The 1,128,245-nt window shown below is 39.3% G+C and overlaps 1 protein-coding gene, 2 non-coding genes and 3 pseudogenes across 9 annotated transcripts; 1 reads left to right on the forward strand and 5 right to left on the reverse strand.

Annotated features, from left to right (window-relative positions):
• Window positions 1-69,293: 69,293 nt before the first annotated feature.
• On the reverse strand, window positions 69,294-959,958 carry PTPRM (protein tyrosine phosphatase receptor type M). Of its 7 annotated transcripts, XM_056137852.1 has the most exons (34): window positions 959,667-959,958; window positions 735,771-735,893; window positions 604,637-604,908; window positions 576,947-577,025; window positions 554,394-554,509; window positions 521,907-522,081; window positions 516,140-516,433; window positions 416,088-416,396; window positions 409,347-409,456; window positions 398,056-398,257; window positions 394,878-394,980; window positions 363,088-363,361; window positions 362,081-362,117; window positions 354,991-355,065; window positions 320,888-321,020; window positions 232,370-232,521; window positions 228,297-228,371; window positions 228,036-228,062; window positions 222,771-222,958; window positions 176,038-176,125; window positions 155,920-155,996; window positions 151,891-151,927; window positions 128,429-128,526; window positions 102,830-102,946; window positions 102,072-102,122; window positions 97,228-97,382; window positions 96,111-96,246; window positions 93,948-94,097; window positions 93,037-93,210; window positions 91,176-91,307; window positions 88,047-88,172; window positions 85,946-86,109; window positions 78,323-78,458; window positions 69,294-70,046 (listed from the first exon to the last, which is right to left on the reverse strand). In XM_056137852.1, exons 1-34 carry the CDS (start codon window positions 959,737-959,739, stop codon window positions 69,993-69,995), a joined length of 4,512 nt encoding a protein of 1,503 aa, XP_055993827.1. In that variant the 5' UTR covers window positions 959,740-959,958; the 3' UTR covers window positions 69,294-69,992. The 7 variants fall into 7 exon arrangements, with proteins under 7 accessions (XP_055993827.1, XP_055993830.1, XP_055993828.1 ...); XM_056137855.1 differs by lacking the exon at window positions 354,991-355,065; XM_056137853.1 differs by lacking the exon at window positions 228,036-228,062.
• On the reverse strand, window positions 195,453-195,559 carry LOC130045552 (U6 spliceosomal RNA). The gene has a single exon (XR_008795548.1). It is a non-coding gene; the product is annotated as a U6 spliceosomal RNA (small nuclear RNA).
• Window positions 363,518-364,318, forward strand: LOC130045160 (proteasome subunit alpha type-2-like; annotated as a pseudogene).
• Window positions 702,951-703,057, reverse strand: LOC130045647 (U6 spliceosomal RNA). Its single transcript, XR_008795612.1, has one exon. It is a non-coding gene; the product is annotated as a U6 spliceosomal RNA (small nuclear RNA).
• Window positions 959,959-1,006,012: 46,054 nt separating the features above from the next.
• Window positions 1,006,013-1,006,150, reverse strand: LOC130045622 (uncharacterized; annotated as a pseudogene).
• A 43,341-nt stretch (window positions 1,006,151-1,049,491) lies between these two features.
• On the reverse strand, window positions 1,049,492-1,049,568 carry LOC130045624 (uncharacterized; annotated as a pseudogene).
• Window positions 1,049,569-1,128,245: the final 78,677 nt, after the last annotated feature.

The following is a 1,128,245-nucleotide window of genomic DNA, read 5'->3' on the forward strand; positions in this document are numbered from 1 at the left end:
TCCATGTAGAACTTCTCGATTTCTCTTTCATCATAATGAGATGTTGGTGCGTAGACAACGAAGATAGAAACTGCAGGCAGTGAGCCACATCTATTCAAATGTAAACGTCCGATTCGGGTTGTTAGGCATTCGAATGAATCAATGCTCTTGGCCAAGTTTGTGTTGACAAGGACACCGACGCCTCCAACACCTCTTTTATCGCATGTTCCGAGGAACAATTCTTCTCCAGTGTCGAAAATGGCATGGTGAGATTCGTGTCTTCTTATCTCGGTCAGACCAATGATGTCGTACTTGATCATTCGCGCTTGTACCATCAGGTCCTCGATGGATGCATCTGATGCTAGCGTACGTGCATTGAAAGTACAGACGATCATTTTTGTCTTCCTTCGTTGTGGCAGCCTAGGTCGGCCTTGAGATTTTGTCGGCCTCTCCTTTCTCATCCTTCTCAGTGCTGCCATGTCGGTGAAGCCTTCAGGGTCAGGTGAATGAGACCAGTTGTAGTTACTGGTTTTGGCATATCGAAAAATTCTACTTCACAGAGCGGGGAGAAAGGGCTGCAAAGTTCAAAAAGAGAACTCCCAGAACGACCACCAACTGGGAACTCTTTGGTACTATTGCGGCAACATGGGAAGATGCCATTGTTGACAACATTGACGAGGAATACGATCGACTGGTTCAGCACCTCCATGAATGTGCGAGGAACGCCAAGAGAGAGATAGCCACAAAAAGTCGCCTATCTTCGAAAACTCTTGAGCTAATTCGCCAGCGTGGTTTGGCGCATGCCTCAGGCAACCGCAAGCTAACGTCCGAGCTTGCAAAGCAGTGCAGAGATGCGATCAAGGAAGACCTCAAAGAGAGAAGAGCAGAAGTACTGGTAGATGCGGCAGAAGCCGGGAAAAGTATTCGTAACGCCCGCCTGTCCTTCGCCAACTATAAGACCAAGATGACTGCCCTCCGACGTCCTGATGGATCCATCACATCCTCCAGAACGGCAATGGAGAAGATTATCCATGACTTCTACTCAAATCTCTTCGATAGCCATGTCCACTTGCCGACATACCAAATTCCACAGGATGGGTATGTCGTTCCCAACGTTCTCCCTTCCGAAATCCGACACGCCATTTCGTCAGTAAAGAAGCAAACAGCACCCGGCCCAGACAAGGTCAGACCTGAACACCTGAAGAACCTGCCGTCAGTACTCATCAATACACTGGCTCGGCTCTTCACTCGCTACCTGTCTGAATGCAAGGTTCCATCTCAATGGAAAACCAGCAGGACCGTACTACTGTTCAAGAAGGGAGACATCCATGACATTGGCAACTATCGCCCGATCTGCCTATTGTCTGTCATCTACAAGTTGTTCACTCGAGTCATCCTGAATAGGATTGGCAGAACACTAGATGAAGGACAACCATGTGAGCAAGCAGGGTTCCGCAAAGGATTCAGCACCATCGACCATATCCACACGATAACCAAACTCATTGAGGTTTCTCGGGAGTTCAAGATGCCGCTCTGCTTAACGTTCATTGATTTAAAGAAGGCCTTTGATTCTGTTGAGACGGAAGCGGTCATTGAAGCCCTAGCCAATCAGGGCATTCAAGCCCAATACATCAGGATCCTCCGTGAGCTGTATTGCGGATTCACTACCAGGATCTCACCATTCTACAAAGAAGTGATCGTTGATGTCAAGAGAGGGGTGCGGCAGGGTGATACCATTTCACCAAAACTCTTCAGTGCCACCCTCGAGAACATCATGCGACGACTGGAATGGGAAGGAATGGGAGTGAAGATAGATGGTCGGCAACTACACCACCTCCGCTTTGCTGATGACATTGTTTTAATAACACCAAACATCAGCCAAGCGGCACAAATGCTGGCCGACTTTGACCGTGAGTGTGGAAAGGTAGGACTACAGCTGAATCTTACGAAGACAATGTTTATGAGAAACAGCCTTGTTCCTGACGCCCCATTCGCTCTCAATGGAACGACCATCTCCGAATGCAACAGCTATGTCTACCTAGGTCGAGAGGTCAACATGACAAATGACCTGGCACCCGAGCTGCGCAGGAGGAAGAGAGCGGCTTGGAACGCCTTCAAGAACGTCGAAGAAATAGCTAAGAGGACGAAGAACCTCCGGCTCCGGGCACATCTCTTTGATTCCACTGTTCTTCCTGCATTAACATATGCCTCAGAGACCTGGGCCCTACGCAAACAAGATGAGAACGCCATTCAGGTCTCCCAAAGAAGAATAGAAAGAGCTATGCTTGGAATATCACGTTTCACTCAAATGAGAGAACGAATCCGGAGTTCTGACATCCGTCGACGATCAAGGATCAGGGACGCTGTCTCATTTGCCAAGGTGTCGAAAATCAGATGGGCTGGTCACGTAATGAGATTTAAAGACGACCGTTGGACTAGAGCTGTTACTGATTGGATTCCACGGGATGTCAAGAGACCGCGTGGCCGCCCACCTACCAGATGGTCAGACTTCTTTGTCAAGGTCATGAACGATCGGTTTGAGGCCCTCCATGTTCCCGGAGCGAAGAGATGCCATTGGGCTACACTAGCACGCGACAGGGACAAATGGAGACGTTACTGGCGCCCGCTCGAGCAAATCGACGACTAACGGGAAGTTAAGTGATAAGTGATTAAGTGATTAAGTGATTAACAAAAGCTTTATTTTGGCCATTTGTTCTCAATTTGGCAGCATCTATATTCTGGCACCAAATCCCTCACTACTGACACAGATCTTGGATGGGTTCCTGAGGGTCAGACAGCGCTTTCTAGAGCGCTTTCTAGAAGTAATTAGGCTTCAGAAAGGCCTTAGGAGGTGCTCACAGGAGCACCAGTTCCACAGACGCCCGTTTAGGTCAGAACCCTTCCTGTCCTCTGAAAAGAGAGGAAACTCACATCTTTGCTTTCAACTTTAGACCCAATTGGGTCTCTGTGAGTGTGTGTATGTGTGTGTTTAATGAACCAGTTTGGACAGTCACACTTTTATACATGTGTATCTTTATCTGTATCACATTTGTGTCCACTTTTTTTGCTCTTTACTTCTCCTCATAAAATATAGATGTGATTCTAAAGATTAATATAATTGGGGTCCGTAGCCATCTCTGCAGCAAGCTGCTCAGTTCTGAGATTCATTTGTGAGTCTGGATCATGGCTGATAATGCATGTAAATGGCACCCGGAGGCAGTTTGTGGGTGTGACAGCCAGGGCCCCACAGGGCAGGGAGATGGGAAGGTACAGCCCAGTCCTGATCCCATGAGGCCTGGCGTTTTCTGTCACTGGTCGGCATGCCTGGGTTTTTCAGTGGATTTATTCTCTGGCATGGGGGGTCCAAGATGGGCCTGTGAAGATCGGCTGTGAGGGTGGTGGCGATTGGTTTCTGGAAGTTTGGGGCTGACGGGGTTCGTCTGACAAAGGTGGAGAGAGAATGCCTGCTCCCATCTGAGGTGCCCCGGTGAAATCAGAATCCCAGGAGCAAAGTGACCTCGCGACATCTCATACTCTCTCTTTCTCTATATATATTATATACATATTTGCATATATGTATACATGTGTATATATATACATACATATATATATATTTGCTTTTTTGTTGAATCACTGTGAGATAGACCCTTACAGACATCTTATACTATTCATAACAAGCAATACAAAATAAATTATCTTGCATGTGCTTGTGGGGCAGGCTTGAGTGGTGGTGGAACACTTTGAGATAATGGTGGTGGGAAGGTATAACAGTGGTGGGATTGGTGTTGAAATATTGAATATAATCAATTATTGTGAACAAATTTATAAAAATAAAATTAAAAATTAAAAAATATATAGATGTTAAATTCATTTGAATGCTTTTCTTTCTTTATTTTTTATATTCTTCTCAAGTTACCAAAGATTAAGGGGATGTTTTATTTTTCTTTTCTTTTTCTTTTTAAGGTGATGTGTGTATGACGGCATTGGCATTTATGGTCATGATGTACACAGTAACTTCCACTCACCAGCACAAAAGTGCCCAAGACTCCCCACCCATTCCGTTGAATCACCTCTAGTTTAATTGCTCTCCCCCACTGCCCTACAGTCATATTTGACATTTTCAGTTTGTACTCCAGTACCCAGTTTGTTATCAATTGATATTTTCAGTTTGTTATCAATTGATATTTTCTATTCCCTTGTTTTGTTTCCTGTATGCCACAGATGAGTGGGACTACCCAGGGCTTCTCCTTCTCTCTCTGGCTTATTTCACTCAGTATTAAAACTCTCCAACTTGCATCTGCATTGCAGAAAGCTACATGATTTCATATGTTCTTAAAATTGAATGGTATTCTATTATTTACATATACACATCTTCTTGATCCATTTGTAATTAGGTATTTGTGTTGTTCCCATATCCTAGCTACTGTACCAAGTGCTGCAGTTAAGATAAGTGACGTGTATCTTTTCAAATTAGTGATGCTGTGTTTTGAGAGTAGACGTTATTTGCGAGTACATGAGAAAGCTATTTTCTATTTTTTCTTATTTGAGAAAACTCCATACTATACATATATATATATATATATATATATATATATATATATATATATATTTGTTTCAGAAAAACTAATCCCAATAACTTCATAATGTAATATTATCATTGTATATGGTTCCTGTCTGGGTATTCATCCACAGTGAATCAGTAGCTTCTGGTTTGTTTTTTTGGAGAGAACTGTGAAAAGTTTTATTTTTAGGTTCAATTGGTAAATCCAGGGTCTCAGGCTATGATGGGAATTTGCTGTACCATGAGCTGCTCTATCAGCAGAAGCTTTTAAGATCAAATTCTCTGTTTGCTTAGGCATGGTCAACGGTACTCAGTAAAAAATATCCATATTCAAGGTGGGGTTTGTTCCAGAACTTCCTTGACAATGGAAAAATAGTACATGTTCATGGGTTGGAAAAATTTATATCATCAAAACAACTATCCTACCCAAAGCATCATACAGATTTGGCATAATCCCCATCAAAATACTGATAACATTATTCAAGGACTTAGAACAAATTCTACTAATATTTTTATGAAATTCTAAAACTTTTCAAATAACCATAGCAGTTCAATGAAAAAAAAAAGATGAAGGGTGACATTGCATTTCCTAGCTTAAAATTATTCTATAAAGCTATAGTAATCAACACTGTGTGTTACTAAATTAAAGATCAATTCTTAGACCAATGGAACAAAATTGGTACAAAGATAACCTCTCAGAAATATGGACATCATATTAACCCTCAGATAGCACAGCGGGTAGGGCGTTCGCCTTACAAGCGACCAACATGGCCGACCCGAGTTCGATTCCTCTGCCCCTCTCGGAGAGCCCCGCAAGCTACCGAGAGTATTCGATATGCCAGACACAGTAACAACAAAGTCTCCAATGGAGACGTTACTGGGCCCGCTAGAGCAAATCGACGATCAGCGGGAGGGCCTTTACCTTACCTTACCTTAACATAAGACTATTCAATAACTGGTGCTGGGAAAACTGTAAAGTTCCATATGAAAAAATGAACTGAATCTTTATATCCAAAATTTAATTAAAACTGGTTTAAAGACCTCAAGGTAAGACTTGTATCCATAAGAAAAACATAGATAGACAGAAATAAGCAAATAGAACTACATCAAACTAAAAAATTTTCTACCTGTAAAAAGAAAATCAAGCCAAAATAAAAATATATCCCCACTGAATGGGAGAAAAAATATTTGTATACAGTACTTCAGAGAAAAGATTAACACCCAAGCTACATAAAACACAAGGCCCAACAACAAAAACCCAATAACCTCAACAAATATGGAAAGGAAATAAACAGACACTTCCCCGAAGACAAAATGTGATTTGCCAATAGGAAATGTGATCTGCCATTTCATAGGAAAAATATCCATCACTTTTATCAGGGAAATGCAAATCAAAGTGATAATGAGGAAATTGGCATAGTATCTCATACTTGTGAAAATGGGATATATAAAAAAGACTTGAAAGAAACAGTTCTGGTGGGCATGTGATGAAAAAGAAACTCTCACTGTTGGTGGGAACATCTGGTTCATCCTCTGAAAAATTGTATGGAGACCTCTTTAAAAGTTAAAACTTACTTATGACCCTGCATTTCTATTTCTTTTTTTCCCCCCCTTGGCATGGAATGGGGTGGGGAGGCACACCCAGAAGTGCTCAGATCTTACTCCTGGCTTTGCTCTAAGGGATCACCCCTGGCATGCTTGGGGGACAAAATGGGGTGCCGGGGATGAAGCTGCATCTCAAATCCATACAAGGCAAGCACCCTACCTGTTGTACTATTGCTCTGATCCCATGTAATCCTACTTCTTGTTATCCTGCACCAAGCATGCATGAACATTAATTATAAACAATATTTGTATACCTATGTCTTTTGTAGTACTAAGTACAATAGCCTGGGTATGAAAATAACTCAAACGTTCGATAAGAACTGAATGGGTAAAAATGCTGTGATGTGTATATGTAGCGGAAAACTTTCTGTAGCTCTAAAACAGATTAAGTCTTAAAATGTGTCGCTATTTGGATGGAACTGGAGGGGTGAAATAGCCAGAGGAAGAAGAAAATATTCCAGATGATCTCACTCATTTGCGGCATAGAGAAATAAAAAGGAAGCAGACAATATTAAATGAGAGAAAAATCAGATTCAAAGATTTCTATCTAGTATGTCTAATGAAAAATGGAAATTTAAAATTATATGCCATGCCTAGTTATTCAAATGTGTTCAACATAACAAAGGACAAAAGAACTCTTCTCAAACACAAAACAAAAAGAAAACTATTTGAGTAATTCTATTCTTTTCATAAAGAGGCAAAATTTTAAGTGTGTCAGAATGTGACTTAAATTTGAAGTCATCTGAATTTTCTTTCTAGAAGTGACAACCATGATTTGCCTTGCCCACTGGGCAGAATGGCCGCCCCCATCACTTCCAACTGTTAGCCCCGTTTTTTTCTGATAACAATGCAGAGAAAAGCTCTGTACAGCTTTCTCCTGCACAGGCTGAATTCTCAGGAAACCATGGGGAAATGCCTATAGCACTGACACGATTTTTTTTTTGTTACTATCAAGCCAACAAAAGACAATTTTTCAAGATCACACTTATCTATGCCTTAGATTTCATGTGTCAAATTGCAGTAATTTCTTAGTAGAATGAAAAATATTCACTGCTCAAAAATAAAATTGGAGTGGTTTGCTTTTTTGCTTTCACTCCCGCCCCTGTACCCCCCACCCTGCCCCCAAGCAATCAGTAAACTTCAAATAGCCACTGGTGAATAACCTCCTTCCCCACCCTCTTTCAGATTAAGACAAAACAAAAAACAAAACAAAACAAAAATCCCAAACAACCTCCAGCTAGCAGGAAATATGACAACATGCACTGCATTTAAATTCAAACAAAGAGTAAATTTAGATTGTATATTTTATTATGCCTAGGGCTAGAGAAAATACCTTAGAAAATAAATATAACACCTCTTTAAATAGATTCAGTTTTCTTTTTCAATAGTCTATCTTCTTGGGAAATATTTTCTCTCTAAAGTTATACTATATTAAAAAAGAATCAAGCATAGGACTTTTCCCAAGGGAAATAACTATAGTGAAATGACAATCCCTTTTACGTATAATTTTTACTGTAATAATATTGCATTATAACATTGTATATATATTGTATATATTTCAGGTGTTTAGCTTTATAAACCAACAACTCAATAGATGATTTTAAGTTTATCGCTGAAAATTCAATTTTATTCTTCACCCTACAATTGGTTTCTTCTAGTGGCAGTTTCCGTAGTATAGTGGTTATCATGTTAGCCTCACACAATTGGTTTCTTCTGCTCTTTTACCTACCCCCTTCTCTCTTTCAATCTTTTCAAATTAACATTTATTCAGTCTTACAGACTTAAAGTTTGTTTCTATTTTATCTAGTTCTTTCATTTTGTTTTCCTATCCCGGGTTTCTACACATGCACATTGTTGCAAGGTTTTTATGTGTTTTTTTTTGGTATCTGAATAATAAATCACTTTGCCCTGTTCCACCCCACCTCCCACTCCCAATCCTTATCAGCTCTGGCACACAACCAGCCAATCTACAGGACCACAGAAGCCAAGGGCCTGAGGTCACTAGGCCTAATCAGCAATTGTTTCTTCTTTGTTCACTTTAAAGACTAATTTATGTCTACTGTGGGAAATATAGGACATAAGAAGAGAAAGTCTCCTCAAACCCTATCACTTTGAAACAAATATTTGTATTTATATTTATTTTCTTGCTGTAATTTTCTAGGTTTTTTGGGCTATGCATTGTTGAAATGCTGATTTCACTAAACATGTTATCCCAGGATTCATTTATTACTGTTATTACTGTTTTCATTTATTACTATGTCAGGCCTTGAGAAGGTTTTATAAACATAACTTTAATTCCTACGTAACTGAAATAAAAGAAATTGATAACATTTTTGTACTGATGTTAGACATTTGGGTCATTTAATTTTTTTTTCTTCTATACATGTGAGGAACGACTTTCTGTTGAGTCCTAAAAGTAAAATTACAGTAATTACTGATCTAAGTTGTTTTAATTTTTGGAAGGGTTTTGTTAGCTATTGCCATTTTGCTTTTCAGAAGACTTGAAACAATTGAAGCTGCCTTTCACACATCACAATCTCCACTCACCTTGCTCCGACCAGCTCTGAGCAACAGTTTGCTATAGGATGCTCCCTGCTGTTGCTCTCCTATGTTGCTCTCCTATGTGTGCTGAACTTCTTCTTTATGTAGGCCACGACTCTAAGAGTCATAAATCCGAAGGCAACTTTACAACTTTCTTCTTTTTAAAAAAAATTTTTTTAAGTCATTGTGAGATACATAGTTACAAAACTGTTCATGATCAGGTTTCAGACATACATTGATCCAACCTCCATCTCTCCACCAGTGTCCATTTTCCGCCACCAATGATCCCAGTTTCCCCTCCTGCCACACCCTCCCCACCTCGCCTTCCCCCAACCTCTGCCCAGCCTGCCTCTGTGGTTCTGTGGCAGGCACTTTCCCTCTCACCCTCAACTTCCTTCTCTCAATTCTTGCAAACCTTTGATTTTTGAGAATCGTGTGACAGCAGATGGAGTTCTACTTCTAGTTGCTAGAAAATCTTCCAGAGTATGCCCTGAAACAACCCCAGACAGCACACATATACACTCTGCCCTGCTCCCAGAGATGTTAGTTCCAGATGGGTGCAAGTTGTGTAGGCTCAGGACGTTAGATGTCCTCCTCCTAGTGGTGATGACCATAGCAGGCTGTGTGAAGATTTATGAGGGACAGGGTTTAGGTTCAATTCCTATTTACCTGTTGACCAGGTGTCCACATTTAGGGTCAACTTGAGTGTCTTTATAAGGGAGAGTCAAGTATTGGACTCCCTAGGGGCCAGAGAGATAGTAGAGTGGGTATGACACTTGTCTTGCACGGGGCCAACCCCGGTTTGACCCCCTGGCAACCCATATGGTTCCCTGATCCCACCAGGAGTGATTCCGGAGTGCAGAGCCATCAGTAACCCCTGAGAACCACCAGATGTGCAAAACCCACCCCCCAAATTGAACTTTCTGATGACTTTTCCTAAAACCTCTTCACTGAGTTGAGAAAAGAATGTACTCTCCTCTTTTCCCTAATATTAACAATGCCTCTTTCTAAGAATCCTTTTTCTGTTCTGTGCATTGTAACAACTCTTCCCCTCAAAGTGAGTATTCAGTAAAGGCAGCATAATTAAGCTTTCCAGTTACTTTTTTTGAACTTTTTGTCGTACACAGTGCATTATCTCTTTGCTCTTTTCTCTGAAAGCTAGCTCTTTCAGCTGATATTGTTCCTTCCACCCACCCACCCCCGCCGCCATTTAGCCATTACTTGTGGCTGGGTCAATTCATATTTCTACTGGGAAAGAGGCAGCTGCCATAGCATGCCTTGTGTAGAGCATTTCTCAGAGCCTGGGAAGAATGAGAAGGAAGGGGTGAAGGCTCTGGCCGAGGGAGTAACACAGCTGGAGGAGAGATTCTGCCTGTCTAGGAGTAACAATTGGAAAAATGGAGAAGTCTCGGGTCATCGCATCTAAATGATGTCACCTAGGAGAAGGGCTCAGTAGTAGTCTCTTCCTGGTGTTATAGATCATTAGAGAAAAGCAGAAATGACTGTGCTGCAAATCCTGCAGCTATCATAAATGAATGGAGAAACCTGTTTCTGAGATCCACGCAAAGATCTAATAGTGGTGACTTTACTGCAATCAGTAGCTAAAGATGATACTGAAAATTATGCTGTTGTATCATTAACTTGTTTTCCAAACGACTCTCCACATTGTTTATTATTATCACTAAAATAATTATCTTCTCAGCAGCAACCACACTGATCTTCTGTAAACACCCCTGGGTTAACAGTAGGGTCTGGAGGATTCCAGTATGAGAGAAACTGGGAGAAGAAGCTTCCCAGGAAGTGGCGCTCTCTCCTTCCCCAGCCTGGATGAATGTGGGCTTTGTTTCAACTTTCCAGAGAAATGCCATCAGAAGATGCTGTTCATACCCAGATGGGCTCTGTGGGAAGGCCTGTTCATACAGGAAACTCATGCTAGGATCCATGAATGTAAATACAAGTTCAGGTCCACAGAAGATACCTAGTGTCTGTCTCATTCATGGACTGGAAAACAAAAGTTTTCCAAAACTTTTACAAATTAATTTCTTAATTGAATGCCATAGTTTGCAATAGTATTAAAGTTATTGCATGCTGCTACACCAATCCCTCCACCAGTACATCAAGAACCCTTCACCACTGACTTGGGTCCGACCCCTTAGCCTCCTCAGTTCCAGTACTGTTGATCATGTTTTAGGGTTTGTTTGCATTGCTAATGGTCTAATTCTGTTCATGGTTTCTTAGTTCTTACATATGAGGGAGATCATCTGGGATTTAAACTATTACTTTCTGACACGCAACACTTAACTGGTACCCTCTGGTTCCGTTCAAGTTGCAGCAAATTGCAAAATGTCTTTTTTCATCGCTGAGCATTATTTCACTGTGTACATGTACCACAATTTCATAATCCACTCAGCTGCTATGGAGCACTTGGGTTGTTTGCAGATCTTGTAAGCAATACTATGATGAGCATATATGTGCATGTACACATGTATTCTTTCGGATTTTTGCTTTTGGGTTTTTAAATTAGGAATTACTGGACAGTAATGGATGTTCTGTTTTTAATGCTTCTGAAAAATCTACAAATCATTATCCAATGAGACTGAACAAGAGAGAAGTTCCACGAGCAGTGAAGGACAATTCCCTTTGACCACAGCCCAACCTACACTTATTATTTACAGAATTTTTGATGTAGACTTCCTCACAGATGTGAGGTGATATTTCATTGTCATTTTGATTTGCATTTTCCTGATCACTTGTGATGAGGAAATTTATATATATATAAATTTATAATATATATATATATATATATATATATATATATATATATATATACACAGCGCCTGGCTGTTCCTCGCCGGGGCCCGTTGGAGGGGAGTGGGTTGAGCTTTCCTCCCCGCCCCGACCAGGGCTCCGGCAGCCGAAGACCTCCAGGACCAGCCACCACCATGCTGAGACCACTCTCCGCACACCTGAAGGTACTGGCAGAGGGACAAATCCACGCGGGTTCCGGGGCCGAGATCTCCCAGCCTACTTGGATTGGAGTCGAGCATTCGCGGCCGCGCGACATCTTATCAGGACATCTTTTATGACATCTTATCATCTCATTCCTACTTTGGACAAACTTGCAGGCTATCGAATGTAGCCTGCCCACAGGGCAGAGTCTGGCAAACTCCCCGTGGCGTACCAAATATGCCAAATACCAGTAACAATGATGGGTCTCATTCTCCTAAAGAGCCTTGAATATAGTCTCAGGGTTAGGATGAAAGAGACGTTACTGGGGCCTGCTCGAGGCAATCGACGAATAACAGGATGATGAAATGATGAAATGAAAATGAAAAATATGTATATACATATATTTATATTTATATTCCCATTGACCATCATTATGTCTTCTTTGAGAAAGTGTCTGCTTATCTCCTCTTTCCACTTCTGGATGGGGTTGCTTGAATTTTGTTGTTGTTGAGCTCTAAGAAGACTTTTTATATCTTGGATATTATTCCATTGTCTGATGTGTTGTGTGCAAATATGTTCTTGCAGTCAGTCAGAGGGACTTATTTTTATTTTAGACTTCATTTATTTCACAGTACAAAAGAGTTTTGGTTTGCTGTAGTCATATTTGTCACTTTCTATTTCTGTTTTCTTTGTCAATGGGTCATAACACTTGAGGACTCCTCTGCTGCCAAAATCTTGGAGAATCATGCCTGTTTTCATCAATGTATTTTATAGAAATGGACTTTATATCAAGGTCTGGAAACCATTTTGAATTAACCTTTGTGTATAGTATGAAACACCCCACCCCCCAGCCTGCCTCTATGGCAAGTACTTTTCTTCTCTCTCTCTCTCTCTCTCTCTCTCTCTCTCTCTCTCTCTCCTCCCCCCCCTCCCTCTCTCTACCCTTTTGGGAACTGTGGTTTGCAATACAGATACTGAAAGGTTATTATCTACTTTTAACACTCAGCTCTTGTCCAGCATGATCATTTCCAGCTATTATTGTCATCCTGGTCCCTTCTCTATTTTTCTACTCCCCTCTCTCCACACACTTGTGGTTCATGACAACCATTTACCAGTGCTCCTAGACCCTCTTTTCCCTGGTTGTGGATATTGGACTTCTAATATATATAAACCACAAATGAATGCAGTCATTCTATGTCTGTTCCTCTCCTTCTGACTCATTTCACTCAGCACAGTACTCTGCATGTCCATATTTATAGGCAAATTTCATAGCTTCTCTTTTCCCAACAGCTGAATAGTATTCCATTGTGTAAATGTGCCATAGCTTCTTAATCCATTCATCTGTTCTTGGGCACTCAGGTTGTTTCCAGTTTCTGGGTATGGTGAATAGTGCTGCAATCAACATAGGACTTGGTGTTTCTACTGTGTGTTTTGGGGGCCCCAGGGTGTATTCCCAGAAGTGGTATTGCTGGGTCAAATGGGAGCTCAATTTTGAATTTTTTGAAGAACATCCATATTGCTTTCCAAAAAAATCTGGATCAGTCAGCATGGTTCCCTTTCTCCCCACATCCATACCGGCACTGGTTGCTCTTATTCTTTTGGATATGTGCCAGTCTCTGTAGTGTGAGATGATATCTCATTGTTGTTTGGATTAGCATCTGCCTGGTGATTAGTATGAAGAGAATTTGTTCATGTGCCTTTTGGCCATTCAAATCTCTTTTTTGAGAAAATTTCTGTTCATTTCTTCTCCCCATTTTTTGATGGGATTGGATTTTTTTTTCTTGTAAAGTTCAACCAGTGCCTTTTATGTCTTTGATGTTAATTAACCCCTTAACAGAAGGGTTTTGGGTGAATAACCTTTCCCATTCTGGAGGTTGTCTTTGTATCTTGGTCTCTATTTCTTTTGAGGTGCAGAAGCTTCTTAGTTTCATGTGGTCCCATTTGTTCATCTTTGCTTGGTCAGTGCCATTTCATCTTTGAAGATACCTTTAGCTGCAATATCGTGGAGGGTTTTGCCTATATTTTCTTCCATGTACCTCATGGATTTTGGTCTGATGTTGGGGTCTTTAATCCATTTTGATCTGACTATTGTTCATGGCATTAGGTAGAGGTCTGAGCCCATTTTTATTTATTTTTTTTTGCATGAGGCTGTCTAGTTTTGCCAGCACCACTTGTTAAAGAGACTTTCCTTGTATCACTTCACATTTCTTGCTCTCTTATCAAAGATTAAATGATAATGTATTTGAGGGTGTGTGTCAAGATATTCAACCCAATTTCATTGGCCTTCAGTCTGTTTTTATTCCAATACCAAGTTGTTTTAATTACCACTGCGTTGTAGTACAGTTTGAAGTTGGGGAAGGTGATGTCTCCCATCTTATTTTGTCCAAGAATTGCTTTAGCTATTTGTGGGAGTTATTGTTCATTATGAGTTTCAGGAGTGTTTTGTCTATTTCTTTGAAAACTGTCATGGGTATCTTTATAGGGACCACATGGAATCTGTATAAAGCTTTGGGGAATATTGCCATTTTGACAATGTTAATTCTCCCAACCCATGAGCAGGGGTTGTGTCTCCATTTCCGTATGTCTCCTTTTATTTCATGAAGCAGAGTTTTGTAGTTTTCTTTCTTTTACTGAGTTAAGCTGATTCCAATGTAATTGATTTTTTGAGGCATGATAGTGAACAGGATTAGTTTTTTTTACAGGATTAGTTTTTTAATATCAATATCTTCTTTTGTATATAGGATATGTACAATTTCATCATTTGTATATAGGAAAGCCATGGATTTCTGGGCACTGTCACACTACTGTACAAATATATTGTTTCTAGGAATTTTTTGCTAGTGGCTTTAGTGTTCTCTAAGTATAATATGTTATCTGCAAACTGTGAGATCTTGAGTTCTTCCTTCCCCTTCATGTACTTTTCTCCCCTAACTGCTATGGTAAGTACTTCCAGTACTTTATTCAATAGAAGTGGCAAGAGTGGGCATCCTTGTCTTGTCCCTGATCTTAGAGAAAATGCTTTTAGTTTTTCACCAATATTGCTTGCCATTGGCTTGTGGTAGATGACTTTGACTATACTGAGGAAAGTTTCTTCAATTCCCATTTTGTTGAGAGGTTTTCATCATAAATGGGTGCTGGATCTTGTCCAATGCTTTCTCTACATCTATTGATATGATCATATGGTTTTTATCTTTTCTTTTATTGATAAAATGAGTTATTTTGATTGATTTGTGAAGGTTAAACCATTCTTGAATACCAAGGATGAATCCCACTTGGTCGTGGCATATGATCCTTTTGATGAGAAATTGGATTCTCTTTGCTAATATTTTGTTGAGGATCTTGGCACCTGTGTTCATCGGACATATCAGCCTGTAATTTTCTTTTTTTTGTGGTGTCTTTGTCTGCTTTTCATATCATGGTGATATGTTCCTTATAGAAACTGTTTGGGAGTGCTTCTGTTTCTTCAGTTTCCTGGAAAAGTTTGAAAAGGACAGATCATAAGTCTTCTTTAAAGCTTTGGAAGAATTCACTAGTGAATCGATCTGGATTCACTTCTGAATCCATCGTCATTTCTAGGAAGACTTTTGATTACCTTTTCTTGATAATGATAGGTATATTAAGGTATGCCAAGTCTTCTTGGTTCAGCCTTGGCAGGTTATAGGAATCCAGGAATTAATCCATTTCTTCTAGGTTCTCTTGTTTTGTGGCATACAGCTTCTCAAACTAATATCTGGTGAACTTTTGAATTTCTGTGTTTCCTTTTGTGATATTCTCCTTTTCATTTCTGATTAGGTTTAGTATATTAGGGTTCTCTCTCTCTCTCTTTCTCTCTCTCTCTCTCTCTCTCTCTCTTTGTGAGTCTTGCTGGTGGTTTATCGATTTTATTTTTTTCAAAGAACCAGCTCTTGGTTTCATTGATCTTCTGGATTGCTTTGTGGAGAATCCTGCTCATTGATTTATGCTTTCAGTTTTATTATTTCTTTCCCCATACCTGGTTTGGGCCCCTCTTGTTTGATTTTCTAAGATCTTATGCTGTGAAATCAAGTTGTTTATGTGGGCCTTTTCTTCCTTCCTGATAAACGCTTGTAGAGCAGAACAATAAGTATTCTCCCTAACACTTCTTTAGCTGTGTCTCACAAGATTTGGTACCACATGTCCTCATTCTCATTTGTTTCCAGGAATCTTTTGATATCTTCTTTGATTTCCTTTCATTGGATTTTCAGCAATGAGCTGTTTAATTTACAGGTGTTTGATTTGATTCTACATTTCTGTGAGTGATTAACTTTTGTCTTCAGTGTGTTGTGGTCTGAAAAGATAGTTGATACTATTTCTACCTTCTTGCATCTTGAGGTATGCTTTGTGGCCCAGCATGTGGTCTATCTTGGAAAATGTTCTATGCGCATTGGAAAAGAATATGTAATCAGTTTTGAGGGGATAAAAATCCCTGTGTATATCTACTAACCCTCTCTCTTCCATTTTTTCCTTTAGAGCCAGTACTTCCTTGCTGAATTTTGGTCTCGTCGATCTATCAAGAGGTAACAAGGTGGTGCTGAAGTCTCTGACTACTATTGCGTTGCTTCCAATGTCCCTCCCGAGGTTCTATTAGCTGTTGCTTTAAGTATTTGGCTGGCCTCTCATTGGATGCATTTATGTTTAGGATTGCAATTTCTTCCTGATGTACATATCCCTTGATTATTAAAATGTGGCCTTTGCTGTCCCTTCTAATGTGTTTCAGACTGAAGTTTATGTTGTTGGATACTAGTATGGGCCATCCCAGCTTTTTTGAGGGAGTTGCTTGACTGAATAATTGTTTTTCAGCCTTTGACTTTGAGTCTGTGTTTGCTCTGACTGTTCTAATGTGTTTCTTGAAGGTAGCAGGATATTGGATTCAGATTTTTAATCCATTTTGCCACACTGTGCCTCTTTATTGGTGCATTTAGACCATTGACATTGAGAGATTATTATCATGGGGCCTTGTGCCATCTTTCTGCAGAAATTTTGGTTTTGGGTGGGCTTGTCTTGTCTTATAGTAGCCCCTTCAGTCCTTCTTTCAAGGTTGGTTTTGAGCCTATAAAGTTCCTGAGCTGTTTTTCTATCCATAAAGTAGTGTATCATTCCTTTGAGTCTGAATGAAAGTTTAGCTGGATAAAGTATTTTTGGTGGGGTATTAATTTCATTGAGTTTTTTCACTATATTCCATCACTGTCTTTCGGCCCAGATGGTATCATCTGATAAGTCTGCTGTAAATCTAAGGGATGCACCTTTGTATGTGATTTCCTTCTTTGACTTTTTTAGTTTCAGTATTGTGTCTCTACCTATGGCATTCCTTCTTCTGATTATGATAAGTCTTGGAGTCATTTTATTATGGTCTCTTTTAGTTGGTACCCTTCAGGCTTCTTGGATCTGGATGCCTACGTTCTCCAGTTCTGGGAACTTCTTAGCACTGATGTCTTTAACTGTTACTACCTCATTGGCATTGCCTCTCTGTCCTCCTGGTACTCCAGTGATTCTTATGAGTTCCTCTTGAATTCATCCCATATGTCTCTCACTCGGCCTTGAGCGATTTTGAGGTCTTTTCCCATCTTCTGTTGTTGCCTGTTTGTTTTTTGTAGCTTATTTTCAAGCTCACTGATTCTGTCTTTGACTGTTGTCATTCTACTGCTGAGGGCACCCACTGAGTTTTTAATTACAACTACTTAATTTTTTTTGTTATTAATGACACTTCTGTTTGTAGCTTTCCTATTTCTGCTCTTATTTCTTCCTGCTTGTTATTGGATGTCGGTTCTACTGTTTCTTTCATATCCTCCTGTATTTTATTGGATGTCCATTCCACTGTTTTTTTGAGCTCATTAAGCATCCTCACCATTTCCTTTCTGAATTCTTTATTGGAGAGATTAAGTATGTGGGTATTCCCCGATTCTTGTGTTCATCATTATTTTGGTGAGCTTTGGGGGTATTTTGATTACAATAGGCTAGTGAATTGTTGGCCTAATGTGGTTGGGGTAGCCAGGCTGCCCTCATAGGAGTTCGGTAAAAGAGGCTGAGATACGAGTCCAATGCACTATGAAAGGGTAAATTAACTGGTGGCTGTGTGAGCAGCTGCCACCCCGGAGGCCACACCCCCACCACCAGTGTACCTGTGGGCACAGATCCTGGGTTACAGTTTGACTTCTGGAGCACTTCTAAAATTGCAGATATCCTCTGTCTGCTAAGTGTTTATTTAGGCCCTATCATCTTAACAGCCAGTGGAAGATTTCAGCAGACTTGAGATGATTTGGTAATCGAAGGACCCTATCCCAGTAGTTACTGGATTGGGGTTGCTTCCCACTTCCTCTGCATTCAATAGCCTTGTAGACAATTCATTCCAAACTCATGCTGCTCACAAGTTGGTCCACCTGGAGTTCTTCCAGGATGAACAATGCAGTTTCCAGCCAGAATCCATCCACTGGGTCTTGATCAAACTTTTTCTGGCCTGAGGACTATAGTCTAGGATAAATAGCAAGATGTTCTCTGCCATGAATTTCTAAAAGGTCTTTTGTAGGTAGTATTTCAATTCCAGTAAGTAAAATGTGCAATGCATCAGTGGCTGAGAGTTACCTCCCCAGAAGAGGAACAAAGAAACAGGGGACCACTAACTGGTGGTCAAAATGGCCTGTTTATTTCAGAACTGAATAGTACACTTACAGGACATCCTCAGAGGGTTTAAGATATAAGACTGCATGTAGGTGTGATTGGTCATTTAAAGAAGTAAAGTGTTTTGATGGAGGCAATTCTTTTGGGGAGATTAATTCAAGGAGATGCTCTGTCTCCCGGGGCTATACTGAGAAATTTGCTGAGGGGCGATATGCATCTATATTGCTTTTCTCTTTTCCTAGCTGCTAGTATATATATTAAACAATTAAGTTTCCTTCTTGTTAATACTTGCAGTTATTTGGATAACCATAATAAGACATATAGATCCCAAAATTTAGTTGTCTAGGCCCCGGGGCAAAACCAGCTGGCCTTTTTACCGTAAATCCCAGGCTAAGTCCTCAAGACAGTTTTTCCTATTCCAAGGGGTCATTTTTTTTTAAGTCATTATGGCTTGTGTTAAGATTGTGCTTTATGCTTTCTAGACTGTCTTATCAAAGCCAGGTTAGCTTTGCTGTTTGCCCCGGGTCCCCCCAAGTTTCTAAATGAGACCCCACTTTGGGGGGTGTTAGAAGCTATGGCAACTGAAGCCTGAGTCAAGTAATTATGACAGATACCCAGGAGTAGATATATTTCAGAGTCAATCAACTCTCAAATACTATGAGTATAGTATTTAATGGTCTTTCTGTGTTTAAGCAAAGAACATTACTCTATAGTTAAATATGAAAAGGTTATAGGGGAAAGAGAAAAGCAAGTAATTCACTACAAAGTCCAGAGTCACCAGGAGGTTTGACTTCATGAGTAACCAAGTTTGACTTAGGGAACTTAGTAGCTAGCGGAAGGAGAGATAGAGCACAAAGGAAAGATTAACGATAAAGTTGGGGGGCTAGAGCTATAGTACAGCATGTAGGGTGTTTGCTTTGCACGAAGCCGACCCATGTTTGATTCCCAGCATCCCATATAGCCCAACGAGCACCGGCAGCAGTAATTCCTGAGTACAGAGCCAGGAGTAACCCCTGTGTATTGTCGGGTGTGACCCAAAAAGCAAAAAAAAGATAAACTTGGGGGATTAGGAGTGCTTGTAAGAGCACTATAAGCTTCTGGGAGGGGAAGGGGAAAGAAAAGAGGCAATTCATTGATGGAGCTTAAAACACTTAGGGTAATATCCAAGAACTTGACTCTTGCTGCTAAGATTATGTCTTTCTCTTTGGCTCTTGCCATTTTAATTGCAAACTGTATTGGTGCTTTTCTTTTTTGGGTTTACTCTGTAATTCTTTGGCCAACCTTAGTTAATTCTTAGGTTGGGGAAGCTCTTGACTATAATTTCTGCATGTGAAACTTTTTCCTTGTTTTCTCCTTCCTTCCTTCCTTCCTTCCTTCCTTCCTTCCTTCCTTCCTTCCTTCCTGTGAACTTTATAACTCAGATTTTGTATTTTTCGTGGCTGTCCCTTATATCTCTGGAATTTTATTTATTGTTATTGCTTTGTTCATTTTTCCTTTTTCTCTCTAGGTGGTCTCATTCATCTGGTCCTCAAACATACTGATTCAATCCTGTTTTTGTCAGTCTGTCACTTGCTCCGTCCATTTTTATTTTCTTCTATTGAGCTCTTCAGTTTTGTCATTACTGACTGAATTTATCTTATGCTTTCTCTTTCCTTGTTTAAACTCTCTTCTGTTGTTTTCTTCAGTTCAGTGAATGTCTAACCATTGTGCCTTTGAACTCTTTTTCAGAGAGACTTGAGAGCTCTAGTCTGCTTCTGGGAAACAGGGAGGCCTGTCTAAAACCAACTCTTCCATTTCTTTTGACGTTATCTGTTATTGCAAGTGACTTCCTCTTTTTCTTCACAGTGCCTGGTGGGTATCAGTAGGAATCCTCCTGAAAGTTCAGGACTTATGTTTACTGTTCCTTTATCCTGGAACTCGAAGGGTGTGTTTGTGTGCACATGTGTGCATGAAGGTGTGCATGCTCAGGTCTAGACTGACAGTGTTATGGGTGGTCCGGGAGGGTGGTGAGTGGGTCTAATCAGGTTCCTGGCTTGAGGCCAGGTTGCTGTGTCTCCATAGTTCTAGTCCCTAAACTTTGTCTGTATTGATTGTTTTGGGTACTTCATGCAAATTTCTTTTTTTTTTTATAGAAAATAATTTTAATTAAAGCAAATTTTATTTTTTTGTGAAGAAAGGTAGTTTTTATTGAAACTTGTTTTGAAATATGTGAGAGAAGAGAGAAAAGTACTAGCTCAAGAGAGAACATAGGCTTCTCCAGATTGGAAATAAGCAAGCAAAGAAACAGATACAAGCAAGTGAGATACATGTTCCAGGGAGAACACAGGTTTGAAGAGAAAACTAAAGCAAAAACATTTGAACAAATTAATTACAAGAGAGTATTAGAAGGAATAGTGATGAAACCCAGCCTTTTAGTCATGAGGCTGAGAGTTTGGTCCCCCAAACTGCCCTAGATACGTGCTGAATGAGATCCTGGTGGCCCTGCTGTTTGGGATCCCTTGTAGCAGAACAAAGTCTGAGATCCCCAGCACACCAAAATCAGGAATATTCAATCACTGCAACCAAAGTGTGACCTCCATCAAGCACTACAATCAGTGTGCTTGAACACAACTCATGTGTAAAAAGTGTGAAATTTCTGATGATTGCAAAAACAACAATAAAAAGAAGAGAAAGAGTGGAGGAAGTGAACATGATGTGAGAAAATCATGTGGATATGGTTTTAGTAGGTGTGGATTTCCTGCATAAAACAGCATCCATTGAGAAGAAAAAATATTCTAAGTGATAATTATTCTTACCAAAGGGGACTTTCCTTGTACTTATTTTGCTCTTCTTTAAAAACAAATTCTCAATATACTTCTAGGAAGCATATTTTTTATATGACCAATTTTATGTTTAACTGTTATAATTATTTTGTATCACTATACAATTCTTCTTTTGCAAAGAATAACACTCAACATAACATTAAATTTATTAAGACACTAGCACAAGAAAGGTAAAAGATTTGGAGGTGACCAAGTTACTGATATCAACACCACCAAAGAATGTTGTTTAAGTTCTGCATAGGGACCTTTTCATAGGTCTCATGAAAAGCACAGGATCATGACTGCAAAGTCATGATTGTTACATAATTCTAAGGGCTCAAATATATCAAGTTGATTGGGAGTCTGAAAACTTCAAATCTGCAGAAATTTGTGAAAACGATATTGATAAAAGAAAGAGTAACCCTTTGCCATACAGGACTCTAATATTTTGATAATTACATTCTGTCTTCAAGGGGTATGTTTGTGGGTGCAGTTTTTTTACAGTATTCTCCCATCATAGAGATGATTAAAATTTCATTTCAACATTTTAATGATCAAACTTTAGGTGACCAAATTTCACCTGTATAAAAGCACTTTCATTGTAGATAGACAAAAGGAACTGTAATAGGATCCCTAGAAACCAATGACTGCATCATTCGTGATATACATTTCCTATTTGACTAGATGCCATTTCAAGCCCAGGAAGTCATGCACACTTTGACATCAGATTGCTTTGACCCTCATAGAATATATAACCATTCACCCATCCCTTATCTCTGGGGCCCAGTAGTAGAAAAGGGCCTGTTTGTGTGTGGGTAAATTCCAAAGAGAAACTCACTGTTCAGGGCAGGTGTCCTTAACTCTAAGGCATCCCACTGTGACTGGCTGTTCTATTGTAAATCACTCTAAATGGTATGATCTGTCTCATTTTAACTTTCTCTTTTGGTTTTTTTGAAAATTCATTATCCTGGTCTTTTGAAATAAATCTAATACACAGAAATAATTTTGTCTTATTTTCAATTGTTCTCAAAATACTTGAGGATAACCACAGCATTTAATATTTTCATTTTCAGACCTAAGACATGGGTTTTCTTAACTTTTATTCCAATGGAATGGAATTTATATGTATGTATAACCTGGGAATAAGACAGTAAGAGTATGAAAACTTTAGGCAAATTGTGTAGTCTTTCTGAACCCACATATTCTATTTTGTAAAATGGGAATAATAATGCTGCACTGATTATTTATGGTTTCATAATGTCATAGACTGAGAAGCATTTATTAGGTTCATCGTTTTGTTGTGTTTTTCATATGCTTTAGATTGGGTTGACTAATCACAGCTGAGCTTGCAGAGGTGTTTGAAGTCAGTTGATGGGTTGTCTGTAAGCTGGTTCATCGAGGGTGTCTTCATTTATGCCTGGTGATCAGATGTAGACATCAGTGACAAGTTTATATGGAAGAGGAAATTTCCCCCATCCCTCTCTGTTCTTCTCATACTGATCAAGCAATCAAATTAGCATCAGATAGATTTGTAAGAGAAAAGAAGAAATTGAATGTGAGTGTGGCTTCTCAAATCAATGAGACATTGTGAGGGCACTGATAGAGCTAAGGAACCAGTGCACACAGCACACACCCATTGGAAGTTTCATATCACATTCCACTTGTTAACATCACAGTCACGACATCATCCACATGGTCAGCCATTTCAAGGGATAGGGAACTGCTTCTTTATAGGAAGATCAGAGAATTGTTTTTGCAGTCTATCCCAAATATCAGCCATACATCAGCATAAGAATTAAACGGAAAGAACTAGGTAGAGTCTTGGCACACAGTAGGCATGTACATAGTCAAGATAATAAATCTCGATATTCCTCCTCTGTGACATCATTATCTGGCGAGCAGAGAGAAACCTGCAGATCTCAACTGCTAAGAGAAGATGATGGAATTAACTAGATATTAAAAATTGTCTAGTAAAAATCTCTATTAGTTTTTAGAGATGTGCAGGATATAATTTTAAGGTTTCATCACATTATTATTGCTTTCCCATCCTGCCTGGAGGCACAAAAATAGAGACTATCAAATATTATAGGCCTTTCATTCTATTTTTTACTATCTGCGTGCTGGATAATAAATTTAAATGGGAGAAACTGAAAAGTAAGATGACCTCTTTCCTACCAATTGTAGCAGTACTAAATTCAGGTCTACACTGAAAACTGCACATCTTTTTATAAGGAGAAAAATGACTTAGTAGTTGAGATAATGTATAATGTCTTCTGCAAAGGTGATAAAAATAGCCTGTCCACGGAGCTGATCCCACCTTGGGAAATTTCACTGAACGCATTTTAATGGCAACCAATATTATACAGAACTGGATTTTTTTTTCCATTCACTCTTTCCATTGTGTCTAAATAAATATCTTTCTTTCTCTTATCTATTTCAAAACATGATTTTAAAATATTGAAGTTATATTTCTCTTACTTCTTAAAGATGCTGTTCCAAGGTAAGAACCTAAAGGTTTTTTTTTCCCCTCCTGCATTTAATCTGTAATTTTGTAGGTTATACTCATTTGCAGATTTAGAAAGTGCCTTTTATTCTTCTCTAAGTGTTAAAGCAATTTAGATTAATGGTCCTCGACTCTTTGATACCCATTTTTAAGGCATTTCAAAATGTGTGGAAGACGATACCCTTTCATATATGATAAGTAAAATTCTTGGCAGATGAAAGACTTTTTTCTTTTTGTTTTTGCACAAAAGAAATCTTTGGGGCTATAGAAAACGGCAGAGAGAGGAAAGATCTTCCATATTGCAATTTTCTTCTTTTTTCCTTTCCTAGCCTTTGCAGTTGCTTGCAGAAAGTGGTAAAGGACACTGTATGAGGTCAACTCCATAGAGAGGGTATAGAGTGGGCTCATGGTGAACTGCCCCATTGTTTGCACCTTTGGTCACCACTTTTTTCCAAAATAAATTATTTACAGAGGCTAATATTCCACTTTGCATGATGCTCCTACATCAGCATGTGAGCTAGGTTCCTTATGGGCCAGACAGTTGGCTGTCAGAAGTCCTGAGAGGTGATGATGATGGCCAGTGGGGCAGGGTCTATGTGTTCCCCCGCCCCCCCTCCCCAACACATACACCCCTAATCCTGGGGCACCTCGTGTCAGCTCAGCTCAGCCAGGCCTGGGCTGGAGCTGGACCAAGAAGGCCCAGGCTGTGTGGAGAGAAACCAGAGGCTGCGACTCCCCACCCCCTCTCCACATGGCAGCCACGCCTTCTGTCAGTCAGCCTCAACCCTCCTGATCGGGTCAGGAAAGGTTACTCCAGAGGTTTCTTGCAGGAAACCAGGGACACATTTTATTGCTTCTTCCTTCAAGGGTATCACAGTTTGGTTTTGTTTATCAATTTGGGCCTAGTTGTTAGGCCAGAGACACTCTTCAGAATCTCCCAACTGTTGCAAACCAGTAAACTCAATTTCATTTTGTAGGTAAGGTTTTTCATAAGACAAAACACACACACACACACACACACACACACACACACACACACACAAGTAAAAATGTCTTTCTTTCTTTCTTTCTTTCTTTCTTTCTTTTTTCTTTTTGGGTCACACCTGGTGATGCACAGGGGTTACTCCTGGCTCTGCACTCAGGAATTACCCCTGGTGGTGCTTGGGGGACCATATGAGATGCTGAGAATCGAACCCAGGTTGGCTGCATTCAAAGCAAACCTACCTGCTGTGCTATTGCTCCAGCCTTGTCCCCTTTTCTTTAAAATTTTTATTTACTCTTTTATATTTTGGGACCTCCCAAGGAATGCTCAGGTTGCTCCTGGTGATTCTCAGCTGGCCAAGCCTGTAGCCTGCTGAGGGCCTGCGGGGCAGGGGAGTGGGGGAGGGAGGGGGCTGGCCCTGCATGCCAATGAGTATCTGGAGCATCCCAGGAACATGTGGAGCTCTATGTACCGGAAGATTCTTGGGTGGTCGTGTGGTGCTGGGGATCAAACAGGAGTTGACCACATACACGGCATGCCCCTTAACCCCATATGCTGTACTCCTAGTCCCTTCTTTCTAAATATAAAAAATACAGACACTCTGGGTAGCTGCATAGATTAGGATCTTCCAATAAAACCTCTCAAATCCATAGAGAAAAGGAGGAGGAATAAAGCACCACATGCAGCCCAATTATTAGCATCACCGAAGACCGAGAATGCCGGATTAGGACGGTCGATTCCCACCCTGAGCAGGCACTTTCCTGTGTTTTCACCTGACGGGAGTGGAGCAACTGGGAAAAACAGGGGGTCAGAGAGCAGGGACAGGGGCAGGGGGCAGAGGCCAGGCAAAACTGAACTACAACCACTTAACTCAGCAAAATGCTAAGAGTATGACTAGAGGGGAGGTTTTCAGAAGGTATTATTTTGTGATGGGGGAAGAAGCTAAAAAGAAAGGCAAATGAACTCTGGATTATGGGTGGCATGTAGAAAAGAAACAAAAGAAGTCTGAGGGTCCTGCTGGCTAAGAGAAAAGCAAAAAAGCTTCCCATAATTCCTTCCTGGTGACCCTCCCCAGTCAGTCATTCATGAAAGGAATCATATTTACTTCTGAGACTGACAGAGCAAGTCTTTGAGTAAGGAATCTTGTAAGCTTCCTTCTCACTGGTAAAGGGAGTAGGGAAACTGAGTATATTCTCCTAAAACAACAACAATAAAAATTTTCACTTTTAAAATCCTGCTTCCCCCAAATGATCACTATGCAGGAGACAGGTGTAACAAAGCTCTCAAAACTGAATTAAATATCAGCAAACAGGCATTCAGGACATACAACATCACCTTGCTTCAGAATTTTAAAAGCTAAGCCAAGGACAGGCAAAAATGGGAATATATGAAAAATGAGTTGATTGATTTCAGCAAAGGAAGGGAAGAAAAGACAAAATGACCTCAACTGAAAAATAAGTTGCAAGGCCCACAAGGGAAAATCAAATAAAATGAGAATTTGAAGAACGGTAGGGAAATAGCGAAAAGTATGAAAAAGCTATAAAGAAAGAAGCAAAAAAAGCTCAGAGAGAAGGTACTGAAATGCAAGACTGGCAAACAGAAAACCACATGGGATACTGGAAACCAAGATGAAGAAGACCAAAGAGTAGAGCAAAACTGATGTTTAAGTCTATAACGCAGGCGAAAGAAAAGGTGCAGTGGGCAATGTGCTTTGCATCCACTTGGCTGACCTAAACTTGGCCCCCAGAATACCACCAGGAGTGATCCCAGGACAGCCCTAAGAACCAAGAGTGCTCCCCCACTGAACAAAATAAAACAACACAAAAAAAGGCTATAATACAGGAAAAAAATTTAGAAACAAAAAGGAAAATGAACCCTATACATTTAACTGGGGGAAAAATGATTAAGAATAGTCAGCTTTGTGCTATGTCCTAGGGAAAATACTAAGATTTAAAAATAAAGAAAAAACTCTTATGCCTTCCAAAACAAAAAATATGCAATAATATACAAGGGCAAGAGAATAAGACCTTCCAATATTACAATGAAGGCAACAATTAAGCAGTCATGAAATCTACAAACTAAAGATGTTATTTCTTTTTTTTTTTTCTTTTTGAGTTACACCTGGCGATGCTCAGGGGTTACTCCTGGCTCTGCACTCAGGAATTATTCCTGGCGGTGCTCATGGGATCATATGGGATGCTGGGAATCAAACCTGGGTCAGCCACATACAAGAAAATGCCCTACCTGCTGTGCTATCACTCCAGCCCCTAACCTAACCAAAGTATTCTTCCAAGTATAAAGGTTATAGGAAAGATATGTAACCTAATCCCTTTTTTGATGCAGAAGTGGCCAGAATCCTTAGGCTCCTGCTAGATTACCAGGTGAAATCTGGTTGAAATGCCCAAATTCAACAGAATATCAAAGGGCTATAATAGGCTTCCTCCGATTTCAGATGACTCACAAACACCAGCTAGAGCTCTGTTGGACAGCCCTGGAAATTCATTACAGAAACCCCCAGGGTCTAACGCAGTGATGAAAAATGTCAATAAAAATTTTCAAAATGTAAGGAAAGAATTACTCTTTGAAAGAAGTGAAGGGTGCCTTAGATAGCTTAAAACAATGTCAAAATGACTCACAGTGTTCTCTGAGCATTTGCTTGCCCCTCATCCCTGCTACACTCAGATTTATAGCAGCTAGAATTGTAAATACTGAAACACCAAGCAATCTATGGATGTTTCAGGAGTGCAAGAAAGAGGGCTAGCATTCCAGAGAGAGGGAATTCATCATCATGCGCTGTCTTGAGAAGAGAGACTTGCTTGCTCACTTGCTCTGGGTGCCAGCGGTTGTAGCTCCCTTACTGTGGTGAGCCATAATTTTAAATCAGGCTTGAGCTGACAAAAATCAATTCAAAGACATTTACTCCCCCTGAACTTTGAGTCTGTGAAATGCCTTTTCTTCTGTAAGCCAGCAAAATTTCAGTCTCTCTCTCTCTCTCTGTGACCCCAATGTTGTGTTCTTGATGGACCCTTTGCAAAGAGGGTTAAATCTGCCATAACATTCGCCCACAACTCTCTTGCTATTACATAAACAGCTAAATCAGTTTCATTTTGATCTCATAAATCACCCACCCCACCCTCACCACTCAGATCCTATTCTTTTTCCCCCACTGACAAGAACTTTAAAGTTTCTGGCTTAGCATATAAACTAATTCATGAACAAAACCAGAAAACAAAAAATGTGTGTGACCTTCAAAATGATGGGGGAAATTTCAATGAAAGGATTTATAGTAAGCAGCTAATAAATACAACTCTAGTTCCATATGTACAATAATTCAGAACAAGGGTAGAAGAATAATAAAAAAATATGCTAAATGTTAGGCATCAGCATACATTCTACCACCCATCAAGAAATAATTCAACCAAAACTGGCAAGACAAGGGAACAGAAAGAAGTCAAAATAGCCCCACCAACTGCTGTACAGACAATTAATAAAGCTGTGGTGAAAATAAAAATAAAACAACAGTAGACTAATGACAATTTAGAGGGTATAAGTGCAAATTTGTTTGCAAGAACAAAACCACAAGCCTTCTTAAAAAACAGATAGAAAATTAAAAACTAGGGGCTGGAGCGATAGTACAGTGGGTAGGGCATTTGCCTTGCACACAGCCGACCCGGGTTTGATCCCCAGCATCCCATGTGGTCCCCCAAGCACCTCCAGGAGTGAATTTTGAGTGCAGAGCCACGAGTCACCCCGAGCATTGCTGAGTGTGACCCCAAAAGCAAAAAAAAATTAGAATTGTTGTTTAAAAAAAACAAAAAGAATAGCAACAAAAACAAAAAAATTTATTACACAGAAAAGAAAGCAACCTTCAACAGATATGGTTATGTTTAACATAAAATAATATGAAGTAGTTGAAACCAAATGCAGACTTCCAGTCTCCAGAACAAGTGTTAAAGACACCCCTTGTTTTTTTTTCCCCTGTTTTTCAAAAGAAAATGATATCAAGTATGCAAAACCTGTCAAAGCCTTTTGCTGCCTCTTGATGAGCAGGTCTTCAGTGCAGGGGTATGTGCCACATGCTTTGGGTTTACTAGTCCCACCCGTGTGTTTTGCTGCCATCTGTAAGGCTGGAGGAGCTTTGAGCACCACCACCTATATTCCACCACCCATACACCCACCATAGTTTGCTGGCGTTGTGGCTTTGGGGTTCCCGTGGAAGGCTCACCCTTTTCTGTGTCGACCTCAGTTCTGTCCTTGGGTGGCCTCATTCCAGTATCTAGTTTGGAGATCAGAGCTAACAAATCCATACACTTAGATTATTTTGAGATAAAGAACAATGCGCTGCTTTTTTTTTTTTGTTTGTTTGTTTGATATTTGCTTTTTTGCCATGCCTGGCAGTGCTTATGGGACTATATGGGATGCTGGGGATCGAACCTAGGTCAACCATGTGCAAGGCAAATGCTCTATTGCTCCGGCCCTGCAACACAGTTTGTCCTTTAATCTCTTTTGGATATGATACTGTCCTTTAATATTTTGTGGACAATGGCCAATATCCTCAGGAGTGAGCATGAGTTCCAACATCAATGGTGATGTTCTCCCCCATGTGTTCACTCATTCCTTCCTCCAAATTTTCTCCTCATACCTCAAAACATTCTACTCAGGATCATTTTATTCTCTCTGAACTTTCTGCACGAGAAAAGGAGCAAAGGGGAGATGTTTGCATTAATCTAGCAAAAAGTGATGTGAAACTCAGTGATTTTGTCTGAATTCCTCAACAACAGTAGAAGAACAACAGTATTTTAAAACTCAGAAGCTGGACTTTTCCTAACTCTTTGCTCCTGGCCTCTGTTCCATGCCCTGCCCAACCCCAGGGGCTGTGCTTCCTGATCTTGTGGACTTGGTGGTGAGTGTCCTGCACATGCTTTAGTCAGTTGCCTTCCAAAATGAGACAGGGGAGCCAAAACTACAACCATGCCCAACTTTAGAGAGTTAGTTGAAGTCATGCTTCCAGCTTACCCAGATGGAGAAGTGTTTGGGGAACGAGACATTTGTGAGTCAAGTTGGCTTTAGAGTTTGGGTCTCAGATTGCTACAGACTTTTTGGCCTATTTCTTTATAAATGTGGCTAATCCTTTCACCTGCACAAGGAGGCGGTGAGGATTCAATGAGTTCATGGACAGAAGCAGACGGCGCCCTCGAATAACCAAAGGCAAATTTGAGTCACCTCTCCCAGACACAGCGAGTGTGGTTGGACTAGACACTGTCTGATGCTGTTGCACGGGGCGCCAGAAACCTCCCTGCTCTGCTCTCTACAGGACTTTGGGGGAGATAACCAGATAACAAGCTGGGAGAGGAAGGGACTGAGTGGCCAAGATGGTGTTCTCACCGGAAGGGCTGTCAGCTGCCTCTTGGAGTGTGTGAAGCCTGCAGAGACTTTATGTTTGTGACAACAGAGACTTTCCTTTTCTCTCTGGGTGGAGGAGGGATATTTTGTTTCCTAGGTGGCTCCCACAGACCCTTAAAGCCTCCCACCCCCAGGACCATTCAACCTTACACATTTCCAGGTGTTGCTCTATTGAGACTGGCAGAAGGCATAAAATAACAGCTGATTTTAAAAGAGAGAGGTTACACAGCAGAAACACCATCTTCACTCCTATGTTCATTGCTGCACTATTTATAATAGCCAGAAGCTGGAAACAATCTGAGTGCTGAGAACAGACAAATGGATAAAGAAACTATGGTACATATACACAATGGAATACTATGCAGTTAGAAAAGATGGAGGCATAACATATATTTATAAATGGATGGACATGAAGAGCTGGAGCGATAGCAGAGCGGTAGGGCATTTGCCTTGCACGCAGCCAACATGGTCGACCTGAGTTCGATTCCTCTGCCCCTCTCGGAGAGTCCGGCAAGCTACCAAGAGTATCTCGCCCACACGGCAGAGCCTGGCAAGCTACCCGTGATGTACTCGATATGCCAGACACAGTAACAACAAGTCTCATGATGGAGACGTTACTGGGCCCGCTCGAGCAAATCGATGAACAACGGGAGGACCGTGACCGTGACCGTGACTGGACATGAAGAGTATCATACTAAGTGAAATGAGTCAGAAAGAGACTGACAGATATTGAATCACTGCATTTATTCATTTCTCATTTCATTTTCATTTCATCATCCTGTTAATCGTCGATTGCCTCGAGCAGGCCCCAGTAACGTCTCTTTCATCCTAGCCCTGAGATTATATTCAGGGCTGTTTAGGAGAATGAGACCCATCATTGTTACTGGTATTTGGCATATTTTGGTAGGCCACGGGGAGTTTGCCAGACTCTGCCCTGTGGGCAGGCTACATTCGACAGCCTGCAAGTTTGTCCATTCATTTCTGGTATATAAAAAATATATAATAGAAGACTAATATCCAAGGCCAGGGAAAACAAGGGCTGGTGGTTGGTCAGTGGTTGGAATCAACCACAGATGTTTCTGGGGCTGAGGATAGGTAAGATAGAGAAGGGACCAGTATGACAATAATAGCTGGAAATGATCAGGCTGACAAGAACTGAGTGTTAAAAGTAGGTAAAGGAATATGCACGACAACCTTTCAGTATCTGTATTGCAATGTATTGCAAACCACAATGCCCAAAAGGAGAGACGGAGAGAGAGGGAGAAAGGAGAGGGAGAGAGGAAGAGAAGGAGAGAGAGAAGTGCCTGTCATACAGGCAGGGTGGTGAGGGGTGGGCGGTGATGGGAGGGAACCTTGGGACACTGGTGCTGGGAAATGTACACTGGTGGAGGGATGGGTGTTGGAAGAATGTATGACTGAAACCTAATTATGAACAGTTTTGTAAGGATTTATCTCACAGTGATTCAATAAAATCTTGGGGAAAAAATAAAAGAGAGAGGTTATTCTGAATTTTCCAGATGGGTCCAAGTTGATTATTTTGGCCCTTGAAAGCAGGAAACGATTCTCTGCTGGGTTCAGCAGGATTTGGTGAGAGGCTCACAGGAGAAATAGATCCAATGGGTAATCAGAGAGGTTCCCAGCAGAAGAAAAACCCAAAACAGCAGTGCTGACTTGGAAGGACTTCGCAGTCCAGGCAGAAGGGAACCGTGACAGTCCACAGCTCTGAAAACACAATCTTCCTCTGCGCTTCCAGGAAAGGATGTGGCCCTGAGGACAGCACCTGATGTTGGCCATGAGAGACTCTACCTAGAAAGTGAACTCAGCCCTCCATGCCTGAATCTTAGACACACCAGAAAAGGTGAATCATAAATGGGTACTGCTGGGAGCTGGTACATTGGTGGTGATTGATGGCAAAAGCAATAGTTTGGGGTGGACCAGGGGCGTTGAGCCAGCAAACCTCCCTTTGCTCCCACCCACATCTGTGTATCTCAGAAATGCTCCACTCAAGCAAATGCTCATTAAATCTGAGATCTGATGGCGAACCTGTCCTGGGTCTCTTCAGGCTTCGCCATCATTGACCTACAGCACCATCATCATTCTAAAACGGATAAAACACTTTTTACTGTCAGGAAAGATATGTGGTACAAGGCACAGACAACCCTGGTTCGATCCTTGGCACCACATATGGTTCCCCAACTACTGCTAGAAATGAATCCTGAACAGAGCTAAGAGTAAGGCACATTCATGTGTGGCCCCCAACAAAACAACCCTGCATTTAAACTTCTATTTGTTCTGCAATGTGCTGGCAGGGGTGTACCTTCTAGGGTGTGCTAAGTGCTCATGATTGCACCAAGACAAAGCCTATACCTGGGTCTCCCGAGTCATTCTGCGCCATCTGGCCCCACCTAGTGGAGCTCTGTGGGACTGCAGCTGCATTTCACTCAAGAGGCTTCTGTAAAATAAAGAAGGGATAAAATAAGAAGCCTAAGACTTATTTGGCCTTTGAAAAATCTGAGATTTCCGTGTCTGGGTAAAAATGTCACATCCCTTTCATCTGAACTGATCACCAAGCCTGTCTTTTGAAACGATATCCCATGGCACCATCCCAACCCTCTCACCATTCATGTACAAGCTCCTTATTTGCTCCTTGATGAGTAATTGGCTTCATCTCTGTGGCCTGGCACAAGCTTGCAGTGGCTGCCTGGCAATTGCGCTGGTGTCTTCTAGTCTCTAAGTTGTGGCCACTGCATGGCCAACTGCATGTGTCAAAAATGTATTTGAGAGAGATTGAGGACTTGTGACAGATTTGACTTCGCTTCGTTGAGGGATCACCTCAACCTAAAATTGGGTAGAGTCCAGCAACATATGTCTTTCTGCTACATCCACTTTCTCACCAGATTATGTAACTGCACTCCTCTATGTTCGACACTTTAAAGTGATATGATATTTGCTAGGTGACTGGAGTTCAGGTTTAGTCCCTGATTTTCCCTGAGGTGTCTCTGTTGCATTAGTTGAAAGAAGTCCAGCACCCAGGCAGAATTCCTTCCTAGCAGTTCAGTGGGACTGCTTAAGCCTCAACTCCTCAGAGTCATCAGGGCGGACCTTGGAAGGCACTAAGAGTCCTTGGCTGCAGATCTGAGATTTCTACAAGGAAGCAACCAGACACAGAAGCCACACTGTAATTGGAAAGTTTAATAAAAGAATTTATAAATAATATGCAGTTCATAAACAAGAAGTTAAGTAATTGGGATATTGGCTTATAAAAAACATAGAAAACAAAGAACTGAGAAGAAAAGTGCCTGCCACAGAGGCAGGCTGGGGATAGGGTTTGCGGGAGGGCACCAGGGACACTGGTGGAAGGACGGGTGTTGTTCATTGTGTGACTGAAGCCCAATCACGAACAGCTTATAACTGTGTATCTCATAGTGATTCAAATAAAAAGAATTTTTAAAAAATTTAAAGAAAATTCTAAAGAGCACAAGAATCTTAGACACAAAAAGCCTTTCTACCCCAGGCCTGAGCTAGAATACCTGGAAACAAATCTCTATGCTCAGGGCTGAGTCACAGACCCTGTAACTGCATGGACTGCAGTTGGGCAGAGCCAGCAGCTCTCAACAGAACTCAGGTCGATGAGAGTCTGTCCCTAAGGAGGGGCTGCATCTCAGAGCTGACTGCAAAGCTGCCCTCCAACCCCTGGCGGGGGGTGGAGGGGAGGGATGGAATGGGGCTTCAGGGGGCCTGTGGAATCGTGCCTCAATGCGTCTCCTGACCCAGCTAGTCCCAAGCACTAGGAGATGTAGACTGTTGGCAGGAAAGTGGATGCAGTGGGGGTGGGTGCTAGTCAGTAAATTGCATGAGTGACGCAACACTTGATTGTTAAACAGTCTTTGGGTATAAGATTTTGCCCAGCTGTGGGCTTATGTAAATGAACCCTGTAGGGGTGGTGTGGGGGTGAGGGGGCTTTAGCTTGACTCAGTGGACTCTTGGTTTCTAAGTGGGAACTTTGGTCTCCCAGGATTCCTGCAGGACCAAGGGCAGGCTCAGAGATCTCTCCCTGGAGGTGCTGCAGCCTCAGCCAGTTCCAGGCAGCAGATATTGGGAAGGGCCAAGGGCTGTTAGTGTGTGGATCCCTGGAAAATAAGAATCAGAGTTGCTTGTCTCCAGTATTGAAAACATCTAGCATGGGTTTCATAGACAGCAGATGTTTAATAAATGCCAGTAAATAAGAAAATTAAGAAATGGGCAAGAGGAAGCGGTGACTGAAGCAGCCCCAAGTCCCCCAAGTCTCTGCCTGCCTGGCCTGAGGGAAGGAGAGACAGGCTGTTTGGTCAATCAGGGGGGTCAAGAGTCAGCAGCTAGAGTCAGTGTAAATCGCAGGTCTAGTGATCAACATGGTAGACACATCTGGTGAAGACCTGACTTAGCTCTGTTATCTTGGGTAAGTTACTCAGCCTCTCTGAACTACAGTTTTCCATTGTGTAGAATCAAGAGGAGTAATTACACCATTTAATCCTCTAATAACCTCAGCTTCCTAATCTAGACTTTGGCTTGTAGCCACCTGCCATCTTTGTGACCTTGGCATGTTAGTTTTTCTCTGCCTCAATGTCGTCATTTATCAAGTTAGGATAATTAGAGTTCCTAGACATGTTTTATGAGACCATTGTAGCCAGGATAAGTCAAACACTCAGACACATGGCACAGTGTGACCCTCACTTGGTGTCATCATTGGCTCTAGTCCTTTGGATAGAGCTGGATAGACATCGCTGCATCCAGGCCCTTACACAGTGCCTACAATATGGTAGATGCTCAAGGATCAGCAGTTAAGGGTGTCTTATTAGTCCATGCATTCCCCAGTCAGGCCCAGTCCATCCTCACAGTGAGTAAAAGGAGCCCTGGGATCCAGCATCTCTCCAGTTTGCTCCTCCCTCCCTCCTTCCTTCCCTCCCCTTCCCTTCCCTTCCCTTCCCTTCCCTTCCCTTCCCTTCCCTTCCCTTCCCTTCCCTTCCCTTCCCTTCCCTTCCCTTCCCTTCCCTTCCCTTCCCTTCCCTCCCTCCCTCCCTCCCTCCCTCCCTCCCTTCCTTCCTTCCTTCCTTCCTTCCTTCTTTCCTTTTTCCCCTTCCTTCCTTCCTTCCTTCCTTCCTTCCTTCTTTCCTCCCTTCCCTTCCTCATTCCCTCCCTCCCTCATTCCCTCCCTCCCTCCATTTCTTCCTTTCTCCCTCCATTCTTTCTTCCCTCCCTTCCTCCCTTCCCTGTCTCATTCCATCCCTCCCTCCGTCCCTCCCTACGTCCCTCCCTCCCTCCCTTCCTTTCCTTCCTTCTTTCCTTCCTTCCTTCCTTCTTTCCTTCCTCCCTTCCCTCCCTCCCTCCCTCCCTCTCTCCCTCCCTCCCTCCCTCCCTCTCTTCCTTCCTTCCTTCCTTCCTTCCTTCCTTCCTTCCTTCTTTCCTTCCTTCCTTCCTTCCTTCCTGGTCAAACCTGCACTGTTCAGAGAGTTGGCTTGATACTTGGGAGTCATCCCAGTGATGTTCAATGCTAAGGAGACCATGCAGCATGGGGGGTTGAACCTGCACACTCCAGCCCACAGTGCTATCTCTCCTGCCCCCAGATTTCTTAAATCTGTGTCTCATGATCTTCAGGCATAATAGGATACTGTAAAAAGGTATATTTTTGCCTTGAGCATTTCTCCTTCTTCTGTATTAACACCCACAGTCTTCATTTAATGAACAGCCAATGACATAATGTGATGATTAGCTCTATTTCACAGAGGATGAAATGGTTGTCCAGGGAGATAAAGTTACTGGTTATATCACTCCATGGAAGAGCTAGAATCCACATCCAAACTCTGACATCTATTCCTTCCCAAACTAGCACAGACAGTCTCAGTGAGGAGACAACCCTCCCCTCCTTGTTTCCATGGGTTTGTTACTATTGTCTTTAAATTAGATTAGCAGTTCATTTATTTTATACCACAATCAACTGCCTCCAGTGGATGGAAAAGGAGACCAAATCTCTGTGTCTCTGTAGTTTGGAACATATACTCATTAAATCTCTATTAAGCCAAGTATGTACTAATTCAATAGAGATTTAATGAGTAGAATCAAACATATATATGTGTGTATATATATATTCTCAGTATATACACATTGTCAGATAATGTCAATTCAAAATGGGACTTTCAAAAATTAAACATCTCTAAGATAAATTAATTTGTGCAAGAAAGTTATTGCTTCATGCTGATATAAATTTGTGACAGAATCTATTACTCCAAATGTGTAGTTCGACTTTGAAATTGTGGGCAGACACCTTCTTAGACAGACAAGTGTGTTATGTGGCATCAGCTGACTGAAATGCCATTAAGTACCAGCAAGATAGAAATTGTAGCAGGACTCTGGGTGCAACAATAAAGTTATGAGCATAGTTTTGCATTGGTTAATGGAAGCATTTATTTTGGTGACCCATGCCTGGTGATTGCTCCACAGTCAGCTCATTAGCTCAGCTTCTGCTCTGGCCGGTTTGCTCTGTCATGCTGAAGAATTTGATTTCAAATCACACCAGTGATGCTGTGACAATTGGATGAGCAGAGTGCGCTGCCACTGTAGCATATCTCCAACACGGGAGGCTGAGTTAGGAGACGCAGGTTCTCACGATGGAAATGGACCTGCTGGTGTTCTGAAGGTCCTGACTGCTTGGGGCAGAGGCTCACCCTCCTTGCAGAAAGCTAGTGGCCTGGTAGAACAGGAAACTTAGAAGTTATAGACCAGTCACTCAGCCCAAGAGAGCTGAGCAAGGCCAGACCAGGAGGGCTCCGGAAAGGGGTCCTGAACACTGATTTTCTGGAGCCCACACTTCTCCAAGAAGCTCAGATTTACACTGCTATTCTGGGACACAAAGTCCCAGGATTTGGTGCAGACAGGGAAGGTAACAGCTAGTTTTGAGAATGAAGAGTCCTGAGGGCTTGATGGAGGAGCCCCAAACTTATTTCCTCTCCTTCAATTAGAGGAGTGGGGATAAAGTAAGGCTTGGAGTCAAATATATTTCAACTTTACCTCATTTATTGATACCCTTGACATTTATGTCAATGATCAGAAGGACATGTGGTGTTCAATATGTGCCAACCATCCTGACAGTTCCGTGGGTAGTTAAGAGTCAGGCCAAAAATGCCCCTAACTTTAAGAACACCCCACAGGACACACATATGTGTGTGCTGAAAAAAATGCCATATATGCACAGGAAACTCAGAGGCAAAGGCGAATAAGTCTGCCTAAAGGCAAGTATGCTGAGTGGAGAGAAGAGAGGAGTCAGCCCAGGGGACCTCAGATGGGTTGTGGGTTTGGTTTGGTTTTTTGGGCCATACCTGGCAATGCTCAAGGGTTATTCCTGGCTCTGCACTCAGGAATCACCCTGGTGGTGCTTAGGGGACCATAGGGGATGCCAGGGATTGAACCTAGGTTGGCCATGTGCAATGCATAAATGCCCTACCCACTGTATTGACATTCAGGCTTAAAGTCTGAGGGTTTTCTGGAAAAAGTGGGACACTCAGTATCTAGAGGTGCTTAGGATTCCTGGTTGACTTCCATCACCTCTGGGTTCACAGAAGTTACTGACTGACTTAGAATGCTTCCACTTACACATGAGGTACTCAGAGCAGCCAAGTTCATAAGAGATGGTGGCTGTAAGGGCTGGGATGGGTGTGCAATGGAATTTACGGGGCGCAGAGTTTGAAAATATGGGAAGATGAAAATATTCTGAAGATGAAAGAATACTTAAAATGGTTGAAATGATACATTTTGCATGTGTGCGTTTTACCACAATTTAAAGAGAAGAAGATAAAGCTCTTTGGACCAATGTCCTAACACTAGCATCCTATATATGTGATATAAGTGGATTGCGAATTTCACTCTAAGCATTTCAGCAACCAAACTCAAGCATTTCCCCTTGGAGACTGGGAGGCAAACCTGACTTATGAAGCAAAACACTTTGTTATAATGGCCATTTAAGTACTGACAATTAAAACCAATACCTATTACACGGTCATTTAAACGTGTGACAATTTGCTAATGCTTTTATAAGCTAATGGGATCAGAAAGAGAAGGTGAGTCATGTTTAAACTGATATATACATATATAATTTTAAATGAGGGTAATATCCGATAAATTGGTGTTTTATAGAAGAGACAGAGAAATAGCAGGAGGCAGAGGAGGCCCCTGGGTGGATGGACAGGGCCCCTCCTCCCCTCATTAAAGCATCAGGTGAACTGTAGCACAGCATCTTCCTTAGGGCTGAGGAGGGAGGAGCCTTTGGCCATGCACACTCCATGTCCAGTAGGTTTCCTGGACTAGGGAAAGGCTGTCACTAGCTTCCCTAACTTACTAACCAGGCAGGAGTCAGTTGGGTCCAGTGATCCAGCATGTGATAATGCAAAACCCCAACAAATAGCCCTTTTCTGGCAACTTCTCTTGCCCAGCTGCAGAAGACCCCGGGAAATTGCAGCTGCCTCCAAGCCCCGAATTCCTTGTGAACTAACTCCAAGGCTGAGGTGCCGCAGTCGGGACTCCAGCCAGAGCCCTGTAAGTCTGACTCCATCCTGGTTCTGACTCTGGAGAATCCTAGAATGTTTCTTTTCTCACAAACACACCCCACAAGGTGACAGGAGGAAGCCACTTGCTGACTCTCAGGTGAGAATGAAGTGTTCCCACCTATCGGCGCATGCTGGGCCTGAGCGCTCAGGAACACACCCCAGGGTTCCCATCTCCACATGGCACTGCCTCAGGGTGTTCTGGCAAACTCTCTGCCACGAAGTTATCTTGTCATACACATGAACTCAGTCGTGGGGTTGGGTGAGAAAGGAACCCCAGTTGAACCCTTGGGTCCTTCCTCCTCCAAGGGAGGCACAAGATGGGGGTCTGAAAGTCAGGACCTCTCTGGGAAAGAAGGGAGCTGCCAAGCCTCTCAGCCCCTGCCCTGGGCCCTGCGGTGCTGCATGCTGTGGGGACAGTGCCAATGGGCCGAGAAGAGTCTGTCCATTCTGCTACTTCTTCCAGGGGGCTGGGGGGCCAAGTGGGAGACAGCCAAGCTCTGCTGTCTGCCTGATTTGTCTCTGGCCTTGCTCTGGGACTCATGAGACTGGGCATCCATAGGCATTGGGACTCCAGGCAGCCTGGTCCTGCTCTGGGTGTTCCCAAGACTGGACATTCATGGGTACAGGGACTCCAGGCAGAAACTTGAGTCTTCCTAGCCCATGTGTCCTAGGCCTTGTTCCTAAGACTACTCTGCATACAGAGCTCACGGTGAGGTCCTGGCACTCCTCATGCCCACCCAGGCCCACCAGAATGCTTCTTCTTGCACCTGGGGCATTAGCTGCAATGCTCTGCTCTCCCATGTGGGAGTAAATGATGGGGGACTCTTCTGCAGAGTGCTCTGAGGGGGTCTGCCAAGGCCTAGCAGACCAGACATCAGTTTGTTTCTAGTAAGCGTGGAGATGTGGGGAAGAAGGATCCTCATACGTTTCCCAGAAACCTGCCAGCTGTGTAGCAGTGTGTGACGAGTGCTGGAGAGGTGGGGGTGAAGGCAGAGAGGCAAGAGAGACCAAAGAGCCGGAGTTAGCGCAGAGCCAAGTTCCGATGTGGATGTAGTTGCCTGGCAGCAGGTGGCCTCTTTGAGCTCCTCCATCCTCCCTCACCTATCCAAGAGTCAGTTTCTGCACCTGTTTAATGCACCTTATCAATCCAGCTTGGGCAGGGAAGTGGGCAGTGGATGGTGGTGGGATGTCTGTCTCCCAGCATGGGGAAGACAAATGGCTCCAGGCTCAATCTTTTCTGTGCCAGGAATAAGGGACAATGCTCAGATACACTCTTGGTTAGATACACTGCATCTTCACTAGAACACAGGGCTCAGAGCATCTCTCAGTGTTGCTTTCATGAGACTGCAGCCTTATGATGGCCCAGCAGAGCTGCTGCTGCCCTTATGGGGCCTTCTGTCCTTGACAAGCACATCCTGCTGCTCTTTGACTGAGTCCACAGGCCTGGCGGTCCCAGCTTGTGCATGGAACCTGAAAAGAGGCAGTATCCACGCTGTAGGACTGCCCAGGTACGCAGTGTGACAGGAACTGCTTCTTGCTGCTCCTCTGCCTGACTGAGTCGCCTGGGTTTCAGTGAATTTTTAGCCACCAGTTGATTCCACCCACCTGCAAATATTTTGGTTGTCACCATTCTTTACCTGGGATACAGCCCCTGTATTTTGTATTTGGGTGACTCTTTGCACGATCACCACACCTTCTTCCAATGACATTGCTGCCCTTCCTGCAGGCTTGTGGGGAGAATAGGAGTGACCCTGCTTTGGGGAAGGTGGACAGTGCCAGCTAGGCAGTACCTTTCTGACTGTGACCAGTTTGATTTCATATCCACAGTGCGCTGGGGAGAGGATTTGGAGTAGACACTTTCCTCCCAACTTAGGATACTCAGGTACTCAGGTTATTTTTTCATCTTCCTGAAGGTGTGAAAAAAGCAATCAGGGGAAACTTTGCCTCGAATTTTGAAGGCAGGCAGTATGCTTCTCACTTTCCGTGCTGTACATTGCATGAGTGATTCAACACTTGATTACAAAATAAGCTTTGGATAGAAGAGTTTCCCTCACTGTGGGCTCATGGGGGTGGGGGGGTTCTGACAACAGTTAAGACTGTGATATTTGACACGTTAAATGCATTTTCAACTGATGATATTTTTAACTTAATATGAGTTTCCTGAGATGTCACCCCATGGGAAATCTACAAAGATTGCTATATTCTCTGCTGACCATGAAGAAGGGAAACTGGAGTGAATTGCTATCTGATCCTTTTCCCAAATACATTTGTGAAGTGTCCAGTGACACTGAATTTTTAGGATCATGTGACTACCAGAGCAGATTGAGAGGCTGACCCCATTTCTCTAAAAGAAAGAGGATTGAATGCATCTAAGTGGCCTCTTCCCCTGCACACAGGCCATTGGGTTAAAAAGTCCCCCTTAAGGCTCTTCTCTTGTTTAACGAGTTCCAACTCAGCACTAGCAGAATAACAAGAGCTGTGAAGTTCAAGACAGGGTCAGAGACATGGGTGGGTCTAAGCATTTCCCTGTCAGAGGCCTCCTAACGGTTCCTGAAGAGAGGCAGCGTGGAGAGCAGGCCTCACAAGAAGGGAAAGGAATCATCATAAGCACTGTTATCCAGTCTATTTTGGGCTGATGTTCACACAGGCTGCCTGATGCAGATGTTTGTGAAGGATGAGATCCCACTGGGACCCAGGGAGAGCCTCAGGGATGCTACAGGCTGGGAGGAGCTGGAAGCATCCGGAACTGGTCAGGAGGGCTTGAAGTTTTACATAAGCAAATGTTCCATTCCTGTTCTGTGAGTCATCCACATGGATTGCACCATGCTGCTCTGGAGAAGAATAGGGACTGATCCACTTCACGTCCTACAGAGGCAAATCTCGCCCCCGCAGCAGTTATATACAGAGAGGAAATCCAAGGCCATGCATGTCATCCGAGCCCTGGAGTCCCTACAGAGGCAATGACACTGGGACTGGTTCCCAAAGCTGAGCGTGGCACCCATGCAAGAGGTGGAGGGTGGGCCAGGCACGCAACAGTGACTGCGAGAAGCATTTGTTTGTCCTGAAAAAGCAAGGAGGAAAGTGTTTTTATTTTATTTTATAGTGGTAAAATACATGTATGACAAAACTGACAGCTCTAACTATTTTATTATACAGGGCAGATATACCTTTTCATCGTGTGCTACTATCACTACCATCCGCCCCAGATTGTCTTTGTCTTCTCCACTAGGAAGTCTGCATACACCAAACAGTAGCTGTCTTCTTCCTCCCCCAGGCCCCTCATCCTTCCTGTGGCCCCCGTGGATATGACCACTCTCAGCCCCTCATGTGTGTAGAAACACATACTCTTTCCCTTTGTGACTGGTTTCTTTTCCTTGGCATAAAATATTTCTTTAAAAAATATTTTTATTGAATCACTGTGAGATAGACCCTTACAAAGCTGCTCATAATTAGGTTCAGTCATACAGTGTTCCAACAGCTATCCTTCCACCACTGTACATTTCCCAGCACCAGTGTTCCCAGTTTCCCTCCCATCATCTCCTACCCCCCACCCTCTGCCTGCCTCTATAGCAGACACTTTTCTTCTCTCTCTCTCTCTTTCTCTCTCTCTCTCTCTTTCTCTCTCTCTCTCTTTCTCTTTCTTCCTTTTGGGCATTACGGTTTGCAATTCAGATACTGAAAGCTTGCAAGGAATATCCCTTTATCTACTTTTAAAGCTCAGTTCTTTTCCAACATGATCATTTCCAGCTATTATTGTTATACTGTTCCCTTCTCTATCTTAAATTATTTCTTTCTTTTTCTTTTTCTGTTTTTTGCTTTTTGGGTCACACCCAGCAATGCTCAGGGGTTACTTATTCCTGGCTCTGCACTCAGGAATTACTCCTGGCAGTGATTGGGAAACCATATGGGATGCCGGGGATCGAACTCGGGTTGGCTGAGTGTAAGGCAAACACCCTACCCACTGTAATATTGCTACAGCCCCAAAATATTTCTTTTTAAAACTGAATAATAGCCTACTGGTTAGGTCATTCATCTAGAGATGCTTTGATTTGTAGACTGGGTACACATATCAGTTTGGTCCCTGTTTTTACATAAATGCCCAGTAAGGACTACTGGACCATTATGAATTACATATTTAAATTTTCATGGGCTCACCATAGTGTTTTCCACAATATTTGTGGATATTTGTGTCTTATTTGTATTAGACACCCACTGACATTGAACCAGGGATTCAATATCCTCACATCCTTGACACACTTATTACCTGCTCTTTTTAAAAAAGTAACAGACAGCCAGATGGGAGTGAAGAAAGTTTTAAAATGTTGAAATTGGGTAATGATGAAAGAGGCTTTTAGATCTCTGAAACCCAACTGAAATCACCCACTATTGCTGTGCATTCCCAGAGGAACACTGTGTGTTGCTTCTTCTCCCACTAAAGAGGAATGCAGAATCGTGTGAAGGGCAAAGGGTGGAGCTGTCACAAGCACTGGAAGAAGCAACTAAGGAAGGAGGAATAATTTCCAGTGTTAAGGTTTGGTCAGCATCTAAAAAGGGTCATTTCTAGGGCTTTTCTATTCATGATGATGATGATGATGATGATGATGATGATGATGATGACGATGATGATAATGATGACGGCAACAATAGACAATCTTTAAGATCTTACTGCTTACTTTGTTATAAACTTATTTGGTTTATGGTCCATTTTCAGAAAAACGAACAAAAAGTCACTCAGAACCCACGCTGGAAAATCTATCTTCTTTAAGGAACAAAGAGAAAGCACCCTAAATTGTACCCAAGGCCACTTAGCCACCTCCTGGGATCATTTTGTTGCTCTCTGTAGGGAAACATTGTAATCTCAGTTGGATTTCATTTCACTATTGCAGGAATCCCATTTTAGAGATGAATTCAGAGTGACACGGCTAGTTGAGAAGGGCGCTGAGGCTTGAACTTGAGCCTGACCCTTAACTGCATGGATCAGTGGAAATCTATACACACCATTGAGCATAGCTTCTATTTGTTCCAAATGCTTTCTAGCAGCAGGTTGAATGAAGCACAGGGCATCACTAAGCTATCCAAGACCCTTCCACCCCACTGAAGACTGCTTCCATGCTAAATTGTGTGTATGGATCCCTCTGGGTTAGTGGGTAGTAGGGTTAAGAAGTAAGAAGCAGCTAAGAGTACTGGATGGCTTGTTCTCAGTGAGCAGCAAAGGAAAGATAAACTATAGAATAAGGTAATATAATAGTTTACTCTCTGAGCTTCCTGGAAGGAATTGGTAAAACCCTTAACAATTCCTGAGAGCTAGGAATATCTTTGTTATTTACGAACCATCTGTTTTACTCCTGATTTTATACTAAAGAGGGGCTTCACTATGAGCTTCAAGATAGCTTCAGGATGGGAACCAATCCCCAGAAAGACCAAATATCGGATTATATGGGATTACTGAGTTGGAATCTAAACCAGTATGAGTCTGAGGAGCAATGGGGAGTATAGACCTCTGAATTGGAGATTGAGCTCAATCGCCAGGACCAATGACTTAATCAATAATCTCTTTGATTAGAAATCCCAATAGAAATTCTGAATACAGGTTCAGTGGAGTTTTATCATTGATAAACACATCAATATGCTGGGAAGGTGATAGTGCTAATTCCATGGAGAGAGACAGAGAAACGTTTTAGGACTCTCAAACCTCAGATGAAGGTTTCTTTCCTTTTGATGACTGATCTGAATTGGTCTGTATAATAAATCAGAAGCCCAGTGCTTTCGGAGTCATTTTTATACCTCATCAAAGGGGAAGGAGTCATGGCAATCCTTAAATTTATAGCCATGTCGTCAGAGTGCAGGTGGCCTGGGGGACCTATGAACTGGTGGATGACTTCTGAAGTCAGGACAGTGTTATGGGATTGAAAACTGAGCCTTTCTCTTGAGGGGGTTCGTGCTAAACCCAGTGGTCAGTGCCAAAATGGAACTGCAGTCGCCCCATGGTCTTAAATTTGTGGGTTAACTGAAGCTTGGAGGAAAGTCTTGCCTGTCTCTAGTTTTACAGCTTTAATTAACTGTGCCAGGCAGGCCCTGGAGGAAGGTCAGAACCACAGGACAATGAACAGCATTGGAGGTTGACTCCCACTAACTTTTCAGGCTGCTATTATGCAATATAAGTTCTTTCAAATTTTTCTGCTTTTGGAGATTAGGGCAGTACAGGGAAGTTTTCTGAACAGCAAGAGGTGGGGCAATGATGGGAAGTGAGTACTCCAGATCTTTGGAATACACTCCAAGTCTGTAGGACCACAGCCTGTTCAAATATAAAGAAACTGGATCTTCTGAGATATCACTGACATTAAAACATATTAATAGTTTCAGGTGTGTGACTCAATGAGTCAATATGTATCTAAATTTTTAAATAATCACAGCATATGTCTAGTTAGCAGTTGTTACTCTATAGAATTACAATTTTCCCCTTGTAGTGAGAAATTTTAAGATCTTGGCAACTTCTTTTAACACCAGGCTATGTATTATATCCTAGGACTTATTTATTTTGAAAGTGGATATTTGTACTTTTTGACAAACATTTCCCACTTTTCCCACCCTCCAACGCTACCTTTAGAAACCATTAATTACTTCTGTGAGACTGACTTCATTTATTAACTATTCCACATGTGAGATCACACAGTATTTGCTTTTTTCTGACTTATTTCATTTATCTCCATCTGTGCCACAAATGGTACGATGTCCTCCTTTTTAATGGCTAGCTTGTAGATACTTACACACATATGCATATATATATATATATGTCACATTCTCTTTATTCATTTCTCCATCAGTGAACATTTAGGTTTAATTGACATCTAAGGTATTGTAAATAATGCAGGTTAAAATATTTGAGAATGTTGCTATTTTCTTGAGTTAATGTTTTCATTTCCTTTGGATAAATATGCAGAGTTGAACTGCTTGACATATGCTAATTCTATTTTTAATTTCTTAAGTAATTCCATATTGTTTTCCATGGTAACTATACCAATTTACTCCCTACCAACAGCCCACAATCTTGGATTTTTCTCCACACTTTTTGCTAATATTTGTTATTTTGTGTTTGTTACAATAGCTATCCTAACAGATGTGAGATGATACCTCACAGGAGGTGGAGCTTAATCTTAAAATGAAAAGCAAATCATGTTGGCCATTGTTTTAAGGGGAAAAAAGCTTCTTAAAACTTTCAATCTTTTCTCCAAGCCCCTGCACAGCCACTGGCATTTCCTGGGGTTCATCACTGGCTTTTTTTCCACTCCATGATTTGTTCCCGAGTGTTCTTCTGAAGATGGTTTGGGCTACTCTTTCCCTGACAACCTCATGGGTATCACATTCTGAATAAAAGTTATGCCATGCCATAAGGTCCATCTGTGAAGTGTTCTCCATGGTATCGTTTACTGATTTCTGAGACTATTTAACTGCTCTCCTAATTAGACTTTATTGAGTGTAGAAGAAACTGGACTTGGATGCTCATCGTTGTATCCCCAGTGTGACCCAGGGCTGAGCTGCAACAAATAAGTGTTAGTGGATGGATAAAGCACTGCTGGAATGATTCTCATTTAAGTAACATTCAAGGAAGTTAAAAAAATAAGTTTATTCAGGATGTGGTCTGCTATTAAAATGTATTCAAAAGCCACAAAGATAGCTTATACCTAGAATGCATGAGGCCCAGAGGTTGACCACTGTATGGCCCTCTGAGCAGTACTTGATATGACTCTAAGTGGCTCCTAAACCCTAGACCTGAGTACCAAAGTTTCTGGATCACACCTCTAGTTTTTAGCATCTCTGGGCGTGAACCTGCAGTGCCCCTCTGCCCCCACTCCCAACCAACCGTGGCCCAATTAAAAATACATCTTGCCAGTTTGTTGTTAAGTTTAAGGGACAGAAAACCCGCATGTGGGTGAGGACGTGAATAAATTCGAGCTTGTGTGTTACTGGAGAGAATGTAAACTGGTGCAAATGCCTTAGTAAACAGTTGTTTCTTACAAAATTAAATACAGGCATATGGTACAACAATTCTATTTCTGGGTATTATCAAAGGCAGTTGGCAGCAGAGCCCAATCACATATTGATAGACTGGGCTCATAGCAGTATATCCACAGAAAGGCAGAAACCACACAAGTGTCCATCCCAGACAAAATGGATAAACAGAACATGGTAACTACACATGCTGAAATGTCAGATTTAAGAAGAAACTCTAAAACTGGGGTGAATCTGAGGACAGTTTGTGAAGTGCAATAACTCAGCCACGGAAAGGATAACTCAGCCATGAATACATCGCTCCCTGTCTGTGAGATCCCAAGAGAAAGAAGCAAGAGGAAGGGCTTATAGGAGGTGCTGGCCAGGCCTGGGTGTGAGATGTGGGGGGTTAGTGTTTGTTTAATGAGCCAAGAGTTTCAGTTTGGGAAGTTGAGAAAGTTCTGGAAATGTATAAAGGTGATACACAACAATGGTTATCTACTTAATATATCTGAACTGTGCAGATAAAAGGGTAAAATGGCAAATGTTATGTCATGTATATTTTATCACCAAATATACACAAGGAACCAAGTCTTGATTTTTACCTAGAGCAGACATCTGCTCAAAGCATTGAAGAAATGAGGGGCTGGAGCAATGGTAGAGAGGGTAAGGTGTCTGCTTTGCAGGCAGCTGAAGCGGGTTTGATCCCTGGCATCACATTTAGTTGCCCGAGCATCAAAAGTAATGCCTAAATGCAGAGTCAGGAGGAAGTCCTGAGCACCACCAGATACAGCCCCCAAGCTAAATAAAACAAAATAAAGCACAGCTGTGTGGATCACGGTACTCCCACTTCTATAAAGGGACCTGAGGTGACTCCTTGGAACAGTCAGTAAACCTCACGGAGCCTCCTTTATTAGTTCAGGAAACTTGAAACCATCAATAAAAGCGTTCTTCCTGACTCCAAACTAACCTCTTAGGACAGCAGTGGCAGTGCAGCAGGTAAGATGCCTTGTGTGTGCCCAGCCTGTATTTGATTCCTGGCACTCCCTATGGTAGTGACCCCTGAGCAGAGAATCAGGATGAAGCCCTGAACACTGCTGGGTGTGGCCCCAAACTGAAGACCAAATCTAAATTAAAAACTATCTTTCTATATCCAATTTATGGTGTTTTTTTTCTTTTTTGGGTCACACCCAGCGTTACACAGGGGTTACTACTGGCTCATGCACTTAGGAATTATTCTTGGCGGTGCTTGGGGAACCATATGGAATGCTGGAAATCGAACCCGAATTGGCTGCATGCAAGGCAAATGCCTTAACCACTGTGCTATCACTCCAGCCCCTTTTGTTTGTTTTGTTTTTGTTTTTGGTGACACCTGGAGGTGCTTGGGGCTTATTTCTGGCTCTGTGCTGAGAGATAGCTCCTGCTGGGGCTCAGAGAACATTATGGGGTTCTGGGGATTGAATCTGGATCAACCACATGCAACACAAATCTCTCCAGTTCCTTCCACTCCCAATTTGATTTTGTTTATTCTATTTTGGCTTTAGACCACACCTAATTGTGCTTAGGCTGGAGACCAATTCCATCTCAGTGCTTAGGAGTTGTACCTGGTGGTGCTCAGGAATTCATGCAGTACCAGGCGTACTTCCGGTGTGCAAAGCATGTACCTCCACTCACTGAGCTATCTCCCCAGACTTTATTTTATCAATTGTGATGCCAGGGCTTGAACTCAGGGCCTCACACACACAAGGCCTGTGATCTGATACTGAATGACACCCCCAACCCCTCGACTCTCATTCTGAACTCTGTGCAACCACCCACCCTTCTGGTGGAGATTTTGCAATGATCCTCTTGACCAGAGGAGTAAGCAGGTTTGAGGTTTGTTTGGGGCCTGATACCCCACTTTGGAACACCACTGCCTCCAGCCTCAGGCAACCTCTTCTTTCTCTCACCCGCAGGCTAGAGTGTCCCTCAGACTGGCATAGCGATGTTCTGACAAGAGCTGTTGTCAGGGGTTGACCTGAGTACCACCAAAGGTATTTTCAAGTCTTGGGACTGGAGCAACAGTGCACAGCAGCTGGCTTGGGTTTGATCACCGCACCATAATGGTTCTCCAAGCGCCTCCAGAAGTGATCCCTGAGTGCAGAGCCAGGAGTAAGCTCTGAGCATCTCTGGGTTTGGCACAAAAACAAACAAACAAAAATGTTCAAATATTAACCCCAGGACCTGTGATTGTATTCTTATTTGCAAAGAGAACAGAGCAGAGGTAAAGTTGTCCTGAAATAGCCTATGCCCTAACTATCACTGAGTGGTGTCCTCAGAAGGAAAGAGTCCCAGACACTGAAGGGAAGAGAAAAGAGACGGTGACACACATGGACTCAGACTGAAATCTTTCAGCTGTAAGCCAAGGATTTCGGGCTTTCAGCAGCAGCTGAGAAGATGCAGGAGGGAATCTCCCTTACAGGAGGGGAGACCCTGTTATTCCCAACTTCGAGAATGAAGACAGCATGCTCTGTTTTGTGAAGCCCTCCAGCCTTGTGCAGGTCAGAAAGTGAATTGGCTAGTCCCGGGTCAGGGGGGCTTCAGAGGTGGTCAGGCCAGCAGGCAAGTTTGGAGCATCACTCCTTCACAATCCACATACAAGGCGTCAGCCCTAGCTCAGCACTGTTATAATTTTTTTTTTTTTTTTGCTTTTTGAGTCACACCCGGTGATGCAAAGGAGTTACTCCTGGCTCATGCACTCAGGAATTACTCCTGGCGGTGCTCAGGGGACCACATGGGATGCTGGGACTCGAACCTGGGTCGGCCATGTTGGCTGCGTGCAAGGCAAACGCCCTACCTGCTGTGCTATTGCTCCAGCCCCAGCACTGTTATAATTTACAACATAAATTTTCTATCTCCTGTTGGAGTACAAGGAGCTTAGGTTTATCAGGTTGCATCCATCACAGTGCTCCCGAGTCACTCCCATTACTTCGTCTGTCTGTAACCACTTCTATGCTCTATTCCCCAACCAATTTGTAAGGTCTCATTCTTCTTAGACACTGAAGCTATACTGAAAGTTAATAGTGCCTTTCTCCTCTCCTCATGTCTTTTGAATAGTTTACTTTAATGCAATGTCCTTTCTGTATAGATACAGGAAGAAAATTAATTAATATGCTTTGTAACTTAGGAATTGATTGACTTTGAATATTATTCACTCCTGGGCATCTGCCTTCTCAACTTAAGCCTCAGTTGCCCTCACTTCCTAGCACCCCAAGGGCAGGGTCCCGACGTGGGACTGGATGGAACCAGGGCAAGCCGGTAAGTTATGTGCTACCCTGGCATCGCGATGGGCCAGGCCAAGGTGCCACGATTCTTAACTATAGGTTAAGAGTTTGATCATAGGCAAATGCTGTCATGATCCAAAAGTAACGACGAGACTAGGACCCTGCTGGTAGGAGCAAGAAAGATATCTGGCCTGAGCACTGCAGTCTGAGATTGAGATGGCCCTGGGAGAGCAACTCTATAAGCTCAAAGTATTTCTTATTGTGTCCATACAAAATGATTTATATTATGTATGCTTATATGTTGGTTGGACAAGGAGAGGAGAAACACGTCCTAGAAGCAGTTTTCCTGTGTGTCCTGACTAGCTTGGATGAGACTGAACTTTCTCCCCTTCAAACTGCCTTCAGTAAATGATTTCAGTATATTGAGGCAGTTTTCCTTATCTCACAGGAACGTAGCTGGCCTTAGGTATGCAGATCCCAGGTGCTAAACCAGGCCTGATCTTTGGGATGTAGATGCCTGGCTCCAGGAGATGTAGATTCCAAGCTCTAGCAGACTGGTCTTTGTTGTGCTAATCCAAGTGCTTGTAGCTTGTAAAAGGATTACTGGCCTGTGGATGTAAAGAAACAATGTATGGTTTGTTGCCTCAATGTTCTTTCTGTAACTCCTTTTGATGACATCACTATATTTCGCCCTTTAGAGATACTATGATCTATATAAGGGAGATTTCAGGGCTCTCTGGGGGGACACGTGCATCAGAGAACCTGGGAAGATGGGGCTGAGGACAGAAGCTGAGAGAACAAAGGTGCATGTGCTTGAGAGATCCTGGGGCCTCCATGACATACATCTCTTCCATGTAATAAACTGCTGCAAAGACCAACCAGCCTGGCCCTTGTTTCCTTCCTTCGCCTGACCATCGCCATTGACCCCCGTGGAGTGGGGAAACGGTCTGAGACTACCGAACGCGGGCGGCGGGAGAGATAGACCGCCGGCCCTTTTATTTTTTGTGTGTTTACACAATCTCCCTTTTTAATATGAAATCAATTTATTTTAAGGGGATACTGTACAGCCTCTCAGGGTGCCCATCTGGAAAAGAAAATATTAGTAATGGGTGAAATGATATGTTCATAGATCAAATCATGATAATGCATTACATATGAAAAGACAACATTGACTAATCATTGATAGTTTCATGGAAAAAAAAGTCTCAACAAGCAAACAGAGACAGCATTTAGCCTGAAGCTCATCTTTCAGAGATTTGAATCTCTGACACTATTCTCAAATTCAAAGAAAAGACAACTGGGAATTGGATGCATGTTTTGGAGGAAGAAAATAAAGTCTCAGTACAGGTAGTACTGGTATTAAAAATGGAGTTACTTTTAAAGGGGTACATTTGATACTGTTTACCACTTGTTTGCAATCATGGCAAGCATTTATCTATACTACTGTGAATATTGTGTGTTTTTGAAAGGCATGTGTTTTTTTTAAGATCTGAGCCAGCATAGGCAGGATGACTAGACTTGAAACTGGTGAGTTGGCTGAGGTAAAAAGAAATAGGAAGATAGTGCACTATAAACAAGAACCTGTGAAAGGCAAGAAAGGGTTAAATTTCTGTCAAAGAGCTTTAGTGATCTGACCTCACAAAATAACCAATTAAATAAGATCCAAACATATTTTGGTTAGTAGATTAGCTAAATGTCCTTAAAAGGAAAAAACTTGAACCTCCGACTTTCTTTTTTCCTTAAGAAATGAAACTTCTGGATTTGACAAGATCTAAGTAAGACATCTATACCCAGAGTTTCCAATTCAGTTAACAGAATTTTTTTTTCCCTTTATTTTATTTTATTTCTTTTTTTACAGTTGTAGATTTACAATTTTTTTGTGCTTTGGTTTCAATTATACAATGATCAGATACCCATCCCTCCACCAGTGCCCATTTTCCACCACCATGGATAATATCCCTCCTACCCCCATCCCCCCATCCCCTCTGTCTCTGTGGCAGGGCAATCCCCTGTGTTCTCTCTAACAGAATTTTTTTTTTAAAAAATCATAATATATTAAATAGAGGTTACATCCTGGAAAAGTTTCAAAGTCAGCAACTCCTTTTGCTGTTGTTAAGAAGCAGGATTTATTGTGGCGGGTACCATGGGGTCGGGAGCAGGGACTTGGAGGGTTGGGGGCAGCTCTGGGGCTCTCGGGAGTATAGTGCCTGCCATTCGTCCAGAGGCCCATGATTGGGGAAGTATGTAACTCCAAAGTCATCTGGGATGAGCCGCTTCTCGGCTCCTGTGTCTTCAAACTCAGCCACATTAACTTGTTAGAGCCCTACTTCTTAGAGATATGGAGCTTCTGGTGGTCAGGAAACTTGAACTTGGCCTGGTACAGAGTGTCAATCAAAGGCTCCTTGTTCTGCAGTTTGGTAGAGATGGACACAATGACTTGGCCGATGTGAACCCTGGCCACAGTGCCCTGGGCTTTCCAAAATCCACCCCCACTCTTTGTCTTCCCCTACGTCCCCCCGCCCCCGCCCCCAATACACATACCTGTTTGGAGTCTTAGATTGGGACCAACATGAGAGCAAATAGGAATGTCCACTGCAAAGGACTATTTCCACTCAGGCCCATAGCAAAGGCTTGCATCAACTGAGTTAGAGAACCAGACCCCGGTCGAGAATCAACTGGTTTCCAGGACCAAGTTTGCCGTTTCCCAGTGGATTACAGTGATCTCTGACAGCAATGACTGTTTCCTATTATTTATTTAATTATTTATCTATTTTTTCCTGCTTGCTATTTTTAAACAACTCTAGAATGACACATGACTATCAGTTAAAATTAGTAAACTTGTAAAATTAGTGAAATCCTAGTGCAATGTAAAACATGCAATATCAGGAATGAGCCACAATGAAAGAGGGTGAAAAAAGGGAACAGTATGGAAGAGTTAGCAACAGTGGACTACAAAACTAAGTAAATGACAGTTGGGGGCCTTGCTCGGGATGGGAGATGTGTGCTAAAAGAAGACTATGGACCAAACATGATGGCCTCTTAGTACCTGTATTGCAAACCATAACACCCAAAAGGAGAGAGAGAGTAAGAGGGAATGTGCCTGACACAGAGGTACGGGGTGGGAAGGAGTGGGGGTAGAGGGAGGAATACTGGGAACTTTGGTGGTGGAGAATGGACACTGGTGGAGGGATGGGTATTCATCATTGTATGACTGAAACATAATCAGGAAAGTTTGTAAGTCTGTAACTGTATCTCATTGTGATTCGTTAAAAAAACAAAACAAAACAAAACAAACAAAAACACCTAAGGTTACCGAACAGTGCAGGTGGATTTAGGGTAAGGGAACAAATGTTTGTTTTTTTTTTCTTTTTGGGTCACACCTGGGTCACACCTAGCAATGCTCAGGGGTCACTCCTGGCTGTGCATTCAGGAATTACTCCTGACAGTGCTCAGGGGACCATATGGGACGCTGGGAATTGAAGCTGGGTCAGCTGTGTGCAAGGCAAACACCCTACCCACTGTGCTATTGTTCCAGCCCCGAGGGAACAAGCATTGAATCAGAGGAGATAAAGGACAGAGCTGGAGGATCTTGGACACTTTGTTGTTGGGTACAGTAACTTTGTACATGAACACAATAAATGTTAACACTATTGTAATCATGCTCAATATGGTAATAATAAAAGGTGATTGCAAAAATTTCTAAAAAGGAAACAAAGTTGCAATATCATTATCATTAAACCCTCTTTGGGTGTAAGGGCATTAATTAATTGGGAGTTTTGTTTTGTTTTGTATTTTGCTTTTTTGGTCACACCCAGGGATGCTCAGAGGTCACTCCTGGCTCTGCACCCAGGAAGTGCTCGGAGGACCATATGGGATGCTGGGGATGGAACCTGGGTTGGCCCTGAGCAAGGCAAATGCCCTCTCTGCTGGACTATCACACCAAGTCCCTAATTGGGTAGTTTTTGTGTGACTAGTTTGTGTTTAAATAGTCTTAGAACATTAAAGGAAATTCATGTTATATTTAAAAAGTAAGTAAAGGCCCTCCCGTTGATCGTCGATTTGCTCGAGCAGGCCCAGTAACATCTCCATTGGAGACTTTGTTGTTACTGTGTCTGGCATATCGAATACTCTCGGTAGCTTGCCGGGCTCTCTGAGAGGGGCGGAGGAATCGAACTCGGGTCGGCCATGTTGGCCGCTTGTAAGGCGAACGCCCTACCCGCTGTGCTATCGCTCTTACATGTTATATTTGCGATTTTAACTAAATGACTGAAAGTTCTGGTTAGGGTTATAATCTAGACGTTTTATTGGTTGTAAAACTAATGTTTTCAATTCGTAATTTAAGATTTATTGGTTTTAAGTAATTACCAATAGTCAGGGCAGTGCTGATTGTTTAACAGCTCAGAATGCTAATTCTATAATATGATAATATAATAAATTCCTATGATTAGTATGAGGAAGTTGCCTGCATTACAACTAGTGGTGTGCATGCCTTTCAAATGCACAACACTGATAAAGGGAAACCAGTACTTTTCTAATACGTAAAGAAACAAATTCAGAAACATCCTAAAATAAATGCTCATCTTTACACCGATTACAATTATCTTATGAATCAAGGCAAATGCCCTATGTGCTGTGCTATAACTTCAGCCCCTCCTGACTCTGCCTTAATGAATTATTTTTGGCAGTGCTTGGGGAACTATATGGGATGCCACAGATGAAAACCTGGTCTGTTGCATGCAAGGCAAAGGCCCCACTTGCTGTACTATCACTCCAGCCCAAAATCCAAAATCTTTTTTAACAGCAACAATTTTAAATTTTTTAATCTCTTCTCCATAGCACAGTAGGTAGGGTGTTTGCCTTGCATGCAGCTGACCCGGCTGACCTGGGTTTGATTCCTCTGCCCCTCTCGGAGAGCCAGGCAAGCTACCGAGAATATCTTGACCTCATGGCAAAGGCTGGCAAGCTACCTGTGACATATTCAATATGCCAAACACAGTAACAATAAATCTCACGATGGAGACGTTACTGGGCCTGCTCGAGCAAATTGATGAACAACAGGAGGACGGTGACAGTGACAGTGAATCTCTTCCAGAGTTTGAGTAACCTGGATCAAGCATGTGCGATGAGTTCTGAGCAAAGGCGTGGACCACAATGTGGTCACCAGAAGCTTGCCTAGTGCGTGGCTGCTCAGTTACAGTCGGATTGCAGAGAAGCCCAGGAGTCTCCATAATGGCATCTGCCCCCGCCCCCCCAAATGGGTAGTCCTGGAGGGGTCAAGAGCAGGCAGGACCCAAGTGCCTCTTCGCAGATCTTCCACATTCACTGGGTCCTATCTGGGAGAAACACGCCCCTCACCACAACCTGACCAGACCAGGGAAATTAGCCCCCACCTCCTTTTAACAGATAAAGGGCATTTTTTTCAAGCCCTCAGAGTTCCCCTGCATGCAGCATGCATACTAAGGTGGAGTTAGGGTTGTAACTCAAAACGTAGATCCTGCGCAGTTGTGGCTCCTGGATTTTCTTTTAAAGCGTGTATCATTCCGGGCTCTGTGAAGTGGAATTTTGCACGAAGGAGACGGTGGTTTGATCCCATTTGGAATTTTGGGACAAAAGCGACATAGATCATGCGAAACCGACGATTGAATATGATGTGGTCAATTTCATTGTGGAACTGTCCACTGGGAGACTCCCATGTCCCACGTTTAGATTCGGCCTTCTGAAACTGTGAGTTACCATGGATGGTCTTGGTTGATATGATGAACTCAGTCTCTCACCCTGTTCGTTCCATTCTAGGCCATGTGTCCCAATGTGGAGTTCTTTGGCCAATCTTCTTGGTCCTATCTTGGCATTAAAATCACCGACAATGATCTTGTAGAAGGCATGGACTTCTTTATAGAACTTCTCCAGCTCCATGTAGAACTTCTCAATTTCAACTTCATCGTAATTGGATGTTAGTGCATAGACAACGAAGATAGAAACTGCTGGCAGTAAGCCACATCTATTCAAGTGTAATTGTCTGATTCGGGCTGTTAGGCATTCGAATGAATCAATGCTCATGGTCATGTTTGTGTTGAAAAGGACACCGACACCACTGCTGCCTCTTTTGTCGCATGTTCCAAGGAACAGTTCTTCTCCAGTGTCAAAAATGGTGTGATGTGATTGATGCCTTCTTGTCTTGGTCAGACCAATGACGTAACTTGATCTTCTGCACTTGCACCATCAGGTCCTCAATGGATGCTTCTGATGCCAGCGTATGTGCGTTGAAAATACAGATAGTAATTTTAGTCCTTCTTCATTTTAACAGCCTAGTTTTACCCTGAGACTCTCCTTGCTCATCCTTCTTTTTTCCCCTTTTTTATAATTTTATTTATTGAATCACCATGAGAGCAGTTACAAAGCTTTCGGGTTTAAGTCTCAGTCATGCAATGAAACACCCGTGCCTTCACCCGTGCCCATTCTCCACCACCAAAAACCCCAGTTTACCCCCATTCAACACTCTCCCCCTACCTGTGGGGCAGATGATTTCCATATTACTCTCTACTTTGGTTACATTCAATATTTTGACACCAGACCCACCATTATTATTTGGGATTTTACCCCAACACTCAGATCTGCTGAAAAGACAACTGTAGACAATTTGTTTTCTATTGCCAGTTAAGAATAACATATAATATTGTATGGCTGCAGTAGTGGCCGTGCGATTTTGAAATTCCAAAATTTTAACCCTTAAATCTGGAGGGATTTCTACCCATACCTGCTGGGTTCCAAGATTTGTTCCTGAGTCTCTAGGATCATGGCTGTTAAGCAGCTTGATCAGGAGCCAGAAAGGCTGTTCATGGGTGGTGACTCAGGGTCTCATTGGGACAGGGAGGAAAGGGCTGGCTCCACCCCCATCTCATGAGGCTCCACATGTCCTGTCACTGAGATCCCAAACCTGACTGTACAATGGCCTCTGGAAGATGGTGGCCACCGAGCCACATAGGGGGAGCAGGAGGAGGGACAATACCCTTTCCCCCCCTGGTGACAGTAACCTACTGTGGTGTTCTGATGCATTTCTGCCAAAAGCCACTGGGTTCCAAGATTTGTTTCTGAGTCTCTGGGATCATGGCCATTAAACAGCTTGATCAGGAGACAGAAAGGCTGTGCATGTGCAGCGACTCGGGGTCTTGTTGGGATGGGGAGGAAAGAACCGACTCCACCCCCATCTTGTGAGGTCCCATGTGTCTCGTCACTGTGGGCCCAAACCTGACTGTCCAGTGTCCTCTGGAGGATGACGGCCACCGGGCCACCAGGGGAATAGGCCAAGGCACAAAACCTATTCCCACCTGGGGTGGCCCGGACGCATTTCTGCCAAAAGCCATGGGGTTTCAAGATTTGTTTCTGAGTCTCTGGGATCATGGCTGTTAAGTAGTTCAATCAGGAACCAGAGAGGCCATGCCTCCAATTATATACCTGAGCCAGAGGTGGTTTGTGGGTGTGTCTCCCACATACCTAATTTTTGACCGTTTACTTTCTTGGTAAATTTTGCCCAAGTTTTTGGGGTCTAGCCAAAGGCACAGCAGCAATTTTGGGGTATCTGGAAGTCTGAAGGTGCCATCAGGCTGCTGATGCACTCGACTCACAGGTGCAGATTGACCTGCTAGCGGCACTATACCCTCTTCCTTGCTCATCCTTCTTAACATTGCCATATTGGAGGCTCTTTCAGGGTCAGAGGAATGAGATCCATCGTATTTACTGTTTTTGGCATAACAAATACCCCACAGATAACTTGTCAGGCTCTGTTGTGTGGGTGAGATACTCTTGGTAGCTTGTCAGGCTCCCCGAGAGGGAATAGAGGCTTTTAGGGTGGTCTCTAATTGCCCTTGCAGGTGTTCCCATGGTTCAAACCATATCTGAACCCCATCAAATATGGTGCAATAACAATGAAAAATGGGTATTAAGTATCTTATGATGTGTCGTGCGGCCACAAAGTAGCCGTGTGGTCCAGAAAGCAGCCTAGAGCATGGTGGCAGCTGGGTAGTAGAGGTAGTGGAGGTCAGCCGATGAGGTATTTATCTGGCTCTGGCAGGGTGGGTCATCTGGGTGTAATCCTTCGGTCGCTGGAGATTGGTGGAAGCAGGCAGAGGATTTTTGTTTCTGAGTCCCGTTGAGTCTGGAGTCCAAGGTCACAAAGTTCTGCTTTACCTGGTTCTGTGGGGCTTCACTCATGCGTGAAGCGGTCATCGAAGCCCTAGCCAAACAGGGAGTTCAAACTCAATACATCAGGATCCTCTGTGAGTTGTATTGTGGATTCACCACCAGGATCTCACCATTCTACAAGGAATTGATCATTGATGTAAAGAGAGGGGTTCTGCAGGATGACACCATTTCACTGAAACTGTTCAGTGCCACCTTCGAGAATGTCATGCGGAGACTGGAATGGCAAGAAATGGGAGTGAAGATAGATGGTCGGCAACTACACCACCTTCGGTTTGCTGATGACATCGTTCTAATAACACCAAACATTAGCCAAGTGGCACAAATGCTGGCTGACTTTGACCATGAGTGTGGAAAGATGGGACTGCAGCTGAATTTCACAAAGACAATGTTTATGAGAAACGGACTCGTTCCTGACATTTCATTCACTCTCAATGGAACGAACATCTTCGAATGCAGCAGTTATGTGTACCTAGGTCGACAAGTCAACATAACGAACAACCTGGCACCTGAGTTGTGCAGGAGGAAAAGAGCAGCATGGAATGTCTTCAAGAGTGTCGAAAAAAATAGCTAAGAGTACGAAGAACCTCCAACTCCGGGCACATCTCTTCACCTCCACTGTTCTTCCTGCATTAACATATGCCTCAAGGACCTGGGCCCTACAAAAACAGGATGAGAATGCTATTTGGGTCTCCCAAAGAGGAATCGAAAGAGCTATGCTTGGAGTATCATGCTTCACTCAAGTGAGAGAAGGAATCCGGAGTTCTGACCTTCGTCAACAATGGAGAATTAGGGACTCTGTCTCATTTGCCAAGGCGTCGAAAATCAGATGAGCTGGGCACGTAATTCGATTTGGAGGCAACCGCTGGACTAGTGCCGTTACTGACTGGATTCCATGGGAGGTCAAAAGACCGCATGGCCACCCACCTACAAGATGTCAAGATCTTGAATGAACAGTTTGAGGCTCTTCATGTTCCTGGAGCGACAGACGCCATTGGGTTACACTAGCAGGCAACAGGGACGAATGGAGACTTTACTAGTGCCTGCTCAAGCAAATAAATGAGTAACGGGATGTCAAGTGATCAAGTGATCATTCCTGCTGAGACATTCGGAATGACTTCAGTCTTTAAAGACCATCAGCAGGAATAAAAAAATGACATATTGTCTGCTAATTGCTTGCTTTTGAACTTCTATTCTTTTAGAGCTTGCCTGTATCTCTTCCTCCCTCCCTCTCTCCCTCCCTGCTTCTCTTTCTTTCTTTCTTTCTTTCTTTCTTTCTTTCTTTCTTTCTTTCTTTCTTTTTTTCTTTCTTTCTTTCTTTCTTTCTTTCTTTCTTTCTCTCTCTCTTTCTCTCTCTCTTTCTTTCTTTCTTTCTTTCTTTCTTTCTTTCTTTCTCTCTCTCTCTTTCTCTCTCTTTCTTTCTTTCTTTCTTTCTTTCTTTCTTTCTTTCTTTCTTTCTCTCTCTCTTTCTCTCTTCTTTCTTTCTTTCTTTCTTTCTTTCTTTCTTTCTTTCTTTCTTTCTTTCTTTCTTTCTTTCTTTCTGTCTCTCTTGATTCTTCAGAGTTTGTGGAGACCCAGAATAATTTCTCTCAGCACACATGGCTTGCTTGCACTGTGAATAAGACTGGCAGTCAGTTTCTTCATTAAATCTTCCCATCTCCATCTTCAGGTTCGCTCCATGGAGCTCCAGTATGGGAGTGGCACAGACATTGAATCCGTAGAAAAAGAAGCATGGAGGGTGACATGATGGATCAATCTATTATTCTTATTTTTTGATTTATTATCATTTTTAAATTGAATCACCTTAATATACATTGTTACAAAGCTTTAATGATGGGTTTCTGTCATACAATGTTTCAACACTGTCCCTCCATTAGTGTACATTTCCCACCACAGATGTCTGTAGTATCCCTCCGACTCCTCCCAACCCCCTCCCCCCTCTTGCCTGCCTCTATGGCAGGCACTTCTCTCTCTCTCTCTCTCTCTCTCTCTCTCTCTCCTTTTGGGCATTATAGTTTGCAATACAGATACTGAGAGGCCATTGTATTTGGTCCTTTACCCACTTTTAGCCCACATCTCCCATCCAGAGCCATCCCTTCCAACAATTATTGTCATAGTGGTCCCTTCTCTATCCCAACTGCCTTCTTCCACGGCTCATGAGGCAGACTTCCAACCATGGACCAATCCTCTTAGCCCTTGTTTCTACTGTCCTTGGGTGTCAGTATCATATTATTCTCATTTCACTCAGCATGATACTCTCCATGTCCATCCATAAAAATCACTGGGGTACCAGAGGGCAGCAAGAAAACCCTGATGAAGAAGCAACTGTCAAAGCCATCATTGCTGAGAAGATCTCAGAGCTGAAGAGTGCATGCTCCCAGATCCAAGAGGCCTGAAGCATAGCAGCTAAAAGAAATCCAAATAAAAATATCCCAAACACATCCCAATCAGAATGAAGAAAACCCTCCACCTGTTACTAGGACCAAGGAAGGCTTTCTCTGTGAATGAAGGCTTTTTGCAGGGAGCTTACCACTGCCCTTTCTCTAAGGAAGCAGGAAGTGCCCTGTCCACTTCCAGGTCTGGGGAAGCTTCATACCATGCTGTGAGTGTCAGAGGTGGGTGAAGAGTGGGAGAAACACACAAGGAGAGGGAACGATGTCATAGGATGGGGAGTGGGTGCTTAGAGAGTGGGGAGCTGTGCCTTTATTGGTGACTGAGTCCATGAGTGTTGCCTGGAGCAGAGTATGCAGTCACTGACACCCCAGCCTATTTGTGGGATGGGCAGGCCAGTTCTAGACTGTTATTTCCAGGTTTGCAGTTATACAGCTAGTGGGGGTGCCCATAGCTGAACATGAGGTGGGTTTCTATACAGTTTGGGATGTAGGGAGAATTAGAGTCTTAAGAAAGATTGAAATCTAATACCCCAACCTGGAATGCAGTGTGAGCAGCTTAGATAGTTTGAGTATGAAGGTTTGGATCATTTCCCATGTAGAGTGGGAAGAAAAGATAGATACCAGGAGTTTGTAGCAGCAATAATATGCCCATTTGTGCAAGAAGACAGTGGATGGGTTTATTTATTTATGTGTAAGTTGCACTTGCCTATAGCATATACTTGGGTCTTCTATTTATTCAGCTCACAGCCTCTGAGTTTAAACTTGGTATTGAGCCCATTTGTATTTTATTGCAATTATTCATATAGCTGAGTTTAAGTCTATCATTTAGTTCTCTGTTTTCTATTTGTTCCATCTGTTCCTTGCTCCATTTTTTCTCTTTCTGGATTGAGTTTTTTTAATGTTCTTTTTTTGTTGTTGTTAATTTCGTTTGTTGTTTTAGCACATAACCACAACTTTGTGTTATTTTAGTGATTGCTTATAGGGTAAACATCTCTGGTGTATCACTGACTCCAAGTGATATTCTACCACTCATGTATACTAAAGAAGATTATAGCAATATAGTCTATTTCTCTCCTCTGTCTTTATGCTATGATTTTTATATCTTTTCTTTCTACCTATGTTACAAGCCATGCACTACACTATATTGTTATTATTGTTGTTTTTGGTGCTGAGTCTCCAAGGAAAATTTGGGGCCACTTCTGTGATTCCTGACCAAACAGTTCAGTGGTAGGGCCAGAGGATGTGATTCTGGTTCAGTCCTGCACTTTCAAGGCCTGCAGGGACTCCCAGCAGGGCTTGAGGGTCTGTAGGGTGCTGGTGATGCTTGGGAGGCCATGTGGTTCTAAGGACCATGCCTGGGGCAGGCACAGGCCTGACCCTGATGTCTGTTCTAGCTCCTGGTCCTTGTTCTTATTTTATTTTATACAAATACCCAATTTTAATTTAGATATTTAAAAAATGACAAAAATGGCTTTTGTCCTTATCCACACAGTTACTGTTTCTACTGTTCATTTTCCTGAGTAGGTTCTGTCTGCACCTGAGACACTGCCTTTGTTTCTTGCACCAGGAGACTTCTGAATATGACTTATTTCAACCTGGTGTGTACCAAAGTGTCTTTGTTTACATTTGTTTTGGTAAACCTACATGCTAGTTAAAGAATTCTAGGTTAACAGGTTTATTTCACTTGCACTTTAAATTGAGTTGTAACCAAAAAGAATTATACTTTAATTCTGTTCTTCCTCTGCACAGATTCCCGCCCTCCCCTACCCCCACCAGGAAACTTTTAAAATACTCTCATTATTATATTTGAACAATCTCATTATGAGGTGTCTTGGTGTTTTCTTTATGTTTCAGGGTGCTTGCAGTTTACTTGGTTTCTTGGATCTGTAGGTTTACAACTTATTACCACCAACTTTGTAGTCTTTTTTTTTTTCTTTTTTGGTTCACACCTGGCGATGCACAGGGATTACTCCTGGCTCTGCACTCAGGAGTGCAGTGCTCCTGGCGGTGCTCAGGGGACCATATGGGATGCTGGGAGTGGAGCCCGGGTCAGCTGCATGCAAGGCAAATGCCCTACCCACAGTGCTATCACTCCAGCCCTCAACCTTGAAAAGTTTTGACTATTATTTTTACAAGTATCTTTTCTGACCTCTCTCTATCCCACTTCATTTTTATTTGTTTTTTGAGTAATACTCAGTGACACTCAGGGCTTACTCCTGGCTCTGTGTTCGGGGATTACTCCTAGCAGGGTTTAGGGGACCATATGGAGTTCTGGGATAGAACCAGTGTTGGCTGTGTGCCAGGCAAGTGCCCTGCACGCTGTAATATCTCTCCAGCCCCTCCCTCTCTTTCAATGGCTCCAACAGTTCACTCAGGCTGGGTGATATTTGTTCATTCTTTTTTCCTCCATGTTATGTCCTGAATAGTTTTTGTCATTTCAAATTTACTAATTCTTTTATTTTATTGTGTGAATTGCTGTTAATTTCATCTAGTATATTTTTATATATAGTAGTTATTGTTTGAAGTTATATTTGTCTTTTTGAAAAATAGCTCCCGTGCCTTTGCTTAAAAATAGAAACTCTTTCCTCAAACCTCCCTAGTCTCTGAATGCATTTATAAGTCAGTACTTTAATGTTGTATTATCATCCACTAATGATACCATCCATGTCACCCTCAGCCACTGCCACGTCATTTTCTCCTGCTTTTTCATGATACTGGTGACTCTGGATTATGTCAGAAATTGTTCTTTTTTTTTCCTTTTTGGGTCATACCCGGCAATGCACAGGGGTTACTCCTTGCTAATGCACTCAGGAATTACTCCTGGTGGTGCTCAGGGGACCATATGGGATGCTGGGAATCGAACCTGGATTGGCCGCGTACCAGGCAAACACCCTACCCGCTGTGCCCCACGAATTGTTTATTTTACTTTCATGGGAAATACTATTTTTGTGGATCCTGGATATTTTTGTATTTCTGTAAATATTCTTGCATCTTGTTTGTGATGCATTTTGATCTTGGATAAACACAGCTTGGTCTTTTTTACTCATTGCTTAGTTAGGACCACAGCTATGGGAAACCATCCTGGGTGTTGTAGCCACCCCTCGTACTCCCAAACTCGGGATCATATAGGGTCACAGAACTTAAAGTAAAAAAAAAAACTTCTTTATGATTTATTTTTAGTAAGTAATTTGCACACACAGTTTGTGTGCCGAGAAACCCAAACTCATGTAAAAAATTTCTGGAGTTAAAGAGGGTCATGAATAAAAAAAATAGGTAAGAAACCTTTCTCTAGCCAATGGGTATGGAAAATATTCTAGCCCTGTGTGTGCTCTGAATGTTGTTCTGTAACCTTTAGGTGTGGTTTAGTATTTCCTTTCTTGCTTCTCCTGATCATTACTTAACTGAAGACTTATGGGGGACACCTGACAGAATCTCAGAACCCCTCTGTACAGCTCTTTATTCACTGCTACTTTGAAAATGCTAAACACCTTGGGTTTTTCAAACTCGCAGCTCAGATGAAGGGATTCTCATTTCGCGTAAGGGGGTCCCACATGACTTCGCCTCCCTACACCCACTGTCTGGTAATTTTCTCTGAAGGATAAACTGAGGCCATCCTAGGGTTCACCTAATTCATTTCCTGTTTTCATCATTACTTGATGTCATGTCTTAAAAATTGTTTCTCAATGTTTTGTTGTTACAGTTAGGAGGGTAAATGTGGTGTTTGTCACTCTGGTTTTATTTGGATTGGAAATCCTGGATGGGTTTCTGCAAATCAGATCACCTAATGTTGAAAAAAAGAAATAGAAACAAGAGGCCAGAACTTGTTCCCCAGACTCTGTTCATTAAGCGAAGGGGTATGTGGAAGGGTGTTCAAGGAGGCTTGTACTCGCCTTGGCTAAATATCCTAAAGGAGCTAAATATCCTAGGTAGGAGGTAGGAGTCTCAAAATCTATCAACTTCCCTACAATGGCCAGATGCTGAACTCAACATCTCCAGCAATTTGGCAAACTCTCTGCTCTGCTCCTGCCCCCTGGGCTCTGCTGTGCACAGGGCACTACAGGCAGCTTGTGCTTCATAGAGAGCAAAGAAAGGTGCATCGCCTCGCCCTGCCTGGAGGGCTCTCATCACTGCCGCCCCAGGAAGAATGATGGCAGGCGGGTGGTTAATAGTATCACACAGCCAAGGCTGGAAATTTTTTCTTGTCTTCCTGGAAAGAAAGTTTTCGACCAGGAAACCCAATTAGGGACCAGAGAGATACTACAGGGGTTACTACACTTATCTATTTCTTTGTAAAAATTTTATAAAATTGAATAATTGTGATATACACAGTTACCAAGTTGTTCATGATTGGGTTTCAGTCATACAGTGTTCCAACACCCGTCCCTTCACCAGTGAATGTTTCACACCACCAATGTCCCTAGTTTCCCTCCCACCACCCCTCCCACTCAGCCTGCCTCTATGGCAGGCACGTTTCTTCTCTCTCTCTCTCTCTCTCTCTGTCTCCCTCTGTATCTCTCTCTTTCTCTTTCCTTTTGGGTATTATGATGTGCAACATAGCTTCTGAAACGTTGTCATGTTTGTCCCTTTAGCTCCTTTCAGCATTCAGTTCTTGTCCAGAGTGGTCATTTCCAACTATCATTGCTATAGTGGCCTCTTCTTTATCCTAACTGCCCTCCCACCCTACCACTTGTGGCAAGCTTCCAACCATTGCACTAACTCCTCGCCCTTGTTTTCATTGTCCTTATGTATTATTCTCATACTATGATTTTTTTTTAATATCCCACAAATCAGAAGGCACCTATCTAAATGCAGCCAACCTGGGTTTGGTTTGATCTCCAGCACACCATATGGTCTCCTGAGTCCTACAAGGAGTGATTACTGAGCAGAGCCAGAAATAAGCCCTGAGCACCACTGAGTGTGACCCCAAAGACAAAACTGAAAATGCCTGATTGGCATGTACTATAGTTTGTAGATTTCATGGTGTTTTGCCTTGAGGAAAATTCTCTGAGAAATTTACTGTTTTGGTGAATTGTGGGTCCTAATCTAGCATAGTATTCATTCTATCACAGGAGGTTGAATTCAGTGAAACTATGAGGAGTCAAGAGTTTGAGTGCTTTGGTAGAACCATGGATATCATTAATCAGAGGAGATTTGCTGGGAAGGAAGATAGATATGGAGCTATACTGAATAGCGTGACCCTAGAAAAAGCACAGAAATTAGAAATGAGTCGCTTTACTATCAATGAAACAACTTAATTTGGGATAGATATTCAGCACCACTGGCTTAAGAACTACTTCAGTGAATGGGAGTAGGGGGTCTGGCTTTAGACACACACAGGTAGGTGATGTCACAGTTTATACACCTTCCAGTAGTTTTTTTTTCCTCAGAGATTCATAAGTATTTATTAAGGGAGCAACTGTTATTGAGGAGTATGCAAAGAACATACATTGTGGGTACAGAAAATGGTGGGGAAATGGCATGTGTGTTTTTGTATGATAATGAAGGCCAAGGAGGCTAGAGATTTAAATGGCTTTCACTGCAGTGTCTGCTGGTTGGTAATATCTAGTCAGGGAAATTGGATCTAGGGTCCTTATCAGTACAAAAGTGTAAAGGTTCTGCTTTGCCCAATCACACGGTCACAGTCACGGTCCTCCCGTTGTTCATCGATTTGCTCGAGCGGGCCCAGTAACGTCTCCATCATGAGACTTGTTGTTACTCTGTTTGGCATATCGAATATGTCACCGGTAGCTTGCCAGGCTCTGCCGTGTGGGTGAGATACTCTCGGTAGCTTGCCGGGCTCTCTGAGAGGGGCGGAGGAATGGAACTCGGGTTGGCCATGTTGGCCGCTTGTAAGGCAAATGCCCTACCACTGTGCTATCGCTCCAGCCCCAGTGCCAATAAAATGAAACAGGGATGCGTTTCTCAGGGAGAGGTTGCCACATCTTCTAAACCACAAGTCTCAGATTAGTCTATTTTAACTTTTCCAACCCCAGAGAATCCTCCTAGTATTTGGTGGGGGAAAGAAGAGGCAAAACTGAAAAAGCTTTGAAAGTGGATTTGAGATCTTTATAAATTGGCATTTGTTACTCCCTGACAATGCCTGTTTGTGTCCCACATGTGAGAGAAATCATTCTGATCAGTTCCTCTCCTGACTTTACTCAACATGATACCCTACAGGTCCATTCACGTCGTGGCAGATTGCATGATCTCAGCTCGGAGCCAAGTAGTATTTCATTGTGTATATGTATCATAGTTTCTTTATTGGTTCTTGGACCTTGGGTCATTTCTAGGTTTGACTGTTGTGAATAGAACTGCAATGAAAATAGGGTTCACATGTGTTTTCTGAATAGATCTTAAACCTTAGGGATAGATTTCCAGAATTGAACTTGCTGGGTCATATGGAATCTCAAATTTTAGTTTTTGGATAAGTGTACATAATGTTTTCCAAAAGGGTTGAACCAGGTGTTACTCCAACCAGCAGTAGATGAGGGTTTCTTTTCCCTAACACCTCTGCCAATACTAGTTGTTTTTATTCTTTTTGATGTGTTCTAGTTTCACAGGTGTGAAGTGATAGCTCATCAGACAAGTGAATGTTTTCTCATAGACTATTAACCATCTGTATGTCTTCTTTGAGCGTTTCTGTTCATTGCTTCTCTCCATTTTTAATAGGGTTGTTTTTTAAAAAAATTTTATAAGTGCTTTATATTTCTTGGATATTAGCCCTTTTCAGATGAGTTGTGGGCAAATATTATCCCCCAGTCTGTGCTGACCCAACACTTTCACAATCATCTGAGACCCGTGAGCTATAGTCATCTAGTTATACCTCCTGATTTTTTGATTCGTAAATTGCATCATATAATAAATGGTTTTAGTGTTTTTAGCATTTAAATACTGGGATAATTTGTTATTCAATAGTAAGTAAGTAGGCCTGATTTTTGTACCTACAATTGGAATGTCTTATCGAAAACATAAAAATCCAGGTACGGTTTGTAGCCAGTGAACAGAAGCTGGCAGGCTTCTGGAGAGAATTCTGGTGAGTAGCTCATTATGTTGTCATTTACCTGTCCGCTCTATTGGCAAGAGCATCTTATTGCAGCTGTCCTGCAGTTGTCCCACATTTTTTTTTTCTTTTCGGGTCACACTTGTCCGTGCTTAGGGGTTACTCCTGGCTCTGCACTCAGGAATTACTCCTGATGGTGCTTGGGGGACCATATGGGATGCCGGAGATCTAACCAGGTCCGACCGTGTGCAAGGTAAACGCCCTACCCGCTGTACTATAGTTCCAGCCCCAGTTTCTCCACCTTTTAGGTGTGAAAGCAAAGTAGCTGCTGTTGCACCGCTCCCCAAGCTCACCTCACAGGAAATGTCCAGGGAAGGGCATGCTGGGAAATGTAGTCCATAGAATGATGCTGCAAAGCCGCCATGGTGCCAAAGCTGCTAAGCTGGCTTTGTGCAGTGTCTGTCAGGAAGTCAGGGATACAATCGCCTCTGTTTTTCACAGTAGTCATGGATGTGTTGGGAGGTTGTAGGTGCCCAGTGGGGCGACGCTCAGGGTATTGAGAGATGGGACACTTCACCGAGCTACTTGTTTGAAAGAGGCAAATTACCTGTATCCTGAGAGTAAAGCAATCCTCAGCCATGCTGCACAGCTCATGGGAAACTAGAAGAGGCACAGAACCTTTAATTCTCTAGAGATTTCTGCTGAGGTGAAGCTAAGGAGAAAAGGAAAACCCTACAGATTCTAAAGTCTATAGAGAAATTAAGTAATTCAGTGGTTTCAGTGTGATGGACCTGGGATGTTGGGTAGGCAGATTACAGAGGAACTGACCAGGGAACAGGTAAGATGATCAGATTCCCCAACCTCAGGTCATCTTGAATGACTCTCTTTAACTTTTCTACAAAAAGACCAGAACCGTGACCTGAGAACCAAGGGTGCCACACTTCCTCCTTATTATTACCTAGTTGGCACACACCAGGTGCAGCTTTCTGGATGGATCTGCTTCTGTTTTTTTTCCTAGGGGGGTTCACACTCAGTGGTGCATGGGCATCACTCCTGGATGGACTTGGAGGATGCTATGTGTGCCAGGGATTGAACTTGGGTCAGCTATATACAAGACACGTTCCTTAGCCCCTCTACTATCTCTCCAGCCCTCACCCTTTTCTTTTCTTTTTTTTTTTTGTTATGGTACTTGGGCCACAACTGGTAGTGCTCAGGGGTTACTCCTGGGGGGTAAGCTTGGGGAGCTGTATGTAGGATGAGGGATCAAACCCAGGTGCTCTGTCATGCAAAGTCTGTGCTCAGACCACTGAGTTCTTTCGGGTCCCTGACCATCCTTCTCTTAGGAGGTTCGGTAGAACACTCCAGTCGTGTGTGTGTGTGTGTGTGTGTGTGTGCGCGCGCGCGTGTGTGCACGCGCCCTGCCTGGCTGTACTCTTCCCTCTGGTGGGAATCATCTTGTTCAGCTCTTGTCCTGCTGCAGCCCCTCTGCTCCTAACCCCTAAGGAGTATTCTCTCAGCAAGTTTCAGATGGGAATGAGACTGGAGAGGACAGATTTTTAGCATCCAGTTGACCGAAATAAAAGGGAGGCTAGAAAGTGGCCGCCAAGTGTGGGGCCCAAACTGGCCTCCAAGAGAGCCTTCTGCCCCTTAGTGGACTTGGCCACATATGTCCTCAGCATCAGGGAAGGCTTCCACATGGACTGAGATTCTGCTCTGATGATTCAGCTCAGCCTGTTCCAAGCCAGCAAGCCCCAGGGACACCCACTGCCAATGGCCTCAGCCGACCAGAGCTGCCTCTTCTGTCGTGGCTGTGGGACCCTAGAGAAATGCCACCACTGGTTATGGGACTTTATTCACTGACTTGAAAATTCAGACAAGGTAATATCGTATAGGCTGTCAGTGTAAATGACTGTCACTCATTGTGCTTCACAAAAATTTCTTTTAATGAATAAATAATTTGATGAAATCAAAAATATTTACAATATAAACAAACAGAAAAGCTTTGGATCCGTGAATCTGATTGTTGGGCTTTGCAATTTTTCATTGAATTCTTCCCAAGCCTTTCCCTGGGAAACATTATAAATCGGATAGAAACAATAGCTCATACAATAGATCTTTGTTCATTATACGTTTATCTGTTAGTCTTGGAAAGCTACATAAGCTTTTATTATTCAACAATGTTAAAGTACAAATATTAACTAAAAGAATATATTATCATAATGCTAGGTAGCATTCTCCACAGAACAAAAATGTACACTCAGCTTCAACAATAACAAAGGTTCACGGGCCACAAAATAATACCCCAAAGGTACAAATTCCTTCATAAGAATATAATTGTGCTCTTCAATTTACCAGATGTCGACGTTGCTCGAACAAGCTGATGCCAGGAGTACAGTATTTGACGACTGTATGCTGTGTGTGTGTTTGTCAGGCAGCAGCATTACTGGGAATTGGGCAGTGCAAGCAGTTTTATAAACACTTTCTTGGGCTCTTAAAAAGAGCCAATTATGCAAAGCAAAATAAGCATATTGCGAAGTCTTCATCTCATCGGCACAAACACCACTGAACATCTTGGCTTTGTGGGATGAAAGGGTTTGTTCACGGAGCTGGTAATGCCGTCAGCCAGAGTTCAAGTATTCCAGCGCCACCTCGTAGCAGAACTTATACTGCTCCTGGAAAAGAGAGAAGGACAAAATGTTGGTCCTATGATATGGAAATCTTGTTTTTAATATAGCAATTATGCCAGATGAGGGTTGAAATGGGGAAAAGTCAAATTGAGAGAGATCTGAATCAGAATGTTTCTGTTCTGAGCCACAAACACACTGACAGTTGTGGGTGTCCCCACAGGACTGAGAAGAGCTGTTTTGCTAGCTGTGCACATAAGGGTTCCTGGAAAGCACCAAATGGCTGGATCACACACACACACACACACACACACACACACACACACACACACACACACGTAGTGTCCATACACTGATTTCCTTCTGTATAAGACATCTTGAGTGCACAGTATGGCAAAGCCATGAGGTTGAAGAACACATAAAATGAAGAAAATTGCATACTTAGGGACCTGTATCCAAAAAACCCCCAACAATTCATTTTTTTTAACTTGACACTCCTCTCCCCCAACACCAGACCAGTTCTGTGGCTATAGCATCACATTAGCTAGTGAAAGTGGCATGTGCTATTCAAGGGTGTGGCCTGAATGCTGCTGCCTGAGTGCTGGATCCGTGGTCCCAGGAGGCAGAAGGAGGCATCCTTAGTCCCTGCTGCTGACTCAGAGACCACTGCCAAGCAAACCTCCATCTGCATCAACATAAATGCAGCCCAGAATGCCCAACATGTCAATTCGCTTCCTGCTCTGTGCTTCCTGGAAGGCCTCAGCCTTTCCCCTTGGTGTCTCTTCTTATCTACCTGGGATGTTTCCTTTAGTTCCAGTGAGTAAGACCCTATTGATTATTTATGCAGGATCACCTGGAGAGTGCAGGCCAGTGTGGCCAATGCTCACTTCAGGACTAAAGGTTGAGACCAGCTTTATCCCAAGGCAAAGAACCAGCGACCCCAGCTCCACCAGTTCATGCTAGCTTTTACCTGCTACCTCCTGGCTGATATTCCCTTAGAAGTTCTGCTTTCTCTCTGGGGGAGTGGGGGGCGCATCTGGGCAGCCCCTCTCTGCTCTATTGTTTTTTTCTTCTGGGATAAGGAATCTCAGGGTCAACTTCCTTTTAATCCGAAAGCATGCTTTCAGGGAGGGGACCATGCTGTGGGCTTCCAGTCATAGCACTGGCTAGTAAACAAGCCCATTGTGGGCTCCACAGCTAAGGGACACTGCATTGGATGGCACTGAAATTGCCCTGTCATTAGACTGGTTACAGGTTTAGAAATGAATTCTCTCTCCTGTGTCTTATCCATCCTTAGCAAGTGCCAATCCCCGAGATTCTGTGATGACTGGTTTCTGAGTGAGAAAAATAAAGGGACTTAAGAGGAAGGCCATAAATTGTCATGTTCCCTCCCTAAGCACCTCAGGCAAAGCCTGAAATCTTCCTGCAGTGGAAACTGATTACACTTGATCACTGGGTGTAGACCTGTCTTCTGTGGCTTCCTCCAGGCATCCTCGCTTTGGAATGGTGTAATTAAGCCACATGAGCTATCCCTGTTCTTCCAGCGAGGTGGGGGGAACAAAAGCATTGATGCTGGGATCCTGGGGTGCTCCCGATCTGGGCGACATCAGCTGCTTCCAACATGAAGGCGCCACACGAGCTGCGGCTTGTCCTCAGCAGGCCCCCTCCATGGCGAGATTAGGCGGCTCCAGGATCAAAGCACCCCAGCCCCTGTGTACAGGACCTCACATCACACTTTCTGAAGATGGAGAACGTGAAGTCTGATGGGTGAGGCTGGGCTCAGAGTCTCAACAGCTGTGAGCATGGGGGTCCCCCAAAGGCTCCTTGGGCGCCCAGCACTGCTCTGCCTGCGTCTGTGTCCCCGAGGACCCTGCTCTTGCCTGGGCTCTCAAACACCCCATGTCACCTCCCAGGAAGGCTGGGAGGTGTCCGCTTGGCGCACCTGTCCCTTGAGACAGAGACAGACTGTGGCCAGGGAGCCTCAGCTTCAGTGGGACTCAGTGCTGGCAGGTTCCTCCTGCCAGAAAAAAAAAAAAAAATCCCTCTGCCGCCCCCTGCTGGCAGGGGCAACAGGTCCCTGTGGGAGAGATGTCCGGGTCGGTGTGCCCCGCTGTGTCACACCAAGTGATAGGTAGTCACTGTGGCTAGAAGGCACTGGGGAACACAGCAGTTTATCTCTGACGAGATGGGACAGGTAATTTCTTTCCTCTTTAAAGAGGCATTAAGCCCTCCTTCCCTCCAAACCCACTCATGGCCAGAGCTGCTCCTGAGCTCCTGTCACGGCCTGGACAGCTGAGCCCAGAGCAGCCAAGGAGCGGTGCCCCCTGCCCAGCCAATGCTCACTGTGCCCGGCACAGCCAGCTCTGCTAGTCCTGGCGAGGTAGCTGACCTGGGTCTCAGCATCAGAGCATGGGGGGGGTACTCTCAAGCAGTGCTCAGAGGGCATGGGAGCCCCACCAGTGATTCTCAGCTAACAGGCCATTGGCTCAACATAAGGGCCCTGGAGTGTCAGGGACACTGACCACTCTGCCCACCACTTTCTTGGTGTGTGGGAGCACTGCTCGCAGGGCTGCTCCAATGGCGCCCAGAGGGAAGGGATGGAGCTGACCCTCCTGCCTGCTGATGTAAGCCTTGCCCACACCTCCACTCACCCCTGCACACCACACGCACAGGGTACCACATCCTCACAATGCACCCCCACACACATACCCACACACCTCCATCCTCATATGCCTGTTCACACTCATGTCCAAGTAATACCCACATGCACGCACAACTCCCCCACCCCTCAGGACACCTAGGCCTCCACCTCCCACTCCCACCTCTCCTCCGCCCTCACAATCTACTCACACATATGGACTGAAGCCCATTCACACCCACCCCCTAAACACACACGCACACATATACACATTTCAAATAGCCTGTGAGCCCACAGGCAGGGTTCCAGGGAAACGGCAGGAGTCATTACACTGACCACACAGGGATAGCTGACGGTGGCTCCCTCTCTGAAGGGGCAGCGAGGGGCTGCCAGGTCTGCCTGATGGAAAAGGGGGGGTTTCTCAGGTCTCCCTCAGGCACCACAGCCACGTGCAGGCAGGATGAAGCTGGCATTAGGTGACAGGCTCACCCCAACGTGGGCTGCCTCCAGGAGAGAAACAGCGTGTTCGAGTGAGTGCCGAGAGGGAGCACCCAGTGCGGGAGCTAGGAAGGCAGGTGCAGCTGAGGTAGAGCAGGAGCAGTGCAACCACGGGCCCGGGCTGCACAGGTGGCAGCTGGTGTTCTGAGACATGCCGGACCCATGTGGAGTCCATATGGCTCCACAGGTGTCACTGCTCAGGGCATGGAATAAGCACTGGAATTTCTCAAAGTGCTCCCCGAGATTCCAGCATGCAACTGGGGCAGAGAGGCAGAATAGCTTGGACACGACCTTGGGGGTGGGTGAGAATCACCTTTAACATCTACAGCAGAGCTAGCCTCACATCACCGGAGAGCTGGGGAGGGACCCAGGCATCAGAAATGTTTAAAGCTTTCTTTTGAAAAAAAGACTAATACTATGGGGCTGGAGTGATAGCACAGTGGGTAGGGCATTTGTCTTGCACACGGCCAACCCGGGTTCCATTCCTAGCATCCCATATGGTCCCCTGAGCACTGCCAGGAGTAATACCTAAGTGCATGAACCAGGAGTAACCCCTGTGCATTGTCGGGTGTGACCCAAAAAAACAAACCAAAACAAAACAAAAACAAAAACAAACTAATACTAGAATTACAGGAAAGAAGGGTGGTTGCCAGGGGTTGGAAGAGAGAGAATGGGTGATGTTCAGAAGGCACAAATACAAGATGTGGCAGAAACTGTGATGCTATTATGGTGCCTGGCTTCTTGAACTATAACCAAGAGAGTCACTAAGTCATTGGTCTCAAGGACTGGTGCAAGAGTCACAATTCATGAATTGTTTCATGAATCTGAGGTGTTTCTAGAGCACTTGCCTTTGCTGCAATTCTTGGGCAGAAGGGTTCACTAGAGGAATACGTCTGAGAAGCCCTGACAGAGTTCATCATGTCACGTTGTTGAGAGCAGAGGGACACATGTCCTCACATAAGAGTTGCCTCTGTTAACCAGGTGGGTTAACCAGGTGGGGGATGCGTGTGACTTAGCTCTGTCTTGGTAATTGGCACACGTGGATCCAGTTGGCCTCTTGGTCCATTTCTCTCCCCTGACTACTATGGGGATCTTCCTTTTTATTCTTTTTTCTTTTGATGTAAATGGATTTTACTTAGAGGAAGGGGTTGGGAAAGGAAAAGAGAATGGGGGGAGGCGGCGGGGCATGCTCCTCCAAAGGCGGAGAGAGCCCCATAACATATCCCAGTTCAACCACGATAGTTTGAAAGTGCACATCTCAAGAGGGGAGATGTGGGATGTGGGTAACACACGTGCTTGGGCACCACAAGTGCTTGGCAGCAGAGGTGCTTGGCGTCTTTCTTTAGGCAAGATCTACCAGCTAAGGCTGTTTCTCTGATAAAGCAGTCTTGGAAATTTTAGAAGGGAAGTGAGGGACACAAAGGTGAGCTGGAAACTGTTTGCTGTCCTTTCCCCAAATGATAACATCTTCAAAGCTGTGCAAAAGCTGGGGACTCAATTGAACCAGACAAGTAGTTGGAATCTCAGGTGGCACCACCCTGACCTGCCCCGGGGCCCAGCTATTTGATGGGAACTTGAGACTGGTTGAAGGGATGGAGGACTTAGAAGCTGTGCTGAAAAGGAGGCTCAGGAAAAACAAAAACAAAAACAAAAAAATCCAGCTGCCTAGCAAGATAAAAGAATTTGAGTCTTCTGTGAAAAGTTCATTTATTTTGTCCTGGCAATCAGTGTCTTTTTATTTTATTTAAAATTTTTTTTTCCTCCAGAGTTTTCAAGCCTAAAGCATGTCAGGAAAGAGAGGAGATCACATTTTCAGGTTTTTTGAATTTCCCTGGAGAGTGTCACTGCTTCACAACAGATGAGTGGATTTCTAAATTCGGGAGCAATTTAGCAAAATTGGGAGAGGACGTGGAGATGCTAGCCTGCTCCTGTCCTCAACTCGCCCATCCTGGCTGGGACTGGGGGCAAGAGATCAGTCTCTCCTGCTCCAAGTGGAAGGAAACACCAAGGCCCACTGGAGCTCAGGTCAGGGTTCTCCCTCCCACATCCCACTTGCCTGCACGTAACCCTAGGAAACATGTCCTGAGAGTTTCCCGGTACACACCTGGTCATCCCATGGAGACGCAAGGAAGGAGAGTTCTCTGTTCTTTTCAGCTGTTGGTATATTTTGTGTTTCAGAGAAACTCAGGTTTCAGATGGCCTTTTATGACCAATGAAATGGTTCTAGATTTTATCATTCTGACCTGAATGAACTCCTTCAGCCTATGTTGTTGAATACCAGGCTCATAGAAATTGTACTTATAAGCAAAGTCAACAACCAACTTCACTGTAGCACTGTCCTCCCATTGTTCATCTATTTGCTCGAGCAGGCACCAATAATGTTTCACAACAAATTGTGAGACTTGTTACTGATTTTGGCATATCAAATATGCCATGGGGAGCTTGCCAGGCTCTACTGTGCGGGCGGGATACTCTCATAGCTTGCGAGGCTCTCCAAGAGGGACAGAGGAATCAAACCCAGGTCAGCCTTGTGCAAGCAACCGACAAGAATACTTATTCAATTCAGGAAGCTTTGAACCTACCAGAAAGAGCACTGCCCCCCGCCCTTGCCACACACATACACACCTTACCAGTTATTTTTTATTGTCTTGCTAACAGCCATATGACAAACTCATTGGACCTCTTACTTTTCAAAATAGTGGAACACTTTCTTACTTTTATCAGCCATGCCCTCTCCTAAAACTGATCCTGGATCTCAGAGATTTGGGCATCCAAAGGTTCTGTTCTCCCCATAGAATAAAATAATAGTTCGGTCACCCAAGAATAGTTGACATAAGTACCAGGAGGTCTGCTCCAGGGATTGGAAGCTGGCAGCACATGCTGAGGGAAAAGGTAGCTCAGATAGAGAAGGGAACACCAAGTAAAGGATGTTTGGAGGATTCGCTTGGGACGTGAGATGCGCGCTGAAAGTAAACTATAAACCAAACATGATGGCCACTCAATACCTCTATTGCAAACTATAACACCCTAAAGGAAAGAGTGAGCAAAAGGGAATGCCCTGCCACAGAGGCGGGGAGGGGTGGGGGGATGGGGTGAGGGGTGGTAGGGCTAGGGGTGGAGGGGCGGGAGGGCTACTGGGATCATTGGTGGTGGAGAATGGGCACTGGTGGAGGGATGGGTACTCGATCATTGTATAACTGAAACCCAAGCATGAAAGTTTGTAAGTCTACAACTGTACCTCATGGTGTTTCACTAATAAGAAAAAAATAATAATGGTTCGGGAAAAGTGTGTGACTTATTTAGAAGACTTAGCTAGGATCAATGCTCCCTTCAAGTCCCCCCACGAAGGTCTCCTTTGGTTTTAGGAGAAACCATCCCCAGAGCCTTCACGGCGTTTTCTCACTTGGAGAAAGCCGTATCATTTCCATCCATTGTGTCATGAGAGCTCCAACGCCCCCCCCCCCCCCCCCATCATTCTTAGGAGAGGTCTATTGAAAATCTACTTAACTCAGGCTTAAGTGAGAGAGACATGATTTTTTTGTTTTGTTTTTGGGCCCCACCCAGTGGTGCTCAGGGTTGGAACTGGGATTGGTTGTACCCAAGGCAAGTACCCAGACTCTCTGTCTGGACCTGAAAATGACTTAAAAAAAAATTCAAGGTCAGCTCTGCTCAAGTACTAATCAAACTTGAAGGTAACATATCTATTCTGAATTTCCTCAATCAGGAAGGTGGAATATCTATCATATGACATCCTAGGATATTTTAATTTATGCTTTTGTTTCCATCCTCTAATAGCTCACCTAGCCAGCTAATGTGTCCCCAATGCAGGCACCACTGATTTCAGGCGCTCTCTGCTGAACAGGACTGGGATATACCCCAGGAGTTGCCATCCCAGGGCTTTATCTGACCCAGGACATTGCTTTAAGGATGGGCCTTAGTGAACTCCCTCAAGTTGAACCGATATCTTGGGTTTTTCTTGAATCCCTTTGTTGTATTTTCATACTTTTGATGGGGGAAAGTAGCAGCTCTCAAGTGGTACTCAGTAATTCTGGGGACCCACCCATGCTTCTGACCAATGGCAGGAAGTTCAGCATCAGATTCTGGCCTGAGGCTGCTCAGATCCTGCAGTACTGGGGTATCTGGGTCATATGTAGTGCAGGGAATAAAACCTGGACCAAGTACTATTAGGCATGCACCCTAAACAATGCACTATCTTCTTATTGTATTTAGAATTTTTTTTGGTTTTTGGGCTCTACCCTGCAGTGCTCAGGACTTACTCCTGACTCTGTGCTCAAGAATTACTCCTAGCATACTCCTAGCAGTGTGCAGGGGGCCATATGTGTTGCCGGGAATATAAACTGGGGCCAGCCATATGCAAAGCAAGTGCCTTACTTTCTGTCCTATGTCTCTAGAGGGTCCTGTATTTTTCATTTTAAGCCTCTGCTGCAGTGCTGCGGGCCTCTGATGAAAGCTTTCCTCGCTTGTCAACTCAGCCAGATATTCCTCTTACTCTTCCTTCCCAAGTCTTTCTGTCAACCTGGGATTAATCCTATTCCTTCCCGTCCTTCCTCCACTCATGGAGAGGTACAAAAAGCTAAGCTAAAAGCTGCCCCTTAAAGCTAGTCTTCTATTCTTGTGTCTCAGTGGTTGGCATTCCAACAGCTCTACACAAAAAAGAGATTTCATGAAATACTCTCTGAAAATAATTGCATGCAGTTCTTTGTTTCTCAACTCCTTTAATCCTCTTCTCAGAGATGGGCCACCGTAATTAAATGAAATACTCTGGATGTCAAACTAAAATTCACAGCTTTGATAAATATTAGGTGATTAAGCTATTTATAAAATATATAATTTGAATATCCTGGCATTGCATGTACTGTGATTATTTCTTCTCAGGGAAAACGCAGAGCTTAGCCACGTGGAAGGCAGTGCCAGAAGAGAAATTAATAAGGATGTTCGCTTGTGAGTTTCAACTATTCCCATACTTCAAATGAGTTGAGACAAAGTCTCTTTGTGACAAGGCAAAAGAATGAGGGAGAAAACCCTTCCAAGAAAAGCGATTACATCCTGCTTTGGAAAATGAGTCTTTTTGCTCTGGGGCTTCAAGTTTGACTTTGAATCTGGGAGATGGTGGAGCCTGACTCTAAGAAGAAAAATTCACTGATGAGCAAGAGGGGAAGGAACCTACCAGAAGATCCACCATATTGGGCTTGTTGTTTCTCAGTGTCTTCACAGCATGGAAGACATCCACTGTCCTCTGATGTCGAAGCATCTCGCAGACGATGCTGATGGCACAGAATGTTCCGCTGCGGCCTCCCCCATTCCTGTCAGAAGAAAAATCATCAGCTTAGGTTAGGTTTGCCCTGCCATGGCGCCACTCACACTGTCGTTATATGCTGCCTCAGCAATCTAGAACTGCTGAAGGGAAGGGTTTGAGGTGGGACTCTGCCTGGCCCAGTTCCTAGAATGAAAACAAAGGGGGATATATGAGCCTCAGCACTCAGGGCTCACTGGCCAGCGATGGCAGGAAAATGGCTGTCTCCTTTCTAGCTTCACCTCACTCCCAGATTTTACGATCTAAATTGAGCACCTTCCTTAGGAGGTGCTGGTCCTCATAAATGGCCCCATTCAGAAAGTTTTCAATAAACAAGTACCTCATTGGGCCTTTGCCAGAAAATCTGCAATGCATGTGGTTTATGTTTAAAGGCCAACTTAGCCTTGAAAAGTCCATTTGGTATTTCATAATTTATCTCTACGACATGAGCTTTTGGTTTTATTTACTTTACAGGAGCCACATTCAGCAGTGCTGAGCAGCCCAATTCAGTGCTTGTGGGTCAACGCTTCTTGGAGGACACCTGAAAATGCCAGTGGGGGTATGTGGTGGCAGGGCTCCTGTCACCTGAATTCTGTCCCCAGCTCTAAATCCAGCTGGTAAAATGATGTTCTCTGAGTTTGTTTTTGTGTTTGCCTGATGCTTTTTTTTCTGTGTTGGAAGTGAGATGATATAGTTTGGCATGAAACCCACCCAGGGGCGGTGGGCCCTGGCAGTGCTGGTGATGCTGACCTAAGCCCCTTGCTAGAATGCTGGGGGTCTGGTAGACTTTTTACTGAGCACTTGTCTTTCTCTTTGTAGTTTAGACATAGCTTGGGAAGGACAACGGAATTGTGGAATTATCTTGTCTCTTCTCAAAGGTCACTTCCATCAATTTTGGCAGCCAAGGTGGCTCCTATGTCTAACAATATTCACTGTGTTCCCCTCACTGACCTTGCACTTTCCTCTCTTTTTTTACCATTCTACTTTAAGAGGCAGTTCTCTCCTACCCCGTCACAAAACTATTGCTGGACTTGAGAGGTGGCTCCCAGAGAAGCATATATGTTCTAAGGTGCCTGGTGGCCCCTGTGGGCCTGAGTAGCACTGCATCCTGAGCTCTGAGCTCAGAAGCCATCCCAACAGTGCTTGGGGGACTATATGTGTTGCTGGGTGTATCACCAGGGTTGGCCGTATACAAAGCAAGTGTGTTCGTCCCTGTACTCTTTCCACCCTTATGCATGTTAATTTAATTTTCTGAGTTAAAAATCTAATAATACCAACATTTGTCCTTTTGCTAAAATTGTTCTGGTTTTGGTCAGTGTTGGATATTAACCCTAAGTGTTTTAGGCTTCATCAATGAATCACCCTTTACCTCCTCTCAAAGAAGCTTACCCAGCTCTTTCAAGAATCCTTACTCTTCTGAATTTATCTTTAACCTTTCCTTTGTGTTTTACTTCTTATTGTCACAATTCCTCAAGTCAGTCTTGGTTACTTATAAGCCAAAACTTTCTAATAACTCTGGATTTTGTATTTGAAGTGAATTACCTGCTTTTCTATTTCCCCTATACCCTTTCCATATTTTTCCATATAGCAATGTTGTTTGCTTAAACACAGAAAGACCATTAATGCTATGCTCCTAATATTTGGGAGTTGGCTGAAATATATCTACTCCTGGGTACTCATCATAATTCAGGCTTCAGTTGCTCTAGTTCCTAAGACCCCCAAGGGGAGGTTCTGCCTTGGGACTGGGATGGACTCAGGGCGAATGGCAAAGCTACCCTGGTATTGAAATGGGACAGTAAATAAAGCATAAAGGCATGGTCTTGATGTAAGCTGTTATGACTTAAGAGACAGGACAAGCCAAACTGGCCTGAGGACTTAGTCTGGAATTTACAGTAAAAGTCTTGCTTGGCCTCAGAGACCAGAGAAGTAAGTTTTGGAATCTATATCTCTTACTGTGTTTATCTATGTAACTGCAAGTATTGATAAGAAGTAAACTTAATTGTTTAATATGTACAACTTAAGGGAAAGAGAAAAGCAATATAGATGTCCCTGGGAGAGAGTGTCTCCTTAAGTTTATCTCCCCAAGACCCTGCATAGAAATGCTTCACCTCTGTAAATGATCAATCACACCTACATGCAGTCCTATACCTTGAACCCCTTCAGATGTTATATAAGTAAGTATGCTAGCAACTCTGAATTAAAGGGGCTATTTTGACCATCTATCTGTGAGTCCCACATCTCTTGCTTTCTCTGAGGGGGAGGCCTGGGGAGGACGGGAGGCGGCTCTCCACCACCACAAAATGCATGTGCACACCCCCACATCTGTGAACTCAGTCAGGAGCTCATCAGGCTACTTCCTGTGTTTTTTTGACAAGTCACTTTTGTGTTTTGTTTGAGCACATCTTTACTTTCTGGAACTAAAAGATGTTCCAGAATCATTCTGCGTCTTCCCTGCACAGCTTTGAATTAACCATTTTCTCTAAGCAGCTGGAGCAATAGCACAGTGGGTAGGTAGGGCATTTCCCTTGCATGCAGCCGACCTGTGTTTGATTCCTCCGTCCCTCGCAGAGACCCTGGCAATCTACCGAGAGTATCCCGCCTGCACAGCAGAGCCTGGCAAGCTCCCTGTGGTGTAGTTGATATATGCCAAAAACAGTAACAACAAGTCTTACAATGGAGACGTTACTGGTGCCCGCCCGAGCAAATAGATGAACAATGGGAGGACAGTGCTACAGTGCTAAGCAGCTAAAGGAGTTTCTATTTTATTATCACAAACACTATGTCATCACACCTAACATATTATTCTTTAAATATGATCAAATTTCTCATCACTGTTCTAATTTTTTAGAATTTTTCAGGTGATTTCTTACAGTTGACTTTTTAAATATTCATATTCAAGCCAAGTGCATAACATTGCATTTGGCTGAAATGTCTTACAAGCTTATTTTAACTGTTATCTTCCTCCTCACTTTTTCCCCCTTGGAAATATGTTTGTTGAATAAATTTGATCAGTTGTTGTATAGGCAGCCTCATGATAGTCTGGGACTTGTGCTGTGGTATTACTCTAGGTATCTCCGAGGGCACAAGATATTATTAGGTTCTCCTTGTTTTATGATTTGAAGGTTGACCGATGATTTTAGATGTCAGCTTCATCAGTCCATTATGAAATTCTTAATCAGTTTTCTAAAAATAAAATGCTTATAACTAAGTATCCAAATGGTAAATAGATTAGTTAAATTTTACAACTACACATATATGTACAAATGATGGTTATCATTCAGATCTAGATGCCAATCATGATCAGCCCCTGAGAGGAACTTTCACTCTTCCTCACCAGCAGGTTCCCAAAGATCATATTTGCTTTTATTTTTGGGATTCTACATGCCTGTTTTAGAATCTTGTATAACAAAATATAACATTATTTTTGATCCTGGCTTATTTCATTTGATATTTTATTTGTAAGAATTCTTCATATGGCTCTATAAGTAGCTTACTCTTTTATATTGATGAGAAAATTCCATTGAATGAACAGAATACTGTATAATCTATTCATCAACAGCTGATAAATATTTGGGTTTTTTTCCTAGTTTTTGATATTATGAGTAGACTTGTAATAAACATGTCTTAGGGTTCATAGATGACTCATTTTCGCAGTCACAACCTTTGAGCTGAAAGGCTCAGAGGATTTATATTTAGCTTTAGCAGATGCTAAGAAACAGTTCCGAAAAGTAACAGATACTTCCTACCCATAGCCCAGAGTTCTGGTTCCACCATGGCTTCACTAACACTCGGTTTTATCATTTTATTCTGATATTTTGTGAGACTTAATGTGAATTTTCCCCCAAAATGTGAATTTTCCTGAAAATGAACTTTTCAATGCTTATTGGCTATTTGAAATTCCCTTCATATGAAAATATATTTTTGAAGTAAAATAGTTTCAGCTTGAGAAATATGGGGAAAAGGATTAGGAAAGAGAGGGAGGGGGGATAAAGAGAGAGAGATGGGGAAGAGGAAGAGAGAGACAGAGATAGAGGGATAAAAGGAGAGAGGCAGGAGGGAGGAAGAGAGAGAGAGAGAAAGAGAGAGAGAGAGAGAGACAGACAGACAGAGTACTCACAAGCTTATTCTTCCAGAGAGGAAAAATCCCACAGGACACATTTAAGGCTGAAATGTGGGCAAATCCCCAAGATGAATAATAGGTTTTTTCATTTTTAAAGTAAAATTGTTTTGAGAAATATTTTGAGAGTAGAGATGAGAGAGGCCCTTCCCTCCACCTTTAAAAAATGTTTCTAAGTTTTTTTGTTGAGTTAAACTGTTGGCTGTCTATCTTTTTTGTATTGAGCTGAGATTATTTTTAGGTATCCTGCCCAAGCCCTTTGTCAAATGTGCATATCACAAACTCTTTGCCAACACCATGTCTTGCTTTTATTTTTGTTTCTGTTTTTGCCACACCTGGTGGTGCTCAGATCTTTCTCCTGGCTCTGTGTGCAGGGATCATATATAGTGTTGGAAACGTAAGAGGTGTGAGCTATGCAAGGCAAGCCATACCCCCTCTCCTAGCAATCCAGCCCTATGCCTTGCTAACCACTGAGCAACCCACCTGGGCCCTGGGCAGGATTTCCTTCTGGGGAGTTTGTCCCTGTGTCCTGCACTTGTATTGCTCTGGGTGATCTTTGTAGATCAGGTGAGACAAGGTGTGAATACATTCCTATATTTTCAGGAATTGTAGGTTTGCGAGAGGATGATGTACTTATTCTCTCCACTTCTTCGGGTTATTTTTCACAGGGAGACATGCATTACAACACATCCTCCTAAGCTCTCTGTTTGCTTTTCTTGATTATAAGCAGCTCAAGGAACCATCCACTCATAGCACCTGGAGGTCTGTCAGGGATGGTCCGCCCACAGCCATTAGGTGGCACTATACGATGCTGCATCAGAGAGATGAAAAGCAGGGAACCCCAGGGAACCTTCTTTGCTAGTCTCTGGACAGAGAACAACTTAAAGCAGCTTCTCACAGCTACTTAAGTAGGAGACGTATCAATGCCAACTGTAATTCAAAGTGTGCTCACCAGAACTTGGTCTCGTGGTAACCTGTATTCAAGGAGGGCTGGGTGTAGCCCTTGTGGTGTTTCAGGGACCCCAGTGGGGGAGGAATGTCCCTAAAGGAAAGGCAAGGTTCTCCCACACAGGAAGCAGATGGGACGCTGGGCTGGAAATGGTGCTGAGTCTTGGGTCATGCCTTAGGGGATGTGATTGGGGTCTGCCCACAGGCCTAAGTGATTTGTGATTTTGTTTTGTTGTTCCTTTAAGCCCATTCTTATGCCTCAGTTTCCCCACTGTGACTCAGTCCTTGGGATTTCAGCCTGGGCCCTTGTTCCAAGTGACCCCTGAAGGGGTGGCAGGTGGTATGCTCCTTGTTACTGAAATGCATATTGGAGTATGATGCTCCATATTTAGAACAGAAGCCCTCCCGGCCCCCTAGAGATACCCAGCCTCTCCCATGTCAGTTTTCTTTGCAGGATTGCATCGACTCACACTAGTGACCTGGGATCTTACTTTCCTCGGAGAGGTGAGGTCTAGACTTAACATGAGATTGGGAATGTGATGGGTTAATTCATGCTTCTTGGGAGAGATGACTTTTTAATGAACTGGGTTCGTGAGAAGGAAGAGGGAGCTGTGAGGGAGGGTGAGGGGAGGGTTAACTGGAGCTTTCGAGAGGGTAAAGTATTATGACCTCCGGTTTGGAAGAAGCACTGGTAAATAAATCTCCCAAGGAACTATCAGTTTCCAGAAGACAAGAGACACTGTATGATTCGAGTTGCTGAGAGACAGGGCAGAGATCAAGGCTGCCAGGGAGGACCCCCTAAGTGGGGATGATATTATGTGAGAGAGAGCACTGAATAGAGGGTAGAAAGCCAGGCCCCTAGCCAAGCTTGTCATTGCCCTGAGTTCAGTCTGCGCACATTAAAACTTGATTCTCCCTCCAATTTTGAAGCTGTGTGTGTGCTTGTGACAAACTCTGCAGCAGATACATAAGCTTATATATTGAGCTTCCACACAGGCTCTAAACATCTTCCTTAACTGCCATGGCTTTCTAATTGCCTGTTGCGTTAATCTAATTCCAGCTGGCTGATTAGCTCCATATCATCCCCAGTGAGAAAACGCAGGTGGAAGTGCTGGTAAAAGCATGGGGCTCTCCATTCAGCAGCTCTCAACTCTGGGTGCAGCACACTGAAATAATCCGTGGGGTTAAAAAAAGGAGACTGCGTCTGTGTTCACCCCCAGAGACTTTGATTGAATGGGATGGGTGTGATCTGAAACATCCTTCTCAAAGCTCCCCAACCAATTCTCAACACGTGTCTAAGGTAGGATGGTGGTGCCCCTGCTGAGTTTCCCCATTTTAGCACCTGTTAAAACTAATGGCTTGAAAACTGCACTTTGGAGAAAGTGGTTCTAACTAAATCTTTCCAATCAGTAGATGCATTCCTAGATAAAACAGCTCCAAACCAAACCCCAAACTGTTGACAACCACTGTTGAAAGAGAGACAGTTCCTTTGAACTCACTGACATGATTGCTAATAGGATTATCCACTACTGCTGGTAAGCCAGCTTCGAGAATCAGTGGAGGGAGAGCTTATGTGCAGTGTTCACTGACGTTCCTGAGGTGCCTATTTGTACCATTTCAAGGAACCAGCAAACAGCTCACAAAATTCCTCAAATCTTTGCAATTAAGAGTGCTAAATGGAGTCCCATGAATTGAAATTGGTGTTTTTATTTTATTTGGGAGGTCCAGATCACAGGAGCAGGTCTTACTTTACATTATATGTACATATGTATGTAGCACTGTAGCACTCTCCTCCCATTGTTCATTGATTTGCTCGAGTGGGCACCAGTAGCATCTCCATTGTGAGACTTGTTGTTACTGTTTTTGACATATCAAATATGCCACGGGAAGCTTGCCAGGCTCTGCTGTGCAGGCAGGATACTCTCAGTAGCTTGCCAGGCTCTCAGAGAGACAGAGGAATCAAATCCAGGTTGGCTGCATGCAAGGCAAACGCCCTACTCGCTATGCTATCGCTCCAGTCCATATACATATGCATATACATATGTATATATACATATATATACATACATATATTCAAATATATACCTAGGTGTGTTCAGAGATTACTCTGAGCTCTGTGTTTAGAGATCACTCTTGGTTGTGCTCAGGTGGCCATATGCCATGCTGGGGATTAAACCCAGGTCAGCTGTATGCAAGGCAGTTCGCATGCAGTACTGGACCTGCTGTACTATCTTTCTGGTTCCAAGACTTATTTCAATATCAGAACTCCCATCTAAATGCAAAATGGGCATATCCTGTTTCTTTGAAAAGTGAAACCAAACCCTTGCTGAGGAGACCTGTTTGTTCTTGCATCCAGTGCCTTGTCTTTTCTCCATGTGGAGTAAGCCAGGGCTGGGCTGTGCTCGGAGATGGAGCTTTAGCTCGACACTTACAAGCAGTGCACGACTGTGCGGCCTTCCCCGCCATTGTACTCCTCTTGCCACTTGTCCACTTGGCGAATAAGCTTCAGGAAGGAGCGCTTGGACACTGCAGTGTCCCTGTACATCGGCCAGCCCAGGAACTGGAACTGCTGCACCATCCGATAGCCATCTTGGGGCTGCAGAGGATTAAGAACAATCAAGGACTGCAAAGGAAACGGGCATAATCGTCTTTGTTGAATTCTCTAGGGACTTTTCCACCTACTCCTACACAATGACCGGTCTGCACCCCTAAAAATGAAGGATGCCCTACTGACAGAAGATTTATTATTTTTAATCTCAGCTGTTATTACCAAAAAAACCCCCAGGTATTTTAAAATGACAAAAGGCCAGACACCCCTACCCCAGTAAAGCAGAACACATATGCATTTGTAAAAGCCAAGTGAAAAATGTTATACCACAGGAGCACTGACTCCACTGTGCATGCAACAAGGGACACGATGACTTTAATTATAGGTAAAGAATAAATTATGATCTAGAGATATTTGTGACCTCGGGTGATTGAGGTGACAAGAGGATGTCCTGTGAAATATATAATATATGTATTTTTGGTGTGACTCTTGCTAAGATATTATAGTGATTTTTAGTCATAATTAGTGGAAATTGCAGAATTTAATAAACAGTTTTGATCTGGCTGTAGTTCTGCCTTCTGTGGCATCTGACACAGGGTCACTCTTCTTGGTGTTTCTTCTCAGTTCTGTCTTTTCTCTATGCACTGGACTCCCTTTTCTTGCTGATGGAGCCACCAGCTTAGTCCCTGGACCCCTCTCTATTCTTAATTTCTCCCTGAAGTGAGTTCATTCCATCTTGTGTTTCTTACCTATTCCAGAAAGTCAGCAAATCAGTCTCCACTTCAGATCTTTCTCCCTGAAGACCTACTCAGAGCCTCAGGTTCCCACCTAGATGTCTGGGAGTCACTTTAGACTCGGTGTTTTTCAAATGGAATTCCTGGTACTTTTGAAAGCACCTACTTCCCCTAAACAGTCCTGTTATAATCAAAGCCTGTCCTAACTTGGTAGGCAAATTGGATCCTAACTTATTACTTAACGCTAAATTGTGCCAATTTGATCCTTCTACCTTAGTTTTCAGGACCTCTGGAGCCATCTTTGACATTCTGGGATCCAATCTACTAACAATTCCTCCTAGCTCTGTCATCAGAACACATTAGGTCTGCCTCTAATTTCCTCCACCTGCTGCTGCTCTTGTCTAGTCCTTGAGATTTCTCACTTGGAGTATTAGAATAACCTCCTGGAGGGTCTTTTCCTTGGAGTGAGGACTTCCAAGCAATGCCCAGAGGGCCAGGGTCCATTCCCAGCAATACTTAGCCATCTGATGCTGGGAATTGAACACCAGTTCTGGAGCATGCAAAGCCCTGACCCTCTGAGCTATCCTTGGCCCCGTAAGGGTTCTCTTAACAGTCTCATCTCACCCAGAATCATTTTAAAAGGTAAAATATAGCATGGGGTTCTTTGACTCAAAACATTGTAATGACTCCTTTCATTTTTCAGGACAAGCTGCAATTCCTAGTCGAGGCTTGTTAAGACCTGTGTGATTCTACATACCCGGCCCTGCTCTACTCCCTTCCCCTTGTCTACTTTGGGTGGGTGAACTATTACTCCATCAGCCCCGACTGTGTCTTACTTTCCTCAGATGCAAGAGGCAAAGCCCCTTGTCAGGGCCTTTGCACTGACAGTTCCTTTATCCGGGGAGCTGACTCTGCATGGAAGCCCTCACGGCTGCTGCCTCCCTTCTGTGGGGCTCACAGAGCACATCTATTTAAGACAGTCACTTGTTTTTCTTCTGGTTCATGTCCCTCGCACTCTTGAGGTTCCCACCTCTTCTTCTCTCTAGCATTTCTCCTTTTAAACACATGATATCTATTACTTGCTGTCTGTCTCCTTCCATTAGAATGTAAGATCCATAGGTTCAAGGAGCTTTGTTTTGTTCTCAGGTGGATCCCAGCTCTAAGATCAGAGCCTTGACCCAGATAATGTTGTCTGAGTGAATGAGAAAATAATGAAATCACAAGATAAGCAGTGCTGGCTGTGAGACTTACCCTGGCTGCATTATAAATACGAAATATTCTGCTGATGATGTCCTCTTCTAGATCGGCAGAAACAAATTCAACCTGGATGGGGCCATGTCTGTGTACTCCATTCTCTGGCCAGTACTGTGGACACAACTGAATTCAAAAATAGTAACACAGATAAACGATAAGAATAAATGATAACAATAAACAGTATGAACCATACTATTATGGTTATTCAGTAATTCTTAATACTTCATCGATGTACTTCATTTTCTTTCATTTCTCCCAAGCAGATGTAAGGGATTTCTTGTTAGCTGATTCCTCAACTCCACGTTCTTCTGTCCCCCCCCCCCCCCCCCGATTACACCTGGCAATACTGGATCTACACTCAGGAATTACTCCTCGTGGTGCTCTGGGGACCACATGGCATACTGTGGATCGAATGCAGGTTGGCTGCGGGCAAGGCAAACACCCTATCCCACTATATTACCACTCTGATCCCCGTGTTTTTTCTTTTCTCTCTTAACTTTCTCAGATAGTCTCCAGTTAAGCCATGAGCATAAGCCATATGCTGCCTTTAAGTCTGTCTTTCCTCACAAGCCTTTCCTGGTGATGGTCATGTCAAGCTTTGGCATGCTAATGTATATTTTGACACTCAAGTGTAAAAATTAAGAGGCATTATGGTGGGAAGCTGAGATAGTAGTAAGAGCCCTAACATGCGCATTTGAATGATTCTACCCATACTTTTCAAAGATAATTCAGTTTTCTGCTTGCTCTCTCAGTTCAAGCCCTGATCAAAATCTTGTCACTTCAGAGAAATATGAATGGCCTAGGCCAGTACGCGGGGCTGAGCAGACTGCATTCTATACTTGTGCCAATGTAAACCATGTAGAAAATGGCTTAAATGGTGCATGACATGTCCATGAACTGGCCCTATGAACACTTGAAATAGTTGAATTGCTAGCCTTGCACAATTGCAAAGCTTTTAAGTTCAAATGTTCAGTTTAGTGTTCTCTGGAAGACCAAATCTCAGAAGTCTCCTTTCTCTCACTCTGAAAATCAGCTCTGCCAAATGGAACTGGGGTCTCTTGGGTCTTCTCTCACGCTTCAACCAAGGCTCAATTTGAGTCCAGTCAGTTTAGGCTTAGAATGCAGCGACACAATTCAAGACTGGCTGTCTGAAGAGAGCACACCAAAATAATTAGTCTTTAGTTCACTAATGTGAGCCAGTATGAACTGATACGAATGTAGTGTACTGTTACATTTCAGAATTACATTAGGAAAAATGATTCTGAAGGGCGGGGAGTTCTTATTCTTACTGTCAGTGATTAAGGCACAGAGAGGGAGGGGCGGGAGCAATAGTACAGTGGGGAGGGCATTTGACTTGCATGTGTTCAACCTGGGTTCGATGCCTGGCATCCCATATGGTCCCCTGAGCACTACCAGGAGTAATTCCTGAGTTCAGAGCCAAGAGTAACCCCTGAGTATCGCCGAGTGTGACCCAAAAAGCCAAAGGAAATAATAAAAGCACAGAGAGGGAGTGAAATATGACTGAGTGGCACTGAAGGGCAAGTAGTCCTTATCCTTACATCTGTGATAAGGCACTGTGAGACAGAGTGGCTTCTGACTGAGTGGCACTGGACATGAGAAAGTCAGGACGCTTGGTCCTGTTTCGAGTTGGTCTCTGAAGCCCCTGACCATTGTGGCTGCTTGTCTTGAGTGGCTGAGATCTATCCTCTGGAAAGGTCCAATGGAAAGGACATCAAAACTATTTTAGCTTTTTAAGCAAAAAATAAAAATGGGACTAGATCAGAACAAAGATTATCATTATTATTTCATTAACTAGCTTTCAGGCTAAAGCCTTAATAATATAATGTAGTGCTTCAAACATAATTAAAACCATTACAGAGCCAAACTGACTGTCCAAGGAATTTATGGCAGACTGATGGCAATAAAATGGATTTTAGGGAGTAAAAAAATTCTTGTTCAATTTGGTTGCTAAAATACTCTAGACCTCGCTCTCTTTTCAAAAGAATTTGTCTCTACTACATAGAAAAGAAATTTAGTCCCAGAACAAGTCTATTCTTAACACATTCTAATGTCCAATGTCCCATAATACTCTTGGTTGAGCTATACCCTCCAGCCATAAATTCTGCACCTACTGGGCCACAGAGCTAATGCCCTCCTGACAAATCCCTTTAAAAAATGTTTCTAGCCCTATTACTAATATTGAGTCATCACTGTTCAATTTTTCTTCTTTCTGTGTTTAAGGAAAGGAGCTATGCAAATGTCTCATTCATCACTCTGGGCTTTGCTTATCTTCAAGTTCCAGTTTTTCACTCTCTTTACCAAAAGGCTGACAAAATGAATGGCTGTCCCTTTAAATCACGGGTGGGGCTCCTCATTCAGCCATAGTGATGCTCCCCCCTGGTGGGCTCTGGAAGGATGGGGACTGCCTCACATAGCTGTCCTTTTTCCTCCCCCCCCCCCCCCCCCAATCTCTCTAGTTTGCCTACCTTTTCTGGCTCTGGGACATTCCTATTCAGCCTTCTCTGCCCATTATTTCGTGGTTTAGCGAGTCTTCCCATCCCACAGGAAAGACCCATTTCTTTTTGGGTCACACCCAGTGATGTACAGGGGTTATTCCTGGATCTTCACTAAGGAATTACTCCTGGCGATGCTCAGGGGACCATATGGGATGCTGGGAATCGAACCCGGGTTGGCCACGTGTGAGGCAAACCCACTGTGCTATTGCTCCAGCCCTGGAAAAGTCCCATTTCTGTTTTCTGTGTGGGGGCCGTAGCTGCAATGCTTGAGCCTCGTGGCACTTGGGGGCCACCAGACTCACAGCCCCAGGTGGCATTGGGGAGGGGTCATGTAGTGGCCTAGAGGATCAAGCCAAGTCTTGGCCCCTTATGCCGCATCTCTGCCCTCTAAATCACCTCACTAAGTTCCTTCCACTGTCTCTGACTTTAGCCCCTCTTTTCTGTTTCAAACCCTGCTCTGACCAATTCCTAATTCCCCCTGATTTTCAACTGCTGTTTCAGCATTTGCAGTTCTCAACCTGTGCTGGACCTGCAGTTTGCCATGTGCAAACAAAGCAAATACAGATTTGACCCTGACCCTGAGCTCAAACTACAGGAACTGCAGCCTCACCTGGGCAGGATCCACATCGTTCAGCATGACGACAGACGTGCAGTGGTAATCTAGGACTAGTCTCCAGAAGTCTTTGACTGTGTTCGGCAAAGGATGCTGAGTGACTATGAAAGCTGACGGCTGTTTATAGCTCTGCAAACACAAACAAGAAAGATCCAAATATACCCAGGAAAATGGGAAGGGAAGCAGCTAAGGCAGTTTGTGACATAAAGCACTGAGCATTTTAAATAATCGTTGAGCATTTTAAACAATAGTTGAATTCTATTGATAATTTCAATGCCAAAAAAGACTCAACGGAGATTCACCAACAGGTCAGATATTCTTATTTTGATGCCAACAAAACTTAGTACCTCTTGCAAGTTTTTAATTTTTAAGAATTTAAAACTTTAATTTTGGAGAGTGGGCGTCCCAAGCGACACTCAGGAGGCCTGGGGTTCCTTTCTGGGATTCTCATCCAAACTGGCTGGTGAGGGTCTGAGAAAGTGGTTCTGCTTAGGCCCTGTGGTGCTCGGAGGCCTTCAGGGCTGCATGTGTCAGTGTTCAAAAGACCAACAGGTACTGAGGATGGAATCAGGGTCAGCTGTATGCAGGGCAAGCACCTTAACCCCTGTACTCTCTTTCCAACCCCTCTTGCGATTTTAAAAAGTATTTATGAGAGCAAGGCAATTATCAGTCATAAATATATATACTTATGTATGCATATATATAAAAGTGTGCTGGAGCGATAGCACAGTGGTAGGGCGTTTGCATTACAAGCAGCCAACATGGCCAACCAAGGTTCGATTCCTCTGCCCCTCTCGGAGAGCCCGGCAAGTTACCGAGAGTATCTCGCCCACACAGCAGAGCCTGGCAAGCTACCTGTGACATATTCGATATGCCAAACACAGTAACAACAAGTCTCATGATGGAGACGTTACTGGGCCCGCTCGAGCAAATCCATGAACATCGGGAGGACCGTGAATATATAAAAGTATATATACTTTGTTTTGTGACCCACACCCAGCAGTGCTCAGGGATTACTCCTGGCTCTACTCGGGAATTACCCTTGTTGGTGCTCAGGGGACCAAATGGGGTGCTGGAGATTGAACCCGAATAGAATGCATGGAAGGCAAATGCCCCACTAACTGTAATATTACTCGCACCCCGATACATACTTACTTTAATGGCAAGAATCAACTTTAAAAATATGCATAATTAGTTTGACCCTTCCTAAAATATGCTTGCTTATTTTCATGGGTGATGATGTTACTTATTCCTTGTGTAAAAGGGAACACATGCTTTTTATAGCACTGGAGAGCTTCAAACAAATTTAAGTACCTTTTTACTGATATCACAACAATAGAATTAAAATTTCCATATCCGCATTGAAAATATCCATTCACTTTCCCCATCCATTGAATAGCAAATGTTCATTCAGCCCGAAGTAAACAGACTGACAGGAGGTAATGAGTTGTGTGCTATCTGCACTGACGGGCAATTTCCCCCATGTTAATTACAGTCTAAATTAGGAGGAAAGGGAACGAAAATAATGCTGCAAACCATATTATCCCACTCCACTGCTTTAGTGACTTAATAGCTGTCTCTTGCTCTTTGGCCAGTAGGTTAAAAATTTAAGTGTTGGGAGAATGACCAGGACATGTTTCATTTATCAACACTTCCTGCTGGTGATGTCAGAGAGAGCAAGAATTATCAGCTTTGACATAAAAGCATATGTGGAAGAGGAAACACTGAAATTGCTGAGAGAATAATTCATATCTTAGACAACCACCACCAAAGCCACCAGGGCAGATGAGTGGAAGGAGCACAGGCCTCCCTTGAGGAGGGGCTTCCCGCGTCCTCTGAAGAGGCTGGGCAGGCTTACGTCCATGAGGGCGGCATTGATGTAGTTGCTGCTCTCGCCGTCGATGGTGATGAGAAAGGGCAGGCAGCGGTCAGGCGGCAGGATGTCCATGCACCGGTTTTTCTCGTGGTTCCGTGGCAGGAGTGCGATGCTGCAGTCTTCCACGCGCAATGTCGGTGTCACCATGTTCAGGGTCTACAGAGAACCGATGCACACTGGGTGAGATAACTCCTACTAGCACTTGCTTTTGCTCAGTCTCACAGATCTAAGAGTTCTGCTGCCGATTTGAACATGGCTTCTCTCCCCCTGCCCCCCGCCCTGCCATAATATCACCAGGAGCCCTTATTGACACAGTAAGATATGAATTGCTCTGATCTCTTCTGGGATTTTTGCAGATGGTGTCCATCAGACTCACAGGCCACCATGGATCCTGAGCACTAAGTGCCAGGGAGACTGAATAGGGCTGGACCAATGGACACTTGGAAATAAGAGATAGGGTGAAGTTTGGTCAACAGTCAGGTAACATTAGGTCAAAGGTGACAGTGAAAAATTCAATGGATTGGCAAGTGCTCTGAATGCTCTGCTTGGTCTGGCTGCAGCCAACCAACATCATGGAACCACTAGAGTCTCCTTTCAAGGGAAGAAATTCATTCTGTTAAACCAATGGTTGTCAACCAACATTGATCATACCTATGCACACTGTTAGTTGTTACTGGTGTGGTGGGGATCTCCTGATGGTCCAGTGGGCAGAGGCCAGGGATACTGATAGATATCCCACTGGATAGCACCCCTGGCAAAGAATTCTCCAGCTCCTGATAGTGATAGTACTGAGGGATGAGCAAATCTATGTTGGATCAAGGGTTCAAGAGCTGACTTCTTAGGAAGAAAAGTAAAAACCATAGCTGGTTGCTTCTCTCTCCAGTAGGACTTACCCGAAATTCCTCTTTAATCTGGCTTGAGTTTGTTTGGGGATCCAGTTTGTTCATGTCGTAATACAGAGACCGGACTTGGGAAGCAGGGACAGAAGTATCTCCACAGAGACAGGCTTCCAGGATGGCATCGTGGATGAACACATACTGCTCCTAGGAAAGTAGTTAGGACTAGCTAGTCACAAAGAAACCAAAGTTACCTGAGGGTGCAGTGGAAGGAAGGGGGATACTCCACATGGTGAGATCATGAAATAGGGGTCTCTCACAGACAGTTCATTCCCCACAGAGAGGAAGTAGGCAGAGGGATGTGACTGCAAGGGCAGGGTATTCTAGCATCTGTCATCCTGTTATCCACTAGAGACAGCTGCCATGGGACCAACTGGCCAGCTGTGGATTACTGTCAGAGGAAGAGACAAAAAGGGACTCCATACCAACGTATTAAAGGATTGATTCAAGCCAATCATCTCATAAATACTTGGGTAAATATTATAATGCTAGAGTAACTATGGCAAGAATATTTCTGTAATTCTGATCCCTTGAATTTGGAAATCATTATTTCAGCTGAGGAAAAGAGCAGAAATGCATCTTTCTATGATGAAGAATTTGCTAGTAAACTGAAAAGTGCAAAACAGGTGCAGGGGAACGTGACATCCCCATGAAAATAAACAGTTCCATGTATTTAGAATGAGTTATTTTGAAACATTAATCAATGTAATAATTACAGGATGTATCAAAGACAAGCTTTTGAGTGTGTGTACAGAAGGTCATACTTTTAAAATGGGTTCTCTAGTTCTCAGCTGCCACTGACTTTCCTCATAATTAATTAGTAAAGTTTTATCCTTAAACTTTAATAATTATCTGTATATTACCTGTTTTGATTACTTGTGTTACAAAAAAAGTCTCATTATTTTTTTACCCGACTTTCTATAAATAATAAGGACTTTTAGTTCCAAGAAATAGTTCACTCTTAGCTAAGCAACACTTCATGAAAGACCATGTGAAAAATTGGATGTGGAAAAATTCTATCAGTGATAAGGAATATTAAAAATACATTACCAAGGGCTGGAGAGATGCAGTGGGTTGGGTACTTGTCTTACCTGCATGTTGCTGACCCAGGTTTGATTCCCAGAACCACATATGATCCCCAAAGTCCTCCCTCAGTTTAGAGCCAGGAGTAAGTACCACAATTGGGTGTGGGCCCATTCCCCCTATTTCTAAACAGATCCTTAAAGAGAAAAGATCATGGAAGTAGCTTTTTTAGTTTCTGCTATGTTTTCAAAAAATGAAATTAGGTTTCTCAGTGGCTTGGATGTAGTCTAATGCATAATTAAAATGTAAGAAATTCTTATTTATCCTTCATTTTACTTCATGAAATATTTCAGGTAGCTGCAAGGAAGCTCACTTAACATTTTTAGTAAGAATACGTATTTCCTAGGGATATAACATAATACTTTTTTCAAAAATTTAAATTTGTGATACACCTTGAATTATAATTTATAGACACACCCATTGGTCTGAAGCACTTCTACAAAATCAGTAAATTCCCATGATGCCAGAGTATTGGGCAGAATACTTACAGACAAGAGAACAAAGTGTACAGAGATTACCCTGAGTCACTTGGTAAAAATGCCTGACTAATTCCTCAGGCTGGGTTTGCTCTGGTTACCGGCTAGTTTAAGACATCAGAAGAAAAAATGATTCTGAAACTCTGAATGCTTAATAATGAAAGTCTACTGGGTCCTTTGATACAAAGAAGACGTGAAAATTTAGGTTACTGGTTGCACATTCTGTTTCCTGGGAGACTCATGATGTTTTGTTTAAGAAAGGAAAAATGAAAGGGAGTAAAGAGAGGCTGGGAGGGAAGGACTGTCAGGTATTTCACTTGTTTTCTTGCTAGGGATTTTTTTTTGGGGGGGGGGAGTGCTGGGAGAAACCATACCCGGCAACACACAGGGCTTACTCCTGGCTCTGTGCTCAGGGATCACTCAGGGATCTGGGGTGCTGGGGATTGAGCCACAGTTGGCCTTTGCAAGGCAAGTGTCCTGCCCCTGTACTATCTCTCCAGCCCTTTCCCAGGGAACTCTGAAAATAGAATCCTTATCTGTCTTTTTTGGCTTAGAGGAGTGGGATGCAGAGGGACAGTGGGGATCAAATGCGTGGAAGTACCTCCGTCTGCACCATGTTCACTCGCCGAGACCGCAGCTCCCGTACACAGTTATAGATGTCCACGACCCCTTCCCTTTCTGCCATGTCCAACATGATGTCGATGACAATGAAGCAGCCAGTCCTCCCTGCACCAGCACTGGATGAAAGAGAGTGTCAGTGGAGGGAATGGCTCTGTGACTGCCTCTTCCCATCTTTTATTATGGTGAAAACTATACAACAAACCTCGAGTATGTGTGTGTGTGTGGGGTGGGGAGGAGGGAGCTAGGTAACATCTAGAGGTGTCCAGGGTTTATTTCTGACATTGCTCAGGAGCGACCACCACTTCTAAGTGCTCAGAGGATCATGCCAGGGATTGAATTGGGGTCAGCTGCATGCAAGGCAAGAGCCTTAACCCTTATATAATCTCTCTGGCTCCAATCTATTTTATTTTATTTATTTTTGTGTGTGATTTTTAAAAAATATCTATTTCCTACTTTATTTAAACATCATGGCTTATGAAGTTTTGGTGATGATTTGTTACAGGCACTCAATATTCCAATACCTTTCCCTCTAGCACTATCATCCCTCTACCATCATTGTTGCCAATTTTCCCAACCACCCCAATAGCCTGTAGCAGGCCCACAACAATTTATTTTTATATCATTTGTCCCCTAATGAAATGTCAAAAAATATTTCCATAGAAGAAAAATTGTAAAAATTGTAGTATCTCACCGGGGGACATTAAATCCTTGTCTGAGGGTTTACTAGGTTGTTGTTGCAAGTTAAGCCTTCTGTGATAATGTTTTTGTTAGTTGAGATTGGTTGGTTTCTACGTTACATCCCATCCAATCTTATGTGCTACGACTGGGATGTCAGTGTTGCAGAGATGTCAGTCCAGAAAATTCAGGATATTTAACTGGGCTGTCTGGCCAGGGGCACGGTAGCAGCTCTGGGGTGTAGGAGCTGCCAGGGCTTAAACAAAGCATTTGAAAGCAAAGAAGCTCAGTGGCAATCAGCACATCCATGATGAAGTGCAACCAGGATCTCAGTGGGGTTCCCAATCACTCCCACCAGCCCAGCAGAGCTTGTGCCCCCTCCCTACTGTGTTTCCTTCCAATGTTCCCAGGGCCCCGCTTACCTGCAGTGCACCACCAATGGGCCTGCGTTGGGTGGGCTCTTGGATTTGACCTGCCGGACGAATCCCAGCAGCCCCGTGGCATGGTAGGGGACCCCGTGATCTGGCCAGCCGGTGAAGTGAAACTGTCTGATCTCCCGGATTTCGTGCACACCCCTCTGCCAGTGGTCGGTCAGCAGGACGTGGGAAGAGAGCAAAGAATCAAACTGATAAGCAACTGGAATAGCATCACGTGACTGGTAAGCCCGGGGCTAGGGCACTCTGAACAGATGAAAGAGAATGGTTCTTAGACAGGACCCGCACTTTGGAAGGTTCAGCACAGGAAGGATGGTGTTGGGAGGAGTGGAAAGGGAGGCGATATTTGGGGAAAATGCTAACTGGGAGGTACAGTTCCAGCAAAAGGATGGTTCTCTCTGAGACACTGAAATTCCCTTCTGAAGCGGCGACTCTAGCAGCCTGTGTGTCACTGTGGTGTGCAGTGTGAGAACACAGAGAGACAGGCAGAGAATGGGGACTGGAGCAAGGGAACGAAGGTGTCTGAGCTCAACAACAGAGACTGAAATGCAAGGCCCTGCTCTGACTCCTCTGTGTTCCCGCTGGGACAAAACTGTGGAGGGGGCTGGAGAGATGGTACAGTGGGTCAGGCGCTTGCCTTGCACGTGGCAGATCCAGGTTCAGACTCCGGCATCCCATATGGTCCCCTGAGCACCGTCAGGAGCTGAGCACAGAGCTGGGAGTAAGTCTTGAGTATCACCGGTATGGCACCCAAACCAACCAACCAAACAAACCAAATCACTACCCCAAAATAAAACTGCTGAAGAACGAACAAGAACCACTTTGTAATCAAGGCCTGAGAGCTATTTTTCCCTTTGCAATGCATCTGTCATATTTTTCTTTTTAATTTGGGCAAACACTGAACTGACTCCTCCAATCATCAGCAAGCTGGGTGAGTGCCACTTTTCAGAGAGAGGTGCTGGGGCACAAAGCCTGAGGAGCGTGTCTTGTTTTGAAGTGGCTATGAATCAGGCCTGTGTGGCAGCCAAAAAAAGATCTCCAGGGAAGTCAATGTCCACTGGAATGAGGTCCATCAATCACCTGGAGGTAGAGGACTCTCTGCCATTGAACTGCAGGGAAGGCAGAAGGAAAGACTCATGCTTTGAAAGTTTGTTCTTGCCTTTGGAACAATTAAGTTGATTTATAGCCTTCATTTTTTTTTTCTTAGTCTAGTATTAAGACTATGTTTCTGGAACAGATTCCTTTGAAAATAAGAATTACTTACGAAATTGAAGTTGGAGCTCAATTTGAGATAAAATGTGACTTTCTCCCTTTTCTCATTCAATGACTATTCACCAAATACCATATCAAAAACATGTTAAAATCTGGGCTTGCTTTTATTCTGTCCTTTATTTATTTTTTGCTACACTCAGCAGTGTTCCAGAGTTATCCATGGTTATCCATGGTATCCAGGGATCATGCCCTGAGGTACTCAGGGACATTCAATGCCAGAGACTCAATTCAGGGCTCCTATATATGAAAAAATATACCCAGATTTTTGGATTATCTCTCCAGCCCAATTTTGTTCTATTATAACATCAAATACCCACTACCCTGGTCACATTCACCATCTCAATGTACTTAAAGTGATATACTTAAAGAGTACATATGTACTGAATGTATGTACTGTTCATATGCAACTAAAGAGCAAAGGAAAAAAATCAGGATGATTATGTGGTTTGTAAGACTAAAAGGGGAAAACAAGGGGCTAAAGAGATAGTCCAGTGGCTGGGCGCTTGCCTGTGGCTGATGTGGGTTTGGTCCCCTGACACCTCACATAGTCCCCTGAACCCCACCATGAGTGATCCCTAAGCACAGAGCCTAGAGTAAGCTCTGGAGCACCGAAGGTTGTGCCCACTCCCCACCCCCAAAGAGGCAAACAATGGTAGATTTTTAGATAAGTCTTGTTTGCTCTCACTGTATTACATACCTGAGTTTAATAACTAACAACTACTGAAGCTTGATTCTTCTTTGAAAATCATGCACTCTCAAATGGAGTTTAAACATTAAGGAATTAAGCCGTCAGGAATTCAAATGAGAATTAACACTGTTGTCTGCTAAATATGTTCTATGAACCCAGATTAAAATTACTAGGTAGTTAGAAGCCTTTCTTCTTCTCACTGAAACCAATATTACATTTAGCCAATCCCTCAAGTTCCTTAAAGAACCCACCACTGTCTTTTTTCCTTTTTTGGAGGTGAGGGAGAGGACTCCCAAGCAATACTCAATGTCCTGGGGGTCCATTGCTGACTATAGCAGTTCAATGCAAGGACCCAAGGACATGGTGCTGCCTCAGTCCTGCAGTGTGAGGTGTTCCTCATGCCACTAGGCTGTGCTCAAAGTCTCCAGGGCACCCGGTGATGCTTGCAGGACTGTACTGTACTATGGTGTACAGTGCTATACCACTGTACTATGTGGTGCTGGGAATTAGAAACCATTGCACTATCTCTTGGTCCCTCCCCTGACTTTTTATATGATGACTGGGGCAGGGGACTTTCCCATTTGATGCTAAACATCCATAAAGTAGTGAAGCCTTTAATAATATTGATTTATGTCAAAGAGGATAAGAGGTCATTTTATTTCTTCCATACATGTTATTTTTTGTTTGTGTTTTTGGAGTCACACACAGTGGTACTCAGTACTGACTCCTGGCTCTGCACTCAGAAATCACTCCTGGTGGGCTTGGGGGACCATACGGGGTGCCAAGGATCGAGCCTGGGCTGGATGCATGCAAAGCAAGCTCCTTCTCTGCTCTACTACCATGTTATTATTATTATTTTTAAAGAACTCCCCTTGCTAAATTTGCTAGATTTCAGTTCCAATATCCCAAAGTCCCAAACTCCGTCTTTCACCAGATGGACCCTCCACTGATCTAAGACTCACTTTCAAACTAAATAAATGTCACTTTCTGGGCTGGAGCAAACTTTTTCCCCCAAAGACCCTCCAGTTTCAAATACGCTCACTAGTGGAAAAATCAGCTAAAGGAAAGTGCTTCCGAGTCAGTACCATTCTTAGTAGCTGACATGCAGATTCTCCTTTTGCTATTTTGTAATATGTTTGAGGTGGCCATCATAAATGTAATCAGTGATTATAGACCAAACACTACCCAATAGGAAACAAATGAGGCTTTTGATTTTTTTATTATAAAAAATATTAATCCACAAAAGGTAATATTTACTTCACTTTCCCATGTGCTATGGGAAGAAAAACTTAAGACACTTTGTGCCTAACCAGAAGTGCATGATTAATAAATATTGGCAGGAATGAATGAATCATTAAATCAATGTTATGTCTCTGAGATACCAGCACTATATTTCTACTTTCATCTTTGGTGCACACCACATCTTGGTATGCAGAAATGGATGTTCTTTGTCACCTTTCTTTCTAAAGGAAAGATGGGGAATGATTCATGGGTCAACTCTGGACTCTGTAGAGACTTTTGACTAGACTGATCATGTATACTATATGCCATTTAAAATCTCTTTGGCTATGAGCAGTCAGATACATAGGAAAGGCACAATGACAGACCCAGGCAGACCAGGAATGTGTCTACCTGTTTTGCAAAATAGCGCCCCGATTTCTTTGTCACTTTTTGGTGCGTGAGAGAACATGCTTTGTAAATAGATTCAGAATTGCAGGACTTTTTAAGTATATGCTTGACTTTTTAGAAAAAAGATTTTCTTCTAATGAGAAAGTTTAAAACCTACAAGAAGTGTTCCACAGAAGTACTAATGATTTGTTTTCCTTAAAGATTCCAATTGCTCGGTTAGAAAATCACTAATGTGTCATTTTGATTTCCCCAAATGCCTTAATAAGCTCTTATCCTTCCTTTTCTTCCACCACCTCTTTGCTGGTTGTCTGATGACTAAAATAGCTGGGTATTTCAGAAACATTTCTGAACAGCTGGAAACGTAGGAGAATACAATAAGAGGTTAAAAAAAGAGCAACAAACAAATCCTTTAGCATGAGATGCATTTTCAGCTTATTAGAGAGCTGACTATTGTTCAAAGAGCTCCATGTTAAAGTGATGGCTCTGGATGATTTTTTTAGAATACAAAAATATTGAGGGTCTTTTATCACTATCTGTCTTAATGTAGTTATTGATGAGTGCTCTTGCCAAGAGCCATACAAAAATCCTCCATGTGTTTTCCCCCCCTCAATCCTACCCAAGAAAGAAAGAAAGAAAAAAAAAAGACATCAAAGTGCAAGGTTCAGGATTTTAAGAATCGAGTCAACCAGAACTCTCTATTCTTTGAAGTCTCCAAAGCCTCCTGCCTGCTTATTAAAAAAGACAGGCGAAGGGAAAAATGCTAAATAGTATAAGAAGCAGATTAAAATAAAGTCTTTTCAGCCTTATGATTCCATGACAAATATGGATTGGAAAACCAGGCTAGAGAGTTCTAAACTTCAGAGTAAATTAGCCAATAAGCAGATGATGCAATTTTCTTCATTTCCTAAGACTTGTCTTGCTAAATCCAAAAAAGTGCATTTAGAGGCAAGGAGAATAGAGAATAGAGAGGAAAGCTAAGAGCAGCTCACTGCCTTGAGCAGCTCACTTATCACACAGGTCCTCCAAGGGGACCTGTGTATTGTTGAATGAGTGCACATTTTCCTTGAACAAATCCATGACAAAATTGCTCAGTCCACTGCAGGGGTCCGTTAAGAAGAATAAGTTCTTGATCAAAAAAATGAAAAAAGTTGGTGAACTTCAGAGACTAAAACTTGTGTTCCCGTAGAAGGCAAGAAGGCAGAGCATTTGTCAGGCACATCACCTCCACTTTCCCCCAGCCTACCTGTGACACTTCTCTGGCTGGACTGCAGTTTGCTTCACTTCCGGCCCCTCCCTATGTCAGCAGAAAGAGGGGGAATAAGCAAATTCCCTGTTATGCCCTACAGTGCTTCCCAAAGAAGAAGCCCCATCCATGCACATGGGATGAGGCAGATAGAGCCAAAACACAGCATTCCCCGAGCCAACGCCAGCAACTACAAAAGGCTAAAACCATGGGCGTGAGGATGGATGGAGGCAGTGGTTCATGCATATGTTTTCTGTGCTTAATGAAGATCAATCACTTAAGTTCTGGTAGGTTACTTCTATGTGGAAAATCAATCAGTGACTATTAACAATTGTTCTGAAAATCCTCAGGAGATTGGGGGTGGGGTTCCAGGAATTAGGACCCATGTCTCAACACTGACAGGACGTCACTCCTGGGGACCCTATATGGATATACAGCATGAAGAACATTTATCAAAGTGTGAACAAAGAGAGATGGGTTGAAAAACACAAACCAGACTAAAATGAAAAAAGGAAAGAGACAAATAGACATTATATTTTTTGGTTGTCACAAAATATAGATTCTTATGACATGGGAACACTTTGCTTCAGAGATGCAACTGTGCTGTTGAATCAGAGGACATGATGCAATCTGGAAAAATAACTAAGATGAGCCTACTTGCATTCAGGTGTGACCACAGATACATTTCCTTTGGTAAGTTAATGAGCCCAGAGACACTAACATCTGAAAATATATTTAAAAACAGTGTGAAAACTTACCTTTTCAACAGCAAATGTTCTGATTACATATTCTGCCAGTAGTTCTGTTTCTATTAGAGTGACTTTTATGTCTTTATATATCTCTGTGTCGTCTGGCCAGTATTTGCAGCATTTGACCTTTAGAAAATAAAGGAAATGAAGGGTTTAAGGTTTTTGTTTTTGGAGTTCCTTAAATTATGGGACTGATTTAGTGGATAAAAGCTGTATAAGAACTAAATTTGAGGTATACACCCAGCAGGTATTTTTAGAAGACCAATGCTTCCCCCCACCCAGAATAAAACAAAATTTATGTTACAGGCAGAGCAAAGTCTAGAAAAATGGTCTAAAGCTAACAAATTGTACTTATTGCAAATATCTAGTTACTGTAACCATTCATTTCTTGTGTGTCTCTACTCAGGGAAAGGTCTGAAAAAATAAGCAATAAAAGTTAGGTTGCAATATTTTAGTTCTACTAGATGTTGTTAGTTCTAGGATCAGAAATAGACTGAACAATTTTCAGAAGGATTAAACCAGACAACAGAAACAACAAAAAGATCAGAGATTATTATAACTATTTTTTATTTTCCTGAAGAGGAAGTAACTGTGATTTTTTTCCCAAATTCAAATGACAGATTTTTCTTTTTTGGTTCTGGGATCCTCTCTATCATTGTTCAGGGACTACTTATCACATATTTCCCAGGGATCACTCCTGGGAGTGTTCAGAAGATCATGAGGTGCCAGGGATAGGAACCTGGGCCTCCCACATGCAAAGCATGTGCCCAAGACACCTTCCCCTCTCCCGTCTATACCCATTGGTGCTTGAGAATCACTCCTGGGGCACTCACTTGGGAGGCCATATGTGGTGGCCAGGAATGAATCTGGGTCATTTATAGGCAAGGCAAATGTCCTACCTGCAATACTACTGTTCCAGCCTTATCCTAGCAGCATTTTAATCGAAGTTAACGCAATGTCCAGTATGAACACAGTCTCCCCAGAGTACCTTAAGTCTTTAATGTGAAGTTTTATAAAAAATTTGAGTCAATTTTATAAAAATTTGAAAAAAGTTGTTCATGATTGAGCTTCAGTCACACAATGTTCCAATACCTATCCCTTCACTAGTGTACATTCCTACCAACACCAATGTCCCCAGTTTCCCTCAGCCCCCTCCCTCACCCCCTGCAGCCTGCCTCTAACATGAGGATTTTTAAGGTGGAAGATTTTTAGTCTTGGGCTCCTCTGAGAATTTTTTCCTTTGACCATAGCTCTTCTTGACATCTGCAAATGCTTGTGATGAGGGAGGGGCCGGGGAGTCTGGGCAGGGGCGTGGAGCTGTCCCAGGGCTCTCTGCCTCAAATGTTCCCTCCTGAGCTCCAGCACTGCTCTTCATTTCTTTTGTCACTCCTCCACGGGTGAATTTCTGAAACTTGATTTCCTTTCTGGGATTTCCCCTTGGAGACATACCAGCAACTCAAATACAATCTATTTACAAGACAGTGCTTAAAATTCTTTGTTCCCATCAATTCTTATCCTTCAGCATCCCTGGTATTGACTCTTTTCCTCGTCACCCAGCATAAAATCTGACTGTCCCTGAAACCAAGCAATTGTTAAGTCCAGGAGCTTTTTAGAAATAATTCTCAAAATATGTTTTCTTACAATTTATTCTCACTGCCACTATCTTAGTTTAGGCTCTGCTGACTTCCTGCTTTGATCCCCTATTCAACTCTTCCGAAGTATAATTCCCAGGTGTTAACTGGCTCTGCTCAAGAAACTCCTATTTACAACTATTGCCCATGAAATTAAGCAAAAATTTAACTTGGTCTGGCATCTAAGGATCATTTTGTATTTAGCATTTTCAGTTTTATCTTTGACTATTTTTTCCATCTATATATCTATCTGTATTGATGTATATTTGTGTTCAAAGATAGGTTTTTTCCTATCCTGAAATAGACCCTATAATCCAAATTCTGACTTAAGCCAATCTTTCTATTTACAATCTTCTCCCACCCATTTTCCAGTTGAAAATGTGAATCATTCTTCAAAATAAACCTGGCCCATCAACAACATGTTTTATTTTGGGTGGTGGGAGGAGGGGACCCGAGAGTGTTTACTATTTACTCCTACTATGCACTCAGGAGTCACTTTTGGTAGTGCTATGACCATATTTGGTACCTGGGATTGAACAGGAGTCAGCCGTGTGCAAGGCAAGTGTTCTACCCACTGTACTATCTCTCTGTCCCCTGAACAAGCTGGGTTTGATAAGGAGGGCCAGCTAGATGTTAGTCAGATTTTCCTAACCCCAGTATTGGTAATGGTTAACTGTATATCTCAAATGCCACACCTTTCACAGTTCCCTGCAGAGATATGAGTGTGCTCTCTCTCTCTCTCTCACCTTGTGATCAAATGTGCTGCTATTCTAGTTCAATACCTTTCTTACATTGCTTGACATTCATTACCTGCCAGGTTGAAAAGGGTGCTGTGTAGCTTCAAACCCTGCAACATCAGGCATTGCCCTTAAACACCCTAAGCCTGCAAGAAATGCATGTGAAACTGAATGCCACTGGATCAGTGTAAGCTAACAAAATGTACTGTTTCATAGGGTCCTGTGGAATTAAGGACAGGATTAGCATATGATCCTATGCAGGATCCAGGGTAAAAGGGGGAAATTTACAGATTGGGAACATTTACAAAGAGACCTTTCCCGGAATGCCAAGCACCTCAGCACACCAATGTCTTAGCACAGTGAGAGGTTGATCATTACCCTAAGCTACTTCCTTTAGAAATGATGGGTGGTACAGAGTTGGATTCTAAGGTTCTAGATAAGCCTTAGTACCTCGCTAGGCAAGATGCCAGCAGACAAACAGGGCAGGAGGAAACAAAGATGGTTCCTGTGCACCTAAAAATCTTAGTTTTCTTTGGGGATATTTTTTTCCTCTTACGGGAACATTATTTGTAACTTTATAAAAATATTATTATAAAACAAATATGTATGAGCCTAATGCTTATCTACATAATTTCAACGATTTACATCATGCATACTTGTGCCTGGATCTCAAATATTTGTAGCCGTAAAAGGAATCTGAGCTGATCATGCATATTTGAGGAGCTATCTGATTTGACAGCAGCCCTTTCACTTACTTTCACTTACAGAAAGTCTAATTCTTTCACAGAGTCAAGTGCAAGTGACAAAACAGCTTAGATGGTGTGGTGGTCTCTTCTAGACCAGGCGATTTTGCTGGTAGCTTTTTGTGACTTCAGTCAGAGAGACATAAAACTACAGACAGAAAATACTGGTGCTTTTCAGACTAAAAACAATTCTTGATGAAACAACACACAATTAAGAAGCCTACTGTACTGCATTTGAAGAAGAGAACAAAAAGTACACCCTTATTCTGCAAACTTTGTTAACTGGGTATAGCACATCAAATAAACCACCTTATTACAATGCAATCAATGTATGACTAATTCGTCCGATATTGGATGCTCACTTAGTATAGACTGCAAATCCTCCCATCCTCAAATTTCCAATGATCATGTTTGTCCGATCTCTGACTACCTGAAGTCAGGCAACCCAATGCCCCTCTGCAATATGGATCAAAGGCTCATTTGTCCAGCGGGTTTTACGTTCCAGATTCCTGGGTCAGCTCAATCCTGTGCTCTCTGTCTGGCTCTGGGGATACAGTAGAGCGCCCCTGGCGCCGGCAGCAGGAAGCAGCCGCCTGGTCATTTATAGCAAAGGACAGGCTTTCCAAGCACAGCAAGTGAACAGTGCTAGGGAAGTGGGTCGCTCTGAACCCCGTGCACCTGCCAGACCGGTCGCCGAAGCTGAGGCATCCGGAGGAGAAAGGAAGCTCCGGGGTTGCTTCCTCCCAGCGCGTGTTTGTGGGCAGCGCCTGTTCCGTGCAGAGGCACCTGGCTAGGCGGCACCAAAGAGGGAATCCACCCTCCCGTCTCTTCCCCAGAATATCCCGCAGTGGCTGGCCACAGCTGTTTCAGCTCACTAAGAGCCTTTCTAAATTGGGCTCCTCTTTAGGATCTTCTTAACTGCTTGGACTTGTGTCAAGTTATTATTTTGTTGAATCAAAAACAAAAGAGAGAGGAGGTACAATGGTTTCTCTCTGGATTCTCAGACTATGCATGCTAGTGGGTGGCACCTATGCTGCCTGCTAGCCTCAGACCTGGTTAGACAGATTCCTTTTTTCAAAGAAGAAGAAAGGAAGAAGGTGAAGAAGAAAAAGGGAAAGGAGGAGGAGAAAGAGAAGGAGGAGGAAGGGAAAGAGGAGGAAGGGAGAAGGAGGAGGGAGAGGAAGAGGAAAGGAGGAGGAGGAAGAGAGGAGGAAGAGGAAGGGGAGGGATTGAGGAGGAAGAAGGGGGAAGGAGGAGAGGAAGAGGAAGAGGAGGAAGGAAGGGAGAAAGAGTGAAGGAGGAGGAGGAAGGGAGGAAGAGTGGAGGAGGAGGAGGAAGGGGAGGAAGAAAGGAGGAAGCGGAAGAGAGGAGGAGGAAGAGAAGGAGGAAGAGGAGAAAGAGAGGAGGAGGAGGAAAGAATGAAAGGGAGAAAGAGGAGGAGAAAGGAAGGAGGAGGAAGAGGAGGAGGAGGATAAAGAGGAGGAGGAAGAGGAATAGCAAGAGGAGGAGGAGGAGGAAGGGGAAGAGAGAAGGAAAAGGAGAAGGAAAAGGAGAAGAAATGTATGTCACCACCATGATTTACAGTACTTTGAGTGTTCAGAAACAGTGTTGTATAGCGCACCTATCACCAGGGTGTCAGCATCCCTCCATCACCTTCACAAGGTCCCCTCTCCAGACAACCCTGCACACCCCATTCAGCAAAGTCACTCTCCAGGAAGAATCTCAGAATCTCAGGGACTGTTACTGCTGACCACTGTTGAGCCCATCACTCAGCTTCTCTGTACTCCACAGCTGACAGACATCACTCAGCATTTGTCCTCCCTCCCTTTAGCCCACTCTGCTCACTTGATTCCCTCTAGTCCCACCCAAGCTGCAGGATGTGGTGTTCAGGCCAGTGGTTTGGGGGCCCCTGCTGGCACTCGGGAAGCCCAGTGCCATATGCGGGTCTCTGAGGATCCTGAGCTCGGCGCTGCAGCAGCTGCTGTGGCTCCCGCACATCTCAGCCCTGGCCCGTGCCCAGCTGTTATCAGATCCTCAGCCAGGGCTGCACAGGTCACTGCCACCTGCCTTTCTCAGCAGTGTGGAATAGGGGAAGGGAGTTGGTTGCTTTATGATTCACAAGCTCAAAGCAGCCCAGAAGCTGAATGGCCAGGAAAAATACATAGATGGTGGGTTTTTTTAGTTTTTCTGTTTGTTGGGGAATGGGGACGACATCCAGCAGTGCTCGATGCTTACTCCTGATTCTGCACTTAGTGATCACTCCTGGAGGGGCTCAGAGCAATGTGTCTGATTCAGAATGTGGCACCCACATCCCACACAAACTCCTGTGGCGGGTCCTGGCCCGTGGTCTGCCTCTGAGCAGCAGGAATTCTGCTCATTAAGGTGGATATGAGCTGGGTAGATTACTCACACTTGTTCATTTTTAAGAAGGGGGATGATTTTAATTTCTATCTTAGAGGCATCTAAGGCCAGAGCTGCCAATTTTGTCTTCACATTAGAATCAATGGGGGTAAAGGAAGAGCAATCAGTTCTGAGGTCCAGGCCACATTCCAGACCTACTAACTCAGAGTCCTGGGACAAGGAGATCCTGGAGGATGCTGCATGGCTTAAAAGCACATGTATTTCAGTGTGAAGCCTTAAGTTTGATGCTATCTAGCTGGGTGAGACCCTAGCAGTCCTGCTGTCCCTTGACAGCTATGAGTGTGACCTTTTCCTGGTCCATGCCAGCACCGCGGCCTGGTGTGCCCGTGATCATGTCTGCAGGCCTGAGGCTGGGGGCTGAGGAGCTCGAGCAAGGAGGCAGCAGCCCCTTCTCCCAGGAGTGTGGTTTGAGGTCCCTAGAGGAATCAGGAAAGGAAGTGTGTCACTTTGTGAGGATTCCTATCAAATAGAGCTGTGAGAAATCTCCAAGACAGCCAGTTTCCAAACACTCATTTTCAAGATCATTACAGCTGCCATACAAGCCTTTCATGCTTGGTATCTGTAGCTTTGCATCACTGCATCCTTACAGCTGTGCCTTAGCTGCTCAGGGGCCACTCGGGGAGCTCAGAGAGGAGAGCCCATCTGAAGCTCTTGCTCCTTCCCTTTCCTTGCATCTGGAAATGAGGAGACACAGGGCAGGATCAGGGGCTGGCATGGGGCAATGATTTGTTCTAGGTAATAAGTGGTGAGGTGTCCAGTGAGAGGCCGCAGAGTCAGACTTCTGCTTCTCACCAAGAGGATAAAATTCCAGGGGCTTTACATGGCCCTGCCGGGCTGGCTGCAGGGGACCATCTCCCGTGGGAAGGAAGCCTTGTAATGACTAGCAACTAGGGTTCTTGGGGAGAAGTAGGAGGAATTGTCACAGTTCCCAAAGCATTTCTCATGATTGTTGTCCTTGAACTCCTCCCCTCTCACCCTCTCTTCTCTTCCTTTGTTCTGTCACAACAGATAGAGAGTAATACATTGCCACATATTACAAAGATTATTTGAAGAAGGAGCGTAAAGGACATTTCCTAGAGCTTTGCTGTCTGGCTTCAAAGATGAGCCTTATTTATTGACTGTGAGAACTTGGGCCCATTATCTAGCACTCTGTGGCTTCATTATTTTGGTTTGTTTTGGGGTCAGTCACCCAATGATTCTCAGGGGTCACTGCTGGCTCTGTGATCAGCAAACATCCTGGTGGAGCTGAGGAGGACCATATGTGGTGATGGAGATTGAACCTGGGTGGACCACGTGCAAGGCAAGTGCCCTTCCTGCTGTATTATTGCTCCAACCCTGTGGCTCCATTTGACATGTGGCATGGGGATGCTAACAGGTGTTCCAGAGTAACTTCACAAGCTCGCTGATATGCATGTACAGTTCCTCACAAAGGCTGTCTGATGTAGGCCTTACTATCTTCATTCCAATGTGGGGCTACTGGTGTGAACAGCTGAGTGCCACAGGGCTAGTAGCAGGGCACTGCGCTGCAGGCATCTCTGTCACCAGCTTCTGGGAGTGGCCTGATGCTGGCATTAGCAAGATGGGTGATCAACATCCCCATCCACCTCAGGAAGCCCAGAGCAGGTGAGCTTCTGTGCTTGCTGAAACGTGACCTTTCTGCCTTAGTCACAGACTTGGAAGCATTCTCAGAACATTGTGTATGCACACATTTGCATGCATGAGTGCCTCTGTATGAGCACACATACACACATATACTTCTAGGTAGAATAATAATATTTTATTTATAGAAACTACTGATAGAGGTTTCTCTGAACTCTTAAAAACTAACACTTAATCTCAAATAGAAAATCATTATATTTTATGCCTGAAAGTAATATTATGCTATATGTTAATGATACTGCAATTTTTAAGAAGGAAAAAAAATCCACCAAAGTCAATTCTATAAAAATAAAAGTATTCGGGGCTGGAGTGATAGCACAGCGGGTAGGGCGTTTGCCTTGCACGCAGCCAACATGGCCAACACAGGTTTGATTCCCAGCATCCCATGTGGTCCCCCGAGCACCGCCAGGAGTGATTCCTGAGTGCATGAGCCAGGAGTAACCCCTGAGCATCGCCGGGTGTGACCCAAAAATTAAAAAAAACAAAAACAAAAACAAACAAACAAAAAAAAATAAAAGTATTCAAGGAAATATTATTTAAAATAGGATGAACATAAAAATATAGAACAAAAAGAATTACTTCTCCAAAATTAGACTAGCAGGTTCAGCAGAAAATGGGAAAAACAAATACCTCTGATACTGAAAAGTGTGGTGTAATGGAAGAGAACTGGTTGGTGAGCTAGGAGCAGCAGAGTTTAGCTGTGCTTGATTTTGCCATGTGACCTGTGCATAATCATCTTTGCCCTTGGGCTTTCTCATTTGTGGAAAATGAAGACTATCTGAGTGCTCAAGTGTTTGGAACCTGAAAGTGATCTGACAGCATGGTTACACTGGAGCTCTTCAGAGAACACAGAACACTGTGGACAGGAGTGTGGTTCTGAAGTTCCAGTTCTGGGCCTGGTATTTACATGCTACATGACCTCTGAAAGCTTCAGTTTACCATCAGGAAAATGAAGATTAGACCAAAGCCTACATCAGAGATACCCGCTGCCTCGGGAAGTACATGGAACATCTCCTCTGTCAGTGGTGACTGTCCACTGGCGCTATCTTACCACTGTGTTCAGCAAGGGAATTGTTGATGGAATAGAGAACAGAGAACAGTATAGAGTTCCATGACATCTATTGATTATGTTAGGCCTATTCCAGGGTTAGGTAGATGAAGAACTTTAAAGTAAGAAACACTATTATAGGTAAAATTCCTGATGAGGGTCAGTGGGCGAGTGTATCATCTATTTTTATAGAGCAACAAATTATCTGTTTATCTAGGATTTCCAAGAAAAAGGTTCCATTTATATTTTAAAACATAGTCTGCTGCTGAAAGAGGTATATACAATGTGAGACTTAGAAATACTCATTTACCTCCTTTGCAGAGGGGAGGGGAATGTTGTATTGGGTCACACTTGGTCATGCTCAGGCTTTACTCCAGATTCTATGCTCAGGAATCACTCCTGATGTTTCTCTGGGTACCATATAGGGTGATGGTCAGTCATGTTCAAGGTTGGAGCCTTAAGCCCTCTACTCTCCCTGACCTCTTCCTTCTCCCGCTGCCTTCCTCAGGTACTATCCTCACTCTGTCCCTGATGTCCAGCCTTTCCCTTCTGATTCTAATTATTTAAGTAATTTCTAATGAGTAATCTAGCGAAATCCCTGGTTGTTAACTCATCTCTGTGTTAACTGCTTCAATTGGCCAGATGACCATAATCCAGAAACATCTCCCCAGTGTCAAATGATTTTGTGAGAACTTAGGCCACACCAATTGGTGCTTAGTGGCAACGCTCAGCTTTGTGCCTTTGTGCCACATTTTCCAGTGGTGCTCTGGGTACCACAGTGTCAGGAATTAAAGTATTAATTATTGTATAATAATGAAACTATTATACAAATGTATACTTCCAGAACCTGAGGTTTGTAGGGTTCTTCGATTGGATTCTGTATCAGAGAAGTGTCTAATGCTTTTCACATTCTCATCACTAGAAAATTAGTCCTGAAAAATGGGGCATTTCAAGTTGTCTCTTAGCTTACTAAATTAAATTGTTCCTAAGTTATAGTAAGAAGAAAGATCCGGAAATGATACCATTTGGTGAATCTGAAAGAAAATGGATTTGTATAAGATGATAAAACTCCACACCAAATTATTCTGTATTTTCCTGGGAGGCCCCTCAACATCACCTAACCCTTTAGGGAAGGACAAAACAAGGGGTAGAAGATGAAGCTAACAAATTCTGAAAGTAGAGAAGGGTAAAGAAAATTCTATATTCAAGGAAGGGCATTGCTTCCTGCTTTCCCATGTGGTACTCAAGATGAGAGAATACCTGCAGTGCCAAAGTGGGGGAATCCTAATATTTGAGTCCTTCTGTGCCCAGAACCAAGGAGGAGGACCATCAAAGCTCAGAGACCACCTTGTATTGCATCTGATTCCACAGTCAAGAAAATAGAGCTGTGCGCTGCCCCTGCAGGCACAAAAGTGACCTATAAAAGCTTGCGGGCTTTGATGCGTTTGTTTCTGATGCATCTGTCTATTTGCTACACACTCAGGCCCTCACCTTCTTAAGTGCTTTACAGACAATAAGTAAGGCAGGTCATCACCTACCAGGACAGCAGCAGATAAAGTTAGAGGTCACAGAAATAGGAAACAGATGCCAGGGCCTGTGCAGGACAATGGTGAATATACAGGAAACCTTCACGGACGAAAAAGAGGATTTTCCAGAGCCAGATGATGATGGCAAATCAGCAAAGAGGGGCAAAAATTGATAATGGTGACCCGTGGTGCCCTCATCTCCTTGGGGTTGACTGGAAACTATCCAAGTGCTGATCTGCATGTAGCTGGGATGCATGTTCTGAGAAACATTTGCTACTCAGACCTGCAAACTTGCTTTGAGCTTTTGAGCTTGCCACATCCAGCAACAGTCACAGTATTAGCGATAGCTAACAGGAAAGTGTCAAATGAATTATTGCACATAAAGAATCATTTCTAAAGCCTCATTTAGAATTTATCAATATCTGAGTTAAAAAATGATTGCCTTTTTTTTAAAGGTACATAATGAAATAGGTGGAAATGCCACGGACTTAACAAAAAGGTAATTAGGCAGGGTAAATGTAGATATATTTCTGTCATATCAAAAAGAACTTCAGTGAACTTTACTTAGCCCAATTAAAAAAAACACATTATATATACATGTGTGGCTTCAGAATTTAGTCTTTGCTCCCAATGAAAGGTAAATCAGGGGAAAGAGAGCAGTAACAGAAATTTGACTTCTAGGAAATCAGTTATTCTGCACTTTCTTATATATACCTTCAAAAGCTCTCACAACATATTTTCTGATTCTCTATGTGTGTGGCCATTTTGGGTTCACAGAGAAAATAACCTAGTTTTTTTGCTAACAGGCCAGTGATCTAGGAGGGGTGGACAAAATGGTTCTCAGAGTTCTGTCCTTGGATACAACTAACTGCGCAGCACACCTCCATAACTGGACTGGAAATATTTGGAAGGTGGGGAACCCATTTCCTGTTCCTCTAGTGTTCACCTCAGACCAGTTGAGAAGTCACTGGTTAGATATCTGACTTAACCAGGGGCCCGATGGGAAGAAGAGCAACAAGGAGAGAAAGAGAGATGGGAATCAGACAGGACATTGAATCTGTCTCCCCCCAAGGAAATACACTAATTTATGGGCCAATTTTTGCAGAACTCAAGGAAAAAAGACACATGGTCTGCTCTTAGGAGACACGGCAGCTGGATATTCCTTGTCAGGTCAAAAGCATCCTTGAAAGAAACCATGAAAAGTATAACTAGGGAATGTGTGTAGTACATGGCTGCATGCATGTGATGCACGTGTGTTTATGTGTCTATGATGAATACACCAGGGAAGAACGTTTGATCATGTACAGGGAACATAGAAATTGTGAAAGAGATATATCTAGTCCGGCTACCCAGGATAAGCAAGTGGGAGGGAGGGAAAGGGCTAACTTAATGGAATGCTTAGAATACATACACATATTACCCATTTATTTGCAGGAACACTATCTGAATAGGTTGACAGCAGTTGGGATTAATAGCATAGATATAAATTTTTTACATAAGGACCCTAACTTCCTTAAACCCTAAAGTTTAGTATTTACCTTAAAATACTTATTAAGGTCAATAGGGTTGAGAATCAAATTATGTGGTTTTGAGACAGTTTTCTTTCAGTTTTAAATTTTTCAAAATCACCCAATTTAATAGCACAGCGGGTAGGGTGTTCGCCTTACAAGCGGCCAACATGGCCGACCCGAGTTCGATTCCTCCGCCCCTCTCGGAGAGCCCGGCAAGCTACCGAGAGTATTCGATATGCCAAACACAGTAACAACAAAGTCTCCAATGGAGACGTTACTGGGCCCGCTCGAGCAAATCGACGATCAACGGGAGGGCCTTTACCTTTACCTTTACCACCCAATTTAATAGTCAACAAAGTGTTTCCTAATTAATCTGTTTTACATTGTATCAGTTTTTTCCTTTTGTTTATTTCAACCATACAGATTTGCGATCCAAATTGGATTGAGAGACTTAAAGTGCCAAATGGTTTGCTATTGATTTTTGGGGCTGAAATAATTCTGTGCATCATAAACTCACACTTGTCAGATGCAAAAGTCACACTTACAGAAGACACCAGGGTGTGTGTGGATATCTTTATCAAATGATTACTGAGTTACTATAAAAAGTAAGAAGGACTGTTCTCAAGAGATTTTATCCAAGGACCCCTTCCTGCTGTGTGCAGGACACAGATGTGATCATAATTCTCATTGGTTAAGTGAATAAAATCACACTGAAAGACTGGAGTGCTGGATTGTACCAGTTGATAGACCAGTGGGTTGTTAACTCTGAGATATTTTGGAAAGAATACACCCTCAACATGTAGCTTACTGTAGTCACAGTAGATCATTTCCCCAAAGGTCTCTAAATTATAGACTGAGCATCTTTCATGGCCTGCATAAATTAAGTATCAGCATCTTGCCATGCACTGCAATACTCTACAGTAGATGGTCTACAAATTTCGTGTAACAGATGGCTTCCTTCCTGAGGAAGTCACAGTGGTGATATGTGATGGAATTACCCCCACTTGAAAATCCAGAGGGTTCTCCTCTCCTGGAGTTTAGGGTGGGTGGAGGAAATACCAGGAGTGCCTGGGACCATGCAGATAAAGACAGTTCTGCCTTGTTATTCAAGTAGGTCTCTGAGCCAAGACTTTTGAATGAACAGCAGGCTGAGAACTATTTCTTCCTATAAACATGGTCTTTTAGATTACATTTGGCCAACTTTCCTTTATTTCAGAACTGTGCAAACTCAAACTCTGAGGCAAGAAATAGGTGGTTTAGAGGTGCTTTAAGAATTTCTGGGGTTTGGGGGAGAGGGAGGATGCTACTGAGGGAGACCCAGGAGCTAGGGATATCAGGTATGAAGATAAAAAAAAATACATACCTGTATGTGCTCTTAAGAATTATTTGAGACCCACATTCCACAGCTGCCACCATTTAAACAATGACTCAGCTTCACAGCATCATGACTAATCTCAGAAGAGATGCAAACCGAGCTACTAAAACTCATGGGTACACTCTTTCAGGCTGAAAATTCAGGGCTACTCTCAGGATGGGGGGCAGAACACATCCCCAGCCTGCGAAAGCCCTGGCAGTGGCACACATCTGGCAGTGGCACACAGCCATTGCATGGAAACCATGAAAATGGTCCAATTTCATTGTTTCACGACTAATTTCTGCTAAAATGCCAAACTCACAAAAATTCCAGGTACACTGTTTTTAAGGCTGAGAACTCTGAGATCTTCTAGGAGTGGGGACGGACAGCATCCACACAACCATCTGTACTCTCAGAAGCTCCAGAAGCCACACCCACACCTCCAGCGATCACAACACAATGACCCAGTTTTACAGATTCATTCCTAATCTCGAAGAGATTAGAGCCATGCCACTGAAACTCATTGGCCGAATTCTACAGGTTATGGAGTTTTGGGCTGTAGTGATAGCACAGCGGTAGGGCGTTTGCCTTGCACGCAGCCAATATGGCCGACCAGAGTTCGATTCCTCCGCCCCTCTCTGAGAGCCTGGCAAGCTACCGAGAGTATCCAGCCCGCACGGCACAGTCTGGCAAGCTACCTGTGACGTATTCAATATGCCAAACACAGTAACAACAAGTCTCACGGTGGGCCCGCTCTAGCAATGATGAACAACGGGAGGACCGTGACCGTGACTGAAGCTTTGGAATGTATGACAACTCCAGATTCTACAATATTGACAGCCCAGTAGGAGCACACCAAATTTGATGGAATAGTGGCATAGAAGCCAACAAAACTCAATAAACAAAATGAGTAACACAGAAGGTTCAATTAGCAACAGAGAGTTTAATTAACCCTCAGACAATGATCTCAATGACCCCCATTGTGGGATATAACAATTCTCAAATGTAACATGCTTTCTTTTACTGAAGTAATTTTTGATAATTCTATAATCCATTTTATTGTAACAATATAAAATAAAGCATTTTGTGCTTCTAAGGGGGAAGGGAAATGGGTTGGAAATCTGGGATAATTTTGTAGGGAAGGTCACACTGGTGGTGGTGAAAATGGTGTTGGAGCATTGAGTATTTGAAACAACTGTATTATGAACAACTTTGTAAACCACAGTGTTTAAATGAAGTAAGAGAGAGTGAGAGCGAGAGTGAGAGGGAGCGAGTGAGTGAGTGAGCGAGAGAGAGAGAGAGAGAGAATTCTCACACGACTCAGGTTGTAGTTGCCTGTTCACCTCAAAGTCAGTCCCACAAGTGCAACAGCTGTTGGCTCTCACTAACTTTGCACCTCCATCCTGCTGCAGTCCTCCGAGTCCTGACTGTACTCACTCTCTGAGAGAAGAGCTCAATTCCACTTTGTTCTGATGGCTCCCTACAAGAGCTGCCTCCAGTTTTCTCTGGCCTCTCAGGTCACACCCTTGTTCCCACGTTCACTGGGAAAAATGATGCTATCAGGGGAATGGCCTGTTCCAGGTTTATGTTTGGGTTGCATTGATATAGCTGTATCCTCGTTTTCTGGCCCTCAGGCTTGGAGGGGAAGAATCCCTCAGAGGGCTGAACTGAAACTGGGCATTCCAGGTACCCTCCTCCCTGCATCCTGGCAACCCCACTCCCTCAAGTCTCCACTTGCTGCTGTTTCAATTTCTTTCTCTCTGTTGAGTCTTTCCTTAACATACAAAATTTTTAAAGGGCTCCGACCTTTCTCTGTCCTTTGATTGGAAACACTTCTCAGTCTGTGGTACAATTTCTCATTCTTTTCCTTTCTGGCTTAGTTTCTGACACATTTCAACTCTGTCGACATCCTGATTTCCTACTCTGCTCCCTGCTGTAGTTTGCCTTCAGGCACTCCAAATGTAGTCAGTGCATGTAACTCTCACTCACTGCCTCAACAGATTCTGGACTTTCTTTTTGAGAACTATTTCTTCCCTGGGGGGTGGTTTATCAACTAAAGGTCCTGGATAACTAAAGATGATTACCTGAACCAGTCTAGTGTGGCTAGCTTCCCAGTCATTGTTACCTGGAACCTGATTTAATGGAGAAGGAGGAAGTTGTTGACATGCATTCTCTTGATTAAATTAGCTGGGAAGTCCCTCTGCTCACTGGCCTTCTAGGGCAGGGACCTGCAGCTCACAAGCCTTCTCTTTATATCAACATTTTGAGATTTTAATATTCTTCCAATAATTTACGTTGATATTGGCTAGAGCTGATTTCTGCTGCATACACTCCAAGAACTCCTGGAACATTGTGCATTTCAAGAATATTGTGCCATGTCTTTGCATCCTTGCTATTCTCCAGTTTAACCCAAAGGTTAAATAGTGAGGCCCAGGAAATGAAGGAAGACACTTTTGTTTTCCTGTTTGTTTCTATGTCTCTGGTTCACTTTTGTCTCCTGGATTTTCTAGGAAGCCCCACATGACTGTTTGGTTCAATTAGTCTTTCAAATTCAACACATCTAAAATGAATCATTAATCTTGATTTTCTTTTGTATTTTTTTATTTGTTTTTGAGCCACAACTGGCTGTGTTCAGATTTTATTCCTGGCTCTGCACTCAGGGATCATTTCTGATAGGGATCAGAGGGGGCACTGGGATGCTGGTGATCGAACCCAGAACCCAGGTAGTCTGTGTGCAAGGCAAGCGCCTTATATGCAGTAGAACTGTTTTGACCCAACACTGATTTTCTCAAAACCTTTCCCTTAAACCTGATTTTATGTAGCACAGGAAGGCTGGTAGTGGTATATTTTATAGTCTTTATCTTAGGCCAAGTCATGTAGTAAAAACTGAGGGTGATGTCTCAGTTATCCTTCCTTACCTGCCTCACCAAATAACACACACATTGTTGATCCTCCATAAGTTCCTGGTGGCCCTGCCAGACCTCTTGTCCTGCTATGAGCAAACTTGTCCTCATGCTCTTGTACAACAATTTGGAACCTTTCTTGGTGGCCATCAGAACAGTCTTCTACAACACTAATTAGAAAACATGACCAGCAGCTCAAACTCTTTCATTACAACCAACAGCATACCAGTGCTTCTCCCTTTGTCTGTCCCTAGAAAGGCCTTTCAGCATTCTATCCACCAGACTCACTCTTCCACTTCAGGTTCACTGCACTTTCCTGGACCAGCTCTAAGACAGCTGCAGACTTCTTCCTGGTCTTATTCTTAAGCCCACCTTAATGGAAAAAAGAAAGGTTTTCCAATTTTTTCCTCCTAAGGTTCAGCCCCTTTCAACTTTCTCTATGAAGTGTTCCTCCATTCCCTTGGGTAGAATTAATCCCTGCTTTAGTGCTCTCATCATTCTACCTAGGTCTTATATAGTTATATATTCACTACTTAAACATTCATTTGTTAACGTATTTTATGGTTTGACAAGTGAATCATAAATATATTTATCTCTTTTAGTAACAGGGATATAGGAAGCACATGGTTTAATACTGGCTATAATGCGCTGAAAAGGGACTGACTAGAGGGCCTGTTTTGAAATTAATTTTTGAAGAAGTCAAATCAGGTTCTGTGGTCGATTTTCTAACCTTTTATAGAAGGAAATGAAAATACTAGTGCAGAGAAAAGTTGAACCATTCAACAGAAAAGCTAAGGAGTTGCCTTTCCTGGCTTAGGAAAGGTGACTTTCCTAGAATGGCCTTATCTTGCTTCTGATAAGTCAGTACTACTTAATACCTCATTTCCAGGGTGACATGCTAGAGTAAGTGACCTGAGGTGTGGCAGTGCCTGGCAGCCAATTTCCACGGGCAATAGTGCCAACTTCCACTTTCAACCCCTAGACTTGTGTTAAAATTATGGACACCTTGCATAGAACACATTAAAATAGTAGCTGAAATGGTTGATGGTGGGTCAAAATGGAGACTAAAGTTTGTTGAATGAGTATAAACAGGCAAAGGCTACACCTGCATAAGACACAAAAGCTCAGTTTTAAAAATACAGTTCATTGAAAATATCTATGAAGAATAATAATGAAAGTGGAAGAAAGAAAATTTCAGCAATGTCTCTAACAAGTATTTGCTTCTTCTTTTTGATGCTTATGTCTGACGTTTTGGAACAACTTGAGAGTAGTAGTACTAGTAGTAGTAGTTTATATTGTCAGGCATTACCTAACTACTTTTCTATTGGGCAACAGTTCCACATTTTATAAAGGAGTGACCTTGTCTTTCTCTTACTTCTTTCATTGATTCTGGAATTGCCTTTTTCAGAAAAACTTATATCCTAGTGGAATGTAACAAGAAGGATTTTTTTTTTTTTTTGCTTTTTGGGTCACACCAAATGATGCACAGAGGTTACTCCTGGCTCTGCACTCAGGAATCACCCCTGACAGTGCTCAGGGGACCATATGGAATGCTGGGAATAAAACCCAGGTTGGCCGCATGTAAGTCAAACGCCCTACCCGCCCTGTTATTGCTCCAGCCCCTCAAGAAGGAAATCTTAATATACTAGCCTTGCATGTACATTAGAGTTAATTCTGACATCGAGCACTCATTTTAACTTTTTTCTTCCATTATTTTTGTTTGTTTGGGGCTATGCCTGACTACTCAGGGCTTCTCCTGCATTCAGGGATCACTCCACACATGCATTAAAGGACTATAATGGGATTTTTAGATCAAACCCATGTCTACAATGTTACCTGCTGGACTATCTCTCTGGCGCCATAATAAAAAATGTGGAGAGACTATATACAGGTAATATATATATTATTATATTATATAATATGCAATATATTACATATAGTATATTATAATAATATTTATCTTTGGGAGGATAACTATCTTGACAGCATGTATTTAGAAGTTTCCCTCCTTTCTTTTATATTAGCAGAGGCTTAACAACTCTGCTCCCCACTTCTTTTGGCTCCCAAACACTTTATCACCTGTTATCAGAATCATTCACAGCAACTCAATGTTAATTTTCTTAAATGACTCTGAGCCCTCATTTGGATGTTTAATAAACAGCCACATTCTAATGAGGTCTTCATAAAACTTACTAAATATGTTTCAAAATCATTAGCTTAAATTGCCGGTGCAAAAATCTCCTTTGGGAGTCCTGCAGATTTGGTTATAAGACTTTTGGCAGCTGAATTAGTACAACAACATAAGAGTGTTTCCGAATCTCCGCGCAAACGGTGTAAATGGGAATGCCTGGGAAACAGGCGACTGGATAAAAAGCTAAATGTCCCTCAGGTGGGTTCATTAAAGAGCGAAAACAATCACAACACATTCCAGTGTAATTTAAATGCCAGGTGTGCAGCCGTAGGCAGGTGCCAGGAAAACCGACAAGGGTCTCCTCCCCGAACACATGGGCTGAAAGGGGACGCACAGTGGTGACAAGAAGTCTTATATAATGACAGGTCCTGGCAGATGTACTGGGGACCCTCCTGGAGGGAAGTGCAGTGTCTGTGTCTAAGGCACCAGGTGCTCCGACAGAGCCTGCCTCCCAGTGGCTCCACCACGGGCAATCCAGCTGCCTAATGCAGAGTGCTTCAGGGCAGAAATCAGGGGGAAAGTGGGTTCGTGGCTCTGACTTAATGAGTCGACTGCAAGTCTGTGTAAACAAACAGGCATCCGCTTGGCTCATGCCTAATTCATGAAGGACACACCATGTGCGGCAAACATGTTAAATAGGTAGTTGTTGCCTTTAAAAACCATGTCATTTTGATTTCTTGGGTGTTTCTTTGCCGCTGTTTATAAGCATAAAAAATGGGGAAGTTGTCTCTGGATAAATATGCAGGATTAACAATGAGGAGCTGCCCAGACCAAGGCTAGCACCTTTCCCCCAAGGCAATGGGACCTCCTGTCAAAACCCCTACATTATGCCAGACATTTCAGGGACAGATGCCAGGAAATTCATACTAATTGAAGACTGAGCCATCCCAGGGGCTGATGGGCCTGAGGTTAGGGCTCTTTCCAGCTCTCCACAGCCCACAAAGCTGGGAATAACGTGAAGGATGGAAGAATGTGAAGCTTATTCGAAAACAAAACAATGCTTACTGTTTTGTTTTCGAATAAGCTAAGCCTGAAATGACTGGTTTACTTAAAACCAGCGGACAAACTTGAAACCTAGTCACCCTTTCCTCTTCGACCGCACAGTGGAATATCTACAGTTGCTTGTCAAAGCAGGTTTCCATGGTAGAAATCAACAGGGACATCCTGTGTGGGAAGGCTTCAAGGGCTGGATGCTGATGCAAGGCCCACCCCATCATGGCTTTATTTATTTATTTATTTATTTTGGTTTTTGCAAGCCCCAGTAACTGCAAATAAAGCTTGGCTGCTTGCAAACAATCATAGGTACCACTGTGACATGTTCAAGAGACTTTAAACTTCCTTCCTTCTTCCTTTCTTCTCTCTCTTCCTCATATGTTACAGAAATCTTCATTGGATCCTTTAGGTAAAGATTATGCTATCCCCATTTTTCTTTGAATAAAAGGGTTTATATTTGGAAATCACTTGTCTCTTAAGTCATGAGTCTGAAGATGACATACTTTAATTTCAATTAATCCAAAGCAAATGTGCACCATTATTTTAAAATTCGGTCATGATTTGAAAAAACTAGTGTCTTTTTAAAAGTGAGCATGGATACTGTCACTGTCACTGTCCTCCCATTGTTCATCAATTTTGCTCGAGCGGGCCCAGTAACACTGTGAGACATGTTACTGTGTTTGGCATATCGAATATGTCACGGGTAGCTTGCCAGGCTTTGCTGTGCATGGATACAAATATTGAAAATTTTAGGTGGTAAGTAACTTTCTAGGCCCACAGTTCATGACTGTAAATAACTCTGAGAGCAACCTCTAGGAATCTCTTTCCCCATCAGATTCACTAGATATTTCACAACTGTCCATGAATGCAGGATTCAAAATTGCATGTTTCAGGAAGAAACCTGGATGAAATAGTTTGTGTAACTATTTCCTCGTTAACCTTGCAAATGCTAATTGCTCCCTGACACAAAACTGGAAGGACTGTCATCTATTTATTTCAGTGGGCATTGAGTGTCAGGCACCTGGTACAGGAAGAGAAATCAAAATGCATAGAACTGTCTCTTTTAAGGAGCTTCCTTTCAGGTGGAATTGCACAGTTTCCCCCTCCCCCCACCAGTATTTATAGAAAATGCTTCCACAACAGAGGAGTTGGAAAAAAATTTTTTTTAAAGTGATCATAGATACCACTGTGGGTCTCAGATGTGCGGTGGAAAGATAAGGAGATACCAGTGTTTCCTAAAGTGGGTGCGAGGGTGCTAGAATGATTGAGGGTGGCGGTGGTAATACCCTTGAGTACAATTGGATGCCATCTTTGATTTCTGATTTCACATACAGATGGTAGATTTTTCTTTTGCAGGGTGGCCACACCTGGTGATACTCAGAGGTTATTCTTGGCTCTGCACTCAGAAACCACTAGTGGAGTTCTTTGGGGTATGTGTGTGTGTGGGGGGGGTGGGGGGTATATGGGATGCTGGGGATTGAATGTGGGTTATCTGTGTTCAAGACAAGCACCCTACCTACTGTAATGTCTTTCTGACCCCAAGATGGTGGATTTCCAGGGGAGTTCTGAGTTACAAATTTTCCTGAAAAGGGGTCAGCAGGTCAAATCAATTTGGGAACCTCTGGGTTTTACTAATACCTCTATTTATTCAGTTCTTGGGATGGAACAGAACTTCTATAAGCACCAAACATGCAGAAACTCACTGAGTCTTACAAGAACTCTAGGAAACAGGTGCTGTTCTACCCCGTCCCATGTGGGTCAGAGACTGGGGCTTCTTCCAAGGAGGGCAGGGTCAGGCCAGCACCTACTATTACCTGGGCCAGACCCACATTCTAACTGTGTTCTACAGAGAGAAAACCAAGCACTACAAAGGGTTTCTATGCTTTTAACATAAAAAAATATTGCTTTGTGAGAGTTTATTATGCCTTACATCATGGCACCAGATGATCATGCCTCTTGTCACTTATATTCTTTATCATCCTGAAATTTTACATTCTTGTTTGGTCCAATTTTTCTATTCTTTCCTTAATGTGTGGGGCTGCTGATATCTTGGACACTTTCTGGGGAAAAAAAGGTAATGCATATTCCCCTTTATAATTTTTTTAAAAAATTATTTATTTATTTATTTATTTTTTATTTTTTTGCTTTTTGGGTTACACCTGGCGATGCACAGGGATTACTCCTGGCTCTGCACTCAGGAATTACTCCTGGCGGTGCTCAGGGAACCATATGGAATGCTGCGGATTGAACCTGGTTTGGCATGCAAGGCAAATGCCCTACCTGCTGGGCTATTGCTCCAGCCCCCCATTTTGGGTCACTCCCAGTGATGCTCAGGGGTTACTCTTGGTTTTGCACTCAGGAATTACTCCTGGCGGTGCTTGGGAAACCATATGGGATGCCGGGGATCTAACCAGGGTTGGCCGCATGCAAGGCAAATGCCCTACCCACTGTACTATCGCTCCAGCCCTAATTTATTTTTTTAATTAAAAAATTTTTTTAATAGTGAGACATCATGAGGTACAGCTGCAGACTTACACATTTTTGTGCTTGGGTTTCAATTATACAATGATCAAATACCCATCCCTCCACCAGTGCCCATTTCCCACCACCACGGACCCCAGTATCCCTCCCACTCCCCCATCCCCCTCATCTCACCCTGTCTCTGTTCCAGCCCTAATTTTTAAAAGTTTTGTTAGGATTTGGCCTATTAAGAAGGAGGCATGTTTGTCCACATGGATAACCAAACATCCCAGCAGAGTTTAGAATTCCCCACTGGTCACACTGATTTCCTGTATACAGACAATGTCCGAATTCTGATTGATCACTGTACTACTTATCTCACCCCAATATTTTGAAGGGTATAATTTCCCCTTTCCCTACATTCTTTCTGGTTTTAATATCAAGGCTATACAAGACTCTTAGAAAATAAAGCAGAGGAGTTGGCAGAACTTTTTTTTTCTTTTAAAATAATTTCATATGGTTTGAATGACAGGTTCCTTCACTGCTGAGTAGAATATAAATGCATATATTTTTAATTCTCCTCCTTTTTCACAGTTAAATTTTTAACCTTGGTTCACTAAAACATAATTATTGTTTATTTGGATTTTGTTTCCTTACACATCCATTTTGGAAAACTATTTTTCTAGTTTTATCAAAATTTTCTATTTTTTTCAACTAATTGTTAGCTCTTTAGATATTCATTTGCTATCTTCATATTATATTATATAGTCTCTGGGTCTTGGCCGTTGATGGGATTAACCTGGGAGGGGGGTGGGTTGAGTTTCCCTCCCCGCCATGAGCAGAGCCCCGGCAGCTGAAGACCTCCAGAACCAGCCACAACTATGCTGAGACCACTCTCCTCACCTATGAAGGAACCAGCAGAGAAACACAGGCATGCGGGTCCCGGGGCTGAGATCTCCAAGCCTGCTTGGATAGGGGCTGAGCATCCTCCATCCAGATCCTCCATCTTCCAGTAGGCACGGGTCACACCCACCAACTGCCCCCAGTGCCAGGTAATCCCATCAACGGCCAAGACCCAGAGACTTCTAAAACCCAGCTCCTGGAAGCGACATCTTATTATCTCGTTCTTACTTTGGACCTGTCAGGCTACCGAATGTAACCTGTCCACACGGCAGAGTCTGGAAAACTCCCCGTGGCATACCCAATATGCCAAATACCAGTAACAATGGTGGGTCTCATTCTCCTAACCCTGAAAGAGCCTTGAATATGGCACTTTTTAAAATCTCACAGCTAGGACGAAGGAGACGTTACTGGTGCCTGCTCGAGGCAATCGACGAACAACAGGATGATCGTGATTGTGATATTATATTATGATAATAAATCTCTATCTGACTCCTAATATTGGTTATTTTGGGTTTTCTCTTTTACTTTTGATAGTCAGATGTGTCTACTTCATTAGTTTTTTTTCAAAAAATCATTTTTATTTTGTTGGTTTTATGATTAGATTTTGCTTTTTTGTATTGCCCTACTTTCCTTATTTTTTCTTGTACTCTGTTCTTCCTCTCCTTGAATTCGATGCTTAATTTTTTAATTTTTCTCCACTTTTTTGAGGTATCATGCCTTATAGTACTGTTAATTAGAATTTCATGCATTAATCATTCCAACACCACACCCACCAATAAAGTCCCAAAGACTCCCTCCATCCAATCCCCTATTCTTTTCAGGAAGGCTTAGATCTGTAGTTTGGTTTTTCTTCCTTGTTAACAAAATATTTAACTCTCTCTCTCTCATTCTCTCTATATGTATGTATACACATATATCCTTGCACATATACATATATATTTCTTATAGGTTACCATATGATGATTGAACAAGTCATAGTTAAAAAAGATGTTCTGACTTGTCATTACTCCAAGGTAGGGCTCAGAGATTTCTCTCATTTACTTCCTCATTTTCAGGTTTGCCCTTTTTTGAGTGTCTATCCTTTACAACCCCCCTTGAGATTCAAAGTTATTTTATTTTCCCCCAGTTTCACTGAGTTACATTTGATATATAGCATCATATAAGTTTAAGATACATATCAAAATTACTTGGCAAATATTGTAAAATGATCACAAGACTATATTTACCACAATATATTTAATTAGCATTCATTATCTTCTATGGTAAGAATATAACCTGAGCTTTATCCTAAGAATATAAAAAACCTGAGATTTATCCTATCAAATCAAGTGCACAGTTCACATTGTTAATCAAAAACCCCATATTGCACAGTGAATCCAGCATATCTCTATTCATCTCTATTCATTTAACATAATTGGACCTTCATGCCCACTGATCACCAGCTCAAATGTTCATCTTTCCTGCTGCACCAACCTACATCCTCTGCTTCCATGAGCTCAGTGAAGACTGCATTAGCTTTAGATACTCCATTTAAGTAAATGCAGTATTTACCCTTCTGTAACTGACTTACTGCACTTAGTATGGTCAGGCTCATCTAAGTTGTGAAAAATTATATGATTTCCTTCTGATATAGGCAGGTAGACTGGAAAGGGTTCCCGGGGAAATGGAATGCCTAGGAAGTAATGAAACCAGTAGCCCCAAGACTGCAAAGAGCCCACCTTGTGAGCTTAGAGGCCTGATGAGACTTTGCCTGTAGCCAAGAGACCCAGAGAAGGCAGGGCATCCCACCAGAGAAGCTCTAGAGGGAACAAAGGCCAGAAAGGAATTTCAAAGATGACCGCTGACCACTCCCAACTCTACCCCCTTGGCAACCACCCTAGCAATAGACTCCTACCTAGAAAAGCCCCTTGTGAGGAAGCTTGGGAAAAACCCTACAAATGTCACCTTGAACAAAGGAAGGGCGTGCATATGCTGCCCGAGCCCATGTGTGACTTGTGCTGTTGTGGCTGAGCACATGTGGTGCCCAAGCACATTTGTGACCCGAATCTCCCCTCTTAAGATGTATACTGGGCCTCTTTCTGTCTTTGGAGAAGGCCTTGTTCTCTCCTGAACGTGTTACTCCTATGTTTCTCTTCCCCCTTCTGCTTCTTCAAACTTCCAAATAAAATCTTTTTTTTTTTTGCCCCCCTTCACTGTTTGTCTACTCCTGAAATTTCTTTCTGTGAGATAGAACAAAGACCTGAAAACTCTGGGTAAGGACCAGGACTGACTTTCCTTTCCAGTAAAGATCAATTCCTCACTCCAACCTGAATCTGTGGCTCCCTGAGAAATCAGGTGGCGGGGATCAACTCCCATGCCAAAATGACCAAGTGACTGTCAGGTGTGGCTTAGTGCCACCTGGTGGGGCTGGTTGGGGGGGGGGGCAGCGCTAGCCCAGCTGCACAAGCACTCCTTGCAGACTTTATCAGTAGTAGCCTTCCCAGCCAGTCCTGGGCGGGTGCAGAAGTAGGTAGAGAGTGACCATCTCTCTCCTCTCCGCCTCATATAAACCACTGGGGGTAGGGTGGGGAGGAGTGGGGTTGTACCGACTTCTATACAAGACTGACTGAGAATACTAAGAGACAATCTCCTGGCTTCTGCCACAATAGTTCAATTTTACGCGGCCTTTGCTAAGGGTAAATCTCAAAATGTCACCTTCTCTAAGGCATTCAGGATTCTTCTGTTAGGTTGGAAAAAATGTTTATTTCTTCATTCTAAAACTCCACACTGGAAACAATTCTATAGCATACCACTACAAAGACTATAACTACTTAGAAGTTTCCAGGGTAAATAAAAATTGCACTCATAACAGTTAATGTAATGGGGGGTGGGAGGGATACTGGGATCCGTGGTGGTGGGAAATGGGCATTGGTGGAGGGATGGGTATTTGATCATTGTATAATTGAAGCCCAAGCACAAAAATGTGTAAGTCTGCAACTGTACCTCATGATTTCTCACTAATAAAAATTAAAACAACAACAACAACAACAACAACAACAACAACAACAAAACAGTTAATGTAGATCCAGTAGCACAAGATCACAAGGGCAAATTATGATCTCCAATTTAAGAGATAGAGGCAAAGAAAAGTAAAAGCCAAAGCAAGAGAAGATTCTGGGATTGTCAACAAGGATGAAACCAGTGGAACACACTATTTTCAGAGTCAGTCTCTGCATTAGCGAGTGCAGTCTTGAAAAATGCAGCACCACTGAGTTGTGACACCAACAACCAGCACTCAGGCTTTAGAGGTGTTTTTGGGTGTTCCATATAGCCAGATAACAAATTCTTTGAAGTTCTGAGTGTCTTTTCAAGTCTGTAGCTAACACAACAAATGAAAGTCGTATTTACTGATAATTAATAAGTGTCAGAGGAGCTCTAGCATTAATGTTTTCTGAAGTACACATCATAGTTGAACAATTTGCTCTTGCTTGCTCTCTATCAATAGCTACGCAAGGAGAAAATGGCCATATAATTGGAGAGTGGACTTACCCTCCCCACTTCCACCAGGTTGGTCACCATGATTATGCTCGCTGTGTTTTCGTGCCACACCATCCTCCAGAAATCATAGATGGTCTCCTGCATGGGTCCTGCAGCAAAACATATTGAAAACTTATTTTTCTCTTTGGAAGTGTGCAACTGGAAAAATTTCTGTTGCTTATCAGTAAATCCATCACTACCCACACGCAGTTCCTTCCCTTGTGGAGATGGGTGCAGTCCTCCCTTGTGTGAGGATGCAAGGGGTATGCTTTGTAACATGGCACCTAGAGAAATTCAGATTTTACATTCATGGTTCATCTTTCTCATGTCAACATATCTGCATTTGAGCCCTTTTTACCTCTCTTAAACTACTGCCATGAAAGTAGCTATTTCTCTGCCATTTAGCTATTTATCTCCGTAATACTCATGAGTGAAATTTTAAAAAATAGATAACATTACTCTTCTTGCTAACAATTGGCAGATATCCCAGGGAAATGGTATATAGAATAAAATGAGCCTCTATAGGAAAGATGGCCTTTCCTTGTTTCTAGTATTTTTCTTACTCTGTGCTATCTGTCAAATTAATTCATTTTTATTCGCCTGGCTTCCTAAAAGTAAGAGAAAAGTTGGAGTTTAAGCTGCTCTTCTAATCTCTGAAAATGATCAGCATCTCCTTCCTTAATTCCTGGGATCTGAGTTTTTTTTTTTTAAAAAATAACTCTACCTTCTGAGCTGGAAAAAAGAGGAGGAGTATAGAACACAATGCCAGCTCTATTGGCATTAGTAGGTACAGGGAAAGGGAATTCAAAATTCCATTCAATTCAGATGTTTTATAAAAAAAACCCCACAAACTCTAGTTGGTATTTGAGGGTATATTTGTGCCAGTGGGAATCTTAAGGCAGGAAGAAATGCAAAGGAAGGAGAGAAAAACAACTCTGAAGGCACAGAAGTATGTACTCAGGGATGAATCTTACTCAGATAAGATAAAAGCTGGGAAAAGGACCCAATTATACTATAGTATCTTGTACTGTGAATAACTGGCTTTGGAGCTCAAATATTTGACTTGAAGCTTTGTGTTTGCCTTTCAATCAGCTGCATGATTTTGGACAAGGAAATTAGACACTGAATTTCAGTGTTGTCATCTTTCCTTATTTACATCCTAATTTCAATCATGCTTCTCGGCTATTTGGAGGACTCATAGAGGCAATATACACTTTTTAAAATGGCAAAATATTAGAAAAAACAAGGTGCACTGAAAGATCCAAAATCAATGATCACACCTTGACTAAGGCTTGGACATGAGCAATGGAGGCAGAACCCAAGGGGGCCTGGAAGCCCCTCCCAATCCTACTGACGATAGGTGCTATGGGAAAAAATGGGTGAAATGGGAAAAATAACTTAGCACTGGGTACTTATGTTACTTTTCTTCTCATTCACCGGCAAAAACTCTTTCCCTGCTCTTCAAACACAAACTCCCATCATTCATCATCCAGAACTGTTTCTGCCTACACTGACTCTCCCCATAGAAATAAGCTTACTTTGATGCCTTTCAGTCTAGTCTCTTCATGGGATCATGCAAGCCCCCTTCCACATGGCTGCTGCCTCTATCACATTAGCCCATGTCCTTGGGCATGTATATGTCATATTACTATATGCAGGGGACAATCAAACAGTGAGTCTTACAAATCACTACATTTCTGGTTTGCTGAGAGGCATTTCACTGTGTACTTAATAGCTTGTTACTTATTCACAAGGAAAAATGATTACCATGAGTAATTTTTGTGTAAACATTTTCCCCCAATGTGACCCCTGAATCGAACTCGGGTCTGGCAAGCTACCAAGAGTATCTTGCCCGCATGGCAAAAGCCTGGCAAGCTACCCATGACGTATTCAATATGCCAAACACAGTAACAAGTCTCAAAATGGAGACGTTACTGGGCCCGCTTGAGCAAATTCATGAACAACAGGAGGATAGTGACAGTGACAGTGACTCCTGAAACAAAGTGGTGGCCTAGATAATGTTCAACTTTCTTCACTTGATACACAGGCATGCTCCAGCTCCATGGAAACTTCCAGAAATAATTCTGATGATCATGGTAATAGTGGACGGTGGATGAATCTGATGCTCTGGCACTCTAGAAAAGATGTGTCTATAACAGGCAAATGTTACCTCTGCCTAGCGTCCAACAGGTGTCTTCCCAGAGAAAGTCTATGCTAAGGTCAAGTTCTCAAGTGTGATTCACTTGCTCTGGGATAGCCTTTGAGCCCCTTATAATACTATATTTAGCGCTTCCCACAGAAGGGATAGCACTGTCTTGGTTGACTGCTATTTCCTTGACACCTTATGTAATACTTGGTACAAAGCAGATACTCAATGAATAAACAAATGAATGACTACATCTGTAAATGTATAAAGCAAGGAGGGTATTAATAAATGTTGTGTTAAATATACATTACATAGAATTCACCTATATTGTATGATTCCTTTTCTCACTGTATTTCAGAGGTTATCTGTAGAAGCTTGAAAAATACTGCTTCTATTCTTTTTGAATTTATTAAAAGGGAGGGTATTGTTTGAAAAAAATTTCTTCAGAATAAAACCAGGATAAAGAGCACCTAGCATCAACTTTGCCTCAGCTTGGTGCTAAAACTGCTGCTCCCAGCCACTAAGCAAATTTCTCCTCTCTCTCCGTACTCAGGCTGTGCTGTCTGGCTTTAGTCGATCTCTTACCCACGGTGGTCAGAGTGCTCTCCTTGTTTCCCCAGGATTGTCTGCTAAGGACGGATGCACATCTCAGTCCTGGCTGCAGTCTACAACAATGGTCAAACTCAGAAAAACTTCCTGCTGTCCGAACTTCAGAGGCTGGGTTAATTGGCTTGTGGTGGGGGTCTGGAGGCTTTCCAATATCTCCAGATGAACTCTGAGCCAGGGTGCACCTGGCCCCACTTTCTGCCTACAGGTATTCTTGTATGCAGGTAAGGGGTGGCACCAAAGGTTTGCTTGTTTTGAATAAAATGATGAATCTTACAATGAATACAAGCTCTCTGAATCAAGAGAACATCTTTCTCTCCGATTTAGAAGGCACTTCCTTTGAAAATGTCATCCAGACAGGTAGCTACAATGTGTCACCAAAGAGGCAGGCAGCTATTTAGGTGACATAGGTTCTTAAATGTTTACACGATGAAATTTGGCTTATCTTTCCAATAAAGGGTGATTATAGGTCTTCACAGCTCACTTAGGACATGGCACACATTTTAGTTCTCATTATTTTCTTATCTACTGACTAGGATTTTAAAAGATTAGTATGAAAAAGGAATAGGTGAGGCTCTTGTGTGTTAAAAGATTTGATTTAAACTTGGAGTTAAAATCTGAAAGTGAAATTAAACAAAGATTATGCTAAGTAGATTGCAGAAAAGAAAATAAGAAGTGTCAGGCCTGGAACTTCCATCACTACCAGCTCAGGCAGCTTTGTTCTTTTCCATGTCTTCTTTTCACTGATGGAAACCAGGGCACTGTCAGTGGGGACCCTCTCTTGCCATGTAACCTGGCAGTGACCCTGTCTCTGCCCTGCTGATGGCAGTGCACTGTTCCTCCAGTTCTTGAGCTGATAATTCAAGATGATTTGTACACTGGCATTCAAATCATACACACACACACACACACACACACACACACACACACACATCTGTATACAGTCACGGTCCTCCCGTTGTTCATCGATTTGCTCGAGCGGGCCCAGTAACATCTCCATCGTGAGACTTGTTGTTACTGTGTTTGGCATATTGAATACGTCACGGGGAGCTTGCCAGGCTTTGCCATGTTTGTGAGACACTCTCAGTAGCTTGCTGGGCTCTCCGAGAGGGGCGGAGAAATCGAACTTGGGCTGGCCATGTTGGCTGCAAGCAAGGTAAACGCCCTACCGCTGTGCTATCGCTGCAGCCCATATATGTATATATGTACACATATAAGATAGAGCATCATAGAAGAAGAAAGACTTTGAATGTTAAAGGTTTTATTATTATTATTATTATTATCATTATCATTATTAGTGGGGGGTTGGGCCATGGCTAGAGGTGCTCAGGGTTTATTTCTGACTCTGTCCTCAGGAATCACTCCTGGTGAAGCATGGGGACCACATGGTGTGGGGAATATGTAATGGAGTCAGCCACATGCAAGGCAGGTGCCTAGTCCTTGGACAATTTCTTGGGCCTGATTTTAAGGTTCTTAGTATGAAATTTCTCAATTCTGTCTTTTGCTCCTGTTCAAAGTACATCGGCTTCTTTTCTGAGGTCTGGATAAATGATCTCCCAGAGTTAAGGTCCCTGGGCCACAGGAGTGAGCAGAATGGAGGCCAGGCAGTGGGAGGCAGTGCTGGCTTGTAGGCAATCAAGTTGGTGTTACCAACTATGCCCTTCAACATGACCTGTAGCTGGTGGGGTCTGAGTGAGTGGAGCTGCTGTGAGCTACTGTAATGAGTCCCCACAGATATGCGCCTGCTATCTGCAGGTGGTTTTCCGCATATGCTCACAGGGCTAATATCTGGGAAGAAGGCAGTGGCAGGGGTTGGGGATGGGGTGCGGTCAGTATTCTCTTGCCTTTTACCTCTGTCTTCTGAAACTATTGCAACAAACACTCCCATCTGAGGAGAATAACTGATAGGATACTGGGGAGCTTCCTAGAGCGGATGATTAACTCAGCCCCCAAAACAAGGCACCCGAAGCAGCAGCAGAGGGCTGGAAGGCAACACCCACTCTAGGTGTGAGCAGTAGCCAGTCACTGCCTGGCTCTGGGTTTCTACAGGTTCTGGTGGAGTGGAGGAGGGGGGTCACTAGGATGGCTGTGACTGTGCATTTAAGGTGTTTGCACAACAGGCAGGAAGCTTATTCCCAGCAGTTGTTCCCTAGAAGACTAAAGCATCTGAAAGGTGAGGTCTCCAAATTTCAATACTATCAGGCCAGTAATACATTCCATTTCCCTCATAATAGTTGCCATACACAGACCTCTGCTTTGTAGGAAACATGCCGAAGGGCAGTTCTTACCCACATCAAACCTGAGAGGAAAAACAGAAAAAGCGCAGAAAGAACTAGAGCACAATCAAAAAATAATGAAAAGCGTAAGTGAAAGGCAGTCAAGGATGGACTCCATTGTGTAAGATGAGTTCTCCAGTTCACAGGAAGTGAGCGAAATGAGAAAATTTAATTCCAAACTTTGAAAGGTGAATTGCACCCTTTAATTTCTGTACACTGTGATTTTTTTTTTTTGTGTGTGTGTGCTTCTAAGAAGTCAAGGTCCTTTAAGCTCACAGAGGTGTATTCAAACTTTAGGAAGGGAAGAAAGCACAGATATGAACTAGATTTCCATCAATAGAATAATAACTAACTTCCTTTGAGCATGTATCATTTTCTGGGTCTCACTTGATGTCTAATATTATTACATTTAAAAAAAATCACAGTTGTATGTGATGGGTGCCACAGTCCTTCGCAGTATTACTGAAAGCACATGAGGTGGGGAGAATTCAGGGGAGCCCTCCATGGTTTGGGATCTGACTCACAGAAGCAGGCTGCCTCTACATCAGTGTCAAAGGCCACTCAGGCAGCGTCTTTTTGACATGGGCCTACCGTAAAGTTTCCAAATCCTGGAAAGAAGCAAACCAAGGTCAACCCCCAAACAACCTTTCCCAATGAAGTTCCTTCCTTCTTTCAAAGCTCCCGAGGCCACACTGCTCCATGTTTATAACCATGGCCAACGCCTCAGCTGGCCTCGCCTCTCCTGAGCACAGGTACTGGAGAACATTCCAGCACACGCCATGGCCTGTCTCACTCCTCCATGTCCATTTCTGCCAACCCAGTTCAAGTTTGGTGGTCAGAGGGAGATTTTCCAGGGGATAGTTGTAAGAGGGATGAAACTATGACCTTCCCATCTTTCCAGACCCTGCCAGAGCTGATCTTGCCGAACAGGAGACCCCGCATAGGGCAGCTGATGCAGCACTCCCCAAAACCCTAACCCATTTCAAATGTCACTGGGCAACCAAGTGCCTGACATCTGCTAAAGGTGATTCTTGGCATTAGAACTGGGCATTTTGGTTCATGCTGGGGTGCCCAGAGGCTCGGGGAAGAGATTGGGGAAGAGATTGGGGAAGAAGAAGGCCAGGGCAGTTGTGAGCAGGCCTCCAAATGGTCTCACCCTGAGGGAGCACCCAAGGCTTTGAGCAGAGACAAAGCTCAGGTGACTTCCAGGGCCAGAAGCAGGGTGTCTATCTGCTTAGTGTCCCTAGGGCACGACTGGCATCTAGCTCACTCCATGAGAACCAAATCACACTGAAAGTGGAATACAAATGTGGAAAAAGATGAGCTGGGGATTTATGCACTTATTTTAAAGCTCTTACTTATAAATAAAAATGACCCTAAATTTTTGATCCATTATCGTTATTGTTGCTGCTGGCAATAATTGAGAATAAGTATTAAGTCAGTTATTCAACATTCAGAACATTAGCTGTCCCTTCAGTGGTTTCTAGAGTAAGTTTTTATTAGAAAACTTTATGTGATTTTTCAAGAAGATACTTCCTCTAAGCTTACATCTATAATTTTACATTTAGGAGCTTTTCATTTTTGCAGTAGTAAAATGGAAAAGTAAAACATACCACCATACTTTATAGACTGACTCCTGCTTGTGTCACAAAAGAGGTAATAGTGACACTGAAAACAGTTGGCTTCTGCATTCATTATCTTTAACAACACTTATTTCACAGGTGTATTTGCTCTCCCCTGGGGCTGTTTTCACTTAAAGTGTGGCTTTTTTACAAATAAATTTTGGTGTCAGCTGCATAAAAATAAATCCCAAGTTGCAGTGGCTGTGTGCAAAAGAAATGATTTTTTTCTTTTCCTGGAACTGCTAAGAATATCTCCCCTCTGTCCCCCAAAAGTACCTTTATAAAATCAACTCGTAGGAAAATCAACTAATGAATCTGAAAGCAAACACTGGCTCTGGTTTCATGGTGGGTAAATGTGGGAACGCTATTTAACGTATATTTAAAAATATAACTGGCAGTCTGTTAAAATAGCATTTTCTAAGGATAGCTCTCATGTGCAGCCCCCTTTATGGACAGAATTACAGGGTTAGAAATGTTCACCAGTGCAGAGAAATTTTAATGCCGTTGACAGAAAGAGAGGAGAAAATAGTGGAGCTATAATAAAACACACCGTTTTAGAACTGTATCCATAGCAAGGACTCAAATAGCGACGTTAAATGGTGGTTTTGGTTAATAAATCTCAGTGGTTCCCACACAATCACACAGTCTTTCTATCACCAGTTTCACTTTTCCTGCTGCCTAAGTCTTTTTTCCCTTTGCCAGTCTTACCTCTGGTTAGCTAGTCTGTGCTGATTACCTGTTTCATCAAAATTGGTTCATAGGTTTATGTGCTTCTTATTCCTAAAACCCAGCAAATACTTTCTACTGTCTCCATGATGAATATTGCCTTCAGAGCATATAATCCATATGTTGATGGTTACCTTTCAGGATTTCTCTCAAGATTTCTGTGGAATGTTGGTTTCTAGGTACAGGACTAGAACATATGAAATCCTGGCTGAACACCAAAAGGTGTTAGACTTAGTTAAGAGAAATTGCTATAAACCAATTCTGAGTGGACAAAGCAATCTATGAATTCTAAAGCACCCTGGAACCTTTTCTTTCAGTCATTTCCCTTCAACCATGGTCCTCCTTTCAGTTAAGGATCTGACCTTAACCTTATTTATTCAGTAAAAAGCAAATAAAAATATTTTTAAACAAAAAGGATAAAACAGTATGTTAGGTAATACGACTATGTCTTTTTAAGAGATTAATCAACAGTTATTTATTCCTAAGAAATGCAACAAAAATTTGGATCCTAATTTTTACATTTTATTCTCCATTCTCATATTGCCTAGTATTTTAGTTCAATATGAGTTCATCCTACCTCAATTAGTTGTTATACTAATTTATTTTTTTGTTATGCTAATAAAAATTCTGTAGTTTTATCTTTACTAAAATAAATTCTGTGTATTTCAAACCATCATTACCCATCTCTCAAGTCACAACAAAAACAAATAATTAAGTATATTAAAAAAATACACCGAAAATAAAATAAGTATCCTGAATAATTTCCTCCTTTTGCTATCTGAAGTCTTAGACTTGTAGAAAAATAAATGAAATTTGTGTTACTGAGACCTACATTTTTCATACTTTCAAAGAGGCTTCCGTCTGTGCTTTTTATTTTGGGGTACCACACCCAGCAGTGTTCAGGATTTACTTCTGGCTCTCAGGAGATCATGTGAGGTATCAGGGATCAAATTGACTCCTTATCCTTTGTACTATCTCTCTGGACCACATGAAGCTTTCTTTTTTCTTAAACAAAACCTGATTGTGACAAAATCAATTTGAGTGAAATGTTTAAAAATATTATATAAGATCACCCAGGGAAGCTTTACATGATATTTCTGTAACATAAATGAACTACTGCTCTTCTCATTAAAATAGACTTCTGTGTTTAAATTTTAAATAAATATTTAAAAACTATATGACAACACAGTTTGATTCCCCTCACATGACCCATACTATATGAAGGTTAAATAAAAATTATGAATTTTGTTACCAAAAATCCTTATCTCTTTACTTTTTAATTTTTATTTATTTTTTTGCTTTTTTTGGGTCATCTGGCAATGCACAGGGGTTATTCCCGGCTCTGCACTCAGGAATTACTCCTGGCGGTGCTCAGGGGACCATATGGTATGCTGGGAATCTAACCTGGGTCGGCTGTGTGCAAGGAAACGCCCTACCTGCTGTGCTATTGCTCCAGCCCCTATTTTTTTTTTAATATAAAAACAATGGCATACATACTTAAAGCTGAAAGTTTCTTTAAAGTGGTACAAGTATTCTAAATGCTCATAAAATTTTGAATAAAGTTTTTTATATGTAAAATAAATATAGAATAAGATTATATAATCAATGTGATGCCATATGATTTGTTTCATATACTTGTGAGTGTGTTATTGGTGACAATCTTCTCGGCACAACTTATTTCTTCTCCCTGTGAGGAAAGTGTTGCTTTAGGTGTGAGGGTTGGGGTCATCTGCAAACACTAAATCGCTGGCTAGCAGTTGCAGTCTCAGCTTGCAATATTCACTAGTATCTGTTTTTCAAAAGAATTCTCTATGGAATTAACCGCATTATGTAATTTTCAGATGTTTGTCACTTGAACCTGTATCTGTATTACATCAATTTTACTAGTAAAAATTCAACTCTATTCTTTTCTACATTACATTTGATCCCATTTATGTCATTTATCTATGACCCAGCCCTCATCCCTTTTGATAATCACTAATAGGTATTCTAGTCTAAAACTGTACTTTGGTTTTATTTTGTTCATTCCTTTGTTTGGTTTTATTATCATATATAAGGGAACTCATACAGTTATTGTCATTCTCTGATTATTACACTCTTTTATAAATTAACATAATTATGAAGGTATTATAGACCTTTAAAAAGAATAATCCTTACTATTAAATACCCAATCAACTACTGACTCTGCAGTCTTCTTCTGGAGCTGACACATAGCTTGGATGCTTGGAAGACACTTGGAAGCTGCATTTCTTGGACTCTGTGATGTGAAGAGAATCTCAGATGTGGTCTGGAGGAATTCCTGTCATCCCCATGGGACATATCATGATTAGCCACTGTCAGGCATCTGGTCAACTCCTAGCAAGGAAAAAAGTGGTGCTGCCTAGCCAGCTCTGTCCAGCACCAGTTTAGGAGACCAAGAGCACTTGTCTTCACCTTTGCCTCCCTTCTATCTCCCCCTTTGCAACTCTGTCATTGCATTCTTTCTCAGAAGGTCACTTCCCATTCCTGATTTTTCCTTTGGTGGTTTCTTAATCTTCCAAAGCTGTTCTCTATAACATCCTTGTCTAATTCTTTTTTTTTCAGAAATTGATTTAGAATAAGCCAGTTGTAAGGGACCTATTATTTGGAATGAAGGTGTCTTCACTTGCATATGGTCAAACTTTAAGTATGTACGTTTAGGAAGCCCTCTGCACACCAAGTGTCCTTTGCTGTTATCAATGTCACTCAATTCTGCTTCAGACACAGAAAGAATATGTTTCCCAGCTAATGATATAATAAATTTGTCTTTCAATCAGTATATATATATGTATTTAAAAATATCAAGGGTTATAATCTTTGTACTTTGAATGGAGGTATAGGACAGTGGCTAAAAAAATAAGTGATTTTCTCTTAATACAATATTCTGGAATGAGGCATTAACAGTTTGGAATAGAACTTTTGTGGAAAAATATAACAAATAGACAAAGACACACATACGAGGAAACCATAGAGTCATATGGGTAATGGTAATAATCATGGCTAATATTGGGAGGTTGTCTGCAAAGCAGTATCTGAGTCTAACTCCAGCAGCTACTCTTGTGTTTTGCAGGGGAAAGTCTTGAAATACAAAACATGTTTGTATATGGAAGGGATTTTGGCCAAGTCTCAAAGATTTTATTATAGCCATGAGCAAAGAAACATTATGAATACAACCAGCAACTGGGTGACTCCTACCATGTCTTCCACTGTGGGTGCACTTCAGTTTCAAAGAATTTGTGAAAATCCTCGTTCATTACCAAAATGAACCACTACTTGGATTTTGTTCTTTTGAGACTCTTCCACTCTCCTCTCAGTCATGACAAACATTTTTAGTGCAGTAGTCATACTGTAAATGGGAATACAGGGCTATTATTGTTCGTATTACAGGAAGCAGAATGATAAAGGCAGGCAGATCAGATTTGAGTGACAGGGCCAAAGATTAGGCTCCCAAAGAGAAACTCCTAAATAGAAAAGAAAGAATGGGCTGGCAGGCAGTGAGAGGCAACAATCTGCTCTACAATCCAGAGAAAGAGGCACTATTACCAGTGGGATCTCGGTCCCCTAGCCCACGGGAATGGCTGTTGGTGATCTTGCATAAAGAGCTGGAAGAGGTGCATGGGGAAGCATGTGTAGCCTCAGAAGACAGGAACATGACAGATGTTCACATCACGAGGGCTGCCTGCTGTCTGAGACAGAGCATTCATCAGGCCTGTCTCCAAAGAGAACCTCATCAACTCATCCTGATACTTGTTCCTGCTGTAAAGAGGGGAACAGAGGGAAAGCAATCAAGGAGAGGAAGGAGAGGACTGACAGCCTTCCGAATGGAGGCACTTGGCTGCCCAAAGGATCTGGCTGTCTTCTGTCCAGAAGTGAAAGGAACACCTTCTCTTCACATGCTTCAGGGGCCCCGCCAGAGAAAAAAAAGCCTCACTGGTCTCTATTTTCTTTAATTAATATTATCTCAGCATACAAGTGGGATCCACTTTTATAGAAGCAAAAAAGGAATATATTTAAGAAATGAATAAAATAGAATCAAGTTGGCTCTCTAGATCTTGTTGTGGGCAGTGCAGGGTGTACAATGCTGCAAGAAATTTCCTGAAGCATCCTGCTAGTTGAGAAGGGAAGGATCAGAAGCTTCCTAAATTATGTGTCTGTTTTGACAAATTTATCCCAACTGGTGTCCATGTGTGATAAAGGAACTTTAGTCTGAGAATCAAGCATAAATCGAGGTTTGCATTAGGTCTTGCTTTTTCTCCAGCTATATGAGATTGGGATAGAGGGAGAGAAATAGCCCTAAATAGTTCCCAAATCTGGTGTTGCAGCAGAATCATAAATTAGTTAGAGGTGGGTTTTGTTTAATACCTGTATCGTGTGCAATTCCTGAGGTCCCTGCTGCATTTCCAGTCTCTATTGAGTTGTGTACTTAATGCACAGAAATATTTGTTCAGTTATGAATGAACCAGATTTAGAAGAGATGGCTTGGCTTTACAAGGAACCCTGATGCAGGAAGTATGGTTATTTTTTTTTTATGTAGGAGTACTGCTATTTATTCAGCCACTTATTAGCTGATTGAATTGTGCATGAACTCCACTTTACTTTTTTTTTCATTTTTTAAATTTTATTTATTGAATCACTGTGAGAGCAGTTACAAAGCTTTCGGGTCTAAGTTTTGTCATACAATGAAACACCTATACCTTCACCAGTGCCCACTTCTCCACCACCAACAACCCCAGTATACCCCCATCTCACACCCTCCCCCTACCTGTGGGGCAGATGATTTCCACATTACTCTCTCGCTACTTTGATCACATTCGATATTTTGACACCAGACCCACCATTATTATTTGAGATTTTACCCCAACACTCAGATCTGCTGAAAAGGCAACAGTAGACAATTTGTTTTCCATTGCTGGTTATGAATAACATATGATTTCGCATGGCTGCAGTAGTGGCCACGCGATTTTGAAATTCCAAAATTTTAACACTTAAATCTGGAGGGATTTCTGCTAAAACCTGCTGGGTTCTGAGATTTGCTCCTGAGTCTCTAGGATCATGGCTGTTAATAAGAGCTTGATCAGGAGCCAGAGACACCGTTCGTGGGCAATGACTTGGGGTCTCATTGGGGTGGGTAGGACAGGACCAGCTTCACACCCATCCCATGAGGTCCTGCATGTCTCGTCACTGCCAGCCCAAACCTGACTGTCCAGTGGCCTCTGGAGGATGGCAGCCACCGAACCACCAGGGGAAACAGGCCAAGGCATGGAACCTATTCCCACCTGGGTTGGCTCAGCACCGGTAACCTACTGCAGGGACCAGATACATTTCTTCCAAAAGCCACTGGGTTTCAAGATTTGTTTCTGAGTCTTTGGGATCATGGCCATTAAGCAGTTCAATCAAGAACCAGAGGCCATGCCTCCAATTATATAGCTGAGCTGGAGTTGGTTTTGGGTATGTATCCCACATACCCAACTTTTGGCAGTTACTTTCTTGGTAAACTTTGCCCCAAGTTTTTGGGGTCTGGCCAAAGGCACAGCAGCAATTTAGGGGTATCTGGAAGTCTGAAGGCGCCATCAGGCTGCTGATGCACTCGTCTCACAGGTACAGATTAACCTGCTGGCAGCACCATACCCCCGATTGGAAGTATGGTTATTTGGATACATCAGGGAGTATGGTTATCCCCTCCTTTCAAAAGTTTGAGCATGGAAGAAAGATATGACCTCAACAAAGACCCCTCAGGAGACCAGAAGTACACAGCATTTTCCTAAATTGAGTGATATATTCATTCTATTTCCTCGAGTGGGCCCAGTAACGTCTCCATTGGAGACTTTGTTGTTACTGTGTTTGGCATATCGAATACTCTCGGTAGCTTGCTGGGCTCTCCGAGAGGGGCAGAGGAATCGAACTCGGGTTGGCCATGCTGGCCACTTGTAAGGCGAACGCCCTACCGCTGTGCTATCGCTCCAGCCCCCTTCATTCTATTAAAATTCTGTATGTTAGTCATGTGATTCACAAACATATTCACATGCACAGCCCATTTGAATGTATATGGATAAAAGTTACTAAAATCAACTTGTACTTTCAGTTCTAACTACAAAACGAGGAATTTTACTTAAAGACTTAAAATTTCTACCAGTTCAAAAGGATTCCATAATTTTTGACTTGATAAGGAATACCTTTATTTTCCAAGATTTAAAAAATTTAAAATTGGGTGCCTATTTACTAACAGCACATAATTTCTCTTTAAATTATTTTGTACATGGGCCATAGTGATAGTACAGCAGTTAGGGCTTGCCTTGCATGCAGCTGATCAGGGTTCCTTCCTTGGCATCCCATATGGTTCCTCAAGCAACACCAGGAGTAATTCCTGAGTGCAGAGCCAGGAGTAATCCCTGAGTATCACCAGGTGTGCCCCCCCCAAACTAAAATAAAATTATTCTGTACTGATTTAGGTTCCATTACTTGAGCAATGACTTGGCTATGGCACACATAACAACATGGGTGGATGTTGCCTAACATCATTGGGTTTCATCTTTTGATGTTAAAATGTCTTGAAATTTTCTCATTGCTATTGAACAACTTTACTGAGAGGACAAGGATAAAAAATATCTATGATCTGACCTGCCTAATTGGCCAGGATTTTGTTATCTGATGAAGCAAATCCGGTGTTTCAAAGGAGGTTTGTGAGTAACCTGTTAATTTCTGATATTACTTTTCTCTTAGAAAATTATTGCTGTAGAGTAAAAAAACGCAGGTGGGACTTCCTTAGAGAACTTGGTGTGAGTATTTGGAATACTTAGACCTTGTAAGGGAATCACTGCCTCTGGATAAAGCACACTTCCTGAAAGCCTCCCAATTTAATTTTGAAAACTATGCTTTAAGGGAGAATTTTTTTCAGTTAAATAGGATGTGAAAAACTAATGCAAACATAACCTACAGCCCACCAATAATGCATAAATAACTTTGCTGGGCAGGAAGCACAATGGCAACTCAGGAAGAATCTGTACTTGGAATACAAGTCATACTGTTGTTCAGAGGAAGAGAAACAAAAGTTGTTTCCTAAAGAAGATTTAGCTTTTGATTAAATTTTTTTCTTTCAGTTATACTAAAAAGTAATTTCCAGCATTCATCTCCATCTGGAGGTTAGAATGCATGAGATAAAAGCTTCTTTATAGAAAAAGTAGAACTTGTGTTGACTTTCTGACAAGTTTGCTGCAAGAGTGACTGGCTGGCAACCTTAAGTGTCTTATTCTAAGAACTATTATTCACTGCTTCAGAAGACTGAAAGGGAAGTTTGAACTGAAAAATAAAAAACATACTTATCTTTTTCAAATCCTTATTAAAATATTCATAACATATGATGTATGAGGAAGAAATGGAAAAAAAAAGAAACAGATTAAAAGCAAGCAGAAGGGAGTCACCATAACAAAGCTTGAACTTCATGTGGTATTGAAGTTCTGGAGATAGTTCTGCTGTGAACCTTTACTCCCCACATTTTTATTATTCTCCTCATCAAAGTTTGGTCGTATCTCAAAGTCTCTTAGAGAAATTGTTTCAGTCTCTCTTCCAAAGTATCAACACATGACTCTATTATAATAGGACAAACAAAACTGATTATAAAAGGTATATATTGGCAGAAACATAAACAGTCATTTCAAAGATAAAGAAAGTCAGTCTTCTGGGCTCAACGGAACCTGGGAGTGGAGATCTTCTGCCCATTTGCCCCAGTCTCCGGTGACCCAGGGGTCACGCCCATAAGCCATCTCCTGCTGCACCAGATAATCTGAACATTAGCTACCATCCAAATCACATGGCTACTTCTTCCAGAAGGGAGCATAACATGAGGCCCCCATAGCCATGCCACCAGACCCCGCGTCAGGCTGTTTCACTTGGGGTGCCCTAAAGTGGGGCAGGTGAGAGCCCTCCCTGCTCCAAGGGACCCTGCCCTAACAGCTGAAAACCTCCAGAACCCAACCACTGCCATGCTCAAGGTCGCTCCCCACACACTCGGACCAAGCCTCACATATGAGTGAACATATTCCTGGACCACGCAGCTGTGAAACACATCATAAGATGCTCCCTACTCATTCTTCCTAATTACCACACCGCATTTGATGGGGTTCAGATCACTTAATCACTTAACTTCCCGTTAGTCGTCGATTTGCTCGAGCGGGCGCCAGTAACGTCTCCATTTGTCCCTGTCGCGTGCTAGTGTAGCCCAATGGCATCTGTTCGCTCCGGGAACATGAAGGGCCTCAAACCGATCGTTCATGATCTTGACGAAGAAGTCTGACCATCTGGTAGGTGGGCGGCCACGCGGTCTTTTGACATCCCGTGGAATCCAATCAGTAACAGCTCTAGTCCAACGGTCGTCTTTAAATCTCATTACGTGACCAGCCCATCTGATTTTCGACACCTTGGCAAATGAGACCGCGTCCCTGATCCTTGATCGTCGACGGATGTCAGAACTCCGGATTCGTTCTCTCATTTGAGTGAAACGTGATATTCCAAGCATAGCTCTTTCTATTCTTCTTTGGGAGACCTGAATGGCGTTCTCATCTTGTTTGCGTAGAGCCCAGGTCTCTGAGGCATATGTTAATGCAGGAAGAACAGTGGAATCAAAGAGATGTGCCCGGAGCCGGAGGTTCTTTGTCCTCTTAGCTATTTCTTCGAGGTTCTTGAAGGCGTTCCAAGCCGCTCTCTTCCTCCTGCGCAGCTCGGGTGCCAGGTCATTTGTCATGTTGACTTCTCGACCTAGGTACACATAGCTGTTGCATTCGGAGATGGTCGTTCCATTGAGAGCGAATGGGGCGTCAGGAACAAGGCTGTTTCTCATAAACATTGTCTTCGTAAGATTCAGCTGTAGTCCTACCTTTCCACACTCACGGTCAAAGTCCGCCAGCATTTGTGCCGCTTGGCTGATGTTTGGTGTTATTAAAACAATGTCATCAGCAGAGCGGAGGTGGTGTAGTTGCCGACCATCTATCTTCACTCCCATTCCTTCCCATTCCAGTCGTCACATGATGTTCTCGAGGGTGGCACTGAAGAGTTTCGGTGAAATGGTATCACCCTGCCGCACCCCTCTCTTGACATCAGCGATCACTTCTTTGTAGAATGGTGAGATCCTGGTAGTGAATCCGCAATAGAGCTCACGGAGGATCCTGATGTATTGGGCTTGAATGCCCTGATTGGCTAGGGCTTCAATGACCGCTTCCGTCTCAACAGAATCAAAGGCCTCCCCACACACTCGGACCAAGCCTCACATATGAGTGAACATATTCCTGGACCACGCAGCTGTGAAACACATCATAAGATGCTCCCTACTCATTCTTCCTAATTACCACACCGTATTTGATGGGGTTCAGATAGTAAGCAACAAATCATAAAGGGAAATATATATATATATATATATATATATATATATATATGTATATGTATAGGGCTGGAGCAATAGCACAGCGGTCGGGAATTTACCTTGCATGCAGCCAACAAGGCCAACCCGAGTTCAATTTCTCCGCCCCTCTCGGAGAGCCTGGAAGCTACCGAGAGTATCTCACCCGCCCGGCAGAGCCTGGCAAGCTACCCGTGATGTATTCGATATGCCAAACACAGTAACAACAAAAGTCTCCTATGGAGATGTTACTGGGCCCGCTCGAGCAAATTGATGAACAATGGGAGGACAGTGACAGTGATGTATATGTATGTATATGTATTTTCAGATATATATATATCTTAATGGCTCCTGTCAAAAAGAACAATCTTTACACTGTTTCCTATATGAACACTGTTTTGTAAGCATGTTCAGCAGTTCTTCATAACAGACAGTACAAAATATATTATTTCAGTTGTGTTTTGGGAAAGGGATTGAGTTTGGGTTGGAAACATCCTGAATTTGGTGGTGGGAAGGTGTAATGGTGGTGGGATTGGTGTTTGAATATTAAATGTAATAAAATATTGTGAACTAACTTATAAAATAAAAAAAATTAAAAAAGAAAGTCTGACGGTCTGGCTCAAAAACTGTAGTACTGTAGCACTGCCCTCCCGCTGTCCATTGATTTGCTTGAGTAGACATCAGTAACGTCTCCATGAAACTTTTTGAGACTTTTTGTTACCGTTTTTGGCATATCGAATATGCCATGGAGAGCTTGCCAGGCTCTGCCGTGTGGGCGGGATACTCTCGGTAGCTTGCCGGGCTCTCTGAGAGGGACAGAGGATTCGAACCTGGGATGGCCGCGTGCAAGGCAAACGCCCTACCCACTGTGCTATCACTTCAGCTGGGTTCAAAAACAATGCTTTAACTTACTGACATGCCTAAATAAAAAGTATTCCTAGGAATCAGAGCTGAGCATCCTTAAACTCAACAGTTACAGATGTTGAATTCCTAAGATCATCCAGATAAGTAGCTGTTTTGGCAGGCCATGCTATGAGGTACCCTTTCTGCATGGCTGGGATATTCTATTGCCGAATGATATCCTGCAAAAGCAACTTCTGATTCATTCATATTCATTCAACCATGTATTCTCATTAAGAATATACTGAGCATTTGTTTCATGCCAGCTTGTCAGGCAGTAGGTGTGGATGAACTCTGTGACCCTTTTGGTGTCATGTAGGAAGCACAGTGTCACACACATAGAACACAGTGTCTGGCTAAGGGCAGTGACACCTAGTCCATTACCTATTTATTGTCAAGTGTGCTTATCTGACAGGAATGTCTACTCAACTGATGTGACTGTCTTGCTAGAATCTCTTGGTCACCAATGCCACCAGTTCTGTGCAGCATCCTTGTGCAGCCTTGGTCTCCAAAAGGTTTCTGGATTTCCCGTGGGGACAGGGACATTCTGACTGCTCAGTGCCATAAAGCAGGCATCTAAGATTAATTTCAATTGAGAGATATTTTCAGATATGAAAAGATGCTAGAAAATTCTTTCTTTGAGTAGCATCATAAATTCAAAGAAGGGAATGATAAATCCATGAAACAAATGATTTTATAAATGATGAACAATGTGATTCTGAGGGGTGAACATTCTAAAGTTCATGTAAGAGGCAGAATGCAGATATCTGGAAAGGAGCACAAATCTCAATCCTTTTCTCAGAGGTGAGGGTCAGGTGGTTCCCTGCGGCGAGATACTTGGAGGCTCCCAGAGGCCATCCCTGGACACTGTGGGCACCTAGATAGACCTAAGTTCTATTTTCACTCTGCTCCTGCCCGTGGGTCTCAATTCTTTTATTTACAAAATGTAACAAGTTAAAATCTAAAATGATAATACACTAGAAGTTACCTTAAATTAGTTATAATTTAACTTACAATTAGTACAAAGTCTAGTACATATTGGATACTACTGAACCCTTTATTCAGTGAATGTCCAAATCAAATTCCTGAGTTTTAGAAAAAAGGTATCCTATGAACACAACTTGGAAGAAAGACCTGTACTAATCCCTTTCTTGAAATGAAGAAGCATATTGTACAATCAAAGTTGTGGGGCTGAAGAGATTGTATAGCTGTAAGGTGCTTGCCTTACATGTGGCTGACCCAGGTTCAATTCCCAGCACACCATATCATCCCCGCAGTGCTTCTAGGAGTGATTCCTGAGTGTAGAGCTCGGAGAAACCCTTGAGCATCACCAGGTGTGTCTCCCAAGCAAAAACAAAATACTTTTTTTTAAAAAAAATTCAAAGTTGTGATGGCTTTTCATTTGTTTGGTTTCTTGGTTTGTTTTTTGTGCTACACCAGGCCTTGCTCAAGGCTTACTCCTGGTGAGGCTTGGGGGAACCATGTGCTGTGTCAAGGATCAAACTAGAGTCAGTCAGGTTCAAAGGAAGTTTAAAATCAAGTTTCTGACATGATATTACATTTAATATTAGGAAATATTTCCCTAATATTATAGACACAGCAGAGCCTGACAAGGTACTTGTGGCATACTTGATATGCCAAAAACATTAACAATGACCGTCCTCATTCCCCTGACCATGAAAGAGCCCCCAGTACGCCATACGGCTACACTAGCATGCAACAGGACGAATGGAGATATTACTGGTGCCGCTTGAGCAAAACAATGAACAACGGGATGACAGTGATAAGTGAATATTACAGAATTAAATAAAACCCCTACTGACCTAAAGCTATTATAATAGTCTGTATGATTCATTTCTACCGAGATAAATTTTTTGTGTGTGGTTACTTCCTCACTATTATCTCCAGGATAATTCCACACTAATTAATCTTCTTAAAACACAGTTTTCAGGAATACGGCATGACCTAGAAGCATCCTTCCTTTCTTGATCCCTGCCTCTCTGCCTTTTATTAACACTTCTTACTCAAAGCCTCCTTACCATGTGTTCTAAGTTTGACTACTAATTCTTTGATTTTAGGCCCCCAAACTGAGTTTTGTGTTTTAATCTGGAGTGTAGGAATTTTTCAGGCTGAGTTTTGGTAAATCCATGAATGTCTAAACTTCTCTATAAAATTTGTGTATGTGTATTCTTTTCCTGAACGATGATTTATTTCAAGGAATGATTAGGAAGACTCCAGATGTCACAGAAGTGAAGACCCTTGCTACCTCAGTCTGCCTTCCCAAGTGCCCTGGGCCTGAGTGTAGTTGGGGGCCGGGCTGCACCCCATCTTGGCACTCTGACAATGCCCCTTCTTTCAGGTTGGCAGAACACCTGCCTGTCCTGCCTCCCACCCCCACCACCTACTGAACCCCGATCTTTGGTTCCTGTGGAATCCCAGCATTTGTGCATACCACATGACTCTGTCATGTTCTCCAGAATTTGTGGTGCTCTGTTGATCCCCCAATGCAATGACAGTCAAACACCGCTGTCAGAATCCCCTAGCATTTCCTTCTGTGCATCTCCAGGTGAGCTTAGAGGGTAAGGAAGCAGGATTGGGTGCTGGGCAAGCTCTTCCAAAGACCTGCAGTGCTTCCTTCTGCAGCTACCTGACATTATCTTTTTTAAGTTCTCTAACACAGATCTCCTAAGGTGAGTTTGCAGAATAAAACTGAACTTAAAATGTCTCTCAGTTTCAAACCCTGTGGTCAGCAGGCGTGTCTATGAGTCATTCTGGAGGAAGCTTCCCCTTATCAGGACGCTCTACCGTCTCTGTGGTTCTAGCTTTTGATGGAGATTATGATCATTCTTGCAATCTTACCTACCTGCAGACTCAACTGCCCCTCATCAGGAACTCTGCCTTTGAAATTCCAGCTCTGCTTTGGCTCTGAGAAAGGACTGAGAGCCCATATATGACTTCCTCTCCTTTGATCCTCTGTGTGCCAACTCATAACTCCTGAACTGAGATAGAGTAAAAACTGGGCAGGCAGATGTGTTGAAGTGAATACTAGGTCATCAATGTATCAGCCACCAGTGGAAAACAATTAAATTAAGGATAGATAGGAAAAACACACCAAAAAGCTACATATCATGTGTTAAAAGCTCCATCAGTTTGCAGAAAACAAACAAAAACCCAAGTCAGTAATTCACAGGAAGAAAGGCAATATATTAAAGGAGAAAGAGAGAGCAAATAAATTTATGGCATGTCCTCTGTGTTGAAAGAACTTGGTGAAAATCTGGATCTTTCAAACACTTGAGAATAAGACTAAGGTTGTCAGTATATCCAACTATTCACGTAGCTTCAGGCACTCCTGCTGTGAATAGATTGTAAAGAATTTTATCAGTGAAAAATAGAGAGGTAGGGATAACTCATAGGGCTGAAGTATGTGCCCTGCACTTGGATGTCTGGATTTCAACCCTGGTATCACATGGTTGGTCTCCTGAGCACTATTGAGAGTGATCCTTGAGCACTGTGATAGGGGTAGCTCTGAGTACTTCTGGTTATGTGGACATTTCTTAGCCGTCCTCCAATATGCTTAATCAATAGTTGGTATGTTAAATATTGTTGAAGCAGTTTTTTTTGATAAAATAAACCATGCAGGACCATGCAATGACATCATTCAAACTAACTCCAAGAAAAAGTGACTTCTCTAGTGGAAATTTTCTTCAAACATAATGTCCCTCAGGGAGTGAAAAAATGAACAGAGAGAAGGAAGACATGGGAGATTTCAGTTCTAGCCACATTAATCTAGAAGGCCTCAATTTTGACAATTCAAATAGAATACAGAGGGGAAAAAAGTGAGGAGACAGAGAAAATACAGCTGTCTGTGAGTATCTATCATTCATCTTGTTGAACTCTTAAAACCCGGTGTTCTCTCCATGAAAACATGGGTTGCAAACTCAGTCATGTTTTATAGATGTACAGCCAAAATTTTATATAAATTTGTAGAAACTACTAATTTTAAATTGCAATTGAAGTTATGAAATAAGATCTTGTTAATGGCCCTTTCTTATGAAAGCCATAAGGATGGCTGTGGAGAAGTAACAATGGATTTCTCCCAAAGCAGACTGATTCCATCTGGAAGCAGCACGAAGTTGAGGGGAGGGTGCCTGGGATAGGACTCGAGGTCTTGGCACATGTCCTTGCTCTTCCAGATGCAAGAACTCATGCCAAGGGCTTGTTCTCCAAAGACTGACGCAAAAGCTGTGCCAAAGCCCACCCTGCTGTCAACTGCTGGGCTCTCTCTAAATGTGACATTTCTTCTGACTAGCCAAGGAACCACTTCTGAGTTTATTTCAGAGAAGAACATACTCTTGGTGGTCCAGAAGGTCCCTGAGACCTGGTGCTGAGTCCACAGGTGGTGACTGAGAATGTGGACATAGGCATGGAACCACCCAAAGTCACATTCTTGGATTAGGCTTCATTTCAGTTATGCTTACATAGTTTCTACCCCAGAATTTTGCTGCCCAATAATCCCAATAGGTAAGATAGTCAAATGTAATTATTTAAATCAATATTAAAATTAAGTTCCTTGTTTATATTAATAGATACATTTTGAGTGACAAAAATCACATGCAACCAGAGGTACCATACTGGACAGCATAGAATCAGAACATTTTCACTTTGCAGAATCTACTGGATAGTCCTGCTATAAGGAGTGTCATTCTGGATAAAGCACTCTTTTCCATGACCTTAACCTCATCCCAATCCTTTCTATCCTTCTCTTTCCTCAAGGTCCTCTGGCATGTGTGGCAACTCTACTGCCAAGCCTAGACTTTCTAAGCATGGTTTCTGTGGCACCACCCTGGATTCCCTTGCTTCTTGACTTTCTGCTGCCAACTCCTCACTGTTGCTAGGTCACTTCCCTGCTCCTCTTTCTGAGGTAGAATGCATTACTGGAAGCAATGATAAAATAACAAAATGGAGGGAATGCATACTCTACAATCCCAACTGGGTCCTCCCTGCATCTAGCCTTTCTTTACTTCATCTTATAGTGACTACCATATGATGTTCTGTTACTTCAAACCTTAGCTTTTAATGACTCTCTCTTCTCTCCCCCCCCCCATAATTTGGTGGGAAAGACTCTACAAAAGCCATTTGATAAATTCCTTCAGCCTGTTCTATAGCTTTCCTTTCCTTTCCCTTAGCCCAATGACCAACCTAATGACCTCCCCATTTGGAGCACTAATTTTCTGCTTTCATATCTTTGCTTGTGATGTCATTACCATGTAGAAGTTCTACCAATTTCACCTCTGTCACAAAATAGAGGTGATATTGTTTTTCAATCAGCGCATCTTAAAGCAATGGCATGCTCATCTAAGGTTTCCTCACATGCTATCTCTACCTCTACAAGCTTTAACTTGTTATTGTATGCATTCCTATACGGGTTATCTCATACATTCTCCACTACTCCAGAGAGAGTGACTCATTGATTCAACTTGCATCCCCTGTGGCAAAGGCATAGGTCCTTGCATAAACAGATTTCACGACCTAAGGAATATCTATATATTTGTTTTTGCAAATGTCAAATTAATTCTTGAGGTGGCTAGAGTTATGAATAGATAAAATGTTTCTTTTAATAATTTCAAGATGACGATCTAATGAAATGAGAACTGGGGATTATATGCTATGGCCATAATTGCACTAAATAGTGCAATCTCATGTGCAAGTACCATTCTGAGGGAGGATCAGATAGTACAAAATAACAAAGGAAGGGGGAAGGAAGAGAGACATCAAGGCTGAAATAAACTTACCTTGAGTAGCAATATAATGATTTGGTCGATGATAACCCTAAAAATAAATGAGAAAGGATAACTGATAAAGTTAAATCAGGAAGCAGCACAGAAGTCATATGTTAAGCCTGCCAAAATGAATACTCATACTAATACCAGTAGCTGCATCACTTGAAAGTGCAATTACTGGACCCAGTACCACAGAGATCCTCCTAATAAAAGGAGGTGCATCAAACATAACAGTTCTGATGCTTGCACAAGGAGTGCAAGTAGCAATCACACACTCACTATGAAATGATGGATGACCATAAACACTAAAAGTCTTATGGATTCTCAGAAATAACACAAGCAAGACTCTTATTAGAGTGCAAACAGTCTGGGAATGTTCAACAGAATTTCATTTCAGTTTGGGTTGCTATTGGCAATGTGCCGAGGCTTTAGCACATACTCTGTTTTAACAGTATACGCAGTTATATCAATAGTAGTATTAAACATCATTCTTAATCACTGCTTATTCCATATCCTAACACTATAACAAGGTTCAGAAATTCAAAGAGCAAAAAATTCTGCAAGAGCTCTTGTTTTTATTATGAATCAATAAGAAGCGGCAAAGATGAAAACTGAGGTCAAAGAAATAAATACACAAAGAATGCTGTAGGGTCAATATCTGGGATAGATAAAGGCAACTCCAAGAAAATGATACAAAGGTAACAAAATTAACATAATATATCCATGAAAATTAATACCTTCTTTCATTCAATGAGATTATCCAAAATACTATGCCTACAGTCAGCTAGAAAGAAGAATATTAAAGCTTGGGAATAGATTTTTCAAGCGAATGTATATATGTTAAGATTTTTAATTTTTACTCTTAAAGACAAGAACTATTAATGAACAACAACAAAATAACATTCTTTCATATAACTGACAGGTCATAGGTATATGCTGACAGGTATTAAATGAAATTATTTAGATAATCACTCTTTTCTTGCTGACTAATATGCACCACATGGGCAAGACTGTGGTCTAACTTATTCTATGTCAAGAGAAACTCATTTGTTAAATATCCCACACACTTTATGAACAACTTGAATTGTTAAACACAATAGTGATTTCTTAGCAGCATGAACACAACTAATGCCCTTGGAATATTTTCTTCATTAGTTTCTTCCACTTTAATTTCCTAGCTACTCATCATTCTTTAGTTGCTCCTTTTATTGTGATATTAATGTTGGAATGATCATCTCTACGGCTCTTTTTTTGGAGGGTACTTTGTGGGCAAACGGAGGGACAGAGCCAGCAGTATACAGCAGTCATGGGATGCTGGGAATCAAACAAGGGTTGACTGCATGTAAGGCAGATGCCTTAACCCCACTACTGTCTTTTTGCCTTCAGTTTTTGGACTCGTTCATTGGTTTAGATTCACTCCCTTGGCTGTTTCATGCAGTTTACTGGCCTTCAAGCAACTGCTTCTGATGAGTCCTACCTTCTTCTTGGTGGGGCTTTCCTCCTGGAATCCTCAGGTGACATGTATTTTCTATATGGCACCTTCAATTGGATGTCTAGCATATATCTGAAGCTTTAACACTTCTGAAATCAAACTTATTTCCCCTCTCTATCTATCACCTGATTCTGCTCCACCAAATTGCCTGAATAAATAACACCATCTCTTGAAGACATCTTTAACTCCTCTCTTTCTCCTAGACTCCAGACCCAATCTGCTGGCAACCTCAGGGGCACCTGTCCAGGACCGAACCATTTCTCAATCTTTCAGGGTAACCAGCCAAACCACGTCCCCTCTCAGTGCTTCCACAGCCACGGAGCAGGCACTGTTCTCACCTGCCTACAGCTGGTCGTTCTCTTATCTTCCAGAGCATGTCACTTCTGCTTACGTCCTTCTAATGACTATTCATTTCTCAGTGAAGGGCAAAGTTCTTATGACAGTTTACATGATTTGTTCTCACATCTTCTCTCTCCTCATCATCTATAACTTCCCTTTCGCCCCACTCCAGTAACATCAGTGTCTGTCTGGTGATTTTTTCTTCAAATTCTCCAGACAGCCTGTGTGGCAATGCCTTCTCACATGTCTGTCAGTCTTCAGTCTCTTCCTCCTAAATTTTACATGGCTCAACCCCTCATCTTCTTTCCTCAAATATCACCTCCTCAGAATTGGAGAGGGTATTGCCTTGCATGTGGCTGTCTAGGGTTTGATCATGGATCAAATACCACATAGGGTCATCCAAACACTGCAGGGAGTGATCCTGAAGTACAAAAGTCAGAGCACAACAGGGGGTGCCCTCGCAAGAAAAGCAAACAAAACAAAAAACAAAAACAAAACATTGCTTCCTCATTGGAATCTATTTTAGTCATTTTATTCAAAATTGCAATCCCTCTCTAAATCTGGCACTCTTTTTATCCCTTTATGGCTTTTGTTTTCTGCATAGTAACTGTGCCCATCTGAATATTTTACATTCTTTATAGTATCTTTTTTCTGGTTAGAGTTTCAGCTCCTTTTAATTTTTGGTGTGAATTGGTCTCAGTCATAATTACAGTGCCTAGAAGAGTAACATAATCAATAAAATCTTATTGATGGAGTGAATAAAAGGGCCTTGCACTTTTTTATCTGTTAAAATTAGACCTAGTTAACTTGGTAATTTCATTGCCTTTTTAATTTCCTTCAAATTATTTACTTGAGTATGGTATCTTCTTTTCTCTGCATCACCTATTCTTTAAAGATTAGATTTGAATCTTTAAAGGTTATCAAATCACCTCTGCTATGATGCTTAACTTGACCATATTTATTACTCCCATCAGTGATTCAGCAACCACTTCTTAGGTGCTTGCAATACTTCAGGAATGTGCCAGGTATAGGGCATATAAAGTTTAATAGCACACAGTTTCATGTTAGTTTTTCTCCCTGTGGGAAGGAATATTAGAGAAAAGTGTTTCTTATTTCAGCTCCTAAACTGTAAGGATCTGGGGAGAAGGTAATGGGAATCACATAGTCAGTAAACTTTTGCTGAACAAAGAATAAGTTCATGAACTTTATGAAAAAACTTTGCTTTAATAAATATGAGCTGACCTGAGGTTAGCCATTTTGAGACATTATCAAAATGACATTGAAGTCTTTATTTGATGTCTTAGTATTTGCTTTATTCCCAAATAATTACCCTCCAGACCCTATCCTCACAGGGAAACCAAAACTGCCAAACCTATCCAATAAGCAAAAAAATATTCTTAGAACTATTTTTAGATCAAACTTAGTATCTTTAGTAGGATTGAGTACTATTCAACCAAGAAAATAGAATAATACATATATCAAAAAAACCTGGCTGCAAAGTAGTTGAGAGACTGAGACTCAGTTAGATGGGCTAGCCCAGAGACTAGGAGGGAGCTGGAATCTATTTTATTTCAGCTTTGGTCTTGGAGGTAATGGCAACTTTTCCTTGAGTTTCACTATACTTTTGATTTCATTCATTCTTTCAACTGAAAACATGCTGCTCCTGGAGAATTTATTCTAACATAAGATATTAAGTTAACATGATGCAGAATGGACAAAGAAGCAGTCATCAATAATTAAACAGCCTACATATTTAATGCCATGTCTTGCGTGCCTTAGATGTCCTGGTTAACAGCTGCAGACTGCTTTGAAGGCAACTTAAAAGTGGAGTGATGACAAGAGATGGCAAATCACCGAATTAGGAATTACAGAGTTTTGTCCTACTAATATGCAGAGAGATTTTCTTAAGTGTTGGGTAATCTAAGTTGTTGACAAAGAAAAAAAAAATACTGTTTTCTTTGTCCACATAAGCATGGAAATGCCAAATAAGGTCCAGGCAGTCCAGGCAGGTTCTCTAGCAAATAGGCTGACTTGAGGAAGGAGCAGCCATATGTTCACCACCACCAAGTCTGGCGATGTTTATGGGTGGTGTTAATTTTCATTTGTTTGCTTCTGTAATTGGACCAATGGCTTCCACCAATCTTACAGTAGAAATGAGATAGGGTATGTGCTAAAAGAGTGAGGTTTGTTGACAGTTTCAAAATACATACATCGATGTAATTTCCATTGATATAATCTGAGTTGGTGTCTCCTTCTAAGGTCTGCAGCCTCACCCGGGAATGATCATCTGCAAAAGATAAGGAGAAGAGAACCGTTAACAAAAGCAATCTGTGGGGCTGCTCAGAGCCCCAGGACAGTGCATACCACACGGAGATCATTCATATGCAAGCTGCTTTAAAAATACACAAAGAATTAAATACTATACAACGTGACACTTATTTTGCAGTCAGACTGCAAAGGTCTTAAGACTGCATTTACCAGAAAAATCTCATTAACTGATTCTTTGATCATTTACAGACCTGGAGCATTGGCAAAGCTTTGAGACTTCTATCTAGAGTCCTGTAAATCACAACAGAATTATTTCTTGAATTGGAAGTTTGAGCAACTTCACTAAATCACCCAGGAACCCTGAGATTTTGAAGGTTGCCTACGACATCTACTCTGACAAATGATGGTTATAAACCATGGCCCGGCCTTCTGACAGGTGGGCTGAAATTCAGCCCCAGTCATTACCTAGGAGCTCTGTCAGCCTTTTCTGCACTGGGGACATCAGTGAGTAGTCACCAATCAGTCATGTGACTAGAGGTTAGTCAGTTATGCCACCCAGGCTCAGCCTCTCACCTGGAGAAACAATTTCTTCAAATTGATCTGCTACTTGGGGAATACTCGCAACTAGTGCTCAGACGATCTAGGGGCTAGTCACTATGATTATCCATCAACCAGACCCACAGTTCATTATTGGGTCCCAAAGCTGCAGTGTAGTCACCTTAACTTCTCTGTACTCTCTCTCTAGCCCCAAATTGGGTTGTTTTAAGAGTGAAATAAAAAAAAAAAAAGTTGGCCAAGCATGAGGGCCCACACTTTAAGTATAGTAGAAGGGCTATGATTATGGCATTAATCAGCTGAAAAGTTATGTGAATCATTACTATTGAGGCATTGAATCACTCACTTGAAAACCTAAATTAAAAAAAAAGGAACATGTTTAAAGTTCTCTTCTGTCTATATGAGCAGGAGAATCTTGTTTGTTTGCCATTTTTCATTCTGTTTGCCACCCCACCCATAGATTAGTGCCTGAAACACAGCATGTTTGTCCCCAAGACATTCCTAAGTGAGAGCTTTGTCTTCAATATAGTAAATAAAGGCCCTCCCGTTGATCGTCGATTTGCTCGAGCGGGCCCAGTAACGTCTCCATTGGAGACTTTGTTGTTACTGTGTCTGGCATATCGAATACTCTCGGTAGCTTGCCGGGCTCTCCGAGAGGGGCGGAGGAATCAAACTCGGGTCGACCATGTTGGCCGCTTGTAAGGCGAACGAACGCCCTACCCGCTGTGCTATCGCTTCAATATAGTAAGTGAATCTTATATTTTATGGGGTTAAAAAGTACTTAACAAGTACTTTTAAAAAGTTAAAAAGTACTTAAAAAGTACTTGTGCCTTGGTGGGCTGGGCAGGAAGATGGAGCAGGGCACTGAGATGGGGGAAGTGGCTACCCTGATGGAGGAGCGGAACCTTCTCGATCACAGCACCACACAACACAGTGCCTCAAATAAAATTTAAAAAAATAAAAAAGTTTTAAAATTTGTTTTGGGGGTGGAGAGATAGCTCAAAGGTCTGGAGCACATACATTGCATCCAGAAAGCCTGGATGTGATTCCTGGAAACAGTGTCCCTGGGACCCTGTCAGGAACAATCACTGAGCAATGAGTAGTGCATTGCCCAAAGTCTCTGGTATGGCTCAAATACCAAAAACAAACAAACAAAAAACAAAACAAAACAAAAAATAAAAGTATAAGGAAAGCAAAAATTTTAAAAAAAACATTGTTTTTCTAAGAATCCTTTTCATTCAAACTTACATATGAAAGCAACATTTATTTATTTCTGCGTATATATTATTGCAGTGATGTTGGTTGATGTACTGTAGACAGGCAAACAACTTCAAAAAGTGGGCTCTATACAACATAGCAACCACCAAAGGTCTGGTTCCATAGGCCCTACCTAACCACTACTTTTACTCAGCACTGAGAGGGAGTGAGAATCAGCAGCTCTGAAAGGGAAGCACCAGCAGTCTCTGAGGAGGGCAGCTTCCCTCCAAAATAGAGGCCCAGCCCACACACACTAAGTCAATTAGTGTTGGGTGGTAGGGTGACAGGTGAGAAATAGCACTCCTGGAGGTGAGAGTCAGGAGGCCTGGTACAATGGGCCATTCTTTCTGATTGGGCCTGTTCCTTAGCTTGGCAAACATTTCACATTGACCCATCAGAATTTCACCTCCTGCTGGGTGTGCTTTTCTTGCTGTTTCCGATAATGTGGGCAGAAGGAAATGTGGGTCAGGTTGCTAACATTCACAGCAGTTGCTAACTCACAGTGGACAGTTACAGCACTTCCAGCCAGGACCTTATGATGAGCTGAGGCTCAGTGAATTCGGTTGGAAATGTGACAAGGGGGGTCACACAAGAAGAACATAAGGGCCTGGGAGATTGCTCTGTGGCTTAAAGCGCTCCATTGAGAATTCAGAACTGTGAGTTCAATCCCCAGAGCTGCCAGCGTCACCGAGGAGATTCTGAAGGTTTCCCTGTTTAAAGATTCCTGGCCAGGTAAAACAAGTACATATTTTAAAATAAGAAAGTTCTTCAGAAAGCCGTTTCTGTCTGCCCTGCTTAGCAAGGAGTATGGGGAGTTGTTTGTGCATGAGCTCCTGGGTTAGATGTGTAGGTCAGAGCTTGTGATTTTTGGAAAGATGCTTCATCTCTCTGTTTTCAGTTTCCTCAACGGTAAAATGTGGATTGAAAGTACTCACCCCAATCTGTTTATTATGAGTACTAAAATATCTCCCCAAAATATACGCAGACAAAGTCTGGTATGTGGGTAGTTATTGGTTGTTGTTTTTATCAGGTTCTGAGGTAGACACTCACACCTTTCATTTTACTGTCCTCAGAGCTGACATTCCAATGATAGCAGCTCAGAAAAGGTCCCATTTGGTCAGAATCCTCCCTCAGGATAATCTCTGTTAGAACAAATTCCCTAGAATACCTTGCACCTAAAACCAGACTCTCTATTCCAGTCTACCCATGTGGTGGGGGAAGCGAGTCCAGGGGCGTTGGGGCAGATATGGCCTGTACTGCTTTTATATCTGCTAGGAAAGTCCGTGCATGCACCGGCTCTTTCAGGTTAAGCAATAAGCCAAAGGAGCTTCCTGGATGAAAGATGCTATGATAGAATTGACTAGTGGCTATCCTATACACATCAGGATTTCAGTCTTCTCCTCCCAAGAGAGACTAGGTTTCAAAGGACCATCGTTTCAAAGGCAGTTGTGGCACTCGAGGCTCCTGATGGATTGAAGCAGGGCTGTCTTAGGATCGACTGTCTTACTGTGCCAGTTTCTCCCTCTTCTGCACTTTATTTCTCCTGAAACCTCAGGATGAATGCTTCTCACTCTCCATGACTTACCACCCTGAGCAATCACATGTAGTTCTGTAATGTTCTCGCTAGAGTCTTCCATCTCTAACCAGACTGCTCTCTCCTCTCCGATAAACAGAGACTGGGAAGTAGCTGTCCCTCCTCCTCTTACCATTTAGTTATCCTTCCCTCCATTTTTCTAAACTTGGATGCTCCTTCTTCAAATTCATTTGCTCGATTCATTCATGTCAGAAAAACTCACAGGACACTTTTCTGAAGTGGACTGAGTTGCCTTTATTTCTCTTCACTTTTACGGCAGTATCTTCACGTTAAAGTCAACTCTAATAGATTTTACCTCTTGGGCACAGTGTCCATTCTACGGGCATCTTTCCCGAAGTCCATTGTGTCCACACCAGGATTCCATCCATACACAGATTAGAGTGCAGGGGTTCAGCCAGACACACGTGAGCACTTAACTCTTGGCTGCACACTCATGAGTCAGGTACCAGAATAGTAACTATCTCAGCAAAATAAGGGCAGAGTTAGGTGCAGGTGAAGGTTGCTGGAGCTTCCCAAGGATTGCTTGTTTTGAATTTTAATTTGGTAGTGATGTTATGAGTGTTTTGTATCAAATCGTATAGGGATTTTTGTAGACCTATATTTCACATTTACAAATGAAGCAATCCATTCTGAGGACATTCTGCTAAGTGAAATAAGCCAGACACAAAAGGATAAATATTGTATGATCCCATTTATATCAAGCATCTAGAGCAGCCAGATACACAGAGACAGAGGATAGAGTGTTGGTTGCCTGCGCTAGTGGAACTAAGCACAGGGAGTTATTCTATGGATGTAGAGTTTCAATTTGGGAAGATGAGTAAGTTGTTTATGAGTGAGGCAATGGTTCCATAACAAAGACAAGTAGTAATGCCACTCAACTATGGACCTAATATGTCTTTTGTTTTGCGCATTTTACATCAAGCTAAAAAGTCCAATTTCTGTACTCTACACCACTCTTGCAGAACAGTTCTTTGTTCTTCACTGTAACTCTGGATGCTGAAGGTAATAGTACTTTCAAAGGAGGAAAGAATATCTCATAACTTGGCAGCTTAAGAGGCTTGGGAGTTTCTCAATGAGGGAGATTTCTGACTAGGGTAGTTCTCTTTTCCTAAAGCAAGAAAGTCAGAATAGCAGCATTTTATAGTATGCTGTTAGAGAACAACTGTCATAAATTATGACTGTGTCCCAAAAAGAGTGTTGAAAAATTATTGAAAAGAGAAGTTTATGGAATTCATATTAGTGATGTAAAATAGTTCAACATATGCAAATCAATTAATATGTTTAATCAATAAAAGGAAAGATAAAAATCATATGATTATATCAATCAATGAAAGAAAACCTTTGACAAAATCCAACACCCATTCGTGATAAAAATTCATCAACAAAAAGGAAACTTCATCAAAATAGTAACAGCCATTTATAATAACCCCACAGCTAGTATTATACTCAGTGCTGAAAACGAAAAGCTTTCCCTCTGAAATTAGGTACAAGACAAAAATGTCCACTTTCCCCATTATTATTCAATGTATTTCTGGAAATCCCAGTGGCAGCAATTAGGCAAGGAAAAGAAATCAAAGATATCCAATTGGGAAAAGAAGTCAAACTGTCACTATTTGCAGATGACATGATAATGATAATATACATAGAGGACACTATGGATTTCACAAAAAAATTTAGTAACAGCAAATCAGTATCATAAAGAGGCAGACTACAAAATTAATATGCAAAAATTTGTATATATTTCTATATTAAATATTAAACTAGAAGAGAAGGAGATAAAAAGTACTCTGTTATATTATATCCCTTACAAGATAAAATACTCCATTCAAAATTGTGTTCAAAAACCATGAAGTATCTGGGAATCAATGTAACAAAAGAAATGGAAAAACTTTTTGTGGAGAACTATATGTCACTGAAGAAGGAAATAGAAGAAGACTTCAGGAAATTAAAAAAATATTCCATGTTCATGGATTGGAAGAATCTATATTGTTAAAATGGCCATACTACCTCAACTGTTACACAGATTCAATACAATTCCCATCAAAATCACTGACATTCTTCAAGGACTTAAAACAGTCACTAATAAATTTGTATGAAACCATAAAAATATTCCAATAGCCAAAGTCATTCTGAGAAATAATAAATTTCTTGACTTTGAAAGTGATCAAATAAGCATAGAATTAGTATGGACTGGGTTAGATTTGAGACTGTGGCCTATAACTGAGAGCCTGTGATAAACGCTCAGATACATGGACAGCAAATCCATGAAAAAAGAGCCATGTATATGAAGTAAAGATAACCTCTTTGATAAATGGTGCTTGCAAAGTTGGATGCAACAGACAAAACCAAACAAACAAATAAAATCCTGATTCCATATCTCACACCTTATATAAAAGTTAATTCAATGTAGATCAAAGACATGGAGTTTAGGCTAGAATTCATACAATACATTGAGGCAGGATTTAGATTTCAGAAGTATTTTCAATGATATACTCCATTGGCAAAGAGAGCAGAAACAAAAATAAATAAATGAGAGTATATCAAATTAAAAGGTTTCTTTTTGAGCTGGAGTAGTGGTGTTTGTCTTGCTTGTGGCTGACTCAGGTTTGATTTCTGATACCCCTTTTGGTCTCCTGAGAAATACCAGGAGTGATCCTTGAGTTCCGTGCCAGAGTAAACCCTAACTAAGCACAGCAGGTATGGCCCCCAAACCAAAATAAATTATTTGAAAAGTTACTCTCTGGCAAAAGAAATGTGGGCTAAAATTAAGGCATCTCACTGAACAGGAGAAAATATCTATACTCAATATGTCAGGTAAAGGGTTAATATCAAAGACATAAATCACTCATAAAGATCAACCCAATATATTCAATAACCCCATACAAATGGAGGAAGGAAATGAACAGACACTTCTCTAAAGAACAGATGGAGAGCCATTAGGTATATGAAAAGTGTATCATAATTTACTATCAGAAAAATTTAAATTAAGATAAAAATGAAATATCACCTCAAAACAGTGAGGATATGTAAAAAAGGACAGGTACAACCTATGTTGGCTGGAATGAGGTAGAGAGGAATTCTCATGCAAGGCTGGTGGGACTGATGTCTGGCTCAGTCCCTGTGGAAAATAAGATGGAGAGTTTCAAAAATCTAAAACTAGAGCTCCTATATGACCTGACCCAGTGACCTCAGTTCTTGGTATCTATCCCCAAGATATAAACACATCCGTTAGAAAAGATACATGTACATCTATCTTCATTGCAGCACTTACTACAATAGACGGGACATGGAAACAACCCAAGAGTCCAACTACAAAAGAGTGGATAAGGAAGTGGTGGTAGACTTACACAACAAAATACCAGTAAGCCACAAGAAATGGTGAAAACAAGAAATTTGCTGAATGTGGCCAGAACTGGAGGATCTCAAGTTAAGTGGAGTAAGTTAGAAAGACAGGGGCAAATACCAAATGTTTTCACTAAAATGTGGCAATAGCCTGTCTAGTAAATAGAACGCATCAAATTGTGGCCAAACTTTGGTTCTAGATTGCAGAAACAAAAATTCCAGGGAATGAGAGAAATGATGGGAGTTAGAAGAGGCAGTACAGACGAAACATAAGGGCAAGGCTTGGGGGTCTAGGGCTTATATGTGGTGTAGACATGAGATATTTATACATACATAAACCACTAGATAGAACACTACTATTTAGAGTAACCCAAAATATAGTAACCAAACTTAAAAATATGTCTGGCAATGAGACAGGAAGTGGAATCTGGGATAGCTGGTGGGGGGATGTGAACACTGGTGGTTGGACTGGAGTTGGGAATGTTATATGCCAATTCTAATTGTTGGTAAACTCTATTGTCAACAACTTTGGAAATCACAATGTCTAAGTAAGAAAAAGAAAGAACATGTAGAAGGCATTATTTCTTCCAGTGATAACATGTATTAAGTTTGGGGAAAATGACTTTCTAGCCAAGGGAGTGGTTAAGTCTCAAAGAAGAAGAAGGGGTACAGCTGTGGAGAAGACTGACATGAGTTTTATCCAGGAGGCAGTGTGGTCCTGACATGATTACTCTTCTGGGATGTAAGGTCAGGATTTGATCCAGTTAATTCTTTTTTCATGGAAATATGTAGAACATTCTTCAGAAACAACAATAAATCAAAAAGTGTCATGGTTAACCAGATTGAGCCAGTAAAAGAGATAGTGAAGGAGTACACAAACCTTGCCTCCAGCCTTCAGCCTTCTCTAAATTTCTACTCAGAGTGCTTCTAGTGTAAAAACCAGGATTCTCAGGCATCTTTCTTTAAATCAAGCTCTCAGTTGGCTATAAAGGTAATAAATATAGACTACAGGGGGCAAATAAATCAGTATCTATGAACTCACTGCTATATTTTCTTGAAATATTCACTGTGAATCAGGTATCAGTTAAGAAAACATATACGAGCCATTCTCTTAGGAAAACTCAGTTCCATTTGTGGTGGATAGTGGTAGTGGGGTGCCTCTGGAAGCAAAATAGCATCAAATGACTGAGAAAAACGCCCAAGGACATTCTTGGCATTGGTAAATATGGAACTCACTCAGGCAAGGATGCATAGAAAGATCAACTGCTCACTTGGCTGGTTCCTGTACCCTGGGCCCCACTTTGGAGGCTGACTGGATGTAGAAGCCATTCTCAATGTAGAGGTCTACCATTTGGAGAAGAAGGAGGAAGAAGTGTGGAGAACCCAATTGTTCAGGTTTAAGTATTTGGAAAGTATAATGTGTTACGTCATTGGATTTATCCCCAAAGCAAAACAAACAAACAAGCATAGATAAATTATTTACCACAAAAGATAAAAAGATAAGGGACATGACTATAAAGACACTTGAGTATTACTGGAAAATACAGCCTGATAAGGCTGAAAAGACCTATACAGTAGTTCTAATTTACCATTTCGGTTTTTCTCCCACTATGAGTATCTTTTCTGGTTATTCCAAATTAATTTCATGCCGATATCGTATAATGAATAAAAGTACTGACACACGGAGTCCTGGTCTTAGGCTCCCACATGTACTGTGAATTTAGATGCATGTTTTGAGTGTTTCTGGGCTTCATCTGTTAAAAGGGAGTAACACAGAGAAGATTTCAGAGGATGGGGAAACCAACTGGGAGAATCTTTGTTGAGTAAATACACAGGACAGTTAGTTCTCATTAAAAAGTAATTGTCCAGGAGCTGGTAAAGTCTTATACAAGGACAAGGTCTTGTCTTCTGTGTAGCTTGTCCTGGTTAGATCCCTGGGAAAGAGTAGCCCAAACTCTTTTCAGAAGAACCCTTGAGAGGGAGCGGCCCAGTTCCTACCCCAACAAAACCCCAGAAGCTGCTCCCACACCCCAAAGCTACTGCCATACCTCCGACCAGACCGCCCAGTTAAATATTCTGGATTTTCTGGTGCCCGCGGCTGCTACACCTCCAAACTCCTCAACACTGCTGTTATTAGCACACCAAATTGGATGGGATGTAATGTAGAAGTCAACCATCTCAACTAACTGAACATTAACACAGAAGGCTTAACTAGCAACAACAGCTTAGTAAACTCTCAGATAAGGACTCAATGTCCCCATGGTAAGACAAAACAATTTTCACAGATTTTCTTCTACATAAATATATTTTTTATCATTCCCTTAGCCATTTAGTGGTAACAAGCAATATAAAATAAATTCTTGTGGGCATGCCATGGGGGCAGACTTGAGGGGTGGTTGGGAAGATGGAGACAATGGTGAGGCAAAGGAGACAGTGGTGGTGGGATTGGGGTTGGAATATTGAATGCCTGTAACAAATCATCATGAAAAATTTTGTAAATCATGGTGTTGAAATAAGTGGGAAAAAATAAAGAAGAACCAGGAAAAGGGTTTGGCATAGACTGAATTCTTCTTAACAATTCTTAATCCCTTGGCACCCATTTCAGTCATTTTTCTTTCCATTTCTATTTCTGTCGAGCGGGCCCAGTAACGTCTCCATTGGAGACTTTGTTGTTACTGTGTCTGGCATATCGAATACTCTCGGTAGCTTGCCGGGCTCTCCAAGAGGGGCGGAGGAATCGAACTCGGGTCGGCCATGTTGGCTGCGTGTAAGGCGAACACCCTACCCGCTGTGCTACTGGGCCCGCTCGAGCAAAATCGACGATCAACGGGAGGGCCTTTACCTTTACCTTTACCTTCTATTTCTGTCACTATCACTTTGTATTTGCTCGAGCGGGCCCAGTAACGTCTCCATTGGAGACTTTGTTGTTACTGTGTCTGGCATATCGAATACTCTCGGTAGCTTGCCGGGCTCTCCGAGAGGGATGGAGGAATCGAACTCGGGTCAGCCATGTTGGCCGCTTGTAAGGCGAGCGCCCTATCCGCTGTGCTATCGCTCCAGCCCAGGCTACCACTTTGTAGCTGTATAACCTTGGATACGCGATTTAACCTCTCTATGCCTCAGCTAATTCAAATGTATTGAATATGGCAATAGTTATGAATGGATAAAAATAGTAATACTGTCTACCTATAGAGTTTCTGTGGATTTTGTGAATTAATGTAAGTAATAAATTTGTGGCTAGTATGAGAATTATATAAATGTGAGCTGTCACTTGTATCATTAGTGCTAATCAGTTAATTCAAGATCTGATGTTTTTTTTCAACTTAACTATTTTATTTTTTTTTGCCTTCAGCCTCTTTCCTGTCTAGCAAATTAATTATGAGAACTGATCTTATATGCAATTTATTCTACCTACCCATCATGTTTAAACCATTTGTTGTTATCAATAAGGAACTATCAATGGTGTTCCTATAAAACAATGGAGTTTCTATGATATATTCATTAAAAAGGATTGCTATGCTTTTCGTTTCTTTATCTGGAAGGATGTCTGTGACTGTAGAATGAAGTAGAGTAGGATGGAAAGCAGCCTGCCTGTATGTATCCATTTACAAAATGACACAAAGCATTAAGTAGGAGCGTGGCAAAGGATAACAGAAAAGAAGTGGGGTCTGTGGGGTGATAAAATTATCAGGGACATTTCTTTTCATCTTTAAAATTTTGTGTTTTATCTCAATTATCTACATAATTTGAACTATTCAAGATCAAAAGAAAACAATACATATATCTTAATTAAAAATAAAAGAAATGCAGTCATGGCAAGGAACTGAAAAAAGAGAGATGGAGGGAACAAAAAAAGAAATAAAATGAACAAGACTTCAATTTTGGAAAATTTTTAACAAAGTTTTCTTCACTACACACATTTTCTTTATTGTTTATGAATTGCTTTCATAATTAAGAAGATACTTATTAAGTCATGAATGACTAGAATATGATTACAATTCAATTGCTATTTATACTTTAATCATATTTCAATGTTAATTCACTAGGAATGTAACCAACTGTGCCATTTGAAAATAATCAACCTACTTAAAAGGACTGGCTGCTTTTGAAGGGCTTCATTCAGTATATGAACCAAAGCAAAATGAGTATTTGGGGGCTAAAAAAAAGCACACAGAGTCATACTCTGCTATTCTTTCCCCTGTGCATGAGTGCACCAAGCAGTTATGCATGAGCATATGCACACACCTGTATTCATGCAGACATGAATTTAGACATGCATACATGTATGTCTCATACATTATCAGTAGTGTAATTACAGACCCAAACTATGTGTTTATGTTCTATTCTAAGATCCTAAAGAATGTACTTATACCTTTTGGGGGGGTCAGTACCATCATGTTCTAAATAGTTCCAAATATCTTAACATTTTCATATTAAAAATAAGAATATGGGTAATAGTGGTGCAAATGCAATTTGTATGTGACTAGATACTATCACAGAGGCAGAAAGAATACATCATTGATCATCCTTCACCTCTAACCAATTCTCTCTTTCTGCTAACTATTGATGGCCTATATAAGGTAAAACAGAATCACAATGATCTAAGTAACATTTGCCCTCTGAGAAGAAACTCAAAATTAATTTTAATTAGAATTGATTTCTGCGAATAATGGCTTTGCTCCTCTGTGGTTACTCTCTTGCCAAGAATCGCTGCTGCACTGGTATCAAGGAGCGACATGAGCAAGGACCCAGGACTACTGGCAACGTCACTCCCCTGCCACTGCAGCCTGGACTTCCTGCCTCTGTCCATCCCTGTGCTCAGGCCCAGCCACAAAGGTTCTGAATAAGGAATCTTTGAGTTCAGTGATGCTTCTGCTATTAGTTTAATGTGTGACTAGTTCAATCTTGTTTTGTTTCTGTCTTTTTTTTAAATCTACACATTCTCTCAGATATTTTTACCCCTCCTCCATCTCACCTCATTCTCCTCCCTCCCCGCCCCCCCCCCCCCCCCCCCCACACACACACCCGATTGCTGGTAGGGCAGCTGTTCTTAATTTTGCCTGATTTTTCAGGATTTTTACCCTTGGCCACCTAGACATGCCATGTTCTTCTTTCTTCTTTATTCTTGTCCACCTCAATTTTGCTACCCAAAGCTCTTCTTGCCAGTGTACTTTTGTCTAACTGAATTCTTGCTCCCTTTTGTGTTGAGCATCTTTAGACCTAAGCTGGACCATGGCAACAGTGGATATCTCATCTATGACACAGTTTAGCTACTTACTGAGTAGAGAGAAATATTATCAACATTATCATCTTTGTTATCATTTTGTTTCTGCAGACCACACCCAGTAGTGCTCAGGGTTTATTCCTGGCTCTGTGTTCGGGAATTAATTATTCCTGGCACAGCTTGGGGGGACCATACGCAATGTCAGGAATTGAACTCAGATCAACTGTGTGCTAAGCAAGTACCTCACCCACTGTACTATCCCTGTGATCCACGAACTAAATTATTATTTTAAAATATTCCTACACAGCAGAGTCTCCTGCCCCCACGCCTGGCTGTCCTCGCCAGGGCCCCTTGGAGGGGAGCGGGTTGAGTTTCCCTCCCCGCCCTGACCAGGGCTCTGGCAGCCGAAGACCTCCAGAACCAGCCACCACCATGCTGAGACCACTCTCCGCACACATGAAGGTACTGGTAGAGGAACAAAGGCATGCGGGTCCCAGGACTGAGATCTCCAAGCCTACTCGGATTGGGGCTGAGCATCCTCCACCCAGATCCTCCAAATTCCAGTAGGCGGGGGTCACACCCACCAATTGGCCCTCTGGTGTCGTGTAATCCCATCAACGGCCAAGACCCAGAGACTATAAAACCCAGTTCCTGGAAGCACACGGCCGCATTTGCGGCTGCGCGACATCTTATTATCTCATTCCTACTTTGTACAAACTGGCAGGCTACCGAATGTAACCTGCCGACACAGCAGAGTCTGACAAACTCCCTGTGGCATACCCAATATGCCAAATACCAGTAACAATGATGGGTCTCATTCTCCTAACTCTGAAAGAGCCTTGAATATGGCACTTTTTTCAAAATCTCAGGGCTAGGACGAAGGAGATGTTACTGGGGCCTGCTCGAGGCAATCGACGAATAACAGGATGGTTGTGATTGTGATCGTGAATCCTGGAAGAACAAAGTCTTTAACATAGGGCATCAGGAGTAACTGGTTAAAGGAATCAGGTAGCATATTTGGAAAAAGTTTTTGCTCTAATCTTAGTTACCACTGCACAAGAGAAAAGGGAGTAAGAGGTGGTAATCCCAACATATATGAAAATCAAAACTCCCCTAACACCTTCTGTCTGTGTTAAGCCTGGTACTATGGGTTCTCAAGAGATGAGATAGACAAAGATATGAACCCTGATAATGCAAAAGCAGAGGGAGTTTTATTCAAGTTAACTGGTTCAACTATCTCACCCACAGAGTGATCTCTTGATAGCGACTCCGACCTCCAAGTACAAGCAGTTTATAAACGGCTTGATTACATAAGCAGCACATGACTTATTGTTTCAAAAAGAAATCATCGTTACCAAATGAAGGTGTTTTGTCAAGTATCTAGGTTAACAGTGGTCAGGCAATAGTTGAACAATAGTTTCCACTAACAGTTTATGTTTACATCTGAAACTCATTCTTTCAGGGTTAACAAAGGCAATTTCTGGGGCAGTGTGAGAACTGATTGATTGAACCCATTTATTGGGCGCAGGAACTTTTCCAGGTGGGTTGAGGTTGGCCAGTTACACATTGTTTCATTGTTGGGAAACCAAGACTGTTTCAGTTCCAGGAAATGAACCTGAGGCCTACTTGGTTTTGCTGATTTATGCCACCTGTCATGGCACGCCTGTCATGGCGTCAGTTTCTCCCTTACATTTGCACCTTCAACGGTAAAGTATCTATTGTCACAGACACACCTTACTCACTTGCCTCCTCGCCCTCCCTCCACTCATTCAAAGTGGCTCTTGCTCATCATATGAATGATTTTCATGTAGTGACATCAGTCTTTACTACACTAGACTTTCCACCAGGACACTAGAAATACCCATGGGTCTCCATGATGGAAGGTTTCTTTTAGATGATGAACAGTTTGTCCTAAAACTTTCCTTTCCTCCAGGCTGCATCCTCCATGCTCCATCCTTAGGCAACTTTATCACAATGGCTTCAACTGCTACTGATCTGTTCAATCCACTAATTTATACTCCTGTCAAGACCCATATTTTTGTGTTCTTGAGAGTCTGTATAACTGCTTACATGGCATCTCCTTTGAATATTTCAAAGGTATCTCAACTTATCTTCAAGCTGAACTCATAAGTTTTTCCTACTACAAACTTCCATGGACCCTTGGACTCCCTTCCAAGCTTACTTTTCCTATAGCATTATCTTCTGCACCCTGCCCCCCATCCCTTATTTTGTAACAAAGATTCAAGTCCTACTGTGCTCCAGAAAGCTTTGCAGCTCTGGATCCCTCCTACCCACCCCCATGCCTTACTCCTCCCTTCCTCTTCCCTTCATACTCGGGGTTCCTTTAGGGGTGTGGACCACCTGGTAACCCTTGTGGCTATGCCCTCCTGAAGTGAGCATTCATCTTCAGAGCTCAGGGAGATGGTAAAGGTAAAGGTAAAGGCCCTCCCGTTGTTCATCGACTTGCTTGAGCGGGCCCAGTAATGTCACCATTGGAGACTTTGTTGTCACTGTGTCTGGCATATCGAATACGTCACGGGGAGCTTGCCAGGCTCTGCCTGGCGGGCGAGATACTTTCAGTAGCTTGCCGGGCTCTCCGAGAGGGGTGGAGGAATCGAACTCAGGTCGGCCATGTTGGCTGCGTGCAAGGCAAACGCCCTACCACTGTGCTAGTAGGTCCTACATCTCTAGAATAAATCCACCCCCATTACATGTTCTCACAGTATAGTGCCCCTGGTCTTTGTAGTCCTTCATTTTTATTTATTTCCATAAACATTAGATTCCTTTATACCATCAGTAGAACTTTTCCTCCCCCATTTGAAATCTCCTGAGGGTAGAGCTGTGTCTCTTTCTGCGGCCTGGTCACCCTCTGTCCATCCCTTTACCCCCTAGTCTCTCCCTCATGCTGTTCAAGTGACACCGGACACTTTGCTGTGCCTCCAGTCCACATCTTTCTCACAGCCATTGCCTGTCCCAGGTGCTGGTTTGAGCTGACCCCTCGGGAGGCCTTACCCCAATGAAAAAATATCAACCTCTGACCTAGCCTCCACCCCTCTCGGAGAGCCCAGCAAGCTACCGAGAGTATTCGATATGCCAAACACAGTAACAACAAAGTCTCCAATGGAGACGTTACTGGGCCCGCTCGAGCAAATCGACGATCAACGGGAGGGCCTTTACCTTTACCTGACCTAGCTGACTCCCCTCCCCACTTTATATTCTCTGCTACATGTCCCACTTGCTGATGAATATTCTATCTATCTATCTATCTATCTATCTATTATCTATCTATCTATCTATCTATCTATCTATCTATCTATCTATCATCCAACTATCATGTCAGATAGCTTTCTCATCCAGTTTACTTATAATTGCTTCTCTGTTGCCTTCACAACATTAAGCATGCTCTCTTTGTGTTTGTTCTCAGCTCCTCTTTTTCTGCGGCATAGCTTAGTTTCCTGGCCGAGATGCTGGCACGAAGCAAATCAAGGGCCACAGTCTCAAGGGTAGGGTCTCCAGGTTCTGGTTCCTTATCGTCAACTGCCAGTCCCCAGCAAAGAGGATCCCACAGCTTGAAGGAGCTGCCTTTAGAAGGGCGATTTTCAAGGTAGAGTTTCTAATGACCATCAGGAATACAAGAGTAGCAGGAGGGCTATGGTTGTGTGTGTATGTGTGTGTGTGTGTGTGTGTGTGTGTGTGTGTGTGTGTGTGTTTGTGGGGCATGTAGTGTGGTTGGTAGTGGTGGATGGAATATGATTTTATATTTGGAAAGGGCTGGCTCAGCAAGTTTAATGTGTAAATAAGGGGAAAGTTTGAGTTACTTAAGAGCAAAAGCCAATAAACAGCTTTTAAGCACCATTGAAACCATTTTATATGCAAACGCTGTTGCAAAACAATGGATGTCATCATTATAAGCGCCTCTTATGTTCTTTGAAAAGCACTAACAAGAATTTCTAAGATAGGCCGACTAATTTCCCAACTCCTCATTCCAGTAAGTGGTGTTATTCCCTAGGCTGAACTTTGTGAAGCAGGATTTCCAGTTCCTGCAATGAACCCTGTATTTACATATATTTCAGCAGGTAGTGGAAAAGGTAGTACTCTTCTCCATGTCTGTGAAGTAACAAGCAAATGAGCATATACGTAAGTATGATTCATGCAATTTTTATGGCCAGGGGTATAAATCAGGGATCAGGGCACATGCTCTCAATGCATTAAGACCTCATGTTTGATCCCAACCAGGTGACAATTAAGCACCATCAGGTGTAGCCTCGGATGCCGCAAGTACTCCCGAGTGGTCCTGATGGCCCCCAACACTGAGAGATCTGAGCAGCATCTCAAGGAAGGGTGAGAAGATTAGACCACTTGGCCAGGTTGACTGAGAATCACAGGTGGTGGGCCTTTAGGTTTCCTGAGCAGTGCTTGGGAGTACATTCCACCAAAGGAAAAAAAAGTATTTCTATTATTTTCATTCCTCAAATCCTTCCATGATTCTAACAGTATCTACAATTTCTCTTGACTTCTGTACCTACAGACACACAGAGAGCCTCAGATAAAGCACTTCTGAAATGAATATTCACTAACTCCTCTGAGGAGCTTAGTCAGGATTTCCTAGGAAACAGCTCAACCTGGGGGTTCGGTCAGACAGACAGTGGGTCAGAGCTGGCACCAGATACGGCTAGCTAGCATTTAAACCAGGAGCAGTGATATTTTCATAACCCATATGTGGTATCAGAGTCATCCTATTTAGCTGGGGTGAATTAAGAGTCTTAACTGAGGACCTGGATATCTTGTTATAAATGCACTTATAACTGTCAGCCAGGTGGCCAGAGTGATCGAAATCTCAGAGTAATAAATTCTGGACAACTGTATAAATAATGTAGACAGGTAGAGCTTTATAGAAACTAGCGGAAACCTAGAGGACAAGATAACCATCAGCAATAGCAGGGATGAACCTGGAATGTATCAGGTAAATGAAATAAGCTAGAGATAGAAAAATAAACCCTACATGGTCTTACATGTGGAATCTGAAAAAATCAAGTAGAAGCAGAAAGGAGGGGTAGGATCAGAATAGCGAAGGGCAGTTGGGGGCTCTGGGATCTGCGTGTCAAAGAGAATTGAGTGGCAGTTATAAAAGATGAAGGAGCGTGGAAATCTAATGTCCAGCATGATGACTTGGATGTTAATACTGTACTGAATCTGTGTATTGGTGAAGAGAGTAGATTTCAGTTGCTCTCACCATGTATAAAACACATGTAACCATGTGACCAGATGCCACTTTCCTGGGTGTAACAGTTATTTTTCCTTGCATTTGGATAGGAAATAATCATGTGGCCATCTGAAATGCATACAACTTTTACTTAAAAATAGGAGAGAAAAGAGATGAAATGTGTAGTGGGAAAAGCCTCTGGACTCTATGAAAACTGAGAGGTAAGATGAAGTGAGAAGCTAGGAGACCTGGACCTTCTTCCTGACAGTACAAAACAAGCCATTTGATGAGATGATGCCCAAGGCCTTGGGTCCCAGATGGAGAGTGAGAGCTAGAAAATCAGTCCTGGAGATGAGGAGGAAGAGTGATAGCCAGACACAGGGGCTGGAGCAGAACAGAGCTGGTGTGTGGCACAAGATGGGGAGGGTTATTGGGCAGCTCTGGTTGTGCAAAAAATGGCAGTGGCAGTGCCCGCAGTTACCCACTAGCTCATTGCTTTGTAGCCAAGACTTCCAAATGCTGTCCACTGTTCACTGTTCTCCCATTGTTCATCAATTTGCTTGAGTGGGCACCAATAACATCTCACAACAAATTGTGAGGCTTGTTTTTTACTGTTTTTGGCATATTGAATATGTCACGGAGAGCTTGCCAGGCTTTGCCGTGTGGGCGAGATATTCTCGGTAGTTTGCCCGGCTCTCCGAGAGGGGGGAAGGAATTGAACACAGGTTGGCCATGTCAGCCGCGTGCAAGGCAAATGCCTTATCAACTGTGCTTTCATGCCAGCCCCCTCCAAATACTAAAATTCTTTTTCCCATTTCAAATAACTTACTAAGTCAGCCAGTCTCAGAAAGGTAAATAAAACTGAAGAAGAAAATATATATGTATGGATACATACATATATATGTATATATAACAGTTTTGTCTTTTATTTTTAGGGGTGCTCCCAAACAGTGCTTAGGGCCCTGGAGATTATTCCAGAGACGTTTGACCAACTGGAACAGAAGTCTAGCTTCTAGGCCTGAAGTGGTGGTGTGACTTGGTCCAAAGCACCCTTGATGAGCTTGGGGTCTCCAGGCACATGGCAGTGCTTGGGAGTCTTGAGGTCTACACCTAGCAGTGCTTGGGGGTTCAGGTCATGCTGGGGGGACTGAATGAGAGTCAGGCAAATGCTTCTACCCTTCACCTCTGTGTTATCTTCTTGGCTCTTCAATGTTTTTTTTAAAAAACAGAGTTTTTTGGCATGCCTCTCAAAAAGTTCTATGGGGTCCAAATGCATTCCCGATGATAACTCAGCTAACTGGTCAGTCAAGACAATGCCAGGACCTGCCAAAGAGGTGCTGTGCAGATAGCAACTGGCATGCTGCAGGGCCATGTGGTACTGGGTTTGGGGCTGGGTATGCTCATGCAGGGATGGACTCTTGCCCCTTGTGCCATTTCTCTGGTCCTCAATATTATAAATATGTGTGGGGTGTGGGGAGGGTATTTTGCTGTTTTTTGCTTATTTTATTTTGGGCCACATTCAACAGTACTTAAGGATTCAAGGGTTAAATAAAACCCTAAGTTAACAGTTTTGTAAACCACAGAACCTAAATAATATAACAAATAAATAAATAAATAAATAAATAAAATGATCAGATCAGTTTTCTAACTTAACACTTGTCATCTGAAAACCATTAGGTTGGCTCTGTGAATAGTTAAAGAGAATTAGAATATATTCCATGAAAACCCACCCCTATTTTTAGTATAAAACATGTGGAGATGCACTATCTCCACCTAACTAGAGAACACTGTTATGTACAAGTTATGTTCAAAATTATTAAAATTAAAACAAATTTAAGATTTACATCCTTGGTAGCAGCCACACTTCACAGGCTCACATTGTTCGGTCAATGTCTTGTTTAGAGCAGACACAGAACTTGCTGTAACTGCAGACAATGCTGTTAGGGCATCTGCTATAGAATCTATACTGTCCTGCTAAGCAATACTAACTAACTCAAGGAAATAGATTTCACTACACTTTCACAGTCAATAAAGCTAATACATTGCTCCCCTGAAATACTCTAGCCATTCAAGCCTATTTCCTCATTGTTTTGTTTTTAAGTTTTAATTTTTTTTACCTATTTTTTGAAATAGCATGAGTTCTCTTAGTACCTTGTCAGTACCTTAGCGCAGTCATGTATGACTTAGAGCATGTTAATGCTGGGGAATGAACAGCTTCAGCCCTGAGAAAAGGAGGCTCATCAATCTACCAGGCATCTCAGCATCGTTACGGAACATTAATGAGGTTGGGCTCGATTTAAAATCTGTCCAAGGCATTATAGATTGGTAACATTCCATTTCAAAGGAACAGGGAATTTCTGAGATATAATCCTAGCTCTTTTGCTAATGAGTGTTGTGATATGGGGACCATCATTTAACTTCTGAGTTTCAGCTTCCTGTCCTTAAAATGGGGCTATTACTGACCTACCTAACCCAAGTGTCTGCAGGATTAATGAGTTAATGTTTGCTTGAGAACTCTGAGCTCCTTGCATTAAGCTGTGCTGTGCATCATTATTTCCATTCATGCTCATGTAGCAGCTGGGAAACATTAGGACTATTATGTTTCCTCTTTCTAAAATGCATTATTTTTCCTCTCAGCATCTTACCATTACCTGTTACCCAAATCTTAAATCTAAATGTAAGACTAGCCCCATATCAAGACACATTGACATAGTGTGGGTATTTAGGAAGTTTTTCTTTCTTTAATTACGATTATGATACCACTTTTCTAACAGGATCAAGGTGGTAATTTCACTGTAAATTCTCACCACATGAGGCTGGTGGTCAATCTTAGCAGACGTGAAAAGGAAGTTATACTCCAGCACAATTACATTGTCAACACTTACATGCAATGATATTCCCATATCTGTTCTTCATTCTGTTCTCATCTTTCTTAGCAGAATCCCATGGTGCAGACTGCCCTTCAAAGAAGCTCTGGAAGAAAGAGAAAAGTGACACAAAGAATTACAATTTGATGCAGTAAACACAGGGATCTTACTGCTGGACCATGGTCTTAAAAAGCTGTAACAAGAGTCAAGAAGAAAAGCAGTATTTGCAGGAATGAGAAATGGATTATTAAACTATTTCATTTAATTTTCCCCCTTTAGTTATTATCTGACAAACATATATGGGGTCTGAAGACAGAACCCCAAATTTATCTGTACAATCCAATAAAAATAGCTGTGTTCACCAACTTTAGTGTTTAATACAGAAAATGGAGCATTCCAATTTCTTAATTATGTTACCATTTTTGAATATTCTCCTGAGAGATATAAAATATATTTTTCCATCAATTGTTAACTGAAAGGTTATTTTTTGCTAAAATCTAATAGAGGCAGGCTAGCTATGATTTCATAACTATAGGATTAAAATCCTGTAATACATTGAGCTAGAGTTTTCTCTTCATTTTTTAAATGGTGTTTTAATGTCCATTTATTCAAGAATTTGGAATTTTTATATCTAGGGTCTTTAATCTCATGTTATTAATCATATATATTTCTTTTATTAATTGACAAGGAAAAAAGAAATTTAGGATTTTTCTTTCATATTTTGTCCACTATACGATGTGGTGGTGGCCTGGCAAGCTACCTGTTACGTATTTGATATGCCAAAAACAGTAACAACAAGTCTCACAATTTGTTGTGAGACGTTACTGGTGCCCACTTGAGCAAATCGATGAACAATGGGAGGACAATGCTGCAGTGCTACATTTTGTCCACATTTCATTTTACCTTGATATTATCAGCTAACAATGATGCAATGGGAATAAGGATGGTAGAAGAAGCATTTAGTAAAACTGATTTGCTGTTTATGATATAACTTTTCTTATAACTCTTTTTTATTTTTAAATTATGTATTTATTTATTTGTTTTTATTTTTTTAATCTTATTGAGGGCTGGAGCGATAGCACAGCGGGTAGGGCGTTTGCCTTGCATGCGGCCAACATGGCCGACCCGAGTTCGATTCCTCCGCCCCTCTCGGAGAGCCCGGCAAGCTACCGAGAGTATTCGATATGCCAGACACAGTAACAACAAAGTCTCCAATGGAGACGTTACTGGGCCCGCTCGAGCAAATCGATGATCAATGGGAAGGCCTTTACCTTTACCTTTTACCTTTTAATCTTATTGAATCCAAGGACAGTAGATACAAGGGACAGGAAGATTGCTCCATAGCTAGAAGTCTGCCACATGAGCAGAGGGGGCAAGGCAGCTGGAATAGACAAGGGATCACTAAGAAAGTGATGGCTGGAGGAATTGGTTAGGATGGGAGATGTGTGTTAAAAGTAGATGATGGACCAAACATGATAACCTCTCAGTATCTGTATTGTAAACCATAATTCCCCAAAGTAGAGAGAGAGTATAAGGAATATTGTCTGCCATGGAAACTTTTCTTATAATTCTTGCCACCAATTGGGATAGGGGATGAATGCATACGGATGGAGCAATAAATGAAAGTAAATTTCTGAAATGGCTTGAGAACAAGGGGTGAGAACTCACATCCTGAAACATGCTCTATGATGGTTCCAAGCTAGGGAAACTTAAAAAAAGATTCGACTTCCTCCAAACTAAATCACTTAATGGTCAGCGCCTTACCAAAAGAAGCCTTACCAAAATAAGTTAACACTTATTTCACATGATATATGCATCACATACTTATTAATATTTGTACCATATACTTATTGGGCTGGAGCGATAGCACAATGGGTAGGGTGTCTGCATTGCACACAGTCGACCCGGGTTCAATTCTTCTGCCCCTCTCGGAGAGCCCTGCAAGCTACCAGGAGTATCCTGCCTTAATGGCAGAGCCTGGCAAGCTACCCGTGACGTATTCAAGTTGCCAAAGACAGTAACAAGAAGTCTCTCAATGGAGATGATACTGATGCCCGCTCGAGCAAATCTATAAACAACAGGAGAACAGTGCTACCATATACTTAATAGTGCTTACAAGAGTAAATTAGACTAGAAAGAAAATGCTATTAAGAAAATAATCAGAAGGCTGAAGAGAGTGCAGTAGCTGGTAGGGTTCTTGCCTGCACCTGACCTGGGTTTGGTACTTGGCACCCCATAAGGTCCCTGAGTCCCTTCAGGAGTGATCTCTGAGCACACGAGCCAGGAGGTAAGCCCTGAACACAACTTGGTATAATCCCTAAAACAAAGAAACAGAAAAAAACAAAAACCAAACAACCCCCTGCCACCCCCCCTCCCAAAAAAAAGAAAAAAGAATCAGGAAACTTTAGTACTAATTGTACTAATGAAGACATAACATTTATGTTGTTGACAAGAAAATTCACAAATTAATGGATCCATGATCCCATATTATCCAAGGACCAACTATATTTACTGCTTAGTTTGCAAGTCAAGAGAACCTATTTATTGTTCCTTTTCATGGGACCAGGGGCACCTCATTAGCAAGCTGTTCTGTGATACTACTGCAGTGGGACAGTTCTGCTCACAGAACCCATGGTGACTGCAAACTTGGTGGACAGCACTCAGTTTAGCCACAATGGTCTCTGCCATCAGACTGGAAACCCTGGGGTCAGGTCCTGCAGGCTCTTCAGTTTCTGTTCCTGCAGAGCCCTGTGCTCATGGTAGGAGTTCCGTCATTAGTCACTGAATGAAGGAGCATCTGCAGTGTTTGGTGGCAGTCTACTAGGCTTTGATGTCAAAAACAAAGCTCGACTTCTGCATATTTGTCTGTGTGGGACTGCCCACACTGGGAGAGTCTGCAATAAGCACCCTGGGCTTATTTTATTCCCCTGCACTCTGCAAGGTCCATGCTGTTATCTTGACCAGCTGTGGACCAATAATACTGTACGCCTAACTCTTCACAGGGCCAGCTGGAAACAGAGACCTGTGCCCACGTGATCCCTCTGACTCAGGCCTTCCACAACACAAAGTGGCAGGAGGACAACATAACGACAGGCAGAATTTAATTTGTCCATCTTGATTTACAGTGCTTTGATTATAAATCTTCTTGATACCTCTTATCAGTTTTTATATTTATCATGTTGTAAATGAAACATGGAGCTGACCTGGGCCAGCTAAACTATATACTCACAGTTATGTTAAAAGAATCATACTATACATTACTAATTGAAGTGTCATGCCTTGTAAGAAGCAGGAGAAATACAAGTGAAAACATTTTCAAGTTTTTAATAGTTTAAGTCAATAGATATATAGAGAGTGAAAACCATTAGTTAATTCCTTGCAGAAAAAGACCATTACATGATCAGAAGATTTATTTAAACATTATTACTTCTATTTTGCCATAAAGCATTCATTTAAAAATAGCTTCAGGGATTATAAAGTCATACTCTTTCTGAAAGGTCTTTGTTACTCCATGAATGACAATTATTTTACAGTTGAGTAATAACTATTATTTGACTTCCCTTATAACAATTGAATCGACATTGACATTGTCATGATGTAATTATCAATTTCACTTCCCTTTGTATTCCATGCCTATTTGAATTTTGCTTTTTTTGTAGAAAGTGAAGAAGGTTCCTGACACCTTGGTGTCTTCTAGTAGATTCATGGCCACAGTGTGTGTGTGGTGTGTGTGTGTGTGTTTGTGTGTGTGTGTGTGTGTGTGTGTGTGTGTGTGTGGAGAGAGAGAGAGAGAGAGAGAGAGAGAGAGAGAGAGAGAGAGAGAGAGAGGGAGGGAGAGAGAGACACACACAGAGACAGAGAGACAGAGAGTCCTGTCTGTTCACCTCACAGCTGTGCTTCCTTAGTATTTGTGGTAATCATAGGACTTCTAATAGCCCTTGCTCTTAAAAACAGTTATTTACATTTGATTGTTTTCATTCAATTGGTGACCAGGAAACAGATACAAATAACAATGAAACATGAAAAGATACCCAACCTCCTTACATTCTAGTTCTTCCTGGTGTTCCCTCCTAGCACAGTTTCATATGGGGGGGATTCAGGTGCTACCCAGGCATATTGCATTATTACAGGGGACACTGAGAAGTTCTTGTCAACTGATGAAACCCATTATTCCTGTCAACCCCAGGAGAGAATTAGCTCTGAGGGAATGGCTCCCTCACCAACAGCTGAGCAACACTGCACAGAAAGACCACAAGCAGCCTGGAGCAGACTTCTCTGCTCTCTTTGCTTTGTTTGTTTTTTTGTTTTGTTTTGTTTTTTAATTTTTATTAGTGAGACGCCATGAGGTACAGTTGTATCTTCAAAGACGTCACGCCACTGGCCAAGCAAGTGAAAACAGAGATAGACAAATGGGACTATCTTAAACTAAGAAGCTTCTGCACCTCCAAAGAAACAGTGACCAAAATACAAAGACAGTCTACAGAATGGGAAAGGATATTCGTCGAATACACATCCGACAAGGGGTTGATATCAAGGATATACAAAGTACTGGTTGAACTCCACAAGAAGAAAACATCCAACCCCATCAAAAAATGGGGCGATGAAATGAATAGAAACTTTCTCAAAGAAGAAATCCGAATGGCTAAAAGGCACATGAGAAAATGCTCCACATCATTAATCATCAGGGAGATGCAGATCAAAACCACAATGAGATATCATTTCACACCACAGAGACTGGCCCACATCCACAAGAACAAAAGCAACCGGTGCTGGCAGGGATGTGGCGAGAAAGGGACCCTCCTTCCTCTGCTTTTTTTTTTTTTTTTAGGTGAAACATTTTTAATGTTGTTACTTAAAAAGTATCTATTACTAACTTGCCTCTGATTATGTGATGTCAGGCTATAAAATAATTTGGGGATTGAAAAAATAGGATTGTGCACTGAAATTTGGGTCTCTAGAACATTCCTTCATGATATTTTAGGATCTTCACACACTTTTAACTTTGCAAGTGATCTAGCATTTCTCTTTTATAATTACATAGAATAAAGTTGTTGTTCATAGAGTTGAATACTTTTGAATTGGAATAATTGTTTGCTTTATTTTTTTAATTAATTAAAAAAATTTTATTAGTGAGACATCATGAGGTACAGTTGTAGACTTACACATTTTTGTGCTTGGGTTTCAATTATACAATGATCAAATACCCATCCCTCCACCAGTGCCCATTTCCGGGATAGACAGTAAGATTGCATTCATCTGGGGAACATAAAGTAACAAAATAGGAGACTAACACCCAAGAATGGCCGAGATTAGTACCAGGAATTTTACTCCATGGCTTGGAGGCCAGCCACACATGCTAGGGGTAAAGGGAGCTCAGACAGAGAAGGGCGCACCAAATAAAGGGTGTTGGGAGGATCCTCCCAGGATGGGAGAAGCATGCTGAAAGTAGACTACAGACCAAACATGATTGTCACCCATTGCCTCTTTTGCAAACCACAACACCCAATAAGAGAGAGAGAGAACAAAAGGGAATGCCTTGCCACAGAGGCAGGGTGGAGGGGGGGATAGGGAGTGGGAGGGATACTGGGATCTGTGGTGTTGGGAAATCTGCTTTGTTTTTTAAGGCCACACCCAGCAGTGCTCAGGGCTTACTCCAGCCCCTGCATCAGGTATTACTCCTGGAGGGCCCCAGAGACAAAGAGGGATGTTATTCAATGGTATCCTTTTCAAAGACATTTTGGCTTTAGCTATTATTTTTTATTGCTTTAAACAAAACAATACACAATTTTACATGATTTTCTCACATGCTTCCTTCCTTCATGGGGGGTAAAACAAAAGATTCTTTAGTTAATCTACTTTTTTTTCAATTCTTAAAAAAGGTCAAAGGTTAAATGCATTCTTTCTTAAATAAAATTTTTATTTATTTATTTTTTTATTTTAATGAATAACTGTGAGATACAATTACAGACTTACAAACTCTTGTGATTACGTTTCAATCAAACAATATTCGAGTACCCATCCCTCCACCAGTGCCCACTCTCCACCACCAATGTTTCCAGTGTCCCTCCCGCCACCCTCACCCCTTCCCACCCACTGCCTCTGTGGCAGACACATTCCCTCTTACTCTCTCTCTTCTTTTGGATGTTATGTTTTGACATGCCTGCTTTTAAAATGATGAAAATTGAATTACTTAATTCCTTGAGAAGGATTTACTCTGGACCAATAGACTTAGGAAGCAAGCAATCATCACATAATGTGTCACATCTAGAGAACAACTGCAAATATGGAATTTGCTGACAGTAAAACCAAATATTTTCATTCTCTTTTTCTGGGCTACACGTGGTGATGCTTAGGGCTTACTTCTGGCTCTGCATTCAGGAACCATTGCTTGGGGACCGGTATATTGGATGCAGTGGATTGAATTTGGGCCATGTGCAAGGCAGCGAGGCCTACCATTGTGCTGTCATTCTGGCCCCTCAGGCATGTTTTAAATACTCTTGGTGCTGAAGGAAAAGTCAGATCCTCAAAGACATCAGTGGTTTTCTGAGTTTCTGCTTGGGTCTGGCTTCTGAGTGACACAGTGGGCTGCCTTGCATGGTGGCTGTCTGTGCTCATGGGAACCCTGATGTTCAACGGTAAGCCAGCACCAGCGCCTTCCCAACTTCTCACCTTAGTTTGCTCCATAAATTTATGAGGTTCACTAAACTCCAATTCAATCCATGCACGGGTATGGCTTTGAAATAAAGGCCTGATAGCTCAAACCATCCTGCAGCATCTGATGACTTTCGCTTCTGGGAGCAATCAGGTAAGGACAAGTTTGGGAGACAGACCAGGAAGGTCCACACTCCCAGCATACTTCTTGCAGAGGAATCTTAAATACGGCATGCACATTTAGGCAATATTTAGTGTTTCTGGAAGATTTTTAATATGCAGATACAAATCTGATATACCAACTATGGACTTTTTACTATAAAAAAACATTTTATGTATTTTTGGGATTTAAGTTAATGGTCTCACTGCACCTTCGGCTGGAATTTTCATAAATATACTTATACTTTGACTCTACTTAAAATGTAATTAAAGTGTTTTCTCTGACTACCTTAGCTCATATATACTAAGAAAAGGCAGCAAACTTGGGAACCACTCTGAAAGAATAATAAGCCTCTGAAACAATAAAAATGAAACCAGGCAAGCTCTAGTGAATACCAATGACTTCTCCACTTTTAGATGCAGCACTCTCCCTGGGCACACAGCAGAAGGAAATTGAACATCCCTCACACAGTCATTTTTTTTTCTGAATAGGAAACATGTTTTTGTGATTCAATAACTTCCTCCGCCACCCCTCCTACCACCGTCATTTTCCACAGGATATAATTATACATCTCCGGTGCCCACCTCAAGAGAACGTTACTCCAAAATGATGCACTCCGTTAAAAATGCCACAGCTCCCAGATATTAAAAAAGAGAGAGAAAAAAAATCCGATTCAATAGAAAAGCTGCCAGGAAGAAAGGAATGCAGGTCAAGGCTGTACATAATGTACAGTATGTTTTCAGGCATTGCAGGGTCAAGTTTTTTTAGAAACTTCTGAAATTGAATTTTCCCTGCCTTTCTTATATGAATAAAACTGTGCACATAAAATGACTAAAATCACCACGCTGCAAAGGGAAGATGAACTCACTGGGGCATGCAAAGTCTCTGAACTTTCTTTGTTTTCTCCCCGTACTTCTCCCTCGGTTCTCCCAAGCGCTGCACTTTATTAGGATCATATAAACTCTTTATTGCTATCATACAGGGCATCAAACATACCCCAAATTGCCTGAGAGGCCACAGAATGAAGTGCCAGTGGGAAAGTGTCCTCAGAAGCTGAGATCCACGCACAGCAATCACGGTCATTACACAGTGCCCCAAGTCAAGGCTGCAAAAGGGACCATGTGGCAATAAAGGTAGGAAGAGAGGGACTGAATGAAAAACAAGAATCTAGATACACAAACTGTATTATAATTATTTTAATCCAAAGCATCTAAATGTGAAGACTCTGATATTTTTAAGGAAGCTATTAATCAATCTCAGTGTTTCAAATGTCCATATTTTATCACCACTTAACCTAATTCCAGTTTGTAGGCATTTTCTATTTTGCAGGAGTCTGGTAGGTGATACTCTTGACAACAGCTGTCATGGTGACTTCCTTGATCAAACTCTTTCTTTTGCAAATAGAATTAAGGTTTGTAGCTTAAAAAAAAATCATGATGCTTTGCCATCTGGAAATAGTCCCTCATGTTGTCTGATTGAATTTTTGAATATGGATTTTATTCTGATGACTATTACTCTGAATGGATGACTTTGCACAGCAGTATCATTTATGAATAATATATGTATACGGGATCTTTGAAGCTCTATCAAGTCTTTTTACTTCTATTCCATAGGAAATGATGTTTAGGATCAAAGGCACAATTGCTTGAAATCATCCATCCAATTAGTAGAAGAGCTGACTCAGACCCAAGGCCACCTTGCTCTAAAATCAGTGCTCTTCTCAGCTGGCCCCAAGGCTGGGGGGAAAGGCTTGGCTTCAAGGTCACTGCATTACATGGCACATGTACTTTAATGTTACCATTGTCGTGGACCAAAGTCCTCAAGAGTTTTGACTTCCACTTTTTTATGGACTATCTTTATCCCATTTCTTAGTGTTGGTGCCATCTGCACAGTAATTTTCCTGGGGAGTTGAAGTCATGTGTACCCCAGAGGCAGTCTCAATCTACTTGCTTTTCTTTAAATGTGTCCAATTTCAAAGCCCTTTTTCCCGTCTTCAAAATCACAGTAAGATTAAGCTCTCAATAAGGAGGTGACATATCTCTCAAGTGTCTGAGAACAAACAAAACAAAACAAAAAAGCTACCAAAAAATCTGAAACCACTAAACAAGTGGAGAGAGAGAAAAACAAACAAACAAACAAACAAACAAACAAGCCATAGGGTAAAGAGCAATAAAAATGGTAACCACGGAGCACAGTCTGTCGAGGAACATTCCATGGATAGGGCCAATGTTCCCTTAAATTACAGAGATTGATGCGCAGTAAAGGACCTTGAAAAAGGAGGTTATTTAGCTGAAATTGAGCTAAGTTTGGTGGGCCATTCATTTTAAGAGGCAGGAAGTAGCTCTTTGGGAATTTACAAAGCTTTTTGACTTGCATTTTTCTTTCCTTTGTTCTCTCTAAGAGAGCTTAATGATAAGACCTGCAATTCTCTCAGGGCCCAGAATCCCCTCTTAGTAGATACCTTCTCAGGGTTGGAAGCTTTTGCCTTCCTACACATGGATTAGTCCTCACAGGCTGATGTGTGAGATAGACACTTTAGAGTCTTAGGGTGTACTTGGTTCCATGACACTTGGCCCTGACGGGGTCTGTCAAAGGACCGACAGGGAGGATAGTTTTATGTTTAAAATTTAAGGCTGACTCTGCAAATTTGTTCTAGGTAGTTCTGATAGGGTCTAGGTTGTTTGTTTCTCAGCAAGGTTAAGGTCGTAAAGGGACTGAACTCTAAGGGATTGATCAAAGTGCTTATATTCCTTATATAAAAATTGAGCAGTTTACCTTTTTTGAATTGGCTACTGCCTATTTCTTGCATGTCATGAGATTAATAAGTTTTAAAATATTTTGGAATTTAGCCTGGCCTCACTCAATGTATGACCCTGCGAACTGTTAAAGAGGCCACAATAATTGGGTGGGATGTTAATACAGTGATGTCAGTGAGCAACTCTTCATGTATGGGTTGAAAGAGGACTGTGATGCTTTTAAGTTAGATGAAAGTATAGGATTCAAATGCTTTGCTGTTTGAGTCCAAGTTCTAGGATTGCCACCCACATTTCAGAGATAGCAATTTTCATTTCCCCTCTGATGCAGATATTGCCAGGGTTTGAGATGTTAATATCACTCCTCGAGTACTGCAATTTCCTCTACCACTGCACCTGCCTTGAAAGAGATATTTGTCATTAAGTCTGAGCTAAAGGCACAGAGACCTTCCGATGAGTAAGAGTCACCCTGCAAAATAGGCGTCTCTTAAATATCTCGTAAACAAATGGATATTCTTGCAAAAATTCAGCTGCTACTGTCCAAGTCCAGCACAAAAGCTTAGTTCCCATTTGTGTTTCACCTTCATCATTGAAGTACCCTCTTAACCTCCCTCAAGTTTTATTCATTTCTTCTAGGGGGAGCTTTTAAAACCATCCCTGGGTACTGAAACTTTGTTCTGTCTGAAAACCTGGCAAGTCTCCCTACTAGAAAATGGCAGTCATATAGATTGAGAGACTCAGCAATATAAGGCACATCTAGAAGACGGTAAGAGTTCACTCAGGCCTAGTCCTCCCTGTTTTTGGTCTGACATTAAGGTTGAGACTAATGACAGTAAAGTCATACTGGCTTTGCTGCTATTCTTTGGCTACTATCTGTCTGAAAATAATCCTTTCCAACTTTTTCTCCATAAATTCTTTGCTTTTCCTCTACTGAGTCTACACAGTATTTGGAAATAGGGTATTGTTTTCCTCTCTGAAAAAAATCATATATCCTTTCCATCCTTTCTGGGCAAACTATGAGTTTTAAAATGCCCTCACCTCAGGGGGGGAAAAGTCCTCACCTCAGAAATCACAGCTCCATCAAATGTGATGAAAAAAATCTAAGGATTTTTTTAGACATGACAGGCTTGGAAATGAATAGGTATAGCAGAAAAGGGAATTTTAATGAGAGATTTGTGACTCCTTTTGACATCTATTAATTTATAAAACCTATCAGCACAATTCCTATTTTTTTCCTGCAGTACCTAAGTCATGGCGATTAAAAATAAAAATTAACAAAGAATTATTTTAGAAATTTGAAAATCAAGGTTAAGAAGTACCCTTTCAAATAGTTTAGTGAAAAATAATTGCATCATAATTAACTGTCAAAAAGTTCAATTTCTCCTTTGAAAAGCAAACATTTTCATGAAAATTATGACCTATTATGAAATTAGAGACATAGCTGCTCTCTTTTACTAAAGATGTTTTGCTAAACATACTTCTTACTGAAAATTATGGACACCATCACTTTAGAACATATAGATTAGTTTTTTTAAGGAAAGTCTTGACTCTTATACCTTCCCTAAGAAAGGAATAGGAGGTGAATATACTAAATGAATTCAAAACAATAAGCCTGTACCAGTCACAGAGCAGGAATTCTGACAAGGTGAAGTGTCTTTGTGTGGCAAAGCGTCTTTGTGTGTCTACAGAAATTATGACATGGTGAAGTGTTTCTGTGTGGTGAAGTGCTTTTGCATGTCTACAGAAAGACAAAGTCAGTCACAGTCTCTGGAGGGAATTCTCAAAGAACTGCTTAAAGCAGATCCAACATCAGTGGTTAAAATCATCTTGCTATAGACTTGGGTGAAACACCATCCATTTTGAATATATTCTCTACAACTGGGTGCTTCATGATGATGCTTTGGGATTAGTAAATGGCTAGTAGAATAAAGGAAAGACAAAGCAAACATCTGGAAGGCAAGTGAGGATGGCAGGTGTCAGTAGTGACCCACACATTGTCCCCCAAATTACTTGTTTACCACTCTTATCATTTCCCTCTCCTCCTCACCACTTTTTTCTAATTGAGGAATTTAAACAGCATTTAAATAAGTGATTTGGTAAATGACATATCACACCAATACAATGCATGGAAAGTCAGAATACTTACAAGTCATGATAATAAATATACTGAAAGCAAAAAACATAATTCATGTAATCCTGGCAGTACTGCCTAGCCATTGATAAACCAGAGATCCTTCTGTTAGAGGAGAGAGATGGAAATGCCATTCTAGCCTCATGTTCAGGCTCACTGATGAATCAAAAGAATTCAAAGAAGCAACTGAGAAGGCAATCATTTTCCACCCTGTAATTCAGGATATGGCTTATCTTGTGGGCTTCATTATTTCAGTGGGCTTCATCAAAAAACATCTTTTTTTATATCAGTTGTTTATACATCACACTTGTTAATTCTGCATCCATTGCCAATCACTGCACAACATGGAGTGCAGACCAAAATGAAGCATAGAGTTAGGACTAGGAGTCTTGGATTTAATGCTTTGGGCTGCCTGGTCCCAAGGATGTGATCACAGGTCACACACAGAAGTTATTTTTTAATTAATCAGTAGGAATAGTACTATATTTTTTAGTTTCTTGATTGATTACTACATATATTAACACCAATGAACACCAATGAAAAGAAGCTAAAAGGAGCTTGTACATATATAGGACTATGCCACTGCTGTGAAGTTAATCGAGTAACTCAGAGAGCTTCTCTGGAAACATGCAGAGCATTAAACTCTAATTCTTGTTTCCTCCCTGACCATGGGTTCCACAGGGGTCAGTACCTAGCATGAACCTTGCATATAAGAGGAAGAGATAAATAATAGTGAATAAAAAAGTGAAAATTATGTCAGAAATTGCTACATCACAAATGTACTTAAAGATAATATATTTGAAAGATGATTATTAACATTTTTTAAAATAACATGTTAAAATTTACTCTGGTATTAATACCATCATGATTAAGAGTGATAGAAAAGACACATTTTAATGGAGATCATTGTACACAGAATTTTAAGTATACCTCTAAAATTCTTTTGTAAAGTTTTCTGTTGCTGTATTTTTAGAAACAATCTGCTGAAAGGTTAACAATTAGTTTAAGTGAACCAAGGTCAGATGCTAAAAGGAAGTAGCCAAAAGTTGTATTTGGAATCTGCTGATGCTTTAAAAAATGAACAGTTGGCCCTAATTCAAGGAACCAGATATTAGATTAAAACCCCGGGGGCACACGGTTCAGTTTTTTTACTTAGAACTACAAGAGTTGGGACTCAACTGAAAATAAGATGCTTTATACCTTTAGACGAACTGCCTTAAAACATTTTAGACATGGAAAGAGAGTTGAAAGCAAATTAAACTGAAGGGTAAATTTTGAAATGAAAATAACAAAGATGTAATGCCCTTGGAAGACTCATATTACCATCTCCATCATAAAACAGAATGAACTTCCACATAATATTCTGAGACTATTGTTTCAGCAAAGAAAATTCCTAGATGGAAATTTAATTTTTGCCAAGAAGTATAACCAGGAAAAAAATGCTGGCTAAAAAGATTATGATTACATATGAATTCTTTCACTGAATTTACATTAACCTATAAATTCAGCTACATTAAGATGTTAATAATAGATAACATTAATAATAACACAAGATAACAATTGTATCTTATTTACTATCTTCTAAAGAGTATTCTAGTAATTTTCAAAAAGCAATAGCCTTAATTTTCTTGAAGTCCACAATTTCTTGATTTTCTTTTCTTATATCGATTCTTTTTTCATACAATATCTAGAAACTCTTCATTAAGTCTTAGCCTTGCCCCCATCCCAAGTAATTTTAATTTGATTAAAAACACTGCAAAAATCTTTAAGATCTGATAACTAAATTACTATGTTGAACAATAATATTGCATGTTAAATAGTAATATTGAATAATCAACAACATTGAACCAATGATAGCAGTGTTAGTATCAGAACTTCAGACATTGAGGCTTGTCTTTGTAAACACATCACCCAGGTTCTCCTAAATGAAGTAGGAGTGGCATCCATTCCCCAGAATTTATGAATCCATCCTGTACCCTCTGGAGTTGCTGAAAAGGCTGAACTAAAGAAGCTGATTCCCCCTTTAAGGCTTCTTTAAGGGCACCAAGATACTAAGATTCAAGTGGTTCCAACCCTGATCCCAGTTCTTCAGTGATCTTAGATCACTGAAGAAAGTGCTCAAGAAGCTGTTGATCGTGAAATCACATAGTATGGGCTTCAGTATTTATAGGAAAGGCAGAGCTGAATTTGATTTGGTAATCATGAAGAAATCCCTGCAACAAACATCTTACTTTAGGTTAAAGAGATTACAGAGAAGCAGAACAATTCCAGAAGAAGATAGTAGAACAATAAAGGAATCTTTGCAGATCAGCCAGATGGTGGAAAAGCCCAAGGTTGTAGTGAAGAATGAATAGGCAAGGAAGAAGGGAAATTCAGAAAGTAGAAGGAACGTGTGAAAGCATGAATATTAATGTATGTCCAAGAAAAAGGGTATCATGAGAATTATTTTGTGCTTTTCTAATATTCCAAGTTTGTGGGATATATTAGTACCAAAAGGACCCCTTCCTTTCCTTATTGTCTCATGAAAGGTTGATCTATTATAACTCAGTTCATATCTGTCGTCTCTTGTGAGTTTCTTCGATTTTCATTGGTCTTTTGTTTCCTCCAAAATTCTATTGTAGTGTAGTGCCACTAAAGTTTTCTTTACATATCTGATATATAACATATTGTTATTTTTTATATTTATTTATTTTTTAATAGTGAGGCACCATGAGGTACAGTTGTAGACTTACACATTTTTGTGCTTGGGTTTCGATTATACAATGATCAAGCACCCATCCCTCCACCAGTGCGCATTTCCCACCACCATGGATCCCAGCATCCCCTCCCCCCCCAGCCCCCATCCCACCCTGCCTCTGTGGCAGGGTATTTCCCTCTCTCTCCTTTTGAGTGCCATGGTCTGCAAAAGAGGCATTGAGTGGCAATCATGCTTGGTCGACAGTCTACCCTCAGCATGCTCTCCCATCGTGGGCAGATCCTCCCAACACCCTTTATTTGGTGTTCCCTTCTCTTTCTGAGCTCCCCCTTCCCCTAACATGTGTGGTTGTCCTCCGGGTCATTGAGTAAAATTCCTGGTACTAATCTCTGCCATACTTGGGTGTTAGTTTCCTATTTTGTTACTTTATGTTCCCCAGATGAATGCAATCTTTCTATGTCTATCCCTTTCTTTCTGAGTCATTTCGCTTAACATGATACTTTCCATGTAGTACCAGTTGTATGTAAACTTCATGACTTCGTCTTTTCTAACAGCTACATAGTACTCCATTGTGTAAATGTGCCAGAGTTTCTTCAACCAGTCATCTGTTCTCGGGCACTCAGGTTTTTTCCAGATTCTAACATATTGTTATTTTTTAAATCACAATTAGATTATGTGCTATCCGAAGGCATTGTCTATGTCCTCACTTTTGTCAGGGAGAAGATTTGGTCACAACTGGAGGTGCTTGGTGGCTACTCCTGGCTCTGTGCAAGGGTCACTCCTAGCAGTGCTCAGGGGACCACGTAGAGCTGGGGACCGAACCAGAGTGGTAACATGTAAGGCAGGAACCTTAACTCCTGTACTATGTCTCTGATCCCCCGGTGTCCCCACTTTCAATGTACATGGCAGAGAGCTGGGTGCAAAGAGGTAGCTGTAGGACATTTGATAATGACTACAAAGTCACTGAGGTGGATCCCTCCAGTTAGGAAAGATAATGGCAGTTCTTTGATGAAAATGTTCTGCATCTGTGCTATGCATCACAAAGGCTACTGCTTTAGAAATGTTTAATGAACTGCTACTGGTAGTACCTGAACACGTGCAATAAGACGAAGGTGATAGGGGATCTAAATCTTAAATTAAATTTAAATCAGTTTAGATTTAAACATCTACAGCTGCCATACTGCACAGCTCTGCATGTGATTTATAGGGAACATATCAGTGGGGCTGAAGGGCAGAAATTGTCAGAGGATTTTCTCGCTCAGTTTTTTAAGGGAAAGTCCCTTGGCTGCATCTCAAATTGCAAGATTGCTCAGACTTCTTGGATAAGGAATATGATTTTCTCAGTGTTAGGATACAGACAAACCGTATCCTTGCTCCCCACATTCCTATGTAAAAGCCTTAATTTCCAGTACTTCTAAAGTGACTGTTTTTGGAGACAGGGCCAAGAGAAAAAAGTAAATTAAAAGAAGGTCATACATGTGGACCCTGTCAAGATGCTCAGTCACATAAAGAGGCACCAAGAAGGTGATCATGCAAAAGCCAAAAGGAAGTTCTCAGAGGAAACATATTTTGGGCACTTTGGTCATGAACTATGTAGCACTGCACTGTCCTCCCATTGTTCATCGATTTGCTTGAGCAGGCCCAGTAATGTCTCCATTGGAGACTTTGTTGTTACTGTGTTTGGCATATTGAATACATCATGGGGAGGTTGCCAGGCTCTGCTGTGCGGGCGAGATACTCTCGGTAGCTTGCCAGGCTCTCCAAGAGGGGCGGAGGAATCGAACTCCTGTCGGCCATGTTGGCTTCGTGCACGGCAAATGCCCTACCCGCTTTGCTATCGCTCCAGCCGGATGAACTATGAGTAAATAAAAATTGTTTTTATTTAAAAATAAGTCGTTAGAACAATGTATAAAATACTGTATTTAAGCCATGTAGTTGGAGGTATTTTGTCATGGAAAATAAATACCCTTACTGCATTTAGAGATGAATCAAGTTAAGGATGCACAAATGTCCAATGGAAACAATTGTGATGTATCATCCTGAAAGCTAATGTTATTTTCTTTCCCAATGGCTCTTGTGTCCATGGTGCCATGTGCAGTGTAACTACCTGTGAAGTCAAATCATTAACATTTAGGCTAACTGGCAAGCACAGGTTTGGTATCTGAAAAGTAGAATGTTTCAGGGGGATAAGTCACTGAAGCACCCGTCAGTTTAGGAAATTGAGAATGTCTTTCTCTGGGAGACACACACTTTCCTGTGCAGGTGGATATTCAGTGCTGGGTGTACAGCTGCTGCTTCTCTGAACATTCGTATTCTTATATACATATTTGAAGGCGTTAGCTACACCACTAAATCCTTACTTAAGCCATGGTTCAGGAGAGCAAGGAAGCACTCGGTCTCAACACTGCAGGCCTATGATGTGTTGATTAAAACAGAAACACTCAGAGGTAGATAAACCTCATCACTATAGCCTTCAAGACACGGAGTCCAATGAAAGAAAATGTGATCCATGGGCTTAAGCATGGCTATTAACCCACTCTTTAGATACAGCTTATTTTGTAGTGATATAGTGTGGGAAACTCCAGCAGCTAGAATTAATTAAGAAGTACATGGGGATGCTGACAAGCCAGCAGCAATCTGCAAAGTCCTGGTAGTTAATTAAGGGTCAGAGAAGGGTCTTCCTTTTTTCCAGCTCCTCCTGTTATGTGGGGCCTTGAAGGTCTTGCAAAAAAGTTGCCTTTTGCATTTTCCATTCCTAGTGGTAGAAGGTGAACTCAGGCAAGGTCAGTATTGCATCACTGTCCTTCCAAATGTTCACATTTAGATCATCCTTTATAGATGAGAACATTTTCCAGGATATATGACCCTTGCAAAGAGGCAATTTCAAACATTCTCAGAGTTGTCTATTGAGACTTCAAAGGAGATGGTCACAAAACCACTTTGAACAAGAAGTAAATTCCCTTTGCTAGCTATATAACTGTATCTCGGGTTGAAAGCCAGGTCAGGAATAAGAGTGAACATTTCAGTGGATGAGAGAGTTGGGGCTAATCAGTATACGTAGATTGAGACACCACCATTAAAGGGGAGCCTGTTTCTTACCTCCCATGACTTAGCTTACATATATCACATCTGAAGATATATATGAAACAGCGTTTGCATGGTTGCTGTGTGCCATGGCTCCTTTCTTATTTTCAGTAGCTATGTGCAATTTTTCATGTACCTAAGTGCTTTAAACAAACTTGTAGGCAGTTACATTTCCACTGAATGTGCAATGTGATCAGGTCTTTCATTTATTTATTTTTTCATTTTGCCTCTCTGCTCTCACTGACTATTACAGCAATCCCTCAATCAGAAGTGAAGGTTGAGGTTTAATGACTTTATGTATAATTTAGTTTTCTGAAATATGCCTTTCTACTTTCTGTTTTGCATAAGTTTAGGAAAGGATGGAAGTTTATCAGATCTACAAGGACATCAAAGGTTTATATACATTTCAGCTCTACCTTTTTATCCTACAACTTCTTTCATTAGAATTGTGGCCACTAAAGCTAAATTAGTTGTTATAAAATATTAGAAAAGTTCAGTTTAGGAGATCACAGATGTTTTTGCTTTAACACTGCTACCTATGTATAAATTTTTAGGAAACTTTGGCTGCTGTACATATATTATCTATTTATATAAAAATACTGGGTATTTTTAATTCATTCTACTTTGTAGAAAATAATGAATTAATTTTTATAGTTTCTCAGATTTGTATCAGGAATGTTCTGAGAAGCAGATAGAGGGGATTTTCTGGAACTTTAAAAAATCAGTGTAGCTCAGATAGAGAGGGGAGCACCAAATAAAGGGTGTTGGGAGGATCTTCCCAGGATGGGAGAAGCATGCTGAAAGTAGACTATAGGCCAAACATGATTGCCACTCAATGCCTCTCTTGCAAACCACAGAACCCAAAAGGAGAGAGAGAGAACAAAAGGGAATGCCCTGCCACAGAGGCAGGGTGGGATGGGGGGAGGGGGGTGGGAGGGATACTGGGACCCGTGGTGGTGGAAAATGGGCATTGGTGGAGGGATGGGTACTTGATCATTGTATAACTGAAACCCAAGCACAAAAACTTTTAAGTCTATAACTGTACCTCATGGTGTTTCACTAGGTAAGGTAAAGGTAAAGGCCCTCCCGTTGATCGTCGATTTGCTCGAGCGGGCCCAGTAACGTCTCCATTGGAGACTTTGTTGTTACTGTGTCTGGCATATCGAATACTCTCGGTAGCTTGCCGGGCTCTCCGAGAGGGGCGGAGGAATCGAACTCTGGTCGGGCATGTTGGCCGCTTGTAAGGCAGACGCCCTACCCGCTGTGCTATCGCTCCAGCCCAGTGTTTCACTAATAAAAAATAAATAAATAAAAAAAATTAAAAAAAATTAAAAATCAGTGTAGGGGCCAGAATTATAGTATAAGGTCCTTAACTTGCAAACAGTCAACTTAAGTTTAATTCCTGGCATATCATATAGTCTGCCAGAGTGCAGAGCTATTAATAAATCCTGAGCCCCTCAAGGTGTAGTCAAAACAAAACAGAACAAAACAAAACAGTGTGACTTTCTACAATACTGAAATGAGTATGTTTTTAAAAAAAGGATTGTATATTTTAAAAAAAGGCCTTGTGTAGATACATTAATGTGTGTCCAGAGTATTCCCCCTCCCCCCCATCCTACTTTTCATCCTGTTCACAAGAGTTTACAGCAGGCACAAAAATGAACGCACAAACAAACAAACAAAAACTGGGTTTTTCATTTAAGATATTCCTTTTTTTTTAAATCAAGCAAATTTCCTCTCAGGGAGTATATTCATGGTACTATTTGATTTCCATCCTAAAATACTGATTGTTTCCATAGGATTTCTGTCTTCATAATAAAAGATGAAGCCTAGAACTGGATCACTTGTCCATCTCTCTTTTTATCTCCTCCCAGCTCAAAATGCTTGCATCTCTTAATGGTCAGCATTCTCTTAGATCTGCAGCTGGGCTTGACACAATTAGGTCTCAACACAATCTTCAAAAATATGGAATTCTTTATGAATTTGCATGTCATCCTTGTGCCAGACCCATGCTAATCTTCTCTGTATCATTCCAATTTTAGGATATGTGCTGTAAAAGGAAGCACAACTTAAGGCACTCTTAACTGAAGTTATTAAAAGCACCTCCCAGATAGATGTCTATGATAATCAATGCAGAACCTATACAGTTAAAGTCACAAGGACTTTGTGTGTTGGTTTTAAAATATGTTAACTTTTAAAATCGTTACTGGGCCCGCTCGAGCAAATCGACGATCAACGGGAGGGCCTTTACTTACTTTTAAAATATCTCAATTATTTTAAATGGTGTCTTTAGAGCAATGGATTTCAACCACAGGTCTGCAGATGAAACCTAATTGTTTGAATAATTGGGGAATTGACTTTTTAAGGTATATTTTCTTCTACCTTACAAACATTGAAAAATATTTTCAATGTCTTTACCACAGTTCCTTTACTTGAGCACCTATTGCATTTATAGATAAAAGAGTTTCAATGTTTCAGGTACTTTTTAATCCTTGGAGGCCAGGTCCAAAGACAAATAGGGCTGTAGAGATAGTATGGGATTAAGGCTTTTGCTGTGCATGCTGCTAACCCTGGTTCAATCCTTGGTACAACATAGTACCTTGAGTTCTGTCAAGAGTGACCTCAAGAACTACTGGGTATGGCCTAAATATTTCCTCCAACACTGCCCAAAGTAAAAAGGGACAAAAATATATTGTATTGTCTTTCCCTTCATTCTAAGTATCTTTTTAATATTAAGAGAGCAAATCTACACTTAAGTCCAACTCTTAATACTTCCAAATTAAGTGAAAACCGTTAATAAAACACAGAAGTCAAGATCAGTTTATGAGATTTAGAGTCCTTTATGAACACTATATGCAGTCAATACACTTAATCTACAACATTTGTATCATTTATTTATATTTGGGAAATAAGTGACCTGCCATCCAATTTAAGAAAAAGGTTGTAAAGCTTTTTTAGGCTTCTAATATACATTGAATCCTAGTTTCCTACCAGCTTCCTTGTTTCCTACCATCTTCTCTACTCTATTTCTTCAGGTTTTACTGGTCAAAAGTATGGGGAAAAGTGTTGAGAGACATTCTTCTTCCTTGTGTACTGGAATATGGAATGGATCCTAAAATCAGCTGTCTTGGGCTCATATACCAATATGAGCTTATTGCAGGGGAGATACTGAACTTTTTAATCCTCAACATCTATGTTTATAATATAGACATATATTTCCTATATTATATATTACTATTATGTTATAGATTATATATAAGCAATTGCACATACATCTGATTTTCCCATGCTTTAGTGAGAGGAGGGTTTTGTCAGCATTAAATGAGATAATGCATGGCATTTTGAGCTAAATGTCTGACCCAGGGCTGATGCCAATCAATGTAAGTTGCTCTATGATAAAAATGTTTATTGTTTTTAATCACCACCGTGAAGCTTCTCACCATCAGGTTCTAATAATCTGCCAAGTTACAAAATTATGATTGTTTGTTAAAATTTTAAGATCCCTGTGTGTTGACATATTGATGGCATTTCTGTAGGCTAACTGTCATACTTGTTCAGTGTGAACTATAGTGCTGGATACAGTAAGATCACAGCACAGAACAGAAGGCCTTGGATATGTTCACAGTTCAGTTGTAGCACTTGATGAATGACAACAAGTTGTATAGAAATTGAAGCAACATTAGACAGCATTATGGACTCCCCTGTGCTGTAAGATTTAGAGAATGATAGGAGTGGAATATGGAAACACTAGTGGAGATAAATTGACACTGTTGGTGGGACTGGTGTTAAAATATTACATGCTAGAACTCAACTATCAATAACTTTGTAAATCACAACTCTTTAATGAAATTTTAAAAAGATTTAGAGAATGATAGATTAGTGAGGGTTTGATGGGTATGCTGGGAGATAGCTTCTGATACAGAACTCAGGTTGATCCTTATAGAATCAACTAAAAGGACCTGGAAATGTAGAGCAGGAATGTGTTCCCAGCAGAGGCAAGATATGGTCTGAAACAAAGACAGAAGTATCACAATGAAGGAAAAAGGAGGAGATGATACAGTCTGAAAAACTTTAATCACATAGTAAGGAAACGAGACATAGACAACAATTAGCAGTGGAGGGGAGGAGGTACATTGCTCATTATTTCTAAGTACAGAGGAATGAATTATATTTCAGTGCAACTCATGAAAGTGAAGCCTGGTGATGGCACTGATTTCACCATTGTTGTCTCTGGCTATTATCTAAGAATGGAGGGAGCCAGTTCCAGAACACAGCACTAAAATCTATTTATAGATTGAAGTACATTAATAAGTACTTAAATAACCTCATCCTCACAGTAGTTGTATGAAGATGCCTTAATAACCTTTCATAAGTGAGGAATTGGAAATACTGATTGGCACTCTGGAAGGGGACATGCGAATAATGAACCATTGCAGAAGGTCTTTGTATCAGGCACACATTTTATTTTTAAATAAAGGCTATTTTATTTTTAAAATGTACTAAGAAACATTAGGTACATTTAGTTACATCAAAGCAAAGCTGACTGAGAGAGTTGTTTAAGTACTGAGTAGAGATAACTAAGTCTTCCTTTCAAATGTCTTGAGATTTTAAGACTTTCTATCTTCATTCAAGCTTCACCTAAAAACATTTTTATTTCTTTACTACCTTCATTTATATTTGCTTTCTGGAAAATGTTTGAACACAAGAAAATACCTTGGAACCATTGAATCATTCATTACTTTTTTATTATTAGTTTCCTCATAAATCAAAGGTATATACTGAAAAGAGACTGCTTAGATTTTTATTGATAACTTAACCATAATTAAAAAACTTAGTACTAATGATTCATACAGTTACTTTTGGATTTCATCTACTAACTGCAAAAAACCCCACATTCTTTAAAAAAAAACTATGGGGTGAAGGATGGTCACTTATGTCCCCCAAAAGACTCTCAGTAGTAATTCTTCACCATAGTATGCTGGATGATGTCAGATATTAATCAAAATCCCAATAAATTATTTCTTATTTCATTATATGTGTAGTCTCTTATCAATACTGTAGAAGTGTTTCCTAGTACAGTGAACTTGAAATCTTACCCAGCCTAGCTATAAGTTACTTAACTTTGCTTAACAAGGTATTCTGACACTGCAAGTGGTGCTGAAAATCTTTCCCTAGGTTCTGAATGTCTAACTGTACTTCTAAGAGGTCTTGAAAAGTGTTTAGGTCTAATTATTTAACAAATACCTAAAGAAATGTCACTATCTTCCAAGAGTAACACAACGGCACAGCTCAAACTCTGATGAAATGGTATTGACATAATTACCAGTTTGAGCCACTACTCAAAGTACTTTGGAGGAAAAAAATACTGGAAAAACACCTGAAAAGCAATGATCAAGTATCATTTATTTACTTTATGGAAACACTGCTGTCAAACATCGGCATGAGAATTTTTTTTTAACTGATCTAACCAATATAGTAATTATGACTAAAATTCAAAGATATAAATTAAAAAAGTTTATTTAGTGACAAATAGATCAAATTCTATGTTCTACAACCTACCCTAGGAGCTTTAAAGTGGTAAGAGGTCAATAATATTAATGAGATTTGTGACATGCTATAAACAAAATGTTGTACAGGGAGATTGCACAGCAAGATCTTAAAGCTTAAAGCACTTACAACTCCACAGATTTATTCCCACCCACAAAGCATTGAGGGACAGTGCCAGCTCCAACCACCAGTGCCACTTCAGGCTTTGGTAACAGCGGATTGGAGCACCCTGGGACGGGGCAGCTGAGACTTCCCTGCAAAAGTACACACCTAAAAGAACTGCCAGCCGAGGGCTAGAACTAACATGAAGAGGAATTTCTAAAGGGTGGAGGAAAACGGGCATCATACGTGGGCTTTTTCAGCAGAATATGTTTATATCAGCTCTAAATTGCCGACCTAGCTTTGTTTTCTTCCCCTTTTCGGTTGTCAGACTGAGAATTCAAGATGCATTGTTTCTCAGTATAGATAACCTTGAATTGCAATTACAAATTCTGAAAGATCACAAAGAGCAATGTTCCTGGTAATTTCTCCTAATAAATGACAACTGAGAGGACGTTTCCACAGAGTTCTATTTTTAAAATTATAAATTTTAGGGGCCAGAGAGATAGTACAGAGGGTAGGGTACTTGCCTTCATGCAGCAGACTTGGGTTCAACCCCAGCACCCCAGAGTTCCCTGAGCCCACCAGCAGTGATCCCTGAGCACAGAGCCAGGAGTAAGCCCTGTGCACAGCCGGGTGTGGCCTCTAAACAAAACACAACAAACCACAGCTTTTAGGGGTCAGTGTTCATGCCTTGCATGCATAGAGTCTGAGTTTGATTCCTGACATTGTTTGCACCTACTCCACTCCAGCACCTCTAAAGTGGCCCTGTGGGCCACAGCACCACTGATACCCTCCAGAACACTTCTCTGGAGACTTCTTCACTGTACCCCCCAAAATTTATAGTTCTTAGACAAACTTCAAAGGCTGAGAAGGAAAGTGACAGCATAGATAGAAAGGTGAACCAGGAGCTCAGAAATGGGTAAAATAAGGCATAATCGAGCAGAGGGAGTCCAATAGCAATCATGCTTTTTAAAAACCACTATGATTTATAGAGGAAAACCAAGGGTCACACAAACCAAGTTTAGAAAGCACCACAAAATAAAAAGAGCTCTCAAAGCATGCTCCCCATTTTACTCCTATGTCCTAGTGGAAAGGTCAGGACAAACTAAAGAGCAGAGATGGGTGAGGTCTGAGTCAGCTGAGGATCTAGAAACGAGCTCAGAAGCAAACATCTAAGGCAATAGAGGTCAGGGGCTGGGTGTGACCAATGTCATCAAAGTACAGGGGAGCAAGGACCAAGTTCCACGGGAAGCCTGGCCACCACTATTAAAAGACTGCAATCCTGCAACCACTGGAACTCTGTGACCACTAGTTTGTAGGAAAGCTAGGCAGTCTTTTGCAAGTTCCTAATTATTCCTGTAGGAGAAAACAAAGAAGGCTGCTTTAAAAGATACAACCAAAATGTTTTATCTGTATGATTTTTAGTTCTTAGCTTCGAGAGGTCTCAGTGTACCTGCTAAAGGCATAAATGTGCAAATTAAGTAGATACTACCTGTACATGCTATAAATCCCAGGGAAATCATTGTTCTGAGTGAATGTCCTTATCACAAGACATTTGGAGGGGGGAGAAAGGTATCTAAGGTATCTATGCTGAGGACGTTAAGCTAATTAATACTAGATTTTTTTAGTCTTAAACACATGCATCCTAACATTTTATTTTATTTTTTATTATTTTTTTAAATGTAGGAGTACTGCTATTTATTCAGCCACTGATTAGCTGATTGAATTGGGCATGAACTCCAGATTACTTTTTTTTTTTTTGCATTTTTTTATGATTTATTGGATCACCATGAGAGCAGTTACAAAGCTTTTGGGTTTAAGTCTCTGTCATATAATGAAACACCCGTACCTTCACCAGTGCCCATTCTCCACCACCAAAAGCCCCCGTATACTCCCATCCCACACCCTCCCCCTATCTGTGGGGCAGATGATTTCCACATTACTCTCTCTCTACTTTGATTACATTCAATATTTTGACACCAGACCCACGATATTATTTGGGATTTTACCCCAAAACTCAGATCTGCTGAAAAGGCAACAGTAGACAATTTGTTTTCTATTGCTGGTTATGATGTTGCATGGCTGCAGTAGTGGCTGCACAATTTTGAAATTCCGAGATTTTAACAATTAAATTTGGAGGGATTTCTGCCATAACCTGCTGGGTTTCGAGATTTGTTCCTGAGTCTCTTGGATCATGGCCATTAAAAAGCTTGATCAGAGTCAGAAAGGCCGTTAGTGGGTGGCGACTCAGAGTCTCATTGGGACGGGGAGGAAAGGGCCAGCTCCACCCCAATTGAGGCCCCGCGTGTCCCATCACTGAGGGCCCAAACCTGACTGTCCAATGGCCTCTGAAGGATGGTGGCCACCGAACCGCCTAGGGGAAGCAGGCGGAGGGACAGCACCCTTTCCCCCCTGGGGTGGCCAGGCGACAGTAACTTACTGCAGGGTCTGGACGCATTTCTGCCCAAAGCTGCTGGGTTTCAAGATTTGTTTCTGAGTCTCTAGGACCATGGCCATTAAGCAGCTTGATCAGGAACCAGAGAGGCCGTTTGTGGACGGCGACCCGGGGTCTCGTTGGGATGGGGAGGAAAGGGCATCCTAACATTTTAATGTCTAAAGAAAACAGAGCACATAGTTTGCAAACTAGTAGTGGATGGGGAGGAAAGGGCATCCTAACATTTTAATGTCTAAAGAAAACAGAGCATATAGTTTGCAAACTAGTAGTGGGAAAAGTAGAAAGAGACTGAGACACAATTAATTAAAAATAGGTGAGTAAATGTGGAGGTTGAAGAAGAAGAAAAAAAATGGAAGAAGCATAAACATAATATAAGTTGACAGAAGTTAAATAATTATCAGCAAAAGGCAACAAACAAGATACAAAATGGTACATTAGTGAAATTTAAAGATAAAATCTATAAGATTCAACTGAAATAATAAATCCAGCTATGTATTGTTAAAGAGACAAGTTTAAAATGAGATTAGAAATATATCCCCCAGGAAAATACCAATTGGAAAGAAAATGGCTCTACTATATTGAAATTAAACAACTGGTAAAGTAAAATATTACTAAAGACAATGGTATCGTTTCCTAATGATGAAACATTGATTTCAACATGGAAGAGACATAGAATTGAAAGCTGTTTCGTACTAATAGCTTAGCTTCAAAATATATGACCCCTTTTAGCATACTTCTTTAAGTAATGGATAGATGGAATTGCCCCTCCCCCCAAAAAACTAATAAATACACAGAAAAATTGAGCAACAAAAATTTTAACAAATTCAACCTAAAGCATATATAGCACACCACATACAACACTGTTTAGTACAATATAGTCTGCGTACCTGCAATAAAAATGTAACTTTAATATATGCTCTTGCTATATAGCAAAAAATTATGACTAAGTAGTTGTATAAGATTTCATAAAAATCACTTTGAAGTACTTTTTGAAAAAATGTAAAAGATAGAAATGTGTGGAGTCATAAGACATAATTTGATTTGTAAATTTAATATTGATAAGAGGTCAAATTTTTAAAGCTTTATAAATTAATTCTATGCAATTACACACAAAAATAAAAGTTTTTCATAAAATTGACTGTAGAAAAATGTAAATTTCCACAGACAAGAGTATCCTACAATTCTGAATGCACAAAGCTGAAAGACTGATGACACATTTCTGAAAAACGGAAGATCAGGAAAGAGTTCACACACATCCAAGGGAACATTACTGATGAATGGAGCCTATGAATGGAGAGATAAGACAAGGAATAAGGCGCTGGCCTTGAATACAGCTGACCCCTGTTCAATCCCTAGGAACTGCATATGATCCACTGAGCACTGCCAGGAGTTATTCCTGAGCACAGAGCTAGGAGTAAAACCTCAGCACCTCCAATTGTGTCCCCAAAACAAAAGTAAACAAAAAATGACATTCACTGTTTAGTCAAAAAAAAAAAAGAGGCAAGGGATTTGAACAATTCACCAATGCAACATTTAATTTGGCCCAAATCATGTAAAGGCATGTCTTATTTCAAATAAAATCATTATGGGGCCTTTTTCTTTAAATCTATGAAAATGATAAAGAAGAACTACTTATAAATGTGTATACAGTACCTTTAACTTTTAAAAAATTGAACCTCTGTGAGATAGTTACTGTCTATGATTAGGTTTCAGTCATAAAATGTTTCAACATTGATCCTTCCATCCCTCCACCAGTGTATGTTTCTCAGCATCAATATCCCCAGTTTCTCTCTCACCACCCAACCCCCCACCATAGCCTGCTTCTATGACAAGCACTTCTCTCTCTGTCTCTCTCACTCTCACAATTTTCTTTTGGGCATTACGGTTTGCAATACAGGTACTGACAGGTTATCATGTTTGTTCCTTTATCTACTTTGAGCATGCAGTTCTTTTCCAGAGTGATCACTGTCATAGTGGTCCTTTCTCTATCCAAAAATTTTTCTCCCCCCACCACTTAAGGCAAGCTTCTAACCATGGACCAATCTTCCTGACCCTTGTTTTACCATCCTTGGATATTAGTCTCATACTATTCTTTTTATATATATATCCCACAAATGAATGCAATCATTCTATATTTGTCCCTCTCCTTCCAACTCATTTTACTTAACATGATGCTCTCCATGTCTATCCACTAAAAGCAGATTTCATGATTTCATTTTTCCTGGTGGCTGCATTTTATTCCATTGTGTATATGTACCATAGTTCCTTTATCCAGTTGTCTGTTCTCTGGCACTAAGCTTGTTTCCAGATTCTGGCTATGGTGAATAGTGCTTCAATGAACAAAGGATGCAGATGGTGTTTCTGGTGTGTCTTTTTGGACCCGTAGGGTATATTCCTAGAAATGGTATTGATGGGTGGAATGGAAGCTCAATTTCTAGATTTTTTTTAGGAATGTCCATATTGTTTTTCAAAAAGGCTGGACTATTTGGCATGCCCTCCAACAATGAATGAGAGTCACTTTCTACCCACATCTTTGCCAGCACTGGTTGTTCTTGTTCTTTTTGATGTGTGCCGATCTCTGTGGTATGAGATATTTCACTGTTGTTTTGATTTGCATCTATCTGATGATTATCAATTCTGACCAATTTTTTATGTGCCTTTTGGCCATTTGTATTTCTTCTTTGAGGAAGTTTCTGTTCATTTCTTCTCCTTATTTTTTGATGGGTTGGTTTTTTTCCTTGTAGAGTTCAATCAGTGCCTTGTATATTTTTGATAATTATCCCTTATCAATTGAGTATTGGGTAAATAATTTTTCCTATTTCACGGGCTGTCTTTGTATTTTGGTCACCATTTCTTTTGACCATCTTATTTTAATGCAGTTTCATTTGTTTATCTTTCACTTGCTTGGTCAGTGGTGTTTCATCTTTGAAGGTATCTTTAGCTTCAATGTCATGGAGGTTCTGCCTACGTTTTCTTTCATGTACCTTATGGATTCAGTTCTGATACTAAGGTCTTTAATCCATTTTTATGTGATTTCTGTGCCTGGCATTAGATAGAGTTCTGACTTCGTTTTTTGCATGCAGCTGTCCAGTTTTCTCAGCAACACTTGTTAAAGAGGCTTTCCTTGCTCCACTTCATATTTCTTGCTCCATTATCAAATATTAAGTAATCACCAACTATTAAGTAATCCTGGTGTCTTCACCACCAGGATCATCATTCTACAAGGAAGTGATCATTGACATAAAGAGAGGAGTTTGGTAGGGTGTTACATTTTCACCCAAACTCTTCAGTGCCACCCTCGAGAACGTCATGTGATGACTGGAATGGGAAGAAATGGGAGTGAAAATAGATGGTCCTCAACTACACTACCTCTGCTTCACTGATGACATCGTTCTAATAACACTAAACATTAGCCAAGCAGCACAAATGCTGGCTGACTTTGACCGTGAGTGTGGAAAGGTTGGACTACAGCTGAATCTCACGAAGACAATGTTCTGAGAAACGAACTTGTTCCTGATGTTCCATTTGCTTAAATGGAATGAATATCTCCGAATGCAACAGTTATATGTACCTAGGTCGAGAAGGCAACATGACGAATGATCTGGCACCTGAGTTTCGCAGGAGGAAGAGAGAGGCTTGGAACGCCTTCAAGAGCTTTGAAGAAATAGCTAAGAGGACCAAGAACCTCCGGCTCCAGGCACATCTCTTCTACTCCACTGTTCTTCCTGCATTAACATATGCCTCAGAGACCTGGGCCCTACGAAAACAAGATGAGAACGCTATCTAGGTCTCCCAAAGAGGAATCGAAAGAGCTATGCTTGGAGTATCATGCTTCACTCAAATGCAAGAAAGAATCCAGAGTTCTGACCTCCATCGACGATCGAGAATCAGGAGCGCTGTCTCATTTGCCAAGGCATGGAAAATCAGATGGGCTAGACATGTAATGCGATTTGGAGATGACTGCTGGACTAGAGCCATTACTGACTGGATTCCATGGGACATCAAAAGATTGCGTAGCCGCCCACCTACGAGATGGTCAAACTTCTTCGTCAAGACCCTGACATTTGAGGCTCTTCGTGTTCCTAGAGCAAGCAGATGCCATTGGACTACACTGGTATGCAACAGAGACGAATGGAGACATTACTGGTGCCTGCTTGAGCAAATCGATGAGATGTCAAGTGATCAAGTGATTAAGTTGGAGAATAAGATATAAAACTATATAGAAATTCTAAGGCATTAAAATATTGGGAAGTAAACAATGAAAACTGAATGTGGCTTGTAATACTTTATTTATATTTTTCTGAAAGTTTCCAAATTTATTGTAAAAATTATGTCACATTAGGTAAGGTAAAGGTAAAGGCCCTCCCGTTGATCGTTGATTTGCTTGAGCGGGCCCAGTAACGTCTCCATTGGAGACTTTGTTGTTACTGTGTCTGGCATATCGAATACTCTCGGTAGCTTGCCGGGCTCTCCGAGAGGGGCGGAGGAATCGAACTCGGGTCGGCCATGTTGGCCGCTTGTAAGGCGAATGCCCTACCGCTGTGCTATTGCTCCAGCCCATGTCACATTAAATGATAAAAAAGAGCATTATAACTCAGAAAAGTTTTAACTTGTGTGTGTGTTCTTGATACTAATTTTATTACTCTCATGTTATTTCTCTCTTAGTCTTTACAAAGTACTGAATATATTAGAGCATTTTGCTCAGTGACTCCCTATGACTAAGCAATTAATTCCATATTCAAATATAGCAAAAATTTTTTTCTGGTCTAAGTATAATGTAATGGTGTTCAAATTTTTAACATTACAAATAATGAATTCAAGATTCATAATAACAATACTTTATTATTAATGCCCTTCACTTTATTACTAATATTTTGGTTAATGTATACAACCATGCCTATTATATAAACATAAAAGTAATCATTCTCTTTAGACATAAGATTTATGTTAATTGGACTTATAGTATATTCTCTTCATGTTTCAAAAAGAAAGCTTAAACTACACTTAGTAATCAGCCAAGTAAAATATTTTGGTCATGAAATTGGCAAGGAACTCAAATCAATAATTACCTAAGGCACATAAATACAATATATATGTAAACACATGCTATATGTTTATAATTAACACTGAATACATTGAAATCATTCAGTAGTTTGTAATTCTCCTGAAGTGAATAGAGAACCAAAGAAAAAAATTTTCATGAGTCCTTGGGACAAGAATAGAAGACAAAAGAAGTGAGGTTTTTAAAATTTATAAGTTACTAAATAAAATGGGTAAATTGTATCATGGACATAAACTACTTTTACTTCAGAGGATGCAATAGAAGTTGAAAAATGAAACTGAAAAGGAAAACTCAGCATTTTTTCTTTCTTTGCAGTGATATGACAGGTCAAATAGTTATGGGTTCTGATTCAGTATTATGTTGAATAATGTATTAATGTAAAAATAATGTGAGTTTATACAACATTAAATGTGAAATAAATTCAGTAATTCAAATTAAGTAACGTGAAATAAATTAAGCAAGTTATTTAATCCAGATGTTTCCTTATTATCATAATTTGAGGATAGAGATATAATATAACTATGATCATAGACACATTTTAAGCATAGTCAGGCTCCAAAAAAAAACACAGACTGTCATTCCCATATCCTCTCAAGTTAGAATTCCTTGTGCTTTGGAGATGGTTTGGGGAGTAGAATTGAGAGCTGCAAGAGACTGAAATGGAAGAAAACCAAAGGAAGACAGAGAAAGAAGATAGATATTAGATAATTTTACTAATTGTGGTATATAGAGAAATAAGACAAGGGAAGAGACAGCATCTAATGACAAAACTGAGATTAGCAAACAGGTGAGTGGGTGAGGATATGAAGAAGTGGATGAAAAGTAACTTCACAGACAATAAAGGCAATCTTGGGATCCTTGTAGTTTATTCAGTGTGGTTATTGTGTACAATAATAACATAAATGTTAACACTTTGTTTATAATAATATTATAGGTGAATAATATGATCATCTGTTGACAGGCTTTTTACATGAAAACATTGTTATAGCATAGTGTTCCTAAACAACAACACTCTGTGTTCATGTGTGTTAAAACACCTAATTTACTCATTTATGAACAGAGGCTGGAGAGATACTACAGGAATTAAGGCATCTGTTTTGTATGACTTAGTTTGATCTCTGAAATGACATATGACCAATAAGTCCCACCAGGAGTGACCTGAGAGTAAGAAGTTAACCCTGAGCGCAGATCAAAACCACAATGAGATACTATCTCACACCTCAGAGACTGGCCCACATTCAAAAGAACAAAAGCAACCAATGCTGGCGCGAATGTGGCAAGAAAGGGACACTCCTTCACTGTTGGTGGGAATGTCAACTGGTTCAGCCCTTCTGGAAAACAGTATGGACGATTCTCAAAAAATTAGAAATTGAGCTCCCATTTGACACAGCAATATCACTCCTGGGAATATATCCCAGAGAGGCAAAAATGTATAGTCGAAGTGACATCTGCACTTGTTTGTTCATTGCAGCACTCTTTACAATAGCCAGAAACTGGAAGAAACCTGAATGCCCAAGAACAGATGACTGGTTAAAGAAACTTTGGTACATCTACACAATGGAGTACTATGTAGCTCTTAGAAAAGATGAAGTCATGAAATTTACATACAAGTGGTACAACATGGAAAGTATCATGCTAAGTGAAATGAGTCAGAAAGAGAGGGATAGACATAGAAAGATTGCATTCATCTGGGGGACATAAAGTAACAAAATATGAGATTAATACCCAAGAATAGCTGAGATCAGCACCAGGAGGATTACTCCATAGCTTAGTGGCCAGTCGGGCATTCTAGAGGAAAGGGCAGCTCAGATAGAGAAGGGAACACCAAATAAAGGGTGTTTGGAGGATCCTCCCAGGAGGGGAGATGCATGTCGAAAGTGGACTATGGACTCAACATGTTTGCCACTCAATGCCTCTTTTGCAGACCACAACACCCAAAAGGAGAGAGAGAACACAGGGGATTGCCCTGCCACAGAGGCGGGGGGGATGGGGGGATGGGGGTGGGAGGATATTATCCATGGTGGTGGAAAATGGGCACTGGTGGAGGGATGGGTATCTGATCATTGTATAATCAAACCCAAGCACAAAAAATTGTAAATCTACAACTGTACCTCATGGTGTTTCACTAATAAAAAAAATTAAAAAAAAAAGAAAAAAATATGTGGTTAATTATTCCAAAGGCTACCTGGTTTGTGGTGAGTCATTAAATTATTCACTCTTAATCCCTATATATTGGCATTTTACAAGCATTTCTTATTGGCATTATTTTGCTGCTTCTCAACAGTATTTCACTCTACATGTATTTTAAAGGTCAAATAAAATTCTTAATGGACCTAAATAATATTTTAATCGCATTGTATGTGCATTAAATAACTATAACAGGTAAAATACAAACAAATTATTCTTTTCTTCAGCAGCATTTACTGAGTGAGAAGCTATTAGTCTAGGTTATTACTCAGCACCTGAGACTGCAAACATATTTTACCATTGTTATTATCACAATGTTCTGTAATTGGCTTATTCCAAATATATATTTCATGGTTTGAATTAAATGTACATATATTTTAAAAAAAAGAAGTTAACCCTGAGCATCACTGAATGTGGCCCCAAACTTTACCCTCCACAAAATACTGAACAATTTTAGATCTAGTAAGAGGCAGACGGAAAGCCCTGATTATCATGAAGGCCCTCTACAAAGCAGTGACTGCCAGACTGCAGTGCTCTCTTGGGTAACTGCTTACTTTTTCTCACTGAAAAACATCCCATTCATGGAATATGTCAACTAAACAGGGAGACTGGCATTACTCTTATCTATCAGACATTCAGTAGTAATACTGGTTTGTTTCAGGAAGATGAGCAATGTCATCAAGGGTTCAACAGCAGAAACAAGGTTTTAGGACCTAAGATTTAGGATGGAAAATCCGCTGTCCTGTCTACTACCCAGACCTCTTATGTGGAAAAAACCCAACTTCTCAACTGCTGGCTTTATGTAGCATTTATTCAAAATTAATAGGGATCATCTTGGCTGGAAATAAACAGTTAATAAGGCTGTCATGGCTAAGTGTATCATTGCATCGGAAAAAGATTCAACCTCTTCCAAGAGGATCTTTCTGAATACCTTGGACTTTCACATACAATTTTACACATACAATTTCACATACAAGTTTACACATTCATTTTTTCCTCTCCTCTGTCCTATCCTCTCTTCTCTCTCCCCTCTTCATGGTTAGCTGACAGAAGATATTGGGTAGGCAGTATACAGAATCTATGGCTCTGAGAATTGTTGCTTGATTTTGGTTTATAACTGGCCCAAGTGGGTTTCAGATGAGCCAGGCTGGCTGATATCTACAGAATGATTTTCTTGTATTTCTCAGATAGTAGAAAACTAGGGCAGGGGAGGAGCAGTGAGCTCAGTGACCTCGCTTTCAAAGCCAGGACACTGAGCGAGGTTAATGACCAGCATCTGCTGCAGCTGAGATGTTGAAAAGCACCAGAACTGGTGCTGACGATAGGGATCCCCGGGGCTAGAAGGGTTCTCTGCCAAAGAAAGGAAGACTGTTCAAAGCAAAAAGCCCTCAGAAATAACACTCATTCCATGAAATCTCAAGTCAAATCAATAAAACATAGGAGTTATTCTCACAGATCTGTATTTCCATAAGAAAGTGATGTAGTATAGTGGAAAGCTCTCAGACCCGAGAGTCAAAAAATGATGGGATAAATCTTATAGCTCCATAATGGGATAGCCTGGGGCAAGCTACTTTAACTTTGAATCATGTCCTCATTTGTAACATGTGTATGAAAATAAGTGAATGGTATATGGTTAGAGCTATCTCTCTGTGGCTCTGTGTATATGTGTCAGTGTGACATATTTGGTATGAGGCAAAAGCAGGGACCTTCAACATCATCAAATTTTAAGAGCAAATTAAGAGATTCTGAAAATTCTGCTCCTCAGATCCTTCATTCCTACTGAAATGTCCATGATAACACAGATACCCATTTTTGTGTTAGAAACACGTCACAACAATGTGTGCTGATAGTTTCTCCCTTAAAAATCATGTTATGAGATTGATGGAATTCTCACCTTAATAACTGCATGTTATTTATTAAAGGTAAACAAATAATTTGAGACAAAATCAAATAGAATATTCATTCCATAATGTAAACATATGGTTGCCATTCAATGAGAAAAACTAGCAGGAGGAGTATTTCCAATTTAAAATGACTGAACTAAGGTTCAAGTTGGTCAGTAAAATTTCTTTCTGGTTGGATGCCAGCAACTCATTTATTCCCAACTTGATGTTTTGTTATTACTCCAAATATGTATTTTTATACCTCTACCCATCCACCATTCATTTCTTTTCACTTTCTAGGGGTTGCATGTGTTTAAAAGCAAAAATCAATTTGGCAGATATAAAGAATCACACACTTATCAGTGTTTGCCAAATATTGCTGTCAATCGATTTATAACAGCACACCATATTATCAATTAATATACTGCACATTGTATTATCAGTTAAGAAAACATCAGTTAATACACTTCTGTTAAGAAAGACCCTTGGATAGTAAGATATTAGGGATAATGAACCATTTCCAGGGCTGGAGCGATAGCACAGCGGGTAGGGCGTTCGCCTTACACGCAGCCAACATGGCCGACCCGAGTTCGATTCCTCCGCCCCTCTCAAAGAGCCCGGCAAGCTACCGAGAGTGTCTTGCCCGCACGGCAGAGCCTGGCAAGCTCCCCGTGACGTATTCGATATGCCAGACACAGTAACAACAAAGTCTCCAGTGGAGACGTTACTGGGCCCGCTCGAGCAAATCGACGATCAACGGGAGGGCCTTTACCTTTACCTTACCTTCCAGGTAAAAAAATCTGTATGTGACTTTTAATTTCTGTTCAAACTATTAATGATTAACACACACTTTGTATATTTGTGATATGCTGAATTCTATAATGTAGTAAACTAGAAAAAAGAAAACTTAAAAGACGGTCATAATTGTCGTAGTCATTAAGTGTAAAAAAAACTATATTTACATACCTTTTGTTTTTTGGGCCACATTTGGTGGTGCTCAGGGCTTACTCCTGGTTCTCTGCTCAGAGATCATTCCTGGTGGTGCTAGGCACCATATGTAGTACAAGGAACTCAATCTGGGTTGGCCACATGCAAGGAAAGTGTTCTATCTACTGTACTATCTCTCCGGTCCTATGTACTTATTGAAAAGATCTGTACATATGTAATTCATATTTACACATGTAATTCAGACCTGTGCTGTTCAAGGGTTAACTGCATTTCCCGATATATCACCAATGTTGTCTACCATATTACTTGTTAATATGTTACATACGGTTTTCTTTTTTTCAATTGAATCACCATGACATACAGTTACAAAGCTTTTACATCTGAGTTTCAGTCATACAATGATCCAACACCCATCCCTCCACCAGTGTACATTTTCCATCGCCAATGTCCCCAGTATTCCCCTAACCCCATCCCAACCTCCCCCTGCATCTATAGCAGACAATTTTCCCCATACTCTCTCTCTCTACTTTTGGTTATTATGGTTTGCAATATAGATACTGAGAGGCCATCATGTTTGGTCCTTTACCTACTTTCAGTAATGTGTTATCTTTGAAAGAGTGATTAGAGTGTGAAGGAATGACTGTTTCTAGTTGGACAATCAGGGAAAGCTTTAGGAGGAGGTAACTTTTGGATTGTGTTAGAAGGACTGTGGTTAGGGAAGGAGTTTGCCAGTAGTCACCTGAGGCAGAAGGCGCAACATAAAACAGGCATGGAGTGTGAGAGATGACAGCAATTCAGGAAAGCAAGCCCAGAGGATGTAAGGCATAAAGGAACTGTGGTTAAAATTAAAGACGGAAATGAAGGCATGCACTCGCGGAAAGTGAAGTGTGTAAGCTAATGAGCTTATTGTTTTTGGAAAGAATATGTAGCACATTTTTAAGCATTGATCAACAGTGATAGCACATGTTTCACAAGGAGAACCAGTTATGGTGAAGAAAGGATAAATCTGAATAGGAGGAGATGGAATGCTGAGTGATTGGGTATGCAAGAGATCAGGCCAGGAGCAGGACTGGAAAATAGGGGAAGGAGTGGAAATAGTGGGGGGAAAGTAGTCAGGACTCGTGACCTGCAGATATAGAGGTAAGGGACAGGAAGGAGGCAATGACAACGTTGTAGAAGCAAGCTGAGCCAGGATGAAGTATAGTCAGACCAGCCAGACAGGAGATAAGCAAATGCCAGGGCACTGGTTATGTTCTATGACTAATCACACCTGATGCTAAAAGCTTGTTAAAAAGGAGGAAAACTGATTAATTTCTCCCAGGATAGAAAATTCTAGAACCATATTCAAAATGGAAGTCAGAAAGTTAAGTATAAGTAAATGCTTGAAACAAATTAGAAAGTGTCCATTGCCATAAACTACTATCAGAGAAGGATGAAGAGGAACAGGAAATAACAATTTTTAATCAAATTCTCTGAAGTTGGAGTTTGTACATGATATTATCAGGGGCAAAAAGAAATTGGATAAGAAATCAGCTAGCACCTCAAGATTGAAAGAAAGCATGACAAAATTGAGCATGCAACAATTGAAATAGACACTTTCATATTTGCAGTTTAGAAAATATAAATCAAGTCATCACCAACCCCCCAACTCTTTCTATTGCATTAAAATATGCAGTAATTGTTATCCACGTAGCATCCATAAACACATATTCTTGACTTGTCCAAAAGAAACCGAAGCAACCTCAAAATCTCATATGAAAGTTTTTTCTTTTTCTTTTTTCTTTCTTTTTTTCTTATGGACCTGGCTCGGAATAACCATAATAAAGAAAGAGGAAAAAATAGCAAAACTCACTTGGCTGCTTCAGCAATTGGAGGCGCAGCTGTTGTGATTCTTAATGCATTTACAAACCTTGCCAATACTCCTCCCCCCCAACATCCCATCCTCAGCTCTCAATGGTTCTGTTTTGTTTGTTTTGTATCCTGTGGGACAGAAAATAACCTGCACTGATTGTGGCAATTGATTGACTCAGCTGGTGCCTCGGAATATGAAATGGGAACTGGAAAGCTCATATGAAAAGCTGTGGGCTGGAGGTGAGCGGGAAGCAAGGCCTCCACCCTAGACTGTGGCACAAGTACACAACCAGCTGTGCCAGGTTCAAGTCCTCTCAGCTGAGGGACACAAAGTACTGTTATTCTGCTATTCTACCTACCCATGCCCCTTTGCAAAACCCACCAATGAGGCTTCCAGGTAGTGTTCTTTAAGACTAAAAGCACATATTATTATGCCTCAGCTAATTCATCTACCGGGGAAAGACAGGTACTGGGGCATTCTTCCCCGAGTACTCCTGCCAGTCTGTCTTGTCCGCAAAAAAAGAAAAAAAAAGAAGGAATTCGTAGTTAAAGGGCATCAAACGGAAAACACAAACACAGCCTTCTAGAAAGCACATGGTAGGGGTGGAGAGCATTTTGTTGTTGCTGTTGTTTTATTTTACTTTATTAGTAGTTTTGCAAGATTTGATATATTTGCAAGGAAGAGATGATTAGAAAGGTACTCACATATCACTTCTTTACATATGATGGATACTGGTTTACATCATGGAATGTATATGATGATGCAGATAGTATTAAACTGAAGACATACAGTGCATATATTCAATACACATAGTTACACGCATATACATATACACACATATGGATATATGCATAGATATGTATATACATATTAAATAAATGATATATACCCATGTAATACAATTTACATATATGCTTAATACAATTAAAGATATGTATACATATGTACATATACATATGTGTATGTATATATACATATTGTTGTTTTAAAGATTTTGATGTCATCCCTGAGGTGGGAGCCAGTAAATACAAAACAGATTTTGAAAGGTAAGGAAGGTGTCTTAATAATTCTTTCCTAACTTGCCAAAATTAAAGACCAAAGCAACAAATACAAGATGGTACTTGCATTTAACACAGCTAGATCTTTTGCTTAGAAAACAAGAGAAAGATAAGAGAGTAAAATATGCAACCCACATACTTTTTTAAAGACTTATAAGGAGACAGGTTTAAAGACAATCTAGATTCCTCAGAAAAAATGCATAGGTTGCATTTAAGCTTGGAGACTTAGGCAAAATGTCTTTAATTCCCCAGTTTATACAGAGCTCAAAAACAATGTTCAATTATAAAATGAATCACCAGTGTTTGTACCCTGAAGGGAAAAGTAACAGTGCATTTCCAAACATACTTAGATATACATGTGAACACATACTTTCCCCCACCCCCAGGAATAGGGTGCCAAGAATTACTAAGGTTTATAAATTTTAGCTCTAGTCATTGGAAAATAAATTTTTGCAACTCAGAGTGAAACTAATTGTTAGCTAATGAAAAATACATCACCTGTGAGTCACCTGTCCCGGTCAGCTCTCCCTAGTTGAGGTAGTTTGAAGTTGCTGGTTTCCTTCATTTTAACTTTACACCTAGAGTCTAACATACCTTTTTTCAGAATTACACAACTGTTTCCTGCTTAAGGTTACTGTCTTTTGACCTTTGTGAGTGGATCCCCAAGACATTTGGGTTAGTCTTGAGGAAAAAATTGAGGATAAAAGAAGCCTTTGGGTACCACAGAGGGGAAGAGAGTCACTCTCCAAACCTGCCAGCAGCTCCCTCTGGTGGTAACCTCCCATCTGAGGCAGCTGCACTGTAGCCCTGTCCTCCCATTGTTCATGGATTTGCTCAAGCGGGTCCAGTGATGTCTCCATTGTGAGACTTGTTGTTACTGTTTTTGGCATATTGAATATGCCAAGGGGAGCTTGCCAGGCTCTGCTGTGTGGGCAAAATACTCTTGGTAGCTTGCTGGGTTCTCCGAGAGCGGTGGAGGAATCGAACCCAAGTCGGCTGCGTACAAGGGGAATGCTCAGGCCCAAGGCAGCCGAATGCGTGAGAAATGATGGTGCGGCTGGGGCGACACTCACATCCAGCCTAGAATTAGCCTCTGGGTTCTGGGCCAATCACTAGAATCCTAATCTTTCCTTGATATTAGAGGTGATAAAGTCCCCAAGGCCCAGAGGGCAGAGGCCAAGTCCAACTCTGCTTCCCAGAATGGAGTTCTTGCTTTTCCCCATTTTTGGTAGAGCCCGGCTTCCCCCAGGGGCCGGAATGGCCTTGTCCCTGCTGGCTGGGGAGCAGCAGCAGTTCCTCTCTCTCAGCACTGTAAACAAACTTGCCCTTTTCACATGTTCTTTCTCCTGAGGCCCCATCTACTCTCCTGCTGATATGCCATTTTCTGTTCAATTCAGCATGTTTACTTTTTTATTGTGATTCATGTCTGAGTTTCCTTTGAATCAAATTACTGCATTTCCCTAGTGAGAGATGCCATATGACAATCTTGTGAGAACAAAATAAAATAGAAAATTTGCATTGTGTGTTGCTCTGCCCCACTCCCAACACACACACACACACACACACACACACACACACACACACACACACACACTTTCCTTTTGTTTGGGCATACACATTTAGCAATTGAGTGGGGATGAACCCTTTGGGTGTGCAGCCAAGGTTTAGACATTTCTGTCTTGGAAAAGATACAGATGAATTGGTTGAAACAGTGTCAGTAGAGAGAAAGTTGCTATTTTAAAACTATTTTAAAATCTAGATGACTGATTCTTCCTGATTGAAGAATCAGGAAGGCGTGGATTAGAGAAAACCAGAAAGGCCAATGGGCTGGCTCTGCTGAGTCACTGCAGCAGATGGAGACTTTCTGGACATTTGTCCCCAGAGACGCTTCACAACTAAAGTAATAGATTGCTGTTACAAATCAAGCCTGGTTTGGATGAGGAGATAGTCTCATCGCATTTCTTTTTCTTCAGTAAATACATTTTATCTCTCCCCTTTCTGGGTGCTGCTGATTATTACCTTTTCAAGAAATTCTTGGGTGCCTCTGACAAATAATTTCTAAAAATAAGTTGTTTGTAAAGACAGAATTGAGTGTCCTTCTATTTTTCCAGTTTGCAGGATGATATCCAAGCTTCTCAGTGGGATGCAGGGTCTCTTCACCATTGAAGCTCCTTTTATGGCACAGAGCACTACTACCATTTCCCAGTATACCCCATTTCCTGATTTTTGTACCTGCTGGGAATGCTGCCTCTATAATCTTGCTAAAGTAAATGGATAAACCCAGGATGGAGTCACTCATGCTACACTCCAAATGAGTACACCAAAATTTCACTAACTTCCCGCTCTGGTTCTCCTAGGGAAGGAAGACATAGGTCAAACAGTGCTGAGTGTCCAGCACAGATTGCCTGAGCACCTCTAAGCAATGCTGTTTGCTTCCTCTAAGGAAAGTTACCCCACTTTATCCAATCAACAAGCCCCCTGCAGAATTTTCTAGGTCTAGCTTACTTTGCTCAACTAATAAAATGTTTTAGTTTTGGGGGCACACCCACAGACCTCAGGAGTGACTCTTGGCTCTGCACTCAGGGAGCATTCCGGGTGAGCTTGTAGATCAGTTGTGTGGAAGTCCTTTCTATCTGCAATATTGGATACTGCCCTTGATTCACAAATTGTTGAGTAAAAATCTACCAGATCTATAGAGTATCCGTTAAAGAAAAACTTCCACAGACGTCTGCTAGTCCCTCACACCCTTTAAGGGTAAAGTCACGTTGTCCAGTTGTGCACCCAAGGCTGGTGTCTGCACAGGCTGCAGAGTGTGGTTTTTACATCTCTCTTGCTGGATTTAATTCACTTGCTATAGTTACTATATGGCCATTTTCCTCAGCAATGCTGGGCTTCTTGTGGGCATAGTATGGGATTCTCTGTTTTGTCCCCAGAACCCAGCACCTAGTTAGTCTCAGATTCACAGTATGTGCATTGGTTGTATATTCTGGTGGAATAACTGGTGCAATATAAAATGAGTCAGAAAGAGAGGGACAAACATAGAAAGACTGCATTCATCTGGGGAATATAAAGTAGCATAATACGAGACGAACACCCAAGAAGAGTCGAGATAAGTACCAGGAGGTTCACTCCATGGCTTGGAGACCAGCCACACACGCTAGGGGAAAAGGCAGCTCAGATAGAGAAGGGAGCACCAAGTAAAGGGTGTTGGGAGGATCCTCCCAGGATGAGAGATACATGCTGAAAGTAGATTATAGACAGAACATGATTGACACTCAATGCCTCTTTTGCAAACCACAGCACCCAAAAGGAGAGAACAAAACGTAATGCCATGCCACAGGGGTGGGGTGGGATGGGGGGATGGGAGGGGGTGGGAGGGATATTGGGAGCACTGGAGGTGGGGAATGGGCACTGGTGGAGGGATCGGTACTCAAACATTGTATAACTGAAACCCAAGCACAAAAATTTGTAAGTCTACAACTGTACCTCATGGTATTTCACTAATAAAAAATTTTAAAAAATTCTCCAAATCCTCAAAGTATGGAAGCATATTGAAAAAACAGTATCCCTAGGTATAAAATTATACCATTCTTTAATATTTTCATAACTCATAATTTTAGCAATAAAAGGTATGTGTATATTTAAAGAATACTTTTCTCAGTTTTTAACTATTAATCCACAGAATGAGTTATTTATTTATTTATCAATTTTGCTTTCTTTGGCCACACCTGGCAATGCTCAAGGGTTACTCCTGGCTCTGCACTCAGAAGTTATTCCAGGCAGTGCTCAGGGCACAATTGGGGATGCCAAGGATTGGACCCAGGTTGGCTGCATGCCAGGCAAGTGCCTTACCTGCTGTACTATCGCTCCAGCCCCAGAATAACTTATTTTAAGTTACTTTTCATTGAGAACTTTGGATGATAAAATAAGTGGTGAGGAAATTATTGACTTTCATAAAAGAAGCAAAATGAAATAAACATTTTCTGTAAAATGATGGACATACTCTCCTCAGATATAGTAAGCACACAGAGATGAACTGAAGTGGCAATAGGAAACAGGTTTCTATTGGATCTTTCTGTTTTTCTCTCGTACTAAATGCCAAAATCATTTCTAGCACTTACAGTGAACTGAATGAGTTAATCCTCACAAGGATGTCCTGAATTGATAATACAGCTATTCGATTTTATAGATGAGGAAACTGCAGCTTAGAGAGAGTAGAGAGTTTGTCAAGGTCACACAGCTAATAAGGAGTAGTGTTCAGCGGCCCAGAGGTAAGTTGTAGGAAGTTGTAGGAAGTCTGTATCTCAGATCATGGCTTGTGGTATCTGAGCTGTGGGAGCCTCTCTCTGGAAAGCACTGAAACAGCCCTAATCTGTTGCATAGGCTACAGGAAAGCTCACTTGGCAGCACTGCTCTGGGAGCCATGAGCTGGGAGAGGGACAAAAACCAAACACATTTCACAAAAACAACTGCTTCAGGAGTTTCTAGTCACAACAATATAAGTACCCCAGTGTGAGAGGATGGGGTGCTTGGGTGCTAGCATCCTAGGTCGTTCCTGGACTGTGAATTCAGGCACTGACCTGTGCTTCCAAAGGAAGAGGCAGGTAAGTCTAGCACAGAGGCAGATCAGGAGGCTGGTACTGCAGGTTTCCCAGCATGTGGCCCTTTCTCCCTGCACCCACTTTCTGTTTACCCCGTGCCAGCACCACTCACCACTCTGTGGTCGTGCACAGTCCTTCCGCCAATATCAGCACCCCTCCCCATGCCTAATCAGGTAAAGTGGAAGGGGGAGATACTGCATCATCTGAAAATTACTGAGTGTGAGGACTACTCTCTTAATTTTTTTTTTTGGGGGGGTGGGGGACACATCTGGTAGTGCTCAGAGGACCATACGGGGTCTCAGGGAAACAACCCAGGTCGGCCATGTGCAAGGCAAATATACCCACTGTGCTATCACTCTAGCCCCAGGGAGGACTATTCTTAATAGAAGTTTCCATTTCATATTTCTTCCAGTTGTTCCTATTTAGTATATGTTCTTTTTAATTTTTCTCCTTTCTTTAGTATCTGTATTGCAAACCACAATGGCCAAAAGGAGAGAGAGAGAGAGAGAGAGAGAGAGAGAGAGAGAGAGAGAGAGAGAAACAGACAGAGAGACAGAGAGACAGACAGAGACAAAGAAACAGAGAGATTCAGAGGTGATGAGAGGGAAAGTGGGGACACTGGTGCTGGGAAATGTACACTGGTGGAAGGATGGATGCTGGAATATTGTACAACTGAAACCTGTGAAACCTAATTATTAACAGCTTTGTACAGTCTATCTTACAGTGATTCAATATAAAAATCTTAAAAAACACCCTTTATCATAGCTTTGATGTTCAAAGTATTTGTTTTCTCCCAGAGATATAGTTGACATATAACATTATATTATTTTAAAGAATAAAATGGAATAATTTGATACATGTACCTATTAGTTTAAGCAATACTTGCTAATCTATTATATAGCTAGACTTAGAAAATGAGTTTTTTGAAATTTAATTAACATTTTATTTCAGAGTTTAACAACTCTTTAGTGAATCATCAATAACAATACAGCTAATTTAGTATAAGATGTTTCAGTTTATGTGTATTTATAAATCATATTTAATTAAGATATATGAATAGGAAATATTTTACATATTTTGAGATATTTCTCATCAATATAGTCCATTACAGGAAATCTCAAAGTTGGTTTTCTAAAACCAGTCCATGAAAAACTGGACTCAGGTTTTATTATGGATTGTTGTTTCAGTCTATAACTAATCTCTTTGACATTAATATCTTTAATCAACACTTGAGAAATCTCTGCATTCAGAATATTGAAGAGAACTAAGACATCATCTCCATTCATTAGGCTTATAATTTCTCAATAGCTTAATTTTGTCTTTCATAAGATATTAATGTTTTACCAAGTCTTACTCTTAATCCTGTTAATTATGAAGTTAGAATTTAAGAGTGCATGAAGAAATATGCAGAGGCAGTCTATTTCATAGAATTGGAAGTTAAATTTACAAAAGGTGCATCTAAGAATTTCAGGGTTGCTCAAATGCTGATGTGCATCTGAAAATATTTTCTGGACTTAAATCAAACCTTCAGGGGCCTGTAGCTCTAGTTTCCTTGGCTTTGTGGTCTTATGAACTGAGGTCACTGGCTTCAGACAAAGGTACACATGTCAGCAGAAAAAAATGTGTCTATTTATCTGTGACACACCAAACACCTCATCTGAAAAGAGCATAGCAGTGCATGATTCTGACTGCTGCAGTGAATCTTTGGTGATTAAGTTCAGAAAAGGAGCAAAACCCAAGACAGCATAGCATCCGGGGTATAAAATTAAGTATCATGACTGTGGCCCCAAAAAAGAGATCAAGTGAAGATTCAAACTTGTAAGATCTGGGGGAAGCAGGAAGAAATTTAAAAATACAGTATTCCAGCAAGGGGTTTCTTAAGTATGACTTAGGGAGATCAGGAACCAGAAACACATCCAAAGATCTAGAAAATCACTAAGCTATAGAATTCTACTTTCACTGCAGCTACTTTACCTTCACGAATGACACTGAACTGATTTTCTTTAATAAGGTAAAAGGAGACAGTCTTCCTAACCGAATGGATTAATGACAAAGGTCTTGGAAGTGGTCAGACTTAAATATTCAATTTTTTTTCTTTTTTTGATTTTTGGGTCACAGCCGGCAATGTTTAGGGGTTACTATTGGCTCTGAACTCAGGAATTATTCCTGTCAGTGCTTTAGGAAACCACCTCAGGTGTTGGGGATTGAACCTAGGTTAGCCGTACATAAGGCAAGAATGTTTCCCACTATACTACAGTACAAGATTTTAATATTTTAACATGGCAGAGAATACCACTATGCCCAAAGTTTCCCTGAAAGCTGTCCACACGTATCCTAGGATGGCATAATCTTTGGACTGGCAGGACAGTAGCAGCAGGTGACCAACCAGGCACCAGGTAGTTCCTTTACTGTTTGTCTGATCTAAACTCTGGAACAACCACCAGGAGTAATTCCTGAGTGCAAAGCCAGGAGTAACCCCTGAGCATCGCTGAGTAAGACGCAAAAAGAAAAAAAAAAACTCTGGGACAACTCTAATTGGTCTAAAGTTTTTTTTTTATTTGGTGGGAAGGAGTTATTTTGGGGCCACACCCCATAGTTTTCAGAACTCATCCCTTGCTCTGTGCTCAAAGAACACTTCTAGGACTGCTCAGAGGACCATATAGGGTCCTAGGGACTAAATGTCAAATGAGTGTCAGCCACATGCAAGGCAAACACCTTATCCACTACACTATCTCTCTGACCTCTATAATTATTTTAGGTAGCCAGTTTCTTCTTTAAAAAAAAACTACTTTTATTTTGAGTTTAGCATCTGATTTAAGTATGGAAAAAAAAACAAGAACTCTGATAGAAGAAGGGACGTGAGTTCTGGGTAGTCTGTTTCTGATTTGCGTGGACTAATGTCAAAGCGAGACTGAGCTGCAGGGCGCAGGTCCACTGTGCTCCTGGTGGCCTGTCCATCGTGCCAAGGATCTCAGATTGCAGTTCCCATACCCACCGCACCACCTGGCAGACACTGCCTCTGTCTGAGCAGAACCCTCAGAATCCGGCCTTCTTGACTACCACCTTTTATGGGGCTCAGGATGGCACTGAGAGGCAGTTCCTCTTCCTGGCATGGCCCACCTATACAGAGGAGCATACCCAGGATCTGCTAGCAACCCAGAGAGAGTCTCAGAAGGACCCTTCTAAGAACCTCCTCCCATTCTGAGGGAAACTCATGAATGAAATCTGAGCGCAGAGGAAATCCGCATGGAAGACTTAGTGAGACCCTCCTGAGGAGAGAGTCCCTGCATCAGATCAAGGCTTTCTCTTTCCTCCAGTAAAGCCCAGTAAAGCCCACTCCAAGAAAGCCTCTCTTTGCTCAAAACCTCCTCGTTGCAACTTCTCTCCTAAAGTTGCCAAAGATCCTTCTGTTTCCCAAAAGGAAAGGTAAATCTAATGCCCTTTTTTTAATTTAACGCCTTCCAGCTTCCATGTCATAAAATTCTCACCACTCGATGACAGGGACGAACTTCCCACTCTGGGGCTCATGGAAGCACACAGCCCCGGTGGGCTGCGGGGGGTAGGGCCAGGCGGCAGGCTTACCTCATACTCCTCCTTGAAGCCATAGCCTTCTGCACACTTCATCTGTGTGATATGTTGGAGTAAGTCCGCCACCCGGATGGCGGGGTGAAGCTGCCCAGTCTGGTAGGGTACGTCGGCTGGCTCACGCTTCTTGTAAGTGTGGGACTGCACCAGGCTGCTGGTATCACTGGCCATTGTGTGGGTCTCATCTGGGGAAAGAAAGCCCGTGGAGAGAGTGAGCGAGAGCCAGCGGCTTTGGGATAGGGGGTCACTGAGAATGCTGCAAAGCTGCCGCTGAAGCCCCTCAACCTAAACCTGCAGTAATCCCTACAACTGCTCAGCGACAAGGAACTTCAGTGTTTAGAAATTTAAATGGGATTGGCAATACTGACAGGAATGAGGCAGAAATCTTTGCTTTTACAAAGCAGTCCAAACGATATGTTGTTTTTAAAAAACTACTTGGGAAGAATGTTTTAAAGCTTTTTGGTGCTAATGTTCATAGAAGTTTGCATCTGAAACTTCATCAAGGTCTGGTCCAAAACCAGTCTTGTATTCATCCAAAGATTTGTTTACTCGTTTGTATGATGGAGTAAATAAAATTCTATACAAATGTTCTGTGAGCAAAATAAAAGTGCACAGAATGGTTTGGCTTATAAAGCTAGCAATGAAAATGGGGACTTATACATGGGGCAAAAAAAATTAAAGTAGATTTTTAAAAAAGGGGCACTTGGTTTGATGAGTCACTTGGCATGCTCCAGGATCAGACAGCTTGACAAAATATTATGAACCAACACATCACACACATAATGTTCTATCTAACATGCAGGCCAACACACAGCAGAACCAGCTGGCTTTGTCAGAATCTACAAATAAGACACACACCCCCATTCCCTCCACACCTTTTCCATGGGGCGAATGGGGGAACTTACCATTTATTGGCACTTTTAAGAAGATACATATCAGGAGAAAAAAGGAGGAGAAAAAGGAAACAGGGCATAAGCAATAGAATGGTGTCAATAATTACAGGTAGTTTTTTTATTTTGTGCTTTAGTTTTACAGTTAAGTTTTCTGTTCTCTGGTGGTCCTAGGGTAAGATCTCAATTCTCCCATCCTGTTATCAGGGAGGGAATTTAAGCACTCAACGACAAAAGGAGGTTAAGTACTATCATAATTGCTTTTCATCTCCCATGAACCAAGTGAGGACTAAAGTCTTTATTTGTATTCAACACATTTTTTTCATTTGAATTTCTTGAATAAGTCAACTAAATTGAACTACAAAATTATGTTAAAATATGGTCAAATAAGCCTAAAGAGGCTGTATTTCAGTCGACGACTACTAGTGAATTAGATTAATGAACTGCAAAAATTGTTTTAAGCAGGAAAGTGCTATTAGATTAAGAATTCCACATTCTACAGGTTAACTCATTATCATGCTGAATCCCTTTAGTCATTTATGATTGACGATGTGTCTCCTCAAAAGATAATGTCACCATCACTTAAAATGAAAATGTTAAATCAAAATTGATTTTTAGGGATTAAAAAATTCAAACATAGAAGGATATGTTCCATGTAAAAATTAACAAATTATTGATCTACAGTGAATTCAGCTATAGTTATTTTATTATTGCTTTAAAACAGAAGTTTGGCTCCAAAGAAACTCGAGTGAAACTGCAGGAGATGGACCTAATCTTGAAACCTGGCTTCTATCTGCGTCACAAAGCACCTGGGGATGCATGGTATGAAAGGTGGCATACGAGTGTGTAGCTATGTTGCTGTTGCTGAAATGGCACCTGGATCACTACAAGGTGGCTAAAGACACAAAGACAAAATAAAAAAGGGTGATACGTTGATTTTATGATTGGTTTTTCATTTGGATTTGCTTTGAAATTTAGCAATTCATATGTTTTCATTTTATTAAAATAGTCACAAATAAACCAGGAAATTTTCACAGCAGATTTGCTTGCTGGCAACTGACAAGTTCATAAAGTGGGTACAGGAGCCCCGCTGAAATACTGAATCCAATGAGCGTTTTAGCTATTCCAGCAGGAAGTTCTGTTCAAGGAACTAATATAAATGGAACATTAATGAGTTTCCCTCCTGTGTCTCTCTCCTTCTTTCTGTTTTGGACCTTTGGGGATGAACATAATTAAAATGCCCTCCATTGTGGATTGACCTTCTAAATATCCTCAGATGAATCACTTGGGCATTTCTCAAGGGTAGACTGGCATCAAAGCAGTGCTCTGATCCCAGGGCAAGGTGCTTTTGGAAGTTTTAAATCCACAGAGCTGCACCACTGTCACCGTTGTATGTATCATATCCTGCTGCTGCCCTATAACATCCTGGTCTCCTTCTTAGTGTGGACAGCAATTAAACACTATTGAGATTGTATCAAAAAGCGTATTATTATCTCGTACATAGATATCAAGCAGGAAATAGAATGTTTCTTGTATGTTATCTGTTATGAAATTGGGTCACTTATACTAGAAAGGATTCTTGATTCTACCAAAATCAGTGATCAATCAGTTTCCCCTGAGTTTGGCCCAGCATTTGATTTCTGGCACTGTATGGTCATCTGAGCCTTTCTGGGTGAAGTCATGGAGGCCCCCAGCAGCATTGGGGTGACCTGGAGGATTCCTGGCCCCAACAGGGTCTGAGCAACATAGCATGCTGAGCCCTTACCAGTACCTCCATCATCACTGGCCAAAAATTACTGGCGGAGCCCCAGATCTTCTGAGCACTGTTTGTGAAGCCCCCTCAAAAATCAGTAAAAAGAATTACTGTGAATAAAATGTCATTGGTCACTAATTTCCCATATTTGTTTATAATAACCCAACAATGTTTTGTAAATTAGAATTTGTGCCTTAGAGGACACCAGAAATAAATTTGCTTGCTAACAGTTCTGATGGTTTACTATAGCACTGTAGCACTGTAGCACTCTCGTCCCCTTGTTCATTGATTTGCTCGAGCGGGTACCAAAAACGTCTCCACTGTGAGACTCGTTGTTACTGTTTTTTGGCATACTGAATACGCCACAGGGAGCTTACCAGACTCTGCCATAATGGTTTACTAAGTACTGAAAATTAATTCTACGTTCTTTAATAAGCTATCTTGAATTTTCAACAGACCAGATGAAAATCTTGAAATGAGTGCTGTGTTTTTGAGGTGGGTAGATCTGTGTGTGTGTGTGTGTGTGTGTGTGTGTGTGTGTGTGTGCACACGCGCTTGCGGGTTGTAAGGATAGGATGGTTGTTAGGGAAGTATGTAAAGGCACACTAAAGCTACATGCATTAGAGCTTAAACCTTATCATGTGATAACACAAAGGGGAGGTACTAGATGAATCCTTCTTGTGTTATCATGATAAAGTGCAAGTCCTAGTCATTCATCAAGCTACAAGTCACCTCACAACATTTATTTTTGTCTTAATGTAAATTACAATAGACCTATTCCCCAAAGGTGTCAGCATAGATGTAGCGCTTCTCCTCTTCCACGGTTACCAGTGATAACCTCACTGATCCTTACTACATGACATCTAGATTAACACTGCACCGAGAAACAATTCCCAAACACTGCTATTTGTTACACTGTGACATATATAAGCCAAACAGAGCAGTTATTTGTTGATCTGGCTGACTTATTCTTCACAATGTGCATTGTTTTTCGCTACTTGAGTGGTCTGTTCAAGTGATTTTCTCTTCGTAAAGTGATTCCCTCTTGGCAACCCAACTTTAAAAGATGTCATTAGTGTTCATAATAACAAAGCAGTGACTTTAAAATGATATTTGTTTAATAAGCTCATCTTGATCCTGCTGTGAAATCTCAATGTCTTCTTCCTTCTCCCAGGGCATGTCAGCCCGCCCTCCCCACCACAGCTCCCAGTGTTGGACATCTTTGAGAGGAAGCCCGGAATGAAGCCACCTGATATGAAGGAGTCTCAAATCTTCGCCTATCAAAAAATTCCACAAATTTCAACTACATGTAGGTTACATTTTTCAGGTACCTAAAATTAGCATGTGCCCCTCATGTATAAAACTAATAAAAATGCAGTTCCTTCTTTCCCTTATAATTGGCATTAAAAGGGGTGGGAACTTAGTGAGCTTTGTTAGTCCTCAAACTGATGCAAATTGAACAATTCTGGGGTTTTGTCCATTTGTACACATCTGAGTTCATTTCTGCCTTAGGCAACAAACTGGCATAACATCATAGGGTGAAAAAAATCACCCTTTATACACCAATGGCAACAACTTAGAGAAAAGAGAAGCACAGTGGGGGGAAATTAAGATCACAAAGATACAAACTCTTGTAAAGAGAATTAGGAAGCAGAGATCAGAGGACTGGGGCTGGGATGCTGGTGACAGTGGCTGCCTTGAATTCATCTGGGCTGTGTTCCTTTTCAGTACGTTAGTGATACGAAGCGGAAACAGTCAGGACACTCAGGTTATCCATGCATCTCCAATGAAACAGCAGCTCAAGCTTCTTGGGCTATCCTAGTTAAGCACTAGCATTTTTTTTTTCAACTCACCCTTCTTACATTGGACAAATGAGCTTTTTCCCCCATTTAACTCCCTGCTGGGAACATTTCATACTTTCAATGCCTTAGCCCCACTGGGCTAACGTTTTATTTCATTTCCAGTGACATCTGACACACAATAAACCATGTGATTATAAAGTGCCATCTTGTCATTTTGCTGTTGAGAACATCAGCTCCTTTGAAATGCCACTGTGTGACAGACACTTTGGAAAGCTCAGGGTGCCCTGAGTGGCTGTGAGGAGGGGTAGGGGGCCAATACGCTATTGTGATCTTTTTTTCCTGCAAAGCATTTGGCATAATTAGAAAAATGCTATTTTCAAAATGGAAGTTTTTAGTGCTTAGCTATAAGTGAAAATAACAAGAAGCTATTTTCACTTTTATGACTGTCACATTGGGTAGAATTCAGCTGTTGGAAGTACATAGCTGAGCCATCTCATACTGTGCTTTTCCCTGGGATCAGACCTAACTTTAAATTCTGAACATAAAAAGGGAGCATATTGGAGCTGGGATTGTCCATTTGAACCTTTCAGTATCATTCCCAACAGACATGAGGCAAATCCTTCTTAAATGGAGACTGGAAAGTTTTCTTTCTTTTAGTCCTTCCCACCCCATTCCCCTGTCTCAGGGCCACCCGCCGCCCCCTGTCCTGCTTGTAGTCTCTGATTCACATAGAATCAAACTCCAGTCTCTTAGAGAGTGGCTGATGACTTTCTAAATTACTCCTGCAATAAACTGGGATAAAGGGAAATGTTCTCACCTAAAATTGCAGTTGGCACAAATGGGTCTGTCATACATCATAAGCAGGTCAATGCAGAGAAAGTAAAAAAGAGAAAGAACAGTAAATGATTGATGAAAGGCCCCCCCACCCTAGTTCCCGTAGACAGCCACAGAAAGCATCGGGTTACAACACATCAAATATATTAAGCTTCCAAAGCATCATGGACAGCAAAGTGAATACTGATTGGTTCTGAATGCTAAGGAGGTGATGAAGAAACGAGACAGTGGCGAGATCCATTACCTGGATAATAGGAATTAGGTACCGAAGTGCTCAGTGTATTCGTTTTCATTGTAAAGGATGATGGTGAAGACACAGCTGCAAGTGGGAGAGAAAGATGAGTCAGTGATTGTCAAGAGACCCGTAGACAAAGCACCGAGGTTACTCAGAGGGGGCTGTAGGAAAATCAGAGACTTACCAAAGTCTACAAGGTCAATATCACCACCCTTACTTCTCTGGACGAGTTACCTGTTCTTTAGAGGACAGGCACCCTTTTGTCACTTAAGACTTTCTGAAGCCACAAAAGAAGGGGAGAAACCTACAACCACAGATACAACTTTGAATCAGGAAACTCAACACATCTGTAACCTAAATGATAGTGTTTTGTAGTTTGCTACATCATATCCATCCTTATATTTTGAAAATTCCCATAGTGCAACAACCAGCTTTATGAAAAAACAAAGGTGAGGCTTCATGCATGTCACATTGATGACAAAAACTGCGGGTCTTTAGACTAATCTCTTAGTCTGCTCAATCCTTATAAGATGCTTGTTTTTCTTTGAAATAGTTCACTGACATTCTTAAGTTTTAACTACTACACCTGCCCTTCCTTCTGGTTATTAAGAGGGAATGTCAAACCCATTTAATTGATCTGGTTCTATTAAAAGTAGATATTTCTTTTTTTAAAAGTGGTTTGCTAATTATCTTAAACGTTTTAATTGATAAGTATTTTAAAGTCACTTTCATTTCATTAAAGTGCAAGGAAAAATAATTTGAGTGTGCTTAAACACTCATTGGTTAAATTTCTAAAAGTCTCAACTCCTTTGATGTACTTATATGTACATTTATTTATTTTATTTTGAATTTCTCATCATGATACTAATCCCAAATACACCATGTGCTACGGGAAGTAATATCAAATGGGTTTAATATGTATGATCAGATTTCCTAGGGAAGCTTTTAGTTCCTTTGGGATGGTGTTTTTAATCTGTGTTTATAAGTTTGAAGTGCAGAATTAGTAAATGAAATAAAACCCAGAATTTAGATTGTCTGTTAATAATATCCCCCACCCCCCGCAATTGAATCACATTGATAATGCATGTAAGCTTCCAGGAAAAAAAGAGAAATTGTCAATAATGTAAACAAAATCTTTAGCATCCATATACAACATACTAGGGTTAGTGAGAATAATATCTATTACCTGCATACATTTTTCTGTGGGTGGTAAAAATGTGCAGAGCAGATATAAGAGAACTACGTTTATTTTGCCATTGGCTGGATAGTTGGTTCAGGAGTTAGAACTCAGACTTGCATGCAGTCACCCCCTATTTAATCCCTGTCACTGTGTGGTCCTCTGAACCCTGCTGGGAGTGACCTCTGAGCACAGAACCAGCAATAGTCCCTAAGCACTGTCTGGTATGGTCCAACTCCACGTCTTCCCAGGAAAAGAAAAATATATTTAAAAAAACTTTCATTTAAAAGAAAAAGGGTTCATGCCCAGCATGCAATGGCACAAGGAAACACCCATGGGCAACTGTGGCAAAGCTCAGTAGGGCCATGTGATGTCACACATAGGGACACCCACAGCCAATCTTGGCAGAGCTCAGAAGGGCCACGTGATGCCAGGGATCTGATTGAGGATCCCACATGTGCTAGGCTTGTGTTCTGCCTCTACAGCTGTCTTCCTGGACCTATACTTTTGTATTTTAGTATAAATATTAAATGTGTCCCAACTATACATATTTACTTTTCTCTTTAAAATTCATTTTAAAAGGCAGCAAAACACATATCTGCTTTAGTGGATAGGTTATTCTCTCTCTCAGAAATATGTTCATCCTTAGTTTTGAATTCTGTGATCTCATTTTTCTCATTTTCTCATTTCCAGAAGCTACTCACCCACCACAGCTAGCATTTTCTACCAATCCTAAGAGATCTCAAATGTATCCGGATTTGGAGCTGTAAGTCTCGTGGTCTAATGCTAACTTGTCCCACACGGTTTCTCCCTAGTAACTGCTCTTATTCTAAAGGCAAGAAGAACATATTAGGATAAAGATCAACACTGGGAGCACCGCTGACGAACCGAATTTGATGAAACCTACTGCTCAAACCTATTGCTCAAAGAGTGGGAGGAAACACAGGATCCCTGCTGCTGTGTTTCTTCAGTTGCCTTTATTGATGGGAGATGCACCAACAATGCCCAGTGGTAGATGAGCCATGGAGACCCATTCCCGTTTCTTCAGTGGTTTTCATTGCCTGGACATTTTCAGATCTCCAGAAACACATTCACTTTTTATTTTTTAAAAGTAACTGCCAAATTAAATTTCCTGTCTGGAGGCAAATATCCTTTGTTGTTCAAACTTTAAAGGCTAGAAACTACTAATGTAAGCACACTGCTCTTTGGAAAGGTAAATTCCAAATAAACTTATTCTGAGGAATTTCACCATGAAATAGAAAATTTGAAACATTAATGGGTTATCCTGAAAAAAAGAGAATATATATCTGTGTCCTTTTCATACTGACATTCTAATAACTGCTCCTTGGTAGAAAGGACTTCTCCCACACTAGCTTGCAATAAATGCATCCTAAGTTGCTTAAGCTTGAGAGTTATACATGCATCATCATGTTTAAAAGAAAACTGTAATTGATATCCAATTTTTCTACTTCAAAAATGGGATGTAGTTAGAGGAATACTGCAAAACTACTGCTTCTGCTACCTACATCAGAAATGGCAAGAAAGTGCTGAGGATGAGGCCTATTATCACTGCCAGGGTTCAAGATATTATCTACTTTGCGGGGCCAGATGCCGTACCTGGATGTGCTCAGGGTTTACTCCCAGCTCTGCATTCAGGTATCACTCTTGGTGAGCTTAGGGGACCACATGGATTGCTGGGGATTGAACCTGGGTTGGCCATGTGAAAGATAATCACTTTACCCAATGTGTTACTTGGGCACCCATGTGATTGTCTATTGAGGATCTCTCCACTGAATGAGCTGTGCATGTAGAAGATGCGAATGTATAGCCTTTTAGTAGGGTAAGTGGGCAGTTGTTCATACCATAAGCAGAAGTAATTGCCTGAACTCTAGTGGAGCCCACTGAAGAAAGATGTGGCACAGAGCAGCATGTGGATAGACCAAGTGATCTTTCAAGAGAGAAGGGTAGATGAGGGGGCAACAGACTCAGGCCAATGGGGAAAGGAGGTCACAAAGTATACCCTGCCCACATTTGTATCAACCATCTCCCCAGAAATAATATTTCCGCATCTTGTAATCATGGGGTCCCAGCTTTTATATGTTTTTATTATACATGTAGATATAACTACCTATTACCAATAAGTAGAGTGGCAAAAACTACACTTTCATTCTATCTCCTTGCTGAATATGCAGTCAGAGTGAGGAAGCATTCTGTAGGCAGGATTTCACAAGCTCTAACAACCTGAAGCTAGCAGGGCCTCGAAGCACAGAATCAGGCAGACACCATAGCACTTACTCCAGTTGCGGAGAAGATCACGGGGGACAAAACAACTGTTCTGTTTCTGTATTTCAAAGAATCAAGTTGCTAGCTTCCAAAAACAATGCCCTGTACCTGGATACAGGTAGTAGTGTGGGAAAGTATTAGCTGAGCTTAGTTAACCCACCTAGTGTGAAATTTAAGACTTACAAGTAGAAATACAGTTTAATTTATTAATTGCTTCTAATAGCCCTATAATAAAGGCAGAACCTGTCAGCTAAACAAATAAACAATTAACTTGTTACTGCCATTTAGATAACTGTTTTTATAACAGACTTTCCTTGTGTAATTCCACACCTGGCTAGCTTACAAATCGGGTCTAAATACCAAGAAGAACGATAAGAAGCAGGTGCCTCTTACAGACACAGAATTGTGATTTTCTGTGCTCTCTGAACTGAATTACCACCATGAAAACTCTCTTAAACAACACAGGTACACAGAGATCTTTTCACAAACAATGAAAGGGACTGGAAAAAAATATAATAATTCCTTATGGAATTATTTAATTTATTTTTTAATTTCTCAGGATTTCCTAGGATTCAGGAAATCCAGAAAGAGGCAGTAAAGGCCCAGAAAGGTATGCACTTACATCTCCCATTTAGATTGTGAGTGTCCATGAATGAGAACGCCTCGTCACAGTTTGTGCCTTGCTCAGCATAGCTCTTGTCCATGGAATTCACCATCACAGTCATCTCCTGCCGGGTGCTGCTCATCGTCTCCTTCCGCTTCTTGGCTAGTTTCCTTAGGACAAAGAGATCATCATATAGTCACACATGGGAATGAATAACGGAGCATTTTCTTGTGTACTATCCAATGGTCAGAATTATCTCCTACTGGATTCACTGTAGTCATCCATAACATGGACTTCTGATGTCTCTGAGAAGTTAGGTTCTCTGCGAGCTTGCAGAGGCACAGGAATAACAAACACTTGTTACATATCACAAGAAGGCACTGAGATATTAGTAATGTAGAGCCTAAAACATTACTTTGCTTATTCTACAAAAAGCAATGAAAATGGTCAATCACTTACATACAACACAACCATCACTGATTTGTTGACAGGCACTTAGAACTGTTAAACTTTTGCTGAATTATTTTTACATCGAGATTCAGATAATAAGTCTCTAAAACCACTAAATATTTGCCAAATAAGACTGAAATCATCCAAGAATGACTCCAAGAAGCATATTGGATAACTAAAGAACACAGAGAAAGAATAAAGCTGTGAGCATAGGACCCAGATGTGTTAGAGGGCATATTCTTAAATCTCATCTGATTGTGGCACTTAACTAATTTCAGGTCAACCTAGATTACTTCTTCATTATAATTTATGATGAGCAGAAGGTCAACAAAGATTCAATAGAGCACAAGGCCAATTTCAATAACTTTTGGTCAGGTAATATTCTTTGATAAGATTAGCAGAGAAGTTAAGTCTCAGTGTTTCCTCTGCGGAAGAGAATGAAAACGGTGGAGGAAAGCAAAGAGATTTCCAGTTTTCTGGAGAGGGCTTCTTCCTGGCCTCTGCATCCTGTTCATTTTTACCACTAAAATCTTGTAATATAAAGTTACTCCCATTGGATGAAAGTCAGGAAGACTGATGTACAAATAAATAGATCACATTTTTATAGCTCTAATTACCAAAGATTGTGATTGTCACACACACACACACAGAGGGAGAGAAAGAAAATTAGAGATACTTATGGAGAAAGTAACAGCGAGAAGCTGCCATGTGTAAGAGCTAATCTAATTCTGCTCAAGTATTAACAGAATACCAGATATTTCCAGTAAATCACCTTGACTCTGACTGACCTAGGACAAAGCAGAATTTAAAATGAGCCATACAATAAAAATCACTCTCATATTAGGTGATTGGTAATGCAATGTAAGGCACTGAAAACATTAGACCATATGGATAATCTTTATTATTATTTCCAAATGCCACATAAGCCAAATGCTTTCTTGCCTACAGTTATTATAAACTTTTAATTTCATACTCTGAAGACAGAAGGGTTTCACTAATAAATTGTTGCCCTTTATATTGCTTTAGTTCTTGGAAAAAATAATATATTTTTAAGAAGGAAAATAAAATTCACCCATAACTTGTATGAATACAAAAGCTGTAAGGCTCCTGAAGTTAGCTAGCAGTTTGGAATTTTTCTCTCACGAGCACACAGACCACGGTCTTTCTCCCCACAACTTCCTTTTCCAGGCTGTGCCATTCTTTCAGTCAGAAACTGGCCTGAATGTTCCCAACAGGTGTTCAGGACAGAAATATCAGCAGGCTCAGGCTCCATAGCTGCAGTTAAAATAACACATTTTCTCTCCACTGTTAACTCATTGTAAGAGCATCTTTGGACCACATCCTCACAGGAGCACTGTGGAGGACTGAGCTAATTAGCTCCATAATTCAAGCAAAAATCATCCCTTTCTTAGTCAAATTTCTTGGCTTAGTCTTGGACTGTTTTATGCAGATAATTGCTTCATTCTTCTCTTGTTCTGCCTCTGAAGAAAGATCATCAAGTTTGCCCAACTTCTGCTTTGTCTTTCCAAGCTTGCTTTCCTCTAATCTTTTCAGTTCAAGAAATAATAGCAAATATGCTTCTAGCACTCATGTTAGTGGGAGGTAGTGGCAGATGGAGGTAGTAGATGTATATATCTCCAAAGGCTAAGCATGTATATTTTCTAATCCTCCACATATACAAATTAATTTCAGTGATCCCAAGTTACATTTTGTGCCTTTTCCCAGCTCAGCACAAAAAAAACTTGTGTAGGATTCATGAGAGTCTGCTCAAAGAGGTCCAGTCCAATATTCATATATTTGAGTTCATATCCATTAAGCATGTTGTTTTAAAAATTTTTTTGTTACCAAATCTTCAAAATTCAGAGATTAAAATGTCCTTCTTTGATCAAATTCTCATTCTCACAACACATCATTATAACAAAATGCTTCACTGAACAGAAAGGGCATATAAATTAGTGACTACAGTGAAAGAAAAGATGGTGTGGTGGGGCTTAGAGAAATGGAAAGTGAAAACTGTCTCTTAGCTCCTGCAGAATGTTGTCCCATGGAGAGCTGAGACATTGTAACTTTGAGGAGAAAGTAGAAATTCAGAATTTTACATGAACTTTTTCATCTTTAAGTGTTATCAAAAATCCAAATTTAAAAAAAGACTCAAACACAATGTGACCCAAATAATGCATGTACATGTTGGCATTGCTGTGTTTCATTAATAATCACCCTTAGACAACTGTATTGGGACAGAAGGTTATAAGAATATACAATCCTATGTGAATTACTCTACATATGAAATCTCAATTACTCTTACGTTTTCAAGAGTTATTTTTTACAGATGAGGAAATTCAATCTCAGAGAAGTTAGGTTACTTTGCCAAAATGGTGAATCTGAACTTGTATCTCTGATCTTTCAGATATCAAAGGTACACATTTTAGAACACGATGTTGTCATTAGTAATTTATTTAATTAATTTACATTTCCTTGTGCTATCATTCTGCGATAGCACAGTGGTAGGGCATTTGCCTTGCATGCAGCCAGCCCGGCTGAGCTGGGTTTGATTCCCCTGCCCCTCTTGAAGAGTCCGGCAAGTTACTGAGAGTATATTGCCCTCATGGCAAAGCCTGGCAAGTTACCCATGAGGTATTCAATATGCCAAACACAGTAACAACAAGTCTCAAAATGGAGACATTACTGGGCCCACTCGAGCAAATTGATGAACAACAGGAGGACAGTGTTTGACAGACATTTCCTTGTATTATAATTGCCACCAAATTGCCTTTGAGGAGGCAAATAATTGCATATTCTAACACTTCAAACATAGTATCTTAAACATAATAAGCAAATACTATCTTGGAAACAGTATAATAAATTTACTAACATCAAGTCAATGTTTTACACAAAGAAGGTAGTATTCAATAATGGTTAATTATATGGATCATTTTCATGCTAAAGTATTTGTAAGGGGAGTCCTTTTACAATATACTTATCAAAACCTACTTGTTTTTTTTTTTGTATCTTAGAGTCATTTCTTGGGATCTTCATTTCTTTTTTTTATTGAACCATCAGCGGGTAGGGCGTTCGCCTTACACGCGGCCAACATGGCCGACCCGAGTTCGATTCCTCCGCCCCTCTCGGAGAGCCCGGCAAGCTACCGAGAGTATTCGATATGCCAGACACAGTAACAACAAAGTCTCCAATGGAGACGTTACTGGGCCCGCTCGAGCAAATCGATTGAACCATCATGAAATAGAGCTTTACAAAATAGTTCATGATTGCATTTCAGTCATACAATGTTACAATACACATCTCTTCAGCAGTTTAATCTTCCAGGACCAGTGTCCCAGTTTCCCTTTGACCCCTTCAAGCCACCTGCGACCCCCCTCCATTCCACCACAGCCTGCCTCTAAGGTAGGCACCTATCTTCTCTCTCTTTCTCTCATTTTAGGCATTATGGTTTGTGATACAGATGCTGAAAGGTAATCATATATATTACTTTACCTGCTTTCGACACTCAGTTCTTGTCCAGAATGATCATTTTCAACTATTATTGTCATAATGGATCTTCTTCTATCTTATCTACCATCCATCTCCCACAACATTGACCAATCACTGTCCATTTTCCCTGACATTGGATATTAGTGTCATACTGTTTTATTTTTATATCCCACAAATAAATGCAGTCATTCTATATCTGTCCCTCTTCTGACTCATTTCACTCAGCATGGCACTCTCCATGTCTATCCATTTATAGGCAAATTTCATGACTTAATTTTTCCTTACAGCAGTATAAGTATTCCACTGTGTAAATGTACCATAGTTTCTTTATCCATCTGTCTGTTCTCGGGTACTCAGGTTGCTTCCAGCTTCTGGTTATGGTGAATAGTACTGCAATGAACATGGAAGTGCAGATGGTGTTTCTGTTGTATGTTTTTGGACCCCCATGGGTAAATTCCAAGAAGCGAAATTGCTGGGTCAAATGGGAGCTCAATTTCTAGTTTTTTGAGGAATGTCCACTTCATATATCCTGTTTCCTTATCAAAGATTAGGTGATTGTATATTTTAGGAACTGTGCCAGGATATTCAACTCTATTCTTTTGGTCTGTAGATCTGTATTTATTCCAATACCATGCTGTTTTAATTACCTCTTCTTTGTAGTAAAATTTAAAATTGGGAAAGGTGATGTATCTCATTTTCTTTTCCCCCAAGGATTGCCTGAGCTATTAGTGGGGGTTTATTGTTCCATGTGAATTTCAGGAGAATTTGATCAAATATTTTGAAAAATGACATGTGTATCCTTATAGGAACCACACTGAGTCTGTATAGTGCTTTGGGGATGATTGCCATATTGACAATGTTAATTCTCTCAATCCATGAGAAAGGAATGTGTTTTTAGTTTCTTGTGCTCTCTTTTATTTCTTAAAGGGACACTTTTAGTTTTATTTGTACAGGTCCTTTACCTCCTAAGTTAAGGTGATTTCTAGGTACTAGATTTTCTTTGGCATAATTGTGAACAGGATTGTTTCGTTAATATCACTTTCTTCTCATTCATTATTTGCACATAAAAAGTCATGAACTTTGGGGTATTTATCTTGCAATCTCCCACTCTACTATACAAATATATTGTTTCTAGAAACTTTTTGGTAAAAACTTTAGGGTCCTCTAAGTATAGTATTATGCCATCTGTAAATAGTGAGAGTTTGACTTCTTCCTATCCTATCTGGATGCCCTTAACATCTTTTTTCTTGCCTAATTGCTATAGCACATATTTCTAGCATTATATTGAATAGACGTGGTGAGAGTGGGCAACTTTGTCCTTCCCTGATCCTAGAGAGAAGAATTTTAGTTTTTTCCCATTGAGGATAATGCTTGCTGTGGGTTTGTGGTAGATGGCTTTCACTATATTGATGAAAGTTCCTTTGAATCCCATTTTGTTGAGAGTTGTTAATATGAACGGGTGCTGGATCTTTTCAAAAACTTTTTCTGCATCTCTTGATATGATCATATGGTTCCTATCTTTTCTTTTTTTTGATATGGTGCTGAATGACTTGCGAATGCTAAACTATTCTTGCATCCCTGGGATGAATCCTACTTGGTCATGGTGTATGATCTCTTGGATGAGTCTCCAACTACTATTATGCTTCTATAAATGTCTTTCTTCAAGTCTATTAGCAGTTGTTCCAAGTATTTTGCTGGTCCCTCATTGTAGGATAACATTTGTTTGCCCTTCCTTCCTGGCCACAGGGAACTTTGGTTTGTTCATTGCTCCCCCAACCTATCAATTACCTTTGTCTCCTGATCAGACTCTGTTGATTTGTAAATATTGTTTTTCTCTTCTCTTTAATGTCCTTTGCGTGGTAGTTACTTTAGAGCAATTACTTTTTGTATGGACACAGGAAGACAGTTAAAAAGACAAGCCTGTAACTTGGGAGTTAATTGACTCCAGATAATATTACCTCCTGGATAACTGCTCTCTCGACTCAGTTGCCCTTACTTCCTTACTTCCCCAAAAGCAGGGTCCCCGATGAGGGACTGGTTGGACCCAGGGCAAGCTGTGAGCTACCCTGGCATCAAAATGGGCCAGGCCAAAGTGCCATAATGCTTAACTATAAGTTAAGAGCATAGTCATGAACAAATTCTGTCATGATCCAAAAAGTAGTAACTAGATTCAGACCCTGCGAGGGTTAGGAATGATTAATCCAGCCTGAGCACTGTAGTATGAATCTGTGGTGAGAAGTCCCAGGAGAGTCGCCCTACAAGCCTAAATGTGTCTATTACTGTGTCCATACAGAATGGTAAATATTAGGAAGCAGAATTAAGACGTTAATTAAGTTACTGGTCCAAGGAGAGGAGAAACAGGCCTTAAGTGCTGTTCTGCCCTTGTGGGCTGCAGCTGGTCAGAAAGGCTTGATAAACATGTTGATTGTGCTTCCCGAGGGTAGGCATAGTTTGGGAGGTGTGGTTCTAGAAGAAGTGGTTAAGGTGGTGGCTGCAGAGTTGGAGGGGGAGAGAGACAGGGGGGAGAGAGAGATAGGGTTACTGGCAGAGTTGGGGGCAGAGGGAGTATGGAGTGAGTAAAAAGAAAGGCAGTGTGATAGACAGTTGCAGGCAGAGAATTGGAGAGAGTTGTGGTCAGAGGTGGAGAGTGTTGTGGAGCGAGTTAGAAACAGAGCATTGGAGAGAGCTGGGAGAGAGTTGGAAAGAGTTGGGGGCAAGTTGGGGAGAGAGTTGTGAGAGTTGGGGAGTTTCGGAGAGATGAGAGATGGAATAAACAGCAACTGATCACCAACCAGATTGGCCCTCATTCCTCCTTCCTTGGCCCAAGACAACGAGTGTCCCATATGGGGAAGTGATTCGAGAGCACAGAATGTGTGCTGTGAGAGAGCCATCCAGAGGGCCTGAAAACATCTGTTAATGTTTGATTACTCCCAGTGTCACCTGAGCATAGGTGTTTACATACCCCATTAGGCCATATACACTTAGGAGTGTGAGTCTTCCTGGCATAAGAATCCCTTGACCATTAAGAAATGACCATCACTGTCTCTTACAAATTTTTAAGCCTGAAGTCTATGTGGTCTGATACTAGTATGGCCACCCCGGCTTTTTTAAGGGGGTTGTGTGCTTGGAGAATTGTTTTCCAACCACTGACTTTGAGCCTGTGTTTACTTTAATTGTTTGATGTGTTTCTTGAAGGCAGTAGAATGTTGGGTTTAATTTTCTAATCCATCCTGCCAATCTGCCTCTTGATTGGTCCATTGACATTGAGAGATTACTGTGTTGGGAATCTGTGCCATCTTTATTTAGGAGTTTGGTGTACTTGTGGGAATTGTCTTAGTGTAGCCCATTTAGTTCTTCGTCAGTTTTCACTACACCAACAAGACAAAATTGAAGATAAAGAAAAAGATTTTTCTTTATCTTTTAAAAAAAAAAAAATTGTAAATCTACAACTTTAAAAAAAAATAAAATAAAATAAAGGGGAAAAAAAAAATAAATAAAAAATGATAAAGGGTAGAAAGGGAGATTTTCGATGATGGGCCATAGTCCCGGTCATCAGAGTTCCATCATCCAAGTCTATTGGCAGACCTCAAAGTCTTTAGTCTCAGTTGTCCTCCTCTTCAGCATCTTGTCGTCGCCCTTCTTGTTCTCAACATCTAGTCTTCAGCATCTAGTCTTCACTATGTTTTCTCTCGGTGTCTTCTCTATCCCCAAGTCTTTGTCTTTTCCTAAAATCTCCTGCCTCTATCTTTCTCAGTCTCTGACTCTCTCTGTCTCCTGATCTCTAGTCTGCTGCCGCTGTCTACCTTCTATTCATCATCTTTTTCTTTTTAGTCTTGCCGCTATCTTCCTCTGCTGTTGTCTCCTCCTTCTTCTCTCCAGTCTTGCCCCACCATCTCCAGTAATTAGTCTCTGTCTCCCTCTGAAACTCTGTTTTTAGTCTCTCTATCTCTGAAACTCCCCTTAGATCACAGTTATATAGGAATTACATAGGGTGGGAATACAAAGGTGGGGTTGAACATTAAGGGAGCACCAAATAAATGGTGTTGGGAGGATCCTCCCAGGATAGGAGAAGCATGCTGAAAGTAGACTATAGACCGAACGTGACTGCCACTCAATGCCTCTTCTGCAAACCATAGTACCCAAAAGAAGAGAGAGAACAAAAGAGAATGCCCTGCCACAGAGGAAGGGTGAGATGGGGGAGATGGGGGGTGGGTGGGAGGGATACTGGGATCCATGATGGTGGAAAATGGGCACTGGTGGAGGGATGGGTACTTGATCATTGTATAATTGAAACCCAAGCACAAAAACTTGTAAGTCTACAACTGTACTTCGTGGTGTTTCACTAATAAAAATTTTAAAAAATATCAACAAAGAGAGGTTATATAGCTCATTATTACTTGTTGGGCCATCTGGGCTAGCTTCTTCACTCACTAGGTCTGGTTGTTTTCTGTGTTGCTTTATCATCGTGACCTCTGTCATTTAGGGTTGTTGCTTGTGAGTTTTTGTGTGGTTAGGAGCCTAAGTTAGGATGTATTTGTATATGTAGGATAAATCACAGAGTAGTGAAGAAATGTGTGGGCACAGAGTAAAGGGGAGTAGCAGAGTTCCTCAGGTTGGTGCGGATTGGGACTGATCTACCCTGGAAACTGACACAAAGAGTATCCTCCATGTTGGTCCATGTGCCTACCCTGAGGTCCTAATACCAGGTTGCCTCTCCCTCACTGCTTGCGTGTTCCTCCATCACCTATTCTTATGCAGCTAAATGCTACGGTTTATCATTATACACAGGTGAGAAATGTTAGATTCAGAAAAGTTGAATGGATAAACTGGAGTTTTCTCTTTCTCTTCTGGGCTTTGAATTTCAGGTATTTTTTTTTCAAGTAAGAACTATTAAAACTGTCAGAAATTCTTTGTTAACTTAATGAAAAAGATTAAGTGTTTAGTGCATGGAAACTCCTAAAGTGGAAGCAAATTTCTTTGTAATCTTATCTAAAGAGACAGGTAAATTTATTTTGTTTTGATTTTTAATAGTTTTCCAAATATTTTAATCTCTAATCTGCAAACTTAAGCTAGTTGAAACTCAAAGGCCCTTAATAATTATGCTGACAATGATAAAATAATAATAATAACAGTAATAATAATAATAGTTCTTACTGACATCCAAAAAAGGACTCATAAAAATTAAAGAGAGGACATCTATTTTATGGTTCATAAAATGAGAAATTTGGAAGTATTCATCTTTCCCTAACAATGAATAAATGAACAAAATGAAAACCAACAACTCTTCTTAGATTCATTAGATTGCTGAGCAAACTGTTTCCTGGTAAATCACAAAGGCTAAAAGTAGATACAGAGAACCACAAATCTGAGAAAGTAAAAAACTCTGTGAGAATCAGCAACTCAGTAGAAAAATCTAAAATGTAACTGATAGTTTATTGGAGGCTCAATGGGTAGAAACAAGCATCATTAAAACCAGAGGATGAGGCTGGAGCGATAGCACAGCAGGTAGGGTATTTGCCTTGCACATGGCTGACCTGGGTTCAATTTCCAGCATCTCATATGATCCCCTGAGCACCGCCAGGAGTAATTCCTGAGTGCAAAGCCACGAGTAACCCCTGTGCATCGCCGGGTGTGACCCAAAAAGAAAAAAAAACAAAAAACCTGGGGGAGTTCCAGTCTTAAGGCACTCCCCTTGTCTCCTTGAGTCCTACTAGGTCCTCATAGTGGAAAATAATCCCCTTGAGCATAGTATAAACATGGGGAAATAGACATTTTGAAAAACATATGACTTTCTATACACCTTTAAAATGGCTCTCCCTCAAAAGGAAATGCCCTGCCACAAAGGCAAGGTGGGGTGGGGAGGACGGGAGGGGGGTGGGTGGGCTACTGAGATCACTTGTGGTGGAGAATGGGCACTGGTGGAGGGATGGGTACTCGATCATTGTATAACTGAAACCCAAGCACGAAAGTTTGTAAGTCTACTACTGTACCTCATGGTGTTTCACTAATTAAAAAAAGTGTAATTAATGTTTGATGGCAATTTAAAGTTATTTAATCAACATGCACAGTGGTAGGGTGTTTGCCTTGCGTGCAGCTGACCTGGCTGAGTCAGGTTCGATTCCTCTGCCCCTCTTGGAGAGCCCAACAAGCTACTGAGAGTATCTCGCCCGCATGGCAAAGCCTGGCAAGCTACCTGTGGCGTATTCGATATGCCAAACACAGTAACAACAAGTCTCACAATGGAGACATTACTGAGCCCATTCCAGCAAATCAATGAACAATGGGAGGACAGTGCTACAGTGCTACATATTTTAATACCTGGACGATTCTATTTTAGGTCATATTGGAAGAAAGAGTACAATGAAATAGCTAGCCAACTAGAAATTTTTTACTTTAGCAGATCAAATGAAAGACATCAATAAAGTATATTTGGAGTTATGGTAAAGTATTTTGCTTTATTTTGTCCTTTTACATAGCGTAGGAACATGATTTAGTAAAAATAATTAAAAATGTAAACTGCCCACTTCCTAGTCCATTTTCTAGCTATAAGGAATGTAATAAGTTCTTTAATCCCTAAGATGGCTTTCCTGGGTTAAAATTCCAATGTTATCATAGATTGATGTATAAAATGAAATACATTTATTTATAACCAAAAAAATGGCCTCTCCCTGAAAAGAACCTAGAGCCGAATCTGCTGTAGTTTTATCCATACATACTTGACCTGGGCTAAAGGAAAACCTAACTCTATCCCAACCATATTGGAACTACAGACAAGCACATGTGAAGGTTACAGTCCAGGAGCTCAAGTTCAGGAACAGACTCAGACCCAGTTAGGACTGTAGAACGCCTTTAGTTTCTGTGATGCCTCATCACCACTTTACTAAAGATCTACTTGCAAGAGGTTTCCTTTATCTGGGATATCAAGTCAGATAAAAGAAAAAGTCACACTTATAAAAGGTAAAAAACATGGCCTGAGTGCTTTTTGAGTTTTATCTAATAATAAATGATACCAAAAAAAAAGTTCTCAGCAAACTAAGGATGAAGTGGAACTGCCTCAATTTGATAGACTCTCTTGAAAAAACCCTTAAATCAAACATTATATTTAATGGTGAGAAACTAAGTTTCCCCTCTAGGTTTAGGGACAAGGCAAAGAGGTCCCACTTACTATTCTTTTCAGTGGCATACTGAATAGCTTACCAAATGAAATAAAAACCAAGAAAGTAAATGAAGTGTATACAATTAAAAGAGAATTTTTGTTTGTTTGCAGATGATGTGATATCTACTAAGAAAGTTGAAAAGAAGACATAAAAAATTCCATAAATAGAAAATTGATCAAAGTAGGGTTGCAGGATATCATATTTATATGCAAAACTCAATCCCTTTCTTTTACACCTGCAATGATATATACTAGTGGAATTTTATTTTTAACACAAAATTACTTATATTGGCATCTCTGAAAATGAACTTAAGTATAAATTTAATTAAGTTATAAAGATCTACCCGAGGAAAGCTACAAAACTCTAATAAAATAATTTGAAGAGAAAATAGATAATGAAGAGGTGAACTATAGGAAGACTCCAAGATGTTAGATCTTGACAACATTTTCTATGAAAACCACACAATCCCAATAAAAAGCAGGTTATTCTGTGCACATAACTCTGAACTTTATATGGAAAAGCAAAGATTTAAGAATAGCCAATAAAACATTAACAGAGAAAAATAGACTTAGATGTAACTGACAGTTCACAACTTTAAGACTTACTTTGAAGTACAATATTCAATATAGTTTGTTACCAATAAAAAGATAAAAAGGGCAATGGAACTGAGTAAGGTTCTAGAAAGAGATATATAAAAATATAGTTGACTGATTTTTGACAGTTTTTTCAATATATTCTGGAACTACTAGAAGCCCACACAAAAAAATAAATATTCTTCATAAAAATTCTTCATTAAACTTATAATGGATCATGTATCACATGTACACAATGTTATTAGAAATTAGTTATTATAGGAGTGTTTCTCAAACTTTTCCCAGCCATGACCTCCACCTGACCTTTTCTTCTTCCTGTGACCTCCAATATCTACTGGCTGGTCGCCTATTGTTGTCCTGTAAATTCCATTTATACTTTTTTTCACCTGTTATCCCCTTATAATATCATGAGGATTCACAGGGGTGGTCATATAGTCCCAGGCTGAGAAAAATGATATACATGGCTGCATTGATCAGAAATTTTTATTTTATTTATTATATTAATTTTAAAAATTGTTATTTTTTAACTGTGTCACTGGGCTGGAGAAATACCACAGTGGGTAAGGCGTTTGCCTTACAATCAGCCAATATGGCCGACCCGAGTTCGATTCCTCCGCCCCTCTCGGAGAGCCTGGCAAGTTACCGAGAGTATCTCGCCTGCACGGCAAAGTCTGGCAAGCTCCCCGTGACGTATTCAATATGCCAAACACAGTAACAAGTCTCACGATGGAGATGTTACTGGGCCCGCTCGAATAAATCGATGAATAACGGGAGGACCGTGACCGGACCGTGACCGTGAACTGTGTCACTATGAGATACACAGTTATAAAGCTATTCATGATCAGATTTCAATAATACAATGATCCAACACCCATCCCTCCACCAGTGACCATTACTCACCATCAAAGACCCCAGTTTTCCTCCTGCCAAGCCCCTTCCCCCACCCTGCCTCTATGGCTCTATGGCAAGCATTTTCCTTTTCTCCCTGTCCCCCTCTCCCTCCCCCTCTCTTTCTCTCTCTCTCTTGTTCCCTCTTTCTCTCTCCCTCTCTCTATTTCTCTCTCTCTTCTCTCTCTCTTTCCTTCTGGACGCTATGGTCTGCAACACAGATATTGAGAGGTTACCATGTTTGTTCCTTTACCCACTTTTAGCTTGCAGTTCCTATCCAGAGTGATTATTTTCAACTATCTTTGTCATAATGGTACTTCTCTATCCCACTTGCCTTTCCCCACAGCATTTGAGACAGGCTTCCAACTGTGGACTAATCCTCCTTGCCCATGTTTCCATTGTCCTTCTATATTAGTCTTGTATTATGTTTTTTTTTATATTCCACAAATGAGTGCAATCATTATATGTCTGTCCTTCTCCTTCTGACTCATTTTACTCAGCTTGATACTCTCCATGTCCATCCATTTATAAGCAAATTTCATGAATTCCTTTTTCCTAACTGCTGGATAGTATTCCATTGTGTTGATGTACCATAGTTTCTTTAACCAGTTGCCTGTTTGGGCACATGGGTTATTTCCAGCTGGCCAGTAATTTTAAATATTCACTTTCTGGGCCATACCCAGTGGTGCTTACTAAGATTTACTCTTGGCTCTTTGTGCTCAGGGATCATTCCTGATGGTGCTGAGAGGACCATATGTGGTGCGAGGGTCAAGCTGGGATTGCCCACATACTATCTCTCCAGTCATTGGCAATAATATTTTAATAGACCATAAAGGTGTAACTTATAAATAAATTAATGGGTAAATAACACCACATAAAAAACGTTTTTAAAAAGTATATGGGCTGGAGCAATAGCACAGTGGTAGGGCGTTTGCCTTGTGCACAGCCAGCCCGGACGAGCCAGGTTTGATTCCTCTGCCCCTCTCTGATAGCCCGGCAAGCTATCAAGTGTATCTCACCCGCACGGCAAAGTCTGGCAAGCTATCTGTGACGGTATTCGATATGCCAAACACAGTAACAAGAAGTCTCACAATGGAAACGTTACTGGCCCCACTCGAGCAAATCGATGAACAATGGGAGGACAGTGACAGTGACAGTGATTCTGTGAAAGACAAAGTTAGGCAAGGAGATTATGTTAACGACTGAGGGAAAATATCTTCAAAAGACATACTGGGAAAAGGATCAATGATACAGAATATACAATGAACTCTAAAAACATATAATAAAATATTCTTTTTAAAACAATAAAAAAATTAGAGAATCTCACTCAATAAGATATATTAACGAAAAATAAGTATATATAAAGATGTTCCACAGTATCAGTCATCAGGGAGACACTAATGAATACGAAGATATGCTACACTACTTATTCATGATGAGCAGAATCACCAGAATACTGAACCAAGTGCTAGCAAGAATGTGGAACAACAGAAACTGTCATACATAGTTGGCCGAAATGCAAAATGATATAATTACTTTAAAAACACTTTGGTGGCTTCTTTAATAAAGGCTTACCAAACAAATGATCTACTTTGAAGAGAAGAAGGAATATGCAGAACCTCTGTAATTTCAGTTTAATTTTGCTAATGAACCTAAAATGACTTAAATAAACATTAAAGACTTCAATACTACCTAATCAGAGGAAGAAAAAAATGTTGACACTTTAGCTTCCCAAACTAGAGTAAAGGTGGAAAAGGAGACAGATATGGAATAAATTAAACATAAACAAGGTGACTGTGCATGTATATTTTGCTCCAATATTTATTTTTCCTAGCAGAAAAGTAAAAATGAATAATAGAAGTGAAGAAAATAAAAATCTGTGGCAAATTATTTATGGGAGTTATAAATCTGAACCAGTAAGGAAGATAGAGAGAATAAGGAGCACTTCAACAACATGTCATTCGGAAGAAAGAGCAAGACAGTTTCTAATAGAAGACCTAAGTGCTCCTGGAAGAAAAGCAATTAATTCCTTCTCTGAATTCCACTCAGTGACAATTCTGAGAGGAGAAGAATGGAAGGGTGTACTAAGCAGAAGAATATCTGCTTCTTGAGAGTGTTCAAAATGAGTGTATCTAAGAGTCAAATTCCATACGGACACTAGTCACTCTCCTACTTTTTTACTATTCAGATTAACAGAACAGGCTTATTGAAGGGCATGATGCCCCATCTCATCAGAACCCTTGCTAATTCGGGCTATGCCAACAAGAACATCACTGAGAAATTACTTTGTGACATTGACCTGGATATCAGTGTTGGCTACAGAAAAAATATCTCTACTTTAAAATGATATGCTACTTCAAACTATACAGGGATGCAAAAGTTGAATATTTAAAAATTGCATAAAGAAATAAGAACCAAAAAGCAAATGGTTTTCTGGTTCTGGCTTCTACAATTATAATACTATACTTAGTTTTAATTAAGAACTGGGGCAGATGCTGGAACCAAAAAAATATTTTCAATTTTTCTCACTGTAGGGATGAAATAGATATTGACTGCGTCATGAATGCATACAACACACCAAATTACCAAGATATAAATGAATAAACCTAATGGATCTAGGACAAGTGCCTTAAAGATGAATCTTTGAGAATCACCAGATAATGCTGTTTTGTTGCTTTTAGGTAAAGGTAAAGGTAAAGGCCCTCCCGTTGATCGTCGATTTGCTCGAGCGGGTCCAGTAACGTCTCCATTGGAGACCTTGTTGTTACTGTGTTTGGCATATCGAATACTCTCGGTAGCTTGCTGGGCTCTCCGAGAGGGGCGGAGGAATCGAACTCGGGTCGGCCATGTTGGCCGCTTGTAAGGCGAATGCCCTACCCGGACTTTTAAGAACAATACTCAGTACTCTGATATAACAGATCAGTGAGGAGAATACCATTATTATGCCCCTTGGAGAGAGGGAAACTGAGGCACATAAGCACAGTGTTACCCAAGGAAACATGGTTAGAAAACTGTCATTGGTATTATTTTCTTATGCTTAGATAAAATCATTTTTAAGAGATTGTCACTGACATAAATAACCAAATTCTGTTTTTTATTGATTGCTTAGATCTGGACAGTGGGAACAAAGACTAGTTTACTTTGCCAGTTAGTACTTCAGAGTAGTTGATGGAGGTAAAAATGTTTTTCCAACATTGCTAATCATATTATCTTTTAAAGACACATCTTTTACACAGCTTATAGAAGACTCATTAACTACCTACCTGGTGATTTTCACTGACTAATAAACATACTATCTCGAAGACGACTCTTTCATGTTAAGGAAATGAAGATTTTGATTTTTGCTGGGGCTCTGATTTAGAGCTTACCTTTTTGATCATGTGATGAAATAAAATGACAGCTGATGTGACTAAAGGAAGATTGGAGAAGGGCTTAGCTATTACTGTTTCTCCTTTGATTCAGAAGTGGCGACATATTTTATTAGCACATCATTTTATGCTACAGCTTTGTTTCTGATAATTCTATGGCAAAAATGTCTGAGAGTTTCCCCCTGGTCAACCAGGACTCTGCAAAGGGACAGGGCATGGGGCACAAAGAACAAGATGAACCTCTTAAGAAAGTAGCTATCAGGAAACTGTCAAATTTCTCTTTGCATAGATGTCAATGCACATATATAGTCTTGTATATTTCATGCTACAGAACTATTGGATGTTCAAATTATAGACATCATACACAATTTATAAAAATTTATCATTCAGACTCAGAAGTTGAAAATTAAATATTTAGAAAAGTTATCTCTCTTTAAAAGCAAGTTGAAATTACATGTATTACATCAGCAATAATTTCAGAATTATGTCAACTTTTGTATGATTCTTATAAGGACAGTCATTATCATGCGTTTAATAATAATAAATATAAAGAACAAATAATAAATAATCCAAAAATTGATTTTTCCTATTGATTGATAAATGATAAATTAAATTTAAAGGATAAAGTCAGAACTTTTGCTTCTTCCATTCACCAATGTACTCCCTATCAAAGAACCAAGAACCAAGACTGGAACATGGTAATCAGTCAACCAATACTTTTTTCCTATTATTTGACTGAATAACCATAATACTTTATTTCCTAACCATAAACCATATGATGGACATAAATGTGTGGAAGAGTGGGCTGGGGTTCTGATTCATGTGCCGTGATTCCTGGGTCAATCCCAGGAGTTTCTCAGCTTCTTTTCATACCTAATCTCAAATGGTATACAGCTTTTCAATTTGAAGGAAAAATGAAAGGGAATCTTGCAATTGAAAAACACATTATCAGTTCATAAAAATAGATGTTTACCTTTGATTTTTTCTCAGTTGTGGAGGAATTTTTAATAACACTAAGGCACGCATGTACGCGCATGTGTGTGTGTTTGTGTGTTTGTGTGTGTGCACGTATGTTGGTGCTGGCAGTGTGGAGGGAAGTGGTTGGTTGGGGGAAAGTGATTGATAGCAGGCTAGAAGGTCATACCTGGCACTGCCACTGCTCAGGGATTATTCCTATCTCTGTAACCAGGGATCACTTCAGGTATTGCTGAGGGGACCATATGTGGTGCCTGAGATTGAACCTGTGTTGGCCACACATGCAAAGCCAGTGCCTTGACCGCAGTTCTACCTCTTTTCCTTCCACTCCCCCAATTTTTTAAAAAAATGTATTTAGCAATATTACAATCCACTAAATTATTAATATCTTTCAGTTTAACCTGGTTACATGCTCAGCCACCCCTCCCACTTCCTTAGGTTATCTTCCTTTTTGACCAAGGACAAATTACTATGAGCTCCACTTTTTCCTATCTGTCCCTGGAACAAGCCTTATTTTACATTTGGTTGAAATCCAGGGGGTAAACTCATATTTTATAAATGTTTAGAAATGTTTTAAGATGTGTTGCTCTGAATACACATGGAAGCAAGGACCACACAATTCAATTCCCAGATCCGCCTGCAGATGAAAGTCCTCCTGACAAACATTTCTTCCAGTTGGGAGTAGTGCATTGCTCATATAAGCGTGCAGAGTAATTTTCCTGAACCATTCAAAGAGTTTTAAACACTAAATAGTCAGCGGTAAGAGGAAGAGACACAGTATTCTTCATAGGTAATAATACTTTGTTTAGTTTTATTTCCCACCACAGGGCAGTATGAATCCAGAGGGATTGAACCAGTGAGGGGCAGAGAAAATGAAAGGGCTACAATCTATAACTGAGAAAAATGGGAATAAAGTATCATTACTGGCACTGGGCTCCTGCTCACAGTCAGCTTATGCTGATGAATTCCATATCTGCACATTATCTTGAAATTTAACAGTTTTAAAACGTGTCTCTCTGCAGCAATGATATACGCTTGGTCCTCTATCAGAATACAAATAAAAGTGAGAAAAAAGGATTTTTTTTTAAAAATGTGTGTAATATTGGAATAGTACTCCCGGTTTTCTCTTCATGGAGTTTGTTGTCGAGCTTATTAAAAAAATTCAAATGTCTCTATATAACAAAAAGCCACTGGTGTCAGTACAAGAGGAAATCAGAGCCTAATACACAAGAAAACTTCATTTCTACATGTACCCTAATTTTCAGTGATGTTCTCACAAAATTGGGGTGACTTCTTGGGTATATAAAGCCAACTATCCGAGAAGCTCAAAAATATGAGAATAAGATAAAAAAAATTAAACCATGCCTTACTTAAAATATAGCTTCTGATTAATTTGCCCAGGAGCAAATGTAACTTGCTTCCCTAACAACCATCATGTAACACAGGAACTAGAAGAGATTATTCTAGAGGAATTTGTGTTAATACAGGAGGGGGTGACTCCTCTTACTGAAATTCATGTATCATTCACAAGGCAGAATGGTTTCTCAGAGATGTGCATCTCCTCATTTCATAACCTGTAATGTTATATTACATAAGGAATAAGAAATTTAGGCTTGCAGGTGGAACTGAGATTGCTACTCAGTTGACCTCAAGCTATACAGATCATTCTAATTTATCTTGGAGCATGAGTCTTAAGTTGGAGAATAGTAGGTCAGAGAAATGTGGTGTAGAAAGGAGTCAATTTACCCTCGGTAACTAGGAATCTTTACCCACTGACCAACACTTCTTTACCAACATGGGTAAAGAAGCGTACAGCACCTGGTCCAGACAAGGTCAGACCTGAACACCTGAAGAATCTGCCACCAGTACTCGTCAATACACTGGCTTGGCTCTTCACATGCTACCTGTCTGAATGAAAGATTCTGTCCAAATGGAAAACCAGCAGGACCGTTCTGTTGTACAAGAAGGGAGACATCCACAACATCGGCAGCTATAGCTGCCTTCTCCCCTTTGCTCATGAGGCAGGCTTTCAGCTATGGAACAATCTTCCTGTCTCTTGTATCTACTATCCTTAGGTATCAGCCTCATGTTACGTTGTTTTATACTCCACAAATGAGTGAAGTCCTTCTAGGTCTGTCTCTCTCTTTCTGACTCATTTCACTTAGCATGATACTCTCCATGTCTATCCATTTATAAGTAAAGTTCATGACTTCATCTCTCCTGACAGCTGCATAGTATTTCATTGTGTAGATGTATCAAAGTTTCTTTAGCCCATCATCTGTTCTAGGGCACTTGGGTTGTTTCCAGATTTTGGCTATTGTAAACAGTGTGCAGCTGAATCTTACAAAGACAATGTTTATGAGAAACGATCTTGTTCCTGACGTTTCTTTCACTCTCATCGGGACAAACATCTCCGAATGCAACAGTTATGTGTACCTAGGTCAAGAACTCAACATGACAATACGACCTGGCACCTGAGCTGCGCAGGAGGAAGAGAGTGGTGTAAAACGTCTTCAAGAGCGTCAAAGAAATAGCTAAGAGGACGAAGAACCTCTGGCTCCGGGCACATCTTTTCGACTCCACCATTCTTCCTGCACTAACGTACGCCTCAGAGACCTGGGCCCTATGAAAACAGGATGAGAACGCTATTCGGTTCACCCAAAGAGGAACTGAAAGAGTTATGCTTGGCCTATCACGCTTCACTCAAGTGAGAGAAGGAATCCGGAGTTCCAAACTCTGACGATGATCAAAGATCAGGGATGCTGCCTTGTTTGCTAAGGTAAAATCAGATGGGCCAGACATGTAATACGATTTGGAGAGGACTGCTGGACTAGAGCCGTTACTGACTGGATTCCATGGGACATCAAAAGAAGCTTGGTGGCCCACCTATAAGATGGTTGGACTTCTTCATTAAGACCCAGAATGAACGGTTTGATACTCTTCGTATTCCTGGAGCAAGCACATGCTATTGGGCTACACTAGCATACAACAGGGACGAATGGAGATGTATTTGTGCCTGCTCGAGCAAATTGATGAACAACAGGATGACAAGTGATTACAAGTGAACTAGGAATCTGGAAAAAAGAGTGCAGAGGTTTGAATCAGGGTTATTTACATTTCAACACAAGGACCACACCTCTTGTACTATCTCTTCAGACTTCTCTTTCCTTACTGATGTCTAGATATGTTTCTACATTTATTTTTCTAATACTTAAACATACAAACAGCAGAAATATTTCCTTCCAACTTATAGTTTGTTTTAAAAATATTTTACAAGAAGGTTTAGCATATAGCAGTTTATAATTTTGGTGTATTCAAGCTTATCAGTTGAACAGAAGATGACATTTAATCAATGAGAAGGAATCAGGATGTTACCATTTTGAAATCCTTAATAAAATAATAGATATATGCAATCATCATCAGTAGCTTAAAAAACCATTAGTGAAATGCTGATGTGGAACTTATAATAGATGCATTAGCTTGGCTATCCTACCCTCACACTAATCAATTAAATAATTATATGCTTCCTGATATAATACAATACACCTATGAACAATTCTTACCATATAACAGATGAATTAAGTCTTTAGTTCTTGCCAAAGTTCACAGAAAATATAGATAAAAGGACATGTCAAATGATACCATAAGAATGCTTAAGCCAAGTTCAGGATGTGGAAAATTCTATAGAATGAATGGTTTATTTAACAGGTAAATGAGGTAGAGATAGAACACACTATGCCATGTTATGAATCATAAATTATATATGATATATTACAAGACTTGCTGAAGAATGAAGATAAAAATCCAGGTTTCCATTACTTTCATTCATTCCCCGCACCCCAAGTACTTTCTGAGAATGACCACTAGTTTAACAAGCACGGAGAACTAACTTTTATGTGGACAATTTGATTTTCCCATATTTCAATGAAATTTGGAGAGGTACACTGATGCCAGATGAAACCACAGGAGGCTTCCAAATGCACAGATCAAAGGGATACAATAACAGTGAATTTTGAAAATAGAAAAATAACTTCCTTTTAGTTGAGTGGTTCATCCTGAAAGGGGATTCTCCTTTTCCTCAGTCTGCCTGCCTGTGACTGAAGTGTTAAAGTATTGAAATAACAAGGGAAAAACTAAGCTTACTCGGTTGATAGCTGGGTGCTTCGAGGAGCAAATAGCACAGGCTTGAAAGACATTTCCTACAATGTATGACAGCCTTTCAAATTATTTTTCTCTAACTAATTAGCATTTTAGAAAAATTAGGTTTAATCATTAAAGAAGCCATCTGCTTATCTGGGAGCTGTCTGGTGAACGTTGCAAGCAACTTCCAGGGGATAGGTATACTGAAGGCATTGTGTATTCTTGTGATATCTGAGGCAAAAAAAGTCTACCACTCCCATTCCTGCCCCATCTGGTGCAAACATAATGCATAATGGACTCGGCGTCCTCTGCTGCTCTGCTCTTCACTCACTCCAAGGAACTAAAGGGGAACAGGCACTGGGTGAAAAGCACTTGAAAGCACCCCCTCCACAACATTTTCAATACAGAGAAGGGATTTATGGCTTTGATGATTTTCTGAAACACCTATTTTATCCCCACATTAAATGGCATAGCAGCAGACATAGACTAACATCTGACATAACTCATAAGTTTTGATTGTGTGGAGTGTTATATCATGCAATCTGAATACTTAAGATTCCTGGGGGATGGGGTCCAGAAAAAATGGGTCCTGATCACCCTTAATCACACAGAGATTTTTCCAATCCTGTACTTCATGGTACTTCGGTTGCTATGCTAGAGTCAGATTCTACTGTGAGGACATGTTTGCTTGTGTCAGTGAGAATGCATACATTGTGATTTTCTAGTGATGCTGAAACCCAAATTAGGTCAACATAGCTGTAATATTTGAGATTGTTGTATAGTAAGGGTTGTAAATTATGACTGAGACTCTGGCTCAGATGGAGGACCTGCTTCCTAGCATTGAGCCAGTTGCAGCGGAAACAACCAATTAACAGAGCTGAAAAACTTGTTGCTAAAATGTCCACTGGTAAGACTGGTTGAAATTCTACTCAACAACTTTTCATCACTGATTCAAAGCTTCTGTAACATTTCATTATAACAAGATTGAGTAATGAGTTCTTAAAATTTCTATCAAAGGGCTGTATATTTCAGGGTTTACTTATAGTCAACTAACTTTTAGAGAGACACAAGTATGAACTGCCTATAGTGAAGTTTCGGAGTCATTCTATGAGAGGTCTTAGAGGTGAAGATGAAAATTTTGATAAGAAAAATTTTGATGAGCAAGAGAAATAATATGATATAATGTAATGAGACATAATATAACAGATTATGGCATGACATAATACAATATTACATAAAAGGAAATTATAACATGATACAACAAAATACAACGTAGTGTTATATTTTAAGGAAACAGATTTTCCTTTTTCTTTTATTTTTTCCATACCTCTGCTAGTCCCTCACTCTGCCTATCCAATGACTACTTCTTATTTCACTGAGTAAATCACAGTGATTAGAAGAGACATCCAGTCTCCCAAAATAATTGATCAGTGTTGGTACTTTCGTGTATGATGGGCACAGAAACTTCCTTAGTCTTGTTTTCCCAGGTGCATGATGGAGAAGGCCGATTAACCTCGTTATAGGGTGACTATGAGGAATAAAGGAGAGAATAGGTAGAGCACAGTTCCTGACACTTGGTAAGACCCACTAGACAGAAGAAAAAAATGAGATAGAATATTTTCATAACATCTGAATGTTGTTTTCAAAACACTGCTGCTTCATCTCTGATATGTAGGTAATAACAAAAGATGCTCTCTTTTTTCTAGTATCTGTTCATTGAGCATATCATACACCCTACCCACTGTAAGTGCAGTAAAATGTCAAGTGCTTGGCATAACAGGGTAGACGGGCATGTGAAGAGAAGCACAGAGGCAACACCAGCAACAAGGAAACACAGGCTCTGCAAAGTACCAAGGAACACAGAGAATGAGGCATCGATCATGCCTCACCACTAGGATATTTTCATCATGTCAATTCTAATGCTACTCTTCTATGACAACCTTCTCCAAGTGTCCTATCTAAAATAAGTACTCTTTCAAGTCACGGTAGTTGGGATCTGAAGTGGGGATATAAGTTAAAAGAGTTTGAGTTTAACAACACATCCCAAATTTTTAAGGACAACCACTTGAGTTTATTTCATCAGATTACAATCACTTTGGTGGTTGGGATATTATCTCCTAAAGGTTTTGTGCAGTCTTTGATGAATAAACCACCCTCATTCTGGTAGTTTTCATTAGAAATGAGGTATAATGTTTAATAACACACAACAGCAACAAATGCTCACATCTGGTCCAATTTAAAGGCAGGTATTAAAAACAGCAATGATTTTTGGATAGGCAATTTCATTTTTGAGGAGCACTGCACTGTAGCATTGTCCTCCCGTTGTCCATTGATTTGCTCGAGTGGGCCCAGTAACGTCTCCATCTTAAGACTTGTTGTTACTGTGTTTGGCATATTGAATACGTCACAGGTAGCTTGCCGGGCTTTGCTGTGTAGGCGAGATAGTCTTGGTAGCTTGCCGGGCTCTCCGAGAGGGGTGGAGGAATCGTACCTGGCTTGGTGGGAGGGCTGCATCCAAGGCAAATGCCCTACTCTAGTGCTATCGCAATTTAAGGGATGATAAAAGAAAATACCTCTCTCACAAAGTGAACCAGCAATCACTGTTACAGGGGTCGAAACAGACACCCAAGAGCTACATTAAGTCTTGGCTCTAAAAGAGTTTATTTAGGAAGGATAAACTTCTTACTGTTCATCAATTTGCTCGAGCAGGCCCAGTAACGTCTCCATTGGAGATTTTGTTGTTACTGTGTTTGGCATATCGAATACGCCACGGGGAGTTTGCCAGGCTCTGCTTGCCGGGCTCTCCGAGAGGGGCGGAGGAATCGAACTTGGGTTGGCCATGTTGGCCACGTGCAAGGCAAATGCCCTGCCACTGTGCTATCGCTCCAGCCCAAAAGGGAGAAAGCAACTAGGGTGGAGTGGGGGGGGGGGGGGATAAGAAATGTAAGAAAAGAAGAGAGAAAGACAGATTTAGTGAATTCAGTTACTACAAATTGGGGTTTTTCCTTATTCTCTCTTGACCACTACTTCTGTGGGGTACATGTGCCTGGGAATGCCCCAAGCCAGTCAGCCGAACCTCAGTGGAGGCCAATTTTTTGCTGTTTCAGAAAAACGGCAGTAACATCAACAAAAACATCAACAAAATCCAGCAAGAACCATCTTGTGGGGTGTGTGTGTGGGGGGGGGGGGGGGTGGCAGGCAAGTAACTTTTATGGCAAGCCTTGCTATCCAAAAGAATTCTGTGTTAACACTGGTGGGAAGTGGTCACTCTGGTGGAGGTCGCCATGCTGCAATGCATTATACGCATAATCCCTATCAGTAACAGTATTATAAATCACAGTACCTAAAATTAACAAAGTACCTGTCACAGAGGAAGGCAATGGGGAGAGAGGGAAACTGGGGGCATTGGTGGAAAGAAACTGACACTGGTGATGAGACTAGTGTTGGAACATTGTATGTCTGAAATTTAACCATGATTTACTTTTTAAATCATGGTGTCTAAAATAAAAAAAATATTAAAAAGGATTCTGATAAATGGCTTACCTTATGTAATACCTGCAGACTCAAACAAACCCCAAATACAAGTTAGTATTCATATAAGTATAATGGATTTAAGTTCAATATCAAGAAAGTTCTTAGAATTACTAGTCCCTAGACTTATTTTAGTCTTGTTTACCCCTCGTATGTTTTACCTCCTTTCCCTTTAACATCATTATATTTCTTCAATAGTGTTATATTAAGTTTTGCAGTTCTTCTTGATAAAAATCTGCCTTACAGTGGAATCTATCCTCAACTCAGTACAAAGTGACCACAGATTAACATTTGCAAAAAATCTGAAATGAGAGAGAATGCCACCCTAGGGCTGGAAATCCCTTGTTCCTTCCACACCCTCAACACACCAGGGAGAAAATACTGGCTTTTAGATTTTCTTTTGTGAATTCTAGGTACCAATTCTAAAGTGATGACTGCCACAGAGAGGTCGGCCTAAATTGCATTCTATTTCTCCTTTGGGGAGCAGCAAGTGCCTGTTCTATGCAAAATAGTTGAGAGAAAGGCCAGGGCAGGTGCTGTTCCCTAGAGTCTTTCTTCTGAACCCCACAAGTCTAATAGCCATTACCAAGATGCTTCAGGCACACAAGGGTCAAAGTGAAAGACTCAGCATGAATGAAAATCAGAAAAATGATTCTTGCATCAGCATTACACTGCCCCTTTGCTCTGGCTCCCCAAGTCATCCACAGAAATGCAATAGTTAATCTACTGTTTATTCAAAATCACCTACAGAAGTTAATAGACAGTTGTAAACTAATTGAGTGCGTCTGTGGTGCGGTTTCCTCATTCATCTTGCTTATTCAATTTAACTCCCTTAGTCTTCCATAAGGCACAGTGTTCCTGCTGCTCAAAACTGTGGTTGGCTGCAAGAAAGGCCCTAGAACAACAGGAAGCTAATAGTTTAACTGTTCCTCTAAATTTGTTTGACAAAACTGACATTTAGTGCGTAATGTCACGTTGTTGGTAATCTGCAATTTACCCCTGGGCGTGCAGTGGATGCTCATTTTATTTACCTCTCATAGTTAAAAGCGTAATTAATATTCCACTCTGTAACAAAGATTAGAGATTTGACAAACATTGTAATTTAAATTCTCCATTATAGCAAGCATTAAAATCAAACATCTTCCGCACGCCCCATTGCATAAAGGACACGTGTAGCTGTAATTTAACTTTTTAGTTTTTAATACCACAAACTAATTTCTGCTGTCAGTTTAATGAGCTGGAAAACACAAATCTTGCTGCTCTCCATGTGGGCATGGTCTGTGAGAGATGAACTGAAGGGGTAGAGAGCAACAATTTTTTTCAAAACATATTTCTAAATGTACGGACAAAATGTGTATGTGTAATCCGCTAAAAACAAGGAGCCACTGTAGATCCATCCCTGAGATCAACTCAAAGCATTAAAAACCAGCTGCAAAAATAAAACATTTCAAGAGAGAAACAAAGCAATTACTCTAGTACTTTCTAAAATACTTTCTATGAGTAAGGAACACATAAAAATCTATGCAGACAATTGACCACAAACAAAACAAAGCATATTCATCTTAGTGAGGCCAAAAAACAAGATAACAAAGGTCATTATGATGTCCATGACCAATAGTCACAGCTTTTTCCAGAACACCAAAGAGGGAACAAGTTGGTTGGCCACAAAAGAGTTCTCAAAGAATCATTACTACTACTGCAATTCATGCTAATTTTCACAAGAATCTCAGCTTCATAAATTTTATGTGACTGGTGAAAATTATGGTATGTGAAATACCTTCAGGCAGCTAAAATGGCTCATTAAACAAGGAAGCTAGCTGGGAATTATCAGTAATGTAACAAATTTGTATACTATGAATTTGATGTCTTTAGAAAGAATGTAGGAGGAATATTTAAGTTCCCCTTCCTTAGCTATAGCTGGGCCCAGGAGGAGAAGAAAGAAATGCATAGATCTCCAAGAAGCTATGGTGTTTCTTTCTCTTCCTCCCTGATAGTCAGAAACCAACTGACTTGCCGCCAACTTGTGCATAAGACTTCATTAGTCAATGCCAACTTCAATCTGCTTCAGTTATTTTACATTCAGATCCCAGGAGGAAACCTCTCTCTGCTACAATTTCAGGCTAAACCAAAGATAAACTGATCTACTTCAGAGAACAACAAGCCAGCAGGAGCCAACTAAAAGAGGAATCCTCAGTTTCCCCTTGCCAACAAGAGGGGAGCCCACAGTTCCCCTCAGCAGTTCTATTTCTCCCCATTGACCTACCACACCTCACCTGGGAGGCCCTATCTTTAGCTTTCCTGGTGTACACCAGGTACATACTATTCTCTCCCAGGACTAGGAGTCACAAGACTAAGATAATGAACAATTACCAAAGCAGGTGACCAGAAAGACAAACCAGTCAGATCACCCTGTAGATTCCCCGCATTCTCTGTAACACAAACACCTGGTTTTCCTATAAAAATCTCACAAAAAGAGTAATAGCTAACTTGGTCCTATACGTTTCTCCCCACTTGGGGAACTCCTTTTCTCTTCTACTTTCCAACTCTGAGTTTGAGCATCTTTATTATTCAATATTTTCATTCTTCTAAAAATATTGAAGAACCTGGGAATCACGAACGAACACAGGCAGCCTGCCACTGCATCTGCCTCACTTGCATCATTTGGGGGCTCGTCAAGGATCACACTTGCAGTAGAGGAGCAGTAAGTGTGCCAGACTTGAGGTCTCACTACTTATTTTTTTTTGTTTTTGAAGGCCTAGTCCTATAGCCCCTATCAGAAAAAATCAGGCATCCATCCACCAGTTAGAAGGTGACTAGCACTGTGTGGCTATTCTTAGGGTGGATGAAAAGCTTGTCAGGCTTCCCTTCTCTGTGCGTCCCACTTTCCCCTGGAGACTGAAATGTTGCAATGTTGCAGTTTAGGGAGCATCGTTCCTTTCTGTCAACCCCAAAGTGTTGCCTCTGCTCTTGATTTTGTGTCAGCAGCCTGAGAGGAGCGTGAGCCACAATTGCAGCATCAGCAGTCTACGAACGCCTCCCCTGGGCTTAGAGGCTCACATCTAGCCCTATACCATGTGCCCTGAGACATCTTTTTCTTGGTCTCATCTTCCAGTCATCCATAAGTACTCTGTCCCTAGACTCTAGTCTTGACTCTCCTCTCTGAAGGATCCTATGGCATTTTCTCTAGGCCTGACTCTGAGAACACTTGTTTCCCTGAGAGATGGCTCAGAGACCGGTGTCCCTGGGCCCTGTGGCAGTGCAGTGTGCAGTGTTAAGGCAGCAGAGGCTGTAGAACCAGCCAAACCATGGGGCGCAGGCTAGCTCCTGCCATTGCAACCAGTGATGTAGAAATCCATCTTCCCTCTCACTAACTATAATACTTAGTAATTATTTGTGTACTAGTTGGTAAAAACTAAATCAAAACAAACTTGCTACTTAAGAACCAGAATTTTGGAAAAGAGTAAGCAAATGAGAATTTTGACCTTTAAACAAACAAACAAAAACAGTGAATATGAGAAAAATATCTGAAGAAAAGAAATCAGCAAAATATGTTTTCTTCACTGCTCATTGAAGTCAATTCTGGTTCAATCCTCTGCACCACATGTGGAAACCTACGAACCCTACATACTACCAGGAATGAACCTTGGTATTGAGTCAGGAGTAAACCCTAAACACAGCTAGGTGTGATCTAACCCTTTTCCCAATTAAATTTACAATTAAAAAATAAATTATTATTGCTATTTATATGTAGTTGGGCTGGAGTGACAGCATCGCGGTAGGGCGCTTGCCGTGCACGCAGCCAGCCCAGCCGAGCCGGGTTTGATTCCTCCGCCCCTCTCGGAGAGCCTGGCAAGCTACCGAAAGTATTCAATATGCCAAACACAGTAACAAGAAGTCTCACAATGGAGATGTTACTGGCCCCACTCGAGCAAATCGATGAACAATGGGAGGACAGGACAGTGTATTATATGTAGTTATGACTGTGGTCCTTGAAATAATTTGAGTTTTAATTTTTTCTCTTAAAATTGACACAGGATGACATGATCCCTTTTTAACCACAAATTCTCTTTAGTCAGTGTACATCAAGTTATATCTCTATACATTTCATGTTATTAAGAGTAGTTCAAATACAGAGGAGATGCGTGGCAAAAAAGTCTTTTTGGAAAGAGTTAAAAGTAAAAGAGATATCTAAGGTCAGAAATAAAATGAAGGAAAAGGTAAAGTTGGAGCAAAAATAGATGCTTTGTTAAAAAATTGATCAACACGAAGGAAAATGAAACCAGGTCCATAGAACCACACTCCTTGCAGAAATAAGTCCTCTAAGGTCTTGAACTTACGTTCAGAAAACTGATTGCTGGGTGAATGGGAAAGGCTATGTGACCTACATGATGGAGCTTAAATAAAGGTTATGCCAAGACTTTTTCATTCAAAGCAGTAAGCTATTTTGCATCTCAGGGAAGCAGATAAGTAGCTCTACATAAGACCTGAACATGTATTCAAGGAAGAAGAATGTTAAAGTCAGAAAGGCTTTGAATTGTTGTCTTTAATGCCAGACACAAGGGGAAATTGCCCTTAATTATGCACATTCCTAGAAATAAAGGAAAATGTTTTTATAAGTATATTCATAATAGTCCTGGAGTGACAGTTCTTGAAAAGTTTCTATGAGCAAGCAATGACATTGGCTATTTTTGCATATTTATTACTATTTTTGAAGCAATTATGGCCTGTTTGGTTCTTCTATATGTGTTATGGGACAAAGATAGAACTCCTCAAGGTATGTCCTAGATCACCTCTTACTATTTCTTCCCAGTCTCATTTGTCAGTAATGAATTTGCCTAATTTCAGAAGCTTAGTTCTGGAGGTGCTTTTGAAAGGTGTCACTTCCAAATTCTGTCCTATTCACAGGGATAAAGGAGGTGACCAACAATGGTGCTAGTCAAAGAAAACCAAGCCTGATCCTATAGCAGAAAGTCTTGAAATTATTAACAAGAACATCTTAAATTTTATATGAGGAATACAAATCAACAATTGAAAACCTAATGAAAGTCTGGATTAAAAATTCAAAGAAACAGAGGAAACACAGATAAGAAAATTCATTAACTAATAAAGAAAATAAAAAATGTTGAAAGATATAAAATGATTATTGCACACAATCTGTATTTTCTTTGCCATAATAATAAACAAACTGCTTACTCCAGAGGGTCAGACTTATCCAGTCACTACAACAGGCCTCACTTCCTGCACCATTCAGAGGTTGCATGTGCTTTTTTAATGAAAGGCTGTGCTCACAGGTTCCTGGTTCCTGCTGTGCCAACAGTCACCATCTCATAGTGGGATCTGGATGACAAACAGCAGCTCTGGAAATCCTTTCTGTTTGCACCATTTTCTGGGCTTGGATTTATAGTGTGAAATAATCTTCATTTCAAAGTTTAACCCAGTCAAAAATAGTGTAAACTACAGTACTTTATTAATTTTCACACGCAAAGACACACACACACAAACACATACACATATGCACAGAATCATTTTGGTTGACAGGGCTTTTTGGTTGATGAACTATTTGATTTGTAAAGGATCAAAATTAATGAGGAGCGTACTTTGGCTCTATACTAAGTGCTATAGATGAATATAAGTGGACATATATTTTTAAATTCTTTTGAATTAATGGTTTTTTTTTGTTGGTGGTGGGTGTTGTGTTGGGATTATGTGCTTGAGAAACCAGTATTAACAATATTGTAAAACACAGACTCTCAATTAAATAAAAAAATAATTAAAAGAATATAGCCACTTTATGGCATTTCCTCTCAAAGGCCTATAAGGACTACAAGCATAATTAATGCTGGATGGAACTTGACCATATTGTGAGTTAATATTGGACATAAACTCATAAATATTAAAGTGTCGTTGAAGTCAAGAATGACTATCAATGTGTTTTCAATGATCCCAAAGCACTTTTCTACATAGCATCTAGTACAATCTTTCTTTTTTAAAAAAATTAAAAATATTTAAGTAATGTTTACTTATAACATTATATATCTATATCTATCTATCTATCTATCTATCTATCTATCTATCTATATCACTGTCACTGTCCTCCCGTTGTTCATTGATTTGCTCGAGTGGGCCAGTAATGTCTCCATTGTGAGACTTGTTACTGTTTTTGGCATATCGAATATGCCACAGGGAGATTGCCAGGCTCTGCTGTGGGAGCAGAATACTCTTAGAAACTTGCTGGGCTCTCCGAGAAGGATGGAGGAATTGAACCTGGGTCGACTGTGTGCAAGACAGATGCCCTATGGTGCTAGTCAAAGAAAACCAAGCCTGATCCTATAGCAGAAAGTCTTGAAATTTCAAGACTGTACTATGGCTGTACTATGGCTCCGGCCCAGGATCTTTCTATATTACATTATTCTCTCTACTGCAAGCTGAATTTCCATCTTCCAACTGGATTTTTTATTATCCTCTCTATCCCTTTCCTCCAATCGGATTTATTTTTTTACTTGTTTCCTTACCCTATCACATTCCCCCTTCTTTTTTAGTAACCACTATTTTGTTTTTGTAATGTTTTCATTTCATTCATTCATTTGTCGTATTTCTTTATCTACCATATATGAATGAAATCCTGCTTGTCTTTTTCTTTGTGACTTATTTCATTAAGCAAAATACTTGCTTGGTCTATTCTTGTGGGTGCAAATGGCAAAACTTTATCTTTTTTACAAAGTAGCTGATAAGTATTTCACTGTGCATGTATGTCATATTTTCATTATATATTTATCTGTGCATGGGTAATATAGCAAGCTCTCTTTCATTAATAGAATACAAGTGTATCCCCTGTGTTCACTACTATTGTCCTCTTATAAAATAGAACTAGAATGAATGAATGAATGAATGAATGAAGATTAAAGGATCCACTCTGACAACCATCTCTCTTTTCTTCTGTAATGTATTCATCTTGTGGTTTAGACTCTCTTGTCAATAGATTCTCTACTCCTGAAAATACATCCTTTTATTTTAATAAAATGTGATCTAACTGAGAACTCCTTTTCTCTCACCCAGATAAGCCTCTGTCACAGAGTATGGGTATGTGTGTTTCTTTGTGCAATAAACCTTTGCTAGTCTGTAGATTTTTGAGAAATGTCTTTCTTTAGGTTATATTTAGTAAGAAGTAACACTGACCGGGTATAGCATCCTGTACCATCTTGGATGTGCGCTTTCAGAGCACTAGAGTCAGCACATGATAGGTCCCAGGGAACTCATGATTACATTCAGCAGACTGTTGAGTTAACTGTGTTGAGGTTTTACCTTATTAACTCATGCTATTACTGCTTAAGCATTTAAGGAAAAGTTTATTTATAAGAACTATCCTTACAAAGAACTGAGCTAACCATGGTAGAGAGAAGTCAAGGAAAGGGAACTGCAGGGATGGGGTAAACTCTAAGACAATGGTGGAGGAAGCAGACATTTTAGTGGGGGAGGGGTGTTGAAGCACTGTGTGTATGAAACCCAATCATTCACAGAATTGTAAATCACTGCTACCAAAATTTGAAAAAAAAGAAGTTATTACAAAATATAATAAGCACATGTGATCTCTATTATCTTTGTGATTAAAAAATCTCTACCAAAATTTTTAAAAGCTCAACTGAAATATCCATGATTCACAGCCAAGAGGTTAGAGTGTCAAAATCCATGAGGTTCTGTCAGACCTTCTTAATATTAATTTGCTATTTCCTGGAAACACAAAATAAACATAACTTGAATTCTATATTTCAAGTAGGCCTTCTAGAATGTTGCTAGAGTAGTTTGAAAGCCAGCAGATGAGAGATTTGCTTAAAAGTGACAATGAAGAATATTCTGGAGGTCAAAAGAAAGGAAATCAGTAGCAAAAAGGGAAAAAAACCTGACTTTTATTCTTTGTTTTGTTTTGGTTTGTTTTTTTTTGAGTCACACCCGGTGTTACTCCTGGCTCTGTGCTCAGTAATTATTCCTGGAGGAGCTCAGAGGGCCATATGGGATGTGGGGATGGAACCTGTGTCAGCTGTGTGCAAACTACTATCTCTCTGACCCCTGGAATGGACTTTTATTCTATACCTGGGGTAAATAGTTAAAAATATCTGTTGTCTTTTTTTCTACTTTATTTTTGTTTAAAAATTACACAAACATATACAAACTATATAAACTAACTATATGTATGTATATATACATATCGTGCAAATTTTACACATAGAGGGGAGTTGTAGACATGTGCAAGAATAAATATACAGGATTAAATCTTACAAAGGAGGAAAAAGACTTGTACATAGAAGAACTTTAAGACCCTCATGAAAGAAATTCAATCAGATAAAAACAAACGAAAAAATTTCTTTGTGTTCATAGACTGGATAAATTTGAATTGTTAAAATATGCATGCTAATAAGCCTTTCTCCTAGGATCAGGCATGAGGCAAAGGTGTCCACTGACACTACTCTTATTCAACATAGTTTTGGAAGTCCTCACCATAGCAATAATACAAGATAAAGAACCAAAGGGAATGAAATTGAAGATTAAGAAGTCAAACTATCACTAATTAAAGATGATGGAGTAAAGAAAATATCGTCAGCAGATGGTGCTGGGAAAACTGGATAGACACACGTTATATATATTTAATACACACATATTCCTAAAAGTGGATTAAAGACCTTAGGATCAGATAAAAATCCATAAAATACCTGAAATATTTCTGCTAATATATCAGCAGAACTCTCCAAGAAATTGACTATAGAGGTGTCCTCAATGAGATGACCACAGAGGCAAAGACAACAAAATTAAAAATAAACAAATGAAACTATGTCAAGTTTAAAAGTACCTGCAGAGAAAAATAAACTCTATAATAAAAAACTGTCCTGCTGAACTGAAGAAAATATTTGCACATAATGCATTATTATAAAGGGTTAACATTCAAGATCAATAAAGCACTCACAAAAACTCATCAACAAAAATCCAATGAACACATCAAAATATGGAAAATGGAGATGAATAGACACTTCCCCAAAGAAGACATATGGATGATCAATAAGCATATAAAATAGTGCTCATTACTCCTCATGATTGTGGAAATGCAAATTAAAACAATATTGAGATATCATCTTACATGTCAAAGATATGTAAGTCAGCACATATTGAAAAACAGTCTGGAAATAGTGTTGTGGGTTGTGGTGAGAAAAGAATCCTCATCTACTTTAGTGGAAAGGACATAAACCATGTTATATATTTCAAGTGAGGGGTAGAATTTTAAGAGTCCCCAAAAGATTTTTCTTTAACCTGTCTCCTTGGATTGCCTCGGTATTTGATGGGAACTACTTAAAAAGAACCAATATTTAAATAGAGCTCATCTAAAGTACAGGTCAGACCATTTCCAATGATCTACTCCAGACAGGGGCATCTGCCCTCTAGGAACACTGGTGGCCGCCATTTTCTAGAAGTCAGTGACAAGCTCCAGGTATGAGTGGTGGTGGGGGCAAACACCAGGCTTCACCGGACAGGGGAGGAGTGGGCCCTTCTCCTTCCCCCCACCCCAATGGAACTCCGAGATGACGCCACATCCGGCCACTAACTACTTAAGCTCCCACACAGCCATAATTCAGAGATACACAAATGAATCTTGGACACGAGAAACTTGCTGCAGCAATATCTTCAAACTCCAAATACTAAAATTTTAGAATTCCTAGAGCATGTGGCTGCGACAGTGGCCCCATGACATTATATTGTATCCATAGCAAGCAATACAAAACACATTGTCTGGTATTGCCTTTTTGGCAGGTACGAGTTGTGGTGGGACTGGTCTCGAAGTATCAAGGTAACTAAAGTAGAGAAAGAGAGAATTGTGCAAATTGCCATACAGACTGGAGGAAGTGTGGAATGGGGGGGGGGCGGATACTGGGGATTTTAGTGGTGGAAAACATCCACTGATGAAGGGATGAGTGTTTGATGACTGTATGATAGAAGCTCAAACATGAAAGCTTTGTTACTGTACATTACAGTAAATCAATAAAAAAATAAATAAATACATAAAAATAAAGTACAGACCAGAATCACTTTACCAGTCATTGATATTACTAATGTGACATAACAATGACATATTCACAGGTAAGGGAAAGTGTCACAAGGACAAAACTGACCTCTTGAAAAGAACACTTGAGCTTTCTATGTATGTTGTACACCAATATGCAATAAAAAGTTTCTTAGAGTAAATCTTATCTTTATTACACATCTGAGGTTGTTACATATCTATGGTGTTTTAAATAGTTCAAACAACGCAAGTTCTTGCTAACCTTGCACATCAATTCCCACCCCCATTCCACTCCCATTTCATTCCCATTAACATTTTTGGTTCAGATATGTAAGCCCCATTTTAAATAAGTCTTTATCCCATAGATGGCTGTGGACAAGACCAAGAATTTCCTTAACATAGGTTCATCATCTAAAGAGTATTCTTTTCCTACAACACACCAAAATACATCCGCATTTTTTTCACCAACCTTGCTTTACAAAGTGGTCTCTTATAATACCTTCATTCATTGATTTATAAAATCCTCTCTTAGGAACTTCAAACTATATTATGTTATGTTTGATATGTTATGATATGTTATCATAACAAACTATGTTATGATATGTTATGTTTCAATAAGTTGTTAGAATTAATATTTTAGTCTCTGAGGCATATGTTAATGCAGGAAGAACAGTGGAATCAAAGAGATGTGCCCGGAGCCGGAGATTCTTCATCCTCTTAGCTATTTCTTTGACGCTCTTGAAGGCGTTCCAAGCCGCTCTCTTCCTCCTGCGCAGCTCAGGTGCCAGGTCATTTGTCATGCTGACTTCTCGACCTAGGTACACATAACTGTTACATTCAGAAATGGTCGTTCCGTTGAGAGCGAATGGAGAGTCAGGAATGAGGCCATTTCTCATAAACATTGTCTTCATAATATTCAGCTGTAGTCCGACCTTTCCACACTCACGGTTGAAGTCGGCCAGCATTTGTGCCGCTTGGCTAATGTTTGGTGTTATTAGAACAATGTAATCAGCAAAGCAGAGGTGGTGCAGTTACTGACCACCTATCTTTACTCCCATTCCTTCCAATTCCAGTTGTCGCATGATGTTCTTGAGGGTGGCACTGAAGAATTTTGGTGAAATGGTATCACCCTGCCGAACCCCTCTCTTGACATCAATGATTACTTCTTTGTAGAATGGTGAGATTCTGGTAGTGAATCCGTAATACAGCTCAAAGAGGATCCTGAGGTATTGAGTTTGAATGCCCTGATAGGCTAGGGCTTCAATGACCGCTTCCATCTCAAAAGAATCAAAGGCCTTCTTTAAATCAATGAACGTTAGACAGAGCGGCATCTTGAACTCCCAAGAAACCTCAGTGAGCTTAGTTATCGTGTGGATATGGTCGATGGTGCTGAATCCTTTGCAGAACCTGGCTTGCTCGCATGTGTGTCCTTCATCTAGTGTTCTGCCAATACTATTCAGGATGACTTGAGTGAACAACTTGTAGATGACAGACAATAGGCAGATTGGGCGATAGTTGCCAATGTTGTGGATGTCTTCCTTCTCGTACAGTAGTACAGTCCTGCTGGTTTTCCATTGGGATGGAACCTTGCATTCAGATAGGTAGCGTGTGAAGAGCCTGGGCCCTACGCAAACAGAATGAGAACACTATTCGGGTCTCCCAAAGAGGAATTGAAAGAGCTATGCTTGGAGTATAATGTTTCACTCAAATAAGAGAAAGAATCCAGAGTTTCGACCTCCGTCAATGATCAAGAATCAGGGACGCTGTCTCGTTTGCCAAGGTGTCACAAATCAATGGGCTGGTCACGTAATGAGATTTAGAGACGACCTCTGGACTAGATCTGTTACCGACTGGATTCCACGGGATGTCAAAAGACCGTGTGGCTGCCCACCTACCAGATGGTCAGACTTCTTCGTCAAGACCCTGAACGATTGGTTTGAGGCTCTTTGTGTTCCCGGAACTAGCAGACACCATTGGGCTACACTAGCACGTGACAGGGACAAATAGAGACCTTACTGGTGCCCGCTCAAGCAAATGGATGAGTAATGGTATGTCAAGTGATCAAGTGACAATCTTTATATACAAAATTTAAGATTCCCTTAGAAGAAATTTTAAGCAGTATTAGATTTATTATTATGTTCATTGAAAAAAGTAGTGATGTAAACTATAAAATACATAAGTATCTTTTGTGCCAGAATTTTTAGTCTTACAAAAAATACATGAGGATGCCCTACTTATTATATCTTAATTGATTTTAAAAGCAATTTTCAGTTAGATGTGGACAATAAAAAGCATTTTACTTTCTAAATTTGCATCTCATTGCTTATTAATGAGGCTGGACAGCTTTTAATACACATATTGCTCATTTGCATTTCCTCTTCTATAAATTGACTCTTCAGATCCTTTGCCTACTTTTTCTATTAAAATCTCAGTGCATCATTCATGAATTTGATTGTATTATATTAACTATATCAGCTACAGAATGGGCTGTCCACAAAGTGTTCTCCCTTATATGTCTTTTGTTGCCTCTGATGTTCTCCCTCTTCTCATTTCATGGTGCATTTGATTTCTGGTCCTGCCACCACGACTAATTCTTTTTCACCCTTCAAGGCTCGGTGCCTTTCTGCATCTCATCGTGTCCATGGTGACCTCACTTTTCTCTGAATTCCAAAGCAATCATTATCTTCACCTCATTCTGTCTCATTAAATTTACTACCTTTCAGTATGTATAAAGTCTTATGACATCCATGAGGTAAGGAACCATTTCTCATACTTCACAATTTCATCATAGCACCAGTGAACAATAGAGATTCTAGTCATTGGGCACTCCAAACACACATAACGCCAAAAAAAATTTAGCACTGATTTTAAAAATGTTTGCAATTTTCCTCCCGATAAAATGTATTTTCTCAAAGAAGAAAAATATCATCAAATATAAACAACTTTTAGATAACAGAAATTCATCATGCATCTAGATGAGATTATTTTATATTACATGGTACAAGCTGACATTATGTCCTGAGATGAACAAGTAGGTAATTATGTATGAAAGCTAGCAGTGTGAAAATGGAAATACTTTTGGCAGACATGATATTCACCAGACATAGGGATGTGTCAAATTATTTTTGTAACTCAAGCATAACATATCATTCCCAAAATAACTATATATGTATTGCAGCAATATAGCATATTGCTGTATTCAAAAATGCCAAAATATTGAAAATTGTGAAATACATAACCATTTACATGTATAATAAGTATAGTAAATGTAAAGAACTTCATAGAGATAATTCTAGCAATTATATCCATACGCATCTTTTATACACATTTTTGGATTTACACCTCTAACAGCGAAATTATATAAGCATATCCTAAGGCAAATATACACTTAGGAATTACATAATTATTTGTTTGGAAAACTCACAATGGAATTGTTTTTTAATATTAATTGGTTGAATTGATATATTGGTATTTAATAGATAGGTAAAGAATTTGAATTAGTGAGAGATAACTATTATAATAACTTGATGTCTAGTTCATAAATGTTTTTGCTTTTAGATTTCATTCTTAAATTTTTTATGGTAAACATATTTTGTTCTCAAAGGCAGAACTGCAGACCAATGGAACAGGGTTGAATACACTGACATCTCCCCTCAATCATATGCTCATCTAATCTTTGATAAAGGTGCAAGTAATGTGAAGTGGAGTAAGGAAAGCCTCTTTAATAAATTGTGTTGGCATCACTGGACGGCTACATGCAAAAAAATAGGCTCAGAACTCTGCCTATCACCATGTACAAAAGTAAGATCAAAATGGATTAAAGACCTCAACATCAGACCAGAAACCATAAGGTACATTGAAGATAAAGTTGGCAAAACCCTCCATGACATTGAAGCTAATGGTATCTTCAAAGATGCCATGCCACTGGCCGAGCAAGTGAAAACAGAGATAGATAAATGGGACTATCTTAAACTAAGAAGCTTCTGCACCTCCAAAGAAACAGTGACCAAAATACAAAGACAGTCTACAGAATGGGAAAGGATATTCACCGAATACACATCTGACAAGGGGTTGATATCCAGGATATACAAAATACTGGTTAAACTCCACAAGAAGAAAACATCCAACCCCATCCAAAAATGGGGTGAGGAAATGAACAGAAACTTTCTCAAAGAAGAAATCCGAATGGCAAAAAAGCACATGAGAAAATGCTCTACATCATTAATCATCAGGGAGATGCAGATCAAAACCACAATGAGATACCATCTCACACCTCAGAGACTGGCCCACATTCAAAAGAACAAAAGCAACCGATGCTGGCGTGGATGTGGCAAGAAAGGGACACTCCTTCACTGTTGGTGGGAATGTCCACTGGTTCAGCCCTTCTGGAAAACAGTATGGACGATTCTCAAAAAATTAGAAATTGAGCTCCCATTTGACCCAGCAATACCACTCCTGGGAATATATCCCAGAGAGGCAAAAATGTATAGTCGAAGTGACATCTGCACTTGTTTGTTCATTGCAGCACTCTTTACAATAGCCAGAAACTGGAAGAAACCCGAATGCCCAAGAACAGATGACTGGTTAAAGAAACTTTGGTACATCTACACAATGGAGTACTATGTAGCTGTTAGAAAAGATGAAGTCATGAAATTTACATACAAGTGGTACAATATGGAAAGTATCATGCTAAGCGAAATGAGTCAGAAAGAGAGGGATAGACATAGAAAGATTGCATTCATCTGGGGGATATAAAGTAACAAAGTATGAGATTAATACCCAAGAATAGCTGAGATCAGCACCAGGAGGATTACTCCATAACTTAGAGGCCAGCGGGTATCCTAGAGGAAAGGGCAGTTCAGATAGAGAAGGGAGCACTAAATAAAGGATGTTTGGAGGATCCTCCCAGGAGGGGAGATGCATGTCGAAAGTAGACTATGTACTGAACATGTTTGCCACTCAATGCCTCTTTTGCAGACCACAACACCCAAAAGGAGAGAGAGAACACAGGGGATTGCCCTGCCACAGAGACAGGGCAATCCCCTGTGGGGATTGGGGGGATGGGGGTGGGAGGGATATTACCCATGGTGGTGGAAAATGGGCACTGGTGGAGGGATGGGTATCTGATTATTGTATAATTGAAACCAAAGCACAAAAAATTGTAAATCTACAACTGTAAAAAACAATAAAATAAAATAAAGGGGAAAAAAATTAAGAAAAAAACATATTTTGTTCTCAAGGCTAAGTGAGTATGACTAATTGTTAAGAAAACTGGATTAATGGAACCCATTTAACCATGTGATATTTGGGCTGGTAATAATATAAGAATGATTCTATAAAAAAGTTAAATACCTGTATAAGTGATTTCAACAATAAAGGATTGTTTATGCTTGGAAATGCATATGAAGCAAATGAAATATTGCATCTGTGAATAACCCACCCCAATTTTATACTCTAACCATAAGAACCATGAAACCCAACACTAGAGATATAAATTCTATAAAAAAATGGATTTTGTTTTTTTTTATGTGAAGCTTTGCTTACTTTTTCTTTTGACTTGTATGAAGATTACTTAGGAAGAGGAGCTTCTAATTTAGTACATTTTCTATATCAAATCCAATTGTAGTTTGGGGCAACTCTTTTCCAAAGTTATGAATGATTTCATGGTTATTACATGGTGACTTTAATAATGACCTCACAGTGCTTTCAAGATGATTTCTTTTTATGTTTTAATTTAAAAAAAGATTGAACTGTTTCACTAAGCAATAGAGGGATTTATAAAGGAAGCAGCTATTTTATTTCAAAATGTCAAAATTCAATTCATCTTTCCTCACCAATCAGCACACACATTTGAAAAAAAGGTGGAATATATACTACAAAGTATGGGAAGGATGATAAATAATGTATTGCAATAGGGGAGATTTTGTTGAAAATGTAAGAAGTTAAGAAATGTACATAAGGATTATACATACATAAGGACTATAATTTACCCCCTTTCACTTCCATTATTTGTATAACCAAAGTTGGTGATTATTTTTAGAAGGTTCTATACCAAGGTGATCCCTGGGTATAGAAATGGACAAATGGAGATGTTACTGTCGCCCACTCGAGCAAATCGATGAGTAATGGGATATCAAGTGATTAAGTGATCTATACCAAGGTATCTAACTTTCTTGTTTTTTTTTCTTCAAGAAATAGCAGACATAAACCATAAACTTGTAGCAGCATGTAGTTTTGTATAATTCTTCCCAAATGAAGCAGGGAGAAGCAGGAAGATCTTAGGTATGCTGGCCTCTCTCATTGCCCATATCCTTTGATTTATCTCACAGAATATAAGAGCCTTCTAATAATACTAAGAAGTTAACAAAGTTAACTTAGAAATATGTCTTTCATGCAAAACAAAGAATGGCAAGAATGAATCCTTGCAAGTTAAATTTCTCTGTGTATATATAAATATATCTATGAGTGCACATACATATGTACACTTGCACAACAATTTGAAAGTTTGCTGAAGACATTATAGAACTTTCCCCTAATACTTAAGCACATACCCCCAGTGAATAAGAAAATCTATATAACTCCATTATCATTAATGCTCTCAAGCAATCTAACAAAAATACAAAATGTTATCCAGTTCACTTGCATAGTAAAAATTTCCAAATCATCTCACTAATGTCTTTTATAGCTTCTCTGGATTTTTTTTGGGGGGGCAAGGGTCATCCCCAGCAATGTTCAGGGCTTACTTCTAACTTTGTGTGTGGGGGTCACTCATGGCAGTGCTCAGGGGAGAGGCAGGCATTGTACCTAGGCTTAAATGCAAAGCAAGTGCCTTACCTGTTTACTATTTTTGCAGTCCTCTGTTATTTTCTTTTTTGTTTAACCTTCAGAAAAAATAAATTAAGATCGAGCACTACAGTTGTCATACTTATTTAAGGTCTTTAATCTAGAAGAATCTAAATTTTTCCTTTTCACGCAACTGACCTTTTTGGAGAATACAAGTCACATGTTTTATAAAAATGACATGAAGCATTTTTTAAAATATGACATATTTTGAGAAATTATTCCACAGTAACTTGCATGATGCTTTTCTCTGAGTTCCAGTTATTTTAAAGAGCAAAAGAAATGCTATGGATGTTAATATATAGTACAGTGTTATATCATGCCACTTTCATGGATTGATAGGATAGATACTATACTAGGAGTTATACCAAATAACTGAATTAGATGGAAATCTCTCTCTGGAGTTTCCCATGAATACTGTGGAAAAGAAATAATTACCCAAGTATACATCAGTTCAACTTACTGAAACAAATACATAAATTATATATTTGTTTGTTAAGTCCAAACTCATTTTTTAGTGTTTAGGAAATGGTAAAAAGTCATAGCTGTGTTGCCTGAGCTTGAGGGCAGGAGGGTCCTTCAGGCAGAAGAAATCCGTTGGGGATATTCATAGAGGAAAGGAGTTAATCTAGCAAGCTTGACTGAGAAGGTTTTCAGGTAAAAAGAAGAATCTACCGGAATGATCTTCAACTTTAATTATAGTTTGCTAAATAAAGTTATCATCTAGAAAAAAGAACAGGACCATGAAAATGTCAAGGAGAAAGATACTGAAAATAATTAGAAGATGGTCGGTCCTGATTGGTGATTAAATAAATTATATATTAAATATATAACCCTTTATATATATATATATGAACAGGTTATATAAATTATTGACAACATGCTAATAGGAAGCTCACTTAAAAGTCTGACAATTTCTTATCATTTCCAAAAAGATATGAGATAAATGAAAGTAAGAAAGATGATATATTTGATTAAAATCATACAAATATCTGTTCTTTTATTTTCTGCAGACAGATGAATTTCTGAACTCGAGGTGAAAGATAGGTAATATGTTTATGTGTTGAATACATAATACTTAGTTCCTTCTGGGTTCAAACTGAGTATAAAATACAAAGGATATGAGAAAGAAAATATAGTACAGAGAAGCATCTTCCTTCTAGGACATCAAAATATGCCTAGTCATTATAAAAACAGAATTGCATGACATTTAGAAAACGTTACCAATAGGTTAATCCTACTTTTCCAGTAGGATTAATATTGAAAGCATAACTCTCTTTGTTTTGGGGCCTACAACCGGAAGAGCTCAGGGCTTATTCCTGCCACTATAATAAGGAATCAGAACTGGCAGTTCTTGGGGGAACCAGCCAGATGAGCTGCTGGCACTGAACTGAACAGGTCAGCTATGTGCAAGTGCTTTACCCATTGTGTTTGCTCTCCAGTCATAGATTATGGTTTTTTGATGTACAAAGTTATTTCACCTAACCCACGCTTTATTCATTTTTTGCTGTCATCATGAAGCAACTCAGTAATAATCAGTAAAATCTGACAAGACAGTCCAGCTAGCCCAGTTAAATATACATCATCTTGTTTTATTTATAATTAATTTGGCTCTAGTATTTTTATTTTTAGTGTTTCAGCCTGTTCAAAAAGGTGGTGCTATGCTCCACGGGGGTTAGAAACGGTTAGGATCATGAGTTCCAGGCAGAAGCATTTCTTTCTCTCTTCAGAAAAGCAAATAAAAATCTTCAGATTACTTTATGTTTAGATTCTTCCTTACACACCTCTGAACCAGAGTCCAAATATATGCATGTATGTAGTTATTCTGGTACTCAAACTGCTAAGAATGACTTTTATTGCTATACAACTTTAACTAGGAAGTTTGGAAGTATGATGTAATTCCTAATGATCAATGACAAAATTTGACTTAGGTGGAATAAATACACAATCTTCCTAGTTGCAGTCAAGCCAAAGGAACTGATCTTCTAAAAGATATCTGACTGCAAAAAAAAAATATTCTAGATGCAAAGTCTACACATAGGAAAACGTAGGCAAAAGGAAGAGATACGGGGCCGGAGCAATAGCACAGCGGGTAGGGCATTTGCCTTACATGCGGCCGACCTGGTTTGATTCCCAGCATCCCATATGATCCCCTGAACACTGCCAGGGGTAATTCCTGAGTGCAGAGCCAGGAGTAACCCCTGTTTATCGCTGGGTGTGACCCAAAAAGAAAAAAAAAGAAGGAAGAGATGCCTTGTTTCTACCCATTAGATCTAGAGTTATGCCAGCTTTCTTACTGATCCCTTAGATCCAGGAATCCTGGAATGAACATCTAACAACTGGTGAAGTCCTGCATGAAGTTTCACTGAGAATGTTTCTGCCAGCTTTGGATATCTCTATTTTTCTATCATACAGTAAAAGAACATTATCTTGTTCACCAACCATAACAGAAAAGTGAAACTTCATCTTTAATTATATCTGAACATTTGCCTGTTAGGACTGCTGACATACTGCTCAGTAAGGATTTCTGCATGTGGTGTGAAAGAGAAAATGCTGATGTAATTGAGAACTATATTAGTGTAACCACAGGATAGCATGTGGCCTGATTAATCTTATGAACTCAGCATTAACATATAGCTGGAATACAATGAAGATAATAAATTTGTGAATGTACAGTCCCAATTCCCAATAAGCAGAAAAGCATACTCTTAAGCAATTTCTTCATTTTATTTCTTTGAACCTTGTCCTATGAACAAAAGCAAAGTGCAAAAGCAGTGACTCACTTAATTCCACAAAGTGATTAAAAGTAACATTTTTAAGTTTCCCCATGTTTTGACTGTAAATACACCCTTCCCACAATTAAGTATTGATGAAATAATAATAATAGTTTAAATATTGTATGTACTAGTTGAATGAGTAATACTGTACTTAATAAATGTTTAATTTTGTGGCACATAGGGCAGGAGCAATAGAATAGTGCATAGAGCATTTCTCTTGCATACAGCAGACCCAGGTTTGGCCCCAGCACCCCATATGGTCCCTGGAGCCCTGCCAGGATTAATCCCTGAACACAGAGTCATAAGTAGGCCTTGAGGACAACTGGGTATGTCCAAAAACCAAAACATCAAAAATTCTTTTTAGTAAATCTTGAAAGAGATCAACAAGTTGCAGAGATGCTTCTGGACCCTGCACCAGGCTAAGTTGTCCAGTGCAGGCATTCCAGAGGGGGGTGGTGAGCCCAGTACCTGCCTAAACAGAACCCTGGCAACCAAAACTTCCAGACTCCACAATTGCCACCATGCTCAGGCCCAGACTCCACTGCTCGGTACAAGCCACATGCAGAAATTGAGTTGGTGAAAAACTCAGGTATGTGGGTTTTGTGACTGAAATTTCCAGACTTTCATGGAGTCGGAGTTGGAATGGACTACCTTCCCTCATCTTCCTTCATCTTTTGTACTACAAAATCCAGTGAGCTTTCTTAACGCAAATGTATCAACTGTGAAACAAAATTTGAAAGTTAATAATACTGAGAGTTTCCTCAGTTTGCTTATTTTTTGTTTGTTTGCTTACTTTGGAGTCATACCTGGTAGTGTGCAGGGTTTAATCTTGGCTATACACTAGGAATTACTCCTGGTGCTGCTCAGAATCATATGGAATAACCAGGATCAAACCGGATTAGGTGGGGTGCAAGGCATATGCCCTCCCCCTATTCTCTTGCTCCAGCCCCAACCACCCCAAATTCTTAAGAGATGATTATGCAAGCACCTGCTAACCTCTCTGACCTCTAGTTACATCCAACCTCAATTATAAAGTGAATTCCTGCTAACTCAGCTGGACAGTTAGACTCAGAGGGTGGCTAACTCAATGAAAGTGGAAGCTCAGCAATTCTAGCTTTTGAAGACCTTTGAATAGACTGATATACCATTGATTACAGAGCAAAACTCTGTGTTCCTTAACACTAATAAGTTATTTCTTAAGTTTGGGCAACAATTCAAAGGTGCCTCTTTTGTTTTTCCTCTGGTGAGGTGAAAGACTGATCCTAGAGTTCATTTTTCATTCTCCCTCTGTAGCACTGTCCTCCTGTTGTTCATCGATTTGCTCGAGCGGGCACCAGTAATGTCTCACAAAAAATTGTGAGACTTGTTACTGTTTTTGGCATATTGAATACGTCACGGGTAGCTTGCCAGGCTTTGCCATGTGGGCGAGATACTCTCGGTAGCTTGCTGGCCAGTGGAATTGAACCCGGGTTGGCCATGTCAGCCACATGCAAAGCAAATGCCTTACCTGCTGTGCTATTGCTCCAGCCCATTATAATGAAGTAAAGGCACTAAATACTGATCAAGCCTAAAGAATCAAATTCCAACTTTATTAAAGAATGAGAGATATATATTGCTCATCTTGCACATCAAGAGCCAATGCCTAAAATTGAAAAGTCAAGAATAAGCAACATAAAAACTACTTAGAAATGTGAGAAATGTGACAATAGTTAACAAAAGATCCAAGAATAAAGTTGAAAGTAGTTTGGATTGTAAGTTTTATAAAGATAACAGAGGGAAGGAATTGCTCTTAAAATAAAAAACAGAGCAAAACAAAACTGGTATCACGGATTCTTCCTAAGCAAATTTTTAGATAGGAAAAAAAATAATCTGCTAAAACAAGTTGTTTTAATAAAAAAATCTTAGAATATTAATGTCTATGTGACAGAAAATGCAGTGTAATAATTCCTATATAGTGATGAGATGGAGGTTGTCATTAATGTTAGGAATTAATTTATGACAAATTTGTGACAGATTAGCAACCATCTATCCATTCAAAATGAAAAAATCTAGCGGGTGCTGGTCAAACTTTCTATATTATAATAGCTGATTTAAAAAGCAAACATAACCTTATGCCAATTTCATGCTCAACATAATCACAAAGCAAAGAGGTATTTGAGCCAGTGATTAGAGTGAATCCAGGAGAGTGTCTCTTTGGGCTTTCTCAAAACATTTGATAAAGAAAGTCTCAAGAGTTGAGAGTTTTAACTCATTACTATCCTGGTTACTTCCAGAGTCAAAGGTGGACAGCAATGCTACATTTTTGCACAGGAATGTCTGAGTCAAGTGTGGTGTGTGCTATCCCACCTGGAGGGCAGATGCCTTAGAGGCAGTTCCCCAGGAGTTCGATTCCCAAAAAAACATTTTATATTCTCCAGTAGAAAAATGGATCTTGCAGTTCAGTTCTGATGAAACAAAGAAAATGACCCAAATCATGACTAATACCATTTAATTCTTAAGCGCTTGACATTCTGAAACTGGAGCACACAGAACAACACAGTGTTTCAAAAACAAGAGAAACAAAATGGCAGCACACAAAAAACCATGTCTTTGGGAACAGACAGGATGTGTTGGTTGAAGGCAGCTGTGGCTACATTATTTCCTGTTCACATGATATCCAGAAGCCAAGACCATAAATCACCCTCATGTTGCAATCTAAACAGTAAATAAGGCCCAATAAAGGAATACCCAGTGCTGTCACGGACAAATCAGAAAGTTCCTTGTGTAAAGTGGTTGCTGGCTGAATATAGGGTGGAGACCCCTGCCGTGGCTCTTACAGAGTTCTTCCACACAGAATCTTCCTAAAGAGAACTCTCCTGGGTATTTACATGTTCCTTGTTCACAGGTTATCTCGGTGGTTTTGAACAATACTGCCATACTTCTCACACCAACCTGAAAATTTTGCTGGCAAAAGCCACCCCCACACCCAGTAACCATAGGCGATGGACTGTTATAGCTACAGCTAGCTGTTCCACAGAGGTACTGACAAAGGTAGTGAGGATAAAGTCAGAAAATCAGAGAAAAAGAAATAGCAAAAAAATTTTAGTGCCAAATCAGTGACCAAACATTCTTTGAACTGTGGTGTTTAAATATGTAAAGTAAGATGAGGGATGGGGGAGGGGGCGAGAGTGGAAAGATCAAAGGCTGGGAATAAGTATTCTTATTTAGTTCAAGAAATAATGGCCTTTGATATCACAAAGGAAATTTGTAGTTGTGACATTATAAGAATGCCACTAAGAAAGATTACTCGATGTTAGCACAAACCAGTCATGTCAGATTAATAGGATCAGATGCTCTTCTTGAAGAGCACAAGAAATCAAAGTTTAAAACTGAATAGCTGAGACAAAAAATTCTTCTGTATAAGACAGACCAAGGTGCAGAGAGTGAGCCAGAGGCAAGGGCCCTTTCCCCTTAGGGTCACTGTGCTTGTGCTCAGGATGGAGACAGCTCAGTGACCTCTAAACCTTGGCCTGCAGCCCAGACCGCAAATTCAGGAAGCTCAAGGCCTTCCCCACCATCCTATATCTTCATCAAAGCAGAAGGCTCCCAGATGTTTCACTTGCTGCTTCTCTCTCTGTCTCCCTGCTCCCCATGTACTAGGGCCCCATCACAGGAGCACCTGGAGTCAGTACACGAGAACAGATGCTCTGGAGTAGAAGCCATCTGGTCACGGCTCACCCTCGGTGACTCCCGCTTGCTGACTGGCCACGACTCACCCAGGCATGGAACTAACACTGATATTCACTAAGTTTTCAAAGGGCTTTGGGACTGATACACATTTTGTTGGTTTAATAAACTAGGAATAATCATAAAAATAACAAAATCATGTAAGCATTTGGATGACTAAATGTTTCTGTGTCAGGACCAACACCATCCTTCCCCCGGCCTTTTATCCTGAAGATTCTCATCTAATGCGCAGAGCCAAAGAATCGTACAATTTCCTTCCTAACACTCTTTACATAAATTCAACAATTGTGAGCATTTTTTTTCTCTCTCACTGTCTTCTAGCTAGATGTCTTCTCATATCTATATCATATGTATCCATAGACCTGTGTTTACAGCTGTCTGTATAGATCTTTTATAGTTTTACCCTAAACCATTTGTTAGTTTGGCATATTAGTTTTATACCTAAATACTACTCTTGCATTTATTTCTTATATAACCACTATATTATTACCATAATTTTGCTTAATTATTATTCTACTTCATAATAATTCTATATTGCAACTTATCATGCAGACCTAAAATTCATTCAAGACCCTCATTTGTCCACCAAATGTTGGTTCCTCATTCTATTTTTAATCTTTGCATCAAACACTGATTTGGGCTATGTCTCACTCAGTCTCCTTTAATCATGAAAAATTGACCTGATTTTTTGAAATAAAATAAAAAGCAAGGATATTTCACTTTTTGTAGAGTGCCTGTCAGTTGTACCACAGAGAGCCGCACATTCTATCCAGGTAGTAACAGTGGTTTCTAGATTATACAATAATGTCCCAACAACTATGTAAGAGATTCTAGACTTTTCTAATCACCTCACAGAAGAGACACAAAATGTTAAATTGTAATACCACTGGCTTTGCTGGTTTTGAATAGTACACCATTGACCACCAAGTCTTTCTTGCTATAAAGGCTCATCCCAATTAGATAATCTGCAGCCTGACACTGTAAGATGAGGTGAATGTTCTGACTTCGGGCTATCCCTAATACAGTTGTTTTTTTGTAAACACTAATTATTTTTACCTGTATCAGTAACCAGAAACATATTAGGCTTTGCAAAATGTGGCTTTCCAATGTTTCCTACATTTATTTTCTAACATTATTCTGTAAAGAAAAATTTCCTCCACTCTTTTTTATTTTTCAAAAATTATTTTGTTTCTCAAAGTTTACTACAAATGCATGAGAAAAAATTCAATGTATTATAGTAAATTAATCTTTATTTTAAAACAAATTTTAGTGGTTTACAATACTATCAATCTTGGGTAGTGCACCTTCTATGTGCACTGAATCCACACATCTCACCAAATCCACCACCAACGTTCTGGTGCCATCAGACTAGCAAAATAAATTCCTTTACCCAGCATTATTATTTTGGATAATCAAACTGTCCCCAGTTTAGCCTTTGGTAGCTCTTTTCAGTTGGCTCCTGTGTCCTTCTGACATCATCCTATTAGGTTCTGAGAATACCCTGACTTTCCCACATAGGATACCACTCACCTGGTTTTCCCCTTGACATGAATTTTATCATTTATCCAAAAAGTCCTATTTTTTTTAAAATGGGGGTAACATTTTGAAACCAAGAGTTCAGTAAGATACATGCAATTTCATTAGAATTCCATTGTTTCCAGCTCATCTAAGTGAAAAATTTATATGTATCATATATTGTGCATATATCCTATATATTTACATTGTCATGTCATACTACCTTCATACTAGTATTTAAAATTCAAATTTAACATTGAAGAGACGATTATTTTGTAGGATAACATTGGTTTGTCCTTTCTACCTTTCCAGAGGGAGCTTTGGTTTATCGGGTCAGTTTATGGGGTCACACCCATCACAGTGCTCCCAAATCACTCCCACTCCTCTGTGCTTATCCATAACTTCTCTATGCTCTCCTCCCCAACTAGTTAATCAGCTTTTCTCCCTAATCAGATTTTGTTAATTTGTAAGGTCAGGTCCTTCTAGGACACTGAACTTGTATTATAAATTAATATTGCCTTTCTCCTCTCCTTATATCTTTTGAATAGTTTACTTAAGAGCAATGTCCTTTTTGTATGAACAAAGGAAGACAACTAATATCATGCTTTTGTAACTTGGGAGTAAATTGTCTCCAAACAACCTGCATTCTGGGGCATCTGCTTCCTCGATTTAAGCCTCAGTTGCTTTTAGTTCCTAGCACCCCAAAAGCAGGGCCTCAACGAGGGCACCCAGGGCAAGCTGTGAGCTATCCTGGCATCAAAATGGACCAGGCCAAAGTGCTACAATACTCAACTATAAGTTGAGACCATGGTCATGGACAAATGCTATCACGATCCAAAAGTAATGACGAGATTAGGACCCTGCTAGGGTTAGGAAAGACTAATCTGGCCTGAGCCCTATAGTCTGAAATTGAGATGACCCCAGGAGAGCAATTCTATAAGCTTAATGTATCTCTTACTGTGTCCATACAAAATGATTAATATTATGAATGTTTATATGTTTGTTGGTCAAAGAGAGGAGAAACACACCCATGGGATTCTGCTCTAAGGGCGGGTCATCCTGCTAAATGAGTATCTGTCCTAGAAGTAGTTTTCCCTGAGGGAAAGATCTTTATCCCTATTGATTGTGACCACTCCTATGTGTAAGCTCCAACCCTCATGCCTGGGGATTTAATGAGGCTGTAAAAGGGGAATGGGGAAGCCAGAAGGAGAAAGGGAATCTAGACTGAGGAGAATGAAGGGGGATCCAGAAAGAGAATGAAGTAGCACAGAGGAGGGAGAAACAGAGAGAGAGAAAGAGAGAGGAGTGAATGAAGATGAGATTGGAATAAACTGCCCATTGCCATCGACCTCCCCAGGGTGGGGGAAGCAGGGTGAGAGACTACTGAACACGGGCGGTGGGAGAGATACAGCTCTGCTGACCCTTTGTGTTTACACACTTATTTCATCTGTTAGAGTCAAAAATTTGGTCTCTATTGAGCGATAGCACAGCGGGTAGAGCGTTCGCCTTACACGCGGCCAACATGGCCGACCCGAGTTCGATTCCTCCGTCCCTCTCGGAGAGCCCGGCAAGCTACCGAGAGTATTCGATATGCCAGACACAGTAACAACAAAGTCTCCAATAGAGACGTTACTGGGCCCGCTCGAGCAAATCGACGATCACCGGGAGGGCCTTTACCTTTACCTTATATTAGCATATTGTGTTATTTGATTTATCCTACTAAATATAAAATAGTTTTCAAATAATAATACCATATTTGTGGCTGGTCCTGGAGGTCTTCCGCTGTTGGAGCCCTGGTCGGGGTGGGGAGGAAAGCTCAACCTGCTCCCCTCCAAGGGACCCCGGCAAGGAACAGCCAGGCGCAGGGGCAGCTCCCGGACGAGACCAGTGCAGTCTCCTGCCTCTGCGCGGAAGACCTCCAGGACCAGCCACCACCATGCCGAGACCACTCTCTGCACACATGAAGGTACCGGCAGAGGGACAAAGCCACGCGGGTTCCGGGGCCGAGATCTCCAAGCCTACTCGGATTGGAGTTGAGCATCCTCCACCCAGATCCTCCAAATTCCAGTAGGCGGGGGTCACACCCACCACCTGGCCCCCTGGCGCCATGTAATCCCATCAACGGCCAAGACTCAGAGACTATAAAATCCAGCTCCCGGAACCACGTGGCCGCGAATGCTGACATCTTATCAGGACATCTTTTTATGACATCTTATTATCTCATTCCTACTTTGGACAAACTTGCAGGCTATCGAATGTAGCCTGCCCACAGGGCAGAGTCTGGCAAACTCCCCGTGGCGTACCAAATATGCCAAATACCAGTAACAATGATGGGTCTCATTCTCCTAAAGAGCCTTGAAAATAATGTCAGGGCTAGGATGAAAGAGATGTTACTGGGACCTGCTCGAGGCAATCGATGAATAACAGGATGATGAATGAATGAATGAATACCATATTATTCCAAAACTAAATACACTAAAAAGTTTGAGGTTTCATTTTAACTTTGTCCTACGAATATACAAAGAGTCATGTTTAATAGTTACTTAATTTAATTTGGTAATATTATTTTATATCTAGTTATGATAATGTTTATATCTTTATTCAATCAGAGGGAAAATTTATTCATTCTATTAATTTCATTTAAAAATCTGAATATTCAGAAAATTTATGTGCTTTAAAAGTGAAAATTTTAAGACCAAAAAGACAGTACAGCAGGTGAGGTGCATGACTTGCATCCTGAAGACACAAATTTGAATTCCTGGCCCCACATCTGGTCCTCTGAGCACAGCTAAGGGACATCCTGAGCACAGACCCAGGAATAGATCCTGTACAAAGTCCATTGTATATCCCCAACCAAAAACAAAGTCAAAACTAATTAAAAATCATCCTCAGGAAAATGTGTTGCTTGTCATCCTTTATTCACTTTGCCTTGGTCCAACTCACCTATTTCCAAGACAATTTGAATGTGTTCATGGTCTACATTTTTTCAATTCTTTGTAAAAATAATGTGTGTGTGTATATATATATATATATATATATATATATATATATATATATTAAAGTAAAGTAAAGGCCCTCCCGTTGATCATCGATTTGCTCGAGTGGGCCCAGTAACGTCTCCATTGGAGACTTCATTGTTACTGTGTCTGGCATATCGAATACATCACGGGGAGCTTGCCAGGCTCTGCTGTGCGACCGAGAGTATCTCGCCCGCATATATATACACATATATACATATATATGTGTATATATACTTGTTCTCCTTCATTTTTCACTAAAAGTTTCCCTATCTATATAAAAGGTTCCACTATCAATATAATAATTTATAGCTTGTATTTCACTGGCATTCTCAAAAATAGCTTCTGATCCTTTCATTTATTCTGTGTTTAGTAAAGATTTTTCTGCTGCCTTTCTGCCTTCTGCTCAAAAACCACACTATTTTCGTTCAGTCCCTTTTCTGTTAGTTTCACAGCTGTGTAGTATGTTCATATTTATTCCACAATCTCTCATGATTTTTAATGAATCATTTAGAGTCATGTTTGGAGGTTCTAGCAGGGGAGCACAGCTACTCGTATACCCTCGACCGAGGACCGGTCTGTCTCTATTCCGGGAAGGCCGTCCTCTTCAACCGAGCGCGCAGCTTCAGGAGGGATGCACAGGGAGCAGTGAGGGAGGAAGGGGACACCCGCCTAGATCAGATCAGCCAAATCAATCCTGGCGATCAATGGGGTGACAGATGTCACAGCCAGATCGCCCTCTGGAGTGATAGCACAGCGGTAGGGCGTTTGCCTTATAAGCGGCCAACATGGCCGACCGGAGTTCAATTCCTCCACCCCTCTCGGAGAGCCCGGCAAGCTACCAAGAGTATCTCGCCCGAACAGCAGAGCCTGGCAAGCTATCCGTGACGTATTCGATAAGCCAAACACAGTAACAACAAGTCTCATGATGGAGATGTTACTGGGCCCGCTTGAGCAAATTGATGAACAACGGGAGGACCATGACCGTGACCATTTAGAGTCTACTATGTTCTCCCAATCACTGTTTTAAGCCCACCTCAGGCTCATTTGTTTAGTATCAAGGCATACATAACAGTGGGAAATGAAGGGCATTCTGCTGAAGGTCTGCTTGTAAAGTTGGGATGGTTCCTTGGCTAGTCAGGCAAAACTGTGGTAGAGTAAGCCTGATCAGAGTCTCACAATCCCACAACTTCCTGAGTAATTCATACTCTGCAAACACATACTTCCCCAATGGCCTACCCAATTTCTGAACTATGTCCTCAACAGGCTTCCATCTAGTAAAAGTTTACTTTTTGGATCATACCCGGTGATACACAGGGGTTACTCCTGGCTCTGCACTCAGGAATTTCTCTGGTGGTACTCGGGAGACAATCTGGGATGCTGGGAATCAACCCAGGTTGGCTGCGTGCAAGGCAAATGCCCCACCCACTGTGTTATAATATGACATCACATATGACAGTTCTCCTCTCTATTTCCACCTTTTAAAAATATTTCTGAGGTGATTCAGTCTAGTTCTAGTGTTAGGAAAAATACCTGCCATGACAAAGTCATTTTCTATATTTTCCAAAATATATTTTATACATTACAATGATCTGCACTCAGTAATGCAATCACTTTGTCTATTGCTTTTAACATCTGTGCATTTGAAATCTAGTGTATCTGTTAAACTATTTTGTAAGAAATTTATACACATAAGTAGCAGAGTATGGATTTATCATTTTCAGACAGGGTATAATAAAATATAAGGTATTCAAGTAAAATTTATTTAATGATTCTGAAATACACTGTAATATCTGTCTTTGAAAGCCAAAGATATCTAGAACAGTACTGGAAAAAAAAAAGTCGATTTGTGACTGTAATGGTGTTATCACATCAGAAAAATGAGCTGTCAACAGGGTTGATATTGAGTATGTGTGTTCTTAAACAACAGTAGTGTTCATTTTAATTATTTAAGTAAATAAAAGTAAAAATCTGCTAGATCAACATTCTTAACAATTTATAATACTACTGATTATATGCTTATGAAAATTTACAATAATATATCGCTGCATTTTCACTGATGATTCTTTGAAGATTCATAGGCGTCATTTTGAGTCAGGTGCCCAAGCGAGACTTTTCCTGTATGTGCCAGCTCATTAGGGAAGGTGACTGATGGGAAGGTCAGCCTCCAAATTCTCATGAAGGTATGTTACCTTTCTTCCACTCTGCTTCAAGCAAAGGGACTGATGAAGCCCTCACACATCAACTTTGAAGACTACTAAGCTCAGCAGACATGAATGTCTTTAAAAATGTCTTTGTCAGTATCTCAGTTTGGACTGAGGTCAAAATAAGAAAATTGGCTTTCCTAGGAGCAGAAGTAGTTTAGCTTTCTAAGGAAAGCATATCTGATCAGATGCTGTAAGTGGTAATTCACTGCAGAGTCAGGTTAGTATGTACTTGCCTTGACCACTTAAAGATAATAGCAATCACCCCTGAGCCGATCTCTTCCCAAACAGTATGTTGTTATTTTCCCTCATTTATCTATTAACCCGTGGATTAATACTGGAGCGGTAGCACAGTGGGTAGGGTGTTTGCCTTTCACACAGCCGACCCGGGTTCGATTGCTCCGTCCCTCTCAGAGAGCCCAGCAAGTTACTGAGAGTATCCCTCCCGCATGTCAGAGCTTGGCAAGCTCCCAGAGGTGTATTCAATATGCCAAAAGCAGTAACAACAAGGCTCACAATGGAAATGTTACTGGTGCCCGCTCAAGCAAATTAAGAGGACAGTCACAGACAGTGCTATCTTAAATTCCAAGATATTTGAGCAAAAAACAGTTTTATGCTACCATCTTCCGCAAGTCATTCTTTGAAAATTGCTTCATTGTGGTCTTAATTCAGCCCCAAAGCCACATTTGGTCTCCAGCACCACCAGGAGTGACTAGGGCTCAGAGCCAGGAGTAAGTTCTGAACACGAATAGGTGTGGTCTAACCAAGCTCCCCCTCCCTCCCAACTGACTTTTTTTTTTTAACATTATTGTAATGGATTGTATGTTATATATAGGAAGTATTTGGCATCTGATTCATTATGGAACATTATTCACTTAAATATTTCCTACAAAGTTCCATTCAAAATGAGTTGGTTCAGTGTTACACTATGCAAAAAAAAAATGTTGGCTGCATCTACAATGAAAGACTATAAAAATTCCAGCTGTGCAAATCCTTTGTATAAAGCATAGGAAGAATCTTCCCTCTGTCTATAGATTATTCAAATTTTATGCACAACCATGACTAGCTTTATGCTAAACGGCATGCCTTCTGGACTTCTTTGGTTTTCTTTTACCTTTTAAAATGAGACACTCTACTTTTCACCTCTCCATCAATACCTCAGAAATAATTAATGTAAGCAGGCTTAATTTATTTGGGGGATTTAGGAACCTACACTTCCTTACAAAGTTTCTTTCATACGTTTTTATTCATGGGATAAAAAGCATGTATGCTTTTAAGAACTACTAGAAAAAAAACCAGAACGATGTTAAATATAAGCATGTGAAATTCCATTTGCATACAAATCTCCAAGAGGCAAATGGAATAAAACATAATATGCTACTCAAGACACAAAGCCAAGCAGTTCTTTCAAGGTCATAAAAAAAACCCCTTCAGATCTCTTGACAGCAAACCTCAAGTACATGAATTGGTCAGGTGGGCACAGATATCATACGTGATGACCTACCCCTCTTTTGTGGTTTGGCCAACTAAGTGAACAGAACCACCATAACATCTGCAAGTCTGTCTCATCCTTCATGTCTAAAACCCAAGTTTTGTTTATCTCTGAAGCAGTCCCTGTTTCTACCCACCAACTACTGACAGGCCAAGACTTCTGTTGTCTATTCTAGCTGCATCCCTACAGGGCTGGGGAGTTCATACTTGAGACACTCCCATCTCTGCACACCATCACTGAGAGGGATTGGAACACAAATCTGATCACATCGTGAATGTACTTCAAACACAACAGTGGTCCCCACTACTCTTCGAAGGAGATTCCAACTCCTTTCATCAGATCCAGCTGCCACTTTTGAGGTTTGATTGCTTTATGTGTGGGCAATCTGGGTTCGATTCCTGGCACCTCATATGGTCCTCAGAGCACTGCCAGGAGTGACCCTTGAGCAAAGAACCCGGAATAAGCCCTCATCACTGCCAGGTGTGGCCCAAAATGCAAAATAACAACAACAACAACAACAACAACAACACCCAAAAAAAACCACTGCAGGAACTACAGAGACTGAAAGGAAGACAAGTGTTACTGGGCTAATTTTTGCCACCTTGAAATCACCCTGACTCCTTCCAATGCCAGTTATTCCATGAGAGCTAGGGAAGCCTAGACCAGATGCTACGTCTCTCTTCGTTCACTTTCCTCCTCTGTCAAATAGGCACATTGTGATGGCCACTGCAGCTCATGACACATGCCTTGTGTTACCACCAGGGGGAATGAGGGTGGGCATAAGAGAGGGAGAAGGTGCTGTCTCATGACCTGCCGTCACCGCCTTTAAACGGGATGTGTGGAGCCAAAGAGACATAGAACAAAGGGCTTTGCATGCAGGAAGTCTAGGTTCTATCCCGAGCACTACATGGTCTCCTGACCAACACTAGGAGCCACCTGCCAGCACCACTGGGAGTAGCTCTTCTAGCACCACTGTGTGGCTCCAACCACCGCCCCAACAACAGGGACCACTGATGTGTCACGCAGACTCATGACAATGATGAGAAGGCTATCAAAACAATCACAAGATAACAAGAGGAAGAGAGAAAATAATTTCACTTTTTTTCTTGGCACTTTTCTGAGATGACTGAATATGTCAAAATAAACATGCATTAGTTTTTCAAATATAAAAAGGTCAGGGGCTAGAGTGATAGCCCAGCGGGTGGGGCATTTGCCTTGAATGTGCCAACCTGGGTTCAATTCCCAGCATCCCATATGGTCCTCTGAGCACCACCAGGAGTAATTCCTAAATGCGTGACCCAGGAGTAACCCCTGTGCATCGACCCAAAAAGCAACATAAATAAATAAATAAATAAATAAAGGGGGTTCCTTTAAAAAAAGATGAAAAGGCCAAAGGTAGCATTTAATCAGGTATTTTGTGGTTGTAACATGCTTTAAACTATTACTATTTAAGTAGTATATTATAGTATTTACAAAATAGAATCATGTTTGGTGCTCTTTAGAAAGTAAAGGTACCTACTTTTTCTCTCTTTGTAGCAATTGAAGATAGAAGTGACAGATATTTGTGTATCTAAACATTGCCTTTTATGATTCTGATTTGGAATTAGATTGAGCAACAGAAATTCAAGAGAAAAGGATATAATATATTATCTCAACATTTACAACAAGTCATTTTATTTTACAAATATTTAAAATGCAATAAAGTTTAGTTAAGTCAATATCCTAGAGAGCCTCAGCTCTGCCTTCGAGGTAAGACTTCTTCAAAGTGAAAAAATTATATTTTTTAATATTCAGTAACCAAAAATATATTCATACCTGATTTAGTTCTACTGTATACTATGTAATAAGGGATTTTCTTTCATGATGTAGTCATAACACAGGAAAAGTAATTAAATTAGAATAATAACCAAAAATATCAAAGCCAGAGACTGAGTATCATTAAATTTTCAAAATGACACAACTTATCTACCTAAAATTAAACCAAAACATCGAAAAGAACCAGCTCCCTTTGATGTCGTTTTCTATTTTATAAAGAAGCATTAAAAATATAAATTACCTTTAGGATGCCCAATGACAGAAGATGCTCTCTGAGAAGCTGGCTGCACTCACAGGAATGATTTCTCAGCCACTAACCTAAAGGGACCATGTAGGGTCACAGGGTCTCAGAACTCTCAGTTTGTCTGTTTCAACTGACATGGGAGATATTTTACAATATTTCTGTGCTAAGATAATCAAGCAGAAGCATATAATCTCCCCCGCTCCTTTGGTTTTTTGGGCCATGCCTGGCTGTGCTCAGAGCTTAGACCTGGCTCTGTGCTCAAATATCACTCCTGGAAGGGTTCAAGGAACCATGTAGGGTGCTTGGATAAAACCCAAGTCTAGACTTTCCTTTTACTTCAGAAGGACAAAAACATTCCAATGGATAGATCAGAGTTAATTTTATTCTCGGTGAGATCTCTCCCTCCCTAATCTTTTATGAGGCTCAGCAGAGCTCTAGAGCACTGTTCCTACCTCACTATCCACAGAGGTGCTGCTTTCCTGCAATAAGTTCAGGCAGATAGCCTGAAAGATGAAATCATGTGACATACTGAAACTCTGAAGATATGTTGAGTGAAATAAGCCAGAAGAAAGACCAACACAGAATGATCTCACTTATTTGAGGTATACAGACTAACTAGACAAGTAAATGGAATGTAGCAGGGGGAGGATGCTAGATCACCCTGACCCCGGAGTTTAGGGAGAAGAGGGAGAAAGAAGGCAAGAAATCAAGGGGGAGAGGAAGAAGATGAGAAAGAAAAGTAATAGGTGAACAGAGTCAAGACTTTGGTTATAATGGTGATGTGGGAGAGTGGTCTAGTTACATATCCAAAGCATGAACTCAACAACACTGAAAACATGAGAGCTAAGCTGCAACCACTGAACTTTGTCATGTGCCTGTCAAGCTGGCGGTTGGGGTGGAGGTGGAGTATGAGAAGAGCTGACACTTGTGTTGGGATTGGTATTAAAATATTACATGATTCAGACTCGACTATCAGTAACTTCAAACCTCAACTATCAATCACTGTTAATTAAGTAAAAAGAAAGCAGCTTGCCCTAAAGGAGGAATAAATACCTCTCCTCTTACACTCCTTCCATTTAGCTTTCCCTGATCTGCAGATCCATCTTGACCTCTTGAAACTTCAAAGTACTCCTGTGAGTACCTTTATTAGACCAGGGGCCTTTAACCAACACTAATTGATAGAAGGAAGATGAGAACACATTTGGAAAAGAACAAAGAACTCCTAACTCTCATCTTTTCCTTGATTTTTTTTTTGGTCCACAAATTGCAACATCCTAGGTAATTCTCAAATTTACACGAAGATCAAGCATTTTAGTTTGCTTTTTTCATGATTACAGTCACAATGTCTAGAACAATACCTAGGAATTAGTAGATTCTGTACAATTTGCTTAATGAATTAACAAAAAACCATGAAAATTTATGTAAAGCATTACTCAAGAAACCATTGACTTGGATGGATGTTGGATGGTATATACAGTGAGCCTAAGAAAAATTTCTTAGACTTACAAAGATTTTTAAAATGCCTTAAAATTAATTTACCATATTTATTTACCAAAAGCTATTGATATTTGAATGAATGATAATAAAACATATGCCCAGTTCCCAGAATGCAGTAGAAAGTGAAGTTGATACAGAAAACATAAAAAGTGAAAACAGTAAGAAATAAAAATATAAAGGGCACAAAAAAATGATGATGAGAAAAGATGGAAAAGAAGTATGTAATTTGGTTGAATCCTGTCCAGAAATCATTAGAAACAAAGCCGTGGGCATTTCCAAACAAACTGCAGGCTTCTGTGAATGGAATCTGGGTTGGGGAACCACAGAGAGTGGCAGAGGCTGTTCACCACAGAGGCTGACTTCCTGTTCAGAGGTTGCTGGCCTTGCTTTCCCTGCCTGACTGGCCCTCTTTCTGAGTGAAAGTACTGGGTTCGTCTGGTGTTAATCTTCCACTGACCTTTCTCTCAGTCCTCCAAGCAGTGGTCATTCAGAATGCTCTAAAGATATTGTAAATTACCCTCCTGTCGATGATGATGTGCACTTTGGTGTGATTTATTAACAGAGAGAGCTCTGTGGGGCTAAGCATAAAATTGAAAGCAACGTCCTATAATGGGAAAGCCAAATTCTAGATTTTTTTTCACACAATAATCATCAAAATAAAGAAAATCAAGTTGCTTGTATTTATACTGGCACAAATAATGGTGGGAATTACAAAAGTCAAAAGGGCTTCAGAAGTCACCAGCTCCAGCTCCCTGCCTCCAGCCACATCACTGAATCTCTGATGATAGACAATTAGCTGACCTATTTTTAGTGTCTGCAAGATCACACAGGCCCCGTTGTTAGCTTGTTTCCAAAGAGGACATCCAGAGTATGTCTAACTGTACTCTTTCTCTCTATTACACTACCATACAACAAGCAATTCATTAATAGCTTGAAATACTAGATGAATTTGCCCTCAGGAAATGATTAACAATATAAGCTCATGAATTTTTAAATTTCCCAATTTGACCCTGGATAGACTGAATCTTAAATCTTTAATAATTTGGAACTATTCCTTCTCCCACTGTAACATGCAAAGTCCTTAACTCTGAAAAAGAGTGCATATTCTCGTCTTAGTCAAAGGAACATAGGCTTGATCTCAGTCCTTAGCATCACAAAGTGAGAAGTAAGTAAGAGTATGTGTAGCAGTTCACATTCTCCACATGGGTGAAAAGTTCACAAGTAAATCTACTTTGCATTTTCAGTGAGGAAATGTAATTCTTGACCTGTGAAACAGCCCTTATACTAAAACATCCATGTTTCAGTGTAGAAATACTTGTATTTCTAATTCTACACTAGGTGCAACCCAACCAACAAAATTACCTAGAAAATGCTATTTGACTTAGCATGCCAATCCAGGCCCCCTTGCTTAAGACTTGAAGTCAAATCAGTCACAGGTCACTGGTTTTAGACATTTGATCTAAGGTATAAATAGAAGATGACTTCAAAACAGAAAATTACATATTATCTAATTAAACTCCCAAGTTGCAAATGTGAGAGCTAGCATGGGAAGTGGGCATTTATATTTAGTGTGATTATTTATGACACTGGCATGTATTTTGTTCAGAAAACAAAGTAATCATACATTAAAGGTTCTATAATAATCTTTTTCCTTATTAAAATTCCAATCTTAGCAGTTATTTCTAATTTCTTCATGGAGTGACTATTAACTCCACTTTGTAGAAGTCTTTCTTGAGCAAAATACAAAGATGGAGGGTCTTGGAGATGTTGGTCGTAGTAAAGTACAGTAACTTTGTATGTCAAAACCACAAAGGTTGGGCTGGAGAGATAGTACAGTGGGTGGGGTACTTTCCTTGTACACAGTCTCTCCGGGTTTGATTCCTGTCATCCCATATGGTTACCTGAGCACAGCCAGGAGTCATTCCTGAGTGCAGAGCCAGGAGTAACCCCTGAGCATTGCCAGAAATTCAAAATCCAAAAAACCCCCCAAACTCAAACCACAAAGTTTAACATTATTGTAACAATGTTACCTAGACATTAATGAAAATTTTATTATTAATGACAATTAATAAGTGATTTTTTTTACAAATCAGTCTCTGATTTTAGACTTCTCACTGAAAGCTGAATAATATTATAAACTAGCTTTTCTTGACCATAGCCTAACAATCATAATTAGGAGCAAATCCATTTGCCCTATATATATTATGAATTTTCCTTAATTTTCCTGTGGTCTAATTATGAAGTTCAGGCTAGAGAAGAACTCACAAAAGTCAGTGATGTGGAAAGCAGAAGACCACTTATTCCACCTCATGGATCGGCTGTTTTGGAATCCTCTACTAAACCAGCTGGAACAGACTCTATTTGTGAGGGCATTAACATGTAAACAGTGTCAGAAAGAAGCTGTGCAGTGCCGCCCAGCAATGCTAATGGAAAGTGATACTGAGTTTACTAATTCCGATAAGGGCACAGATTGCTTTCTCGCCAAGCACAGAGACTGTCAGAGAAACAAATGCGTGGCCCATGTTGCAATTAATTTGATTCTTGTTCTTTTAAGGCTCTACTTGTAGATTTAATTAAAGCTTTCACACACTGGGCACATTCAGGAAGTATGTGGATTTAATGGCCTCCTTTGAATGTGAGCGACAGCGGAATTATTATTCAAACAGTAATGCATTCTTAAGACAAAGATATTTTTAATATGAAAGTATACACATTCTTATGTAGCAATCTTTTTTTTTTTACTTTAGTAAGAGACAGCATATTAAATGTACTCTATAGGTATCTATCTCCTCCCTCTTTCTGGAAGTACAATTTGTGAGTTAAATAGTTTATACTCCATCCTTATCATGTGTGTACTTAAGGTTGATTAAATTCTCTCAGCAAATTAATCATAATATATTAGCGATTCTTATGTTGTGAAATCCCATGCTTATCTGTCTTTGTTTTGATCTTATAGATCTTCCTAAATTCCACATCCTTGACCTTGTTTCAAAAATGAAAGATTACCTTTGATTGCAAAGCAGCCTTTTCAGACCTGACCTTTTTCTAATCTTAGCTTAGGTATGAAGTGAGCAAACTAGGTTTTCTGTTACAGCAAGTATCAGGAAATATTATGAAGATAATGCTTGTTAATAGTGAGAATTATGACTCTAATACGTCAGTTTCACTACCTGTTTTGTTTTTATGCAGGAAAATTCAACATAATTGCTACCATCACCTTAGTTTTCTAATTTTTCCAGCTGAAAGCAAGGATTTCCCCTGAACTTACGGAGTTTAACTAAGATTAGTATGAACAAAAAATGATCTTTTATTAAGAATGATGAGGTTAAAGTACATAATAAAGAAGACAAGAATATGTGTGCTGTGGGTATCTTCATAAATACAGATACAAATACATCACTTTGTTTTAGGTATCCTCTGGCACAAGTTATTACAGTAGCAGCAATCCACTGAACAGTAGCATTGCCAAACCAAAACACAGTTACTACTGGAACACTGTAAAGCACTAGCAGAGCCAGGGCCACAGAAGGCAGTCCCCTTGGGATCTGTCTTTTTGCCTCAATGGGCTAATCTATTGTTAAGTATTTTGTGAGGTAAGTACAAGACAACACATATAATTGCAAATGTGAGTGCTTCTCACAATTGCAATCTTGTCATATCCAAGGATGCCAGTAGCCTGTCTAAACTCCAGAGGAGTTGTTTTAAACTTCAGTAAGCATCACTGCATCATTTGACTACTTGTTCTATGTACTCTCCCATTATTTTGACTCACTATATCTGGGGTTGAATGCCCACTGGTCCTTCGCTAACTATAAGACCAAGATGACTGCCCTCCAACATCCTGATGGATCTATCATATCTTCCAGAAGAGCAATGGAGAAGATTATCCATAACTTCTACTCGGATCTCTTTGATAGCCATGTACACCTGCCCACATACCAAATTCCACAGGATGGATATGTTGTTCCCAACATTCACCCTTCCGATATCTGACATGCTATTTCATTGGTAAAGAAGCAAACAGCACCCAGCCCAGACAAGGTCAGACTCGAACACCTGAAGAACCTGCCGGTAGTACTCATCAATACACTGCCTCGGCTCTTCACATGCTACCTGTCTGAATGCAAGTTTCCATCCCAATGAAAAACCAGTAGGACTGTACTACTGTACAAGAAGGGAGACATCCGCGACATTGGCAACTACCACCTAATTTGTCTGTTGTCTGTCATCTACAAGCTGTTCACTCGAGTCATCCTGAATAGGATTGGCAGAACACTAGATGAAGGACAACCATGTGAACAAGCCAGGTTCCACAAAGGATTCAGCATTATTGACCATATCCGCACGATTACCAAGCTCATTGAGGTTTCTCAGGAGTTCAAGTGCCACTTTGTCTAACGTTCATTGATTTATAGAAGGCCTTGGATTCTGTTGAGACTGAAGCAGTCATCGAAGCCCTAGACAACAGGCTGTTCAAACTCAATACATCAGGATCCTCCATGAGCTGTATTATGGATTCACTACAAGGATCTCACCATTCTACAAGGAAGTGATCATCTATGTCAAGAGAGGGGTTCGGCAGGGTGATACCATTTCACTGAAACTCTTCAGTGCCACCCTCGAGAACATCATGTGATGACTGGAATGGGAAGGAATGGTAGTAAAGATAGACGGTCGGCAACTACACCACCTCCGCTTTGCTGATGACATCATTCTAATAACACCAAACATTAGCCAAGCAGCACAAATGCTGGCCAACTTTGACCGTGAGTGTGGAAAGGTTGGACTACAGCTGAAGCTCACGAAGACAATGTTTATGAGCAATGGTCTTGTTCCTGACATTCCATTCACTCTCAATGGGATGAACATCTCTGAATGCAACCGTTATGTGTACCTAGTTTGAGAAGTCAACATGACGAATGACCTGGCACCTGAGCTGCACAGGAGGAAGAGAGTAGCTTGGAATGTCTTCAAGAGCATCGAAGAAATAGCTAAGAGGATGAATAACCACCAGCTCTGGGCACATTTCTTTGATTCCACTGTTCTTCCTACATTAACATATGCCTCAGAGACCTGGGCCCTATGAAAATAGGATGAGAACACTATTCGGGACTATTCGGGTCTCCCTAAGAGTAATCAAGAGAGCTATGCTTGGAGTATCATGCTTCACTCAAATGAGAGAAAGAATCCAGAGTTCCAACCTCCGTCAATGGTCAAGAATCAGGGACACTGTCTCATTTGCCAAGGCGTCTAAAATCAGATGGGCTGGACACGTAATGAGATTTGAAGATGATCGCTGGACTAGAGTCATTAACGATTAGATTCCACAGGACATCAAAAGATTGTGTGGCTTCCCACCTATGAGATGGTCAGACTTCTTCATCAAGACCCTGAGTGATCGGATTGAGGCTCTTCGTGTTCCTAGAATGAGCAGACGCCATTGCTACACTAGCATACTACAGGAATGAATGAAGATGTTACTGGCACCCGCCCAAGCAAATCGATGAGTAATGGGATGTCAAGTGATCAAGTGATATCTGGGGGTGAGACCCAGCATATTCATCATCACAAAGTACTCCTTGATGTGGAATATAAGCAGATGTCCTGGGATCACCACTGAGGACCATCTTTCTATGTGTTGAAACAATTCTGACTGGTACGATGCTGAATTTCCCTAGACACTTGAGACTTTACTTACTGGCTACAAATAACAGCAAGACCATAAAACAAGACTGGTAGGATCTATACTACACATATATTTCAGGGAATGAATTAATTATAAAGAAAGGGTCAAACTTGAAATGTTACCTAGAAATAATCAAGTTTATTTGTAGGAAGTGCTATCTTTTACCCATCATATAAATCTGTGAGACATGATGGGTATCTGAAAAAAATTATTAATACTGAGTTTATTAATTAATTATTCCTCTTTTAGGTAATTGATTATATACGCGAAGCTAGAATAGGTGTTGGTCCTTATTACTGTAAAGGGAGTAGTTGAGGCAAGACCAGGCACATGGGAGTATACAATTAATAATTTATAGTTATAACATGGAAAAAATCTAGGAAACTAGCTTCCCTATACATTTAAAGCTATTCATTCCAATTTACAGATTGGAGTAAATATCACTGACATAAAAAAAATCAAGTAGCTGCAAAAAGTTCTCAAAGAAGTGATCCAAATTTTAGTTTATCTAATGTAGTTCTCTTTTTGCAAAGATAAGAGATATCATGTAGAAAAACACAAATCAGTATTTCTCAGGAGCCTTAAGCATTATCCAGTTGAATGGATTGATCAAACAGAAGAGGCTGAGAGATCCTAGAACTTGTGAAAGATCTTTGAATAAGTAATAGCCCTGCTGCGGCAATGTGTCAGGCCCCCAGACACAGCCTAGCGTTTGCTGCCCAAACCAACATGTGCTTCACCTTTTCCAGAAGCCTCTAACTCCTCAAGGACTTCTTTGAACCATCTTTAGGAAGAAACTACTTTCTTACAAAAGAGGTACAAGTAAATAAGTGGATAGCAGGCTCTGTTATTTTTTTTTTTTAAACAGGGACCTAAAAGAAAATAATGTACTTTCTTTCCTTGTCTTTTAACCTCTTTCTAGAATCAGCGACTAGGGATTGATGCAGGACCAGACAGAATTAAATAAACTAGGTCTCCATTTATGTTATCCATTTCTATTCAATTTGGTGGCTTTCTGCTTCACACCATTAAAAGCTAGCTTATGGTGAACATGCAGTTGTCTAAGCGTCCCTCTTATGGACATGCGTCTCTGTGGACCCAACTCTTCAGCTGTAAACTTGACAGTTTTGCTTAATTGACAACTATGCCGGGTTTTTATCATTGCTTTTGTTTTGGTCTGAGCCTTTGGTTAGAATGGGCCATCCAGAATTAAGAGGCTCTTTAAAAACAACTGGAATAGAGAAATAGCTCCATCAGTTGAATGAATACATTGCATGTCCCCTGAGCATCTCTAGGAGCAAACCTTGAGCACAAAACCAAGAGTAGAACCAGAGCACAGTCCTAAACAACAACAAAAGGAAAGAAAAGGAAAGAAAAGAAAACAACTTGAGACAGATTTGTACATTCCAACTCTAAATTTGAGGCACAATAAAGAGATGGATCATCAAAAGTATTTAAAGATAAATAACCATTTATAGGGAAGAAACATATTTAAAGAATACCTGTCATGCCTAAAGAGAAAAATAAAGCTTTGGATTTACATGTTACATTTTATTGTTAACAGAGGCAACTCAGCTATGCTGGGGGGATGGAGGTTACGCCTGGGGGTAGCTGGCTGGGTGGCAGGAGTCTCCTGGGTAATACTGGAGGTCTGCCTGGGTGCTCAAGGGTCACCAAGGGTAATGGCTGGTGGTGTTTGGGGCCATGTGAATTAAAGGCTTTGCATGAACTGCTCTACCCTCAGAGTCATATTACTAGCTTCTTACAAATTGAGTGTTTTTTTATTCCTGTTGAAAAATTATCTCTTGTTTTGATGTTAGTTATTTTAAAAAGAAAACGTCCTAATTTGTGAAAGCAAACACTAAGCATCAGAGGTTTTGAAATGATGAATCGGATTTCAGGGAGAGACCTGTCTCTTTAGCAAAGCCCTCTGGTTCAGTCCAGATGTTAATTTTATTTTATTATTGTTGAAAATGGGAACACAGAAAAACCAGAGGAAGCTTATTCACTGTAATATTTAGGGGATTTTAGCTGGACAACAATAAGGACACAGGGAAGGAAAAAAAAACCCTCAGCCCTATTACTTATCCCAAGGATTAGACTGCACTGCACTGTCCTCCCGTTGTTCATCAATTTGCTCGAGTGGGCCCAGTAACATCTCCATTGTGAGACTTGTTGTTACTGTGTTTGGTATATTGGATATGTCATGGGTAGCTTGCCAGGCTTTGCTGTGTGGGCGAGATATTCTCGGTAGCTTGCTGGGCTCTCTGAGAGGGGCAGAGGAATAGAATTCGGGTTGACCGGGTACACTCCAGAAGGATTAGACACTTTCTGTATGCTCAAAAAGGTCCCAGTTCAGCCAGAAATTCCAATTCCAAATGAGGGCAGAACTGAGATATGTAGATATCAGAATCTTCCTGCTTTTTCTTGACTGTGATTCTTTTTTACTAAGGTCCAAATTTGATTCCCCCTCACAGAGGTCTGAGCTATTTACAAAGTCTCATTTCCTCATTTCTCATAGTTCCACATCCACGCAGACCAGTGGCATCTGGTTCAATATTTCATTAAACCCTCCCGAAAACTAACAGTTCAATCTATTAGAAAACTACAGTCCCTAAGCAACATAAATTACCTAGCAGACTGCGGTCAGAGCAAACTGCACAGCCCATCTGCGGTAGAGACATTTCTAGCCAGAGACTCGCTGTGCATTCTGGATGCAAGAAGCGTAACCTTTAGAAGCCTCCCTGATGGTACAGGCACTTAAACTGAAAAAAAAAAAAAAGATTTGAAGCAGGAAAAGGTTATTTAGGTCTAGAATGAATGATTTTTATGTTTTGCCTTAATTATCCTGGAATTTAATGTAGAATCTTTCTTGGGAATATGAGACTTGGGCCATTCCAGCAGCTTGAGGGAACCTCAACCCCTCTAATTCACCCTATGCAAAATGAGAACAGTCACACACTGGCCCCTTCGAAAACTCTGCTCAACAGAAAATTCAGAGCTAATTTATTTTTGCTGCAGGGCATCTGCAAGTTCTGTGACTAAGAAGTAAGTATAGATTTCATTCTGGACTTCTAACAATCGGTGGGCAGTCCACATTACTTCAAATGTAGTTGTCACTTCAAAACTAATACAACCTTCATTGACTTAGGGATGGGAGATGTGTGCTAAACATATATAAAGGACGAAACATGATGATCTCTCAGTATCTGTACTGAAAACCATAAAATGCCCAAAAGTAGAAAGAGAGTAAGAAGGAAAGTGCATGTCATAGACGGAGGGGTGGGATGGGTTGGGGGTGGCTGGAGGGATACTGGGGACATTGGTGGTGGAAAATGTACACAAATGTACACTGGTGGAAGGACTGGTGTTCGATCATTGTATGCCTGTAAATTATGAAGGCTTTGAAACTATATTTCAAAGTGATTCAATTAAGAAAAAAGTAATTGGTAGTCTTTAAAAAAAAGTAATATAAGCCCACTCACCAGTGGCACTCTAGGAGTCAGTGAAACCATGTTAATGCCAACTTTCGTACAACTCAAGTCCCTGAACTGGCCCAGAGATCAAATTCTTCAGAAACCTCACTGTTATTAGCATGTTCAATGAATTTCCCCAGGTCAGGAGTCTAGTAAGCAAATGTTTCAGTGATTTGGGTTTTTGTTTGTTTGTTTTGAGATCATACCCAGCAGTGCTCAGAGCTTACTCATGGCTGTACTCTCAGGGATGACTCTTGTCAATGCTGTAGGGACAATTTGGGGTCCCAAGGATTAAAGCCGGGTCAACTGTGTATGAGGCAAGTGCATACACATTATCGTATCACTCAGGCCCCTCAGTGTTATTTTTAAATGTCCTCAAAGTAGCTAAATGTCTAAGTCTGCCTACACGTCATCAGGGCTTTTTTTTTTCTCTTTTTTAAAATTGTTATACAGAGAAAACAGTAAAATGAAGTTTTAATAACAACAAATTCTCAGCTCATTTAAAAATTTACTGCTTGGTACTATGAGGGAGCAAAGACTGTAACTGACTATAATTGTGTGTCTGGCACAGCAATCAATCCTGGCACAGTAGGGGGTGGCAGGGGTGCTTCTCTGGGATGAGAACTTTCTCCAAGTCCCTGGTGCCTGTCACAGATTAAGGCTTCTTGCTTAGAAGAGTTCACCTAACCGCATGAGAAAAATACAGATGTTCTAAAATGAATCCTGTGGTTCCTGCATTGTCACTGACATGTCATGAAATTAGCATAGTTGACATCACTCAGTTAAGCAATCACCAGGAAAGTCACATTAAAGCAATCTGAGCAGAAATTGCAAATTAGGATTTGCAGCTGTGGTTTTATCCACACACACCCCCATCCCCGCACCCCAAGCATTTCAGTTATCTGAGCTTGTTATTTTTATTTTTGGGTTTTTTTCCCATCTATAAAATGAGAGGTTAGGAAGAGATGAACCCCAAGGCTCCTTGTAGCTCTTGAAATTCTATGCATCATTTACTTTGAACAATCTTGTGCATCAAATGCATTCCAAATGATAGGAATGTAAAGTGAATACTTGCATACTAAATCATGTTTTCAAATTACTGTTGTTTCAGGAATAAGTACTTACAGAAAAAATATAATGGACTCAATGTAAAAGAAAAAAATCTTATTTCAGGTAATTAGTAACCATTCAACTATATGAGTATATATGTTTTTCAGAAAAATAAAAGGATACATTAGCAATCCAGGTGATTCTATTTTTTAAAGGGGGGAGTTGGACCACACTCAGTGGTGTTTACTCCTGGCTGTAGGTTCCGGACAGGGATCATTCCTGGGGTTCAGAGAACCATTCGAGGTGCCAAGGATCAAACTGGAATTAGCTGCATAAAGGACCTTACCCCCTGTTTCATCTCAGGTCCCTCCACAGGATTTCTTAGGCCTAAATAAAACTACAGACATACACTACACTAAATAATCTGCTTTGGGCAAAATTCTTATTAATTCAATGGTTATATGAAATCTCAAAATGACCAGAGGTAAGACAGTTTAAGTTTTATCTTTTTAAAAAATTTTTAATGTGTTGAAATCTTTGCTATCCAGAAAAACTGCATGGAGGTAGACATTATAAAGTTTCCAAAGAAGATATTTAATATTGGGGGGAGAAGTTTTGAATAAACCTAGAACTTTGAGCTTTCCCTTGACTTCCCAAACACGTGTTGTCTTATTAAAGCGACAAGTAACATCTGCATATTAAACATGCTATTTTTGGTAATATAACTTTTGGGGCAGCCATTGCTTACATGTGTCTGTCATATACTAACTAAAATTTTATAATTTTATAAGTTCACTTTTTTATATTTATTTATTGAATCACTGTGGGAAAAGTTACAAAGCTTTCAGGTTTAAATCTTGGTCATGCAATGATCAAACACCTTTCCCTTCACCAGTACTTATTTTTCACCACCAAGAACCCCAATGTACCCTCCTCCCGCCCCTCCTAATGCCTGTGAGGCAGATGAATTCTACTTAACTCTCTATCTACTTTGATTACATTTATTATTTTGACAAAAGATGCACCATTATTGTTTAGAGTTTACACCCAACAATCAGAACTGCTGAAAAGGCATTGTGAAATAATTTGTTTTCTACAGCTGGTTATGAGAACCATATGATATCGTGTGATTTTGGATTTCTGATATTTTGCTTATTAAGTCTGGAGGGATTTCTGCCAAGAGCCAGATAATTATGAGATTGGTTTCTGCGGCCCTGGAGCCATGGCCGTGCTGGAGAGCCACTTGTGGGGGCCAACTCGTGACCTTGGTAGGGCGTGAAGGTCAAGTCGGGAATGCCCCCCTTCCCATGAGGTTGCAGTTGCCCTGTCACTGCCGGCTCATACCTGGCTTTCCTATAAGCTCCCAGGCGGCAAGTTTACCTTTTTTAAGGGAAAGAAAAGAAAATAATGAACATAAAATTGTAGGAGAAAATAGAACTCCTGGCTTTTGTCTTGTTTTTTTTTCACTGTGATATGTCAATGACATTTATCCTTTCAGTCTTTATTTCCTTCCATATTTTCACAATATTTCTTTAAGAAAACATCTCTGAGGGGGCTTATATTTATAGAGAAATTTAATTTGAAAGTCAAACAGGAATGCAATATATTTTGTTGAACTTCCACTCAGTCCAGGCAGAGCTTCCATGTGTGGTATTATAGTGAAGTAGATTATGGGTGAGCAAATGGTTCTGTTTATAAACTAATTATGATGACAGGGGTTCTGGGCTACCCAGAGCATGGACATACAAGTATGCATTCCCAGGGAGGGGCATTCCAATGCAACGATATTTGCTGTGATGTAGATTTGAGCTGGTTAGTTTCTGTCACTTGAAAGCTAGTAACAAAGGGGTAGCTGTAAATCAGCATTGTTCCACAAAATCCAGCACTTCTCTCCTCTATACAATTTATTATTATTTATTGTTTTGTCTGGGTATTTTTTCTCCATTAACACAAATAATTGAGGTCTGATTCAACTTGCAAAGGAAACTTAAAAAAGTTGTTATTTTAAGAAAAATGGATGTGAGTATATAATTTTTCTTAGTAATGAAGAAGAAACAGTCTGCGAATTACCACATTTAGCAAATTTGCTTGTGAGAGAAAGAAAAAAAATAAATCTAAGAATTCTACAAGCACTAAATGCAGTCTACACATTTATTTTTGCCAGGTTCAATTTAAAATATTTATGATAATACTGCAAAGTATACTTCGTATGAATTACAAAAGATATTATAAAGACTTTACCACAGGTTTCTATTTCTGAAGTCTTGGCTATAAAGCTGCAAGGGTTGCCAGGTTTTAAAGTAAAAACCAAATGGTTTGGCATAGAAAGGAGATAAGATGTGATCAAAATGAAAATATGTCCTTTTCAAATTCATTTACAAATATTTAAGAGTTCTCCAGGAAATACCATTCAAACTAAGGTTGATACTGTGGAATAATTTTGAAACAGATGGGAACAAAAAGCATACAGATGCCAGTTACGTATTTGTAACTGAGTGCTAGAAACATGTTCAGTGTTGGCCAGCACTAGGAGGCTAAGATACTTCCTGCCTAGCAGAAGTTAAATTGAATGGTAAATCCAACTAGGAATTAAAAAGACAGGGCATAAAGTTGGTCTAAAAATCAGTATAAAGCCTTAATGCCAGCCCAAAATGGCAAGGTGTAACTGATTTTCAAAGCTAACCATCATATTTCCACAATTCACTGGTAGATAACCTTTTCTTTTTTTCAATATCAGATACCACACTTTGTCAGCAGAGACAAAAACAAAAACAAAAACAGAGCAGATACATCATATTCATATTTCCCCTCTTTCCACATACCAGAACCTTCTGCAACCTTATCTGTTTCTAAACAGAAGGACATTGAAGTCCATACCTAGAGCCTGTCGCTGGCATGCTGGAGTTTGATCCTTACTCTGCCTGCTATCTTTTCACTCTAGACACTAGAATGCTTGGCCTTTGAGTTGTAGATGCTCCCTCCAACCTGAGAGCTTCCGCCTCATTGGTTCCTCTGAGAGGAATGGCAGTGATCAGTTTTGCTATGAAGCAGGATATTCGTTACCTAGTTGACCAGGGCCATGCTGAGAAATGCTGAGTTGGGTTCCTTGGGCACTCCAGTGTACCCATGGCCATAACAAATAGGCTTTGTTTATTACATCATAGATCAAGCGTTATTTGGTGTTAGAATGGGGGAAGCACTTAGAATTTTCACACCAAGTATTCACTGCATTCAGATGAGGGAACCAAGTTGTATTTTTATAAGGTGAGTTCTAGAGGGTTTGAAAACTTTTCTGCATAAAGGTGATCATTCTTTCTGAGTCTACTGAAATGTCGGAGATACTAAAGATGTAAAAAGCGTCATCAGGTTGCCTCTCAGCTGACTTTTAGACAGTAGCACTGTAGCACTTATCTTCCCATTGTTCATCGATTTGCTCGAGCGGGCACCAGTAACGTCTCCATTGTGAGACTTGTTCATACTGTTTTTGGCATATCGAATATGCCACGGGGAGCTTTCCAGGGTACCGTGCGAGCAGGATACTCCTGGTAGCTTGCCAGGCTCTCCGAGAGGGACTGAGGAATCGAACCAGGGTAGGCTGTGTGTAAGGCAAACGCCCTACCTGCTGTGCAATCGCTTCAGCCCTTTTAGACAGTATACATGGAATTTATTTCTTGTATTTTTTATTTAATTAAACCTATAAAGAGTGAACTGACAGCAATTCTGAGGGCTCTGTGGATAGGCTCTGAAGCCTCATGAACTTCCAGAATGTTGAACATATTCATATTCTGATTATAGATCATCTGTACAATAAACAGTCACCTGACTAGTCAAGAAAAAATAATCACAGCTGTGAAAGGGATCATATTACATTACTTTTATTTCATTCTCCAATGTCTAAAGTGAATATGGCGGTACATTTGGTTTTCTTCATTTAACAACTGAAATAATCAGAGCAACAACCAATCATCTGAGTTCATGTGTCCAGGCGCTGGCTCCACGTTGATAGCTTGATGTAGGGGTATCACAATAACAGTTCAGTAAGTGTTTTCAGAAACCAGTTTGGTTTCCTCACTGTCTCCACTGTCAGTGACCATACTGGAATACTTTAGGCTGCATGCCTTAAACATGGCTTTATGTATTTCTGTGACCTTCTGAACCTCAGGTAAACATTATCAATCCTACCACCATTCTCCTGCTGTGAGCCAGACAAAGGCACTATCTTAGTCTGGGCCCAGAGTCCAAGAGACAGACAGTCCCCTACATGGCTCCAATAATCATGCTGGTCTACCTTTCTGCTCTCAGGTTGCCCACTGATCAGGCAAGAACCGACCGTGCTAAGAGTTTAAAGCTTTTGAAATATCAACAAGTCCATCAATATTAAAACACTAAGAATTGTAACCAAAAATATCTAGTACAAAATGTAGTAACTTAACCATGCATGACATTTTGAGTTCCGCGGCATTAAGTCAATTTTCACTAATGTGACACCATCAGTGCCATCTCTTTCCAGAAAATTTTTATTTCCCCAAACTGAAACTCTACTTCTAATAAATATGAACTCCTCAATATTCCTTTCCCAGAACTTGACAACCTTCATTCTGTTTTCTGTAAGTGCTTATTTGACTACTCTGAGTGCTGTATAAAAGCAGAATCAGATGGTATTTGTCTATTGATGATGGTTTCTGCCTTAAGAAATATTATGCTATTTTATTAGCATAATAATGACTTCTAGGTTCATGCATAGCACATGATAGAATTTTCATTCTTTATAAGCCTAAATAATATACCATTTCATGTATATCTCATGTTTTGTCTAATCACTCTTCTGTTGATGGACAACTGGAATTTTGATCTTTTGAGTATAGAGAAGAATACTGCTATAGACATTGATGTGAAAATACCTTTTGAGTTCTTGCTTTCAACTCTTTTGGATATATGCTTAAAAAGAAACATAAAATAACAAAAAAAAAGTATAATTAGATTGCCATGTCCTATTTATAGTATGGTTATCATTTTACGCACATCTAAAAAGGGACTGATTATTACTGGGAAAGTAAGCTAATAAGTTGTGTTTGCTCAGTCACAAGAATTATGAAACCAGAGCAATAGTATGAGTGTAGGGCACTTCTTAGTTCTCTGGCACCTGAGATAGTTCCGTGAGCCCTGCCAGGAGAGATCCCTGAACACAGAGCAAGGACTGATCCATGCGTACTGTCTGGTGTGGCCCCAAAGAACAACAACAAAATATTTAGTGAATGAATTCTTGCCCACACATATGTTTTTAGTAATTCCCCAGATCATCATCATAAACAAAATTTACAAAGCAAAAAGGAACTTTAAAATTTGTTTTTCTATATTATGTTTAGTTTCTTAATTTATGGATTTTTTCATTATGGTTATTTCATTTACTGTAGCTTAACTTGATTTGAAATTTGTTCCTAGCTCTAGTTTTACTGTTTTAAATCCTCCACATATTGTCATTAAAATTACCAGTGTACCATCTGAAAGAGAAATGATTACTCAGCGACCTCAGTGTAAACTTAAAAATGCTAAAGTTAATGCAATGGTCAGAACAGTAATTAAAATGTATTTTGAGAACTCAATTTTTACATTTGAAAAAAGAGCATTCAAATAATTGTTGCTAATGTTCTTTAATTCTCTGTATTAGGAAAAAGACCTGAACATCAAGGAGTGTTACACGATACGTGATCTGATGTATAATTCTGACCTTTCTGGGATCTGTGAACTTGTTAGTGATGCTCATTAACAACCACATTCTTTGTAGAGTCAGTTTTCCCCTTCACATAATGAATTATCATTTTACTTCTCAATGATTAAAACTTTAGTTAACTCTTGTTGATTTGCTACTTTTATTTTTACATTTCTGTCCATCATAATAGCCAACGGTAAAAGGTAAAGGTAAAGGCCCTCCCGTTGTTCGTCGATTTGCTCGAGCAGGCCCAGTAACGTCTCCATTGGAGACTTTGTTGTTACTGTGTCTGGCATATCGAATATGTCATGCGGAGCTCGCCAGGCTCTGCCGTGCAGGTGAGATACTCTTGGTAGCTTGCCGGGCTCTCCGAGAGGGGCGGAGGAATCGAACTCGGGTCGGCCATGTTGGCTGCGTGCAAGGCAAACGCCCTACCGCTAGCCAAAAATGATGAAAAGTAACACAGACTTACTTAGTCCACGTTTCTTTATGAAGCTATTATTTGGGGCACCCCCCTTGGAAGACTTTCCTTAAAGTAATGCTAACAAGCTGGGCATCAGCCCTGTCAGCTTAAGGACACAGGGTTCTAGTCAGAGGGTGACAGACAGATCCTGATGTGCACTATTGCAACACAGAGGAGCAAGCCACTCCTTGAGGGTATAGAACTATGCAAAATCCACAGAATCAGGTCCAGGTTAAAAACAAGTACAATTTTAAAAAACAAGTACAAGTACAAGTCTGTTTTGGACAAGTAGTACAGATTTAAAACTGAATGGGTCATTTAAGTAGAGACATAGCAATTGGGACCTTAGAAAATGAAATGACATGAGAGAAGAAATGCCACATTCTCAGGATCTACAGATTTCCTGACTTTGTTACCTGAGCTAGACTAAGCAGTAGAGAATGGCAGCACCCAGTGCTCTGATGTGGCCAGCCAACATGGGTATAATGTTGAAAGGAGGATCTCACTAGTGTGGGACAGATTTCCTTTCAAGAACTCACCCATAATGATGAGCATTGACAAGGGCAGACCAAGTACTCTCTTCTACATCCAGGGAATTGTTTGGATTAAAAAAAGAAAGAAAGAAAGAAAGATTAATGTGACTAGAACTTAAGAAATTTAACATTTACCTTAAGAACGAAAACACTCTGATTGATGTTACTGTCTAAGCCTCACCTAGATTCCAAAGATCCCCCCAGTCTGCAGAGAGAGATTTGGGAGTCGATAGAGATTCTAAATGCTGAACGCAGGATTGAGCTCTAATTAGAAAGTGGAGGCACATTTAATCCAAACTACCTGACAACACTACCCAAGAACAGAAATAAAGTTTAAAGTTTCCTGTGCTTCCAAGTAAGAGCCAACTACTCACAACATACATCACAGGCTTGTTGGGCTATCTGAAGACACCAGAGCTACTAAAGTATGTGAGTAACACTGTATGCCTATTTCATAAGTATCAACACTGTTGTAAAACAAATCTCAAAAATAATAAAACATAAATAAATTTGGGAGATAAAAAGACCAAAAGAGTGAGATAGAGAGATATACACAGAGACAGGAACAGAGAAATAGGCATACTGTCATTCCCAGAAAAATGTCATTTGATTGAACCATTAATACTACAAGATAGGAAATAGATATGCCAATTATAACTTATTTATGTTACATCAAATTATTTACAAATGTAATTTTATTTTATTTACAAGTATATTTGCCACCTCCTCCTTCTGTGTCCTTCTTCCCCTCTTGATAGCCCCTGCTCTTATTCATTGGACTGCATACCCAAGGACTCCTCTCACATATACCATAGTGAATGATAAATTTTTGAATTACTTGAAAAATAATAGAGTCTATAGTCTTTTCCTGGCATAATGCAATATCTATGACCAGGTGACCAAATGATTTTAAATGTGGTTATTTACATTTTGGCTTATCTTAAAATAGATTTAGGAATCACAAATTGGTGTCCAGATAACCAATTTTATTTGACCAGTGCAGAATTAAAACATTACTAGGTGCCAGTGTATATTTTAAGAAGACTTAATAAAACAAATAAGTATTTCTTACTTCCCCTGAAAGTATGAGGGAACAGGGTCATCTTTGACACTCTAGTGGAGTGGAGTCAAATGAAAGCTGATGCTTTCTCAAAGTTAGACTCTTCTCCAGGGCCTTCACTGAACTCACCTGGGCCATCTTTAATATCCTATTGATAGTCTGATCATTCCCTTAAATAATGCATCCTGTAATCTTTAAGACCAGTTTGACAAATTATAAAAGAGTACAATTGGCTACTGGAGCTACAAAACTACAATTAAAAATGCACTGGCTATTAAGAATTCTCAACAAAGATGAATGTCCCAGAAATGGCCAATATCACTCCTAGATGAGAGTCACTATGTTTAACATGTCAGTTAATGCTATGGCCCCACTTCCTTTTCACAGTCTTAAAGTATTCCTCAAATTTCCCTCCCATCCCATAAGTGCAGGTTAAGACCATATCTAAGAAATTGACTTCTAAAGAAATTGACTTCTATGACTACCCAATACACTTTGGGACTGGGATGTTACTTCCATGGCTGATGCTGACTTCAAACTCACAATCCAGGCTTTCATCAGATTGGGTAAAAGGATAAGAGGATGCCATGAAAACACTAATAGTTATACACCAAAGCTATGCTCTTCAGTAAATGGCTATAACTAAATTGTTTCTATTCATGTATTTTAAACACGAACAGCAAACTAATGTTTATCATGAAAAGGAGAAATGGCATGCAAAGGAGCAGTGGAAAAGCTATGATGGCCAGAGTTGGCTTGGGAATGAAAAGACAGGAATCAGTTATGAAGAGCCTTGGCAGAGTTAGTGAAGATCTCTGAACACTTCCATTATAAATTCACTGAATAAAAGACCTGAAAAACTAGATATATTCATATGTGTAGCGTCAGTGTTTACAAAATAGTAAAAAATTTATCCTGGAACAGTTGATTCATTTTTTGAATATAATAATTTTTTATCAAAATTGATGTTGCTTTTGAAGATACATAGTGGCGTACACTGTTCATAAAAACATCTTAAAGATGATTACAAATAAATAATTTGAGAAATGATAATTACAAACCCATTTTCTTTTAATCAAATGCTGTCTCAATATAAATACATTTAAACGTTTTAAATAAATTAAAATATAACTAAGGTTACTCAATTAAAAAAATAATAGTATTTGAGGGAATTTCTGACTACAAGAATACATTACAAAATACTTCACAAAATAACATGGTATTTGGGTTTGGTGCTGCAAGCAGGTCAATCTGCATGAGTGAGGCGAGTGCATCAGCAGCCTGATGGTGCGTTCAGACTTCTAGATACCCCAAAATTTCTGCTGTGCCTTTGGCCAGCCCCCAACAACTTGGGGCCAAGTTTACCAAGAAAGTAAACGGCCAAAAGTTAGATATGTAGGAGACACACCCATAAACCTCCAGCTCAGCTATATAATGGGAGGCAAGGCCTCTCTGGTTCCTGATCAAACCGCTTAATGGCCATGATCCTAGAGACTCAGAAACAAATCTCGGAACCCAGTGGTTTTTGGCAGAAATGTGTCCAGTCCCTGCAGTAGGTTACCAGTGCCGGGCCACCCCAGGGGAGAAAGGGTGCTGTCTCTCTGCCTGTTCCCTCTTGGCAGTTTGGTAACCACCATCCTCCAGAGGCCACTGGACAGTCAGGTTTGGGCCCTCAGTGACAAGACACACAGGGCCTCATGAAATGGGGGTGGAGCCGGCCCTTTCCTCCCCACCCCAAGAGACCCTGAGTTGCCATCCATGAACGGCCTCTCTGGCTCCTGATCAAGCCGCTTAATAGCCATGATCTCAGAGATAGGAACAAATCTCGGAACCCAGCAGGTTTTGGCAGAAATCCCTCCAGATTTAATTGTTAAGATTTTAGAATTCCAAAATCACGTGGCCACTACTGCAGCTGCGCAACATCATATGTTATTCATATTCATATTCAGTAATAGAAAACAAATTGTCTACAGTTGCCTTTTCGGCAGATCTGAGTGTTGGGGTAAAATCTCAAATAATAATGGTGGGTTAGGGTCGAAATACTAAATGAAATCAAAGAGAGAGAGAGAGAGAGAGTAATGTGGAAATCATCTTCCCCAGAGGTAGGGGGAGGGTGGGAGATGGGAGGTATACTGGGTTTTTGGTGGTGGAAAATGGGCACTGGTGAAGGGACAGGTGTTTCATCATTGTATGACTGAGACTTAAACCCGAAAGCTTTGTAACTACTCTCACAGTGATTCAATAAATAAATTTATAAAAAATTTAAAAAGTACCTTATGGTATTAAAAAAACTTACAGATCCCAAATAAATAAAACACCAAGATACAAAGTTTAGTGTTATAGTGAGAAAAAAAACCTTTTTGTTTTAATTACTAAATACACCACAAGTATATAAGGGCAAAGCAACAAACCATGTGTGAGAATGCGGCTGTAGGATGACTGAAAAGGACTACATCACAGTCTTGAATATGCTATAATCTGAGAGGAAGGGAAGATGGCATCCTGATAATTCAAAAACCTGAAAGTAAGGAGAGTGAGTATCTGTGGTTGGAGGAGGGATTGAGTAAGCAGAGCATGATAGCCCTGTGTCCAGCTGGAATCCTGACATGGAGGAAGCTCTTGCTCCAAGTTAACTCAAAGTTGGGGTAATATGAAATAGGATAGCTTGAACTATAATTTTGCCAATTTCTATTTTTTGTGATCTCTACAAATAAAAAATATGTTGAATTTAGAAAATGAGTCCATTTTTACTTGTTTCTGTAAAACCTATAAATAATAGTTTGGTTCTACCATAGCAAGGGCTAGAGCGATAGCACAGCAGGTAGGGCGGTTGCCTTGCACACAGCCAACATGGCCGACCCGAGTTTGATTCCTCCGTCCTTCTTGGAGAGCTTGGCAAGCTATCAAGAGTATCTCACCTGCACGGCAAAGCCTGGCAAGCTACCCGTGACGTGTTCGATATGCCAAACATAGTAACAACAAGTCTCACGATGGAGACATTACTGGGCCCGCTCGAGCAAATCAATGAACAACGAGAGGACCATGACCATGACCATAGCAATAAGGAAAGAATCACGGTCCTCCCGTTATTCATCTATTTGCTCGAGCGGGCCCAGTAATGTCTCCATTGTGACACTTGTTACTGTGTTTGGCATATCGAATACGTCACGTGTAGCTTGCCAGGCTCTGCCGTGTGGGGGAGATACTCTCGGTAGCTTGCCGAGCTCTCCGAGAGCGGCAGAGGAATCGAACTCGGGTCGGCCATATTGTCTGCGTGCAAGGCAAACGCCCTACCACTGTGCTATCGCTCCAGCCCAAGGAAAGAATATTAGATGAAAATAACACAAAGTGCTTCCGGTTGATATGGGAAAGCATCCTTCACTTTAAAGACAAAGATATATTTTATGAACACACTGTCAAAACCACGCTAATCCTATGCCTGTAATAGATTATTTAGTATGATATTGCATATTTTAATGCTGAAATAGACCCCAAACAATTCCTTTCCTAATTAACATTCAGTAGCACCTTTACATCCTCCAACTCCTTGAAATAAAAATATTGCGACAACCATGCTATAGTCAGCTATAACTTCTGTACAAAACCAGTGTGGCTGGTTATATTGTGGTTAATCTTGGGGAGACCAACACTTAAATAGTTCTTTGATTAGCTTTTCTTTCCTAGTCTCTCTGTTAAATACCACTATTATGCCTTTATTATATCTGGGGTAGTGGAGGGATCCAAAGCTGTATATTTCCCTTGCCACATAGCTAGTAAGTGGTGGTGGTCCCTGAGGTCCCTTTTCATTGAAACTGTTCACAGACTCCAGTATTTGTCTCTAAAGGGGAGAGGTAGACATAATGCTTCATCCATAGGATACCCTAGTATTTAAGAGAATTCTCTCATTCACTAAGCCAGACTAAAACTCAGCATCATTACTAGTGTGAGTTGTTGGAAGTAAATTCAAGGCTCAAAGAATGGCACTGGAATACACATAATGAAAATGTTCATAGAAACACTCCTATAAATGAGGAAATGGAAGTTTTAACTTAGTTATTCTTCAACTGCAGCACTGTCCTCCCGTTGATCATCGATTTGCTTGAGCGGGCCCAGTAATGTCTCTATTGTGAGACTTGTTACTGTGTTTGGCATATCGAATATGTCACAGGGAGCTTGCCAGGTTTTGCCGTGCAGGCGTGATACTCTCGGTAGCTTGCCGGGCTCTCCGAGAGGGTTGGAGGAATCGAACCCGGGTTGGCCAGGTTGGCCACATGCAAGGCAAATGCCCTACCCGCTGTGCTATCGCTCGCCAAAAAAGGATTGAAAATGCCAGCAGAGTGTCAAATATCTATAGACTCCCAGCTATAGAAATCTACCACAAGCTGGTGACCGTATGGTATTTCCCACTAATGGTTACAAAGTCACTCCATTTTTCACAGAGGAAAAATTTCTGCTAAGGCTAGTGTAGAGACTAGTTATATATCAGATACTCAATGTATTTGTCCCATGCTTTGCAATAAATTACCTCTGTCACTTTGAACACATCCTCCAACTTCAGAGAAACACCAACTGTTTACATGAATGAGCTCATTTAGATGCTATGATTCCCCCATGAAGTTAATTCAAGAGCCTTGAATTTACTTCCAACAACTCACACTAGTAATCATGCTGAGTCTTAGTCTGGCTTAGTGAATGAGAGAATTCTCTTAAGTATTAGGGTATCCTATGGATGAAGCATTATGTCTACCTCTTCCCCTTTAGAGACAAATACTGGAGTCTGTGAACAGTTTCAATGAAAAGGGACCTCAGGGACCACACATTATCATTAGCATCACATTTCACATATGCTAAGTGAGTTCAGAGAAGTCACACAGTTTATCTAGTCTATGCTACACCAGTAGGAATTGGGATGTGAACTCCGGATTGTAATATCCTAAAGTTGAAGTAATTGCCTGTTTTGTTCTGCCATTTTCATCCCACAAATACAAAATCAGTATATATTTCTCATCCTGCCTTTTTTTCTTTTCTAAAAAAACTTCTTTGCAAAGAAATCCCAAATAACTGCCAAATAGGACACAGTTAAATAAACCATTAGATTGAGTTTTAAAAAGGAATTACCATTGGAGTAACATATCAGGGTAATCACATGAAGTCCAGGATAGGAAAGGCATGTAAAATCGTCAATTTATTTGACTTACTCTCTGTAGAAGTTCACTCAGTTTATCAGTTAGAAAAGTGAAGGACATCAACTGATAAGTTAGGTTGACATCCAGATCTCATTGTATGTACATATTTTCTGTTTCATACATGTCAGATCATGTGCTAGAAAGTATCAGTCTCAGCATATGGAAACAACCCTTTTTGTTTTCATTTATTTATTGCTTTTTGGTTTCGGAGTCACATACAGCAGTGCACAAGCTCACTCCAGACTAGCTCTATGCTCAGAGATCTGAACACCTGGCAGTGTTTAGAACCACACGCTGTTCCTTACCTGCCGCACTATCTCTCTGAAGCTAGTCTCAGAATTTCACTATTATTTACATGGATACATATTAATTAAATTTATTCAAATAATATTTACAAAGAAATGCTATTTGTGATTTTCTGAATGTAGTTTCAGGGAACGAGACTTTGAAATAGAGTAAAGCATCCTAACTTAAGACACCTTCAAGTATAACTCACACTCAGCTATAACAGGAAATAAACCCTTCTGTATGCCATATATTAACAGGTATAATGGGAGAAATCTATATAGTGCCAAATTCCTGCAGCTACATTCTACAGGCATCTCTTTGGAAATGGGGCTTTCATCAACTTTTCTCTATTATCCTTTTTGTGTCATGGTGTCTTCAGGAATACTTTCTATTTTTATTGTGATTTTTTTTCTTGGTAACACCAGTATTGTTTAACTATGAAAGAGTGCTAAATATTTAATGGCATATGTTGCATTTGCAAACTGTACATCTGTTAAAAGGTGTCATGAAAAGAAGAGGTAGTGTATTTCAGTATTAACAAAGAAATATCCACTTATAACAGGTGTTTATGCAGTAGAACAAACTAACACCTGCTCTTTTAATAGACCAGGGACAAATATCTCTTTAAAAAGGTAAGGTAAAGGCCCTCCTGTTGATCGTCGATTTGCTCGAGCGGGCCCAGTAACGTCTCCATTGGAGACTTTGTTGTTACTGTGTTTGGCATATCGAATACTCTCTCAGTAGCTTGCCGGGCTCTCTAAGAGGGGCGGAGGAATCGAACTCGGGTCGGCCATGTTGGCTGCTTGTAAGGCGAACGCCCTACCCGCTGTGCTATTGCTCCAGTCAAATATCTCTTTAATAATTTTTATTTAGTCACATATATAATTTTTATTTACTATAATGGTTGAGATAGGAATATTATTGTAATTAATAAAAATGTTCTCAAATTTCTAAGAGAGCTATACCAATTTGAAAAACAATAATAAATAGCACTGTAGCACTCTCCTCCCGTTGTTCACTGATTTGCTCGAGCAGTCCCAGTAACGTCTCCATTGTGAGACTTGTTACTGAGTTTGGCATATCGAATACGTCATGGGTAGCTTGTCAGGCTTTGCCGTGGGGGGCGAGATACTCTCAGTAGCTTCCCGGGCTCTCCGAGAGGGGCGGATGAATCAAACCTGGCTTGACTAGGTCGGCTGCATACAAGGCAAACGCCCTACTGCTGCATGCCAAATTCTACTAAATATGCAAATGAGATAAATTATTCCTTGAAAAAATATTGAAAATGCAGGCATATATGTACAAATATAAATTTGTGCATAGATAAAATTAATTAAAAATATATCTTACTCACGTGTTTCATATTTGACAGTATACTGTGACTTTGGTTGAGACATTCATTTAATAAATATCCCTGTCATACCCTTCCTCAATATGTGCTACACCAAAGCACTATGCCCTCAAAAGCACACATAATTTTTGGAAATAGAAAATTTAAAAAATTTCCTTAGCTAATGAAATTTTTAAAGTGTGTGTATTTTTTTTAACCATAAAGCTTTTGCAACCATTTTTTAAAGGTGGCATTTACTTTTGGATTGATATAGTAAGACTCAAGTGGATGAATGTTCATAAACAAAAATCTTTTTATTCATTTGTCATAGTTTTGTAAAACGTTATTTAAAAATAAACAATGAGCAGCTCAGATTTTAACCAGATGTAAAAGAACTTCATGAGTTGAACAGGTTTTATGTGTTCATTTCAAGGCTATCTTCAGAAGGCTATACAGTCTAGTAACACTAACCTAATAGCTGACAATTCTGCCCAAGAAAATTTGCTGCTCTCTCTCCCCAAAGCCCAGGACCGTCTGATCTGATGGTCTGACAAATACAGATGGTAACTATTGACTTTTCCTCAGTAGAACAGACTTTCAATTGTATACTCAGAAATATTGATAAATTTGCTTCACCCACACTTTCTCTTGGGCCCAGTCTGTCTTTATGACCAATATGTGTCTGAGTTGGCTGACTCGGAGTACTATGAGTAGAAGGAAAATAGACTAGCTCATAAAGTAATGGAAATCAGAGTTTGATTAACACTAGCTTCTAGCCAGCAAAAAATGAATAATGATATGTTGAAATCTATAACTGAGACTGTTCTTTCCTGCCCCATTATTCCTTTCCTTTGCCCCTTCCACAACTCCCTTTTCACAGCATCTCCTGTGTGAGTAGAAAAAAATGTCTTTAAGTACTAGCTAACTCTTCTAGACTCAAAGTGACACAACAAAAAGAGTCTGTGGGAGGACTGCTGTGGATATTTAAATAATGAAATACTAAATACTAAATGAGACACCTCCCATTGCATATCTAGAATATCAAACAGATAGTAGAGCCATAAAAGGATGCTATGTAATAAATATATACAGTATTTTAGGGGCTGGGGAGATAGTAATTGGGAAGGCTGCTTGCCTTGAAGGTGACCGACCTCAGGTGTAGTCCAAATACTGCATATGGGTTCGATCACTGGCAATATATATGACTGGTCATCAAGTACTATCATAAGTGATCCCTAAGCACAGAACCAGGAATAAGCTTTGAGCATGCTAGTTATGACCCAAAACCAAACAAACAAAAATTTAGTATTTTGGAGCTGGAAGGAACTTCAGACACCATTTACTTAGATTTTTCCCAGTTCACCACTGAGGAATCAAAATTCTTGAAAAGTTTAGAATCACAAAGTTAGTTAAAATACAGGTCCAAGATTTCCAATTCTAAATTCAAGTCTTTTGGCCAAATTATGTAACATTACCTATAAAATATATTCTAAAAACTTTTCCTAATTAATATCATACTTTATTTTGTTTTAAAATAAATTAAAAATATTCAGACCTAAATTTGAAGGAACATTCTGAATAATTATAAGTTTTAAGAATTTATATTAAACTTGTACCACATGACTATTCGGGTCAAAATCTTACAAGTTTCTCATTTATAGGCATATATGCTAGGTAACACCTTACAGAGAACAATTCTGTATTTTTTTTTAAAAAAACAAACACAAAAGCATTACATGCTGTGAAAATATTTAAGTTAGTATTTGGTTAATAATAATAATTGGTATTTAGTCTAAAGATGCATCAGGGCCATATGCTACCATAGGCAATCTCTTTAAATGCATAATTTATAATGTAACCTCCATGACTACCTGAGAGACTAAGGTCAAATAATGAATTAATCCAGCAGAAATAGACCCTTGGAGGATGAGTTAACGTTTAGCTAAGGTCATGAGGGCAGGAGAATAAGTAGTTTCAGGGTATTCCTCCAGAGAACCTGCCAGATGACAAAAATCCAACATATTCCCACAACTTAAATTCTCCAGAATCTTTAGTTCGAATGTCTAGGCATGGAAGGTCTAGTGTTTCTTAGGATGTAGATTTAATCCTGGTTTTAAAAGAAAAAATAATTGGTCCTCAAGATAAGCTTTCTGCATAAACATCAAAGTGGTAAGAGAAGAGTACCCAGGAGGAAAAAAAAAATATATATATACATACATACATATATATGAGGGATGAGGGCAAAATTAAAAAATAAAAGAAACAAAAAAGGTATGGATAAATAGATAAATGGATAAATAGGAACAGAAAGAGATAAAATGAGAGATACAACAAGTTAAAGGTAAAATGTGAAACCAATTAAATAAGGGAAAAGGAATTGAATGATGGGGAGAAAGAGAGAAAGGAATGGAGGATGCATGAAACACAAGGAAGAGCTGATATATAGGTCAAAGATTAGTGATATAGATATCTATCTATCAATTAATCTATATACATATACACTTTTGGTATGTAATAAATGTGTGTTTGAGGGCCTAAATAGAATAAACGATATAAAGGAAGGTGTAGCAAAAGAAAACATATATAAATACATATGAACTTACCCCTTAAATCTTGCTGTTATCCAAGAACTTCATCCTTTATTTTCTTCTCACTCTAAAGTAACTAAATGATCATTAAAGCAATGTTTCTAGACCAGGGTCCTTAAAGACTCTGTGGGCTCCAGGATATACCAAGGGGGCCACTGGTGAATTTGCAAACATGGGAGGCCATGGCAAGTCTAAGGGATCTAACAATTTTGCTGGGGGGCTGTACTTGAGAAGAACTTGTGAACTTGAGAAGAACAAAGGCTGAACTCTATGTCTTCACATATTTTCCGCTTCCTCTATTCTACTTATCGGTGAATGGTAAATCACTATTAAGTCTCAACAAGTAACTAGATTCTTTCTCTATTTTTCCTTACTCTTTTCAATTGATCACTAAACCTTACCTCCTAAATTTTCAAATAAAGTGGTCCCTTCTCTTCATTTTTCTGTTTTATCTAACTTGCGTTTTTGTTCTTCACTGCACTCAGCACTAGCATCAGTGATATTTCTAAGATAAAAATTGTATTACTACCCACTAAAGGATATTGGGTTTTAGCCTCACTTGATCCCAGATGAGAATTTCAGATTTTACTTTGCCCTTCATCCCCATTACCTCCTACTCTCCAAGTCTTTACAATTATGAGAAAAGAAATAAAATGAATATTAACTTTGTTAAGGGAAATTTAGCTTAGTGATTTGTACCATCTATACTTTAAGTGGAGAATATATATATTAATAACAATAATCAATAATATTTTTACTAAATTCCACACATAAACGAAAACTTTTATTTTCAACCCCCCAAAGTAAGACATAATCTGTTTTCTCCTCTCCTAGACCATTTTTTTTTTTTGGCTAAACAGAGCAATCTCTTACCATCTCAGATGCTCTATTATGTGTCCTTACATGTCCAGAATCTGTGTTTTCATCAGGCTGTTTCCTATAAGATTTTTTTTCTTACTGGGCATGGCACTGATTAATTCCCTAAAACAGAGTCTGCTTATAATCTGAGGTCAATGAATTCTGTTGTCAACATTATTGCTATAATGTCTTAGGAGAAGAAGTATCTTCTCTGCTATCAAACGAATTAATATGTCACTAATAAGGGAGAAAAATTTCCTGGTTAAATGACTGGCTTAAAAGATTTTGCAGTTTTATATACCAAATCAGGTAAAACATATGATTCTTACATTATTTTGGCATGATGTGCTTTGTTTTTCATTAAAACCACAACTATTTACTCTGAATTTGTCCAATAATGTTGAATGCTATAGAACAATAATGAGTTCAATCATAGAGGAGTCTTGTCATCAAAACCGACTCAATGCCAAATATTTTTTAACACACAAAACCCACTCAGTAAACCATGGGATAGAACCATAGCTTTACCAAAGCTTGGAGCTCACCTTTTCTTCATGACCAGCACAACTCCAAGAAATATAATAACGAACAGCAAGATTCCAGCAATGACTCCAGCAATTTTAACTGTATGGTCTGTTTGTTTCTCCGGTTCTGGGACTGGTTTTGGAGTGGCAGCTCCTGAAGATGAAAGGAAATTAAAAAAAAAAGAAAGAGGTGGGTATGAGAGAATAGAGATGTTACATTTAACGAAAAAAAAATGCTGTATTTAACAAAGTAATAAGACTTATCAGAGCCAGCAGACAGACAAGCTTTGATTTTTTTCAACAGCTTTCATATGTAATGAAAGGAATGTAATTGTTCACATTGTTCTTCAATATTTTGCTAAACCATAACAGAAGTTGGAATGCACACCCACGTCTGACCCTTTTATAAGAGATTATTCTCAAACATCGGTTTTATATTTTTATTATCTATTGGCTCCTTACTTTTTCTTTCTCAAAACTTGCCAGTAATACAGTAGCTATCCTAAACCTTTATCCAAATTTGATTTGCTGTAACATTTTCTTAATTATTTTTCATAAATGAATCAGTGATTCCATAATACATTAGCCCAAACACCTGGAAAAGTGAGATAAGCTCATTTACCCTGTGTTTTACCAGCATTTTTTCTCTTTCTTTCTTTTTCTTTAAAAAAACTCCATATAAACACAATAGAGATTCCTCTTCCCTCTCCCCTGCCTTTGGAAATCTAAATCTAGGTCACATCTGGTAGGCAAAAGACTCCTTCTAAGCAATTTATTCATGAAGTGGCAAATGGCTGATCATCACAGTACTGGCAACCACATTTAATATCTGTTTAAATGAGATAACCAGAGCCGTACAGTGGCTACTGTCTTAGCTCACTTGCTTTGCCATTTCCAAAACACCGTTTGTCCTGTTTACTGTATAATGTGATGAAATGTCAAATTCATGTCTGATGAAGTATCCATTTTCTCTGCTAAATGAGATTAGGATGAAAAATACTAGGGATGCAATGTCTACTTCACTAAACAGACTGCATTTCGTAAGGGCTGTTTCCTTTGCCATCAGAACATGAGTGCTCAGCACCAGAGTCACCAAGTTATGCTCAGGAGGTGGATTATGATTTTGAAAGTAGAAATCCTATGTCCAAATCTCTCACCTTAAGAGTTTTTTTGGTTGTTGTTGTTGATAAGAACGTACATAAAATTGAACATTGGAGATAGCCCCTTTAAACACTTTCATTAGGTTTTTCATTGATGCATCATCTGACTCTCCCCATTTATTGGAACAAACAAACAAACAACCTCCCTGGAAGTGCTCAAGGTCTACCCCTGGCTCTGTTGCTCAGGAACAGCACCAGGCCCTGCAGAATGCAAAGTCAGCACCTTAACTCCTGGACCATCTCTCTAACCCCCAGTTCTGAAACAGCTTTGCCATCCTCCTGTCCTTGGCATGCTAAAAATAGGCTTAGTCTAAAATGAGTCATTGGGAGAAGTAGGGAGTGTCAAGCTATAATTTCCCATCTGTTTCCTTGGGGAACATATAAACATGTTTCTTTAAAAAGTTTTCATGGTAGGGGCTGGAAAGACTGTATCCTGGCCACTCGTCTTGCCTTTTGCCCACCTGGGCTCATTCCCTGGCACCACATCTGTTATCCCAAGCCTGTCAGGAGTGATCCCTGAGTGCTCAGGCAGGAGTAAGCCTTGAGCTCCACCAGTGTGGCCCCCAAACAAAATGAAACAAAAACAAATTATTCATGGTAAGATTTTATATGAAACTATACCCTGCGCAAAGCTGTAGCCAATAGTGAGGATATGAGTGAATCAAGATCAGGAGAAACATATGAGAGCAGTTTTCACTTCAGTTTTCACACTTTACAATCAAAGTGATAATGAAGGCATGCTTCATGTAAAAACTGTGCCACAGAAAAATACAGTTACATCTTAAGTCTACCACTCCAGTATAAAAGGAGTATAAAACCAGGTAGTGGATTTGAAATATATTGTTACATTAAATAAATTTCTAAGAAATATTAGAAAGATGAATGAAAATAAATAAAAGAGATCCATGTAGAACAAATATTTTGAATTCACAAGACTTAACAAGGCTTCAGTGTTTTTACTTTAGAATTCTTTTTGGGTCAGTTACAGACAGAACCAAATTATAATTATTTTCCCAAATGTTGGGATATTGGAAGCCACTTCTTTACTCTTACATATTACAAGTTCTAGAATAGCTTATAAATAAAAAATTCTCTAAGGTTGTTTTGTTAACTAAATTAGTGTACTTGGGAAACAGTTTAGAACAATTTTACCTAGCTTATCATATATTATATAAGTTTATAAGTATTATATGTAATATACATAATTCCCTGGAGAAAACCCAATATACAATACTCTGTAAATTTTTCCCTTAATGAAATTTAAATTTCTTCCCTTTGCTTCTCTTAAATAGTTTTTCACTTTGACAGTGTATTCAAGGTCCGTGAGAACTAGTGAATCGCTTAACACATCTCTGGGTCAGGAGAAGCCTTCACCATGCGGCTTTCAATCCCTTCAGAAAGTCATTCCTTAGCTTTTACTCCAAATGCCTTTCAACTTATAGGTCAAGAAAATGAAATGGGGCTGGAGAGACAGTACAGAGGGTAGGGTGCTGACCTTGCACTCAGCAGGACCCAGGTTCAGTCTCCTGCACTACATATTGACCCCTGAATCCCATAAGGAGTGTTCATAGAGCACATAAACCCTGAAAATCTCTGGGTATGGCCCAAACAAACAAAATAATCAAAATAAATGAAACTTTCTATTTCTTCAGGATATAGTTTCAATTGATCTTGGCAACAATGATGCAAAACAATGAGCAAGTCAAGGAAAAGCCAGGAGATTCCTGGGGTTCTGGGCAAGTGACCCCCTGGCTGCAACTGAGTGGCCATCAGAGCACTGCTAAGGAGGAGTGAAGGGATGATTCAGATGCCTGCATTCAGATTACATAGGGGAGGTATTAGAATAAAGAAAGGTTGGGATGAAGGAAATCTTGATCCTGGATGTATTAAATGGAGATATCTTTCATTCTTTCTAAGTTCACTCTGGGCATGTTCATTTCCTGTCTTTGTCTAGGCTCTCTACTTCTCCATTCCTTCCTGAAATAGGAATCTTTATGTTCCCTCCTTCAAAAGGATATGCCTCTCTTCATTTTTACTTCTTTGAAACATGTGGTGGTAAGGAGTCATTCAGCCTTGGGCAGAAAATAAATGTGACATAATGTGGTTTTACATAACTTCCGCCACTAACCCAAGTCTATGAATTAACAGTACAATTCACAAACTGTTTGGCAAAAAAAGAGTTGCTTTCATAGCATTTTCCCCTGCCATGTTATTTTCTTGCTATGTGTCTCATACTATGAATTTTATTCTTTTGCTTTATGTATAAATTTCACTTATTTGGTATAAATTGTGGAAAAGTATTTTTTGTTCTCTTCTTTTGTATTTTATTAAGAACCAACTCTCAACTGAACACAGTCATTGAAATGATGAATAATCTAAATGTTACAGAGGGACTGAGGATTTGTAGGCAACTGACATGATACAGAATGATTTTCTTAGATGCCCACTGCCGAGCCCAATATTGGTGGTGGGGTTTCACCTGGTGTTGGCTGAATAACCAAAACAATAAAAAATACTTGGTATTCCAATGATCCCACATGATTCGAAGTTTCAGATACAATATCTATATGTGGAAAATTTCAAAAGAAAGGGAACAATAATTCAAAACAGTATGTGGTTGGTTTTCGACTTGGCAGAAAACTGTTGGTCTTGGTTTATTGTTCAGTGCTCAATTAAATAACAGCAGTAGTCAGTCTGTGGACACGATCTACTCAGCCACTGGCTTGAGTTTGGGACCCAGTTCTGGCTACTGAATTGGTTGCACACATTTTCCAGAAGGTCCAAAGATACAAGCGCAGAAAGCCAAGCCCATCAATAATTCCTAGAGCCATTTATCCACTGGCCACAGATTCAGGGCAGTCTCATCTTGAGAAAATGCCAGGCTTTCCTAAAGAGAAGGTGGAGGAAAAAATGGGAAATATGGACAGGGACATGTGGCTTCCCAGAACCTCCTGCTAAGACTAGGATTAGACTGTCATAGAATGTCAGAGAAATTAGGCAATGATCTTTGTTCGAAAACCATTAACTCAGTGACCAATCAGTTACCATGCACTATTTCAGGAATAGAACAGACAGAAAACAGAAAAAAACACAATCCTCTGACCTTAAGGACTTATATTCTGTGGGGAAAGACACACCTAGATGTAAACCAATATCATATACAGGATGCTCATGGGTGCTCAGTGCTACAGAGAAACAACATTTATAGTGGGGAAGACATTGGGAGAATGGGATTGGCTGTCACTGAGAAGGGGGAATCATAGATCACCAGCTGAAAGAAGTGAGAGAGAGAAAAGGCCTGGTATCCATGAAGGAATGTACTAGGCAGTGGGAGAAAGAGTAAAAGGAGCAAGATGAAACAGAAGTAGTGAGTGAGATGTGACTGGGGTGGGGAGTTAGAGAGAAACAGTGACATATTTCTGCAGATTACCAAAGTACTTTGTCTTTCTTGCATGAGATGGGAACTATGATTCCAGGCAGAGGAATAATCTGGTCATTTGTTTATTCCTTAATTTATTTTTAGGCTTTCCCTGGAAGTGCTTGGGGAACTATCCACTGCTAGGGATTGAGCCTGGGCCCTCCTCATGCAAACAAAACATTCTAGCCCTTTGAACTCTCTCCCCAACCTCTTGACTTATGTTTTAGCAGGATCCCTGTTAGCAATGTTTAGAGTAGACCACTGGAGTGGGGATGTTAACATGCGTTCTGAAAATAGAAATATAAATTATGGAGCAACTAAATAATTCACATCAGGGATTAGAATATTTTGGAGTAAGTGGTAGCAGTAAGTCAAAGTAAAACTTGAGAAATATTTTCTTGACAAAGTGGTCAACATTTGATCATAACCTGGATATGGAGTCAGATGGTAAAACCTCCATGTTTCTGATGTTTGAAACTGAAAGGATATTAGAATTAATCAAAATGTAAAGGGTAGGGGGGCAGGCTGAAGAAGTAGAGGGAGAATAAGGAACTTGTTTTTGAATAAGTCTTCAGATATCAGGTAAAAGAGATGCAGGTAGATAATTCAAAATAAAACAGAGATAACTAGGCATCAGGAATATATTTTGCAGTTGTGAGCAAAAAAAAATATTAAAGCCATGTAACTTTAATAGTAAGGTTCTGCGAAAGTAGAGAAAGGTAAATCTAAGGCAGAAGCCCAAAAAAAAAAAAAACCCAGAAATTAGTCAAGAAGGATTTAAGGGAATCAGTGAGAAATCAGTATGGCTACAAAGAGGGAACACCAATATGGAGGGATTGGTGGTGATAGTGGGGATCAAAAGAATAGCATTTAAGCAAGAAAAGAGATTGCGGCTGGAAGAATGGGCATGAAGGAAGGGCCTGAGCACACAGGGATGAGCTGCTTCAGTCATACCATAAGGGTTTTGCCAGGAAATCCAAGGAAGAACAAGCACCCTGTCTCAGGGTCTTAGGGGAAAGCAGACACCAACTGGAGCAAACTTCACTTGAGTGTCCTCTTCTCATAACCGTTGTTTTATTGCAATAAGGAAGCAAGATGATTGGAGTGGGCTCTGGATGACAAAGGAAAGAGGTATAGAAATTTGGGGAAGGGAGAAGAAGTTTTGAAATAGTCACCTGGGACAGTGAGAGTGTGACTGGGACTAGGCTCTGGCTATACAAAATTTGCTGACTGTGATTCTGAGATGAATAATTTTGGAAGGTGGAGAGGAGAAAGAGATGGGGGTGCAGAGAAGTAAGAAAATCTACGGAATGAACAGAGAACTGGACTCTTGGACTGTGAGGGGATGTGGTGGCTGTGGGTTTGCCAGGAACTCGGAAGTTTAGGATCCTCTCCTTAACTCCCCCTCCTTCTAGGATGAAGACTGGGGAAGAGGAGAAGAAATAGAAGAGAGAAAAGTAAATAGGTGGGGAGGAGAAAGTTCTGTAATCAAACCAGTGGTAAGAAACAACCCTGAAATGGATACTTGTATAGAATGTAACTCATATGATACAGCTAATCTTGAGTGCCACAGTTTCCAAAGCATAAAAATTGCTCATCTCCTTCTTGAGCCATTTTATGCCTAAATTACTAGAACTAAGTACTGCAGGAGAATTCGATAACAATAAATAAGCTGACACCTATTTACTGCATAATACAAGAAGTCACCAGAAGACTAATCTATGAGCACCTGAACTCAGTAGCTGTAGAAGGACACTGGGACAGGGTTTTTGCTAGACTTGCAATATGAATGGGACTGAAGGTGGGGAAGAGTCCAGCAGATGGGTTAGAAGAATGTCTGGTACAGAAGACAGAGTAGGAGGCAAAAAGCAAGACCAAGGATCACATAATAATCTTGTCTGGCTGGAACCCTGGCGCAAGCAGATTAGGAATCAGTGGAGGAAAGCTCGGGAAACTGAGGCTTGAACACATAATGGGAATTGATTACTGTATAGTATAGTTGGTGGTAAATCTAATAAATGAGGAGCTGCAAAGAAAAATGGACCTATGACTTAAAAAAATAATGTGACAATCCTATCTAGGCTCCCCCAGAGTAGAGAAACAGGGACTTTGGAGAGCCATGGGAAGTTCACTGCCTAACAGAGGCCAGTAACTTCTCATGTCTTACTAACAGGGTGACTAGAATGGAAAGAGCCGGGGAGGCTGGTGACAGGTACCCCATCTGCCTGCTGCACACATGTGTGTGCTCAGGACTCAGAGTGTCAGGGAAGTCAGGGATGTATGACACTTAGGGAAATCTGTGACTGACTTGCTCTGCAAGAGAACATATTTAGGTTTAACGTCTTCATTGAACTAAGAAGTAAAGTACTCCTTCTCACAGCATACAAAAAGGTTTCACTGGCAAATCAATGGCAAATCAGACACCTCAATACTACTCCTGGCATGTGTATGTGCACACACACATACACGAGGATTAGGATTTTCTCTCTCTCTCTCTTTCTGTACACACACACACACACACACACACACACACACACACACACACACATACATCTATCCTAAAGAGAGGGAAAATGGGAATTGCACCCATCAAAGCTGCTTGAGAAGAGAAAGTGAGAAGGTTAAGAATCTTACAAAATTAAACACAGTAAGACTTAAAAGTACAAAATAAAATGGATGACATTAAAATATGTTTTCTGAGTGTGTTAACAAGATTTAGTTGAATAAACCTCAGTCACTTTTCATTAGCACTTGAAAATAGCTTTATGGAATGCTTAATCTATTTCAATTCTTATAGTTTTCTTTTTTTTACCTTTTGTAGAGGCAGACTGTTTTCTTGGTCTTTAAAATATCAAGAAATTACAATCCCTTATGGTCTGTGTTTAGTTTTGCTAGTTGTATTTTAACATTCAACATAATCATAAAACATCTCCAAAAGTTTTCATTTAATTTTTGTATTTTTTCTTCCCGGAGATATGAAGTCAATAAGCATTCCTGAGATAATCTATATCATACTTCATGTTTTATTTGTAACCTAATTCTAGTTTTGAATTTATAACCCTTTCTTTGTCCCAAATTTTCACTGTATGAAAAATAGAGATCAGAAATAATAAAAAAATAAATTTTCATACAGAAGTGAGATCCTGAATTATTTGACATATATCATCTATAAAAACTCAATTTTAAAAATTTTGTTATAATATAATTACAGTTACTGCTCTCATTTATTGATAAGGCTAATAATCTGTGGGTAAGACAATCTGTCAAAGCTTTATAACTTACCATCCTGGTTTAAAAGTCTCAAGATAATTATTAGTGCTGTTATTATACTGATAAAAGGGCTTTATTTTTCCATTTGCATCTCTAAAATCATGATCAAGTAATAAAGTGAGGAAGCATGTCAATAATAAGGCATCAATGATGTTCGCCTTTCATATAGTGAATAATTAATAAAGGAAACTTGAGTAGATGCATTAAAAATGTGTCAGGTAAGAGTGGACATTTCCATCAATCTTTTAGAAACTAAACTTTAGGGGAATTAAAATAAAGACCTGCTGTTCTTCACATTTTCTTTCAGACTCTGTGCCCTGGAGTTACGGTCTAGTTTAGCTCTGAAAAATCATTCTTGTGGAGGATGAGATCACCAGTTTCCTGCACAAAGCAGAACTATTTGCAAACTCCCTTCACTGACCTTTTTGCTGAGTTACATTGGCATTCACTATCTTATCAGAGAGTGAGGACCCCTGATAAACTACAGATGCTTGCTAAAAGCATCAGTATTTGTGGGGTTAAAAAAATCACAGATTGGGGCTGGAGTGATAGCACAGCAGGTAGGGTGTTTGCCTTGCACGCGGCCAACCCGGGTTCAATTCCCAGCATCCCATATGGTCCCCTGAGCACCGCCAGGAGTAATTCCTGAGTGCAGAGCCAGGACTAACCCCTGTGCATTGCCAGGTGTGACCCAAAAAAGCAAAAAAAAAAATCACAGATGTTTATAAATATCATGCAGTAGTGTCATGTGTTTTCTGTATGGTCAATGAACCACAAACACAAATAGTGGCCCTGAAAACTGTAGGGAGTTTTTACAGAGAGAAGGGTCATATAATTCCATTACTATACTCAATATATTTTGGAGCAGAGGCCCTCTAATTATAGAGAGCAAAAGAATCATTCAGGAAAGCTTCTTGAAACATGATGATGGCTGGGTTCCCCAAGGAGCCCATGTGGAAAATCTAGATGTAATATCTCAGTTGAAACCCTAATATAAAGAAAAATACAATTGGAAAATTAATGCTCCCAAAATTGTTGAAAAATATTTTCACAAACTGGCAAAAGAGGAATAATATTTAATTCTGTTATTTTTAAATGCCTCTGTCATATTAATATTTTTCTTTTCAGTTGGCTTATTCCCCTCATTGCACTATTTTAAAAGTTTCTTATACATTGAGACGCAAAAACAGTGGAATCAAACTCTAATTTTATAATTAGGTATAGTGGGTAGAGATGGGAAGCTGTTATTCATTGTAAAGAGATTTAAAGTACTCTGGTCAATTTCCCAGAGGCTACAAAATTAGACAGTAAAGAAGGCTGACCTTTCTGAATATCTAATTGATGGTTTAGGTATCTTATATAACTTATTCACTCTTAAGTCTCAAGGTGTGATTAATGTCATTTACAAATGAGGAAACTGAGGCCGAAAAAGCAGTCTGGGTAAGTAATGTGTCCTACATAAGTCAGTGAGAAAGGAATTGAACATTCAGGATGTAAGACATAAATCCTATTCTTGTTCCATCACATCACAGTTTTATCCAATACAACAGAAAACCCAGGTAACTACTGTTAACATTCTGGAAGGTGAGATGCAATTTGACACTATGGGTGCAAGAAGAGTGTCTTTGCACACTGATTGTGGCAGTCCAGATTGGATGGGGAAATACAGGAGAAAATCTCACTAGCAAGAAGTATTGTCTTCCAAAGAAGAACTTAAAATCTACTAAGCATTTTGGAAAATTATTCCCCCAAGTTTTGCCTGATTGCACTTGCAAATGCTAAAGAGTGAAAGCTAGCTAAAAGAAATCAAGGATTCCTAAAGACTGAGACAAATTCAAAATCATCTCCACCAATTCTAAAGAGTCTAACAAAGGAAGGAAAATAAATATAAATGCAGAACAATATAATAAAGAAATAAAACTTCTTAAAGAAAAATACTGTCCTGTCCTCCCCTTGTTCATTGATTTATTTATTTTTTATTTATTTTGCTCAAGTGGGCACTAGTAACGTCTCCATTGTGAGACTTGTTGTTACTGTTTTTGGCATATCAAATACGCCACGCGTAGCTAGCCAGGCTCTGCCATGAGGGCAAAATACTCTTGGTAGCTTGCTGGGCTCTTTGAGAGGGGCAGAGGAATCGAACCCGGGTCGGCCGTGTGCAAGGCAAACACCCTACCTGCTGTGCTATAAACATTTTTCTCATTATAAAGGATAAGGAAGTTCCTGTGTCTCAGTGCAGAGAGAAAAGGTCGATGGTAGAGCTCAGCAAAGGAGAACAATGACATAGATAGCCTTGCCAGAGCAAAAGACTCAGGAAGGAGATGCTGAAGTGGAATTAAAGAAGTAGAAGACAAACGACTGTCATGGTAGAAAAGAAAAACTTGAGCAAGAGAAAACAGGAGTTAAGGCTATTAATCAAACCCCAGAGAAGACCAGCAGGTGCCCTAACACCTAAGCTTCCACTGAAGCTTTTCCAATCTTTTCAAGGATTACTTACCCACTTTTGATTTCTAGTGATTCATACTAGATATCTGATAGAGCAGTCAACTGGTAAGTCTTTATTGAATGAGTGTCATAAAATTGGCATTGAAGAAGAAATAATGAGCATAGATGTAGAATATTTTTGAATGTGTGGGTTTAAACAACAGCAGGCATTAAGGTTTTGAAAGAAATGAGCTGCATATTATCTTTCTCTGCAGCGATAGTGCCCGGAATGTAGTATGCACTCCATAAAAATTGGAGCAAATAAATATTCTGGTTGTGTACAGAGGACATCTTGACCCTTATATGAAATGAAACACATTACAAAGGAGGTTTATTCATTCTATCCAGGGATTACCTGACATTAGACAGGTCAGTTCTGGCTCAATCTCAAAGAAGTGAAAGAAGTAGTATTATATGTTCTCATCTCTTGTCCACTACCATGAACCTTGTTTATTTGTCTTTTGAATTTTTCTATTTGACTCCTAAAAAGACATCCAACCCTATGCCCTTTACTAACTTCAGCCACAGTCATAGTCATCTTCTTAAAAATAGCTGTAATCAGAACACTTTGATTTAAAATAAACAAAAAAGATACAAAAGAGATTGCTAACAATGATTTCAAAAGGTAATTAAGATTGCCATAAGTTATCTTCAACTACCTTTTCTAAGTTATCCTCTACTCTACTCTCTTTCCTTCACCTATAGTCCAAATAAACTAAAATGTTCAGGTTCCCCTATACAATCAGTATTTTCCCTTCCTGGGATCCTTAACTCTTGTTATATAATTTTTCCTCTACTCACTTTTTTATAGCTTCAAATCCCAACCTCTTCAAAGGCCACATAGTCTAAAAGTATTTAGATACTTTTTGCCTGATTGCTTTGTAGAAAGTATTCTCTTTTCTACTGAGCGACAAAAATTCCCTGTTTTACCCCTCTAACAAGGGCTGGAGCGATAGCACAGCGGGTAGGGCGTTCGCCTTATAAGCGGCCAACATGGCCGACCCGAGTTCGATTCCTCCGCCCCTCTCGGAGAGCCCGGCAAGCTACCGAGAGTATTCGATATGCCAGACACAGTAACAACAAAGTCTCCAATGGAGACGTTACTGGGCCCGCTCGAGCAAATCGACGATCAACGGGAGGATTTTTTTTTTTTTTTACCCCTCTAACAAAGCACTTGTTCTAAACTTTACTTCAGATTTTTGGTGAAGTGACATATTATGCATTAGCATAAGTTCCTTAAGACAAATCTGTCTTTACTTTTTCTTGCCATTCTATGTCTTTATATTTTTTAATTTTTATTAGTGAAATACCATGAGGTACAGTTGTAGACTTACAAATTTTTGTGCTTGGGTTTCAGTTATACAACGATCGAGTACCCATCCCTCCACCACCATGGATCCCAGTATCCCTCCCACCCCCCCATCCTCCCATCTCACCCTGCCTCTGTGGCAGGGCACTCCCTTTTATGCTCCTCTCCTTTTGGGTGCTGTGGTTTGCAAAAGAGGAATTGAGTGGCAATCATGTGCGGTCTATATTCTACTTTCAGCATGCATTTCTCATCCTGGGTGGATCTTCCCAACACACTTTATTTGGTGCTCCCCTCTCTATCTGAGCTGCCTTTACCCCTAGAGTGTGTGGCTGGCCTCCAAGCCATGGAATAAACCTCCTGGTATTTATCTCAGCTATTTGTGGGTGTTAGTCTCCTATTTTGTTGCTTTATGTTCCCCAGATGAATGCAATCTTTCTATGTCTTTACTTTTTTGATCCTTAAATGACCTGACCTAATATCTTTCTAGAAGACAAAAATACATGCATAAATTTTTCTGAATTGCTCTCCATAAGCCTCTAATTTTTCTCTTCTCTCTCATTTACATTCTTTACATTGCTATCTATTCATTTGCATCATAGTCCTCAGACACAAAGTAAAGGATATAAAGAAAAAAACGAGAAAAATTTAAATGTGACAATTAAAGTCAACCTGCCCTATAGGGTCATGAAGCCACTGTTTCCCAGTGTCAAGCAGGGGTTAATAGGTTAGAGGCATCTTGATGGCTCTCTATAGATGCAAGGGGCATCAAGTCCTCAGACAGAGAGAAGAAACATATCTGAACATTGGTTCCACTAAAAAAAGCAAGTACATAAAAGAAGGCCTTTTCTTTTCTTTTTAGTTTTAGGCTACACCTGGCAGAGCTCAGGGCTTATCTCTGGCTCTATGCTCACTGGATATGCCTGGTGGAACTCAGGGGACCATACAGATGCTGCGGATTAAACCAGGGTCAGTTGTATACAAGGGAAGTGCTTATTCACTATACTATCATGCTGATTCCCAGAAGAAGGCTTTATCTCAGCATGTTGGTGCCAGATAAAAGTCCTTAGTAGTTCATTCACTGACCAAACTTTCATCAATGATAAATTGAGATTAATAGAAGGAAAGAGCATGGAAATAAATACTAGTGGCAAAATATTACATTTCCAGCACCAAAATTGTGAAATATATATCCATCAATGACAAGAAAGTTAACTGGGAATGTATTACAAAGACAGAAAATGAGTATCTGTCAAGAATAAAGTGTTATGAACTCAATACTTGTGATGATTAAGCAGCTATAGACCATTCTTCATGATCATATATGGAATTTGTTTTAGAAGTCTTTTAACTAGTCAAAATTTCAGTTAGAGAATAATTACAATGATCTGGATATTTTGAGAAACCAATAAAAGGAAGAAAATTTTAACTCATTGTCCTAATATGAGTATTAATATTATATAATAAAATAGTTATAGCATTCTCATGACTCTGCTAACTTTCTTGTTACTCATGAAATAAAAAAGGTAGTAGCTTCAAAACTCCCTTTATTAAACACTCAAAGTGGCTAAAAGACACACCTAACTCTGATATGGTTTTTATCCCTGGTATACATACATATGAATATATGATGAAATCACTTAAAATTCATATGAGTTAATAACATTGATGACATATTACAAATATTATTTTCTTATCATGGCTACTATGAAGATATATATATATATATATTGTTGAGTAATAGAAAAAACATTAAGTCACTATAAGGACATTTCCTAGGTAAAAGCACAGACAAAAGTTGATAATATTATTGGTATGACTGGCCAATGTGATAGCCTATAAGCTCCAACTTGAATAAAATTGCTATAATTAATAAAAAACATAAATAATTACTGCATCATTACCTATACCAATAAGTAAATGATACATTATTAAACTGAGCATCAATTACATTGCTACTGTGATGCAATGCTTACATATTTCCAGAGTAAATGGGAAAACTCATCAGAGACAATGATCGATGGGCACACAGATGCCATTTATTAACTCTAAGACAGGTGCCAGACTGATTTTCAAATATTGTTTCTCAGAGATAGCTATTTACTCTTCAAAACAAAAACAATAGATTGAAGAAAACTTGTGATATTTTCTCATTCCCTTACAAACTGTGCTATCTTTTCCCAATTTCATACTCAGTGTCTGAAAAAGTTGTTCAATGAGTTCATCCATAATCCTTTTTTAATAGAGCTGTATTAAAGTCCATCCTTTCACACCTGCCTGATAATTTATGTTACTGAAGGACAAACAGGAAGAAAGATGTCCATGTTTAAACCAAGGACAGTGAGGAACAAAGGAACCCCAAATGGCCAGGACAACAAAGGAAGTCTGGCATTGAATTCAGTGTTTTGGATGATGGGGAAGTGCAGAATAGGTTAGACAGTGCTTTGGGCGATTTTTGCTTCAAATAAAGTAGTTGTCTTTGAAAACACAGTAACTTTTTTCCATCATTATCTTCATCACAATCATTGCCAGCAGCAAGATAATAGCATGGGTCATGCAGATACTGTTTATATCCAAGAGACAGGCAAATGGAAAATATCAACCACGGGGTACTCATTATAGGTCTTGACATATGACAGAATAATAATGTTCCTCTCATGCACTGCTGCTCCTGGAGACTATAGTATCCCTGGAGTTTATGTAAATAACACCCAACTTAGCATCAAGGAAATCATTCATTTTCCTGGAAGTTCAGTCTTGAACCTCTCTGAAAGTCTGCAGCATTCAAATGTGGGACTAGCAATGGCTTGGATTAATTACCTAGTTCTTGTAAAAGATCTAGGGACCATTAAACAATCCACTTCTTTTAGAGGCACAATTACAAAGCCACAAAAAAGTTACTAGCAACAGCCAATTCCTCTACCTTGCCAAGCTCAAGCCCTCTATATACATCATTGTATCCATTCACTTAGTCCAAGGATTCTTAGACATTTTCTGTTTAAATGTGACCCTATTTTTTTTCTTTTTGGGTCACATCTGGTGGTAAGTGGGCTTGCTCCTGGCTCTACATTCAGGAATCACCCATGGTGGCATGTGGGGGACCGAACCAGGGTCAGCTGTGTGCAAGGCAAGTGTCGTAAACCCTTTGTACTATCACTCCAGACCACTAGTGACCCTATATTCCCCGAGACATTGATACTTGGGAAAACAGGTAGATACAACAGCTGCACAAATGAAAATATTAACTGATAATGAATCATAAGGAAAAAATCTTTGAAAACAAATATTTAAAATTTATGTAACCCCATATGAGGTCTGATCCATAATTTAATAAGGTAGGTCCTAGTCAACCATAAGGTTAACAAATAGGGTCTGGAGAGATTGGCTGAGTACATGATTTGCATTCACCCAATGCTGATTCAACCACTGGAAACTTAGGACCCCCCAAACACCACTGGGAGCACCCCAGCACAGAGCGGAAATAGGAGGTTTGACTGAATATGGTCTCCAAACCCGATCAAATAAAAACATTAGCATTTTCCTGGTTTTAAACTTATAGAAGCTGATATTTAAAGAAATTTGCCTCTCTGATGTCAAGGTCTTCAATTCATTTGATTTGGCTTTTGAGAATGGTGTTACAAAGAGGTGCTTAACTTATATTTTTGTATGTGACTACAAAAAATCAAATCATTATAGACATTCTTGTGGGGAAAATGGGACCTGCATTTGTCACTGATAGAAATGTCAACTGGTTTAGCTGTTTCAGAAAACAATATGAACATCTCAAAAAAGTAGAAATTGAGCATCCACACGATCCTGTAATTCCACTTCCTGGCATTTACCTCAAGGGTTTAAAACATCTAAGCAGAAAAGACAGTTATGCTCCTATGTCCACTGAATAGCCGAACTTGGAAACAACCCATGTTTCCAAGAACAGATGACTGGATAAAGAAAGTAAGGTCATATATACAAAGGGATACTGCTCAGATTTAAGAAAAGATAAAGTCATGCAATTTGCTCCTATAAAGATGAATCTAGAGAGTATCACCATGAGTGAAATTAGTCAGAAGGATAAGGAAAGACGTAGAATAAGATATCTATCTCATATGCAGGATATATAAAATATAATAGGGGAATAACTAAGGCCCAAAGGCAAGAAAAACTAAGAACTGTTTTATCTCCCTTCCTTCCTTCCTTCCTTCCTTCCTTCCTTCCTTCCTTCCTTCCTTCCTTCCTTCCTTCCTTCCTCCTTTCTCCCTTCTTCCTTCCCTTCCTCCCTTTCTCTTTCCTTCTTCCATTTTCTCTTTCTTTTTGAATTTTGGGTCACACCTGACTGTGCCCAGAACTTACTCCTGGCTCTGTGTTCAGGGATCGTTTCTGGTGGTGCTTGGGTTACAATACTGGGTGCTGGGGGTGGGGATGGGGATGGGCTGGGTGCAAGGCAAGTGCCCTACCTGCTGTGCCATCTTTTGGGTGGTAGGCCCAGACTTATGTCTATATATCTGAAAACTTTTCAAGAAAGTATGTCATATGAATGAGAAATAATCTGTGTTCTGAACTCAGAAGTCCTCACTGTTTTCTGAATTGGTTAGAAGTAGGTCTTGATTCATTTTAGTATCTTCCACAGAGAAGACAAATGAGTCACAACTTGAGAAGACAACTGAAATGATGGTTACTCAAAATGACTCACCACTGCCTCAATATTTCTATGTACTTTGCTGTTTTAAGCACCTTCTTTAAGGAGATGATTTAGAAAGAAATTGAAAAGAAAAAAACTGTATTTCATTTTACATTGCAATTTTATTAGAAAATAAAAATTTCTAAGGATATATTATTAAGGAAATTGCAACTCACTCCCCAAAGCCCTGAATTCCAGTATGATAAGCATAAGTAAGGGAAAGCTCCACAGAAGAGAGTGATCTTTTTCCTCTTTTCTCTTAGAACAACCTCCCCAGAGAGTAAGAACATTTAATGAAGAATACAGGGTAGTTGATTGAGAAAACCAGAATCTGAAAATGTGTCATACTTTAAAAGGCAGACTCAATATCCTCTTACAGTAAAGACCATGGTAAATTTATAAGTTGCATGTCTATCAGGGTGGGGGGGGTTCTGATACCCTAGAGCTTTAGAGGTCGACTTTTAATGACTGTGAGCTCTACGCTAAGCCCAATGGAAAGGGTGAAGAGTGAATTGACTCTCATTGTTGGAGGGACAAATGAAGTGGGGCTCTCCATGTCCCAACAACTCCCTGGTTTTCTCTCTTTCTTGATACTTCCACAAGACCAGTAGAATATTTTAAATAAGAATCATTCCTCCCAAATCAATATCAATATTTTCTTGATTATTTTAAGAGATGTTAGTTCAAAATCAACTATAGTTTAAATATAACATCAATACATGGACCATTCTTATTAATTTGAAATGAAATTCACTAATCTCGTAGATGTAAAACTGTCAGAATTAGTCACAATGTCTTATATTCTAAACCATAGTAATATTTTTCTAAAGTAAGTAAAAGAATGAGATTCAAAATATCACCACTCTCTCAGAAGTAGTCATAAAACAGCTACCATGCATCTGATCCCACAGTTATTGAAATAAAGAAAAAGACCCAATGTAACTGAATTTTCACAAATATATTAAAAATGCTCAGGTCTCCTTCATGGCCAGTAACAAGAATAAATTCAGTTAATTTTACTATAAAATTGGATATATTTTCTTATAGAAAAGTAAATAACGATTTAAGTAATCAATATAAAGTCTTTAATGAAAAACTCTATTTTTTAATTAATTATTGAATCACCGTGTCACTGTGAGATAGTAACAAAGTTTTCATGATTGAGTTTCAGTCATACAATGTTCCAGCACCCATCTCTCCTCCAATATACATTTCCTACCACCAATATTCCCCGTATCTCTCCTGCAACCCCCACTCCCAGCTTGCCTCTATAGCAGGCACTTCTCACCTCTTTCTCTCTCTCTCTCTCTCTCTCTCTCTCTCTCTCTCTCTCTCTCTCTCTCTATCTCTCCCCCTCTCCTTCCCTCCCTCGCCCCCCTCCTTTTGGGCATTATCATTTGCAAAACAGATACTGTGAGGCCATCACATTCGATTGTTTGCTCACTTTCAGCACACATCTCCCAACAAGAGTGATGTCTTCCAACCATTATTGTGTTAATGGTCTCTTCTCTGTTCCAGCTGCCCTCTCCCCCAGCCATTGAGCCAGGCTTCCAATCATGGACCATTCGTCCTGACCCTTGTTTCTACTGTCCTTGGGTGTTAGTCTCTTACTGTGTTTTGTTTCTTTCTTTCTTTTTTATATCCCACAAATGAGAATAGTCATCCTATGTTTGTCCTTCTCCTTCTGACTTATTTCACTTAGCATGATACTCTCCATTTCTATCCCTTTATAAGCGAATTTAATAACTTCATTTTATCTAGAAACTGTATAGTATTCCATTGTGTAGATGTACCACAGTTTCTTTAACCTGTCTACAACTATTTCTTAAACAGTAACAACTTTCTTTTCCACCAGATCTTGCATCTTTAAACAAAATCTTGATTTATTTTGGGCTCAAAACTTTACTTTCTGAATTCCTTTTGGAAATGTGCAATGAATCAAGTGAACACAAAAATTAAATATAATGTTGATTTATGCCTTTTAGTCAGAGAGCTCTGTCTTAAGTACAAAAAAAGGCAATGAAAATAATTTATTTTCCTTTATTACCCTTCCAATAGAGAAAACAGAAGGGACATTGAAAAATTAAAATTTTAAATATTTATATATTAAATTTTGTAATCTTACGTAGAACAAATTAAAAATAGTATTTTGGTGGAACAAATATATTTACAAAATACATTATTTATGACACCAAATGCTTGACATTTGACTCAGTATATCTTTTCCAACTGACAAGGAAAAAAGGAATAACATTTCCCATGGCAGTCCTGTATTCTCTCACCATTTTCTTGTAACTATACTGTTTTATAGATGAAAGTGCCATAGCAAAATGACAAATATAACACATAAAAGAACAAAAAAGGGCAATAAATCACTGATGACATTATAGCCCATTAAAATGCATTCAGCTGGTGTTGCAGAAAGAATAAAAATTTTCCCTCACTTTACATTCTGTCAAGCTGAAAAGGAAATTTCAGACTCTTCAAACAACCCTTATAAGAGATGTTGCTTCCAGCCAAATTCTCCTCACACTAACTTTCCACATTGTTTCTTGTGGTCAAAATATAGAGTACTGATAGCTCCCAAGTACTGTTTTATAAGCAACGGCCAAGTGGGGACATATGAATTTTTACTCAGGTATGTTGACATTGCACTACATTTGACAGTAAATAGGATATCTTACAAGTTGGAAATGGTAATTCTAAGTGGGCAACTATGTCCAATACATGGATCACTAGTTTAAGTGAAGTCTGATAATTTCCATTGATAAGGAAGTGTAAGGGGAGACATTTTCTTCTCTTGATTTTTACTCAAAATTTTCTCAAAAGCTTCCAACTAAATATTATACATATAATTTGAATATACTAACCCATTTCATTATCCTCTTACGTTATTATAAATAGCTAAAGGCAATGACAGATTCACTTATACAGATTATTTTTGGACTATTTAAGTTGGCCTTACTAAAGATGATAAAAGTTGCTTGAGAGTACACAGTACACTTTTTGAAATCCTCATTTCTTAACAGAAAGCTAATATAATACTTTCAGCTCTCCAAGGAGATGAGAAGTTCTACAATATAAAGAAGAAATAAGTGAACAACTCCTTCCAGAGTTTCACTTTCCAAAGCTAAATATTCCAGGTATTGGAAAATTTTTATACTTATTTCTATCATAACTGAACTATATACTCTTCCTAAAAGTGTCAGGGAGATTGATCATTGGAGGTCAATGTGACATTGCTCCAGTATTTATCTTCTGGAATCCCACACACCTCCAGATAGCTGTCACAGTTTGGAGCTCTTTGTGGACAGGGCTATTGCTTGATATAATTTATTTTTTATTTGTGTGGAAATCAGATGTACCTTTCACCTTCTGTCTTTCTTTGGGGGCCGCATACAGCTGTGGCAAGGGATTACTTCTGGCTCTGTGCTCAGGGATCAATTTTGTAATGGTTCAGGGAACTATATGTGGTGCCAGGCAGACAACACAGGTTGCTTGTGCCCGATCTGCTGTACTATTTCTCTGCCCTTGCAATTTTACCTTTTAGAAATGAATTCCTTCCAATAGAAATATATAATTAGTCTCTGAGTATCACTCAAGTGCCAAGAACTGAGTGGAAAGTTGTAACAGCAGATAAAAAATTCCCACACAAGTTCCATATACATAGTAGATATAGGGACAATATTTTCCATACAACATGTTATGAGTCTAAAGACTTAATTCTTGGGTGAGCAAACCATAACTGTTTCCAACTAATGGTGATGAGGCAGTATTTTACAATCCACATTTCAGACGACATTATTGAGTTTTATTGTCCTTTATGTTCTTTGTCAGTTTTGATTCATTCGCATAGTCCAGCAACCTACTTACCACATAAATGAAGTGGTCATGTCAAGCAAGAAGTTGAATGAAATTGTTCCATGTTGAAGGTATTCAAAAAGCATTTCTTTGATATTTGGATCTGTTTCTTAAATACCCTACCATATGTTCTTTTATTCTGAATGTAAATGATGGTTAGCTTAAGGCTAATAGTTTATTAATTTTAAGGAATGTGGATATTTTATTCACATTCACTATGTTGTCTTTATTTCCCTAGGTGGGTGGAAAATCTTTCATTCCTGATATTTTTCTATGTCTTTGGCCTATGTCATCCCTCCTCTAATGTTTATCTTGTGGCTGGAGTGTGTATGGCAAACACAAGCCTGTCAACCCCTCCGGAGAACATGTCAAATGCGTCCTGAAAACTCATAAGATTAAATTCTTTACTATAATTCTGAAGGGTATGTTACCCTCCCTATGTCTATATTCAGCACTATGGCTTGCCACTGATCTTTCTGGCTTTCTGCTCTCTAGCCAAGATAGTCTTTGGGACCTTTCCACTCCTTGACTGTTCTTGCCACTGACCAAGCCGAAGTTCAGCAAACAATACATATCCAATATCATCAGATCTTATTCAGCCACATTAGCTAATTTAATGCACAGGTGAAGTCTGATTTCAGACCTCATCTTTATCTTAAAAACAGAGGCACTGTGTCCACAGGAAAAATTCTGCGTAGTTGCCTTTAGCCCTGTCGCATATTATTGTTCATAAAAAGTGCCAGGTATGGACTGGTGATATCTGATAGGTGGAGGGAGAAAAGTGGAGAGCCAAAGTCTGTGGAGTGGGAGCAGAAACAGAGAAAACTTACTATGAGTGGGTGGGTCACTCTCTAAAACATTAAACTTGGATCTTGCTAACAGAAATGACTGCTTAAAATTGGGATCCCTTAAAAATCTTTTTCACCCATGACAGGTATTTTGTCTGATAAATGCAATAATGGACAAGTGAGGTCAGAACCACCTCTGACTCATTTTCATGATGTGTTTGATTTTGAATTAATTTTTGGTCTTGTATGTTCAGAAACTTTTTACTCTTTTTTTAAAATCTATTTATTAGTGAAACACCACTCGACATTTTTTGGTGATGTTCAACATTTAGTTACATCACATTTAGTTACATGTGGGGGTTTAATTTGTACTTTTGTAAGCCTAAACAATCATTGGTCTATTTTATTTGAAAAGTCTACTGAATTAAAAACATGTATTTTACAAATTAAGAGACATATTTTTCATTGAAGTAACAAAAAAATCAAGCAAAAGTAGGCGACATTGTCCAATTTCAATAGATTCCCACTTGCTCACAATGTAACTATTGTTATAAAATACCTGGGAGCATGTAATAAGAAATTCAATAAGAAATATCATCAACTGGTCGGTCATTTGGTAAATAACTCTGAACTCTTTCTGGTGTACGTGGGGCTACCTGGGGATCAAGAAAGGCAAAGTTCTGCTCCCAGGGAGACACGAAGTTATCATCATCATTGTCGTCATCATCATCATCATCATCATCATCATCATCATCATCTTCAACAGCAACAACAGAGGAATAGGCCAAATGATGGCAGTGACCCCATAGTCACTGAACAACAGGGATGACCTAGCTAGTTTTCTCTGGGGAAATGACATTGTGTTGAGAAGGAGTTGGTAATGTGAAGGATGAGGAAAGAGATTTCAGAGGAGAGAATGGGAAGTGCAAACAGCTACTGCAGAATTGCATTGGTATTTCGGAAGAACAGAAAAACAATGGCAGAGGAGAGTGGAAGTGATATGTGATGAGAACTAAGCATGAGAAAACCATGCATGTCCTCTGTCCTGTGATACTTAGGGTGGCATTTACTCTGCTGCACAGGAAAATTATTTGAAGGCTCTAAGAGGAGTGAAAAAGCCAGACTTAGCTTCCAAAATGTCATGCTAGCCATGAGAATGAGCCAGGCCCATTAAAATAACAGGGCTTGTCTAATTCATAAGATCCTGGAAAGACACTGTGAGATAACAATGAGTGTTATCAAAATAGATGAGAATCTATTTTGGAGGGAGACCCAAGGGAAGAAACTCCAAATGTGTGTAAGTCTTCTAACAAGATCTTAATCAATGGGCCATGATGGCTTTATTTATTTATCACATGATAATGTAAGTAAGATTCCAATGGGAAATGGACTTTCAGTTGCATTTGGACCTGACTCTCTGGTGCCCCCTCCCCCGCCCCCAAATACAGAGCACAGTATTCTGTAATAAAATAATGATTTAATAACAAGAGCTGGTCTGACTACTTGTTTATCTTGAAAAATGTTAGACCTGTTTCATGGCAATAAACTATATCACTCTCTATATGATACACCACATTAGTGCAAATTTTCTACATAGATTAATGATCTAAATATAGAAAATATCATGAGAATGTTTTGAAAAAAACTCAGGGTAATGGCTAAATAATCTGAGAAATATGAATCTTCTCCAGCAAATTTAAAATCCTGGAGATCTGAAGGAAATGGAAACATTAGACTACTTAGTTCCAGGAACATGTGCAAAGCAGAGGACAGGGACTGAGACTGCAGGAGATGAGACTCGCTCAGGGCTGGAGTCAGCAGACACCAGGGTGGCCAGGAGCCACACAGTGTTACTGAGGATGCTGCATAGGGGCTGCTTAGGGGATCCGGAATGGGGAGAAGCATGTGAAGCGCAGGGGCCAGGAGTTGGGAGGAGACCCTGAGGAAGGAAAAGACTTGTGCAGCCAGACTTATAGCCTAAAGGCCCAAGGACATGGGTCACATATCCTGGAATCAAATTTCTCTCTCTGACTTGACCTGTGGGATAAAGAGGGCCTTAACCCCACCTGGGGGCTGAGGGTGTAGTCTAACCCTTTGCATCTCCTTTTCTCAGCTGTTGACAAGAAACTTCTCCCTCCACTGGCCCTCCTAGGAATCAGAAAACAGTGCCTATGGCCCTTTCGAGCATAAAGTTTAGAACACAGAGAGTTCTCTGGAAATACAGGTGTGATTCTTCTTCCTCAAAGGGTAAAACTTAGAATATTTATTTTACAGCAAGAAGAAAAAAGTTCGGTTTTGCTTTAAGCTCTAACAAGGCTTCTCTGAACTTTTTCTTTTTTTCTTGTTCTAGTTTTGGATGATTCCCTGTGTTGCTCAGAGCTTCCCTTTGGCTCTGTGCTTAGAGATCATTTCTGGCAGGGCTTGGGGGACTTTATAGGGTCCCAGGGATCGAGCCCAGGATGGCCACATGCAAGGCAAGTATTCCACTCCTGTACTATTGTTCCAGCCCCTCGGAGCTCTTTCTTCACTAGGTTTCAACCTTGGCCTCTAAAGACAGAGCAAGCATGGCCACATAATCTAAAAGTCAAAGCCTTAATTAATCCCAGAAGAATCCTGTGCCCTTTAAAAGTGCCTATCTGAGAAAATATGAGGTTACCCCCAAACCAGAGAGCTTGTTCCACAAGACCACTGATGCTAAGGCCCTTCTTGCAGGCTCTGTGGGAATGTAGGAGTCTGTGTTCCATACATATAGTCATTAAACACACACTGTTGCATAGACCCAATTCCCTCAAGCCCTCTTTAAATCTGAGGTCTCTGACTCTACCAGGTCCCTGCATTCCTTTTAAAGCCCCTGGCACCCCATGTTTTAATCAGAACCAGGTCAGCTCTATCCCTGCTCTCAGAAGTTCTTGAACAAAATCTACTTTCACTGATTTAAATAATGTCCAAATGTGTATCACTGTCACTGTCACTGTCCTCCCATTGTTCATCGATTTGCTCGAGCGGGCCCAGTAACATCTCCATTGGAAACTTTGTTGTTACTGTGTTTGGCATATCGAATACATCACGGGTAGCTTGCCAGGCTCTGCCGGGCGGGTGAGATACTCTCGGTAGCTTGCCGGGCTCTCCAAGGGGGGCGGAGGAATCGAACTCGGGTCGGCCATGTTGGCTGCGTGTAAGGCAAACGCCCTACCACTGTGCTATCGCTCCAGCCCAAATGTGTATATATCTGACAATGCAGGCAATATGCAATATGCATCTTTTTTCTAAACTCCAATTTTTATCTGCAAATAACTATTGAGAAGTTTCCTATATTTCTTCTTTTTCCTGAGGGCAGAGATTCCCAAGAAGTGCTTAGGGGTCCTGGAGCCCACTCCGGGTCACTTGGGGCGATGCTAGGACCAGAGAGGATGCAGAGTTACTTGTGGACAGTGGTGCTGAGGACCACAAGCGTTGCATCAGGTGGTATATGTGCACTTCCAGGGCTGCATCTGTGCAGCTGGGGATCATATGTGCTGGGGTAAGTTTCATGCACCTCTCACAACTGAACTGTCTCCCTCCCTTCAAGATGCTTATTTTCTCAATTATTATTTCTAGTATGTATTTCTATACACTCTGCTTTATCTGATTTGTATACTACTCTGCTTATCTGATTTGTATACTTAAATCCCAGAAGTCACAGTATAAAAACAATGATAGGATAGATCTCTTATATCAGATGTAAGGATTAACTAAAATGGATGATGATTTTGTATGAGAAATCATTCTCCACAGAAATTCAGAGATGGATGAATTATTAAATCATAACAGAAATAATCTGCTTTAAATTAAAAATGTATCTATTTATAAAATTCAACAATCTAAAGAGAAATAAAAATTAATCTGTTTATAAAATTAAAAAATCTTAAGAGAAATACCTAGCATGTACAACTTTTAATTCTCCACTAAACTAGTTTTATATTATAAACAATTACCTTGGGGGGAATTTTATTGGGGGGGAAGTAGTAGAATCCAGGAGCATCTCCAGTTTTTTGGTTTTCTCAGGGTAGACTTTGGGGTAGGAATTTTGAAGCAGATAAGATATTATTTCTAATCATATCTTTTGTTTTGTTCTCTTTCACAAACTCTAAGATATAGCAATTAAAAAAACTATTTTATTTATTTATTTTTATTAGTGAAACACATGAGGTACAATTGTAGACTTACAAACTTTCATGCATGGGTTCCAGTTATACAATGATCGAGTACCCATCCCTCCACCAGTGCCCATTTTCCACCACCACAGATCCAAGTATCCCTCCCACCCCCCATCCCACCAACCCATCCTGCCTCTGTGGCAGGGCACTCCCTTTTGTGCTCCTCTCCTTTTGGGTGTTGTGGTTTGCAAAAGAGGCATTGAGTGGCAATCATGTTCGGTCTATAGTCTACTTCCAGCATGTATCTCGCATCCCGAGCAAGTCCTCCAAACATCCTTTACTTGGTGTTCCCTTCTCTATCTGAGGTGCCTTTTCTTCCAGCATATGCTGTTGGCTTCCAAGCCATGGAGCAGACCTTCTGGTACTTATCTCAACTATTCTTGGATGTTTGACTCCCATTCTGTTACTTTATATTCCCCAGATGAGTGCAGTCTTTCTATGTCTGTCCCTCTCTTTCTGGCTCATTTCACTTACCATGATACTTTCCATGTAGAACCACTTGTATGTAAATTTCATGAATTCATCTTTTCTAACAGCTGCATAGTATTTCACTGCATAGATGTACCAAAGTTTCTTTGACCAGTCATCTGTTCTCGGGCGCTCAGGTTTTTTCCAACTTTTGGCTATTGTGAAGAGTGCAATAATGAACATAGAAGTGCAGATGTCATTTCAACCGTACTTTTTTGTCTCTTCAGGATATATTCCCAGGAGTGGTATTGCTGGGTCAAATGGGAGCTCAATTTCTAACTTTTTGAGAACCGTCCATACTGTTTTCCAAAAGGGCCGAACCAGTCAGCATTCCCACCTCAGATCTCTACCCAACACCATGTACAAAAGTAAGATCAAAATGGATTAAAGACCTCAAGATCAGACCAGAATCCATAAGGTACACTGAAGACAAGGTTGGCAAAACCCTCCACGACATTGAAGCTAATGGTATCTTCAAAGACGACACGCCACTCGCCAAGCAAGTGAAAACAGAGATAGATAAATGGGACTATCTTAAACTAAGAAGCCTCTGCACTTCAAAAGAAACAGTGACCAAAATACAAAGACAGTCTACAGAATGGGAAAGGATATTCGCCCAATACCCATCCAACCAGGGGTTGATATAAAGGATATACAGAGCACTGGTTGAACTCCACAAGAAGAAAACATCCAACTCCATAAAAAATGGGGCAACAAAATGAACAGAAACTTTATCAAAGAAAAAATTCCAAACAGAAAAAGGCACATGAGAAAATGCTCTACATCACTAATCATCAGGGAGATGCAGATCAAAACAATGAGATATCACCTCACACCACGGAGACTGGCCCATATCCAAAAGAAAAAAAAGCAACCAGTGTTGGCGTGGATGTGGCAAGAAAGGAATCCTCCTTCACTGCTGGTGGGAATTAAATTATTTCATTATTTTTATTATTTTTTAAATATAATTCTTTTTAAAAAATTTTTATTAGTGAAACACCATGAGGTACAGCTGTAGACTTACAAATTTTTGTGCTTGGGTTTCAGTTATAAAATGATTGAGTACCCATCCCTCCACCAGTGCCCATTCCCTACCTCCAACTCCCAGCATCCCTCCCAACCCCCCACGCCCCATCCCACCCCATCCCTGTAGCAGGACATTCCCTTTTGTTCTCTCTCTTTTTGGGTGCTGTGGTTTGCAAAAGAGGCATTGAGTGGCAATCATGTTTGTTCTATAGTCTACTTTCAGCATTCATCTCTCATCCTGGGAGGATCCTCCCAACACCCTTTACTTGGTGCTCCCTTCTTTATCTGAGCTGCCTTCTCCCCCAGCATGTGCGGCTGGCTTCCAAGCCATGGCATGAACCTCCTGGTACTTATCTCAGTGATTCTTGGGTGCTAATCTCCCATTTTGTTACTTTATATTCCCCAGATGAATGCAATCTTTCTATGTCTGTCCCTCTCTTTCTGACTCATTTCACTTAGCATGATACTTTCCATGAAGTACCACTTGTATGTAAATTTCATGACTTCATCTTTTCCAACAGCTGCACAGTACTCCATTGTGTGGATGTACCAAAGTTTCTTTAACCAGTCATCTGCTTTCAGGCATTCAGGTTTTTCCCAGATTTGGGCTATTGTGAATAGTGCAGCAATGAACATAGAAGTGCATATGTCATTTTGACTGTTCTTTTTTGCCTCTCCAGGATATATTCCCAGAAGTGGTATTGCTGGGTCAAATGGGAGCTCAATTTCTAACTTTTTGAGAATCATCCATACTGTTTTCCAAAAGGGCTGAACCAGTTGGCATTCCAAGGATCTACTCAAGAATCAATGGAGGAGATATCCAGAAAACTAAAGGAAGAAATGAAAGAAACAGTAGAACTGGATAGTCGAGAAAATACAGGAAGAAATGAGAGCAGAAATAAAAAAGCTATAAAAAGAAGGGTCACAAATAAAGGATTCGGTAGACAAAATTGAATAAAGGGCACTAGTGGAGGGATGGGTACTCAATCACTGTATAACTGAAACCCAAGCACAAAAATTGTAAGTCTACAACTGTACCTCATGGTGTTCCACTAATAAAAATTAGGGAAAAAAACTCAGTAGGTACCCTTAGCAGTAGGATGAATACAGCTGAAGACAGTATCAGTGAGCTTGAAGATGAGCAACAGAAAATTCATAGGCAACAACAAGCAATGGGAAAATACCTCAAAATAGCTCTACAGAGAATCAGAGACCTAGGGTATGATGACAAGAGGAACAACATTAGAATCATCGGAGTACAGGGAGGCAACTTCAATCAAAAAGCCACAGTCAAAGAAATCATTGCTGAAAAGTTCCCAGAGTTAAAGAATGCAGACATCCATATTGAAGGAATTAAGCTATTTTAAATCCAGATTATAATCCACCTGTGGGCTAAGCATCAGTTTAGTATATATATATATATATATATATATATCAGTTTAGTGTATATATATATATATATATATATATATATCAAGTAGCAGTGTAGCACTATAGTACTGTCCTCCCTTGTTCATCTATTTGCTTGAGTGGGCACCAGTAACATCTCCATTGTGAGATTTGCTGTTACTGTTTTTGGCATATCGAATACACCAGGGGGAGCTTGCCAGGCTCTGCCCTGTGGATGGGATACTCTCGGTAGCTTGCTGGGGTCTCCAAGAGGGATGGAAGAATTGAACCTGGGTTGGCCACATGCAAGGCAAACATCCTATCTGCTGTCCTATTGCTCCAGGCCCATAGTAACTAGAGTTTCCTAAATATATAAGAAACATTAGATCAGAATAGCATAAATTAGAGTTCATACTTTGAGTGGTTCTGGTAGCTTCGTTTCTAAAATCCTGTTTCACTTAAAATTATATGTTTGTACGTGGGCATTATTAGATAAAGATATGTTTTACATCATTGTATGAGAACAAAGATGTTCAAAAAATTATCTTCATTATCACTTGATCACTTGACATCCCATTCGACCTGCTCTAGCGGGCACCAGTAACGTGTCCATTCGTCTCTGTCTCACGCCAGCGTAGCCCAATGGCGTCTGATCTTTCCAGGAACACAAAAAGTCTTAAACCAATCGTTCAGGGTCTTGACAAAGAAGTTTGACCATCTTGTAGGTGGGCAGCCACGTGATCTTTTGATGTCTCATGGAATCCAGTCAGTAATGGCTCTAGTCCAGAAATCATCTCCAAATCTCATTACATGTCCAGCCCATCTGATTTTCGATTCCTTGGCAAACGAGACAGTGTCCCTGATTCTTGATCGTCAACAGAGGTCGGAACTCCTGATTCTTTCTCTCATTTGAGTGAAACGTGATACTCCAAGCATAGCTTTTTCGATTCCTCTTTGGGAGACCCGAATAGCATTCTCATCCTGTTTTCGTAGGGCCCAGGTCTCTGAGGCATAATGCAGGAAGAACAGTGGAATCAAAGGGATGTGCCTAGAGTCAGAGGTTCTTTGTCCTCTTAGCTATTTCTTCAACGCTCTTGAAAGCGTTCCAAGCTGCTCTCTTTCTCCTGTGCAACTCAGGTGTCATGTTGATTTCTCGACCTAGGTACACATAACTGTTGCATTTGGAGATGTTTGTCCCGTTGAGAGTGAATGAAACGTCAGGAATGAGACCATTTCTCATAAACATCGTCTTAGTGAGATTTAGCTGTAGTACGACATTTCCACACTCACAGTCGAAGTCGGCCAGCATTTTTGTTGCTTGGATGATGTTTGGTGTTATTAGAATGGTGTCATCAGCAAAGTGGAGGTGGTGTAGTTGCCAGCCGTCTATCTTCACTCCCATTCCTTCCCATTCCAGTCATCGCATGACGTTCTTGAGGGTGGTACTGAAGATTTTCGGTGAAATGGTATCACCCTGCTGAACCCCTCTCTTGATGTCCATGATCACCTCCCTGTAGAATGTTGAGTTCCTGGTAGTGAGTCTGCAATACAGCTCACGGAGGATCCTGATGTATTGAGTTTGAACATCCTGTTTGGCTAGGGCTTCAATGACTGCTTCAATCTCAACAGAATCAAAAGCCTTCTTTAAATCAATGAACGTCAGACAGAGTGGCATCTTGAACTCCCAAGAAACCTCAATGAGCTTGGTTATTGTGTGGATATGGTCGATTGTGCTGAATCCTTTCAGAACCCGGCTTGCTCACATGGTTGTCCTTCATCTAGTGTTCTGCCAATCCGATTTAGGATGACTCAAGTGAACAGCTTGTAGACAACAGACAACAGGCAGATTGGACGATAGTTGCCAATGTTGTGGATGTCTTCCTTCTTGTACAGTAGTACAGCCCTGCTGGTTTTCCATTGGGATGGAACCTTTCATTCAGACAGGTAGCATGTGAAGAGCTGAGCCAGTGTATTGATGAGTACTCATGTCAGATTCTTCAGGTGTTTGGGTCTGACCTTGTCTGAGCCAGGTGCTGTTGACTTCTTTACCGATGAAATGGTGTATCGGATTTTGTAATGGAGAACTTTGGGAACGACATATCCATCCTGCGGAATTTGGTATGTGGGCAGGTGGACCTGGACATCGAAGAGATATGAGTCGAAGTCATGGATAATCTTCTCCACTGCCACTCTGGAAGATGTGATAGATCCATCAGGATGTCAGAGGGCAGTCATCTTGGTCTTGTAGTTGTCGAAGGACAGGTGGGCATTGAAAATGCTTTTCCCAGATTCTGCTGCATCTGCCAGCACTGCTGCTCTTCTCTCTTTGAGGACTTCCTTTATTGCTTCTCTGCATTGCTTTGTGAGCTCGGAAGTTCGAGTGTGATTGCCTGAGGCTTGTGCCAAGTCACATTGGCAAATGAGCTCGAGAGTTTTCGAAGACAGGCATCTTTTTGTGGCTATCTGTCTCTCAGCATTCTTTGCACAATCTTGAGGTGCTGAAGCAGTTGATTGTATTCCTCCTCAATGTTGTCAATGACAGCATCTTCCCTTGTTGCCACAATAGTGCCAAAGAGTTCCCAGTTGGTGGTCGTTCTGGGAGTTCTCTTCTTAAACTTTGCAGTTCTTTCTCCCCGCTCGGTGAAGTAGAATTTTGCACAAAGGAGACAGTGGTATGATCCTGTTTGATATTTTGGTACAACAGCGACATCAGTAAGGCAAAACCATCGATTGAATATGATATGGTCAATTTCATTGTGGAACAGTCCACCGGGAGACTCCCATGTCTAACATTTAGATTCAGCCTTCTGGAGTTTTGAGTTACCATGGATGGTCTTGGTCGACATGATGAACTCAGTCTCTCACCCTGTTCATTCCATTCTAGTCCATGAGTCCCAAAAGTATATCTTCGGTATAATTTCAAGAAAATGATCAGACACAGTACCAGTCTGAGCTCCTTCTTTGGAATCCTCTAGATATATGACTGGGGTCTTTCATCCAGTGAAAAAAGTTAGTGAAGGCCTATGAACTCTGTCATTTGATGCAGTCCTTATACTGGGGCCAAGATTGGGATGGGTCTTCTTGCTCTATTTGGTGTTAAACAAGAGGAGGTCACATCCAAACCATGGAAAATCTATTTTCTTTGTAACTAATATCCACTGCATTTGGGGAAATATCATGTGTATATATAGATTCTGGTATTATTAATGAGATCTCCAAGCCTGCACGGTTTGGGACTGGACCTGCCAGTAACTAGACAGTTACACCCACCAACTGCCGTGTAACTCCAACAACGGCTAGGATCCAGAGAGTATCACACTCAGCTCCCGGAAGCGCACAGCCGCATTCACGGCCGCGCGACATCTTATCATCTCATTCCTACTTTGGACAAACTGGCAGGCTACCAAATGTAACCTGCCCACACGGCAGAGTCTGGCAAACTCCCCGTGGTATACCCAATATGCCAAATACCAGTAACAATGATGGGTTTCATTCTCCTAACCCTAAAAAAGCCTTGAATATGGCACTTAAAAAAAATCTCAGGGCTAGGACGAAGAAGACATTACTGGCACCTGCTCGAGGCAATCGACGAACAATAGGGTGGTCGCGATCGTGATTATTAATGTAAATATTCCTGATTCTAAGAGTCTGGGAAACCATACAAAGTAAAACTTTTAGTGTGAATTAGTAGATCTTTATTTGACACACAGAAGCTGCTCAATAAATGGCAAAGTAGTGGCTGAATTAAGTCTCCAATTTGCAGTATGACTGATGAATGACAATTATAAAAAAACACTGTTCTCCCGTTGTTTATCAATTTCGCTCGAGCGGGCCCAGTAAGTAATGTCTCCGTTGTGACACTAGTTACTGTGTTTGGCATATCGAATATGGCACAGGTAGCTTGCCAGGCTTTGCCATGTGGACGAGATACTCTCGGTAGCTTGCCGAGCTCTCTGAGAGGGGCGGAGGAATCGAACCTGGCTTGGACGGGCTGGCTGCACGCAAGGCAAACACCCTACGGCTGTGCTATTGCTCTCTGTCAGAGCTGATGGCCAATGCAAATAGAAAGAGTAAGAAATCTACTTTGACTTTAAATTTATGTGGTTTTGTTGAGCCATTATTAAAGCCAACAGAAAACATTAAAAATGAATATTTTTAAAAACTGTGTTTTGAGGACCATTCAAGCACAGTATCACTTTAATACCTAATAAACCCAAGTAAAAGATGGAGATCATGTGTAACCCATCAAAGAATGGTGATCATAGCAACCTCAGCCATTAATATGTTCTTAATAGAGTAGTATTTTACAAAACACAAATATATGGTAGGCCTGAAAGTCTGATGGAAGAAGCTGATTTACTGAGTATGTTTATAATCATGAACATTTTTGAAGCATCACTTCATGCCTAGTATACAACATGATTAATTTGAAGGAAAAAGATTCTAGATAAATTCTGAGAAGGGGGCTTCTCCCCCTCCCAGCAAGTACTTGTTTTATGGTAGAACTCAACCTGTTTTTAATGACTTACTGACAAGACATGATGGGAGATCAGAACTGCTGAAGGATATGAGAAGACCTTCAAGACACACTAGCCACAAAAGAATACCGTGGCCAACCCTGAAACAGGGTTTTACAGGGAGGGACTCAGGTTAAGAGAGAAAGTATTCCTTAAATATATCCAAATAAGACTTCAGAAGTTCAGGATAAATTCAGAATAAGTTATAATAAGCAGAACTTCACTCAGTGAAAGAAATATGTTTAAAAGAGACTTGAAAGTAAGGCAAAAGAATTTTATTAATAAATTTTATAAATTGTAGGCCTGAAACATAGGAATAAAACTATATAAAATTCCATCACAAAAAGTAGAACTGTCCTAAATTTCTTCAGGCTATGCAAATCATTTTTATAACTTTCCTAAGTCTCAATTGCCTTACTTTCCAGATAAATAACCTAAGCATTTATGAATTCTTACCATAAGTAAATATTTGCTTTTTGTTTTCTAAACTGTTAGGGTATATCCCTTAGTTTATACATACAAAACAGTTGCTGAAGTAAAAACTGAATAGAGAGCAGTTGTGTCAATATTAATCAAGTTTATACTATATCTAGCTAGCTATAATATTGATGATCCTTCTAAGAATTTAATTACTGCCAATGCAATTATGTTTAGATCTTGACTCTGCCTTTCTATTTATGGAGGACATATATTTTCCTTATGGGGTTCTCTAACCACTGAGATCTGGTATGGAGTAATTATTTAGTATTCTCTCACATGAGTTTATACAGATGTATATACAGTTGAGCATTCTCTCATAAGAGTTTATACCTTTGAAGGTAATACAGTGGACAAGCTAATTTCCTCATTTCTTCCTTTCTTCTTTCTTTACTTTTGCTATCAAGAAGCATACATGTCAACGTCATAACTTTAAGCCATCTGATTTTTAAGAAACTTACTTAAATTATTCAACACATTTAACTTGCAGATGTGACACTGCATTATATAAGCACCTGGCTTTCAAACAAAGATTCATAAGAAAGGCAATCAGCTCTGCTCCAGTTGTATGTACACAAAAAGGCTGTTTAAACAGTGTCAACCCATACAGCTTTGAGTTGTTTCATTTAATAACACTGAAAGACTGTACACTGCCAAACGCATTCATAAACCAGACTCTACAAAGTGAATAACAAACCTCTCTCATCCTCAAATTGCAACACCTTTTTAGTTTAATTTAAATAACTGGGAAAGCATCTTTATTTGTCTGAAACCCTATTTGATGTCATTGCTCTTTCAGTTATGCAAATTTCATTCTATATAACATTATGCTAGAAAGAAACATACCACACAGACATACACACAATGGAAACATGCAGTGGAGTTGGGCTTAATGCATGAACAGTAAAAGTGCACATAGAAGAGGCCAAGCACATCACTTAATTTTATGCAGGCACGGGTCTGTACTAAGTGTCTGAAACACTGTAAGCAAGCCTTAAGCAAAGGAGGAAATGTAGAGGGGAAACAGAGCTGAGAAAAATGAGTAGGAAATGGGCAAGATGACTCGTCTATACTTGAACATCTGACCTGTCAGCTGGTCGTCGCCTGCAGCAGGGGCGATGCGAATGTAAGGTGTTGTAAGCTGAGTCACGATTATCGCAGCTATGGCAAAGGAAGATTCCCAGGTCAGCATGCATGAGGGAAGAAAAAGCCAGACTGAAGCTAGGCTAGCAAGGAGAATCTCGATCAGTATATATACATCGTCTCAAGTTTGTTCCAACAACAACAAAAGAAGAAGGAAAAAGAAAAAAAAAACCAACAACATAGCAAGATGGTGAATTTTCTGAACTCCTTTTCCCTTAAACAAGCTATTGTCAGACATATAAATTTCTGACTAGGACACAGTTGTAAGTTTGACTGAGATTTGGGGTAGATCTACTGAATGGGGGAAAGGTTTAAAAAATAGTCCTAAAGTTCTAGAGTGAATAGTGTTTCCAAATGTTATTGAGTAGAGTATAAAAAGCCATCACTAATCTTGATGATCCAATCTTTAGGCTTTTAAAATTTATCAGGTTATTTAAAATTCTGTTGCTTATTTAAAAAATCACAATATTTCATTTTTTGGTTGAATTTACTTTCGTGAAGAACATTATCTTCTCTTACTACAAACATTTTTATCTAGAGAAATTTGTCTGTTAACTGAATTTCATATACAACATTTTCACTGAGAGACTTAATTTTGTCAAATGAAAGGGAATTTGAAAAGGTAGTTAAGAGTATCAGTTAAAGAAATATAAACAATCACTGCCTTTGCTTTAACTGTCCTGGTTGACATGTGACCAAGGAAATTATTAAGATTCTTGGAAGCAGATCATGTGGGCTTCTTGGCTTGCTTGAACAGCTCAGCAGTTGTGTTTACGTGGTTAACATTTATGGCATAGATATTGGGAAAAAAAACAGAAAATTTAAACGTCAGTTCTAACATGATGCAGCTGGAAAATGATGCAAAGAAAAAAATACTGGAAAATTAAGGGCAGGCTTACAGTAAAGATTACTAATTTACATGGAACAGTCTGGGTGCTATTAGAAATGTGGCAGCGAGTAAGGAAAATAGATCATCTACCATCTGCAGATGATTAAATCCAAAACTACCGCTGCATAATATTTTGAAATATCCCTCAGCACCACTCATACAGTGCTGCTCCTTGTAACTAGACAACTGTGGCAACTGGATTTAAAAATGGGATAATCATCTCTCACATGTTATTCATGAAACCTTCCTCGTCTTGCTAAGTGAGATGAATAAGCTAAGTTTGGTCGAAGAATGGAGAGCTCTCAAGGTATTACAGAAGATAACTTTCTGGGAAGACTGATGCAATTTTCTATGTGAATATAATAAATTGTAAACAACAAAACGTTATTTCCAAGACTTGTTAAACATAACATTTGCCTGGTTATAGACTATCATTGTTCAACCAATATCTGTGTGATTTCTTTCCACTACCGATTGAAAAATCTGACTGCTGCATTTTGAGGAAAATTATGTTATCCTGAATAAAAAAAAAAACCAATAATCTATCCACTACCACCAAAGATAAACTACCTGAACAAAAGTTACTTGAAAATAGTGATATTGGGTACAGAAGCATTCCCAGCTCAAAGAAAGGCATGCTATGATCTAAAACTTCCACTGAAAAAGTCAATGGCAAATATCAGGATAGATTTAAATCTCACCTTTCTGTTCTGTCTGGAAAATATTCTTTTTAACTATTAATTTAAGATAAAAAATTTATGCTGCAAATTACCATGAAACAGGAGTCATCTGGCCCATCACCTGCTTTAGCAAATAAAGTTTTATTGCAATACAATTACCTCTATTTACTTCTGCAGCAGCAATGGGTACTCATGACTGCAGTGACAATTAAGTAGTTATTGACAAAGATCTTTTGGCTTACAAAGTCTAAAAGAAATATTTTACAATCTACCCTTTACTTAAAAATTTGCTGTACTGTCTTAAAATAGCAATTAAAAAACATAAAAAAGAAGATCACTGAATTTGGTAAAAAAAAAAAAGTCATCAATGCAATCCTGTGCTTTGGAGATACTATCTGATCCTGACAAATTTAAAGTCTCCTTTAGGTACAAAGATGTGAATGGAGGAGTAGAAAGGTCACAGAGTATATCAGATTCCCAAAGTGCTGTTTCAGTAGCAGGATAGCAGAGCCTTCTGGAACTTGATTAACTAGCATTTAACTATTTGTCTTGCATGACTCCCAGTGTTACTTGAAAAATGAGTTTGCATCAAATAAGTTTGGAAAACAAAGTTGCACAAAATTAAAGAGTTTTTTCTCCCTTAGAAATTTCTTTGCTTTTGTTTTTGGGCCACACCCAACTGTGCCCAGGGATTACTTTGTCTCTTGTTTCATGGTTCACTCTTGGTGGTCTCAGAGGACCATATGAGGTGCTGGAGATCAAACCAGAGTCAGTTGAGAGCAAGGCAAGTCCCTTACCAGCTGTGCTCTCTGGCCCTTCTTTAGGAACTTCTCAGGGGCCTTCATGTCATCACATCAAACATTAAGATGATTTCACACCAAGAAAAAAAAAATCACTGTGAAGTGCTGAATGATGAGCCAGAGATTGTACAGAGGTAAGGCATTTGCCATGCTTGTGGCTGACCCGGCTTTTGTCTCCAGCACCTTCTATAGGCCCCCAGCATTGAGCCAGGAGTAAACCCTGAGCACAGCCCCAAAACAAACAAATGAAACAAGCAAAAACGCCAAAAGAGGGCTGGGCATATGGCTCCAAGGTGGAGACAATGTCGGGCTTGCTTGAGGCCCAAGTCAGATCATTCTCAGTCCCCAAGCCCTCAAGCAGCAGAAGCTGTGACCTTGAAGGAGCACTGCACCTGAGCACTGAGCAGCAGGCTCGCACCTCCAGGTAGAGTTCTCATAGAGCTTCTCCTGGGGCCTACGCACTGTCAGGAAGGCCCTTATTTGGGAAAAAAAAAGAAAGAGGAAATACAAAATGACAAAAGTATATTTACACTTCTATTTCTATATCCAAAATGATGGTCGATTAGCATATATAAATGGCCTTACAATATAATTTGTTTTCTTGTGTATTGAATATGAGTAATTAAAATGAGTCTTAATTAGCTTTACATCTCAACAGACATTCTTTTCAGTTCTTTTATCACTGTACTTCATTCTGTAGCATTGTGGGCTAAAAAGGGGGATAGTTCTTTGAACAAAACCATGGAACAACAACAACAAAAAAAAACAGTCTCGAGAAACTTCTTAAAGAGCCTTGTGATTATAAAAAGAAACATTCAAATTTCTAAATGTAAAAATTGCATCAGAACAATAGAAATCCTTCAGGTTTTCTGAAGGTCTTTCAACTAAGCAGACATGTTTCTTAGTACAAATGTAATACAAATAAAACAATAAACTTAAAAACAGTGAAAAAATATTTTTTTACACAGAAAAATACATCTTAAAATATGATACTGTATGGTTGGTTTTCTCTGTGTGTAAGGTTTATAGACTGACTTATATAATATTTTTAGAAAGAATTTAGAATGAGTTTTTATTTTTCACTTTAAACTCCACTGCTGTTAGCCAAATCACATCAAGGAAAGGATTTAGTCAACATCTAAGGCTCTGCTTCCCTGAAGAGTGAAAAACAATGTAATAAAATCTCCCTCAAACTTTTATGAACTCAAAATGCTTAAAATTTAGTCAGTGATATATTTGTGCATCTGTGCTTAAAAGTTTTACAGATTTAAACTATGACTAACATATAGTAGGCATTCATAATAATGTTTATAATAAATGGATAATAAGAAAGCTCTAAAATTAACCCACGTTCAAGTGAAAACACAATATCATGTTAAGGAAATTATGTTATGTAACATTGATGCAAAGTATACAGTTTGAAAAGATTATATAAATAATAAAATATATTTCAGTTAATTTAATATATTAGGGAAATTTACAGGATATTTAATTTATTACGGACAGAGTTGGACTTTTAAGTGTAACTTGCCCATTTAGAACTGATCATCAAAAGTTTTCCAAAATGAACAGAACTAATATTATCGGTTTCTGCAGCAATATCAAAGGTGTATTAAAGTTTAAGAAAATACATACACTATTAATAAATTATAGATAAATTAGGAGGTCTTAAGAAGATTCCAACTATAAACACAGAATGTGAATAAAACTGGAAATAAAAATTAGGTAAAGAGAAGGATAGTTATGAACTACCCTGTTTACTCTGTCATACAGATTAAAGGGCATCCTTTAAATTGGGAGGGTAATGTTCAAATACCATGATGTTATGTTATTATTTGGCATCTCTATTTTTAAACTCAAAGATGTAAATGTTTGTAAGTTTTACCTGTATCCAACAATCACAACACAGTCACATATACCTATGAAAAGTCTATGTATATAATTAAAGAAAGGATTCTTATAAATACAGGCAGTACCCTACATATATGAAATAGGGAAAAATACTCCTTAACTTTTTTTCCTGAGTCAAATTTTATGAGGTTTTTGTAATTGAGATGATTATTTTCAAAATACACCCTTAAATCATGAATAAATTAAAGTTATAAATAGTATACTACATTTTGAAACAACATACACATACCTGAAATTACAAGCTAGTTTCTTGTGAAAACAAATCCACCTCCATACATTTTTAAATGAAATTATTTTAGGATTTCTCTTGTTAACAATTGTGGCAAAAAGCAGAATATTTAAACTCTTAACTTCCAAACATCTTTCCTAAAAGGTACCAACAAATTTATTAGACCTGCCCGAGTCCATTTTGACTAAGTAGTCAAATGGAATGGATTCTCATACAGAATCAAAGAATTTCTAAAGATTTCTCGTCTGACCAGGAAAAGAAAAAGCTGACAATAAAGTTGGTGAAACAATGCACTGTCTAGCAAAGGTATATTATTGTATGTGTGCATATAGAACTTTCTACAATAAATTCGTATCAAATAGTATAGTTTTAACTGGAAGAATATTTCCCAAGATTTTTTTCCTATAGTATGATTCTGTGAGCAAATATGACAATGCTATATGATGTATATTAAAATGTGTTTCCTTTTTCCCCCCCAAAAGAAGTTATTTGGATAGAGTTTGCTGCTGTGTAAATGTTTACAAATGACTCAAAAAATAAAAGTGGGGACTATTTAGTCAATCAGGTCATCTGATTGCCTAATCATCCTTTGGTGAATTGAAAAACAAATCACAATATTGATTAAATCTAGCTGATGAAAGAAAATAATCCAAATCAACATCTAATTCAATGTATTGTGCAAACAATCAACATCAGATTTCCTTATTTACTAGAGTGTTATTTGTATAATTACTTAACTGTGTAGATTAACACGACGACAGAGATTTCACTGTGTTCAAAGTAAACTGGGCAGTCACCCAAAGTTAATAAAGAGGAAGACAAACTTATACAATGTAATACTGGCATTGGCCAGAGGTTCTGTTGGAGTACAAATATTTTGGACCAAATTTATATTATCTGAGTGAACTTGGTAAGTAAATTAATCTTCAAAAACATGTATTTTCTTCATTAGAAAAAAGCAGTATCTGTCTCATTTGTTATAATCACTGATCACTGATCACTGTCCTCCCATTGTTCACTGATTTGCTCGAGCAAGCCCAGTAACATTGTGAGACTTGTTACTGTGTTTGGCATATCGAATACGTCATGGGTAGCTTGCCAGGCTTTACCATATGGGTGAGATAGTCTCGGTAGCTTGCCGGGCTCTCCGAGAGGGGAGGAGGAATCAAACTCAGGTAGGTCATGTTGGCTGCATGCAAAGCAAACACCCTACCCATTGTGTTATCGCTCCAGCCCATTTGTTATAATAATTCAAATAAAATACATAAGAACTCTTGTATGAAAGTGATTTCAGAGCTTTAATCTGTGCCTGAGTCTGAAACTGAATTTTGTTTTTTAGACCTCAAGAATATGCATTGAATTCAACAGAGATATGAACATGTGAAATGATCAGTACCCAATTCAAGAACTATAAAATATTGTAACAATAGTTAATAGATATTAAAACACATATATTTTAATTTTATTTATTTATCCCTAAGATAAGGAAACTTCATTAGGAACAAGTTAAAGGACTGACTATATAAAATCAATATAAATAGATTCTCAAATAAAAGTAATTGTGAATTTATGCAGACAAACAAAATACAAATGCATTGAGTACTCACACAATGCCTGAAATAACATGAAACTAAAAAATATTTGTTGAGCTAATCAATGAGAAATTTGGAACTGTAGATGAATGTAAATGATGCAACCAAATTATAAAAGTTAAAACCATAAAAGTATACTTATAATCAATAGAAATCAAGTGACTGATTACCTTTGACCTTATTTAATCAACTTGGATTTGGGTCGAGTGCTTCTTTCTTGCCATAATTTATAAGCCAGATCACTTTATATACTCATGATCTCTAATTGAATGAATAGGTTTAACTTTAAGTATTAACTTACAACACCCATCTGAATGTAGCCTTTTACATTTCTCAAAGTATTTCTAATGTTCTGATGAAAATCTATGCTGGAGAACTGACAAGAAGACATTAAAACTTGTCATGTGCACACACCTTTCTTCTTCAAGAGACACTGTTAAGGGGATCTTATAGTGGTTAGGCATAGCCACTTACACATCTCATCCTTAATGACCTGTTTGTATTTGGAATTACAACCAGACCTGAGAATAGGAAGTTCCACCATAAAATTACTTGGTTACTGGATTCAAAGAGACACACCATCAATGGGGGAGCACATGGACTCTATCATTAACTCATGTCTTTGTACAAGACAATGCACTGGACATACTACCATAGCTTACATATAGCACCGTGGCTTAAAGACAAGTTTTGAAATAATGTGTAAATTATTTTTATTTAAAGGGAGTTTTGAAAACTGCTTAGAAGACAGATATTTAATTTCTTATTTTAAAACATATATGATATACCATCATTAACTGCCATACAATTCTAACATATTCACACTGAACACGCACACTAATTTCAATGGAGTTAATGTTTTAAGAAGTTTGGAAAATGCCATTAAAAATTAAAGGACGTAAACTACAGAGCATCCTATGATTTCAACATACCTTTTGTGGCCACTCGAACACAGTCTATTTTGGTTTCCTGTGCCAAATAAAGAGGGAAAATTACTATTCTAGTTGAAAACAAAAGATATGCACAGTTCTATTGAATACTAACAGATTTTCATCTCTATAAATTTGGAATTACCACATTCAATAATTAGTAATCAATCATATGGATAAACAATAAATACAAAAAATATTATTTCTTGCATCACACAAAGGCACACTGTTGGGATCCAGTGTTGGTAGTGTTGAGTATTTCTGGGACTGAGGATGAGCAAAACACCAAACAAAACTGTTTATGCCTGGTGGCCTGGCTTTCCTCTCACTCCTGGTGCAATGAATGAGAACTGTGTCCCTTTTTACCGGCAGAACTCAAGATAAGGGTTATGTCAACTCATGCTGTGAAAAGGGAAATCATTATGGTAGTTTGAAAACTTTCCCTTCTATTTAAGGAGACTTTGAAATCTAATAGATACTACCTGGCTATTATCATAATGTTATAAAACCATTACAGGACTTACAGGACTAGTATCTTATCCTAATTCAACACTGGTCTGAATGGAAAGGCACTATTTCAAAACAACTCATAAACACTTTTTACTTTGTTTCTATCTTATATTTCTAAAGATGTTTTATAGAAAAGATTCTTAATTTAGTCACAGCTATTAGATGCATAAACTCTTGTGGAATAGGAAAGAACATGCTGAAAAGACAGATGTGAAATTTTTCAAATGAGCTACTATATAGCTATATGATTTTCTCGTGAAATACATCTGACTTGGTAAAAAGTAAAACCTGAGAATACAAACCAACACGTTGAAACTATATTCTAACTATAAAAGTTCATTTTATTCCATAAATTGTCTAGATGAAATTATTCCAAGTGAAAACACACAAGCACAATTTTTATCTTAACTACCTTTACTACCACTACCTTATTTCATCTTATTCTCTCTTCACGTTAATAATCCTAAATAGTCTACATAAAAAATATCTATAAAACTTACCCCGTTGGCTCTACTAGCTGCTTGGAAATAAATTCTGTAGCTTTTGTGTGGGAGAAGAGGAGTATTCCAGTATCCACTGTATGTCTTATTATCACCAATAGTAAAGGGCTGAGCAGCTTGGAGGCCGTTAGCTGGGAATTCCGCAGCAAAGTAGTACTGAGAGTTCAGTATTGAAGCATTCTGGAAGTGAATTGGCACTGGGTAGCACTTTAAGATTTCTGTTGTCTTTTTAGATCTGCGTGGGCGTTCTTCCTCGACAACTATCTGGTAGACACTAGAAAAAAAGGGTGTCATCAAAGACATTTTAATAATAACTGAGCTATCTTTATTTACATTTACCCATGGGATATCCAAAATTACAAATATTCTAATTCAATAGTACTCTAAATCAATAATACTCTAAATCAAGAAGTCCTTGGTAAGACGCGGAGGCAAGATGGCAGAGCGCGGCGACAGCTTCTCGCTGACCACCTTCAGCCCATCTGGTAAGCTTGTCCAGATTGAATATGCCTTGGCTGCTATGGCTGGAGGAGCCCCATCCGTGGGGATTAAAGCTGCAAAAGGTGTGGTGTTGGCAACTGAGAAGAAACAGAAATCTATTCTGTAAGACGAGCGAAGTGTTCACAAAGTGGAACCAATTACCAAGCATATAGGTTTGGTGTATAGTGGTATGGGCCCAGATTACAGAGTGCGCGTGCACAGAGCCCGGAAATTAGCTCAGCAGTACTATCTTGTTTACCAGGAGCCCATTCCCACAGCTCAGCTGGTGCAGAGGGTGGCTTCTGTGATGCAAGAGTACACCCAGTCAGGTGGTGTTCGTCCTTTTGGAGTTTCTTTACTTACTTGTGGTTGGAATGAGGGACGACCATATTTATTTCAGTCAGATCCATCTGGAGCTTACTTTGCATGGAAAGCTACAGCCATGGGGAAGAGCTATGTGAATGGAAAAACTTTCCTTGAAAAGAGATATAATGAAGACCTGGAGCTTGAAGATGCCATTCATACAGCCATCTTAACCCTAAAGGAAAGCCTTGAGGGGCAGATGACAGAAGATAATATAGAAGTTGGAATCTGCAATGAAGCTGGATTTAGGAGACTTACTCCAACAGAAGTTAAGGATTACTTGGCTGCGACAGCATAATAATGAAAACTGAAAATCTGAAATTTCAGATAATCTACTTAAACATGTTTAAAGTATGTTTTTTTGCAGACTTTTTGCATACTTATTTCTACATGGTTTAATGGATGTTTTTAAATTGACAGTTGTAAGTCTTAATAAACTATTAAACTCCCCCCCCCGGCCCCCAAAAAGAAGTCCTTGGTAAAATGGACACACACCATAGCATTTGCTTAGTAAAAGAGAAAAAAGTGTTTAATGTCCACCTGCAGAGCTCTCATCACATATAATATGTTTTATTGAGAAAAATAAAATTCACAGTATTTGTTTTAATAATATGAGATTTATTGTGTTTATATGGACACTGGAATGCTTTATTCACAAATAACTGGAGGGTAACATGCAATTAGACTATACCATGGTCACGGTCCTCCCGTTGTTCATCGATTTGCTCGAGCGGGTCCAGTAACGTCTCCATCATGAGACTTGTTTCCATGTTGGGCATATCGAATACATCACGGGTAGCTTGCCAGGCTCTGCCGTGCGGGCGAGATACTCTCGGTAGCTTGCCAAGCTCTCCGAGAGGGGCGGAGGAATCGAACTCGGGTCAGCCATGTCAGCTGCGTGCAAGGGAAACACTCTACCTGCTGTGCTATCGCTCCAGCCCAATCCCCGTGATGTATTCGATATGCCAAACACAGTAACAACAAAGTCTCCAATGGAGACGTTACTGGGCCCACTCGAGCAAATAAATAAAATGACATTAACTGAGCGATAGCACAGCGGTAGGATGTTCGCCTTACAAGCAGCCAACATGGCCGACCCGAGTTCGATTCCTCCGCCCCTCTCGGAGAGCCCGGCAAGCTACCGAGAGTATTCGATATGCCAGACACAGTAACAACAAAGTCTCCAATGGAGACGTTACTGGGCCCGCTCGAGCAAATCGACGATCAACGGGAGGGCCTTTACCTTTTACTTTTAACTGTCAATTTTTAAGAAAAAATGCATTATTTTCTTCAACAACAGCTGTAAGAATGCATGTTTTAACACATGATGAAACAAAGACTAAGGATACCCCTTTTCTTACATTCCTTTGCCCTTCTCTTTATCATACTCAGTAAGAGACAGAGAAGACGATGATGTACGAAAAGTTGAGAAAAGATATTGGAATTTCAAAAGCTAACTTGAAGTTATGACAGTTTCTAAGGTTATTTGAATTATATATAAAGGTAAGATGGGAATCTGCATCCACTGAAGATGCCTGAAAGGATGGATGTTCCCATTAAGAAACAGATCTTCCTATGCCAGCCCTTTTTTGCCATGCTCCTCCCAACGTTTTTGCTCTCTAACCAATGTCATAAAAATGGGAGAAAATTCAAAGTAATGGAATTGATGGAATTGCACACATATATATTAGCACAGTGGTAGGGCATTTGCCTTGCACGCAGCTAACATGGCTGACCCGAGTTCGATTCCTCTGCCTCTCTTGGAGAGTCCAGCAAACTACTGAGAGTATTTTGCCCGCAGGGCAGAGCCTGGCAAGATACCTGTGATGTATTCGATGTGCCAAACACAGTAACAAGTATCATGATGGAGACGTTACTGGGCCCGCTCGAGCAAATTGATGAATAATGGGAGAACCGTGACCGTGACCGTGACCATACACATATATGTATAATTGCCTATATGCATAATTGTGTATATATGGAATTATACATATATAATATACATGTATATAATTTGAGCCACATCCAGCAGTGCTCAGGGCCAACTCCTGTCTCTGTGCTCAGGGATCACTCCTGGTAGTGCTCCAGGACAATATGGGTTGTCTGGGATCAATTCTAGGCTGGTGACCTGTAAGACAAGGGCCTGACCTGCTCTACTCTTTTTTTCTGGCCTCAGAAATGGAAATTTTAAATTAAAATATATGTTTTTGGAATGATTAACAGTTTTGTGGTTGTCAGCAGGGAACAAAGTTTCTAATACCGAGAAAGTCTAAATCCTGACAACAATTTCCAGAAGCTGAACCTAAGTGATGTTCAAAGTCTAGTGAGAACATATATCTTTTTGATTGAATTGTTTTGTGTTTTGTTTTTGGGCCAAAACTAGTTGTGCTCAGGGATCACTTTTGTCAGGATGGGGGGGTCCATATGCAGTATGTGGGGTCAAATCCTAGTCAGCCATATGTAAGGCAAGTACCTTGCTTGTGTTACTGTATCTCTACACTACCTCCTTTTAATTACCATATCAGAAGGCAATAGGACTCCACTGAAGAATATTGTAACCCTAGGGTTGTTGATATAGGTATCACTAATTCAGAGAAAAAAAGCTAACAGTCCCTCTCTCAGGGGCTCTTCTCTGTGACCTTTAAATTTTAAACTGGGTAAACTGACTTTTTTGCAAGTACAACCCTTGACACATCCTATTACAGCAATGCAATGCAGCTGCTATTCAGTTTGTGATTCTGTCTAAATAAAAATCAAATGTTGTAGAACAGCAGAATGATTGCTTAGTAGATCGGGTGTTCAGTGAGCTCATGGTGTAATGATAAAGTGAATTCTAAGCAGAGATGTAAAAATTAAAAATAGAGAAAGAAATGACTCTTCCTTTCTAATATTAGAAATGTTTTATTGGTCTGATCATGTAGAAGTTCTACCAAATCTGGTAGAATTCTCAATACATATTTTACATGAAAGGAAGTGTTTAGAAAGAATTACTATAGAAAAGTGAGGAACATATATAGCAGGAAAGTAAACATTTATTTATCCTCACTTTTTTTTCTGTTTTACGGTATGGTTATTTAAAAACACATGTGAAATTATTTGACACTTTTCCCACTGAGAAGTAGGGCTGGCCAAATATAATGACAGCAAGGGACCAACAGATAACAGAAGAAACACTGATTCTTGAAGCTTCAGACAGAGGAAGTTGCAACTCCTGCCTTATTCCCCAGGGAAACTTGTTTGGGGAGAAGTCAGTTATGAAGGACAGCCCTCAGGAGGCAGTCCCAGGTGCTGAACCTGCCAAGCACAGAACCCCTATCCAGAAGTCCCCAAGAGCTCTGAGGTGACAGTTGCAACACTGGAAGCCATGTGCTTAAGCCATCTTGGAAAGACACACAACTGAACCTTCAATGATAGTCACTTGGGAGATCCCAAGAGGAAATTATCAAGTATTTGCTGCCCATGAAATCACACAATGAACACCAAGGTTGTCTTAAACTCTAAGCTTCTGAGTAGTTGGAATATAGTGGGTCTTAACTGGCATTAAAGATCACAGAAGAGCAAGAGGAAGGATCAAGGGTAAAGGTTGTAGTACAATCATATCTGACAGCAAAAGATTAAGAAGTTTTACATAGTATGCCATTAAATGTAGACGGCATTAAATGTTGCTGCTCTCTTGAGACTGTAGGAGTGGGGGATATTACCATGTGTGTGTAGTTTATGATCCAGATTTCATAACTGTGGTTTTAAATAAATTTCTTAAGATCTTATATTTAATCTCCTGAGAAATGAGATTACTTAGATATCTAAGATAAATTTTATACATTCAGTTCTTTTTTTTTTTTTTTTGGTGAGGGGAAACTGTTGGGTCACATTTGAGGATGCTCAGGCGTTACTCCTGGCTTTACACTGAGGAATTACTCCTGGTGGTGCCCCGGGTGGTGGTGCCCCGGGTACCATCTGGGATGCTGGAGATCAAGTCCACGTCAGCCATGTGCAAGGCAAATGCCTTTCCTACTGTACTACTGCTCTATCCCATATGTCCAGAATTTTTATTCAACATATAATAGTCACAAAATATAAATCATAAAATTAATAACTTGCTACGCAATGGGATCATCCAATTAACAAGATAATTGTTGAAACTTATTTCCTTCTATTATTCTGATTTTATTATTTGCATGATTCTTTTTAAATGGTATGATTTTCAAAAATTCACTGTAACTATAACATCCAGGAAACCAATATATATAAGATAAAATGAAAATATATGAAGAAAAAGGCTTCAGAAATTATTCCTAACAGTAGGTGATGGAATAATTTAGAATACAGTAATACTCTGTCCATGGAGGTTCTATTATTTCATTTTACTTGAGAGAAAAGTCATGTCCCACATGCATATCCATTTAGTCTGGGGACAATAGTTATCAGACATGCTCTTTCTTTTTTTTTAAGTGTCATAAGAAAGGTTTGTTTATTTAAAATTTTTTTTAGTCACTGTGTATTACAAAGTTTTTCATAGTTGGGTTTCAGGAATAGTGTTGCAATACTTATTCCCTTCACCAGTGTCCATTTCCCTTAACCAATACCTCCTCACCCCCGTTCCACCCACCAATCTGTCTCTATGAGAAGCACTTTTTTAAAAAATAAGTTTTTGCCCTATGATTTACAGTACTGTTACTGGCAGGGTTTCATGCTTGAAACTTTTCCACCTCAGCTTTCCCCTCAGTATTCCCAGTTGAATACTTTCCCCCAACAGTGTCATGGGCCCCTCCCTGTCCTTTGTGTTCAAAAACAATGCTAGTAGTGCTTGTGAAAAGGACTGGTTAAATCACTCATGTGATATGTCTGCCCTCATGAGCATTACCACTTACTCATCATACACACAAAGCAGACATTCCCTGCTCCCCATAATCCATTTATTTTAAGTACTGTGTTAATTTGTTATCACTTGTTACCTCAAGTGAGAAACAGACTGTAGTTGTATCTTAGACCTCAATGCCTTCTCTCATATGTACCTGTGTTACTCATGATTTTCAGGAAGGAAACCTTCCCAGATTCTGCAATGAACCTGGCTGCTATATTCTCCAACTTCAGAGCTCTTCTAGAATTTTCCATAGCAAAATCACAGAGGAGCTTCATTCCTAGCACTTCCCAACCAGCACTTCCTCATGTTTGCTCTACTCTTAAAGCACACATGGAATGGTTTCTGTGATGATATAGTTATTTGTCCTTTAATGAAAATTTTCCAAAGTTTTACAAGCTCCTGTAGGAGGGCTATGATTAGTAATTCCTCTGTCTCTTAATAGTTTGAAGTGGGTCATGAATTACACATTTTTTAAAAGCACAGTATAAACTGTAAGCAATTTTTATTTTATATACATATGTGGTAGGCAAGAAAAAACAATTAAAATTATGCTTTGCATCACTAAAATTTAATAACTATTTTTCATTAATTTTTAGAATGTATAAGGGATAACAGAAGAAATGACCAAGAAAATGGTTGGGTGATAAGAGAATACTAGTTAGAATATAAATTAATCCTATAAAAATAACAAATAAATTTCCTTATTTCTTTAAGGAAATAAAAAAAAGAGGTGCCTCTGTTTTCTCTATGCCCTTCTCTTACTTCTATCTCTTACCTCTTTATCAGTAACGGCAGTAAGTGTTGTGTGTATGTTTACTCATTTATTAATTCAATGAATAGTTCTGAGTGTCTCTCTTGTGCCAGGCACTGCAATACTTTAACTTGAACAATACAATATTTTACATTCCCTAATGAAAAACACACCATTTTGTAATTTAAATGCCATCTAAGAAAATATGGATGAAAATAATTGTTCTAAGCAGCACTTTTATGAGGATTAGATGAAAACTCAAGAATTAAATGATCATTTAATGAGCCCCCGTTTTAGTCACTAGTTACATTATACACTGTATTCTAGATATATTACTTTTTAAATGTCTACCATCTACTCATCTTCAGATATATTAAAGAAAGAACTAAGTTGACTAGAGCAATTTCAAACCCAAAATGTCTTTTCATCCTTGCTCCACAAGACAAATTAGATTTGCAAGCATCCAGACCTCAAATCTATTTGCTCTTTAATAATTTAAGAACTGAAAGGTCAAACAGCTCTTTTCTATTCCCGTTTATCAAAGTCCAAGCACTAATGAAAAATAGCTAAATCCTATCTGCTGCTCAACTGCCACGCTTCACTGTCTCCATGGGGGAAATGAACACATTATTGGCACCTAGGTCAATGGTACCCTGACAGAATTTTATGGCAGATGTGTTTGTCACTTGTACAAATAACATCATATCACTAATGAATTTCATAAAAATCTTTCTCATCACACTTGTGATTTCAAAAGAAGCTCTGAAAATCTCTTTGAATGGGTGTTCTTTTTGAAAAAAAGAAGACTCAAAAAGACAATTCTCAAGGATGGAAAACAGAGCTGGACGATAGCTTAGTGATCAGAATTAATATTTTATTATCTTTTTAAAATGCTTCCTTTGTTTATTAGTCATACCCTTCCTAACCTCGCTCCACCTTTATTCTGTAATTTAAAGCACCATGAAATCTTCCTATGACGTTTGCAGTATGAAAACAACAATCCATGGAGAAGATATATCCACCCAAAACGTGACATCACTGTATCAGTATTTCCCTATGGAATGATATTTAATTTAAACTTTAATTTATGATAGACTTCTCTATAACTAAAAAACTCTTTTTTACAAGGAGAATAAGAAATATGAATTTATGTAAGCTAGCACATGAAATATAAGCTAAAAAAATCTGAATGTCTTTCATGTACTTTGTTTAACTTGAAAGTTCATATGTGATAAAATGTTCTTGGTCTTTTCTAACTTTGAAGGTTCTGAGAGGAAGCCTGTGACAGACTGAAACTGACTTTAAAAATTTTATCCTACTTCATTTAAAGATTAAACCCAGAGTCATAAGTCCATTTTACTCATCCACTTATTTCTATTTCCTATTAGCATAAAATATTGGAGGGTTATACGAATGAATAACAGAATGAGAGGCAAAGAGGAGGCAGCAGGGAAAAAATAATGATCCATTTTTATTGGTGCTTTTGCTAATCTTTTAATGTAAGCACTTCTGATCACATCAAGAATTTAGACTATTGTTCATTTTATGGTATATAATAGTGCATTTCAGTTTGACTTGCAACTTTTGATAAAATAATTTATCCTAAGGGCATAAAATTAGTGATTAGTAACATCTTTTTGCATATTAATTTTCTTTTGGGGGGTAGTGGTAGGTGGAACAGGAACTACAAAGTAAAGCATTCAAGATAAACACATGATCACGGTCATACATTAATGACACAAAATAATTTTCCTTTTGCTCTTTTATCAAAAAATAGCTTGTCCTGAGATAATACAGTGGGGGAGGCACTTGTCATGCATGTAGCTGACCTGGTTGGTTCCTGGCATCCCATCTGGCCCCTCGAGACCACCAGAAGTTATTCCTGAATGAAAGGCCAGGAGTATGCTCTGAGACTGCCAAGTGTGGCCCCAAACAAAAAGTAAAAAAATAATAATAATACCTATCATCAGTTATTGAGATGACAACCTAATACAACAACTGGCAGATCTAATCTACATTTTAAAAATATTGTCAAGAATGTCGGTAAAACCTTCCACGACATTGAGGCTAACAGTATCTTCAAAAACGACACTCCACTGACCAACCAAGTGGAAACAGAGATAAACAAATGGGACTATCTTAAATTAAGAAGTTTCTGCACCTCAAAATATACAGTGACTAGAATACAAAGATAATCTACCGAATGGGAAATGGTTTTTACCCAATACCCATCTGACAAGGGGTTGATATCAAGAACATACAAAGCACTGGTTGAACTCTACAAGAAGAAAACATCTAACCCCATCAAAAAATGGGGTGATGAAATGAACAGAAACTTTCCCAAAGAAGAAATCCGAATGACTAAAGGGAACATGAGAAAATGCTCTACATCACTAATCATCAGGGAGATGCAGAACAAAACAATGAGATGTCATCTCACACCACAGAGACTGGCCCACATTCAAAAGAACAAAAGCAACCGGTGTTGGCATGGATGTGGGGAGAAAGGGACTCTCCTTCACTGCTGGTGGGAATGCCGATTGGTTCAGCCCTTTTGGAAAAAAGTATGGACGATTCTCAAAAAATTAGAAGTTGAGCTCCCATCTGACCCAGCAATACCACTCCTGGGAATATATTCTGGAAAGGCAAAAAAGTACAGTTGAAATGACATCTGCACTTCTATGTTCACTGCTACACTGTTCACAATAGCCAAAATCTGGAAAAAACCCTAGTGCCCGAGATAGATGACTGATTAAAGAAACTTTGGAACACCTACACAATGGAGTACTATGTAGCTGTTAGAAAAGATGAAGTGATGAAATTTACATACAAGTGGTACTACATGGAAAACATCATGCTAAGCAAAATGAGTCAGAAAGAGAGGGACAGACAGAAAGACTGCATTCATCTGGAGTATATAAAGTAACAAAATAGGAGACTAATACCTAAGAATAGCCGAGATAAGTATCAGGAGGTTCACTCCATGGGCTGGAGGCCAGCTGCACATTCTGGGGGAAAAGGCAGCTCAGATAGAGAAGGGAACACCAAATAAAGGGTGTTGGGAGGATCCTTCCCGGATGGGAGATGCATGCTGAAAGTATAGACAGAACATGATTGCCACTCAATGCCTCTTTTGAAAACCACAGCACCCAAAAGGAGAGAGAAAACAAAAGAAAATGCCCTGCCACAGAGGCGGGGGTGGGGGGGTGGGGGGGGACGGGGCGGGGAGGGATACTGGGAAAGTTGGAGGTGGGGAATGGGCACTGGTGGAGGGATGGGTACTCAATCATTGTATAATTGAAACCCAAGCACAAAAATCGTATGTCTACAACTGTACCTCATGGTGTTTGACTAATAAAAATTTAAAAAAATTTTTAAAAAATATTGTCGAGTAGGGTGAGGGTGTGATGTTAAAAATGTATTGTTATTAATTTAACTTATAAAGAAATAAAAGAAGTGAAATTTAATGCTTGTATCATGACTAGGATTTTTACAATTTTTTCATACAATGCTGGCACTAAACATAGCTGACCTGATATCTAGTCTCATTCCAATAAATCATGAATGAGAACAGTGTTCACCAGTTAAGCGCTGTTGAGCATAAACAGATTTGTGGCATTGAAAACTGCATGTTAGTAACTTTAATTTCTCCTTATCCTACTCTGATCTAGAAAAAAGTGAACAAAAATTGCTGTGGGATATTAACCTGGAAGCAAAAATATAGTATGTATTCTGTCAGCTGTACTATCTGACAAGAACCTCTACTGGCCTCTGTTAGTGAGCACTGCACTGTGTGTGTCTGTGTGGGTGCAGCCTGAGCATGCAGTCCAGTACCTGCCGCTCTGCTAGTTAGTGATAAAATCTGACTTAATAAAATATTAATTATAGCCGAAAGGTTGGGTGAGAAATATGAACTCAATTACAGTTCCATTATGCGAACAAAGGGCAGAGAGAAAAACTCTTTAGTTAAGGAGGTTTGGGAAGATAAAAGAACAACTACAGCCTTAGACTCAGGCTGAGAAGCACTGAAAATGACTACCTGTGATTAATCTTCACAACAGGAGGTAAATTTCAAGTAAATTAGTCCTAGATGAACATCTTTAAGAGTGATTTCTTCCCTGTTTAACAAGTGATGGTCTTTGTTTTGCATACTCTATCAGAATATAATCATCGCAATTTCAAAACAAAATGACTATGAAATTATAGTTCAAGTTTAGCAACTATTATTAAACATGTTCCCTTAAATAGTCTTAGTGTTTGGAATAAAAATAGAAATATAATACTATTAAGTTCATGCTAGATCTCTTTCTCCTTTTATGTTTGTATTGTATTCAGTCTCTAATAGCAGTGATGAGTTGCAACAAATGCCACATTGCAGAGGCAGCCCCAAAGCCAGCACTGCTGAAGGAATACAGACTGTCTGTCCCATAAGGCACAAATTCGGTTCTAGCCTTGCCACCAAATTATCCACTGACCACTAAGATCCCTTCATATTCTAATAATTAGGGTAGTATATCAGTCAAGTTGTCACAACAACGAATGAGAAAATAAAGATTTTATTCACATTTCCTACATCCTTCCTTTCCTCCATGTTTATTGTGCGGTAATGATAATAAATACATGATAATACATGCTGTGCCAGGCATAGAGGAAGGATAAAAGAGGAATCAGGTACGGGATACTCAGATTCTTGAGAATATCCCTGTCCAAGGGAGTTTGGGACACACCACTCCCATGAAGGCCTGCTTGACCAAGCTCTGATAAGAATCCGTTCAAAGTGCATTGGGACAAAGGGAGACGTGCCGACACTGACACCAACATATTCAGAGTTTGAGCTTAGCTGAGAGCATTAAGCTCGGCATCATGTATAGATAGTCCTATAGCTAGCAATACTCCAAATATTTCTTTGTTGACTACATCTACTACTACATCTACATCTACTACATCCCTAATATTAAAATAAAACAGAAAAAGCAATGGTTATGTGGGGGCGTTAAATTGTGCCAACTGTATAGTAAAGAATGGAATTCATATTTTTAGTAAAAACTGGAAAATTTATTACATACAAATGTGGATTTATAATAATGCATTCCTCCCTTTAACAATGCTACAAAGCAATCCTATGTCAATAAAATTTTAATAAATTATGAAATTAAAGTACCATTAAGAAAATAAAAAATCTGGGGCACAAAAGACAGTATAGAAGATAGGGTTGTTGCCTTGCAAGTGGTCAACCTGGGTTCAATTCCTGGACTGAGTCCTACCAGTAATGATCCCTAAGCATAGAGCCATCAGTAAGGTCTGAGCTCTACCAGGTGTGGGAAGGGAAGGAGGAAGGGAGGAAGAAAGACAGGAGGAAAGACAGGCAGAGTAAAATAAAGGAGTGGGCCAAGTTCTAGCTTGGATCCCTGACCAAATACTGCAGGCCTGCTACCCACCCACCTGCCCCAAGTCCCCTGAATTATGCTGAGTGAGCCCAAGAGTGACAGAACTGTTTCCCCCATTTGCATACTCTGAGGTTCCTGACAGGGCATCACAGGGCAGAAAAGACTCCTGGGTGAGGTATCCCAATTCCCACAGTCCCATGACCTAGAGAAGAGGAAAAACAAGGGAGTCCTGTCTCCTTTAGGTGGAGTGGGTAAGAAAGAAATACGAAGTTCAATCTTGGTCTCTGTTCCCCTCCACTTCAGCCCAGCTCCAAGACAAGCACATTTGGAACAATTCCATCTCCTCTAATCATGCCCCTGATTCACAGGGTCTCAGGTTTCAAGCTCTACTTGATATGCAGTGTGGTCTTTCAGGTCAAAGTCAAAATATTCTATATTCTATTTTGATATAATAAAATATTTATTATATTCTATTCAGAATGTTTTGTGACTCTGAGTGTGGTGCTCATAGTAGCATTTAGCACCAAGAGCCTGCCTGTCCACAGCTGTCACTCAGTTTTGCTTTCCTTACGAAGACCCAGTCAGTGTGGGGCCTGAGCTTGCTGGTGCCCTGGTCCAGCAGGGCCTGTTGGTAACACCAGGCACTCATCTAATATAAAGAATTCTTCAGAGGTGATTCAGTTGGAGAAAAGAAAATTTGAAAAATAGGGGAAGGAAAGCTATGCTGCATATTTTCATGCACAAAAGCCAGTTTGAAATGGAGTTTGAAGGAAAGCAAAATTAAATTTCATTGTATAAACGCTCAAATACCCTGACTATTACTATTATCTTTCCCTGCTGTTTTAAAGCTTCTTTTCAAGGGTTCTAGAAGAACAAACTCAGTTTTCCAAAATGAATTCTGAAAGAGATGACTGACATTGTCATTTTAGAAACAACATTAATAAAAATGATCATTGTTTCCTGGCGGTAAAGGAATCATAGTATTATTTTTTAATACAATAAAAGTCACCAAAAATCAGGTGGGGAAGAATGGTGGTGGTATAATAAGGAATTTAGCATTTTTTGTTAACACACACTGCTGCCATTTTTCTTTAATCATTAATAAACAAATTAGTCAATGCAATAATGAAAAAATATGAAAGAATATTTCAGTCTTTGTGATACTATGTATTCCAATGACAAAGGGGAAAATTAGATTGTAAGCCAGATTTATAGCTCCCTTCCTTTTCTCAATCTTAGCAAGGAATATCCCTTTTAAGGATTTGGAGGTGGGAGAGGGGCAGAGCTTCACACGCGCAAGGCAAATGCTCTACTGCTGAGCCACATACATCTTCAACCCCGTGGACCTTTTGAGAGGACAACTTAGGATTTCACAAAAAATATTTAAGATATTCCTGCAGTTTTCTTTGTTCAAAAATAATAGGGAACTATTAAAACTTCTAATTTCAAGTGTTTGAAATATTTGTAAGCATTTCCAAAGAACTGGTATTTTCTTTTTGAGTCTTTGGATACTACTGAAAATGGTGAGATAATAGAATTTATATGTCAACAAAAAGTATTGATTCATCTGGTTAAAGCAAGCAAATGCAGTCCAGCAAATTTGCTTAACTCAAGTTCTTCAAAGCTCAATTTTTATTGCTCAACATAGAACATGTTTTGATGAGGCTGACATGATAAAAATAAGTCTTAATTTAAAAATAACAAAGAAATAATGTATTCCAAAACCTTATGTTATCCAAGAAATAAGAAGGAAGAAACAGAAAACAGCATCTGACTTTTGAGAATTTAATGATAGGAATAAACCCCAAACATTACAACCATAGTAATTTTAAAGAAGTATAAAATGTATTCCCCACACTAGAAGTAACAGTAAAGTATATTAATTTGATGAACTACCCATGTCTATGAGGATAAACAAGGTTATTGTTTATCTTTGGATCCTGAATGACTTAAGTGCTGAGGGAAAGAGAGCATTATGGTTTCTAGGAGGGGTAGATTGAACAAAGTTTTGGTTTTGCAATGGTCACATCCTCTAACCTCGTCAGACCTTTGGTTCATCATCTGTGAGTGGGAACGCTTGCATCTTAACCAGTAAGTTCAGTTTAGTACATAATAGCTACTCAGTGCAAGTAACAACACTTATGCACTTTTTTTTTGGTTATCAGAATGATCATTCTGCTCAGAAGAAGGCAATGCAGGAATATTATATAGGAAGTAGAAACTGTTTTGGAACACGAGCAGAAGAAATGGGAGTACCATATTATTTATAGTCCTTGCGAGTCAGCGAGAAATTAAGAGCTTTCCTAGACTGAGAAAATAACATCTGTGTTAGATGCTTTTCTGACTCTACTTACATGGCATTACTTCCACTCACTATCCCTTGAGGAAGACATTATTATTACTTATTATTACTCATGTTACACAATCTTACCCAGACAGGTAATGACAGGAAAAAATAAGGGCGAAGACTTAAACCTAGGATCATCAACCAGTTGCTGAGTTCGTGCATTTTCTATGGTTCTTAATATCTTTGATTTACACCCAAGAAAAAGCTATTTTTAATATTTTAAAACTACTCCAATTGACAATGCCTTCCTTTTGCCAATGGTATTTTGATTTATATAAATTCTTTAAAAACACCGATGGTTCTGGGAGTTTTCAAGGGAGGTACACCACCTCCCTTGCAGGCGTGTAGGCAGAAGTGTGTATGCAAACTTCATCAACCACCACAATCAAGTGTGCAAACACTGCAGCTAAGTGTTGGTAAATCTGGGGCAATAAGAGAACTGGCTACAAACTGAGCTATTACCACAGAGAGGGGGTTTGGGGTTGGCAGATTGACATAGACTGATGGGGTGGCACTCTGGTGGCGGGTTTGGTGTTGGAACATTACATGCATGACACACTATAATCAACAACGTTCTAAGTCATAATGTCTAAAATTAAAAATAAATATTCATTCACATAAAAGAGGAGTTAAAGGAATAGTTAGAAATTATAAGGATATTGATTAAAGCATAGAATACAAGAAATAAAAGATCAATATAATCAAATTAATGTCATTTAATTACTAAGCAAGTGGACATTAGAGTTTTACTCTTAATTTATTACTTTACAAAGAACAATGCTCATGAAAGCATACTGCAAAAAGCAGAATACATGTTTGATGCTAACTAAAAATGAAGAAAAATCCAGAGTTCACCATATGGACCAAAGTCACACAACAGCAAACACAGTCTAGATGCAAACCCAATGTGTCTGCTCCGTGCACTGTTCTTTTAATTCATAATACGTCTTTTCTGCAAAGTGAAACCTTATGAATCATTTACATGAGAGAGATGAGATTCCATTTATTGTAAGCTAGACCTTCAGTCCTCTGGACGGAATCCAGATTGGACCATGGACATAGCCTCCAGCCTGAACCCCAACAACAGCCCTTGTGCTGGGCAGGGGTACTGGCAACACATCACACACCCAGGAAGAACCATTAATTTTTCTTCCAGAAACCGCATGATCCATTTACTTCCTTCATGTCCCTGCTCTAGTGATTTAGCTAAGAGACAAACCCCATTATACTGTTGCCTCATTAAAAATCTTTTAAAAAGTCCATTCCCTTATTGAAAACTAAAACAACAATAAACAAAGGCTGTGCCTGGGCCAGAGACAGAATTGTAAATACAGAGTTAAGATCAAAGAAGACAATCCTTGACATGAAGAGCCAGCAGTTTGGCAAAACAAGCAACAACCATATGACATGAAGAGTCCTTTGTGAGCAAGTCTGGGCAGTACCATGGAGAAAGGCGTTTTCCTTACCATGAAGCCAGAATATTTTCTGGGGAAAGATTTCTGGGTTACCCATCAGAGGATGAATGAGATAAAAAAAGATAGGAAGCAAGTGGGCGTGTGACTGTGTAAGTGTATGAATGTGTGAGGATGTGTGACTGTGTGACAGTAACATGTATGTGAATGAGTTGTGCATATGGGTGTGAAACAGTGTGAGTGTATGTGTTAATGAATTGTGTGAATTAGTGTGTTAATTATGATAATTATATGATAATTGTGTGCAACTGCTATGTGAGTGTGTGAATGACTATGTGAGTGCGTGAATGTTATGTGAGAGTGTGAATGGTATACTTGTGTGAGAATGAGTTAGGGAATTTGTGAGATGTATATGTGAACGAATTATGTGAGAAGGAATTTCACGTGAATACAAGCAATTATGAGAGTATATGAGTGTGTGTGATTGAGGTGGGTGGCAGGACAGAGGGGGGAAAAGGTTTCCTATTAAAGAAACAACAGTGCGACCTGGAAAAGACTCAGTACCTAGAGTCTGTTTACATGGTTTCATTAGGAACCAGGCTTGAAGGGGAGGCAGATCCAGAATAAAGGTGACTAGATGCTAACACTAGCCATACAGAGAGGCTGAAATTATCTTGAGGGCAATGGCAATACAGCGGTGGTAATGGCAAAACTTTTGGGCCACACCTGGTTGTACTCTAGGCTATTTCCTGACTCAGTGCCCAGTAATTACTCCTGGCTGACTTAGGGGGAAATATGGAGTTACAGAGATCGAACACAGGTCAGCCACATGCAAAACAAATGTCTCACCTGCTGTACTATCTCTCCAGCTCTAGTGATGAATTTTTAAGCAGGAGAGTGAGAGAATCTTGTAGCCACAGTGTGGAGCCAATGAAGATCAAGAAAGGCAAATGTTTGACTGAAGAGGCAGTGATGGAGAATGGAATTCTTTAGTGACCCTGAGAGGTGATAAGCAGGGAAGGTTTCAAAGAAATTAGTGAATGAGTCGAAGATTAAGAGACCTTCCTGGTGGAAGCTGAATTTCTAGAAATGTCTTGCTGAAGCATTCTTTCTGAGTTCTGAGTAATAAAAAAAATTACAGATTTATTCCAGGGTAAAGGTAGGGTATTCCTTCATGCTTCTGCATTATAATGAAGGATCGTGGGAGTAAACTTTTATTTAGAGCTGAATATAAACTTATAAATTCCTGTTCTTGATATGTCTGACCAGTTTAGAGGAAGTTTAAAACCTTTAGCATCTTACCTTAAAAGTTTTAGGATTAATTTCTTCTGCTTACAAAAAAAAAGATAAGGCACAATTCAACAAACATTGCATACTAGTTTGAGGTGCTGAATGGTACTCTGATATCAAATTAAGAAAGCTGTTTTCTTCACTTTTAGCATTAAATAGATAAAGTTAATTAATATCCCTGATTGCTGGCCAGAACTTATCATGTGCATGACTGAACTGTAATTACTAGGGCGTCCACTGCTGTATTTCTTTACTTCCTCTTCACTGAGGCTTTGCTAAAGTTGCTTCTCTTTCTGGTGGGCTTACATCAGCCTTCCAGTCTTCCTGAGTGACTGCACTTACTTTTGCTTAGGGGTTCAGTCTAAATATGACACCCTGTTTCTCTTGTTGAGAACTCAACATTTGACAGTTAATGATAGAGTAGCCTGGACTTTTCTGCACAACTTGGACCACCAAGCTAACACAATGGTTTGAAATTAAAGGGGAGTAAATTAAGTTTGGTAAACAAATATAGACTAAATGAGGGCAAACTAAATGCCAACTCTAATATTCCTCTTTCCATCCCTCCCTTCCTTTTTCCTCTCTCTCTCTCTCTCTCTCTCTCTCTCTCTCTCTCTCTCTCTCTCTCTCTCTCTCTTGCCTTGCCACACCCAGCCACCATGCCCAGGGCTTATTCCTGGTTCTTCACTCAGGGTCACTCCTGGCAGGTTGGGAGACCATAAGTGGTAACCTGGGTTGACTGTGTGCAAGGCCAGCGGCTTTCCCTGCTATAATATCTCTCTGGCCCAGGACTTTCAATGTTCTAAATGGCAGGCATTTTAGGTAGGTGGGTCTGGAGCGATAGCACAGCAGGTAGGGCGTTCGCCTTACAAGCGGCCAACATGGCCAACCCGAGTTCGATTCCTCCACCCCTTTCGGAGAGCCCGGCAAGCTACCGAGAGTATTCGATATGCCAGACACAGTAACAACAAAGTCTCCAATGGAGACGTTACTGGGCCCGCTCGAGCAAAATCGACGATCAACGGGAGGGCCTTTACCTTTACCTTACCTTACCACTAATAAAGCTCTCTAATAAACGTACCACCTCTCCCTGGTGGGGGACATAAAGCATCTTTTTGGATGTGCATCCCTGCCAAGGTGCCCTGGGGCCACTCCTAGTGCTACCTGGCCAATGTGGCAGATATTCAATACTCCAACAGCAATGCAATGCTGTGCCATAAATGAGTATGCAATCCATAGAGCTCCTCCACTCCTCACAAACAGGATTAAAGGTTCACAGAAGGAAAATGGCTGGATTTTGCGGGTGTCTCTTTAGCTCTGAAAATCAGGCATTATTTGCCTAGAGTTTACTTCGTTAATCTCTTAGATCATGTCATTTTTTTTCTTATGTAAATATCATTTTAATGCTGTTTAAAAAAGTTTGAAAGTTCAAGAGAACTGTCTATGATCAAATCAATTAGGCTCTGTCAAAATTTACAGGATCCTCTCTTCCAGTGCTCCCAATCTTTTTCTACAAACTTTTAGAAATTCGGGCTGGAGCGATAGCACAGCGGGTAGGGCGTTTGCCTTACAAGCGGCCAACATGGCCGACCCGAGTTCGATTCCTCCGCCCTTCTCGGAGAGCCCGGCAAGCTACCGAGAGTATTCGATATGCCAGACACAGTAACAACAAAGTCTCCAATGGAGACGTTACTGGGCCCGCTCGAGCAAATCGACGATCAACGGGAGGGCCTTTACCTTTACCTTTACCTTTAGAAATTCATCCCTTCAACTCTCTGGAATCAATAATTCTGATTCGAAAACACAAAAATTTCTTTTTCTTTCTGTGTATGGGCCACACCCAGCGGTGCTCAGGGTTTATGTGCACCGAGGACCAAACCTGGCTCAGCAGTGTCTGTACTAGTGTCTGTACTGCTCTAGCCCTGGAACCCCAGCAGTTTCTGAGAGAAAAGTAGCATAGAATATTTGGATTCCCTATGGCAATAGATTGCTTAAGATACAAGCAAGTTTCTGTTGCTCTAGGTTGACAAGTGAGATTACTCCTTAGTTATTCCACTGTTAGCATTTACAGATGGTCCAAAGAGATGTATGGAGAAGCAGCAAGTAAGTCTCTAGGGAACTTGCCAGTGGAAACTGATAACAACCTGTATTCCAACTCCTTACCCTAATGGGCAGTTGGGTTGCTGGTGAGTTTGGTGGAGGAGGCAAAGCACTGTACGGTCTCACCTCTGGGAGACGTCACATGTGATGCACGGCTGCTACTGTAGATGCCGCCACAGACTTTCATGTGATCATCTCAAATATCTTTTCAGAGAAAAGTATGAATTTCTTGGGAGCAGAGGGAGAAATAATAAGATAAAAAATGTGCATCTGCCTTAACCCTAGTCAATAATTAGCCACAATCAGCTATAATTAATATTCTTGGAACCAAGAGAAGCATTTACACTCTGACTTTCAATAAGGAAACATGCAAGAATACCTCCTGAGAAGACACTGCACACCCCTTGATACGCGTAATAATGGACACAAAAGTGTTCAGCACAGGTTCAGGGAAAATATTCTTGTCCCCCATCCTACCATTCAACTATAGGACACTTTTAATTCCCAGATTAGGCCAGTTTACAGTCCTCTCCAAACTTTTAGCACTTGTCTTGGTCATTATTTATTCCTTGCCACATGTTTAACTTCCTCTCTAGGATTCCGTCCCATGACATTCACACTACAGAAGACAAGCATCTCTCAAGATTCAGTTGCTGGGCTCCAAAGAGTTTCCCTGTATGTCCCTCCCCTTCAGGCACATGGGTCACAATGCTCAATTAAGCTAGGAAGCAAGACTCCAAGCTGTACTGCATCTAGATTGCTAATTCCTGGAGAAGGATGCACATAACAGGATACTTTGCATCCACAGTGCTTAGCAACCTAGTGAGTGTGCCTGAAACCTAGCAAGCACTTAATAAGTATTAATTCTACTAACAATTCTGTGAGGCTAAAGTAGCATACATGTTCTCCATTTTTTGTGGTTTTGCTTCCTGCGGTTTCAGTTACTTGATGGTCATGATTCAAAAATGGCATATTTTTCAGATTAAGATATTTTGTAAAAGAGAAACAGAGGGTGGATGAGATGGGTGTCAGGGCAAGGAGAGACTGAGAGGTCATTTTCACACAGATTTATCACAATATATCAGATATAACTATTACTTTTATTTATTTGTTTTTAGTTGATTGAATCCAGATAATACACCTCCTGGGAATCTGATCTCTTAAGCCTCAGTTGCCCTTCCTTCCTAGATCCCCCAAAGCAGGGTCCTGACGAGGGGCTGGATAGGCACAGGGCAAGTGGTGAGCTATGAGCTACCCTGGCATTGAAATAGGGCCTGGCCAAAGTTCCCTGATGCTTAACTATAAGTTAAGAGTGTGGTCATGGACAGATTCTGTCATGATCCAAAAAGTAATAAGTAGATTTGGGCCTAGCTGGGGTTAGGAATGATTTGATCCGGCCTGATCACTGTAGTTTGTGGTGAGATGCCCCCAGAAAAGTCACCCTTCCAGCCTGAAAGTGTCTATTACTGTGTCCATACAGAATGGTAAATATTAGGAAGGAGAATAAAAGATCCTAATTAAGTTGCAGGTCTCAAGAGAGGAAAAATACACCTTAAGGGCTGTTTTGCCCTCGTGGGCTGCAGGTGGTCGGGAAGACTGGGAAAACATTTTTGATCACGCTTCTCGTGGGGAGGCGTGGTGAGACCTCTGTGTGGAACATGGCCACAGGTGCTAGAGCAGATAGATCTGTCCCTGCATAGCGGCCCAGTAGGGCGTGTCTGGGTGCATTTCACAACACCAGGTATCCGGCCCCCCAATAATTATTTCTTAACTGCATTTCTAACTGCAACTTCAGCAAAGTAGAGCTGGAAAGGAGATAGGTCAGTAATACTCAACTTCATGTGACTGGACCATTCTCTTAAGCCGAGACCTCCTGTAAAATATGTGTGTATTTGACTGGAGTGATAGCACAGTGGGTAGGCCTTGCATGCGGCCAACCCGGCTGACCCCGGTTCGATTCCTCCGCCCCTCTTGGAGAGCCACACAGTAAAGCCTGGCAAGCTTCCCATAATGTATTCAATATGCCAAACACAGTAACAACAATTCTCACAATGGAGACGTTACTGGGCCTGCTTGAGCAAATCGATGAACAACGGGAGAACAGTGCTACAGTGCAGTGCTATTTGGTTTTTAGTTGTTTAGCTTTAGGTAACATGGTTACAATAGCTTTGACATTTATGGTTCTGATATGCATTCACCTTCATCTCTACCTTCACCAGGGACAAAGACCCAGGACTCTTTTCCTGTGACTCTGTTACTTCTAGCCCACCTCTTCCTTACAATTGCTTATTATAGGTTTTTCTGCTAATCTTATGCTGCATCTAATTTTTAAAAATAAACTTTATCATTGGTGTGTGGCTATAGGAAAATAGAACAGTGAAATCAGGGCTTCAGGTATCCACTGTGTGTCTAAGAATAGGGATGATTGCATCTTAATCTTGTTTGGAAAAATGAGGAACCTGAAGTAAGTTTACAAATGAGTAAATTTGTAATGGTCACCTATCTAGTTGAAAGTGCTTGTATTTGAAACCAGGATAAAGTCCAAAGAACGATTTGCTTTTTCATGGGCCTTATTGGAAAAAATATGTCCACAAATTATATGACAAACAAAGCAGAATTAAATATTAGAATTAGTTTATGCATATGCCAAACAGAAGAAACAGTGACTGTGGGCCTGTTTTACAAAACAAATGAAAAACACTGTGCATGGGTGGCACCTGACACTCTTGGGTTTTGACCTTATGTTTCTTATTTATAATTATCAACTGTTTCAGTAGTTTTGATTTAATTTAGAAAATGATACTGTTTAGATCTAGAATTGATACATTGATTCACAAGATATAATGATAAATTTAAAAGATGCTTTTACATTTATATTATAGAATATTTGTCTCTAAAGGTAAACTTTGCACTGTGAAATCTTATACTTCACCTTCCTTAACATAAACAATATTGTAATCCCAGCAAGAAAATAAAGAGATACATTTCCTTGTAACTGGGTAATTAAAAGATATCTGCCAATACTAGTCAACTGGTTCTTTTGAGACAGAATCAAATTCTTGGACAAAACCCTTATTATCTATAAAGGTAACTTCTGGAATATAGGAGATATATTCTAATATAATCACAATTGTATGACAAAAAATGACACCGTAATTGAAAACATCCTCATTTTTAAGAAATAGAAGACATAGCTTCACTGAGCTATGCAAGTTGTATCTTTCACCAAGTATTCACTAGAACATTGTACTGTGAATTTTACCTTCAGAGGTGTTATAAACAGATTAACTTTCTTTTGTATTATTATTCATTAGAGTGATAATAATCATAATCAGCTAATGCTTATACCTTTTTATATCAATTCTTAAAAACTTGCAAATATAATCAATTACAGTAAAAATTTAAAACTAAGAATTTATAGTAATTCCAATTATAATTTTATTGATCAAGACAATTTTTTTAGTCCTTATTCTGTGTTTCTTGATACTACATTTGACTTGTGACCACACAAAGAAATGTTACATAATCAGCCTGGTTCTATGAACAGAAACAACTTAGGGTTCAGAACGTTTAGGGCGTAATTAATTTGCTTGCTTTGCAGTAGCACCCCAACTTAATCCCCAGCACTATGTAGTTCCCCAAACACCTCTTAGAGATGCTTGAGCACAGAACATAAGAAATTCTTGAATACTGCCAGGTGTGGTCCAACCTGAACCTATGGCTCCAAACAAAACAACATAAATTGCCTATTGATATGACCTGAAGAATGTCAAAACAAAAAAATACAAAAAAAAAAACCCACCTAGGTAGCACTTTGCAATCTGCAGTGTAAAAAAATATTATCTCATGTAGTCTTTCTTGTATTGATGTGTTTAAAACTTCCTTGCCTGGAGGAAGTAATGGGATCTTGCAGAAGGTGGTGTGAATGGACTGAACATTTTAGCACATTGGCAGACAATTATGTGGATTGTTATTATTTAAAAGTAAAACCACTAGTGGGGTTTGAGGGCAGTTAGGATAGGGAAGGGATCACTATGACTATGATAGTTGGAAATAATCATGCTGGACAAGAATTGAGTGCTAAAGATAGGTAAAGGGATATTCATGATAACCTTTCAGTACCTGTATTGCAAACCAAATGCCCTAAAGGAGAGAGAACTAGAGGACAAGAGAGAGAGAGAGGGAGAGAGAGAGAGAGAGAGAGAAAGAGAGAGAGAGAGAGAGAGAGAGAGAGACAGAGACAGAGACAGAGACACAGAGACAGAGACAGAGACAGAGAGACAGAGAATGTACACTGGTGAAGGGACAGGTGTTGGAACATTGTTATGACCAAGACACAATCATGACCAACTGACAACTATGTAACTGTGTATCTCATGGTGATTTGATTAAGGAAAAAAAAGAAAGAAAAAGTTAAAAAAAAAAAAGTCGTGAGCCCCATGTGCTGCTTTTGCCCACGTGGCTGAGCACATGTGGTGCCTGAGCACATGTGTCGCCTGCATCTCCCCTCTTGAGATGCGTACTTTCATGCTTTCCTATCTAATGCTGGGATGTGAGTAGGGGCTCTTTCTGCCCTTGGAGAAGCCCGTGTTCTCTCTTGAGTGCATTACTCTGTCTCTCTTATTCTCCATTCTTTCCCACTTTTCTCTTCCTCCTTCCCTCCAAACACCCTCCAAATAAAATCTGTTTACTCCAAAAAAAAAAAAAAAGTCATGGGCCAGAGAGATAGTACAGGGCACTTGTGTTGCATGAGGTCAAACTAGGTTCTCCGGTTCTCTCTCCAGCACCCTATATGGTCTCTGGAACCTGTCAAGTGTGACCCCAGAGTGCAGATCAGGAATAAGCCCTAGGCACTGCTGGGTGTGGCCCCCAAACTAAACAAAACAAAAAGAGCAAAAAATCTAGGACCAAAGAGAGTACAGGAGATAAGATGTTTGCTTTGTATGCAGATAACTCTGATTTGATCCTGGACACCACATCTGGTCTCCTGAACACTGCCAGAAGTGACCCTTGAGCACAGAGCCATGAGTAAGCTCTAAACACAATCAGGTATAGCCCAAAAGTCCAAAATAAATACACAAATCAATTAATTAAGCTGTAATTAATCTCAATTACATGCCCCTTTCAATTGCAAGTGCAATTTGCAATATAGAAAGCATCTTTAAAACTGCACAATCATCTCTCAGCTGTCATTAACAATGATGATATCCTTCCTTGTTTTCACTGACAGAAGATTTGTTTCACTATCCCACTGGAGGTGCCAGATTTCATAGAGGCCTAACATGCTCATGCTGAGTCCCATTAAAGAAACCACAGTGTGATAATCAGCTGGGGACAGAGTATAAGCGGATGGTACACAGAGAAATACATTTTATTTCTCATATAGCTCCATGATCAAATTAAATATTTTTAGGAAGTATAATAAACATTCTTGAAATAAAGAGTTGCTTTGCTGTTACATATGCTCACGGAGAAATTTTGTCCTCTACCTCCACCTGTCCTAAGAATACAGTTTGGGTTTTTCAAAAGACAAAGAGCTCAGTAACAGAAAATATAGGTTCTTAAATATATTTACTTTTTCTTTATAATAATCTAAAATCGGTGTCTAGAGAGAAAGATCGAAGGGTTGAGAATATATTTCGCATGTGAAGACCATGAATCAAGTTAGTACTTCATGGTGCCCTAAGCACCCTTGGGAGCATCTCTAAAGCACCACACAGGAAGTACACAGGACATATCTGAGTGTGAAGCAAAATTAATGAGAAAACAAAGAATGTATGATTGGTGGTTTGAATAAATGAAGAAACATGAAGCAACAATGAGGCTGTAATATTAGCATATTTTCATAGTTCATTATTAAAGCACAGCAACAGAAGTGAAGAACTAATGAAGTAGCATACATCTGGAAAGTATATCATAATAACAAATTCAAAGTAAAATAAAATTAATATAAATCTGTATTATATAAAAATAACTTTTTACTTACCAGTTACACTGATACTATGTAATATAATTTATTTCTCTAATAAGATTTCCCTACTTCAAAATACTTAGATCTGCCTATTATGAATTAGAAATCTTTTAAAATAAAATTAAGTTTTTCTTTTTGCTTTACTAAACTAGTGATGTGTATGCTGTTGGAATTATGTCCATGGGAAATATTTATCTCATTTTGATAGGATACAACATTAAAAAGATAAGGGTAAGATTGTTCTTCCATTTCTTATGCCCAAATCTCTTCTCAAAATGTGATGTACCTATTTACTATAAGAATTTTGCAATGATTAATAGCAATAGAACTACAGAAACTATGAAAAAATTGCTTCTGAAATATAGCTGTGGATGAAGCATTCAGTATTAAGGACCAAAGAGAGTGAAAGAACAGTATTAAAATAATTGCTGGCTATCTATATCAGAAGAATACAGGCTATGAAGAATTAAAATTGGACTCATATGTTTAGAAATCAGTCTTAATGTTTCAGATGCTAATACTATTATCGTTTACCTCCTACTCCCTTGGACAGAAAACTTTATGTTGTTTTTTTGCTAGGCCATAACTGACAGTGTTCAGAGCTTACTCCTGGCTCTGTGCTCAAGGATCATGATGATGGTACTTGGGGGACTATGTGGGATGCAGGGGATTAAACCTAGGTTGTCCACATGCAGAATAAGAGCTCTACCTGCTGTACTATCTCTCCAGCTACTCAACAAAAAATTTAAATTGAAGATTTCCACTCTCAATAGTTCCCTCTTAATGAATGAGCCAAAAAATAATTCATCTTTTAACATTTCATTAAAATTAATATCAGAATCTTTAACTGACTAACATATTAAGTATTGAGTTTTAATTGAGAAGATTCTAGCACCAGAACACTTTGGGAGAGGTTAAAGCAACAATGGCCACAGAATGAGTGACTTGAATGCACCATCTTCTAAGGCTCAAAAATGTAAGCATGTCTCATGCTACAGACCTTCAGAAGGTAAAAATCATAATTAAATGAAATTTCATGCAGCAAATCTTCTTTGTGAGTGTGTGTGGTGGGGGGTATGTCCTGTAGTACTCAGGGGCTAATGCTGGAAATGTTCTCAGGGGTCACATGCATATGTGTATATCTATATATCTATATGTATATGTGTATATCTATATATATGTATGTATATATGTATATCTATATATGTGTATGTATATGTGTATATCTATATATCTGTATGTATATGTATATATCTATATATACACATCTACTTACACAATATAAACATATATATCTTTGGGTAGGCACTTGCCTTGCATGTTGGCTGACCCAGGTTCGATTCCTCCACCCCTCTTGGAGAGCCTGCCATGCTACCGAGAGTATCCTACCCACATGGCAGAGCCTGGCAAGCTTTTTGTGATGTATTCAATACGCCAAAAACAGTAACAACAAATCTCACAATGGAGATGTTACTGGTGCCCGCTTGAGCAAATCGATGAACAATGGGAGGACAGTGCTATAGTACTACATAAATATGTACATATCATATATACACATTTTATATGCATATATATATATATATATATATATACTAAAATCAGTCAGAATTTTGTTTTTCAAGAAAAGGTACAGTACAGAAACTGGAAGAAACCTGAATGTCCAAGATCAGATGACTGGTTAAAGAAACTTTGGTACATCTACACAATGGAGTACTATGTAGCTGTTAGAAAAGATGAAGTCATGAAATTTACACACAAGTGGTACAACATGGAAAGCATCATGCTAAACGAAATGAGTCAGAAAGAGAGGGATAGACATAGAAAGATTGCATTCCTCTGGGGGATATAAAGTAACAAAATATGAGATTAATGCCCAAGAATAGCTGAGATCAGCACCAGGAGGAGTACTCCATAACTTAGAGGCCAGCCGGGTATTCTAGGGGAAAGGGCAGTTCAGATAGAGAAGGGAGCACCAAAAAAGGGTGTTAGGAGGATCCTCCCAGGAGGGGAGATGCATGTTGAAAGTAGACTATGGACTGAACATGTTTGCCACTCAATGCCTCTTTTGCAGACCACAACACCCAAAACGAGAGACAGAACACAGGGGATTGCCCTGCCACAGAGGCAGGGGGGGGATGGGGGGATGGGGGTGGGGGGATATTATCCATGGTGGTGGAAAATGGGCACTGGTGGAGGGATGGGTATCTGATCATTGTATAATCGAAACCCAAGCACAAAAAATAGTAAATGTACAACTGTACCTCATGGTGTTTCACTAATAAAAAAAAAATGCCAGTTCTCACCAAAAAAAAAAAAAAAAAAGAAAAGGTACAGTAGTTTTGTGAAATTTATACTTTATTTAAGCCTGATCTTATGCCAGAAAAAGTATGAGTTTTTTCAGTTGGGTTGTGTCTACATAAAATAAACTGAATAATATCTAAAGAAATAAATGAGGTGATTCTGAATGAGTAAGAAATAATTAAACATTTTCCCGCCTTCTTAAAGAAAGAAAGAAAATCCATGATGAGACATTAAAATTCTGTCCTAGGTTCTACTTGACTGTTTGGAGTGATGGAATTTGTGTTCTTCCTGGCCTCAGTATTCAAATGATTTTATGTGACAGAACTGAAGTGTTGATCAATAAAAAGACAACAATCATTTACATTGAGAGTTTAGCACAATTTTAAGGATCTACATTAACCGAGCTGAGTGTTTGCTGGGGAATCAATACATAACCACCTTACTTAGTGAAGTGCATAAATGAAGCATGACTGAATTTTCAATGCCAATGAATGTGTATTAAAGAAAAAAAAACAAACCAATTGAAAACATTGAGTTTTGGAAATCATACAATGACCGTATTTTGGAACACATAATACCATGCAAAACTCAGGAAAGCAAACAGATGTTCGCTTCCATTTTCCCTCTTTCTCCTAGTATTTATCTTATCATTTGGGAAAAGCTTTCTTGTATTGCAGTTTGATTACATGTGCATTTTGCAAATTTCCAGATGTGTTCGAATGTTTTAATCTACATTATGGCTTCATATTTTAGGTCTCCATGATTCCCTAATCATAGTTCTTATTTCTCTAAACATTTAGTGAAATTGAAATTTGTCATATACTCCATTTAGTTTGAGAGTATTATGAACATTTTATCCAAATTAGTCTTTTTAGATAGAGTGGTCTTCCATCTACTCAATAGATAATCAGTTCCATTCTGTTTTACTATAATAATGAAGCCATTGAAGAGAATATTTGCTTTTCTGCATAAACATCTTGACAGGTGAGGTCAAGATAATTTCCTGTCAAATTTGTGCCAAGAAAATTTACCCATTTAAGATAAGCAGCCTTCCAGTAAAAGTGATATCTATAGTGAAATTCCCTCTGAGACTTATTGATTAGAGTCCTAATAAATCATCTCCTTCCTGACATTATGATTTAGGTGATGAACACAGAGAATACATTTATTAATTTCAAGATGCTATCACTACGGAAGAAATTAGTTTAAAAAAGGCCCAATGTAAAGTGAGCCTTGAAAAATTCAGGGATATTTAGTGAATAACAAGATGTTTAATCAAGGAATAGCATAGCAGAACATGGAAAATAGTTCTGTATGACAGGTGTGAAAGAGTATGACAACGAAACCCCCAAATCTTAGCAGATTTGGATGGCTGATGTGATGAAGTGATTTAGGACCAGTGAAGAAAAAATTATTTATTTTGAAGACTGCAGTAAGCAATTTAATCTTTTTTCTCTCATATAAAAGAATTCAAAATCTGAGGATATCTACAATGAACCATAAGGTTCCAAAGTCTCCATAAACAACTAAAAAAGTGTAAAAGTAAACAACCAAAACCAACATAGTGTCTTAATAGGCATAGTAAGAATAGTAGTTTGGAACATAAGTGACATTTTAAAGAGTAAAGGAAGGATGAGGACTAACATATTTGCTTGAAGCGAAACTATTTGAAAACTTAAAAATATCTTTCAACCACTAAATAAAAATCTGATTAAATTGAATTGAGGAAAGATAAACATGAATAGAAATGTGCAAAAGGAGTTTATATAAAAATTAAAAAGAAGGAATAAGCTGATTTGGACAAAGGTTAGAATTTTGGTTCCCTTCCAAATGTAGACATGGAGAGAATGGCCTCCAACCTTTCTTTTTATCTATATCTTTGTGGTAGAACACCAACTCCTGTGCTAAGGGTCAGTTATTGATGAATCTGGACAACTATAAAAATGGTCAGGAGAAAATGATGTTCCCAAGGCTATGAGCAGAGTGTCAACTTTTATATAATAATAATTCAGCCTTCTGGAATGAAAAAATCTGTCTTATGGCATAGATACACTTCAGTCTTGGGCATCCATCTAATGAATGTGTGCCTTAGGGCACCTGGATAGAGCAATCTCAGCACCAAATGCAAACCAGTCCAAAGGTTGGTGTGATAGGGGAGTGACAGCCTTTTCCCTATGGTAGCACTGTAATGTATCTCATTTGGAATGGAGTTTTCTGTTATTTCACAGGTCCTTCAAAACCTGCACCAATGGCAAACCCAAATCCCTTATATGAGCTACTTTGTTCAATAAGTGAAGAGTTAAGTAAAATTTGTTTCATGAAATTTTAAGGATTGTTAAAGTAAAAATTCTTACAATTTTCCCTCACTATGACTTTACCATCAACTAATATTATTCACTTTCATTTATGAAGCAAGAGTTACACAAATAAATATATCTCATATATCATATATTCATATACATATGCATATGTATTTTTTGTTTTCTTGGATTTTTGTTTTGTTTTATTTTGTAGCCACACAGGGCCATGTTCAGGTATTATTCCTGGCTTTGTGTTCAGGAATTACTCCTGGCAGTGCTCAGAGGACCATATGGGATGCCAGAAACTGAACCCAGGTAGACCATGTGCATGGAAAGTGCCCTACCCACTGTGCTACCACTCAGACTCATAAATACATAGGAATTAGAAAAAGTCCAAGGGATAGTTCTATGATACTTCAATGAAAACGAAGACAAACATAACTGATTTCAAAAGGTTAATAACATAAAATTATATACTAATTATACATAGGGTGTTTGCCTGTGCGCAGCCAGCCCAGCTGAGCCGGGTTCGATTCCTCTGCCCCTCTCAGAGAGCCTGGCAAGCTACCAAGAGTATCTCGCCCGCACGGCAAAGCCTGGCAAGCTACCTGTGATGTATTCAATATGCCAAAAACAGTAACAACAAGTCTCAAAATGGAGATTTTACTGTGCCCACTCGAACAAATCGATGAACAGCGGGAAGACGATGTTTTGTTTGAACAATTATATATTGACATGGAAACCTGAGACCACTCTCCGCACACATGAAGGTACTGGCAGAGGGACAAAGTCACGCGGGTTCCGGGGAGATCTCCAAGCCTACTCGGATTTGGGCCGAGCATCCTCCACCCAGATCCTCCGAATTCCAGTTGGTCACACCCACCAACTGGTCCCCTGGCGCCGTGTAATCCCATCAGCGGCCAAGACTCAGAGACTATAAAAACCAAATCCTGGAACCGCATTTGCGGCCGCACGCCATCTTATTATGACATCTTATTATCTCATTCCTACTTTGGACAAATTGGCAGGCTACCGAATGTAGTCTGCCCACACGGCAGAGTCTGGCAAACTCCCTGGGGCGTACCCAATATGCCAAATACCAGTAACAATGATGGGTCTCATTCTCCTGAAGAGCCTTGAATATAATCTCAGGGCTAGGATGAAGGAGACGTTACTGGGGCGTGCTTGAGGCAATCGACAATTAACAGGATGATTTGTGATTTGTGATTTTGACATAGAAACAACCCCTACATAGTCAATTCTGAATGCAAATATTTCTTAGTATATTCTTTTGCTCGAGCGGGCCCAGTAACGTCTCCATTGGAGACTTTGTTGTTACTGTGTCTGGCATATCGAATACTCTCGGTAGCTTGCCGGGCTCTCCGAGAGGGGCGGAGGAATCGAACTCGGGTCGGCCATGTTGGCCGCGTGTAAGGCGAACGCCCTACCACTGTGCTATTGCTCCAGCCCTATTCTTTTAAAGTAATGGATTATTTTGAAAGAAATCTATTTTGATGGAATAAAATATCCAAATCTCACTAAAACAAGTAGATATGTTACTTATATAAATTAATGATCTTATGACAAGTCTATACTCAAAAATAATTTGGGCATTACTCTGCTTATTCTTTGGAAGAATAAATTTATTTTATTCATTCACTGTAAAAGTAACACCTCATAATTTCCTAGAAATACAGAGCATCATGGAATGAAAGATGGGGTCTACATATAGATAATAAACTTAAATCTGTTCAATTAAAATTTTTATAGAGCTCTTTCTACCTAGGTTTCTTTTTTAAAAATAACTGTACACTATATTTTTAGTTGAAAAATTATCCACTTTGTTAAAAAATAACTAAGTATTTCAGAGAAAAATAATAACAAAGGCCTATTTAAGTGTGGAGCTAAGATAAAAATGTCATCCTCCTTTGGATAAATAAACTACAGCAAACCATTCCATGTAGAAGTCAAGTTATCTCTCAACAGACTTCTGCTTTGTTCCTCATCTTCAAAGAAGAACTCTCTTACATCAGAATCAAACTCTTTATACAATATTTCATCACCCCACATCAAAATCATTTCTTTTAATTAGTGCTCATTAGGATATGAGTTTACATGCTGACTGAGGATTCTAACAATTCCCTGGAAAACAGAGTCAAGAAACAAATCAATGGGATTTTCTTTTCTGTCTTTGTGGAGCCAGCCCAGCCCCTCTGCTCCATACCTGACAGGCGCGCCTCTGCTGTGTGCAGGCTTCAGAAGGACCGTCACCGTACTGTCAGTCTGATTCAAAGGGGTCTCAAATTCATAAGCTGGCATGGAGGGTGCTGGGTAAAACATGGAAGATGGCAGACTCATTAGCTACAATTTACCTTTTACACTTTATTTCATTGCTAAAGAACATTAAAAACATGGTACACTTAGCTTAGACTGCAGTTATCACTGGGCCACAAATACACCATAATTATTTACTCTACCAGAACATCAGGAACAAAGGTAAAATCAAGATATGTTGAATTCTTTGATCTTGAGAGGGCATAACCTGGGCTTTATGTTAACACGTGTGCAGCGTTAGTAACATTCTATCTCTCTATTTAAAATACTACATAGGTCGATACTACTTGTGAAAATTCATGGAGTTGTGCTCCTAAAATCTGTGTACTTCTCTGCACACATGCTCTACTTCAAAATTACTTTATATGCATGCTTTAAAAATACTAATATAATAAAACAACTTTATAGCTCTGTCATCTAAATCAAGGTTTCTCATGCACCAAAGAACCATCTTGGGACCTGAAGAGGACCATATGAGCCAGTGAGATTTGCTGAAATTAATGACCACTTGGGAGCTCACAGGGAAAGTGGGATGATGGGAAAGATAGAAGAGCTGAAGTAAGAAGTGTTAGCGTCTGATTTTATTGTTATGTTTTGTTTTAACTAGCAAAAGAGCTGAGGCATATTAATTATCTCTGTAGTCTCTGTCTGCTCCTCTCTCAAACTAGGAAGAAGTATCCTTTAGAGTCATTATGGGAATTCAAAGAAATAATAGATAAAAAGAGTCAGGCAAATATAATTCTAGAAATGTTAGTTCTCTTCCCAATGTAAATCCTATTTTCAAGGCCATTTTCTGGCATGCTTTGTTCTCTAGATTGTTAAGCCTTATTACAGAGAGAAAACAACAGAGCTCTTCAGTAATTTGTCCCCGCTGTGGAAGAGAGAAATCATTTCATGAAGGCTGTGATGCAGGAGGGCACAAGGTCTTCTTACAAACTACAGCAGAGACACCTGATGAGAATGCGATTTCCTGCAAAATAGTATTAAGATCTCTTACATACAAAAAGATTTTATGTGACGATAACATGGTCTTTTTTCTCAATTCTATTTCCTAGATTTTTTCAGTATTAAAAATTAATGTTAATTCTATTAATATTCAATACTAATTCAGAAATAGAACTTTGGACAGTGCAGTTCTCTATCTTACATCTATAGAAATAGAAAATTGAGACCCATAAACTACATGCTAAAGTGTAAAATTCAGATAGTGATTTGTTAAGTACCTACATAGGTCAATTACATGTCAAGTGTCTTTGTTGTGGGTAGAACTGCATTAGTTTTGTGGACTAACATTTGCTCATAATGTTGAGAACTTTCATCTTTTACTTTAACTGTTTAAAAGGGTAAGAATGAATATGATTTTTTTGACTTTTAAAGTATTTTCTGTCTGGAGAAAATTTACCCCCGCCATCTCCCCCCAAAGAGTTGAGGGACTTGGAAGCAAAATTTTCTTACACATTTCCTCTTGCAATTCTCATGACAATTCATGGACCATATATTATTATCTTGCTTTATATCCAAGCACAAATTTACTTAATCAATTTCAGGAAAGAGGAAGTACAGAAAAAACTTATAAGTAGAACCTACATTTTCTGATTTTACGGTCAGTGTTCTTGCTACTTACTCATCTGTAAGATCAATGTTATCTTTCTAACCTCCCATGAAGTTTGTCCTCTTTCTCAACTCTTCTAAATGGTCTTATAGTTTAACATTTTATATCAAACATGTAAATATTAATATTTAAGTGTGAGCTCATAAAGGAAAACTTGTTTTGTTATAAATACTTAAAAATGAAATTCCAAACTTCTCTTTTCTCAAAATTCTGCATATGTATAGTAGTATAAATTTGCTTTCCTTCTTTCAATCCTGAACAAAAACTTCTACAAAACTAGAAATGAGAAACAATATGCATAATAACCAGACTGCCTATGTTTTAGATGATTCCAAATAACTAAAAATTCCATCCCTTGCCCTACTCCTACTCTTCTACCCCAACCCAGTCATTCAAAGCCAAATTTCAAACCTTCCTCACTAATACCCAAAGGGGAAATGAAAGAGAAAATGTCCATGGAATTGTGTTTATTGCAGTTCCAGATCCCATACCAGATGGTAGCCCCTTTTCCTCTAGTCTGAAGCAAAAAGACATTTTCTGCACAGTTGCACATACCCAGAAATATTTCTCAAATTATGTCTTTTGTTGGATGGTGTAATTTAGCCTTTAAAAGCAAAAAGCTGAAGGTCATAAAAGCCTGGTGCCACCCCTCTGCTGTGATCTCTTTCTTCAGGACATGAAATAACTAATGGGAAAGGTCCCAAAGAAGGCTATCGTTCTGGAAGTCAACTCCATGGAGTGCTGTTTTTCTGATGAGCATTTAATTGCTGACAGGTCATTACTGAGATTTTTCTAATCCTGCTTCTTTGGTAACTTGGGGATAAGAATACACAGAAGGGGATAACAGAACTGAATAGAGATTTCTGCCCAAATGCAAGTCCTAATGGAAAAGGTTAAAATGCTGGCTACTCTCTACCACAGGTGGATCTTAAGCCACCAAATTAGAAATATTTATAGTAATTCTAGAAGTTTAATGTGCAGATATCCAAAAGTACTTATCTGAATACAATGTTCAAGTTTGAGTGAGCTTTACAGACTTAATGGGTTAAACATAAAAAGTATAAAAATGATACACATAAGGCATGAGATATAAGGCCTAAGATATAAGACATGAAAATATAGTATTTATCTCAATACAGAATCTGAATACAAAATAAAATTTTGTATTCAAAATTACAAAATGCAAAATGCAAAAATACAAAACACAATTTTGTATTTATCTGAATGAAAATCTGAATACAAAACACAAAATACAAAATGTTAATACAAAAGTATTCATCTGAATACCAAAACACTTGATCATCGTATTCAATCATGGTATTCATCTAAATACAATGTTCAAATTTGAGTGAGTTTTACATACTTAACAGGTTAAATGTAAAAAGTATAAAAGTGCTACTGTTGACATAAGGCAGAAGAATTAAGGCATAAGATCTAAGGCATGAATATATAGTACCTGAAATTTTGGTGGTGAACTGATTTGTTGCTGGAGGTCCAAATCCCTTGGCAGTGCTAGCTCGAATGGTAAAGGAATACGTGGTCCCCGGATACAGTCCAAAAAATAGAAAATGGGTTTCATTTCCCAGTTTTGAAACTCTTCCACTTTGATTAGATAAATCTATTTCTGGGTCAAAGGAACTGACTGCTTTGTAGGTGATCTGCAAGAGAATAAGAATGTGATAAAATATCTGGAGCAGATGGAGCAAGATTGCATCTTTATCCAATAAACCCTTCTGATGTATGCACTGTCAGACATTTTATAAGCTCTCCTATTCATTTAGACTCTTCAAATCCTGGATTCAGTGAAGGAGCGCAGGAACTCAGCCAAAACTGCGATGAGTTATTACTTTTATAGACAGAAACTTAAAAGCAAGTATATTAGAACACACAGGATATCTGCAGGTTTAAGCTAATACCTTGAAGTTGTTTGACTTCAAATTGCCATTTTGGACCACTACATTATAGTTGGCTAAAAACAAAATAACAAAATACAAAACTACCTAAAACAGATAAGGACCCCCAAAAGATAAAGTCTCATAGCTCATTGAGAAGCAGCAGTTTGATTTAACATTGAACCAGGTATTGTTTCCAGAGAAGAATGAACTTTCAAGTATTTTCTTCAATGTGGGCAAAGATATCTGTTCCAAAACTAAGTTCTAGACACAAATCAGTAGCTCTTTACATCGTGTTCCTGATATTTACCAGTTCTCTTTGGAGAAATGCTGTCCACAGAAATTTTGTCATGCTAGAAAGCTCTAACACACATTATTGAATGTTGTAGCCACAAGAGTGGCAAAGGAACACTTTAAATGTGGTCAGTGAGAAGGAGGATTTAAAAATTTTATTTTACTCCATTTTAATTACCACATGTGACTAGGTGCTTTCATTTCAGAAAGTACAACCTAGAAGCTTTTGTGATATTTGCCTCTGAACAGGCACTCAAAGCCTATCGGTTGAGTTTGGAATGTGTAAAATTAAGTCTAACATAATTGCCATTAAACTTTGCTCCTTCATATGACTTTTTAAAGAATTTCACTATAAGTAGTTTATCAACTATTCAAGATCATACATTTTTGTGGTGATTACCAACTCCTACTGGTTGTAATGACATAATTTTTAAAGGTGGCATATTCAAAAGTTTTAAATTGCAAACAGTTTTTTCTTGCTTCAAGAGAGGTAAACTTACTTATAATTTATGTGCATGAACACTAACACTGTTATTATACAGAGTGATAATTGACATTCTTTCTCATATTTATACCATGTCATTATAATTAAGAAGACCTCTCTGAAAGAATATTTAGATTGAATCAAGTAAGCTTTGGCAAGAAAAATGTTTGCTGTATATATTAATCACTGCAGTGAATGACACTCTCAGAGTCAGCAACATATCGGTTGTTAATTCGCCAGCAGATTTCCCTCAAGAGGTGACTCTGAGTTCAATCGGGAGACTCAATAACATCTACCATTTGGGGGCTATAAAAGAGTTCTCAGCAACAAGGTGGCTGTGTACTCAGTTGCAATTTGGTCCTGCATTTTGATCAACCCTGAGAATAGTCCTCTTGTGAAGCTGATTTATTCATTAATTCATGCACTTAAAGCATACTTCTTGCGTGCCTCTTTGGACCAATAACTTTATCCTGAGTCTGGGTGTAATACGACAAGATATGGTATCTGTCATGCGTAGGAAGGCCAGACTGGTATGGAAGAAGAGAAGCAATCCAACAATTGAAGTATTAGAAGTACTTTTAATTAACTAAACTAAATTAGTAGCATAATTGAAATAAGGACTAGAATGTCCTCCAGTGCTAAGGAAGTCATGCTCATTTTAGTATTTTACTAAGAGTTTTAATGACACACAAGTCTAAGATAAAGTCAAACACTCAATTTTCCTGTATAAAAACTGCCTACTTCTTCTCTAATGTGTTTCTGAAAACATTGGCATGATGACCTTACATCACCTTCTGTCAAAGGGATATTTACTACCCTACAAATAATGACCAACCTTTTTTATGTCACCTTTACTCATAAAATTTCACCTGCCAAAAGACAGTAGGGTTAGATATTTCCTGTTTTCCTTACTTATAAAGATTCACTTGTCCCACTAAAATATTGACTGATTGAACACTAATGTTCTGCAAGTGCTGTGGTTAGCTTAAAGATATAGGCCCTGCCTTCAGGCACCTGGGAATCAGGAGTGGGGTGGGAAGATCTTGGAAAGCATACATACCATATATAAATTTAGTTTTAAAATTATAAATTCAATGGAAGAAACAAATGGATATTAAATAAAAAGCAACTTGTGCAAAAAGGTGTTTTGTAAATGGTCATTACAAAATCTGGGAAGAGCCTTTTGAGATGAGTTTAGTCAATATGACAAGATTTAACCTTGTATTGTAATTTTTTGGAATGAATGAGAAGAATTAAAGCTATATACATTAGTGATGTTCTGGGCAAAGTTTGTGGATAGAAAGAAAGTTGTGCAGCTCAGCAAGTGCAGTGAATGTGGTCCTGAGAGTGAGAAGAGAGCAGAGGGTATACAGACAGCTCTCTAAACTCCATGATAAAAACTCTGGCTATATACAATAAATGTATATATAAGAAAGGACGTGATGTGATTTCTCTTATTAAAAGATAACATTGACTGACAAATGGAAGATTGATCTGACAGAAGGAGGTAATAAAGGTTGGCAGAACTATTCCACAGAGACCAGGGGATAAATCTACTGCACAGATGAAAAAATATAGTGGTTTAAATTAAGGTTGGGGTAGTGAAGATGGCAATCATGAAAATGATGTCATATTTTAGCCTCAAAAAATACAGAACTCAGTTATGGACTGAGATAGGAGGAAGACAGACACATCAAGTGTAAGTTCTATGAATTTTGGATTGCAAAGAGCTGGAATGAATGAGAAGATATCAACTACTGATATGCAGACTGACCAGATTTGAGATACCTGTGACAATATGGTTATGATACTAATTACGTATGACCTAAGTAGATGTGGAGGATCTAGGCTGAAAACAAGGACTAGGGGTGATCAGCACTAAAGTATGATCATTTGGGTCATCTAAAGTCACTGGAGGAGAGATATATGAAGAAATAATAGTATTTAATGTAGAATACAGGAGGAAAAGTCAACAGAAATATCAGAAAACGGGAAGAAAGAGCCACCAGAGAAATCAAAAGGGGAAGAAAGAAGAAAAGCATTTCTAAAAAGAAATGTTTTTAGAATTGCTGTGAGATTTCAAGTGAGACAGGAACAAAAACATGTCCACCCCTGTCCCAAGGCATAGCTCTCAGGCCACTTATATATAGAGAGAGCCCTTCAAATCTTGCCTAACCATCACTGGATCAGCTTAAACCCTACTGTGGTTACTGTGTTCACACAGCTCATTTGGCAATAAATCAGAGTACTGAAAAATCTCTTGTGTCATCTTAAATCATGATTTAAATATGCCAAAGGAATTCAAGTCTTTCATATAATTGCACCTTCCTTCTGAGGAGTGACGGATATCTTATTCTGCTTTATGATCCCACTGTGATCAATAAATATTTGGAACTCAGTATATCTTTGCTAAAAAGGCTCCTGGGAGGAGTAGGTGTACATGTGCACTCACATAAATGCTCACACAATGGCAAGAGAATGTTTGCTCCATAGGCACAGACTAGAAAGCAAAAAGCAAATGCTTCATTAAAAGTCCACTTCCACTGGGGCTGATGGGTTTGTACATTCCTATAGCCAAGTTGTTGTGCAGGATCAGCTGAAGGGAGGGTTGAGTCACAGCCCTATAATAATATGGCAAAAATTACGGATCTTCTTTCTACTACCCTAAAAAGTACAATACAACTAATTCATGCATATCTTTCTAGCACATCTTGTAAGAAGAAGTATATTGTATATTTCTAGATAGAAAATACTCATTTCACTGAAATCGTTCCTGACCCCTGGAAGTTTTAGTCCTAGAAAAAAAAATTAAAATTCTTCAGGTAAAGGGGCAATCTAATCAGATATTTCTATTCCTATTTCTATTTCTCTTCCTTGCCAGAATCAACAAACATCAATAAACACCTAAACAGAAGTTTCAAAGTACACCAAATTCACCTCTATGCTCAAACCCAAATATAACATGTCTTTTGGCTTTATTAATTCAATTAAATTTTTTAATAATGTTTATGAAGCACATAACAGGCTAGGAAAAAGCAATAGGAAGCTCCCAGAAGGGCTTTGCATTCACACTTGTTACTGGCTGCAGGTCACAATTCTAAAAGTCTTCTAAAAAAGACAGCAATGCTACAGCCTTATACTTGGAAACTTTATAGGATGCCCAAGTCAATTACAAACTGACCCAAAAACAACTTTTATGGGACTTAGATGAAGATGAATGGAGGCAATTGCTACTTCTACAGAATTCTTTCTGAGTTTTGTATGTGTCTAAAATATTCTTAAGAAATCTTCATCTTATGTACTTAAAGTCACAAATTCTACCATGAGTTATAAATCAAGAACCATAACGGAGCAACATGTAATTTCTCACCAATCTCCTAAGGAGTATGAGTTGGCTATAATCCCTATCAGCATTACAGTATAGTCCTTTAATGGAAGTCTAAGTACAAGCACAAATACAATTGTGAATTAAAATGTAATTCACAATTACACTTGAATCAAGAGGAGTTAAAGACTTATGATTCTTCAGGCAAAAAAACAATGTTTGAATGAAATTTTGAAAGTTAAGCAAAAATTCCTCATGAAGATAAAAATTAGGAAGGGCATTAGAAGGGAAGAAGAAAATAAACAAAGTGGGGTGATACGATAATTCAGAAGGTTCTTGTGAAAAAATAAAACTATAGTTGATTAAATTCAGGAAAAAATGATAGATACAATAAATATAATTTGGGATTTTGTCATAAAAAGCCTTAATATAAGCCTGGCAAGCTACCCGTGATGTATTCGATATGCCAAACACAGTAACAACAAGTCTCATGATGGAGACATTACTGGGCCCGCTTGAGCAAATCGATGAACAACAGGACACCATGATATGATATGTGTTTTTGAATTCGGCTCTACACCCAGCATTTTTCAAAGCTTACTCCTGGCTCTGCACTAAGGGATCACTCCTGGCAGCGACCAGAGGACTATATGGGGCGCAAGGGACTGAACCTGGGTCAGTCTGATTCAAGGAAAGCACCCACCTGGCTATATTATCTCTCCAGCCCTGAGACCAAACTCTTACTGTGACTAATAAAGTCTATTTCTTTCAAAATTCACCTAATCTCAGTTGAGTGATTAATTGAGATCTTTATTCATGCTCACCATCTTGAGATGCTTTTGATTTGCCAATGCCTCAATTAACGACTCCTGACAATTCCACTGTACAGTGTGCTCAAGCGCAAACTTTTGCTTTGTATTCTAGGAACACATTAAATTGATTTTTCTTTGGAACTTATTTCATTTCATTCTCTCTACTGTCAGTTGCTGAAAGGAGTATACTGACAGCCGACTTTTATACTTTTGTATTTATTATTTTTAAATATTTTTTATACTGTTACTGTGTTTGGCATATCGAATATGTCACAGGGAGCTTGCCAGGCTCTGCCGTGCGGGCGAGATACTCTCGGTAGCTTGCCGGGCTCTCCGAGAGGGGCGGAGGAATCGAACTCGGGTTGGCCAAGTTGGCTGCGTGCAAGGCAAACGCCCTACCGCTGTGCTATTGCATCTTTTGTACATTAGCACTGTCCTCCTGTTGTTCATCAATTTGCTTGAGCAGGCACCAGTAATGTCTCCATTATGAGACTTGTTACTGTTTTTGGCATATCGGATACACCATGGGGAGCTTGCCAGGCTCTGCCATGAGGGAGGGATACTCTTGGTAGCTTGCCGGGCTCTCCGAGAGGGACGGAGGAATGGAACCCAGGTTGGCTGAATGCAAGGCAAATGCCCAACCCGCTGTGCTATCGCTCCAGGACATTTTGTACATTAGTCTCTCAAAATCTAATGTCCGCTGCATTTAAGAAATATTTAGATATATAATCCTGTGCATTTGGGAATATTACTACTAGATAAGCCTCCAGGTGGGGAAAAAAAACTCTTAGTACGCTATGTTTACATTTTAAGATACTCCCAAGTGTCTCAAGGACTGTTGCAAAGTATACATTGCTGCCAATAGTATATGTTAGCATGCATTTCTGCCAATCATTGCCCAACACTAGCTATTATTTAAACTTAAACTTTATGTAGTACTTTGTTATTTCATTTCTTAATCACTAGGCTGAGTGGATATAATTTCATATGTATACATGACATCTGGATTTATGTGGGGAGGTTTGGGGTCTCACCTTGTGGTTCAAAGGGTTTAATCATCACTCCTGGTGTTGCACTAGGGACCACAGGTGGTAATGGGGGTTGAACCCAGGTTCGCTGTTTGCAAGGCAAGCCACTTAACACCCTTAATTCCTACACTATCTCTCCAACCCAGAAATTTTCTGTATTGCATCTTATTCTTTTCACATTTTCCCCTAACAGTTTTGTCTGTTTCTCATTAATCTGAATTAAATTTCCATGTATCAAAACTAGCAGAAAGTAACTGTTATCATTGTTGGAAATAATTCCTCTAGGTCTATTTTTACTTAGGAGTTTTTTTGCACCATCTTTCATCATTAGAAAGTTTAACTTTTTAGAGAAGCAAACCTGTCAAAATTAATTTTACACACCATTATTTATAAAGCTCTTAATAACACTTTCTATTGGTATTCAGTGTTCCTACACCAAAATGACCATTAGTCTCAGGATCCCTGCACCTATGACCCACAGTTCCTTCGCTCCCCTCTCCTGTCTGCCTAGTATACTCATTTTTTTAAAAAAAAAATTTATTATAGCTTGGATCCCATTTTTACAATAGTGTTGACTTTTATGATTTTGATGTACAAAGTCACTTCAACTCATTCATCAACTCTACTGAAATGTCAAAACTTTTGACCAAGGCCCTGATTTTATCACTATTTAATGCTTTTCAAAATACTTCAGGTTTTATGTTAACCTTAGATGTCTATCTCCCTTACAGTGTGCTAATTAATTTTTATGTATTAATTATAAATCTGCTTGGCATGTGCTTTAGGAAAGTAAAATGAGGGTTCTTATCTAGCATGTCATACTTGGTACTAAGATTCTGGATTTCTAAATTTTATTAAATTTTATCTATTTTTTTTAATCCATAATGTACTTGTACTATAAATTGTACCTGTGAAAATTAGGTAGGTCTTGTATCTAGTTAACATAATTACCTCTGAAAAGTTAAATTGTACAGCAGAGGTATTTTGTTTTATTTCTACATTTAAAATTTTATTGAGAAAATATAATCTGATCAAATAAAATTTTTGACATTTATTGAGAAAACATATAATTAATCAGATTTTAGACTCAGAAAACTGCAATATTAGCAACCAGGCTCAACATCAGTCCATGACAATAGGAACTCTGTATGGACTCAATGATACTTTATATGCTAGAGACTGCCCCACATATAGGCTACCTGGTAAAACTAGGAACTTCTTTCTGTCCTTTTTTGTTGTTGTTGTTCATTTTTTATTCCTGGACTACACAGGGGATGCTCAGGGCTTACTCTTAGCCCTACACTCAAGAATTACTCCTGGCAGTGCTTGGGGGACCACATCGGATGCAAAAGATCAAACCTGAGTCAACCGTGTACAAGGCAAGTGCCCTCCCTGCTGTACTATTGCTCTGGTCCCAACTTCTTACTTTTACTTCCAGAAAATGCACAGAAAAGATACTTGGTGGTCATAAATTTATATTCAGTTATGAAGCCTGATTCATACACCTGACATTTTCTCTTCAGTGCCTAGAAAAATGAACCAACCAGCTCTACTTACCTATATTGGATTTTAAAAACCCTGATTTATGACACTTTTGTTCATCCCCATTGCAGTAGCATTTAGATCAGTGTTCAAGGAAGAGATCCTGGCTACTGAAGTCAAAGAGATTAATGGGTCCTTCTTTTGAATTATTATTCCTATAGCTTTCATGTTAAAGTTACTTATAGCACCAAGATTTAAGTTCAGGAGCTTCAGAAAGAAAAAAAATCAGGTTATTATTTTCTGTCCACCTAGAGAGCCACCTGTGGTGTTTAGTGTTGGAGTACAAGGAGCTTAGGTTTATCAGGTTGTACCCATCACAGTGCTCCCGAGTCATTACCATTACTACGTTTGTCTCTGTGCTCTTTTCCCCAACCAATTTGTAAGGTCTCATCCTTTTAGGACACTGAACTTGTACTGTAAGTTAATACTGCCTTTCTCCTCTCCTTATGTCTTTTGAATAGTTTAATGCAATGTCCTTTTTATAAAGACACAGGAAGACAATTAATATTATGCTTTATAACTTAGGATTTAATTGGCCTTGCATATTATTCACTCCTGGGCATCTGCCTTCTCAACTTAAGCCTCAGTTGCCCTCACTTCCTAGCACTCCAAGGGCAGGGTCCCGACGTGGGACTGGATGGAACCAGGGCAAGCCGTTAAGTTATGTGCTACCCTGGCATCGCGATGGGCCAGGCCAAGATGCCACAATTCTTAACTACAGGTTAAGAGTCTGATCATAGGCGAGTGCTGTCATGATCCAAAAGTAATGACGAGTCTAGGACCCTGCTGCTAGGAATAGAAAAGATATCTGGCCTGAGCACTGCAGTCTGAGATCGAGATGGCCCTAGGAGACCAATTCTATAAGCTTAAAGTATTTCTTACTGTGTCCATACAAAATGATTTATATGTTGATCAGACAAGGAGAGGAGAAACACATTCAGGGAATTCTGTTCTAGGGTGAGTTGATCTGGTAAGTGAGAGTCTGCCCTAGAAACTGCTTTCCCCTGTGTCCTGATTAGCTTGGATGAGACTGAACCTTTCTCCCCTTCAAACTGCCTTCAGTAAATGATTACAGTATATTGAGGCAGTTTCCTTTTCTCACAGAAACGTAGCTGGTTTTAGATATGGAGATCTCAGGTGCTAGCCAGGCCTGATCTTTGGGATGTAGATTCCCAGCTCTAGCCAGGCTAGTCTTTGGTATGTAAAGCTCAGATACTTTTTGAGATGTAGATTCCAAGCTCTAGCAGACTGGTCTTTGGGATGCAAATCCAAGTGCTTGAGAAAGTGCTTGTGAAAGGTTTCAGTTTGGTTTTGTATCTTCTTTCAGGAGGCCAAAATGACTGGTCTGCTGATATAAAGAAACAAAGTGGATGTAAAGAAACCATGTATGGTTTGCTGCCTCAATGTTCTTTCTGTAACTCCTTTTGATGACATCACTATATTGAGCCCTTTGGAGGTATCATGATCTATATAAGGGAGATTTCAGGGCTCTCTGGGGAACAAGTGGGTTAGAGAACCTGGGAAGATGGGGCTGAGGAAAGAAGCTGAGAGAACAAAGGAGCATGTGCTTGAGAGACCCTGAGGCCTCTATGACATACACTTCTTCCATATAATAAACTGCTGCTAAAACCAACCAGCCTGGCCCTCATTTCCATCCTCCACCTGACCATCGCCATCGCCCTCCCTGGAGTGGGGAAAAGGCCTGAGACTACCGAATGCGGGCGACGGGAGAGATAGGCTGCTGCTGTCCCCTTGCCCGTCGTTTCTTGTTGTTTACACATTTAGGACAGGTTGGATTTACTGCTGATTTCAAAGACTATGTTTCCTAGTGAAGCGGTGTTATTTGGTAAGAACCTTTAATTGGAGGCAAGCACATCTGATGGTGGTCAGGGCTTACTCCTGGCTCTGGACTCAAGGACCACTCCACACACAAGGCAAGTGCCGTACCACTTATCCTATTTCTCTGCGCCCCCCCCCCCCGCAATCTTTTAAACCAAGATATTAACATAATTATAGGACCACAAATATTAAAAGTTTTTTTTTTCCATTTGGGAGAAAAATAGGGGTCAGAGCAACTGTGCAACGGCTAAGGCACTTGCCTTGTATGCGGCCAATCCAGATTCAATCCCTAACACCCTATATGCTATGCTGAAATGTACCAGAGGTGATCCCTGAGCACAGAGCCAGGAGTAAACCACAAGCATCACTTGGTGTGGTACAAAAACCAAAAGAGAGAGAGAGAGAGAGAGAGAGAGACAGACAGACAGAGTCAGAGACAGAGAGAGACAGAGACAGAGAGGCAGAGGGGGGGAGCTAAAGAGAAAGATAAAGAGGCCACAAACTTTTTTGATTATGAAACAGTTCTATAAAAGCAAAGGCATGAATTTTCATAATACTCGATTATTTTAATGCAATGAAGAGCACCATTAACTTAACATGAAAAAAGGAAATCTTTCTTTTATCTTATTTTGTTTGGCTTTCAGTTGAAAACAATTCTTTTGCATTTCAATAACAATTTTGAAAAGATATAAGGAAACGTTAATGTGGGCTAGGTGGGTCAGCAAAGGAATTTTCAGTGATTACAGTGTGACAGCGCATCTGTTCAAGGTTTTGTCAGGAGTTCTGAAAGGTATTTAAGCAGAGGTCCCATAACAGGGACTGCATGATTTTCAGAAAACTAACAACATATAATTTTATTGAATTTGCATTCAAATATGTGCTAGCCTAAAAAAATGCACCTGCTTGTTTCTATAACAATAGGCAAGAGTGAAATGATGTTCATACAGATATGATGATGACTGTCACCCCTGTTATTGCTGGTGTTTTTCCCTTGAACAACTCATCAGATTTTCTATCCTATCTATCATTCAACCACTTGGTATGCTCTAGTAGACAAAACTGTGTCACTAAAGTCTAAGGGATGTTTTGCTAATACTAACAAACCAAAAAGCCCTATTCTATTTTTACTTCAGAGACAATATTGATTGATTCTACTAATTGTATAATCAACATTCTTTTCTAATACCAAAGTGAAATGTTTTATGATTAGCAAGAATAGCATGTTGTGGACTGCTTCATAATTGATGTATACTCCAAAATATTTCTAGTTCTTAAGAAAGCTGATTTATAAATATTATATTGTCTCTTTACATATTATCTATAATAGAAATACATAAACATGGAACATTAAACTCATATATTCAAACTGAAATTATACATAATTCAAAAATTCAGCTTTAATTTTTGCTTCTATATTGCAGTATTTGCAACTATCAAAGACTATGAAGTTCTTTACAGGTATACTACTAGTTAGCTTATCTATCACAGAAAATACAATAAAAAACAGATTACAAACAGATATCTATATTACCTCATATAAAGTGATGACACCATATGTTTGAATTGGTTCTCGCCATTGAAGAAATATCTTCTCTTCAAAGGTACTTCCTTGAATAGATTCAGTAGGAACAGCACCAGGCACTGAAAGGAGGAAAATATCACAAATGTTTAAGAAACAAACCCAAGTAAGTAGTACTTTTAGTCTAGATAGGGTTTTTGGGAGTGAAGGGTTTGGACTGTACCCAGCAGTGCTCAAGGCTTACTCCTGGTTTTGATTTTAGGAATAACTCTTGGAAGGGGACTTTATGGGGGAGTTGGAGATATATCTTGGTTCGGCTGCATGCAAGGTATGGACCTTACCACTGTACTATCTCTAGCTTTTTCTGATCGGTTTTTAATTCTCACAGGCTTTACCAGTCCATGAAAAACTCAATTTTCAAACAAATGAACTAAATAAGACAAAAATAAATTTAAACCAAATTTCATGGTTACCAGATTGAAAATGGGAATGGATGGATAAATTAGGTAAAAGCGGTCTATTATATGGTGAAGGATAGGATTTGACTTGTAGTAACTAACTTAATGTTATCATTGTATTTCTGATATCTATATAATGTTATGAATCACTAATTTAATATTAAAAAATTGGGGGGGGCACACCTGATTGTGCTTAGGGATCACTTCATGTGGACTTGGATGACTATATAAGGACCTGGGTATTGAACCCAGGTTTGATGAGTTCAAAGCAAGCACCCTACCCACTGTACTATGGTGCCAGCTCCTGTTGATTCAGTTTTTTTTAAAACAATAAATGTTGAAGTACTTATAACATTTTGATTACACTGTTTTTATTAAAGTTTTTATCACATTTCTAAAAAGTTTAAACAAATTTGAGAATACACAGTCACCATCTTTTGAAATGATTTTTTCATTCTTCAAAAACAAATACAGCAGTGACTCCCAAAATGGGCTATACCATTTTCTGGAGAGTATAGAAAGTGCTGGAAAGATCCAGTAGGTGTTAAGAAAATCATCTGGTGAAATTAGGGGTTTGGCTCCTGTTTGCACACTTAAAACACAGATTTCCAAGGGGGCACTAAGTGATTTTTAAATTTTTCTTTTTAATTTTTAAATTAAACAGAGCAAGGGAATTTCCTCCACATTGAGGGAGGGTAAATTAGCACAACTACTCTAGAAAATTACGTGTTTTAGTTAGCAAAGTTAGAAAGGTATGTAGCCTATGTTACAGTAACCCTATTTATAGGCATACTCTTGAGTAATGCATTTATGAATATATACAAAATATGGATGTAAAAGAGTAGTGCTTAAAAATAAAGATTACAAATTGCAACAAACCAAATGATTTAAGTCATTTTCAGTTACATAAAATAAAATATAAAATTACTGCAAATAACTGACAGTCATATGAAAGTTCCCAGGAAAATTTAAAAGCAAATATTTTATGACAAAACATTTGAAAGTTTTTACAAGTTATTTTAATTACAATATCTATAAACAACACAGAGAAGATATATTTTTTGAAATATATTTTTAAAAAATTATTGATTAAGAATAAAATATGTATTGGAAAATTTAATGCCATTTGAATAAAAAAATCTACTTTCTACAACTCTTTGGTTGGGTTTTTAAGAAAACTGAAGACTCAAGGGAAGATGAAAACTTGCCAGTTTCATATAAAATAATATTTAGTATTATTTTTAATGTTACATTTATTTTGAAGTATTAGAATATTATCCTAGTTGTAAACAATTATTTGCTATTTATATAACCTGATAACTTGGGGATACCTAATCAAATATTCGATGATAATGTATCAAAAAGTGCTCTCAAACTTCTCAATTTCAAAATGTATTACAGAGACAGACCTAGAATGATTGCACTCATTTGTGGGATATTAAAAAAGATTTTAGACTAATATCATGGAGAGTAAAAACAAGGACCAGGAAGACCGGTCCATGGATGAAAACTTGCCACACATGAAAGCGCAGGGGGTGGGCAGTTATGATAGAGAAGAGACCCGTAAGACAATTATAGTTGGAAATGATCACTCTAGACTAGAACTAAGAGCTCAAAGTAGGTAAAGGGATATACATGATAATCTCTCAGTACCTATATTGCAAATCATAATGCCCAAAAGTAAAAAAAAGAGACAGATAAAGAAGAAATGTGCCTATCTCAGAGAAAGGCTGGGGCAGGGGTATGTGAGTAGGTAGAGACAGCAGGTGGGGATGGTGGCAGTAAGGAAACTGGTGACATTGGTGGTGGGAAATTTACACTGGGGAATGGATGAGTATTGGAACATTGTATGACTGCAATCCAATCATGAACAACCTAGTAACTTTATACTTCATGGCGATTCAATTAAAAAGTTTAATAGAGGGGTTTGGTGCCACCAGCTAATCCACCTGATGCACCTGCGGGGCGAGTGCATCAGCAGCCTGATGGTACCGTCAGACTTCCTGATACCCCAAAATTGCCTCTGTGCTTTTGGATGGACCTCAACAACTTGGGGCTAAGTTTACTAAGAAATTTAACGGCCAAAAGTTAGGTATGTGGGAGCCACATCCACAAACCACCTCTGGCTCAGCTATACAAGCTCATTTATTAGACTTATTTCAGAGACCCATAAATCTCTAAAGAGATCAAAAACTGAAGTTGGGGCCAGTGGCAAAGGGTACTGCAGGTGAATGGGTGCGCTCTGCAGGGTATATACCAACATTTTTTCCCTCTGGAAAAGATGGAAACAAGCACCATGATCCAGAGACTCACAAAAGAATCTCCAATCTGAGCAGCTTGTTGCAGAGACACGTCTGTACTTTAAGCCAGGCCGACTTCACTGGGGTATCGGGGGCAGGCGTTGTCCCTCCGCCTGCCCCCTAAAAGCTGTGGTGACTGCCAACTTCCAGAACCCAATGAGAAGTGCAGGTACTCGGAGTCAGTGACAACAAACTCCAGGCCTCAAGGGATAGGGGATGGTCTGGTTCTTCTCATGGGACCCTGGAAGTAATGCCCAGAACTGCCTCTGGCTGCTACTTAAGTTCCTTAATGGCCATGATCCAAAGACACATTAAAGAATCTTCAATCCAAGCACCTCACTGCAGAGATTTCTCCAGAGCCTAATTATCTGGAAGTCTGGAGTTCTAGGAGCATGTGGCTGCTATTGTAACTGCTTTTATGCTATTCGTAACAAGCAATACAGAAGAGAGTATGGGGGAGATTGTCTTCTATAGAGGCAGGGGGAGGGGAGGGATGCGGGCAGATACTGGGAACCTTTGTGGTGGAAGCTTTGCACTGGTGGAAGGTTGGGTGATTGATCATTGTATACTGAAACTCAAACAGGAAAGCTTTGTTACTGTATCTCATGGTGATTAAAAAATAATTAAAAAATATAAAAATAAAATTAACATTCTGAATTAAAAAAAAGTAATGTGGAACTCATGCCTAATTCAATTAGCTTAATCAATTGCTGAATAAATAGCAGTACTCCTACATTAAAAAATAAATAAAATAAATAAAAACTTAAGTAGGGTATTAACACAGTATGATGTTGTCACGACAATAGGAACATATCAACTGAACAATATTGATTACAGAAATAAATCCCCATATCTGCAATAAATTGATTTTCATGAAGGCATCAAGAAAATAAAATGGAGAACAGTCTTTTCAAATAGTGGTGGTGGGACAAATGCATTATCACATGCAAAAGAATGAGGTTGTATTCTAACCTCATATCACATATCAAACTTTTAACAAATATGGTGCAAAAATGATAGTATGACGTATAGGCCACTTGCCCTCCATGTGGCCAACTGAGCTCTGACCCTGGTACTGCAAAGATCCCCTGAGCACTGCCAGAAGTTATCCCTGAGCACAGAGCCAGGAGTAAGCCCTGGGAACCACCAGGCATGCTAACAAACAAAAAGACATGACAAACAGATTAAAGTGTTAAGTGGTATATGTGGAACTATGCAAATATAGTTGTAAATCATGAATTGGGCTGTCTAGAAATCCAATAGAATTCATAGGTAGTTCATATTTTTGAAAATGTTTTGAAGATCAACTTAGAGGTAGGTGTAGGATAGTTATAATTAGTTAAAGGAAAGTTAAATGTGGCTTATTAGAAAAAAAAATGTCACTGATTAAGATGGAATGCCTGAGTTCTGTTTGGAGACTGAAACAATAAAACTAAATCAAAACAACTTAGACAAATCACTGAACCTCCTAGCGTCTCAGTTTTCTTATTCTGAATGGATGAAATTGGATAAATTTGACTTCTAATATCAAAATTCCAAATAACATGGACAAATGAAAATAATCATTTGCATTATGTTGAAGGATGTGATATAAACTTACAAAACAGCAAGATATTTAAGAAGTCATTTCTTAAAAAAAGGAATGTAAATTTTTAAAAAAGTGAAAATTTCAGACTCTAAAACTAATTTTTCTCTTAATCAGAGAATGAACTAAAATGGGCCATGCAAGAAAAAATTATACTAAGCCCCTTTCTCCTTCTTTATCTCAAGGAAACTGAGGTTGGGATATTTAAGAATCTATTCAAGTTTAAATGTCAAAGGATATTATTAGTATGAGCTAAAAATGTTGGATGCAGACTTGGAAAAGAAATGAAACATGAAGAAAACTTTAGAATACAAGGGAGGAGGTGGGATTAAGAAGCTGCCAGATGGCAAGGCAGGTGGCAGAGGAGAATAGCCAATGAACAATATTCCAAGGTATAGGGAATGTGACATACAGGACCAAAACTGAGGTGACGTATTTGCATAAAGAGCTGCTTGGAGAAAAAGTTATTAGTAGTAGAGTAGAGCCAAGACTAGAAAAAACCTAAGAGCGAAGACACGAAGAAAGTGAATGAAGACTGTTGTGGAGAATGACATGATAGAAAAGTATTTTCAAGAGCAAGGAAGGGGCCATCAAAAGGCAGCGAAGACTAAACACAAAGAAATGTTGGAAACTCTTACAGGGATTTCTGCATAAGTTGAGACTACAAGTTAGTATTTTTATTTTTTACTATTATATTTTTTGCTTATATTTTTGGGGACGGTCACACCCAGCGATGCACAGGGGTTACTCCTGGCTCTGCACTCAGGAATTACTCCTGGCAGTGCTCAGGGGACCATATGGGATGTTGGGAATTGAACCCGGGTTGGCTGCGTGCAAGGCAAATACCCAACCCACTGTGCTATTGCTCCAGCCCCAACTTAGTATTTTTAAAGTAGAAACAACAAGAGTTAGAACCTGTCATTAATCATAATATATATGTATATATATGTGTGTATATATATGTGTATATATATATACATATATATATATATATATCACTGTCCTTCCGTTGTTCATCGATTTGCTCAAGCGGGCCCAATAATGTCTCCATTGTGACACTTGTTACCCTCTGTTTGGCATATCGAATACATCACAGGTAGCTTGCCAGGCTTTGCTATGTGGGCTTAATACTCTCAGTAGCTTGCTGGGCTCTCCAAGAGGGGCAGAGGAATCGAACTCGGGTTGGCCATGTTGGCTGTGTGCAAGGCAAACGTCCTGCTGCTGTGCTGAACTATAGGGGAGGAGGAATCCTTTTTTTTTTTTGTGAATTTGAGAGAGAGTTCAAAGAAAGACAAGTAGGGCTTCCAGCTTCAGGCTTTATCTGAGTGATTTACACCAAAGTAATATTCCTAAAAATAAAATAATAATACTAAACCATTTGAGAGCAACTGATAATAGTATTGGGGCTACAGAATGGAAGTTTTTGCATGTGTTTGTAGGTAATAAACATAGAAAACATTTTTATTAGCTTTTTAAATGAATGAACTAAGTGATATTATACATGCTTAATTCCTGTTAATTGATCAAAGATTATAATCAACTGAATAAAGAAATAATTTAAATTTTAGTTTTCCCCTAAATAAGTATGTGCATTCAATTTAACAGGATTTCCATGTTTTTTAATTAAATGCCCTGATGCCTGGCAAATAAATTCTAGGCCAAATATATGATACACTACACTATATTTTATCTGCTATGAAAACATGTTATTGTACGTAAGAGTCTTCTGTATAATCAGTACAAAAGAACATTTATATTTATGCTATGATATTCAAGGTACAATTTTACTACTTAAAATTATTTTTAGAGGCTTAGTGCAATTATATACTTCTTGGTTTTGATGAGTTTCTGGTAACATGCATGTTTATTTGTTAAATCCTTGTTTATTAAGTTAATGCCCAATTACAATATTGTTCCTATGGGGAAATATGATCTATATCTTGTCTGCCAACCTAATGAGGTTGTATCTCAGCACTGTGCTGAAAAGCAAGCAGCTTCTATTTGGAGTTGAATTTTTATCTATATTATGAAAAATGTTTCAGAGTTCCATTTGCATATATTTAAATAAGCATTTCATATAAATAATCTAATGCCCCTAATAACAGGTCTTCAGTCTAGTATGATAATAAAACTTAAAGAACTATCTAGAGCAATATATATATATTTATATATATACACATACATATGTATATGTACATAACTATGTGGCTCATAAAACTTAAACTACCCACTTTGAAATCACTGCTTCAGTATCCTAAAAGTATAGACAATATTTGTATTTTTGAATACAGTAAGAAGTTCTTTTTTTCCAGTTACATTATAAAATAGATCTCAACTGTTTTTAAAAGATACAAAACCTGTTTTTTTAAAGAATAAGTTCCCATCAACATATAATTTAAAAAGTACTCACAATCTTCATCTGTCTGCACGATGAGTTCTTGGCTTTCCTTCCGGCCCTCAGGATTCATGAGGATGAGTTTCACACTCACATTGGTATATGGTGAGAGGTTAGTGATCGTATGTTGAGGGTGTGAATTGTCTGTATCCCAGCTCACTTCTTCGCGTACTTGTTCCTGACCTCCAACTTGGTAACAGTAGTGGACTGTGAGATTATAACTATGGCACCGAGTCACATTGTAGCCAAATGGCTCCCAGCGGATAGTGATTTGTCGAGATTTGACTTCTACTACTTCCAGTTTTCTTGGGCCACGCATAGGATCTATTTAAAAAAGAACAAAAACAAAAATAAGAACAGGATAACATAAAATAATTATAGAAACTCTCATGAAGAGTAAACGTCACAGACAGTACTGAAGGTCCCCATTACTGATTTCCTCATCTTTCAGATTAAAATAATCCCTAAATGCCAACTGAGCAGACAGGTCATGTGGAAGAAAGCCAAAAATGTAGTCTTACCTGTGGAACTGTCACATGGTTCAGAGAACAGTTTGAAGATTTATCCAACGAGTATATAAAAAAAAAATTCCAAATGACCCTGGAATTACACTCCTCAGTATCTACCCCAACAACACAAAAATATTAATTGGAAAAATTCCATCCCCAGCACTCCACATGGTCTCTAGAGCCCACCAGGTGCGACCCCTTAGTGCAGAGCCAGGATTAAGTCTGGAACACCACAAAATGGTGTGGCTTCCAAACAAAAAAAGAATATACACACAGAAAGTTTAAACTTGTGTATGGGGCTGAGAGGTGACTGCTTTGCAGGCATCTGTGCCTGGTTAAATCCCTGCCAGGATATCTAGTTCCCTGAGAATTACCTCAGTGGTACCTGAGCACAGAGCCAGGAGCACCACTGAGATTTCCCTCACCCCCAAAACAAGAAAAATCAAAGACCTTGTTTATGAAATAAGAAAAATAGTAAAGAGAATACAAAACATTAACTGAGCTCTTACTATGTTCTATATACTTTTCAAAGTTGACATTTTAGGGGTTTGCGATAATGTTCTGCTTTATATTTACATAAATACATAAGATTCATATATTTAAATTTTATTTTTATTGAATTACATCATTATTTATGAAGATAAAGAGATTTTTCAGGAGATATGGTGCTGCCAGCAGGTCAACCTGTACCTGTGGGGTGAGTGCATCAGCAGTCTCATGGTGATTTCAGACTTCCCAATACCCCAAAATTGCTTCTGTGCCTTTGGCCAGATCTCAGTATCTTGGGGCCAAGTTTACCAAGAAATTAAATGGCCAAAAGTTAGGCCAAAAGTCTGGGTCACAAATTACCTCCAGCTCAGCTATACAAGCTCATTTATTGGCCTTATTTCAGAGACCAATATATCTGTGAAGAGATCAAAAGCCGCAAGTAGGGCTGGCATTGGGGGTGTGGGTGTGACCTACAGGGCATATGCCAATAGTTTATATCTCAGGAAAATATGGAAACAAGGGCCATGATCCAGAGACACACAAAAGAATCTCCAAACCGAGCAGCTAGCTGCAGAGATGCCTCTGGACTTTAAGCCAGGCCAACTTCACCAGGGTTCCTCAGACGGGGGCAGGTGTCGTCCCTCCACCTGCTCCCTAAAAACCCCAGAGACCACCAACTTCCAGAACTCAATGAGAAGTGCAGGTGCGTGGTTTCAGTGATGGCAAACTCCAGGCCTCAAGGGACAGGGGAAGGGCCAGTCCTTCTCATCCCCTCATCCCCATGGGCCCTGGAGGTCAAGCCCACAAACTGCCTCTAGCTGCTACTTAAGTAGCTTCTTAATGGCCATGATCCAAAGACACACAAAATAATCTCCAAAACGAGCAGCTTGCTGCAGAGATTTCTCCAGACTCTAGTTATCTAAAATTTTAGAATTCCAGGAGGACACAGTCACATGACATCTTATGCTACTCATAATAAGCAATACAAAAGAGGGTATGGGGGAGATTGATATAGAGGCAGGGGTAGAGGCTGGATGGGGGGATACTGGGGACCTTCATGGTGGAAGATATGCACTGGTGGAGGGTTGGGTGATTAATCATTGTATGACTAAAACTCAAACAGGAAAGCTTTGTTACTGTATCTCATGGTGATTAAAAAATAATAATAGAAAAAATTAAAAAATAATAAAATAAAATCAACATACTGAATAAAAAAAGTAATGTGGCGTTCATGCCCAATTCAATCAGCTTAATCAATTGCTGAATAAATAAACTCCTACATTAAAAAAATAGATTTTAATAATAATAAACTCCTACATTAAAAAATAGATTTTTCAATCAGAATAAAGAACAGTTGAGAAACCATAGGTACCATTAACTATGTGTATACTTATTATGTGGAAGGTATTGTATATATAGTGTCTATTTCTCAAAACAGTCCTATGAATTAAATAAGTCATCCTAATACCTAGAAAAAAATTATTGCCATGCTCAGTTCAGTTACTTAAGTAGTGTGAAAGTCTGCCAAAGTACTTTAGTGGTGGCATCATCTGACAAGTCAGAACAAGCTGCTTCCTCTCTTCTGCAGTCTCTACCAAAATAGAGAAAAGTCAGAAATTAGTATTTAAAGATACTAAAACTTCACTGAAAATGTAGCATTGTAGCACTGTCCTCCCGTTGTTCATCTATTTGCTCCAGCGGGCCCAGTAATGTCGCCATTGTGAGACTTATTACTGTGTTTGGCACATCGAATATGCCATGGGTAGCTTGCCAGGCTTTGCAGTGCAGGTGAGATACTCTCGGTAGCTTGCCGGGCTCTCCGAAAGGGGTGGAGGAATTGAACCCGGGTTGGCCGGGCCAGCTGCATGCAAGGCAAATGCCCTACTGCTGTGCTATCGCTCCAGACCCCACTGAAAATGTAAATACAAAATACAACAAAGGTCCCTTGTATTTCATGTTGGAATAGAAGTGGTAGGAAGTATATATCCCCCTTTTCTATTCTCTAGAAGAGTAGTTCAGGGCACATGCTCCAAGTTAATTTCCCCAGACAGTCTACCTCTAATTTTCAGATCTTGGAAACTGCTCTGGATTATTATTAAACTCAATTCCTACTTTTTATTTCTACATAAATTCTTAGTTATGATTTAGGATGTAGAAAGAATTAGAAACACCCATTTTTTTCCTTGACTCCCATAAAATGGATATGTTTCAAGTCAAACAATGTTGATTTTATGTCTGAGGGATGGGGTCTACTATGCAGATATCTTTTCAAACCATTAAAGGAGGTCAGAGCATATTTCATGCTATACCTCCTGTAATATCTCCAGGACCCAAGGGAGTGTGGAATGAAAATGCCCCAAATGAATTTTGCGTGGAAGTTTTTATGGAAAATTCCTTTTACTAAATGAATTTTTAATTACTTGTGTTGGGAAAATATTACTAATTACTAGTATTGAGAAAATATCACAAAGAATTTATCTTAAAATCACACTGAAGATTTTTCCAGATAAGTGGCTTTTTACGATTTAAAGAGTATCTTATTTTACATAATGTTTCATTAGTTGGATGTTTACAAAAACTTTTAATACGCCCAGATCCTTCATACATAAGCAGATTAACATGTATCTCTTTACCCGTTTCCTTATTAATCACAGTTTTCTCAAGGACTTTTCTAAAGCATTTTCCTAATGTTTTCATCAATTTTACTTACTAATGAAATGATTAAATGTTTCTGATATTAGTTTAAACATGCAATGTAGTGCTAACTTAATTTCAGTAGAACACTGCTTTCCATTGCATAAATAAGCCTGCATCATTTTTTAATAGGCAACACTTTTATTCTTTTGCTTATGTTAAGCAAAGTCACCTTTTTTCAATGAATCACTGTAACTGAATGAGATACAATTACAGACTTAGAAACTTTCGTGATTGTATTTCAGTCATACACTGATCAAGTACCCATCCCTCTACCAGTGCCCATTCTCCACTACCAATGTTCCCAGTATCCCTCCTGCCAATCCTACCCTATCCCTACCTCCCCCTCAACGCTTCATGGTGGACACATTCCCTTTTTCTCTCTCTCTCTTTCTCTCTCTCTCTCTCTCTCTCTCTCTCTCTCTCTCTCTCTCTCTCTCTCTCTCTCTCTCTCTCTCTCTCTCTCTCTCTCTCTCTCCCCCCTCTTGCGTGTTATGGTTTGCAATACAGGTAGTAAGTGGCTATCATGTTTGGTCCAGTCTACTTTCAGCACTGATCTCCTATCCCGACTGAGCCTTCTAACCATCATTTACTAGTGGTCCCTTCTCTATCCTAGCTGTCTTTTCCCCCAGCATGTGAGGCCAGCTTTTAAGCCATGAAGTGATCCTTCTGGCCCTTATCTCTATTATTCTTGGGTGTTAGTCTCCCATTCTGCTACTTAATATTCCACAAATGAGTGCAGTCATTCTATGTCTGTCCCTCTTTCTGTGACTAATTTTACTTAGCATGATACTCTCCATTTTGATACATTTACATGCAAATTTCATGATTTCATCTTTTCTAACAGCTGCATAGTATTCCATTGTGTATATGTACCAAAATTTCTTTAACCAGTCATCTGTTCTCAGGCACTGGGTTTTTTTTTTCCAGATTCTAAGCCTGCATCATTTTAGCATTTCATACTCACAAAAATGTATACTTGAATTAAGCTCCAGAATTAAAAAACAAAACAAAAAAACATTGTTTGGTTAGTGTATTGGTCAAATTCTTTTGAAGCATGTGCTCCTTTCCTTTCTGTTATTACCTATCCAAATGCCTTTATGGTAAAATTATGTCTAAAACTTTCCACACATTGTTAAGCTATGCCTGGTAAAACACTATGTTGCAAAGTCCTCATTGTTACAAAATTATCAGATTAGAGATAAAAGTGGGATAATGTCTAAATTTTAGATTAAACAAACAATAAATGGCTTCTTCTCACTGGATACTTATTTAAGGAACCAAAGCATTCTAATAGAAACTTCATTAATCAGTACATTTCCTTTATGATCCTCTGCATATAATATAGTTGTGTTGTTTCTTACGTATATCTAATAGTATGTCAGCATCTCTGGGGCAGACTCAGAAAATATCATCATGGGAGTTAAGAATGAATGTAACTTTGACTCTGATTCCTCAAATACTTGTATTGGTTAAAAATTAAAGAGTGAAGTCAAATCAAGTATCATGAAACAGGTAACAAATAACAGTGCCAAAGTCAGAAGTTATGAGTTAAGTCTGTAGGGGAAACGGCTTTTTAAAATTCAAGTTCACCCCAAAATATAAACTGAATGTGTTGTGGCAGCAAAGGTATTCGATAATATGTACCTTTGATAACTGGCTAAATACAGTGATTTAGTGATTAAGAAATGATTAAGGGAAATTTTTCCTTTTTTTTTTTTTTTGCTTTTTGGGTCACACCCAGCGATGCACAGGGGTTACTCCTGGCTTTGTGCTCAGGAGTTACCCCTGGCGGTGCACAGGGGACCATATGGTATGCTGGAAATCGAACCTGGGTTGGCTGCATGTAAGGCAAGTGCCCTACCAGCTGTGCTATTGCTCCAGTCCCAATTTTTCCCTTTTCTTATGCCATTTTGTAAAGATGAGTTCTGATCCAGCATGGATCATGGTACCTCTCATGACAACATTGCTTTCTAGTCCTTTGATTTTGCAAGTTTCTGATGAAGTCATTTCTGTAGAGCAGTGATGTGCCATACCACAGAGATATTTACTCTAGGGGGTTACATGGGAACCACTGAAGACTTTGAAAGGACATTGCTAGAGTCATATATCACACAGGGTTATACCTGGCAACTTTATAAGCAGATACTAATTCCAACAGACTAATTACAGCTCGCACTGCTTTTCTGGAAGTAGAATATAAACACTGCCGAAACACTTGGCAAACACACTATTCTATGTGCACAGAATAAATCTCTTAGGGTTAGATAACAGCAATAAATTATATTCGTGGAGTATGTGTTACTTTCCTCAAATCCGATATATGCTACTGAGAATGAGAGATGTCTGCACGGTCATTTTCATTCTCACCAGCTGGTGTGGGGTCATGACAGGCCCCAAGCCAGGGCATCGTGGGCACACTCACTCAGGGTAAGGATTTGGTTTGGCTCCTGAAGGAGTATTAGCCTCAGCTCAATCAGAGTCTTTACCAATTTCCCCACTGGCGTCTGCAGCATTTTTCATTCTGTTCTCTTTCTGCCTGCATGAGCCAGGATTCAAGCCGAGAAGGCTGACAGTCAGAGTCCTGACCTGCAGGACCAGCAAACCCAGTCGTAGCCTCGAGCACTTCAGCATCCTATTTAATCAGTGATCCTGGCTCCCTTGACATTCAGTCTTGTTTCTCTATGAATAAGGGCAGAATCTGACTGATAGGATCAATTTCCATTGCAGGTTCAATTCACAGCTCATTTCTCTGGAACTCTGCACTTTACCTTCTATTACTACTACAGTGCTTTTTCAGAAACTCAATTTCAGAACCTGTGAGAGATATTTGGATGCAATTTTAGGATCCTGTCATTGATAATCAAAAACATAGATTACAACCAATGCTCCTGCTAACAGGTTTCTCTTTTCTACCTCTTCATGAACTATCCAGAGTCTATTACAATAAAAGAAATAACCTGCATGGCGTGGTAGGACCCTTTTGGATACTTTCAGCTGCTGTATTTCTATCCCTCCAGTCACACAAAAGGTGAAAAAAAGCACAAACTTAGAACTTTATCAATTATCATCTGAAATAATAACTCACACTCATTAAATAATAATAATATATAGGCTCACCCAGGCATTCAATGCAGCAAATATTTCAGGCACATGACAGACATTGTTTTCAAGTGTCATAGCTTGTGGCACTAATTTTAATTGGCATAGTCACTTGAGGTCATTTGGTTTCAGGATTAACTTCACCAAGTTTTTCAGGAATTTTTATGAATAGAAACTTGGGGGCCAGAGTGTTAGTACAGCAGGTAAGGTGTATGCAGCCAACCAAAGTTTGATCCCCAGCATCCCATACAGTCCCCCAAACACTGCCAGGAGTAATTCTTGGGTGAAGAGCCAGGAGTAACCCCTGAGCTCTTTTGTTCCCCCACTCGAAGAAAAAAGAATAAAGAAGATGAAGAGAAGTAATGGAGGTAGGGTCAAGGGCTTTGAATACATCAGGCATGTAGAGAAGTGAGCTATACGTACAAACCACAATACCTGCCACACAGAAAACATCAGATCTGAATGATAAGTACTAAACATTAAGATATGTCTGCCAAGAAGGCAAACTGGGGGTGGGAGTGTTCCTGGGGACACTGGTAGAATGAAGATGACAATGTTGGTAGGATTGGTAGGATCGGTGCTGAAATATTGTATGTCCAAAACCCAACTATGAATAACATTGTAAATCACAGTGTTAAATTAAAATAAGTAAATATTTTTAAAATAAATAGATATTTTAGTTTAACACTATTTAGCAGTTAGTTTGTAGAATGGAGGTTGGGAAAATGAGATTGCAAGTAATTTATTATTGACTATTATTTACACAACTATTACTATAAATGGATGTTTATAAGGCCTAACCTGACAGGAACATTTGCTATATTTTATTGGAAGTAAAATTGTCATCATTTGTACGAGGAACAGCTGTGGTTAAAATAATGCTAGTGAAAGTATTGTCTGGTTCAACACCTCTAGAAAACAGTATGGAGAGTTCTAAGTAAGCTTAAAATTGAGCCATAAGACTCCACAATTCTACTTCTGGTATTTACTCACAGGACAGAAAAACATTCATTCCGAAAAAACATATACACATCATTATTAATTGTAGCATTCAGTACCATACCTATGATTTGGAATCAACCTAGATGTCCAACAACAGATCAGTGGACCATGAAAATATGGTAAAAATACACAATTGAATACCATGCAGCTGTAAGGAATGATGACATGCAATTTCTTGTAACACCAATGGAACTGGAAGATATTATGTTAAATGAAGTAAGCCAGAAGAAGAAGGATAAACACAGGATGATACCATTTACATGTTGTATTTAATTGGATGAGGAAATGTGATAGTTTAAAGGATGGATGCTAGATTACCCTTATTCCTTCTAAGAAAATAAGAAAAGATAACAAGTGGAGGGGAGGGCACGGGGGAGATGAGACACATGAAAAGCAACAGAGGTCAAGAGTAATGGACATCAGTGGTTTTAAGAAATGACAGAGATAAATATTCAACCACAATCAACAAAACTGAAATCATGCAGCTCAAACTTTAATAACCAAGCTTCAAAGGTGTCTTTCAAGATGGCAGCCTGGAGAGAGTGTAGGATAGGAAATCTGAGAACACTGGTGTAGGGAAGTTGATACTGGTCTCATCACCAATATCACTAGTGGTGATATTGGTGATGAAACATTATGTCTAAAATCCAACTATGCATAACTTTGTAAATCATGATACTTTAAATAAAATTCAGTAAAAAGGATGCTAATCTGATAAACATGAAGTATGCTTTCTGTTGGTATTTAATTTAGGCTTTTGAAATTTTTAAGGCCCTCCCGTTGATTGTCAATTTGCTCGAGCTGGCCCAGTAACGTCTCATTTGAGACTTTGTTGTTACTGTGTCTGGCATATCGAATACTCTCGGTAGCTTGCCGGGCTCTCCGAGAGGGGCGGAGGAATCGAACTCGGGTCGGCCATGTTGGCCGCTTGTAAGGCGAACGCCCTACCTGCTGTGCTAAATTTTGAAACACATGTAAAATAAAAAATAAAACAATTACTATACCAGATGTCAACATAGCATGCTTTGCTGTAGTTCACTTTTATTAGAGATAATATATTATTGATACATAAATATTTTCTACTTCTGGCTATCTCAAGTTTATTATATATCATCAAGCATATATTTTACTTTTATCACATATTATCTAGGATGCTTAAAATTTTATCCACTGCTACTAGTCTTTGAAATAAGATTTCATTCAAAATTAGCTAAGTTGAACCACACAGATCTAGTTGGGTTGAATGATAAATTAGTGATAGCACAACGGTAGGGCGTTTGCCTTGCACGCAGTCAACATGCCAACCCGAGTTCGATTCCTCCACCCCTCTCGGAGAGCCCGGCAAGCTACCGAGAGTATCTCGCCCGCACGGCAGAGCCTGGCAAGCTCCCTGTGACGTGTTCGATATGCCAGACACAGTAACAACAAAGTCTCCAATGGAGACGTTACTGGGCCCGCTTGAGCAAATCGATGATCAACGGGAGGGCCTTTACTTTACTTACTTTATTGATCACTTAACCTCGTGTATAGAAATTCCATTAAGTAAATAAATCATAGTTTACTTCCTTGCTTCTTTCTTGTGAAACAAATTGAATTGAGTTTACTCTTCAACTATAACAATGCCATACATGTGTGTGTACCTATGTTCTTGTGTTTGTGCATGTGTTCATATGGGTGTGTGTGTGTGTGTGAGTGTTCATGTATGCACATGAGTGTGTGTGTGTGTGTGTGTGTGTGTGTGTGCATGCCTGTACACAATGTGGCTATGTCTGGGGGTCACCACAGTTTCCCTGGGGTGAATAAGAAAAGTGGTACCTTGTGTACGTGCAATTGTATTTTTTTAAGATAATTTCAAATTGCTCTCAAAAGGAAAACAATGTTCAAGTGTTCCTTTTTCTCCAAAAACATTCTGTATTATATTATTAATGCTAATGCAATTTAATTATTGTTAGTGGTTCTAGTAAAATGTAAAGAAGCAAACCCTAATATGTAATCATTTAATGAGCTAGTATTTTTATACATGTTGAAATGAAAATGAGTTATGTAAAAACATTTCTTTCTTTGGCTACACATGCATGTAATAAGCATCTCTTTTTATTGCTATTTTTATAGGTATATGTACATATAATTATACATAATGATACATTTATGCCAATTGTATAATTACAATTCTAATGTCAACAGCATTAGCATTACTACTAGTAATATCAGTAGCTATCAATCTATAATAAAATCTAACTTTAGAAAGAAAAATTGATACTTGAACACAAATCTGATTGTCAAGAGTAAAAAATATTTAAAATTGTATTTGTGAAAATAATTATGTCAAATGAAATTTAAAAATGACAAAATGGGCTGGAGAGAATGTATCCTAGTAAAACACTTGCTTTGCATGGGGCTGACCTGAGTTCCATCTCTGGCACCCTGTAAAGTTCCCTGAGGACCACCAGAAATGATCCCTGAGCACAGAGCCTATAGGACCTGAGCACTACCAGATGTGGCTCCAAAACAAACAAAAGAATGAAAATACTTTTGTTTTGTGTGCAGTAATTACTGCACACAAGAGTAAATCAGCAAGGAAGGCAACACTTACAATCTGAACGAGAATCTTTTAAGTTACTGGCAAGTTTTCTGGGGCAACCACTAAAACATTAGCATCAGGAGAGACAGTGTGAGGGTTAGATCACCGTCTCCTAAAGTGTGCCCTACCACAGAGCCTCCTAATAGGTATCTAAGCAAAAGTACAAACTGTTGGCAAAGTGGAGCTCAATACACAGATAAAACATACTATAGATGAGAATGTTACTGTGTAGTATAAAACACACATGCTCAATATATGCTCACATATGCTCATTGCTCAATGCATAGTGTAAAACGCATACTACGGATGAGAATGTTACAATAAAGACCACTCAGTATGATCTATGTTCAGCATTTGGACATCCTACACCCCAGCAGGAATGGTCAACATTTAAAAGCCTAGATATATACCTCTACCTATATAGGTAATCCAAAATTTTTTTTAATTGAGGCAACATGATTAACTATAGCACTAATATTTCAACATACAATGATACTGCACTGTATTAACCAATGAAGTGCAAGTATTTCTGTCCCTTGAATCTTTCTCTTCCTTTCCATTTTGAGAAGTCTCCAGAGCTTCCCATAGACTACATTCCCACCAATATATAATGAGGGTTTCATTTCATAGATGTGCTGTGAGTTTCATAGGGGTGCCCTTACATAAAGGCTTTTTCTTTGCTTTTTTGCTCTTGGATTTATATCTGGTTTCCTCTTGTCATTTTCATCACATTGTCTTGGTGTTCCTCCATTTGGATGTATTTGTTTGAAACTCGATTCTTTGAATCTGGGTATGTGACTCCATTCTCAGGGTGAGAACATTTTGGGCTATAATTTCCTTAACCAGTAATTCTTCCCTAGACTCTCAAGAAAGTACTTTTAGACTTCTCTAATAATAATAATAATAATAAATAATAATAATAATAATAATAATTTGGAGCACTTTTTAAATATCAAGATTTCTGGATGTCTCCCTCTGTAATTCAGATTTAGTAGTCTTGCATCACCAAAAACAATTTAAGACTAAAGAAATTTGGGAAACAAGCTCTAGTCCCTGTTCCTCCAAGTATGGTTTTCATAACAGTATGAGGAAGAACACCACCTAGCAGGTCTTTACAAATGTACTTGCTCATCCCTCACCTTAGACCTGAAGCCAAATCTTCATTTGAATGCTAAAATCTGAGAAACTGACTTAAGAGAGTGTGCTTAAGAGTCTAAGTTGGATATTAGCATTTCTTTAAGAGAATAAAATGATTTAGGATTAAATTTTAGGTTCAAAGGTAAGAATCATGTTTTGGAATCTTTGTTTTATACATATTAATACTCTAAACATGCAGACATCTGCAAGTTTATAGATGTGCCATATCTATATATATATATATAATTGTGCCACACAAAAATAAATTCTATACTAGTAGAGAAAGAATATGATAAATATATTTGAAAAAAATCTCTCCCCCATGGATTTCTGGAGATATGTACAGAAATATTCTTAGCAGCATTGTTGACCAAAAACTAAAGAAAAGAAATAAAAAAATACTCTAAGGGTTTACAGAGGAGAAATATAAATATGCATAAAATATAAAATGATGCCATAGTAAAAATAAAAGTGAAAAATATAAATTTCAGAACACTATTATGATACAATTTATGAAACTGAAAAGTAAGCAAGTGGAATTTGTTTAAAAATACAGGAATATGGGGCTTTACTCAGCAATGCTGGGAGACCCTGTGGTGTGGGGGATCAAACTGGACTCCACTGCAGGCAAAGTATGTGCTTGACCCTAATACTATCCAAAATATGATCAGGCACACATGCAAGGCATGGGTGTTAACCCCTATATTATGTATTAGGCCCCACAAGAAAATTTTCACATGGAAACTCAAGTGATAGACCTCTGTCCTGGAGGCAGAGGGCATATAATAGGAAGAAGTATGCAGGTACCACCACACTGTAGCACTGTCCTCCAGCTGTTCATCGATTTGCTTGAGCAGGCACCAGTAACGTCTCCATTGTGAGACTTGTTGTTACTGTTTTTGTCATATAGAATACACGAAGAGCTTGCCCGGCTCTGCCGTGCAGGTGGGATTCTCCCTGTAGCTTGCTGGGCTCTCCAAGAGGGACAGAGGAATCGAACCCAGGTTGGCTGCGTGCAAGGTAAATGCCCTACCTGCTGTGCTAGTTTCCAGGGCTATGTTTCAAAGCTAAGAAATATATTATGGGAAAGGATATTCAGCCAATAACCATCCAATAAGGGGTTGATACTAAGGATATACAAAGGACTGGTTGAACTCACAAAATCACAAATCACAAATCATCCTGCTTTTGGTCGATTGCCTTGAGCAGGCCCCAGTAACGTCTTTTTCATCCTAGCCCTGAGATTATATTTAAGGCTCTTTAGGAGAACGAGACCCATCATTGTTACTGGTATTTGGCATATTGGGTACGCCACAGGGAGTTTGTCAGACTCTGCCGTGTGGGCAGGCTACATTCAGTAGCCTGCCAGTTTGTCCAAAGTAGGAGTGAGACAATAAGATGTCATAGAGTAATAAGATGTTCAGAGTATTAATGTGTTGAACTCAACAAAAAGAAAACATCCAACCCCATCAAAAAACAGGGTGATGAATTGGACAGAAACTTTGTCAAAGAAGAAATCCAAATGGCTAAAAAGTACATAAAAATGCTCTACATCACTAATCATCAGGGACATGCAGATCAAAACAACAATGAGAAATCATCTCACACTACAGAGATTGGCACATATCCAAAAGCAACCAACCAGTGTTGGTGCAGATGTGGGGAGAAAGGGACTCTCCTTCACTGCAGGTGGGAATGCCGACTGGTTCAGACCTTTTGGAAAAAGTATGGACGATTCTAAAAAAATTAGAAATTGATCTCCTATTTGACCCAGCAATAACACTCCTTAGAACAGATCCCGGAGAGGCAAAAATATATAGTCGAAATGACATCTGCACCTGTATGTTCATTGCAGCACTGTTCACAATAGCCAAAATCTGGAAAAAACCCGAGTGCCTGAGAACAGATGACTGGTTAAAGAAACTTTGGTACATCTACACAATGGAGTACTATGCAGCTGTTAGAAAATATGAAGTCATGAAATTTGCATACAAGTGATTCTACATGGAAAGTATCATGCTAAACGAAATGAGTCAGAAAGAGAGAGACAGGCATAGAATGACTGCAATCACCTGGGGAATATAAAGTAACAGAATGGGAAACAAACACCCAAGAATAGATGAGATAAGTACCAGGAGGTCTGCTCTACAGCTTGGAAGCTGGCAGCAGATTCTGGGGGAAAAGGCAGCTCAGAAAGAGAAGGGAACCTCAAGTAAAGGGTGTTTGAAGGATTTGCTTGGGATGCAAAATGCGTGCTGAAAATAGTCTATAGACTGAATACGATGACCTCTCAATACCTCTGTTGCAAACCACAACACCCTAAAGGAAAGAGAGAGCAAAAGGGAAAGTCCTGCCACAGAGGTGGGGCGGGTAGGGGGGATGGGTAGGGAGGTGGGAGGGCTACTGGGTTCATTAGTGGTGGAGAACGGGCATTGGTGGAGGGATGGATACTCGATTATGTATAACTGAAACCCAAGCACGAAAGTTTGTAAGTCTACAACTGTACCTCATGGTTTTACTAATTAAAAAAATAAATTAAAAAAGGTTATAAAAAAGAAATCTATTTGTTATGCTTCATAATTTATGTGGGTTACATATAATATTTACTAATATCAATCCTGCATAATAACTTCAAAAACATAATAACTTCAAAAACACATTACAGGGAAGGCATGGCTATCCCTAAAACACTGTTAATTCCTTCATATTTCCTCCTAGGAAATAACCTGCTTGAGAGAGAGAGTCAGAGAGAGAGAGAGACAGAGACAGAGACAGAGAGATAGACAGACAGACAAAGACTATGGTCACTACCAGCCAGATTTAAAGCAAATAAGAACCTCACTGAAGAGTTAACTGTTCTGAGTATAAACCTATGCATGGGGAACTCTGACTTGAAAAGCTTGCGAAGCTCTCTCCTCACAAGATGCAATATGCTTTTGCAACAGAAATGCTCTCATGCCAGAAACTAGACCTTGGGGTACTGAGAGCTGAGTTTCGAACCTAAGGTTCAGGAGCCAGAGTGATAGGTCAATGGGTAGCTCATTTGCCTTATACGTGGCTGACTGGATTGGATCCTTGGCATCACATATGGTCCCCAGAGCCTACTAAGAGTGATCTTTGAATGCAGGTAGCCCTGAACATTTCGGGTGTGTCCTCCAAACCAAAACAACAATATAATAACAATAAACAAACCCTGAGGTTCAGCTCCAGTGCTTTAAAGGAACAATTATTAACCAGACATTTGAGACAACCTTTTTTCCCTCCCTCCCTCCCTCCCTCCCTCCCTCCCTCCCTCCCTCCCTCCCTCCCTCCCTCCCTCCTTCCCTTCTTTCCTTCACACAATGAGATCCTAAACAGAACTCAGGAATGATAAGTCAAGGGGCACTGAGCACGGTAAAGTGTAATTGCGAAAATCCTACACAGTACTTTTGTGCAATCTGAAAATGAGGGATACTTCCTTTCTTATTTACTAGAGAACTTCCACAACAAACAAAATAGTCTGTGTGATTTATGCTATGCATGAGCACTTTTTGTTCACACAATGCATGACCTGCACAAGTGTATGCTGTTGGCTCATGAGAATCCCTGTGGTTTTGTACATGCACATTTCTGTGCTCATGCATGATCAAAAGATATGCTTCCTATCTCACATGCTGTATCATAAGAGTTCTTAAAGAATACATTTTAAATGAACGATTAAAAACTTATGAAAAGTCAGATACACAGAAGTGAATTGTGATATAAGCATGTTAGTTTTTCCCTTCAGAAACTGATATAATTTACTCCTTCAACTATATTTTAATATTCACATATATGAGCAAATATATTGCATTTTCATGAAGGTACTATTCTAGCATTTCCTTCCTTATCTTCTCTGCCCCCCAAACTATGTCAGATACCTTTGATACGTGACAATTCATCTGAATCAAAGGATTTCTAGTGAATGATCCCTTTATCGTACTCATCAAATAAAATATGTCAGTCATAACTACCAAAAAAACCCATAAAACCATTTTAATTTCCCATAACCAGTCAGACAACTTATATTGGCTATACTTTAAATTAGTTCTTCCTCCAAAATTAGTATCTCTGCTCTCACCAATTCATACCCTTTTATATACCTCAAAAAAACCTTCTGATCTTGCTTTAAAAATCAATCTCCCTTATGGTCGTATCTTTTCAAGTTAAAATGAAATTCAGAGACTTTCAAAGATCGATGTTGCACAAATCCTAATATGTATATGATGATTAAATGTTTTAAAGTTTTGCTGAATCCTATGTCATGAACTATGTTGAATTCTGACTCCCAGCTTTAATTCGATGCTCTATCAGAAGATGCCACTATATGCTGACTTTGATAGTATGATTTTAATGGATAATAATAAATAATATGCATTTAGCTCATTTCTTTATTTTCTCCCAAATTTATCAATTTTCTTCATAAAAATTTTTCCATATTCTGGAACTCTCTTACTTTATTGCTTTAAGAAAGTCACACAGGCACCACAAACATGGCTTCCACTAACCCCTGGAATAGTCCATTTTTGCCTGAGCTCCATGGTGACATTTCCAAAGTGTAAAGTTCATTGCTGTAGAAAGAACACTGCAGCTATACAGTAAAGCCAGACTCTCCAATTGCTTCAGTGCACTGGAGTGAACAAGCGACAATTCATCCTATAGATGAATTTTACAAGAAAACTGTTGTAAGAAGTAAAAATGAGTGTGCAGTAAAAGGTTTCTTTGATATTTATTTCAGACTATAGAAAAGAGGAGGATGCAAAATAATTTTTCACTGATATTTTCAGAACTGCCAAAAATTGGTTTAGAATGGGTTTTAGCCTTCTATAAAATTCATAAAGTTGTGATATCCACAAAAAAGCTTTGGAAATTTGGATCTGATATTTTACTGAGGGCAAAGAAGTGCTCAAAATAATTCATGCTTTCTTACAGAAATAAAGTGATTAGTACTAGGGAAAGAGAATCAAATACAAGTTTGAAGTATAGGAACCATTCTCTCTAGTTAATACTAGCAAATGAATGTTGTAATTTTTAACAATTTGTTTAAAGCCTCCACTTTTGGCATTTGAAATCTTTTTTTGATCATAAGTTTTCTGTAAGAAGCTGTTATGAGTATGGACAGATCATTTTTCACCAAAGACTGCACTCAACTATGTAAGACTGATCACTATACTATAATTATTCATCTATGCTTTCATCAATAGCTTCTTAAGAGCTTTGTTCATATAAAATCCTAGATGACTAAAAATTTATATTTAAAAACTTAGATTTCTTATCCCTCTAATCTTTTAGGGAAACTTCAAGAGTGAGAAGAAACCAAATGCTGCTCTAGGACTATAGCACATCATCAGCACCCCACTGAGGACTGTAATAGCTGGGCAGAACAAGTATTACCATGGGAGGAAATGAAACAGTTTCTTTTCTTTTCTCTTCTTTTTTTTCTTTTCCTTTCTTTTCTTTTTAAATTTTTATTAGTGAAACACCATGAGGTACAGATGGACTAAGTTACTCAAATTCTGTTCTCAAATTAACTTTGATTTTTTTATATTTATTCCAGAAATAACTTTTTATTTATTATTTTATTTATTAATAACTTTTCTAAGCTTTCAAATATTCAGATGATACAAGGAAGTTCAACTTTCTGATTTAAGAAACAGGAACGTAATGGAGAATGATTCTGTTATTTTCTCAGATACCATAAAATCAATTATTTATTGAAGACACACTGATTCATAGCCACGTCCTCCACTATCTGTAGAAGTATGTTGTCTTTTTCATCTCCCTTCAAGGGCATCTTTATTTATTTATGAATGGCTATCTCATGCTGCTCCTTCAGATGAACTTTTATCTCCGGATTTTACAGCACTCAGATGGAAAAAGTTCTAAGCATCCATATCCTGGAAGTTTATGAACTTTACAAAGGGATGAGCCACATGCTCTCATTTGGCTTATATAGGAAGGAGCCCTTTGCATTTCCTGTATACATCTCATTCCTCCCATTCTATTCCTTGTATTCTGACAGCCTGGGAGGAGAGTGCAGTGAGGTTAGGAATAGGGAGTTGTGGAGCCTTATAAAGTAACTTAGTCCATCTGAAACCACTGTCAACCCATTTGGCATGGAAACCCTAAGTGACAAACATGTACAAACACATACAATTAATTCAACAAATGAAGTTTGTTATATCATGATAATACAGAAAAATTTTGTTCTTGGTGCTCCTTTAAAAAGTTGATAGCTCTTGAATAAAATAATAAGGAAATTGTTATCACCAAAATTTACTATAACAGTTAATTCCTTGATTATCTAAAACAAATCAGTTTGGGGCCAGAGAGATGGTATAGGGTAAGTTGCTTGCCTTGCAAGCAATGATCCTGGTTTGATCCCTGGTGTCACACATGGTTCCCCAAGTACCACCAGGTGTGGCTTCTGAGCTGAGCTGGGTGTGGACCACAAATAAATATCCTGATTAACAATTTTTTAAATTGAAATTGTTTAGTTGCCACAGATTTTTTTTTTAAATTACCGCTTAGTATGTTTGACTATTGTTTAGAAGTAGGTTAAAATTATGGGTTATATGAACTAATCTGAATAAGCAGATCATTTTCCATCTAGCACTTATTTTTGATTGAATTACTTAGATTCTTAACTTTTGAAAATTAACTACACTTATTTATGAGTATCCACAGAGAACAATTCTAATGTGTTATTACTGACATGATAAAAAAAGAAAAAGACTTTAATTTATATTTAATAAAGCTTATTTATTGTGAACAATAAAGTATTATGAAATTAAAACCAACCTCTCCTTGGTCTAATGCTCATTTTCTTGAATTTCTTGAATTTTCTGACTATTACCTTGCAGCCAGAGCACAAGGTAGAGCTGATATTGAAGGGGATCAATTCAGACAGTGCCAGGAAGCATCACTGCTTAGCTTTGATGTGAAGGTGCAGGAATACGAATCTAGGGAGAGTTACTGCATATGATTAGATCAATACTTTGAATGACATGGCATGAGAAAGTCAATTGGATCACACATGGGAGACTAAAGGTGCTGTATCCTCAATTAGATCTCCTTGTGGAAGAGGGCAAGATGATTGTGTCTATGATAAAGACAAACTATGAAAACTGATTCAAACAAGATCACATCAGGGAGGATCCACAGATGCGTGGACTGGAAAATTTTTGGAGAAGCTGCTGATAATTATATTACTCTCACAGCAGAGGGCGGAGTCGGTTGGGGGAACAGTTAGAAAATAAATAACTGGAAGAAACAGACACAAGATGAATTGAAGATAATTTTTTTTGGCTTTGTGGGTCATACCCAGTGATGCACAGGGGTTACTCCTGGTTCATGAACTCAGGAATTTCTCCTGGTGGGGCTAGGGGGACCATATGGGATTCTTGAACTCGAACCCAGGTCAGCGGTGTGCAAGGCAAACACCCTACTTGCTGTGGTATTGCTCCAGCCCCTGAAGATGACCTATAGATGCAAGATAGAAACAAGATATAGGATAACTGATATTCTCAATTTTGCATGAAATTATTTTTTTATGTAGGAGTACTGCTATTTATTCAGTCACTAATTAGCTGATTGAATTGGGCATGAACTCCACCTAAATTTTTTTTTCATTTTTTATAATTTTATTAACTGAATCACCATGAGAGCAGTTGCAAAGCTTTCGGGTTTAAGTCTTGGTCATACAATGAAATACCCATACCTTCACCAGTGCCCATTCTCCACCACCAAAAACCCCAGTATACCCCCATCCCGCACCCTTCCCCTACCTTTGGGGCAGATGATTTCCACATTACTCTCTACTTTGATCACATTCAATATTTTAACTCCAGACCCACTATTATTATTTGGGATTTTACTCCAACACTCAGACCTGCTGAAAAGGCAACAGTATACAGATATATAGTATATAGATAACTGTAGGGCTGGAGCGATAGCACAGCGATAGGGTGCTTGCCTTGCACGTAGCCAACATGGCCGACCCGAGTTCGATTCCTGCGCCCCTCTCAGAGAGCCCGGCAAGCTACTGAGAGTATCTCGCCTGCATGGCAGATACTCAGGCTTGCAGAGCCTGGCAAGCTCCCCGTGATGTATTCGATATGCCAAACACAGTAACAACAAAGTCTCCAATGGAGACGTTACTAGGCCCGTTCGAGCAAATCAGTGAACAACGGGAGGACAGTGACAGATAACTGTATATAGATAAGACAAGATATAGGATAACTGGTATTCTCAATTTTCCATGAGATTTTGAGGTGTAAGGAATTCACTATCTAAGCCCTTTGAGGTACACCGATTTTAGGTAAGTGAAGATCATCAGTACTAGGTATGTTACTGACAGTGACAATACAGGCCAACTAAGTAAGCTTTCATGTTACTTTGTTTCTAATCATTTCTTATTTCAGCTCTTAGAGCTTTATTCACATGTCTTAAAATTCACTTGATCACTTGATCACTTGACATCCCGTTACTCATCGATTTGCTCGAGCGGGCGCCAGTAATGTCTCCATTCATCCCTGTTAGCGTAGCCTCCATTCATCCTGTTAGTGTAGTCTTTATTCGTCCCTGCTAGTGTAGCCCAACAGCGTCTGCTCATTCTAGGAACACGAAGAGCCTCAAACTGATGGTTCAGAGTCTTGACAAAGAAGTCTGACCATCTCATAGGTGGCCATGCGATCTTTTGACGTCCCGTGGAATCCAGTCGGTAATGGCGCTAGTCCAGCAGTCATCTCCAAATCTCATTACGTGTCCAGCCCATCTGATTTTCAACACCTTGGTCATAAAATTCACCAATTTAAATTATCAATTTGCTTAAGCAGGCACCAGTAATGGCTCCATTATGAGACTTCTAGTTACTGTATTTGGCATATTGAATACATCACGGGGAGCTTGCCAGGCTTTGCCTTGTGGGCGAGATACTCTCAGTAGCTTGTGGGGCTCTCCGATGGGGGCGGAGGAATCGAACCCGGGTCAGCTGCATGCAAGGCAAATGCCCTACCCTCTGTGCTATCGCTCCGACCCAATTTAAATTATACGATCCAATATTTTTTAGTATATCACAGATTTATAATAGTGGTGAACCACAATGCAAGTTTAGAACAATTCCACTAGCCCCCAAAGAAACTCCAAACCCAGCAGTTAACCCCATAATATAATACCACAGGGAAACCTAGCCCAGAGCAATCATCAACCTAGCATTTCTCACTCTTTTTCCCTCATTTTCTTTTTTTGGTCCTGGTTCTGTTTATTCACATCACATCTCACTTCCCTTTGTGGCCCCTTAGTCTTGTGCCCTGGGGCCCCATTTACATGATTTTCACCTAAGCTCTCCTTGGAATATCCTGGGAGGCTTCAGGGAGATATATGGTGCCAGAGAAGAAAAACTACATTGACTTTCTGTCTCTACAGAACTGCCTGCTTTAGACATTTCATAAAACTAGATTCATACGATATATGTTCTTTCTCATGACTTCCTTTTACTTAGCTTAATGTTTCCAAAGGTCATCATAGCATATCATATATAGTATTTCACTCCATTTCATAGTCAAAGAATCGTTATATAGATATATAATGTATTAAAAATCTCATTGGTTTACAAAAACTGTTGGTTGTATCAACACTTTGAATATTACAAATAATGCTATAAACATTCATGAACAAGTTTTTGTCTGGTTATATACTTTAATATGTTCTAGGTTTATTCCTGGGTATTCAGCTAGTTGTGGAATTACTGGAAAATACAGTGACTCTTTGCTTAGCTAACTGAGGAACTCTATATCTGTTTATATAGTGTCTAAATTATTTAAAATGTATGCTTTTATCTAAACTCAGAATTGCAAAGTAAAAACAAGTGAATTTATTCTATGCAACATTGTAATAGTGAATTAAAACAAAAATTGAAACTTAAGAGATATTTCATTATTTTATAAGAAAAAAGTAAATTCACAGTGGTAGTATGTTGGAATACAAGGAGCTTAGGTTTATCTGATTACACCCAACACAGCACTACAGAGGCACTTCCATTCCATTGTGTTTATCTGTAAACGGTCTTCCCTATGCTCTCCTCCCCACCCAGTTAATCAACTTTCCCCCTAATCAGACTCTGTTAATTTGTAAGGTCAGATTTCCAGAAATCTATGATTTTTATGTATGAGTGATATATTGCCTTTCTCCTTTCCTTGTGCCTTATGAACAGTTTACTATAAAGCAATGCCCTTTTTTGTATAGATACAGAAAGACCGTTAACATTATGCTTTGTAATTTAGGATTCGATTGGCATCTGCTTTCTTGACTTAAGCCTCAGTTGCCCTTAGTTCCTAACACCCAAAAAGCAGGGTCCCGACAAGGGACTGAATGGACCCAGGGCAAGCGATGAGCTACCCTGGCATCGAAATGGGCCAGGCCAAGGTGTCACGATTCTTAACTATAAGTTAAGAGTTTGATCATAGACAAATGCTGTCATGATCCAAAAGTAACGACGAGACTAGGATCCTGCTAGGGGTGGGAAAGACTATCTGGCCTGAGCACTGCAGTCTGAGATCGAGATGGTCCTAGGAGGGCAATTCTATAAGTTTAAGATATTTCTTACTGTATCCATACAAAATGATTTATATTATATATTCTTATATGCTTGTAGGGCAAGGAGAGGAGAGACACACCCATAGGATCCCGCCCTAGGGTGGGTTGTCCTGTTGAGAAAGGATCTGTCCTAGGAATGGCTTTCCCTGAGGCTAAGATTTCTACCCCTATTGATTGTGACCACACCTATGTGTAATTATTACCCCAACCCCTCATGCTTGGGGATTTAACTGTACTGTAAGAGTGGGCTGGGGGAGGAGAAGGGGATCAGAAGGAAGAAGCAGAGGATCAGAAGGAAGAGAAAGAGGGATCAGAACCCAGACTCCAGAGAAGGAGGGTGAAGGGGAATGGAGAAGGAGAATGAAGTAGCATGGGGGGGGAAGAAGCAGGGAGCAGAGGCAGAGAAGGGAGACTGGTGTAGATGGAGAGAGGATCGAAATAAACTGTGACTAATACCAACCAGCCTGGCCCTCGTTTCCTTCCTCTGCCTGACCATCGCCATCGACCTCCCCGGGGTGGGAGAAGGGTGAGACTACCGAACGTGGGCAGTGGGAGAGATAGCGTCACCACCACTGTGTGCTGTGCCCCCTTTGTGTGTGTTTACACAGTAGTATACAAAGATTTCAATTTCTCTTTTTTTTATTAGTGAGACATCATGAGATATAGTTGTAGACTTACAGATTTTTGTGCTTGGGTTTCAATTATACAATGATCAAATACCCAGCCCTCCACCAGTACCCATTTCCCACCACCAAGGATCCCAGTATCCCTCCCACCCCCATCCCCCCCCACCCTACCCTTCCTCTGTGGCAGGGCATTCCCTTTTGTTCTCTCTCTCTTATTGGGTGTTGTGGTTTGCAAAAGAGGCAATGGGTGACAATCATGTTTGGTCTAGAGTCTACTCCATATCTTTGGGCACATTTGTTAATTTAGCTTCCATGTTTCTATTTTATCTTTTTCTTGCTGCATAAAGTGTTATCTCATGATTTTGATTTTTCATGTTTCTAAAAGTTTATGATACATATCTTCTCTTGTGCTCTCTGATTCTTTATAAATCATGGTAACTAAATTTTAAAAGTTATTTTGGTTTTTCAGGAGAACAGATGACTGGTTAAAGAAACTTTGGTACATTTACACAATGGAGTACTATGTAGCTTTTAGAAAAGACAAAGTCATGAAATTTGCATACAAGTGCTACTACATTAAAAATATCATGTTAAGCGAAGTGAGTCAGAAAGAGAGGGATAGACATAGAAAGATTGCATTTATCTGGGGAACATAAAGTAACAAAATAGGAGACTAACACCCAAGAATGGCCGAGATTAGTACCAGGAATTTTGCTCCATGGCTTGGAGGCCAGCCACACATGCTAGGGGAAAAGGCAGCTCAGATAGAGAAGTGAGCACCAAATAAAGGGTGTTGGGAGGATCCTTCCAGGATGGGAGAAGCATGCTGAAAGTAGACTATAGAATGAACATGATTGCTACTCAATGCCTCTTTTGCAAACCACAACACCCAAAAGGAGAGAGAGAACAGAGGGGAATGCCCTGCCACAGAGGCAGGGTGGGGTGAGGGGGTTGGGGGGTGGGAGGGATACTGGGATCCGTGGTGGTGGGAACTGGGCACTGGTGGAGGGATGGGTACTTGATCATTGTATAATTGAAACCCAAGCACAAACTTTGTAAGTCTACAACTGTGGTGTCTCACTAATAAAAATTAAAAAAAAAAGTTATTCTGGTTTTTATTGCTATAAACACTCCTGGCGGTGCAGGGGATCGAATTGGGTCCGCATGTACGAAGCAAGCATCTTTGGGTACAGTATACTATTTAGAAGAGAGACATTTCTGAACACTATGAAAAAAGATGCACGTCAGGTCATCACAGAGGAGATCTAAGATTGAAGCAGATTGATGATAAAATAAAAGTGGAAACTCTACCAGTAACTAGCAAGGTCCTTTGCATAAGAGGGTCAAATAGATCTTTGCACATTTTAGGGAGAAAAATTAAGCATATTATTAACAAGGACGGGAAGGGACATTGGATACAAGTAGGTATCTGATCGGCTCAGCTGTCAATGGGGAAATGAAAAGGGAGGGTGCTAAGCTGCCTGAATTCTTCAAACACGACATTCTTGCAGAATTTCTGATTCAAGGTTGAAGGTTCTCAAAAGCACTGAATTGGGAGGATAGAACTGGGCTTGTCAAGAAAATGATAAAGTGGAAATCATCTTTAACAAACAAATCATGTAATGGGGTGAAGAGTAGGGCATGGGACAGATAAAAGAAAAATAATTTCTTTAAACTGTAGACAATCTTCCCAAGAGAGAACAAAGAAGAGCTTTGTTTGCAATGCATTTGACTGTTTCTGAAGGTTTACCCAATATGACACAAAGAATTTATATGAAGCACACGGCCAAGTTGTAATACTGGAGGTTTAATGAGTAATCGACTATTGGCATAGAGAAAAACCAATGGTATTTCTAAGATATATCATTTAAAAATAATAAAGAAATATTGGAAGACTATATTAGCTGAAGTTTATTTAGAGTTTATTTTTATCCTTTAAGAGCTTTCAAGGCATCTGTTGCCCCATATGAAGCTGGTGGTAATAAGATATTTAGAGTTATTATTTAAGCCATATATTCTCTGATATATGACATTTCAATACATGACTTTACAATAGATTTTCCTTAAAATTTAAAATAAAATAATCTAGATTTTAGTCAAGTGAGAAATTTTCAATTCTGAACTAGAGTCAACTGGTATTTGGATTTTATATTTGGTACATACTTAATAGTTTTACATTTTAGAGAATGCTTCATTTAAATTCTAATGTATTTTAATAAGGAATGAAAGAAAATATCACCCAGTATTTTTTTCTTAAATTACCCTTGGTGCTTGATTACTCTTCTACAATCAAAATCACGTCTTAAATATGAATGATACAAAACAAGACTACAGCCTGAATGTCTAACAGAGAGATTTTAGCTGCTTGTTTAAAATGACATACCTAGCTATTCAGTAATCACTTTATAATAACCCCTTTCATTTCCAAATCTACTTAGCCATCAGGCAGTAGTGAGGAAAATGCTAGCAGCAGATTTTACAACTGCACATTAGTTTTACATTTCATGACAAGCTAATTCTAGAGAGTTCTAAAGAGAGACAAGCATGAGTTCCTGTGATTTTTCTTTCCCTTGCATGAAGGAGACATATGTCTAGCTTCTAAATGAAATATAAAAATCTAAAGACATATACTTTTCACTTCACCTGATGTCAGTGAAAATTTGCCCCTTTGCACCCTTAATGCCACGGTACATCTCTAAGTCAACAAAGAGTAACTAAGATGACAATTTTTCTTCAACCAAAGCCAAAGAGTTGTTCTGTAAGGGTTCAGGATCCTAACAACTGGACTTAATCATAGTATAATAGGTCTTTCTGAGAAATTATTGGGTTAAAATACTGCATAAACAATGCAGTACTTCAGATTACACATTTTATTAGGCAGAAAACATAACTACACTATATTAGTATGACAAATGTGCTTTGTCATTTTAATGTGGCCAAACAAAGGATATTTCCATACACAGTAACTCAAGGTCATGCTTTATGATGGTTCTAATTAAATTCTAAATCCAACCACATATCAAATGTGTGTCTAAAAAGAAACAAATAGCCAAAGAAGTAAACTAATTTTCAATGAACTTTTGAAAGTCACCCCACATAGAAACAATTGTTAAGTTCTCGATTGAAGTGTTTAAGTTTGCCATGAAAATCACCTGGTAAGATAATAAACCATCATATAAATCTTCACAGATTTTAGCAACTTCATCATTGCCAGGAAAACATAAGCACAGATGTTGTTTATAATTTTGCACAAAAATAAATGGGATATGCTATTTCATACATCAGTCTGAAGAAGATGTAGCAAGACATTCTTGCTATCACTGCAGTCTACTGTTGCTGACAAACTGCATTAATTCAAAGAGATTATCCCCAACAATGTAAGCTAAATTCAGAATTTAAGACAAGGCTTTTCTTGACAAGGCTGCATGACCATATAAATCTACGCTAAGGAAATGTTATCAATTAATGCCACAGGGCTATATAGCATAGCTATTTTTTTCCCCTAAGTGAATATGTTCTGATATGTGTAGTCAACCTGAGCCAAAGCATGCAGAATAAAATGACTTTGGTAAATAAAATTTTCAAATGCTGTAACTGATAAATCAACAATATTTTCCACATCAACTGACAAAGTAAATTTTGAATTGCTTAGTGCATTCAGGCCCAGAATGAACAAAAATAATCGTTTCAGCAAGGAGTTATGAATTAACTCTTCAAAATATCTGGCAACAACACAGAATACTGATGTATGTATGTATATTTCTATGTATATATCTCAACTTGATATTAAAAGTTAATAAGTGAAAAATATTTGACTGAGTCTCATTCATTTTTTTATTTCTCCACTTAAGAATTCATGTAAGTGTTCTCAAAAGTGCTACCAGATAAACATTCTCCAAAAAAAAAATGATTCTTTTACTTTAATCCTATTGCTATCATGCTATCAATAACCTCAAAACATATCTTTTTTTTTTTCAACTCCAGGTAAGGTTTTGGCTTGCTTGCTCCACAATTTTAGTGCTATCAGATACACTGCTAGTCTAATGTAAACTTGTAGTTGCACTCACTGTCCACTGTAGCACTGTCCTCCAGTTGTTCATCGATTTGCTCGAGTGGGCACGAGTAACGTCTCACAACAAATTGTGAGACTTCTTGTTACTGTTTTTTGGCATATTGAATATGTCACAGGTAGCTTGCCAGGCTTTGCTCTGCGGGCAAGATACTCCAGGCAGCTTCTGGGCTCTCCGAGCGGGGCGGAGAAATCAAACCTGGGTAGTCCGCGTGCAAGGCAAACATCCTACCCACTGTACTATCGATCCAATCTCACTTGTAGTTAGCAGTAAAAAATAAAATCATAATAGAGGAAGCAAGAGGAGCTATCTCTTGATCTGGGAAACTGCTCAATAACAATAATAATTTAAAAAAGAGCACTATTTAGATGTGTCCCTAACAGAGAACAAGATTCATACTTGACTACCACATGTTACACATTCGAGAAGGCATGCCAGCAGTCTTCGCCCACTTTCACAAACTACAAAATTATTGCCCAAATCTAGAAGCTTAGGATGCATCGATTTTAAGACTAAACTAAAAGACAATCTTGCAATGGGCAGGGAAGTTTTCATATTATTACCCATTAGCAATCCATGGTGGAGAGATGCTGAAGCTTGGGGAAACTCTACCTGGAATAGGACTGATTAAGTTGGGAAGTTGTACATGGGAAAGGAGTGGTTAAGTTGGGGAAGGTTTCCATATTGTTTAGGGAAACAATCCACAAGATGTTTAACTCTTTTCCATATCTAAAACTCATTATTATCATTAGTAAATGTATAGACAAAAATATTTAAATGACTATTTCCAACATGTTGTTAGTTTTTAATATAAACACTTTGCAATATACTCCCTAAAACTTCTGACCTTTGATTATTATTTTTTATAAATACATGTACATATGAGTAACCTCAATTTTAGGAAGGCCCTTCAAATAACCTCAAGCTCCTATGCCTTATCCATCCTTAGGTAAGTTGCCTACCACCTCCAAAACTTTTCAGTTTTGAGAAAAAATATAGCTCTGTATTAAATCTATGTATTAAAGCTATGTATTAAATCGCAGAGTTTGGAGATAGAGAGATAGTACAATTGGTAGGGTGCTTGCCTTGCACACTGCCGGCCCAAGTTTAAATCCTTGCAGCCTATATTGTTCCCTGAACACCATCAGGAGTAATTACTGAGTGCAGAGCCAGGAGTAATTCCTGAACATTGTAAGGTGTTAATTAACCAATTCTGACTTCTACTGAGATCACTTCAATAGCCATGTCCACCGCCGACGTACCAAATTCCACAGGATGGATATGTCGTTCCCAATGTTCTCCCTTCCGAAATCCGACATGCCATTTCGTCAGTAAAGAAACGAACAGCACCTGGCCCAGACAAGGTTAGACCTGAACACCTGAAGAACCTGGCGTCAGTACTCATCAATATGCTGGCTTGTCTCTTCACACGCTACCTGTCTGAATGCAAGGTTCCGTCCCAATGGAAAACCAGTAGGACTGTACTACTGTACAGGAAGGGAGACATACGTGACATTGGCAACTATCGCCCAATCTGCCTATTGTCTGTCATCTACAATCTGTTCACTCGAGTCATCCTGAATAGGATTGGCAAAACACTAGATGAAGGACAACCATGTGAACAAGCCGGGTCCCGAAAGGATTCAGCACCATCAACCATATCTACATGATAACCAAGCTCATTGAGGGTTCTCGGGAGTTCAAGATGCCACTCTTGAACTCATTGATTTAAAGAAGTTCATTGATTTAAAGAAGGCCTTTGATTCTGTTGAGACGGAAGTAGTCATTGAAGCCCTAGCCAACCAGGGCATTCAAACTGAATACATCAGGATCCTCCATGAGCTCTATTATGGATTCACTACCAAGATCTCACCATTCTACAAAGAAGTGATCATCGATGTCAAGATTGGGGTTCGGCAGGGTGATACCATTTCACCGAAACTCTTCAGTGTTACCCTCGAGAACATCATACAACAACTGGAATGGGAAGTAATGGGAGTGAAGATAGATGGGTGGCAACTACACCACCTCCACTTTGCTGATGACATTGTTCTAATAACACTAAACATAAGCCAAGCGGCACAAATGCTGGCGGACTTCGACCGTCAGTGTGGAAAGGTCGGACTACAGCTGAATCTCATGAAGACAATGTTTATGAGAAACAGTCTCGTTCCTGACGCTCCAATTGCTCTCAATGGAACGACCATCTCCGAATGCAACAGTTATGTTTACCTAGGTCGAGAAGTCAACATGACAAATGACCTGGCACCTGAGTTGTGCAGGAGGAAGAGAGCGGCTTGGAATGCCTTCAAGAGCATTGAAGAAATAGCTAAGAGGACAAAGAACCTCCAGCTCTGGGAACATCTCTTTTATTCCACTGTTCTTCCTGCATTAACATATGCCTCAGAGACTTGGGCCCTACACAAACAGGATGAGAAAGCTATTTGGGTCTCCCAAAGAGGAATTGAAAGAGCTATGCTTGGAGTATCACGTTTCATTCAAATGAGAGAAAGAATCAGGAGTTCTGACCTCTGTGGAGGATCACGAATCAGGGACTCTGTCTCATTTGCCAAGGCATCAAAAATCAGATGGGCTGGACACGTAATGAGATTTGGAGATAACCGCTGAACTAGAGCCATTAGGACTGGATTCCACAGGACGTCAAAGGACTGTGTGGCCACCCACCTACCAGATGGTCAGACTTCTTCATCAAGATCCTGAAAGATCGGTTTGAGGCTCTTCATGTTCCTTGAACGAACAGACGCCATTGGGCTACACTAGCAGACGACAGGATCGAATGGAGATGTTACGCAAGCAAAACAATGATTAACGGGAAGTCAAGTGATCAAGTGATGAATTATTTAATCAATTTGAGAATAAAATGATAATTAAACACAATACATACAAACTCATCCCTTTATTTTCCTTTCTCTGTTGAATTTTTTGTGCCATGGGGCATTATACATAGTTGGTCCTGGTGTTTGAAAAAAGTCACACACTTTAGCTTTAGTGCTCGCATACTTGGATAGCACAGTTTGTTGTTGCGGGACCACAAATGGCAGTGTCCCTCAGGATTGAGTTCAGCATGTGGTGTAGGGTGGGACTGAATTCAGCCTGAGTACTGCATGACAGGTACTCTACTCAATACCATTAATTTCAGAGGGAAAAAAATCATTCAAAAAATGACACTTAAGGCTTAGTGGAAACAGAAGATTAAGATCAATCTCCTTTAAACTAAATAAGCAGAACTGAACAGGTATCAATTTATAGAGAAGACAATGAAAATAATCTGTATACGTTTGCAGAACTTCTTATGAAGTTTCATTTTCTCATTGGTAATTTCTATCCATACAAAATAGTATACAGAATTTAATGGGTATCTGCAACACAGACAACAGTATTTTATTAACTGCAGAGGCTGACTTCTAGACAATAAATCTAGTGTTTTCTAATAATGTAGGCATTAGAAGATGCAACTCATAGAAAACTATGAATGCGGTAATTACTTTTGAGTAGCACAAAATCGTAAAATACATCAGGTTTATTCTAATTCAGTAAACTAGAGAACAGTTCACTAATTTACTCATATTAAGTACTATTCCATATATATAAAGGTGTTTTTACCATGGATTAACTAATTCTAGTGCAGTTTCCTTATTTTTGCTTTATGTATCACTTTAATCACTCACACTGCAACTTCCAGAACTAAGAGAGGGGAGGGAAGAAGACTTTCCTGATCAAAATCAAGAGGCTGATGAAATGGCTACTGGAAAGATTATTGATCTCATGTAACATGGTGATTAGAAATCTGGCTACCTGTAATGGATTCAAGAAGTTAATTTCTTGGAAGAAAAGAATAAAAGCAGAAGGATAAAGTATGTTTTAAATCCCATATAGACTCCTCTTCTTCCCATCCATTCCCCTGTGGAAATTTGGTTAATGTAACAATTTACCTCATTCTAAATCCAGAGATGTTTTTATGGAGTCAGGTGGAAGACAGAGACAGTCACATTTCTCTATCCTACACAGTCAAACGTGGTGGCATTTGTAGGAAATATATACTTATATGCATGTATTACTTATAAATACATATGCATATAAATATATTAAATATAAATTTGCCGCTCGAGCAAATACATACATATATTATATAAATACACACATATATTTGGCAGTTCTCAGGACTTATTGCTGACTCTGTGCTCAGGAATCACTCCTGGAGAGCTCAGAGAACCCTATGGGATGCCAGGGATTGAACCCAGGTAGGCTGCATGCAAGGCAAACACTCCACCCACTGGACTATCTCTCTAAACACAAGGAAGAAAATATTTACTCATTAAATGAATAATAATCATCTCCGCATTAAAATAGTTGGAGTAAATAAACATGAAAAACACATGGAACCCAGAATCTGTTACACCAATCATACAGAAATAATTTCAAAGCAGAGTAAGAGTTGTGAAAGTTGAATGTCTTATGTTCTTTCAATGGTGACATATAAGGGGGTAAAAATCCCAAAGTATCACCAAATATTAGGGATATGAAGCTAAAGGAAAAGAATGGAGCTCTAGTTTGGGAGTATTTCAGAAACTCTGGTGTATCTAAACTTCTCTTGACTCATTCACTATTCCAGACCAAACGACTCAAGTCACATCTGGCTCTTTAAAAAAAAACACCCAAAACTAAATGAAATGAAAGATAATTAATTAAGAAATTTTACAATCTGACGTGTACTGAGAAAAATGAATTCAAAACTAAGAGGATGTGCAAATATCACTTTAGTTTAAAAAGTATGCTTATACTTCTTCAGTAATTAAACAGTAAAATCACATTTAAAATGTAAGGTAAAGGTAAAGGTAAAGGCCCTCCCGTTGATCGTCGATTTGCTCGAGCGGGCCCAGTAACGTCTCCATTGGAGACTTGGTTGTTACTGTGTCTGGCATATCGAATACTCTCGGTAGCTTGCCGGGCTCTCCGAGAGGGGCGGAGGAATCGAACTCGGGTTGGCCATGCTGGCCGCTTGTAAGGCGAACGCCCTACCCGCTGTGCTATCGCTCATTAAAATGTAAAGAAGAAAATTCTGAATATCTGAACAAGTCGCAATTTGAAGAACTTTTTTTTTCATTATAAATAGATTCCGAGAGCCTGGAAAATTAGTAAAGATATCTATCAAATTATATAGTCTGAGATAGTCTATTCTCAGAGGACAGCTCTGAAAATGGGACTCTGTCTCTTATTTCAAGATTTGGGTCAAGTTCTTTCCCCTACCTTTCCCTTCTTACTACCATTGTTACTAAAATGTCCTGGGGTCACACTCTTGATGGCACACTTAACTGTGAAGCTTTCTCATTTGGCTGTGGTGCTGTGTAAGTTGCATGCTTTATTTTCAGCACGAACACACACTACTTTGCTTTGTGCCAGAGGTTGTACACTCTATTGTGCCAGAGAGTACTTCTTTTGGGGTAGCATTTGGGCACGAGGGGCTATGTACAGAATTCAACTTATGCCCTCATTAGCCACAGATCTGTTAGACATTCTCTAGATCCCCTCAACTCCAGATACACTACAACACCATGCCTATATATTTCCCAGATAACTTACTTGGCTGAGAGACCAATTCTATACAAGATATATTCTCTTTAATAAAACCAGGAGCTATAATATATCAGCTCAAAGAAAGTTCCTCAAACATTAATCCAGGTTCCATGAACACCCAGAAAAGGGCATCTTTCCTTTGCATAATGAAGCTGTTGCATGATGAAGTGCAGACACAAGAACCAAATTACATATCAGTTGCCTATGTGGCATCTTTGAAATGGTATAGCACATACTTAATTTAGAAATAGACAATTAAATTCACATGCAAATAAGATATCCAAATATATCCTTAATGTAGCTGGAAATTGGTAAAAGTGGAAGAAGTCGAAGTTAGATAATGCTAGAGACAAGACTAGTTATTTAGTGTGCACAGTTGTGAAATCTCACCATCATGAACTATGTCTCTGAAAAAGCTTTTCTTTTAATTTACGTAGAGCTGATTGCACACAGCTATTTTGTGTCTACAAAATTGTGTGTGCCCTCAGAATATTAAAATAATTGACAAACAAGTATTTTTCACTGACCATCTTCATACCTTAGCTTGTTGCTCTTTCTCGGGGAAAAAAAGTAGAAAGAGAAACTAGATACAAAGGGAAGTTTACTGAGAACCTGGATCCTCACTGTTCTGGTATTACAAAGAAATTAGGGACAAATTAATACAATTTCATTTCTAATGTGTATTTTTAATCCATCTTAAAAATTCTCCCAAGTGTTGTCTGGAGAGATAATACCACGGGTCTCTTCGTTTGTAGGTCATCAACCTGGGTACAATCCTCAGTACTGTATATGGCCCACTGAGTCCTACCAGGAGTGTCCCCTGGGAAGAAAACGAGGAGTAAACCATAAACACAGTAATGTACTCCTTTCTTCAGGAAATGACAGACAAAATCAAAAAACCTCACCATGGTTATTTTGTTTGTTCCTTTGTCTTCTATCTCATGGTACACTGCCTCAGAAACAATAGTTTCTTCTTAGGACATAGACAAGTGTATGACACTTTTTCTGTGATGAAAAAAGAGCTATCTTGAATTGATCCATTTTTCCTTTAATGTCACATAAAATAATTTTTTTGTTTGTTTTTGGTTTGGTTCAGAGACAGCTGTGCTCAGGGATCACTCCTGGCAGGGTATGAAGGACAATATGAAGTGCTGCGGATTGAATCAGTGTCAGCTCTGTGAAAGAGCTACCGGTTGTACTATTGCTCTGGTCCTACATACGATAATTTTTGCTTTTCAGCCACTCAGAGGTATTTTGCCACCTGAAAAGGGCTAATATTATCCCCAACTCGTCCTTTCTCATAAATACCACCAGCTGATCTAAACTTCATCAGGATAGGGCGATTCAACCTGAACTACACAAGTGTTTTCTCTATTACAATAGTCTCTGGATTGTTTATTCTACTTCGGCACCTCACTTCTAGTAAGACACAAATATTTCTTCAAAGATATCTAGCAATATAAACATTGAAGTATAATAAAAACATCATGTTAAGATTCTAAACTCATTCTGAATGGCTTATTTATCATCTCCTCATCTATTTTGAGTCTCAATTTCTTGCTAATAAAGCATATCCCATATGCCACTATTTGGATATTATTTGCTTGATAGAGAAAAAAGAACTTCCCTATTTAGATATATGTAAAGTTTGTATTTATTCTGGAACTCTATGGACCTTATTATGTTTTTCTGGTTTCTTATAATAGCTTTCAAAAGTCCGTTTTATAAAGGTGTTTTCTAAATCTCTTCTGTATGTCTTCCATACTCATACTTAGACTCTCTGCAGCCTCCGAAACATGTCATGACAAAGTGAGAGACCTCTGGGATTGGAAGAAGAAAATATTAAGTATGAAAGCCCGACTTTTCTGATTTTCAGCAGGAAATGTCTCCAAGTTCTGGTTGCTATCATTCCAAACTGAGCTACCAATTACTAGTAGGGTGTTATCTGAAGGATTAAATCACCTAAAAATGCTCACTAGCCCGAATATAGCATCCAGCACACAGAAACTGATTCTTTGATATCTATGAGATTTTCTTTCTCTTTATTTTTTGGGTGATGTTGGGGGATCACACCCAACTGTGCTCAGGAATTACTCCTGTATCTGTACTCAGGGATCATTCCTACTAGGGGCCCGGGGATCATATGTGGTGTATATGTTGCTGCAGATCAAACCCCCAGGTCGGCTGCATAAAAGGTGACTGCTCTACCCACCATATTATCTGTGCAGCCCATGAGTGAATGTTCCCCAAAATTCTTTTATGTTATTACGTGACACCGATTTTTCTGTGTTTCTGAGAATGTTTGTATCAGCAGCAACACTGTTATAGTAGACTGAAGTGAAAAGATACAGGATGAAATAAAGGGAGGCTGTCAGAATCATGGGCTTCTAGAGGTAGGAGATGGGCTGATGGTATTGAATGCCTAAAAACATGGATTACTTTTAAATAAAAGGGAAATGATCCTTTCCGCAGAGCTCTATATTCATAGGACAGAGCTGTGGGCAGAGAGCCAGAGGTCAGCAGAGTCCAGGTAGAGAGTCAGAGGCCAGTCAGCACAGAGCTGATGTCAGTTAAAGTATAAGACCAGAGCATGAGGCTTTGAGCCATAGAAGATTATTTTTAGATCTTGAAATCTAATGAAATTTGCCGGTTAGCTTTCAAACTTGCCTGAGACTATGACCCTTTATTCCCTCCAATTTATACCTTTTGGAACGGGCATGTCTATCCTCTGTGTGTCCCATTATTGTGTTACAGAAACTGAAAGCTTGTTTTATGTTTCACAGTTCTGTAAGTGTAATGGAATTTTGCTTCAGGAAAGATAATGCCTAGAGTTTTAGCCATACATCATTTGGATACATCAAGTGACATTGGAGACTTCTGATCTGAAGATATATAGGTTTGATTTTGAACTTATGTTTGATGCTGCAATCGATTAAACTTGGGGGTCTTTGGAGAATGAGAATGGGGTGTTTGGAGGATGTGCAAAAATGTATTTTGAGCATGGACAGACATGAGTGTTTTGAGGGCATAGGACGGTCCAGAAAAGTTTTTCTATGTGCAGAAATTGTGGATGTGACCTGATTTGGAAAAATGGTTCTTTACAGATGTAATTACTTGAAGGAGCCAGAAATAAAGAGGTCATCTTAGATTGCATGGGTGAGCCCTAACCCTAATAATCATTCTTTGTATGAGATGCACAGGAGATAATTGACAAACTTGTGGAGATGGAGGTAGAGAATATAGTGATAAAGTAACAATAGGTCAAGGAGTGCCAAAAGCCACCAGAAGCTGGAGGAGATTCTTCCCTAGAGCCCCTGAACAGAGTCAAGTGCTGCCAGGTTTTGAATTCAGAACTCAGGTCTTCAAATGAGTCAGAAAGAGCTGAATAGAGATAGATTGACTGCATTCATTTGTGGAATATAAAATAACATAATATGAAACTAACACCCAAGGACAGTAGAGACAAGGGCCAGGAAGATCGCACCAGTTGGAAGCCTGCCTCATGAGCTGGGGGAGAAGGCAGATGGGATAGAGAAGGGATCACTAAGTCAATGATGGTTGGAGGTATCACTTGGGATGGTAAATTTGTGCTAAAGTAGATAAAAGATCAAACATGATGGCCTTTCAGTATTTGTATTTCAAACCATAATGTCTAAAAGTAGAAAGAGAGTAAGAAGGGAATTGTTTGCCATAGAGACAGAGGGTGGGGTGGACTGGGGGTGGTGGGAGGCTATACTGGGGACAGGTGGTAGAAAATGTATACTGGTGGAAGGGTGAATGTTGGATCATTGTATGAGTGAAACTCAATCATAAAATCTTTGTAACTATCTCATGGTGATTCAATAATAAAAAAATGAGAACTCAGGTCTTCAGGATATGAGAGAATTAATTTAAAAAAAAAAACCAAAGAAACCTGGTCTTCAGGGTTTGGGAGAATGCACTTTTTGCTACTTTTTACACAGGGTTTGTTCTACTTAGTGGTAACTAATAGCAGGTAACCATACCACAACCATTACTCCTTTCCTTTTTTTTTTTTTTTGGTTCTGTTGTTCATTTCCTTTATTGATATGTTGGGCCATCAGGATATCATACTTGACCTTGACTTAACTGCCACATTGATGGGTATGTAAAAAAATTTCATTGGTAAAAAATATCTTTAGAATTCTTTTGAAGATATTAAACTCAGCTTTGTCCTTGACTTTAATCTAATGAAATTCCTTTGAACTCTTAAGTGGTTCATGTCATTTTGCACCTCAATGAATAAGTCTCACAACTCCCATTTCAACCCTGTCTAATGCCCTTGAGGTTAGAGCTTGAACAGTCGTCATCTTTTTAAACTCGCATATCTGATACATGCCAAACATTATTATACTTAAATCTTCTTTTTTTTTATTTAAAAATAGTATGGACTTAAAAAAAAAGTGTTTATAGCCATTCGTACTTCTGGTCTCACATATGACCCGTTCTCATCCATTGCTTATTATATAGTTTTTCCTTTCTTCCCTTATGATTAGGAATTTGAAATGTAAACTTCAGGCTTTATATAATTTGGGGGGGGTATTTGACTTATTTTTAATTTTTTTTTACATTAAAAGACAGGGAATATTGGGCTGAAGAGATAGTATAGCAGTCTGGGAGCTTGCTCTGCATATGGCCAACCTGGGTTTGATCTCCAGCACCACATATGGTCCCCAAGTGCAGGAAGGAGTAATCCCTGTGCGCAGAGCCAGGAGTAAGGCTTGAACACCACCAGACTGGTTCACCAAAACAAAGTAAAAACAAACAAACAAAAAAGTAGAGTCAGGCCAGACAATCTTCTCTTTAATAATTCTGACTTTTAAGATGATGTGAGAAAACTTGTGTTTCTAACTGTAAAAGACTACAAATAGACGTATCATAGTTTATAAAATATGACCAAGGCATCGACTTTTTTCAATTAAGAACATCTTTTTAAAAGTCCTGCTATTAGGAGCATTAACATGTCACTTTCAGCAACTAATTATTCTGATGTACCAAAATCACTAGAAAAAATTCATTTTTATTCCTTTAAAAATTTGAAATGGTAGTTTTACAAATTTAGTGTTTGTACTTTCTATTTTATCCTACTGGATGCAATACTTTTATTATAATAACTTAAATTTTAACATATCCTTTTAAATATTTCCATTTCATTTTTAATTAGTTTCACATGTTATAGTCCTCCAAATAAAATTTAACAATATTGTTTCCTAAAACTTATATGTATTTAAATAAAATCATAATACATTTATCCAACTTATGGAAGAAGTTGCACTGACCTTGGTAATGTGAACATTTTCTCCATTTATTCTAGTATTTCTTGTTAGGTTTTGTCCTAAACACTTGTAAACTTTTAGTAATACTGTAAGTAGAGTATATAAACTTATAAGAAAATGGGGATCAGAGAGAAAGTACAGGGGGCACGTGCTTGCCTTGGATGCAGCCAATTCCAGTTTAATACTCAGCACTGCATATGGTCCCTTGAGAACCACCAGAAATGATCTCTGAGCACAGAACCAGCCAGAAATAAACACTGAGCACAGTTTGGCATGGTCTCCTCACCCCCAGAACAAAAAAAAAAAGCCATAAAGGACTTGGAAAATTTAGAAATAATAATGAACATACAATAATAACATTAACATTAAATACATATTGTACTATTTGTGTAGTAGGTTTTTCTTAAAAGTTTTTAATATAATACATTTATTCATTTTCATAATGATGGTCTCCTTAGAGACGAGAAAAATGAGTCACATTATTAAGTGACTTGCCAAGGTTATATAACTGATAGGTGTTAGAAGAATTTATACTCACTTATGTGGCGTGGTTCCAGAGCTACTGAATTTTATGTATTTTACTTTGTAAGTTTGCATTTTACTGTCTCTCATAATAGTTTCAATTGATTTTCAGTATTCTTTTGTATCTATTTATTTTTACTATGAATAGAAATAAATTATAAATTTCTCTCTTTCTTAATACTTCATTTCTACTTAATTTATTGAATTGCCTAATAGTTCTCTAATACTGAATAACTGACTTGCTTTTACTTTAAGATACGAATTTGATTGCATTTGATAGTATTTCACTTGTTATAAATGGTTTGTGAGTTACTTATTTTTAGCTTCTCCTTATCATCCTTGGTAAATCAGGCCCTGGTCATCTTTACCAACTCTGAATGAGATCACGCCTGACAGCCTAGAAATCACTGATGTGCAGCTCCCAAATGGCATCACAGCAAAGTTCCAGAATTCTCCACAGTCCACAATACCTGCAGATATCCTCTGCTACGCTAGCAGGCTGCCCCTGGCTCCCTTGCTTCCTTTTCTTCTTTGTATCTGAAAAGGAGCACTGTAAGTATGCCTCTCTGTCATTTCACCAAATAGTCTCTCTCAAATGGATACAACAGGAAGACATGTTATTTTGTTTTGCCTTTTGCAGAAATGGGTTGTTGTCCAGGCTGCTTTATTTCTGGCCTTTTCATTAATTCCACGCATACTGGATCTGACAGAATTACTGCTGTGTTTGTTGACAGGCCCTCTGGCCTCCAAACATCAAACACATGATGTTCCTATCAAACTTGACACCTGTTTTTCATTCCCTGGCATTGATTTTTCCTCTCACTAGCCAACATATTTTATAAAAAAAAAAAAAAAACTGTTAGCACTATCTGCAAAGTATTGATTGCAGTAACACTGAAATCCCTACCTGAGAATTTACAGTCTTAATTTCCAGTAGGTTACATCAGTTATTTTCAAGTGAGTGAAGATTTAAAGACTGAGATTAGCATGTTCTAAATAAATTTTTACTACAGAGTAAGCTGAACCTTCTGATAGAATTGGAAAGAGAAGTACATACTAAATAATAGCTTTATTAAATTTCTCAAAGACCAAATAAAATGGCCATTGTTTTCCAAGGAAATAACCAAAATACTCAAGAACTTGTACTCACAAATAGAAAATACACTGACAAATAGACAATGTTATAATCTAGGAACCAAAGACTCTGTGGCTTACAGGTAATTTATTCTAAAATTCAAAGCAAAATTTCTTGTCTTTTGCAAAATATTATCACTGAATTATTTAATTTCCATATAAAATATGTACAATCCTACCAAAACGTAACTATCTCAATAATCATTAAGCAATTATATTGAGGATGTACCAAGTGTTAGTTACTGTACTGAGAACTACATTTGAATCACTTCATGCTATCCATACATTATTCATGATGCAATACTATTTTCCCTCCTCTTTGAGAAGAGAGATCTGACTTCAGAATTCCACAGAGGAGACAGGAAGAAAAAATTTTAAATTATGAAGTTGAAAGGACATATTTAAAGTATGTTAAAATAGATGAGCTTTAATAGAACATGGGTCAGTGTGCTATCTAGTACTATAGAAACATATTCTACATAAATACCACTAACATTTTTTAATGAAGTATTTCACACATGTGGGTTTATGAAAATTCTTTAAGGTGACCTGGGAAGGGAATTCCTGAACACATAACTTAAAGTGACTTTGAGAAACCAATGAATAAGATTCAAGGCACCAAAGCACTTTTCACTCTATCCTACCTACAGCAACAATTATTGATTGTCTAACTAATGGGATGATATTCAGTCTGTTCAAAATACAGAAGTATAAGGTATAACTCTTAAGTTAAAAATTTTGTTATTTTTGTGATGGGCATGACCTATTATTATATATGAAATGTGAATAAGGTTGGTACACAGGCCATACATTATTGTAAAAAAATGTTACCCTATCTTCTTTGACAGTTTCAAGAAAAGAGATTCAAAACAGACTAGAACTGATTATTTAGTTTGTGAAGACAATAATTTCTGGAAAGATATTAAGGACAGAAACTAATCTGAGATACTCCTCCAGTTAGGGATAGAAGGAAGGGGTTCCAGACAAAGACAACACCATTAGCAAAAGCTTGATGTAGAATCAATGTATTTAGCTGAAGACCTGACTCTATGTGGGCAGGCCAGCTATATGATAAAGGGATCAGATTATACAAGGGTGCAGGAGAATTTAAACTTCATACCTCAAACATTATGGAGATAAAAAGAGGAAAATGTCCAGCAAACATTTATTTAAGGTTTGTTCTGTGCTAGGCACTATACTAATGCTGGGGATATTTATTCAAATTGAAAAACATGTATCTCTACTTTCATGAAATTCACATTCATTAGTGACCGTTAACATATAACAGGTTGAGAACCATGAAACACTATATGAGAACAGTAATAGAAATATATTGATAATAGGAAGAGAAGAATTCTTCATAGGGCCATAAGGGTGTGGTTGTTTGGGCATCAGTACAAAGTTTCTCAAAGAAAGTCACTTCGGAGCTGAGAGTGGGGAACGGACAGATGAGAGCTAGACTGCAAGGGAAGTGAGGTTTCCAAGCAGGCAAACATTCAGAGCAGCCAAGGACTTGAAGTGAGGGAAATCATATGAATACAACTAGATAATAAACCACTTCGTATTCCATCTAGAAAATACATGCACAATCCCAAAGCACAAAGAATTCCAGACTGGGGAAAAAGAGAGCCTAAGAAAAAGCTCAGACTTTTATTTCCTGAAGATTTAGCTTTATTATGATGTCTTACTAAAAAGCAAAGAATAAGTCTGAATAAAATGTATTTACCACAAGGCTGGAGAGATAGCACAATGGGTAGAGCACTTGTCTTGCATGCAGTGGACCCAGGTTCAATTCCTACTGTCCCACATGTTCCCCCAAGCCCTGTGAAGAGCAATTGCTGAACACAGAGAAAGGAATGAGCTTGAGTAGTGCTGGGTATGAACCAAAAAAAACAAAACAGCATTCTTTTTTTAAAAAAAAGGACTAGCCATTTTTTTTTTTAAACCCCAACACTCAGATCTACCGAAAATGCAACAGTAGACAATTTGTTTTCTATTGCTGGTTATGAATAACATATGATGTCGCGTGGCTGCAGTAGTGGCCGAGCAATTTTGAAATTCCAAAATTTTAAAAATTAAATCTGGAAGGATTTCTTGCCAAAACCTACTGGGTTCTGAGATTTGTTCCTGAGTGTCTGGGATCATGGCCCCGTTTGAGTGTTGGGGTAAAATCCCAATTAATAATGGTGGGTGTGGTGTCAAAATATTGAATGTAATCAAAATAGAGAAAGAGAGAGAGTAATGTAGAAATTATCTGCCCCGCGGTAGGGGGAGGGTGTGGGATGGGGGTATACTGGGGATTTTGGTGGTGGAGAATGGGCGCTGGTGAAGGTATGGGTGTTTCATTGTATGACCGAGACAAACCCGAAAGCTTTGTAACTGCTCTCATGGTGATTCAATAAATAAAATTATAAAAAATGGAAAAAAAAGTAAGGTGGAGTTCATGCACAATTCAATCAGCTTAATCAGTGGTAATAAATAGCAGTACTCCTACATAAAAAAAGGACTAGCCTTATAGTACTCAAGATGTCATTGCAAAATTATTAATAGGTATAATGACGAAAAGACTCTTTTTCTAGACTAAATATCAGATCCCCTGTGTACTTTGTTTTCCTCCACAAAATTTTTTGGTAAACACTGTTGGTATTTAACCAGGTAAAGATGGAAACATCCAAAATTCATCTTTTATGTCCCGGACATGTCTTTCTTCTTGTATGCAATTCCTAATTACATTCCATATTTATTTCCTAAATTTCATTTGAACTAATCAATTTCACAATGTCTATTTTCATTGGGCTGGAGTTATAGCACAGCCGTAGGGCATTTGCCTTGCACGCGGTCAGACCAGCCAAGTCTGGTTCGATTCCGCCACCCCTCTTGGAGAGACGGGCAAGCTACCGAGAGTATCTCGCCTGCACAGCAAAGCCTGGCAAGCTCTCTGTGGCATATTCAATATGCCAAACACAGTAACAACAAGTCTCACAATGGAGATGTTATTGGGCCCGCTCGAGCAAATCGATGAACAAAGGGAGAACACTGCTACAGTGCTATTTTCATTATTGCAATCCAGCTATATGTAATCTTTTACATAGGTAGGGTATAGTGACTCCTAATTCCAGTGATAGAGGAGGAACTTAATGAATATTGTATACTTCATGAATAATTTAATAATTAAGGGGATTGCTAAGTAGGACTCTAAGACAGAGAACAGGCAATGTACATATGGTTTTAATAAATACATTCTGAACAATAACTCAGTGATCATATGCATGAATTTAAAACGTGTTGAATCAAATGAAAGTGAAAGTAAGCAAATAGAATTACTTCAATTAAGGAGCTGCTAAACCCCAAAAGAATCGATAACCATAATTAATAGACACCCCAGAGACTGAGGCAAAATAATTTACCAGCATTTACTGACAAAGAGTTAATTTCCAAGATAAGTAAGTCACTTAAAAAACTTAAGAAGAAAAAAAAATAAACTCAACTGAAAATGGGGAGAAGAGAGAAAAAAAAAGAAATTTCCTCAAGGAAAACATATGGATGAACAGTGTGTATATGAAAAAAACCCTCTGCATCACTGATCATCATGAAAATAAAAACCAAAGGAAAAGAAGATATCACCTCACATCACTGAGACTGGCACACATCAAAACGAACGAAAACAACCAATGTTGGAGTTATGTGGGGAAAAAGGAACCCTCATACACTGTTGTCGGGAATATCTCCTGGTTCAACACTTTTGGAAAATATGAAAATAGTTCTCAAAAAACTAAATATTGAGCTTACATACCACACAGAAATTCCACTTCTGGGCAACTACTCCAAGGGGCCAAAAACTTTATTCAGAAATAAATATGGAGTGCATCATACTGAGTGAAATCAGTCAGAAGGACAAGGCCAGACAGAAAAATAGTCTTTCTCACAGTGGGGTATAAAGAAGCATGGTAAGGGTAAAACAAAAGGCCCCAAGCAACGGAATATGTAAATAGAATGAAGACTTCCAGAGCAGGGAGACTTGGGAGTGAGAGTGGGCGAAGGGGCCTTGAGAGGGGCCCTAAGAAAATGGTGAACTGAAACGGACACTAGTGGAGGCATAGGTGTTGGAATGTTGTATGCATGAAATCCTAACATTGACAGTATTATAACTCGATGACTAAAATAAAACTAAAACTAAGTAAAATAAGTTGAAGAGACTACCAGTAAGCATGTTAAGTTAGTGTATAATATATATATATAATGTATATAAAGATATTATCAGTAAGTATATAAGTATATATTAAAAAATCTCTATTACTGTTTCCACATTTAGTGGATGCTGTAATTATACCAAGAACACAGCATTAGATAGGATCTACTTAGTCTAGGAAGAAAAAATAAGTTTATCGGATTATGGATCTATAGAACAAAGAATGATAATAAAAATGTAATTTAATGGAAAGTGTTAAGTAAAAAAATGGTCTTGTTAAGCAGCATAAAGACAACCATTTCAGGAAAAAACAATACAAGATAATGAAGAATGAAGATAGGATGGGGGTGGGAGTGGAGAAAGGAGGGAATGAGGACAAAGAGGCTGGAGAGATTGTGCAGTGGGTAGGATGTTCGCTTTGCATTCCTGCTTGAGGTTTGATTCCTTCTACCATATATAGTCCCACGAGTACCACCAGCGGTGATCCCTATGCTCAGGGTCAGGAGTAATCCCTGAGCACAGATGGTTGTGGCGTTCCTCAAAAAAAAAAAAGGGGGGGGGGAGAGTTGAAGGAAGTGGTGGATGGAAATAAAAGCAAAGATAGAAAAGCAATGTACAGAATTTGATTAAACAAAAACTTCAGAATTAAATATGAAAGTTATTACTTTATAAGTGTACATATTTTCACACAAAATATGTTACAGAGGAATATAAAATATTAATAACTCTCATGAGTCAGAACTACAGGGAGTTCCATTGTCCTAAAGGAAACATTTCTCATTTTATAATATAAAAGAATTAATTATCAGGACATATCTAAGTAAAAATTGAATGGAACTAGGTATACAAAATAATTGTCCATCTCACTTATTTATATTAATATAATAAAAGGATTGAATTATGAGTCACTCAAATTCTGAAAAAATGTTAAATGAATAGATCAACAATCTAACAATAATTTATAGTTCTTGTAGAAATGATTGAGGTTTATGTTAAAGAATAAGTATTATCAAACCCTGTCTCCATTTCCTGTACATATGCAAGAACATAATATGCAAGAAAATAAATAAGTTCGAGCAGATATCTTATCTTAATAAATATCAGCTTATTATTAGTATCATATATATTTAAAATATTTTAAACAGTGAAACAGTTTATTGTCAAATACATTAACAGTCCTTTAAGTTAGTGTCAATTCTCTTCAAACATTTAACAAAAAAGCTCTAGCAATCAAGGAGAAAGATTAAATAAGTACAAGGATACATATAATAAGATACTTGCTACAATCACGGTCACGGACCTCCCGTTGTTCATCGATTTGCTCGAGCAGGCCCAGTAACGTCTACATAGTGAGACTTGTTACTGTGTTTGGCATATCAAATACATCACGGGTAGCTTGCCAGGCTTTGCCGTGCAGACGAGATACTCTCAGTAGCTTGCCGTGCTCTCTGAGAGAGGTGTAGGAATCGAACTCGGGTCGGCCATGTTGGCTGCGTGCAAATGCCCTACCCACTGTGCTATCACTTCAGCCCTCTTGCTACAATAAGCTGTTAATTTTATTTATTTATTTATTTATTTATTATATTTTTGTGTTCTTCGACCACACCTGATAGTACTCAGGACTTATTCCAGGTTCTGCTACTCTTGGAGAACTTAGGAGACCATCTGGGAAGTTTGGAGTAGAATCTAGGTAGCCGTGTGCAGGACAAGCACCCTACCTGCTGTAACATCTCTTCGACCCCTAAAGTCTTCAAAACACTAAAACTTTTGTCTCAAATGTATGAAAAATTAGAATCCTAATATATAAAAATATACTTTCCTTTAAAGTAGTATAGTTCATTAATTACCATTGATTAAAAAAATTGGGGCTGGAGCGATAGCGCAGCGGGTAGGGTGTTTGCCCTGCACTCAGCCAACCCGGGTTCGATTCCTAGCATCCCATATGGTCCCTCGAGCACCGCCAGGAGTAATTCTTGAGTGCATGAGCCAGGAATAAACCCTGTGCGTCAACGGGTGTGACCCAAAAAGCAAAAAAAAAAAAAAAAAAAAAAAGAAAAAAGAAAAAAGAAAAAAAGAAAAAGCTCTGTTTGGAAAAGTGCTGTGGGTTTTTTTTTTTTTTTTGCATTAATTTAGGTCACCCCTAGTGGTGCACAGGGGTTACTCCTGGCTCTGGTTCTGCACTCAGAAATTACTCATGGAAGTGCTCAGGGTATCACAAGGGATCCTTAGAATCGAACCTGGGTCAGCCGCATGCAAAGCAAATGCCCTACTCACTCCAGCACCCCAAATTGTTATTTCTACCCCATAGTTTTGCTTGTAAAGAAAGATTCAAATTTCCTGCATTGACAAGTACAGGCTTCAGGGCCTTAGATGTTACTGATTTGATGTGTTATAAGTAATTAAGCCTTCAGAACTGAAAATAACAACTTATAAGTGAAGTGGCATATGGACTAGTTTACAATGGATAAGTTTTAAGCCTATTGGTCTGGCATTATTATTATTATTCAATCTTGTTTGGAGAACAAAGTAGATAAAACTGTTATCAAATCATATCATATTATTTGTTTGTTTTGGTGCCATACCTAGTAGTGCTCAGAGCTTACTTCTGTCTCTGCTTTTGAGGGTCACTTCTCTTGGTCTCAGGGTTCCATATAGGATGCCAGGGAAGAAATCTAGGTCAGCTGCAATCAAGGCAAATGCCCTACCAACTGTATTATTGCTCCAAGATCTACCTTATGAAAGGCTTACAGCCATCTTCAGCATAAATGTTCACGAGAACAGGACTCTAAGAATGACTATAAGAATAAAATCCCGGGCTGCAGCGATAGCACAGCGGGTAGGGTGTTTTGCCTTGCACGCAGCCAACATGGCCGACCCTGGTTCGATTCCCAGCATCCCATACAGTCCCCCAAGCACCGCCAGGAGTAATTCCTGAGTGCATGAGCCAGGAGTAATACCTGAGCATCGCTGGGTGTGACCCAAAAAGCAAAAAAAAAAAAAATCCCAACTTGTGATCATTCACAATGGGAAATAAGAAAAATCAATGGATAGAGATCAACCAAATAATAACATCAGAAATCTGAGGTCTCAAAAATCTTATTTAATTGAATTTATTTTTAAATTGACAATCTGGTATAAATGGGTAGCATTATTTGCACTAAAAGGACAGGAGATAAAAATTTTAAAACTCTAAGCATATTGAAATAATTTCTATTCTCAAAATATATAATATATATCATATATAATGAAATAATTTCTATTCTCATAATATATAACTATTCTCATAATACATAATATATATGAGCATCCTCCACCCAGATCTTCCAAATTCCAGTAGGCAGGGATCACACCCACCAACTGGCCCCCTGGCACCATGTAATCCCACCAATGGCCAAGACTCAGAGATTATAAAACCCAGCTCCCAGAAGAGAACAGCGCAGAGTCTCCTGCCCTCACACCTGGCTGTCCTTGCCAGGGCCCCTTGGAGGGGAGCTGGTTGAGTTTCCCTCCCTGCTCTGACCAGGGCTCTGGCAGCTGAAGACCTCCAGAACCAGCCACCACCATGCTGAGACCACTTGCCACATGCATGAAGGTACCGGCAGAGGAACAAAGGCATGCGGGTCCCGGGGCTGAGATCTCCAAGCCTGCTGGGATCGGGGCTGAGCATCCTCTACCCAGATCCTCCAAATTCCAGGAGGCAGGGCTCACACCCACCAACTGGCCCCCTGGCGCCATTCACGGCCACGCAACATCTTATTATCTCATTCCTACTTTGGACAAAGTGGCAGGCTACCGAATGTAACCTGCCCACACGGCAGGGTCTGGCAAACTCCCCGTGGAGTACCCAAAATGCCAAATACCAGTAATAATGATGGGTCTCATTCTCCTAACCCTGAAAGAGCCTTAAATATGGCACTTTTTAAAAAATCTCAGGTCTAGGATGAAGGAGACATTACTGGGGCCTGCTCAAGGAAATCGACGAACAACAAAATGGTCGTGATCGTCGTGAATATATAACCAACCTGAGATTTCATATGGGTAATTACAATATTTTACACATATTCCCTGTGAAACCTTAGTACCAACAAAAAATATCTAGGCCAGTGATCAGTAAGTACATTAGTTAAAGAATTCATATCGAACACTTATGTAGCTCTCCTATAAGTAAAGTATCAGTAATGCTCTCATTAAAAACAGTATAAAGTCAGATATGGTTCACTTGTAGATTTACACATGTGTGCATTCTTATAATTTTCCATTATTAGTTGGTTAAACTAAGACTAAACTTTTTCTCAAAATTTGATATGAAATTCACATAAGAGTCCCAGCAAAAATTAAACCAAATAGAAAAACTCTAAGACAGATTATAATCAGAATGTCAAAAGCAATCAGATCAAAAAAGAAATGTATAGTCATACCCACGAACTGCTTCTGGATGCCATATAAACTCATTAAATCTCAGAAGAGGGCAACACACTACAGAGATGTTTCCTCATCACATGCCAGGCTGACTTCATTGAGTGTCTCAGAGGGGGGCAGATCTCCTCTTCCTGCACGCCTGCCCCAAAAGAACCCCAGCAGCCTCAAACCTCCAGAACCAAATTGCAGCCATGTTCATGTCTGAGCTTCACAGGCTCAATCTGAGCCACCCATACATGAGAATGAATCTCAGGTATGCAGGACTTGTGGCTGAAATATCCAGGCTCACAGAGAGTCAGGAATGGGCGCCCTTCCCCCATCTCCTTGTGCTTTCAGATCCCTGGCAGTCATGCCCCGGAAATTCCCCTGGGCACCATATAAATGCATTAAATAAATCTCAGAAGAGAGCAATATCCTGCGGAGACACCTACAGATCCCCAAATCACCATCCAGGTAAAAATGTAATTCCAGCTCTAACACCGTAATTAAAATTTTAGAATTCCTGGAATGACATCTCATACTTTAAGACACTGATATTCCAAGAGAAGCACACCATATTTGATGGGGTGTAAGCAATACAAAATAAATTATTTAGCATCTGCCTTTAGGGCAGGTTTGGGTAGTGGTAGAAAAATTTGAAATAATGATGGTGGGAAGGTGTAATGATGTAGGACTGGTGTTGAAATAGTGAATCTAATACATTATTTTGAACAAGTTAATGAAAATAAAATAAAAAAGAAATTTACATATAAAAGAAATCTGAGGGGCTGCAAAGATATAAAGAGAAGCTAGGTAGTTGCCATGCAGACAGCAAAATTCAATCACCAGAACCCCCTATGGTCTCTGAGCCTCACCAGGAGTAATTCCTAAGCAGGGAGCCAGGAGTAAGTTCTGAGCACTACCAAGTATGGCCCAAATTAAACCAAACCAAACCAACCCCTCAAAGCAAGCCAGCAAAACCCCAAAGGAAAGTCCATATCATTCATATTTGAAGGAGAAGGATATAGAACTTTATGGACAGGCAAAAGAAAATTTATAGCCTTGGAACCAGTTTTGCAAAAGCATTAAAAGAGCTTCTATAAAAGATAGGACACACTTCTTAAAAGAAGTACCTTGATATTGAGTATGGGATTCATTCATGGTGCTGATAACTGCCTTTTAGAAGACTAAGATTAGCTAGCTAAGGTGTTTCATGCTTTTAAAATAATGAATTAATGTTTCACTTGTATTTAATGTTCTATGTCTATTCATGTTCTTTTGTTTCATTTATAGAGATTTTTATTAAATCTTTTACTTATTACTGCAGATAGTTAGGCACTATCCATAATATCTTCTAACACAAAGTCAATTAAGTCTATCTTCCTTTTTTAAATAGAACATATCTTTATACATTTATAGGCATATTCAATTTTTCCCTTAAAATTTATTGATTCTCCTCTTACTAAATTGTATATATTTTAGTATTTGTATATTTCATAATTCCATGGTAGCACTGTAGCACTATTCTCACTTTGTTCATCGATTTGCTCGAGCGGGCACCAGTAACATCTCCATTGTGAGACTTGTTGTTACTGTTTTTGGCATATCAAATTCCCCATTGGGAGCTTGCGAGGCTCTGCCGTGCAGGTGCGATACTCTCGGTAGCTTGCCGTGCTCTCCGAGAGGGATGGAGGGATCGAATAATTTAAAAATATATTCCAGGCCTAGAGTGACAGTACAGCAGGTAGGGAGTCTGCCTTGCAAACGGCCGACCCAGGTTAGATCTCCAGCATCCCATATGGTCCCCCGAACACCGCCAGGAGTAACTCCTGGGTGCAGAGCCAGGAGTAACCCGTGAGCATCACTGGGTGTGGCCCAAAAAGCCTACATAGAATTATTCAAACTTTTAATTTTAAAATTTATAATTCTACAAAAAGAGTAAGGTACAGTTTTGAAATGTTCTATTTTAAAAAAGATTTGCCTTGCACGTGGCCCACCCGGGTTCAATTCCTCTGCTCAGAGAGCCCGGCAAGCTACCGAGAGACTGGGTGAGAGACATCATATCAACAAGCAGAAGAAAGACAATGAAGATAATAGATTTGAGACAGGTGAGGAAAGAAGAATAAAGTGAATGCGAGAAAAAGAAAGGGTATAGCAGAGAAATAAAGGGAGGGAGACAAAAAGAGGATGGAAAAGGGGAAGTAAATGGAAGGGGTGGAGACAGAGAGGGAACAGAAAAGGAAAAGGACAGAAGGGATGGGAAAGGGAGAGAAAGGGTAGGGGAACAGAGGGGCTGAAGAGGGCACGGGGCTCATATTCTAAAGAGAGCTACAGATCCAGGATCAAATATTCCTGTGAGATATGACTGTATTTTTATCATATGTTTTCATTTACATATAAGCAGTCTTCTGCCCCCGCGCCTGGCTGTTCCTCGCCGAGGCCCCTTGGAGGGGAGCGGGTTGAGCTTTCCTCTCCACCCCGACCAGGGCTCCGGCAGCCAAAGACCTCCAGGACCAGCCACCACCATGCTGAGACCACTCTCCGCACACATGAAGGTACTGGCAGAGGGACAAAGCCACGCGGGTTCCGGGGCCGAGATCTCCAAGCCTACTCGGACTGGAGTCGAGCATTTTCCACCCAGATCCTCCAAATCACAGTAGGCGGGGGTCACACCCACCACCTGGCCCCCTGGTGCCGTGTAATCCCATCAACGGCCAAGACTCAGAGACTATAAAATCCAAATTCGCGGCCACGCGACGTCTTATCAGGACATCTTTTTATGACATCTTATTATCTCATTCCTACTTTGGACAAACTTGCAGGCTATCGAATGTAGCCTGCCCACAGGGCAGAGTCTGGCAAACTCCCCGTGGCGCACCAAATATGCCAAATACCAGTAACAATGATGGGTCTCTTCTCCTAAAGAGCCTTGAATATAATCTCAGGGCTAGGATGAAAGAGACGTTACTGGGGCCTGCTCGAGGCAATCGACGAATAACAGGATGATGAAATGAAATGAAAAAATAAGCACATATTCGCTGGAACCAAAGAAACTTAACTGGTATACCTCAGTTCCTATAAGCCTGCTTGAAGTATTTATCCCCTATTAAGTCAGGCTAAGATGAGAAGAGTTAAAAATTACCATGTATAAAAAATATTTCTTACTGCACAAAGATATATTCTAGTATAACAGGTAGGAAACTATGACTAGGAAAAGCTATTGAAAATTCCACCATACTCCAGTGTGTTTCTTGAATTACTCAACTTGAGTTTCTGACCAGAATCCCACACTTACTAAACTTTATCTAGTTACAACCAAATCACATTATTGCAGTACACACTAAAGGCTCAGAGAAGGCCCCTGGAAACATGCTAGGAAGCCTCAGTGTGCTAGAGTTAAAAAGAAAAAAAATAGTGTTCTACACAGAATTACTCCAAACAGTATTTTGTTAATCATATTCAGATCCTGTGCTCACAGACTGCAAAGAAACAATATGCAAAATGGATGTTTTTAGGTTGAGTGATTGTCATAAAAAGATAAAAAAAAAACCCACCAATGAACAAAACCATTCAACAAAAGGAGAAGAAAATTCCATGAAAGAATGGTGCACAACACAATACAAATATATAATAATTCAGCTGGAAATGCACCAAGTGATTCAGCTGATTAAACAAAGATACCTAAAACCCTAGATAACATAGAATACATGCCATGATCTAAAACATTTAAAAATTTCTCATAAGAGAGGAAAATTCTTTTGAATCATAGTAGCCATTCTCCAGACACACGTTCTGTAGTAATACTGAGAATTGACTTCGACTTGAATTGAATTCACAAACAAAGGGAAACTCAACTACTGGTTTTAAATTAACTGGATAAGGTGTTGGGGTCATTCTGTATTTATTTTAAAAAGAATGGTGTGGATACAAGTTTATTAAATATACAATAATAGGTATAGCTATCCCCACTACTAGTCTTTTAACCACAGGTAACATCAGAAAAGAGGAGTTTATGAGAACCTATATTACCTGTCAATTATAAATGACTCTCATATGTTAAATTTGTTATTAGAAATTTTGGTAAATTTTTTAAAATACTGAGAAAAATAGTGACCTTTCTAAAATATAATCAAGATTCTTTAGAAGACATTTTGTTTAACTCTTTTGAATTGCAGGGACTGAACTAAGAACAAATTCAACAAACGATTGTTTAGATTATAAATCTTTGTATAAATATACAACTTATGTATCTTTAGATATATATAATAAAATTCGATATAAAATAAAATTCAAATTTGTTTTACAATGATAAAATATGCCTCTAACCACCTCATTAAGTTCCAAGAATCAATAGGGATGAAAAACAGAAATTATAATTTTTCCCCACTATTGCAGTTTTAAAATATTAATAGAAGAATAGCAAAATTATTTTTTTAATTCCCACATGAGAAATATTAACAAAGTATCTTATGACCTGTTATACCATTTTGTCAATTATATAGGAAAATAATGGTTTTTTAAAATTTTGTTTGTTTGGGGCTGAAGGGGTGTTACACCTGCCAGTGTTCAGGGGTTACTCTAGCTCTGGGCTCAAGAGTCACTTCAGAAGATCAAATTGGGGTCAACTGAATGCCAGGCAAGTGTGTTAATCCCATGTACTATCACTCGTGTCTGAAAAACAATGCTTTTCATTAATTTTTCTACATGGGTTGAAACTAAAGAAAGATTTCAGTAAAAGTCTGGATTGTATGTGGCATTAAGCATCATAATGAATTTACTTACTTGATCTGAGTTATGCAGAGCAACACTATTTATAGGAGATGAACCAGGAGTCAGTCAAATTAAGTAATTTGTCCAGTGACAGAAATAATGAATAATGAATTTACACCAAAGTCAATGCACTTTGCCCTTCATTGCACTTCCTCCTTCTCCATCCCTGTTATAAAGAGGATTTACAATGCATAGTACCTGGAGATGAGTTCTTTATAAGAATAGAGAGAATTGATATGTTCTCTGAAAGGTTCTCTGTTGTGTTTTCAGTCAGGATTGTGTGAGTCTAAAACCTATCATAGGTATTACCTTATTAATCTTTACCATTTATCTGGGTACACTGGTTTTGGATTTACTGTTGTTATTATGGATCGGAAAATTAAAGTGAGCATTGGTGAGCAGGAAAGTCAGCAGCTGAGTGACAGTTTGGACTAGAAGTCTTGCCACCTAATACATAATCCACAGCCTCAGCCACTAAATCTTGCTTTTTTTGTGGTATGGAAAAACACACCAGGCCATACTACTATTAATCTTTAATGAAACCAACTGTCAACTATACTATTCTGAATCATCATTCAGCTTCTAGCATAATATTCAGTATATATTCAATCTTAAGACCACACATTAATATATAAAGGTTGAGAGAAAATCCAATTTCCTTCTATAATTATATAAATTATTTTAACATGTCATAACAATTTTACACAAGAAAGGAAAATAAATTTATCCATCAATTTATACTTGAATATTTTTTCTCTCTTTAAGGAGGCAATCCTTTAACATTATAGATTAATTATTTTTCCTTTCTTTAGGATAGAATTCTTAAAAAGAATGATGTCATTCTGACAAATATTTCCCTTGCCATCTATCAGTAGCAGATGCCTACTTCTGCTCAGAGGACAGGGATAATGCTCTGTGACAATGAGGGGAGTATAACACACGATAAACAACTTAAACCGCAGCTCAATCTAGGTTTATCATGCTGCATTCTCCTTTTATAAATGCACAGAACATGCAAAGACTTCCATAAAAAGTTTCATATAGATTTCTCAATCATCTCTAATATTATTAATAATCAGACTCTTATTTTGGGCCGGGTCTTGACTAAACAATTATTCTTCATTAAGAGAATATATATTCTCTTATAGAATTCTGGGTTTAGGTAGAACACCATGATTCTACAGGTAACACCATTCACTTTCACTTATGCTACTTTCTTGTGGGTCAGAAAGACCATTTCAGGAAGCAGTTTTCCTGACCCCCAAACATAACTTGAAATAAATTATGTAAATCATGTTTTTTATATAAAATAAATTTCCAATCCTGTATATCTATATGTTTTTAAGGGTTAAAAATATACATGTTATTTAAAACATTTGATAACATGCATACAAGTATACATAACATACTTTATTCACCTAAATTAAAAACTGATGAAAGAGAATGCTCCCCAAATCAGCAGCAAAACAGAAGTTCCTAGTAGGGATCTAAGATTTATAAAAATGTAGCAAAAATTATGTCTTATTACATTATATAGTAAGTATCCACACACTTTATTATAACCATAATAGCGATTATATAAATGCAGGGAAACCAGAAATAACCAAATGTCCAATGCATGAATATGAACCAACAATACAACAGAAGGAAAGTGAAGAGGCATAATCATTTCCTAAAGCTATAGATTACTCTTTGTTTAAAATATATGAGCATCTTCAGATTATTTCCTTGGATAGAAATGTCTTTTTAAAAATGAGCGTATCTTTCAATTGATTAAATGGTATCAAGAAGTACCTTAATTATATACTGTTTTTCTATGTGACCCTGTTATCAACTCTCTTGTCTTGCTTTAGTACAGAGATGCTAGTTTCCTTTTTTATATTTCCTTACCAACCAAATGCAGAACTCAGTACCTTTTAGATGCACCAGAAAGATTTTGCTTATAGGAAAAACTAATTAAGCTCTAACATATTTTCTTAAGATTTTTTTTAAAAGTAAGACAAATTATATTTGTCAAATTCTCAAGAGTGAAAACCTAACCGTCTGTTTTATTCGATCAGTCAACGGAATTCTAGTGTTCTTTCCCTCTCTGTGCATCCACCCCCTCAACCAATTATTCTTTTTTCCTAGTAACAGCATTTCAAGATTATCTTCAGTTTACTCTGAAATCTCATTTCAATATTTACACAAAAAAGTGATTCTAGTTAAAAAGTGGTGTTTCTTAGAGAACATTCTATACTACACCTTTTGTATTCTATTTTCTCTTGAGGGCTCATTCACATAAGAAACTTTTCCATCTAACTTTAATATTCATTCCAAGACTAATTCTGGTAAATTTAATTTTTCCCAACTCTAGACCTAAAACATTGTGGGATTTGGGAGGATGAGTGTTACACTGTCAATTATAATTTCAATTTTAAAAGGCTTTAAAATGATAAATGCTTAATTCTATACTTAACTTGAAAATAATTAGCAATAATCCTTTATGAAAGCTTTGGAGCATTCATAGTATGCTTCTTTGACACAAGTATTAAATCATTCTTTTCACAAATTCCATGGAAAGGTTTTTCTTGAGTTAATTTTTAAAAATTATCTATCATATGAAATAAAGTAAACTCTTGCAAAGTATGTTACATTGACAAGCACAATAGTTGGCCAGAAATTCAAAAATTCAAGTCCAATTAGTCAAGAATCTAGGGATGGTTTTCTTGATTGGATCATATCGTATATTTAACATTTTGAATTGAATACAAATAGATTTAAATAAAATTTCATCTCATACCAAGAAAGAAAAAACTATAGGTTCAAGAAGCATATTAATTCACTGTTCTCTCCTAAACAAAAATGAAATTTAAAAACTGTGATTATAAAAGAAAATGAATAGTAACTTTGCATTGTTTCTTATTTGTCTGTTCTTTGTGTTGCTGCAGATATTTGAGTTACATGATCTGCAGCCCCTCTATCTTCTGTCATGTAAAAATGTGATGCTCTTTTCCCCTTTGACTGTGAGCTCACTAAGCTACACACACAAAGATGCGTGTATTAAAAAGGCCAGTTACTGAAAATCAGTGAGCTAATCCAAATGAGTTCTGATGACAACCTGAAATACTTTCAGACATATGGAGTAAAGGGAAGAGAAGAACAAAGCTGTAAGCTTTTTCTAGGAGGCACCAGGTAACTACTTTCACATAGGAAAGAAACTGTGCGATTGCCAACCTCCTCTGAATTCACAATCTAGTATTGGAAACAACTTGAAGGACAAGCTATTAAACAGAAAGAGAAATCTCATTTGTTTAATGTCACAAAATTTTGGCACCAAAATTTTGCTTATAGGAAAAACTTTAGTATAGGCCTGTATCAGTGTATTTTCTGTGCATATATGTAAATATATATATTTATTTAAATATATATAAGTATATACATACAGAGATATACACACATACACACACATATATACAACACTCCTTTGTGTGTGTTTACATATACCATAGTATTCTTAATTTAGTCCTAGCTACAAAATTTCAAACAAACCACAGTTTACGTGTATTTAGATTTATTTTATGCATTATTCGCTAGTCTAATGTACACTTTGCATTTCATTTAGTAGTAAACAACTGAAGCATAAAGTATCCATAAAAGGAAATTATCCTAACATTTCTAATTATCCTGTAACACTTGTTCTTTTTTCCTTAACTGTGTGGGTATACTAACATTTATTTTCTTTCAGAAAACATAAAAATACACACATACACACATACACACACACGATACTCTTCTTAGTAATTCCTGAATTCAGAGAATGTCATTTATTTAAAATAAAACAAATTTGAAATGACACAATGTGACAATAAAATTTTGATGCAAAATATTTATAAATTAAGATAAATAGCTGAATATTTGGCTTTTCATAGGCTTCCAAAGTTCATATATTTAAAGCTTATAAAACATATTTGAAGGTTTATATATAGAGATACATATATAAAGTTTATATAATATAAATGTTAAGTATTAACTTTTACATGGATATTTTTGTTTCATCATCTAAATTCTTGGTAGCAGTAATCCATTTTTCCCAAATATTTGGCCACATATTAATTTATTGTATGCCTCATAATATATTTAAAAAATCTAAATCAAAACTATAATCTCATCTTTCTTACACTGCTTGTATAAAAGAAGAAAAGCTAGAACTGAATTAAAAACCTTAGTTATTTTTATTTTAATGTGAATTTGTTGTTTATGATGAAATCTTGAAATTCAGGATGACATATTTATATATAATTTTCACTAATGGATGTAAAAGAACTCTGTGCCTAAAACACATTCTTCCTTTTCTCTTGAAAGGTCTGCATTTTTAATGCTAAGAAATATAATCTCTAAGTGAAGTGTTATAACTCCCACAAGTTGATATTTTTGAAACTATAGAAAAACTTTTAAGAAGTCAAAATGAATTTTCTCCTTCAAATGCAGATGTGACCATTACATCTATTCGCTGATATGCTTGAACTAATGGAATCCCTCTAACAAACAACAGAAAGAGGTGTCTTCAGGGACAATACTTTCTAAACTAAAAGAGACAAATTGAGAATTTTGGTTGCTACAAGCTAAACTAGTCTGTTAGTTCAACCAATCCCCATTCTGCTTCCTGTGGATTTTAATGCTCTTGAAAATGGAACAACCCTTATAAACAATAAAAACACAGAAAACACTTCTACATCTTGGTAGAAGTACTTCTACCAAGAAAGGCCCATGACTGGAGAAGGGACTCTAACTCCCACTGTGCCGAATTTCCATGGAAGCACACCCATTCTCCTCTGAGTTGACATTTCCTACTTGTCCACACTTCAGTTAAACAAATGATCATTCTTTATTTGTGATAGAACTTTCAATAAATTGTGATTTCCTTTGTTAACAACATTTCCAAGAATGATAGAAATATTCACTCACATTAGAATAAAATGTAATGTAAATGGCTACTGAGTGCTAAAAGGATACTCTGGTAGCACAGCAACTGTCCTAGAGAAATGGTGCATAATAACTCAGTCACAGAAATGGTTATCCTTTAGAGTTTCAGGAAATAAACAAAAGAGCATTTCTAGAATAACACTTAAGTTTGAAATAAAATGCTATGTTCTATCTCCCAGAGCTATATGTAATCAATAAATAAAACACTAGAAAATAAAACACCAGAGGTCTAATTGCTATTTCCAAAAAGGTAAAAATTCACTATAGTCTATATACAGCACAGCTGAACACAAAGTCATGTCCCATTCCCTGGGTACTGTGATCACACAAGTGACTCAGCAGGGATTCATGAGAGTTATGGAAAAGAAAACCACCACAACAAATTCTGACGTTTCTTCTTAGAAGAAAAAAGGGTGGTAATATGGAAAAGAAATAATAGAAACAACTCATCTGACTCCATAACTATTCCCACAATCTACAATTTAGTCATTTTACTATAAATGGTTTTAAGGTTGATACTAATATGTATATATTGATTTGTTTTGTGAAGGAGGTATTTGGGTCACATTTGACAGTGCTCAGAAATTATTCCTGACTCTGTAGAGCTCAGGGGTCACGAATTGGAGTGTTCAGGGGTCCAGATGCAGTCTCTGGGATCAAACTGGTGTCAGCCTTATGCAAGGCAAGCACATATATTTCTTCTTTGAAAGGCGCGGGAGCTAACCTTTTAAAAACTAAACAGAGATGTTAATGTTGGGACCAGAGAGACAGAACAAGGCTCGTGGCACCTGCCTCACCACATGGCCAATCACAGTTTGATCCCTCACACCATTTATGGTTGCTGGAATACTGCCAGAAGAGAACAGAGTCAGGTGTAAGACCTAAGCATTACCGATGGGCCCCCAACAAACTAATCAAACCAAACCAGAACCATCATTTAATGTTTAACTGTCTATTCTTGTTAGTCTTTAAACACTGTTTTTGATATTACTGTTGAGTGCCTTAGCTACCACAAATTTTGCACATCAACTTTAACAATATTCTAGGGTAATTCCTGACTAATATGAAATTATGTCTGTGTATTCGAAAGTTAAAGAGATATGTCAGAGGATAGCTGCTTTAAGCTTTGTATTTCCTGAACATGCCCCTTCCAGATTATAAAAGTTTGCCTTGGTCAAAGAATGACTCAATCAAGACTTAGTAGTAGAACTCACATGGGAACAATTCTCTAAATTAGTCTGAAAATGTACTGAAAGAAAGGTACCAGAATAAAACAAAACCATGCAAGAATATTTTCTCTAGTGTAAGTTTACCCGTCACTGGATATAAATTTAGAACTGAGGATCTGATATGTCCCCATCACTCTCCTCCTGAAGGGAAAAAAAGTTGTCTAAAGATGACCTATCACTTGCAAACATGCAGGTCCAGGTCCAGAGGTTTGGGACATCACTGCTCCAGGCACTGGTGACATTTATCTCAACCTAGCTTCCTCTAAGCCTGAGTTTACTAGTGTCTCTAGTCTCTTCTAGCTTAATTTCAACTCACATCATGTCCCACACTGCTCTCCAGGTTCCACTGCTCCCTTACCATTTTCTGGGAAACTTGTTCCTTTGGTAGCAGATGCTTCCTTGATTTCAACCTGGATTTTCCCAAATAAAAATTCTTCCCTCCTCCTAAATATCCTAAACTAAAGAAAGGAATTTTGGATATGATCCTTGAAAACTCTTCTGGGCTTTAAAAGTATGCTTTTTATTTCTGTTTATAACACAACTTCCCTCATTTTAAGACAACTATTGACTAATCTCATGACATCAATCCTCAGGAGTCTCAGCTCTAGTTCACAGCTTTCCCCTACGCTTTCTCTCCTACAGTCTCTATTCTTTGCACCTGTAAGAGATTTCCAAAAAGTCAGTCTTTCTCAAAGAACCCCAAACCCTTCCCTATCTCTGCTGGGTGGCACTGAGTTCCAGATATGAGACACCACTGCTTCACAGTAGGTGGCCATCAACATTTCCAGTTTGGATCTTACATTTACTGTTCTGAAGTTCTCACTGTCTCCAGTAGCTGGAAATTCTGTGTCCCCTCTTTATTTACTTATCCCGACCACTCATTGCTCCCAAGCCTCAAAAGAATCCTAATCCAAGCATTTTCACATTTCCTTTTCAATTCCTTCTCTTTTCGAATTTAGCAAATCTTTCTGGAGCTAAACATTTTAAAGAGTGGGTGTTCAGCTAGACTATGAGATGGAAGGCAACAAAAGCAGAACAGTATGTAAAAACAGAAGATGAGATCTTTGAGTTAATCAACTGGTGGGGACAGAAAATTTCCAAGAGGAAAAGAGTAAGAGACAACATTAAAAAGAAAGCAGATGCAGGCAAGAAAGGCCACTACTTTTCTATATTTCATTTGTGAGGAAAAGTTACTGAAGTTTTTCAAGAAGGGAAATGACTTGGCCAAAATATTTTAGGAAAATTTATTTGGTAGTGGCATCAAGAAAAAAGGAAGACTAAAGGAAGTGGCTTATAAATAATAGAGACCTTGAAAAGTCATTTATCCTAGAATGTGTCCTATCATCTAGTAATAGGCATCACATCTACCATGAGACATTTCTAAAAATATTCTCTGACTCCCATCCTGATCCCTTTCAGGATGAAGTTTCACAGAAGAAATATATATATAATGCCTGCCAAGCATCACTAGGCACAGCACTGGGGGTCCCCAAGCAGTGGCGAGATGTCTGGGTATCTACATTACCACATCACTGCTATTTTAGAACAGAACAGCCTCTTCCAACTGCAGGCCTTTGCAATAAAGTGCTTGTTGACCAAGATGGCTTGTGGGGTCCCCACACCCCATGAATCCCCATCCTCAACAAAGGAAGTAAAATGACACTAAAATTTAAATGAAAGAATGTCAATTATTTTTAAATGGAAAAAGCAGCTGAACAGCATCAGATTTAGTTACAGTTTTCTTCTAACAAATATTATTTTTTCAAAGCAGAAATGTACAGTGATATCTTTTAAGTCAAGCTAAAGGTGGTAATTTCATTACTTAGCTACTAGTGGCAAAACTAAGATTCTAAAAGAATAGGTAATTGCTTCTTTCAGGATTTTAAACAATTAATGACAGAAACTAAGGAAGTTTAACTGTTTTATTTACTCAGTTTTCTTATGATGCCTCATCTTGCCACCACAACTATTTAGAATACTAGCTAATATTTAGGCCATATTCAGAGTTGCTCAGGGCTTATTCCTGGCTCTGTGTTCAGGGGTCACTCCTGATGGTTCTCAGGGGACCTTATGTCTGTCTTTCAAAACTCAGCCTCAGTTTAAAAGCTTCTGGGAAAACTTCTATGGCCAAGGTTAAGGCAGAAGCACAAAGCCCAGGTGCAAGTCACTCATCCTTCCTACTTGAAGCCCCCTCACAGGTTTCACGCACACTTAACTTTTACTCTGCTTTTCCTTAGCTTTTACATGTATTCACAATCGCAGTGCCAAACAAACCATATACACACAATAAGCAGGGCAAAGGAAGGGGCAAGGCCACTGCAAATCTCTGAGCATGGACTTGATTTCCATGCAGGGAAAAGAAAGGATCTTTTCTTTTAAATAAATAGAAAGGATCTCACTTCCAGCAACCATATTTTCTTTTAGCAAGAAAACAAATCTCAGATAAAAGGAAAAAGCAAAACACATTGAAATTTGCCTAAAAGAACAATTCATTCTTGTTCATGTCAACAACCACATTATTAAACCCGAAGTCACCCAAAATACAAAGAAATGACATTACTAGCTATTTTAGTGTTGAACCAAAGTATTTAACAACTTGAAGGGAAACATTGTCTTCGTTCATTCTTTAATTATCTAGTCCTGAAAACAATCAGTACAAACCTTTTATTTAAAAATATAAAACAAAAAAGGGGGATTTCTTTTAAGGTTTTTAAGCGGAAAGATCTAACCTTTCTCCAACCTTCTTCGTCAGCCTTTAATTTTCCCATAGTTAACAGTGTCAGCTGCTATATATTGATTTCTCAGACATTATTCTGTATAGTATGGAACTGAACTGCCGACCTCCCACTGTACACATCTGATACTCTGCAATTTCAGGAGGAGGAGCTGATATTGGCTGGTAACAGGGCAACAGCATTAGCATGTGATTAAGTAGGCACAGCCTACAATACAATGCTATTGCAACTGAATTTTCTGTTCTTCAAACAATAGCAAAAACGAACTCTCTCACATGAGGTTTAGGGATAAATTCCACTGAAATATTTCATACATATTAAATGGACTCTAACTAGGTAGAGATTTGTTGACATTCAATAGCCACAAAAGAGGAGAGAGGGCACCCCTGCTGCCCTGGTATAAAAAGGCAGAAAGCAAGGGAAATTCAAATAAATAGAAAGGATCAGGATTACTTCCTTTCATACGATCATAATTATTAGGTAAGAATCTTTCACCATTGGGGCTGGAGAGTAGGGTGCTTGCCTTGTATGCAGCCAACCCACATTCAATTTGTGGCACTACCACATAGTTTCCCAGGCACCACCAGGAGTGACCCCTGAGCAGAATCATAAGTAAACCCTGAGTACTGTCAGGTGTGGCCCAGAAAACATACAAACAAAAAATAATTTATCACCCAAAATAATGCAAAAGCATGAACATAAGTTAATATATGGCTTTCCACTAAAGTTAATTTTTTCCTTTTGATGCTTATTTTTAAAAACAAAAGTATCTGGAATTTAATAACTTTCATAATTAAAAATGATAAAAATTATGTAAGTAAGGAATATAGCAGAACTTCTTGCAGGTAAAGGTAAAGGTAAAGGCCCTCCCGTTGATCGTCGATTTGCTCGAGCGGGCCCAGTAACGTCTCCATTGGAGACTTTGTTGTTACTGTGTCTGGCATATCGAATACTCTCGGTAGCTTGCCGGGCTCTCCGAGAGGGGCGGAGGAATCAAACACCGGTCGGCCATGTTGGCCGCTTGTAAGGCGAACGCCCTACCCGCTGTGCTATCGTACTACTCTTAAATTTTCTAAATATATTACCATAAAAATTCCTGCAAAAATTTGAATTTTATTTTCAAAAATCTTGGTCAAGTTATTTCAAAATATCAAATTTTGCTTTCAAATTCCATTAATACAGGCACACTTCAAATATGTGGGTTTGATTCCAGGACAATGTAATACACAAACATGACAGTAAAGCAAACCATAAATAATTATGTTTCCCAGTCAATAGAAAAGTTGTTTGGGACCAGAGGGGCTAGCTAAAATGCATGTCTTACATGTGTTCAAACTTGGTTTAATCCTGGGCACCAAGGGGTCCCCTAAGCATCACCAGGTAGAACCATTGAGGTTCCTGTGTTTGGTTAGGTGTGACCCTAGAGATACAAAGCACCCCAGGAATAGACCTGCAGGTCTTCAGCACAATAGAACACAAGCAACTATATCACCAAGTCTTAGCATTTCCTCCAAAACAATTAAACTATACCCTAGAATACACAGAAACATTAAGAATATCCCAACTGTATTTCTTTTGATTCACTGTAGTTTAGCTATATGGTTATAATTGTGTTAAATTTCATGTTTTGATGAACAAAGTTTCTGTCCCTGCACCATCACCATGTCCCAGGCCCTACATCCCTATCCTGATGTCATTTCTAGTCTGCCTCTTTCTTCCTCCTTTGCCCCTTCCCCCCACTACTTAGTGTGGCAGTCAAAGGTCCTGGTTAAAGGTTAAAGGTCCTCATGTGATATTGTCTATTTCCCTGCTTTGTTTCTCTCGATACCACAGATGAGTGAAATCATTCAGTATCTGTTCTTCTCTTAAGACTGCAAGTGCTCAGTAATAGATTTCGCATTGAATTTCAAACACCGAGTCTCACACTACTTATTTATTCTCTTAGCTCTCTTCTTTCGCCACAGTAGCATACCTTAACTATGTTGCCATCTTTGATTCCTTAGACTGGCATGAATTCTAGTCATAAAGCTCCACTTTGGATTTAGTCTCATTTGACAGATTTATGAGATTCCACCAACATTTGACTTTGATGGGTATTAATTTCTCTTCAGAAAGTGGTGAACTATGTACTTGGTTTATTCAACAATGTTATAATACTAGAGACATAATATAAAAGCATAAGTCAGTAAGAAAAAAACTATAGGTAATAAGTGTGTGGTCATTATTGTTAATAGTTCCATGATGAGAACTCACCTAACCATAGGAATGGATCACTGGTACTTGTGAACACATAGAATCTAATATCCCACCTCTAAATTTCAAACGTAGTAACTTAAACTCATTATAAAGAGCACCAAAAGACAAATATGTTTTTCCTTAGTGTCCTGTTTCTTATGGGATTTAATATACAGTCATCTAATTGGAGCAACTTTGTGAGAGGGAGTTAAGGATCAGGATTTTAAATTTGGGTGAAGTTGAAAATTAATTTTAGAAAGAAACAGAAATATTTGTGACTTAATTAAGGAGACTTGACCCATAATAAGTCTCAAGGGACTAACAAATACAGTCTTGTTTTTCATTGATACTGAGAAACAAGAATTAGTATCTATACTGAGATACAGGAATTGGCACCTAAGATGCCTTAAGATGTTTTAGCTCAACCTTGAGGAGATACACAGGTATCTGAATAGCAACATGGAACCATGATGATGACTGGTATGACTTGATAGGCTCGCTATTTCTGTGAAGTAATCCAGCACATCACAGCATTCCCAAAGTCCTGAATTTGCTGCTGTGGTCTTAGGAAATAATGATTCTCCTAGATGGAGCTGACATCCTCTAAGAGACATGTCAGCTTCTACTCTCAGGAGAGACAGCAGATAAGAGAGAAGAGTAGGATTGCTATTTTAACTGGAAATAATCAGGGTCTATCCCCTGTTCCGTGCTTGGGGAATATATGATACCAGAATCAATCCAGGGTAGGCTGCATACAAGGCAAGAACCTTATCTCCTTATGATTTTGGTCACAAGGATGCTTTGATGCAAAAACTTTTAAAAATACTTTGTGATTGATCAAGTACAGGATGGCCTGACAGTGACTCTTGTAACATATTATGCAAATGCTATTTGAGAAACATTCATTATGCCAGCAGGACCACAGCAACCCATGTGGGCGTCACTCACAGAGACATTGGTGCCAGCTACAGGATTTTTTCTCACATCATGTACGCAAAGCATGAATGCATTTACTACTTGTAAAATAAATTTTCATAAGGAACTTTAAATTTTCATGACATCTCTGCAAAGTATTTATACTTCAAAGCACTTATAATTTTTTCAAAAACATGTAGACTAAAGACACAATGCAGTAATCAAAGAGCAGCAGCTATTTGCCAAGTAAGAAGAGATGTTTCTAATTAGTAATGAAAACACACACAAACCTGAACCTATTGGCAGCAAGCCTGGCAGAAGCTGGTTTCAAGGGAACCAAGTTTATCTGCTGCAACAACCCTTACCCAGGTCTTAAGCAGTCAAAGGCAATCACAAGAGAAAAGGAGACAGTAAATCCTTTTTTAACCTCATGCCCTTTCCATCACTCCCAAACAAAACTGATTTGGTTCTTACATATAGGAACATCTCTATAGGTGCTTTATGATTTGGGGAAATTCACCATCACCTGTTAATAAATACTTACTACTGTGTTCCTTAAATAACTTTTAATAAGAAATAAAAAGTCACTTATTCTGCAATAAGAAATTAACAGGTTTAAAATACAAGAGACTGAGGTAAGTGCTTAAGCACAAATGAGTTTCAATTATATAACAGCAGCACCAATGCTAATGAATAAAAATAATAAAATTACTGAGAACTGTAATCAGAGAGGAAGTAATGAGCAGTTTAGGAAGTACTAGACTGATGAAACATGAGTTACCAACTGTGAGGTGACTAAAGGACTCTTCCATGAGGACAAATAGCACCAGAGAGGAGATGGCAGCTAGAGTCTGGAATACAGATTTTTGAATCTGCTTCATTATTTACTAAATCACAGTTCACGCATCAATAAAATGTAAATGAAACAAACCTCTACCACGACTCTGAAAATTAGAAGGGTCATACTATCTGTAAAGGTATTTGGGCCTTAGGAGGTCAGAAGAGATAAACCTCCAAAGACATAATTTGGTCCATTGTGAATCTGTTTGCTTTCAACAAGAAAAAGACAACAAGGCAGGTCTGAGAAGCTGTTTTAGGTCAGTCATGAAATCATATAGTTCATTTTGAAAGAACTTATTTTCCAGTTGGTTTGTCTCTAACAGAGTTGACTTGATTATCATAGGGGATTCCTCTTTAATATACTTTTCACATCTTTGTTTCCCTGCCCAATGAAACATTCCTTAAACAAGCTTCAAAATAAAATTTAACACTCAGCAATATAAGCTGAAACCATACTTTTAGAAAATACAATACAGAGTGTGCTCATCATTTACATAACCAGACAGCTGGAGTCTACAGAAATGCAAATTCTGTCATCACTTAAATGCATTAAAAATACTCATCATGGAAATGCAATAGTGTTAGTTGAGGGAAAAGTTATCAACACATCTAAAATTCAAGCAAATGAAGAAATTTAAATGTTCTATAAAATCAGAACGGGTTGAGGGTGCCGAAGTGTTAGTACAGCAAGCAGTGTGCTTGCCTAACCCAGCACTGCCCTGAGCACCAGGAGAAGTAATTTCTGAGTGCAGCCAGGAGTGACACCTGAGCCTCAGCAGTGTGCCTTCCCCTATACCCCACCCCCAAATCAAAATGGTTTGATTTTTATATAATTCCTTGTTTACTTTGATGCTTGCCAAGAGCCATGAGTTTTCAAGAAAGTTCCTTCCAGTTTTGTCAACTCTTCAGCAATTAGCTGAGGAAGTGCTTCTCCTATTCCTGGTGTCATAGGTTTTTCTTTATGATTTTCTTCTCTAATGCTAGGACTCAGCTATCCTCTGAGCTAAATTAACAGAGGCTGCAAAGCACTAATTCAAGCCCTGGCCGTCAGTTCCACGTCCCTCAGAACATCTTTTCGTTACTTTCTTTCTTCTGTAAGGCTGCTAGGCAGGCAGGCAAACAGTCAAAATATTCTAACTACTGCCAAATGTTATCAAAAGGACTTGCCTGAGCAATTTTTTCTAACAAATTTCCCTAGAATATAGTACTACTCACATAGCACACACCCACTCATACCTGTACAGACACACAATTTACATAGAAACAGGAAAAAAACAAGCTAGATTATTACAGTGTTTTAAATTTCTCCACTACCATTTTAAAATGAGGGGTTTATCCACCATGTAACTTCACAACCCTCATTCTTCATGAGTGGCTTTAAATTTAAAGGGCAGAACACTTTTGGTCTTAAAAATGATTCTCATATCACCCTCAATCCAGAGAAAGTGATTTAGGTTACAGAAGTTCAGTCCATTATTTCCACCCTCCCTCCCCTCACTCCATTTTCTTTGGGTCACAAAGGACATTTTAGAGGTTAATAAGTCAGTCCTTGAAGAAAGAATTTCCTGCAAGAGGTACATACCTTCTGAAGATGCAACCACCACCACCACTACCACCCTCCACTGCCCCCCCTCCCCCAACCACCAGAAAAAGTTAGTCTGCTTTTTGAGACTGGAATAACTCAGTTTCCATTTACCAACATTATTGCATTCTCAAACTGTGGTAGGAAATGAGTAATAAATGTCATATTCTTATGAAGCAAAGAAATGTGACCATTTCTCTTCCTTTTTCCTGCAGTTTCCTAAAATACAATGGACACAGGCAGAAGAACCTCTAGAAGTAGACAAGGGGAGCCTAATTAAGGTGACTACCTTGTATTCACACTTGTAGGCTTAGAAGTGTGTGTACTAAATGGAGCTGCTGAACTAATGGTGCAATTAGAAAAAGCAAAAAATGCACAATTTCTTAGACTTTAATGTACATAATGAATGTAATTAACTCCCAAAGACTCAGTTAAGGGCTTTGAGACACAGCTATGGCTGTTGCACAGAAATTAAAATCTTGCTTTGCCTCTGTAATCTTCCAGATGGAATGAGGAAAGAGGCTGGTCTGTTCTTCGCTCAGCAGATGTGAAAAGGATTAAGGAAGGCCTATAAATATAGGAACCATGTTCTCTGACACAAGAGTCTTCCTCTTTTGTACTCCAAAGAACACTGGTTCTTGTCTACACTTGAAATGGAATGTCCACTTTCCCACCATATTAAAGTGAATAGCACTCTGGGTAATAATGGCACAAAAACAAACATTAGAATCCCTTGCTTTTTTTGTTTTACATTTTTGATCTACTAAAAAGATTTTAGGGATTATTTCATAATTCAGTTTCAAGTAGAAGAGAAAAATCTAGGACTTAGGCTATAAACACAACTACTCTCAAACTCAGCAGTGCCTGTTATTGTAAAAAAAAGCTGATGAATAAGAATGAGACTATCAGTGCACCTTCTCCGGTCTCACAGCCTGAGCACCACTGCTGTATGAGTTTGAACAGAAAATGCACTTTCCTCACCTTTATAAGGTGATGGCTATTTGCTAATTCTTTGTTTGGAATGCAGCAGAATCACCTTAAGGACTTTGCTGAGAAAAGACCAATGAGGCACTGATTTACTGTGTCTGGGCATAAGAATTTTTTGCAAGTTCTCACATAAGACAGATGCTGCTAGTCACCAGAGACCATTTTGGAGCCACTGATGAAGTGGAATATATAGGGCTGGCCCTCATAAGAACCCGGAAACAAGCAAGTTCAGCTTATCCCAGACACTGATATTGCTTAATAACAGTCACCTCACACAAGGCATCCTTATGGTCCCTCATCAGTAGTGGATGCTGGGGAACACTAGGGAAAGAGTTAACACATGATTAGGTCAAATCATATCTACCTAGGAATTTGGTTTACTGAGGGCAAGGCATGGATCTCCTTCTGAATACTTGCTTTCGGATGTAATAGACATTTTTAGAAATTAAACTCAAATATGAAAAAGGGGAAAGAAAGTATATGTGTACATAGACTACAGAAAACAGAATATCTCTTGGACATTTATTCTAGTTCCTACATTAGGCCTGGGTTTTTTAAAGCTAAATGTAACAGTTTATCCCATGTAGTCTGCTTAAGGCCCAAATAATCAGGAGCAGTTTTTAACATTTAGTAACAACTTTAAATTCTGAACCTTAATGACATTAGTTGAGAATTGCTTAAGGAAATCAAAGAAAAACACTAATTATGATGCACAGCTGGTGCTCAGTGAGCAAGAGAGCTGTCTGTACAGGTATGGCCAGCAGAACACTATGAGCTAGAATATTATTTGTTCAGTAAAACCAGTCAAAATGCGTTCTGACTGTTGATTGTCAAAATGCCTGAGACAGCTACCTGACATTAGTCAACATCAACAGGTCATTTTGTTATCAGAGTTTAGCAAAAACGGCCATCAACTGAGATATTGCCTGGCTTCATTAAGGACTCGTGCCTGAAATGGGGTATCAGAGCTATGAGTATTGCTTCTGAGCAATGCATATATGACAAGTGCATTCTTAATATCAATTCATAACAACTCATTTTGGAATACAGCTTTGAGAATAGTCCTGTGAAGTCACAAAAAGCCTGGGAAATGTGGCTGGGAAAGGGACAACTTCAAAACCAAAACTTTCATCCTACTACCTTTTTTCACAAAAACTTGACCTGGATGGAGTTCAATTTCAGAAGCTGCTATAAATCTCTGATAGAAATTCCAGTGATGTTTTTAGGACACACACACACATATCATTCCACCCCAACCAATAAATACATTTTTTCATTAGGAGTTTTGGCCTGTGATTTATGCCTTACAAAACGGTGGCAGTTCTAATAATTATCCCAGCAGTTGGACAGCAAAGGCATTAGCCTTTGGCATATGTCTACAGTCAGAGCCAGGATTTCATACCAGGAGGTCAACAACTATCTCCCCTAGGAGAGCACAGAGGACTAAAGAGCCACTCCTGCTCAACAGAGTTTTGATTATTCGTCCCCATGCCAACAGTATCAAAGGTGAGGGGTACAGCTGTGAGCAGATTATTTCTAGCACATGCTCAATCAAGAATGCCACTGTCTCCCTTAAAACTTCAGAGGATCACTCTTTTGTCTCATGTCAGACAATTTGGTTTGCTCTAAAATCCCCCCTCTCACTAAATATTTTGGAAATGGTGCATTCTTTTCCACATGCCAACTATGTCTCAACAAATTTATCTCCACCTCCATACTTCATATAATTTGAAATCTTTTGCTGTGCTCTAAGTTGAGTCAACTAATTTAAGTTTCTGTCACTACTAGAATTGGTGGCTAAGTTTTTTGAAAGAGTACAAAGAAATGCAGCAATTGTAAAAACTTTTAGTTGACTTCCCTAGTCAGGAACATTTAACATATATTGCCACCCAGAACAAGTTTTCCTCCTCTTTTCTTGTGATTTACTGAGTATTGTTTGCAGTGAAGGGGAAAATAGTATTTTTTTAAAATCACACTTGCTCTAAAAAGGGAGGTCGCAGATGGCATTAAGGTCCATAAACCAAAAGATTTTTCCTAAGACTAATATTTTCCAGGTCATTTGTAGAGGGTGATTATTTCCTTCCTCAGTCTTTAGTTGTATCATATCAATAATAATCTTTCATACAATGTGAACTGAGACAAACCTCTCACAAACACTGAGAATTCTGTTAATATAGATATCACTGTAAAATTCCAAACATATTCCTCATTGACTTAAAAAATCATAACTCAAAGAAAGTGCAGTATTATTAGTAAGATACAATGTCATTTTAATAAATGTATTTTCACCTGGGGTGCCCCAGAGGGGTGTGGGTGAGAGCCCTCCCTGCCCCAAGGGACCCAGCTCCAGCATCCGATCTTTACTACGCAACCACTGCCACTCTCCAAGCCGCTTTCCGGACATCATAAGACAGTTCCTACCCATTTTCCATAAGTACCACACCATGTTTGATGGGGTTCAGACAGTGGGCAACAAATCATAGAGAAATATATATAAATATATATATCAAATATATATGTAAATATATATTTATATATCAGATATATATATTTTGGAGAGCCCGGCAAGCTACTGAGAGTATCTTGCCCGCACAGGCAAGCTCCCCATGGCAGATTCGATATGCCAAAAACAGTAACTAGAACAGGTCTCATTCCCCTGACCCTGAAAGAGCCTCCAATCATTGGAAAGGACAAGTAAGGAGAGGCTGCTAAAATCTCAGAGTTGGGACAAATAGAGAAGTTACTGGTGCCCACTTGAGTAAATCTATGAACAATGGGATGGGATGAAAGTGATGAGAGTGATACAGTGATTTTCTATAGTTTATTTGATAAAAGGTCTTTTGTCCAAATATAGTATAATTTTCAGTCATCTTTAAAATTAAACTAGTGTTCATGATAGAGATAGTTTTATGTTTCATCTTGAATACATGACGGGATGTCCAGACATTTGGTCAAATAATATACTTTTAAAGAATTCATTAGTTCTTAGAATCTAAAATATCACTCATGTAGCTTTTTTGTTTGTTTTGGCTTTGGTGTTTGAGTCACACCTGGAGGTGCTCAGGCATTATTCCTGGCTCTGTGCTCAGTATCATTCCTGAGGTGCTTGTGTAAGCACAGGTGGTGCTGGTTATAGACATGATCAGAAGCATGCAAGGCAAGAGCATCAACTCCTGTACTATATCTCCGCCCCCATAATTTCCTTTTGTGCATTTTACGGTTATGCCTGAAGGTGCTCTGGGGCTACTACTGGCTCCATGTTCAGATGTGGGTATCCTTCCTTACACCAGTCAGGGCTTCACGTAGTTCCAGGGATTTAAAGCCTGCTGCTGAGCTCATCTATCCCATGGTCAGTTTACTCTAAATCATCCGACTTTGAGTGTATGTCCCGAAAGTCATCAGTCTCTACAATGTTCACTGCTCTTGCTTTTCTGGGTGAAAACCATGAACCATACAGATTGGCAACAAAATCTTTCGTTTCAAACATTACCTCTGAGCCAGGCATCTAACATTTATTTAAAATCAAAAAAGTCAAGGAGGTTCCCTCTAAAGCTGCCAGAAAAGGTAGCTACTGAAATATATAAATCTTCTGCATCTGGTTCCTTTAATAAAAATTAATTGCTGTAAGGATGCTGATAATAGTACAAAAACCCTGGGGGTTCCCTTATGTTATTGTCTTGCAAATAAATATTTGTTTCACTTCAATTACTTCTGAAAAATATCTTAAATTCCTTCTTTCCTCCCATCCAAGTTATAAGTTGTTTTCCAGTCATAAAGTGCTTTAATTCCTTAGGCACTTTGTTAAAGCTACCACAGTCCTCAATTGCTAAGAAACACTGTGTTATTGGAACTAAACTTACCCCTTCCACTTTACATTACTTCTCGCTAAAGAATAGTAACCAATGGACACAGCAGTGGTAAGAAAGATATTTATAGAAGATTAAAAAACTTCACAGTGCTTTCATGATATTCTTCCTGAGGTTAAGGTTATGCAGAAAAGCATACTAGGAACCTCATTCATGGTTTTGGCATTCTCAAGAATATATTCATATTGACTGTATGATTATAAATTTACTGATTCCACTAAATTACTCTCAATTTTACTGGGTCAGTAAGCTTCAAGTAAACCAGAAGCTTGATCTGAATCATTTCCACAAGGCCTCTATTAGTTACAACAATCACTCATGTAAGAAACCATTAAAACACCCTGTTGCCTGTAAAACCTGACACACTGAGACAAGCTTCCAGCAGTCAGCCCAGCCCCTGCCCCCTGGGCCCAATCATCATTTATAGACAAGGAACTGGGCTAACATGAACACCACATATTCTTGAGGTGCAAAACAATGTATTAAATAACTGTGGAGGGAAGGACATTCCCTGTCTTGGGATCAGTATCTGCATCTGAGCCTCACTTAGCAGACTGCACTATAGCAAACAAACTGCAATGAGAGATAGCAGCATTTTTCAGTTGGTATTCAAATGGCACCTCGTGGGTCCCAGGATATTCCATAGGGTTCACAGGTTCAGAAGGGACCATGGTTAGGAAAAGGGTAAGAAACACTGACCTAGAGTAATAAAATTAAAGTACCCTGACCCCCCTCCTCCATACAACTCATTTAAAAATAAGTAGGACTTGGATATATAATATACAATTAAATAGGTAAGAAATACATAAATATATAAGAAAGGGGACCAATTTCTCTTATATTTTGATGTTAGGGAAATCTCTTTTCTCTGATATTGATTTTCCTAACCTACAATTTTGTGAGGCCTAAATGAAACTTGTATCAAAAAACCTTAGAACACAGGCACTTTTCTTGAACGCTCAAAGAAGTATTAGAAACAACCCCCAACCCCCTTATTAGATGAAAGCATTAAGCAAAATGTGGTCTACAGAAGTATTATTTAGCCGAATAGTGAGCAGAATTTTGATTCATTCTATTCAAAGTTACATCCATGCTACCACATGGACAGATCTTTAAAATACTGTGCTTAGTGAAATTGGTCAGACACAGAACAAATGTTGTCTGATTCCATCTAAAGGAAGAACGACTTATATGAACAGGCAAATTCACAGAAACAAAATAGAATTATGCCAGACAGATAGTACAGGGATTAAGGAGCTCGCTTTGCACAAACTGATCCCAGCTCAGAGCTCCAACATTGTCTGTGATCCCCTGAGCATAACACCAATTAGGGTTCCTATGCAAGGACACCAGAAAAAGTCCTGAGCACAGCTGGGTGTATCTGCATGCCCCCACCCAAAAGAAAAAAGTAAGTAAAAATAAATGAATGTTACAATCCTAAGGTTGGAAATATGAAAGAGTAATAGAACTGTGCTGCACTGTAGCACTGTCCTCCCATTGTTCATCGATTTGTTTGAGTGGGCACCAGTAATGTCTCCATTTGAGACTTGTCACTCTTTTTGGCATATCGAGTATGCCACAGGGATCTTGTCAGGCTCTGCCGGGTGGGCAAGATACTCTCTGTAGCTTGCCGGGCTCTCTGAGAGGGATGCAGGAATAGAACTCGGGTCAGCTGCGTGCAAGGCAAACACCCTACCCTCTTGCTATCACTCCAGCCCAGTAGTGGAACTAATTGTTTAAAAAGGTACTCTCTTTTATACCATTTCCAAGGTATGGAGGTTGGTGTTTTGGATGGAGAGAATACTGAATTTTTACGTATTGACTGGTGACTTACACAATATTATGATTGTAATCAATGCCACTAAAATGTACACTTGCAAATGATTTAAATTTAAATTATTGTGGTATAGAAATTTTTACCAACAGTTACTGTAAAAAGTCCTTATCAGGATATCCCAGGGCTTTTCATGTTTTGTGAATACTATGATGTTTCTATTAATATTATTGAAACAAAAACTAATGAAAGTATTGCAGTGGTTTTTACAATTTCAGACTCTGTAAGTATCCATAAATATTTGGGATGGGGGCAGGGAGTAGGCCAGGAACTGTCTGTGTTCAGGAGTTCCTTCCTACCCTGTGCTCAGGGATCCCCCACTGGAGAACAATATGTGGTGCAGGATACTGAACCTCGTCAGCTGTGTGCAAGGCAAACTTCATATCCACTGAATTTCTCCAGATCACTCATTTTTATTCTTAAATGCAGGTTCACTTTAAACACATCAAGAGGAACTAACTTGACTTTTTTTCCTTAAAATTTAAGAATAAATCAGTAAGCACTGCGAACCCAACAAAAGTAATAACATTCACTCTGAAAATAAGATTTTTTAAATATTTAGTGTCTGTTTTAAAAATTCTATAGCATGTTTGCATGTCATCTATCTTTTAGTAAGCCAGGTAAAATGGGACTCAAAACATCTCCCAGGTCTATGTGGATAGCATCTTTGCTGTGTCCTGGAGTCCCATGGGTTCCACTTGGATCCTTTGTTCCTCTGAAAGTCAGTGACACAGCTGTGTCCCAAAGTCTGCCATCCCTCCTTGGACTACAAATCAGCCACATGAAGGAATGGCAACCAGAGCACTAAGAATCCTCAGGACTGACAGTGCCTCCTCAACCACTGGTTCTCAAACCAATCAAATATTAAGTATTTTGAAGTGAGAACTTATGCTATTAATAATTTAAGAACAATTAAAGACAGTAAATATTTCTTCCCTTGTTCCTTTAGCAGTGGCTTAGCCAGACTCAGTTGACTCACATAATCACAACCAATTCAAACTTCCTCTAAATTAACCCTTACAAAATCATATTTAAAAACAGTCAAACCCCAGTTTACAGAAACTTTTACACATTTCTCAAGAGTCATACCGTGAGGACTAGGGAAATAATGATAACTTTGGAGGCACAGTTCTATCTTAACAGATCTAAGTTTACCTTCATGTTGGGTTACCACCTGTATGAGGTGGGGAAAGGCTGCCATAGCAAAGTACTAGAGACAGATCCGGCTGCCAAAACAATAGAGCTCTATTTTCTCGGAGCTCTGGAAGACAGAAAATCTTGACATTGCCATCAGAAGGTACCTGAGGTCTCTCTGTCACTAGTTTGCTGATTGTCACTTCCTATGTCTTTGCATTGTTTCTTTTTGCATCTCTCTGTTTCCGATTTCTTCTTACAAGGACACTGGTCCTATTAAATTAAAACCAACCTAATGGCCTCATTTAACCTTAATTACTTCTTGAGGAACTTATTATCTTCAATATAGTAAGATTCTGAAGACTTCAACATACCAATTTTAGGCCACAATTCTGTTTGTCACACCAACTCAGAGCAAGACTACAATCAAACATACAAAGATATATCCTAAGAGTGAAATACTTCCTTCAGTTTGAACTATGCCCGTTCACACTTATGACTTACCCAGCCCCTCAGTCATGCTGAGCTGACTCCATCCCTACAGCTGCATTTCTAACAAAAAAGGACACCTCTCTTGGGGACTGGGGTGTACAAGTCTTCCAGGGACTGAGCTGCCCCTCTCTACTGGCTAATGGGGTTCTTTAATTTTGGCAGACAGAAGAAGCAGGAAACACTACATGGTGATGGCTCACTAGCACAACTTTGAGTAAGTGTCCCTTTGTTTCTCTGTGTCACTTGATAAACAGGCATGAACCACAGAACAGAAAATATTCACTGCCAGGTGTGCAGGTATATAAAAGTATGGAATTTTCTTTTCTCTTTCCTGCAAAAAATAAAAATACAAGGCTACAAAAGGCTTTGATTCCCTATGTGCTAGGCTGAGCTAAGCCACTTTAAATCCTGTTACACGGTACTGCAGCCTTGAACTAGAAAGGAAGTGTTATCACATTCATTTCAAATTCTGATAAGCTCTCTAGAATTTTTTTAAATGTTTTCTGCTCATCTATTTGAGCATTGGGCCTTAGACAGCTCTCCTTTTATCTTTGAACTTCAAAGTATAATTTTGAAATAAAGGTTCTGTGAAGTCAGAAAGTCTTCTACTAGGAACAATGGGTTGACATTTTGGGAAACTTCTCAGACTCTGCAGTACTTTCATTTGCATTCCACATCCTTTCCCTAGATGGTAGTTAGATACTAACACAAGAGTTGCTCTAGCCCCTGGCTACTAAAAGAAAGTTAATCTTTGCACATTCATTATGATAGTAGATTTTCTCGACATTGACCACATTTAAATGAGCTAAAACAAGTTTAATTCCTTAGCCTTGAAGTAGTTGTGCCATAACATAAAGATTCTGATTTGGGTTGACACACATTTGGAAATGTGTCTGAGTTCTTTGGTCTGTTGTGTAACCTTTTGGAATCTCAGTTACTGATGATCCTGTTCCCTAGCTCACAATTATTCGGGCATTAGGTCAGAACACAGATATAGAAGAACCTTTTAATCTGCAATACACAAAAAATAGTATCTGAGGGGGCAACTTACTTTTTTGGACTGAGCATCTCAATTAAAAAAACATTGGGGGCTGGAGTGATAGCACAGCGGGTAGGGTGTTTGCCTTGCATGCGGTTGACCCGGGTTCGATTCCCAGCATCCCATAAGGTCCCCTGAGCACTGCAGGAGTAATTCCTGAGTGCAGAGCCAGGAGTAACCCTGTGCATTGCCAGGTGTGACCAAAAAACCAAAAAAAGTTATTTCAACAGTACCAATATTATTGCTTCATACTTTCAGTATGGTTATGGGTGCCAGTTCCTTTCACATTTATCCCAAGATCCCTTCTCCCTTGCCCGTAAGCATACTCACAGGACAGCTCTCTCAGAGTTGTTTTCATCCCTCCTTAGAATTAGCATCATGATGGATGGCCATCCCTCCATCCCTGACCGTCTCTCTGACCATCTCAGGGTCGTTTTCAGTGGGGGTCATCTAATCCCTTACTGTGTTTCTTTACATTCCACAAATAAGTGAGAACATGTGATATTTGACCTTTTCTTTCTGAACTCCCTCCTTGGCATAATTTCCACTAATTCCAAGTTGCAGAAAATGGCCAGATTTAAATTTTCTCATAGCTGAGTAGTATTCTATGGTGCATATACACCAAATTTTTTTATTCCTCAAAATTTCTATTAGACATCAGAGTTGTTTCCAGATCTTGGCTATTATAAATGTTTCATGATTAACACAAATGTGCATACTCCTTTCAGGTTGTATTTTTAGACTAATGTTTTTGTGGTCTCATGGTAGAGGCCCAGGAACGTACTTGTTGGGCATACCAAGTTCCAGTGCTCATTTTCTGAGGAGTATTCATATCATTTTACAAAGAGGGTGAGCCAGGCAACAGTCTCACCAGCAGTGGATGAGAATTCCATTTTCTTACTACATTCCTGCTAATACTTACTGTTTCTGGACTTCTTGATACATACCATACTCACTGTTGTTAAGGTGAAAATTTGTTATTTTGAATTGTATTTTCCTTATCAGTGAATATGAAATTTCATATTTGCCTAGTGGCTATATTTTGACACAGAATTTGAGGAACTGTCTATTCATCTCCTCTCCCTATTTTTTGATTGGGGTCATTTATTGGTTTTGTTGAGCTTTGAGCATACTTTATATATAGTATATATTAGCCCTTTGGTACATTATGTGTGAATATTTTCTCCCCAGAAGTGAACTGTCTTTTCAATTTTAGTCTCCCTACATCTCTATATCTTCCCTTACTTCATCCCTCCCTTCATACCCCTCACCCCTGTCTCACACATGCATGCACTGTCTTGCTCTCTCTCTCTCTCTCGTTCCTCTCCTTGTGCATGCATGCATGCAATGCATTTTTTAATGTGTACTTTTGTTTTCTTTGCCAGTGGGCTTCTACCATTAAATCATCTCTTGAGATTAAGACCTTGAAGAGAACTGACATATCTTGATTCTTTGCTGCTCATGAGTCACTATTGCCCTTTCTTTGTTTATAAACTCTAGGTGCCCTCGTTTTCTGGGGCCACCTTATACAGTGACTTTTATTGAGATTACGCTATTGGAAACACCAAAACACACTGCTTTGTAGATATCCCTATATTCTAAGACTTTCCACTTTTATTCATCAAGTTAACAGTGTTTTTATGCTAACTATTCATCTACCAACATTGATAATGTCAATTTACTGCTATAGATGAAAATCTCAAATTTTTCTTGCTCTTTAGCATTAAATATTGAAGGAACTAGACATTTTATTGACAATTTTATTACCTTATTTTACTACCACACATTTTTATGTGATAGTAAAACAGCTAAACACACATTAAAGAAGTGCTGAGATGACTTGATAATGACCTTTCACAGGTGATTTTCTCAAAGAAAGTAACAAAAAAGAGAGGTATAAGTGTGAAAAGCAGAAACTATCCTGATTTGGATAGAATGTGGAGCTGCTCCTTTAATGTCCAAACTATTTCTGAGCCCCAGTATGTGGTTTATACATTATATTAAAAAATAAGTTTCTATTTTTATCTTCTCTTACAACTTATTTTCATATAAAATAAATTTCACATTAAGAAAATGCTGAAAATAGTATGGCTGGATAGACGATGGGCTGGTGAATAAGATATGGCTCAATATATATATATATATATATATGTATATATATATATTTATGTTTTAAGTGTTTGACCAGCAGAAAAAATAGGGTCGGTTCTTTTGAGAAAGAACACTGAAAGGTAAAGAGGTTATGTATGAAAATGAATTCCAAAATAATGCTCACAGAAGTGTAATGTTACTCAATGTTCTTACAAAATGTCCAACGTGACAAAAATTGAAGCCTTGAGATGATAGAGATAGTACAGAGAGAAAGATGTTTGCCTTCCATATGGTCAACTCCACCTCAATTCCATATGTTCCTCCAGAATCTACAAGGTCACTCTGGAGACCAGAGCCAGACCATAGCCCCTTAGTACTACTGGAAAGACCCCATTTCCATCCCCACAAATAGCAGGTCACCCATACTCTAGAGAAAAGGGAAGGATCACTGGTTTTGACAGCCCACACTGGTAGGTGATCTGTGCCCCTGAGTGACCAGAGCAGACATTTGTCCTTAAGAGTTGAACTGCCTGTTGGACAAACATCAAATGCTCTAACACAGAACTCCAAGGAAACATCAGCTCGGCTGCCTTCTCCCCGCCTGGCTTAGGGTCAGGGTTTTCTGTGCACTGTGTACTGGTTCTTAGAGTGGTGCAGGGCCCAACGCCAATGAGAAAGACAAGGTCTCGAGGGTCTCTGGGTAGGAATCTTGGAAGTAGAAAGCTGAAGGGACACACCAAAGGCTAGAGTGGGCAATGTAGGATAACATTAGTTTGTCCTTTCTGCCTTGCCACAGGAAGCTTAGGTTACTGGGTTACTCCCATCACAGTGATCCCATTCCTCTGTCTTTATTTGTAATCTCTGCTCTGCTTCCCCAATGGGTCAATCACCTTTATTTCCCTAATGATACTCTGTTAACTTGTAAATATTGCTTTTATGCCCTCCTTAAGTCCTTTGCATAGTTAATTCAGAGCAAAGTCCTTTTTATATGGACACAGGAAGACAGTTAACGCTATGCTTTTGTAACTTGGGAGTTAATTGACTCTGAATGATATTCACTCTTCGGCATCTGTTTTTTTTCATTTTAAGCCTTAGTTGCCCTTACTTCCTAGCACACCAAAAGCAGGGTCCCCACAAGGGACTGGATGGACTCAGGGCAAACTGTGAGCTAACCTGGCATTGAAATGGGCAAGGTCAAAGCACCATAATACTTTACTGGGCTGGAGTGATAGCACAGCGGGTAGGGTGTTTGCCTTGCACGCAGCCAACACGGCCGACCTGAGTTTGATTCCTCCGCCCCTCTTGGAGAGCCCGGCAAGTTACCAAGAGTATCTCACCCACATGGCAAAGCCTGGCAAGCTACCTGTGACGTATTCGATATGCCAAACACAGTAACAACAGGTCTCAAAATGGAGATGTTACTGGGCCTGCTCGAGCAAATCAATGAACAATGGGAGGACAGTGACAGTGACAGAAATACTTAACTATAAGTTAAAAGCATGGTCATGGACAAATTCTGTCATGATCCAGAAAGTAACAACTAGGTTAGGACCTTGCTAGTGTTAGGAAAGATTAATCTGGCCTGAGCACTGTAGTCTGGGATCTATAGTAAGATGCCACCAGGAGAGCCACCCTGTAAGCTTGATGCATCTCTTACTATGTCCATACAAAATAACTAACATTAAGAAGTAGAATTAAAATGTTAATTAAGAGGTTAATTAAGTTATTAGACTAAGGGAAGGAGAAAAAAACCCTAAGAGGCATTTCCCCCTTGGGCTGATCTGGCTGCAGGTGGTCAGGAAGGATTTTCATATGTTGGTTCGGCTACCCAATTGAGGAGTGGCTGCTACCCCCAATGAGATAGTTGGTGAAAGATGAAAGAGACCAAGCAGGTGAGTCAGAGCAAGGAGAGAGGAGCTAGGGAGACAGGAAGAGATGGGAATGAGAGGATTAGTGAGATTGGAACAGGCACATAGGGAGAATGGAATAAACAGCAACTGATCACCAACTAGCCTGGCCCTCATTTCCTCCTTTGTCCACCCATGGCATCGGCCATCCTGGGTGAGGAAGCAGAAGCGGCTCAAGACCACCTAACATAGTCACCACCTTGATGGTATTTCCCAGGCAGGAAAGGAAAGAATGACATAATGAAAAATGCAAACTGAAGAGAAAGAAAGACAACAAGAACTCTGAAGGCCAGAGAGCAAAAGAACCAGTATGAAGAGCTCATGGAGCAAGGCTGGAGCCTAGAGGTAAGGAGCAGATAAGGAAGGCAGACTTCCTTCTGTGGCTTCCATGCCTCAGATGGTGGATGCTAAAACAGGATGGCTCAACACCCTCTCATGAGTCTAGGCTCAGTGGAGGACGGCAAAAATCACAAAAACAATGGTTAGAAGGTTGGATGTGGGAACAGTGCATGGAAACAGGCAAGGTGTTGGGTGTAGACCCAATGTATGGCGTGTCTTTTTGTTGTTTTTTCCACTTTTGTTTTGACATGACATCATCAAATTTCAATTTTAAAAAGATCTTTCACTAAAGGACAGAACAGAAGCTCGCAAACTTATTTGGCCAACTTCTCACTTTTCAGGATAAGTACTTTTCATGAAAAGTACTCAGTACCATCTTTAGACATCTACTTGCTTCAAGGGCATAATCAGAAAGCAGGTCCCACTTGGGGTGCATTTGCACTGTAGGCTCCCACAGCTCTCCAGGGCAGCCTGGCAGAGGGCCATTTCTCCAACTCTGGAAAACACTGAGATAGAGAAACTACAGAGGAAATCACAAGGAACTTGGGATGGTGGGGTGTAGGGCCATGCAACGAACCTGGGCTCAGTAGTACTGTAAATGAACATTTAAGACTAGTTTTGGAGATGTTTAGAAGAAAGAGTAAGGTGTAGTGAAGCAGACAGAGTTATCAGAGAGAGTGGCATGCAAGGATAAGTTAGTCACAAGTTTATGTCTGGAATAAGTGGGAATCCCAAGGATCTGTTTAATGAGTTAAGAGACATTAGAAAACAGAATGTATTTCAGGAGGTTTAGGGAGGTTTAGGCCTCATTCCTGCAATGCTTATCTGCACTGCAGGGATGAGGCCTGAGGCACAGGAGGGGTGAGTGCTCCAAGAAGAGTTCTTAGTAGGCAGTATCGGGCATAGCAGACAATGCCTAGAGATCCTTCTGGACAGGGATAGGCAGGGATATATCGGTGAGGCATCAAACTCCCCTGCCCTCCACTTTTCAGTCCTCCTATTGGGAAGAAGCAATGGGTCCAAAGTTGCTTCACTTGCAATGGCTGTGCAGGCAGCCTCACATGCTCATGGGCTTCGCTACATTCTGCCAGTCACTAAGTGACAAGATGGTAAGAATCATCCCAAAACCAGTGGCCATGGCCTCCCATCCTTAGTTTTTGCTTGTGTTACTCCTTTTTAAAAATGAGTTCCTCCATCTCCGGCGACTCAGCAGCCATGACCATAAGACACCTCTGGCTGGTGCCAGATATCTCGTCATCGGCCACCATCCAGATTGCATGTCCTTCTCTCCTGGAAGGGAGCATAACATGATGCTTGCCATAACCATACTGCCAGATGCCGCACCAGGCTGTTTCACTCGGAGCATCCCAGAGGGGGTTGGGTGAGAGCCCTTGTCGCCCCAAGGGACCCCAGCCCTGGCAGCCGAAAACCTCCAGAATTCATCCACCGCCACACTCACTGCTGCTCTCCACATGCTTGGACTTGAGCTTCACCCATGAGTGAACCTATTACTGGACACTTCATACCACACACCCTACCCATACTCCAAGAGTACTTCACCACATTTGATGGGGTTCAAAGTAGGAGGCAACCAATATTAGAGGGATATATATATATATATATATATATATATATATATATATATATATGCACACAAGGCTCTTCTAACATGTCAGTGATCTCTTATAGAAGGGCTTAATGGCCCCTGGGTGGAATACAACAGTCCTCACCTTCTTTCCTCTACGGATACCTTTTTGTAACATTTTCAGCAGTTTTTGATAATAAATAATACAAAATAAATTATTTCACTTCTGCTTTGGGGCAAAGATTGGGGTTCAGGATGGAAACACCCAAAATATGGTGGTGGGAAGGTATAAAGGTGGTGGGATTGGTGTTTGAATACTAAATGTAATGAAATATTGTGAACTACTTTATAAAAATTTTAAAAATATATAAAAATGAGTTTCTGAGCATAAAGAAGTAGAAAAAAGCAAGCAATGCAAATGTATTACAAGCTCTATATATGCATGCTTTGGTTAAATATGTTTTAGTTTTACTTTTCACTCTGGCAGTAGGTGTGATACAGTAACACTATCTACTTAAAACAGTTCCTATTGCTATTAAATTCATTTGTTTGTAGGACTATATCCACCAGCACTCAGGGCTTACTCCTGACTCTTGGCTCAGGAATGGCTCCTGGCAAGACTGGGGACAAGATGTAATGCTGGGAATCAAATCTGGGTCATTTGTATACGAGGTGAGCACATTACCCACTGTACAATCTATCCAGTCCATAAATTTAAAGAGATACCTTTAATCAACAAATTGTGTAACACATTAACCATATAAAATGAAACACTATAGATTCATATTCTGTTCAAATGATCAACTTAGATCTTTCTTTCTAAACCTGTTATTAAAATGCTTCTTAAGTTACTCAATTTGTATATTTAACATCGAGAAACTTCTAACTGTTGGAATTTTTACTTCTCAAATCTCTATTAGTTCTACGCTTTTAAATATCATTCTCTTTTTTAAAATTTGTATTTTATTGTAGGCACTGGGCTGGAGCGATAGCACAGCGGGTAGGGCGTTCGCCTTACAAGCGGCCAACATGGCCGACCCGAGTTCGATTCCTCCGCCCCTCTCGGAGAGCCCGGCAAGCTACCGAGAGTATTCTATATGCCAGACACAGTAACAACAAAGTCTCCAATGGAGACGTTACTGGGCCCGCTCGAGCAAATCGACGATCAACGGGAGGGCCTTTACTTTACTTACTATTGTAGGCACTGTGGTTTACACCGTGGTTGAGGCACAGTAGTTTACGTGATGGTTTATTAGTTGGGTTTCAAACATGAACCATTCCATCATCACAGTCTCTACCAGTGTCCTCTTCCCGCCACCACTGTGACCATGTCCCTCTTCCTCTCTGTGGTGAGCTTCCTACTGAAGACCAGTTCCCAGTTAAACAACATTCTTAGAAACGCTTCAGAATTCTCTCCTAGAACTGAACATCATTGTATTTTATGGGGTGAAAGGAAAAAGAAGGACTAGAAAAGCAACTACAATGGAGGGTCAGTGGTTTCTGTTGGCTGGGCACAGATCATCTGCAGAAACCAACTCTCTGCTCTTGCTTTTGTTTTCAGATTCCCTGGCTGCAGAGAAAGCTTCACTGGCCACAACAAAACCACAGAACTTATAACAGAGAGGTCATCCAGGTAACAGTCAATTTTCTTTGCCATGAGTCTGTGGCTTAGCGGAAAAACAGGGCTAAAGCCCAGAGCCATGTTCTGTCGGTTTCTGCTGTGAAACGGGATTTTTTTTAAAGTTAGTATAGTGAATCACCAAAAATAAATAAATAAATAAATAAACAAAATAAAAACAGAAAGGCACTGTGGAAAGTTGCGCCTCTCTTTTTTTTTTTAAAAAGGAAATAAGATTAGAATTTTTATGGACAATTACCTGTTATCAGACCTGTTAGCTGCTAGTATCCTAACTCGCTGCTTTTTTTTTCTTTGATTTCCTGGGTCCCATCTGGCATTGCTCAGAGGCTTCTGTACTTGCTGCTCAAGAGGTTCTGCTGCTGGTGCTCAGGGATGCAAGCCAGTAATGGTAAGAATAGAATCATGTCCTACTACATGCACAGCAAGAGTTTCAGCCCTTTGAGTGACTTCTCTAATCTGATTATATTAATCTGGCATTTCATCAGTTTGCTATATGATTCAGGTATACTATTGAAAAAATGTAGAAGACTGACATTTTGAAAATACTACAACACATTTCTTCATAAAGAGACAATATAAACAGATATGTCCAAGCAACAGAGAAAGCATTAACAATGCATGTCTAGTAAGAGATCCCAATGAAGTCTGTGGCAGAGTCACCGCAGTATCACTTAAGGTGACTAGAGTAATAGTACAGCAAGGAGAACTCTTGCCTTGCATGCAGCTGACCCAGGTTCAATCCCCAGCACTCCATATGGTCCTGAAGCCCTGCTAGGAGTTGTGGAGGTTTCAGGTGAAATTATAAAGAATTCTTTTTTTTTAAGTGTATTCTGGGCTGGAGCGATAGCTCAGTGGGTAGGGCATTTGCCTTGCACGCAGCCAACGTGGCCGACCTGAGTTCGATTCCTTCGCCCCTCTCAGAAGAGCCCGGCAAGCTACCGAGAGTATCTCGCTCACACAGCGAAGCCTGGCAAGCTCCCTGTGATGTATTCGGTATGCCAAACACAGTAACAAGTCTCACAATGTTACTGGGCCCAATCAAGCAAATCGATGAACAATGGGAGGACAGTGACAGTGACAGTGAAGTGTATTCTGTCAAGATCTTTGAAGTATCTAAGATTTTGACCAACTTTCAAGTTAACAAATTTACCTACTCCAGTTTCATACATATGGTCAATAGATTGTCAGTCATTAGGTCCGGCGTAAAGGACTGGACGACTAATCACATAGCAAGTAGCATGTATTTCAGTCTCCTACAGGTTCCCTTAGTCCCCAAAGTCTCATGGTAATAGCATTCTGTGGGGTCTAAGCTGGCAAACATGCTGTGTTATACCTGAAAGATCCGGTTTATGCAATCCACATCTTTTATTATGGGTCTAAGCAAACCTGTCTGCCTTTGCTCCAGAGAAAATGGTATTTTTATTATAGTAAAATGTGTAAGAGAGCTTGTCCTGTGCTCCAAAGGGAGGCACTATCTCTATCTTCCAAGGCTGTCTCCTTACAAATACATTGCAAAGATAGCCCAGAACAAAGGCACTGGGTGCCTCTGCCGGCAAGACCTGCAGAAGCATGAGAGACCCATGGAGACTTTAACTCCCACCTCCTCCAAACAACTCAGGTATTATATTTTCTCTCATTAAAGGTTAGATCCACACTGGGTATGAAGAACAGATTTTCAATTAAGCCCTTTAGTCAATTATTCTAGTATCCCTATAGAAAACAGAGTTGTTTTTTCAAATGAAAAGCACGGTTCTTTGAAGGTCTCAATTTAATTCATAGGTAGTTCTTTACAACCTTGAACACATTTAGTCAAGATTTAAGCCTTATCCAATTTCTCAGTAGTTATTTTAGTATAAATATTGCACTCAACTCCCATAACTTTGTATAGCTTATGCATCATTAATTCTCTCTTATTCTACAGCAGCTTGCCAAGTCCAAATTATTTTGTTCAGTTATTCTGTTTTCCATACATTGTAGCTGGGAGATAGCTTATTGCATCTATAAGATACAAGTGTACATGTTTTTAAACTTGTTCTCTTAAAATCAAATTTAGCTTCCCAGCAAAACAGAACAGAAAGTACAAAGAGATTTTTCCATTTCACCCTTGTCTCATACATACATTGTCTCCACATCATAAATGCATTCTTCAGAGTGGTACATTTACTAAAACTGAAGTACTGGGCTAGAGATAAAGCACAGCGTCTAAGCCGTTTGTGTTGCACTTGGCCAACCTGCTTTCATCATCTCCAGCATCACACACATATCCCGAACCCACCAGGAGTGATCCCTGAGTGCAGATTCAGGACAAAGTTCTGAGCAAATTGAGGTGTTGCCCCCAAAGAAAAAAAAACCCACAAGCTTAAGTGCCTTCATGAACACTTTATTATTATATAGTTTATGGTTTCTTATTAGGTTCTACCCCTGGTGCTGTTTATTCTATGGAACATGAGCATGTATCCACGCTTGTAGTATTAGTACCGCTTTAAAGTATTTCTATACTGCTTATTCATTCCTTCCCCCATTTCATCTCCTGGCAAACACTAAAATCGTTTTATGGTTTCCATTGTTTTGCTTTTCTGAAATGTCATGTAGTTGGAATCAAATAGTATTTAGTCTTTCAGATTGGCTTCTTTTACTTAGTAATAACCAGTTAAATTTCCTCCATGTTTTTTCATAGCTTGACAGTTCATTTCCTTTTAGTGCTGAATAATATTCCACTGTCAGGATGCACCACAGTTTATTTGTCCATTAATCTACTGAGGGCCATGTTGCTTGGTTCAGAGTTTTGACAATCACAAATAAAAGTGCTATAAACATCCATGTGCAGGTTCCCGTGCGGATGTATTTCTAGCTCCTCTCGGTAAATAGTAAGAAGCATTATTTCTGGCCATATGGTATGAGTGTATTTAGTTTTGTAAAATACCATCAGACTTTATTTTAAAGTAGCAGTGTCAGTGTTGTAGATTTTGGTATTTTGACAGGTGTAAAGTGTCACATATCTATGGACCTATTATTATTATTACAATATAACATATAACCCTGGTTTTTAGTCTGTATAAACTGACTTTATACTACACTAAACCCAAACTATCCTGATGAAAATAATTTATTGGTAACATTTCTGTCTTCTTCATGTTTATGTTTCTTTTTAGAACCTCTCCCACAGAGTCTCTGCAAACTTTGACTCATATGAATATGTGCACTGAATCTAATGGAGAATGTTACAATCTTCACTGAAAACCAAAGTTGAACTTTATTAATTAGAAAGTTATGCCAATGACGGCAAGGTACACTATTACTATATTTCCAAAACCTAAAAGAATACTATCAAATAACAAAGTCTATATCAATATCTTTTGATAGAAATAAATCCAAATAAAATGAGATGGAGGTGGATATTAATTCATCCATGTCTATTCAATTCTCCTGGTGCCTACTGCATCCATAAAACCATGTCCTATAATATACAAAGATACAACTCCCGCCCTTGGTGTGCTCATTAAAGAGCAGACAGGCCAGTCTCAAAAGACAACTCAGCTCTGTTATCTTCCTGCAAGTCTTTTGTAATCAAAATTTCACTGGCTGGAAGCTAATTACAGAAACAGACCTTCAAAACTATTCGCAGAAAGTGTGAAAAAACATTTAAAAACAAAATTGGAAAGCAAGAAGCCATTAGGAAAAAACAATGGTTCCTTTAGCAAATACAAATGCATACCTGGCCATCTACCTAGAATAAATTCATTTATGTACAGATGATTTAAATTCAAATGATGCTCTCATAATATATGAATATATAATTACTACCAAATTGATTATTAGCATGTGAATACCTATTCTCATATATGAGTAACCGAAGTATTTTCTAAAGTGGGTAAAACTGCCCAACCTTAGGAGCTGCTGTAAAAATCCAGAAAAGCCAGGACACTTGGAGGGCTCTTTCTGTTTACTTAAAGAAAGTAAATTTCCAGGGTAATTTTTTCTTCTGAAAATGCGGTGGCAGGCAAAGTAAGTTTAACCATGTAAAAATAAACATTTCCCTTCATTTACCAAGAGTGAACTCAAATACAAATTGTTCAATGACAGAAAATGTTTAGAAAAAATGAGATAAATAAATAATTAAGAAACGTCTTTAGAAAACATACCAAGGAAAGTAGGAATATTTTACAGAAAAAGACAGAAACAATAAATATAAAATAAAAATATATATGAATAATAATAAATTCATGAAAGACAGTTAAATTCAATTTAAACTAATAAAACACCATTTTACTAGTAGTAAATTTTAAAAGATCAGTACTAACATGCTCAAAAGAATGTTTGGAAACTAATATATATATGTATTTTTTTTTTTTTTGCTTTTTGGGTCACACCCAGCGAAGCACAGGGGTTACTCCTGGCTCTGCACTCAGGAATTACCCCTGGCGGTGCTCAGGGGACCATATGGGATGCTGGAATAGAGACCCGGACGGCCGCATGCAAGGCAAATGCCCTACCCTTTGTGCTATTGCTCCAGCCCCTGGAAACTAATATTCTTACATCTTGCTAATAAACTTCTACAAATTCTGGAAAGTAACCTGGTGACACCTGTTAAAATGTTAAATGCACATATTTGAATACATTAATTTTATTTAAAATTGTATAAATGTGTTTTGTGTTTAATATTTATAGATATTTATTGGTATACTTCGAGGGGCTCAAACAGGCACTCATATACGCAAAGCAGACACTCTTTTTCCACTTTAATATTTTTTTTAATTTTTTATTGGTGAATCACCATGAGGTACAGTTACAGACTTAGAAACTTTCGTGCTTGCGTTTCAGTCATATAATGATCAAGTACCCATCCCTCCACTGGTGCCCATTTTCCACCACCAATGGTCCCAGCATCCCTGCAATCACCCCCAACCCCGTCCCCTCCACCCCACCCTGCCTCTGCTGCAGGGCATTCTCTTTTGTTCTCTCTCTTTTTGGGTGTTGTGGTTTGCAATAGAGTTATTAAATGGCCATCATGTTAGGTCTATAGTTTACTTTCAGCTCACATCTCCCATCCTGAGTGGGCCCTTCTAGCACCCTGTACTTTGTGGTCCCTTCTCTATATAAGCTGCCCTTTCTCCCAGCACGTGAGGCCGGCTTCTAAGTTGTGTAGTAATCCTCCCGGTACTTATTTCTACCATTCTTGGGTGTTAGTCTCCATTCCAAAGCAGGCACTTTGGCGCTAAGTCACAGCCCTGGCCTGAAGCATTCTTATAATAGTAAATAACTATCTGACTGCCCACTTAAAGGGAAGGAACTGAATTAAGTATTCATATTCCACAATAACAAGAGCTAGTCAGCGAACCACTAAGAATGAGTTATATATCTCTATATGCACAGAGGAGTGTCTGTGGTGTGTGTGTGTGTGTCTCTCTGTGTGTGTGTGTGTGTGTGTGTGTGTGTGTGTGTGTGTGTGTGTATGAAATTGTTCTTGAATCTAGCTATCAGACACAGTTTCAGAGAACACTGAAAGATGTGATATAAAGTTGCAGGAAACCTTTGTGTTAGACTGTGACCTCATTTTTGGTTTTGCTTTTTTAGGAAGAGGCATTTTAGGTTACACATGGCTGTGCTCAGGACTTACTCCCAGGTCTATGCTCAGGGACTCATAGGACTATATACAGTGCTGGGGATCAAACTTAGCTTGGCTGCATGTAACTGTGATTTCATTTTGTTAAAATTATTTAAAGTGTATCTCTGGGACATATGTCTGGAAGAACAGAGAGGTAGAGGCAAAGATAAACACCAAGGTATTATACCTGGGAAAATAACTTTTTAAAAAAGAGAGTTTCTGGACTTCTCATATATTTCTGTATTTTCTTATTTCTTATATGGCACCTAAGACTTCAGTAATTAAAACTGGTTATTAGCAAATTATAAACATTGACAACTCAAGTGCTATTACTGATAAATATAAGGTCCGAATTAACAGCTTTATAGTCAAGCTAAAGAATACTGATATAACAATATGAAATATTTAGCAGAACTATATTTTATCATATGTATATTTCCTACAAAATATGTGCCAGAAACAGTTTTCAATGCCAACTATAAATACATATCTATACTCAGTAGTGTACATCTATCAAAAATAAATATTGCTATTTGGAAAATAGAATTACTCACCTGAATAGTTTCATTACCATATTACTCATTCTACCAGACTAATATCATGGATAGAAGATCAGCATTTTGATATAAAATAGTTCTACTATTTTTCCTATTATAACAATACAACCATACCTTCTAATAAAATTTCTTGGATTTGTTTAACTTCATTTATATACATTATTCATTTTTAAATCATCCTATTTAAACATTTCTATCCTACTAAATATTCCCTATTATAATAGGAGATATAATTATCAGTTTTTATATTCAAAATTATATAAAATATTATACAAACAAAAATATGATTAACCCCATAAATAAAAATTTTGCATATTATCATTTTCATAATTTGAATACTGTGCAAGCTTTAACACTCATTTACTTTATTTCCTATTAATTTAATTTTTAACAATAGGATTGCATTATTCTTACAGGATTAGTAGGCAAGTTCTAATTGGAGGCCAGATTCACCTAAATGAGTAACCATGAGTTATCTGTCCCCATCTATGGGGCAAATAAGTGGAAAGCTGGTCTGCTAAGTGGAAATTTTAACTAAACATGCTGAGGCACAAATGCACAAGAGGACAACATAAAAAACATCTATTTCCCAGTTCATAAACATGCCTTTGGACATTCTTTACTTAAGGTTTCAGGCATAAGGAAGTTACATACATAATAAATTGAGAGTCAGTGAAGCTTTCATAAAGGGCCAGTTTTCCCGAAGCTACCTAATTCTTCTCTCTGTGTGGGACACAGAATAAAGGTCATCCTGTCTCTGAAACAGTGTGCATAGTAGGAGATCATTCCTGCCTGCATGAACTCCTGAGATCCAGAGCATCAGATCAGCCTCTCCAATTGCTCTAAGGAAAGTGCCTCAGGCTTCCTGAAGTCTGGGTGTAAATGAGCAAAGGGACAGATGGCCCAGAGTTACCTGCCACTCCTGCTTTATTTGTCACCCTTGTGTGACTGCAGGCCACTATTCTGTTTTCTATCTTAGTAACACAGGAGCATCATGACGCAAGGTTCTCCCGGGTTCTAGTAAACATTTGATCACTTCTTAACTTTTGCCTGAGGACATAGATATTTCTTATTTCATAAAGCAAACTACAACTTGATAGGTGTATGTGTGTCAAAAACTCACTTAGGGACTGGAGCAATAGCACAGCGGGTAGGACATTTGCCTTGCATGCAGCCGACCTGGGTTCGATTCCTAGCATCCCATATGGTCCCCTGAGCACCACCAGGGGTAATTCCTGAGTGCAGAACCAGTAGTGACCCCTGTGCATCACCGGATGTGATCCAAAAAGCAAAAAAAAAATAGTTTACACAGTATATTGGAAGATTTTGTCATGGTGGTACATATGCTCAGTTTTAATAAGCTTATCAATTGAACAAGTTGCTCACATTTTTCTAGAAATTCTATTTAGAATTCAGAGTACACTGGTGACCAAAGTTTCCTGCCACCTTTCATACTGTAGCATGTTTGATTCTACTATAAGCAGTACTATAAAGAAGGTTTTATAACAAATATAAAGAAACTTAGTTTAAGATGGTTAAACAATTTGTTGAGATGATTTTTATTACCAGTGTCAGGAGGAAGTTGGCATATTTTTCACTGTCTTCTGTATTTCCAAAATATTCACAAAGGCAGTGACAGAATTACCATCCTTTGTTGATCATGCTGCAATTTGTACCAAAACACATAAGTGTGCAGAGCATAATCATTGTGCATGGGTCTCAAAGTATATAAAATGTCTACACTGAGATAACAGCACAACTGTGCAATACATATGATATAGAACAAGGACATTAGCTCTAATCAAAATTAATTTTATGACTAATATTTTTAGCTAAATATTTGAGTTCAGGAAAAAGTTAGATGACTTAAAATAGTTTCAAAAATTATCCAAGGGAGACTTAACAGAAGTATTCTTTTATTTTAAGATTCTTCTGGGAGAAGCAGAAGCATCCTCCAGCTTTCTGATGCCCCAAGACCCATATGACACATACTATAGTCCCTCTCCAACAGAGACTCATGCTGACAAGGACCATGTGTTCTGTGCTGGACTCGGGGCATTTTGACAAGAATTTGGCCAAGCTCTAATTGATGCACAAAATGTGTTAGGATTCTCTTTTGATGTGTTTCAGTGATATGCAGCCATGGGTGGCACTGATGAGGTGCCACAGGAATATGACCCAGCTTCTACTATTTTTTTTTACATCTTCAGCTATTCAAAACTTCACAGGAAGGTATCTATAAACATGTAAACAAAGACACCAGAATAAATACATAGCATGCTGTTTCTTCACAGCCATGTGCCATATGAGACCTTCCAGAGAACAGCACTGAGTCTAGGTCACTCCAGAAACAGGACACTCCATGGCTGTGGCCCTTTAGAGAAGGATCCCACTCACTTACAGATAAATTCCTCCAGCTGTGTTATCTCATCTGAGAACTAACATGGCCTTAGATTCAGGCACTGGAAAAGTATGAGCATACTGGAGCATGAAGACATTTGCAGTCTCATCAGAAAAAAATACTCTTTATACCCTTTTAGTGTTTATTATTTTAAAAGGTTCTTAATGGTTTAATGTATTTGAAATGAATTAAAAACATGTTGCCCTTTGGCAGAGTCATTTTAGAATTAGAAAGCTTTAATTATTCCCCTGGTAAATAAACTTAAATTAAAAATAAATTATGCTCCCTTTAACTAGGTCTTTGAACTGTCTTCACTCTGAGCAAATGTCATTGTTAGGTCTCAGTTTGGCTCCCATCTACCTCTGAGGCTCTGTGCTCCAGGCACAAAAAATTGTAACACTGGCAGCAGTTAACACAGAAAAGACAAGTCCAACTTTCCCTGACTGAGGATAAAAAAAATCTGGTTTGGGCAGGGTTTGATTTTAAAAAAGATCCACTCCAAGGTGAGTGTTTCTTTTCTACATTAAGAAGAAGTAAGAATAATAAAGAAACATACTCAAAGAAGCTGGCCTGCATTAGAATGAAGGCATTACACAATGTGGGCCTCCTGTGAGCAACCCTCAGTTCCCATATGTGACTCTCAGATGTGTCATCTCAGCGTTATATTTAGCCACTATGAATAATTTAAATTTCAAACGAATATTAATCTAAATCTCACAACATCTAGCCTGAACATGAAAAACAGAGAAAATGCTACAATATAAAGTATAGTAAGCAGTGTTCTCAGGGAAGATGCTAAAAGAGAAAATGGAACTTTAAACTTGAGGTTAGAAGAACGTTCTCATTTCCAGGTATACTGGTCCTCTCTCCTGAAAGTATGGTGATATCTGTAAAACACATCCCCTGTATTTATATGCATGCTCACTCATGTGTGTGGCAAAGACAAGAAAAACCCAAAAACTTCTTTGCTCTAATGCATCAGTATAACGACGATGACAAAGGACAGGAAGGTAGCGAAAAAAGAAGCATATCATGGCAAATTGGGCCCAAACTCAATCTCACAGACTAGAGTACTAAAAGATGAAAAGATTTAAGCAAATGTGAACTATGTGCCATTTACTGTATTACTGAAAAAACTACATGTGAGATAACCATGACTGCTGTCAGGAAAGCAACTGAGTAGAACAAAAACAAGTTTCAAAATAATGGATACACTTCTATACAAAGAGGCATCAAAGTATACCTACCTTTTCACATTTAAAAGAATGGAACATTTCAATAAGTATCAGGTGAGAAATAACGGTATACTAAAACAATTCTCTGGTGGCTTATATATAACTCCTAGACAAACAGAAAGAAGACTGACTAGATGAAATTGGTATAATATTTGTAAGTAATATTTCATGGGTACTCATTTGTATCTCAACTCTCTGAAAGTAGAGCAATTCCACCAAATGTAGTAGGCAACATTTCCACATTTCCATGAGTCATAAATATAAGGTATTTGTAAGGAGTGGGGGTGTTGCCCTACCCCCTTGATGGAGCTCAGGATTTACTCCTACCTTCCTGCTACAGTCCTGGTGGTAATGGGGGGGGTGTCACACATGGTGCCTGTGGATAGATCAGTGTAATCTTCATGCAAGACAAGTTTCTTAATCCATATACTATCTCTTCAGCCCCAAATGGAAGAATTTTTGACATTTGTTAATTTATAACTAAAATGACTGTCAATTTTATAAACGTCTTTGATAAAAGTTTCAAAATAGAGTTATATAATCTAAGTATATGTGTGTGTATGTATACATATATATATATATATATAATCCAGGGCAATTAAAAAAGTGCCATCAAACATGCTGTAATATGAATAAATCTTGAGATTAATCACTAGTACTATTAAGTCCAGATACAAAAAGACAAATATTGCATGATTCCATTTAAATATTGTATAGCTAGAGCAGTCAAAATCGAGACTGAACATAAAACAGTGATTGACAGGGTCTGGGGAGAAGGATAGAGGGCTAAGTTTTTACTGGGTAAGAAGTTTAAGTTGTGTAAGATGAAACGTTTTGGACACTGGTTGAATCTTGTATTGAACTGTATACTTAGACATGGTAAGTTTTATGCTATGTGCAGTTTATCACTACTAAACATAAAAAAATGAATTACCAACTCCTGCCATTCCATTTCTCTCTTCTTACTACAGCATTTACAATATTATATTTATTTTGCATGCTGCCTACCCACTTACTCCCTCTAGTATCCCCAAATATTACTCAGTGGCAGACACTGATCTTTTGCTCTGCCCTCAGGACTGGAGCAATGACTTGAGCATATAGGACTCAATTAATAATGTATAAATACATTGTTCAAGGTATAATCGTTATTTACAAAGACTTAGTCATATTAATTCTAAAAACCACATTTCAAGAGAGCTTTGTTTTCAGTCTCACCAATGTAATTGTTAAGTCATTATCATTCTTCTTTAACTCCTGGGGCGAGTTATTAGCAAGTCACTTAACCACAGTTAAACAATAACTAGGATACATAAAAAGCAATATCCCAAAATAAAACACACAAAAAAGTCCACTGTGAAAATTAATCTGACAGCATAGCCTGTTTCTCTTTTTTCAAGTAGCTATAAGCTATAACTTAATGGTTTTTGATATACAGGCTGCACATAATTATACAAATATAAGATATAATAAAAAACGCAAACTAAATTGCATTTTGATTAACTGGATACTGAAGCAATTTTAACTCTCTGAGGTCACCCAACTATGGTTGATCAGAAAAACTGAAAAATAACTGGATATGTGAATGGATCTTAAAATCAGTTCTTGATTATAATATTTTTATATTCCATATAGGCAGAGAAGTTTTTTCATTTGTAAAGTACCCTTACAGATGAAATATAATATATCTTCAAGACCACCTCTGATACATTCAGGGGAAGTGTCACTGTTATTATTTAGAGATAAGGATGTAAAATTGGAGAAGTTAAGTGATCCGCTCAAGTTCACATATAGAAATTTTGGGCATATCATTTGAAACTAATTTTCAGATACATAGTAAGAGCTCTGGAAGCAAGTGTGTGACAATTCTTTAAAGAAATCTGATCAGGAAATGAGACTGTGTCAAGAAGGCACATATGAAATCAATTCCACTGAACAGAGACAGGCAATAAGTAGTGATCTTGCCTTTCTAATCTAAGAATCGAAATACAGTTTCATGCATGTCACCGAAACATGATCGTATAGGTTTTTCTGATGCAGTGCACATATGGAAACAGAAAGCCAGTCCAAAAGAAACAGATTATTTGAAGAAAGCGGAGAATGACACCTGTCATGAACATAACGCTCAGCTGCAGGGAATTGTGTGGCCCATAATATAGAATAGTAGCCCTCAGATTTTCAACTTACTAGATAAATAATCTAGGAAAATGAAACAGGACTCTCAACATCAAATTCTTTTGAAGTGAAAGGCAAACATTAAGCCAGGCTTGTTGCCATCACCTTAAGATGTGCACTGTTTTATTGTAGGGTACATTTCCCTATGCTCAGGACATGACCCACATATTCTGATTTGGGATGTGTAGTTTGTTTTTTCCACTCGGAGGTCATGTTCTCTCTTCAGCACATATTATATCTATGTCTCCACTTCATTTCCTGAATAAACTGGTTTAACTTTAAAAATAAATAAATAAAATTGAAAGGTGAAGTTAAAAAAACTTTAAGTGGCAGTTAACATTTTATTAATTGTGTGTTTCATGTAAGGTTTTGTTGTAGGCAACTTAGATGCATTAGTTGAGTAAGACCCATAACCACACTACAGGATACATATTTCTGTCAACCCTGTTTGCCCAGAGCAGGTGAGCAGGTATCCAAGGGTTATTTGTCTGGCTAGAAGAGTCAGAACTCAAATTCTGAGCAGTCTAATTGCAAAGCCTGTGAAGTGAACAATTACTGGCTTTAGCATCACTGGCATTAACATTTAATTTCAAAAGAGGATTATTTTGGTATAAAAATCCAGTCTGAAATCATAGGCGGAGATTCCATTTAAACCTATTAGTAATGAACTCACCGTTTTCCCAGTTTTGCTCATATTTTAACAAGTGGCATCACAGACCACCACTGCCCTGCATAGCAAGACAGTTAAGGAATATTTTAACAAGGGGTAATAAAAGTCAAAGTCAAATACTTTCAGATAAGGAATATAAGGTAGATCAATTGGTCACTTCATTAGAAACAGAATAACAAAGAGAATTTTTTTTTATATATTGTTCAAATCTGGCCAAATGGTCAATGACATTCTTCATAGACTCTGTGGAATGCTTATAGCCTGTCCCGGGTTATGGGATCTAAACTTGCTCTTTATCAACCATAAGTACTCACCAACATTGTAAGTAACAGTCTGGAAATTCTACCAAATGTTTTAGTACATAGTTTGTAGCACCTGTCTTTTTCCTTTTAACTCAGAATTGCTTTCTACAATTTCACACTGCTTACCACCAGCAGTAGTCAATCTTATCTCAAAGACTCAGTAGATTTTCTCAAAAGACTCAGGTCAAGAAAAGGTTAAGACTGTACTTTTTCACACACTGCAGACTCAGTGGATTTCATTTTCTTCCAAACCCAACATGTTTCCCTCTCTTATTTCTAGCTTCAATTCTCTCACCTAACACACTTATATTTTCTCAGTTTGACAAAGTTCAACTGTAGTAATAATATCAAAAGTCTTCGATGTTGGTGCCAGTGGTATGAGGAAATGGTATGAGGAAAGTTTTATATTTACGGTTTCTACTTTTGAGGCTTAATACTCTGAAATATAGGCTTGTCATGAAATTATCAATTCATAAATTATCAACTCAAATGCATTTTAATTTATTTAAGAGAAGTAACACTCTTTTATAAAATGTCCATTGCCCCTTTGAGTACTATATTTGCACATCATACAGCAGCAACAAGAAGATTTTCTGAAAACAGAATCAATGCATATATTCTATTCAGAGGAAATGCATATACTAATTGTGTGAACAGATGAAATGTGGAAGTACACAACCAAGAGAAAAGGTAAAATATATTAAAAAAAAAGAACAGACAGAACTAAAACAGAAAAAAGTAATGAGACTGAAACAGATGGTATTCCCTTTCTAGTCTAGACAATGGAATTCTAACCTATATTTGGAAAGAGAGGGCAACGCTCCAAACAGAATTCCTCAAAACAACACTGAAGTGAAATAGTAAACTTATTTCTAACAGAGCTTCTTTAAAGCTGTGGGAGGGGGATGGAACAATAGCACAGTGGGTAGGGCATTTGCCTTGCACAATGCTGACCCAAGTTCAATTCCCAGTATCCCATATGGTCTCCTGAGCACCACAGGGGTAATTCCTGAGTGCCAAGCCAGCAGTAACCCCTGTGCATCGCCGGGTGTGGCCCAAAAAGCAAAAATAAATAAATAAATAAATAAAAATAAAGCTTGGGAGGAGCCAGAATGGCTGATTGTGAAGACTGTCATTTCACACCCATTATAAGGGGATGACAGTATCTGCCCTGAGACTTCTCAAAGAATTTTTTTTTTTAATTAGCAACATATTTTTTTTAAATTCCTTTGTAAAATTATATATATACAAAGCTATTATTTTTCACTGAAACAACTGACAAAATAATATAAAAATAACTTTACAAACTAGAAATGGTATTTAAATTATTTAAAGGCAGAAAAGAGATGAATTAGAGGAGTGAAGTAAAGAAGAATGATGAAACTCCTTCTCAGAGAGATCACAGGGGTTGTGAGAATCACCTGTCCAGAAAACAGCCCTTACCCCAGAGCTTCTTCCCTGGAACTCACAGTTGTAGATTCAGGAAAAAAGCTGCAGGGTATACCCACGACTGCTCTTAAGAAAAGTATTCTTGTTCTCTTTTTTAATTAAAGTCTTTATATATATATATATATATATATATATATATATACACATATACACATCCAGAATTTTTCCTTCAGTTTTGAACTTATGGAAATTGGATACTTCAGATCATACTTGGAGTACTTTAAAAGATTAAAAAAAAACATGCTGCTAAGTATCTCCTAAGCACCATCTAACAAATAGATTACCTCTGTAAAAATTTATGGAATCTGCTCATTAAATCCACAATTAAGTTTAAATTCACTTAAACGATGCAAGGGCTCACAGGTATCTCAATATATTATTCCCATACTTCCAAACTTAAGGTTAGTCATACAGAAATAACATTGTAACTCTAATAAAAACTTTCTTCAGGTTTTGGTTTTATAAGATGCCGTATTTCTCTCCCCATCAGCCCTACTTTTATTTAAGTGCAGAATGATTCAGCACGGTCAATTAGAAATAATCTAAGACCTTAAAGACCACACTCTGCTCACAAATCACCTTTGCTTATTTTACAAACAGTTCCCACGTCATTGGTAACCAGTTCCCTCATTAAATTTCCACCAATGAAAGTAAAGTTTAAAAGTTATCTCTTAGACTGAAAGGAAGCTATTATTATTCTAAAGCCCCTCCAGGGTACTAGCACATTAAGCAGCAAATAATAAAAAGAAGGGACTAGGTAAGAAGATTGACCTATGAAGAGTCATCTTTAGAGGAGATAACTTCTGTCAGCTCAAGGAAGGACTGCATACACCTTGGACGCTTCTGAGAGAAAGGAGTGAATTAATAATACAGGAAGGGGTTTGAGAAATAGCACGGTGGTTAAGGTGGTCAGCCTTGCACATGGATCACCCAGGTTTTTTTATACCAAGAAATACATAGTCCCCTGAGCACTGCCAGAGGTCACTTCTGAGCAAAGAGCCAACTGAACATCATTGGGTGAGACTCCCAAACAAAATAAAATAAAAAAGAAAAAAGGAACAAGACAGGGAAGTCGGGTACAGAGGTAGAGCTAAATATCCAAACCACAGACTCAACAGCACTGAAATCAAGAGACCCAAACTTTAACAACCAAACACAGAAAGCTATGGGTGGGGATATGGGAGGGAAACTGGGAACATTATGGAGGGGAGGGAAGTTGACACTGGGGATAGGATCAGTGCTGCAATACTGCATGTCTCAAATATGAATAGCTTTGTAAATCACAGTGATTTAACTAAAAAAAAAATGAAAAAATAAAGAATAAAGGTAAAAGAGGAAGTGTAGACCATCCAACATTTTTTAATTCTTAAGAGGCTAAAGTCCACACACTGTCATGCTGAAGGTCACAGGGAAAGGTATTTCTTCATGTCTGCCAAGGATCTGATAGAATCTGTTAGCAATTTGATAAACACCAGTGCTGTAGATCAGTACCCTGAAAACCAGGGGCGTAAGTCCCGGATTTCTCATACTCACCAGCACATTTTGTTCTAGTCCTGAGAGCAGGCCCAGGAGAGCCTGTGCCACCTTCCCCTGGCCTGGTGAGCAGTACACTGATCTCATACTCTGTGTCCGGGTCCAGGTGCCCAATTTTGTAACTTGTGGAATCCACTGGTTGCCGGTCATTCCAGCTCCCACTTGCTGTGCAGTACTCCACCTCTCGGGCCACAATGGGCCCATCCCCATTGATGGAGTTGGCATTGAGTTGTATCCAGAGGTAGGTTGCTCCCACAGAGGCAAGCTGAGGTGGGGCAATTGGGACGGGAGGTTCTGAAAGGCAAACCAGAGGCATCTCTCAGACACTTTGGTCTTTGGTTTTAAAAGTACTGAATATATATAAAGCCATGAAAACAAAGAAGACATTTACATGTTCAGAATGAACTGATAAGAAGGGTGTAAGTTAAATAAGAAAAAGCAGGAAAAGAGTTTCACAGTGCTCACATTTACGGTCTGATATACTAAACTTATGCTCCCCTTCTCATTAGCCCATCAACTCCAATGTTTATAAAATAAATATTTTAACAATTGTGACACAAACCATCTTGTAAAACACAAGGTGGTTCAACTGGTGTGTCTCTCAATTTGCTTTAGGACAACCCAACTTCTTAGGCTACATGGACATTAATTAGAGAAATTCCCTCCCCCCACCAACTATAACTTCTTAAATCTCTCTCAAGTGGTATTATTTAAGCTCTAGGAGGCACTCCACCATCAACCTCCTTACTGAGAGTGTCCGTGAAATTATCAGAGGTGCTAGTTATCCATATTATTAAATTCAGTTCCCTTATATTTATATTCCAAAGATATCATCATGGGCAAAATGATAGTTTATCTCATCATAAACACATTTCCAGGATGACTCGTTCCCCCCAAAACAATCACAATGCACTCATTCAGCTACAGGAGAATGGAGCAGTATAGATAATAAAGGCCACCACAGCTGCTGTCCAGGGAACTTCCAGTAATGAGTCTTATTAAAGCAGCGGGCTGAATGAGACGCTCTGAAGCAAAGCACATGCCATACCCAACTTGATAAAACTCTATGCAATCAAGAGCAAACATGCTTTACAACTCAAAAAAGTTTTCCTTATTGTTCAATTTCTAACTTGTGGAATCCACTGGTTGCCGGTCATTCCAGCTCCCACTTGCTGTGCAGTACTCCACCTCTCGGGCCACAATGGGTCCGTCCCCATTTGTTCTAGTTCTGAGAGCAGGCCCAGAAGAGCCTGTGCCACCTTCCCCTGGCCTGGTGAGCAGCACACTGATCTCATACTCTGTGTCCAGGTCCAGGTGCCCAATTTTGTAACTTGTGGAATCCACTGCACAGCAATGGAGACATTACTGGGTCCGCTCGTGCAAATCGAGGAACCGCGGGAGGACCTTGCAGTGCTATCGCAATGGGAATCCCAACGTTCTTCAGAGTGTGACTTTTGGCGTCCAGGGTTCCATCCCCAATCCCTCCACCAGTGTTTCTGGACTGACAATTTTTTTCCAGATCATGTCTGAGAAGGGTAAGATGGAGAGAGATTTGTTTTCAATCATACGCCCAATAGATCAGTTCCTGTGAATGGCTCTCCAGGCAACAAGTGAAGGTGTTCTGTGATAAGCCAATGTCACTCTGAGTGGCAACATTCACATAGTAGGAAAGCAAACAACTATATGAAATCACATTGCCTCTTAATGATTCTCTATCTGAAAAAACATAAACTCTAGTAATATTTTTCAAGAATACTTCCAAAAATGGTTTGGCCTTTGGAGGGTGTTTTTGATTGGAACTCCACATTTAGCACAGACAAATGGCTGGTACAGAGTCTGCTCTGATTTTCACTGTCTTCATGCTTATATACTACAGCAGACAGAGTCAACTGATCCTAGTCATGTTTTGTTCTAAGTGGGACCTGAGGCCCTAGTATGATCTTCCCTTGGCCTCCGATAGGATATCAGCGGATCCCTAAGAGGAGTAGGAAACTCAGTCTCTGTTTCTATTTAGATTCAACATGCAATTCATGCTGACTTTTTAAAAGAGCTGGGGAAATCCCATTAGGGAGAGTCAAATAAGGCACAAAAGAATTAATTTTTATTTCAGGGTAAAACTGTGAATTTGCAAGTTCATATTATCAACTACAACTTTGAGTTAGCTGTTTATTTCTTTAAAGCATTGTGACTAGACTCATAATGATCCAACATCAATTTATATCATTAGATGATTTCTTGAAGCAGACCAGGAAATGGCCCTTTTAGAGTACGTCCTACAGCATTTTTGTAGCCAGTATGAAAGAGCAGTTAATTACTTGGAAGCTGCAAATGCTACTAAGGGGTGCTAAACTGCCACTCAAAATATAAATCAGGAGCAAGCTACGAAGGCCACACAAATTCATTTAGGATATTGTTACCAATTGTCGTAAAACACATAGGACTTTGATTCTTGGTTGTCTTGAATATTTGCTCTATTCATTTCCCATTAATAAAAGTATCAAAATGTTAAATCAAATGGAAATTCAGCTATAACTGGAAATAATTTGAGGCAGACATTCAAAAAGACTATTTGATTTGCTGGAAAATTTGGCAGAAGTCAATATTTAAATGTTGAATAAATTTTTCCAAAATGAAGGAAGAGCAGAGGCATCCAATCTATGCTAAGTGAGAAAAAGCAGTTTAAAAAATTTAATGCCAGTGAAAGTCAGATGACACTATAAAAGTAATTCTATGTTAAGCCAGCAGTAGGGATTTATATAGCTACCCGCAACATATTAGATATGCCAAACATAGTAACAATTGTCACAATGGAGACATTACTGGGCCCACTCGAGCAAATCGATGAAAAATGGGAAAACAGTGAGAGTGACAGTGACTAATATAGAGACACACAAATACATGGACACACACACACATATACCACACACATAATTGGTATCCATATGTAAATATAGATGTATAGTTATATCAGGTAAACATGATATCAATATTATATTTATGCATATATAAGTGCATGTGGAGATTACATACATCATTTTTATATCCTTGATTACCAAGAGCAGTGTTAAGGATGAATAAGATAAGAATGACAGCTGAGCCAAACAAATAACCCAATCTTTACAGTGGCAGGAGAGTGGAGGACATGGGCTCAGAAAACTGTATGGCTTGAGGAATGTGATGACTTGGGGTCAGGGAATTGAAGCAAAGAGCTGAGGCCTTTTGGTTGACTATCTGGTGCACCAAGCTGGGTATAGTCCCTGAACACTGAATGGTGAGGCCAGAAAAAAATCTGAACTTTAAAAACTTTTGGCTTTTTGTCACCATTTGTGACAGAGATAAAAAAGATGCCTAGACAATTTTCATTAGGAAAATGTGCTGCAGAACTAAGGAATCAACCAACAAAAGGGCATATGTTTGTTCTGACAACCTAGAAATTTCTGATGTACTTATAACTTCCAACAGATCAGTTTTTCCACAGCAGTGATTTCCAGAGACATTATTAGATTAGATCACACTGATCACAAAGCATGATAGCTCTAGAGCACAGGCACTAATGGATCTCAGGGACACATGGTAGCAAGTGTAAGTGAAAAAAACTGAATCAAGATGAAATCGAGCATTAATAACATTGATAAAGAACTCAGCCATTGGAGCTGCCAAACAGCTCTCCTGAGTTTACTGACAAATGGTCTCCAGCAAGCATTGCTTCTTCACTCCTAGAGAGCCTTCCACAGAGCTGCTAAAAAAATGTGAAGGCTTTAGTTTTTTATACGTATTGTTTGTATGTGTGTGTACATGTGTGTGTGTGCATGTGTGTGTCATATATATACACATATATACATTAAATCTAAAGGCAGCAGACTAATTCAAAGATGGACTATAAATAGAAAGGCATAAGAATCTTATGTGGAAAAACGTATTATTCTAGGAGATATTTTGGTATGTGCATTTGATCCCTGGTCCCCTAAGCACCACCAGGAGTGATCCCTAAGTACAGAGCCAAAAGTAAGCCCTGAGCACTGCCAGGTGTGGACTCAAATCCCTAAACCAAAATATGAGAGAGAGAGAGAGAGAGAGAGAGAGAGAGAGAGAGAGAGAGAGAGAGAGAGAGAGAGAAGAGAGAATTGGGGGGGAGTTATCTTTGCAAATGAACACACTTTTACCTGGATTCACCAACACATAATTTCTCTTGTAAAGTAGAAGTGACTAATAGAGGCAGAAATGATGACTCAAAAAAAGAGAATCTTAATGCACTAGAAATTTTATAACAGAGAATATTTCCCTAGAGAAAGTCTGATTCAATATGGGTATGAAAAGAGGGAGAGGGGAGAGGAGTATACATGGGTGGATGATATATATATATATATATATATATATATATAGTATGGCCCTCCCGTTGATCGTCGATTTGCTCGAGCGGGCCCAGTAACGTCTCCATTGGAGACTTTGTTGTTACTGTGTCTGGCATATCGAATACTCTCGGTAGCTTGCTGGGCTCTCCGAGAGGGGCGGAGGAATCGAACTCGGGTCGGCCATGTTGGCCGCTTGTAAGGCGAACGCCCTACCCGCTTTGCTATCGCTCCAGCATATATATATATATATATATATATTGAAAAATGTTACTGTTCAAAATTTCCAAATGAACCACTAATGGTCTGAAGTAGAAAGTAAGAATTAGTCACTCCTCTTTTCTATTACACACTTGCCTCATCTTGGGAATAGCTGTTCACAATCAAAATATACATACACAACTCTAAGTGCCATTCATATATTATGTCATTGAATCTGACTCTCCTGATAGCCCACTATGTAGACAACATTAGTATATGATCCTTAGCAGTATATAACAGTAAATAACACTATTTTGTATGTGAGGAAATAGAAGCAAGGGGAGGGTAAGCCAATGGCAATGTTCTGGGCTTGGTGTTGAATATGCAGTCTTTCCAACTGGCTGCAGAGAAATCTGCTGACCTAGGTAAGAGCTCATCTAAAAGGGACCACACTTATGTTTTTTTAAATAAATGCACATAAGTTATTAAAAATTATTCTTTTCTAAGAAAAAAGAGCAATGACATGTCACAGATACCTATAAATACTCTGTGAACATTGAAAAAAAAACCAAATTTTTCTGCCTAGGACTATGAATGGTCTTAGCAATTTAATACTATAAACTCCTCAACCACAAATGAAACATTAAGCCAACTAAAGTAAACTTATTTTTCCTCTCTTTTTTACCTTATCACCCACCTTGATTATAATGACTCAATTTTTCAGTCATGCAAAATCTAGTAGTAAACCTAACTGCAACATTATGAATGTTAACTCAGTATTATCAATATAGTTTGTGTGATATGACTGAGCATTTTTATACTGACACTGCTTCTTTTTATTAGCCACCTCGCTATCATAAACACGCTGGATAGTGAATATTTGCATTTTAAGTGATTTCCTATCAGTAAAAAATTTTCCTTTCCTAAAAATATTTATAGTTTGTAATCACTGTATACAGATTTGGCAGAAGAACTTGCCAACAGCACATTCACTGATTTGTGTGCAACTAAACCAACATAAATAAAATACATTTTTCAAAAATATTGCTCATGTGCAAAATTTAATCTTAAAATGCAATCCATCAATATAGCCTGTCACCAACTGCTGTTTGGAAACAGATGAGGACACATTTGAGCTATAAGCAAATAATGAACTCACAACATCTAACATGTCTATTTCAACAGAGTACATAGAATCATAAAAATACACTAAATACCTTTAACTACCAACTCTGCATAGTTTGATATTCCAACACCTCCTTCAGTGCAAATCATACAGCGGTATTTTCCAGCATCTCGTTTGGTGGTATTGACAACATTAAATGAAGCTATGAACCTTCGAGAATTTGTCACCTTGATTTCCTTCAGAGGAGCATCTCGTACATCAATACCCTGTATCAATGGGGGTAGGGAGAAGAAAAAGATATAATATTAACAGTTACATCAAAATAGTTGGAAACCTGAAAGCATGTTAAACATAATACCTTGCATGCATGTCTTTGTGTGGTTGCTTATTTGTTTAGGCAGTTGTTTCACTAGAACAGCTGGCCAGGAAACAAATTCTGTCAAGATCAACACTTTCAAGTTTAAGTTATACCAGATTAAATGGACAGATTAATTATTTTAAATAAACTGAACAGGCAGAGAAAAAGCATGTGGGGAAATTATTTATTTTGCTGCCAAACTATTAATATTTGATCCTTACATTATATTGCTTTTATGCTTTATTAAAAACAATTAAATCACACACTATCATATTACTGACTTCATTTTATAAATTTTAAAAATTCATCAAACAATGTATTAAAACCATAAGTAGGTAATTGCAGATTCCTTGTTGAACAGATTGAAAGAACAAGTCCAAGTTTTCTGATAATAATCCTAGTTTTTTTTTAAAGCAAAAATTGATGCTTAACTATTACCTGCACTTAAATATCATACTCTATAATCTCAGAATCACATAAAGTACGTCCCATCATCGGGAAAGTTTTGTATTTTATTATCCCAACTACATTGTATTTAGTATTTAAAAACATTTGGAAATCCATTTTGTTTCCTGTATTAAATCTTCAAAACAAGGGTGCAAATTTCAATTGTACAACTTAAAAATATATCCAAAAAAGGGTTATATTTAACTTGTAAGTATGGAGTAAAAAACAATGGCCAAAGTTCTTGCTAATACATGATGGCAAGCATTATATTTATATAGTAACCATTTGTCAAGTGTCACCATGTACAGGGTTAAGAAACTAAGCTTTCAATCATACATAATTTTTTAAAAATTATGGTTTCTGTGTTCAAAAGGTTTCAATTAATGGGGAGGAATGGCTTGAAATAAATCCATAATCATAACAATGGCAATGTGGTAAAGGAATAGAATCCATGTAAACAACTTTAGATATGAGCATCATGATGCCTAGTTTGAGAAAGAGGTATTTAAGTTGAGATTAGAAGGGTCAGCAGGACCTAACTAGGCAAAGAGGGAGAAAAGGGTAAAGGAAGAACATTCCAATCAGAGAAACACCTTAGGAATGCCAAGGTGGTTATAAAGAGGCAAAGGATCTTAACAAAGACAAGACATTCAGCAGAACTTGGAGACAAACAGACACCTGTCTACACAAGGACTTGCACAATCTATCAGAATGTTTGTATTTCTAGGTATGAAAATGTCAGAATGAAAAGCAATAAAAAATCACCTATGTTTGCAATTTACACTATGCACAAGGGTTTTTTGTTTGTTTGTCTTTAAAGGCTTTTATCTGTAATATTTCCTTTGGCTGCAAGTTCTAACAAACATGGGTTTGGGAATTAGAGCGACCAGGGTGTCAAACCTAAATTCAAAGTGATTTACTGTCTTTGATCTTCCATTTTCGAATCCATAATGAGGAGAGGCTAGAGCTCACTTTCACAGACTTCATGAGAATAAAATATAAATGCAAGGTGCACGTGATTGGCACCTCCTGTCTTCACCAGTATTCTTGATGAACTGAGTGATGAGTTCAAGGAGAAAGGCAGGCAGGCTGTCAATATACTACCTTTTATTACTGATGAACCTGATGCTGCAGAATATGGCTGATGTGCAGTAACAATGGGCTTGCTCAGACTGAAGTACACAGAATTAAACAGACTCACCCACCCAGCCACAGGCTACACTAGAAAACCACAAAATCTTCCCAGATGTTGGGTGCTGTTATAAAACTCACAGGATAGAGGAACAGGGTTCCCAAAGGGAGCTACTCCTAAAGAAGGGGCTGGGCTCTGCATGATCAGAGCTTCCTTCCCAGACAGCTCCTGCTTGGATAGAAAAAAAAAAAAGAGAGAGAGAAATCAGGAGTGCTGCACTACTAGATTTCCTGCCACCGGCAAGGAAACATCAGGAGTGGGAAAGAAGAGTTCCACTGATGTCATCTGCAGAGCTATCAGACAAAATAGTCTTATATAGAGCTTTTAAAATGCATTAATAAAAATATAAAGTTCCATATATCTTCTTTGCCTGTGTCTTTTCTAAAAGAAAACAGTTTTATCTGGGTTTTATAGAAGCACCAAAAAGTTGGAAAAATACAGAAAAATCAATTTATTATTATGAATAAATATAACAGGAAGAAGCATTTTCCCTGTATTTCATAATTTAAAGTCTCTCATCCCCTTCCCCCAGATAAATACAAATTTATTCAATTTTAGGAGTAAATTTAGACCTACTTTATTATAAAACTATTTGTATTTTTTCAAATTGAAACTTAAAATTCTTGTTTGCTAGTTTCTGATGAAAATAACTAAATCCAAAAGAAAGGCAGGCTTCATATTTATATTTGATTGTTAAAATAACTACATATTTATTAATTATGGCATACATTTTATAAGAATATAAGGCCAAAGAAATAGTACAGGAATTAAACCTCAAACCCTGTAGTAAAATAATTCATAGTAACACCGTAATATTTTCCTAATTAAATAAATCCATCTCTATTGGCTATTGTATATGCCAAATATATGTCTATTCAAAATAAGTTAAAGTATTTATCTTTCACAAATATTCAAGAGTTTATTGAGGAGTTTAAGAAAAACAACAATTTGGACTTCTACATATGATGGGAGAAAATACTACTGTCTTTATGATACATATTTATCCTTTTAAAATAACACCTTCAAATTAGCGAGTTTGCATAATTATGATGCTATAAAAATCCCAAGTACTTAATCACACAGAAATAAATACTTAATATATACCAAACACTCACTCCTGGGAGAGAACAAGACAGAGTCTCCTACCCTATGCCTGACTGTCTCCACCAGGGCCCAACAGCTGAAGACCACCGAGGCCCAGCCAAGGCCTTGCTGAGAGCACTCTCCACACACTTGGATGAGCCTCACGCATAAAAGAACTGACAGAGGAACCCAGGTGTGTGGGACCCGGGGCTGAGATCTCCAAGCCTGTACAGTTTGGGACTGGACCTGCCAGTAACTAGACAGTTACACCCACCAACTGCCGTGTAACTCCAACAATGGCCAGGATCCAGAGATCATCACACTCAGCTCCTGGAAGTCGACATCTTATCATCTCATTCCTAATTCGGTCAAACTGGCAGGCTACCAAATGTAACATGCCCACACGGCAGAGTCTGGCAAACTCCCCGTGGTATACCCAATATGCCAAATACCAGTAACAATGATGGGTCTCATTCTCCTAATCCTGAAAAAGCCTTGAATATGGCACTTAAAAAAAAAAATCTCAGGGCTAGGACGAAGAAGACGTTACTGGCACCTGCTCGAGGCAATCGACGAACAACAGGGTGGTCTTGATCGTGATCGTGATATACCAAACCATACATGTTGTTCAAATCTGCAGATTATTTTACATTAAATCACTCACATGTAAATGAATACAAGTATTCATTCAATTAATGGAACAAAGTATTTTTATGAGTCATGCATACTATCACATACCATAGCAATGTTAAAAGAACAGAGTCAAAATAAAAGAACTTTCCTAAAGAATGGAGAGTTTGGTTATAAAAAAAAGACAAGTAGGGCAATAATTAGAATATAGAGCAAATCACTGCATAATATAGTAGATGCACAACACAGCAAAGAGTGTAATAATAAACTTCTAGGAACACTATTAGAGCCCATGTTTGATGATGCACAGGAAATTTACAGGCATTAAAGATGAGGATGTGTCACGCTTTGCGGCCGCGTGACACATTATAAGACACTAAATACCCATCTTCCAGAATTGCCATACCATATTTGATAGGGTTCAAATATGGGAACACCTACAAGGGCGATTAGTGGTCGCCCCAAAAGCCTCTATTCCTCTTGGAAAGCCTGGCAAGCTACCGAGAGTATTCCGCCCGCACGGCAGAGACTCGCAAGCTATCCATTGTGTATTCGATATGCCAAAACCAGTAATTACAATGGGTCTTATTACCCTTGGGCTGGAGCGAAAGCACAGCGGTAGGGCATTTGCCTTGCATGCAGCCAATATGGCTGACCCGAGTTCGATTCCTCCGCCCCTCTCGGAGAGCCCGGTAAGCTACCGAGAGTATCTTGCCTGCACGGCAGAGCCTGGCAAGCTACCTGTGATGTATTCAATATGCCAAACACATTTACAACAAGTCTCACAATGGAGATGTTACTGGGCCCGCTCGAGCAAATCGATGAACAACGGGAGGACTGTGACCGTGACTGTGACTCATTCCCCTGACCCAGAATGGCACCAATATGGCAGCATTGAGAAGGATGAGAAAGGAGAGGCCGATAAAATCTCAAGGCCGAACTAGGCTGCCACAACGAAGGAAGACAAAAATGATCGTCTGTACTTTCAATGCACGTACGCTAGCATCAGATGCATCCATGGTGTTACAAGCGTGAATGATCAAGTACAACATCATTGGTCTGACTGAGACAAGAAGGCAACAATCTCATCACGCTGTTTTCGACACTGGAGAAGAATTTTTCCTGGAACATGTGATAAAAAAGGTGTCGGAGGCGTGGGTGTCCTTGTCAACACCATGAGCATTAGCCATGAGCATTGATTCATTCAAATGCCTAACAACCCGAATTGGACATTTACATTTGAATAGATGTGGCTCACTGCCAGCAGTTTCTATCTTAGTTGTCTACGCACCAACATCCAATTATGATGAAGGAGAAATTGAGAAGTTCTATATGGAGCTGGAGAAGTTCTATAAAGAAGACCACACCTTCTACAAGAACATTGTGGGTGATTTTAATGCCAAGATAGGACCGAGAAGATCAGCTGAAGAACTTCACATCGGGACCCATGGCCTAGAATGGAACGAACAGGGTGAGAGACTGTTCAACATGAGAAGGATGAGAAAGGAGAGGCCGAGTTCATCATGTTGACCAAGACCATCCATGGTAACTCAAAATTCCAGAAGGCCGAATCTAAACGTTGGACATGGGAGTCTCTCGGTGGACGATTCCACAACGAAATAGACCACATCATAGTCAATCGTCGGTTTTGCCTGACTGATGTCACTGTTGTCCCAAAATTCCAAACGGTATCGGACCACCGTCTCCTTCGTGCAAAATTCTACTTCACAGAGCAGGGAGAAAGGGGTGCAAAGTTTTAAAAAGAGAACACCCAGAACGACCACCAACTGGGAGCTCTTTGGCACTATGCCCGCAACATGGGAAGATGCCATTGTTGACAACATTGACGAGGAATACAATTGACTGGTTCAGCACCTCCATGATTGTGCGAGGAACGCCAAGAGAGAGATAGCCACAAAAAAATGCCTGTCTTCAAAAACTCTTGAGCTGATTCGCCAACGTGGTTTGGCACATGCCTCAGGCAACCGCAAGCTAACGTCCGAGCTCGCAAAGCAGTGCAGAGATGCGATCAAGGAAGACCTCAAAGAGAGAAGAGCAGAAGTGCTGGTAGATGCGGCAGAAGCCGGGAAAAGTATTCTTAATGCCCGCCTGTCCTCTGCCAACTACAAGACCAAGATGACTGCCCTCTGATGTCCTGATGGATCTATCATATCTTCCAGAACGGCAATGGAGAAGATTATCCATGACTTCTACTCAAATCTCTATGATAGTCATGTCAACCTGCCAACATACCAAATTCCACAGGATGGATATGTCGTTCCCAATGTTCTCCCTTCCGAAATCCAACACGCCATTTCGTCAGTAAAGAAATGAACAGCACCCGGCCCAGACAAGGTCAGACCTGAACACCTGAAGAACCTGCCGTCAGTATTAAATCAATACGCTGGCTCGGCTCCTCACACGCTACCTGTCTGAATGCAAGGTTCCATCCCAATGGAAAACTAGCAGGACTGTAATACTGTAGAAAAAGGGAGACATTCATGACATTGGCAACTATCGCCCAATCTGTCTATTGTCTGTCATCTACAAGTTGTTCACTCAAGTCATCCTGAATAGGATTGGCAGAACACTAGATTAAGAACAACTATGAGAACAAGCTGGGTTCCGCAAAGGATTCAGCACCATCAACCATATCCACACGATAACGAAGTTCATTGAGGTTTCTCGGGAGTTCAAGATGCCACTCTGTCTGATGTTCATTGATTTAAAGAAGGCCTTTGATTCTGTTGAGACGGAAGCGGTCATTGAAGCTCTAGCCAATCAAGGCATTCAAACTCAATACATCAGGATCCTCCGTGAGCTGTATTGCGGATTCACTACCAGGATCTCACCATTCTACAAAGAAGTAACCATTGATGTCAAGAGAGGGGTTCGGCAGGGTGATACCATTCATTCATTCATTCATCATCCTGTTAATCGTCGATTACCTCGAGCAGGCCCCAGTAACGTCTCTTTCATCCTAGCCCTGAGATTATATTCAAGGCTTTTTAGGAGAATGAGACCCATCATTGTTACTGGTATTTGGCATATTTGGTGCACCACGGGGAGTTTGCCAGACTCTGCCCTGTGGGCAGGCTATATTCGATAGCCTGCAAGTTTGTCCAGATGTTCTGATAAGATGTCGCGGCCGCGCGGTTCCGGGAGCTGCATTTTGTAGTCTCTGAGTCTTGGCCGCTGATGGGATTACACGGCGCCAGGGGGCCAGGTGGTGGGTGTGACCCCCGCCTACTGGAATTTGGAGAATCTGGGTGGAGGATGCTCGACTCCAATTCGAGTAGGCTTGGAGGTCTTGGCCCCGGAACCCGCGTGGCTTTGTCCCTCTGCCAGTACCTTCATGTGTGCGGAGAGTGGTCTCAGCATGGTGGTGGCTGGTCCTGGAGGTCTTCGGATCCTCCAAATTCCAATAGGCGGGGGTCACACCCACCACCTGGCCCCCTGGCGCCGTGTAATCCCATCAGCGGCCAAGACTCAGAGACTACAAAATGCAGCTCCCGGACGAGACCAGTGCAGTCAGTCTCCTGCCCCTGCACCTGGCTGTTCCTCACCGGGGTCCCTTGGAGGGGAGCGGGTTGAGCTTTCCTCCCCACCCCGACCAGGGCTCCGGCAGCCGAAGGGTGATACCATTTCACCGAAATTCTTCAGTTTCACCCTCGAGAACATCATGCGATGACTGGAACGGGAAGGAATGGGAATGAAGATAGATGGTCAGCAACTACACCACCTCCGCTTTGCTGATGACATTGTTTTAATAACACCAAACATTAGCCAAACGGCACAAATGCTGGCCGACTTTGACCATGAGTGTGGAAAAGTCAGATTACAGCTGAATCTTACGAAGACAATGTTTATGAGAAACAGCCTCGTTCCTGATGCCCCATTCGCTCTCAATGGAACGACCATCTCCGAATGCAACAACTATGTGTACCTAGGTCGAGAAGTCAACATGACAAATGACCTGGCACCTAAGCTGCGCAGGAGGAAAAGAGCGGGTTGGAACGCCTTCCAGAGCATTTAAGAAATAGCTAAAAGGACGAAGAACCTCCAGCTCTGGGCACATCTCTTTGATTCCACTGTTCTTCCTGCATTAACATATGCCTCAGAGACCTGGGCCCTATACAAACAGGATGAGAACGCTATTCAGGTCTCCCAAAGAGGAATTGAAAGAGCTATGCTAGAATATCACGTTTCACTCAAATGAGAGAAAGAATCCGGAGTTCTGACCTCCGTCGACGATCAAGAATCAGGGATGCTGTCTCGTTTGCCAAGGCATCAAAAATCAGATGGGCTGGTCACGTAATGAGATTTAGAGACGACCGCTGGACTAGAGCTGTTACTGACTGGATTCCATGGGATGTCAAAAGACCATATGGCTGCCAACCTACCAGATGGTCAGACTTCTTCGTCAAGATCATGAACGATCGGTTTGAGGTTCTTTATGTTCCTAGAACGAACAGACGCCACTGGGCTACACTAGCATGTGACAGGGACAAATGAAGACGTTACTGGCACCCGCTGGAGCAAAGATGAGGAATGAACTTTGTTTATAAAATGGTCAAAGGCCTTAGACAATTCTCCAAAGAAGAAAGACAATATCCAATGAGCCCGATAGCACAGTGATAGGGCATTTGCGTTGCACGTGGCCAACTCAGCCAACCTGGGTTTGATACCTCCACCCCTCTTGGAAAGCCCAGCAAGCTACTGATAGTATCCGCCTGCATGGCAGAACCTGGTAAGCTCCTCGTGGTGTATTCAATATGGGAAAAAACAGTAACAAGTCTAACAATGGAGGTGGTACTTGTACCCACTCAAGCAAATCAATGAACAATGGGAGGACAGTGCTACCAGTGCTACCAGTCAGCAGAAAATGCAAATCAATATCACAATTAGACACCTTTTTGTATCCAGCAAGACAATTATTATTTTAAAAAGAAATACAATTAGTCTTTTTAAGGATGAAGAAAAATTCAAAACTTTCGATGCACCATTGATCAGAATCTAAAATACAGCAGCCATTGTGGAAACACTTTGGCATTTCCTTGAAAACTAAACATAGACTTAATATATTACTCAGCAATTTCCTAGATAGAATACTCCAAACCTAAAAGCACAGACTTAGACATAAATGCCTATAACAACATTCATAGCAGCATCATTCACAACAGCCAAAAAGTGGGCAACTACTGAAATATTCCTTGATGAATAAATCAATAAACAAAATGTGATCTTTGTACAACGGAATGTAGTTTAGCCTTTGCAAGAAAGAAAATTCTCATACATGTTATAAAATTATCAATAAACTTTGAAGACATTACACAGTGAAATAGTTTCGTAACAAAAAGGCATGTATTATAAAATTCCACACAGACGAAGAGTCAGAAATAGACATATTTCATAAGGACAGACAGCATTTAACTGTGACCTGAGTCTTTCTCCCCACAGTAGGTGGGGAGAAATAGATTAAATGGGAGTTACTGCTTATTGGTTTCCTTTTCAGGTAATAGTATAGTTCTGGAAATAGTGGTAATGGTTACATAAAACTGTGAATATATTTCATACACTGAATTGTACATTAAATGATAGAATGGCAAGCTTCACAGTATATCTCTACCAATTTCGTGTGTGTGTATGTGTGCATGTGTGTGTGTGCTTGTGTGTGTGTATGTGTGTGTGTGTGTTGCCAGGATTTGAACCAAAGCTTTCACATATGCAAGGGAAATGTTGTATCACTGAGCTACACGCCTGGACCCATAAAAGGTATATTTTAAAACAATTTTCTTAACTGCAACTCAAGAATAAACACTGATGTATGCATCTACATTGAAGACGTCATTAAAATATTCAATATTCAACAGGAGAACTGTTTAGTAAGATCAATGAATAAAGAAATGAGGGACACAGGAAGCTGTGATATGTTTAAACAGGGAAAGAAGTCTGGCAAGCATGGGGAAAAGATCTATTACAGTCAGGTCGGATGAGTGCTCAGGACTTACTTATTCCTGACTCTATCTATGCTCAGGGATCACTCCTGGAATTACTCAAAACAGGACCATACTTGGTGCCAAGAACTGAACCTGGATTTAGTTTTACAAAGCAAGTGCCTGACCTGTTGGCTCCCACATTTTATTAAGTGACTAATTCCTTTATTAATATAAATAAAATTCACCTTTTTCATGTTTATTTTTTAATTTCTCTCTCTCTCTCTCTCTCTCTCTGTGTGGGGGGCATACCCTCTGGTGCTCATGAATATCACTGGCTCTTTGCTCAGGAATAACCCCTAACACTGGTCCCCAAGTCATATCTTGTTCTGGGGATTCAAACTATCTCTTCAAATCCCAGGCCTTTCTTTTTACTAAATATATTTTTAACAAAAGATCAAATATCCCCATAATTACATTATTTTTAATTTTTTTGAATATTACAATTAGGCAGAGGGGCCTGGAGCTATAGAACAGTGGAGAGTGTGTTTGCCTTGCATCAAACTGTAGACAACTGGGTGGAGACACAGGGGTGAAGGGGGTGAAGACCAACTTATCTTGGGTAAAAGATAAAGCATTCAAAGGACTGTGTCTATTTGTTTTTGTGATATACGAGCTTTTATAGAATAAATTCAGCCATCATCTAAAATAGCACTTTAATTTAAATACATCCTATTTTAATTATTTCATAGAATAATAATTTCCTTATAATTTTCTGAGATATGTTCTTCACATTCCAGAGGACAAAGTACATCTAAATATCCAAAAGTGGATATTTCTTAGAATAAAAAAAAAACACTAAAAAATCAAACTAAGTAGGATTGAGAGTCCTTAAGATAATTCAACTGAAGAACAAATAGCAATAATAAAATGTATACTTAGAATTAAGAACTCATGAAAATATTTAAAAATCTGTAAGATACTCAGAGTGATACATATTATTCAAATTTATTTGAAACATTAACTTCACACAAAGGATAAATCCCACTTTTAAAATCAAGCTAGAATAGCTACCTAGAGACTAGCAATGTAAGCTAAAAGCAATGAGCAGAGAACAAACCACTAAATCTAATGGAGATGAGACAACAACAGGAGAAGAGAAAAGTACTTAATGAAATAAAAGAAGAGAAAATAGGAGGTGCCACAGGTGAAAACATAGAGACCAAGTAAAAAAGAATTGGAAAAAAATTGGGCAAAGTCATAAGAGAAAGACACATTGAACAGAACAAGCAGGAACAGAGACAGAGATGAGAGTGAAGCACCCAGAAATGAGATTGAACAAATGCCCAAATATGACAGAGAGAAGCAAATCATGGAGAAGAGAAATACCATCCCTTAAGTGCTGGTGTTTTTATTTTTCTTTGACATATTGATATCTGTATTTTTTTAATGATATCTTTTCTTGATGTTGAACAATTCTGTCAAGCACAATGTAATTTCTGTATTTCCAATTGTTAGGAGAGGCAGAAAGGAGCAGTTATCAGCTGGGATAATGGAGGAGAACAAAGCATTCCTCAGAGCATTGTGTGGGGAGAGTTCACTGAGCACATGGGGGGTATCACATGCTATATCCTGGGTTCTTAGGAAAGGACAAGGACTCACTGTTAATATTTGTTGCCAAGGGTCAGGCAGCATCATTTAACATAACTCTTTGTGAAGGAGATTATTATTGAACAAATTCCAGGAAAGATGGTGAAGAGCCTGAGTCCTCATCTACTTCTCAGCATCAGTAGGGGGTGAGGTGCTTGAACCTAGGCTCACTGGCCAAGAGATTGGGGTATTGAAATAATTTACCACTCAGCAGAGTCAGAAAATTTGTAAGTTTATTTTAAAAGAGTGCCCTGGGAGAGTGACCCACTGGTGGTCTTCAAAGTGATATCTCCATTGTACACTCTTAGAAAATCTCTTTTGGGGGAGGAAGAAATTAGGCCACACACAGTGATGCTTGGGAGTGCATTGGTGGGAGGTCTTTGTTTTCTATAGATTAACTGTGGGTAGTTGGTAATCAGGAGACAAATGCCATGAACCAATCATATGAAAAGAGTGAGATATAGAGAAAGTTGAAGTCAGTCCTGGGAAGAGACCTCTTCATTCTAGGAATCGAGCAGATGAACTGAGCAACAGTGACAACTCTAGTCTCCTGGGCACAGTTGATTATGCAAGGGAAAGCACAGCAGATTGTGTCAGCATGTCAGGCATTTTAGATGTGGCAATCAACCTAGGCACCTTTCTAGGGGGGTTATGCTAGATCATTTCAATTAGTACTGAAGCAAGTTTCTAAAGTTTGGCAGAGGGCATTTTCCATATCTCTGACTCCAACATGTCCACTCATGTCTTAGATAAAGGAATTGCTAAAAATCCAGGTAACGTGATGGGGGGATGAAAAGTCAGTTCAGCAGGTATGGTGCTTGCCTATGGGTGGCCAACTCAGGTTTGATATCTGGCATCCCCTATGGTCTCCTGCACACCACAAGGAGTAATTCCTGAATGCAGACCAGGAATAAACCCTGAGCATCACTGGGTGTGGCCCCAAAAGAAAACAAACAAAAACCCCACAACAACTCTTTAGTTTAAAAAAAAAGATATAACACAGACAAAAATACATATCTACTAAGTCAAGCAATAAACGTAAAGTGACAAATAAACATCAGTAAGGATAAAGAGAGATCAAGCCTGTACTTTCTTGTCAAACAGGCCCTTCTAAGTAGATCATGGGGACCCTGACTTAGAAGCCACTTCCTCTCTGAAGAGTGTACAGACACTGTGGAGTAGAGCTCTTTAAACCTACTTCAGTTTTTTGCTTTATCAAGGAAACTAGCACAGAGATAACATTAGAAACAAGGAAGTCTCTCTAGAGAAGGACCACTTCCCTTGTCTTACCTTTCCTCACAAAGTAAAGATACAGCCTCAGGAGGCACTCCATGGTTTCCGAGGAGTTCAGAAGGAGGAGTATATCCCTCAGAGGAACATACTCAGAGTATTGTCACTTTCCCCACAGTGAAGGGACATAAGGCTGGAAGCAGTGGGAAACAAAGGATTCACCTTCTTAGAAGGCAGTCACCTTCTAAGATGGAAGGATCAGCCCTATCAGACAGAAACAGCATTTGAATCGCCCAGCCTTGGGCACTGTACAGTATCCCCAACTCCTCAGATAAACACAGTTCAAAATCCAGATTTGCATTACCTTTCAGAAAGGTGGATATATGCTGAATATCTTTGATATCCCTCAGAGAGTGTGGGACAGCACCTCACAACCAGACACTTTTATGTCTGACATTCATAAAAGAGGAATATTGATTTTCAAGAGGGAAAATGGAGACCCTAAACAATGAATATGTACTGACTCAGGTTTTGTCAGTATTTAAATCACAAAATGGGTAGGTTTTACATTCAAATTATATAAGGAGAAGTTTCAGTAGAAGGATGTACAGAACCAAAACTGCCCACCTGCATACACCATGCCCAGATCATGCCAAGGCCTCCTCTGGCTCTTTCAGCTCCTCAAATACTTACTCCAATCTATCTGCCTTGCTCACTCCTAAACTGCCTAATCACTGCTTACATATGTTCTCAGTGAGGCTTTTCCTGCCTCTTACTTAAACAGAAACATCCCCCTGCAGACTGACTCTTGTATCCTTCCCAAGATGTCCCATGGGAAGGTCAGTGACCACATTCTTTTTGTTTGTTTTGATTTTTGTGTTTGAGACTAACTTTATGATACTCAGGGGAATAATCATGATTCTTCACTAAGAAATTACTCCTGATGGTGTATGGGGGAGCATATAAGATGCCACAGATTGAACCTGGGTTGACTGTGTGCAAGGCAAGCACCCTATCCACTGTACTATTGACCCACCCGTAGTGATAACATTCTAACAGGTATTGTCGTCTCTTATTTACAATCTTTCTACCTCAAACCCTCTTGAACACAAGTCCCACAAAAGCAAGACACTTAGTCAGACTTTTCACTACTGCATCTTTGACAAAGAAAACATGTCCAAGCATCTACTGAATGGGTGAATGAACTAGAAGTTTAAGATATTTTTGATCACGAGATGTCTTTCCTCGGATTGGGATTCAGCAGAAAAGTGCAGAAAATAGTAGCTGGCCATTTCCTTTACTACAGGGAGGTATAGAAAGGGACATAGTCCCTTTGTGGAACTCTCCCTCTAATGGGAGTGACCAGTTAGAACAATGTGTTCTGAATCCCAGGTACTCCTAAGCTTCTAGGAGCTATGGAAGACATCTTTGGCTATTCTGGCAGAACATAGCAATAGACAGAGACAGTAAACATATCAGACTGTTTTCTTCCAATGTTCATAAAGTTAAAGACACAGTCTAGCCAAAACACGAGCTTCACATTCTTAACAGTATAATGAGAATCAACAAAAGACAGACCATGTGATTGTTCTTTAGAATATTATAGTTCACTGCAAGGGATCTAGGACAAAATTATTGGGAATAAAAGCCCCATGCTTGAAGCAAAGTATGACACCTGGTTATCTAAGGTTGTTAAAGAAATTGTTTAGACATCTTTAATGATCTTACTGAAATAACCATAATAGTAATGCCTATGACAAAACGATCTTAGTGGGTTAAATATGGCTCTGTATAAAAGCGAGAGTATCTTTTAAGTGCCTACATATTTCGATTTGAGCATCCAAGTTAAAAAAGTATGAATAGTGATTTGAATTACACCTACAACTTACTTGAAGACATGGACCAATTCTGGGATGTCTAAATGAACAGCAATTTACCAGCAAAAAAGATACCTATTAAATCTTTCAAAAATAGTTTCGCAATAATCAGGGCAATGATTGAATGAAATTGAGTTCTAAGAAGTTAGAATCACTTGGAGTAAATTAATCGATTCTAAGGATTTGGGAATAGCTCTGAGTGTACAAGTTTAGAGAAGGCTTGGTCCTGTCATTCTAAACCACGTATGTGGAAGTAAGTTCACTATTCAATAGGGAAATAATCTGTATTATTCTTCTTTCAATTTGTCCAATTGTAAAATGCTGACTGAAATCCTTATCATTAATAACATAAGTGGTGTCTGGAATATTTTTGTTTAAAGTGTTTGTGCAATATAAATACAATAATAATTGAATATCTCAAGATATCAATATTCTGGAGTACTTATTTTTGTTTCTCCCCCCTCTGTTTTTGAACCACACCCAGCGGTGTTCAGGGATCACTTCTGGAAAGTTCGGGGACCTTATGGGGTGCCAGGGAGCAGACACAGGTCAACTGCATGCAGGTCAAGCCCCTACTTACTGTAATATCTTTACAGATTCAAAGTAATATATTTTAATAATAGTTTTACAGGTCACTTCAAGAAATTTGATTACGGAAATTTAGAACTTTGTCCTCATGTTTATCCATAGTATGTTTGGTCCTATATCAATAATATCTGTACATTGCTATAATAATTCATGTTTATGTTATTTAGAAATTCATTCAAATAGTGTAAGATACACATATTAAATTCATCAATAATATCAAATAAATTAGAAGCTTATTGGCCTTAAAATCAAATAAATAACTATTTATTGAACTGAAGCAGCTATATCAAACTAAGGAGCCTAGCACTGACTGAAATTCTTTGGTAGGCTAAATAACGGTTTGGATTTTCTAAACAAGGGCTTGACCCTATTCACTTCAAAACTGTGATGATGACTTTAATCTGAGGAGAACAATAATCTGCACTGTTGTTAGTAATAGAAGACTAAATACTCATAAACAGGGGCTGGAGTGGCATAAAATTTGAGAATGGAAGTTAAATTGGTAGGGGTTTTAGGGTCAGCCATAAAGAAAAGAAAGGTGGAACCAGAGAGATTGTACAGGGGTAAATCACTCCCTTGCATTCTCCCTGCCCCAGTCCCATGCCTGACCATTACCAGGAGTGATTCTGAGCACAGAACCAGAAGGAAGCTTTGAACACAGCCAGGGGTGGTCCAATCCCCTGCAAAGTACCCCCCTGAACCCCCTCCCACAAAAAGTAGAAAAGCAACCCTTCCCCTTAGGTCAGTGAAGAGTCCTATGCCACACTCATCCATATTCTAGCTCCTTGTTTCAATGAGCTAGAGACCAGGTCATCCACAATAGCTTCAAAGACTAGGTTTATCTACCCTTAAACCTTAAAAGGAGTTATTATCTATCCTCTTTTAAAAATATTTTTTGGGGGACTACACCTAGCCGTGTAGTCCTACCCTATGAGTAGTCCGTGAGTCTCCTACCCTATGCCTGACTGTCTCCACCAGGGCCCAACAGCTGAAGACCACCGAGGCCCAGCCAAGGCCATGCTGGGAGCACTCTCCACACACTTGGATGAGCCTCACGCATAAAAGAACTGACAGAGGAACCCAGGTGTGTGGGACCCGGGACTGAGATCTCCAAGCCTGTACAGTTTGGGACTGGACCTGCCAGTAACTAGACAGTTACACCCACCAACTGCCGTGTAACTCCAACAACGGCCAGGATCCAGAGATCATCACACTCAGCTCCTGGGAGAGAACAAGACAGAGTCTCCTACCCTATGCCTGACTGTCTCCACCAGGGCCCAACAGCTGAAGACCACCGAGGCCCAGCCAAGGCCATGCTGGGAGCACTCTCCACACACTTGGATGAGCCTCACGCATAAAAGAACTGACAGAGGAACCCAGGTGTGTGGGACCCGGGGCTGAGATCTCCAAGCCTGTACAGTTTGGGACTGGACCTGCCAGTAACTAGACAGTTACACCCACCAACTGCCGTGTAACTCCAACAACGGCCAGGATCCAGAGATCATCACACTCAGCTCCTGGAAGTCGACATCTTATCATCTCATTCCTAATTCGGTCAAACTGGCAGGCTACCAAATGTAACATGCCCACACGGCAGAGTCTGGCAAACTCCCCGTGGTATACCCAATATGCCAAATACCAGTAACAATGATGGGTCTCATTCTCCTAACCCTGAAAAAGCCTTGAATATGGCACTTTAAAAAAAAAAAATCTCAGGGCTAGGACGAAGAAGACGTTACTGGCACCTGCTCGAGGCAATCGACGAACAACAGGGTGGTCGTGATCGTGATGACACCTAGCCGTGCTCAGGGTTTACAACTGACTTGATGTTCAGGGGTCACTTCTGGTGGTTTTTAGTGGCCCATATGAAATACAGAGGGGTGAGCTCAGGTTGGATGCATGCAAAGAAGCACCCGATCTGCTGCGCTATCTTTCCAGCCCCAATTCCCTTTTAATTTTCATTTCCTATCCTTAAAAGTCTCCTACCTGCCAAGAAGATGATTATTTCTAATATAAGATATGCATTTTATTGTTTATCTCAGATGTTAGGAACTGTCTTATGTCTTATGTTAAAGACAAATGATTTGAACTGATTAAAATTATTTTCTCTTTTTTTTTTTTTAATTTTTTATTTATTTATTGAATCACTGTGGGAAAGGTTACAAAGCTTTCAGGTTTATGTCTCAGTCATGCAAATATCAAACACATTTCCCTTTACCAATACTTATTTTTTCCCATGAAGAACCCCAATAAAACCCCACCCCCCACCCCTCCCCGTCCCTGTGAGGCAGATGAATTCTAGTTAACACTCTATCCGCTTTGATTAGATTGTTTCAATAAAAGATTCACCACTATTATTTAGAGTTTACCCCCCCCCCCCCCAAATCAGACATGCTGAAAAAGCATTGTGAAGTGATTTGCTTTCTCCAGCTGGGTTCAAGAATTAAATGTTGGTTTTGGATTTCTGCTATTTTACTTATTGACCCTGGAAGTATTTCTACTGAAAGTCAGATAGTTAAGAAATTGGTTTCTGTGTTCTGGAGTCGTGGCCGTGCTGGAGAGCCGCTCGTGGGGGGCAACTGGTGGCCTCGGTAGGGCGTGAAGGGCGGAGCAAAACGCCCCCCTTCCCATGAGGTTTTAGTCGCCCCCACACTCCCGGCTCATACCTGCTGTCCACAAGGCTCCCATGTGGCCGCCATCTTTCTTTCCAGAGAGGAGAGGGCGAATGGGGCAACACCCTTTCCCCTCCGGCAGACTTGATGGGCTGGATCAACGCATAGTCCATTCACTTTTCTGCTCCAAGCTGCTGGGTTCTGCATTAAGTCCTTGTGCTTCTGGGGCCATGGCCGTGCTGGAGAGCCGCTCGTGGGGGGCAACTGGTGACCTCGGTAGGGCATGAAGGACGGACCGGAACGCCCCCCGACCCATGAGGTTTTAGTCGCCCCCACTCCCCCGGCTCATACCTGCTGTCCACAAGGCTCCCATGTGGCCGCCATCTTTCTTTCCAGAGAGGAGAGGGCGAATGGGGCAACACCCTTTCCCCTCCGGCAGACTTGATGGCCTGGATCAATGCATAGTCCGTTCACTTTTCTGCTCCAAGCTGCTGGGTTCTGCATTAAGTCCTTGTGCTTCTGGGGCCGTGGCTGTGCTGGAGAGCCGCTCGTGGGGGGCAACTGGTGACCTCGGTAGGGCGTGAAGGACGGATCGGAACGCCCCCCTTCCCATGAAGTTTTAGTCGCCCCCACACCCCCGGCTCATACCTGCTGTCCACAAGGCTCCCATGTGGCCGCCATCTTTCTTTCCAGAGGGAGGAGGGCGGAAGGGAGCAACACCCTTTCCCCTCTGGGCAGAAATGATTGCCTGGATTAACGCATAGTCCTTTCACTTTTCTGCTCCAAGCTGCTGGGTTCTGCATTAAGCCCTTGTGCTTCTGGGGCCGTGGCTGTGCTGGAGAGCCGCTCGTGGGGGGTGACTGGTGACCTCGGTAGGGCGTGAAGGACGGACCGGAACGCCCCCCTTCCCATGAGGTTTTAGTCGCCCCCACACCCCCGGCTCATACCTGCTGTCCACAAGGCTCCCATGTGGCCGCCATCTTTCTTTCCAGAGAGGAGAGGGCGAATGGGGCAACACCCTTTCCCCTCCGGCAGACTTGATGGCCTGGGTCAATGCATAGTCCGTTCACTTTTCTGCTCCAAGCTGCTGGGTTCTGCATTAAGTCCTTGTGCTTCTGGGGCCGTGGCTGTGCTGGAGAGCCGCTCGTGGGGGGTGACTGGTGACCTCGGTAGGGCGTGAAGGACGGACCGGAACGCCCCCCTTCCCATGAGGTTTTAGTCGCCCCCACACCCCCGGCTCATACCTGCTGTCCACAAGGCTCCCATGTGGCCGCCATCTTTCTTTCCAGAGGGAGGAGGGCGGAAGGGAGCAACACCCTTTCCCCTCTGGGCAGAAATGATTGCCTGGATTAACGCATAGTCCTTTCACTTTTCTGCTCCAAGCTGCTGGGTTCTGCATTAAGCCCTTGTGCTTCTGGGGCTGTGGCCGTGCTGGAGAGCCGCTCGTGGGGGGCAACTGGTGACCTCGGTAGGGCGTGAAGGACGGACCGGAACGCCCCCCTTCCCATGAGGTTTTAGTCGCCCCCACACCCCCGGCTCATACCTCCTGTCCACAAGGCTCCCATGCGGCCGCCATCCTTCTTTCCAGAGAAGAGAGGGCGAATGGGGCAACACCCTTTCCCCTCCGGCAGACTTGATGGCCTGGATTAACGCATAGTCCTTTCACTTTTCTGCTCTAAGCTGCTGGGTTCTGCATTAAGTCCTTGTGTTTCTGGGGCTGTGGCCGTGCTCCAAACTTAACTCTGACTTTCAGGGAGAAAGATTGGGTGGTTTACTTCTCATTGATCACTTTGTGTATAAAGAGATGTCGCGCGGCCGCATAAGCGGCCGCGCGGTTTTGAGAAAAAGTCCTCGTTCCCGCATACTCGAGCTGTGTTTGTAGAGGCTTCTGGTCACCGGGGTTCCATCTGGGGGAGGCGAGATGCGGCGCCTACTCCATCTGGAACTTGCGGGTGAACTTGGCTCTTTTTGGAACCTGTTTTTTCTTTTTTTTTTTCCTCCGGGATCCCGCACCCTCCATGTGTTCTTTCTCTTATGCTTAAGGCTTCAAAGATGGCACTGGGGGGTGGGCTGTGGGCATGCCTTCCGGAATCAGAGGTTACCTGGGAGGTGTAGTTCGGCAGATTTGAGAAAAAGTCCTCGTTCCCGCATACTCGAGCTGTGTTTGTAGAGGCTTCTGGTCACCGGGGTTCCATCTGGGGGAGGCGAGATGCGGCGCCTACTCCATCTGGAACTTGCGGGTGAACTTGGCTCTTTTTGGAACCTGTTTTTTCTTTTTTTTTTTCCTCCGGGATCCCGCACCCTCCATGTGTTCTTTCTCTTATGCTTAAGGCTTCAAAGATGGCACTGGGGGGTGGGCTGTGGGCATGCCTTCCGGAATCAGAGGTTACCTGGGAGGTGTAGTTCGGCAGATTTGAGAAAAAGTCCTCGTTCCCGCATACTCGAGCTGTGTTTGTAGAGGCTTCTGGTCACCGGGGTTCCATCTGGGGGAGGCGAGATGCGGCGCCTACTCCATCTGGAACTTGCGGGTGAACTTGGCTCTTTTTGGAACCTGTTTTTTCTTTTTTTTTTTCCTCCGGGATCCCGCACCCTCCATGTGTTCTTTCTCTTATGCTTAAGGCTTCAAAGATGGCGCTGGGGGGCGGGCTGTGGGCATGACTTCCGGAATCAGAGGTTACCTGGGAGGTGTAGTTCGGCAGATTTGAGAAAAAGTCCTCGTTCCCGCATACTCGAGCTGTGTTTGTAGAGGCTTCTGGTCACCGGGGTTCCATCTGGGGGAGGCGAGATGCGGCGCCTACTCCCTCTGGAACTTGCGGGTGAACTTGGCTCTTTTTGGAACCTGTTTTTTCTTTTTTTTTTTTCCTCCGGGATCCCGCACCCTCCATGTGTTCTTTCTCTGATCTATTTTCTCTTTTGAGAATAGCTTAACCTGTCACCACTGCACATAAACTGGAACCATTCTAAGGGAATTCTGGGGAGCAATTAATCAGAGACCTCTTTGGGATAGATTCTTCCTCTGGGTAGTTCTAAAGTTAAACTTCTTCCATGAAGTAGTGATATTTGGCTTTAGTGAAAATAGGCTAAAAACAACTCTTTCCCAATCAATATGAATTTTAATAAATAATTTTTGAAGCATAGTTAAAGCACAGTTAAAGTGAGATACAGATATATATGAATAAAATAATGGAGAATTGTCAATATAATTTCAGGACATATTTTATTTTTAAATGAGCATATAAATGCATTTGTACATACCCTAAATCTGTCCAATGGAAGATTAGTAAACAATAAGCAGCACCAATGTGAACCTTTGTACTCAGATTGTAATTTCCTATTACCACTGGAAAAGTAGTATGGATCCCTGCAGAAATGGTTGGTTCTAGGTTGTTGAGGTGTAAAATGGGAAATAAAATCCGGAAACATATCATTATATCATAAACCAAGAAAGCTTTGTAAGAAGGGTCACTCATCCTAAAGTAAGTTCTATTGTTTGGGGCTGGAAAGAAATGAGAAGCAATAAAGATAAGTAAAGGGATGAAAACAACTGATGATGATGAGAATAATGATGACAATGACAGAATGTCAGCAGTAATCACCCCCCTTTGCCACTTTGAGGCAATGACATCATACTTTCTCAATACTTTTGAAAAAGAAAAAGTTCAAAGTATTCATTGTCTGTAATTATTTAAATATATCAGAGTAACCAAATAGTCACTATGAGAGAACTTTTCCTTTAAGGCATCCTAGACACTAAACAAATAAAAAGTAATATAATTGGATCCTTCTTGAACCTTTATTGAATTCAAAAACCTAGGAATGATCATTAGTGGCTGACGACATCACAAAGAGAGACATAATTTGCTAAAATCACAAATATCCAGGGAAAATTTTAAATTATAATAACCAGAAGGCAATAAGCAAGAATAAAATGATGGGAAACTATATAGGGCCAATATAATTTCAACAATAATAACCACCACCACAAATTGGAAATTGGATGAGAACCTAAAGATAAAAAGGATTTAAGGGTCTCATCATCCCATTGCAAAGTGTAAACTTTATTGCAAACACAACTCAAAGTTCAAAAGAAATAATGTCACAAGACACTTAAAGAAATGTGAATACTGTTTATCAAGGACTTACAAAGTAATTAATATATTATTTTAAAGACAGTTATCTTTTAGAGCAGAGGTCTGAAAACAAATTTGGCACACTGCCTGTTTTGTTATTGTTCACAAACTAAGAATGATTTTTACATTTATATAGTTGGAGAAAACCAAAAGAACAATATTTTGTGAAAATGAAAATTATATGAAATTCAAGTTTCAGTGTTTACACACAAAGCAGTATTGAATACTCATTTATGTATGTTCCCAGCAACTTTCATGCTATAGTAGCAGACTTGAATAGATGATAGACTATCTACAAAAACTGGCTCTTTACAAAAATGTTTTCCAACCCTTGCTTTAGAGAAACATTTATAGTTAACTGATATGACAACAAAAATCTTTAAGAAGGAGAGTAGGTAGAACTCGAGCAATAGTACAGTGGGTAGAGCATTTGCCTTGCACGGGCCGACCTGGGTTCGATTCCCAGCATCCCATATGGTTTCCTGAGCACCACCAGGAGCAATTCCTGAGTGCAAAGTCAGAGGTAAACCTTGTGTATTGCCAGCTGTGACCCAAAAGGGGAAAAAAGGAGAGGAGGTAGAAACATAGATGAAGCAACTAGCAGCACGCTGTTTGTTTGTGAAGCCGACTGATAAATATAGTAAGTTTATTATAATATTCTCTAGCTCTCAATAGATAGATAGGTATAGATAGACAGAAACACACAAATAGATACAGATACACACCAAAAAGTAAAGAAATGTTTTCTCAACGAAACTAATACAGGTCCTAGGGATCTAGCTCAGAGGTCAGGGGGGCACACCTTTTACTGCAGTGACCTGAGGTGATCCGCAGTACCATTATAACCTGAGCAGGACTAGGCTTAGTCTGAAGGTTACCGAACCAGAGAAATGGTCCTGGTGACCCCAGAACTGCCGTACCTTAGCACTTCTGCAATGAATCCAATTGGTTGAGCATCTCCATGAGTGACTACAGGACCTCCTGAGCACTACTTAGGGCTGCGCTCAACCAAATCATTTTGGAAATATTTCAATTTTATATTTTTGAATAACTCTTTTAATCATACTATGTTTCCCAGAAAGAAGAAGGATTTGTTGCTGGCTTAAATATAAGTATTCTAATGCTATATGAATCAAATAATCATTTATCTAGGTATCTTGAACTTCCTCCAAAAGAATCAGTTCATTTATATGTTCTACCACAGTAGAACAGAACATGCAATGACCATATCTGAAGAGGAGCAGGCCTACTGTGCAATAAGATTTGTATAACTGATAACTTAAACCTACAGCATAGTGTATTCTAGGTATACATTTCTTGAATTAAGGCAATAATAGGCTTCTCAACTGTATAATAAATAGAAGACATATTAATTTGTCACTTGCCATTTGTGCTCAATGGACATTAATTCCTATAGTAGAGACAAATATAATTTTATTACACTTGGACAATAGCCAATTCCCTTTTCCCTGAATGAGGTAAATGAAGAATGACATTTTTTCACAAGCAGGAAAGTGCAAAGAGAAAATCAATCTGCTGTATGATTTCAAAGTTCATTCTCTGCAGGAATTGCCTGTCTGATCTTAGTGGCAATCAGAGCTGCCAATGGCCTTATCTTAAGCTGGATCACAGCTGACTTGGAGAAGCATTGAAAGGTTTTCCCAAAGACAGTGCTGAAATTAAAATCCATCAAACGTTGTCTAGTTTTCTCTCCATTGTCACAAAATATCAAGTGAACTATTCTATATTTTTCATATACCTCACTCCTGATAATCATCCTGAAAATAACTTTGAATTCACTGAAGGCAATTATAAAATCTCCTGAATAAAAAAGCTGGGAGGGTGAAAATGGATAAGTGCTAACAGTTTCCAAACTCCCCAGGTACTCTGACTCAATAGCCTGGATCACTAAAAGGAGAGAGGAGACAGTGTTAGTATGGTATTATGGTTATGGTATGGTATGGTTGGTATGATCTCAGGTCTCAAGTAGGGAAATTTAAGAGTGCAGCTCTTTCCAGATTGCCTTCTGGGGATATCTCTACAGTTGTCAAGTCAAGAAAAACAAGTGAGCCTTGTGAAGGGTATGTAAGAAAAGAAACACAAGAAACCTCTTTATGGCAGTCTGGTTCCTGGTTCCACAGCAAGTAATTTGGTAGTTGATGATTTTATCTTCTGCTTCCACACTGATCCTTTGTGACCTGCAACTCGCAAAGTGCACTCTGCCCTCCTGGTCTGAAGACCATCACCACTTTCTGGGCTGGAGAAACCTCTCATTGCTTTCAGGCATCTAGTACTGCTTCGTATATTAAGCACCAGCAGATTACATGTTATTTTGAGGAACATAAGATCATGAAGCAAAATTGATCAGCTGATCTAGAATCTCTTTAGATGTACCATTTGGTTTCATTGATATAAAATAAATCTTTATTTTTAAAGTAAGGTAACTCAAAATCATAAGTTAAAACAGAGTATGCTTTAAAAACTTCTGGTGGTTTTAGTCTGTATGTTCAACATTGAACTATATATATGGATATTAACTGACTAAAACAATAATGGATGTGAATTCAGCCACTCAAAAAATTTTAAGGAGCAAATGGTTCCTATAGCAACTGAAGACAGTCCTTTTTGTGCAAGTCTGATATTTTTATGATGGTAAGTGATGTTAAATTTATGCTTTAATATATATGCTATAAAATACCCAAGTTAAGTTTGCCGAGGGAACCATAATTTTACCTCTTTTCAAATGATTTTATGGCTTTTATATATAATAACAAAATTGTTCTGATATACAGTTGTGATTTTTTCCCCCTCATAGTCTATACTATAAAGAAAACTGAAAGTCACCTAGCAAGGTTGACCACATCCTTTAACACAAAAGTCAAGGCAATATTCTTTATGCACAAACACAATTTTACTTTTATATTCTGATTAAAGGTTATCACTTAATTTACTATGTGATATTCATGAATCCATAAGGAAATGTCGGGATTTTATACTCTATAGGAGCCATTATGGTTAAGGACAGACTTAGAGATTTAGCCTTTCTGGTTTCAATAACAGTTCTCGATATTAGCAATGTGCAGCTAGAAAAAAATCACCATAATGCCCTGGGCCTTATTTTCTCCTTCGACAAATGGGCACATAAGCAAATTCTCATTAAGCCCAAGGCCTGAATATAACCAGGAAAAGTATCTAGCACCTCTCAGTACTTACTCTGCAAACTGAGGTATAATTACTTTATTTAAAATGTCTATTAGAATCACTCATAATAGACATATGCAATAGTATTACGTGTAATATTATTAATACAATAATGTATTTTTCATGAGTCAAATTCTGTAACAGATCAAAAGATCTTTCACATGTCTTTTGGATGGTGAGCGGAAAGTGCCTGCCACAGGGGCAGGCTTGGGGATGGAAAATCAACTGGAGATACTTGCGAAGGGATTGGTGTTGGTACATTGTATGCCTGACACTTCACCGTGAATAACTTCATAACTCTGTAAATCACATAATACAATAAAATAAATAAATAAATAGAGTCCATTTGTAGATCTCAATATTTTCCTTTCCCTCTGGAAAAAAAAAGTACTAAAATTACTTGAACTCAGAAAAGTAATGTGAGAAATGTATTTGATTGGTAAAAGATACTTGTTCATAACTAAGTGGATCATACAAAACATAAGTTGAATTATATATTAAGTTCTGAAAATAGTTTAGGCCATCAAAAATGTTTTAATCTCAAAGGAATATTATTTTTAGAAAATAATTTCTCCCCCTGGGACCAGAGTGATAGTACAGCAGGTAGGGTATTCATTTGCCTTGCACATAACCAAGCTGGATTTGATTTCTGGCATACCTCATAGTCCCTGAAGCTTTCAAGAGTAAGTCCCAAGAACAGAGCCAGAAGTAAACTCTGAGCATCATTGGTGTGGCCAAGAAAGTTAAAAATAAATGAAATAATATCTCCCAAATTTAGACTCATACTGAATCATATTCCATGCTGGTGGGAAGGGTTTATTAATTATAATGACACAAGCCTGATATCAAGGTGAGAAAGACTGTGAGTGAATTCTTCATAATAAAGGCCTATATTTTTGTTACTGTTAAATGATGTCCTATAGGAAGAATGGTTCGGTTTTGTTTTGTCTTGGTTTTTGCAAGAGGGAAATTAGAGAAAATATGCAACATAGAATAAAAATGTGTAGTGAAGGAGTACAAGAATTGGAAGATTTAGAATAGGTGATCTATTGATCACAGATCAAAACTTGCCCTAATTTTGCATACTTGTTGAATCTGCTGAAACTGCAGAAGTGAAACAACCAGGTGTTAAGAATGCCTCTTTTTCATCAAAGTCTGGGGACAAACCATAGGACAAACTCAAGCACTCTAGAAAAATGGGGGGGTGCATGCCTATTGCCTTGTCTATTTCTTGGTCCAAGTATGGGCTTCAGAGACCCCATTACTATGGGATATGGAAAAGTCAGTGAGGAAGCCAGGTGCATGAGGATGTTCTGAGCATTTGTGATGTCATAGAAACTACTCTAAGTGCTGTGTTGCAGAGGGAATTTCTGATAAACTACTTTAGAGTAACACCATTCGACTTTGTTTTCTATTTCTCTAAATTGACGTGGTCTGTGAAAGCATTTAGAAATGCTATGCTGGTGCTGAAAAGATAGGATAGTGGGAAGGTTGCTTGACTTGCATGCAGTCCACCTTAATTCAGTCTGTTATATCCCCCATTTTGTCCTCCGAGCCCCTCCAGGAGTGATACCAGAGCACAAAGTTAAAGAAAGCCCTGACCACCATCAGGTGTGGCACAAAAGCAAACAAATAAACAATACAATTATTTTTGGTAGCTTACTTCTTGCAAACACCAAGCAACATTTGATAACAGTGCAAAAGCTCACTTAAACTATGCGTTGATGACTTGACCATAGAAATTTAGCACAGATTTTGTGCATAGAAGACACTATTGGATGAAATGCCAATATAATTTGAAACTCAAGGTTAGTCAGCACAAGTATATCCAACGGAAAAAAACCTGCTACTTTTAAAGTAAATTTATGTATGTAATTTACTTTTATATGCAAAATGGGAGTTATCTTTAACAAACATCATAATTAGATTTTTGACTATTATTAATAAAGTATCCTACCCTGGGATATCATTTTCTCCCTATTAAAAATTAGGAACTTAGTTTGAAGATTATTCCAAAGCCAGAAGTCACACAACTATCTGAAACTGAACTGTAAAACACTTAAAAATAACAGGACCAGCTCAGCTCTGTTAAGAAGATTAATTCATTTTTCTACTTTCCCTTCACCAGCTTCCCACATAATCTAAACTTGTCCATCCTAGGCTTGCTCAAAGATCCCATTCATCTACTCTTGAAAAGGCATTTCCACTGTTTGCTTGTTTTCCACTATTTGATATGGAAGCTAAACCTTTATCATCCCCACCCATTTCCGAGACTGATTTAGTAGCCAAGTAGTAGGGACTGAATGCTCTCCCACCCCTTTCTTAAAAGATTTAATCCCCAAAGTTATAGCAATGGGTGTAGATTTGTGGGGATGTAATTGGGTGCAAGTGAGACCCCAAAGTGGGGCCCATATAGGATCAGGGTCCTTTTGAAGGGCAGAGGCTCCTAGAGGATATCTGAAAGTACACCAAAGATAGTAGCCTGGACATGATGGGGCTGGATTCAGGAGAGCCACAACATTCAGACAGTAAGATATTAGGCTTCTGTCCCCAGTTTCAGTACTATAGTGAATAAATGTTGAGCGGCTATCCTACCTCATCCACAACAGTTTGCCTTAACATCCTGAGCTGACCAAAACAGGGAGAAAGATTAAAGAACAGGGGACTTCTGCAATGTGTTAAAACAGAAGTGTTTAAAATACGCAAAAAAAAAAAAGATGTAGGAAAAAAGGGGGACAAAATGGCCCAGGCTCCCTGGAAGAGAAAGTACAAAAGAATATACCATCATTGGATTGACAAATGTCAATGAAACTTCACTGACCATGAGAGAGAGAGAAATCTAAGATTTTTTTCTTCTACCTCTGTCTCTCTTACACACATACGCACACACACACAATAAAGTAACAGAAAATTGAGGCATCATATGTAATCAAAAAGTTTATAAGAGCATCAGAGTTAAGTAAAGCACATAAGATACTTGCCTGCATTCAATCCCTAGCACTGCATATGATCCCCTCAGTCCCACAAAGAAAAATCCTCGAGTACAGAGGCAGGATTAAACCTAAGCACAGCTGGTTGTGGCCCCCAAAACAAACTAACAAAAGTTTATAAGAAGTGTGATAATGTGCTGAGTGCTTATACAATTTACAGCTATATTTAATTATTTAATTTTAATATCTCCCATAGTTGGAGATCATTTTATATGTATAGTTTGCCATATTGGCATGAGTCTCCTGCCCTCATGCCTGGCTGTCCATCCCTAGGCCCTTTGGAGGGGGATGGGTTGAGTTTTCCTCCCCGCCCTGAGCAGAGACCCGGCAGCCAAAGACCTCCAGAACCAGCCACTTATGCTTAAGACCACTCTCCACACATTCAGATGAGCCTCACGCATGAAGGAAGCAGCAGAGGAAACCAGGCATGTGGGACCCGGGGCTAGATCTCCAAACCTGCTCCTGCTCGGATTGGGACTGGGCCTCCTCCACCCAGATCTCTCATCTTCCAGTAGCTAGGCATTACACCCACCAACTGCTCCCAGCACCTTGTTATCCTATCAACGGCCAAAACCCAGACACTATAAAACCCAGCTCCCAGAAGCACATGGTTGCATTTGTGGCCAGCGACCTCTTACTATCTAGTTCTTACTCTTGGAGATAGCACAGCAGGTAGGGTGTTTGCCGACCTGGCTGGCCGAGTTCAATACCTTCACCCCTCTCAGAGAGCCTGGCAAACTACCAAGAGTATCTCGCCCTCACAGCAAAGCCTGGCAAGATACCCGGGACATATTCAATATGTCAAACACAGTAACAAGTGTCACAATGGAGACGTTACTGGGCCCGCTTGAGCAAATCAATGAACAACGGGAGAACAGTGACAGAGACAGATTGCCATATATAATATTACATAGAAAGTATATATGACAAATCATTCATGGGAGTTTTATATTACATATAAAATTCCATAAACAATATCTTACTACTATACATTGTCGAAAAGGTCTTTAAGGTACTTTGCAGCTATAATAATGGATGCTCCTGAGCTGTGCTTCATTCTGATTGTGAATCCTAGATAAAACAACCAAATTGGCACTAACCTTTGTAGCTCATACCCATTAACTATAAAAATGTCTTCCTTAGTTTCTTCAAAAGGTTTATTTGGGCTACAGTTTTGTGAAAGATTCTGACAAGAATTTTAATTATAAAATTACTTAATTTTTATTATAAATAATCAAACTATGGGCCATATTTCTATAGGTATAAATCAACCTGACCTGGAAATACACATAGACACCTTTGTTATGGTTAAGATGGCTTCTAATATTAATCATGTAATATGGTCACAATAACACTTGTCAAATGGTAGGTATATTTTCTATTCATCTGGAGTGATAGCACAGTGGGTAGGGCATCTGCCTTGCATGCAGTCGACCAGGTTCGATTCCTCTGTCTCTCTTGGAGAGCCTGGCAAGCTACTGAGAGTATTCTGCCTGCAGAGCAGAGCCTGGCAAGCTCCCTGTGGCACATTCGATATGCCAAAAACAGTAAAAAGAAGTCTCACAATGGAAATGTTACTGGTGCCCGCTCAAGCAAATAAATGAACAATGGGAGGACAGTGCTACAGTGCTAGTCTGGGGTAAAAGATGACAGAGCAATACACTGAAAATAATTAGTGGTGAAATAAAAGTAAAGAAAAATGGGTATACTTGTCTGACCTATGCCATTTACCTTAGCAATCCTGCAATTTAAACTTCTCCCTCAAAACAAGTATAAAATCATAATATATATCCGTAAAATGGTACAAATCCTGGTGAAATAATCTAATAAATCATGGTGTCCTAATAATTAAAATGTATAGTTAAATAGAATGCAACCAAATTGGAAAGAAAAAATAATAAAGTACTATACAAACTGAGACAAAAATTATAGAGAATTATCTATATTCCATAACAAAATGTTTTCACATTAAAGAATATATTGATGACTTCTAATTCTTGATTTACTACTCCTAAAACTAGTTTACTATTCTGAATGTATCCCAAAATTTCTTTTCAGATTCAAGTGAGTTTCCCTGCACCAAAACTGTGACAGCATTAGAGTTATAAGGAAGAAATACTCATATTCATAACTTTAGACTGGAGAGAGTTGGATCACAGTTTTAGGTTTGATTTTCCTCACAACTTCTAACAAATGGCTTCAACAAAGAGAGAGGGCATGAAGGCATGAAAGTTATATGAAACTAACATCCTCTACAAATTATCATGGCTAGCATCCACTCAGCACAGATATAGGTGGAAAGAAATCAGCTTTTCAAGTGAAGAACACTTTCCTTGTACCACCATCTATTATAAGATGAACATCCCTCATCAAAATACACAGCCAACCAGGGAAAATAAATTATTTAATAATCAAATTATGGCATTATAACAAAAATTTACCCACACCCCTTAGAATTTCAAGGTCACTTGTCTATTCCCCATCAGTCAATCAGTGACACACAGTGCGAAAGCTACAGGACAATAAGATGCCTGATGACAAGACCAAGGAAATAGTAGGCAATAAACTAAGAAAAAAGTGAGTTAACTGTATAAAAATTCATCAAACCAAGACTAAACTTATTGTCAAGGTAGAAAAATTCTTGAAAATATGATTTGTTTAGAAAATGAAAGAGCAAAATATAAAGACTAATTTGAACATTCTATTTCAGTATTCTGCACATATTACTTCTTCCTGGCTTGGTACACTAGCATATGAGACTGGAGCATGATAGAAAGGTAGGAGAATGGAGAATTGTGTGTAACGAACCTAGACAGTATTAAAATCACCTCCTCCCAGTTAGGTATGTGGCTCAGCAGCAGAGCATTTGCCTTACATGTGTGAGGCTCTGGGTTCAATGTCTGGCTCTGCACAGTTCCCTAAGCACTGCTAGAAGCAACATCTGAGCACCAGCTAGAGACTGGGCATAGCCAAACACAAAAACAAAACAACACAAAGCCAAAAATCTTCCTGCTCTTCCGGAATGAATTTCCCATTTGACAACACATTATTGATGAACTCTGGGTAAGTACATATGGCTGTCTCTAGTTGGGTTATATCCAGATATGAAAAAATGATAATGACCATTTATTTTGTATTTAAAATTAAAAATGATAAGGTGCATAAAAATTAGTGTAGTACCAGTGTAACTAATTACAATAATAACTATACTGTAAAGGAAGCCCTTGTGGAGAGGAAACAGGTGGAGAGAAGCAGCTGGCATGAAGAAAGTAGAAGCCATAGAGAAAAGGAAGAGCACACACAGAACAATGGAGAGTAAAAACGAATGGACAACAAAACCACCAAACCAAACCAAACCCAAGCAGCCACGGCATCTGTAGGAAAAGGAAGAAGTGATAGCAACAGCCAAGGTGAAAACTGAGCAGCCTTCAGTTAGCAACACTAGTGAAATATTAACATACACTTTGAAGGTGAAACTGTACTCTCCAAAACATATAAAGTCAAATATACATATAATTAATGTTATCTCAACTTAAAAAATAAAGAAAATGTGTTTGGGGAGATAGTTCATGGATTAAGGTGCTTGCCTTGCAAACAGATGGCCCCCAGTTTAATGCCCTATACCAGATATGGTCTCCTGAGCACCATCAGAAGTCACTTTTGAGTATTGAAGCATTGAGTATGGGCTGGTTTGGCCCTGCAGTGTCCCAGGCCCACCTCGAAAAAGGAACTAAGAATAAAATTAGAAAATAGTACAATTATAGGTGCAGATCATTTAATGTCACTTATCCATTCTGTTAGAATTCCCAAGAACAGGGACCTGAGCAGGTAGGGCATTTGCCTTGTACATGGCCAATCCAGGTTCAATCCCTGGCATCCCATATGGTCCCTTGATCATTACCAGAAGTAATTCCTGAGCATTTCTGGGTGTGACCCAAAGACAAACAAACAAACAAAAATTGCCACAGATTCGCAAGAGCAAGGATCAAGCTATGAAACTGTTTTCCATATGGTACAATTATGAATATACTAGAAAAATTCAGCTAAAATGCTCATAAGTAAAATACGTATTATTAACTTCTAAGTTTTAGTGTTGTGCTCTGGATACTCAAATTAGATAAAAACCTGTAAATGTATATGAGGAACTGGGAGGCAGTGCAAGAGCCAGTCTTAATTCTCTCCCTAGATCCACACAGCTCCCAAATATCACTGGGGGAGCAGCACTGAAGGTTGTTCTGGTATCCAGAATTACAGGGCCTGCAGAGCACCTTTTTCTTGGGTCTTGGCACTGAATTGCTAGCTTGGCTCTCCCATGGGTAGAGACACCTCATGGGTAGACCTCCCCAAATAAATAAATGAATGTCACACAAGTCATTTGGGAAACTGTTGCAAGGAGAGTGCAGGGATAAGGATTTTCTCTTTTGTACTGTAATATATTGCTTTACACATAATTTGACAAGCAGTTCTTCAAGATGAAAGAGGAAACTAATAAAAAAATTGAAAAATGTCTGGAAAATACATTAGCTTATGTAAAACTCAGGAATCTAGCCAATTACCAGTGAAGAACGCAAATAACTGGGAAAGTCCTCCACAAAATCAGTCTCCATTAGCAACCAGATACTCACTCAGTTGCAGAGAAAATAAGTTACTGTACCTGTAACCAGAGCCTGTCACTTGCCACAGTCCTGCCAATGGCACTGCACTGGAAGGTGGCAAACTGGCCAGCATTCACCTCCACATTCTGGATCCGCAGGAAGTGGGGAGTCCTGGCTACATGAAGGAAAAATAGGTTATTAGACATGGAAATCTGCAACTAATATATATCTTTCTAATATAGTTGGGGTTTCAGATCTTCCCATCTTGTTCACCTTTGTAGAAAATAATGATTTTGCTCATAAAAGCTGTAAAAATTTCATTGATCAGAAAAGATACCATGGAAGGCTTTGGCGTGCTCTGCAAAAGAATAAAGAAGCTAAATATTCTGGGATAGAAGCAAACAGAAAGAAGATATTTCATTGTTCCTGCTGTGCAAATTATCACAGCTCAGCAGTCTTCTTGTAATAACATATCTGTATTAATAAAGATTATACTGAAGGCTAATTGATGTTTTGAACAAAAACATATTAGATATTTATACTAGCAACATGAAAAGAACAGTTAGAAGTTAAACGATGTTGTCAAGGAAACTTTTTAAGCCAAGTACAGAGCTGTGCACAACATATATTTTAATACATCTAATTGGTAAGCAGCATTACTTGTGTAATATTTTCCAAATACAAAAAATACTATCCCTATAGACAGACTATGTGAAATTACTCTGGGACTGCATAGCACGCATTTTTTTGCTGATTCTTATTTCCAATTCAGGGAGAAAGAATGATTTCAAACGCCAAAAAGCACTGAGTCTCATAACATACACTGTCCACAGGGGAAAGCTGTTTAAATAAAGGATAATTCTATTTGATCTGGGATGCACAGTCCAATTTCTGCAGTACACTTAAAATACATGTCAAGGAAGTGAAATGATAGGTCAGGAATTAAATTGTATGACAACTTCTACTTTTAGAGCAGGAAATGATGACAAAGACAGAGTGACAGAGGCATTGTGGGGTGGGGTGGGTGGACATGTTAGGGAGAAGAAACAAAAGGGAAAGGCCCATACTATTTTGTGGGATGGACAGATAAATATGAACAACTGAAATAGATTATCTATGCTTTGCCAGCTTTCCACCATTGCCAACATGTCTATAAACTATGTCTAGATACTTTCAAAGATAGTGCACAGAAGATAGGTCACGTCAATGATGATAAAGTATTAACATTAATCTGAAAAATATATAATTAAGTATTGGGTTGGTTCCTATTGAAGAATAAGACAAATGCATTTTATTACCAATTACACACAGGGAATCTTCATTACTATTTAGAGACCACAAATAATTCAAACAATATATTCATGATGCAAATCATGCAAAATGTCCTAAGTAGAACATTTTTGTACAATTAAGACTCATTGTAGTTAACACTAAAACATTAATTTAAAAACCCATGAATAAATTTCACTCATGTAATCAAATTATTTTTGCTTAACAACAATAATCTATACTTTTAAAGATCTCGGAAAAAGTCACTACATTAACTTTCTCACACTTTTTAGAAAGATTCATTGGTATTAGAAAATGGAAAAAATAGTCATTGTTGAGAAGTTAGATACCAGCAACATTTCCATAGAAAATTCACAAATGTTGTATAAGTGCTTCCTTCATTTTATAGGTGGGAGGTGGGAAGGGAAGATTTGGTGTTTGGTTGATAAATGGTTATGAAGTGTGAGAACTAGTGTGTCATCTCTGGCCCACCCAGTTCCAAAGCCCAGCACAGCCCACTAAGCCACACTACCTTTATAAGCTTGTTCACTCTATCAGTCTCTCTCAGACTGGAAGTCGCACCCTTTCTCACTGCTGGAACTATAGCTTTTTTCAAAGTCCTCCTCAGACTAATACTTCCACAAAGGTTCTTAGAATCTTTTAGCTAGTTAGAGTTTTCTATATTTACATGTCTTCCACTGTATGCATATCTTTATGCTGAAATTTTGCTTATTTGTCTCTTAATCACTAGCATGTGCATTGGATATAACTTTATGCCAAAGCCTTCTATATAGCAGCACTCAATATTGCCATAAAATTGAAGTTAAATTACATAAAATGGTAAACCACACATATATCCCTGAAAATTTTAGCTTGTATGAAACTTGACCCTCCCGTCCATCTCACTTCTGAGTCAAATTCTGACTATACAATATGCATACAATGATTATTTTAGGTCATCCCCAAATGGGCAGAGATCAGTAAGAATTTGACATTTGGCTAAAAGGAAAACTACATAAGGAAAGTAAGAGTTGTCTCCCAGTTGAGCAAATTGAAATAAAACTAGTACACTTCTATTAAAATGTAATTATACAAAGTTTTTTCCCAAATATTTTTCTTCTGTAAAATCATTCTAAGCACATGGTCCCTGACTACACCAACACTCAACTACACTCCATGTATACACCAACAGCAAAGAGGAAGAAAATCAATCGCATGGAAAGTTCTTCACCAGCACATTGGTACAAGATCAATTTCTGCTACTTCACAGAAATTCTAAGGTAACTGATAGGAGCTTTATGCTCCACAATCCTTCAGGATACACACACAGCATCCACACGTGAACACACACACACACACACACACACACACACACAGTCACACACTCTGCCCTGCACTTGGACCCCTAAAGTTTCCTGCTAAGGAAAATTTCCTTCTCAGATCATCAGCAAGTTCCTAAAAGATCCTACTTTTTTTGGGGGGAGGGGACTACTCTAAAACTTTGGAAACTCTATATTCAAAACAATTTTTTCTGTAGCTTTTCCTTTTCTCCCTTTTTTCTACATATTTCTCCCAGAAAAAGAGATATGTATCTGAATTAAAACTTGCCTCATTTTCCTTTCAGAGTTTGTGTTATTCCTGTAGGTGTTTTTTGTTTTTCCATGGTCAACAACTAAGGAGGGTGTCCCAATATTATCACTAAAATCTTAGGGAAATAGAAAAATCACATTTCTGTAGCTCCCCCCCAAAATTGGTAAGCAATGCAAGTCTTCCAGAAATAAATGCCCATGAGCCCAAGAAGACTTCTCAATTTTTTTCCCCTCCCACCCCACATCCCTCCAACCTACCCTGCCTCTGTGGCAGGGCATTCCCTTTTGTTCTCTTTCTCCTTTTGGGTGCTAAGAGGACTTCTCAATTAAGTGGTATCTTGGAGGAGTCTCAGTAAACCCTATGCTCCACAAAAGCAGGTAGGATCCTCCAAAGCTAAGCCCAATACCTTGTACTTTAGGAATGGCAAAGAAACAGTCACCACACCCAACATAGCTCAGCTCTGTTCAGAATCTGCCACTAGATTAATACCGAGATGAATGCAGACAAGCTAGCAGTGGGCATTGGGTCGTGAAATTATGGGGATATCCTACAAAGATGAGATTTGGGGAGTGGGGTAACAGGGGGCTGGACCACACCTGGCTTGCTTGCTCAAAGCTTATTCCTGGCTCTGTGTTCAGGGATTCCTCCTGGCATGCCCCGAGAACTGTATGTGATGCTGGAGATGGTATTGGGGTCTGCTACAGGCAAGGTGATCACCTTAACTTCTGTACTGTTTATCTCTCAAGTCCCCAAAGATGAACTACATTTTTTTAAAATTTTTAAAGTAGACTCTTAATCTGGCACAGTTTGGTAACTGAAAATTAAAAATTAGAAGTCCCTCCTAAAACCCACTGCAAAGTATGCTAGATGTGAATTTCTCAGGCCTTGGCTTGTACTCAACCTGAGATTCCTCCCTTCACTTTCTCTACTCACCCCCTACTTATTTTTCCCCCTCTGCTGGGGGCAGGGTGGTAGTGGTACACATCTGGTCACAATTCTCAAAATCCCTTGATTTTGTCTCATGGATCGTAACTGAATTCTTTAACCTTTCATATCAAGAGAGTCTACGAAGGTCATAAAAAATGTCAGAGGTTTTGTTCACCTCTCCTCCTGTGTATGCAGAAATGCGGGAATGGCATCTCTCTTCAAGCAATCTCTGTCTTCCTTTTCCACCTATAATCATTAAGGGAGAATCCCAATCCTTCAAAAGTTACACTTTGTTGTTTCTCTTGAATTCATACCCTAAGTCTTTGATTCTCCCTAGAACTATTTTGAGGTTTCTTTTTTCCCCCATTGTATATTGGGGATGGGGAGGCAGGAGGGATACTGGGAACACTGGTGGTGAGAATAGGCACTAGTTGGAGGGATGGGTACTGGGTCATTGTATGACTGAAATGTAATCATGGTAGTTTGTAAGTCTATAACTATCTCATGGTGATTCATTAAAATAAATAAATAAAATAAATAAATAAAAAGAAGTGTTTAACATGTTTTAGTGTATCTCACAGTGATTGAATTAAAATAAATAAAAATAAAATTAGAATAAATAAGTTACACTTTGTGAGGCACATGGGACAAACCAAAATACATTTCATTTGCAGCACTAAGACTAAGCTTCCCATGGATTACAATCACTTCCAGAAAATAAATTTCAAATTTTCAAACGTTTAAGTTCATTTCTTATTAAGCACAACAGGAGAGTTGCTTTGGAAAAGAAAAAGCGGGCCACCATATATGTCTCTTCTCAAAATATTACAGCATCGCTTGAACTGCCTGAGAAAATATGTAATTTATTTTACCTCAAATCTGGGCCAAAGCGATAGCACAGCGAGTAGGGCGTTTGTCTTGCACGCAGCCGACCAGGGTTCGATTTCTCCGCCCCTCTGGAAAAGCCCAGCAAGTTACCAAGAGTATCCATCCCATATGGCAGAGCCTGGCAAGCTCCCCGTGGTGTATTCCATATGCCAAAAACAGTAACAACAATTCTCACAATTTGTTATGGGTGCCTGCTCGAGCAAATCAACAAACAACGGGAGGAGAGTGCTACAGTGCTACCTCAAATCTAAAATGACTTTCTACAACAGCAAAGTTAGATTTTATTTGTTCTTCATTTGTAGATAATGCCTTCATGCATATAGATACTCCGCTAAAAATTACTAATTGTGCATAATTATTACGATATAGAAATTATTTTCTTATGATTTGTGATCAAATAATATTTCACAATTGTAAAATTTTTCCAGTAATATGGGCTGGAGCAATAGCATGGCGGTAGGGCATTTGCCTTGCACACAGCCAGCCTGGCGGAGCCACGTTCGATTCCTCCGCCCCTCTCAGAGAGCCCGGCAAGCTACAGAGAGTATCTCGCCAGGACAGCAAAGACTGGCAAGCTACCCGAGATGTATTCAATATGTCATATATTCGATATGCCAAACACAGTAACAAATCTCATGATGGAGATGTTACTGGGCCCGCTCGAGCAAATCGATGAACAATGGGAGGACAGTTCAGTAATATGCATTAAGATAGCATATATTTAAATATATACTTAGAAATTTATCTTCAATGAGCAAAGATTTTTTTTTTTTGAAAAAAGCATGAATGTCTGATTTTTTTGTTTTGCTTTTTGGGTCACACCCAGTGATGCACAGGGGGTTACTCCTGGCTCTACACTCAGGAATTACTCCTGGTGATGCTCGGGGGACCATATAGGATGCTGGGAATCAAACCCGGGTCATCCTCTGTGCAAGGCAAATGCCCTACCCTCTGTGTTATTGCTCCAGCCCTACTTTTTTGTTTTGTTTTGTTTTATTTATGATATTTGGATGTCTAGTTGTCCAGTAGTTCACTTATTTGTATTGGGTAAAATGAATGAAAACCCAGTCTATAATGGGGGTTGGAGTAGATGAGGGAGTTAACAGAAAGAAAAAAAATCCTATAACTTCTAACAGAATCCTCTCACAAGAAAGAAAACCTACCCAGTGTTTATGTTCATGTGCAGAATCTCCAGGGTGCCCTGGCTTTGCACAGAATGATCAGAGTGTCCTTTACTATTAATCAACTTTGTCTATTATTATGTTGCTTGGGATATGGGGGTGGGTGCTATATCTGAATACACTTGGGGACTACTCCTGGTTCTGCATTCAGGGCCAATGTCTAGTCATTCCTGGCAGTACTCAAAGAATCATATGTGGTGCTGGGCATCAAAATACAGTCACCCATGTGCAAGGCAAATGATGGAATCCCAGTACTATATTTCTGGCCCTGGTCCATTGATACAGTTCTACCTTTTTGAATATATATGTGACAACCATGCACTTAAAAAACATTTTTTACATTACATGCAGCATTTTCCTGTAAATTATTCAACAAAAGCTTCTCCTATATTAACATATCACTTTTTTAAAAAACCACAAAATTTATAAGGAATTCATTACAAATTCAACTACAGCCATTTAAAAGTGTGCCTATTATATAACAATGATTTTCAATCAGAGTCAATATCACTACTCCATCTTCCGTGCTCAGTCTACTTGACAATGTCTGGAAACATCTTTGTTTGTCAAACAGGGTTGGTATGGGACCACGTAGATAGCACAAAGGTCCAGACTACAGGTTTAAATGTGGGAGGCCTGGATTTAGTCACAAGTACCATTAGGTAAATCTGAAACAAGCTGAAACAGGTCCTGAGCATCAGCCGGTGTGTCCCCAAACTAAAACCAAAGAAACAAATTAGTTTGGGTGGAAAAAGGTGTCATGGGATGACTAAGACTGAGGATGCAGTTAAACATTAAAATATACAAATATTAAACAGTTTCCATAACCATGATGCACACAGCAAGATGTGTCAATAATTGAGAAACTATGATATATATCATAAGGATGCATGGAAGTTTACAGAAACACTCCCCTATGGGTGAATATAGGAGTTTCTCATATGTTAAGATAAAAGCCTTCATAATTAATACTCAGGTAGACCTTTTTCATTACATTATATATTTAGAATTCAAATTACTAGACAAAACTATGATTTCTAAAAGACTACACAAATGCCAATTGTTTTAAACTGCTTTCTACATGCATTTATAAAGGTGTTCACCATCCTAATTCCTAAATAGTATTAACTTTTATTATTTCTTGAGAAATTTATAAAATATACAGATATATACTAAAGGCCCTCCCGTTGATCATCGATTTGCTCGAGTGGGCCCAGTAACGTCTCCCTTGGAGACTTTGTTGTTACTGTGTTTGGCATATCGAATACGTCATGGGGAGCTTGCCAGGCTCTGCCGTGCGGGCAAGATACTCTCGGTAGCTTGCCAGGCTCTCTGAGAAGGGCGGAGGAATCGAACTCAGGTCGGCCATGTTGGCTGCATGCAAGGCAAATGCCCTACCGCTCCAGCCCCAGATATATATTATGTATTATTAATTATTTCCTTGTTTTATTATTTTTATTTTTTATTATTTTTCATCTTAGTAAATACAAGATGCACAAAGAATTCTTAGTGTTTGTGGGAAGGGTCATTGAGGCCTTTCCTGGAAATGCCCAGAGGTAAGTACTGGCAGTACTCAGGGATCATCTGTGGATCCTGAGATCCATCCAGAATCAGCCGGGTACAGGCAAGGACCTTAACCTCTGGACTCTCTCTGGTCCCTATAACTTTTCCTTTAGAATGGTTTTGATCCTAGACACTGTTTCCACAAACATTTCCTATGTCCATACCATATTAATTGTATGATGAAATTGAGATGCTAAGGAATTTGTGCCTTTCTTCAAACTGTATTTTAGGGGACCTTTATGTTGAACGGATTTGACCATCTTTCGTTTGTAAAATCAATACTTGACTGAGAAAAAAACTGCAAGAAAATACAATATGACTAGGAGAAGAGCACTACAATTCAAATAGAAATTAAAAGAAAATGTAAAAACCTAGTAAGTATAAAAATTCTTCCAAACAAAGAACCATTAGTAAATGAAAGATAATTGGACTGAATGGAAGACAAGAACTCATTCACCAAGATAAATAAGACAAAGGGACCATGGAAATCAGTTTTTTACATCAAAGTTCTCCAAGAATATGAAATTCAAAATTCCTGCTAATGATTTTTTAACCTTGTTTTCCAATAAATATTCCTCTCTTCACATTTCCAAGGTTCCTGAATATTTCTAGTCCTCTATTGTGTAGTCTAGAATTGTTTTCAATTGGAAAGCAGTTTTAAAACTGGCACTATTTCAAGATTTATATTTCAGTGCATTTGTACTTAGCATTTAAGCATCAATACTTCAGTCCCTAACAGTCTCCAAAAAGAAGCAAAAGTTTCTAAACCTATGCCTTACTGGAGTTTTATAAAATAAGGATTTTCTTTCAAGTAATTTTTTAACATGTTAGGTAAAGATGAAACGAGACAATGGCAGCAAGGCATCTGTATCTGGCATGGAGTCCCAGATGTGTTCATTATTCTTTAAAATAACTGAATTATCAATGGAAACTGGAAAAGATCCTAAGCAAAGTTTTGATCCCATGCTGAGCATATGTTCTGAATCTTGCCAAAGTACCTTAATTGTAACACCAGGTAGAGTACCATTAGAGTGGAAAATTTTAATCTATCGTATATTCAAAAGGAGAAATTTTCTCTCTCCCTCCAAATTTATAGACCTATTTGTCTCCTGGATACCCTCTTAAAATGCTATGCCAGTTTTCTTGTGAAATCAGCTGGAGTTCTAAAAACTAAATATCTTCCATGAATATCAAATAGGAGTTTAGTCCTACTTTCCTATTTTCTCATTTGTGCAGTTGCCTATTACTTTCTATTAAGAAACGAGTTGTGAAAAATAAGTGTTCTTGTTTTAATTAATCTCAAATTAGAATTTGATCTTAAAGACGGGAAGTACCATAAACCAAGTACAAATCTTTTATAAGTGTTTCATGTTATTGGTTCTTCAAAGCCTGTATTAAAATAGAAATTATAAAATTAGACAACAGTGATTTGTGAGGCTACACACTAAAAACTGAGTGAAACAAAACCAGTTGTTTCTTCAACTCATTTTTTGTTCATTTACATTTTAATGTGATGCTATAGTTGCAATTATGTGGCACACTATCACCAATAAGGAAGCCAACTGCTGCCCCCAAACAGTCTGGCATTGTCCACATTAACTCTAAAAAATAAATATTATTTTGCAAATTAAAAAAAAAGTTGTTCATGATTGGGTTTCAGTCAGACAATGTTCTAACACCCGTCCCTTCACCAGTGTATATTTCCAATCGTCAATGTCCCCAATTTCCCTCCTTCCACCTCCCATCCTGTCTGCCTCTATGAGACACTTCTCTAGACCTCTCTCTCTCTCTCCCTCTCTCTCTCTCGCCATTTGGTCATTATGGTCATTATGGTTTTGCAAACATTTTTATTAAATGCAAATGCTCACTGTTAGATCATCTCATCATCAAATTAAGCAATTCAGTTACCTAAGTTTACAATTTATAGTAATTTAATTTTACTCTAATAATAATAAATCAAAAAGCTAAATTTTCAGGTTGAAAAGTATACTTAATATTTTTATCCAAAAAAATAAAAGTAGACACTAAGTAAAATAAATTTCATGATATACCCTAATTTTGAAGATGAATGGTATTACCTTGGGAATGTTTGGTAAGTTTTTATATGCTTAAAATAAATGTCAGTTCTGGGCCTTATGCATCTGTCAACCAAAGCACATGAGTCTTCATAAAACAGAACATATTCATAGAATAATTCTAAATTTTATTTGTCACAACTACTCTTATCTTAATAATTCTTTAATGTCTTAATTAAAATCTAAATTTAGAAGGAGACAAGCAACATTCAGTCATGCAAATATAGAAATGAGTGAAAAATTGTTTTATGAAATAAGAAAAATTTTGAACCTAGCATAGCATAATGTGAATTCAGCACATTTTTGAACTAAAGAATATGCTGACTTATTTCAAACTGTCAAAGTATTAAAATAGAATAAACTTGGATTTACCATTTAAAGTATCCAGTATATGTAGAATATGGTCTAGAAAACTTCTTTTAGAGTTTTTATTATATTTTATTGGGCTGGAGTGATAGCACAGTGGGCAGGGTATTTGCATTGCAAGTGGCCAACATGGCCGACCCGAGATCGATTCCTTTTCCCGTCTCGGAGAGCTTGGCAAACTACTGAGAGTATCTCATCTGCATGGCAAAACCTGGCAAGCAACCCATGACGTATTCGATATGCCAAACTCAGTAACAACTGTCACAATGGAGACATTACTGGGCCCACTTGAGCAAATCGATGAACAACAGGAGGACAGTGACAGTGAACAGTGACAAAATATTATATTTTATTATATTCTTTATTTGGCAGCACAATAATTGGGCCTGATTCTTTTTTTTTTTTTTTTTTTTTTTTTTAGTTTCCTGAGCATGAACTAGAGCGATAGCACAGCGGGTAGGGTGTTTGCTTGAAAGTGGCCAATATGGCCGAGCAGAGTTCGATTCCTCTGCCCCTCTCGAAGAGCCCGGCAAGCTACTGAGAATATCTCACCCACACGGTCAAGCCTGGCAAGCTACCTGTGACGTATTCGATATGCCAAACACAGTAACAACAAAGTCTCATGATGGAGACGTTACTGGGCTGCTCGAGAAGCATCAATGAACAATGGGGCAACAATGACAGAGAGTTTCTGAGCATTTATTTGTTTGTATAATTGAAGACTAGTGGAATTCTTTGACATAAAATAAGCTATAATTTAGTACTATATTTATTTATTTATTTATTTTCGGAGTGCCAGAAATCAAATCCAGGGACTCATACATTCAAGAAAAGATTTATACCACTGGGATAAATACCTAGTCCAGCATTATTTATTTTGTTGCTCAAACTGACTCAGATAAAATTAGTAGGAGTCCACAATTGAGACTGGTTTCTTGTGCTTTTGAAATCAGCTGTTCATTCTTTTTTTTATTAATGAAATACCATGAGGTACAGTTGTAGACCTACAAACTTTTGTGCTTGGCTTTCAGTTGTACAATGATGGAGTACCCATCCCTCCACCTATGCCCATTCTCCACCAAAAATGATCCTAAAAGCTCTCCCACCTCCGGACCCCATAACTCCCCACTCTGCATCTGTGGCAGGCCATTCCCTTTTGCTCTCTTTTTCCTTTAGGGTGTTGTAGTTTTCAATAGAGTTATTGAGTAGCCATCGTGTTCAATCTAGTCTACTTTCAGCAGGTATCTCACATCCAGAGCGAGTCCTCCAAATATCCTTTACTTAGTGTTCCCTTCTCTATCTGAGCTGCCTTTTCCCCCAGCATGTGCTACCAGCTCCCTAACCATGGAGTGAACCTCCTGGTACTTATCTCAACTATTTTTGGGTGTTCGTCTCCCATTCTGTAACTTTATATTCCACAGATGAGTGTGATCTTTCTATGTTTGTCCCTCTCTTTCTGGATCATTTCACTTAGCATGGTACATTACATGTAGAACCAATTGTATGAGTTTCATGACTTCATCTTATCTAACAGCTGAAGAGTATTCCATTGTGTAGATGTACCAAACTTTCTTTAACCAGTCACCTGTTCTCGGGAACTCGGGTTTTCTCCAGATTTTGACTATTGTGAACATTGCAGCAATGAACATAGAAGTACAGATGTCATTTCACTGTATTTTTTGCCTCTCCAGGATATATTCCCAGGAGTGGTATTGCTAGGTCAAATGGGAGTTCAATTTCTAATATTTTGAGAATCGTCCATACGGTTTTCCAAAAGGCCTGAACCAGTTGGCATTCCCACCAGCAGTGAAGGAGGGCCCCACTCTTGCCACATCCACGCCAACTCTGGTTGCTTTTGGTCTTTTGGATTTGGGCCAGTCTCTGTGGTGTAAGATGATATCTTATTGTTGTTTTGATCTGCATCTCCCTGATGGTTGGTAATGTAGAGCATTTTCTCATGTGCCTTTTAGACATTCGGATTTCTTCTTTGAGAAAGTTTCTGTTCATTTCGTTGTCCCATTTTTTGATGGGGTTGGATGTTTTCTTCTTGTGGAGTTTAACCATTGCTTTGTATATCCTTGATATCAAACCCTTATTGGAAAGGGTATTGGATGAATATCCTTTCCCATTCTGTAGACTGTCTTTGTATTTTGGTCACTGTATCTTTTGAGGTGCAGAAGCTTCTTACTTTAAGATAGGCCCATGCGTTTATCTCTGTTTTCACTACCTTGGCCAGTGGTGTGTCATCTTTGAAGATACCTTTAGCTTCAATGTCATGGAGGGTTTTGCCAACCTTATTTTCAAGGTACCTTATGAATTCCAGTCTGATGTTTAGGTCTTTTTTTTTTTTGCTTTTTGGGTCACACCTGGTGATGCACAGGGGTGACTCCTGGCTCTGCACTCAGGAATCACTCCTGGCGATGCTCAGGGGACCATATAGTATGCCAGGAATCGAACCTGGGTCGGCCATGTGCAAGACCAATGCCCTACATGCTGTGCTATATCTCCAGCCCCTGATGTTGAGGTCTTTAATCCATTTTGATCTTACTTTTGTACATGGTGTTAGGTAGAGATCTGAGCCCACATTTTTGCATGTAGCTGTCCAGTTTTGCCAGCACAATTTTTTAAAGTGGTTTTCCTTGCTCACTTCACATTTCAAGCTCCCTTATAAAAGATTAGATGATCATATATTTGGGGAAGGGGGTGTCAGTATATTCAATCCTGTTCCATTGGTCTGCAGCTCTGCCTTTGTTCCAGTACCATGCTGTTTTAACTGTTACTGCTTTGTAGTAGAGTTTGAGGTTGGGGAGGTTGATTTCACCCATTTTCTTTTTTCCCAATAATTGCTTTAGCTATTCATGGGGGCTTATTGTTCCATATGAATTTCAGGAGGTTTTGCTACATTTCTTTGAAGGATGTCATGAGTATCCGTATAGGGATCACAGTGAATTTGTACAATGCTTTTGGTAGTATTGCCATTTTGACAATGTTAATTCTCCCGATCCATGAGCAGAGGATGTTTTTCCATTTTCTCATGTCCTCTTTTATTTCCTGAAGTAGCGTTTTGTTGTTTTCTTTGTACAGGTCTTTTACGTCCGTAGTTAAGCTGTTTCCTTGATACCTGATTTTCTGGGGCACAATTGTGAGTGGGATTGTTTTTGTCATGTCACTTTCTTCTACCTCATTATTTGCATATAGGAAAGCCATGGACTTTGGGGTATTGATTTTATAGCCTGCAACTTTACTATACAAGTCTATTGTTTCTAGGTTTTTCTTGGTAGAGGTTTTAGCGTTCTCTAAGTATAGTATCATATCAATTGTGAATAGGGAGTGCTTGATTTCTTCCTTTCCTACCTGAATGCCCTTAATATCATTTTCTTGCCTAACTGCTACTGCAAGTACTTCCAGTACTGTATTGAGCAGCAGTGGAAAAAGTGGGCATCCTAGTCTCGTCCCTGATCTTAGGGAGAAGGCTCTTACATTTTCCCCATTGAGGATGATACTTGCAATAGGCTTGTGGTAGATGGCTTTAACTATATTGAGGAAAGTCTCTTCTATACCCATTTTGGCGAGGGCTTTCATTCATAAACGGGCACTAGATCTTGTCAAATGCTTTCTCTGCACCTATTGATATGATCATATGGTTTTTTTAAATTTTCATTTGTTGATATGATGGATTATGTTGATGATTTCTGAATGTTAAACCATCCTTGCATCCCCTGATGAATGCCACTTGGTTATGGTTTTTGATCTTTTTGATGAGTTGTTGAATTCTATTTGCTAGTATTTTGTTGAGAATCTTCGCATCTGTGTTCATCAGGGATATTGGCCTGTAGTTTGCTTTTCTTGTGGTGTCTTTCTTTACTTTTGGTATTAGAAAAATATGGGCTTCATAGAAACTGTTTGGGAGACTTTCTGTTTCTTCAACTTCCTGAAAAAGCTTGAGAAGAACTGGCAATAGGTCCTCTTGAAATGTTTGAAAAAATTCGCTAGTGAATCCATCTGGACCTGGGCTTTTGTTTTTGGGAAGACTTTTGATTATAGTTTCAATTTTCTTGATGTTAATAGGACTATTCAGCTATTCTAGGTCTTCTTATTTCAGCCTTGGGATATTATAGGAATCCAGAAATTTATTCATTTCTTCTAGGTTCTCTTGTTTCCTGGCATACAGACACTCAAAGTAGTCTCTGATGATATTCTGAATTTCTTTGGTTTCTGTTGTGATATCCCCCTTCTCATTTCCGATTCAGTTTATTAGGGTTCTTTCTCTCTTCCTTTGTGAGTCTTGCTAGGGCGTTCGCCTTACACGCGGCCAACATGGCCGACCCGAGTTCGATTCTTACGCCCCTCTCGGAGAGCCCGGCAAGCTACCGAGAGAATTCGATATGCCAGACACAGTAACAACAAAGTTTCCAATGGAGACGTTACTGGGCCCGCTCAAGCAAATCGACGATCAATGGGAGGGCCTTTACTTACTTTACTATTTTCTCAAAGAACGAGCTCTTGGTTTCACTGATCTTTTGGATTGTTTTTTGGATTTCCATGTCATTGATTTCTGCTCTAAGTTTTATTATCTCCTTCCTTCTGCCTTGTTTGGGCTTCCTTTGTTTGTCCTTTTCTAAGATCTTGAATTGTGAACTCAAGTTGTTTATGTGGGCCCTTTCTTCGTTCCTGAGAAATGCTTGCAGAGCTATAAATTTTCCCTTAACTTAGCTTTAGCTGCGTCCCATAGGTTCTGGTAGTTGTGTCTTCATTCTCATTTGTTTCCATATATCTTTTGATTTCTTCCTGGATTTTTTCCCCTGATCCATTCATTGTTCAACATTGAGTTGTTTAATTTCCAGGTGTCCATTTTATTTTTCTGCTTCTGTACATGATTAACTTCTATCTTCAGTCCATTGTGGTCTGAGAAGATAGTTGATACAATGTCTATCTTCCTGATTCTTTTGAGGTATGCTTTATGGCCCAGTGCATGGTGTACACTGGAAAATGTTCCATATGCACTGAAAAAGAATGTGTATTCTTTTGGGGGGGGGGGGTATAAAGTCCTGTATAGATCTATTTTTCCTCGTGCTTCTATTTCTTCCTTCAGAGCCATTATTTCTTTGCTGAGTTTTAATCTTCTTGATTTATCCAGGCATGTTAAGGCGGTGCTGAAGTCTCCAATTACTATTGTGTTGCTTGAAATGTCCTTCTTAAGGTGTTTTACCAGTTGTTGTAGGTATTTGCTGTTCCCTAATCGGGTGTGTATACATTTAGGAGTGTGATTTCTTCCTGCTGGACATATCCCTTGATTAATAAAAAATGGCTTTAACTATCCCTTCTAATCTTTTTCAACTAGAAATTTATGGCCACTCCAGCTTTTCTGAGGGGGTTGTTTGCTTGCAGGGTTGTTTTCCATCCTTTGACTTTGAGTCTGTGTTTGTTCTGATTGTTCAGATGTGTTTCTTGTAGGCAGTAAAATGTTGGGTTCTGTCTCTGAATCCATTTTCCCACTCTATGTCTCTTAATTGGTGTATTCAGACCATTGATGTTGAGAGAGATTATTGTTATTGGGTTTTTAGTGTCATCTTTCTGTAAGAGTTTGCTGTTCTTGCAGGGGTTTGTCTTGTCTTACAGTAGCCCCTTTAGCCCTTCTTTTAGGTTTGGTTTTGAGTCTATGAAGTTCCTGAGCTGTTGTTTATCTGAGTAACACCTATTGAGGCTTCTGGACTCTTTTTATTGTCCTCTCCTCGTGTTGGGGATATGAATTGTTTCTTCATGTTGTTGTGTGGTATGGAGACTGGGAGTAGGAAAAGACTGGGCCCAGCTTTGGGGATGGACAGGAAAGGGCTTAGGGATAGTGCATGGCCCAAGGTCCCAGAGGATGACTGGGGCAGGTGCGCAGGGGAGGCACAGTCCTGAATTCGAATATTCACTCACTTGGGAGTGGGAGAAGACCGGACACAGTGCTGGAGACGGACAGGAAGGGGGGCCTGATTATATATAATTTTCAAACTTTAGAATTCAAATATCATGTGTACAAACTAGCTCTGTACTTACTTTGTTATTTGACAACATATATACAGGGTTGATGATGCATTAGAGATCATGCACTAGATTAGAGATGATACACTAGGACTAAGGAACATTAAATTGTTTTACATTCAAAAATTAATCAAAATAATTCATACCACCAAAGAATAAAAAATAAATATATTGATAATGTGATAAGGGTGAAGTTCAGAAAAGACTGCCATGTCATGGGGCATATTGAATCCTTTATGTTGGGACAGTCTGTGGAAACAATGGTGACAGGATAAATTTCAGCTCACCACAGACCTCTCTGACTCAGGACATAGCAGGGCTGAGGTTGGTCAGATCAATAAATCCTCAGGCTTCTGGGCCCAAGCATTACTAGGAGTAGTGGGCTCTGCTTTTTTGTTTCTTTATTCAGTTGGTGTCTTTTATTAGCTCTAATAAAAAAAATAGCCATAGCCTTTCTATGCAATATCCTAAAATTAATTAGGGCTAAGAAGCAAAATCACCAATATTTTGGGATACAAGATTAATATTCAAAAATCACTTGTATTTTATATATAAGCAATGAATAATCCAAAAGTTAAATTAAGGGAAAAAATTCACGTATATCAAAATAAAATACTTAGGAATGAATAATTTCTTTTGTTTTTTAAAAAATGCCAATCTTATAACCTCAACATTGCAAACACTACTGAACAAAAAAATGTAAAGGCCTCAATAAAAGAAAAGGGGTTCCCATTTTTATGGATCAAAACACCTAATATTATTACTCCAAAAATAATCTCTGATCAGAACAATCCACAAATTCAATGCCATCTTTGTAAAAATATACTTCAGCTTAATTTGTTTGTTTGGGGGCCACACCCAGTGATGGTCAGGGTTTACACTTAGTTCTGTGCTCGGATCTGATTCTGGGACTTGAACTGTGACTTTGCTGTGTTCAAGGCAAGACCCTTAAACCCTATACTATTTCTCTGCTCACAGCTGGGTTATTTACTTAAATTAACTAGCTGACCCTAAAATTCATATAGAAATGCAAGAGGCTCAGAATAGGCGAAAACATTTCTTGAAAAAGCAACTATACTATCCTTACATCCTTATTTCAGATCTCATTACAGTTACAATTAGCAAGATAGTGTGGTAACAGCAGGGCAGACATATTTCAAAGAAACAGTATTGAAGTTCCAGAAATAAACCCTGGAGCGATAGCACAACGGGTTGGGCATTTGCCTTGCATGCAGCCAACCCAGGCCGACCCGGGTTTGATTCCTCTGTCCCTCTTGGAGAGCCCGGCAAGCTATCGAGAGTATCTCGCCTGCATGGCAAAGCCTGGCAAGCTATTCATGATGTATTCAATATGCCAGACACAGTAACAACAAGTCTCACAATGGAGACGTTACTGGGACCGCTCAAGCAAATCTATGAACAACGGGAGGACAGTGCTACAGTGCTATAGTGCTATTTATGGCCAACTGATTTCCAACAATGGTGTAAATATAATTCAGTGTCATATAAATAGGGTTGCGACAAATAATACTGGAATATCTATGCATCCATATGCAAGGAGAATAAAGCTTTTTATATCATACATATCATATCATAGATAAGCATCAGTTCATATCACAGATTTTTTGAAATATGAGTAAATGCTATACTATGAAAATAATCATAAGAATAAACTTTCATGATTTTTGGACTAGACATTCTTGGCTACAACAACTAAGAGTGCAAGTAACAAAAGTAAAAACAGAAAACGGATTTTAATCAAAATTTGAAACTTTGTGCTCTAAACGTCAAAATGAAGATAATTTTCCCAAAGAGGAAAATATTTTCTAATCATATTATGATATGGGACTTATATCCAAATACATAAAAATTTTAACAATAAAAAAAACACCTCCTACCCTGAAACATGGGAAAGAGAGATCTGAAGAGCAATTAGTTGTCAAATGAAAAGATAATCAATGTCATAAGCAATAAGGCAATGAAAATCACAAAAAAATACAACTTCAAACCAAATAGAATGGCCATGGAAAAAAATGAAGATAATGACAAATACTGGCAAGAACACAGAGAAATTTGGGACACTTGCACACTATTGCTTAAAATGCAAAATGGTGTTGCAGCCTATTTGAGAAATACAGTGAATTTTTAAAAGCTAAAAAAGGGCTTCCATGTGACCAAGAAATTCCTTCTAAGTATATATCTGAAATAACTAAAAATAAATGTTCATAGCAACATTAGTGTGCTACAAATATTAGCAGTAGCACCATTCACAATAGAGGAAAATTGAAAACAACCCAAAAGTTTGTCAGTTGATAGATGATTTTTAAAATGTATATATATTCATGTAATGGATTACCAGAATTTAAGGGAAAAATATTATAACACTATACAAACTAGAAATGCTATGCTAAGTGAAAGAAGGCAGAAAAGAAGAATTGCATATTGTACAATTTAGTATATCTAAAGAGATAGCAGGTTACTGGAAACCTAACCTAGATGTGAGGAGCTGGAGAAATGGAGACATATTGTTAATGGGTAAAAGGTTTATTTTCACAGTGTTGAAATGATACAAAATTGTTATATTTTCATGAAAAACTCTGAATACACCAAAACCCATTATATTTGGTGAATTGTATGATATGTGAATCACTCCCAAAAAGTCTGTTAAAATTCTGCATGGTTTATAATACATATGACAAATGTAACTACCACAAGGTAATAACAGAAATGCCCATATAATCATAGCTCATAACCTACTTAAAAACAGAAGACAACATTATAGAAGGTGATAAAATACTTCTTTGGTTTCTCCTACTATGCTTTTTGAAACAAATTCAAAATATATTTTAGTGTGTATGCCAAATACAAAAATTATCTGTTTATTAGAAGTGGTCTGAAGTCAAAGAGCTACTAATTCTGAACAGCTATTTCCTCATTTTAAGCTAGTCCTGTATCTTACTGTCACTACATTAAAATCAATTTTATGAGCAACTGTATACTCCTAACAGAACAGCTACTTTTTTAAAAATGCTGTAATGCTTACTCATAAAACTATATAAATCCAAAGAAGTCTTTACAGTGAAGTAAATAAACTTCAGCAGTTTTGCATCTTTTGGGAGATATGAATATATGTTTTGTGATAGGAAGCATTTATACAACTTATATTTAATTTAATGAGCATCAATTTTTTCAATAACTAATTATTATTTAGAAATCTTGATAGGATGCTAGTTTAAATGTTACCTTTCCATTTTAGACAAATTATTGCCTTCTTTAAATCTTTATTTGCATCTTTCCACCATAAACTGAGAGATTCAGGAAAAAGTAACTACAAAAGGGCAATCACTGAAAGAATTTAAAGCTTACAGTTGAAAATGTTGTGCCATACATCTCCTGAGTGAGGAGCCTGTTTTGCAATTCTATGTGTCCTAACAGCAGTTGGGAAAATCAGTCAGGTATTAGCAGGAGTATTCTCCAAGAAGAGAAGATAAATGCTGTTTCAATGACTGACCAAAGACATCTGGGCTTGGAAGAAATGAACTAAACTGCAGAAGGCACATTTCAGGAAAGACAAGTCTATGCTTTATTGAAGACAATTACCCAAATCCTACGGGGGGAAAAAAGGAGCTATCCAGGAGCCGTTCTATTGGCCAGCAGCTAAATGTAGCTGTAACATAGGATATAAAAAGGAATATGGGTACAACCAGATTCTAACCACAGTCTTGACACCCAGGGCAGCAACACTTTTGTTATTGGTGAGACTGGCTTTCACAAACAGTGCTCAGCACACAGCAGGCACACGCTGGCAAACACTGTCTCTGCATTTTCATTTCTTGGTAAGAGGTAAATGAGAAGTCTCAATATTTACAATACCCCACAGCACTTTTCCAAGCCTGAAGCTTTTGCCTCCAAATCTGGAAATGATCCAACTCAGGTAATTATAGTAGACTTCCTAAATTTGCTCAGCTCTTCTGATTAGGCATAACATTGTTTATTTTCCTGTCTTTTCAGGAAAAAAAAGGTGTGTGTGTGGGGAGGAGGGATTCATATACTCACTGATCTGGGAGACAAAATGAAAAAGAAAACACCTTATGCTACAGAAGGGACGCCTGCCTTAGAAATGAGCACTGCAATATCTTTTCCATTTTCATACTGCAGTGAGCTCTGAGCACCAGATAAAAGATCTGGGAAGGAGCAGAACCTCATTGTGTGTAATCAAGTAACTGTATCATGACATCCTCATTAGATAATGACCGTAAAGAACTTCTCCAGAACTTCCATAAGTCATAAGCTATCCAACCTAGGCAATGAAAGTCAAGACACATCTACAAATATGTATACTCCCAATAGCAGGGTAAATGAAAGTATTCTCTCATGAATTTGGGTAGCAAGCATAAGCAGACACTCAAGATTGTATGAACTCGTCAGTTTCTCTTTAAAGCCAAACTCCCTAAAAATCAAGCAGGCTTACATTCCTCCGGGGGTAAGAAATTTAAAGTCTGATTACATCAATTTGGGTCAAGGATATAGAAAAAAAATAAAACACCCAAAAGTTGCTGGTGGGAGTATGAACTGATTCAGACATCTTTCATCACAATTTGGCAGTATCTAATAAAACTCAAAGTGTTGCTACTTTATACCCCAGCAATTCTGCTTCCAGAATACAGAAGTAGATGCTCTCCCACATCGTACCACAGTGGTACACACTGAATCAATGTCTTTCACGGAGGAAAATGCTCTGTGTGTGTGTGTGTGTGTGTGTGTGTGTGTGTGTGTGTGTATGTGAGAGAGAGAGAGAGAGAATTAGAGAGACAGAGACAGAAACAGAGACAGAGACAGAGGTCCACACAGAGGAGAAAAATTAAATGTAGCTACACATGAGAAAATACCATGGACTGACCTAAGAAATGTAATGCTAGGTTGGGGGGAAATGCAGGGTAAATGTGTATGTACCATTAGATGTCATGTGTTAGAATACTTGCACATGGCAAACATTACTTTCCTGCTTGTTTTGTTTGCTTTTATTTTGGGCCACACCAGCTGGTACTCAGGGATTATAACTGTTTCTGCACTCAGGGATCACACCTGGCGGGGTTCAGAGGAGTATACCTGGTTATGGGAGTATAACATGGATCAGCTATATGTAAGGCAAGCATCTTATCTGCCAGACAATCACTCCTATCCAATTTCTTTGCTTTTTAAGGTGCAGAGTAGGGGCCAGGAAGATAGCTCAGGAACCTAGCACACAGGTCCAAAGCCCCAAAGTTAGGCCCCAGCATGACATGCTCCTGTACCACTGGGTATGACCCTGGGGTTCCCAGAACTGCTGGTTCTGAAAAATATCACAACTCCAGGTTCCTCACAGAATCATCTGACACAGTTGGCAGAGTATCATCAGGAGTAGCTCCCCAGTCCCTTAAGCACTGCTTAGGACCATATACTCTCACCCTAACCCCCCCAAAATGATGCAGAGCAGTTATGACACACAGCATATGCATGCCCATGGCTCAGCAGAGGAGCACACACATACACAAGTGCACACAGGCCTCTGTAGAGCTGGGTACTGTCTTTGCCAGTCCCACAGCCCTATTCTGAGACTGGGAAAGTCCCCACTCTGTTCCTCAGTAAAGGTGCAGGCCTGCTTCCACAGGTGAGGAGACCCTTGCTGCAGGGGTCAGCACTGTGCTCCCCCAAGCTCCAGAATCAAACTGGCACTGCAGTCACCAATTATTTGACCACAGAACTTCCCTCCTGATTCCTGCTAATTATCTGGGTCCAGTGATTCTATTCGTAATCTACTCCCCTTTCAATACAAGCTTTTCTGCTTAAATTAGCCCAGAGATTTCTGCTTCTTGGTTAGAAAACCCTCCTAGCTGAAGAGGGTGAACAGCAAGTTTGTCAGTGGGATAGATTCTGGGCAGAGACAGAAGAAAGGGAGCTGGCAATCTGAAATCTTCTGACTTAAGATAAAGCTTCAGATGCAAACACAATAAAGTGTTAGCAGTTTCCATACGGAAAGATAAAAGGAAAGAAATATGTTTATCATTCAATAGACATTTTCTAAGTATTAATTTTTAAAAGAAAAACAGCTTCTGGTTATTTTTCCTGTCTGAAGATGCCTGTGTTCTTTTTGAACACACTTTTTTTTCCTCCCTCTCTCTCTCCCCTCACATTCCTCCAAGTAAATGTCAATAACAAATATGCTGCATCACAAGAAAAAGAAAAACAGACAATTTCAGTAGTTTCTGGATAGTTAAATTGGGATTCTTATACCAAACAGAAAAGCCCTATGTCATGAAACACCTTTCGTGGAACTCTAGCAGAAATATACTAGATTAAATAATAAAGTACCTCAATATTTTTAAGTTGATCATTTAAAAAAAGAATCAAAGGACACTCACGGGAATGTGGATCAAGTGGTAAGCATATGCCTTTCCCAGGAATATCAGCCCCCTCCCCTTTCAAACCCCCCTCCACCAAATGAAAACCCAGTCTAGTGTTTATTTCTGATTTTCATTTTAAAAGACACCTTGACACTTATAGTGAGATTTACACACGACATATATGTTTTTGGATTTATGCTCTAGCAAACTAATACCCAGAGTCTGTTGGTGAACTCTCTTATAGGGACTATTTCTACTGAGAAATAATATTTTAATCCATATAATTATTAAGCATATTCCTGTAAAGTTATAATCATAAGCAACAAAAGTTGAAGCAACTTACTACATGGATGTCCTAAGACCTTCACTTCATCAATAGCGATGTAACCTGAATGTCCTGAAGTTATTACTTCAAAAATCACCTGGAAAATTAATAAAGATTTACATTATTCATTATTTTTTTCTGCAACTTCTTACCCAATATCACTCAATGCATAAGACAACTAGCTTCCCTGGATTCATGCATGTTTTCAATAAGCATTCCTGGAGTTACTAGTATCTGCCAGTCAATATCACAGGCTCCAGAGCTACACAGGTAAATAATAATACTTTTCAAGGGGTTAGACAGTTCCCTACCTCAAGAACTCACCCATTATTTGGGGGCTTGAGGGATGACTATCATAGTTAAAAGCAGATATTTGCAATAGGAAATTTGAGACTTTTTTACTATGAACAATAAGCACTGTAGCACTGTTCTCCCATTGTTCATCAATTTGCTCAAGTGGGCACCAGGGACATCTCCATTGTGAGACTTGTTGTTACTGTTTTTGGCATATCAAATACACCACAGGGAGCTTGTCAGGCTCTGCCATGCGGGCAGGATACTGTTGGTAGCTTGCCAGACTCTCTGAGAGGGACGAATGAATTGAACCTGGGTCAGTCGCGTGCAAGGCAAATGCCCTATCTGCTGTGCTATCGCTCCAGCCCCCTATGGACAATATTAAGATAAATTTATCTAGAGAACATATTCTGATAACTCATTTGAGAGGAATTCACTGGTTAGACTACACCACATTGACCTGTGACTTTATAGAAATTAAATAGCACAAACTATAGTTAGGGTTATGAAAGACATGTAGAGTATACTAGAAGAATGTATAACAAGAGGATTTCCCATAAGTGTAATTGGAGCTGATAGCTGCATATGAATGAACTAACAGTGTGGTGGTGGTATGTGCAAAGGTCCTGAGGTATGGATAACCACAGAAAAATGGGACCTAGGTTATCAGTGACCAGGTTTCAGAGGCTCTAATCCTGAGATACAGACTCTAGAAGACATAATAGTAAAAATATGAGGAAGAAACCATGCTAACTGAAATTCAGGTGGCAGAGATATAAATTAAGAGAACAATATAAAAATCTCTGCAGTGGTCAAAGCAAGAGAGTTCTTAGAAAATGTCTGATCATGGGAGATGTAAAACAGAAAAGAGTAAAATGCTCTGAAGTTTCAGAATGAATGACACTTGTGGAATGAAATAGACAGTTCAGGGAGATTGAGGCTACATAAGAAAACAGAATTATTGAAGTCACTCATTTTCATAAAAGAGTAATTGTCTAAAACTGCACAATGTCATATCTTTTTAAAAAATTTTTATATTTTATTTTTATAAATCTGTTCACAATAATTGAATGCATTCAATATTTCAAAACCAATCTCACCACCATTACACCTTCCCATCACCATTTTTTCTAATTTTCCCACCAACAGTCAAGCCTGCCCCCCAGGCAGACACTAGATAATTTATTTTGTGTTGCTTGTTATGAATAGTCTGAAATGTCTATAAGGGTCTATCTCACAGTGACTCAAATGTAGCACTGTAGCACTGTCCTCCAGTTGTTCATTGATTTGCTTGCACAGGCACCAGTAACATCTCCATTGTGAGACTTGTTAACATCTCCATTGTGAGACTTGTTACTGTTTTTAGCATATCAAATACACCATGGGTAGCTTGTTAGGCACTGCTGTGAGGGTGGGAAACTCTTGGTAACTTGCCTATAGATAAACAATGTTAAGCCTCAGCAGGCAAACACTGGCTTTGAAGGATGAAATAGAAGAGAGGGTACTAATAGATCAATACAGGGCTTTACATCACAAAAAGAAAGAATACACTTTTTTCCAGTGCACATGGAACATTCTCCAAAACAGATCATGTGCTAGGTCACAAAACATACCTCAATAGAATCAGGAAGACAGAAATTGTATCAACTATCTTTTCAGACCACATTGTAATGAAGATAGAAGTTAATCACACACAGATGTGGAGAACCAAATCAAACACATGGAAATTAAACAACTCAATGTTGAACAACGGGTGAGTCAAGAAGGAAATCATGGAAGAAATTATAAGATATCTGGAAACAAATGAGAATGAAGTCACAAGTTACCAGAACTTATAGGATGCAGGTAAAGTCGTATTAAGGGGAAAATTAATAGTGCTGAAAGCATTTCTTGGGAAGGAAGAAAGGACACACATAAGGAATTTGAATTCACAACCCAAGATCTTAGAAAAGGACCAACAAAAGGACCCCAAACCAGTCAGAAGGAAAGAAAGACAAGAAGGCACGAATCTCACCATGCCATTTTCGACACTGGAGAAGAATTATTCCCCAGAACATGTGACAAAAGAGGTGTTGGAGGCGTCTGTGTCCTTGTCAACACAAACTTGGCCAAGAGCATTGATTCATTCGAATGCCTAACAACCCAAATTGGACGTTTACATTTGAATAGATGTGGCTCACTGCCTGCAGTTTCTATCTTCATTGTCTATGCACCAACATCTCATTATGATGAAAGAGAAATCGAGACATTCTACATGGAGCTAGAGAAGTTGTATGAAGAAGACCACACCTTCTACAAGATCATTGTGGGTGATTTTAATGCCAAGATAGGACCGAGAAGATCAGCTGAAGAACTTCACATCGGGACCCATGGCCTAGAATGGAATGAACAGGGTGAGAGACGGTCTGAGTTCATCATGTCGACCAAGACCATTCATGGTAACTCACAGTTCCAGAAGGCAGAATCTAAACAATGGACAAGGGAGTCTCCCGGTGGACGATTCCACAACGAAATAGACCACATCATATTCAATCGACGGTTTTGCCTGACCGATGTCGCTCTTGTCCCAAAATTTTGAACGGGATCGGACCACCATCACCTTCGTGCAAAATTCTACTTCACAGAGCGGGGAGAAAGGGCTGCAAAGTTCAAAAAGAGAACTCCCAGAATGACCACCAACTGGGAACTCTTTGGTACTATTGCTGCAACATGGGAAGATGCCATTGTTGATAACATTGACGAGGAATACGATCGACTGGTTCAGCACCTCCATGAATGTGCGAGGAACGCCAAGAGAGAGATAGCCACAAAAAATCGCCTATCTTCGAAAACTCTTGAGCTAATTCGCCAGCGTGGTTTGGCGCATGCCTCAGGCAACCGCAAGCTAACGTCCGAGCTCGCAAAGCAGTGCAGAGATGTGATCAAGGAAGACCTCAAACAGAGAAGAGCAGAAGTACTGGTAGATGTGGCAGAAGCCAGGAAAAGTATTCGTAACGCCCGCCTGTCCTTCGCCAACTATAAGACCAAGATGACTGCCCTCCGACGTCCTGATGGATCCATCACATCCTCCAGAACGGGAATGGAGAAGATTATCCATGACTTCTACTCAAATCTCTTCGATAGCCATGTCCACTTGCCGACATACCAAATTCCACAGGATGGATATGTCGTTCCCAATGTTCTCCCTTCCGAAATCCGACACGCCATTTCATCGGTAAAGAAACGAACAGCACCTAGCCCAGACAAGGTCAGACCTGAACACCTGAAGAACCTGCCGTAAGTACTCATCAATACACTGGCTCAGCTCTTCACTCGCTACCTGTCTGAATGCAAGGTTCCGTCCCAATGGAAAACCAGCAGGATCATACTACTGTTCAAGAAGGGAGACATCCATGACATTGGCAACTATCGCCTGATCTGCCTATTGTCTGTCATCTACAAGTTGTTCACTCGAATCATCCTAAATAGGATTGGCAGAACACTAGATGAAGGACAACCATGCGAGCAAGCAGGGTTCCCCAAAGGATTCAGCACCATCGACCATATCCACACGATAACCAAGCTCATTGAGGTTTCTCGGGAGTTCAAGATGCCGCTCTGTTTAACGTTCATTGATTTAAAGAAGGTCTTGGATTCTGTTGAGACGGAAGCGGTCATTGAAGCCCTAGCCAATCAGGGCATTCAAGCCCAATACATCAGGATCCTCCGTGAGCTGTATTGCGGATTCACTACCAGGATCTCACCATTCTACAAAGAAGTGATCGTTGATGTCAAGAGAGGGGTGCGGCAGGGTGATACCATTTCACCGAAACTCTTCAGTGCCACCCTCGAGAACATCATGTGACGACTGGAATGGGAAGGAATGGGAGTGAAGATAAATGGTCAGCAACTACACCACCTCTGCTTTGCTGATGACATTGTTTTAATAACACCAAACATCAGCCAAGCGGCACAAATGCTGGCCGACTTTGACCGTGAGTGTGGAAAGGTAGAACTACAGCTGAATCTTACGAAGACAATGTTTATGAGAAACAGCCTCGTTCCTGATACCCCATTCGCTCTCAATGGAACGACCAACTCCGAATGCAACCGCTATGTGTACCTAGGTCGAGACGTCAACATGACAAATGACCTGGCACCCGAGCTGCGCGGGAGAAAGAGAGTGGCTTGGAAAGCCTTCAAGAACGTCGAAGAAACAGCTAAGAGGACGAAGAACCTCCGGCTCCGGGCACATCTCTTTGATTCCACTGTTCTTCCTGCATTAACATATGCCTCAGAGACCTGGGCCCTACGCAAACAAGATGAGAACACTATTCAGGTCTCCCAAAGAAGAATAGAAAGAGCTATGCTTGGAATATCACGTTTCACTCAAATGAGAGAAAGAATCCGGAGTTCTGACATCCGTCGACGATCAAGGATCAGGGACGCTGTCTCATTTGCCAAGGTATCGAAAATCAGATGGGCTGGTCACATAATGAGATTTAAAGACGGCCGTTGGACTAGAGCTGTTACTGATTGGATTCCACGGGATGTCAAAAGACTGCGTGGCCGTCCACCTACCAGATGGGCAGACTTCTTCGTCAAGATCATGAACTATCGGTTTGAGGCCCTTCATGTTCCCGGAGCGAACAGATGCCATTGGGCTACACTAACACGTGACAGGGAGAAATGGAGACGTTACTGGTGCCCACTCGAGCAAATCGACGACTAATGGGAAGTTAAGTGATTAAGGGATTAAGTGATAAACTACTACCAAGAGACACAAAGAAAGAGAGAGAGAGAGAGAGAGAGAGAGAGAGAGAAAACCCTAATAAACCGAATCAGAAATGTAAAGGGGGACATCATAACAGAAACCAAAGAAATACAAAACATCATCAGAGACTGCTTTGAAAGTCTGTATGACACGAAACAAGAGAACCTAGAAGAAATGGATAAATAACTGGATTCCTATACTCTCTCAAGACTGAACCGAGATTTGGAATACCTGAATAGACCTCATACTATCAAGGAAATTGAAACTGTAATCAAAAGTCTTCCAAAAAACAAAAGTGGAGGTACAGACCAATACACTAGCAAGTTCTTCCAAACTTTTAAAGAGGACCTATTGCCAGTTCTTCTCAAGCTTCTCCAGGAAACTGAAGAAACAGAAACACACTCAAACAGTTTCTATGAGGCACATATCTCCCTAATACCAAAAGCAAACAAACACACCACTAAAAAAAAACTACAGGCAGATATCCTGATGAACATGGATGCAAAGTTCCTCAACACAATATTAGCAAATAGAATCCAACAACTGATCAAAAAGATCATATACCATACCAAGTAGGAGTCAACCTGGGTATGCAAAGATAGTTTACAATTCGGAAATCAATCAACATAATCCATCATATCAACAAAAGTAAAGATAAAACCCATATAATCATATCAATAGATGCAGAGAAAACTTTTGACAAGATACAGCACCCATTTATGATGAAAACTCTCACCAAAATGGGTTTTGAAGGAACTCTGACTAATTTTGACTCAAGATAGTCAAAGCCATCAATGACAAACCCATGGCAAGCATTATCCTCAATGGGAAAAAACTAAGGGCCTTTCCTCTAAGATCAAGGACAAGACAAGGATGCCACTATCACCACTTCTGTTTAACAAGTACTGGAAGTACTTGCAATAGCGATTAGGCAAGAAAAAGACATTAAAGGGTTCCTGATAGGAATGGAAGAAATCAAACTCTCACTATTTGCAGATGATATTATATTATATCTCAAGAATACTACATCCTCTTACCAAGAAGCTCCTAGAAACAATAGATTTGTACAGTAAAGTCTCAGGCTATAAAATCAATGCCCAAAAATCCATGGCCTTCCTATACACAAATAATGAGAGGAAAGTGATATGAAAAAAATAATCCTGTTCACAATTGTGCCCCAGAAAATCAAATACCTTGGAATCAGCCTAACTAAAGAAGTAAAGGATCTCTACAATGAAAACTACAAAATGCTACTCCATGAAATGAAAGAGGACATGAGGAAATGGAAACATATCCCCTGCTCATGGATAGGAAGAATTAGCAAGCAAGCAAGCACTGTCCTCCCGTTGTTCACTGATTTGCTCGAGCAGTCCCAGTAACGTCTCCACTGGAGACTTCGTTGTTACTGTGTTTGGCATATCGAATACATCATAGGTAGCTTGCCAGGCTCTGCCGTGTGGGCAAGATACTCTCGGTAGCTTGCCAGGCTCTCCAAGAGGGGTGGAGGAATCGAACTCGGGTCGGCCATGTTGGCTGCGTGCAAGGCAAACACCCTACCACTGTGCTATCGCTCCAGCCCAGGAAGAATTAACATCATCAAAATGCCAATACTTCTGAAAGCATTATATAGAATCAATGCAATCCCTATAAGGATACCCAGAAATTCTTCAAAGAAATAGATCAAGCACTCCTGAAATTCATATGGAACAACAAACGTCCACAAAAGCAATTCTTGGGAAAAAGACGTGGGGAGGCATTACCCTACCCAACGTCAAACTCTACTGCAAAGCGGTAATAATTAAAACAGCATGGTACTGGAAGAAAGGCAGGGCCACAGACCAATGGAACAGGGTGGAATATCCATACACACAATCGCAAATGCATGAACATCTAATCTTTGATAAGAGAGCAAGAAATGTGAAGTGGAACAAAGAAAGCCTCTTCAACAAATGGTGCTGGCATAACTGTACAACCTCATGCAAAAAATCGGCTTAGGCCTCGACCTAAGACCATGCACAAAAGTCAGATAAAAATGGATTAAAAATCTCAACATCAGGCCAAAATCTACGAGGTACATTGAAGACAAGTTCGGCAAAACCCTCCAGGATATAGAGGCTAACGGTATCTTCAAAGATGACAGTCCACTGACCAACCAAGTGGAAACAGAGATAAAAAAAATGGGACTATCTTAAATTAAGATGCTTCTGAAACTCAAAAGATAGAGTGACCAGAATACAAAGACAATCTACAGAATGGAAAGGATATTTACCCAATACCCATCTGATAAGGGGTTGATATCAAGGATATACAAAGCACTATTTGAACTCTCCAAGAAGAAAACATCTAACCCCATCAAAAAATGGAGTGATGAAATGAACAAAAACTTTTCCATAGAAAAAATCCAAATGGCTAAAAGGGACATTTGAAAAAGCTCTACATCACTAATCATAAGGGAGATACAGAACAAAGCAACAATGAGATATCATCTCAGACCACAGAGACTGGCCCACATCCAAAAGAACAAAAGCAACCGGTGCTGGCATGGATGTGGGAGAAAGGGACTCTCCTTCACTGCTGGTGTGAATGCCAACTGGTTCAGCCCTTTCGGAAAACAGTATGAACGATTCTAAAAAAATTAGAAATCAAACTCCCATTTGACCCAGCAATACCACTTCTGGAAATATATCCCGGAAAGGCAAAAAAAGTACAGTTGAAATGACATCTGAACTACTATGTTCATTGTTGCACTGTTCACAGTAGCCAAAGTATGGGAAAAATCCTGAGTTCCCGAGAACAGATGACTTTTTAAAGAAACTTTGGTACATCTACACAGTGGACTACTATGCAGCTGTTAGAAAAGATGGTCATGAAATTTACATACAAGTGGTACTACATGGAAAGTATCATGCTAAGTGAAATGAGTCAGAAAGAGAGGTACAGACATAGAAAGACTGCATTCATCTGGGGAATACAAAGTAACAAAATAGGAGACTAACACCCAAAAATAGCGGAGATAAATACCAGGAGCTTCACTCCATGGCTTGGAGGCCAGCCGCACATGCTAGGGGGAAAGGCAGCTCATATAGAGAAGGGAGCACCAAATAAAGGTTGTTGGGAGGATCCTCCTAGGATGAAAGATGCATGCTGAAAGTAAACTATATACCAAACACGATTGCCACTCAATGCCTCTTTTGCAAATCACAGCACCCAAAAGGAGAGAGAAAACAATAGGGAATGTCCTGCCACACGGGTGGGGTGGGATGGGGAAGATAGGGGGGTGAGAGTGATACTGGGAGCATTGGAGGAGGAGATTGGGCACTGATGGAGGGATGGGTACTCAATCATTGTATAATTGAAACCCAAGCACAAAAAATTGTAAGTTTACAACAGTACTCATGGTGTTTCACTAATAAAAATTTAAAAAAAAATCATGCACCATGACCAAGTGGGATTCATTCCGGGGATACAAGGATGGTTTAACATTCAGAAATCAACCAACATAATCCATCATATCAACAAAACTATACACAAAATCTATATGAACATATCAATAAATGCAGAGAAAGCATTTGTTTGTGATGAAAGATAAATAAGCACCTGTTTATTATGAAAAATCTCACCAAAATGGGTTTTGAAGGAACTTTCCTAAAGAGAGTCAAAGCCATCTACTACAAGCCTATGGCAAGCATTATCCTCAAAAGGAAAAAACTAAGAGCTTTCCTGGTAAGGTCAGGGACAAGAAAAGGATGTCCACTCTCACCACTTATGTTCAATATAGTTCTGGAAATACTTGCAAGAGTGGTCAGTCAAAAAAAATATATTAAAGGCATTCAGATAGGAAAGGAAGAAATCAAGTTCCCACTATTCAGAGACAATATGATACTATATTCATAGAACCCTAAAGCCTCTACCAAGAAACTCCTAGAAACTCTAGACTTGTATAGTAAAGTCACAGGCTATAAAATCAATACCCAAAAGTCCATGGCTTTCCTATACACAAATAATGAAAGAGAGGAAAGCAACATGAAAAAATGCAATCCCACTCACAATCATACCTCAGAAAATCAAGTACCTCATAATCAGTTTAACTAAGGAGGTAAAGAACATGTACAAAGAATATTACAAAATGCTACTTCATGAAATAAAATAGGACATGAATAAATGGAAACACATCCCCTGCTAATGCACTGGGAGAACTAAAATTGTCAAAATGGCAATACTCCCCAAAACATTATAGAGATTCTATGCAATCCTTATAAGGAGACCCATAATATTCTTCAAAGAAATGTATCAAACACTCCTGAAATTCATATGGAACAACAACCCCCCACACATAGCTAAAGCAATTCCTGGGGAAAAGAAGCTGGGAGGCATCACCTTCCCCGACCTTAAACTCTACTACAGAGCAGTAATAATTAAAACACATGGTACTAGAAAAAAGGCAGAGTCACAGACCAATGGAACAGGGTGAAATATCCTTATACACACCCTCAAATATGTGATCATCTAATTTTTAATAAGGGGGCAAGAAATGTAAAGTGGATCAAGGAAAGCCTTTTTAACAAATTGTGTTGGCAAAACTGGACAGTTTCATGGCAAAAAATGAGTTCAGACATCTACCTAACACCATGTACAAAACTCAGATCAAATGGATTAAAGACCTCAACATCAGACCAGAATCCATAAGCTACATTAAAGACAAGGTTGGCAAAAGCCTCCATGATATTGAAGCTAAACGTATCTTCAAAGATGACATGCCATTCACCAAACAAGTGGAAAACAGAGATAAACAAATGGGACTATCTTAAACTAAGAAGCTTCTGAACCTCAAAAGTTACCGTGAACATAATACAAAAACAATTTACAGAATGGGAAAGATATTCACCTAATACCCTCCTGATAAGAGTCTGATATCAAGGATATACAGGGCACTGGTCGAACTCCAAAAGAAGAAAACGTCAAACCCCATCAGAAAATGGGGCAACGAAATGAACAGAAACTTCCTCAAAGAAAAAATCTGAATAGCCAAAAGGCACACAAAAAAACTCTCTTCATCTCTAATCAGCTGGGTGATGCAGATCAAAACAATGAGATATAATCTCACACCACAAAGACTGGCCCACATCCAAAAGAATAAAAGCAACTGGTATTGGTGAGGATGTGGGGAGAAAGGGACCCTTTTCACTGCTGTTGGGAATGGCGACTGGCTCAAACTGTATAGATGCTTCTCAAAAAATTAGAAATTGAGTTCCCATTTGACCCAGCAATACCACTTCTGGGAATATATCTTGGAGTTGCAAAAAAAGTATAGTAGAAATGACATCTGTACTTGTATATTCACTGCAGCACTGTTTACATTAGCCAGAACCTGGAAAAAACCAAGTGCGCAAGAAAAGATAACTGGTTAAAGAAAGTTTAGTATATCTACACAATGGAATACTATGCAGCTGTTAGAAAAGATGAAGTCATGACATTTGCATACAAGAGTATCCTGTTAAGTAAAGTTAGTCAGAAAGAGAGTGAGAGACATAGAAAGATTGCACTCATCTGTGGAACATAAAGTAACAGAATGCGAGACTTACACCCAAGAACAGTAGAGATGAGTACCAGGAGGATTGCTCCATGGTTTGGAAGCTGGCCTCACATGCTGGGGGAATAGGCAGCTCAGATATATAAGGAACCACCAAGTAAAGGGTGCTTGGTGGGCCAGCTCAGGTTGGAAGATGCGAGCTGAAAGTAGACTATAGACCAAACATGAAGGCCACTGAATACCTATATTGCAAACCGCACCACCTAAAAGGGGGGGAGAGAGAGAGAGAGAGAGAGAGAGAGAGAGAGAGAGAGAGAGAGAGAGAGAGAGAGAGAGCAAACAGGAATGGCCTGTGACAGAGGGGGGTGGGGTGAGGGAGATGAGGTGGGGTGGTGAATGGGATACTGGGATCACTGGTGGTAGAGAATGGAACTGGTGGAGGATGGGTACTCAATTATTGTATGACTGAAATGTAAGCACAAAAGTTTGTAAGTCTGTAACTGTATCTTACAGGGATTCATTTAATTTTTTTAAAAAAATTAATAAAAATAATAAAAAATTACATGTTAACAATGGGCCAGAGGTATAGTATATTGGGTTGGGCACTTGACTTGCATGTGGCAAACCCATGTTCAGTCCCTCAAACAACATAGAATCCTTAGTGTCACCAGGAGTGATCACTGAGCACAGACCCAGAGGAAAGCATGGAGCACCACCAGGTGTGACCCAAAAACATAAACACCACACAAAAAATGGTACAAGGAAAAAACAGATCAAGGAAAGGAGAATATCTTCTTTGGATTCTGAAAATTACACAGCCAAATGGGGAGAGAAAGAGATCAGGAGGAATAAGCATAATGGAAGTGATACAAGCTGGTGGTGGAAAGACCGCTCACATAATAATGATAACATGGGTGTAAACCATGTAGTATCAATCAAAATTTTTCGTGTCCACAAGATATTTATATTTACGCACAGTTGGATCACAGGATGATAATGGCTTATCAACATGAAAATGTAGGTTTTCAAGCACCGTCCAAATTATACTCTTGGAAGTTCATCCCAGAGAAATGAAATTTTTCATTTATATAAAAGTCTGAACACAAGTTTGCATATGTTTTATTAATAATGCTCAAAAAACACAGTCTAACTGCCATTCAAGTGGAAACTGATTAAACAGACCGCAATAAATCCATGGCATAGAATAATACTCAACCATAAAAAGAACTATTGATATACCCAACAACTTGAATCAATCTCAAGAGATTGATGCTGAGTGAAAAGAAGTCAGTCACAAAAATTGTGCACAAAGTAATTCAACTTATAAAATTGGTATAAATGAAGAACAAGCTAATGGTTCCTAGAGGGAAGAAGTGGGGGAGAGGATAAGAAGAATGAGAGGTTGTAAAAGAGTAAGAGCAATTCTTGTGATGCTGGAACTGTTCACTTCCACTGTGTTTGTGATCAAAAAGATAGCAGAATGTAACACTCTTCTCTTTCATCCACTGACACAGGTTCTATCCTCAACCCAAATGGTTCCTCAAGCCCCGCCAGGAGTGACACCTGAGCACAGAAGCACCATGGTAAGCCTTGAGCACTACCAGGTGTGGCCCAAAAACAAACAAAGGATTTCACTGGAGTGTTTGCCCAAATCTTAGCTTAAAATGAAATTATGAGGCTTGCAGCAGCATTACTGACATTTGCTAATACAAGGAAGCATCCCTAAGGTATTGGATAAATAAGCCAAATGGGATATAGATAGACAATAAATTGTCATTCCCCCTCAAAAAAAGAGGAAAATTATGCACATGCTACAATGTAGATGAAACTGACACCGAGGTAAGTGAAATAAGTCAGTGACAAAAGGCCAAGTACGGCTTATTTCATTCGTATAAGCATCAGATTTCTAAAACAGAAAGTAAAATTGTATTTGCCAGGATTTTAATTGGAGGAGAATGAGAAATTTTTGCTTAAAATATGCAGAATTTTGATTTTATAAGACAAAAATGATCAAAAAATGATCAATGAGTATAGAAGGTGATGATAACTGCATAACATAAATGCACATAATAAACTAAAATTATTGAATAATAAATGGTATTATATGTATTTTCACACAAAAAGTGAAATATGTGCAAAATTAAACACCCACAAACAGGCATACAGGGACACAAGTGCAGAAATATAAATAAGCTCCATATTTTAACTAATCACGGCAAAGCCTGGCAAGCTACCTGTGGTGTATTCAATACGCCAAAAGCAGTAACAATAGCAGGTCTCATTCCCCTGAGCCTGAAAGAGTTTCCAATCATTGGGAAAGTTTAGTAAGGAGAGGCTGCTAAAATCTCAGGGCTGGGATGTAGACATTACTGGCACCCGCTCAAGTAACTGATGAACAATGGGATGACAGTGATGACAATGACATTAACTAATATAATTATCCTTGTTATAGTATTATTCTTTAACTTAGCAAAATGTTACCACTGAAGGAAATTAGGTAATATATACACAGAATATGTATTATTCCTTACTACTACAACTGACTGCACAATTGTATCTATAAAATTTCAATTAAAGAAAGTAATTATAAGTTACTATTTATTATTCACATGTTACAGACACTGGGTAGCTATCACTCCATCTTCTAATTTACTAATTAATGCAAAAATTCTTTAAGGACTACATACTTAAAGACTAAATACTTATATATAAAAATTATTCAAGAACAAGCCATGAGTGAACTGTAGGTCTAACATAAAAACTCAATCTGACTTGAGGAAACAGCTGAAGGACTTGGGATGCATGTTTGGCAGGTGCTGCCCCAGTTAGGCCCCTGCAATTCATGACTCCCAACACTGCCTGCTATAGGTCTGATAACCCAGGAACCCATAGCACCAACAGAACAGAGCAGAAACCAGTTGATGGCATAAGCATTACAACTTCTGCCCCAAAAAAGTATCACTGGGAGTGGTCCCTGGGCTCTCTAAGCAATGCTTGTGAGTCCACTGTCCCCCAACCCCACCCCACAACTTCTTGCTGCCAAAAAAAAAAAACCTGTGAATTTTCCAATTCCTAGTTTCATGATGCTTCATTGCAACACACTGTATGAGCAAATTCTTCAAACCTAGGACTACACTATTTATGGGTGTAGAACACCTGCTAGATGAGACAATCCTGTGCCCATGGGCAGAAACACTGAACATTTAGGAGTGATAAGATATCCAAATAGAACAAAAATCTCTCCAAACTATTTTCTATTCCTAACTTTATTTTTTCAACTTGATAAAACCATGAAAGAAAGAGATGCAGAGACACTCCCGCAAAGTAATCTTGCTAACTTATCTGTCCACTAAATTCTGTTGAAGGAGAATTAAGGGGACAGTGACGTAAGTAAAGGCCCTCCCGTTGATCATCGATTTGCTCGAGCGGGCCCAGTAACGTCTCTATTGGAGACTTTGTTGTTACTGTGTCTGGCATATCGAATACGTCACGGGGAGCTTGCCAGGCTCTGCCGTGTGGGCGAGATACTCTCGGTAGCTTGCCGGCTCTCCGAGACGGGCGGAGGAATCAACTCGGGTCGGCCATGTTGGCTGCGTGCAAGGCAAACGCCCTACCACTGTGCTATGAGAACAAATACTGGAAAAGAAAAAATCTTCCAAAGGCACTCCAACCAGGACTTCATGGTAACCGCTTACAGGAGGCAGCAAGAACCAGCAGTGAAGACAAAGACTGCCCTAGCCTACAATGGGCACCACACAGACAGATGACCTCCCAGTCACTCATGTATACCACTACTCTGGTCAAGGAAAGGGAATTTTTAATGTATAACCCAGAAATATCCATCCATCTCTATTTTCATCTATTATTCTCTTCCTCCCTCTTACCAATCCATTCAATAACTCTCCATTCAACTCAAAATTCTCTGTCACATTTATTGTAGGTAGTATGGTAAGAGCTTGGGACTTCACCAGGACTAGAACCAAGTCTCTTTTCCCATCAAAGTGTCCTTTCATGCAAAAATCATATTTTTTTCTATCAACTAAAATGGCTGAAGCTTCTTTTGTATAAAATTGCTTTATTTCTGAATAGATACATTAATTCTAGAATAAGTATATGCACAAAGCAGGCTCGTATTACCGATTTTTGCTTTTTTTTTTTTTTTGGCTTTTTGGGTCACACATGGCGATGCATAAAGGTTACTCCTGGTTCTGCACTCAGGAATTATTCCTGGTGGTATCTCAAGGGACCATATGGGATGCTGGGAATTGGACCCGGGTCGGCTGTATGCAAAGCAAACGCCCTACCCGCTGTGCTATCACTCCAGCCCCTGTACCGGCTTTTGAAGCTGACATAAAATTAATAAATAATATTTTAAATAAATCAAAACTAAATCATGGCTCCACCAAAGAAAGTAGAGGCTAGAAATTAGAGATCCAGAAAGACATCTTAAAATCTGTGCAAACTTTTTTTTTTTATCACATTAACAGAATTTATGTCCCTAAAATTATTTATGCTCAAAGATGATACATTTTATCATTAAACACCTATAAAATATTTACTACATAACATGGAGGATACAAAAATATCAGACAACTTTATGAAACTCAAACTTTAGTTGTAACAATAAGGAACTATTATGGAAAACAAACAGAACAATGACAGATGGGAACAATAACAAGCTCCAGGGAATATGGTCCTGCACCACAGGACTCTCACTCTCAGCTCTTTCTTACCAAATCAGACAACATGCCAATGATCTAGCCAACATGAAGGTCAGACAGCTTTCTCATGTGCTGACATAAAGTCATAGAAGTTATTTTTTATTCTTTTATTTTATTTTTGGCACTGTGATTTATAATATTAATAATTAGAGTTTCATGCGTGAAAGATTCCAACACTGCACTCTCCTCCCAAGTGTCAGTTTCCATGTACCATTGTCCCAGTGTGTCTCTTACCCATCTTCTCTTCCCCACCCCCCAATCTATCTCCCCTAGGCTAGATTCTTAATAGCTTTTGAGGGTAAATTTCTGGGCTTCAGATATCCTCTACTTTGTTAGACAGTAGGGGAGCTGTGTAAAGTCATAGAAGTTCAAGTACAATCTCACCATGGAGAGATTTACTCTGCCATCTCTATCAACCATGAGATTGAAAGAGGCAGCTCAAAAATAACCTACCTTAAGGACATTTTGGAAAGCCAGATTTTATTTTTACTTTTTAAATTTGTCTTGGGGGAATACCTGGCTGTGCTCAGGGCTTACTCTTGGCACTACACTAAGGCATTACTCTTTGAGGAGCTTGGTGGACTGTACGGGATGCTGGAGATCAAACCTGGGTTAGCCGCTTGCAAGGCAAATGCCCTGACACTGTACTATCACTCCTGGTCCAGAAAACAACTTTTTGAATTTCAATAAAAGGTTTTCTTGTTATAAATGGCTGCTATCTGCTAGCCATTTTGTACTCTTTTCCTAACCAGTGACCAAAAGCTTCAAGACAATAATTGTGTCCTTTTGTCAAATAAGGCACTACTGTATTGAAAGTCAGGTGTTGTTCAAATGAAGTATGATGACTCTATGGAGAACCCAGTGGGAGGCCCTGCAGTGTCTGTAAGGCCAGCATCTCGGGCCACAATGATTAAAGTCCGAGGAAACAATAATAGAGGACACCAGTGCTACCACCAAAAAGGGAGGAAAGGACTGTGTAACAAATTGATTTGGGAATGTGGTTGTGCTTATTTTTATCAAACAGAGGATAATATATTAAAAGTTTATATTAAAGATGAGGCCTAGGTTTCCTTAGGGACCCACACTGTTTATTTCCCCTCATTATATATATAATATATATATAAAATGTAAATATATATACATATATATAAAATGTAAATTTCCCCAATCATACTAGGCAGACAATATTCACTTCCTTTTAAGGATGAGTAGACTAACTCAGAAAAATAATTTGTCTGAAGTCACAATATTAGAACACTGTAGAGTCAGTACTTAATCAGTCTATTTTACTTCCAAATCTGTATTCATTTTCTATCATCAACCTGTCAAAACAAGAAGATATGAGAGACTACACGTAGAATACACAACATATATGTGCATATATATCTTTGTGCTGGCACACATAACATACACAGCCATGCAATAAAGAAATACACACCTGCATATTCTTTATAGCATTATAAAATGCATATATATACATATGCAAGCATTTACAATTTTTTACTTCTAGATTATGTATGAACTGTAGCAATAATCTGTTGACTTAAAATTGGAGATGCAAGGGGCAGTAATATGACAGCATGAAGAACACAAATGTTAAAAAATGATTTCACGAACTCAGGGGCCAGAATGATAGTACAGAATGTAAGGTGTCTGCTTTGAACATGGTCAGCCTGGGTCAATCCTCAGCATCCTCTACGGTTTCCTGAGTTGGCCAGGAGTGCTCCCTGTGTTGCAGAACCAGGAGTAAGCCCTGAGCATCACCGAGTGTGGCCCCCAAACAAAACAAAACAAAACAAAAAAAGATTTCAGCAAACATCAAGCAGCCGAATGTGCTCCAAATTGTGCTTTAGTTGCTATCTAGTTAAGGATCATTTGTGCCAATTTCAGAGGTGGGAATTAAAAGAAGACGACTTTTGTGGTACATAGGAATTATACATAATTCAGTTTTCAAAATGCTTAAAGATAGTTTCACAGTGATGCAGTCATGTCCATTCATCACAAATTGTCAATGGATTTCTCATACAGTAGAAAAGCTGCCACAGAGACCAGCTGGCCAAGAAAGCCTGAAATATTTATTATCCAATCTCTGATTTAAGAGAAAACATTCCTGTTTCACTCCCCAACACAGTGTCATCACTCTGGATAACAAGAAAGCATGTGTCAATAGCAGCGGTTTGTCACAGCAAAATTCAATGTGCCTGTATTTCACACAGGAGTCTTGAAGACGTGTACTGGCATAGACTATACCTCCTCCCCAAATTTGCTTGTTCCCGGTGTACTACAAGTGTGGTTTAAATACCCACTTAAGCTTGTAGCATCACTATTAAAATTGTTTTTAAAAAACATAATTGTAATGTTTTTGAATACATGCAATATATCAAAATAGATCTAAAGAAACAAATTGCTTTCTAAACCTCTAAAGGTTATAAAAAATTACATTAAATTAAAATCCAAGTAATTTGAAAGTAAAATCTTTTGTAAAGAAATTGGACTACTGAGTTTTTGTAACAGTTTTACAACAAAAGCTGACTCTTGGATCTCATGCAATTGAAATTAGCTGTATTTGACCTAAATGCTTATGTTGATACTAAAACACACATATTTTGGGGAAAACATGTCTTTGCCTTTAACCCAACCTAAACCATTATTATAAGAAAAGAAAGTGAAAATAGTGAATTAGTATGACAGAATCAAACAAATTCCATCTTATTCTCACAAAATTTTCTCACAATACAGGATTTCATTTGACATTATCCTTTTGGCTTAACAAAAGCTATAATTAAACCCCATTTTTCAGAGATTCTGAATTTGTGAATTTTCCTAACAGCTAATATATTTAAAACAAAAATTTATTAAGTATAAAGCTTTCTGGGTTATTTCTGGACATGTTCAATGTACATTAAAAAAAACAACTTTGTGTTGTCCACACTCTACCCTACTGACGCTGAATAGCTGACACTCTACCTTCAAGTTATTTCAGCTCACATAAACAAGTGACTATATCCCAGTCAGTTCTAAGCCTCATTTTTCATTATTTTGAGATTTTTCATTGGTGGTGATGCTTTTAAAAATGCCCTCCCCCATCCCCAAGGATAGTGCTGTGCTGAATGGAGTTCCTAATTGCAAGACGGCTAGTGTGTATAATGGAAAAAAACTAAGGTATTAGATAAACCTCACACTGGCAAGACTCGTTGCTGTTGGCTAAGTTCAGTGTTTAAAATCAACAATAGACAGAATATTGCATAAGGAATCTTTAATAGAAACACACATAAAACAAGGTTATGTATTGATCTGCTGAAATGCTATGACCAGAGGCTCCCAGAACTAAATTCACATTTCCCATGGAAGTAATCATTCAGTATTTATTGATTCAGCACTCACTGTCACTTTACAGAACATAGCAAACATGAGCAATAAGAATCAACTGCATTATTGTACTGGGGTTCATTCTAAGTCCCCATTTCTATTAGATCATTTGGGCACAGGGAGAACTCAAAAGGCATTTTGCTGATGGTTTCCAAAATTACTAGCTTCCAATACTAGTCACATATGTAAAAAGCACAGGAGAAAATTAATATTCACCCAATCATCATCATCATCAACAACTCAACTATAGAAATACTGTATAGCTTTTAGAATCTTTGAGAAAATCATTTTGCTCTCCAGCAGGAAACAATTGGTTAAACCACAAGCCAGGGCTCTTTCATTTACTCCTGAGAAGGCATCCTGAAAGCTGCTCTGTGAGAGGTTTGACATAGGCTATCCTTCAGATGCCTGCCAGAGGCGAGGGAGCAGTTTAACAACGAAGCATCCCTGATCCTCCCTGCTTCACTGAAGAGCAAAATTAGCTTTCCCTACTGCCACTTCTCTTTGCTATGTGTGAGTAAAGAAAAGGGGTTTGCTTACCAACAAAAATACTTGCCACAGTAAAAGTGTTGGTGGAAGTAATTTGTCAAGTTTCTAGGACAAAGGAGATTAAATGGCATGTGTCTTATCCTCCCACTATAAGCTTGTAGATTCTTTCTGGTTTTGATTTAAATAAAAGCAAAGGTGAATCATACACACTAGAGTTTTATTACTCAAATAAGCTTAATTCAAAACAAAATCATACAGTAAAAGTCTTTGCAATGCTAGAGAATAAAAGCAAAGCAAAAAATTATGAGCTCTTAAAAAATACGAACAAAACATTTGCTTGTTCCTGAAGCAAAATTGACTTTGTCAAAGTTAAAACCATTTAAAGAATAGTGATTGACGATGTTATCTAATTATTGGTGCCTTGTCAGATCTACTCATTTAAGAAATTTTGAAATGCATTCATCTGTTTCTACCAATAAGCATGATTTTTCTCACTTACTGCTTTCCTTTTCATTTTTTAAAAGAGTGAATATTCTCTTGATCTCTTTATTAATTTTTTCTAGATAAATGTATAAAGATAGCAACTAGTGGGCAACAGAATAAATATGGAATAGAAATAGCGCAATCGTGTTAGAGTCTTGAAGGAAACTCTGCAGTAGCTGTCTTTATCAGAGGAAACAACCTCTCCCACAGGACCTATTTTACTCCATAAAAAGTCAAATTGTGCACACTTTTATATTAAATGTTTTTGTAAAGTAAACTTTGGCAATATTCTAAAAGAGAACTGTTTTTTTCACATATTTTCTAGTAATAACTCAAAAATTCATTCTGTAATACAAGATATGGAAAAACGTAAAGGTGGAAGAGAAAGTATATGGAAATTCTAAGGAAAGGGACTGATAAGCAAGAATCAACCAACACAGAGACGTATAAGATATTAACCCACAGAGGTATTATCCTCCATAACCAAATATGAGCTGAGAATGAAGCTCAGATATGTGATAAGCATTTAAAATAAATAAATGAAAATGTGATATCTGAAATGAAAAATGATCATGTGAATCAATCTGCTTCCTAAAGGCAGCTCTGGGTCTATACTAGCATTATAATTGATGTGTCTCTACCAGTTTCTTAAAATATATCTTTTTTTTTAAAGCACAAAAAGTAGAGAACAGGGATAACTGGTCATAATGATTTTCCTAGTGAGACAAAAAATTGTGCTGTCATATCTGAGTTCCCCATGTAACCATAGAAGTATGAAGAAATTTGATTGTTTGCAAGTAAGACTCTTGTGTTTTGAAAATAAGAACCCTCGCTAGGCCTAGAACGTTCCTCATGAAGTTAGAACATTCATTCCTTATGAAGTCAAGGAATATTCTAATTTTTCATAAAGCCATGAGGTTTTTGGGAGAAATCCAAATGTACACCTAAATTCCACCTGCCCTCTAGCTAGCTCTGCCACTAGTTCCTCCTGGAAATTAGGAACATCACCAGCTCCAAAATGGAGCTTTCCATTTGTTTAACCAATGCCTTTCCAGATGTGTGGAGCCAATTTGAAAAACAGTCACCTATTCATATCTAAAAGAGTCAAGCTGAGAGCATACATAGAACTGCTATCACTCAGTGGACCTTGCTTGACAAGATGTTCTAGTAAATAGTGAATTGGACACATATATTAAAGAGACAGAGGTCACTATGTTGGGGACAAAGGCCAAAGCTCAGTGAAAGCAAAAGGGATAGATCCAGTCATTCCTACTACCCCAACCCTTCTTGTGTTTACTAAGAAAGATGACAGACCAGTAAAGGGTAGATCTTGGCTTAGCTTCTCCTGGAGTGTAAGCTCACCTAAGAATTCATCTCAACATGCAGGTGCTAGAAAAACAGCTAGAAAAAAAGACTGCCAACATTCCCTGACTTGTTTTATTTATTTATTTATTTATTTATTTATTTATTCTTTATTCTTTTTATTTATTTATTCTTTTCCTCCTGTTACTAAACACTCTGTATGATAGGCAGCGTACATGTCACCTATACCTTTTTCTCTTTGGAAGCTAATAATTTGTATGAATGATCATGAACATTCTGGGCAGCTCTCACTGCCTTAAAAAATCGCTGATTCTAAAAGCAGAGAGGGAGGTATAGTGTATGTGTAATTTCAGCTGCCTCTCTGGGTCCACTGTGCAGTAGGAGTCAGAGATATCATAGGAAGTCTCTGGAAATTTGCAGGGGAAGGAGAAAGGAGAGGGAAGAGAGAAGAGGAAGAAACAGCATCAAAAGAAATCCCCTTGTTTCCTTCTTTCAATTATCACAAAAAAGATGAGGATGTATGTGAAAGTAAAGTACTGTTCTTAAAATGGCAGGAAGTCCATGTATGCTAAATCAAAGGAAGCAGCTGCTCCAGCCCAGGTGCTCCCAAGAAAGCTGGTAGTCTATATTTCTCATTGTTGTCACTCAGCAGAGGGGCAGGTTCCAAGCAGTGGTGATTAGGACAAACATTAATTAAGTAATTAAATACATGCTAATCACCAAATACTTGACACCTTGTGTCTTAATGAACAACAATTAACCTGCAATTAGATGTATTCCATGCAGGTTACCATTGTGATTTATACTTGTGTAATAGTTTCCTCTTATAAATAGGAAAAGCTGCATTAAAATGAGTACTATGGCAAGAACGCTTTTCTCTGTTAAGACCTGCCACAGAACTCTATGAATGCTTAGGAAACCATGAAAACAAGAGCTGTCCAAGAAAACGGAGTGTTTATCAAAGTCAATAGAGAAGTTTTGTTTAGTTTTATTGAAAATCTTTCCAAATTCAGCAACTGCAAGATTTAGATTCTGACTTAAATGAATTAACAACTCAGAACTGAGCAGCCAAGAATGAGTGAGAAATGGACACTTGGGACCAAGCACAGGAGACTAAGGGACAGAGCAGATGGGAGGAGCTGCCTCAGCAGTTTGTGATCATGTTCCCCTGGACACAGTCAGACTCTGGAGAAAGTTGATACAAAAACAAACAAACAAACAACTCTGGAAGTTACACCTGGAGCAGCAGGACAACAGTTCTAGAATGTTTTGGTATAGAGGAACTTGAGGTACTTCATTCCACACAGTGTTTCATTGGAGGACTTGTTCCAGGAGAGATTTGTCTCTGAATACATGAGTCACACCACTAAATTCAGTAAAAACACTCAATCACTGCCTATCACATTTTCAGAGTCTTGCACAAGTTTTAATCTCAATACATTACCACCATTTATTGACAAGCTAACATGTCTCAAATGTGTTATTCCTTTCATCTTCATGACCTGCACAGTCTTTATATTTAGCTCCATAATTAAGGAAGTGAAGCTCAGTACCTTTACATCAGCTACTGAGCTTATAAACATATAGTGCTGATACTAAAATCTAGTTCTTTAGAACCCAAATTTTATATTCTTTGATCAGAACAAACTGCCCTATCTGCGGCACTGCATATAATTCCTCAGAATCATATGCAGTGCCACAGATTGAATTTAGGTCAGCTGTATTCAGGGCAGGTGCCTTAACTCCTGTACTATCTCTCTCAACCTGGAGGAGCTTTGAAAGTTGAGGCTTGAGGAAAGCTGAGCCCCCCATGCACTGGGGAAGAGACTCTTAAGGGGACCATATCCTTTGTCCTGGGTCCTATTACCTTACTCTTAGCCTTTTTTAAAATTTTAATGAATCACTGTGAGATACTCAGCCTTCCTTTATGTCAGAAACAACCTTACTGGTGTTCTAAGACCCTGTTATTCGGATACTGACCTTAATGAATCAGAGTCATAAAAAATGTCATATACATGCATATATACTGATAGTAGAAAACATGTTTTTATTCTTTTTGATTAGAAATATAGTAGTCAAACAAAGTCGATCACATCATCAGGCTCATAGGATTCCTCAGAGTGAAAACTATATGGAAAATTCATTCAAAAGCAGACAAACTCTTGCATGAATAATATTTTTAAAAGCACCAAATATCAGGTTATGACAATTCTTTTCTTGGGAAGGGTGGACTAAAATTCTCAGGAGGGAGGCACTATCTGAGAATTACCACCTGAATCAGACAACATATTATTCTGATTATGCCGATGGGGTAACACCTTAACCAAGAGTAAAAATAGGGTTCTTCTTCATCTCTGATATTATACTTTGTCTTTATCATCCCAACTGAGAAAGATCATAGACATTTAATATGGTGATTTGTAAGGCCTAATGCTGAGAGTTTGTAAATTTTCCCAATGACATCCCTCCTGTATCATTTGTAGAGTGTGTTTTATCTAATATTTTACATTACTATTAGGATAATGACTTCAGGATGTTTACTATTCAGCAGATAAGAAACAAGAGAAATGTGATTAATAATATTATAAGTCCCAGTGTCTCAATAAAAATGCTTTTTTGTTAAAAATAAAAAGAAGAAAAATAAACAAGAGGGACATGATACCTTATCAATGCCTTTAAAACTTTAAGGGCTAAAGTATGGTTGGAGTACTTAGGAATTACATGAACAAGTGGATTTTCAATGAATCTAAACCTTTGACAGATGTTGTTCATTAAGTTCTTTAATGACTTACCTGTATTAAAAAATCTTTACACTTCTGGCTTCAAATACAAATTATAAAGTTATTCCTAATGAGTCACCCAATTAATTCAAAAGCTATTAATGATAATTAAGTTCTCAATCAGCTTTTTAAATAATATACTGGTAATGTGAGTGAGGTAACAATGAGAAATGGAGAGCTTGAGGGTTAGGGTCAGAAGTTTTCAATTGGGGAAGCAAAATACATTATACAGAAGAGTTCAAGAAAGTAAGAGTTCACTGAAGGTAGAAATTGTCTGCAAATAGGATAATTCTACTTGCAGTGTAAGTTTATAACTCATTTTTGTCCTTATTTTTATTGTTACCATTGGTTTCCCCCACTGTGGAGTGGCAGGGGCAAAGCTTAACATGTCTATATATGTGTATAAGACTCACCACAATGACTATCAAAGTTACAGCACCAACCTAAACACCAAGAGATCCCTCTATTCACTTCCCCTATGCCTCTCTTCTTTCCTTCAAGTAACCATTCTGTTCTCACCCAATCCTAAAACTAATTTTCACTGTTTTTTGCTAATTTTTTTGCTCTCATTACTTAAACTCCACACATGAGAAAAAATAGCCAATGATTATTTGCTTTCATTTCCTTAGTTATTTTACTTAGAAGAATCACCTCAAGTTCCATCCAGATTGTTCCTAGAGGCATAATTTCATCTTTTTAACAGCATAGCACTCCTTGAATATCTATACCACAGATTATTTGGTCATCTGTCAATGAGCACTTAGATGATTCCATGTTTTGACTATTGTGAATAACACAGTTATAAACACAGCTTACACAAATGCTTTCAAATTAGAATTTTATTATCACTTCAATAAATGCCTCAGAATGGTATTCTGGAACATGTCGTATTTGTTTGTTTATTTTGGCCCACAAACAATGAATGCTCAAGGGCCACTCCTGGTGGTTTTCAGGATACCATAAGCAGTACCAGCAATTGAATCCAGATCAGCTAATGCAAGGTCTTATACTTTCTCTTCAGTCCCTATTTCAAATCTTTTAGGGAATCTCCATATTGTTTTCACTAAAAGCTGCATGAACATAATTCCTTTTAAAAGCCTGATCTCCAAAGGCTTCTAATACATTAAATCATGCCTATAATTTTGATTGACATAGATGTAATAAAGACGGTGCTGGACTAAATGTTGTGGAATCCTCAGATTCACATGCTGAAATATTACCTCCACATGATGGTATTTTGAGATGGAGTCTTAGAAAGGTGATTAGGTTTAGATGAGGTTCTAAGAGTGGGCTCTCTATAAGATTATGGTCCTCATAAGAAAAGGATAAGAGAACAGTTCTGTCACTTTCCATTTTCCACCTGAGTGCAGACAGGAAAGAGCCATGCAAGCATACAAGAGAAGACATGAAGGTGGTCAGCGATAAGCCCTGGGAAGAGATCTCACCAAGATTCCAATTTCCCTGCCTCACTGACTCTGAAAAATGCATACATGTCATTTAACCCACCCATTAGATAAAGTACCTGGATATAGTAGCCCTAGCTGACAAAGACAAAGAGAAAATTAAGATATAGACTGGCAACCCATGTCAAAACTAAATCAGAACACTGGGCTCTAGTATAGTCTATGAGAAGTACCCAAGAGAACTCAATCCCAGAGGTTTGGGGAGGGCATGGCTAAAGCAACAGAGAAGAGACTCAGTGTAAAGGCAGGCATACTCTGCTGGTCTCAGAATACTTATTAGGAGACTAGTCCCTGGATCATACAAAAAGTATCTAAAGTCTAGCTTAACCGAAACACTTGCATTGCTTTTATTTTAATCCTATGAACATAGAAAGCAAATTTGTCTTAGAGGCAATATTTTTGGTTACTATCATGTGCATATTTTTGTTTCTAACAGTTTTGCTACTAACATATTTAGATAAAAAGGTTAATCATTGAGTAGGATTTTTTTTTCCTTCTGGAAGAAAAGCTGATTTTTATTCATTTTTGCTTTTAAGTAAAATCAACATATGTGGCAGGAATAGCAGAGAAGGTAGGGTGTTTGCCTTGCACATGGGTCACTCAGATTTTATCACCAGCATCTCATATGGTCTCCCAAGCCCCACTAGGAGAAAGCCCTGATCATCACCATGGAGTGGTCCCTGAACAAAACAAACAAAACAGAAATAAAAAATGGCACATGTGGACTGGAGATATGATACAGCAGTCAGGGTGCGTGGCTTCTTCGTAGTCGACCTGGGTTCAATACCCAGCCCCCTATGGTACCTGAGACCCACCAGGACTGATTCCTGGCCACAGAACTGAGTGTGGACTGAGTTGTTCTTGGATAGAACAACAATAGTATGTATATCTAGAGAAAATTTGTGAATATGACAGATGGTAAAAATAAAACAAATTCAAATGACCTGTAAACTCATTATCCTAGAGATGCTTATTTTGTATATATAGCACAGCGGGTAGTGCAGTAGCCTTGCACGCAGCCGACCTGGGTTCGATTCCTCCCTCCTCTTGGAGAGCCCGGCAAGCTACTGAGAGTATCTCAACCACACGGCAAAGCCTGGCAAGCTACCCGTGATGTATTTATATGCCAAAAACAAGTCTCACAATTTGTAGTGAGACTTTACTGGTGCCTGCTTGAGCAAATCAATGAACAATGGGAGGACAGTGCTACAGTGCTAGTGCTATTTTAAATCATATATTTTATATAAGTAATGAAACCAAATATTCTGCTTTATACCAGCTTTTTCTACATAACAAAATAAGAATAAAACATTAAATGGTTTTCTTGGATTATAATTCTAAATGGTTGCAAAATGAATTTTTGAGCTGAGGTACCATAAATGAACTAATCCTCTACCATTGTAAATATTTATTGTCTTTATTATTAATTAATTTTTTTCATAAATATCTTTATAGTTAATTATTTGCAACCACTGTTTTTTGTTCATTATTTCTGTTGAAAGAACTCCTAAAGGTTCACAATTAAGTTTAGACATAGATATACTTTTAACACTATCACAGAATATTAGCTAAATATATTCTACTAGGACTTTAATAATTTACATGTGCACTCACCCAGTTTTCACTATCTTTTATTTCCATTCAAGAAACATTTATTTATCACTCATTAAATACTGGAAATTGTTTTAAATACAAGGGTAAAATGATAAATTAAGCAAGAAATTTACAGCCCATTTATTCCCACAGTTATGAAATCCTGGGACAGAGAACTGATATTGATGTATCATCTCCTATAAACACTAAACCTGCAGAATGAATTTCTTGGTGCTGTTCTTGTCATTTGGAAGATAAAGAACTCTTGAGAAAGCCAGTTTTCCCTTACCTAGCAGAGCACCTCAAGTTATCATGAGACATTATATTAGATGCATATTACAACTGTCTCCTAAGTGAGCCATAGAAATTAAGAGAAACTCAAGTTACTGCTTTCTTATTAATGCAAGCATTTTTAATTTGCTTGCAATTTTATTTGTGTGGTGAGCACACCTGACAGTGTTTAAGGGCTACTCCTGGTTCCATGTTAGAACTTATTCTCTGCAGTGCTCAGGGGACCATGCAGAACCAGGGATCAAACCAAGGACTCCCTCATGCAAAGTTTGCACTCTGGCTTTGAGCTTCTGCCCTACATTCACACTCTTAAAGGAATATGCTTAACATCAAGTTATTTGGTGTTAAAGATATATTCCTCCATATTCTGTGGGCCTGCTTTTTATTTTCTTAAAAAAAAATCTGTTAAGCAAGTTTCAATGTATCATTTTACTTATTTCTCACACATCATAGTATCTTGCAAAATAACAAACATATACTATATGTGTGTGTAATACACATGTTGCTACAGAAAGCTCAATATTTTAATATATTCTCTGGCTATATCAATATAAAAATCAATTACATGTTCACAAGTTGGAATATGCAGCTAAGCCATTGATAAAAACAAAGAGATTACCTGATAAAAGTTGGGCCAAAAAGTGCTAATGGCCAATTCTGCCCTGTTCCATGTACGCATAGGGTCTCCAGATACATTCCAGATTGGATTCCCTAATGGTCCATTATTGACCTTCACATAGACATTGAGCAATCCAGGAGCAGAATTACTCTTGCTAGATACAAAATAGTGAAAATCAATGCAGTGAGTATCATTTTCTTTCAGCTGAGGCAAGAGGAGGTGGGCTCTCTGCCCCTCGGGTCTCCCAGATGTATTCACCAACATGAAAGAACCTGTGAAAACAGAAAAAAACCCAAAATTACAACCAGAAATAATACATCTGTTCATTTCTTAAATAATTACAAAATTACCATTATTTATGTAAAAATATGCCTTATAATTCCATACTTAGGTTTGAAAAGTCCTTTTTTGTTCATGCCATTTGACCCTAAAGTAGTCTCAAGATCCATGAGTACAAAATTCCCTAGTATCATTGCAACTAGTCACCTAAGTAATAGAAATACACATGATTTTCATCAATGCTGACTCATTTGAAAGTGACTAGCCAATATAACTACCTGAATTTAAAAGATTTTAAGCTTCAAAATACAATAGCCATGTGCAGAGAGTTGCTATCAGATTGGGTAGTATAGTTTCTGAACCTTTCCCATCCTCTCAGACATTGTCATGGGACAACACTATTCCTTACTGGAAATACTACTGTAATCACAGACACTCTGAGTCTCATTTAATCTCATAAAAGAAAGTTAAAAATGGGTGTGGTTTGTGGAAATTTAAGGGACTTTGTTGGCCCAAGGATGTGACAAGTGGACAATAGAACAGAATAAAATGGCTAGGCTAGGCTAGGCTAGGCTAGGATAAAATTGAAATATAATAGAATGCAATATAACACAACACAATACATTCTCTGGCAATTCAGCACCACCAAAGTACCCCACTGCAACAACAATTCATTTTTCTTCAAAAGTGGTGGAATTTTCATAACAAGGTGGAAGACAGAAATGGAAATAGTTAAAGGGCAGGAAAAAAGACACCCACTCTCACCATGTTTGTTCCACATAATTTTAGAAAACCTATCCAGACAAGTAGGCAAGAAAAACATTTAAAAAATGATTTTATGATAAGAGAAATAAGCAAGGAAGTGAAAGACAATGAACAGATATTTTCGATCATGAGTAATATCAATAGCCAAAGCAAATAAAATGGCAAACACACACACAACCACACACACAGACACACAAACACATACGCACACACCTCATTCTGAAAAATATAGTGATTAACAGAAAAGAAAGAGAATGGAGGAATGGGATATGGATGGAAAGGGTCAGATGGATAATGTGACAAAACAGAACTTTGATGGTAGGTGAACAAAACATACATACACACACAGATACAAATAAGTTACATATACGTAAATAGTACATCCAATATTATAATTCTATGGCAAATTGATAAATTTAAAAGCAGAGATATATTAAAAGGATAAAGTCACTTGCATTGTATGCAGCTGGTCATGGTTTAATTCCTGACAACACATATATTTGCCTGACTACTGACTGGGGACATCCTTGAGCACAGAGCCAGGAAAAATCTCTGAGCTTGGCTGGTTGTGACCCAAACCCTACACTCCCAATCCCCCCCCCAAAATAAAAACAATTTTAAAACAAAATATTACTCAGGTGAATCTATACTCATGAGTTCTAATGGTAAGTAAATTTATTATCAACTCCCCCGTGAGTATTCTCTTGAAACGTTCCTTCATTTTGAATCACAATTTTCAGGGCAGTATGTATAAATTTGTATTTTATTACACACCCTTTGTATTCATATACACACAATATTGGAAAAATGTGGAAGTTATCTAATTTACAAATTAGTTTACTCTGATTTTCTAAGTAGCAAAGTAAGACTATCAGCTTTCTACAATTATTCTAAGACTAAATTGGAGCTATAAATCCATCTATCTGCTATTAATTGTATTAAGAAATGAATCTCAGTTTTCGGCTCTTTGTTATCTTTGGAGTAATCTTACATAAAATGAGGTAAGTTAGCACCACTAAAAAAGTAGAAATTAACTCACAGAGCAATAGGAAGCAGTTTTCTCATGCACTCAGATGAGTTACTGGCAACAGCAGAACTTGGTTTCTCTGTTTCCAGTGCATCATTTACCCCAACCCACTCCAATAACAACACAGATGCTCATGTACCATTTGAGCATATCTGAAGAAAATAAACCTCTTTGCTACAATGAAAGAAGGAAACTGATGCCTACTATTTGAAAAGTAGGAGATATTTCAAGCAATGAATGATATGTACTTAAATTATTAAAGCCAAGCTACAAGGAAAGGCTTATCCATGGGGCACGTATTCTACTAGTAAGAACGGCCTGCAGCTATGATTGGAGAAGAGATGGGACAAAGAAAGAGAATCAGTAGAAAGAAAAAAACCCACTGAAATAATTAACACAAATTATCTTTAAAATATTCAAGGTTAATGAAACCCAACTAAAGCAGTTTACGGAGGCTAAAACAACTACATGAGGCCTTTTTTTTAAAACTTCTCTGCTTTTAGTAAAAGACCAGTATATTTACTCCATGTTCTATCAGCTGGAGTTCTGTTAAATATAAGAGTTTTGATGTACACCCCTACCACAAGGCTGAGGCATGACATGGCCTTGGGGTCAGCTCTGAATCACAAAATTTTTATTAGTGCTGCAACACTGCCAAGAAAGGGGTTGTTTTTGGTAGTACTGCTATCAATTAAATTTAGGTAACCATAGGACATAAATACTGTATAGTACAAAGATTAAACAAGAATGCTTTCTGAATCCTATGAAGTTTCTCCTTTGAAAGCTGGGATAAAGCCGAAAAATTTTATGGTGCTTTTTCTACCATTACTATTTAAGAAGTTGACAGGGTTCCTTAAAATACCACTTTCCCATGTATTTCAGAACAAAATGCCCATTGAGCTATTTTGAGCTGATAATACCAGAAATTTATCTTGTGGTCAAGGTGCAATTCAGATGCAACCTAAGTTACATACGTGTAAGTGATGCAAACTTTAGAGACCTTTCTCCTTTAATCACTCTTGAAGCAGAATACAGTATGCTGCATGTGATATAATATAAACAATTTGTTACCAGCATGTTTCTTTAATAGACATGAACTCAAAGAGGATCAGAAAATGGTAGAGTAGTCTTTCTGGTCCCAGGGATAGTTTTATCCTTTATTTATTTATTTATGTATTTATTTTTAAATGGAGGAGTATTGTTATTTATTCAGCCGTTAGGGTGATTGAATTGGGCATGAATTCCACCTTACGTTCCCCACCTTTTTTTTTTTTATAAATTTATTTATTGAAGTTACAAAGCTTTCAGGCTTAAGTCTCTGTCATACAATGATGAAATACTCATCCCTTCACCAGTGCCCATTTTCCACCACCAAAAACCCCAGTGTACCCCCTCATCCCACATCCTCCCTCTACATGTGGGGCAGATGATTTCCAAATTACTCTCTCTCTACTTTGATTACATTCAATATTTTGACACCAGACCCACCGTCATTATTTGGGATTTTACCCCAACACTCAGATCTGCCGAAAAGGCAACCATAGACAATTTGTTTTCTATTGCTGGTTATGAATAACATTTGATGTCATGCGGCTGCAATAGTAGCCACACAATTTTGGAATTCCGAAATTTTAACAATTAAATCTGGAGGGATTTCTGACAAAACCTGCTGGGTTCCAAGATTTGTTCCTGAGTCTCTGGGATCATGGCCATTAAGCAGCTTGATCTGGAGCCAGAGAGGCCATTCGGGGGCGGCAACTTGGGGTCTTGTTGGGGCAGGGAGGAAAAGGCCGGCTCCACCCCCATCCCATGAGGTTCCATGAGTCTTCTCACTGCAGGCCCAAACCTGACTGTCCAATGGCCTCTGGAGGATGCTGGCCACCGAGCCACCAAGAGGAAGCAGGTGGAGGGAAAGCACCCTTTCCACCCTTTGGTGCCCCGGCACCAGTAACCTACTGGGGGACCAGATGAATTTCTACCAAAAACCACTTGGTTTGAGATTTGTTTCTGAGTCTCTGGGATCATGGCGTTCAAGCAGCTTGATCAGGAACCAGAGAGGCCTTGCCTCCAATTATATAGCCGAGCCAGAATTGGTTTGTGGGTGTGTCCCCCACATATTTAATTTTTGTCCATTTACTTTCTTGGTAAACTTGGTCCCAAGTTGTTGGGGTGTGGCCAAAAACACAGCAGAAATTTAGGGGTATCTAGAAGCCTGAAGCCACCATCAGGCTGCTGATGCACTCGCCTCACAGGTACAGATTGACCTGCTGGTGGCATCATGCTTCATATTTTTATTTTTTAATTTTTTTGTAAGACATTAGTGTTTGGGAGTAATGTGAGCCTACTTTTCTATCAAATATTGGAAGAAAGACTTGATTGCCTTTTTACACCTAAAAATCCCACACAAGTGTCTTCTTTTAGAGGAACAAGTGGCAAGAGGAAATGTAGTATTTTTACTAGTTATTCATCTTTCCACTGTTTAGCTGCTGGGAAGTTTGGATAACAGAAGAAGAAATATTGTGAAGTATCATCTCCTTCCTGCATTTAAAAATGAAATATTTACTGGTGAAAAAAATAAACCCTGGATCATATTTTAAGTTGACAAAAAGTGGTCTCTAATAGAAGGGAACAACTTCAAGAACCTCAGGTGGGGAGACCATAGAGCTAGAGCACAGACTGAAGGATGGTTTCACTTGCTTCTATGCATCATACAGGAGTTAATGGGGTCACCATTTTTATCAGGGTTGTTACTATTTTTGTTGGTTCTCTGGCACAAAGCTACACATCTTCAATGATCGGGCTCAACCTCAGTTTTCCCATAGAACTACCTGAATGGTTTATATTGAATAAAGGTATATGTGTATATATCTACCATGTCTACACAGCAAATGGGTGTGATTCTGTGAAATGCATTTTCTAAGAATGGGTGTGGCATTAGTGGAAAGTTTGACACATAGGGTACATTATACCTATTTGTTTTTCCCCATCATAAAGCAGTTCTGTGTGGTTTCCCCCAGACTCAGGCAAAAGGTACTCTTCCAAATAGTTCAGAGACCAGTGGTCTTAAACCCATTGTGGCTATCGTGTGCGCACGTGTGCATGCACAAACACACACACACACACACACACACACTTATTTTAGAAGAAAAATTTGTTTCCCTGCAACCTCCCCTGAGCAACAATCCCCTTTTTATCTTACTCTTGTTTTCTTCCTCAAGAGTCTCTCAATTGGTATTTCTATGTCGCTCCCGTAATTAATAATGCATGCACAAAGGCAATTAGGGCAATGCTTTCGCACAGCACAAGAGTAAAGGTTGGTGATTATCCTCATGATTACTGTTTCCCCACACTGCCTAAATGCAAGGGTTCTCTAAACTATATGTAATCCTTCTGCATTGGTGCTATTATGATACCACCTGTCCACCTCATAATCCTCCTGTTCTTCGCCTAAAGTGATTTTGAATATACATTCTTTATGAGAATAAAAATTAGATTTTAAATTTATAAAACATTTAGTCCAGGGTCAGAGAGATAGTATAATGGGTAAATTTCTATTCACTGCATGGTGCTAATCTGGGTTCGATTTCTAGTAGCACATCTGGTCCCAATGAACACCACCAGAAGTACAAAGTGAGGAGTAAGTCTGAGGTCTGAGTACTACAAGGCATTTTTCCAGAATCTAAACAAAAAAAACCCCAAAACCTTAATCCCCATTAGTCTTACCCCCACCATTAAAGAAGCTTTGGGAAAAGAATCTAACTGCTGTGTGCCATGAGAAGTTAACTCAACATTTCAAAGCTGACATTTCCAACCATGTGAGCATTCCCTAACCACACTGTACTGTGAGCTCAAGGCAAGCCTATTGAAAAAAATTTGAACATTGCTACTGGGTGCAGTCTAGCAAGAGAACCCTGAAATAAACTCACAAGAGTGCATAAAGGGAGGGCAGATGAAAGCAAAGAGAACTATTGTTTCAGTTTATCAGCTATATTCTATGAAAGTAAAGTTAACTCACCAACCAGTGTTTATAAAAATTCATAGCATTTATATCCAATTTTAGATTACTGAGCCTCTATTTTTACAAAGTCCCCATATGGTTGAATGTTTAACTTTCACCTCCTACTTCAATGTTTTGACTGTGAGGAAATACATTTTCAAAGAGTAATTGGGTCTTCTTTTGTAGTTACTTTCTTACCGCCAATTATTCCCCTATAAAAGAATTCTCCAACTGGGCAAAGAACAGAAAGAAAGAAAGAAAGAAAGAAAGAAAGGAAGAAAGAAAGAAAGAAAGAAAGAAGGAAGGAAGGAAGGAAGGAAGGAAGGAAGGAAGGAAGGAGAAAGCAAGAGAGAAAGAAAAAACATAATTCAAATTAATAAAATATGAGCATTTTATTAGCAAACAAAAAATGCATTTCTGTTAGAAAACAAAGCATTGGTAACAATCACTAGTACTAAAGAAAACAATTTGAGTTTTCAGGTAAATTAAAAGAACCCAAAAAAGAAGTCTGCTTCAAAGTGGCAGTTTGCATGCAGCCTGAAAATTCTTTAAGATTAATTATTTGATTTCCCCCAAAAGTAAAAGTCTCTTATAAGAGCAGGCAATGTTCACATTTTTGAATTTTTGGTGAATTAAATTTAGTTTAATCATATCCGCTGGCTAATGCTTTTGATTAGACTATCTTCTATCATTATTTGTGACAGCAGCAATAACTGCATTTAATTAGTTATTCCTTTCAACCCCATCAATAAAAGTTGCATTGGTGTGGTAAGGTTCTAGATTCTAAAAGGCTAAGGAAAGTGCAGCAACCTTCTCCCTACGTCCATTTGAGAACTCTTTTGCATACAGCAACATCATCCAAGGGCAGAGTTGTGTGAGTTGTTAAATACTTAGCTTGTCAGAGATGCAGCAGTTTATGAACTTTAAAGCCATTACAACACTCACTTTTTAAACTACTTAATTCTAGTAAGAGCCCGGAGGTCATTCCTATTTTTCCCTCATTGGCCGATTAGTTTCCATTGTATCCTATAGAGTCAGGCTTTCCAATGCTGACATCTATCCAAAATTTATGAATTTCACTTTTACATGCATATATGCCTATACTAATTTATGTAGCCATTTATGCTTGAGAGACATCAGTTGTAACAAATCAGTGATCTAAAGCAATGTTTTTCAATCTAAAATGAATAACAGTAAAAACATAAGTTCCAAAGCATCCCAAATCAAATGTATGTAAATTTCTAGAATTTTTAAATAAATATAAAATATGAGCCCAAATCTGTTATTATACAAAGACAAATTCACATTTTTTCAAATTCACATAAGTATATCTCAAGACTTTTAATTTTTTCACTAGTCACACACCTAAAATAAATAATGTGGACTAGCTCTGAATCACACACCACACTCAGTGGTACACCCTAATGTTAGAAGAGTGCAATACTGGAATGCCCCAGAATTCATATCTCCTAAACAGTTCAAGCGGGAGACTGAGAACAACAAATTGAAAGAAATGATTATAAAAATCCTTTGTGTTTTTGTCAACCCAAATATAATGAAAAAAAGACTCAGGCTTTGGATTTTAAAGAAAGTGGTAGAAAAATGGAAGCAACTGGACGAATTCAGAAGACATATAAGATGGGTTGGGAGGCAGCATGGAGACTCTAAATACAGAGAACAGACTTCAGACACAGAGCTCAGTGAGTCATCACAAAGACTGACAGCTCCTGGGGAGTAAAAGTGCCCAGGGCTGGGCCAGAAGTTCTATTTGTTCCATCTCATTAAATCATCCCAAATAGGGTCAGAGGGACATTACAGCTGTTGAGGTATTAAGCAGCTAAACCCAGTGTGATTCCTAGCACCTCATGTGGTAACCTGAGTACCACCACCATGAATGACGAACCCTAGCACAAAGCCAAGACTAAACCTGAACAACGATGTCTGTGGGTCCCAAACCAAAACAAGCAAATAAACCACTCAAGAAACAGAGCTAACAATTAAATCACCAGAGGGTCCCCACTGACAAGAGTTAATAGACCCAAAGGGAATCTGTACATTCCCTCTGTTGTACCTTCAAGTTACAAAAGCAATGATCTTCGAACAAAATATTTCAAACATTTGATTGTGCATCATAGTACAAAACGTATTGTATATTGCAAGCCAGTATACTGTGTCATGCTGTATGTAGACAACCTCAACATCTATTTATACATATAAAACCACAAACTTTCAAGAAAGCATGTGTCATGCTATTTCTTATAATATGTATATGTATATTTTGTATTCAATTCTATATTATTGCAATTTGAAAATTAAATATGTAAATAAATGCTGAGCAGAATCACAATGAATTTCACATCCTAGGAATATTTTAGGCCTATTCTCTAAGTCCTCCAACAACCAAGATAATTCTGCTCTACTTCCTTGTAAGGAAAGCTTCATATTTTAAATTGTAATTTTAAATTTGATCTCATCTCTCAAATATCAAAATACAATGCCCCATCCCTCCTTCTGCTCCTGTGCCCAGTAATAACAAAGGTCCCTAAATACATGGCCTTTCTGATGAGAAATCTTGTGAAATAGGAAGACAAAAGCCTGTGGAGAAATAAATGAAGTCAAGGAGCAAAGCTTAAAGTGAACAAAGCCTCTGTGGGCAAGTGACACAGTCATTTTAAAATTCTTATTAGCACCTATTTCAGTCAGATAAAACCATTGTTTCTGCAGTCACATTCAGGTCCTGTGGACCATATGGCACACATCCCTCTGGAGTGGCAGCTGGGACCCTTTCAAAATATCCATCCTAGTATCCAAATATGAAATACTTCTTTGCAACCACTAGAGAATAAAACTTGAATAAAAAGAATTCTCTGGGCTGGAGCAATATTACATCAGATAAGGCGCTTGTCTTCGTGGCCTACCAGGTTCAATCCCCAGCATCCTATGTAGTCCCCCACACCTATGAGGACTTATTTCTGATTGCAGAGCCATGAGTATGCCCTGAGTACTGTGGGTTGTGCTCCTGCCCCCCACAACACACAATTTATATCCTATATTTATAAACATAAACACTGTCCTCCCGTTGTTCATCGATTTTGCTCAAGTGGGCCCAGTAACGTCTCCATTTTGAGACTTGTTGTTACTGTGTTTGGCATATTGAACATGTCACGGGGAGCTTACCAGGCTTTGCCATGCGAGAGCGATACTCTCGGTAGCTTGCCAGGCTCTCTGAGAGGGGCAGAGGAATCGAACCCGGATCAGCCAGGCTGGCTGCGCGCAAGGCAAACGCCCTACCGCTGTGCTTTGTTTATATCTTTGAATTATATGAAATTGTCAGTTTAGTGATTCATAGCACAGTTAAATATGCTTCTTATTTATTTTATATAAAAATACTAAGCTGATAAATATATATTTGTTTCTCTTAATGAGTTACATTTGTTAATGGCAGAGACACAATCGAGTCCTTTTATACAGGACATTCTAAGACTGGCTAATATTCAAACATAGACAAACTTCTCCCCTGAAGTCTTCACAGAAACTAAATATACACATTTTCAATATTTTTTAACTAAAATAAATAAAATTAAAGAAAGAAAAAATATGCAAAGTGAACAAATTGTCATTAATTTCATTAAGAATTACATAAATACTATTTTAGTACCTATACAATTTGGAAAATTTAGGACTGTCTCATAGTTTTCAGAGACAATATCAAATCTTGACAAAGAATTTAAGAAAGTCATTGAAAACAGAAAAAATCCTACAGGGTCTATGGAGAGAAATAGTGGGCTTTCCTTCCAGAAGAAAGTGAGACTTTAATGAGAACTGTATTCACTTTGTCATCTAGACAAAGTGCCTATGGCTTAACTGGAAAATACTAGGTATGTACTTTTAATTATAAGTAAAGAACAAACAGAGTAAAACAAATACAACCTCTTAAATATTCTGTGATAGCAATGACTGTATCAGAGGAAATATGGCATAAGTATAATGGAGAACTGACAGTCAGACCATTTAGAATGTCCTTAGAGACTGCCTAATTGTCAGAATTTTTAATTGAATAACATCTTTAAAAACTAGTTCGTTTTTGTACTAAATCTCAGAATGACACAAGCCATCACAACAGAAGCTTCTGCTAATTTTCCCCTTTAATTACTGTTAATTTACAGATTTTTTTTCCTCATGTGTATTTGGTTACAATTTACCCAACTAAATTATGTCTGCTTTGAGAGGAAAATTTACAGCTTTTTTTGTACAAAATGTAAACCAAAATAAAAGTATGTTGAAAGTATATCTCTGTGCACATTTTTCATCTAACAAAAGCCTACCACTGCTGCTGGAAAAGAGTTAACTAAATTTTCCTTTGTTATAAAAACTAGTTCTCAAACACATTCTCTGAGAGTTTCTCATCTTCTTGATGAGGAAGCCAAAAATTGTTGCTTTAATGTTTTGTTTCCAGGCTGAGATGTGAAGTCAGAGCTGTGAGGGGTTTGTACTGCTTTATCAGGAAAAAGAAAGATGGAATTATCAAAATTAAACAAGATTAGGTATGAGAGGAAATTAAAATGGTCTCACATTAAAATGATTATACAATATAAAATTTATAAATGAGCAAGCTATTCAGGATTTAAAGAATCTGTTGAATTAATTAATCAGAAAAAGCATCAATATACCAATAAATAATTAGCAGATGATATGAAAATTTAATTTGCATGAACAGAAATACAATTAATGAAAAGATGCTTGGGAAAAATATTCATCTTCACAAATAAATCAGGTAATTTCAATGAAGGCAAATGGCAGATATAATTTTAAACATAAGGAAATTTTAATAAATATGGTGATATTTTAAAACCGAATGTTTGTGAAACGCCTCTCTAGTGTCCTTACAAAAATCACTCTAAACTCCAGTCAACTCAAGTATGAAGTCCTAAAGTGTCCATTGTGGACTAGAGCAAGCTCAGGTTCATCCCAGTGTCGCAGAACTGAGGGGCTCTTCCGCTTCCCCCGAACTCTGGCCCCACAGCCACAGAGCAGTGCTGACTGAACCACTTTCTGATGAAGAACTGCCCTCCGAAGATGCTCACAAGCGGTCTTCCCCAAACAAGTCTGTCTGGCAGGTAGATTATGGCAGGCTATCAATCCCTGGGAGCCATATGAGAAAGTTAATTACGAACCTGAAAGAATCACAATTGGGAGGCTTACCCACAACCTGGATTATCACAATAGGTACCATTTATATCAGAGAAAGCTACACATGACAGGCAGACAAGAAGTTAGAGCATCCAGTCTTTGTCAATGACATTATCTTACACATCACCTGGTTTACTTGCTCTGGGAGTCCCCTTCTTTTCCTTTCTTTTCCTCTCAAACTCCCAGACCTACTCCCTCACTGGAATAGGAGTATCCAAATATTTTTTGTTGGATATCTAAAGTTTGCTCGAGCAGGCCCAGTAACGTCTCCATTGGAGACTTTGTTGTTACTGTGTCTGGCATATCGAATACTCTCGGTAGCTTGCCGGGCTCTCCGAGAGGGGCGGAGGAATCGAACTCGGGTCGGCCACGTTGGCTGCGTGCAAGGCAGACGCCCTACCCGCTGTGCTATCGCTCCAGCCCTAAAGTTTGGTTTTTCTTCTATTTGTCTGATGTTAATTTGTTTAACCAGTCATAAAAGAGTAGATAGCTGGAGCGATAGCAAAGCAGGTAAAGCCTTTGCCTTGCACGCGGCCGACCGGAGTTCCATTCCTCAGTCCCTCACAACTGAGAATATCCCGCCTGCACGGCAGAGCCTGGAAAACTCCCTGTGACGTTTATTCCACTTGCCAAAAACAGTAACAACAAGTCTCACAATGGAGATGTTACTGGTGCCCACTCGAGCAAATCAATGAACAACAGGAGGACAGTGCTATAGTGATACAGTGCTACAGAAGAGCAGGGGTGATTTCCTTGCCAGCTCCATCCTGAAACTAAGTGTTACTGAGTCATTTAACTTACTTATTTCAGTCTCCTACTCTAGCCAATGGAAATAAAACCATATTCATTTCCAAAAGATCATTTGGTGAATTAAGGTAGATAATTCATAAATTATCTGAATGTCTATTTCAAGGTAATTACTTAGCACCCCACCTTCCACATTTCAATAATCATGTGATTAAACAGGCTACCATCACCCATACCTATTTAGCCAGTAATACAAACATATTTCATTCATTGTCTTTTTATTATCTAAACATTAATTTTCAAATATACATTATCATTCTAAATATAACTTGGAGTGAAACACCTCCTACTGTGATTTAAATGTTGAAATTTTACCAAGTCTATTGAATTACAGATAAATGTTTCATTCATATTACAAGAGTAAAATGCTGAAATAATTGTCAACACTGTTAACTATTCTTACAAAGCCTATTATTAAGAAATTTCAAATAGCTAAATCTACTGATTATCAATTTGAAAAGCAACAATAGCGAACATTTTAAAAATCCCTAATGTGTGGGCATTCATATAGGTACTTTATTATATTAATTCTTTAACTCTTACACATGACAAGAAAGCAAAGCACAAAAGGTGAAATAATTTATTCAGGTTGATTTAGCTAGTATATAAGAAAATTAGGTACCAGCCTCAGACAAATTGGGGTTTGGTGTCTTACTTAGAAAAATATTTGACTGAATGGTGGGATAAGTTTATGGAGTTGACTAAAGAATATTTTCTAAAAAAATATTTGGAAAACTTCTTGTTTTATGCATTTTTTTAAAAAACGAGAACAAAATGTGGAGAGAAAGACAGCTGAAAATGCTAGTGTGCAGGGACCTATATTCAATCCCTTGGGACCACCTGGTCCCCAGAGTAATTCCAGGAGTGCCCCCAAGTGCTAGCTGGGAATAACTCCTAAGTTTCACCTTTTCTGACCCAGTCTTGCCCCGTTTCCAATAAAAAGTAAAAAATATCTAAATGGGTTGAACTTTAGATTATTTAAATCATAAAATACACTACAAAAATTAAATGTGTTTCCAAAAGCATGTAGCTGAACAAGATTCAAGAGACAGATAAATTATTTGAAAATATACTAGATCTAAACTTAGTTTTAATAATATAATTTGTTCATAACCATATAAATTTTGCAAATTACATATATATGTAATACATATATGTACACAGGGAAAATAATGTATTTACAATCAAATTTACTGAAAAATGAGTAAAGCTTATAAAGAATAAAGATGTCATAAAGATCATAATATATCATATTTAACAATTTACCACTGTTAGATATTTCACATATCACTCAAGAGAAATTTCTGAAGCTTTTGACTTTTTTCTTTTATTATTTTCTATGTAACAATTATAGGAAACAATGTTCAATTAAATACATTTAATTCAGTCCATCTTGAATAGGCTATTGGAAAGATGATCGAGAAATAAGCGGGTAGGGCGTTCGTCTTACAAGCAGCCAACATGGCCGACCCGAGTTCGATTCCTCCGCCCCTCTCGGAGAGCCCGGCAAGCTACCGAGAGTATTCGATATGCCAAACACAGTAACAACAAAGTCTCCAATGGAGACGTTACTGGGCCCGCTCGAGCAAATCGACGATCAACGGGAGGGCCTTTACCTTTACCTTATATTATTCTATCATATGTATTATTCTTTTTTAAAGAAATTTTTAATTAAAAAGTAATCTTTTTTTAAATTAAAAAAAATATCTTTACAAGTTTGCTAGTCCAGATTCTGTCCTAAGGATGAGCACAATCGGTCTGGTAAACTAACAATATCTTTTTGGTCTAAGATTTTAGGCAATGTAGCGAAAGACTTTTGCAAAGGAAGGTAAATAAAAGTCCAGAAAACCGAAGAGGCCAGAAATAAATCTAGGGTTAGAAGACTTGTGCTTGGAGAAACACAGAGGCAAACAGCTCAAGGGAACAGGGTGGGGACAGGACGAAGGGGAAACTGTTGTCTAGGTGGCTGTAGGAAGATATGGCAACTCCTTGAGTCCCAGAAGGGCCTCTCTTCATTCATTACCTTCATTGCCCAAAATCACTGAAAAAGGGGACTTGCTCATGCAGTCAGTACCAGTTCCCACTAGTCCTGGGCTCTGTTGGCCAACAAGTACACCTCCGGCGGCAGGTCAGGCACAATTGGAGGTGACATGCCACCTGTGCTGGTCCTGGACACTACCTCCACTACCCAGCCGTTGGCACACTCCAGGACGCTTTCTGGACCCATCATAAGACACTAAATACCCATCTTCCAGAATTGTCGTACCATATTTGATAGGGTTCAAATATGGTAACACCTACAAGGGTGATTAGAGGTCGCCCCAAAAGCCTCTATCCCTTTCAGAAAGACTGGCAAGCTACCGAGAGTATTCCACCCGCACGGAAGAGCCTAGCAAGATATCCGTTGTGTATTCGATATGCCAAAACCAGTAACTACAACTGGTCTCATTCACCTGACCCTGAAGGCTTCACCGACATGGCAGCACTGAGAAGGATGAGAAAGGAGAGGCCGACAAAATCTCAAGGTCGAACTAGGCTGCCACAACAAAGGAAGACAAAAATGATCGTCTGTACTTTCAATGCATGTACGCTAGCATCAGATACATCCATCGAGGACCTGATGGTACAAGCGCGAATGATCAAGTACGACAATATTGGTTTGACCGAGACAAGAAGGCACGAATCGCACCATGCCGTTTTCGACACTGGAGAAGAAATGTTCCTCGGAACATGCGATAAAAGAGGTGTCAGAGGCGTCAGTGTCCTTGTCAACACAAACTTGGCCAAGAGCATTGATTCATTCGAATGCCTAACAACCCAAATCAGACGTTTACATTTGAATAGATGTGGCTCACTGCCTGCAGTTTCTATCTTCGTTTTCTATGCACCAACATCTCATTATGATGAAAGAGAAATCGAGAAGTTCTACATGGAGCTGGAGAAGTTCTATAAAGAAGACCACACCTTCTACAAGATCATTGTGGGTGATTTTAATGCCAAGAAAGGGCCGAGAAGATCAGCTGAAGAACTTCACATCGGGACCCATGGCCTAGAATGGAACGAACAGGGTGAGAGACGGTCTGAGTTCATCATGTCGACCAAGACCATCCATGGTAACTCACAGTTCTAGAAGGCAGAATCTAAACGTTGGTCATGGGAGTCTCCTGGTGGATAATTCCACAACGAAATAGACCACATCATATTCAATCGACGGTTTTGCCTGACCGATGTCGCTCTTGTCCCAAAATTTCGAACGGGATAGGACCACTGTCTCCTTTGTGCAAAATTCTACTTCACAGAGCGGGGAGAAAGGGCTGCAAAGTTCAAAAAGAGAACTCCCAGAACGACCACCAACTGGGAACTCTCTGGCACTATTGCGGCAACATGGGAAGATGCCATTGTTGACAACATTGACAAGGAATACGATCGACTGGTTCAGCACCTCCATGAATGTGCGAGGAACGCCAAGAGAGAGATAGCCACCAAAAAACGCCTGTCTTCGAAAACTCTTGAGCTAATTCGCCAGTGTGGCAGGCAACCGCAAGCTAATGTCCAAGCTCGCAAAGCAGTGCAGAGATGCGATCAAGGAAGACCTCAAAGAGACAAGAGCAGAAGTACTGGTAGATGTGGCAGAAGCTGAGAAAAGTATTCGTTACGCCCGCCTGTGTTTCGCCAACTACAAGACCAAGATGACTGCCCTCCGACATCCTGATGGATCCATCACATCCTCCAGAACGGCAATGGAGAAGATTATCCATGACTTCTACTCAAATCTCTTGGATAGCCATGTCCACTTGCCGACATACCAAATTCCACAGGATGGATATGTCGTTCCCAACGTTCTCCCTTCCGAAATCCGACAGGCCATTTCATCAGTAAAGAAACGAATAGCACCCGGCCCAGACAAGGTCAGACCTGAACACCTGAAGAACCTGCCGTCAGTACTCATCAATACACTGGCTCGGCTCTTCACTCGCTACCTGTCTGAATGCAAGGTTCCGTCCCAGTGGAAAACCAGCAGGACCGTACTACTGTTCAAGAAGGGAGACATCCATGACATTGGCAACTATCACCCTTTCTGCCTATTGTCTATCATCTACAAGCTGTTCACTCGAGTCATCCTAAATAGGATTGTCACAACACTAGATGAAAGACAACCATGCGAGCAAGCCGGGTTCCGCAAAGGATTCAGCACCATCGACCATATCCACACGATAACCAAGCTCATTGAGGTTTCTCGGGAGTTCAAGATGCCGCTCTGTTTAACGTTCATTGATTTAAAGAAGGCCTTTGATTCTGTTGAGACAGAAGTGGTCATTGAAGCCCTAGCCAATCAGGGCATTCAAGCCCAATACATCAGGATCCTCCGTGAGCTGTATTGCGGATTCACTACCAGGATCTCACCATTCTACAAAGAAGTGATCGTTGATGTCAAGAGAGGGGTGCGGCAGGGTGATACCATTTCACCAAAACTCTTCAGTGCCACCCTCGAGAACATCATGCGACGACTGAAATGGGAAGGAATGGGAGTGAAGATAGATGGTCGGCAACTACACCACCTCCGCTTTGCTGATGACAAATGGAGACGTTACTGGCGCCCGCTCGAGCAAATTGACGACTAACGGGAAGCTAAGTGATTAAGTGTATTATTCTTGAATATGTTATTGCATCAGGCTGCAGTAATAGCACAGAAGGTAGGGTATTTACCTTGCATGGGTCCTACCTGGGTTCGATTCCTTCACCCCTCTCGGAGAGCCCGGCAAGCTACTGAGAGTATCCCACCCACACAGCAGAGCCTGGCAAGCTCCCCGTGGCGTATTAGATACTCCAAAAGCAGTAACAACAAGTCTCACAATGAAGACATTAATGGGGCCTGCTCAAACAAATCAATGAACAATGGGAGGACAGTGCTACAGTGCTATCTTATTCTATCACTGTACCTCTGTGTTAGGTAAAAGGTAAGGTAAAGGCCCTCCCGCTGATCGTCGATTTGCTCGAGCGGGCCCAGTAACGTCTCCATTGGAGATTTTGTTGTTACTGTGTTTGGCATATCAGTAGCTTGCCGGGCTCTCCGAGAGGGGCGGAGGAATCGAACTTGGGTCGGCCATGTTGATCGCTTGTAAGGCAAACGCCCTACCGCTGTGCTATCGCTCCAACACGGACCAAGGAGTCTAACATGTGCGCGAGTCAGGGGCTCGCCCGAAAGCCGCCGTGGCGCAATGAAGGTGAAGGTCCCGGCCGTCCCCGTCCCCCTCCCGCCCCTCCGTCCCGCCAGCGGCGTCCCCCTCCGGGGGGGCGCCCGCCGCGGGGTCGCGGGGGGGCGGCGCCGGGGGGGGGGGCGGGTCGGCGGCCGGGCCGAGGTGGGATCCCGAGGCCTCTCCAGTCCGCCGAGGGCGCACCACCGGCCCGTCTCACCCGCCGCGCCGGGGAGGTGGAGCACGAGCGCATGTGTTAGGACCCGAAAGATGGTGAACTATGCCTGGGCAGGGCGAAGCCAGAGGAAACTCTGGTGGAGGTCCGTAGCGGTCCTGACGTGCAAATCGGTCATCCGACCTGGGTATAGGGGCGAAAGACTAATCGAACCATCTAGTAGCTGGTTCCCTCCGAAGTTTCCCTCAGGATAGCTGGCGCTCTCGCACAACAACCCACGCAGTTTTATCCGGTAAAGCGAATGATTAGAGGTCTTGGGGCCGAAACGATCTCAACCTATTCTCAAACTTTAAATGGGTAAGAAGCCCGGCTCGCTGGCGTGGAGCCGGGCGTGGAATGCGAGTGCCTAGTGGGCCACTTTTGGTAAGCAGAACTGGCGCTGCGGGATGAACCGAACGCCGGGTTAAGGCGCCCGATGCCGACGCTCATCAGACCTCTGTGTTAGTTGGAAAGAAAATTTCTATTACAGGAGTTTCAATTTTAAAGTTATTTTCCCCTCAAAAATATAGTATGTATTCTATCTTTCTACTAAAAACTAAAATTTCTAAAATACCTCCTATTTTCATGGAGTTCTCAAGAGGTTTTTTTCCTGTCTCTAGAATATTTTATTTTTCCAGTTAAGTATATTTTTATATAGCTTAAATTTAACCAATTTAAATTATCAATTTTTATTAAATTCCTCTCAAAATGCACATACTTAATGAACTGATTTCCTTCTAAGATAAATATATGTATATTTGGATAAATTTCAGGAAAAAATTTCTGTATTAGCGGATATAGTACTAAAGATTCGGAAAAGCAAATTTTAGGTATCCTTGTAGAATATATTTTCTGCTATACATAGGCAACACTTTCTTTCCCTGTGCTTTAACTTTTATCTTCATTTTAAATAACAAAAGTACTTCAACATCAGTCTTTAAAAAGTAAAAAAATAGGGGGTACGGTGCTGCCAGCAGGTCAATCTGTACCTGTAACGTGAGTGCATCAGCAGCCTGATGGCAACATCAGACATTCAGATACCCCAAAATTGCTGCTGTGCCTTTGGCCAGACCCCAAAAACTTGGGGCAAAATTTACCAAGAAAGTAAACGGCCAATAGTTAGATATGCGGGAGACACACCCACAAACCACCTCCGGCTCAGCTATCTAATTGGAAGCATGGCCTCTCTGGTTCCTGATTGAACTGCTTAATGGCCATGATCCCAGAGACTCAGAAACGAATCTCGGAACCCAAAGGCTTTTGGCAGAAATGCATCCTGTTCCTGCAGTAGGTTACTGGCTCTGGGCCACTCCAGGTAGGAATAGGTTTCGTGCCTTGGCCTGTTCCCCCTGGCGGCCTGGTGACCACCATTCTCCAGAGGCCACTGGACAGCCAGGTTTGGGCCTGCAATGACGAGACACATGGGGCCTCACCAGATAGGGATGGAGCCGACCCTTTTCTCCCCATCCCAACAAGACCCCGTGTCGCCACCTACAAATGGCCTCTCTGGCTCCTGATCAAGTGGATTAATGGCCATGATCCCAGAGACTCAGAAAAAAATCTCGAAACCCAGTGGCTTTTGGCAGAAATGCATCTGGACCGCATACAAGGTGGCCACCGGCTCAGAGCTTATTGGAAAGCTAAGTGTGAGCTAGCAGTGATGGGGCAACTGCAGTCTCATGGGAATGGGGGTGGTACCGCCTGGTCTTTCACGCCTTACCGAGGTCACGAATTGCCCCCCATGAGCGGCTCTCTGGCATGGCTATGGCTCCAGAGGCCAAAGTACTTAATCCAGAGCCCAGCAGCTTGCGGCAGAAAAGTGAATGGACCATATATTAAACTACGGCACCATGCCTCCCTGAGAGGGAAAGGGTATTGCTCCCTTCCACCTTTCCCCCACTGGCAGCAAGGTGGCCACTGCCTCAGAGCTTATTGGAAAGCCAGATATAAGCCTGCGGTGACGGAGCAACTGCAGTTTCTTGGGAAGGGGGGTGGTACCAGCTCGTCTTCATGCCCTACCGAGGTCATAAGTTGCCCCCGATGAGCGGCTCTCTGGCATGGCCATGGCTCCAGAGGCAAAAGGACTTAGTCCAGAGCCCAGCAGCTTGCGGCAGAAAAGTGAATGGACCATGCGTTCAAACTTCAGTACCTTGCCTCCCTGGGAAAGAAAGGGTGTTGCTTCCTTCCGCCTTTCCTCCCCCTGGCAGCAAGGTGGCTGCTGCCTCAGAGCTTATAGGAAAGCCAGGTATGAGCCGACGGTGATGGGACAACTGCAGTCTCATGGGAAGGAGGGCAGTACCAGCTCGTCCTTCACGCCCTAATGAGTTCACGGGTTGCCCCCCATGTATGGCTCTCTGGCATGGCCATAACACCAGATACACAGAAACAAATCTTGTAATTATCTGGCTCTTTGCAGAAATCCAAAATCATGGCCGCGTGACATTATATGATTCTCATAACCAGCTATAGAAAACAAAGTATTTCACAATGCCTTTTCAGCAATTCTGATTGTTGGGGGGGCGGGGGGATTCTAAACAATAATGGTGCATTTTTTATGGAAATAATGAATGTAATCAATATAGAGAAGAGTTAAATAGAAATCATCTGCCTCACAGGCATTGGAAGTGGTGGGAGGGGGGTATACTGGGGTACTTGGTGGTGAAAAATCAGTACTGGTGAAGGGAAAGGTGTTTGATCATTGTATGACCGAGACTTAAACCTGAAAGCTTAGTAACTTTTCCCACAGTGATTCAATAAATAAATATAAGTACAAAAAAATAAATAAAGTTATGGAAAAAAAGTAAAAAAATATATAATATTCCAAAGGTAAAACTTAATACAAATTTCTCGGGTTCACTCCTGCCTCAGGGATCACTCTTGATGGCACCTAGGGTTCAAACTGCAATCAACTATGCAAAGCAACCAGTTGATGGGTTATCTAATCTCTGAAATAGTGTACTTACTAGAAAACCTTCTTTTCTGAAACTCTTCTACTTTTTTTTCCCAAGAAAACAAGATTATTTTTATTTCTTGTGTCAGGGACTAAACTCAAGTTTCCAATAAATTATTTTCAATAAAATTTTCTTTAGTTTATGATTCTATACAAGGCTAGAATAAAGATTTACATCTCAATTAGTGTACATATTACATCACACATGCCACTACAATTATAGTGTCAACAATCATTTCAAAATTTTTAGTCCATTCTCCCAAACCCCATTCTTACCTCTATTAACCACCATATTATACCCCAATATAAAGCCAAAAAAATTAAAATTTAAATGATTTTCTGTTTTTATAAATTTGAATCATTGTTTATACACACGCAAACATATGTTCACCTACATGAATCCATTAAATGTTTTTAGTTTTTCCCTACAGCTTTCAAAAAATAATATTCTGACATTATTCTGCTGGTTGTTTTGTCCTGTAACCAGTATTATAACTTAAAAAACTCTTTAGGCCAATAAAAGTCATGGACTCAGATAATGTTTCTGATAAAAGCAACTACAAAGTATATGCTAATAAACATACATAAATATATGGTTATTTTTATTCACCTAGGTTAGCTCCACAAGTCATATTGCTGGTCAATGTGTACATGTTTATTTTTAATTTTCCAGCATTTAAAAATTATTAGACATAGACCAATCACTGTATCTTTTCAGAAGTTCAAAGAAGCTGTTTCTACTATTCTTGTTGCTTTCTAATGCAATAAAATTATACAATAGTAAGAAAATATTCTTCTATATATGAAAATAGCATTTTTAAATATATGAATGAGAGCATCCAGTAGCTCAATTCTTTGTTGCTCCCTTCAGAACAGCAGATTGCTTAATGTATCTCTATTCTTCCACTGACATCTTCATCTCATTACTGTTATTGCTGCAGTTTGCTGCTGACCAGCATTGACTGTGTACTTGTGACATGCCATTCATTTGCTAGACACTTAATATCCACATTTTATTTGGTCTCCTTTACACAAAAAGGGGATTATTATGACCATTTTATATTCACGAGTTTTTAAAGATATTTCCTAAGGTCACTCAGAAACTCGGGCTTTAGTTTGACTCTATTGCCATTTTTTAAAAATTTTTATTAGTGAAACACCATGAGGTACAGTTGTAGACTTACAAATTTTTGTGCTTGGGTTTCAGTTATACAATGATCAAGTACCCATCCCTCCACCAGTACCCATTTTCCACCATCACGGATCCCAGTATCCCTCCCACCCACATTCCCCCCATTCCACCCTGCCTCTGTGGCAAGGCATTTCCTTTTGTTCTCAATCTCCTTTGAGGTGTTGTGGTTTACAAAAGAGGCATTGAATGGCAATCATGTTCAGTCTATAGTCTATTTTCAGCATACATCTCCCATCCTGGGAGGATCCTCCCAACACCCTTTACTTGGTGCTCCCATTTCTATCTGAGCTGCCTTTTCCCCTGGCATGTGTGGCCTCCAAGCTATGGAGTAAACCTCCTGGTATTTATATTGGCTATTCTTGTGTGTTAGTCTCCTATTTTGTTACTTTATGTTCCCCAGATGAATGCAATCTTTCTATGTCTGTCCCTCTTTTTCTGAATCATTTCGCTTTGCATACTTTCCATGTAGTACCACTTGTATGTAAATTTCATGATTTCATCTTTTCTACATAGTGTAGATGTACCAAAGTTTCTTTACCCAGTCATCTGTTCTTGAACACTCGGGTTTTTTCCAGATTCTGGCTATTATAAACAATGCTGCAATGAACAAACAAGTGCAGATGTCACTCCGACTATACTTTTATGCCTCTCTGGTATATATTCCCAGGAGTGGTATTGCTGGGTCAAAGGGGAGCTCAATTTCTAATTTTTTGAGAATCGTCCATACTGTTTTCCAAAAGAGCTGAACCAGTCGACATCCACTAGCAGTGAAGGAGGGTCCCTTTCTCGCCACATTCGTGCCAGCACCAGTTGCTTTTGTTCTTTTGGATGTGGTCCAGTCTCTATAGTGTGAGATGATATCTCATTGTTGTTTTAATCTGCATGTACCTGATGATTAATGATGTAGAGCATTTTCTCATGTGTCTTTTAGCCATTCGAATTTGTTTGAGAAAGTTTCTCTTCATTGTCTTGCCCCATTTTTTGATGGGGTTGAATGTTTTCTTCTTGTGGAGTTCAACCAGTACCTTGTATATCCTTGATATCAACCCCTTGTCAGATGTATCTGAATGCCCTTAATATCTTTTTCTTGCCTAACCATTATTTCAAGTACTTCCAGTACTATATTGAACAGCAGTGGAGAGAGTGGGCATCTTTGTTTCATTTCTGATCTTAGAGGAAAGGCTCTCAGTTTTTCCTCGTTGAGGATGATGCTTGCTGTAGGGTTGTGGTAGATGGCTTTAACTATACTTAACTATATTGAGTAAAGTCCCTTCTATACCCATTTTGGCAAGGGTTTTCATCATAAAGGGGTGCTGCATCTTTTCAAATGCTTTCTTTGCATCTACTGATATGATCACATACTTTTCATCTTTCCTTTTGTTGATATGATGGATTATGTTGATCGATTTCTGAATGTTAAACCATCCTTCCATCCCTAGGATGAATCATACCCGGTCATGGTGTATGAACTTTTTGAAGAGTTGTTGGATTCTATTTGCTAATATAGAATAATAATAATATTTGTTGAGGATCTTTGCATCTGTGTTCATCAGAGATATCGGCCTGTAATTCTCTTTCTTCATGGTATCTCTGTCTGTTTTTGTTATCAGAGTGATATTTGCTTCGTAGAAGCTGTTCGGAAGTATTTATGATATTTCAATTTCATGGAAAATCTTAAAGAGGATTGGCAGTAAGTCCTCTTTAAAGATTTGGAAGAATTCACTAGTGAATCCATCTGAGCCAGGACTTTTGTGCTTGGGGAGACTTTTTATTACCATTTCAATTTCCTTGATGGTGATAGGTCTATTCAGGTATTCCAGGTCTTCTTGGCTCTGCCTTTGGAGTCTATAGGAATCTAGGAATTTATCCATTTAAACGAGGTTTTTATGTTCTGTGGCATAAAGCTTCTCAAAGTACTCTCTGAGGATCCTTTGAATTTCTGTAGTTTCTGTTGTAATGACCCCCTTTTCGTTTCTGATTCGGTTTATTAGGGTTTTCTCTCTTCCTTTCTTTGTGAGTTTTGCTAGAGGCTTATAGATTTTGTTTATTTTCTAGAAGAACCAGCTCTTGGTTTCATTGATCTTTCGGATTGTTTTTTGAGTTTCCATCTTGTTGATCTCTACTCTGAGTTTTATTATTTCCTTCCTCCTGTTCTGGTTGGGCTCGTTTTGTTGGTCCTTCTCCTAGCTCTTAAGCTGTTAGGTTAGGTTACTTATGTGGGATTGCTCCTGCTTTTTGATGAATGCTTGTAGAGCTATAAACTTTCCTCTTAACACAGCTTTTGCCGTGTCCCAGAAGTTTTGGTAACTTGTGTCCTCATTTTCATTCATTTCCAGGAATCTTGTGATTCCCTCTTTGATTTCCTTTCTAAGCCACTCGCTGTCCAATAGTGAACTATTAAATTTCTAGGCATTTGATTCAGTTTTCTGTTCTTGTGTGTGATTTACTTTTAATTTCCATGCATTATGGTCTGAAAAGATTGTTGATACATCTCTATCTTCTTAATTTTATGGAGGTTTGTTTTGTGGCTCAGCATGTGGTCTATCTTGGAGAATGTTCCATGCACAATGAGAAGAATGTGTATTCAGCTTTTTGAGGATGAAGTGTCCTGTATATACTGACTAAGTCCCTTTCTTCCATTTTTTTCCCTCAGATGAAGTATGTCCTTGCCAAGCTTGAGTCTGGTTGATCTATCAAGAGGTGACAAAACGGTATTGAAGTCTCCCACTAGTATTTAGTTGCTATCAATGTCTTTCTCCAAGTCTATGAGTAGTTGTTTTAAGTAATTTGCTGGTCTCTCATTAGGTGCATATACATTTAGTATTGTAAGTTCTTCCTGTTGTACACATCCCTTGATCAATAAGAAATGGTCATCACTGTCTCTTGTGACCTCCTTCACTCTGAAATCATTGTGGTCTGAATTGTTGGCTAATATGTTTCTGGTGGTTAAGCTAACCTAGTGAAAGTTCCATCTAAGAGGGTAACTTATGATTCCTATGTGATATGCATTGGGAGAATAACTCATGGTCGCATTAGCAGCCATGGCTCCAGGAAAGGGCCCTGCTGCTGGGCGGGTACCTGGGTGAATGAGGAGAGAGTGCGTGGAGTGGTTCAGCTTTGTTTCTGCACGGTGCGCCTCAATTCCCACCCCCCACAGATCAAGGGTGAAAACAGGCTGTTCTCAGGGGATCTAGTTAGCTGCTCAGGCTCCAGGAAGGGATGCTGTGGTACCTGGTTGAATGAGGAGAGAGTGCCTGGAGCGATTCAGCTTTTTTTTTTTCACACGGTGTGCCTCAATTCCCGTCCCCCCGCAAACCAATGGTGAAAATCAGCCGTTTTCAGGGGATTTAGTTAGCTGTGCAGGCCCGGGAACGGGCCCTGGCGCTGGGCAGGTACCTGGTTGAATGCGCTAATTCCAATTTTTTTAACCCAATATATAATCAAGTTTTCATAGCACATCTTGGAATTAGATGACCAAAATTGTGGCTTATACTCTCTGGAGAAAATTTTAAAGAGAGAGACAAAAATGCACTGGAGGATATTAGGGATATGTTGAGTTTTGAAATGCAACCTTGAAAAATGAAACCAGATGAGTTTCATATTTCATTAATTTAAAATTTTCTTACTTAAAAACAAAACAACAATCTAATACTAATAATATGACAGAATAATGACCAAATTAATTCTATGTTTTTGTACTCAGGCAAACAAATGATAGTGAAAAACATCTAAGATAAGAAGATGTAAACTCTGTTTCTTCATAAACTAGTAAAGTTTACTGAAAAACATGAACCAAAAGTAAGACATTTAATAGTACATAAACAAGTAGATGAAACCCTGGATATTTTTAGAAGCCCAAAGTATACTGTTTATTCTTCTTGCTTCCTAATTCAATAAAATTATATAATACTACTTATGTGGACTTACTTAAAAATTTAATTTAAGGTCAAATTGTTGAAAACAGACATATAACAGCTTACACAACACTGGTGAAGATAAGCATTATCTGCTAAGTGTTAAAAGAGTTGGGGGGTCAGAAGCATTTGTGATGAACCATAAAGAAACTCAAATGTTAAGAACACTCCCTCTTCTACCTCAGTAATGTCTTTTCAACATTTTGTTGAATCACCATGAAAATCATTCCCAACATTTGTTATTATACAAATAGTATATTCATGGCTGCTATTAATGAAATAGAAACATATACAGAAAAGTTAAAATGACTGTTCAGTAATTTCATTCTAGGCTGATTTCTCTTTTATTTAATCAGTATTTTTTGGTGAAATACACATACAAATGATCTTAAGACAGATGGAGAAAGGGATGATGAGAGAGGGTGCTTGCTTTGCATGTTGCTTACCCAGGTTCAAATCCTTGGCACCACAATATGGTCCCCTGAGCACCTGCAGGAGTGCTCCCTAAGCAAAGAGCCAGAAGAAGTCCCTGAGTGCTACTGTATGTGCCTTACGCCTAAAAATAGAAAGATGGAGAAAAAGCATATAGATATAAACCATAAAAATCGGATAGGAATTGCAATCGGATAGGATTGCAACTTAAGTCCACAATAATAGAGAAATATTAGGAATAGCATGCTAGTGAAAATGTAGGGTCGTGATAGTGGAGGTGCAGCGAAGGATAAAAGAAGGTATTATGAGTTATAATTATAATCAAATTATTTTGAGGGGCCAGAGTAGGTAATAAAAGACTGGGAAGCTATTAAATTAAATGATGCAAAGGAAAGGTGGTTTCATATCATACTATAAGTGAATATCAACTGACAAAGAGCAAAAGAATACATTTTTTTGTACTTCTCATATTCTAATCCTTGCATTTCACATGGCTTATGGTAGGTATGCAATCATTCCTTAACCTTCCTACTTGAATGCAATGGAAACAAGACTGACAATGAATGTATTTACAAATAATTTTATGTGTTTTACTCATAGAAACTTTTCTTCTTGAGTTTTTTCATTTCAACATTTATATAATTAGCGCACTTGAAAGAAAGAACAAACTTCAAACATTTTTCAAATACTTCTACAATACATTGCAAATTTTTAATTTAGTCAGTATTCAAGTTATTACTAGTCTATAATTATAACCTTATTTTCTTCTACTTCTTAAATTTGTAAACATGAACTGAATAACTACTGTATTTCAGACACATTGTTAGGCAATACGATTGATTCAAAACATTGATTCAAAGTTGATTCAACCTCCAATCCCTAGTCTAGCAAGGAAAATCAAAAATCGTATTGTTTTTTGTTGTTGGGCCACAACCAGCAGTGCTCAGGGTTTACTCCTATCTCTGTACTCAGGGATCACTCCAAGAAGGCTCAGGGGACCTTATGGGGTGCCAGGTATCGAACCTGGGTAGGCCACATGCAAGAGACCTACCAGCTGTAATATTGCTTTGGACCATGATGTAAGACTAATAGAACCATGCTAATAAATCATTGATGACATAAAAAATGACATACATACATAGTTCTTTAGAGGAAGGTATCTCAGAACTGAGATTCCTCAGATTTATAGTTATCTAAGCAAGATGGGGAAGAAAAACGAATTTACGGTTTAGCATTTGTCCATTCAATAGTTGTGAGATAGCTCAGATTTATAGTTATCCAAGCCATATGGGGAACAAAAATGAACTTAGGGTTTAGCATCTGTCCATTCAATAGTTGTGAGACCCCTGTAGAAAATAAATAGTGGCTGATGCTGGGCATGAGAAAGATGTGATGATGCTTTAGAACTTTCATGTTTAGGACAATAGGCAATTCCATAATCAAATATTTAGAATCCTTTCTTTTCTATATTTTTAGTTAAGTAATTTTTAAACAAATCACCATGACACACACAGTTACAAAACTGTTCTTAAGTGGGTTTCAGTCATAAAATGTTCCAAAATCCATCTTTTCACCACTGTACATTACCTACCACCAATGTCCCCACATTAGAATTATTTTTAATGCAAGATATACACTAGAGTGAGTCAAATAACGAAGTGGTAAAGAGGCACTGCAAAAAAAGAGTAGTTAAGGAAGCTTTAGGATATTTGTCAGAGAAATAAGAATTATATCTGGACTATCACTGACACAAATTCAAAACAACACACAAATGATACATATTGATCATCTTTATTTGGAAGTTGGAGGAACACGGGATTCACTTTCTTCACTGTGAAAACTTTAGAAGGATGAATTACCAATCACAACTGAAACCTAGGTACAATTGAAGTACTGGAGAGGAACAAGAATCATGACTGTTCCTTTCCAGAACAGCTGAGCTCTTCAAGAAGCAATAGGAGTTCACATTACAAGGTTTTGTTGTTTATAACGGGGTGCTCTGCTTTTATAAAGCTTCTTTCAAGAGCTGCATTTCTGCTTTAAGTGGTCTTCCAGGGAGTTGAACTCCCGTCTGGCACAGAAATAGGTTAGATACTTTAAAACTAACCATTCCTGTGAGGGATTTGAGAGCTACTTTACCTTCCACAAAGATGAACTGTCAGAGACATAGTTCTTTTGGAGAATATTTTAGTGCACATCTTTAAATCTTTACATTAGGCAAACTTATTTCTAACCTCAGGGGAGAAAATGAAACCAAGACAAAGAATACTTTAAAAACATTTAGGAGAAAAATAATCTTAGACAGCTGTATTATAACTTCAAGCAAAAATATCATTCAGTTAAACTAATATTTAAACTTTTCTAAACTTTTCTATTAGAGTTCTTATTAATTGGTATGGAGCAAATTGAGTTGATGTGAAGATAGAGAGATAGTCTCTACTTAGCCATTATTTCAGCAATATAAATACTCAGTACTAAAGCATAAGTATCCATAAACAAAATCCCTCAAGAGCCAAAACAGATGTTATCAAATCCAAGCAAATACAAAAACAAAAGTTATGAAATAAAAATATTATCAAGCATCTAACATTCAAAAACATGAAAAAAAACACTACTAAAAGCAAACATGCAGGCAATAATGAAGAAAGTTGTCAAATAGGATTTTACAATGAAATATTAAAGATAGCCATGACAAATCTATGCATCACAGCAGGACATAGATAAGACTAAGTGTAAAGTACAGCAAGGTTGCAGCTGCCAATAAAGAAACTCTTTGTTCTTAATGACGACTTTAACTTACCACTAACTCGTTAGTAGCAAAGCAAGATGAAGTATAGAATGGAAATATCGCACTGGTACTAAAGGGTCACAGCTGTCAACCAGCTATTCAGAACCACTTCATCCACTAATTATTAAGGACAATTATGTTTAATTTCAATATCGATTTCACTTTGATTTCAGAACCATTTGTTTTCTCAACATTGTGGCAAAAATTGATGGAACATCACCTAATCACAGGAAAATATTGGGTATTTGGCTTGTGGAGCAGGTGGTTTGGAGGAGAGGATTTGGGGTCACACTCAGCAATGTAGGGGTTATTTCTGGCTCAGGAATTACTCCTGGTGATGCTCAGGGGGCCATATTTGATGCTTGGGATCTAACCAGGTCCACCTTGTGCAGTGCAAGTGTCATACATTCTGTACTCTCTGGTTCCAGGTCTTTAGCTTGTGGATTACTTTCAATGTTCCTTCCCCAGTTATGAGTGTATAGAAGAATATCCATATGTGGTAGGACACCAAATGTATTGATACTTATAAACCTCCTGCTGTTCAAAGTGTCATTTTGGTCATAAGTCTCTCCCAACACAGAATTTCACAAAGATTTTCAAAAAAGCATTCTATTTGAAACAAACTTACCAGGAGCTGGAGAAATTCTAAATAGGATAAGGTTTTTCCCTTGGACATAGCCAACCTTGGTTGATCCCTGGTACTGCATATGGTCCCCCCTTAACACCATTAGTAGTGACCACTGAGCACATAGCCCGGAGCAATTCCTGAGAAGTATTGGGTGAGGTCCAACACCCTCCCCACATGAAAAACATAGCTTACTGGACACCATATTTGCTTCATCACACTGTAGAGTTTCCTAGACAATAAACTCAAAATGAAAGTCTGTTCTTACCTTCAGTGGGACTTTATCTAATCTTAGGAAAGAGCCTATAAATGCTCCATTATTGATACTGAAGGCTGAAGTGGGGGTATGGTTGGCACTTGCTAAACCTTGATATCCCAGGCATAGGGTGGACACTTCATAATTCTGAATGCTGAGCAACTTCCTCTTTCTTTTCCAATTCAAGAGTAAAGATTGAAAAGTGTGGTGTTTGAATACTTTATCCTGAAGGTGTGTATCTTAAACACCTTATGCTCTACTTAGTATTTGAGTTTAGAGGTTTATTTATTTTTTAAGTAAACGAGAATGGCAAAGATGCTACTTGTTTCTTCATCATAAACTACACCTGCAAAGATAGAAAGTCCTTTACTTATTATTTAAATTTATTTGTGGTTTTAGGACCACACCCAGCAGTGCTCAGGGTTTAGTTCTGGCAGTTTTCAGGGGACCATATGTGGTACTAGGAATCTAATTTAGATTGCTGACTGACAAGGCAATGCCTTACCCGCTGTACTCTCTCCCTACAGCACCGCCCCCTTCAATATTTATTGTTAAAACTATAGTAAGGTCTGGAGTAAGCTGCAAATTTTAATTTTTTTTTTAGCAAATTCACACACCATCTTTATACTGATCATTATTTAGAATAGGATAGAATTGCACTGAAACCATATCAAAGATCAATCTCAGACAAGGACATCTGTTATCATGTGCCTATTAGGAGGGCTGGGATGTTAAAGGAACCCTCCAACTATAGTATTCCTAGGAAAAGGGATTGTCAGTGAGTTCAACAGTATCAAAATAAACATACAACAAGCCATACCAAGACTTACTACGTAACCTAGGTGCAAATTTTAGTTGTTCTCAAAAGTGGAATTTAAACCAGTCAATCAGGAACTTTCCAGTTACCATTATGAAGAAAGTAATCTGACTGAAGTTCCCTTTTCTCTCCTTACCGGAAGTTAGCTTTGCCTGAAATAGTCTTTCTTTTGCTCTTAACCTTGCCCCATCTTCTTTCTCACTGTTCAAACCTATTGTTTTGTTCAGCTTCTTTTGTGCCTTGCCTGCTTCATGAATCATTTACTAAACCCAATTATATATCTAAAATTAACTTGTTTGGATGGCTGTTATTGAAAGCATGCCAATCAATGAAACCTCAAAACTTCGTGGAGCTTCCTGGTAGGTGAACACACAGCTGTGCCAGGAGAGGACAGCCCTGAGTCCCACAGGAGAGCTGGAAGCTCTGGTTGGCTTCCACGATATCACTCCCAATCTTCGCCCTAGTAAATAATTCATGCAGCTATTCTTGATTTGTTACCTCTAAATTAAATGATAATTGTAGTATACAATTTCTGTATAATTTTTTCTGAGTTGTGAGTCACTCTAGTGAATAATTGAACCTGAGGGGGGTTATGGGAGTTCTCAGATTTGTGGTCCTGTCACAGGAACTGTGAATGTGTGTGTGTGGGGGGAGATCCTACTTGCAGCTGATACTTAGCACACGGTGGTAGCAGAAATTCCACAAGCTAAGGGGCGAAGGGGACTCCTCTACACAAATGTCTGTCCATACCTCAGACACCAGTTGCAAACAAGATCCCAGACCACTCAGAGTTCTGTGCGAAGAAGCCAGTTGGCATAAGAACATAATCAGCAGTAGCTCCCTTCCTATCCTGTACTTTTTGCAAAACATTCATTCTTAGAATAACATTATTACAGCAAAACAAAACCACTGCAATCTCTTCCAAATGTCATGCTCAGAGGAGCTCACAAGTCTTCTGACCTGGAATATTCCCATTGATCTACATGAGTGTAGTTCTTACTTTGCACTGAAAACTCAGTTCATGGTGGGTCACAGTATAAATTTGTTGTTCAGAGAGAAAGAAAATATCCTGATCCATAAAAATAGGAAAGAAGTTTCTAAGTTAGAAAAAAGACCCACCTTTGTGAGTAGTCAACATTCCCAGCCCAACTCAACTTCTATTTTTATTCACTTCCCTCCAACCAAAATAGTCATTTCCTAACATCTACATTTTAAAAACTTTGCATACCTTGTTACTTTCTCCTACCCTGCCCAAATGTGCCAGGCAAATATCTACCTTACTATTGGCCCACTCACTGAAAGATTTGAAATATACTCTTGCAGGTTTATGGTTCATCTGACCTTCCCAACTGGCACCCCACTGTTTCTAAAACAGTCTCCATCACAGCCCTGCATCACTCTGGTCCTGTACATAATTATATAAATAACCTTTAAACTTCCTTAAGTTTATATTCATGGTTACATATAATTATTGTGGAAGAAAATAAAAAATCATTGGAAAAGTTACTCAGGAGTTAGAAATAATTTCACTCAAGTATCTGTGAGATCATAACTGAAGGGGATCAAATAGCTCTATGATATATTTGGTAAAATGACCAGTATGTAATCTGTACTTAACCCATAGAAAGCATCCAACAAATACTTTCATAGGACATGCTCAGAAAAATGGGCACTTCCCCAAAAGTCACTGGTTTAATAATTGTCACTTGCCAAGCACTTTAGGAAAGAACAGATAGATAATTTCTTTCTTAAGGGAAGCTTAAAATTTAAAATACTTAAAGCCTCATCTTTCATCTACCCATAGGAAACCACCAAACCCCAGATCAATTAAATCAAACTCATGGTTTATATTAAATTTTTTCAGACAAGCACTGAAGTAAAAGGGTGGTGAAATTCTGATCACAAGTATGATTGTTAAATATTTCCCCACTCCAAACCAAATGGTAGCAGAAAAATGAATGTTGACTCTAAGAAACAAAATGTTTTCCATAGAAATCTTTATGAAGTGATATAGTCACATTTCCCCCCCTGGTAAAAGTTTCTATTGTGACTGACAGCAAATGTACTGAGAGAGAGAGTAATGCCAGTCTGTCTAATCACCAGGAAACCTATCTAGGCAAAGCCAGTATTGGTGATGTTGTGATTTTATTTTATTCCTCTTAGATTTGAAAGAAGTTTAAACTATTCAGAAACAATCACATTTATTAAGTATGCTTATTCTATTCATATTATGAGAGCAGGACAGCATTAATAGTTTTAACAAAATAAGCCCTCCAAAGGGCCCATTTCACCTTCCACCTCCTTACCCATCCTATTGATCTGATCCTTCATTGGCTGGCCTCTTCTCTTGCATTCATTTCCTTAAGTATTTCCTACTTAAATCAGAGAAATCCCTGAGGCCAAAGTAATAGTACAAAGGTAGGGTGCTCGCCTTGCACTTGACAGACCTGAGTTCAATCTCTGGCAACCCATACAGTTCTCAGAACCCACCGGAAGTGACCCCTATGCACAGAGCCAGAAATAGGCCTTGAGTACTGCCAGGCCTCCAAACAAAAACAACACCCCCCCAAAAAATCAGAGAAATCTTTAAGAATCCATGTATTAAAATATTTAATCATCTTTGAAATTAGGTGAGAACAAAATTATATCTTGTCAATCCCTCCTAACTGAATGTAGTATTTCCTGTTAAGATAACATAAACAACAAACATTAATTGCACTGTTAGTACTTGTGACTTTGTCATCACTAAATGCAAATATTTCCATATCACATAACCTTGCTATATCGACTCCTTTGAAATTAACACTACAGATTGATGTATTTGTTATTTGTGCAATGAAAAAGACATTGCTATAAGTATTTCACAATTTTAAAATATTTTAATTCCTCTATTTCAGTTTTCTTTGTTCCACTGTGTTCTTATAAATTTCATGAATTTAAAATTGTTATTCTACTGTTAGTCTTCACCAGGCTGTGAAGAGTGTCTGTGGCAAAACAAACAAACAAACAAAAAAATAGAACTCAGGTATTAAATAAATGTTAACACATTTTTCTATGAATTCCCATCCCATATGGCCATGTATTTGCATTTCATGGGTATTTCCAAGTATCTAGATAAAACATAAATCTGGTGGTGAGGTTTTCTCCCAATATTCAAACATATGACCTACAAATTTCTGTCTGTTGTATGTCACAAAATATAAAAATATAAATATTTCATAGATATATGAAGGTATTCTCTCTCTTACACACACAAAGACACACACACATATGTACCAAAGTGTAAAGGTATATTTCAAAGAGGAACGATATCTATGGGCAGAGACTCGTGCATCAGAGGATCTAGGTCTGCGAGCCCAGTGGAGTCATCATATCACCAGGGCTGACCTCCTTCTCAGCACAAGAATGAATCCATCTTCAACACCATATGGGCCACCTTACCAGACTTCAAAGTGACAGTTTTCATATTTGTTTTGTTTTGCTTGTATTTTGTCAAGTTTTTAGGCTCATTTCAAATTATCCAAAATAAGCTGTAGAAAATGCTTATTAGGTACAAGTATAAATATTTTAAAATATTGTGCTGTCACTTGCAAAGCCCTGCTGCAATAAGCCAGATTGCACTCAAATATTAAAGACATGAAAATCCGCAGTGAGTAATTGTTGGCTTCACTTAGTTTTCATATTACTATAAATACTGTGTGAGTTTCATTTTAATCATTACTCTGTTTACTTTAGAAAAGTTTACGCAGAAACCTAAAAGAACAAAGCATAATTTTTAGGAACAAGCTTTAGTTTAACAAAGAAAGAAACTAAAATGAAAACGAAGGGAATGCAAAAGAGGTCAAGAAAATCATACATTCAGAACAGATTTATTCTCTCTCTCTTTTTCTCTCTCCCTCTCTTTCTGTTTTTTTTTTTTTTTTGGATCACACTACAAGCTTCTCAGGGCTAACTCATGGCTTTATACTCAAGGATCACTCCTAGCAGGGCCCCATGAACAATACGGGCTTTCTGGAATTGAACCCCTGGTCAGCCACAAGCAATGTGAGTGCCATACCTGCTGTACTATGTCTTCAGCCCCAAAGATTTTACTTAATGGAACATTTTTTTTAGTTTTTATTTATCTTTAAGTTTTTTATCACATCTGGCAGTGCTCAAAGATTACTTCTGGCTCTGAGCTCAGGGATCATTCATGGTGGGGTTGAGAGGAACATATGTGGTCCTGAGGACTGAACCCTGGTCAGCAGGATGCAAGACAAGTGTCACTGGTCCCAAGAAGAATTTTTGAAGGATGTATTTGCTACCTGTATCAGAAAAAAACAAGGGCAATGATTTAAGTGAAAAGTACTATGATTTTTTAAAATTAATAGGTAGAGGAGCAACAGTACAAAAATTGGCAAGTCAATAAAAAATCAGAAGCTAATCACCTCTATGGGTAACATAAACTCAGTAAGATTTGGTACAGATATAACATATGTTGGATTATATTGGGTAAACTTTATTTTCACTAAACCCAAATATGTAAGATAGACAAGAAGGGGATGTAGGGAGCAGGTGATTCCTAAGATTGAGAAAGCTCTTAGAATCTATGGACTTAGTAGTTGATTTCTCAAGTCCTAGACACTGAATACTTGGCCTGAAATCTGAAATCTGAGACTGAACAAGACAGTCCTAAGCACATAAACTTATCTGTTTATCTAAACCTTTCCTCTCAAAAAAAGAGAAGAAAATTAAGAAATATGACTGAAATACATATAATTTGACAAAGATAAAAAGATGCTTTCTAAGATTTTATCAAATGTGAACCTCCAATTCCCTAGTTTTTTGTCTCCCCTCTATCCAGAGTTCCTCTGAAATTGGTACCTGAAAAAAGGCTGACCAGGGAATTCCATATGAAGGGCAATGGGGACAGCAGAGGGGAGTGAAGAAGGTTCCAGGACAAGGAAGGGTGGATAATAAAGGAGCTCCTTCCAGAACTGACCAGTTCTCCAAGCACAGTAGATCAAACAGTGCTAAATTCTGAATCTGCAGGCAGTCTGTCATGATAGAAGAATTTATTCACCTGCTCTGGTCTCCCCAGTGGTCAGACTTAGCTCATGGACACAAACACCCCCTATTTCTGATTGGGCTACTGCTCCCCAATGACTAAATCCCACTCCAGAGTGGCATCTGCTACAAAGATCAACTGATACATACCTGGGCCCTCAGGCTCAGACTATGGAACAGCAGATTGAAGGAAAGACATAACAGAGGACCCACCAACATTAAAGTTACCATAATGGAAAACATCATGAAATATGATAGTGGAACCAGTTCAAGGTAGAAACATGTCTTGTATGTCTAGATGATGAGATCAGGCTCTCTCACTGGAGAGATAAACAGTGATGCATAGCAAAAGACCATGACTTGGAGGTTCTGGAAGATGTATAAACTGAGTTCAGCATCGCATGTACATTGTATGCATCATGTAGATCTCTATGTATATGTATATATCCACTATATGTGTGTATATATGCATGCGCATATATACATGGATGTGTGTATAGATATAGATATAATTATATATAGAAATAATGGGGATGTTAAATGCTTGGCTTAAACATTATGTCCAACTTTTCTTGCAGAGGTTTACATAAAATAGGAAATGAACTTCGCTCTAAATTCAGTATTATTCAGTATTCTTTGTTGGTTAGAGTCATTATAGCTGTAAGTAAAATGGCTCAAATTTCAGTCATATATTTCAGTTCATTTTTCCCGTACTTAGGGAAAAGCTATAGAATTCACTAATTGACTCAGGGGGTTTCCTTATGTAATCAAAGATGCAGTGTGTTTTTCTCACCCACTTTATTTAAACACAGTGTTAGCAAGCTTGTTTATGGATATTTGTTACAGGCATTCAATATTTCAATGCCATTCCCACCACCACTGTCACCTTCCCACCACCACTATCCTTTTTTCCCAACCACCCTCCAAGCCTGCTCCTATAGTAAGGCCACAATAATTTATTTTATATTACTTGTTACGAGTAAATTGCTGATAGAATTATTTTTAAAAATTACTTTACTTGCTGGAGCAATAGCACAGCGGATAGGGCGTTTGCCTTGCAAGTGGCCAACATGGCCGACCCAAGTTTGATTCCTCCGTCCCTCTCAGAGAGCCCCGCAAGCTACCGAGAGTATCTTGCCCACACAGCAAAGCCTGGCAAGCTACCCATGACGTATTCTATATGACAATCATGGTAACAATTGTCACAATGGAGACGTTACTGGGCCCGCTTGAGCAAATTGATGAACAATGGGAGGACAGTGACAGTGACAGTGACTTCTTATCACTTATCTTAATCACTTAATCCCCGTTATTCATCGATTTATTCGAGCGGGTGCCAGTAACATCTCCATTCATCCCGGTTGCGTGCTAGTGTAGCCCAGTGGTATCTGTTCATTTTAGGAACATGTAGAGCCTCAAACCGATCATTTAGGGTCTTGACGAAGAAGTCTGACCATCTTATAGGTGGGCGTCCACGTGATCTTTTGATGTCTTGTGGAATCCAATCAGTAATGGCTCTAGTCCAGCGGTTATCTGTAAACCTCATTACGTGTCCAGCCCATCTGATTTTTGATGTCTTGGCAAATGAGACAGCGTCCCTGATTCTTGAGCATTGACGAAGATCAGAACTCCGGATTCTATCTCTCATTTGAGTGAATCGTGATATTCCAAGTGACTTCAGTAGAAGGAAATTTGTGAAAATTTTTGTATCATACCATAGGGACATTTAGTCCTTGTCTGAAGGTCTACTAAGCTATTGTTGCAGGTTAAGCCTTCTGTGTTAATGTTTTTGTTAGCTGAGATCAGATATCTTCTCCCTTATATTCCCATCCGATCTGGTGATCTCCTACTGCGATGTTAGTATTGTAAAGTTTGAAGATGCTTGGGGCCGCGAATGTGGTCACACGCTCCAGAAAATTCAGAATATTTAGCTGGGCAGTCCAGCTGGAGGCAAAGTGGCAGCTGTTCGAGTGTGAGTGGCTGCCAGGGCTTTCTTTCATAGGGCAGAAACCTGCCCCCACCCTCTCCCAAGATCACCCCAGGGAGTCTAGCTGGGACTGAATACCAAGAAATTTTTTGTGACTAGTTGATATCTTTCAAGATTTAACTATTGATCTCTGAAACAGGGACAGTAGATGAGTTTACATGGCAAGATATTGGGATGTGGATGTCAGTGTAGTATCTAAAAAGCAATTATAGAATTAGAGAAATAGGTAAATTAAACCATGAATTTTTCATCTCTTGGTAGAAGAGAAACTGATCCATTGGAATGTCAACTCCAGGAAGAAGTATTCACAGCACTGGACTCTAATAGTAAAAATGTAATGTTCTTTATTTAATATGTAATAGAAGATGCAATGACAACACTTTTTGATAATAAATCATAAGGAAATTTATTTTAAAATACTTTTTAAGTTAAACAGCACATGAAACAAGAATGGGAGAGGTGGACACATTTTTGAAGAGATCAGATATGATCTATCTCTTATGTGGGACTTAAAGATACCCAAGATAGCAACAAAGGGTAAAAGCAACACAATGGGATAACTGATCCACACAACAGAGTTGGTGTGTGTGTGTGGGCGGGGGGGGGGGGGGGGGCAGGGGTATACAAAGAAGGGGTATTTGGGTACTTAGGAGAAGGAGGTGGGTACACTGGTGATGGGTGGTGTTGGAATTATGAGTAAAAAATATCATTAAGATTACTGTAAATTACCAAACTTCAATTACTTTTATTACAATAAATATAAATAAAAATTAAAAATATAGGACCTGAACACATAGCAAAAGCCTACAAGAACTAAGAACTATATGATTTCCTATTATAATAACTGTCCTTCCTATTCCTCATATAAATTTTCACTACAAAAAATTTCCAGACATTGTGCTAAGTATTTTACATGTATTAACTCTTTATAAACAAAATCCTGGTAGCTACAATCACCATAATGAAAATATATTTTGCACTCAGAATTTAATTTAATGTTTCAGTTTATAAGTACTACATCTGAAACTAAAATCTAAAGTAACCCCCTTCTCCTTTTTCTTTTTTTTAACATTTGAATCAGTGTGAGATACAGTTACGAAACTGTTCATGGTCAGGTTTAAGTCATACAGTGTTCCAGAACCCAACTCTATACATTTCCCACAACCAATGCAACCAGTTTCCCTCCAGCCACCCTACCCCTAGCCTATCTCTATGACAGGCACTGTTCTGCTCTTCCTCTCTCTGTCTCTCTCTCGCTCGCTCACTCTTATTTTTAGTGTGCAGTTCTTATCCAGAGAAATCATTTCCAACTATCATTGATACAGTGGTTCCTTCTCTGTACCAACTGCCTTCTCTCCCAGCAAGAGGCAAGCTCCTAACCATGGACAAATCCTTCTGGCCCTTCTTTCTACTGCCTTTGGGTATTAGTCTCATTCTTTTTTTTTTAGTATCCTACAAAAAAATTCATTTATTCTATGACTGTCCCTTTCCTTTAGACTCATTTCACTCAGGATGATATTCTCCGTGTCTATCCATTTATAAGCGAATTTCATAACCTCATTTTTTCCTAATAGCTGCATAGTATCCCATTGTGTAGATGCTCCACAGTTTCTTTAACCAGTCTTCTCTTCTCAGTCACTAGGATTGCTGGACCCATAGTCTTTTAAGATGTGACTTTCCCTTGTACATTACCCTAATTGAGAAGAAAAAAAAAACCCATGCCAGGATTTAAATTCTAAATAAAAAGCATGATAAACTAAGCTGAAATAATTGCCAAAATACATAGGACCAAACAAAAGGAGACATAATTTGAAAAGTAAAAAAGACTCCACTGGAAGTTTAGCGCCTTTCTATTCCAGTAGCAGTTAAAGAAACAACATAAGACTTTGGACCTAGGATGTAGCTCTGTGGTACATGCTATGTATGTATGGAATCCCCAGGTTCAACCACTGGTACTAATAAACTATTATACTTTAATATAACATTAAAACAAGTAAGCCCCCACTTACTCACAAAAGTGAAGTTTTCTCTTCTTTGGTTGGGGTCTCATTATCTGCTTTTTCATTTTTGTAGCTCTAAGAAATGAACAGTATGGTTCAATCTCAGCATATTTTTTGCATGCGCCCATCCCTGAGGTCTTTATTGAAAGACTTCATACTGGACGGGTAGTGATGGAATCCAGGAAGAGAAATAACACCAGAAAGAAAAAAACTTAATTGCAAAACAAGATGCCTATTTAAAACAGCAACAGGATAGGAAGAAAGAGCTTCTCTGCCAATGTCCTATGTTCCTTACCATAGAAATCCCAAAGTGAAATGTGAACTCAGGTAGTATCTCATTCCTCTTCGATCAAAACAAGCTTGTATTTGCTGTAATAACTAATCCCCTGAATTTTTAACCATTGCATCAAGACTTTTTCATACAAAATCCCTGAAGCCAGAGTCTCAGTTGTATAATAAGACTACTCGTTAGCACAATTTGGCTCACAGTGCCAATCAGACTCAAACTGTTTATTTTAACACAATTAATTTTTTAATTGAAGTAACTCTGCTTGACAACATTATAGGACAGGCACGCATCACTGAATATCAAGATGAGTCTACACTATCAAGTTCATCTCTAAAAGTCCAATTCTATCCCTTTACCAGTGCTTCCTTTGTCATGGTTTACCCACCACCCTTCCTCCTTCCCTTCTGGTATGGCAAGATGTGAAGTGATGTTGCATGTTCTAACTTTTTGTTAATAATATTAGAAGATAAACATCTTGCATATATCTATTCAATACCTATATGTATTCTTTGGAGGAAGGACTATTCAGATGGCCTGTCCAATTTAAAACAACTTTTTATCACTGTTGAATTTCATGAATTGTTCATATTATAGTAATCCCTTGTTGTACAAATACGGTCACGGTCCTCTCGTTGTTCATCGATTTGCTCGAGCGGGCCCAGTAATGTCTCCATCATGAGACTTATTGTTGCTGTTTTTGACATATTGAGTACATCATGGGTAGCTTGCCAGGCTCTGCAGGGAGGGCGAGATACTCTCGGTAGCTTGCCGGGCTCTCCGAGAGGGGCGGAGGAATCGAACTCGAGTCGGCCATATTGGCTGCATGCAAGGCAAACGCCCTACCACTGTGCTATCGCTCCAGCCCTTGTACAAATACATTTGTCTAAAATTAAAAAGTTTAACTTTTCTAGATGCTTATGGGATAAAATTCATTGTATTTAGCATGACACAAAGGATCTTTCATGCACTTCTCTGTTACCTTGCTCTGGCTGAGTTTTTCTATGATACTCAACATAGAAATCTTCCACCAATTTTCAAACATAGAAAATTCAACAACTTATTGTGCATAGGATGAAGGTAGGTTTCCCTGCAGTGGTGGCATTGGGATTTGAAAGGTGAAAAGGAAAGTAAAGGCAGAATGCCTATGAATTACTTATAATGTGATGCTTTGGAGAAAAATAGTATATTATCTGAATAAGCACAGAGAATACAAATATTATCCCCATGTGCTCTGAAAATGCCACCAACTAGCTAGAGAGAGTACTGTAAATGGCATTTAGATGAGATTACCTTTTCCATTGGTCTTGCATTCAGGCTAATGACAGGCCTAGTCCCTATTGAAACATATACACATTTAAGACTTAATAATTAATCATGCCAGTGCATTACACCCATTATACCCATTTTGCAGAAGTTGAGAAAAGAATAATTTGTTCTAAATCTTCAAGGGTAGCCTAGGTACATCTGCTTTCCAAGTTCTGTGTTTTTTCCTCTATCTTGATGCACTAAGGGGGTGAATATTTAGGCCATATTTCTGAACATTTAAACATTTAAATTGTGTCACTAAATTTTCTTGCTCTCATTATGTGTTTGTGAAGTCACACAAATGTCTCTCCAGAAAATGTGCCAGCCAGGAAAAACTAGCATTGTCTCTGATGATTACACATATATGATTTTTCACTGTAAAGCTGTAAATTAAACTTTTTTACAAATTTGTGAGGAGCTCAGTTTTAAAGACCAAAAAATAGCTTACTTAATGGTAAGGAAAGCACAAGGTAAGTTCAATGGTGTTTTTATTTCAAAGTATATTTTGGCTACCTTCCTTCTTTGTGAAGGTCCCATCGTCCTAATATGGAAGACACAAAATTAAAGGAGCCCAGGGAAGCTCTGTAAGTGGGGAAGAACCCTATTAAGTAGAAACATAGTAGGTAGAAATGTGGATGAACGAGGCAGCCTTTGCCAAGCTATATGCTGGCAAAGCCACATGAGACTGTGAGTTATTAATCATCCTTTGCTAGGCATGTCAAATAATGTCTATGATACAGCTCAAGCTGAACTTTGAAAGCAAAGACCCTAAAGCAAAAAAATTCTAAAATTATATGTAGAACAAGGCTAATAATGACCAATGGTTCCTCTCTGGTGAAAAGAGAAGAAAATGTCTTTTGTTGTAGCACAGGTCACTTAGAATAATGATAACGATAATATTCTAGAATATCGTTATAGCAAATAAAGTTGTAACTACCCCCCTGGAAACTTTTCAATATAAAATGATCATCTGCCTAGGGCAGTTGGTAGCCAGGCACATTCCTGAAGGTAGGAGATATTTCTACCTCATCTCCAAAGGTCTATACATAAAATAATTACTTATTGAAAATTATCTCCTTGGAAACAGAGTTGTGAAACCAAGATCAAATGTCTGGTCTTCTAGGTGAAGCAATGAGTAATGAAGCTTCTCTCTAGGATCCCTTATATTGTATCATGCTTTTACAATATAAGGCCGAGCCGGGTTCGATTCCTCCACCCCTCTTGGAGAGCCTGGCAAGCTACCAAGAGTATCTCACCAGCACGATAAAGCCTGGCAAGCTACCCGTGACTTATCCGATATGCCAAACACAGTAACAAGTCTCAAAATGGAGACGTTACTGGGCCTTCTCGAGCAAATAAATGAACAATGGGAGTACAGTGACAGTGACAGTGATTAAAAATTCCTTCTTGGGACCTCAGAGGTAGCTCAAAGGGCTGGAGCACACGCAGTGCTTGGAGGTACCAGGTTAAACTATCTGGTCCTCCAAGCCCCATCAGGAATGGTTATCCATACCCCCACAAAAATCAAATAAACAGATCCAATGAATCCAAATAAAAATCCAATTTTTAAATGGTATAAAAGCTGTAACAATTCAAAGTTTGAAAAATAAGATCCCCACTCTTTCAAACGTTTTATTCTTTGCCTCTGAGGTGATCAAATGCTGGCAATCTCATGTGTACACTCTCAGGTATTAGAATCCTCTTCAAATAGTATTTTAAGATTAGGAAGTAAGATAAAGGATATTTCTATTCTGCAATTTCAAGTAGTTTCCAGTATCTTCTACTAAAAACTTTCATTTTAAAATGGAGTTTCAAGTAAAATGAAATTTGGCTCCATTATATATTTCATGGTAAATTTTTTTGACAAGTACTGTCAAGATTTTATATAGAAAATTTACTTGGTACTTACAAAAGAAGAATCTCTGCATAAGTTTAAAGGGTTAACAGGCTAAATCCTCATTGCTTATACTTTAGCCAAAAAGAGAAAATAAAGAGGAAAGATACCAGAATTACAAGTTCAGAAAAATTTCCCTCTAATATATTCGTTTATCATTTATATTTCTACAATAAAAACCAGGGGTCACATGATGAAAGAACAATGACAATTACTGGAACATCGCAAGCAATCATTTCTTTAAATGGAATACACCTGTCATTTGCTTCAGCTAAAGGAATTATTTTCTTTCATTTTCATGGTACATAAAAATGAACACTGCTGTTTAAATGTTCTGTTTTGCGGAACATCAGGGGGAAATCCTGAAATGCATCCTAATAAATGGCCAATTCAGCAGTCTAGGTCCAACAGATAGAGAAAGATCATTTTATGGCTCATTTTCTCTCCAACACCTGCTCTCATTAGCTAAGCTTCTTTCAATGAAAAGACAACCCGCCTGAAAAAGTAATCCCACTGACTAACAATTTAAAAAATCAGTTTTCATTGAAGTTCAAAGCTGTAAACCTGATTAGAAAAAACTGTTCCCTGATTGAAGCTGTTTATCCTGGTGGACAACAGTGGCTATAATGAGAATCGGCTTGGTAAAACTATTTTAAACGCTATCAAGTATATTTTTCAAGTTAGGTATACCCATTCCAAAGACACATACATGTCTACAATGGTTCTGGTCAAGGAGATTAGTCAAGGCAGTGAGAAAATAGCATATGGGGAACAAAATGAAGACACTATTCAGAAATCTAAAAGACAATCTTTTTTTGCTCATCTGACCATTACACTTAGTCAAATTAGTCAGTCAGTCACTGTCCTCCCGTTGTTAGTCAAATGCAAACAATTAAGAAAGGCAGGTTTCTACTTTTCTTGGACACTTTTATTGTTGACTTCTGCAGCTCACATGTTCTGGTATGAATTCAGCTTACGGCATATAAGGAATAGGACTTGATACCAATGGTGAACAATTCTTACCCAGGACCTCCAGATAAAGGTACCAACAACTGGGAAAGGCAAACCAAGACCATTCTCGCCTATCTTCCACTGAGCTCTGCATTCTGTTTTCCTTAACCAAAAATTGAGATGATGAAAAATACCAGTCCCCTTTGAAAGGGATTGTGAAAAGGAATAGCAGGAGCTACATTTGAAAGTTACATAAAGATGGTGTCAGTATCACTATTTTTCCCAATGGCCTGACAGCTACCTGTTCTGCCTTTGACAAAAAAAATTTTCTGTAAACTGGAATCTTCAGAATAGTAGATATTATACTGTTGTATATAAGTTTTTTAAGTTACCCTACTAGCTGGATAGCATTTTAAATTCTCATTTCCTATTTTCCTTGTTTTATTGAATTTTAATCTGAGTGATGTTTACTAACGTCTCTTAACTTATGTCAACTTTTTTATATTTTAGCTTTATATATTTATATTTCATGTGTTAGCTTTACATTTAGTTAGAAAATATAATCTTTTATTTTTAATCTTTCTGTATTCATATTAAATATATCACTTGTAAGTAGCAAATAAGCTTTTTATTTCCCATCCAATTTACCTACTCTCACCATCTCTGCTATAGATATGGAGATGCAATTAATGTATATTTGACATTACTATGACTACATTTGACATTACTATTACTACATTGGGGGCTTTTTGGGCCACTTGTTCTTCCATGTTTTTCCTCTTTATTGACTTCTTCTAGATTTGTTGGTTTTATTATTATACTTTCCTCTATTTTTTAATAATTACTTTAAAGATTCCATATGCCAAACACAGTAACAAGTCTCACAATGTTACTGGGCCCACTCGAGCTAATCCATGAGCAATGGGAGGACATTACTACAGTGCTACTCTAAAGATTATAACATGATTCCCTGAATTGCTATGGTCCGATATCAATCTGTATTGATACTTTTTTCAAAAAACTCAAGGAACTTTATAAAACACATTTAACTTCATTTCATAATTTATTACTTATTTGCTAGTATTACCATATGCTTTGCATATATATATATATATATATGTGGGACCTTAAAGACCCTTAGTTTTGTATTTTACAGTCCCTTTTTAGATTTTGTCATTTACCCTTGTCATTATTCCACAATGCTTCTTGTACCTTCATGCTTTGTCTCCAGTCCTCCCCCCCGCTGCCCATTATGTGATTTTATATGGTTACTTTAGTGTTGTTATGCTCCTAACTTATTTTTTCTTTACATAAAAATAACTGCTTGATCTCCAGTGGAAGAAGCAAACTTTGTTCGTAGAAACTTTTCCTGAGTATTTTGAAAATGATTGGTTTAGTAAGGCATCAGTCAGTTTTACTGCTCCTTTGAAGTCAAACTGTTTTTCTTCTCTGGCTGAAATAAAGACATTTTCTTGTCTTTGGGTTTTAGTAATTTAAGTACAGTGGACTCAACTTTTATTTTCACTTATCACATGGGTTTGTCACTCTTCTTAATATCTGAGGTCCAATTTGTCTCATCATTATCGCCCCTTGATTACTCCCAAAATATGACTTCTGCCCCTTTGTTGATATTTCTTTCTGGGTCCCTATATGCATATGCTTATATAAGCATATATAAACATATGTATATGTACACACACATACACATATATGTCACATTTCACTTGCAGTATCTTATGTTTTCCAAAACGTATGTATTTTCCTTTCTGAATTTTACCTTAATTTTTTTTTCTGTCCAATTTTGGTTAATTCTCTCTTCAGCTGTGTGGAATCTCATGCTAAACCAACCAACTTTCTAACCGTATTATAGAATGTCATTCTAGAATCTCTAATCAATATTTTTAAAAGATAGAATTAGTGATAAAGGTAAAGGTAAAGGCCCTCCCGTTGATCGTCGATTTGCTCGAGCGGGCCCAGTAACGTCTCCATTGGAGACTCTGTTGTTACTGTGTCTGGCATATCAAATACTCTCGGTAGCTTGCCGGGCTCTCCGAGAGGGGCGGAGGAATTGAACTCGGGTCAGCCATGTTGGCCGCTTGTAAGGCGAACGCCCTACCCGCTGGGCTATCGCTCCATTTTGCCATGTAATTTCACCAATATTTTAATCATTATTGCTGTCAAATATTTTAATTAATGTTCAGAAACTTCACAATCTGGATCACCTAAGGGTTTCTATTTTTATGCTTTTTGTCCTGTTTATTTTCAGTTAAATTCTATGTTTTGGGTATCCCAATTATTTTTTATAGAATAAAACTCTAAAGTATAAAGTTAATGTCAAGTTTCAACTGACGAAATCTCTCTACAGAGAGCATTTGCTTTTGTTCTGGCAGACAGATGATACACTAGGAACAGGTGATTTCTTTCCAAGACGACAAAGTCCTGGGAACTGGTCTCATTCTGATCTCTCTCAGGTTCAGGTGATGTGGCTCTTAGGAAGGGTGGGCTATTAAACAGGCCTTGTTCTCCTTGACAGGAAGTAGATTCCAAAGCTCAGTGAGACTTGCAGGCATGCAGGTAGTTTTTTCTGCTTCCCAGATGACACTTGAGTCAGCAAATGTCAGAATGGGAAAAGCTGCCCTTGTATTGGACTCATTGGTTGGACCTTCTTTCTTGTTAGAACATTAGACCTCAAAGACTTTTCTTACAAATATTGGTACTTTCGGAGAGATTTACTTTACAACTTCCAGACCTTCTACTTGTTGTAAATGAAAAATGATCTGAAATGAACTCTTCAGCTACTACTGGAAATGGAATTCCTACATTGTCATTTAAAAGCTCAGAAACAAAGTATAGAATTGTAAGCTTTCATTTAATTCCCCCCGTCACTGTCACTGTCCTCTCGTTGTTCATCAATTTGTTTGAGCGGGCCCAGTAACATCTCCATTGGAGACTTTGTTGTTACTGTGTTTGGCATATCGAATATGTCACAGGGAGCTTGCCAGGCTCTGCCGTGCGGGCGAGATAGTCTTGGTAGTTTGCCGGGCTCTCCGAGAGGGGCGGAGGAATTGAACTCGGGTCGGCAAGGCAAGGCCAAGGCAAGGCAAGGCCTTGGCTGCGTGCAAGTAAAATGCCCTACCACTGTGCTATCGCTCCAGCCCAATTCCTCCCTAATTACTTATATTTTAAAATACACCTCAGAACAAAATTGATGTGACCTGTAATCAAATGCTATTTAAAATGATCTGAGGGCTACACCTATGTTCAAAATTTGGCTTTTAGGCTTTTGACAAGTCACCCAACCTATGAATCTACTTCATTATTTGTCAAATTAGAATCATTTTACTATTTATGTTGTAGTGAAATAGCTATAAGAATATGAATAGAAGACTGCAAGCATTTAGGAAAGCACAATCTATTGTACATAGTAAAACCTCAATATACAGATTTCCTCTAAGGTCACACTCAGCATTGCTCAGGTACCACTCTCAGTTTGCTGCTCAAACTTCTTTCTCAATATGCTCAAGAGATTCTGTAGTGTCAGGGATCAAACCCAGACTTACCACATTCTTGTATGTGATAACTTTGGATTTAAACTGGCTTTTTGGGCTATTATCTTGCCCAAAAGATTGATTATTCTGATTAAAAATAATGTAAGTATCAAATTGTATACAATGCATTCCTAAAGATGAGTTCCATGGTTTACACTGGAAGTATATTTAATTTGTTTCTCACTCTTATATTTTGTTCTCAGTCTTTGATAAGTGAAAACTTCAATTGCTTCATTTTTGCTTTTTAAACTGTCCTTTAGGGCATGTCATTATTTTAACGTCATTTCCCAAAGTTTATACTATATAGGAACAAAAAAGCATGGGGAGAATGTTCACACTAGGGCATAATCTCCTGCTCCTGCCCTCAGCCAGGCTGTCTTCACCAGGGCCCTTTGGAGGGGGGCAGATTGAGATTCCCTCCCTGCCCCAAGCAAAGCTTGAAAAAGCAGTCGAAAACCTTCAGAACTCAGCTACACCGATGCTCAAGGCCACTCTCCACATGCTCAGACAAGCCTCACGCACGAAGGAAACGAAAGAGGAACCCAGGTATGTGGGACCCGTGGCTGAGATCTGAGGGACTGAGCATCCTCCATCCAGATGTCCAATTTTCCAGTAGCCCAGCAGTCATGTCCACAAACTACCCCTGCTGGTGCCATTTAATCTCCTCAATGGCCAAGATCCAGAGACTATACAACAAAGCTCGCGGAAGAGAGCAACACAGTTTTTTCCTGGAGTGTGCGGCCACATTTGTGGTCACATTATCTCTTATATTCTAGCCCACTGATGTACTTAAAGCAACACACACGTGTTTGGTTTTAACATACTTGCTTGTATTCTCCTGTACACAGGCTTAAAGGGCCCCAGAATGAAATCAACAACCTTTACACACTTCTCTCTTATTGTGGTGGAATGATGCTTGCTGGTTGGGTGGGTGTTTGAATATAATCTGTAATGAACTGTTGTGAACTACTTTATGAAAATAAAATGTATAAAAATAAAAAATAAATAAAATATTTAAAACAACAACAACAAAAAACCCACACAGCAAACTTCTCTGTGAGAAGGGCACTTTCTTGATAAACTGAAACATTGTGAATCTTCACTGAAATGTAGGAGATTTTCTATCTGTATATATGGAATTCAACCACAGTGAAATGAAAAAAAAATAGCACAGTTGGCCAATGGAGGAAAATCCATTTCACAGGTAAGGGGTAAATGGTCAAAATCAGTCTGGACACAATATATTTTATGAAGTAAATATATATTAATGAGGCTGATGCCATCTCCAATCAAGCTGAATGAGCCATATGCTCCCCTGTGGCACTGGAAAGGAAAAAGAATAAGAACTTGGAAATTTCTAAACAGAATCAAGGCTGAAACATACTTGATGGTTTATTTATAAAGGAATTTGCCAAATTTACAGTGAAAGCTATTCAACATCCAGAAGTTAATGTGCTACTTTATACAATAAATTACCATGGCTTTAAGAGAAAATGAAAATATTTTATTTTAAAAACAGTGTGTTTATCCTTTCTGTGTAAAGTAGGAGCACTTCAAAGCAAATTTTATTTTTAAACAATTCCTTGTAATTCAGAACTTAATGAAAACAAAGACATTAGATGACTATATATATATATCAGATTTTTTTCCATATGAAATATAGTGTTTTTCCTTCTATTGCCTGACTAAGTTTTATCAGAAGCATGACAATCTACATAGTTAAAGTAAATTAAATATTTTTCATAATGGCTTTTTTTCCCTGCCTACAAAGACCAAATCTCTTAGAGATGTCTGTTCAATCTGGCTTTTAAATACTAAACATATTTAAACAGAAATGAAGATAGGAAAGCTTGACAACAGTTTGCTACTCCAACAAACTAATGCAACGTCTCCTATAGGGAGCGTGTTGCATGGAGCACAGACACAGTCTGATGAGAAAGGTGAATGAAAACTCAGACAAAAGGGATAAGTAAAGTGGAACTATGAGGAAACTACATATATAGAGTCTGGGGCTACACCTGGGAATATTCAGGACTTACTCCTGGTTCTGTGCCCAGGTATGGTTTTTGGCAATACTCAGATGACCCCTTCTAGTACTATGAAAGTAGCACTTCTAGTACATTGGGGGCGAGGGTCATAACAGCAGTAAGCAGGGGCCATTCCTGACTATGAAAGAAGAAACATATCAACTACCAGGTCAGAAAGACTGGTATATTGGGCTGAAAATTAGGAGCAGACAACAACTCGGAATTGCTGATTGGCATTCTAAAGAGAAGGAGGAAGGCAAAATGTCACTTAATGAGGGAGAACTAATGGCGGGCAGGAGTCAGTCACTAAACATTTAGTGATTCTTTTCAGGCTACTTCGTAAACAAATTATATAAGATCACTAAGACATAGTCCCAGCCTTCTAATCCTCTGTGAGACAAGGGCATATAAACAATAGCAAACTTGTGAAGATAAGGATCCAGGCTATAAGCAGATGCACCTGGGTGGGCAATAGTCTCAGATCGAAGAATCAGGATCTAAGATGTTGGTGGGTGCAGGATACTCTAATACATACTGGATGGTTTCTAGTTGCAGGAAAATAGAAAAGCTGCCAAACATGTTTCAAGCGAACTGCAATTCTTAAGGCAAGAAATCATTGTTTGAGTCACTATCCAAATGGATAAAATAATCTTTATTTAATAACAAAAACAAGTCAATCAATTAAAAGGACCATGTACATTATCTCAAGAAGGTTATATCCAAACACATACAAGTTACTTTTCTGGCCTCCTGCCATCTCCTTTATTTCAGTGTAGCCAAGTTGGTGACGTGTTGTCCAGATTCCTTCCCCCAACCCTCATCCCCTACCAAAGGATTGATGTCCTCAGGCTCTATTAGCCTACATCAGTCCATTGACTTTACAGTAGGTAACCTATTTTCGATGACTGATCAGCACTGGGCTATAAACACTCTGCCTACTAACCTATCTAAAGACAACTCTGATCAAAGCCTCTGAGGTTCATGTTGGGGAGACTAAGGTTTCCAGAGGACTTCAGCTTCTGAACTTTTGAGACAACACTGAAGCCCCAGGCATTATAGAGCAGAGAGAGATGTCAGAATGGGGAGCAATGTGCAATCATTTCTGATATGCAATGTCTAAACTCGTGACACACAGAAACCATGGGAGAAAAATTACTATTTTGAATTATGGAATATTCCCATGCCGAAAAATTTTTATGGTGTTTATGAACTCCATTCAGGAATTTACCTCTCAGTGTAGCGCAAGAGTGAATATTAAAATATTCTTAGGCTAAAGCATTTGGTTCAAAAAGTTATAACCCTGATGGTAGGTTAGGGAAATGTTAGTCTAGAGTGTCAGATGTGCATGAGTGCTAACTAATGATAACAATGATCTTCTGTTGGTAAGCTTGAACTGGGACTCCCATGAAACTCTCAAACATGAAAAATGTACAGGGATTGGACTGGAGCAATAGCACAGCATGTAGGGCATTTGCCTTGCACTCGGTCAACCCTGATTAGATTCCCAGCATCCCATATGGTCCCCTGAGCACCGCCAGAGGTAATTCCTGAGTGCAGAGCCATGAGTAACCCCTCTGCATCACCAGGTGTGGCCCAAAAAGAAAAAAGAAAGAAAGAAAGAAAGAAAGAAAGAAAGAAAGGAAGGAAGGAAGGAAGGAAGGAAGGAAGGAAGAAAGAAAGAAAGAAAGAAAGAAAGAAAGAAAGAAAGAAAGAAAGAAAGAAAGAAAATGCACAGGGATATTCCTGCATCTGCTCTGAACTAGATTACTTGAGGTCAATTAAAGAATGCAAGAGATGTGAGAGATGACCACAGCCACTAAAATACTGACATAGGCACCATCACAATGGCTGATGCTCAATAATATGAAAACTACACCTTTTATGGAAAAATCATTTGAATCAGGGAGTAAAATTCTTGTACAATAGTTATATTAAAGAAACTAATTTTAAGGAATTGTTTCTCTCATATCATTATGAAGTTGGGGAGTGCAAAACTAAATTCCAAAGGGCAACAGACTAGAAACTCAGGCACAGTGCTTGTGTAAAAATTCTGAGGGAAATTACTTCTTAGAGAAATCTGGGTGTTTTAGTTCTTCATCTGATTGGGTATGCTCCGCTCTGATCACAGAAGATAGTTATTTTATTTAAAGCCCTCTGATTTAAATGCCAATATAAACTCAAAGAAAACTACCTTTCTTAAAGGTGAGATCTATCTAAAAATACCTTCATAGCAAGATTTAAACTGCTAGTTGATGAACCAAGTGGGCATGATCGCTGAGCTTAGCTGATACATAGTATAAAACATCACAGACATAAAATCATGAAAATCTAACAGGTTTGCCTTGTGGCTTAAGTGAGATAAACCACAAAGGCTCTTAACTCATTTCTAGGCACAGAGGAAATGCTCAATGCAACTGAATTATTAATGGGATGACCATAATGTAGCTGTGGACATCCCAGTATTATCAGTATTTCATAATTATTAACAGCACCCTTGTGTCCATTCACTAATATTTATAAATCAATATTGCAAGCCAAATCTTTTTGCCTGTGCTTCAGCACATCTTGCTGTGAAAGTTGATCTAAAGGTCAAAGGATCATGCTGGATTGTGCTGATGCAGCTGGTCTAGGGCACCATCGTTTCAGTTATAAATTCAGTTATGAATTCCTCGCCTGGGCAAGTAGTTGGACCTAGGAGTTGCACTCTGTTACATGAACTCCATCTCTTAAGAATGGTTCAATAAGAAAAGCCAATTTATATTTAACATATCTATTTTGAGCATCAGAAGAGCATACCAGTCATTTTCAAGTGGGAAAAGTAACTAAAGTAAAGCTAACTTCAAAATGTTGGCACTTAATGTGTCAAGCACTTATATATTAACTCCTTTCTCAGGTCCTGGAAAGTTAAGTATTATATATTTTCATAACCTGAGAAAGAATTTAAATTAACCTAAGGGATTAAAAGGGAAAAAAAAGCACTGCAAACTTCATCTTTTTACGTCTGAACGATATGAATTTTCAAAATGCAAGTCAAATAGATTTCTTTGTTCCTCTCATCTTCAATCTTACTCTCCCAAACTAAGGAACTTTATCTTATAAGCTTTCTGAACCTACAGTTCGATTCAACAATTATAAGATTCTCGAATCATCAATTCATTCATAGCATCAACAGCATTAATTCACTTTCTTTTCTAGGTGAATGGCCATTTTTATGATTATCCCAATGTCAAAGTATGTTAAGCATCTCTAATAGTGAATCATCTACAAATTTCTCTCTGAAAAATCAAATGTTAACTATTCATTTCATTAAGCAGTGCCTGAGTCCCATATATTCTAATCTGCCCACCCTGAAATTAGAAAAGCACCTACTCAATTATTTTAAGAACATTAAGCATAGAATGTACTACAAATATTCCACATATATCTTTTGAATTACACAATTTTGGTTATGCTCTGACCTCTTCAACTCACCATGAGTTTAAGTTGATAAAAAATATTTCTATGTGATCTAATTTTCAGGTCAAAGAAATTAAAATAATGCCAAGTATTACAAAATAATGTGCTTGATACTTTCACATAACTTCTCCAATTACCTTCATTGTGGTACTCTAGAAATTGCATCTTGTCCCTTCATCTGAGATCAATTGAAATAAAAAACTCAAAAAATAAAAAAGTGAAACCTGTCTTATACAACAAATTAACCAATAAAATTTATATTAAGTTTAACACAACAAACACACTGGCCAAAGCATCTTAGATTTTCAAGGGCATGTCAAAGCCAAACAGCAACAGCTTTTTGTTCCAACAAAACAAACAAATTCTGCATCCAACTGTTGTACCATATGTTTCTAATGGCTTTCATTTTACATAAAGCCAATTCATTGTTTGAACAAAATATATCATGGAAGCATGCCACTGAAGGCACATTTCTGATCATTTGTCAATTTCTAGCACCTAACTGCCAGAACTGTGTAAACTGTGAAATTACCTTTATGGTGAACATTTGGAAGCACACCTATGTAGTGATTCTCACAATTACTACAACCTACTCCCAGAGCCTCAGGATATGTTAACTTCAAAGGAAAAAAATGTTTAATTCTCATGTTAGTGTCCTTTAATAAGCAATTTATTTCCAAAATGACTCCATCTATTTTACCTTACAAAATATCGAGAACAAAATGAGAAACTGAGGAAGACATTTGTTGTTAGTCAGTGAGTGATCCTATTTGGAATGTTAACTGGAATGTCCAGAAAATATATATTTTGAATTGGCATAAAACCAGCATGATAAGGAAGGTTGAGTTGCTCCCCAAGGGCTTATTTCAAAGTTAAATGTAAATAATCCTGGCAATATTTAAGATCACCTCTCCACTTCTCAGGTATAGACAATCAATAGCTGACAAGTGCAATCTATCCATTGAAAATAAAAAACAATATGTATTTAGTCCCTAAACTAATTGCACTAAGGAGTGAACTGCATTTGCTCAGAACTTTCAAAAACCTTACATTCTTCTCAGCTAATTCCACAACTCTGTCTAAACACTTTGTACCACACTTGGAATTCAATCCTTTATAAATTCCATTACTACACCTGAAATGTGAAAATAGTGAAATTCAGGATAAACCCCACACCATATTCAAAAACAAACAAGTGCAGAATCTATTATGTTAAGTGACAACAGAAAACCAATATCCAATTCACTAATCTGAAAGGGAATTGTTTCATGTAACAGATTTAGGAATAAATATGCTCCTAAGTATAGGATGAAAGGACTCAAAAGTCTCAAATCTCTGTCAACTTTGCCCTCCCCTGAATGCTTTCATCTCAATCAGGACCACCTACTGAAGTAATGAATTCTCATTATGGAATTATTTCATCTGGAAAGACTCTGAACCAATCTTGGTTGCCGGGGAAAGTTGAAGGTCTGAGCATTCTCGAACGTAACTTGCATCTGTTGCTGGAGAGGTCCACCTAAAACAGTGTCTGCTATAGGAGAGGAAGACGACAGACAACTGAGAGCATGTTACTGAAAGGGGGAACACCTACGTGAAAATAAAACTGTGTAAACACACAAAAAAGGACGGGCAAAGGGTCCGGCAGCAGCCTCTCTCCCGCTGCCCGTGTTTGGTAGTCTCAGGCCATTTCTCCACTCCAGGGAGGTCGATGGCAATGGTCAGGTGAAGGAAGGAAACGAGGGCCAGGCTGGTTGGTCTTAGTAGCAGTTTATTACATGGAAGAAGTGTATGTCATAGAGGCCCCAGGATCTCTCAAGCACGTGTTCCCCTGTTCTCTCAGCTTCTGTCCCCAATCTCTTCTCAGCCTGTGTTCCCCATCCTCTCAGGCACGTGTTCCCAGGTTCTCTAAGGCATGTGTCCCCCAGAGAGCCCTGATATCTCCCTTATACAGATTATCCTCTAAAGGGGGCAAATACAGTGATGTCATCAAAAGGAGTTACAGAAAGAACATTGAGGTGGCAAAACATACATTGTTTCTTTACAACTGCAGGCCAGTAATCTTGGCCTCCTGAAAGAAGATACTAAACCAAGACTGAAACCTTTCACAAGCTACAAGCATTTGGATTTGCATTCCAAAGACCAGTATGCTAGAGCTTGGAATCTACATCCCAAAGACAAGTATCTGAGCTTTTCATTCCAAAGACTAGCCTGCCTTGAGCTTGGAATCTATATCCCAAAGATCAGGCCTGGCTAGCACCTGAGATTACTGAGAGAAAAGGGAAACTGACTCTTACAATATACTGAAATTATTTACTGAAGGCAGTTGAAGGGAAGAAATATTCAGTCTCATCCAAGCTAGTCAGGACACACCGGAAAACTGCTTCTAGGACAGATTCTCATTTAGCAGATCAACCCACACTAGAACAGAATTCCCTGGGTGTGTTTCTCCTCTCCTTGTCCGACCAACATATAAGCACACATAATATAAATCATTTTGTATGGATACAGTAAGAAATACTTTAAACTTTTAGAATTGCTCTCCTAGGGCCATCTCGATCTCAGACTGCAGTGCTCAGGCCAGATATCTATCCTATTCTTAGCAGCAGGGTCCTAGTCTCATTGTTACTTTTGGATCATGACAGCATTTAACTATGATCAAACTCTTAGTTAAGAATCGTGGCACCTTGGCCTGGCTAATCGCAATGCCAGGATAGCACATAACTTACCGGATTGCCCTGGTTCCACCCAGCCCCTCGTGGGGACCCTGCCCTTGGGGTGCTAGGAAGTGAGGGCAACTGAGGCTTAAGTTGAGAAAGCAGATGCCCGGGAGTGAATAATATTCAAAGCCAATTAAACCCTAAAATATAAAGCATAATATTAATTATCTTCCTGTATCTATACAAAAAGGACTTGACATTAAACTATTCAAGAGACACAAGGAGAGGAGAAAGGCAATATTAACTTACAGTATAAGTTCAGTGTCCTAGAAGGATGAGACCTTACAAATTGGTTGGGGAAGAGAGCATAGAAGTGGTTACAGACAAACAAAGTAATGGGAGTGATTCGGGAGCACTGTGATGGGTGCAACCTGATAAACCTAAGCTCCTTGTACTCCAACAAAAACAATATTTGTCATATCCTACTATTAAATGTAACAAATCAATTCAGTGTGTTATGCTAGTGAAATTAACTTATAACAAATGAAAGAAAGCTTTCCATTTAGAGCTAAGTTAACCAGGCCATTCACTTTATGTAGTGCAAGACAACATTTCTTAAATGTTTATTTAATTACCACCTAAACTTATAAATGAAAACAATTAATGCTCATCTTAAAATGCTAAACAATTGAATTAAGACAAATTTGAATAAATAAACAGAAAGGAATATAAGGAAGGGAGAGAGGAAATAAGTGTAAAAATCAAAGAAGAATGAGAAAATTTTCAAATTTCCAAGGAGGAAAGGTGAATAATGAGGTAATCATTCTCCCTACCCTTCTACCAGAAAAAAATCCCAGGGCTGGAGAAATAGTACATCAGGGAAGTCACTTTCCTTGCATCAGTGAGCTGAATTCATACCTGGCACCCTATATTGTCCCCCACATACACCAGGAACAATCTCTGAGCACAGACCCAGAAGTAATCCCTGAGCACCACTGGGTGTGGTCCAAAGACAAACAAAAATTCCATATAAAAGACTAATAAACCATTTAATAAGGAAACTGAGGCAGTAGACCCTTTATGATACTCATAGATTTACAAGCCATATTAACTGAAGGGATCTCCCACATAATATTTTAAAATTTCAATAACCTAACACAAACATGTGTTTTGTTTATATATATAATTTTAATTGGCATTCTGCATATCTATAAATAATATAAAAACACGTCTTTATATTAGTAATCTAGTTTTGACCACTTATAGCAGGAAACAAATATTTTGGTTACCTAAGGTTGAATACACTACCATTTTCCTGAAAACAAAATATGCATCCATTGTTACCTTGAATGTGAAGAGAGTTGAATTCTAAGGCAGGCAAATTCATAGTTATTACATACTAATATTTTATAGTTTTCCTAAAAATGTTATACACAGAACATCATACCTATTACTTCATTTATATTGTTGAGAATATTAAATTCAAGCAGCATTGGTATTAAATCAACTGTGGTACCAGTAGGACTGATTTTCTCAATACAGTTTTGCTAGACGGCTTCTAAAACAGTTTTCTCTATTAGGATGGAATAATAACTTCAAAAGAAAGAAATCCTTTCTATTTCTAATTGCAGTCTACAAAACCAGCATCCTTCCGAAAAGGTAGAGGTATTGTGCACTTCTACTACCCTCAACCCCTTCCTAACAGAACTCATGAACCAATTGCTCCTCTCCCCGCCACACAGGTTGAAGTTGGACATACATATGAGTAGGCATAGGGAAAGGTACCAATGGGAGGGTCAGAGGAATACTGCTTTAAAGTTGTATGCCTTGAGTAGCTCAGTAATTCTATACTGAGGTGGGTACAGGTGTTCAGGTTTGAAATCGGAGTAACAGCTGTATGCCTATGTGGATGAATCTTGATAAACACAGGCAGAGTCCCTGTCAATTTGACTTTTATAAAGAGAAATCAAGTTGAAGTCTGGGGTTGACTGCAATTTGACTTCTCTTACAAAACTTTAGGGTACCTGGTTGCTCAGTATTTCTGCATCAAGATCACTAATTCCTGGAACAAGTTTCTTGCAGAAAAGAGACTAAAACATAAGTGAATAGCTACTATTTTAAAAAGGAAAAATGACCACAGTATCTAACTTTCCAGCATATATAAGAGATTAATAAACAAAAGCACATCTGTGGGAGGTCCTACAGCCAATGGGTAAAAATGGAAGACTTTTTTTTCTACTCAAGCCATAAGGTGAATTTGAAATTGAGAAGTATTACAAAAGCATGGTTATTTTTCTTGGAAAGAAGTGGCACACCTGGAGATGCTCAGGTATTAGTTCTGACTGTCTTCAGGGATCAATCCTGGGAGATGGCCTCGGGGCACCAAGAGAATGCCAGAGATTGAACCTGTATCCAAAACATGCACCATAAGTGTCCAGCTGGCTATATCTCTCTGGCCTCAAGGACATGGCTGTTTTTAGTAAATTCAACTCCTTAGCTGTGGTAAGAAAGGGAAAAGGAGCAGGAGACTATAGGAGGACGTAGGACTGAGCCTTGGGCCTGCCTAAATACTAATTTATATTATTTTAACCTTGATTTAACAGCATCTATGTTAAAGCTACTTTAGACTAAAGCACAGCCATTCATTACTTAGAAATAGAAAATATTCTATATCAGTTGGTAAAAAAATGAAATGTATCTATACCTGGGCTGGAGTGATAGCACAGTGGTAGGGTGTTTGCCTTGCATGCAGCCGGCCTTGGGCTAGCCAAGTTTGATTCCTCCGTCCCTCTCGGAGAGCCCAGCAAGCTACCGAGAGTATCTTGCCTGCACGGCAAAGCCTGGCAAGCTACCTGTGACATATTCAATATGCCAAACACAGTAACAACAAGTCTCACAATGGAGACGTTACTGGGCCCGCTCGAACAAATCGATGAACAACGGGAGAACAGTGCAGTGCAGTGCAGTGCAGTATCTATACCTACATAAGTACATGAATATATGTGAAAAAGTAAAAAATTGCTTTCTTTGGATGATGTAATTGCAGTTATTTAATTTCTGTTGATGAGCAAGTATTATTTTCACCGGAAAAGGCATTATCAAAATGAACCTGATTATTTTGCAGAAATGCCATTTGACATCATCAGCAAGTTCACAATTTTAGTTCTGTAGTTTCTTCTTTCAAACACACACACACACACAAACACACATACACACACACTCCTGAGCCCAGCAACAAAAGATCAGAAATTGTATCAGGTTTACATTTTCAAAATCATAGCACCTGGTTTCACTGCATAGTGTAAATTGCGACAAAGTCACTATTTATTCTGAGTAGAAAGGAACTTGGATGGCACTGTCAGGTGGATGTCCACCTCAGCGTGTGTAAACGTTTAGATGAATAAATCTTAGAAAGACACAAGGAGAGTAAGCAAACTTAGGATGTAGCTGAATAGGTTGCTAATATGGCTTCCTTCCAGCAGGTTTGATAAATCCATCTCATATAGAGAAAGGACAATGTGCTCAAACAAAACTTCTCTTAAACAATATGATGTGTATAGTTTGCCATGAGATCAATCAGAGCAGGTTCACAGTATCCTATATGAGTATCACAGAGCAAAATATGAAAAGAGAGGAATGAGGTCAGGCTTCATTTAGGTTCAGAGAGCTGTTATTTTGCCTGAACCATATGGGAGTATGTATGATCCAATGAGCAGCAAGCTGGCCTGGAGTATCGATCACACTGAATACAAGTAAATCACAATAATGTTTATATTTAAGAAACAAGTTTTATGAAGATTGATTAAGTTAGTACATGCAAACATTATAGAACAATTCTGGGTGCATAGTAAATACCAACAATATCTTAATAGTTTTGACCCATAAAAATGTAATTTTCAAGACACTGGGAATTTCTATCTGTTCTGGTAACTGCTGCTCTCATTGTAGGAGATAACCAGTAACTGTTTAGAAAATTAATGAGTATTAGATTACAAACAGAGACAAAAATTGTCTCCTTTAGCGTAGCAGTTACTATTAAGGGATAGGAATAAAAGGTTTTGCATACTAGAGATTTGAAAGATTTCATCAAATCCTTAAGCCCTTTAAACACCATCCAGAAATATTTGCTTGTGCATATCTTTCCTTAATAATCAACATTAATTACCTATCTATTTATTGGCAAAAATATAAAGTATATAAATGCCTAATGCATAAAATAGGGGGACTCTAATTCATAGAGCTATAGAAATCACTGGCTACCAGCCAAACCTAAAGCCTTTTAAATCAAAGCTATTTTGGTCTAATTATTCAACTTTCAAATCTGCATTTTCTTCTCTGCTCTCACTCCTTTCCCACCAGTCTTTCATCCTTCTCTTGCACCTGGTCTTAATAAAGGATTATGCTTTCTTAGAGCAGAAAGCACCAAAATTCATCTGTCAATTTTTCTTGATTTTCTTATGTCAAAAGCAACACCTAACAATTGCATTTATTAAGTAGCTATGTCCAAACAACTTACTAAGTATGACATGTGTAATACCTCCACATATTTCTGTAATTCCCTTGAAAAAGTAATCATTCTACAACACCCCATAAATTTTTTACAATTAGATATTCAGGGTGCCTTAGCAAACAGGCTGGAAACCATAGTCTTAGGAAATTAGATTTAATCCTCTTCAGGATAAATAGCAGCTAAATTAGAAATGCTATTTAGTTCAACATCCTGGCTCCTTGCCACCTTCTGTTCACCAATTTCCTCCTCCAGTAGCTTGACAGAAACTTCTGTCCAAGGATACTGACAGACACCACACAAGGAAGTTACAGCAAGACATTCAAGCAAGAGAACAGTATCTCCAGATCCTAAAAGCCACAGAAAGACAGAGCAATAGAGAAACAGTAATCCCACTGACACAGGATTTCCAGTCAGCAGCCAACATCATCTTGTCCTACAACCAAGGAACTGAACATGCACAAACCACTGTCCTCTTCCTTCCTCTGCTCCCAATATTTTTTCTATTTATTTAGTCCATATCCAGGTATTTCAATTATTTATAAAATATTGACAACTGTCAGTAAGACAGCTGTCCTCAACCAAGAGAAATGTTGACCTCAAAGAACATTCGACAATATCAAGAGAAAGTTTTGTTACATAAAGAATCTGTACCTAGACGCATCTAGTGGGTAGAAGCCAGAGATGCTGCCTGAAACACTGGCAGGAGATTTCCCCCAACACTACTGACACCAATCAGTTTCCATAGCACAGACCTGATGCAGTCACATGTGAGAGGCAAGGTAAAAACAACCCAGTATCCAAGCTCTGGAAATATCTACATAATGAAGGCACACACATGGAAAGAAGCCTGAAGAACTAGAGAGGTTAGTGAAAACATTGTCCCAAATGAGCAACGTCACAGAAAGCTCCAGAGGATGAAAAGTTCTGTAGGCAGGGCCAAAAGGAAGACTAAATTGAATCTGGTGATTTTTTTTCTTATATTCTTCTTAAGTCCAAAGGGTATTTGAAGCCGTTGGATTTGACAGTTCAAGGTCCCCAGAGACTAAAGAAACTTCAGTGCAAGGAAAGTGAAAAAGAAGAAGCAGATACAAAGACTTAAATTATTTCTGAGAAAACTAATAAAAAACAAGATGGAGGTGGCAATTCTATTCCAACCACAGATTGCATCAAATCCTTAAGCCCTTTAAACTCCATCCAGAAACATTTGCTTGTGCATATCTTTTCTTAATGATTAACATTAATTTTCTATCTATTTATTGGCAAAAATATAAAGTATATAAATGGGTAATGCACACAATACCATTCAAATAGAAACCCTTATGTCAGAGTAATGAGATACGTAATTAATGTTGCGTTTTTAGTCACCAAACATGATTGCCACTCAATGCCTGTTTTGCAAACCACAACACCCAAAGGGAGAGAGAGAACAAAAGGGAATGCCCTGCCACAGAAGCAGGGTGGGATGGGGGGATGAGGGCCCAAACCTGACTGTCCAATGGCCTCTGGAGAATGGCAGCCACCGAGCTGCCTAGGGGGAGCAGGCGGAATCACTATATAACCACAACATTCTGCTTGATAAACCATATAATGAATTCTGTCAGTCTTTCAGTGGGACACCCCCATGCCTTCTCTCCTTGCCTATGTCACACCCCAGAAGCACTGCATGTTTGAAAACCATCTAAAATATGATCTCTCCTTTGCCAGGCTGGTCTAGAAAGCACTGATATTTGTCTACAAGTTAGTGATCAGGCGCTTGTCTCCCATGAAACTTCCATAGAATTGATCATAAAAGTGATTGTGAAATTGAGAACTTCACTGTCAATTTGACGGTAAAGAACAGAATTGGTTGTTTAGTGGTGAACTTAATGTAGTCCACACAGGGGTCAAGTAATATTTATGCATATCTGAAATTTAAATAATGTTTTGATATAATGTCCCTTTAATTAAATAGTAAGGGTCATATAGGTCAACAGGCTCAGTGCATGCTTTGTATGCAGGTGGCTCAGATTTGATCTCATCTCTATATGGCCCTCCAAGCACTACCAGGGGCAATGCCTGTGTAGAGAGCCAGGAGAAGCACAAGTCCCACCCAAGAATAAAACAAAGTAAAGAGTGAATAAGCTTTTAGCTCCTGGATCTTTGTGGGCTCCTAAAACTAACCTTTTCCACTACAAAACATCCACAATGAATTTTTAAGTCATCTACTGAAGCAGCAATTCCCCATGGAAAGAATTTTGCTATCATCGTTTCTCTCTTGTAACTAAGCAAATTCACATGGTTTCCTTCATGCAGTTACTCCACTGAATAGCAGTTGAGACTAATCAAGTGTTCATAACATAGGAAGTAGTTCATGAACTTTTGACACAACTCTAATGTAGAATTTATTATTATTTCCATTTCAGAGCAATAGAGGTAAATAACTGTCTCAAGAGATCATAGTTCTATGGGCTGGAGCAATAAATAGCACAGCAGGTAGGGTGTTTGCCTTGCATGCGGCCAACCGGGTTCTATTCCCAGCATCCCATATGGTCCCCTGAGCACTGCCATGGGTAATTCCTGAGTACAGAGCCAGGAGTAACCCCTGTGCATCGTCAGATGTGACCCAAAAAGCAAAACAAACAAACAAACAAAACAAAACAAAAAGATATCATAGTTCTATGTACATGTAAGGATTGATACTTCTTAGGATATAAATTACGATAATGTTCATTCACTCTCTGAGCTACTTTTTACCCCAGTCAATCTTTCTCTCTTTCACTCTCTGTTCTCTGCTTATCTCTCTGATAAAAATATGCTAAAAGAGTAGAAAAACAATACTTAATCTGAATCAAAAGAAAGTTATCAGATGCAAACGTAACTTCTCAAACTCAGGTGTGTGGAACACAGAAATGAGCTTTCTCCCACCCCCCAATCTGAAACCTAGCCCCCACACAAAGTAAAGCCTCAACTTCCAGCATTTTGGCCCTAAAACCACCCCTTAAGGCATCCCTTTAAAATCTTTAGCCCTCTGTTAGTCCCTAATGCTGTGCCCAGTCTTCTTCCTCCCCCAGGTTGTACCCACCCCCATATTCCAGGTACCAATAGGAGGTGTGGCGTCTCCAGAAGTGAGCATGGTCTCTGTAGAAGTCGGTGTGGCCTAATTATGGGCTAGCCAATGCTATCATGGCCACCAACATGAAGAAACAACGCAAATCCCCACCATGAGGGGAGGACGATGAAAAGAGTCCAGAAGCCTCAATAGGTGCTACTTACCTAAGGGACCTCTCTGAGAAAGAATTCAGATATGAAGTAATGAAGATGTTCAATGAACTCAATGAAACAGTGAGACAGATATCCAGTAAATTAAAGGAGGACATGAGAGAAACAATTTAGAAAATACAGGAAGAAATGAGAGCAAAAATTGGAAAGCTGTGCACAGAAATGTCACAAATAAAAGATTCGGTAGATTAAATAAAAAAAAAAACCCTCAGTCTGTGCCCTCAACAGTAGAATGGCCACAGCTAAAGACCGAATCAGTGAGCTGGAAGATCAGCTGCACTAAGCCTACAGGCAATAATACATAATGAAAAGAGACTTCAAAATGGCCCGAAAGTGAATCAGAGTGCTAGGTGCTGCTTCCAAGAGGAAAAATATTAGAATCATTGGAGTACCAGAAGGTCAGGGAAACAATCCCAAAGAAAAAGCTACAGTGAAACAAATCATTGCTGAAAAGTTTCCAGGGCTGGACAATGCAGCCATTCAGATTCAAGGAGCCCCAAGGTTGCAAGCAAAAAGAGACCCTAACAAAAACACTAAAGACATATCATAGTTAGAATGATGTATGCTGTGGATAAAGACACAATACTGCAAGCAATAAGGTAGGAATTCACATACAAGGGAGGACTACTTAGGTTCACAGCAGACCTATCAGAGGAAACCCTCCAAGACCGAAATCAACAGCGGGATATAGTGAAAAAAACTCACTAAAATGAACGCTTCACCAAGAGTACTCTATCAGGCTAAACTTGAAGGAATGGTACACTATTTTGTGGATAAACAGCAGCTCAGGAACTTATAGACTCAAAACCAAACCTAAAAGAATGGCTAAAGGGGCTACTATAGGACAAGACAAACCCTACAAGCACACAGACCTTACAGAAAGATAACACAAAACCCTATAACAGTAATCTCTCTCAACGGCAATGATCAAAATTTACCGGTTGAGGGACACAGAGTGGCAAAATGGATTCAGAGACAGAACCCAACATTCTGCTGCCTACAAGAAACTCATCTTAACAGTCAGAGCAAACACAGACTCAAAGTTAAAGGATGGAAAAAAATTTTGCAAGAAAACAGCTCCCTAAAATAAGCTGGGGTGGCTATACTAGTATCTGAAAACATAAATTTCTGGTTTAAAAAGATTATAAGGGACAACAAAGGTCATTTTCTATTTATCAAAGGATAGGTACAACAGGAAGAAATCACACTCTTAAATGTATAAGCCCTAATGAGGGGGCAGCTAAATATTTAAAACAACTGCTAACAGATTTTAAGGAGGACATTGCTAGCAACACAATAGTAGCCAAAGACTTCAACATCGCCTCATCACCTCTGGATAGATCAACAAGAACAAAACTCAGTAAAGAAACATTAGCTTTGAAGGAAGAAATAAAGGACAGGGGGCTTATAGACCTATGCAGGGCTTTGCACACTGAAAAGAAAGAATACACGTTCTTCTCCAATGCACATGGAACATTTTCCAAAATAGATCACATGCTAGGGCACAAAACATACCTCAACAGAATCAGGAAGATAGAAATAGTATCAACAATTTTTTTCCAGACTACAATACATCGGAGAGCCCGGCAAGCTACCGAGAGTATTCGATATGCCAGACACAGTAACAACAAAGTCTCCAATGGAGACGTTACTGGGCCCGCTCGAGCAAATCGACGATCAACGGGAGGGCCTTTACCTTTTACCTTACCTTACAATACACTGAAGATAGAAATGAATCACACACAGACACGAAGAACCAATCCAAACACCTGGAAATTAAACACCTCGATGTTGAACAAAAAGTGGGTCAGGAAGGAAGTCAAGGACAAAATCAAAAGATACCTGGAAACAAATAAGAATGAAGACACAAGCTACCAGAAGCTATAGGATGCAGCTAAAGCCATGTTAATGGGGAAATTTATAGCTCCACAAGCATTTCTCAGGAAGAAAGGTCCCACATAAACAACTGGCATCACAGCTCAAGATCTTAGAAAAGGATCAACAAAAAGGAACCCAGCCAGGCAGAAAGAAAGTGATCATAAAAATTAGAGCAGAAATCAACGACATGGAAACCAAAAAAAATCCGAAAGATCAATGAAACAAAGAAATAGTTCTTTGAGAAAATAAACAAGACAGATAAAGCACTAGCAAGACTCACAAAGAAAGAGAGAGAACCCTAATAAAACCGAATCAGAAATGAGAAGAGGGATATCACAACAGAAACCAAAGAAATTCAACAGATCATAAGAGACTACTTTGAAAGTCTGTATTCCACAAAACAAGAGAACCTAGAAGAAATGGACAAATTCCTGGATTCCTATAATCTCCCAAAGCTGAATCAAGAAGATCTAGCATACTTGAATAGTCCTATTAACATCAAAAAAATTGAAACTGTAATCAAAAGTCTTTCCAAAACAAAAGCCCAGATCCAGATGGATTCACTAGTGAATTTTTCCAAACATCTAAAGAAGACCTATTGCCAGTTCTTTCAAGCTTTTCCAGGAAATTGAGGAAACAAACTCTCCCAAACAGTTTCTATGAAGCCTATATCTCTCTAATACCAAAAGGAAAGAAAGACACCACAGGAAAATAAAACTATAGGCTGATATACCTGATGAACACAGATGCGAGAACTCTCAACAAAATACTAGGAAATAGAATTCAATGACTCACCAAAAAGAATATACAGCATGACTATGTGGAATTCATCCCAGGATGAATTCATTCAGAAATTAATCAACATAAACCATCATATCAACAAAAGAAAGAATAAAAACCATATGATCATATCAATAGATGCAGAGAAAGCATTTGACTAGATCCAGCACCCGTTTATGATGAAAATCCTCGCCAAAATGGGTATAGAGGGGACTTTCCTCAATATAGTTAAAGCCATCTACAACAAACCTAAAGTAAGCATCATCCTCAATGGGGAAAAACAGGGCTTTCCCTCTAAGATCAAGGAAAAACAAGGATGGAAGTACTTGGAATAGCAGTTAGGCAAGAAAAAGATATTAAGGGCATTCAGGTAGAAAAGAAGAAATGAAGCTCTCCTATTTGCAGAAGATATGATACTATACTTAGAGAACTCTAAAACCTCTACCAAGAAACTCCTAGAAACAATAGACTTGTATAGTAAAGTTGCAGGCTATAAAATCATACCCTAAAGTTCATGACTTTCCTGTACGCAAACAGTGAGAGAGAAGAAAGTGAAATGAAAAAAAAATCTCGTACACAATTGTGCCCCAGGAAAATCAAGGACCTAGGAATCAGCTTAACTAAGGAAGTAAAAGACTTGTACAAAGAAAACTACAAAACGCTAGTTCAGGAAATAAAAGAGGACATGAGAAAATGGAAAGATACCCCCTGCTCATCAATCAGGAGAATTAACATTGTCAAAATGGCAATACTTCCCAAAGCACTGTACAAATTCAATGCGATCCCTATAATGATACCCATGACATTCTTCAAAGAAATAGAGCAAACACTCCTGAAATTCATATGGAATAATAAGCCCCCACGAATAGCTAAAGCAATTCTTGCTGGAAAAATGGGAGGAATCAACCTCCCTAACTTCACACTCTACTACAAAGCAGTAATAATTAATAGAGCATGGTACTGAACCAAAGGCAGAGCCATAGACCAATAGAACAGGGTTGAATATACTGGCATCTCCCCTCAAACATATGATCATCTAATCTTTGATAAGGGAGCAAGAAATGTGAAGTGGAGCAAGGAAAGCCTCTTCAACAAATTGTGCTGGCAAAACTGGATGGCTACATACAAAAAATGGGCTCAGATCTCTGCCTAACATCATGTACAAAAGTAAGATAAAAATGAATTAAAGACCTCAACGTCAGACGGGAACCCATAAGATACATTGAAGACAAGGTTGGCAAAACCCTCCACGACATTTAAGCTAAAGGCATCTTCAAAGATTTCATGCCACTGGTGATGCAAGTGAAAACATAGATAGACAAAAGGGACTGTCTTAAAATAAGAAGCTTCCACACCTCAAAAGAAACAGTGACCAAAATACAAATACAGTCTACAGATGGAAAAGGATATTTGCCCAATAGAGATCCAACAAGGAATGATATCAAAGTACTGGTTGAACTCCAAAAGAAGAAAACATGTAACCCCATCAAAAAATGGGGCAATGAAATGAACAGAAACTTTTTCAAAGAAGAAATTCGAATGGCAAAAAAGGCACATGAAAAACTGCTTTACATCATTAATCATCAGGGAGATGCAGATCAAAACAACAATGAGATGTCATCTCACACCACAGAGAGTGGTCCACATCCAAAAGAACAAAAGCAAACGGGGTTGGAGCAGAAGTGGCGAGAAAGGGACCCTCCTTCACTGCTGGTGGAAACGCTGACTGGTTCCGCACTTTTTGAAAACATTATGGACAATTCTCAAAAAATTAGAAATTGAGCTCCCATTTACCTAGCAATACACTCCTGGTTAATATATCCTGGAGAGGCAAAAAAGTACAGTCGAAATAACATCTGCACTTCTATGTTCATTGCTGTACTGTTCACAATAGCCAAAATCTGGAATAAACCTGAGTGCTCGAGAATAGATGAGTAGTTAAAGAAACTTTGGCACATCTACACAATAGAATACTATGCTGCTGTTAGAAAAGATGAAGTCATGAATTTTCCATACAAGTGGTACTACTTTGAAAGTATCATGCTAAGTGAAATCAGTCAGAGAGGGACAGAAAAAGAAAGATTACATTCATGGAGGGAACATAAGTAACAAAATAGGAGACTAACAACCAAGAATAGCTGAGATAAGTACCAGGAGGTTCACTCCATGGCTTGGAGGGCAGCCTCACATGCTAGGGAAAAGGCAGCTCAGATAAAGAAGGGAGCACCAAGTAAAGGGTGTCGGGAGGATCCTCCCAGGATGGGAGTTGCATGCTGAAAGTAGACTATAGACCGAAAATGATTGCTACTCCATGCCTCTTTTGTAAACCACAGCACCCAAAAGGAGAGAGATAACCAAAGTGAATGCCCTGCCACATAGGTAGGGTGGGGGTGGGGGGGTCGGGGGGTTGGAAGGGATATGGGGTCACTGGTGGTGAGAATGGGCACTGGTGGAGGGATGGGTACTAGATCACCATATAACTGAAACCCAAGCACAAACATTTGTAAGTCTACAACTGTACCTCATAGGGTTTCACTAAAAAAATAAAATAAAATAAATAAATAGATAGATAGCATAAAATAAAATAAAGTCTCTAAACCCCAAACAGTGTCTCCATGCTAATGAATCCATGTGAAGAAGTTATGCCATCTATATCCTGTATTAGAGGTACCAGTTAACCCAAGCCTCATATCTCTTCATCTCTCCATAACTCATGGTAACTCACAAAGATAGCCCAATTACTGAAAACTAAACATATAACAACACCCAGGAAACAACTACAAAACACAAAGCTCACAATGGTAAAACAATGTAGAAAATCAACAGGTTTAGTGAGTGAAGTCACTAGTATAGGTGAATCAAATAGTAATAATGACCTATATAACCTCTCAGATAAGAAATTTAGAACTAAGCTGTTAAGGATGCATAAGGAGCTCAAAGAAGCAATGGGACACACTGTTAATAAAATAAAAGAGGATATGAGGCAGTAATGAGGACAATGCAAACAAAAATACAAGCAGAAATGACGGACCTAAAGAACTTGGTAGGTAAAATGAAAAACTCACTGGAAGGCTTCAGCAGCAGAGTAACAGCTGCTGAGGACAGAATCAATGAGCTCCAAGATGAGGTGCAGAGAATCTCCAGACAACAGCAGAAAATGGAAAAGTGCCTCAAAATAAACCAACAAATATCAGGAGAAAATCAAGATGAAGACAAGAATAAACATAAGAATCCAGAGTAAGAATCCAGAGTTCCACAGGAACAGGATGAAGAAGCAACTGTCAAAGATATAATTGTTGAAACATTTCCAGAGCTAAATAGTGCATGCACCCAAATTCAGGAGACATGAAGGGTACCAGCTGAAAGAAATCCCGATAAAAATACTCTAAGACACATCCTATTCAAAATGATGAAAACCATAGATCGAGACAGAATTCTGAAAGCATCAAGATCAAAGAAGGAAATAGCATATAAAGGAGCATCCATAACAATTACAGTTGACTTATCTGTTGAAACCCTCTGAGCCCAAAAACAGTGGGAGGATATATTGAAAAAAACTCAACTAAATGAATGCCTGAACGAAAATACTTTACCAAGCTAGACTCATTCATACTGGAAGGAACAATACCCATCTTCACAGAAAAACAACAACTCAGGAATTTCAGAGACTCAAAATCATGGTTTCAGAGAAACTAAATGGGCCACTTTAAGACTAGATAAGCCTTCCAAACACATAAAACTACCATAGAAACATGAGAAAAAACCCTATAACAATAATCCCTCTCAATATCAATGGGCTAAATGCACCAATTAAAAGACACAGAGTGACAGGTTGGATCTAAAAACTGAACCCAACATTCTGCTGTCTGCAAGAAACACATCTGAACAGTAAGAGCAGACACAGAATCAAAATTAAAAGCTGGAAAACATCTGCCTCCCCCCACCCCCACCCCAGGAGCAAGGTGGCCGCCGCCTTGGAGCTGAGCCAGCAATGATGGGGCAACTGCAATCTCATGGGAAGGGGGAGTAGTACCCACTCATCTTTCACACCCTACAGAGGTCACGAGTTACCCACCACGAGCGGCTATACAGCACCGCCATAACACCAGATGCATAGAAACCAATCTCATAATTATCTGGCTCTTGGCAGAAATCCCTCCAGACTTCACTGTCACTGTCATTGTCCTCCCGTTGTTCATCAATTTGCTCAAGCAGGCCCAGTAATGTCTCCACTGTGAGACTCTATTGTTACTGTGTTTGGCATATCGAATACATCACGGGTAGCTTGCAGGCTTTGACGTGCAGGCGAGACACTCTCGGTAACTTGTCGGGCTCTCCAAGAGGAATCGAACTTGGGTCAGTTGTGTTGGATGCTTGCAAGGCAAACGCCCTACCCGCTGTGCTATAGATCCAGACCCCTCCAGACTTATCTAGTAAAATATCGGAAATACAAAATCGCACAGCTTCTAATGTGGCTGTGCGACATCATATGGTTTTCATAACCAGGTATAAAAAACAAATTATTTCACAATGCCTTTTCAGCAATTCTGATTGTTAGGGAGAAATTCTAAACAATAATGGTGGATTTTTTGTCAAAATAATGAATGTAATCAAAGTAGAGAATGAGTTCAGTAGAAATCATCTGCCTCAGAGGCATTGAGAGGGGTGGGAGGGGGGTTTATTGGGGTTCTTGGGGCTAAAAAATAAGTACTGGTGAAGGGAAAGGTGTTTGATCATTGTATGACCGAGACTTAATCTTGAAAGCTTTGTAACTTTTCCCACAGTGATTCAATAAATAAATATAACAATAAATAAATAAATAAAATTAAAAAGAAAAGCTGGAAAACAATTTTACAAGCAAAAAACTCCCTCAAAAAAACTGTGGTGGTCATACTAGTACCAGACCATGTAGATTTCAGACTGAAGAAGGTTACAAGAGGCAGTAAAGGTCATTTCTTAATGATCAAAGGATATGTACATCAGGAAGAACTCACACTCCTAAATGTATGTACATCTAATGAGGGACCAGCAAAATACTTAAAACAATGGCTCATAGAATTGAAGAAAGACATTGATACCAAAACAATACCAGTTGGAGATTTCAACACCACTGTATCACCTCTAGAAAGATTAACCAGACTCAAGCTTGGCAAGGACATACTTTATCTGAGGGAAGAAATGGAAAAAGGGGATTTACTAGGTATATAAATATAGGACATTTAATCCCCCCAAAAGCTGAATACACATTCTTCTCAAGTGCGCAAGGGACATTCTCCAAGATAGACCACAAGTTTGGCCACAAAAAGTACCTCCAAAAAAATAAGAAGATATAAATTATATCAATGATCTTTTCAGACTATGAAGCACTGAAAGGAGAAGTTAATCACACACAGAACCAGAAAATCAAATCAAACATCTGGAAATTAAACAGCTCATTACTGATCAACCAGTGGCTTGGCGAGTAAATCAAAAAACTCCTGGAATCAAGTGAGAATGAAGACACCAGTTACCAGGATTTATGGGACAGGCAAAAGAAGTGTTAAGGTGAAAGTTGTAGAACTGTAAGCATTCCTCAGGAAGGAAGAGTGGAACCACATAAGTAACTTAACCTCACAGCTTAAGATCTTGGAAAATGACCAACAAAAGGAAACCAAACCAGAAAGAGTGCAGGAAATAATAGAACACAGAGCAGAAATTAACAAGATTGAAGTACAAGAAAATTTAAAAGATCAATAAAACCAAGAGCTGGTTCTTTGAGAAAATAAACAAGATCGATAAACCACTAACAAGATTCACAAAGAAAAACAGAGAGAGAATCCTAATAAACAGAATCAGAAATTAAAAAGGGGACATTACAACAGAAACCTCAGAAATTCAAAGGATCATCAGAGATTACTTTGTGGGTTTTTATACCAGGAAACAAGATAACCTAGTAGAAATGGAAAAATTCCTGGACTCCTATCATCTCAGAAGTCTGACCCAAGAAGATCTGGAATACCTGAACGAAAAATCACTATGAAGGAAATAAAAATAGTAATCAAAAGTCTCCCAAAAACCAAAAATCTGGCCTGTATGGATTCACTCGTGAATTCTTTCAACCCTTTGAAAAGGACCTATTCCCAAACCTGTCAAAGCTTTTCCAGGAAACTGAAAAACAGAAACATTTCCAAAAAAGTTTCTATGAGGCAAATATAATTCTAATACCAAAGCAGACAGAGGCACCACAAATAAGGAGAATTACAGGCCATATCCCTGATGAAAACAAACACAAAGATTCTCAACAAAATACTAACAAATAAAATTCAATAACTCATCAAAAAGATCATACACCACGATGAAGTAGAAGTCATCCAGGGATGTAAGGATGGTTCAACACTTGCAAGTCAATCAACATAATACACCATATCAATAAAAGTAAAGATAAAAACCATATGATCATATCAATAGATGCAGAGAAGGCATTTGACAAGATCCATCATGCATTTATGATAAAAACTCTCAAAAAATGGAAGTAGAAGGAATTTTCCTTATCATAATCAAAGCCATCTACCACAAGCCCACAGCAAGCATTGTTCTCAATGGGGAAAAACTAAGGGTCGTCCCTCTAAGATAGGGGACAAGAAATGGTCACCCACTCTCACCACTTCTTTTCAGTAATAGTACTGGAAGTACTTGCCATAGCAGTTAGGCCAAAAAAAAAAAAAAAGATATCAAGGGTATCCAGATGGGAAAGGAAGAAGTCAATCTATCACTATTTGCAGATGACATGATACTAAGAAAATAATACTAAAATAATAATAATAATAACTATGAGTAATGGGATATCAAGTAATCAAGTAACATTCCTAATTTGATTCCTCCACCACTCTCAGAGAGCTCGGCAAGCTACTGAGAGTATCCCACCTGCACAGCAGAGCCTGGCAAGATACAGTGCTAATAATAATAACAATAATAATAATAATAACATGTTACTAAGAAAAACCCTCAAGAATCTACAAAAAAGCTCCTAGAAAAAATAGGATTGTACAGTAAAGTGGTAGGTTACAAAGTCAGTACCCCAAAATCCATCACTTTCCTACATACAAATAATGAGAACAATATTAGAAAAACAATCCTGTTTACAATTATGCTCAAAAAATCAAGTACTTCTCAATAAGCTTTATTAACCAGGTAAAGGACCTATACAAAGAAAATTACAAAATACTACGTCAGGAAATAAAAGAGGATTTGAGAAAATGGAGAGGCATTCCTGCTCATGGATCAGAAAGATTAACACTTGTCAAAATGGCAATACACCCCAAAGCATTTTGCAGGTTCAATGAAGTTCCCGTAAGGATACCAAGACATTTTTCAAGGAAATAGATAAAACATTACTGAAATTCATATGGAACAATATATCCCCATGAAAAGCTAAAGCAATTCTTGAGTAAAAGAAGATAGGAGACATCACCTTCCCCAACTTCAAATTGTACTACAAAGCGGCAGAAATTAAACCAGCAGTGTATTGGAATAGAGACAGATCCAGAGACCAATGGAATAGATTTAAATATCCTGAAACAGACCTTCAATTATATGATCACTTAATCTTCGACAAAGGAAGAAGAAATGTGAAGTGGAGTAAGGAACCCCTGTTCAACAAGTAGTGCTGGGAAAACTGGACAGCTACATGCAAAAAAATTGAACTGAGACCTCTAATACCAGACAAAAAATTCATATCAAAATGGATTAAATACCTCAATATCAGACCAGAATCAATCCATAAGGTAGAGGGTGGAAGATGTGGGAAGAACCCTCCATGACATTGTCGCTAAGGACATCTTTAAAGATGAAACACCACTGACCAAGTAAGTGAAAGCAAAGATAAACAAAGGGGATTGTATTAAACTTAGAAGCTTCTACACCTCAGTTTCTGCACCTCAAAAGAAACAGTGACCAGAATATAGTTAGCCTACAAAATGGGAAAATAATGTTTAGTCAATACCTATCATATAAGGGGTTAATATTCAAAATTTATAAGGCACTGATAAAACTTTGTAAGAAAAAAAACTCCCCAACCCCCAATTCCAAAAAATAGGGAGAAGAAATGAACAGAAACTTCCTCAAAAAAGAAATAAGAAAGGCCAAAAGAACATGAAAAACTGCTTTCCATCACTAATCATCAGGGAGATGCAAATCAAAACAACCATGAGATATCATCTTACACCACAGAGACTGTCACACATAAAAAAGAAAAAGAACAACCAGTGCTTGTGTGGATGTGGGGAGAAAGGGACTCTCCTCCATTGTTGGTGGGAATGCTCACTTGTCCATCCTTTTTGGAAAATAACATGGACATTTCTCACACAAAAAAAACAAACTAGAAGTTGAGCTCTCATTTGATGCAGCAATACCACTTCTAGGAATATACCTGGGGGACCAAAAACACACATCAGAAACACCATCTGCACTCCTATGTTTACTGCAGCACTATTCACCATAACCAGAATCTGGAAACAACCTGAGTGCCCAAGAACAGACGAATGGATAAAGAAACACTATCGCACATATACACAATGAAATACTATGTGGCTGTCAGGAAAAATGAAGTCATGAAATTAGCATATAAATGGATGGACATGGAGAGTATCATGCTGAGTGAAATAAGTCAGAAGGAGAGGAACAGATACAGAAGGACCACATTCATTTGTGGTATATTAAAAGATATATAGTAGAACACTAATATCCATAGCCAGGGAAAACAGGGGTTAGGAGGACTAGTCAATGATTGGAACTAACCACAAGTGTGTGTGGGGCACAGGGTAGGAAAGATAGAGAAGAGACCGCTATGACAATAAGAGCTGGAATGATCACGTTGGACAAGATCTGAGGGTTAAAAGTAGGTAAAGGGATACCACAATATCCAAAATTAGAGAAAGTGAGAGAGAGAAAAAGAGAGAGAGAGGAAGAAGAAGAAAGAAGAGAAAGGAGGAGGAGGAGGAGAAAGATGAGGAAAAGGAAGAGGAGGAGTAGGAGGAGGCGAAGGAGGAGGAAAAGGAAGAGGAGGAGGAGAAGGAGGAAGAGGTGATGCTAGTGAGAGAAAACCTGGGGTCACTGGTGCTGGGAAATGTACACTGGTAGACGGATGGATGTTGGAATACTGTATGACTGAAATCCAATCACGAACAGCTTTGGAAGGATATATCTCAGTGATTTAACAACCAAAAAAAGTTTTTTTCTTAAAAAATAACGCACAACCAAAGGAGAAAAAAGTGAAATTCTAAAATACTTTGAAAAAAATGAAATACAAATTACCTTCTAAAACTAGTGTGATTTCACTAAATTAACAGCACTTAGAAAAATTTTAAATATATGTATACTCGTTGTGTAAACTTTTGACAAATGCTAGAGTAAATGAACTATCAAACACTGTCACAGAATACCTAACTTTTGATCCAGCTACTATAGCTTCCAAAATATAAACTGCAATCCAAAAGTTCATATCACTCCTTGATACCCAAATGACACAGTAATGGTATGGACTTTTCATTCGGACATGCTCTATTTCCTCTGCTAAATTAGAAGCTTTTTAAAAAGAGAAGGCATATGATTCACAGATACCCTTCAACAGAGTGGCACTACATATAGTGCAACCTAACTCTCAGGTTGGGCTGGAGCGATAGCACAGAGGGTAGGGCATTTGCCTTGCATGCGGCGAACCGGGCTCAATTCCTCAGCCCCTCTTGGAGAGCCCGGCAAGCTACCAAGAGTATCCTGCCCACATGGCAGAGCCTGGCAAGCTATCCATGATGTATTCAATATGCCAAAAACAGTAACAACAAGTCTCACAATGGAGACGTTAATGGTGCCCACTCGAGCAAATCGATGAACTTGAGCAAAACTTTCAGGGTACCTATGGGTTTTAGCACTAAAACTTCATTAACTGGGTTTTCTCCCCAAACTTTAAGTACACCCCACAATATGAACTACAATTACTTCCATATCTGCTGTTTTGGCCCTATTTCCTTCACAGGTTTCTGTTTCTTTTTGTTTGTCTGTCCATTTTTGTTTCTGGGCAAGACCTGCTGTCCTCAGGGTTTCCTCTTGGCTCTGCAGGCTATATGTGGTGAAGGGGATGAAACCCAGGTCAGCCTCAGGCCAGGCAAGCACCTACCCATTGTACTATGACTCTGGCCCTGCAGGTTTCTATTTCTAACCAAACATTATATACCCTGTGAAGAATACTCATTACTAATAAGACATAATCATTCCCCAAACCAAATATATCTCTTTTCTCCATAATCAATCTTCTTGTATTCATGGAATAGGAGCATTCATTAAAAAGAAGCTTGTTAATCCTATACTATTACAGACTATAGGACACAGAAATAAATTAAAAAAAATAAACAGGCACATTTGAGGGGGTTAGGAGGAAGAACCTAAAGAAACAGCTACCTGGATTCAGGGAAGGAAGGAGAATCTGGAGGAGACTTGAGCAGCCGAGTGGAAGGAGCTCAGAAAAAGAAAGAGATTTCCTTGTCTGCTCTGTTTTCACTTGCTTTTATGTTATAATTTAATCCTTTTCTAGAGAAATATCTAATGCTAATTTCCTAGAATCGGCCTTTAATACTGCCTGCTTTTTCTGTCCATTAAGTTGTGTGGATGTAAACTGCATCCCCTAATCATCAATTCTTAAAGGCAAATCTCAGGATCCCCCAGAGAGCTTTTCCCATTCCCCTTGAGATGAAAAGGCTCTCTCTTTTGAAATCCCATAAAACCATAATTTTTGAGGGATCAGGGCTGATTCCTAGCTCAGGGTAACTTCTGGCAGACCCTGAGATGATATGGGGTGCTGGGGATCAAACCTAAGTCAGCTGCATGCAAGGCAAGTGTCCTACATGTTCCACTATCTCCCAGCCACCCAAACCATAATAATGATGCTGATTTCACTGGTCGTACATCCAATTAGGAAAACCCCATCTGCCATAAAGCTCACACAGAGCAGGTCAAGCAGGAGTGCCAGAAGAATCTGTTGACACCGTGAAGCAACAAATATCCTAGAGCATTAAGCAAACTCCCTTCGTAGCATACACCCCCTTTCCCACATTCTCTGGAGAAAAGAATTGGGAAAAATATAGTCTCACAAATATGATAATGCCAAACCTTTGGCACAGAGTCATGCACCAAACTAAAATTTGTTAAATATTTGAAGCCAAACACCAAAAAAGAGTGGTACAGTAAGAGTAGCAGTATAGTCAACAGGAATTAGGGCAAAGAAAAGATTTTAAAAGGGGCTTGAGAGGAAAGACTAGGATACTACTAAAACCATGTATTTTTATCAAAACATTAAGAGTGTCATAAAAATAATTTTTCAAATAATAAGCATGTCTTTGGTCAAAATTCAAAAAGAATACAGGACAGCGCGGACCCCAGGCCCCAGCACGCGGCCGGCTCCGGACCGGCGCGCACAGCAGCCCACCGCCCCCCCGCCATCCAGGTGGGTTCGAAGACCCCAGCGGAGCCCCGCCCCTGACCCCAGACGCGCCGCCCACGTAGCTAGCCCTGCAGGAGGACAGCGCGGACCCCAGGCCTAGCACGCGTCCAGCTCCGGACTGGCGTGCACAGCAGCCCACCGGCCCCCCCATCCACGTGGGTTCGAGGACCCCAGCGGAGCCCCGCCCCTGACCCCAGACACGCCGCCCGCGGAGCGAGCCCCGCCAGAGGACAGCACGGACCCCAGGATCCTGGGAAGGAGTGGTCTGGGACTGCCAAGGGGCGTGGCCTCTAAGAAGTGGGCGTGGCCTCCTAAAGTGGGCGTGGCCTGCTTCCGGGCGGGCCACCGCTCACGCGGCCGCAGATATATCACTCACTTCAAGCAACTTAGACCTTCATCCTTTCATCCTTTTCATCAACTTGTTACCTATACCAACCAAAATTTCTCACCTCTTCTACTACAATTCAACAAAATCCCACTCGCCTACTCCATTTCCAACAAAAGTTCTGTTTGAAGATAGCTATACAAGCTCTGTAGTAAATAGCAAACTCCTCCAAAAGTTTCACTCAATGTCAGTTATAAAACAAAGAATAACGCCTGATTGAGAAGAAGGTCAGACTCAGAAAGGTAGAAGAGGCACATCTAGCAGCAACAACGCTGAACGGCTCCTGGCAGTCTCTCCTCACTCAACCAGAACAGTAGCAGCGAGTGTGAAGGACCAAACCACACTGGTCACAATGGTAAAGCAACGCAAAAGCCCACCAAACTTTCTTATTCACGAGGCTAGCTCAGAAGACACCAACAGTACTATAGCGTTAGACAACCTCTCTGACAAGGAATTCAGAATGGAGCTACTCAGGATGCTTAGGGAACTAAAAGAAATAATGGAAACCAATGCCAATAAAAGACAAGAGGATTTGAAGGCAGAAATGAGGAAAATGCAATCGGAAATGTCGGACCTGAAAAACCTGGTAGCCGAATTGAAAACCACAGTGGAAGGCCTCAGCAGCAGAGTAACATCGGCTGAGAACAGAATCAGTGAGCTTGAAGATGAAGTTCAGAGTCTTGTCAGAAAAGAGCAGAAAATGGAAAAGAGACTCACAGTTCGAGAACAGATGGCAAGAGAAGATCGTGATGAAGCCAAGAGGGGTAACATAAGAATTATTGGAGTCCCAGAGGGACGGACGGGAAGAAAACCTTGATGAAGAAGAAACTGTCAAAGAAATCATTGCTACAACGTTTCCAGAGCTGAAGAAAACTTGTGACCACATCCAGGAGGCCCGAAGGGTACCGGCTAGAAGAAATCCGAATAAAAATACCCCAAGACACATCCTGATCAAAATGACCAAAACTTTAGACAGAGAAAAAATTCTGAAAGCAGCAAGATTGAAGAAAGAAATCTCTTACAAAGGAGCATCCTTAAAATTCACAGCTGATTTTTCTGATGAAACCCTCAGGGTCCGAAAACAGTGGTGGGACATAGTGAAAAAACTCAATGAAATAAATGCTTCTCCAAAAATACTTTACCCAGCGAGACTCTCATTCATAATAGAAGGAACAACACACAGTTTCACGGACAAACAACAGCTCAGGAACTTCATAGACTCAAAACCATGGTTACAAGTACAACTAAATGGGCTACTTTAAGGCAAGACAGACCTCTCAAATACACCAAATTTCAACGGAACAATAGGACAAAATCCCATAACAATAATCTCTCTCAATGTCAATGGGCTAAACGCACCAATTAAAAGACATAGAGTGGCAGGATGAATTAGAAAATTGAACCCAACATTCTGCTGCCTGCAAGAAACACATCTCAATAGTCAAAGCAAACACAGACTCAGAGTCAAAGGCTGGAAAACAATCCTACAGGCAAACAGCTCCCAGAAAAAAGCTGGGGTAGCTATCCTAATATCAGACCACATCGATTTCAGAGTGAAGAAGGTCATAAGAGACAGTGAAGGCCATTTCCTATTGACCAAAGGATCTGTACAACAGGAAGAACTTACAATAATAAATGTATATGCACCTAATGAGAGACCAGCAGAGTCCTTAAAACAATTACTCATAGATTTGGAAAAAGACATCGATAGCAACACAATACTAGTGGGAGACTTCAACACCGCTTTGTCACCTCTTAATAGATCAACCAGACTCAAGCTTAGCAAGGACATACTTCATCTGAGGGAAACAATGGAAGAAAGGGACTTAGTAGATATATACAGGACACTTCATCCACAAAAAGCTGAATACACATTCTTCTCAAGCGTACATGGAACGTTCTCCAAGATAGACCACATGCTGAGCCACAAAACATGCCTCCATAAAATTAAGAAGATAGAGATTATATCAACAATCTTCTCAGACCATAATGCGCTGAAATTAGAAGAAAATTACACACAAAAACAGAAAACTAAATTAAACACATGGAAATTAAACAGTGCGTTATTAAACAACGAGTGGCTTAGACAGGAGATTAAAGAGGAAATCAAAAGATTCCTAGAAACGAATGAAAATGAGGACACGAGTTACCAAAACTTATGGGACACAGAAAAAGCGGTCTTAAGAGGAAAGTTTATAGCTCTACAAGCATTCCTCAGAAAGGAGGAGCGAGCCCACATAAATAAACTAACCTCACAGCTTAAGAACTTGGAGAAGGACCAACAAAAGGAGCACAACCCTAAGAGGAGGAAGGAAATAATAAAACTCAGAGCAGAAATTAACGAGATGGAAACCCTGAAAACAATCCGAAAGATCAATGAAACCAAGAGCTGGTTCTTTGAGAAAATTAACAAAATCGATAAGCCCCTAGCAAAACTCACAAAGAAAGGGAGAGAGAAAACCCTAATAAACCGAATCAGAAATGAAAAGGGGGTCATCACAACAGAAACTACAGAAATTCAAAGGATCCTCAGGGAGTACTTTGAAAAGCTTTATGCCACGGAACATCAAAACCTTGAGGAAATGGATAAATTCCTAGACTCCTACAGACTCCCAAGGCTGAACCAAGAAGACCTGGAATACCTGAACAGACCTATCACCATCAAGGAAATTGAAATGGTAATTAAAAGTCTCCCCAAGCACAAAAGCCCTGGCCCGGATGGATTCACCAGTGAATTCTTCCAAATCTTTAAAGAAGACTTACTCCCAATCCTCTTTAAGCTTTTCCATGAAATTGAAATATCAAATACACTTCCGAACAGTTTCTATGAAGCAAAGATCACACTGATACCAAAAGCAGACAGAGATAACACAAAGAAAGAGAACTACAGACCAATATCCCTGATGAACACAGATGCAAAGATCCTCAACAAACTACTAGCAAATAGAATCCAACTACTCATCAAAAAGATCATACACCATGACCAAGTAGGATTCATCCCAGGGATGCAAGGATGGTTCAACATTCGGAAATCAATCAACATAATCCATCATATCAACAAAAGCAAAGATAAAAAGCATATGATCATATCAATAGATGCAGAGAAAGCATTTGACAAGATCCAGCACCCCTTTATGATGAAAACTCTAGCCAAAATGGGTATAGAGGGGACTTTCCTCAGCATAGTTAAAGCCATCTACCACAAGCCTACAGCAAGCATCATCCTCAATGGGGAAAACCTGAGAGCCTTCCCTCTAAGATCAGGGATGAGACAAGGATGCCCACTCTCTCCACTGCTGTTCAATATAGTACTGGAAGTACTTGCAATAGCAATTAGGCAAGAAAAAGATATTAAGGGCATTCAGGTAGGAAAGGAAGAAATCAAGCTCTCACTATTCGCAGATGATATGATACTATACTTAGAGAACCCAATAACCTCCACCAAGAAACTCCTAGAAACAGTAGACTTGTATAGTAAAGTTGCAGGCTATAAAATCAATACCCAAAAGTCCATGGCTTTCCTATACGCAAACAGTGAGAGAGAGGAAAGCTATATGAAAAAATCAATCCCGTTCACAATTGTGCCCCAGAAAATCAAGTACCTAGGAATCAGCTTAACTAAGGAAGTAAAGGACATGTACAAAGAAACCTACAAAACGCTACTTCAGGAAATAAAAGAGGACATGAGGAAATGGAAAGACATCCCCTGCTCATGGGTCGGGAGACTTAACATTGTCAAAATGGCAATACTACCGAAAGCACTGTACAAATTCAATGCAATACCTATAAGGATACCCATGACATTCTTCAAAGAAATGGAGCAAACACTCCTGAAATTTATAAGGAACAATAAACCCCCACGAATAGCTAAAGCAATTCTTGGGAAAAAGAAAATAGGAGGAATCAACCTCCCTAACTTCAAACTTTACTACAAAGTGGTAATAATCAAAACAGCATGGTACTGGAACAAAGGCAGAACTGCAGACCAATGGAACAGAGTTGAATACACTGACATCTCCCCTCAATCATATGATCATCTAATCTTTGATAAAGGTGCAAGAAATGTGAAGTGGAGTAAGGAAAGCCTCTTTAACAAATTGTGCTGGCATCACTGGACGGCTACATGCAAAAAAATGGGCTCAGAACTCTGCCTAACACCATGTACAAAGGTAAGATCAAAATGGATTAAAGATCTCAACATCAGACCAGAAACCATAAGATACATTGAAGACAAAGTTGGCAAAACCCTCCATGACATTGAGGCTAATGGTATGTTCAAAGATGACACGCCACTGGCTGAGCAAGTGAAAACAGAGATAGATAAATGGGACTATCTTAAACTAAGAAGCTTCTGTACCTCCAAAGAAACAGTGACCAAAATACAAAGACAGTCTACAGAATGGGAAAGAATATTCGCCGAATACACATCTGACAAGGGGTTGATATACAGGATATACAAAATACTGGTTGAACTCCACAAGAAGAAAACATCCAACCCCATCAAAAAATGGGGCAATGAAATGAACAGAAACTTTCTCAAAGAAGAAATCCGAATGGCAAAAAGGCACATGAGAAAATGCTCTACATCATTAATCATCAGGGAGATGCAGATCAAAACCACAATGAGATACCATCTCACACCTCAGAGACTGGCCCACATTCAAAAGAACAAAAGCAACCGATGCTGGCGCGGATGTGGCGAAAAAGGGACACTCCGTCACTGTTGGTGGGAATGCCGACTGGTTCAGCCCTTCTGGAAAACAGTATGGACGTTTCTCAAAAAATTAGAAATTGAGCTCCCATTTGACCCAGCGATACCACTCCTGGGAATATATCCCAGAGAGGCAAAAATGTGTAGCCGAAGTGACATCTGTACTTGTTTGTTCATTGCAGCACTCTTTACAGTAGCCAGAAACTGGAAGAGACCTGAGTGCCCAAGAACAGATGACTGGTTAAAGAAACTTTGGTACATCTACACAATGGAGTACTATGTAGCTCTTAGAAAAGATGAAGTCATGAACTTTACATACAAGTGGTACAATATGGAAAGTATCATGCTAAGCGAAATGAGTCAGAAAGAGAGGGATAGACATAGAAAGATTGCATTCATCTGGGGGATATAAAGTAACAAAATATGAGATTAATACCCAAGAATAGCTGAGAGCAACACCAGGAGAATTACTACATAACTTAGAGGCCAGCCGGGTATTCTAGGGGAAAGGAAAATTCAGATAGAAAGGGGAACACCAAGTGGAGGGTGTTTGGAGGATCCTCCCAGGAGGGGAGATGCAGGTTGAAAGTAGACTGGACTGAACATGTTCGCCACTCAATGCCTCTTTTGCTGATCACAACACCCAAAAGGAGAGAGAGAACAAAAGGGAATGCCCTGCCACAGTGGCAGGGGGGGATGGGGGGATGGGGGGGAGAGATATTATCCTGGTGGTGGAAAATGGGCACTGGTGGAGGGATGGGTATTTGATCGTGGTATGACCGAGATCCAAGCACAAAAATTTGTAAATCTACAACTGTACCTCATGGTGTTTCACTAATAATAATAAAAAAAAGAATACAGGGATATATCTGAAGAATATTTTAGTAATCTGTAAGACAGAGCCACAGAGTTCTTTGATAAGACCAACTTTGGCACTCAAGGGAAAAAATATAAAGAAAGATTTTTAAATACAAGTAAAGAAGTAAAAGAAAAATGACATGTCTAGTATAAATATTAAATGAAAATAAAAAGATATCCTGATAGATCTGAGAAATAATAGAAAAAATCTACATGGTTTCTGTTCATTGTTTGGGGCCACACTCAGCAGTGCTCAGGGCTTTCCACTCGGGGACCACTACCGACAGTCTCAGGAGACCATATGGGGTGCCAGAGATCAGGCCTAGGTCAGAGAAGTGCAAGGCAAGTGACTTACTATTGCTCTGGCCCCAAATGTTCATAAATATAGGGCCTATGAAGTTGTCAATAGAGTAAAAAGGGGGCACATCTGGGCAAGAAACTCTGGAGGGAGAACTTCTGTCTTAAAACACTTGAAGATGGCTAATGTCCTATCACAAATGTTAGTTACACTTATAAGATGCTTACATTAGAGCACTGATATGGAAAAAGCATCCACAAGTGAATCACTGGCTCTGTTTTTTGTCAAATGGCCTTGATCACTGCTAAATTAAGGCTTTTGACCTTTGCCAATTCCAGTGAATTTCTGATGCAAAATTCCTTGAGGTCCAAACATGATGTGCATCTTCTGTGTCCTTACAGTCACATTCATATTTTCTCTCCTCCCCTCTTTTCATCCTTCCTCACTCTTTAATCCCTCTTATTTCTATATACAAGCATGGAAACCAGGACTTGGCCTATGTTTAGTTTATGTGGAAACAGAATGAAAGACTGTCTTAAAGGGAAAACTTACCAAAATGGGAAAACCACAGTCTTAAATAATTCATGGGGGTTAATTCATCATTCTACCTTCATTATGTCATATAGAAATATCTGGCCATAATAATTTCCGTTGTATCTATATGAATAGCACAAACAAATTGTCTGAGGTTTTCTAAAAGCCCTTTTCTCTGCTGTTTCAATCTCATCTCAGATTGACAGAATTTACATTACACCTCTGCACTTCTGTTGTTCTTCGTTGGTTTGTACCCCATTCGCTCATTATGTACTTAATGTTCATTCTTCAAAGAACAAGGCCATGCACACTCAAATTCTCTGTCCAAAGCAACTGCACTCTGAGCAAGTTTCACTGAAAGAAAAAAAATCCCATCACAAGTTTCAGTCTTCAACATTTAGTAGTAAGGCTGGCACCTAAGGATTTTAAATTCCAGTCTGATTATACAGCTCTCCCCGACTGTTTTCTATATAGTTTTATTTTCATACCAGTTTATGACCTTCCATCATACTCTGCCCTAAAGAGAAGACAGAGTCCATCTTTTTAGACATAGCTGTAGGAGATCCTGGGGGCAGATCACGATCACACCCTGTTGCACTAAACCCAGGGAGCTCGGATCTGAGTGACTCACTCCCGCTGTGAAAATCATTCTTCACCTTGGGTCCCACAACATTAATGGAGCTACCTCTAGGTACCTTGACTGAAAAAAGAAAAGCAGCTTGTGAAAAATGTTTCTGCTTGCCAAACAGATAAAAAGCACAGTACAATAATAGCACATAACGGTCTGAACAGATCCTACCAGCTCATTAAAATGAGAGGAAAACAAACAAAGAAACAAAAAAACTAAATTACTTGAAAGTCTTAAATATGTGGGAAAAAAACCAAAAAATTTAAAGACAGCAGATTTGGGATTTTGACAAGTGCCTGTATCTTATAATGTATCTGATAATGTTACCACAGACATCGTGCTACTAATTAAAATGCATTCATCTAAAACTGGATTAAATTAGGTTTTTTGTTTTCTTGATTAGGAATCAAAAGGCCAAGACCCTGATGGACACAGACTATCAGCAAAAAGGTTTCAGAAGTAGGGTTCAAGTTCAGCTTAATTACGTAACCTGAGAATCAGTTTTACAAAAAGTAATTACTCTACCTCAGGTATTTCATAAACAAAAACTACCCTCACCACAACCCTAATGATATGAAATAGTAAAAGTACTCAGAATAGCAATGGCAACTAAATGACAACCACAATTGCCACAGGAAGATTCTAAATAGCTGCATGGTCATTGTAACAATATCACAGAAAAATGAAGCCAGTCCCTTCCCTGGCTTCAGCCATGATGCAAACATCTAGAATTTTGAGACTTCCCAGCACCACTATGCAAAGCAGATGCCAAGTCCCTGATGAAGACACACACTCAGAAAAAAATCATTCCTGCTTCAGGTGGAAAGGGTGTCAGGAAATATTCACTGTACTGGGAAAGAGGGTAGTTGTGATGGAAGTTCACACTTGCCCTCCAGGGTCATGGGTAGGTACTGAGGAATAGAGGCCGTTCCCTTATCCCATAGAGCATCATCTATGTTCGCCCCTTTATTTCCCTGTATGAATGTTTCACAGGACATACTTTTGCCTACATGGTATCATACAACTGGTATCATACAACTGGCTCAATATTGATTGAAAAAATCACTATGCAAGGTAAAATAGAACATATATTCAATTTAACTGAAAAAACTGAGCCAAGGATATTGATATTATTCACTTAAAATAAAACTAAATTTTATTCAAAATAGCAAAGTATAAAAAGTGAGTTGACTGTGATATATATGTACATATATATACATATATAGTGTGTGTGTATATATGTGTATTGCAGCTAGAAGAAAAAATGTTAAGAAAAAAATTCTCTAGTTGAAAGCCATTTCATACATGATCACTGTCACTGTCACTGTCCTCCCATTGTTCTTCGATTTGCTCAAGCAGGCCCATTAACATTGTGAGACTTGTTACTGTGTTTGGCATATCAAATATGTCACAGGTAGCTGGCCAGGCTTTGCCATGCGGGAGAGATACTCTTGGTAGCTTGCCAGGCTCTCCAAGAGGGACGGAGGAATCGAACTCGGGTTGGCCATGTTGGCTGCATGCAAGGCACCCACCCGCTGTGCTATCTCTCCGGCCCTCTGACAAATACAAAGCATTTTATTGAGGTATAAAATTTTGCTAAAATCAACACACAAATTTAATGTCCCACATCAAACTATAAAGTACCATACAAACATTCATTCAAATCACAGTCTTTTTCCTACTCTTTCTGTGTGTTACTCTTTTATTAGTATGCACCAAAAATCACATACACAAACACTACTAAGAAGGTATCTTTCAAACTAATAGGAACTTACCTCACAGCATTTCCACTGCATCTCTAATACTCTGTGAGTCAAGTGCAATCACATAGTCCATTGCTTACCAATATGCTTTGCTCAAGAAATTCATTCGTGAAAAAAGGTTACCCAGAAATCATGATTATTCCCATGGAAACTATGTGCTTCAGAACCTTTGCATCCCCAAGGTATTCATAATGAGTCAATACAGTACACATGGCCCATGGTTATCTTTACCACATGTACTACTAGACCTTGATGTAACTGCATAGATTACAAGCAACTAGGCGAAGTGCAGGTTATCTTGCATTTGGAAGACCTATCTTCACATCCACCCTAACTTGTCAAAGAGCATAAGTCAGGAACTGGAGCAGAAGAATGGTGAGAGACTGTTAGAACAACGTTTCTGATTCTGATTCCTTCTTATCATTCAATTGACTTTTCCCCATTATTTCACCTGCCTCCTATTATTCCCAAGTCACCATGTTGAGCAGAAGCTCAAGACTAATGACTGCTTCTGGCTGCCAAGAATGTACTATCACAGGCTTCCCCTGAAGCAAGTACTCAGCCTTAAGGCATCTTAGAAAATGTATTGCTAATATGTGGGTCACTTATCTCCTATGGCTCAACCCTCCTCTGCCTACCTAGTCAGCCACCCTCCTCCTCTTAAACTAAAATCTAAGGGAAAAATACCAATCACAAAAGGCGTCCTGTAAAGCTAAAAAGTGAACATACATGCAAATTATCAAGAACACTTAATCAAAACAGGTCATAGGTACAGGAAGTTATGGTTTAAACCACAGTGCCATGGACACAAAGATCCTCTCGGCGTGTCAAAGGGAGGATAGTCTGTGCATCCAGCAAGAATGCAGGCAGTACAGATACCCTAGTCCATCCTAGGAGGGTTGTCCATGAGGCCAAGAGAAAAGAGGAGCAGAAAGTTCCCATGAGCTGTGCACAGGAGTGAATTTTAGCCACCTGATTGCCCTTTACAGCTCTCTCATGTATGGGTCCAACTTAAGAAGCAGGTACTGTGATTTACACATGGGAAACGGCGCTCAGAATTACTTAGTGACTTGACATGGCCCCAGAGCATTAACTTGAGACTAGACCTATTTGGGAAGAAATAAATCTCTCACCCAATTCCTCTCTTTGGCACTCCTAGGGAATATCAGGGTTCCCAAGGCTGCAGTCAGAGAACATAAGGGAAGACCAGATTAACACCTACTACTCTGGTGACCTGAAGCTTAATATTTCACATCTTTTAGTTCTGGGGTCATTAACAGTCTAATATGTGTATTGATCCCTAATGATTTAACAACATTGTCAGATTTAAAGCAGTCACTCTATGAGTAGAAGCTATTATTATAATAATAATAATTATCATGAAAATGGGAGATTCATTACTGCTTCTATCCATTTTCATGATTCATTTCTATCCATCAGAAAAATCAGAAGTGAATTTTTTTTTACTTTTATATTCATTATATAAACTTACAAAAGATATTTTGAGGAAACAATTATGATAAAATACCTACAAAGCTAATAAAACATATTTTATTCAAAGAAAGCCTTCATTTCTGATTTTTAGAGTTCAAAACATTCTAAAGATTTATATTTAGATTTCTAAGCTCTGACTGAAATCATTTGATATCACTGGATCACTGTCATCCGTTGTTTGTCGATTTACTTGAGCAGGTGCCAGTTAACGTCTCTATTCTTCCCAGATCTAAGATTTTAGCCTTTCCTTACTCATCCCTCATTGGAGGCTCTTTCAGGGTCAGAGGAATGAGACCTGTTATCATTACTGTTTTTGGCATATCAAATACGCCACAGGTAGCTTGCCAGGCTTAGTCTATGCAGGCAGGATACTCTCAGTAGCTTGCCGGGCTCTCTAAAAGCCACAGTGCCTGTGCTTATATATATATATATATATATATATATATATATATATATAAAATCTCTATGATTTGTTGCTAATGTCTGAACCTCATCAAATATGGTGTGGTAATTATGGAAAATGGGTACGAAGTGTCTTATGATGTGTCACACAACCGCTTCGCAGCTTTGTGTTCCAGAAAGAGGCCTGGAGCGTGGCAGCAGTTGGGTAGTGGAGGTTGGCTGGTGGGGCTGGGTCCCTTGGGGCGGGGAGAGCCCCACTCTGGGGAGCCCCAATTGAAAACAGCCTGTGTGGAGTCCAGTGGCATGGGTATTGGAGCCTTATTTTATGCTCCCTTCCTGGAGAAGCAGCCAATGAGTTCTGGAGGGTGGCTGATGAGATTGCCTGGCACCAGTAGGGAGTGGCTTATGGTTGTGACCCATATAATGCTCTGGAAATAAGAATATTTTTATTTTTCTGCTCTGATCACCAGAGACTGGGGGAAGCAGGCAGAGGATCTGTGCTCCCGGTCCCTGGTGAGACCAGAGTCTAAGGTCACAAATTTCCGCATTACCTGGGTTTCGTGAGACTTCGTTCATGTGTGAGAATCGGCCTGAGCATCTGGAAAGCAGCCTGGAGCGTGGCAGCAGTTGGGTAGTGGAGGTCGGCTGCCAGGTTTGGGTCCCTTAGGGTGGGGAAAGCTCTCATCCGCCCCACTATGGGACACCCCAAGTGAAAACAGCCTGGCACGAAGTCCCCATTTGATATCACATATGTAATATTTTAGCAATTTAACCACAGTCCTTCATCAAACAGTAAAGCTGAACATAGCAGGAAAAATAAAGTATATCACCATATCACTTATTTTCTACTACCTGAATCCATTGAAGATTTAAAAAATTATCGAACTCTCTTCTTGGTCTCATAAAGGTTAAAGTCTTCTTGGAAGACATAGGCTACTCTTGCCATCTGTGGTAGAGTCAAACATTTAAACAAAGTACATAAGATTTGGCCTCAGGAATTACTTCCTAGACTCTCCTTGTGACTAAAAATCTGTTCCCTACCCACTCACAGCTCTGTGATCAGGTAGGGCACTCCCAAGGTCACACGCCCACTCTCTATGACTCTTCCCTGCCTCCTTGTAAACCACTTCATCACATAGCTCCATTTTTTCAAGGTAGTGTGAAAAGATATAAAAGAGGAAGATTAAATCTTACCCTGAGCACTTTGTTTCAGGTCCACAAATTTGATGAAACAGTGATGAAAGAAGAAATTCTGACAAATCGGAGATCTGGAGTATGTCTCCAAAGTATTTATTCAAGCCCTGAACTGACATGGATAAAGTGGTCCAGCGAGAGAACAGTGAGTAGGGTGTTTGCTTCGCTTGCAGCTGGCCCACATTCAATCCCCAGCATCCCAAATGAGCTTCCAAGCACTGCCAGGAACAATTCCTGAGTGTAGTCAGGAGTAACTTCTGAGCATGGCAAGGTGTGGCCCAAAATTCAAACCAAGACAAAACAAAAGACACAGGAGCATCAGAGGCACATCATTTTCTGACTAGCGGGAGAAGTTTACGACTCTAGTATTTTTGCACTGCTATTTTGTTTTCTTGTGTTTTTGGAGGAAGGACATTCCCCCTAGTGCTGGGGTTCACAAGGGCTACAAATATCAGTGAGCTTGGAACCAAATAGTGTACTGGTATGGAACCAGAGGCTTCATCCCCGACAATAGGAGGTCTCCTTTAACATGCTAGGCACATACTCCATTTCTTGAGCTATTTCTCCAGCACAACTACTTTACCATTGACACTAGGAAAGATTGTGAACAATCAGAGCAGAAAAATAAAAAAAAAAAAATTCTTATTTCCAGAGCATTATATGGGCAAAAAGTACTCATGAAACAGTTGGCAAAATTAAAATACACCCACAGTCAAATATTAGAAAAATAAAGTGAAAACTTACAATATATAGCAATGATATTTATTCTTATTTTCTTCACATACCTGAAATCACTCCAAATCAATTATCAGAGATCTCAGCAGATTGTTACTTAGGCACCTTCTTGGGTATATAAAACCACAAAAATAAATTATAACGAAAAAGAAGAACTATCAACAATCCTTGTTTTGTTTTGCTTTGCTTTGTTTTAGATGCTTCTTTGGCATGTAAGTAATTTTAGTTAGATATCAAAAAACTCTTGATGATGAAATTCATAAAATAAAGTCAGAAAAATAGAAAAAAATATATGTGGGTAAGTAGTAAACAAGCTTACTAAAATCCTGTGGGTATTAGATCATTTATTGTTGGTTCGGGGGTCACATCCAGATGTGCTCAGAGCTTACTCCTGGCTCTGTGCTCAAGGAATTACTCCTTTGGTGCTAAGGGGATAAAAAAGTGGTGCTTGGGATCAAATACTGGTCAGCCATGTGCCTGCAAGAAAAGTGTCCTACTGGCTGTACAGTCTTAATGGCCTCAGTTGCTGATTTTTAAGACAATAATTAGTGTCAAAGACCACCTGTATTTTAATAAGCTTTAGTCTTGTAAATTTACAAATATGTTTCTTTACCCGTTTTTTTTTCTGCAAATATCAGCAGGAAAAAAATATTTTCTAAAAATGGCATTTCAACAGATAGTTTGAGGGCCAGAGGTAATCTATTTGGTGTCATTTTTAAATCTACACTATATCAGAATTACAAAATCATTAAAAGGACATCATCAACAATTTCAACTTTGAAAACTGGAATCTGTAAAGAATTATGAGCATTTGGAAGCGGACCCAGGTTTATCAAGAAGATGGGGATCTAGAAAGAAAAACACTTGTCTCAGGAGGGACCTGCCTGCCCAAGAAAAAACTTTTAAAAAGAGCATTGCTGAGGTAGCAAAGATAAGTGAGATACCACCTGTGGCTGTCTCAAGTGGCAGTGGGGAAGTGTAAGGACAATGAGCACAGGCATAGCCCTATATAAGTTGGGGCAAAATGGGGGTGAAAGACTTAGCTCTGCAAAAAGCAGCCTTAAGTAGGACAGGTTCTCTTTCCCCCATTACTGGTATAATTTTATATACCTAAAAATATTACCAATACAGCAATCCTGCGCCTCAAGAATGAGAATTATAATTCTACCTAGGTGTTAACACAGGTACCAAAAATATGGTCAGCTAAAGTTAAGGAAAATGTAGTAGAATATCAATGCCATATGGAGTTCTAAATCTGGCTATCAAATGTTCCGTATCATTAAAAAAGGAGTAAACAGGGCTGGAACAATAGTATAGTTGGTAAAGAGTTTGCTTTGCATGTTGCTGATCCGAGTTTGACCCCTCGTACCCCAAATGCTCCCCTGAACACCACCAGAAGTGATCCCTGAAAACAGACCCAGGAGTAAGATATGAGCACTGCCAGAAAAAAATATAAAAGGGGGTTACTGGGCAAAGAATGGGTATTTCAGCCAAGGTCATTAATGATGGGCCAGCTCTAAACAGTTACACAATAAAATAATCTCCGATATATTTTCCAGTACACCAACTCCTTTTTTGTTGTTGTTTTGGTCTATTCTTGAGTCATTATATATATATATATACATATATTAAATATATGTATATATATATTATATTCTACTTGCCCAAAGTAGTATTATTTTGATACTCTTAAAATACCTGGCAGATTGTATTTCTTTAGTGTTTATTTTCTAGAATTAAGTAGTTAAATCTTGTTCATTATATCACCTGACTATACCACATGACAATGGATTTTGGGGTATATTCATATTTGTTTTGTCACTTTTTTCACTTGGGGGAGGGGGGAGTTGGGGCAACTCTACTGGTACAGATCTTCTGAATCACTCCCACCAGTGCCTAGAGAACTATATGTACCAGGAATTGATCATGTGAACTATATGTGGGCCAGCCCCCCAGATATGACTTCCTGGCTCTATATTCATAGTATTTTTCTGTTCATTCAGAACCAATTTTTCCCATGAGGCCCACGAGTAATTGGTTCTGGAGACTTCTCTGATGAGGTTCTATGAGTTTACAGATTGTTCAGACTTTTTTTTTTTTCAGTTTGTTTTAGGACCACATCCAATGGTGCTCAGGGATTACTCCTAGCTCTCAGATCACTCCTGGCAGGCTCAATGGACTATAACAAGTGCCAGAAATTGAACCTGGTAGCTGCATGCAAGGCAAGCCCTCTTCCCTCTGTCCTACTGCTCGAGTCCCTCAGACCAAATTTTCTGTTAGCTTTGAGGATTTGTTTTTGTTAGCTTTGACTTTGAGGATTCTATGCAGGAAAACAGATAGAAAATAGAAAGTTTGGAAGTCCAATTTTCAAAAGGACAGAATTAAGACATGTTTCCAGTGAAAACTTCTAAGTCTATGTGAGTATGCATTTAGACACAAGTCTTGCAGGTTCGCCTTAAAACTCTAGATCCACCTGGAGCACAGTCGTGATTGAGTTCTGGAGGTTTACAGCTGGTTGGGCTAGTTGGGGCAGGTGGAGGAACTTGAACTTGCCCCATTCCAGGCTTGGATGAGCCTCATCCATGAGTAAATCTGTTGAAAAACCCAGGTAGGTGGAACTTATAACTGAAATATCCAGGTTCGCATGGAGTCAGGAATGGGTGCCCTCCTCCCATCTCCCTGTGCTTCCCGTAGCCTGGCAGTCATGTACAGGAACTGCCACTGGTGCCATTTAAGTGCATTAATGGCCATGACCAAGAGACTCACAAATAAATCTCTCGGAAGATTTAAATACAGGCAACATGCCACAGAGATGCTTCTAGACCCCAAAGTCAATATCCAGTTATAAAATTTAAATTAAACTAGCTGTATCACTGTATTTAAAATTTTAGAACACAGGAGGAAGAGAGTGGCTTGGAACACCTTCAAGAGCATAGAAGAAATAGCTAAAAGGACAAAGAACCTCCAGCTCCTCCAGGTACATCTCTTTGATTCCACTCTTCTTCCTGCATTAACATATGCCTCAGAGACCTGGGCCCTAGAAAAACAGGATAAGAAGACTATTTGGGTCTCCCAAAGAGAAATCAAAAGAGCTATACGTGGAGTATCATGTTTCACTCAAATGAGAGAAAGAATCCGGAGTTCCAATCTCCATCGAAGGTCAAGAATCAGGGACGCCACAAAATTTCTCTTTTGCAAACCACAGCACCCAAAAGGAGAAAAAGAACAAAAGGGAGTGCCCTTCCACAGAGGCAGGGTGGGATGGGGGTTAGGGGGTGGGAGGTATACTGGGATTAATGGTGGTGGAGAATGGGCACTGGTGGAGAGATGGGTACTCAATCATTGTATAACTGAAACCCAAGCACAAAAATTTGTAAGTCTACAACTGTACCTCATGGTGTTTCACTAATAAATATTAAAAAAGAAGAAGAATCAGGGATGCTGTCTCGTTTGTGAGGACATCAAAAATCAGATGGGCTGGACACATATGAGATTTGAAGATGACCGCTAGACTCTAGCCATTACCAACTGGATTCCACGGGACATCAAAAGACCGCGTGGCCGCCCACCTACAAGATGGTCAGACTTCTTTGTCAAGACCCTGAACAATTGGTTTGAGACTCTTCATGTTCCTGGAACAAGCAGACACCATTGGGTACACTAGCACACAAAAGGGACGAATGGAGATGTTACTGGCGCCCGCTTGAGCAAATTGATGAGTAAGGGATATCAAGTGATCAAGTGAAAAATGTGATGCACTTTGCAAGCATTTAGCATAAAGGCGCTACTCATATCAAAGGGTTCTGCCATAGTGGAGGAAAGACAAACCTCTATCCTCAAAACTCTTATCTGAAACTGACAGTGTAGTCTAGTCGTGCAGTACTTGAGTTGCATGTGAGCCTCTGGGTTTGATTCCTGGCATTAATTAATTCTTAGTCTCATATAAACTTTACTGAGCCAGCTACTATTTATGTAGCTTAGTATTAGTTTGTATATATGTCTATATATGTCATATTGTAAAGTAGTTATCATTTTTGTGTCCTCCAAGAGCAGAGGTAAACTGAAAGGCCAGCTGTACTTGAAACAAGTGTCCACTAAAAAGTGCAATCGCCAAAGTTAAGAAGTTCTAAAAAATTGCTTCCAGACCTGCTGTCAAAATAAGGAATGGTATATAAATCTCAACTCACAAACCTCTTTGGACTTTAATAGTGTTTTAGAAAGTTTTTATCTCAATTGTACCAAGATTGAAGTGAAAGAGATTTAGACAGAAGCACAGCAGGTTATTGAAAGAGTGCAGAAATCTTATAAAAAAAAAAGAACTGGATCAGTAGCAATCATTCTGGAAGGAAATGGGTAGAAACTGTGAGGGAAGAAATGACAAACTTTGGTGACTGTGTGAACATGGGATGTGAATACAATAGAGAAATCTGAGATAATGGCATTGGTGTTAGAGAAGTTGTTTACAGAAAAGTATTATCAACAGATAAATGTTAAAACCAAAGTTAGAAAAGTGGAGGTAGAGAAAGGTGTCAGCTTTCAAGAAATGGTAGTGAAAGATTAGTAAGTAATGACAGTCCTCAGAATAAAGTAATAAAAATGAAGTGTGATTTCAAGTACATCTGTCACTTTTCACATAAATGAAACCAATCAGAGAAGAAAAACACAGTCTAATATATGTTTCATTTGCTCAGTCTGAAATGGAGCCCTTAAAAAGTAGAGATGTCCCATTTGAGATGCAAAAGCCCAGAATGACAGAAATGCTCAGAGCAGGATGTCATTACACACTCATCGTACAAAGAACATGGGATTATTCTACAGGACATCTGTATTTAAATGAAGATAATATAAATAAAAAAAATGTGCTGGAAGTGAAATTAAATAAGCTGACAGAGACTGCAAGAAAGAGTTGCTTAAGGGAAGAAAGTTACATAAAATAAAAGGATGATTTTATTTCATTTTTATATGAAGTTTAATTAAATACTTCCATTTTTAAAGTTAGGCAAATGATGTCAATTACTGAAAGTCTTTGTGCTGATTTCAAATGATAATTTTTCAGAACACGGATATATTCATCTTAAGATTTCAAATTCAGGTCCATCTATAGAGAACACTCAGAGAAGCAGTAGCTTAGTATATTTTGATATATTCTGATAATGATATATGGTAAGAAGTGTAGACAATGCACCCAACTATAAAGCTTTAATTGAAATTTGGTTTCAAATCTTAGCAAATTATTCAAAAAACTTAGAAGCAAGCATTCTAAATATCACTGAGTACTGCTCAGACAAGTACTATTCTAACACACCTGATTCATATGTCACATCTGCCTGACCACAGAGAATTGTTCAGAGTGAGATAGAAATGAAGGTGGCTGAATGAAATTCAGAACGCCTTGCCCCTCCTTGGTGCCAGGCCAACTAATGCAGTAAAGCTACTGGATCTACTGTGGATCCATCTCCAGAAGCCAGGACCCACTCTAATAGATGAAGATAAGGTAACATCATTTGAGTCTTGAGATTCAGCAAGAGCATCGGCATTTTCTTATATAAAAGCTCAAAAATCCTCCAGTATAATTTAGATCTACCTATGAAAGAATTCCAACACATGAAAGAGTTCTAATACAAATATTAATCAATAGTTTGAATAGGCTATCATCTATTTTCAAAATTGAATTTTTGCCATTTTGTGTGCATAACAGATTATTTTCTTTATGATTTCACATTAAACCTTATTATTACTAAATTAATTAGCTCCAAATTGCAAGAAATGAAGTAGGTATTATTATCAGTTAAGAGGCCTCAAGTGCAGAGAGAGGGCATTTTCAATAACTCATATAATTATTTCACTTTTTCCCATTTTCTTTAGCTTGACATTTAACGTTATCATAGCTCCTACTTTCAATCCTTTCTCATGTTCATCATTCCTCTCATTGCTCTCCCACTGGTAAAGTTTAAGCCATGCTGAAAAAATTCTTCCCCTTCATCAAATATGTTGTGCTTTTTTCTTTGCTGTGATAGACAGGATAATGTTCTCCTCCCACTCCCAATCATGTCTACAACCTAATATTTAGGAACTCTAATACCCAGACTCTATGAATATGTTAAATTGCATGGAACGTATGGGGGTAAGGGAGAATTAAGGCTGCAGATAGAATCCAGGTTACTAATCCACTGACATTGAAATGAGAAAAAATCATGTATTATCCAGTGGAGACAAAGTAATCACAAGGTTCCATATAAGTTACAGGGTTAAATAAGGGTGAGAATTAAATATCTGAAGGTGTCAGGCTGCTACTTCTGAGAACGGAGGTGGGGACACCACTAGCCAGGGCAAGAAGGCAACTTTTTTAACAGCTAGAAAGCACAAAGAAATGGGTTCTCTCTAGAGATTTCAGAATAAATGCAACTCATCCAATATTTCAAGGCCTCAAAATTCCGGAATTTTCAAGATAATATTTCTTAATTTTAACTAGAAGCTATTGATAATTTATTATAGGCATATCAGGAAACTAGCATTATCTGTCTAAAAGATTCTTTTTTTCCCATTCTTGCACCAGAAATTCCTGCTTCTCTTAAGGTCGCAGATGAGATATGAAGTCCTTCTAAAGCACTGTAAGGGCATATAATGTTAGATATTTATCTCCCATCTCCCCCAGTACCAGCACAGCACTCCTGGCACAGTTTTTGCATCATCCCATCACTACATAACTGTAATTATCTCTCTAAACTTGTTTATATTCCTCAATTAATTGTAACTCCAGAAGGTTTAACCTTAAATATGCACTCCTAACTAAGTCTTAAAGTCTTAAATATAGTTACTTTTTAATTTTTTTTTGATGGGGGGTTGAGCAGACCTAGCAGTGTTTCTGGCTTATTTCTGGCTCTGCAGTCAGGGATCAATCCTGGAAGGGCTTAGGGTACAATATGGGATACCAGGGATTGAGCCTCGGTTGACTGTGCAAAGAAAGCACTTTTGCCCCTATGCTATCTGTCTAGTCCCAAATATTTAAATAAATATTTGAGGAAATGAGTTATGTAGCCAATAAAAGAAATGATAATGGAATGTAGTATTTTCTATAGAAATTAAATAGACTCTTCCTCATAGACAGAAGTAAATATGCTAGGAGATCAGGTTGGAAAGTGACAAATGAGAGTTAAGTTAATGTCTATAAATATTTCAAATTGCTGTGCAGATAAAGTTCATAAATATTTCAAGTTGCTACGCAGTACATTTGTAATAATACCAGTGGGTTGATAGAAAGACAAGAAATCAGGGAGGAAATATGCAGTCGGTGGCCAGGGAAGGCACAATTAGAACCCTCAGAGAGAGGAACCAGCATGGAAATCTTAAGAGCTGCTGCAAATAGACAATGTAGAACACCGAAGAAAGGGAGAGAAGAAAAAGTTCTAGTATAAAAGCTCCCAGATTCAAGAAAAAAGATGTATTTATAAAAGTTAGTTTTCTATTGCTCTCTCCCATGGTTACTCTTAGCAAATTCCAGATATTTAAATTTAACTTAATAAAAAAAATAATTTCCTCAATAGCACTAGGTAGATTTAAGTGGGCAGCAGCCCATACTAATGGGCCCACACTGAACAGCACAGATAGAGAACATCTGGGTCAGAGAATGTCATACTAGGCAGCAGCATTAAAAAAAAAATGGGTTCCCCTGATTACTGGATTAATTATCACAAAACATCCCCCAATCACAAGTGAAGATATTAATGGAGGAATCTCAGAGATTATCACTAGTTTAATCAATAATTAATCAAATTGCATCATAATTCTGATTTATTTTATTTTACTTTTTAAATATGGAACACTTCACGAATTTTCGTGTCATCCTTGCGCAGGGGTCATGCTAATCTTCTCTGTATCATTCCAATTTTAGTATATGTGCTGCTGAAGCAAGCACACAATTCTGATTTAAAAATCAGCAAAGGTCTGAGTTCAATTTTTGCTGTCCAGTTTCCTGAGAACAACCTGTTGAAGATATTTTTCTTGCTCCATTTCACATTCTTGATTCTTCATAAAAAATTAAGCATCACACATTTGTGGGTTCTGTGTCAGGATATTCAAATCTATTCTATTGATCTGCAGGTTTGTTTCTATTCCAATATCATACTGTTTTAATTACTACTGCTTTGTAGCACAGTTTGAAATAGGGGAAGGTGATGCCTCCCATCTTCTTTTCCCCAATGATTGCTTTAGCTATTCGTGGGGGATTACTGTTCCACCAGAATTTCAGGAGCATTTTATCTACTTCTTTGAAAGACATCATGACTATCCTTATAGGGACTGCATTGAATCTGTATAATGCTATGGGGAGCATCACCATTTTGACAAAGTTCATCCTCCCAATCCATGAGCAAGGGATGGGTCTCCATTTCCTTGTGTCCTCTTTTATTTTTCAAAGCAGTTGCTTTTAGCTTTTTATGTTTATGGCTTTCACCTCCTTACTGATTCTGAGGTATTTGATATTCTGAGGCACAATTATGAATGGAATTGGTGTTTTTAAGTATTTCTTTCTTCTCATTCATTATTTATATATAGGAAAGCCATGAACTTTTAAGTACACCAGGCACAAAAGTCAGATCAAAATGGAGTAAAGACCTCAATATCTGACCTGAATCCCTAAGTTGCCTAGAGGAAAACTTACACAGAACCCTCTATGACATCGAAGCTAGAGCCATCTATAAAGATAAAACACCACTGACCAAGCAAGTAGAAGCAAAGATAAACAAATGGGATTACATTAAACCAAGAAACTTCTGCACCTCAAAAGAAATGGTGACCAAGATACAAAGAAAGTCCACAAAATGGGAAAAATTATTTACCCAATACACCTCAGATAAGGGATTAATATAAGATATATTAGACACTGGTAGAAATTTACAAGAAAAAAAAACTTTCAACCCCATCAAAAAATGGGAAGAAAAAAATGAACAAAAACTTCCTCAAAGAATAAATTTGAATGGCCAAAAAGCACATAAAAAGTTATTCATTGCTAATGAGCAGAGAAATGCAAATCAAAACAACTATCAGATATAATCTCACACTAAGAGACTGGCACACATTAAAAATAAGAACAACCAGTGCTGGCATGAATAAGGGAAGAAAGAGACTTTCAATCATTGTTGGTGGGAATGCTAACTGGAGCAGCCATTTTGGAAAACAATATGGGAATTCCTCAAAAAACTAGAAATTGAGTTTCCATATGACCAAGCAATATCACTTCTGAGAATATATCCCCTGAGGTGCAAAAAACACGGCACAAATGACATCTGCATTTCTATGTTCACTGCAGCACTGTTCACAATAGCCAGAATCTGGAAACACCTAAGTGCTCGAGAACAGATGACTGGTTAAAGAAACTGTGGTATGTCTACACAATGGAGTACTATGCAGCTGTTATGAAAATGAAGTCATAAAATTTGCTTATAAATGAGTGGACATGAGGAGTAACATTCTGAGTGAAAAAGAATTCCTTTGTAGGATACAAACAAGACATAGTAAAATACTGACACCCGAGGACAGTATAAACAAGGGCCAGGATGAATGGTCCATAGTCAAAAGCCCAAGTACTGGGAGGAAGAATAGTTGGGAAAGAGAAACTGCTATAACAATGATGTTTGGAAGGGATTGTTCTCTATGGCAGATGTAGGCTGAAAGTGGGTAAAGGACCAAAAATGATGGTCTTTCAGTATCGATATTGCAAACCATGATGCACAAAAGAGAGAGAGATGGAGAGAGAGAGAGAGAGAGAGAGAGAGAGAGAGAGAGAGAGAGAGAGAGAGAGAGAGAGAGAAGTGCCTGCCACAGAGGTAGACAGGAGGAGGGGGAAGTGGCAGAGAGGATGCTGGGTACATTGGTGGTTTTAAATGTACACTGATGGAGGAATGGGTGTTAAAAACTTTTATGACTGAAAACCTATCATGAAAACTATGTAACTGTCTATCTCATGATGTCACTGTCACGCCCTCCCGTTGTTTATCGATTTGCTAGAGTGGCCCCAGATGATTCAATAAAAAAATTAATCTTGAAATAAAAGATCAGGAAAGGATACTACATACATAGAAATTCAAAATAAGCTACAGGAAATAATTTAGATTTAATTAATAAATTTACTTTAGTACCACTTAATTCTTTCATTTGGAGGGCCACACCCAGTGCTTCTCAGGGTTCACTCCTAGCTAAGTGCTCAGGAATCACTCCTGGTGGTGCTTAGGACACTGTATGAGGTGCTGGGAATTGAACTCGTAGTGGACATCATAACTCTACAGGTTATATTGTAAAACTGTTTAATAGTGAAAATATAGATAAGGGAGATATTATGTCAATTTCAATTATTAAAAGGCATTTTATGTTTAAGATATAAATCTTTCCCAAATTGATTTATAAATTTGAGATGAAGCTAATTAAAATCATCATGTATATTCTTTTTATTTTTAAATTCTTTATTAAAAATGTATTTTTTTATTAAAAATTTTTTTAATAGTGAGACATCATGGGGTACAGTTTCAGACTTACACATTATTCTGCTTGGGTTTCAATTATACAATGATCAAATACCATCCCAGTGCCCACTTCCCTGCCACAGAGACAGGGCGGGATGGAGGGGATGGGGGGTGGGAAGAATACTGGGATCCATGGTGGTGGGAAGTAGGCACTCATCATGTATATTCTTGTAGATCTTCAAAAGCTAGTTTGAAAACATGAAAGGGAATGTCAATCTCATCAGAGATACCCTTAAAGTTCTTTAAAAAAGGTGGAACTTGGTCTCACATATATGTAAACTACACAGCATAATGAGACTGTGATTATTCCTACAGAGATGGAGAAGTTAACCAATGGTACAAATAAAGATACATAATTGTACGTAACTATGTAGATTTATATAGCAAATTATCTGTGTTGATTTATGATAAAGGTAAGACCACTGTACAAAGGAGAGAATAGTTTTTTAAATAAAGGTATTGGAAAAATTATGTTTCTAAGTTGAAAATTTGCAGGAAGGAAAGAAAACAAAGATGATGAAAAGAAAGGAAGAAAAGGAGAAAAGAGAACAAAGTTCTGATCCCTTAAAAAAATAAAAGACTTTCATTTCAAATAATCTATTAAAATAAAGTCTAATTATATCAAACAAAAATTATGGAGAAAATGTATTTTACACAGTAACAACATCTTTAAAATATGAACAGACTTCAGTATTATTTCTGTTTTTATTTTTTGAAATTCTTTACAATGTTAATAATGATTTTCTTGCACATAATTTTAATACCACACCCACCACTGGTGTAACCAACCTCTCCAATTCAATTGTGTAGATCTGTTCTATCATTTTATTGCCTTTGGCCTTTAAATAATATAGAAAAAGTATTAATTATAAAAATATTTAAAGAAGGAGTCTATCCATTAAAAGATAACTTATAGTGCCAGTGAGATAGTAAAGCAGATAAAGTCCTTGTCTTCAACACAGCCTATCCAGACTTGATCCCTGATACCCAAATAGTCCCCCAAGACTGCCAGAAGTGACCTTGAATGCAGAGTCAGTACAGTAGTAAGCCCTGAGCAAACCCAAGTATGCCCTACATCCCTCAAAAAAAGAGAAAGGAAGGAAGGAAGGAAAGAAGGAAGGAAGGAAGGAGGGAGGGAGGGAGGGAGGAAGGAGGGAGGGAGGGAGGGAGGGAGGGAGGGAGGGAGGAAGGAAGGAAGGAAGGAAGGAAGGAAGGAAGGAAGGAAGGAAGGAAGGAAGGAAGGAAGAAGAAAAATTAAGAAACAGGTAAACCAAAAAAGAATTTACACAAAACATTAAAGAACTAGTGCAAACCAGTGACAAATTGGCTTTTGTACATGACGTGAGAAAGGACTTTGACTTCACTTTTACGTGTGAACAGCCTCCCCAACACCATTTGTTAAAGAGGCTTTCTTTGCTATTTAGTACTTTTTGCTCTGTCAAAGATTAACCTGAGCATCTGTCTGTGGATTCTTAATTCTATTCCATTGGTCTGAGAATCTGTCCTTTCAGTATCACAGTTTTGATTACTACAGTTTTATAAAGTTAGGGAAAGAGATGTTCCCCATATTCTTTAATCTTGGATTGCTTTGACTTTTTGGGTTATTTCATTATTCTATATAAATTTATATAAATATAACAAACATATATATTCTATATTAATATCATTCTTTATAAATTTCAGCAGTGTTTGGTTAGTTCTTTAGAAATATCCTAGGACTTTTTAGTAAGGACTAAATTAAATCTGTATAGTGCTTTGGACAGGATTGTCATTTTGGCAATATTAATGCGTCAATTACATGAAGCTAGACTGTGTCTCCATATGGAAAAATGGTTTCTTATTATGTGGATTGGATAAGTGAGTTAATAGCATTATAATAAATTTATTTACACTTGCATTCTACTCACTTTATTATATGTTATATCTCAAAGTGAAAATATCTTGCTCAAACTTAAGCTAATCATCTAAATACAAGAGATTCTATAAAAACTGTGCTTAATATTACATATATTGAATTCTCTTAGAAATCTAAAGCAATTAAAATTATACATAACGTAATAATTAGTATATATTATAATGTGTAGGATATGGCACAAAGATAGCTAAAGTGAACATCAAACCAAAGTTACATAGTATAAAGCTATGGAATAATAAAATGTGTTTGACCTTATTAAAAATTACTTCAAAATATTATACAATTGAAGTGGTTCACATTAAAAAATAGCAATTCAAATTAGCCAAATACAAATATAGTTATTATTTGTTCAATACTTACATGTCTCAAAGAATCTGAAAATATTCATAACAAATTCAAAGAGAAATAATGGATATAAGAATCCTAGATTTTATTTTTGTCTTCTAAAATATGTCTCTGAAAAGATGTCACATTCTCAGAATTACATAAAAGGATTATTTAATAGCTCTGTAGACAAAGTTTTTCTTTAAGTCAAACACCTTGCAGACTTATGACTTATAAGGCACATATTTAGATGCTATTTTTTATAGTCAAAAAGCAAGTGACTGAGTATTAAAATCACTAACCCACACAACTGTAGAAATAAAGAGCTTTAACATATCTGGTGCAACTCCTTTATTTCACTGTTTGGCTAACTTGTCAGCTCTTTTCTGGGAATTGGATTAGGTGAGCTAATCTATATATCTATCTTAAAAATACATTTAAAATAATTCAAACACTGATTTTGCCACAACTGCATTCTGTGATTAGATTGAAATGGTTCGATGCTAATTTATTTGCAATTTTTTTTCATTTTCAAGAATGTGTGGGCAATAAATTTTATCTACAGTAATTAATTATGAAAATATTAGTATATTTAAGTTGAATATTTTAAATATGGTGAAATCTTACACTAATCACTTTAGCATTGACGAAGGCAGCAGATAAGCCCTTATTTCTCATGTAACCCAAATCTGAACATTAAGACCTATGGGCATAACATAAAGGAAACTCAAATGACCTACCTTACACTATCCTGGCAAATATCCTGGTATATTCTTTTAGATGCTGTTCAGTAGAAATGCCCATACAGAATTTTATGAATCTGGAGTGGTTTTAACATTAATACATTTTAAGTTATCAAACTACAACATACATTTATAACAATATGGGTTTAATTTTCTGGAAAATAAACTAAATTTTATCTCAAAACCAATACTATTTGTATGAAATGTCCTAAATAAGAAAATTCATCAGAGATACAGGAATTAGATACAGAAAGGAAAGTTATTCTTTAACTGAGGCACTAGGTTCATTTTTATGATGAAAAAATTCTGGAAATAGACAATGGTTATCGTCCTAAATGTAACTAACACAAAAACTGATAAGCAGAGAAAAATAATATTTTAAAACAACTACTAAATCAAAATCTATTTTTGTAAATTTTATCAATTTCTTAGCACTGAAGCTCTGTCATCCCATTGTTCATTGATTTGCTCGAGTGGGCACCAGTAATGGCTCCATTTGTCCCTGTCAAGTGCTAGTGTAGACCAATGGCATATGCTCGCTCCAGGAACACAAAGTGAGATTTGTTGTTACTGTTTTTGGCATATCCGAATATGGCATGAGGAGCTTGCCAGGCTTTGCCCTGCAGGCAGAATACTCTCAGTAGCTTGCAGGCTCTCCTAGAGGGATGGAGGAATCAAATCTGGGTTGGCCCTGTGCCAAGGCAAATGCCCTAACCACTGTGCTATCGCTCCAGCCTATCAAATTCTTAATAAACTAATATTCATCCCTTGATGTTAAAAATAAAAAATTAAATTTGGTATTCTGAACTTTAAGTCTTAATATTGCAATATTTAACAGTGAATATTTTCAGTAAATTTTCCAGACTGAAAATATAAGACATCAACAGAAGTGCAATGTTGAACAACTTGAATTTGAAGACTCTCATAGGCTACCAGAAACATCAAATCTATCTGATTTGCAAAGAGAAACAGAGGCTTAAATATATCTAAATAGAAGCCAGAAAGCGGCTGGTGTTGAAACAACAACAAAGAGAACTTAAGATATACTAAACTATCTTATAAAATATACACAATAAAAATATGAGAATTATATGAGAAAACAACATAAATAACAATTTTTCAGTGTAATAACTGAACTTGAAGCTGTTTTTAGGATACTGAAAAATGAATATGTTTCTGAATCCTAATTTGTCACTAACCATAATAATCCTAGAAGAGACTCTGATATAAGGACTATGCAAATAACATAAAGAAAGCTCAAATAAATTTCCTTAACAATCCTTGTATTACCCTAGGTATTAACTATACTAGAGATGTACCGCACAGAGTTTAACCAAAATTTTTAACAAAACATTCACCATTTTAACCATTTAGAGTGTATAGTCAAATAATATTAAATATGTTCACACTGGGGTACAACCAATTGATGATTTTATCATTTAAAACCATTTTTATTGAAGTACCAGAAATTACAATACCTGAATTATTCTGTTCATGCATACATCATTCCAACACTACAGCCACCACCAAAGAACCCACTAGTGTTCCAAAGGCCCCTCCCAGTCATCCTCCACCCGGGTAAGCTCTGTTCAATAGATAAAATCTCCAGTTCTGATAACTTTGGTCATCCTTTGTTCCCATGCTGTGTGTCTTTATACCCCACATATGAGATATTTTTTATGTATTGTGGGAGTTATGACACCTAAACACATATAGGTGAAAAAAGCCAAAATTCTGAAATTCCACAAAATTATAACTAAGTTGATATTAACAAAATTTATCTTCCTTTCTTAAAAGTATGTAATTTTAATAGTATAAATAATTCTACACTAAAATAATTTAAAATTTACATGACATTGATAAATCCTACAAATATGCCATTTAGTAAGAGTGAGGAGAAGTTAGGAAATTTTAAAAGGAAAATCTAAATAAGTCTATAAATTTATGAAAGTATGTTCCATCCAAATAAGAGAATGCCAGTTTTATGTTGGAATATACTATCTTCATGGCCGACCCGAGTTCGATTCCTCCGCCCCTCTCGGAGAGCCCGGCAAGCTACCGAGAGTATTCGATATGCCAGACACAGTAACAACAAAGTCTCCAATGGAGACGTTACTGGGCCCGCTCGAGCAAATCGACGATCAACGGGAGGGCCTTTACTTTTACTTTACTTATACTATCTTATGGATAATGCTTAATTATCTGCATTAACTAGTAAAAGATAGTAATAAAAATCTCTATGGATATATAAAAAAATCACTTGAATAGACATAAAACAAAACACTGTCCTCCCGTCATTCATCGATTTTGCTCGAGTGGGCCCAGTAACATCTTCATTTTGAGCCTTGCTGTTTCTGTGTTTGGCATATCAAATATGTCAGGTAGCTTGCCAGGCTTTCCTGTGCGGGCGAGAAACTCTCGGTAGCTTGCCGGGCTTTCTGAGAGGAGCGTAGGAATCGAACTCGGGTCGGTCATGTTGGCTGCATGCAAGGCAAACGCCCTACCCACTGTGCTATCACTCCAGCCCATAGATATAAAACATTCAGTATAAATGAAATATGAACTCATTACTAAAAAGGTATGAAATTCCTTAGCATGCTGTCACTGTCACTGTCACTGTCATCCCGTTGTTCATCGATTTGCTCCAGCGGGCCCAGTAACGTCCCCATTGGAGACTTTTGTTGTTACTGTGTTTGGCATATCGAATACATCACGGGTAGCTTGCCAGGCTCTGCCGTGCGGGCGAGATACTCTCGGTAGCTTGCCGGGCTCTCCGAGAGGGGCGAAGGAATCGAACTCAGGTCGGCCATGTTGGCTGTGTGCAAGGCAAATGCCCTACCGCTGTGCTATCGCTCCAACCCCATTCGCATGCTAGGAATAAACAAACATTTCTTCATCTAGTGGAGAACAACCATAACTGCCAGGAGTGAATGTCATACTAAGTAGGAAAGCGCTGTGAAACCTGTCTTATTTTTTTTTATTATTATTAGTGAAACACCAGGAGGTACAGTTGTAAACTTACAAATTTTAAATCCACCACCACGGGTCCCAGTATCCCTCCCACCCCCCACCCCCTTCATTCCACCCTGCCTCTGTTGCAGGGCATTCCCTTTTGTTCTCTTTCTCCTTTTTGGTGTTGTGGTTTGCAAAAAAAGGCATTGAGTGGCAATCATGTTTGGTCTATAATCTACTTTTAGAATGCTTCTCCCATCCTGGGAGGATCCTCCCAACACCCTTTATTTGGTGCTCCCTTCTCTATCTGAGCTCCCTTTTCCCCTAGCATGTGTGGGTGGCCTCCAAGAAGATTTCATTCATCTGGGGAACATAAAGTAACAAAATAGGAGACTAATACCCAAGAGTGGCTGAAATTAGTACCAGGAGGTTTGCTGTCTTATCTTTTAAGAAGCACCAATACTGCTTCTTGCAAAACTTGTTTTAAGGTTATGAATTCCGTAAGTTGTTGCTTGTCTATGAAGCTCTGTACTTTAAATTGGAATAATATCCATCAGATAGGACATTAATACACAGGATATATAAGAAATTAGTAGAAATGTAGAAGAAAAAAACTTGAAACCAAAAAATGGGGAGAAGAAATGAATAGAAACTTCCACAAAAAAGAAATACAAAAGGCCAAAAGGCACATGAAAAAATGCTCCACATCACAAATCATCAGGGAGATGCAGTTCAAGACAACCATGAGGTATCATCTCGTACCACAGAGACTGACACACATCAAAAAGATCAAGAGCAACCAGTGCTTGTGTGAATGTAGGGAGAAAGGGACTCTGTTTCGTTGTTGGTAGGAATGCTGACTGGTCCAGCCTTTCTGAAAAGCATTAGGGGCATTCCTCAAAAAACTAGAAATTGAGCTTCCATACGACCCAGCAATACCAATTCTGGGAATATATCCCAGGGGTGCAAAACATCACAGCAGAAAGTACGTCTGCACCAGATGTTCATTGCAGCACTGTTCACAATAGCCAGAATCTGGAAACAACCTGAGTGCTCGAGAACAGATGACTGGTTAAGAAAACTTAGGTATATCTACACAATGGAATATGAAGTTGTTAGGAAAGATGAAGTCATGAAATTTGTATATAAATGGATGAACATGGAAAGTATCGTGCTAAGTGAAGTAAGTCAATAAGAAAGGAACATAGAATGACTGCACTCATTTGTGAAACATAACATAATATAGACTAACACCCAAGGGCAGTAGAGACAAAGGCTAGAAAGATTGTTCCACAGTTGAAAGTCTGCCTCATGAGCTGGGGAAGCAAGCAGTTGGGATAGAGAATAGATCACTAAATCAATGATGGCTGGAGGGATTGATTGGGATGGGAGTAGATAAAGGACCAAACTTGATGGCTTCTCAGTATCTGTATTACAAACCATAATGACCCAAAGTAGAAAGAGTAAGAAGGAAACTTTCTGCCATAGAGGCAGGGGGTAGTGAGGTGGGGATGGCGGAAGGCATACTGGGGACACTGGTGGTGGAAAATGTACACTAGTGGAGGGATGGGTGTTTGATCATTGTATGACTGAAACTCAATAATGAAAGATTTGTAACTATCCTACAGTGATTCAATAATAAAAAATAATAAATAAATAAAAATAACCTAGGAAGATAAGGTATTCTTGGTGAGATATTCATTTCACTGAGGTTTTTGTTTTTACTATATTCCACCATTTTCTTTGGTTGTAGGTTCATTTGATAAATCTGCTGTGAACCTCACAGGCTTTCCTTTGTACGTAAGCTTCTTATTTTTAACCTCACTGCTTTCTATATTTTGGTAAGCCTTTTGCTTTTGTCATTTTTGATTATAATGTGTTCTGGAATTCTTCTATTTGTATCATTTCTCTGAAATCCTTTGGGCCCCATATATCTTGATTCCTGTACTTCTTAAGTCTGGAAATTTCTTACCTATAATTCACTTAACTATTGGTTCTTCATCAACGGTGCCTTCCTGCTCCTTAAGGACTTTGATGACTCTTTTGTATTATTTTTTTAGGTAATACCTAACTGCGCTCATGGCTTGCAACTGACTCTGTAGTCATGGATCACTCCTTGTCAGTAGTTTTCTTATTGGGGCTCTCATACTTTCTTATACTTTGCTATCTGTGCCATTGTTACTTTCTTTTTCTTCTCTTTTGTTTTTTTGGTGGTCATTTCATTTTTTTAATTATTCATTGAATTACAGTGAGACACAGTGACAAGTCATTTATGATTGGGTTTCAGTTATATAATGTTCCAACATCCATTCCTTCACCAGTGTGTATTTCCCACCACCAATGTCCCCAGTTTCCCTCCCAACCAACTCCCTACCACCTGCCTGAGTGCCAGGTACTTTATCTCTCTCTCTCTTTCTCTCTCTCTCTCTCTGTGCCTCTCTCTCTCTGTGTGTCTCTCTCTCTGTGTCTCTCTCTCTCTCTCTCTCTCTCTCTCTCTCTCTCTCTCTCGGATGTCACGAAAGTCATTGTCTGAGACGTTATAGAACTGGTTAGTGTTGGTAAACACTTTCATGTTATTATTTTCACTCACTGGGCTTCATTGCCTTTAATGCATCTTCCCCATTTTATTGGCTGTGCCCCTGCTCTTTCAGTGGCAAATCTTTGTGCTCAGTACCCCCAGGAGTCACTGAGGGATTAGTCCAAGTGTTGCTCTTTTTCTTCCCTTCCTGTATTCACCAGTGACAGCTAGTATAAATAGGAGTAGCGAAGTATTATGAGTAGAGTAATCCATTAATACCACATGGAATGTTGAATGAGCAAGCATAGAGAGCAAGCATAGACTGAAAATGAGGATATGAACCTACTGAAATTGTGGAGCAATTTTGTTTTGGTAAGCTACCAAATTTCATGGGGTGTCTATTTCTTCTTCTATACTAAGAAAATAGTTCACCACAGATTCATTCATTTCTAGCACTCAAAAAGAGAGAGAGTGAGCCCCAGTCAGTAGTCAAGAAGATGCATCCTTTATGAATTTAATTCAAGACCCAACCTGAAATGGAAAGCTCTCCCCTGCTTCACAGGAAAAGCAGCAGATATCTGAAGGCAAGGCAGATATATCGATGTCAAAATCAAACTCCAGGGGCTGGAGCGATAGCACAGCGGGTAGGGCGTTTGCCTTGCACGCAGCCGACCCGGGTTCGATTCCCAGCATCCCATATTGTCCCTTGAGCACCGCCAGGAGTAATTCCTGAGTGCAAAAGCCAGGAGTAACCCCTGAGCATCACTGAGTGTGACCAAAAATAAAATCAAACTCCAGTAACAATGCTAGAATTCCTCAGTTAAAGAAAGCTGAGTTCAGGGCAGTGGTACCAATAGCAGCTGTAGCTTTAACTTAGGATTCACCAGTTCCAAAACATAGAGGCTAAAGAACCCATTTGGCACACCAAGAATGTCCCAAGGGTCACAACAGGTCTTTGTCAGGAAAAATGCAAGCTTCTCGGAGCTTAAGTCATTGCAGTTATGCTGCTCTGAGACCTCAATGTGTTCACAAAAATCCAGAGAATCAGATGAAACATGGGCTATGCTTAATTAAATATTTTCCAACACACCAGACAAAGTCTCAAAACCTATAATAGTACACACGCATCTAAGTGGCTGATAAACTAGGGGACAATCTATATAATTAAATCGCCTTAAAGTCGACATCTTCAATTACACAGGGCCACTACGTGTTAAACAATCAAATGCAAAGGCTAAAGATGAGGGTGCTCTGAGTGGAAGTGAACCCTGCAAATGATGGAAAGGTTATATGAGATAGGGGATGGATAGAAAAAAGGAAGGCAGCACCACAGTCATCTGGAGAAAGAAGAAGCAGAAAATAAGGAGCAAACATGTGGTGACTTTGGGAGAAGGGGCCATCTTAACAGGAGAGGGCGACTACAGCTACAGTAACATGATAAAAAGGGCAAAGCCAGGCACCTGCAAGTGAGAGAAGATACAAAAGGAGGTCAGCCGTAGTGATTAAATCCCAGTTCCACACATGTGAGTCATGTGCAAGGCATGCCATCTTCATTTCATACACTTAAAGAGAAGAATGACAACCTTTGTACATACTCATTCTATTAGAATGCAGATAATTGTTTCGGTCCTAAAACTATTATATTTTAGTGACCAGAGGGATAGTAGAGAGTTTCAGGCACTTGCCTTATACCTGGCTGACTCCAGTTTGATCCCCCCATCACCCCAGCACTGCCTACATTCCACCAGAATTGCTAGCAATGAACCTTGAGCACAAGCCAGGAATAATCCCTGAGCACAGTCAGGTTTATCCCCCACACTCCCCGTCCAAAGAAAATAATTCAACTTATATGTGTACCTTATAAGTACCTGCAAAGGGAATTATAAATTTTTTAGGGGTGGCATTCTCAAGTTCAATGATAGGGAACCTTCAGAACGTCACCAGATGAAAACTGTGATCATATGGCATTGTGATGAAACACATGTGGGCCAGGATTTGGATCCACTAATTTGAGTAGAGGTTGATAAAAGTATTTGGAGATGTTTTGCATTTCACTAGCATAGAAACTGTTACAGCCAAGTAACCCACATAAGCCATTTCATTCCATATCTTGAATAGATTATTTTATCAGGATCGCTCCCTTTGCTGGCTGACACCAATGTCCTTCTGGGACCTGCAAAGTAACCTTCAAAGAAATTGAGGATGAGCTCTTTTCCTGGCATAGTCAGCACCATTTGTCTCTTCTGAGCCCTGTAGCAAAAGCAGCACAGTCATGAAAATGTTTTTGTCTGATCTTAACTACTATGTTGTGAGTGTTTCTCTTCCCTCTAAATTCAAAGTTAAGGGACCTATAACCTGATCCACAAGCCCATGTGACTTGAGTGACAGTCATATGCACCTACCATCCACAAGCACTAAACCAGTTCATCTCTGCCAAGTTCAGCAAATTCTATAATTCACCCTACTTGAATACAACTCAAGATACTGAAGTAATATCTTGGTGAACAAAATTGACAATGCTAATATATTACAATAGTATATGGTGGTGTAAGAATATCTGACAGTAAGGATTTAATACACTTATCATTTTGATTAAGTGCAAATAGGGAAGATGAAAAACATATGAAAATCATATCTGACTTTGTCCTGCAATATATTTGTCTCCAGTTCTCCATGAGCAGAGTACCAAAATTCTTTCATAAGTAGTGACCTGACCACAAGTTTGCCAAACTTTCAAAGTGGCATCTCTGAGTAACCCAACAGGGATTTTTTTTTCTTTTTCTTTTTGTGTCACACCCAGCGATGCATAGGGGTTACTGCTGGCTCATGCACTAGGAATTATTCCTGGCAATGCTCAAGGGACCATATGGGATGCTGGGAATCCTACTCTGGTCTGCCTCTGGTCTGCCACGTGCAGGGTTAACGCCCTACCCGCTGTGCTCCAGCCCCGCAACAGGGATTTTTTTTGAACAGGCACAAGGAAATAAATTTTCTCTCTAAATCAAAGAATGTTGCCTCAATTACCACTGAAATGGTTCTCAAAGGGGAAAGCACACAAATCACTTTGAGATACTCCTAAAGACAGCTGCAAGGTTGATGAACCATATTATACACAGAGAAAAAGCAGAGGAATCTCCTGGCAGAAATCCTACATTAAATGGGACTGCTGGCCACCAATCTAACACCCAAATATAATGACAACAGAAAATCAGAGGTATATAGCAGATAATGCCAGCTCTTCATTGCACTGCCAGAGCATAGTATCTGAATCAGCTCTTCAAACAGGTTACAATGGAGAAATGCTCAAAAAGTTTTGGTATTTTGACAAAAGAGCATTTTGTTTAATCTATTTGAGGCTTATTTTGTGAGGCATGATTTATACTTGGAAAATTCCTCCCAGAACATCTTACTGAAGCCCTGGCATAGCATCTGTGGAAGAATATCAAAGCTGAACCAGGCTACCACTCCAAACCCCACTGATTTATTCATGGGAAACAGTTGGCAGAGGGTAACTCAGAGTCAAAGAGTTCTATGCCAATGCTATTTTGGGGTTCCCTGGCACACTGAAAAATAATGCAGAGATCTTATGATACAATTCTAAAGGTACTGTTTAGCATATTTAACACTTTAAACACTATAAATATTACAATGCAGTGCAACATGGTATTCATAGACTAAAAGGATATTAAAATACTAATGTCCAGTAAGCTATAAGCAGCGTGATCCTCCAGGAAGCATAAGATTTGCTCTATGTTGAACACATTCAACTATCAATTGTTCATATATCTCTATACCCTAGAGTTTATTCTTTTTTGAAGGCAATGTGGGAAGTTTAAGTGGGAAATTTGGGTCCAGAGCCCTATGGTCTCTCTATTCTAAACTCATGACACAGCAGGTGAATTCACCATCCTAATCCTCCTCTTGGCACAGAGTTGAATAAAACAGTTATAGTTGGTCCAGAAAAATAACTCAACAGGCTGAGTGCAAGCTTTGCATATGGGAGGCCTAGACTGCATGTTCCCTAAGCATCACCAGAACAACACCCAAGCACTGCAAGGTCTGATCCAAACGCAAAAAGACAAAAACAACAAGAACAAGGCCATGATCACATTTTAACCAAATTTCCTGCCAACTGGAGAAGAAAGAAAACTATATGGTACATTGAAATGCCCTACCTGATCATAGACAATGCCCCTGAAGACAGTCTATGACTTCAGGTGACCATCTCCAGTGGTGTATTTCAGCAACACAGCTAATACCTTCAACAGCTTGTCTGTCACTCTGTTATGAAAGGATGCTAACAAACCCACCAAGGGGCTACTGCAATTGTGGAAAAAGGGAGTTGTATTAGTCTTCTAGTTTTCATTTAAAGAAAATCCTAGAGTGGCTTGAAAAATAAGATTGTGTCTCCTCAGAATTCTGGAGTATGGATGCCAAGAGACAGGACTGATGCCTGTGAGCTTTGCCTTGCCTTGTAGACAGTACTTTTCTACCCCACTTCTAAGTGGCCTTCCTTTTTGCTTACTTGATTCTCATTCTTTTTTTTTAATTTTTATTAGTGAAACACCATGAGGTACAGTTAATTTTTATTAGTGAAACACCATGAGGTACAGTTGTTGACCTACAAATCTCTGTGCTTGGGTTTCAATTATACAATGATCAAATACCCATCCCTCCACCAGTGCCCATTTTCCACCACCAGGAGTTCCAGTATCCCTCCCACCCCCAATCCCCCCCCCATCCCACCCTGCCTCTGTGGAAGGGCCTTGTTCTCTCTCTCCTTTTGGGTATTGTGGTTTGCAAAAGAGGCATTGAGTGATATTTTTTTTCTTTTTGGGTCACACCCGGTGATGCTCAGGGCTGACTCCTGGCTCTGCACTCAGGAATCACTCCTGGCGGTGCTCAGGGGACCATATGGGATGCTGTGAATTGAACCCAGGTCGGCCACATGCAAGGTAAATACCCTACCCACTGTGCTATCCCTCCAGTCCCTTGAGGCTCATTCTTATTTGAACTCTTAGAGGAACGTTGGTCATACTGGATACACAGACCACCCTACTCTTCTTTCCCTTAATCACCTCCAAAACAACTTATCTCTCCAGTCACATATGGAGACAGAGATAGCAACTCATGGATTTGAGGGGACTAATTTAGACCATACAGACAGTCTTATCAACAAATGTGGCTAAGACATTGGAGAGGTACGTACAAAACTAAACGTAAAGGTCAGACTTAGGTGAAAGTCAATGTAAAACCTTTAAAAACGTAAATGCCATACTTTTAGTAGAAAACATAATTGACATATATTACCAAAACTATAATCCATACAATATGAAAATATTTTGAACTCTGCACCTAATATTATTCTATGTGCTTTACACCTCTCTCACATTTGATTTTTACAGCAATATTGGTGGTGAGATATGTTCTCCTACTTCACAGTTAAAGAGAATTAGATACTGAGATGTTTAGTAACTCAAACATATTACATAACTACTAATGTCAGGGAGCTCTTAAGAACTTCACTAACAGCTACATTCCTACTAAGCATACTAGAGATCAGCACTGAAATCATCCCAACTGTAGGAAAAAAACTAAATAAAAAATTGTGAATTTTTACTATCATCTCTATGTCAAAATATCCAAACTTCTGACTTTCACTTTTCAGTTGTTCCTTGATATTATCCATGCATAATCTACCAGTAGAAATCTCAAGGACCAGCTAAGTAGATACCTTGAAAATAAAATTTTATTTAAAAATCCTTCATTGGAAATATATCACTTTTATTTTTGTCAATTAAAATATGGCCTTTCAAAAATAATTTTAAGATGTGGTTGATCTTTCCCTAAAAAATGTACAAAGTATCAGTAGACACCAAAAGTATAAGAAGCACAGGTCCATGTAAGGACACATCTGAGCACCAGGAAGCTGAGCGCAGAAGTCAACAGGATGGTAGATAGGAGAGCAGCAAATGCAGATAGCATTGAACAAATTAAAACAGAAAGAAAGTCAGCAAATGAGAATAGTGTCCATTCCCATCATAGTTTTCCTATACAGAATAAAAAGTCAACACAGTTTATACATATCTCTGAAAATAACCACTTTCTCCAAGCCTAAAGTTAAAATTGAATTTGGTATGTTGTATTAGACAAGTCTGAAGAAGTAACCTACAAAACTTATAATGATGTCATCTGTTGATATCAACTACTATAAACTATGGATTACACTTTTGGTTTATTAGAAAGCCACTTCAGATGTATTAAAAATCTGCTTACTCCTGGTATTGATTTTTTGATAAATATATTATCCAGAAAGGTTATATGCAGTGATTTCCCTGGAAAATTTGACATTTATTCAATGATATTTACTTTACCGAATGAAGTAGCAATATATCTTTTCTATGTCTGGGAAATTACCTCATAAGAGTTAAAGTAAAAAAAACTGTTTCATAGCAATGTTAGGATATAGTTTAATAATATAAAGCTTAGGAAAAGCTCTAGGAATGTAAAATCTAGCAGTTACTCATTCTTCACTATCATTTATATCAAAATATCATAAAGTCAAGGTTAAATCCTCAAAGCACTATTTTACCCAATTAAATAGATTTTGGTTAAAGATGAAAATCATTTGAAAGAAAACAAGTCATCATTATATTCTATTTCAAATAATTTTCTCCTATAACAATTTATCAGGACCATGGCCTTTTCTTAATAAAATCCTCTAAGGCTAAGTGCAGCAGAGGCTGCCACCTGGTCACCAAATGTTCTTTTTTTTCTTCCCTTATGCAACCAAACTAAATGGCACCATCCTGTTCTTGCAAACTGTAGAGGCTAAATAACTTCTCTCCATTACCAGGCTTGGCCAAAAGATATCTCCCATGCGGGTTCCTTTAATGGTGTACTGAGCACTTGAGTTCAACCTTGGAGAATGCCAATAGGGAGAGCCCTTTCCAATCTAGATTTGGGAATGGTTTTTCCAAGCTAAAACTACCCTAGACATTATAAACTTTCAGAATAAATGCGAAAAGACTGAAATTGGGGATTCATTCATAGTACCTAGTTACTTTAAGATACTTTAAGACACTCATATTTTATATGCTTTTAATTCTAACCAAAACACAAAGAGCTTAATTTTCTTTAGAAAGTCCTTTAATCTTACAATAAGATCTACATCACAGTACTTATTGAATTTGGTTTTGTTTTATTCTCAGAACTCATTCAATAAATCAATAGACATATGTGGAATAATCGTTTCACTTGCTGTTACAAAAACTTACAAAGAAAGTGAAAATGTCTTCATGAATTTAATTAATTACTTAGCTTGGAAAGCAGTGTCTTTCTAAATTGTGTCTTCACATTCTAGAGAAAGCATGATATTAATATGCATATATACATGTATATATGTATATGATAAGATACTAGTTCCTTATGATGCTCTCTTTGCTTTAATTTAATGTGACATGGAGAAAGTTCATCAGTTAAGCAAGCACTGGTCTTGGACAACGGATATAGTGCAATGGCAAATCACACACTTTTCATGCATGAGGTCCTGGTTCAATCCTCAGCACACACACACACAAGCATATGCACATATGAGATAAGTAGGCAGTGAATATAAGAATTTGAAGATCAATCATTTCTCCCATTGATTAGTACAAATATCAAGAAAGTCAAAAAATGCCACAAATAGCATGACTCCAAAGGGCTTTATAATTAACATTCTTGAAATGTTTCACTGAATTTGTTACAGATGATCTCTTAGAGATCTTTTATATTACTCACTTGCACTAAATGTATACATTAACCAAAGTAAAAGGAAAATCTATATTTGAATTATGCAATCACTTAAAACAATGAATGTTTTAAAATTTCTTTTAGAATTAGTATGTAGATAGGCAAATTAGGAGAGTCTCTCTACTCCCTACACTGAACTCGGAAAATCTGTGACCAATGTTTACTCTGCTGAGTAAGACTGAAAAAAAGGGAAAAAATGACTTCTGGGAATTATTCTGTATAGAAAAACGGGCAGGCTGTGATCTGTGAAAGAATCACAAAGGATTCAAATGTGTTCTCCTGCAGCTCAGGGGTCTCTGCTGTTTGCCATGGATAGTGACTATGTCATTAAAGAAAATATTGTTCTTACTACTAAGAAAAGGTTACTAATGATAAAGACCTATGAAATACAAGAATAAATAAGAACTCTTAACAGGGGCCAAAGGAAAACAATGGAGAAAGTGAAGAGGGCAGACTCATTAGCCTATCTGCAAACTTTGACACTGCATCCTAACTAGAGAAATGTCATAATGTCACCTGGGGCAAGGAACAGAAGACTCAATACAACAGTAAAGAACTGCAAGTCTCCATCTGGTGGGAGATTTAAGGAACAACCCCAGATTACAAAGTGTGATTTGACTTAAAGCTTATTGAAAATCTACTTCAGGTAACTTAAAAGCAAGAAGAAAATATTAGCCCATGTCAGGGTTAAGATGTATCATCAACCAATTCAGTCAAAAATATATGCTTTTGCTACTAGAACTTTAAAATAAAACAAAGAGTGTGGCTTTTCTGCCACTAGGGTCATGGTAAGAGATCTATAAAGCAAATGCAGATAGGTATATTATGAAAACATCTCTCTGAGTGACACAGTCTCTCTACACAAATTCTACCTGAGAAAGGAGGCATTATTGGCCTCTAGGATGGGATCTGTGGATGTCAGTTATATTAAATCTGCAGAGCCAATTTTGTTTTTGACTATCATGAGCAAACCATTAATATTGTGTTTTTAGCCAGTTGACACTAAAAAAGTAGGGGTTCTCATGAATCTTAGGCTTCGAATACCACCATAACGAACAACAAACCAGTGGAAAAAATTATTTATTGCTGAGTCTATGCTGTAAAGTGGTATAGATTCAGCAATAATAGTTCATCCACTGGTTTGCTATCCATTATCATTGTGCTTAATTTTTTCTTGTATTAAATGAATTATTCTACTTTAACTACTATTCTCTCAAGCAAAGCATCAATCTCCTTGCAGTTAGGCTACCCATGATTTTCTTTATTTCTTAGAATACAAAAAGAGTGCTGTCTACAAAAAGTACATCATAAATTTATTGAAGAGAAAAGAGATAAGATTTTAGGGTTAGAAAGAGCTAGAATATGATTGTACACTTGTCTTCTTTCTTATGATTATGTACTAGCTATCTGTAATAGTAAAACAGGTGTATAAGAAAATCAGCAGATTCCCTGGATAACTCTCTCCTAGACTATATTAACATTAAACACAGAAAATGTTTATCTGTCATGCCTTTTAAACATTAGCAAATACTGTGAGAACTCCAATTTTTGGAAGTAAATATGCTCTATTACATAAGACTATTGATGGGAGATGTGTGACTTACCATTTCACCAATGGGATTTGTCATCAATTCATAAGCAATTTCTAACAAGCACAGTTTGTGAGCTTCCATGAATAATATTCAGATGTCTTTATATCATTTTGTCACTATATACTCCATAATAAAAGGAGCTGAAATAGCTTTATCATGACAATACGTATGACAGTTCCACAGTTTAAAATCTCAGAAGCAGTGCTATTGAATAAAATTATACAGTCTCATTCACATATGAATGAGCTTAAATAATTAGCCTACCCAACCCTTTGTTACCCAGAAAGTTTATACAAATAATTTAAGTATATGAATATTAATCCTACTTTAACAGTGTTCTGGAAAAGGAAATATTTCACACTCTACCTTAATAGGTTAGTAATATTCATAGTTACAAGTCATTACATAGAATAATTTTATATGTATTATTTCATTCAGTACTCCAGTGAAATGAGTTTATTAGTATAAATATAACATTTTCAACAACTGAAACAAACTATTTATATTCTTTACTAAAAATTAAAATTTCTGAATCTGGAGAAAGCACAGGGGTTCAGGCATGCTACAGTCCCTGTTAGGTCTCCTGCACTGCATATGGTCCCCTGAACACTGCCAGGAGTGACCTCTGAACCCAGAGCCAAAAGAAAGTCCTAATCAGTAATCACTGCCAGATGAGGCCCCCAATAAACAAACCAAAAAAAAAGAAAAGAAAGAAAAACAAAATATGAACTCTCAGGGATTTCCTATTTACAATATTTTTGAGACATTTTCCCCATCTTTATCTTCCTTCCAAAGTCCTCCAAGCTTTTCATTATAAACCATCAAGATAGGCATATTACTTAAGGTGATGTTGTCAGCAGTTCTCAAAGTGAACTTTCAGCAACATCTGAAATCCCCAACATCTATTCAATGAGTCCACTCAATCAAAATTATTTGCATGGTAAAAATATAATACTATTTGCCTTTATTAGTCTCACTTTACCCTCATTTTCTTGTAGGCATACATTACTTTTCTGACGCCTAATGTTATGGACGCTTACTCAGCATTCTATTTTCAAATTTTTTGTTTACATTTCTAGCCTAGAAAATATAAATAAATATTTTCCACATAAACATAAACTCTTTGGATGTTTAATTTTTTTAAACAAGAAAAGAGGTCCTAAGACCAAAAGAACTTTGAAAAGTTCATAAACATCCCCCAAACCTTTATGTCATAATACCAGAAAGTTCCTCTCCTACTCAAGCATACACCCCTGCAAATGCTCAGCGTGTGTGCATGTGCACGTGCATGTGTGTATGTGTGTCTGTGTATGTGTGTGCATATGTAAAAGCATTTCAGCTTCTACATTTGCCACAGGGGGCACAAATGAAAGAGACCCTAGTGACCCAAATATGGATCCTAGAAACTTGTATCTAAAATTAACATTATCATTCACATTCATATTTTATTATCCAACCCAGATATGACCCCAATTACATCTAATGTGACAGAAATGTAAGAGTGGACATTGAGCACACCATTCACGGCCATATCACTTGGCAGCTAATTTATCCCCAGTACAGTTATCCACCTTCATGACCAGGCATTCAAGTGACCTCACAAAACACATTTCATAACACATTGAAATGTGTTTTGAAACACTATTTAAACATAACACATAAAATTAGAGACATTGGTTAAATATGACACATAAAATCAAGTTCACATATTAACATTTTTTTTAAAATAACTGAGAAACATCAGACCTGAGAACAGATCTGAGAACAGAGTATGGTACATGCTTAACAAAACACCATATTACTGGTGTTACAAATTATTGGTGTTACAAATTATTGGTGTTACTGGTATTACACGATAACACCAATAAGTGTTACTGAGTAACACCAAAATGGATGCTGAAAATGCCTTTAAGCAAAGCTTAAGACTGATTATTTATAATCTGTGCCATCAAAAGATGGCCAACACTTTTCCATAAGAGCAAGACCAGATCAATTTAAAGAAATTAACATTTGAGTTGGGACTGACTCATCCAAGCCAAGTAACAAATTCACATGTCAACGCTAGGCTGATCTGCTGAAAAATACAAACTATATCATTTTGTTTTCCAAATAACAAGCATTGATTGCAGTAGTGGAAAGGTCACTTGTCATCAGCTCAGTCGTTGACCTGCTGGCAAATTGCAGCCTGTCACTCCACAGTGAACCAGACACATCCGGAGGAACCAAGTCACATTGTACTTATAGAATACAATTGAGGAGGTGACACCATTTTCACAAGGTGTGTGTTTAACATGAACATAGCCACAGTCAACAGAGTTGAAGAAGGAAAGTATTATGAAAAGTAATGAGTACAAGAGATTTAATAATTTCCCACAATGACCTCTTGATTTATATTTGCTTTAAAAAAAAAGAAGAACCATTTGATCAAACTTGACCTATCTCTAATTTTAGGTCAAGGACTTCAGTACTTTGTATATTTCCTGCAGGCAGCAGAATAAATATAAAAGATACATTCTCCTTTGAATCCCAGAAGAAATCAATAAAAAAAGCCATGCATACATACCTAAAGCATATAAATAAGAATAGTTCATTTGAAAAGCAAATCTTCAATATTATTCTAAGATTACTACAATATTCACATGCTATACTGTATATCTAAGTCAGACACATAGTGTTGCTACATAGTCATTTCAATTTGTCCTCCTACCAGATAGAGACATTGTGATTGTCCAGTTGACAATAAATTAAATAGACATTGATTTCTCTTTTATCCCCTTAAGCTTTTAAATACCAGCTTAAGATATAATTTACGAGTTTTGTAGAATAAAATATCAGTCAACTATGCATTAAAGGCCGCTTATTTAAAATAATGATCTGTACAATCTGGAGTTTGCCAAGAAATTCTGTATGGATTTTTCTATATTCAGCCCATATTATAGACAGGATACAAATGAATGCAAGCATGTATCCAAAAATAAAATTTAATAATTCCTTATGTGCTTTTTGAATTTTTTCAGTTAGGAACCAAAATATCTACCAATAGGATAAAAATCTATGCACTTGATACACCCACTGAGGCATAAGACCACAGCATGAAGCATTTGTCCTATTTTAGAAAGTCCTAAAATTATATACCTGATGTTAGTTGCTCCAAATAGGTCTATCAACGTCACTAAAACTCTCCAGTAAAGACCAAGGAATCATCCTGATGCGTTCAGAAAGAGAAGACATGGGCCAAGGGAGGATTTTTAAAATATATTATTTTCAAAACAGTTTGACAGAACAGTATTTAAGTAAAATGCATCAGTGGGTTAAAAATCAGGTTGGCAGAGCTTTCAATCTGTGTACTTCACTCATGTGCCTTTTGTCTCCCCACAGGCCCACCTGCTCTGGTATCACTCCTCCTCTCCTGGACCCTCTTGGTGCTGCCTCTTCCTAGAAGCCCTTCACCAGCCCTCACCATAGGCTTCTGTCTGGGCAGCACCCATTCTCTATCTGTACAGTGACCTCACTATTCCTGCATCTCCTAGGACACGGTGCAGTTATCACTGCATCCAGTACCCAGAACAACACACAGGCCACCACCTAATACATAGAGAAGCTCCAAAAAAAAAAAAAAATGAAGGATACTCCCATTTCTTCTAACCTTACAGTTAAAACAATACTCCAGCCTGCAGGGGTGAATATTTAAACTTCTTCAGTCTCAGCTACACTAATGTTGACTCAGTATTTACAGGAATTCAAGGGGCCTGAAAGAAAATGGGGAACATCAAAGACCTAGGGCCAGAATTTCTGTACCAGCATAACTAATGTCTCCGAGATTTTCTTGGGGGAGGTGGAATCTGTCGGTGAGCACATCTGTAGCCCACCCAAAACCTGTCTGAAGAAGAACTCTGCCAAACTGGCTGGGACTCAGTCACATCTTCCCCATGCTCTGGGCACTCAAACTTACCCAGTCTACAGTCCCATGAGGATCTGCTCCCAGAAGACCAAACGACTGTCGCTAAGTCTAATGCCAAAACCCACTGTGTACTCTCTTGACTGGAACTGTCAGAGAGGGCCCTCCCTTCATGTAATCCTCCACTGTGCCCTGCATTATGCCAGCAGCATGAAGAACACAGTGAGCTGACCAGCCAAGCACCATTATATCTCGGGTTGGCTCCAGTAGCTGTGTAGGTCGCAGAACTCATGGGAGACATCCTGGGCATTTACATCTGTCTGGATGGGTTTCTCTGTTTATTCCATGACTGGGCTTCACATAGCTCATGGGATGCCATATTATATACAACATTACAGGAAATTGAGCAAGATGAAACTTATTTTAAAAACACATATTTATATACACAGATTGATTTGTATACTCTTAAGCAAACATTTAAAAAAACTGCTAGTCACTATTCTAACTTATAATAACAGCTTCCAATCAGCCCAGATAACAATTTGAAACAAATTTACTGGAGAAAAATCATTGACCACTGAATATAAACTACTGAGAAAAACAGTCCTACAGTGCAAGGCTTTTATACTGGCATCTTTGAGACACTTAATTATTATAAATCAATACAATTTTAAATGCCCTGATCTCTGAATGGTTGTGCATCATTGTATCATCAAAAACATGATACAAAGTGAAATAAACCCTAAATAAGTGTCAAATGTTATATGACTCCCTTCATGAGGGACCCACAGTAGTTATAAGTCACATGGAAACATAAAGGATAGTAATGGTCAGCAAGGGCTGGCAGAAGGCAAAAGGGGGAGTTAGTGTTTAAGGAGTATGGTTTCAGTTTGGTAAAATAAAAATGTTCTGGAGATGGTGGTGCTGATGTTGGCTAAACATTATTTATTCATTTATTTTCACTTAAACACCATGTTTTACAAAATTATTCATAGTACAGTTGTTATAGGCTTCTGATGTTCCAACACCAATAACAGCACCTGGGTGACCTTCTCTCCACCATATGACAATGAATTTAATTTGTGCTTCTGAATTGTAAACTTAGAAATGGTTACAATTGGCAAATTTTGTACTGTGTTTTTATTTGTTATAGAGAATATGACTTATAGCAATGTTAAAGTACAACTACATGGAGCCTTAGGCATTTTAACAAAAAAATTCAAAGATCAGTGATCTGACAATTTATTATCAAATAAAGTTATTTTCTAATTTTTAAACAGAAACTGCTGACAGAATCAAAACTCAGTCCAACTTCTTTCATCATGTCTCATCATTTACTGGTTAAAGGCTAACAGGAAACTTCTCTGGACCATCAAGAAAATGATCTGAGGAAGATATAAACGGGAGGACACCCAACAGGGTACCTAGTATCCTGATGTCAGGCACACACATGTCCACACTGAACACTTGATTGAGGAACTCAAGGACAAGAAAATGTTTTTTAAATTCTAAGGTCAGAGTATGGAAACATTAAGAATCAATTAAAATAATGTCAAGTTCAATGCTCCTCTCCAAATAATCTTATTACTTTTTACTTGGTCATAGCAGAAATTTATAAAGTAGAAGTGATAGAGCAAATGCCAAAAATCCTATTATCCTGTAGAACATCTGTTGGTGTTTTAACATGCTTTTAGTTATTTTTAATCATCCAAAAATTATATGAAGATTTATATTTACAGTGTCTTGTTTACTATCACCTAGAACAGAAGTTTCCAAACTTATCCTACCAACCCCTTTTTACAAAAGACTTTTCGTGGCTACTTTGAACCCCCCCAGTATCCAGGAATTTTACCTTCTTTAGGGAAAGGAACAGAGAGTACTCCTTCATTGCACTTTAGGCTACCACCACCTCCCCAAATAATTCCAGCACCTTAGGGGTGCCTCCTATCACCCACTTTGGAAAACACTGGCAGAGGATAAAAGATAAAAAAATCATAAACTTCCCACTCCACAGAGTCTAAATAAAGATGTAAAGCAATACCAAATTACTCCTAAAATATTACATTAGAAAATTCTAGAACAACATTCTGGGTCAGGAGTGCAGTTTAATATCTGAAGTGAACTGTATTTATCTCACAGTTCAATTATCCTCTTGAAGCAGGTTCTAGATGCCTTTCCAGGACTTTCAAGGACCAATGAGAGAAACACCCCCACTATACACATACATACAGCCCATCCAGGAGAACATGCTTCTAGTTTAGAATTTGCTCCTGTCCTGCCTGGAGCACTGGGCCTCCATAGCCAACTTATCCCTTTCTGGAATCTGGCCTCTGACCACAGAGTGTGGCTCCCAGACTAAGCCCTTACACTGATTTAGCTTTGCTTCAGAGTCCACAGCAATCCTGCCTTCATACTTTAAATCCCTTCGACCATTGGTTTCCTGCTAACCTGTGTCTCCTCCACAGGATACAGTCAGCAAAAGGACCAAGGTTCTACTGCCCCTGAAATCACCCACCCCACAAACATAAACTGCAAAAAGTTTATGGTCAAGGTGACTAGAAAAATGAGTTGAACAACTTGCTCTAGGTCAATGGCTACACAGCTGACAAGTCAGAATCTGATAAAGATAGGCCAAGCCTCCATGTCCACTCTGAGATCTCAGTAAGGGCCAACTGGAATGAAAGACCATTCACTACATTAGATGCATGTGTGCACATGAAAAAATCACTTCAGGACACTCAAAAGTACAAAAATAGAAGTTATTTCTTTCAACTCAAAGCCTGGGGCAAGTTTAACTTTACTGAATTTCAGTTCCTAAGGTGTAAAATGGGGAGAATGCCACAAAAACTTCCATGTCCAGCAGGACGCTAGGGGTTATTTACCTGATCCTGACAAGTGATTTTATAAGGGACAGTGATCATTAAGTGCTGTAGTGCCATGTGCCTATAATTTAGACTATATTTATTTTACTTCTCTAGAAATTATTTGAGATGAGACTACGAGAAAGCTGAAGTGGATGATTTTGTGTACTATGTCCAAAGAACTGGTTTTTGTATTACTTTTTTAAGTACTGAATTTCAGAACATCATCTGTTAATGAGATAAAACAGGGCTCTACATGACATACTCTTTCAGCAATTCGAGAATGATCTTACCAGATTGAAAATGTGAGGGACACCAAGGAGGAGGGGGTCCTTATGTGGCCCCTTGGTGATGAATTCCAAGCATCACTAACAATGTCTGACACATAGCAGGCACTAAATAAATATTTGTTGAATACTGACAGATTCAAAGAATAAATGAGGTAATTAGACAACTGTCTGACTATTCTGTGCCAAAAATATTATTCACTAGATACACAGTGAAATGTTAAGAGGAAATGTCTTTTCTACCCCAGAGTCGTCTTCTTCTCTAGTTATCTTGTCATCACTCACTAAGCCCTGAAGTGTAAATAATTATGGAAGTCTTGTCTAGCATAAGGAAAATATTTCTGGTGAAACCACCCAAAGAGAATGGCTGAGTTCCATTGTCTGTCAATCCTTCATCTATCACAGATGTAAAACTGACTTCATGCAAATATAGGCAATACCTCTCTTTTCTTCTGGATCATCTCACTGAAAGTGCCATTGTTCTTTCATCCCTGCACTTCATTTCTTTACTTTTCATATGAACACCCACAGAAACCAGTCAACCAGTCAGGATACCTCGATGAAGATCAGCAATACAATTTCCAATTTGCAATATGCAAATCTGATAGATACAAAAGCTAAATGCATTTCTGCTGATAGCAGGCTGTACTATCGGGGACAATACTACCTTGGTACAATATATATGTATATACATGAAATATATAAACTTATAATAGATACAAGCAACCTTTAAATTTTTAATACTATGAATAACTGTGTTGTTTAAATTTCTTTTTCATCAAGTATGGTTGCAGTTTCTCATATGCATGATAGAGAATATGTTAAATGTCCATTTTATAGAAGTGAAACACTAAGATCTGAACATAATGTTTAAACACAATATAAAAGCATTGTATTAACCATTGTCAGACTTTACAGATTAAAATTACTTCTTAGTGTTTTGTTTAATATACTTTGTTAATTATACAAGGTATATAATAGTGATAAAAAATGTCACTGTCACTGTCACTGTCCTCCTGTCCATCGATTTGCTCAAATGGGGCCCAGTTACACTGTGAGATTTGTTGTTACTGTTTTTGGCATATCAAATACATCACAGGTAGCTTGCAAGGCTTGTTTATTATCTGCATGTATTCTTAACCAAGGGTTCTTGAGTTCAACATAGTGCAACTCTTACAATAATGTTTAAGAAAGTTTCCCATCAACAATAACAATAAGATAAATTGTTATAAAATGAATCACACATTTATACACTTAAATGTAAAAATAATGAAATTTCACATTCAGTAACATTTATGGTTTAAAACTAAAATTATAGCCTTTTATAATATAAATGCACTGTAGCACTGTCCTCCCATTGTTCACCAATTTTGATTGAGCAGGCACTCTCCATTGTGAGAGTTGTTACTGTTTTTGGCATGTCAAATATGCCACAGGGAGCTTGCCAGGGCCTGCTGTGCAGATGGGATACTCTAGATAGCTTGCTGGGCTCTCCAAGAAGGACAAAGAAATCGAACCCGGGTGCAAGGCAAATGTCCTACCCCCAGTGCTATGGCTCCAGGCCATAATAATATATAATAATAATAATAATCAACTACAAACCATTTTACACATATTTGTTTGAAACTTATACAGATATATATTTTCCAGAGCTAAGGCCAAAGCCTAAAATGTGTAAGTAAAATCCAGTCAGTCTGTACGGTTTACATATTTTCTTTCATTTTTTTTCTTTTTTAGGTCATATTTTTTAAAATTTTATATTAAAAAATAGGAGGCATTATTAATTTATACTCCAAAGAGAGATTAAAATTCATAAATTATAAATACATGTACATAGATGATTTCATTGGATCAAAATTCCACAAGGATTTGTGTATCAAACAATAATAAAGAAAATCAAATTGTTTTCAATGAATAATAATTTACAGGAAAGACAAAGGAAACTTTCTCATTGTTGTGATTTTTCCCCTTCAATTTAATATAAGCCTTATGTTGAAAAAACACACAATTTGAAGTGAAAGAAAATGCAGAAAAATTCTTATTTGTTAATATGAACACTAAATCCAGAAAACAATAGTAATATAAATCAAGCGTCCAAAGCAGCAGTCAAAAGCTGGTGCCAAATGGTCTAAGACAGAGGATACAAAACTTTTCTGTACAAGGCCTGGCTGGAACTAGTAGGTTCTGTGGAACCTTCAGATTTTCCAAAAAGCTTATGGACATTGGAAATCAAGTTTCATGTATCAAAAGGTTATTATTTTGAAAATTTTGGTTGTTAAAAATCCATAAAAACCATTCTGAGCTTGTAATTTATATAAAGACTGCCAGCAAGCGAGATTTGGTTCAAAAGACAATTTGTCAATCCCCTGTCTAAGCATCACAGAACCAAAACACAAACTAGGGAAGAAAAACATATGGGAAAGGAAATCTAATGATATTTTAAATAATTTTAAATTAGACTTCAAAATTATTTTGACACTCATTTACCGGAAGAAATTCATAAAATTAATTTGTATTTGAATATGAAAGTGGAAGCTCTGGGATTTGGTTTTGAAAGGAATAAAATATTATTATATGCATTAATAGAAATAGTGGAGAAGAAAGAAAAAGAGAGAAAAATACCTGAAGTTAAAATTTAAAACTCATACATATATGTTTGTATAAGTTCTATATAAAAATCTTAGTTATAAAATTGTTGCCTTAAAATAGAATATGGAAGCTAAATAAGAAATTTCTTTCTAACACTTATACGCATTCGAAAATTAAACCTCCCACTTTAAGAATCTAGGTCAGATATGGGCACAAGTCCACATATTTCACAATGTTATTGGGTTCAACAATAAAGCTTCTTCAAATGCTTCCATTAAACACCTCAATTAATTTATATAAAACACAATGTGATTGTTCACTCATTGTATTTTTGTAACTTTCTTTCCCAAGTAGGTAAGCTTCTAGAAAGAATAATTTCTTATGATTCTTCATAAAGTTTCATAATATTAGGATCCTGTTTCATATATACTAAAACTAAAAAAAAACTAATACTATAGATTATTTAATGAATACTAGAAAGCAAACAGTAGTATCTGTAGTTTTATATCATGACAGATAGTAATCAGAAGAGAAAATTAACTACTTTGCAAAATTGGGCTGGAGCGATAGCACAGCAGGTAGGGAATTTGCCTTACAAGCGGCCAACATGGCTGACCTGAATTCAATTCCTCCGCCCCTCTCGGAGAGCCCAGCAAGCTACCGAGAGTATCTCAACTGCACGGCAAAGCCTGGCAAGCTACCTGTGACGTATCTGATATGCCAAAACATAGTAACAACTGTCACAATGGAGACCTTACTGGGCCCACTCGAGCACATTGATGAACAACTGGAGGACAGTCACAGTGACAGTGGCATGCCCATAGCAAAATTAGAGGAGTAGAGAGAACTAGATTGCTCATTTATACCAACTACCTGGGAAAGTGATGAATCCCAAACCACAAAGATGCCCCAGCACAGACTTGTATCAACTGTGAGGTAAGGCCACACCTTTTTTTACTATCCTATGATAGTAGGAGGTATCAACTTTGAGGTAAGGCCACACCTTTTTTTACTATCCTACTATCCTAATATACGTATATTGTGATTTTCACTGTAGGATGAAAGTAGAGCCACATTCTTCAATCTTTGTATGTCGGCTCATAGTCCAGTGTTTGAAGGCCACTGCTCTAGACTAGGCAAACACAGGGCCTTCAGCATGAGATAGCTAATTGGCAAAGATCAGCTACTCAAAAGGAGTGCTCCATGCTCTCCTCCTGGTTCCTCCCACTGGCAAGAATGAAAGTAGAAACTAGAATTTGGAGAAACAACCATAGTATCTAGATTCTAATGTAAATAATAGTCTAAAGCACACACCCTTACAAGAGAGAAAAGGAAGATAGTCAGAAGTTAATAAGGTTTTATTTCTTTTGTTTGTTACTGGGATCAAACTGGAATTAAACCCACTGTGCTATCTCTACAGCCCCAAGTTTGAAAGGTTTTGAAATCCAAGAAAACCAGTACTAAGTCATTCATTGTTTTTCATTCATTCTTATTAGGAGGAGAGTCATGAACAAGGTGAAGTTCATGCTGATTAAGGAACATTAAGTTCTACATTTAAAAGCTACTTTTAGAAGATTACTTACAGAAATTAATTGTTATTATATATAGCTATTTCAGTGAAACTTTATTGTCATTACAAAGCATTTAGCATTATAATGACAAATTCCAAAATTAAAATTCAAGTTAGAATGACCCATATTTTTAATCTGAACGCTAAATAAATATACTCATCACCCCATTTATGAAAAACCAATTTGCAAATCTAAAATTTGTTGAGATAGCTAACACCTCAGCCTGAAAACTATCACAATCTGATCTGATTCAAGTTCACTAAACACATTTCCCCACTCTTCCCACCAAAAGAGAATTTATGCTGGTGTTTTTTGGTGGAACAAAGGTCCTCAAATGAGAAAATTTATTAGGTAAGTTTACAGTGCAAAAAATATACACCTACAGGTAACACCATTTTATCCTCAGAATGCTTACAAGAACACGAGAAGCTCTGCAGAAACTAGTGGCCCCACTAAAACTTGGCAAAGTTTAAGTTGCCTCCCAAAGTCTCCTATTTGTGAAGGAGAGTTTGTTATTTGAATTTCCCAGTTAGAGTTTTATCCACTAGTTACATATTTCATAGAGATATGACTCTGTTTTCCAAATATACTGCTTGAGAAAGGATCCATTGGTAACCCCTATTAATCTACCTTAGATGTTACCAATGATTAAAAAAAAGTAAATTTTCAATAAAATTTAAAGTGAAGATACAAACGTAAATCCTCTGTGATCAGTAATTTTAATTGTGCCATCCTCACCAGCTCAGGGGCCTTTGAGAACCATATTCCAAGACTAATATCCTCATTTACTCAACCGAAAGCCAGTGTTGTGGTTAAGATCTCATGCACTTTTTTCAGTTCGTTTTGGGGCCACATCCAGCATTGCTCAGGACTTACTCCTGGCTTGTGCTCAGGGATCACTCCTGGCAGGGCCAAGGGTACCATATGGGAGGTCACGGAAAACAGGAGTCAGATTCATGCCAAGCAAGCACCCTGCCAATTATACTATTTCTCTGAACCCTAGATATCAAGCACTTTTAATTTTTTTTTAAAAAAAAAGGAAAGGAAAGAAAATCCTAAACGCAAACCTGATGGCATCCATGGATCAGAAGTTGGTTTGGTTAAGGTGTTCACTTGCTCCCAGTTGAAGTCATCATCTTCAGCTTGACTATATCCACATGTGCCATAGGGCTCATCAAAGAGGCAACCACCTAAAATTTAAAGGAACAAACATTAGTATAGGCAATACCAGATCTCTGGAGTAAGTTACGCTAATTGCTAGTAACCATACACTATCTGATGCAAAGCTAAATCTAATTTGATTTTATCCTTCTCAGAAACTCTAAACCTTACTGTTGTATCACTGCAAATACTAGTGGAGCATTAGCCTTACTTTGACTGTACTAACTATCACCATTACTGTCCTCCCGTTGTTCATCGATTTGCTCGTGCGGGCCCAGTAACATCTCCATTGGATGCTTTGTTGTTACTGTATTTGGCATATCGAATACGTCACAGGTAGCTTGCCAGGGCTCTGCCCTGTGGGCGAGATACTCTCGGTAGCTTGCCGGGCTCTCCGAGAGGGGTGGAGGAATCGAACTTGGGTCGGCCATGTTGGCTGCGTGCAAGGCAAACGCCCTACAGCTGTGCTATCACTCCAGCCCGTACTACCTATATTTTTCTTAAAAGAGAAAATAATATTTGTATAATGCAATTTAAAATATGACTGAGCAAATCCAAAATTCATATTTTCCAGGTTTATCGGGATTTGGGGGCTGGAGCGATTGCACAGCGGGTAGGGCATGTTTGCCTTGCACGCAGCCAACATGGCCGACCCGAGTTCAACTCCTCCACTCTCACAGAGAGCCCTGCAAGCTACGGAGAGTATCTCACCGGCATGGCAAAGCCTAGCAAGCTACCCATGACGTATTTGATACGCCAAACACAGTAACAAGTCTCACAATGTTACTGGGCCCGCTCGAGCAAACTGATGAACAACGGGAGGACAGTGACAGTGACAGGGACTTGGAGTAAAAATGTCTTGTGTTCAAAATTCTCATAGAACTACCACTGCTCATTGCCTTTTCAACAAAGAAAACAGAACCCAGACAAAATTTGAAAAGAAAATGCTTTCATCACAACAGTAGCACAATGGTGGAAAATAAAATACAGTAGAGATCAGTGACATAGCTTGAAAATATTTTTCTAAGGATTTTGCTAAAACTATACAAAGTTAAGTGTCACTTAATGTTTAGAGATTTGAGTTATCAAAATATAAAGAGATTATATGTAAATTTGCTTATATGTCCACACAATATTTAAAGGTAAGAATGAATTTTAAACTAAACATATGGAACACATCTGCTTAATTTGGCTCCTAAAATAAAGCTACTTAAAGAAAGACTAAAATAAATGCAGCATATTAAAAAGGAAATTTAGCTGTTTTAATATTCTGGAACACACACGATTTTACGTTCTAGACATATCCTCTTAAACATCTCCTGTTACTATAAATTATTATACAATCAGTATTTTTTCCATTATTTAACATTGCAAAAGTAAATTATACTGATTATATTAATTTGAAAATCCTATGACCGATTATGTAATGGTATTAATTATAGAAATTATCATAATTATAATTACTTGACAATGATGAGAATGAAGAATTCTGGCCAAGAAAAGTATTTAAAAAAAAAGAATATTACAATACCATGTCTACAGTGCTACCCTGGCGGCAAGAAGGTAAATAAAATAACAACTCTACAACCTCACAAATAAAACTGAAGTTAGAGCTGGTCAACTTCCACTCAAGGGCTTATGTCAATTCCACAAACTTCTAGACAGACAGCTTCCAAACAGTTGAAAATTCCAGAATTTAGTAAAGAATCTCTAACTTGTATAAATTTCTCCTTTAAAAGGCCTACTTGAATTCTTGAAATGTATATCCATGTGTATCAATTCTATCTTATGAAGAAACAGTAAAGCCTATCTTAGTTCGTACACAAGGAGATTGATAATCTGAAGAAAGCAGTCATGTTCTAGTCATTACCTTTCCAGAAAAGATATATTTTGCTCTGTTCAGTTCTTCTGGAGAGAAGGTTTTCAAATCTTCCTCTGGCAAACATTCTCTGAACAATCTCAAGTTTATCAGCACTCTTCCAAAAGAATGACTGCCAACACTGTAACCAGAATTCTAATAGCTGTATCTGCTGACCTAAAACTCAGTCAACTAGTCTGATCAGGGTTGGTCTATTTGGCCTGTCCATGACCTGAAATTCCTCATGTCTTTCCTCAGAATACTATTTCTCCTCTTTCATAATGAGATCAATGACTTTCTGAATTCCAATAAAGGACCGTGCATATAATCTTACTAAACCCCATAACATTGTTTTCAGTGAGTCACTCCAATTTGTTGAGAACTTTTCGAATCCAAGTTTTGTCATTTATACATTAGTCATCTTACCAAGGTTTAGGCTACCTGAAAATCTGATAAGCATGCATCCTATGTCTGCCTCCAAATAATGAAGAAAAGATGTTATACAGAGAAGACTCAAAATACCTCAGGACATTTTATTTTACTTAATTTTATTTTAGAGGGTGCAAGGTTTAGAACACACCTGATGGTGCTGAGTGCTTACTCTTAGCTCTGTGCTTAGGGGTCATTATTCCTGGTTTTGTCCTTAAGGATCATTACTCTTGGCTTTGTGCTCCTGGTGGTGTTCGGGAGATTATATGTAATAGCAGAGATTGAACAGGAGGAGTCAGACACAAGAACATAACTGCCTTATTCATTGTACTATTTCTCTGGGACCTTTTGGAACATTTTAAATGGTCTTCCCGGTTTCTAGCTGCCTCTCAGATCCAAGCTGGACACTATTTTCTGTGACATGCAGAACTAGTTAAAAAAATGGTCAACTTAAAACATTAATTCATTACAGACAGGAACATTAACTCAATAGTCTTAATATCTTACTTGACAGAAACTGGTAATTTATATTTCTCCCTAACTCAGTTTTAACAAGTTCAGAACAAAAGTGAATTTACTTAAATATATAAATATATAATACTGCCAACTCTGCCATTTGAAATGAATGTTAGGCTATGCAAACAATTACGAGAAAAATTTCCCCTTGGTTGTAAAACCCAATTTTGATGTGGAAAATAGCTCCAGTACTATAGAAATAAGTCCAAATTACAATAGTGTTAATAAGATTCCAAAAAAAGAAATAGCCATGAATTTTGACAGAAAAGGGGCCTCCTAATGGAAACATAGATAGCACTTTGATAAAGTCCCACAGCGCAATTTTAATCAGTGAGAAATAGCTATAAGTATGCACAAAACAACTCAAGGCTGGTTAAAGATGTGGTTGATGAAATGAAGTTGGCATTGAAGATAGAACCTAGTATACAGACAAGGGCATGCATAGCTGACAACAAACCCCAAAGACTAATGCAACACTGGTACCATTGTAGCACTGTAGCACTGTCCTCCCATTGTTCATGGATTTGCTTGAGCAGGCCCAGTAACGTCTCCATTGTATAAGTATATAATTTCCTCATTACATAAAGATGTTTACATCACTTGAAAAGAATCATAAAACGTATGATATGGTTCTTTCTGGATCCATGTATGATTATCGAACCTCTTCCTGCATACCAATCTCCAGGCATATACTGGCCAGAGCGATAGAATATTGGTAGGGTGTTTGCCTTGCACACAGCCAACCCAGTTTTGATTCCTCCGCCCTTCTAGGAGAGCCTGGCAAGCTACCAAGAGTATTCCGCCTGGGCGGCAAAGTCCGGTACGCTACCTGTGAAGTATTAGATGTGTCAAAAAACAGTAACAAGTCTCACAATGGAGATGTTAATGGTGCCCACTTGAGCAAATCCATGAACAATGGCAGGACAGTGCTATAGTGCAGGGCATACTGCCCTTTATCCAGCAGATGTAAGACCCTACAAATAGCAAGGATGACTAAGTGAAAAAGAAATGAGATTATTGAAAAAGACACCAGAATAAATAAACCACTAAAAAGAAAACAATTAAATTTTTGGTTTTCAAGACAATTTTGCATAGTAAAGTGAACCAGCACCAGGGGACAACATCAGATACATTACCATTTTTGCTTTATTAGCTTAGTGAATGTAGACTAAACTAATCACCTCCCTTCTTCTAACCCTGTTTTTTTCACCTGCTAAAAGAAAATGTAGACAACATGTATTTTAAGTGTTACTTCCTATAATTCAATAAAGAAGAAATTTAAAATAATTCTAATACAGTGGCAGACTCATTCAACCACCATGACTTATTTTTTACTTTTAAATCCCTGACTCTTATACATTGATTCCGTTCCAAATAACTGAAATATCATCATGTAGGCACATTCCTGTCCCTCAAAGGAATGTATAGAAACAAAGAACAGTTGACTTGGCTTTTCAGATAAATGTTTTGGATCCAGTGAATACTGTGATAAAGATAAAAATTTAAGTCTAGGGGGAAGAAAAAAGATGAGAAAGGAAGTAGTGACACATATATCAATAACTTCTTAAATCATGGCTCTTTCGAGGCTGGAGCGATAGCACAGCGGGTAGGGCGTTTGCCTTCCACGCAGCCAACATGGCCGACATAGGTTCGATTCCCAGCATCCCATATGGTCCCCCGAGCACCGCCAGGAGTGATTCCTGAGTGCATGAACCAGGAGTGACCCCTGAGCATCGCCGGGTGTGACCCAAAAAGCAAAAAAAAAAAAAATTAAAATCATGGCTCTTTCAATAAAAATAAATATATTTTAATAAAAATAAATACTCTAAAATTGAATTTTGCGAATGAAAGCATAATTCTGTATATTTACTAAAATCAATTATACAATAAATTGTTTTTAAAAAACTAAAATAAATTATTTCTGAAAATAAATCTCCTTAATTTTTCAAAACTATGCCATAGATAATTTGACATAATGTACCGGCATGAATATAGTCAGCAAGTTTTCTCCAGACCTGTCTTCCTTGAAACAGATACCCAACTGCTCTACTATTTCTCTATCAAATCAAATTATATTTTTCTTTCATAAAGGAAGTCAGTACAAAACTAACAGTCATATATAAGAAAGTAGAAAGGTAATAAAACTGGCTGAGGCAGTGTGCTCCATCTTTATATTCTCTTTTTCACATGCACATGCACACACAGGCATGCCCGCATATTCCCATCACTTGAGAAAAGCTTTTTCTTAGAAACTTAGTATTGCTTAGTTTCAGTTTGGTTATGCAGATACATGTGATGGTCCCCAAGGGTAGGTACTTCCAGCTCAGCACTAAGAGATCACGATGGCAATGTTCAGGGGATGATAAGGTGGTAAGGATCAATCAAATACAGGATTCCTACAAGCAAAACATGAACTCCAGTCCATTGAGCTATCTTTGGACATTTCCAGTAACTATGAACATAACACATAACATGTTCTGGGTGAAAAATGAGTTGTTATGTAAAAGAAGTGTCAATAAATGTCAAATATTCATATAATCAACAGTAATGATCATAAACCTGCTCCTATGCATGAAATGCAATACCGTCATGCGGAAATCAAATCAATAAAGTTGAATAAAAACAAAGGATAAAAGATGAAAAGTAGAACAAAAAGAAAAAATAAAAGAGACACCAGGAGTAAGTCTACAATTCAACCATTACACAAAGTAATAAAAAATGCCTCTGGGTTTTTTACTAGAAATTTTAACAAATGTCAATTTTGGGGGGAGGTAGGTCATGAAAAGAAAAACATGAGATGAGTAACAATTCATATCATATATTAAAATGAATCTTAATGACTATCATTTGTTAATGACATACTTCATCCTAAATCAATCTTACATTGTAGATAAATATAATTTTTACTTTACAGATACAGAAGCTGAAGCACAGAATTCGTGGATAGATAGCCTGCACAACTTCATAGAGTGTGAAGCAGAGATTTCAATCCAAACAACCTTTCTTGAGCATCTACATTCTTAACTCTTCATTATAGCATCTTCCAAGTTGAGACCCTGTCCAAAATATGTAACTAACAGTTCAAATCCAAAATCCAGAGAATTGTATTCTCAAAAATGTGGTAAGAAGCAATCAATAGAAGTCAATGAACACAATTTTCAATAGCACCCACTAGAATGAAGCAACAGGTTTTAAGATCTATTCATTAATACTTATTTTAGTGTATTGTAAAATTCAATACAATAAAACTGATTAAGTGGGAACTAAGTAATTTCGAGGATTTAGTTCTAAGAGCCCTTAAAATTGTATGAGTGCTGTTGATATCAACACACTCAGTAGGTCATCATCAGTTTGTGTATATACCACCCAACTAATAATTGCACCAGCTATGAATGCCCTGATCCTCAGTTATGAATTCACTCTACACTGCTTAATCCAGAAATGGATCCAGATCCTATAATTAGATTTCCTGCCCCAGTAGACAAAACGTTAAGTTTTGTCACTGTGGGGTTTGGGAGAGGCACGGAGGAGGAAGGTAGGTTTGCAGGTCTCCTTAAAAGACTCAATACACAAGGTTTTTCAAGCATACACCTGCAAAATAGGGGTCCAGCCAGTGCCCACTTCCTGCAGTGCATGGAAACCAGCATGTTCAAACTACAGCTTTTCCCTGGACCTGTTCTGGGCCTGTGAGAGAGAGAGAGCACCTTACAGGACACACGTCCTCCAAATTCTATCATTTTGGCACTACAATGACATCACCACCATCCACCAAGATACAGGCACTGTATCTCAGTCCTGGATGTGGCTACCTCTGAAGCTGTTTCAGTCCTGTAGTGGGTGACACCTTTGACAGCTGTTATTGCTTCATGCCTTAGAGTTCTCTTTTCTTAATAAAGAATTCTGATCCATCACTATTATTAATTGTTCTTTGAACTTCCCCTTCTTATTTTATCCTCATTGATAGACATCTATTTTTCACAAATGGAAGTCTGGAGTGATCAAATATCCCATCCAAAGTCACACAAAGTTCAGAGTAAAGCTAGAAGTTGCCCTGAGGTACGTGTCCAAAGTTCCTCCTTTTACCAGTATGTACATTTTCACCCTTAACCCACCTCTATAAACAGCTTAATGTTTAAATGTGGAGTGTTACACAAGTTCCACTGCAAAGAAGCTACTGACGGTGCACTTTCTAGGAAGCCAATAGAGGACACTCAGATATTAATATCACAACTTACAAAATAAAGGGACATATTAAACAGTTGTACCTTTAACAGGTTAAACTGACATATATACCAGCAATCATTCTTTTTATAATCACAGTCCATTTACAGTTATTTTGTAAAAAAAATGTTGGTAATATTCCTTGAGGAAATTTCTGGAACATTTTCTCATTTGTTCTAAATACAGAATGACCCCATTTGAGGCAGCCTTTATCAACTGTATAAAGAATTAAATGGGTCTCTCCATAGAGAGGGCAGATCAAAAACTAGAACTGACATACCACCAAAAGAACTAATATTATATGTTCTATTTATAAAATATATATAATTTCAGGTGGTCCTACCCATTTATTTCAAAACTAAAACTGAGATAAGTGGCTATAAACCACACATTTTAGAGGATAAACACAGAGAGCTATAGCATACATAACTGTTTTAAGAGTTTAAAAAAAATAAGCCTACACCAACACAGCAAAACCACTGCTTACTTCTGGTAAATCAATCCCAATGACATCTACATTTAATTGCCTGCCAAACAATGGGAGTATATAATGCCTCTTAAAATTTGAGTGCTCTAGTGATGGTTACTGAATCAGACACTAAGCATTCTAGAAACACTCTTCTACATAATTTAATCTAGCAAGCAGTTTTTACACATTGCACTAGCATTTAAATGGCTAATGCTATGCTCTATTGTAAAAAGTGCTATTTGCCGACAGATATGTTTTATATAATTCAAAGGAAATGAGTTGTTTTGTTCTTGAAGTTTTTATGGCTTATTGCACTTAGTGCATACTTTATTTCAGATCACTTTATTTGTTCCCAATTTTGAAAAAAAAAATCTGATCTCAACAACCAACCATGTATTTTTCTTTTTAATCTTAAAGTCTTTTTTTCATGTGAGAAATGGTGTTATTTTTATTTCCAAATATTCTACTACAGTGGCAGCCTAACTGTGAAGGACATGACCATATTTCAGTATTCTATGTACAAATAAACACCTCATACCATTGCTACAGGATTTATGCAAATCACTCATACAAGTTCTCTGTAAATTCAAATTTAACTGAATATAACACACATGCTCTTCAGTACAAAATTGCAAATTGTGGTAAAAATAAGTACCTACCTCTATCATAGCAACGAGAGTAATAAAAATCACTAAATACTTAAAAGATGATGATCAGAATTTATCACTTTCTCTGGAGTTCCCAATGTCCTTCCTGAGGCTCACACTAGAGCAACCATTCTCAAAGTGAGTTTCTGGGCCAGCAACATCACCTGGGAATTTCTCCAGAACACAGATTTTTAGGTGCCAGACCTGCTGAATCAGAAATAGTGTCAACCTGTATATTAACAGAACTCCAGGTAATTCCTGTGCTTCCTAATATTTGATGGCCACTCATCTACCCTGTGGCTCTCTGGAATCCCCTGAACAGACTTAAAAATTCTGAATCTTGCACCTTACCATTCAGAGTTCAATCTAGTCTATAATGAATATGATCTGGCCTCAACCGGCCAACAGAAATATTAGAAAAACATTAAGAATTTTAAAAATTTGCCAGAAGAGTCAAATAAGAAGGAAACCTTGAGGATCTCTGTTTAAGACAACCTATTTAATCAGAATCTTGTGGGAATTGGTGACTCTTAAGTTCTCTCACAATAATCTAATCACTGACCTATTTTAGAATAATGCTCTAAATCCTTGAAATGTGGGCTGTAAACCCATATGCAATCATAAATAATTTAAATTTTGTTTTAAGATAAATTTCTTTATGATTTGTTATCAGTAGATGTTTAATTTGTATGCCTATTTGATATACAACTAGAATTGGGTTTGTGTAAATATTTTTCAGGTGAAAAGGCCAAGAAGTACTGCTTTAGATTAGTAGTTTCAAACATTTTACAGATGGTATCACAACAGATTTTTTTAAAAAAACTTCATTATATGTAGACTTATTTATAAATTATATATAACATAGCACCCTACATATAGGGCTAGAGCAATAGCACAGTGGTAGGGCATTTGCCTTGCATGCAGCCAGCCCGGGCAAGCTGGGTTTGATTCCTCCACCCCTCTTGGAGAGACCGGCAAGCTACCGAGAGCATCCCGCCCACCACGGCAAAGCCTGGCAAGCTACCCATGACATATTCAATATGCCAAACACAGTAACAACAAGTCTCAAAATGAAGATTTACTGGGCCTGCTTGAGCAAATCATGAACAACAAGAGGACAGTGCTACAGTGCAGTGCTACTCTACATATGCATATTATTGCAAATAAATAATTTATCTACTAAAATGCAAATGAAAAAATGCATATAAATTTGAGTTAAATTATTTTCTTCTACCTAGTATATAGCACTGTACTCCCATTGTTCATCAATTTGTTCAAGTGGGCCCAGTAATGTCTCCATTGTGGTCTTCTTGTTACTATGTTTGGCATATGGAATATGTCATGGGTAGCTTACCAGGCTTTGCCATGCGGGCGAGGTACTCTCAGTAGCTTGTCAGGCTTTCCGAGAGGGGTAGAGGAATTGAACCTGGGTCAGCCGGCCCAGCTGGGTACAAGGGAAACGTCCTCCCTGCTGTACTATCGCTCCAGCCCTACCTAGTATAAAATCTATATATTCTATAGATTCCATTGCCTACCTCAAACGGTGTGTATTAAGAAAGTCTTTGGAGATTCTATTCTAAATAACTCTCTAAAGTCAAATATATCTCAGACAAAGAAAGACAACTCAATAGTACTATTTGATCAAAAGATTTTCTATATTCTAATTTCATACTTAGAAATTTGTGATCTATAGTTTTCTCCTCAATGGAACAACTAAATGAGAAGAGATTTTCCAGGCAAAGATGATACTTTTCTTGGTCCAACAAGCCCAGGAATCATGTTGGGCCCAAGAGCACTCCATCCAGTTAGAATTATTTGCAAATCTATCTCTTAATGATTTGTTAAGTATTAAATCACCATCTGGGTCAACAGATAAACTCCTGAACTCACCATGGAACAGTACATCCAGGTATGTTATTCTGCTTAAAACAGTCTGCCAATTATTTACTTTTACTAGATAATTATTAACCTACACTGAACTAAATCTACTGCAATGAAATATTTTCCTCTACTTTTTTCTTCTATTCAAAGAATATCATATTCATTGAGTAGAATGTGTTTGACTTACTACAAGAACTTGTTCTATCTGGGATCAGTTAATTAAAGTCTCACCATCTAGATAGTTTTAATATATCTAGATAAATATAGTAAAATTTATTATATACAACCAGGATGTATCTTTCTTATGAAATGTTCTTTTTATTTTTCTCATGGCAGGTGGGGGGTGCACACTGGGTGATGCTCAGAGGTTACTCTGGCAATGTACTGAGAAATCACTCCTAGCAGGTCTCAGGGGACCATATGGAATGCCAAAGATCAAAACTTGATCTGCTGGAGCTGCAGAGATAGTACCAAGAGTAGGAAGGGAATTTGCCTTGCATGAGGCCAACCCAGATTCAATATCCGGCATCCCATATGGTCCCCCAAGCACCGCCAGGAGTAATTCCTGAGTGCAGAGTCAGGCATAACCCTTGAACATTGTCGGGTATGACTCAAAAAGACACACACACACACACACACACACACACACACACACACACACATATCAAAAAACATACGCAGCTGTGTGCAAGCAAGCATCCTACCCACTGTGCTTTTTCTCTGGATCTTGGAATGATCTGTAAGTTTATTCTTAGCCCTTAGCCATATTGTACACTAAGCTTTAACAATATCTTGTGTAGTACTGGCTAATGTGTGAACAAACAATAAATCCTGTAAATCAAATTATTTGACTGGGCTTTAAAAAATGATAACCCTTTGGGGGCTAGAGCAATAGCACAGCGGGCAGGGCATTTGCTTTGCATATGGCCAACCTGGGTTCGATTCCCAGCATCCCATATGGTCCCCTGAGCACTGCCAAGAGTAATTACTGAGTGCATGAGCCATAAGTAGCCACTGTGCATCACTGGGTTTGATCCAAAAAGCAAAAAAATAAAAAAGTGACCCTTTGTGTGACCAGAAATCTTCATGAAGCTAACATCACAGACTGACTTGATACTGTAATGTTAAGCCAATTATCAATATGGTACTCTACACAGAACAGTTAATAAGGAACACTCAACCTTAACCATCACTGGGAAACAGCGCCAGCCAGAGACGCCACTAAAGTGATTGATTTTACCACTGTGGCAAATATTACCACTTGACCCTGTAAAAGGAAATAAATAATATGCAGATATCACTTATCCTTATCGGCAGCACACTTGACTGATCCAGAAGTTCTTGGTTGGAAGTAAAAATCAAGTAGCATCAATATCAATACTCAATAAATTTCAGTAAGAAGATTTTCCTAGAAATGAAGACATGACCCTCCTAATCACAGGAGAGAAAATGTGGCTTATTACTAATGAGTCTCGATTACTGAAATAAATTCTTACATAAAAATAATTTTACATAGCTAACTTCAAAATTTTAAAAAAAAAGCCCAGAAGAACATGTGAGCTTAAATTAGGTCAAGGTAAGAAAACAAAACCTATGGGCTCAAGAGTTAATACAGGAGGTATTGTAGTTGCCCTGCACACTGTTGGCCCTGGTTTGCTCCTTGGCACTGCATATGGCCCACTGGGATTAAGGTACTTGACTCACATACACGCAATCTAAATTCAATTCCTGACACCACTTAAGGTCCCCCACGCCCCACCAGGAATTGTGCAGAGCCAGAAGTAAGCCCTGAGCACAGCTAGGTATGTTCTACTCAACCCAGACCCTAGAGTTATAGAATCAGAATTGTTGGGCTGGAATTTATGTCTCTGGATATTGGGATGCTTCCCTAGTGATTCTGTTGCTGGCTAAAGAGCAGGAGAGATTCCCTACTGTAGCCCTTTCTTTATCCTTCATGGTACCACTGACTGATATAGACATCCCTCCAGTACCTTCTCCCCGTCCTAAGAATCTCTGCTTTGCTATGGAACCAAAGTACACCCCTACCTGCAATCTTCTTACACAACCTAGTTACCAAGCACATCAGGCTCTTAGATATTTCTGTTCATTTACTGGAGGCACTTCTCTCCCACATTCCCAAAATCCATTATGGATGACATTACAGACAAGCTATCTGCTCTTTTCTCTGTCCTGGGTTACAAGATCTTTATTGAATGGCCATAACTTTTTCACATATGAAATTATACTTCTTGCTCTGTAAAGTGTATGTTCATGATATACACCTCCTCATCCCTACCCCAACTTACACAAAAACCCAAATATATTGTAAAAACAGCACCTGGCTATCCAGCATGGTCACTCAACTGTTTGCGTTAAGACTGAAGATTTCCCAACTTACATTTATTTGTAAATGGGACAACAGTGCTATTTACTCTTTATAGAGTTGAGAGGGACCTTAGAGACATCTAAAGAATTATGCAAATAAGAAAACTGAGACAAGGAATTTGCCTGTTTTATAAAAAAAAAAACCTTCAGTTAACATCCAGTAACACCTAATCAATACAAGGATACAGGTATTAAAACACAAGACTCTGATGCTCTTTTTGTATTTAGCTAGGAATACAGGAGACAGACTAACTATAGTTGAGCACTGTGACAAAACGCTGACATACTGCTAGAGAATACTAAGAGGCTATATGAGACTAGAAAGGGCAAAAGAGAAACCTTAGGGGAGAAGGCATTTCAGGTGTGGAAAGAAATATCGGTCAAGTTTTGAATGACAGGTAGAGATTCGAGAAAGAACAAACACTGGGGAGAAGGTAGGTCATGAGAAGTCCACTCTGTCTGCATGGAATCACAGATGTTGGCAGAAGTAATAATATAAAAGGGGGCTAAATACCTTGTTACAAAGGCCAACCAGTGCAATGTAGTACCAGAGAGAGATCTAGCCTGAGAGCAGGGGCATTACTACACACTACATTCAGGATTCCACAATGGCACAGTGACAAAGAGGGCAAAAATTTGTCTTCTAGTATTGCAGACAAAGGAACGAGTCATTCTAACTTGCTGACAGAGTAAAGGCAGACAGAGGATGGCAGAGGTAAAACTTGACTCAGTTTTGATGTCAAAGCTCCTGTGTCTGCTTCCGAGTCCTTCAAATACACATTTATTTCCTCCCTTCCACCTTCCATGCTTCCTTTCCCCCTTCCTTCCTTTCTTAATTCCTTCCTTCCTGGAACGGGACTTTGCTTTGGGATTACTCCTGATTCTGTGCTTAGGGGATCATGTGCAGTATCTGGCAATGCCTTAATCTTTGTACTATCTCTGTGGCCCCAAACATGTTTCCTTAAGATATCATTATACATCAATATAGTATGATGCTATGCTCTTCCCCCGCTATATTTATTATTTAAATACGTAACATCTTTACTAAAATTACAAAAAGAATAGATTTCACTTTTGAATTTTATCCTGGAAGAGCACTAATATCTTAATACCACTGGTGATCCTTTACAAACTTATCAAAGGTTTGATGACAACAGAAACAATTTAAAGAAAAATTATTAAGAAGTGTGATTTACTTCCTCCACTAGATATCCCAGAAAATGTACTCTTAGAATCAACTGCAAATAACTCTGCCCAACAAAACAATTCTTTACAAACTCAAGCATGTTAAGAATGAGTACTTAGACCCAAACTACACTATGCATGTTTACAGGAAAATACAGGGACACAGAGAATTAACTGCTTGTTTGCTTTTGCATTTGCATCACAAACCTGACCTTCACCAGAAAGCAGTCATAATGAACCATCAGAAAAACACAGACTCAGTGGCAGGGTGTTAAAAGATGCAATCTCCCTTTAAAATTGAAAAGAAATGCTAATGCACTCCAGCTCAGGACTCTGTACAAAAAGGGAAATTAATATCAAAGCTTGAACAGTATCTGCTGTTTCAGCCAGTGTTAAAAAAAAAAGGTTTTCTGGCCTAAAAGCATAGGAAATATAGGAATCTGATGGGAACAGAGGAAATGAAGACATCCTACAAAGAATCCCAAATGCAACAAAGTTGTACAAGTGAAAAAACAAGACCAAAAAGGATATGACTAGAGCAGAGACTCAGCTTGAAACTTTTGTTCTTTAGACTTTCACAAAGAAAGTGGCAGACAACTGGAAAATAACCTGTGCAAATTTAAAAATCTGTAGAATAGGGCAAAAAAATTACTCATTTCCTACCATTTTTTAAAGGAAAGATTTTTAATATATTAAAGTTTAGGTGAGCAGTGGGCCTTGTTTTCATTTAACAAACAAAGGGGACCTAGATGATAGCTCAAAGGGGTGGGCCATGCTTTGCATACAAAAGGCCTGGGTTTGATATCTAGCATGACTTGGTCCCCATCATAATGACCCTGAGCACTGAACCAGGAATATTCAACATGACCCAAAAAACACTGGGTTTTCAAGTGTGGCCAAAATCACTGGGTGTGGTCCCTAAATCAAAAAAGACTAAATGAGGTCAAGCTATTTCTGTTTCATTTTACGTCAAATTGGTATATATATATATATATATGTACATATATATATATACACACACACACACATATATATATATATATAGTTGTTATTTGACTTTTTAAATCAAATTGAGGGGTGGTTAAACAATTTATAGTTAATTAACATGGCCGACCCGAGTTCGATTCCTCCGCCCCTCTCGGAGAGCCTGGAAAGCTACCGAGAGTATTCGATATGCCAGACACAGTAACAACAAAGTCTCCAATGGAGACGTTACTGGGCCCGCTCGAGCAAATCGATGATCAACGGGAGGGCCTTTACTTTTTTTAAAACATTGATATTAGACAGCAATATTCAAGTCAGAAAGCCAAATAACAAACACTATTCAAAATAAACTGCTGTACCTTTAAATCCTTTTTTTTCTCTTAAAAATCTAAATGCAATCAGCTATTAAGTATTTCAATGAGTTCTCAAGGGTGTGGGAGACTGGCTGGGCAATATATATTCTTCTGGAAAGTAACAGGAAGACTACATAACAGAAAGTAACAAAACTCTACCCCTTCTTACTATGGAAAACTCCATCACTGCAACAGATCGCAATACTCAACACTTCAAAGACCTTCAAAAATGAAAAGCCAAGTTTGTTTTGTTCTTTGTGAAGTCTTTTAACTTCTAGCCTGAAACTCCATTCTCATATTTCACAAATTCACTTCTGTTCCTGTTGTATGGTCTTTTATCCCTCCAGGCCAATCTCTAGTTTGTCTGTTTTTTGCTAATAATTTCACTCCTTTTTGTAGGAGCATATGCCTCTGTGTGATTATTGATTGTTGCATTTGTCTATGATCTACAGATTCTTCTCACTAACTAACACAAAGTATACTGATGAATTGGGGGCAGGCACCCCAGTGAAGTTCAGAAGACCTGGGGACCCTACTGGAAATTTTTAGCTAACAAGAACAACTGTTCAATGCAAGGGCTAGAGGATACAGTGCTGCTGTGGGCCTATGGTAAGTGCCAGGGATCACCCAGGATCTGAAAAGGACTGGCTGAGGGTCTCTAGGATCACACTGGTGTTCTCAGGGTCACTGTCCTCCCATAGTTCATCAATTTGCTGGAACGGGCCCAGTAACATTGTGAGACTTGTTACTGTGTTTGACATATCATATACATCACAGGTAGCTTGCCAGGGTTTGCCCTGGGGGCGAGATACTCTCAGTAGCTTGTCGGGCTCTCCAAGAGGGGCAGAGGAATGGAACACGGGTCAGCCATGTTGGTTGCGTGCAAGGCAGACGCCCTACCTGCTGTGCTATCTCTCCAGCCTGTTCTCAGGGTATTAATGGTAAATTTAAACAGAACAATAGCCCAGAGGTCTGGCTTAGTGATACAATCATATCAGTGGGAGGCCTCATGTTCTATTCCCAGAACTGCCCCGACTTTCATCAAGTGCCCCTACTTTCATACTCGGGCCCCATGAGTATGTGACCCCTAAGGAATACTGAAACCCCCAATTTTCACAACAGTGACAACGATAAAGTTCAAGTCAAGAAAGAAATTAGTAAATTAATTAAAATATGTTTGTTAAAGAAAAAACTAATCTGGTTGCTTAAAAAGTAGTATCATATAAAATAATCAATAGTAAATAAATAATCCAAAGAACAATTTGCCACTATTCTCAGTAATAAGATACAGAAGAACATAATCACTTGTCAATGGAAGTATTTATTATGATATACATATTTAAAATCCCTACACAATATGAAAAATATATTAAAATAGCATACTGTACATCTTAAATTCATATGCTATATGTCAAAATTTTTAAAAAAACCCTGACACTGGAAAAATAGTACAGGGGTTAAGGCATTTGCACTGCATGTAGCGGACCCTAGTTAATACACAGTACGGCATATGGTTCCCCAAGCACCATCAGTTGTGTCCAAAGAAAAGCTCTGAGCACCACTGGGTACAGCCCCCAAACCAAACCAAAATATAATTGAAAAATAAGTGAATGATCAATTCATCACAAGGATAACAAAAGAGATTTTTTTTTAAGTTTGTACAAAAACACCATAAACATTAACACTACTGCAATTGTGTTACCTAAACTACAATTAAAATTAAAAATTGGGAGGAAAAATAAATGAGATAACCCTATTTAGGCATTAATTTAGAGAGGAGACACAGACAATATAGGGTCACAGAAGCAATTTCTTGGACAATGGAAATTACTATCACTGTTTGGCCTGCATAAAACTGCATGGAAATTCTTCACTATCTCACTTGCTGTGGACTTCACATTCACATTTCTTGCAAGTTCTACTCTTATGCCTGTGGACACATAATCTACTACATTCCTCTGCCAAACAGAGATACTCTTCATCTCCCTCTGACCTCCTGGGAAGGACGTGGGTTTTCAGTTCGATTGTCTGAAATCCTCCAAACTATGACTGTCTACTCCTGTTTATTTGTCAAGAGAACACTGTGAAAACAATCAAGCAACACTACTGCAAAGCTGCTATCATATGTAAAACAACTGCTTGTTCAATTAAAGCATTTGATACCTCATTTTCTAGCATACAAGTGCCTATTAATTATTCTATGCATTTCAGAAAGGAGCCTGGCATCCTAATACTTAGAGAAAATGAAGACAGGAAAAAGAAGTAACTTCTTAGAACCCAGAACAATTTTATGATAAATGCATCTCCTGTATTTACATGTTCTCTCATTCAAATATTTGCTTGGACTGTGAGGAGTCCATATTTGTTTTAAGTTTAAGCTTCAAATGACAATTTATATTCAATGAAATTCTGTCTCCAATACATACACAGAAAATGGGAGGGGGTAAGTGATTGCATAAGGTAGTTTAAACAGTTCCTGGCAAGATCCAGCACTGGTATGCACAGTTAGGGCCTTTCATAATCATCCATTGACAACAAAATGTGTGAGGTGTATAAGAAAAAAGGAAAAGAAAAAGTAGATATGTAAAACATAACTTCTCAGCTCTGGTTAAGATTTTAAAATGTCAACTAACATATATTGAGCAAGAACTTTTGTGGTATTTTCAAGTACTTGAAATACAAGCTACCAGTTTGAAAAACAGAAAATAAAGAGAAATACCCATCATTAAAAATGTTTTGGATAGACTTACAGGACACACATGAACAGTTATATTAGCAGTGCCAAAATGAAGCAGGAGGAAATGGGCCAAAAAGGAGAAGGAAAAAGAGGGTGAACAATGCCAAGATCCAGCAGTGTGGCAGGTCCCAAAATGAAATATTATACACAACAGCCAAAAAAGAAATTAGAATTATAAATTAAGCCAAGAGAAGATGGTATGATTCCATAAAAAACATTAAATAGAACCAACACAAAATGATATGAACAATATAAATATGACATTTTAAAGAGAAGCAAATGCAAATATTTAGAATTTCTTTAAGATTTCGGAATAGTAACGTGAATCTGTAGTTTGAATGAACCAAACCATTCAACTGATTTAAACTCTCTTATCCTTTTATAGAGAATAAAAAGATAATTTTATATTTGTTGATTGCCTATTACGTATCAGTTACTTAACACATACCCTCAACTATATCACCATACAAATATGTTCATTTAAGTGTAAGTAAGCTAAACTTGCAGAGATAAGCTTCCACATTTATATAAGCAAGTTAATAACAAAAAGTAGCACACAAACGAAGATGGACTTGCTTTTAAGAGCCATCCAACTCTTTCTAGCACTCATAAATATTGAATGAGCTAAAGAGATTACTGGGTATTTCTTAATGGATCACGAACAGGATCATCCTGTTGTTAGTCGATTGCCTCGAGCAGGCCCCAGTAACGTCTCCTACATTCTACTCTGAGATTCTAAAAAGTGCCACATTCAAGGCTCTTTCAGGGTTAGGAGAATGAGACCCATCATTGTTGCTGGTATTTGGCATATTGGGTATGCCATGGAGTTTGCCAGACTCCACTGTGTGGGCAGGTTACATTCAGTAGCCTACCAGGTTGCCCAAAGCAAGAATGAGATAATAAGATGTCGCGCGACCGTGAATGCGGCCACGCACTTCCGGGAGCTAGGTTTTATAGTCTCTGGGTCTTGGCCATTGATGGGATTACACAGAGCTGGGGATCAATTGGTGGGTGTGATCTCCGCCTACTGGAAGAAGGAGGATCTGGGTGGAGGATGCTCAGCCCCGATCAGAGCAGGCTTGGAGATCTCAGCTCCGGGATCCACATGCCTTTGTTACTCTGCCGGTACCTTCATGCGTGTGGAGAGTGGTCTCAGCATGGTTGTGGCTGGTTCTGGAGGTCTTCGGCTGCAGGGGTTCTGGTCGAGGTGGGGAGGGAAACTAAACCCGCCCCCCGCCAAGGAGCCCCAGCAAGGACATCTTAATGGATGTTTTATAAAAATTAGTATTTCTCCAAACATATTTAATCATATTTTATGGATAGAAATTTGTACCTCCTTCTAAACTGACTTTAATATTCAACAACCCCAAAGATCTATAACACTGCTCATTCATATTTTCTTCATTAAAACATTTCCTGAATCCACCCCTCTGCAATCATAAAACTTTAGCATGCCTTGTTTTTCCCTTAAGGAGGGGCTAACTATTAAAGAGAACCTATAACAAAATATTTTAAATCTATGAGCACCCAATAAGTTGGGCCTAAGCAATAACATAGCAGGTAGGGTGTTTGCCTTGCACACAGCCGACCTGGGTTCGATTTCTCCACCCCTCTCAGAGAGCCCGGCAAGCTACTGAGAGTATCCCATCTGCATGGCAGAGCCTGGCTAGCTCCCTGTGGCATATTCAATATGCAACAGTAACAACAAGTCTCACAATGAAGACATTACCGGTGCCCACTTGAGAAAAATCTATGAACAACAGGAAGATAGTGCTTCAGTGCTACCCAATATGTTAATGAATAAATCCAGAAAATAAATCCTTTGCTAATGGTCACACTGTGGAGCCTAAGTAACCTAACTACATTTGAGCTAAGTGGTAGTTTTCTAAAGCATTATTTCCATGGGTCACAATTTCATATCCAACATTATGCTATCACTCCAGCCCAATGAAACATAAAAATATTAGTTTGGTTTTGTTTTTTTTTTTAATTTTTATTAGTGAGACATCATGAGGTACAGTTGTAGACTTACAAATTTTTGTGCTTGGGTTTCAATTATACTACACTGGGGTATGCAGGGTTACTTCTTGTTCTGTGTGTCCTCATGGACCACATGAAATGCCTGGTATAATGGCTTACCCCTGTACTATCTTTCCAGTCCAAATAAAATCTAAAATTAGCCATACACTATCAAGACTTATGCTTGCAGAAATCACAGAAGTACTAAAAAAAAAAGAAAACACCCAAGACCTATCACCTTTACTTTTCTGGCATGTTATACATTCTAAAAACTAATGTTTAAGATCATGCCACTAAGATTACAAGACCCAGAACACACACACACACACACACACACACACACACACACACACACACACACACTCGTACAGGCACACGCATACCTAAAGGCACACATTCACTTAGCAGACTTCAAATTAGTGTGTTAGTTTGGTTAGGAAAATTGGCTAATCCTTAGAAATAAGCTTTTCAGTGAGAGTTGAAAACAATGATTTAATTCATTTGATTATAAATGCACGTATGTGAGTGAATAGAAGGAATAATTAATGGGAGGAAAATGACTCAGAAAGGTGATATCAGTCTTGGCAAATTGTAAAATCAATTCATTCAACAAACACACACAGGCACCGTGTCTGTGCAGGACTGTGTGCTGAGCAATTAAATAAAACAACGAATCTGAACAATGGATCTGAAATAAAACAAAATGGAAGCAGTGTCTGAACTCAACAACTGTTCTCAAAAATCTGACATGTGCCTCCTGTGGACAAGAATGGTTTCTCCAAACGTCAGAAACGTAAATACACTTAAGTCTCTGTTTGAAATCTTTGTGGGGAAAAAGGATAAAAAATATTTTTGATTTTGTGTTTGTTTCATGTGTCAGTTCTGCACCACGGAGTGGAGAGGTTTTCCTTTCTTCATGGCTTGGTTTTAGCTCTTTAGCCATAAGATAACTGTTCATGTATGTGTGGATTTATTTATGGACTCAGTTCAATTTCATTGATCTCTGTTTCTCCTTTAATCCCACACCATACTGTTTTAATTACTGCTTTATAATATAGTTTGAGGTCAAGGAGCATTATATCACCTATATTCCCCCATTTTCCACAGTTTCTTTGTATGTTCAGAGTTTCTAGTGCTTCTATATTAATATTAAAAAACATTTTCTCTATTCGCTTAAAATATCACTGGGATTTTGAAAGAACAGCATTAAATGTATAGATTGTTTTAAGTAATGTGGCCATTTTTTTGGTTTCCATTTCATTCAACCCATGAATATGTGACATTTTCCTACTTTTTTATGTGCTGTCTTATTTTTTTAACAGTGTATAATTATTTTCAGTGTTTGGGTCTTTTAACACTTAGTTAAATGTACTTCCACATATTTTATCCTTTAGAAGTGATCATACCTAGAGTTATATTCTTAATTTCTCATTCTTCTATTTGATTCGGCATAGAAAAATCAGCCAATTGCTGTATAATTATTTTGTATTCCATTACTTTACCATATTCTGTATAATTTACAATAGTTTTTGGTGGCATCTCTAAAATTTCCTTTTGGGGGCTCCCTAGCAAGTCATCAGGCAATCCATTGATATGCTTAGGGGCCACCTGTTATACCTGTTCTGTGTTCTGGGAGTCATGCAGTACCAGGGATCAAACTCAGAATCACTGCATGAGAGGCATGCTCGCCAGCACTTTGACCTCACTCTTTCTCTGGCCAATCTTACCATGTCATCTACAGGTAACAATAGTTTTACTTATTTTCCAAAGTGAAACTAGATTGTAACATGCAGGAAAAGAAACTCAAAATGAATTAAATTAAATGTAATAAATTAAAGTTTAGATTGATTACAGAACCTAAAATTATAAAATACATAAAAGAAAACACAGGTGATACACTCCTGAATATTGATTACAGAAATTTATTTGAAGATATGATTTCAATGGCAAAGGAAATAAAAAGGAAAAATAAATGACAATGATTATGTCAAACCACAAAAGCTTTTTGGTTTGAAAAACAAACCACAAAAAGAAAAAGGCAATCTTCTCACTGGGAGAAGATATGAGCATATATCTGACAAGGGATTTATAACAGAATATATAAAGAACTCATACAATTCAACAATGAAACATCTCAATCACAAAATGAATAGAGGAATTGAAGATACTTGTCCATAGATTCCATGTTGAATGTCAATGCACTGGATGGGGGCAGGGGTTGGGCAGGTGTGGCTAGAAAAAGACTCAACTTCTTTTAGTATTAAGTAAATGCTAATTAAAACCACAAGATACCATCTCACACTGATGAAAATGACCTATCCTTGTATCAATAAGACAAAACACATTTTGGCAAAAAGAAACTTTTGTACACTTTTGGTGGAAATGCAATTTGGTGTAACCATTATAAGAAATTAGTACAAATATTCCTGAATTTTAAAAATATAAATATTCCTGAAAGTTTAAAAATAAATATAAATATTCCTGAATTTTAAAAATATAAATACTTGGGACTGGAGCAATAGCACAGCAAGTAGGGCATTTGCCTTGCATGCAGCCGACCTGGGTTTGATTCAAAGAATCCCATAGGGTCCCCCGAACACCACCAGGAGTAATTCCTGAGTGCAGAGCCAAGAGTAGCCCCTGTGCATCGCTAGGTGTGACCCAAAAAGCAAAAAAAAAAAAAAAAAAACTAAAAATATATAAATACTAGATGATTCAGCATTAGTAATGATTCTCCAACAAACATAAATTCACTAATTCTGAAAAAATACATGCAACTATATATTCATAGGAGCAGTATTTATATAGTCTATTTATAGTCAAGTCCCGTAAGTAACTTAAAAGCTTAACTAGTGGTAACTAGATTTAAAAAAAAAAAGTTGATGGCCCAGAGAGATATTGCTGTAGTTTAGGGCTTGAAGCCATCCTTGGTTCTAATCCCCAGTACCACATATCATCCCCCGAGCACTGCCAGGAGTGACTTAAGCACAAAGCCAGGAATAGGCTCTCAGCACTGCTGGTGTGATCCAAAACTCAACCACACTCAAAATAATGTTGTATTCTTAATAGGAATACTTTTCCTGATTTAAAAATGGTGAAGAATTGTTTTTGAAATTACATGGATGAGTCTTCATGTTATTGCACTAATTAAATAAAGTCAGAGAGACAATGACTGGGTGGTTTCCACATATTGGACATAAATAAGCAAAGCAAACATATTAAAATAAAAATAAATGCAATTTAAAATATGTTCATAATCACAGTGGGAAATTTATAGTTGGAAAAGTTCCAGCACTTTGGAGGTAGGTATAGTGAAACTTATATACATAGACTATGAGTCAATGGTAAATTTAAAAAAATGTTTTACTTGAACAAAAGAAAAAAGAAAATGATGAGGCCAACAGCAGGAAAAGAATTGCCCTACATATAGCTGACCTAGTCAATCACTGGCAGCATATATGGTCTTCTGAGCCCTGCCAAGAGGGATGGATCCCTGAGCACAGAACCAGGAGTAAACCTGAGTATAATCAGGTGTGGCCCCATTCTCCCCAAAAACAAATTTAAAAAAAAAAAAAGGAAAGTCAAGGAAAGGTAAGATAAGGTAAACTTCAAATCACAAGATATCACAGAGAGCAGTGCTCTGGTCAGTAGACAATCCAAAACAAATGAGTTCAAAGAGGGACGAGGGCAGCTCCATCCACCTTGATTCCCTTTGACTCTCCCTTTTGAAGTCACACTGACTGTAAGGGTTAAATGCATGGTAACTAAACTGGACTGCAGAGTATACAGATTATTTGCCTAAACATTATCTCTATGCACATCTGTAGTGCTTCTGGGTGTTTCCAGAACAGGTAAGCATTTGAATTAATAGCATGAAAAAAGCAGATGACTCCCCCCCCCCCACCCCCCGCACTCCATTATCCAATCCAATGAGGGTCTCAAAGGGAAAAAAAAAGTTGAGAAACAAATAATTTGTGTCTCTTTGCCTGGTGAGTTGGAGCTTTCTTCTTCTCCATCTCCTGCTAGCAAACTGAGACTTAGATCATTTTCTCCATGATTCTCAGAACACAATTACCCTTGGTATCCAGCTTGTAGACTGTAAGATTCCTCAGTTTCCACTGTCACAAGAGCCAATTCCTAATAATGAATACTTTGAAGTTTTGTTCCTTCCTTACACTTCATATTGGCAGCCTGCAAACGCTAGGTGATAAGTTTTTTGGTTTTTTTGTAACAGATTGTACTGTCATCCCTCCCCTCCCATCCTCACTGATGCTGTAGCTGTGATGATCATGGTCACATACATATGCTTGGTTGGGGTCATCACACAGTGAGCTGTGATGCTCACTGAATCTCACATCAGGCTGTAGTGCTCTCTGCAGAGCACTTGTGGGGAGCCATAGTTCCAAGTGCAGTGCTCACTTCAGTTAATATTCTCTCAGACATGGTCCTTGCATGCACTCTGGCCCCAGTGTTCACTGTGGGCTACTGCAGTGCTCACATGCATGCTGGCTAAGGCTTCCAGCCCTGGCTGCTGTGTGGTACATCTCATTTTCTACCAGTGCTGTCAGTATCTCATCCAGCAATAGTTTCAGAAATCACGTCAAATTTGCAAGGTAGACACATCAGCTCCTGACCTGGTCCCCAACAAAGTCCATTGAAGGAAGACTTGGCAATACAAAGATGTTATGTTCAAAGATAGCCCACAAATAAAGATAGCTTTTTTCACTAAGAGGCTTAGAAATCCTGTGAGCATTCATTTTGTTGTTTTTTGACAAAACAACAGAACTGAGGGCTGGAGTGATAGCACAGTGGGTAGGACACTTGCCTTCATGTGGCCGACCCGGGTTTGATCCTCAGCAACCCATATGGTCCCCCAAGCACTGCCAGTAGTAATTCCCGAGCATGAAGCCAGAAGTAACCCCTAAGCATTGCTAGGTATCACCCCAAAAGCAAAAAACAAAACAAAACAGAACTGAAAAGTGAACAAAGGTATATATTTTAAATTTAGCTGATCAGAATTAAACTTATCCCCATGGTATTTTGTTTTGAAAATTATTGTAGTGACAGAGAAAATATATTTTAGCTGAAAAAGTAAAGCATCCCATAATTCTGGTTTTCCAGAAACACATTATACACTAGGGGGGTTGCTTATATATACACCCTTATCAAACAGGATAAGGACTTAAAACCCAAAGTTAATGTATTCCAAACTGGGTAATACCACCTCCCCACCCAAGGAGGGACTGGGATAGATATGGGGTATGATAGTTGATGCAAAGTTATGGGAGGTTATTTGTTCACTTACAGAAAGTAGATTTCACAGGGCCACTGAGAATTTTTTTTTTTCTGAAAAGGGGCCAAAAGGTCAAATAAGTTTGGGAATCTCTGCCTAAAGTGAATAAGGACTTTATTTAAGAAATAAAAAATAACCATTAAGTACCATTAGTCATCAACATAACTTTAGTTAATAGGCTTCTTAAGCCATTTGCAAACAGAAGACTTTTTTTTATTCAACTTGCTTTAAATAGTTTTTTTTAATGCTTGACAAAGCAGAGACAGATCTTGCCTCATAAAGCAAACAACTTGATTTAAAAGAGAATTGTTTAACCCTAGGAATTTCTACAAAAGTTCATTTTTAATAACCCTAACATGGGGATGAAGAATATTTATCTGTGCTTTATAACCCACAAAGTGACAGATTCATTCAACAGGTAAATTACTGTTAAAGTCAGCCAATTCTCCCAGCAAGCCTCATCTCTGCCTGTGACCCTGTAAGCACACACCGTATGGCACCTCATTATGATGGTTCAGGCTATTAGGAGCAAATGGGTTGGACTGTAATTACACTTCAATGGGCAGCAAGTCCTACTATAGTCAAGCCCATGAGGTCTCAAGGAAGCTTTCTTTGATGAAAGCAAGCAAACAACAACTATAATCTGTTAGGTTAAAATATTGCCAATATGCCAAAGCACACAAGGAGACCAAGCAGGTTCTAGATTGGGCGGGGGGAGGGCAAATAATGAGCAATTACTATTTAAAGACCAAATCCCTGTCAAAACAGCTTGACAAGAAATGGTGGTTTTTCACACACACAGCTTGCAGTAGCTCTGCCAACAAAAACAGTGGGTGGTAAGTCTGCCAGCTAACATGGTGCTAGGAAGGGGGCTGGAACAAGACTGCAGCAGCACTCCTCTCCCCCCTACTCCCTTTCCAGGGCTTACGCGCTTGGCTAAGTCCCTGTCCTACTCACTCAAGGTTGCCTAGTTCATAATAAGGGTATTTGGGTTCTACTGGGGCAAATAAGCCCAAAGGCAAATGTTTCTTGACTTTCATTGAATTTTCTACTTCTTTCCATTTTACAACCACCACTACCTTCTCCTCTAGAATAAAAATAACCTCACTTCTATGTTTAATGCTCTCCAGTTTGTCTATTTTATTTGTTCTTCATTGTTATGTCCACATATTAAATACATAGGTGAAGTAATCCAACACTAATCCTTGTCTTATTTCTTCTGATTTCTCTCATGTAATTCCTTCAAACTCTTTCCATTTTGTTGTAAATGGCAAAATTTTAGACTTTTAAAATACTTGGATACTATTCCCCTTTATAAATATATACCACAACTTTTAAAATCCAATCATCTTGCTGCCAGACAATCGTATGTGTAGGGGGTCTGTGTTGCACACAGCCAACTCAGACTCTATTCTGGTCCATCATATGGTGTCCAAATCCTGCCAGGATTTATTCCTAAGCACAGAGTCAGGTATAAGCCATGAGAACTGATAAGCACTTTAGTTTTCCATAATAAAACTACTGTAAATATTGCAAGAAAAAAATGGGAGTAGGGGAATATGTATTAATATATGTGTATTCTTCAGGTAGATATCAGAAGTGAGATTGCTCTCCAGGTTCCTGATGATCACTGACAGTGAGCAATTGTTCATATGCCTCTCTGTTACCTCTTCATCTTCTTTAGGCAAATCTATCCTATCTATACATGAGGATAGATAGCAATCTAGTTCCATTCTTTTGAATGTGGTCCTATTAGACTTCCAATCAATTTTTTAAGGAGACTTAAGAAATTTTATTCCAATAAGTAAACATAATCTAAACAATAAACATTACCAAGAAGTCAATAATATAGATTCTATGTTCTGTGGGGGGAACAATAGAGCCAAGGAGATGAGAGGGAGAGTAGGGTGGGGAATAAAGAAGAGACTTTATAGGATTTAGCTTTTACATGAAATTTTCAAAATGTAGTTAATAAATAGTTCTCACTGCTTCATAAAGACACGTTTCTTTACAGAATAACTAAACCTTTTGCACACATTCCATTTTAGTTTCCTGTCACCTTTAAAAGTCCTAATGAAAACCTTAGCACTCAATATTCATTCGGAGTCTGCCTTTATCACTTGCAAGAAAATGAACATAGTCAGCTCTTATTATCCATGGTCTGTAACTGCAGACACAATGCACCGCTGTTTGAAAATCCATACTATGTAGTTAGACACACGTTTTTTAGAAAAAAAGAGGCTTTTTTTGGGTGATGATTCACCAGGCAGTTCAATGTCAAACTATTTATCTAGAATTTACATTGTCTTAGCTACTATAAAGAACCTGGATGTGATCTGAAGCATATGGCAGGAAGTATATAAGTTATAAGCAAAAATTAGCCCATAATACTTGGGGTTAAGGATATTGGCATTTCTGGTGGGCTGGGAAGCTGGTGATGTTCTACCACCACTTCTCCATGAATATCCGAGGAGGACTGTCCAGCAGATCTAGCACAAACCACAAGGTGGATTTTTGGCATCTCAAATCTGCAGACAAAATTGCTCCAATTCTTTCAAACCTGATTCTACTTTTTTTTACATGACCTTTTACAAAAGCTCCACTGAGTAATTTCTTGAAGCTATATTATCTGGTTTAGAATTTTTAAAGGATTGCCTAGTCATTCTAAGTAACATATACCCAAATATGACGCTTTTCTACTAATTACAGAAAAAGCTGAAGTCAGGCACCTGATTTCATAGTAATCACCCCATTTGTTTGACGGATTTCAGTTATTTCAAAATACTCATGAAGCCTCTCAAATAAACAATAAATAAATAAATAATCTTTCTATGTCTGTCCCTCTCTTTTTTTTTCCTCTTTTTTTTATTAGTGAAACACCAGGAGGTACAGTTATAGACTTACAAATTTTTGTGCTTGGGTTTCAGTTATACAATGATTAAGTATCCATCCCTCCACCAGCGCCCATCCTCCACCACCACAGGTCCCAGCATCCCTCCCACCCCCTTCCCCCCCATCCCACCCTGCCTCTGTGGGAGGGCTTTCCCTTTTGTTCTCTCTCTCTCCTTTTCAGTCCTGTGGTTTGCAAGAGAGGCACTGAGTGGCAATCATGTTTGGTCTATAGTCTACTTTCAGTTCGTTTAGCATGATACCTTCCATGTAGTACCACTTGTATGTAAATAAATAATTAATAACCTCATTAAACTCAGAATAATAGTTAATGAATACTGTACTGCAGCTTTTGTGAAAATAAAAGTATTGTTAATTTTGTTAGACTCTGAATATTCTACAATTAACCTACAACTTGAAAGAACTTAGCATTTTATTTTTTACATAAACCTACACATTAAAGCATATGAAATAAATAATTAAAAGTATATATGGTCCTTTTTTTTAAAAAATCCAAGGTATTCCCAGGAAAGTTTACTAATATTAACCAATTACCTCCTTAATCCTTCAGCAGTGAAGCTTAGTGCCTACTTTTTATGTAAGGGAAGAGCTTCATTATTCTATCAGTGTTTTCCAAAGTGGAGGATTAAGCATAAACTCATCCCCAGTTCTTTGCCACAGGAGTGCTAGAATGGTCTAACTGGTCCATAGGAGTGTCTGGTACAAATAGGCAAAGGGCTTCCTGTTTACTTAAAGGAGAAAGGTTTTCAAGGGTGCTACCACTGAGTTCCTATTTGTTTGTTCATCCCTGGGGCTGGAGCACAGCCTGTAGGGCATTTGCCTTGCAGGAGACTGACCAGTGTTCCATTCCTCCACCCCTCTCAGAGAGCCTGGCAAGCTACCAAGAGTATCTTGCCCAAACGGCAAAGCCTGGCAAGCTACTCATGGTGGCGTATTCGATATGCCAAACACAGTAACAAGTCTCACAATGGAGACATTACTGGGTCCGCTTGAGCAAATCGATGAACAATGGGAAACAGTGCTACAGTGCTACAGTTATTCCCTAAAAAGAAACAGTAGGTCAACTAAGTTTGGAAAAATCTATTTTTCTTTATTAAAATATCAGTCAATAAGCCAACCTTTCCCTTTTTATTTTAAGAATATAATGTTATTTTAAAAATTGTCAAATAATATCTTCTATTCCCACCACTCAGGTGTTTCCCAATAACTACTCAGGGAGCACTTAGCAAAAAAATGACCAATCATATTAGCTAAGATAGAAGTATTTCCTAAGACTGTTGTGAAAGATTTTATTGTGAAATGTAATGCAACTTGAGAAATAGAAGAGCAGACAGGGTACTTGCTTCACAGGCAGGAGATCCAGGTTTGATTCTCCCACACTTCATGTGTTTCCCCACGTACTGCCAAGGAGTAACACCTGAGCAAAGAGCCAGGAGTAAGTGCTGAGCACTGCCAAGTGTGACCCAAATGTTAACTTTCATAATGCAATACACACATTGCACAATTTTAATGTGATATTCTGCATCCTTACAATAACATATTCAATGTGACAAGACAGGAATTATAGTCCCCAAAGTTTTAGGTACTAAAAATTAGGTTTAAAAAATGATTGCATGGGGGCTGGAGAGATAACACAGCGGGTAGGGCGTTTGTCTTGCACGTGGCCGACCCGTGTTGGATTCCCAGCATCCCATATGGTCCCCTGGGCACCGCCAGGAGTAACTCCTGAGTGCAGAGCCAGGAGTAACCCCTGTGCATCACCAGGCATGACCCAAAAAGCAAAAAAAAAAAAAAAAGGTTGGATGTTTTGACCCTTTTTTTTCTCTATTCAGAATAATTAAAGTGTAAAACCATGGGCTCAAATAATTCCAACCACTTTTGAGAGCTCACAGTTAGAAGACAGTATAAACATGTTATCTGACATATTTTCCATTATATTTTCATCATTAGTCTGAGAGAAAAATATTCCTGGTTTCAGTGAGAATTTTTTTTAATTTTTATTAGTAAAACACCAAGACCTCTAATCATTTGATTTACCGGATAAAACTGCGTGGGTTGTCGTGTGAGAGCGCAAGCTATCCTGAGGGGCTGGAGCGATAGCACAGCGGTAGGGCGTTTGCCTTGCACGCAGCCAACATGGCCGACCCGAGTTCGATTCCTCTGCCCCTCTTGGAGAGCCCGGCAAGCTACCGAGAGTATCTCGCCCACACGGCAGAGCCTGGCAAGCCACCCGTGATGTATTCGATATACCAAACACAGTAACAACAAAATCTCCAATGGAGACGTTACTGGGCCCGCTCAAGCAAATCGATGAACAATGGGAGGGCCTTTACTTACTTTACTAGTGAAACACCATGAGGTACAGTTATAGACTTACACATTTTTGTGCTTGGGTTTCAATTATACAATGATGGACTACCCATCCCTCCACCAGTGCTCATTTCCACCAACACTGATCCCAGTATCCCTCCCACTACCCATCTCCCCCATCCACCCTAACTCTGTGGCAGGGCATTCCCTTTTGTTCTCTCTCTTCTTTTGGATGCTGCGGTTTGCATTGAGTGGCAATAATGTTCAGTCTATAGTCTACTTTCAGCATGCATCTCGCATCCTGGGAGGATCCTCCCAACACCCTTTATTTGGTGCTCCCTTCTCTATCTGAGCTTCCTTTTCCCTAGTATGTGCGGCTGGCCTCCAAGTCATGGAGTAAACCTCCTAGTACTTATCTCGGTTATTCTTGGGTGTTAGTCTCCTATTTTGTTACTTTATGTTCCTCATATCAATGCAATCTTTCTATGTCTGTCCCTCTCTTTCTGACTCATTTCGCTTACCATGATACTTTCCCTGTAGTACCACTTGTATGTAAATTTCATGACCTCATCTTTTCTAACAGCTACAAAGTACTCCATTGTGTAGATATACCAAAGTTTCTTTAGCCAGTCATCTGTTCTCGGGCACTCAGGTTTTTACCAGATTCTGGCTATTGTAAATAGTGCTGCAATGAACAGACAAGTGCGGACGTCACTTCGACTATACTTTTTTGCTTTTCTGGGATATATTCCTAGGAGTGATATTTCTGGGTCAAATGGGAGCTCAATTTCTAATTTTTTGAGAATCATCCATACTGTTTTCCAAAAGGGCTGAACCAGTTGGCATTCCTACCACCAGTCAAGGAGGGTCCGTTTCTTGCCACATCCGCGCCAACACCGGTTGCTTTTGTTCTTTTGCATGGTGGGCCAGTCTCTGTGGTATAAGATGATATCTCATTGTTGTTCTGATTTGCATCTCCATGATGATTAATGATGTAGAGCACTTTTTCATGTTCCTTTTTGCCATTTAGATTTCTTCTTTGTTAAATAAAGCTTCTGTTCATTTTGTCGCCCCATTTTTTGATGGGGTTAGATGTTTTCTTCTTGTAGAGTTCAACCAGTACTTTGTATATCCTTGATATACTTATAGGAAAGGGTACTGAACAAATATCCTTTCCCATTCTGTAGACTGTCTTTGTATTTTGGTCACTGTTTCTTTTGAGGTGCAGAGCGTCTTAGTTTAAGATAGTCCCATTTGTCTATCTCTGTTTTCACTTGCTTGGCCACTGGCGTGACGTCTTTGAAGATACCTTTAGCTTCAATGTCATGGACGGTTTTGCCGACTTTGTCTTCAATATACTTTATGGATTCCGGTCTGATGTTGAGGTCTTTAATCCATTTTGATCTTACTTTTCTACATGGTGTTAGGTAGAGATCAGAGCCCATTTTTTTGCATGTAGCCGTCCAGTTTTGCCAGCACAATTTGTTAAAGAGGTTTTCCTTGCTCCACTTCACAGTTCTTGCTCCCTTGCCAAAGATTAGATGATTATATATTTTGGGGGAGATGTCAGTATATTCAATCCTGTTTCATTGGTCTGCAGCTCTGCCTTTGTTCCAGTACCATGCTGTTTTAATTATTACTGCTTTGTAGTAGAGTTTGAAGTTAGGGAGGTTGATTCCTCCCATTTTCTTTTTCCCAAGAACTGCTTTAGCTATTCCTGGAGGCTTATTGTTCCATATAATTTCAGGAGTGTTTGCTTCATTTCTTTGAAGAATGTCATGGGTATCGTTATAGGGATGACACTGAATTTGTATAATGCTTTGGGAAGTATTGCCATTTTGACAATATTAATTCTCCCAATCCATGAGCAGGGGATATCTTTCCATTTTTCTCATGTCCTCTTTAATTTCCTGAAGTAGCATATTGTAGTTTTCTTTTTACAGGTACTTTACTTCCTTAATTAATCTGATTCCAAGGTACTTGATTTTCTGGGTCAGTGAGAATTTAAAGAAGAATACATATAGCATTCTATGAGTGCAGTCCATGACATAAACAAATTTCTACATAAATTGATCCAATTTAACTTCAAATTTTAAAGTTAAAATTCTGCTTTCAAAGACTGGAGAGTTCGCAAAGAGCACAACTTGCCCTAAATTCCAGGTTCCACTATAGTTCTCTACATCTAGCCAGAAGTGATCCCTGAGTTTAGAGCCAGGAGTATGACCTGAGCACAGCTGCATATGGCCCCCAAACAAAGAAAAACAAGCAAACAAACATACTTTTAGTTAAAATTAAAAACAATTTTATAAACTTAGTTATTATATTTAGCCTTTTCTCATTTTTTTCTTTAACTCAAGTGCATTTCAGAATCATTTCTGGTGCCTGAACTCTGATGTGCCACACAGAATCCTAGAGTCTTCTTCAAACTAATTCTTCAGATGGCAAGAACTACAATTGATGTAGGCAGGCTGATAGGATAGACCCCTTCCCAAGGCAACAGCAGTAAATCTCCTGGGAAGCAATAGCCCTGATCTCATGGAGAACTAACCAACAGCAGTCCACCTGTCTGTGACAGAATCTGCAGAGGCTGAGTGTCTACAGGGATGACAGCAGAAGAATTAGAGACCAATTAAGCACCAGAGAGAGATAAACCAGAAACTCCAAAGCTGTTCCTTCAACACCTAACCAACCCCCTCCAATAAAAGCTTCTGCAGAAAAAGTCAGGAAAGGAATTTCAAAGAACATCACCACTCCTTTGGTAACCTCTCTAGCAATGGACTTTTACCTAGCTTGAAGCCCCACTTGGGGGCAGGTTGGAAGAAACCCTATGAAGGCCATTTTGAACAAAGGAAGCTCACGCATATGCTGCCTGAGCACATGTGTTGCCCTCATCTCCCCTCTTGAGATGTGTACTTTCATGTTTTCATGTCTAATGCTGGGATGTATGTAGGGACTCTCTCTGCCCTTGGAGAAGCCCGGGCTCCCTTTTGAGTAGGTTACTCTCCACTCTCTCCCACTTTATCTCCCTCCTTCCCTTCAAAACCCTTCAAATTAAAACTGTGTAATTTCACTGTTCATCTACTCCTGAAATTCCTTTCTGTGAGGCAAGACAAGAACCCAGTAACCCTGGGTCCCGGGTGGCAGAGGCAGATGGGGAGAAAGTGACCATCTTTCTCCTCCCTGCTTCACATAAGTCACCCATGGGGCCCAATGACATCACAATCTCAAATACAGACCATTTTAACCATCCAATTTCCTACTGCTATAATATTAATGATAATTAGACAACTGGGGTGACTGAACGGTAAGGTATGTCATGGAATAGAAATAAATCTTAATAAAAACAATTAAAAAAGAAGAAAGAAATCCAGTGATTCAACTATTTGCAGAATCAGATTGAAAAAATCCAAGAAACTTGTGCATCATGTAAGAAAATTAATTAAAAGCCCCCTTGGGCATCCATTTGTTTAACTCTCTGTGCCTATGTTGAATTGCATTAAACTCAATTTAAAAATTATCTTGCCTTAAAATGGAAAAGTGAACATTATATACAGTATCTATGCCCTTTTACACTAAGCTATCACTTGTCCAGGTAATTCCAAGTTGAACATTTTCTACTTGTTGTTATCTGAAGGTATCTTCCCTTAGTTCTCACACTTCCACAAAATGTCTTCCTGTAAACAGTGAGAAATTCAGTGGGGAACAAGGCATTAATGACAAAAGTACCTAGGTTCTAAAGGATGTCATATATATATATATATATATATATATATATATATATATATATCTAGCAGGCAAGGAGACAAAGAAGGTGGCACATCAAAATAACAATAGCTCCTGACTAAAGGGTGCACAGCTATTCCCTTAAACAGGAACTTCCCTGCAGGAAAACTTCCTCCCCTGGGATCTGTAATTTGACTGTTGCCTTAGAGAACTGATGAAAGCAATTACAGGACAAAGACGCTGATTTCCCCTGCATCTGTTGAGTCAAAGCCAGAGATAAGGTTTCATTTATACTAAGGGAATTCATGGTTTATTTCAGAACAGAACCATGAAAGATGAATCCAATCTCATCAGAGGCAAAGGCACCTTATTGAGATGAAAACCCTTTAAGATTTAGTTTCCTGCTCTTAAAGGTCAAGTCACTTATTAAGAGAATCATGAGCTTTGTCAAAAATGACCACCTTCAGCGTGGCACAGAGGCCATATTGGAGACAGAACCATTCTTGCATGTTTTCATTAACTGAAAATATTAGCAACCAACATGTGTGATGCTTTATTGAACATTAAAAAGAAAATCAGTCCCAGGAGAAAAAAAATTCTTGCTGTCAACGTTTTTAAAAGTTCTGGTGTGTGAGAGAGTGGCAAAGACAAATATTTGTTTTGCACATGTGGAGTGAGCCAGTTCCAGTATCAGTATGGGCTTAGGGCTCCCCACCTTCTTATCACAGCACACTGTACCAACCATATTAGCAGAGTTAAGGAGAGGAGTGTGTGTTCTCAGTCAGGAGAACATCTACTGTGTACAAGAAGCTTTCACTGAACATACACGATTCAACCACACTAAAGCAAAAACAGCATCATGAAGGGTATATATATATATTATAACTCCAGTTATATATTAAGAAACTGCCTAAGTGAGGTTTGCTTTTCCTTCTATTCACAAAACCACGCAGCTTAATTCCAATCTATGCATTTGTACCACCCTTACCGCTTCCTTTGCAAGGTGATGGCTGAAGACATGGTGCTGAGATTGGGGGCAAAAAACAATCACAACCTTTACTGAAGAGCCTTGTTCCACAGAAGGTTTTCTAATGACAGAAACATTCGAAACGGGCTAATGCTGCCCCTGCAGTCCACTGCAGGGCACTTCAAATGTTGTTTCTATGACTGAGGAAATAAAACTGTGACTATTCATTTTAATTTTTCATCACTTAAATTTAAATAGAAACCCTCCACAGGTGGTTCCTGATACCACAAGTCCCAAGTAGCACCAAATCTTAGTCTCTAGAACCAAACTCCCAAACAAGTTGGCTGAGTCTCACTGGGAGTGGAACTGAGGCTCGCAAAAATTACTTGGAAAGCCCCCTAAAAGGAAAATACCAGAAATCAAAAATACATTTTCATACAACTAACCCACCAAACATCATAACTGAGTCTACTTCAACATGCTAGTAACACTTAATTTTTATAGTTGGGCATAAGAATTCAACATACCTATTTTATAATAAAGTATTGAGTATCCCATATGTAATTTACTGAGTACTGTATTGAAAGTGAAAAACAGAATGACAATGCAAAAATCAAAACATGGTTCCTACTGAATGAGTATCACTTCACATCATCATAGAATTGAGTCACAGTGAGTCAGGACTGCCTATAATTAGAACACTAGTAGCAACTTACCACTGCACTGCACTGTCCTCCTGTTGTTCATCGATTTTTGCTTGAGTGGGCACCAGTAAAGTCTCCATTGTGAGACTTGTTACTGTTTTGGGCATATCAAATACGTCACTGGGAGCTTGCCAGGCTTTGCCGTGTGGGGAATACTCTTGGTAGTTTGCCGGGCTCTCTGAGAGGGGCGGAGAAATCAAACCCGGGTCAGCTGCATGCAAGGCAAACATTGTACCTGCTGTGCTATCACTCCAGCTCTAGTAGTAACTTAATAAAATTAAACTTTTACTTGTACAAAAAGCACTATAAATGCATGTTTTAGTTATTAAATAACCTAACACTTATTTAAAACAGAAATATCAGAAAATGTGGGTGAATGCAATGCATTTACACTGCAACCTCACTTGCCTGAGACTGAAACTGAGTCATTTATTTCATCTTATCTCTGAATACTTCTCCAATCCCTTTCCTAAACATTCTGATTCAGTGGCAGAGTATGAGGCCTTCAATCCCCTTCTGAGTACATTCCACAGGAGTTTCCAACATTAGGTAAATTAGAAAAGCAATGTCCCTGTTTACTTAAGCTGTACTGACCCTCTGTTTTCAAGGAAGCAGCAAGGTTAAGGTACTGAGGAGGGCAGGCATGAAGAGACACTTGAGGCAATACAAGGACATAGGGGTAACCTGTTTGGGAAGAAATCTGGTTGGAAGAAAAGAAGCTCAAAGGTACACTTTATAATCCATCAAAGTCGCAAAGAGACCCTCCTCTCTCATTTATAACACTACACCTTATGGGTATGGGTTATTCAGTGACAGACTCTTACCAGTAGAAACTCTTATGAGAGCCTGACTTTTCACTGAATTGTACCACTTATTTCCAGTAAAAAATTTCAAAGACATCGTAAAAATAAACATGGGCATTCAAAAATGCCCTTGACAGAAAGTTCTAGGGCATTTACAAAGTACTTTTATTCTTAAGTTCATGAAAATAAAGAAGAAAAAAAATAAACTAATGGACAGGTTAAGGGAGAATGTATTTACTGCAAACACCAGTTATAAAAAAAGTCAAGTTTGATGTTGGTGTATAGCTCATGTAATAAAGCACAAGCTTGGAATGTTTGAAGTACTGTATTCAATCTGCAATACACACATAAGCACAAGTACACACACATGTATACACATACACGCACACAGGACAACAGATATAGCCATCAAATGCAACTGCGGTTTATTAAAATTCAATGCAGTAAGTTAATTTTGATGTAGCTTGTCTCTTGGCCTCCCAGAATATACTCTTAAGGTTCCAAATTCAATCCAAAGTTTCTAGTATTCCTAGCAGCAATAAGTATTCCCACAACTATTTTATTGCCAATGAAAAGAAAAGGTATAAGGTAGTATTGAGTTGTTTCCAGAAGTCATCCTATAAGAAAAAAAGGTGGCCATTTTTTTTTATAAAGGTGGCCATTATAAATCAATTTATAACTTCAGGCAAGTTAAAAGTTGGTCATGTGGCTGGTGCTTGCATCTGAATATACACATTTTGAGGCAAGAGTGAAGATATTTTATAACACTAATGGTATATGCTTCTACATTCCTTTGATTTGAATGAAAATATAGAGTTGTACTTGCTTACACAATTCTTATGTTTTGTCTTCTATCATTGTCTTCTATCATCTACTCCTAACTGATACACAACACTTTATACCACTAATTTCCATCAAGATAAAAGAAAATATTTCCTACTTAATTTTTGTATTTTTCCAAAAGAAAGTGAAAAGTACTCAGCTTTGCCTCTAAAGATATATAAATTATCCAAGAAACCAACACACAGCGTTCTATTAGAAAATCTATGAATATAATCTTTTCAGCTCAAAGCTACTTAATAAACTAAGCCAAGATAGGAAGTATTCTACTTTTCTTTACCCTTCCTCCCATAATTCTTTTCAAATCAAATTTGATGAGAAATTTTAAGAATATGTTTTATTATTTCATGATTATTCTTTACTTTCCTTTAAGTCTTCAAGAATATTGATAAGACTTGAGGTTTACAGAATCCATGGAGAATTGATATGTAAAGGTGGAGAAATTGAATGAAAAGAAAAACTATCCCTGGAACTTCGGAAACCTGAATTATTTGGGGTCAAAGTAATGGCTCCACTCTGGCTAAGTAATTCTCAACTTCCTCCTCTTTCCTGGAGGTTCATTCCTCCTGGAGATTCTTGATAGAGAAACTCAGCTGTTCAGTACTTCGGCATGAAGATGTGGTGCTGCTAAGACACTAAGATGCTGACTATCCAGGCACCAAGTGGTGCCTGGGGGCCTCCAGGGCCATTAGAATCTAGTGGTGTTAAATGGCTGCCATGAAGGTATTTGGTGATGCTTGGAGGACAATATGGTTTTGGATATCAAACCAGGGTCAACTGAAAGTAAGGCGTACAACTTAACCCCTGTACTATCTCTGTGGTTGCAAAATGTGCATTCCTTTCCTGCACTGTTACATATCTCTCCATGATATTCTATGACACCATTTAACAATCATGGCCCAGTTGCTTTAGAGGCTCTGGGAACTAAACAAATATATTAATTCAGTGCACATAGATCCTCAGACATTTTTCTGTAGGTTCTATGCTCCTAAAATGCTGTGCATTGAAATTTTTTAAGGGTTTCCCAAGTAATATTTGCAAAGAAAATCAGGCTTATTTCAATTCAAAACATTTATTTTTAAGAATAGTCACTTTTATGTCATTGTACCTTACGTGTACATTTTGTTTGCTATCCTACTAACATGTTACTTACTTATAAAACAGTGGAGGTGATGGGAGAAAAACTGAGAACACTGGTGCTGGGAAATGTACACTGGTGGAGGTATGTGTGTTGGAACACTGTATGACAGAAACCAAACTATGAATAGCTTTGTAAAAATCTATCTCACAGTGATTCAATAACAAAATCTTAAATAAAATAAAATAAAATCATTAAGATAGGGATCAGCAAAAAAATAAAAATAAAATTTCAACTTGATAAACAGAAAACAAAAGCTTGATGTAGAAGTGCTACTCCCCATCCACAGAGTAAATCCTGTAAGGGAAAGATTGTTAAATATAATTTAACCCACTCTGGAGTACAGTTATATCAATGTGATGGATTGCAGGTTGTCTTGATCTTTTCCATTTGTTAAATTATGATATATGAGTGATATTCACTGCTGAATTTCAGGCAGAGACTGCGTTTGAAATCCCTGTCTTTATCAAGAGCTTCCAATCAACAATTGTTCTAAATATGTCTCCATCAGACCAATGTGACACTCCGCAATTATGATAAAGGGGAAGGTCAGAAATCACAAGTCCCTTGGCAATACAAAGTGCAATCAACATGTCAATGAAGAGAAAATATCTCAACACTTGTATTGTGAACTTGTAAGTAAGCTTTCTAAGCAAACCTCCTTCTGCTGCACCCAAGATTAAAAAATGCTTCTGGCTGCACAATTAAAATTCCTTGACTCTAAGAAAGAATTTATTATAAAGAATTGGTTCAGAAATTTTACACATTATTATTTCATGTTTCCTCAGTAATATAATAATCACAGTCAGACCACAATAATGAACTGTTCTAAATTTAAATAAGAAATGCATAGAACAATTAAACTGTAGACCACCTAGCCCAGATTTTAGGTACCAAAAAAAGGTGTTTGTTTATGCATCTTAGCATATTTATGTTTTTAACTATGTCTGGTTTGAGATGATAGAGACATTTCTCTGCTAATTATGAATACACAAATTTACAAACTGAGAAGACAATGTAGGAAGAAAAAAACATAGAAATATATGATTGGGAGTGAACCACTAATTTAATAATTTAAGAAAAAAAAACCGTTATGCAGAACCGGAGCAATACTACAGAGGGTAGGACATTTGCACTGCATGCAACTAACCCGGCTTCGATCCTCCGCATCCCATATGGTCCCCTGAGCACTGCCAAGAGTGATTCCTTAGAGCAGAGTCAGGAGTAACCTCTGAGCATTGCCGGGTGTGACCCAAAAAGCCAAAAAAAAACAAGTTATTCAACAAATTTCTAAGTAAATACAATTTAAATCTTCAACAGAAAAATAGAGTAACATGATTCATTTTCAGTAACAACCATCTTACACTGACTTAAGCCCAAAAATATGTAAATCAAGATTCTTTATAATTAAGTGTCAAATTAAATAACAATTAAAATGCAATTAAATGTTTCCATATTCACTCCTGGCTTTGTTTGTGTTGTGCTGGGGACTGAACCCAGACATTCTGCATACACTCCAGCAATAAGGAGAATTCTTAAGAAAAAACAAAAAGTATGGCAAGTCAAACTAAGAATCCCAGGATAAAGTTTTTAAGCGTTCTACCCAAAAGTGCCTGAAAGGAGGTGAAAACCAGAGGTTACTTCCGGCAGAGGTCACTTCCGGCAAAGCTCACCCAGCAATGAGGAACTAATGGTCCAGTACTTGACCCAGCAATGTAGTCAGGGCAACAGTGCTAGGGCCACTAGGACTTAGAGGACCAGATGGTTCTGGGATGGAACTCAGGGCCACCAAGAGGCTAGGCAAGTGCTTCATCCCTGAGAGCAAAATCCTGGTCCCAAGAAAATCTTGAATTGTTGTACTTCTGAATTCTACAACTACCTTTTAGCATGAATTCTAACCTAACTATATTCCTTTGAATGCTGTCATTATTTGGCTTACACTTTAACTTAAAAAAAAATAAATGTTATATTTCAACCTTACTACAAAATAAAGTCTTTAAAAATATATAATAAAAGTTCCACTCATAACAGAAAATCAAAGTATAAGGGTAAAAAGAAGAAAGAGCGAATATTCCACCTGAGGATTTAACTTCAAACATGTTTCTATATTTGCTCCTAGGATGTACATCCACTTAACTGACTACATGGAGATTCATGTTCCTGAATCAAGGACATAGAAGCATCAGCAAAGTCCTCTAGGGGAAAAACATCAAGCCAAGCATGAGGGGTTTTCTGCCATTTCTCTGATGTGCAACAAAGGTTATGGTATTGCATTCAGGAAAACTGAGGATAGAAAGCTAAAGGGAGATTAACATGATTAAAACCTTTTGCAGACCACAACACCCAAAAGGAGAGAGAGAACACAAGGGATTGCCCTGCCACAGAGGCAGGGGGGAATGGGGGGATGGGGGTGGGGGGGATATTATCCATGGTGGTGGAAAATGGGCACTGGTGGAGAGATGGGTATCTGATCATTGTATAATTGAAACCCAAGCACAAAAAATTGTAAATCTACAACTGTACCTCATGGTGTTTCACTAATAAAAAAAAAGTAAAAAAACAAAACCTTCTTGACAACTCATTTTATACCTACAAAAATGTACTTAAGTTGAAATAGTGTATACAAGTAGTCCAGGACACAGATAAATCCTTTCTGGTTTTTAGTGGTTAATATGTAGAGACATTCTGTCTGAAATTTGAGATAGTCGTTTAAGTAGAAAATAATTAAATATACAATTAAATAATTAACACCAATCAAAAGTGTCAATAGAAAGTAACAGACTAAAATATAAAAACGGTTAAATATGAAGTACCAATTCTGGACCCAAACAACTGAAACTGGGACTACCTGGAAAGTCCTAACAGCAAAAAGAATCTGAAACTGAAAAACATATTTGAGCTCTAATTCTGAATTCGTTATTCACGATTCCCAGTTTTGTGATCTTAAGCAAATTTTCTTAAACCGATGCCCTTGATTTTAGTACATTTAATGAAGAAATAATAATCCTCATACATGCATTATTATTCAGGGAATCACATAAAAGAAGATTTATGAAACAATGGGCACATGAGATTATCCTAAATAATAGGCATTTTAAACCACTTAATATAATAATTCTTTGGAGTTAAATTTCTCATATTTTGGATTTACTGCATAACTGCAAGAGTCTTATATAGGACACAGAATTACCTTTTTAAATTCATTCTCAAGGTTTTCCCAGGGCAAAAAAAAAAAAGTAGAGAAATAGTAGAGCAAATAGGATGACTGCCTTGCTTCTGGCCAACCTGGGTTCAATCCTCAGTATCACAAAAGGTCCCCTGATTTCCCCATGAGTGATCCCTGAACAATGCCAGGTGTGGTCTCAAAACCATAAAAGAAAAAGCGAAAGCAAAAGTTGAACCTATACTCACTTTCCCACATTAAAAATGGAGATAAATGGTATTTTTTAACTTTCTATTCGAACTTCTATGTCTGCAGAATAACTTTCCAACATAAATTTAAATTCTACATACTATTGGTCTGCCACAAAAATATCAGTTTCTTGACTGTCTCTCAAAAGGAGTTACTAAATACAGCTGTGAAGTGAGCAAAATTAAATAATAAAACATAACAAAGCATAAAATCATCTGCTATGGACCTAAATTCATTGTTAATGAATACTAATGATAGCATCTTTTCTTTAAAATTCAAAGTAATAAAACAGTTAATATTCCCATCACTACACTTCTTTAAATAGCGACAGTTTTCAATCTAAAAGTCTGTCATGTCCTTTAAGTTTATTCCTTAACAAAGGAAAATAAAATAATTACTTAATTATATTCTATATTTGTATATATAATTGTTTTCTTTGCTTCTTTCTCTTCTAGTTGTTATACATATATGACTCAGTCTCTGTGAAAAATAGTATACAATTTCACAAGTAAAGTAAAGGCCCTCCCGTTGATGATCGATTTGCTCGAGCGGGCCCAGAAACGTCTCCATTGGAGACTTTGTTGTTACTGTGTTTGGCATATCGAATACGTCACGGGGAGCTTGCCAGGCTCTGTCGTGCAGGCAAGATACTCTCAGTAGCTTCACAACATATTTAAAATAGAGCTACCAGATGATATAGCTGTTTCATTTTAGAGTATACATCAGAAGAACACAAAATTACTAATTCAAAACAAATGTACACCTATGTTCACTGATATACTGTTTTCAATAGACAAGAACTGGAAATAAACCACTATGACAGACTACTGGATTAAGAAGATGTGGTATATATACACAACAATATAGTGTTCACTGATGAGAAAAGATGAAATTCTGTCTTTTGTCACAGCATGAATGGAACCGGAGGGAGACATGTTATGTAAAATAAGTCCTAACAAGGACACATACAGATGATCTGAATTGTTCCTATGGGGTATATAAAGATTTAGAATCAGAAAATAGGTAACTCCTGCTGAAACCAAACCTTTAAATAAACCACAGAACTGATGTTACCTATATGGAGGTGGGGTGTAATGACAGGGTTCTATGTGGTAGAGGAATATTGGAAGTTTGGTGGTAGGTAAAGTGTGGTAACCTAGTATCCCTAAAAATATAAAAAGATACTTTTATTAGCCAATGTTATTGCAACAAAAAAGAAATAAAATAAACAAAAATAACAAATCTAAAAATAATTAAGTGAAGATTAAAATCACGATTTTAAAGTGTCTATTCGGTTAAAAGCAAAAAGGAAAGTGTCATATGTACAAAATAAAAACAAACCCAACCTTCACATAAATATCATAGTATTTAAGACAGAAGAAAAAGAAGCTGATCTCTGGAATGACACAGCCCATGGCCCCTTTCAGTCATAAGTCCCCTCTTCCACATTTCTGATGGGTGTTCATCCAGCCTCTACTGACATCCTGTTAATGACAGACAGTGATGACAGAGTAACAGAATGGGAGTCGAACACCCAAGAATAGTTGAGATAAGTACCAGAAGGTTTACTCCACGGTTTGGAAGCCGGCAGCACATGCTGGGAGGAAAGGCAGGTCAAATAGAGAAGGGAACACCAAGTAAAGGATGTTTTTAAGGACACGCTCGGGATGCGAGATGCGTGCTGAAAGTATAGACCAAACACAATGGCTACTCAATACCTCTATAGCAAACTACAACACGCTAAAGGAAAGAGAGAGTAAAAGGGAATGGTCTGTCACAGAGGCGGGGTGGGGATGGGGAATGGGATGGAGGGGTGGGAGGGCTACTGGGATCATTGGTGGTGGAGAATGGGCACTGGTGGAGGGATGGGTAGTCAATCATTGTATAATTGAAACCCAAGCATGAAAGTCTGTAAGTCTACAACTGTACCTCATGGTGTTTCACTAATAAAAAATTAAAAAAAACACACACACAATATCACAGACAGTATAGTCCTGGGGACCCTATTTTAAAAAAGAGCAAAGACTGAATGCACATTGTGGGGCATGACAGAAGGTCCAAATCAAGGCCTCACACATAAGGATGCACTCCACTACAGAGGCAGCCCCTATAATATTCTAAAATATAATTTTTAGTAGATTGTAGTGGCCTAGAAAGTGTAAGATAAACCTCCTTAGGCATTAGGAAAATGCAACTCAAATCCTTATGGAAAATGACTTCACACTGTTTAGTATGATTAAACTAAAACAGAGAGACAATAACAAACACTGGTGAGGATGAAATCTTTGTACAATCATGAAAATGGTTATGCTTCTTTGGGAGAGTTTGGCAGTTCTTGAACAATGAAGTAATAAAACACAGTAACCATATGCATTGTAGCACTGTCCTGTTGTTCATCGATTTGCTCAAGCAGGCCCAGTAACGTCTCCAATGCGAGACTTTTTGTAACTGTGTTTGGCATAAGCCCTGAGCACCCTTGGATGTGGTCCACAACAAAGAGCACTCCACGTATTATTTGATGTGTGTTAATATTTGAAGAGCATCTTTGAGCAAGGGCTAACAAATAAGTGTTATATAAAAATATTCATTGGGGCCAGGGAGAGAATTCAAGTACCGCTCACCATGTTCAAGTAACCATATGAATCAGGAATAAGACTCCCATAGAAAAACATAGCATCCATCCAAAATCATGTACATATACACTCATAGTAAGACATCAATAGCTAACCAGAAGTCTATTAATTATTGAATGGATATACAAAAATGGCAGATCCACACAACAGATGATTAAGGCATAAAAAGGAAGAAGTACTGAATAATAACGAATGCTAATTATAATAATAAACCTTTAAAAATTGCTGTGAAAAAAGTCACAAAAGATCAAATAAATTTAATTCAATTTATTGAAATCTCTAGAATAAGCAAATTTCTAAAGACAGAAGATAGATTAGCAGCTGTTCAGGACTAGATCAACAGATAGAAATACAAATGATTACTAATGGCTACTGAATTTCTTTAGCAGCAGATAATGAAAATGCTCTAATTACATTACATTGTGGTAATGGTTGTGCTACTCTTTAGATATATAAAAGTGTGCTGTATACATTAAATCAGTGAATTGTATAGAATGTAGATCAAATATCAATGTAACTAATTTAAATCGGACTGCCTATCCTTAGCACTCTCCTCCCGTCGTTCATCAATTCGCTTGAGCAGGCACCAGTAACATCTTCATTGCTAGACTTGTTGCTACTGTTTTTGGCATATTGAAATTGCCACCTGGAGTTTGCCAGGCTCTGACCTGCGGGCAGGATAATTTTCAGTAGCTTGTCAGGCTCTCCAAGAGGGCCAGAGGAATCAAACCCAGGTCGGCTGTGTGCAAAGTAAATGCCTTACCTGCTGTGCTATCACTCCAGCCCAAATTTAATAAAAGAGCAAAAATGATTCTACCATTTCAGAAGACAGACTTAAATATCGATGTTTAGAAAAAAAAGAGAAAGTTAATTTGGGGACAGAATAAAACATGACACCCAAAACTTATTTTTATTTAAGTTATTTATTTAATTGAAGGGGATGGAAAGATAGCACAGTGTGTAGGGCATTTGCCTTGCACACAGCCGACTCAGCCAACCAGAGTTTGATTCCTCCGTGTCTATCGAGAATATTTCGTCCACACTGCAAAGCCTGGTAAGCTACCCGTGAGGTATTCGGTATGCCAAACACAGTAACAAGTTTCACAATGGAGACATTACTGGGCCCGCTCAAGCAAATCGATGAACAATGGGAGAACAGTGAGAGTGACCGTGACAGTGATTTCATTGAAACACCATGAGATACAACATTGCAGAGCTATTCATGATTAGGTTTCAGCAATACAATGTTCAACACACTTTCCTCCACTAGTGCTATTTCCCAGCAACTATTTCTCATTTCCCTCCAACACCACCCCTAGGCCCCATCACCCCAGCCACCTGTTTATCTTCTTTCTGTCTCGCTTTGTTTCTGCCTCTCTCTCTCTCTCATCTCTTATTTTGGGCATCATGGGTTGCAATACAGATGACAGCCTATCGTTTAGGTGTAGCCAATAACCACACAAGCCATCTCACTGCTGAAGGCTGCATTTCCAAGGGAAGTTGAATAAGCTCCTGAACTAGCTACTGCAGAGAGATTGCAATAATTGAGATAAATCTTTTGAAATGTTGAAATCTAGGGTCAAATGAAATTTTAGAATACTACCAGTCTATGCAACTAATTAGTTTAAGAAAAATAAGAACTTGAATGTTTCATTGCATTTTAATATTTATTGCTTAAAAACACTGATGAGAGTTTAGAATAGAAAATAAGAATAGAACCCCATCACCCTAAAAATCAATGTTTCACAAATCACAAATCATCCTGTTAATCGTCGATTGCCTCGAGCAGGCCCCAGTAACGTCTCCTTCATCCTAGCCCTGAGATTATATTCAAGGCTCTTTAGGAGAATGAGACCCATCATTGTTACTGTTATTTGGCATATTGGGTACGCCACAGGGAGTTTGCCAGACTCTGCCGTGTGGGCAGGCTACATTCGGTAGCCTGCCAGTTTGTCCAAAGTAGGAATAAGATGTCATAATAAGATGGTTCCAGGAGCTGGTTTTTATAGTCTCTGAGTCTTGGCCGCTGATGGGATTACACGGCGCCAGGGGGCCAGTTGGTGGGTGTGACCCCCGCCTACTGGAATTTGGAGGATCTAGGTGGAGGATGCTCGGCCCAAATCCGAGTAGGCTTGGAGATCTCGGCCCCGGAACCCGCGTGACTTTGTCCCTCTGCCAGTACCTTCATGTGTGAGGAGAGTGGTCTCAGCATGGTGGTGGCTGGTCCTGGAGGTCTTTGGCTGCCGGAGCCCTGGTCGGGGCGGGGAGGAAAGCTCAACCCGCTCCCCTCCAATCAATGTTTACTAAGAAAAAGTCCCTTATATATACATACATATATGTATACATATGTATATGCATATACTTTTTTAAGCCAAAAAACCTTTCATTTTAAGAGAGCACCAAATAAAGGGTGTTGGGAGGATCCTCCCAAGGTGGAAGAAGCATGCTGAAAGTAGACTATAGACCAAACATGATTGCCACTCAATGCCTCTCTTGCAAACCACAGGACCCAAAAGGAGAGAGAGAACAAAAGGGAATGCCCTGACACAGAGGCAGGGTGGGATGGGGGTTGGGGGGTGGGAGGGATGCTGGGACCCGTGGTGGTGGAGGATGGGCGCTGGTGGAGGGATGGGTACTTGATTATTGTATAACTGAAACCCAAGCACAAAAATTTGTAAGTCTGTAACTGTATTTCACGGTGTTTCACTAATAAAAAATAGTGATAATAATAATAATAAACCTTTCATTTTATTTCCTTGATGTTTGAGTGTATATACACTCTTTCACTGGAAATTCTTTACATCTGTGTAATCAAAAACAAACACTGTCCTCCCATTGTTCATCGATTTGCTCGAGCGGGCCCAGTAACATCTCCATTGTGAGACTTCTTATTACTGTGTTTGGCATATTGAATACTCTCGGTAGCTTGCCAGGCTCTCCGACTCTGTGTATTCATAAAAGACTAAAAAAAATTGACAGTTCACAGTGAATTCTGAAAAATCTGCAGCCAAGATCAAGTAATTGGCCCTGGTAGAAAATCAAGTTGCAGTGAAAATGCAGTCACCTTACATTTACTCGGTATTTATTAATTTATTTATTTGGGTTTGGGGCCACACCTGGCACTGTTCAGGAACTATACCTGGCTCTGTGCTCTGGGACTGTGCCATGCCAGGGATTAGCCAATCCTCCTGAGTATAAAGCATGCCATCAGCTCCTCAAATCATTTCTCAGGAATGCCTCAGTCTTTTAATGATAGTCACTCCTTGTTTGGGCTGAAACTATAGCACAGGAGTAGGGTGTTTGCCTTGCACGTGGCCGACAGGGCCTACCCGTGTCTGATTCCTCCGCCCCTCTCAGAGAGCCCGTCAAGCTACCGAGAGTAACTCGCCCGCAAGGCAAAGCCTGGCAGGCTACCTGTGACGTGTTAGATATGCCAAACACAGTAACAATTGTCACAGTGGAGATGTTACTAGACCCACTCGAGCAAATTGATGAACAACGGGAGGACAGTGACAATGACGGTGACACTCTTTAAACATCACAATGGTGTAAGCATTCCCATAAACCTAGGCTTTATTCTAGAACACAGTTAAATTACTTGGGTACAGTTCATCCTTTCATATCTCGCTTCAAAGATCTGTTATGGATGTCTGAAAGGGTAGTCTGTATGGTGTTAATGATTCCCCACTTCTGAGTCCAATAAGTTTCTCAGGCTGGTTGTTGAAACTAGGCAGGGTTCCCAGTCAAAGTGTGTCACACAAGAACATTACTAACTCCAATCTATCCCAATTAGTTCTTTTCCAGACCAGTCTCCCCCACCCCCCCACCCCCAAGCTGCATGCTCCAGGGGCAATCTGGCATTTCTGGAAGACTTTCTCACCTCTCTAGTAATCAATGTTATGAACTCCTCATGTCTTGGTCCCCTTGACTCTTATCTCTTGCCTACTCAACTCAAAAACTCTTCTGGGCTCCAGTTGTGATTCAACTGGGCCTGAAAAGTCACTTCTTATAAGGTTTGTTGGCCTGTTTACCCCCTCAATGGGAGTCTTGGGGGTCACAAATCTTTGCTGACAGATGTCCAAGTTCTGAAACCACTCTTTTACCACTCTCATTCGTGTGTGTGTGTGTGTGTGTGTGTGTGTGTGTACTGATCCTGTTTTTGTTTGTTTGTATTTTGCCTATTTTGTTTGTTTCGAATAGAATAATTTCAGTTAGTCCATTTTTGTCATGAGCAGATGTACTAAGAAAACTAAACTCAACTCTGATTTTTTTATCTACCTCTCAAAGCAGCACAAATCTTTAATAGTTTATGGTGTATCCTTTTAGAGATTCTTTATGCAGAAATAAGCAGATAAATGTTTACTTTCCTAATCCAAACTATTTTTTGTACAAAAGAAAAATAATATGCATGTTCTTTTTAGTGAATTTTGCTTTTTATCAGTATACTCTGGAAACAATGCCAAAACACTGTAGAGAAAACTTCAAGCTTTATTTTTAATTACTACAGATAAATTTTTCATAGATGTCCACATGCAGTTTGTCTTAGAGGACTAGAAATTTACTTTGTTCTTTTTGGCTACTACAAATAAAGAAGTGATGAGTATTAACATTGGAGATATGTTGGTTCTGACTTGAGGATAAGCATTTTCTAAATTCTCTGATCCTATTGCTGGATACAAAGGGTAAACTGCATTGGTGTGGTCTTAGTTTGGAACAAACATTGTAGTGTGTGTGTGTGTGTGTGTGTGTGTGTGTGTGTGTGTGTGTGTCTGAGCGTGTTACCTGAAAATGACTAAGATATCTATCTGAGAAATGCAGGGAGTACTGGTAACATATTAAAACAGAGTGAAGAACAGGTGCCGTGGTGGAGAAAGATGCTTAATCCTGAAGGCAACACTCTACTGATGCAAAGATCTAGCCTCAGAACTCTTCCACCTGGGGAATAACACCAGTTTTCAACAATCACTGGCTGAGACCTTCTTTGGGAGAATATTTATTCTCTGACATTTCCAAGCTGCCCTGCAGGTAGGTTAGGCAAACTTCCAAGAAGAAACTCCCCTTCTCTTTCTATGACAAAAGATCCCAAGCACACAGAAATATCAAGGGGAAAGAGAGGCATGGGACAGAGCCAGGTTAGACAATTCTCTTAGGAGCTCCAAGATCACTCCCTGGACTGAGATCATGCTGTGCTCACACTGACTATGTACAGGACAACCTATTTCACTTAACCTTATCCGAAAGAATTTGAAAAGACTGTTTAAAACTTTGCCTATGTATAAGGTGAGAATTGGAATTGCTGTTTAAGTGCTGTACATTATATTGTATGTTTCATAATGATTGAATTTAAACCTCTTTCAGGAAATCTAAAAGACATTTATATGACAATTTGCAGAAATTGTCTGTGTGTTTTTAACCATTTTTCTCCAGAATTCTTGAGTGTTTTTCTTTGATTTTTTCAGAGTTAAACCAGAAAAAATGCAATTAATAAGATAAAGTTAATGCTTACTATAAGGGAAGGAATAGGAGGATAAATCAGATAAAACTGTATGACAAAATTAGAGTTTCTGTGGTGAATTTATTTGTGTTCTTTTGTCACCAAAATAAGTCAATCTAAAAACAATCTAGAATTCAGAAAGATAGGTCACAGGGTTGAAGAGCATGCTTTGCAGGTTGAGTCCCAGATTTGATTCCCCACATGACATAGTCCCATCAACACTGCTGGGAAAAAAAAACGCATCAAACAAATTTCATGTGATTCTATATATACGAGGTACCTAGTTAAATTCATAAAGACAATTAAATTAAAAAGGCAGACAAGAAAGGGATGAAAGAGGGGGAATAAGATCTACATATCTAAAAGTCAGGGAGATACAAATAAAAACAACAACGAGATATCATTTTATACCACAGAGACTGGCACACATCCAAAAGAACAAGAACAACCAGTGCTGGCACAGATGTGAGGAGAAAGAGATTCTCCTTCATTGTTGGCGGGAATGACAACTGGTCCATACTTTTTGGAAAACAATATGGGTATTCCACAGAAAACAGATATTGAGCTTCCATATGACCCAGCAATACCACTTCTGGGAATATATTCTGGGAATTCAAAAGAGCACAGTAGAAAGTACATTTGCACTTCTATGTTCATTGCTGCACTGTTCACAATAGCCACAATCTGAAAAGAATCCAAGTGCCTCAGAATAGATGACTGGTTAAAGAAACTATGGTACATCTAAACAATGGAATACTATGCAGCTGTTAGAAAAATTAAGTCATGAAATTTGCATGTAAATGGATGAACATGAAGAGTATCATATTAAGTGAAATGAGTTAGAAAACGTAGAATGATTGCACTTATTTGTGGAATATAACATAGTATGAGACTATCTATCACCCAGAGAAAGTAGAGACAAGGACCAGGAGAATTTTTCCATGGTTGGAAGCCTGCCACATGTGCTGGGGGAGAAGGCAGTTGGGATAGAGAAGAGATCACTAAGTCAGTAAGAGTTGGAGGGATCGCTTGGGATAGATGTGTGCTAGAAGTAGACAAATGACTAAACATGACTGCCTCTCAGTATCTGTATTTCAAACCATAATGCCCCAAAGTAGAGAGAAAGCAAGAAAGAAAGTGCATGCCATAGAGGCAGGGGGTGGGATGGGGTGGAGATGACGGAAGGGATACTGGGGACATTGGTAGTGGAAAATGTACACTGGTGGAGTGATGGGTATTTGATCATGATATGGCTGAAACTCAATCATGAAAGCTTTGTAACTGTAACTCACAGTGATTTAATTTTAAAAAAAGAAAAAAATGAAGTTCTTGGCCAATGGTTATAGAGCTTTTTGCTGTAAAATCAAAGAATTGAGAAAAAAATAGGTGCGCAATGTGATGTTTATTACAAACGACGATAAATGTAAAAATGGTTTAAGTTGGTACATTTTATATAATGTGTTCTTTGCCAGTAGCACTGCATTGTAGCACTGTCTCCCATTGTTCATTGATTTGCTCAAGTGGGCACCAGTAATGTCTCCATTGTGAGACTTGTTGATACTGTTTTTGGCATATTGAATACACCATGGGGAGCTTGCCAGACTCTGCTGACTTTTCCAGTCACGACGATCATGACCATCCTGTTATTCGTCGATTGCCTCGAGCAGGCCCCAGTAACATCTTCTTCGTCCTAGCCCTGAGATTTTTTAAAAAAGTGCCATATTCAAGGCTCTTTCAGAGTTAGGAGAATGAGACCCATCATTGTTACTGGTATTTGGCATATTGGGTACGCCACGGGGAGTTTGCCAGACTCTGCCATGTGGGCAGGTTGCATTCGGTAGTCTGCCAATTTGTCGAAAGTACGAATGAGATAATAAGATATCTGCACTGTTCTCTTCCGGGAGCTGGGTTTTATAGTCTCTGAGTTTTGGCAGTTGATGGGATTACACGGTGCCAGGGGGCCAGTTGGTGGGTGTGACTCCCGCCTACTGGAATTTGGAGGATCTGGGTGGAGGATGCTCAGCCCCGATCCGAGTAGGCTTGGAGATCTCAGTCCCAGGACCCGCGTGCCTTTGTTCCTCTGGCGATACCTTCATGTGTGCGGAGAACGGTCTCAGCATCGTAGTGGCTGGTTCTAGAGGTCTTTGGTTGCCGGAACTCTGGTCGGGGCGGGGAGGGAAACTCAACCAGCTCCCCTCCAAGGGGCCCCGGCGAGGACAGACTTTTCCAGTATTAAAAGCAAATAAAAAATTTCTTATTGAAAAAGACTTCTTACCTTTTTACACTTACTTGAGAAGCTACTTTCATTACACTAAATTCCCATATGTTGTGTGTTGTATTTCTTACTTTTTCCCTAGTGGTCAACTGGTGTGAACAGCAGACTGTTCCAATACAGTTAGAGTGTGACTATTGGAAAAAGCAAACCTGGTGGCTCTTCTCCCTTCCTGGCTTCTTAACATGTTTATTTTCTACATAAAGATTAAAATAAAATTACTATAAAGCAAAACTTACCACTTAAAACCTGTATTAAATTTATTAATTTCAAAATAAGTTCATGTTGCTCTTTCAATCTATTCAAAAACAAGCATATTTGTTCAAATCCACCTGAGGTCTAGAAAGAGAGGTTGAGAATTTTATTATAGACTCTGTACATATATCTGTACAAATATACCTATATAAGTATTAAAATGCTTAATTTTACTTCTAAGTATTAACTTTTTGTTATTGTTGACACAAAAAAATTTTTCCCCATTTTTGTCATCTAATAAAGTATTTGATATTTGATAATTTTATATTACTCTAGGTTTCTTCTACGTTTGAATTAGTTTTCTTGATGATTATAGTAGATTTTCCAGGTTTCACCTACAAAGAGAGAGTTTCACTTTCATTTGTACAGTTTTGATGCCCCTTAATTATAGTCTTTCTTTCCCAATATCTCTGGCTAATCGATGCAATCTAAAATTTAAAGCAGTAAAGACAGTGTCACCCTTGCTTTGTTTGGGAGTTAGTGGGAATGCTTCTCATATTTCATCATTAAGATATTGATATTATTTTTGCAGTATAATAGTTCATCTGATATCAAAGAAATGCTGATTGATTTTATTATTTTAAATTTGATTTTTATATACATTTTACAGTCAAGAATAAGTGCAAAGTTGTCAAATAAATTATTTTCTACTTTCTTAACTTTGGAGTTTAGGGATGAGGGGCCATACTCATTGGTGTTCAGGTCTTATTTCCAGCTATGTATTCAGGGACCATAGGGGCTGTCATGGATCAAACCTGGATGGGAGATGCACAAGTCAAGCACCATTATACTATCTCTCCAGGCACACGATGTTTCTTTTTATTTTATTTTATTTTATTTTATTGAATCACCGTGAGCTACCCATGAGCTACAGATACAAAACTTTCATGTTTGAGTTTCAATCATATAATTACACACAATGTTTTTTAACATCTATTTAATAATCATAATGAAAGTCTTGACAATGATCTCATAAATCCCGTGAAAGCAAGAACCTCAGCTGAATTTTTAAAACACTTTCATTGCAAAATATTAACATAAACTCCCTGAGATTATTTTTGATAAATGCACAAATGAGTAGTTTTATGTTCTCATTTTCCCCACATATAACAGATTCATCATTATATGTCTTTTAGTGTTTAAAATATACAATAGACGCAGTTTTTAACTGTCCAGGTATTCATACTTGTACAATTAATAGTGGACTCGAGAAATAAGAAAATCTAACAGCAAGAGTCTACAGGCTTCACCTTAACAAATTAAGCTTTAAAGGATTTGATAAAAATCCCATCGCTGTTCTAAGGAACCTATTTCTTTTTTTCTTCTGGAGGTCAAGAGCAGCAACAGAGAACTAATCTAAGCCTATTTTAAATAATCTATACCAGTTTCAACATTTCATTATGCTCTCATTGTAAAAATGTTCAGGTGAAAAGCTCAGGGCATCTACCAGCAGGCTGAAAGCTTTAATTCTGTGGGAGGAGGGGACACTGTAAGCCAATAATAGTAAGCCTTTTTAACAAAGGATGTTATTCTCTTAAAGTAGTAATCTATAGCAAATTACAGAGAAAGAACTTGATTATAGTTTTCAGTCTTTTAGAAAAGGATAATTTAATATGAAGTCAAAAGCTGATTCATTTTTGTAATGGTTTTACTAGCTGTCAATTATACTCTTTATGAATCGTCCACTGAGTTGATGTATAATTAAACACAGACTAGAAAACATTATTTGGTTCAATTAAAACTCTCAATATTACATTGTAAAAGTTGGATATACTACCAAAAATATGTATTCTTATTCCCCTATTTAATTTCTATTTCTATAGTCCAGATAATCACTTTATTTAAAAACTCTATTATATGCTTTCTCAAAGCCAGTTCGAGTGCTGAATAAAGCAGTTGGGAAAAATAATTTAAAAAAAAATTTCTAATGACATATTCTGAAAGATTCTAGTGCTTTAGTAATTCTTGAAGGAATACTGTAAAAGTCAATAGGTGTTAACTTTTGAACTCACAGTGTCTGAACACACAGAATATTATAGCAGCAAGGACTTTGAAGATGATCTACTAATATATTCAACTCTCTATTATAATAAAGAAAAAACTGAATTCAAGGTTAAGTGCTTTTCCAAGCCAGGTGTTCAGTTATTGACACCAAAGTTAGTTTTGAGGTTTCAATCAAGTATGAACTCCACTTGTTTCTGTTTCTCTAAACCACACTGCATCTTATAAGAATTACATAGAAGACTTTGTTACTACTTGGGTATTAGTCTCATATTATGCATATTTGCATCCCACAAATGAGTGCAGTCATTCTATGTCTGTCCCTCTCCTTCTGACTCATTTCACTCAGCGTGATACTCTCCATGTCAATCCATTTATAAGTGAATTTCATGACTTCATTTTTTCTAACTGCATAGTAACAAGGCCAGGAGGACTGGCCCATGGTTGGATGCCTGCTTCAAATGTTTTGGGGAAAAGGCAGTTGGGATAGGGAAGGGATCACTACTACAAAGATAGCTGGAAATGATCACTCTTGATAAGAACTGAGTGCAGAAAGTAAGTAAAGAAACAAACATGATAACCACTTAGTATCTTCACACCAAAACATAATGACCGAAAGGAGAGAGAAGAAAGAAGAAAGGAAGAAGAGGAAAGAAAAAAGAAGAAAGAAGGAGGAGGAGGAGGAGGAGGAAGAAGAAGAAGAAGAAGAAGATCTCAATAGAGATAGGCTGGGAAAGCAGGGGTGGTGGGAGGGAAACTGGGGTCACTTGTGGTGGGAAATGGATACTGGTGGAGCTATGAGAATACAAAAATATGTATTCTTATTCCCCTATTTAATTTCTATTTCTATAGTCCAGATAATCACTTTATTTAAAAACTCTATTATATGCTTTCTCAAAGCCAGTTCGAGTGCTGAATAAAGCAGTTGGGAAAAATAATTTAAAAAAAAATTTCAAATGACATAGTCATACATTTCAAATTGTACGACTGAAACTTGATCATAAACAGCTTTTTAACTACTTATCTCATGGTGACTCAATAAAAAGAAAGAAAAAGAAGAAAAAATAACTACATAGGATATTTTTAGATAGCTGGCACTGTAAGTCAGTTTATATTTTGCTTTAATACCCAGAAGTACTGTTACCATAATTTTTAAATTTCTACAGAAAATATTTTTCTTTATGATTATAAGATGTATAAAACAAAGTTAAAAGAGTAGAACCTCAAGTAATACTCGTGCATCATAATTGCTTAAGAGAAATGAACAAATGCCCTCTCAAAACATAACTTTGAAAACCATCTTGAAATTCCATAAGGAATTCAGGAATAAAGAATTGTCACCAAACACAAATTATCTAAAAATTGCTTTCTTAAAAATCCATTTTTGTGAGGCTGGAGAGATTGTACAGTGGTTAAAGTGCTTGTCTCCAATATGCCCTTTCAAGGTTTGATCCTCAGAATCCCAGAGGAATGATCCCTGAGCACAGAAACAGGAGTAATCCTGGAGCACCACCGGATACACATCCCCCTTAAAAAGTCAATTTTCATATTTGGTATACCCTCACTCTTTTCTTTTCCATACCAAATCTTAAAGCACCTTAATACAACAAGTCTCAAAAGTATCTCCTAGGAAAGTTGAAAATCAGAGAAAATATCTTATTAGCTACTTTCTATAATTTTTCAATCTCAAACTATAAATCATCTTCACAAGTCATAATATTCTCTCAACATGAAGTATTTATTTTAAAGACAATTATTATTAAATAGATAGTAGCAATTTTCCTCATTTATTGGCAAAACAGAGAATGTAGGTTGAACTATATTCCACTAGGACTATGTGTTCATTCACATCTGAATCTTGGCTTAACAAAATTCTGCTTAACTTATCTTCTATTTGAAACAGGTATCTCTCTTGAGTTATTTTTATTTACTTTTTTTAAATCTCAGTGAGGAACTGGAGAGACAGTTAAGGTTCTTGGCTTGGAACAGAGCAATAGTGCAGAAGGTTGAGTGTTTATCTTGCATATAGCTGACTTGGGTTCAATCCCCAGCACTACATGCGGGCCCCCAACCCTCAGCAAGAGTGATTCCTGAGCACAGAACCAGGAATAAGGTCTGAGCACCACCAGATGTATCCAAAAAACAAACACAGAAACAGAAAACTTAAGAAAAATGCTATTGCTTTGCATGCAGTCAACCTGGTTCCATCCCTGGAATCTCATAGGGTCCCAAGAGCACTAACAGGAGAGATCCTTGAGTACTGAGTCAAGATGGCATCAGTCCTGAGCACTGCCATGTGTGGCCCCCAAACTAAAATAAATAAATAAATAATGTTTTAAAATCCTGGACATAAAATAGAAGTATTCTCAAATAAGAAAATCCTCATTAATGACTGCTCCTTGAACTTTCTTATACCCTTATATGTACTTTACATAGTGATCACTGTGTCAGTCTCAGATTATCTAAAACTAAAGCAATGTCCAGAAAGAAATGTTTATAAAAGGGATTATAGTAGTAGAAAATAATAAAAAGGATGAAAAAATATAGCATCAATAAATAGGATTCAGACATTTTATACATTGATCAATAGAGATGTTTTATCTTTGTTTTTCAAGAAACTTAAATAAAAAGATAAACATTATTTGTTGGAATTCACAATGAGAAAACAACATTGCTACCTATAAACAATGAAAAACATTATAAAATAGACTCGTTTGAATTTTTCAGTCACCAATATGGTGAAGAGGAAATGAATTCACAAGACAAGATAAGGGTAAGTGAGCTAGACCAATCTTTCATGTGCTAGAGTTTTAATGCCTGTCAGAGCACAAGTAAGACTCACTGTGTAAAGGCTATAGCCAGAAAGAAGAGGGTTGTTTAGCAAACTCCACATTCTGGCTAATGGTGGCAGCACAGAAGCTGGCATTCTAGTTAGAGGAGGTAGACACGATGAGTTATGGGACACTGGATCCCTTTGTCAGCATAGTGCTTACCTTGGAATCATTTTTCCCCTTATTCATTCCCATATAAAGATTTCCAGGACCCCAAAAGAGTAAAGATGAGGGGTTGGAGATATAGTACAGACAGTAAAGGTGCTTGCCTTGCATGACCCCAATCTGAGTTTGATCCATGGAACCCTACATGGTCTCCTGAGCCCTCCAGGAGTGATTCCAGAGCAAAGAGGCAGGGGCATTAATCACAGTCAGGTATGGACCAAAACCAAAAGAGGAGTAGGAGGAAGAAGAGTAAGAGGAGGAAGTTTGAGAAAAGAGTGGAGGAGGAAGGGGAGGAGGAGGAGGTGGGGATTAGAGATAAGCTCATGGTTAAAAAAAAATTTTACGAAGCACTTCAAGAAAGGAGAATATTAAGGGCTTTAAAATAAGAAGCTGCTCTGCCACAGGGGTGGGATGGGATGGGGGGGTTGGGAGAGGTGGGAGGGATACTGGGAGCATTGGAGGTGGAGAATGGGCACTGGTGGAGGGATGGGTACTCAATCATTGTATAACTGAAACCCAAGCACAAAAAATTGTACATCTACAACTGTACCTCATGGTGTTTCAATAATAAAAATTTAAAATAAAATAAAATAAGAAGCAGGGTTGCATGTCCTTCTCTCCCGGAAGGGAGCATAACACAACACAAGTCATAATCATGCCACTGGACCCCTCGCCAGGGTGTTTCATTAGAGGTGCCCCAGAGAGGGGCAGGTGAGATCCCTCCCTGCACCAAGGGACCCAGCCCTGGCAGGCTAAAACCTACAGAACTCAACCACTGCCATATTCACAGCTGCTCTCCACACACTCAGGCCAAGCCTCACCTATGAGTGAACCAATTCCAGGAACTCATACCTCACACCACCCATACTCCAAGAGTACCGCATCACAGTTGCTGGGGTTTAAAGTAAGAGGGAGACAATCTTAGAGGGAAATATTTTCTTTACAGGAATATATATATATATACATATATATATATATATATACACACACACACACAAGGCTCAACTTTAAGCTTAATGGCCGCCACCTGGATGAAATCAACAACCTTCACACTCTCCTAAGGAAACTTTTGTAGCATTTTCAGTGGTTTTTCATAATAAACAATACAAAATAAATTATTTTGGTTCTGCTTTAGGGCAGGGGTTGGGGTTCCGGCTGGAAACATCCAAAATATGGTGGTGGTAAGGTCTAATGGTGGTAGGATTGGTGGCCAAATATTAAATGTAATAAAATATCATAATAAAACATGTAATAAAATGTAATAAAAATTTAATAAAACAACTTATAAAATAAAAAATTTAAAAAATAAAATAAAAGAATAAGCAGGGACCTGAGAGATAACTTAGTGGGTCCGTGGCTTGCTTATGCAGCCAACCTGTCCATACAGCCTTAAGTCATCACTGAGCACAGCCAGTTGCGGTCCAAAAACCAGAAAAAGAGCAAATAAGCAGATTATATTTTTTAAAAAGCATTCTGCAAATGTTAGGTCAATAATAATAGGTGTCAGAAAGCAGCAGAAATTAATGTATAAGAGAAACAAAATATTAAACTAGAATACTTTTCCCCTAAAATTGGAGTTAAAACCCTTACAATCCTTATAACTAAGTTCCTAACTCTTAATTCAGGTTAAAGGTGAAATTAACACCTTTTTGCCCCCTATGAACAAGGATACAGGGTACTTTTCTGAAGAAAAATACACAAAAGATCAAGCACATACATTACAAAGATAAAAATGTAAGTAATTGTTTACTTTAAATTATTAATTTAATCTAATTTTTTTTTGCTTTAGCATCATATCTGGGTATACTCAGTTCTTACCCCTAGCTCTGTGCTCAGGGGTCACTCCTGGCAATGTTCAGGGGATCATATGCAGTGCCTGGGATTAAACGGGGGTCTCTGCATGTATGGAAAGCACCTTCACCCCTGTACTACTTCTCTGGTCTTATTTACTGTAACCAATAAACAGAGGTAGTATACAATAATATTGGCAAGGATCCTAACAGTCTTACACTGCTGCTAAGTTTTTGCATTGCTACATTTTTAGGGCTGGAGCGACAGCCCAGCGGGTAGGGCATTTGCCTTGCACGCGGGAGACTGGGTGACCCAAGTTCGATTCCTTCACCCCTCTCAGAGAGCCTGGCAAGGTACCGAGAGTATCTTACCCGCACAGCAAAACCTAGCAAGCTACCTGTGACGCATTCGATATGCCAAACACAGTAACAAGTCTTGCAATGGAGACATTACTGGGCCCACTTGAGCAAATCGATTATCAAAGGGAGGACAGTGATACAGTACATTTTTAGGGAATAAGTTAGTAAAGTTAGCAATTGTACAAGATCTTTGAACTTGCAATTTTGCTTATGGAATGTATCCTAAGGATGCAACTGAAATTATATTTAAATGAGCGAACTGGTTGTTCATCTCGGTGTTTTAAATAACTCAAACATACATGCCCACTATGAAATTGATTAAATAAATTATCGAAGAAGTAGTTTAGTAATATGTCCCTGATCAAAAAGTATAGTACATTATATGACTATATTTGAAAAATGTTATAAAATATGAAGAGTATGATTTATTTTTATAAAATCAAGTAATCATATATCCTAAAAGATTAAAAAATACTACTCATATATATATCAAAGTTTCTATAGTTGTACTTTTAGGTATTTTTATGAATTTTTAAATCTTTAAAATCTGCAAACAGAGATATCCTGCAAACAGGATAATGGGAAATTTGAGCTAGAGTTATATCTCTGGAACTCTATTACAGAGAAAAACAAACAAACAAACAAAAATTTCACTGAGTAAATGAATCTTTTATCTCTATAACCATATAAGAGTAAGAAAGAATTTACACTTGACAGACAGTCCATAGAGGCAGGAAACACAAGAGCATTTTTCACTCAAGCTCTGAGATTGACTTTTTTTTTCTTTTTGGGTCACACCTGGCGATGCTCAGGAGTTACTCCTGGCTCTGTGCTCAGGAAACACTCCTGGCAGTGCTCAGGGGACCATATGGGATGCTGGGAATCGAACCTGGGTCAGCCACGTCCAAGGCAAATGCTCTACCCACTGTGGTATTGCTCCAGTCCTGGAGTCTGACTTTTAAATAACAGAGTAGGACATCAGAAAATGTAAAGATTGTTTTATTTTCAATAGCCCTATTCAACATCCTGCCTCAGCCATCTCTGGCTTTAGCTACCTGTAACTACAAGGAAGATGCAGGTTGATCTCTCAAAGCAATTTTTTTTTTTTACAAAAGTCAAGAGACAATAAGAGAATACAAAAAAAAATTAAGTTCATTATTAATCAAAATAACTGCAAATAGCAAAGTCTTCTACCAAACCACTTCAAAAACAACAAAAAATCAGTGGCAACCACAATCTTATTTTTCTGGGCACGTTTTTTGCATTTTACAATAATTGTGGTCTTATGTCCAGAAATAATCAATAATAATTGAGCTTCCTGAAGTCCTTCTGGATGCCTGATTACACTGCCACATTGGTTTTGCTCTGCCTTAATTCTTTCCAACAACCAGCTTACCAGGAAGCATTAACAATATAAGAACATGCAAGAAGAGCCAAGGCACCAAAAAAAAGGTTCCTCAACAGAAGGTGTTTTTTTTTGAGGGGGTGGGGGTGTTGAGGAGTAGGGCATACTCTACAGTGTTCATCCAAGTCTTTCTCCTGGCTCTGTTCTCAGATATCACTCCTGCCTGAGCTTAGGGGACCATGTAGGGTGCCCAGAGAGAACCTGGGTCCAGTACTAAGAAAATAAGTGCCTTACCCTCTGGATGCTTCCAGTCCCACAGAGGCTTTCCAATCTACTTGCAAGGTATCTATTATGTAAACACTTTTTCTATTGTGTTTTGTCTTAACAGTGAGGTACCTACTTACATTTATCTTATGGTAGATGCATATTCCTCAATATTCAACACTTAAACTTACTCATTCTTCAAGAGCAAGTTCAATTAAGACCTCAATCTGCATTTACTTTACAAACACTAATGGGTACATCTGGCTGGAGCGATAGCACAGCGGGTAGGGCGTTTGCCTTGCATGCAGCCAACATGGCCGACCCGAGTTCAATTCCTCCGCCCCTCTCGGAGAGCCCGGCAAGCTACCGAGAGTATTTGATGTGCCAGACACAGTAACAACAAAGTTTCCAATGGAGACGTTACTGGGCCCGCTCGAGCAAATCGATGATCAACGGGAGGGCCTTTACCTTTACCTTACCTTACAACAGCACCTGTGAAGGCTCTACAGACACACAGTTTAAAAAAAAAAAGAAAGCCTTTTCAGGTGTAAGGAAAGACAGAGGGAAGGTGTTAGAAAAGAAAACTGTAGCCCAAAGTGAGAAACTGTGTGTGTGTGTGTGTGTGTGTGTGTGTGTGTGTGTGTGTGTGTGTGTGGAAGGGGTACATCAAGAATTACTGGGTCTTCCAAAGAAGTTGGGTTTTTCATAAGGGATGATAGTTAGCATTGTACTAAGTGATAGAAATATGGAGAATGGCCTAGAGTTGGGAAGAATGAAAGGCAAAGATGAGATAAAACACCAAGGCTCAAGGAGAAAGGGTGCTTCCCTGAAGCTGAAGCTGGAGCTGCAAGAGGTGCTGGAGAAGGAGCGATGAGAAAGAAAGAACAACATGGGGGTATCGATGGGGAAAAAAACTTGGTGAAAAGACTACTGTCACTGGATGAGGAAGTAGTACAGCTAATGTGCACATGGGGGGATGTTGCAGCCATCATTTTAAGCAATATCATGAGATGTTTGTGTTAGATAACCTATATACTTTCCATACACACTAAACCACTCACCTCTTTCACAGTGTACCCTTTGTACTTGGGTGCACTTCCACTATATAATTCATGAAGTCTTTGCAGATCACTTACAATTATAATCAGATTCCCTGATCAAAAGAGAACCAAAAAGGATGATGAAGTTCTTACTTTTCAGTCTATAGCACCTGATAGTGCCTGGCATAGAAAAAAAGGTAGGAGTATTTTCTGAGGGATACTTTTCCCTCTATTCTATTAAAAACAGAGCAGTTACTAAAGTGTCCAGGTCTCCTCCCTTCATTCCCGTGTACAGTATGGAGACAGGCATGCTAACCTTTAATGGAACCTGGTGAAGACAACACTTGCCAAGCACTTGCTAAGTACTAGGAGGTAATTCAGTGCTTCCATAGAAATAATTGACACACCCACCAGAGTATTATGTTTTTCACCTAACAGAAGAGATCTTTTTGAATTTTTCAAGTGTATATATTAAATATTCTAGTTTATTGCCATCAATAGCTGCGAAACCTGTGTATTTGTTGATGATAGTCTATCATATTTTCGAGGTTTTGGAGATTTTTTTTAAAAGAACTTAGCATGACTTGGATGAAGGGACACATTTTATTTCCTACAAACCAAGAAATCAGATGCTAGTATATCTAGAAGCTCTCCAGATGGGTGGTTTTCATGATTTTGAAAATCTTTAGCAAACTGGTCCACTGAGCTAAACGAAATCAGTTCTGGAAAGATAATATGTCAGTAGTGATACATTGCTGCATTTCATTCATTTCCCTTCATACTAACACAATCCAACATTCAACAGTGATAAAATGGCACATATGGATAATGCTGTTTGGTATACACTAACAGTCTTGGCAGACTTCCCGTTAATAAACCACTCCAGATGTTAGTCCCAGTAATTATGCCTGATATCATTCAGCTTTAGAAATGAAATACTGCTGCTACAATTCCTTGTTTGTGCTTCTATGGTTCATCTGCAAACATAAAGTCTACACAGTAAAGACCACCCCCATGAACATCTCTGCATAAATACGTGCATAAAAAAAGACCCAAGCAATAGATGACCAACATGAGTCAATAACTATGAAAGCACAGATGCTATCAGAAGTTTCACATTATTCTTCTATAATGCATTTGTACCACTATAGCTAATGAAAGTTTTACACATTCCTATATATTCCAATATAAAAACATGCCAGAAAAAATGATGAATCTGAATCCAATACTTACCTACATTACAGTCACAACAGGTTACTAATAGTAAAAGGAATCTATTTTGGAAACCTGTTTCTTGGAAAATTTAAGTTATGTGCTAACAGTAAAAGTGTTGTCAGAATCAGTATATATATGGAACCATTTTAATTTTATTAAGTTCTTATTTAAAAAATAGACCTCATAATCTTATTAATAAAAATATACACGTAAGTAATTAAATTAAAATTAACTTATAATGAATTGATTTATGAAAAAAAGACTTCTGAGAGGCATATCTGATTGTGTAAGAAATGCAATTTTCTTGACTTTTAAGTGAATAATCAACCCAATCTTTGGGGATATTTAAGTGATCATGCTAAAAAGCCAATATTAAGCAATAAAATGGTTAAACTGATATCAAATGGTTGCTGATATTGAATAAATACTGTAAGTATTAATAATGCTACTAGTCATCCAGGTACTGAAAAAGGCCCTTTTTGTAAGAACTTGTTTATTTTTGGATAACACACAGTGGTGCTCAGGAGTTATTCCTGGCTCTTTGCTCAGGGATCACTACTAGCAGTGCTTGAGGAACTATTTAGGGTGCCAGGGACTGAGTCAAGTTCTGCTGCTTCCAAGGCAGATGCCCTACACATTGTACTATTGCTCTGTCCCTGATAGAACTGAATTATATGAAGGCATTCAGCAACATTTTGTCCTTGATACCTGTAAACCTTCATGACACAAAGTCAATATTGTCTCAAAATCCATTTGCTCCAAGAAGTATTAAAAAAAAAAGCCTGACTTTGACAAGAGGTTGGCCAGTTCAGTAACTTCAATAAGCTGCATAGCACCTAATTCCTGGAGCCCTAACTATCCAGAAGCCAGCCATTAGAGCAGCCCAGTCTCTATCAAGGTCCTATGAAGTTGATGGAATCTAAATAAAAAATGCCACATATATACAAAAATATTAATAACTATCTATCAAAGATAGACATGGGCATTCAGGAGGCTTAAACTCAGATGATAGAGCACAGAAGATGAAGGTGAGGAAAAGCATTTGACTTTGAATTCACTCTAAACTTTCAGAAGTGACAAGTTTACTGTAAGCCAGAGTAACCCAACTGTCTCTATATGTCCATCGAAGCATTAAGAGTCATTGGCACATGCCATAATCACTCAAAGGATGATCTGGTGACCAAGCTCTGTGAGTCTGAAGAACTCAAGTCACATGATTCCCTGTGTCCCTTAAACACATCTGAAAAAAGAAAGGGAACAAAGTACTGTTAAAATAAATACAGGATTTTAGACAGACTTGACTCGAGGACCCTGGAACTCCTTTTTGTTTTTTAAGTTTGCCTGTAAAATCTTTCATAAATTCATACTTTCCATTTATGAGGCTGGCTATAGAACAGTGCCTGGGTTAAGGTCAGTGTGTGTTCATAAAGCAATCTGTCATTGTCAGCAAGTGCATCATTCTGGTTAAGTTCATAAAATGCATTAAGCCTTCATTTCCTCCTCTGCAAAATGGGGACAATCACCACCCCTCTAGTTCAGGGTAGCTATCAGATTTAATGTGATGATGATTATGGTGGGACAGGGGTGAAACTTATTGGAAACTTATTGGAAACACTGAGCAAAAGTGAGTGCTCAGTAACTTTCCAATAAATTTGATCAAAAAAAACCCATGTTGAATGCCCTGCCACAGAGGCAGGGTGGAATAAGGGGTATGGGGGGAGGGAGGGATACTGGGATCCGCGGTGGTGGGAAATGGGCACTGGTGGAGGGATGGGTATTCGAGATAATAACTAACTAAATAAATAAATAACCCATGTTTCTGATTCCTTTTATCAAGTGTTTTCTTAAACCTCACTCCGTTGTTAAAATTCGGTTCTAAACATCATTTTATGAACTTGCTACATTTTATAAAAGAGCTATAACCTTGCATGAATGCATCCTTAATTTCTGCCATTTCCATTTTTATTTAATATTTCATTTGATATGAGTATGGATATAAGTTTCCTATGATTTTCCCTATTTACTGTTCACACCTAATAAGATCCAGGGAAAGTGTTTTCCAAAGCATTCTTTGAGAAAAAGAACGATTATTTCATACCATAAGTAATTCCTCATCACATGTCACAGAATAGAAAATTTTTCTGGAACATGAGACACGAGGAATTCATTGAGACTGGAAGACACTCCTTCTATGAACTGAGGCCTCTGCCCTCATCTTTGTTGGGGCAGAGACCTCCAAAGTAGTGCTCAGGAACTCCCAGGTCACTGCAGACGACACTTGGCCACCTAGGCCAAATGGTTCAATATTTGGAAGCAATAATATGGTGTTACTCAAGGATTATACCAGAGATAGTCAAGGGATGACCAGAGCTACACCCTGGGTTGCTAGGAGGGCTGTGCAATGCATCGGCTAGAAGTCAGGTCCCTAACATGCAAGGCATGTGTCTCCTGAGCCCTGAGCTCTTCCCCCAGCACACAGACCTCATTTAAGGCAACTTGATAACACTGAGAAAAGGCAACTGGCAGAGACAAATCATTCACAACTTGGGACAATCTTATCCCAAAACACAAACTATCACACTCCTATGATTATTTATGTCAGGTGTGGTTCATTAGACTAAGAGGAAACCATTCAGGACTAACACAGGACATTTGAGGGGCATCTCACAGCCTTCTGAATAGCTGTCAGCTTTTTGAGATGTTTAAGACCTGTGACATCAAATAGAGAATTCTACAACCATTATGACTCAAACCACACTTCTAATTTTTTAAAGCACTAATTTAATCTCTTCCTCTCCCTATACCTACTAATACTCACTTGTTTGTTTGTAGGCCATCCAAGAGGTGTTAATGGCTTACTCTTGGCTCTGTGCTCAGGGCTCATGCTGGTGGTGTTGAGGGGAACATATGTGGTATCAGAAATCAAACCAGGGTTGGCTGCATGCATGGAAGTGCCTTAACCTTGGTACTATCTCTGTTACTCTCTCGCCCTTATACAGCCAACCTCACATTCAGACCAAGTCTGTATCTGATAGACAAGTCTGTATCTGCTACCCTATGCAGAGCGCTATGCAAATGCTACTTCCACATACAATGCTCTCAAAATTTTCCTTAGGTGTAAAACTTTCCTTTTATAATGTCTAAAAAGCATTTATTTTTTACTGGGTATTAGATTTTTACTGATATTTTAGATCATCTCTATTATATTTTACTCACCCCCTGAAAAAAAACCTTCTGTGGGAATCATCACTGCATTTTATATGGTAGATGGTATGTGTGTGTGTGTGTGTGTGTGTGTGTGTGTATACACACATATGTATATATTGGTACAAGGAACAAATTAAGTTTGTCCAATGTTAGGCATATGTTACTGGTTGCCAATGTACTACATGTTTCCATTCATTTCTGTGCATTAGCATGTTAATATTTCATAACAGGAAAATACTACAAAGTAGTAGAAGGATTAATCTATTGAAGCAGACTGCTTGGATTGTAATCCCTCTTGGGCCCCCTTTTTGGCCTAAACTCCTGACAAGGTGCAACAAAGGAGGCATATGAAAGTGAATGTTAAAAGCTCCTACAGAGTTAGGAAATAGAGTAAGATCATAAAAATGGAGTGCTCAGCAAGTAAGGTCTTTCTAATATCAGCTTAAAATTTTTTATAATACACCATTTTTATTTATACACCCATGAATGTCAGTTGTTTCCCTCTCATAAGGATAAAGTAATGTCAAGACAGTCTGCTGCCCGTCTTAGTCTGTCAGCCGTCATCCTAACATGACTTCAAAGTATTTAGATATTTAAATGAAATTTATGCAATACATATCTGATAAGACTGAGTGTGGTGGAAACTCCATGTCCCGGGAAACCAACTACTTAAACATAATCAAACTAATTCCAGTATGTATTATTTCTTCAGATTGTTTTTTTTAAGACTTTGCTCTCCACCTCTCCTTTTTGTTGAAAAGTCAGTTATGAAAGCAAAAATATACCTAATTCCACCCAAATAGCTCATGCATAATGTATAATAATAACATGCCTGATACTATTTTCAGAATAACCACATTTTGTCCACAATCACATGTTAATTTATGTATTTTAGTGTATTCAGGAATGACATGTTCCTGGAATGGTTAGAACACCAAAGATAATTTGCTTTAAACCAATAAAAACAGAGGGCACAACTGTACAACAATAGTGGAATTCATCCATGAAACCCAAGGCTTAATTTGTTGGCCTTGCAAATTACTTAAAAGTTTCCAATTATAGAACTGTTACCACATAATCATTCAAACTGAACATGTTGGAGGTTCTTAGTAATGCCATTATGCCAATATATTTTCTGTTCCCATTATAATGTTCTGGAATGCATATAGAATTTTTTGTTTGTTTGCTTTGGGGCCACACTCAGTGATGCTCAGGGTATAGTCCTGGCTTTGAGCTCAGGGATAGCTCCTGGCAGGGCTCTGGGCACATTTGGAGTGCCAGGGATCGAATTTGGGTTAGGCATGTTCAAGGCAAGCAGTCTACCTGCCGTACTATCACTCCGGTCTCATTCATAAGCTTTTAAAAGGTATTAAGAACCCTTCAAACTTGATCAAAGGTATAGTATAGCCTGTCCTCCCGTTGTTCATCGATTTGCTCGAGCGGGCCCAGTAACATCTCCATTGTGAGACTTCTTGTTACTGTGTTTGGCATATTGAATATTGAATACTCTCCGAGAGAGGCAGAGGAATCGAACCCGGCTTGGCCGGACTGGCTGCGTGCAAGGCAGAAAAGAAAGAAAGAAAGAAGGAAGGAAGGAAGGAAGGAAGGAAGGAAGGAAGGAAGGAAGGAAAGAAAGAAAGAAAGAAAGAAAGAAAGAAAGAAAGAAAGAAAGAAAGAGAGAGAAGAGGAGGAGAAGGAGGAGGAGGAAGGAAGGAAAGAAGAAAAGAAAGAGAAAGAAAAGAGGGAGGGAGGGAGGAAGGAAGAAAGAAAGAAAGAAAGAAAGAAAGAAAGAAAGAAAGAAAGAAAGAAAGAAAGAAAATATTCTTCAATTTACTTATGCCAGGAATATTTCCTGGACTCAAGGCTTGGAATTCTGAACAGATTTCTCTCCTGAAAACATATGTTCTCTAGAATGAATTAAGTGGTATACTCTCAACTGCTAAAAAGGCAACACACCAAAAACTTCTTAATGAATCATACATGCCAGGAATAGGTCTAAACACTTTCTAAGAACAGCTTTCTTACTTGTAAGGAATCTCAATAAGCAATATCAACAGAGAAAAATGAGGTAAATATAACAACTTCAGCTAGATGTAATATGAAAAACATCTGAGGGAAAGAAGAGAAACAGAAGAATATATAGTAGTTTAACGGCTGTACCTTTTAACAGATACCTTTTTGGTATTTAGACTCAAAATTAATCACAGTTTTATTGTTTGTTTGTTTGGGTGGTTAGTTTTTGGTACACAGCCAGTAGAGCTCAGGGATTACTCCTGGTTCAGTGCTCAGACATCACCCCTGGCTCACTCAGTGAACAATATGGGATGCCTCAGTTTGAATCCAGGTGATCCACATGCAGGCCCAGTGCCTTACCTGCTCTAATACTATCAGTCTGGCTCCCTCAACAGTTTAAAATATGATTTTTCTGTGGACACTCTTCCAAACAACAAACTAATCGTCTTACAGAAACACAGCCTTCTGTTCAAGCTACAGGCCAGCAGCCACAGTGCAGCTATGTCGTCTTCCATACACTTCTGCAGATGCAATGCAATTCTTACATGCACTTCTACTTAGCTACAGAGGCATCTGGCTTCTGGAGTTCCTGTCACACAGATTTCATCGATTACAACTGAGGAATTGCTTTGACTGACAATAATTTCTAGAGCTATTAATAAAAAAATCTAGATTATACTCGTTTGTGAAAATGAGGAAGCTTTCATTTCTGCTGCTACTTGAACAACAAAGTGTCAATAAAACATTTACCCCATATAGTATAAATGTGTAAGAATTTACAATTTTGGATCCATTAGAGAGAGTAAAAATGTTTTATCTCTCTAAAATAAAATCAATTTTATTTTAATTTCCCAAACTCTATGGCATCTATTATATCTCAATGAACAGTTTTCCTGTAAATTCACTATATATAGCAAACTGTAAGAAGAACAGAGGTTAATTTAATAAAACATTGGCTCATTTAGGCCTGATTCAAATAAACCTAGTTAGCATAAAATTTATACTATATCAATTAGGTACCTATAATCATGGAAATTACTCTGATAGTCATGTGTTATTCACACTATCTAATAATTACAAATTGCTAATGTATGCTTATAGAAGATGACAGCATGGACAATAAAAGAGTTTCTTTCCGCATATTTTTAGTTTTCTCTGAAAATTTTACTCCAGTTCATCATCTACGTGTAGGAACTATATGCCATGACCCTCAAAACACTTACCATTTCCTCACCATCAACCTAGACCTCCCACAAACAGTAAAATGACAATAAATGACAGAAGCATAGCAAGAAAATTCAGAAAAAGGTTGTAAAGAAGGAAGTGAAACCATAAAAACAATTACTAAACCTAATTTTGATTTAAGATTAAAGTAAAAAATAAAACTCGAAGGAAGTCCAATTTGGCCCATTTTGTTAAAACTGAACACTAGTTTTTCAATAAATGATTTTATTTATATATAAATATACTGGCTAAACTGACACATAGAGTAAAAGTCTGCGTCCTTTAATACATAATCTTTTTCAGCAAATAGAGAGAATGAATCAGTCACATGTCTTGGACACACTGTACTTTGGGGAGTATGGAGAGGGTGAGGCTTCCCCAAATATTGCTCAGGAACTTGGGACCTTGCAAAGATTTTTCTGCCAACCAAGCCAGTTGGCTATTGCAAAGGCCTGAGGATGCAGTTTTGCTTCAGGCCTTCCTGCTGGGGATCACCTGGGCCACCGCAGTGATACTCCAGAGTTACAACCAGAAATGTTGGGGTGAGGGGACATGGGATACTGAGAATCCAACCAAGGACCAGTACAATGTCCTGAGCCCTGTACTAGTACCCTGTCCCCACATTCTACTTTTACTTATAATGTACTACATTAAAATAATGAAGAAATTATTTCATCTTATATTTCTAAGGTTTAAGAAGCTAATCAGTATATACTCTCTGCTTTAAAATTTCACCACTTTGTTCAATACCAGATGTGGTACACCAACTCTATCCAAGTTCAATTAAAAGCTTATTTTGTAACATTTTCTTTTCAGATTAAAGATGACATAGATTTGGCTATCTCTATAACAGTTTCCAATATCCCTAAAAACCCAAATAAAAATATTTATCATACTTGTTTGGTATCAGTGTTTACTGGTTTTAATCCATACGAAAATGAAAGATTTTTACTGCATTAATTTCTCACTAGTTATATTTCCTTAGTATTACATTTAAAGATCATATTTCAGGTTACTGTATTTAGAAGATACATCGGTCACTATCACCCTGTTATTCGTCAATTGCCTCGAGCAGGCACCAGTAACATCTACTTCACCCTAGCCCTGATATTTTAAAAAGTGCCATATTCAAGGCTCTTTCAGGGTTAGGAGAATGAGATCCATCATTGTTACTGGTATTTGGCGTATTGGGTACACCACGGGGAGTTTGCCAGATTCTGCCATGTGGGCAGGTTACATCCGGTAGCTTGCCAGGTTGTCCAAAGTAAGAATGAGATAATAAGATATTGCGTGGTCGCGCGCTTCTGGGAGCTGGGTTTTATAGTCTCTGGGTCTTGGCCGTTGATGGGATTACACAGCACCAGGGGGCAGTTGGTGGGTGTGACCCCTGCCTATTGGAAGATGCTCAGCCCCGATCTAAGCAGGCTTGGAGATCTCAGCCCCGGGACCTGCATGGCTTAGTTCCTCTGCTGGTACCTTCATGCATGTGGAAAGTGGTCTCAGTAAGGTTGTGGCTGGTTATAGAGGTCTTCGGCTGCCGGAGTTCTGGTCAGAGCAGGGAGGGAAACTCAACCCGCCCCCTCCAAGGGGCCTCGGCGGGGACAGCCAGGTGCGAGGGCAGAAGACTGCACTGTTCTCTTCCGGGAGGTGGGTTTTATAGTCTCTGGGTCTTGGCCGTTGATGGGGTTACATGGTGCCGGGGGAGCAGTTGGTGGGTGATAGATACATATAAAATTAAATTATTTAGAAGTTGCTCTGAGTGAAAAAAAATTTTCTATTTTCTTCTAGAATCTTAGTACTGTTCTATGTGCCCTGAGTTATTTTCTTAGTTTATTAAAATAATTTATCCCAGAACATTTCTTCCTTGTGCTGTACTGGGTACGCTTTACAGCTTTATAGCTTCTTCCTCAATCTAAAAGTGTTTTTCTGGGAGGTTTGGTGCCGCCAGCAAGTCAATCTGTACCTGTGAGGCGAGTGCATCAGCAGCCTGATGGTGCTTTCAGACTTCCAGATACCCAAAAATTGCTGCTGTGCCTTTGGCCAGACCTCAAAAACTTGGGGCAAAGTTTACCAAGAAAGTAAACGGCCAAAAGTTAGGTATGTGGAAAACACACCCACAAACCACCTCTGGCTCAGCTATATAACTGGAGGCATGGCCTCTCTGGTTCCCGATTGAACTGCTTAATGGCCATAATCCCAGAGACTCAGAAACAAATCTCAAAACCCAGCGGCTTTTGGCAGAAATGCATCCAATCCAGTCCCTGCAGTAGGTTACCAGTGCTGGGCCAGTCCAGGTGGGAATAGGTTTCATGCCTTGGCCTGTTCTCCCTGGCGGCCCGGTGGCCACCATCATCCAGAGGCCACTGGACAGTCAGGTGGAGCCATCCTGTCCTCCCCACCCCAACAAGACCCCAAGTCATCACCCATGAACAACCTCTCTGGCTCCTGATCAAGCTGCTTAATAGCCATGATCCCAGAGACTCAGAAACAAATCTCGAAACCCAGTGGCTTTTGGCAGAAGTGCGTCCAGAGCCCGCAGTAGGTTACTGTCACTGGGCCACCCAGGATGAAAAGGGTGTTGTCACTCCGCCTGCTCCCCCTTGGCAGCTCGGTGGCCATCATCCTCCAGAAGCCATTGGACAGTCAGGTTTGGGCACACAGTGACGAGATATTTTGGGCCACATGGGATGGGGGTGGAGCCAGTCCTGTCCTCCCCACCCCAACGAGACCCCAAGTCATCGCCCATGAATGGCCTTTCGGGCTCCTGATCAAGCTGCTTAATGGCCATGATCCCAGAGACTCAGAAACAAATCTCGAAACCCAGTGGCTTTTGGCAGAAATGCGTCCAGACCCCGCAGTAGGTTAATGTCGCTGTGCCACCCAGGGGGAAAAGGGTGTTGTCACTCCGCCTGCTTCCCCCTGGCGGTTCGGTGGCCGTCATCCTCCAGAAACTATTGGACAGTCAGGTTTGGGCCCATAGTGATGAGATATTTTGGGCCTCACTGGATGGGGGTGGAGCCGGTCCTGTCCTCCCCATCCCAACGAGACCCCAAGTCATTGCCCATGAATGGCCTTTCGGGCTCCTGATCAAGCTGCTTAACGGCCATGATCCCAGAGAATCAGAAGAAAATCTCGGAACCCTGAAGGTTTGGGCAGAAATCCCTCCAGATTTAAGTGTTAAAATTTTGGAATTTCAAAATCGTGCGGCCACTACTGCAGCCACGTGACATCATAAAGGTAAAGGTAAAGGCCCTCCCGTTGATCGTCGATTTGCTCGAGCGGGCCCAGTAACGTCTCCATTGGAGACTTTGTTGTTACTGTGTCTGGCATATCGAATACTCTCGGTAGCTTGCCGGGCTCTCCGAGAGGGGCAGAGGAATCGAACTCGGGTTGGCCATGTTGGCCGCTTGTAAGGCGAACGCCCTACCCGCTGTGCTATCGCTCCAGCCTAACCAGCAATAGAAAACAAATTGTCTACTGTTGCCTTTTCAGCAGATCTGAGTGTTGGGGTAAAATCTCAAATAATAATGGTGGATCTGGTGTCAAAATATTGAACGTGATAAAAGTAGAGAGAGAGTAATGTGGAAATCATCTGCCCCACAGGTAGGGGGATGGGATGGGGGTATACTGGGGTTGTTGGGGGTGGAGAATGGGCACTGGTGAAGGTAGGGGTGTTTCATTGTATGACCGAGACTTAGACCTGAAAGCTTTGTAACTGCTCTCATGATGATTCAATAAATAAAATTATAAAAAATTTTTTAAAAAGTGTTTTTCCGTAGTACCTCTGAAATTTGAAATAGTCCATGATATTACATGATACCATGTAATATATTAAAACTTTTAGGCTCATAAGCTAGGTCTATGTCTATTGCAGGAAAAAAATAAATAAATAAAAATAAAACTCTACATATGAACAAGGTGTGAGGCGAACCGAAGGATTTTCCTGAGAGAAATTTGTGTTGCCAGGGCTAGTGAGTGCTTCCTCCCCTTTTGGGGTACCCTGATTCTGGTTCCACCTATGTAAATGGGTCCTCTGTTAAATTACTCCCTTTGAAGGTAAAATTATGTTTCCTGCAAAAATTCTGGTTGACTCAATTATTTTCCTAATTTATCTTCTCCAAGGAAGTCACTGTTTTGTTTGTTTGACTTTTGTATATTTCGTTTGTTTGTTTATTTTGGCGGCCACAGATTATAGTACTCAAGGCTTACTCCTGGCTCAGTGCTTAGGAACCACTCCTGGCAATGTTAAGGGAACCATTTACAATACCAGAGGTTTAACCTGGGTCAGCTATATGCAAGCTATCTCTTTGGCCCAGGACTATCTTCTTATCTTCAGCTCAATCTCTCCTCTAAAGAGCATCCACCGCTTTATTTTTTTCTAGTAAAGATTCAGTCAATGTCTTCTGAGAGCCATGATAACAGGTAAGAGAGGAATCTGTATTGTAGGTGTAGGTACAGACTTAGAATATGCTATCATAGATTCTAAGAAAGAGCCAATCTACCTTTCTTCCCAGGTAAAGGGAATTCATGGGCTTTCAAAGATGCTACCATGCTGAGAAAGTAGCTTGAAATGGAGAACAAGGTAAAATGGAACAAAATATGTGAAGGCAAAAATCTCAGATTTTCTCCATAAAATGGGAAAATCCTAGATAATTCTGTTACCATTTTAAACTCTTAAAAATACTTATGCAACTCAAAACCATGATAAGTAAATGTAGTAAAAATAACCTTAAACATCTTCTACTATAAAAAATATATAAAATATATAGTACTGCTGTCTATTTAGGAAGTTGCAATTCTGTACAAACAAACATTTTCTATTGCCAATACATACGTAGTGTCTAGATGTTTATTTAAATGGAAAGTTAAATTATTCTAGGGAATAAAATTATCATTAGGAAGGTTTCCTAAAGCAATTACAGTAGCAGCAGATTTTTAAATTACCATCTAACAGTCTGCTGATATCAGATAAATTAGAGTAAATCAAAATAAGATTAAATGTGTAAATAATGTGGTGCTTCAATTTTGCTATAGGTATAAGTCATTACATAGAAATGTTGTTATTTAAAATGAAGAACATACACCAAAAGTATCATTTTGGTATTTTTAATTTTTCCTGGCGATTTTATGCCATTACACATGTTATTTCTTTCCCAGAACACAATTAAATTTTAGATGTTAACTTACCAATACCCCCTTTCCCTATTTATCCATTTAGAATTATCACAGCTTACGAATAAACATCCCATGCTTTCCAAAGTTAAGATTTGTCCTTACTGAATTACATTATCAATATTTAAGACAATTTTTTGCAATCTAACAGTAAAGCCAACAAATGTCATCCCCAACAGACACATAAAAATTTGACTCTAAAACTTTTATTACAAGATTAGTTGAGGTTATAAAGTAGAAAGGATAATTTTCAGTAAGTCAGAAGCAATAACCTTCTATTACATAAATTCTTTGTATATCAGATTTTATATTTGTTTTATAAAACTCTCAATCTTTTTTAAACTATTACTTCTTTTCTGAGCTTTCTCCTTGATGTCATTTACTTTGGCCTCTTTTTATATCTTAAATCTTAAATTAATTCTCTGGAAAGCATGTAGCTTGTTGGATGGTTAGAGGGATTACATATAAGGGTTTATAAAGAAAAGCAGCTTTTCATACAATGGTATTAAAACATGATCACTTACCCGGAAATTGTCAGATGCAGAGGATTTTTTTATATTAGACACAAACGTTATTCATTTTAAAAGCTTTTATCATGCAACAAATGGAATGAGGATTATTTTATGGTTTATAGTCACATTACAAATAAAACATCACTTGACGTGACTTCAGAACGACAACATTTTTGACTGCATACATTTGTAAAAATGTATTATTTGTAGATTGTGTGTCTGTGTGTGTATATGCTATAGGTTTTATTTGAGATATACAAAATTGGACCTTTGTTATCCACTTAGTCCAAGAATTTCATTGTGATTATGCAAATAGTGGTGAATCCCTGAAATATTTTTGCTCTGTGTTTCAATAAAAGATAAGGCAGGTGTTTTCTAAATTATTATTATATACATTTTAGACAGTTTTAAGTATTTAAAGCAAAAATATTCTAGTGTTAAGATAGTTTCCTCCATAGGATTTACTCTCTCCTTGACTGTTAACAGCAACTAGAGACCTCTCAAGGTCTGGGTATACTGATTTGGTATACTTGCTCTGCTGGAGGAAAGTCCATGGGGCAGATTCTGTACAAATCAGTAAAAATACTGATTCATGTGTCAATAAGAGAGAAAATAGGAATCTGTCTTGCTCTCTGAGATAAACCCTAAAAGACAATATAAGAGTAAAGTAATCAATCCGGCTCCCTAACACTCTGCAGGGTCTCTCCTGATGGCAGCATTTAGGCCTGCTGCTGAACCGTGGAGCATCCTGACGTTCTTGCATTTAATTCCTTCTCTGCTTCAAATAAACTGTGGTCTAATTTTATTGCTTACTGAAACAGAACCCAAATAGATTCACACGTGCTCTAGGTATGGTTAATGGACAGTAAGGACATTTTCACCATAAGGTACCCTTTTCAGAGATGAGTAATTGCTGTACCTTGCCTATTAGCCCTACAGAATTCCTAGAAAGTAAAGTAAAAAACAAGGAGAGAAAATCAATAGCTTTAGGAGAATTCTTCTAAGAGTTTTGATGTTGCTGTATCACCTTAGTAACTGATCAACATATTACAGCTCCATTTGCCCATTTATATAATGAAACTTCTAACTCATGACCTATAATCTCAATATAATCTCAATTATATTAGCAGAAACCTCAAGTGACCCAGTTCCACAAACTCATTCCCACGATAAAATCAACAGGGACCTGACCCATAATATGTCAGTCTCACCTGTAAAGAAGCATTGAGGGTCTGAATATGAAGAGTTCTGAAAGGTCTGAACAATATATCTTCTTTTTCTAATATGTTTACAATGATTTTAGGCATCTCTAATGCCCTTAGGGCATCAAGATAAAATAGCCACATTTTAGCTGAAATTTATGCCACATTTCTTATTAAAGAAAATCAAATGTAAGCAGCCATCTCTACAGAAGTAAAGTGTTTACTGACCAGTGCACAATGGAACAGGATGATGTTTATTGCCACAGGCTTCACACACACACCTTGTGATGAGTGGAATTCTATTAATGCACCCACACACCCCACTGCCACACCTTCCTTATAGCATTTATGAACCTGATGACCTATCATTTCTATAATTATATTGATGATTATGCTCACTGACAAATGCAAATTTATGACTAAGAGAGTATGGTCATATCAAGTTATTATATGGCAGAGTTGACTTTAGAGTGAAACATTTTAAGGGCCAGAGATGCAGCTCAGTGGAAAAGCACTTATGTTGCATGTATGAGGCCCTGGGTTCAGTCCTATCACAGACAAAGAAATGGAGTATTTTAATGTCTGGGACTAATTTAATCTCTTAAAATCTCCAAAGTGCAGAGCTTGTCTCAGACTGGTGGCCAAAGAGGGTCAGATTTGACTAGATGAACTAAATCAAGATCTGAAGTTGGAGGGGAACACACAAAGTGGGGGAGATGCATCTAGACTGGAAAAAAAAACCTGAAAACTATTTTTCCTCCCCCAATGGCACACACAACTAGCTGAACACTAGCAAAAAAAATGGAGATCTAAAAATATAGCCACAAGTTACTACATTTGACTAGTAACCGCTGGGCCTGGACATTATAGGATCTTCCCCAGAGGTGACATGAGCACTCAGCCAGAGAGCACCTTGAGTTGGGCTGGGAAATGTCTTGAGAACAGTAAGTCAACCTGACTATTTGACTAAGATAACTGTGCCTGTAAATGAGAATTCTGTTTCTCATGAGAGTGGGTAAGCATGTGCCCACACTCAGTGGTGCTCGGGGGCTATTTCAGGTACAGTGTGCCAAGGAAATATCAGTTGTTCCCATTCCATGAAAAATTAGAATTTAACCAAGAATAAAAGTTAAACTGATAAAAGTTAAATAAAAATTAAAACTAATGAAGAGCAGGAAGGAGAATTGAATACAGTTTAAAATCTCCTTCTTTGGGGCTGGAGCAATAGCACAGTGGGTAGGGCATTTGCCTTCCACGCAGCTAACCCTGGTTCGATTCCCAGCATCACATATGGTCCCCCAAGCACCGCCAGGAGTTATTCCTGAGTGCAAAGCCAGGAGTAACCCCTGAGCATCACTAGAAAAGCAAAAAAAAAATCTCCTTCTTTTTTCCAAGAAGAATTATATATTTGGAACAGAACTCATAACTAAATATCTCTTAAAAAAAAACATTATGGCTGAAGAGAGAGTGCAGAGATTAACGGACTGGTTTGGCATGCAGCTAACTCAGGTTTTAATCCCTAACATCACATGGTCTCCAGGACTGATCCCTGAGTACAGAGTCAAGAGTAAACCCTGAGCACTGCTAGGTATAGCCTCAAAAAAAAAAAAAGAATGTTTTTAAAAACTGGTTTTTCAGTGATTGTTTTGCTTCCTTAGACCCTCAAAATAGTTCTATCTGGAATCCTTCTACTCAGAATATATAAATACCTGAGTTACAGGATACGATGATAAAAAAGTATAACCTACTGGGCAAGAGGGATTTCAAAACAGCCTAACTAAACTTTGTTTTACTTACTAGCTGTCAGGTCTTTAGAATAAAACACAATATTAGCTTCCTCTTCTGAATAACTAAAATGATAATAACAGTACCAACCCTTCAGGGTCCTAGAGGGAAATGAATTATCACACGCAAATCACTTTCCTAGTTCCCACTATGTGCCAGGCACAGAGATCAGGATCATCTCTAGTCTAGGCTTTCCTCACTTTATCCATAAAGGTGAATCTATAACCTTTGCCAGCCATGGAAACCTCTCCTGCGGGGCTTTCCAATCTCTAAAAATGTGCTTTCCTCTAGACTTGGGTTTTGAGAACATCACATTTGAAATGATATGACAGAACCTTAAGACAATGTAAAGTTAATACAAAAACTTCAGAGTCAAACGTAATCAAGAAACAAGTAGATAACAGGGCTAGTGAAGTGGCTGCAGCTATCTGGAAGGCAGCACACATTAGCAGCGTTTGTCAGTTCAACACTCAATGCACTCGGGAAATAGGTCTGTAGATGAACACAGATTCTTTTCTGGAGTGTAACATGATTTTAATTCCAGAACACATAAATTACAGAGTACTGAACAAAGATAGGCATCATCAAACGGGGGCAAAAAAAATTTATAAGGAGAAAACTTGATGATACATTGCCAATAGACTCCAAGTGTCCATAAACCAACAATGACAAATGTGCTCATTAAGGAAAACCACTTCCAACTGAGATCTATAAAGTCTGTCATAGAAGCAAAATTTCTACTTTCTAGCTATACTTAACCTTGGCAGGATATTTTGAGCATCAGAAAAAAATATCAATTTCTTCAATAAAAAAGATCATCTTTGTGTCTTATAGTTAAATATTTAGTTGGATATAGTTAATGGGATTAAATGAGATAGTGCATGATAGTAGACAAAAGAGGCTCATTAAGTTTATCCACAAATACTGCTATCATTCAAGTTAATAATATTTCTTGTCAGACTACTAAAGACTATGGCTGTTAACTTCACCCACTATTAGTATCATTCAGGCAATTCACATCTGTAAAAAAAGGACTACATCCTGAAAAGGTAGGGGAAACGTTCCACATGAATCTGCTTTTCCACACATATTAACCCCAAGAAAGGGAAAGGTCTCTAAAGGGCAGTGCCCAAACTGACCTATCAGCCCCAGGAGCACATCCTGGGCAACACACTCACTTTTCTCCTTGTCACCCCCAAAGACCTCATGCTTAACTGCAACATCCAAACATGTCTGCAACCTATAAAGAACAGGGTCAAGTGTTGCCTTGCAGGCAGACTCACTACAAACTAAGCTGTCTGCGAGCCAGCTACCAGGGTCTGGGGAAACCAACACTGGCTATTTTAGGTGACAAAGAAAGGAAAAAGAGCGCCGTACAACTTTCCTTCAGAGGAGGTCGTGGCCAGTGGAGGATGCGGAAATCAGGAAATGGCAGCTTCCATAATTTTCAAAGAATTCTTACCCTACAAAGCTGTAAAGCAAGACTTACCTCTTTAGTTAATGGGATGAAAGTAAAACAGGTCCATTTTCAAAGGAAAACAGTGAAAAAGCATTTCCCTACACATTTGTACCTTGTCTGTGCACTAGGGCCAAGAATGTATACAATTCTAACATGCCAGAACAATTCTAACATTATTTTTCCCTATGTCTACTTAAAAATGTAAGTCCTAGAAGACATGAGGTTCTATAATATAATATCCCTCATCACTACCAGACAACAATGGATTTTTATTTTGTGCTACAACAGTTCAAGCGTCAATCAATAAAGTTTTCAGAGCACTCTAAGGCCTCCTGAGACAAGAGCTGCCACCCTGGATATGGCATATTGCTCTAAACAAACTGCTCGCAGAGTTTGGGTTGATTTAAGGGTGAGAAATGCCCTAACTGCATAACACAAGACCACAACAGATCATTATCCTGCCACTCTCAGCACCTTCACATTAAGAAAAAAATATTTTGCTATTCAGAGCATCCTCTAAATTACACTTCATAGACAGATAAATAAATCCTTTTAGCAGTTAACTCAAAAACTATATGAAATCATATAAGGTCGGTCATATAAGGTCAGTCCTTGCAAGAATGTCATGCACATGTAATTATACAGTAAGGATCCTTTTTTTTTTGATTGGCTTGTTTCACTTGATTAATATGTACTTGTGGTTTCTCCCTGTTTCCTCAAACTTTTATAGATCATTTAATTTTCAGTGCCAAATAATAGTCCAGTGTCTTGAATATAATCCTCTTCACCAAATAAAGATGATTTGGTCTTTTCTCACAGTTTGGGTAATTATTTTTAAAAATGGTTACACATTCCCATGCACAGATCTATTTACAGACAAAAGTTTTCAATTCTTTTTGAAAAATATTTTGGAATAGCATTGCTAGATTATATGATAATAGTGTGTTGAGTTTTATAAGGAACCCAAGAGCTGAAAGAGTTTGCATTGCCACTGAAAGAGTTCCTGTTACTCTATGTCCTTACCAGCTCATAGTGGTACTGGTATTAGGGATTATGTCCACTGTAATAGGTACTTAGAAGGACCTCGATACTGTTTTAATTTGCATGTCCCTGATAACATAAGATATGAATATCCCCATATAGGCTTTGCCATCTTTATCTCTTCTTTGGTATCAAATCTTTGCACTTTATGTACTGTTTGAGGCATGCAAAACTTACTAGATAGTCATAATTCACCATAAAAGTCAGAATACCAAAGTAAAAATTTACTTACATTTATCTGAAAAAAGGTTATTCCTAACTACAAACTCAAGTTTAAAAATTTTGTATTTGCCAAACTCTGAAACTTGGAAATATGTGAGAAACCTCATATGTGAAGTAAGTGATACAGCATAGCTGAGGAAAAGTAATTATTTTTTTCAATTTAAATAGAATATATTACAATCATACAAACACAAAAGCTTGTAACTGTATCTCACAGTGGTAAAGGTAAGGTAAAGGCCCTCCCGTTGATCGTCGATTTGCTCGAGCGGGCCCAGTAACGTCTCCATTGGAGACCTTGTTGTTACTGTGTCTGGCATATCGAATACTCTCGGTAGCTTGCCGGGCTCTCCGAGAGGGGCGGAGGAATCGAACTCGGGTCGGCCATGTTGGCCGCTTGTAAGGCGAACGCCCTACCCGCTGTGCTATCTCACAGTGATTCAATAAAAAATTAAAAAGTAAAAAATAAATAAAAAAAATTAAAGTTTGGTAGGAACAAAAAAAAAAACACCAATCTAGAATTCTGTATTATGTGAAATTTTCCTTAAACATGGAGGAAGAATACTTTCTTAGACAAAAATTGAAGAAAACTGCTACCATTAGAAATGTTAAAGTAAGTTTTTTAGAGAGAAAGAAAACAACAAAGGCCAGAAATTCACATCCATTTAAGGAAAGGAAAATGATAAAAAAAAAAAGTAAAGACAAAATAAAATTTTATTCTTCTCAAATAAATAAATAAATAGAATATATCTTATTTACTGAGTTTTATTTAACAAATGTCAGCATCATAGATGTTATATATCTAAAAGGTGCAAAATGCAATACATACATAAAACGTATACAAACATAATAAAAGCTTAAGAGTGAAAGCAAGACAGTATCAGGGCCCAGAAGACAGCTCACAGGGGGATGACATGCCTGGCCCAATGGAAGTACCAGTGTCACAGGGCTAAGAACTGGGCCAGCAGGCCCTCATTGCTGGGCCATGGAGCACAAGAGTGGGGTGATCCCTCAAAAAGGTAAGTGTAGTTTTTACCAGTAGGATTGGAGGGAAACTTTATTTTACTTTTTGCTTTTGTATTGGGGTTATACCCTGTGCTGCTCTGGGCTTACTCCTGACTGCAATCAGGAACTGCTCTTGGTGGCGATCAGGGAACCATATGGACTGTCGGGGATCAAACCCACTTGCCATGTGCAAGGCAAGTGTCCTATTGCTCCAGCTCCTGTGAGGGGATGTTTTTAAGATTTGAGACTCTACTGCTGGCAACTGTGTAAGGAAACAGGCTGCCAGAAAGATTAATTGAACATCATTTTGGGGAAGTTTCTGGTAATGACAGCTAGAATGTAAAATCACATGCCCTACCCTTTGACTCAGAAATCACAACCTCAGGAGTCTATTCTGAAACAAAACATCAGCATTCAGGTAGAAATTCATATGGATACCTTTTATTTTAAAAAGTATTTGTAATAGTAAAATATAAAAATATTCTTAAAATGTACCAAGAGAGGCATGAATGAATAATAAATGACCTGTAGAGTTTAGTGTTATCTGTAGAGTTTAGTGTTATAATTTAGAAGAATAAAGAAAATCTATATGTATTGATCAGCAAAGACATTTTAGAATCCTAAATCAAAAAGACTTTTCTAAGAATGGATTAACACAACAATAATTTATTTCTATAAAATAAAATAGAGTTAAGTAATATAATAACTATACTTGTATAGGTATATTCATATAATTTTGCATACACATAGAAAATAAGGGTCCGGATCAACACAACAGCTAGCAGGGCCTCTGCCTTGCATGCAGCTATCCAGGTTGGATCCCCGGCACCCCATATGGTCCTCCAAGCACCGCCAGGAGTAATCTCTGGTTGAAGAGCCAGGAATAAGCCCTGAGCAACCTGGGTATGACCCAAAAAAAACAAATAAGAAAACAAATATATCAAGGGAAACTGGGTTTGTTTCAAAAATTTAAAAGCCTTTAATCATTTTTATTTAAATGTGAAATTTTCCACATTTAATTACACATTTGAAATGTTAATTATATATTTTATGCATACATTATTCCAACACTACACCCATTAAGAGAAAGCCCACTTCCTTCCACCATTGTCCCAACGGCTCCTTCCTGTCAAACTTCCACCCCCCCACTACAATAAAAGTTCAATTCTACAAAAAAAAATTTCTAGTTCTAATGGAATTGGATAATAGAAAAAGAAAAGAATTAGGGGCTAGAGATACAGTACTGGGGAGCAGAGCACTTGTCTTGCATGTGGCCGACCCAGGTTTGATCATTGCACTCCATATGCCCCCTTAGCAGAACCAGGAGTAATCCCTGAACACCACTGGGTAGGGTCCAAAAACAAAAATATTGACTCTTAATTTTTTTGGTAATAAAAATAACAGTATGAGTGGAGTAAGACAGCATTAAGACTGACATACCTCATTTATCACATGTCAGCATATAAAATATAATTTTGTTATTTTTTATGATTTTTTATTGAATCACTGTGAGATAGATCCTTACAAAGTTGTTCATGATTAGGTTTCATTCACATAGCACACCATCCATCCCTCTACCAGTGTACATTTCCCAGCACTAGTGCCTCATACCATTCCCCCTTGGTCTATCTCTATAGCAGACACTATCCTTCCTCTCTCCCTCTCTCTCTCTCTCTCCCCCTCTCTCTCTCTCTCTCTCTCCCTCTCTCTCTGCCTCCCTTTCTCTCTTCTTTTGGGCATTGTGGTTTGTAATACTGAAAGGCTGTCATATGTACCTCTTTACTTACTTTTAACACTGAGTTCTTGTCCAGCATAATTATTTCCAAATATTACACAATATACTTTTGTTAAATAAAACTAACTGCTGCATGTACAAAGCATGATCCATATTGATACTAATTTTAAATAACTGGACTATAACCAACTCTTACCCCAATTTGAGGACTACTCCAAGTAATATCTGGTCTATTTTTCATTTAATTACATGGCTTCCTATTACTGGGTCTATTGTCAGCACCAAACAGTCCCAGGCACAGAAACTAAATCTAGCTCTACACAGTTTGTGGGATTGATGGAGTAAGCAGAGGTTGTGTGTGTGTTGGGCAGGGGGTGGCTTCTAATGACCACACAGAGGCCAGAATTTCCTCAAATCACTAATTTCTTGAGTTCCTGTTTAAATCTACATCAAAATAATTAATCCATAGCCGATGCTTATATCATTGTGATAATATTTGCTGGTCCAGAACCACACTGTTCAGTGGTTCTTTGAAGAAAAACTTTCTACTTCTGCCAGAGCTGTCTGATCATGGGTAAAATATGCTTTTACTCCCAAAGTGCCTTTGTTAATGTTCCAACTTCCAGTAGTCCTCATACTTTAAACTAGATTCCTGGAAACAACCAAATTACCCATTAGGAAAAACTAAAAGAATTAAAGACGGATATTCAATGGATATTCAATATTATTCTAGAAAAATAAGTGTATTTTTCATAGCCACATCTCTCTCTCTTTTTCTCTCTCACACACACTCTCTCACACACACTCACACACATACACACACACACACACATACACTCGAGCATGAACATAGCTGGTCACCACTCCTTTCCTCACAGAGAACACTCTGTGAAATCTTCCTTCATCCAACAGTCACTGCTAATTTTCTAAAGAAGAATATGATAAGACTGTCTGCACTTAAGAATCAAAAGTAACTTAGCCTTCCTCCGTCTTTCATTCCACAAACACACACTAAGAAGCTCCATGCCTTCATTCACTCCTACGGCTAAAAAACAAAGTGAATATCATATACTCAGGCATTGGGGGAAGATCAGTGAGGATCAGCCTTTGTGGAGATCACAGTATATTTGGAGTAGCTTGACATTAAAAACATACATAGATATATAATAGGTTGTGTAACAAGTTCCACAAAGGAAAAAAAGGAAAGGGTATAGAAAAAGTACCTCAAACAAGTAAGGGTTGTTCTTACATGCAGTGTAGGATTGTCCTCTTTGATCAGACAACACTGGAGCTGAGAGGCAAAACGGATAGGGTACCTCAATCAGGAGAAATGGCAGGAAAGGATTTTTCACAGGAAGAGCGGGGCATTTCAGGTGAAAGCAGAAGGGAAGCAACAGGCCTGGTATTGGTAGGGGAGGATTTGGGACTTTCTTCAGAGAAATGCACAAAGTAACCTGTGCCAAGAACTCTGCCACATGGTGAGTGAAGACAGAGCAGTCACTGTCTTCACTGAATGAATGTCTGAGGGGGAGGGGTCAGTGCAATGTTAATCAACTATAGAAATAAAGGCTTTCTGAGGTAGGCAGCACTCATCTTCCCACTTCTCAACTGTGGTCCATCTGCTTCTCTTGCTAAAGAGACGAGGATAGAAAACCTGAATTTGGGCATTGCCCTTCCTCCATGCAGATACTGAAATTTGTTGCCTTGCTCGGTCTGCTAAAACATACAGCTCTTTTGCCAGTAATCACGCCTATATAGGTTACAAACCTCTGAAACTACCACGGAAAAAAGTCGCTCCCTTACACAACACAATAATTATTAATTCTTTTCATTTTGTACTTTGGAGGCCACACATGACTGGGCTCAGGGCTTCCTTCTGGCTCTGCGCCCAATGATCACTCCTGGCAAGACTCTGGGGACCATATGCAGTGCCAGGGATTGATCGCAAGTCAGCAGTGGGCGAGGCAAGCACCATACCCACAGTACTAGCTCTGTGACACAAAATATCCTAATTAATCACCAAACATTCCAGAGACTTAGGTCTGGAGGAAAATCTGGTAGAATTTTATATTAATAGTTAACTGCTACCTTGGAGCAATTCTAGAAATTACATATAGGTTTTACAAGATTCCTTCATCAGATTTGAAGAAGGTCAAAAGGGAGGAGTAATTGAAATCAGTAAAACATTAAATGTAGTGCCTCAAAAAATAAAATATTCAACTTTGTATACTGTACAGTGATAATACACTTAAGAGAAAATACCACTCTGAATTCTAGTCTTGCCCTAGACTTGCCGTATCAATTACTTCATTTACAAAACCCTAAAAAACAGGAAAAATTAATATTTGTTCAGAGACTTGTAAATGCCTTTTAAGAAGCTGAAAGGAATGTTTAAATGAAGAAAAAGGAGTCCCCATAGAGTTCTGGGTACAGAAACCTAAGCAACGTTAACGTGTTGGGGAACATATGGTGACAGAGGTGAAATATGGGTTCTTGAACGTGTTAGGAATGCACTCTATGATTTGAGTTACCTCATAGGCCCCACTAAAAAGTATTTCTAAAGAAATATGCTCATATTTTCAGGACTTAAAAATAGAATTATTCTGGGGCTGGAGTGATAGCACAGCAAGTAGCGCATTTGCCTTGCACTCAGCTGACCTGGGTTCAATTTCCAGCATCCCATATGGTCCCCAGAGCACCGCCAGGAGTAATCCCTGAGTGTAGGAGCCAGGAATAACACCTGTGCATGGCTGGGTGTGACCCAAAATAAGCAAGAAATAAATAAATAAATACATTTATTCCAAATTTTTCTAATTTATTAATGATCTGACACACTGAAATGAGTACAAACACTTCACAGTTAAATCTTAAGATTTGAGTGTTCTAACATTCTGATCTTATACACACAATGGCTATAAATACCTTCATGTAGTTGGAAAATTTACCCAAATTTCACATCAACCAAACATCTGATCTCAGGAAAATAGCTGCAACATGAAATATTTGGTGAGGGGGTAGAACTATGATAAGATATTTTAGTTGTAAAAATTGGTAGTTGCCATTTAACATCTTCGCAGAGTATAAGTCACACTAAAGGACAAGAATGAGTTAGAGAGTCCAGAAGTAGAACTCAAGGGTCAGGAGCACATGAGCTTGTATGAGCAAGGCCCTGAATTATACCCCTAGGAGGGCTTGTCCTGCTACAGCACCACTTGGTATAGCCCTAGTACTCCCCAGCACTTCTGAAACCAAGTACTGCTGCACTGCCTGGCCCAAGGATTGAGTCTTTTGGTCTGTATGGCTGAGTGTATTGCCAGGAGTGGCCCCAGGCCTTCTGAGCTCTACTTAAGAACCCACCTCCCACCCTTCTCCTTCCTCCCCCACCAGGCATCCCTCCAGGTCCATGCTGCACCAAAAGATAAAAGAGAGATAAAAAAGAGAAAGAAGGAAGGAAGGAAGGAAGGAAGGAAGGAAGGAAGGAAGGAAGGAAGGAAGGAAGGAAGAAGGAAGGAAGAGAAAAGACGAAAGAGGAAAGAAATGAAGGAAGAAACAAAGTGAGGCAAGGCGGGAGGAGAGACAGAGAGAGAGAGAGAGGATGACCTAGGGTCAACTGAGGGTGGGATTGGTGCTAGAACATTTTATATCTAAAGCTTAATAATCAATAAATTTGTAAATCATAGTTGTTTAATTAAATTAAAAATTATATTATTTAAAAAGAATGATCTAGGAAATGCAAGTGCACTGAAAAAGGTGACCACAGTAATCAGGACTGATCAGAAATTGTTAAATTTTTTTTTCCTTAATGCCAGAGCCACAAAGTGACCAGGAAGGTAACTGTCTACCGAACTGTCTCCAAAGAGTGAATAAAAAGAGGAAAAAAATTGTTCAACAATTGCAGCAATTTCTGTTTAATAATAGTCAGGAATGCTATGGAAACAGAGAAATAAAATAATAGGTCAAGAAAAAGGTCCCTGCTTGAAAGTCTAAAAGCTGAGAAGACAATTTCAGAAAAAGGGACCACACTGAACTATGTATTCAACAATGAATGACACAATTCACAGCAATTTTACAACCCCCAAAATGTTAAAGCAACAAAAAAATTTCCTCCTCCCTACTTCCAAGCCTAGAGTAATTGCTGATTTTCTGCAAAAGTTGATGTGTAAAGAAGAGTCAGAAAAAAAGAGTAAACAGCATAGGTCATTTCTAATGAAAAAAAGAGTCAGGAAACTTCTGAGAAAATCTCTGAGCACTCAGTGTTTATTAAGTCCTCACCACTGGAATGAAAAGAAGTTATGACATTAGTAAAATTGAAGAAATTCTTTTAACTGCATATTCGGAATTTAATTTTATGTGAACTTTTGTTTTCCTCAAAGTGCATGGGTGTTTACTGAGGTCTTCATGAATTTTAAGCCTGGTGCTCTATGTATCCACACACATCAAATAGAGTTCATTTTATCCACCCCAAAAATCACAAGTTCTCAGCATCTATTGCAGCTTCCAGCAAGTTATGTAAAATGATAAGCACTGTAGCACTGTCCTCCCGTTGTTTACTGATTTGCTCGAGCGGGCCCAGTAACGTCTCCATTGTGAGACTTGTTAGTGTTTTTGGCATATAGAATACATCACAGGTAGCTTGCCAGGCTTTGCCATGTGGGCATGACATTTTCGGTAGCTTGCCGGGCTCTCTAAGAGGGGCAGAGGAATAGAACCCAGGTCGGCAGTGTGCAAGATAAACACCCTACCCATTGTATTATCACTCCAGCCCATGTAAGATGATATGAAGTGAAAATGATCAAAACAACTGAAGGTAGTCATTTTTCAAAAGAATGACCCTAAACTAAAACAAAACTAAAACAAAAACCTAATCCAAAGACCCTGTCAATAGTCAATGAACACCCCAAAGAAAAATACTAATTTGCGATATTTACAAAGCAGGATTAATTTATTGAAAGTAATTTAGTTACTGTTTGACTTCAAGGTGATTAAAATCTTATTTCTATATACAGTTCGAGTGTGCACTCATTTCCCTGCCAACACACAACACTTTGTACAGCAAATCACACACTGGATCCAGAACAAAAGCATGGCTTTCGGCAGAGTCAAGGCTATATAGCTCTTCCTTCCAGTGTTTTTGATCTATTAGAATAAAAGGTGATTTCCATTTAACTTAGCAAAATAATAGGACTTGACTTCATTTCTCTATCTTCAGAAACAGAATGAAGAGCCTAGGAAAATAGTATTAGCTAACTCACACATTTATTTTTAAATACTTTATTGAAGTAATATTGCACTATGTATACACATTATTATTTTGTGTACATCAGTATAAATCAAATTATTAAGTTCTCTACAGAATGTTCCATTCCATCATCCTCCATCATGTAATCAATTAACCTATCCCCTTAACTATTCCTTTCTGGTAAACACTAATTTGGTCTTGGAATCTGAAAGTTAATTTTTGTTGTAGTTTGTTTGCTTCTTTATATACCAAATAGGAATGAAATCATAGTGTTTTTGTTTATTTTTCAACAGAGAGGAGCCACGCCCAGCTGTGCTCAGGGTTTACTCCTGAAGTTATGTTTAGGTATCATGCCGATTGGGCTTATGAGACCATATGTGGTGCCTGGGATAGAAAACAGGCTGGCTATATGCAAGGCAAGTATTGTCTGTACAAATTCTCTGCCCTCGACTCTTTCTATATTTGATTTATTTCACTAAGGTATGCTGTCCATCCACATGTCAGCAAATGCAATATTTTTCTTTATTTTACTGCAATCAGTATCTGATCGTCTATTTCAATTGTTTATAAAACCTGAGATCCTCATAAGTAACTAATTATTTGGCAATTATTGAAAGAATTATATCTCCTCATCTATACTCTGCTTTATCTATATATTAAATGAAGAATGCTAACTCCATAGAATCCTGACCTCAATCTTAACTCCTCTACACACTGCCTCCCCCTGACTAGTGTTCTCTCACTCTCCATAAAGACTGCCACAAATTTTCTCTTCCTCTTAGTGATTTCCTCCCAATCATCTTTCCTTCCCCCTCCCTTCAGAGAGAAGATGAAAGTCAAGCCAGAATCCCCTCAGCTCCCATGTAAGAAACAAATTCTTCTATCAAAAATTGCTGGGCACAAGAGAGAACAGCAGATAAGGTGATTGCCTGACATGTGCTGACAGGGGACAGGGGTTCAATCCCTGACCCCACATTACCCTCCCCCCCGGACTCCCCACCCAGCACTACCAGGAGTGAACAGAGAACCATGAATAAGTCCTAAGCATAGCTGGGTGTGACTCAAAGCTCTCAATCCCAAAACAAAACCCCAATCAGACATATTTGAGTCCAATTATACAAGTGCCTGAACCTGTGTAGGGAAATGGCTTATATATTTTTTAAGATTCTAGGAAGTTCTAGTTTACAGACAGAGCTTTAGAACCCCTCTCCGGTAAACTGTATTGTCAAAAAAATGTCAAGTAACTCCCATCTCAGAAACCATTTTTAGGTAGGTACTTCCAGCTTCTTCATTTTACTGCAGGATGAAACTTCTTTAAATGATCTATATATAGTCTTCACGATTTCCTTCATTTGCTTCCTTTTGTCAGCCAGTTCATTATTGTTTCCGCTATAATGTCTCACTGAAACTGCTTTCACCCTATGCTCCAATGCCCCTATATCTAAGGCCAGGAGACTGGACATTTCCATTGTTCTCCATGTCCCTGATTACTCAGCAGCACAGTTCTTATCCATTTTTTCAGTATAATATTTTCTAGTAAGGGGTGTTAACTTCTGACCTGCATATGCAGTCTTTTTAATCAGTAAGATTGCTATCCTATTATGCCTCTGAACATTTTTATTCCTATTCTTATTGTTGTATATACAATCAAGTATGTGATAGATAACCCTCTGTCTTTCAGTGTATATCTTCAGAGAAATAATTTTTATTTTATCTTTTTAACTTTGGGGGGAATAGACTTATACATTCTAAATTTTCACTTAGTTTCGTTATCTTGGGGGAGTTCTGTGGTTTCATTTTTATCATGGTTTTATTTTGTTTATTTACTGATATTGAGTAATTTCCATCTTTCTTCTCTTTTCCTTCATCAGATAGACCTTTTATTACATTTTGCAGAAAAATATAATAAAATACATATGTCTTAATTTTTGTGCAATTGTTAGATAATTTTCCTCCCACTATATATTCCTCCTCTACTCTCTGTGTTTATCCCATCCATTAATTTGTACTCTGTGCCAAGACATGGACTGACTGGAAGCCAGTATGCCAGCAACCAGTGTTGACACCAAACACTTGCTGAGGAAGAGTGCAGAAAGAGTAGTAGGAGTAATGATTTCCAACATTCTCTCCACTTTGTTAATTCTCTGTGCTCTGTGCATATTTTCAATTTCAAAATATTTTCAACCTAGGTAGAGATTTTGTGTAGAGATCTCCATGATGTTTCTTCCAGCCTCACTTTGAGTCTTGCACTAGAGAGTAAAGTGGTCACCAGGATGACGAAGTTAGCATACAGGTTAGATGTGAATGACAGGGAACACAGTTACAGGGACTTTGGTCTAGGATCCTGGGATCTGGTAGCTCAGAACCCGTCCCATTCTGTGCAATGGGCTTCTCTATCAGCTCTATGTCCACTTGTTTCTGTACTGTGTGACCAGCAGCAGCAGTAAGAACCTCTATGCTTTCATTTTTGTAAAAACAGTCAATTTTGACAGATCTGTTCACGAGATTTTGTAGCTGGCCCAGTACTGAAGGACTGAGTAAGTTCACAGTATCTTCTCTCCTCTGATCTAAATTTTAATTACATTTGGCAGATTGTCTTTATTCTTTGAGATCTATCTACTTAACACGAGGCAGAATGTTCTCCTTTGTTTTTCATTCCTCTAGTTTCTGATGTGGGCTTACAGGCAAAAAAAAAAAAAAATGCTCTCAAATCAACATATTTTACTAGCCTTTGTTTAATTTTTAATCTGTTTAATCTCCAGTCAATAAATAGTTTTATTTTAGATGAAACTCACTAAATACTATTCTAAAAAGTCTATTAAACTGATAAAACTATGAAAAAACTTGTCTACATTCAATTTATTATTCTTTGTATTTCCAAAGACTGGGCTCATCTGTAGAAGATAAGGTTTTATTTTATTTTTTCTTTCTTCCATCAAGACATCTGATGTACAAATCATAACTATATATTTTGCCTTCTACTCATTAACAATTCCCATAAAGAATTACTCCATCCATCTTAGTAATCATGAACACCAACACTTATTGAACTACTGAACTACTGGTTCTTCTTGGCCCCGTTAGCCAAGAATCACATAGAGGGGACCCCAGGTCTTCTGAACATGCCATGTTTCTTGGAAGACAAGCTTGGATAATTACCATTCTTGATATTGCCATGGATTAACTTTCATTTAACTTAATCCTGAATAGATTTAGCTTGACTGCTAAAGGCAGGAGGTTATTCTCTAAGGAATTACATTTAGAAGTTAACAATGATAATTATAGATGACTCCCTTCCTCTCTATCCATGCCAAAATGAATGAAACTTTTCCAATCTACTTCAGTGAAAAATTAGGTCACCATATAAAGTTCTAATCTTGTCTTGAATATATCTTATTTGTCTCTTTTTAAAATCAAGAAATATTTTTAAACTAATATAACTTTTAAAATCTATCTTTCTCAACTCACCAACCCACTCCACCCACTCCATCTTACCATTAAGCAATCACTAATTTTCTATGGGCTGGAGCGATAGCACAGCGGGTAGGACGTTCGCCTTACAAGCGGCCAACATGGCCTACCCGAGTTCGATTCCTCCGCCCCTCTCGGAGAGCCCGGCAAGCTACCGAGAGTATTCGATATTCCAGACACAGTAACAACAAAGTCTCCAATGGAGACGTTACTGGGCCCGCTCGAGCAAAATCAAGCAAATTTTCTATAAATCCAATTCCTTTATTTTGGGAGAACATTCAATATTATTGGTATGCATCCTATGTTACTATATTCTATTTATATAAATAATGACCATGTTTCTCTATTATACTATGGCAATATTTTCTTCATAAAAGACAGTTGTCCAGGTATAATAAAAATAAATTTGTTCAGTCATTCTGTTCTATTTTTAATTAACAGCTAAACACCAAACTTGTAACCCCTTACAACCAGGAGTTACATAGTGAAGAAGAAGGAAACAGGAGGAACAGAGCAAAGAACCAAGGTACATGTCCTGCTGACAGAAGCAAGGCAGGAAATGCAAAACGACAAGTAGTCAGAATCTGAAGCAATATGCTATCAAACATTTTTAAATTCAGTTCCACATAAGTCAACTCAGTTTTGCCTAGAGATTTTACCAGACATTTAGCTGGCGTGTATATAATTACTTGTCTCTCTGAATTGCAGGTGGGTAGTGGAGAAGAGCTCAAGAAGGGGCAAAGTATTTATAGAGTGGGAAAAAAACAAACGACCTGATAGGAAAGCAATCATTCTAACATTAACAATTTTATTTAATCTGCTTATTCAATTTTTAACTTGCTCTGATTTTTATGTAAGCATCACAATTTATCATGCAGTTAGTAATGTCTCAGGCACACAACAACCCATAACAGAGCCACCATCACAGTTCCATTAACATCTCTAGGCCCCGTGCTCCCATCACCTCCTAGCAAACTCAGTTCTGTAAGACACCTTTCAGGGTCTGTTGTCATTGGACGTTTTTTTTTATTTTCTTACTATGTTGCTTTATATTCCACATATTGGAGAGATCATTCTGTATCTGTCCTTCTTGCTCTAAGTCACTTCACTAGGCATGAGATGCTCTAGTTCCATCCTCAGAGCAATGAACTGCAGTAAACTCATCCTTACTTAAAGCTGAGCAGAATTCCACTGTGTTGTCTTAAATTTAAAGGCTTTCACCAGTGTTTTCCTCAGAAACTGAAGAACAAATATGTAAGCTACTGATTACTGATTTGAAAAGCTATTGTACTCACTTTAGGCATCATGGGCAACCCAAGTTCAAAATCTATGGATGGTCAAGTCACTTACAGTTCTCCTTGCCTGTGGATTTTATATATGGATTACACCTGGTTGTGGAACGTGGGATAAGGAGAAGTAAATGCATTTATTGAAAGTTCCAAGTGTAAGTTGATCTAGGCACTTCATACCTGTGTTGCCCAAGACTCAGCTGTATATTTATCTTAACTGGAAATTCCAGTTGGTCACTGAGCATTCACAACATAGCCCTTAGGTCCTCACTAATAATATAGTATGGGGACAGTAGATTTAGCATTTTCGTCAAGTCTCGGGATATACATACGCTTATTTCAACAATATTTGTGAAGACCCTACTATGTGTCAGTGTTTCTAAGCGTTTCGGACACCTCACTGTACAAGATCTGTTAAATCAGGGAGATGCAATATTAAAGAACACAAAAGAAAGGCAGTTCCTAAAGAGTCCTCAAAGGTGTTAAGTACTAAGCAGGAGAAAAGGCACTATAAAACAAAGGATGTGGTGATTCCAAGTGATGGGTAAGCCTGGTCCTCACTGAGGAGGTGGGGTCTTCACAAAGCCTCAGAAAGTGAGGGAATGAGTGAAGAGTGAAGCAGGCTGCTGACTTCCTGCCGAACCTCAGACCTCAGCGGGTGTTTTCTGGCTTCAGGAAAACAAAGTTAGGCAGTAAGGTTCTACCTGGCAAGTAATGCTAGCTGGTGGTAGCAACTAGGTGAAAAATACAGAGCTAGAAGGGCCCCAAAGTTACAAAGGCAATCTGAGCGGGACTCAGGCCTTTGTGGGGATTTCAATTTTCATCGAGATGAAACTTGTTGGAGGTTTTAAGAAAAGGAATTATTATCTGAGCATATAAATATCTGCTTTCACTGAATCATCCTGCCTACTGTTCTGCACAGTTTAAGTACCAAGGACAAAAGTAGGGGATGTTTACTAAAATATGTTTAAGTACTGTTGCAGTTGAGCGATAGCACAGCGGGTAGGGTGTTTGCCTTACAAGCGGCCAACATGGCCGACCCGAGTTCGATTCCTCCGCCCCTCTCGGAGAGCCCAGCAAGCTACCGAGAGTATTCGATATGCCAGACACAGTAACAACAAAGTCTCCAATGGAGACGTTACTGGGCCCGCTCGAGCAAATCGACGATCAACGGGAGGGCCTTTACCTTTACCTTACTGTTGCAGTTGAAAACAAAATAATACACAAAGGTGAATAAAAATCACCATAAATTCTTTTCTGGAAATGAGAGAGGATCCTGGAGGTGAACTGGGGAAAACTCACCCCACATCACCAGGTTTTTAAATGGTGCCATTCTGACTTTTCACTCCAGAGCTGGTGCAGAAGGCATTGAGAAATATCTGCAGGTATGCTTACACCTCCTTTTGAAAAAGGTCTGCTTTAACAAGAATCTGACCTTCGTTTTATATAAAAGAAATTCTTTTTTTAGGTCAAATGAATACAATAGATGCAACAAGGGATGAACAGAACTGACCCTGGGAATTCCAACCCCATTCAACATTTTATGTGGATTGCCTTTAGATTACTTTATGCACACACACACACACACATACACACACACAAAAAAAAATGCGAGCATGTAAAGAAAAAAATTATCTGTATAAATAAACATTAATACAGAACTAATTTTCTTAGTTCTCATTTCACTGAATAATTATACCTTTGGGCTAACATGAATAATTTACTAAGTAGCCTACAGTTTATATGTAGCCCTGAAAGTTTCTCCCCTCATTATGCAGTTATTTGAAATCATTCCAGGGCAAATAAAAACTGAGAAGTGACTTCCATGCAAATGCCCTTTCCCTAGAAATCTGTGGATAGTTTACTAAACCTTTCTTTAGGTTTATGAAATCTATTTTAAAAACTATTTATAAAAACCTTTTGTCTGAGATGTTTAATAATTCATTAAAATTCTGAAATGAAAAACTTCACTTTTTTGTTAGACTGTGCATACTGATCTTTAACTCAATTATACCTTTAAGGAATGTAACATCATATATTGTGTCCTGACCTCCAGTTATCCAGCTAGAAGCCTATTACAATAACATGCTTATCAAACAATTCATTTTAGAGGTTTAGAACTAAAAGAGAGCTTTGTATCACATTAAAGTTTTTTCCATTTTGGGTTTTATAATAAGTCAATGTTTAATAAAGCACCAATACATTTATCCTCAGAGATGATCTGTTTTGATAAGGCTTACATAGTAAAACACACTGATTATTTAGACCTGAGTGAGCTTCTTCATTTTTATTGCTCCTTCATGGTCTCTGTTATATTAAAGATCATCATAAATGATAATCTAATTACAGCAACTATTAATTATGCTCGTGATTAATGTGAAATACCTGACACAAAATGTAAATGGTATGCTGAAAAACAACACAATCTTAATGAAATTCTAACACCTGAGACTGTTTGGTATCATTATCAGTCAAATAACAGCTTAATGTCCTCTCAGCTGGGCATATTACAAAGTCACTTCCTGTTCTAATTTACTAAATATGTACTTCAACACATACAAAAAAAAGTCATATATCTGAACTATGGCCTAGAACTACAGATTTGCTTTCCTTATCAGTTTCCCAGTGCAACATACAATAAAAATATTCGTTCTGGCTTCTGGCTTCTCAGTAATATCTTTGCATCTACCCTACATCTTCCCAGTTCCTTCAGAAAGCTTGTTTAGGGTCAGGGAGGTAATACAGAGGTTAAAATGCCTGTCTTGCATAGAGCTGACCCCTCTTTAATCCCTGGCAACACATCTGTCCCCTGAGTACCAGCAGGAGTGATCCCTACCTAGAAAGCTAGGAGTAAACCCTGAGCACCTCTGGGTATGGCCAAAAACCAGAAAAAAAAGTAATTTTAAAGTGTGCTTACTGCATTAGAGTTTCAAATAAAATGAGGTTTACAAGCCCTTCATATACTGCCATGCAAATTATCTATTATCAGAAATACTGGTAGGAATGTTGTTTGAGGCGTTTAAGCAAACCAAGAATGCTGAGCCAAAAACACCAGGAATATCAACAGAGATTTGGACTGATGGTAGAGCAGGCCAGGAAAAAAACATCCTCAGAGTTTCCAATAGACTCAAGTACCAGGTAAAGAACAAGAACTCTGAGACAGTTCTGAGAACTGGGGCAAAGTGTTACAGAGATTTTTGGGGGGAATTTAAGCCATTCCCTTAATAAAACTAAAATAGAATGTTAACCAAAGTGTTGATCCTAATGAAAGCACCCTAGGAACTGCTTTCTTCAGACTAACTTACAGTGGAAGGCAGAGTGATACAGATATAAGTGTTATTATTGATGTAGCACAGCGGTAGAGAGTTTGCCTTACAAGCAGCCAACATGGCTGACCCGAGTTCAATTCCTCCGCCCCTCTCGGAGAGTCCAGCAAGCTACCGAGAGTATCTCGCCCGCATGGCAGAGCCTGGCAAGCTACCCGTGACGTATTCAATATGCCAAACACAGTAACAACAAGTCTCATGATGGAGAAGTTACTGGGCCTGCTCGAGCAAAATTGATGTAACTTGGATTTTCCTTTTATGTACTTTCAAATGCTATGTTTGCAAAGAAAAGTAGAGCTCTGCTCTGGGGGAAAAAAAGGAAAGCAAAAGTAAAGAAAAGGGAAATGAAAGAGGAAAAGAAGGTATCTTACATAAAATAGAATTGAAGAGGGAAGGGATTGCTCATTAAGTAATAAATAATAAATGTTAACCTAAACTTTCAACAATAGCCTTGCTATTTTATTACTAATTATTTTGTCTTGGGGGAGCACACCTGGCAACGCTCAGGGGTAACTCATGACTCTGCACTTAAGAATCACACCTGGTGGTGCTCAGTGGATCATATGGGGTGCTGAGAATCAAACCTGAGTTGGCCACGTGTGAGGCAATCACCCTACCTGCCATACTATCTCTCTGGTTCCCAGCCTTGTTTTTCAATATTTTTAAAAATAAAACATTCTTTTTAAAAAACAAAATATATTTAATTCATATCTCTAAATATATCATGGCACATATTTCACCTCAGATCAAAATATATCCTGTCATTTTGCCATTCACTAATATATTTTATTGTTTAATATTTGTTATCTACAATTTATATTTTTAAAATTCTGTCAGGCATTAATTGTAGTATAGGTATAGTAAACCTACAGATCATTGGACTAGCTCCAAAAACCCTAGTTTTCATACTCTAAATTATATCTTCAAAAAATGTACATGTCTGGAAGAAAATAGAAATAACTTAGTTTTCTATTCTTTGGAACATATTAAAATCTACATCAGCTAAAACAAAACCATTAACTTGGACATCACTAGAAAAAAAATCATGGCTGAGATTTCTAGAATGTAATTCATACAGAGAAAGAACACATACAACTCTTAGAACGAAAACTGGCTGACTGTCATTTCTGTCTAAACATTTATATTGCAGATATGTAGTAATAACCTAACAATCAGTCTAAGCAGAAAAGAACACTCATTTTCAACGGCAAAATAACTATAAACATGAGAGGTCCCTCCCAGAAAGATAATCGCTCCATTACTTATGTTGTGGTGACAGTTTTATCTCTTACTAGTCCTCCTCTGGACACCAGCCCATTGATTCTATTGCATTGGGCAGGTATTTTTCCCATTAAAAAGGATGTCTCTTCATTTTATTGATAGTCTCCCTCATTATGTAGAAACTTTTTACTTTGATGCAGTATGTTAATTTTTGCTTTTGTTCCCCTTGCCACTGTAGTAAATTCTCCTTGTAGGATGCTATATAAAAGATAAATACAAAAGCAGACCACAAAAAGTACTGCTATATTCTCTGTAGTGCTATTTATAACAGACAACATATGAAATAAAATAAGTATCCAATGATTGAAGAGTGAAAAAGATGATGTGGTATGAGCTCAGCTGCAAAACATGAAAACCTACATTTACAACATCATGGCTGGAACTGGTGGGGATTATGATAAGTGAAATAAATCAGAAAAGTCCAGACAATGATCAGATGATTTAGCTCACATGTCAGATATACAGAATCAAAACATTGGAAGCACACAAAATGAAACAGAAACAAACTCTTGAATTTTGATCTCAAAACTGAAGTTTCTAGGAGGGAAGTGAAAGATGGTTGAAAGACTGAAAGGATGCAACAAAGTGAAGGGATATGAATAGAAACTTAAAATCAAAGTGAAGGAGTGTGAATAGGGACCTAAAAACCAACTTAACTTTTTAAAAAAGCCTAAGATAGAGGTAAAATAAATTAACCAGATTATGACAACATGGCTCAAGATCTTATCATATGTAAACTAAAACCTCATTGTTTCCTTGCAAGACTTTAGATTATGGATCATTATTTACTTATGGGCCACTCTCCCATGGCTCTTCCTCATTCTTACTTCAACTCTACCTATCTGCTATAATAATGCTTTAATTATGTACTACAGACACACCTCTCTTCTTCCTAGAACAGTTCCCCTATATATCCACATGAATCCACATCTACCTTTCCCCAAAAGTGAGAAATTTATGCCATAGACTACTGCTAATGTTGAAGGCTCTGTGAAAAGGGCATCATATTATGCCTGAGAATACAAGACTGCTTTCTCTCACCAGGACTGGTGACTTACCCCTCGAAGACAATATCCTGAGCAACGGTGACCATCTTGTCACATAGGTTGATGATACAGTAGAGTGAGGATCATTTGTTTAAAAACATAAACTCATTAGATGTAAAATATTCATAGACTTAGTTCTCAGAGGAGAAGGCAAAATAATGAAAATATTTCATGTGTATGATGGAAGACTCAGAGTCTTGAAAGGAAGATAATTCAGGGGAAGAGGATGACTTGTGAATGTGTATATGTGTATATGTGTGAGTGTTTCTGAAACTTTAAATAATATCACCAAATAAGACCTCACTATCAATAAGGTGCCATTTGAATATCGAGCTGGATATAAAGACATAAGCTGTCTAACTAGCTGTGGGTGGAACTCCATGTTGGGGAACAGAAACTGAAAATCTCCTAAGGAAAAACCGGAGAGTTAAAGATCAGAAACATCAGTGTGCAAAAGAGTAGGAAAGTGGTAAGCACAGAAAGGTGGCCAGCACAAAAGAACTCCTGAAACTAAGCTAAGGCAGGCAAAAAAAAAAAAGGGAATATACTACCTATTGGGAACATTTAATGTGAGATTAAACAAGACATCCCCAAGCCTTTGTTGGTTTACTGATTCAAACTATAGTGAACTGAAGACCATCTGTAGTAAGATGTGCTATGCTATTCTTTCTCTGTGAGTCAGCATTCTTCAAATTCTTACACCTGCATACTGGCACCTGTGCTGCATACTGGTCCAGAGACCGGAGGTTCTAATCAAAGCAGGAGACCAGTGGTTTTCAGCCTTTCCTGAACAGCAAACTGGCACCAGTCCATGGACCACTGGTTAAAGACCACTGCTATTATGTGATGTCATGTTTCAGGTCCAAACTGCAATTCTACTCTACCAAAAAATCTTTACAAAAAAGTCTGAGCAAGCACTCAGAATGGAGAAAAGATCTAAGATCCCCAACACATGAATTATCACTGCGTATTTTGGAAATAATGGAGTAGAGAGGTCAATGAACTCTATCTAAGACAGTTTGGAAAACTGTCTGCATTGATCACTAATCTGTACCCCCTGCATTAAATGTACTCACTTTAAAATATAGAGTATAAACATATATATATATACACATATATATGCACTTGTACACATGAAACAAAAATACCCCACCCTATTTTTCAGATCTCCAAGTTTTAAACAGCTTCTCCAGCATCCTAAGGCTGGATCTTGAGATAAAGGGACAAATTATTTGCAGATCTATTGTAGTATTTGTTCACTCTAGGTCAGAGAGCATTCCAGAATGAATCACAGGCATCAGAGTTTTTTTACCTAAAAACTATGATGAAATCCTCATTGTCCTTTGCTAGGAAAGAGTCTTCCTGATAAACAAGACAAGTTCAAGCTGGCATGATTAAATCAAATGCAAGCCCTTCTCATGTCACCTGATTCTGGAGAGCAACGCTTCATGGAAACTCAGTCCATCTTGAATGATGTCCTGCACAAGGCCAGTGAACAATTAAAATAATAATGTCCCTTTAATGGCTCAACTCATGTAAAATCCACTTTATAATTAGACTAGAACGCAGTATATGAAATGAGTAATGGGGCTTAAATGTGTATTCTGTCATTTTGTATTAGTGCTGTGTAAAGAAAAAAAGATGCAAACAGTTAGTGATGAGCAAGGTGAAGGAGGGAAATGAAAATGTCAAGAGCAGGAGGGAACTGTTAAATGGCACCAAATGCCCAGGCTGGGTGTTTATCTGCTCATGTGCTACTTGTCTCCCTCAATCTATCATCAGAAAGGACAAGCCACCTCAGGAGGAATGACTGTCCCAAGGCGGGCAGATGGAGAGGCTGCCTTCTCTAACTGCCTGAGGCAATCACATGCCCGCCCTGAACTGTCAGTTTACAGGTTTCACCATCATCTTGATGCTGTCAATGGCAGATCCAGAAATAGCATCACACAGGACTCCTGGCCTTCAAACCCCGCAACAATGCAGCAAAGGCTAAACTCTGAAGTTTAAGTATGGCAGCTTTAAGCTATAGGAATAGTAGATGGACAAGGACATAAGTGTCATCGTTCAATCTTTTATTCAACCAAGAAACCATACTTCAGCAAAATGTGTCACCATACATCTGAAAATGCAGGGCTAATAAGAACCAGAAGGAATCCAAAGAGAGATGGAAGGAAAAATTGTATGACCTCTGCTTCCTACAGTCTCCTTGGCCTTAGAGCAGTGAAAGGAAAATGGGAGGATGATAAAAAACAAAAAAGACCAAAAGGAACTCTTCAAGATCAAGTTGTTGCCAGTTCAAGTACAACAGTAACCACTGAGAAGAAAATAAGTTAAAAGGTTGGGAAAAAAGAAAAGTATTTGCACAAAAGACTCTACAAGTAAGGAAACAAAACAATAATGATAACGTGCCCCAAGTTCAGGGATAGAGGACTAAGAAAATGTTGCCTATCCTCCATGAAAAGAAAGGCAGGGACCTGGGTGGGGTCTGGGGGAGTAACACAAACTGTGCACCTTCAAGGAGGTTCTTAGTGTTCACCAATGTGGGTATATTTAGCACTTTAGCTATCATATGGCATTGGTACTCATTCCGTCATCAGTTATCTCAGACCTCAAAGTGATATTATAGTAATTAGGACACTTGCCTTACATGTAGCAGACACAAGTTTGATCTGTGGCATTCCATATGGTTGCATGGCTTTTATCAGGAGTGAATTCTGAATGCAGAGCCAGGAGTAAGCCCTGAGCATGATTGGGTCTAACTCAAAAATAAATAAACACATTATCTCAAGCGGGAGATTTTATCAGACTATTTCCAGTATGTGAAATATTTTCTTAAAACCAGTCTATTTATACTATTTCAGTCTGGTTTAACCTTTCAAAATTTCTTTTTTCTTTTATTTGACATACTCAGTATTTCTTAGGTACAGTTTCATTTATTTAAAAAGTGAGCAGATAATACCAGTGAATTTCCAACTAATATTTTTTACTTCCTCCTTCCTTAGTTTGAAGAATATGACACTTGGTATTAGTATAGCACCTCTGTTACAATAATGGCTTGCCTCCACAGCTCTTGATACATCTCCTGATCCTCTTCTTGAACCCCACCCATCTAGGGGAGATTAATCTCCTTTCTGACATCTCCAAATCTTTTCTGGAACAGGAGGCAGTTTCCTCTTGCACTTCCAGCTAGGTCTCAGCAGCCCCATGTCTGACCTCCACTATCCACAGTCTTGCAACAGCTCTACTCATCAAATCTCACAATGTTCAGTTATACTTCCTGTCACTGGATGTCCCCACTCTACTCCATCAGAGTCTCCAGATGGGGCAACTCCAGAGATCCACTTCAGCACAGCAGGAATACAGCAAACACAATGAGAAAACACACAAAAGCCCACCAAGTTCGGACAGAAAATAACATGAAAAACTCAATCACCACCAACCAGCTCTGTAAATTCTCAGAGAATGACTTCAGTGAAACTTTGTTGAGAATGTTTAATAAACTCAAAGAAATGATGGCACAGATAGTCAACAAAATACAAGAAAGCAGGAGAGTCAGAATGTGGCATTAACTGGGGGGATGGATCCACCAGCAGGTCAACCTGTATCTGCAGGGAGACTGCATCAGCAGCCTGGTGGTCACTTCAGGCTTTCTAAACCCCCAAAATTGCTACTAAGCCTTTGGCCAAACCCTAACAACTTGGTAATGTTTACCAAGAAATTAAATGGTCAGAAGTTAGGTATGTGGAAGCCATGCCCACAAACCACCTCTGGCTCAGCCATACAAGCTCAATTATCAACCTTATTTATATGAGAGACCCATAAATAAATCTCGAAAGACATCAGAGCCACAGTTAATCACATACCCCCGAAAAGCTGAACAGAATGAATAAATTGGAGTAGAACTGGTCAGCCTGGTGCCCAAGCAGAACCCCCAGAAGCTACTGGCTCCCACAATCTAAAATCAATGCCATACTGCAGGCCTGACTCCATCGTCTTAGGACACACCTCACTGAGACATAAACTGCTGAAATTTCTGGTATGCAAATTTTGTGACTGAAATTTCAGGCATTCCTTAGAGTCATGATGGGCTACCTCCCCCCACATCTCTATACTTCTGGAAGCCTTTGCGGTCACATCCACACCCCAAAGCTGCCACCAAGTTAAAAAGCTACTCCATACCTATCATCCCGATAAAAATACTGAATTCCCTGAAAAAATACCATGACTTTGTAGCACCTGTATTGCAAACCATAATGCACAAAAGGAAAATGAGAGAGGAAAGGAAAGCTCCTTCCATAGAGGGAGGCGGGGGTAAGGAGTAGGGCATTGGGGGATGATTAGAGAGAAACAGGGGACATTGGTGTGGAAAATGTAGACTGGTGGAGGAACGGGTGATTAATCAAGGGCTTCAAAGGGCTCCAAAGTTTAAGAATAGAACTACCAGAACAACCACAAACTGGGAGCTCCTTGGCACTACTGCGGCAACATGGGAAGATGCCGTCGTTGACATTGATGAGGGATACAAGCAACTGGTTTAGCACCTCCATGATTGTTCGAGGAACACCAAGAGAGAGATAGCCACAAAAAGACACCTGTCTTCACAAACTCTTCAGCTTATTCACCAACGTGGCTTGACGCATGTCTCAGGCAACTTCAAGCAAATGCCTCAGCTCCCAAAGCAGTACAGAGAAGTGATAAAGGAAGACCTTAAAGAGAGAAGAGCAGCAGTGCTGGCAAATGCGGCAGAAGCCAGGAAAAGCATTTGCAACGCCCATCTATCCTTCGCCAAGTACAAGACCAAGATGACAGCCCTCCAACGTCCTGATGGATCTATCACATCTTCCATGACTTCTACTCAGATCTCTTCAACAGCCACGTCCACCTACCCACATACCAAATTCCACAGAATGGATATGTTGCTCCCAACATTCTCCCTTCTGAAATCCAGAATTCCATTTCGTCAGGAAAGAAATGAACAGGACCTGGCCCAGACAAGGTCAGACCTGAACACCTGAAGAACCTGCCATCAGCACTCATCAATACACTGGCTAGACTCTTCACGCACTAAAGGAAAACCAGCAGGACCATTGTACTGTACAAGAAGGGAGACATCCAGGACATAGACAACTATCACCTGATCTGCCATTGTCTGTCATCTAGAAGCTGTTCACTTGAGTCATCCTGAATAGGACTGCCAGAACACTAGATAAAGGACAACCATGTGAGCAAGCCGGATTCCACAAAGGATTTGGCATGATTGACCAAATCCACCCAATAACCAAGCTCATTGAGGTTTCTTGGGAGTTCAAGATGCCACTCTGTCTAACGTCCATTGATTTAAAAAAGGCCTTTCATTCTGTTGAGACGGAAGCAGTCATAGAAGCCCTAGCCAATCAGGGCATTCAAAGTCAATACCTCAGGATCCTTCATGAGCTGTATTACAGATTAACTAGAGGATCTCACCATTCTACAAAGAAGTGATCATCCATGTCAAGAGAGGGGTTCGGCAGAGTGCTATCATTTCACCGAAACTCCTCAGTACCACCCTCAAAAACATCATGCGATGACTGGAATGGGAAGGAATGGGAGTGAAGACAGACGATCGGCAACTACACCACCTCCTTTTTGATGATGACATCATTCTAATAACACCAAACATTAGCCAAGCAGCACAAATGCTGGCAGACTTTGACCGTGAGTGTGGAAAGGTCAGACTGTAGTTGAATCTCACAAAGATAATGTTTATGAGAAACAGTCTCATTCCTGACGTTCCATTCACTCTCAACAGAATGACCATCTCCAAATGCAACAGTTATGTGTACCTAGGTCAAGAAGTCAACATAACAAATGACCTAGCACCTGAGTTGCGCAGGAGGAAGAGAGCGGCTTGGAAAGCCTTCAAAAGCATCAAAGAAATAGCTAAGAGGACAAAGAACCTCCAGCTCCAGGCACATCTCTTTGATTCCACTGTTCTTCCTGCATTAACATACGCCTCAGAGCCCTGGGCCCTACAAAAACAGGATGAGAACGCTATTTGGGTTTCCCAAAGAGGAATCGAAAGAGCTATGCTTGGAATATCACGCTTCACTCATATGAGAGAAAGAATCCGAAGTTCTGACCTCCATTGATGGTCAAGAATCAGGGACACTGTCTCGTTTGCCAAGGTGTCAAAAATCAGATGGGTTGGACATGTAATGAGATTTGGAGATGACGGTTGGACTAGAGCCATTACGGACTGGATTCCATGGGATGTCAAAAGACTGAGTGGCTTACAAGATGGTCAGACTTCTTCAAGACCCTGAATGATAGGTTTGAGGCTCTTCATGTTCCTAGAACAAGCAGATGCCATTGGGCTACACAAGCACGCGACATGGATGGATGGAGACGTTACTGGTGCCTGCTCAAGCAAATCGATGAGTATCGGGATGTCAAGTGATCAAGTGATGACTGAGACCAAATTATGAACAACTTTGTATTGGTTTATACCATGGATATTCAATTTAAAAATTCTTTAAAAAAATAATGTGGAGTCCAACAGCCCAACCACCATCATGCTCCAGACCGCTTTCCACACTTTCAGGCCAACCTTCATGCATGAGTGAAGTCCCACAGAATCCAGGTAATGAAGAACTTTGTGACCTTGGACTCTGGGTTCAATGGGACCCGGGAGCAGAGATTCTCTGTCTGCTTCCCCCAGTCTCCGGCAACCCAGTGATCACACCCATAATCCACCTCCTACAGTCACCAGATAATCTCATCATTGGCCACCCTCCAGAACTCATGGCTGCTTCTCCCGGAAGGGAGCATAAAATGAGGCCCCCATAACCATGCCACCATACTCTTTGCCAGGCTGTTTGCACTTGGGGCACACCAGAGAGAGGCGGGTAAGAGTCCTCCCCGCCCCAAGGGACCCAGCCCCAGCAGCTGACCTCCACAACCCAACTGCTGGCACACTCCAGATGACTTTCCACACGCTTGGGCCAAGCCTCACATATGAGTGAACATATTCCTGGACACATCATAAGATATTCCATAACCATTTTCCATAATTACCACACCATAGTTGATGGTTCAGACAGTAGGCAACAAATCATAGAGGGAAAAGTACATATATGCATATATGTATTTTTTCAGACATATAAACCAAAGCTCAGATCACCTAAACTTTAACAACATGTCAGTGATATTCTATAGAATGTCTTAATGGCTCCTACCAAAATAGAACAATCTTCACACTGTTTTCTATATGAACGCTTTTTTTGTAAGCATGTTCAGCAGATCTTCATAACAGATAATACAAAATATATTTTTCTGTTTGTGTTTTTGGATAGGCATTGTGGTTTCGGATGGAAACATTCCAAATTTGGTGGTGAGATGGTGTAATGGTGGTGGGAGTGGTGTCTGAATATTAAATATAATCAAATATTGTTAAGTAACTTATAAAACAAAAAACTTGTAAACAAAAATAAATAATGTGGAGTCCATGCCTACTTTAATCATTTCAATCAATGACTGAATAAATAGCAGTCTTCTACATTTAAAAAAATGTGACAGTGACAATCAGAAATGACAAAAAAGAAGGGGAAGGGGAAAAAAGACCTCAATGAATGCCAGAGCAGAACTAACAGCAGTTAAGAAAAAGTTCAAGAATATCCAAGACGGATGGAAGAAACCTCTAGAAAACAACAGAAGTGGGGGAAAGTCTGAAAAGAAATGAACAGCACACTAGAGAACTATGGAGTGAATTCAAGAGGAGCCAAATATTTATCAAAGAAGTCCCTAAAGAATAGAAAGGTGAATTTGATAAAGGACCACTCGTTTAAAAAAATTCATGGATGGGAATTTCCCAGAGTTAAGGAATAAAGGGGACTAAATGTGAGAACTAAAGATTTCCAGCAAAAACACTCAGACAGAAAAACTTCAAGACACACTGTGCTTAGAATAACAAAACCCACAGATATGGAGAAAAATTAAAAGCAGTAAGATCAAAATAGGAACTTACATACAAAGAAAAGCCCATAAGATTCAGAGCAGACCTATCAGCTGACACTCAGGAGCCAAAGAGAATGGAGAGCTCCTGTACAAAAAGTTATTAACGCTGATACTGAAGGAATATCTATTACATTTTCAAACATAAACTCAACATTCCCTTTCTTAAGACAAAACACACTTTTATAGACCTATTTAGATTTTTCCCCTTAAATTTTTCCAAATTTTCTTAACTGTTATTTTCAGGACTTATTTCAATAGTATTAGCATAGAATAATTCATAGTAATAATTTTTAATTTACAGACCTGTAAAACACTTTTTCAGAAAGGTTTTGAAAAAAATTCTATGAATTTATTGTTAATACTATTATCTGGGGCTGGAGCAATAGCAGAATAGGTAGGGCATTTGCCTTGCATGCAGCCGACCCGGGTTTGGTTCCTCTGTCCCTCTCAGAGAGCATGGAAAGCTATCGAGAGTATCCTGCCCACAGGGCAGAGCCTGGCAAGCTACCCATGGCGTATTCATTATGCCAAAAACAGTAACAAGTCTCACAATGGAGATGTTACTGGTGCCCACTTGAGCAAATCGATGAACAAAGGGAAGACAGTGCTACAGTGCTACTATTATCTGAAATTTAAGTAGTTTAGTTCTATTTATATCATTGTGTATAAGTATTGCCGCCTTCACAATAATATTTTTTAAAAACTTTCTCTTATACCTGAAAAAAAAGAAACATAGTAAGGAAATGTCAAATGGTCAAAGTCACTGGAACTGGATATTTCGTCACAGAGCTGAGGTTCTATGGGAGGGTAGAATGATTGGGGTCTCTGGAACGCTAATGAAAGGTGGTGGGCTCTCTGGTGATAGGAGAGTTGTAGGAATAATGTATGATGTAAACATGACAAGAATAGTTAACAGTATTGCAAATACTGGCACCTCAGTAAAAAAATGAGCTAAAAATTGACCATTACAATTAAATAACATATTGACACATTATTACTAACTATATACATATTTTACATTAGGGTTTGCTCATTTTATGCACACGTCTATAGGTTTTATTGATTCTATAATGTCAAATTTCTGCAATTAAGATTGTTTCACTGCCTTAAAAACATATTATGCTCCATCCACTCAAACACCTATCCTCATTCCAAGCCCTAGCAATCACTCTTTAAGCTTCTTTATTCTTTAAGTTACAATAACATATATTTATATAATTTGAACATTTTACATGCACACATCGTTACTGGGCCTGCTCGAGCAAATCGACGATCAACGGGAGGGCCTTTACCTTTACCTTTACATGCACACATCAGTAATACTTAGTGCATTCTACTGTCTAAAACTCTTTTCATCTTGCAAAACTGAAGCTCTGCAACCATTAAACAACAAATTCCCCACCTGCATCACCACCCCGGGCCCCCAAGCCATGTCTTGAAAACCACTATTCTATTCTTGTCTACATAAATTTGACTACTATGAATTCTGATACACAAAGCGCAATCAGACAGTATTTGTTCTCTTGTATCTCATTTAGTTCATTTCGTACAATGCTCTCGAGTTTTAAACATAGCAGGTGTCAAAAATTTCCTTTCTTTTTTTAAAGTTGAGTGAAATTTAATTACAATGATATAATAACTTGTGCTTTTCCTTTCACCTATTAGTGAACATGGTTGCTTCCACCTTGTGGCTATTATGAATGTGCTGCTATAAGAACTGGTATAGAAACAGTTCCTGAAGATCTTAAATAGGGTTCTTGGAATTGATATTCAGAAGTGGAGTTGAAGCATCATATACAAATTCCTACATTTTGGGGGCACACCCACCTATGCTCAGGACTTACTCCTGGCTCTGTGCTCAAAGATCACACAGGGGCCATATGGGGTGCCAAATATTGAACCTGGGTTAGCTGAATATAAGGTAAGATATTTACTGGTGTGAATTATCTCTCCAGTCCCTCTAACATTTTTGACGAATCATTGTATTGTTTCCCACATTGCTACACACCATTTTATGAGAACAATACTTGGAAGCTGGGTTTGAAGGAAAACCATCACTGAGTAGTCAGAGGATTCCAGAACATGATAAAATGCAAAGCCTGGAGTAGATAAAAAAAAAGTGCCCTTATGTGTCAGGGTTCCAAACTTCATTTCAAAAGGTCAAGTCACCTAGTGAGAGAAAACAAAAGTCCCACCTGGGAAACTAAGTCAGAAATACATAAGAACCAAAAATTCCCCATGGTGGATGTAATTTTTTTAAAATTATATAAAATTCACAGCAATACAAAAAAAATGACCACCCATTACACAGATTAAGAAACTGATATAAAATTAGGAAATTGACCACAACTGATAAACAGAAGTGTAAATATAGAAGTTCAAGTATTTCTGTATCACTGTATCACTGTCATCCCAATGTTCATCAATTTACTTGAGCGGGCACCAGTAATGTCTATATTTCTCCCAGCCCTGAGATTTTAGCAGCCTCTCCTTACTCCTCTTTCCCAATTCCTCTTTCCTAATGACTGGAGGCTCTTTCAGGGTCAGGGGAATGAGACCTGTTATCATTACTGTTTTTGGCATATTGAATACACCGATATTGAATACACGAGTACACCACGGGTAGCTTGCCAGGCTCTGCCCGTGTGGGCGGGACATTCTTGGTAGCTTGCCGGGCTCTCCTATATATATATATGGCACCTCGAGTGAAAACAGCCTGGTGTGGAGTCTTCTAACTCTAGGCAGATGTTAAAGGCTGCATTTGAAAGATTTCCAACCAAGAGCAATTAAGTATTTATTTTCTAAGCTGCAAAATGTCACTTAAGTCTTTAAAGAAAATGATGCCTGGCTGAATCTGTATTTCAAGACAGGAAAAGAAGATCAGGTTGTAACAACAATTGTTCAGCAATGGTAGGATGAAAGTCAAAGCAGGTTGAAACCCTGTACCAGAGAAGTGAAGTCTGGAAACTGGAAGATGCAAGAAGTGAGTCTGCCAACTCAAAGTACATGGTCCATGACAAAAGCTACACAAAGTTAGCTTTAAAATAAATACTTCAGAAGAAAGGTGATGGTTTCCACTGTGGCGATCCATGAAGATCCTGGTGGGTCAACATCAGCAAAGTCCATCTAGGGAGAGAGCTAGAATGCTTAACTAGCTTGCCCTGGCTTTCTGAGGAATACAAGTATGTCCCACCTGGGCAAAAGATCAGAAGGTCATCCTAAACCATGCCCCTCCACCATAATTCAATGTGGTCTGGTGAGGCACCTACTCAGAAACTTATTTGCAGCAAAAAAATAAAGTTCCTCAACATTCACATCCCACCTCCACCTCCATATAAGGACATCTACCAGCCCTGCTCCAGAGATTCACAATTAAATCTTGAAAGAGATCAACAAGCCGTAAAAATTTGTCAGCTACACTAGTACCTAGGAAAGACCTCCGGGATGATCTAGAGAGCAGAGGCGGGCCAAGTTCCTGCCCTGCCAAAGCCCTGGCAGCTGCACTCTATTGTCTCACAACTGAGCTCCATAGAGATACCAAACTGCAAAAAAATTTCAGGTACACTGGAAGTTTTTTGGCCGAAAACTCTGAGACTTCTCAGAATCGGAATGGGTGACCTTCCTCACCTACCCATACTTCTGGAAGCCTGGCAGTCACACCCATGTTCCACTTCCACTGCCATGTATGCTCACTGCCCAATTAAATATTCTGGATTTTCTGGAGCAACATCACCAAACTCTACAATACTAACATCCCAGTAGGAGTGCACCAGATTGGATAGAAATACTAATGTAGAAGCAAACTAACATAGAATCTCAACTAATAAAAAACATTAACACAGAAAGCTCAACTAGCAACAACAGCTTAGTAAGGTGAGACACAACACTTTCCACACATTTTTTTTTGCTTAAGTACTTTTTGATTATTCTATTAGCCATTTAGTGTTAAATAGCAATGTAAAATAAAAGAGTTTTAGTCTTAAGAGGTGGTTGGGAAATGAATACAATTTTTGAGGGAAAGTCACAATGGTGGTGAAATTTGTTTGGGAATATTAATTCCTGAAACAAATGCGTCATCAACAACTTTCTAAACCAGTTTCCAAATAAAGTGGGAAAAAATGCATAAGGCTCATCTAGGAAGGCCAAACAAAAAACCAAAAAAACCACCAGCAAGAGGCCATTCTCAATTACAATGATAAAGCTACTGATATGTGCCATTGCTTTTACCTCCTGTAGGAACAAAATATACAGCTGAGTTCCAAGTTTTGTGCAACAATTCTGAAGCACAAAGACTATTATCAGTGACAAATGTGACCACGAACAGAGTTGATGTCTTTCTAACAAAAGAAATCAAAAGACAGATGGTTGGGACCTGAGCTACAGTACAACAGATAGGGTACTTGTGTTAGATGTGGCTGACCTAGATGCAATCCCCAGCACCCCATCTGGCCCTCAAGTCCTGCCAGGAGTGATCCCTGAGTGCAGAGTCAGGAGTAAGCCCTGAGCACTGCCAGGTGTCGCCCAAAAATAAAAAAGGATAAAAAGTATGGTGATCTGTACTAGAACATAGAGGACATGCATAGTAAAAAAATGGTTCCACGGACTATGCGTTAATCCAGGTCATCAGGTCTGTCCGGAGGGGAAAGAGTGTTGCCCCAGTCGCCCTCTCCTCTCTGGAAAGAAAGATAGTGGCCGCATGGGAGCCTTGTGGACAGCAGGTATGAGCCGGGGGTGTGGGGGCGACTAAAACCTCATGGGAAAGGGGGCGTTTTGGTACGCCCTTCACGCCCTACCGAGGCCACCAGTTGCCCCCCACTAGCAGCTCTCCAGCACGGCCACGACTCCAGAGCACAGAAACCAATTCTTAACTATCTGACTTTCAGTAGAAATACTTCCAGACCCAATAAGTAAAATAGCAGAAATCCAAAACCAACATTTAATTCTTGAACCCAGCTGTAGAAAGCAAATCACTTCACAATGCTTTTCCAGCATGTCTGATTTGGGGGGGAGGGGGGTAAACTCTAAATAATAGTGGTGAATCTTTTATTGAAACAATGAATCTAATCAAAGCAGATAGAGTGTTAACTAGAATTCATCTGCCTCACAGGGACTGGGAGGGGTGGGGGATGGGGTTTTATTGGGGTTCTTCATGGTAAAAAATAAGTATTGGTAAAGGGGAATGTGTTTGATATTTGCATGACTGAGACCTAAACCTGAAAGCTTTGTAACCTTTCCCACGGTGATTCAATAAATAAATAAATAAATAATAAAAAATAAAAAATAAATGGTTCCAAGCATGTAGTAGCTGGAAACTGAGTGATAGTGCAGTAGCTTGGGCGCTTGCCTTTTATGCAGCTGTTCCTGGTTCAATTCCAGCACCTCATAAGGTTCTTTACACCTGTCAGGAGTGATCCCAGAGCAAACCCTGAACACCACCGGGTGCACCATCCCCTCTGACCAAAAAAAAAAAAAAGAGTTCAGTAGCTGTAACACAAAGATCACCCCCTGGGTCAATGGACACTGGCCCACTTCTTTTCAGTCCTTCAGGATCTCCTTTTCCTCACCCTACACTGACCTTTTCCACTGTCCTTGGAAGCATGCTCCTCTGCATCTTAGGGTTTCTGCACAGAGGGAAAGGTTTGTTCAAGATGCCTCCCTCTAGACTGCAAATTCTGAGCACAGACTCATGCCTTTAGGAATACGGAAAGGGGGAAAGAATGTATTACTATTAATGTTCATGTGGTTCTATTAAAACCTGTATGTTATTTGCGACAGAAAACAAGCCTTCTAATGCTTTCATTCTTCTGCCAGGCCCAAGGAAAAGAGTTTTGTTAATAATGAGTTCTTTAAGCTTGGAGAAGGACCAAAAAAAGGAGCACAAACCGAACAGGAGAAAGGAAATAATAAAACTCAAAGCAGAGATTAACGAGATGGAAACCCAAAAAACAATCCGAAAGATCAATGAAACCAAAAGCTGGTTCTTCGAGAAAATTAACAAGATCGATAAGCCTCTAGCAAAACTCACAAAGAAAGGGAGAGAGAAAACCCTAATAAACCGAATCAGAAATGAAAAGGGGGTCATTACAACAGAAACCACAGAAATTCAGAGGATCCTCAGGGAGTACTTTGAGAAGCTTTATGCCACGGAACATCAAAACCTCGAGGAAATGGATAAATTCCTAGACTCCTACAGACTCCCAAGGCTGAACCAAGAAGACCTGGAATACCTGAACAGACCTATCACCATCAAGGAAATTGAAATGGTAATAAAAAGTCTCCCCAAGCACAAAAGTCCTGGCCCGGATGGATTCACGAGTGAATTCTTCCAAATCTTTAAAGAGGACTTACTCCCGATGCTCTTTAAGCTTTTCCACGAAATTGAAATATCAAAAACACTTCCGAACAGTTTCTACGAAGCAAATATCACACTGATACCAAAAGCAGACAGAGATACCACAAAGAAAGAGAATTACAGGCCAATATCCCTGATGAACACAGATGCAAAGATCCTCAACAAACTACTAGCAAATAGAATCCAACTACTCATCAAAAAGATCATACATCATGACCAAGTAGGATTCATCCCAGGGATGCAAGGATGGTTTAACATTCGGAAATCAATCAACATAATCCACCATATCAACAAAAGAAAAGATAAAAAGCATATGATCATATCAATAGATGCAGAGAAAGCTTTTGATAAGATCCAGCACCCCTTTATGATGAAAACCCTAGCCAAAATGGGTATAGAGGGGACCTTCCTCAACATAATTAAAGCCATCTACCACAAGCCTACAGCAAGCATCATCCTCAATGGGGAAAAACTGAGAGCCTTCCCTCTAAGATCAGGGACAAGACAGGGATGCCCACTCTCTCCACTGCTGTTCAATATAGTACTGGAAGTACTTGCAATAGCGATTAGGCAGGAAAAAGATATTAAGGGCATTCAGGTAGGAAAGGAAGAAATCAAGCTCTCACTATTCGCAGATGATATGATACTCTACTTAGAGAACCCAATAACTTCCACCAAAAAACTCCTAGAAACAATAGACTCGTATAGTAAAGTTGCAGGTTATAAAATCAATACCCAAAAGTCCATGGCTTTCCGATACGCAAATAGTGAGAGAGAAGAAAGCAACATGAAAAAAACAATCCCATTCACAATTGTGCCCCAGAAAATCAAGTACCTAGGAATCAGCTTAACTAAGGAAGTAAAGGACCTGTACAAAGAAAACTACAAAACGCTACTTCAGGAAATAAAAGAGGACATGAGGAAATGGAAAGATATCCCCTGCTCATGGGTCGGGAGACTTAACATTGTCAAAATGGCAATACTACCGAAAGCATTGTATAAATTCAATGCAATCCCTATAAGGATACCCATGACATTCTTCAAAGAAATGGAGCAAACACTCTTGAAATTTATATGGAGCAATAAGCCCCCACGAATAGCTAAAGCAATTCTTGGGAAAAAGAAAATGGGAGGAATCAACCTCCCGAACTTCAAACTGTACTACAAAGCAGTAATAATTAAAACAGCATGGTACTGGAACAAAGGCAGAACTGCAGACCAATGGAACAGGGTTGAATACACTGACATCTCTCCTCAATCATATGCTCATCTAATCTTTGATAAAGGTGCAAGTAATGTGAAGTGGAGTAAGGAAAGCCTCTTTAATAAATTGTGTTGGCATCACTGGACGGCTACATGCAAAAAAATAGGCTCAGAACTCTGCCTAACACCATGTACAAAAGTAAGATCAAAATGGATTAAAGACCTCAACATCAGACCAGAAACCATAAGGTACATTGAAGATAAAGTTGGCAAAACCCTCCATGACATTGAAGCTAATGGTATCTTCAAAGATGCCACGCCACTGGCCGAGCAAGTGAAAACAGAGATAGATAAATGGGACTATCTTAAACTAAGAAGCTTCTGCACCTCCAAAGAAACAGTGACCAAAGTACAAAGATAGTCTACAGAATGGGAAAGGATATTCACCGAATACACATCTGACAAGGGGTTGATATCCAGGATATACAGAATACTGGTTAAAATCCACAAGAAGAAAACACCCAACCCCATCCAAAAATGGGGCAATGAAATGAACAGAAACTTTCTCAAAGAAGAAATCCGAATGGCAAAAAAGCACATGAGAAAATGCTCTACATCATTAATCATCAGGGAGATGCAGATCAAAACCACAATGAGATACCATCTCACACCTCAGAGACTGGCCCACATTCAAAAGAACAAAAGCAACCGATGCTGGCGTGGATGTGGCGAGAAAGGGACACTCCTTCACTGCTGGTGGGAATGTCCACTGGTTCAGCCCTTCTGGAAAACAGTATGGACGATTCTCAAAAAATTAGAAATTGAGCTCCCATTTGACCCAGCAATACCACTCCTGGGAATATATCCCAGAGAGGCAAAAATGTATAGTCGAAGTGACATCTGCACTTGTTTGTTCATTGCAGCACTCTTTACAATAGCCAGAAACTGGAAGAAACCTGAATGCCCAAGAACAGATGACTGGTTAAAGAAACTTTGGTACATCTACACAATGGAGTACTATGTAGCTGTTAGAAAAGATGAAGTCATGAACTTTACATACAAGTGGTACAATATGGAAAGTATCATGCTAAGCGAAATGAGTCAGAAAGAGAGGGATAGACATAGAAAGATTGCATTCATCTGGGGGATATAAAGTAACAAAGTATGAGATTAATACCCAAGAATAGCTGAGATCAGCACCAGGAGGATTACTCCATAATTTAGAGGCCAGCCGGGTATCCTAGAGGAAAGGGCAGTTCAGATAGAGAAGGGAGCACCAAATAAAGTATGTTTGGAGGATCATCCCAGGAGGGGAGATGCATGTCGAAAGTAGACTATGGACTGAACATGTTTGCCACTCAATGCCTCTTTTGCAGACCACAACACCCAAACGGAGAGAGAGAACACAGGGGATTACCCTGCCACAGAGACAGGGGGGATGGGGGGATGGGGGTGGGAGGGATATTATCCATGGTGGTGGAAAATGGGCACTGGTGGAGGGATGGGTATCTGATCATTGTATAATTGAAACCAAAGCACAAAAAATTGTAAATCTACAACTTTAAAAAAATAAAATAAAATAAAAGGAAAAAAAATAAAAAAAAAAATAATGAGTTCTTTAGAACATTTATCTAAGTCCATTCTTGCTAAATGTATAGTTTCCAGTTTATTTAAGCCATCTTATTATTTTATATAACAAAATATCAACATGACACATAAGGATGAGGCCTATTCTGGTGAATTGATGAAATCTTCCTTCTGCTTCTTTAAAGACCAAGGGACTGACTCTACTATATCTTAGGAAAATTATAAGAAAACACCTTATAGGGCAGCTTTCATAAGGTAGTTATATGGTTTGTTCCTCTCAATATCACACACTAGATGGACTTTTAATTTCCACAAGCATTATAAATCTGACACAAACAGTACCATAGGCTGGGCTTTATGTGTGATATACTGAAGAATACTTAACCTGAGAAACAAAATGAGCAGGTTTCCATAATGGCAGGCAAAAGAGCTGAAGCATGTACTGGTCTCAATCTCTTCTATTGATATCCAAATTTGTGCTTTCTATGCTTTGCAAAACCCAAAATGTAGTTCAGCAATATTAAAATGGCTTTTATTTCTCTACATATTCATAGAATGTTTCGTTTTTTATTCTTTTTTTAATAATTATAGGTGAACCAAGCAAAATAAAACCAAAGGTTAGGGTTTTGATAAAAAAAAAAATGATGGGTCAAGAATCAACTGAATTATAAACACTTAGGCTTTTCCTGGAATTGTTGAAATAATTACATAAGTAAAACTGAAGTATGATGAAATCACAGTACACATACTTGATCCAGAACTATTCCCCTTAATAAATAGTATAAAATAAGTTGGGTTATAAAAAATTATTTTTAAATTGAGAAGGAAGGACAAAATAAAGGGTGTTGGGAGGATCCTCCCAGGATGGGAGATGCGTGCTGAGAGTAGACTTTAGACCAAACATCTTTGCCACTCAATGCCTGTTTTGCAAACCACAGCACCCAAAAGGAAAGAGAGAACAAAGGGGAATGCGCTGCCACAGAGGCAGGGTGGGATGGAGGGGATGGGGGCGGTGGCAGGGATACTGGGATTAGTGGTGGTGGAGAATGGGCACTGTTGGAGGGATGGGTATTCGATCATTGTATAACTGAAACCCAAGCACAAAAATTTGTAAATCTACAACTGTACCTCATGGTGTTTCACTAATAAAAATCTTTAAAAAATTAAAAAATAAAGTCCAAAGTCCTTGTAAAATAAAAAATTAGTTTTATGTGACTAATTGTAACTGATTTGTATTTTAATATAGTACTCAATCAAAATTTTGCTGGATTTCACTTAAAACTTAACATCTCTGCAAAACTACTCCAATGCTAAATCATACAAGCTTTGAAGAGTCAAGGAGACAAAATTTCTTTTCTACCGAACTACTTTAATATGACAGATGAAATAAAACTGTTCGAAATAGCTGACTAAAGTTTTAAGATATTATAAATGAAATGAATCTATGAATCAAACATATATTGAATATTTAATCATCAATCATCATTTAAAGAGTACTTGTTCAACTGTGAGCAATGATTACTTTTTAGTTAACTGGAAAAAAGATTTAAAATTAATTATTCTTTAAAAATTAATTATTTTGAACTTAAATGATGTAAAGGTATGTCATTCTCTAATCTTTTAATATATGGCCATCACCAGCATCCTCTCTTAGAGTACAGGTAGAGTGGATGGAGTTCTTCCTCTTCTGTCTTGTATTAACCTCCAAAAATATTTTTTCTCATACTACCACTTTAGATTTCCTATTTTTTTTCTTTTTGATTAACTTTCTTAGTGAAAGTCAATCTTTTTTATTGACTTTCTTAGCGAAAAAGATTTTTCCTAAAACTTTTCACCATTAGTTTTTCTAAAGAATTCATCTGAGATTTAAGGGGGTTTGTGTGTGTTTTGTTTTGTATGGTTTATTTGTTTTGTTTTGTTTTTATTCAGGGTCGTGTCCAGAAGATTTTAGGGTAAACTCCTAGTCCTAGTTCTGTGGTCTCTCCTTGGCAGTGCTTAGGGAACCATGTAGTGCCAGAGGTTGAACCCAAGCCTCCAGCATGTAAAGCATGTGCTCCAGCTCTTTGGGTTATATCTAAAACTCATATTTAAGGTTTTAACTGGTAAATTGCTTTCAACACCTAACTACTTCATCAAAGCTCTTGAAAGGGAAAGTATTAATTGATTAAATAAATAAACTGATCAACAGAAACAGGTTTGAGTCTGCATACAAGGGACTCTTCCAGATTACAATTCTACTTAAGTTTTGCATGTATGGTATAACTTAATGTGCATGTTTTCAGAGCTAATAGAGAATACCAGTTAACAATGTAAGTTTAAAATGCCTTTACAGTAAAGGTTTTCTGATGTGCAGATAAAGTGTTCTTTGGTTTTTAAAAAAAATGTGTAAAAATTAAATTTATAAACAAGTGTTTATTTTTAAAGATAATCCTTTCATTTATAAAAGAATAAATCTCTGGGTATTAGTAAGTAGAAACCTCATCTATCTGTATTATTTCAATTTATATGAAATTTTAAGAGAAAAATGTCATTTAAAAATACAACTTTACAGAAAATGTGTTTTATAATTTTTAAACATATTTAGTAATAATGGGCTGGAGCAATAGCACAGCGGGTAGGGCGTTTGCCTTGCATGTGGTCAACCTGGGCTCCATTTATCTGCCCCTCTCGGAGAGCCCAGCAAACTACCGAGAGTATTCCGCCCACAGCAGAGCCTGGCAAGTTCCTCATGGCATATTCGATATGCCAAAAACAGTAACAACAACTCTCACAATGGAGATGTTACTGGTGCCTGCTCGAGCAAATCAATGAACAATGGGAGGACAGTGCTACAGTGCTATTTAGTAATAATGCTTATTATGCTATTTTGAATTTGATCAATAAATTATGTTTATATTTACATACAAACATAATTTAAATATGTTTATATTTAATTATATATGTTTATATATAATTAAATATAATGCAGCACAGAGACAACCTGAGTGAAGATTAAAAAACATTTGCTTAAGCAACTTAAAATTAAACTTCAGATTATTTCAAACTATGTGCTCTCTTTTACTACTGAAATAAATATTTTGGATTTCAAAGTCCAGTGAAATAATAAAAAAAAGTGAATTCAGAATGAAAAACATACAAGCACAGTTTTGAGTCTTGTTAAGAAACAGATGTTTTTCCATAGTGGTTTTTACTTTATCTATGTCAGTACATGACATTTTATTTGATAAAATATTATATGAAAAATGAAAAAAAACAAAGTAATTGAATGGAAGCGTTAAGTCAATAATCCATGAGAGAAAAATGTTTGCAATGCCATGAACATCACCATCTCATGGCTTCATAAAGGATTTTATGGCAGAGCATAAATAATATCTACTTTAAGAGGGCGCTATATTTAAATGTTACATGATACTAAACTAAATGTATTCCTAAATATTGTGAAAGTAGAGATTTTATAAAACCAGACAGTGACATTATTCTCCATTGCCATCATCCCAAATAGAAAAGATTTTTACTCAGATCTCATTCACTGACAACATATCAATTTTTAAAAATGTAATGAAGCATACTACTGAAGTTTCAAACCACTTTGCCTTTCAAATGTTTCTGGGTTGAACTTTCTGGTAAGTAAGCCAGAAGGCTGAAAATCTCCCACATTTTTATAAATAACTATTGAGATAAGACCACCAAACGACCATGTAAATATTACCAAGCTTCTCACAAAAAAAAAAAGTTAACACTTAAATTTTTGCCCAGACAAGATGTGGCCAAACTAATGTACAAACTTGATAAAGAAAACGAAGCAAAGAATTCACTGCAATCTTTTACTTCCCACACTGCAGAATAATTTTTTCCACTCTGAAATGATTTAAGCTGACAAATTGGTTCTTCTGGTTGTTTAGCTTCCTGACCTCAAAAAGTCCATTTTCTGACTTCTGTTTCATCCAGCTGTTGACAGACTAATGCCACCAAACCTTGTAATAAAACCTCCAAGGGAGTTAGGATTAGGGTAGGAAATTGTAACGACACTAAAAGAATTAGATGTGAAATCTGCCCAACATTTAAGAACAGATCTCATCTCTAAAAGAAAACAAATAGTTCTCTGGAAGGAAGTCAATGTATATTTCATTCCTCCTGGGGTTCAGTGCTTAAAATATTCCTTGCTGGAAGTGAAGGGAATATGGAAACTCTTCTGCCGTAAATCACTTCTTAAAAGTAGAAACAATTTAAACACACTGTATTTTGGACACACATCCCAGGTTTTGTTTTCTTCAGGCAGGGCACCATAAGTCAATAAATTAGCCCTTCCATGGATCCTGGCATGCAGAAAAATGGGTGGTGATTGAAAAATGAAAAATTTGCCTTCATTTTGTACCTTATGTAGGCAATACTCCAGGTACAAGTATTCCACGTGATATCCACTGGAACCCGGATCAGGGTATCTAAGATCTGAGTCAGTTCGTTAGATTATAGGTTATTCATTTGTGAAGTGGAATATTATTTGCAGTGGTACTGCATTATCTTCTGGATGGAAGATTAATTAGAAAGCATGCAAAGCACAATACTTGACCCAATTAAAAACTTTGACCTATCCTGTGACCCTAACAAATCAATGACTGTAAATTTTAAAAACTCATTTTAATAAAATTACCTCTGATTAATCACTATGTCCTTCATTTCATACCAAATCCTGGAAGGAAGTTTAGTGATTATAACTATCTATATAATACAGTAGTATAACTATAATTACTCTCCAAGGTTTATTTTCCTCTCTGGTTTAATATACCAAGTATGGTTAAGGTATACACATTTATTTGTATTATTTGTGTTATTTATACCTGAAAGGTGTACACCTCAGAGAGAGAACACAAACCTTTTTTTTTAACATGATAGCAATCAAAACCTGATCTGCACCTCTGGAATTAACTAAAATGTAATTTCTTTTTTCTTCCTTTCCTTTGAGACGCAATGTGATATTCTGACCACATTTCTAAAAACTTGTCAAGGATAATTAGGAAAAATATGTAAAACCTAACTACACACATACATTACTGACTACTTAGGATATGTAATATAAAAGGACAATTTAAATATGCTGGCCGAGTTGAATGTCATCTATGAATTATACTTCAAGCAACTCTCTTTCATAATTCATAACTGAGTGCAGGTTAACAACAGAGACATAACTAAGGGAATGAAAAACTAGTTCAATATAATTGAGCCTAACATGGGATGCAAAAGATGCTTCAACAGCAAATCAAATAAAACTCACCAAATATTTATGAAGCTTCTATTACATGCTCTATTCTATGTCTAGAAAAATTAGAAACCCATGAAAACTCAGATGGACTCTGCTTTCAAAATTAGTATCTGTTGAGGCAAATGTACCATCCACTCATTAACAGAAAGTGGTGGGTGAGATAACAAGACTCCCTAGAGAAGGAAAGCACAGGTTGACTGAGAAAGAAGGCCATACATGGTCAGACAGGCATCTACTGCATACAGAATACACAGGGTCAAGGTTGTAGACTCTGAGATAAAGAGGGAAAAGTCTGGTGAACAGATCACAGTTTCCATGCTCTCAAGATTTATTTCCATTATCATGTTAAAATAACATTTTACAAGATTGATTTTTTGTGGTCTATGTTTATCATGTCAAGGACAATGAGTTTCTTTTACAAAAGCCCCATTCTCCAAAGGTCTCTAGTTACAAGATTTTACTGACTTCAAATTAGGGCTTTGGAACTCAAACTTCTGGGTGCTCTAAAGTGAAAATGAAACAGACAACAATCTCAGATCAAAGTCAGACATTCTCCTAGACTTTCCATCTTACATTTTGCTAAGGTTTGGATGTAAATGGTACTAACTGGAAATTTATTTTTATTTAATTATTTTTTTAGTTTTGCCAAGCAAATAAGGCCCTCCCATTGATCATCGATTTGCTCGAGCGGGCCCAGTAACGTCTCCATTGGAGACTTTGTTGTTACTGTGTCTGGCATATCGAATAAGTCATGGGTGGCTTGCCAGGCTCTGCCCTGTGGGTGAGATACTCTCAGTAGCTTGCCGGGCTCTCCGAGAGGGGTGGAGGAATCAAACTCGGGTCGGCCATGTTGGCTGCATGCAAGGCAAACACCCTACCGCTGTGCTATCCCTCCAGCCCAAAATAAAATATCATGTTAGGCACCATTTACAATAATGTCAATGATAAGGATTCATGCATACAAAGTTTCAACAACACACCTCTATTAAACTTCTGCTTCTGGCCTGGGATGATAGTACATCAGGTAGGGTATTTGCCTTGCATGCAGCCAACCTGGGTTCAATTCCCTACATCCCATCCCCGGGCACCACCAGGAGTAATCCTGAATGCAGAGACAGGAGTAATTCCCTGAGCATGGCCATGTGTGACCCAAAAAGCCAAAAAAAGAAAAAAAAAAGAAAAAGAAAATGTCCTCTTCCTTCCACCTAGTACTATCTCATGGTTTCCTCTCATCCCTGTTCCCAATCCTCCCTCCTTGAACTGCTAAGATCAGTTCTGTAGACCAGTTCTCAGGTTCTGTTGGCCTGAGTTATTTGTTATTTCCTTACTGTGGTTTTTACACCCCCATAAGAAAAAAGTCATGCAGAATAATATTCTCTATATCCATTTAAAAAATAGCAAACTGCAAGATTTCATCTATCATTTGGTTGAGTAGTATTTCTTTGTGTTTATATACCATAGTTTCTTTATTCAATCATCTGTTCTTTGATACTTGAATTGTTTATAGTTGGGGGCATTGTGACAAGTGCTACAGTGAATGTAGAAATGCAAATGTCTTTTCTGAATTAAACATTTGGGTCCTTTAAGTGGATGCCAAGTAGTATAATTACTGGGTCATATGAAAACTCATAGTTCTCTGGAAATATTCGTTTTGTTTTCCAGTAAGTTTCACCAGGCAATAGTCACTAGCAGTAGAGAAGTGTCTTATCCCCTAACATTATGGTTCTTTTGATTGTTTGTTTGCTTGTTTGTTTTGTTGTTGTTGTTGATGTGAGCCAATCTCATTAGAAGGAGGTGATATTTCATGATTGTTTTCATTTTCATTTCCCTGATAATAAGTGATTCAGAGGATCTCTTTTCATATACCTGCAACTCTCTTCAAGTACATGCCCTACGGATAATGGGGAACTAGATAATAGACATACTTCCTATTTTTAATAATTCAAGTTCTTCTCCCCTTCCAGACTACCTTACTAGAAGTCCTATCATCTGTCCTTCCCCTATAAAATCATCTGGAATGGGTGTTAAGGCATAAAATGTCTTAACCTACATATGGAGACCTACATATTACCCAAGGCAAGAAAAATCAGAATTTCAATTATATTCTACCCAGCAACAATTTATAAGAGAAAGCTATATTTCTTTCTTTTTAGGATGGGCTAATCTGTTATTGTATCACTAAATCACCATTAAAAAATCTAATGTTGAGGGATAAGAGACACTCCTCTAGTGCTAGGGGTATGGAAAAGAAAATTTAAAGAAGACAGTTACTTTATAAAAAATTTCATCTGTCATCTCAGGAGAGAAGAAAACAAAAACACAGAAGAACTTTGTAAGAGATAGAGTGTCATATGCTAGTGAAATCTCAAGAATGCAGGACTTCCAGGTCACAAAATCTATTTTTTTAAGCTTGCTTAAACTAATTTCATTTGGGGGCTATCATTTGCAATGAAAAATATCTGATCAATATATAATGAACCATTAAATATACATCTCCTTGGATGTCCTTCCTCAATCTTACAAAACTCTTTCTATAAGATAAATGCTACTGCTATATTATGATTCATTTCAAACAATGTGAAATATCATATATTTTGTAATGGTATGAACCACTGCAATTAACTTCTTCACTGGACAACGGAAATAATAAGCTGTTTGTTGCAGTCAGATTCTATTTTCCAAACTACCTTGTATTGGTATAGTTAGAGGCTTTCAAACATTAAGCAAACATCAACACAATAAGTTATAAAGCATAAACCATTTTTCTTTACTTTCTAATATCTAGGATTCTTTTAAGTGTTATTCTTTCTTGGATCAATACCTGTGACTGTCAATCATTATTCTTTTTACCATCTTTAATAACAGATTACCTCTAGCCCCATTACTCTCACCATATAAATTACATGGGAAAGAGTCATTTATTTACTTCTTTTAATGATTTAAGATACTATATCACGTAAAATAAAGCATAATGACAAACCTGTTGCTTAGTTTACTAATGTACTTGTTAAGATGTGGTAGCTTTTTCTGAGCAAGTTTTTAAGCACAGATATGTACTAACTAGAAAATATAAGTAAAATATTGTTTGTTTGTAGGTAAGGTAAAGGTAAAGGCCCTCCCGTTGATCGTCGATTTGCTCGAGCGGGCCCAGTAACGTCTCCATTGGAGACTTTGTTGTTACTGTGTCTGGCATATCGAATACTCTCGGTAGCTTGCCAGGCTCTCCGAGAGGGGCGGAGGAATCGAACTCGGGTCGGCCATGTTGGCCGCGTGTAAGGCGAATGCCCTACCGCTGTGTTTGTAGGAGATTAATTTATAAAAAAGCAACAAATTGCATGTTCTAAAATGTGAGAATAGGGTGAGGGAGGCATGGCCTCGGGGTGGCATGGCAAGTGAGCAGCGACAGTGAACAGGAAGGCCCCTCTACAGCCAAGGTGCTCAACTGAGGACCTAGGAGAGAGGGGACACGTGTGGCTTTAGAAGTACACTGGAAGTTGAACTGTAACCCAGGACCTGCACCAATGCAGGACCCCTCCCACAACAGGTAAATTAGCAACAGGGATGTGGCCTCCAGGGTGGCAGCTGCTCAAGTAGCCACCAGTTAATTTCCCTTTTCAGAATGCATTGGATTCATTTCTCAGACTCCTATACCTAACTCTTACTAGGGCAGCCTGGCTGCCCCAACCACATTAGGACAATATTCCACTAGCCTATTCCAATCAAGCCTTCAGGGTCAGGTGAATGAGACCAGTGTAGTTACTGGTTTTGGCATATCGAATACACAACACATAGCTTGCCAGGATCTTCTGTGCGGGCAGAATACTCTCGGTAGCTTGCCAGTCTTTCCGAGAGGGATAGTGGCTTTTGGGGCGACCTCTAATCACCCTTGTAGGTGTTCCCATATTTGAACCCTATCAAATATGGTACGACAATTCCGGAAGTTGGGTATTTAGTGTCTTATGATGTGTCGCACAGCCGCGGGTCTGGAAAGCGTCCTGGAGTGTGGCAACGGCTGGGTAGTGGAGGTAGGGTCCACCTACCGCCCACCTACCAGATGGTCAGACTTCTTTGTGAAGATCATGAACGATCGGTTTGAGGCTCTTCATGTTCCCAAAGCGAAAAGATGCCATTGGGCTACAATAGCACGCGACAGGGACAAATGGAGACGTTACTGGCGCCCGCTCGAGCAAATTGACGACTAACAGGAAGTTAAGTGATTAAGTGATTCCAATCAAAATACTCCTAAAGTCAACAAAATAACTGTGAACACAATAATCTATACAGACTCAATCTAAAAGAACACATCTTCCTCTATAAAAAAAGCTCCTAGAAACAATAGGTTTGTTTAGCGGCAGGCTACAAAATCAATACCCAAAAGTCCATGGCTTTCCTTTACACAAATAATGAAAGTGAAGAAAGAGTATTGAAATAACAATCCCGTTCATAATAGTGCCTCAGAAAATCAAGTACCTCAGAATTAGCTTAACTAAAGAGGTAAAGGACCTATACAAAGAAAATTACAAAACACTACCTCAAGAAATAAAAGAGGACAGCAGGAAATGGAGATACTTCCTCTGCTCATGGATAGGGAGAATTAACATTTTCAAAATGGCAATACTCCCCAAAGCATTATTCAGATTCAATGCAGTCACCTATAAAGATACAATGACATTCTTCAAAGAAATAGACAAAACACTCCTGAAATTCATATGGAACAATAAACCACCACAAATAGCTAGAGCAATCCTTTGGAAAAAGAAGATGGGTGGCATCACCTTCCCCAACTTCAAACTGTATTACAAAGCAGTAGTCATTAAAAAAGCATGGTATTGGAATAAAGACAAACTCTCATACGAATGGAATAGGGTTGAATATCCTAACACATACCCTCAAATATATGATCATTTAATCTTTGATCACGATCACGATAATCTTATGATGATCACGATAATCCTCTTTGATCACGATAATCTTTGATAAGGGAGAAAAAATTATGAAGTGAAGCAAGTGGTGTTGGCAAAACTGGACAGATACATGCAAAAAAAAAAAAAGGACTCAGACGTTCATCTAATGCCATGCACAAAAGTAAAATCAAAATGGATTAAAGACATCAATATCAGGCCAGAATCCATCAGGTACACAGAAGAAAATGTGGGCAAATGCCTGCACGATATTGAAGCTAAAGGTATCTTCAAAGATGAAATGACACTGACTAAGCAATTGCAAGCAAAGATAAACAAATGGGACTACATTAAACTAAGAAGTTTCTGCACTTCCAAAGAAACAGTGACCAAGATACAAAGACATCCTACAGAAGGGTAAAGGCTATTCACCCAATCTCCTTCTGATAAGGGGTTAATATCAAAGATATTGAACTGCATAAGAAAAAAAATCCAACCCCATCAGAAAATGCGGCAATAAAGTGAACAGAAAGTTTCTCAAAGAAGAAATTTAAATGGCCTAAGGCACATGAAAAAATGCTCTATATCACTAATCATTAGGGAGATACAAATCAAAACAATGATGAGGCATCATCTCACACCACAGAGACTGGCACCCATTAAAAAGAACAAGAGTAACCAGTACTGATGTGGATGTACGGAGAGATTCTCCTTCATTGTTGGTAGGAATGCTAACTGGTCTAGCCTTTTTGAAAAACAATATGGATATTCCTCAAAAATCTAGAAATTGGGATCCCATTTAATCCAGCAATACCACTTCTGGGAATATACCCTGAAGCCCTAAAACACATGGCAGAAACACCATCTTCACTCCTAGGTTGATTGCAGCACTTTTCACAATAGCCAGAATCTGGAAACAACCTGATTACTCAAGAACAGACAAATGGATAAAGAAACTGTGGCGTATCTATACAATAGAATACTATGCAGCTGTTAGGAAAAATGTAGTAATGAAATTTACCTATAAATGGATGGACATGCAAAGTATCAAGCTGAGTGAAATGAAGCAGGAGAGGGACAGATATAGAATCACTGCATTCATCTGTGGTATGTAAAATACATATAAACTAATATATATTAGAGATAGATCATAGATAGATAGATAGATAGATAGATAGATAGATAGATAGATAGATATAGATATCCACAGCCAGGGAAACCAGGGGCTAGGAGAACTGGTCAATGGTTGGAATCAATCACAAGTGTGTGTAGGGAGAAGAGAGGTAAGATAGAGAAGGGACCAGTATGACAACAATAGCTGGAAATGATCATATTGGACAAGAACTGAGTGTTAAAAGTTGGTAATAACCTTTCAGTATCTGTATTGCAAACCACAATGCCCAAAAGGGTAGAGAGAGGGAGAGAGGGAGAGAAGGAGAGAGGGAGAGAGAGAGAGAGAGAGAGAGAGAGAGAGGTAGATGGGGGAGCGGGACGGGGGGCGGAGTACGTGCCATACAGGCAGGCTGGGTGGTGATGGGATGGAAACTGGGGTCACAGTGCTTGTAAATGTACACTGATGGGGGGATGGGTAGTAGAACACTGTATCACTGAAACCTAACCATGAACAGCTTTGTAAGGGTCTAACTCACAGTGACTCAATAAAAAATAATTTAAAGAAATAAATTTAGAAAGAAAAACACAAAAAATAAATTAAAAAAATGAAATGTGAGGATAGTATCTGCTTACTCAACAGACATAGTAAATGAAAGCACTTAAACAATATAAGTCAATCTAATGAGAAAAAATGGCTAGGAAATTAAAAATTTCTAATTTAAATATGTCACCTGGAAACTAAGAAAACTTACAAGGTAGAATATTAGAGCTTTAGAAAAGTAAACATGGTGAATTTTAGTTAATATCAACTTCACAGTAAGGAAAGTTTGTAAGTTATTGCTATGGAATAATTTAATATTTAATCAAATTTAGAAATGTTATAAATGAACTGTCTTGCATCAAGCAATTAAATAAAATAACTTTTTGAAAGAACATAAAAAAATGCATCTGCAGTTTGGACTGTACAAATTACTGTTGAATCGAGAGAAAAAATTAATAATTGGCAGACTCAAGCATATTTGTTAATAAATCAAACATTAACATAAGACTCAATCTAATAATATCAAACAACAAATGCATGAAAACTTAAGTCGTAATTTAAATAATTTAATACTGTCATACAGTTATTGAATCATATTTGCCTCAAAAAAGTCTATATAACATGCTAACCAATAAAAATTTGAAAGCAAGTGTAATTAGACCAATATTTAAGAACTTAAAAGCCACTGAAAAGTTCACACAAAATCCTTTATAGAGGATTAACATTTTAGTATTTTAAACTTGCATTGTACTTTTACATTGTACTTGTACACTGTTCAAATTTCCAATTATTTAAACCCTAGACCATTAAGAAGCATAAACTTTAAAACGAAACAAACTACATTATCACATTGATTCAAAATTATTATCCATAAAATTCTTTCTTCCAAAATGAGTTCCTCTTATGATAATTTTTTCCTTTTTTTTTAATTGACTGAGAAGTCCCCTAGCTTTTTAAGCAGTACTTGGGAGGCCCCTAACTAAAAATCTTAACACTAAGAATATGAATCAAGACCAATAGATCAATCATCTTATTCTTCTGTGTTGCATTACAATTCATCAGGCCTAGGGATAGTACAGAGTAAGGTGCTTTTTCTTGTGCAAGCTGACAGAGTTCAATCCCCAGCAGAGCATGAGGTCTCTGGAGCAGTCCTTGGAGTGATCCCAGATCACAAAACCGAGAGTAAGCTTTGAGCACTGCTGGGTATGGCCACCAAACCAAACAAAATTTATTCACCAATCTTGAAATTTAACTTCAGTTCCTTATATATGAGTTTGTAACCTCACACACTCTTCATTTATAAAGTTTTGATTGATGTAATTGCATAGACCCTTCAAACATTGGTGCATTTCATTATATGTTTTAAACAGTCACATTATTAATATCACCACTGATCTTGGGAAAGTCATAGTATTGGTATTGGCATGCTGAAAAATTCACCATGACAGGCCAAGTGGTAGAGTTCTTGACTGGTATGTGTGAGGGCCCTAGGTGTGATATCGGATACTGCTGGCTTTAATCCATATTAAATATAGTAATTCTGGATCCAGAGAGATAGTGCAGTGGGTAGGGCATTTTCCTTGAACATGACCAACCTGGTTTGATCCTCGACAACCCTATGGGCCCCCGAGCACCATCAGGAGTCCAGGAGTAATTCCTAAGAGTAGAGTCAGGAGGAACTCCTGAGCATCATCAGATGTGACCCAAAATGTGAACGTAAATAAATAAATAAAATGAATAGTTTGGCCAGAGTTCAACAGGGTAAAGCATATGCTCGAACCTGCAGGAGGTCCAGATTCAATTCCCAGAACCACAGGGTCCCCTAAACACAGAGCCAGAAGCAGCCCTTGAGAGCTATTAGGTGTGGCACAATTTTTTTAAAAAAATCATTTAAAAATTCACTGTGATGATATTTTCAAGAATTTGATAGCACAGCGGGTAGGGCGTTCGCCTTACAAGCGGCCAACATGGCCGACCCGAGTTCGATTCCTCCGCCCCTCTCGGAGAGCCCGGCAAGCTACCGAGAGTATTCGATATGCCAGACACAGTAACAACAAAGTCTCCAATGGAGACGTTACTGGGCCCGCTCGAGCAAATCGACGATCAACGGGAGGGCCTTTACCTTTAAGATTTGATTGATAGCTTTAAAGTAGCACTTTAGCAAATACTGCTAAGCAGTGTTGCCAGTGGCATTGTAAAGTAGGGACAAGGGAGACAGACTTAGGAAGAATGCTTTCACCTCTCTGCTTTCATCTTGGCCACCGAGGAAAATGCCTGACCTGGGTTAGTACTAGTTTAAGTCAGCTCCCAGCATCTACACAGCACAGGCACAAATGCTCCCCTTCTGCCAACCCCATGAGGCAGCTGCCAAGTTGCACCTGAATCCTACCACCCAATTTACCAGGAAATGGTGGCCTCAGTCTAGAGTGAGGAATTGCTCTTTGCAGGAGAGGAAAGGCCGTCCTAGCCTCGACATAGGTGTTTGAGATACTTCATCTTTTCTCAGAGAAAAGAATTTCAAGAGGCTATAGTTTTAATTGAATCAAATTTATTTAGACTTGAGGGGAGAGAAAGAAAAGAATACATGTTCAGAAGAGAACATGAAGGTTGGAGCAACAGTGCAGCAGGAAAGGCACTTTCTTGTACATGACCAAACAGAATTCAATCCCCACCGTCCCGTATGATCTTCCAAGTGCAGCCGGGAGCAATTCCTATGAACAGAGCCAGGAATAAACCCTGAGCATCATTGGATGTGGTTCCCCCATCCAAAAAAAAGAACATGAGCTTCTCCAGAACAGAAAAGGAAAAAAAAAAAAACAAAAAAAGAGCAATGCCATATATACATTCAAGAGAGAAAGATGAGCTTGGAAGAGCTAGATATAATAGTGATTATCAGATATCTATTATGGACCTCTTTCTACTTGTCTGACTTTCCTTCTCGCCAGGAAATGTGATTTACTGGATGTGCAGGGTTATAGCTGGATGGGCAGAGAATATGTGATGCTCTAACCAATATTTAATTTTCTGTTTGGTTAATTAAATGGATTTTTGCTCACTCAAATCAGAGAAAAGCTGAAATGGACTAAAAATTTTAGCATTAATATATGCATAATGAAATTGAAATATCTATCACACTGGCAAAGGTCAAGAAAATTCCTTTATGCTTAAATTATTAGCAAAAGCTTCATTGTTTAGTAAGGCTAGCTAAAATTCAAAATTAGACCTTTGAATACTAATATGATTCTCTGTGGAAATATAAACAACTGGAAAGCTATCTTGTGTATATGTATCAGAAAAAAATAATACTGTCCATACTACCCAAGGGCATATACATATAAAGATATTTCCCTTCAAATATCCAAAAGCATTCCTAACAAAAACAGACAAAAGAATTTTAAGAACATAAAAATCCTAGAAAAACTTTGTATGGAGCCACAAAACACCCTGAATATCAGACTTTTGGATAATATTGGGTTGTGCTTTCAAAGATAGCATAATTTGGAATTATTTCTCATGTTTTATTTGGATTATGATGATTCCCGATACTTAAAACAGTATAAAAAGAACAACAATAACAAAATTTTATTCTGTCCTAGAGAAAAAGGGAAAAAATAAAATGCATCTCAAATTTGTCAGAGAACACTATTTTATTTAGAGGTAGACACATTTACAAAAAAATAAACTTACAATCTCAATTAATTTATAGGCACGATAATGCAGTCAGTCACTAAGTTCTATGCATGCTACTTTCACTAATTGCAAGGTTTTCACTCTAAATCTTTCACCTACTCTATTTCCTTAAATCCAAAGTTTCTTTCAAAGCCTTGCTCCAAATGTAACTTCTCTAGTCTTTAGAATTTCTCCAGCTGCATGTAAAACCTTCATCCTCTAATCCCCTCAGAATATAACAAGGTTGCCCTGTACTGACCATGATGTTAAGCAAGTTTCATTTCCTGATAAACACCTCCCAATGATACAAGCATTTTGTTTAAATATTAGTTTTACTATTGCCCAGGAGAGTAAATTACAATTCTGAGCTGCACTGTATTTTTCAATCATTTGTGGAATTTAAAAAAAAAGTCATACAATCTACCATTTCTCTTTCCTTTGTGCAGGCCTCTGTGTCCCCCTGATGGGTGCATCCTAGTCTTAGCCAATCCTGGGAGCCCGGTTCTGGCTGTTTGGTTCTTTTGCTCTAAATCTTTACAAAAATTTAGAACTCTTGAAAAAAAAAGCTTTTTAAAAATGAACCTAAAAGAGAACTAAAGGATCCTGTCACTCTTTCAGTAGCTAGTACATCCACTCTTACTGAACACCTGCTTCAATCCCACTCATATGATGTATTTATTTTAGTGAGCATGGCTTCAGTGCAGAACTAGGCATATAGGAGTTACTAAGCACATGTTTCTCTAAGGAATTCAAAAAACAGAAAGTCTATTCCTTTTCTGGAAACCAGATACTCAAATTCGGTATGACTGAGCCAAAGAAAGAGTTCATTCCTTTCCTCTTCCATTTTCTTATGGCAGTGGGCATTCTTTGGCTGGGTCTACCTCTCTCCCTTTAGACAACATTCAGATCTATGTCTTCTCCAACTTTACATGGCTTTGGTATATTTCAAATCACCTCCTATCTCCTTATTTCAAGGATACACTTTAGATCAGCAATAATACAACAGAGAAGGTGCTTGCCTTCTACATAGTCAACCCAGGTTCGATGATGAACACAATACATGGGTCACAGGGATACTCCAAAAGTGATCCCTGAGCACAGCAACAGAAATAAGTCCTGATTTCCAACAGGTGTGCTCCCTTACAAAAGGATACACATGACTGCATTTAGGGCCTACTCCTAAAATTCACCATAATCCCCCATTTCCCATTTCTAGTTCCATGTTTTCATGTAAAGTAACATTTATTGATCACACGATCATGACCATCCTGTTGTTCGTCGATTGCCTCGAGCAGGCCCCAGTAACATCTCCTTCATCCTAGCCCTGAAAATTTTTTAAAAAGTGCCATATTCAAGGCTCTTTCAGGGTTAAGAGAATGAGACCCACCACTGTTACTGGTATATGGTATATTGGGTTCGCCATGGGGAGTTTGCCACACTCTGCCGTGTGGGCAGGTTACATTTGGTACCCTGCCAGGTTGTCCAAAACATTTATAGATTGCACATATTAGGACCTAATACCTTGGTGGGCTTGGGGGTGGGTAGCAATGATGGTCATTGTTCAGCAGTCTATCATATGTGAATTTTATCATAAATATATTTTTAATTAAAAATTGAAACAATAATGACAAAGACAGGTTTTACTAGAAAGAAAACAATATGCTACAAATGATGATTTAATAATCAATAAGAACTATTGATCTGAAAAGGATTTCACTTTCAAGCCAACAGATAGCCTCAGAGAGCAAAATAGGGTCTAGAATTGAGCCATCTCCAAAAACTGAGCTATCTCCTCACATGGCACAATGTTTCTTGCAAATTGTCATCCATTCCTCCTTGTTTGCCCACTTTGATTGCCTCACTGATTGCCTACCATAGTTCACATTTGAAAAGGTTTAGTGGGCCTATAAAAATGGACATTGTATGGCAAGAACCCAGCTTTTCAAAATCAACGGAGACATTAAAGCAAATCCTTTTTTAAGTCTCCCTTTGAATGAAATGTGAACTACACCATCAGGAAACAGAAGCAACTGAATGCTGAGCAGTCCCCAAATCTGCTTCTTTACTTTTCCTACCTTTCTGGAACAAATGGGTGCCAAATGAGTCATTAACTATAAATAAATGGAGTAACTATTCTTAAGCAAATGGGTAACTCTATCAAATTTAGTTGAAGTGGGCATTCTGCGAGTTTTACAGTGCCTTGGAGGTCTCTGAGTACTATAATACATCCCCTGTTAATTTAGTAGAACCACCACAGAAGGAGACTGTAGACAGGCAAATGTGACTTCTGGTTAGTCCCCAGGGGCTCCTTCTGTCTGGAGTGGTTTTTCTAGGATCGTTTAGGAAGTAACTTGTCTGTGCTCAGGCATTTCCACCATGTTTACACTCAGTGTTATGGAACATTAAATAATTAATGCTATTTAAATTTTTTTTAATTCCCGATTTATTATCTATTTGGTGGGTAAAAAATATTTAATCCTTACAATGTGCAAAATTCTCTGCAATCTTAAATTATAGTCAGCTGAAACATACAAGAGCAGAATAAAGAAATTGCCATTTTACCCGAAACAAAGCTTGTTATCAGACATTAATTAAAAATAAAGGATTGGGACTAGAATAATAGTCCACTTGGTTTGCAAAGGTTCAATCTCCAGCACCACAAACAGTCCCCTGAATCCTGCCACAAGTGATTCCTGAGTGCAGAGCGAGGAGTAAGCCCCAAGTAAAGCAGGTATAGTGCAAAACACAAAGCAAAATGATTGAAGTTAAAATTTATTAAGCAATTACCACATGTTAAGCACATAATACTGTACAAATAACTTACTAAAACATTAGTTCATTAAATTACAAAGTTCTGCTTATCTGGTGGAGGATGAATGATAGAAAGTGAGATTTGGACCCTGAATTATAAAACTGTTTTAGTCACTAAAATCAGAAGAAACTAAAATTTATGACGGTAAAATAAATGTCCATTTAATAATAAACTGAAGTATTTTTACTTTTCTTTTATTCTTATTATTTTGGTCAGCCTCATATAACACAAGTATCCCACCCATACACTATTTCTCAACTCCCCTTTCTTTTATTTTTCAATAGTTATGTAAAAAATACCTGAAATGCTTAACATACATGAAATATTAATTCAAAATATACTTGAGGAATATATATGGTAAAAGTTTAAAAGATCCAATTAAAGTGCAAGTGTTCTGTTTTTCTTTTGAAAGTGATTGCCAGTCAGCATTCCCACCAACAATGAATAAGAATCCCTTTCTCCCACATCCTTGCTAGCACTGGTTGTTCTTGTCCTTTTTGAGTGTACCCATTTCTGAGGTATATGATGATATCTCATTGTTGTTTTGATTTGTGTCTCCCTTATAATTATCAATATAGAGCATTTTTATGTGCCTTTTAGCTATTTATATTTCTTTTTTGAGGTAGTTTCTGTTCATTTCTTCTCCCCATTATTTGATGGGGCTTGAGGGTTTTTCCCTTGTAAAGTTCTTCCAGTGACTTAATATCCTGGATATTAACCCTGATCTGATAGTCCTTGAGTCAATAGTTTCCCAGTGGGCTGTCTTTGTATCTGGGTCATCATTTCTTTTTATGTGCAGAAGCTTCTATAGCTTAACATAGTCCCATTTGTTTATATATGCTTCCATTTGCTTGGTCAGTGGTGTTTCATTTTAAAGATGCCTTTAGGTTCAATGTCATGAAGGACTATGCCTATGCTTCCCTCCATATATCTTCATAGATTCATATTGAATATTGAGGTCTTTAATCCATTTTTATCTGACTTTCCTTGCTGACGTAAGAGAAAGGTCTGAGTGCATTATTTTTACATGTCGCTATCTGGTTTATCCAGCACCACTTGTTGAATGCCAACTGGTCCAGCCTTCTTAGAAAATAATATGGACATTCCTAAAAAAAAACTAGAAATTGAACTTCCATATGACCCAGCAATACCACTTCTGGGGTTGAAATACACACAACAGAAATGATATCTGCACTTGTATGTTCATGGCAGCACTGTTCACAATAAGCAGAATCTGGAAACAACCCGAGTACCTGAGAACAGACAACTGGTTAAAGAAACCATGGTACATCTACACAACAGAATACTATGCAGTTGTTAGAAAGAAATAAAGTCATGAAATTCTCTTATAAATGGATGGGCATAAAGAGTATCATGCTGAGTGAAATGCATCAGAAGGAGAGGGCAGACAGAATGACTGCAGTCATTTGTGAGATATAGAAAAAAACCATAGTATGAGACTAACACCCAAGGACAGTAGTTATGGCCAGGAGGATTGGTCCAAGATTGGAAGGCCACCTGAAGTGCTGGGAGAGAAGGCAGTTAAGATAGAAAAGGGACCACTATGACAACGATGGTTGGAAAGAATCATTCTGGATGGGAGATGTGTGCTGTAAGTGGATAAAGGACCACACATGATGGCCTCTCAGTATCTGTACTGCAAACCATAATTCCAAAGAATAGATGAAAGAAAGAAAGAAAGAAAGAAAGAAAGAAAGAAAGAAAGAAAGAAAGAAAGAAAGAAAGAAAGAAGCCTGCCACAGACTGGGTAAATAGGGGTGGCATGAATGACTCCTGGCTTAGGGTTCATTCCTGACAGTGTTCAGAGGCCCAACAATACATCATAGCAGAGATTGAACCCAGGTTAGCCACATACAAATCAAGTTCCCTACCTACTGTATTATATTCTACCCTCTATTTCATATTTTTATAAAAGATATGTATTGAACATTAATAACTTGTTGTTCATTGTATCAAGGGCATTTAATATGAAAATAAGAATTTATATAATTTATTAGTCTTTCTTATTGTATAAGTCATTAACAGAATTTCCACATTACCCAAAATCATCTGAAATGCAAAGTTAGAGTTGTTTCTATCAGAAAGTTGATAAACAAACATGGTGTGCAAGATGATACTAAAGAACAATAAAAAATGAGATAAAAATAAATCTATCATTAAGTAGTTTTCAAGGATTAGAATGAAAAATACATTCACAAACAAATACATGTGGCAAGAATTTATCAAAGCTATATAAATAATAGAAAATTTATGAAAAAGTTTTGCTTCTGTTTTTTGGTTTTGGGGACATACCTGGCAATACTAAGGGGTAAGTCCAGACTCTGCACTCAGGAGTCATTCCTGGTAGTCCTGAGGACCATCTGGGATGCCAGAGATTGAATATATAGTAAAACATTTTTATAGAGAGAGGATTACCTAAAACATTTTTTCTGGATAAGAATTGAAGTGGACATTTAAAATAAGGAATAATCCTTTAACATGTGAAAATGAAAACAGAACTTTTTACTGTGCACTAGCTCTGTAACCATAGGAACAAAGGCACTTCCAAGGCAAACCTGGAGACTGATAAATATTGGGGTGCAGCCATATTGTCATAGCCATTGTCTTAAATAAAGAGGAATTGACAATTATAGAGAAAAACAAATGCCATGTTAACTGTTTAGACTTGACTTTATAGATTTGTGTTTCCTATCTCTAAGGGAATTTGGGAATTAAAGACAGAAAAGACAGACATAGCAATGACTGAAAAGAGAAAAATTCTTCTCTGTACGGAGTGAACATTCTCATGAAGGAAGCACACAAAATTAGAAAATTAAAACCACAGTGTTTTGATATAAAATACTGAAGTTCCCCTTATCAAGATATATCATTTTTCTCTTTTTGCAATATCAGTTACCCTTAGTCAACTATGGCCCCAAAATATTGTGTATGAGAAGATATTCAGAGAGGGACTATATTTACATAACTTTTATTACAGAATATAGTTGTTGCACAATTTGCATTGGGGTGAGGGAGTCCTTGACAAGGATTCTGTATCTTACCAAATGAAGCAGAAAACCACTGAGGTTTCATGATTCAATTCAATTCAAAACATGATTCAATTCATGTTTCAAAAGTATATGAGTTTTAAAAATAAGTATATGAGTAGATTCTCATGGGAAATGTGGAGAGCAGGAGTTCTAGTCAGCCAAGCAAGAATCTAAGAATCACACCAAAGAAGACTCACATGATGGCAGAAAGATGGTTTGAAATATTTTGAATGTAGAATTGATAGGATTTGCTAACAAACTGAGCACAGGTGTAGGAGTTACAGAAATAAGGAAAACACCATGAGTTTTAGACTGAGAAGTAGACAAAGAGCATTGTCATCTACTGAGAAACATCTGGAAAGAAAGATGGGACAATCAAGAGGTCTGGTCACTTAGGCAAGATGATAGATGAGGTAGGTCAGATGCTATCATGCACACACTGTCTCTTTAGCTTTGATAAAGACTGTGGTGTAGGCACAAATTGCAGTGGAGGGTGGTATAGAGACACAAGAAATTCTGAGAGGAAAGAAGGGATGGTGAGAAAGTTACAAGACTGGTGAAGGTAAGCAGAAGGCAAGGAGAGATGCCAGGAAGTATGGAAAGGATCACACACAAGGACTTAAGGAAACCAGAAAAGATGCAGAATATTTGCCAAAAACTTCTGATACAGAATCTGCCAAAGGGAAAGTCAGAATACAGAGACTGCTACTAAGATTAGAAAACATTTCATGGAATATAAGAAGGATACCCCAATTACAACACTCAATAGCTGTTCATGCTGAAAACCCTTCAAATTCAGCAGCAATATTCCTAAGATGTTCTTGGAAGGTTTTTCTCTATAATGTCTTATTAAGACAACTGAAAAGACACTCCAAAGTGTCTAAGCATTCATGTTGTAGACAACTGCTCACAATGTGCTCCAGTAACTGAATTGAATGAAGAAAAGGAACAGGCTGCAGCCTTTACAAAACTGTTATTATACCATTTTTCTGTTCTCCGGTGCAGTCTCAACACCACTGCTGTAATGACATACTGTGGTGTGATGCATGAGTGACTAATCCTGAGGACTGTCTCCCGCATTAGGATGTGCAGATTCAGAAATCTGATAGATTAATGAAAGACTGTTAATGCTAATTGTTAATGCTAACATAAGACTATTTAGGGCACTAAGGCAATGACTGAATTTATTTTAGAGTTTCTCATAGCTTTTCAGAGCAGTGTACTAATCAGTTATGCTAATTCTAACAGTAAATAGCATACATAGCTTTAGTGAGAGACCATTAGAACTCCCCTTCATCATTTTATTTTTACCAGTCCTCTCTGAATTCCATCCATAAATCTAGATGATTTTCCTAGGTCATTTATCTAACATTCACCCTATCCAACATCCAGGCATAGTTGATGCCTATAATGCTCCATGCCCCTAATTAGAATAAATGTGGTCCCCAGCAACAACCCAGAAAGTCTTAGTTATCATGGCTTAGAAAATGCCCCAGCAAACTGAACAGATACTCTGTTTATGGACAGGGCATTGGGTACTAAGGCAATGACATTTCCTTGAGATAATTTGTGCCAATAAAGACCTATGTATAGACCACTGGAATCTTGAGAGTATAGCATGACAGAGCCTGAGAAGACAGCTCGAGAGACTGAGTCACTTACCTTGCATGCACTTGGCCCTCAGTCTGAATCAAGGCACCACATGGTGTATAGCTGCTTGTCTCCAATGGTAGTGTGCTGGCAACAACACTCTGCTAGATCCCAACACTTCAAGCAGACCCACACTGCTTGTTTGAGTATCTTCACAGATAGCCACCACCCCATCTCCCCAAAAAGGATAATACAGCACCACAACAGATGACTGGATCAAAGTGTTGTAGTATATGCATACAATGAAATACCACTCAGCTATAAGAAATGATGAAATATTGCAATTTGCTACAACAAAGATAGGACTAATTAAATGGGTTAAGCAAATTAATCAATAGAAAAAAGCAAATACCACATAATCTTATTCATCTGTGGTATATAAAGAAGCAAGCAATGGAATAGTGAAACCAAAGTGAAAAAAATTAAAATTCTTGTGTCATAGACTGGCAAATGAATGGAAGTTACGGAAGAATAGGAATGAATAGGAAGGGTCCTATGGACAACGGTGGAGAAAAACATGCACTTTGACAGTGGATGTGGTATAAAATACTCCTGAATTTTACAAACATTTACACTTTTAAAAGTCAATGTTACCTCAATACAAAATTACATAGCACAATGAGTAGTAATGTAGACTTTAGAATTTAAATTTAAAAACTTTAATTCTAATTTGACCTAATTATCTATGTGAATTTTGGGCCAATTGAATCAGCGTGTGCAGCATCAGTGTCCTCATCTCTAAAATGAGAATATAACTTCATTTCTTTGCATATAAAATGCCTAGAAGTGTCTAGAAATGTGCTACTAAAGTATCGCTGTATGAGACATGGACATATTAAACATATTAATCAAATCAGCTGATGACTGGCCATTGATATCACACATTTGAGCTGTTACTCATTACTCCGTCAACTTTGTAATTTGGCTTCTCCTTGGGTATTTTTAGATGAGCATCATATGCCTATCACAGAGCATCACACCACACTCCTATTGGAAACTGGTAACTACTATCTGACATTTGGGTTGTTATTAACATTAACACCATGAAATTTTGTTTGAGTAAATACAATCAGCATAAAATATACTAACAATCAGGGATCACTAACATTCATGATGCAGGATTTTATGCAAAATAAAATAACCCATGTGCAGAACATAAATAATGCAAAATTTCATATATATAATTAAAAGATACAAACTCATAGAAACAGATTAGAAAGGTGGGTACAGGGGGATGGAGGTGAGGAATACAAAGAAGTTAGTCAAAGGATATGAAGTTTCAATCATTAAGGATGAATAATTCCTGGGAATCCAACGTAAAATACGGGATTATCATCAACAAAAATGTTTTATGTACTTGAATTATACTATGAAATATTAAATATTCCCACCATCAAAAATACTGTACTTTTAAAACTAGATGTGGTGATGTATTAAAATTAGGTTGTTTATTGGTTTTTTTTTTTGCTTTTTGGGATCACACCTGACGATGCTCAGGGGTTACTCCTGGCTCTGCACTCAGGAATCACTCCTGGCAGTGCTGGGGGACCATATGGGATGCTGGGAATTGAACCCAGGTTGGCTGTGTTCAAGGCAAACTCCCTACCCACTGTGCTATCACTCCAGGTAAAAACACAAAAGCACTTTAAATAAACAAAGTTTTATTTTTGTCAATTTGACCTCAATAAAGCAATTTAAATTTAAAAATTTAAATCTATAATTAGTGTTGATGCCTCGTCAATGAGATATGTAACATTCAGATGATCACAAAAAATCCTACCCAGATTGCAAAGAAGATGGTATAAGGGAAAGTATTCATCTATTAGGAAATAGTTTATATTTAATATATATGTATATTTTTATTTATATGTAGCTAATTCCCAAAATGAACTCTATAATCCTCAGGAACACCCCTACAGAATCCCCTGGTACACTGGGAAATTAAAAACTCAGTCTTGTATTAGTTAACCTGTCATTTTAAATACAGATGTATTATTACAATCAATGGGGGAGCAGTTTGTATCTTATTTTATCACAACTGAGAATCACTTCTGCAGAAAAGAAAGTTTGTTGTTCATTTAAGATATGGGACAAAAACAAAGAAAGAAATTAGCACAGATTTTGATGAGACCAGGTAATATTTTTTCAATAGGATTCAGTTTCAATTTAAAGCTCAAAGAACTCTGAGCTTAAAGATATTGGATGATTTGGTTAAAATTCCAGAGGATTGGATTCAAGATTACTTTGTAATCTCATGACTCTAAAACCTTCTTAATTAAAGGCTTACATTTATTTTAGATGAAACAGGACATAGACTTGTAGACAAGAAAAGCAGATCAGTAAGAGAGGAAAGCTTTCTGCACAGTAGGCCCAAAGCTCCTGAATATAATGACATAGTCAATTAGCGGAAAATCAGATCCTGACAAAAATTCCCACTTTCACATGGCAATAAAATTAGCTGACCTCATGGCCCAAGTACAAAACCATTGACTCATAGTAATACACATGCACCTGGAACCACCCTTTCCTTCCTACACAAAAAACCACTTACTTAGAGAGAAATTTACTTTATGTCAAAGAGAGAAACAGAGAATTAATCTCTTGGAAAAGCCAATTCACTAAGTAATTCCAACACTCTCTCAAAAATTTCTTCGGAGCTCATAGTAGAAAATGTATTAACAAGATGAAGCTTTAAAATCATTATTTTTCTTTAATTACTGTGTATGCAGTTCTAAAATAATTCACCAAATAGGCCAAAGTCTATTCCATTTTAAAATGTCTTTAAACCTGTCTTCACACCCTATTCAAGCATCAGCCTTACTTCTTTGTTCCTCTTCAGAACCCTGTCTCTCAGGGTTATCAATAAAGTCTCACTGCTCCTCAACCCTCGTGCATGCCATGTCATCTTACCACCACACTTACTAAACCAGGGACCTCCAGACCACTGACACTAAGGTCACTGTCAGGCCTAACCATTTCTTTTTCTCGTCTTGACCACTCTATCATCTTTTTTTTTTTTCCCTTTATTTTATTTTATTTTTTTTAAAGTTGTAGATTTACAATTTTTTGTGCTTTGGTTTCAATTATACAATGATCAGATACCCATCCCTCCACCAGTGCCCATTTTCCACCACCATGGATAATATCCCTCCCACCCCCATCCCCCCATCCCCCCTGTCTCTGTGGCAGGGCAATCCCCTGTGTTCTCTCTCTCCTTTTGGGTGTTGTGGTCTGCAAAAGAGGCATTGAGTGGCAAACATGTTCAGTCCATAGTCTACTTTCTACATGCATCTCCCCTCCTGGGAGGATCCTCCAAACATCCTTTATTTGGTGCTCCCTTCTCTATCTGAACTGCCCTTTCCTCTAGGATACCCGGCTGGCCTCTAAGTTATGGAGTAATCCTCCTGGTGCTGATCTCAGCTATTCTTGGGTATTAATCTCATACTTTGTTACTTTATATCCCCCAGATGAATGCAATCTTTCTATGTCTATCCCTCTCTTTCTGACTCATTTCGCTTAGCATGATACTTTCCATATTGTACCACTTGTATGTAAATTTCATGACTTCATCTTTTCTAAGAGCTACATAGTACTCCATTGTGTAGATGTACCAAAGTTTCTTTAACCAGTCATCTGTTCTTGGGCATTCAGGTTTCTTCCAGTTTCTGGCTATTGTAAAGAGTGCTGCAATGAACAAACAAGTGCAGATGTCACTTCGACTATACATTTTTGCCTCTCTGGGATATATTCCCAGGAGTGGTATTGCTGGGTCAAATGGGAGCTCAATTTCTAATTTTTTGAGAATCGTCCATACTGTTTTCCAGAAGGGATGAACCAGTGGACATTCCCACCAACAGTGAAGGAGTGTCCCTTTCTCGCCACATCCACGCCAGCATCGGTTGCTTTTGTTCTTTTGAATGTGGGCCAGTCTCTGAGGTGTGAGATGGTATCTCATTGCGAACTTCAAACTGTACTACAAAGCAGTGATAATTAAAACAGCATGGTACTGGAACAAAGGCAGAACTGCAGACCAATGGAACAGGGTTGAATACACTGACATCTCCCCTCAATCATATGATCATCTAATCTTTGATAAAGGTGCAAGTAATGTGAAGTGGAGTAAGGAAAGCCTCTTTAATAAATTGTGTTGGCATCACTGGACGGCTGCATGCAAAAAAATGGGCTCAGAACTCTGCCTAACACCATGTACAAAAGTAAGATCAAAATGGATTAAAGACCTCAACATCAGACCAGAAACCATAAGGTACATTGAAGATGAAGCTGGCAAAACCCTCCATGACATTGAAGCTAATGGTATCTTCAAAGATGCCACGCCACTGGCCGAGCAAGTAAAAACAGAGATAGATAAATGGGATTATCTTAAACTAAGAAGCTTCTGCACCTCCAAAGAAACAGTGACCAAAATACAAAGACAGTCTACAGAATGGGAAAGGATATTCACCGAATACACATCTGACAAGGGGTTGATATCCAGGATATACAAAATACTGGTTAAACTCCACAAGAAGAAAACATCCAACCCCATCCAAAAATGGGGCAATGAAATGAACAGAAACTTTCTCAAAGAAGAAATCCGAATGGCAAAAAAGCACATGAGAAAATGCTCTACATCATTAATCATCAGGGAGATGCAGATCAAGACCACTCTATCATCTTAAAACACTCTTTCGTCCCTTGGTTATGATGACAGCTCTCCTCATTTCTTTTTTCACCACCAGAATTCAGTATTGGGAAAGTGAGCATCCACCAGTACATCTGGCTCCCTAGACAGACCCAACCACTCTCCGCTTCAGCACCTGATCTCTAAGCTCCCTGCTGAGCCTCTGCACTTCAAGAATCTGAAATTCAGAACATTCCCACAGTCCAGTTCTCTGCCAGAGTTCCTCCAGGAAAAAATCCACCCTTCGTGCTCCTTTCCTCTCAGCCACATTATCCAGCCTATCATTAATTTCAACTAATTTTAGCTCTCAAATTTTACTCATTCACCAAGACTACTACTTCAGGTATCTAAAATGGACTCCATCACCCTGCTCCCTTCCCTGTACATATGGTTAAAATCCATTTCTTCAGTCACTATCACCTAGCACTGTAGCACTGTAGCATTGTCCTCCCATTGTTCATCAGTTTGCTCGAGCGGGCAGCAGTAATGTCTCCATTGTGAAACTTGTTACTGCTTTTGGCATATCAAATATGCCACAGAGAGCTTACCAGCCTCTACTGTGTGAGTGGGATACCCTTAGTAGCTTGCCGGGCTCTCCGAGAGGGACAGAGGAATCTAACCTGGGTCGGCCACATGCAAGGCAAACACGCTACCCGCTGTGCTAATCAATATTTGTACATGTACACTTATACAAATGCAAGAGTAATATTAAAATCCTATATTGCTTAAGATAAAACGGTTTCAGATTGCAACTAAAATCTTTAGCATAACTGAGCAAACACTAATTTCTGATTCCTATCAGCAACTTTACCTCTTCCCGTAATATATGCTCCCTGTACTATAGCACAGATATGCTGGTATTTCAATTATTATTGGCAAATGAGATAGCATCCCTGATTCTTGATTGTCAACGAAGGTCGGAACTCTGAATTCTTTCTCTCATTTGAATGAAGTGTGATATTCCAAGCATAGCTCTTTCGATTCCCCTTTGGGAGACACAAATATCGTTCTCATCCTATTTTCGTAGGGCCCAGGTCTCTGAGGTATATGATAATACAGAAAGAACAGTGGATTCAAAGAGATGTGCCCAGAGCCGGAGGTTCTTCATCCTCTTAGCTATTTCTTCAACGCTCTTGAAGACGTTCCAAGCCACTCTCTATCAGCAAAACGAAAGTGGTGTAGTTGCCGACCGACTATCTTCACTCCCATTCCTTCCCATTCCAGTCGTTGCATGACGTTTTCAAGGGTGGCACTGAAGAGTTTTGGTGAATTGGTATCACCCTGCGAAACCCCTCTTTTGACGTCAATGATCACTTTCCTGTAGAATGGTGAGATCCTGGTAGTGAATCCAAAATACAGCTCATGAAGGGTCCTGATGTATTGAGTTTGAATGCACTGTTTGGCTAGGGCTTCAACGATCGCTTCCGTCTCAACAAAATGAAAGGCCTTCTTTAAATCAAAGAATGTTAGACAGAGCGGAATCTTGAGCTCCCGAGAAACCTCAATGAGCTTGGTTATTGTGTGGATATGGTCAATCGTGCTGAATCCTTTACGGAACCCTGCTTGCTCACATGGTTGTCCTTCATCCAGTGTTCTGGTAATCCTATTCAGGATGACTCGAGAGAACAGCTTGTAGATGACAGACTATAGGCAGATGGGGCAATAGTTGCCAATGTCGTGGATGTCTCCCTTCTTGTGCGTTAGTATAGCCCTGCTGGTTTTTCCATTGGGACGAAAAATCAGCATTCAGACAGGTAGCGTTTGAAGAGCTGAGCCAGTGTATTGATGTGTACTGATGGCAGACTCTTCAGGTGTTCGGGTCTGACCTTGTCTAGGCCGGGTGCTGTTCTCTTCGATACCGACGAAATGGCCTGTCAGATTTCAGAAGGGAGAACGTTGGGAACGACATATTCATCCTGTGGAATTTGGCATATGGGCAGGTAGATGTGGCTATCAAAGATATCCAAGTAGAAGGCATGAATAATCTTCTCCATTGCCCTTCTGGAAGATGTGATAGATCCATCAGGATGTCGGAGGGCAGTCATCTTGGTCTTATAGTTGGCGAAGGAAAGGCAGGCCTTGTGAATACTTTTCCCGGCTTCTGCCACATCTGCCAGCACTTCTGCTCTTCTCTTTTTGAGATCTTCCTTTATTGCTTCTCTGCACTGTTTTGCAAGCTCAGACGTTAGATTGTAGTTGCCTGAGGTTTGCGCCAAGCCACGTTGGCAAATAAGCTCAAGAGTTTTCAAAGGCAGGCGTCTTTTTGTGGTTATCTCTCTCTTGGCGTTCTTCACACAATCATGGAGGTGCAGAAACAGTCAACTGTATTCCTCGTCAATGTTGTCAAGGACAGCATCTTCCCATGTTGCCGTAATGTGTGCCAAAGAGCTCCCAGTTGATGGTCATTCTGGGAGTTATCTTCTTAAACTTTGCAGCCCTTTCTCCCTACTCCGTGAAGTAGAATTTTGCACGAAGGAGACGGTGGTCCAATCCTGTTTGGAATTTTGGGACAGGAGCGACATCGGTCAGGCAAAACCTTCGAATGAATATGATATGGTCTATTTCGTTGTGGAACCGTCCACCGGGTGACTCCCAAGTCCAATGTTTAGATTCAGCCTTCTGGAATTGTTAGTTACCATGTATGGTGTTGGTCGACATGATGAACTCAATCTTCACCCTGTCCATTCCATTCTATATCATGGGTCCTGATGTAGAGTTCTTCGGCTGATCTTCGCAGTCCTATCTTGGCATTAAAATCACCAACAATGATCTTGTAGAAGGTGTGGTCTTCTTCATAGAACTTCTCCAGCTCCATGTAGAACTTTTCAATTTCTCAGCTTCATCGTAATTGGATGTTGGTGCATAGACAATGAAGATAGAAACTGCCAGTAGTGAGCCACATCTATTCAAGTGTAATCGTCCGATTCAGGTTGTTAGGCATTCAAATGAATCAATGCTTATGGCCAAGTTCATGTTGACAAGGACACTGACACCACCAACATGTCTTTTGTAGCATGTTCCGAGGAACAGTTCTTTTCCAGTGTAGAAAATGGCATGATGTGATTGATGCCTTCTGGTCTCCATCAGACCAATGATGCCATACTGGATCTTTCTTGCTTGTAGCATCAGGTCCTCGATGGATGCATCTAATGCCAGCATACGTGCATTGAAAGTACAGACAGTTGGGGCTGGAGAGATAGCATAGCGGGTAGGGCATTTGCCTTGCACGCAGCTGACCAGGGTTCGATTCCCAGCATCCCATATGGCCCCCTGAGCAAGGACAGGAGTAACTCCTGAGTGCAGAACCAGGAGTAACCCTTGTGCATCGCCAGGTGTGACACAAAAAAAGCAAAAAGAAAGTACAGACAGACATTTTTGTCTTTCCTCATTTTGGCAGCCTAGCACAGCCTTGAGATTTTATCAGCCTCTTCTTTCTCATCCTTCTTTGTTTTTTGTTTTTGTTTTTTTATGTAGGAGTACTTTCTTACCTTCTTTAGGCTGCCGTATTGGTAGCTCTTTCAGGGTCAGGGGAATGAGACCCATTGTAATTACTAGCTTTGGCATATTGAATACACCACAGATAGCTTGCAAGGCTCTGCCGCACGAGTGGGATACTCTCAATAGCTTGCCATGCTCTCCGAGAGGGAAAGAGGCTTTTAGGATGGCCTCTAATCACCCTTGCAGATATTCCCATGGTTCAAACCATATTTGAACTCTATCAAATATGGTGCTGCAAACCTGCAAGATGGGTACTAAATGTCTTATGATGTGTCATAAGTTTTTCAGATTGTACTCAAAAAAGTTTTGTACTTGACCATTCTCCATAATAACACAACACTTTCTATCTTGAAAATAGATCATGTTGACTAGATAAAGAAACTGTAATACATATGTAGACATATAAATATATGTACAATGGAGTACTATTCAGCTATAAGAAAAGAAATCAAGCAAGTCTCTACTTTGTGGATGAAACTGGAGTATTGTGCTGAATGAAGTCAGTCAGAAGAAAAGGGACAGATATAGAAAGGTTTCTTCATATGTAGAGTATAAACAAACATTGTAAGGAAATAACAAATGACAAAAGGCAAGAGAAACTGAAAGCTGCTGGTCTACAGAACTGAGCTTAACCCAGGGGAGGAGGGGGAGGTATAGCCGGAGAGGCAGTGGATGAAGATAAATCCTAAAACAATGATGGAGGAGAGCGGACACTCTGGTGGAGGGTGTGGTGTTGGAATTTTGTATGCATGAACAAAATTTTATTATTAACAATTAATCTGTTATCAACTGTTAGTAATAGGTTAATTAGGGTAATAATAATTAACCTATTACTAACAGTACTGTAAATCATGTTGCTTCAGATAAAATTTAAAATAAATAAGGTCTATGATCAGAACAGTAAATTGTGTTATATTGACTAGAAAATCAGATTAAGAAAATACAATGTTTCAACATGAGGCCAGATGATTCTGATGAACAGGGCTGCGCAGCCGATATAACCATTAATCAATCATTTTTGCTTCTACAGCTTATGATCCCCACTGGCCAACCCATTCCTCCTGTAGACAGGCTGCATGCGCTTCCTTGCACTAACCTGAAGTTTGTCTCCAGGAACCTGCAAGATTGACTTCATTCAACAATTCCTTGACATCTCTCTTATGGGAGGTGGACATCCTGCAATTTGACAACTTTCTTCTGAGACTATTTCCATGTGTCTACCTGCTTTTTTAAGGGCTAAATTTTGGGCCGTCTTAGATAAAAGCAGAATTAAGCTTAGGTACAGGATTTCCATGTTCCACTTCCTCCACAGATGACTACAATCTGCAACACTGATACTTCACTGAAATGAGACATTTGCTACACTTTGATGACCCCACACAGACAAATCATCATCACCCAGAGCCCAGTCAGTCACCATTTCTAAACACCAAATGTACATGGTTCCAGGCCAACTCCTCACGAAAAATAACTCAAAGGGACTCCTTCAATTGCAGAGCAGTCATGAAACAAGCACTGGGCCAAATAAAGATAAAAATGAATGCTGGCTAATCACTAATGGGTCTCGAGGTTGCGATCTTCACAAGCTCGCTTTCCCTTCTCATTAAATAGCCGTAAGAGGATGTTCCTCTTCAGAATGAAGATAGATCAAAAGCAAAAGCAGGTTATGCAGTCAAAACACAAACCTAGTGCCTGTGCATCACAGTGGACACACAGAGTAGAGCTCCCCAAAAAGAACTTTTGGCAATTTTATTTATGTACATTTTGCTTTATTTTGTTTCTACTTAACATCACTATAGAACATCCCCTGACACAGAATGGGCATTTAATTAATAACTGAATTATTAATTGAATTCTAGGGATAAAGAGATAGCTGAATGGGCCATGCGCATGCTTGGCATACAAGAACAGATTCTGTCCCCAATATAGCACAGTTCCCCAATACTTGCCAGTAGTGACCCCTGAGCAGAGTTAGGCGCGGTGCCCAAACACTGCTGGTGCATGCCAAAAAACAATATAAAAGTGTTAATAATTCTGACTGTGTGAGTAACATAATCATGAACATTTTTAAATAAAATTTTGGGTTTTTTTTTTACCAAATTGTTTACCTTTTACTCCAATAATATGTTTAGCACAGCTTACTTGTAGGTGCTAGCAGATTACAAATGAATTAATAGATATTTACAGGAAAATAATCTCAACTGTGAAGGTCCACTTGTGTTAACAGCTCCCTCACCTCACCTGGCTGAGGGCGAATGCCACTGTGGGTATGGCCAGGTACAGCGTGAGAATCCTGGGTCATACCCTGGATCCAGTCACCTATGCTGGCCTGTCCACAATCCAGGATGAGGTTGCTTAGCCCTGCAAGGGCTTCCCTCTACCAACACAGAAACCAACCCAATCTCCACATTTAAAATTCTCTCCCTGGAATTCAGTGGCTGAATTTCTACCTGGGGTTTGAGTGCCACAAAGTTATATGGAGGCCACCCATCGGAGCCCAGTGTGGGACTATGATAGAAGTAAGTGAGAAGTATATGTTTAACAAAACTTTTATTTTTGTATATAGTAAAAGTACTATGAGTAATATGAAAAGAATTCTATGGTAAGGTACTTTTAAGTTAAAAGTATAGTATTCAGATGATTCTTAATGTTAACTAATGATTTTGAAATATACACTGGTTTTTAATTTTTATTTTTAAATAACATATAATAAAATCTATGATTTAGAAATGAGGTTTTATGCTGCTGAAAATCTTTTTCATCTAATATTTCAAGACAGTAAGTGCCAGATAACAATAGTACATTAAGAATGAACATAAATACATTAAATCAGTTATGCTGATTTTCAATAGATAAAACCACTTAACTTTTTGTTTCCAAAGTATTTTAAATATTTTTATAAGTGAAAAATATTGAATGCTTCAAATATTCACAAATTCATTCTAGCACACAGAAATTTAAAAGCACTGCTATATTATCAACTTATATTTTGTACTTCATGATTTATGCATATTAAATATACTAAGATATATTATTTTATGGGCATTTAATAATTATTTTAAATATCTTCCATAAAATAATATGGCAGTTTTTTTGTTGTTTTGAATAGAGGTATGAGGGGAGCCACTCACCTGGCTTTCCACATGGACAGAGCCTCAGGTGTGGAATCAACGGAATTCTGTTCACTCAAGCATCACACAAACAACCTGTACTTTGATATTTTTGCTACTTCTTTTAGAGAGGAAAATACTGAAATAAAGTTAAGTTCTATCCCCTACCAAAAGAACTCTGCATTGAAACATTTAAGATGACCTTTAATAAAGGCAAGTAGAGCTGAAGCACTTGACTTGAAAGCTCTAGAACACACCTGCAGGCATCCTTTTTATAATACTCCTTTAGTCTACTCTACAGCCTGGCAGAGAACAGGTGGTACACAAATGTTTGTTGGATTGAACATAGTATGACTACAGGTTTCTGGGCATGTAGTCCAAGACCTGGACTCTAGTCCTAAAACACTAGGATTATAAACCTTTAATCAACAGATGGTGTTCACTGGATATCACGCCCAGGGTATGAGAGACCAAGGTCTTGGGGCAGATCAGTGTTCTGCTCTGCCTCTGTGTTCAATCTGACCTCAAGGCAAGGAGCTATTACCCCCAGAGCAAGCTATAAGGCCAACATATGAGGTCCAAAAGGATTGGGACTTTTGGTGGTCAACACTGAAAGTAAAAACTCTCCTAGTCAGAAGACAAAGCAGTGGTCACGCAGGTCAGAAGGTGAGATAGAGACACTTTCCAGGAGTCCTAACTCTGGCCCTATGATGTGAATCATTCTGGAGTGGCTGGGAGACCAGGAATCCCCTTTGCAGACAGGAAGGGAGTCACCAGCTAGGGAGAGTAAGATCTATCCACGGTGTCCAGGAAAGAACCTTTCATTCCCAATGAGGGATAGCGTACAAAGGACAAAACCCCCAATGCTGCAAATATAACCCCCCAAACCCTGATGGAGCAAGACTCTGAGCAGGGATACTGGGTTTCTATACATAATCTCTCACTAGCAGAGCCTTTTATGCTCATGAAGTTATTAAAGATAATAACATATTTATTATAGGGATTGTAGTGGTGGTGGATGAGTCCAAACTACTGATTTTATCTGCACTCTTCTCCATACTAATTTTCATTTTCATTTCGCTTTTTTGGGGGAAAGAGAGTCCACATCCTGAAATCCTCAGGGGATATTCTTATTTCGGTGCTCAGAAGTGATCCCTGGTGGCACCCAAGGGAACTTATATAATACCAAAGATTCATAATGAAAATGAAAAGAAAAAAAAGTAAGTACCTTCACACCAGTACTAAATCTCCGGCCCTGGCCCCTCCACTCACAACTGCATCTGCTTCCCACATGGTCTTCAGCTGAAGTCACTGACAAAGTCTCTAAGAGCAGTTTCTAGGTTCTTGTGTATGATATTGTGAAATGGAAAATTTTCTCACTGCCTATAATCTATTTATCAGGTTTATGCTCTACAGACTCTACTTCAGTCAGAGAATGTTAAGTTTATTTAAAGGAAGATGGGAGCAACAATCATTGTCAGAGTGTGGTGCCTGTTACAGAGGAGGTGACATTTCCTCTTTCATAATGCCTGACTGGATAATATAAGAAAATAACCTACATTTGTAAACCAATTTTGATTGGGGAATTATTTTCTGATGATCCGTTTATACAACCTTTCCTTCCTGCAGTGAGGGTCACCACTGGGGCAAAGGTGCACAATGGCTAAATCCCTGAATGAAGATGCTCATAAATATGAACTTATGCCACCCACATGGAGGAGTGTTTTCTCTTTTACAGAAAAGTCAAGCTGGAGTCAGTGGAAGACCTTGTTCCAGCTCCCTCAACTACACCATGTGACCCAACTTTCAAACCCATGTCTGTAACTACCCATGGTAGCACTGTCCACTGTTACTGGCTTTACCATGACATGGCAGGATGCAGAAAGACAGAAGCAGTGCAACTGATAATTTCAATCCTTGTGCTTCCAATGCTTTTATCTAAGAAGTGAGTCCTAGCCACAGAACAGTGAGAGGGCATTTGTCTTGCAGGATACCTACCCAGATTCAATCACCAGCATTCCACTTGGTCCCCCAAGCTCTCTAGAAGTGATCCCTGAATACAGATCTAGATGTATGCCCTGAGAACTTCCGGGTGTGGCCCCCAAACTATAAAAAAAAAATAAAAAGTAGGCATTGGTGGGGCTATCAGGAAAACTTTGCTTTCTGTTCTTTTACCTTGCAATGCAATTTCACCATTAGACAAAGATTAGGTCATATTTTTTCTTCTTTCGACTTAAGCCAAAAATAGCAAATTGATTCAAATAGTGTGAGAAACTTGACTTTTGAAAACATCTATTTGCATTCAATATGATAAGAGTAGGAAAATTACTGGGAGGTGTAATTAAGTCAGGAAATCTGGAAATCTTTGACTTATTGATACACAGTTAGATTGCTTTGTTTCCAAAAATTTTATATCAGCTAACAAAGGAAACATATTTGAGATGAAATCCTACTGCCAGTTTTTTTTAAAAAAAAGGAAAAAAACTTGAGCTTGGACTTTTCTTAGTTTGCTAAAAACTTCTTATATAAAGTCTTTTATATTCTTTTCAAGTGCATAGTCTCAATGTCAACAACAGGTGTATTCCAAACTCTTGCAGAGGTTTATAGATTTAATTAAAGGTAGAATTTAATTTCTTCAAGGCTTGCAAATCCAGATGAAAGAGGAAACTAGCCAGGGCATCAGGCCTGGGTTGCATGCTGGCTGCCTTAGGAGCACCTGGTGCAGCTACATGACAAATACAGGCGTTGGTACACGCACTGATTTGATCTTCACAACAGCCCTGTGTACTGGACTCTACTACAGCCTACACTACCCAAAGGAGGTAACTGGGGCACAGAAAGTGCAGTAGCTTTCCCAAGTCGCACGGCTAGGGAAAAGGTAGAGTTGAGTTTTGAATCAAGACAGTCTACAACCATCCTCGTACTTCTGGGACACACATTGACTTAAAACTAGGTATCATGGAGGACAGCTCTTTAGAGATATAATTTAGCCTTAAGAGTAGAGAATGAGGCTTCTTGGCTTTTCATTTTTCGGAAGCCTGCAAAATCTAGCCAAGCTGAAGAGAAAAACATGAAAGACAAAGTAAGCAGAGAAATGATGCTATTCAAAGCTATGAGTGATCAGCAGTGTGACTTTAAGGAAATCGCTGAATCACTGGGAGACTTTTTTTCAAAAATATAAAATATCAGAGGTTGAAGAAGGAGTATGTGTATAACCGTTTCCAGTATACTCATATTTTATCCGATTTCATATCCACCCATATTGGCAGGTTTTTATTTAATATAGTAACTTCTCCATATATAATATTCTTTTTCCTTTTTGTTTTCTAATTTTCTGGCCAGAACTAGCAGAATTTTGGGCTTACTCCTGGCTCTGTACTAGGGATCATTCCTTATAGGTTTTGAGGGACTGCATGGGGTACTGGGAATCAAACACAAGTTGGCTGTGTGCAAGGCAAACACCTTACCAACAATACTATATCTTTAGTCCCTCAATAAATAATTTCAACAGTCCTCTCAGATTTTGTCTCATAGCATACTCCTTGTCTACCCAAGCTGGATTAGAGGAGTAGTGAAAAATTAGGACTTGATCCAGTAAATCTCTATTTCACATTTCAACTACTTGTCCTATCAGTAGCCAGACTAGGATTTGGTTTTTCTGATGATTTCTGGAGGAGAAACAATGACACCCAGCTCACAGGGCTTTTCCATAGTACATGAAAGATCCAGGGCTTGTTACACAGGCAATGCTATGGTAAAACTTTTTTTTTATTAATCATCTCTCGTCTAAACCAATAATCCTCATAAAAACATAGAAACACACTTAAGGTAGCATTATCAAGAGTAAACGGCTAACAAGCTTTGCAGCGTAGCACTGCACTGTAGCACTGTCCTCCCGTTGTTCATCTATTTTGCTCGAGCAGGCCCAGTAACGTCTCCATTGTGAGACTTGTTGTTACTGTGTTTGGCATATCAAATACATCACGGGTAGCTTGCCAGGCTTTGCTGTGCAGGTGAGATACTCTCAGTAGCTTGCCGGGATCTCCGAGAGGAGCGGAGGAATCGAACCCGGCTTGGCCAGGCCAGCCACGCACGAGGTAAACACCCTACCATGTGCTATTGCTCCAGCCCACTTATTATTGTAAAATATAAAAATATATAAACCATGGAGCAGTACAAAAGTCATATGTACTTATTAAAATCATATTTTCTACAATTTTTCCCTCAGGATGAAAAATGATGATTTGGATCACTGGACAACACTATTTACGCAGGCTGTAAAAACTGCTTATACAGCAATATCACACTTATGGACAGAAATATATCAGGGGCTGGGATGATAATCCTGCATTCAGGCTGCCTGTCCTGCACACGGCTGACCCACGTTGGATCCCTAGTACTCCATATAACGCATAAACTTGCAAAGAATAATCCCTACACAGCACCTGGAGTAAGCGCTAAGCTCCACTGGGTGGCCCAAAAAGCAAGTAAAGAAAATAAAAAAATATACAGTGTAATACATAAAACACAGACATGGGAATCTGAAAAGATGCAAAAATTGTTAATAGTGCTGGTGGTGCTCAGGTGACCATATGGGATGCTGGATATCTAACCCAGGTTTGCTGCATGCAAGGCGAATGCCCTACCCATTGTGCTCTCTCTCTCTCTCGAGCCCATAAAATGATTTTTGTCCCCAGAAGCGAAATCATGTTAACTAATTTGCAATATCATCCTAACAAGAAATCATTGTACACAAAAATAAGAGAAAAATAAAAAATTACTATCACTAAATATTCAGGCAACATTAAAATAAATAAGTTAATAGGTAAGGATTTAAAAATTCATATTTGATATGCCAAACACAGTAACAACAATTCTCACAATGGAGACGTTACTGGGCCAGCTCGAGCAAATCGAAGAGCAATGGGAGGACCGTGCTACAGTGCTACAGTGCTATCATAAAACTTATATACAAGTGACTGCCCAGAATTACAGAAAAATCAGAAATGGAAAATTTTAGAAAATAATTTTTCCTCTTATGTCTGGAAAAAATATCTTGGAGGAATCACAGGTTGAGGATAACTTGGCTGAACTTGTTTCAACAACCCCATTTGCTTGTTTCAACAACGCTGTTTTTTGTTCTTTTTCGCTCTCCCACAACAGACACATGAACAAAGCCACGTGGAAGCAAGGATTTAATTGCTGACAGTCAGATTCAGAGTGCATAGCTTTCCCTAAGAGCCTCACCACCACAGGGCACTTTTCCTGCCCACTCAAAATCAAAGCCTGCCTAATGGATGACAACACCCCACACACTTCCAAACCTGCAGTGGGGAGCCAGTTCAACTTGGCATTTGCCCTCCAGTATCTCCGAGGTTTAATTGGGACCCTGACACGGTGCAGCCTACCTTGGACATGTGATTGGAGTCTAACAAACCTGCATTTCAGCACCCCTTAAAGATGACCAAATCTCAGGTCTGAGCCAAGTGAGTCTTTTCCTCCAATTTCCACAGCCACATTAACAGTTCTCTTGGAAAGCACAAAACCAGCATACTTAAGAGTACAACAACAGGAAGCCAAGGATAGGTCACTGGGAGCCCAGCAGAAAAGATAATTATTTATTTTTTGCTTATTTATTTATATGTGCTGCCACACACTGATGCTAAGTGGAGTGAAGGAGTATGGAATGTGGAGGTGGTAGCTAGTAGCCTAGAAGACAAAAATTCACACAAAAACAGTAATGCATATGCAGAGGACATAATTTAGGGTTACTCTTATGCAGACTGGGGGCATACCTAGCAGGAGTCAAGGTCTTCTAGATCTGTGCTCCATGGTTGCTCCTGTGGGTGCTCAGAGGACCACGTGATGCTGGGGATCAATCCCAGGCCCCTGCCTGCAGAGCAGGGGCAGAATCCTTTGAGCTATATCACTGGTCTGTATTTTTGGATGTCTAAACCAAAGAAGAATTGTAAACTTTGTATTTGAGAAGATGAAGAGTATTTACTACTTAAAACCAATCCATTCAATGATGCAGGAGCAATAGCACAGCGGGTAAGGCATTTGCCTTGCACGCGGCCGACCCAGGTTTAATTCCCAGTATCATATATATATATATATATATATATATATATATATATATATATAGTCCCCTGACCACCGCCAGGGTAATTCCTGAGTGCAGAGCCAGGAGTAACCCCCATGCATCTCCAGGTGTGACTCAAAAAGAAAAAAAAATCCATCCAAAAATTTTTGTTTATTCTTTTAAGAGTTTCAAAGATTTTTTTTTAAAGCAGGGGGGCGCTAAAGGGCTTTTTTTAGAGTCAGGAATCTGGCACCTGGGTTCAAATATCAGGCCACCAATTATTATCTGTGTGACCCTGGGTAAATTTCTTAACCTCTCTATGCTTCTACTACCTAATTTTAATACACACTTGAGCATATTAAGATTAAATATAGACTTAAAGCAATTAGACCAGTACACCATAAAGTAAACTGCATTACATAACTTTTAGGTGCTCCCCCCCTTCATATCAGTGTTATCTATTTGAATTAGTCTGTAATAATTTTAATATTTCTGAGTCTTTTAACTATGTATATCTACTTAATCATACTCAGGTGTCATGTGAAGATGCAGTGCCAAGAGGGACCCTTTGAATCAGGATTCTGAAGCTAGTTCAAACTATGTGATAGCCATGCTAGTGATTTATACATATTACACACTTTATCTGAGTGTCAGTTTCCATTTTTGACATGCACATTCCCCATCTCCCACAGTCTAGTAAAGAACATTGGTGGAAAGTGGGTTTTATAAGCATTGGGGTATACCCTAGGAAAACAGGTCTGGAATAAGTGTGCTCTCACCAGAATTCTGACTCTGTGAAGTTACAGAGAAACCTCACATGTTTGGCAATCAAAGAGGCCTCTTTCATAAACTTAAGAGACACATTACCTATGGCTGAGAGGAGAAGCTCAGGGGCTGATTACTCAGGGTTACAGATCTAAGGAAAGAATATACTTCCATTTGGGGTTAAGATAACATCAAGAATTCCTTTTCAAGAATTTATCCCAAGGAAAATAAAACAAAACGAGTTTGTGGAATAGAAGAAAAAAATGTTGGAACTGAGCAAAAAAACTCAAGAGAAAGGCCAGCTTGCCCGTAAAGTTCTTGCTTAGACCATGGGTCTTATCCCTCAGTGACCACTCACATTGGTAAAGGGATTGCTCGAATGGGCAACATCGTGGAAACTAACAACAGGTTTCCTGAGAATATTCTTCCTCAAGAGGAGGCTCATCCCTTATGATCTTATTACTCAGGCTTATGCTGCAACAACAACCATGAGATATCAGGAAATATATCACTTTGCAATCAAAATCCCTGCCTACCACAGGTTACCTGTATCTTTAAATCATCCTCAGTCTGAAACCAAATCTAGCAAGCTGCCATGAGAGGGGGCACTGGATGTGGTGAAGTATACCAGCATTAGTACTTTGTCCAAAAAGTCATTTAATTTTTCAAAGCAAAATAGAGACCTTATATGTTCAAATGGACAGGGAAGTCAGTCCAAATGAATACCTTGGTATTCAAGGAGTCAAAATTTTTGTGTCTATCCCTGCAGCCAGATAAATCCTCAAGATTACCCAAAGTCTGCTCCCCTCCCCCACCCTACTCACCAGAGAACATATTCAAGAAACATCTCTACTCTGACCCTGAGTAGACTCAACCAGCTATCATCAAATAAATAGGGACTGTTTCTTACCCACATTTCCACAAAGATTTTCTTTGTGGAATAATATATTGAATAGTATACAGCTTCTGCTATCACTTAAAACCCTAAGTAATCGTCACTACCCTGCACTTTATATGCACATTCACAAACACGTACATATACATATACATATACATATACATATACATATACGTATACATATACATATACATATGTTGCCAACCATCTGTACTGAAAAAAATACATTTTTATGAATAACATTTTTCCAGGATTGGAGTCCCCAGTGAGACGTTTCTTTACAAATCTCAGTCAATCACAAGTGAAAACTATTTCTTTCTTAGAAAATGTCATCATGTATGAATGTTCCCCAGAGGGCAAGCTAGAGAAGGGCTCCAGAACTTCTCCCAGAACTAAACATTCCATGAATCATGCCTTTTTTATTCTCCATAGTCTTGGCATCCAGACATTCATACAACCCTGAATTATTTATTCACCCATCTTTGCACAACTTTCTAAACACCAATGGAGACTGGGACGGTTTCAGCTATTTGATGTTACATCTTCTCAAGTGGCTAAAGAGGCTATAAAGCACCCCATTGCTTAAGCCTGCCATCTCAGTTCCATTAGCAGTAAAGACCTCTCTATTCAAACTGCTAAGTAAATCCTCTGAGAGCCCAGGGACTGTTTCATGCTTGAAAGCAACTGTTAAGAATTTGACAACAACCAAACTGTTCCTATTTAATCCTTCTCCCAAGGTAAAAAGAATTATAGGTAAACATATGCCTTCATTATTTGCTTTGCTGCATTTCAATACCCAATCCCACACAAAATTGCCAGCCAAGGATTTAATGCAATCACCTCTGCATTTCAGAGCTATTGCCTTTGCAGAATGAAAAAGCTTAACAAGGGCTATGGAGCTGGTTAGCTATCAAGTGTGTTTTCTGTATCATACATCTTAAAAGTCACTAGGGTGAAGTCTGATCACCGTGACTCTTTCTCTCTAAGTTTCTAAAAGTGACTCCAGAAAAGACTTCCAGTTGTTGTTACTGTTGAAGAGGACATCAAACATTTTGTTTGAATCCCAATCAAAGGCTATACCAAACCATCAAAAGAGTAATGAAGAAAGATGTAGAACAGATTTCTGATTATTTGTTTTCAAAAGATAACATTAGTAAATATGGGATATAAGGGTTAGGGATTTATTTGGAGCCTTTGTCCCTTTCAATTGTTTTGCTTGTTTTGCATAGCATTCAATAATCTACATGCTTGTAATCTGCAAGAAACAACCAGGTGTAAGTAGTCCTTATTCTCCAAAAGAAAACTTCTTGATCATCTAGAGCAGTGTTTCTCAACCAAGGGCCACATGATCTCGCTGTGAACACTCAGGATACTCCAAGTGGACCACGAAAATTACATAAATGGTAAATTATGGCAGGAGATTTAGGGGCTTACTGCAGGAAAACAGAGCTACAGGCACAAAACAAATTCAAAAGAGGCACAGCAGTAAAAGGATGTAGAAACTGCTCTAGAGTCTTGAAGTAATTTTCAAACTTCTCTACAATTTGTTATATTGTCCACCTCTACCATGACCCCTACCACTAATACACATGTGCAGTCGAGCTGCTACTTCCTCACGGAAAACCCTGCAGGAAGATAAACACATGAACCACCACTGCCAGTGAATATCCCAAATTACAACCTGACTTATAAAAACCTCACTTTTAATACCTGCCAACCAAGCTTTTCATTTCTTTCCCAAATTCAGAACATACTCTAAGGGAAGGAGAAGGAATGTTGTGAAGCTCCCAGATTATTGGAAGGGACCTCCAAGAAAGATTAAGGAAGAAGCCTTTCCCCTTTTATTCCTTGTCAACGAAGGGAGGTGGGTGAGCATTCCTTTATTATGTTCCAAGAATGTGAGCCATTAAAATGGGAGAGGATGCTGAGGTGATCCTGACACCAGAAGATAATCATCTCAACCAAAGCTCTTTTTTAACTACACTTTTCAACAATAGCAGTTTTAGTGGGTTATTTGGGAGGAAAGGTTTATAACACTTACTAACAAATAAAATGAATATTTATTTATAAAAGAGGCTCTAAATATTATTTCCTCTGTTATGAGAAAAAAACAGTTGGTACCTACGGGATTCTTAACTTATAAACAATGATGACGTAATACTGTGCAAAATTCATAAAGAGACATTGTGTTTCCTATGACACTGGGACATTATATCGCACAAATAAATATCTCCATTTCTTGACTAATACTTTCAAGATAATTTAGTTAGGGCACAGCCTATGGACCACCAACAACTGAAGGTCATCATTTCAAGGAAAAGTATATCAACCTAGAAAGAGTGCATCATTAATGTTAGAACAATTACTACTCATTTTATTTCCAGGTATTCTGCAGCTCAATATCCATACACAATTTTTTTTATTTTATGGCCTTATATATTACTCTTGCATCTAACAACACAACACTTTACTACAAAATGGTCCAAACTACAAAACTGTAGTTTTTGTATTACAGAAAGTATTAAATGTGTATTTACCATTCCAGATCAAAAGCACACCAATAAAAATTTTGAGAATTTTCTAGTAATAGTTCAACCGTAAAAAGTTCCCATTTGAGAATCACCCTCATTGATGAAAGTAAATATACTCTTAGGGTGTGGATATTAGTGGTACAATAACCATGTGATTATATTAAGGTGGTGGTAGTGGGAAGATAATCTTGATTCCATTGGGAATCTTAGGTTTTCGTAAATTTATTGGGAAATCAGTTTTTCCTATACTGCTGAAGTTTCTTTTTGGTAAACAGTATCTTTCTAAAAGAAAAAAGCATGAAGAAGAAAACTGAGGTGTGTACGTTTCCTCAAATGACCAGCAATGCATTTGTGAAGACTGTGTATCTTGCAATGGGCATTGTGGAAGCTATTCATTTTTCAACCTGAAGTAAAAGACTTTCAAGAAAAAAAAAAGTTCCCATTTGAGGTTCTTCACAATTCAATATATATTTTTAATATTGGTTTTTCTTTCTAATTTGAGGATCCTTTTCTTAATTTGTTTCAATTTGACAAACTATGAAAATTCAACCAAACAGTAATAACTAAGAAAGTGGAGTGGGCTTCCCAAATTAAAAGAGATATGATTTCTAATTCTTATAGTGTTTTACTCTTGTCACTTGAGCATTGACCTTTCAGCCATGAAAGCCTTCTCTCTGATGTTAAAATAACAGACTATCATCCTGACTACTAGCATCAAATGTGCTATAGGAAAGACAACAGCTGAAGACCTATTAGTGGACACAGGACACCGGTCAGACACCAGAAAAGATTTATTTTTAGATATGAGAGATTAGAAAACTTAATCAAAGGTGAAACAATACCAAATCTGTAGGCATAAAACATCATTTTTTTTTATAAATCTAGATGTTACATTCGAGATTACAACTACTTTTTTTTTCTTTTTGGGTCACACCCGGCAATGCACAGGGGTTACTCCTGGCTCTGCGCTCAGGAACTACTCCTGGCAGTGCTCAGGGGACCATATGGGATGCTAAGAATTGACCCAGGTCGGACGCGTGCAAGGCAAACGCCCTACCCACTGTGCTATTGCTCCAGCCCCTAGATTACAACTACTTCTAAAGCTAATTTTATTGATATATTAGCCAGAATTTCCAAAACAAATAACTGGCAAAAAAAAGTGGTGGTGAAAAGTACAAATCAATAATGAATTATCAAATAGAATTTTTTTATGTAGGAGTACTGCTATTTATTCAGCCACTGATTAGCTGACTGAATTGGGCATGAACTTCACCTTATTTTTTTTTATAATTTTATTTATTGAATCACCGTGAGAGCAGTTACAAAGCTTACGTGTTTAAGTCTCGGTCATACAATGAAACACCTGTACCTTCACCAGTGTCCATTCTCCACCACCAAAACTCCCAGTATACCCCCACCCCACACCCTACCCCTACCTGTGAGGCATATGATTTCCACATTACTCTCTCTCTACTTTGATTACATTCAATATTTTGACACCAGACCCATCATTATTATTTGGCATTTCACCCCAACACTCAGATCTGCTGAAAAGGCAACAGTAGATAATTTGTTTTCTATTGCTGGTTATAAATAACATATGATGTCGCGTGGCTACAGTAGTGACCACGCGATTTTGAAATTTCAAAATCTTAACAATTCTGGAGGGATTTCTGCCAAAACCTACTGGGTTCCGAGATTTGTTCCTGAGTCTCTGGGATCATGGCTATTAAGCGGCTTGATCAGGAGCCAGGAAGGCCGTTTATGGGTGGCGACTTGGGGTCTCATTGAAACGGGGAGGAAAGGGCCGGCTTCACATCCCGTGAAGCCCCACGTGTCTTGTCACCGAGGGCCCAAATCTGACTGCCCAATGGACTCTGGAGGATGGCAGCCACCAAGCCACCTAGAGGGAGCAGGTGGAGGGACTGTACCCTTTCCCCCCTGGGGTGGCCCGGTGACAATAACCTACTGAGGGGTCCGGATGCATTTCTGCCAAAAGCCGCTGGGTTTTGAGATTTGTTTCTGAGTCTCTGGGATCATGGCTGTTAAGCAGCTTGATCAGGAGTCAGAGAGGCTGTTCGTGGGCCACAACTCGGGGTCTCATTAGGGTGGGGAAGAAAGGGCTGGCTTTACCCACATCCCGTGTGGCCCCGCGTGTCTCGTCACTGAGGGCCCAAACCTGACTGTCCAGTGACCTCTGAAGGATAACAGCCACCAGGTTGCTAGGGGGAACAGGCCAAGGCACAAAACTTATTCCAACTTGAGCAGCCTGGCACCGATAACCTACTGCAGGGACTGGATGCATTTCTGCCAAAAGCCATTGGGTTTCAAGATTTGTTTCTGAGTCTCTGGGATCATGGCTATTAAGCAGTTCAGTCAGGAACCAGAGAGGCCATGCCTCCAATTATATAGCTGAGCCAGAGGTGATTTGTGGGTGTGTCTTCCACATACCTAACATTTGGCCATTTACTTTCTTGGTAAACTTTGTCCCAAGTTTTTGAAGTCTGGCCAAAGGCACAGCAGCAATTTTGGGGTATCTGGAAGTCTGAAGGCGCCATCAGCTGCTGATGTACTCATCAAATAGAATTTTAAAATCAATAAATGAGAACAAGGAAAGGAGTAGTAATGACAAGAAAGGGAATAATAAAGGCATCAAAATATATTTAATTGCAACACCAATAACAGTTAAGCTGTAAACCTACTTCATTTCCATAAAGATAATATATGTGCATATACATATATGTGTATATACATACACATACACACAAAACGAGGACAAGTACAAGGCAACCTAAAGACCATATTTTCTTTATTATATTATTTTTATCAATAATTTATCACAATATATTATTACAGTAATTTTTATTTAACTGACTATAAAATGTGGACTAATAAGTAATCACTTAAACATCCTCTTTTTTTCTTGATTGGCTTCAGGATTTTTTGACTACATTATTAGCAGCTGCATGTGAAAATAAAATAGTGGAAAAATATTTCCAATATGGAGCTTTCATTTGTTTTGGGCTGGAGCGATAGCACCACTACGTAGAGCATTTGCCTTGCACGTAGCCAACATGGCCGACCCGAGTTCGATTCCTCCGCCCCTCTCGGAGAGCCCGGCAAGCTACTGAGAGTATCTCGCCTGCACAGCAGAGCCTGGCAAGCTCCCCGTGACGTATCTGATACGCCAAACAAAGTAACAACAAAGTCTCACAATGGAGACGTTACTGGGCCCGCTCGAGCAAATCGGGCCTTTATGGAGCTTTCATTAACAGGTCAGACTCAAGGCAACATATTAAAAAATAATTTCATGTATTTTATTTCTTAGGATCCCAGTCCCTGAAAAATAAGTTCACAATTCCAACATCGCCTTCAATCATTTCTCCTCCTTAAAGCTGACTGACACAGAACCTCAAAGTCATGGAAATGGTCCAGATCTTCCAGACATGAATAGGGAAATGAACTTGAAACCAGAAATGTTCACAATTTGTTCAACGATGCAGCATTCCTAGCCTCCCACTTCCCAGACACTCTGCCATTTTCTTGGTGGTTGATGATTACTGTCTTCTCACAAAAGGCTAACAGTGAAATCTATATCTATCCATAATGCCATTTTATATGTATCCTCCAGTGTTCAAGGTTGATGCAATTCTTCTTTGAAATTAAACTTTATATAAGGTTTAGATTTTTTATTTGAAATGTAAACTTCTATACCTATCTAGATAACTGTATATATCCTGAAAATCAGAAAAAGAAATGTTATTTGATATATTTTTAATCAACTCAATAAATCTTTGGTGAGTATCTAATATTGTTCCAAAGAAATAGAATAAAATAGGCAATAACTTCAGAGAGGTTACAGATTAATAGAGGAGAAAGTCATTTAAACAAATAACAGTAAGGTCATAGATGCTAGTACTGGAATATCATTAAGCAAAATATTAAGTCTAGCTAGGAAGAATTCCTGAAGTCTTCGGGGAGGAAGTGACATTTAAGCAAGGAGTTGAAATCAAAGAGGATTTTGATTATTTTACCTACAGAAAACAAAAATCACATCTCTTGAAGTTTCCCAAACTTCCCTTTAAAAATTCACTTTTAAAAAACTTGGGCCATGGAGCTAGAGTGATATTATAGTGGGTTTGATTATCATCACCCTGAACCTCATTAGGAGTGATCCCTGAACACAAAACCAGGCGTAATCCCTGAGCACAGTCAGCTGTGCCTCCAAACCCCCCACCAAATAAAAAAAAATTCTGTACAAAGACATTTGTCTTGCATGTCACTTACCTGGATTAGATATGCAGCATCATATATGATCCCCTGAGTCTCACCAGCAGTAATCCCTGAGCACAGAGCCAGGAGTAAAACCTGAGCACTGCTGAGTATAGCCCCCAAACAAATCAAGAGATAGTGCAGGGGTTAAGGCTCATGCCTTGCACATAGAGACCTGGATTTGTTCCCTCACACCACATGGTCTACCAAGCACCGCTGATGTAGCTTTGGAGCTCCTGGGGCTGCCCATTCCCCCAACACTGCAGCACCACATCCTTGGGGCCTTTGTATTGAACGCCCAGCCCAATTGGCTGAGAATCATTCAGAAGAGTCCCAGAGCCCTCTAACATCACTTCAGATTACCCCCACTCCCCACCCCCAATTAAAACTCAAAGAATCTTCTTAGAAGATTCTCAGCTCAGAATCATAATCTCTACATCATCGCAGTGGGCTGAGCCTCTTTCAAGCAGAGTCCTAAACATTTAATAGTGGAAAGAGGCCACATTTAGCTGTCTATTTCTTTCCTAAATTTTAAAACCTGTGTGTGTGTGTGTGTGTGTGTTTGCATGCACACACGTCTGTGAAACAGAAGCTCCCTCTATGTATTTCTCTTGATCAAAGACGTGCTGATGGTGAAAACAATGTCAAATGACCCAGCACAATGCAGTCACTGACATGTGGAAATACTCAGAGACCCTCATCTTGGGCACCAGCCATCCAGGAAAGCAGGCCAGATAAATAAACAACACCCTGATCAGCATGGGCCAAGCACTCCAGAAGCCTCTTAGAAGTCAGCATGTCTAGGCTTTCCCCGTAAGGCAGGCAGGAAGGGAAGCAGGGGAGAAATGGGATGACAGCCATGCTTTCCGCCATCACAAGCTGTCTCCCTGCTGGCTGGGAAAGTGAGAAAGACGAAAAGAGGCCCAAAGAAAAAGAGGAGTGCTGGGCTGGCTGCCCTCCCACAAGCCCTATGGTACCATGTAAGGGGAAGCTGTGCTTGGCTGAATGACACAGCTCCATTCTGAGAGCTGGAACCAAAGACAGGTAAATTTAGCTAAAGAGTCTCATCAATACAAAGAAATCAGCCCATAATCCCAGGGTTTTGGAAATGTCTCTTTGGGTCCAGCCTGTGGATATTTGATCTCCACAGAAGAGCATTACTATGGGTTCTGACAACACAATGGCATCCGTCCTCAGCAATCCAAAAAGAGTCCTGGGTAGTGGCTGACAAGAAGGGAGAAACAGCTCCTTGAAGAACCCCTGAGGAAGAGAGAAGGAGCAGCCTCCTCCCTGCAGCTCCAAGCCAAGCCTGTGCTATCTTTCCAGCCCCTCTGACATGCCAAGCACCTCGGGAAGATCTGAGGAACTTCCTTTTCTGCTAAGCTCATCTTACACAGGAGGCAAGAGGCAAATACCAGAATGGATTGGGGGGGGGGGGGGGGGCTGGTACCAAACATTGCTTCTTTAGATTTCATAAGGTTTTCTTCCTTTGTCTCCTTGCCATCCAAGCACACATCTTACTTGTGTCTCAGACAGACCCCCTTCTCGCCACATAAATAAACCTTGGGTGGATTGAAGTGGGTCTATTACTCCAGTTCATTCCTGAGTAGGTCTAAATGACAGAGGACACTAATGGACTGCATGAGGAAGTAACTTAGGATATTCTTCAGACCATAGACATTTTCTAGAGTGGCATCTGTGGCACGGAAAATTGAGAGATTAGCATGCCCCTTCTTAACTCTGGTGGTAGTGGTAATGGTGGTGGTGTTGACAATGGTTTTTAATTTATGCTCTAAGCAACTTAATTAAATAGAAGCTCCTCGAGGACCAAGACAATGCTGGTGCATTTAATGTCAAATCTTCACTGAACTGATTATAATGCTAACAAAATTAAGGGATGAGGCCGTAAGAATTAAGTTTGACTCTAGAAAGATTTAGTCCTCTCAGAAGTACTTGCTGTTACCCAAGTAAGCAACACACAGAGTTTGCTCCTCAGGGAAGCATCATCATCTTTCACAGTATGTTACAGGGCAGCATTCTATGGAGATGGGAAGAAATCCACTGAGGGGTGCTCTCCTGAGGCTATGCTGGCAGCTGGACACGCATCTCCCAGGTCAGCACCTCTGCATCCCTTCCCACTACCAGCACTCCCTTTATTCTGCTCCTTCTCAGAGCCCTACCCAGAACAGAATCACACATCTCTAATCTTTTAGGGCTCCTGTCCCCTTATTGTCACCTGTCCATGCCTTCTGTGCAAGGGATTACCTCAGACAAAGGCAAAGGAGTGAAAAACTCATAATAGAATCCCACTAATAGAATGTTCTCTAATCCCAAATTTAAATGCAGACGTGCAAGAACTACCAGAGAGATGCCTATTTCACAGACAGGACCTAAAAAACAGCCTGACCTTTGGTGGGGAATAATAAAGTGTGATCTGACTACTGGTGTGGCGGTTAGGTCTGGACATACCTTTGGTTATGCATTTGCAAGGCTCTGACCAAATCATTTGTACAGCAAATATCAATACACAGGCAGCTTTTAGACACAGTGAAAATCTTACAAGTCAACATGATTTTATGCTAACTAATGTTTGAAGAGTGCAGAGAGGATATACAGTTGGAACATCTGCAAAGGAAGGCCAATTTCCTAGGTGAGGATGAACTGACCATAGTAGCTCTGCCTTGCTGGCATCTTACACATCCAGAAGGAGGTGAGTCTTTCTTCCTGCGCCAGCTCCTAGCAAAAGCCAGGCCCCTGTGCAGTTAAGTGAAGGCGTAGGCACAGAAAATCCAGAGGGCCACAGACTGGCTTCTCTCTGCATTTAACATCCAGCAGGTTGATGTTTGGTAGCTCCACTCAAAACAAATAAGCTGGAAGAGTAGAGCACAGGAAATAAACCCTGCTCCCCACAACAGAAGGGGTTACTCATAGAATCACAGTGTTTCCATTCGTGAAAAGAGCATGGAAACTTTTTCCTTCTGTGTTACTACGTTTTCTCCATTGCCACAATAAAATTATAATTAAAATGACTTAACAAGTATATTTTTAGGCAAAATTAAACTAGTCTCCCAAATTGAAAAATTATAAGAGTTGAACAAGGTAAGCTTTACTAAATTCTCAATGTTAACTTCCTAGAACATAAAGCTAAAAATGTGAAGCATGAATAAGCAAGTACTTTAAAAAAAACAACTTATTATGGGTCTGGAAAGATAGTACACCACACAGGGGCACTGGCCTTGCACACAGTTGACCCAGGTTCAACCCCAACACCCCAGATAGTCCTGTGAACCCGACAAGGAGTTATTCCTAAGCACAGAGCCAGGAATAACCCTGAAATCTGTTGGTTATAACCGACCCCAAAAGACAAAAAAATATATAATATTTTGTGTGATGATGAGGGAAGGAAAAGGTTAAATCCTCAACTGCAGTCTCATTCTAAAGTTTAAAACAGTTTAAAAAATCTCTTTAAAAATCAATAAAACTTCTAAAATAGTTATTAGCTTGAGTTTTATTTATATGTTCCCTGGAGTGAAAAACAACTCCATCACCACATGCTTTAAGAAGCCACATTATGAGATAAACAGCTATCTGTGCTAAAGACTAATGGCATTATTGATCCCGTGTCAAACTCATTATATGTCAGTCAACAGCAGCTTGACTTTAAATTCATTAAATTTCTTAATGAAAAATGAAAACTAAAAAAAAACTAAAAAAAAAAAGAAAGAAAAAAAGAATGATGAGATGTACACCAAACTAGTATTTTACATTAGGCAAAAAGGCAAGAAAATTTATCCAAATGTCTTGGTTGGGCTGATAAAATTCAAATTATTAACCAGTTCAATTGTCTATAAGTGATCCAATTTTCTCCAAAGAAAAAGACATCCCTTCAGCATGACATCAAGCAACTGTATTATTTTTAGGATCACTTACCATTCGTTCCCTACTTCTACGCTTACAAGAAGTACTGATCATCTTAAACAGGAAATTTTCTGGGTTCTTTAATATTCCTTTCATTCCTTAGCAAAGAAATGATCTTTGATCACAAAAATCAGGCTCATAGCCTTTTTCTGTTTCTGAAATTGGCATTCCAGATGTACTCTTAACTACCGCCTTACACATCCCACAGGCTCATTACCCCCTGTGTATTTTATTACTATGGCAACATCAGCTCTGCCTTCTGTTTGTGCTGCTTTATGCTGAGTTTGCAGTTTAAATAAATTTCCACATAACCCTAAAATCATTTGCACGATTACTAGGTTTGATTTGGGTTCTATTTAATGCGTATTTTCTGGATCTACTTCTTAATCTACGGATTCTGTGAGGGTAGAGTTTTCTTCTCCATTGTGGTGGCCTGAGCAAAGGCAAAACCATCACCTCAGTAAGCCAAGCCCAGAAATCTCATACTAAAGCATGTGTGAATAGTTTTCTCTCTTCCAGTAACTATTTCTCAGTCTAAACAAATCTATTGATGATGCCAGAAAAAAAAATCATATCTCCACTCAATGGGTTCTTTTCCATAATAGCATCATTATCCACCTAGTTCAAATGGGGAAATATCATCCCTATTAGAGATGACCATAATCTGCTGACCCCAGGAGATTAATCAAACAGGGTCCCTTCTTTGCTGCCCTACAATCAATGAAGCATTCATGCCCTGATCAATAACTAGATGAGCAACTCAGTTCCAGTTCTCAGAGGAGTTTCAGTTTCTTGGCAGAGCCGGCATAGACAGGTTAGCATCAAGGCAGGTATTTTGGAGCACCCACTGAATAACTAAAAGGTGAATAAAACATCACATAGTTCAGAGCTAAATTGTTTTTAACCATTAAATGAAATATGTGTCTGAATTATCTCAAGTCTCTATGTTTGTCAACTCTATAATGGTCCTTTGAGATCATAAGCAACACTAAGGAAAAGGTCTGATAAATGAGCAACAACTCATAGAGAGGATAAGGAGAATGGTGGTGACCATAGATAGGAGGTAAAATGATATTATACACAGTGGCTTCCTCACCCAGGTATGAAGGTTATGTCTATCATTATCTTGGCCTTAGGGTTCTCTCTGGTGCAAACTATTTGTGGAGAGACCAGAAGGCAGGCTGGGAGCATAAGAAACTCTCCAGTGGAAACTGAGCAAATTCTATTATGTTGACCTGATTAACTAACTACATGCCCATACTTTTTATCAAACTTCGATGAAGTGATACAGCTTCATCTAGAATAGGTTTAAGAAAGTAAAGCTCCTTGGATGTCAGGAGAAATTGAGTGAAGGAGAAGGGTGAAAACATAAGGGAATGCTTAGTTTCTCCTTCTCATGGATCTAACGTTGCAGGACAATGCTGGAATCTATGGCTTCACTTTCACTCAGGGGCGATGATTTTGTATAACTTTAAGGAACAGTTGGGATTTAAGTGAATGGAATGGACAATGTTTCTTAATAAGGGGCATAATATGAACTAATATTACAAGGTAGAGCCAGAAAGGAAGAGGTGAAATTTGTGTAACAGGTCTAACAAATGTGGTAAGAAGTGGATATATTTGTGAACCTTTTTTCTACCTTTATGGAGATTTCTCAGAGCAGAGATCAAAAGTACATTGTAGCATGTTACAGCTGACCACTCACCCACCCAACACACACATATCTACACACATGTCACATGCACATACACATGAAACAATTCACCTAGATTTGTGCGTCAAAAAGCTAATCACATTAACACATGACAGTGACTGAATAAGCTATGGTTTATATGTCCAATTAAACACTACTTAAGAATTGAAAAAAGATGAAGGGGCTCAGGAGTAGCTCAGAAGTAACAGGTAAATGCTCTGCATATCAGAGCCTGAATAAACTGTCCCAAGCACCTCTGAAGGTGACCCTGGAGGCTCCCAAGCACTGTTGGGCTGGCTCTAGTATTTCCCAGTACAGTAGGGCACGAGTAGATCTGCATCCTTGGACTCTACTGAATTTCTTGACCCAGTTGGCTAAGTAACACCAAGAACTGACATGATACCCCCACCCCCATCTCCATTCAAGGCCTCTTTAGAGCATATAATGCTCCAAAATGAAATTGTGCCTTTTGGGTCAAAATGGATAAAACTTGAGTGATTATGCTAATGAAATAAGAGAAAGGCCATTATTATTTTACTCGTATCTCTTTTTTTCTCTTTTCTATGTCACTGTCACTGTTCTCCCATTGTCCTCCCCTTGTTCATCAATTTGCTGGAGTGGGCCCAGTAACATTGTGAGACTTGTTACTGTATTTGGCACATTGAATATGTCACGGGTAGCTTGCCAGGCTTTGCCTTGCGGGCAAGATACAATCGGTAGCTTGCCGGGCTCTCCAAGAGAGGCAGAGGAATCGAACTCAGGTCGCCATGTTGGCTGCGTACAAGGCAAACGCCCTACCCGCTGTGATATCGCTCCATATCTGGGCTGGAGCGATAGCACAGTGGGTAAGGCATTTGCCTTACGCGCAGCCGACCTGGTCTGCCCGGTTTGATTCCTCCGCCCTCTCCGAGAGCCCGAAAAGCTACCGAGAGTATCTCACCTGCATGGCAAAACCTGGCAAACTACCCATGACATATTCTATATGCCAAACACAGTAACAACAAATCTCAGAATGGAGAAGTTACTGGGCCCGCACAAGCAAATCGATAAACAACGGGAGGACAGTGCTACAGACAGTGCTACTCATATCTGAAATCTAAATAATTAAAACAAAAAAGACACAAAAGACAATAGCACTAATGTTTCACTTGGTGAAAACTGTACGAAAGGGAAAAGAATAGGAGAAACCATTAGAAGGAGCTTTTTGATACTGAGTTAACATTAGAATTCTGGTGGTGGGTGCTGAGTTCCAAATACTGCATCATACACATACATAGGTGTGACAGTATACCCCTAAGACTCTATGATATTATAAACCAATGATACATCAACTTTAAAAAGAAATACATTATTCCAAACAATGTAAGAGAAATTCAAGTAATCCACACACATGGTTTGCCTTCACCTCCCTCTAAGTCAGCATTTCACAACATCTTATAAAGTTCAAAAAAGTTTTCTAAGTTTACTTTAGTAAAATATAATGGAATCGCCCAAGATTACTACTAGAAATCTGGAATCTGGTGATGGTTGGGTGCTGGGGCCCAAGACGCGGTACTGTTCTGTCCCATGGTGCTCAGGAGTCCCCAGGATTATACTAAGTGGTGTGGTAGCAGAGGAAGGGGCAGTCTAATTCTGGGTGGAAACTGAACTCAGGATCTCACACACTCAACACATGTGCTATATCACTTGAACTCTCTCCCTGGTCCAGGTTCAGAAATCATCAAAGCAACAAAACCACCAAGTAACCAACAAATATCTTATTAAAGGGTTCTAGAATGCCCTGGTTTGAGAAACACTAACTTAAAACCAGAGGGGTGGAACTGGTCCTTTCCTCCCCACCCCAATGAGACCCCGGGATACCACCCACGAACTGACTCTCTGGCTCCTGATCAAGATGCTTAACAACCATGAGCCCAGAGACTCAGGAACAAATCTTGGAACCCAGCAGGTTTGGGCAAAAATCCCTCCAGATTTAATTGTTAAAATTTTGGAATTCCAAAATCGTGTGGCCACTACTGCAGCCACACGATATCATATGTTATTCATAATCAGCAATAGAAAGCAAATTTTCTACGGTTACCTTTTCAGCAGATCTGAGTGTTGGGGTAAAATCCCAAATAATAATGGTGAGTCTGGTGTCGAAATACTGAATGTAACCAAAGTAGAGAGAGAGTAATGTGAAAATCACCTGCCCCACAGGTAGGGGGAGGGTGTGGGATGTGGGTATACTGGGGTTTTTGGTGGTGGAAAATGGGCACTGGTGAAGGGACTGGTGTTTCATCATTGGATGACCAAGACTTAAACCCAAAAGCTTTGTAACTGTTCTCACGGTGATTCAATATATAAATTTATAAAAAGGAAAACAAAAGGTAAGGTGGCGTTCATGCCCAATTCAATCAGCCTAATCAATGGCTGAATAAATAGCAGTACTCCTACATTAAAAAACAAACAAGAAAATCATTTTAAAATACTTTACTACTTATAAAATGTACTTCTAAGATATTAAAAAAATTTTACAAATGATAAAGAAATTAGGTTGACTGAGAATTAACAGAGAGGTAAGTTTGAAAACTCCAATTGAAATTTTTGTGCAAAACCAAGTCATTTCTTTTTTTTTTTAATTTTTATTAGTGAAACGCCATGAGGTACAGTTGTAGACTTACAAACTTTTGTGCTTGGGTTTCAGTCATACAATGTTCGAGTACCCACCCCTCCACTAGTGCCCATTCTCCACCACCAATTATCCCAGTAGCCCTCCCACCCACCCCCACCCCATAACCCCCAACCCTACCCTGATTCTGTGGCAAGGTATTCCCTTTTGCTCTCTCTTTCCTTTAGGGCGTTGTGGTTTGCAATAGAGGTATTGAGTGGCCATCATGTTCAGTCTATAGTCTACTTTCAGCACACATCTCCCATCCCAAGTGGATCCTCCAAACACCCTTTACTTGGTGTTCCCTTCTCTATCTGAGCTGCCTTTTCCCCCAGCATGTGCTTCTGGCTTCCAAGCCGTAGAGCAAACCTCCTGATACTTATCTCAACTATTCCTGAAAACCTAGTCATTTCTATGAAACAATCTCTCATCAATATGTCTTCACTTCAGGATTACTGTAGGAAATATTCTAGTTTAAGAAGTGTTTGTGGGACATCCTCTAAGGTGTTTTCATCTTTTTTATAGATCTTTACAGGTAACTCTTCATATGCACAACAAAATTTGTCTTAGTGTCTTCACATATATACTCTCGCAAACATTTCTGAAATGTAACTATGACTTTCATTTAAGTTTTACAATATTCAATACTATCTTAGCAGTTTACTTCATTTGTCTATGGCCTTCCTGCAAAAACAAAGTTCTCATAACAATTAAGGCAAAAAAACTTGGGAGACACCCAATATTAGCAACTGTCATTTGTAAAATTCTCACCATCTTGGTGAGGCTGTCTCCATATAAACCTGAGGATTCCAAACTTATTTGCCTGCCAGCCCCTTTTCAGGAAAAAAAAATCCTCAATGCCCCTCTGGAAATATACTTACTTTAACATATAGTAAGTATCTCCAATTGTACCAGAGGCTACAATCACCTCCTAGATGAGTTCAGTGCCCAAAATGGAGAATAGGAAACCCTGCTACATTTCAGGAAATATACTAGAACTATCTTTACTCTTGGGAGGAGAGGGCCGATGGCAGTGATGAGGTAAGGTGAATCCTGGCTATGATAAGGGGTTAATTCTGTGCTCAGAGATCACTTTTCTTCGCTGTTTGGAGGATCAAACCATCTCAGAAGCATGCTAGGCAAGTGTCTTAACAAATGTCCTACCTCTCAGACCCCAGAAGTACCTTCCCACCTCTAAGAAAATATTCCCTACTTCAAATCTAATGACCATCGTGGGGCAATAATCAGAAATCCTAGAGCTGACAGGAAATCAAGAATTGCATGTTTTACCTCAACTGGAAGTGGAGACAGGAGGTCCGTCAGAGACCAAACTGAGGAGAGAGAGCAGGGAATGTTTGCATTCTGGGTTACATGAAGACCAGGCAGTGGGCTGTTTAAAGAGGCATGATGAGGACTGCACTGCTCATCCACTTCAGTGAGAGAATCCTACGAGGAAGACTGCACTGCATGTCCACTCCAGTGTGAGAATCCAGCTCTTCCAGGACAGAGTAGCCCTGCAGACACACACACATACTTCAAGCAGAGTTGGAACTGTTCCCACTGTGGCTCCTTGGAGAGCACAATCTCATCTAGTATCTACCAGTATTCTACTGCAATAAAAGAAAAAAACGGGACACAATTCACTATGATTTTACAAATTCAAAATCTCAGAACAAGGAAGGGGTAGGCAGAATAATCCCAGGAATTCTATGGACAACAGAATTATTTTCAGCTTTAAATGACATCAGCTAGAAAGTACACTCTTAGAAAGAGTGAAGAGGCATGTGTAATCATTTAATAATAGCATCAACAAACTTTGCAGTTGGGGTGAGAAGAGAGGAATTGCAAAGGGCATCCCAGATTGCTAACCCTGACATCGGCCCCTGTTGCCGCTGATCTGCTGACCTCTGGGGTGCACTGGGACTACGCTGCACTTCCAGAGTCTTCCAGATGTTTCTAGAGTTGTTCTTTTTTTATATATAACATCTGTTCTAACTGGGAGAAATTACTCTTCAATCAATATGCCCCCATTCTAATTCCCAAAAGTATTCTTCCAGAAGATAGGTAAAGTATTTTCAAAGCAGAGCTGCAAATTTTCATGCTCTAGTCTGGCCATCCCCAAATCTGCTGGCAAAAGAATAGGACCCAAGAATGAAAACAGCCCCACCTGAGAAAATTTATGACTTTTATCCCACCACTTGACTGATTCTATGGAGAACGTAAAGGAAATTTGAATTCCAACTACAATCACAACCAGGTCCCTCTTTTTTTTTTCAGGTCTCAGGTTAATTTCAGAATTCAATAAAATCTTCTAGGGGGGAAAGAAATCAGATATCCAATATAGTGGTTTCTTAATACAACCTCACAATCAGAAAATTTTTTTACCTGGAACTCAAAGATTTTTTGAAAATAAGAAAATAAAGAAGATGATGAAACCTTTCATATGTTCAACAAACTGTTTGAAATTGGTGTGATGATGGTGGTATGCAGCAGCCCGCTAGCCTGAAATAAAATGTGAATTGAAAAAACTAATTCATCTCTCCAGACTTTGCCTGACTCCCTCTCCCCTGTCATCTCACGATCCTTCTCCCTTGCCGCCTCTGAAAAGCCTACTCAGAAGCAAAGAGGATGTTCACCCCTTTGATGTGACTATCAGTCGATGTGATACCTCTCCCAGAAGCGATGGCCTCCTAGTCCCTTCTCTAACTCGAGAATAGAAAGCTTTAAGGTTTCATTCATTACTGGAACAGGTGGGAGAGACTATGCAGGGCAAGAGGGTCCAGCGTCCCTACAAGGCCAGCGAGCCGGCAGCTGGCAAGGCTAGAATGGCAATAAAACAGTGATGAGCTGCTCTCCTCGCCTGCACTCCCACACCATTAGGGATTAAATAGCAGACAGTGGCACAAAAGAAAATCACAGTGTGGGGTGGGGGTGGAGGCTGGGAGCATTCACTGGGACTTTGATATATGTGGAAGGGAAGATCAGTTCTCCTAGGACAGCAGAGCAAGAAATGAACGGCTCACTTATGGCATCCAGGATTCTTTTTTTAGGAAAATGATATCTTAACATTCAACATGCAGACAGCAACTTGAAACTTACCAGCCTAGAGTCTCTACCCAAAACTTCTAAAAAACTACTCATCCACCATGGCCAAGCTGGCACGTGCAACAGAAATGTTTAGTCCTTTTTTACGTCTGAGCACATTAGAATCATGTTCAAAGACATTACTTATTTAGCCAATGTCTCCAGTCGTTAGCACTTAATGGGCACAGAAAGATGAGGGCATTACAACATAGGAAGCTGTGAAGCAGAAATCAAAATCCAGAGTGTTCTGGTCCAAACCCATTGCTAGCTGCCTCCCACAGGGTGGAGCTTAAGGAGAGAGGCACTTCAATTCCTCTCTTCCACAATTTATCAAAGGGCTTTTCCATATGCAATGAGGGAAGAAAGAAAACAGTGACCCAGCTAGCTGCCTTAGCACTTCTATAATAAATATGTGTGAGATGTCTGTTATCCTTGCACCTCAATCTCAGCCCCCGCAACATTAAAATGGTGAAACTAGCAGTATTTCTCCTTAGGAGATAGTGTGAACTTTTAATGAAGTAGCACCCCTACAACATGACTGACACTCAAGACCCTGTACTCACCAGCAGATGTCTTCATTCTGAGGGAATATTTGTGAAGCTGTAGGGAAGGCTCCATGCGTGTGGAATGAACCCCAGACGGTAGGCACCCAAATGCCTTTATGCAGCAGAAAAGGAAATCAATGACAGAACAGAAGCAAAATGCAAGGAATCACTGGATGAGCTGATGGATTAAGGGATCTCCAGTAGGACATTTTTAATCAAAATGGGATGTACTAGGGAGGGTTATAGAAACAAAGCAAGACTAAGAGCTCAGACAACCCACTTCAGAGGGAATGCAGGACCTAAGAGTGACAACATGCTGTGCTCCTGCATCTGTAGGGCAGATTGAATATAATAAAAGCCACTTCTCTCCTCCTACACAACCAGAGTTAGCATCTGTACTTTGAGGGGAAACATGGGGCTGAGGAACTAGTAAGGTAAGGGCAGGAGAGACAAAGCATTGAACCAATACCAACTAACCAAATAGCAGCTCTACCTTGCTCCTCTTCCCAAACACAGGACACACACAAAACACCATCACATTCTATCAGTACAGATTATGAATGATCGTGAGCCTGTGGAATAACCAGGAATCATAGCCCTTGGATGAATCTAACAATTAAAGTCAGTCACCAAAACATATGTCAAAATGATTCTACTTTCTTTTATTGACTTCAGAACTGAGCCCTGGAGTAGGATGTGGTCTACTTGCATATCTGATATCAGGAAAGTAGAGAATAAAAAACAATGTGGTTGGTGTCCTATCCCACCTGATCTCCACTCATTCAAGACCAAATCCTAAGACTGATCTGTGATTTTCATTTTGGAGAGGTGAGGGGTGGTAGTGGAGGGGGGCTGGGTTTACACCTGGTGGTGGAATACTCCAGTGCTCAAAGGTCACTATGCAGTGCTGGGGCTCAAACCTGAGACTCCAGAATGAAAGGCATGTATTTAACCTTCTGAACCATCTCTCTGGCCTCAGATGGTGACTTCCAAGAAGCGAAATGATGGAGCCCAAGAAAACAAGTCAGACTGGCACTTCTTTCTAGAACTGTGCAGTCTGTAGAAGTTTCCTAAATCACTTGCCCCTGGGGAATGGGGCATTTGGTAGCAACTATTTCATTCTCTTGCTACAAAATCAGTAGCCAAATGAGTCTCCTCTCAAGCATGTGATGCAGACTGTTAAATCCACAGGGGTTCTGAGGACAGGTTCAGTTTGGAACAAGGTCCGGTAGCCAGCTGTAGGGCAGCTGCCCTGTATTTCAATCAGGGAAGTTGAGTGAGGAAGAAGGGTTGTCTATCCTCCCTGACTCACTACACCTACAGGGCAAAAGAAGAGAATACCTTCTCCCTCGGGGGCCTGGGAAGTCCAGAAGACCAGAAAGGCTTCCCCTGTTTCTCAGACCCTCCCCATACCTGAAAACACTTATCTGGTTCCAAACAACCACCTCCTCCCAGTCTTTTTTGTTCCACCAAAGCCAAGTCCAGAGTGAAATCGAGGTCCTTACACACACAGACCACCTAACCTCAGACCATCACTTTTCCCTGGCCAAAGAGGCCTCGGAGGATGGATCAGACCTACTGGCCTAGCAGCTGACCCCTCCCCAAAAATCACCACTACAACCTCAGATGGCTTATTACTCACAACCTAAACAAAACTGAATCTGTCCAGCGGAGATAATACGAGGGTTGATCTGTGCATGGAGAAGAACAACTCATCCCAGTAACCAAGGAATGAAACCTTAAATAACTAAGACCTGGCTTGATCCTCTAGCACTGCACTGTAGCACTGTCCTTCCGTTGTTCATCGATTTGCTGGAGTGGGCCCAGTAACGTCTCCATTGTGAGACTTCTTGTTACTGTGTTTGGCATATCAAATACATCACAGGTAGCTTGCCAGGCTTTGCCATGCAAGCGTGATACTCTCCAAAGTTTGCCGGGCTCTCCGAGCAGGGTGGAGGAATCGAACCCGGGGTTGGCCATATGCAAGGCGAATGCCCTACTGCTGTAGGCCACTGAGCAGGCCCTGCATGCTGGAAAGGCAGCTCTGCACTCCGGGTACAATGGGATCTGGTTAAACAGTTTCCTTCACTGCCGCTTATAGCTTGCAGTTCTTCTTGATCCTCTAGAAGAACTAGAAAAGGACATGCTGGCTTTCACTGTCCCTCCCTTCTGTGTCTAATGGAGGAAGGATGCTGGTAGGAGCCTGCATGCCTGCCTTTCTTTAAAAAAAATATTCTACAAAGCAAGCTGTCCAAAAAAGCAGAAAGGGGTTACATTTTTGTTGATCTCTTTTTAAAAACTGATAAATACAATGAATTAGACTTCGTGATTGAAATTTTATATAAGCACAGTCTTCTGCTATATAATATTAATATTCTAGTGAGTAAAATTGACTTTGCTGATGACATTAAAAATTCATCTGTGTTTTGCAGGAAGTTTCTCTCAATATTCCAAATTGCACCAAAGTGTCAGGCCCATAAAAGAGAAGAGCCAAAACTCTATTTGGGGACCTATGACAGCTTTAATGTCATGTAAATTGAAAATTACTGTGTGATACTACTGAGAAATATGAGTGTGTTAGATAAGTTTTATCATTCCATCCAAAATTAAATTAGAAGAAGCATTTCTCTTCCACACAGAGCTGAAGAGAAGAGTCACTGGTTGGCAGCTGTGGTCCAGGCCTGTCTTTCAACAGAAGCGGCTGTGGCTCAGGGAAAGCAGGACACCTCCTGGGCTTCTTTCCCCCACTCTCTCACCACCCACCCCCCATTTGTTTCTAGAGACTGCTAGAACATTCATGTCAAAAGCTGACAAAGTCAGTATTAAAAAATTCATTCCTTTTACTTTCTTCTCCTAAGTACACACATTCCTTCAATATTCATGCATATGGCATCTCGGTCATCACTTAACATTCCTGAAACAAACACCACTTGCAGTCCTTCCAGGGCTACTTCAGACTTACCTGAATTGAAACGAGTATTTCCAAGTGCTGCCACTAATGTTCATAATTATTACACACGATTTCTCACACCAGAGAATAGCAGATTTCTAGATTTTAGTACAATATTGCAGATGGATTGAGATGGATACTTGTTTGTTGTTTTCCTTTCTGTCCGAGCCCACCATGAACTTGCCTGTTCTACCTTCTCACACCTGGTCTGGGGCCCAGTAGCCACTGAGTCTCACTCTGAACTCTCCCAATCCTAATTCTGGCTCCCCAGATCCCAAATTTAGCATGGAGCCTTGCTCGGCATGGAAAGAATTGGAATAACTCATTCACAACTTGGATCATTTTTCAGTCTCCCAAAGAGAGAGACAATTTCAGTAAATTTCTAATAAAAGAATAAATGGTCCAGGCTCAATTCACAGTAATACACCGATCAATGGAGTCACCGAAATCATTTTCTTATATGAGGGGGTAAAAAAATAGCACATTTAATGTAATGTGATGATTTCATAAATGAGAGTGCTGGCATTTCATAAATGAGAATGTTCAGCTGATCTCCACTTTAAAAAGAATGGAGATTAAGGGAAAGCAGGCCCCCAACTTAGCTATAAACAAAAGCCAAATGTGTCAGATCTAACGTGTCCCTGGAAGTACGTTCTGACTGGGGTGCACGCTGTGCTGCTGAGTCTGGCTGCCACTCAGCAGCAGGAATCAATGCTCCATTGTGAATCCACAGGCTTAGCAGAAACTCAACAGGCCACTGTGTGTTTCCCAGCAAGATCCCTGAAAGGATAAAAATCACTAATTCTACCAAGAGGAAAGGAGGTTTGACCATTTTAAAGCCCAAGCTCCCCAACAGTGGCAGAAAGAAATAGAAAGGAAGGAATGATGAGAATGGGCAGGTGTCAAACCATCCCCATTTGCTGTCCACTGGCAGAGAGGAAAGGAGGGTTCAGTCCCTTGGGGCCTCTAAGCAATGTTAATCTCAAGGACACCCAGTTGAGGCCAATTGAAAAAGTCAAGTCTCAGGCAAAGGCTTAGAGGTGTTAACAAGCCAGAGCCTTAAGTCAAAGTTAGCTCCATATGCAAATGAAATGTCCAAAGAGAGGCAAAATGACTCTCCAAAAATGAAGTGGCAAGATGTTATTCTCATTGTCAGAAAATAAATTTCAGTAAAACCAAATCTATGTTAAGACACACCTCAGGCGGGATCAGAAAGGTAGTATAGGGAGATGGCACCTGCCTTGCATGCGGCGACTGGGTTCAATCCAGCATGATCCTGAGACCCACCAGGAATGAACCTTGAGTACAGACCAGAGTAAGTACTAATTACCACTAGGTGTGACTCTAAAAAATAAGAAAACTTTTTTTTTAATTTTTGGGGTTTGGAGCCACATCCATAAGTGCTTAGGGATTACTCCTCGTTCTGCATCTGGAATCACTCCTGGAAGGCTCAGATGACTATACGGAATGTCACAGATTGAAGATGGTTTGACCACGTGCAAGACAAGTATCTTAGTCACTGTACTATTGCTCTGGCCCAAACAGTTATTTATTTAAAGTTAAAGGAGAGCAGGAACCAAGAGATTAAGAATTATTCCAAAGATATTGTTCTCAAGCATTTTCATGTTATCTGTTTCTCTGAATATATTAACATCAAATATTGACATAATGTTTATTTTTTCCCTTAAATTTTTATTAGTGAAATACCATGAGGTACAGTTGTAGACTTACAAATTTTTGTGCTTGGGTTTCAGTTATACAATGATCAAATACCCATCCGTCCACCAGTGCCCATTCTCCACCACCACCAGTCCCAGTATCCCTCCCACCCCTCTTCCCCCCACCCCACCCTACCAATGTGGCAGGGCATTCCCTTTTGTTATCTCTCTCCTTTTGAGTTTTGTTTTGCAAAAGAGATATTGAGTGGCAATCATCTTCGGTCTGTAGTCTACTCTCATCACCCATTTCCCATCCTGAGAGGAACCTCCCAACACCCTTTATTCGGTGTTCCCTTCTCTGTCTGAGCTGCCTTTTCCCCTAGTGTGTGCAGCTGTCCTGAAAGTCATGAAGTAATCCTCCTGGTCCTTATCTCAGCTATTCTTGGGCGTTAGTCTCATATTTTGTTACTTTATGTTCCCCAGATGAATGCAATCTTTCTATGTCTATCCCTCTCTTTCTGACTCATTTCACTTAGCATGATACTTTCCATGTAATACCACTTGTGTGCAAATTTCATGACTTCATCCTTTCTGACAGATACATAGTATTCCATTGTGTAGATGTACCAAAGCTGCTTTAACCAGTCATCTGTTATTGGGCACTGAGGTTTTTTCCAGATTCCAGCTATTGTGAACAGTGCTGCAATGAACAGACAACTGCATATGTCACTTCGACTATACTTTTTTAGCTCTCGAAGTATATTCCCAGGAGTGGAATTGCTGGGTCAAATGGTAGCTCAATTTCTAGTTTTTTGAGAATCGTCCATACTGTTTTCCAGAAGGGCTGAACCAGTCGGCATTTCCACCATCAGTGAAGGAGGGTCCCTTTCTCGCCACATCTGCGCCAGCACCGGTTGCTTTTGTTCTTTTGGATGTGGGCCAGTCTCTGTGGTGTGAAATGATATCTCATTGTTGTTTTGATCTGCATCTCCCTGATGATTAATGATGTAGAGCATTTTCTCCTGTGCCTTTTAGCCATTCAAATTTCATCTTTGATGAAGTTTCTGTTCATTTTGTCACTCCATTTTCTGATAGGGTTGGATGTTTTCTTCTTGTGGAGTTCAACCAGTACTTTGTATATCCTTGATATCAGCCCCTTGTTGGATGTGTATTTGGTGAATATCCTTTCCCATTCTGTGGACTGTCTTTGTATTTTGGTCACTGTTTCTTTTGAGGTGCAGAAGCTTCTTAGTTTAAGATAGTCCCATTTGTCTATCTCTGTTTTCACTTGCTTAGCCAGTGGCATGACATCTTTGAAGACACCATTAGCTTCAATGTCATGGAGGGTTTTGCCAACTTTGTCTTCAATGTACCTTGTGAATTCCGGTCTGATGTTGAGCTCTTTAATCCATTTTGATCTTACTTTTATACATGGTGTTAGGTAGAGATCTGAGCCCATTTTTTTTTTTGCATGTAGCTGTCCAGTTTTGCCAGCACCATTTGTTAAAAAGGCTTTCCTTACTCCAGTTCACATTTCTTGCTCCTTATCAAAGATTAGGTGATCATATGTTTGGGGGGAGATGTCAGTATATTCAACTCTGTTCCATTGGTCTGCTGTTCTGCCTTTGTTCCAGTTTTGCTGTTTACTACAAAACGCTGTTTTACTACAAAACGCTGCTTCAGGAAATAAAAGAGGACACAAGGAAATGGAAAAATATCCCCTGTTCATGCATCGGGAGGATTAACATTGTAAAAATGGCAATACTTCCTAAAGCACTACACAAATTCAACACGATCCCTATTAGGATACCCACAACATTCTTCAAAGAACTGGAGCAAACACTCCTGAAATTTATATGGAACAATAAGCCCCCACGCATAGCTAAAGCAATTCTTGGGGAAAAGGAAATGGGAGGAATCAACCTCCCTAACTTCAAACTCTACTAAAAAGCAGTAATAATTAAAACAACATGGTACTGGAACAAAAGCAGAACAGCAGACCAATGGAACTGAGTTGAATATACTGACATAATATGTTTAGACTAACAAAATTTTTGTAAGTACTCTTTTATTTCAGCAAGTTCTTTTTAAGGCACCACAATCTTGGCGGAATGGGGAATTAGGACTAACTGAATAATAGCATCATTTAATATTTGTGTAGAATTTAACACTGCTTTTTTCTTTCTTTTCTGGAGGTTCCAGTTCCTAAAACACTTGGCTTGGTGTTGTGGACTCAGAGTTAGTTCTCTGGTGATGCCAGCACCAGCAGAGCTGGGAGACAGGGGGAGCTCAGAGGCCATGAGGTGCCTCACAAATACATGGTAAATATCTAACCCTTGGAGTCATCTTCTCTGGCCCTCATATGATGCCTTTTCTGTTGCTTTAATTTTTCTATTTAATCATTCTGGTTTTGAGGCCACATCCAGCATTCTCGGGTGACATTCCTGGTGGTATTCAGGGGATGGTGCTGGGCCTCCACCAGCAGAGCATGTGCTCCATCACTCTGAGCCATCTCGCCAGCCCAACACACACTGTTTATGTACAGCAGCTTTGTAAAATTCAAATTTCCCAAATAACCCAAATATCAAAAGTAAAATTCAACCCGATTCCATCAAATCTTTGTCCAAAGTTCCTCACTACTTTTAGCTGGTTCCTCCCCCACTTGTTAATTCACTCTTCATAGTTCTTCTATTGAAAAATCCTGACAATTCAGTTCATAGCAGTAGATTCATTTTCCCTAGGTCCACCCAAATACAACACCAAGACTCAATCAGCTCATTTGCTCCACCTTTATTTTTTTTTAATTTTTATTAGTGAAACACCATGAGGCACAGTTGTAGACTTACAAATTTTTGTGCTTGGGTTTCAGTTATACAATGATCAAATACCCATCCCTCCACCAGTGCCCATTCTCCACCATCACTGATCCCAGTATCCCTCCCACCCTCCAACACCCCCCCTCCATCCCACCTTACCTCTGTGGCAGAGCGTTCCCTTTTTTTATCTCTCTCCTTTTGAGTGCTGTGGTTTGCAAAAGAGACATTGAGCGGCAATCATGTTTGGTCTGTAGTCTACTCTCATCACGCATCTCCCATCCCGGGAGGAACCTCCAAACACCCTTTATTTGGTGCTCCCTTCTCTACCTGAGCTGCCTTTTCCCCTAGTGTGTGAGGCTGGACTCAAAGCCATGGAGTAATCCCCCTGGTCCTTATCTCGGCTATTCTTGGGTGTTAGTCTCCTTTTTTGTTACTTTATGTTCCCCAAATGAATGGCGCCACCTTTTTATACTCAACCTGTCTTCAGGACAAAGACTTGTCACCTCACCTGGGAAAGGAGGATAAGGTACCTCCCTCCCAGGACAGTATAGGGTGCCAAATGTACCAGTACTTGACAAACAAAAATTCTAACGCTATATTGTTTCCATGACTGTTACTACTCTCTCCAATGAAAATAAAAATCTGGATAGCAATCAAAGTTAACGAAAGTTAACTGAAACAAGACTAATTTATAAGCTTGATATGAGGGAACAGTAGATAAGGACTATTGTACACTATTAACTTATGCATTAATAGCTTGAATAAGGGAGACCCAATAGTATCAAAAACTAAGCCCAGGAATTTATAAATGCTACTTTATTGGAGAAGGGGGTCTTTTCAGATATAATTAAAGATCCTCAGAAAACAAGATTCTTCTGAATTATCTAGACAGATCCCAAATCCAGTAATGATGTTTGAATGAGACACACCAAATAGAAAAACACAGGAGAACAGTACTTGAAATGCAGGCTAAGACTGGAGAGATTCAGCTATGAGCCAAGCACTGCTACAGTCACTACAAAGGAAAGAAAATGCAAGAATGAAGACTCCCCCAGAGTCCCGTGGGGGGTAAGGGGGTGGCCATGCTAACACCTTAATTTGAACCTCTCTGCTCCAATTAAAATTTGAACTGTAAGACAGTAAATTTCTTTTTGTTTTCCATCACCAGATGTGTTATTATTTATTATGGCAACACCAAGGAACTAATAAACCAAGAAAAATAAAGTAATTTGCAGGAAACAAATAAAAAGGAAAGAAAACTAATGTCAGCCAAGACAGTTCTTAGAGAAAGTGCTATGGGCAAAGAAAACCTGGCTGAAACTTGAACTTAAAATCTGTAAAACTGTTCAGAAATTGCAAACTGGAAAAGTGATCCAAATAATCGTGTCCACATTGGCCACTATTCTGCTTCTACAAGGCAGGAATGTAGACACCTGAGCACTGCAAGGAGAGCCAGGGAGGCTGGGAGTAGCAGCTGGGTGGATGCAGGGGAACCTCCTGGGTGCAGATGTCCACAGCCAGCATGGGCTATCTCCTGTGGTTGTGAAAATCCAGATCATGCTCAGAATTGGAACAGAGATAGCCTTAGGAACAAGAAAAAGTGGTCCTTCAGCAAGGGAAGACATGTATAACATAGTTAAAGACTTCTGAGGGCCAGGACAATCAGTTCAGGGAATACATTTGCATAAAAGGTCTATTCATCTCCATCTTACCAACCCTCCACCCCACACACAATTATTACTGATTCCAACCACCGACCAGTCCTCCTAGCCCCTACTTTCCCTGGCCATGAATATTAGTCTTCTACAATGTATATTTTTATATGCCACAAATGAATGTAGTCATTCTTCATCCATCCCTCTCCTTCTGACTCTGATAACCTTTTAGTATCAGTATTGCAAACCACAATGCCCAAAAGGAGAGAGGGAGAGAGAGAGAGAGAGAGAGAGAGAGAGAGAAACAGACAGACAGACACACAGACAAAGAGAGAGGAAAGCTCCAGCAGGCTGGGGAAGGGGGAGGGGGCGTGATGATAGGAGAGAAACTGGGAACAGTGGTGCTGGGAAATGTACACTGGTGGAAGGATGGGTGCTAGAACAGTAAGACTGAAATCTAATCATGAACAGCTTTATAAGGGTCTATCTCACAGTGAGCCAATAATTTTTTAAATAAAACAAAACAAAAAGATCTATTCAGTACAATCAACATTTGCAGGGCAGTCTGGGGGAGAATCAGAGGAACAAGATTCCTTTCTGAAGGAAGGGATCTAAAATCTCTAAAGAATGGTAATGGTGGCTTGGTCATTGTTTTTTGGGTCACATCTGGTGTGTTCAGAACTTAATCCTGGCAGTGCTCAGAGGACCAGCACCCTGGTTGACTAGTACAAGAAAAGCATCCCACTGCACTATCCCTTCAGCCCTTGATGATGCTTTTCTATGAGTCCTAAGGACAATGGCTGACCTTGGCATACTGGCTTCAATAGTCAATGAAGTCTCTATGTTTTATATTCATTATTTCACTTGCCCTCAAAGCAGACTGTGGAGTAGCCACTGTTCTCTCACTTTACACCAAAGGAATCCGAGGCAGAGTGTTTAAGTATCTTACTCTCCACTAAAAAGCAAGCAAAGAGGAGTCAGGTCTGAAATCAAGCAAGCTGTACTCCTGCTCCTTCTCTTAATGACTACAAGTGGGAAGATACATACCAAAAGCAAATCATTATGAGAACATACAGAAGAGAGAGAACAATTTAAATTCCAAACAAAATGTATTTTAGGAGAAAAGTACAGTGAAAACACAGGATATCAAATTGTGAAAAATGAAAAGATGAAAGATGTGGGCACAAAAAAAGTGTGAGAGGTGGAATGATCTGGAGCTCAGGAGCAGTAGAGCCATGTGTTAGGGGTCCCCCCACAAAAAATATACTGGCAATAAGAGGACACATCAGATTTAGACCATGAAAAGACCTTTGCTTTTGCTCAAAGGAACTTTACAGGTGTGTGTTTAATTGCAGAGGGGTGTGTGTGTGTGTGTGTGTGTGTGTGTGTGTGTCTGTGTGTGTGTGTGTGTGTGTCTGTGTGTGTGTCTGTGTGTATTTAATTGCAGGCTCTCCTAGGCCCATTCTAGGCTCTTAAGTAAAAAAGTCCTCCCCTATTTTTTAACAGTATTTGGTAACCCTTGAGAACGAATGAACACAGAAACTTGAGACTCTCTGCTGAGGAAATGGAAGTACTGAGCTAGAGAATTAAATAAGGGTGTCCTTTGAGGAACTTGAACTGAAAGCAGGAAGATGCATAAAGGGTTGTAAGGGTGATTAGAGGCCAACCTAAAAGCCTTCGTCACTCCCAGAGAGCCCGGCAAGCTACCGAGATTGTCCTGCCCACATGGCAGAGTCTGGCAAGCTACCCCTCGCGTATTTCACATGCCCAAAACAGTAACAATAATTGTCCTCATTCCTCTGACCCTGAAAGAGCTCCCAATAAGGCAGCATTAAGAAGGACAAGCAAAGAGAGACTGACAAAATCTCAGACCCGAACTATGCTGCCAAAATGAAAAAGGTCTAAAATGACTGTCTGTACTTTCAATGCACGTACACTGGCATTGGAAGCATCCATTAAGGACCTGATGATGCAAGTGCAGAAGATAAAGTATGACATCATTAGTCTGACTGAGACAAGAAGGCGTCAACCACATCACGTGACTTTTGACACTGGAGAAGAACTGTTCCTCGGAACATGTGACAAAAGAGGCGTTGGTGGTGTTGGGGTCCTTGTCAACATGAACTTGACCATGAGCATTAATTCATTCAAATGCCTAACATCCCGAATTAAATGCTTATGCTTGAATAGATGTGGCTCACTGCCGGCAGTTTCCATCTTCATTGCCTACACACCAATATACAACAACGATGAAAAAGAAATTGATGAGAAGTTCTACATAGAGCTTGAAAAGTTCTATAAAGTAGACGACACCTTCTACAAGATCTTTGTCAGTGATTTTAATGCCAAGATAGGACCAAAAAGATTGGCCAAAGAACTCCACATTGGGACCCATAGCCTAGAATGGAATGAACAGGGTGAGAGACTGTCTGAGTTCATTATGTCGACCAAGACCATCCATGGTAACTCACAGTTGCAGAAAACTGAATCTAAACGTTGGACATGGGAGTCTCCCGGTGGACAGTGTCACAACAAAACTGATCACATCATATTCAATTAACAGTTTTGCCTGACGCATGTCGCTGTTGTCCAAAAATTCCAAACGAGATCGGACCACCATCTCCTTCGTGCAAACTTCTACTTGACAGAGTGGGGAGAAAGGGCTTCAAAGTTTAAGAAGAGAACTCCCAGAATGACCACCAACTAGGAGCTCTTTGGCACTACTGTGGCAATGTAGGAAGACACCGTCCTTGATGACATTGACAAAGAATACAATCGACTGGTTCAGCACCTCCATGATTATGTGAGGAACACTGAGAGGGAGAAAGCCACAAAAAGACGCCTGTCTTTGGAAACTCTCGAGCTCATTCACCAATGTGGCTTGGAGCAAGCCTCAGGCAACCACAACATCCAAGCTCGTACAGCAGTGCAGAGAAGCGATCAAGGAAGACCTTAAAGAGAGAAGAGCAGCTTGTTGGCTGATGCAGCAGAAGCCGGGAAAAGCATTTGCAATGCCCGCCTGTCCTTTGTCAACTACAACACCAAGTTGACTTGCCCTCTGATGTCCTGATAGATCTATCACATCTTCCAGAGGGGCAATGGAGAAGATTATTCATGACTTCTACTTGGATCTCGTGGAGAGCCACATCCACCTGCCCGCATACCAAATTCCACAGGATGAGTATGTCGTTTCCAACATTCTCCCTTCCAAAATCCAACAATCCATTTTGTCAGTAAAGAAGCGAACAGCACCCGGCCCAGACAAGGTCAGACCCGAACACCTGTAGAATCTGCCATCAGTACACATCAATACACTGGCTCGGCTCTTCACACGCTACCTGTCTGAATGCAAGGTTCCGTCCCAATGGAAAACCCCAGGTCTGTACTACCGTACAAAAAGGGAGACATCCATGACAGTGGCAACTATCATCCGATCTGCCTATTCTCTGTCGTCTACAAGCTGTTCACTCGCGTCATCCTGAATAGGATTGGCAGAACACTAGATGAAGGACAACCATGCAAGCAAGCCGGGTTCTGAAAAGGATTCAGCATGATCGAACATATCCACACACTAACCAAGCTCACTGAGTTTTCTCAGGAGTTCAAGAAGCCACTCTGTCTAAAGTTCATTGATTTAAAGAAGGTCTTTGATTCTGTTGAGATGGAAGCATCATCAAAGCCCTAGCCAAACAGGGCATTCAAACTCAATACATCAGTATCCTCCATGAGCTGTACCATGGATTCACTACCAGGATCTCACCATTCTACAAGGAAGTGATCATCAATATAAAGAGAGGGGGTTGGCAGGGCGATACCATCTCACTGAAATACTTCAGTGCCACCCTGGAGAATGTCATGCGATGACTGGAATGGTAAGGAATGGGAATGAAGATAGACGGTACACAACCACACCACCTCTGCTTTGCTGATAACATCGTTCTAATAACACCAAACATTAGCCAAGAGGTACAAATGCTGGCTGACTTTGAACGTGAGTGTGGAAAGGTTGGATTGCAGGTAAATCTCAGGAAGATAATGTTCATGAAAAACGAACTCATTCCTGATATTCCGTTTGCTCTCACTGGAAGAAACATCTCTGAATGCAGCAGTTATTTGTACCTAGGTTGAGAACTCAACATGACAAATGACCTGGCACCTGAGCTGCGTAGGAGGAAGAGAGCAGCGTGGAACACCTTCAAGAGCATTGAAGAAATAGCTAAGAGGACAAAGAACCTCTGATTCTGGCACATTTTTTCAACTCCACCATTCTCCCTGCATTAACATACGCCTCAGAGACCTGGACCCTACGGAAACAGGATAAGAACGCTATTCAGGTCACCCAAAGAGGAATCGAAAGAGCTATGCTTGTAGAATCATGCTTCACTCAAGTGAGAGAAGAAATCTGGAGTTCCGACCTCCATCAGTGATTGAGAATCAGGGACGCTGTATTGTTCGCCCAGCGTCGAAAATCAGATGGGCTTGACACATAAATAGATTTGAAGACGACCGTTGAGATGATTTAGAGCCTTTACCGACTGGATTCTATGGGACGTCAAAAGAATGTGTGGCCACCCACCTACTAGATTATCAGACTCCTTAATCAAGTTCCTCAATGAACGATTTGAGGCTCTTTGTGTTCCTGGATCGAGCAGATGCCATTGAGCTACACTAGCACACGGCAGGGATGAATGGAGACATTAATGGTGCCTGCCCCAGCAAATCGATGAGTAACTGGATGTCAAGTGATCAAGTGATCAATTAAACCTGCAATTTCTGTTTGTTTCTGTTTGGGGATCACACTTGGTGATGCACAGAATTTACTCCCAGCTCAGAGATAATTCCTAGAGATAAGTCGGGGACCATATGGGGTGCCTGGAATTGAACTCAGTCTACAGCATACAAGGAAAGCATCTTATCTGATGTCCTATCTCCCCAATATTAAGACTTCAAAAGTTTAACATCTCTTAAAAAATAATATACAAAAGCTTAGTACTAAGTACATAACCTCTCCCAACAATAGCTGAATTAAACCTCTCTAAAAGAAAAGGTTGAAGTCAAGAGATTCTAACCCCTTTATTAACTGATCAAATCATAAAACGTCACTGTTTTGGGGAATGATAAAAATCAGAATGAGATAAAGTATTTTAATTTGGTGTAAAGTTCCAGCAATTCAAAAGTCTCTACAAGAAATGCAGTTTATATCCTTTAGGAAGGAGACTTTACTGCTAAGTAAGTGGTTAAATCATCTAAAATTGGCTTCAGTATCAAGGGACACACAGTTGCTTGCTTACTCTCTGTTTACTTAGAGAAAAAAAAAACTTGAAAAGGAAATTCTCAGGCCAAAGAGCCGTCAACAGAATACAAATGCTAGATAATAGCAATGTTTAGCAAGAAAAAATCCAGCATGAGACAAAAGTTGAATAAGCAAAAACACCTCTCTTAAGAAAGTGCTGACATCCATAATACAATTAATACAGTAAAGCTCAACTACTGCTGGGAAGCCACTCATAAAAGGGCATTGGATTAGGGCTGTTTTCCATCCTCCTGTAAGATAATGTTACTTAATTCTGGAAAATTCTCTTGAGTACCTAACTTTGTCTGAAAAAAATAGCACTGAATTGGGTACATGGTACCTTATAAACATATTAGTAAGAGAGTTTAGTGACTATCAAAGAGGCTTTACTTAAACTCAGAATTATGTTTTGTATTCAATCCTATAACGTTATCTACAATTTCAAACATAGTCACTACTGCTAACCAGATTTCAGTTAAACATAGGATCACAATTTTGAAACACACTATTTACTGTAAGATACAATTTGGTTATTAGCAGTGAACATACGGAGTTTGAAGAAGCCAAATATTTTTACAGTAAATCTGACCGTAGAAACAATAAATTTCAAACAATAATATTATGATTATGATAAAAAAAATTTCAGTTAAATTTTACATAGGCATATTAAACAAACAAACAATGAAACAAAACAGGATCTTGGACCAGAGAGATAGCATAGAAGTTAAGTCCTTACCTTGCACACTATTAACCTGGGTTTGATCTCTGGCACTGTACATGGTCTCCCAGCACCACAAGAGTGATCTCTGAGCACAGAGCCTGAGTCAGCATTGAATACACTTAATATGATCCCAAAACAAAAACAAATTAAAACAACATAGCCCCTTATTTATTCAAGAATCTCATCTAATATATCTAAAATTTTTCAATAGCTTCAAAAGTGTTTTTCTAATTTTTTTAAAATTTTTTAATTTTTTTTAATTTATTTATTGAATCACCATGAGAACAGTTACAAAGCTTTCAGGTTTAAGTCTCGGTCATACAATGATCAAACACCCATCCCTTCACCAGTGCATATTTTCCACCACCAAGAAGCCAAATATACCCCCATCCCAACCCTCCCCATGCCTGTGAGGCAGATAATTTCGGCTTAACTCTCTATACTTTGATTACATTATTTCGACAAAAGATGCACCATTATTATTTGGAATTTTCCCCCAATAAACAAGCCTGTTGAAAAGGCATCGTGAAATAATTTGTTTTCTATTGCTGGTTATGAAGACCATATGATTTTTGGATTTCTGCTATTTTACTAATTAAGTCTGGAGGGATTTCTGCAAAAAGCCGCATAGTTCCAAGACTGGTTTGTGTCCCTGTGGGCCCATGGCAATACTGGATTGCTGCTTGTGGGGGGCAACTCATGGTCTTGGCGCGGCAGGAAGGATGTGCTGGCTTTGCCCCCTATAACAAGAGGCTGCAGTTGCCCCGTCATCGCCAGCTCATACCTGGCTGTCAAATAAGCTTTGAGGCAAGGCAGCAGCCACAGTGCCACTGGGGGGTAAAAAGGTGGAAGAGATAGACATCCTTTCCCTCCCGGGGGTGGGGAGGATGGGGGGGCACGGCGCTATAGCTTAATGCATAGTCCATTCACATTTCTGCCAAAAGCTGCTGGGTTCTGAATTAGGTCCGTGTGCCTCTTGGGCCATAGTGGTGCAGGAGAGCTGCTCGTGAGGGGCACTCGTTGTGGTCTTGGCAGGGTGGGAAGGACATACCCTAAAAAGTGTTTTTCTAATTTTGGAAAGTATAAGCTCTTCCTTCTTTGGAAATGTAATACATTTCTGCATTGTTCCAGGTTTCACATATTTTAGTGTTCCTTAATACTAATGTATGGTACTCAATAAATATTTGACTAGTTACTAAAAGGCCCTTTTCTGGATAGTTCTGTAACAAGAAAAACCTTCTAACCTAACAGTTAGTTACATTTTATTCTCTCTGCAAATCTGCATTCTCTTTCAAGTAGCATTTCTGAAATCTTTGCAGAAAACCCAATGCTTGCAAACATCTTAACCAATATTTTACACAAGGTCTGTAATGCAGGCTTCACTGGACATGCCATAACCCTGAGTAGCCTCCCTTCCCTTCCTGTCTCACTAATTTGGGTTAACGCAGAAGAACAGATGGGAGAGAAAGGAGGCCAGAAACATCTGTACAAAAAAAAAAAACCTCCAAAAATCCTTAGCAGATCTCAGGGCTGTACCAGTGGCTAGATACTTTTATCTTCTTTATTCCTACCTGCACTTTTTCAATAAAATGCAGAAATTCTCCTGTAAAAACAGCTGGAGTACATCAATAACCTGCTCATTTGGGACAAAAAAAAAAACACCTCCAATTTGCAACATCAGTGGGATTACTGATACACTTGGCCAAAAAATTCTTAGCATTCACCCCTGAGACAAGCAAAGGGACTCTAAAGGGAAGGAAGGTTTCCCTGTATCCCAATTAACAATTAACACCTTTATCAGCAAACTCAAGTCTTTGCTGCTACTCATAAAAGCAGTTAGTTATCCCCCTGGACCACACACACACACACACACACCACCACCACCACACCATACCTCACCACACATCACACACATACACAAAACACAATACGCACACACAACACATACATACACACACAACACAACACACATGATTGTTTCCCTGTATTGAAATAAATCTATGGATTCTAAGTAAATAAAGAAAATAGGTGAAAATAGTTTGAAGAGAAGACTAAGTGACATTCCTACAAAGAATTTTAACAAAACATTAAGAAAACTCAAGGAGGAAAAGAAAGCAAAGGACAAGTCAATAAATAAATACAAATCACCAAATAAACTGTTACAATAATTTTCAGTATGTTTCCAAAGAAACCATCTTCTGTCAATTTGGCAAAGATAAATATTTTTGGTGCATCCTGGGCATATGAATATAAATGGATACAACCTTTCTGAAAGACATTTAGACAGAAATCCACTAATATGTTTATGATGATTTATTCTGCTTAAATAACGAAGACTGCAAAAAGTTGAAGAGTACAGAAAGATGTTAATCACTGAACAATTTAGAATTGATAGTAGTTGCCAAAGCTTGGGAAAAAATACAAAGAGAAAGCTGCATAAAATATATTTTTTTCTGTACAAAGAATAGTATGCAACTAGGGAAATGATGTTTTCAAATACATTCCAAAATTTTAAGTATATAAAAAATTAATGCTTAAGAATATTAGTGCTGGAGATTGAATCTGAGTCAGTCATGTGCAAAGCAAGCACCCTACTTGCTGTAATACTGCTCTAGCCCCATCTTCCATGTATTTTTTAAATTTTATATGAAAATATATATATTATTTTAAACAAAGGATAGTTAAAAGGGGAAAATTATGTATGCACTAAAAGTAAAAGATAAATTAGCTACAAAAAATGTTTATACTAAAATATCTCTAGATTTGAATTCAATTATGTATACAGACTTTCTTTGTATACTGCTTTTGCACATGGGCCATGCCTGCAGTGCTCTGGAGCTGCTCTAGGCTTTGTGTTTGGGAGTCACTTCTGTGGGTGCTCAGGGACACATGTGGTCCCAGAAATTGAAGCCTATACTCCTACATGCAGAGCAAGTGCTCAATCTGCAGAGCTATCTTTCTGATTCAAAGCTCTTTTTAAAAGGCTGTCAACATAATGGAATTTCTTCTAGAGACTCATTAAGGTAAACAATATGCTACATAATGCTATAATTTGTGAAACTCATGCATGTATTAAATATGTGATATGTGCCACACAATTCTACTTATCAGAGATACTGAGTGATTCGGCCTAAAGATAATTAATTTAATTTTCTTTAATTAGGGCTTCTGGATGGTAAATATTTCATAGAGATGGGTAAGAGAAATCCCTTGTACCTATTTGGGGAGAAAACATAACTAACACTTTAGGAGAAAAGTAAGTTGATAGAAAGGAATACCACAACTACAGTCAAGGATGTGAATCTTGAAAGAATGCCTCAGATATGTAAGGAACTGGATTTGATCACTGTCACTGCAAAAAACTAAAGAAAAAGGGTTCAGGGAGATGGCTCCGAGGGTTAATAATACATGCTTACATGCAGGAGACCTATCTAAGTTTGAATTCCAGCACTCCATGGTGTACTAATTACTGAGACAGGATAGCTCCAGAGCACCTGGGCATATGATTGGGCATAGCTCCAAATCAAAACAAAAAGAAATAAAGAACCATATAGCGGCTGTCATTTTCTACAAATGGCAAATTGGGGGGCATAGCTGTAGTTCAGTGGTTAAATTCTTGCTCATATATGGTCCTGGATAATATTTTCGCACCAATAATAATATCAACACAAAATTAAAATTGCAAATGGGAGTTGGGAGTGCAGTTGATTCACACTCAGTGGTAGTACCCAGGGACTTCTCCGAGCCTAGCTCTGAACTCAGAAATGACCCCTGGTGGTGCTTAGGGGACGATTATATGATGCTGGGGGTAGTGCTACAGATCCTTTAGAAATAAAATAGATGATTTTTACATTTTACTTTATTAGACATATGGGGTGAACCTTTCTGTGATGTTTTCTTTGGTACACCTCTGTGACACTAAGTATGATGAGTTAAAAAATTTCCTGGCTGGAGCAATAATACAGCAGGTAAGGCTGTTTACCTTGCACACTGGTGACCCAGGTTCAATTCACAAGCACTTTATATGGTACCCAGGAGCCTACCAGAAGTTATCTATGTGCACAGAGTCAGGAGTAAGCCCTGGGTATCCAAGGTGTGGCCTGAAACCAAATTAAAACAAAAATTAATAAAAATCACTTTTCTGTAATACAAATAGCCAATAGTTACATTTTAAAAATGCTCTGTATCACTAATTATCAGGGAGATGCAAATCAAATCAAATTTGAGATATCTCACACCACAGAGACTGACACACATCAAAAAAAAAAATAAGAACAACCAAGTGCTGGCATGGATGTGGGGAGAAAGGGACTCTCGTTCACTGCTGGTGGGAATGTCAACTGGTCCATTCTTTCTGGAAAACAATATAGGCATTCCTCAAAAATCTAGGAGTTGAGCTTCTATTTGACCCAGCAACCTCACTTCTTGAAATATACCCCAAAAGTCCAAATGTAAAATGGGGAAAAGACACTTGCATCCTATGTTCCTTGCAGCAAATGTCCACAATATCCAAAATTAGGAAACAACCCAAGTGTCCAAGATTAGATGACTGGATAGAGAAGCTATGGTACAAACACACATAGAGTGGTATTTGGCGATAAGAAAAGATAAAGTCATACAATTTGCTGCTCCTTCATGGGACCTGGGAAAAATGATGAGTAAAGTTAGTCAGAGAGACAGAGACCAACACAGAATGATCTCTCTAATATATGGGATATAAAAAAATAAATTATGAATAACCAAAGACCAAAGACAATGGAAACAAAGAACATGAAACTGGTATTGAGTAAGAAACATTCCATTCACGAGGGCTAGGGAATAAGGATAGAAGGAGGAGGTAGGGGATGCAAAACTAAGGTGGAAAGAAGTGCTCAACCAAGAGGAGGAGGTGGGTTAAAAGGTGGTAAAATGTTATGTATGAAACCCTATAGGGAAACAGTACTGTAAACAAACACTGTCCTCCCATTGTTCATCAAGTTGCTCGAGTGGGCCCAGTAACATCTCCATTTTTGAAACTTGTTGTTACTGTCTTTGGCACACTGAATACATCACAGGTATCTTGCCAGGCTTTGCTGCGCAGGCGAGATACTCTCGGTAGCTTGCCAGGCTCTCCAAGAGGGTGGAAAAATTGAACCCAGCTCAGATGGTCTGACTGCATGCAAGGCAAGTGCCCTACCGCTGTGCTACAGTGCAAATTATATACGCAAATTATATATTTAACTATACCAATATATATATTTAAGTTGCTATACCAACACATATATGTGTTATATTTGCATATATAACACATATATGCATGTACACACATATAAACACATACGCACATAAATATCAGATTATACATATCAGACAGGTGGGTGGGAGAGGCAAATGTGGGTGGGGGGACATTGGTGGAAGGAAGTAGATGCTGCTGAAGGGATCAGTGTTGAAACATCATATGCCTGAGACCCAATCATGAATAATTTTGTAATTTCAATGTCACAAGATAAAAAAAATTACAAACATTAAAAAAAAATCCATTTTCTGAAAAAGAAGGCTTTCCTGATTTTGTCCCCTAGCCCCTGCTCCTGGCTCATGGTGTCTTTCCTTGCACTAGTCTTCTCAATGGGTCCCTGACATGTATTTGTAGATTTCTTCCACTAAAATCCAAGTCTGTGACAATAGGGAGTTGGTCTTCATTTGCCATCCCAGACCAAATGGATTTTCTGAGGAAAAGTCACAGTGTTCTGGGCATAAGAAGACCCAGACTAAAGAAAACCTAAGGTTTAATCATACCCCACTCCCGGCCCCACCCTGCCATTTTCCCCAAGAGTTTAGATTAGCTTCATTCAAAAAAGCATGCTGCTCAACTGCTTCAGGCTAGTTAAAAAAGGGCATTCACAATCAAATATCTTGGGCTGGAGAGATTGTCCAGGGGTGAAGGTGACTGCCTTGCATGCAGCTGACCCTAGGTCCAGCCCTTGTCATAAGGTCCCCGTCACTATCAGAAATGATCCCTAAGCATAGAACCATGACTAAGCTCTGAGCACTGCTAAGTGTGGCCTAAGTCCCTCCATTCCCTGCAAAACTAGATCAAATACCTTATTCTAGAGTCAGGGCTTGCTGAAGACCAAAATGGAGACCAAAGGGCAGGTTCATCAGGGTCTTCCAGTTAGTTACTAGACACAACAGGGCACAGTTTATCTACCTGACTCTGAACTATGAGAGCTAGTACTAATCTCAAAGGATTGTTTTTGTAGGACAAATTTAACTTTCTGAGAAAGGATAAAATAAGAAACACCAGATATATTGACTTCATTATTATCTAAATAAATGAAAACTATATTGCTTCTGTATCCAGAGGCCTCTGAAGAGAGGGATACTTAATGCTGACCTAATGACCAGGCAACGTGCCCAAAGTGGTACCAGGAGTATTTCATCAACAATCAACTATCAACTATCAACATATTTCAAACGAGGCTAACATGGCCTCATGAGGAGGTATCTGTACCCTCACTTTCTTGATTTGATGTAGCACTTCAGACTGCACTGTGACAATGCCCTCTGAGACATGAACCCAATAATATTCACTTAATGATTGTCCCTTAAAATGAGTTGTACAGAGACTACAAAAATCACTCTTTGAGTTCCTAACACTATGTAGCTAATATAAAATCACTAAACACTTTTGTTTGTAGACTACATTGGAGATACTTGGGGCTTACCCCAGGATATGCATTCAGGGATCACCACTTCTGGTGGTGCTTAGAAGACCATATGGGTGCCAGGGATTGAACCTAGATCAGCTGCATACAACACGAGTGCATCCTACTCTGATTCTCTGATATATAACTATATCAATGAGCTATTAAGGGTTGTTCTTATGGGGGCATTTTGCAGCCAGTCCTTCCTCAGAGCACACTGTGAAGGCACTGATGTGGTATAGATTTTGCTACTCACGGTGTCTACCTGAGACTTCTAGACAGCCATGATAAATGTGTGGACCCTAGCTCCTCAAAAACCACCCTTCTGCCATCATCAACAGATTGGAGCTCTGGATCACCACCAAGCCTTGTCTGAGGCTGTAGAGAATCCTGGCTCCTGCCTACCTCCACCCTGGCAAGAATCTTGAATGAGTCTTCCAGAGGCTGGAAAGACAGGTACTTCAAAAATATCGCCCTGGATGCCATTGCCAATATTCAAATGATGTTTTAACTGCAGATTAAGTCCCTAAATTTAACAATATAGATATCATTTTTTTGCCATTCATGCTGTGGCCCTCTCTGAATTGCCTTCAAGTTATTTTTTCACTGGAAAAGAAAGAGAAAGATGAAGAAGGAGAAAGAAGAGGAAGAAGAGAAGACAAAGAAGACAACGAAGAAAAATTATTATTATTTTTATTTATTATTATTATCATTATTATTAGCTATGTTCTGCTGACACAATGACACTGATACAACTGCTGAGAATGTCTCTCAATGCATGATACAATCTGCTGACGGAGTTCTTCCCAATAACTACAAGAAGCAAGCAAGAAATAAAACTGTCTCCTTTCCTGCAATTTCCTTTTAACTGGGATATAGGGGAGTTTAAAACTGATGCAGGCTGTAGTAGACTACAGACCGAAAATGATGGCCACTTAATACCTCTACTGCAAACCACAACACCCAAAAGGAGAGAGAGAAAAACGGAATGCCCTGCCATAGAAGTGGGGTGAGGTGGAAGGGATGGTGTGGGGGGTGGGAGGGATGCAGGAATCATTGGTGGTGGAAAATGGACACTGGTGGAGTGATGGGTACTCGACCATTGTATGAAACACAAGCACGAAAGTTTGTAAGTCTGCAACTGTACCTCACAGTGATTCACTAATAGAAAATTAAAGGAAAAAAAAAGACTGATATTTCTTGTGGCACCCCAGGTGGAAAAGGCCATTGTCCCTCCACCTTTTCTCCTTGGCAGCAGTATGGTGACTGCCATATTTCAGAGCCCATTCAACAGAGAGATACGAGCTTGCAGTGATGAGAGGCATGGGGACGCACTGGATGGGGGTGGAACCAGCCCTTCCCCCGCCCTGACGAGACCCCAAGTTGTCACCCATGAACAGCTCCTCCAGCTCCTGAACGGCTGTGATCCCAGAGGCACACAAACCAATCTCAGAACCCAGTGACTTCAAACAGAAATCCCTCTGGACTTGATTACTAAAATATCAGAAATCCAAAATCTGATTTTTTGGGGTGAGAGCAGCTGTGCAACATCATATGCTCTTCATCATCAGCAATAGAAAACAAATTATCTAATGAGGCCCTTTCGGCAGGTCTGATTGTTGGGGGGAAATTCTAAATAACAATTGTTGGTCTTCTGTCGAAAAACTGAATGTAATCAAAGTAGAGAGTACAGTGGAAATCATCTGCCACACAGGCAGGCGAAGGGGTGGAATGAGGGGGTATACTGGGGTTCTTGGTGGTGGAACACATGCACTGGCGAAGGGATGGGTGTTTGATCATTGTATGACCGAGACTTAAGCCTGAAAGCTTTGCAACTGTTCTCACGATGATTCAATACAACACACAACAACACTGTCCTCCCATTGTTCATCAATTTTGCTCGAGTGGGCCCAGTAACATCCCATTTTGAGACTTCTTGTTACTGTGCTTGGCATATTGAATATGTCACGGGTAGCTTGCCAGCCTTTGCCGCGCAGGTGAGATACTCTCGGTAGCTTGCCGGGGCTCTCTGTGAGGGGCGGAGGAATCAAACCCGGCTTGGCCGGACTGGCTGTGCACAAGGCAAACACCCTACTGCTGTGCTATCGCTCCAGCCCAGTGATTCAATAAAAAAAGAAAAAAATAAATAAAACTGATATCTCACTAGGTATATACCCCATTCTTTTTCACTCCTGTGTTAGGAGTTTTCTTATCCTTTTATACAACCCTCTATAAACAAAGGCAGCTGATTTTAATACTACCTCTGTAACTTTGAATTGCCTTTGCCGGCCAAAAATGTCTACCACTTTCTTAAACTAGAACTAGTTTGGAGAAGGAGTGAGAGCAAAGTGTGTAGAAAAAGAAAATATCTCCCAGGAAACTATCTAACTTAGAATATTGCATGGGCCCGAAGGTGGTCTATATTTAAATCCCAGCTTCATCACCTACTTTCCACTAAATCTTTCCACTAAATTGAGTAAATTTCTGGATCCCAATCTGCAGGTGAATTAATCTGGAGTGCCCGGCCTTCCTTTTACTGAGCTGCTGTGTCACAAGTGGTTGAATAGGTAAAGGCCAGTTATAACTGGTAAAGAATTCTGAGCAGTAAGCCCTTTATATCATTACTTCAGAGATACAATGTTAAAGGTGTGCAAAGTAAAATTCACATAATGCCATTTCCTCTAACAGGGAACAGGTAGAAAGTGAAGTTAAATGATTGCTAATGCATTAATGATGGACATGTGGCAGCGACAATGAGACACACAGATGCAATTTGGCATTAATGGAGAAATCTGCCTGTGGTCATATACATGGTGGGGACTGGAGGGGAGACCAACCACCTCCCGCCTTAACTTGGGTATGAAATCAAACGTCAGCCAAGATTAATTAGAAGCCTGGAGTTTTATTCTATGCTGCTGATAGGAAAAGGAGATTTCCATAATGCGAGGAAACGTTTATGTGGGGTGCAAATCCAGCTGACATTGAGGGAAGGACTGCTTCATTGTGAATGCTGCCTGTGCGGGGCTTGTCAGGGCAATTACTTTCCACTCAAGTGGCTTGCTTTTTAACATTTTATTATCTTAACAACAAAAAACCCTGGAAGCAATAATTATTTGTTATGTTAATTCTTTAGCTTTCTTTCTGAAATTTCTGTAAGACCATTAAAAACTAGCTGTGCCCTTGAAACAAACCATGAGTTTATTAATACTCAACCAATTAAGGGGGGAAAAGCAAAGTAACAGAACGCTCCACACCAGCAATTATTAACTACGCAGTTGGTTTGCACACTTTCCTGGCCACCGATATTTTTCCAGAAAACATCCTCTATATTGTACTGACTGAAAAACAATATGAAATGTGTTGATAACATTAAAAGAGCATATGAAACCTGAAAAAAAATGAAAAATCTATTGTACATGCCTAGAAAAAGTTCAAATTCAGGTTCTAATGGAAGCCACATCCCTTTTCACCACTCAAAGAGAAAAAGTGAGAACTCCCAGCACCTTTATTTGGGGTGCAGAGGGACGTTTGAGGCCACACACAGCATTAGGGCTTACGCCTCACTTTTCGCTCAGGTATCATTCTTGGCAGTGGGGGATCAGGCAAGAGCCTCAGCGCCTTTCTACCACCCTAGACCCATCACACACACACAAACACACACACACACACACACACACACACACACACACACAGACAGACAGACATTTCATCACTCCTGCATTAAGCCTTCCTAGAATGTTTTATCAATAAAATTTTGTGAACCTACAACACTCTTTGAGCCCACACTTTAATCTTTAAATCTCCTAATCCAAGGACTCCAACAACAAAGGTCATGTCAAATGCTAACAGTCCAGAGTAAGGACTGAAAGAAAAATCATTTCCAGTGCCTCTGAGATAGTGCTGGGAGCTGGGAGCCATGTAAGAGGGTTTAGTGATCCCACCTGCCAGTACAGGGGCAGGAAAAATACAGGACAGTGGGACACAAGCAGTCATCATGGAACCAAGAAGGATACTAGCTGGTTATGTTTGTGGCATAAGGGCCAGGGCCCAACCAAGTCATTCAGGGCAAAAGATCGTACTTGGAAGAGGATAGGAGAGATTTGGGGAACATCCTTTGGTCATCCCATCAGTTTTCTCATCTGGTTTATTGAATAAATAATGAGCTGGAACAGCCAGGAAACAGAGAAAGCAACAATACTTATTTCTCCACTTATTGTTCTCTGCATAATTTTAACCTCTGAGTACAGGCTACCTGCACAAACATGGATTGTGTAAAACTTCAAAACATAGTTGAGACTTAAGCTATAAGAAAGGATGAAATTATGCAGTTTGTCATTGTGTGGATTGAACTAATGGTTATTGTGCTGAATGAACACAACTAGATACAGAGTGATCTCTCTCATATTGGGAATATAATAAAAAAAACATAGTAAGGAAATGGCTAAAGGCAAGAGACATTAAGAACTGATCTATAGAACTGAGATTCACAACAGAGTTTATGGTGGTGTGGACAGGAGAGAACAGGAGGCAATGGAGGAGGGAGGACACCCCGGCATGCTGAAGGAGGACATGGCGTTGGAATGTTGTATGCATGAAACTTGATCATGAATAGTATTATCAAAATCACAGGGCCCCAATTTTTTAAATAGTTGAAAAAAACAGAAATTAATTTTTCTATTTCCCCGGTAGATCTTAAAATCTTTGGGATCTTACAATCTAAAACAAAAGTCCCAACAAGAAAATCACTCTTTGTGAGATATAGTGGAAATAAGAAAGTAAAAATTCTGTGCCTGGTGTGAACTAGTTTTTACCATAGAATATTTCAGGTGTCTTTTCAGTTTTTTTCTTTTTGATTTGAGGCCAGAGGTGAAGGAGCTCAAGGCTTACTCCTCGCTTTGTGCTTAGAGATCACTCCTGATTGGGTAAAGGGGACCATATGTGGTTCCAGTGATAGAATCTGGATCAGCCACATGCAAGGCAAATGCCCTACCTGCTGTATTATCTTTTTAGTCCTATTTAAGTATTTTATAATTTGAAATGTTATACTGTATAATGCAAGAAATCAATACATTTAAATCAAACAAAAGACTAACAATTTTTATTTGGAGTTCCATTATAGATGTGATGATGCTAGGGCCAGAGAGATAGTACAATGAGTAAGACACTTGCCCTGAACCCAAGCGCCTTGGCTTTAATTGTCAACTGACCCTCCGGGTCCTAATAAAAGTGATCCCTAAGGGCAGAGCCAAGTGCATATGAACCCAGTGTGGTCCAAAAACCAAAGCAAAACGAATATTTGTTTAATGCTGGAGCTGGAGCTGAAGCAATAGTATAGCAGGCAGGGTGCTTGCCTTGCATGTGGCTGACCTGGGTTGAATATCTGGCACCCACAGGGAGTTCTGAGCACTGTAGCACTGTCAGGAGTGATCGCTGCATGCAGAGCAAGAAGTAAGCCCTGTGCACTGTGCTGTATGTGGCTCAAAAATGAACAAAAAACAGGTCTCATTAGAGTCACTAATACAAATTTAAACATTTTTGAGAAAGGAACACCAACAGGTAAACACAAGCGCAGCACACCCAGTTAACACTAATGCTTCCCCACCCATTCTCCCCACTGAAGGCACTATTAGTGAGAATTCTCAATACTGAATACATCTTTCTCTTTACAGAAGAAAGCAGCTGCCAATCACGGCCCTTCTAAATCAGTACATTTCTGGCTATTATCTTTAGTTTTCAAAATAAACATGGTCCAATTATACTTTCTGAAATAGTTTCTCTTTCTTTAAGCACAGAATATCTGTTGTCTGGTGTCTAAATATAAACACAGGCAGCCAAAATTAAAAATCTAGCATTCATGATATTCTGTGACTTCAAGCACATTTTTAGCCTCCACAAAATAACAGTAAACCCTAAATAAGGAGAAAAGGCTGTTTCTCATTCTCTCCCTCACGGATTGTGTTTAAACATACAATAAGGAAACTGTTCTGTGTGCTTTAGAGTACTTCCTATCTTTTGTCAGTGGGATTTTCAATCTTGTCGTTTGTACTTAGAGGGATCTCAATTAGAGCAGATTCATTTGTTGGCTTCACTAATCATTCCTCCCACCTTTCCTTCCTCCCATACTCAGACCACTGGCATGCTGCTTTTCCAAACCCTCTGATCTAATTCTGCACAAATGCTTAATAAGGTTGTAGAGATTTAATACAATTAGGAGTGTTGCTCACAAATTAAGCAATCCATTAACACTCTAGCAAAGAAGTAAAGCCAGCCAAATGAGGATTAGAAGACAACTGACTAAAGGTACAATCTGTTTTAAAAAATAACACTTCACACTACATATGTTTTTGTATTCTATATATTTTAGAGCAAAGAAAAGTGGAGGTAAATTGTGTCATCTGAGAATTATTCTCTTTTCTTGTTCAATTTCTAGAAGTGGGATATGATCATTAGTCTTTGCCAATTCATACTCACAAAGTTATCACAGCTCTTAATTGAATGCTCATGAATCAACTCTTACATGTAACTAATCAATTATCATATCTATTAGTCTATATAAGAAAATATTATAAATACATAAAATTAAAAGTTAAAAATATCAATAAATCAACTATCTAAAATAACCACTATTAACATTTTGGCTTATAAATTATTCATTCTCATAGTTTTTAATAAGAAGCTTGTTAATACTGGTATAACACTATACACATGGTTTTCTCACTAATTTTTAACCCCACATCATTATACTGTAATCATTTCTCATCTTTATTTATCTCTATCATTATTTTTAGTGGTTATATAGCATTTTATTACATGAATATACCATAAGCATTCTTTATTTCTAGATATTTGTATTCTCTTGTTTTCACTATGCTAATGATCAACTACTGTGCTTCTGGAGGCTATCTGTACATATCCATTCACTACCATATCCATTCACTACTATGGGTTCTATCTTAATAAAATGTCACTCTTTTTGTACCCCAATTACATCAGATTTTCATGACTCAGGCACGCACATGCTATCTTAGATCATTATAATTTTTAATATTATTTAGTTAATAGAGTTACAATAGTATTAAACTTTCTGGTACTAATATACACAGTTACTTTCAATTCCCATCCAGAAATGCCCATGGCCTTCCCCCATTGCCTCTCTATGTATAGCTCGGTCCAACTCTTTCTCCCTTTAACCACTGTCACATTATTTGTTAACTGACAATTATGGTTTTAGTACATACTGTTCAGAAACCTATGATTAAGATGATCACTCTGGACAAAACCACTGGCCATATGGTGATCTTGGATAAACCACCACTTTGCCATCTTTGTTTAGAACACTTTATAAGTATCCTTATGTATATAGTATTTTTATGTTTAAAAATGATCAGAATATTTACAAGATGCTGTCATTTATATGTTCTAGAATAAAAATAAAGGGTGAAATTCTGACTTAATATTATTAGTAAACAAATCATGTTCATCATCATTTCCTAAGGAGTGTGTCACAGAAGATGTGCTCCCTTAAGTTAGCTCTCACAGAATATTTGAGCTCTCTATGATTGATGACCTGTGTTCTATGATGATTCCCCCTTCCCATTAACAAAACATCAGAAAGTGAAGGGTATCTTCAATAAAGTGCTTTGGCAACTCACTGGCCTTTTAAGTATCACTAAAGCTTCCCTGACTTCTTGATCCTTCAAAATTCTGCTTCCTGAAACATAACTAGGTGAAAATACAGGTAGAAACCATGAATTGTGCAGACAATTCAGTTACATAACAGGAAGAGTCTTTCAGGTCAAATTGATTCAGTTTAAAAAATTGTTTACAACACTATTCAGTTTTCATGCAACTATTATTATTTTTAAGCCAAAGTGACATTTTAATTTAAGAAAAGGTGGCTGCAGCACATAGACAAAATAGTAGCTAAATTCAGAGATAAAGGCAAAAAGTCTAAAACCAGAATAAAGTTATTGTGAAGTGAACTTCACAAGCTTGGTTTCTGCCTCTTCACATAGTGTGTGAAACAACTTTATAGTGAGAATACAATGTTCTAAAAATTTAATCTGATCCTAATACTCTTTCTAGGAACTGGATTCAATTATTATAATATCCATTTCATTCTCCAGGGATTTCTGTGTCCCCATTAGAAGACCAAATGCCATGCTACATGGTAGAAGGCCCAGGACAGGGACTTGTCTCAGCGGAAAAACAAATGCCTCTCATGCAAGGCTCTGGATTTATTCCACTGTACCATCTCCTTCCCCTCCCCAAAACTGCAATTAGTAGACCTGAAAGCTTAGTCCTGGGATCACTCTCATATTTACAAGGAGCAGACCACTTAACTTTCTCTCCTGGTGAACACAAATATTTGCAAAATAAGTACTTACATACAAATTTGTTACTCTTGATAAGGTCTGTCATTTTATAAATAATTTGGTAAATATTCCAAACTTTTAACTTTTAAGAATCACTTTGAAAGCCAGAAAGACAGTACAGCAGGTAATGCTGTTGCCTTGCATGCAACCAACTACAGTTTGATACCGAGCACCATTAAAGGTCCCCCAACCACCATCAGGAGTGATCCCTCAATATAGAGTCCTTATCACTGTCAGGTATACCCCAAATGTCCTCCCCCCAGAAGATATCACTCTAAAAAGCTGTAAATTTTATTTAATATTATACTCAGTTTACCTGTTTTTATCAGCTTATTCTTATATAATTCTCTCCAGTGAGATAGCAAAAAGTTAAATAAGCAAAGTTCATAACCACTACAGAGTAGTGCATATCAAATACATTTTTCCATGATGACAACAACTAGACACAACTCACAGTTTTGTTCTAAATCTTTCAAACAGGGATCTATATGCTTTGTTTTTGTCCAATCTCAAAAGAAAATGCAATATGTTCTAAAGGTTCTAAATTAATTCTCCAAAGGTCTGCTCATCTCCACCTGAAATGAAAGGCTTAAAAATAAATTACCCCTGACCTTCCTGGCATTATGTTCCTGAGACCACTAATGGACATAAACAAAAGATTTACAAAGGATTTTAACTCTTTACCTTAATCAGCTATTTAGATGCTAAACAAAAATCACACACACACACACACACACACACACACACACTCTAGAGGAGTTAATTCAATGGAGAGAACAATAGTCTAACTCTCCTTATGAAAAATACGGAAAATCAACTAATTTTATTCAAGGTACCTAGACACTCAATTCTTTAGTCCTAATGTACTACTTCAGGCTATAGTTTAGTAGTATGGGCCATTCAAGATCAGAACACTCTGCCATGGTTTTTAAGATATATATGAGAAAAAAATGTACTAAATACTTAAGAAACAGAACATGAAAATGATGACATCAACAGGCAGTGACAAGAACACAGTTTGGGGCTTAAGAGGCACTGGAGAAATAGAGTTACTCTGGGGTCCACCATCAGCTGTACCCAGAGTCTGTTTGACATCCTGAAAGATGCTGAGGAATCAGTTTCAAAAGCCACAACATGGCAGTACCACCATTTTCACCTTGTAGGATGGTCTTACGTAAATAATATGAAAAGGATACAACATGCAGGTGGTATGTAATATTTGATTTTTCCCCTTGCTTCTGAGAAATCAGAGGACTAAATACCAATAAACTTACAACTCTATTACACACAGAAGAAAATGTGGGACTGGAGTGATCCACACCCTTTGAGGTTTGCAAACATGGAGGAAATATGAAAGACCATACCTCAGATTATTCCACTGCCATGAGGCTCCACAACAGTGTCAATAGCTATTATAGATGGTGCACTATGTGGTCCAGAATGACCAAGGAAGCAGCCACCATCCCTTTTCACCTATGAAAAAACTGCCCGCAGAGAGGTAATGAGTGTGGTTTTTACTGCTGAGAAATTATAGTCTGAATGAGCACTCAGGTTTAATCAGACTCTAACCATCTTCAGAATATACCTAGAGACACATAAACTCATAAAACTTTCTTTTAATATAGTCCATTATCATACTTGATCTCTAAAGCAGACTTATGAATGACTGTATCACTGGATGACCTATGAGAAAAAAAACTGAGTTCACTGGGTTTAGACAGCTTCTCTCACACACTTCTCTCTCCTCTCCTTGTAACAAGAGGGAGGTGGGAAAAAAAAAACAAAGAAAAAAAGAGGGAGGTGGTGCCTCCTAGGGCAAGGAAGGGCTTCCAGTCCTAAATTCCTTTAATTCCTTTAATTAGTGCAGCCAACTAAGTCTCACAGACCCCTAAAAAGTTCCGACATCCCTCCTCTCCTTGTATCCATTTTCTTGACAACCTGGTCCTACATCCCACATACCAAGGGGTAAGTTCTATTTCGCCACGCTATTTATTTTGGTTTTAACTACAGACTAAAGTTTGAGTGAAGGTAACCCTTCAACCATGTAATCCAAAAGATCTGTCCTACTATTTTCTCTCTATATACAGCCTGGTGGAAGAATGAAGTATCAAATGTTGGACCTGCAGACCATCCTTGGAACATGAAAAATAGTTCTGCCTAATTGTTTTAAGAAGTCAATTTTTGGGGTGATTTATTACTAAGTAATGGCTGACCCATCACATCTTCCCAACTTGGAGTTAATCTTTTTATCTGCCCATGTAAAATTTTGCTTAACAAAATGATTTCTATCCTTCCACCTATATAAAATTGTGCTCAATCAAAATCATTTTGGTGCTTAAACATGTGTAGAATTTGGACGAGAGCAGTAGTATAGTGGGTAGGGTGTTAGCTTGCATGTGGCCGAACTGGGTTTCACCCCTGGCATCCCATATGGTTCCCTGAGCACCACCAGGAGTGATTCCTGCATGCAGAGCCAGGAGTAACCCACACCCACTTTTTTGGGTGTGACCCAAAAGAGCAAAACAAAACAAAAAAAATGTGTAGAATTCCTGAATATGCTGTCATCTTCACATTCCAATGTCCTTCACTTTCAGTGAGCCACTGGCGCATTCTGTGGAAGCACCAGAAAATTAAAAAAAAAAAATGCCGTGCACACAAAAACAAATTCCTTTGGGAATACTGATGCAGATACTAAGATTTGGAACTCATTCATTTTCTGCCACTACCACCCAGTTCCCAGAAGACTTAATGCATTTCTAATGGTGGCTCAAATACATTAGAATGAGTAAGAAAAAAAGTCAAGAATAGATTAATAATAAGGCTAGAAAAAGAAAACCAGAACCAAGGGCCAGAACCAAGGGTCTACAACACACACCTGCACTGGGCACTTAGTTGCCAGCTTCCATTTGCTTCACCAGAACCTACACCTCACTCTTACCCTGTGTAGTTACTGTGGGCTGATCCAAAGATGGGACATGACAGGAACGGCTTAGAAGTGGAAGAAGGGGATATAAGCTGACTCATGAGCCCAATTGTAGAAGAGTGCTCTTTCACTGGTAGAGAGAACTTCTCTTCCCACTGCCTATGAGCTAGAAGATTTCAACAATTGGAAACATCACAAAAAGAAGAAAAACTATTAGAGAAAACTCAGGTCTCAGTGACTACATTGAGACCCTGGGCACAGTCATGTCCTCCCACACTGCCATCTGTTACAAAGTCAGTAAATTCTGTTTGATAAAGGCCAATATCGACTGAGGATTTCTGTTCAGAAAAGTCCTAACTATTTCAGAACACACATTTGAATAGGTCCTGCTAACAGACAAGAAGAAAGGGAAAACTTGATGGATGATACAATTCACTGTGCCCAGAAGAATAAATTAATACCCAGAGGGAATAGCATCATTTTGCAGAACTAAGATCCAGTGGGATAAAAATCTTCTTATAAGAGCATTACAAAGATTCCATATTGTATAATAAAGCATCACTCAACATCTTTCCAACAGATATAGCAATACATCAGAACTTTTTCCTTCTTATAGTATACATTCAACAAGTGCACCAGTGCATCAAATTAAACATAAATCAGTAAAAAGCATTGCTATATGTGTGAGAATGGGAGAAAAATACTGTATGCTTATACCATGTTCATATGACCTGGTTTTGCCAGGAATAGGTAGCTTTACCCTCTCAAAACTTCCATCTTAGTCTTTTTAAGATACTGGGTAACATTAAGTTTAAGACATCCTATCCTCTCAACATAGTACGTTCTAGCACATTAGCATTCAAAAGTGGTTATCATTTATTACTATCAATTTTAAGTCCTGTAATGACGCTTACTAATAGCCCCACTATTGAAGTAAAATAACAATCTAAACAATCACTGGATATTAACTGCAAAGCCTTTGGTGCACCTGCAAAGGAAAATTAGAAAAAGCCAGCGTTTCACTAGCAGCAGCAGCCGCCATGGAAAAGGCTGAAGCATCTAAAATCTTTCTGATATCCCTTCAACATTCACTTTCTTTGAGCAAGCAACTTCATCATTTTAAGATATAATCATCATTTTCTCAGATTGAACTCAGTATTCCAGACATCTTCCTTTTCTTGGCTATCAAATATGTCCTATTAATCCAGACATAGTCTCTTACACCATGCTATCTGACAGTCTAATTTGACTAAGACATAAGCAGATGACAATTCTCATAATCCTTTAAGTGATTAGAGAGATCTTATTGACCCTTAAATCAAACATTTTCATTTTATAAGTGAGAAGTATGGCATCTAAGGATTCCAACTGATGGAGGTGACAACTAGTTGGGATGTTACATTTAAGATGACTTAATGAGAATCTCTCCCTGAGATGACATTTCAACCAGCACCTTTCTTCTTTGGTCAAAATGATGAGCTAGCAGAAATTTCTAGCGCTTTTACAGACTGGTATGTCTATTTTGAGATTTGTGAAACCTAAAACACTTTTAGGGACTCTGACAGTGAAAATGCCAAACTTCTGGCCCATGCTTATGAGGCCCCTTAAACCCAAAATTCTATAGTGTCCGTCTGTTCCAATGAACATGAGAACCAGAAAATAATCTTCCATTTTATCTCAAGATCTTCTCTGAAAGAGTCATCTCAAAATAGAGCTCCTGGGGCTGGACAGAGTGTAACAAGTAAAGCACAATTCTCCAAAAGACACTGAGTCACTTCTAACTTCCTGCCAGCAGTCTTTCAACTTAAATGGGCACCAAAACCATAGGGGCTTTTTAACTGCTTTTTGCAGCTCCACTCCGCAGGTCAACGGGGCAAGGACTGTATTTTTAACAAGTCTCATTCAAGTGAGTCTAATGCAGGGTTCCATGTTGCCTTCCATGGAGCTGGGTTTTCATGGTACCAGTGCTTAACTGAATGGTTTTACAATTTTCGGGGGTCACCTACTCTGCTTCCTCCTCCTCCTCCTCCCACCTTCCTTTCCTCCTCCTCCACCACTTCCTCCTCCACTTCCTCCTCCATTTCCTCCTTCTCTTCCTCTTCCTCCTCTTTCTCCTCCTCCTTCTCCATTTCCTCCCCTCTCTCTTTCTCTTCCTTTGCCATATCTCCTTCCTCATCTTCCTTTTATTTCTTTGATTTTGGTGTTTGGCTATATCCAGAAACACTCAGGGTTACACCTGACTGTGCTCAGGGGTAGTGCTCAAGGGATCAAGCATTCTGTACTCCTGGTGGTGCTTGAGAGATCACAACAGTATAGGGGATCGAACTAGGGTCAACCACATGTAAAGCAAGTGCTTTATCCCAGCATCCCCTTTTCTTTTCTTTTTAAACATAATATTAGCCATATAACATAACATGTAAGTTACATATGTAAACAACCATATGTCACTCACATGACCTCCAGGAAGAATTATCAAAGCTTTCAGGGGTAGATTAGTTTGAACTATATAGAACAGTCCATATTTAACCCTTTAGGGGAGGAGCTCTGTCCTTCTTTACATACCTAGCACCATTGCTAACACCCTCCACTTGTCCGAGGCCCACTCAGACTGGGCAGGTCCCAGCTCCAAACTCTGTAAGGGTCCTACACTGAAACCATGACAAGTTCCCTACAGTGTATCACTACCTAGAAAACACTGTGAGAAACACAGAAAGGGTGCTTCAAACAGTCACACCATAGGGCTGAAATAAACCATAACTGGCAGGGAACATAGTACTCCTAATACACAAAGACATAAAACCAATGGGGAACAATCGTGAAGGTTTTACACCATATCCAGTGGTACATACCTCAAAAGTCCAGAAGTTTGGAATATAGTTTTTCAAGACTGGATCTGTACAGCTTCTGTGATTAAGTCCCATCTCTTAGGAGTATGCCAGTGTGAATGAGAGCACACTTGCTATATTCAATATGTTCTTGGTGTTCAGGTGACAATTCTTTGCAAATAAAACTAGTTCCATGTGTATAATAAATAAAAGCAAACTGAGGTTGGAGAGATAGTACAGAGGTTAAGGCACATGAGGCTGGCCAACTCCTGGTTCAATCCCTGGTACCACACAGTCCCCCACGCATTACTAGGCGCAGGCCTGGAGGTCCACAAAACCTCCGTGAGGCCCTGAAGACTGTATCCTTGGGTCCTTTCATTGAACTGAGGACCTGATTGGGTGAGAACTGAACAGAGGAGCCCCAAGGCCTTCTGAGTACTATATTAATAATAGTTGTTTTAAAGAAGAGATATTATTTATTATTCCCTATTATGTGGCCTTCTTGACAGTAAGACCATGATTCTTTAAATATACCTGTGATTCAAATCAAATTTACCTAGTCATCGTAAATCTACTACATGATAAATTGATTTTTTTAGTGACCAGTAGCACTGTAGCACTGTCCTCCCATTGTTCATCAATTTGCTGGAGCGGGCCCTGTAACATCTCCCTTGTGAGACTTCTTGTTACAGTGTTTGGCATATCAAATACATCACGGGTAGCTTGCCAGGCTTTGCTGTGTCGGAGAGATACTCTTGGTAGCTTGCCAGGGTCTTCAAGAGGGGCAGAGGAATCGAACCTGGGTCAGCCAAGTCAACCACATGCAAGGTAAATGCCCTACCCACTGTACTAATCACTCCAGCCCTAGTGAGCAGTATTATTTCAAAATTCTGCTTTATGGCAATGACTGGTTTATAAATGTGCACAATAAAATTACAGGTTTACTTTTATATATTTAAGTTACAAAAGAAATATTTTTTTTCCTTTAAACACAGCAACTCAGTCTCTGTACTTATAAAAAGGGCACACTGCACATAATCCACAGATGACATGCTCTACCAAATTAATCTCAAATGCTTAAAAAGTCTCAGGGGATAGGGGTCAGATTGCCGAGTTAGTGGGCAGGGACCCTGAGACAATGGTAAAGGGAGGCAATTGTGGAGGGTGTGGTGTCGGAACAGCATATGATACTCTCCATGTCCATCCATTTATAGGCAAATTTCATGACTTCATTTTCCCTGACAGCTGCATAGTATTCCATTGTGTAGATGTGCCATGGTTTCTTTATCTATTCATCTGTTCTTGGGCACTCAGGTTGTTTCCAGATTCTGGCTATGGTGAACAGTGCTGCGGAGAATATAGGAGTGCAGATGGTGTTTCTGCTATGCATTTTGAGCCCCCACGGAAGATTCCCAGAAGTGGTATTGCTGGGTCAAATGGGAGCTCAATTTCTAGTTTTTATGAGAAATGTTCGTGTTGTTTTCCAAAATGGCTGGACCAGTCAGCATTCCCACCAGCAGTGGGAATTTCTCCCCACATCCATGCCAACACTGGTTGCATTTGTTCTTTTGGATGGGTGCCAGAAACTGTGGTGTGAGATAATATCTCATTGTTGTTTTGATCTGCACCTCCCTGATGATTAGTGATGAAGAGCATCATGTTGAGTAAAATGAGTCAGAAGGAAAGGGATAGATATAGAATAACTGCATTCATTTGTGGTATATAAAAATATAGAGTAGAAGAATAATATCCACGGCCAGGTAAAACAGGGGTTAGGAGGACTTGTCAATGGTTGGAACTAACCACAAGTGTGTGGGGGGCTGAAGGTAGGTAAAATAGAGAAGAAACTTCTATGACAATAATAGCTGGGATTGATCACGCTGGACAAGATCTGAGGGTTAAAAGTATTTAAGGGATATTCTTGATAACTTTTCAGTTACCAATAATGCAAACCAAATGCAGCCTAAAAGGAGAAAAAAGGGAGGGAGAAATATATATCTCTATTATAAATAAATATAAATATATATTATAAATAAATATAATATATAATATAATTTATATAATATAAATATAAATAATATAAATAAATATATTTCTAGAAATATATATATTTCTCTCTCTTTCTCTCTCTCTCTCTCTCTATATATAGAGAGAGAATCGCCTGCCATAGAGGCAGACAGAGCGCAGGGGTGATGGGAGGGAATCTGGGGACACAGGTGCTGGGAAATGTACACTGGTGGAGGGATGGGTGTAGGAATACTGTATGACTGAAATCCGATCATGAACAGCTTTGTAATGGTATATTTCACAGTGATTCAATAAAAAAAGTGTTTTAAAAAGAACAGCTTATGCAGGAAACTGTCTTGAACAGTATTGTAAATCACAGTGCTTAAGAGAAAAAAAAAAGTCATACGTGATAGAAAAGGCGCCCTGACACACCAAAAAAAAAATTTAAAAAATTTAAAAAACAAGCATAAGTAATTTGATAGTTTTCTTCCCCAAGGAAACTACACTCACCTCAGTGATTTATTCATTTGAAGAACATTTTTTAAATTAGGGATCTGGGGGTTGAACACAGGACCTCACACTTGTAAGACAGATGCCAAGCCATGTGCCCAGTCATCAGTAGATGATGTTGTTCTCTTACATTTAGCCTTTTTATGGTTCTTTGGCAGTTTCAAGGATTGAACTCACCTCTTCTACATATAATGTATACATTCCACCACCTGACCATATCTTTTGCAGACAAATATTTATTAAGTTATTACTGCGTACCATTCACTATTTAGTAACTTGACTTTAAGCATCACCAGTATTTTATTTATTTATTAGTTCAAGGGGCACACTACAGTGCTCAAAGTTTACTCTTGGCTGCCAGTAGCACTTGGAGGCCCACATGTAGGGCTGGGGATTCAGCCTGGATTTCTGTGTGCAATGCAAGTGCCTTAGCACTATCTCTCTGGCTCCTAGTATTTACTTTTAAAGGAATGCTTTGGACCACTTCATTTCATATGTAGAAAGAATGTGACAAAAAATCTGTATCATGTGTATGATGATGGCATGATATAAAGTACTTAAAACCACTCCAACTGAGATGAGAGCTCAAAAAGGATCCATCAGAATGGTCATAAGAAAGGGTGTCAGAAAGCATGTCAGAATTCAACTGTGAAATCTTGATTGCAAGAAGGAAACAGAGGATAATGTACCTGTTGACTTCGAAGATAACCCCAGACTAAAACACAGTCTGTCGTGGTATACAATCAATCTGTTTTCTGCATATTGACTAGGAAAGAGTGATTAAAACAAACATTCACCATCTGAAAACAAACTGATGCTCTATGAGCCTTTATGCTTTGTAACGCATAAAAAATAAATGGTTTCCTTCTACTCAGGCTGTTGTATTTTGCAATAAGTCAATCTGTTAAAGGGCAACCTTCTTCTAAGGAAGTCTCTAAATATGAATCCATTTTGACAAGATCCTGTGACATCTTTACCCTTATTCACTCTCTTTATTTATGCTGCCAAGCCATTTCTCTCCTCTATGAGTTCCCAGGTATATGACACAATCTTCCATCACAGCCTGTGCCTCTCCTTGCTTCAAGACCCAACACTTAGTTTTCATACGAAGTTTTCAATGATTTAGCAATCTTCTCAATTTTAAGCAAGAAAATTGACTGGTTCCCATACAAATTTTAGTGAATTCTGAGTTATATATCTAGCCACTGCCTTAGAATCAATGTCTTATAGATGTAAGTGGAAGCCACTTACAATTATCTGTACACACTCACATGTGCCATTGATTCCAGTACCTCTTCTGGGCTACTATTAAGAGGACTTATTAGAGAAAACCCCAGAGGTTATCACAAACCCTTAACTGGATATATATAAATCCTCTCTGTTAACAGAGCTGCAAACAGAGTATGTATGGCTACGTACAGAAGAGTTGCAACATACAGCACAGAATAAAAGAAAAAGAAAAACTGAGAACAAATAGGAGAGTCAAGTCTAAAGTCTTGGATGAGTGCTGAATTAACTACACTCTGACTGATGGAACTATAATTTGCAATCAAAACCAATTTTACGAAGATTTAGAGACACATACAAGCAGAAGGTCTGCTAAGTAGTGAGCCTTCCTTCAACTGTAAGAGAATGAATGCAGAAAGCCTTCCTTGGGGTGAGGCTTTGCTGGCTCAGGTGGGTTTAAGGATGCAGCTACACCTAGTGATCAGACAGGGATCGCAGCAAGAGGAGCAGGAAGTAGAAAGCAGGCCTGCTTGTGAAATTCACTGAAGAGGATTCTCTGAAAGACTGCTGACAAAATTTTTTTTCAGAGAACTCTGTTAATGGCATCACCATCACTTTTATTTACCTGAAGAGCAAAATTTCAGAGATGTCATGATGTTCACTTATAGGTATAATAAAATTAGGCTCTATATTAGAATATACATTATTGTATATTCCATACAATATACAATAGCACTTGAAAGAGCTATAGTAACAAAAAATACCTTCTATGTTAGTATTTAAAGGTTGGGTTTATTTCTAAAAACAAAATTTCACACTTCCACATGAGACTTCCAAATTTTATGTCCAGCTCTCTCTTGAGAATCCTAGTTCTTTTCATTTCAATGGATTTGGAAATTTTAAATCATTTTTATATTATGACAACTATTTATTATCTTTGCTCACTACCACCCCAAAGTTCTCCCCTTTCATAATGGGGTCTTAAAAATAGTAAATGCTCGATAAGTAACTACTTGAATTAAAGACAATATTTTAATAGGCACAGAAGATTGTACACCTACAACAACAAACCAACAAATATCTTCTATAAATGATATCAACCGAGAGAAATTTCCAATGGCTAATCATTACTGCAAAATTTAATTAAAACTTTACATTGTGATGAGTAAAACTTTTTTCATTTTAGTTTTACAAGTGGCTGGATCCAATATCTTCTTTAGATAAGACAATTACTTGATATGTCATGCTGGTGACTTCACCTAACAGGCTAAGAGTCACAGCACAACCACATCAGCCTGTTCATATTTAAACAATATTCATCAGTAGACTTTAAAGTGCATGAATGTGGATTATATTTATATCACTAGTTCTTATTCAGCTCTTGTTAAAGGAGGTTGATGATTCAGGATGAGAATCCTGCCTCATTTTAGAACTATAGTTCTCAGACTTTATGGTAGCATTGTAATAATCTAGAGGGCTGATTCCAACCCAGGCTGTTACCCCCAACCCACCCAGCAAATCTCTGATGCAGTTGGTTTGAATGAGCCACGAAGACCTAAAGGAATGTTGAAGTAACAACAGTTCCAGAACTGCCCTTTAAGAACCGTGTTTCTTAAAATGTGGATTGAGAATAATACAAAACAATACAAATGTGCCATCATAGAAGATGCAGCTTCTCTGCTTCCTAAATTTACGCTGTGGTTTTCAGTTTTTCCTCAAAACCCAAGGTCACACCAGTGGATGAAGTAAGACTCCCCAAGTACCCTTCACGTCAAAACTGCTGTGACTCAGCCCTGAAAGTCAGCATTGGGAACAGCCCCTTTGAGCACATTGAGTTTTGGAAATCACTGATTTAAACTTAAGTCGCAGCATTAACACTTGCTCAAGAGCTCCCAGCCCTCTCCCAGGCCATCTAAAGTTCCAGAGGCATAGGATGTCAGCAGGATCTACTGGCATGCTTGTGGCTCCTTTGTTAAATTTCCCTTAACTTTCTCTAGGTAAAAGCCATCACCAACAAAGAGTAGAAAGGTCAGGACTCCCAGGATAGGGTTTCCTGGACTTAGGCTGTTTCCACCTGCACACACTACCCTTTCTTCTGTTGTCTTCTTTTTTTTTTTCTCTCATGTATTTCTGTCCCTAAATTACATTCTGGCCTTGCAAGCCACCCTACCATGGTGGCTTGGGGGCAACAGATCACCAAGGCTGATGACTAAACCCTTCCAGCTCCACACCCAACTCCAGCCCCACTTGGCTCTCTCCGTGGAATTGTGTAGAGTTACAGGGTATACTCTGGATTTCTGATGACTAAACTGAAAACCACAGCCTAATTTTAGGAAGCTGAGAAGCTGCAGCCTCTGATGGGACATTTATATAGGACATTTGTATTATTTTTAATAATTAAGGAATTACTATTCCTTAATTTTGTACAACTTACTTTGAAAAATTTAGTAATTCAAGGAACACCTACTAAACTAAGCACATTAAGATGTTGTGTTTACACAGATAATAGGCTCATGAAGATATAAAACTGCAAGAAAGTTTGTGGGAAAGTCAATCAAAGAATTAGAATTTTAAAAGGGCCAGAGATACCATCTTTTAGAAGTAGGTGATAACTTTGAAAAAGTATGCAACTACCTATAAGATATGCGAGAGTCCTGGACTGGAGCAATAGTGCAGTGGATAGGACACTTACCTTGCACAAAGTGAATCGGGGTTTGATCCCCGGCAACCTATGTGCTTCCCCAAGTACAGCCAAGAGTGCAGAGCCAGGAGTAACTTCCAAGCACCACCAGGTGTGACCCAATATTTAAACAAAACTGATGTACAGCTATGTACAAATTCCAAGAATGTAGTATAATTGTTTTATAATTTTGAATAATTTTAAACAGTTACCAACTTTTAAGGAATTCTCACAAAAACACTGTTTTAATTTTTTCGAAATTTGTTATGTAGGGTTTATGTCATCTCACAACATAATTCAGATTACTTAATAAGAAAGTTCACTTAAAATTACTTAAGTTATATCAACATCACTAAAATAACTTTAAGTGACTTAAATCACATCATTTGAAACTACTCAAGTTATATCAAAATAAATATGCATCAGCATATTTAAGCAGCTCCTCTTCTGAGAACCTACAAAATCGTCCATTGAAAACATAAAACTAAAACTGCATCAGAACAATTCACTATAATCAAATGATACTTCATTTTTTGTTTAGTTTTGGTTTGTTTTTTGGGCAGTGGGGGAGCAAAGTTCAAGGTTCGTTCCTGGCAATGCTCCTGGGACCATATGAGGTGCTAACCAGGGTTTGGCTGCATGCAAAGCAAGTGCCTTTATTTCTGTATTATCTCTCTGGTCCCTGAAATAATACTTCCTTAATATACATATAAACTGAAAGATAAAGTTATCTCTTAACATATTTCTTTCATGATCACTGATTTAAATTTTAGATGCAATAAAATTATAAAATGCCATAATTATAGTTAATCTGAAGAAGAAAAAGAAAAAAAAATGGCTAAACAAATGTAGTTCCACTCTCTGTAAAGGGTACTTTAACATTTGAAATGTTAAATAAAGGAAAAAGCTGAAGAAATAGATTTTCATGGTTTACTAGTTTTCTATAATAGTTCACATCTATATAACCAAAGACGAGTTATCAAAACTAGTAAATTAAACATTGTTACAACTATTAACTAAACTACAGACTTTATTCCAGCTACATTCTCACTAATATCTTTTAAAGTACTTTTTATCCCTTTTAATTAAAAGCATATTTTTAAGAAAAAAAAACTCTAAAAGACTCCCAAATTTGAAAGGTCATGTTAAGGTTTAAACTTATGGTAGAAACAAAGAGTCACATCCATTTGTGTTTCTACTGCAGGACTGCGGCTGCTTAACTGAGGAAACACGTCGGTTCCAATGTGCAGAATAAAGTGCTGTTATATCATATACATTACACCTTTGGCTTTTACACCATTGAGTCAAAGACTTGTCAGTTTTTTTGCTTCTTGCTCTGGAAAAGAGCCTTTCAAGCAAAAGGAAAATAATTTCACTTCCTCTTTATTATATACCTTTTCAAAAAATTACTTTTAATACTACTAAAAGCCTAAAAGGCAAAAGTGAATCTCTAATTTTATTTATTTATACCTAACAAATTAGAAATTATAAAGGAAATGAGCTTCAAAACTGAAATGTTTTATTATAAATAAAGTCCGTAGGGGGCAAGAATCCTAATTTCTACTGATAAGCTTAGCACTCTATTTCTGATGTCCAATATACAAATTCTGATTGTATTCTTAAGGAAAATTCTGGTTGTATTCTTAAGGATAAGTCTATCTCTAGAAAGGAGTCATTAATAATTCTATCAATTCCAAACTGAATTCAAAAGATTTGAAAATGAAAATGAGGCAGAGGGGAAAAACAAAGTATCTTGTGTATAAATCTTAGTTACACAGAAAACCTCTACAGATGACATGAAGATACATCATGTAGCCCATCAGGCCAAAGAGATCTCATGTAGAAAATGCTGCTTTCAAAGGAAAGGGAAATGTAAGTGAAGCCCAACTTCTAATAGTCACTCTTCCTTTTGTATCAGTTAATTCAGGCCCAATTTGAGCATTTGCAAATAATCAGAATTCTATCACTCAATAAATAGTGAGTGTGTTAAGATGAAGACTCAGTGCTAAAAGTTTTATTGGGGAACCAACAAGGTGAAAAAACTGAATCTGTGGTTAAAGAGTTTACAGTATAGCTCCTCTAGCTTTAAAACTGATTTCCACATCAAGTGAAAAGCAGGCAGTTTTCCCAAGAGAATCATAAGAAGTTTCAATGTCACTCAAAACATCATAAATGACTCCCTTCCCACCCCCCACAAAAAAGGTGTTTTTTTTCCCCAAAGCATTAACTATCTCACACCTATACTACTAAAATACAAAAATGGAAAGAAAACACTTAACATACTCCAAGATACTGATTCCTTGGTTCTTGTACACACAAAATTTATTAACTTTAGAGTTTTTTCTTTTTTTTAAATTTAAAAATGGGAAAGCAATTTCATGGATACTTCATGACCCTATTATTCACTAACATACTGGGCTAACTGGTTTTCCCAATACAAAGGAAGCACACTTTAATGGTTAGATGGCAACTTAATAGAATGATAGATACTCTCCCAAGGGAAAAAAAATTGGCTAAATTTAAGTAAAAGTTTCTGTTAGCTTGCCTAGTGGTTTCAATCTGCCAGGACACAGGTCAGGACACACTAGACTGAAATCCATTTTAAGGCTGAAAGATCATAGTTTAAATACAGAAACACTAGTTACCACAATCCTATCACACTATTGAAAAGTCCATCCAAATGCTATCGACAAGGTTTGACTTTCAAACTAATCCCTGGTTTGGAGTTAGGGGTCTTATTCGTTACTTCTGAGTTACAAATCTCCAAAACTGGTAATTTTGGAAATTTTGAGCACTTGCAAATGCTGAAATTCGACCTGAATTAACTGATACAAAAGGGAGAGTGACTTTTAGAAGCTGGGCTTCATTTACGTCTCCCCTTCCTTTAAAAACTACTGCGTAACTCATTAATAAGAAAAAATGGCACGCCAAACTCGGCTTCAGTTTTCTATCACACAGCTATGCAGCAGCACTCTGTGTCCTCTGGAGCACGTGCAGTTGCCAGACGGCCGAGGAAGCACTAAACTTAAGGCAGGGATATCTTTCGATTAAACGTGAAGGTTCGGGCTTCACACACAGAGCCACGGGCAATGACGAGCGTGCTGCACCTCATCCAGGAATCCAACTATGGTCAAGGGTCCTGCTTCTCCGCCCCAGAGCCACGGCCTTCTGCGCCTGTGTGCGCCTCGGATGCTCGGAAGGCTACGGCGTAACGCCCCCAAGGGCCAGACTGCCCGAGGCCCCGACGTTCAGGCAGTTTGCTAAGAGTCTCTGTCAATGTTTTGGACCAGAGTGGGGGCGGGGCTGGTCTTATTCATTCTTCCAGGAAAAAAAAAAAAACATAGAAACCCATTTTGCATACCAAGTGATTTTTGCTATTCACCCCCTCACACCCCCCACCCCCGGGTTGTTGTTGCTTTTCACTAAACTGCGCCTTTTAAAAATAAAACAAAAGCCCAGTTGTTACACCGCTCTAGGATCTTAAGGAAACTAATATCCCGGGAGGAAGGGTGTGAATGTGCGAGCCTTCCCCTTCCTTCCCGAGTCCCCCGGACTGAGGCGCTCCGGGGGGTGCGGCACCCGTCTGTCCCCGGGCATCTCAGGGTCTCTGGCGCGCCGCGGGGCCGGCGGCCCGGAAACTCAGAGACCCCGCGGGCTCGCCCGAGGGGTTGCGGCCACCTCCTCGCGACCGGGGGCGGACGGGCAGGGCCCGGGACTCGGCTCCCAAGTTCAAGCAAAGTTTTCTGCTGCCCCGCGGGAGCCGGCCCGGGGGTCCAGAGCTCGACCGCGGCCCCGCGGGGTCGCCGCGAGGTCCGGGCGGGGTGCGGGGCGGGGGTCGGGGCGGAGTCTGGGGACGCGCCCCGCGCCCGGCCCGCCGCCTCCTCCCGGACCTGCCCCCCGGCCCCCGGCCCGCGCGCGCCCGCGGCGGCGGGAACGGCCCCACTCACCTGAGAACGCCTGCCCCGCCGCACTTAGCCAAAGTGCGGCCAAAGTCGCCAGGCGCGTCCCGAGTGTCCGCATGCCGCGTCCGCGCCGGCCGCCGCGGCCGCTGTGGTGGGCGCGCGGGCGTGGGTCTGAGGTCGCGGGGAGAGGGCAGCGCAGCGCGGCCGGCTCCAGAAGCGCCACCGCCGAGTCCTCAAGTGCCCGCGGCGGCTCCCGAAGCGCCAACGCGCAGCCGGCTCCGCAAGTGCCAGCGCACAGCGGGTTCCTGAAGCGCCACCGCCGACTCCTGAAGCGCCACCGCCGCCGACTCCCGAAGCCCCACAGGCGACTCCCGAAGCGCCACAGGCGCGAAAGTACAGAACTCCGGGGTCCGGGCGCGGGGCGAGGTCCCGGACGCTGCGCCGCCTGGCGCGCCCGTGGAGCCCGAGTGTGCCCCGAACTCGCGAGGCGCCGGCCGCCTGCGTGCGGGCAGCTCCGAGCCCGGGGCCGCGCCGAGGGCCGAGCTGGCGCGGCTGTGCGCGGGGCTGCCGCTCGCGGACTGGCTGCCGGGCCCGCCCGCGGCTGAGGGTAGCGACACGTCACGCGCCCGGCGCCGCCGCCGCCCGCTAGGGGGCGCGCGCGTGCAGCCCCCCCGACCCGGCCGGCGCGGGGCGTCCGGGGGCAGCTCTCGGCGGGGGGCGCCGCTTTCCGCCCTCTAGTCCCCTCGGCCCGGAGGCGGATCCCCGGAGGGGGCCGTGTCGGGCTGCGCCTCCGCCACAAGTTTGTCCCGGGGTGGGCAGGGCGGCCTGCGGCCGGCCCATGCCCGGCGCCGGACGGCGGGGTCAGCGCGCAGGGCCGCGGGAGGGGCGAGGCGGGCGGCCGCGCTGACCGGAGCCCGCGAGAGGCGCTGCCCCACGTCGCCCGCCTGCCCGCCAAGTTGGCCGGCGCCCCTGCGGCCCGAGCCCGCGCCTCGCGCCCACCCCGACCTCCGCGCCCGCCCTGGCCCCGCGCCCCGCGCCCACCCGCTCAGCACGCTCGGCCCCTGCTTGTGGCGCCGCCGACACGGACACGCCGCGCGGAAGGCGGCCGTCACAGCGAAACCTGGCCGGGGACATGACCTGCGATTGCCGTATCTGCTGCGAAGTGGTGGGAAAGCGGGGAGGAGGAGGCAGGGATTCAAATCATATTTTGAAACATCGAATTGACCGTTTCGAGTCTGTTTTATTCCGTGACAAAACGCTCCCGACTGCTTCGTGAGAGTCGCTCAGGAAACACGGCGTGTTTGAAAAGATCCTTTTTTATCTGCCTGGGAGGCAGCGAGCTCGCTGAACCAGCACCGCGGGGCTGTAAGCGCAGAGCCCGGCAGCTAGAAGGCCCTCCAAGAGATTAATTTAGCAACCAAGTGTTGGAGAAATAGGACATTCTAGCATCAGGCAAATGACACCAGCAAGACAGCAAATCTATGGCGCAGACATGCCCTGGAACTCTCTGAGACAGCTTCCTTCTAGTGCGTAAAAAGGCCTGAAAATACATTAATCCCACACTCCTCTCGATCCTGTCTGCAGTGGACTCCAGAACCAAAGCACAAGTTTGCAGTCTTCATTACAGGTGTCACGTCTATAAGGCAAACTTGGGGGCTTTTGAGTTTGTTTTCCAAACCTATAGCTCTTCTTCGTTAAGGAATTTTACTTACTCAGTTCTTATCAGTAGTGCTCTTTAAAACAGTATTTACTCTAACCTTTTAAAGAGGCTCCGTATTTAATCATTTACTTCCTAATATGACCTTACATCATCATGTGACTTCTCCCAAATATGTACTAACCTTATCTTTAAACTGCAAAACGAACATTTGAAGAATGGAAGAGGAGGAGGGATGGCATCTCATAGCCCAGAAAGATCACATTAGCATGGTCTAATACAACACCAGACTTTTCATTTTGTGGAGATCTTGCAGTATGGCAGGAGCTCAAATGCAGGTTGTTTTTTGCTTTTTGTTTTTTTTCCAGGCTGGTAGATCATGTTGAGAATCCAGATAAGCCGGCAAATGTCAGTCTAGTTGCCCGTCTTCCAAATTACTTCTTTAAGTGAGGTGGAAAGGTTAATAGGGTAGGATTTCATTTGCAAAATATGTGCATTTCTTTAGAAAATGTCTGTTAAGGCCTCAGCTAAGCACTATGCTTAGTGCTGAAGAGATGGCTTAGGCAAGGCTTCTCCAGAAACACACCAGTCATAGCTGGGTTTTACTGAAAAGTAAGGCTCAGGAAGCAGTAAACATGGATGGTAAAGAAGCGACTGAACGGGGTCAGAGGAAGTACAGCAGTTGTCTTGCACTGGGCTGACCCAGGTTTGATCCCCAGCACCCACGTACCATATGGTCCCCTGAGCCTACCAGTAGTGATCTCTTGAGCACAGGGCTACGAATAACATAGGTGACCCAGGTTTGAGCCCCAACACCCCACACACCATATGGTCTCCTTAGCTTGCTAGGAATGATCTCCGAGCACAGAGCTCAGAATAAACCCTGAGCACAGCTGGGTATGACCAAAAAGCAAAATAAAAAATCATTCACATAGACTATCAATTGAAAATTGTATCTAGAAAAAATAAATTATTTATGCATATAATGATAAGTTTGATACTTTGCTGACTTTTGAAATGTAAAACTACTTTAATTATTTAATATTATATGTGTAAGGGTGGGAAGATACAACATATTTGTGTTTGCTGGCTTGATTGATAACTGAACTCTATAAACACATGATGCATCTCAAGTTACACTTTTATCCCAAGCCTGCCCGTGTTGGGGTATGGCCTACCAACATTGCTAACTCTGACTAGCCAGGAGAATCATGTGCTTGAAAAAAATGAAAAAAATAAAATCTCTCCTGTTGGAAACACATCTCAAAAACAAAATCCCAAACAAGTCAAAGCAAATATTCTACTCAAGGGTTCCTGTTGTGTCCCTTCCTTTGAGGAAGTCTAGTCTATTCATTGCCAATAAAGGCCCTTCTGCCTAAGCTCAAGGTCACATTGATTAGTACCTATAAGATGCAGGGAACGAAGAGTAGTTGTCATGAATTATGAGGGAAGGAGGTGTTGACAAAACCCCCATCACTGTTTAAAATGTGGAAAGCCAGCTAAAAAGGGCAAAGTCAGTTTAATAATGTGTTGTTAGAGAACAGATGAACAGAATTCAGTGACCGTCATACTAACTGTTTGGGGGATAGTAGATCTGGGTTTGGGGCCACACCCAGAAGTGTTCAGGACCTACTCCTAATTCTGTACTTCAGGATGACTCCTGGTGGGCCATATGCGATGCCAGGGAGTGAACCAAGGTCTGCAGCATAAGTACTTTAACCCTGTTACTACATCTCAAGCCCTCTTTAAATACAGAAAAATTACAGACTATTTTTTAGGCTACCAAAATAGCAGCATTTGGAGTCCCATGGCAGGGTCTTCCCACAGGGACAGGCCTGTACAAGGGCAGCATCCACACTTTCCCCTACCTTCCATGTTTGCTTGTCTCTGGGTACTCCAGCTGGTGGTTAGACACTTCTCTCTATAAAGTCCCCAGGTGAATGAAGCCCAATTTCCCACAAAAGGAACTTAGTCCATGGCTTCATTTTTTGGTTTGGTTTGGTTTGGTTATCACACCCAGCTGTGGTCAGGACTTACTCCTGGGTCTGAGCTCATGGATCACTCTTCCCAGGCTCAGGACCATATTGTGTTCAGGCTGCTGGAGATAGAATTGGGTTGCAAGGGTGGCAAGCACTCTACCTGTTGTACTTGGGCTCTGCTTGGTTATTTCTTTACCATTCATCTTGTACTGCTTCCTGAGCATTACTTTTCAATAAAAATCAGCTCCATACTGGTGTTTCTGAGGGAAACTTGCCTAATCCATCTTTTCAGCATTAAGCATAACTGCTCAGCAGGTAGTGAGGCCATAATAGACATTTGCTGAAGAAATGCGCATATTTTGTAAATGAAATCCTATCCTTAGAGATAGGAGTAGATCCTGAGCACTATCAGGTATGGCCCAATTCCACCACCACCTAAAGTTCCTTTCCTGTATTTATTAAGTTATTTTCTTCCAAATGACTCAAAGTTAGAATTAAGATGCAAACTCCAAATAATGATTATGAATACCAGTATTTAAATAAAATTATGAATAACAAACTTTTATTTAATCACTTAATCACTTAATCACTTAATCCCCGTTATTCATCGATTTATTCGAGCGGGTGCCAGTAACGTCTCCATTCATCCCGGTTGCGTGCTAGCGTAGCCCAATGGTATCTGTTCGTTTTAGGAACATGTAGAGCCTCAAACCGATCATTTAGGGTCTTGACGAAGAAGTCTGACCATCTTATAGGTGGGCGTCCACGTGATCTTTTGATGTCTCGTGGAATCCAATCAGTAATGGCTCTAGTCCAGCGGTTGTCTGTAAACCTCATTACATGTCCAGCCCATCTGATTTTTGATGTCTTGGCAAATGAGACAGCGTCTCTGATTCTTGAGCGTTGACGAAGATCAGAACTCCGGATTCTATCTCTCATTTGAGTGAATCGTGATATTCCAAGCATAGTTCTTTCGATTCCTCTTTGAGAGACCCGAATAGTGTTCTCATCCTGTTTTCGTAGGGTCCAGGTCTCTGAGGCATATGTTAATGCAGGAAGAATAGTGGAATCAAAGAGATGTGCTCGTAGTTGGAGGTTCTTTGTCCTTTTAGTTATTTCTTCAATGCTCTTGAAGGCATTCCAAGCCGCTCTCTTCCTCCTGCGTAACTCAGGTGCCAGGTCATTCATCATGTTGATTTCTCGACCTAAGTATATATAACTGTTGCATTCGGAGATGGTGGTTCCGTTGAGAGCGAATGGAGCGTCAGGAACAAGGCTGTTTCTCATAAACATTGTCTTTGTAAGATTCAGCTGTAGTCCAACCTTTCCACACTCATGGTCAAAGTCCGCAAGCATTTGTGCCGCTTGGCTGATGTTTGGTGTTATTAGAACGATGTCATCAGCAAAGCGGAGGTGGTGTAGTTGCCGACCATCTATCTTCACTCCCATGTTTTCCCATTCTAGTCGTCGCATGATGTTCTCGAGGGTGGCACTGAAGAGTTTTGGTGAAATGGTATCACCCTGCCGAACCCCTCTCTTGATATGGATGATTACTTCTTTGTAGAATGGTGAGATCTTGGTAGTGAATCCGCAATAGAGCTCACGAAGGATCCTGATGTATTGAGTTTGTATGCCCTGATTGGCTAGGGCTTCCATGACCGCTTCCGTCTCAACAGAATCAAAGGCCTTCTTTAAATCAATGAACGTTAGACAGAGCGGCATCTTGAACTCCCGAGATACCTCAATGAGCTTGGTTATTGTGTGGATATGGTCGATGGTACTGAATCCTTTTCGGAATCCAGCTTGTTCACATGGTTGTCCTTCATCTAGTGTTCTGCTAATCCTATTCAGGATGACTCGAGTGAATAGTTTGTAGATGACAGACAATAGGCAGATTGGGCGATAGTTGCCAATGTCGTGGATGTCTCCTTTCTTGTATAGTAGTACAGTCTTGCTGGTTTTCCATTGGGATGGAACCTTGCATTCAGACAGGTAGCGTGTGAAGAGTCGAGCTAATGTATTGATGAGTACTGATGGTAAGTTCTTCAGGTGTTCAGGTCTGATCTTGTCTGGGCCAGGTGCTTTTTGTTTCTTTACCGACGAGATGGCATGTTGGATTTCGGAAGGGAGAACATTGGGAATGACATATCCATCATGTGGTATGTGGTATGTGGGCAAGTGGATGTGGCTATTAAAGAGATCTGAGTAGAATTCATGAATAATCTTCTCCATTGCCCTTCTGGAAGATGTGATAGATCCATCATGATGTCGGAGGGCAGTCATCTTGGTTTTGTAGTTGGTGAAGGACAGGCGGGCATTACGAATGTTTTTCCCAGCTTCTGCTGCATCTACCAGTACTGCTGCTCTCCTGTTTTTGAGGTCATCCTTGATGGCTTTTCTGCACTGTTTTGCCAGTTCGGACGTTTGCTTGTGGTTGCCTGAGGCACGTGCCACGCCACGTTGGCGAATAAGTTCAAGAGTGTTCGAAGAAAGACGGTTTTTTGTGGTTATCTCTCTCTTGGCATTCTTTGCACAATCATGGAGGTGCTGAATCATTCGATCGTATTCCTCATCAATGTTGTCAATGACGGCATCTTCCCATGTTGCTGCAACAGAGCCAAAGAGTTCCCAGTTGGTGGTTGTTCTGGGAGTCTTCTTCTTAAACCTTGCATTCCAGGCCCCAACCAAGGCCTTACTGGAGCCACTCTCTACACACTTGGATAAGCCTCAGACATAACCGAACTGGCAGAGGAACCCAGGTGTGTGGGACCCGGGACTGAGATCTCTAAGCCTGCACGGTTTGGGACTGGACCTGTCAGTAGCTAAACAGTTACACCCTCCAACTGCCGTGTAACCCCAACAAAGGCCAGGATCCAAAGATTATAACAACAAGCTCCCGGGAGCGCGCGGCCGCATTCGCGGCCGCGCGACTATTTATTTAATAATTTTCAGAATACCTTAAATATCCTTAAATATCCAACCCACACGGCAGAGCCTGGCAAGCTATCCGTGATCTATGCCAAATAGACCAAATTGATATGCCAAATCCAGTAATAAATGGATCTCATTCCCCTAACCCTGATTATGCAGAGTCGAGAAGGATATGGAAGGAGAAGCTGATAAAACACCAAGGCAGACATGGGCTGCCAAAACGCAGAAAAACAAAAATGATTGTCTGTACTTTTAATGCTCGTACGCTGGCATCTGCTGCATCCATTGAAGACCTTATGGTACAAGCACGAAAGATCAAGTACGACATCATTGGTCTGACCGAAACGAGAAGACATCAATCCCATCATGCTGTTTTCGACACTGGAGAAGAACTGTTCCTTGGAACATGTGATAAAAGAGGCGTCGGTGGTGTCGGTATCCTTGTCAACACAAACTTAGTCACAAGCATTGATTCATTTGAATGCCTAACAACCCGAATCGGACGATTACACTTGAATAAATGTGGCTCACTATCGGCAGTTTCTATCTTTGTTGTCTACGCACCAACATCCAGTTATGGTGAAAAAGAAACTGAGAAATTCTACATGGAGCTGGAGAAATTCTATAAAGAAGATCACACCTTCTACAAGATCATTGTCGGTGATTTTAATGCCAAGATAGGACCAAGAAGATCAGTCGATGAACTCCACATCGGAACCCATGGCCTGGAATGGAACGAACAAGGTGACAGACTGTCTGAGTTCATCATGTCAACCAAAACCTTCCATGGTAACTCACAATTCCAAAAGGCTGAATCTAAACGTTGGACATGGGAGTCTCCCGATGGACGGTTCCACAATGAAATAGACCACATCATATTCAATCGGCGGTTTTGCCTAACCGATGTTGCTGTTGTCCCAAAATTCCAAACGGGATCAGACCACCGTCTTCTTCGTGCAAAATTCTACCTCACAGAACGAGGAGAAAAGAATGCAAAACTTTTATTTACTATTTTTAAATCTAATTATACTTCTTAATTTTTAATCAAACCTATTAAGTTTAGCAGTCAAGTCCATTCCGTTGCCAATGTAAAGCAATAGCATAAGGTTTCGCTTGTATTATAACTACATATATTACTTTAGCCATAATATTAATGATTGAACCTTACAAAATATTCCTCAGTTACTCTGTTTAACTGTTTGCCAATAGTTAAATGTGTACTTCCAGAAAACCAAGTATTGGACTACAAAGAGTAGAAAATTGATGTCTGGCACTCAACACTACTCATTATTTCAGACTACATGATATTTTTCATATCTAAAAGGAAGGATTAGAGCTTTAATTAATTTTTCTTTTTAAATTTATTATAATTATTATTAGATTTAAGGACACACCCAATAGTGCTCAGGGTTTACTTATTCTTATCTCTGAGCTCAGTGATCATTCCTGGTGGTTCATGGGAGACCACATTTGGTGCCAGGGATCAAATTCGGTCCAGTTGCACATAAGAGAAGCATCTTACCTGCTGTACTATCTCTCCAACTCATTTTGCCATAAACAACTAATTGTGGGCCAGCAAGATAGTTCAGCCAGTAGGATGTTTGCTTTGCATGCAGCTGCCTAGGAGCTGATTTTACATCTCATATGGTCCCTAAGCACAATCAGACATAATTCCTGTGTGCAGAGGCAGGAATAACTCCTGAGTAATGACTCAAACACCAACAAAATCTTTTTAGAAATCCAAAGACCTAAAGGAGTGTCATTTGCATGTCAGTAGCAGCACACCCCAGTAATATTCAGGGTATTATTTCAAGAATATTGGTCAAACATGAAGGGCTTTCCTGGGGTCTGGATTTGAGGTAAGTATTTAGAATTAAGCATTATTCTCCCTTTGCAGTGAGCAGTAGACTCCCTCTCTAGTAACATTGATGTATGCCTAAATAAATTTAAATATGCCTAAATAAATTTATCGCAATATTTTTGTGATAACAGTGCTCTAGAAAACTGGGAATACCCAGACTTCCCTGTGAGTAGAGCTGTTTTACTGTCCTCAGTAATGTGTCTTGGAAACAGTGACTCTGCAAAGTTTATTCAGATCAGATTGAAGTAAAATGGAAATTTTAAAAATAAAGAACTCATGCGACAACAATCTATTTCTATCTAAAATACAGTGTTAATTATGGAGATGAGCCACATCAAGAAAGCTCCTGATAGTTCAACACGCATTATCATACCTATCAGAAATCTTAGACATAAAAGTTGAAATATCCTCTGAGACCATTTATCGAAATTATTGTCACCCAGAGGACAGGAAGAATACCATCATTGTTTTCTTACATTTTCTGCTCTAAGCCTTGTTCCAATAATTATTTCCCATTCTAAAGATTCTTGAGATTCAGATAGTGTATCTAGAGATAAAAAATTGGAAATGTAAATAGAAATCCTTGTAGTTTTCCTTGGTGGTTTATTCTCTTCTATCAATCAAAGATAGCATGCTCATGGAATGTTATAGAAAGAAAAAGAAGGAAAAGAAAGAGGGTATAAGAAAGAAGGAAGGCCTGGAGAGAAAGGAGGGAGGGTAAGATAGTAGAAGAGAGTGAGGAGAAAGAGAGGGAAGGAGCTAGGTGGAGTTAGAGCCAAGAGGTCTAGCTAGAAATTTGGAGTCCATTTCAGTAAGTCCTAACTGTGTAAGTTTCATTTCTTATTTTCCACTGTCTCTGACTTGTAGAAATGGTATTACACATTAAAACACCCTGTGAACTGAAATACTGAACTGACCTGAGTGTATATTATATTAATAGTATATATTAAAGCCTCGAATAAGTAGTATTAGGATCTCTGGCCACCTTTCCCCCATTCCTGACTGGTCATCAGTGAGGAATGTGGATGATCTGCAAGCCAGTGCCTGGTGTCACTCACTGTTCATGTTCAGCAGACTTAGCTTCAGACTGCACTGTATCACTGTATCAGTGTCATCCCATTGTTCATTGATTTCCTCGAGCAGGCATGTCTCCATTCGTCCTAGCCCTGAAATTTTAGCAAGTGCCACATTGGAGGCTCTTTCAGGGTCAGGGATTCGAGACCCATCATTGTTACTGGGTTTTGTCATATCGAATATGCCACGGGAGCTTGCCAGACTCTGCTGTGTGGGCAGGATACTCTTGCGAGCCTTCCAGGCTCTCCAAGACGGAAAAAAAGACAATTAAGAAGTCTCACGGCCGTGGAGGAGGCCCAGTCCCGATCCAAGCAGCCTTGAAGATCTCATCCCTGGGTCCCGCACACCTGTGTTCCTCTGCCAGTTCCTTCTTGCTTAAGGCTCATGCCAGCATGTGGAGAGTTGTCTTAGCATGGCTGTGGCTGGTTCTGGAGGTCTTCAGCTGCTGGGGCTCTGCTCAGGGCGGGGAGCGAAACTCAACCCACCTCCCTCCAAGGGGCCCCAGTGAGGACAGCAAAGCGGGAGTAGAAGCTTCATAACTTTATACTTCAAAAAACTAAAAGAACTTTTCTCCCAAGACCTCTCTTCACAGCTGCATTCACTAAAAGCAGGTAGAATAGAATTAAACGGAAATAGAATTCATAGAATAGAACTGAAAATTAAAAGGAAGAAACAAACACTTCCTTAGCTTTTCAAGGAGACCAGAAGATATCAGATCATTTCAACTCTCCCTAGTGAAGTCCCATCTCACCTGAACAGGAGAGCAGGAGCAGCTGCTGGTTTGGGTGGCAGATTATATCCCACCTAAGGTCGGAACCAGTCACTACCCCAAAGCAAAGCTCATCTAAGCATAACTCAAAGCCGCTTTTGCATAAAGGCTTAAATCAATAGGATGAATTTTTAAATGCCCCAGGAATTCCTTCCCTTGGCCTAATTAAAGTGGGGGAGGTAATCGGTTTTAGCTCTTTTCTTTGCCCACATTACCCTCAGAATAGAAATTAATCTCCTGAAATGTTGATGGAGGACAAAGCATTTGCATATTCTTTTAAAAAAACTCTTGACCCTCACACTGCCAGTCTCTGTGTATTTTGTGTGCTATTAGTCAAGTTAACTTCTCTGTTTCCTTATCAGTTAAATGAAGGTGGTCATTTTAATCACATTAATAGAGTTATTATGAGGATTGAATGAGATAATGTGAAGTGTTTAGCATTTCTGGCACATCATTATTATAAATAAATTGTTGTGAATTTCCATGTTTGGGACAACTGATTTTAATTCAAATACTAGAGTGTGCCTATTTTGCACAAATTCTGTCCTAGGGTTCTCTGTGGAGAAAATGAATATTTATATACTACCTATTTTTCTATATCTAAGCCCAGTTGTCTTTTAGATGGAAACACCTTTAACAGCAGTTCTTGTTCTTCCTAATTAGACCTTTCTGGACATATTGAACTTATATCAGTTGTCTCGTCCGATACAATATATAGCCAGTAAAATCTCAGAGCTCATCAGTGCAGGCCCTTCCTGTTTACTAATTAAAAAATGAGAACAATAGCTTCCGTTCTGTCCATCCCATTGTATGGTAAGGAAGTCAATGAGTGTATATGATATACCTTTGCAAACAGGTCTTGACTTACTAATCTTTTTGTTTGTTATGCAGCTCTTCTATTTGGTTGTCCAGATGGCACGAAAAATTCACAGTTTGCAAATAGGTCACATTTTAATAAAAATCTGCCTCTGATGGAACTTTTTACTTTTTTGTTATTTTGGGTTACTGCTTATGTAGATTGATATCTCAAAAAATGTCCTTTGTCATAGGATCTGTAATATGTGGATGCCTGCATGGCAGTCTCGGTATACAAGAAAATAGAATTTTTTTGCTATGTGGAAATAGATAGAGCAGGTGACCTGATGGAGTGTTCCTGGCAATAATGGTGATCACCAGATTGTAGCCCCTCTGCAGGTGGTTTTGTGTATTCTTTGGGGAAGGACACGTCCCCAGGTGACTTCCCTGCACTGTGTGGGCTGCTTTGTACTGAAGTACTGTCTGGGGGAAGGGTCACCCTTTCCTTTCGCCTGTGCATCCTGCACTAGGGGAAATAACTGCCTGCACAAACGCTCTGACCAGAATAGCCTGTCTGTCCTGCCATAGCCAGACAGGAGAGCCAGCGGCAGGCGTTTTCCTGTCTGGAAGCAGAACTCTATTTGCATGCCAGTTGTGATCTAAAAAAGACACAGTAGCTGCCTGACCCCTGCACAGTCTTCAGGCTGCTTCACAGAATAGAGGAAAAGAAAACGATGGGCCAGGGGAACGCAGCCAATAACTACACGAAGATTTTTATCAGAGCCCTCTGCTGGCCACTGTGTATGCACTCCATTTCTTTTGTTTAAGGCACCAAGAAGTCCTAGAAAAAATGCAGTCTGCAATCTCTCTCTTTTGGGGAGTCTGGGAAGTTTTAGAGATCTGCTGGCTCCCTTGGAAAGTGTGAAATAAAACTACAGTGTCTGCATCATAGGCAGTTCAAAGGCACAGCATCAGATCAGTGAGCTGCTGCTCTTTTCCTTGTGGGGATTCAATAAAGAAGAGAGTGGCTTTCTCTGTGTCCCTTTTTTTCCTCCAGGGCTTTGACTAATGCTTTTTTTTTACTTTAGTTTGTGTGCCTTTGTATCAGACAACTATTTTTTCCAGATCACAGTTTGGAGGTTAGTCAGATTTTCTGAAACTCAGGGTAGAAATCAGGGTACTTTAACATATTGCATGGATTCTCATTTTCTTTTTATTTAACTTTCTTTTAAAAAATAGGAAAAAAAACTTTGAAGTTAATTAGATATGTTCCTTAAAGCTCTGCTTGACTATTACTATTAAGAACCCAAAAGCTAACAATGTCAGTTCTACCTTGGTGTAAGTTATTGCAATAATGGTGTCCTAGATCCTGTCATCTGTAATAAAGCTGGGTCTCCACTAGACTCTTAAAAATATCATCTCACTGCTAACATCAAAGCAAAGGTGATCTTTACTTTCTCTTCATAATCTTTGATATCAATTTTTTAAATGTTTCACTTTGAATGGAAAATTTCTAGCAACTATTGTGAAGACAAGACAAAGCATAGAGGAAAACATTGCATCTTATCTGAGAACAGGCATTCCATCTTATTTCAGAACAAAAGATATATTCTTTCACTGCACTTGCTTTCTCTATTTTGAAGATATGCATTTTTACACATGGAAGATTGTGGCAGCCTAGCATCAAGCAGATATCTATTTTTTCCAACAACATGTGCTGACTTCATATCCGTGTCACATTTTGATAATCTTGCATTGCATCAAAACTTTCTCTTATTATATCAATTATGGTCATCTGTGAGTAGTGCAATTTTTGGTTACTATTGTGATTGCTTCGAGCACCAAGAACTACAAACAAACACTGTCCTCTCGTTCATCGATTTGCTCGAGCGGGCCCAGTGACGTCTCCATTTTTGAGACTTGTTACTGTTTTTGGCACAATGAATACATCACGGGTAGCTTGTCAGGCTTTGCCACGCGGGAGAGATACTCTCGGTAGCTTGCCGGGATCTCAGAGAGGGACGGAAGAATAGAATCCAGCTCGGCTGGTCTGACAGCGCATAAGGCAAATGCCCTACCGCTATGCTATCATTCCAGCCCACCAAGAACTAAAAAATGAATTTAATAGGTACATACTATATGTGTCCTGACTTTCTCTAACTGCTTATTCTCCAGTCTTTCACACTCTCATTCTGTGTTCTATTATCTGAGACAGTGCTTTATTGAAATTAGGCCAGTTACAGAACCTAACAATGGTCTGCAAGTGCTAAATGGAGGTGTTATATGGCTCTCATTTTGAATTTAAATGTAAAAATGTTTAGGTGTAGTGAAGAAAGAATGTCCAGAAGAGACAAGTTAAAGATAGGCCTCCTGTACCTGGTCACCAAGCTGTTAAAGCAAGGGAAACATTTTTGAAGGAAATTGAAAGTGCTACTTGAACACCCAAAGGATAAGAGGCAAAAACAGTTTTATTGTAACAGATAAAAAAAGGTTTCATGATCTGGATAGAAAAGCAAACCAGGGGCAGCTTTCCCTTAAGCCAAAATCTAATCTAGAAAAAGACCGTTACTCTCTTCAGTTCTACGAAAGTTGAAAAATGTTAGGAAGCTTCAGAAGAAAAGTGCAAGCTAAGCTAGCATAGTTGGTTTGGGAGGTTAAAGGAAAGAATTGCCACACTAACGTCGAAGTATAAGGTGAAACAGTAGGTACCAAGGCAGAAGCTATAAACAAGATTGCAGATGAAGGTGAGTTCACTAAACCACAGTATCAATGCAATTGAAATAGACTTTTATTGAATGAAGGTGTTATTTAGAACTTTGATCGCTAGACAAATAAGTCAATGTCTGGATTAAACTCCTTATAGGATAGGCCGAGTTTTCTGTTCTAGGTTAACATAACCATTGACCAATTTGAAGTCATGGCTTATTTGCCATTCTTCACATCCTAGTATCCTTTCAAATTTTATTAAATCATCATCTCTGCCCATGCTCTCCCTAGAAATGAACACTGGATAATAGTATATCTATTGCCAGAATGATTTTCTGAATATATTAACTTCAGTGACAACACCTGGGCTGGAGCAATAGCACAGTAGGTAGGGCGTTTGCCTTGCATGCGACCAACCCGGGTTAAATTCCTCTGTCCCTCTCGGGGAGCCCAGCAAGCTACCAAGAGTATCCCATCCTCACAGCAGAGCCTGGCAAGCTCCCCGTGGTATATTCGATATACCAAAAACAGTAGCAACAAGTCTCAAAATGGAGACAGTACTGGTGCCCGCTCAAGCAAATCTATGTACTGTGAACAATGGGAGGACAGGGCTACAGTGATAACACCTGCTGCTCAGGGGGAAAAAAATTTATTGATATTGGGCCTGATTATTTAAAAACTCTTACAGAGCTGTGCAAAATCAGTGACACTTTCATACTGAGTAACTCATAATCATTCTGAATTTGAGGGATCAGACTAAGTTTTGACTTGCAAGTTTTGTTAAGAAGCCTGTTTCATCAGCATAGCTCTCACAGAGAGCTTGGATGGACTTGGGCAAAGTGAATGGCACATCTTCTGGAAAGGATTCACTAGCCTAGATGTCACTAACAGCATCAGGATTCATGGATAGAAGTCAAAATTTCAGCATTTGTAAGAGTTTGGAAAAATTTCCTTTCCCCATTACTTTGAAGAATTTAAGACTTCAGTGAAAGAAGTTATAGAGTAGATGCTCTGAAGATGTGATAGAAATAGCCAGAGTTGAAATTAGAAGTGAGTGTTCACAAATTTGGTTGGTAAAGTCATGGTAGGTTTTGAGAGAATTGACACTAATTTTGAAAGAAGTTCTACTGTGAGTGGAATACAGAAAATAGTTGGTAAAAGAAATAATCAAATTATGCAACAAAGCTCATGTTGTCTTTACTCAAGTTGTTTTTGCAGTCACTCCAGCCTTCATTAACCACAATCCTGATGTCCATAAGTATCAGCATTAAGGCAAGATACCCCACCAGTAAAGATCATGGCTTCCTGGTAACTTAGAAGATTGTCAGCATTTCTTAGCAATAAAGTATTTTAATGAATATATATTCTTATATACTTCACATTAAATATGAATAAATAAATTATTTTGAATGATGATATTGACTAACAGTGAATATTCTATATTTCTGTGGAATTTGAGGTTTGGACTTCATTCTACTACATGTATAATTTTATGTTTTGGTCCTCAAAAGATGACAACTTATTCAGGGCAGAATTTCTTTTTCTTTGTTGAATTTGGGTCTCCTAGAGAGGTACTCTGTGGATATTTATTAGTTGATTTAATAAAAGGTCTAAAATTTCTGAAGTAGGAGAAATAAAAAATTATAAATTCTAAAACTGCTTATAGTTTTTCCCCTAGAACAGACCTCATAGCTCAGCAGAAAATAATGTTAGTAAAAATGGTAATGACAGATACTGTCTGCTCACTTCTGTCTTTCAGTACTAGTTTAATATAGAAGAATAGCCATGGATGTAATAAGATTCCCAGAGGACATCTAAGATAAGAAAATCAGTATTTAACCTTTAGAAATAAGGCTTTGTGCTTAGATAATAACTTGTGTCATGCGCATCCTGACCAGGAAATCTAATTTGATGTCTTGAAATCTTGATTAAATTTCTAAGTTTTATTCTGTTAGCCTAACAATAGAGCTACATGGTCTCCCCACCACCACCACCAGCACACATGCACACACACACACACACACACACACACACACACACACACACACCAGCCCAAAAGTTTGCTTGGTAAAAACTTGGATTTTTAATTCATCCATAACATTTTTTTTGTTTGATTGTGTAGGTTTTTTTTTTATAATGATTTGGATTCCTAAAATAATCTGTTGTGAATGCTCCCTCACTGCTTTGTCTTCTGTTCTTTCAGTTAATTCCATTGGCTACATTGCACTCAGAGGTGATTTAATTCCTCCACTTGCTGCCAGAGTGGCCTTCAGCTATATGAACCTTTATGATTCTGAGTTTCCACTCAGGTAAAGGAGTAACAATACTTGTCCTAATTGACTTGTAGAAATATGAGAAGGATGTAATGAGACCTATGTACATGACTTTATAAAGTCCAAAATGATATACAGGTTAAAATGATCATATAATAAGAAGAGCAGAAGTGCTGGTAGATGTGGCAGAAGCCAGGAAAAGTATTCGTAACACCCGCCTGTCCTACACCAACTACAAGACCAAGATGACCACCCTCCAACGTCCTGATGGATCTATCACATCTTCCAGAAAGGCAATGGAGTAGATTATTCATGACTTCTGCTCAGATCTCTTCGATAGTTATATCCACCTGCCGACATACCAAATTCCACTGAATGGATATGTTGTTCCCCATGTTCTCCCTTCCGAAATCCGACACACAATTTTGTCAGTAAAGAAATGAACAGCACCTGGCCCAGACAAGGTCAGACCTGAACACCTGAAGAACCTGCCATCAGTACTCATAATACACTGGCTCAGCTCTTCACATGCTACCTGTCTGAATGCAAGGTTCCATCACAATGGAAAACCAGCAGGACTGTACTACTGTACAGGAAAGGAGACATCCATGACATTGGCAACTATCGCCCAATCTGCCTATTGACTGTCATCTACAAGCCGTTCACTGGAGTCATCCTGAATAGGATTGGCAGAACACTAGAAGAAGCACAACCATGCAAGCAAGCCGGGTTCTGCAAAGGATTCAGCACCATCGACCATATCCACATGATAACTAAACTCATTGAGGATTCTCGAGAGTTCAAGATACCTCTCTGTCTAACATTTATTGATTTAAAGAAGGCCTTTGATTCTGTTGAGACAGAAGCAGTCATTGAAGCCCTAGCCAATCAGTGCATTCAAACTCAATATATCAGGATCCTCCATGAGCTGCATTGTGGATTCACTACCAGTATCTCACCATTCTACAAAGAAGTAATCATTGATGTCAAGAGAGGGGCCCGGCAGGATGATACCATTTCGCCAAAACTCTTCAGTGCCACCCCTGAGAACATCATGTGATGACTGGAATGGGAAGGAATGGGAGTGAAGATAGATGGTCGGCAACTACACCACCTCCGCTTTGCTGATGACGTTGTTCTAATAACACCAAACATTAGCCAAGTGGCACAAATGCTGGCCGACTTCGACTGTGAATGTGCAAAGGTCGGACTACAGCTGAATCTTACGAAGACAATGTTTATGAGAAACAGCCTCGTTCCTGACGCTCCATTTGCTCTCAATGGAACGACCATCTTTGAATGCAACAGTTATGTTTACCTAGGTCAAGAAGTCAACATGACAAATGACCTGGCACCTGAGTTGCACAGGAGGAAGAGAGCGGCTTGGAACGGCTTCAAGAGTGTTGAAGAAATAGCTAAGAGGACGAAGAACCTCTGGCTCCAGGCACATCTCTTTGATTCCACTGTCTTCCTGCATTAACATATCCCTCAGAGACCTGGGCCTTATGCAAACAGGATGAAAACGCTATTGGAATCTCCCAAAGAGGAATTGAAAGAGCTGTACTTGGAGTATCACATTTCACTCAAATGAGAGAAAGAATCCAGAGTTCCAACCTCCATTGAGGATCAAGAATCAGAAACGTTGATGACTGGTTAAAGAAACTTGGTACATCTACACAGCAGAGTACTATGTAGCTGTTAGAGAAGATGAACTCATGAAATTTACATACAAGTGGTACAACATGGAAAGTATCATGCTAAATGAAATGAGTCGGAAAGAGAGGGACAGACATAGAAAGATTGCATTCATCTGGGGAACATAAAGTAACAACATAGGAGACTAACACCCAGGAATGGCTGAGAGTAATACCAGGAATTTTGCTGCATGGCTTGGAGGCCAGCCACACATACTAGGGGAAAGGGGAGCTCAGATAGAGAAGGGAGCACCAAATAAAGGATGTTTGGAGGATTCTCCCAGGAGGGGAGATGCATGTTGAAAGTAGACTACGGACTGAACATGTTTGCCACTCAATGCCTCTTTTGCAGACTGCAACACCCAAAAGGAGAGAGAGAACAAAAGGGAATGCCCTGCCACAGAGGCAGGATGGGATGCGGGGGGAATGGGGGTGGGAGGGATATTATCCATGGTGGTGGAAAATGGGCACTGGTGGAGGGATGGGTATTTGATCATTGTATAATCAAAACCCAAGCACAAAAAATTGTAAATCTACAACTGTACCACATGGTGTTTCACTAATAAAATTTTTTTAAAAAAAAGAATCAGGGATGCTGTCTCATTTGCCAAGGCGTCAAAAATCAGATGGACTAAAATTTCTTTAACCAGTCATCTGTTCTCGGGTACTCAGGTTTTTTCCATATTCTAGCTATTGTAAACAGTGCTGCAATGAACAAACAAGTGCAGTTGTCATTTCGACTATACTTTTTGGCCTCTCGGGGTATATTCCCAGGAGTGGTATTGCTGGGTCAAATGGGAGCTCAATTTCTAATTTTTTGAGTGTCGTCCATACAGTTTTCCAAAAGGGTTGAACCAGTCGGCATTCCCACCAGCAGTGAAGGAGGGTCCCTTTCTCGCCACATCCATGCCAACACAGGCTGCTTTTGTTCTTTTGAATGTGGGCCAGTCTCTGTGGTGTGAAATGATATCTCATTGTTGTTTTGCTCTGCATCTCCCTGAATGATTAATGATGTAGAGCATTTTCTCACGTGCCTTTTAGCCATTCGGATTTCTTCTTTGAGAAAGTCTCTGTTCATTTAGTTGCCCCACTTTGTGATGGGGTTGGATGTTTTCTTCTTGTGGAGTTCAACCAGTACTTTGTATATTCTTGATATCAACCCCTTGTCGGATGAGTATTTAGAGAATATCCTTTCTCGTTCTGTAGACTGTCTTTGTATTTTGGTCACTGTTTCTTTGGAGGTGCAGAAGCTTCTTAGTTTAAGATAGTTTCATTTGTCTATCTCTGTTTTCACTTGCTTGGCCAGTGGCGTGACATCTTTGAAGATACCACTAGCATAATGTCATGGAGGGTTTTGCCAACTTTGTCTTCAATGTACCTTTTGGATTCTGGTCTGATGTTGAGGTCTTTGATCCATTTTTATCTTACTTTTGTACATGGTGTTAGGCAGAGATCTAAGCCCAGTTTTTTGCATGTAGTCGTCCAGTTTTGCCAGCACCATTTGTTAAAAAGACTTTTCTTATTCCACTTCGCATTTCTTGCCCCTTTATCAAAGATTAGATGATCGTATGTTTGAGGGGATATGTCAGTATATTCAACCCTGTTCCATAGGTCTGCAGCTCAGCCTTTGTTCCAGTACCATGCTGTTTTAATTATTACTGCTTTGTAGTAGAGTTTGAGGTTCAGGAGGTTAATTTCTCCCATTTTCTTTTTCCCAAGAATTGCTTTAGCTATTTGAGGGGTCTTATTGTTTCATATAAGTTTCAGGAGTGTTTGCTCCATTTCTTTGAAGAATGTCATGGGTATCCTAATAGGGATTGCATTGAATTTGTACAGTGCTTTGGGAAGTATTGTCATTTTTACAATATTAATTCTCCCCATCCATGAGCAGGGGATATTTTTCCATTTCCTCACGCCCTGACTTTTGAAAAGAAACTGGTAGAATTTTAATAAACTGTTTTAGATATTTTTTAATTGTGTTCCATCTGAGGTACCATGATTTACAATACTATCAGCAAAAAGGTCTTAAGCATACAAAATCGTATCCTCCACCAGAGCATCTGCTTCCCTGCACCATTGTCTCAGGATACCCTTCTCCATCTCTATCCTCCATCCATGGAAAGCTCAGTTCTGTAGACCATTTTTCATCTTTGGTTGTCTTTTGGGAAGCAAACAGGACGACTTCAGTTTCTCTATAGCACTCAGAAGGTGATAAAATAATAGGAAAAAATCTGCAAAATGCTAAAAGAAAATAAATTTCTATCTGTAACAGAAGCCTCAGCTATTTTAATACTGTGAGGATGAAATAAAAACATGCTCAAATATGCAATATTCAGAAAAAAAGAACTCCTTTTAAAGAAAACACTGACAGTATGTTCCTCCTAAAAGAAAGCACAAACCAAGGACTCACAGGGCATAAAATTTTGGAAACAAGGGGTGAACACAAGAAAGATAATAACAATTCACAAGATTGGAGTTTATGAAGAGCTAAAGATGGCAGCTCCAAAGACCCAGAGAAGACAAGGTTAAGTCAAGAGGTCCATGAGAAAAGCTATCTTCTAGAAGACTAAGTTAACAGAATACCAAAACCAACATACATGGAGGAGATTTAGACTCAAAAAGTTGTGATCATGAAATATAACATGTCTCTTCAGGAGACAACATTTGGTTGTTACAATACTGCTAACAATAAAATTTGACTGAATTTATGATTTAGCTGTTTAGAAGGTAGGTGTACAGAGGTAGGGCAGGGCGGGGAAGGATGATAACAAAGAGAGCTGAATCTTTATCTTCCAAAGTGGAACATCAATAGTGATCTTAAATTAGCAGAGGATAAACATTTAGTTAGCTATGTGGATATAAATGTCAATATACATGGACAGGAGAGTTGAAACTTATTTCCCCTCATGATCACAATCACGATCATCCTCTTGTTTGTTGATTGCCTCGAGCAGGCACCAGTAAAGTCTCCTTCGCCCTAGCCCTGAGATTTTAAAAAGTGCCATATTCAAGGCTCTTTCAGAGTTAGGAGAATGAGACCCATCGTTGTTACTAGTTTTTGGCATATTGGGTACGCCACGGGGAGTAGGGTCAGACTCTGCCATGTGGGCATGTGACATTCGATAGCCTGCCAGATTGTCCAAAGTAAGAATGAGATAATAAGTTGTCGCATGGCCGTGAATTTCCGCTAACAATATAATATGAGCATATTTAGGTCATAATACCCATTATGAAAGATTTTGTACATATTTAGGTGAAGCACAACTATAAACTTAATTTCTCAAGTCAACTAAATAGATTATATTTTTAACATTCAGGACAAAACTGTAGATTCTCAACCTCAGTTTTTTCTTTGTTCTTTTGATTATAAAATTCTTCCCATTTCTAAGCACTTGTGAGAGTGAATTTGGGGACAACAGTCAGTCCAAATATAAAAATAGAATGATAACCTAGACTTTGCAGTTCTACAATCTGTGAGAAATCAATTATATACAGTAACCAACCCAGGGAGACAAACTGCTATGAATCAGACCATGGTCCCGTAACACTTAGCCCAAAATAGCCAGAACCGGAATAATGACAAACTTTGGGAAATGATTAATTTCCCAAATTTATGTCTCTTCAAACTTAGAACAAATCAGTGACATGACAACCAATTACATACCCATAAGCAAACTCAGCAGAGGCTTCACTCTTCCTGAACCCTGAGGCCACCATTCCTATGTGTTAGTAAAGAAGGAGTGAAGTAGGTGCTACTAACACCTGCCTAACACTGTTTTTTTTTGTTTGTTTGTTTATTTGTTTTTCTTCTACTTTGGACCTTCCCACTCCATTGGCTTCTTTTGAATCTTGTCCAAACACAAGTGATGGTGGTTAACTTTGCACAGAGTAAGCTCTTAACAAATAATATCCTTTTCTTGTTTTCAGCTCTTTTCTCGCACTGACTTTAGCACTTGTTTTTGCAAATTGAGACTTGCAAACCATTGTTGAAAGATTCAAAAGGATTTCATTTGTCAAGAATTGATATTAGGATGCGAGATGCATGCTGAAAGTAGACTATTGACCGAACATGATGGCCACTCAATACTTCTATTGCATACTACAACACCCTAAAGGAAAGAGAGAGCAAAAGGGAATGCCCAACCACAGAGGCTGGGTGGGGTGGTATGTGAGTGGGGGGAGTAGCGGGGAGGGCTACTGGGATCATTGGTGGTGGAGAATGGGCACTGGTGGAGGGATGGGTACTCGATCATTGTATAACTGAAATCCAAGCACAAGTTTGTAAGTGTACAGCTGTACCTCATGTTGTTTCACTAATAAAAAAATAAAATAAAAGAATTTATATTAGCTAAATAATTATCTAAGTTCAAGAAGACAATAATTACTCAAGAAACACTTGCATTTGGGGCTGGAGCACAGCAGGTAGGTAGATTGTCCTGCACATGGCTGACCCAGATTCGATTCCCCATAACCCATATGGTCCCCTGAGCACTGCCAGGAGTTAATCCTGAGTGCATGAACCAGGAGTAACCCCTGTGCATCAGGGGGTGTGATCCTAAAAGCAAAAAAAAGAAAGAAAGGAAGAAAAAGAAAAACAAAGCCTTGCATTTAATTACTCATATATTGTAACTCTATTTTGACATACAAAAGAATGCAGTTGTGTATGTTACAGGAGATACAAAGATGAATTTGATAAATTGAGCATTTCATTTAATTGGACGTAATAATTTTAGGGCTGGAGTGATAGCACAGCAGGTAGGGCGTTTGCCTTGCATGCAGCCAACATGGCCGACCCAAGTTTGATTCCTCCGCCCCTCTCGGAGAGCCCCGGCAAGCTACCGAGAGTATCTCGCTCGCACGGCAGAGCCTGGCAAGCTCCCCGTGATGTATTCGATACGCCAGACACAGTAACAAGAAAGTCTCCAATGGAGACGTTACTGGGCCTGCTCGAGCAAATCGATGATCAATGGGAGGGCCTTTACTTTACTAATAATTTTAGAGTTTATCAAATTCAGATAATCCGTTATAACATTTACATAGCATGCATACTTTTTAGAAAATAAATTATTTTTAAAGGCAAGTGGCCATAAAAAGAAATTGGGGGGTTGGAGCGATAGCACAGTGGGTAGGGAATTTGCCTTGCATGTGGCAGACCTGGGTTCGATTCCCAACATCCCATATGGTCCCCTGAGCACTGCCAGGAGTAACTCCTGAGTGTAGAGCCAGGAGTTACCCCTGTGGATCCCCAGGTGTGACCCAAAAAGCAAAAAAAAAAAAGTAGGATTAATTTATGCTTTTATGCTTTATTTTTATCTTACAATTTTTTTCAAATTGCCCAATATGAATGTTCTTACTTAAACACCTTGTCATATATCTGAAAAATGCATAGAACCCCTGCCCCAAAATCTTCTCTTTTGTTTACTACTACAAATATAAATGTTAACTGTATTTAATTTATGCACATTTTATTCACTGTGTCTTGGAACTGAATTGCAGATGTCCTATGAAAGGACACATATGTGATTATGGAAAATTATTCTATTGAAAATAACAGTAGTTTTTATAATGATGTAAATCTGAGAAAGCAAGTGAAATTGAAGTTGGAAAAATAGATGTATTCACTAAAAAACTACCATGTGTGCACACGGTGAACTAGTTTTTAGCAAGATTCAAATAATGTAATCAGTGAGAATTTGACTAGTCCATGGAGTTGTCAAAGACATGTGGGATGAAATAATAGTGGGAAATTTGTTGTGGACATGAGGCTATTAAGACTGTCTCCTGCTGCATTCAATATGGTAGAAAAAATTGCTATTAAATAACTGATTTTATAGCAACAGTTAAAATTAATGGCCAAAGTATAAATTAAAGTTTAAGATGGATGTAAATATATGTCTTAAAGTATATAATACTAATTTAGCTTTTTTTTTCTGAGTTTAAAATAACTGTTCTGATGCAAGAATAGTAATTACCAGAATGCAAGCAAATTAATAAGGCCTCACTGAAGTTTGAAACATCAAAAGTAATTGCTTTTCAAACACGAAATCCCATATTTACTAGGGATCGCTTTTCAGGCTGAGTATAGGTGTACTGTCAATAATGGAGGTAACAGTGAAATTCTGAGAACCCCAGTGAGGGTACAAATTACAGGTCAGTTCCTCCAAACTTCTGTGTCACATGTACATGCGTTGAGAGTGGTGACACCCATATCTGGAGAGATGGGATTATGATTTTTAATCGTCTGGTGTTACCTACATCTCTAGCCTTTGTTTCTACTCATATAATTTCATTCCTAGCAGTCCCTGCGATAAAGCTTGTTAAATCGTTAACATTCTTTCACAATAACATTCTTTTACAAATAAAGTGTCTATTTCGATGTCTCCTTCAATGATTCATTGATGCTCTTAAGAAATGACAGATCCCTAGGCCTGATCCTGTATTTGGACTCACTGAGATTGGGAGTCAGTGGTAATATTTCCTAACATGCCTCCAGAGATTAGGGACTAGAGACTGGGAAGATTTGATACGCATTAGAACAATTCCATACTATTAATTTCAGTATTCTGCAAAAAAAATCTAAATTTGATTAATTTCAAGGTGTACCATCAATAATGGTGTTAACACAGTGAAATCCTGAGAATCCCACTGGGGGTATTTTATTTATTTATTTATTTATTTAAATTTTTATTAGTGAAACACCATGAGGTACAATTGTAGACTTACAAACTTTTTGCTTGGGTTTCAGTTATACAATGATCGAGTACCCATGGCTCCACCAGTGCCCATTCTCCACCACCACTGATCCCAGTATCCCTCTCACCCCCATACCCTACATCCCACCCTGCCTCTGTGGCGGGGCACTACCTTTTGTTCTCTCTCTCCTTTTGTGTGCTGTGGTTTGCAAAAGAGGCATTGAGTTCGGTCTATAATCTACTTTCAGCATGTATCTCCCATCTTGGGAGGATCCTCCCAACACTCTTTATTTGGTGCTCCCTTCTCTATCTGAGCTGCCTTTCCCCCAGAGTGTGCAGCTGGCGTCCAAGCCATGGAATAAACTTCCTGGTACTTATCTCAGCTATTCTTGGGTGTTAGTCTCCTATTTTGTTACATTATGTTCCCCAGATGAATGCAATCTTTCTATGTCTGTCCCTTTCTTTCTCACTCATTCCACTTAGCATGATACTTTCCATGTAGTACCACTTGTATGTAAATGTCATGACTTCTTCTCTTCTAACAGCTACATAGTACTCCATTTTGTAGATGTACCAAAGTTTCTTTAATCAGTCATCTGTTCTCGGGCACTCGGGTATTTTCCAGATTCTGGCTATTGTGAATAGTGCAGCAATGAACAAAGAAATGCAGATGTCACTTCAACTATACTTTTTTTGCCTCACAGAGATCTATTCCCAGGAGTGGTGTTACTAGGTCAAATGGGAAATCAATTTCTGATTTTTTGAGAATCGTCCATACTGTTTTCCAAAAGGGCTGAACCATTCAGCATTCACACCAGCAATGAAGGAGGGTGACTTTTTCATCACATCCACACCAACACGGTTGCGTTTGTTCTTTTGGATGTGGGCCAGTCTCTGTGGGGTGAGATGATTATCTCATTGTAGTTTTGATCTGCATCTACCTGATGATTAGTCATGTAGAGCATTTTTTATGTGCCTTTAAGCCATTTGGATTCCTTCTCTGTTCATTTCATTGCCCCATTTTTGATGGGGCTGGATGTTTTATTCTTGGTAAGTTCAACCAGTACTTTGTATATCCTTGATATCAATCCCTTGTTGGATGTGTATTGGGTGAATATCCTTTCCCATTATGTAGACTGTCTTTGTATTTTTGTCACAGTTTCTTTGAAGGTTCAGAAGCTTCTTAGTTTAAGATAGTCCCATTTGTCTATCTCTGTTTTCACTTGCTTGGCCAGTGGTGTGACACCTTTAAAGACACTGTTAGTTTCAATGTCCTGGAGGGTTTTGCCAACTTTGTCTTCAATGTACCTTATGGATTCGGGTCTGATGTTGAGGTCTTTAATCCATTGTGATCTTACTTTTGTACATGGTGTTAGGCAGAGATCTGAGCCCATTTTTTGCTTGTGGCTGTCCACTTTTGCCAGCACAACTTATTAAAGAGGCTTTCCTTATTCTCTTTCGCATTTCTTGCTCCCTTGTCAAAGATTAGATGATCATATGTTTGGGGGGAGATGTCAGTATATTCAACCCTGTTCCTTTGGCTGCAGCTCTGCCTTTGTTCCAGTACCATGCTGTTTAAATTATTACTGCTTTGTAGTAGAGCTTGAAGTTAGGGAGGTTGATTCCTTGGGCATCCTTATAGGGATCGCATTGAATCTGTACGATGCTTTGCTTTGGGAAGTATTGCCATTTTGACAATGTTAATTGTCAAATTCTCCGGATCCATGAGCAGAGGATATCTTTCTATTTCCTTGTGTCATCTTTTATTTCCTTTAGTAGCATTTTGTATTTTTCTTTGTACAGGTCCTTTACTTCCTTAGTTAAGCTAATTCTAGGTAGTTGATTTTCTGTGGCACAGTTGTGAACGGGATTTTTTTTTCATGTAACTTTCTTCTCTCTCACTTTTTGCCTATAGGAAAGCCATGGACTTCAGGGTATTGATTTTATAGCCTGCACCTTTATTATACAAGTCTATTGTTTCTAGGAGTCTCTTGGAGAGGTTTTAGGGTTCTCTATTTATAGGATCATCAATACACTGGCTCGGCTCTTCACACGCTACCTGTCTGAATGCAAGGTTCCGTCATAATGGAAAACCAACAGGACTGTACTACTGTTCAAGAAGGGAGACATCCATGACATTGGCAACTATCGCCCGATCTGCCTATTGTCTGTCATCTACAAGTTGTTCACTTGAGTCATCCTAAATTGGATTGGCAGAACACTAGTTGAAGGACAACCATGCGAGCAAGCCGGGTTCCGCAAAGGATTCAGCACCATCGACCATATGCACACGATAACCAAGCTCATTGAGGTTTCTCGGGAGTTCAAGATGCTGCTCTGTTTAACGTTCATTGATTTAAAGAAGGCCTTTGATTCTGTTGAGACTGAAGCGGTCATTGAAGCCCTAGCCAATCAGGGCATTTAAGCCCAATACATCAAGATCCTCCGTGAGCTGTATTGCGGATTCACTACCAGGATCTCACCATTCTACAAAGAAGTAATCATCGGTGTCAAGTGAGGGGTTCAGCAGGGTGATACCATTTCACTGAAACTCTTCAGTGCCACCCTTGAGAACATCATGTGACGACTGGAATGGGAAGGAATGGGAGTGAAGATAGATGGTCGGCAACTACACCACCTCCGCTTTGCTGATGACAGTGTTTTAATAACACCAAACATCAGCCAAGTGGCACAAATGCTGGCTGACTTTGACCGTGAATGTGGAAATGTCGGACTACAGCTGAATCTTTTGAAGACAATGTTCATGAGAAACAGCCTCTTTCCTGATGCCCCATTCACTCTCAATGGAACGACCATCTCCAAATGCAACAGCTATGTGTACCTAGGTCGAAAAGTCAACATGACAAATGACCTGGCACCCAAGCTGCGCAGGAAGAAGAGAGTGGCTTGGAACGCCTTCAAGAGCATCGAAGAAATAGCTAAGAGGACAAAGAACCTCCGGCTCCGGGCACATCTCTTTGATTCCACTGTTCTTCCTGCATTAACATATGCCTCAGAGACCTGGGCCCTACGCAAACAGGATGAGAATGCTATTCAGGTCTCCCAAAGAGGAATTCAAAGAGCTATGCTTGGAATATCACGTTTCACTCAAATGAACGAAAGAATCCGGATTTCCGACCTCAGTGACGATCAAGAATCAGGAACGCTGTCTCGTTTGCCAAGGTGCCAAAAAATCAGATGGGCTGGCCACGTAATGAGATTTTAAGACGACCGCTGGACTAGAGCTGTTACCAACTGGATTCCACAGGATGTTAAAAGACCGTGCGGCTGTCCACCTACCAGATGGTCAGACTTCTTCATCAAGATCATGAATGATCAGTTTGAGGCTCTTCATGTTCCTAGAGCGAACAGACGCCATTGGGCCTCACTAGCACGCGACAGGGACAAATGGAGACGTTACTGGTGCCCGCTCGAGCAAATCAATGATTAACGGGAAGTTAAGTGATTAAGTGATTAAGAATTATAGGATCATATTATCTGCAAATAGTGAAAGCTTGATTTCTTCCTTTTCTACCTGGATGCCCTTAATATATTTTTCTTGCCTAATTGCTGTTGCAAGTACTTACAGTACTATATTGAACAACAGTGGAGAGAGTTGGTATCCTTGTCTCATCCCCAATCTTAGAGGGAAGACTCTCAGTTTTTGCCCATTGATGATGATGCTTCTGTATGCTTGTGGTAGATACCTTTAACTATATTGAGGAAAGTCCCCTCTATACCCATTTTGGCGAGGGTTTTCATCATAAACGGTTACTGGATCTTGTCAAATGCTTTCTCTGCATCTATTGAGATGATCATATGGTTTTTATCTTTTCTTTTGTTGATATGATGGATTATGTTGATTGATTTCCTAATGTTAAACCAGCCTTGCATCCCCAGGATGAATCCCACTTAGTCATAGTGTATTTTTTTATTGTTGAGTTGTTGAATTCTATTTGCTAGTATTATGTGAATCTTCTCATCCATGTTCATCAGAGATATTGGTCTGTAGTTTTCTTTTCTTGTGGCGTCTTTATTTCCTTTTGGTATTCGAGAGATATGGGCTTCATAGAAACTGTTTGTGAGAGTTTCTGTTTCGTCAATTTCCTGGAAAACTTGAGAAGAACTGGCAATAGGTCCTATTTAAATGTTTGGAAAAATTTGCTTGTGAATCCATCTGGACCTGGGCTTTTGTTTTTCGGAAGACCTTTGTTTACGTTTTCAATTTCCTTGATGTTAATAGGTGTTGGAATACAAGGAGCTTAGGTTTATCAGGTTGCACCCATCACAGTGTTTCTGAGTCATTCCCATTATTTTGTTTGTCTGTAACCACTTTTTTTTTTGCTCTCCTTCCCAAGCAGTTAATCAGCTTTTCCCCTAATCAGAATCTGTTAATTTGTAAGGTCGGTCCTTCTAGGACACTGAACTTTTATTGTAAGTTAATATTGCCTTTCTCCTCTCCTTATGTTATGTCTTCTGAATAGTTTACTTTAATGCAATGTTTTTTGTATAGATACAGGAAGACAATTAATATTATGCTTTTTAACTTGGGTTTTAATTGGCTTTGAATATTATTCACTACCGGGCATCTGCTTTCTCAACTTAAGCCTCAATTGCCCTCACTTCCTAGCATCCCAAGAGGGTTTCTGTTTTTCAGTTTCCTGGAAAAGCTTGAGAAGAACTGGAAATAGGTCCTCTTTAAACGTTTGAAAAAATTCACTCATGAATTCATCTGGACCTGGACTTTTGTTTTTGGGAAGACTTTTGATTACAGTTTCAATTACCTTGATGTTAATAGGTCTATTCAGTTACTCTAGGTCTTCTTGATTCAGCCTTGGGAGATTATTGGAATCCAGTAATTTATCCATTTCTTCTAGGTTCTCTTGTTTCGTGGCATACAGACTTTCAAAGTAGTCTCTGATGTTCTTTTGAATTTTTTTGCTTTTTGTTGTGATATCCCCCTTCTCATTTTTGATTCGGTTTATTAGGGTTCTCTCTCTCTTTCTCTGTGAATGTTGCTAGTGGTTTATCTCTCTTGTTTATTTTCTCGAAGAACCAGCTCTTGGTTTCAAGGAGTATATGGGCTGGAGTGATAGCAAAGTAGGTAGGGCATTTGCCTTGCACTTGGCTGACCCAAATTCGATTCCTCCGTCTTTCTCAGAGAGCCAAGCAAGCTACTGATAGTATCTCGCTCACATGGCAGAACCTGACAAGCTCCCCGTGACATATTCAATATGCCAAAAACAGTAACAACAAGTCTCATAATGGAGATGTTACTGGTGCCAACTCGAGCAAATCAATGAACAATGGGAGGACAGTGCTATGGTGTTATTTTAATATACCTTTATTTGTATGCTTTGAAATGCAAAGAAAAAATGTCTTTGAAGCATAAATGATTCGAAGTATTAAAATCACATATAGTATTTTAGGTATTTTTTTTTAAGATAGACTTTTAAAAGTTAATCTTTTTGACCTTTCTCTATGAGAGAGAAGGTTTGTGAAAAGATAGGTTACAGAAATTTCCTGACTACTAAATTATTTTTTTTAATTTATTTATTGAATCACCGTGAGAGCAGTTACAAAGTTTCGGGTTTAAGACTAGGTCATATAATAATGAAACACCTGGCCCTTCACCTGTGCCCTTTTCCCACCACCACAAACCCCAGTATACCCCCTACCTGTGTGGCAGATGATGTCCACATTACTCTCTCTCTCTTCTTTGATTACATTCTATATTTCGACACCAGCCTCACCATTGTTATTTGAGATTTTCCCCCAACACTTAGATCTGCTGAAAAGGCAACATTAGACACTTTGTTTTCTATTGCTGATTATGAATAGCATACAATGTCGCACGCCACACAATTTTGGAATTCTGGAATTTTAATAATTAAATCCGGAGGGATTTCTGCCAAAAGCTCCTGGATTCCGAGGTTTGTTTCTGAGTCTCTGGGATCATGGCTGTTGAGCAACTCAATCAGAAGCCAGAGAGGCTGCTCATGGGCAGCAACTTGGGGTCTCTTTTGTTGGGGGGAGAAGACCGGCTCCACCCCCATCTCCTGAGGCCCCTCCTGCGTTCTCACTGCCGATCCAAATCCGTTTGTCCATGGGTCTCTGGAAGATGGCAGCCCCCCGAGTTGCCAGGGGAAAAGGCGGTGGATCGGCACCATTTCCCACCTGGGATGGCCAGGGGCCGAAAACCTAACTCAGAGTCTGGATACATTTCTGCCAAAAGCTGCTGGATTCTCAGATTTGTTTTTGAGTCTCTGGGATCATGGCCCGTCAGCAACTCGATCAGGAGCCAGAGAGGCCATTTGTGGGCGGCGACTCAGAGTCTCGTTTGGATGGTGGGCGGGTGAGGCACTAAATTAAAAATTTTGAAATTAGAAATTAAACCCTGCATGATATTACAAATTAGAAAAAGTATGTTATTCATTCATTCATTCATTCATTCATCATCCTGTTATTCGTCGATTGCCTCGAGCAGGCCCCCGTAACGTCTCTTTCATCCTAGCCCTGAGATTATATTCAAGGCTCTTTAGGAGAATGAGACCCATCATTGTTACTGATATTTGGCATATTTGGTATGCCACGGGGAGTTTGCCAGACTCTGCCCTGTGGGCAGGCTACATTCGATAGCCTGCAAGTTTGTCCAAAGTAGGAATGAGATAATAAGATGTCATAAAAAGATGTCCTGATAAGATGTCGCGCGGCCGTGAATGTGGCCATGCGGTTCCGGGAGCTGGATTTTATAGTCTGAGTCTTGGCCATTGATGGGATTACACGGCGCCAGGGGGCCAGGTGGTGGGTGTGACCCCCGCCTACTGGAATTTGGAGGATCTGGGTGGAGGATGCTCGACTCCAATCCGAGTAGGCTGATTATGCAATAATATTCTCGCTCATTCAGCATCCTTGTTCTCAGATGGCCTGGCCTCCAGCTATTGATTACCCTGTCGCTGTGCTTCACAGCAAACTCATTTTGCCTGGCTTTCATGAAAGTAGAATTAAGCTTTCAATGATAAACTTAACAAACATATGGATTTATAATGATGCACATAAGAAACTTAGATAATATTATAATCAACATTACCTCAAAATTTAAAATATTACTTCAATTTTCAATAAAATAGAAACTTGAAAGTTAGACACTCTTTTCACATTCTCCAAATTTCTTTATCTGCAATATTTTACTTCTATACACTTGGAATAATTTATATAAAGCTTTTATTTTGTCAATAGATAAATTGCCCATATTATACAATTTCACTTTTCAAAAATCTTCTTTTCACAGGAAGAACTTTACAAAATGTGATATTTCTTATGATTCTTCATTCCTAAGCTCCCAGCAACATGCACTATGTTCTATTACAATAAGATCTAGCTGGTCCAAAGGTTACTGTGTCTGACAGTAATTTGCTAAGGTACCACATTTCAATGGTTTTGGCACATTTCAATGAGGGGATTTTGAAGTGAGAAACAAAAAGAAATAGAGAGGCAGTCAGATGACTCAAAAAGAAAATCAGAAAACTGGGATGAAAAAAGCAGATAGGGAATATCTCGGGATCTGGGGAAACAGCTCAAAGGATTGTAGTGCAGGTTTTTATAATCTGGTGCCTCCAGTTCGATCCCCAGCACTGCATGGTATACCAGAATCTCCAAGCACTGAGTTTGGAGCAGATCCAGAACACCACTAGGAAAGCACCCAATAAAGTATATGAACAAGCAAACAAGAAGCAACAGGAAAAAGAAGCATCACTCTATAATGTGAAAAAGAATAATAAAGCTAGTACAAATTCTTAGAAAGAGCTTAATTTTACTTTCATCTCAGTTGTCATATTTATAAAATGCATGTCCATGTTTCTACTTAAAGGATTGCATTTAAGTAGAAGATTGTCAAATTATTTAAGAATATGAAATAGAAGTAAGGCAAGATCACTTTTTCAAAGTTACTTATATTTTTTATTTTAAATGTACTGATGTGTGAAATAACTTGATAGTATTAACACATTGATGGTTTCAGTTAGCAGTATACTAAGACGCAGTGAGTGCCAGCCCAACTAGTGGCCGCCCCTCCCAAACAGATACCCGCTGGGTCCCCACTCCCCTCCCCAACTCGGAACCCGGAAAGCCAGCCGCTGAGTCGGGACCAATGCCTGGGGCATCTGCCTCCACTTCCCCAGCCAGCGCTAGCCCAACTCATCTCTGGCCCTCCGAAACAGGTCTGTGGAAAAGCATCTGGACTGGCTGGGGTGTGGCCACCACTGCAGGGGCATGGCCTCCTCAAAAGTGTGCCTTTTCCGCAGGGCTGCTGCTCATTCTGCTGCAGTTATATTCCCCACTCTCAGCACTCTGGACTTTCACCCCAGCCTTTATCACCTAAATCTGTGGGAAAAAATTCTGGCCACCTCAACTACAATACAGTAATAATCCACTGGCCTACTCCAATTCTAACAAAAAACTAATATGCAAAGAAGCTGTACAGGCCCAATATTAAAAGAGCACCTTCTCCAAAGCTTCATTAGATGCCTGTCATAAGCCAAAGAAAAATGCCTGAGAGTATGGTCAGACTCTAGAAAGAGAGAAGGGTGACCATCATCGACCGACCTTATTCAGAATCTTTTCCCACGATAAGAAGGAACAATACTAGTGAATTTTAGGGTTTGACCACTAGACAACCAAAACAACATGAAGAAACAGTGAAAATCTCCACTACAAGGAGAAGACAAAGAAAAGATTCCCGAATCCTCAACCGGGATTATCCACAAATATGCTCTCTCAGATAAAGAATTCTGAGACGAAATGCAGAGGATGTTCAAGGATCTACTCAAAGAATCAATGGAGGAGATATCCAGAAAACTAAAGGAAGAAATGCACAAAACAATAGAATGGATAGTGGAGAAAATACAGGAAGAAATGAGAGCAGAAATAAAAAAGCTACAAAAAGAAGTGTCACAAATAAAGGATTCGGTAGATGAAATAAAAAACTCAGTAAGTGCCCTAGCAGTAGGATAAATACAGCTGAAGGCAGGATCAGTGAGCTTGAAGATGAGCAACAGAAATCCTATAGGGAACAACAAGCAGTGGGAAAAGACCTCAAAATGGCTCTTAGGAGAATCAGATACCTAGGGGATGACGCCAAGAGGAACAACATTATAATCATTGGAGTACCAGAAGGACAGGGAGGCAACCCCAATGAAAAAGCCACAGTCAAAGAAATCATTACTGAAAATTTCCCAGAGTTAAAGAATGCAGACATCCAGATCCAAGGAGCCAGAAGGGTGCCAGCTAAAAGAGACCCTAATAAAAACACTCCAAGGCATATCATAAAACAATGGACGCTGTGGACAGAGACAGAATACTACAAGCAGCAAGGTCAAAGAAGGAAATCACATACAAAGGAGCATCCCTTAGATTCACAGCAGAGCTATCAGAGGAAACCCTCCAAGTCCAAAGGCAATGGTGGGATATAGTGAAAAAAACTAAATGAAATGAACACCTCTGCTAAACTCTCACTCAAACTCGATGGAACAATACACCATTTTGTAGATAAACAACAGCTTAGGAACTTCATAGACTCAAAACCAAATCTAAAAGAAGGATTAAAGGGGCTCCTGTAAGATAAGAAGGAAAACACTTATAAACACAACCAACCCGTTCAGAAATATGGCACAAAACCCCATGACAATAATCTCTCTCAATGTCAATGGCCTAAATGCACCAATCAAGAGACACAGAGTGGTGAAATGTATCCAGAAACTGAAACCAACATTCTGTTGTCTACAAGAAACTCATCTGAACTGTCAGAGCAAACACAGACTCAAAGTTAAAGGATGGAAAACAATCCTGTAATCAAACAGCTCCCTCAAAAAAGCTGGGGTGGCCATACTAGTATCCAGCAACATAAATTTCAGGTTGAAAAAGATTAGAAGGAACAGCCAAGGCCATTTTCTATTTATCAAGGGATACGTACAACAGGAAGAAATCACACTCTTAAATGTATATGCACCTAATGAGAGACCAGCTAAGTATTTAAAACATCTGCTAACAGATCTTAAGGAGAACACTGCTACCAACACAATAGTAGTTGGAGACTTCAACATCGACTTATCACTTCTGTATAGATCAATAAGAACAAAACTCAATAAGGAAACATTGGCTTTGAAGGAAGAACTAGAAGAGAGAGGGCTAACAGACCTATACAGGGCTTTACACCCCCCAAAGAAAGAATACACATTCTTCTCCAGTGCACACGAAACATTCTCCAAAATAGACCACATGCTAGGTCACAAAACATACCTCAATAGAATCAGGATGATTGAAGTAGTATCAACAACCTTTTCAGACCATGATGCGCTCAAGATAGAAGCAAATCACACAAAGATATCGAAAAACAAATCAAACACCTGGAAATTAAATAACTCAATGTTGAACAATGAGTGGGTCAGGAAGGAAGTCAAAGATGAAATCAAAAGATACCTGGAAACAAACGAGAATGAAGACACAAGCTACCAGATCTATGGGACACAGCTAAAGCTGTGCTAAGAGGAAAATTTATAGCATTGCAAGAATCCCTAAGGAAAGAGGAAAGGGCCTACATAGATATCCTAACCACACAGCTCAAGATTTTAGAAAAAATACCAACAAAAGGAACCCAAAATTGGCCGAAGGAAAGAAATAATAAAACTTAGAGCAGAAATTAATGACATGGAAACCAAAGAAACAATCGGAAAGGTCAATGAAGCCAAGAGCTGGTTCTTTGAGAAAATAAATAAGATTGATAAACCACTAGCCAGACTCACAAAGTAAGAAAGAGAGAGAACCCTAATAAACCGAAACAGAAATGAAAAAGAGGACATTGCAACAGAAACCAATGAAATCCAAAAGATCATCAGAGTCTACTTTGAGAGTCTATATGCCACGAAACAAAAGAACCTAGAAGAAATGGATAAATTCCTGGATTCCTATAATCTCCCAAGGCTTAACCAGGAAGACTTGGGATACCTGAATAGACCCATTCATATCAAGGAAATCGAAGCGGTAATCAAAAGTCTTCTCAAAAACAAAAGCCCAGGCCCTGATGGGTTCACTAGTGAATTCTTCCAAACATTCAAAGAAGACCTTTTGCCAGTTCTCTCAAGCTTTTCCAGGAAATTGAAAAAACAGGAACCCTCCTAAAGCTTCTATGAGGCACATATTTCCCTAATACCTAAAGCAAACAGAGACACCACCAACAAAGAAAACTATAGTCCAATAATTCATCAAAAAGATCATACACCATGACCAAGTTGGATTCATCCCGGGGATGCAAGGCTGGTTTAACATTTGGAAATCAATCAACATAATCCATCATATCAACAAAAGTAAAGATAAAAACCACATGATCATATCAATAGACGGAGAGAAAGCTTTTGACAAGATACAGCACCCGTTTATTATGAAAACTCTCACCAACATGGGTTTTGAACTTCCCTTAAGATTTTCAAAGCCATCTACGACAAACCCATGGCAAGCATTATCCTCAATGGAGAAAAACTAAGGATGATTCCTCTAAGATCAGGGACAAGACAAGGATGCTCACTATCACCACTTCTGTTTAACATAGTACTGGAAGTACTTGCAATAGCGATTAGGCATGGAAAAGACATTAAAGTAATCCAGATAGGAAAGGAAGAAATCAAGCTCTCATTATTTGCAGATGATATGATACAATATCTCGAGAATCCTAAATCCTAAACCAAGAAAATCCTAGAAACAATAGCCTTGTTAGTAAAGTCACAGGCTATAAAGTCAACGCCCATAAATCCATGGCCTTTCTATATGCAAATAATTAGAGAGAGGAAAGTGACATGAAAAAAATAATCCCATTCACAATTGTGCCCCAGAAAATCAAATACCTCGGGATCAGCCTAACTAAAGAGGTAAAGGATCTCTACAATGAAAACTACAAAACGATACTCCATGAAATAAAGAGGACATGAGGAAATGGAAACACATCCCCTGCTCATGGATAGGAAGAATCAACATCGTGAAAATGGCAATACTCCCGAAAGCATTATACAGATTCAACACGATCCCTATATGGATATTCATAAAATTCTTCAAAGAAATAGATCAAGCACTCTTGAAATCCATATGGGACAACAAATGCCCACAAATAGCTAAAAGCAATTCTTGGGAAAAAGACATGAGGAGGCATTACCCTCCCCAACCTCAAACTCTACTAAAAAGCTGTAATAATTAAACAGCATGGTACTGGAACAAAGCCAGGACCACAGACCAGTGGAACAAGTTGGAATATCCATACACACAACCCCAAATATATGAACATCTAATCTTTGATAAGGGAGCAAGAAATGTGAAGTGGAATAAGGAAAGCCTCTTCAACAAATGGTGCTGGAATAAAATGGGCTTAGATCTCGACTTAACACCATGCACAAAAGTCAGATCAAAATGGATTAAAGATGGATTAAAGATCTCAACATCAGGCCAAAGTCCATAAGATACATCGAAGACAAGGTTGGCAAAACCTTCCAGGATATTGAGGCTAATGGTATCTTCAAAGACGACACTCCACTGACCATCCAACTGGAAACAGAGATAAACAAATGGTACTATCTTAATTAAGAAGATTCTGCATCTCAAAAGATACAATAACCAGAATACAAAGACAATCTACAGAATGAGAAAGGATATTTACCCAATACCTATTTGATAAAGGGTTGATATCAAGGACATACAAAGCACTGGTTGAACTCTACAAAAAGAAAACATATAACTCCATCAAAAAATGGGGTGGTGAAATAAACAGAAACTTTCCCAAAGAAGAAATCCGAATGGCTAAAAGACAGATGAGAAAAATGCTCTACATCACTAATCATCAGGGAGATGCAGATCAAAACAACAATGAGATAATCATCTCACACCACAGAGACTGGCCCACATCCAAAAGAACAAAAGCAACTAGTGTTAGAGTGGATGTGGCGAGAAAGGGACTCTCCTTCACTGCTGGTGGGAATGCCGACTGGTTCAGCCCTTTTTGAAAACAGTATGGACTATTCTCAAAAAAGTAGAAATTGACCTCCCATTTCACCCAGCAATACTACTACTGGGAATATATCCCGGCGAGGCAAAAAAGTACAGTCGAAATGACATCTTCACTTCTATGTTCATTGCTGCACTATTCACAATAGCCAAACTGTGGAAAAAACCCGAGTGCCTGAAAACAGATAACTGGTTAAAGAACTTTGGTACATCTACACAATGGAGTACTATGCAGCTGCTAGAAAAGATGAAGTGATGAAATTTGCATACAAGTGGTACTACATGGAAAGTATCATGCTAAGCGAAATGAGTCAGAAAGAGAGGGGCAGACATAGAAAGATTGCATTCATCTGGTGAATATAAAGTAAGAATTTGGGAGACTAATACCCAAGAATAGCAGAGATAAGTACCAGGAGGTTCACTCCATGGCTTGGAGGCCAGGCACACATGCTATGGGAAAAGGCAGCTCAGATAGTGAAGGGAGCACCAAGTAAAGGGCGTTGGGTGGACCCTCCCAGGATGAGAAATGCATGCTTAACGTAGATATGGATGGAACATGATAGCCACTCAATGCCTCGTTTGCAAACCACAGCACCCAAAAGGAGAGAGAGAACAAAAGGGAATGTCCTGCCACAGAGGTAGGGTGGGATAGGGGATGAGGGGTGGGTGGGAGGGATGCTGGGAACATTGAAGGTGGGGATTGGGCACTGGTAGAGGGATGGGTACTCAATCATTGTATAACTGTGAAACCGAAGCACAAAAATTTGTAAGTCTACAACTGTACCTCATGGTGTTTCACTAATAAAAATTTAAAAAAATATATAAAAGCATAGGCACTGAAAACTAGGTGAAATATTTAATAAGATATCTAAATTATAATGAAAAGTCTGTAGTGGAAAAAGCAGAGCAGTGGTACAGGTATTTGTTTCTTTATTTGGTTCTTATCCACACCCAGCTGTGCATATGACTTTCTCCTCGCTTTATGCTTAGGGGTCACTCCTGGCTGGACTCGGGATTTATATGCAATGCCAAGATTAAACCCAAATTGGCTGCAACAGAAAACAAACACCCTACCCCCATATGTCTTTCTGGTCCAGTGAATGTTTTTAAATTTCTAACTTTCTATTCAGAACAAACTGAAAGATTTCTATAGAAATGTCTTGTATATCTGTGTATCTCTAACCTAAAGCAGGCATAGCCTCCCTTTTTTATCAACGTCAGTTACTAGAATGCTACTTTTTATTTTAACTAAGAGCCTATGTTGAACTTCATAATTAACCAAAGTCAGTAATTTGCCTTAGAGTTTTTGTGTTTGTGTGTTTTATATTAATAAATTTGAGCAAATGCATTGTGGCATGTTTATGATATTATAATACAGAGCATTTTTTTGTCCTTTCTTCTTCCTTCACCCTAACACTTTCTAAAAGTTATAATGGAAATGTTATTTATACTAATACTTAGCACTGCACTGTAGCACTGTCCTCCCGTTATCAATTTGCTCGAGCGGGCCCAGTAATGTCTCCGTTGTGAGACTTGTTACTGTGTTTGGCATTTCGAATATGTCATGGGTAGCTTGCCAGGCTTTGCCGTGTGGGCGAGATACTCTTAGTATCTTGCCAGGCTCTCCTAGAGGGGCAGAGGAATCAAACCTGTGTTTGCCGCATGAAGGCGGGTCAGCCGCGTGTATGGCAAATGTACTAACGCTGTAATAAAAGAAAACATGGCATAATCAAAAAGGAAATTTGCAGACTTATTAACCTATTATCCAGAAACTGTAGTTTTAGGCCATTCTACCTAATGAAATAATTAGATACACTTGACCCTTCCCTCACACCACTCCCATTTCTCTGGGTTTTTTTTTTTTTGGTGTGCTTTCTTCTGGTCCTATTTCTTAAGCATATAATGTCAACCTAGTGATATCTTAATGCTTATACTCTTCAAACTCAGTTTTCTACAAAATAGATTTTTCCTTTCTGTAATACTGGTCAGATATAGTAGACTGAAGAACATACTTGTAATCAAGAAAAACTATTAGGCTTTTTCTGATGTAATTATGTAACTACTTTGATATGGGGGCTTTTCATGGATTTTCCCAGGTAACCTCAAATGCAATCATGAATGTTTTTCTACGAAAAATAAATCAGGGGTTTGGGAGGTTGTTCAAGTGGTAGAACCCATGTGTGATTTAGTACGGGCCAGGTTCTGTCTGAATTTATTCCCAGGACTGTGTACACTCCCCCAGCACCACTTGGTAGCTCCATAACACTGACATAGTGGTGCCTAAAACATGATTATTTTTAAAATGCAAAAGAAAATTCTACAAAGAGAAGAAGAAAAAGCGGTGCATCCATAGAGACAAAGGAGGGAGTTATTTCCCCACTGGGCTAAAACAGTGGCAGACACCGGAAGCTGAAACACACAGGATATACATTATCTCCATGGTCCAGCCCTGCTGACATTTTGATTTTCGCATAGTGGAACAGATTTTTGTTTCCTGACCTCCAGAACTGAAAACAAAAATACAATCCTATTGTTTTAGGTCATTGTAATTTGTTAATGCAGCAGCCACATGAAATTAGTAGATCAGGTAATGTGATTCATTTTGATTGGGCTCTTCCCCAGGTCTACACAGCTCTGAACCAACCCCTGTACAAAAGTTAGGAATGTACTTCCTCAATGAAGTAGAGACAGACTGTTTTATGAGGCAAATGAGCTCCAGATTCAGAGGAGAAGTCATTCAAAATAAAAAATATAGGTATTGTTTATGCTGAAAGAAGTGAGAAAGGCAAAGTTAAATCTATGCAAGCCTTAGAGCAGTTGTGAGTTTTGTTGATGGGAAGCCACGAAACTACATGTTATTAGAGATGAAATGAATTGAGCAGACTCTATGTGCTGGGAGCAGATTTATTTAGGTTGTCAATTACTTCACCTTCTCTAGTGATGTCACATGTCCTTTTGTAGGAAATTGTATATTAAGATCATGCTAATATTATCCTACATATAAATATAAAGTGACACTAAGGATATTTTAGATTTTTCTTTCTTATGCTTTTTTTCTGAATATGTATTTTTTAAATGTTATTGAATCACCATGAGATAGTTACAAGCTTTCATGTTTGGACTACAATCACACAATGATCAAACACCCATCCCTCAACCAGTGCACATTCCCCACCACCAATATCCCTGGAATGCCCCCCCTTTCCCACCCTACCCCTGCTTCCATGGCAGACATGATTCCCCATAATCTCTCTCTACTTTTGGGCATTACGGTTTGCAATGCAGACCCTGAGAGGTTACCATGTTTGATCCTTTATCCACTTTCTGTACACATCTCCCATCCTGACCGATTTCTCAATGAAATAAATGCCTCACCAAAAATACTTTACCCAGCGAGACTCACATTCATAACAGAAGGAACAACACACAGTTTCACAGACAAATAACAGCTCAGGAACTTCATAGACTCAAAACCATGGTTTCTGAATATGTCTTAAACATTTTACTGACAGTATCTGTTATCAGAAGAGCTTTACTTATATGCAGTGTAAGGTTTAGAGGATTCTCCACATATGTCCTGCCAACCTTTTCTAAATAAAACTGAAGGCTGAATTCATAGATGGCTCTGGGGCTGGGGAGATAGCTCAGAATGGTGGAGTCTGTGCCTTGCATACTCAAGCCCCTAACATCAATCCCCAGCACCAGTGGCCCCTCTGGCATCTTTGGGTATGTGCCTGGTGGGCCCTAAGTACTTCCAGGCTGGAAATTGAATCACTGCCTAACTGCCCAAATATTGTGTGTATAAATATATACATATATACACACATATATATGCATATATATCTGTGTGTGTGTTTGTGTGTGTATAGTTTTGGTGTCTGAGTCTGGCTGGGGAAGCCTTTCTAAAGAAAAAATTAAAAAGGAGACAACAGCAAGGATGACTCTGTCTTAGGAGCTTGATGAGCTGATGAGCATGGGTAAAACTTTTGTAAATTTTCCTAGCATCCATTTGTTATATGTAAAATGAGGATGCATATTTTTATAGTATTTAGTTTGAACATGATCTTAAAAGTATGTTTAAAAGTACCAGCAGCATACACAGCACAATAATGCTAATAATGCTTTACTGAAATCCTGACCCCAATAACACAGTTTAGATCATTATCCTTGTCATTTGTCCTCCTCTTAGACAGATTGAAGCTTTTCCAATGATTCATTTCAGCTTCAAAAGATTTACATGTACTTTCCCTTTTGCTTATCACTTTGATTCTCAGGAGAGTCTACTGTCAGTGCATGTTTGGATATTTTGCCATATTCTTTCCCTTTCATTATGCTTTGTGAAATTTAAAATGAGATCAGTTTCACTAGTGAATTATATGCAACTCCATGCACAGCATAAGCTGCTTATTTCTCCCAAACAGTTTTTGATGTGAACAGAACTTCTTTGATAGGGCTGAATATCACAGACTACCTCCACAATCTGGGATGGCTCATTTGCCTTCCTTTTGAAACTGTCAGATTTTGTTTTGAAAGGTTTAATTAATTAGATCTATTAGTTTTCCCTTAGCTCTTTCATTATTTACTAGTGAAAATTCTGGTAGATAAGTCAAGCATAATTTCCCTTTGTGTACATTTTGCTGCATGGAAGCAGAAAAATTGGCATTGTTTGATTGATAGGGACAGGGATGACAAGTCCCCATTTTGGGCGTAGATTAGCCCTTGAATCCCTGTGTCTGTGAGCCAATGTCTTTTAGTAAGCCATGCCACAGCAGCTCTAAATTCCCTCAGGACATTTGGAAAGACTGTGGCCAGATTGGACAAGTTTTACAGGTTGCTCCAACTTGTTCCATTTTTGACTAGAAAATTTTAGAACAAAATTTCAGGGCCCTGGTAAGTATTTGATTGTCAGTTATTCTTATTTAATGAATATATGTTTATAGTCAGTGTAGTTGTCATTCTAAACATAAACCACATCTAAAATAACTAAGTTTTACTGGGATTCAGGGAGTTAGGGAGTGTGTGTAGGGAACTGACTTTTATAGATATAATTTAAATGTTTGCTAAATTTTAATAATGGAACTTTATTATTGAATGGGGAATTTTACCCATCTTGTATTTGTAATTTATATGTTGCTGTGTATCTCAGGATTTCACCTGTAAATACAATACATTCTAGAACAGATAAGACAAAACCCAACACCTAAATTAGTGAGATTCTTGAGCAATTTCAAGTATTTTCCCCCTAGGTATATTTAAAAATCTTTATATATATAAAACACTGTCCTCCCATTGTTCATAGATTTGCTCGAGCGGGCCAGTAACGTCTCCATTGTGAGACTTGTTACTGTGTTTGGCATATCAAATATGTCACAGGGAGCTTGCCAGCCTTTGCCTTGCAGGCGAGATACTCTCAGTAGCTTGCCAGGCTCTACAAGAGGGCAGAGGAATCGAACCCGGGTCGGCCAGGCCGGCCACGTGTAAGTCAAATGCCCTACCTCTGTGATATAAAGTAAAATAAAATAAAATACTTACTTTATATATTCAGAATATGATACATTTTAATTTTTATTAAAATTAAAGCTTTTAAAAAGAAACAAGCATAAATATGTATCACAGTGAAAACTATATGTATATATTAACAAAAATTTTGATTAGCCTTCTTATTTAATTTTTGGGGGGCTACTAGGGATCAAACTCAGAGACTTTAGATATGCAAGGCAAAGTTCTACCACTGATTTACACCCTCAACCTTTTTTGTTACAGTTTCTTATAATTTATCCTTAAGTAAGCTCTTGCATTAATTTCAGGGATGTCTGGCCTTAGAAATGCATAACCATTTTCCAAATTACATTTTCAATCATTGTTCAATAAGCCATCCATTTTGGTCCATTTAACTCTTTACTAAAGTGTTGAATTTTAGTGTCAAAATGGAAGACATACACAACATAAGTAAGAATGATTTTAATTAAAATAAAATTGATTTATATTTTAAAGTTTGCTGTAGGGCAACTTTAGGTTGCCCTTGCTATAGCACAGCGGGTAGGGTATTTGCCTTGTACACGACTGACCAGGGTTCAATTCCTCTATCCCTCTAGAAGAGCCCTGCAAGCTACCAAGAGTACCCTGCTCGCACGGCAGAGCCTGGCAAGCTCCTCATGGTGTACTCTATATGAGAAAAACAGTAATAAGAAGTCTCACAATGGAGACATTACTGGAGCCCGCTCTAGCAAATCTGTGAACAACAGGAAGACAGTGCTACAGTGCTACATTTTATTTAGGTCTTCTGAGAGCCTGCATTTATTTTATCAGTCAAAGATCAGTCTTTCACCCTTCCTATTCGTCCCCAATGCTGTGCCTGGTTTTCTCCTGCTCCCAGGTCTATACCAGCCCCCACCAGGTACCCATAGTGGGTGTGGCCTCTGCAGAAGTGGGAGTGGCCTCTGCAGAAGTGGAGTGGTCTATTTTGGAGCCCATGGATGCTCACGGGGCCACAGGTAAATTACTCAAACCCAGCAATCTTGTGTAACATTTCAGTCTCCATACCACCACCACAACATGAAGAAACAATGCAAATCCCCACCACCAGGAGAAGACAATGAAAAGAGTCCATAAGCCTCAATAGGTGTTACTCACAGAAGGGAGTTCTCTGATAAAAAACTCATTTATGAAGTAATGAAGATGTTCAATGAACTCAAAGAATCTGTGACACAGATATCCAGTAAATTGAAGGAGAACATGAAAGAAAAAATTGAGAAAACACAGGAAGAAATGAGAGCAGAAATTGGAAAGCTACGCACAGAAATGTCACAAATAAAGGATTCAGTAGATAAACTAAAAAACTCAGTGTGTGCCCTCAAAAGAAGAATGGCTACAGCCGAAGACAGAATCAGTGAGCTGGAAGATGAGCTGCAGGAAGCCTACAGGCAACAACAAACCAAGGAAAGAGACCTCAAAATAGCTCTAGAAAGAATCAAGTCCTAGGAGATGATTTCAAGAGGAACAACGTTAGAATCATTGGAGCACCAGATGGTCAGGGAAGCAATCCCAATGAAAAAGTCACAGTTAAAGAAATCATTGCAGGAAAGGATATTTGCCAAATACACATCCGATAAGGGGTTGATATCAAGGATATACAAAGTACTCGATGAACTCCACAAGAAGAAAACATCCAACCCCATCAAAAAATGGGAAGGTGAAAGCCTAGGTCCAGATGGATTCACTAGTGAATTTTTCCAAACATTTAAAGAGAACCTATTGCCAGTTCTTCTCAAGCTTTCCCAGGAAATTGAAGAAACAGAAACTCTCACAGTTTCTATGAAGCCCATATCTCTCTAATACCAAAAGGAAACAAAGGCACCACAAAAAAGAAAACTACAGGCAGATATCCCTTATGAACATGGATGTGAGAATTCTCAACAAAATACTAGCAAATAGAATTCAACAACTCATCCAAAAAAATCACACACCACGACCAAGTGGATTCATCTGGGAATGCAAGGATGGTTTAACATTCGGAAATCAGTCAATCAACATAATCCATCATATGAACAAAAGAAAAGATTAAAAAAACATTTCAATAGATGGCGAGAAAGCATTTGACAAGATCCAGCACCCGCTTATGATGAAAACCTTTGCCAAAATGAGTATAGAGGGGACTTTCCTCAATATAGTTAAAGCCATCTGCCACAAGCCTATGGCAAGCATCATCCTACATGGGAAAAAACTAAGAACCTTCCCTCTAAGATCAGAGACAACACACGGATGCTCACTCTCTCTACTGCTATTCAATATAGTATTGGAAATACTAGCAATAGCAGTTAGGCAAGAAAATATATTAAGGGTATACAGATAGGAAAGAAAGAATCAAGCAGTCACTTTCGCAGATGATATGATACTATATTTAGAGAACCCTAAAAACCCTACCAAGAAACTTCTTGAAAGAATAGACTTGTATAGTAAAGTTGTTGGTTATACAATCAATACCCAAAAATCCATGGCTTTCCTATACACAAATAGTGAGAGGAAGAGAGTGACATAAAAAATCAATCCCATTCACAATTGTGCCTCAGAAAATTAAGAATATAGGAATCAGCTTAACTAAGGACATAAAAGACTTGTGCAAAGAAACTATAAAACACTACTATAGGAAATAAAAGAAGACACAAGGAAATGGAAAGTTATCCACTGCTCATGGATCAGGAGAATTAACATTGTTAAAATGGCAATACACCCCATAGCATTGTACAAATTAAATGCTATCCCTATAAGGATACCCATGACATTCTTCAAAGAAATGGAGCAAACACTCCTGAAATTCATATGGAACAATAAGCACCCACAATTATCTAAAGCAATTCTTGGGAAAAACAAAATGGGAAGAATCAACCTCCCCAATCTCAAACTCTACTACAAAGCAGTAATAATTAAAACAGTATGGTACTGGAAGAAAGGCAGAGCCACGGACCAATGGAACAGGGTGGAAAATACTGATAACCCCCTCCCCTCGCAAACATATGATCAGTTAATCTTTGATAAGGGAGCAAGAAATGTGAAGTGGAGCAAGGAAAGCCTCTTTAACAAAATGTGCTGGCAAATCTGGATAGCTACATGCAAGAAAAAATGGGCTCAGATCGCTGCCTAACACCATGTACAAAAGTAAGATCAAAATGGATTAAGGATTTCAACATCAGACCAGAATCCATAAGGTACATTGAAGACAAGGTTGGCAAAACTCTCCACGATATTGAAACTAATGGTATCTTCAAAGATGACATGCCACTGGCCAAGCAAGTGAAAACAGAGATAGACAAATGGGACTATCTTAAACTAAGATGCTTCTGCACCTCAAAAGTAACTGTGACCAAAATACAAAGACAGTCTACAGAATGGGAAAATATATTTGCCCAATACCCATCCACTAAGGGGTTGATATCAAGGACATACAAATCACTGGTTGAACTCCACAAGAAGAAAACATCCAACCCCATCAAATACTGGGGCGACAAAATAAACAGAAACTTTCTGCACTTGATCTTAGCCAAGAGGCCGAGAAGCGATGAACAGAAACTTTCTCCAAGAAGAAATACGAATGGCAAAAAGGCACATGAGAAAATGTTCCACATCACTAATCATCAGGGAGATGCAGATCAAAACAACAATGATATATCATCTCACACCACAGAGACTGGTTCACATCCAAAAGTACAAAAGCAACTGCTGTTGGTGCTGTTGGTGCGGATGTGGCGAGAAATGGACCCTCCTTCACTGTTGGCGGAAATGCCCACTGGTTCAGCCCTTTTGGAAAGCAATATGGAAACTTCTCAAAAAATTAGTAATTGAGCTCCCATTTGATCCTGCAACATCACTCCTCAGAATATATCCCGGAGAGGCAAAAAAATATACTCGAGATGACATCTGCACATCTTTGTTCATTGCTGCACTGCTCACAATAGCCAAAATTTGGAAAAACCCCGAGTGCCCAAAAACATGACTGGTTAAAGAAAATTTGGTACGTCTACACAATGGAATACTACATAGCTGTTAGAAAAGATGAAGTCATGAAATTTACATACAAGTGGTTCTACATGGAAAGTATCATGCTAAGTGAAATGAGCCAGAAAGAGAGGGACAGACCTAGAAAGACTGCACTCATCTGGGGAATATAAAGTAACAGAATGGGAGATGAACACCTAAGAATAGTTGAGATAAGTACCAGAAGTTCTACTCCATGGCTTGGAAGCCGGCAGCACATAGTGGGGGAAAAAGGCAGCTCAGATAGAGAAGGGAGGACCAAGTAAAGGATGTTTAAAGGATTCGCTCTGGATGTGAGATGTGTGCTGAAAGTACACTATAGACTGAACGCGATGGCCACTCAATACCTCTAGTTCAAACCACAACACTCTAAAGGAAAGAGAGAGCAAAAGGGAATGCCCTGCCACAGAGGCGGGAAATGAGGAGGGATGGATTGGGGGTTGGGAGGGCTACTGGGATCATTTGTGGTGGAGAATGTGCACAGGTGGAGGGATGGATACTCGATCATTGTATAACTGAAACCCAAGTACTGTACCTCATGTTGTTTCATTAATAAAAAATAAATAAATAAAATTTAAAAAAGATCAGTCTTTGAATGATAAGAGACCAACATCATGCTCATGGACATGTTCAGACTATGCCTATAAGAGTCGAGAATTCAAAACCAGGTATGAGCTGGTCATGACGGGGCGACTGAAACCTCATGGGAAGGGGGGTGTTCCAGGCTTGTCCTTCACGCCCTACCAAGGACACGAGTTCCCCCCCCCCCACACACACACGAGTGGCTCTCCAGCACGACCATGACTCTAAAGCCACAGAAACCAGTCTTATAATTATCTGACTCTCAGCAGAAATACTTCCAGGCTTAATAAGTAAAATATCAGAAATCCAAAATTGCATGGCCACTATTGCGGCCGTGCAACATCTTTTGATTCTTGTAACCAGCTGTAGAAACAAATTATTTCACAATGCCTTTTCAGCAGGTCTGATTTGGGGGTGTAAATTCTAAATAATAATGGAATAATAATGGTACTTCTTTTGTGAAACAATGAATCTAATCAAAAGAGATAGAGTGTTAACTAGAATTCATCTGCCTCACAGGCATCGGGAGGGTTGGGGGGGGTATATTAGAGTTCTTGGTGGTGAAAAATAAGCACTGGTGAAGGGAAATGTGCTTGATGATTGCATGACTGAGACTTAAACCTGAAAGCTTTGTAACTTTTCCCACAGTGATTCAGTAAATAAATAAATTAATAAAAAAATAAAATAAAATGATGCTAGAAAAAAAGAGAGAGATGAAACAAACAAACAAAAAAAGAGTTGAGAATTCAAATCTGAAAGTGAATATGAAGGAGTAGAAATTTTATAGTCCTTCTTTAAAGCTGAATACTAAAAAATATGATCCAAAAAAAAGGTAAAGCTTTCTTAGGATAAAAAATTGTTATATAAAGCATGGAAAATGATTCTAAATTATAGGGCTTAACAAAGCAATTCCAATGGCAAAATAAATTTGTTTATGGATGATTCACTAATGTGATTTCCTAGAAAGCAAAACAAGTAGAAGGAAGAGTGTTTTGGCGGGATCGCCTAGGAACCATTGCCCATGTAGCACAAGGACATCAAGGCCTTACAAAAGAGGACAACTAGTGTCTTCTGTGTCATTCAGTGTCATCTAAATAGGGGAAGAAGTTCAGTCAATTTCAAAGCACAAAGGAAGAACCATTTAACAGAAATAAAATAAACAATAAATAAAGGATTTGTAACTTGAGAAAAGAATAGTAAAAAGTTTGTATACTAGTTCTCTAAAGTCTTAAAAGAGTATACAGAGTTAGTGAGCAGAACTGATTCTGAGTGTAAATAAAGATTCAAACTGAATAGAAAGTTTATTGCTAGGTAGGTCTAATGAGAAAAATTATAATAAATGCAATGATAGTAGTCAAAGTTTGACTATTATAAATTTTAATGTGCCATGCTACAATTTTAATGCTTTTTATATATTATCCCATTTTCCAAGAAATTAAAGATAGGTATTTTATGGCATTATTTTCATAAATTTACACTTACAAAGATTATAATTAGATACATTCCATATTTTTATTTGTTGTTTCCATCTGAAAAACCCATCAATGATTCATATGTCCAAAGCTAGAGCTCATCATCAACTCAAAGACAGTCTAGGACACATACCAGAAATGATTTGTAGTTACTCTTTCTGTTTTATCAGTGTGATCTCTAAGTCAGAGTGATTTCTAGGCCCTTAGCAAGGGATCTAAATAATTCCTTCTCTGTGATCTTCTTAATCTAAACAAAAAGACTCAGGTTTGAAGAGAATTGCATAGAATTTTAACCTATTATGGATATTCTGTGTGTTCTCACAAACTTTACTCCTAACTCAGAAGCTATTTCTTTCCACTCCATCACAGCTACAGGCCAGTTGACCTCCTATGTGAAATAAGAATTCACTGCAACATGGGGAAAAATCTCCAAGTGTGGTATGGTTCCAAATAGAAGTTTCTATTCAGATGAAATATTTAAAGGAATGAGGTCTGGGAGATGGCTCAGAGGACTGAAAAGCATGTTTTGAATGCAGAATTCCTGGAACCACATGGTCCCCTGAGTGCCAAGTGCACATTGCATGTTATAGTCCCCATAATGCGCCAACTGTACAGATAAGATAAAATGAAAAAAAAAAACAGATAAAACTTGACTTCCACATTTACCATTCCAATAAAAGACACTTTTCCATATTAAGCCTACCTTACTATTTTAGATTATTTTCTTTTTTACTAAAATAGTGTCTGAGTTATAGAATAGATTCCAGTCGGTGTATTTATTTCTTCCTGAGGGCAGAGTCTGAATGTAGTGTGTACTTGTAGATATGAATGTTGTTTGCTTAAAGCAGGTGACTTTTCAGACGTATTGTAAGTGCGACTAACATGGGAGATGGCAGATCTATTCGTCATTATTTTCTGACTCACACTTGTAGCTTTCTCTAGTCTGCGATTCAATTTTTTTATTTTCCCCATTTTTCTCCTTCTCCAAAATCATTGTAATTTTATTTTTTTAAAACCTAGTAGGCAAACTAAATTTAGGTTTCATTTCCTGGAATGTTTATAACTATTTTTTCCTTACGGAGTTTCTTTGGAGCAACAAGTTTGTTCTAGTTAAAACGTTGAAATTAGGGGAACAACGGGACAGGGGTTAAGATACTGTACATGGCTGACCCAGTTTGTATCTCCAGCAACACATTTGGTTCCTTGAGCCCACCAGGGAGTCATTCCTGAGCACAGAGGTAAGATTAGTCTCTGACATAAATAAATAAATATGAAAAAACAAAACAAAATCAAGTAAATTAAAAAAAATAACTTTGAAGTCAGACTGGAGAGATGGTACAGGGGTTAAGGCACTTACCCTCCACATTAATCCTAGGCACCACATTTGGTCCCTGAGTACCCAGGAGAGACCCCTGATCACAGTGCTGAGAATAACCCCTAAGTACATCAGGGTGTGACATAGCCTCCTAGGTTCCCTTGCCCCAACAGTAACAACAACAAAATTCCCTTGAAATCATAAAAATAACTTGAAAGGTAAATTCACAGAACTCTATTTCTATCTTCTTAGTCTTCTTGTGTTTGATCCGGTCCATTCAACCCTCTTTTTAGTTCTAAGTACAGGCCTTGGGTTCTCATAGGAAAATGAATAGTCTAGTAGAAGGCTTACATAAATAACAAGTAAATAACAAGGCAAGTAAATAACAGCCATTTGGAATGAAACATGATAGAGAAGAGGTATGATCACCCATTTGTGTACAAAATAAAGGTAAAGGTAAAGGTAAAGGTAAAGGCCCTCCCGTTGATCGTCGATTTGCTCGAGCGGGCCCAGTAACGTCTCCATTGGAGACTTTGTTGTTACTGTGTCTGGCATATCGAATACTCTCGGTAGCTTGCCGGGCTCTCCGAGAGGGGCGGAGGAATCGAACTCGGGTCAGCCATGTTGGCCGCTTGTAAGGCGAACACCCTACCCGCTGTGCTATCGTACAAAATAAAAGGAAATTAAAATTAGTGAAATCAATGGAAGAAGGACAAATTGATGGGAAAATAAGATACTAGTTGACATGGATATTAAACAACATTCACTCTATCACTGTATTACTGTCATCCCCTTGTTCATCGATTTGCTCGAGCAGGTGCCAGTAACATCTCCATTCATTCCTGCCATGTGCTAGTATAGCCCAATGGTGTCTGCTCACTCCACGAACATGAAGAGCCTGAGATTTTAGCAGCCTGTCCTTACTCATCCTTCCTAACGCTGCCGCATTGGGGGCTCTTTCAGGGTTAGGGAATGACTATTTTTGTTATTATTTTTGGCCTATCGATTACGTCACAGGTAGCTTGCCAGGCTCTGCCATGTGGGCAGGATACTCTCAGTAGCTTGCTGGGCTCTCTGAGAGGAAAAACTGGGTCGCTTTCTTATGGGAGAAACTAAAATGTTATATTATATTTTATTCTTACAAAGAAACTCACAAATAACTACAATGAAAGTGAGCAGGAAAATTTAAATCACTATGTATCTTTGCATTTATCTGATGTCAATATTTTGTATCAATAAAAATTACATACATGAAAGGACATAAGTGGTTAAACTTTAAATATAAAAAGATGTTTTTCTTTCTTTTGAAACACCAAATGAATAAAATGGAAAATGTTCCCCTTATCTCCTGGCAGATTAAGCCTTTCCTGTGCTGAAGGAAAGAATAACTAGTTTTGGAAGTTGCCTATGATTCAGACTCTAGATATAATGGGGTACCAAATGTGCCGAGAAAGCTCATCAGGAAGGGTTGAGTTGCTTGGGGTGGGACAGGAAGGCCAGTCTGTTGTTCTAGAGAAGGAGGAGTAGGACTTTCATTAGGAGAGAAACATGATATAGGGTTCCAGGAAAAGAGAACCCACTCCCCTATTACGTGGTGACCTGCTAGGTAGAAAGAGTATTTCAAATTTCTGGAAAAATGACCATGAATTCTTATTTCTCTATAGTGATATGGAAACCACAAAGTTTTATTAGCCATATTTTTCATTCTATGTTTTTCATCTTTTGATATGTTGTGGGTCTTGCTAACACTACAGGTAGTGGCTCTCCCAGTCCTCGTCAATCTTTAGAGAATTAAGGAATTATCTATTGGAACACCAGTTAACCCAGAACCCATCCCTTTCTCTGATCACTTTCTTTTTCAGGTTCTGAAACTATAGGTCACGGTTTCCCTTCTATATACCTTACTCACCTAAGTACCATACAACTAGGGACATCCACTATTCTGCAAAACACTAGAAGCTTTCAAATTTGTCAATCCCAGTCTTTCTTGCCTTACCTGTTCCTTCCATGGTAACTACCATATGGGTTTTTTAATCCATGTATTTCTTTACTTCTTCCACTGCCTTGCCAGTCAGATTGAAAATCAAGTGGCCTTTTGTGCGTTGCATGAATTCTGCTTCTATGGGAGTATAAGGAAAATTCCTTCATAATAGGCACTTCCAGGTGTGAATGTCTTGCTATGCCCAATTAAAACAAAAGCTAGATACCCCAATAATACGGAATCACAAGATCCAAAGAAACCCTGGGACAGGGAATTCTGAATGATGGGATGAAGAATGTCATGAATCCATCCTTCCGTGAAAGCTGTAAAAACAAGGACAAGAATCAAAACACAGAAGCTTTGTCAGAGTTCTGAAAAATTAACCAAAGGATTACAATGATTTGAAGTCTCTGCATGTACATTGAATAATAGAGAAAGTTCTAATCTCTACACTCTGGCTGTAGCCCTACATAATCTGAAAAGCAGGTGTAACAAATAATTTTATCCTGCCTAGTTTCAAGCATATCCCTCCTGGGTAGCTGGGCAGAAAGATGACACAAAGCCTATACTTGGCATGCAGAATCCTCAGTTTCAATTCCAGCACTACATGATCCTTGGAGTTCTTACTGGGGAAGTGGTGGGAGCAAAAAAATTTATTTCATAATGATAATAAGACAAACATATAAAGAAAATTTAATATTTATTAGAGATAGAATTAAATTTAAACATTTTGTTCTTCTTAGTAATATAGCTCTACTTAATGCTTAAGAAGTTTAAAGCTAGAGCTAATATGTGTATTATATACAACATGTGCTACATGCATGTAAAAGGGATACCCAAAGTACGTGAAGCAAAACAGACACAATTGAGAAAACTGATAACAGCACAATAGTTCTGGACTTTAATTTTCTTTTTTTTTTATAATTTATTTATTTATTGAATCACTGTGGGAAAAGTTACAGAGCTTTCGGGTTTAGGTCTCAGTCATGTAAATATCAAACACATTTCCCTTTCCCACTACTTATTTTTAACCCCGAACCCCAATAGACCCCCACCTCCCACCCCTCCCAATTCTTGTGAGGCAGATGAGTTCTAGTTAATACTCTATCTACTTTGACTAGATAGTTTCGATAGAAGATGCACAATTATTGTTTAGAGTTTACGACCCACCCCCCACAATCAGACATGCTGAAACAGCGTTGTGAAATGATTTGCTTTCTACATCTTGGTTTAAGAATAAAATGATGTCGCGGTTTTGAATTTCTGCTATTTTACTTATTGACCCTGGAAGAATTTCTATTAAAAGTTAGCTAGTTAAGAGATTGGTTTCTGTGCCCTGGAGTCGTGGCCGTGCTGGGGAGCCGCTCGTGGGGGGCAGCTGGCGACCTCGGTGGGGCGTGGGGGACGGCCCACAAAGCCCCCCTTCCCATGAGGTCCCTGCCGCTCCCGCCAACCCCGGCTCAAACTGGCTGTCCACAAGGCTCCCGCGCGGCCGCCATCTTTCTTTCCAGAGAGGAGTGGGCCTGGACTTTAATTTTCTACTTTCAATAATGCACAGAACTTGATCACTTGATCACTTGACTTCCCGTTAATCGTCAACTTGCTCGAGCAGGTGACAGTAACATCTCCACTTGTCCCTATTGTGTGCTAGTGTAGTCCAATGGCATCTGTTCGTTCTAGGAACATAAAGAGCCTCAAACCGATCTTTCAGGATCCTGATGAAGAAATCTGACTATCTGGTAGGTGGGCAGCCACGTGGTCTTTTGACGTCCCATGAAATCCAGTTGGTAACGGCTCTAGTCCAGCGGTCGTCTCCAAATCTCATTACATGTCCAGCCCATCTGATTTTTGACGCCTTGGCAAACGAGACAGCATCCCTGATTCTTGATGATCGATGGAGGTCGGAACTCCAGGTTCTTTCTCTCATTTGAGTGAAACGTGATACTACAAGCATAGCTTTTTTGATTCTTCTTTAGGAGACCCGAATAGCATTCTCATCCTGTTTTCGTAGGGCCCAAGTCTCTGAGGCGTATGTTAATGCAGGAAGAAAAGTGGAATCAAGAGATGTGCCCAGAGCCGGAGGTTCTTCGTCCTCTTAGCTATTTCTTTGACGCTCTTGAAAGTGTTCCACGAGGCTGTTTCTCATAAACATTGTCTTCGTAAGATTCAGCTATAGTCCGACCTTTCCACACTCACAGTCGAAGTCGACTAGCATTTGTGCCGCTTGGCTAATGTTTGGTGTTATTAGAACAATGTCATCAGCAAAGCAGAGGTGGTGTAGTTGCCGACTATCTATCTTCATTCCCATTCCTTCCATTCCAGTCGTCGCATGATGTTCTCGAGGGTGGCACTGAAGAGTTTCAGTGAAATGGTATCAACCTGCCGAACCCCTCTCTTAACATCAATGATTACTTCTTTGTAGAATGGTGAGATCCTGGTAGTGAATCAGTAATACAGCTCATGGAGGATCCTGATGTATTGAGTTTGAATGCCCTGATTGGCTAGGGCTTCAATGACCACTTCTGTCTCAACAGAATCAAAGGTCTTCTTTAAATCAATGAACCTTGAACAGAGTGGCATCTTGAACTCCCGAGAAACCTCAATGAGCTCGGTTATCATGTGGATATGGTCGATGGTGCTGAATATGCACAGAACAATTTGGAAAAAGCTTGCCATAGACATAACAAATAAGTAAAATTATAAATCAACTAGAGCTAAAGGTTAGACCAAAAATCTTTATCACTTAATCACTTAACTTCCTGTTAGTTGTCGATTTGCTCGAGCAGGCACCAGTAACGTCTCCATTTGTCCCTGTCGCGTGCTAGTGTAGCCCAATGGCATCTGTTCGCTCTGGGAACATGAAGAGCTTCAAACCGATCGTTCATGATCTTGATGAAGAAGTCTGATCATCTGGTAGGTGGGTGGCCACGTGGTCTTTTGACATCCCGTGGAATCCATTTGGTAAGAGCTCTAGTCCAGCGGTTGTCTTTAAATCTCATTACGTGACCAGCCCATCTGATTTTTGACACCTTGGAAAACGAGACAGTGTCCCTGATTCTTGATCGTCCATGGATGTCAGAACTCTGGATTCTTTCTCTCATTTGAGTGAAACGTGATACTCCAAGCATAGCTCTTTCAATTCTTCTTTGGGAGACCTGAATAGCGTTCTCATCCTGTTTGCGTAGGGCCCAGATCTCTGAGGAATATGTTAATGCAGGAAGAACAGTGGAATCAAAGAGGTGTGCCCGGAGCCGAAGGTTCTTCGTCCTCTTAGCTATTTCTTCGACATTCTTGAAGGCATTCCAAGCCGCTCTCTTCCTCCTGCGCAGCTCGAGTGCCAGGTCATTTGTCATGTTGACTTCTCGACCTAGGTTCACATAGCTGTTGCAATTGGAGATGGTCGTTCTGTTGAGAGCGAATGGGGCATCAGGAACGAGGCTGTTTCTCATAAACATTGTCTTCATAAGATTCAGCTGTAGTCCTACCTTTCCACATTCACGGTAAAAGTCGGCCAGCATTTGTGCCACTTGGCTGATGTTTGGTGTTATTAAAACAATGTCCCTGGAAAGAAAGATGGCGGCCGCATGGGAGCCAGGGGGAGAGCAGGTCTGAGCCGAGGGTGGGGGCACAATGGATACCTCATGGGACGAGGGGCGCTCTGGCCCGTCCTTCACGCCCCACTGAGGTCACCAGTTGCCCCCCACGAGCGGCTCTCCGGCATGGCCACGGCCCCAGAAGCACAAGGACTTAATACAGAATTCCAGCAGCTTGGAGCAGAAAAGCGAACGGACTATGCATTAATCCGCGCCATCTTGCCTGCCCGGAGGGGAAAGGGTGTTGCCCCATTCGCCCTCTCCTCTCTGGAAAGAAAGAGGGCGGCTGCATGGGAGCCTGGTGGAGAGCAGGTCTGAGCCGGGGGTGGAGACGCGATGGATACCTCATGGGATGGGAGGCGCTCCGGCCCGTCCTTCACGCCCGACCGAGGTCACCAGTTGCCCCCCACGAGCGGCTCTCCGGCACGGCCACGGCCCCAGAAGCACAGAGACCAATCTCTTAATTATCTGACTCTTAGTAGAAATACTTGCAGGGTTAATAAATAAAATAGCAGAAATCCATCATCATTTAATTCTTGAACCCAGCTGTAGAAAGCAGATCATTTCACAATGCTTTTTCAGCATGGCTGAGTTTGGGGCGGGGGTAAAGTCTAAATAATAATGGTGCAACTTTTATCAAAACAATGAAGCTAGTCAAAGTAGACAGAGTGTTAACTAGAATTCATCTACCCCACAGACATTGGGGAGGGTTGGGGGGTCTTATTGGGTTCTTCGTGGTGAAAAATAAGTATTGGTAAAGGGAATTGTGATTGATATTTGCATGACTGAGACCTAAACTTGAAAGCTCTGTAATTTTTCCCACAGCGATTCAATAAATAAATTAATTAATTAAAAAAAACAACAATGTCATCAGCAAAGCGGAGGTGGTGTAATTGCCAACCAACTATCTTCACTCCCATTCCTTCCCATTACAGTCATCACATGATGTTCTCGAGGGTGGCACTGAAGAGTTTCGGTGAAATGGTATCACCCCGCCGAACCCCTCTCTTGACATCAATGATTACTTCTTTGTAGAATGGTGAGATCCTGGTAGTGAATCCGCAATACAGCTCACAGAGGATCTTGATGTATTGGGCTTGAATGCCCTGATTGGCTAGGGCTTCAAAGACTGCTTCCATCTCAACAGAATCAAAGGCCTTCTTTAAATCAATGAACGTTAAACAGAGCGGCATCTTGAACTCCCGAGAAACCTCAATGAGCTTGGTTATCGTGTGGATATGGTCGATGGTGCTGAATCCTTTGCAGAACCTGGCTTGCTCGCATGGTTGTCCTTCATCTAGTGTTCTGCCAATCCTATTTAGGATGACTCGAGTGAACAGCTTGTAGATGATAGACAGTAGGCAGATTGGGCGATAGTTGCCAATGTCATGGATGTCTCCCTTCTTGAACAGTAGTATGGTCCTGCTGGTTTTCCATTGGGGCGGAACCTTGCATTCAGACAGGTAGCGTGTGAAGAGCCGAGTCAGTGTATTGATTAGTACTGATGGCAGGTTCTTCAGGTGTTCAGGTCTGACCTTGTCTGGGCCTGGTGCTGTTTGCTTCTTTACTGACGAAATGCCATCTTGGATTTCGGAAGGGAGAATGTTGGGAACGACATATCCCTCCTGTGGAATTTGGTATGTTGGCAAGTGGACATGGCTATCGAAGAGATTTGAGTAGAAGTCATGGATAATCTTCTCCATTGCTGTTCTGGAGGATGTGATGGATCCATTAGGATGTCGGAGGGCAGTCATGTTGGTCTTGTAGTTGGCGAAGGACAGGCAGGCGTTACGAATACTTTTCCCGGCTTCTGCCGCATCTACCAGCACTTCTGCTCTTCTCTCTTTGAGGTCTTCCTTGATTGCATCTCTGCACTGCTTTGCGAGCTCGGACGTTAGCTTGCGGTTGCCTGAAGCATGCGCCTAACCATGCTAGCCAATAAGCTCAAGAGTTTTCGAAGACAGGCGTTTTTTGGTGGCTATCTCTTTCTTGGCATTCCTCGCACATTCATGGAGGTGCTGAACCAGTGGATCGTATTCCTCGTCAATGTTGTCAACAATGGTATCTTCCCATGCTGCATCAATAGTGCCAAAGAGCTCCTAGTTGGTGGTCATTCTGGGAGTTCTCTTTTTAAACTTTGCAGCCCTTTCTCCCCGCTCTGTGAAGTAGAATTTTGCACGAAGGAGACGATGGTCCTATCCCGTTCGGAATTTTGGGACAACAGCGACATCGGTCAGGCAAAACCATCGATTGAATATTATGTGGTCTATTTCGTTGTGGAATCATCCACCGGGAGACTACCATGTCCAACGTTGAGATTCGGCCTTCTGGAACTGTGAGTTACCATGGATGGTTTTGGTAGACATGATGAACTCAGACAGTCTCTCACCCTGTTTGTTCCATTCTAGGCCATGGGTCCCGATGTGAAGTTCTTCAGCTGATCTTCTCGGTCCTATCTTGGCATTAAAATCACCCACAATGATCTTGTAGAAGGTGTGGTCTTCTTTATAGAACTTCTCCACCTCCACGTAGAACTTCTCGATTTCTCTTTCATCATAATGAGATGTTGGTGCATAGACAATGAAGATAGAAACTGCTGGCAGTGAGCCACATCTATTCAAATGTAAATGTCTGATTCGGGTTGTTAGGTATTCGAATGAATCAATGATCATGGCCAAGTTTGTGTTGACAAGGACACCGACGCCTCCGACACGTCTTTTATCTCATGTTCTGAGGAACAATTCTTCTCCAGTGTCGAAATGGCATGGTGAGATTCGTGCCTTCTTGTCTCGGTCAGACCAATAATGTCGTACTTGATCATTCACGTTTGTACTTGATCATTCAGGTCCTTGATGGATGCATCTGATGCTAGTGTATGTGCATTGAAAGTACAGACGATCTTTTTGTCTTCCTTCATTGTGGCAGCCTAGTTCGGCCTTGAGATTTTTTTGGCCTCTCCTTTCTCATCCTTCTCAGTGCTGCCATGTCGGTGAAGCCTTCAAGGTCAGGTGAATGAGACCCATTGTAGTTACTGGTTTTGGCATATTGAATACACAACGGATAGCTTGCCAGGCTCTTCCATGCGGGTGGAATACTCTCGGTAGCTTGCCAGTCTTTCCGAGAGGGATAGAGGCTTTTTGGGCGATCTCTAATCGCCCTCATAGGTGTTACCATATTTGAACCCTATCAAATATGGTACGACAATTCCAGAAGACGGGTATTTAGTGTCTTATGATGTGTCGCGCGTCTGATTCTCGGCTGCGCGGGTCCGGAATGCGTCCTTGAGTGTGGCGGCGGCTGGGTAGTGGAGGTAGTGTCTTTATAAAATTTAAAATTTAAAACTATTCTAAAAGTATTTTAGCCAATCATATAGTGGAATCATACCCCAAATCAATAACAGATACAAATATTACAAATAAAATATAAAATGAATTTAAAAATGTGAATGTGTAAAAGAAAAATTTAAGAGAATTATAAATAATTTTTGTTCACACTAGCTAAATAATATCATTCTATATTTTTGGTAGGTATAAGGTAAAGCAATAGTGTTTAATGGAAAATTTATAGCTGTGAAAATCTATGTCCAAAAAAGAGAAAGGTCTCAAATTAACAGCCCAACTTTAATCTAAATAAACTACGAAACAATGAGGAAACTAAACACTAAAAATATGGAATAAATAGTAAACACTGGAGCAGAAATGTACAAGTAATTAATAATACAGAAAATCGACAAAAATGTTGGGTTTTGAAAAAAAATCAACAAAATGTACAAACCATTAGCTATAATAAGCAAGGGCAAAAAAGACAAATTACCAAAACTAGCAATGAAACAGGTGGCGTGGCCATCATTACTCTTTAAAGATATAGAGAGAATTATAAGAAATACTGTTCATATTCAGTCTATAGTCTACTTGACCACTTAATACCTGTATTTCAGACCACAACATTTTAAAGGAGAGAGAGGGTAAAAAGGAATCTGCCTGCCAGAGAGGTGGGGGAGGGTTACTGGGGACATTGGTGGTGGAGAATGGGCACTGGTAGAGGGTTGGGTACTTGGTCATTGTATGACTGAAACATAAGCATCAAAGTTTGTGAGTCTGTAACTGTATCTCATTGTGATTCATTTAAAAAAATTATAAGAAATACTATGAAATTGGGCCACAGAGATATAAATACTACCGTGCATAGGGCACTTGCTCTTTGCACTGAGCATTGCCTAGTGCGACCCCAAAACTAAACAAACAAACAAACAAATGAAGAAATATGAAAGGAACCACTGGGTGAGTGACCATGAATTATGGAGAGGGAATGAAAATGGACAGCTAACTTGTAATAAGAATTGTCTTCTTCCCACATAGTCACTCACCTTAACACAACATGAAACTCAGGACCTTAATTAAACATGTGACGACGTTCAAGTGAAATTTGTATAGAATTGACTGCTAGACAAATATGGTACATAGAGTCAATTTTAGGTTGAGTACAATGACAAAAATTATAATATAGCTTTTCCTATGTTTAAGACGCATTCTTACTCCATTCTTTGCAGAAATAGAAATTTTAGAACACTGTAAAGAATGAAGTTGATACTCATAATGGTAAAATGAAGTACTATTGTTATATAGAATATTTATTAATCATTTCTTTTCTTTTAAATATAGGTATGTATAGGCATAAATTAAAATGAAATTTTATTTTTCATAATTTACTATCATTTTTTTCCCTTAAACTTTTAGTCTGCCGGAGCCAGAAACTAAACTCAGCGAATTTATTTTTCTCTACCCTTGGGCTGTTTCTAAAAAGTTCCAGGGAGCTTTCTCTGGATTGGCACTCCTACCTGCCAGGTTCTCAGCCACTGGTCCATGGAGGAATCCTGACCTCATGGTTTCTCCAGGTCTGTTTGTTCCTCAGAAATCTTGGGCAGCAGGCCTCTGTGTTGCTGAGGAGTCATGGAAACATCTTCCAGGATTTTTCTCTGCACCATGGACTAGGGAAACTATTTCTGTTCTATGCCAGAAACTTGACCTGAGTTTGCCATACTGATATTTCCTTTCTACATTTATTGAGCATGGAAAAAAAATAGAAGACTATTGTAACTCTATCTTTTGCCCTGAGTTGGAGGAAACTGGTTTCCCACAAGATCAGATCTACAGACCTGTCTAGAAGTTTAATCAGAAAACATTATTTGTATGAAGGAAGTAGAATTGATTTAATCCTTTCTTAGATTTCTATGTATTTAGATGTCCTTTATTATCACGTGACAATATCTTTGTGGTGAAAGTTTTATTCACATTTTTTATAATACCTTTAGGAGAAATTTTCAAAAGGGCAATTTATATGTGAGATACAGTGTTATTTTAAAATTGATTCTATATGTTGCTAAATCACCCTCCAGAAATTCACCTCTGAATAGTAATGTATGAGAATTCTTACTTGTTCACATGTAGAAAACTTAGTAATAGTTACACATATCATAGCATTGCTATATAATTATGTGCAATTTCTGTATATTGTTTATGATTTTGTAATAAAAATGTACTTTGATAATTTGTAAAGTAACCAGTTGAAACCCATTATTAATATAGAGAAGGGATGGAGATGAGATTGTTTTGCAAGGTTAAAAAGTGAAGTTTTATATGAAACATATAACTCAGAAAGCACATCTTAGCAGGGATTCAACAAGGTTAATGATAAACCCTTTTTCTCCACCCAAACTATTCACTGAGAACATAATTTAATAAAAGTTTAAAAGCTCTATGACAACAAAAATCACTGTTGACTATGATAACCAGAATGGCCCCCTAAAGAAGTTCATATCCAAATCTCTGAATCCTACAAATATATTACATTGCATGACAAAAGGAGATTTGAAGATATAATTAAAATAAAGTATTTACAATAAGATGGGCTGTCTTTACTCAGATAACAAGAATCCAAAAATTTCTCTCTTTTTTTTGTTTTTTTTTGTGGCAGAACATTAGAATATTTATTTATTTAGTACTTATTTCTTTTATTGAATCACCGTGAGAGTGTTACAAGCTTTTATGTTTGGGTTACAACCACAGAATTATCAAATACCCATCCCTCCACCAGTGCAAAATTCCCACCACCAATATCCCCAGTATTACCCCCCCTTTCCCACCCTCCCTCTGCCTCTATGGCAAACAACATTCCCCATACTCTCTCTCTATTTTGGGGCATTATTATTTGCAATACAGATACTGAGAGGTTATCATGTTTGGTCCATTATCTGCTTTCAGCCCACATCTCCCATACCGACCACTTCCTCCAGCTATCATTGTCTTGGTGATCCCTTCTTTATTCCAGCTGCCTTCTCCACTCCACTCATGAGCAGGCTTCCAGCTATGGAGCTATCTTCTTGGTCTGTGTATCTACTGTCCTTAGGTGTGAGCTTCTTGTTATGTTATTTTATATTCCACAAACGAGTGCAGTCCTTCTATATTTGTCCCTCTCTTTCTGACTCATTTCACTTAGCACGATACTCTTCATATCTATGCATTTATAAGCAAATTTCATGACTACATCTCTCCTAACAGCTGCATAGTATTGCATTGTGTAGATGTACCAAAGTTTCTTTAACAAGTCATCTGGTCTAGGGCACTTAGGTTGCTTCCAGATTTTGGCTATTGTGAACAGTGCTGCAATGAACATATAGGTACAGCCCGCATAATGGGAAAGAATATTTAACCAATACCTATCTGACAAGAGATTAATATTCAGGATATACGAGACACTAGTAGAATTGTACAAGGAAAAAACTTCCAACCCCATCAGAAAATGGGGAGAAGAAATGAACAGAAGTTTCCTCAAAAAAAGAACTAGAAACGGCCAAAAGACACATGAAAAAATGCTCCACATCGCTAGTCCTCAGGGAGATGCAAATCAAGACTGTAGCACTGTACTGTCCTCCCATTGTTCATCGATTTGCTCAAGTGGGCCCAGTAAAGTCTCCACTGTGAGACTTTGTTGTTACTGTGTTTGGCATATCGAATACATCATGGGTAGCTTGCCAGGCTTTGCCATGCGGGCGAGATACTCTCGGTAGCTTGCAGGGCTCTCCGAGAGGGGTGGAGGAATTGAACTCGGGTCGGCCAGGTTGACCACATGCAAGGCAAATGCCCTACCCACTGTGCTATCACTCCAGAAAATAAAAACAACAATGAGATATCATCTCACACCACAGAGACTGGCACACATTCAAAAGAACAAAAGCAACCAGTGCTGGAGTGGATGTGGGGAAAAGGGACACTCTTTGACTCTTGGTGGGAATGCCTACTAGTCCAGACTTTCTGGAAAACAATATGGACAGTCCTTCAAAAACTAGAAATTGAGCTTCCATATGACCCTACAATACCATTTTTGGGAATATATCCTGAGGATGCAAAAGAGCACAGTAGAAATGAACCCAAAAATTTCAAGTGTAAGAAGGATTATGAGCCCCACATAGAGGCCCACTAGGGACTAGAGAGGGACAGCTGACATCCAGGGGCAGGTAGAAAGGAAATAATCTCTCCTACACCTGTAGGGAACTAGACTGGAAGGACTTATAAATATATTCTTTCTGAGCCTCCAGATAAGAACCTCCAAATACCTTGATTTTCACCTCTACTTTAGACCATCATGAAAGTGTGACTATACATTTGTTTGTATCAAACTGCTAAATTTGTGGTATTAGTTGCCATGGGGATTGAAAACCAATGTATTGACTAAGTAAATGAAAACCTTATATAAATGAACGAGAATGAATGAATGAATCAAATGGAGGTTAAGACTAGACATTGTACTTTTCCAAATAAATTATGGGTTCATGGCACATTTCTCTTTTGAGATTCACTTGAATCCCTTTCTTTGGTGACCCATGTGAAAATCTTGTCTCATCTATGCTTTCTCAGGGGGAACAATCATCTGCTGGAACTGTCATTTCTGTCTTGAGGGGATGAAGGTGATCATTGTTAGTGAGCAGGGTTTTATGATTATGATTCATGATTATCATCATAGGAGAATGTATTTTCTATCCTAATTACAAACTATCTTTTTACCCCATGGATGCACAAATAAGTTCCAGTATACATGAATTCTTTATCAATAGATATTTATTAGAATAGTACTATAATTTTCTGCTACACTCTGAAATTATTAGAAAAGAATTAGAGATAAAATGCTGAAATAAAAATTGGTGTGTGTCCTAGAATTTTTTTTATAAGTGAGGGCTTTGTGATTCAGAACCCATTTCCATGTGGAAACAGCACTTTAGGCATTGGTTCAGTAGCTATAAAGGCCCACAAGATACCAAAACTTACTTTTCTCATACCCAAATAATTTAACTGTATTTAAACACTATTTTCAATGGGGGGGGAAATTTCACTTAATCACTTAACTTCCCGTTAGTTGTCGATTTGCTCAAATGGGCGCCAGTAACGTCTCCATTTGTCCCTGTCACGTGCTAGTGTAGCCCAATGGCATCTGTTAGCTCTGGGAACATGAAGAGCCTCAAACCTATCGTTCATGATCTTGACGAAGAAGTCTGACCATCTGGTAGGTGGGCGGCCACACGGTCTTTTGACATCCCGTGGAATCCAGTCAGTAACAGCTCAAGTCCAGCGGTTGTCTTTAAATCTCATTACGTGACCAGCCCATCTGATTTTTGACACCTTGGCAAATGAGACAACGTCCCTGATTCTTGATCGTCGACGGATGTCAGAACTCCGGATTCTTTCTCTCATTTGAGTGAAACGTGATATTCCAAGCATAGCTCTTTCTATTCTTCTTTGAGAGACCTGAATAGCGTTCTCATCTTGTTTGCGTAGGGCCCAGGTCTCTGAGGAATATGTTAATATAGGAAGAACAGTGGAATCAAAGAGATGTGCCCGGAGCCGGAGGTTCTTCCTCCTCTTAGCTATTTCTTCCACGTTCTTGAAGGTGTTCCAAGCCACTCTCTTCCTCCTGTGCAGCTCGGGTGCCAGGTCATTTGTCATGTTGACTTCTCGACCTAGGTACACATAGCTGTTGCATTTGGAGATGGTCATTCCGTTGAGAGCGAATTGGGCATCAGGAATGAGGCTGTTTCTCATAAACATTGTCTTCGTAAGATTCAGCTGTCGTCCTACCTTTCCACATTCACGGTCAAAATCGGCCAGCATTTGTGCCACTTGGCTGATGTTTGGTGTTATTAAAACAATGTCATCAGCAAAGCGGAGGTGGTGTAGTTGCCGATCATCTATATTCACTCCCATTCCTTCCCATTCCAGTCGTCACATGATGTTCTTGAGGGTGGCACTAAAGAGTTTTGGTGAAATGGTATCACCCTGCCGAACCCCTCTCTTGACATCAACGATCAATTCTTTGTAGAATGGTGAGATCCTGGTAGTGAATCCGCAATACAGCTCATGGAGGATCCTGATGTATTGGGCTTGAATGCCCTGAGTGGCTAGGGCTTCAATGACCGCTTCCGTCTCAACAGAATCAAAGGTCTTCTTTAAATCAATGAACGTTAAACAGAGCGGCATCTTGAACTCCCGAGAAACCTCAATGAGCTTGGTTATCGTGTGGATATGGTCGATGGTGCTGAATCCTTTGCGGAACCCGGCTTGCTCGCATGGTTGTCCTTCATCTAGTGTTCTGCCAATCCGATTTAGGATGACTCGAGTGAACAACTTGTAGATGATAGACAGTAGGCAGATTGGGCGATAGTTGCCAATGTCATGGATGTCTCCCTTCTTGAACAGTAGTACGGTCCTGCTGGTTTTCCACTGGGACGGAACCTTGCATTCAGACAGGTAGCATGTGAAGAGCCGAGCCAGTGTATTGATGAGTACTGATGGCAGGTTCTTCAGATGTTCAGGTCTGACCTTGTCTGGCCCGGGTGCTGTTTGTTTCTTTACCGACGAAATAGCGTGTTGAATTTCAGAAGGGAGAATGTTGGGAATGACATATCCATCCTGTGGGATTTGATATGTTGGCAAGTGAACATGACTATCGAAGAGATTTGAGTAGAAGTCATGGATAATCTTCTTCATTGCTGTTCTGGAGGATGTGATGGATCAATCCGGATTTTGGAGGGCAGTCATCTTGGTCTTGTAGTTGGCGAAGGACAGGCAGGCGTTACGAATACTTTTCCCGGCTTCTGCCGCATCTACCAGTACTTCTGCTCTTCTCTCTTTGAGGTCTTCCTTGATTGCATCTCTGCACTGCTTTGCGAGCTCGGACCTTAGCTTGCGGTTGCCTGAGGCATGCGCCAAACCACACTGGCAAATTAGCTCAAGAGTTTTCGAAGACAGGCGATTTTTTGTGGCTATCTCTCTCTTGGCATTCCTCGCACATTCATGGAGGTGCTGAACCAGTCGATTGTATTCCTTGTCAATGTTGTCAACAATGGCATCTTCCCATGTTGCCGCAACAGTGCCAAAGAGTTCCCAGTTGGTGGTCATTCTGGGAGTTCTCTTTTTGAACTTTGCAGTCCTTTCTCCCCGCTCTGTGAAGTAGAATTTTGCCAAAGGAGACGGTGGTCCGATCCAGTTCGAAATTTTGGGACAACAGTGACATCGGTCAGGCAAAACCGTCGATTAAATATGATGTGGTCTATTTCGTTGTGGAATCGTCCACCGGGAGACTCTCATGTCCATCATTTAGACACTATTTTCAATGGGGGGAAATTTAGTATCACTGTATCACTGTAATCCCATTCTTCATAGATTTACTTGAGCAGACGCCAGTAACGTCTCTATTCCTCCCAGCCCCGAGATTTTAGCAGCCTCTCCTTACTCATCTTTCCCAATAATTGGAGGCTCCTAAAGGGTCAGGAGAATGAGACCTGTTAAGACCTGTTATTGTTACTGTTTTTGGCATATCGAATACACCAAGGGGAGCTTGCCAGGCTCTGCCTGTGAGGCCCTGATACTCTCAGCAGCTTGCCAGGCTTTCTGAGATATATATATATATATATATATATATATATATATATATATATACACACACACACACACACACATCTGGAGCGATAGCACAGTGGGTAGGGCATTTGCCTTGCAAGCAGCAAACATGGCTGACCCGAGTTAGATTCCTCCGCCCCTCTCGGAGAACCTGGCAAGTTACCGAGAGTATCTCGCCCACATGGCAAAGCCTGGCAATCTCCCCTTGAAGTATTCGATATGCCAAGCACAGTATCAATTGTCACAATGGAGATGTTACTGGGCCCACTCGAGCAAATCGATGAACAATGGGAGGACAGTGACAGTGATATATATATATATATATATATATATATATATATATATATATTTGCCTAATATCTTAACCCCATCAAATATGGTTTGATAATTATGGAAAATAGGAGAGAAGTATATTATGATATGTCACAGCCACATGATCTGGAAAGTGGCCTGGAGCATGATGGTTGGGTAGAGAAGGACGGCTGCCAGAGCTGGGTCCCTTGGGCCAGGGAGGGCTCTCACGCATCCACTCTGGGGAGCCCCTAGTGAAATTAGCCTGTCATGGAGTTCTGTGGCATGGTTTTGGGAGCCTCATTTTATGCTTCCTTCCTGGAGAAGCAGCCAATGAGTTCTGAAGGGTGGCCGATGAGGAGATTATTTGGTGCTGGAAGGGAGTGGCTTACGGGTGTGACCCCTGGGTCACCAGAGACTGGGGGAAGCAGGCAGAGGATCTCTGCCCCTGGATCCCATTGAGCCCAGAATCTAAGGTCACGAAGTTCCGCATTACCTGGGTAATGGAGAAATTTAGTCCTCCAGTTTAATGTTTAAAGTTCAATATTCTCCCTAAAATGGCTAGAATAATTCTTTTTGACAGTGTTGTTATTAATCACGATCACGACCACCCTGTTGTTCATCGATTGCCTCGAGCAGGTGCCAGTAACGTCCTCTTCGTCCTAGCCCTGAGATTTTTTTTTTTTAAAGTGCCATATTCAAGGCTTTTTCAGGGTTAGGAGAATGAGACCCATCATTGTTACTGGTATTTGGCATATTGGATATACCACGGGGAGTTTGCCAGACTCTGCCGTGTGGGCATGTTACATTTGGTAGCCTGCCAGTTTGACCAAATTAGGAATAAGATGATAAGATGTCGCGCGGCCGCAAATGCGGCCGCGCGCTTCCGGGAGCTGAGTGTGATGATCTCTGGATCCTGGCCGTTGTTGGAGTTACACGGCAGTTGGTGGGTGTAACTCTCTAGTTACTGGCAGGTCCAGTCCCAAACTGTGCAGGCTTGGAGATCTCAGCCCCGGGTCCCACACACCTGGGTTCCTCTGTCAGTTCTTTTATGCGTGAGGCTCATCCAAGTGTGTGGAGAGTGCTCCCAGCATGGCCTTGGCTGGGCCTTGATGGTCTTCAGCTGTTGGGCCCTGGTGGAGACAGTCAGGCATAGGGTAGGAGACTCTGTCTTGTTCTCTCCCAGGAGCTGAGTGTGATGATCTCTGGATCCTGGCCGTTGTTGGAGTTACACGGCAGTTGGTGGGTGTAACTGCCAGTAACTCTGGCAGGTCCAGTCCCAAACTGTGCAGGCTTGTTATTAATAGAGGGTCTATTAAGCAATGCAACATATACTTTTGTACTTTTCTTGTCTTTCTGGGTCACACCCAGCATTGCTCAGGGGCTCAGGGTTTACTCCTGGGTCTGCACTTAGGAATTACTCCTGGCAGTGCTCAGGGGATCATATGGGATGTTGGGGTCAAACCCAGATCTGCCGCATGCAAGGCAAGCACTCAACCAGCTGTACTATCACTCCATTTCCTAGTTTTGTACTTTAAAAGAACTTAATATTATTCTTGAATCATATTGTTTTATTTTGCTATAGTCTTTGTTTCAGGAATATCAGATACCCTTATATTGGATCTTGTTCTGTCTTTCCTATTCACTATTGTCTCTCTAGCTACTTTTTACCATATCCAGATACTGAAATCATCATTGTGAAATTTCAACATATTTATATCTATTGTCACAGATATTTCATTTCCTAGAAACTCCAAATGAGAAATAAATGGAAATTAGTTCTACAGAGGTAGTTTGTGCTCAGATCCAGAATATATTTCCTTAACTTTTAATGTACCACCATTATAAAGAGCATATTTCCCATTAGAAATTATCTGTGATCTTGGAGACATACTGCATACATTATGTAATGTTTTTCTATTTGGATAACTAAGTCAGGAACCTAAAATAGCTAAGTAGGTGAACAACTTCCACCAAGTAGACTATACTGAGAGATGATCAAGTGTAGGAAAAGATACCAGTTATGTACAAAAATTGGTGGAATAGAAAATAAATATTTTAGGACTTAAGGAAAATAGAGCTCAGCTATATTCAGCAATTTAGCAGCTCCCAGATATCTCTAGGGTAATTTCCTTGCTCACACTTCTAGAACTTCTTCATTGACACTCTTCACCTACCTTTTTTGTTTATGTGTATCTAAACCTCACCTATTATCGATAAAACAATCTTTATATACTTTCTTCTGAGAAAAACTTTTTTATTATTTTAGTGAATTATTCATAACAACCAGTATATAATAAATTATTTAGGTCCTGCTATTGGGGTAGGCTTGAGTGGTGGCTGGGAAAATTAGAAATAATGGTGGTGGGAAGGTGCAATTGTGGTAGGATTGGTTTTGGACTATTGAGTGTAACAAATCATCATGAACAAATTTATAAAAATAAAAAAATATTTTTAAAAACCTCACTTTTTTAAATAACCCAGACATATGTACACCTGTGCACATCTTCCCTGCCAATCTTATCTTGGGGTAATAAACTTTTTTCTCTCATTTTCTATGGTGATTCTTGGCTACTTTTTTTTTAATTTATTTATTTATTGAATCACTGTGGGAAAGGTTACAAAGCTTTCAGGTTTAGGTCTCAGTCATGCAAATATCAAACACATTTCCCTTTACCACTATTTATTTTTTTACCATGAATAACCCCAATAAGACCCCACCCCCCCACCCCTCCCAGTCCCTGTGAGGCAGATGAATTCTAGTTAACACTCTATCTGCTTTGATTAGATTCATTGTTTCATTAAAAGATTCACCACTATTATTTAGAGTTTACCCACCCCCCCCCAAATCAGACATGCTGAAAAAGCATTGTGAAGTGATTTGCTTTCTACAGCTGGGTTCAAGAATTAAATGTTGGTTTTGGATTTCTGCTATTTTACTTATTGACCCTGGAAGTATTTCTACTGAAAGTCAGATAGTTCAGAAATTGGTTTCTGTGCTCTGGAGTCGTGGCCGTGCTGGAGAGCCGCTCGTGGGGCGCAACTGGTGGCCTCGGTAGGGCGTGAAGGGCGGACCGAAACGCCCCCCTTCCCATGAGGTTTTAGTCGCCCCCACACCCCCGGCTCATACCTGCTGTCCACAAGGCTCCCATGCGGCCGCCATCTTTCTTTCCAGGGAGGAAAGGGCGAATGGGGCAACACCCTTTCCCCTCCGGACAGACATGATGGCCTGGATTAACGCATAGTCCGTTCACTTTTCTGCTCCAAGCTGCTGGGTTCTGCATTAAGTCCTTGTGCTTCTGGGGCTGTGGCCGTGCTCCAAACTTAACTCTGATTTTCAGGGAGAAACGTTGGGTGGTTTACTTCCCATTGATCACTTTGTATATAGAGAGAAGTCTTGAGGTTTTGAGGAAATGTCCTAGTTCCCGCATACTCGAGCTTTGCTTGTAGAGGCTTCTGGTCACCGGGGTTCCATTTGGGGGAGGCGGGATGCAGTACCTACCCCATCTGGGACTTCCTGATGATCTTGGCTCTTTTTGGAACCTGTTTTTTTCTTTTTCTCCGGGAGCTGTGGGTCCCGCCCTCCATGTGGCCCTTTTCTTCATGTGGCTGTATTGGCTACGTTTTTATAGTGGTGTGAAAATGGATGTTTAGAAAAATGCAAGGATAGCCATTAAAATATATTTATTACAAAGTGTTTCAGTAAGTCAAGAGTCATATGCAGGAAAGAAGTGGGGAATACACTTAAAAGTGAACATGTTTAGAGAAGATAATATACAAAGATGTACAGCCAGAAATCACTGGAATGTCCTTATGAAAACAAAAGAGGATTTCTATTAAAAATGGCAGAAGGTAAAAATGTTTAAAAAAAGTTGGGGAGCAGATGGTGTAGGGCATTTCACTCTGCCTCAGGGATAAAGGGTTTGGACTTTATCCTGAAAGCAACAGGGCGCTAACGAATACACTGTTAAACTGCACATTTAGGAAGATTAATTTGGCATCAGACTGTAAGATGGATGCAGAACTTATTAAAAAGATATTTTAGTAATTTGAGGGTAGCAGGTACAAGTCTTTAAGGCCTTAGTCAAGTGTTCATCAACATAAGTAGAAGTCAATAGTCCTCATTTTTAAAGAATTCATTTTAATTTCTTGTGCCAAGTCTTCATTCTACTCGCTGAACAAAACTTACCTTACACATATCCCAGTAAAATAGGTTCCATTCTTTTTTCTTGAGGGTTATGTCTGAGCCATACATTGTAACCTTCTCTGCAATATCCATTTAATAATTTACCTTAGGGGTTAGATCTAACAGAATGACAGTTAGTAGTCATTTACTCATGACCCTTTGGGTCACTCAAATGCGAGCTGAATTAGTCTGGCTATCACTTGGATCAGCAAGCTGATTAAACATAGAAAAAGAACAGATAGTACTTGCTGTAATTAGTAGTTATCCAACTACAGAAGTAGGTGAAATTACTTTTTTCCCTACAAATATTTTTATCTATATCTCCTAGTAGTCTTTGAAATAAGCATGCCTACTTCTCTAGATATCAAGAGGATACAATGACAATTTCTAGTATATTATTTTCTATATCTTTATCTGTCATCTGAAAGCTCTATCATTTCCTTATGGCAGACTGCAATTTCTCAAATTACTGCTAATCTTCCACTAGTTACATTTAAATTGATGATTTCCCTTTTAGGGAAGCATACTGGACCCCTAGTGAGACTTAGAAAGTACTCTCAAATTGCTATCAATATGTTTGTGAATCATCTTTTGGGTGGCTTATTTTCTGGATGACTTCTACAGATGGTTAATCTTACCCATTTTACTTTGATTCCCATTTGCTTCAACCTCTAAGTTTAATAATATCTGACTTTGTCCTGATTTTAAATTATACTTTTATTTTGGCTAATATTATCCTTTAGCCTTCTTTTCTAGAATTCTATGTTTGGCATTTGCCAGAGTATGAAAGTGAAGATCACGGTGAGGGAATACTGACTTCAGGATATTTTGAAAATTTATTATATAACCTATACTGAGATAAGCAAAAAATCTATAAATAAAAGGAAGAATACATTGATTATAAAGACATTGGGGTAGCTACATAAAACTCCCCCCCCACTTTTTGTATGATTTTCCTTGCTGAATGAAGCATTGAAATTCAAAAATTGGAGATTGTGAAGAATATAACTATTCTATTACTTTGTCCCAATAGGTACAAAGAGTATCTGGAACACCTAGGCACTTAATATATGTTTGGCAGATGAACAAATGAATAAAAATTAGATTGAAGAATTTAGTTTAATTTTCAGTAAAATTGGCTTAACATTTAATTTTCAAAGACAAGCTACCCATTTAGTTCCAAGAATATCTGGACAATACAAAAATAACGGTGTCCAAAATTCTCCCACTCAATGTAGGGCTCCTCCTCTAGCTGGCTAGTTTAAGAAGGCAAGTGAGAACTTGATTAGCAGGTGAATTCTTGTTCTAGAAACAATAAGAGTGACTGACAAAGATAGAGTATTATTCTCAGTATACACACCTGGACTGGAGAGATAGCACAGAGGGTAGGGCGTTTGCCTTGCACAAGGCCGACCCAGGTTCGATTCCTCCACCCCACTTAGAGAGCCCAGCAAGCTACTGAGAGTATCCCGCCCATACTGCAGAGCCTGGCAAGCTCCCCTGGAGTATTCCACATGCCAAAAACAGTAACAACAAGTCTAACAATGGAGAAGTTTTGAATGAGCAAATGGAAAATGTCCAACCCTGGAGAATGGAAACATAGGAATTAGAAGGAATTTCCTCATCTCCAATTTTCTATTGTGGTAAAGTATCATACAAATTACAATATTAACTATTTTAAGCATCCATTGAGGTGGATTACATATCTAAGTCCATTCACTTTGATATATAATCATCACGCTATCCATATACAGAACCCATTTAATCTTATAAAAGAAAAACATAAAAGGGGGGGGTATCAAATAGAAGCGGTCAATTTTACATGGAGAATAGAAACTAGTTCTGGACACAATTATACAGTCTTTATATAAAGATAGTGGACCATAATGCTGTATACCTAAAACTATATAATGTTTTAAGTCAATGTTATGATAAAAATTAAGAAATAGTCTAGGTGATGCTTGATAACCTAGATGACTTAGTCCCTGCAAGACAATGTATGTTATCAGGCACCAGAAAATGATCACTGTAGCATCCTTACCCCTATTTTTATGACTGTAGTTCAATACCATGCCCTTTAAAAAAGAAATCTAAAAGGGCTCACTGTACTGAGGATACAGTTGGCCTTCTACCTCCAAATATTACAATCATCCTTAAACATGAGGTTGCTTCAGGCCTTCATATGTGTACTATACTTGAAAAGTAATGTTGCTTCTTTGTGAATAATAGCACTGTAGCACTGTCCTCCCGTTGTTCATCGATTTGCTCGAGCAGGCCCAGTAACGTCTCCATTGTGAGACTTTTTGTTACTGTGGCTGGCATATCGAATATGTCACGGGTAGCTTGCCAGGCTTTGCTGTGCAGGCGAGATACTCTCAGTAGCTTGCCGGGGTCTTTGAGAGGGGCAGAGGAATCGAACTCGGGTTGGCCCTGTTGGCCGCGTGCAAGGCAAATGACCTACCGCTGTGCTATTGCTCCAGCTCTTTGTAAATAAATCTAGATAAATCCATATCAATTTTAAACCTACAAAGAAGGACTTCCAATGCTAGAAACAGGCTTCTCAGACTTCCATGGGAAGTCCTTGGTCTTTGCTCTCTTGGGTCCTGTCCTTCTGCTTCCCTTGGTGTTCCTCTACCTGGTATGAGGGCCTGGCCATATAACCTTGTCAGGTTTGTTTCCTCTACACTTAAGACCATAAAACTACAGGTGATTTTAATGTGGAACCATGGATGTAGATAACTGGGGCATAGAACTGGTGACTTATAGGCACCCTTCTTCCTAAGATACCTTGACTGCACTTGTCCCCTATGTGGTGCCCCAAAGTCAACAGGAAGTAGCCTGATAGACTCGGTGCCCCATTCCCTGACTGTGGTCAGGATCATCTTTGAGAGGAGAGAAAAAAAGAGGATGATTCAGTTTCCTTAATATTCTGCCCCAAAGCTTAAAAGCTCTCAGGGAGACTAAGATAATGGACAATGCCCAAGACAAATATCCAGAAAGACTCAAAACAGCTGGACTACTCTAAATTTCTTGCATCCTCTGTAACATTCTTATCAAGAAATACAAAGCTCAATTTTCATTTAAAAGGACTTACATAAAAACCCCTTATTTTTAACTGCCTGCATTCTCTATAACACAAAGATCCAGTTTTCCTATAAAAAACCCATTAAATGAGCCATAGTTAAATTTGTTTTATACTGTGTCCTCCTGACATGGGAACTTTCTGTAACTTTCTCTTCAACTTTCCAATACACTTTTTGACATACAAAAAAAAGAAAGAAAAATAACTCTAAATTCTCCCTTTCAAATCCCCCAGGTACTGATCACCTCTCACCACTATTTTACTTTTAGTCTTTGTTTTTGACTACAAAATATTTCTTTTATCAGAATTACCAGAAATCAGTGTAATTGGAGTATGATGCTTAGATCTATGGCCACTATAGGCTTCCTTACTCAATTTAACTCATTGCTAACCACAGATTCAACTGATTCTCTCTGCCTCCCCTAGAAAGGCATTCTAGCTAGTAGGGTAGGGGTCATATTTTACCACACGTGGACTGGAAGACAGTGCAAAGTGCTCAGAGAGGTCTAATCATAGGATGTTTGGACTTTCCCTCAAGCTGTGCACAAAGATGTGACAACCTTTCCATGAAAAGAGGGAATGGAGATGACAGCAGGAGAGGTCATGAGTATCTCATTTACAGAATCTAGTCATGGCCTTATAAGGTGAAAAGATGTCAGGAAACGTAGAAAGAAAGCCTAGAAATTTAATTTTTCTCTCACACTAATCACTGTGAAACCAACAAAAAATGAATAACTGACGCTACGATGCATTGAGAGGACAGCGACAATTAGCTGGAACTTGTATTACACTCTCATCAAATCATGTGTCATCATCTAATATTATAAATAAAAGAAGCTAATAGTCTTAGAAGGTTATTATCAACAGCTTTCATAAATGTATGCTTGTTTCTAAAGGTTTTTATTTTGTATGATAAGAGTGAATACCAGTTCTACAATCACAGACTAAAGGGATTGCTATCCCCAAGAGACTCCTTTTTCAATCCAAAGTGAATCAGTGGCCTGTGTCAGCTGCTGTCTAGATAAGCTGCTAAAATATTTGCAGAAAACTGAGACAAAACTGAGAGAATGAGAGGGAATGAGTCAAGCAGACTTCTTTCACTATTACCGTTTGCAAGCACTTTTTTTTTGCCAGCAAGAATGGTTTCTATCTTGTCTCAGAGTAATGGATACCTGAAACAATTGTTTAGCACATCTTTTTCTCTTAGTTATTCACAATTTGTGACTGAAGTTGAAAACAACAAAACATGTGCTACTGAAGAAGGTTTTGTATGGGCTCTAATAGAGCAGACATTTGTGTTGTGAAAAGCATCACCTCACTGTTTTAGAAGATTCTAGTTTCTTCTGTTATCAACACACAGAAAATGGCAGATAACCCAAAGATTTGGGTTTTGGTTTACTAGCTATAATATTCTGCTACACGCTTTCAGAGTCTTAATGTTTATATATATAATGTTTATTATATATACATATATTTGTTTACATTGAAATTTAGTCTTGGAAATCTCAAAAGCAGTAGTTAAAAGACTAACTTCACTGGGAAAAGGCAAAAGGACCCTAAGACTCTCAGACAACATTTCCACAAGTATTTTATCATCTCTCCTGAGCTGCTGCTTCTCTCTTCTCCAATGATTGTATTGACTTTGTCATTCTGAGAACCTTCAATATAATGTGTGCTTGCTGAAGCAATGATGTGCAAAATACAATATATGCAAAGTATAAATATTTTGCACATAACTAAAACCACTCCCATGAAACCTGTTTTTGCAGACCACCAATAGCTTCCAAGATGCCTTTTGAATGGAGGTCTTTAAAAATATGATATTTTGATATTTTATTCTAAATAGAAAACAAGGCATTTCTATCATGAACATTACTGTGAGACAAATAATTTTGTCAAGACCTGGTAGAATTCATGGATTTCCTTCTCTTGGATGCAGAGTTTTTTCTCTCTGCAGATGGTGAGGTTCGTCTGTCCCTTTGTTAATTCCTTAGAATGGGTAGGGATGAGAGAACAAAAGATGAAGAAGACTGCTGCTTTCTCCTTATTTCTCCAGTCTTTGAATCAACATACATATTTAACTTATTTTTTAGCTCATTCTTAGGAGAAAGTTGCAAGGGAGCTGACCTGGTTGATCCACCGGCAGATGTGTATTGCCACTGTAGGACTGAATTTCAGAAATCTCCAAAGGCAAATCTTCTCATTAAACATTTTACTCTCTCTCAAAGTACTGCCACATTTTGTACAATTGCCCTTCTGCAAGAGGTTATTTCGCCATTAATGCACTTTTAAATCTGATCTGCAATTCAGCTAAATAAATAAGTGGTGATAGAATATAGGCTTAAAAACACATTACTCTCGAATCAAATTTTGTTTGGAAAATTTTTACTTGCAGGAGAGTGGTCTTATTTGCATTTATGTGGTCTACTAAACTGAGATTTAAGAAATCATAAATTAATTGAACCAATGCAATGATGACTTTGTTTCAATTGTAGATTTTTTCTCTCTAGAGTTGGATCTATTTTTCCTTTTTCATATAGTTAAAGTTTCCATTTAATATAAATATCACACTCACAGTGTCTGCATATTTGGCTCCCAATAACTTTTTTGCTGACCTTTGTGGAGGCAGGAGGCCTTTAGCTCTGGTGAAATGAAATAAGCATGGGACTTTGAATATAAAGAGTTGCTTTGAAATTTTTCCGGTTTATATGGTTTCTGTGAATATCTGTTTCCTTACTTCCAAAGTGAGGAAAGTAATATTTACATCACAGCAGGTGTTTGGGAAACTAAATGATATGGAAAGCAGTTAGCTCAATGCATCACAGAATCCAGTAAACATTAAAACATTAAGTCTGACAGCGAATTGGAATTAGTTCTTTGCCAGCTCTGTGACTTCCTCAGAGGTCGACCTAGGGATAGATACATGCACAGTCTTGATTTCTTCATTTGTGAAATGGGTATGTAGAAATATATATATATATATATATGTATATGTACACACACACACACTACACGTGTGTAGTTATGCAAAATATTTAATACTGTATTCAGCTAATGGTAGAGTTTGTATAAAACAGTTTCAAAAAGACAATTCATACATCACTCAATTCACTCATTAAGGCATATAAGGTAAAGGTAAAGGTAAAGGCCCTCCCGTTGATCGTCGATTTGCTCGAGCGGGCCCAGTAACGTCTCCATTGGAGACTTTGTTGTTACTGTGTCTGGCATATCGAATACTCTCGGTAGCTTGCCGGGCTCTCCAAGAGGGGCGGAGGAATCGAACTCGGGTCGGCCATGTTGGCTGCGTGTAAGGCGAACACCCTACCCACTGTGCTACTCTGTTCACAGACATGTGCTATTAACAATTGGTCAATTTTTAACATTTTCATCATCTGAAATGAAATCTATCACCTTTAGTTGCCTTCCCTCTATTCCTTCTGACCCAAACAAACCTAACTCTACTTTTTGACTCTATGGATTACCCTATATTACTGTTTCATATCACTGTATCACTGTAATCCCGCTGATCATCAAATTACTCAAGTGCGCACCAGTAACGTCTCTATTCCTCCCAACCCTGAGATTTTAGCAACCTCTTCTTACTCATCTTTTCCCAACAATTGGAGGCTCTTTCAGGTCAGGGAAATGATACCTTTTGTTGTTACTGTATTTGGCATATCGAATACTCCACGGAGAGCTTGCCAGGCTCTGCCCGTTTGGGCGGGATACTCTCTGTAGCATGCAGGGCTTTCTGAGAGGCATATATTTATATATTTTTCTCTATGATTTGTTGCCTACTGTCTGAACCCCATCATATATGCTGTAGTTATCGTGGAAAATGAGTAGGAAGTGTCTTATAATGTGTGTGGAAAGCAGCCTGGAGCGTGGGGGTGGTTGGGTAGTGGAGGTCCGCTGCTAGGGCTGGGCCCCTTGGGGCAGGGAGGGCTCTCACCCACCCCACAGCCTGGCTCAGAGTCTGGTGACATGGTTCTGGGAGTGCAGTTTCTCCTTATCTGAAGGCTCTGCATTTACAGACTCAACTAACAACAGATGGAAAACGCATCTCTGTATTTAGGCCTATGATGCTTGTGTCTGCATTGAACATGTAAAGACTTTTTCTAGCCATTATTTTCTACACAATATAGTATGATGACTACTTAAATAGCATTTGCACTCTTTCAGTGGTAGAAATAGTTTGAGATGATTCAATGTATATAAGACCATGTAAGTCTAGAATATGAAAACACCATCCTATCTAAAAGACTTGAGCATCTACAGGGATCCTGAACCAAATATCAGCCACCCCAACCCCACATCCACCCTCCCACCCACTAGAAGTGAACAAAAGACTATTGTATGTAGCATTTTTTTCTGTGTGTTCTTCTGTTTAGCTTAATGTTGTCCAGATTCAATCATATTATATTACATATAAATGCTCAAACTCTTTTCCTGTATGAATAATAATTGATTGTAGAGTTGTATGACATTTGGTTAGTCAATCTCCATCTATTCACATATTAATGGGAACCTGATTTGTTCACCTCTTTTGGTTATATTGATTGGTATTGCTACTTTCATGTAAACATAAAATTATCCTTCTCCTTCATTTTCTTTTTTTGAGATTGTTTTGCTTTTCTTGGTTCCTTGAAAGTCCATATGACTTTCAGAATGGCCTTCAGATTCTACAAAGAAGTAGAATTTTAGTTGGGATTGCGCTAAATTCTTGGAACAGTTTGGGGAGTAAACTATATTAGCAATGTTAAGTGCTCTGATCTTTGGACATAGATCTTTCTTCAATTATTTAGATCTTTAATTTTTTTCAAGATATTGTAGTTTTCAGGGGCTCGAGTGATAGTACAGCGGGTAGGGTGTTTGCCTTGCAAGTGGCCAACCTGGCTGACCCGAGTTCGATTCCTCCACCACCCCTCTCAGAGAGCCCGGCAAGCTACTGAGAGTATCTTGCCCACACGGCAAAGCCTGGCAAGCTACCCATGAGGTATTAGATATGCCAAATCACTTACTGTGAGACAGGAACAGTCTCACAATATTACTGGGCCTGCTTGAGCAAATCAATGAACAATGGGAGGACAGTGATAGTGACAGTGATAGCAGTTTCCAGAGAAAAATTTACCAAGGGTACAACAAGCATTGTTTAGCGAGGCAGGTGGTGGGGGGAACATATGTTGCTGAGGATCAAACACAGGTCTCTGCAAATACTAGGTAATGCTTAAGCTATCTCCCACAATCCTTCAAAATATTTTTATGATATGATTACTTATGAGTTGTTCTCTAAGTTTCACTTGAAGATTGTTTAAATGCACATAAATTAGTTGATGTTTCTACGTTAACTTTGCTTTTGAAAATATTCAGAACCAGTTTGCTTGTTTTTAAGTGGATTCCTTAAAATTTCTATTTACAAAAGCATGTCAACTACAAAGAAAATAATTGTACTTTTTTCTTTTCAATTTATATTGCTTTTATTTCTTTTTCTTGAGTCATTGCTCTGATGAAAAAATAAGTACAGTGTTAGATAGAAATGATGAGCACAGACATTCTAGTTTTGTTCCTGTTATTAGGGGGGAAATTTATCATTAAGTATCATGTTAATTTGGGGATTCTCATATATTGTATTTTTCATGTGGAAGAAGTTCCCTAAATTTCTACTTTCTCGGCTTTTACAAAAATGGAATGATATTGACTATTGTCAAATATTTTTTATGTATCTATTTATACAATCATGAGTTTTAAAAATTTTTACTGATATGGTGTTTTTGGTCAGTTGATTTTCAGATGTAGAATCAACCTGACATCCTTGGAAGAACTGCACTTGATTATGGTATATATGAATTATTCTACATGCTATTGTATTCATTTTGTTAGTATTTTGTTGAAGATGTTGACAATCATATTCATAAGATATCTCAGCTGTAGATTTCTTATGAATTCTTTGATTTTGCTTTCAGAGTTGTACTGATTTTAAAAATTAGCTGTGAAGTATTCTTATTCTTTTATTTTTTGGAAGAGTTTTTGAAAAATTGCATTTAATTTTAAAATACTTAGTAGAGCTCAATAATGTATTTATCTTCTTAAAAGATTTTCTTTGTGGATAGCTTTTTAAATTATTAATTCAATCCTTTAATTTTTATCAGTTTATTCAGATTTTCTATTTTTTCTCCTTAAAATTATCTGTTTATTTTTTATTGAATCACTGTGAGATACAGTTAAAAAGCTTTCATGATCAGGTTTCAGTCATACAATGTTCCAACACCCATCCCTCCACCAGTGTACATTTCCCATCACCAATATCCTCAGTGCACGGCAGAGCCTAGCAAGCTCCCCGTGGCGTATTTTATATGCCAAAAACAGTAACAATAAAGGGTCTCATTTGTCTTTCCCTGTCCCTGAAAGAGCCTCCAAAATGGCACCATTGGGTAGGACAAATAAGGAGAGGCTGCTAAAATCTCAGTGCTGGGACTAATGGAGATGTTACTGGCGCCTGCTTAAGCAAATCGGTGAACAACGAGATGACAGTGATACAGTGATACAGTGACTATCCTCAGTATTTCTCCTGCCAGCTCCCATTTCCCTAACCCCCCAGTCTGACTTTATGGCAGGCACTTTTCTTCTCTCTCTCTCTCTCTCTCTCTCTCTCTCTCTCTCTCTCTCTCTCTCTCTCTTTCTCTCTCTCTTTTTCTCTCTGTCTCTCTCTGTACTTTTGGGCATTATGGGTTGCAGTACAGAGGTCATCATGTTTGATCCTTTTTAGGTTATCACTTTTTATATTACTCTATCTACCTAAACCTTTGTGAGTTTTGTTGAATAAGTAAATTTTAGTGACTTTACATTGGCGGGTTCATTGATTTTCTACATTGGTTTTCTATTCTCTCTATATTAATTTTATCACTAATATTTTTTATTCCCTACGTACTTTGGGTTTTTTCCTATGTAGTCTTAAAGTGGAAGATTTAGTTGTTGATTTGTTCTTTCTGATCCTATGCATTTGCAACTGAGTAATTCCCTCTGAGTTCTACTTTAGCTACACACCATTTAGTTTTGATATATGGTTTCACCATTTTCATCTATACCAAGTGTTTTTAATTATCCTTGTGATTTTTCTTTTACCCATCAGTTATCTAAAGATGTCAGTCATTTAATTTGCACGTTGTGAGTTTTCTGTATTTTCTTCCCTGCCATTGCTATATGGTTTAATTTCATTATGATTAGGATTTGCTTGTATTATTACTCTTTTAAAAAATTTACAAAGGTTTAGTTTTATGGTCTGAAGCATACTTTATCCTGGAGATTATCCCATATGCCCTTAAAAAGAAAGTATATATTCTGTTTTTAGTGGATACAGTGCTTTGTAGATCTCTGTTAGTCCTGTAAATATACAATGTTGTTCAAGTCTTATGTTTCCTTGTTGATATTCTTCCTTGTAGATCTATCCATTATTGACCGAATATGAAAAATAATCAACTATTATTGTTGAGTTATATATATTTCCCTTTAATTAAGTGAGATATTTTTATCGTATACTGTGGACATCTGTTATGGGTACCATTATGCATGCAATAATTATATCTTTCTTTTTTTTTTCTTTTTTTTTTCCCTTTATTGTATTTTATTTTTTTAAAGTTGTAGATTTACAATTTTTTGTGCTTTGGTTTCAATTATACAATGATCAGATATCCATCCCTCCACCAGTGCCCATTTTCCACCACCATGGATAATATCCCTCCCACCCCCATCCCCCCAACCCCCCTGTCTCTGTGGCAGGGCAATCCCCTGTGTTCTCTCTCTCCTTTTGGGTGTTGTGGTCTGCAAAAGAGGCATTGAGTGGCAAACATGTTCAGTCCATAGTCTACTTTCGACATGCATCTCCCCTCCTGGGAGGATCCTCCAAACATCCTTTATTTGGTGCTCCCTTCTCTATCTGAACTGCCCTTTCCTCTAGGATACCCAGCTGGCCTCTAAGTTATGGAGTAATCCTCCTGGTGCTGATCTCAGCTATTCTTGGGTATTAATCTCATACTTTGTTACTTTATATCCCCCAGATGAATGCAATCTTTCTATGTCTATCCCTCTCTTTCTGACTCATTTCGCTTAGCATGATACTTTCCATATTGTACCACTTGTATGTAAATTTCATGACTTCATCTTTTCTAAGAGCTACATAGTACTCCATTGTGTAGATGTACCAAAGTTTCTTTAACCAGTCATCTGTTCTTGGGCACTCAGGTTTCTTCCAGTTTCTGGCTATTGTAAAGAGTGCTGCAATGAACAAACAAGTGCAGATGTCACTTCGACTATACATTTTTGCCTCTCTGGGATATATTCCCAGGAGTGGTATTGCTGGGTCAAATGGGAGCTCAATTTCTAATTTTTTGAGAATCGTCCATACTGTTTTCCAGAAGGGCTGAACCAGTGGACATTCCCACCAACAGTGAAGGAGTGTCCCTTTCTCGCCACATCCACGCCAGCATCGGTTGCTTTTGTTCTTTTGAATGTGGGCTAGTCTCTGAGGTGTGAGATGGTATCTCATTGTGGTTTTGATCTGCATCTCCCTGATGATTAATGATGTAGAGCATTTTCTCATGTGCTTTTTTGCCATTCGGATTTCTTCTTTGAGAAAGTTTCTGTTCATTTCATTGCCCCATTTTTGGATGGGGTTGGATGTTTTCTTCTTGTGGAGTTTAACCAGTATTTTGTATATCCTGGATATCAACCCCTTGTCAGATGTGTATTCGGCGAATATCCTTTCCCATTCTGTAGACTGTCTTTGTATTTTGGTCACTGTTTCTTTGGAGGTGCAGAAGCTTCTTAGTTTAAGATAGTCCCATTTATCTATCTCTGTTTTCACTTGCTCGGCCAGTGGCGTGGCATCTTTGAAGATACCATTAGCTTCAATGTCATGGAGGGTTTTGCCAACTTTATCTTCAATGTACCTTATGGTTTCTGGTCTGATGTTGAGGTCTTTAATCCATTTTGATCTTACTTTTGTACATGGTGTTAGGCAGAGTTCTGAGCCTACAATAATTATATCTTTCTAACTGACAATTATGACAACATTTTTTTCTAGCACATTTATAATGTTACTTTTGTTTTTTTGTAATATTTCTCATGGTTCCTATTTAAATGGTTTATTTTTCATTTTTTATTTCTATTTGCACTAGTTCTTTAAATCTAAAGTATACTTCCTGTAGACAGCATATAATTTTCTATTGTTCATAGCAACAATTTCTGTCCTTTCTTTGAATTATTTAATGACTTTACTGATGTAATTGGATTTATAACTCCCATTTAAAAAATGTCTGTTATCTTTTTACTTCCTCTATTCCTTTTTATTGCATTCTAATAATAATTCAATATTTTCCATTGTAACATTCTAATTCATTTAATTATTGTGTATTATATTTTAAAAAGTATTACTTTAGTGGTTGTTCTAAGATTTACTGTACACATCCTAATTCTTAAAAAAACTTTGAAACATTTGTCAGAGTTCCATTTCTCTTTTTTCCAGGCCATATCTGGTAGTCAAAATCTAGTAATTGCTCATTTATTATTCTAGTGTTTTTAACAATGTCCTAGAGCATGACAATTAGCTAGCAGCTTGAATCACCTTTCAATTGATTTTTACCCTATCCTTTTCTTAAAATCTATCCATACTCTGCTGCAAATAAAGTTAGTTCCTTTGAAAAGGGATCAAGAGCATTGATTTTCAGTACAGTTTGTTTTTTCCTCTAGGTAATTCTCTAAACCAGAGCTCTGGAGCTAGAAGTGAAGATAATGGCACGGTCCTGATTCCAATGCTCTTGGAGCCAAATAAGTAAAGTTAGTAAGGGGTTGGGATAGACAGTAACACAAGATTCTTTTGGTTTGTTTCTCATAGTATGTAGGTAATTTTATGTGGGGCAAGACATAGAGAATCCAGTATTTTTTTATAAGTTGTGTCCAAGATAGAGCCTCTATACCATGAGCCACTACTGGACAAGGGAGGGCAACACCTACATCTCAGTTACATTTTTCCAGAACCTGGAAGTTGGAACAAGATAAGAAATTATTTAAAACCTTTTCTCTTAGGAAGAAAGCTTTTTCAGGGGACATGGGAATAAAGAGATGGTGTTTTTGATTGTTACAGACTAGAGTAGAGTTTCAGATTGTTGACTAGGAGAATAGCAAGAAAGAACAGTTTTGCTCAAATGCCATAGATATATTTTGTTACCAAACTTTTATAAATTTTCTTAAATAAATATTTTCTTTATCTGCTCTTTGACCTTAGAATCATTTCCAGAAACTTTAAACGGTTGTCTTATGATGGACCAGGTTTAACAAGTGTTAACTTTCTCTTTGCCTATCTATTCACAGAGCATCTTCTATTCAACCAATTTCATTTTAGTGTTTTCCAATAAGTTACTGCCTTAGAAAGTCTTCTTTGACTGGACACTATTTTGTTGTGTTGAAATTCAGAATCAGCATCTTTTTACTTATCAGGTAGAATCGCAGAGCTCTTTAACAACTGACGAGGAAAGAAAATTTAGCACCTTTTCTTTTATGTTGTTTAGGGCTTTTACTATTTTATAAACCTTTATATTTTATCCAGATCCCAAAGGTATTTCTAAATAAACATGACACCGTGTTGCTCTCAAGAGCAATACTATTTAGTTTTTTATTCATAATTACAAACTCTCAAGAACATTTGTTCTTGATAATAACAGTCCATAGCAATTTTTGACTACTTCAGATATTTTTTAACAGTAAGCAAAATTAACACAACTTCTTTGCTACCATGAAGAAATATTACATCAATATTTCAGACTTTTACATGATCATTTCCACTGCTGACACAATTTTTCAGTTCTCTGGTTTAGTGCTTTCCAGTGCTACTTACATTATATCTGCATTCTGCAAATACACAGGCATCTATCATTATGTGAACAAGTCTAACTCTGAAGAATAGGACAATACATGTAAAGTGATATGATGAGTGACATCCCACTTGGGCTCCTGCCAGCATTTCAGTCTTCAAGAACCCAACCTGGGATGTTATGAGCATCACCTTGTTCACTCCCAGATCTTATAATTAATCATATTTCTGCTTCAGCATTTCCCCAAAATCTCTGAGATTATTGACTGGTGAATATTATTTACCAAAGGGTTACAATTTTAGGACTACTTTGACTGAAAATGGGGAAAAACAGAGGGAAAAGATATATGTTGCAGGGACAGAGATAGAAAGAGAGATAGAGAAGAAAGACATAGAGGCAGGCTGGGGGTGGTGAGTTGAGGTTGATGGAAGGGAACCTGGGGACACTAGTGCTTGGAAATGTACACTGGGTGGAGGGATGAGTGTTGGAACACTGACTGAAACCTAATCGTGAACAACTTTGTAAGGGTCTAGCTCACAGTAATTCAACAAAGAAGTAAAATTTTTTAGAAGATGTATGTTGCAGGAGAGACATGAATATCCACAAAACAAATAGGATTCCAAGAATAAAAAGATAATAGAAAAAATTTAAGAGAATAGAGAAAGAAAATATCTACATTCACTGAAGTCCTAAAATTCAAAAAAGAAACAACCTTACAATGCTTTATAATTTTAAAACTATGCCAAAGCAATATTTCCTGCCAGATCATAACAAAACCCCTTGTAATATATATTGCACATTTGTGGATCTCAATTTATGACATTTATCTTTATGAATTCACTGAGTTCATAAGGGAGAAGGGCTAAAATTGTTTTGGTATTATCTTGCTTCTCTTCTTGAAAAGAAATGTCAGTGTCAAAATAAATGTGAGGTATATTTACAGGTATATATTCCTCTTAAATTATATTATGAAGTTATAATTTTTTAAAAGCCACTTGAAGTATTTCCTTACTATTGAAAGTATGAGGAAGAGCACCTTTATTTTTACTGAGCCATAATGGAGTTGCAGATAATCAATATTATTTCTATTTGACTTTAGAAAATAAATGTGTATATTTGTTACTCAGGGAATTCATAGTGAATAAAATTTTAAGGTCATGTTGTGAAGATCCACTCAGGAGGAATTAATAAAGTCTGCATTTTACTGTTGTTTCTCTGATCAACTCCTGTCTGCAATTTATTATTTGTCAAAGTTGCCATTCCTTTCCAGTCTTAAGCAAAGCACACTTGCCTTTCTAAACTTACTTGTCTGTCAAGCTCTCAGCTTTCCCTGGGGTTAGAAGACATAAATAAGTGAGTCTTCTTTTTTTGTTTCGATAAAATTTTTTGGTAGCTGAGAGTAAGAGCCTGGAATATCTTTCCTGCTAGGTTCTGCAGCCTGCATATGTAATCAGGGAAGGTGACAAGTCGATAAAGGAGTTCAAAGGAGAACATAGGACCTCTGGGAGAGAGCTTAACGCTTTTCTAGGGATGAATAGTGGATCACTATTCCCCAAACCTGTTTGTAATGTTAAGCTGCTATTATATGTGCACTCAAATCCAGTTTTGACTATGTGTCCATTTCTGCTTATTGTAGATTTTTATGCTTCCTTTAGCAATAGATACTGAGGTGAAAAATAGTAAGAAAAGGAAACAGATGGATATAGACACAGTAACCTGCATAAAGCAGCAGAATTCTTCACCATGGGGCCGACTTACTTGAGGCAATCTTGCTGAAGAGCTGTTCTGACTTCAGTGGGCTGAATCTCTATTTGTTAATGACCAGAGTCAAAGATAACTCCCATTTGTGTGAGATACGCACTAAATTAATATGTAAATTCAAAGCAAGGGTAAAATCTAGTGTTTTGTGAAAAATTATGTATTATTATGCTATCAAAACAATGAGAATAGTATTGTTATTAAGCTTGATTTTCCTACCCAGGGTAGCTGGTCATATTTTTCCAGGCTATTTCCCCCAAGCATATGCTTTTCACTTGCATCAGGAATTCCCTCATTAAGATGATTGTGTCCAATGCTCACTCCAGCTGGTGTTGAGCAAAAGAACAACCAACTAACTGCATGAATAAGACTTCACTCAGTCAGAAAGATAAGTTCCTTTTTCTTGTTTTTTCGTTGCTTTTGTGACTTAAGGAGGGAAACAGTGATATATAGCTTTTGTTCCTGGTGATCTGAAATTGAAGCACATAACACAGACAGAAGCTGAGCGTAAGAACAGAGACAGAGATCTATAAAGCATGAAAGATCAAAGGAAAATGTCAGTGTGAAGTAGTTTGAGAATGAAGAAGAAAGGGGAGGAGTGGGGAGAAGAAAAGACCGAAGGAGAAAGGGAACAACCTATCTATAGTGAGACCGTGAAGCATCTGGGGCAAGGCAGTGGCACCTGTGGGTAGTGAGCTGAGGAATTCAAGTCATCACACAGGCTTAGTTGTTCAAGCCAGTCTTCTATTTTAATAGTCCATTGAGCAAATAGTATATTGAATTTGATTTACAAAATAATAATCTCATATGTGGAGCGATAGCACAGCGGGTAGGGCATTTGCCTTGCACACAGTGGACCCTGCCAACCCAGGTTCGGCAAGCTATCAAGAGTATCTCGTCTGCATAGCAAAGCACGTCAAGCTACCCGTGACGTATTCGATATGCCAAACACAGTAACTAGTGTCACACTGGAGACATTACTGGGTCTGCTTGAGCAAAATCAATGAACAACGGGAGGACAGTGACAGTGACAGAATATATGATATGATAACATGGTGTTATCACACATAATATTATAACAAGGAAAAAAAATGGCTGCACTAAAACAAGACTAGATCTAGGAGATGGAAGATGAAGATACTTAAATTGTAAGGATCTAGCTGACTCCAAGATCTGGAGTCTGAATTAGTGCTTTCTGGCTTTGTCACTTTCAGAACTTGTTCACTTGTTCAGTCAAGATGTAAATCTTTTCTCTTATAACAAATGTTGTGATTTTCCATCTTCAGTTCTTGAGAACAGATGGTCATAGATCATGCATAGCCGGTCTGATGCGGAGATAAAGTGAGCAGTACCTGCATAGCTCAATCTGAGAACCTATTTCAAAATACCAGCTCATTTGACGTCATCCCACATTTAAAACTTCATTCTTCTGATTTAGGATTTATTTTCCATTGCCGTTACCAGAAATAATAAGAAAAAAGGGCTTAAAAGAAAGGAATAGGAAACAGAGAAGCCACATAGAAAGTATAGAAAGTTCAGGGATATGGTGCTACCACCAGGCCAACCTGTAGCTGTGGGACGAGTGCATCAGCAGCCCTGACGGTGCCTTCAGACTTCCTGGTACCCCAAAACTACTACTGTGCCTTTGGCCAGGCTCCAACAACTTGGGGCCAAGTTTACCAAGAAATTAAATAGCCAAAAGTTAGATGTGTGGGAGCCACATCACAAACCACCTCCAGCTCAGCTGTACAAGCTCACTTATTGGCCTTATTTCAGAGACCCATAAATCTTGAAAGAGATCAAAAGCCACAGTTAGGGCCAGCAGCGGGGCATGCTGTGGGTGAGCAGGTGTGTCCTGCAGGGCATATGCTAATAGTTTATTTCTCTGAAAAAGATGGAAAAAGGGCCATGATCCAGAGACACACAAAAGAATCTCTGAACCAAGGATCTCGTTGCAGAGATGCCTCCAGACTTTAAGTCAGGACAACTTCACTAGTGTGTCTCAGACAGGGTCAGGCGTCATCCCTCCACCTGCCCCCTGAAAACCCTGACAGCCGCCAACCCAAAGAAAAGTGCAGTACGCGGGTTCAGTGATGAGAAACTCCAGGCCTCAAGGAATAGGGGATGGATTGGCCCTTCTCATCCCTCTGTCCTCATGGGATCCTGGAGTCACGCCCATAAATGGCCACTGGCTGCTACTTAAGCTCCTTAATGGCCATGATCCAGAGAGACACAAAAGAATCTCAGAACCAAGCAGCTCCCTGCAGAGATTTCTCCAGACCGTAATTATCTAAAATTTTAGAATTGCAGGAGCACAAGGCATCTCTTACAGACACGTGAGATCTTATGCTATTCATAATAAGCAATACTAAAGAGAAGATGGGGAAGATTGTCTACCATAGAGTCAGGGGTAGGGGTGGGATGGGGGAAATAAGATCTTGGGGATGGAAGATTTACACTGGTGGAGGGATGTGTGATTTATCATTGTATGACTGAAACTCAATCAGGAAAGCTTTGTAACTGCATCTCATGGTGATTAAATAAATAAATAAGTAAATAAAATAATAAAATAAAATAAAATTAACATTCTGAATTAAAAAAGTAACACTGAATTTATGCCCAATTCAATCAGCTTTATCAATGGCTGAATAAATAGCAGTACTCCTACATTTTTTTAAAATAAAAATTTTAAAAAAGTATAGAAAATTTATTAGTATTGAAATGGTTACACATATTAAACCTGTCCCTTCTTTCCTTGACCTGAATCTTATTATTGCCACTATCCTTTTCTGTTTTAGTTTTCATTTTTATTTTAGATATCATGATTTACAATACTACACTTGATCTTAGCCAAAAGGCCGAGAAGCGAGACACTACCTCCACTACCCAGCCGACGCCACACTCCAGGACGCTTTTCGGACCCATGCAGCCACAAACTGCATGACACATCATAAGACACTAAATACCCATCTTCCGGAACTGTCGTACCATATTTGATAGGGTTCAAATATGGTAACATCTACGAGGGCGATTAGAGGACGCCCCAAAAGCCTCTATTCCTCTGGGAAATACTGGCAAGCTACCGAGAGTGTTCCACCCGCACGGAAGAGCCTGGCAAGCTATCCGTTGTGTATTTGATATGCCAAAATTAGTAACTACAATGGGTCTCATTCACCTGACCCTGAAGGCTTCACTGACATGGCAGCACTGAGAAGGATGAGAAAGGAGAGGCCGAAAAAATCTCAAGGCCGAACTAGGCTGCCACAATGAAGGAAGACAAAAATGATCGTCTGTACTTTCAATGCATGGACACTAGCATCAGATACATCCATCGAAGACCTGATGGTACAAGCACGAATGATCAAGTACGACATCATTTGTCTGACCGAGACAAGAAGGCACGAATCTCACCATACCGTTTTCAACACTGGAGAAGAATTGTTCCTCGGAACATGCGATAAAAGAGGTGTCGGAGGCGTCAGAGTCCTTGTCAACACAAACTTGGCGATGAGCATTGATTCATTCAAATGCCTAACAACCTGAATCGAACATTTACATTTGAATAGATATGGCTCACTGCCTGCAGTTTCTATCTTCGTTGTCTACGCACCAACATCTCATTATGATGAAAGAGAAATTGAGAAGTTCTACATGGAGCTGGAGAAGTTCTATAAAGAAGACTGCACCTTCTACAAGATCATTGTAGGTGATTTTAATGCCAAGATAGGACCGAGAAGATCAGCTGAAGAACTTCACATCGGGACCCCTGGCCTAGAATGGAATGAAAAGGGTGAGAGACTGTCTGAGTTCATCATGTCTACCAAAACCATCCATGGTAATTCACAGTTCCAGAAGGCAGAATCTAAAAGTTGGACATGAGAGTCTCCCGGTGGACGATTACACAACGAAATAGACCACATCCTATTCAATTGACGGTTTTGCCTGACCGATGTCGCTGTTGTCCCAAAATTCCAAACGGGATTGGACCACCGTCTCCTTTGTGCAAAATTCTACTTCACAGAGCGGGGAGAAAGGGCTACAAAGTTTAAAAAGAGAACTCCCAGAACCACCACCAACTGGGAGCTCTTTGGCACTATTGCTGCAACATGGGAAGATGCCATTGTTGACAACATTGACGAGGAATACGATCGACTGGTTCAGCACCTCCATGATTGTGCGAGGAACGCCAAGAGAGAGATAGCCACAAAAAAAGCCTGTCTTCGAAAACTCTTGAGCGTATTCACCAGCGTGGTTTGGCGCATGCCTCAGGTAACCACAAGTTAATGTCTGAGCTCGCAAAGCAGTACAGAGGTGCTATCAAGGAAGACCTCAAAGAGAGAAGAGCAGAAGCGCTGGTAGATGCGGCAGAAGCCGGGAAAAGCATTCGTAATGCCCGCCTGTCCTTCGCCAACTACAAGACCAAAATGACTGCCCTCCGACGTCCTGATGGATCCATCACATCCTCCAGAACGGCAATGGAGAAGATTATCCATGACTTCTACTCAAATCTCTTCGATAGCCATGTCCACTTGCCAACATACCAAATTCCACAGAATGGATATGTCGTTCCCAACGTTCTCACTTCCAAAATCTGACACGTCATTTCGTCACTAAAGAAACGAACAGCACCCAGCCCAGACGAGGTCAGACCTGAACACCTGAAGAACCTGCCGTCAGTACTCATCAATACATTGGCTCAGCTCTTCACATGCTACCTGTCTGAATGCAAGGTTCCGTCCCAATGGAAAACCAGCAGGATCATACTACTGTTCAAGAAGGGAGACATCCATGACATTGGCAACTATTGCCCGATCTGCCTATTGTCTGTCATCTACAAGTTGTTCACTCGATTCATCCTAAATCGGATTGGCAGAACACTAGATGAAGGACAACCATGCGAGCAAGCTGGGTTCTGCAAAGGATTCAGCACCATAGACCATATCCACAAGATAACCAAGCTCATTGAGGTTTCTCGGGAGTTCAAGATGCCGCTCTGTCTAATGTTCATTGCTTTAAAGAAGGCCTTTGATTCTGTTGAGATGGAAGCGGTCATTGAAGTCCTAGCCAATCAGGGCATTCAAGCCCAATACATCAAGATCCTCCGTGAGCTGCATTGAGGATTCACTACCAGGATCTCACCATTCTACAAAGAAGTAATCATTGATGTCAAGAGAGGGGTTCGGCAGGGTGATACCATTTCACCGAAACTCTTCAGTGCCACCCTCGAGAACATCATGCGAGGACTGGAATGGGAAGAAATGGGAGTGAAGAGAGACAGTAGGCAACTACACCATCCCCGCTTCGCTGATGACATTGTTCTAATAACACCAAACATCAGCGAAGCTGCACAAATGCTGGCTGACTTTGACCATGAGTGTGGAAAGGTCGGACTACAGCTGAATCTCACAAAGACAATGTTTATGAGAAATGGTCTCGTTCCTGACACTCCATTCGCTCTCTACAGAATGACCATATCCGAATGCAACAGTTATGTGTACCTAGGTCGAGAAGTCAACATGACAAATGACCTGGCACCTGAGTTGCACAGGAGGAAGTAGCGGCTTGGAATGCCTTCAAGAACGTTGAAGATACAGCTAAGAGGATGAAGAACCCTCGGCTCCAGGCACATCTCTTCGATTCCACTGTTCTTCCTGCATTAACACATGCCTCAGAGAACTGGGCCTTATGAAAACAGGATGAGAACATTATTTGGGTCTCCCAAAGAGGCATCGAAAGAGCTATGCTTGGAGTATCACGCTTCACTCAAATGAGAGAAAGAATCCGAAGTTCCAAACTTTATCGACAGTCAAGAATCAGGGACGCTGTCTCATTTGCCTCAAGGTGTCGAAAATCAGATGGGCTGGACATATAATGAAATTTGGAGATGACCGCTGGACTAGAGCCATTACCAACTGGATTCCACGGGATGTCAAAAGATCACGTGGCTGCCCACCTATGAGATGATCAGACTTCTTCGTCAAGACCCTGAACGATCGGTTTGAGGCTCTTTGTGTTCCTAGAACAAGCAGATGCCATTGGACTACATTAGTACGTGATAGGGATGAATTGAGACGTTACTGGTGCCCGCTCCAGCAAATCAATGAGTGACAGGATGTCAAGTGATCAAGGTGTATGCTTGTGTCAAAACTAATGCAATTATTATTAAAAATAGTTTGGAAGTTCTCAAAATTATTGAAAATAGAAATAGCATATGACAAGCTATTCCACATCTGGATACTTACAAGAAGAATACAAAGACACAAATTTGAAGGAATATACGTTTATTGCAGCTATTAGTTTAGTGCAGCATTATTCACAATAGACAAGGTATAGAAATAATCTAATTGTTCATCAATGGACAAATAAAATTATGGTACTTATACACACAAAAATACTACTTAACTATGAAAATGATAAAATATTTGAAATTTTTAGATTGAGGACATGACTTAAGTGGTGGAGCATATCTGGCATGTATGAAGCCCTGGGTTTCAGACTCAGCACTGGAGGTCACCCCAAGTGACCCTATCCCCTAATAGTTGTAATGATACAAGTAACAAAAACTCATTATTATTCTATGTGTGATAATACTAAGGATCAAGAAGCTGTTGTGTTAAGTCAGACTAAGAAAGACAAATACTACATTATTACACTCATGTGCAAGTTAATAGACAAATAAAAGAAACTTAATTATCAGAACAAAATGGTGCTTACCAGAGGAGAAAGGAAAGAGCAGGGGGTGAGGGTGAGAAAATGGGGTGAAAAGGATCAATATAAGGTAATGGATAGAAACTAGACTTAAAGGGCTATCATGCTGTAATGTAAACAGATATATTCTAATATGTATCTAGAACATAATATTTTAAAACAATCTTCTATAAAAAATAAGAAAAAGAAGCCTTACAAAATTGTGTATTTTATTTTTTTTTATTTTTTGTATGTAGGAGTACTGCTATTTATTCAGCCACGGATTAGCTGATTGAATTGTGTGTGAACTCCACCTTACTTTTTTTGTCGTAATTTTATTTATTATTTTATTCTTATATTTATTTATTGAATCACTGTGGGAAAAGTTACAAAGCTTTCAGGTTTAAGTCTCAGTCATACAATGATCAACCACCTTTCCCTTCACCAGTACTCATTTTTCAACACCAAGAACCCCAAAATAACCCCCTTCCATCCCTCCCAATGCCTGCGAGGCAGATGATTTCTACTTAACTCTTCTTTAAATTGATTAAATTCATTATTTTGACAGAAGGTACACCATTATTGTTTAGAATTCTCCCCGCCCCCCAACAATCAGAATTGCTGAAAAGGCATTGTGAAATACTTTGTTTTCTATAGCTGGTATGAGACTCATATAATGTCATATAATGATTTTGGATTTCTGCAAAGAGCCAGATCATTACGAGATTGATTTCTATGTGTCTGGTGTTATGGCTGTGCCGGAGAGCCACTCGCAGAGGGCAACTCGTGACCTCAGTAGGGCATGAAGGATGAGCCGGTACTACTCCCCTTCCCATGAGACTGCAGTTGCCCAGTCACCGCCGGCTCATACCTGACTTTCCAATAAGCTCTGAGCTGGCAGCCACCTTGCTGCTGGAGGGGAAAAAGGCGGAAGAGAGCAACACCCTTTCCCTCCCGGGAAGGCATGGCACCATAGTTTAACACATGGACCATTCACTTTTCTCCTGCAAGCTGTCGGGCTCTGGACTAAGTCCTTTTGCCTCTGGAGCCATGGCTGTGCCGGAGAGCCGCTCGTGGGAGGCAACTCGTGACCTCGGTAGGGCGTGAAGGATGAGCTGGTACCTCCCCCCTTCCCATGAGACTGCAGTTGCCCCGTCACTACCGGCTCATACCTGGCTTTCCAATAATCTCTGAGGCGGCAGCCACCTTGTATGTGGTCCAGATGCATTTTTGCCAAAAGCCGCTGGGTTTCAAGATTTTATTTCTGAGCCTCTGGATTATGGCTGTTAATCTACTTGATCAGGAGCCAGAGAGGCCATTTGTAGGCGGTGACTCGGGGTCTCATTGGGATGGAGAGAAAAGGCCGGTTCCACCCTCATCTGGTGAGGCCCTGCATGCCTCGTCACTGCAGGCCCAAATATGACTGTCTTGGGCTTCTGGAGGATGGCGGTCACAGGGCCACCAGGGGGAACAGGCCAAGGCACGAAACCTATTCCCACCTGGAGTGGCCCAGAGCCAGTAACCTACTGCAGGAACAGGATGCATTTCTGCCAAAAGCCTTTGGGTTCCGAGATTCATTTCTGACTCTCTGGGATCATGGCCAATAAGTAGTTTGATCAGGAACCAGAGAGGCCATGCCTCCAATTATATAGCTGAGCCGGAAGCGATTTGTGGGTATGTCTCCCACATAGCTAACTTTTGGCCGTTTACTTTCTTGGTAAACTTTGCCCCAAGTTTCTGGGGTCTGGCCAAAGGCACAGCAGCAATTTTGGGGTATCATGCACCATCAGGCTGCTGATGCACTCACCTCAAAGGTATAGATCAACCTGCTGGCGGCACCATACCCCCCCCCCACCCAAATTTTGTATTTTAAATAGATACAAGCTACTGCAGTCAATCGTACTTCAACAAATTTGTAAAAACAAAAAGGGGAGTGGGAATTACCTGGCAGACGAGGTTATGCATCCCTAACAACCTTGTGAATCATCTCAGTTCAGTTGAAGGTGCATGTGCCCATCCTAGGTTCCATTCTTGGCATCACTTATGGTCTCCTAAGCACTGTTAGGAGTAATTCCTGTGCAGAAGTAACCTCTGAGCATCACCAGAGTTGACCTCACCCCCAAAATATTTTCATAACAAGCCAGTGAAATAGATACTATTATAATTTATACTGAGGAGACTAAGGTACATGAAAGATAGGTGAAGAGACTAAGGTACATGAAAAATAACTATTATATCCAGATCCCAAAGGAGTAGGTGATGACATTAAGATTTGAGTTGGTTCTGACTTCCTCTACAGTCATCGTACACCCCTTTATCTTCTTCACCAATATCATAACTAGGTTAGGTTATTCATCTAAAGGACATAAAATGATTCATATAAACAACCTAAGTCAAGACTACTCTGATACTATGATAAAATGAATCAAAGCATGTTTTTTACAACTTTATCTGAAATTTTATGAAATTCAGTCCATTGTGCATCACAAAAATACCAAGAATCCTTTCTCTCAGGAAATATGAGTGACTGCTGCTTCTTTACCAACTTTAGCCTCTTTCTTATTTTTCACCTAAAGGTAAGGTTTTTTGGGATACCAAATCATGGAAACATCTCTGCCCTCTGACAACAGCTGTTTCTCAGCAAGTCTTTGCTTTCTAAGACACTTCCTTAAAAATATCATTCATTTTAAACCTCCATCCTGTAGTAGGATCTAATGCCTTTTATGGTTTTCCATACATTGCAAGCTTTCCACACACTTTTTTTAGTAAACAGATTGTATTTGGAGGTTTTTGAAGATGATGAGGGAGGGAATGAGGGAGAATGGGAGGGAGGGAGAGAGGTAGAGAGCGAGAGAAAAAGAGAGAAAGAGTGAGAGAGAACATAGGCTTCTCCAAGGGCAGAGAGAGACCCTACACACATCCCAGCATTAGACAGGAAAGTACACATCTCAAGAAGGGAGATGAGGACATCACGTGTTTGGCTACATGGACACAAGCAGCTTCTGGACTTGAGAAGCTTGTGTATATTCCTTTTACTTTTTAATCATGCATTATGCACAACTGGTTTAACTACAAATGAGATTTGTAGTTGAACAAGTTATAGGTTGGGGGGAGATCGTTGACACTTGTACTCCTTGAAATTTTCTTCTTCCTTGGTTTCTAGACACAATTGTCTTTTGATTCTCCTATTACTTTTTAATACACATTCCAATTATTTCTACTTCTTGGCATTCCTGTATTTTATTAATCACTTTCTCTTGTGGGTGATTACACCTATTATATTCCTCTAATAAACAGACGTATCAGTACCTATAGGATGTTCATTCTGAGAATGGACTACAAAAAGACTAGCTTTCATCTTTCTTCCCTGCTCTTCTCCTGTTCATTTACTCTCATGGATTCAGTCTCCATAATGTAAGCTGCTCTCTGGAGAAGTCCACAGAAAGTGTCAAAGAACCAAAGAAGGTTCCCAATCAACAGTTAAAGAGGGCATTGGCAAAACTGAGTTCTATTATTAATCACTGGAGTTACCTTGTGTACGGATTCTCTATAGATGAGCTTTCAGAGTACTGCCATCTCCAGCCATAGGAGATACCTTGAAAAGAGGCATCTATCTCAACTTTACAGGATTCTTCATGTGCAAACTCTAATTTTTTTTTTATAAATTACACTTTCAAATGATATCTGCACTTGTATGTTCATTGCAGCTCTGTTCACAATAGCCAGAAACTGGAAACAACCCAAATTCCCGAGAACAGATGACTTGTTAAAGAAACTTCGGTACATCTACACAATGGAATACTATACATCTGTTAAGAAAGATTAAATCATGAAATTTGCTTATAAGTGGATAGTCATGGAGAGTATTGGGCTAAGTGAAATGAGTCAGAAAGAGAGGGACAGACAGAGAATGACTGCACTCATTTGTGGAATATGAAATAACATAATATGGGACTTATAGGATAACATTTGTTTGTCCTTTCCTCCTTGCCACAGGGAGCTTAGGTTTATAGGGTTACTACCGTCACAGTGCTCCCATTCCTCTGTGTTTATTTGTAACCTCTTTTTTGGTGCTCTGTTAACTTGTAAATATTGCTTTTCTCTTCTCCTTAAGGTCTTTACACAGTTAATTCTGAGCAATGTCCTTTTTGTATAGACACAGAAAGACGGTTAATGCTATGCTTTTGTAATTGGGGAGTTAGTTGACTCCGAATGATATTCACTCCGGGCATCTGTTCTCTCAACTTAAGCTTAATTGCCCTTACTTCCTAGTAAGGGCCCAAAAGCAGGGTCCCGACAAGGGACTAGATGGACCCAGGGCAAGCAGTGAGCTACCCTGGCATTGAAATGGGACTGGCCAAAGTGTCATAATGTTAAGAGCATGGTCATGGACAAATTCTGTCATGATTCAAAGAGTAATAAATAGATTTGGGCCTTGCTAGGGTTAGGAATGAATAATCCGGCCTGAGCACTGTAGTCTGAGTCTGTAGCGAGATGTCCTCAGGAGAGCCACCCTACAAGCTCAATGTATCTCTTACAAAATAACTAATATTAAGTGGAATTAAGATGTTAATTAAGTTATTGGACTAAAGAGAGGAAAAACACTCCTAGGTGGTATTTCTCTCCCTTCACCCTGATCTGCCATCTGGAAGGGCTTTTGATATGTTGATTTTGCTACTGGATGGGGTGCAGGGTCTATCCCCAATGCGGGGAGTTGGTGAGAGACAAGAGAAAGACCAGGGCAGCAAGATTAAGCGCAGAGAGACTAGCAAGGGGGACAGAAAGAGAAGAATGTAGGGGAAGAATGCAGGTGCAGGTGTGTGGAGAGAAGAGAGTCATGGCTGCGAGAGAGTGAGGAGAGATGAGTGGGAGAGACAGGAGGAGATGGGAATGAGGGGCAGTGTAAGACTAGAATATGGGATTTAGAGAGACTGGAACAGGCGTGTGGGGAGAATGGAATAAACAGCAACTGATCACCAACCAGCCTGATGGCCTCATTTCCTCCTTTGTCGGCCCATGCCATTGGACTTCCCTGGTGGGGAAGTGGTCCGAATCCACAGAACGCAGGTGGTGAGAGAAAAAGAGAGAGAGCCATCAGGGCTCTCCCTAGCTGCCCGGAGATTACACAGACACTGACACCCAAGGACAGTAGAGACAAGTCCAGGAATATTGCTCTGTGGTTGATAGCCTGCCTCATGAGCTGGGGGAGAAGGCAGCTGGAATAGAGAAGAGATCACCAAGTCATTGGTGGTTGGAGGGATAGTTTGGGATGGGAGATGTGTGCTAAAAGCAGATAAAGGACAAAACGTGATGTCCTCTCAGTATCTGTATTGCAAACCGTAATGTCCCAAAGTAGAGAGAGAGTATAAAAAAAAGGTAAAGGCCCTCCCGTTGATCGTCGATTTGCTCGAGCGGGCCCAGTAACGTCTCCATTGGAGATTTTGTTGTTACTGTGTCTGGCATATCAAATACTCTCGGTAGCTTGCCAGGCTCTCCGAGAGGGGCGGAGGAATCGAACTCGGGTCGGCCATGTTGGCCGCTTGTAAGGCGAACGCCCTACCCGCTGTGCTATCGCTCCAGCCCAGAGAGAGAGTATGGGGGGAAATTATCTGCCATAGAGACAGGGCAAGGATTGGGATGGGGGGATACTGGGGACATTAGTGGTGGAAAATGTGCATTGGTGGAGGGATGGGTATTCAATCATTGTATGACTGAAACTCAAACATGAAAGTTTTGTCATTGTATCGCACAGTTTTCAGTAATAATAATTAAAAAAAAATAAAGTGGCCTGAGACAGAAATAAATAAATAAATAAATTCCACTCTCAGTGGTGGTGACACAGGGTGGAGATGGAGTTCACACTTGGTGCTATTATGCCTGGGTGTGTCCTGACAATTCAGGACTTGTATCTGTCACTGTTCTGGTGGCCATATGGTACCAGAGATTGAACTCAGGACATTGCATTTGCTAAAACTTGCCTCCACCACCTGAGCTATCTCCCCAACCTCTAACTTTTGCACAATAATTATTGTGCAGCTATAGACAGCTCTTACTGACCTGTATTATACTTGAAATGCAGAATATTAAATCTGAAAATTTAATATTCTATATCATATAATTAGTATTATCACTGTCACAGAGTGTTTTGTTTTCATTCTTTTGTTGTTATCGCTGAAGGTCAAATCTAGCAATGCCAAGGATAAACTCTGGACTTCACACATGCTAGATATGTGCTCTGTCACTCAGCCATGTCCCCAAGCTTCCTGGCACTGAATCTTTCAGTGCTGATTGTGCCTCTATCATAAAGGTTTGCAGTTGGACCCATGCTTTGAAATAAGCTTTTTTTTTCAAAGAAAAGCCATCACAAACTGCTCATAGGCCTTAGGACATACCTAGTGACAGTGATAACCCTTGTTTAAAAAAATTTTTTTTGGTAAAATGTAGGCATTCTGTTAAGTCTTTCCAAGAATTCCCCTGGCAGAATTAATTAGTCCTCCTCTGAGACCCTAAAGTGCAGAGAAATAGAATGGAAAGCAGGAGAGGTAAGTAAAACACACGGAAAAGAAGCAAATAGAGTAACACTGGAGACAGCAGCCAGAAAAATGATAACAGATTTATTGTCTAAAAAGAATGACTGTGCACTGCAGCAAACTGCAGATTTTCCCAAAAAGGAGGTGGAAGCCTTGCTTTCCAAGAGAAGCAGTCTGATCTTTAGGCCTGGAGTTACATCTGTAGCTGGGGGGAAAAGATGGTAGAATCCTTAAGTGATAGCTCACTGTTGCTATTTTTGGCCAATCAACATAAGCAGCCTGAGGCTCAGGCAGCTGCCTGGGGCCCTGCTCCTGTGGGTGTATGTCATGCAATAGCCTCTGGGTACATTTACAAATATTATTTTTAGATGTCAGTTTTGGCTTTCAGAACTTTTGGCTGTAAGTTCCTTCACTCTCCACCCTTGAATTAAGTTTGTTCCCTGTGGAATGTTAGGCATTCTATGATGAAATCAGATCAACTGTGCACAGACTGCTATTAAAATTTCTCTTTAGATTCTTATTTTTATTTTCCCTCTTGGGGTGACTTTTGGTTAAAGGAGGTTTATAGGGGAAATCTTTGTTTCTTTTTTTTTTTTTTTTTTTTTTTTTTTTATAATTTATTTATTTATTGAATCACTGTGGGAAAAGTTACAGAGCTTTCGGGTTTAGGTCTCAGTCATGTAGATACCGAACACATTTCCCTTTACCGATACTCATTTTTAACCCCGAACCCCAATAGACCCCCACCTCCCACCCCTCCCAATTCTTGTGAGGTAGATGAGTTCTAGTTAATACTCTATCTACTTTGACTAGATAGATTATTTCGATAAAAGATGCACAATTATTGTTAAGAGTTTACGACCCACCCCCCCCCGAATCAGACATGCTGAAACAGCGTTGTGAAATGATTTGCTTTCTACAACTTGGTTTAAGAATAAAATGATGTCGCGGTTTTGAATTTCTGCTATTTTACTTATTGACCCTGGAAGAATTTCTATTAAAAGTTAGCTAGTTAAGAGATTGGTTTCTGTGTCCTGGAGTCGTGGCCGTGCCGGAGAGCCGCTCGTGGGGGGCAGCTGGCGACCCCGGTGGGGCGTGGGGGACGGCCCACAAAGCCCCCCTTCCCATGAGGTCCCCGCTGCTCCCCCCCCCCGAGCCCGGCTCAAACCCGCTTTCCACAAGGCTCCCGTACGGCCGCCATCTTTCTTTCCAGAGAGGAACGGGCGGGCTGGTCAACGCCCTTCCCCCTCCGGGCAGGCTTGGTGGCGCGGATCAACACAAGTCCATTTGCTTTTCTGCTCCAAGCGGCTGGTTCTCTGTGCTAAGTCCTTGTGCCTCCGGGGCCGTGGCCGTGCCGGAGAGCCGCTCGTGGGGGGCAGCTGGCGACCCCGGTGGGGCGTGGGGGACGGCCCACAAAGCCCCTATAGGGGAAATCTTTGATAAAGACAAAGCTGAAACAAATTTAATAGGATTCAAATCTAGCAAACAACACCTAGTTAGTTTACTCTTATGAAAGGAGCCATATTTTTTAAACTCTGTCATTAGCCAATGAAATGTTCTATAATTGGTGATTACCTACTAGAACTGAGGTTATGTTTTTCCCAGGGTATAACAAATCTGTACATCCTCATGGGAAGCCAAAAAAGAGGAGGCCTGGAGCAGTAGAGATGCATTTTAACAGAGTGAGCTGAGACAGGAGCAAAATTTTCTTCTTGATTTTGATGGAAAGCGGGTGAGATTGTTTGTGTCTGAAACAGAGCGAAGGGGTTCTTAATAGGAGAGCAGTTCTGCCAGGGCTGGACAGTGGCCATTTGTTACTCTCTTACCCTGCAAGAGTTTTGACACAGTTTCAAGTCAAGGTAAATGTTAAATAAGCACTTTAACCACAGTTTAGGGCTATAGGTTGTTGATTATAAGGATAATAAATTGAAGGAGAAGAAGACAGTGCATCTTGCTGTCACTGAGCGAAGGAGTTTAAGGATCTGAAAGACGGTCTTAGCACTTACAATGAGATCTCTTTCTTTAAGGTCAAGGGTCATGGAGACTTTTTTTAGTATAAAGAGTTTGCTAATATTTAATCAGGTTTATGAATATTAGAGGTAATATATGTATATATTAAACCAGAGTTGTCATATTTTTTAAAACTTTTTTTTCTGATTGGGTCTTGCTTTCTGTCCTTTCGTTTCCTCTTTCCTTCTCTTCATCTTTATTCCAGAAACATAATCAGGGAATTAGGCTCAGCTGTACTTAAAGAGCTGCCTTAGGTCAGAACTTGATGCAACTACTCCTAGAGATTTTCACTACACTTTCTGTGTATCAGTAAAGGGAAAATCAACATCCCAAGCCTCCCAGTTGTCTCAGCATCTCTGCCCAGTTGATCCCCTCAACTGGATTCACCAGGGGCCCAACCAGCAAGTCACTTCTGAGTCTCAGTTACCAGTAGAAGTCTAACCTCAAGAGCATGCTCATTGTTCTTTAATATCCCCTCATCTGACCTCTTCCTCTACCCTTCTCCATCCTCCCAAATCACCCCCCAGTTTTTTTGAAGTTTGTAGTCCATGATGAACAAAGTCCCACTGAATCTTCAATCTTTCACCCAAATATTCCATTCACTATCTTCCTCTAACTTGGAACAGCAAATATTGGATATGTAGAATTTGATGAAAACTGTTTTAGGCTTTTCAGGTCCTAGAGATTCCATTACAACTACTTAATTTGCCATTGAAAGCACAAAAACTCTCATAGAAAGCATTCTAACCAATGATCATAGCGAAGGTACAATAAAACTTTATATAATCAGAGGGTAGGCCTGACTTGGTCCAGGTTACTTTTTAAGCCCTTCTCTGAGTAAAAACTACCGTGACTGGAGATCATGGATCTCACAACTTTCAGGAGAATTTCTCCTCTACAAGAACACTGTCAACTACACATCTTTCTGGAAAGTCCCCTTAGATTATTTTAAAGCATTTGAATTACTTTGTCCTCAACTCTGTCACCATTTTTGAGACCTCAGAAATTAGAAAATGGTTCATCAAATATCATGTTCTCCTAGTTTCTTATCTTTTCTTCATTTGTTTCTTTTTTGGGTCACACCCACAAAGCTCAGGAGTTACTCCCGGTTCTGCACTCAGGAATTATTCCTGGCAGTGCTTGAGGGACGATATGGGATGCTAGGAATCAAACCCGGGCTGGCCGCATGCAAGACAAATGTCCTACCCCCTGTACTATCGCTCCAGCCTCTCTTTTAATGTTTTCTTATCTTTTAAACTTAATGCTCTTTATTCTGCCTCAGTTACTTACTCACAAAGCTACACACAAACCTTATTATAACCAAATGCTTCTCAACATCTCTTCAAACACATCTTCCAATATCACCACACAGTCTTCATAATGACAACTAATCTACTCCTGAGTTTAGGAATTCAATGAGATTTCAAATCCACTGGCCATCTCTCTCTTCTTCATGCACCATTTTCTTCATCTCCTCACCTATTTCCTAAACTTGATAGTCTATCTCTTAAACCATACCCCAAAGAAATACATATAGCCCTTTGCCTTCCATATCCTTCATCATACTTCAACCTTGTTTCCCACAGAATCTGTGGTTTAATATCAACAAAATCTGTGCCAAATGCAGAGCAAGTTACTGTGGCAGAAAATAATCATAAAGTCACACAGACTGGATTTACTGTAGATGAAATACAGAAAACCCAACAAAAATCTGTCCTGGTGGAGCTATCAGTTTAGTGAAAGAGGAAAGCAATATGCAAGATAACTAAAATAGATTGCAAGAGGATGATAACTTCTGAAGATAAAAGATATTCCATAGGAAAATTAAAATAGGGGGCAGGAAGTATTAAAGGATGTATTATTTTATATATAGTGGTCAAGGAAAAATGAAATTTTGGGGGTCTGAACACAATAAGTAGATGAGGCTGGGAAATAGATGTGATGTATATACTTGGGGGGCAAAGATCCCAAACTGAGGAGACAGAAGAGTGCTAAGGCCTTGTGAAGGACATGTTGATTCATTAGAGACTAAGAGGCCTATTCAGCTCAACCAAGGAATAGTTTGTAGGCACAGTAGAAAGAGGCATATTTAGAGAGCATTCCTTACCAAATTCTGCATAACAAACCATACTCAATTAGAAGCTTTAAACAGCATTCATATACTAGCTCACAATTTCTTTGGTCACAATGTTGGTGCAGTTAGCTTGATCCTTGGTTCCTGTCTCTTGAAGCTGCAGTCCAGGTATCTGCTAGGCTGTTTTCCCGTAAGAGACTAAGGAGGACATTGGTCACTTTCTGGCTCAATTATGCGACTAGTTGAATTCATTCTCTCCCCCAGTAAAAATGAAAGTTTCATAGCTTTCTCTTTTGTTATTTTAGTATTATTTTCTGGATATTATCAGAGTCCATTCCCTACTTATAAGGTCTAGCCACAAGCAGTACAAAAGGTAGTTGACTTCTCCAAGCTCAGCAAGAGAGTGAAAGAATCAATTCGCTGTAAAAAATGTTATATAAAATAAATTTCCCTCTATGATTTCCCTTTAATCATAGAGGAAAATTGTGTATATATGTACATATTGTAGAAATTATGTATATATATACATATACATATATATATATATATATATATATATATATCGGAGAGCCCTACAAGCTGCTGAGAGTATCCTGCCCACATGGCAGAGCCTGGCAAGCTCCCCGTGGCGTATTCTATATGCCAAAAACAGTAACAATACGGGTCTCATTTCCCTGACCCTGAAAGAGCCTCCAATATGCAGCATTGGGAAAGACGAATAAGGAGAGGCTGCTAAAATCTCAGGGCTGGGCTGAACAGAGACGTTACTGGCGCCTGCTCAAGAAAATCAATGAACAATGGGATGAGAGTGATATAGTGAAAGTAATAAAATCACAGAAGTGATTATTTGATACATTTACTGAATTATTTTCATTAGCAGTTAGTCAAAGCTCCCATCCATAGTAAAGGAAAGATGGTCACCCAAAGTAGACATTAGAAATGAGGACAATGCTGTATTTTATAAGCTCACCAGATGTTTAAGTCCGTAATTGACAGGACCAATTTGGACATGAAAGATATAAGTGCTTTAAGAGCTTGACCAAAGAAAATGAATGTTGTCTACAGCACATCCAACACCGCCCTCTAATTTCAACTATAGCAACAATCAGAGTTTTCATGTATACTTCAGGGTCCAGTCCCAAGGTCTTTTGCATCTCAATTTTTCTATGTTAACATGTTACCTAAAGTTGCACTTAGCTCACTCATTTGGGAGCACTATAGGAAAGAAGTTCAAAAAATACAATATCTTTAGGAGCAAGCCTCAAACAATAGGAGATGGGACCTCACAGACTATGTTTGGTCCCCCTTCTTTTGGAAGGAAGATTTAGTCACTTTCTGGATAGGACCTGACATTTCCCTATTGTAAGACGAAACTGCAGGTGTTGAGATAATAATCTCGATAATACACTATTTTTTTAATCTCCAGTTTATTTCTTCCATCTTTTCCACTTTGTCTCTCTCACTTTTATTTCTAGAGGTCACCTTTTAAATACCTACTATTCGAAATACTACTAAGTCACCAGACCCCCAGGCAAACTGTGTGATGCCCATCTGATCTCAGCAGCAAGGAGTTTATGCTCTGTGGGTCTGTGAGAGAGGGCGGGGGAGCCTCAAGCCTCTTGATCCAGGAGGGCAGATCAAGTGAGTAAACCAGAAACAAGCCTGGGAGTTTGAGGGGCAACAGAGCACAGAGCTTGGCATTTCCTACATTTCTGTCTGCCTCTCTCTCTCTCTCTCTCTCCTTCTCTTTCTATCTATCTATCTATCTCTCATAAGAAATAACTGTCTTAGGTTGTCAGTTTAAATTACAGCTTGTTTTAGTTACACGGTGAGGGAAAAAAATAGTGTTGATTAGAAAGAGTTGAAGATTTCTCCCACCTGACAAGAATTAAAATTAAAACCCCCAACCACCCTAGTCCTACAACAGATAAACTGCTATTCATACATATGCCTTATCTTTAAATCATTTTGACTTGAATTTGATGTAAATAAGGCACTGCATATTCATGTATTGGTTTATAGCTTTTGTGCTGAAGTTCCTGTTTCCTTTACATGATTTCCTCTTGAAATAGGCACCTCCTGAGAGATAGGAAATTTAAGTGTATTTGATATGCACAAAGGTGCTTACCATGAATATCTTTTATTGTTAATGGTGAAATCATTTTTTCTTCACTTGAGGATGAAGGAACCTTCTTTTGCTCATTTAGTTATCACTGGATACAAATATCAAATGTGGAAAAATCTTTTAAAATTATATATGTCCTTTCTTATCAGCTCAGAAAAAATCTTACCACATGTCCTAAAGAATTATCGGACTTAATTTTTCAGAGGTCAAAATGTGGTGGGAAGAGGAATGTGATGGAGGACATTTGGTTAATAATTTCACAAGTGTCAGTGGGAAAATAGAGTGCATCATACAAAACAGTCATACAGCTTGATTTTATAAGGAGAAAATGCTGATTTTTATTAAATCTCTAAAGGGTTGCTATCAGTTCAACTAGGAGAGTATCCTTTCTATGATACTTCTTTAAAAGTGTGATTATCTTTTTAACTAATTGCACATCCTTTTTTAAAAAAATCCACAGGTGGTTTAAAGAGCTGTGTATTACCCAATCAAAGTGAATCAATAATGAATCAAAATACTTCCCCACAGCATCCCAATAGCTTCTCTGATGAAAGCAAATTATTTTGATAACTTCTTCTGATAATAATTGCTCCACAGCTTATAATCAGTATCCTTTATTCTAGCTTGACCATTTTTCCTCATGCCACTGAGATATCACATTGGGTTACTGTTGGCAGACACAGAGCTTAGGTTTATCAGGTAGCACCTATCACAGTGCTCCCGAGTCATTACCGTTACTTTGTCTGTAACTACTTCTTTGTGCTCTTTACCCCAACCAATTTGTAAGGTCTCATCCTTCTTAGACACTGAAGCTGTATTGTAAGTTAATATTGCCTTTCTCCTCTCCTTATGTCTTTTGAATAGTTTATTTTAATACAATCGCCTTTTTTGTATAGATCACAAAATCACAAATCATCCTGTTATTTGTCGATTGCCTCGAGCAGGCCCCAGTAACGTCTCCTTCATCCTAGCCCTGAGATTATATTCAAGGCTCTTTAGGAGAATGAGACCCATCATTGTTACTGATATTTGGCATATTGGGTACGCCACGGGGAGTTTGCCAGACTCTGCCGTGTGGGCAGGCTACATTCGGTAACCTGCCAGTTTGTCCAAAGTAGGAATGAGATAATAAGATGTCATACTAAGATGACATCTTAGTTCCGGGAGCTGGTTTTTATAGTCTCTGAGTCTTGGCCGTTGATGGGATTACACGGTGCCAGGGGGCCAGTTGGTGGGTGTGACCCCCACCTACTGGAATTTGGAGGATCTGGGTAGAGGATGCTCGGCCCAAATCCGAGTAGGCTTGGAGATCTCGGCCCCAGAACCCGCGTGACTTTGTCCCTCTGCCAGTACCTTCATGTGTGCAGAGAGTGGTCTCAGCATGGTGGTGGCTGGTCCTGGAGGTCTTTGGCTGCCGGAGCCCTGGTTGGGGCAGGGAGGAAAGCTCAACCCGTTCCCCTCTAAGGGGTCCCGGCGAGCAAGAACAGTCAGGCGTGGGGGCAGGAGACTGCACTGTTTTCTTCCGGGAGCTGGTTTTTATCGCCTCTGATACAGAGATGATATAGATACAGGAAGGCAATTAATATTATGCTTTATAACTTAGGATTTAATTGGCCTTGAATATTATTCACTCCTGGGCATCTGCCTTCTCAACTTAAGCCTCAGTTGCTCTCACTTCCTAGCATCCCAAGGGCAGGGTCCCGACGTGGGACTGGATGGAACCAGGGCAAGCCGGTAAGTTATGTGCTACCCTGGCATTGCGATGGGCTAGGCCAAGGTGCCACGATTCTTAACTATAAGTTAAGAGTTTGATCATAGACAAATGCTGTCGTGATCTAAAAGTAACGATGAGACTAGGATCCTGCTGCTAGGAATAGGAAAGATATCTGGCCTGAGCACTGCAGTCTGAGATCGAGATGGCCCTAGGAGAGCAATTCTATAAGCTTAAAGTATTTCTTACTGTGTCCATACAAAATGATTTATATTATGTATGCTTATATGTTGGTCGGACAAGGAGAGGAGAAACACATCCACGGAAATCTGTTCTAGGGTGGTTTGATCTGCTAAATGAGAATTGGCCCTAGAAGCAGTTCTCCTGTGTGTCCTGGCTAGCTTGGATGAGACTGAACATTCTCCCCTACAAACTGCCTTCAGTAAATGATTTCAATATATTGAGGCAGTTTCCCTTATCTCACAGGAACCTAGCTGGTTTTAGGTATGCAGATCCCAGGTGCTAAGCCAGGCCTGATCTTTGGGATGTAGATGCCTGACTCCAGGCAGGCTGATCTTGGAGGTTCCAAGCTCTAGCAGACTGGTCTTTGTTGTGCTAATCCAAGTGCTTATAGTTTGTAAAAGGTGAGGCCGGGATTACTAGCCTGTGGATGTAGAGAAACAATGTGGATGTAAAGAAACAATGTATGGTTTGCCTCCTCAATGTTCTTTCTGTAACTCCTTTTGATGACATCACTATATTGCACCCTTTAGAGGTACTATGATCTATATAAGGGAGATTTCAGGACTCTCTAGACACATGCATCAGAGAACCTGGGAAGATGGGGTTGAGGAGGGAAGCTGAGAGAACAAAGGCGCACGTGCTTGAGAGATCCTGGGGCCTCCATGACATACATCTCTTCCATGTAATAAACTGCTGCTAAGACCAACAAGCTTGGCCCTAATTTCCTTCCTTCGCCTGACCATCACCATTGACCTCCATGGAGTGGGGAAACGGCCTGAGACTACTGAACGCAGGCGGCGGGAGAGATAGGCTGCTGCCATCCCCTTGCCCTTTTTTTGTGTGTGTTTACACAGGTTACTGATTGTGAAAAATGTCTAGGACATTGGACATCATATCTTGACAGTTCTCTTGTTAATGTGTGAATATTGCTTCTCTGAGTTAAGAATATAATACATGTACAGAATATTTGTTTTCCAAATTTTTGGAAACTATCTTTTGCTGAGTCTCTCTAACAAGTACAAAGTATGCATGTTATAAAAACATTTCTACATTTCTCTTTGCTTTTTCATATCAGTTTTCTTTATGACCCAGAAGGCTACAGGATGATTCCCTTAGTGTCCTAATCTGATGATTTGGCAAGTCAACCAGGAGGAAGTGGGCCCTCCTCGTATTTTATTTTAAGCTTAAAAACACTTTATTTATTATTTTTAAATTAAAGCTTAAGAACACTTTATTTATTATTTTTAAATTATGGAGATTAGAAGTCTCAAGTAGTATAGCTGCTTTACTTCTGGAGATTCTGGGAGAGAATCTCTTTCCTTATTTTTGCTTATAGTACTTTTTTAGAGCACAACTATATTTTGACTTGTAGTCTCTGCCTCCAAAGGCAGAATTTAATATTTTTCAAACTCAATATGACTCTGAAAATCTGTCATCCTTTTCCACATTTCAATAATATTTGTGATTATATTGGGTACACTCAGATAATCTAGTACCCAGAAGGGAAAGTAAGGGGCAGGGGCACTTGACCAGAGGGTGGGTACTTGATGGTTGGGGTGACACTGGGACTAAATTAATTTTGAATATATAGAACAGTTAGAAAGTCCTTGATATGTGGAGCTGCCATTAAAAGAGATACTGGATGTCTGATAGAACCAATTTAAATTATTTTAAGAATTCTTATGCAGTCGAACTTCTAAGTTTCTGGCCATGAGACTCACAGAGATGAGAGGTGAAATTTCTCTCTCTCTCTCTCTCTCTCTTTCTCTCTCTCTGTCTGTCTCTTTCTTTTTCTCTGTCTCTTTCTTTCAATTTGATCGATAAGGGAAGTATGTTTCAGTGAACTAACCAATTGATATTAATTTTGGATCAGTTTAACTGTACCTGTAGGGAGAATGCATCAGCAGCCTGATACCCCCAAATTGCTGCTGTGCTTTGGCCAGACCCCAACAACTTCGGACCAAGTTTACCAAGAAATTCACGGTCACGGTCCTCCCATTGTTAATCGATTTTTTCGAGCGGGCCCAGTAACGTCTCCATCGTGAGACTTGTTACTGTGTTTGGCATATCGAATACATCACAGGTAGCTTGCCAGTCTTTGCTGTGCGGGCGAGATACTCTCAGTAGCTTGCCGGGCTCTCCGAGAGGGGTGGAGGAATCAAACTCAGGTCCGCCATGTTCGCTGCGTGCAAGGCAAACGTCCTACCCGCTGTAGTATTACTCCAGTCCGCCAAGAAATTAAACAGCCAAAAGTTAGGTATGTGGGAGTTACACCCACAAATCACCTTCAGCTCAGCTATATAAGCTCATTTATTGGCCTTATTTCAGAGACCCATAAATCTCAAGAGACCAAAAGATGTAGTTAGGGCCTATAGCGCAGAGCTAGGCGGGAACTTGTGACTGAGAGTTCCAGGCCCACTTGCATTGGGACTGGGTCTCCTCCCACCAGGTCTCCAGTTTTCCAGTAGTTTGGCAGTCACACCCACAAACTGCCCCAGGCACCATGTAATCTCATCAAAGGGCCAAGACCTAGGGACTATAAACTAAAATTCCTGAAAGAGAGTGCCCCAGAATGTCCTGATCCCGCACCAGGCTGCCTTCACCAGTGCACCCTAGAGGGGGGCAGGGGAGAGCCCTCCCTGCCCCAAGGGGTCCAACTCCGGCAACTAAAAACCTCCACAATCCAATCGCCTCCATGCTCCAGGCCACTCCCCATGTGCTTGGGCCAAGCCTCACACATGAATGAAGTCCTACGGAACCCAGGTAATAAGGAACTTTGTGACCTTGGACTTCGGATTCAATGGGACCAGAAGCGGAGATTCTCTGCCTGCTTTGCCTAGTCTCCTGTGACCCAAGGGTCATGCCCATAAGTCACCTCCTTCCAGTGCCAGGTAATCATGCCATTGGCCACTGTCCAGATTGCATGACTGCTTCTCCTGAAAGGGAGCACAGCATGAGGTCACCATAGCCATGCCACTGGACTCTGTGCCAGGCTATTTCACACGGGGCACTCCAGAGGGGGGACAGGTGAGAGCCCTCTCTGCCCCGAGGGACCCAGCCCTGGCAGCTGACCTCCACTACCCAACTGCTGCCACACTCCAGGCCACTTTCCACACACTCTGGCCGAGCCTCACGTATGAGTGATTATATTCCTGGACACATCATAAGACACTCCGTACCCATTCTCCATAATTACCACACCATATTTGATGGGGTTCAGACAGTAGGCACCAAATCATATCGGAGAGCCCAGCAAGGTACTGAGAGTATCCCACCCACACAGCAGAGCCTAGCAAGCTATCCATGGCATATTCGATATGCCCAAAACAGTAACAATAACGGGTCTCATTCTCCTGACCATGAAAGAGCCTCCAATATGGCAGCTTTAGAAAAGATGAGTAAGGAGAGGCTGCTAAAATCTCAGGGCTGGGATGAATGGAGATATAACTGGTGCCACAAGCTTCCTAAGGTGACATTTTAGTACTGAGGTTTCATTTCCTAAATATTCCTGTATAGCTCTTCAGTGGTAAAACAATAACTCCAGTGGAATTATAAAGTACAATGCTTCAGTAAAAAAGAGATTTTAAAAAGCATTGGTTAACCCCCCCCTTTTTTTCTCTCCTGACTCTTACTATCAATAGAATATATTGTTTTCCTTGTCTTCTGCACTGCCTCTGGAGTTACTGTTTTAGGACCATTCCTTCCTTAAATCTATTTTTGAGAACTGATATCTGGTTTCACATTTCCTTCAGACTCTCTCTTAAGATCTTTCTTCGTGCCATGTTTTGTCAGAGTTTGTGTTATGTGCTGGAACGTTCAGGATTTTGTGAATGGGCTTTCTGGCCTTTACCAGCAGAATAATGCAGGCATCCAAGTGCATCAGGCAGACAATTGAACACTCTGTAGGTCTAAGTATTTGAGAGCTTTCCTCATAGTTCTTTTATAGTGTTTGAAATGTGTGTCTCCTTCTAGGTTTAGGTGCTGACTTATTCTACCCAAAGTACAGAAAACTTGGTTCCCTGATATTTTATGTTGTTTCAGTCATGAAGTTTGAAAAAGTTAATTGATTTCAGGTTCTGTCTTTTGAGTTGCTGCTGAAAGAAGGGGAAATCTTAATGGTCCAGAGGTTTAAAAAAATAGAAAGTAAATATTTAAAACAAAGATCCATGCATTGTAATGTGTTTGGGGATGGCAATAGTTCTCCATTCCAAGAGATGCAAGACTTAGCTGATAGGATCAGAGAAATAGTACATAGGGTAAGGTGCTTGCTTTGCATGTGGGTTCAATTCTAGGCAATCCAGATGGTCCCCTGGGCTTACAAGGAGTGATCCCTGAGGGCAGAGGTAGGAGTAAACCCTAGACACAGCAGGGTGTGGTCACAAAATAAACACAAAAAATAAAGCCAAGACTGCTAAAAACTGTTCTCTTGATGTACACTGAATCTTTCTTTTAATCGTGTCTTAGATTGTTGAGAGTGAGCTTTTTGGTTTTATTAGAAAAGTTATAAGAATGCTTACTGCTTGATTAAGTCATGATTAATTTGGAAAATTTCCAGATTGATTATTGGACCTAAGAAAAATTCAGAGAATTCTCAATTTGAATGTCTTACTGGGAAAAGATTAAATTGATATAAGTGGAAGTATGTAAAACTATAATGGTTAGTCTAGACATAGAAATTTTTTTAAAGACCTACACATGTATCTTAACAATTAGTTTGGACTTACTTTGTAATAGTGCTGAAAATGCTTTTAAGGTTACAGTGGCCCTACGGCTCCTTTGAACTTGCTAAATTTGTCTTTTACATGCTAGATTTAAAACCATGAATTTAAAGAAAAAAGAACTTTCAGAGCTATTTTCAATGAAAACATAAGAAAAAATAGAGAGCCTCTCTGTTCCTTTTCTTTGGCATTATCAACTATGTTTTCTCTCCTTTTTAGAATTGATCTAATTCATAGAATACACAGAGTAAGTGTTTTACTATTACAAATTCTTGAGAAACTGCTGTCTTTTGTTAGGTTATTTGTAAAGTGACTTTATGTTTTCCTAATACTGCCAGAATTATTTGCAATTTATCTTGACTAAAATTTGATAAGATATTTAAATTGTTAATTGGTCTTGTGCTAATTTTCTTAAAAATAAAAAAATTCCTTTATTAAACTAGTACTGCAAGTTAAAAATGGAATAACATCCATGGACTGACTAATTTGGCTAAGATAAGAGAGAGCAGAGAAGAAAGAAACCCTTATATATCTTGGGTTATAAATTATCTTGCCATAATTTATAAAAAGGAAAATGTGGAAATGAGGATAACTCTCTCAAACACTAAGCCTAGCTATGTGCAAGCATAAATTGAGTTTTTACAATGGTTACTTTATAACCAGTGAATTTTACAAATGAAATTGTAATGAAACTTAGAGATTTTGGTTTTGCTCTATCTACTGTTTTATGTCTCCTCTTTCATATTATATTTGGCATCTGGATATCATAATTAGAATTCATTCATATTATATATGGCAACAATATAAATTCTAAGTTTGGAAGTATGATAAAACTGTGCAAATATTTTCAGAAAATGTGATGTGAGATAATATTGAAAATTTTAAAGTAGCTTTAAAACATAGACGTTTAATGTGAAACACTCATCTCTCTATAGTTATAAAATTGGATGTAATACCTTTATCATTCTGTGCTTATTAATCAGAATTAGGAAAATAATTGACTTGTTCACACAAGATTTTGTGAGTAATATGGAGATAATAAAATGGAAGTGATTGTGTAAAACCCCATTTCACTCAAGAATGCTGTCACGTCGAAGAAAATTGCTTGAATGGTGAGCAATTTAAATTAATGATAGACATCTCTAACAATGATTAGTCTCTTAGAGATTTGGGGTAACTTCAAAAATTAGAACTAGGTTAAAATTAGTAATAGTTTAACATTAAAGGCTATTTCAGTCAAGATAATTTTCATAGTCTATTTTCCAGATTAATTAGATTAAGATTCCACCCCTGGGAGAAACTGGTGAAGTGTTATTGGGGTATTGAAGTCTTATGAGGGTTATTAGAAGTGATATAATTTTGAGCATGTTTCTAAACTTGTTTCCCAACTATATTTGCAAAAATAAAATTTTACTTAGATAATAAATCCATTGACTATCTAGACTATTAGATTTACTAAAATTATTGGACTAAAAATTAATTACTGAATGATATGCTAAGAACTTGTATACATAAGATGTGATTACATTGAAAATTATACTGTAAAAACAATGTAGAAATTTTGATAATTTATTTTCAGGTTTTCTAAAGATACTCATATAAATTTTTTCTAATTATAATTTTGATATTATGACAGAGCCCAGCAAGCTACCAGTGTTGTATTCAATATGCCAAAAACAGTAACCATAATAGGTCTCATTCCATGACCCTGAAAGAGCCTCGGATGCGTTGGGAAAGACGAGTAAGGAGAGGCTGCTAAAATCTCAGGGCTGTGATGAATGGAGACATTACTGGCGCCCACTCGAGTAAATAGATGAACAACAGTAATTGATCAACAATAGATGACAGTGATGACAGTGCTAGAGTAATAATTTTGATATTAGAAATTAAGGTTTTTAAGGGCCATGTAGTATAATAATTCTATGACAGCATAGCTAATAAAAATTAGGAAATGAGACTAGGTATAAAGATATTAGATATGTTTTTAGAAAAAGAAAATATAAAGCAGTTAGGTATTTCAGTGAAGAATGAGAAGGAATTCTGTCTCAATATAAAACTAATTATTTGTGGAATAAAATGAAGAAATGTTTGGGACAAAATTTAGACATAAGAGCAATGTGTAGATTTATGGTAAAAGAATTTTTGGAATACAGGTGCTGTGTGGCCAGGTGAGAGGAAATCTAGTGAATTGTTTAAAGATTTTGGTCAAGTTTTCATATCAATAGTATACTGATGTAAATAAAGCCCAGAATTTGGTTTGCTCCTCTGTTAAAAGAACAAAAATATTTTAAGACTATTGCAAACTTTAATAGATTGTAAACTGTTAAATAATATTTATCTGTGGGACATAAAAAAAAACAGTATGACACTAATACCCAATGCCAGGGAAAATGAACCAGACAGACCCGTCAATGGTTGGTCAATGGTGTGGGAGATGGAGGGTAGTTAAGACAGAGAAGGATCCTTTATGACATTATTGGAAATGTCACTCTGGACAAGAACCAAGTCTTGAAAGCAGGTAAAAGGATATACATGAAATTTGTATATCTTTTCAGAATTTGCATCACAAATCATAATGACTAAAATGAGAGAAAGATAAAGAGAGAACAAGAAAGGCAGCCTGGGTATGGGGTGACTTGAAGAGGTGGGAGGGAAAGTGGAGACATTGGTACTGGGAAATTACACTGGTGGGGGGATGTGTGTTGGGACATTGTATAACTGAAACATAATCATGAACAATTTTTTAATGCTCTGTTTCATGGTGATCTCATGAAAAAAATATTTTCTTAATGAAAAAAACATAGAAAGTAATGGCATTAGGGGATGGGAGCTGTAGTAAAGTTGGTAAGGAGTTTGCCTTGTAGGTGACTGAACCAGGTTTGGTCCTCAGCATCCCATTCCGTCCCCATAGCACTGCTAGGAATAATTCCTGAGTTCAGAACCAGGAGTAAGCTTTGAGCACGACTGAGTCTGATGGTGCCCAAACAAAAAAAAAAAAAAAATCAAGACATCTCTTACAAAATAACTGTATATGATGGATGTCAATTTTAACATCAGGTCCTTGATTACTTCATATAAACAAAGTCTTAATATTAAAACAATTAATTTGCAATCATGAAAAATATTGTATTACTTTTGAAATCTCTGTCACTTTGGTTAAGCTGAGTAATTAGGTATGGTATTACAGTCCTGAACTGTGCAATGTTTAAAAGGTAAAGGTAAAGGCCCTCCCGTTGATCATGGATTTGTAACGTCTCCATTGGAGACTTTGTTGTTACTGTGTTTGGCATATCGAATACGTCACGGGGAGCTTGCCAGGCTCTGCCGTGCGGGCGAGATACTCTCGGCAGCTTGCCAGGCTCTCCGAGAGGGGCGGAGGAATCGAACTCGGGTCGGCCATGTTGGTTGTGTGCAAGGCAAACGCCCTACCGCTGTGCAATGTTTAAAACTTTTTATATCTATAACGAATACTTTTCCCGGCTTCTGCTACATCTACCAGCACTTCTGCTCTTCTCTCTTTGAGGTCTTCCTTGATCGCATCTCTGCACTGCATTGCGAGCTTGGACGTTCGCTTGCAGTTGCCTGAGGCATGCGCCAAACCACGCTGGCGAATAAGCTCAAGAGTTTTCGAAGACAGGCGACTTTTTGTGGCTATGTCTCTCTTGGCGTTCCTCGCACAATCATGGAGGTGCTGAACCAGTCGATCGTATTCCTCGTCAGTGTTGTCAATAATGGCATCTTCCCATGTTGCCGCAATAGTGCCAAAGAGCTCCCAGTTGGTGGTCGTTCTGGGAGTTCTCTTTTTAAACTTTGCAGCTCTTTCTCCCCACTCTGTGAAGTAGAATTTTGCATGAAGGAGACAGTGGTCCGATCCCGTTCGGAATTTTGGGACAACAGCGACATCGGTCAGGCAAAACTGTCAATTGAATAGGATGTGGTCTATTTCGTTGTGGAATTGTCCACCGGGAGATTCCCATGTCCAACGTTTAGATTCTGCCTTCTGGAACTGTGAGTTAACATGGATGGTCTTGGTCGACATGATGAACTCAGACAGTCTCTCACCCTGTTCGTTCCATTCTAGGCCATGGGTCCCGATGTGAAGTTCTTCAGCTGATCTTCTCGGTCCTATCTTGGCATTAAAATCACCCACAATGATCTTGTAGAAGGTGTGGTCTTCTTTATAGAACTTCTCCAGCTCCATGTAGAACTTCTCAATTTCTCTTTCATCATAATGAGATGTTGGTGCGTAGACAACGAAGATAGAAACTGCCGGAAGTGAGCCACATCTATTCAAATGTAAACGTCCGATTCGGGTTGTTAGGCATTCGAATGAATCAATGCTCATGGCCAAGTTTGTGTTGACAAGGACACCGATGCCTCCGACACCTCTTTTATCGCATGTTCCGAGGAACAATTCTTCTCCAGTGTTGAAAACGGCAGGGCATTCAAGCCCAATACATCAAGATCCTCCTTGAGGTATATTGAGGATTCACTACCAAGATCTCACCATTCTGCAAAGAAGTAATCGTTGATGTCAAGAGAGGGGTTCGACAGGGTGATACCATTTCACTGAAACTCTTCTGTGCCACCCTCGAGAACATCATGCGACGACTGAAATGGGAAGGAATGGGAGTGAAGATAGATGGTCGGCAACTACACCACCTCCGCTTTGCTGATGACAGTGTTTTAATAACACCAAACATCAGCCAAGCGGCACAAATGCTGGCGACTTTGACCGTGAATGTGGAAAGGTAGGACTACAGCTGAATCTTATGAAGACAATGTTTGTGAGAAACAGCCTCGTTCCTGATATCTCATTTGCTCTCAACGGAACAACCATCTCTGAATGCAACAGCTATGTGTACCTAGGTCGAGAAGTCAACAGGACAAATTAACTGGTACCCGAGCTGCGCAGGAGGAAGAGAGCGACTTGGAATGCCTTCAAGAACGTCGAAGAAATAGCTAAGAGAACGAAGAACCTCCGGCTCCGGGCACATCTCTTTGATACCACTGTTCTTCCTGCATTAACATATGCCTCAGAGACCTGGGCCCTAAGTAAACAGGATGAGAATGCTATTCAGGTCTCCCAAAGAGGAATTGAAAGATCTATGCTTGGAATATCACGTTTCACTCAAATGAGAGAAAGAATCTGGAGTTTCGACATCCGTCAACGATCAAGAATCAGGGACGTTGTCTCATTTGCCAAGGTGTCAAAAATCAGATGGGCTGGTCACGTAATGAGATTTAAAGACGACCGCTGGTCTAGAGCTGTTACCGACTGGATTCCATGGGATGTCAAAAGACCGCGTGCCGCCTTCCTATCAGATGGTCAGACTTCTTCATCAAGATCATGAACGATCAGTTTGAGGCTCTTCATGTTCCCAGAGCTAACAGATGCTATTGGGCTACACTAGCATGCGACAGGGACAAATGGAGACGTTACTGGCGCCTGCTCGAGCAAATCAAGGACTAACGGGAAGTTAAGTAAGTGATTAAGTGATATCTATGACAAAAGTTTGTTCATCGATTTGCTCGAGCGGGCCCAGTAACCTCTCCATATTTTTTTTTGAGGCTTGTTGTTACTGTGTTTGGCATATTGAATATGTCACGGGTAGCTTGCCAGGCTCTGCCATGCGGGCGAGATACTCTCCGTAGCTTGCCAGGCTCTCCCAGAGGGGTGGAGGAATCGACTCCAGCTAGGTCAGGCTGGCTGCACGCAAGGCAAATGCCCTACTGCTTTGCTATAGCTCCAGACAAAATTTGTAGGAATAAGAATTTAAGAAAAGAATAAAGTCAATTGATAAAAAGAACAATAAATATTTTAGAAGAATTCCTCATGATATCCATAGTAATTTTTTAATTTTTCTCTCAAATTATAAAAGAGAAATATATGTATGTATATATGTATGTATATATACATACATATATATATATGAATTAGGCCTATTTGGCATAATGAAAGCTCCTAATAAGTATTTCCACATAAGAGAAATGTTAAAACTTCTTTAAATGTATGTGAATATTAATATGGATGTTCTATAACTGTGATATTTCTGAGAATTTTATATGTTCTGGCCCATCTAAAGTGCTATATTCCTCAAAACCGACAAAACTTTCCTGTCAACTGTGTTATAACAAGATCTTCAATCATTATCATTTTAAAGTATCTGTCATTTACAGAATTTATTTATTCTAAAGCTTTGTATTTAAAGGAATTCACTAGGAAAGATTGACAAAAATACAGTATAAAGGCTTTTCAAGGAACAGAATTAAAAATGCTTCTGAGAAACACAGCTATGCCACAGTGTGTAAGGCACTTGCCGTGCATTTAGCCAACCTGAGTTTAATCCCTGGGATCCCATGTGATTCCTTGAGCTACTACTCTAAAAGTTATTACGAATGATCCTGGTGCTCAGATTCAGGGGTAATCCTTAAGTACCATTGGTGTGGTCCCCAAACTGGAATACATAAAGGAACAAGAACTAATAAAGAGAAATTTATTAGTACTTAGTGCATTTCCTCTACACATGGTACAGATCCATCTAAGTAACTAATTCAGGTAGTCCTGTAACAGAGGTCTTTTTTTTTTTTCCTTAAATTTTTATTAGTGAAATACTATGAGGTACAGTTGTAGATTGACAAATTTTTGTGCTTGGGTTTCAGTTATACAATGATCGATTACTCATCCCTCCACCAGTGTCCATTCTCCACCACCACTAGTCCCAGTATCCCTCCCAACCCCATCCCTCCATCCCACCCTACCACTGTGGCAGGGCATTCTCCTCTGTTATCTCTCTCCTTTTGAGTGCTGTGGTTTGCAAAAGAGACATTGAGTGGCAATCTTGTTCGGACTATAATCTACTCTCATCATGCATTTCCCATCCTGAAAGGAACCTCCCAACACCCTTTATTTGGTGCTCCCTTCTTTTTCTGAGCTGCCTTTTCCCCTAGCATGTGCGGCTATCCTCATAGCCATGGAGTAATCCTCCTGGTACTTATCTCGGCTATTTTAGTGTTAGTCTCCTATTTTGTCACTTTATGTTCCCCAGATGAACGCAATCTTTCTATGTCTACCCTCTCTTTCTGAATCATTTCACTTAGCATGATATTTTCCATGTAGTACCACTTGTATGTAAATTTCATGACTTCATCCTTTCTGACAGCTACATAGTATTCCATTGTGCAGATGTTCCAAAGCTTCTTTAACCAGTCATCTGTTCTTGGGCACTCAGGTTTTTTCCAGATTCTAGCTATTGTAAACAGTGCTGCAATGAACAGACAACTGCAGATGTGCTTTGACTATACTTTTTTGCCTCTCCGGGGAACAGAGGTCTTTAAGAAGAAAAATATAAGTGTTAGAAAGACTATTAAAAAACACACATAAAATAACAAATGAGGTTACCAAAAAAGTATCATTTAAATTCAGTCTTCTCCAATGATTTGATCTTTCCTTGGAGAGCACCTCAAGAGAGATGTGTATATGTAAATATCTTTTCAAAGTCAATATTCATTCTGTATTGGGTTTCTTTCCATGAAATTAATCTTTATGTTCTGCTTATATAAAATAATAGCAAATTTGACAAATTGATTATATTTTGACAAATTGATTAAAAACCCAATATGCAAATGGATTTATTTCATTGTGATTATTTAATAGAATAATGGAGGAAAATATATTTTAATATCGTATTTTTAGATATTGGATTCTAGTCTTTTGAGCCACTTTTGCAAATACTGTTTTTTTTATTGTGACTTGGAATTGATCCTGACATTTCTGATATCTGGTTAAGATTTTCCAAACTAATATTTCCAGTTTTTTCTTGTTTACTTGTCCAATATTTTTGGACAAGTAAACTGGATTTGAATAATTTGATATAGACCCTCAAGTTTAATGATACAGAGGTATTTTTCAATCAGTCATTTATGTAAAATACATATATTAGGTCATTAATCAACGTAAGACTATGCAATTGGACTTTTCATCATTTTTTTTCACTTTTGGGATACACTCATCAGTGCTCACTCAGGACACTCAGCAGTGCACTTAGGGATTATTCCTTATGGAGCTCTGGAGAACCTATGGGGCATGAGGGATTGAACCTGGGTTGGCCATGTGCAAGACAAATGCCCTTACCTGTTTTACTATCTCTCTAGTCCCTGCTATTCAACTTTTCTTAACTTTGGATACTTGCATTTAAAAAACCATGTCTGTGAAATGGTAATAAACAGTCTCCCCCAAAACAAAAGTCCTGGCCCAAATGGAATTACTAGCGAATTCTTCCAAATCTTTGAAGTAGACTTACTCTCAATCTTTTTCAAGGTTTTGCAGGAAATTAACTAGTCAGAAACACTTCTAAACAGTTCCTATGAGGCAAATATCACCCTAATATCAAAGCAGATAAAATACCACAAAGAAAGAAACTTACAGTCTGATGTATTGTTCACTCGAGTCATCCTGAATAGGATTGGCAGAACAATAGATGAGGACAAAAATGCGAGCAAGCCGGGTTCTGAAAAGGGATTCACCACAATTGACTATATCCACATGGTAACCAAGCTCATTAAGGTTTCTCGGGAGTTAAACATTCATTGATTTAAAGAAGGCCTTTAATTCTGTTGAGACTGAAGCAGTCATCGAAGCCCTAGCCAAACAGGGCATTCAATCTCAATACAACAGAATCCTCCATGAGCTGTATTGCGGATTCACTACCAGGATCTCACCATTCTACAAGGAAGTGATCATCGACGTAAAGAGAGGGGTTCGGCAGGGTGATAACATCTCACCGAAACTCTTCAGTGCCACCCTTGAGAATGTCATGCAATATCTGGAATGGGAAAGAATGGGAGTAAAGATAGATGGTTGGCAACTACACCACCTCCACTTCGCTGATGACATCGTTCTAATAACGCCAAACTTAGATCATGAGTGTGGAAAGGTCAGACTGCATCTGAATCTCACCAAGACAATGTTCATGAAAAACGGACTCATTCCTGATGTTCCGTTTGCTCTCAATGGAATGAATATCTCCGAATGCAGCAGTTATGTGTACCTTAGGTCGAGAACTCAACATGATAAACGTCCTGGCACCTGAGCTGCACAGAAGGAAGAGAGCGGTGTGGAACGTTTTCAAAAACGTCGAAGAAATAGCTAAAAGGACGAAGAACCTATGGCTCTAGGCACATCTTTTCAATTCCACCATTTTCCCTGCATTAACATAGCACAGCGGTAGGGCATTTGCCTTGCATGCAGCCAACATGGCCGACCCGAGTTCGATTCCTCCCTCCCTCTTGGAGAGCCCGGCCAGCTACCGAGAGTATTTCGCCCGCACGGCAGAGCCTGGCAAGTTCCCCGTGACATATTCGATATGCCAAACACAGTAACAACAAAGTCTCCAATGGAGACGTTACTGGGCCTGCTCGAGCAAATCGATGATCAACGGGAGGGCCTTTACTTACTTACTGCCTTTACTTTACTAACATACACCTCAGAGACCTGGGCCCTACAAAAACAGGATGAGAACGTTATTCGGGTCTCCCAAAGAGGAATATAAAGAGCTATGCTTGGAGTATCATGCTTCACTCAAGTGAGAGAAGGAATCTGGAGTTCCTACCTCCATTGACAATTGAGAATCAGGGATGCTGTCTTGCTTGCCAAGGTGTCAAAAATCAGATGAGCTGGACACATAATGCGATTTGAAGACGACTGCTGACTAGATCTGTTAGTGACTGGATTCCATGGGACATCAAAAGAATGCATGTCCGCCCACCTATGAGATGGTCAGACTTCTTTATCAAGACCATGATCAAATGATTTGAGGCTCTTCGTGTTCCTGGAGCAAGCGGACACCATTGGGCTACACTAGCATGTGATAGGGATGAATGGAGATATTACTGGCGCCCGTTTGAGCAAATGGATGAGTAACGGGATGTCAAGTGATGAAGTGATGAAGTGATCCCTGATGAATACAGATGCAAAGATCCTCAACAAAATCCTAGCAAACAGAATTCAATGACTCATCAAAAAGATCATACACCATATATAACCAAATACGTTTCATCCTGGGGATGCAAGGATGGTTTAACACTCACAAGTCAATTAGCATAATACAATATATCAATAAAATAAAAGATAAAATTGTGTAATCATATCAATAGATGCAGAGAAAGCATTTGAAAAGATCCAGCCTGCTATCATGATAAAAAACTCTCAACAGAATGGAAATTGAGTGAGCTTTCCTCAGTATAGTCAAAATCATCTACCACAAGCCCATGGCAAATATTATTCTCAATGGGAAGAAACTAAAAGCCTTCCCTCTAAAATAGGGGAAAAGACAAGATTGCCCACTCTCCCCACTTTTGTTCAATATAGTACTGGAAGTTCTTGTCATAGCAGTTAGGCAAGAAAAAGATATCAAGGGCATCCAGAAAGGAAAGGAAACAGATCAAGCTATCACTATTTGCAGATAACATGATACTATATGTAGAAAATTCTGAAGACTCTACAAAAACTTCTACAAACAATAGGTTTGTATAGTAAAGTGACAGATTACAAAATAAGTACCCAAAGTCCATGGCTTATAGCACAAATAATGAAGAGAAGAGAGATTTCAAAACCAATCCCTTTCACAATAGTGCCTCAAAGAAGTTACATCAGAATCAGCTTAACTAAAGAGGTGAAGGATCTATACAGAGAAATTTACAAAACACTACCTCAAGAAATAAAAGAGGACACTGGGAAATGGAGAAAAAAACCTGCTCATGGATTGGGAGGATTAGCAGTGTCAAAATAGCAATACTCCCCAAAGCATTATAATGATTCAATGTAGTCCCTATAAGGATACCTCTGACATTCTTCAAAGTAATAGACAAGACACTCCTGAAATTCATATGGAACAATAAACCCCCATGAATAGCTAAAGCAATCCTTTGGACAAAAAAAGAATGGTGGCATCACTTTCCCCAACTTCAAACTGTACTACAAAGCAGTAGTAAGTAAAACAGCATGGTATTGGATTAAAAATAGACCTGCAGACCAATGGAATAGAGTTCAATATTCTGTCACAAACTCTCAAATATATGATCACTTGATCTTTGATAAAGGAGTAAGAAATATGAAGTGGAGCAAGAAAAACTTTTTCAACAAGCGGTGCTGGGAAAACTGGACAGCTACTTGCCAAAAAAAATGAATTCACACCTCTATTCTAATGCCAGGCACAGAAGTCAAAGCAAAGCAGATTAAAGACTTCAGAATTGGACCTGAATTCATAAGGTACATGGAGGAAAATGTAGGCATGACAGAGGGATGAGGCCTTGTAGATGAGAGGAATACCATATTCAAAGATGCAGCAGCAAGACTCCTTATCATTTTCTAAGATAAGAGCTTCTGACCTTATCTTAGCCAGATTATGCTGCATCTCAATCTCTAATAATGCTTTCAACAAGTGTGATGACAGAGAAATTAAATTAATCAGTTTCTCTAACATAAAATTGGTGTCTTTTGCTACTAATCCAATCAAGTTTTTTTTTAACTTTAAGACTTTATTAACTTATTTTTTGCATTATTTTCATATTAGCAGGCTGGAGCTATAGCACAGTGGTAGGGTGTTTGCCTTGCATGTGGCTGACCTGGCTGACGCAGATTCGATTCCTCTGCCCCTCTCGGAGAGCCCACCAAGCTACTGAGAGTATCTCGCCTGCACTGCAAAGCCTGGCAAGCTACCCGTGACTTATTCAATATGCCAAACACAGTAACAAGAAGTCTCACAATGGAGACATTACTGGGCTCGCTCAAGCAAATTGATGAACAATGGGAGGACAGTGCTACTTTCATAGCATTAAGTCAGATATATTCCTTTACTCGATCATTATTTTTTTAATTGAATCACCATGAGATAGTCACAGAGAATTTAGTCATAGAATTTGAAACTGAAAGCCCCTAATGAACCACCTTACTTTGTTTTCTTTAGAACCAAAGGTTACCTAATGAAATACCTTACCTTGTTCTTTCTTTATAACCAATGCGAATCGGGGCTGGAGTGATAGCACAGATGGTAGGTCATTTGCCTTGTACGAAGCCAACCTGGGTTTGATTCCTAGCATCCCATATGGTCCCTTGAGCATCACCAGGAGTGATTCTTGAGTGCAGATCCAGGAGTAACCCCTGTGTATCGCTGAGTGTGACCCCCTGAAAAAAAAATAATAATAACGAATGTGAATCTTATCTCCTTGTAATTTTTATCTTCATTCAGTATCTCTCATGCCTGAACATCAAAAAGCATTGTCTTTAGTATCTCTAGCATTCAATAATTAGCTACTTTTTATTGTTCTTTAGCAGTTTACATGCTTATTTTTCATTTCCAGGTTGAAAATAATATGTGCCTAAGAAATCACATTTTAGATATTTAGGACAGTTTGGAAAATAACAGAACATAGCAGTAGATGCTTAAAGGGAAAGATGAATGGATGGATGGATGGATGGATGGATGGATGGATGGATGGATGGGTAGATGGATGAATGGATGGGAAAGGATAAAAGCATGAGACTGAGAAACAGACTGGCATAGTTGCATAGTGATATGGCCAGTTCAGGCACATTTCTTTTCCCTTCCATTATCCTGAGAATGACTTAGAGAACTCTTTTCTTTGAGTTTATTAGTAGGCACCAAGATATTGCTGAGTTCATGAATTACTGCATTATTGTATTAAAGGGACCTGCATTCAGCATGTTCTTGAAATGAAATAGAAGTTATCATTTATGGAGATAGGCTATTCTGTTTTAATTTAGAAAGCTCAAGTAATTTGCATAATAAATTTTCCAATTGTATTCCTCGTTTTTTTAAAGGATAAAATAAAAATTCAAAAGAGCATGCCAGATTTGGACATGGGTACTAATTTACACCCGAGATGTCATTGCACACTTGGAGGAGTTCAAATAAGGTCCTGTCATTGTTACTGTAACCTCAAAATTTGCATTCCCTGCCATTTAATGGGATATGTCTAGAGGGACAGGTTCCAGTATAGAAAGAACTTTGATAAGCAGTAAGTGTGCCAGCCTATATGTTTTCTTCCTTGTATGGGCTTTTCAGGGAGGGACAAGATAAAAAAAAAAGCTATCCTTTTCTTATTCAACACTTTATGCTCAGAGAAGTTTACTGGTTTAAATTTTATCTCTTAATTCATGGGGGTTTATTTTATTACTTATATCTTTACTAAAATTAATTTATGAATTTAAAGCATCTACTTGGAAATGACAATAGTCTCAAAAATTCTTTAAGATTTTTTTCTAGTTTGTAATCCTTATGGTTTTCTATATATACTCTGTAGCATTGTAGCACTGTCCTCCCATTGTTCATGGATTTGCTCGAGTGGGTACTAGTAATGTCTCCATTGTGAGACTTTTTGTTACTGTTTTTGGCATATTGAATACACCATGGGGAACTTGCCAGGCTCTGCCGTGCTGGCGGGATACCCTGCGTAGCTTGCCAGGCTTTCAGGGAGGGACAGAAGAGTCGAACCTGGGTAGGGCATCATGCAAGGCAAACACCCTACTCACTATGCTATGGCTCCAGCCCATATATACTATAGTGAAATAAATTGGTTAAATTGCATAACATTCCTAATTATATGGGAAATAATTTTATTAAAAGACTAAAAAGGATTTTTAAGAGACAAACATGATTAAATGTATTTACTTTTTTGTTTAAAAAATTCTTTGAATTTTTGTGTTTAAAAGTTGACTGGACTCTGCTCCAGGCTGTTTTCATTCGGGGCGCCCCAGAGTGGGGCGGGTGAGAGTCCTCCCCACCCTAAGGGACCCAGCCCCGACAGCTGACCTCCACTACCCAACTACCACCATGCTCCAGTCTGCTTTTCAGACTGCGCAGCCGCTTTGCGGCCACACAGACACATCATAAGATACTTCCTACCCATTTTCCATAATCATCACTCCATTTTTATGAGGTTCAGACATTAGGCAAATATATATATATATATATATATATATATATATATCAGAGAGCCCGGCAAGCTACTGAGAGTACCCTGCTGGCACAGGCAGAGCCTGGCAAGCTACCCATGGCGTATTTGATATGCCAAAAACAGTAACGATAGGGCTCATTCCCCTAACCCTGAAAGAGCCTCCAATCATTGTGAAAGACGAGTAAGGAAAGGCTGCTAAAATCTCAGGGCTGGGTGGGATAGAGACGTTACTGGCGCCCACTCAAGTAAATCGATGAATAACGGGATGACAGTGATACAATGATACAGTGAAAAGCTGATATAAGTTTTTAACTGAATCTTGTCACCTCTGTATTATATTCAGGTTCTATTTCCACAAACACATCTAATTAAAACAGCAGGCATTTAAGGTTGCCGTTAAATAACTTTAGGAAACCTTAAATATTTTAAATTTTATGACTTGATGAAGAGCTTTAAGTATTCACCATATTATTATGATTAAAATTTACCTTGTAAAAGAGTACTTGGATATAATCAAAGTCTTACTTACCCTTGGCCATCCACATTCATTCTGGTTTTGGGATCTTAGGCCATTCTGGCCCATAGACTGTTGCAGTTTGTGAAGATACGACAGAGGCTAAGACATGTGTCTTGAGTGTGGTCAAATCTGGCTCAATTCCTGCATCACATGGTCTGTATTGTGCACATGGTCCCCTCAACATTGCTAGGAGTGAGCATGGGGCTGAGAATACTCTCTGTTAGCCATTTGATGTGGCCCTAATCAAAAGACTTCCCTCCCCAAAGGAGCAAATTTTTATTTAAAAATAATTTTAAAGAATGCATAACACAGCAAGTAGGGCGTTTGCGTGCGGCTGACCGGTCAACCTGAATTTGATTCCTCTGCCCCTCTTGGAGAGCCCAGCAACCTACTGAGAGTATTTCATCCGCACAGCAAAGCCTGGCAAGCTACCTGTGACATATTCCACATGCCAAACACAGTAACAAGAAGTCTCACAATGTTACTGGGCCCACTCAAGCAAATCAATGAACAATTGGAGGACAGTGACAGTGACAGTGAACATTTTGCAATGATTACTTTTTTAAAAATTTACAGTGCAAAAAAATTCGATTGGATCTTCCATTTTATATTGTCTATGTTTGCTTTTAAAGTAAATGGCCATGTTGCATTGTTGTAATGGCAATCTTAAGGATCTAAGATCCTGACATATTTATTATCTAGTCATTCTCCAAAGAACATTTGATAGATTTTGTTCTGTTGACTTTTTAAAATCCAGTAATCCTGTAACAATGTCTATGTCTCATAATCAGTCAGTGCCTAACGTAGTTAGTTACTTTTGAGCATGAGCTTAGCATCTAACATTCTTTGAGTCTTAAAGAACATTCATATTATAAGACAACACTGATTCCTTTACCTGATTCTCAAAAGCTACCCTCAGGTAGCTGTAACAGGACTTGTAGTCAGGCTTTAAGTTACCCACAGTGATACTGCCATTCATAATCCTGTGTGGTCCCATTACTTCATGCTGTGGTAGGTGTCATACTGAGATTGTATGCCATTTTGAGATTGAATTGTAAAAGAGATTGTTGCTTTGTTTTGATCCCTTTCTTCCCTTTGCCTCAGATTTTTTGAATTGGGTAAATCATTTTGTAAACAATCCTCTGGAGAAGTTCTGTGTGGACAGGAAGCCTCTTGTTAATGCCATGTGACTGATCTTGGAAGTGGAACCTTAGACAAGAATGCAGAGAATGTAGCCTGAGCCAACTTCTTGATTGCAATCTCATGAGAAGCCTTGAGCCAGACCATTCTGTTAAGTCATTTCCAGCTCCCTGGACCTTTGAACATGTACGAGAAAATAAGTATTCATTGTTTTCAGCAAAAAGTTTTGGTATAATTTGTTATCCAGCAAGAGATAACTAATACAAGAAATAAAAAACAACCCGGGTTTTTCAACATGTCACTCTCTTTTTCTCTTTTTCATCTTCTCACCCACTCTACTTCTGATATTTTGGATGTGTGATTTTTTTGTCTTTCATAAGTTTTTTTCTCATCTGTAGTACTGATTTTTAAACATTAATCTTGATTGTGAACTTTTGCATCTCCCCTCTAGAGAAAATCCAAACTCTCTTCTTGGTCATCTCCCTCTCAAGAACTTTATAGTTTTAGTGCAGTTGCCTGATTTCTTTCTATTCCAAAGAACAGGAATAATTTCTAGTAATAAAAAATAATTTCTTTATGCAGAGGTCTCTTAATCAATATTTTAAATAGGAAAGCACTAGAAAAATTCTCCAGTGGAAGATATTTGCTAACTTTCAAAAAATATTGTTGCTGATGTCATCATTTTACTTTAATTTCTTTTTTTTGTTTAACTTTCATTTTATTTTATTTATTTTTTTAAATTTTTATTAGTAAAACAACATGAGGTACAGTTGTAGACTTACAAATTTTTGTGCTTTAGTTTCAGTTATACAATGATCAAGTGCCCATCCCTCCACCAGTGCCCATTCTCCACCACCACTGATCTTGAAGAAAGTAAAAGGTATGTACATGGTAATTAGAGTTAAAGGGAGCATTGGGCAGAGGGAAAAGAATGGATAAGGTAGGATTTTGCTGAGAATACAAGTTAATCTCTTTTACCTGAGTGAATTCTGGTTCAATTACCACAGACTGGACACTGAAAATAACGGGCCATTGAAATGGCTCAGGATGACTAGGCCAAGTGTAAGAATCTTTGTTCTGCAGGTAACTGACTGAATTTTGATCTTGTAACTCTGTGTATCTATTATTGCACAAACAGAGGAAACAGGCCTAATTGAGTGTTGGCGTGGAAGAGCAAATTAGGTGGACAGAGACCTAGGAACAGCAATGGCAGCATAGACAGTAAAGGGTGATAAAATTGGTGGGAAAGGGGTTGAGAGGAAAAGATAGAGTTTTATTCTATATGTTGATATTTATAATGTTCTTACAACAAAATGTATTTACACATTTGTTGTGTTGTTTTTACAAAGCTTTACACTTTTCTGCTTGTTTTGGGGTCACATCTGGCAGTGGTCCTGGCTTAGTTCTGACTGTGCTCAGGGATCACTCATGGTAGGACTCAGTAGACCATAAGGGTCGTGGGTCTTGGCCATGTGCAAGATAAGTGTCCTGTTGTTACTATATCCAATCCTTAAAATATCCTTTTAATTTTTGTTTTGGGGATACACCCAAAGGTTTCACACATTCTTACCACACAGGTGATAACCAATTTTTTAAAATTAACTCCACTGCTTAATAACCATTTTAGAAAGTGAGTTTGAAAATAGAATTTTTGTTCATGTGCTACATATGCATAACTCAAATAATTGTTCCTGTCAAAAAATAGTCAGTGAATTGTCAACAAGGAAAATCCAAAATAGCAAAATTGAGCTATTCCTTGATAGTAATGACAGTCACAGTCAGTGGATTCAAACACAACTGATTCAATGAGAAGATAAGAGACTGGTTTTTGGATAAGGTACTTGAATGAGTTATATTAAAGATCTTTTTATGTTGGAATTATCCAGAGAGGGAATAAAATTCAAAAACATTATTTGTGTGAACTGCAGCATAGACATTGAATCTGATTAACAGAAAGAAAACTATTATTAATAGAAATTAGAAATTTTGATAGTTATATAATACAATGTATTATTATAATGTAATCACTTAAAATAATATAGAATCTTTGTGCTAAGTTCTTAACTAAATTCTGAAAGTAAAGTCAAATCTAATAGTTTAAACATTGCTGATTTCATTATTCACTTCTGGTTTAAGTTCAGCCTTTCAACTCTCCAAATCTTTTAGAACTTAGCTATATTTCTCATTTTGCCATAATGAATAAGTAATTTTGTATTATTATAAATATATAAAAACTACAAAGAACACCAGGCAAATTCCTGGGAAATTAAATACAGGAAAATTATTTGAAACTTGCTGGGAGAAAAATAGACAGTTCTTTTGATATTATTTTAGTATTTCATAGTATATATTATGAATAACAAACCTAGTATAGGATCAGAGAAATAGAATAGGTGTTAAATTTTGCTTGCCATGCATGTATGGCAAGTATGGCCAAACCTGCTTCTATTCTCAGCACTATATATGATTCTCTGAGCACCACCAGGACTGATTCCTGAGCACAGAGCTAGGAATAAGCCACAAATACTGCCAACGGTGGCCCTAAATCAGCAAGTAAATACATACATAAATAAAACTAATAGAAAATCATTTTAATGAAGAAATAAGTTACTGATTCCCAAAATAAGTCAAGTACAATTTTTCACTATAAATATATTGAATATTTTGTCCCATTATAAATTTATGTTAGCAGTAAAAGACATCTGACTTGTTTAGAAATATCTCTTCTATAGTTCACCGCAATTTATAAATGCAATCTATGATGCCATAGTTTTTTTTATATAATTTATTTATTTATTGAATTACTGTGGGAAAAGTTACAGAGCTTTCAGGTTTAGGTCTCAGTCATGTAAATATCAAACACATTTCCCTTTACCAATACTTATTTTTTACCACGAACCCCAAAAGAACCCCACCTCCCACCCCTCCCAATTTCCTGTGAGGCAGATGAGTTCTAGTTAACACTCTATCTACTTTGACTAGATTCATTGTTTCAATAAAAGATGCACCATTATTATTTAGAGTTTACCACCCCCCCCCCAATCAGACATGCTGACAAAGCATTGTGAAATGATTTGCTTTCTACAGCTGGGTGCAGGAATTAAACATTGTTGCGCTAACCCTGGAAGAATTTCTACTAAAAGTTAGATAATTAAGAGATTGGTTTCTGTGCTCTGGAGTCGTGGCTGTGCCGGAGAGCCGCTCGTGGGGGGCAACTGGTGACCTCGGTAGGGCGTGAAGGATGGGCCGGAACGCCCCCTTCCCATGAGGTTTTTGTCGCCCCCGACCCCCGGCTCATACCTGCTGTCCACAAGGCTCCCATGCGGCTGCCATCTTTCTTTCCAGAGAGGAGAGGGCAAATGGGGCAACATCCTTTCCCCTCCGGACAGGCATGATGGCACGGTTTAACACATTGTCCATTTGCTTTTCTGCTCCAAGCTGCTGGTTTTCTGCGTTAAGTCCTTGGATGCCATAGTTTTACTTCCTTGTCTTTTCATGCTCTGTGGAGTGATGATTTCCTTCTGACTGCTCCATGAAAAGAGTCAGAGGAAAGAAAGAGACCAGCAGCAGCCATGGTGTGTAACTAACATCTCAAAGTAGAGTGGCTACCCACACTGCCATCAATGAAAGATGGAGACCAGCTTTTCCACATGAGGAATTATTGACTGTACTTGCTTTAACATTCACCCCTAAGATGTATATTTATCATTCCCAAATGCTTATATGTTGTTTCAAGAATAAATACAGGATAAAGTTAATGTAAATTAGTCCAACTACACATTGAAGTGCTGTTTGTTTAAAATTTTTAGAAATCACTCAATGACAGTGTTCCTTTGAGACACCTGTTTAGCACTGTGATGCAATCAATGTTAGTTTTTCTAATACAACTAACTTGCTTTAGTTTATTTTATTAGCTCTATTTCTATTTCTATTTGTTTTGTTTTTATTTCTAGTAGTTTTACTTCTGGGCTGGAGCCATAGCACAAAGGGTAAGGCATTTGCCTTGCATGCGGACAGTCTGGGTTTGATTCCTCCGCCCCTCTCAGAAAGGCCGGCAAGCTACCAAGAGTATCTTGCTTGCACGGCAAAGCCTGGAAAGCTACCCATGATGTATTCGATATGCCAAAAACAGTAACAATGAGTCTCACAATTTGTTGTGAGACATTACTGTTGCTCGCTTGAGCAAATCAACAAACAAAGGGGAGACAGTGCTACAGTGCTACAGTTTTATTTCTATATTATTAATAGACAAAGAACAAACAATATAACCGGTTATATGCACTGATATCAGCTGAACAATTATATGCATAGAATACTAACCAAACAATTATATATGTATATATATGTGGAATTATATACATGGAGTTATATACATGGAGTTGATACACAACTTTGAATCTTCAGGTCGGTTCAGAAAAGTTCATTAATCGTTGTGTTCTAAAATCTTGTCAGGAGAAAAAAATTCAAGGAGGATTTTCTCCCACAATCTCCCTCACATGATTAGGCAAACAGTCTGGAATACAGTAACCCTTCACCATTTTTTAGGGTATACTTGGGAAAATCAGAAATCACTCTTGTATTTCTCAACAATTTAATGATGTATGAAGAGATACTTCTCATTCATGTCTTTGTCTTCCCTGTTCTGTCTTCCTCCTCCTCCTCCTCTTTATCCTCCTCCTCCTTCTCCTCCTCTTCCTCCTTTTTCTCTTTCTCCTCCTCCCCTTCTCCTTTTCATCATCCTTCTCCTCCTCCTTCATGAGACCATTCTATTAAGAAAGTATTGTCCTAAGTGGAAAAATAGTACAGGGATTGAGGTGCATGACTTAATTCAGTTGATACTGGTTCAGTTTCTGGTACCACCTGGTCATCTAAATAAATCATTGTTGTCCCCCACCAGTGCTTCCTTGGGTGGTCCCTGGCATTGTCCCCTTGGCCATTTCAGTCAAGAATCACTTAGAGGGACCTCCAAGTTTCCTGACTAGCCCTTGTATGCTACTCACACCGTCCCTAAGCCACCACAATTCCCCCAAAAAATTGTCAGTCAAAAAAGTCATTCTATATATTCACCCTTTTGCTCATTCATTCATTGTGGTTGTCTCTAGGGAGGGAAACTGATTGGGTTGGCAGGAAAAGAGACTTACTTAATTTTATGTATTGTATTTCTTTGAGAGTTACAACTGGCTGTGCTCAGGGCATACTCCTGACTCTGTGCTCAGGGATTACTAAAAGCTTTGCTTTAGAGATCAGATGAGGTACTGAGGAGTGAACCCCATTTAAGGCATACAAGGCACATTCTCTATCCACTGTACTATGTCTTTGTCCCCAGGAGACTTTAAAATCCATGTGGGGGCCAAAGAGATAGTACAAGGATTAAGGTGCTTGCCTTGCTTGCTGCTCACTTGTCAATCCTGGGCATTCATATGGTCCTCCAGAACTTCCAGGAATGATCCCTGATCACAGAGCCAGCAATAAGCCCTGAGCACTGCTGGCTGTGACCCAAGAAACACAAAAGAAAAGCAACAGACTAATGAAAATTTCAATGTGAAAGAAAAAGTTGTTTAGTTTTTTTTCTGAATAATAGCATAAGAAAATTAACAAAGACAGAATTGTAAGTTCATATAGGTACCACCCTAATATATGATTATTTTTACTTAAAAGGATTGAGATTCTTTTATTTTATTTTTTACTTAGTTTAAATTGATCATTTATCCAAGTTTCATCTATTTTTCTTGAACTATGAAAAGAAGATATTGCAATAGTAAAGAGTGAAAAGTTATTAGCACTTCCATTATTCAAAGAGACTGGTTTTGCCACACGAGGTAAGAATTATTCGCAGCATTCACATTTATAAATAAAATATACAAAAAATTAACTCCTTGCCTCAACTAACTGCAAGGGGATTGTGAAATCGGGGAGAACACATAGATATTAAAGCAAAATGTTATTACAAAGAGTAACCTAGTAGATCTTACACAAATTGTTCAACTTGTTCTAGGATGGAGCAGAAAGTTGGTAAGTTTTAGGAGAGTAATTGTTTTATATAACTGATAAATGCCATATAATTTGCCTATAAGAATAAGTATTTTATTACCATGATTTAATTTAAGGTGAAAGTGCAATGTCAAATCATGAGCTTATTTTTGTGCCTTGAAATTCTTAATTGATATCAAATCTTGTGTATACAAAATAACTATTTTTAAATTTTTATTTTCTAAGTCTTGAAATTCCTTTATATATTTCAAGATGGAGGTGGAAATCCTCTCCTTATTAAATGTGTGGGTGGCTCTTATTAAGAAAGAATGTCATTCAGCAGGTATGAGCCGGGGGTCGGGGTTGACAAAAACCTCATGGGAAGGAGGGTGTTCTGACCCGTCCTTCACGCCCTACCGAGGTCACCAGTTGCCCCCCACGAGCGGCTCTCCAGCACAGCCACGACTCCAGAGCACAGAAACCAATCTCTTAATTATCTGACTTTTAGTAGAAATACTTCCAGGGTTAATAAGTAAAATAGCAGAAATCCAAAACCAAGACAACATTTAATTCTTCAACCCAGCTGTAGAAAGCAAATCATTTCACAACGCTTTTTCAGCATGTCTGATTTGGGGGGGGTAAACTCTAAATAATAATGGTGCATCTTTTATTGAAACAATAAATCTAGTCAAAGTAGATGGAGTGTTAACTAGAACTCATCTGCCTCACAGGAAATTGGGAGGGGTGGGAGGTGGGGTTCTATTGGGGTTCGTGGTAAAAAATAAGTATTGGTAAAGGGGAATGTGTTTGATATTTACATGACTGAGACCTAAACCTGAAAGCTTTGTAACTTTTCCCACAGTGATTCAATAAATAAATAAATTATAAAAAAAAAGAAAGAATGTCATTTTCTTAGCACCTCTTGCTAGCAATTGAACAGGGAATTGTTACACCTGGAATGTCACTCAATCTCTACTGAAAGATTTTCAGGTCAGAAGTGCATTTTTCAGCTCCCCTACTGATGATTCAAGATCTATAATCAGTTAATGAAATGTTTTCATGAATGATAACTGGGGTATTTCACTCAAATGTAACTGAAATAGCAGAGCCTATTCTGACTTGAAAAAATAAAACTCTGCAGACTTATTATGCAATAAAGGATAGCTTTATGTTCATTTGGTTTAAGTCATGCTCAATAGACATGAATTTGGGTAAATCAAAGTCATAGTAATGGGTGGGGGACACCCTCGAGGGGGACCCACCACTCACCCTAACAGAGCCCAGGCAGTCAAAAACCTCCACACTCCACAATCATAATCAGCTCAAAGCTGGCCCCATTGCTCCCAAGCCTCATGCAGAAGTTGATCTGTTGAAAAACACAATTTTGCGGGTTTTGTGATCAAAATTTCTAGGATCTCACAGAGTCAGGGATGGGTGATCTCTCCACATCTTCCTGCTCTTCCTTTGGCTGGCAGTTACACCCATGAACCCAGAGACTCAGAAATAAATTTCAAAAGAAATCAACAAGCTGCAGAGATGCTTCCAGACTCCAAAGTTACCACCCAGTTAAAAATTTAACTCCCATCTGTATCATCACATTCAAAAGTTTAGAATTCCTGGACATCCTAAACTATATACCAATGATATACCAAGAGTAGCACACCACATGGATGGGATGTAAAGTAAAAGGCAACCAATCTCAATTCAGAAAATAGTAATGCACAAAGCTTACCCTGTAACATGTTAGTAATCTCTTATACATTGGCTTAATGGATCCATAGTAAGATACAACAATCTTCACACACAATAATCTTCTAAGGAAACCATTTTTGATCATCTTTAGTGAATTATTCATAACAAGCAATATAAAATAAATTATTTAGGGCCTTCTATTGGGGCCAACTTGAGAAGTAGTTGGAGAAAATTGGAAATAGTGGTGGTTGGAAGGTGCAATGGTGGTGGAAAGGTGCAATGGTGGTGGAAAGGTGCAATGGTGGTGGGATTGGTGGTGGAATATTGTATTTAAAAACTTTATAAAAATTTAAAAAATAATTTTTTAAAAAAGTCAAAGTAATGGCTGAGTTACTTTTTAGGATATAGATTTATGGCACATAAATCAGGCTTTTGGTAGCCATTATTGATGTTTTTATAACTACTATATACTGCATATCAAACAATATCTTCCTAAAGATGTATTTTCAAAATTAAACTTTCAAAATAGTATTTCTCATCATGTGAAAAAAGATTTAGAAAGAATGTTTACATTTGAAGCTGACACATGGTGTTTTTGACAATCCCTTTTCTCTCTTCTCCTGTTGGATAACATTAGTTTTTCCTCCCCACCCCCCCCCCCCCCAGCAATGAGCTTAGGTTTATTGACTTACACTCACCACAGTGTTCCTGAGGTATACCCAATTCTATCTGACACTCCCAATCCTCTGTGTTTATCTTCAACCTCTTTTGTGCTTTCCCCCCCATCTGTTAATCACTATATCCCTAAATCAGACCATATAATTTGTAAAGTCAGATTCTTCTGGGAGCTCTGGGTTTTGTATATGTCAGTGATATACTGCTTTTCTCTTTACTTTATGTCCTTTGCAGAGTTTATTTTAGAGCAATGCCCCTTTTTTATAGACAAAGAAAGATAGTTAATGCTATGCTTTTTAAACATGGGAGTTAATTGACTCCAAATAATGTTTACTCCTAGGCATTGATCATATTTACTTGACTTAAGCCTCAGTTGCCCTTACTACCTAACATTCCCAAAAGGTGAGTCTTGATGAGGGACGTGGATGGCCCAAGTTAAGCTGTGAGTTACCTTGGCATTAAAAAGGGACAGGCTAAGCACCATATAATGTATAATAAGTTAAAAGCATGATCATGGAACAAACTCCGTCATAACACCCCAAATAAGTAACTGAATAAGGGCCCTACTGGAGTTAGGAAAGACTAACCTGGCCTAAGGACTATTGTCTGGGATATATAGCAATATGTTCTCAGGAAGAGCCATCCTTTAAGCTTAATATATCTCTTACTAGAAATATTATTAAGAAGTGAATTAAGATGATAGTTTAAATTGATACTGGTCAAGTAAAGGGTAAAGTAATCACCCTTAGATGGAATTTCGTGATCTGCTAGCTGGAATCTAGAATGCTGAACACGTAAGATGAGATTTTGATCTTGAGCATGTCCTAGAACTTCCCCTAAAGGAGGGGCTTTACATCTGTCCACAGTTATGATAATATTCAGTCATACCTATGTGTAATTGCTACCCCAACCCTTCATGATTTCTCTATAACTAACGCTGTGATACTTAAATAGTCACTGATTACTAATCAGCCTGGTGGCCCCCTTACCTTCTTTGTTCATCCATCGCTTTTCTGCTAGCTGGAGACAGGGAGACAGTGATTCAGATCCCCACGGGCTGGCAGACAGTGACACTCACCCACTCTTTTTATTCTCATTTCCTTCCCTTTGTTTTTTGCCTTGTGTACAGAGTGGTTGACTTCAGCATTAAGCATTGATGTCAATTTACATTAATATCATTGGTCATAGAAGGTTTTTCTCTCATGTGTGAATGAGTTTATTTTTATATTTAGTTTCTTATTAACATGTTTCTTAATATTATGGGTGAATATTATAATCTAATATGCTTCTTTACATTTGCATGGCTTCTTACAAAATACATATTTGGTAATCTTCAGTTAATGAAAGTAGTATTTGATTCTCATTCTAGTTAGTACCGTGGTTCTTTGGTCTATAAACATTGATACGGAAACTCCAAATTCTAGCACTATTCCACTGAGTTTCAACATAAATATCCTTTTGAGGAGAAACACATAATCTCCAACCCTTTACAACTACAAATATCACTGTCACTGTCCTCCCGTTGTTCATCGATTTGCTCGAGCGGGCCCAGTAACATCTCCATTTTGAGATTTGTTGTTACTATGTTTGGCATATCAGATACATCACAGGTAGCTTGCCAGGCTTTGCCCTGCGGGCGAGATACTCTCAGTAGCTTGCCGTGCCCTCCAAGAGAGGTGAAGAAATTGAACCCCAGTCAGTCGGGTCGGCCGTGTGCAGGGCAAATGCCCTACTGCTGTACTATCGCTCCAGCCCAACTAATAATAATGTTTTAGTAAATATTCTCATACATAGAAACATGCACCAGAATTTCCATAAAATAAATACTAACTAGAGTGGAAAAGTTGGGTTATATTGAACTTAACCATGGTGTATTACCTTCTGAAATGGCTATCTAGCCTTAGTGCTATGAATCATCTTTCCCATCCTCATTGATGTTGAGGGGTCTTCGTAGCATCATTGACTTTGCCATGTAGCTTAATTTGTTTGACTTCATCTTAATTCAAGAGTTCAGGATGTTTGCACTGTTAGGGCTTTGTTTAGGAGGATTGATTTGGGGCAAGAAAAATTTCATTGCACATCAGGGGAAATTAGACAAAAACTCAGTTACTAGTGAGAGAGAGAGACATCAAGTTGAAGATTCAGGGAAATCCGAAATGTGAATGTGAGAGTGCCCAGAACTCAGAGGATTCCTAGCTTAGACAGATACAGACATACCTCTCTTACTAATAAGTCCCCTGTGCCTCAGCGGTTGGCACCAGAGTCATGTGGTGAGCAATGATCCTTCTCCAGCAAAACATCATCATCTTTCACATTAAATTAATGATGTTAATTTCAATGTTATTACTTTTGTAGTTCTGCTCGTAATTAATTTGTAAATTTGTTTTGGTTTTATAACTGTAAACAAGCTGTTATCAACAAGTTTATGCCTAATTTTAAGTTTCTTTATATTTGAATAGCCATGAAATATAAATTTTTAAGAAGTCTACCCTGAGGGGGTTTCCTTTGTTTCCTAGAAGTGTTTGCATTATCCAACTCAGACTGGAGAAGTTTTGTTCAAATCTCTTCTCAATGAGTTGACTTTGGGACCCAAATTTAGGTTCATACATTTAATCTTGTTCATATAGTCTTATTAGGATCTAGTTTTCAATAATCTTTTTCATCTCAATTCTGTCACCCAGCAGATTGCTTTCATTCCACTATCATGTCTTTGACAGATTTGGAAGTATAGAACCATTTAGTGTTCCTTATTGTCAGTAGCAAAGTCAGCTGTGACTAGTACAAGTAGAGGAACAAAGATTTGAGATGGCTTATTGGTTCACTAAGAAGACAATAGAATTCTGGGCTGTGGGAGGCACACAGTCACTTGAGCAACAGGAAAGAGGTCATCACAAATCAGTAGACAAAATTCAACCACAGGGGTGGTATATAATTGACCGTTGTGCCTGGAAGGTGCTGTTTGTCTGCCTCTAGCCAATGCCACAGGCAAGTTGTGTCCATTATCAGACATTAGAAGTGAATTTCGTCTCCAATCATTATGCAAGCAAATTTTCAAACCAAAGAAGGAAGTTCAGATGCCAGACATGGATTAAAAGCAAAAAGAGAAATTTATACTCTCTATGTTTTTTATAACTTTATCTAAGTAATTGTCAAGAAGGTAGACTAGAACAGTACTAGACAAGAACAGCCAGTTTGTTGGCAAGAGTCCCCCTAACCCCCATTACTCCACACAGACTGGATGATTAGCAAGACTCCCTTAACCTGAAATCACTTATTTTTCCAAAAACATGTTCCTGTTTTGTTTGTCTTCTTTCATCTGACTAGGTGTGTTTCCAGAACTGTATAAATCATTGGCTTTTTTTTCTCATTAGGGCAATAAAATATGCTTTGTACCTGATTCCCCAGTGAACAGGAACATAAGTAGAGCTTCCATAATTCATGCTTCACCACATCCAGTTGCTATGCCTTTGTTAATACAGTTTGATAATTTCTTTTTGATCTGTCTGTTTGCTTTGGCTGGAGCGATAGCACAGCGGATAGGGTGTTTGCCTTGCATGCGACCTAAACGGCCAACCCGAGTTTGATTCCTCTGCCCCTCTCAGAGAGCCTATCAAGCTACTTAGAGTATCTCGCCCACACGGAGAACCCTGGCAAGCTACCCGTGACATATTCTATATGCCAAACATAGTAACAAGTCTCACAATGTTACTGGGCCCGCTTGAGCAAATTGATGAACAACGGGAGGACAGTGACAGTGACTGTTTGCTTGGAAAGAGCCATTAAAGTCTTCTCAAGTTCCTTCTATTTCAAACCCCCAGAAAGGGCTCTCCAAGGACCCATACCAGTTCCATGTGGAAGTATTTTGTTGTGGTTGTTTACATTGGGTCATCACTCAATCATGCCTTAATCTGTGGCAAACTTGCCATCCTTTTCAAAGCCAAGATACATGAAAAATTTGGGGCATATTTGTCAATCTACTCTCTTTGATCAGCTGTGTTTAGGTCATAGGTAGGAGGATACTGATGAGCGGATAGGAAATTATACCAGGTGGTAAGTACTTGGTCAACTATAGGTTATTTTTTTGCATTTGGATCAGAGCAAGTGAAAGAGAAGCCCAGGGATTGCTATTTTTCTTCATGTTCAAGAGGAAATGCTAAACTAAAAGATGTGAATGGAGTTCAACAAGAGTTAATCAAGTGTATAAAAAATTATATATGTGTGCATACACAAATGGTAATCAAGTGATGTAATTTCTGACTAAGATCCAGAGAATTCTTTTATATGGGAACGAATTGTGAAATCAAAGTATAAATATGATGGAGGTAGATTCCCTGAAAGATAAACATTGTAAAGATTTTTGAATGACTCAGCAGTTCTGTTGACAGACAGAACTTTAAAAAAATAGGAAGTAGCTGTCAGCACCCAGGGCTTTGTGCAAGCCCAGTGAAAATATCCTCCCTTCTTGAATAGTTGATCCTCCATCCTATACTGTCAACCACCAACCAGTGTTCAGATGCAAGGATTTGGTTTCTCAGAACCTCAAATCTTTGAACTTGCATGTCAGACATTGAAATAATGGTAAGATTTTTACCCTTTCTCCACCCAGCCAAATCATTTCTATTCATCCTGAAAAGAGGCTAGTCCAAATCACTTTCCAAGATAAGGTTGACTATTATATGTAGTAATATGTAGCCAGTGATTAATATTTAATTATTTTTAATGTTAAAATGTTGACCTGAGATATGATTGTTCGATTATTTTATATGGAAACCACAAATGGATATGGCTATTTAATGTGGATTAAAGTTTCATTGTAAAATGATTGGCCTTTGAAGAGACAAAGGTAACTCAGCATTTGTTGCACTCATTATCAAGTACTAAGGAACTTCCAAATGGAAACACTGGACATGTCCTTGTTTAATAATTGGAAGCAGAGAGCTAGGTGAGATGAACTATCACAACAATCTGGTAACAGGTTACTTGCAAAATTAAAAGAATTACTATTAGACATGGGCTGTAGCAATAGTACAGAGGGTAGGGCGTTTGCCTTGCACACAGCCAATATGGCCAACCCAAGTTTGATTCCTCTGCCCCTCTCAGAGAGCCCGGCAAGCTACTGAGAGTATCTCGCCCACATGGCAAAGCCTGGCAAGCTACCCGTGATGTATTTTATATGCCAAACACAGTAACAAGTCTCACAATGGAGACATTACTGGGCCCGCTCTAGAAAATCGATCAACCATGGGAGGACCGTGACCGTGACTATTAGACATGCATTGGAAAATTGTGTGAAAGTGACAATACACTATTGCTCTCTTCAGGGAAAGACTATAATGAAAAAGTTGGAGTTTAGAACTTAAGAAGCGAAGCAGAGTTGCTTCTCCTCCCTTCGGTTTTTGTGTGTTTCACTTTCTCATTTTTATTCATTTTAGAAAGTGAAGAAGACACCATGAAGAACACTCCCAGTATGGGATAGGTGAGCTCTAAGACTACATAGTGGATTTTCTCTGATCTTCACTATGAACATACAGGAAGGACTTCTACTCCTTGCAGATGGTCTGAGGTAAATTCATCTTCTTCTGAGTGACCATGGGCCTGGGAAAATGAGTTCCCAGGTTTTCTCTGTTCTGTAATGATAACAGAAACTGTAGTGTCCCTTAATTTGTCAATCACTGTATCACTGTCACTGTCATTCTGCTGTTCATCGATTTCCTCGAGCAGGTACCAGTAACATCTCCATTCATCCTAGCCCTGAGATTTTAGCAAGTGTCACATTGGAGGCTCTTTCAAGGTCAGGGGAATAAGACCCATCATTGTTACTGTGTTTGGCATATCGAATATGCCACGGGGAGCTTGTCAGATTCTGCCATGCGGGCAGGATACTCTTGGTAGCCTGCCGGGTTCTCTGAGAGCAAGAACTAGAGAACAAGAGGTCTGGGAGCTTGGTTTTATAATCTCTGGGTCTTGGCCGTTAATGGATTACACGGCACTGGGGGCAGTTGGTGGGTGTAATTCCTAGCTACTGGAAGATGGGAGATCTGGGTGGAGGAGGCCCAGCCCCAATCCGAGCAGCCTTGGAGATCTCAGTCCTGGGTCCCGAACACCTGGGTTCTTCTGCAGGTTTCTTCATGTCTTCCTCAGATAAGAAAGCACTTAATGTAGGACTTAATGATAAGATACAGAAATTTTCACAATTTTTCTTCTATGGAAACATTTTTGGATCATTTCATTATTCATTTAGTGGTCATAAGCAATATCAAATAAATTGCTTGGAAAACGGAGACAGTGGTGGAATAAAGGTGGCAGTGGATTTGTGTTGAAATATTGAATGCCTGTTACAAATCACCATGAACAACTCTGTAGACCATGGAGTTGAAATAAAGTGGCAGGGGTTGAGGAAAGACTAGCTTCTATGAAACTAGTTTTTAGCTCTCTGGTGCTCACCACTGAATTGAGTTTAAAACACTGAGTTAAAACCAGGGAGGGGCTGGGGAAATAACACAGGTTTGAGGTACTTGCCCTGCACCTCACTGCTGACCCAGATTCAGTCCTCTACACCACACATAGTCCCCTGAGAACTGCCAGGAGTGATCCGTGACATAGAGCCAGAAGTAACCCTTGAGCACTTCAGATGGTCAAAAACCAAACAATTTTGGTGGCCCAAACAACAACAACAAAATTTAAAAAAAACCATACCCATCAGATGTGATCTTCTTCTATATACAAATTTCCCATTTATCGAGATGAAATTATTTTCTTCACTATAAAAAGAAACTACAGAAATGTTTCCCATGTGGGGTTTCTTCCCCTCATAAATCTGGGTTCAAATTGGGCTCCAGAGTTTTCTGCGAAGGAGAAAAGATGTTGAAGACTCCTGCAAAGGCCTTTCCCCTGGCACCTCACATGTGTGGGTGCTTTGTCAATCACTTAATCACTTAACTTCCCGTTAGTCGTCGATTTGCTCGAGCGGGCGCCAGTAACGTCACCATTTGTCCCTGTCGCATGCTAGTGTAGCCCAATGGCATCTGTTCGCTCCGGGAACATGAAGGGCCTCAAACCGATCGTTCATGATCTTCAGGAAGAAGTCTGAACATCTGGAAGGTGGGCGGCCACGCGGTCTCTTGACATCCCGTGGAATCCAATCAGTAACAGCTCTAGTCCAACGGTCGTCTTTAAATCTCATTACGTGACCAGCCCATTTGATTTTCGACACCTTGGCAAATGAGACAGCGTCCCTGATCCTTGATCGTCGACGGATGTCAGAACTCCAGATTCTTTCTCTCATTTGAGTGAAACGTGATATTCCAAGCATAGCTCTTTCTATTCTTCTTTGGGAGACCTGAATGGCGTTCTCATCTTGTTTGCGTAGGGCCCAGGTCTCTGAGGCATATGTTAATGCAGGAAGAACAGTGGAATCAAGAGATGTGCCCGGAGCCGGAGGTTCTTCGTCCTCTTAGCTATTTCTTCGACGTTCTTGAAGGCGTTCCAAGCCGCTCTCTTCCTCCTGCGCAGCTCGGGTGCCAGGTCATTTGTCATGTTGACTTCTCGACCTAGGTACACATAGCTGTTGCATTCGGAGATGGTCGTTCCATTGAGAGCGAATGGGGCGTCAGGAACAAGGCTGTTTCTCATAAACATTGTCTTCGTAAGATTCAGCTGTAGTCCTACCTTTCCACACTCACGGTCAAAGTCGGCCAGCATTTGTGCCGCTTGGCTGATGTTTGGTGTTATTAAAACAATATCATCAGCAAAGCGGAGGTGGTGTAATTGCCGACCATCTATCTTCACTCCCATTCCTTCCCATTCCAGTCGTCGCATGATGTTCTCGAGGGTGGCACTGAAGAGTTTCGGTGAAATGGTATCACCCTGCCGCACCCCTCTCTTGACATCAACGATCACTTCTTTGTAGAATGGTGAGATCCTGGTAGTGAATCCGCAATAGAGCTCACGGAGGATCCTGATGTATTGGGCTTGAATGCCCTGATTGGCTAGGGCTTCAATGACCGCTTCCGTCTCAACAGAATCAAAGGCCTTCTTTAAATCAATGAACGTTAAGCAGAGCGGCATCTTGAACTCCCGAGAAACCTCAATGAGCTTGGTTATTGTGTGGATATGGTCGATGGTGCTGAATCCTTTGCGGAACCCTGCTTGCTCGCATGGTTGTTCTTCATCTAATGTTCTGCCAATCCTATTCAGGATGACTCGAGTGAACAACTTGTAGATGACAGACAATAGGCAGATCGGGCGATAGTTGCCAATGTCATGGATGTCTCCCTTCTTGAACAGTAGTACGGTCCTGCTGGTTTTCCATTGGGACGGAACCTTGCATTCAGACAGGTAGCGAGTGAAGAGCCGAGCCAGTGTATTGATGAGTACTGACGGCAGGTTCTTCAGGTGTTCAGGTCTGACCTTGTCTGGGCCGGGTGCTGTTTGTTTCTTTACCGACGAAATGGCGTGTCGGATTTCGGAGGGGAGAACGTTGGGAACAACATACCCATCCTGTGGAATTTGGTATGTTGGCAAGTGGACATGGCTATCGAAGAGATTTGAGTAGAAGTCATGGATAATCTTCTCCATTGCCGTTCTGGAGGATGTGATGGATCCATCAGGACGTCGGAGGGCAGTCATCTTGGTCTTATAGTTGGCGAAGGACAGGCGGGCCTTACGAATACTTTCCCCGGCTTCTGCCGCATCTACCAGTACTTCTGCTCTTCTCTCTTTGAGGTCTTCCTTGATCGCATCTCTGCACTGCTTTGCAAGCTCGGCGATTTGTGCTTTGTCAATAAGAAAATTAATATAGAATTATGGTGCATGGTACATTGAAAATTCTAAATAAATGCCATTTATTATTATACAAATGACCATCCTTGTATTACTTGTAAGAGTGGAGAAAGCAAAAATGTATTGATCATCATTCATATGTGTTGTAAATATGAAAGAATGTTTAATAAAAATAAGTAAAAACTGTTTTTTATGTCTCAGTAGAGATAAACATATCTTTGAAAGCAAAATGTGTTAGATGACTATGACAGAGAATATATTTGTAATGGAATAAAACTGTTATGTTCGCTTTAGAAATCCTTTTGGGGACTTGTTACTTTAAGCACTCTTCAGTTATTGCAAATAACTCTTATGTACTACATCTGGAGAAGACCTCTGTTAGGCCTTTATGTTTTCGTTCCAAGACAGTTATCTGCTCCCCCTCCACTTCCTCCTCCTTCTTCTTCATTAATTCTGATGCAAAAACAAATAAAACACTGTCCTCCCATTGTTCATCCATTTGCTCGAGCGGGCCCAGTAACATCTCCATTGTGAGATTTCTTGTTACTGTGTTTGCCATATTGAATACTCTCAGTAACTTGCCAGGCTCTCTGAGAGGGGTGGAAGAATCAAACCTGGCTCGGCTAGGCTGGCTGCGCACAAGGCAAACACCCTACCACTGTGCTATCACTCAGCCCGACTCTGCTATCACTCCAGCCGGGTGTGGTGGCGCGCGCCTGTAGTCCCAGCTACTCGGGAGGCTGGGACCAGAGGATCGCTTGAGTCCAGGAGTTCTGGGCTGTAGTGCGCGATGCCGAACAGGTGTTCACACTAAGTTCGGCATCAATATGGTGACCCTCCGGGAGCGGAGGACCACCAGGTTGCCTAAGGAGGGGTGAACCGGCCCAGGTCAGAAACAGAGCAGGACAATTCTGATGCAATGACAATATAATCCTCAGTGGAAAGCTGATTATCTATAGTTATTCTAGAACTCTTTTAAATCAAAATTATCCTTTTTACAAAGTACAATTTGACAACAACAAAAACAAAGAAAAACAGAATAGCAGTGTCTTAAGGTGTGAGGTAATTTTACTAATTTATTCCTTGATCTAGAGGTGTTTTTAAATAATAGATATCATAATGTGCAATAGTGAGAGCTCTGTTAATGTGATAGTTTTAGAAACTTTTGTTCCTTTTTTTTAAGAACAAAATACTCTGCTCAAAAACAAAGGAATGTATTTTTTGTTTTTTTTTAATTTTTACATCAACATATTTTTATTTATTTTATTTATTTTTATTTTTTATTTATTTTTTGTTAGTGAAACACCATGAGGTACAGTTATAGACTTACAAATTTTTGTGCTTGGGTTTCAGTTATACAATGATCGAGTACCCATCCCTCCAGCAGTGCCCATTCTCCACCACCACTAATCCCAGTATCCCTCCCACACCCTCACCCCCCATTCCACTCTGCCTCTGTGGCAGGGCATCCACTTTTGATCTCTCTCTCTCTCTCCTTTTGGGTGCTGTGATTTGCAAAAGAGGCATTGAGTGTCAATCATGTTTGGTCTATAGTCTACTTTCAGCATGCTTCTCCCATCCTGGGAGGATCCTCCCAACACCCTTAATTTGGTGCTCCCTTCTCTATCTGAGCTTCCTTTACCCCTAGCACGTGTGGCTGGCCTCCAAGTCACGGAGAAAAATTCCTGGTGCTAATCTCGGTCACTCCTGGGTGTTTGTCTCCCACTATGTTACTTTATTTTCCCCAGATGAATGCAATCTTTCTGTGTCTATCCCACTCTTTCTGACTCATTTCGCTTAACATGATACTTTCCATGTAGTACCACTTGTATGTAAATTTCATGACTTCATCTTTTCTAACAGCTACATAGTACTCCATTGTGTAAATCTACCAAAGTTTCTTTAACCAGTCATCTGTTCTCGGGCACTCAAGTTTTTTCCAGATTCTGGCTATTGTAAAGAGTGCTGCAATGAACAAACAGGTGCAGATGTCACTTCAACTATGCTTTTTTTGCCTCTCTGAGATATATTCCCAGGAGTGGTATTGCTGGGTCAAATGGGAGATCAAATTCTAATTTTTTGAGAATCGTTCATACTGTTTTCCAAAAGGGTTGGACCAGTCAGCATTCCCACCAGCAGTGAAGGAGGGTCCCTTTCTCGCCACATCCGGGCCAGCACCAGTTGCTTTTGTTCTTTCGAATGTGGGCCAGTCTCTGTGGTGTGAAATGATATCTCATAGTTATTTTGATATGCATCTCCCTGATGATTGATGATGTAGAACATTTTCTCATGTGCCTTTTAGCCATTCGGATTTCTTCTTTGCGAAAGTTTCTGTTCATTTCCTTGCCCCATTTTTTGATGGGGTAAGTGTTTTCTTCTTGTGGAGTTCAACCAGTGGTTTGTGTATCCTTGATATCAACTCCTTGTCGGATGTGTATTCGGCGATTTGCCTTTCCCATTCTGTAGACTGTATTTGTATTTTGGTCACTGTTTCTTTGGAGGTGCAAAAGCTTCTTAGTTTAAGATAGTCCCATTTGTTTATCTCTGTTTTCACTTGCTTGGCCAGTGACATGACATCTTTGAAGATACCATTAGCTTCAATGTCATGGAGGGTTTTGCCAACTTTTTCTTCAATGTACCTTATGGATTCCTGTCTGATGTTGAGGTCTTTAATCCACTTTGATCTTACTTTTGTACATGGGGTTAGGCAGAGATCTGAGCCCACTTTTTTGCATGTAGTTGTCCAGTTTTGCCAGCATAATTTTTTAAACAGACTTTCCTTGCTCCACTTCAATTTTCTTGCCCCCTTATCGAAGATTAGATGATCATATACTTGTGGGGAGATGTCAGTATATTCAACTCTGTTCCATTGGTCTACAGCTCTGCCTTTGTTCCAGTACCATGCTGTTTTAATTATTACTGCTTTGTAGTAGAACTTGAAGTTAGGGAGGTTGATTCCTCCCATTTTCTTTTTTCCAAGAATTGCTTTAGCTATGCGTGGGGGCTTATTGTTCCGTATAAATTTCAGGAGTGTTTGCTCCATTTCTTTGAAGAATGTCATGGGTATCCTTATAGGGATCACATAGAATTTTTACAGTGCTTTGGGAATTATTGCCATTTTGACAATGTTAATTCTGCCCATCCATGAGCAGGGGATATTTTTCCATTTCTTCGTGCACTCTTATTTCCTGAAGTAGCGTTTTGTCTGTTTTTAAAGGCTAAATTTGTTCCTCCACATCAGTATAAAAGAATCTCATAGTCGTCCTTAGCTTCAGAAAAAAAGAAAAATAAATTCATTTTTCAAATTTATGACTTCAGAGGTGACCGCTAATAATAAAGCTGCAAACATGTATTATTCTTTATGGAAAATGTAAAGCAATCTATGAAGCTCAAAAAATTTTAGAAGGAATTTAACAAAAGTGTTATAATTTTTTCATTCATTCATTCATAATCCTGTTATTCATCGATTGCCTCGAGCAGGCCCCAGTAATGTCTCTTTCATCCTAGTCCTGAGATTATATTCAAGGCTCTTTAGGAGAATGAGACCCATCATTGTTACTGGTATTTGGCATATTTGGTATGCCACGGGGAGTTTGCCAGACTCTGCCCTGTGGGCAGGCTACATTCGATAGCCTGCAAGTTTGTCCAAAGTAGGAATGAGATAATAAGATGTCATAAAAAGATGTCCTGATAAGATGTCGCGCGGCCACGCGGTTCCGGGAGCTGGATTTTATAGTCTCTGAGTCTTGGCCGTTGATGGGATTACACGGCGCCAGGGGGCCAGGTGGTGGGTGTGACCCCCGCCTACTGGAATTTGGAGGATCTGGGTGGAGGATGCTCGACTCCAATCCGAGTAGGCTGGGAGATCTCGGCCCCGGAACCCCCGTGGATTTGTCCCTCTGCCAGTACCTTCATGTGTGCAGAGAGTGGTCTCAGCATGGTGGTGGCTGGTCCTGGAGGTCTTTGGCTGCCAGAGCCCTGGTCGTGGCGGGGAGGAAAGCTCAACCTGTTCCCCTCCAAGGGGCCCCAGCGAGGAACAGCCAGGCGCAGGGGCAGAAGACTGCGTTATTATTTGCTTTTATTAAATTAAATAAACATCTGCGCAAATCATATGAACTAAATAATGACCCAAAAGACTGTTAGAGTATGCTTAACTTGTATTTAACTGAGCTTATCTAACACGGGTTATATTTAGCTATTTGGTCTTACCCTAGTAGCTTAGTTAAAGTGATATAGAAAATAATCTTAATTCTTATATATATTTATTATTAAAATATAAATATTTTATATTTTGAAGCTTTACAGCATTGTTTTGCATATTTTTGATACTTGTTTAAGCCTCTTTATAACTATTTTTTGAACAGAATGTACTCATAGACTAGGTCTGAATATTTATTTGGCAAGCACTTGATTATCTAGTTTATATGAAGCATGATTTAAGACAATGAAGAGACAAGGATATCATCTTTGCTTTTTGGCAGTATCAAGTCTAGTTTGGAAACTAGACATTAAGAAATTATATAGCACAGTGGAGTAAGTGCTATACTAATGGGTTTAGAAAGTGCTGTTGAAGCACTGAAGAAAAAGTTTTATTATTCATGGGTGGCAAGGGGTGTGGGTTGGGAGACTAAGGAAGGATTTCAGGCCTGACTCTTGAGGAAAGACAGTACACCAGGCCAGTGACTGAGAAAAGGGCATTCCCAAGAATAGGAACAACATGGATCAAGGCGTAGAGTGGGACTTGTTTTGGGAACTAAAGCCTATTTGATGGGTTGGAGCAATAGCGTTTTTCTTGTGCGTGGCCCTGTCGAGCTGGGTTGCATTCCTCCGCCTCGGAGACCTAACGAGAGTATCTCGCCTGCACAGCAAAGCAAGCTCCCTGTGATGTATTTGAAATGCCAAATACAGTAACAACAAGTCTCATAATGGAGAGGTTACAGGGCCCGCTTGAGCAAATCGATGAACAACAGGAGGACAGTGCTACAGTGCGTTTTGTAGTTTTCTTTGTACAGGTCCTTTACTTCTTTACTTAAGCCGAATCCTAGGTACTTGAATTTCTGGGGCACAATTGTGAATGGGATTGTTTTCTTCATGTCACTTTCTTCTCTTTCACTATTTGCATATAGGGAAGCCATGGATTTTTGGGCATTGATTTTTTAGCCTGCCACTTTGAATAAATACAAGTTTATTGTTTCTAGGAGTTTCTTGGTAGAGGTTTTAGGGTTCTCTAAATATAGTATCATATCATCTGCGAATAGTGAGAGCTTGATTTCTTCCTTCCCTACCTGGACGCCCTTAGTATCTTTTTCTTGCCTAATCGCTATTGCAAGTACTTCCAGTACTATATTGAACAGTGGAGAGAGTGGGCATCCTTGTCTCATCCCTGATCTAAGGGGGAGGGTTCTTAGTTTTTCCCCATTGAGGATGATGTTTGCTGTAGATTAGTGGTGGATGGCTTTAACTATGTTGAGGAAAGTCCCCTCTATCCCCATTTTGGCGAGGGTTTTCATCATAAACGGGTGCTGGATCTTGTCAAATGCTTTCTCTGCATCTATTGATATGATCATATGCTTTTTATCCTTTCTTTTATTGATATGATGGATTATGTTGATTGATTTGCAAATGTTGAACCATCCTTGCATCCCTGGGATGAATCCCACTTGGTCATGGTGTATGATCTTTTTGATGAGTTGTTGAATTCTGTGTCTCTTAATTGGTGAATTTAGACTGTTGACATTGAGAGATGCGATTAAGGAAGACATCAATGAGAGAAGAGCAGAAGTGCTGGTAGATGCGGCAGAAGCCGGGAAAAGCATTCGTAATGCCTGCCTGTCCTTCGCCATCTACAAGACCAAGATGACTGCCCTCCGACATCTTGATGGATCTATCACATCTTCCAGTAGGGCAATGGAGAAGATTATCCATGACTTCTACTCAGATTTCTTCGATAGCCACGTCCACCTGCCGACATACCAAATTCCGCAGGATGATTATGTCGGTCCCAATGTTCTCCCTTCCAAAAACCGACAAGCCATTTCGTCGGTAAAGAAACGAACAACACCCGGCCCAGACAAGGTCAGACCTGAATACCTGAAGAACCTGTTGTCAGTACTCATCAATACACTGGCTCGGCTCTTCACACGCTACCTGTCTGAATACAAGTTTCCATCCCAATGGAAAACCAGTAAGACTGTACTACTGTACAAGAAGGGAGACATACATGACATTGGCAACTATCGCCCAATCTGCCTATTGTCTGTCATCTACAAGCTGTTCACCCGAGTGATCCTGAATAGAATTAGCAGAACAGTAGAAGAAGGACAACCATGCGAGTAAGCTGGGTTCCACAAAAGATTCAGCACCATTGACTATATCCACATGATAACCAATATTATTAAGGCTTCTCAGGAGTTCAAGATGCCACGCTGTCTAATGTTCATTGATTTAAAGAAGGCCTGTGACTCTGCTGAGATGGAAGTAGTCATTGAAGTCCTAGCCAAAAAGGGCATTCAAACTCAATACATCAGGATCCTCTGAGAGCTGTATTATGGATTCACTACCAGGATCTCACCATTCTACAAAGAAGTGATCATCCATGTCAAGAGAGGGGTTCGGCAAGATGATGCCATTTCACCAAAACTCTTCAGTGCCACTCTTGAGAACATCATGCGACAACTGGAATGGGAAGGAATGGGAGTGAAGTTAGACAGGCGGCAACTAAACCACCTCCACTTTGCTGATGACATCGTCTAATAACACCAAACATTAGTCAAGTGGCACAAATGCTGGCCGACTTCGACCATGAGTGTGGAAAGATTAGACTACAGCTGAATCTCACGAAGACAATGTTTATGAGAAACAGCCTCATTCCTGAAGTTCCATTCACTCTCAACGGAACAACCATCTCTGAATTCAACAGTTATGTGTACCTGGGTTGTGAAGTCAACATGACAAGTGACCTGGCACCTGAGTTGCGCAGGAGGAAGAGAGCAACTTGGAATGCCTTCAAGCACGTCAAAGAAATAGTTAAGAGAACAAAGAACCTCCGGCTCTGGGAACATCTCTTCGAACCCACTGTTCTTCCTGCATTAATATATGCCCCAGAGACCTGGGCCCTACGTGAATAGGATGAGAATGCTATTTGGGTCTCCCAAAGAGGAATCGAAAGAGCTATGCTTGGAGTATCACGCTTCATTCAAATGAGAGAAAGAATCCGGAGTTCCAAACTTCGTCAATGATCAAGAATCAAGAATGCTCTCTTCTTTGCCAAGGTGTCAAAAATCAGATTGACTGGGCACGTAATAAGATTTGGCGACGACCGCTGGACTAGAGCCATTACCGACTGGTTTCCACGGGACATCAAAAGACATGTGGCCGCCCACCTATGATATGGTCAGGCTTCTTCGTCAAGACCCTGAATGATCGGTTTGAGGCTCTTCCTGTTCCTCAAACGAACAGACGCCATTGGGCTACACTAGAACGCGACAGGGACACATGGAGACGTTACTGGTTCCCACTCAAGCAAATCTATGATTAACAGGAAGTCAAGTGATCGAGTGATCAAGTGATTTTTAATTTATTTATTGAATCACTGTGAGAACAATCACAAAGCCTTTCAGTTCAAGTTTAGGTCAGTCATACAATGATCAAACACCCGTTCCTTTACCAGTGCACACCTTCCACCACCAAAAATCCTAGTATACCCCCCTCGCACTTCACCCCCTGCCTGTGTGGCAGATTTCCACCTTACTCTCTCTCTCTCTCTACATTTTTCACATTCAATATTACGACAAAAGACCCAACAGTATTATTTGGAATTTTCCCAACATTCAGAACTGTCAAAAAGACATCATTAGATAATTTGTTTTCTATTGCTGATTATGAAGAGCGTACGATGTCGTGTGGCCACAATAGTGGCCAGGCAAATTTGGATTTCTGATATTTTAGTAATAAACCTAGAGAGATTACTGCCCAAAGCCCCTGGGTTCCGAGATTTGTTTGTATGCCTCTGGGATCATGGTCGTTCAGAAGCCAGAGGAGGCGTTTTAGAGTGGCAACCCAGAGCATTGTCATGGCAGGGAGCAGGGCTGATTCCAACTCCCATCCCACGAGTTCCCTCATGCCTCGTCAATGCAGTCTCATACTTGGCTCTTCATTAGGCTCTAAAATATGCAGGCCACCATGTGCCACCACAAGGGGAGGACAGGCGGAGGGACAGACACTCTTCCCTTCCCAGGGCGGCATAGCACCATAGTTAAATGCACAGTCCAGACGCATTTTGGTTGGGCATTATATTTTGCTCAGATTTTCCCGCCACCATTCAAGCCTGTTTTCAGGGGTAAATGCTAGATCATTTACTTTACATTGATCACCGCTTATGTGGCCGTGCAGTTCGAAAAATAGTCCTGGTGCCCGCATGCCAGAGCCATGCTTGAAGAAGCTCGCGGTCACCGGGATTCCATCGGGAGAAGGCAGGGTGACAGCACCTACCCCATATGCAACCTCCTGGTGATATCGGCTCAGTACAGGGCCCGGAGAATTCTCCCGGAATTGTGGAGCCCACCTGCTGGTTTTCTTCGGTGCTGTGTGATAATAGTTCTATTCTTACAATTAAGTGAATGAGCAGCAAGCCCCACGAGCATAAATTCTGGGCCTAACAGGTTCTGGTTAACATGCGTGCATGCACCATAACAAAAAGAGCACACAGCTTGTGTGTGACCCCCGATAGACACTGCAGCTAAAAATGTGCAGACATCACAGCCAGGCATTTGTATGCACAACAACATCAGCAAAGAAAAGTGACAATGGGGAGCATTGATTTTTTTTATGCCTAAAATGAATGTGATACTTAAATCTTTCCCCTTCCAAGCAGGCCTCTCAGGTAGTCCTGGTGATACTCAGGCAACCGATCTTGGTGGTTCATGCTGGGGATGGAGGATGCTGGGCCACCAGAGCCACACCTTTCAGTATTCAGAGGTGCCAACACTATACCTCGCATTGCTCTTGCTTTGTTATTTCAGGGTTCTTTTAGTTTATGCAAGCTGACTACTGAGTTATCTTCCTGGCTTTGTAACTGTTCTCAGACAGAGAAGATATGCTATGAAGCCACTGTTGCATACAAGTGATTTTACAAAAACACCAAAACCAAATGAGACATTCAGGACACTTGTGGGCTGTGAAGGCCCGTTTGACTTCCGATACAGACCGAAATAAACTCCTAAACAGTCAATCCCAACCTATCCAGGTTGGTGACAGAGCCCTACCAAACAGAATTTTCGTCCACTCAGGGCACTCTAGCGTCGCTCTCCTCAGAACCTTTAGCTGCAGGAGGAGTCAGCGCAGAGCGGAGCCAGTCAATGAGAACTACCAGGACAACTGTCTCTTCGGTGCCTGGTGTCTTTAGCCATGTGTAACTGTTGACTAAGGGAAATATAGAAAGAGACAAATCTACCTTTTGATCTTACTTCTAATTCATTGCTTTAAATCTGGAAAACCACCAAGTCAGTGGCTTTTATCACCTCTTGTGGCTCTAGAGCAGTATTGAGGTGAGCATCATGTCCAGAGATCTCTGTCTTTGAATCCCCATTATTGCTTCTATTGCACAGAAGAGAGAAAGATAGAAAGTTTCAAATGTCTTAGAAGGCATTTCTGAGCATGTCAGGGACAATGGGAAATGCCTGGTTTCATGGGGTGGTTGGGGCACTCAGAGACTTGCAGGATGGCTGCTTCTCCTGCAGCTCGCTTGCCAGCTGAGCCTGGGAAGGAATGGAAATGTGGAGATCAGCCTGGGGGTTCAGAGTGCTGGGAGCTGGACTCTACTAGGAGACATGGATTCTGATGACAAGTCTTGGCTCAGCTTCTCTTCACCTTCTCATGCATGAGGACTGGGATTTCCTGGATGTCGGAAGTGCAGGGTGGTGAAAAATAACGTCTTAACTTATTTTCAGCTTCATTGCTTATGACTTAATTTATGAGCCAAAAAATTTAAGAGGTACTAAGAAGCAAACTTTGTTTCATAATACATGCCCTGTGAAAGTAAAAATAAACCAGATTTCATAGTGTTTTTCTAACAACAAAGCAGGTTTAAAGGGCAATTAAGTGGCAAAATTACTCAGGTGTGTCCCAATAATTCCTGAAATTGAACCCCTCCAGATTTACTCTTAGATAACATAGAAATAATAAGATAATATTTTGTAACAGTAGCAGATCTTGCATTCCTTTCTTGAAAAAAAATCACTTTAACATTTAAAAATGATGCCTGCAACATTTTTTTCTCAAAATATTTTTCTTCTACTACTGGAAAAAGTATTTGTTGAGAAACAGACCTGTGAAATACAGTTTAAGAAAAAGGTTTTGTAAAATCAGATTTAAGACAGGAATTTCCCTAAATATGATAATGTGATTTTCCATAATGGTCATTAATACTAAGGTAAATGAAAAACCATTCCTCTCTCCTTTCGACTAATATATTGCCTTTGCTATAGAAAGTCATGTCAGATCTGAGTCTAATTACTTCTATTTTATTTGTGCCATTTTTCTCTTCTTTTTATTATTTTGTTGTCTGAGCTTCTAACCATTCTGAAAGATGCAATAATTCTTTATCAAGTAGCAACAGAAACATTGAAAATAAATAATGCCTCACAAATTAAATGTAGCTAGTCATACAAATAAGGCAAAAAAATTATTGCTTTTCTAGTACTAAGCCTATAGGAAAAATAAATAGACAAAGTAAATAAAGTACAAGATTCAAACTCAGGTCTTTCTATTGATTTCAGGCTCACATGAGAAATTGACTCTTAAAGTACATAACTCCTCCAGTGCACAGCTTGAAAATATTTGCTTCCTCTCCTAGTCTCATCTCTTAGGTAAAAGGTATAATTGTTTATCACAGGCTAACAAGAGTTTTTTCTCTAACATTTTAGTCATTCTCAATTTTCAAAATATCAACTCACATTCAAAATTATATAAATTACTTGAATATATATATTACTTGAAAAAACATCAATTTAAAATTTATGTAACAACAAATTGTCACATTTACAATAAATCCCCATGAATAGCTAAAGCAGTTCTTGGGAGAAAAGAAGATGGGGAGCATCAGTTTCCCAACTTCAAACTGTACTACAAAGCGGTAGTAATTTAAACAGCATGGTATTGGAATAAAAACAGAATCACTGACCAATTAAATAAGATTAAATATCCTGACACTCCCCCTCAAAAATATTATTGATAAGCAAGAAATATAAAGTGGAGCAAGTAAAGTCTTTAACAGGTGGTGCTGAGAAAACTAAACAAATGCATGTAAATAAATGGACTCAGAGCTCTATATAATGCCATGCACAAAAGTCAGATCAAAATGGATTAAAGACCACAATATCAGATCTGAATCCATAAGGTACATAGAAGAAAATGTAAGGTGAAACCCTCCACGATATTGAAGCTAAAGTATCTTCAAAGATTAAATGCCACTGACCAAGCAAGTGGAAGCAAAGATAAACAAATGGGACTGCATTAAACTAAGCTTCTGCACCTCAAAAGAAACAGTAACCAAAATACAAGGACAGCCTATGGAATGGGAAGGGTTATTCACCAAAAACCCTTCTGATAAGGGGTTAATATCAAAGATATAGAAGGAACTGGTTGAACTCTACAAGAAAAAAATCCAATCTTATCAAAAAATGGTGAGAAAAAATGAACAGAAACTTTCTCAAAGGAGAGTTTTGAATAACCAAAAGGCACATGAAAAAATGTTCTTAATCACTAATCATGAGGAAGATGAAAATCAAAACAACAGTGAGATATCATCTCACACCACAGAGACTGGTACCCATCAAAAAGAATAAGAGCGATCAGTGCTGGCATGGATGTGGGGAGAGAGGGACTCTCTTTCACTGCTGGTGGGAATGCCGACTGGTCCAGCCTTTTTGGAAGAATATAAGCATTCCTCAAAAAACTAGAAATTGAGCTTCCATTTACCCATCAAAACTACTTCTAGGAATATACCCTGGGGACCCCAAAAATCACAGCAGAAACACCATCTGCACTCCTATGTTCATTGCAGCACTATTCACCAAAGCCAGAATTTGGAAACAACCTGAGTGCCCAAGAACCGACAAATGGATAGAGAACACCTACACAATGGAATGCTATGCAACTATTAGGAAAAGTGGTCATGAAATTTGCCTATAAATGGAAGGAAATGAGAGTATCATGCTGAATAAAATTAGTCAGAAAAAAAAGAAACATATATACAATGACTGCATTCACTTAATCACTTAATCACTTAACTTCCCGTTAGTCGTCTATTTGTTCGAGCGGGCGCCAGTAACGTCTCCATTTGTCCCTGTTGTGAGCTAGTGTAGCCCAATGGCATCTGTTCACTCCGGGAACATGAAGGGCCTCAAACCACTCGTTCATGATCTTGACGAAGAAGTCTGACCATCTGGTAGGTGGGCGGCCACGCGGTCTTTTGACATCCCGTGGAATCCAGTCAGTAACAGCTCTAGTCCAGCGGTCGTCTTTAAATCTCATTACGTGACCAGCCCATCTGATTTTCGACGCCTTGGCAAATGAGACAGAGTCCCTGATTCTTGATTGTCGACGGATGTCAGAACTCCGGATTCTTTCTCTCATTTGAGTGAAACGTGATATTCCAAGCATAGCTCTTTCTATTCTTCTTTGGGAGACCTGAATAGCGTTCTCATCTTGTTTGCGTAGGGCCCAGGTCTCTGAGGCATATGTTAATGCCGGAAGAACAGTGGAATCGAAGAGATGTGCCCGGAGCCAGAGGTTCTTCGTCCTCTTAGCTATTTCTTCGACATTCTTGAAGGCATTCTAAGCCGCTCTCTTCCGCCTGCACAGCTCGGGTGCCAGGTCATTTGTCATGTAGACCTCTCGACCTAGTTACACATAGCTGTTGCATTCGGAGATGGTCGTTCCGTTGAGAGCAAATGGGGCATCAGGAACAAGGCTGTTTCTCATAAACATTGTCTTCGTAAGATTCAGCTGTAGTCTTACCTTTCCACACTCACGGTCAATGTTGGCCAGCATTTGTGCTGCTTGGCTGATGTTTGGTGTTATTAAAACAATGTCATCAGCAAAGCGGAGGTGGTGTAGTTGCCGACCATCTATCTTCACTCCCATTCCTTCCCATTCTAGTCGTCGCATGATGTTCTCGAGGGTGGCACTGAAGAGTTTCGGTGAAATGGTATCACCCTGCCGCACCCCTCTCTTGACATCAACGATCACTTCTTTGTAGAATGGTGAGATCCTGGTAGTGAATCCGCAATACAGCTCACGGAGGATCCTGATGTATTGGGCTTGAATGCCCTGATTGGCTAGGGCTTCAATGACCGCTTCTGTCTCAACAGAATCAAAGGCCTTCTTTAAATCAATGGACGTTAAACAGAGCGGCATCTTGAACTCCCGAGAAACCTCAATGAGCTTGGTTATTGTGTGGATATGGTCGATGGTGCTGAATCCTTTGCGGAACCCGGCTTGCTCGCATGGTTGTCCATCTAGTGTTCTGCCAATCCTATTTAGGATGACTCAAGTGAACAACTTGTAGATGACAGACAATAGGCAGATCGGGCAATAGTTGCCAATGTCATGGATGTCTCCCTTCTTGAACAGTAGTACGGTCCTGCTGGTTTTCCATTGGGACGGAACCTTGCATTCAGACAGGTAGCGAGTGAAGAGCTGAGCCAGTGTATTGATGAGTACTGACGGCAGGTTCTTCAGGTGTTCAGGTCTGACCTTGTCTGGGCCGGGTGCTGTTTGTTTCTTTACCGACGAAATGGCGTGTCGGATTTCGGAAGGGAGAACGTTGGGAACAACATATCCATCCTGCAGAATTTGGTATGTCGGCAAGTGGACATGGCTATCGAAGAGATTTGAATAGAAGTCACGGATAATACAAGACCAAGATGACTGCATTCATTTGTGGCATATAAAATTAATATAGTAGAAATATAGTAGAAATCTATTACTCATGGCCAAGGAAAACAGGGGCTAGGAGGACTGGTCAATGGTTGGAATCAACCACAAGTGTAGGTAAGATAAAGAGTAGATAAGATAAAGAAGAGACCAGTATGACAGTAATAGCTGGGAATGATCACACGGGACAATAATTGAGTGTTAAAAGTAGGTAAAGGGATATTCCTGATAACTTTTCAGTTTCAATTTTGCAAACCACATTGCTCAAAATTAGAGAGACAGATACGTAGACAGAGACAGAGAGACAGAGTGAGAAACAGGCAGAATCAAAGACAACAGAGAGAGAGAGAGTGAAAGGAAGAGAGAAGTAAAACACCTGCCATAGAGCCTGGCTGGGGGGTGATGGAGGGAAACTGGGGACTCTGATGCTGGGAAATATACACTGTTGGAAGGATGGGTGTTGGAACGCTCTGTGGCTGAACCTTAATCATGAGCAGCTTTGTAAGGTTTTATATCACAGTGATTCAATTAAAAAAAGCAAAAAACAAAAACAAGTAATATCCATTAAGCCCTTCCATTATTTAGGAATAATTATTTTATTTTATTTAATAAATAAAAATAATATTTAATAACTAAATATTTAAAAATAGCACAGCGGTAGGGCATTTGCCTTACAAGCGACCAACATGGCCACCCGAGTTCAATTCCTCCTCCCCTCTTGGAGAGCCTGGCAAGCTACCGAGAGTATCTCACCCACATGGCAGAGCCTGGCAAGCTACCCGTGACGTATTTGATATGCCAAACACAGTAACAACAAGTCTCATGATGGAGACATTACTGGGTCCGCTTGAGAAAATCGATGAACAACGGGAGGACTGTGACTGTGACCTCATTATGTCAATAATAAAATTTACTTTTATTAATGAAATGTCCCAATCCTCTTTGCAGTCATTCTTTGAGGGAATTCTTTCTGAAATTTTCTTGAGCATTTGGAACAGGAGAGAAGTTATAATTTGAAAACTACTTTTGCATAACGGAGGTCTGTGTTTTTTGTTTTGTTTTCTGTTTGGGGGCTACACCCATCTATGCTCAGGGTTTACTCCTGATTCTGTGCTCAAGGATCACTCCTGAAGGACTTGAGGGTCCCTATGAGAACCCAGGTTGGCCATATGCAAGGCAATTCTTGCCCACTGTACTACCCTTCAGCTCCTGAAGGTCTCAATTATATGAGGAGATGAATGGTTATCACTTGCTCGGTTGGCAGGTCCTAAGCAGTTGGTAGGCAGTAGTCTAATTTTTTATTATATCATACAGTGTCAGTCTTGCTGCTGTACACACATGGATTTAAATCCTGTTTATCTAGTTTTATACTCTGGGGAGTAGTTTTACCACGCTTTGTTTTGAATTTCCCATAAATGTCTCCAAAAGGAGAGAGAGAGAGAGAGACCCAGACAGAGACAGAGAACGTGCCTGCCATAGAGGCAAGTGGGGTGAGGTGGGGTGGGATGGGATAGAAACTGGAATATTGTGATGGTGGGAAATGTACAATGGTGAAGGTATGGGTGTTGGAACATTGTATGACTGAAACCCAATCATGAACGACTTTGTAACTAAGTATCTCACAGTGATTTAATTAAAAAATAAAATAAATGAGGTTATCTCTCAGAATTAATTGTGCAAGGTTTTCATTGAGAAGGAGGTGAAAAGTCCTCGCCTCTATTGGTCCTTCACTCACTACGTGAGAGCTCAGTGGTAATGTAATTATTCTCGGGGAGCAGACGCATCACACAGTAAACAATGTAGCCTCTTTATTGCTGAGATCTGTGCATATCTCAATAAACTAGTTCAGAAAGTTATGCTTGGACAGATTGAGATCCCCTTGCTGCCCGGTTGAGTCTTGTAGTTACACATTAAAACAATTGGCTTCTTTAGTTTTGGTGTCATGCCTTTTCTCTTTCAAAATGCACTAAGTATTACCCACTGTGATCTGTCACTGATAGTCAAGAAAGATTTGATGCTAGCCAGGTTTTCCCTCTACACCATTCTTACCTCAGCCCCATAATTTATTTTCTTCTGCATGAACCCCCAGAGGAGTCTTACTTTGAAATTGAAGTTCTATAAATTTACCAGAATGTGCCTTGGTGCAGATTATTCTTTATCATACAGATTTAATGATCAAATTCATCATTCAGCAAATATGTGTTTAATATCTAGAGTGTGCCAGACACTATTCTGGATACCATGGATTTGTCAGTGAACAAAAATGGATAAAAGCCTTGCTCTTCATGGAGATTAAATTCCACAGAGGAAGAAACAGTCAAAAGAAAATTGTGCAGTAAATGATGCAGTGTTTTGAAAAATAAGGGGTGAGGGGTCTGCAAGATAGAGATGCTTTGCGATTTTAAATAGGTGATTCAGGTAGATCTGACTTGAAAAAGAAATTTGAGAAAAGATTTGAATGAGATAAACCTGAGAGCCATATGATTATTGTGGAGGACAGAGGGCTAAAGAAAAGAAAAACTTAATGTTTAGCAAAAACAGCAAAATGGAGAGAAAGAGCTGAAGGCAAAGGACTAGATCTAGCAGGAACCTATAAATATTGTGTGTGGGGGGAAGGGTTCTTTGTCTTTCTAAGTGTCATGGTAACCATTGGAAAGTTTTTGTAGGGTTAAAATCTTGTCTGACTTACATTATATAAGGAACATTCTGGAAGCTGTGTTGAAAAATCATCAAAGATTCAACTCTTCATTTTGTCCCATAAACAAAAATAAAAACCCACCTAATAGATTATATTTATTATTTATCTTTTTTGATTGTTTGCATTTCAAACAATCTGGTGTTCTCTTCTAAATAGAAATCACATATACCTTGAGCCTCTTGGCCACCTGTCATTTCCTCACGTCTGTCATCTATCAATCATCCCTATAGATCTCTACTTTCCTATCACTTTGGTGAGAGTTCCTCAAAGATGTTTTATCTTTATTCATTGTACAGATAGTGATGCAGTGCTTTGACTGTGTTAATCACTGCTCTGCAATCAAAGGTATGAAGAAAAGGGACCTGTTTACCAGTGGAAGAGACAGACAACATATCAAGTATCAGAAAAACACACGAGTTCATCTTGCCACATCATTGTAACTAAGTGAATGGTTATTTAAAGAGGAAGGGAAAGGTGGGCAAATCAAGTAAACAATATCATCAATTACATGGTGACAGATAGAAGTAGGTAATAGTGAACTTAAATTGATACATGCAAAATTAATTTATAATGATACATAGCTTAAGCATATAATACAATGCCACTTCCACAAAAAAAACCTCCAAAAAATAAAATAAATGTTAGAAAGGGTTGTTCTCATTTTTATAACATAATGGGAGATAGATCTTTGGTGGAAGTGAGTGTGTGGGGGTGAGATTTAGATACATGTAGAGGTATGAAGCTATGCTCCCCATATTTTAGTATTGTAATTCAAGGGTAAAGCAATAAAATTGGATTTGAAGTAAAATAAAATGAAAGTTATTCTGTAAACAGATATGGAACTTGTATTAAGTACTTGGGTCAACAAAGTCTTCCGGGGTGATCTCTAAACCAAGACTCAAGTGGTAGGAATAAACAAACCAGGTGCCTAACCAGACAGAAATTCATCATGCCAAAACCTCAGAGATGAGAATTAACTCAGAGCATTTAAGGAATGATGAGAAGCACCATAAAGCAATCAAGGGGACACTGTAGGCAGCAAGATCAGGGAAGTAGGCGAGGAAGAAAATTGGATTTTATATTTAAGGCATAGGTGGTCATTGGAGAATTTTAAGCAGGGCATCAATGTGTCCTCATTCACGTTGCTGAAAAACCAGGGTTAAACAGTATTTCTTAAATGATTCAGAAATAAAAATCATCAAGCACATTTATAATCACTTAATCACTTAATCACTTAATCCCCGTTATTCATCGATTTATTCGAGCGGGTGCCAGTAACGTCTCCATTCATCCCGGTTGCGTGCTAGCGTAGCCCAATGGTATCTGTTCGTTTTAGGAACATGTAGAGCCTCAAACCGATCATTTAGGGTCTTGACGAAGAAGTCTGACCATCTTATAGGTGGGCGTCCACGTGATCTTTTGATGTCTCGTGGAATCCAATCAGTAATGGCTCTAGTCCAGCGGTTGTCTGTAAACCTCATTACATGTCCAGCCCATCTGATTTTTGATGTCTTGGCAAATGAGACAGCGTCTCTGATTCTTGAGCGTTGACGAAGATCAGAACTCCGGATTCTATCTCTCATTTGAGTGAATCGTGATATTCCAAGCATAGTTCTTTCGATTCCTCTTTGAGAGACCCGAATAGTGTTCTCATCCTGTTTTCGTAGGGTCCAGGTCTCTGAGGCATATGTTAATGCAGGAAGAATAGTGGAATCAAAGAGATGTGCTCGTAGTTGGAGGTTCTTTGTCCTTTTAGTTATTTCTTCAATGCTCTTGAAGGCATTCCAAGCCGCTCTCTTCCTCCTGCGTAACTCAGGTGCCAGGTCATTCATCATGTTGATTTCTCGACCTAAGTATATATAACTGTTGCATTCGGAGATGGTGGTTCCGTTGAGAGTGAATGAAGCGTCAGGAACAAGGCTGTTTCTCATAAACATTGTCTTCATAAGATTCAGCTGTAGTCCAACCTTTCCACACTCACGGTCAAAGTCCGCAAGCATTTGTGCCGCTTGGCTGATGTTTGGTGTTATTAAAACGATGTCATCAGCAAAGCGGAGGTGGTGTAGTTGCCGACCATCTATCTTCACTCCCATGTTTTCCCATTCTAGTCGTCGCATGATGTTCTCGAGGGTGGCACTGAAGAGTTTTGGTGAAATGGTATCACCCTGCCGAACCCCTCTCTTGATATGGATGATTATTTCTTTGTAGAATGGTGAGATCTTGGTAGTGAATCCGCAATAGAGCTCACGAAGGATCCTGATGTATTGAGTTTGTACGCCCTGATTGGCTAGGGCTTCCATGACTGCTTCCGTCTCAACAGAATCAAAGGCCTTCTTTAAATCAATGAACGTTAGACAGAGCGGCATCTTGAACTCCCGAGATACCTCAATGAGCTTGGTTATTGTGTGGATATGGTCGATGGTACTGAATCCTTTTCGGAATCCAGCTTGTTCACATGGTTGTCCTTCATCTAGTGTTCTGCTAATCCTATTCAGGATGACTCGAGTGAATAGTTTGTAGATGACAGACAATAGGCAGATTGGGCGATAGTTGCCAATGTCGTGGATGTCTCCTTTCTTGTATAGTAGTACAGTCTTGCTGGTTTTCCATTGGGATGGAACCTTGCATTCAGACAGGTAGCGTGTGAAGAGTCGAGCTAATGTATTGATGAGTACTGATGGTAAGTTCTTCAGGTGTTCAGGTCTGATCTTGTCTGGGCCAGGTGCTTTTTGTTTCTTTACCGACGAGATGGCATGTTGGATTTCGGAAGGGAGAACATTGGGAACGACATATCCATCATGTGGTATGTGGTATGTGGGCAAGTGGATGTGGCTATTAAAGAGATCTGAGTAGAATTCATGAATAATCTTCTCCATTGCCCTTCTGGAAGATGTGATAGATCCATCATGATGTCGGAGGGCAGTCATCTTGGTTTTGTAGTTGGTGAAGGACAGGCGGGCATTACGAATGTTTTTCCCAGCTTCTGCTGCATCTACCAGTACTGCTGCTCTCCTGTTTTTGAGGTCATCCTTGATGGCTTTTCTGCACTGTTTTGCCAGTTCGGACGTTTGCTTGTGGTTGCCTGAGGCACGTGCCACGCCACGTTGGCGAATAAGTTCAAGAGTGTTCGAAGAAAGACGGTTTTTTGTGGTTATCTCTCTCTTGGCATTCCTTGCACAATCATGGAGGTGCTGAATCATTCGATCATATTCCTCATCAATGTTGTCAATGACGGCATCTTCCCATGTTGCTGCAACAGAGCCAAAGAGTTCCCAGTTAGTGGTTGTTCTGGGAGTCTTCTTCTTAAACCTTGCATTCTTTTCTCCTCGTTCTGTGAGGTAGAATTTTGCACGAAGAAGACGGTGGTCTGATCCCGTTTGGAATTTTGGGACAACAGCAACATCGGTTAGGCAAAACCGCCGATTGAATATGATGTGGTCTATTTCATTGTGGAACCGTCCATCGGGAGACTCCCATGTCCAACGTTTAGATTCAGCCTTTTGGAATTGTGAGTTACCATGGAAGGTTTTGGTTGACATGATGAACTCAGACAGTCTGTCACCTTGTTCGTTCCATTCCATTTATAAATTTTTTTTATAAAATTTTTAAAATTTTATAAAATTTATAAAATCCATTTATAAACATTTATAAATATTGCATTAAAATAAAAAATAATTTGACTGAAAGTATAGTTTTAAAATAATACAATAAAACCAATAATTAATATCCAGAACATATAAAATATTTTTCTATGAATTAATGGGGGAAAAGTGAATAGAAATTTGAAGGTATGAATAAGGAAATGTCTCATATATGCTCATGATAGGCGAGTAAGCCTGTTTGGGCTACTAAAATGACTTGTAAACAACCAGTTTATGAGTGATTCTCACAGTGCTTTAGGTTAGAGATCGATGGTCCCGTGGTCAGAGGCTGTGAGAGACATCTTCTGTCTGAGGTATCCTCACATGGCATCAGGAATAAGAGCTCTTGGGAGTCCCTTTACTAAGAGCACTAATCTCATTCAGGGTTTTCCACCCTCCTGACCCAATACCCAAACCAAGATTCACCCGAAAGGTACCATCAAGTTGTCAATCAAATTTCAATGTATAAATTGGGAGGTGAGGACACAAAGGTTTATTTCATAGCAGTAAGTAACTTTGTAATAACGAAAAGGAGACAAACTAAAACATTAGAAACACGGATAAACTATTTGTAGCTATCAAAAGCAAATTGGCTTCACATGGTAGAGTGAAACAAATGGTCAAAAAAATCATAGTATGATATTCAAAAGTAGAGTTCATAAACTACAAATTACATATTATTTTAGAAATATAAACATGAATAGAAGTTTATAGAAATCCATGGAAATTACAAACACAAAATTGATATGAAATAGGACACTACCTGAAGACTTTATTTAAATTTATCTCCTAAAGTCCTTATCTCTAGATACAGTGACAGTAGGGGTTATAGCATCTATGTATGATTTTTGAAAGCATACAGTTCATTACATAGCAATAGATTGTGAGAATCTCAACTTTACTACATAGACCAAATTTATTTCCAGGGTATTTGTCCAGATAACAGCACACATTTCTTTGTGGACAATGATACATATCAATAAACAGAATTGGTACTCACTGCTTTACTCTGAAAATCAAGACCATAAGTTTCTAAAATTTCAATATCATTTAAAACACAAATTTATATATAAAATTGGAAACTTATTAGATACAAATGAAAAATTAACTTCAGAATCTAGAAAATCATTTAATTATATACTCTAAATAATCTCATCTTCAAAGACATATAGGGTGAGACAGATGATGTCAGAATCTGGCAAAGGGATGAGCTCAAACTCTAAATACACTTACATAGCACTTCTCAAACATCTTTCTATTATGGAGATCAATTCACTTTGAACATCCATCTCATATCATGAAGTGATTGCTCTTTAGACTACAGTGTATGAAATAGGCTGAAAAGTGAGTGCTCAGAAAATTTGGGAAGCCAAATTATATTTTAAAATGGTTTTTCAACGCTTACATATGTAGACATAATCTTAGGTCTATCTCCCAAAAATGGCCCTTTCACCAACGTAGATACATAAATGTTGTGGGTTTTTTTTGTTTGTTTGTTTGTTTGGGTGGCCACCTGGAGGTGTTCAGGGGTTACTCTCAGCTCTGTATTCAAGGGTTCCGCACAGTGGTGCTCAGGAGAAAACTCAGTGGAGGAATAAAATTTGGACTTTTCCCATACACAGCACACACTCAACTTATTGAGTTATGTCTCTAGCCCATTGTGTTTTAAGAAATCTACAAGGTGGTAAATTGTGTAGAATCTGATGCCAAATACACACATATAGTAAAATATTGATATTTTCTTTGTTCATATCAGTAGGCTATGCTGCCTTGCATAGACACTTTGAGCCTATAATTGACCTTAAGAGTACATTAAATTGAGGACACTTTGGAAAAATAGAAGTTTAGTAAAGAAGTTGGGCTGGAGCGATAGCACCCGGGTAGGGTGTTTGCCTTGCATGCAGCCAACATAGCCGACCTGAGTTTGATTCCTCCACCCCTCTCAGAGAGCCCAGCAAGCTACTGAGAGTATCTCGCCTGCACGGCAGAGCTTGGCAAGCTACCTGTGACGTATTCGATATGCCAAACACAGTAACAACAAGTCTCATGAAGGAGACGTTATTGCCCCCACTCGAGCAAATCGATGAACAATGGGAGGATGGTCACTGACCGTGACTGAGTAAAGAAGTTCTTTCTATGTATTCTGTCAACCACTGATTTCTTAGTTTCTAACAGTTTCCTTTCCCAGCACCTCCACACAAAACTGTAGTAGATGCTACGTGTATCAAATAGAAACATATTTGCTGGGACCATAATAAGGCTTTTGGCATATATGAGTCCCTTTGCTCCTTTTTGCATTTTGGTTGTTTCAGTGTCTTTAAATAATAGTAGTAAGTATAGTCTATGTCTAGACATCAACTTTACTCTTTTGTGTGATGATAGCTGTGAGAGTCTTTTGACTCTTAGGCTCACAATTCCTCTGT

Source organism: Sorex fumeus, unplaced genomic scaffold (assembly GCF_029834395.1).
Source record: "Sorex fumeus unplaced genomic scaffold, SorFum_2.1 ptg000128l, whole genome shotgun sequence".
Lineage (NCBI taxonomy): Eukaryota > Metazoa > Chordata > Mammalia > Eulipotyphla > Soricidae > Sorex > Sorex fumeus.

Bases quoted from the DNA above. Each gene is read 5' to 3' on its own strand.
- PTPRM (XM_056137852.1), bottom strand. From the start codon at position 959,739: ATGCGGACACTCGGGACGCGCCTGGCGACTTTGGCCGCACTTTGGCTA. The intron at 416,397-516,139 runs GTGAGTATGAGA...TTTTTTAAATAG, and splicing joins GACTAGAACAAAATGTGCTG to ATCCTATGCGTGGCCCAAGA. The intron at 70,047-78,322 runs GTAGGTTCCTTC...TCTCTTTTCCAG, and splicing joins CCAATATGGTGGATCTTCTG to GAGCAGTATAAGTTCTGCTA.